Source organism: Lissotriton helveticus, chromosome 4_1, assembly GCF_964261635.1.
Source record: "Lissotriton helveticus chromosome 4_1, aLisHel1.1, whole genome shotgun sequence".
NCBI lineage: Eukaryota > Metazoa > Chordata > Amphibia > Caudata > Salamandridae > Lissotriton > Lissotriton helveticus.
In genome coordinates this window covers 2,061,657,598-2,062,811,030 of record NC_136063.1, presented here as the reverse complement: position 1 = coordinate 2,062,811,030, position 1,153,433 = coordinate 2,061,657,598, and the positions used below count along the sequence as shown (strand labels likewise).

The 1,153,433-nt window shown below is 43.4% G+C and overlaps 1 pseudogene; it reads left to right on the top strand.

Annotated features, from left to right (window-relative positions):
• The first annotated feature begins 376,945 nt into the window (after positions 1-376,945).
• Positions 376,946-377,040, top strand: LOC144829879 (U6 spliceosomal RNA; annotated as a pseudogene).
• The last annotated feature ends 776,393 nt before the right edge of the window (positions 377,041-1,153,433 follow it).

Here is a 1,153,433-nt window from a genome sequence, read left to right as displayed (position 1 = left end):
TCTGATCTGGTCAACTAGGAGGATACTAGTACAGTATTGCTGGATTCGCAGACCGTCTACTTGGAAAGTTATGTAAATCAATAACTAAACCAACAACAAAAAGGTTCTACTACGACTGCCAGCACTGAGCAGCACGCGACGTGACAGACACAGCCCGTCATCATGATTGCAGAGCACTACAAAATGTCCTACTACTAATAACAAGTCATAATATACTCAACCTATCAATCCATCACTATCTCTTCTTCTTAGTGGCAGCAGGAGTACAAAGGAAGGACTAGACTTGAGTCTCTAGTCTCTCTAGCATTACGCAGTTCTGCAAAGTACTACACTCATACATATTCAGGCCAAAAGAGTAAAAAGTTGCAAACAAGTAAGCATAGTAGCAACGCCACTGAGGAGGCGAGCACCTGCAATCACAGAAGCTATTTAAACACTATTTTACCTGCAATTTAATCTAATAGGCAGCATTCTTGCTCTTCAGGAAAAACATATATTAGCAATATAACACAGAGCAGAAGAATACAAAGTAGTTATTAAATAGCTACATGCCAAGGCCAAGGATCTCCATGCCTAGCAGGTGGAGCAGGTCCTGCTCCCGGTCGAGGACGTCGGCCCACCGGTGCGTCGCTTGGTCATAGGTGCGCCGGACCCCCGACTCCCTCCGCATGGCCCAGCACACCTTATCCCACCGCTGGCTACGCTCCGGGAGGCCATACCCTTGACCGGGCCTGCCCCCTGCTGCCACGGTCTTAGGGAGGTGGCGCAGAACAAAAAATATAAGAGCGGCCACCTCCACCGCGGTAAAAAATCTCCCTGGCCACTACATCCTCCCCCCTCAATCGCCCGCATGGGAGCCGGGTACTGGGTGCGGGACCCTTCCCCTTGCTTTTCCCGGCTCCTTTTGCCATGGTCCTGGGCGACAGAAGAAAAGAATAGGGGGAAAAAATAAATAAAATAAAAGAGAGAGCTAAACAAAAAAAGTAGTTATTAAAGTAACAAAAAGTTGAAAAAAAACACAAAATATAGATCTAGACAAATAGAGAGATGGATATGAACCAAAAAAGAGCAAAAAAAAGTTCAAAGAAACAAAGGATTGCAAAAATTGAAAGAGGACAGAAAAACCATGCTCAGAAAAATAGCAATGAATGAAAAACAAGATGGCCGCGCCCATTGAGGACCGCGTGGGTAAGTTTGCGCGATATTTCCCCCGCGAGCACGCAAAAACACACGCAAACTCATAATAGCGCGCCGCACACAACGCGAGCTTGCCAATAGCGCCCGGGAACGGAAATACGCAATGCGCACAAGATGGCCGCGCCCATGTACGACCGGATGGGTAACTTCGCGGTCGGTGCGCTGCAAGCGGCCCGCGAATACACAAAAAACCCAGCGAACACGCAAAAAAATCTGCAAATTCGCACAAATTCGCAGATTATGCAGATCGCAAATTCGATTTCGCGTGAATTCACAGACCGTGAATTCGCAAATTTCGCCCATACTTAAAAATTACGCAGCTTTGCTATTTGGCACATTGATATTCAATAACACCAGCCATAAGATTCAGAGCAAAAGTTTGAGCCCATCACCTATTCTTTTACAATTTAACCACTTTCCCCACTGAAAGGGCCATCTCCTAACCACATCCTTAGGGTGGTTCTAAATGCACATATTTTAAAGAGCAATCAAAATAACAATCATGAGTTTTGGTTAGACTAGTTAAGCTACTTTCTTAGCTATATTTGTCAATAGCTTTGGCCAGGTATGTCGAAAGTTAATTAATTCAGTCTGTGTTAGCACTTCCACATAGCAGACCTGTATTTTTTAAAAATAGTTCCTTTCTTTTTAATTTAGTTATTAGCAACAGCAGTGAGAGCATTGCAGAATGAAATTCTATACAGGAAAGAGTGTCTTGGTGATGCTAATGCTTCAAATTTTGGGCTTCTTCTTCAACACCCCCTGCAATGGGAGTTTGTAGGTGCCTGAGAAATAATCAATTACAATTTCAAACTCACAGTGTAACCCATTTAGCCACAAAGTAAACCTCTGAGTTGGAAGATGGGATTAAGTATGGATTCATTAGAAATTCAAAGCCAAGCTGACATAAATCAGGTTCAGAAACATAGTATAAAACTGTAGAATCACTGAGGGATATCCTACACGTTTGGCAACATTTATCCTCAATAACAGAATGCAAATGAGCAATTCAGTAGCTTTAATACAGCGAATGAGAAACAAAGTCTGGTGAGTAGATTGAAAGTTTTGATCCTCCTGCCTATACATGAAGTTGTCTAAGAAAATCTATTAACCCCTTCGACGCTCATGACGAGCTGGGCTCGTCATGCAGTAGCCTCCCAGCACGCTCATGACGAGCCCAGCTCGTCATGAATAATGGGTTTTTGTAAATCCCAGCGCAGCAGCAGAATATGATGAGCTTCCAAGTGGTTAAGCCCTAGTCTAAACTAGGAATCAGAAAACCACTATTTAAGTCAGGGAAGCAGAGAAAGGTGTCCTCATAGCAGAACCTTTGTAGAAGTTTCACAAAGGGATAGAATATTGCATAGCATGACTCCACACAACAAATATGTCACAAAGAGGTCTGTACCTCTCAGAGTCTGAAGGGAACATATATAAAGCTAAATTATATCCTCAATTATACCTGCAACAGATTCTTTGAGAATCCCATGTCGCATGTCTCATTATTTTACATCTTCAAACAACAAAACTTGGCAACTACACTCAAGATTTTTTCCTGTGGTCCATATATTAGAATGTCCTCGGATTCCTACCTTCTCTTCATGCCGCATAAACAGTAATCCTCCCTTCGTTCATTAAAGCTTCTTGTCCTTGCCAAAAGACACTCCCTTTGAGCCTCACTATCTCTTTCACACAATGTGCCTTTCTTTAACCATGAGCTCATGCAGATGCACCTGCAGAGGAGGGAAAAACATTGGATCCAAGGCAAACATTTACGTTAGAATTGAAACATTAAGAAATCAAAATGCTTAAGGCCTTTAGCCAACTTAGTACAGCAAACGTTTCAGAACATGTTAATTTAAATGCCTGATGATAGATATATATACAGCTACAATATAGATACAGAGCACTATTCAAATAGATGCCTTTTCAGTTATAAAATAAAAGCAGATTGTTATGTAAAAGAATACGCATATATAATAATTACAAATGCAGATGTAGATGAGAACTGTAATTCATTGTTACTGTGAGGGAAAACGCTACTATGCACACACATATAAATGTCGAGATTACAACGTAAATGCACTGTTTGTATCTGTTCAGGTGCACTACCTTTCTTTAATAATGTTAAATTACACAAATACATGAGGCCATAGGTAAATATATACGTGGCCTAGTAAAATATAAAAAGGTGGAGCCAAAATTACGCTGCTCTTCAGGGACCAGTTGTTGGTCAGGATAGGGGGCCTGTAGACGACTGGAGGATAGCTTCCTTGCTGATCTTTTACTTTTACTTACAAAACCCTGCCAGGACTGTGCCAGACCTCAAGAGGACGTTTTGAATTTCCCCAGACCATGGCTCCCCCCCACCCGCACTATTCTGACATTCCCCTGATTACACTTGACCCCTACCCGACAGGGAAGTTCGAGCATTTTGTCCGATGCCCGGTGGAGCTGCTCTGTTCAGCTAATTGAGGAGATCCGCATTGGGTTATCCCCTGACCGTCACCTGCACAGCCGGACACTGGACACTGTTTGTCCTCTTCTCCCTGTCTCGCCCTTCCCCCCTGCATATTTCTGCAGTTCTGCCTTTTCCTTGTCTCCTTTCTTTCCATTTTTCTGACCGATGCCCGTTGGAGCTTCCTAGATAGCTATAGAAGAGACTGGCCTTGGATTTTCTCCGTGGCCATCATCTACCCACTCAGTCTCTGGTGTGACTTTCCCTTTATCTCTTGTCCGTCTTCCCCCTTGTCCTCTCCCTTCTCACTCCACCTCTCCCCATTCCCTCTCTATTTGTCTCTCCGGACATTGGACACAGTTCTTCTTCGTCTCCCTGCTATGGCTCCTTCCTCCCCACCTTTCCTATAAATTCTCTCAACCGCGTTGTTTGTTTACTGTACCTTACTACGCTATTGTAACTGATGTAATTTGTAACGCAATGTTCCTCTGCTATAACGCTCTGATACCTACGGGTCTAGCCAGTGCTTTATAATACTTTTGATGTACCTTCTAATGCAAGGTTCTCCTGGTTATGCGCTCTGATACCTCCGGGTCTAGATAGCGCTATATAACCTTGGCAAATTCAGATAAACTAAACTACTGTTTTTTCCAGAATGCTGAGACCTGAGCAACATGGCTGATGACTGGTGGAGCTGCTTGACAGCTAATAAGGAGTCTGGCCCTAGTTTTCCCCCTTGACCGTCACCTACCCAGCCGGACATTGGGCATTGTTCCTCCTCGTCTCCCCGCTTTTACTCCTTCCTACGAATTATTGAAACATTCTTTGTGTACTGTACCTTTCAATGTTCTTGTATCTGATGTATCTTGTAACGCAATGATCCTAAATGTAAAGCGCTCTGATACCCTCTTGGCTCAAGTTCGCACTATATAAAACTTATAAATAAATAAATAAATTAGGAAAGAGCAAAGATCAAGCTGTACGTGATATCACTCAGATGAATATGGCTAGTGTTGGCTATGGATGCACAATACTAGAGTTTTTGAGTTCTTTTTATAAAGATTACCGATTGTTAAAATTCGAAAAATATGAAACTCCTTTAAACTCTCACATTTAATTATTTTAAACCCTCCAATTTAAAACTAGCACTTTTGTGCAGCTTTTGTCTAGCGTTGTTGTTTTTGTGTGCCAAGTAGCTCCCTGAAGAGAGGGCCACAGCACTTAGAAAGTGTATATTTGTGTTTTTTATATATGTTTCTTTCCAAAGAAAATGAAATATTTTAGAATATGACATTTTGAAGTTTTATATCGAAAGGTTTTCATGATATTATTTCCTGGCCATTTTTATGTGCATTTTGGTATTCGGTTACTTCGGAACCACTGAAGTCAAACTAAAATATTCAGACAATTTGCTGAATTACATCTATTTTGTTGGTGATATCTGCTTTATAAAACCAACATTCTACTATAAAGGAACGAACATTTTTATATAGGTTAAACTTGAGCAAATGAGTTTTGAATGTCTAAAATGCTGTGAATACTTACTGCTTTGTTTCATTACACCCAGTTCCTCTTCCTCTTCCCAATATTTTGAGGTGCACCTGAAGCCACAAAGCAGGCAAGCTGTGGCTCGAAAATACTAACGAAGAAATTATACCTGTTATTAATTAATTTTCAGCAAAACATACCAGACCTTTCCAATACCACATTTTCAAATGATGAGACCCTGTTATCTAATATAGTGAGAATAGAGGAATACTCATCAATGACATCAGTTACCACTATGTCATGTCACAAGACGGTCCCTCTTGATTCAAATGAATATTTACAACATTTAACAGTAATTTCTTTAATATCTTTAATGTCTCTGGGTTCAGGGCCCAGATTATGCAGCGATAAGGCTTTCTTCTTTTTACAAGTTAATATATCACTGTCTATTGTCTACAAATACGTCTCAAACCCATCGCTCGATCACAGCCAGTCCAGTGGAGGCAGACCAGGAATAGACAAAAAAGGAGCCAGAGAAGAAATTCTTTCTATTTTGTTCGAAATGGTCAAGTGCCATAGCCTACAAATATAAATTGGTCCCAATCCAAGATGGCGGCCAAAAACTCACAATATACATAAATCCCCTCTCAAACAAAAATGACAAATGAATTTCCACAAGTTCTTGAAACTTACCCACCCCAAGAGGTCACCTGCAGGTACACAGCACAAAACGGCGGCACCAGATAAACAGTCCTCTTTCTATGCCGTCTCTCCCTTTGCCAGCAAATTTGCCTACCTTTTACACACGAAACATACCATGGTGAACAGCCCACAATGAGTCTGCGCAGAAGTTGTAGCGAAACCAGCCACAATGCTGATCCCCAAAGACTTTCCCCCAGCTATGTCAATTACGTTTAGCTGGCACAGACCAGAATGAACTACCAGTGGGAATCTGTTGAATTGAATTTGAATTTTTAAAAAATTTATAAAGCGCGCGTTCACTGTGCAGTTTCTTGGCGCTAGAGGGTTCTTGAGCTAAGGCGGACACAGGGGGCTATGGGCTGAAAGCTTGTTGGAACAGAAAAGTCTTGAGAGCTTTGCGAAACTCAAGATAGGAGGGGGAGAGTCTAACCTGGGGTGGGAGAGAGTTCCAGAAGGTGGGTGCAAGAACCGAAAATTTCTGACCTCCCGATCTTTTTTTCTTAAATCGGGGGATAACTAATAAAGATTTAGAAGAAGAGCGTAACGCTCTAGAGGGGCAGTAATTAGCGATGGTGGAGTTGTTAAAAGCCGGGGCAGTGCCCGCCCGAGCTTGAAAGGTGAGACAGCCAAGTTTGAAAAGAGCGCGTTGTTTGATGGGAAGCCAGTGAAGGGCAATAAGAAGGGGTGAAGAGTGATGAAATTTGGGCAGGCCATGTGCCAGGCGAGCAGCCTGGTTCTGCAACAGCTGGAGACGCTGGAGTGCGTAGGCGGGAGCACCATTGTAAATTATGTTCCCGGAATCGATCTTGGATAAGACCATGGCCATCACTATAAGTTTCAGTGCGGAGGGGGAAAAGAACCGGGATACTTTCCTGATAGTGCGCAGGGTGAAAAAACAAGAAGAAGCAACAGAGCTGATGTGAGAATGGAGTATCAAATCCTGGTTGAGAGTAATGCCAAGGGTTTTGACTGAGAAAGAAGGAGTGGGAGGTGAGCCAAGGGAAGGGGGCCAAAATGAAGGAGACCAGGGATTGCCACTGCCTCCAGTCAAAATCAAGTCTGTCTTATCCGGGTTGAGTTTGAGATGGTTTGCATTCATCCAATCCCAGATAAACAGCATGACGGACTGGAGGCTAGCTGCGCCGGATAGGGTGGAAGAGAAATTAAAAATGAGTTGGAGGTCATCAGCATAGTTATAGACTGTGACCTCCAGTTGTTGCAGTGCAGAAATAAGGGGGAAGATGTAAAGATTGAATAAGAGGGGGAAGAGGGAAGATCCCTGGGGAACGCCACAGTTCACCCTGCGGGGCAGGGCAGAGAATTCCGCAAGGTGGACTGCCTGAGTGCGATCGGCCAGGAAGGAACCTATCCAGGTCAGTACCTGTTCCCCCATGCCCGCCGCCTTGACACGGGACAAAAGAATGGAATGGTCTACCGTGTCAAATGCGGCGGACAAATCTAGGAGGACCAGGGCTTGAGGGGTGTTAGTGTCAAGTCCCTCCCTGAGTTAGTCCATGACCGAGATAACCACCTTCTCAGTGGAGTGGCGGGGACGAAAGCCCGCCTGACAGGGTGCGAGATAATTACTGTCCTCTATAAAAGAGCTGAGCACCTGAGTGACGTGGGACTCAGCTACCTTTCACAGATAAGGGAGAAGGGATATGGGGCGATAGTTTGCCGGGGAGGACGGGTCGGCGCCCGGTTTTTTTAGTATTGGAAGAATAGTGGCAGTTTTGAAAGAAGCAGGGACAAAGCCAAGCGTGAGGGAGTTGTTCAGGAGAGTGAGGGCGGGGGCTGGGCATTCAGTGAAGATCTGACAGAGGATTCGTGCCGGGCAGATGTCGGCTGGGGAGCCCGACTTGACGCGCCTCAGTAGAGGGAGTAGAGATTCTTTAGTCAGTGATGGAATGGTAGTGAGGGACCGATTATTGTCCGGTGGCTGCGGATGGGTGAAAGTGGGCGAGGGAGGAGGGATGTTAGCTTTGATGCAGACTATTTTTTCGATGAAGAACTCGTTAAGCGAGTTGCATAGGGACTGGGAGGGGGGGATCTTGGGTGAGGTTCTGTCGGATGATGCCAGCTCGTGGACGGTGGAAAAAATCTCCCGAGACTGGTTTTCTGCGGCTAAGATGCGCCCAGAAAAGTATTCTGTTTTGGCTGTCAGGATGGCTTGTTTATATTCACTGAGTTGGGTGGTGAAGAGTAGTCTTCGGGTCGGGCAGTAGGTTCTTCTCCAAGCTCGTTCGGCCTGCCGTAGCTCTAGAGTTTCTAGGCTTTAAGGCCAGGATTGAACCACTTGTTAGCATTGTGGGTACGGTTGATGGTGACCCATTTTAAGGGAGCCACAGGGTCACAGGCTTTGATGAGCCAGTGGTCCAGGATAGTGGCCTGGGAGTGTGGGGCTAGGCCCGATAGATCTGGGCAGGTGGCAGTTAGTGAGTTGCACGCACAGGGATGGTATGTCGACTTGAGTCCAATTCCTTGCCCAGGTGTTTTTAGGGGGGGAAGATGTTATTTTATGGCTCAGATCCAATGAAAAGGCGAGCAGAGAGTGATCTGACCATGGGCAGGGCGATATGATAGGAGTGGAGGTCGGGATATTTAATGTCCAAATCTGATCGAGAATGTGGCCCTTGATGTGGGTAGGGCCATGGACATGCTGAGTGAAATTGAGGCTGAGGAGTAGATGGGTAAAATCTTTAGAAGTGATGTCTTCAGCGGGGTCAGTAGGCCAGAAATTAAGGTCTCCCAAAACGAGGACAGTGGCATTATTGACTACTAAGGTGGCCAGTAGGTCCTGGAAGGCAGAAAGAAAGCCAGGAATTGGCTGGGGTGGTCTATACATCAACACACAGGTGATAGGGATCTTGAACGAGGTTGAACGTACTACGAGGCAATCAGCTGCTGGCAGCCTGGGTGAAGCGAGTATTTGAAAGTGGAATTCCTTGCGGGCAATCAGGGCTACACCGCCGCCTGCTCTATCCTCAGGTCTATCTGCGCGAAGCATGGAGTAGTGAGGCGGGAGGGCTGCCAGTACACTCGGTAGGGAATCAGATCTGTACCAGGTTTCAGTTAGGAACAGGAGGTCAGGGGAGTTGGAATCTAAAAAGTCAAATATTTCAATCCGATGCTTGACAGCTGATCTCGTGTTCAAGAGGAGAGCAGTGGTGGAGGGGGGGGGGAGGAGACGTGGTGCACATGGGAGAGACAATGCCAAGGTTCTGGACGTACGTCAGGGTTGCAGGGTTTAGCGGCCCATGTTTATTAAGGGTATGCAGTTGTGCAGAGGAGTAAGTTAGAAAACGCGCGTAGTGGGGTGCCCCTGGTACCGATCGGTCCCGGACGGGCGCAGACGGGCTTGCCTTAGGCGCGCCCGCTACGCTCATCCGCTGCGCCTACGAGGATTACACATATTTATAGGGAGGGGGGGCGTGGCCTCGCGGCCATGGGCGTGGGCTGTGGGCCAGTGTGGAATGGCGGCGGGTGTAATCTCAAGCCTCGGCAGCGCTAAGGTCCGCTGCACGAGGGGCTGCAACAGCTGGTAATGAGGAAGAATGCCCAGAAGAGGGGGAACAGGTAAATTAAAACCAACAATACAATTTTCAAACTTTAAAAGTCACAAGCAATTGCTCCCGGCTTTCCGCCTCAGGAACAGGAGTAGCCTCTGTCACACGCTAGCAATCAGCGTGTTTAAGTAAGCTGCGGGGGGAAAGGGGCGTGGCCTCGGGGCCGTGGCCTGTGGGCCAGTGTGGAATGGCGGCGGGTGTAATCTCAAGCCTCGGCAGCGCTAAGGTCCGCTGCAAAAGGGGCTGCCACAGCTGGTAATGAGGAAGAATGCCCAGAAGAGGGGGAACAGGTAAATTAAAACCAACAATACAATTTTCAAACTTTAAAAGTCACAAGCAATTGCTCCCGGCTTTCCGCCTCAGGAACAGGAGTAGCCTCTGTCACACGCTAGCAATCAGCGTGTTTAAGTAAGCTGCAGGGGGAAAGGGGGCGTGGCCTCGCGGCCGTGGCCTGTGGGCCAGTGTGGAATGGCGGCGGGTGTAATCTCAAGCCTCGGCAGCGCTAAGGTCCGCTGCACGAGGGGCTGCCACAGCTGGTAATGAGGAAGAATGCCCAGAAGAGGGGGAACAGGTAAATTAAAACCAACAATACAATTTTCAAACTTTAAAAGTCACAAGCAATTGCTCCCGGCTTTCCGCCTCAGGAACAAGAGTAGCCTGTTGATTGGCGGAGTCCTGAGTCCAGACCCACCCATCTCCAATAGACTGAAGGATCTGCACTGTGACTTGGAAGGTATCAAGACTTTATAAGCCTCCTCAATACCGGCAACGACCACTAGCACCTCACCTCCTACAACTGTCCCAAATGAAATCCACCCCAACATTAAAACCCCAAAGTTCGCCCCCAAACTATGCCTTTGCAAAAAAAAGCTGTTCTGCTACTTTTTGAAATATTTGAAGTCACCTAAACAATGTTTTATGGAGGCCCAGATACAGAACATTGACGTCTTCCATGCGCGATCCACTAATGACCTGGAGGGCATTTTTTTTTAGTTGAAGAGGAAAGAGCCCATACCATTTTATAGGGCATCTTAAAAAATAAAGAAATATGCTGCCACAGTTCTTACCTGATTGTCTAAAGTTACGTTTTTAATTAAACAGATGTTCATGTCTTAGAGATTAAACAAGCTAGGCAGGCAGATTATCCTTGAGGTTTCTACTGCCTACACTCTGGAACACCCTACCACTCCTAAGCCTGAGTGAAGAGATTTTTTAGAAACATCTGAAGACTGCTTTTTTAACTCTATTGGCTCCACTTTTTGGTTTCTGTAATTGCTGACCTCCTCATAGTGCTAGGAACCCCTGTTGGAGCAGCCATAAGCTCTACTAGTCCTTAAAGATGAACAGAAATATAAGACAGTGGAAGTGTATTGTTCCTGTGTCTGGGAGGAGGGGACCTATACACTGAAGTAAGGGATCAAGTCAGAGAACCTTTACATATTCAATGAGGCCTTTGGGTTAGCAAGGATCTACTTAGTCTTCCATTTTGTGGATGGTAAGAGGTTAGACTACAGGCTCTCTTGTGAAAGGTGAGGAATCCTTATGGTCAGACCTGCCCCTTTTTTTTTTCTTTCCATGTTTTGCGTTCCTTCAGTTGGGCTGTTGATTGCCAGATGCAGAAACCATACACCCCTTTGCTCCTCTTTTGTGGATGCTCCAGGATGGAGATGGCACTGCTGATAAACACATCACTCTACACAAAAGCTGTTCTAGAGTATGAGTCTGTGAATTCACATCTTCTGTCTCTTAGTTGTGTATAAAAGTGTTATCCCAACTATATCTGTTCCAGTATAACCAGGACTTGTGTTTGCCTGAAATTCAGTCTCCCAGGGGTGATAGGACATCACCTGAAGTCTCAATATCTTGTTGGGGAAGCTGTGTACCTGTCCCGTAGCACTTAAAATCCTAACTGCCCACTGAGAAAGGGACCGAGTCTACATATCCTGCAGGAGGAGAGGTTGGCCTGGAAAGAGCAAGATCCAGAATACTGTTGCGAGTGGAGGGGACCTAGCTGTCAAAAGGCTCTCCTAAGCTCTAAAACAGATCCAGCAGGAACCTCAACTCTACAGCAATGTAGTTGCATGTTGCTAAATGGCCTTTGCAGGGCTTCATCTGCTGTATTCCTGATTGGCTGTGTGGCGCTCTCCATGATTGAATCTTACATGAATGCATCTCCGAAATTCGCAAATGGCTCTTGTGGAGATAAGTTTGTCAAATCTGTGACTGGCCTGTGTGCAGCTTTGATTACCTAAATAGTGAAGTATTTGTCAGGGGATGATGGGGTGCAGCCTCTACCAATATAATGCCCAGAACCACTATATTGTTTTGATAATTTAAATGTGTAGAATTGAGTGTAACTGAGTGATTAATATACTTTCTTTCTTGAATGGATAAGCACTGGGATGGATATTCTCTTGGCTTTTTTGATTGACTGTTGAGTTCTGAGCTGAAGCATCCACATATTACATTCCTAAATAGCCCTGACTACTTACCATCACTACCCTGAGAGTCAAGTGTGCAAACAGCTTTAATTGACACAGTTTACAGTGCCATAATAGGTTGAAACGTATGACATCAGAGGCACACAATCTTAAACTCTACAGTTGAGGCAAAGTATTCCTTGCTTGAGCCGTGGCCCCCAGAAAGGGGCCTGACAACATCCTAGAAGGGCTAAAGTTGCCTCAGAAAACAAATGTTAATGAACCACTGATTTCAAGTACTCTTTTTTTCCAGGAATGTTTGACTTTTTTCTTACCTCTCTGAGGTAATTTGTTTCACAGATGGAGACTCGTTTCATGTCGATGTGCAGATTAGACACAAAAGATCTGATCCTTCGGGGAATGATGGATAATGAAGAGCTGCAGAACTGCAGGCAAGCAGAAAGTCAAGCAAGGGTGTTCACTAGGCTGCAGCTTGAGTAACTCATGCCCAGAATAGCCACCTCATCTTTCTATCTCACATTTCCACGTAAAATTTGTTTTCAAAGCATGGAATATCCCTGTAAACCTTTTCCTGGTTGATACTCAGATTGAGGAACAATGAAAAATCATAGTGAAAATGTCATTTTGTCGCTGATGTTTCTATGATGATCTCAGGGGCTATTATGAAATTCTAGGAAGCACTCTTGAGCCAACAAAATCTATACTAGATTTCAGAGGCCCTACAAGGAAACAAATTAAGAGTCCAAAATTCTGGGTTGCTGTTTCTTTCTTTAATTACAGGTTTTAAACTCCATGACAAAAACTGCTACCTACAATCAGAAAGTAGTTCTGGGTCTGGCAGATAGATGGTAGACTCTCTAAAAAGGAGAAACTGGTTTCACACTCTACTGACATCTTCATAAGCTGTACTTCAAGATGAAAATTTTCTTTCAATGCAAACAATATCCTTTCAAAGGCAGCCAATGATAACATTCTGAGAATAAAATTGGATAATAATCCTCTGATGCCAGTAACTCGACCATTAAGTCACAGTCATTCAGAAACAGCTTTATTCCAGATAAAAACTCATAAAAGCAAAGCAAGTTAAACATAGTTCGAAAAAGCTTACATGAATCCAAGTTAAAATATGACACAAGTAAAAAGTTGAAGATAAAATAAGTGATAAACAAGCAGCAAATGGAAGAAGTATAAAATCCAATTTCGTACGATAGAATAAGTAAAATCAATTAATCTAAAGATAAAAAAGTAATGAGATCAATTAATAAATAACCTAGACAGGGTCAAAAGGCATGAGTTATATACATTATTCGGAAACAATCAATGGGCTACAGATCAATTTCTGCCTTAAAACCCATGCCCATCCCAATTATTTAGCTACTGATATTGAGATAAATGGCATAGTGCTAGTACATATTAGTCTTTCAGCTACGGAACTCCTACTAGTGCCCAGTAGCTTGCACATTGGTGCAAGCCAAACCCCCCTCGGAGTTGCATATACTGGGAAAACAAAAAGAAGATGTACAAGAGTTTCTGTATGGTTCCCACAGGCCGGGCAGCTGTTGATACTTGCCTCAGACCATCTAGAGGTCAATGCCTTCAACGGCAGAGAACCCGCTCTGAGCTGAAAATAGAGCTTCCTATCCGCCGGCTTGATAATGATAGGATTCAAATTTAGGGGCAAGTTTTGCCCCTAAGAAAACCCCTGCCATAGTAGATGAATCAGTAACGTTCCATGCCTGAAACACAACTTGTTCCCAATATTTCTCCTTCAAGATTTTCTTGGACGGGAATGAGATTTCCGCAGGGCAATCTCAGAGCATTTGCATGCCCAGAGCTACCAGACTACTTCTTAACTGGACAAGCCAACGAATCTTATGGAAGGAGTCTGATGTTATAACGTCTAGAAACCCCGCAGCATATGTGGAAAGCTCAGGTGTCGACCAGAGCCTACGCCAATAGAAAATTGGTCGTAGCCTGGCAATATCAACAATAGCTTTCCTGCCCAGATCATATCTTAATGGCAATTGGGGTGTGCTCTGCGGAAGACTAGTAATATTACGGAAAAACTTATTTTCAGATAGCACTGGTGGTGCCAGCTTCTCAAAGCCCCATAGTTCAGCGCCATAAAGCACGGAGGACACCACTTTGGATTCGTAGACTTGCAAAACAGGCTGAATTGGTTTGGTCAGCGATGTTTTGTGCTCCAAGTTAAGGGCTCCCGCACTCTGGCGATGCTTGACAGCAGCTGTGTCTATGTGATGTTCCCATTTCAAATCCTTACCCAGGTGAACACCATGGTAGGTAAAAGCCCATTAAGTCATACTAGATGTACGCCACAATGGATCTTCCAACAAACCCTGTTGAGAGATGCTAAATGTAACATATATATGTCATAGGTGAAGAATAATTGTGCATCATTCAATATTGAAACTGCACCATCTGCTGTTATATAGGATGCATTAAAGCCAATGCTTATAGGAGTCAAATGCAGCTCTTTAATCTTGAATAATAAGTCAGCAAGGAAAATATCTCCAGCTTAATAGACACGTTTTTCTGCTTGAAAAATATAATTCTAAGCGAATTACCACAAGGTTGACAAACCACTGAGATCTATTTAGCAACATTTAAGCTCTGCTCATTCGCACAAAGTTAGCTAATAGTGGAAGCTGCACTATTATATTTCCAGAACCCGATGAAGTATACAAAGTCAGTGAATTAGTTGGGAATATTCATACATATAAGATAAAACATTCATGAAAAATATTTCAAGCCATAAGAGGAGAGGATGGTAAAATAATTACCAGTACAAACGTTTTGTTTTTTTAGCAAAATCACTATATAATTGAAGACCAGTGTATAGCTGTGGACATTAACACCTATATTTACCTACTACAGACCAGACAATGCCGGGCTTGCTAATCTCATTATTGCTAAGGAACTGATGTTGGCATTTATACTTTGTCCAGTGGGGATAGAGGAAGACTTAATTCCAAAGCTGTATTGAGTTTAAAAAGACCCTATCTCGGAATTTGGTAACTATAAATTTAGCAACAAAGAAGTATAATTTTAATTAGGAAAATATTCCAGTTTCATTGGAGCCTATTCATGGCTATATTTTAAAGAAAGACAACCACCTACAGAGATTGGTTTATACCAACCTATTTTGCTGATCAATGTAGATTCCAAAATGTAATCTAAAATTTTAGCCACATGGCTCTCAAAGGTAATAGAGTGGTTTTATGCTAGACGCAGATACAGCTGCATATATTATTAGAGCTACCGCTAAATCTGGCTTGGGAAAGAAAATTTTCTCTGCAGAACAAAGTTACTTAATGTGTCATGGCAATATCTAATGACGTTTATGAAATTGGATACAATTATTACACTTCTCTAGCAATTATATAAATCTGCCATAACTAGAGTCATAACCATCGGTGCATCATCCACGTTTTAAAGAACTTCATAGGTGGACTGCACCAGAAATCTTCTATATTCCTGCTTTTGTTTGAGTGATATTTCAAGCCTTATTTTCTGGGACATAATTAAGGTCAAGACCATAGAGCATGTTTAGCTGCTCAATTCTTATGCACAATTGGAACAGGTTACAGATTTCATGAACTGGTAGCTGTAACTTGGCAAACGGGTTATTCTGTCAAAGTTGGTATGTCTCTTCCAGTCCATAATGCTGATTGTCCCTAACACTTTTTCCATCAACTTGAATCAATCATTGGAAATTTTATAGCGGGATATATGTATATATTTTTAATGCATAATGTGATAAGTCTGAACATACATTGAAATTCATCATCATAAAAACAATTATGCATTTTTTGTCTTTCACCCACCCAACTAACTACCCACCCACCCCCGGAGTTGGTAAGAACCTCAAACTTTGTTACTAAACTTCTTACACATTCCTATATGTTGACTCCATTACGTGTTCCCAGTACAGATTTAACCAAGGACCAGACATTCCTATAATTCATGCATTTCCAATATCTTCCTTTGCTTCTGAGCCGCTAAAATGCGATATGCAATGACAGCACCATGTTAGCTTCCTCCTTATTAAATACACGCTTTCCTCTATCCATCTAGTCAGTGGAGCCCACATTTTTAAGCCTTTCATTGATGCGCGTATTCTTCTCCTTGCATAGATAGCCTTTTATAAATCATAGTTTGCCAGCAGGCGGGAAAGCCACCGCTCAAATCTGGGGGGATTGGAATCCAGCCACGCCAATGCTATACATAGACGGAGGATCACCATACCTATAAACACCAGTTCCTCTCCGCTTTTCCCCTGTGTAGCTTGAGCAGCCCCAAGCACTATCAGGGACAAAGAAAGGGAACACCCCACTCCTAAAGCTTCCTTAAGAAATTTAGCAATCTCTTGTTTTAACTTACCAAACATGTTGCAAGAAGCGAAGATATGAACCTTATTGCCCTGAAATAATGCACACTGGGGCCAGAATGTCCCTTTTCCACTCCCTTATTTGGAGTATAATATAGTGAAAAGCAAGTTTTGTAATATTGTACCTATAGCCGGGCCGAAATTAAAATACTGTGTGGCAATTTAAATGAGTGAGAGAATAAAGTTTCTGATACCCCAATTTTCTCTTCCCATTTTAACGACCTTTCATTCAAGTGAGTTGAAAAGATTGTACATAGCCATACAAATAAGTCCCTGTTCTCTACCGGTTTATCCATTATATGATTTCTGGAGAATCCTATTAGTCTGCCACCTTTTTATATAGAAAACCCTTACTTGGAGGTATTTATAGAAATCTCTTCAGTCTATCTCAAACCACTCTGAGATTTTCGAAGGCGACAAGAGCGCTTGGAGAGAAAAATAATCTGAGTTGTGTTAGTCCCACCTCAATACATCTTTTAATCGTGTGCTCTTTAAACATTTCCCCTTTTGTACCCCCCCCCTTTTGTACCACTTTAAACATTTCTGGCAGGTTTGGGTTATTTATAAGTGGTGTATAAAAATTGAGCCGACCCACTCCTAGTAGTTTTCGAACTGACTTCCGGACTTTAAACCCATCTTTGTAGTGTTTTAAAATGAGCTTTTTGTATTGTTTATCATTTAGGTAATGCCTCACCCTTTCCCAAGCTTCTTCCCCAATTATAAGTTTGAGAGGGGTTGGGACCTCTTCAATATCTCTTCCCTTCGGTTTATCTTGTATTAGTACTAGATTATGTAGATGTGTAGTGGCCCAGTAGTAAAGGCTTACGTTTGGTAGGGCCCATCCCCTTCTTTCCCTGGGCAATGTAAGGAATTTGTAAGCTCTTCTTGGTTTGGCAAATGACCAGATGAATCGGGAAAAAAGATCTTCTATTTTCTTCAGGCAATCAACCGAGAATTCCAGTGGGGTTGCTAGCAGAAAATACAAAAACTTAGGAAAGTTTATAGTGGGATTTAAAAAGAGATTGTCAAACCTTTTTTTAAAAAAAATTGGCAATTCTACAAGGTGGCTGCTCACGCCGTGATTTTCAATTTTGTTTTAGGACTGCTATGGGAAAAAATATCCACCCTTATTGCCTCAATATCAGAAGTGGTCTGAGTATCAAACAGTTTTGTCTTGGATCTCAGGCAAGAGAATGTGTAGTCAAGTTCCAGTTACTTAAACAATTGAAATTTAAGATATTTCAGCCTTGATTCTAAGTACTGCAGGAATGGTGTAAGTTGTTATACATTTCCAAATTCCACATATAAAAAACGCATAAAAATGACATAAATGTAGGTCCTATACTAAGAATAAGTTGAGCTGTGTACTGCAAAGAGATATTCACTTAAATGTATCTATTAGAACTTTCAAACTCAATGACATTATTGGACAATTATATGTGTGGTTCTGCTGTATCTCTATAGGGTTTGTACAGCTCATTATTGTCAAACACTGGAGTGATACAGAACAAAACAGTATTGAACACAGCAGGGCTAGAATGTGTAATATATATGAATGGAAGTAGCTATCGATAAAGATAAGTGTATACATCAGAGGAGCAGGACTGGCAATTTGGGGTTCTTTCTGGAACTAAGTGACTATGCTGGAGGATAATGTTTTTGGCATAATTGGATAAAATGGACCATATGTTTGGGTGTTACTGTATGTTAAATTTTAAAGATAAACTAAATTTCGTTATCTTCTCATGTGCATTTATTAACATTATGAGTGGACGATGCTTAAGAAAACAGGTTGTGAAACAGATCTGGAAAATCAGGAGTAAAAAACATCCATTTCAGATTAACAATGGAGGCCATTTACCTCTGGAGTACTGGTATCCCGGTGTCCTCGAACTTCAGATCATTAAATTGGGACCATGTACCTCTTTTATCACTTGACTTTCAGGATTGCAGGGCATGCAGTCCAGGTCCATCTCAAGAAGATGCTGTGGACTAGCAACTCTACATTCAGCACAGTACAACAATAGCATTGGAAAAATCCAATGTCAAGCCCTTTTTTAACTGTTAGAAGAAAAAGCCTTTTAGTTCAAATAGATACAAATGTACTCTATACTCTCCTAAAAAACCTCATAAGAATTACCTGGGTGCAAATCATGTACTCTAGTGATTTATTAGAGAGGGTAACTAACCCCACAAACCTTGTCTGCTTCTTTTATTTGTGAGTTTACATGTGACACCGTACGCACCTTCAGGCTTTATATAGTTAAACTACAATACCCTCTTAACCATCTTAAATACTGGGCCCCTCTCCCCACCCGCCTGCTCATTTCTTCAGAGCACGTCTACTCTCTATTCATATAGGTGCATTAGTCTGTAACTGAAAGGATGAGAATTGCCATGATCAGCACAGTGAGGCTCACACAGTGGGAATACTCTCTCTCATCCTCTCCAGCATAACCCAAGATAGGACACTCCTCACTTCCGCCCGAGCTACAAAGTGGATGCATCAGAGTATAGGATCATGCAACAGTGCCCTAAGGATCCTTGAGGACATATGTTGGTAATGCACAATTACACATAGGGATTCTTTACTCCACACCCTTCAAAAGGATTTATCTTATCTGTCTGTGCTCTGTGTATTGGATTTAGTATGTCACACAACTCACCCGAGGACACCTCGTTGTTGTCTACAGCTACAAGCAAGCATGCAAGGAGAGAATCACTTAAAATAAGGAAGCTTTTATAAATTTCCTAAATTTACATGAATTAGTACGGAATTGAATTTGAAGAGGTACGTTTTTCCAATAAATAAGAGCCAGGTAGGAAATGGCTCTGCTTCCACATCTGGACAGATGAATACAGGGTTCACTCAACAAGGCTTTAGCCTGAGATTTTAAGCTTCTAGTAGGTAAGTAGCATTTGAGTTTCTATTTAAGATATCTGGGGCCTTTGCTCCATGAAGCATTATAGATCAGGCAGCAGATTTTAAAGATGCGTCTCTGCTTTACTGGCAGCCAAGGTAAGGCTTTCAGCGAAGGGGCCAAAGGCGTTCCTGTTGGAAGATTGAGAGCATGCCTGGCTGCAGTATTTTGCACCACTTTCACTCTAGCAGTAAGAGACTAGTTAGCTGCGGCCAGAAGGGCATTACCATGATCCAGTCTACTTAATACAAGGGCCTGGACTAACTTTCTGGTAGATATTGGAAGATAGGCAAAGGCTCTACGTAGTAAGCGCATGAGGTAAAAGCACAATTTAGTGCTTTAAGTATGGCCTAGCAATCCACACTTAAAGCACTGTTTAAGGGGCATTTTTGTATCTTCACTTCAGCGGAACATGCCAATTACCTTCTCCAATCCATTATTTAGAAGGGGAGAGATAAAGGGAATGCTTAAGAACTCTTAAGATCACACTCCAAAAGCAATGACAGTGCAATGTGGCATTTATAGAAATTAATGTTTTCCTTCTCAAAATAACGTCTGTTTTTCGTGTGTTCTTTGTTCTTTTTCTTTTTCCTCTCCATTTACTTTTTTTCTACTTTCCTTTCTCCTTTTTAGGGGATGGTGGTGTTTTTTATTTTTAGTATAAAGTTTATGTTGATGTGTAATTATGCTATTGTAAGAGGTGGCAGCAGTTCCCTGTGCAGAGCAGATATGGGTGGAAATCCAGGGCGCCCAGTCAGGGGCATGGGGGAAACGGTGGGTTGGAGCAGACTCCTGCTTAGTGAGTGGTCGGGCGAGACTCTCAGGGACTCTGGTTCTCGAGGAAGGGGGAGGAGGTATACTGGGGATAAGGGTGGTTGGGAGCAGAAGGAGGGGCTGAGGCCTTTAAAGAGTAGCAGAGTTCTTAATAGGCAGCCAATTCCACAGAATGTGTTTTCGAAGAGTAAGATATGGCATCTAGAACATTGAGAATTATATTATGCAATGCCAATGGTTTAAGTAGTAGGACTACATTCCGGGCAAAATTAGCATGGTTTAGATAATTACAAGTGTAATACTATTTCAGGAAATGCACCATAAAGCCAATAATTGTTTTTTTTGCTACATCAGGCTATATTCAACATTCTATTTTTGCTTCATCACAGGCGGCAATTAGAGACATAGCAATTCTTATTGTTAAATAGGATTCTTCTTAGATATTTGGGGTAAAAAGTGATCGAGGCGCCAGATGTATGTGGGTGAAAACTTTAATTCAAAATCAATTGATACATTTTGAGAGCTAATATGGGGGCCGATTAGGATGGCAGACGGATTGCCCCCGCCGGGCTGGCGGTAGCCACCGCCGGCCCGGCGGGGGCAATACGCCCATCATCCTCACTGAAATGACCCCCGCCACATTAGGATGGCTGGGGGGTCCGCGGCGGACGGGAAGACCATCCGCCGCTTTTCCGCCGGTCGCCTTTGCCACCAGCAGAAAAAGTGCCTACATATGGTGGCGGTGTCTGCGAGATACCGCCAACCATATTATGATGCCTGCGGTCCTATGCCTTGCCGTGGAAAGGCATACGGTCTTTGCTTTGGGGGCCCGTTGCGGGCCCCCAGGGTGAAGGGGGTGCACATGGGGGGTGTTTCAAAGTACAACATGGAAGGCACCGCGCGGTGCCTGTCATGTTGTGCTTTGAAACACACAACACGCATTTTTAACATTGCAGCGGGCGGTGCTTTTAGCACCACCCGCCGCAATGTTAATAATGCGGGATGCACCCGCCACTGTGGCGGGTGCATCCTAATTCGACGCACTGGACCTCCGCCCCGAAGAACTGCAATAACCCACTTACAGGATCTCGGCAGCAGGGGAACCGCTCAAATCTTCCATACCCTTCATACGTAGTAAAAGGAAACACAGGAGCATTCCTCTGCAGGAGGTACCCAGATTTATTACAATAGCCCGGGCTATGGAACAGAGTCCAAAGCCAGTCAAATACAAGACAGAGGAGGCTGCTACTTAAATCCGTAGCTAACAAGCCTTATATACGTTTCATATTCCAGCCTTTTTGCTGCAAGACCATTGTCCAATCAGGGCAGTGTTTGTTGTTGATTAGCCGGATCCGGGTGGTGTTTGCAGTTAGTGATCTGGTCAAGGCAAGGTACACAGTCAAATGTTAGTTCTGCTTTGATCGGGGCTTGATGTTCTCAGGTTTCTTTGCCCAGGTGCCTTGATCAAAAGCCTCGGCTTTACAAGCCATTCTCCGATTGTCTGGATGAAAGTTCAGCAGTCAGACCATTGTCCAGATAACCTGATCATGATGTCAAGGATGTGTTTATCAGGCTGGGAGCAGGAGAGGAAGAATGATTCATTTACTCGGGGTGAGGGTCATGTGGCTTTTTGATGAATCTGCAGAGAACAGGGGGTTGGGCGATTGACGGTTCCTCGTCAGAAATGCAGGCCGGCAAAAAATGTTTTTTTGTCGTGTCAATAGATTTTCCTCGTACATCAGGAAAAACAACCAGGTGGGTCGTGTGAAAGTGTTTGTCACAAGATGGCAATGAAAAAACCAATGGAGTCCTTGTTAAAAATGATTGTCGATCGAAAAATATTTTTCCTCAGCCCTTATGGCGGACGGTCCCTTCCCACGACAGGATGGCGGACGGACAAAGTCCGTCCGCCATCCTAATCGGCCCATTGGTTCGATAAAGGATTGACCCTGAGCTTTAGAAGCCATATACAGTATTCCCAAAGAAACGCCAAGCTCTTTTGTATTAGGGGCAATTTCAGTTTATTGCCAATTATCGCCTTAGATTCATCTCGTACAGACAAACATCAGCATAAGCGGAAATCCATTAATATTCTTCATTTCACACAAGATCTAGCATAATGTCACTGACAATCAAAAGGTCCAGGCACAGTGCTCTAAACACTTTGATAAAGTGACGGACGCCATCATTTTAATTCTGAACTTTCCACTGGTACAAGTTTTAGCAATTTTTAATATGCAGATTACAGTTTTAACTTGAAAATCGTTGATTGGCTAAAAAGAGATTATACAATATCTCAAATTCATAATAGGTTGCTAGGGACACAACAAGAAAATCATGGATATTTATCCCAGAGCCGCTATCCAGCCTTAATAAAAGGGCCAGTCATATGACGACCATAAGGAACTCGTCCTCATACTGGTTCACTGTTAGATACTCTGAGGGACATTCTCAAGAACGTGCGATAATCATTGCCAAAATTGGTGAATAGAATGTTTCATATCGCCATCTATCGTGGGAAAAGAACCCCGTTTTAACGTCCTATTCACAACATGGTGGTAACATGCAATAGTTTCCCGATAACGCATCAAATGTCCGTAATAAAGTCACAGGGATGGCGATAAAAATCTAAACCCGAACGTGAAAAAAATTGCGATGGGCCCAACAGTGATTAAAAAATCTGTGATAATCTTCGCCAGGCCTGCAATTCACACATGTCGGGCAGGAAAAATCACTATAAAAGTAGAAAAAAACCCACAAACAAAACCAAAACAACTTGGAAGCACAATGGAGCTAGCCGGAGTAAGTACAGAGGACAACCAGAACCCCACAAGCCCCACGGAGGACCATCCTGGGACCTTGAGGTCAGGGAAGGGCAAGAAGAAGAAGAAGAGGAAGACATGGTTCAGTCCACAGGAAAACAAGACCCTGATAACGGAGGTGATAGAAAACCATCAAATACTGTTCGTCACCTCCACTTTGTCATTGGCAACAAAAAATGGAATATGGCAGTCCATCATGAACAAGGTGAATGTAGTCGGAGTGCTGAGGAGGACAATGGACAAGAGGCGCTGTAATGATATGAAGCGCAAAACCAAGCAGAAACTCAGCAACAACCAGAAGGCAGCAATGCAGACTGGAGGTGGGAGTCCAGCGCCACAGGAGGAGCTGGATGAGATGGAGGAAACGGTGTCCACAGTCATCAGTGTGGAGACGGTGGCAGGAGTTGGGTGACCGTACACTGCTCAACATGACTTGTCACAACAGCAATAGGGTGAGTAACGACCAGGGATTTGGGGTGCCGGGGAAATATGGGCAAGTGGCACACATGTACAATTAAGTATAGCACAGTGCACACTCACAATGACTCTGGATCATGTCCCTGATCCCCCAGGCGCACTGCAGCACACCTAAACACAGCAAGTAGGCTCCCGTCGACTATGTGCCCAGAGGGGGCCCTTGCCATACACCACAAATCTCACAACCAACCCATGCACATGTGCTAAACCCAGCAAAGCGGCGTGTCTGTGAGCAACACTGACAATTCAAGTGACACTGCATGACGAATAGCATTGCTGCAGTCAATATATCATGAAATGTTGCACGCCATGCTCGTGCACAAACAACCCCTGACGTCAACAACACATCTGCAGACAAACCATGCCCCAGCCTCCCAACTCCCACCAAGAGCCCAATGTACCCAAGTCTGCAACATCTCAGCACTGTATAAGCTCAGAAGTCAAAGGCACACCGCATGAAAGGGATAAGGGGCAGCAAAATCAGAGCTGTAGGGGCGACTCTCCCAAAATGCCGCACACACACATAACATTCAGAGCACATCAACATTGACAGCAATGTGATACAAATTGCAACATGTTCACAACAGAACAGAGGACACAAATGGTGCCACTTGTGTGTAGAAACTGACCAATCACATTTGGCATAGGAGGGAAATGTGAGTTGATAATGCACAAGTACAAACACACATCCATGATGTTGTCAAAATGTCCACTGTCCCGCATGAAATAGGCAGCTCCTCCTAGTCACAATGTACACTGTCATGCAGTCTGTATGTAAACATGTACAATGCATCAACATACATGTGAACACAATGTTAAACTGCATCTCCCCTTCACATTGCAGAGAAAGAATCAACAGAGCAGACCCAACAACTCTTCACTGATGAGGTAGAGGACCTCCCCACCTTCGACACCGACGCCCTCCAACAGCTCATGGACAGCCTCGGCACCCTACCTCCAGGAGCAGGGCAGCCCAGCTGCATCGAGGAGACCTCACCCCTGCACAGACCACGCAGTAGGAAGCACCCACCAACACGGCTGCCTCCCAATACCCCCATGAACAGCACATGGCCTTCCAACACCGTGTGTTGGGGTGCCAGGAGAAGATGGCTGAATAGGTGCGGGTGGGGTTCGACCTCATGGCATCCAAACTAGATGCCACACGTGGGTGTCTAAGTCGCATCAGGGACCACTCAAAGTCCCTAACGGACACCCACAGTCCGCTCCATGCTCTCCAATGATCCATGGCTGACATCGCTGGAGTCCTGACTCTGAGAGAAGAACAACTATCTAGTAAGATTGGCTCCAGCGATGTCAGCTGGGAGTTGGGACACATGCGGAGGATCATGGAGAACATGGAGCGGATGCAGGCAAAAAGAACAGCTGCACACCAGCGAGAGGTAGCTGGGATCTTCCATGCACTGCAGACCCTCATCATGGCATTGCTGCCACAAGGCCTGGCGTGGATGAATGCAACTGCTACCACTCCATCCACATCTCCGCCCCTGAAGTGTCAGTGCCACACAGTGCGGCAGGTATTCCACCTCCGGCCCCTGATGTGTCACTGCCACACAGTGATGCAGACAAAACAACACCACCCGCATGTGAGGCACATGATACATCTGAGGACGAAGATGCGGAAGATTCTGCCTCAGTGGTAAGAAGGACGCAGTAGCTTTCATCTGTGCCATATGGCCTGTTTCTGCTTGGTTCTGCCCACTGCATCATTACCTTCCACTGTCTTACTCTTCCGATGAACTTGTCATTCCCTAAAGGACACTAGCTGGCACTCCACGGGGAAACAATGTAAAGTGGGGATTGCATGGCCTTGTACTGCTCCAGCTACAACACTCCACTGAAAGTGCATTAAACATTCAAATTCACAAAGATGTGCCATGTCTATGGTCATTCAAATGTGGAAGCATGGATGAATGTAGGGTCAGTGACTACCCCTTACGTCCATGTTGCTCATGTGGTGGGATTTAAGTCACAGGGTGCAACATTACTGATTGCGGTCCTGGTGGCACCGACACTACAACAGAGACCCATGCATTAGCTACCTCCTTGTCCAGCCCAGAACAGAACCACGCCCAAAGCCCCGGGATCATTGTTCACACCCCTACACTGGACTGGCATACGCTAGGCCAGCCCACTCTGCTTACACTTACAGGGGAGGAACGACAACGCTACATATCCAAGGTCTTCCCTGTAGTGATCTGCTCATCACAGGTCTAGTTGTCAGCATGCCACAGCCACTCCCTGAGGGCTGGTTTACACCCACACCACACCCATCGAGCACAGGCATCACAGGACATGTGACCCTGCCAATAAAATGGGCCGGGTGCATGTGCTATGGCCATTTCCACTATCTATCTGAGTGTGTCCGTGTGGTCAATATTTATGCATGAGGGCCTAGGGCCCTACCACATCACATTCCCCACTGCCGGAGGTGACATGATGGCGTCCGCACCACGAGGCTCAATCATAAAGGGCCCATGACTTGAGGTGCACCGAGTTGGTGGCAGCCGAGGGACTTTGGCCGGCACAGGCCTACTGCCATGAGACAGTGATTTGCGGTGCACAAAGACGGTGGCAGCCGAGGCACTTTGGAAGGCACGGGCCTACCGCCACGAGACAGTGACTTGCGGTGCACTGAGTTAGTTGCACCAGAGCAGAGCGGGTGTGCAGCCTGTGATGATGCATAGGCCTCGATACGCCGTCCTGCCAATCAAGGTTCGATTTGAATTGTGAGCCCAGCTGCACCGCAGTGTGCGCCGAAGGCAGCAGGCTGTACAGACATGACTACACGGTGCTGTGCAGCAGGGTGCGCTGGGGCCTGTGGCTTGGAATCCAGCGACGGCTGAGGAGGTTACACTGGCACATGGTGGGCTGTCTTGGAGACACAGTGGTGGCGGCAGATGAGTATTGAGGCCTGGGTACGCAGGGTCGGGCAGTCATCGCTGGGCGGCGGTCCGGTTTGGAGACCAGGGCCGGGGTGCTTGAGGAAGATGTAGGAATCATGCACACTGCCTGGGAAGTTTGCAACGACATTGGTGAACAGGCCCAGGTGGTCCAGTTTTGCCTTCACATTGATGAAATGCGTGTGGTTTCTGTTGCGGTGATTGTGTGCAGTGTCGGCAGGGGGCACAAGTAATGCATGTGGGCAGCCAATTGCCCCCAACATGTGCGGGAAGCTTGCTATGGTGCAGTTCCCTTGCTTGGTCACCAGCTGTTCCTTTGCAGTGTGGGGGAAGTGAAGGTGCAGGGGTATTAAGCTGATACATACTGTGATGCTTACAGGTATGTTAAATCCTGCCTAATGAGACCATAACAGAAGTTTGTGTGGTCGTAACCTTCCTTTTCTTTCCTACGAAGATTACGACCACATAAACTTCTGTTACGGTCTTTTTGTGCAGGATTGATCATACCTGTAAGCATTCCGGTTTGTCCAAGTGTAATGCACTGTACCAGATTATGTTTGTGACCATATGGACGCTTGACCATTGTCACCATTTATCCAACAGGTTTCTGAATATGGACATTCGGAATATGTATTGGGTATTTCCCAGATGATATGCAGGTAATTGGATACACAAGTTGCCCTGATGATGTTCCCCTTTGGAAATGGAATGCGTTGGCTGAAGTTTCCGTGTTGTTAATTTGTTATTAAAGTACTGTTTTTCCACTGCTGTTGATTACTGGACTTCATGACCTGGAGCACACCTATTTCAGAAACCACAATCTTGGATCTGGAGAACAAAGGCGCCAGGCAACGGCTGGGGTTGGTGTTGGTTGCGCAGGAACACTACAAATTGTGACTAGCGTGTGGTGCGGCTACAGGAGCTTGCCATTGCTTTTGTGGACATGCATCCAAGACATGTGTGAGGAAGTTTGATAGGTCTGGCTGTGAGACTCCTCGACTCTGGAAGTTGTTGGTTGGAAGGTACCAGAGGCCAACAGGTGCAGCACAGCCAGCAGCTTTGTTTGCAGAGGGATGTTGGTTGTACGCTGTGTTGGTACAGTCAGCCTGTGGGCATTGTGGGTGAAGATGCAGAGGATGGCTGTCCTTTTGTGCCTGTAGTGGGCAATGACATCCTCTGGCATTGAGTCTCTGAGGCTGGTGCTTTTTTTATGAAGGTCAGCTGTCTTGTTCTGTGCTGTCTTGGTGGTAGTCCAGGGGGGTTCCAGGGGGTGTTGGTGGTGGGTGTTGTGGCCCTCTTGATTCTCCAAGCTGCATGATCATTGGCTCCATGGCATCTGTTGGTCTTCAGATGTGTCTCTGGGCTGGGCTCCCTTTCATACTGCAGGTTGTCTTCCTTTTTAACAACAGTAAAAGGAAGATGTTGAATCCCTGCTGCTAGTGTGCCTTAGCGTCGGTTTTTGGGTTTTTGGACAGGAACGCCTACTCTGCATATCATTAGCGTTAGTTGTCACTCTCAACCGTGGCAATGTTTTTTGCGGAAGCTATCGCTGGAAAACTGGCGATATTCGCAGTTTGCACCAGCTTGAGAATGGGGCGGTTATTCGTTCACCACTTTTGCTGCGGTAAAGTGCTGAAAACTCGGTAATGAGTCCTTGAGAAAATGCCCCTCTGACTGCACAGTAAATGCTATTTTCTGCACAGCCTTGTCAATGCTTCCTCTGGGCACTTTTCAGGCTAGCAAGAGCATTTTAACAAGCTAAAGGCAGTCCCCAAAGCCCATCCTAATATGGCTGGCGGTGTCTGATAGACATCGCCATCATATTAGACCTTTTCCGCCACGGTCGCAAGGCGACCGCTGCGGAAAAGCGGCGGATGGTCTTCCCGTCTGCCGCGGACCCCCCAGCCATCCTAATGTGGCGGGGGGTCATTTGAGTGAGGATGGCGGACGGATTGCCCCCGCCGGGCCAGCGCAATCCGTCCGCCATCCTAATCGGCCCCTATATTTGCAAATATTATTAACAATTATATAAACAATAATAACACATACAATTAATATATCAGCTACCATATTTTTGAACAGCAATTTTTCACAACTATAATATTGAAAACGATTTAACAACAAAGATATGCTTAACAATGATATTGCTTACTTAAAAAAAACAATATCCTTGACAACAATATTTTTGCATCATGATATTTTTGTATCATGATATTTTCATTCTGGTATTCTAACCCCAATATTTACACCTCAATGTTTTCTCCAAATTTCCTACCCGGTGTTAGCACCATCGGGACCTGCCTCCCTTTTCATATTCTAGTAAGGCTGGCTCCAAACCTGGTGAGAGGGTGAGAGCAGTCCAGAGATGTTTAAGGAGATGGACAAAGAATTGCCCTCTACCCATAGGTTGGAACTGGGCATAAAAGTGTCACTACCAGACCTGTGGAAGACAGAAGAAGAACTGCACCTGCAGTTGAGACCTGTGAGAAGAACCCTAAGGGCTCTATCTGCTCCTTTGTGCACCCAATACTAAAATACGGACTCCAAGGCTCAGTTTGCTGGCCTCCTATGAGTCCTGTTAAGTTACAGGGACACAAAGTCTGCAAGAAGTATTTTCTTACATCGGACTTTGCTGGTGGCTTCCCCTGGAGTGAGCCCTGACCCCTAAGTGCTGTTCCTGAGTTCCTGGAAGGTTTGGTTGGGGTCAGAGTATATTCTGCCTGCCTAACCCTACAAGTGAGTTTTTAAAACCTGTTGGTAACTTTCCTCCAAGACATCTGACATTGAGATCTACCTGACAGCTGATCTGCCTAGGACTTCCTGAAACTCCCATTACATTCTTCACTGGGACTGATGTTAAAGCTTCACCCAAAGTCAAACTCTTTGAAAGCTCCTTCCTGCAGACTTGCTCTGCTGAGATAATCCAAGCACAGAAAAGTGTTACAAACTGACTGCTGATGACAAAACCAATGCCAAATGACTCTTGATAGATGTTGTTGCCATTTTGCACATGGATAGGGAACTTCTGCTCAGAGCTTTTTCTGACTTAATTGACAACCTCATTCAGACCCCATCATCCTGCAAGCAATCGTCGTGGAGCCTTACTTCAGTTTCAGCCTGATGCCAACAATAAATACATCGATCACCTGTTGACATCCATAACTGTTAAAAAGAAGATAACTCTGTGTCTGGGATGAACCTAGTCCCTGTATTAACCAGCGATTGACAATGTTTGGTCTTAACTTTTGACTTTGCAGTGTTCTAGCATGACCAGTTGCCCTTGGGTGGTGCTTTGTGATTTATTCTGCTATTTTCATCCAAATCTATCATATCTCCTGTTCCTTTTATAGAATCTTTTGTGGTTTTTTTCATTTCGTTTATTAAATGATTCTTTATATTTTTTAATTGGAGTGGATTTTTATTGTGCTGTGGTTTTGACTTTTTTACTGTTTTGCCATTTCTAAATGTTTTACACATTTTCTTTAATTAAGCCTGTATTCTCTATGCCATAGCTATTGGGAATTGAACTCAGGTTCAAATTGCTGAAAACTTTACTGGCCCTCCAAGACATAGTAGCATTATTACGTGGGGTGGAATAACATCTGCCCTAAATAATAATCCGCTTTCTCACACTAGTGCTGTTTGAGTTAGTTTCTCTAAGGGCTTTAGAGCGAGTTTCAGCGGTCCTGCAGTGGGTGTAACGCCCCCGCTCTGGTCCGCTCCAAGACCGCTGAAACTCCCCGCTGTCCTCCTGCCAGATGACAAGTACATTTGAGGTCTGATGGGTGGGCAGCATGGCGGGCCCGTGGCGGTGCTGTTTAATGGCTCATTGTGCACCATGTCGTGCATACCTTCCCATGCAGGAACACAGAGTGCAAAACTGAAGGGGGGGCACAACATGTTCCTCCCTGTATGCACCCCTATGTACCAAGGCACAAGGGAGCCCAGTAGTTGCCTCCCCACCACCCTTTTCATGGTGGTGTGACTGCCATGAAAAGGGTGATGGTTAACCCTGGGCATAGGATTACGCTACGCTCGCTTAGTTTGCATAGTTTGCGCAACTACGTGCTACACAATGCACGTAGCAGAGTGCAAAAACGCGTAGCGTAGCAGGCATTTTTTGCTTTCTAGTGGCCCTCAACGTCAAGTTGGTGACTGCGAGCGAGCAAAATAACATCCCGGCGAGAATTTTTCCTCGTTCGCAATCAACAACGTCAAGTTGCCGATCGCGAGCGTGGAAAATAAACCTCCCGGCGAGATTCTCAACGCGGGGAGTTCAGGTTTCTCATTGCGAGTGGTTGCGGATGCTCGCGGCCGCTCGCGATGAGAAACTACAGTCCCCGTTGAGAAAGCTGCCGCTCGAGTACAAATCTACTCAAGTGCCAGAAAACGACTGCTTGCACTGTTCAAGATGCGGTTGAGGGATAGAATCGATTTTTCGTAATTATCGTAATCTTTGTTAGCATGATATATCTATTTGTATGTGTAACCTCCTGTATTCGTTATAGCTCTTTGTAATTAGCTAAATAGCGTTCATCCGTTGTCTTTCTTTACTTCTTAAACACAAATCGAAAACCAGACAAACGCCATTTTGTTCATACACACTTTAGATTCAGCAACGGTCACGTGCCCCTCCCCTCTCCAGTAGTTAGAATTCCCCTGCAAATTGAGTTATAAGAAGCAGCTGAATACACACTATTCTTTCTTGTCCGGAGACCCAAGGTCACATCTGGCTTCAGAGGTGATAAGTGCATTCCTGAAGGCGCTGTGCCTGTGCTCCCAGGCACCGAGACAAAAGGGAGTCACTCCTCCTGACCCTCCGCAATAATAGTAGAAGCAGACTTCCAAATTAAGCTTTGTGTGCCATATATGGTCTTTCCTTCAAGCTTCTGTGCCAACCAGTATCTTTCCATGTACGGTGATCTCGCACAGTATGATAAAGGTATATTTGCTATGCATTGACTGTGAACCGGCAGTCTTCTCTGCGACACCGACTGGGTGACGGCGGAGAGGCTCCTCTATAGAGTACTTGTGTTAATAAACGATTGACTTTTCTTCACTGCCAACTGACTGATTATTTTGGTAAGACAATATTGGGGCTATTGGTAGGTATAGCTCCATAGGTTATATTTTATGGTACGTCATGGTTTGCAATGATTGCACAGTGCGGACAAGCATCTGGAACTGTGCAATCAGTGCAAACAGCATTTTGCACAGTGCACTACACTTCGCGTAGCTACGCGTAGCTTGCGAAGTGCAATTTGCGTAGCTACGCACAGCGCTACTACGCAAACTACGCCCAGCTTTAGTGATGGTGAGGAAACTCAAAATATGCTTGGCGGCACCTCCAGCATATTTTGGCCTCAAACTGCAGCCAGACTGCCACAGGATCCTTGATCCACGGCTATAGCAGCGGTTCAGTGGCAGTCCGACCGCCACACTCACAATACTGCGGGTGGTCCTGCAGTTTGGCAGTGGTCAGACCGCCACCACAAATATGCAGTCCCATGGACTGCTGTAGTCATAATAAGGCCATTAGCTACAACTGCTTTGGCATTCTGAAAGATATAGGACTGAAAATCCATACACTGATACTCCAGGTAAGATGTTTGGTGTTCAAGTGCCTGATTGGTCTGGAAAATCTCTACCAAGCTTGTCAACCTCTCTTTCTGCCTGGGAAATGACATGTATACCTTCATTTAAATTCAGCTCAAAAGAAAATTAGAGCCTCTGATTACAGGATAGCTAGATCTGAAAAAGGTTTACAGCACGTATTAATTAATTCATGTTACAATTTGACTATTTTAAAAGCCTACTCAAAATACACCTTTTTTAAATTATTGCAGCTGTTGGGACACAAGAGTAAAGATACTCACTGTGGGTAATAGTGTGCTAAACAAAGATAATGTGTCTGTCATTCTTTTAATCAACACATCAACATTGCACCTGACCAAACATCACCATTCTGCTGGTAATGATAATAACGTCAAGCTAAAATATTATATGATAATTGAATACAACAGGGGGGGCGTGGCTACGCAGGCGAACGAAATGGCCGCCTGACTGTAGAGCTCCGCCGGGCGAGAAATGAACGGGGCCGTTCGCAAGTGATCCGGCGCTGCGCTGGGGTCGGAGTATGCCTGCAACTGATCCCTGAAGCCGCCTGATGCAGCCTGCCTAGTCTGGAGGACGGGGGACGACGTGGAAGGTCGGAACGACTGAGAGGTGCTGAGGCCGGCTGTGCCTCGTGGGCCGTTACATTGCAGCTCCGGAGCGCCTGGTGAGTCTCCTGATTGCCCCCTTGCTGTCCCCCTCGGCCCTAGGGCCGCTGTAGTGCTCTCCCAAGTCCGCTGCTCGGCCCCGGTGGTGTCCGTGGGTGGAGGTGCGGCCCCTCGGTGCGCGACCGGCACTTGCGGCCTGGTCCGGCCTTGGGAGCCGGGGCCTCGATTTTCGGGGACTGCCCGGGAAGTGTGGCGGCGAGCGGAGCGCGCGGGCGGCGGGCTCCGGGGTGGGGGGGTGATTGGCGAGGGGTGTGGCCGGTGGGCTATTGGGCGCTCTGCGGACGGCCTGACATCGCTGCATTCGGTGGGGGCCTGCCACCTTTGCCCCCACCGCTACCGTGCACCCCAGACCTGCGCCTGTCCCCCTGCAGACCTAGGACTTACGAACTCTCCTGCCCTCCTGCTGATGCGGTGGCCTTGAGTATCGGACGCCTGTGCACCTCCTCGTGCATGACCTGCGGGACCTCGCCCATTTGTGCTGCTTTTGCCTCGAGGCCTTGCCTACCTGGTCCCCCCACCACTCCACCATTGGCTGCCTGTCTTGGCGGGCCCCTTGATCCGCCGGCTGTTGCCGGGTGATTGCCGCGGCCACCTGCTGACCCTACTTCTTGACCTCTGGCACATTAATCCAGCCAGATTCATACCCTGCCGTCCTGGGTGCAACTGCCTTGGCGAATCGTGGGCTCCTGCAGCGTGACTCAGCCCTGGGGCGGAGGAACAACGAGTACCCCTAATCCTCTGGTCCCGACCTGACCGCCTTGCTGCTGGGGTGCCCTGTCACTGGGCTTGACTCTCTGGGTGTCGCTGTAGTCGTAGAGTCCTGTGCCACTGGTGATTTGTCCGACATTGCTTCCAACATGGTGAAGAAAGATGTTACCCAGAAGAGACTTACCTTCAGTTCAGCGCCCGTCCGTGCTTCTGCAGTTTCGCCGGCAGCGGAGGTGGACACTGGGGGCCAGGTGGCGGCGAGAGACACTGCGGGTATGGTCGCTGAGATGATGGGTGAGATGCGGGCTGGATTCAAGGCCTTGGATTCTCGCTTTGATACCCTCGAAAAGAAAATGGCGGACATGGGCGCGACGATCCAACTGCATGATAGGCGCCTGGACCTGGCGGAATCCAGAGTCTCCGACATCGAGGATGGAGCTGCGTCGACGCTGAAAAGGTTGGAACGAGTGGAGAAGATCCTTAAAGACGTCGCGATTAAGAACGAGGATTTAGAAGCACGCAGTAGGCGCAATAATATCCGAATTATTGGCGTGGCGGAGACGACAGCTACCGGACGCTTTGACACTTTTGTGGAACACCTCCTGATTGAACTTTTTGGCCGAGACACGTTTACCGCTGGCTTCATGGTTGAACGCGCACACAGATCGCTGGGACCCCGACCTAACCCTGGCCTGCCGCCCCGGCCCATTATTGCCAGGCTCATGAACTTCAGGGACAGAGATGCGGCGCTGAAGGCGGCCAGGGAGGCGGGCGAGGTTCGGTGGCAGGGAGATGTGCTCTATTTCTACCCGGACTTCACCATCATGGTCCAAGATGCGCGCCGTAAGTACACTGGTGTCAAGGCTGCATTGCGCAAACTGGGGTTGCGCTATGGTATGCTGTATCCTGCCAGACTCAGGGTGGACGTGGATGGCAGGTTTCGCATTTTTGACTCCCCTGCGGAGGCACAGGAATTTTGTCGAGCCTACAAAAACAGAGGGTCTCCTCGAAAATCGGATGATGCTCAACGGTCTCCGCCACGCACTGACTCACAGGCTAGTGCTGACCTGTTTAATGAAACCGGACAGGGTTGACTTCTCTTCTCCCCATCTTTTTGTGCCAGGCTGTTTGCCTCAGTATTCTGCATCTGACAATACTGTTCTTTGTTTTTTTGCAGTGCTTTTTCATAATTGCTGACAATTGAACGTTGCCCCGATTGTGGTTCTCGCATGGCGGAGCGTCGCCTACCCCCATGGCGCGAGCCGTATTGTACTTTTCTCTAACGTTGTCTTTATTTTTACAGGTACATTAGTGGACAACTGTTGTTGCTTGTTAAACTAGGTTGTCTCCGGAGGGGTGGGATTAGCCTCCTTGGGCTTAAGGAGTGGCTGGGTGGTGGGTGGTTGGGATGGGTTTGTTTATGCTTTGGTTCTGTTGTTTGTGCACACGCACTGTTTTACTATTTGAGTGATGCCTATTTTGCGGGAGGGAGCTGGCGGATTCGCCCACACATGTTTTCTTACGATTCCACCGAGTTTGAATGGCTAAATTAGGGCAGCAGTCTGGTCCTTCCAGACTTACCTCCATGTCTTGGAATGTCCGAGGTTTAAATGACACGAGGAAAAGGCGACAAGTTCTAAACTATGCAGCGCGACATGGGGTGGATGTCTTATTTCTGCAGGAGACACACCTAGTGGGTGCTGACTCTTCCTCCTTTGCGAAAAGCTGGGGCGCGCACAGATATTTTTCTAGCTATAGCAGATATGCAAGGGGGGTTGCGATCTTGATACATCGACGCGTTCCATTCGTGCTCTCAGACAGTGTATTAGATGTAGATGGCAGGTATGTTGTGGTCACGGGGGTGCTTCAGGGCTTTAAGGTCACCTTTGTTGGAGTGTATGGCCCCAATTCGGACTCCCCTACCTTCTTCCAGGGACTCCAGGATGTTCTGCTGAGATTAGACACTGATATGATGATAATGGGGGGTGACTTTAACCTGCTCATGACCCCTGCCAGGGACAGCACCTCCTCTTCCCCGGATTGTAAGCCCCGCTCCCGTGCTGTGCTGGCGGATGTATGCGCTCACTACTCACTGATTGACATTGAGGCCCGTTTACACTCCACCGCACCCATCTTCACTCACCACTCGGGGTATCATAACACTAGTACCAGAATAGACTACTGGCTCCTTTCCCCAGGGGTGGCCGGTTGGGTAAGTGACCATTTGACACTCCCGCGCACTCTGTCTGATCACTCTCCCATAGTGCTGACCCTACTGATCCCCAGGTTGGGAGGGTATGAGAGACAATGGCGTTTTCCTGGCAAGGCGTTATCTGACCCGGTCTTCAAGGAAGACGTTCGTGTTGCCATAGAGGAGTATTTTGAGTTCAACGAGGGCACAGTGGACACTTGGGCTACATTGTGGGAGGGATTCAAGGCCACTATTAGGGGGGTCTGCATCAACAAACATGTAGGGGCTTTGCGCGACATCCGTGCCTCCCTGACCCGTATTGAGAAGGACATTGCTGCATTGGACACTAACACGCTCCCTGACACGGATGGTGGGGTGGAGGCGAAAAGGTTGACACTACTGCAAGAATTCAGAGACACTGCAGACAGGGAACTGACTTATCTCTGCACACAACACTCAGCTAGGCAATATGGTGAAGGTGACAGGCCTGGCAAGCTCTTGGCCCATTTGCTTCGTCCCCCCCGCCAGGCTTCCTTCATCTCTGACATGGTGGATGATCTCGGTGTTCGTCATCAGACCACCCCTGCCATGCCTTCCTATCCTACTACAAGGAACTGTACACCTCAGGTCTGTCGGCTGACTGTCGCGACCCTGGCCCCTATATTAACGAAATCTCTATGGTGTTCCTGGAAAAACATATGCAGGAATTTCTGGCGATGCCTATTGAACCGGACAGCGTTGTGGAAGCCATTGATGCATTAAAGGGCTCCTCGGCACCGGGTCTGGATGGCTTTTCGGCTGACTTTTATAAGGAGTACAAGGAGGAACTGGTACCTCGCCTGATCGAGGTGTATGCGGAGTCACTCGAGACGGGGATTCTGCCGCCCACATTGCGGGAGGCAGTTATCATTTTACTTCCCAAACCGGGTCGGGACCCCACTAGGTGCGGTTCCTACAGACCCCTTTCCCTACTCAATCTTGACTATAAGATTTTGGCGAAAGTCCTTGCCACTCGACTGTCTTTACTTATGGAATCTATCATCTCGCCAGCCCAGTCCGGATTCGTTCCCCATAGATCCACCTCCTTTAATCTGCGGACGCTGTTTTCTGTCCTTCACAAGATTGAGCCAGATACGCCGGCAGCTGCGGTGTTTCTAGACGCCGAAAAGGCATTTGACTCCTTAGAATGGTCGTTTTTTCTGTCTGTCATGCATCGCATGGGCATGCCGTCCTTGTTTGTCTCCACGGTCGAGCTGCTTTATACTGCCCCCAGAGCGAGGCTGCGCCTTAATGGCACGCTTTCTGATAGCTTCCCTCTTTCCCGGGGAACCAGACTGGGATGCCCCCTGTCCCCCCTGTTATATATCCTGGCCATGGACCCCTTGGTACGACACTTTCAGGAGCGCCACCTGCACCGCGGGCTCCAGTTCCGGACGGGCCCGTTACTCATCTCCCTTTACGCTGATGATACCATTCTATATGTCAGGTCTCCGGAGACCAACCTATCGCCTTTGCTGCTTGAGGTGGAACGCTTTGGGAGGTACTCCGGCCTTCGTATTAATTGGCATAAATCTGAGATCTTTCCGCTCACCCCCTCCACTGCCCGCTGGGACTGCCCGTTCCCGCTGGAATGGAATACTGAATCGGGGAGATATCTGGGTATCCACATTCATCTAGACACGGTATCCATGATTCGTCTTAATTACGGACAGGCGTTAGACTTTCTGGAGGATAATATTACACGTTGGATTCGCCTCCCTATCTCGATGGCCGGCCGTATCGCCATAATTAAAATGATTATACTTCCCCGTTTTCTGTATTTATTTAATAACATACCGATCCCGCTCACTCGAATCTTTTTCGCCCAACTCCGCTCATTGTTGTTGCGTTTAGTGTGGGGGGATAAGAATCCGCGAGTTTCTTGGCGCATCTTAACGCTGCCTTATGAACGGGGTGGCTTTGGAGTGCCAGACTTTTATATTTATTACCTAGTCGCGCAGTGCGCCTATGCGCATCCTTGGTTCCATCCGGACGCTCGGATCCCGTATTTGAGACCAGAAGCGGACTTGGTACTACCACTTACCCTCAACTCGATCTTGCCCAGAGGCTTACCACGTGACCCACTTGACATACAAACTGTGTCCACTACATCATGGGCCTGGATGCAGCTGCGTAGACTGCTCCAGCTGGACATACTGTACTCCCCGGCCCTTCCATTACCTAACCCTCACTGGCTCCCCATCACTGCGGAAGCGGTGGTCTGCAGAACGCTGTCCAAATACCAGCTCACCACAATAGGGGATCTGTACCCGGACGGACATGTTTTTTCTGTGACCGAAGACCCACGGTTCACGGACCGGACGTTTATGGATTCCTTTGTCCTGACCAGGATGAGGTCCATGCTTAGAGCGCAGTTTCCATCGTTCCCATTGCCGCCGGATGAAATGGCAGCACTGACTTTCCTACTCCAGTCGCAAACGGGAGCCCATATGGTCTCCAGGTTGTATGGACTTTGTGTGGCGGCCCTCCCGGCTTCGGATGCGAAGGTTCGTGCGGCGTGGGAACTTGATTTGGGTGGCCCCATCACGGATGCCCAATGGGATGCCTGTTGCCGCTCCACTAAAGAGGTCTCTGTCAACAGTAGACATAAGCTAATTCATTTCAAATTTTTGAGGCGACTCTACTTCACACCGACGCTGGCCCACAGAATCGATCCAAACAGACCACATCACTGCCCTAAATGCAAAGCTCCCCATGCCGATTTTGCACATCTCACATGGACCTGTCCGAAATTGCACACCTACTGTCTACAGGTACACCGCATCTTGGGAGACATTCTAGAGTGCGAATTGCAGCATAAGCCGGAGATTGCACTGCTTGGCTATGTCGCTGAGTTCCCCCGGACCACGCGTAAGCTTGCCGCCATAGGTTTCTTGCTGGCGAAAAGGGAAATTGCTTTACTTTGGGGGTCCAGGCGAATCCCTGATTCCACGACCTGGATGCGCAGCCTTGCCCAATGCAATACCAATAGTGTGGAATACTCCACCCAGATCCCTACAGCCTCACGCCCAATCGACATCTGGGGCCCATACCGACAGTATATTAGCAAGATTACACGGGATACTCACTCCCAGGCTGCTAGCTCTATTGTCCCGGAAGGGGTGGGCTAGGTGATTTTAGCCGAACTGCCAGTGCGCTGCCTATTGAGGTATACAGGGCTTAGCGTCCACACACTACTGGAATGGGTTATGCGTGAGCTGCTGATTTTGGAATGTGTGCTGGTTGGGGCCGGAACGTCTCCCTCTTCAGTTCCCTTACACACCTTGCCCCGGCTGGAGTGGTTGCTTCACCCTAGTCTTTACACTTGTCGTTTTACCTACCCTCGTCTGCCTATGCCTCTGGTTATGCCATCTTCCTAGTCAATGGGTGTATTGCTTGCCACTCTCTCTGTCACGAAGGCTCACTTGTTTTCGTTTTGTTTGTAGAAGGTTTTATCTCTTTGTGCCATCTTTCCGCGTGTGCAATTTTTCTTCAGATATGGAAAAGTGAAAATAAGATTTTAGAATGTGCTACACTGCCTGTAATGTCATTGGTCTAGTCATCCATTTACTTCCTTTGTATAATGACCATTAACGTTTTCATTGTCAACAATTTACTGTGTACTTGTATGCTTGCATGGACCAATCTGATGCTAATAAAGAGATTTAAAAAAAAAAAAATTGAATACAACAAGTGAAACACTACTATAACTGTTTATTCACTTTTCCCAGTTCCAAAATAATGATCAGATAACAAATTAAATTGCATAATTGACATAAAAGTAAACAAAATAGGAAATGAACAACATACAGGTACCAAAGCACTATCAATAAAATAAAATGCACTAATAAATAGGACCTAATCTTATAGCTAAGTAGATCCCACCCACAATAATCAGAATGTTGAAACGTATCTCCTGGCTGGGGTCTAATATGAATAACCTGGAACTAATAAGGATTGCCTATTTCCTGCATTTAATCACCTCTATTTGCCTAGAATGATCCACACATTTGTCTTTCTTGTTCACACCTGACACAAGCAGGCATATACAAATGTATTGGCTGGTTCAGTTACAGATATTCTGGTGGCATGATTTGTTCTATCAACCATATCAAAGCTGTAAACCATGGTCCAAAATGGTCACATGTGTGACCGCTCCTCTCTTACATATATTTGTCTTACATGTCTTTCGAAACTAGACATCGGTAGGTAGTACTAAATAATGGTTATAAGAGTTGCTGATTATCCATGAGAATATTTTTCAACTGAATCCATAACATCAGGTGCAGAGGATTCATTTTGTTTAAACCGTTACTGGGCTATCCATTAATGAAATTGTGTAGTGTCTTTTGGAGATTTCTTGACCATTCATTAACCGCATGCGTGCGGCCGCGATTTTCGCGCTGTGCGGCTTTTTTAAAAAAATGCGTTACATGACGAGCTGAGCTCGTCATGAGCATGCGAGCGGCGCAACTCATGACGAGCTCAGCTCGTCATGAGCATGGAAGGGGTTAAAAAGCAGCATTGATTTTGGACACTAATAATCTTACAATTCCAGTTTAGAAAATATGTTGTTGCCTGTGGCTCCTATGGATGTAATATACTAGCTGGCAGTGATTGAATATAATTTGGGTGGGGTCCTTGATCAATTGATGTACTCCATCTCTTGGTAAAATTAACAAATGTACACATAGATGCCACAATTCATGACGACATCAGCAGGTGCAAGTACAAATAACACATTCAGTTTGAGTGAAAATTCTCGTCTTTTATTCACAAAATAATTATGTTACTTATCTAGAACATAACAAAAGTACAGTGTAATATTACCTGGGAATAAATCAGTTCCTATGAGCAGGGACTGGACATTCAAGGGTATGGATCCCCTGGAAAGTTTGTCAACACAAATCGTTTCTGGATTTCTGGGAATTCAATAGATTTTTCCTTATTGCAATTTCACTCAGGATACTGGGCAGATATTTACCCATGGTAAGGACTGGACAAAATCAGATTTCAGGGAGGGAATTTTCAGGCTGCACATAACAAATTGGCTTGAGTAAGGGTGAAGGTGTTTTCACTGTGAAGGAAATCAAAGTTGGCAAATGCACTCTTGTTACGCATTTGCACATGTATATTTGTACACTATGTACAATTGTGCATATGTAATTATTTTTGTGTGATGCTTGGGATTATTTGAGGATTCCAAGCATTGGTAAATTTACTGCCACATGTAGATGGGAAACTACTTATCTAGATTTGTAATTTGAATGTGAATGGGCCTGAGTCCGGACATGATCAATCACACCGTTTCCTCCATAGCAGTTGTTTATCGTGTCTTCTTTGGCAAATCTTTGAAGGAAAGTCCAAATTGCAAAATTGAAATTTCCATTTAGTGACCGGCATGTCTGGTTACACGCACAGTCCTACAAGATGGCCAGTGAAGAACATCCTTTGTAAATTTACCTCCTGAGGATTTAATTTTAAATCCATTGGTTTTTTTTCACATTCAGCTTCACTGAGATGTTTGTAATCCTGTGAGTTTCTAGTATGGATTAATTAACAAGAGGGCAACCTTTGCTGCTAAATCAGAATTGGAAATAAGATGCATTATGTTGTTTTAAGATGGTGTTGCAGTTTCATTCCAGAGGACATTATTGATAGATTGATTAATATTTCTGCTTAGTTCCACAAAACTTCCAATGTAATTAGGATAGATGAGTTCATGATTGATATAAGCCAAGTAGAAAGTGAAATTATTTATTGTCTTCTATTACTGAACGCTCAGCTCTTGCTAGATATCCTGAAAAGCCAGATTTTTTGGGAAATTAAATTATTCAAACATTATCTAAGTACAATAAGGTCCAAACTTTCATTGGTTGGTTTGGCTGCAGAGGCATAGGGAAAAAAAGAACAGATTCCAGCTTGGAAGCAATCTAATTGTTACTAGATTTTTTAAGCCATTGAAATGTTTGCCTGTCTTAAGACGCTATGAAAAAGTTGATAATGAGGGACGTAAACCGACCATTCTCTCTTGTGCACTAAACATTTTAGTGGATAGTCCTTTCAAACCTATAGACTATTATAGATTCTGGAACCTTGGATTGGTGTTGTGGACCCTTGAAGAGCCCAAAAGGACCTTCTGGATATAGAGCCTGAAGTTTGGAATTATTTGGAGAATTTAAGTGATAAAGCTCTATACGTAGACCGACCCATCATCAAGAGTCAAGCTGGAGTCTTCAAACCACAACCTTGCCTGAAATACAGGCTCGTCCCGCTGAAAGCTCTGGAGTTCCAAGAACTCCAGGATTTTACCAAGGCCTTGCGGAATTATGGCGCCTTCATCGACTCACAAGCCAGCCTGAGGAGGAACCTTACTCAACGCCGAGAGAAAAAAACTCCAAATGTTAGAAGGGAAAAACTTGACTGGGCCCTGCCTCTCACTGTATCCACCCCACACTCCATCATGGCTGGCCTGAAACTTTAACCTGGTGAAGCACGACCAGATGTCCCAAGTTGGTACTTTTGGCTTTTAGGCACTAGAAAGTATTTTTTTTATTTTTTATTTATACCTCTGGTTCCTTATTTTGGATTATTTTCCATTTTAGCTTTATTTTAATCATAAAATTATTTCCTATTTATAGAAATTGATGTTGGATTTTTATTGTGTGTTATGTCATACATATTTAAATATTGGTGTTTTAAATGCTCTATACACATGTCTCCTAAATTAAGACCGTCTGCTTGCATCCGCGCTACCAAGGGTTGAGCAAGGATTAATTTATTTAGATCTTGATGGGTTCTTATTTGTGATTGTGGTATTATTACTAGTTGTGGGTACCTACCTGCACCAACTAATAAACCACCTTACAGCAAATATATAATGTTATATCGTGGTGTTTACACCGCGATACCTTTACAACGCAAGTCGTTATAATGACTTGCGCTGGAGGGCGCTTGACTTAGGAATAGTATGTTTTACTATTCCAACTCCACTCTACATACAGTAGGGAATGTGTTGGAATGGTAAATCACACTATTCTTTAGGTCAAAGCTCCATCCAGCGCAAGTCATTGTAATGACTTGCGTTGTAATACCTGCATTGTAAAGGTATTGCAGTGTAAACTCTGTGATGTAACCGATGTTTCCCCCCTTACAGCAGTTCTTTTGACCTTAACACCTTTATTTTGACACTTCAGCTTAACTCGGGTTTTGTATACCTCATGTTCTGAGTAAGGAAATTGATTTGTTAAAGATTAGAGAGATATTACCAAAATGGTGCAAGCTTAAAGTTTAACCCTTCCAAGGCTGTTTTGCAATTGTTGAAGATTGCTAACGCAAAGGTTATTGTCTGCTTGATGATGAAAGTAACCCACTAACAATGTTATCTGTATTTGGGTACATCTGTATAGTAAAGAAAGCATAATGGAAGTACTGGTTGGCCTCCCTAGGGGAAGGGCTTACAGCTGGTTTGACCGGGCATGCTGGATGGCACATAATACATATAAAGCAGAGCTAAGTAAAATAAAAAAAAAACTCCACTCTCATGGAAATACAAGCATGGACACTAACATACATAAAAGCTGTTGTAAATAGAAAAGCCACAGTGAGGGTAAGGCATGGCCATCACTTCCGCTCACTAGTGTGGCTAAAGGTAGTCATGAATTTTAAAGGGCTGCTTTAGGAATACTTCAGCACCAAGCTTAGAAACTGTTATCCCACTCTGGGTAGAGCACTTCAGAAGTATATCTTTACCTGTAGCACCCATCCTTTCAGATAATAACACATATGGAGTAACTTGAAAAACCACCTGGACCTGTTCTTTTTGAAGTGACAGAGGTTAAACCTACCATGATGAAGAGCTTGACATAAAAGACCGCCGGCTTTGACAGAGTCCCAGTTGATCTTTTTAAAGTCAACCTCCACCTCTGTGTCCTGTTAGTTACCAACGTTCTCAGGGCTGCCGGAAAGAACCAACCACCTAGGTCCTGGTCTAAACCGATAATAGTTCCCATTTACCAGAAGAGAAAAAGACTGAACCTTTGTTCTACAGACATATTTCCCTATTGGATTCTTTAGAAAAAGTGGCTGTAAGGGTTCTCCTTGAGGAACTGGAATCATGGGTCCATGAAATTAGCATACTGTCAGATGTCCATTGTGGGTTCCTCCAGGATTTAGAAACCATTGTATACCTCCTTAATCTGTACAAGCTGATTTCACAATACTTGATTTCCTTGGTCAGGTGTTTTGAATTTGCCTTCTATCGATTTCTCAAGTATATTTGATCATGCTATTTGAAAGAAACGCTGAAGTAAAATGGTGATGCTGGGTGCTGATTGTGCCATTTTTATTTCATAATACAATTACATATAGACACTACAGTCTCCATATGTTGTGATGCCAAGGGTGAATGCACAGACCACTTAAAGATCAGCATGGCATTCTGACAGGGTTGTTTCCTGGCCTGTTTTCTCTTTACTTTGTACAGTAATGAGCCTTAAGTTTACCTAAGGTATAGGGGCTAGGAAATGCCCGAGAACAGTCATACCAATTTTCTACACTACTCTATGCAGACAATACTGGGCTATTGGCCCGCATTGCAAAGGAGCTTCAATTATTATCTGATTCTTTTGCCCATTTTATGGAAGATTTAGACCACAGATAAATCTTTCCAAATCAATTATAATGATTTGTGGCCCGTGAAAACCAGGATCCAACATGTGCATGGTACCCCCATACAGCAGGTTTCAGTATTTAGGGGTCTAATTTTATTCAGGCTTGATATGGAAATAAAATCACCTCTGAAAAACAAGAGTTCCCCAATTTGAACAGGCAATTGCATTGGTCATCAGGTTTTCCTGTAATTTGGGCAAAAAACCCTGAATGAGATGAATATTGTTTATAAAAGTAAATGTAGCTCCCTTGCAATCAATGGGGCGAAATTTTGAACATAAAAGTGGAATGATTAAAGCATATTGAAAATGAATTTTCATGAAGACTCTCTTTACCAAAAAGTACCTCAAATGTTATTTGTTATACTTAATTGGAGATTGTCATGGCTGCAGCCGTGTGTCCCTGTTCAGGACATGCGGCACAACCGACAACCCTGAAGTGAAGAGAGAGGCAGAGGCAGGGCTGCGGTCTAGTCTTTAAGCGCTCCTCTGCATAGGTCCTCATACCAGAAGCTGTGCTAGTCACAGTCAGGTTCCTCAAGTGCGGCAGCATCAAGTCTGCACTCAAGAACCTATTTGAACCTGTAGTTCTTACCCTGATGCTACACGTACCATGTTTTCTCAATGGCCTCGCTACTGCCAATTTTTCCTGGATTTGGTTACACTGCTGGCTTCCCTGTGACCTCTAGAGGGCTTCCCTCAATTCTTCACGGCTTCCCCTGCTCTGTTGTGATTTATTTAGTGTGCTTGCAGTTTGGTAAGTTTTCCGCCTTCCATTCATGTGGGGAGACAAAATGGTACAAAAAGCATTTACCAACAGTTGACTGATCAAATTTGGTAAGGCAGGTGCATGCAAGTAATTCTGGATATATACTCACTGTCCTGAATTTGGATTGTCAATATGTAATAGATATTGCTATGCGCATTCTGGAAAATGCAAATATACTGCTGAACATCGTGATTAAAAGTGCAAGATAATTGTTTCTTTACAACATCTTTTTTAAGGTGCTCCTGGGGACATAATCAATCACTGATTTTCTGTGAATTTTGTTGGAGAGACTTTGAAGGAATTCTGTCATTCCGGTCTTATGTGGCTCTCTTTAAATGAAATACTAGTATTTGTAAAGCACACAGCTACCTCCAAAGTGGTGTCCCGGCACTGGGGGCCCTTGGGAAGATTAAGGGAGATATTGCCTAGAGTCACATGGTGCTGGCCAACCTGCCGCCTGCACCGGGGATCAAACCATGAACCCCGTAGTCAGGCACCCTGGCTGCTGCGACCCTCCTCTTCCACCCTACCCTACAAATTGAAATGCTTAGGTACTACTGTGCAATGCAGGGTGTCCTAGGGATAAGAACATTTGTTTTTTGTATTATTTCAGCATCCTGTATTATTTTTCTTTCCTCAGGATTAGACTGAATTTATTGGGTTTCTGTCACTAGATATAAGTGGGAAGGTGGGAGGTTTTGGGTAAGCATGCACACTTACTTGTTCCTAAGCTATTTCCTAGGTGTTCAGACTTTAGAGGTGAAGGTTCTATAATGTTCTATAAGGTCCATTATATTTTGATCATAAATGCATGACAATCTTAGAAAGCTGAGGGAACCTCTAGTGTCGTGAATTGATGTAGTTACCTTGAAGGGACCATGGAACACCATCTTTTGTGTTTTCTTCTCTCCCCTTTTCCCCTGGGTGTTGTTATCTCCTGGAGCCCAATCCATGTCTCCGGTGATTGCATGGCTCCAGGTGATGTAAGGAATAAGCTTCTGGTTTTCATGTCTCACTCCCACAAGATAACTCATACAGCTATTGAACTGGTTGTGCTGAGATGTTACAAATATTGGCTAGCTGGAGGACAATATCAAGCTCCAGCCACAACCCTTTGTCTTTCAATGTGGTCTAAAGAGGACACTGAACTGCATGATCATAGCAGACTTTCTAGAGCCACAGAATGCTTATGGTATCCCCTGATTTAAATATGTAAAAAAGGGTTTGACCTGATTTTTGTGAAAACCTGTGCTCCAGAAAACATGCTGAAATCCTTATTCCTCGATAACTTTAGTAAGGCCAGACTGAATAAGGAGTTGTAACAAAATACACAATGTACACTTTACAAAGGAATATCAATCTCCAGTGCAATTGAGTCATGCCTTGTCACTGTAGCAAATGCCTGTTCCAAATTTATTCTCACAAGTGGTAGTTTAACGTTGTATATGTTATGTTGACTTTTGGCAAGAAGGATCTTTAAAACAAGCTGCTGCCTCCTTGTGACAATTGTTGGGTTCAAAGAACTGTGCATTTTTTTATTCTATTGCTTTTATAAACAACCAGGGAAGTGGGTTTTACTTCCAGTGCTGCATGAATGTAATTTTAGATTATTATATAGATTTGCTGTAATTTTATTTTGAGAACTCACCACTAACTCTATACATATTTCTATATCTGGGTACATCGACGGGGTCCGGTCACGAGGGAGATCCTAGGTGTCTAAGCGGGCTGTGAGCAACGAGGGCGATGTGCCAAACTCGCTCCAACCCCCCTCCCGAGACCCATGGTGCAAGTAGCGCCAAATTTTAAAGTGCAGAAACACTCCCGAATTTGGAGTTTTTTTGGGATTGAGCAATTGCTCTCCTTTTTTTTGCACTTTTTCACCCACCTTTTTTTCACTTTCACGTCCCTTGGTTAGGGTGGACGATTAGAGAGTCCATACCGCCGGGGTATAGTCCTGATGAATGCCTTGGTAAATTTAAGCCTCCAAAATGGCAGAAACATGTTGACTGACTAACTAATTTACTGTATTTCTCTGAATTTTACCATTCCTAAACCTTGGCAACCAAATTCAGACACATAATACCTGTTAAATCGTGTCTTAGGGATCATTTAATAAAATATTTTTTTGATACTCGTTTAGACACTTTTAATTTAACTCACGCTCACAACACATCCTTCTTCACACAACCAGCTCCGCAGTCTTTCTGGCGTTGTAGCACACCAAAGAGGCACTCGGCCTCTTTGGTGGGGCCCGATGATGAAGCATGACACTGACTAGGTCGGTGTGTGAGGGCTTTTCCTATTTCACCCTAAGTGAGTGTGTGATCCTTATTTATCTCGCTCCAATCTAGTGGCATTTTTTAGACTGATTTGGCCTCTCTCTTTTTGTTTATCTACATTGAACCGGGGATTGAGAGAAGCCTTCTTGACTCTCCCTACCTCTCCCATTGTTGTTTTTATATCTGGGTACATCCAATATTGTACTAGCATTAGAGAGGCGATATTCGGCACTTGGTTAGTCTTCCTCTTCTTTCTCTTCGTGTTATGTTTTAGTACCTGTTCATGCTCCAGGACGCCCCTTCGCTGGGGCAGCTGTGCACGTTATAAAAAAATAAAAAATAATAACATAACATAACATAATATGCACACAAAATGATGACATAAAACTATGCATGCAAATGTTGGTCTATTTGCTAGCTTTTTCTAGGTTGCTTTTTAAAAAAGGATCATATCACTAGATGCTTCATGTAATATGTGTTATGATATATGCAGATTAAATGAATTTAATGTATACGTTGCCACATTTTTTTTTCAAATAAAGATTAACTGAACTGAATTGACTAGGAATTACAGACCAAGATTTGGGTATAGAGGTGTTACGATCAATTAATAATACAGTGTTCTCCTGGTTTAAAGATGAGATTACATTTTATGTTTCTTGGTACAAATTGGCGTTGCTATAAGCAGGAGAATATATATTTAACTTATTAAGAATTTTAGCATCTATATTTGGGTTGTATGACGTTACAACGCATTCCCTTGCAACGCATGCCTTTTCCACGCATGCGTTACAATGCCATTACCACGCATATATTTTACCACAAAAATGCCTTTACCACGCATACCTTTACAACGAATTTCGTTGTATAACTGTGGATGATAATGGCATTTTCATGGTAAACCGACTGCAGGGCCGATTTTTTAGTTAAAATCTATAAATATACTTTTAAATAAATCCTAACCTAATAAATTAGTATAATAAAATTAATATACTCACAGTTTCTATGGACGGAATTCTCGTTCTTCTAACACTGTTTTAAGTGGTCCTTTTTCTATATTTTTGACAATGCATTACGTAGACGCACGTACGTAATTACGTCGTTAGGGAGGCTCCTCGCATGAAGGACAAGAGGCACAGAAGAGCGTTTTTTAGGTAAGAGTTTTCTTTTTTTTTTAAACCCACTCGTTTTTTGGGGGAGGGGGAGACCCCCCCAAATCCCCCAAGCCCCCTTTTTTAATTCGACCTTTAACTCACATTCCTTTACTAGGTATCTTGTAGTAAATGAATGCTTGGTACCGGTACCAATCGGTAACGGCCGAATCGGCCGTTACCGGCCGGTAAATGGCCACCTACATCGGGCCCTATATCTTTTGGATGTGTACCCTCTCGAAAGAAGAAGGCATTAGATTTTGCTGCATTAATGGCAAGGCCCGATATCTGCTCAAACCTTTTAAATATGTCAGTGATGGGATCCAAAGCACCTAGAAGGTCTCACAAGTATATTATTATGTCATCTGCATAAGTAGAAATCAGATGTGTTGCGTCACTTATCTGGCCCCGATCTGTTGGGCCTTTAGACGTAACCAAAGTGCTAGGGGCTCGAGCGCTAGTATCAATAACAGTAGCAACAGTGGGCATCCCTGCCATGTGGCCTGAATACCGGGCATTCGGTACAGATATGCCCCCTATGCGGGCTCTAGCCGTAGGGGCTGCATACAATAAATGTAACCATTTGAGGTACTCTGAGGGAGGCCAAATTTCCCCATTGCCTTGAACATATGGGGCCAAGTTAGCATGGCAAACGCTTGCTGTAGGTCTAGGGCGATGTAGCCTGCATTATGATAATGCTCCGGGGTGGTCACCATAATGTGGTGCAACCTCCTGATATTTAGGGAGGTGCTATGGGCCGGGAGAAACCCACATTGATCTATGTGAATAAGTTTATGGAGGTATTTGCTAATATTTTACTTACTATCTTATATTCTGTCGCTAGTAAGGCCAGTGGGTGGTATCCAGCCATATCTGATTTGTTTCTTCCAGGTTTTGGGAGAAAAACTACCAGCGCCTGTACCATGGACAGCGGTAGGCCACCATGCTCAAGCAAATTAATATATAGTATGTCCAGGCATCGGAGATAGTTTCAAAAAAATTCAGTCAGGAGTCCATCCAGTACTGGTGCTTTGTTTCGTGGGAGCCCTTTCATAGCTACTTTTATTTCAGTCTTGATAATGGGACCTGTCAAAGCTTTCTGGGCCCCGCAGTGAGTTGTAGATAAGGTAAGTCATCCAGGAATGCATCAATGTGGGTGTCATCTACAGTGTCTGGTTTCTATACAGTGCTGCATAGTAAAGGCTAAAGGCTTTGTTGATGTCTTTTTGACTAGTGACAGTATCATCACTTGTAATAGTGATTTCACTCACTATAATAGTCTGGGGGTCATCTTTCAGTAATTTGGCTAGTCACGTCCCTGATTTATCTGCACGTGTGTGTTTTAGTTGTGTATATGTTCTGTGATCTACAACCCAAAGTGACTCAAGGAGTTCTGCGTGCTGGATACTCCTGCAGTGGGATCTGCCTCACAGCGTTACTCGCAGCCTCTTGTTCAAGTATGCTCATCCTATTCTCTGTCTCTATTAGTTTTTTGTGTAGTTCCTGTCTGGCAGCCACTGTCGCCCTAATCGCATTTCCGCAAGTAACTGCCCTGAACTCATCCCATTCGACAGAGATGGAGGATGCAGTTAGTGTTCTCTGTTATTGTATTAGCCAGGGTACAGCGGAACACGGGGTCTACTAATAAATGGGGTTGCAATTTCCAGGTCAGTACTGGATTAGGGATCCTGTCCCATGAGAAGGTGATTTCCATGGGATTGTGGTCTGAGAAGGTCTTTGCCAGGTATGTGGTGCATGTTATGTGTGCTGCTATCATTCGCAAACAGAAGATCCTGTCAATGCTCGTGTGTATTAAATGAACTGGGGAGTAAAATGAATATTCTTTGTGCTTCTGGTGTCTCAGCCTCCACACATCGCTTAATTCCCATCCAGCAGACCACCCACATAGAGCTCTAGCCTGCTTGGCCGATCCCGCTTCACGGAGGGGAGGGTGCGATCGGTCTAGGATCGCATCCATGACTGCATTATAGTCCCCTCCTGTAATACCATGTGTACATTTCCCATTCCGTTAGGACCTGATTGAGTCCTGCAAAGAATTTATCTTGATCAGCATTTGGGGCGTAAATATTACCCAATATAATGTGCATGCCATCAAGTGTCCTGTGTGATATATGTATCTTCCCTGTGTGTCAATACATTGTTCTAATTCTATAAATGGCACCCCATGCCTTAACCATATCATCATTTGGCAAATGCAAAATAATTGGTGGTAAAAATGTGTCCCTTCCCTTTTTTCTGCATTTTCGCCGGTTCTGGCTCTGTGAGATAAGATTCCTGCATGAATACTATTTGGCCTTTACACCTGAGTAACTGTACATGTACCCTATGGCGCTTCTGTATGGATACTTAACCCCAAACATTCCATGTAATTAAGTTGTAGGTGTTAGGCATGTATGTCGCAGTGCGTACGTGTAGGGTAACATTGCAGGTACAAGAGGAAGGCTACCGTCACATTCAAACAGGCAGTGTGTGCCGTAACTTCTACCCCCACCCTAAACTTCCAATACTAGGCCCAGTTTGGGAACTATACCGGGCCACAACTTGTATAACTGTACTCTAGCTACATGGTACACTTGCTAATAGGGGGTCGTCGCTAACACCGTGTTATAACTACTCGTGATTGAGTTCAGGTTGAGGAGCCCAGGGCTAATATACGTTCTTAAGTATCGCAATTTTTAAAAGTCACATAGAAAAAGGATACATATTTTAGCAGCGAAGTTGGTATCATAGACGACAAGCTGCATGCTTGTCCAAGTGAACAGGATTGTCCTGCAGGCTTTTTAGTCCAGTAGGCCATCCGCCGTCTGTGGTGTCACAGTAGGGAATAAATTCCGGCTACTTTAGGAGTACGATCTATTCGTGTTGTCCTCTGAGGAGACCGAGGCCATAAGAAGATCACAGTCTCTAAATCTGGATGCTACCTCAAGTGCTAGTTCCTTGCACTGTTGTACTTGTTGTTGAGGCGGGCCTTGCGTTTGCGACTTGCGGACTGATTTCACCATGCAGCGGGGTCGCCTGTTGTTTGCACGTCCTGGGCTGTTGGGTAGGCTGTGGGTGGCGACTCCTGCTAGAGCGGGTGGGTCCATTACCTCTATCCATTCCTCGACGTCTTCGGGGCTCTCAAAGAAAAAGTCTTATTGTCGTGTATGAGTTTCAGCCTCGCCTGGAATAATAATGCGTATTTCAATTGCATGCCTTTCAGTTTCTTTTTGACAGCCAGGAAGGAGGACTGCTGCCGCTGTACCATAAGGGTATAATCCGGGTATAGCGATATTTGCCAATTTTAAAATCTTATTTGAGAGCGCTCTTGTGCCTTCTGGAATAGGGTTTCCCGGTCCCTGTAATTCAGGATCCTAGCTATTAAGGGGTGAGGTGGAGCACGTGCTTTGGGCCTCCCAGTGGGTATCCTTTGAGCCCTTTCTACACAAAAACAGTTCGAGAGTCCCTCAGGCGCCACATGGTCTTTGAACCATTGCTCCATGTAGCAAGTGGCGTCAGGTCCCTCGCTGCTCTCCAGCAGGCCTATGACCCGTACATTATTATGCTTGGCCCTTCCTTCTGCGTCTTCTATTCAGTCTCGGAGGTCTGTGACTTGCTTCTGTAATTGCTGGATTTTCGAAACATGCTCCTTGTGTTGCGGCATTACTTTGTCCAGAGTTAGGCTTTGCGTCTTCACCTTGTCTGTCAGTTTGGCATGATCTGCTTTGAGGAGGGTAAGCCCAGTTGTGAGAGCAATAAATTATTGTACAATGGCTTTTTGTGATTCCTTGACCTCATGGAGTATCAAGTCCAGTTTGTCCACGGGGCGCCCTCATTAGCTGGCAGTACACAATTGAGTGACATCGGGACTGTCGTGTGGTCTGGGTCTTCCGAAGGTTGTACAGTATTTCTAGCCACCTCCTGAATCTTCCCCTTGGGGCGCCCCATGTCGTTGCTAGGTGTGACTGTCCCACTGCCTTCTCATATGGTGTGGCAGAAGAGCTGTCACAGGCAGGCTACCACTGAGCTGCAAGTGGGTAGGATTGACGAGAAGTGGGAGCTACGTGCCCTGGTTCAGCGGCTCACACACGGCCCTCTTTCTTGTGGTTACTTGTCAGCATCAACAAATTTGTGCATTTAACTGCACTTGAGCACCACCAATTCGCCGTGAATGTGCGCGGTGTCTCCAATTATTAAGTACAGGAATTTTATACCGGGGCGGTCTCTCGGTATATTTGCATTACTGTGCTCGCTCTGTCAGGTTTTTAACAATGTTGGAGCCGGAGTCTGGGTTTCACAGCTCTCAGTGCTATCCATGTGGGGTAATCCGTAATTTATCAGGCCGCCGCCGGCCTCCCAGGGTCCTTGGCCACCTCTGCATCGCTATACACCGCTGTTGGGTAGGCCTCACATCAGGAATGTTCTCTATGCCGGTGTTAGCCTCGATGGAGTCTGCTCTCCTGGTGTTTGTGAATGCACCGTCTCACTGCTGCTGCAGTCAGACTCCGATGGGCTTCAGGGAATGGGGAATCAGGAGGATTTTTGAGCCCGGGCTCGAGCCCGGGATTGTAGCTCAGCTAAACAGCATTCGCCATGTTCGCCGGTTAGCCGGCGGAACGATCATTGCTTTCTTACTGCTGCGGTCACGTGAAAAGAGGAATGGCGGTCGAATACAACTACACAACAAGGGCTCCAAGTGTGCATGTTCTTACTGCTGCCCTCAAACATATTTGACACACCCCAATGATACACCCACAAGGTACTTAAAACCAATGAAATCCCAGGTCAACATGAAGAACACACCTGACAGGCATACCTAATTTTGACGCACCCACATATCTGAGTATAAAACCAACCTCTTCCCTGACCAGCATCATTTGCACAACTCCAGCAGTGGATGGCCATAAACCACAGCTGAAAGGAGAGGCAAATCATCACACATCACACCACCACACCCACCTACACCACCAACACAAACCTCACACATCCCCACCACCACCTTCCTACCTGCACTTGTCAGTTAATACTGTGCCAACAGGAATCATGAGGTGATTCAGAGGACTGGTGGTGGTGCTCCTAATCCACCACTAACATTCACTGAAAGGGAGGAGAAGGTGTTTGCCATACTGCATCGAGAGAGTCTCACAGGAATAGATGGGGGAGTGGAGGCTGGTAAGTACCAACAAATGTATCCCATCACACTGCCATGTACTGTCTTGCACAACTTATACTTTCTAGACCTAAATGCACTTATGTACAACACCCTCTTCCCAACACGTGTATCACATAGCTACCATTCATATCCACTGGTTCACCTGAAAGGTAGCTAGCAATATTTCCATTGGGGTATGTGTACATGTAGCCAGCACTTCAACTCCCACCAGGTACCCTTGTCTCACAGCTGAGAAGGATAGAACACTCCCCCACCCCGGGAGCCATGTGCAACCCATTACCTTCCTCTGCTCCACTTCACAGGGAGGTGGCCTTCTCGACAAGAAGTGGGTGTGTAGACAGGCAGCCAAAGGCCATTGGAACCCTACCCAACCGCCACAGGAACTCAAAGAGTGGCGGGAGCCCACGGGAGAAACCCCACGTATCCACCAGACCCATACGAAGGATGGACAAACAGGCATAGGGATCCGGACACAACCCCCCGTGAGGAGAAAGGAGGGCACCCACGGCCAGACCGCAATCAAGCACCCAAAATGAGTGGGCACCCAACTTGTGTGTGTGCCCACCAGGATTGGGCGCCCAACATGAGTGAGCGCCCAACATGAGTGGGCACCCAACATGAGTGGGTGCCCCTGAGAAAGCAACACAACCTGGACCAAGTAGGGAAGCACCAGGGCCGGCACTGAAACACCCCAGAGGCCGTACAGCAGTCCTGAGGGGGGAGGAGGGGACCCTGGATACTGGCCCGGCATAAGAAGAGGAACCCAAAACCTCCTCGCCTAGGGCTGGCCCACCGCACAGCCTAGTTCTGCCTGGTGGCCCAACAGAACAATGGCACGGAACCCCACCGAGGAGCGGGCTGAGCCGCCCATGAGACCGGACCTGGGGCACCACCGGGGCACATGTACCCAGCCTCAAGACACACAACACGCTGGTACATACAGCAGAAGGGGCATCTACATACCATCAGCCACTCCTGTCCCACAGCTGAGCAGGATGGAGCACCCACCACCCCCAGAACCCTGTGGCACCCATTCCATTGCTCTCCTTCACCTTACAGGTAGGTAGCCTTCTCATGCTCACTTGTATCACTCCTAAGCAGGGTGGAACACTCCCCCCATCCAGAACCATGTGGCAGCCATCTCCCTACACTGTGCCACCTAACAGGTAGGTAGTCAGCGCATGCACCATGTCATCCTTCTCAAAATGCATGGAGACATATGACCAACACATCCCTCACTTGTTAGTCAACTCTGTACAGATCAAAACGTCACATTCAGTGCGCACACTGCTAAGCACATTTAGGTGGCACATAAAGTACATTTTGAATCACAAAGCCCCATGCTAAATAAATTCAGGGCCCAATCATGTAAAGCGCACAATGCAATGTGTAAGTTCCATTTCTTCAGAGCATAAAAGCTCATATGATCACAACACATGCATGGTCAATCTGTCAAACAAACAAAACCACATGTTTCAAAATACATTTTAACTAAGGAAATCATGAATATTTGGCCTTGCTGAAACAGATTCTCAGAAAAGTCACCAATATCCAAGCATAAAACAAAGTGGATGTGCACAGTTAGTAGATGAAGACATGTCCTTGTAAACACACTATCTGTACATGTCAAATGGTGGTTTTATACATGTCACAATAATAACTAGTGATGTACGTACCTCTACATTATGTCATGGTGTTGATAATATTCTACCAATAACAAGTAATTGCAATTTAAAATGTTTGGCCTATCAACTGAAACATCAAAAACGGTGTCACCTAGGTTGTGGAGTGTTCTTAACTGACAATCAAACCTCTGTGCAATAGGAGATCCATAAGCAACAGCTGGCAAAAACACCACCAACTAGCAGAGCCAGTCTCCCCCCCCGCCCCGGAACGTGAACTCTCTGATGCTTATACTCCAATTATCTCGGATGAGGAGAGCAGCAACCTGGCCCCTCAGGACTGCCAGGGCACACTCTGCCTCAGGGCCTCATTGTCTCCACCAACACCACCACAACAACAATCAACACACCAGCAACAACAATAATGCTGACCCCTGCAACAACGACCTGTGCGGCAGCCACCTCCACCGTCACCACCACTGCATGCAACACTGTCCCTGGCTCAGTGGTTACCATTAGGCCTGGGTGTCAAATTCCGTTGCGCTCGCGGAATTTGGGTAATTTGGGTAATTTCTCGTTCCGGGAATAGCGCGAAATTGCCCACAATTCGGCGTTTCGCGACTTCGCAGACTTTTTTGCTTGTTCGTTTGTTTACGTTCTCAAAATGCGTGTTCACAAGATATTTCCCCCCGAGCATGCAAACAGCGATTGCGAACAGGAAAAAAGTATCACGAACAAGCAATTCTGCGTGTTCGTGGACATTTTTTACCGTTTTGCAGAGATATGCGTAACGCAATTACGTAAATTACGCCCACCCCTAGTTACCAAAACCAGCACACAAGCTGAAGATGCTGGGGAAAGTGTGCATGTGCATAGACAGCCAACTGTAGGACAATTACACGAGGACACTGAGACAGAAGCCCTGGCCACCCTTCTCAAGAGTCTTTGATGCATACCAACAGAACTAGGGACAGATGGGCGAGGTTGTAGAGGAACTGCGTGAGCTACGCGTGCTGCATAGGTCCATGGACACTGGAATGAGACAACTTGTGGATCTCATTGGCCTGCTTGTGAATTTTCTGAGGGACATACATGCTGCTAAAAAGACTGCACCTCCTCCCTTCAGTGACCCTCCTGCTGATGCTCTCACCACCTCAGCTGCGGCCACAGAGAGGGGTGAGATGCAAGACAATGACTCCTCAGATATCTCTGAACCCAGCAGAGGCCTCTCCTGCCAAACGCAAGAGGGGACATCAGAGAAACACCATTAGAGGATCACGTGGCAAAGCACCAACCAGAGCCAAGTCGCTGAGCCAGCCATGATGGCACCTATGTTGCACAGAACATTGAATTTGTTTTGTTTTTTAATTTTTTTTTTATTTGAGCAAAATAACAAATAGCACAGTTTGAGAATCCACAATGACATAATATGAATGCTTTAGGGCAGGTAGATTATTCTCAGCACACTGTTACAAAATAGAATCATTACTCAAGCCCCCCTTCCTCGCTGCGTAATGAACCAAATAGTCTGTCTTCACTGCATTGTAGTTCCACAGTGGGGGACAGACACATTTCACCTCTGTACGAATTCCAGGCTGCCCATTTACGATCCCATTTTGTTTGCAACCTCTAAGTTTAAACACGTCCTTTTCAGCGATCATAGCTCCATACATATTGGCCACCCCGTCTCTGATATTTGGCGTTTCACCCACACCCCATTTTTGTGCTATGTTTCGTTTTACCAAGGCCCAACCTAGCGAAAGTCATGCTTTCTCAATTTGGGTGAGGTCTGTGGCATCCCAAATGTTTGGTAGACATAAATTCTGGGTGATCGTCAGCATTTTTCCCCCCCAGCGTTCCCCATTTGGTCTGTGATTTTATTCAAGTATACCTGAACAACTGGACACTCCCAGATGGTGTGGAAGAAGGTTCCCTCCTGACCGCAGTGTCTAAGGTAGCAAGGGTCCGGTTTCTTACCCATCTTAACCAGGACTCCTGCAGCCAAGTAAACTTGATGCAGGACTTTTAGTTGGACTATCCGCAATCTCATAGGGATATCAACCTCCCTTGGGGAAGCCAGGGCGGCACGCCAGTCCTCCTCCTCAAACTCGCTCAAGTCAACCTCCAAGCACTGCCGCAAGCACGCGAGGAGATCAGGGCAGTTAATAATTAACTTTTTATATGTTAGGGATATGGCCTTCTTGACCGTGTGATCAAGTATCAGTCTGTCCTCCAGCAGGGACGCCTCAGGAAGCAGACCAGCCCCTGGTATCGCTGATTTGCGTGCATGGCTGATCTGCAGATATCGGAATGTTTCAGTTGATGCCAGGTCATACTCTTTCTGCAAGTCCATGAATGTAACCAAACCCCTAGAATTCGACATGTCACCCACTGTTGAGATCCCTATCATGTTCCATTTGTCGAACCCAGGGCTCATCCTCAGTCACCCCAACTGATCAGGTTCCCAGAGGGGAGTTGTCAATGTGATTTTGTTGTGACAGCCACATTTTTGATCAGTTACATGCCAGGATTCAATTGTTCGTGCCGTCGGACCAGTCAGTCCCAGTTTCTTGGGGCTCTCGTAAAATGCCCTTTGATACCCACCTTGTCTCATGAGCCACCAGTCCATGCAGTAATTCGGGTCTGCCTGGTCTCCATGTGCCCAGCAGTTGATCGCCACGAGTTGGGACGCCAAGTAAAAGGACCTGAGATCTGGCAATGCAATTCCCCTGTTGTATCAACCAGCCGTTAGTTTCTGCAGGGCTATGCACCGTGCCCTGCCATCAAACAACAAAGTGCGCACTGCGCTGTCAATACTAGAAAAGTAGGCATTGGGTATTCTGTTAGGAGTATGTTATAGTGCATAGAGTAAACAAGGTAAGGCCAACATCTTGAAAAGGGCCGCCCTTCCCAGGAGTGTCAAAGGGAGGGAACGCCAGTGTAACGTCCATTCTGAAGCACCTTAAGGGTCCTAACAGATTTGCCTCATGAAAGCGATCAGGGTTCAGCGTACCATAGATGCCTAAATAACGGAAACCCTCATAGGCCACTGGAATGTCATAGTCTCTACGTATTCAAGGTTGTGGGTCTTCAGTAAGTGTATTTGTGACTTAAACCAGTTGATTGTATACCATGAGTGGTCGCCAAAGATACAGAAAATATGGAGGACAAGATGGAGCGTGGTTGTTGGAGAGGCATAACAGTATATCGGCCGCGTATAACGAAATTCTGTCTTCATGATCCTCTGTATAAGGGGATCTCCCCGCATCCATGCCGCAAAGGGTTCCAGCACCTGGGCAAATATTAAGGGTGACAGGCAGCATCCCTGTTTTGTCCCCCTTCCCAGTTGACACTGTCTAGATGTGCGTTTTTGACTACCACTTGAGTAATAGGTCTAGAATACAATAATTTGATCCTTCTTATGAAACTGGGTTCGAAGCCCATTCTCTCTAGAACCGTGAACATATAGTCCCACTCAATTGTGTCGAAGGCTATTTTGGCATCCAGGGACAGTAGAACGGCATCTTCATTGATTGTGTGTTGTCTACCCAGTACCCCATGTAGGAGTTTCAGATTCAGGGCAGTGTTGCTGCCCGGCATGAAGGCAGATTGGTCTGGGTGTATCAATTCGGTAATCAGTGGGATGAGTCTATTGGCCAGTAGCTTAGCTAGTATCCAAGCTTCAGCCATGAGATCAATCAATCAAGATATTTGTATAGCGCGCTACTCACCCGGAGGGTCTCAAGGCGCTTGGGCGAGGGGGGTCCGCTACTGCTCGAACAGCCGGGTATTGAGTTGCTTCCTGAAGGAGAGGTGGTCTTGGGTCAGACGGAGGTGGATGGGGAGGGAGTTCCAAGTCTTGGCTGCCAGGTAGGAGAAGGATCTTCCTCCCTTGGTGGCTCTTCGGATGTGTGGAACGGCGGTGAGGGCGTGGTGGTCGATCGTAGCTGGCGGGTGGGAGTGTAGAAGGTCAGGTGGTTGTTGAGGTACCTGGGGCCCAGGTCGTGGAGGGCCTTGTGTGCGTGGGGGAGCAGTCGGAACATGATTCTCTTGCTGACGGGGAGCCAGTGCAGGTCTCTCAGGTGTCTGGAGATGTGGCTGTGTCGGGGGATGTCCAGGATGAGTCGTGCGGAGGCGTTCTGGATGCGTTGGAGTCTTTTCTGTAGTTTGGCTGTGGTTCCGGCGTAGAGGGTGTTTCCGTAGTTCAGTCGGCAGGTGACGAGTGCCTGGGTGACCGTCTTCCTGGTTTTGGTGGGGATCCATCTGAAGATCTTTCGGAGCATGCGTAGGATGTTGAAACATGACGATGAAACGGCGTTGACTTGTCTGGTCATCGAGAGGGAGGAGTCCAGGATGAAGCCCAGGTTGCGTGCGTGGTCCGTTGGTTTGGGCCCGCTGCCCAGGGCAGGGGGCCACCAGGAGTCGTCCCAGGCAGAGGGTGATGATCCAAGGATGAGGACTTCCATCTTGTCTGAATTCAGTTTCAGGCGGCTGTTCATCATCCACTCGGCTACGTCTTTCATCCCTTCGTGTAGGTTGGTTCTGGCGGTGGCGGGGTCGTATGTGAGGGGGAGGATCAGCTGGGTGTTGTCGGCGTAGGAGATGATGTTGAGGTTGTGTTGGCGTGCGATGGCCGCGAGGGGGCTCATGTAGATGTTGAAGAGGGTGGGGCTGAGTGATGATCCTTGTGGTACGCCGCAGATGGCGTACCACAAGGATGGCCTCGGATCTGAACGGGGGGGAGGCGGACTCTCTGGGTTCTTCCGGCGAGGAACGAGATGATCCAGTCCAGTGCCTTCTTTTGGATTCCGATGTTGCTGAGGCGCTGCACTAGGGTGCGGTGGCAGACAGTATCGAATGCTGCGGAGAGGTCCAGGAGGATGAGGGCCGCTGTTTCCCCGTTGTCGAGCAGGGCTCGGATGTCGTCAGTGGCTGCGATGAGGGCAGTCTTGGTGCTGTGGTTGGCTCGGAAACCGGACTGCGAGTGGTCGAGGGATCCGTTCGTCTCGAGGAAGGCGGCAAGCTGTCTGTTGACGGTCTTCTCGATGACTTTGGCAGGAAAAGGGAGGAGCGAGATGGGGCGGTAGTTCTTGAGGTCGGTGGGGTCCACTGATGGTTTCTTCAGGAGGGCGCAGAGTTCGGCATGCTTCCAGCTCTCCGGGAAGGTGGCGGTGTTGAAGGAGCAGTTGATGATGTCCCGGAGTTGGGGTGCGATGACGGAGTCGGCCTTGTTGAAGACGTGGTGGGGGCATGGGTCGGTTGGTGATCAGGAGTGGATGGTGTTCATCGTGCGGATGGTGTCTTCGGTGCTGACCGGGGTCCAGGCGCGGAGGGTGGTAGTGGGGGGCGTCGGTTCGGTGGTTGGGTGCGTGGTCTGTGCGCCGAAGCTGTTGTGTATGTCGGCGATCTTGCTGTGGAAGAACGAGGTGAGTGAGTCGCAGAGGTCTTGCGAGGGAGTGATGTAGTTGTTTCCGGCGCTGGGGTTGGAGAGCTCTTTGATGATGGTGAAGAGTTCCTTGCTGTTGTGGGCGTTGTTGTCTAGTCGTTCCTTGAATGCTGTCTTCTTGGTGGTGTGGATCAGCTGGTGGTGTTTGCTGGTGGCGTGCTTGAGGGCGGTCATGTTGTCTGTAGTCGGGTCTTTGCGCCAAGCTTTCTCGAGGGTACGGCAGTTCTTCTTGGAGTTCTTGAGATCGTCGTTGAACCAAGAGGCTTTTTTGCTGCTGGGCCTGCTGGGATGGTTTTTCAGTGATGCGAGGTTGTCAGCGCAGTTGGCGATCCACTGTGTGAGGTTGTTGGCTGCTTGGTTGGGGTCCGTTGAGCTGGCGGGAGGGTTCTGGCTCAGGGGTGTGGTGAGCTGGTCGGTGGTGATCTTGTTCCAGCTCCTGCGGGAAACCTGTTGCGGGTGGTGGTGGGTCGTGGTCCTTCTGAAGCTGAAGTAGACGCAGCTGTGGTCTGTCCAGTGGAGTCCGGTGGAGTGGCTGAAGGAGATGTACTTGCTGGAGGAGAAGATTGGGTCAAGCGTGTGTCCGGCGTAGTGGGTGGGGGTGTTCAGCAGTTGCTCGAGTCCGAGGTCGGCGAGGTTGTCCAGCAGGGTGGTGGTGTTGCTGTCATTGTTGTTCTCCAGGTGGAAGTTGAGGTCCCCTAGGAGGATGTAGTCAGCGGAGGAGATGGAGTGCGGGCTGATGAAGTCTGCAATGTCTTCGCTGAATTGTGTGCGAGGTCCTGGGGGTCTGTAGATGAGGGTGCCTCTGAGTGTGGTCTTGTGGTCGGTGTGTATCTGGAAGTGCAGGTGTTCGGCGGCTGTGAGGGTGTCGTCGGAGTTGGTCGTGATGCGGATGGTGTTCTTGTGGACGATGGCGATGCCTCCTCCAGTCTGGTTGACGCGGTCCCTCCGGGTGATCTTGTATGGCGATGTTGGGCGCTGAGGAGGCGTTCATCCATGTTTCCCTGAGGAAGGCGACGTCTGGAGATGTAGTGTCGAGCAGGTTCCAGAGTTCCAAGGCGTGTCTGTGGACGGAGCGGGTGTTGAGCAGGATGCACTTCAGGTGGTTGCTGCTGGTGCTTGGCGGGTGCGGTGTAAGTCTGGATGCAGGTGAATTTGCAGGCTTGGCAGGTGAAGGGTCCATGGGTGCGTCTCGGGGTGGCTTGGTAGCAACCGAGGTTCCGGCCGGTGTTGAATGCGTTGAGGGTGGCGGCGTCGTAAGTCCGGCGGGTGGGCTGGCATCTGTGGGGGCCAGGGGTTCTGGCGCTGGGCGCGGTCCAGGCGCGGACGGGTGTAGACGGGCTTGCCTTTGGCGCGCCTTCGGCGCACAATCGGCGCACCCACTGCACGTGAACGCTGCGCATATGCGTGCACTCCTCCATAAATGGCCAAGTGGGAGGGAGGAGCAGCTGGGAGGCGGGAGCGGGGCGGCGAATGGGAAGGGACACAGAGAAAGAAGGGGGCAGGGCCGCAGGGGAGCAGCAGCGGGGAGAGGGCGGGAACGCGGCAGGGGCTGGGCACAACAAGTGGGGCAAAACACACAATAACGCTGGAAAACAGAGGCAATCGACAAAAAAACAGAGGCAAAATACAAAATACAAATGCAACAGAGGCAAAATACAAAATACAAATGGTCAAGACCAGGAGCACAGCTGCGGGCAGCGGCGGCACTCGGCAGGATCGGGGGCAGCCTGGGCTCACTCACGGGGAGTGTGCGCGGTGCGTGGGGTGACCGGCCCAGAGGGTCAAGGTTCACTGCTCACCACCGGGTGCACTCCGCCAGAAATGGCCAAGTGGGAGGGAGGAGCAGCTGTAAGGCGGAAGTGGGGTGGCGAATGGGAAGGGACACAGAGAAAGAAGGGGGCGAGAATGAGAAGAGACATGGGCCTGTGTCCCCTACAGTCATTGGCTGGTTTACCCGGTTGATGTATTACTACAATCGTAGCTCACCGGATCTCTGCAGGTAGTACCCCCTTCTCATAACTTTCTTTATACATCTGAAGAAGGTAAGGGGCCAGTCTGGAAGCCATTATCTAGAAAAGCTCAATTGGGAGCCCATTGGGTCCCACAGCTTTACCTGACCCTATGTTGCTAATAGCATGTTAGATTTCATCCTCTGTGAGATCATCTTCAAGACAGTCTCTTTGTTCTGTCGATAGGCGGCTAACTTTATTAGTGGAAAGGAGTTCCCTCGCGGCGTGCGGTGGGACCGTCACCGATGAGGTCTATACCAATTCAAAGTACGAAGCGAACATTTCTGCAATGTCGCAAGGATCAGTAATTGTCTCTCCTGCGCATCCCTATAATTGATGCACCCATCTCAATGCTGGTTCTTTCCTTTCCAGCCAGGCCAAGAGCTTACCAGTTTTCTCCCCATGCTCATAGATCCAATGGTAGATTGCCTTTTGCTTTGCCCTCGCCGCTTCTGTAAGAAGTTGTTTATAGTCTAGGGTTTTAGCCGCCAGTAATTGCTGTGTGTTATGATCGGGCGACTGGGCCAAGCCCTTTTCCCCATTTAGATTTTCTATCTTGAGTTGGTCAATACGCTTTGTTAATTCTTTCTTATGACCTACCGTCAGGGCCCCCACTCTACCCTTGATGACTGTCTGAATGTGCCCCATAGGATTTGTGCTGAGGCTACAGGGCAGTCATTCTCCTTAAAGTATAACTTGTTGTCTTTAATGAGTTTTGCCTTGATATGGGGTATTTTAAGCGCCCATGGTTAAATAGTTAGGGTCGTACGACCTGCTGTCATCTTTGTAAGGCTAGGGGAATGGTCCGAAATCCCCAGGGCCAAGTAATGGGCCTCACTGAATTTCAGCATGTTCCCTATGGTGTGAGCATGTAGTCTATTCTTGATAAGCTGTTGTGTGCCCCCGAGTAAGAACATTAACTTTGTTGATCATCCAATCCCACATTGCCATGTTGACGGCAGGAGTTTGTTGGACTGTGTAATTCCCTTATTGTGGTGACTACTCTATTTGTCTCTGTTACCATCACTGGCAACTCTTACACTCACTGTGTACAAATTACTTTACATTCACTTTAAATTTAACACAATCTAAAGGAAAATAAACACTATTTACACACCTATGCTTTTATGTCAGTCCCATGTTTATCACAGTATCTACAATGTTGCCTCTGAATCCAATGAACCACAAGCTCAGATTGTGGCGAGACATTGATGGGTCAGAGGAACCTAGAAAGACACAAGAGGATGACATTGACTCGTTATAGGATGGCATCACAGCAACAACACACCATTAGTCAACACCGTACAAGATGCATCCCACATAAGACTGACCAAAATATCAACATAGACATGCGGTAAGTGGAAACAAATACACCAGGCCACACACATTATCCCATAGCAGTGAGCCAACAACAACCAGCATCCAGATACATAATCCATGCTTCACCACTAACAGCAAAGCAAACATACATTGTCATAGTTGCTCAGTGGTGACTTATACTCAAGGGAAGTAGTTGGGGATGAGCTGTTGACGCAGGTCAAAACCTTCCTCTTCTCCACTATCATCGTCACTGGGCATGTGTAGATTTGCAGCAGGGGGCATTTGCTGCTCCATAATTGTTCAGAATCAAGGGGGATCTCTTTGCGCAAGGCCAGGTTTGCGAGCATGCAGCATGCGTCTATGATCCAGACACACCTTTTGGAAAGAGTAGAGTAGTGCAACACCACTCTTGTTCAGACACCGAAATCTAGTCTTCAGAAGTCCAAAAGCACTCTCAACTACATGACGTGTCCTCCCATGGGCATTCATGAAGCGTACTTCCCCCGGTGTCCTTGGAATCCTCAGTGGGCTCAACATCTAAGGCCGGTTGGGTTACGCAGAGTCACCTAGTTGTGAGAAACACAGACCAAGTTTGTAATAGAAATAGTTGAGGAGACCAGCATGTCACACATGCAACACAATACTTGACACAGCTCACTCACCAACAAGTCATGCACTCTTTGGGTGCATATTTCCCATCAATTGTGGAATGGTGCTGTTATGCAGTTTGTAGGAGTCATGTACAGAACCCGGAAAGTTTGCACATACATGGGAGATAATCATATCCACTTGGCATACTACTTGCAAATTAATTGAATGGTAATGCTTCCTGTTACTGTAGATGTGCTCATGTGCCTGTGGTGGAACTAGGCTAATGTGTGTCCAGTAAATGGCTCCAAGAACATTAGGTATGTGACCAAGGTCATAGAATTCTGCCTCCCCACCTGCCAATTCATGTCTCCTTGGAAAGTGAATGCACCTTTCCCTGTAGGTCAACATTGTGGACAGGACATCACGCAACACCATGAGGAACATTTGTTGAGACATTCCTCCTGCGATGGCCACCGTGTACTGAAACAAAGCAGTGGCAAAGTAATGCAGGAAGGCCATCACCTTTTCTGTTGGTGTGAAAGCTGTCGGATATGTTCAGTGAGGGCACAAATGAGGCTCTAACTGAGCACATAGCTCTTGAAGGGTATGGCAATTTAGACACAATTTTTTCATGACGTTGGTATCCTCCTTTGTCCTGGAAATCCTGATACACAAATGGTCATCTTCTACATATTCTGGCAGGGGACACATGTAGAAATGAGTCAGAAAGGAGATGTGGGTAACATCTTACATAATGACTAACACAACCACAACATTGGCAGGACTGTAAAAACAGCCTAATGCACAAGTGACAAACATAGACACCTTGATCTCCTTACACAATGAGCACAATGAGTGGAAGTTGGACAACTATCAACATAAATACACCACTATATATATACTAATATATGCACATTATGTGGTCAGTCCATCATGACTGCGGGATGGGTTGGCATTTCACACGTTGTCATGTTCACAAAAATGATAAGCAATTCAACATGAATTCTGTATGCATGCCCAAATGCATGCCATTTTACATGTGAGTAAGGACATACCAATGCATTTAATCATGTGTGCTGACATGTGTAGGCATACTTAAGTTAAATGTCACGCTCACAATTCACATTACAACTAGCTGAAATTATTTTTGTTAAATGTATAGCGATCAGTGATGCAATTTGCAAAGCGATAATGCTTGAACAATTTGTTTACAGGTGCGGTAGGTGTGCTCCGCCACAGCGGTCACATGCATTGGCCCCAAATGAATGATGAAGGAGTGGAGGAGTGTGGCTCAATGGTTAGAGCGGCAGACCCTGATGCAGAGGTCTGGCCCGGGACCAGGGTTCAATTCCCGCCTTGGCAGGACTTGGGCTTAATTTCCTCAGACCTGACAATTCTCGCTCCGGTGCCTATTCTAATCATGGGTCCCACGCTGCAACTCTGGGCAATAGCTTGCTTAATCTCCACAACGGCCCCAACAGTGCTGGGATGCCTGGCTTCACCTTGGGGGTACCCAGGAGTGGACATCTCACAGGGAAAAGCCAGGAATGGTTCCCAGCGGTATGAGTGCAGCGCCGGGACGCCCCGTTGCTGAGGCAGCCGTGCGCTTTACAAGCACAACACATTTACATTTACAAGGATTGCGGTAGAGACCACTTGGCCCCCGCGGTGTGACACCACCTATTCAAATGTCATTGCAGCCAATGGGGACCGCCTTCACAGTAGTGAATTTCAGTTTTGAAACTTGCAGTAGGCGTCACACCGCCTATAATGATAATAATAATAATAATACAGACACTTGTAAAGCGCGACTGCTACCTCAAACAGAGGTGTCCCGGCGCTAAAGTGGACAGTTGTGCAATGAGGGACAGCTGAGTGTCAAGCCCTCAGGCCCTCAGTCTGCCCTGAAGAGCCAGGTTCTAACCATTTTCCTGAAGAGGGTCTCTGTCTCTATGGTACAGAAGATACCTGTCAAGGAGTTCCACTGATTTGCTGCACCAAGCGTAAAATATCTGCCCCCCATTCGAGCCTTCTTGAAACAGGGAATGCAAAGTACATTTTGTGAATAGGACCTCAAGGATCTAGACTGCTTATATCCAAGTAGTCTGTGTTTTATGTAGCTGGGACATTTCCCATGCATGGCTCGGAATGCCAGTGTCAAGGCCTTTAATTTGAATCTTTTAGCCACTGGGAGCCAATGAAGAGCTTTTAGATACGGAGAGACATGCTTGCGAACAGGCACTTGCCTGATCAGTCTCGCAGCTGCATTTTGCACCATCTGAAGGCGCTTAATCAGGTACTTAGAGTGACCCAGGTAAAGGCCGTTAGCACAGTCCAGCATAGATGTCACTAAGGCATGTACTATGCTTTTCCGGCACTCCTCTGGCAGCAGATGCGGACATTTCTTCAAATTTCTCAGTTTACAGAAGCAGATAGCTGTCACCTGACATATCTGAGCCGAAAATGAGAGGTCAGTCTCCCTCTTCACGCCCAGGTTTTTTATACAGTCTGCCGAGGAGGGGAGGGGAGGGGACCCATTTCTATAGGCCATCAAAGATCATGAGCTGGGGGTGGCTCTTTCCCGAAGAACAGCACCTCTGTCTTTCCTGTCTTGAGCTTAAGTTTGTCAGTCAGTCAGTCAATTAATCTTTATTTTGATCAAAAGATCATAAAAGATACATAGTAACCATTCTAAACATTTCTTAAAAACACTGTACAAGGAGCACTAATAATAAATACAAATATAAACATGTAAAAAACTGTACAACATTAAAAAGAGTTAAGTACTGTACATAAATCATTTCCTTCTACAGATTAAGGGGCATATTACCAACCTACAGCGATATTTATTGCTAAGTAAGGTTAGCGGTAATATTTTTATTGCCACCCTTCACCTGTTTTTATCGCTGAGATAACTTGCTATTAGCAAGGTTTATCTCAAAAGCGATAAAAATCTGGCGAAATGCGTGAATATCGCCATCAATACAGCGATATTCATGCATTAGCGCTACAATGCTCTTAGCCATGTTATCCACCTCCCATTGGATAACATGGCTAAGAACTGGTCAGGGCAGGCGTTAGCTTTTGGAGATATTCGCTCTTAGCGCGAATATTTCCAGAACTACGCCTGTGTTGATCATAGGCGATAGCGATGTTAGCGACTGTTTTCAGTCGCTAACATTTTGGCACGCCCACTTTGCATGTCATTAGCGATAAATATCGCAGACATGAAAAGCGGGCCCCAAAATGCTCGCTATTGCCTACAAGCTGTCGCTAACTGGTGTTCGCCACAGCTTGGTAATTGGGCGAGAAAATTATCGCCGCTTTAGCTGGAAAAAGTCCCGCTAAAGCAGCGATAAGGGCCCTTGGTAATATGCCCCTCAGTTTGTTGTTGTTCATCCACAATGCAATGTCTTTGAAGCACCACTTGAAACTCTCAAAGGCGACCTAGGTCTGCTCTTTAAAAGTGAGGACCAACTGGGTGTCATCCACATAGGAGATCGCTTTTACCCTCCAGTTGGCTATCAGGGTGAAAAATGCTGCCAGGTACAGATTAACCATAAGAGGACTCAGTGCTGACCCCTGGGGGACTCCACACCAGAGCTGTTTTGGCTGAGACAGAAATGGTTGGAGTGCAACCTTCTGTGTGCGATTATCCAAGTAGGATTTCAACCAGGCCAGAACCGTGCTTCCAATGCCCATTTCATGCAGTCTTGCAGTGTGGTCAACGGTGTCAAATGCCGCCGACAGATCCAGGAGCACCAACATCACTGATGCCCCTGAATCTGCCGCCTGTCTAACTAACTCAGCCACCTCCAGGAGGGCTGTCTCTGTACTAAATCCCGACCTGAAGCCACATTGAGTATTGTGTAAAATGCCCTCCCTCTCGATAAAGCTGGACAGTTTCCGCTGCATCCATTTTTTCAACATTTTTGCAGGTGCTGGCAGCAAAGAGATGGGCCTGTAATTGGTCAGATCCACTGGATCCCCATTCGTTTTTTTCGTCAGTGGGAGGAGAGTACCATGTATCCATATATCTGGAAAGGTGCCTGACGTCAGGGAAGAGTTCCAGATGCACGTCAGTGTGTGCGACAGGGAGTGAGCTAATACATTCCAAAGTTTGGGGGGGCAAGGATCATCAGGTGCCCCCGACTTACATCTCAAAATTTCTGCCAGGGCCTCCTGTTGGGCCTATGAGGATGTCATTACAGCCAATGGGTACCGCCATCAGGATAGTGCATTTTATTTTTGAAGCTCGCGGTAGGTGTGCTCCACCACTGCGGGCACAGGCCTTGGCCCCAATTGAATGATGTAGGATTGCAGTAGAGACCACCTGGAATCCGGGGTGTCACACCACCTATGTGGATGTCATTGCAGCCAATGAGGACCGCCATTGTGGTAGTGCATTTCAGTTTTGAAACTCACAGTAGGCATGGTCTGCCACTGCGGGCACAGGCCTTGGCCCCAATTGAATGATGTAGGGATTCGGTAGAGACCACCTGGCCCCCTCTGTGTGACACTGCCAATACGAATGTCATTGCAGCCAAAGGGGACCCCCATTAGGGTATTACATTTTGCTTTTAAAGCTTGTGATAGGCGTGTTCTGCCATTGCTGGCACAGGCATTGGCCCCAATTGAATGATGCAGGATTGCAGTAGAGACAACCTGGCCCCCACGGTGTGACACCGCCTATGCGAATGTCATTGCAGCCAATGGGGACTGCCATTGCGGTAGTACATTCCAATTTTGAAACTCGCAGTAGTCATGCTCCACCACTGTATGCACAGGCGTTGGCCCCAATTGAATGATGAAAGATTGCGGTACAGCCCACCTGGCCACCGCGGTGTCACACCGCCTATGGAAGTCATTGCAACCAATGGGGACCGCCATTGCGGTAATGCCCTTCACTTTATTTCCCACATGAGAATCAAAATGTTGTAGACATGGGAAGATACACAACCGCCTGCTACACTTTCGGGGAAAAGGAAGGCTGTTGGGGCCACCTTACTCCTCACTTGTGGATGGACACTTGGGGGATATCGGTACCCAAAACAATTGAGACCCAGCCCTCCTCATTCACCATCAGCCACTGAGCCCCCAAACATCATGTCTCTGCCTTCCTGTGCCACCACCCCATCTGGTCCAACCAGCTATCAAGCTCCCACAGCCACAGATCCCTCAACCTCAGACAGTTCTGTTCCTCCAAGGTCCACTCCTCCGACTAGCCGAGACAATCAGCACCCTCCCAGTTCAACTCCTACACAACTTTGAAGCCTTCCCAACCCCATTCCTCCCTGGGCAGTGCCTAGACTGCCCATTTGAGGCCCCTATCCTGTGGTGATTCCCATGGCAGTGGACTGTGTTACATGTTTTTTGCACAAGTTTTCATGCACACATGTGCGGACTTGAAATTTGGACTGGTCGATGGCCTTAATGTTTCGCACTTTTGATGCTGATGCAGATTTTATTTAATACAAATGTCATTTATGTTCTGAGCTTTGTCGCTGCCCTTGCTAATGATGCAGTGCAATGTATGTATATATGTTCATCTGTTACATGCCATGAATGCCACATTCACATTGGCATCTACTTGATTTTCTACTGCACAGGTTGCCATAGATTACAGCAACTTTGTGCTTCCTGACTCAGAGGCTTGAGGGTGCAATGATGCTTGTCTGTGATGGTCTACTCTTGTCCTAATCATTCCATTGTTGAGTCTCTAGTTTTGTACACATGTCATATTTGGATGCTGCTCCACAACAGTAGAGAATTCTATTCACATGATAATTTGATGGGTGCGCTGGGGCCGTCATATCTGTGGAATCTATCTTGATGTGTACACAGCAGTATAGAAGTGTAATCATCTTGTGTTGGTCCGGCTTCATAGTCACATGGGTATATTTGAATATGTGCACTTGAGTACTCATACAGAGTGATTGTCCTGTCATTAGCTGAAGTATTGATGTGTATGTGCCCTTGAGCATAACCCTTACACACATGTATGATCCAGTTGATGTGTGCCTATATTTGAACATGTTCAGACACCTGCTGTAGATTGTGGGCACATGTAGGAGTTGGTTCTTGAGCAATGTGCAGTGTGTCAGTGTGACTTTGCAGTCATAGTGTACACCTACTTGTTCTCCACATCATTTGTGAGATTGCAGAGTGTGTCATGTCACTGCAATGTATGTGTTGCGAGTCTTGTGATCAGCCATGGCACTACTTGCTTACCTTTGTGCTCACTGTGCTGACTGTCTCATGCAAACAAACATTATAAGTGACTTTTCACTTACAGTGAATTTACACTTTGTTTAGTCCACTATGTGGAGTTCAGAGCAATACCCACCCAAGAAGAGCTTTTGATGCCTCCATATTACGAGTTACTCCTCTGTGTTTTTGCTCTGTACACTCCTCACCTGTACAATACTAATGTATACACCACTTCAGCCTAATATGTTCCACTCCATGCCTTGTCTGTGTTTGACCCTCTCCACCACTTGTTAGTGTGACACTGTGGGAGAATGATCTGTGTCCAGAACCATTGTGCCCCTCAGCAACATTACACAATGTATTCTGTTTCCCGAGATACTGCTACCCTTCCTGAGTGTGAAGTGATCTGTGTGATGTGATGATTGTGATGTTAAAGTTCATGATGTTGAAATCAGATATGTGTGATACTGGTTTTAGCGGTGTTCACACACTGCTTACTGTGCATGCACTGCTGTCAGTGGATGTTGCATTGTCCTTGCCAGGTGTGAGTCCCACTGATGTCCAGCTGAGATTGCTAGGTGATGTGTTCAGATGTATTGTATTGTAATTGCATTTATATAGTGCTTACTACCCCTGACTGACAAGGCATTGAAGCGCTTTTTCAGTGAGTAGTACGCTACTCCGGGACCCATAGAGGATTAGTGTTGAATTAGTATAGTGAAACATGCAAGTAAATTTTAAGTGGTGGATAGGTTAGTCAGTTATTTTAGTCAGTTATTTGGATTCATATTCGGAAAGATAGCAGAATCTTGAAGCACCCTACTCCAGAAACCCATAAAGGATTAGTGTTGAGTTAGTATGGTGAAATATGAAAGTAATTTGAAAGGTGGATATTAGTCAGTTATTTGGAGTGAGAAGGGTAGCGGAGGGATAAAAGGGAAGAAAGGTTTGCATTCATCAGGGGTAGATGGGTGTTGAAGTGCTTTACTGGCGAGTAGGATGCTATTCTGGAACCCATAAAGGATTATAGTTGAAAAATTATTATAGTGAAGTATGAAGTAATTTGAGTGGTGGATGAAGTAATTTGAGTGGTGGATATGTTATTCACTTATTTGGATAGAGAAGGGTAGGTTGCAGGATAGAAGAGGGAAAGAGGTTTGTATTTAAATAGGGCTTGCTACCCCTTGATGGGGTTTTGAGGCGCTTCATTGGCGAGTAGCACGCTACTCTGGAACCCATAAAGGATTAGTGGTGAATTAGTATAGTGGAATATGCAAATTGAAAAGTGAACTTGTTATTTTGATTGAAAAGGATAATTTTGGGCACAGAAGAGAGTTTTTTTTCCATTTTTTTTTAGGTCATAGCAGTAGGAGGAGGCTTTTGGATATGTAAAGGGGGTTTTGAGGGGAAAAGTCAGAGGGAAGAGTTTATAAAGGTTTGTTTTGGGGGATCGGTATAGTAAAAAGAGGTGTCAAATGATGCAAGGAGGGGTAGAGTAGGAGAGAGTCTAGAAAGGGTTATTTTGGGGATCATAGGTATGGGGTTTGGGATAAATGAGAGAGTTGATGTAGAGAAAATATTGATATATGTATAGGGTCAGGATAGGGTAGTGCATTGGAAATAGTAGTAGAAAGAAGTTTGAGATGAGTCAGAAGGTTGGGCCAGAGGATATATTGAGAGAAGTATAGGCTGAGAAATAGGATAGTGCATTTGAAATGCTAAATTAGAAGTAAGTGATAAATATATAGATCCATAAGTACATTGAACGTGAATATATGCATAGAGGAGGTAAGTATATACAGATTAAAGATATTGATAAAGGTACAGGATGAGAAATAGGGTAGTGCATTGGATATGCTTTTTCAGGAAAAAGGTAACAGACACACAGATCCAAGTACATGGAAGGTACATAGATGCACAATGGAAGTAAGTACATGTAGACCAAAGTTGATATTTATTCATTTACAACAACATAATTATTCTACATGTTTATAAAAAGCAATACACAAAGATAGGTACATATCTATAGTGAAAATAAATGCTTATATACTGAGAAATATGCTGAAAATTTCTGTTTGCTTATGGTGCTTATGTGGGGAAGAGCCTATTCTTGAGTAGTTTTCTGAAGAGTAGGTGGTTGTCGTTGGCTCTTATGTTTTGTTGAATGTGTTTGGTGATTTTATTCCTGATGAAGAGTGGTCCCATTCCATGTATTGCTTTGTAGGTAATACAAAGTAGCTTGAATGTGGATCTTCTGGCAACCGGTAACAAATGCAGGGCGTTCAAGGCAGGCGAGATCTGGTCTCACGGTTTGATATGCAAGAGTAGTCTGGCAGCCGAGTTCTGAATCCGTTGTAGTCTTTTCATGGTCGTGAAAGGTGATCCGTGGTAGAGGCTATTGGCATAATCGAGTTTGGACAGAACAAGGGAGATGGTAGCTTGGACCTTGTGTGGAAATCCCAAATGAGGGAAAATTTGTTGCAGCGTTTTAATAGTGACAAAGCTTGATCTTGCTAGTTTGTCCACTTGGGAATTCATCGACAGCTTGGAGTCCATGGTCATTCCGAGGTTTCTTACTTCCTTTGATACTTCAGGCGATGATCCCAGTTCATCAGGCCAGGCGGCAAGCGGGTCGTAATGTTTCCAATCACCACAAGTGAGTGTTTCTGTTTTTGAAGCATTCAATTTTAGATGGCTCCAAGTCATTCACTGATCCACGGCTCTGACACAACTGAAAATTGGGGATTTTTTAATGTCTTTGGGGCAGTCCAGGTGAAGGAGTATTTGCGTGCCATCTGCATGAGGTGAAATTGATTGATCAGTACTGGTAATGACTTCATGTAGGTGTTGAAAAGCATGGGCGAGATGATAGTACCTTGAGGGACCCCAGCTTATGTGGAGTATGGTTTGGATGAGAAAGGTGGGGTATGGATGACATTAGTTCTGTTTTGAAGGAAGGGTGTGATCCAATTTAGAGCAGTTCCCTCTATGCCGGCTTGATAGAGTCTTTGTTTCAGAGTATCATGGTGAACCGTGTCAAAGGCAGCCGAGAGGTCCAAGAGGAGTAGCGCAGAAACCCCGCTGCGGTCAACTGTATTCTTCAGGTCATCCCAGATGGCAAGGAGGACAGATTCAGTGCCTCTTCCCAGGAGGAATTCTGTTTGGAAGTCTGAGAGTATGTCATCCTTTTTAATAAATTGTGACATCTGGGCGAACACTGCTCTTTCTATCAGTTTTCCCAGGATGGGTCCATTTGTAATGGGTCTGTAGTTGTCAGGGTTTAGCTGGTTCAAGTTTGTTTTCTTCAGTAAAGGGCGTATGTGTGATTTTTTTAATTGTTCTGGAAATATTCCGGTAGTTAAGGAATCGTTGATTATTCTTCTTACTGGAGTGGCAGCAGAGGTTGTTAAAAGAAATGTCTTGAAAGTTTGTGGTGGACAGGGGTCAGAAGAGCTGCCTGCAGACCTGCTTGCTTTGACCAGATCCATAAATCGTGTGAGATGTGTTGGAAGAAACGGAGAGGCTGGGTTAGAGTATTCTTGGATTGTTGTTTTGTACAGGGGTTGGTGCCGGTGCTTTGTTTCTGTTTTAAGTATGAGTCCATTGTGTCTGTTTTGTCTGTGTAATGATTTGTCAGTTTGTCTGTGAAATCTTGAGTAACAGGATGAGTTCCTTCTATGCAATTTGGTTTGCGAAATTCATTGAGTATTTTATATAATTCTTTATTTGCACATTTGGCATTTTGTATTCTGTCTGAGTAGTACCTTTTCTTAGCTTTTTTGATAGCTGACTTGTATAATCTGTTAATTTTTTGTAGGAGAAGTTTGTCTTGTTTGGCGTTTGTTTTGAGCCAGGTACGTTGCAGCTTTCTAATTTGTTGTTTTATACCTTTATTTCTAAGTTTCTCCAAAGCGCTTTATTTCTTTTGTGCTATTGTGTGGTTTTGAGTGGTATCAGGATGGAGCCACTCATATAAATTTTGAACCGTAGTTATTGTTTCCAGATTTGTACTTGATGTTAGTTGTGTTTCTAGGTGTTCCAAATTGAGTTTGTTCAACGGCCGATAGGTGGATGGATGTAGGCTACTTTTAGGTGAGTCCCTTAGTGTTGTTTTATGTTGGAATGCAATCAAGTGGTGGTCTGACCATGTGACTGGAGTTATAGTTTGAAAGGTAACTAGTTCAGTATTAGCAAAAATGTTTGTGGGTTTTTGGAAAATCTGATGCAGGTTCAGTGCTTTTAGGACAGTTATTATTGTTTTTGGATGGGTCATACTGGGTTTGTCAAACCAAATGTTGAGGTCACCCAGAATGCATAAGTTGGAGTGTATTGTTATCAGGTTTGAAACTGTGTCTAGAAGTGCGGTTGGGAATGTCGCCTTGCTAGGTGGAGGTCTGTAAAGGAGCAGGAAGTTACAGGATGAAGATATTGTAGTATTGCATCTTGTTAGAAGAGCCTCACAACTCTTTATGGAGATTTCATCAACTTTAGTGATATGTAATGTTTGCCTGAACACAACAGCTAGATCACCTCCTTTTTTGCCTATATGATTTTGGGTGATCGTTTGATAGGCTACCAGAATGCCTTCATGCAGGACTGGAGCCATATTATCTCCCAACCATGATTCAGTTATGAATAGTATGTCTGGTTTTGCATCAGTGAGAAGGTCGTAGATGTGATGTTTGTTTTGAGAGGGGGATTGAACATTTATTAGTAGACAGTTTAGAGAATGGCCTTTGGTGATAGTGAGACTTTGTTTTGTAGTAGAGGGAACATTATTGTGTGTGTTTGTAGCAGGGGTGTTTTAGTGCTGGCATTAGCTATATTAGGATAGCAATCGTGTAGCGGTCCTGTATCATGTTCCTCAGCCAGCATGCTAAGAAGGCACTTTGATGGGTCTGCGTGTGTATGTGGTGGAGAAGGTGTTTGAGAGTAGGTTGGTGTGCTGTGTTGTTTTCATGGCATAACATTGTTGTGCAGTAGACATGGGGAAGCAAAGTTGTGAGGTGTGGCACTTCGCTTATGTTGTTTGCAAGTGTTTATGGCGTAAGGTGTATGAGTCAGAGGTAGTGGTGCCACATGTGGGTCATGTAGTTAGGTTCTAAATTGTCCAATGGATGAGAGGTGGTTAGAAGAGAGTTGCTGTGTTGCTGTATCTGTGTTAAGTGTGGTGGAAGAGAGAGAGCTTGGCATTGGAGTTTGTGATTTGAAAGGTGGTTGTATGTTTGTATTTTTGGATGGTAAGTACTTTGACATGTTGCACTTTGAGGATCTTGTTGTGCTGGCGTGTGTGATATGTTTGTTTTGATTTTGAGGAGTAGTGAAAAGGGGTGATGGTGTATTTGTTTCAAGCAATGGATTTGGTTGTATAGTATTGTTTGTGAGAGGAAGTTGTGAGGTAGAGGGGGTGGTGATGTGTTCATGAGTAGAGTATATGTTGTGTGTAGGAGGGAATGAAGTAGAGGTAAGAGTGTTTGTTTTAGACTGGTTTGTTGCAAAAGTTAAAAAATGTGGTGGTGTGCAGTGTGTCTAGTGCATTAGTGTTATTATGGTAGTAGGGAGAGGAGGGTGTTTGTTGGACAAATGATGGAAGGATGACTCTATGTTTGTTAGTGATTAAAGGTGGTCTGTTAGGTGTCAGGTGTCTGGATGGGATGTACTTACGTATGGTGTTGAATGAGGTTGTGTTAGTGATGAGGATAGGATAGAGTTGTGTACTGTTTGTAGGTGATGGCTGGTATGTGTGGTAGTTGGGATAGAAGGTAGTATAGATGGGGTTTGGTTGGGTATGTGGTGCACGCTGGTATATTGTTGTCTGTGGTGTTCATTTGATGTGAATGTGTTACTATATTTGTGGTTGGTGTGGGGTAGCTATTGCTGAATGTGAACATGGGCAGCATTTCTGGCCCTAGTCCCGACCAGGCTCGAACAGGTAAATGCCCTTGGCCTCTCCACACTGGGCTGAGACTCCCTAAGCCTCTGCCTTTTGTAGCCCTAGTAATCAGGTGACCCCTTCAGTCAATGTGAGCCCTAACCCTATTCAATCACAACACGTGCCCTAAACCAATAGGGGAGGAGGACCTTGCAGCCAATCTCAGCCCTAGTCCAAGCACCCAATAACTTTCAAAAACCCTGATCTCTACGTCTAATAGAGGCACTAGCCCTCCCAGTAGTCCCAACACAAGTCCAAGCAACCAATGGCACAGGAAGCCCTAATCGCTACTTCCAATTAAAGGCCTAACCCTAGCTCTAGTCCCACCCTAGTCCCAACAACCAATAACACAGGAAGCCCTAGTGCCTACTTCCAATAGAAATCCTAACCCTAGCCCTAGTCCCAACCCTACATTGATTGAATCACAGACCCAGCAACCAATCAGAACACTCAAATACCCAACCAATGAGGACACTAAGCCTAATCCAATAGAAATATCAGATACAACCACCAATCAGTGTACACATGTACCAACCAGTAGCAGACTCTATAAGGTCCCAGCGACCTCAGGCAAGGTTTGCTGGCTAGGGTGTTGGGAGCTCCTTCACTTGTTCTGAATCTCCTAGGAGACATCCAGGCTCAAACCACACTTTGGACTTCTGCAGGTAAGGGCCAAACTTGTCCCCTGACAATAGCGTTTGTATAAAACTTTACTCCTTCCCTAGGCCAAAAAACGAAGTGCACAGCCCCTATTAAACACAGTTTAAACAGCACACAGAAGGTCACTGCTGCCTCAAAGCACCCTCTGATGTAGAATATCCCTGTTGCTGGAGGGGGGGAGGGGCTGCATTCACTGACTTGTTAACACTAAATGGTGGCTGGGGGTCACTGCTTAACATACAGGTCTTAGCACAGAGACAAGAGGAGATTTAGAGGGAAAACTGATAGCCATCGGGAATGAGAGGGAAAAACTACAGAGATTTAGGACTGCAAATCCCACAATTCAACACGTTAAATTTAAGCAATCATGGGCAAGAAAAAACACAAGTTTGAACCCAAATCTTGTGTTTTGGGTTTTTTACTTTAATGTAGTATGTAATTTTGTTTGAAACGTGTTTTAGGTACAGTTTAGGGACAGTATCTGTCATATAACAATTCTTTTGTGGCTTTTTGAGGCTTATTTTTTCTAAGAGCGTACTTTTGATGTATTTTTGGGGGTGTTAACTTTTATTAATAATTAAGTTGAGCACACAGTTAATTAGTTAAACAAAAATCTGATTTGTGCCTGGAGTAGACATGTCAAAAATATATTTTTTAAATGTGTTTTTTCTATTTTGACAGTGGTCTTCAAGGGAAGTCTTTTAAGTATCTCGGTTTCAGGGTGAGGTGTATGCTATGGGTGCAAGATGGTTTTAGAGTTCCAGGTAGAGGTATGATTAATTTATATGCTGTACATTTGTCGTGTTTGTTGAGAAAACGTACATTTCAATGTCTGAGCTAGAGTTTGTTTATTTCTCTGTAGCTAGGTACAAATTCTAGGATTTTAATAAACTGGTGTATGGTGGTGGCTGTCTAGAGAAGCTTGAATGAGTTGGATGAACCTTCTATGGAATTATTCGTACTTTCTCTTATTTAGAGTAGTAAATGCTCCACCACTATATATTGCACCTGCCCTGGCATCTGTGCAGTATATATGGCAAACCTAAGTGTCTTCAAAATAGATAAGGATTAGGATTAGTTTCTTCTCATTATCTTCGCTACATTATGTGAGACATCTGAAATTGGAAGCTACTGTTGGTTATATACTTTACCATATATATATGGACGACTCGTCACTAAACTCTCCAAAAAAGGGTTCTTTTTTTACCTAGTTTGTGCATGGAAGGTTGTGCGATGGTCTGTTAAGAGGTGGCTCAGGAAAAGGGGGAATCCCAAAAATGCTAAATCCCCGGTTATTTTCGAGAAGCGTTTTTAAAAAACTGCTAAACAAAATCACACCAAATTTGGCAGGAAGCTTGATCTTGAATCATAGCTTATGCCTTTTGTGATTTGGTGTATCTGTTCAATAGTTATTGAGAAATGAAGGATTAAAAATATATGTATAATTGTACTGCGGGATTTGAGGGACTCAGAGAGAGAGTCCCTCAAACCCAATTTTTAAAAACAAAGTGCTCTGATTGGCTCAGAGAGATTTTTTTCCTTGGGCCAGTTTTGGAGTCAGACTCCAGTGGAAGCGAGTGCTCTGAATGGTGGAAGGGTATGGATATCCTACCACCTTAGGACCTATGATGGGGGCAGAGGGATTGAGGCAAAAAACAAGTAAATGGCAGCTTCCTTTTTCAGAAACATATATGATGAGTAGGGCCCCCCTCTTGAACCCATTTTGGGCCCCAGAGACCCAAATCTCCTGGGGCCAAGTATGTCAATTAAGGGGAAGGGGCACATAGCTCCCCTCCCTGAGCCTCCTTAGGCCCTGGATATCCCATCCCCTGGAGCCAAAATGAATTAAAAAGGGAAGGGAGCTATGTGGCCCCATCCCGAGCCTAAAAAGGCTCCAAGGACCCCATCCTCTAGGCCTCCACACTAATTAAATAGGAGGGGGTGGCGTGGCTCCATGCCTAAGCCTTATTAGACCCAGAGACCCCATCCTTGTTTGCTCCCATCTGGCACAAGCGTTTTTAAATCTCCTGACAGATGGGAGCAAACATGCAAGTCTACTCCTACATGGTGGGAGATTTAAACATTGTTCCATTGGTTGGAAGCAGACTTAAGTTCTTTTTACATGCCCTCACTCCTGCGGGCAGGGAAACAGAACACATATTGCCCCCATCTGGAAATCTCAAGCAGAAATAGCTGCTTCCTCCAGGTGGGTGCAATGCTAGCTCTCATATCATGTGGGGGCTGTCTGGGGCTGCAGGGGCCTTGGGGCTCCCCCACACAGGCCACATTTTGTAGTTAGTGAGTGCCCCAGGTGGGCACTTGGGCAACCACCTATAATTTAGAAATGCCTTAGAAATGGCATCCTTGAGCCAAGTTAGGCCTTACTCCACTTTATAATTATATGCAGCCCCAGAAAATGGGGATCCCAGGGCCTAATAAGGCTTGGGTAGTGGTGGCTGTGTTGCCTCTTCCCTTTTTTATTGTATTTGGTCTTGAGGGATGGGGTCCCTGGGGCCTATTTAGCTGCATGGAGGGGTCTGAATGACTTAACACATGCTCCCATGGGGAAATGTGACAATGCAACCACACCATGTGTGGTCGCATCGTAATTAGGTATTTAGGACTGCTGACTGGAGGTAGGTCGGTCGCGTTTCCGCGACGTTGTCGGGCTGAAGCAAGTCCGCCCTACATCGTAATAAACCCCTTTGTATAATGATATTTTTGTAGTCAATTTCGGTAGTATGCCTAGATTTCTTGTTTAAATGATTTTTACAATCACATAAGATCTAGAAACAAGCAATTTACTTCAGCAAAACTAGTTATTTCACAATAATATTATAATATTAGGGGGTTGTTTCCCGTACAATGCATAGTAAAAAAAAAAACATACTGGAAAGATGCACTCTTCAAATGAAATGGCATGGGATTTGAAAACAAAACCTTGCTGCCTTTGCTGGGACCCAGAAGCGGGAGGCTCACTCTCACTCTCGCCAACGCTGCCTAAAGACCTCTGACACCGCCCGGTCCTTCCTCGCCGCCACAGCCCCTCCACCTGTGCACGGCCGCTGTGTGTGGAGGACCGAGGGGAGCTGGGAACTACATCGCCCAAGCTCCCTTGCGGCCCTGCTAAGGAGGATCACGCGCCAGGAGGTGCCATAAATTGAACGTCACCACCGGTGGAGCGGGGGATTTGAAAACAAAACCTTGCTGCCTTTGCTGGGACCCAGAAGCGGGAGGCTCACTCTCACTCTCCCCAACGCTGCCTAAAGACCTCTGACACCGCCCGGTCCTTCCCCGCCGCCGCAGCCCCTTCACCTGTGCACGGCCGCTGTGTGTGGAGGACCGAGGGGAGCTGGGAACTACATCGTCCAAGCTCCCTTGCGGCCCTGCTAAGGAGGATCACGCGCCAGGAGGCGCCATAAGTTGAACGTCACCCCCGGTGGAGCGGGGGATTTGAAAACAAAACCTTGCTGCCTTTGCTGGGACCCAGAAGCGGGAGGCTCACTCTCACTCTCGCCAACGCTGCCTAAAGACCTCTGACACTGCCCGGTCCTTCCTCGCCGCCGCAGCCCCTTCACCTGTGCACGGCCGCTGTGTGTGGAGGACCGAGGGGAGCTGGGAACTACATCGCCCAAGCTCCCTTGCGGCCCTGCTAAGGAGGATCACGCGCCAGGAGGCGCCATAAATTGAACGTCACCCCCGTGTCGCGGGTAAGCCCGGGCAAAGGGCGGGCCCTCTACGGCCCTCAGAGGCCAGAAGAGGCTGGGCTGGGCCACCTCCCCAACTCCTCTCCTGCACCGTACAAGGTATTTATTTATATAACTTCACGAACATCTCGTACCCCGAGTCCCCCTGACTGACATTGAGTGGCACATCTCCAGTGTTATCGAGGAAAAGATAATCCTCAAGTGCTAACAACACAAAGCACAGACCCGAGCAGCATGAGGAAGGTAACTAAAACCACCAGGATGCCCACCTTAAGATCTAACACCAAACAGAAGGCGGACACCCCCCAACCAGTACCCACACTCACAGCGATAGACTTAATGTTAAAACAGACTATAGGGGCAGTATCTAATGCAATAGCGAACACAGAAAGGAGGATGTCTTTACCACCGATGATAATTACCCAAGTTCCACAGGATGTAGTAGACGATCTTTTAGTAGTCACTACAGATGCAACAGACGATCTAGACACAAGTCTTGGTGTTACCTCCTCCTTCGCCGAGCTCCCGTGTGCTCAGGCCCCCATTGAGACCACTGGGGATACAGAAAATACTCAGCCCAATCTAAGCACCGCACGGGGTATAGAGAAGGCGAACTGAAGTAACACAGAGACAAAAAGAGCCAGTGAAGCTCGTGCACACAAGAAAAAAAGAGGCAAAATAATACACTAAACCATACCTTAGTGGCTCCAATAACCAATTCCACACCAGGAATACCTTGCTGGGTGGCAAACATGGTAGCCGACCTTAAGGCAGACCTTGAAGACACGATCAGTGCCCACATCAAACCGCTTATGTCAAAAATCGACAGATTAACATCCCTAGTAAATAACAACGGGGTGGGCTCCACTAGGCAAGTGGGAAACGATGGCACACTAACTAAAGGGGGGCCAAAAGGGGGAACTGTTAACAATACACCAAAAGATAAGGTAGTACCAGCTAATGATTCCACAGCAAATAGACCAAAGAAAGTTACGCGAAGTAATACCCCGATTGTGAGGAAAGCCCCTGTATCTCTGAATCCCAGTGCACCCAGTACCACCCCACAGGTCCAATCAAAGCAAGGAAATGGAACCCTTTTAGCCTTAAATGATAAAATGGGCCAAAAACCTAAAGAAAGTACAAGCACTAACACCCCCCTACAAAAAATCTACCTGAAAAAGCAAGATCGGCTCGCTTCCAGACAATTAATCTCCCGCCGGAAGCTTTGCCCTTTGTGGTTGTACTGACAGGAGTGCCACCCCTGAAAGAGGGAAAAAAGGAAACACACCTTGGACTAAAAAATAAATGTGTGCAATGGCTAAAGTTAAATAGACCCCTACCTCCAAATATCTTTGGGGAAATACTCACGGTCAGAAGAGGGGAATGGATAGGGAGAGGTATAAAAACAATAGCAGGGGACATCATAACAATCAATTTCAGAGACACGGCTGCAGTGAATTATATATGCAATGCCCCCCCAGTGGAACTAACACACAAATCCACCCTCTACATCTATCATATTTCTTCCCGATCATACCCCAAAGACAAATGCAGACAAATAGGAGATCGATGAGTAGGGCGCACCAGTTAGTACCCCAGCATAGATTTCACCAATGGCAAACGCCCTGGCAAGGCACTCCAGACTATGATCCTTTTCTATCCCAGTACGCGCATTGGAACAGGTTCTGCACACTGGATGACGTGGACTGACTCGCACCTGAGGAAACCAGCATCCCACTATCCGACACGAGATCAGATGAGGAAGGGCTCACAGGGACAGGAACTCACATACCAATTGCCCCAGAAGATAGCGGGGGCAGGTGGGCTAGTACAAGGAATTCTAAAAAACAAAAAGGGGGAACTAAAACCTCAGATCAAATAGTTCAAATGACAACAATAGATCAAATTAGGTGGAATACGGAAACTACTCATGCACCCCACATTAAGACAATAACAGCAGGGGAAGACAAGGAAACGTATCCATTAAGGGTACTGAAAGGGCCCACTATGGGGGACAGTCAGGATAGTCTCCGAATTATATCTTGGAACATCGCAGGACTGGCAACCAAATATGACTCCCAGGAATGGCGGAAGTATATAAACAATTTCCAAATTATATGCCTGCAAGAGACCTGGGTGGTCGACCCCAACCAGTATAGCATTGAGGGGTACAAATGCTTTTCTGTCCCGACTGTAAAATCATCATCTGGGAGAGCGATCGGAGGACTAATAGTATATGTAGACCTCCTTATTCAAGGGACTTGGTTTAATTATAACTGGGATTCACGAAATATACAAGCGATAGGGTACCGCTCCAAAAGGCTCAATCTTCTTTTATTAAACTGGTATAATGCGGTAGGTATGATGGGAAAAGGGAATGTCACAAAAGAACTGGACTCTCGTTTAGACAGGCAGATTCTATCAAACAAGACACCAAATTGCCCCAGTATAATACTTATGGGGGATTTTAACTGTCACCTCTGCGAGAATTTAAGACCACTGAATAAGGATTGGTCGCGATGCACTGTATTAAAAGGCCCACATTTTGCACACACCACAGAGGGATGGGACTTAGAGAAGCTAGCAAAAAGGCATAACCTGGCCCACACCATGGACCTGATAGAGCTAGGCAGCAAAGGAGACCCCAATCCTACATTTAAGGGCAGAGGCTGCCACTCGTATATTGATTTCATTATGGTTTCACCTATAATAAAAAGAAGTACCAGCAGTATGACTATTGACTTAAGCATATTTAGCGATCACAACCAACTGGTCTTGGTTTTAAAAGGCATTAACTTCAAGAAACCAGCACACAGAACAGACATTATAGAAAAGGTGGTGGACCAGGGGAGGAGGATCAAGTGGGCTAGGACAGATGGAGACAAATTTTATAGAAGACTAATAGCAGAAGGGCAAAACGCTATAGATATATGTCTTGATCCCAGTATGGGGGGAGCAACGGTGGTCAGTGCATTTGAAGAAATTGCACGTTACGTAGATGATCTACTAAAGTCCTCCAAAGGTAGTAAAACAGCCCTCACACCGTGTTGGTTTGATCAAGACTGCATCAAGGCGCACAAAAACCTTAAACTTAGCCTCAAATCGTGCCCTAGGGATAACCTTAAAATAGCACACCATAGATCAGAATACAAAAAGGCCCTGAAATCTCGTAAAAAAAGCTTACAAATACAAGCGTGGGAGGACCTAAGGGAGGTAGCAGAAAGGGGACACATGTCGGGGCTCTGGAAAGTCATTAACACACCACTTTCCAGGATCCAGGCGTGCCGAAAATAATAAATACCATCTTACCAGAGCAATGGTATACCCATTTCCAGAGCCTTTATAATCATACAGGACAACTAATACAGGACGAAGGATTAAGACCAAATCCAACTACCCGATTAGACTTTTCCCTGGCAGAAGTAGAACTGGCAATAGCAGGACTAAGTAAAAACAAAGCACCCGGCCCTGACGGTATACCCCCTGACCTCTACCTGAGCAATACAGAGCTATGGGCCCCGCTACTCACGAGGGTTCTGAACAAGGCAGTGGTGGCAGGGCTACCTCGTTCATGGTCAACGGCAACTGTTGTCCCAATTTACAAAAAAGGGAATCGCGATGACCCACAATGTTACCGTCCTATATCCCTCATAGATGTGACGGCCAAGGTGCTGGGCCGTGTCATTCTATATCGTTTACAGGAATGGGCAGAGGAGAACCAGGTCCTCACAGACATACAATACGGGTTCAGGGAGGGCAGATCTACCACCGACCAATGCCTGAATCTTTACCTCCTGACAGCCAAATACACCATCGCCGCCAAGGGGGCTATATACATGGGGTTCATGGACCTCTCCGCGGCCTTTGACCGTGTAAACAGAGAAAAATTATGGGCCCTATTGTCAAACTTAGGTGTGGAACAAAAGCTAGTGGACCTCCTAAAAGCCTTACACTGGAACACTTCTGCATCAGTTCGATATAATCAAGAGGGAAGTAGGACTGAGCATTTTTTATGTACGAGCGGAGTGAGGCAGGGTTGTATTTTAGCGCCTTTTTTATTTTCTATATATATCAACCTCCTGGATAAAGAACTCCTTAAACTATGTGTGGATTCACCCCAAATAGGGCATCGAGCGGTGCCCGTATTACTTTACGCGGACGATGCGGTGTTGTTAGCCAGAACACCGCTGGGGCTCCAGAAGCTGATTAATGGATTTGTTAACTTTATGGCTAAACTTGACCTATCTGCCAACCTAAAAAATCCTATGTCATGACAGCGGGAGGCAGGGAAAAAAGGAACTTCACCTACAAAATCGGGCCACACAAGATAGGCCAGGTCAAGTCTTTCTCGTATTTAGGCGTATTGTTTGATGAACACTTAAATTTTAAACTCTTGATGGATAAACACGCGGCGAAACTGGTGGCGTCATCAGGGGCCATAATGGGCTACGGGAGAAGACTTGGCAGATGGTCCCCGGAACAAATCCTAAACCTGTACAGATCAGTTTGCTGTGCCAAAGTAGTTTATGGAGCAGAAGTATGGGGTTTTTCAAATAAACACCTTCAGCAGATCCAGGTGGAAGAAAACACATTCTTCAAAAGAATCTTGAAATTGCCCCAGAGTACTTCAGCCTATATCACCCATGAGGAATTAGGGGAGCCCTACATCAAAGATCGAATTAGAATTAGAATTAGACCACTTCTCGCATGGATTAAAATTTGGATTAATCCCGAAGTGGACCTCACCAGACAAATCCTTAAAGACTGTCTGAAACGTGATAGAGGGGACCACATTCCATGGTTGAAATATGTAAAGGACTCCTTTGAGGCAATTGGTTGTAAAAATGTCTACATTGCACCTGAATCGCTAAACAGTCAGAATAAAACAATGGTAAAAAATCTTTTCACAGAATGGACACTCACGAAAAGGGCTGATGTGGAAAGGTGCAAACCTACTGTTTTATCCTACTGTTTACTGACAAAGAAACAAGGAATGGAACCATACCTCACTGTGATGCACAATGCCCAGGACAGATTTTATATGACTCGGTTCAGACTCAACATGTTACACCACCTACTCTCTGTCCCCTCTGGATTCACTCTAACACTGGAGGCGAAGGGTACCTGCGGCTGCGACGGTAGGTCTCCGCAGGATACCCTTCACTTTGTTTTGCTATGTCCCTTTTATTCTGTGCCCAGACGCAAATTTTTAGTAGGGATCCTGAAAGAAACTAAATTTAGACAAGCAAAAGCAGCCCTAAAGTTTCTGCAGGAAGCCTCTGATGCTCACACATTGTTTTGTACAGTAAGTTTTATTAGGGTGGCAATGAGGTTAAGGAACACAAGAGAAATAACCGATTGCATAACCCCATAAACTGAGACTTCCATGGAAAATTCCCCTTCCTTCTTTGCACATATAATGAATTTTAGCTTGTTTTTAACTTATTTTAAATCTTTTTATATAAAAAAATTTAATTGTCTATGTACTTTTCTGGTGTCTTTTTAAGTGCTGAATAAAGATTGAAATTGAAATTGAAATGGCATCAATTTCATTCGCTTGGATTTTATCAACGTTGTTAAAGAAAGTGGAATGCTACATTTTTACTTTTCCCTGTATTTTCTAATAGGAAGACTCTTCAGTCGGGGTAGAGAGGTCTCTATTGTAAAGTTCAGGCAAATGTTGTCTTTACTTTTTCATAAGGGGATCTCCACCACGGTGGCAAAGATGTCAGCAGGATAAAGTATCTTTGTGAATACCCCGGTAAAGAGTAAATCTACACCAGAAGATTTAATCACATATAAATGTACCTTTGTGAAATGCATCCCTACCGTTCTGTTTTTCTTTGTTCTACTTTCCAGCACACATGGCACCGAAAATGTAAAAAAAAAAAGAATAGGAAAAACATTTTTGTGAATCACGCTCTACAAACATTATGCGTTCTCGGAACCAGTTAAAAAGAAGAAAGGCATCGCAACATGGGAATCATCTAATTTTAAAATGTACTTTCTCTAAAACAAGCAGCCCTTCTTTCTACTCTCATCTCCTCTTCCTCTAGTGCTTTACGAAAATGAAAGACCTTTTCATGGCTTTCTTTTTTTGAAATATGTACGCCTCCTAAATGGATAAAAGGAAGAGAACATTAACTCTGCAAACCTTGAGAGTTTCTACCGCAGCCCACTCATCACCACCTACATCACAAATCATTTTGTCAAAAGGGATTTACGCTTTATTTAATATATTCACATCAAATACAATGCTCGGCCTCAATGATTCATCGAAACGCATGAGGAAAGTAGCATGATTGAGCGGTGGAGAAACCTCTTATAGCATCTCCATTATAGAGAGAAAGGCCATTTTAGTTTCCTTTGGTGTAAACAGTCATGCCAAATTTAGTGGCAGCAAAGACGATGGAGTGCCTAACTTGCCGAATTATTTCACCTGGTAAAATATAATCTTGTTGAACTTTTTTAATAAGGTTATTGTGAAACAAAACGTATATAATATATATTGTAAAGGGGGTTTGCTTTTAATTACATAAATATAGCCAATTTCCAGTGTACTTGGTTTCGCATCACAGCAAATTAACTGTAAATGCAAGGAGGAAAATAAAACAGATCAATTTCAACGCCACAACCGAAACACAATAAATCCCGAAAAACTCATGTTTATTTTTGTTGCTATTTTCTGCACATTTGAGCTGCACACATAAAAGACACACTGGATACAACAGGAGGAAGGGGTAACGCGTTGGGAAAGGGCTCATACATTAATTGATTAAGTGTTATGACTTATGCAGTGTTACTCATACTTTTCATCAACTTTATTTAACATTGACTGAATTGTCAGTGATAGATTTCTCCAACCATCCAAGTAAGAATTCGGATAATAGAATGGATTTAAGTTGAATTAAAAAAATAAAGCCAGTATCCCTTGATGGAGGTGATGAGTAAACTGGTGAAGGGAGAAGTAGGCCTGGTTGGGCTGGAGAGACTAGAGAGTGTACAGGAGAGCTGAAGAATTCTAAGGAGTCTGGAATGTAATTACAAAACTGAAGAAAAACTAGGAACATGAAGAACATTGGCAAGGATGAAGAATGACTGGCTCCAGGAGAGAGGAAGTGAAGATAATGGGTAAAACCAGCAGCAGAGATTCCGATACTGATGAAACACATTTGTGAAGTGAGCAGTGAGTAAAAGATCACTCTTTTTATTGTGGTGCTGAAGTTTAGGCGTGGTAAAGGCAAATGGCTAACAAGGGAATAATGCAAACGAAAGCATATTTGAAAAACTTACAGAATTAGTTGTTTGGTCAATTAGTGACATATATAATCAAACTGATTAATTCTGTTGATATAAACATTTAGGAATAAATCAGATCTGAAGAAACAAGCATATACAACATTTGTGTTATAAAAAAATTATTTGTTCTCAACACATGAAGACAAGGGGTACAAAACAAACAATATCCAAACATACATCAGCAATGTATCTTCACAGTCCGATAAAGCAAAGAGCTTCACTATCATGTAAGTAGAGTCCACTCATTGGGCACGATTCCGATGTGTCTGTGGAAAGGTATACTTCAAGTACGCTGCATACATTTAGGTGTCTGTGCAGTCTGTCAAGTTTTAAGGTCTGTGTGGTTTTGTGACTGAGGTATGTCTCTACTTGTTCATGTATTCTCCCACGTGGTATGCATCTGACGATGCTAGATATCTGAAACAGGTATACAATTATTTGTATGTTTATTTTATGTATGATGCCACTAGCAAGAGGCACAGACACATGCATGCATGCTTTCAGGAACACGGTGAGACTTAAAACAGAATAATGGGAAGCATTTTGTTTACAACAATATTCTCTAGAAGGCAAACTCATCTATGTCAGTGCCCTACAGGAATATAAAAATGCCATCTCTAAAGCAAAGGCAACCTAATTTTCCTCACAAATTCTCAACTTCACCAACCAAGCCAAATAAATATTCACTATAGTAGACAAATTGTCAAACACTGAGAGAGTCCTAAACAAACACAAGCCATCACAGGTCCTCTGTGACTCCTTAAATACCGAATTTATCGAGAAAATCACTGCCATTAAAGCCAGCATTCCCCCCAAGATCTTGCAGGAAATTACCCCACCCACTCCTAGGAACTCCCACTCAATGGAATCCTCCCCCCCATTGACACAGAGACCCTGAATAAATTACTAGCTAAGGTCAGATCTAGCTCCCCCCTGGACCACTGCCCCCCCATGTACTAAAAACGGCCCTTGTGGCTCTCCCTAATCCAGCCCTTGCCCTTGCCCTCCTTAACCATTCTCTATCACAGGGCTGTGTCCCCAACGCATTCTTGGAGGCCATAGTAGTCCCCCTCCTAAAGAAACCGCAGCTGACCCCCAGACACCAGCAAACTACAGCCCCATATCATTACTCCCCCACATGGCCAAGATATTAGAAGCCCACGTGGCCAAATGCCTGTCCAATTTTAGTGGAACAGACAGGTTTCCTCAATCCTAGCCAAGCTGAGTTTCAGACAGCACATTCCACGGAAACAGTTATCGTAGCAGTACTGGACTCCCTACGCGAAAAAGCGGACACAACCATTACTTATGCTACCTGTTGAACATGATAATAAATTGGAATATCGTAAGCTATTTGGACAAGCTTGTTATGAAGTCTCAAGAGTACTGAAGAAAATGGAACGTTTAATCATTGATGAGGTAAGCATGGTCTTAAACTTAATGCTTACCTTTGTAAATGTAAGAATGCTACAGATTTTTTTTAAAACATTACAATTTTCTGTTTGGAGGAAAATATTTAATTGTATTCGGAGATCTACTACACCTAACTCCTGTAAAAGGACAACCTGTTTTTAAAACACTTGTCCATGATGACACAACAAAATCTTTGGGAAGCATTGGAAATGTGAACATTTGGTTACATTTTGAATATAAAGAACTTGTTGCAAATATGCGACAAGCAAGTGATGAAGATTATGGAAATCTTCTTCAAGACATAAGAATTGTGGGCATATTCTCAAGGACTTATCGCTGAGTTACGGCACTTTATCGAAGCCAAGCTCACGATAAATTAATCGTCCCATGTACAAGCTGGTGCTAACATCTGTTATCACCAGTTTCCCTGCGATAGAAGCCACAGAAAACATCACCACAGATGACACCGGCAACTATCGCTAATTAAATGCAGAGTAGATGTTCCCGTGCAAAAAGCTGCAACAACAACACTTCGCAACATTCTCAACGACCAGCCAGATCAGGGATAAGATCACAAAACAGGCAATAAGGTGGACTTTAGCAGGAATTTAACATCTGCTCTTACCTGGTGTTAAGTCAGACGAGAACCTGAACCAGAAAAGGGAGCCCAGGCCAGAGCCACACCTGAAGAACAACAGATGCCATAGAGCTACTGATCATGCATCCCAGAGCTACAAGAGGGTAACAACACCCACTTCCACCACCTCCAGGCCCGCCAACCCCCTGGATTCCTCCTGCCCCATCCCCAACCCCGGACTACCAAAGAGGCAGCGCAGACCAAGACAGTGGACCTTCAGGAAATGCACCAGCCCCACAGGCTTACCACCAGAGGATGCAATTGCCCACTACAGGCTTAAAAGGACAACCATCCTCCACATCCTGAACATCATTGCCCACGGGCTGACGGTACCAACACAGCGGACAACCAACATCCCACCTCAGACAAAGCTGCTGGCCGTGCTGCACTTGTTAGCCTCTGGTACTTTCCAACCAACAACCGCCAGAGTCGGAGGAGTATCGCAGCCAGCCCAATCAAAGTTCATCACAACTGTCTTGGATGCCATCATCAGCCTGGTACCCAAGCACCTTCACTTCCCCCACACTGCGCAGGAACAGCTGGAGACCAAGGAAGACTTCTACACCATAGCTGGCTTCCCTCACGTGTTGGGGCAATTGACTGCGCACTTGTCCTACTTGTACCCCCTACCAACACTGCACATAATTATCGCAACAGAAAGCAAACGCATTCCATCAATGTGTAGGCAATTAGTGGAACACTGGGGACTCTTCACCAATGTCATTGCCAACTACCCAGGCAGTGTGCATGATTCCTACATCTTCCAACAGTCACTCATCAACCAGTACCAAATGAACTCACCACAAACCTCAAATCCACAAACATGCAACTCACAACTGTGGGAATGCACATGTTACAAAATAACATACAACATGCCAAACAACATGCCCACCTATCAGACACAACAACACAAGTAACTGTAGTAACTTGGCCAGACATGTGGAAAAACCATCCACGTCATGGCACCTCTGCCAAACGATTGCTGAATGTGGGGAGAGGTGGGAACCAGGCATGTGCGAAAGAGGCAAGTGACCCATGAATGAGAATGTACACAGGGCTGAGTGTGGCGGTGATGTGCTGGACAGATGGCAGTTTGCAGACCACGGACATGTCCATGTCGACATATACTGCTGGTGTTTGGAGTGCAGTGGACAGTGGACGCAACCATGTTACCTCAGCCAGTGGGGAAGATCACGGAAATGTAGCTTGTTACATCCCCCCTGTAAGCGTGAGCGGAGTGGGATGGCCCGGCGTATGCCAGTCTAGTGTAGGGATGTGAATAAAAAGCACGTAGCTCTGGGTGTGGTTCCTTCCCGAATGGCTAACGTGTCTGCCAGGGTGGCGTCTCTCACCCCGCCATGAGGCCGATGCCGTGAGAGGTGTTGCCTGTGATCCTGTGCGCCTGCTGTACCCCAGGCCGTTGCTCCACAGACCCATCTGGCCCGCCCCTGCACACCCAGGCCTCACTGCTCACTGGCCAACACCGGCACGTGTCAAAGAGGGCCCACCACGTGCCAGTGCAAGCGCCAAGCCACGACCTTGGCAGCCTCCTCCGACCATCACAGCCCTCGTGACACAGGCTTGCAGTAATCCTTTCTAGTTGACGTACTCCACAGCTGCCTCCGGCCTTCACTGCAGTCTAGTAGGTCACATATTTGAAACTGAGTCTTGATTTCTCAATGGAAGTGTACATATCATTGTACGCAAGGAGAGGAGTAAGAGGAAGATGTGGTTAAGTCCGGAGGAAAAAAGGATCATCATTACGGAGGTGATAGAACACTACCAACAACTGCTCTGGTGCCACCAACTCTGTGTTTCGCAAGCCAACAACACGTGCAAGTGGTCCCTTGCTGAGCGCTGTCTCCAGCCTACACTGAGGCCAAGTAGGTCACACATTTGGAACTGAGTCTTGATTTATTTATGGCAGAGTCGAAATCATTGTACAGGCCTCATCACAGACTGTATCCCCTTTCAGCCCTGGCGCCACTGACTCTGTGCCCTGAAATTCAGGTGCACTCTCTGATTGAATTTGGGTGGCGTCTAAGTCTATGGCCCGGGGGTTGTCTTCAACATCATGTAGCTGATACTGACTTGGTGGTAAAAATGAGGCTGTAGCATTCCACTCCTCCATTTGCCTGTTTCAGCTTGCTTTGCCCTCTGCATCATGCCCTGGAAGGACACCTTCCACTGCCTGAGCCAGCCGCAGTGCATCCGGGGCCACTAACTCTGTGCAGCTCAAGTCATGGACCCTGTTGGATTGAATATTGGATGTCCTCTGGGTCGATGGCCTGGGGGTCATCAACGCCATGTGTCTAGGGCCCTGCACGATCCTCTGTCTCCAGCCTCAACTGCGGTCCACCAAGGCTCACACATCAAATCGAGTGCTGACCTAATCGGATGTTACATCACCGCTGGATGCACACCACCACTGCCAGGACCACCTCCAACCAACAACTGCCAGAGTCGAAAGAGTATTACTGCCAGACTATCAGAGATGCTCACTCCTGTCGTGGATGCCATCATCAGCTTGATACCCTGCACAGCTCCTCAGGTGCCACTAACTCAGCGCACCACAACTAATGGATAATTTCTGATAGAGTTTTGTGCAGTGGACAGCTCACTCAGCAATGTCACCTTGGGCAGTGTGGAAGACCTGGGACGATGATGAGAAAGATGATGCAGATGTAACACATCCTACTGCAGCAGGAATATCCCAAAGGGACACAATCCTAGATAATTTATTCACATGAGCACGCTCAGCTCTGGTGCCCCAAACTTAGTGCACTGCATCTAACAGACCCTTCTAATTGCATGTTGGGTGACCTCTGTACTTTCTCCGGCTACCACCATGTTGCTTCACAGTTGTTTCTGTTTTGCTGACACACACATCCAGCACAAGCGCCACTGTACATGTGACCCTGGCAATAAAGGTTCCAGGCGCACATGTCCATAGCCAGTTCCACAAACTATCTGAGTGTGTCTGTGTGGTCATAATGTATGCATGAGGGCCCCGGGCCCGACAACATTGTCACTGCAGGCAGCGGGTAAGACCTTGGAAATGTAGCTTTGTCGTCCCTCACTCAATACGTAAGAGAAGTGGACTGGGTCAGTGTACGCAAGTCCAGTGTGGGGGTCGGAATGATTATCCCGGGGCTTTGGGCATGGTTCAGTACTGAAAATTTGCAAATGTATATGTCTGTGTCACAGTATGGGTCTCCATTGGGGAGTGTAAGTGGCCTAGTGATCTAGTTCAGCTTCTACGAGGTCGAATCCCACCCGCACCTGTTCAGCCACCTCCTTCTGGCAGTCTGAACCCTTGCCTTGGAATGCGATGTGTGCTTCGGTGAGGTGCTGGGAGCCAACCATGGTGATGGGTGCTTCCAGCTGTGTGCTCTGTGCAGGGAGGGGTCTCCTCGATGCGGCTGGGCTGCCCTGCTCCTGGAGGTGGGTTGCCTAAGATGACCATGAGCTGATGTAGGGTGTCGGTGTCGAAGGTGTGGAGGTCTTCTTCAGCATCACTGATCAGTTGTCTGATCTGCTCTGCTGGAGGTGTTGTTTTTCCCTCTGCAATGTGAAGGGAATATGCATTTTGACATTGTGTTGACATGTATGTTGACGCAGTGTTCAAGTTTACATACAGACTGCATGACAATGTACATTGTGGGTGGTGCTGACAATTTGGTGTGGGACAGTGGACATTTGGACTATATCACGGATGTGAGGTTGTACACGTACATTTTCATCTCCTAGCTTCCTGCTATGTCAGATGTGATTGGCCAGTTTCTACTCACAAGCGGACCCAGTTGTGTCCTCTGTTCTGTGTAAGTGTTGCACTCTTGGAACCACATTGTCGTCAATGTGGATGTGCTGTTATTGCTATGTGAGTGTGCTACATTGTGGGAGAGTCGCCCCTCCAGTTGTGATTTTGGTGCCCCTTATCACTGTGAGGCGGTATGCCTTTGACTTTTGTGCTTTAGGGTGTTGAGATGTTGGCGACTTGGTTCATTTGTGCTCTTGGATGGTTTTTGTACTCTTGTGCATTGTTTGTCTGCAGATGTATTGTTGACGTCAGGGGTTGTTTGTGCACATGGATGTGTCAGAGTGTGACCTGCTCCTTTCCGGATGTGGTCCACACTCAGCCACCTCATTGTTGTGGCGTGCACAATGTCATGTTGATTGTACTGCAGCCATGCTGATTGTCATGTAGTGTCACTTGCATTGTCAGTGTGGCTCACAAATATGCATGCTGGGTTTCACACTTGTGCATGTGTTGGTTGTGAGAATGGTAATGTGTGGGGTAGGACCCCTTTGGGCACATGGTAGACGGGGGCCTACTTGATGTTTGTAAGTGTGCTGCAGTGTGCCACTGGGATCAGGGACGTGATCCAGGCTCATTGTGGGTGTGCAGTGTGCTACATATCATTGTGCATGTGTGCCATTGTGTTCATCTCCCCGTTCCCCGAGTCCCTGGTCGTTACTCACCCTGTTGATGTTGTGTCACTCCCAACTCCTTTCACCGTCTCCACACTGATGACTGTGGCCACCATTTCCTCCAGCTACTCCTGTGGCGCAGGACTCCCACCTGCAGTCGCATTTGCTGCCTTCCTGTTGGCAGCGGGTTTCTGCTTGGTTTGGATTTTCACATCGTGCCAGCGCCTCTTGACCTACTCCATTGACCTCCTCGACACTCCGACTGCATTCATGTTGTTCACAATGGACTGCCATGTTTCCATTTACGTTTGTGTTGCCAATGACACAGTGGAGGTGACAAACAGTTTTTGGTAGTGTTCTATCACCTACGTGAATATGATCTGGTTTTCCTGCAGACTGAACCCCGTCTTCCTCTTCCACTTCTCCTTGGCCTTCCCTGACCCCAAAGTTCCTTGCTGGTGGTCTGTGGGGCTTGTGGGGTTTGCTTTGTACCGCTTTTGGCCGCCATAAGTGTGGCAGGGTATGCTCAGACGTGAGTCCCTTGCTCACTTTGCCACTGGATTCAAGCAAGCCGGGCTGAAGACGGCTGTAATGTCAGAAACCGGTCCTCGGAAGCTTGTTTCCGGTCCAGGGAAGGCATGGCTTGGCAGTTCGGGCTGGACTGTTCCCATGAGGCACAGGGTCAGACTTATTTGCATATAGCCATGTCTGAACTGGGGTGGCAGAGTGGGCTAAAGAACGGTGATGGATTCAACCCAGATCTTTTGACTGTGTGTGAGTGTTTGATTGGTTCGGATGCTCCGTCCATCACCACCTCCTTTTGTACCGCTTTTGGCCGCCATAAGTGTGGCAGGGTATGCTCAGACGTGAGTCCGTTGCTCACTTTGCCATTGGATTCAAGCAAGCCGGGCTGAAGACGGCTGTAATGCCAAAAACCGGTCCTCGGAAGCTTGTTTCCAGTCAAGGGAAGGCATGGCTTGGCAGTTCGGGCTGGACTGTTCCCATGAGGCACAGGGTCAGACTGATTTGCATACAGCCATGTCTGAACTGGGGTGGCAGAGTGGGCTAAAGAACGGTGATGGATTCAACCCAGATCTTTTGACTGGGTGTGAGTGTTTGATTGGTTCGGATGCTCCATCCATCACCACCCCCTTTTGTAACGCTTTTGGCCGCCATAAGTGTGGCAGGGTATGCTCAGACGTGAGTCCCTTGCTCACTTTGCCACTGGATTCAAGCAAGCCGGGCTGAAGACGGCTGTAATACCAGAAACCGGTCCTCGGAAGCTTGTTTCTGGTCCAGGGAAGGCATGGCTTGGCAGTTCGGGCTGGACTGTTCCCATGAGGCACAGGGTCAGACTGATTTGCATATAGCCATGTCTGAACTGGGGTGGCAGAGTGGGCTAAAGAACGGTGATGGATTCAACCCAGATCTTTTGACTGGGTATGAGTGTTTGATTGGTTCGGATGCTCCGTCCATCACCACCCCCTTTTGTACCGCTTTTGGCCGCCATAAGTGTGGCAGGGTATGCTCAGACGTGAGTCCCTTGCTCACTTTGCCACTGGATTCAAGCAAGCCGGGCTGAAGACGGCTGTAATGCCAGAAACCGGTTCTCGGAAGCTTGTTTCCGGTCCAGGGAAGGCATGGCTTGGCAGTTCGGGCTGGACTGTTCCCATGATGCACAGGGTCAGACTGATTTGCATATAGCCATGTCTGAACTGGGGTGGCAGAGTGGGCTAAAGAACGGTGATGGATTCAACCCAGATCTTTTGACTGGGTGTGAGTGTTTGATTGGTTCGGATGCTCCGTCCATCACCACCCCCTTTTGTACTGCTTTTGGCCACCATAAATGTGGCAGGGTATGCTCAGAGGTGAGTCCCTTGCTCACTTTGCCACTGGATTCAAGCAAGCCGGCCTGAAGACGGCTGTAATGCCAGAAACCGGTCCTCGGAAGCTTGTTTCCGGTCCAGAGAAGGCATGGCTTGGCAGTTCGGGCTTGACTGTTCCCATGAGGCACAGGGTCAGACTGATTTGCATATAGCCATGTCTGAACTGGGGTGGCAGAGTGGGCTAAAGAACGGTGATGGATTCAACCCAGATCTTTTGACTGGGTGTGAGTGTTTGATTGGTTTGGATGCTCCGTCCATCACCACCCCCTTTTTTTACCGCTTTTGTCCGCCATAAGTGTGGCAGGGTATGCTCAGACGTGAGTCCCTTGCTCACTTTGCCACTGGATTCAAGCAAGCCGGGCTGAAGACGGCTGTAATGCCAGAAACCGGTCCTCGGAAGCTTGTTTCTGGTCCAGGGAAGGCATGGCTTGGCAGTTTGGGCTGGACTGTTCCCATGAGGCACAGGGTCAGACTGATTTGCATATAGCCATGTCTGAACTGGGGTGGCAGAGTGGGCTAAAGAATGGTGATGGATTCAACCCAGATCTTTTGACTGGGTGTGAGTGCTTGATTGGTTCGGATGCTCCATCCATCACCACCCCCTTTTGTACCGCTTTTGGCCGCCATAAGTGTGGCAGGGTATGCTCATACGTGAGTCCCTTGCTCACTTTGCCACTGGATTCAAGCAAGCCGGGCTGAAGACAGCTGTAATGCCAGAAACCGGTCCTCGGAAGCTTATTTCCGGTCCAGGGAAGGCATGGCTTGGCAGTTCGGGCTGGACTGTTCCCATGAGGCACAGGGTCAGACTGATTTGCATATAGCCATGTCTGAACTGGGGTGGCAGAGTGGGCTAAAGAACGGTGATGGATTCAACCCAGATCTTTTGACTGGGTGTGAGTGTTTGATTGGTTCGGATGCTCCGTCCATCACCACCCCCTTTTGTACCGCTTTTGGCCGCCATAAGTGTGGCAGGGTATGCTCAGACGTGAGTCCCTTGCTCACTTTGCCACTGGATTCAAGCAAGCCGGGCTGAAGACGGCTGTAATGCCAGAAACCGGTCCTCGGAAGCTTGTTTCCGGTCCAGGGAAGGCATGGCTTGGCAGTTTGGTCTGGACTGTTCCCATGAGGCACAGGGTCAGACTGATTTGCATATAGCCATGTCTGAACTGGGGTGGCAGAGTGGGCTAAAGAACGGTGATGGATTCAACCCAGATCTTTTGACTGGGTGTGAGTGTTTGATTGGTTCGGATGCTCCGTCCATCACCACCCCCTTTTGTACCGGGGTTTGCTTTGACCTCTGGTCTCGGTCCGGGTGAATCCATGGTGCTATGCAGTTTATTTTTTTCCCCTTTTTTTTGTTCTGCTTTTATGGTGCGTTTTCCCACATGACGCGTCTGAATTGCAGGCCTGTCGCTGGTTATTGCTGTTTTTTGCGTTTGTGTTTTTTTAGGCATCGCGTTAATTTTAACGCGGTCATTTGACGCGTTATCGTGAGACTATCGCATGGTACCGCCATGTTGAGAATACAACTTTAACACAGCAATATTTTCCCGCGATAGACTGCGATGTGAAGAGTTGCGTTAAGCTAATTTTGCAATAATTATCACACGTTCTTGAGAATATTTCCCTTGGTGTCTTGACGGAACATGGTAAACAAACTTTAGAAAGTCAGCTACTAAGAAACTTACTTACAACTCAAAACACAGCAGCTGAAGCAATGTACAATATGCTTGGAGAAAACAAGTTTATAGTTTGCTTAATGTCTACACTGCAAGAGTAATCTACATTTAATGAACGACTTCTAAAACTGGAAAAACACAAAATCGTGGAAATTAAAGCTATTGATAAAATCGAACACCAGGAGGTAACTATTCTTCTTACAGAGAAACTACAGGCTAAATTATGTTCTTAGAAAAAGTCTGTATCTAAAACTGCCGGCTTAGAAAAGACTTTACAAGTATTATAAACAGTCGGGTAATTTTGTGGTGCAATTTGAATGTAGAAAAAGGTTCAGTAAATGGAGCAATGGGAAAAGTTGTTGATTTTGTAAATTTTCAGAATGAGATGGAATAGTATTTTTAATGATAAAAATCGGATCAGATTAAGGAGGTAAGACAGATCGGGCTTTGTGTTGTACGTTTTCTGCTTGTAAAAAATGTGTATGTTCGCAGACAACAGTATCTTCTGTCTTTAGCATATGCAGTAACTATTCATAAATCTCAAGGTTAAAGTATAGACAGAGCTTTTGTAAATATTGGAAGTACAGAGTTTAAAGAGTGAATGGCATACATTGCATTGTCTCGAGTAAGAACATTGTCTGGTTAGTATTTGATTGATTTTGATTTTGATAAGAAAAAGGTTAGTGCTGATGCAAATTGTGTAAGCGAGTACAATCGTTTAAAAAGACGTTATGTTCCTGATTTAGGTGAATATTCCATATATGAAAAACCTATAGTGTGTCCAAAATAGAAATATGTCAAAGATGCAACCGAGGTTCAAAAAGGAAAGCAACTGAAGAAAAAGTAAAAGTATAAAAAAAAATAGAAAGTATTGATGATACTGTAGAATACCAGTTAGAAAACAGTTCAGGTATCAAATGTTATGCTAATGTGATTCTGAATGTCGTGTTACATTTACCACATCTTCATCATGACATCATGGAAAATTGTGAAAAAGGATTCTTTTCTTTACTACATTATGGATTTCAACAGTTGATAAATGACAGAAGTAAAATGCATACTGCTTCTGACCTTCAGCAGCTTTTTGATATATTTACTGGGATATATGCTTGGAGTATTAAAACATGAAGGAATACACATTGAAAACTTATTTGGACTAAGTTACAAGTGGAACCATAAATTTGAAGAGTTAATTTACTACTCCCATTGAAATACAAACTGAAACATTCCTATGCTTGACAATACAGACTATGCATCAGTACCTTTTAAAAAATTGATAAACGCTGCAAATCAGGATATGAGATACTCACATTGTAGATCAGATATGTTGTCTACATTACTTATAGAAAAATGTGGAAAATATCTAAATATAATCTTACAACAATGTAGAGCAAATAGAAGAAAATTGGAAACAAAAACTACAAATTTGATAGTAAGTCAAATATTTATTTCAGGAAGAACTTATACAACAGCAGCTATTATTTTTTATAAAGTACTTACTGCAACATCTGGACATTATACAGTTTACACTGAAAGTGTAACAAAGGATGGATGCTTTCCAATGATGCCCACTTGGAATTCAAACCTAGATTGCCTCATGATTTACCAAATTCATATTTGTTATTTCTGTAGTCAAAGTTTTGAGTACATGATATTGTCTATTGGGAAGAAGTAAACAGAAAGTAGACAGCACTATTAGTATTTATGATTAGTTTTTGGATTATTATTTGTGCTAATTGATATTACATTTGGAAAATTGTGTTTAAAAGCAAATAGTTTATATATTTGTTGTCTATATTTTACCAGATGTAAATGAGAATCTACATTTTGGCTAATGTATTTGAGATAAATAAAAGAGTTAATGTAGATGAAGGAAGTAATTAACAAAGTGTAGATAGGAAAAGGCATAGCTACACATATTGATAATGATGTTCTATGCTGATTTGGTTTTCTTTTCTACAATCAATTTGATTGTTTTTTCCCTGCTGTTCAATGATGATACTACTTTGAAATTACTGTATGTGGTGAAGTTATATGGAATCTGAGAACAGCAAAAAAGGGATACTGAAAATGTTACAAAATTCTAAATTTATGTTGTTTTCGTAAAAATATGATATCATCATTTCTGTTATATATTATCATTAAATAACAGTTTTTCTTTTTCTTCTTTGTAGTAGCTACTGTTGACATTTGAAAACAGTTTAATTGCTGTTTAGGATAATGCTACTCTAACATAGTTCAACTGAGTAATGTATCTAAATTACTTGAAAGGTAAGAATACATAATATAATATGCATGATAACCTGAGAAATGTGTTTAAAATGTAATTATATGTTATTTGCTTTTAATATAAATAAAGTTCATCCGTTACACTATTTAAAATATATCATCATATTTCTGAGGAGTAGTATCATACATACCTTTTACAAAAGTACACAGACCAATAAAAGTGCTTTCATTGCAAGTATTTACTCCTCATTATACAGGACAGGTGTTTATTGAATTCCCTAACCCAAAACTTCTCAGATGCATACATAGAAAAGATATGCAATAATAAAAATACCCAGTGTCTACCCATCCACTCATTGAATCAAACAGATTCAATGAATGCACTCAGGCAATCAGACTGAGACTACTTATACACTTGTTCATTACTATCAACAGACAGTGCTGTGGCACTCCGCTATTTATCTACCCACTAGCCATGCACTTATCCATTTACTCACACACTGGCCATGCATTCATCCAATCACCCATGCACTAACTCAGGCACTACCCATGCACTCATGCGATCACTTAGTCACTACTCTTGTAGTCTACCATTCACTCAGGCACTACCCATGCCCTCATCCCCTCTCTCAGGCACTACCCATGCACTCATGCAGTGACCCAGGCAGTACTCTTGCATCCCTCCTTTCACACAGGAGCTACCCATGCACTGATCTAAGCACCCAAGGATTATGTTCTACTCATGAAGTCACTCAGGCACTACCCATGCACACATCCAGTAACCCAGGCATCACTCTTGCACTCATCCTTTCACTCAGGCACTACCCATGCTCCGATCTAAGCACCCAGTCATTACTGTTCCACTCATCCTTTCACTTGGGCAGTACCCATACACTGATCTAAGCACCCAGGTAATACCCTTGCATTCATGAAGTCACTCAGGCACTAACAATGCACTCATCCAACAACTCAGGCAGTACTCCTGCACTCATGCAATCACCCAGGCACCACCTATGCACTCATGCAATCATGAATGGTTGTACTCAACCATTCACGCAGGCACTACCCATGCACTCATCCAATGACCCAGGCATTACCCTTGCGCTCATCCTTTTATGCAGGCACTACCCATGCACTGCAAAAATCTTTGCCTCAACATTTAAAGTAACAGTCAGCTGGTTTGCAAACTTCATGCATTCTATCACCCCCCAGCGACAACCTCCCATTCATTGAACAATTAATGGAAATCATCACAGACAATGTGGATTCAGTGCAGTCCCACATCTACCTGGGGGACTTTAACTTTCATTGGTCAAACCCTAATGACCAAGCCGTAGCATGCTTCAATTCCTTCTTGAAGGATCACAATTTGGTTCAACATTGTGATGAGCCTACCCACAGTAAAGGAGAAACTCTTGATCTCATCATCTCCAAAGGACATACCATCACTTTGGACTCCTTCACACCCTGCGATTGGTCAGACCATCACATCATTTCCTTCCATTTCAACTCAGAGCTATCTCAGAGTAAGTATCAAACAACTAAACCAAAGATCTGGAGAAGAGAACTCAGAAACATCAATACAGTTGACCTAGCAACCCACTGTAAGCGTGCCCTCTCTCCTCAAATGGACTTGCACTCACAGAATTCTATAACTCTTCTATTTCTAGCATCTTGGACAATATGGCTCCACTCCAACAAAAAAATGCACCCTCAAAAATATCTAAACCCTGGTTCAATAGCAACCTAAACTCGGAACGTCGCAATCAAATGGCCATCGAGCGTTCCTGGAGATCCACTCCCACAGCGGACCATCTCAAAAACCTTAGATCAGCTAGAAGCTCTTATAACAAACAAATCAAGACAGCCAAGGCAGAATATTTCAGATCCCAACTTAACCAAGCGGACAATCAACTCAGGAACTGTTTGAACTGGTTAAACAACAATCTGTCATAGCCCTTAACCGATCAGCCTACGATGTCAGTCCTCCCTCATGTGATGACCTGGCGGACTTTTTTACTGAGAAAACTAGACTTATTAACATTTATCTAGAAACCAGGAGGGCCCTATTAATATCCAATGGCCCGGCACCCCCCCTGGCCTTACCAGACAAGACTGCTCCATTTAGCTGGGGTATCAAGGACAATGCTTCCTGGAACACCTTTACAATCCTAAATGAAAAGGATATCAATAAGGTTCTTCGGAGCATCAACCCATCAAATCACTTCAGTGACCCTTTACCACCCACCATCTTCAAAGCAATTAAGGATTCAATCTCCCCCATCTGGACACAGATCGTCAATGCTTCTCTGTCACAGGGCACGATCCCAGAATGCTTAAAAGAGGCCCAGGTAACACCTATATTAAAAAACCTACAGCAGACAGTACCGATCTTAACAACTTCCGCCCCATCTCCAGCATCCCCACACTAGCCAAACTCCTGGAAAAATGCATCCAGTCCCAACTATGTGCGCACATCGAAAATTTCCATCTCCTGGAACAACACCAATCTGGCTTTCGTAGTGGGCACATCACTGAATCGGCTCTCACTCACGTGATGGATGACACCATAATAATGCTTGATAGAAATGAATCTTGCCTCCTTATCCTACTCGACCTTTCCTCTGCTTTTGACACTGTCAATCATGACAACCTCCTAGATATTCTGGAGCAAAGGATGGGCCTCTCTGGTCAGGTGCTGCAATGTTTTTCGTCCTTCCTCCAGCACAGGTCTCAAAGAGTTAAGGTGAACCACACTCTCTCCCAGCCATCCCCAGTCACCATGGGGGTCCTCCAAGTCTCCTCCTTATCTCCCATTCTCTTCAATTTGTTTCTGGAACCATTAGCCAATGAACTAAAATCCATGCACATTCTCATCCATATGTATGCAGATGACACCCAACTCTACCTGAAAATCTCCTCCCCGGACAACATCACTTCACTCAACTCCACCCTACTGACTACTCAAAATTGGATAACTGAGAACCACCTCCTGCTAAACACCTCCAAAACAGAGTTCCTCATCATTTCTCCCCCGAAACACACTCCTAATATTGACCTCTGCATGAACCAACTCACCGCCTTCAACTGCTCTCCCCGCATTATTGACTCAGCTAAATCTCTAGGATTCACCCTGGACAAACATCTGAATATGAAGACCCATATCAGCAATGTACTCAAGGGAGCGAACCACCTTCTGAGAACACTCAAACCTTTCCTACCTCAAGCCGATTTCAAGCAAGTGGTCCAAGCACTTGTTTTACCGTGGTTTGACTATGGCAGTGCCACGCAATGTGGCCTCCCCAAATACACTTTGGCCCCTCTAAAGGCATAATTGAACACTGCTGCCAGATTGATTACGGGCACCAAGCAAAATGCCCACATCTCCCCGGTCCTAAAATCTCTAACCTGGCTGGCCAACGAAGCTAGAATTCAACTAAAGATTGCTTGCTTATCGCACAAAGCTCTCCACTTCAAAACCCCCAACTACCTGGCGCAAAAGTTAGAACTATCCAAAGGGGGTAGACCGTCGAGGGGTGCTAATTCCCTCCTCCTGAAACCCCAGATCTTCTGCAAAAAGAGAACATGTCAACAAGTTTTCTCGGGCTCTGCACCAAAAATGTGGAACTCTCTTCCACCGGAAATCCATAGAATCTCCTCCAAGGTTGCTTTCAAACTAGAAGCAAAAAGATTCCTCATGAACAAGTTCTTACCTTAACAAGAAGAGCGAATGTCAGCTCTAAGCGCATCGGATATACTACAAGAATGGTTGTCAATATTGTATTTTACTATTGTATTTGCTCCCCTTTGTCATCTTGTCTCAGTGACTATCCCATTATACGCCTACCCCAGGTTTATAATTGGTATTTTTGTGTGCACGATTTGACTCAATGCCTATGTATATTCCCTATGTGACTCATGTACTGATCTGTTACCTCATTCCCCTCAAATTGTAAAGTGCTCTGATATCCTTCGGGATTAAGTTTGCACTATATAAAACTTTATAAATTAATCCAATCGCCCTGGAACTACACTTGCATTCATACAATCTCCAAGGAACTACTCATGCAATCACTCAGGCTCTATTCTTGTACTCAACCATTCACTCAGACATTAACCATGCACTCATCCATTCTCTCTGGCACAACTCATGTACTATTGGAATAACCCAGGTATTACCCTTCAACTTATCCTGTCAGTCAAGCATTACCCATGCACTCACCCATTCACCCAGACATTACCTCTTCACTCATGCAATCACTCAGGCACTATTCTTGTACTCAACCCTTCACTTAGGCACTACCCATGCACTCATCCATTCTCTCAGGCACAACTCATGCACTAATTGAATAACCCATGTATTATCCTTGCACTTATCCTTTCAGTCAAGCACTACCCATGCACTATTCTTCTACCCAACTATTCTCTTCAGGCACTGCCCATGCACTCACGCAATAACCTAGGCACTACCCTTGCACTGATCCTTTCATCCATGCACTGCCCATACACTCATCTAAGCACCCAGGTATTACACTTGCATTCATAAAGTTACTCAGGTACTACCCATGCAGCCATTTAATCACCCAGGCAGTACCCCTACAATCATGGAATCACCCAGGCAGTACCCATGCACTCATGCAATCACTCAGGCACTACCCTTGCACTCAAACATTAACACAGGCACTCCCTATGCACTCATAAAATGACTCAGGCATTATCCTTGCACTTTTTAGTCAAACACTACCCATGCACTCATCCAATCACCCAAGCAGCACCTCTGCACTCATGCAATCACTCAGGCACTATTCTTCTACTCAACCATTCAGTCAAGCACTACCCATGCAGTCATCCATTCTCCCTAGCACTACCTATGAACTTACCTAGACATTACCCTTGCAGTGATATTTTTACTCACACACTATCTATGCACCCAGGCATTACCTTTGCACTCAAGAAGTCACTTTAGGTACTATACATGCAGTCATCCCTTGGCCCAGGCAGTACTCCTGCACTCATGAAATCACCCTGGTACTACCCATGCACTCATGCAATCACTCAGGCACTCCCCATGCACTCATCCAATCACCCAGCCAGTACCTCTGCACTCATGCAAACACCCAAGCACTACCAATGCACTCATCCATTCACTCAGGCATTACGCATTCGCTCATCCATTCACTCCGCCACTAATCATGCACATATCGAATCACCCAAGCACTACTCTGTCACTCATTTGTTCACTCATGTATTATGCATGGGCTCATCCATTCACTGACCACTACTTATGCACAATTCTTATATTCATTACACACATTTATGGAAGCAATCACTTTCACTACATACATTTTTTCGAGTTTTAACCAGTATACGTGGTTCAGTGAGAACATTTTTCTTTAAAACAATTTTGATTTTTTTTTGTATTTTCACAATAATTTGAATTTTTTGGGGTGTTTTTGAATTTTTGGAACAAAGTTAACCAGTCCAACTATGGTGTTTCATAAGAACAGAGAAACACAAGGCAGAACCCCCTCCCCAAAAAATAACACTTATGTGCTTACAAAAGATTAACAATAGCTTCAATGGACAGTTCCCCAACGTAAAGAATGGTTAAACATTTGTGACAGTGAATTCCTGCATCCACAAGTTCAGGAACAATCCGGTGTTGTGGAATGGTGAGTACAACACCTGCTAAGGTGAATGGTTGACTACCATCACCAGCTGCAGCTTGGTCCCTCTGCTGTCTTTCCATTATCTCTCATGTAAGATGAGTTGGATGTATTGTTTCTAGGTTTTTCGTCATCGAAGAAGTGGCACACAAATATTTTTTGTTTAGATCCTCCAGAGAGGACTTTGTGGCAGATGCTGCAGGTCACCTTTCGAACGTTAACATTCTTCTCTCCCTCCGGCACAGTGAAAAATGCCCACACGATGCGTTCTTTGTGCCTTTTCATTGGCTCTTCCACATCTTCCATCTCCTCCTGCTATTTCTCTTCAGGACAAGCTGATGCCGGGTTTGAATGGTAAAAATGTTGGAACACCAAATAAAATAAAGAATTTCCAGACCCTACAAAAAAATAGTCTAACAAGGAGACACACCCAAAAAGAAAGGACCAGAACAGGTGTTTGTTCCACCGTGTAAGATAATGAAAAACTTTGTAACCAATAAAAAGCTTTCTTTCCATGTCACATGGATTCGCGTACAGGATGCAAACCCATCGCGCATACGTCGCAAACAAGTAAAATGTAGTGAATTTAATGTAAAAGTATAAATTGCTATTAGCATATTGTGTTTGAAACTATTTTAATGGAAAGTCTTTAAGCAAAACAGATATTTACACTTTCAATATTGATATTTCATACTTTTTAAAATCACGCTGGAGTCGCGACCCCGATGCGATCCTGGAAATACGTGCCAGCAGGGTTTGCAAATTGCACTTTGACTGGTGCACGATGGTGCCACGTACATAAAAATGTGTTTTAAACATCTTAAAAATATTTCACAACTACACCAATACTCATTTTTGGGATTCAATAATAAACCTCTTTGTTTAAAAAATATATTATTTGACTGCAATTACGTATTTTAGATTTACATTTGTGTAACAGATTCGCGCACTGAACACGAAGATCCGCAACTGGTGCACGATACCGTTGCATCCTCAAAAATCTGTTAAGACATTTGAAAACAAATGTATAACTTCTATATTACTATTTATTGCACTCAGCAATAATATTAACTCAATCTAAATATGTATTTCAGACTAATATTCATATACCAGATCTGTGCAACCATCGTGTAGGTTTGCGATCAGTGCACAACCGAGTGCAGAGTGAGTGCAGAGTGTGAGTACAGAGTGTGAGTGCAGAGTGAGTGCAGAGTGAGTGCAGAGAGTGTGACTGTGAGTGTAGAGTGAGTGCAGAGTGTGAGTGTAGTGTGAGTGCAGAGTGAGAGTGCAGAGTGAGAGTGCAGAGTGAGAGTGCAGAGTGTGAGTACAGAGTGTGAGTGCCGAGTGAGTGTGAGTGCAGATTGAGTGCAGAGTGAGTGCACAGTGAGTGCAGAGTGAGTGCAGAGAGTGTGACTGTGAGTGTAGAGTAAGTGCAGAGTGTGAGTGTAGTGTGAGTGCAGAGTGAGAGTGCAGAGTGAGAGTGCAGAGTGAGAGTGCAGAGTGAGTGAGTACAGAGTGAGTGCAGAGTGAGTGCAGAGTGAGAGTGAGTGCAGAGTGAGTGTGGGTGCAGAGTGAGTGTGAGTGCAGAGTGAGTGCAGAGTGAGAGTGAGTGTGAGAGCGGAGTGAGTGTGAGAGCATAGTGAGTATGAGAGCAGAGTGAGTTCGAGAGCAGATTGAGTGTGAGAGCAGAGTGAGTGTGAGTGCAGAGTGAGTGAAGAATGAGTGCAGAGTGAGTGCAGAGTGAGCGCAGAGTGAGTGCAGAGTGAGAGTGCAGAGTGAGTGTGAGTGCAGAGTGAGTGTGAGTGCAGAGTGAGTGCAGAGTGAGAGTGAGTGCAGAGTGAGTGTGAGTGCAGAGTGTGAGTTCAAAGTGCAGAGTGAGTGCAGAGTGAGAGTGAGTGCAGAGTGAGAGTGAGTGCAGAGTGCAGAGTGAGTGCAGAGTGCAGAGTGAGGGCAGAGTGAGTTCAGAGTGAGAGTGAGTTCAGAGTGAGAGTGAGTTCAGAGTGAGAGTGTCATTCAGAGTGAGTGTGAGTGCTGAGTGAGTGCTGAGTGAGTGCCGAGTGAGTGTGAGTGCAGAGTGAGTGTGAGTGCAGAGTGTGTGAGTGCAGAGTGAGTGTGAGTGCAGAGTGAGTGTGAGTGCAGAGTGAGTGGTGAGTGCAGAGTGAGTGCAGAGTGAGTGTGAGTGCAGAGTAAGTGTGAGTGCATAGTAAATTTGATTGCAGAGTACGTGTGAGTGCAGAGTGAGTGTGAGTGCAGAGTGAGTGTGAGTGCAGAGTGAGTGTGAGTGCAAGTGCAAAGTGACTGCAGAGTGAGTGCAGAGTGTGAGTACAGAGAGTGAGTGCATAGTGAGTTCAGAGTGAGAGTGAGTTCAGAGTGAGAGTGAGTGCAGAGTGAGTGTGACTGCAGTGTGAGTGCAGAGTGAGTGCAGAGTGAGTGTGACTTCAGTGTGAGTGCAGAGTGAGTGCAGAGTGTGAGTGCAGAGTGAGAGTGAGTGCAGAGTGAGTGCAGAGTGTGAGTGCAGAGTGTGAGTGTGAGTGCAGAGTGTGAGTGCAGAGTGTGAGTGCGAGTGACTGCAGAGTGAGTGTGACTGCAGAGTGACTGCAGATTGAGTGTGACTGCAGAGTGTGATAACTGCAGAGTGAGTGTGACTGCAGAGTGAGAGTGACTGCAGAGTGAGTGTTCCAGAGAGAGCAGGGTATGCTTGTGCGCTTACACGGTGCACTGACATACAGGAGCTAAAATAAAGAACAGCTGAACACGTGTCTTGGGAGCTTCATTGAGGCAGCCGGCCCTCTGTGAGGGCAGCAGCAAGGAGGGGACGCCCCAACCAATCAAGCGCAACTACTCACAAACTTCTGTACGATTACAACACAGGCCAAAGGGCAGAGCTAGGTCTTTTCGAATTACGTAGGGTGAGTAGTGCGATAGTGTCTGGGTGAGCAGTGCATGAGTGTCTGGGTGAGCAGTGCGTGAGTGTGCAGGGTTAACAGTGTGTGAGCGTGCAGAGTGAACATTGTGTGAGCGTGCAGGGTGAGCAGTGTGTGAGCGTGCAGGGTGAGCAGTGTGTGAGTGTGTAGGGTGAGCAGTGTGTGAGTGTGTAGGGTGAGCAGTGTGTGAGTGTGTAGGGTGAGCAGTGTGTGAGTGTGTAGGGTGAGCAGTGTGTGAGTGTGCAGGGTGAGCAGTGTGAGAGTGTGTAGGGTGAGCAGTGTGAGAGCGTGTAGGGTGAGCAGTGTGTGTGTGTGTGTGCAGGGTAAACAGGGTGTGAGTGTGCAGGGTGAACAGTGTGTGAGTGTGCAGGGTGAACAGTGTGTGAGTGTGCAGGGTGAACAGTGTGTGAGTGTGCAGGGTGAACAGTGTCTGAGTGTGCAGGATGAACAGTGTGTGAGTGTGCAGGGTAAACAGTGTGTGAGTGTGCAGGGTGAACAGTGTGTGAGTGTGCAGGGTGAACAGTGTGTGAGTGTGCAGGGTGAGCAGTGTGTGTGTATGCATGGTGAACATTGTGTGAGTGTGTAGGGTGAGCAGCGTGTGAGTGTGTAGGGGCAGTGTGTGAGTGTGCAGGGTATGAACACTCGAACTAAGTCCACCACTCAGACACATAAGACCACACACATAAGACCACACACATAAAACCACACACATAAGACCACACCCACCACACACACACCACTCTCACCACCACACTCTCACCACCACACTCTCACCACCACACTCTCACCACCACACTCTCACCACCACACACTCACCACCACACACTCACCACACACACACACAACCACACACACACAACCACACACACAACCACACACACACACACCACCAGACGTCAGTGCACGCTTTCACCAGGCACAAACACCACCAGATGTCAGTGTACGCTTTCACCGGGCACAAACACCACCAGCCGTCAGTGCAGGCTTTCACCAGGCACACAACACCAGACGTCAGTGCAAGCTTTCACCAAACACACACACACCACCAGCCGTCAGTGCAAGCTTTCACCAGGCACACACACCACCAGCCGCCAGTGCACGCTTCCATCAGGCACACACACCTCCAGCCAGCAGTGCACGCTTTCACCAGGGACACACAACACTAGCCGTCAGTGCATGCTTTCACCAGGCGCACACACCACCAGCCGTCAGTGCAAGCTTTCACCAGGCACACACACCACCAGCCGCCAGTGCACGCTTCCACCAGGCACACACACCTACAGCCGGCAGTGCATGCTTCCACCAAGCACACACACCACCAGCCATCAGTGCACAATTTCTACAGGCACACACACCACCAGACATCAGTGCACACATCAATTGTTAACGCATCCACAATTAACTATTGTAGCAATCGCAGTATGGTGCACTTTACTTTTAATTTTTTTTATCTAAAGCGCAGCATGCCACATTGCTACAATTCCAATCCAACCCACATAATTCCACTACACACCACATGCATACACTCCATAACACATGGCTAAAAGACATTGCCATTTACAATGCCATTAGCTCTAACTCAAATAAATCCGAGACCTATTGCATTTCCAATGCTTGTTTTGCATAGTACGGGTTCCAAGATAAGTATCTTAACTAAGGGAACACCCAAATGAATCTGCATCCCTTCGACTCAAGCGTGTGTTCGATGAACCTCCTGGCACCGTACAGGTTAAAGAAGATAAACAACCTGGTTTCAACCGGGCACTTCTGCTCGATAAGCATGTATGCATAAGTGAAATGACACACCCTGGGGTATTTTTATTCTCATTACCATCTACCAAACAGGAGTATTGTCTACACGAAAATGCATTTTAGCCTCTATATGTCATGCATTGCTCTTTAGTAGCATGACTACGACCTAATGTTGAAAAGCGCCTATGCTAATGCTCTCACCTGGATTAAAAAATCTCCGTCTCCAGCCGTATCTTCGTGTATGTGCTTGGGTGGCTTACTTTCACTATTTTATATGCCGTTGCCGCGCCAAACATTTACCGGGTATATGGCATGGAAATAGGACTACTCGATTGTCTGATTATGGCCGCAAAAAGTAGCTCCCATCTTTCAGAGGTGCGGACTACTCTACTCACATACGCCGCCTTGTAGATGGCCAGTTGCCAATAAGTTACGCTGTATTTAAAACCATTCATTTATTTACACTTGAACTCAAATGTGCGTCATTAGATTTGTCAAACGAATTACACCTTTCTAAGCTTTGTTCTAGATGTTAATTTATTACACGTTACATACCATTTTTTACTTTTCCAACCCACCTTTGTTTCAGTATGTGTGTGTTATGAAATTCCTAAATTATGTCATATCTCCATGTCCAACTTATCAGGTCTATTACACTAATAATACTGTTTCAAGATCGTGTCTTTGTTATAATAAAGACTATTTTATGCCTATACATCACTTAATACATGGTGCCTATGCTTTCAATTGTATCGTGATCCTTTAACAGCCTCACACCATCCCCAATGGTATATAATAAAAATGCATATATAAAACAGGCATGCCTAACAACTTCCCAAATCAATTCCCTCAATATTACTTTTACAGTCTTTCCCATTACTCTCTAGTATTAAGTCCCTGTAGTCCCTATATTAAACATGGATATATACCACTGTTCTCTCACCTTGCGTTTCTCTTGTAGGTTGCCGCCTCTTTTATTCATGTCTATTTTTTCTAAAATAAACCAGATAAAATCCACCTCTTTGTGTCCACACTCATTAAAATGTGCGACCATTGGGGCATTGAGTTTCTTAGTTTTAATGGCTGCCTTGTGTTCAGCTAGGTGTACCCTAAGTTCACGGCTTGTTTCGTCTCTATATGCCAAACCGCAGGGGCAGCGCAGAAAATAAATAACATTTTTAATGCGACAATTGTTGAGTATATGGACTGTTGTTGTTTTACAATCATGTGTTAACTCCGTAACCACCAAACACTGTGTGCACATCTGGCAATTACTACACCGCACGTTGCCCCTAACAGTGGTGTTGTCCAATGTTCTTTGTCTAGGTTTCTGGTCCTCTCTATAAGTCTGGAGTAACTGACTCCACAGATTCATATTTTTCTCAAAAACAAACAATGGCTTTTCCAATTTCACCTCTTCTTGGTCATTCAAGATGTTCCAGTGTTTGTTCACCACATTTTTGATCCTATTACTGGAGCTATTAAATTGGCTAACAAACACCACTCTACAGTTGGTCTACTCTCTCTTGGATTTATTTAACATAGCCTCACGGTCAAAAAACCTAGCTCTTTTGAAGGAATGCGATATGAGTTTCCTCGGATATCCTCTATCTTTCAGTTTTGTTTTAAGTACCACTGAATGTGCATGAAAATCCTTCAGATCAGTACAATTCCTCCTTAACTGGAGGAATTGGCTAAATGGGATATTACACCCATCACAACGGAGGAATATTAATTATCGAGAGCACAGGGAATTACCCACTAGCTCTCGAGACCTCGGAGAACAACATGGTCACAGCCTCACATAGTACGGAACCTCCCTTTTATCACAACTCATGCATGTAATATGTTTGAAGTATTTCACACTACTCCTTTACTGACAAGCATGTATAAGTTAAGAGATGATAACCATTACACAAGGTCAATACATTACAACTCAGTGCCCCTCCTTTACCCCTCTAGGACCTTTAATGTCCAGCAAGCAAAGGAATGCCTGGAAAGGCCAATAAAGATCATTCTTCCTGACACCTACAAGAGAACTGGTAGGTGAACTAAGCTTAATTTTCAGACTTCAATTTAATTTAATCAAGTAAGCAGCTATATAATTGAGATGGTCTCTCAATCTTATTCTAACAGGTAGAAAAGCTACAGCAAACTACCTCTACAACAGAAGACGGAACGTAAGATTTTGAAAATACATGATCCTTCAGACATGTCCTTGCTGACAAATGCCACATTGAAGGACAAATTCACATGTCTGTTTGTACAAACCTCGCCAACAATATCGTTGCTGGAGAAGACAAACAGTAGCTGACATGCCGGCATGCGCCGAAGCCATCCCGGCGTGGGCTGCTGTAATCAAAGCCTGACTGCGATCCGCGTTGGGTAACCTGTCACCAACGTCAATAATTCTCACATAAGGAACTTTATCAGGGCTTAAATGATAAGACTATTAGAAGGGAAACTCCTACGGTAATTACCTCCCTTCTCTGTTGCGGCAATAGCTGCCAAGATGTCATCATCAATCTTACTTTTGGAACGTGTAACCTCTGCTACTGCATATGTTGCAACTGCTGTCTTCGCAGCCTCATTCACAAAACAGTTGCCAACAGCGTGAACTCCAACGCGCTGATGACCCAGAATATGAATTACAAAGACGAGTGGGAGTAGTTCTTTGAGCTCAGCCACTTGAACCAAGATCATTTTATGATTTATTGTGCTACACTTGGAGTCACGATAATCATTTTGAGTCTAAAAGGGCAGATTGTCATTGTAAGACTGAACACATTAGTAAGAATCGCTCACAATAAGAGTAGTCACACTGGCATCGGCGTACTCCAATGCAAGCATTAGAGCACGAAGTTCTGCCAACTGGGCTGCACAGTCCCCTAATGTCTGTGTATGCACGACATTGGACTTGAATTCACCATCCACCATAGTACCAACCACAATTGTGCAGGCCGTAGAATATGCATGCTTTGTATCCGTAGCCGCTTGCGTGCTTCTGTCAGTGTAAATGATACAACGGAAATTCTCAATTGGGCGCATAGTCAGAGGAGCAGGATGAACAAATTCATATTGCAAGTACTCTTGAGTCTGCAGCAAGGAATCAAAAATGAACGTCACATCCGGTGATGTCAAGGAGTGGCCCATTGTAACCACAGAGGGTGCAAAGCTTTGGAATTCGGTACACTGGCTTTCATCACTGCCTCCAAGGCAGGATACGGAGTAACAACCAAAATGAGTTTTCCCTGCAACAGTGCGCGTTCTTTAAGAATTGCCATTTGCACTGCTGTCAAAACATTTTCCACAGTGGAAAATCCCAACTCAGCCGAAGTGTACAAGTGTGACTTGTAAGCCATAGGGACTGTGTTACTCTCATTAAAGGTGAGGTACGTGAAACCCACTGCCCCTGGTACGATTCTTATCACCAGGTTGGTGTGGTTATCATGAGTCAACAAGAATTTAGATTCAAGAAGGTCAGCCTGCAAAGATTGCAAGATAGCTGAATGTTCTGGCAGCCAGCACGATTTGGAAAAAGTAGGTTGTATCAACTCATAAAGCGGTTTGATACGCTGGGCATATTCGGGAATGTAGGTATGACCGAAATTCAAAAAGCCCAATAAAGATTGAGCTTTTTCAGTGTTGTGGGAGCTTGCAAAAGTGCGCATTTCTCCAAGAAGTGAGGAGCTAAACCTCGCCCTTTATTGTTGAGCTCGTAACCCAGGATCAACACTGTGTACTCTGCAATGTGTGACTTCGCAAAGTTAAATTTATAGCACATGTCTGCAAAACGGCAAATTATGCGGTCAACACGGCACAGATGCGGCCATAACTCGTCGTATGTGAGATAGATGTCATCCACATACGAACATGCATCTGCGTCGAGTCTCTCCAGGAGAGAGACAATGCGGGCGGCATTGTAGCCCATAGCCAAACGGAGGAATTGGCGGTGTTTGCCACCACTGGTAAAAGCCGTCCACTGACTACTAAGAGGGGACAGATTGTGGGCAAAAAAAACATTGGAAATGTAAAGTGTGGTTTTGAACCTTTTACGCACGAGACTATCCACAAGAGCAGAACTGTGAGTATTCTGCACCGCGCACGTACAACAATGTGAGTTGAGGTGGCAGTAATCCAACACCAAATGGTACGCGCCATCTGGATTGGTCACAGTAAAAAGTGGGTTATTCATCTCAGACACAGACGTTTCAATTACACCTTGATATTCCAATTGTTCAATGATTTCTGCAATGGAAGCTTCGCTTTACTTCACATGGGGTATTGGGGTTGAGGCTATGGCATCGACCGCAAGGGAATCCCATGTCGAGGGAAAAATTTGTCCCATCCACAGTGAGTACAGTACAACGCTGGTGCAAGCGCCTTAGCCCAATCTTCTGCAAACTGCAGAGCCTGATCCTTCGGCACTGTGTGCACAAAAGCAGGGAGGATTACCTCCTTCCCTTGCGGAGCAGCTAAGACAAAGGGTGGGGGCCAGTCGACCTTCGACAACAAAATATCATAGGAAGTTGTTAGATTTTCCCCCCCAAAAACTTTTACGGTATGTTCTATGTCACCCTCAATTACGAGGACAATTTCATAAAGCCTGTCAGAGGGAGCCACTCTAGTGTCAGCTGTCTCAACTACAACAAAGGTGTCAGTCGCTGTCACCTTCAGTAGTGGACGCAATGCCTCTCGAATGATGGTAATCTCTGCCGCGCTGTCCAGCAGCTTCAGCGCCCATGTCAGATTCTGAAGCTGCGTTCTCACTATCTGTGGCATATCTCGCTGTTACAGCAGTAACTTTCTTCTTCTGAAACTGGGGCCTTTGACGCGGTGTCTCCTCCTGCTTACCTTTTCTGTCAGCCTTGCGAGGCTGCTCACGGCTCTGTTGGGCACCTTGACCTCTGCCGCCGCCTCCTCCACCGGTGGCTGTTACCGATGTTTCCTACAAAGAGCGAGGAGAACGTTGTTCAGGAACCTGAAACCTATCAGGTGACTTAATAGTACTGCTGTCGTGCAACTCATATGTACGCTCAGCAGGGGCAGATGTAGGTGAAGCAGAACGGGACCCCTGTTTTTGTTGCTGTTTCCCCTATTTTTTGTTCTTACTCCAATTTTGTTTCTGAACTTTTGGGCGGTCATCTTTATCAGATGACGCTTGTTGAGTTTGCTGCTGTTTTTCTTTCTTAGAGAAAGGCTTAACACCCAAACTATTAAGGCCAACAGTCTTATATGCCTCCGTAATCATTTTCGGTAATTGACGGGGTTTGTCTGCATCGTGGACATCACGTAAAGCATTAGAGACCTGGAAACTTATCGCATCCCCCTTGACATTAGCAAGGACGAGATCGCGTACCATGTCAAATGCTCCCATGAGTCGCATCCCCAACTCCACAGCCGCCTCTAGTCCGTGTTCATCCTGAACACGCTTGATCACAGAGGGCAGGACAGTCATTGACGGGGTGCCAAAGCACCTAGTATAGACTGCCTCAAAAATCACTCCCCAAGTTGTACACTCATTTAAATCTTTCTGCAAACTAATTAAGAGGATCCTGTGTTTCTCCACAGGACTAGTATTCAGGAATACTGCTTCCAGTTGGTCGAATTTCTTGGTAAGCCAAAAAGGCATCTCATCCTTATCCTGGGGACGCTTGCCCATGACCGCATTAACCATGACAGGACTAAGCTTCAGCCTGCCCCCGCCAACTGGATGCGCCACACCACTCGGGGCCCCACCGGGAGGTTGCAGGTAATGTAATGAACCAGACCCCTAATAACTGACACCGCAGAGGCATACAGGAGTCTTAGTTGCGGAGCTGTTAACACACCCGCCTGAGGAGGCGGGGTGTAAGCAGCCAAAACAGGCCAAGTAGCGTCTGGGATCGGCAACGGCCCTTGTCTGACCGCCGTTATAACATGTGGGAGGGCGCCATTAAACTAAACGGCATGCTGCCAAGCAGAAATCGGTATTTCCACTGTTCGATATGGAGCGTACGCTGCAGGTGCATCAGCAGGGGTGTAAGAGGGAAATACACCAGTACCAGCATCTACCGCAGGAAAATTAACCCATGAGTAGAACAACTCAAATGGGTACACTGCATCAGCTGAGACTACAAAAGCCACTGCCTGTCCTTCTAAAGGAACGAGATATTCCTGCAAATGATTCCGCACAGCCACACGACTGTGTGCTGGGATATCAACCGCAGTCATATCGATACAGTAATAGAGAAGTACAATGCAATATAAAAAGGCACAACTGGGTAGTAATTCAAATAGAAAACCGTTTTAAAATATCAAGCTTGAAGAGACCTATGTAACTATAGGTAGGCTTTATCCGTCACTACTGTCAACAGGAAACAATAGTGACGGGGTCGTAGGCCGATATAAGCACTACTCAAGTGTCTCACAATAAGACCACACTCGTTGGCGGCGCCATGTTGCAAGGATTTCTGCTCATACACAGAACTGTGCACAGAGACCTAGGACATTAGTGAATTGTGGTGTACCAGAAACTCACCTCAGTACTTCGAAAACCCTAACCAGCTAGCATCAGGGTCATATTAGCTCTTCATGCTATAGCAAAGTAACCAATGATTAGACAACCTAGAACATGTGACTTAGGACTATTTCAGGAATGGTGGGAAGTGAGAACACTCTTTTGTTATACTCTCATACCAGTTCACAACAGGACTAAAATAAGAGACACAGTAAGGTTAAAATATTTATTTTAACAACGTGATCTCATGCGCAGTATTTTAGTCAACATAAGTAGATATATGATTAGGAATAATATGGTCAGCATGGTTACAATTCCATAAAATACAAAAGGAGGAATCATATTACAATGATAGTGCAAACAGGTTATATAGCGCCTGGTTTTAACATCCCTCCCTATATAGGAACTATGTATTATAATATAAAGAAGGTCTCTTGGGCATGTTTTGGGGGACCCCATTACCTTTCCGCTCAGTAAGAGTAAATTACATCTGAATCAGCAAGGCTCTCTGCATCCCTGGAATCTTGCAAGTGTGTGAAATCATGGCAAGTATTCTATGATAAAGGCGCCAGAATCTTACTTGGCTTGCAGCTGCCCAAATGTTGTGTCTAGGATGTGTTACACGGACATGCCGATAAACAGGCTCACATGTTATGATAACCTTGACGGCTCAGCACTCACTGTGCAGACTAGGGGCACGATGTATGTCTAGAGATGTCGAAAAACAAACCTTTTCTCATGTGTAGACCTTCGTGAAGGCTGACGTACAAAAACAGCTATGTAGTGTCGTGTGCAAAAGCAGCAAGAGGTAAAATGGCGTTTAAACTTTTAATAAGCCATGCTAACATAACATGCACTCAAAAAGTAGGCCCTAAACCATACTACAATATCCTACCTCAACTAAATCCAGTCCTGGTGAAAACCTCTGTATAAAGAAAGTGTGTTGGTCCCACGTTCACAAGGTCAAAATGCATCGGCTTACTTAGTGGATCAGAGCTACCAAAGATAATAAAAGACGCTGCTTCATTCAGCCAGTAGAGTCAGAAGTAGTCTGACTCACACCAAAAAGCTGAGAAGTAGTCTCTAACCCCTAAAAAGGACCCTATAAATAGATAGTGCAGAGAACCAAGCGTGACACAGTTCCAGAACCCTATATAAAAGTAGGACACATTGAGATTTAGGAAACCATACACTGCTGGTATTTTTTAATATATGAGTGTTAAATGTATTCCAGTGTATTAAGCAAACAAAACACTATATGATATATAGACATACCTGAATGTATTCATGTCTATTGATGTGCAATAAGTAAAAATATGTCCAGTGATTAATGTAATGTACATATGTGTTTTTTTTTATAAATGTTATGTCTATTGTAAAACTTTGAGGACATTTTGTTATGTATAAGGTGAAGGGATACTTAAACGAAAACAAGATTTTAAAGAAAAAAGAAAAAATAAGAATGCAAGCACAGTGTCAATAAAATAGACTTTTGTGGCAGAATATGTATTGTGATTTATGGTGTCAGAGGTATAGTGCTCATTGATATACTAACGGTAAATGGTGCATCTTCAACTTTATCTATACTTAATAAGGAGTAAATAGATTCTTTTGTGGCCATTGATTTTTTTAGGAAGTGTCAAATTGTAGGGTTTAAATAGGGTTGTTTAATTAAGTTGTTGCCAAGGCACAACACCTGACCTCAGTGTTCGTAGTGCCCAATTTAATTGTATGGATGAGCCTGCCTATGTTTTACCAAATGTAAGAAATTCAGGTCCCCTTTCATGAGATCTAAGGCTGAGGACAAAATGTGATTTAATGAGTACAACACTCTGTTAGAAAGCGTGTGCATTCCATTGTCAATAAATGTTTTAAAATGCAGCTTTTCTTGGTCTATTTGTCAAATTCTTTCTGCACTTACTTTCTCAAAAAAATTGTTTAATTTACTATAGATGGCATGTATTCCTGTGGCAATGAATCTTTTATTTCTTTTAGGAGGGGGTCCCGCAAAAATTCAGAGAAAGATGTCCATGTCCTCATTAATTGAGGAAAAGTGTTGCAACCATTTTTGGCACAGCTTACCTACACTTTATGTGGTAAATTCTAAAGGTGTTTGTGTATTGTAATATGGATTTAGGTCAAGGAAATTTGGAAAGGAAACACTACATGTATGTTTTACAATTGAAAGTCCATAAGTCTAAACATTCAACAAATAATTAAGTTCAATTGCAGGTTCCATTCTGTATCATATCATTTATGTCTGATTCAGACATTTTCATTTGACATTGCCAATTATTGACCATAGTCAAATTGACTTTTGGAATAGAAGGCTTCTTAAGAAACTTCATTGTTCTGAATACCAGACAGGTAGTCTGGTTGATAGTTTTGTTTGGAATGATCATTTGTTTTGATAATATACAGATTCAAAATAAGGTTTCTTTATCTTGGATCTGCCAGAATTTGGTTCCTCAAATCCTTTTCTTGTCAACATTTGCTTTTCAATGCTCATATCTTTGAAAAGCCAGGTTTGGACTAAACTGAATAGAGTAAATCAGCTTGTTGGTAGTGGCTGAATTCTTCGGAAGCTGCTTTGGCAATGAAATAGAAGGCTGAAGGGTATGACCTGTTAGCACACAGGTTGCTAAATCACAGAAAGTCTCCAGGAGCAGACACTGAGTCTCCATACACCTTAGAGGCAAACATAGGGCCGGTATCTGAATGAAATGAATGAACTGTCCCTATTGACAGTAGGCAGTGCACATCTTTTATGACTGCTAAAACGCTTGCATTTTCTGTGACCAAAACCATAGAAATCGAGAACAATAGCTACCAAGGTGTGCTTATATTGGTAGGCTGAATTTAAGGGACCTGTGTGGTTTAAATAAATTACGCAGAAAGGGATGTTTGAAATCCTATGAGGAGTTGGTGAGGGTGTTTTGACAGTGCTGACAGATGTCACACAGCCTGACATAATCCATAGGCTCTTTATATAAAGTAGGTTATCAGTAGTGTTGCTGTAGCATTGCTATGGTTGCATTAAATCCTGCATATGTAATGGCCAAACCCTGACCATGGGCTTCTTTGATTAATTCTAATCTAGACAGACTATTAGGCATCATCTGTCTCCCACTTCTGGTATCATGATACAGGAATGTTATCTGAATTAATACTTTAGGAGTATTTAGGAGATACTCCTTAGAAAGGGTTCCCAGCTTGCTTGGTTGCATTTATGGCTGTGTATGATATCTGTGTCGATCTTTGCTTGAGATCTGTTTACAACTGCTACTCTAAGAGTCTGAATCGGGATCGTTGCCACTGAGTTGGCTGTACAGTCCCCTTTAGCATGAATGCTGTCATGGAAGCCTGTCTTGTAAGAAAGCTACTGTTCCCAAAGCTGTTTGCTCTGTATAGGCTTTTCCTTTGAATCCTTGAATCCAACCAAACGCAAATGTTCTAAATCAGCATTTTAACCTCACACACAGAAGGCAGAGTTGGACACACTAATTGTGAGAGCTGATCAGTTGGCCTTTTTTATCATGCAAATAGCATGGCATGTAATTCTTTATGTTGTGCAGTACTGTCACCCAAGAGTTTAGTATGGATGCATTGTGAGATGAATTTGCCATCCTTCACTAGAAATTGAACTGCAACGCAGGCTGCAGAGTCTTTACATTTTCTTTTTACTGCAGGTTGGGCAGAACCATCTCTATAGAAGATGTTCTGGTAAGACTCAATATTGTAATATATCTGGAGTTGATACTGCATCCTGTTCTTATTGGAGAAAAGCTTGTGTACGAAGAAAGGGATCATACTGAATCTTATAAAGAGGCCCACTGTTTCCATCTCAGGTGTAGGGCATGAGCATTAGGAATGTTTGCCTTTGTGGCCACTTCTAGTGCTGGTACAGGAGAAACAATAAACATATGTTTGCCCTGTGCCAAAGGAGCTCCTTCGAGATAGCTGTTTGCACTGCCATCAGTAAGTAAGTATTTTATTTGCACAATTAATTAAAATCGTTGCAATACATGCAAAACACAATTAAAACTCAGTCCATATTATGTTTTTTTTTTTTAAAGGTGTTGATGAGAGCAAGGTAGTTTATATCTAGTAGGGCAAGAGTTCTTAGTGAGAGTCTTCTGTTAGCAGGAGATTAATCTCAGTCATGAATTTTATAAAACTAGCGGCCATCTGAGCTGAGTCGCCCCTGATATACTCTTTTAGAGCTTCTTGGCATGTCCAGACGTTCAGGGCCTGCCAAATTGGATGCAACAAAAAGGTTCGTAAAGGGAGTAGGGTTCTGCAGATGCACAGGACCTGGATTAAGTTCTCTTCCCTGCTCTTACAGAAACGGCACTGTGTGGACACATCTTCCTTGAATCTCCGGCCATACTTACACGCCCTCAGCGGGATTAGGCCAAAACTTAATCTCATTAAATGTTGTTTCACCTGTGGTTTCATGGATGACGACAAGTAGTATGGTGGAGTTTTAGGGCCATCAGGATTTTTTCGATGGAAGCATTTTGTGCTTCAGCCATGGAATACAAGTGAGACTTGTAATCAATAGGATGATTTGTCATTTATTGTACGTCAAGCAGGTGTAACCATAGTGACTGGGTATGACTCTGATAACTGTATTGGTTTTATTGTTCCTAGTTTGTAAATATTCAGTCTCAAGCATGTCTGCTTGTAGAGCACACAAGATATCAGTGTTTGTGCTCAGACACTCTTTGGTGAAAATGTGGGAGAAATCACGTCATACAAGGGCTTTACTCATTCAGCATAGTGAACCAAGCAGGTTCACCCAAAGTAAAAAAATCCCAGAAGGGATTACACATTTTTCAGAGTGTTGGGTGGCTGCAAGGTGGTGTATTTCTGTAGAAAGTCTGTCGCAAAACCTTTGCCCTGGCCGGATAATTTGTATCCCATGAAGGTCACCGTCAAGTATGCATCTCTACCTACAGAGGTATAAACTTCTGCAATTATTTTTGGTAGTTGCCCTTCACAGTCTTGAAGTGGAAATAATTCCAGTCTCTGATGTATAGCCAGAACGCAAGCCTCTCCCTTAATATGACACTGTAGAGAAGTTTCACATTAACTTCATACCTATATCCAGAGCTGGTGCAGCTCTGTACTCATTTTGTACTATTCTGAGTACATCAGGGAGTACTGCCAATCAAGGCATACCATGTGTACTGGTATAAATGCATACAAAGCTGCTCCCCCACGTATTGCACTCCTCATTGGGAGGCAAAGTTCCAAGAGGGAAACACATAGTTAATAGTTTGTGTTTGTTTTGGGGCGTAGTCTACGGATACACTGCTTTCAATTCATTGGTCTTGAAAGCAATTCAAAAAGCCATTTGATCACTCTTCGTGGGTGCTTTACCCATGATAACATTAATAGTCTGTGAACTATTAGTTTGTACCTGTGAGGGAGCAGCAGTTCCTGTTACAGCAGTAGGCCTGGCGCTCACAGTATGATACAAGCCCATTATATCCTACAATACTAGTAAAAAGGAGGATCCTATCACATTTGTGACAGGGTAACCCGTCCGCCAATCTCTAAATCAGGCCCAAAGTTAGAAGGTAAACTCTTTGAGCAGGATGAACACGTTGGCATATCTGACCTTCTCTCTATTACGGTCGGCCTGAAATCATGCCTACGCCCTGGTCACATGCGAACAGTAGTTTTTATTCACACTTCACTTTAGATTGGTGCTTTCTCTCTTGCATCCTAAAACTTTCAAATCTCTGGTTCCTCTTATTGTATTTTTCCCATTTTGGTGTTATTCTTTTGATTAAATCCTTCTCTGTGATTATAAATTAGAGTGCGATTGTTATTATGTTGTCCTTTTGATTTCTTAAGTGTTTTGGTTCTTATAAATGGTTAACACCCTTTCAGTAAATTAATTCTGTCTGCTCTATTCCATTGCAGCCAGGGGTTGGGCTGATGTCTAAATTATTGAAATCTTTTCTCTGAAACTGTTAAATGACTTTATTTCTTGTGGTAGACTACCATCCATCCCATGTGATAATCTTCTTTCATACATGTGGCTTCTTTTTAGTTGCTGTCTGAGCTCCTTATGAGGAAAATTGCTGTCATCATGTGGTGGTGTCAAGACAAATTAATCTGAGATATAGGCATCTCGGGCCCAGGCAGTGTCCCTTTTTTCGTGAACCTACTTATTGTGCTAATGGTTTTGGGCAATTTTTTCTTTTTGTTTGATCAGATTTTCTTGTAGCTTGTTTAGCATTCTGTCATTTTTTTGATGCACAGCAATCTCTAGTCTAATTACTTGAACTTTTTCTCTTAAATTCTATAATAATAGGACTAACTCTGTACAGTCTCACACAGTTTCATGTGACACGTGAAGACATTATTTTGCCAGCCCATTTTTTCTGTTTCATTGGATGATTTGGGGCTTTGTGGTATTTCCCTCATGGTCTTTTTTATTGCTTTGTGTATTTGTGTGTTAGTTCACCCCATTAGGCTTTAATTTTGCCTATCATCTAATATCATTTCTCCATTGACTGGACAGTTTCTGATATCAAGTGTTTTACTCTTGTATGACTGGTGGAAGAAATTGAGTTATTTGTTGAAAGGGTGAGGGCCCACTCAACAAATAAAAGCAATCCTTTTGAGGGTGAACCACAAAAATCACCATACAAACCCTCCCTTAACCCTCTGACAGCTAGGCATAAGAACAGTCAGGCTTAAACTTAGAGACAATGTGTAAAGTATTTATGCTTAAGGAAAGCCCTCACTCACCACCTGGTGATGACATGTTTCATCATCGGGGCCCACCAAAGAGACCGAGTGCCTCTTTGGTGTGCTACAACGCCAGATTTACTGCGGAGCAGGATAGTGAGATTCAGACGTGTTGTGCAAAGTAAATTTAACAAATGAGTGGTGAGGGTTTAAAAAAAAAAAAGTCAGCAGTGTACCAGAAACAATGTTATTCTTTGATCACTAATGACAGGTTATTAAAAATTATGTGTTTGGAAAAGAGTCCACAGTTAATTAAGTGGTAGTTTCCTTACAAATCAGTCGACATGTTTCAGCCATGAAACGTTGTAATGTTACCAGGCATTCTTCAGGACTTATTGGTGTATTAAACCCTGGCGGTATGGACGCGCTAAGGCCCACCCTTACCTAGGGACGTGAAAGTGAAAATAACAAAAAAGGTAAAAAAGTGCAAAAAAATTAGGAAGAGAAGTTTGCTTCCTAATTACTCCTGGTTTAGGAGGCTTCCAGCTTTATGGTTTCTGCACTTTTTGGGGTCCAGTTGAGGGTGATGCAGGTACACTGAGGGTGCCGAGCGTCGAGGGCGGTGTGCCAATTACGTTCCCACCCCCCTCCTGTGACCCATGGTGTACATCCCTGACACCACAAAAGTGCAGAAACCATAAAGCTGGAAGCCTCCTAAACCAGGAGTAATTAGGAAGCAAACTTCTCTTCCTAATTTTTTTGCACTTTTTCACCTTTTTTGTTATTTTCACTTTCACGTCCCTAGGTAAGGGTGGGCCTTAGCGCATCCATACCGCCAGGGTTTAATACACCAATAAGTCCTGAAGAACGCATGGTAACATTACACCGTTTCATGGCTGATTATAACCGGGGAATAAGAGTGTTGCTTAACTCTCCCTACCTCTCTTCTTGTTGAAGCATAAAGTATTTATGCAGCACTTAAACAGTATCAAGGTGAAAACAAAACACAATAAAAACCCTAAACCAATTCAGAAGAATAGAGTACATTTTAATAAATGAAATGAAACCAATATGACAAAAAATCCAATAAATAGAATGGAGTTATGAATCTTTAAATTTTTAGGTAAAAATAGGTCCAAGAAGCACAAGGCGCCAATCACAGTTATCTGGACGTGCTGGAACGCGGCAAAATCAAACATTCAGACATACCGCGATAGAGCGCAGGTAGGTTACAGGGACCAGATTCATTGTGGTGTGAAGCTGATCTTCCAGTTCAGCCCAGCTCCATGCGAGGAGGCTCAGTCGGAGCTGCATGTTGGCTGAGGCTGCGAGGAGGTCATTGTTGGTTTTAAGAGCTGGTCGCCAGTCATAGTTTGACAGCAAGTAAATTGCGGCTTTTCAAAGAGTTAGTCACTAGTTGGCGCCTCCCGGTGGTGGGAAATGCTGGTCGGTGGTTGCTGACAGATGAGCACCAAGAAGTCCACTCACATTCATGAGGAGACTGGGGCTGATTCTTTTTTAACAGGAAGAGTCCAGAACCTCTGGAGTTTCACCTGGAGTCCAGTTCTTACAATTTGTAGGTTGAAAGAATACACTCTGACACCAGCCAAGGTGTCCTCACTCAACAGGAGACAACAGCAGGACTCAGGCCGGTCCAATTGCAGCTAGTCAGCTGGGTAGGTGCAGATCAGGCATTTAAAAGCTCTTTATTGTGAAACTTTTATTCTGCATCTTCCTCTGCAATACTATCTGGTAACATTTTCTAGCTTTTGCAAAAGGTGACATCGGGAAAATGGCAGGAATGCCTTTTGGCCTTATGAAGGAAAACCACAATTAATTCACAAAATAGTAATATAAAATCCTACTTGACCATTACGTTGGATTTTACATTACTATTAAAATTAGTCCTTGAATCTTTTCTACTCCCAAACTGAATTTAGCACTCACTAAAGGTAACAGTGTACACCTATGTTAACCTATGGGAGAGCCACCCGTTGCCAGAGTGAAAAAGACGTTGCAGGCTTTTCACAGCCAAGACAAGTAAACAATTAAATATACATGTCCTACTTTTTAAATACCTTGCACCTTGCCCTTTGGGAATGTAGGAGCTACTATAGTAGTGAACTATAACTACTACAAAAGGGAGGTATAGTCCGGGCAACATTTTTATTTTGCAAGGTCTCAATGACAGTTTCACCTGCACACCAATGCTGCATTGGCATGCTTTATAAGGGTATTTAAGTGGGTGGCACTATGAGTGCTGCATTCCAATAGTAGCATTCAATTTATGGTACCATTGACCAGGGACTTGGGGCCATATGTATCAAGCCCTTTTCCCCATTTGCAAACGGGCAGATTCTCAGAATTGGAAAAAGCCTTTTGGGACGTATCATCCTAAAAGGCCATTGCAACATGGAGAATTGCAAAATCTGCAAATCTCTATTTTGCAAATGCAATTAAGGAATTGCAAATTGCAATTCCTTAAATTGAATTCTGGAAGTACCAGAAATTGCCATATGTCACACATACATCATGTGCACACATGCATATTTCAGGGGTGCAACAATGTGTCCTTTTGACACTCTTGCAACCTTGAAATTGCATTCTCATTTTGCAAGTCTCTAATTGGTAATCGCAAATTGAGAATGCCTCCCCACTCATTCCTATGGGCCTCCTAGCCCATTGGAAAGAATAGGAAGGTATTCCTTAATTGCAAATCTCAATTTGCAATTCACAAATAAGGAATATGTAGGATTAGCAAAATTTTTAGCAAATCCTACATAGATTGCCTTTTGCGATACTCTAATTGCAATTCGCTAAAAATCGCAATTTGAGAATCGCAAAACTCTTTTTTGATACACATGGCCCTTGAAGATTATTAAATGTCTAATTGGGTTTATGCAAATTTTACCATGTTTAGGAGAGAGAGTAGAAACATTTTACCAGAAGGTTAGCATGAGTAAAGTGTGCAGTGTCCTAGGGCCAACAAAATAACGTTCAGCAAAAGAAGGCACACATCTGGGAGAATGCCACACCAAAGACGGTCATTTCCAAAAGTACTAAAGATGCCACATTCATGACTGCCAGCAGCTTGTTGGTGAGGGTGATTCTTGGGTACTCCGGCAATCAATGGAGTAAAAGTTCCCAAGGGTCGGCTTCCCGACTTCTGCTGCATTTTCTGTGGAACCTACTACAAACAATCCAACAGTGCCCCTCTTTGCCAAACTCCAACATTATGAAATCCTTCTCCCCTCATGCTTAGCCTGTGTGCCCACCCCAGAGATATGCAAAAGAAATGAGCAGCCTTTCATCGGTGGTCACTCCAAACTAGTTCTGGGGCGGCTCCCTACCCACTTGGATTGGTGCATGCCTGACTGGGGGATGAATGGAGGGGCCAATCCAGGTGTCATATGACATCTGCCTTTTCGCAGATGAGACACCTTTGAATATAATAAAGTTCTGAGGCACTGTCCAAATGGTCATCCTGTCAGAGACACAGACACCTCCCCACACAATTCCGACTTCACCATTGAGTTATGCTTTTTTTAAATATTACAAAAAGTGTTTGGTAGCTACTCAGGCTATACCATCAACTGGTCAAAGTCTGTGATCTTCCCTGTATCGGGTTCTCCCCCTCTTGTTCCGTCCAGGTGCTCTGCATCGGTGGTCCTGAAAGGATTCAAGTATTTAGGGGTGTACATAACTCGTAATAGACAGGAGTTTTTCAATAGGAACCTCAAGGCCTCAACTGACTCATCTGCAGGCGGACGTGGCCCATTGGCGCACTCTCCCGCTCTCTCTCATGGGAAGGGCGGCCATGTTTAAGATGCTCACACTGCTGAGGCTACTGTATGTTCTTCAGAACACCCCTATACGATACCCGAGAGTGTATTTAAATGGATTTCTCAGGTGGTGCGAACCTTGTTATGGGATGGACGGTCCCCTAGGATAGCGCTACATAAGTTGCACGGTGGAGTATAGGATGGAGGGCTGGCAGTTCCGAATGTCAAGTTATACTACTGGGCGTCACAACTACAGGTAGTTAATGATTGGGTGTATGCTGACAGGAATGAACCAGCCTCCAGGGAGGACAGAATAGTTATGCCACAGGGCACTTGTGAGGCTCTCCTGTATGCCCAAAGACCCCAGAAGGGGTGGCCAGAACATACAAGGGTAGTCGTCTACTGCTGGCAGGAGGCAAATCGGCTCCTTGGCTGGGCTGGCAAGCCCACCGGGAAAACTCCTCTTTGGCAGGGAGACCTGTTGTGGGAAGTAGGGACGCTATCAGGGTTTAAGGGCTGGCAGCAAATAGGCATTGACTATCTGGGAGACGTCTGGAAGTGAGACACCACCCGCCCTTTCGAGTACCTCCAGACGGAATACAATTTGCTTCCCTCAGAGAGATATCAGTATGAGCGCCTCCAGCATGCGATCCACTCCCATATACCTAGTGGCACAGTAGTCCCGGAGTATTCCCCGATGGAAGATCGTTTGTTGTTAGACCCAATCGAGGAGAAACCCACATTCAACATTTACAGAAAATTGATAAACAATATACCAGATCCATTGGTCAGTCTCGGAGCGGCCTGGGTCCAAGACCTTGGAAGCCTTGATGAGTAGGATTGGCAGGATGCGCTCCAGGGGCCCAGGGAAATCGCTATTGATCTAGGTTTCGGCTGGTACAGTTCAAAGTCCTCCATCGCACATACTATCCTCGCACCCACCTTTATACATGGGGGAGGTGTCTGTCGGCGCTCTGTGTCCGGGGCTGTAAACAAGAGGGCTCCTTCTTTCATATCATTTGGGAGTGCCCGGTGATCAGTACATTCTGGGTGAAAGTTACGTCCACTATGTCCAGGGTTGTGAGAGTACCAGTTCTGCTGGACCCAAAGTGGCTACGCCTGCTGATCAAAGGGATACAGAAAAGGGGGTGGTGATGAACAGAGTGTCTGAATTAAGCAGACCACTCTTACCCAGTCCAAAGATCAGGGCTTGATCCATCACCGTTATTTATCTCACTGCCCCATCCCAGCTCAGAACCTGGCTATATGCAAATTAGTCTGTCCCTGGCCCAGTGCATCATGGGAACAGGGCAGACCAAACTACCAAGCCAATTCTTCACCAGAAAGGAGACAAGCTACCGGGGACCGGTTTCTGGCATTTCAGCCTCTTCGGCCCGGCTTGCTTGAATCCTGATGGAGCAGTGAGAAAGGGACTCATGTCTGAGTATACCCTGCCACACCTATAGTGGCCAAAAACGATACAGAAAAGGGGGTGGTGATGAACAGAGTGTCTGAATTAAGCAGACCACTCTTACCCAGTCCAAAGATCAGGGCTTGATCCATCACCGTTATTTATCTCACTGCCCCATCCCAGCTCAGAACCTGGCTATATGCAAATTAGTCTGTCCCTGGCCCAGTGCATCATGGGAACAGGGCAGACCAAACTACCAAGCCAATTCTTCACCAGAAAGGAGACAAGCTACCGGGGACCGGTTTCTGGCATTTCAGCCTCTTCGGCCCGGCTTGCTTGAATCCTGATGGAGCAGTGAGAAAGGGACTCATGTCTGAGTATACCCTGCCACACCTATAGTGGCCAAAAACGATACAGAAAAGGGGGTGGTGATGAACAGAGTGTCTGAATTAAGCAGACCACTCTTACCCAGTCCAAAGATCAGGGCTTGATCCATCACCGTTATTTATCTCACTGCCCCATCCCAGCTCAGAACCTGGCTATATGCAAATTAGTCTGTCCCTGGCCCAGTGCATCATGGGAACAGGGCAGACCAAACTACCAAGCCAATTCTTCACCAGAAAGGAGACAAGCTACCGGGGACCGGTTTCTGGCATTTCAGCCTCTTCGGCCCGGCTTGCTTGAATCCTGATGGAGCAGTGAGAAAGGGACTCATGTCTGAGTATACCCTGCCACACCTATAGTGGCCAAAAACGATACAGAAAAGGGGGTGGTGATGAACAGAGTGTCTGAATTAAGCAGACCACTCTTACCCAGTCCAAAGATCAGGGCTTGATCCATCACCGTTATTTATCTCACTGCCCCATCCCAGCTCAGAACCTGGCTATATGCAAATTAGTCTGTCCCTGGCCCAGTGCATCATGGGAACAGGGCAGACCAAACTACCAAGCCAATTCTTCACCAGAAAGGAGACAAGCTACCGGGGACCGGTTTCTGGCATTTCAGCCTCTTCGGCCCGGCTTGCTTGAATCCTGATGGAGCAGTGAGAAAGGGACTCATGTCTGAGTATACCCTGCCACACCTATAGTGGCCAAAAACGATACAGAAAAGGGGGTGGTGATGAACAGAGTGTCTGAATTAAGCAGACCACTCTTACCCAGTCCAAAGATCAGGGCTTGATCCATCACCGTTATTTATCTCACTGCCCCATCCCAGCTCAGAACCTGGCTATATGCAAATTAGTCTGTCCCTGGCCCAGTGCATCATGGGAACAGGACAGACCAAACTACCAAGCCAATTCTTCACCAGAAAGGAGACAAGCTACCGGGGACCGGTTTCTGGCATTTCAGCCTCTTCGGCCCGGCTTGCTTGAATCCTGATGGAGCAGTGAGAAAGGGACTCATGTCTGAGTATACCCTGCCACACCTATAGTGGCCAAAAACGATACAGAAAAGGGCGTGGTGATGAACAGAGTGTCTGAATTAAGCAGACCACTCTTACCCAGTCCAAAGATCAGGGCTTGATCCATCACCGTTATTTATCTCACTGCCCCATCCCAGCTCAGAACCTGGCTATATGCAAATTAGTCTGTCCCTGGCCCAGTGCATCATGGGAACAGGGCAGACCAAACTACCAAGCCAATTCTTCACCAGAAAGGAGACAAGCTACCGGGGACCGGTTTCTGGCATTTCAGCCTCTTCGGCCCGGCTTGCTTGAATCCTGATGGAGCAGTGAGAAAGGGACTCATGTCTGAGTATACCCTGCCACACCTATAGTGGCCAAAAACGATACAGAAAAGGGGGTGGTGATGAACAGAGTGTCTGAATTATGCAGACCACTCTTACCCAGTCCAAAGATCAGGGCTTGATCCATCACCGTTATTTATCTCACTGCCCCATCCCAGCTCAGAACCTGGCTATATGCAAATTAGTCTGTCCCTGGCCCAGTGCATCATGGGAACAGGGCAGACCAAACTACCAAGCCAATTCTTCACCAGAAAGGAGACAAGCTACCGGGGACCGGTTTCTGGCATTTCAGCCTCTTCGGCCCGGCTTGCTTGAATCCTGATGGAGCAGTGAGAAAGGGACTCATGTCTGAGTATGGGGACAGCGACTTGTCGAGGTATGTTGAGATATGGCTGTCCCTGGCGGCGGGGGTAACGAAATAGAATATATTGCTAGGACATGGGGGGTGCGACTGCCCCCTTTATGGGATGATTGGCAGCGGGACCTAGACTGGTATCAAAGAGCGGAAGAAACGGTATATAAAAGCAGGGGGTGCACGAAAAAATGGAAGAAAATATGGGTGCCATGGCGCAAATACAGAGAGGCAGGGGCCCTTGTGGAGGAATAGTCAAATCGTATTGATGGAAGACATTTGTGATTCCCTGACGTGTAACTCCCGACTGATGTCTGTATTGTTCCCTAATGTGTATACATCATTGTATCGTATGGTCTTATGAGCATAGTTAAAATAAAAAAGATTTAAAAAAAAAAACTATATATATATATATATATATATATATATATTACAAAAAGTTATTGAGTTATATTTGTAGAAGTTTCTTACCCAAAGATAGTATTATTACATCGAATAGTGCATACCAGTATTTCTCTATGAAACAGCCAGCCAAGCTACAGTGGAAATATATTTTAGATACTAGTCATTGTAAGGACATGTGAATAGAAATGCTGTCCTTATAACTGTCACTGCCTATCATAGCTCAGAGGTGAAATCAGTAGCTGGCCCCTCAGGCCTGAGCTTCATTGCTCATAGACATAAACGGCCTTCCCAGTTTCCATCCACCTATTATCTAAAGATTCCTGGCAAGTATATTTTGTAGCACTTCTGTAACTTGTTAAGACCTTTGAAAAACAATGTCCTAAGTGACTCAAAATCTATTTGTGTAGGACTTACCCCTAGAAAATCCTGCATCTGAAAGTGAGTCCTGACAGCCTTTTCAATCAGTGTTATTCCCCACTCCATCTAGGTGAGTTTGTTGGGCCATGATGGAGTCTGATATTTATGTTAAAGGGTATGAAGCACACTCTGTTACAGGAGCTGTGGCCCCTAAATCTTTCCCTTAGTCACCAGTTAAAATGGGTCAACATAGTCAACAATTAGAGAGTTTTACTTTAAACCTTGTCATCGAAATCACGGCACTGGCGACAACCTTTTAAAATACATAATGTCTATCTTCAGCCCTGACAAATAATAAAAAATGTTTCAGCTCAAAGTTGAAGTTCCATCATGAAGTCCAATCCGTTTGTTGATTTCTATAGGATGAGACAGATTTATAGGATCATGTTGTTTATACCACATGGATAGAAGGTTAACCAATTCTAGCTATTGATCCCTCTCATGTCTGAGTTTTCCTGAGAAACCCTAAGATTATCCTCACTCAAATTTTTGATTTCTATATGATCACATTAAATTCACCCTGCCTGTTGATGTATGTATAGAATTGCTGTTGGAAATTCCATTATAAAATTTGTGATGATAATATATATCTTTTTTTTTATGTGTTTGTATTTTTCATCTATCCGATTATCAGAAATAAGACTCGGATTTTATGGAACGCTATACTAAGCAAAAAAAGTATTCTTTACCACAAAGAAAAGGTTAACGTGGAGTCTTCCAGCAGTAATTTAAATAGCTTAATTAGTGGATACAATACTGACAAGTTAGGAAAATAAGGGTGCAACTACTTTACATGTTAAAATGCAACAGACCTGCACTACTGCACTGTAGCATGGTAGTGGTCCTAGGAAAATGAAGACAGTCAAAGAGAGCAGAAGAGAAACTTTTTTTACCAGCTAATCTTAAACTTCCTCTGCATTGTCCTAAATGGCAAGGAATTTATTCCCAGACACACTGAAAACATTGTCCTCACGTGCTCCTTTCTACATCGCGTGTGACTCTGTGTTCATGTTTGCATGTGTATATTGCTTTCCTCACTTACCTCTTTGCAAAACGAAACCTGTATCATTATGTGCAGTGTGTAAGATAACACAACATGCAGGCAAGTCATCCAGAAACAATATAATACCCATCAGAGCTAGAGCGCTGATTTAATTGCCAGCAGGGTAGGGTTTTGTTACAGCGTCTACAGGGGTTCATATTGGAAAAATAACAATATCTGGACAGTCATATTATTATATTTAATACTTGTGTTAATGTTTGACATAACAAGAGAGAATGATTCTCCATATGTTTAAATGTTTCATCATATACATCAGGGATGTGTGGTAAGTCGTTTTTTATTGTCTACAGTATATGGAAGAAGCAAAGATCTAATGTCAGATAATTGCCTCACTCTAGAAAATGGTACACAGGTATGCCAGATATCTTTATATGATGGTGCTGCAGTCTTTGATTAACTATAAAAAGGAACCAGTTAGCAATCAAATGCTGTAAAGCTGATATTGTAACAATCAGGACAAAAAAAACAATATTCTAATTTAGAGGCAAATACATTTGTACAGCATATTTGTACTTTTGAGAATTTATGAAACAGAAAAAGGCTTGACTCCCATGATCTCTTATCTCTTGATTATGTTGTGAACATAACTGAGTCCTTCTAAACCCAATTCTACAGGGCATCTGCGACTGAAGAGCAGTTTACTATCCCTTGTGAAAAGCAATACCACTGTCTTTGGAAATGCTTGACCTAAGTCCTACTGTGAGATCACTGAATTGTTATGTACCTATTCTTTAAGCCAAGACTTTCAAGAGACAGTTTGGTTCAACTATCAATACTTCCTGTTGTAGGGTGGTGTGGGATAGAACATTTACTTCTGATGACATATATATCTCTCACAGTAAATTATTGTTATGAAGTGTTATTCTTTTTGTATGAAAAGTATGCTTGTATTTACAGCAATAGAAATATGACTAGCACCTTATTGGCACGGATCACAATCTCATAAGTAGGTAACTCCGTTAATTATGCATCTCCCTCCTGAAACTAGGCTCATCTCCTCTACCATACTTTTTAAGAAAGAAGTAAAAGCTATCCTCATGGCTAAATGTACTTGAATTACTACTGGGGATTAACTTCAAAGACTCGATACCGAGCTGTACCACTTGTGCGAACCCCTTGCATTTTTGTATGACGTGTGATATTGACTTACCTGTTTGTTTATGCTACCACTTATTTGTACTTTTATCATTATTGATGTATCTGTTTGTCTATGCTCCCTCATATACCACCCCCACCCCAATGGTTATTCACTCACATGCTCGTACCCCTCCTCTGTAAAGCGCTCTGATATCTGCAAAGATCTTGTTCGCGCTATATAAAACTTTCAAAATAAATAAATAAAATAAATCTCTGTTGAGATGTTTTCACTAAGGGAAACATAGAGTTGCAATGGAGTGCTACAACCATTCATAGTGTTTGTTGCAGGCATCATTAATTTGGCTATCTTACTCAAGAATGCAGAATACTCATTGTTCTTACATGTATATCTGCAAAGAAGGCTTGACAACGATGTTTCCGCTAGCAGCCTGTTATTAAGTCTCCTTTCCAATGTGGGAATGGGTAGTATTACAGTGTAGCACACAAATTGGTATGAATAAATAAAATAGGGTAAACAGATGTCAGGGAAAAGTTCGGCACACAGGGCACTTGGTCCTCCCACAGGGATACATAGTCATTCACAGCAGTTCTAAAATATATTAGCACACTTAAGGCAGACAGGGAGACATGGATTGTAATGGTCTGTTACAGAAAACATGGTGACCCAAAGGCACACGGGAGCTCTCAGAGGGAATTTAGTCAGTGGTTAGTGGCTCAAGGCCTCCCACTGGTGCATTGCTGAACTTAAGAGGCACAAAGACCTCTAATGTTATGGTAATTAAGAAGGGTCATAGGTGCATTGATGAACATGAGATCCACACAGGTATCTCTCATTGAGTTACATTCAGTAACAGAGTCTCACAAATGCAATCCATACTAATATTATAAAGAGAGAGCCCAAACCTTTGAGGCGGGTAATCTCAGTAACCACAGCACCAATCACAACATTGAATACAACGTTGGAAAGTGCAGTTGCAGCAGAAGGACATAGGCTATGCAGACGGCCACCATATATATATATTTATTTTTTTGCAGAGTTTTATATAGCGCGAACTTGACCCAAACTGAATCATGTATCAGAGCGCTTTACATAGCACCAGTTCCGTTACATGAGGACACACATTCATTTTTGTTAGGCATGGGGAGATTAAGTGATTTTCCCAGAATCACAGGATGTTTGGCGTCGTTACCAAGACTCGAACCCAGATCCCCAGGTCCTAGGCGAGCGCTTTAGCCGTTAGGTCAACTCCTCTATACATTTAAAAGGTAAAAGTACCGTGCCAGCAAAGTAGTCCCTTGAGGGCATGTCTGCGTTGTGCTGTGGGCGTGGGCTGGGGGCGTGACTACTGCTGGGGGCGTGTGGTACGGCCATCACATCGTGGGCTGTGGGCGTGTGCTGGGGGTGTGACAAATGCTGGGGGCGTGACACACGATGGGGGCGTGTGTCCGCCCTTCATGCCATGTGAGTCGTACATACAAGCGGCAATTACGTTGCTGCGCAGCGTCAAGGGGCACGCTGGGGGCATGAGAAACACTGGGGGCGTGTTTTCAGCCTTCATGCCATGTGAACGCAATTGTGCCGCATCAAGGGGCACGCTGGGGGCGTGAGAAACGCTGAGGGCGTGTGCTATGTTCCGCCCTTCATGTCATGTGGGTCATACATTAATCAGAAGATCGCCTGCTGTGGTCGTGTGCTTGGGCCTGACAAACGCGTTCACCTGGAGGCCTGGTAAGTAATGTTACTGCAGCCTCTCCTGCGTGCTGTTACTGCACTCTCTCATTCAACGAAATTACACGCGCCTGCTACCATCAACCAGGGCTCGAGCCGGGCTCAGGCGACGGAATGTTACTGCAGCCTCTCCTGCGTGCTGTTACTGCACTCTCTCATTCAACGAAATTACACGCGCCTGCTACCATCAACCAGGGCTCGAGCCGGGCTCAGGCGACGGATCAGTACACTAATTACACACGCCTGATAACATCAACCAGGGCTGCAGCTGGGCCTCAAGCGGGGGAACACGCGCCTGCTAACATCAAACAGGCCTGCATCTGGGCCTCAAGCGGGGGAACACGCAAATGAGCGTGTCTGCGGGGACAATTACTGCAGCCTCTCCTACTCACTGTCACTCAACTCTCTCATTAAACGGATTTACCCGCGGCTGATAGCTCTCTCATTCAACGACATTACACGCGCCTGCTAAGATCAACCAGGGCTGTAGCCGGGCTCAGGCGGCGGATCACTACACCAATTACACGCGCCTGCTAACATCAACCAGGGCTCCAGCTGGGCCTTCTCCATCCCTATTCTAATGAAACAAAAAATGTTGCCTACCGCGAGATTTTAAAATAAATTGCCCTTGCCAAATACACACATTACACACATTCTATTTCATACCCGGAAAACGTCGGGACGGGCTTGTAGTGCTAAACATAAGGGCATATAGGCATTGTTCAGATAGTTTCGGTCCAGCTGGGCAACAGTTTCTAATCTCCATTTTTAGCATAAATTTGCTACAGCTCCTCATGACGGCACTCGCTAATAATGCAACAAAGACTCTGTCCTAAAGCAAGACACATCAGGGCCTATTTACAAACTGCATTTTGTTTTTGTAGAATGTTTTGTAGTACTACAATAGTACTACAAATATTCTAAAAATCCTATTTTGAGCTCCGCTTGGAGAATTTCAGCCACTGTATCTGCCTCTCCTATCTTTTTCTGTGGGGATACCTCTCCTCCGACTGCAGTCTCGACACACATAAGTGTACATTTTAGTTTTACATGTGGGAGGGACTGGGGGTGGTGAACATTCACTACTTGAGTGAAGAGGGTGATTGAGATTGTAAGGAGGGAGTATGGGACGGTTAAGGAAGAGTAAAACAATTGCTAGTCGCAAACTGCTCTTCTAAAGTTATTGCAGCCAAAAAAGGACCCAAAACGGTAGTAAATTACTCCAGCTTGTGGCTAGTCAACATCCTCCCATAAAAATAAATGGAGGGAAGGATGTAAAATTAAAAAGAAAATAAGATCACCCTACGATAAAGTATAGTGAAAAGATTCCCATACTTTACCGTAAGGAGTGCTCCGCTGTCTGGATAAAGATCTCCTCATGGTAAATTATATGGAAAAGTTATCTGTCTATTTTTTATTAAAAATTACATTAATTTAAATATATTACATTAGATAAAAATTATTTTTCTGAAGTTTTAGTTAAAAAATACATTCCCAGCTAGAGTAATTTAGTTTTTTATTATGCCGAAACAATTATTAAAAATGATGTATAGAATTAGTCCACCCCCATGCAGACCACTCAGTGCAACGGCCTGGCCCCTGCAGTCCACCACCACATATGCCCATGCCTTGCTGATGCTCTGCCAGAACACAGGCACAGTAAGAAGTGGAACTAAATAATCACTGAATTTTCCCCTTACCACACAAGCAGCAAAATGACCCCTTCAAGCAACTCCACAGCCACTTTCTTTTTGGACGTGTATCAGCGTTACAAGCACCAGGAGAAGGTAGTAGGAATTAGCAAGAGTCCGCCTCACTTATTACCAAACTAGTCCAAAATTATCATGGAGGATCCCAACATAGAGCATGAAACTTCTTATTCTACAACAGAAAAAGAATGCTTAGCCATTAAGTTGGCAATTGAGAAACTCCGTTATTACCTTGAGAGTAAACCTTTTGTCCGATACACAGACCATGCACCCTAACTTGGTTAAGTAGAAATAAAGGTAAGTTCTTAGGTGGTTCCTCTCACTACAACCCTTTTTATTTGATGTGCTCCATAAATCAGGTAAAGACCTAACAGGTCCAGACTTTCTATCACGTTTCCCCTTTTACCCGATCAGGAAAATCCAGGGATGGGGATAATATGCCACTGACCTGACATACTCCACGTGACAGAGGCGGCGTTGCTTTGTTGTGCCTCGCCCACTGCCTGCCGGAGAGCCCCTCAAGACGCCCTTTTACCTCAAAACAGGGTTTAGGGCTGTATAATCTATAGAGGCGTTGCCTAGGGTGACTATATCTGCAAGCCTGTCCCTCCACTCTTGAATTTGTGTTTATTTGGTCGAGTTTGTTGCTCTGCCTGTTGGGCTTGCTTGGGGCTGTCACTCCCCCTGACAGGGTCGCTTGGTTTACGCCTAGACCTTTCATTATTACTTTAGTGGGCTTATCTATATATATATATATATATTTATATATATTCCCTCAGTGGTGTGCACTGTCTTTTTTTCTTCCACCATGGCTGCATATGACGACGCTGAGGAATATTATTATGGTGAGGAGCCCGAGGAGTCCTTTGAGTACGACTTGGTCGATGCCCTTGACCAAGGGGTCCAGCAGTCAGTTAATACTGCGCTAGTCCGCGCTATCGGACCTCTGAAGCGCCATTTGACAGATTACGCTCAGCAGCAAGGCTGGATTCCGTCATCTTCTACCAGGCACTCCTCTAAGTCGCCTAAGAATCCTCATAAGTCTGACTTTATGAAATTAGCTAAGTCTTTGTCTGCCCCTACTAAAAGATCCCGTTCCCCTCCCCCGGACACGGAGGACACCTCCTCCTCTTCGTCTTCAGGTCCCTCGGGTCCTCCCCCTGCTAAAAAATCCTGCAAAGAACATTTTGTTGACGCCACTTCCCATCCTCCGGTCCTGACCTTTGAGCCTACGGATATCATCCATCCCAACTCCAAATCTTGGTCCCCTGCACCAGAGGTTGCTGATTACATACAGGCTCACATCCGTGAATCCTTTGATCAGGAGGTGCGCTCTCGGTTACGCTCCGAGTGCCCTCGCCCGGAGTTGGAAGATAAGTTGGCTGACACCCCCGAGGTAGATCCGACTATTTTGACATACCTCAAAAAATTCACTAAAGATCCAAAGAAGGGGATTGATCGCTCTTGGCGCCTGTGTCAGGATAAGTTGCTTGATCTTCTTGGCCCCCTGACGAAGAGCTTATTGGTTGGGCCCAGCGGGCTATCTGTTTCCTGGGAAACGCGAACTGTGCCCTTTCCACCGAACGTAGACGTTCCATCCTGTTGAAAATGGATCCCCGGTTGTCTGAACTGGCAACGTCGGAGTCGGGCCCCCAGGCTCAGGGTCTCCTGTTTGGTCAACCATTTTTGAAGGAATTAACGAAGTTCGTTGCGACCTTTAGTGGCCTTGACAAGGCGCAGTCTTCCTTGCGCAGGGCGTTCCGCCCGGTTTTTGCCAGGGCCGGACGTTCTGGGGGACGTTCGTTCGGCCGAGGTTCTGGTCAGCAGCGTGGCCAACAGTCCCACCAGGGAGGGGGCGGACAGCGTCAACAACAACAGTCTTCCTATTCAGGTTCCAAGACGTCCTTCTACCCCTCCCGTAAAGGTCGTGGTCAAGGCAACAAAGGAGGCTACGGTGGCAACCAGGGAGGTCGCCAAGATTTCTCCTCCACAGGTGAGCTTGATTCCTTACGACAGTGTTGTTTTGGGGGGCAGGGTGCAATTTTTTCTAGAGAGTTGGTGCACAATCTCAAACGATGCATGGATCTTGCAGACTGTTCAAGGGTACCACATCGAATTTTACCACCCACCCCTTCAAGGTCCCGTCCCTTTTCCCCTTGTTTTTTCCCAACGAGATCGAGAGGTGATCTCCAAGGAAATCGATTCTCTTCTTCTCAAAGGGGCCATTGTGAGAACGACCCTGCATTCCCAGGGGTTCGTCAGCAATGTTTTTCTGGTGGAGAAGAAAGGGGGAGGTTCTCGCCTTGTGCTCAATCTCAAGGAGTTCAACAACGGGGTGGTCTATCGTCACTTCAAGATGGAGGGCATCCATCTTCTCAGGGATCTTCTTCGCAAGGGCGACTGGATGGTTCGCCTGGATTTGAAGGACGCTTACTTGTCCGTTCCCATCTTTCCGCCTCATCGCCGCTTTCTTCAGTTCCAATGGTCGGGGGAGTGGATCGAGTACACGGTTCTCCCGTTCGGCCTATCGTCCGCTCCATGGTGCTTCACGAAGCTCCTGAGACCAGTTATGGAATCGCTGCGAGCGCGCGGGGTGCGGCTGATCGTGTATCTGGACGACATTCTTTTGATGGCTCAGTGCCCGCTGCAACTGAGTTCCCATTTATCGTGGACAATCGATCTGCTTCAGTCTCTCGGATTTCTAGTGAATCCTCAGAAATCTCATTTACAACCCACTCAGTCGATAGAGTTTCTGGGTTTCCTTGTGGACTCGATATCTTGCCAGCTTCTCTTGCCTGCCCAGAAGGTCAGGTCTATCAAGAGGGAATTGAAGTTACTGTTGTCCGCACCGAACGTATCTTTGCGGTCGATCGCTCGGATTGTCGGACTATTCGCCTCTTCCATTCAGGCGATCTTTCCAGGTCCCTTGCATTATCGGGCCCTGCAACGGCTCAAGATCCGGCACTTGCAGAAAGGTCTTCGTTATTCCGACCTCGTTCCTCTGTCACCAGACGCGAAGTCGGAGATGTTGTGGTGGCTCCAGCACATGGAAGCCTGGAACGGGAAAGCCCTGTTCGGTTCAACTCCGGATTTGGTGTTGGAATCGGATGCGAGTCTGTGGGGCTGGGGAGCCCGTTGCGGCGACATGACGACGGGCGGCCGTTGGTCTCAGGACGAACTAGCCCTTCACATCAACTGCCTGGAACTTCTGGCGGGATCTTTTGCGATCCGCAGCCTTGCTCAGGCCACCAGCTGTTGCATTTTGCTCCGCATGGACAACATATCGGCGGTGAGGTATGTGAACAAACTGGGGGAACACGGTCGAGACTGTTGGCAGAGATTGCGAAGGATTTCTGGCATTTCTGCCTTCAGAGGAAGATCACTCTTATTGCAGAGTATCTCCCGGGTCGCCAGAATCAGGTGGCCGACTGGAACTCTCGCCACCTGCTGGACTACAGCGACTGGCGGCTTCACCCCCGTGTCTTTCGGACTCTGTCTCGCCTTTGGGGTCGACCTTGGATCGATCTCTTCGCCTCTCGCCTCAATGCTCAACTGCCCAGGTTTTACAGCTGGCGTCCGGATCCGGAGGCTCTTGCCACGGATGCCTTTCTCCAGACTTGGCCTCCTCAGCTTTGCTATGCTTTTCCCCCGTTCGCAATGATCCCGCGAGACTTGGCCAGGACGAAGCAGTTTCATTCGGAGATCATTCTGATAGCTCCTCTTTGGAGGGCTCAAGCGTGGTTTCCGGACCTTCTGGAAATGAGTTGCTCGACTCCGATTCTGCTTCCAACGAAGTGGAACCTGCTGTTGGATCCTCTGCTCCAGCCGCATCCTCTAATTCTGTCGGGCCAGCTCCGTCTGGTGGCGTGGCGTCTTTCGGGGAACGCTGGAAAGTCCCTGGCTTATCTGGAGACGCTGAGAAATTTATCAATGAAGCTTGGGCCCCCAACACGCGCAAGCGTTATGCGTCAGCTTGGCGACGATGGTGTGATTGGTGTTCTGAACGAGACCTGGATCCCGCTTCAGCTGATGTCTCTTTAGTTGTTAATTTTCTTGCTTCCATCGCTTCTTCTGGCTCTGCTTACAGGACTGTCAACTCTTTTCGCTCCGCTCTCTCTGCGGGCCATGATTTTGTCGACGGTAAACCTATTGGAGAACATCATCTAATCTCTAAATTGCTTCGTGGTGTTCGGATGGCTAAGCCGCCATGTCCGAAGTATGTAGCTCTTTGAGATGTCTCCGTTGTCTTACGTTTTCTGGAAGCTTGGCCTCCCAACGCTTCTCTGTCTCGTAAACAATTGTCGGCAAAATTGACAATGCTTTTATGCTTGGTATCTTGTAAGCGTATCTCGGATGTCCGCGCGTTGGATCTTGCGGGCCGTTCTTTTTCCCCGGACGGCGTTACTTTTACGGTTTCCAGACGTACAAAGACTAATCTGTCTACTGTTACTTATCCAGCTTTTCCTCAGAACCCACAGTTATGTGTGGTCCGGTGCGTAAAGGATTATGAGGTGAGTACTGCTCCTTTTCGTCAAGATTTGTCTGGGCAGTTGTTGATTGCTTTGCAAAAGCCTTTTAAGCCTGTGGCGCCAGCTACTCTTGCTCGTTGGGTGCGCTGGCTTATGTCTGAGGCAGGTATTGATGTCTCCATTTTTGGAGCTCATTCCGCAAGGGGTGCCATGGCCTCTAAGGCTTTCCATGTTGGTGTAAGTTTGCGGGACATTGTGAAGACGGCTGATTGGTCTTCTGATACTATGTTTAAGACGTATTATTTCAAACCCATTGTGGATATTGCCTCTGTTGTGGTGGACCAGCTTTGAACAAGCATAATCTAAGCCTCCTGTCCTGCCATAACATTCGTGACAAGAATTTTCAATTCTATTAAGGACACGGAGGCGAGGATTATCCCACCCGTTTGTATTCTACTGCATTGTTTATATTGCATCTTTGCTTTGCTATGATCTGCATTGTTTTCTTGCATTGATTTTTTCCCCACCCTATGTGATGCTACCTTTCCAAGGTTTTGGAGTTGTGTATTACGGCTCTGTTTTTTCTTTCAGGTTCTGACCAGAAGTGATCCTTCGTCATGGTCTCTCCTGCAGTGTTTTCCGCCACTTTGGATGTTGGATCTGCTGTATTTCCTGATGCGGCCTCTTCGCCTTTGGTTGGTTGCCTGTCTCCTGTTGGCCCACTTTGCAGTTGCCTTCGGTCTTCTTCCTTCAGGATGGTTGGCGGTATTTTCTTCAATTACTTTTGACTGTTTATGATTCGTGGACAAAGAAAGAGGAAGTGTTGTCCTCTATGGTGGTTTATATAGCATGTAGTCTCTATGGTTGCCTAAGGGCTCATGGGAGTTGTAGTTGCTTTTTTCTTTACTATGTTCCTATTGGCTGCTGTTGGTAGTAAAGAAATCGAGAAAGCATAATCCTCGCCTCCGTGTCCTTAATAGAATTGAAAATTCTTGTCACGAATGTTTGCAAATTTTTAATTCTTTCTTGTCTGTCCTGGAAGTCAGGCTGAGGAGAGGAGTCATGTCTCTCCACGTGACCCGGAAGAGGAGGGTGACGAAAAGCGGCAGGCGGCTTGAAGAACGCATACAAGAACCTGAGAGACAGCGTCTCGGTGGTGGTGAGCAGGGAAAAGATGAAGGAACCGAAGGAGCAGTGAAAAAGAGAGTAAGCGGCAGGCCAGTTCCTGAAGAACTCGACATCCCGAGTGAGGAGCGGAAAGTACTGGCAGAAGCGGAGTCTCCTGTCCGCCGGCTGTCTCCCGGGCCCCCGCCGTGTCCCGGTAGAGACATGGCTTCACCAGGTGTGTGCCCGGTTCTGAGTTAGGAACAAAAAGAACTTATAATAGTTGAAGGGAAGAGAAAACAGGAGTAAAACTTAAGAGGCGGGAGAGAGGAGAAGAATTAAAAAGAGAAAAGGAGAAGAAGAGAAAGCTGAAGATTGTAGAAAGAAAGAGTCGCTAGAACCCTGAAATCTAATTAGTTATTCGTCTCACCACTGCTTTATTTAATATTTCTTTTGGGCTATTTAATTCTCACTAGATCCCCTATTCTTCTTACTTGCTAACAAACACTCTTCACAAAAAAGTATAAGTGAAAACAAAACATCCGACTAACCCAACTCATATGAAGTGAAAATAAGTGCAGACACCTAACTGCTTTTTGACTTCTGTCGATGGTGCTGGACAAAAGGAACTCCAAAGGACCTGGAAAGTAGGAAGACACTATTAATTACAAGACAGTGGGCCTGATTCACAAAAGTAATCTGAATAAAAATCCTAAATCTATGACTTTCGATATTCACAAAGCAAATTTAGAAATAGTAAAGTTAGGATTTTGCCTCAGTTAAACTTAAGTTTTGGTCTTAAGTTTAACTTAAATCATGAGCTGTTATTGCTCTTAATGTCGTACAAAAGTTTGACCCACAGGCACTCATCTGATGCCTTTTTGAGTCACCAGATTAGTCTTTTATGTGTTGCTTTTAAATGTTTCAGTTCATTTGGATTCTGGTGACCTGGCCCCGTCTTTGGAGTCTCCACACCACGTGGTTTATGGCTTTCTTGAGTTTTTTGACATAACACAAGGTTTTCAACTGAATTCACTTCTCAATTAGGATACAGTGCAGCTCCAGTAACAGCTGTCTAAGATGTTTAGTGACCCCTAGCAAGGCGGATTCAGTGCTGTGTCCCATTCTAAACCCTGACTAAAAGAGATGAAAATACGCTTGAGACTCTACGAAATTATAGAGTTATCTGTTGACATGATTCTCCATTACTTTAGCCATGATGGGTAGAATTGAGACATGTCTTTAATTAGACCATTTCTTAGGGTCCAGATTCTCTTTCTTCAAAACTGACCTAACCAAGGCATGTTTCCATGCCTGTGGAATCTGCCCTTGCGTAAGGGAGTTTTACTAGAATTTGAAAAATATTAGGTTTTAGGGGGCTCAACTTGGCCAGGGAGAGAGGATCTCCTGGTAAGCCCGACCTAACTGAGGGCAGTAGTGGCAAGGACATAGGCAGGTACAGAGTGTCCCAGCAATTCAGTATCCGCCCAACGTGTGCCAAAATCAGTCCGGTCTTGTCCTTGATCCCAGAGGACTACCAGTAGAACTTAGGGACACAGCCTTCTTCCCTCCAATCTTAAGAGAAGCCTGAATATCTGTCACCGTTCTGACAAAAAATAAGCCAAATCGTCAAAGAGAGCCTGGGATAGGACTGGTGAAGATGTGATTTTCTTGGGGTTCCAAGAGTTTGTCAACTCCTCTAAAAATAATTTTTGGACAGTTTTGAGCGGTGTTGATGTAGTCTGTGTAAAACGTAACATGGACCACGTTGCAAAGCCTGTGATAATTGCTGAGGGCCATTTCATATCTGTTCTTACTCTCCTCATTATTGGTCCATCTTCAGGATCTCTCTCAGGTTTGCACCTTGACTTTTCTGCCAGAAATGCCTCTGTAATCTAAGGCGCACGTGGGTGAGATTTGACTGATTGAACAACTTTGGCTGGCAAAACTATATCCAGCGCTGCCCTCAGCTAGTCATCCATCCTAGTTGGGTCTAACTCAACCACTTGATTGAATTCCTTCAGTGTATTCCTCAATTGGTTGTTAAGGCCTGATATATCTAGTTGGAACCAATATCTGTACTTAGTGTCGGCCCCCCTCCCTACACTGGCCGGAACCTGACCTGTGTGGATCGAAAACAGTACTGTGTAATTGTCTGACCATGCTAATGGCAGAGGAGAGGCTGTTTCTAAGGGCTTAATATTGGAAAAGATTGGGTCCAATTGATGTGTTTCTTGGGTGAAGAATTAGCTAAATCTAGACTTAGCACTCTGAGTTCCTCAGTGAAGGTGCCCCAAGGACCACCCCAAGGACCACCCACATTACCCTCAAAATGGATGTTCATGTCACCCAGTAATAGGAATTTTGAGGATTTGAGAATATGTGGCGCCAATAATTGCAGAAGTGATGAGCACCATATTCCGGCATAACCTGGGGGACGATATATCGAAACCCCTGACAGTGTAAAGCTATCTGTTTCCCAATTATGTCCCTCCTCACTACCAAATACTTTGATGACAGGGCAGCAATGATGCCTGGGATGGATGCCTCATGTAGCCATGTCTATGTCAAAAATACTGTTAAAGTGCATGGTCAACCACAAAGTTAAAATAATCTTGCTGATGGCATGGTAGGGAGCGAACGTTGACAAAGAAAAAGTGAAGCTTAGTTTCTGTCTTTTTACCTGAGGATGTAGATGTCCTGCTGCCTGTAGATGGAGTGCACACCACCAGCTCCTTGGCCCCTTGCAGACAAACAGCCCCCACATTAAGGGAGAAGTTACAGTATATACAAAACTGTGTGTCCTTCAATGAACTAAAGGATGAACAAGATGTATTAAAACATTCTGATTGTACACCTTTTAGCTGAACCGCTGAATAGTCCTTTGAATCTGACCCTCCACGGACAGTGTCCCTGGCCCCAGTGGGAGGTGGATGGGTGCAAACGTGCTTGCCTTAGGGGTGCCTTCAGCATGCCATGGGATCACCTGCTACATGCCTCCACTGTGCGTCTGCATCTGGGCCATGTTTAAGTAGAGGTTTGGCCCAGGAACACTAAACAACTAACCCGCTAATGGGGTAAGTATGCATCTTTCCCAATGACCTACCTCATGATATGCGCATCACAGATGGCCGACAGTCCAACTGGAACACTAGGTCTTCTGCAGTTTGGCTTTTTATTTAAACAGAATTAGGAAGCAATCCCACTTCCCCCAGCAACAACATTCTCCCACTTAAAAAACGGTTCAGAGAGCAATAGAGAAATTGTATGGTAGCGGTGCTTTAACTGACATCATGTTTATGGTTATATAACTCCCAATAATAAACTGCCCAATTCCTTTTGAGATAAAGAGCATGGATGTGTAGTGAGTTTTTTACTAGGTGTTTTTTGTGTTTAATTTCGTTTCTCTTGTAATGATGGCTTGGTACACATATTAAGAATCACCTTTGTTGTCATGTAATGTATTCTTGGTACCGAAATCTAGATTCAAAGTAATTTGTACAATGGATTGAGTCCTTAAGTTCAGTAAAAGGGTGTTTCTCAGTGCTAGGACTGATCGAAATGTGTCCATTGATTTCCTTGGTTGTGTGAGTTTTATTAATTTGCTGCACCACGGGGCAGATCAAAGCATCCATTAGACAATAAGCCTATGGTGGAGGGGGTATTATGAATGTCCTTCTGAAGGAAGGTGTCGAGTTAGACTCTCCATAGGCATCACATTGACTGCCTGGTATGTAAGGAAGTGGAAGATTCCACTTTCGACAATAGAGAGGGATAAGATTTGTCTCTGCTGCCCACAAGTTGACATGAGTCGCTATACCAACAGATGTCGTCAGGCCTCAGCTACATTTCTCCTAACAAGCAGTACCAGATTTCCTCTCTATACCTTGTTGACTTAGGTGCAACCATTCCCTTGCACTTTTTGACCACTTTTTGGTAGGCAGATCCGATACTGCACTTACTTTCCTGTTGATCTGATATGTGCCCTTCGCAACACCACATTGCCCACACTGACCCCAAGTCGTCTCACAGTTGGCATAGTTCTTGCAGAACACTCTCATGTATGCACACATGTACTGCTGAGTTGCCATGGTATTTATATGAGATTTTTATGTGTTGCAAGAATAAGAGGGTATCTTGAGTTTTCATTTCAAATGCACCCAAAGCCTAGTTAATTGGTTCTATCGATTTCCCAGAAGAAGGACTCACCTAACTTCAGCGTCTGCTGTGTTTTAGTCACAAAGCCATCCTTGCATCACACTATCATTTTGACAGATTCTAGAACCCGAAAAAAAGAACAAACTAAAACACAGAAGGCTAAAGAAGCCTGCAGGTTAGTGCCTGCCATGAATGCATGCATGACATAATCAGTTATGACCCTGGGATACTAATTAACCTTTGATTGGAAAGAAATGAAGACCACGCCAAATTGTCCTAGCAGCTCTTATGAAAATTTTGGAGAAATTGCTTCTTCACAACTATTAACATTTCTAGGCGATTCAAACGCATTAGGCACATGGCTGCTGGGGGTTCCGACCAGGACGTGGAACTGAAACTGTCTTCTTGCTGAAGAAATACATCAGGTACAAGATCTAGGGGATACTGGCTTCTGATCCCACTGAAATGATCAGCTGCTTTAAATAGGTTAGTCATACCATCTAGTAGTATACTTCATCATTGGTTAGTCCGTCCTTTTTGAGTTTGAGGCTCCTGTAACTAATGCTGTTTTTTGGTGCTAGAATGCTGCTATGGTTGTTACTTTCATAATTCGTGAAGATCCATATCTTTATTTATATTATTAAAGCTTTTACGATATTATCAATTCACTACACTTCTTCCTTCATCTATATGGTCAGTATTAACATGTGCATGAACATCTGGTTGGAAAGATCAAGAACTTGTGTTGTAAAATTGTCAATTAAACCTCATTTTCTCACAAACTTCATATGGGAGAACCTCACTATGTCCCTCACCCTATAAATCTGGAGAAGACCAACCTTAGGAGGCACCTTTTGCTTTTTTGTATTAATACAAAAGTATTGGTCAGAAAATGTCTCTAGATATCTACATTAACATTCTAGAGCAAAATTAGTTGTAGACTCCCTTCATCCATTTCCCCCCCATTAACTTAGGGACGTGTGCTGCCTGTTGGAGCTGGTACACAAAGATGTTAAGGCTGGTGTCTGGGATGTGCGTGCAGGACAATTTTGACCCACAGTTAGAGACTTTTGGCAGTTTTCATGTGGGAGATGGTTTTAGGCATATGTGGGCTAAAGAGGAAGAAGCTATTCTGACCGATGAGCCCGTATCACATTATTATTCTTAACTCCACATCTACGTACCTTGAAAGTACATATATGTGGCGTTATATGTAGAAAAACTTTGCTGACCCATAGATATGTACCCTCACAAACTGGTTTTCCTCGAAATTATTGTCATAATATTTTGTCCACACAATATTTTTTTCTCAATATTAATTTGTATACACACCCTTGGTCCCATGAAGGGCTTTTCTGGAGACATGTGTATGCTTTCTAAATCTCCTGGGTTATGATTGGAGAACATTAGTTGCTGGTACACAGCATACCACATCATCATCTCAGCTCTGCTTAAGCATCGTATGATGGCAGAGACTGAAGTCCAATCAGAGCGTCTCTGAGCCAGCATTACTCGACCCAATATAAGAAAACAAAGTCCAGGGGAAAAGTGGTTTAATGCTGGATCAACCTTGGATTGGCTATGAATCACAGAAACGCAGGAAACATGTTTCAAGGATTCCCCTTGTCCAGATCCACCATTCATTGTTTGAAACAACAGGACCAAGCCAAGAGGAATGTTTGGGGTCTAGCACTAATTACACCACCAAAACACAATTCTTTAGATTGCTATTTCAGATTGGTCCTGGGCGTGCAACGATGGAGAATGTAGTACCCCACTACCTACCAGAGTTAGGTCTGTGCTATGTAATTACTATCAAGATACATTTAAAATGTAAATACTGTCAAATGCGCTCTATTTCAGGGTTAACAACAGAATTAATGTGAAACAATGACAGCTTCCTCATTACAAATAGCAATTCAACATAGCATAGCAAGAAGCGAATTCTCCCATGTTCTATTTTTTGGATCTATAGTGGTGGAAAAACCACACATCTGGGGGCATATTATCAAGGGGGTTTATCTCCGTTTTTTTGGCTTTAAAAGCCAAGAAAGCGGAGATCAAATTATCTCCCTATTACCTAGCTGTCGCTAACACCAGTTAGCGACAGCTAGTAGGAGATAGCGACCATCTTGGGCCCCACTTTGCATGTCAGTGATATTTATCACTAATGACATGCAAAGTGGGCGTGCCAAGATGTTAGCGACTGGAAACAGTCGCTAACATCGCTATCTCCTATTACCAACTTATGGAGATATTCGCGCTAAGCGCGAATATCTCCAAAAGCTAACACCTGCCCTGAGCAGTTCTTAGCCATGTTATCCAATGGGAGGTGGATAATATGGCTAAGAGCATTAGCTCGGTAATGCATGAATATCGCTGACTTTTCAGCGATATTCATGCATTGCGGACGATTTTTATCGCATTTGCGATAAACCTTGGTAATACCAAGGTTTATTTGCGATAAAAATCGCCGCAGCTCAGCGGTAAAGTTTTGTCTCTAACCAAGCAATAGCGATAATTATCGCTATTGCTTGGTAATATGCCCCCTGATTTTTTCATATGAGAGGAAGCATGGTGGACACCTACCAGCTATAGGGAATGATTCTTAAATGAGATGGGTAGTTAATGATGTGAAGAAAAACGATAGTCAAGTAAATGAGGATTGAGATGTTGAGAGATTGTTGGATTTAGTAATTCACATACAGTTAACTTTAACAATTTTTGTCCATGGATGCCAACAGAGGGATATAGTTCCTGGAGATGGCAATGCCTATAGGGTTTCTGCTCCACAAATTACAGTCCTACAACAAACAATAACCACAACACAAAAGAGGGGCTCCATGGAATTGTGTTAATATGTGCTTTGCTATAGTGCTGCAAACCGCTCTTCATTGATTTTCAACTGTTTGTTCTATTCAAGTGCTGCTACAAAAATTCAATGACATAGAATGCCGGAAAAATGAGAAGTGAAATGACTAATGACAAAAATACTGAGTGGTAAGCCTCTATCCTTGGCAAGTTATGATCCTTGATGTGTGGACCTTTGTTAAGTGTAATAGTGTGTGCAAGGTTTATTGATCAAAAATCAGTTTTCATTAGCAATATACAGAGGCATTTTATTTTTCTTGCAGCTATTATTTGTGACTAAAATAGAACCATTTCAACCTGTTTGATACATTTACAAAATTTAGCTTCCGGAATATGAAGAAAGTGGTTCCTATGACAACACATTTAAAAGCCTTCTACTTTCTGTGCGCAAAGGACTAATACTCATGAGTAAGAAACCAGTGATACAGCAGGAGATGTTTGGAAGATGATCGATCAATGCTATGAGAAATCCGACCCAGGTCACAGACAGAGCTAGCAGAAGTGATTTGCACAATTTTATAAATGTGTGTCTTTTACCTGCCATGTCCCGGGACTCTGCACAGAGGTGCCTCAAACTGGGGATCAAATGCCTTTTTTGCACTTGACTATGAGGATAGAGAGGCTGCTAGAAACACAGAACAAAAACAATACCAGTAAATCAATTTCTAACCAATGTTTTTCCCCTAAAGGTGAAAAGTACTTCACTGCACATGTGACTAGAGACTAGGTGATAGACAGAAAATGCTTATTTTCATAATTTTTGCTGTCCAAAATTCGACAACATTCATTAAAATTTAGCATTATGATATTTTCTACAACTTTTTGCATGTGGGTGGCTATTCACAGCCCTCTTCACGAGACATCCCAGACAGCAGAGCAGCGCCACTCTGAGTTGAACAATCCAAGGAGATCTGGGACTGTTGTGTCAGAAAGAACTCATTTTTTTGTGGTCCTGCAAATCTATGTCCTCCTTTACAACTGCTTAACAGTAGTAAGGTACTTGTGAAGCCCCTCTAAAACATTTTCCATACTTTGGCATTCTATATTTGGTCTATTTATCTGCCAGATAAGTGCCTTGCAAGTGGTGCCTTAGATTCACGTATGGTATGGAAAGTTAGATATCATATGTGGGCTTCCATGTGTATTTACACTATCCACATGCATGTCCTCCTAGACAGTTAGGTTCCAGCCATAGCAGGAGAGAAAAACAGTTTGAACCCTGTTAGTTAGGGGGATGCCAAGAAGCTGAAGACAGGCCTGCCTGGAGGCAGCTAGGTTCCACCATTTTGAAACAGGGACTTCTCAGTAATTTTACAGTAGGTCAAAGAGGGAGTGCGTCATAAGGTGGTGGGTAACTGTGAGACATTTTTTAGGATTGGGCAGTATAATTCCTCCAATCACCGGAGAGCGCACAGGATAAACCAGGCACCTCCACTATCACCTCTTCAGAACATTCCTAGACCCTGGAAGACTCCATCTGACAAAGGAGAATCTTCAATTTTTACTTTTGCTTCCTGGTTCCTGCTAGAACAAGAGAACTTAAACAAGGAGTCAAGAGGTCCGGAACGCTGCTGGCACTTAGGTATTTAAACTGTTTTTCAAGGGGCAAGTGACTGGCCTCCTGTTTTATGGTTTAAGTTTTTTATTGGGTTTTCAAACATACAAGAAAAGAACAGGTCATACTTATAGTAGCATTTTCGGGACCCCATCTAATCAGGGCATGATGCAGCGTGACATAACGTCCCCCAAAACCCAACAAACCTCTGCCCACCCACCACCTGGACCTGGTGACCAAAAGAATAAAAAAGAAAAGTAATAGTAAGAGCAGGATTGCTCCTTTAGGTTGCAGCACTAGTGATGGTCTCTAGTCAAAGGCCGTGTGTCCTCAGGCAGGCAGGCGCTGTCAGGTAGTGATCCCGGCGCCTACCTAGTATGGGACTACATCTCCCAGCATGCTTAACATGTAGGGAGGAGCTTAATTAATATAGGTCTGGCCAGGCGCACCTCCTGTGCGCGTAATCCTGTTTTGCTGGAATGCATGGTTGGAGTGTTCCTTCCACCGTTGCTCGCCACCTTGGATTTTGTGTCAGACTTTTCTCCCTTTGAATACTTCTGGGATGTAGCTGCTGTTCAGCAGTCTTGAAACGGCGCGGGGCTGCCGTTTTCAGCGTGTTCGTTTTGCAGGCTGAAAAGGGAACAACGCTAGGACTCTCGTTTCAGAGCCGCGTTGTGTTTCTTTCCTTCTTTTCCTTTCCGGTGTTCCTCACGTTGCTGGAAGCGGTGGGAGCCCATTCGAAATCCCTGGAGTACTCGTCAGGGAAGGGGAAAGAACTGTGGATTCCTAATCTACATTTCCAGCGTGCTGAGGAGTGGAGTTTAATCGTCTGCACAGGTATCAGCGTTCTAGGCGCTATCTTCCTTTCGCTGTGACATTGACTCTGAGTCTGAAACTTTGGATTGTATCCTACCTGTATTCCATGGAGGGAATATTTTCTTGAATACTCGCGTCATTTTCGGGCGCTGGGAGTTTTGGTTTTCTGCTTTCTTATGGACCTTGAGTTTATTATTTTTGAGAGCTGGCTGGGAGAATTCCGGAAACACTGCTGTCTCATTCCTGTTGTTTTTTTTTTCACACATTCATATCACTGCAGAGCCCTTTCATTAATTTGGATTGCTTTTAAGGGTAGCAGTGTGTTGTGGTTCATGGTATGTGAGAAGGGATTGACTGACCAGTAAGCTCAGGTGATTAATGTGGAATGTGTTTTTGTGTTGTAGATATTCGTTTCTGATCTTGGAGAGAAGTATCTTCAGGAAGGATTATTGGTTCGGGTCGGTTAACAGACAGCCTCAGGTATTAGCATAGACCTAGCGAGACCATTGTAGACTAGACTGTATTACCTGGTATTGACCCTGTGTTCTTCTTTGCAGGTATCCCTCATCCCAGCGGTTCCGGCCCCTTCTTTTTTCCCTCACCTGATAGCCTCCTTACTCTGTACTAATCCAGAGTGGGGGGGACGTCGGGAGGTGGACCCCTTTTGAGCATCATATCCAACCCCAGGAGCAACCTAGGATCTGACAGGCGCAGCAGGCAAAGGTATTTAGGGCAGGTGAGTTCCCAGAATTCTGATGTTAATAATGTCAGGAATGGTGCCCATAGATTAGGAAATGCCAATCCCTGGTTAGACAGAGTGAGATTGATTAGTTCCATCCACAGTGTATACCACATACCGTGTAGCCAACCCAGGTGCATCGGAATGTGCTCAGTACCCCAGTGGGAGAAAACGTTTTGCAAGGCCGCGCACAAGGCCACACTGATTTGTTTACCCCATCAGGAATGGAGGGGGAAGATGATAGGTTTCGGAATACCTAAGATCAAGCAAGCAGGAAATCTAGTGAGCTCTTTGTCCGAGTGAGTGTCAATGTCCGTAAGCACCTGTGACCAGTAAGACCTAAGTTTCAGACATTCTCATAAGATGTGAAGTAGCGTACCAGGGGATACATGCTAGCGCCAGCACTCCGGGGATTTGGACTGATTATATTTGGGAATCTGGTGTGGTGTGTAATACCAGTAGGTGACAATCTTTGTGGCTGTCTCAATGTTGCCCACATTGTGTTGTGTGCCGTTCCCTGTAGTAGATGTCACCCCATTCTTTAGTCGTGAGTTCCCTACACATTTCTGATTCCCATCATAACTGGCTCTTGGATTTGGGGCTCACCATAGGAGAGTTGATCAGGTGGTATTTATCTGAAACCAGGCGCTTGTCAGAAGTCCTCAACAGGAGCTAGCGTTCAAAGGGGAAAAGTTGTCGCTCTGCACAAGGGCACATGGAGGGTTGCAATGCCCAGTATCGGATCTCAGTATATGCCAGCACTCCGTTTCGTGAAGGGTGTATTCTGCACGGAGGGATTCAAAGGAGAGTGGGCCCTCCAAATCAAATAAGTTGCCCACTGACCTGCAGCCTGCATTAGCCCAGGCTTGAAATGAGTTTTCCTGGTAACCTGGGTGAAAATCTGGGTTATAGGCTATGGGATTGAGTGGTGAAGGGAAGGTTGTGAGGCCCCTTTGTGCTGCTAAGCTGTCACAAATTGTCAGTGATGCCTTGGTTAGGGGTGAGAGGTATAGCAATTCGGGCTGTGCTTGCTTAGGGAGGAAGGAGATGCTCCATATTACCTGGTCCATAGTACCTGGTCCACCAGTGCCTGATCCATGAACAACCTGTTCTTTGTTGGATAAAGCACTCATACTAGCTGAGCTGGAGGCTTTTGTCTTGGCATCAGACTTTGAGATAAATATCCACAAATCGCAAGCCCTCAATCTCACTCTGACTTTAAACGCCTAGCATAAGTCTCTGCCCATGCACTGGGCTCTGGTATTCATCTAGGCCTCCAGATAACATCAACCATCGTAGACACTGTAGCTCTTAACTGTCCAAATTGAATCCACCAGATCAACTCAATTTGCGTCAGTGGCGGTCCTACACCCTATCCTAGTTAGGACGTATGTCGGCACTTAAAATGACGACACTCCTCAAGATCTTCTTTCTCTTCCAGGTGCTACCGGCCTCACCCCCGCCCGTGACACTACTTTCCCTACAACAAGAAATAATCTTCTCCACTACTACCAGGCCATCCAACTGAGGGTCTCTGTGGAGTGCCTATGAGTTAAGAGGCTAAGACATTGTCTGCATATAGGCCAATGGTATGCGGTACCCCGCCTAATTGGACTCTTCTCTGTGGGTTGGAGTGTACTTTTTGGGCCTTGGGCTCTACATACAGAGCAAACAGCAGGGGCACCCCTGCCAGGTCCCCCTGGTAAAAGGGAAAGGGGCAGAGGAGCATCCATTGACACTAACAACAACTGTTGGTTGGGAATAGCTACTGAGAATCGAATCCATCTTTAGAAGTGGTCCAAGTGGCTGACAGATAAGGTCAATGTACCCTTTGTCGGCATCCACAGCCAAAAGCATTCTTTCTTGGGCAAATCTGTAAACGTGATCAATTATGTGCAGGATCCGTCTTGTATTGTCACTGCACTGTCGTTGGGGTACTAATCCAGCCTGGTCTGGATCTATGAGCCTTGAAGGAGGGGATTGAGCTGAGTATCTAGAATTCCTTTAAAGAGATTAAGGTCTGTGTTTAAAAGGGAGATAGGATGATGAGAGGAGCAATGGGTCCTATCCTTCCCGGGTTTGGAAATTACTACTATGTCTGCTCAGAGCATTGACAGAGGGAGATGCACTGTGTCCCGATCACATTGAAGAGCCTCGTAAGAATTGGGGCAAGGCTTTGGCAGAATGTCTTATAAAAGGAGGCTGGAAAACCATCCGGTCCCGGGACTTGGAAATCTTTAGGCGGGAAATGCTGGAAATGACTTCTTCTATCCAAATCGAATGTTCCAGATCTACCACCTATGCAGGCGTCAGAGAGGTGTTAGTTGCACCCCTGAGATATCTAGGGATTGCATCAGGTGGGCGGTCTTGTGCTGTGTAAAGGGTCTGGTAATGTGACAGGAAGGAGTCTACGATGCGTGCATCATCTGCCCATGCATGTCCCTCCTTGTCGCGGACCTTTTGAACTCCTGTCTCCTGGTGTTGGCCCTGAAGCTGACTCACAAAGAGGTGACCAGACCAGTCGCCCCCCATGTAGAACCTATGCCGAAGCCTAAGTGCAGCGTATTCAGCCCTGTCGATATCCAGTCCCACTAGCTAAGCTCAAGCTGCATCGAGCTGTCTCCAGATCCTAGGGGCCTCTGTTCTCTTATGTATATGCTCTAGTTCTCCCACTTGGTGGGACAGGCACTCCCTTTTATCATGTCTGATTATAATGTCTGCTGCCACTATAACTATAAATACACCCCTGACAACAGTTTTTAGGGCATCCCACAGCATGGAAACCAAAATCTCAGAGGTATCGTTAATATCCAGATAGTCCTGGATTGTCTTGGTGATCTGAGTTATGACCCACGGACGGTGGACCATGGTGTCTCTAAGTGTCCAAGTTGTAGTGGATGGGCTGGACCGTGGCACCATGAGAGTCACTGGCACAGCTGCGTGATGAGAAATTGAGCGATGCTTGATCTCTGACGCTTGAACCACAGAGACCAAGTCTGGGGGACCTAAAATATAATCAAGTCTGGCATACATTTTGTGGGCATGGGAATAGAAGGCAAAATCAATGAAGTTGCTCTATGATTTCTTTGCGGCCTTGCTTGTGATCATCCAGGGTGGAAATTCTGTCACCTAGGCCCTCCACGTCCCTGTGCACCTCTCGAAGCTCCCCAACCAGCTCTTTTTTAAATGATTGGAGTTCATCACAGAGAGCTGCAAAAAGGGATTTCAGATACGATCGGGTGAATGGAGCTTCTGATTAGGTGGTGTCGGACAGGTCCTCTTCGTTCTCGGGTGGGGCAGAGTCCCCAGCAGGAGCCCCCGACGGTCGGAGGAGCATGTCTTTCACTGTCCTGTCCAACTTGGTCTTCCCCGAAGCCATGGTGGCGGTGGTGACTCCGGCACTCATCGCTGGAGGAAGGGTCACAACTGCGATCTGCTAGCAGCAGGGGCAGCTGGAGATGCACCTCTCAGGCCTAGGGAGTCCAAGGGTGCCCTGAAGGAATTTTAGGTCCTCACCCTCTTGCCGCGGGGAGAGAGCAGCTGGGAGGGTAACTGTAGTGGTCAACGACTGAGCAAACAGGCCTTCCCTTCCCTTCTCAGGGACAGGCTCGAGGGAGCAGGCCTATATTAGGCAGCAGGCCACGTGAGCACAAGGAGCAGAGTCCAGGTTCCCCCCCCCCAGTGTAGGCCTGAGACGGCATGGAAGGCAGCACACTGAGGACTTCAGGGCAGCCCAGCCTCCTAGGCGTGCCCATTGATATCCGTTGCACTCACGGTCTCAAGAAAGGGCCCCCGCCGTCCGCCGCCGTGTCCGCTGGCGTCAGGTAGGTGTATCCCGGGGGGGGGTGTCACTCCACCGGTTCTACTGCAGCTACCCCCCTCCTCACTTCATCGACAGGCTCGATCCTCTGCATCTGCCCTCAGTGGCTCCAGCTCCAAAACCCTTTGCTCCAGGCCATGGTGCTTTGTTGGTCCAGTGGGCCCCCAAGTTTTCCTCTCAGGACATCAGTGGGAAATAGCCAGGACTCCGCTCTTTGGCCCTCCGGGGTTCGCCCTGTCCGCTCCGGTGTCTCGCAGTGAGGCTGTCTGGTCCCCAAACTCAAAGCCGGCCTCCAGCTCTTCAGCCCAGGCACTGCTATTGGGTGCCGTCCACGTGTCCCCTACGCAGCAGCCCTCCAAGGTCCTAAGCTCATTCCAAGCCAGCGGGATGAGAGGAACAGGCCGGACTCCACCCCAGGAGGATCTCCTCAGGGCAGATCTGCTCCAGTTTCTTGTGGCAAGTTTGCGCAGTCCCCAAATTCACAGCCAGGCCTCCAGCTCTCCAGCTCTGGTACTGCTATCGGGCGCCATCCACGTGGCCTGCTTGCCTCCAGGGCCCGTCCGCAGCCCCAAGAGCATGGAGCAGCTGCCAGGGTCGAACCACTTGGTACCAAAGGACGCCCCGGTTAACTGTGCGGGCTCAACTTCTGCTCATTCTATGCTTCTGTCATCGGGGCCTTCTGTTGGGAGAAGATAGAGACAAAAATGTGTCTCACACCATCCGCCACCTGGCCTCCTGTGTTAGGTACACAAAAAGCAGAAGGGCTCCTTCCTCCAGGAGTGCCAAGCTGACTGCAGAGGACTAGAAGTTGCAGGCCTGGCTGGAAGGGGGACCCAAAAGCCTGTCCTGAGAAACTAGGGGCTGAAGGACTGACCAGAAGAAGTTCTCCCAGCAGTTGAAGGCAAAGTCTGAAGATAAAAAATGTAGCCAAGACAACCCGCTTAGTTTATCCGACCTCCACTCCATCAAAGTCGGACAGAAATCGTGCCTAGGCCTTGATCCACCACAAACTATTTTCATTGTATAGTACTTGACTTTTTCTAGATGTGTTTTGCACTAAAACCTAAAAATCCATATCTCCAGTTGCACCAAACCTATTCTGATGATCAATGCATCTTTTTGCTTGTTATTTGTTCTACATTGGCTGGGAATTTCATTGTGTTCTTTACTATACAATTGTACTGCTTAAACGTAGCATAAACTGTTCTATGCCATAGTACCTGGGATTAAGCAGAGATTGTCTCAGAAATCTCTTTACCTAATTAGAGTAGGTTTCTTGAGCTTGTGCCTATTCAAATTAATAATTCTATTTCAGATAACCTGGCACTGAGGTATGGACACTCTACAAGTGCATTTTATGCCTTCTTTTTCAAAAAAGGACGAAGGCCCTCACCTATCGAGGTGGTATGCATCACCACTGGGTCCCTCCTCACAATAGTTTTCCATAGTATACAGATTAGGCTTCAACTGGAGCTCTTTATAAAGAGGTATACATTTGCTTCCCTTCTGGTGAGGTAATGGAACCAACTTATCAAAGATGCATATGGGACGATAAGATACTAAGAAATATTTTTAATTTCTAACTTTTGCATCATTAAAAGCAATGCACTAGGACGTTTTTTCAACGGAGGTTCAGTAGTAAGTCAGCAAGTTTCTGCCTCCTTGCTGCTGTGAACCTCATTGATCTGGTGTATTCTTCAGGGATAAGGTCCCTCTACTAACAATCTCATGCACTTCAATCACAAATAAGTCACTAAGAGCCATAGGTGGGTAATTTGTGTTTTGCAATTCTCAAATTGCTATTTTTAGGGAATGTAGGTAGGATTAGCAAAAATGTTTGCGAATCCCACTTATTCCTTATTTGCGAATCACAAATTGAGATTCGCAAATAAGTAATACCTTCTCATTCATTCCTATGGGCTAGAAGGCCCATAGGAATGAATGGGAAGACATTCTCAATTTGCGATTCTCAATTAGAGAATCGCAAATCGAGAATGCATTTCAGGGTTGTAAGGGTGTCAATAGGACACCCTTTTGCACCCCTTAAATTAACATGTGTGCTCATGTCGCCCACATACATGCCCTAAGGGCATGTATGTGACCCACATGGCACTTTGAAAAATGCCAAAAAGTGCATTTTTCAAAGAAATCGCAAAATACCACCAACCTGAAGTTGGTGGTATTTCGCGATTTGTTAAGCCAAAATTTGCACAACTTGGGTGCTTCCTACATTGCATTTAAGGAATCGCAATTTGCGATTCCTTAAATGCAATAGCAAAACAAGGAATCACAAGTTTTGAGATTCCTTATTTTGCAGGTGGGTTTTTGTGTGCTTCATAGCACACTGCCCTAATTGCGATCGCAAATGCTGAAATTCAGCAAATTTCAGCATTTACAAGCGCAATTAGGCTTCCTACATATGGTCCTAAGTATACTGGGTATGGGGGATAGTGAGGAGAGAAAAGTAAATTCAATGGTTGCACCTTGCTTGTTTGGTTCCTCAACTCTTCTTTATTGAAGAGTGGAGGCGAGTGCAGAGAGCTGTGCCTAGTGCAGCTGAGAGTCAGGCAGCAACTGTCACTAGGAGCACCTCGAGAATGCCAAGCATAACATTCCAGATGACCTCACAGAATGCTCACAGTCCTCTGGTATAAACACATCACCACAATGTCTCTCATGTCTAAAGAACTTTCTGTTCCTCCTGGACCATATAGATTGGGATAAAACCTTCAATCTGCTATCCCTGGGGGTCCGAAGGACTGTGCATGGCCAAGCAGGTTTGCGGACAGGTTGAACCAGACAGACTTCACGTCTACCCTTTCATTTTCACAAAAAGTTCCTAGTGTGTAGTCGGCTTTATCCTCCTCTAGGGCAGAAAGATTTGGGAAACACCTCCAAAAGAAATGTGTTGCTAAAAGTAGTCAGAAGTATTACTACATGCTGGGGGGCTATTAATACTGAATTATCATCCCTGGGAGTCCAGTGGACTGAAGTAATTCCCAGGGCTAACTCTCATGCAGCAATCATTAAGCAGGGCTCCACTCGGGACACATCCCACTTTCCAGTGACTGTCAAATACATGAACCGGGAGCAGAGCCATACCCTCGAGGACTGACAAACGAATAGTGCCCAGAGGCTTAAAGATCCACTGCTTTCAGTTTCAGTTCCAATGACGTTAAAGCAAATGGTGAGCTGAGCTTCATTGAAATTTAAAAACAAGGTATCTCAGGCTTGAAGGGATGCTCTTTTCTTGGAGTTGGAGATGGGGTAATGAAAAGGGAATTCTTTGGTCATAGAACCAAGGAATTCCTTGCCTTTGGTACATTAATGTTATGTTTACATTCTCCACACTACAAATGCACTGCAATGAACATGAAGATCACTTTAATGGATAAGGGAATGTGTTCCCCTTTGCAGGATTCTCATTTCATCCTTGAAGAGATGATGTAGCAATGTCTACAATATCACATACATTAATCAAAAGGCCTGTCATGCAAGACATTTGATTTTCAAATACTGAACCTAGAATATATGAATAATGAAAAGTTTTTATTCATTGCATTTGAGGTTTTTCTTAATTTACTTTACAGTCGTAATTAAGGCCAACTTAATATGGGATGGACTGACATGCTACTTCATTCAGCAATGGTATATTCTAAACTGCAAATAGTACAAATATGGTGAGAACCATTTCTGAGTAACAGCATGTGATCATATCCCTGCCTTCTAATTACACCTATGAAAGGAATGGTAACCTACTTTTAGGATAAGAATACAAAAATATTAATCTGCACTGGTACTGGCTAAGCAATGTGGGCCAAGTTTGTAAAGTCTTAAGCCTTCATTGAGAATTTGGTGGACAGGAAGCACCACTTTAAATCGCTTTACCAAACCCGTTGGCACAATGCCCACCATGCAGAAGGAATGTTTTTTAAAATGTATTTATTTTTGAGAATTTTCCAAATTAACAAGCAGAGTAATCCCAGACATAACCAATAAGAATGCACACTTCAGCGTGATATTTAACATTACAGAGACCTGCATATGCACAACAGTGATCAAGGAATTTTGTAGATTGCCACATACATACACTGAAACAAATGACAGGTATCAAGATTGTACTTCACAAATCATCTCCATGTGTAGATGTGAAGATAAATTGAGGAAAGATAGTTAGGCGATACCCCAGTGCTGCAAAGAAAGATGTAGCAAACATGGATCATTCATGTGTTTAACGCCTAAATAGGGGAGGATAACTAAGACTCATGAGTAGTCTGCACAGGGTGGTTAAGTAGATACGATGTAAATGGGCCCCAAATATCCAATTTGTGCAGGGGCTTTCCAGTGCTTAGCACTGGCACTTAATTATCAGGGCCGGGTCTACGCATCTGCTGTGCACCTCACACATTGATGTTTTTTAAAATGTACCGTACTGTACTCGTTGCAGGCTGTGCAGCCACAGCGTGTTCACTGTGAGTCACGGTGGTTAACAGTGACTGGTTGTGGCTGTGTGAGACTTCTTAATCACTTAGCCTGCCCTTAGGCCGAGCCCAAATCTAAGAGAAGATTCATAAATTTGATCATGGCAACCGCTGGCCGCAGCCCTTAGTTCACTTCACAGTGCAGTGCTGTTGACTGTTACAGAGAGTGTTGCCACTTTAGTTTCCAGCCGCGGGACACACACACTGATTTATTTGAGTGGCCTCAGCCTCCGAAGGCTGGATTTTGGTTCCGATGGGGGGTAGGGGCTGTGCAGGTTACTGCCCGGTTACTCACCGGTAATATCCATTACTCCGAGTCCTGGTCTCCCCGTCCCATTCCTTACATGTGAGCAGCTAGTCTGCTCTACAGAAACCCCTAACCTAGCTGAGCTGTTTGCACTTTCCCCTAGGATGACGTCACCATCACATGACTATAAAGGGGGAAGTGCATCATTGAAACATCCTGAGAATACCAAAGAAACCAGAACGGAAAACAGACAATCACCCAAAGAAAACCCAAACCAGGGAGGGAGGGAAGGGCTCAGGAATGGGACGGGGAGACCAGGACACGGAGTAATGGATATTACCGGTGAGTAACCGGGCATTACCTCCTCGTCCTGTCTCCCCGTCCCATTCCTTACATGTGAGCCCATACCCAAGCACACGGTGATTGCCAGAAAAAAACAGACCAAACAGGTTTGAGAAAACAAACAGGTCCATTTAATGCACAGAAAACAGGACATTTCATAAATCATGCACCGCAGAAAGGACAAGAGCCCCAAAAGAAGCAGAGGCCGCCATCCCCAACTGAAGCCGGTAATGGGTAACAAAAGTATGGGGAGAAGCCCATGTGGCAGCATTGCAAATGTCCCTCAAGGAGGCCCCCTTGAACATAGCCCAGGAGGACGACACGCTCCGAGTCGACCGACCCTGAACAGAGGAAGGCAGAGGACAGTGGGCAGAGTCGTAAGAGGAAACCACAGCACCCCGGACCCACCGAGACAAAGTGGACAAGGAAGGACGAAGCCCCAGCCCCGAGAGGCCATAGGTGACAAAGAGGGAATCAACCTTCCTGAAGGCAGCCGTACGCTCCAAGTAGATGCGGAGAGCCCTCAGCACATCCAACGAATGGAGGAGCACCTCCTCAGGAGAGGCAGGAGCCGGAAAAAACACAGGGAGAACAATACCCTCCTGACAGTGAAAGGAAGACACCACCTTAGGGAGAAAGAACTGACTCGGACGGAGAATCACCTTATCCGCGCAAAAGCGCAAGAAGGGCGGGGAAGCCATCAGCGCCCCAATCTCACCAACCCACCGCCCAGAAGTAATGACCACCAGGAAAATAACCTTAGCAGAAAGGAAATTCAGGGCCACGGAGTCCAAAGGCTCGAAAGGAGGACCCGTCAAAGCCCGCAAAACCAGGGGAAGATCCCAAGGAGGCACAGGAGAACGGGAGACAGGATGCTGAAGCAAGAAACTCCTCAGAAGGCGAGCCACCAACGGGGGGACAGATGCAACAGAGGAACCCCGAAAAGCAAGAACGGCAGGCCACTGAGCACGCAGGGAAGAAACCGCAAGACCCAGGAGGAAACCGTCCCGCAGGAAGTCCAACACCCTCACGGCCTCACAGGAGGCAGAAGAGAGACCCTTCCCAAGGCACCAAGTAGAGAAACTCTTCCAGTGACGGGCATACGACTTCAAAGTGGAAGGACGCCGAGAAAGCTGAAGACATTGGGCAACCTCCACCGAGCAACCCAGATCCAGCAAACTCAACCTCTCAAGTGCCAAACCCCCAGCCGGAGGCGACGCAGGGAGGCAAGGCCGAGAAGAGGAACCCTCAGAGGGGAGGGACACAGGGGAAACCTCCAATGAGGGCAAACAGAAAAGGTCAGCAGAAGGGGGTACCAAGACCGCCGAGACCACTCCGGAACAACCAGGAGAACCTCCGCCCGATCCCAACGAACCTTCCGGAGGACCCTCGGAATTAAGGCAAACGGAGGGAAGGCAAATAGCAGATCCTCCGACCAAGGAATCGAGAAAGCATCGGTGGCCCACGCCAGCGGAGAGGGAATGATGCTGCAAAACCAAGGAAGAAGGGCGGAATCCTCCGAGGCAAAAAGATCCAGCCAAGGAAGGCCGAACCGGAGGACAATCAGATTGAACAGATCCGGGGACAGACATAGGGACACCGAGGAGGGGAACACCCGGCTCAAAGAGTCCGCAGGCCCATTTTCCTTCCCCGGAAGATAGACCGCCGTCAGAGACAAGAGATTCGATTCGGCCCACAGGCCGATCTTCCGGGAAAGGAGAAACAGAGCACGACACATGCCCCCCTGGTGATTCACATAAGCACGAACCAACTGATTGTCGGTCATCACAGAGACCGCCCGACCCCGAAGGAGAGGAGCGAACCAAAGAAGAGCCAACCAAACCGCCCTCAACTCCTTCCAGTTCGACGACTGGAGGGACTCGAAGCTGGACCACCGACCCTGAGCCTTGGAGGCACCCAGAACGGCACCCCACCCCAGAGCACTGGCATCCGTGGACAACACGACCACAGACCGAGGAGGAAGGAGATCGAACCCCCGGGAAAGAGAGAGAGGGGACAACCACCATTGGAGGTCCTCCCGAATCCCCGGAGAGACAGGTATCAGAGCCTTGTAGTCCAAGGAGGCAGGATCCCAGTGAGACAGGACATGATGCAACAGGGGGTACAGATGCAGCCTGGCCCAAGGAAGGAGATGCAGAGTGGACGCCATCTCCCCCTGACTCCGCAACCAGAGACGGGCAGACACCCGGGACTGGGACAGAAGCCAGGAAAGGTGACGAAACAATGTCAATTATCGGTCCTGCGAGAGAAAAACCATTCCCAAGTCCATGCGGAAGAGAGCCCCCAAGAACTTCAGGGACTGGGAGGGCAACAGGGAGGACTTCCTGTGGTTGATAAGGAACCCAAAGGACCCCAGCAGAAGACACACCCGGTCCACATCCAAAGACAATCAACCAGTCATCCAGGTATGGAAACACCAGCAGCCCCATGGAATGAAGAATACCCACCAGAGGGGCCAAGAGCTTGGTGAACACCCTGGGCGCCGATGAAAGGCCGAACGGGAGCACCCGGAACTGATAATGCAGGCTCCCCACAGCAAACCGGAGGAAACCCTTGTAGTGTAGCTCCTATTTTCCCAATAGGCTCTGCGCATTGGAATAGTACCTACAGCAGTAAAGGCCTAGGCCAGACGTTAACTAGGTCTACTACTGTCGATACTAGACTTAATTTTTGGGTTTGCCAGCTAAGCTCAGAGTTCGCTAGAAACTTTCTCGAATGTTCAAGGAAGGGTTAACTTCCCTGATTAGACAAGAAGGGATTTAGTTTCTGACAACCATAGAACATGACAACTTTGCTCTCCCCTAATCAAGAGTCAATCTCAAGAGTCGTGTGAGCACAAGGCAATTATTTTACTCAGTCAGTACGTGCATTCTTAGTCTCATCAGAATGTAGCGAAAAGGAAGAGACGGGCGTGTTCAATAAAAAGGTGTTATTTATTGATCAGTCTCTTTTCTCGTACAAGAGAAATGGATCGATATTATTGCAATACTTATAGTTAAGTAAAGTGCATACATTAAAAGCAATAGTATAAAATAATACTGTAAAAACATTGATATGGTTTCTGAGCCATGTGATGTTTAAAATGATTAAAATATATTTACATACACATATACATTTGACTAAACGTACTCAACTGGTGTTTCTAAATACGCCTACCCCGTGTACCTGACCTAAGTCTAATGCGTGGGCGGGAATAGAAAGTTACAGTTTAAGTTAAGTTTGTTTTTGCCAAGTGAATAACTAAAGAATTCTCTGTGAGGGGTTATTCAGTTCTGTACCTGGAATTTAGGATGAATGAGGAATGGTATCTCTTTCTCTGCTCTCGATATTCCAGGCTGCCTGCGAGGGCTGCCCAGAAGCGCCGGTGCTGGGTCTCTCGGCTTGAGATAGCAGCGCGTCTCTCAGCGCGTCAGGAAGGCGGGGCTGCTGCCAGCGGGGTCTGCTTCTGCTCTCGGCTTCGGCAAGTATGGCTGCTCCGTCTTGTCACCATGCGTGTGTTTGCATAGGGCAAGGTCGGCAATATTTATACCTTAAAGGTGCCGAGATTGACGTAAGGATGGACATAGGTACGTCAATAAAGATGTCATACGACTTGCTCGTTAGCACATTCTTTTGCAAAAGTTCTCTGTGAAATCAAAACAATGGCCGCACGGATTTTCCAGGTTGTCATAGGTTTGATTTGTTATGAGAACGTCGTATGCCTTATCAGGGGCTGGAGGAATGTCGCTTGTCTAATTAGATCTCAAGCGTTATGACCTAATCAGATAACACGTTCCTGTGCCGTAGTGTGACTGCGTCAGATAACGGTATCTGCATCATGGGGGATTTCTTGCCTCATGGGCTGACTGTTAGTTAACTTGATAGTTAGTTTAACCAGAATAGGGTCAGGAATAGGGGGACTGATTCAGAACCTATAGAAATACACGACACCCTGGTCGTCCGGATGGACAGGAACGTGAAGATAAGCGTCCATCAGGTCCAGGGACGCCTGGAATCCACCCGGAAGGACCAGAGGCAGGATGGACTGGAGAGTCACCATCTTGAAAGGACGATGGAGTACGAAGCGATTGACCCGCTTCAGATCCAGAACAGGCCGAAGATCCGAAGTGTCCTTCTTGGAAACCAGAAAGAGAATCGAGTAGCACCCCAAGCCCCTCTCCAGCGGAGGCAACTCCACAATAGACCGCTTCTCCAACAGGAGCCGCATGCCGGCCAACAAAGCATCTCTTCGCAGAGGAAGACGGGGCAGAGGGGTCCGAACAAAACCCGGAGGAGGAGGAGAGGAAAACTCGAGCCGGTAACCTTCTGAAACAGTCCGAATCGCCCAGGCATCCGGAATCAACAACCACTGGGCGCGGAAGGACTGAAGGCGACCACCAACCGGCAAAGGCAGATGGTCATTGGGAAGAGGAGGAAGCGGAGGCGGCAACACCGGCAGCGGCCCGGGGCTTGGCACTTCCAGGGGCCCCCCGGCCACGGCCCATGCCACAAAAGGGCTGACAAGCGCCACGAGCAGGAGGCCCAAAGGCGCGACGGTAACCAAACCCACGACCCCGAGAAGGGGGGCGGACAGGAGCCACCAGCTTGCGATTCTCCGCAGATTGTTTGACCATATCCTCCAACCGAGGACCGAAAACCTTGGAACCTTCAAAGGGCAACTTAAGGAGGACAGACTTCTGGGAAGACTCCGCCTTCCAGGAACGCATCCAAATATGACGACGGGCAGCGATGGAAGCACCAGAAGCAGCCGCCGCCGCCCCCAAATAGTCAAAGGAAATATCAGACAGGTACCGCACCTATTACTCCATCAAAGACAAAAGAGGCGTGGCATCCTCGCCGTCTTGCAGCAGAACGGACAGGGACTGGAAATCCTTAAGGAGCGACTGAACCATATAGTTCGAATAGGCAGTCGCACGGATAGAAAAATTTGAAGCAGCATAAGAACGCTTCACAGCTTCTTCAACACGTTTATCCACAGCGTCCGCAGGAAGGGCGTCCTCAGAAACGACCAAACCCTGAGAAGAAAGGCCAGCCATCAGATTATCAACCTTCACAGCCCGAGGGAACTCAGCAGCAAAACCCTCAAGAGGGTAACGCCGAGACAGGAAACGAGGAAAAGCAGACTTGTCCACCTCCTTCCATTCGTGAGACAACACCTTGCGGATCGCCCCGTGCAAAGGCAAAGAGTCCGGATCAGGCTGGACATACTGCGTGAAGAAATCATCCTCCAAAACATCAGCGGCAGGAGGAGAGAACCCCAAATTGGACCGAACATGGGTGAACAGTTCAGTGAGCTCAGCACCCTGAACAAAACGACCACGCACATCCACATCCTCATCAGGACCCAAGTCATCCTCAGGGTCAGCCTGTGGATCCACAGAAACACAAGGCCTCTTGGGAGGAGGCCCAGCTGCATCTCTAGCCAGGAAAGCAGCAGCCACAGCCTCATTGATAAGGAGGCGCAGGGCATCCAAAGGAGCCGCAGAAGAGGAAGCCTCAGAAGCCATTGCAGAAGCACAAGTCCAAAAAAAATCAAAACAGGCACAAGCAAGGACAAAAAAACACAAGAAAGACCCCACGTATAAAGGACCGAGGACCCGAACACGTGTGGTTGGAGGAAAAAATGGGCAGACATAAAAGGCCCAACCAGCTGCCAAAAACGCCCCCTAAATGCTCCCAGAACATGAGAGAACACAAGACCGACTCCAGAAAAGCCCCCGCCCGCTAAAGCAGGGCGAAGAGGGACCAGAGAAACCCAGGGCGGCCGCTGAAGCAGGCCGACCAACGTCCGGTGAGTACAATGAGGAGGAACGGCCGCTAACACGAGCAGCGCGTAAAACCCCAACCATGCAGACAGAGACGGCCGCTAACGCGAGCCGCGTGTAAGAAGACAGGTCATAAGCGCGGGGGAAATGACAGCGCGATAAACAAAAGGCGGCCGCTAAAGCAGGCCGCCGCACAAGCGAAACAGTGAACAGCAGGGAACTTACCCGGAACCCCGAACAGCACAGCCAGGCAACACGGTCGTAGATCGAAGAAAAAAAAAGAACAGGATGTTTCTATGATGCACGTCCCCCTTTATAGTCACGTGATGGTGACGTCATCCTAGGGGGAAGTGCAAACAGCTCAGCTAGGTTAGGGGTTTCTGTAGAGCAGACTAGCTGCTCACATGTAAGGAATGGGACGGGGAGACAGGACGAGGAGGTAATGTGCGCGCTGCAGCGTGCACAGATTTTTTTCACATGGCCACGCCACGCCCCAGCATCACCACCGCAGCTCACCACGACAAGTCATCATCCTTGTTCAAATCAGCCACTGCCAGACCTTACTGACGATGACATTGAGGGCATGCAGCCTATGCAGGCATCGATCGGATCAGCCAGTACTAGTAGTACAGTTGGAACAGAGCCAAACTTCATCGCCTCTGCGCCAGAGTAGGCATTTGACAACATGCACAGCAGCGCCGGCGAAGAAAAAAGTGTACAGTAAGTTAGAAATTTCACGAGCTGACTGTATCAACAAACCGAACATGCTCTTTGTACAAAACCAAAATATGTTTAGTTTCTACCTCCGAGCTTCTTACGCCCGTATTTCTTTCTAAGACTGACACTGACTCAGCTCACCAAACAACAGGGCAGGTAGTGGGTATGTACGTATGAGGTAAGGATGGGCGTCCAACATTGGGTGCTGAAGCTATATCCTTGTTCATACCCTCATAGCAGACCATGTGCAGTGCTCCACAGTCCATTCCATACACCGCCCTGTCCCCTATATACAGTGCTGAATTTGTGCCGGGGCTTTCCAGTGCTTAGCACTGGCACTTAATTATTAGGGCGGGTCTACGAATCTGCTGTGCACCTCACACATTGATGTTTTTTAAAATGTACCGTACTGTACTTGGTGCAGGCTGTGCAGCCACAGTGTGTTCACTGTGAGTCACGGTGGTTAACAGTGACTGGTTGCGGCTTTGTCAGACTTCTTAATCTTAATTCTCAAATCCAAGAGAAGATTCATAAATTTGATCATGGCAACCGCTGGCCGCAGCCCTTAGTTCACTTCACAGTGCAGTGCTGTTGACTGTTACAGAGAGTGTTGCTACTTTAGTTTACGGCCGCGGGACACACACACTGATTTATTTGGGCGGGCTCAGCCTCAGAAGGCTGGATTTTGGTTCCGATGGGTTGGGGTAGGGGCTGTGCGGGTCACTGTGCGTTCTGCAGCGTGCACAAAACTTTTTCACATGGCCACACCACGCCCCAGCATAACCACCGCAGCTCACCACAACAAACGAGTCTTCATCCTTGTTCAAGTCAGCCGCTGTGAACCGACCGAGGACAACATTGAGGGCAAGCAGTCTGTGCAGCCATTGATCGGATCACCCAGTGCTAGTAGTACAGATAGAACAGAGCCAAACTTCATCGCCTTTGTGTTAACGCGGGATTACTGGTTACTAGTTACCTTACCAGATCCCAAACCAAGTCGACTGGATCGTTGGTACCTGTCATTGAGTAAAAGGCAATCTAACATTAAGTCAATCAATTAAGAACTTACACCACTCTAAATGACCACTGACCAGGATTAAGTTTCAAAAATTTAATATAAAACCAAAGATAACTGAAGATACAAACTTCTTAAGATGAGATTCAAAAGGTAAACTGGTATCACTATGAACATAAATTCTTTGAATAATCTGAGTCTACAAAACAGAATAATGAGTACAAGTTCGAAGATCATTAGGTTTGCAAGGATTGATATGAGTTGCAACCTAAGAGTCATTACAGAAAAGAAATTCAAGTTAGTCTGTCCCTACACTAGACTAAGTGACATCCCTACTTAACAAGATCTTTACCCCCAAAAAGGTGTCAGCCGTGGTGACTTCCTAAGAAGATCACGCACTTCTCTTTGTTTCTTCTCTGATAATGGGTCTCTCCTGATCAGCCTATCTGCCTACCCATCCGCTTCCTTAGGCTCCCAAAATCATCTGCTCTGCTCTCCTCCCGGGTCGCTTTCCCTAATACCAAATCACATTTCCGATAGGAACGCCCCTTGGGACGCCCCTCACGTGGTACATCTTTGCGCGGTAAACTCCATGATGGTACTCTTCAAGACCCTCGTTAAAGTTGACCTTGGTTCCCAGACTTCTTCTCCAGTGCGCCGATACCCCCTGAAATTCCTGAAGACTCCTACAGGCCTGCGCCAAGCGCCACTGAACAAAGCTCCATTCATTTCGACTGATTAGGACCCCTCGCACCTGCATACAGGCCATCCTACAGTGGGCCTCAAATTCCAGGCTCCCCCATATCTATAGGTCATAAAGCATATGGAAAGCACAGTACTTGGCACCTCTCGACTTCTCCTCTAACGAGCACATTTCAGTTCAAAGGAACATCACTATCAGTTAGAGCCTACTTGATTTACATGAAGCGGGTCCCTGCGCTCTGAAAACATTTAACTTGATTTAAACAGCATTCTTAACTAACATACGTTTCTTAAAGCACACATCTATAAAGCATATATTTCAAACTAAATTCGATAATACATTTTGGAAGAACCACGTTAACCCCACCTCACATTATTTTAGCAGCACGTTTAGATTTTCTGTGAATTGCCATGAGGCCTACACAATATAACTGGTTTTGTAAAGTTCCACTTAACTCTTACATGATTCCTTTAACATGAGAACGTGAGGTTTTCATATTCATTCCAACATTTCTACATTAGTCTCACACTGTTATGATTATTGTTACCCTACTTGAACATTCTATACGTTTCACTACTAAATATAAGACACTCTGGTGCAAGGTATATGTTAACTAACTACGTGCTTGTAAATATGATGCACTTATACATTTTTTTCTCAGACTAGTGCTCTCTCAGTCCCCCCTTTGATGACCTTCAGGTGTCATCACCATCAAAACACCATCACAAAAAATGTAGGACTCTTCAAAGTGAGGTCGTGGCAGTACCACTTCTTTTCATTGTCTCCAATGCCTTCAGACTCTTATATTGCGTATCTTGCATCGCTGTCAACCTTTTCTCCTGTTCTCTCATAGATCTCTGCAATCTGTTTGCTCTATACCACTGATACAAACGCACCAATCCCCACAAAGTGATTACACAAATCACAATTATGATGATGGGTTTCAGTATGTACCAAACGATACCCTTTCCTAGGTTGGCAAACCAACCTCCAACTTTACCCATTCCATGACCTACTTTTTCCCACACGTTTATCTTTGTCAGATCCTCAATTTCGTGGTGTATGGCAGTGATGTTTCGTATGTACTTCTCTAGAGGTTTTGAATTGTCTGGAATGTTAGTGCAACATTCCTGGACCTTCAAAGCCTTACAGACTCCGCCCTCTTTGGCTAACAGAACGTCTAAAGCAAGTCGGTTCTGAAGAACCATTGCCCTTATCGATTGCATCTCACCCTCCACCAGCATTAATGATCTAGCAGTACTGGCAGATAACCTATCTACGACTGTAGCCAATCTCCTAATTTTGATGTCATTCAGTATCACTCCTAGGATAGGGAATGCAGCACCGAATACATCCCCAATTACTTCTGCTGCGCCTAGCCCTCTTTTCCCTCTAGTTGGTATTCCTTTCTTTGTCGTTTCTAAATTCTCAACATGATATATTTTAGGGAAGACAATTGCCAGATAGCATGATCCGTACCAATTATCTGGTAGCTTCACATAGGCATTTCTTCCACATACAAAATATACATTTGGAATTGCTTGCATCTCTTTCAGAAAATCCTTGGAGTAGTACTCCAATTGAAAAGCATGTTCACAACTGACTTGACCTACATACAGATTCTCATAATAGGAGTAACTCCTGTGAATGCACAGTTTCCCCCATTTCTCCTTGTCTAAAGCAATTGGGCCAAAGCTACCCTTTCTTTGATGTATCCTTTCCTCCTTGGTCCAATCTGTTTCCCATTGTCCTGAGGCCTTTAGAATCTTCTGCCTCCTGTATCTAGTATCTACCTGCCCTATAAACTTTTTCTCGATTTCTGATACTTGGCAAGTCAGATTATTTCTTCGGGCATGTGAAGTATCTAACGTTTTCCATGGAATGAACCATTTGTGTAATCTGTCTTCGCTCTTGTAATAGTCCCACTTGTTCAAATGCTTGTAATTTGGGACCTCTGGCAATGTCGAATCAAAGTTCGAGAAATAATACTCGAACCCCTCTCGTCCATAGAATATGCTCAACAATAAACTACATGTAATTCCATATGTCAATGGAAGATGATGGTATCTGATACCCTCCTCTACCGAAGCTGGTAATTGCATACAAACGTAGCAATTCTTCGCCTCCATGACATCAATGTATTCGTAAAGCAATTTGGCATAAGCATTTGACCTGAAGTTTCCCTGTGACTCGTCAGTGTGTAATCTTTTTATTTCCGCTTCTAACAACGCTTTGTCTTTTTCATTGATGTTTCCCCTACTATTAACAGTGATTGTCCTCTGTGTTGACACTCCCTTGATTTCCTTAACTGCAGTTGCATCTCTCTCGTGTCCCACTATATATGAAACAGTAACCACTAAAACTATAAGTGAAATCACCACCCCTAAAAGTGTGCCAACTATACATTTTGCCCTGCGGTTCGGGTTGCCAGCCTCCATGATCTCAACAGTGTAGTTATGGATGTTCTTCCAGCATCAACTTCTTCTTCTCTCCGAACAAAGACTTTCTTTCAAACAATGTCTCTCTTTTGAACACTTAGAAGCTGACAATTTGCTCCGCAAAACAGTTTAAAGTCCTGTAGGAAATAGACACCCTAGCCCTTCTCCATCCTCTAAAAGGGAGACCCTATCATTTTCTTCTTCCACTCGGCGCTAGGTTATCTTGCAGCCATATTTTTCAAAGTCTTTTTCAAAAAGTCTTTTATCAAGCAGAATCTATGTATGTTGCAAGGAGTGACACTACGTCTTCATAAATGTCCATTCGAATAAACATTCCCTCAAGTATTGGGCATTCCTTGCAGCAACATGGGAATTCAACTGTCTCTAGGATTATTCTCCTTATTTCACTCTGGACCAGGGGACGAACAAAATGAAGAGTTAATGTCTTTTCAATCTCCACTCCTGGTACTATCAGTTCTACATCCACAGTTACAAAGGGGTCCGTTCTGACCAGGATCACCTTCTTCACTTTCCCAGTCCTACGCCCCTTTGAAGACATTTACAACAAGGTATTAATCCAAAACAATGAGTGTTCCAAGAACTTCCACTACTCGCTCAAGCATTTCCAGTCGAAAAGAGTTCCCTCCAACACTGGATATCGTGAACAGCAAACCGGAAAATCAACTGTCTCTAAAATCAATTTTCTTATTCCGCTCAGGAGAGGAGGATAGACGATGTTGAGAGTCAGCAACCTTTCGGTCTCCGCTCCTGGCAGCAGGAATCTTATTTGCACTGTGATGATCGGATCAGTTCTGATCAGGCTCACTTCCCTGACCCTCCCGGTTCGGTGTCCCACGGACATCTGCAACGAGGTAGGTCCAGTCGGGAGTAGAGTACCTTCTGCTAGGCACTCGCACCCTCCTTGATCTTCTAAGACCTTCCTCGGCTTGATCCTGGGTATCTTCTTCTGGATCCGAGTCTTCGGATATAGGAGCAAGCGTTTCTTCCTGAGCCGACCTTAAACTTAGCCTCCTTCTTCTTTCCGGTCAAGTGGCAGCCCCAAGCCTTGTTCTCCTATTTCTCGTCCTCACACTCGGTTCTTGGTCGCTCTGGTAGTGATCTGTGTCTGAGTCGTATTCACTGCAGCTCTCTCCTTCGGTTGCGTCTTCAGTCTCACTGCCGTCCTGTCTTCTCTCCTCTTCTGGATCCGATGCGTTCCCAACTTCTTCCGACACCCCCTCAGCTGATCCGATCCCCTCCTGTGACTCTTCTTCCACGACTGAACTTTCGTCTGGGATAGGAGCTGTTTCTTCTAGAGGTGCTGGAACTCTTCGAGTATGGGATGCATGGATCCAATTTGGCAGCCCTCCGCACTTCACCGCGGTGTTCGTGATCAGGATTACCTGAAAGGGCCCACGCCAGCGTACATCTAGGCAGTTCTTCCGGACGTGCTTCTTGACCAACACCCAATCTCCTGGGTTCAGATCATGACACAGATTCCTTGATGCTGGAACTTCAGCCGCCTGCACCTGAAGGGACACAGAATGGATGGCGTCAGACAGTCCCTTACAATAATCCAAGATCAGATCATCTGTAATATTCAATAGGGCAGCAGTTGGAACTGTGGGAAGTCTCATGGCCCTCCCCATCAGAATCTCGTGTGGAGAGAGACCTGTCCTCCTGTCAGGTGTGCTGCGCATGCTCATGAGCACTAAAGGAAGAGCATCTGGCCAACTCAAAGATGTGGATGCCACTACTTTAGCCAATCTATTCTTCAGAGTGCCGTTCACTTGTTCCACAATTCCTGAGGCTTCTGGTCGATAACTACAATGCAGTTTTTGATCGATCTTTAATGTGGAGCACAACATCTTCACTATTTCGCTGTTAAAGTGTTTTCCTCTGTCCGATTCCAGAGAGGCAGGCACCCCGAAGCGCGGTATCAGCTCCCTGAGCAACAATTTAGCTACTGTGAGTGTATCGCACCTACGTGTAGGGTACGCTTCAACCCATCTGGAAAATATACACACAACCACCAGCACATACCTAAGGCGGTTAACTCTTGGCATTTCAATAAAGTCCAATTGCATTCTATTGAAAGGCCCCCCTGACCTCCCAATGTGACTCAGTGTGACTGGTGTCCTTTTGCCTATGTTCAGTTGTTGGCAGGTAACACATCGCTTGCATACTGATTCTGCTGCTATTCTAAATTTAGGGCAATACCAAGACTGCCTACATACTCTCATCATAGCGTCTCTTCCTAGGTGTACAGGACCATGTATTTGCCTTGCCATGGGATTCGCTAGTTCCTCAGGTAACACAGCCCTCCCATCGGCAGAAATCCAAAAATCCATTTCACTTCGCACGCAACCTGCTATTTCCCATGCCTTTTTCTTCGCTTCAGGTGCGTTCTCCTGCATCACTCTTAAATCCTCCCAAGTGTCTACAGTCTCTAACATCATGCTTAATTCTGTCTTTTCCTCAGCACCATCAATTTCCACTTTTGAAAAAGAATAATCTTGTTCCGCACAATAGCGTGCGACCTCATCAGCGTAGCTGTTGCCTTGTGATACAAAATCTGTATTCTTAGTATGAGCTACACATTTCACAATTGCTATGGCAACTGGACCTTGTAGTGCTTCTAACAACAATCGCACAAATTCTCCATTTCGAATGGGCGAACCAGAGGAGGTCATGTAACCTCTCTGAGACCACAACTGCCCGAAATCGTGAACCACACCGAAACCATATTGGCTGTCAGTGTATATGGTGACTCTCTTTCCGTTTCTTGCTATGCAGGCACGAGTTAGGGCAATGATTTCTGCTACCTGTGCGGAATGTACTCCTTCCAGGCAAGCGGCTTCCACAACTCCAGTAATGGTACAAACAGCATAAGCTGCTCTCAACCGACCAGTATCGTCTCTTAAACATGAGCCATCGACAAAGTAAATCTCATCAGGGTCAGACAATGGCTCATCCACAATATCTGGTCTGGGTTTCGTGCATAGTTCAGTCACATCAAGGCAATCGTGGTCTTCACATCCTTCGCCTTCTATTACAGTAGGTAATGGCATCAAAGTAGCAGGATTCAAGACAGAGCATCTCCCGAGGGTCACGTTCTCCGCGGCAAGAATAACTTGCTCGTAGCGCGTGAGCCTGCTATTAGTCAGATGCTGCGTCTTCGTCCTGGTCATTAACAATTCTACAGAATGCGGTACATACACCACTAACGAATGTCCCATCACAATACTCTCGCTCCTCTCAATGCTGACACCTGTTGCAGCAACGGATTTGAGACATCCGGGCAACGCTGCGGCTACCGGATCTAATGTAGCCGAAAAGTATGCAACTGGTCTACGGGCATTTCCGTGGGTCTGTGCCAAGACTGACAAAGCACATCCCTCCCTCTCACAGCAATAAAGTGAAAATGATTTCTCGTAATCTGGCATCCCCAGAGCTGGAGCACGACACAAGTCGTCTCTCAGCTGCAAGAACGCCACTAGGCATTCGTCATCCCATGGTACCGGATCACTCACCTCCTTGTGCATCAGTTTCTGTAAGGGTTTTGCTTTCAGTGAAAAGTTAGCTATCCACTGTCGACAATAACCAACCATTCCTAGAAACATCCGAACTTCTCTCTGTGTCGTAGGCGCATTCATCTTCATTATTGCCTCAATCCTCTCTGGGGACACCTTGCGTTTTCCCTTTTCTAACCGGTGCCCCAAATACTGTACTTCTGTCAGACAGTACTGCAACTTGCTCGGAGATACCTTATGTCCATTTTCAGCTAAATGGTTCAATAAGGCAATGGAATCTACTTTACAAGCTTCCTCCGTCTCTGACGCAACAAGTAGGTCATCTATGTACTGGACCAGAACCGAATTCTGCGGCAGTACTAGATTTTCAAGATTCTTCTTCAACAACTGGTTAAAGATAGATGGGCTGTCTGTGAATCCTTGTGGGATTCGACACCATGTTAAAACGCGATCTTCCATTTTAAAAGCGAAAAGATACCTGCTCTCTTCATCCAATGGGATTGAAAAGAAAGCCTGGCAAAGATCTATCACTGTGAACCATTCTGCTTGACATGGTATTTGAAACAGTATCACTGATGGATTCGGTACCATGGGACAACATGAAACGACTATATTGTTAATTTTTCGTAAATCCTGAACTATCCTGAACTTCCCGCTAGGTTTCTGCAAACCCATAATCGGGGAGTTACAGGGACTACCCACGATTTCTTTCAGTATTCCCTGTTGTATCATTGACTCGATCACAGGTTTTATTCCTGCAATCGTTTCTTGGGACAATTTGTATTGAGGCGTTCTTGGAAACTCAGTATTTGGTTTTACCATTATTTTTACTGGTTCTACCCCTTTAATCAATCCTATTTCTTCTCCTGTGAAGTCCCATACCTCTGACGCTACCGCATCCCTTAAGTCTTGGGGAAGATCCTCTACTGTCAGAGTAGGATATAGCTCTACACAGGATTTTGAATTGGCTACCTTGAAAGTAGCGTCATCGTCTGTAGTCTGTACCTCCACTCCTTGCGGGGTGCAGTATATTGTGCAGTTCAATTTGCACAACAAATCCCTTCCTAACAGACATACAGGACTCGAATCACAAACCACAAACTGATGTTCGTTCATATGGTTTCCTATCTTCACAGACACTGGTTCTGTCAATGGACTAGTCAGCCTTTTGTTTGCGACTCCTACCACCTGAATTGTTTCCCCTGACATCGGCAAGTCTGGAACCACCGCTGACCTCAGAGTTGATCGAGTAGCTCCAGTATCCACTAAGAACGTTGTAGGACACCCTGCCACTTCTGCCTCAACAAACGGCCCTCTGTGATCCACCTCTAGGACTGCCCCGAGGGTACAGTCCTCTTCACTACTCACACGTTGCCCGGTCAATGGATCAATATAATAACACTTTTCTTCCTCAATAAAGAGAGGCATTTGTTTAAAGACCTTTCCCCCTGTCGCTATTTTCGGTGGCTGTGGGAACTGTGCCCGTGGAGCCGAAGTCCCCCCTTTGGCCACCTTGCTTCCTGGAACTGTCACCTTTGGAGCTGGAACTTCTTGAACCTGCTCTTCTACTTCTAGCTCTCCATTTTCAGGGTTAAAGGGACACTCGCGTCGCCAATGTCCCACCTGGTGACACAAATGGCACTTTGTCGTTTTCTTTAAAGTGGCAAAGTCTACCCTAGGTCTCTGCCCTTCTTCATTATCTTTGTTCTGACCGTTTGGTTTTCGTCCCATCCCCTGCTTCTGCTGTCCACCCTTCCCTGCTGACTGCATCTGCACTACCATCAATTTCTCCTTTAGATTCTTCGCTTTAGAATCTATTTCGTCACTGCAGTATCTCGCATATTGCAAGATCTCATCTAGTGGTTTGTTCTGCCAGCAGATTAAATATTGCTGTATCATCAAACAAATATCAGGTCTCAACCCCAAGACAAACTTTGACACAAACTGCCCTATATCTTTGGGATCCATTACATCAAGTCCACTGTATTGTTTGAATGTTTTCAATAATCTCTCATAAAACTCGTGAACTGTCTCCTTGGGTTCCTGCCTTGTTCGGTCTATTTTTACCCAATCTATATCTTGTGGAGGCACTTTATCTTTCAGCCAAGCTATTACCCTTTCATACTTTTGCATGACAATCTCGGACGGTCCATTAGTCCGAGCATCCCTCACTGGTTCAGTATTCGGCCATTCAACACTAGTCTTGCATGGTGTCCATAAATCAGATGGAACCACGATGTCAAACAACGTGTTCAAATCAATCCACAATACCTTCGAGATCTTTACAAACCTTTCTACCTGCTTATACCACTCTACTGGATTGTCCCTTAACTTCGGAAATGAGTTGGTAAACGCAGCTAAGTCTCCTCTACTCCAGGGCACATGTACATAATTTCCGTTCGATATTTCTCGCAAAGGGAATGCCTCCATCTGCATTATCCTTCCCTCTGGGGTCATCATACTTGTACTCCGTCTAACAGTGCCCTTTTTCGACCACCTCTCTTCCAATTTGTCCAGTTCTCTCCACACTCTTATTCCTGATACCAACTCTCTTATGTGTGTTTTTAATCCAGTAGTTCTCTTCTCATCTAGGTCTTGGTCTGCGTATTGCAATCTGTGGTTACTCTGCAATGCCCTTGTCCTAGATAAATCTACGGCATATCTGTCTGCCAAATTGGTCAGTTTCTCATGAAACGCTCTAGCTTTCCTAGTAATATCCTTTGCCATGAACAACAGCTCATCCTGTTCATACAATTCTATCCTTTCTAAAGGCAATGTACCATCAATTATCTCATCGACATCTGATTTTAAACTGGTGACATCAAGTCTCTTTGCCTTAATTTCAGCTTTCAACACACTAAATTTAGTTACTCCATCCGCATCTCTCCCATCCCAGCTCCGAGATCTACGTTTAGGCACTGGTGAGTTATAGGGAGTCCTCCCCTGTTCCCATCTCTCTAGGTCCCATGCCTTTCCATCTTCTCGGGGTGGATGGTGAAACACTCCTTCACGCCTCATAGCCCCACCATCCCCATCCTGTCTAGTTTCACGGGATACATGGTAAGATATTCCGTTACTCCCTCTCTCCTCACTACTTCCCTGTGATTCCTGATTATTCGAGGCATGGCGGGACCTATCACTGTCCTCTTTTCTCCAATGTTGGACGTCTTCTCCTAGTACATGATGAAGGCACCTAAACCTATTCTGAAAAGCATGTACCATTTGGCCTCCACCTTTCTCCCAGAGACGGGACATCTCCTCACACTCTACACTCCTACCATTTTGCTCCTGTTGTTCCCTCTCATCCGTAGGACGTGTAACTCCTCTATTCTCCTGACTTTGGCCTTCCCGCCCCTGACTGCTTTCGCTGGCCCCACAATGAGATACAGTCCCGTTATCTCTGCTTTCCCATTCTGGTTCTGTTCTTGACCTGTTACTCGGGGTTACTGCGGACCCGTCCCATTCCCTCAAATCAGCTCTTAATTCTGTATAGGACTTTGGCCACGGTCCCCTTAGGTCCATCGGTCCTCTCTGACCTCCCTGTCCTGTGTTGGGACCTACAGTTGTATCTAATGCGGTGTTCCACGTTACCGAACCTGGCAATTGCTTCCATGCATTTGTCACGTTATTCCTCCTTTCCATCTCGATCCTTTCTCTATCCAATTGCCTCTGTTCTTCCTCTCTATCTCTCTCAGGGTTATAGATCGATACTATAGGTCCTATGGTAACAGGCACTTGAAGAGTGTCTGGCAATCCAAAAGACTCAACGCTTTCGGTGGCTGGCGTTTTCTGCACCACAAACCTTCCCACTACACTCTGTACTGTACTAGGTTGAGGTGTCTCCCCACCTTTGATAGGTGTCCATTCCGATATAGGGAGTGGTGTATACCCCTCTATGGCATTCCCATCTTCCCTTGCGAGCCCTCTATCTTCAATTTCCTCAACTCTCGGAGGTGGTCTGTCCATCAATAATCTATTTATCACATTGTCCTCCGACTCGCTCTCCTCATCCTCTTCCATGAGGTTCCTCCCACCTACCACCTCCCTCATTGGATACAACTTCTCTACCTCAATAGCTTGTACCCTCCATCTCTTTGCCTCCTCGTCCCATTTGGAATCTCGCACTGCTCTTACCGATCGCGTCAATCTTTGTTGACGCCTGTCCAAATTTCTATCGTGTGCCGCCCTAATCCATGCATTAAGGGCCTCAAACTGGGTTGGTCTAGGTGAGGGTTTCAATGAGGACATGGTTGCTTTTAGCCGATGTAACACCTCTAGCTTAAATGTTCCGTACTTTGGGAACTGCATTTCCTCATTTCCTTCCGTAAGCTTATTCCAAGCCCCAATCCATAATATCGTATGCAGCCCCACATTCGTTGCCATATAATGAGCTGGTGTACCCTCCGGCGGTGCCTCTTCCCCGTAATAATGTTCACTTCTTTTTCTTTTAAAAATCCCTTTCAAACACTTAAAACACTTCATGATTTCTCTTTTCTCCGCGTTTGTTTACTTCCTAATGACAATCTACCAATCGCCGTGCTGTTTCCGCTAACTGGCCTATCCGATCGCGACTTTTCACTGACGTCGCACCAGCCGCCCAATCGCGTCGCGGCTCTTGCCGACGTCACACCAACAGTCCTATCACGTCGCGGCTCTTCACTCCCCACCCTATCTCAGCGCGGCTCTTTTCTGACGTCACTCGTCCCCCTTTTGCAGCAGTTCCCCTCCTTTTTCAGCTCGTCTCCTCGGTCACGCATGCATCTCATTCATACTCTGAAAAATGATTACTTCCGTCCAAGCGATCACCTTTCTTGACTGTACGCCCACAGTCTTTTCTGTAGTTGTCACCTTAACTTGACGAAATGTCTTTCCGCTTCCAGACAATCGCCTTCTCTGATAGGTTACTCACACACAGTAACTTTCGACCAGCGTCCGTTACTCATACTCTCACTCTTACACTCCCCCTATCTCGGTCCCACGGCGGTCAATGGTACCTCGTGACCTCCGTACTATGGTCGACAACTACTCTGGATGTTCGATACACCCAAAACCACTTAAGCTCTGGCCTGAACTTAAGATTTGCCAGTTCACCCGTTTACCAGGTAACCGGTTCACCAGGTTGCGCGCGCTCACAACCTTCTCTCATTCACACTACAGGCATTCAACTCCGCAAGACATTACAATACAAATACAACACCGCAATCTGTTCACGCATGACCCTTGTTATACTCACTCTCCTCCGATACTGCTGCTTTTCTCGCCCCGTCTGCACCTTCGGCGCACGATTCTTCCGCTGCTCGTCTCTCGATGTCTAGGGGCCTTGGGGTAAACGAACCTAATCTAGATTACCTTCCTCAAGAAGATAACCATCCTACTCTGCTACCAACTGTTAACGCGGGATTACTGGTTACTGGTTACTAGTTACCTTACCAGATCCCAAACCAAGTCGACTGGATCGTTGGTACCTGTCATTGAGTAAAAGGCAATCTAACATTAAGTCAATCAATTAAGAACTTACACCACTCTAAATGACCACTGACCAGGATTAAGTTTCAAAAATTTAATATAAAACCAAAGATAACTGAAGATACAAACTTCTTAAGATGAGATTCAAAAGGTAAACTGGTATCACTATGAACATAAATTCTTTGAATAATCTGAGTCTACAAAACAGAATAATGAGTACAAGTTCGAAGATCATTAGGTTTGCAAGGATTGATATGAGTTGCAACCTAAGAGTCATTACAGAAAAGAAATTCAAGTTAGTCTGTCCCTACACTAGACTAAGTGACATCCCTACTTAACAAGATCTTTACCCCCAAAAAGGTGTCAGCCGTGGTGACTTCCTAAGAAGATCACGCACTTCTCTTTGTTTCTTCTCTGATAATGGGTCTCTCCTGATCAGCCTATCTGCCTACCCATCTGCTTCCTTAGGCTCCCAAAATCATCTGCTCTGCTCTCCTCCCGGGTCGCTTTCCCTAATACCAAATCACATTTCCGATAGGAACGCCCCTTGGGCCGCCCCTCACGTGGTACATCTTTGCGCGGTAAACTCCATGATGGTACTCTTCAAGACCCTCGTTAAAGTTGACCTTGGTTCCCAGACTTCTTCTCCAGTGCGCCGATACCCCCTGAAATTCCTGAAGACTCCTACAGGCCTGCGCCAAGCGCCACTGAACAAAGCTCCATTCATTTCGACTGATTAGGACCCCTCGCACCTGCATACAGGCCATCCTACAGTGGGCCTCAAATTCCAGGCTCCCCCATATCTATAGGTCATAAAGCATATGGAAAGCACAGTACTTGGCACCTCTCGACTTCTCCTCTAACGAGCACATTTCAGTTCAAAGGAACATCACTATCAGTTAGAGCCTACTTGATTTACATGAAGCGGGTCCCTGCGCTCTGAAAACATTTAACTTGATTTAAACAGCATTCTTAACTAACATACGTTTCTTAAAGCACACATCTATAAAGCATATATTTCAAACTAAATTCGATAATACATTTTGGAAGAACCACGTTAACCCCACCTCACATTATTTTAGCAGCACGTTTAGATTTTCTGTGAATTGCCATGAGGCCTACACAATATAACTGGTTTTGTAAAGTTCCACTTAACTCTTACATGATTCCTTTAACATGAGAACGTGAGGTTTTCATATTCATTCCAACATTTCTACATTAGTCTCACACTGTTATGATTATTGTTACCCTACTTGAACACTCTATACGTTTCACTACTAAATATAAGACACTCTGGTGCAAGGTATATGTTAACTAACTACGTGCTTGTAAATATGATGCACTTATACATTTTTTTCTCAGACTAGTGCTCTCTCATTTGTGCCAGAGTAGGCGTTTGACAACATGCACAACAGCGCCGGCGAAGAAAAAAGTGTACAGTAAGTTAGAAATTTCACAAGCTGTTATCAACAAACCGAACATGCTCTTTGTATAAAACCAAAATATGTTTAGTTTCTACCTCTGAGCTTCTTATGCCTGTGTTTCTTTCTGAGACTGACACTGACTCAGCTCACCAAACAACAGGGCGGGTAGTGGGTCCGTTCGTATGAGGTAAGGATAGGCGTCCTACATTGGGTGCTAAAGCTGTATCCTTGTTCATGCCCTCATAGCAGACCCGTGTGCAGTGCTCCACAGTCCACTGCATACACTGCCCTGTCCCCTATATAGTACTCCTACGAAATACAGCCCTGCCTTATGTATACAGATGCGCTCCACTCCATACACCGCCCTGTCCCCTTTATAGCACTCATGCGCAATACAGCCCTGTCTTGTGTATGTATACAGGTGCTCCACTCCATACACCCCCTGTCCCCTATAAAGTACCCCAGCCCTGCCTTGTCCATACAGGTGCCCCACTGCATACACCACCCTTTCCCCCTATAGTGCTTCCACAATTCCGCATTCAATAGAGCCACGTCTCGTCTTTACAGGAGCCCCACTCCACACACTGCACTCTCCCATACATTGAGCCCCTATACCACCCTCTCCACGAAAGTGCCAGTGGCCACCACAGCATCTCGCCCCACTGCAGCAGTATGGCACTCACCCCTCTGGAGTGCCAGTGCCCTATAACGCCACGCACACCTCACTGCACTAGCTCTTCCATCCATGCACCAACCATAGCTCTTCCTCCTCAGGGAACTCCCCGCCCTCCCTTGGCACATCTAGCTGGTCTGCCCACCAGGGCAGGAATAGCGAGACCTGTGTCTGACCCCAACTGACCTCTGGCCTGATCGTCACCGAATACGTGCTGACAGACTCGGAGGGGTATAGAGGGAGGGAGGGAGGGAGGGAGGGAGAGGCAGAAGGCCCAGGGAGCACTGAAGGCCGAGTCTCACCGGGCTCAGAGTAGCCCTCCCTCTGTGGAAGGAGGTGCTGCCCCCCAGACCTCTCCACCCAGCTGGAGAGAGAGAGAGGCAGCATTTGAAAGAGGCCTGCGTAAGGCTCGTGTGCCCAAATCTACATGGGCATGCCATCAATATTTATATATAGGTGGTACGGTACCCTTACCCCCTCAAGCACTGGAGAGGCCTGTACACGCAGGTTAGACAAAACCGTTCAGGCCTGTTTGATACTAGTATGTGAATCCTCGTCTTTCTGACCTTTTTGCTAGTGTTTTTAATTGAGTCCGTGCAGGAGTGTGTGCGTAGGTCCAGTGAAGTTACAAACTTTGAAGGTCCCCATTTTCTGTAAAAAATATGACTTCCTCTGCTCGTGTTTGCTAATGTAACAGTTCTGTAATACAGCAAGTCTAAGAAATGTAAGTGCAAGAAAATGTATTTTATTCTTTCAGGTAAAGTCTGGCATTTATTTTTCAGGATGTTTTGAATACAGGTCATCTACAAATGTTTTTAAGTGTCGAACCTACTTTAAAGGGTGAATGTTATTTCTCAAATTTGTATTGTAATTTTGTTTATTTGAGTTAATGTAGTAAAGAATGTATTAATTCAAGCAAAAACATGATGCATTTGGACTTTGCAAATCCATGCATTACAGTGAAGAAAACCGTTCTTAAGTGCTGTGATGCTCTTATTAAATGTTCCATTTGCCAGTTCATTGGTTGAAAGCAGCATGAAGTCGTCTCCTCCACATTCGGTTTGAGCTACTGGAGGCGGCATCGCCCTCAAGTCTGGTTAGGCTCATCAAGGTTAACCTGTGCACTCACATGCAGACTGGCTCTGAATTTGTTGCCCCAAGAATCTTCTTTTCAACTCCAATACGGCCTGTTGTGGCTTCCATCACTAATATTGAGGTTAAAATGACTTGTGCGAATACTTCATTTGGAATTTTTAACTGTACTGTAGTTTCTCATGATGTACACTTAATTATAATTTTTAGAGCCCAATGCACTCAGTGGATTTTACACCACCTGGGTGCTGCTTCAGGACTCAGGAGTACTTCTACGGTATCTCTTTAAGTGAGTTTCTTGTGGCTGTATGATCCCATTCGGAGCACTGTATTATCAGAACGTTGTGCTTGTCTAAACTGCCCGCAGTTAGGCAATAATGTTTTAAGCCAGACTGCATGTGTGATTTGAGGCAGATGAAATATTGAGCGCCAGGCTGCCGGTACAAGCCTGGATGTATCTAGAATACCTTTGGAATGCTGGGCTGGTTTAAGGTTAGAACTTAACAATGGTTAGACAACCAGGAAACTCCACTTAGGTGTTTGCTGCCCCTCCACAACATAAAATCACCCAACATCACTGATTCTTCTAGCACCACAAGTTCTTCCCTTAGATGCTTACCTATGAGGAAGGCTCCCTTTTTGAAATTCAGATCAGGTATTACATCTGACTCTTAGCAGTGCCAATTGAAGTTGTGGGTGGAGCAAATAGAGTAAGTAGGTGGAGCCAATGGGTGGAGTCAGAGAAAAGTAGGTGTGGCCTCCGAGAGACATTTCAGCACTAGTGGCAGCTGGTGGAATTTCAATATGGTGAGGCGTATGACAAAAAAACAATTTAGCCATGCAAGTGAATAAAGCGAGCGAGCTTGAAGTTTATCAGGAAGGTACCGGAGGCAGTTCGCCTCCCAAGAACACTTATTTGTGAAATTTCAGCACTATTTCTGTAATAATGGACCAAACATGCTGTTCTTATATACATTTGTAAAGGGAAATTGCCCTGCCACTGTCACCCTGTGATCTTAGTCCTGCATTGCCTAAGCAGGTCTGCGCCACAGTTCTGCCCTGAACTTCCCTGTAACCCTGTGCAACCTTTACCAAGCAACCCTGTACTTGTTTCAAGACATGTGATATGCTTCTTAATATGGGACCTATTGATAGGTATACTGGCAGCTTGTTTCCTAGTTGACCTCCAAATTATCCAGGGTCCCTGTCTAGTATTACTTTGCATTCTGGGAGTTCTGCTTTCCCATTATCTACAGTTACAAAAGGTTGAATGTGAAGAATAAAAAGAATGACCAAGCTATCCACGCAGACACGAAATGTCTGAAGCACTGTCCGTTTCACCTCACAGAAACTGAGATCCCGAGTTGGTGACATAGCTTGGATGGGTGTGATTATAAAGCTGAGCCCCCCACTGGGCTCTACAATACGCTTAACAAGTGGCAATCCCTCCACCCCCACACACATATGACATCTGCAAACCTTCACTGCAAATGTTCACAATCACTTAATTAGAAAAGGGGTCCTCCTCGTCACACAGACTGGTAACCTAAGTGCATTTGGCTCTGCCAAAACACACAAAAACCTCATCAGACTTTGACATCAGAACAAGAGCAAAGAAAACGTATTGTGAATGATCATGGAGGAATAGAAAGTCACAGACAAAGCGAGAAAACTGGTATGAAACAGAACGTGAACTAGTGAATTTGAGGGGCTGGGAGTGTCTGGATATGGGTTGTGCTCAGTCTTGATATTCGGCACCCCGACCTTCTGCAGCATCGGAGGCACCTCATGAGCAAATGCTTGGGCCCAGAACCTACTTTACAAATTAAGTACTGAGACAACTCAAGGTTTCAATAACATATAACATGTCACAAATTTCAGCCGACCTGATGATTGGGTCTCCCAAGCCAGATTGTAATGTCTTTGAGACAAGTGTGTTAGTTTTTTAAATGAACCGGGGTGTGTTTCTGGGGAGAGTTTTTTTGGGGGGGGGGCAGCAGCTCCTGAAAGGCAGCATGGGGTCTGCTGAGGGGAGCAATAACAAGAAGAATTGGGTTTCACAAGGAGAAGGGCAGGACTTGTGAGGCACTCTGATGCATGGGCACCGCTGTGAGGTGGGACTCAGGAGTACGAAGCAGGGCCTGCTGAGTGGAAGCAGATAGGACAGGACCATCATGCCGCTCTATCCATCCATCAAGAAAGAGGGCTAAAAGTAGTATGCAGCAGCTAGCCCCATGTCCTAGTAGACAGGGACGAATCTGGAGAGCTGTAATAAAAGGAGCAAAATTCGGAGTCTCTGACCTAAGTTAGCGATAAAGATTCGAGTAGAATCCAATGAATGTCTGTAAGATTTCAACACTATCCCGATGTGTCCCCGAGCTGTCTACTATTTCCGTAATGTGATTGGAGAACCAAGACAGGCGAATCTCCATCGCTAGTGCCTGCCAGGCCTCTCCCCCTCCCCCTCCCCAAACCTACGAGAGGTAACATTTTTGTAGCAAAAGAGAACCTCCCGTTCAGCTGTGGTGGTGTATTCCGTGAGTTTGTCACGAAGTGTAGCCTTCTAAGTCCCAGTGGTGTCTTCCCATATGTCCTTTTCTAGTTGTTTTAGTTCTCCCTTAAGATGAAGCAAACTACGACGGATGTCTCTGAGGACTTCGAAGCTCTTTGAGATGCAAAAGCCACACATTGTGACTTTGAAAGCTCATAGGGGTTACTGTACATTTGTTCCTTTCAAAGAAATCGGAGATTTCCTTTTCAAGCTCCGCCTTGAAGGCAGTGTCTAAGAGGGCTTCTGGCATTAGCTGCCAGGTGCATGGGAGGCAATCGAGTTGGGGGGGCGATGGTCATGCATACTGGAGCATGATCCAATAGGGTCCATCATAAAAATATTCTTTTACTTTTAAAAAACCTATATTACTTTTAAATGCAATTTCCGGAAGTCGCGTTGGGTGTGTGATGCCTGTGCGCATGGTGCGCGGACCTCGAAAAAATAAATTTTATTGGTTCATAACACTTCCTATCTAACTATTCAAGAACCCCACTCATTTCAATTCTTCTTAGACTTTCTTGGGAGGAACATCTCTCTGCTGAGAAGAACCTTTTTTGGGAAATTGGACACATATTAAGCACAGCAGCCAGCACCTGATACTGACCATTCTTCAGATGAGGAATATGTTCATGAACCTTCACCTCCTGAGAGGTACCCCTCAGTGGTGTGGAAGTTTTTTTCTATACCAGAGGAAGAGAAGAAAGTGAATGCTGTCAAGGTCACGTGCAAGATCTGCAAAAGGGTCCTCTCCAGAGGTAACCGCATGAAATAATACTCTTGCGGGACCGCAAGTATGTTAAAACACCTAAAAACACAGCATCCTGTGAACTTGGCGAAGGAGGAATTTTAGAGGCTTTGTCCACTTTTTTGGAAATGCAGTCCTTGGGAAATAAAGTTGTAGTAGCTGGTGACCTAAATAGGACCTTCGAACCATTGGATAGCTCCGATGTTCCCTTGGGGCAAGAGGAAGACATGCAGTGGGGCGTCCCTATTCTAAATCTTGCCCCGGTTAAGCGATGGACGAAAGATATACTACAACTGAATGCCATTTGCTTGGAACAAGGACTAAGAGCCCTAAATGGGAGAACGAAGAGCGATAGGGAAGGCGCCTGTACATTCGACAATGGTCGTCGCCAAAGCCGGATAGATTATGTCCTCTGTAGCCTAAACTTGTGGCAGTTGGTATGCGACATGGAAATCAAGGGCAGATTGGAGAGTGACCATAATCCTCTCTGTGTGACCCACAGTTGGTGGTTGGACAAATCAGGGAATTCTTCATCGACTGATGGCCCACTGCCTATTATGGCCAACGACATGCGCAGACTCAAATGGCCGAGCGTATTGGCTAATGCAGAATCTGTGGCATTTTTAAGTTCTAAGGTAGATATTGCAATCACCGTTATGGAGGATGCAAACCCAGTAATCCCTGGGTCTAGGAAAATAACTGACATACATGACAAGCTCTTCTCCCTCCTAAAACCGCACTTCCTGAGGCCTTGCAAGACAAACAGGAAACAACCACCCAAACCAGCCAGGTGGTTCAACCACCAGTGCAGGGTAGCCAGGTGAAGTTTGGGCAGAGCAATTAGGAGCAGGGACAGTGTAGCAATTAGTGGTGCCAGGAAGCACTACGAGGTTAGCATATCCCTAGCTAAAAAAACATGGGACGAAAGCATTGGGTTGAACTAAAGGTGGCTTCGGGGGCTAAGGACTCCAGGTTATTCTGGAATATTGTCAAGTGGGGTAGTGGTGGAACTCCAGACAAACCTGATAATAATGTCGCCGAGGGTGCCTGGGTGGAATATTTCAAACCCCAATATGCTGAGACTGCAGAGTTTAAGGATGTGGAAGTAATTTTGGCTGTATTCCCCACTGAGAATCTATTTACCCTTAAAGAAACTGAAGTCACAATATATGCTGCCCCCGGGGGAAGGGCCCCGGGTTTAGATGGTGTACCATCTGATGTTTTTACAAACGATAAGGTGAGGTGGGCCATATATGTATTTCTTCTGGGTAATGCTATAGCAAAGGGAACGGCTGTCCCTGAACTATGGAAGGGAGCAACCATCATACCCATATATAAAAAAGGGGATCGGTCTCTCCCAGGTAACTACAGGCCGATAAGCTTTATCGCCACTGTCCAAAAAGTGGTAGGGAGGATGGTGGTAAACAAACTAAAGCTCTGGGCAGTTCTGAGCGAAATAGGTCTTCCGGCTGAGCTACTTACCCTGATAATGAGGTTGCATGAGTGTAATTTCACCAAAGTCCAATGGGGCATGAATGGCGAATCATCTGCCGACTTCCAGATTGAGCGTGGAGTGCATCAGGGGTGCGCAATGGCTCCCCTGCTCTTTTCCCTATTTATTAATGGGATAGAGGCTCGGATGCTGGACGCCAGTGTAGACGCGCCTTCGTTGGCGGGCCTCAGGGTTCCGATCCTGATGTTCGCCGACGATACGCTAATTCTATCCAAAACCCCGGATGGCCTGCAGCGAGCTTTGAATATCTTCGATCTCTTTTGTGGGGAGCATGGCCTAGAAGTCAACATGGATAAGACCAAGCTGATGGCCTTTACATCAAAACGCAGACCCCGGCAGAAAATATTTCTGAATAACTGTCAGCTTGAGGTGGTTAGTGTATTTACCTATCTTGGGATACAGGTAGCAAACGACTCAAGATGGTCCCAACACATAGCTAGGGCGGTTCTGAGGCACCAACAGATCTCGGGGGCACTTCGGGCGTAACATAAAAAGTCTAAGACTAGGCCAATAAAACCCGTCTTGGCTGTATATGACGCCAAGGCTCTTGGTTCTGCCCTCTATGGGGCAGAGTTGTGGGGATTTGGGAAGCTCCTCCCTTTGCAGTTATCCGAGAATAGGTTTCTTAGGGGAATCACAGGACTCCCGCAGAGTACACCACTAATCCCACTTGGTCTCGATTTAGGGAGAAGACCAGTTAGCGACCAAGCGAGGTTACGCCCGATTCTCTATTGGAGACGCCTCTGGACTACCCCGGAGATCCGGCACTATGCAGATGGGTTCTCGGCCATATTTAAAGCTGATACTTTCCATAAGATAGTTTGGCTAAAAAATCTCAGGACTGCCTTAGGCGATCTTGGCCTCTCAAATCTATGGGACAATCCATCTGTGGAACCCTTCCCAAGTAAAAATACGATTAAAAGCCTATATTGGGACTGGGTAGCTGGAAGACTCTGGAATAAAACGAGATCTGACACCATGACGGGGCGCTTTCTCGAAGTTAAACAATATCCTGCATTGGAACCATATTGGGACAGTATTACCAGCCCAGGGGATAGGAAGCTTTTCTTCCAGCTAAGATCAGGTGCCCTTCCTCTGAGATCTTTGACCGGAAGGTGGAGGAGCTCCACCACCTCCTGCTGCCCAGTTTGTGGTGCAGCAGACGAAAGCATAGGCCATTTTTTATTTATGTGCATAGCTTATACCACCCCGAGAAAAGTCTGGTTAGCCCCTGTCTGCAGAAATTTAGGGACACTTAGGGGTGTTAAGGCACTACGAATACTTTGTACCTCCACCGACATGCCTGTTGTCCTAGCAACAGCAAAGTACTTGGGGTGGGCATGGTCCATTAGACGGAGGGCAATTCTTACTAATGCAAATTGATCGGGGTACTTTTAGTGGGTTCTGTGAAATTGTACATCAAAGTTTTATATTGATTATGTCTGCACAATTGTTTTAAAATTGTGTATAAATTCGAATTTAATCTTTTAAATGATGTATTTTAAATGTATGTTTGTGCTTTTATGAGTATAATCCTCGAATAAAGCTTTGATGATGATGATGAAGGAGGAATGTAGAAGATTGGCTCAAACCTCTCCAGCTGCATTTCCTAGCACCTCTGCTGCTGCTACGTCCTCTAAACATCTGGACATACGTCCCAATTTGCCAAAGCAAAAATGCAATGCGTTAAGTGTAATAGATTGCTCTGCTATGGAGAGCAGTCTGTGGATTTTTTTTGTCGAGCAATAGACAACCATCGGTGCTAGGTTGTTTTTTTCCCCCTGAAGTTCATTGTTTTGTTCCACCAGTTGCCTTTTTTCCTTTAAAAAAAACCAAAGAAATCAAAAAATTGTTCAAAAAACCACCCAAAAACATAAAACTAAAAAAAAATGTTTTCAGAACTAACTACTCTGGTTAAAAAAAGAGCTATACTTGGATGATAGTGTGTGAAAGTTTAGACAAATGTATGTGTAGTTAATAATTGATTGAAGTTGTATAGCGTTTTAGGACCCAGTGTAATTTTCCCGATTCATGCGTTATAAAGGTATAATTCACATTACCCTTATATAGGCATAGAAATCATACCCATATTTAGACATAACCCATCCAGTCCAAATACGACATGGCTACTTCCACTAGTTCCAAAAAGCCGCAACGATTTCTTGGAAAACTCGGCTTCAGCAGTCAGGGACATCCCCTTTCTTGAATATTGATTTCTCCTAGAAATCATGGCATTTTCAAAGAACTACCATTCCCTTGGGGTTCTTTGGTGACGTTATTATGTCTGACTTTACGTCAAACCAGGCACCTTCAAGGTATAAATATGCCCACACTTGCCCTAGCAAACAAACGGTGGTTTGGAGCAGTTCGACTATCTACTTGCCCGACGCATCACGCTGCAGCAAGTGCCGAAGGAAGCCGACGTTCCAGCTGATGCACTTACAGAGAGGCTGCCCTTCTCTCGCTGAGAATCCAGCTCCAGTGTTTCCAAGCTCCCCTTGCCGGGTGTTGGGAAATCGAGCCTCGAGACAGAGATATCAGACCTCCTTCATTCTAAACCAAGGTACGGAGCTGATTAGACCCTAAGAGAAATCTTGGATAGATTCTTGGCAAAGAAACTAAACCCACACTTACTTCTTCCCTCGTACTAGACTTAGGTTAGGTACATCGGGGTAGGCGTATTTTAGAAGCACCAGTTGAGTACTTTTAGTCTTTGTTATTTATACATGAATTTTATGGCTTAGAAACCATACCATTCTTTTACAGTATTATTTTTTAATACTCTTCTTGCTGTACGCATTATACTTTACAGCCAGTATTACAATTGTAGCTGTTCATTTCTTTTGCCTGAGAAAGAAGACTGTTCAATAAATACTTTTATTGAAAATGCCCCTCTCTCTATTTCTCTGCACCTCTGATAAAACGAAACATGCATGATTGACTGAGTGAAATATCTATCTATTGTTTCCACAACTCTGAAGATCAGTTTTATCTCGGGGAAACAAAGTTGTCATGTTTATGCAGTTGTCAGAAACAAATCCCTTCTTGTTTATTCAAGAAAGTTTTTAGTGACCTCTGAGCTAGCTGGCACTAACAATTAAGTTTAATATATTCGATAGAGACCTAGTCGACCTAAGTCCTACGTTACATCCATAGGATATAATATTCCAATGCCCAAAGCCTATTGGGAATATAAGAACTACACTACATGGCGCCCAACATTTGGTTAGGCACTAATTTAACGCTAGATACTAGAGTAACTCAGTTGTGCTTTTCACAGAGACCCCTTTTTTCCCCGTAAAATACTCCAATAGACGTCTGGAGTGGGTAAAAGGATAAAATATCCTCCATACATGAGTAGGACGAAAAATCCTATGTAATAATTTTTGGTTTGTTCAACGTTGAAGGATACAATATTCCAAAATATTGTGCACCTTATATTTGTTTCCTTGAAACTTGCTCTGCAAACTTTCAGTCAACAAAATGAGTGACAACGAGAACGGGAGAGCTGCAAGAACTGCAGCCCAACCGGGTTTAGACGTTACAGGTTTCCAACAAAATGCCCCGGATGCTGTAATCATCCCGGAAAATGTAAGGAAAACCATCACTATAAAGCTTATAACAAATGGCCGATCATCAAGAGGTGCTGGGGTCATCTTTGTCATAGAGGCACTAGAATATTGGCAGACAGAGGTATTCTATTCATGGATTGTCTTCCCTGAAGCAAATCCAGTAACACATGTGTTCCACTTCTACAAAGTAGAGGAACCTCCAACGGAATACGTTCCTTTTGAGGACATTGAAATTCCATTAACATACCAAGAGCATGCACTCTGGTTTAAAGGCGCCCTACAACATCAAAATCACATTACCAGGCTCGGTCCACTAGGTAGACCAGGAGCAATATGGCCGGTACTAGCCAGCTATACACCGCATCCTGCCATTGAAGAAATGTCAGGTCCAGAACTATTAGTTCAACAAAAATAATTAATAAAAATACATTGACAATTGGTTCAATATGTCAAGCGGACTCTAACAGTCCAACCTCCTATAAGGATTCCACAGCAAACCCCTTACCAAGGGAAAACAAATAAAATTACACCGCAGACTATACAATCAGTCATTGGTAAATTGCCCGCAAAAAGGGAACAAATTCCATTCTGGTTAGCTAAAAAAATTACTCAAATAGAGGCAGTATTTCCAGATAGTACACCTCTTGAGAAACACAGGATTTTAACAATCTTTTTACCAATGGGGATCGCACCACACCTGGAGGACTGCGACACTTGGGGTACAGTCTTTGCTGCAATCTACACAAAAACTCATGGTATTCCGTCTATGGCGGTAATACCAGACATCCTGAAACAAATTCTAAATGAAATCTGGGTATGAAATTACTTAAAGATTTCAAACAGGTTTCAGCTATAATATTAGCTAACATTAAAGGTGAAGCAGCATCTGTGGCGATCTGACAAAAATTAAAAGAACTTGATGTAACTGAGCAACCATATGAACTGGCCAGAATAATTGAAAAATTCTATGAAGAGCTAGGTAGAGATATTTTGGGTGGGAAACCAGTTAAACCCCAACTAACAGAAAATCCTGAAAAGGTTTTTATTAAAAACGCTCTCACTACTCCTAAAGAGAAGTGGGAAAATACTAGATAGACACTTCCTAAAGAGAAGCGTTCTCAATCCGGAGGTAGGTCTCCTCAAAAGGAGCCCTCTAAAAAGAGGTATACCCTCAGAAATAGGGGTAATTTGAGAAAACCTGATAGATATCAAGATACTGATACACGTTCCTCTCATACCTTTCAGACTTCCTCACAGAAATCGGAAAGAAGAGGATGGTCAGAACACAAGGAAGAACGCGTGAAGTCCAAAGACAATCAACACATTCCAAAAAATAAGAAAACGCAATTCACCAAGAAGAAGGTAGCAGGTCTAAAAATCAGACATGCCGAGGATCTTGAGGACACAACTCAAGAACGGGGAGTGGGCTCAGACTATGCTGGACAGCGCAGTAGAAGTTACCATAGCTCGCAAGATCCTGAAGGATCATCTGGAGACAGTGGACTTGAATGAATACATTCAAATTGAAACTGCAGATACCAGGGTTAATGTACACCATAGGTTATATGAAGTAACCCTCATGACGGAGGGGGACATAACTAGGAAAATAAGAGCACTCTTTTGGGAGAAGCTCTCTAATGGTTATGACATTCTCCTAGCTGAAAAAGACTGTCCAAAATGTGTCAGGGAGTGCCCGCATGGCGAAGTTATTATTATGCCAGCCTTCTCCAATCATATTCCGATTCATGAAAAATACACCTATGCCAGAAAATGGGCAGTAGCCCAGGCTCCAGCATTATATAAAAATCATGTAGGATGGAATGAGGATTCTCCTCACCACAAAATCCAGTTAAAAAATCAACCAACTGCTCAGAGGCAGTATCCAGTTAAGCAAGAAGCTAAAGAACAGGTCAGGGAGATCCTAGATCAACTTGAATACCAAGGGGTGATTGAAAAATGCACCTCATAAATGAACAATCCTTTGTTTCCTGTCTCCAAGCCAGACAATACCTATCATCTATTTTGAACTACAGAAATTTAAACTCGTGTTGCAAAACCTTTGCAGTACAAAATGCACACAGTGCAGCACTGATGAATAACATCATGCGCAAAAAATATAAAACTACATTAGATATTTCAAACGGTTTCTTCTGTCAAAACATTGTACCTGAAAGCCGGTACTTGACTGCTTTCTCAATTATGGGGACACAGCGTCACTTCTGCCATCTCCCCCAGGGATTCAAGAATAGTCCAGGATTATTTTCAGCCAGAGTAACAGAGTTAATACAAACGAATGATGATGAGGCATTATCTTATGTCGATGACATCTATCTAACAGACGATGACTTGGATAGGCACTTGAACAGAGTGAACACCATAATACTTGGCTTCTCATCTGAAGGGTATAAATTCAACTTTAAAAAATCAAGAATTGCCCACCTCTGCGTCCTATTCTTAGGATAAAAACTTTCAAGTGAAGGCAAAAGACTGGCAGTAAACTGAAAAATATGCGCTGCTCCAAACTCAAAAACGCTGAAAAACTTACAATCAATTCTAGGTTTCCTGAATTTCTGAAGAACATACATTCTAAATTACGCAGCAAGAGTTAAACCACTGTACAAATTAATCAAACCAATTGGACTCAAAAACACACAGAAATGTTGCGTTCAGTGCAAACAGACATGTTAGCAACATTACATTTACAGACACGCATAAACCTATGCCACCTTGTAATCCAAATCATCCCAGGAAGATGCGGATTCACATACTTAACCTTTAATGAAGGTGAAAAAGTACCAATTGCTTACAAATCACACTTGTACACACAAGCTGAAATGAAATTCACTTAAACAGAAAAAGTTCTGACAGCAGTTCAAACTGCAATAGCAAAAGAGAGAGCTCTCGCACAGGGTAAACGCATAGAGGTTGTTACTCCTGTACCTGCCTTGGAGGCAGTGACAAAAGTAAGCATTCCTAATGCAAAAGCTTTACATCCGAGATGGATACAATGGGTTAATTCTGTTGCTGCAACAGATGTTAAATACGTTTTTGACCCCTACTTGAAAACACAAACATTTTTACAATACGAACAAGAATGTCCTCTTCCCACTGAGATTCTGCCTCTGGAACAGTACGATTGTATAATTTATACAGACGGATCAGCACAGCCCGCAACTGGGGATAAACAAGCTTATAGTGCTGCCTGTGCGATTGTTAAAGGTCGCTGGCGCAATGGTAAAATCAGACCTATGGTCACAAAAACTCAATCTCTCGGAGACTGTACAGGTCAGCGAGCTGAACTACAGGCTTTAAAGATGGCACTTGAAAATACTGATCGCGAATTCCCCACACTCATAGTGTGCGATTCATATTACTGCTTCCAATCTTACAATGAATACTTGCAGAACTGGGTTCAAAACGGTTTCAAAGATGCAAAAGTTGTCACAATCAAGCATTAGTTGCTTGTAGAATTTGCACTATTTAGGATTTAGGATTTGCACATTGTAACTTATCTATGTTTAGTGATATGTTTGCACTGGTGTTAGAGGATATAAACTTTGGACATACAAGACAGTAGACTACGGTAAATAAAAGGCTTTGTTATGGATTTTAATAAGCGAATGCTTACCTTAGGTGAAAACTATGCATTTATGCTACAATTATGATTAGGAATTAAAAACGTTTTCTTGCCCACAAGAATTTATGGACAGCATATACTAATATGCATCTAGAATTTTAAAACTGAATATTTATATATTTATATTTATTTATATATTTATTTATTTATTCTATGTTCTTGAACAATGAAGTGTTTTTACAGAAATTAACTTTATTGACACCCCAACAGTTTTATGCTTTATTTAGGGACACATGATCTATTTATAAATTATGTTTGTGTATTATATGTAAAAGCAGCTATTGTAAACATAAGAACCTTATTTATCCTATTTATTTGCCAATACAGTTTGAGGTAATGAAGAAATACTTTATAGGGTATTTCTATCATGTCTACAAGCCGATTTTGAAGTCATTGTTGCACTTGTCACTTTAAAAGGGGTGTCAGAATAGTTGAGCGTTGTCATGTGATCAAGGTCTTCGGGCTGAAACGCGTTATGGCAGACTTCTGAATAAAGAAGAAATTTGAGCACTTATTCTGTGGTCCGTGCCTACTTTTCCCCGATAGAAGGGGCTTTGGAGGAGGCAGGTTCTTGGGATATATATATGTATATGTGCATATATATATGCACAAGAAAACAGAAAAACAAAGGTGACAAAAAAAAAGGGGTCAGGGTAGGGTAGAAACACCCTGATCCCATAGGCCAGCTCAGGCGGTCACACAAAGACCCCCAGGGCCAAAAAGGTAGGTGGGGGAATTAATTAATTTTAAGTTAAGGTCTTAGGTTCCCTCGAGTCCTGAGGGTTCCTGGGGGCCAATTAGCCCACCAGGTACCTCCAGTATGTGCCAGAGACCTGCGTTGCAAAGAGGCCATGCCCCTTTTTACACATCGCTGCAACGCAGCTCTTTGGTGCTTACTTTAGGTACCTGGTAGGCTAGTTGCCCCCCAGGGACCCTCAGGATTGAAGGGGACTTAATCCCCCAATTTTCAATGTGCCAGGGGGTGCATTTGCTCACTTGGTATGTTAGGCCTTGCCTCTCCCTGCACCACTGTGCAAATGCGCCCCTGGCACGTTGTAAGTTGGGGAATTAAGTCTTTACAGATATAATTACACATTTGCTTTTAAGACCCGGGTGACGTCAGCACTACAAAACGGACACCCAAATCACTTGATTTCTCACATAGTTCACAATGGGACCACGCCCATAGCTCCGGAATCATGGTTCAGAGCCTCGCGCATTACTGGCAAACGTCAGGCCAGCCCACTCCGCTTACGCTACCAGGAACAAACAAAAACGCAACATTGCCCAGATTTCATTGTAGTGATTTCTTAGTTCCAGGTGTAGTTGTAAAAATGGTACACACACACTCCCTCATGGCTGGTATACACCCACACCACACCCATCCAGCACATGCATCACTACACACGTGACCCTACCAATACAAAAGACCGGTCAGACGTGCTCTACACCATTTTAGAGTTGCTCCCATCCCAAGAGCTGTGATGGCCCGTCCTACTGGTTTAAACGCCTCATGTAGGCCTGAACCACTGAACAGGGGGGCCCACTACCACGTGCGTGGAGTCTTTGGTCACTGAGTTAGTGGTATCGGAAGTACTGAGTGGGTGAAGGACCTGTGATGATGATGATGGGAGCACAAGTATGTCGTTAGCCAAAGAGATATCAAGACTCAGCACTATATGTGGGACTTGTTAGTGGCAGATCGGGACTACATGATGTAGAAGCTGCCCTGTCCACAAAAAGATGAGCAGTGAGGCCTGGGTGCGCATCGGAGGGAGTCAATGGGGTGCTTCAGACTGGATACAAAAAAGCGACGCAACGATTTAGACGAACGCAGTCCTATATAGTGTCTCAAATTACATGTATATATTTTTTTTCCAATAGCAGGAACGTTTTTATAATCGGTCAAACATCCGGAATATAAACTATAGAAATAGTCATTTTAAATGTGAGAGGGAACGTGTGTGAAAGGCTGATGTTATTCAACTCCACATTTAGATAGTAACAATTACCAATCTTAACATCTTTCTTTTAATATCTTTTAGATGTAGAGCTTCAGGGTGCATTATGTCCCGGCACATGGTGAAAAACACACTGTTGACAGAAAGGTGAGCTGCGAATATTCTTTGCAGTCAATCTCTCACTTCCTCTCTCCTTAGATTAAAAAAAAATACGCACAATGTTAACTTCCTTTTTCTCTTACAGATTGTGTTTCACAAATTGACTTCCCCCCAGCACCTCTAAAACTCAATGTTTAAGGATCCTACGATGATGCGTGGCCATCATAACAACTTCTGAGAAAGCTGCTTCGACACGTAGTGCACCCTCTTTGAATCGGACCAATGGCAAAAGGTGAGCAAAAAAACTTGTTTCCGAAACAACGACAAGTCATCAGTAAAATGAGAAAGTGGGTAGTGTGCAGCAGCTTCACTGTGTAGGAATGTACAATTACCTTCGGCCAGTTAAAATAGATAAGTTACAACAGTTTGAAGGGTAGGTGTATGAGCCCCTTGCACCACTTTTGTGTCACTTTTAACATGGGAAAAGTGGTGCAAGGACCATCTAAATCTACCTCTGACTTCCCAAGAAAAACACTCACCTCCAGACTCTGCGAGTCAATGGGATGCAACAGTCTAGATACCCAATATTGAGAACTCACCGCTATGCAGTGGGAATGCATGGGATATAGTACTTTGGAAAAAAAACACCACACAGACCTCTCCTTACAGTGGAACTTTTAATATAGTATACTGAGTGTACAAAAAAGAAACCAAAAATGTAAGTGTACTAACTCTATATACTATCTTTCAGATCACTAATCTGGAGGGTGCACTATGAAGCAGCATGTCCTTTGACACACAACGGAGGCAAAAGGTGAGCTACGAGTATTTTCTCCAGTAGTATCTGCTCCATCTATAACTTTTTCTCTCCCACTTTTTAATGTTGTTTTCTCTGTCTCACTCTTTCTCACTCTCTCTCACATCGTTTCTCTTTCTCTTTTAAAGTCATGGACTCTGCTGTCCACTTTGCCGTGTACAACCTTAGCTGAGTACAAGTTGTGAATTCTTTTGGCCACAGTGTTTACAGAAGATAAGCAGAGCGGCCTAGATATACAATAGCTCCAAATAAATACATTAGAAATAAAAGAGATTATTTACAAGCCCCTTGCGCCATTTTTGAATCACTTTCAACATGAGAAAAGTAACACAAAAGTGGCGCAAGACTCTTCTAAATAAGCCCTAAAGAATATTGTCCTGCATAGTGACTTGATCTCTCACCTAATTCTGTCTCATCTCTGAATCATTTTAAAGACCTGTTGATCTGTAATGTAAATCTGACGCAGTGGGCACTTCCATACAGACACCACTTGACTATGGGCCTATAAGACAAGTGAAATGTATCAGGCAAACTGCACACGTAAAAATAAGTAAATATCGTCTAGTGTTACCTTGACTTGTAATGTTTGACCTCATTTAGTCACATCAATCTAATTTTACACACTAATTTTCTTTTTTGTTTTGCAGATTACCTCTATTGGAGTCCATATCACATTTTATTATATTATTTTGTTAAATGTATGTTTCTAGTTATTTATTATATTGTTATGTTTAAGTTACGTTTCCAGTTATTTATTTTTGTTTTAATAAAAGTTAATAAAAAAAATATATACAACTTTTCTTTTTGGGGGGTAGCGGTCCCCAATACAAACCATATTTATAATTTGAAGTATAATTCTGAGGCTAACTCTTTACCAGATCTTTACCAGAGTCTGTAGCTACGACTAATGGTTCTTATGGAAAAGTTTTAAAACTCCAGTACAGTAACTTTTTCCATTAGCAACATAGTGTGGTGGACTTCTAACATCTGACATGATTTTGTTACTAAACATTTTACATAACAATAATGTTACCTTAATCTTAGCTTTATTCAAAGAATTTCAGTTTTGTTTTGCATAAAGAAAGATTTTATTAGCATACATAAAAGCAACTCCCTGCTGCACACAGCTTTCAGACATGCACAGTGTGGGGTGGGCTGCAGGACCTAGCCATGTACCTCATAGGAACTAGTGTTTTTTTTTTTATTTAAGGGGTGTCCCGGTACCCACTCGGAGCACCCCAGATCATTATTATGGCTCCCTTCTCCTGCAGGAGTTGGAATTGTATTTTAATGTAATTAATTTCATATTTCACCACACTACTACACCACTAATACTTTATGGGTTCCGAAGTAGTGTGCTACTATTTGAAAAAGCACTTCAACACCGCATCAAGGATAGCAACCACTATAATATATGCAAAATGCTTTACCCCCGTCTACCCCTCAACTATCCTTCTCAATTCAAATAACTGACTAACAAATCCACAACTCAAATTACTTTTATATTTGACAACACTAATTCACCACTAAACCTTTAAAGGTTCTGTAGTAGCCTGCTACTTGCCGCAAAGCGTTTCAACAACCCATCAGGGGTAGCAGACGCTATGTAAATGCAAACCTTTTTCCCTCTTCTATCCATACACTATCCTTCTTGAACCTAATAACTAACATATCCACCACACAAATTACTTTCATATTTCACTATACTAATTCACCACTAATCCATTATGGGTTCTGGAGTAGCGTGCTACTTACAGAAAAAGCGTTTTGGCGCTTCGTCAGGGGTAGTAAGTGCTATATAAATGCTTTTATATTACAATTAAATGATTGGATTTTAAACCTAGGTACCCGCTTCCCTAGGTGAGTATCATCGTCTGAGGAAAAGTACTAGTGGGAGTGGTCTAGTGATGTGTAAAATTACCTCCTTTATCTAAAAACAGCTGTTTAATATAATATAGGTGTAGTATATAGGGGTAAGGTTAAAAGGTGAGGTGGTGATGCTGTTCAGACGTGTAACATGTTTCGGCCTTTACTGCCCATGGGGGTTCAGGCCTTCGTCAGGACTGAATACCAAGATCAACAGATCACTTATCACTTTGCCGACTCATAAGTCTTTACTTATGTGTCTTCATTCTGGTAACTTTATCGGAATTTGCATTGACTTTCATTGAGCCTGTGTTTTATTGAAGAAAAAATGTTCAAGATTGATGACCAATTGGTGCATCATTTTACATTTCTGTCTATTTTGTCAAGTCAGGCTACCCAATGTGAAGTGAATACATTCTATTCTAGCCTCGGGCTGCATAGTACCTCAAGTGTTTGTATGTAACCTATATATTAGGATCATACAGTGTTCTGCGCGGTAGTTGCAATCAAATAGTTAGGGGGAACCATCTTTATAAACAATCTTGTTAGAAAGGGTGGGGAATATTCTTGAAAACAATCCTACTTGGACTGGTGAATTGGAGTGGGAGGAGAGGGAAAAAACAAGCGAAAGAGACATGAATTCCTTAAATTTGTATACAAATTCAACATTGTGGGGATACAAATATCCACTTGTCATAAAGGAGTGTTATAGGCAAACAGAAGTGTATACATGTGGCGATATGGGCAAAGCATGTTATTTAAGAAAGTAATTCTGTTTTTATCACCTTATTGTTTTCTTCAATCCACCTCATAGGCAACGGATGAGGCGAAGGCGTTGTGACAGTCTAAAAGATGAGCAAAACAATAGGTACTTATGGTAAAGAATAGTTTATGAGTTATAGGGTGCGAGGCTATGCTGTTCACAGGGATGAGTGAGTGCTGCATTCTGTATGGAAAAAGAGTTACTACTGTGGTTTTTAAGACACCTGTAAAGTAAGTCATTGGGCTCCTTACAGGTTTTGACTTTTTTTAATGTGGGGTGCCCTAGTACCTACCTGGGGCTCCCTGTAGCTATTCCCACTTTAGGGACTGAAGGGCGAGTCACCGGATCCCTGCAGCCATGCAGGCTCCCCTGCTTGCACCCATCAAGGGAGTAGCGGGAGGCTTCGTTGCTCTCACCCTAAGGGAGCAGTTTTACTTTGCTCCTCCAAGGTGGCAGCGATTAAAAGCATTTACCTGCCTCAGAACCTCAGGGAGGGGGACGCATGCCCCCTCGCCTTTTTAATGCGTTTGGCCTCTGGGAATGGAATTGCTGGGACCTGAGGAGGGGAGCTGTGCCGACCCCCTCCTCTTTTAAACAAAAAAGTCCCTAGGTAAAATGTATACAAGGGAAATATAGTTAGGCAGAGCGGGAAGAGTACACAAACATATTTACACATTAAGTCGTTTGGCCTTGGGGTGGATTACTGAATTGAGGTCAATTTGAACATTTAGAGTCCATGGAGAGAAAGACATCCAAGACAATAGAGGCAAACACAAAGAAAGAAAAACAGCCAACTGAGCAACGGAGTCTGAACTGAGCAAGAGTGCCTATTTGAATCAAGTTTAGTTTGCTCATGGGTTCCAGTATTTGTTGAGGAGATGGTGTTTCAGGTCTCTTTTGAAGCCCGTCTAGGAGGGGTTGCATCATGGATCCCTCAGGAAGGAGTTCCAAATACTGAAAGCAAGCCTGGAACAAGAAGAAGAAGTGTGGTGGAGCTTCTCAGAGTCCTGGTTCTTCCTGGTTTTGTGAGTTTGTTGTCTAAATAGTCAGGGGAATGTAAGTGAAGTGCTTTGTGGGTGACACAGGCAGTCTTGTAGAAGCATCTCCCTTTGATGTGTTCATATCATTTAATGTCTGTTATGAGCTGGGCTGCCATGTCTAGTACTGATCTGAGGGGGACAATGTGGGTTTTTGGGGTCCCTGTGAGGATAGCAGTCCAGTAGTCAAGTTTAGTGGGGACCAGAGATTGAACAACTCATTTGAAATCATCTGGTGAAATGAATGGTTCATTTTTTTTAGGTGCTTTAATGTGTCAAGTGCTCCTTTGGCTGAGTTTTTTATGAGATCCTTCATTGACACATTTTTGCCCAGGGTGAACCCTAGGGATTTAACTGAGATAGAGTGTGGCGAAAGATTTAGGGCCTTCAGGTTGCTGATCAAGTCGTGGATTGAAAGTTGGTGACATTTGGGGGAGAACAGCATAACTTCTAGTATGATGAGGTTTAATTTGAGATGGTTGGAGTTAGACCAAGATTGTATCTTACTCAGTGTGTCATTGAGATGTAGGATGTCACTAGGTGATTTGATTTTGTAGTAGAGTTTTGAGTATTCTCCATAGAGATGGTATTTGATCCCTGATTGTTTCAGCATGGTAGTAGGGGGTTCCATGAAGAGGGTGAAAAGTGAGGGGGGAATGAGCCCTGGGGAAACCAAGCATGACCAGCGTGGGTTTTGAGAGGCAAGACTTAATTTTGAATTGTTGTGATCGGTGTTGTAGGTAAGATGTAAACCATTTTAATACTGAGCCATTGATACAGGAGTGAATCATCAGTGCCTCCAGTAAGGATTGGTGATTGACTGTATCAAAAGCCACTGATAGGTCAAGTAGGATAAGTAGACAAGCATCTCCATCCTCTAAGGATCTATGGATGTCATCTGCAATATTGAGCATGGCGGTGTCTGTTCTGCAGCCTTTCCTGAAACCAGATTGGTAGGAGTCAAGTAGGTTGGATTCACCTATGTGCCTGTTGAATTGTTTTAAGATGCATTTTTCCATAGTTTTGGCTAGGAACAGGAGGTTAGAGATAGGTCTAAGGTTGTTGAGATCATTAGGGTCTGCACTGGGATTTTTGAGAATAGGTGTGGTTTAACCTAATTAGAGGGAATGTGGTATACAACCATAGGCGAGAGAAGTATTGATTATTTTTGATGTGCTTTAGGTTATGTACTAGTTTTGCAGGTATTGGATCTTTGCTGTTTGAAGTAGGCTTTCATTATTCAATATTATTGAAGACTTCTAGTTCAGTCATGGGTTTGAAGTCCGACCAATTGGCATTGTTTTTCAATTGGGTGCTAAAAAAGAATGTTGTATGTTCCATTTAGGGATAATTTAATTTTGATAAGTTCGAGTAGCCGACTGCCGTGGAGGGAGGTGGGTCAGTGAGGGTAGTTATCAAGGGAGGTAGGGCTGTGACTTGAAAGAAGTATTTCTCAATTTTAGCAATTTTGTTTGTTGTTTATAGGCTATTATTTGTCATTTGACAATGTTAAAGAGCTCTGTGTGCCTATTCTATGCATGATCGAGTTGGATGCGGAAGAACGAGTCCTTTTCTCTGTAAATGTGTTTCTGGTATGCTAATCTAGCTGTTCTGAGTAAAGTTAGATGCAATGGCGAGGGTTTTTGTCTCCATGTCATTTCTGCTAGTCTGAGCTGTCTTCTCTTGTTGTTGAGATAAGAGTAAAACCATGATTTTGATTGGATTGATATTATTTGTTTTAATTTGAGTGGCGCACGTTGGTTGAGAACTTCCCTTATTGCTGTTTTAAAGTGAACAATGAGATCATTTCCATTTTAAGTGTGAGGGTGACATTGAAGTTGTTCACAAATCTTAGATTCAAGATCCGTAGAAGGGACTAGTTTTAGGTTTTTTGTCCACTGCTTAAGTCTGAGTGAGGTTTGGCGATGGTATTGATGTTGAACAGTATGAGATGGTGGTCAAATCAGTCAATGGGTATGATGGCACCGAGAGGGACCAGTTAATTTCTAGTGATAATCGTATCTAGAGTAGCGCCTTTTATATGGGTTTGTTCTTTGCAGAGTTGTTTTAGGTCATTGATCACAAGAAGGTGGAGTCTTCTGCGTTGTTCCAATGAATGTTAAAATCACCCCAAAATACAACCTTCAAGTCGGTAAGGGAGTACTGAGTAAGTAGGTCAGATAACTCTTCAGGGAAGAGTGGGCGATCACCAGGTGGGTGGTAGATGGTGTGAAGTTTGATAGGTATGGAGCCTTTACCTTTAAGTTCAATGCCGAGGTATTCAAAAGTCGAGTATTCTGCATTCTTTAAAATAGAAGGTTGACTTTTACCTTTGTGCATTACGGCTAGACCTCCACCTGCTCTTTCAAGCCAGTCATGTCTAATGATGGTGTAAGCAGGAGGAGTAAGTAGGTCAAGTATGGCAGTTGAGTGGTCATTGAGCCAAGATTCTGTGAGGAAAAGCAATATCAATTCTCTCACTGAGAATGGTTTCAGCAATATCTGTAGCCTGTTGTGCTGCCGATCTACAGTTGACAGGCATTCAAGATAGAGGGCAAGGATTATCCTTAGCAGATTTTAGAGTATGAATTGTGCTGTATTGAGCAGGAGGTCTCGGCAAGTTAGAAATTACCGGGGTTCTTTTTTTGCCCACTTTTACTGGGATTGTAGCAGGAGGGTTATAGACCATGGGCTTGGTCTTGGGGAGGTAAGGTTTGCTTCCAGTGCGGATAGAGGGCAGTGTTAGCGGATGGGCCTGTGGGCCAACTGGCATAGGGGAATGGTGGAACAGGGGAAGAATTGTAAGGTAGTCGGAGAACCTGTATGAAGGTGCAATTTCCGACTTTTGTAAGTGTGATAGCGTACAAGGATGGCCTAGTTAGAGGGATGCTGTCTAAAATGCGCTAAGTCGGTAGCAAAAGAGTTGAGTTTACACTCCATTCATTTCAGAATCTGAGAGAGAAGGTTAGAGGTGCATCCCACATTGAGGGTGGGGAAAAATACAGTGAGATCTACATATGAGGGAGTGGAAATAATAGCACTATGAGTGTGGTCTGTATCGTTAGGACCAGGACTGAAGACAGTCTGGGTGGGATGCCTAGGGTCTGCCTTGGGAAGGGGGGGTGTCAGTTTACTATTTCGTCAATGATGGTCAAAGAATGGGGCCCTCTTCACTAGGTTTGCAGTAGGCATCATCAGGATTTGTGACAAAGAGCTTGCCTGTAAGGGTGGGATCAGGTGGGGTCTTTCTGGTAGACAATTGTCTGCAGTGAGTGTTGGAGGGGGTGTCAAGTTTGTTGGTTGTATCCTGGGAGACCAAGAGTTGGAAAGAGTGAGAGTGGGAGAAAACGTGGCCAATCCTGAGTAAAGGGGAGCAGAGAGCGCTAAGCTATGGGGGTGATCAGTGTCAAAGGGCCTGGGATTGTCCATAGTCTGTGTTAGTAGAGTAGGGTTATCATTAGATGGAAGAGCATCTGCTGTTAGATCAGTGGATGAAGGACGAGGGGAGGGGTCCATGCCCATAGGCTAGGCGTGGGTATCATCTGTGTTTGCTTTGTTGTGGGTGTGACAAGGTTGATGAAAATGTACAGGGGTGACACGGAGCTAGATGGTGAATCCTTAGGAGGAAGAAGGAGGGGCTGTTCTGGGTAGATAATTTATTATACAGGAGAGACAGGCGTTTGTTGTGATTAGCCCTGTTGTGTGAGTGAAGTGAACAATGAACGGAAGATGTTGAGGTGAGGGTCAGTGCTTGTATGAGTATATTCCTTGTCCTGCAAATTGATATATCAATTTCTTCTCTAAAAAAAGGGGAAGGGGATGTTGTCGGTTTTATTTCATAGGTTATTATTTATATTTTGGTTGTTTTAGTGACTTGAATGAGGAGAAGGAAGTTATTTTTCCATTTAGTGTTTGGAATAGAAGATAAAGTCAGTTTTCTTAGTGCCATTTGTCATGCTGTGGGAGGTATTCATTATTATTGTTTACGGTTGCTGTTTCAGTAGTTTGTATTTGAGGTTCTTCTTCGCGGTCTTTGAGATATTTTTCGGATACGTGATGCTCCACGAGTTTTGGCCATATCTCGTGAGGGCAGTGTTGAGGTGCTTATGGGGGTACATTGCTGAAGACATATTAGTATCTAGATAGAATTGAATTGTAAGAATTTGCCTTGGATGGGGGTAGAATGGGATGTTAGAATAGAGGAGTGAAGAGAAGCACCTCACTCCCAAGGAGTTCACGGGCAGGGTCAGCCCCAGACAAACACTGGGGTTCTTGGTGGCATTGCAAATGTCCTCACTGGGTGTCAAAATGCACCAGGAAGATGGCGGGCAAAAAGGGTCTTCTTTAGAGGTGAAACACATATAGATATATTTAGAACCTGATTGAAGAGCTTGATTATTGTATAGACTCAACTAAAAAGGGGGAAAAATAAATTAAGCCTCAAAATAAATTGACATTTGGTTTCATATAAACATGAGAGGAGAGATAAATGAATCAAGTGCTGCAACAACAGAATATTAAAGTAACTGATGATATTATGGATTTGGAAACTTATTTGCATGCAAATGAGGGATACATAGAGGATAGAATCAGCAAGTAACTGGAAAAGTATAGTGATGGTGCGCTTTCATTGCATGAACACTCTAGTTTATTAGTGAAAAGCCACTTTCTCATAATTTATTTAATACAGACTAATCCCTAAGACGTCCAATAATGCTGTTCAATAAATGTATTAATACATTAAATAGCTATAGACAATCAAAATGTTGCGTTTTGATTGGTTTCTAACTGGACAATATCTACCCAGGAGATTCATAGAGACTACCTGATATATTCCTCATTACAGGATCAGAGCATAAATGTGTATACTGTAGAAATCCATGGGAGGCGAGGTTGTTTGCTGAAGTAGCTTTATTCAGTTCAGAGGTACAGGAACAAACAGCTGGTCATGTCGTGGTCTAAGCCAGAGTGACTAAACAGTAGAATGCACTCTGCGAGCACAACAGGATTCTATGAATCCATGGTGATAGAACATAGGGGATAGACATAGGTAAGGAGGCTGTGTAAAACAAGGGGAAACACTCAGAATACTACATCACCTCCTTTTCTTAAAAGAACAAAGTTACAATAAAATAAACAAGGTTACAATAAAATGAAATGAAACAAAAAAACAAATTAAAACAGAAAATTACTCTCTAAACCTCAATGGTTTATTAACCACACGGGAACTCTTCCTGACACCGAAATCAGTGACAGGAGCTTTTGAGGGAAATGAACTAGTGGAATTGTTAGGAACATCAGAGGTTGAGGAGGCTTCAGAGACAACAGACGAGTTACCAACCACTTTGGCAATTCTGTTGAGATTCCACCAGTAACCACCCTCAACTTGTACAGCATTTCCTACAATCTTAACAACTTTCACAGGAGGTCCAAACTTGCTTTCCCCTTTGCTGACATGGACAGATTTTCTAATCCTCACACGGTCTCCAACCTCCAAAACACTCTCCTTTGCACCCCTTCTAGTATCAAAATTTTCCTTTTGCTTGGACTGGGCATGTAAAACATTACTCTTTACAATGGACATGAGATTTGAAACATCAGAACAAGACTTCATCCACTTGGACATCCACCCTGGACAGAACGAAGAGTTAGGTTTACGACCCCTCATCAACTCAAACGGAGAGATCTTAGTAGAGGAGTGAGGTGTGGTCCTATAAAACCAAATCATGCTCTTCAAAGCTTTGCTGACCTCAACATTGTTGCTTCTGGCCCACTTCACACAGTCGCCAATAACTCGGTTCATCCTCTCGACAAGGCCATTCCCTTGAGGATGATAGAGTGAACTCTTGATGTGTTTAACACCCGAATTGGATAAAAAATCATCAAATTCACAACTCACAAATTGTTTCCCATTGTCGGAAACTAGCACTTCAGGAAGACCTTCCCTCGTCCAAACCTCACACAAGAATTCAATCACACTTTTAGAATCAGCATCTTTAGTTAACTTATATTCTGGCCACTTGGAAGCGTAATCAACTAAGACTAAAATGAACCTGGAGGTCCCACTCAACACAGCATAAGGTCCCATAATTTCGACGCCTAGTTTAGCCCAGGGACGATCAGGGCACTCAACCGGCATAAGAGGAGGAACTCAAGTCTTAAGACTCTTGTCAGAAGACCTGCAAATACAACAGTCCGCTACAAACAGATCAATATCAGAGTCCATCGCGGGCCACCAGAACACTTCACGAATCCTGCGTTTAGTAAGTGAACAACCCAGATGACCCTCATGAGCCTTCTTAATGATGTCATTTCTAAACGCAAAAGGAGGAATGATCTTATCATTGCGAAGCAAAATGCTATCTTCAATGGAGATCTCATGTCCAACCTTAGAATAGGGCTGAAGGGAGAAAGACAAGACCTTCTCACGCGGCCAACCCAACTTAACAAAATGGCAAACATCCTGCAGGACACTATCTTGCTCAAAGGCCTTTCTCCACTCTGCTTCAGAACAAACTTGTAATTCAGGAATGTCCACACATGCAACAAAACAATCATCACAGTCTTCTTCAATGAGACTAGAAAAGGAAATGTCAACATCATCGTCGCACACAGGAGGAGCAAACCGTGACAAAAAATCTGCTCTCACATTTTTCCCTCCAGCAATATACTCAACATCAAAATGAAACTGCAAAAGTCTAGTCACCATCCTCAAAATCCTAGGTGTGCAACATTTAGTAATACCACCACCCAAGATGCTAACCAAGGGTTTGTGATCAGTTTGGAGCAAGAAACGTCTCCCCCAAATGAATGGTCTAAACTTCTCAATGGCCCATGTGCATGCTAAAAGCTCCTTTTCTATCACTGAATATTGAACCTCAGTAGACCTTAAAACTCTGGATGCAAAACTAATAGTTCTTTCAACACCACCCTCACGTTGTGTCAAAACAGCGCCGAGACCAACACGACTTGCATCAACAGTCAAACAGCACGGTAGAGTAGGATCAAACGGCTTAAGAACAGAATTAGACGTCAGAGACTGTTTCACTACTTCAAAAGCTTTAACACATTCCTCACACCAAACAAACTTCACACCCTTTTTCAACAGGTTACTAATTGGACGTACGATGGTAGCATAATGAGGAATAAAGCTGGAGTAGTATTCACAAATACCTAGAAGAGATTTAACTCCAGTCTTATCTGTCGGGATAGGAGCATTAGAAATGGCATCCAAAAGCCCAGGTCTAGGCTTAATACCATCCTGCGTCAAAATGTGGCCTAGATACTCAACCTCAGTACACAAAAACTTACACTTCTCCAATTTCAGGACTATACCATAATCTTGAAACAAATTCAGAACATTGTCAAGAACAGAGTCATGAGAAGGAACATCCTTCCCAAAAATCAAAACATCGTCTTGGAAGACCGTGACCCCCTTTACTTTTTCCAAAATATTACTCCTGACTCTCTGAAAAACCGACGCAGCCGAAGCTAGCCCAAAAGGCATACGTCGATACTGAAAAGTGCCTAAGGGAGAGATAAAAGCAGTCATGTGACGGGAATCAGGATGTAACTCAACCTGATGGTAGGCGCTGGCTAAATCTAATTTAGTGAAAATGTTGCCCCTTTGGTAGCTGCAAAAAGGTCATTAATGAGAGGAAGGGGATGAGAATCGACCCAAATAGCTTTGTTTACCGAGCGAAGGTCAACACAGACCCTAAGTTTCCCATCCCTCTTGCGAGCTACAACTAAAGGCGAAAGCCAAAGGGAAGACTCAGCAGGTTCTATCACACCATTCTCACACAACATCTCAAGTTCCCTCTTCAAGTCATCTCTGACACTGAAGGGGACACTGCGAAGTTTATGCTTAACCGGTGTCGACCCCTCTTTAACAATAATCTTGTGCTTAAACTCTCTTATTTTACCCAATTTGGAACTAAAGACAGAGGGAAATTTGAATTTAAGTATTTGTAAGTAATCGGAACAAGTAGCAATAAATACTTGTTCTTTCGCACCAGGTCTAAGCGTCATACCAAAAAGACCTTGATGGAACCAACCCAAAATGTTGAGACCTTTGATTGAAACATAAATTTTACCGCTAATTTTCCTCCCCTGGAAACATAAAATGTCCTCAAAATACCCAAGGAGATTGATTTTCCTTCCTTCATAGGACACAGGAGTACGGTCTGGAGGTAGTAGAGGTTGTTCATCGTTCCATGTATTGTCAAAAAGTTCCTTGTCTATCATAGTGATCTTTGCACCTGAGTCAACTAAAAGTTTCAAAATTTTACTCCCAATAGCAATATCAATGATAGGATCAACACAAGAGTCAGGATCTCCTTCAATAATAGACTCTTCCGGACCATCAGTGACAACACCAATAGTTGTTTCTGATTCAGAGGAGGAATCAGAATCGACAACACCAACCACCGGTTTATTGGAATTATTCTCGTTTTTCAACTTCAAACACACTTTTGCAAAGTGTCCAATCTTCTTGCAGTAGTTGCAGACTACACTAGAAGCAGGACAAGGGGATCCTTTTTTGTGTTGTGGATTACCACACCTTATACACATTTGAGAATGGGTTAAAACTTCTGACTTATTTAAAACGTTCCCTTTAGTAGAGTTAAACATAGATTTCTTTCTGTTAAATTTAGAAGAAGAGTTTAGACTTAAAGCGTTTATAGGTTCAATTACCTTATCCTCCAATTCTTTAAGAGAAACCATGGATGTTTCTACGCTTTTAGCTAATTTTATAGTGTCATCTAGAGAAGGATTACTCATGGCTAACAATTTTTGTCTAATGTTTTTGTCCTTACAATGACAAACAAATTGATCCCTAATAAGTTGTTCATTGAAATTCTCAAATTCACATTCAGATGCTAATCTCCGCAAAACAGAAATGTAAGAATCAATGTCTTCAGAATCAGCTTGTTTTCTCTTGAAGAAGGTATGTCTGCGAACCATTAAATTAGGTTGTTTATCAAAACGAATCTTAAGTCTTTGTAATGTATCATTGTAATCATCAGACACAACACCTTCAATAATAGGTAAGTCAGGGAGATGCTTGAAAACAGACCTGCCCTCAAAGCCCAAAGAATGTAAAAGAAGGCATTTCTTCCTTTCGGGATGAAACCTAGAGGCACCAATCGCTCCCAAGTAATTTTCAAAAGCATCATGCCAAATTTCCCACCTAATTGGAGGTTCACCAGAGGTTTCCAAGAAAGGTGGAGGTGGATTGACAGACTGCAATGTGGACATATTACCCAGCTGTAAGCAAATTGGAAAACTTAAGAAAGAAAATAGCAAAGAGAAAAAAATAAGCAAACACATCTCAAACTTAGTGTAATAAAATGATTGTGCACATTAGCTGCGAAGAGATTGACACAGTGTGCTGTGATGCAGAGACAAAGCGTGAGCTGTGCACATCAGCGGAGGATGAAGTGTGTGCGTGGAAAACAAGTAGAAATCACACAACGCAAGTTGTGCGCATCAACGATGAGCACGCGAAATTCGTCAGGCTGTGCGCATCAGGCAACGGGAACGTCACAAGGAGGTCCTCAAGCTGTGCGCATCAGCGATGAACACGTAGAATACGTCGCTGGGCAACAAGGACGTCACAAAGTCACAAAGTACAGCATCCAATGCCCAATCAGTATACCATCCAATCACCAATCAGAATCCTCAGACTTCCAACAGCAAACACGATCCTCAGTTGTCCAATCAGGAAGGAGATGACGCACACAGAGCAGCGTGCAGAGAAGACGCGCATGGAGTAACGTGAAGAAGGACTGCGCACTCCTCAAGAAACAGGAACGTTGGGAGAGAGGGATTCGGACATAGAAGGTGAGTCTCGAGCAGGCACAAAGAGAAACGTTGTTTGAAAAATGCAGGCAACCGTTGATGCAGAATGGAAGAGCCCCAAATATTACAAATGAAACACACGAGGAAAAACAAACTCCGAAAAGCCGAAGGGCTCCACTTTCACGCAGAAAGGCAAAAGGTCAAACACACAGAGACGGACACGAAATTCTCACAGTTTGAGTGAAGCCTCGGTGTTGACGGAGCCAGCGGAGAAAACACTCGTTGTTCCTTCTTGTTGAGGATGGCAGGGGAAGGCGCTAGTGGTCGAATATAGTCATATAACACCCAAGTACTCGCCACAGTTGAGGGTTTAGGTGAAGGCTCTTGACAGGAACAGAGCTCTGTTGCGTCTCTCTCTTGAAGGAAGACAACCTTGCAGGTCCCGGGGTTTTATGAGTGCCAAGCACGCATCGTCGCCAGTAAAATTATGTAGAAATCCAAGGGAGGCGAGGTTGTTTGCTGAAGTAGCTTTATTCAGTTCAGAGGTACAGGAACAAACAGCTGGTCATGTCGTGGTCTAAGCCAGAGTGACTAAACAGTAGAATGCACTCTGCGAGCACAACAGGATTCTATGAATCCATGGTGATAGAACATAGGGGATAGACATAGGTAAGGAGGCTATGTAAAACAAGGGGAAACACTCAGAATACTACATATACCTTTAAAGTTCTAGTGAAGAGCTAGGTTGTTAACACAGCCCACAGAATATGCGGCATTCTGAAGGCTGGATATAAATGTTCCTGAACTAAATGAGTTCACAAATAATTCCCTTCCATGTATATTATATTTCTAAAGTGCACCCAGCTTGTGAATCTTGTCTAGTGCTTGTAAGGTTTCACTGCACCTATTTGCCTCATTGTTCTGTCTGAACTACAATATGTATGTTAAAAATATGTTTTAATTAGTTATCTTTGAATGTGGTTGTTTCTAAGCTACAGAGTATCAAAGATATATTTTAAAATGTAATTATCATTTCCTTATATTTATAAGTGTATATTCATGTACTGATATGCAGTAGCTAACAAAAAAAAGCAAGAGGCATGAAAATTGTTTTATGTCTGTACCGGGCATCTCATTATCCATAGAAACACACATCCATATGTTTTGAATTTGAGATTTGTAGACAAAGAGCTTTCTCTACCCCTAAACAATCTTCTCATATGCATGTAAATGAAAAAATAAAAACATTTCTGTTTACCAAATGTAAATAATTTAAAAATGGGGAGGAATCAAGTGACAGAGGGTGGATTGTCTGAGGAAACATTTGTAGAGAGAGGATGTTAGATGTAGGTAATGATGTCTCTCAATAACTATGTTTAGTCTTGAATATATACTATGCTACAAATAAAAACATAATACCCTCAATTTGAAACAACTAGTTTCATATCTGCCTTAACCCCTTATTGCTCATTTACTTTATCCTCCTCCACAGGTAAGGATTTACTTTTAGCAGTTCCAGATGTGGCTCATTTGTATCATGAATATACAAGGTAACGATTCATTAGAACTCTGTAATGAAGCTGCAATTGAGTACCAGGGAATTTGCTGCTATTATAAGTACACATTTTACTCAGCGTGGCAGTCATTTTTATTTATACAAACAAGGAAAATGTTGGAGAATTTAAAGATAATGTGCCCTCACATTAGCTTCTGGAAGGCTAACAATAGTTTCCATCAGAAAATCATTAGCTAAATTGCTTTCTCTTAAAGATTTTCACAGCAAAGGATGGGTATTTTTCACAGGGTAACATCATCTTTGAAATCACCATTATCCCTAAAACTGGTATGACATCACCAATAAGAAATTTATATTGCAATTGATATCTTTTATCAAACATAGTCAATGCTGCTTTTTCTGAACCTCAAAACCTGACACTTACTTCATTGATTACCAACAGCACCAACATGGAGAAGCCTTATCACTAAAAATAATGACACAGGTATGGTTATTGTAACCTTCTGCCTAAATATTTCCATGGAAAACACAATCTAACAAATACATTTGGGAATATAACCCCACATTTAAGGAAAACATTTTCCTTTTAGAGCTTTGTAGACAGTATCCACATGGCATTCCAGACGAATACTGATAATGTTACTGTGTTGATTACTCCCCTTCGCATAATATTTATCTTGTAATATTATTTGAGGGGGGGAGTAATGTAAACAGTAACTTTATTTGTAATCTTCTTGAATGCCATGTGGACACTGTCTGCAAAGCTCTAATGTGAAATTTGTAATTAAAAGGTTTGCCAAAAAAAATAAATATGCAAGGACGAGTATCAGAAGTCATTAGCATTTCATTATTATTATTATAAATTGCTATTTTGAATGTGCCTCAACCTATGATGAATACTATATTGCATACTGAGATTACTGACTATGCGAAATATGAACAAGTCAGTCAATCAATCCACTTTATTCGATTAATTAAAATCATAAAAGTACAATACACAATATACAAAAAAGACACATTCCTATAAAAACATGTGAGCAATATATATATGAAACAACAGCATGTGTGTATTTCAGCAGAGCCAGATATCTCGAGGTTAAACAATTCCATAAAATATTAACAATAAGGTTTATACATTGTTTAACATAGGGTGTCTTTTTTTCCTGAGACGTACAGCAGCAACAAGGAAGCAAGCAATATCAAAAATATCCCAGGAATTACTCAGCATTTTCAAATAAAGTAACACAGGTCTAACCTGTAAAAAGCCCTTTCCATTCAATATAGGGACTAAAAACTTCCTACGAATATAATTATAAAAATCACAGAACATCATAAAACGTAAAGTGTCCTGTGAAGAATAATTTTCAAATTGACACAGGCCTGCATCCTCAGGTTTACACCACCCAGGTAGATCACCCAACGAGAAGTGAATCAAATTAAAATGGAAACTGGTCAGGAGCCAGCGATGGAGAGGCTTGGTCACAATTTTCAGGTAGGGTTCAATTAACAAGGTTGTTTTTGTCAAGAAGTGTGCCCTAACTAGAGGTTTCTGTAGCTCCTGTTCGTCCCGTTCCATCATCAATGTATTCATAAAATTCATTTTGACCCACTTCACGTCTTCCTTACTGATCTTTTCTGGGGCTTCAAATAACTCTGGCCACCCTATTTTAGATAACATAAGCTGAACATAAGACAGCCACTCGATGTTACTACCTTTATCCAGTTTAACACAATTCTGCAGGATCTGATCATTCAAGGTCAATTCTGGATTAAGCCAGGTTTTAAGCCAACAGAGTAACGGGCTGTGCTCAAGATATCAGAAACTAAACCCAACCCCAATTCCTGATGAATAGCGAAGGTTGGGGTTGATTGAGGTACAGACAGGAGGCTACATATAAATCTATTTTCAGCTATCTGCACACCTGCCTGCTGTTTAGACGAGCCATAGGATGCAATAGCCAGACACTTCAATCTATATATCTTGAGAATGGCCTCTACAGGCCCAGCTCCCAAACGCTGAGCAAACCCCAATAAAACTGTTGTAGATCGAATAGCTGCATTAAAAAAAAAAATTGTTGGGTGGCCCAAGAACATCTTTCATCGAATAGTACCCCTAGGAATGTAAAAAAAAGACACCATGGACACTTCCACCCCATTAGAGTAAAAAGATTTAGCGTTTCTAATTCTGTGACCCATTGTTATAATATGTGACTGCCCGATGTTCACTACCAGGTCCAAAGACTGCATTTAGGCCCCAAAGGCATCCAAAAGCCGCTGGAGGCCTACCGCAGTATGAGCTAAAAGGACAGCGTCATCCGCGTATAGTAGGGCCGGGATTGGACAATCTCCTACACGCGAAATATCCGGGCTCGCCTGAACTAGAGACTTGTCCAGGGCATTAATATAAAGTGTAAAAATCAGAGGTGCCAATATACACCCCTGACGAACGCCCCTTCCTGATTTAAAAGACCTTGTGCATTTGCCGTTCCGGGAAATCCTAACTGATGCAAAAAGGTCCCGATGAAGAACAGCCAGAAAATAAACTAAACACGGGTGAATACCCATTTCCAACAAGATACTCCACAGCTTCGACTTGTTAACCAGGTCGAACGCTGAGGATAAATCCATAAAAGCCATCTGCAGGGAACCTTCTTTAGCCATAGTGTATTTGCTTATTAATAGGTATAAGTTAAGACACTGGTCCATAGTACTTCTGCCTTGTCTAAAACCGTACTGTAAATTAGATCAAATCTTATTATCAGTGGCCCAAACTGTAACTTTAGCTAAGATCACTTTACCCAGTATTTTAACTGCCAAATCAATCAGGGATATTGGTCTATAGCACCGCGGGTCCCCTCTCTGGCCCTTTTTAAAAACTGAAATAATAATCGACTGAGACCAGGATGCGGGAAACCGTTGTGTTCCAGAGGCATTAAAAACAGTAACTAATATTTTCACCCAGAATTTAGGATCACATTTATAGAGATCTCCAGGGACACAGTCAGGGCCAGGTGCTTTATTATTAGAGGTCTCCTTTATTGCTATCTCAATATCCTGCTAGTTAAAGAGAAGTGGTGCTATGTCCTGCTGAGGTAATGACCTGGAGGTGGAGTCCAGTACCTCATTGGAGCCATAGATTGCCTCAAAATGGGACAGCCACTGAGCCTCTGTGATATTACTTTCCTGTGTATCATTCTCCAGACTGGAGAAAAAAGGGGTGTTAACAATAGCCCAAAATCTTGAACTATCCTTTAAAACCTCAACAGATTAAAGAGCATTCCAAGCCTCTGCCTTAATCTCTGATTTCCGCATACAAACTGCTATCTTATACTGCTTCCGTAATCTCGATATCAATACCCTATCTCGAGGTAAGCTTTTCAAAGCTAAAACTAGGGAACGGTGGGCTCGTGAGCAATTTTCTTCAAACCTCCTTTCTCCATGAGTAATTCTGGATTTGGTATTAATGGTCAGATCCGCTGCTATCTGTCCACAAATGCCATCAAAGGCTCTGAGAACCACACCCTTAGGGTTTGAAGAATCAACGCATATTGCGATATTCTCTTTAGATTTCGGAACAAAAGTCCGTAAAAAAGGAATCGGGTGTCACTTTGGACCACTCAAGCCTCCTCCCCTGGTCACGAGTTACCATACAGTTAGCTCCCAAATTCTTTCCTCCTATTCCCAAAAGACCACAATCTTTATCCAGTTCTAATATAACAGGGTTGTGGTCACTAAAAGGAGACAGCCTAGCATTATAAAATACTACCTTATCTAGCACCAAGGGAGACAGGAACATGTAATCAATAATAGTATCTATAGCCTTAGATTTAAACGTAGAGCACCGATCAACTTGATTTAAAAATCCAGGTTTGAAAAGATCAGCTTCAGCCAAAAGGGCCTCTAATACCTCCCCCTGAGGTGAATGCTCAAAATGAGGAATCACTGAATGACTATGCCCTAGATGATCATCAATAAAACAATGCAAATCACACAAATGTATATTAAAATCACCCATGAGTAATATATAATAGGAAGTGGATTGCTTCGACCTATATTCTTCTAAAAAAAATTCAAACAACACAAGTGTTGAATCATAAAATTCCATTCCCTAGAATTATAGAAATTTACAAGTAATAATTTGGGGTAATTGGAAGTGCTTACTTCTACTATCAGACAATTAAAAGAGTCTGCTTCTATCCTTTTTGAGGACACCATTAACTTAAGGGAAAGAAGAAGCACTAGACCGCCTTTTGCTCTACCTGCCGGAGCAGGGCGAGCAGGTAGGAAATAAGACCTAAACCCATCCAACCAAAAGTTATCCCCCCATCCCAGGTTTCCTGGAGAGCAATTATATTGTATGATTTCATGAAGTTCAACTAGATCTAAGACCCGCAAACCTCAATATTCCAACTGATAATTCTACAAATGAGGGGGATTTCTGCACCTGTATCACCTATGACATGGCCGTTAGAGCATGGTTCAAGTATACAATCCTCCATCCCCGCCAGTCAATCCTTCACATCCATCTGGGTAAATGGGAGAAATCTATTTGAGAGGGGTAAGCCTCCCTCATCAGGTCTAGGCGACTGGGCTACCAATTTTAAACAGGTTACTCCTTCCCCGCTTACTTTACTGGAGCAAAATATAAGGCTTTTACTGCGAGAAGGGCACATCAAAGACTGATGAAAACTAGTGGAATTAGCCACACTTACACTACCAAGAGCTCGTAATGTACTTACTGGGTGATAAAAATAACCTAATGGCAAGGCCCTAATGCCCCCGTGTAGCTCAGTGGCATGCCAAAACAGCCTGTCAACTATATCCTGTTTATTAAAATTGACTACAATACAGTCGCCAAGTACATGTGTGGGGCCATTTCCCACCCAGGCCACCCGTCTAGCTATTATAATGTGAGCAGAGATCTCAGATTGACCAGTGCAGCAATGGTCACACCAGTTTTTTGTCTTACTCAGCAGGGCCGCTGTTGATTCATTGTCAGGGGCACTAAGCGGAGGAACCCCTACGAGGACCGCAACCAAAGGAGTAGCTTCTGGGAGAAGAATATTTCTATAACCATTAGGGCTTATATTTCTCTCTTGAGGGGCACAATTCTCATTAATTGCCAAAGTCGAGCCATTAGATGGCAAATTGGCTAGACTTGTGTCGACTTGGAATGGTTTCCCTCCCCCTGGGCCCAGAGCTTGATTGACTTCAGGTCTACCAACAGAATTAGACTTTAACCCCACCCTGGAAGTTATAATGGTAGATTACCTAGATGTTTCCCTCGGGAATTGGACCTGATCTCTAATGGTGGAATAAGTAGCAAGCCAAAGTTTGGCATAACTTGCGGGGTATACTTTGTATCCCTCAGGAAGGAGTCCAACTGCTCACATTTTTTCTTCAGATCCACAACACAAGAGTTCAATGTATCAATTACATCTTTAGCGATACCAATCAATATGGATTCAAACTGCGCACTAAAAATGTCCTCTACCAAATTCCGCAATGTCATTTGAATGTTCTCATCCACCAAAGGCGCCAACTTGGGTGTACTATTTTAGAGTCTTTATGCTGCTTTCTGGCTTTTCTGCTAGTACATTTTTCCCCGAAGTCCCCACAATTGGACCCCTTGGTATCCTTTCCTCATCCGAGGGGGAAGCTTCAGGTATTACATCCACACCCCCTAACACTGCAGTATCGTGAGTCTGAACTTCACTCCTCGCTCTTGGGCCTCTAATCAACACCACCGGTTCCAATGGTACGGGAATGTGTGACAGAGTATAAGTTGCCACAGTTCCTTCTCCAGGGTTCTGACTTGTATCCAGTCCCAATTCCTTTTCAGCATTGGCTATTTCCTTATTCAAAGCCCCCACAGCCAAGGTCAGATATGAAATTATAGATGGTGACTTTCTAGGGATTTGGGCTTTTAAACCCCCCCTGTTCTTGACTGCCCAAATATTTGCACTTACCCATGGATGAGCGTTGGAGGGGAGGCCCAGCCCAGCCTCTTTCAGGCTCTGACGGGCGTGGATGGGCCCGCCCATGGCAGCGCCCGGGCACGTCCACGGGAGGGCTGATAAGTGCCCCCAGGCGCCGAGATGACATCCCCAGCAAGCGGCAAGCAGTGCATGCTGGGGATGGTAGTTCAGCCATTGCCCTCACGGCGGGAGCTAGGGTGCTAAGGAGTTGTTCTTAAGCCGTTCCCCTCACAGCAGTGTCCAGGCTGGAAATGAATCAAAAGAAGCCGTTCCCCTCACGGCACTGGTATCAGCTGTCAGCGCATCCTTACATACAAACATTTGATTCCAGCTATGATTTATTTCACCCTTTAGCTAACACTGTTTAGGCTGTTAAGCACATGTTGACTGAAAGGTTTGACAACTCATAATGTATGGCCAAGGTATCAAATAATGAAAATAAATGAAGGATGTGAAAATGTAGGTAAAATCTGAACTGCCTTTAAATAAAGTGTGGAACTTAATTCCACAGTTACTGATAGCTAAATTGTTGCCTCAACCTATTTATTACTAAGGTTACAAAGTACATCATGCACATCACCAGAGGCATGCATGTTACACCAAATGGAAAACCTTAGAACTGTTTTCACCAACTCTTTTAGAAGCAAATTAGGCCATGGATATCTGATAATCTACATCACCTTTCCCTCTACTATTCTAAATACCCAGAGCTCTCATCTACTACTCTCTGAGAACATTTAGATTAGCGCTAGGAAACCCACTGGCTATCATTGCACTTTGCAGACAAGATCATTTAATTTCCCTCCGTATTTATAATTGAAAGCTAAAACTTGTACAAAGTCTTATTCATAGAAAGCATCCTTAATGGATATTACGCCCATAATAACATTTTAGAGTCCTTGGTGAACATTCAAATTCTATTGCTTAAGCACTAATCTCTGCCTCTTTTAAGTTCTAAAAGAACATAACACAGCCTTTTTTCACCAAGGTAGCTGACACTTTAACACCTTCCACGCTCATGACGAGCTGAATTTCTGTATTTTGCCTCTGTGCCACTCATTTTTCCAGTATTTCTGTGCCCTTTTTGCCTTCTGTGCCACTCGTTTTTCCCTCGTTTTTGTGCCTCTTTTGCCTTCTGTTCCACTCGTTTTTTGTGCCCTCCTGCCCTCTGTGCCACTCGTTTTTCCCTCGTATTTTGAGCCCTTCTGCCTTCTGTTCCACTCGTTTTTTGTGCCCTTCTGCCCTCTGTACCACTAGTTTTTACCTTGTTTTTGTGCCCCTTTTACCTTCTGCTCCACGCCTTTTTTGTGCCCTCTACACTCAGTTCCACTTGTTTTTATCTGCCCTTCTGCCCTCTGTTCCACTTGTTTTCTTCTCATTTTTTGTGCCCTTCTGCCTACTGTTCCACTCGCTTTTTGTGGACTTCTGCACTCTGTTCCACAAATTTTTCCATCGTTTTGTGCCCCTTTTGCCTTCTGTTCCATTTGTTTTTGTGCCCTTCTGCCCTCTGTTCTACTCGGTTTTTTGTGCCCTTCTTCCCTCTTTGCCACTTGTTTTTCCCTTGTTTTTGCGTCCCTTTTGCCTTCTGTTTCACTCCTTTTTTGTGCCCTCTGCCCTCTGTTCCATTCATTTTTTGTGCCCTTCTGTCCTCTGTGCCACTCGTTTTTCCCTCGCTTTTGTGTGCCGTTATGCCTTCTGTTCCACTCGTTTTTTGTGCCCTTCTGCCCTCTGTTCCACTCGTTTTTTTGTGCCCTTCTGCCCTCGCTTTTCCCTCGTTTCTGTGCCCCTTTTGCGTTCTGTTACCTTCGTTGTCCCTCACCGCTCTATGGTACCCCCCTGCGTTTCAAAGTACAACATGGCAGGCATCGCGCGGTGCCTGTCATGCTGTGCTTTCAAACGCTCAACATGCATTTTTAGCATTGCGCCAGGCGGTGCTTTCAGCACCGCCCGCCGCAATCTTAAAAATGCGGGATGCACCCGCCACTGTGGTGGGTGCTTCCTAATTTGGCGCACGGGACCTCCGCCATTATGGCGGACGGTCCCTTGCCACGACATCCTAATTGGCCCCTATGTTTGGACTATGCACTGTGTATATCTAAGAGTGTAATATTTGGCAGAATAATATGTTTACCATGCATTGTCTTTCATTTGACAGAAGTTTCTACTAAGAGGACATAGGTATTTATGGTGCCTTCTTACAGCTTGGGCTATATAGGGACCCGTAGGAATAATTCATCCATCACTACTTTGATCAATATTTAGGATCCTCACCTATTTTATCACATATTCTATTTCATGGTTTTCCTTTGCGACTCACTTTTCTTAATCTTTCACATGGACCTGTAGACGTGCAGTTGGATGATGCTGAGTTTCACTTTCGATTTTCTCTTTCCTCCATCTTTGTTTTGTTTTTTATTTGGTATCCATTTGGAATTTTCATAGGACACCCTTTTGGAATTTGTTAGATATTTACCATCTTTTGCATGTAAATGTATTGACCCTAGGCTTTACCTTCCTCACAGTGAGAATATTTAAGTTTGTGTTATATCTGTGCAGCCTTGAAAAATGTGTGGGACAATTTCCCCTGTAAGCTACAAAACACATGTCGGCTGTCTAGAGACCAATAGAATGAAGAAAAAGAAAAAAGAATCCCAACACTTGTTGTCTAATTTGTGCTGATACTTTGCCCTTTAAGAAATTTTAAAACACCGTCGACGTGTGCTGGGGATTGTTATTTGTATTCAATGGGAAAATATGTTAATTTTGTTAATTTTCAAAATCGAGATGGAATAGAATTTTTTGATTATAAAATATGACCAGATTGATGAGGTAACACAGATTGGACATTGTGTTGTACATTTTTTGCTTGAAAAAGAATTGTATGCTGATAGACAACAGTTCCCTCTGTCTCTAGCAACTATTCATAAATCTCAAGGTTTAAGTATAGACAGAGCTTTTGTAAATATTGGAAGTACAGTATTCAAAGAGGGAAGGTCTTCCATTGGATTGTCTCGAGTAAGAAGATTGTCTGGTTTGTATTTGAAAAGATTAGTGCTGATGCAAATTGTGTAAGAAAATAAAATCATTTAAGAGGAATAATGCTCCTCATTTAGGTAAATATCCAATATATGACAGACGTATACTGTGTCCAAAACAGAAATACAGCAAACATTTAACTGATGATGAAAATAAGAAAACAATTGAAGACAAAGTTGAAGGTGTAAATAAAAAAAAGTGGAAACCGATGAAGAGATTTTAGGATACCAGTTGGAAAACAGTTCAGGTATCAACTGTTATGCTAATGTGATTCTGAATTTTGTGTTTCATTAACCACAACTTTATTGTGAAATCATGGAAACTTGCGAAAAATACTCTTTTCTGCACTGCCTCATTTATTTCAAAAGTTGGTAAGTGACAGAAGTAAAATTCATACTGCTTCTGGCGTTCAAAATCTTTTAGATATATGTACTGGTTCATTGACATTTCCTCAAAACATACAACAAGATGCACAAGAATTTCTGATGTTCATGCTTGGAGTATTAGAACACAAAGGAAGACACATTCATAACATATTTGAACTAAGTTTCAAATGTGACCATAACTTAGAGTTCTACCACTCAAATACAATCGGAACGATTCCTATACTTAACAATACCAGACTGCAAATCAGTACCTTTTAACAACTTTATTAAAACAACAAATCAGGATATGACATGCTCACATTGTAGATCGGAGATGTTGTCTACATTTCATATGGAAAGATTTGGAAAATATGCCATTTTAATGTTACTGCGTTGCAGAGCAAATGAAAGAAAATTGGAAACAAAAATAACTGATTTTAAAGGACGTTAAATATCTATTTCGGGAAAAACTTATAAAACAGTGGCTATTATTTTCCATGATGGAAATACTACAACATCTGGGCACTATACTGATAATTTAAAGTGTAACACAGGATGGACAATGCCCACCTGGAATTCAATGCTGAATTGCCTTTTAAATTTGCAGATTTTTACATGTTATTTCTTATTGGCCAAAGTTGTGAGTACATCATTCGGACTATTGGGGAAGATGTCAACAGAAATTAAAACGCACTGCAATCTATTAGTGTTTATATTTAGTGTTTTCGAATATTATTTGGCCTAATTGATATCACATTTTGAAAAATGTGCTTAAAAGTAAATAGTTTCTGTATTTGTTATAAATATTGAACGAGAAGTAAATGAGATTGTACATTTTTTTTAATGTATTTGTGATAATTGATAGAGTTAATGTAGATGAAATAAGTGATAAAGTGTAGATAGGAAAAATGCAAATGTACACATATTGATATTGATGTACTATGCTGATTTGGGATTTTTTTGTACAATCAATTTGATTGTTTTTTCCCGCAGTTCAATGATGATGCTAGGTTCAAATTACTCTGTATGGTGATGTTATGGGCAACATGAGCTAAGCAAAATAGGGAAACTGAGAATGTTATGTCATTGTAAATTAATGATGTGTTCTCAAAAATATAATATATTTTCTCTATAATATTATCATTAAATAACATTTTTTCTTTTTCTTCTTTATAGTAGGTACTATTCAAGATTGAAAACAATTTAAATGTTGGGTAGGATAATACTACTCAAAAATAGTTTTACTGAATGATGTATCTAAATTACTTGAAAGTTAAGAGTACATATTATAATGCATGATAAACTGCAGAAATGTTTATCATTTAATTATATGCTGTTTGTTTCTAATATAAATAATGTACATGTTTTAGACTATTTAAAAAGCATTTTCCTATTCCAAAGGAGCAGTATCACTCTTATGTATGTGTTACCCACGCACTCATACAATCAAACAGGCACTATCCATGCACTAATCCATTCATCCAATCAGTGCTGATGCACTCATCCATTCACGCAGGCACTATCTATGCACTTTCCCAATCAGCTAGGTACTAGTCTTGCACTCATCCAATCACCCAGACGCTACTATTACACTTAACCATAATAACTCAGGCACTACCAATGCACTCTCCACATCACTTAGATACTAGCCTTGCACTCGACCATTCACTCAGGTGCTATGTATACATTCATCCATTCTCTCAGCCACTAGCCTTGCACTCATGCACTCACCCAGCCACTACCCATAAACTCATCAATTCACTCAGGCACTATGCATGCACTAATTAATTCACTCAGCCATTATCTATGCACCCATCCATTCACCCAGGTACTACCCATGCGCACATCCAATCACCCAGGTACAACCCTTGCATACACACAGGCACTAAGCATTCGTTTTGGTTCAGCCACTACTCATACACTCCTCCAATGATCAAGGTACTACCCTTAAACTCATCTTTTTACTTAGCCATTACTGATGCACTCATGCAATGACCCAGGCACTATGGATACACTCATCCATTCACTGACGCACTACCCATGCACTCATTCAATCACTAAAATACTACTCATGCACCCACCCAATCACTCATGCACTAGCCATGAACTCATGCATTTTCACAAGTACTACCCATGCAGTCATCGAATGACCCAGGCAGTACCGTTGCAAGCATCCATTCACTCAGGCACTACCATATAGTCATGCAGTCACCTAGGCATTACCCTTGCACATATCCAATCACACACTCACTATCCTTGAACTCATCCATTCACTCATGCACTACCCATACACTTATCCAATCACTCAGGTACTAGTCTTGCACTCAAATATTCACTTAAGGACTACTCAGGCAGTATCCATGTATTCATCCAATCATCCAAGCACTACTCATACACTTGTGCAATCACCAAATCACTACAAATTAACTCATCCTATTAACCAGACACGACACATTCACACATACAATTTTCAGGTACTAGTCATGCACTCACCATATCACTTAGGCTCCTCTTTTATACTCAACCATTCACTGAGGTATTACCCATGCACTCAAGCATTCTCTCATGGAATATCCATGCACTCATCCAGTGACCCAGGCACTAAACTTGCACTAATCCATTCAGTAAGGCACTACCCATGCACTCATCTAATATTGCAAGCACTATCCTTCCACTCACCCATCCTTTCAGGCACTACACATACAGTCTTGGATTCTCTCAGGCAGTACCCTTGGACTCAACCAATGAACCAGACACTATGCATGCACTCATTATCTCACCCATGCACTGCCCATGCACTCATACAATCCTCAAAACACTACCCATGTACTCTTCCAATCACTCAGGGACAACCGTTGTACTGAACCATTCACTGAGGCACTACCCATGTACTCATGCATTTACTGATGCACTACCCATGCAGTCATTCAAACATTCAAACACTATCCTTGCATTAATCCATCCTTTCAGGCACTACACATACACTCTTTGATTCTCTCAGACACAACCCATGCACTCATCAAATCACTGAAGCACTACCCATGCGGTCTTCTAATCACTCAGAACCTACCCTTACACTCAACCATGCACTCACTCAGGCGCTATGCATATAGTCATCCATACTCTCAGCTACTAGCCATGCACTCATCCAGTCACCCAGGCACTACCCTTGCACTCATCTATTCACTCAAGCACTACCCATTAACTCATCGAATTACTCAGACACTACGTATGCTCTCATCCAATCACACAGACTCTACCCATTGACTCATATATTCACACAGAATCTACTTTTTCTTTTTTTTATACCAGAATAGGTGGTTCCGTAAGAAAAAATTTTTCTGTTTGTTTACATTTTTTTATATTTTTTTCTCACTATTTTGTGGTTTTTGGGGCTTTTTTAGAATTTTAAAATGTAAACAAAAATACAATCACATAACAGCGTGCCACGTTAGGGGAAAAAAGGAATTAACAACAACGGTTTGGTTTGGACAACCTATTCACCCACACTCAAAACAGTAATACTTTTTGGGCAGAAAAGTCCAGCCCACGCAAAATCAGAAAGGTGGAATGGTCTACAGTCTATCGCCAGGTCTTGATGTAGAAGACTGCACATCTTGGTCACCTTCACTTGCATTAAGTCTTGCAAGTTCTGCTCTTGCGAAACAGTTTTGATGCATCATCTACAGCTTCTTGTACATAGAAGACGTCCTGCATGAATATTTTCTCTCATATCCCCAAGACATCACCTTTTTGCATTAGTTTCAGGTCACCTTCTACGTGTTTACTTTCTTTCTGGCCCTCTGGAATGGTAACAATTCCCATACCACACTCTCCTTTTTCTTGCATTGTGGCCTCTCTTCCTCCTCCAAAAGGATCTGCTCCTCCTCCGCATGCAAGTCTTGTGATGTTGCCATTTACATTTTCAAAATCGCAATCCAAAATCAGCAAAACACATGCAAAATAGGTTCTTCTGGATTGAGTTTGACTTTTGCCAACCACACCCATTATTAAAAAAAGAGGGTGGGATCTAGCAAACTTAAAGATGACAGGATAGTTAACAAATCAAATATCTTTTTTTTGTGTCACATGCGGTACGCGACTCCTACGTGGTGCCACCGCGTACCGGATGCGATTTTGTAACTTCTTTTAAATTTACATTCCAACAGTATTTGGTGGTATCTCATAATATTTCATTTACAAATAACTGTACCTCTTCATTTAAAATGTATTAAATAAGTATTTATGTACTTGTGATATTATTGTTTTAAAAAACTTAGATCTGCGTCCTGTACGTGACTCTGGAAGTTGCAATCTATGCTGACGTACCACGATTTATGAATTTATTATAAAAAACATTATTAATAACTTTCTTTTATTAATATACAAGTTTATTCACTATCTTAACAAAAGTGTATTCTTGAACTTAGGATAATTATTGTCTAGATATATGTATTATTATTACAAAGAAAAAACAAAGAGTCACGTCCGGGTCGTGATTCTGCATTTAAATTTTCGAAAGAAACAAGGAGATTTATTATAATTCAAACCAAAATATTAAAGTAATTATCAATTGTAAATTTAGCATTATGTGAACTATAACTGTTAAAAATCACTCTGGAGCCGCAATTCGTATGCGGATCCAGAAGTGATGCCCAGTAGTGTGCGCGATGGTATTCTGAACCCGCATAATACTTATATTTAATGTTTAATTTATGTTTAGCATAACTACATATTCATTATATTACTCTGCAAATAAACCACTACCCCTAAGAAGAACCTCGTCTGGTACGCAACTTCATTTTTATATAAATTAAAGGGTTTGAAACATACATATATATATATATTTATATCCCAGAAGCCGCTTGAGGGAATCAGATGCAGCGCGTTGTCTCCAGCATGCAAAGAAAAGCAGACACGAACCCAGGTTGAGTGCAGAAAGTAGCGTTTATTTCTCGTTAGTCAGCCATAACGCGTTTCACCACCGGAGTGGCTTGATCACATGACAACGTTTAAACATTGAATGGACCATTAAGACAGCTAGCACCCTATGCACGTGACTGTGATGGTGATAGACATACAGAAAAGGTGAAATACAGCTATTTTCCTTCCTTCGAAAAAAGACTTGCTTTACAAAAACTGAAGCTATTAAAAGCAAAGCATTCACCATCTGATAGAGATTTAGGAGTAACTCAGTAAAAAATGCATGTAACGACCTAGGTTATTAACCATCGTAATTTACAAAAAACGGGAGAACTCATAACTTAAATGCATAAATAACAATATAAATATCTGGATCATTGCGCAACATTAAGTTTAGAAGAAAGTAATAAGTGCAAATAGAAATATATAAGTACATGTTTTTAAAATGGTTATTTTCATACAAAAATAGATTCAGTATAAAAAATTCATTTCATATATTTACACAAGTATTTTTACCCGAGGGTTAAAGCCTATTGGTCATAACATAATTTTTAGCATAAATGCTTAGTTGTGGTATATCTGAGTATACTTTATTATAAAAAAACCCTCACAGGTATGTAATTACCCGAGGTCAAAAACAGATGGTGGTTGAAGGAAAATATTGGTTAAAGTGTCATTAGGTGCAGAGAGTGAATAAAGTGCATGAGTTTAAAAAACCTCAGTATAAAGGTTGTGAATTAGGAGAAGAAAATGGCAGCCACATGGTACAAAGTCCAATAAATGTGTGGTTTAGAAAATATTTTCATGCCGCTTGACAGGATGATTTAACTGAAAAGTTAAGTCTATGCACAATAGGTTACAAGGAAAACGGGGAGGAAAAGGACACAAGGGACAGGTTCTCAATGCATCAAAAGATCAGGGGAGAGGAAACGAAATTGTCACTTCCAGGGGGGTTCAGTGAAATATTTATAATCATAAACAGGTGTGTAAATCCTCGGTGTTATTTAGTCCTCCAGGGCTTTTGCTATTGAAGTTCAGGATGTACCTTGTCTCCAACTTGCGCATTTTTTGTTCACGATCACCTCCCTGTTTAGTTTTGGGAATCGTGTCGATGACATAGTACTTGAGATCCGTTAAGTTGTTCTTGTGGACCTCCCAAAAATGTCTCGCCACTGGGTAGGTAGGATCAGAGTTAGTGATTGCCCTAATGTGCTGCAATATCCTTACACTAGCTGGTAATTTGGTACTTCCCACGTACCGTAAGGGACATGTACATTCCAAGATGTAAATGGCGTACTCGGTTTTTCAGTGGAGGGATTTAGAAATTTTAATGTCTTTGCTACTGAAAGCTGTACGGTAACTGGTTTTGTTGATGCCATAGGTACATGCTTTGCATAAATGACATTTTATGAACCCCCGTGAGGTTTTCAACCAATCTTTGGAAGGAGTAACTTCAGGGCAATTAGATACCAGGCTATTGTGAAGGGAAGTAGCCCTCTTGTAGGTGATACTGGGCTTTGCTGGCATGGTTTGGCCTATTACAGGATCAGAGCGAATAAGGGCCCAATTTTGATTAATGATTTTATTTATCGCACCTTTTTGGGCACTATAGGGCACAATGAGTCTATATATATATATATATATATATATGTATACATATATACATATATGTACGCTCCATTACCACTGTCCAACGGAGCACTCGTGAGTGGGTGCAGGGAGTCGTAGTGGACAACCGCTAATTTTAAAGCTCCAAATCTCCCGATCCCGGGAAGAAATTACCGCACTCCTGGGGAACCTTTGCAAAAACTTTATTCAGACCGCAAAGGACACAAAAGTATCGGCGTAAGCCTTCTTCAGTGTTAATGACACACCAGAGGAAGCATGTTTATAAAGCAGTATTTCCTATACATGGAAACAAAGAAACAAAGAAGGGACACACATTCATATATTAAAAGCAGGTGCCATTTTGTAGTGGTATGCAGACCAAAACTTCTAGTCTGCTAATGCTACATGAACATTTTCCTGAGGGAATTTTTCAATACATTAAAACTGGTATGGCTTATAATTAATTACAATTGCCAACAATCAGCATTTTTCCTCAGTGCTTTACATTTCATATAGTATGTTTTTATACCTTAACTTATTCATAATGCTGTGGATCGGCTAATGTACCTTCGTCATGTTTCCTCTAAGCGTGAATCTTGTTGCTCAGATAAAAAATATTAAAGTACGCTCAGTATATACATCTCAAATTACCCTAGGTGGTTTCATTTCATCACATTATTATCACAGCTATAATTGTTATGACTCCTTGAAAAGACTAAACACAAAATCAATCAAAATTACAGCCATATTCAAGATTAATATAATCATTAAGATTTCTCTCAAATTATTCCCCTACTTCAGTTCATTGCTACATTTTCTGGTATTATATATTCATGCTAGATCAAATCCCAAATGAATCAAGGCCCCAAATGCACAGCTAGCTCTTCCCCGCTGTTCATTCCTCTCTGAGATTTTGTAAGGAGAGCTATGATGTACCTTGACTCAAGACATCTAAGTTTACGTAACCTGTCTCCCCCTCTTGGATTGGCAGGAACATAATCTGAGCCATAATACTGGAGTTTGTTTCTATCAATTTGGAGAACTCCTGCAAAGTGACGAGCCACTGGGTAAGATGGATCTATTTTATCTATGGCTCTCAAATGTTCCAATATTCTAATTTTAAGTTGGTGAATAGTACTGCCTATATAGCGCAGCCCGCATGGGCACACTAGGCAGTACACTGCATAGGGAGTACTACAGGTTAGGAATTTCTTGATTTCCCTAGTCTTATCTATCCCCGGTATTGTGTATGTGAAAACCCGCTTGCTATTGGCACAGGCCTTGCACCTGCCACAAGGAAAGACACCTTTAATGTCTCTTAAGGTTTTGACCTGCTCCTCTCCCTCTCTCCCTCCTCTCTCTCTCCCTCTTCTCCCTCTCCGTCTCCCTGTCACTCCTCTTCCACTCACTCCTCTCCCTCTCCCTCCTCTCCCTTCCTCTCCCTCCTCTCCCTCTCTCCCTCCTCTTCCTCTCCCTCCTCTCCATCTCCCTCCCTCTCCCTCCTCTCCGTCTCACTCTCACTCCTCTTCCTCTCCCTCTCTCCCTCTCTCCCTCCTCTCCCTCTCCCTGCAGTCTCTCTCTCTCCCCCTCTCTTTCTCTCTCTCTCTCTCTGGCTCTCTCCCTCAGTATCTCTCTCGCCCTCTCTCCATCCTTCAGTCTCTCTCCCCCTCTCTATCCCCCCTCTCTATCCCTCCTCTCTCTCTATCTCTCTTTATCTCTCTCTCTCAATCCTTCAGTCTCTCTCCCTCTCGCTGTGTGTTTCTCTCCATCGGTATGTCTCTCGTCCCCTCTCTCCATCCTTCAGTATCTCTCTCTCTCTGTCTCTTCCCGCTCTCTTGCTCTCTCCCTCTCTATCACTCCCTCTATCTCTGCCCCCCACATATCTCTGTGGCACCCTTTCAACTTCTCATGTGAGCCGCCCCTGGTAAAGCATTGCCTCTGCTGTTTGTGCATTACAGGGAGCCGTTGGTTGTGATATTATTATTAAATGCAACTACTGAGAAATAAATTCAACAAAATAGACAAATACAATGGACAGAGTCTCCACCTCTCTGCTAATGCCCGAGTTTTCTAATTTATAAGATGCAGCGCCTTGAACCAGTGCGCCAAGCAGAGACTCCTTTCGAAACTGCTCGGAATCTGCCACTGCCAGGTGTCCGACAAGGTCAAAGAGCAGGAATCATGTTCGCAGCAGCCGGTGCCCCTGGCTAAGGCTGGTGCTTGGCAGGCGAGATTGGTGCCTGCTGGGCCCAGGGTGGAGGGAGGCGCTACAGAGCATATTAACAGCAGCAGACACCCCCCAGCGCAGAGGCGCAACGAGAGCCACATTTCGGGGGGGGGGGCTGAAACATTTAGCAGTAGGTAGGGTGGCGCTGCAGGGGCTCTTAGAAGGGGTGAAACATCAACAAAGCCTCTTTAACAAGCACACAGTCTTTTAATGACCTGTGAAGTGCTCGGATGCGGCTGTGTGTGTGCCCGGGAGCTGTCTGAGCCCGGGCTGTCACACACGAGGAGGGGGTGGTCATTGTCACACGACACACCCACAGAGTGGAGGCAACACAGTAAGGTGTCGCGGCACACACTTTGGAAAGCTCTGCCATAAGGAATACTTTGGATGAGTTTGGGGGGGTGATTGCTGCTAGCAAACATTACTGAATTCCCAGCCGTGGACTTTCAGAAAAGTGCATTGTGAATATTCTGGTCCTCTACAAACACCCTCAGGTCCAGATAGTCCACTGCCACTGGACTCACTGTCCCCGAGAAGTGCAAGTTCAAATCATTTTTATTTAGGACCTCAATGTAATCATACGCTGATTCTACGGTGCCTTGCCATATGATGAATAAATCATCTATTTACCGGTGCCACTGCACTACTCTGCCTTTATTCATGCCCTCAACGATTCTGGACACCTGCTCCTCCCACCAGCCAACGAACAAGTTCACATAGCAGGGGGCAAAGCAGGTGCCCATTGTCATAACAGATATTTGTTTGAAAAACTGGTCCTCGAACAAGAAAATGTTATTTTTAAGGCAGAATTCCACACATTCAAGTAGCATCTGGTTGTGCATGGCATAGCGTAACTGACGTTTCTCCAAATGTCATGTCATGTCATGTCAGGTGCTCTTATATAGCGCTCGACTCACCGGGAGGCACCTCGGCGCTTCACTTAGAGTACTCCAATAAAGGGACCAACCCAGGGAAAGAAGGACCTAGTATAGGAAGGCTTTTAACATTTTCCTAAAGGTTAAATAGGACGGAATGGCTCGTAAATAAGCAGGGAGGCTGTTCCAATACTTGGGGGCCAAAAAGGAAAAGGCCATGCCCCCAGTTCTTTGCAGCCTGATGCGGGGCACTTGGAGAAGTTGCAGGGAACAGGATGTCAAAGAACGGTTCGGGGTATACTTTTTAAATTTCCTTTGCAGGTACAAATGACCAAGTCCCTGGAGAGCACGATAAGTCAGGCAACAGATTTTTAAAAAAGCCCTCTGATTAATAGGAATCCTCAACAAGGGACGGGACGGTGAACCTGATGGCATGTTCAGGACCATCCTGGCTGCCGTATTTTGAACAACCTGGAGCTTTTTTAGGGAGGTCACTCCAACTTCTGCCAGTAGAGCGTTTCCATAGTCCAAACGGCTTAGGACTAAGGCTTGTGTCAAGGTTTGGCGACATTCAGTTGGAACAAAAGGTAGAATTTTCCTTAACATCCTGAGCCTATAGTAACAGGATCCTAAGACTGAGGCCACATGGTCTAGCATGGATAAGGTGTGATTTAGTTTAATACCCAAATTGTTCACACACTGTTTAGGTGTTGGAGACTGGCCAAGTTGGAATGGCCACCAATCCTGCGACCAAACAGCTGCGGCTTTCCCTAGGAGCATAACTTCAGTTTTGCCCGGATTTAACTGGAGACGATTGTCGGTCATCCATTTAGAGATTGTAATAATCCCTGATACAAAACAAAGTCTATCTGCTTCCGGGTTTGGCCCGATGTTAAATAGCAGCTGAGTGTCATCAGCATACGAGATGACCTCAAACCCCAGAGCTTCCACTGCCTTCGCCAAAGGGGCCATATAGATATTAAACAGGGTGAGGCTAAGGCAGGAGCCCTGGGGAACGCCTTTGTCTAGTGATGTTTTTCCTGCTTGATGGGGATCGGTCACTGCAAGGAGGGCCGTCTCTGTACTATATCCTTGCCGAAAGCCCGACTGTGAGGGGTCCAGAATACTATTGGTCTCTAAGAAATAATTTAGCTGCTTGTTGATTTGGGCTTCAATTATCTTACCTAGCAAAGGATGCAAAGATATCAGGCGGTAATTGGCCAGATCCATAGGATCTGCTGTAGGTTTTTTAAATATCGGACGGACATACGCTTCTTTCCATGATAGGGGAATGGCTCCTCCTGAGATAGAGCAATTAAAAATGTTTTGTACCCCCGGGGCTAAGGCGTGGGCCAGTAATGCCAGGTTCTTAGGAGGGCAAGGGTCTGCAGGAGAGCCTGATTTTGCTGATACTAAGGCCCTTTCCGTATCCGCTAGGGAGATGGGATCAAAATTTTCCAACAAGCACACAGTACTTGCTCTAGTGGGGGGGGGGGGGGTCGATCAGACCAGGTGAGCTTGCCTGATTCATTTGAGGAAAATTGGTATACATTTTCTCAATCTTCTCCTGGAAGAAATCAGCCAGTGAATTACATAGGTCTTTGGATTCAATTACCGCTTGCTTGCATACCTCTGGCTCAACAAAGCCTTTTACAATATCAAATAGTGCTTTGGCACAATTTTTTGAGCCCTTAATTTGATTGGCAATAAACAGGCAACGTGCCGCCTTGAGGTTTTGGTGGTAAGTTGTCAAGGCTGTTTTATAGATTTGTCTGGATTGGGGAGTTTTTAGTCGTCTCCATTGTCTCTCCAATTTTCTGCAGGACGACTTTTCCTGGCTGAGTTCAGATGTAAACCATTTGGCTGACGGCCTCTTTCGGTTTGCACAGGCTTTAGGTTTACTAGGGATAATAGAGTATAGTGCCTTCCTTACCCCTTCATTAAATCCTGCCAACATTGACTCTACCCCCTGTTCCTCTGACTGGAAAATGGGTTGGAAGACCTCCTCAAAGGCTTGTAGGGTGAGTTTGTTCCATGGTCTCAGAGCCGTATTACGGCTAACTCTAGCCCGGCTGTTAGTATCCTGTGAGGCCCGTGAGGAGGAAAACTTGATCAGGGAGTGGTCGGTCCATGTGAGGGGCAATGGTGGCTCATACTCTAAAGAGGTGATGTTAGTGAAAATTAAATCTAAAGTGTGCCCCCTTATGTGGGTAGGGCCTTGGATTCTTTGTACTAGCCCAATCTGTGCCATGTCCGAAAGGAGTTTTTTCACCTCCGCCGTGGCAGTCAGTTCACCATGAAATTTAAAGTCTCCTAAGACTAGGAATTTGTTGGTTGCCAGAGCATTCATAGCTATCAGGTCGATTAACCTATCGGAAAAATCTGTTTTGGGGCCAGGCGGCCGATAAACTAGGGGCCAGATGTAGGTAATCTGAATTTACCGATTCTTAAATACCGAATTTTACCGATTCGGTATTCAAAAATCGGTAAATGAGATGTAGGGGAAAATTCGGTATTTTTTACCGAATTGGTAATATTCGGTATCGGACTTTCAGAAATTACCGAATCGGTAATTTCTGAATCGGTATTTACCGAATCGGTATTTCCCATTCATCCCTATGGGCCAAAAGGCCCATAGGAATGCATTGGAAATACCGAATCGGTAAATACCGAATCCGTAAATACCGAATCGGACAGCAAGCAAAAGTGAAACTAAACACAACAGCCAATCAGGTGCAACCACACTCCCCCTTCCTACCAGGAAGTGGCCACACAGGCAGCTGCAACTAATTAGAAGGTTCTGGAGAGGCAGTTGGAGCAGAGAGACTGGGAGCAGCAGCAGACAGAGTTTGTGCTCTTTGAAAATTAAAACATGGCAAGCAGCAAGGACACAGAGCAGCATGAAAGAAAAATAAACTCAAATTCAGCAGCATGGAGCTCCAGGTCCTTGTGGAGGAGGTGGTAAAGGTGCACCACAGACTGTTTGGAAGGCATTCCCTTACTGTGCCTGAATCAGCAAAAAGGTAGCTATGGCTTGAAATCCTAGAGAAAGTCAATGCAGTGGGAGTGACCACCAGAGTCACTGACAATTTAAAAAAGAGGTTTTATGACCTAAGGAGCCTCACAAAAAAGAAAATAGCTGACCACCACAAACAGGCCTCACAAACAGGTGGAGGAAAGAACACAGCACCCCCCTCACCGACCTGGAGGAGATGGTAGCCACAACCTTGGAGCCTGAAAGCGTCCATGGACTGGGAGAAGTGGACAGCTCGGCGAAAGCTGCATCTAGAAAAGGTAAGATGCATGCACAGCAATCCCCCTCACACCCTCATCCATCCCTCACCCCTTGCAGCTAAGTTACCCCAGTCCCAGTGTGTCTGTGCAAAACAGTAGCAATGCATCTTGGTACATGTAGTCAGTTAATCAAAGAGCATGTCACACAGCACTGTAACCACCAAGTTAGGCAAATGAATGCAGACATAATGAAGGGCAGGCAGCATGTAAGAAGTGCAATTTCATATGTTTAATTGTAGTGGCTGTGAGACATTTGCACCTAGCTGATATGTGCTCATATGTCCACAGGTCACACATCCAGAAGGCAGTCTCAGGAGGCAGAAGGCACGGCACCCGAGAGGGATGACAGTCATGAGCCAGGTCCCAGCGCATCACAGGACACAGGTGTTCCGAGTGGGCAGCCACCTTCCCAAGAACGTGACATCAGTGAAGAAATGCAGGCCTCCCCAAGACCTTCACAGTCCCCACTATTGGTTTCGTCACCCGAAATGCCAGCATCCTTAGAAATTGAAACACCTGCAGCACACCCTAGCAGGAGGCATGTCGTTTCCCCACTGATGGTAATGGAGACAGCTGCTGGTGAAATGGTGGGTGAAGACTCACACAACTTGCCTGAAGCTGGCATCTCTGCCACAATGCAGCCCAGCACAGAGCCGGTACCAAGTACCGGTAGACGCCGCACAGTACAAGGAAGGAGTGTAGGTGCACGTGGGGAGGGGTCCAGTGTCTTCCAAGGGCTTGAGGGATCCAGGGTCAGGATTCAGAGGATGCAGGGCAAGGGCAAAGACAAATGCGCAACCTCAATATAAACATGCAGGAAATTGGTAAGGGCATCAGGGAACTGGTGGAAGTTAACAAGAGCATGGCAACAGGCATACATGACATGACCCAATCCATGCAGCAACTGTGCACAAAACTGGACTCTGGAATTACATCAAGGCGCAGGGAGAAACAGCGTGCAGAGAGAACAGAGAAATCTTTACACCGCCTGGCTACAGCCACATCCCTGCTATGCAGGCGTAGCATGAATAGTCAGGAAGTCCTAACTCAAAACAGCAATCAGCTGACAAGGGGCATAGCCAGAATGACCGGTGCTCTGGAGGCTCTACTCAATGCTCAAAGTGCACAAACTGCTGCCATTGACGTGCCGGACACTGAAGGTAGCACCAGTAGGAGCAGCACGGCAAGCCCCCATGTCGTAGAGACAAGGAGGAGCAGCAGGCGACAGGGTGAGGCTACAGGCCAAACGCCCGGTGAACAGGGTGAGCCACAAACACTTGCCAGTGCAAAGCGTGGCCGCAAATGAACACTTAATACTATGGCCTACTGCCAATGGACATTCAGTTTATAGATATTAATGTTTTTGTTGCACATTTGGGCCATTTATACCTGCCTAGTGACAATATACAACTACGGTGGCTGGATTCCACACCTGTCTGTGTGTGTTTGCTCACTGTGAGCATTGCTGTGAAATGCTTACTGTTGCACTTTTGTTCTTTAACATACCTAGAAATATACTAAAAAAACACATTCTCGTGCTTTCAAGATAGGTCTCAGTCTCATCACTTACTCAGAAATAGTTCTGTGTTATTTCCTCACGTCTGTATCTGCCATCACTTGGTGTTGACACTCCAGCAGGTTGTGTTTCAGGCACAGCAATGTCGTCGTCATGATCCTCATAGTCTGACAACTCCACCTCAGTACCCCTCTTCACAGCTAGATTGTGCAACATAGCACAGGCAGCAATGATCTTACAGCAGGTGATGGGGGTATACTGCCTTGCACCTCCGCTCTTGTGCAAGCATCTGAACCTGCTTTTCCAGATACCAAATGTTCGCTCCACTACATTGCGTGTGCTCTTGTGTGCCCGGTTATATCTCCTTTGGCTGGGTGTTGAGGGGTTGAGGTAGGGGGTGAGTATGAAGAAGCGGAGGGCATATGCACTGTCTCCTAAAAGGTAATGGCAATACATCACTCACATGCATACAGGTACTTCTTAATGCAATAGGTGTTATGTGGGTCGCACACTGGGTCTTACCTAGGAGGTATCCTTCACCAAATTCCCCTGCAGTCAGCCGTGCATAGATGCCACTGTTTTGAAATATATAGGAGTCGTGGGTACTCCCAGGGAATTTTGCCACAATGTCAGTAATGGCGAACTTTGCATTGCAGATCACCTGCACATTGATGGTGTGGGTGGACTTCCTATTCCTGTAGATGTATTCTGTGGCAGCAGGGGGACAAATGGGAATGTGCGTGCCATCAATGCAGCCAATTATATTGGGAAATCGAGCCATCTGGTAAAAGTCAGATTTTGTTTGCACCAGTTCAGCATGGGTAGCTGGAAAAGATATGTAATGCTCCATCCTGTGTAACATGGCGTCAAGGAATTTGTGGAAAAACCTTGACAGGCTGCTGTGTGTCACCCCACCTACCATAGCAACCACTCTCTGGTAGCTCCCAGACGCAAGCAGGTGGAGGCTGCACAGCACCTGCAAATGGGGTGGAATTGCATGTGCCCTTGGGGTAGTGTGCTGCAACAGTGGTTGGAGGTCCCTGATGAGCTCCAAGATGGTGTCTGGGGCCAACCTGTACCTCTGCAGTATCTCTGCCTCTGTGAGCATGAACAAGGTGACCCTCTGACTGTAGACCTGCTCCTCTCTCTGCCATTCCCTCTCTCCTTCCTCCTGTAGCCGTAGACATCTTGCAATGACATAAAATGCCGCCATTGTGCAAACAGAATTGCATTTTGGGTCCATTTTTATAGGTTTCACCTGGTTACCACCTGATTCCAATCCATGGTAAATACTGACTCTTAAATACCGAATTTCAAGCAAATTCGGTATTTCAGAGCTTCCCTACATCTCAATATCCATTTTTACCACTTCATATTTACCGAATCGGTATTTTACCGATTCAGTAAGTTTACCGATTCGGTAACGTTGCGAATCGGTAAATTTACCGATTCGTTAATATTTCAGATTCGGTATTTTACCGATTCGGTAACTTTACTGATTCGGTAAATTTACCGATTCGGACTATTTTCGCTCTCCTACATCCCGAAAGCTCAATACCGGTCGGTAACGGCCAAAAATACAGATTTTCGGCCGTTACCGACCGGTAAAGGGCTTCCTACATCTGGCCTTTGGACTCCTGACCAGCTCTCGGAAGCAGAGAAGGTTACTTTAAAAACACCAATTTCCAGCTCCTCCTCTGATATAGAGTTCAGCCACGAGATGTTTATGTGGTGTTTACAGGCAATGGCTAATCCACCTCCCACCTTTCCTGCTCTGTCCAAGTGAATGAACTTATAGTCAGCTGGGATGGCAATGTTTATCGCTGGATGATTAGCGGGTTTTAGCCAGGTTTCTGTCATAAAAATGATTTCAGGCGATTCCGAATTAATCATATCCCAAATTTCAAACTGATGTTTTACTACAGACCTTACATTACACAACAAGTAAGTAGGGTGTTCTACACTCGCCTGGGAGTTCCAAAGGCAATCTGGTCTGGGAGGTTTGAATGAAGGATCACTCTGAAACAAGCATGTTCTACAGGCCACTGGGCCCTCTAGATATGCGGGAAACTTGGAGCGGCAGTTAAGAGCCGCGTCCTGTGTGCTGGCCCTAATCCTCCCAATATGTCTGAGCGATGCGGCAGAATAAACCAGTCTATTAGCCTGCACTGAGCCTAACTCAGATGGAATAGAGGTTCCGGCCCCGTGTCCCGGCCTGTCGCGGACGGGCGCAGACGGGCTTACCTTAGGCGCACCTTCGGTGCGCCCAAGGTGCGCCCGCTGCTCACGTCCGCTGCGCGGAGGCTTCTGCGTATGCTTTTGTACAGACGCTGATCGCGTCAGCTGACTGTGCACCGCCGCCCCGCCTCCAGGTGGGCGTGGGGTGTGTCAGCAGCCGTAATGACGTGCGGTTTACCGCGCCTACTCGGCGGTGCCGCTTAGAAGTTTAGAAGGCTAATCCTGAATTGGTGAGTGTCAGTAACAACTATTCCATATCTAGAGACCAACAAACAGCTCAATTCCCCAATGATTAGCGTGCAGTGCAGGAAATGCGATTTAAAAGTACAGAAAGCAAACACGAAATACAAAGTGCAATGTTAAAATTTCTGAACAAGCTTTAAAATCCCAAACTCCCGGCTATCCGCCTACGGAGTGTCTAAGTGGCCGAGCTAACCAATTCTACTGCTTTTGTACAGACGCCGATCGCGTCAGCTGACTGTGCACCGCCGCACCGCCTCCAGGTGGGCGTGGGGTGTGTCAGCAGATCGTAATGACGTGCGGTTTACCGCGCCTACTTGGCGGTGCCGCTTAGAAGTTTAGAAGGCTAATCCTGAATTGGTGAGTGTCAGTAACAACTATTCCATATCTAGAGACCAACAAACAGCTCAATTCCCCAATGATTAGCGTGCAGTGCAGGAAATGCGATTTAAAAGTACAGAAAGCAAACACGAAATACAAAGTGCAATTTTAAAATTTCTGAACAAGCTTTAAAATCCAAAACTCCCGGCTATCCGCCTACGGAGTGTCTAAGTAACCTTGAACAGCTTTTAAACCTGTTGATGATCTATACAGGTGTACAAGCTTGTTATGTCTAATACCATTAATAGGCAGCTGGGATCCCATGATACTTTAGCTGTCTTGCTTAAAAAATCTTTAGTGTCTTTAATGTATGTGACTCTAACTGTGCCACAAAGGGAAACAAGAAATGGTCTATAAACATAGATAAGTGTTCCGTTAAGCTATTAACTGAAGAAACAAATGGTCTCCCCGGTGGATTTACATTATCTTTATGCAGTTTGGGATATGATAGAAGGTGGGGACTACCGGGTTATTACTGCCAAGAAATAGATGTTCCTCTGTCCCTAGCATAGATCTTCCATACCACTTGCTTATCAGTTCATCGTAAGCTTGGATACTAGTTTGGTAAATTCCTCTTGACACCCTTTCATAGGTCTTTTTTTCGGAGAGTTGGCGTAATGCTTCCTTCCGATATTGGTCCCTAGTTTGGAGAACGACGTTTCCACCTTTATCTGAAGGCTTGATTATTATTGTTACATCCTTCATGAGGTTCTGTAATGCTGTTGTCTCTGCCATAGTGATGTTTCCTCTTATTCCTCGTTGCCCTGTCTTGTTTGATCTAAACTTAAGTAAATCATTCGCCATAGCTTCCGTAAAGACATCAATAGCGTCTAATAGCATTTGAGGATTGAAGACTGATACAGGTTTGAACGGGCTTTCTTCCCTATCCTGTTTAACACCTATATTGATTGTTCTCTCTGGTATAGTCCCCATGGTAGATGAATTGTCTTCATTCTCTAATCGCAGAGCTTCCAAAAGTTCAATAGTTGACAGATCTGTGGCGGTTAGTCTACTAAACATTTTCTTAGAGTCTTTTGTGTGTGCCCTCAATTTAAAGTACTTATGTACTTTCAGTTTTCGTGTAAAACTAAAGAGGTCAATCCTTGTTTGGGTATATTATAAATGGCTTGTCGGGCAAAATGTTAATCCAAGGCTTAAAACTTTGGTTTCAGTTTATGTGAGTACTCGATTTGTCAAATTGACCACTGTTCAATTTGTGGTCTCTGTTAACGCCTGTTGGACCTCTTCTTGTTGCGGTTGACCCATGCTGGTGGTGGCTTCCCTCTTCCTGCCCCACTCCCTCGGTAGGTTCTTCTCTTCCTTTTTCTGGGGGCTTGTTCTCCCCCCCGTAGCCATGATTGGCGTATTATCTGGAACTCATTGTGAAAAGGGACCTTCTTTCCTTGCATTGTTCTCCCTACTTGTTCATCACTTGACTCGTTCTCAGTTAAATCAGACTCTGAGGTTTCAACCCTTTGGGCTGTTTGTTGTATTCTCTGGTTAAACTCCTTCCGAGGTGCAGCAAATTTCCGGGCGAATGTTAAAACTCTCCCCTGCAAATAATCGTTTTCAACACGGATAAACTTCTCCTGCTTCCTAGTTTTAATTTTTTGTTCATATTTCAGTAGTCTTGTATTCATTTGCTTTTTAAGCTCTCTACTCGACTCTTGTTGTCTTTTTTGGCCAGTTCCTTAATTTCTGCCAATGCCTTCTCACGGTCGCTACAGGCGTACTTCACAAATATTTCTAGGGTACCCCGACAGTACTGTGCAGTGTGTTCAGCCCAGTCTGTTAGGAGCTGGGGATCTGGATTTTCATACGATGGAACGGTATACACCCTCAGCCCCCTAGGGACCCTGTTCTCTTCAATGTAGCTCTGGAGGCTGGTGGCCTCCCACCACTTTCTGACCTCATGCTCATGTAGTCTTTTCATCTTGGTCAAAAGTTCATTCATTTTGTTATGTGGCTGCGCTTGTGATGGAGTGGGTGCTCTAGGCTGCGCCTCCCCTCCTCCCCCCTGGGATTTAAACATATCCTTCGATGCTTCTCGGCATGTGGTTTCACAGAACATGTCTCCTCGCAAAAGTCACAATGCAGCCGGTGCGTGATTAACGCAATTTGCGTGTCCCCCTGCTACGCTCTGCCGCTTGCTTTCTGCCGCTTCCAAAATCGAAAAGTCTCAGGCTTACCCGCGTTTGTGCCGAACTCGCTCTCTCATCTGGGCGGGTTCTGTGTGCTCCCATGCACAGTTCTTCTTATGCGGCTTGCCTGGTACTCGGCAGTTCGCAGCGATGCTCCGCGAAATATGTACGCTCAGTTACCACTATCCAACAGAGCACTTGTGAGCGGGTGCAGGCAGCGGTAGTGGACAACCGCTAATTTTAAAGCTCCAAATCTCCCAATCCCGGGAACAAATTACCGCACTCCAGGGGAACCTTTGCAAAAACTTTATTCAGACCGCAAAGGACACAAACGTTTCGGCGTATGCCTTCCTCAGTGTTAATGACACACTAGAGGAAGCATGTTTATAAAGCAGTATTTCCTATACATGGAAACAAAGAAAGAAAGAAGGGACACACATTCATATTTTAAAAGCAGGTGCCATTTTGTAGTGGTGTGCAGACCAAAACTTCTAGTCTGCTAATGCTACATGAACGTTTTCCTGAGGGAATTTTTCAATACATTAAAACCGGTATGGCTTATAATTAATTAGAATTGCCAACAATCAGCATTTTTCCTCAGTGCCTTACATTTCATATAGTATGTTTTCATATCTTAAATTATTCCCCTGGAATGCGGTAATTTCTTCTCCGGATTGGGAGATTTGGAGCTTTAAAATATATATGCAGCTGTGTGACCCAAGGAGTATGGACGCTGGCGCTCTCGGATGTGGCGGTGCGTTTCAACCGGCAGGGTCACGCCGGTACGTATTCACAACAGGATTTTTACCTCGCGGTAAAAAAGAAATGAAGCGCACACACTTGTTCACAGAAGTCGTGGCAGTTTTATTTGCAAGGTTCCACCATGATCACGTGATCAAGCCTTATGTCCACCGCAGACCGACGCCGCAATACCACCGAGACACCGCTCCTCCCTGGAGCACATCTCTGATCCTCCGCCTAGCCGCGTTGCGTATTCCTCATTTAGTTCCAGATACACGCAACCCTGATGCCCAGCCATAACTGCTCCGACTGACCAGGCTTCCACTCGCACACCTTAACCTCAATGTGCATGGTACAATCACATCGGCTTATTTGCGGCAGCTAACCCTGACTCAGCCCTTCCAGACCACTTGGAACAGCGTGGTAGACACACCTCTCTTCGCGCTGATGATTTAATTCAGGCAGGCAATGGTTGTCCTGATGATGATCCACTATCTCTGACTGGATCGAAACGCCGTCGACATGATATGTGGGCTTAACACTAGTTCACTATTATGTGCCCAAAATGTTTTGTTCCCCACATATGTGAAGCAAGTGCATTGTAGAGTTTCCCCTTCTTGCTCTAGTTTTCCTTACATGCCTATATGTTTGTATTGTCCTAATGTACGTATAGCATTGTGGATGCAGGACTGTGTCCCACTGTTTTATTGTTCCCTTCCAAATCAAACTATTTAATTATTGAATAAATTTGCAAGTCCGGCTGGACTTTTTTGGTTATTATAGCGCATATTGTGGCCTATAATTATTATAATTGTTATTTTCCGTGCTAAGGACCACTGTTTTTCTTGCATATGACCTCACATATGACATCATTCATGACATGGTCAGTGACATCACTCATGCCATCTCAAATAATGTCACTATGTTCTATGTATTTAAATAATGAGTTGTAGGATTTTAACCTAGATATTGTTCGTATGTAACATTTTGCACACTTCCACTTCTGTTTATATAGCATGCTAGTGTGCGTGGTATGGTAAACTGAGCGCTTGAAGACGTTGAAATTGCCCCTTCTACTTGTCATCTGTTTTAAAAATTGTTATTTGCACAGAATTGTATTGCACTCGCTAAAATCGTCATTTTTAAAGATTCTACAGTGTCCTGAGGCGGAAAGCCGGGACCTGTACTCAAACATTGTTTGCAATCTTAAAAACTGTACCTAGGTTTTAAAGGCTCTTACACTTTGTTTCTACCCGATTGTAGCCGAGTAGGGGCTGATCGGGGCCGCCATTTTGGGTGAGGAGAAGGTGGAAGAGCTAGCATACTAGCGCTAAGCCCCTCCCGCCCTCCCGCCCACAACAAGATAAAAACCTCAGAAATAACCATTCCCCCACTGACTGCTAGTGTGCGTGGTATGGTAAACTGAGCGCTTGAAGACGTTGAAATTGCCCCTTCTACTTGTCATCTGTTTTAAAAATTGTTATTTGCACAGAATTGTATTGCACTCGCTAAAATCGTCATTTTTAAAAATTCTACAGTGTCCTGAGGCGGAAAGCCGGGACCTGTACTCAAACATTGTTTGCAATCTTAAAAACTGTACCTAGGTTTTAAAGGCTCTTGCACTTTGTTTCTACCCGATTGTAGCTGAGTAGGGGCTGTTCGGGCCGCCATTTTGGGTGAGGAGAAGGTGGAAGAACTAGCATACTAGCGCTAAGCCCCTCCCGCCCTCACGCCCACAACAAGATAAAAACCTCAGAAATAACCATTCCCCCACTGACTGCTAGTGTGCGTGGTATGGTAAACTGAGCGCTTGAAGACGTTGAAATTGCCCCTTCTACTTGTCATCTGTTTTAAAAATTGTTATTTGCACAGAATTGTGTTGTACTCGCTAAAATCGTCATTTTTAAAAATTCTACAGTGTCCTGAGGCGGAAAGCCGGGACCCGTACTCAAACATTGTTTGCAATCTTAAAAACTGTACCTAGGTTTTAAAGGCTCTTGCACTTTGTTTCTACCCGATTGTAGCCAAGTAGGGGCTGATCGGGCCGCCATTTTGGGTGAGGAGAAGGTGGAAGAGCTAGCATACTAGCGCTAAGCCCCTCCCGCCCTCCCGCCCACAACAAGATAAAATGGCACCCTCATACAGGAGGCGCAGCGGACGGGCGCAGCGGGGACGCCGGCGGGGCGCCAAAGGTGCGCCAAAGGCAAGCCCGTCTGCGCCCGTCCGCGACAGGTTGGGACCAGGGGCCACACCCCATGTCCAATTACCCACAGAAGATACTAGCCGCACTACCTCGTACAACAGTTGTGAGCTTAGGAGTCTTAACAACTTATGGGTAAGAAAGACCACACATTGTGATCGATTGGGACCACATGATACTATGGGCCCTTTCTGTTGTCGGAACTGCCGATGGGGAAGTGACATGGGGACAGAAGTCTGCTTAACAGACACCCCAATTCTGGCCCTTAAATGCATTTACCTCAATGTCAGATCCCTACCCAAGCATGCGACGGACCTGTGGGACCTATTGACCGAATCCAAACCAGATTTGGTTTTTATAACTGAGACCTGGCTTGATACCCATAGCACCCCAGACATCGCGACAGCCCTTCCAGCGGAATACAAAATACTTAACTTGAATAGAGTGAAGAAAAAGGGCGGAGGGGTAGCCCTGTTATTTAGGGAATCCCTCACCTGTAGACAAGAAGTGATCACTCAGTCCAACAGCCATGAAGCAATGGCATTTTCAGTATCTATAAATACCAATATCTTATTTGGGGGAGTGATAGTCTACAACCCCCCTGCCAGCACATTAGACTTCAGTGCCCAACTCTTCACCCAAATCTTGCCGGTCTGTCTTAAGAACAAGAGTATTTTAGTGATAGGGGATTTTAATGTACATTTCGATAGCAGCAACAACCCTTTAACCAAACAGCTAGTGGAGGACATGGAAATTCTTCAGCTGACACAAAGAATCAATCAGTCAACGCATAGGGCAGGACATATTTTAGATCTTATCTTCTCCAATATGGGAGCCATTGACATTAATGCGATTAAACCAATGATATGGACTGACCATTCTATAATTGTGTTCACCATTAAAGTACCTACCAAACATTCTAAATCCCTGCCCCCAGCAGCAGCATCAGCTAGGAGCTGGAAAATGTTTTCTGTAGAAAAATTCCAGCAATATTTTACACATGTATCCATAGGAAACACCAATATCAATGCTGAAATAGAAGAGCTTCAGAATAATATCAGGAGTGCGCTGGAATACTGCTCAGCTCCACTCTCTAAACACAAACGGAGAGGCACAGTTTCAGAGAAGTGGTATGGACCTGATTTAAAATCTTTAAAAAGGAAATGTACATCTTGTGAACACAAATGGAGGCTCAATAAAACCCCAGAAACGAGAGCCATATACAAAAGGGAACTTGCGCTTTACAATAAAGCTATTAGGAAAGCAAAAAAAGATTCTGTTTCACGGAGGATAACAGAAAGCAAAAATTCATCAAAAGAACTATTTAAAATAGTCAAAGAGCTATGCAGCCCGGCTAATCTCTCACTGGATCTTACTCCCTCGCAAGAAGGCTGTAACAAAATTAATGAATACTTCTGCAAAAAGATCGATACGATCTATGCCTCCTTTTCCACTACCGAATCGAAGCAACTACAACCCCGTGTAACATCCCCAGTTCTGGCTAGCTGTACTAAATTCGGCCCTTTCTCAGAGGAGGAGGTGGGCAATGCTATGCTGGAAGTAAAATCAGGCTCCCCGCTGGACCCGTGCCCGTATCATATCTTCTCACAGCTAACACCAATAATTTGCCCAGCTGTAACCAAAGTCTTTAATTATTCATTGAATTCTGCTGAATTCCCGAAGTCTTGGAAAAGCGCCATAGTTACTCCCCCTACTAAAAAAGCAGGGTCTGATATTCACAACCCGGCAAATTATCGGCCTATTTCCCAACTTCCTTATTTGTCTAATGTGATGGAGAAATTGGTCAATAGGCAGCTCTCCAATTTCTTAGTGACCAACGACTTATTAGATAGTTCTCAAACATGGTTCCGGGCCAATAACTGCACCGAGACAACACTCTTGGCAGTGTCGGACAATATCAGAACTAAGGTAGATCAGGGAAAGACAGTCGCCCTGATTTTATTAGACCTCTTGGCGGCATTTGATACCGTCCCACACCACCGACTCCTGGAAATCCTTGCAGCCAAGGGTATCCGGGTAAAGGCATTAGGGTGGCTGCAGTCTTTCATGCAAGACAGAACACAGTCAGTTCGGATGGGTGATTTTGTTTCCCCTCCCCGGAACATCAAGTATGGGGTCCCGCAAGGGGCCTCATTGAGTCCGACTCTATTTAACGTGTTTGTCCCATCTCTAGCCAAAATAGGGAGAAAGTGGGGTGTCGGGATCTGCTCCTATGCAGACGACACCCAACTAATGATTTTATTAGATGAAGAAGATGACCCTAAGGATAGGCTACTGAACTGTCTGACTGAACTAGCCAATTGGATGCACAATCATTGTCTCAAACTAAACGCAGACAAATCTGAGATATTGCTGTTTGGTAGACATACTCATCTGTGGGACAGCAGTTGGTGGCCCACCACTCTGGGCACTGCTCCTAGCCCAGCATCAACGGCCCAGAACTTAGGTGTGATTCTAGACAATACCTTGAGCATGAAAACCCATGTATCTACAATCTGTGGCAAAGGATTTGCACTACTCAAGATGCTCCGGCGAGTTTTCCCATGGATCCCCATTGAGTGTAGGAAAATACTGGTCCAGTCCTTATTAATGAGTAGGCTGGATTATGGAAATTCCCTGTTCGTGGGAATGGCGGACTATCTGTTCGCGAAAATACAAGTCGTACAGAACGCTGCAGCGTGAGCTTCACTGGCTACCAATGAGACAGAGAGCCATCTTCAAGCTAATGTGCATAACACATAGAGCTTTGCACAATACGGGCCCTCACATCCTAAAAAATAAAATCAGATTCTATGCTCCTATGAGGAACCTGCGTTCCCGTACAGCTGCCAGAGCAAGTAACACTCGTGTGAAAACAGCTAGGATGGGTGGACGGGCGTTCTCCCACCTGGCGCCAAATAACTGGAATAAGCTGCCACAGGAACTCAGACTCACAGACTATTATTTGTCCTTTAGGAAACAATTAAAAACATTCCTTTTCCCCATATATGACTAAATATAATCTCGACTCTGTTATCTGTCAACCACTTACTACTGTCAGTATAGCGCCGTGATATCCCATTCAGGATGATTGTTTGCGCTTTATAAATACCATTGACATTGACATTGACATTGACATTGACATTGACATTTGCACACAGAATTATTGTACATATCCAAGATTTGCACATAGCAACTATGCTTAATGATTTCTGCTTAATTTTGCACAATTGGTTGAATAGGTCAAGAAGAAATATTACACCGAAAGTCACAAAGTATTTTGAAAGTGTGATGTTTTAAAATGTTTGCTTCGTATTTATAATTTAAATGTTTTTAAAATGAAGATGAAATTGTGATGTTTTTAGACAACAGTTGTAGCGGGCTCTATGAAAAAATTAAGTCTATCATCTATGTTGATTTTAAGTTGGACATGTCACTTTAAGAAAGGGTGAAAAAATGATGTATAAAAAGAACCAGATGGCGACTGATTTTTTTTAGTGAGAAAGGCCACGTTGATGGCCAAAACATGTTACCTGTTAGCTTGAAGTTGCCACAATAAATGAAGTAGTTAACCAGAGTGTGCTGGAGCCTGTTTCAGATGGATGGGATGGGCATTTGGATTATGTGTGTTCAAGTAGTCGATGCTGAAGTCCGGCACGCCCTTTCGATAAGGTGCACCATGGTCACTGGCATTAAAAGGTGGCTTTTTACGGAGGTACATGCCACTGAGCCCCATCCCAGCATTAACCACAAAATACTGCCCAGCTGCCATCATCCTGGTGTCCAAGGACACATAGAATTACAGTAAGCTGTGCTGTAATATTAGAGGCAGTGTGGAGAGAGGATAGCAATATTCTACTGCAGATAAGGACACTCCTGACTGAGAAGTTGTTCAGTGAGGAGGAGGTACCTGAAGACACTAGGAACCAAGACACACAAAGAAGGAGTGACCAGCCTGCAGAGGCTAAAGACCTTATGTGGCAGTTGCAAAAATTACAGAAAAAAGTGACATCAAAGTGGTGGTAGAGCAAGTCTTTCTAGCAATATTTGACGTTGGGCATGTACCAAGGGGCTTACATATACTGATAATGCCAACCTCTGAGATTCGTAATCCGGACATGCACCATGAGGTCGCTGATAATAATGCAGAATCTTCCAGGAGGATAATGGTAATGCCCATCAAGTATGCTGTGATAGATCATGAGGCACTTGCAACAATCTGATCAAATGGCAGTTGGCAAAATGGAAGCTGACATGAAAGTACAGCTGATGAAATATGAACAGTTGATTAAGGACAGAAAAGCCATACATTCACAAGTGACAAGCTTGATTATCATTAGCGGCAAGTCACTTTCTCTAAAGGATTTGATAATGTGAAAAGACAGAAGATTTCAGAGAGTGCACAGAGTGGGGCACCAGTGAAAAATAAGGACAAAAGCTCTGAAAAGCTCTGAAGTAGAGACCGATACGGAGGAAGGTAAACAGAGCCAGCATGTGCCCTCCCTGGAGAATGAGTTACATTTTTTGAGATGGGACTGCACTTTCAACCTCAGGCCACTACTAGGGCGCTAGGTGGCACACGGGCAGAATGGCCGCTGTGTAGTGAGGCTCCCGCAGACCGGCTTTGAAATCCGACATTAATCCGGCTCTTTATCCATATCAAAACCGGTGACGGTGCGGGGGACGAGTCCTCTGCGTCCAGTGCTGCGGCAGTGCTGATACTGAGGCTGTCTGCAGTGCGGGAGAAGAGCAACGAGCATGAGATGGGTCGACTAAAGACTACCCCTGCTGGCCCTGGAGCTGCTGGACGGCGAGGCTAATTACGTGAGGCCCCGGCCTCGCATGTGGTGGCTGGGCCGTAGCGGAGAGCTGCCACAAGGAGCTACCTGGTTGCTGGCCCTGGGACGGACCTGCCGACAGCTGCCCTCCAGGTGCAGGGGCCCCTTGCAGGCAGAGAAGAGGAGTGCGCCTCAAAGTTTTCGCAGGCTGGCCCCAGGGCCTCGGCGGTGGTGTGCCCTCCGTCTTGGGGCTTTGCTGGGCAGCTATTTTGAGGACAACTGAGATGGGCCTTGTCCCGCTAGGGCCTACATCACTGCTGCGGGAGAGAGTACCCCCTGCTGCCCGGGATACTGGTGCGTGTGGTGGAGGTGCCCCATCTGATGGTGGCTGAGCCTATTTGCCACATATCTGCTGGATAGGTCAGCCCGCGGTTGTGGTGCATTGTGGAGGGTACCGCCATTTTCTACTCGGTGCCAGCAGATTAGAGATATCGTACCACAGCTGCTGCCCCGATTTTGAACAGCGGTGAGAGGATGGAGGGTGCTGCATGAGTAGACTTGGTGGAGGGCAGTAGGGAGGACTGTGACTTTGTGGACGGGGCTGTTGTGAGTGCCTCTAGGAGGACTGCTAGAGAGCGAGGGGAAGAGAGGCTCAGCACTGGATGCAGAATAAAGTGGCAGGGGAGAGGTTGCTCTACTCATATCTAGAAGTGGAGGTCGGATGGTCTCTGTAAAGCCCTGTGGTCGACACTTGTGGATGTGGCTGAGCTGGCTGGAGGTGATCCTTCCCTACTATTGGTCGCGATTTTCATATCCTGCTCTTGGCTCAGGGGAGGCGCCCTTCTTCGCCTGGTGGTCAGCGGTGGAGAGGAGTGGGCATTAGACTGGATGAGTTGGCGCCACTTGGGAACTTGATGAACAAGGTGCCACGAGGGGCTACACCGGGGTCGCACTGTTGAGGTGTGGGCCTGATCGGTGTGGATACCTTCATTTCGCTATCATTGGGCGCTGGTGGCTGAGTGGCGTGATGGCTCCAGACATCCTTCTGTCAATTGTGGTGTGATAACGATCGGTGCTTTGCCTGCTGCAGCAGACCACTGGTGGAGTGGTGAGACAACACTACCTTCTATACTGACACAGGACTTGTGGGGTCAGCTGGGTGTGAAGCTGACGGGCATCCGGACGATGTGGCGTCCGGATGCCCGTCAACCGTGACTCGATTTTGATGCCAAAAAGACAAATAAACAGCAACAGGCGGAGGACGAAGGGGGAACGGAGGCCCACCGGCAGGATCCCCCTCAGCCACAGGGAGATGATCTCAAATCGCTACTTGCTGAGGTTCGACAGGGTTTCCCAGCCAGTGCTGATAAAATGGACACGGTCTCCACTCAAACGGATGCCATTGTGCGCACCATTGAAGGGCACGAGACGCATATTAAAGAAGCGGAACAACGTGTTTCTGATGTGGAGGATACCACTGCCCAGCTGAAGAAGGCGACGGCGCAAATTGATAAATTACTTAAGATCATCGCGGCAAAGAATGAGGACATAGAGGCAAGAGGCTGGAGAAACAACATACGTGTGTTAGGTATTCCGGAGAGTACAAACACGGGAAGGATGGAGGAGTACATTGAAAACTTGCTAAGAGCTGTGGTGGGTACTGAACTGTTATCTCTTCAATTTGTAGTGGAAAGAGCACATAGGTCGCTAGGACCTCGGCCCCCTCCTGGTGGCATCCCCCGGCCTATCATTGCTCGTCTCTTAAACTATAGGGACAGAGAGGTTGCTCTGCGAGTGGCTCGGGAGAAAAAGCAGTTGTCCTATGACGGTATTACCTTCACTATGTATCTGGACTTCACGCTGCATGTGCAGGAGGAGCGCCGCAAATTTCTGGGAGTTAAACAAAAGCTCCGGCAAGCTCAAATAGACTATGCCTTATTATACCCTGCCCACCTTCGAGTCACGCATCAGGGATCGCAAAATGTTTTCAATACCCCACAGCGGGTAGAGGACTACCTGAAACAGCTGAAGAAGTAGAAGCGATCGCGACATGACCTGGAGAATTCCCCTAGATCACAGTCATCGGATGAAGCGTGAGGATTTCGATACATGAATGTCCTGCATTGTGAAGACGCACCTCATGCTTTATGGACATGGACAGTGGAATAAATGATAATGGGATTGTGGGATAGGACTCCATGCTACCCCACTACCTATCCAGAGACATGCAGATGCTTCAGAGGGCAAGAGACTTTAATGAACTGCCAGTCACCCTCGTGTTAGCCCTAGAGTGCTAGTGCGAAACATGCAGCACTTGGGCTGGCAAGGGGTATTCGTGGGCCACCTAGGCGCTTTTTCCCCCCAGGGAGAGCCCCATGATCGTTGTTCCTACAGTTGGGTCTGTTCTTAGTCCTCTCTTCAGGTTCCGAGAGGGTGGCCCTGGCCCAGTTGGCCGCTTTGGTTTGATTCAGGATTGCTGGGAGGGGGGAGGGTTGTCTGCTACTGGCATAATTGGGATGCTTCAGTGGGAGGGGTTACAGGGGATGTTCATTGTCACAGTGATACAGGTATGAGGATGCGTACCACCACTACTGTCTCGCGGTATGTATGGGAAATGGAATGCACATATCTATTACATGTGAGCCAGGGGATGGATTATTGGCTTAATGGCACGGGAGAGGGTGCTTTCTTGGAATGTCCGGTGCCTCGGGGATCCTAGAAAACAGAGAAAGGTTTTAGCTTATTTAGCTAGGCAGCAGATTCAGATAGCGCTTCTGCAGGAATCCCATATCGCACCAAGAACCACAATTTCATTTGCTAGCCGCTGGGCGAGTTGCCTAGTGTTCTCCTCCTATTCTTCTTATGCTCGAGGCACAGCCATACTTTGTAGTAGGGCTATACATTTCGAGCGTATGGGGGTTTTGGAAGACTCGCAAGGGAGATATGTCATACTCTGGGGGCGCTTGGGCAGGGATACATTCACAGTGGTTAATTGTTATGGCCCTAACGCATGACTGTCCAGAATTTTTCACTAATATATGGGGCAAGATTCTGGCGATCGGGTCGACTCATATTATCTGGGGGGAGGGGGGGGTGATTTTAATGTGGCTTTAGATCCGCACTTAGATAGGGCCAATGCAGGCTCACAGCATTATACTAGGGCGCAGGAGGTCCTGCGGGGAATAATAAAGGAGAGTGGGCTGATTGATAGTTTAAGATACAGTCATCCATTGCAGCATGAGGATACACATTTCACGTCATATAGGGGTACATGGGCACGCATAGACTAATGTTTACTCACCAGAGGTCTTGGGCCGACTGTCAGTAGTGTTGTGCATCTGGCCTGAACTTTTTCTGATCATTGCCCCGTCAAGGTTACATTTTCACTGCCGGGATATGATAGGCCTCGGCCCTGCTGGCGGCTTCAACTCACAGCTCTGTTGGATGTAGTTTTTCGAGAAGAGTTAGTTGAGGAGATCAAAGATTTTTTTACTGGCATAAGGACTCTGTGAACAATGTTGAAATTATATGGGAGGCATTTAATGTAACAATTCGAGGACATTGCATATCTAAGAGTTTTGGGGTCTTACGAGATATACAAGATACAATACGCAAGCTGGAGCAAGCTTTGAAAGAGTCTAAGAGGCGGATGGGGAGGCGCGAGGTGGGACAAGTGCAGAAAGACTTTTGTGAGATGCTCACTGAATAGGAGGAAGCTGCAAATAGAGAGGTGAAATTCCGGGGGTGGTATTTGACAGCACGTGTATATGGGGAAGGTGAAAGACCTGGGAAGGTGTTAGCTGCACTGACAAGGAGCCCTCGCTTCAACACACATGTGCTGGAAATTCAGGAGGTTGGCAAGGCAATACATAGGGATACACCACACATACTAGAGGCATTTACAGAGCATTACACTGCACTCTACACCTCAAAACGACATGATTCCATTGATTTGGAGAGCTATATGGAGGACATGGCAATAGGATGGCTGGGGGACATGCAGCGTAAGTTCCTTAGTATTCCGTTTGAGATAGATGAGATTAGGGAGTCTATAATGCAGCTTCAGAATAGGAAGGCGCCTGGATCGGATGGCCTTCCGAACTAATTCTACAAGGCCTACATTGATATTATGGCGCCTGTCTTAAAAGAGGTTTACGAGGAAACATTAGAAGTGGGAGTAATCCCCGCCTCGATGAGAGAGGCAATAGTTACTTCATTGCTTAAGCCTGGAAAACCTCCGGAATCTTGTGACTCCTATAGACCACTGTCTTTGCTAAATTGTGATTCGAAAATAATGGCAAAAGTCTTATGCCAATAGGCTATCCCTCTTATTAGCTAAATTGGTGTTGCCTGATCAGTCGGGTTTTGTGCCCAGGAGAGCTATGTCTCATAACCTTAGGACTCTGTTTTCATTACTCCAGAACATAGTGCCGGAATTCCCGCTTGCCGCAGTCTTTTTAGATGCCACTAAGGCGTTTGACTCGGTGGAGTGGGATCATTTATTAGGGGTGCTGCGTAGGATGGGTTTCCCTGAGGTGTACTTGTCCTGGATTGCTCTATTGTATCTTCGCCCTACAGCTAAGATATTGATCAATGGTCACTTGTCTCAGCCCATAGCCATCTCAAGGGGAACTCACCAGGGATGCTAGCTGTCCCCACTCCTCTTAACAGAGGAACCCTCGGCCTGTAGACTAAGGCAATTACATCAAGATAAAGCATTTCGATGCTGCCTCTGACAAATCCTATTCTCGCTTTACGCGGACGATATTACGCTTTATATCAGAGACCCCCAACAGAACATTAATCCTATATTACGGAAATGTATCCGGTTTGGTCGATTGTCTGGCATAGGCATTAACTGCAGTAAGGCAATTCCCACTTGACTTTCCGCTAGAATGGTGTGACTCGGAGCTGCGGTATCTTGGTGTTCAAGTGACCAGGGATAGATGACACTATACGGGCGAATTATGGTTCAGCCATAACACGCCTTAATTCTAATGTTACTCGATGCATATCGTTGCCCCTCTCAATTGTCGGGCAAGCCTCATTTATTAAAATGGTTGTACTGCCCCAGTTTCTTTATTTATTTCTCAATATCCCTTATGACCCGGGTCGATTCTTTTTTAAAACGCTGCACTCTGAATTGCTCAGATTGTTATGGGATGGAACAGGCAGGGCTTAGTTGGTCAGTATTAACGAGGCCTTATGAATGGGGGTTTTGATATGCCCGATTTTGAGGTCTATTTGTTAAGTGCACGGGCTCATTATGTTTACTATTGGATACATCCTCCTCTCTACATGCCTCAGGTAGCTGTCGAAGACTGGCTTGCCGACCCAATCCCACTGAATGTATAATGCAGGGGCCTGTTCGGGAGCGGGCTACGCCACCTACTACTGTCACCGGTACGGTGGATGCATGGCACTGGATAGCAGCGCTGCTTAAGATGACTCTTCTTTACTCACCGCTGCTTCTGTTGACATATCATCCTGATCTGTCGCTGTTGCAGGAAAGAGGCTCCCAGGACCTGTGCAAGCGTGCAAATATTGCCACATGGGGAGATCTCTTCCAAGATGGAACGTTTCGGTCCATCGACCAATTAATGTCAGGACTACAACCCACGCCTTTAGACACTTTTTTATATATTCCACTCAGGCAAGGGATGCGGTCCATTCTCCTGGGTTTCCCCCACAAACCAGCATGCCTTATAACGCTACATCATATGTTGGGGTCAGCGAATGGGAAACATCTTGTCTCAGGGCTCTACAGCAGTATCAGGGTGCATAGGACCGGAATAAGCAGCCAGTGCTGAGAGCACAGGAATGACGACTTAGGGCGGGAATTAACTGACGAACAATGGCAATATTGTTGTGGACAGACAGCGCGAATCTCGTCCAGTTGTAGGTTTAGAATTATACATTATAAGTACCTCCATAGACTATATTATACGTTGGTGAGGAAATTGCGGTTCAACTTGGTCGACACTGATAGGTGCCTGTGATGCAGACAGTTGGGAGCAGGATTCCTACACTTAGCGTGGGAGTGTCCGTCCGTACTTGCATATTGGTAGGAAGTATTAACGGCGCTGGGCACCATGACTGGGAGTGTAGGAGTGTACTAGAAAGAGACCTATTGATCACATTGTTGGGGTACACAGCACAGATACCTATGCTACACAGGAGGTTCGTAGCTATTTCACTATTGTTAGTTAAATGGAGGGTGGCATGCAGGTGGGGACGAGGTCGTGCCTTGAAATTTAAGGAGTGGATGACGGATTTGCTATATTGTCAAGAGCAACACACTACATATGCTGAATTGTTACCAGTGGCATCCCGGCCCAAAGATATAAGAGGGATATTTTGTGCGAGAGGATGAGACAGATACTGATAACGAAGAGGGAATGGCTGTATGAACTCCTGCGGTCATAAGTGTGTGGATTATGGACACTGGACTATGGCTCTATATGGACACTGTATCACGCAGTACTGAATGCTAAAATATTGGACAGCATGATTTGGCAATATCTAATTGTGTGCTTCTCATCATATGAGATTCATCCGAAATACTGTGTAAAGTCTGAGGGTGGGGGGTATACGAATGCTGACTGGGAGATATATCACTGTGACACTGTTATACATGACCTATTTTTATTTGACACTGTACGGAAAATGTAAAAAATAAATTTGATTAAAAAAAACATTTTTTAAAACAAAACCCTCAGGCCACTACAGAGTCAGGGCAAAATTCACTGAGAAGGAGGCAAAGGAAAAGGAACAACAGTAGATGTGGAACCAAAAAGTCAAAAGTAAATCAACAAACAGAACAAGAAATACATCTTAACAATGGGGCTAATGTCATCAATCTGTCAGACATTGTCTTAAGTGGAGAGGGATTGATTATTTTAGCCCTTGGTTTATCATATTGTGCACCAACCCAATTGGACTATGCCCAGACAAGGATTGATTGCTATAACTTTATACAGAAGCTCAACTTTGTACATTTGACAAAAATAGGCAGAGTGTTCCACCATGGGTGTTGCATCCCCCAAAGGATATAGGTAACCTGCAGAGATCTGATATGGAACTGCTGAGGAACATGGATACCAAGTCTAGAGAGTACACAGTAGTTATCACAGAGGACAGGCTGATTCAGGAACAAGGCCTGGATGTATATGAAAGTTCAGTAACACCTTTTAAACCTTAAATCTACCTTTTCTCCAATAGCTCCACAAGACTCTATTGACATGTTTTTTGAGATGGTTGTGCAAGATTTGAAAATGTTGTATTGCTCAGGGAGACAAGGGCCTTAAAGAAGCATTAGACAGCCTCCAAATGCACAAGGACAACTTACTACTTGAAAAGATCCACTAAAGAAAAGATGTAGTGGTACGACAGGCAGACAAAGGGGGAAACAATGTCCAATAGCCATTTCAGATGTATATGGAAGTAGCAATGAGTCAGTCAGGAGATACGCAAATCTATTGTAAAATTGCCAAGACAAAGTATCATGTTGAATTGTCTCAGTGGGGCGCGGTGGAATATTTATTCCTCAAAATAGATTTTCCAATCATGCCCATCCTCAATTTGATACCAAAAGTTCATAAAATTCCTGTGACACCACCAGGCAGGCCAATTATATCGGCCATAGGTGGCCTATTTGAGATTACATCTAGGTAAATAGATTTTTTTTTTATTCAGGAGCATTGGCAAAACTTGTCCTCATATTTACAAGACACCAGTGATTTTTTTAGGAGAGTTTATGACATCAATTTGGAAGAGGGCTTTGTCCTAATGACAATGAACAATGACATTTTCAGTTAGCTAAGAGGAACAGCCATGGGCACCTGCTCCACCCCCAATTATGCAAATTTGCATATGGGCTGGTGGGAGGAGCAGGTGGAGGCTCAAGTGTGCACACAGGGGTGTGTAGATGACATAATATTTTGGTGGAGCTATATAGACGCCTTGTTCATCATATGGTGAGGTACTAAATCTGCACCACGTATGTTTGTGGATAGACTGAACATCAATAACCTGAACTTGCATTTTACATCCAGTATAAGCCAACAGGAAGTACACTTTTCGGATTTGACCATCTACATAGAGCAGTACAAGTTATACACCAAAACCTTCAGGAAGCCTACTGCAGGCAATACTGTTTTGCATGCTCGGAGTTTCCATCTGAACAAAGTGACATTTTGTATTGTGTACACAGAGAATTTACCTATGCACTGAAACTGTAGCAATGACCAACAATTGAATCGAGCCCAAGATGAGCTAGCCTGTGGATTCCTGGACCATGGAAATAGCCACGAGGTGGTCCCAAGGGGCTAGAATCAGAGCGAATTGTAAGACAAAGGAACAATTGCTTTTCTCTGGAAAAAGAAGGCCAGTGGAAGGAAATCAGGCGATTCATTTAGCTATGAGTTTTAGTATTAAACATAGAGAAGTTAGGCAGATTTTGAAGAACCTCTAGCATCTTCTTTAAAGTGACCCTGTGATAGGGTTCAGCATACAAATATGACCCTAATTGAATTTTGCAGATCCAAATCTATGAGAGAACAGTTAGAAGTTAATAGCCCTGAAGTATAAAGCATGAGAGTTGTCTTAGTGGCGGTGTGGGCTTCAAGTAATGTCAAAGATGCAAGACCTTAAAGTGTGGTGTAAACACTTCCCAGTTATTCTCACTTTTTTCTGATAAGCAGATATAGATGAATGTATGAAGGTATGATTTATATATAGCGCAATGTTCAATCCAAGGAGTATCTTGGCACTTTAGCGGAGAGAGGGCACCTGAAAGATTTGCAGAGGAGAATAGAACTTAATAGCAAAGCTTAGATAAAAGATAGCATGGTATTATATGGGATAGTGAAACTCAATGTTTTTAAAATCTTCCTAAAAATAGGTTCCGTTTGTCTAAGTTGAGTTGTTAGGGTGTTCCACGATTTGGTCTCTAGGACCGCCATTGTCTTGCCACCTCTAGATTTCTGTTTGAAATTGGGAACTGTTAGAAGATTCTCTGAGGATGACCGTAGAGTACATTGTGTGGGGTATGGAATAATTCTGGATCTTAGGTATTCTGGTCCGGTTGTTCTTATAGCTTTGTAAATGATGGCTTGGCCTTTGAAAAGGATCCTCTTATGAACAGGCAGCCAGTGAAGAGTTTTAAGTGCTGTTGCTGAGGAGGAGTCTCTGGGCAGTTTGAGTACCAACCTCGCTGCAGCATTCTGGACCACCGGCAATCTTTTCAGGACCGCCTTTTTAGCGCCTGCATATAAACTATTGCAGTAGTTCAAGCGTGATAATATTAGGGCTGCTGCAACTGTCTTCCTGGCAGGCAAAGGAAGTAAATCGAAACATTTTCTGAGAATTTTTATTGTTTTGAAACAAGTGCCTGCCACAGTGAGATCTTCTAATGATATCAGGAAGGCTCAAAAGTCACGGTTTTAAAAAGTCTTTCTTGCACGAAATGCCATGTCACTACATCTTAATGGCCATGTTATCTGGATGCATAAACCAACACAGAATGTTCTGTGTTGGTTTATGCATATCATTAGAAGATGAGAACCTGAGGAAGGAACCAGATTGGTTCCGAAAGGCATTGGGCGCCAACATTGAACATTACTTGCATTAGATTCATACATTGTTAAGATGAAATTTGTTCTATGTATATATGTATATATGACAATGAATATCCATTATGATTGATTTGACAATATCATGTACAATGATGTGAAATTGTTACTTGATTGATAATAATATGGTTGAAAATGCAGTTGGATTAACTGAAGAATTGTGTAGTTTTTTGGTCTTTAAATAAAGGTGTTTACACACCGGGTCAAGTGTGTGTGACTGAATCAAGCCACGCTGCTTGTGTTAACCTTCTTAGAATCACAAGGGTTGACAGCCCTTGTCAGTTGCAGCACCCCATAATATCTCATAACTATAGAGGTTTAGACGTACTAGTAATAGGAGTGCACCCCAATTAAAATATTACTAAGATGCACATTGGCAGCCCTGTTCTCAAAAGCCAATTACCTACATTAAAGCACATCAGGGCGATCAGGAATAGGGACTAAACTTACCCTGTAGAATGCCATTTTGAAGAGGTTCATGGGGGCAAGCAAGAGGATTTGAGTTATTTTGTCCTGGACATGGTCCTCTTGTAAAAGTTGGGTTGGGAAAAGAGAACATTGTCTAAGACAATTTCCATCTAGGTACATCCTCATGCTGAATAAAATAACTCCAGTGGGTATGAAAATGGAAGAAGACTTGTTGATACACCGGTAAGCTGAATAGGTAATAGTGATTTTTTTTATCTTCTCAGCAATGTTCCAAGAATAATGTCATAATGATGTGTTGTTTTTTGCAATGATCCCAATGTATTAAGTGTATAATGTATGCATTGACTAGTAGCTAAGATTTTAGTTTAAATTTTCACTGGGCCCACTTTAGTAATTTAGTATTTTGTTCAGTTTTATTTTCAATTGCATTAATTAGGGTTTACAGTATATTAGGCCTTCCTTCTACATTCTATTGTGGGAGTTTGTTTACCAGCTTGCTCCCTTTGTGTGGGAGGTGGTGCAGTCAACCCATTTGGTGCTAATGTGGAGCAGTAATGATGGTGCTATGTTTTAAGTTGCAGTAGCTGTGTGTCAACCATGTGGTCTTAAGGTGTTGGGCCACTGGGGCACAATTCCAGAACTGAGAGTTGGCTTTTGAGAGCAGGCTCCACTCTCAAAGAGCACATTGTTTTTATTCAATGTTTAACTTAATTTTAAAGATGCTTCTATGTATTTAAACAGTGAGTTGTAGGATTTTAATCTAGATATTGTTTACCTAACATTTTGCACACTTCCTCTCAGTGGCTGTAAATTGTGAGTGGGGAGAGGTGTGATGCAGCGGCCTGAGTGGCTGACTCCAGAGCTCGGGGTCATGGTTCGAAACCCGGTGCCAGTGTTGTTGGCACCTCAGCATCATCTGACTCTGGGCAGTAGCTCACTTAATCTCCCAAGTGCGCCCAGGCCCCTTGAAACCTTTAAAGTGGTGATATGTTCATGCTTTACACATAGGAGTTATTATTAGTATTATGTATTATAATGATGGAGTGCATGAGTGTCTGGATGGGGGACTGAGCAGCTACATAAATATCTGTATGGGTGAGTGACAGGGTGTATAAGTGACTTTATGGGTGCATGAATTGGTATGTAAATTAGTGTGTGGGTGAGTGAGTGGATGTGTGAGTAGATATATGGGTGAGTGATGGGGTATATGAGGGACTGTATGGGTGAGTGAGTGAATATGAGAGTGGCTGAATGGCTGAGTGTATGCTTGTGTCAGTGACTGTATAGGTGAGTGAGTATGTGCTACTATATGTTTGAGTAAGTAAGTGGGTGTGTGTGTAACTGTATGAGTACGTGGTATGGGTATGTGAACAACAGGCTTGTAAATATCTGTGTGGGAGTGGGTGTATGAAAGGTGCTATGGGGGTCTGAGTGGGTGCATTAGTGATTTTGTTATCTGATGTCCTCAGTGATGTAATTTGAGATGTCATCAGTGATGTAATATTTGAGTTCATAAGCAGTGGGAAGTATTTGTTGTGGCTTGGCCGGAGCGGTTCAGCTCCCGCAAAGCCACATCAAACAGCTATGTCCGGGGGTGGGCACTTTAGAACATAGTAGGAGCCAGCACTGGGAGGTGGCAGTCCCCAGGACCATCTATGGCTACGAGGGGGCCAAGAAACCCCGTCCTTCTTGTTGAAGTTGGCCCTGGGGGGCTGGTGGTCCCCGAGGCCGGTCACTCTGGCCCAATTACAAATTTAATAGCCTCAGGGAGGTGATGGTACCCGAGGATTGGGGGGTCCATGAGGACCCCTACTTATTTATTGTATGAGGCCCCGGGGAGGTGATGGTCCCCATTGCATTTATAAGTAACAGGAGGAAGGTCTGTGTACCCCCTCTATAATTTGTACATGCCCCCAACCTAGTCCACTGAGGGTATAATTACTTAAGAAGCAAAGGAGCCCACACTTCCTTTTTGTTTTAATTTTCATCAGGAGCGGCCAGATTCAATGTGACTCCTATCCCAACTTTTTTTTAATGCTTTTCTGGCCATGCGAGGTCCCAGTGGGACTCCCTCATAAGTCCTCGGGGGTCAGGCTATTCCTACCCTGCCCCATTTTCTTTATTTTAATAATAAGAATGTCTTCCTTTATTCTGATGGAAACACATTCATAAAAGAAATATTACACAATCATACAGTATAAAAATCAATGCATACAGATAAAACAGCGCAGCATTATTAGAATAAAACAGGATACTAAAACCTGAAGGATCTAAGGCTATGTTCCTCATCGTACCAGCAATAAACTCATGAATACAAAATGGCGAGAAATCAATCAATTCTTGATAGACTAGATCTATGAGCTGCCCGCAAAAAAAACTATCACTACATGGAGGGTGTAGGAGTTTGCTAACAGCTGCAATTGCAAAAGTGCCACTTTAGCCTGCCTAAACTTCAAGCTCTTTAGTAAAGGCCAGATACATTGTTTGCGTGGCACTGAAAACAGTTTGCACAATGAAACAAAATAAAACATGTCCTATGGAGATCTGAGATTGCAAAGAAAACCCAAAGGAAATGATGGACGGAGCGTTGACAATACAAGCACTCACCCCCAGTCAACTGATCTGGGTTTAATCCATCACCATTCTTTAGCCCACTCTGCCGCCCCAGTTCAGACATGACCATATGCAAATCAGTCTGACCCTGTGCCTCATGGGAATAGTCCAGCCCGAACTGCCAAGCCATGCCTTCCCTGGACCGGGAAAATGCTACCGAGGACCGGTTTCTGGCATTTCAGCCTTCTTCAGCCCGGCTTGCTTGAATCCAGTGGCAAAGTGAGCAAGGGACTCACGTCTGAGCATACCCTGCCAACTTATGGCGAACAAAGAAAAACCAAAGGAAATGATGGACGGAGCGTTGACAATACAAGCATTCACCCCCAGTCAACTGATCTGGGTTTAATCCATCACCATTCTTTAGCCCACTCTGCCACCCCAGTTCAGACATGGCCATATTCAAATCAGTCTGACCCTGTGACTCATGGGAACAGTCCAGCCCGAACTGCCAAGCCATGCCTTCCCTGGACTGGAAACAAGCTACCGAGGACCGGTTTCTGGCATTTCAGCCTTCTTCATTCCGGCTTGCTTGAATCCAGTGGCAAAGTGAGCAAGGGACTCACGTCTGAGCATACCCAGCCAACTTATGGCGAACAAAGAAAAACCAAAGGAAATGATGGACGGAGCGTTGACAATACAAGCACTCACCCCCAGTCAACTGATCTGGGTTTAATCCATCACCATTCTTTTGCCCACTCTGCCACCCCAGTTCAGACATGGCCATATGCAAATCAGTCTGACCCTGTGCCTCATGGGAACAGTCCAGCCCGAACTGCCAAGCCATGCCTTCCCTGGACCGGAAACAAGCTACCGAGGACCGGTTTCTGGCATTTCAGCCTTCTTCAGCCCGGCTTGCTTGAATCCAGTGGCAAAGTGAGCAAGGGACTCACGTCTGAGCATACCCTGCCAACTTATGGCGAACAAAGAAAAACCAAAGGAAATGATGGACGGAGCGTTGACAATACAAGCACTCACCCCCAGTCAACTGATCTGGATTTAATCCATCACCATTCTTTAGCCCACTCTGCCACCCCAGTTCAGACATGGCCATATGCAAATCAGTCTGACCCTGAGCCTCATGGGAACAGTCTAGCCTGAACTGCCAAGCCATGCCTTCCCTGGACCGGAAACAACCTACCGAGGACCGGTTTCTGGCATTTGAGCCTTCTTCAGCCCGGCTTGCTTGAATCCGGGGGCAAAGTGAGCAAGGGACTCACGTCTGAGCATACCCTGCCAACATATGGCGAACAAAGAAAAACCAAAGGAAATGATGGACGGAGCGTTGACAATACAAGCACTCACCCCCAGTCAACTGATCTGGGTTTAATCCATCACCATTCTTTAGCCCACTCTGCCACCCCAGTTCAGACATGGCCATATGCAAATCAGTCTGACCCTGTGCCTCATGGGAACAGTCCAGCCCGAACTGCCAAGCCATGCCTTCCCTGGACCGGAAACAAGCTACCGAGGACCGGTTTCTGGCATTTCAGCCTTCTTCAGCCCGGCTTGCTTGAATCCAGTGGCAAAGTGAGCAAGGGACTCACGTCTGAGCATACCCTGCCAACTTATGGTGTACAAAGAAAAACCAAAGGAAATGATGGACGGAGCGTTGACAATACAAGCACTCACCCCCAGTCAACTGATCTGGGTTTAATCCATCACCATTCTTTAGCCCACTCTGCCACCCCAGTTCAGACATGGCCATATGCAAATCAGTCTGACCCTGTGCCTCATGGGAACAGTCCAGCCCGAACTGCCAAGCCATGCCTTCCCTGGACCGGAAACAAGCTACCGAGGACCGGTTGCTGGCATTTCAGCCTTCTGAGATTGCAGCCACAAGGGCCTTTTTGGGTTAAGGAAAGAAATTCAGCGGAAATGCTAAAAGATGGTGCAGTTGATTAAATCTAAAATGTGTTATTAAAAATCTGTCATGGGTGCTAGAAAGTGCGAGAAGATATAGCTCCATACCCGACCGAGACTTTAACATTACATAGGCCCTCACTGTGGGATTACTAAGCTCCATATTTTCACGCTGGGCAGTGGCAAATGTAAGATATACGTCTTTTGTGATGATTACATCCCTGGGGCTCAAAGTGTTGTGTGCAAAAAAAAGTCTGGACTTCTTTATATAATGTATCCAAGGAATTTTGTTGCCATGTTCCAAGGCCAAACCATCTAAAATCAGGGAGTTTAAACTGTTATCTTCACGTGCCCATATCTTTATCCAGCAAAGTAGGGGTTTAATGGCTACTTATTTTGCCAAGTAACAAACCCCTAACTCTTTGAGCACGGACCTAGCTGGCATGCCTTTGGGGACTCACAAGACCCGGCATAAACGTTTTCACCACCACTTGTAGCCTATGGGAAGGGACATATCCCTGGGTCTCACTGACATATAAGACTTTCGCAGTGGCCTTGGATGTGTACAGTTTTAGAATAACCTGATTTGCCCATGAGCACAGTCTGCTAGCAAAGCTAGTAACAGCCCCCATGCCTTTCTTCAACTTGCTAAGCTTCCCATCTAAGAGGGCTCTCTACTGTAATCGGTCATAGAATAACACACCGCGGTAGGAAAAAAACGGAACCTTAGCGAAAATATGGAGACCAGCTTTAAAACTTTTCAGCCGGGGCACCCAACAACCGGTAACAAGCACATATGACTTAGCAAATTTAATAGACAGGTCCAGCCTGTCCCTAAAAGAAACAAAGCCATCAATTAAAATATGCAGGCCCCAGGTCGTGTGGGCCATGCGCACCGCATCATGGACGTTAAGTAACACTGGCAAGGCTCTCTACCCCCTCTAGGGAAATCCCACTGGAGTGCCAAAAAGACCACCTCGAGGCCATTGATATGAACTGAAAATAAAAATGGAGCTAAAATACAGCCTTGGGAAACCCCCCTAGTACAGTTAAACTTATTTGGAAGTGCTACCTCATGTGTGTATCTCACTGCCGCTGACGTCTGAGCATGAAGTGGTGTAAACAAATAGACACTACGAGGGTCCACTCCCAAAGAAATTAAAATGTCCCACAGCTTAGTCTGGTAAACTCGATCAAACATGGATGTAAGGACCATGAAGCCTAAATTTATTTTATTTATTTTATTTGTTAAGTTTATAAGGCGCACAGCTACCCAAAAAGGGTTTCCCGGCGCCAAGACGGAGCAAAAACAGCAGAAGCAGCAGCCTGAGCGTAGATTTTATTGGTCAAATAGCCAGGTCTTAACGTTTTTTTGGAAACGTACATAGTTAGTTTCATTCCGCATAGAGATGGGAAGAGTATTCCAAATGGAAGGACCTAAGTATAAAAAAGATTTTCCACCTACTCTAGAAAGTTTAAACCTCGGCACACAGAACTTGGCAGAAGTTTGGGATCTTAAAAGACGAGTAGGTACATAAGGATGCACTAGTGCTTGGACGTATTTGGGAGCGGTACCAGCTTTTATTTTGAACATAAGCTCAGGGCTTTGAATTTGATGCGATTCTCCACCCTTAGCCAGTGTAGGTCTCGTAGATGGCCAGAGATGCTAGCTGTTTTGGGAACCTTGCAAAGCAGTCTGGCCGCTGAGTTCTGTATCAACTGCAATCTGCGTACCACGGCCTTGTTTGACTGTTTCCGTAGTCAAGTCGAGATGTTATAAGCGCATTGACTACGGTCTTTTGGTTCGAAACAGGTAGCATCCACAGAATTTTATTCAGCCATTTTAGAATAGTAAAACACAGGGCTGCTACTTTGCCAGTTTGTTGGTTCATAGATAGGGTACTATCCACAATCACCCCAAGGTTGGGAAAATGACTAGTCAGGACTGGAAGAGTTCCCATTTCGAAAGGCCAATGGGAAGGATTCCAGAGTTCTTTTTTTTGTCCTAGGACAAGAACCTCAGTCTTATCTCTGTTTAGTTTTAGTTGGTTAGCAGTCATCCAATCAAAAATATCAATAAGACTAAGTTTGAGGTTGGAGGGAACAAATGAACTGGAGTCGGAGAGAGAAAAGATGATTTGAGAATCGTCTGCATAGGTCATGAGGGTGAGACCTGCTTTGTTTGCTATGTCTGCTAAGGGTTTAACATAAAGATTAAAAAACAAGGGACTAAGAATCGAGCCTTGGGGTACTCCATGTGGTGCAGCAACATTTTTAGAACAGGCAGATTTTGACATAATTTGGAAAGTGCGATTTTCCAAAAAGGAGCCAATCCATTTAAGGGCTGCACCACATACACCAATATTTTTCAGGGTGTTTATCAGCTTTTTGTGCGAAATGGTAACAAAGGCCGCACTCAGGTCCAATAAGATGAGAGCAACTGTTTGGCCATCGTCCAGGAGCCTACGGATCTTTTCGGTAACTCCTAGAAGTGCTGTTTCGGTGGAGTAGCCCGCTCTAAAACCAGATTGAGAGGAGTGAAGACAGTTGTTGGTTTCTGCAAAGTCTGTAAGCAAGGAATGGACATGTCTTTCTAAGATTTTAGAAAACGCTGGTAGAAGAGAGATGAGTCTGTAGTTGGATGGTACTTCGGGGTCGGCCGTTGTTTTTTTTAGTAAAGGGTTCACCATTGCATGCTTCCAAAGAGCGGGTACCATGGATTGTAAAAAGGAAATGTTAAGAGTGTCAAGGATTACTTCCCAATGTGAAGAATCCAATTGTTTTAGGATATTAATTGGTACTGGATCCATGGGTGATCCTGATTTAATACTATTGAGAATAGTCTCAAGTTCCTCCATTTTAATGGGAGGCCAGCAACCTAAGGTGACAGTAGGAGCAGGGACATTTTCCGTTGCTTCTTGGTTTGTGGTTACCAGATTTGAGATATTCATTTCCTCGATTAGTTTGTCAATTTTCCCTACGAAAAATTGAGCGAGATTATCGCACTGTTGTTCGTTAAGAGATTGGGGAGGTGCAACTGTTTGGGAACCTGCTAGTTCCTTAACCATATTAAACAGTGTTTTGGATTTATTGGTTGCTGCTTGTATAGATTCGGAGACATACAAGGCTTTAGATTTCATGCAAGAAGTATGATAAATGTTTCTTGCTTTAGTATATATAGCCTTCTTCTCAGGTGCATAGTTTTTTCGCCATTGTCTCTCCAGTGCTTTACATTTTGACTTTTCAATTTTTAGTACATCGTTAAACCACGGGGTAGGAGGACGATGGTTTTTGAGTTTTATGTGTGGTGTAGGCAGCATGAGTCAGTGGCATCAGAAAGCCAGATTTGAGGATACTTAGATGCACTTTCCATATTTAAACCCTTTGGGGGAGGATTAAAACAGAGTGCTTTATTAAAGTGTGAAAGATCAAGCTTTTTCCAGTTTTTCCTGGATATGGTTTGTGGCAAAGAAAGAGACGCTGATGGGGCAGGTAATTCAATAGTGGATTTTGCTAGAAAATGATCGGACCAGCATAAACATACCAGTTCTGTTATACTAGAAAAAATGGGGTCCAATAAGTGTCCTGCTTTATGAGTAGGACCGGAATTACGAAGCTTGATATTTATAGCAGACAGATCATCAATCAAATTAGTCCAAGTAATATTTGAAAGGTCTTCTAAGTGAAGATTGAAATCCCCGATAAGAGAAATCTTTATTGAACCTAGGTGGAATGGGGTGACATAATTTGTTAGGGTGTTAGCCCATTGGGTAGAAATTCCTGGGGGGTCTGTAAATAAACATACCGGATAAGGTGAAATTAGGTGTCAATGTTAATTTGAAGATAGCTGCTTCACAGTCAGGGATGTTTACAGGGTCAAAACTACATTTTAGGTTATTTTTTAAAATGATAGCTATACCACCTCCTGGTTTCATAGCTCTATCTCTCCTTAAGATGGCGTAGTTGGCAGGAAGCGCAGTGGCGATATCAGGGCCTGCGCTATAGTGTAGCCACGTTTCTGTCAGGAAAAGAGCATCAGGCTGCTTGTCCCAAAGAAGGTTAAAAATATCCATTTTGTGTTTTGGCAGAGAACGACAATTTAGACTAAGAAACCGAAAATTATCGGCAGTACGGACATTGTAGGGGGCATTTACTGTCTTATTTGTACCAGTAGGAGCGTATGGTTGGACATTTAAGAGTGATAATTTGCAATTTGGACACCTTGCGCTATTTGCCAAGTGGGCTTGAAGTGTAGTACATCCTTCCTGTTTAGGGGGGGCACAAGGTCAGAAGATGTTCTGATGTAAATACCTGAGGATTTGGGACTGTTGGAGCAGGGATCATGGCCCCAGGCCCCGTCTGGGCCCGGACGGGCACAGACGGGCTAGTCTTTGGCTCGTATTCGGCGCGACGGTGGCGTGAACCCTGCGCGCGTCCAGTTGCGTGCACAAGTAGGGCAAAGTTCCAGCCTGCCATGTAACTCCTCCTCTATGTAGCCACCCACCTATGACCCACCTATCACACACCTATGACTCATCAAGTGTACACCCTCATGCACGCCCACATGCTCTTATCTCTTTCTTTCTTGCTCTGCCTCGAGCGTTCCTCCCTATGTACAAGGAGAAATGTATATATATGATTTTCAGAGATTAATTGTTAGAAGACCCTTCCTGAACCTCAGTGGTGATGGAACAGATTCTCCCTTAACTCGAGTTATTGGAATAAAGCCCTTTTAACTTGGACACCACGGACTCTCTGCCTCTCATTTGATACATGCTAATTGTTAATGCCTAGAAATTATGCCAGGGTAATATTTTATTTACCACAACTAATGCTGACAGGAGGAGAAAAGGTTATAATTAAAGGCCTTAACATCTATACCTGACCAGCGTAGGCACCTACTCTGGTCTGTTGGAATTAGGGGTGCCCGGGACTTCTGAGGACCCATTATGTGGCTGCCCACCCACCTCAGTATAAGCGTCAGGGGATTATGGTCACTAAATGGATTGTGTTCTATGTTGAAGGGACTTGGGCCCACGCCCAAGGAGTCAGACACAAAGATCACATTTATAATGGTAGTAGAACCCCTACCTTTGTAGGAATGGATCAGACGTGACATAGGCCCAGTGTGGCAGTTGTTTAGGTGTGTACATGAATATGAGTAAGTTAAAGATTATTTAACTCATCCCCGTCCGTGGTATGCTCCATGTGCAAATCCTCTGTGAATGGCCAGGGCTGTACAATCGAGGGATTCTTTACAAAGGTCCGAACACAAGTGACAATTAAAATCCCTCGCTAAAATAACATTCAGGTGCCCAAGACCCTCATACTTTAGGGAATCCAGGGCCATGTTAAGGACATTGAAGTTGGAGGGCTTGCCCTTGGCCTTGTTCAATCAATCAGGGATTTTTAAGCGCACAACTCAATCTTGAGGGTCTCAAGGCGCTGGGGGGGAGGGGACAGCAGTTCCATTTAGTCAAAGAGCCAGGTCTTGAGAGCCTTCCTGACAGTGTTCAGAGAGGGGGCGTCTCGATGGGGAGCTCATTCCAGGTCTTGACTGCAATGAAGAATAAGGCTCCTCCCCCTGTTATGGCTCTTTGGATGCACAGGTTTTCGGCGAGCCGAGTTTTGTGGAGCGGAGGTTTCTTTTGTATGTGGAAGGTGATTCTATTGTTAAGGTATTTGGGTCCTGTGTTGTGGAGGCATTTGTATGCGTGGGTGAGTATCTTCCAAGTGACTCTCTTCCCAAAGGGGAGCAAGTGGAGGTTCCGTAGGTGCTGGCTGATGTGCTTGTGTCTGGGGATGCTGAGGATGAGTCTGGCTGCAGTGTTCTGTATTGTCTGGAACTTAAGAAGTAGAGACTTGTTTAATGCCGGTGCAGAGGACGTTTCTGTAGTCCAAGCTGCTGGCTATGAGTGTGTGGGTGACTGTCTTCCTTGACTTGCGTGGGATCCATTTGAAGTTCTTTTGGAGGATGAGGAGGATGTTGAAACAGCTGGACGCGACAGTGTTGAACTGCTTGTTCATGGATAGGGAGTAGTTAAGTACGATGTTGAGGTTTCTGGCGTGGTCCGTGGAAGTCAGAGGGCTGCAGAGTGCAGTGGGCCACCAGGTGTTGTTCCATGCTGATGGGGTGGTTCTAAGTACAAGGACTTCTGTCTTCTTCAAGTTGAGCTTCAGGCAGCTGTTGCTCATCCAGGATGCAACGTCCTGCATTCCTTCCTGGAAGTTGAGTCTGGTGGTGGTGGGGTCCATGGTGTGGGAGAGGATGAGCTGGGTGTCGTCAGCGTAGGATCCTAGGCTGAGGCAGTGCTGTATGGCGATGGTGGTGAGTGGGGCCATGTAGATGTTGAAGAGAGTTGGGCTGAGTGATGATCCCTGGGGTACTCCGCAGTTTATTTCCGTGGGTTCAGAGAGGAAGGGTGATAGTCTGATTCTTTGGCTTCTGCCGGTGAGGAATAAGCGGATCCAGTTGAGGGTGGCTCCTTGTATGCCGGCGTCATGTAGTCTGGTGGCGAGTGTGCGGTTGGAGACAGTGTTGAATGCTGCTGACAGGTTGAGTAGTAGCAGGGCTGCAGTGTGGCCTTGGTTGAGGAGGGTGCAGATGTCATCTGTGGTGCAAGTAAGGTGGTCTCAGTGCTGTGGTTGCTGCAGAATCTGGATTGGGAGGGGTCGAGGATGGAGCTGTCTTCGATGAACTTTGTTAGCTGAGTGTTGATGGTCTTCTAAGTGACTTGTGCCATGAAGGGGAGGAGAGAGATGGGTCTGTAGTTCTTGAGGTCAGTGTGATCTGCTGGGGGTTTCTTGAGCAGGGGTCTGACTTTGGTGCATTTCCAGTTGTCGGGGAAGGTGCTGGTCATGAGGGTAGTGTTTATAGTGTGTCGTAATTCTGGTGTGATGGTGACTCTGTCATAGATGTGCAGTGGGCAAGGGTCCATGGGGGGCCCTGAGTGGATGCCTTTCAAAGTCAAGTCAGGTTCTTCGGTCGTAACCGAAGTCCAGGATTTGATGGTGGGCTGGTTGGTGTTACCGGAGGGGTCGATGGTTTGCAGAGTCAGGTGTTTGGTTGTTGAAGTTGTCATGGAGGTTCTTGATTTTCAAGGGGAAGTATGTTCTGAGCTTGTCGCAGAGGTCCTGGGAGGGGGTGATGTCTGTGGTTTTGCTGCCAGGTTTGGTGAATTCCTGGATGAAGCTGTAGATCTCCTTGGAGTTACTGGCATTGGCGAGGATTTTGTTGCGGATTAAGGTTCTTTTGGTGATTTTGATGTGAAGGTGGTATACCATCATGGCGAATTTGTAGGTGGCATGGTTTTCGGGCATCTTGCTGTTTCGCCAGTTCTTCTCGAGGCGTCTGCAAGTGCGTCTGGCTTCTTGGAGGTCAGCAGTGAACCAGGCAGCTTTCCTATTGTGCTGCATGTCGGAGTTGCGTAGTGGGGTTACCTTGTCCCCTGGCTGCAATGTTGGCATTGGTTGTGGCGGTGGGGGGGGGGGTTGCTGTTGATGGTGGCGATTGAGCTGCTCCTCAATGACCATGCTCCAGTTTATTTGCGGAGGGCGTGGATCAGGCTATGGTGGCTTGGGTTTGTTGACAAAGAAGTGTACGCAGTGGTTGTCAGACCATGGGGGTTTTTGTGTGGTGTGGCTGAAGTGGGTTCTGTTTCCTCCTGCAAAGATGGGGTCGAGGGTTTGTCCTACCTTGTGGGTGGGTGAGGTGACGAGTTGTATCATTCCAATGTTGGCGAGGGTGTGGGAGTTGTGGTTGATTGGGTTGTCAATGTGGATGTTCAGTTCTCTGATGAGTATGTTGTCCATGGAGACGGTGGCGTGGGGTGCGATGAGGTCGGGGATGGTGGAGGCAAAAGGGGTGTGGGGTCAGGCGGTATGTAGGTGAGGGTTCAATGAAGAGTGGAGTTGGGGCTGGTCTGGACCAGGAAGTGCAGGTGTTCGGTGGTGGAGAAGGCTTTGCTCGAGGTGGAGAGGCAGAGGGAGTATTGGTGAGTGATGGCAATTCCTCATCCTGGGGAGTTGGGGAGGTTCTTCCTCTGGATCCTTTATCTCTCCGGGAAGGCGATGGCGATGTTGGGGACTGAGGAGGCGTTGGTCCAGGTTTCTCTAAAGAAGGCGACGTCTGGTGAGAGGGCGTCAAGGAGGTTCCAGATTTCAACTGCGTGTCTGTGCATGGAGCACATGTTGAGGAGGATGCACTTCAGGGCATCAGCGGTGTTGGCGGCAGGGGTAGTGGGGAAGGTCTGATGGCAGTGGCAGCAGGAGAACTGGCCGTGGGTTGTGTTTGGCGTGACCTGCTGGTAGGTGTTATTTCTTCTGGAGTTGAGTGCGAGGAGGGCGGAAGGGTCATAGTGCTGGATGGTAGGAGATCCAGGGGTTCTGGCGCTGGTCGTGGTAGGGTCACAGACAGGCGCAAACGGGCACAGGTGGGCTTGCCTTCGGTGTGCCATGGCGTGGCCTTGCAGCAGCCACCATTAAGTAGGGGAGGGAGGAGAAATTTGCAGCTGGGAGGTGGGAGCGGGGTATATGCAGGGGGAGGGGCCAAGGAGGAAGCATCAGCGGGAAGGGAAATGGGCAGAAGTGAAGAGCAAGGCAAAAACAGAAAAAGGAAACAGGCACAGTTTAATACAATATAATGCAGTTGCAGCACTGTAGAATACAGTAATTAAGGAGAGAGACATAAACTGAGCCGAAAAACAGGCACAATACAGGGCCTCAACCCATGACACAACAGAGTGTGGCACAGCAAGGGCAGCTTACCAGCAGAGCTGCAGGAGGAGATAGAAGGTCCCTGACCAGGAGGTCAGAGGTCTTCAGATTTTAAAAGTTGATTATAGCAAGTGGTGGCTCTCTTCCCATATGCAATTTAGTACCCTGGAGCACCTGGGAATCCCACTTTATGGTCCGCAACTCATTGCATAGTTCTAATGCCACAAATGTGATAAGACCCCCACTAGCTCTACCCATATTGGAGTCTTGTGCTGGGCAAAAAAAGGTCTTATACCCTTCCAGGAAGAAGTTGTTCTTTGTCTCCGAGGTTTCCTGCAAACATATAATGATTTGATGTATGAAAGCCATCTGTCAACGGAAAACCTGGCAGATAAATCAGCCACATTCCAGGAAGTGAACATGAGTTCCCCTCTGGGATTATGGCTACCACCTCATGAATGGACTACAGGAGGCACAATGATGATTAACTCTGATATAGCTCAAAACCCCCAAATATCTTGTACAACATAGAAAGTATTTTCTGATGGCCCTCTGACCTGCTTCTGTCCCTCACTGTCCCTTACTGCAACAGCATTTGAGTTTAGAGACTAATCTAAGGGCCAACCACTGGCAGGTGCATGCAAAACTACTCTTGACCGCACACACACTGCAGAGGACAAAGCGTTGTAAAATGAGCTCCCAAAGTTTGACAATTGTCCCCTCAGCAAAAAATAAGAGCTGAATAACAGTCTGAGGGGCCCTGAACAAGTGATCCCAGCCAGAGGAGAAGACAAACAGGGGCGGTGGGTGACGAAAGGTGCCCCAAGGATACCCACTCATTGTCTTCGAAGGCTCCGTAGTCCAGACCCCAGAGATAAGAGGGATGGCCAAGCCCGGCCTCTTCCAGTCTATGACGGGCTAAGACGGGACTTTCTTGGCCCAGTCTACACCCGGGCTGAGCCCGGGCATGCCCCTCAGTCATCCAGCGCTGTGGGACGCCTCTGCAGCTTTTATGGTGCTCCAGCACCGACTGGCCATGTCACAGCCCAGGGGTGAAAAACCAACTGGCCTGATGGAGGTTCCCGCGTTGCGGGATGCCTTTGCAGCCTGTGTGCCGATCTGGTGCTGACTGGCCACGTCACAGCCCAGGGGGCAAAAAAACACCTATTCCGGTGGAGGCTCCTGCATTGTGGGACACTTCTGCAACTTTTATGGTGCTCCGGCACTGACTGGGCATGTCACAGCCCAGGGGGCGAAAAAATAACTGGTCCAGTGGAGGATCCCACACTGCGGGACACCTCTGCAGCTTTTATCGTGCTCCGACGCTGACTGGCCACATCACAGCCCAGGACGGCAAAAAAAAACAACTTGTCCAGTGGAGGCTTTTAAAAAATGTTTTTTCTAGGACCCTGCTAAAGCCGAGTCCCATGATGGCTGCCAACACTTCTTAGTTTGATGTGCTGGCAGCCAGTATGAGCTCAGCATGAGATCGTGAGGGTTTGCTGAGCTTTTGTGTCTCTATATAAGCAAATTTAGATGTTTCTTATTATTCCAAAAACTACTTCACAGATTTACCCCAATTTACAAAAAAGTTAACTTTCTGACCCAACAACTACCTTTCTGCCAAATTGTTTGCAATTCCGTTCAGCAGTTCAGGCTGTAGTTGAGTCTAAATTCTCTATGGGAATTGTCACATGATTTTTGGGACCCTCTCTTTTTCTCGTCCCTCACTTGACGGATCAACACAAAACTTTCAACACAGCAGCTGGAGTAAGCGTTACTAGTTTTGAAAAATTTGTGAGGATTTGTCAAGCGACACAAACGTTATTGGCAAATGAAAAAACACTCTTCCTATGGAAGCTTAATCCTAACCATACCTACTTACTGGTGACCACTAGTGGGTAATAAATATATATAAAGATATTTATATATGTATATAGCTATATATAGTATTAAAAATGTGTGAGATTTATTTGATTAACATGATGGTATACATTAAAGCATTCAAGATGTTCTACTTCACACCATAAATATGAACAAACAATATATTTTTTAATTATATCAGTGTGAAACGATAATTGTTTCCAATATTTTTGTACTTAACATTATAAGGATAGGAAATTAATATTTGTATAAATGATATTGTATGAATATTTCTGTTACATGATAAGATTGAGTCTGATATTATGTCTGTGATCCCTTCTAGAGATAGATAGCTAGTGAAGTAGTTGCAGGACTGGATTCATACACTCTCTTGTGTGAAGGCAGTGAAGGAGTCTTGCAGCAACAGCATTTTTGATTAGTTCTGCTTTGTGTTTGATGAATTCCAGTGTGCCAAGGTACAGGCTGTAGTTGTAGTCAAGCTAGATTACGAGTCTGAAGGACGGCTTGTAGTTTTTGTTGGTATCCAAGGTATGGCAAAATGCAATAAAGTGGGGTGATTTTGTGGAAGGAACTCTTTGAGAGCTTGTTAACATATGGTATCAATCCATGGTTATCCCTCTGTTTCTGCCTGTCCTCGATGCCAAAGTGTTCTCGAGTGCCTTTGGCGATATGGGAAAGGCTGCAATTTTTGCCACTGTTCACAGGTCATTATCTCTGTCTTTCCAGAATTATAGTGTGAAGGCAGTCATCAAGTTTTGAGTTGTAGTTGGGATGTGCAGGACCACTCATAAAAGAACATCTCTGAGAATTTTAAAGATAAATGCACACCCAGAAAATAATCCAAAACTGCAGGGTAGCCAGGTATAAGACAATGCGCTCACCAAAATATTCATGTACACAGGAAGAACATTTTCTTAAATCAAAGGTGCTCTAGAGCAGGGGTTGGCTACCAAAGAACCCCAAATATAACCCTCAAAAGTGGTGGGGTTAAATTATTATAAAGCAATTTATCAGAACACTCAAAGTTCAACAAGAGTCAAACTTCCAATCAGGGAGTCATGACATATTTGTAATCTTTAATCTGATACCACAGATCACGGAAATTGGTTTCTGTAGATCAAATCAATAAATCGGTGATACACTATATACAACCAGACAACATGTATTATGTCATATGGCTACATCAGGGCTGATGTGAGGTAAAGTATTCTAGATCCTTATAGGGCATAATAAACCAATTCAAAGTGTCGATTGCAAATCAGGTAATGTGTCATCCACATGCAAAGTGTCCCACCGGTGCAACATACAAGGAAGGAGTACTCTCCATGACTGGCACTTTGCATTTGGATGAAACATGCCTCTTAGGACTGTTTCTGTGCAGGAAGGTTCCCCTGCACAAAAACAATCCTGCTGACAACAAAGACACCTTTGCATGATGCTGCAAGGGTGCCTGCATTGGCGCTAGGCTGCCAAAATGGCTCCTGTGCAGGGAGAAAGGACAGGATTACATCAGTATTTTATAAGTACAAATTGAAATCTCTCCTTTCAACATGCTGGGAGCACTGGTCTCACAAAGGTATAAATCTAGCTAAAGACCTCTTTACAGGACCTCACCTATTACCATTCTCAACCCTCCAGAGCCGACACAATTTAACACCCATGGATTTCTATGACTTCCTCAAATTGAAATCTCTCCTTTCAACACGCTCTATTAAAGCTTATGGTCCATCATTAGTCTCTCAATTGACATTGATATTGAAGTCTGGTCACGCCGTCTCCAGAATACACAAACTCCTGTCACCTAACCCAAGGAAAGCGCATAAACATAATGAAGTTAAGTGGGAATCCAAACCTAACTCCACTAATATCTCATTCGATTGGGAAAAAATATATAGCACAGCCTTCTCGAATAAAATATCTCCTATTTTATCACAGACTAAGTACATGTTACTCAATAGGTCATACTGGACGCCAGAAAAACTTTTTAAACTCCACCTACGCGACAGTCTGACATGTTGGATCTGTAACTCTGCTGTTGGTGACTTCACATACATTTTCTTTACCTGCCCTACCTTACAGCCGTATTGGGAAAAATCTACAAATGTATAGGCCACAACACTCATCCTCTCAGGGAGTTTTCTTATATTTTACTGGGTGCCCTGGATCCAACTCTGGTCAATGATAACAATCAACATCTGATGGACCTCTTGCTTACCCTAGCCTGTAAGTTTATATTGTGAAAATGAAAAAATGCTAATAAAGTGTCCTTTAGAATCTGGCAAGAATGGCTGTCCTTCCTAAGAGGTGCGGACAACCCGGCACTTCATTTCTCCCCATGGCGCAAGTCTCATCGGAAACTTTGGAAATCCCTAGAGGCTCATCACTATTATTTGATCCCCCGTGAATTTAACCTATTGTGGAAATATATGGCTCTGCATTGTATCCCCACTGCTATGAAGGTGTATTCTGTGATTTTATGTCATCATAATGCTTACTCAATTGGTCACGCCTGGTATTTTAATATGCTCTATATTATTTTCTTATCCTGCGACCCACAGGTGAACAACTGCAGCAATTAATAGGCACTTGAGCACATTAGTATGTATCTTTTGGTTAGCTTGTATCTTTAGGTTAGTATGTATGTATATATTGATTATCATGTATTATTTGTTATTATTGTTATTTCATTTTTTTCTTACTCTTTATTTCATGTGTGTAATTTCCTTCGTTTTTGTGTTTTTTCAATAAAAATGATTTGAACACAACAAAAGTATTTTATGAATACAGCGCGTTCCTGCCCTTTCACTTTGGCAGATGGCTGCGCAGCAAACTAACAAAACTCGCGATAAGGCACGTTAGCAGCAGGAAATTTACACCTGCTCCGACCTGGTGTAAAGTCAGACGGCAGTCTGCACCACACAAGGGAGCACAGCCCAGGCGTCATCGGAAGGGAAACAGATGCCAGGAAGCCACTCATCATGCAGCCCGAACACCCAATAGGGCCACAACACCCCCTGCACCTCACCCCCTTGGCCACCACAGAGAAAGCGCAGACAAAGACAGCGGCCCCCCAGGAAACGCACCTGCTTCACAGGCCCAACATCTGACAATGTCACTGTCCACCACGGGCTGAAAGGGACAACCATCCTACGCATCCTGGTGATCATCGTCTAACAGGCTTACGGCACCAACACAGCAGACAACCAACAACCCACCCCACAGCAAGCTGCTGGCAGTGCTGCACCTGTTGGCCCCTGGCCACTGGATTCAAGCTAGCCTGGCTGATGACGGCTGATTAGCCAGAAACCGGTCCCAGGATGCTTGTTTCCGGTCCAGGCAAGACATGGCTTGGCAGTTTGGGCTGGACTGTTCCCATGAGGCACAGGGTCAGACTGATGTGCATATGGCCATGTCTGAACTGGGGTGGCGGAGTGAGCTAAAGAATGATGATGGATTAAACCCAGATCTGTTGACTGGGGGGTGAGTGCTTGCAATGTTCAACACTCCGTCCATCATACGCTTTGGTTTTGCTTTGATTGCCCTAAGTTGGAAGGATATGCCCAGACGTGGGTCCCTTGCTCACTTTGCCACTGTATTCAAGCTAGCCTGGCTGATGATGGCCAATTAACCAGAACCCAGTCCCAAGATGCTTGTTTCCAGTCCAGGGAAGACATGGCTTGGCAGTTTGGACTGGACTGTTCCAATGAGGCACAGGGTCAGACTGATTTGCCTATGGCCATGTCTGAACTGGGGTTGGCGAGTGAGCTAAAGAATGATGATGGATTAAACCCAGATCAGTTGAATGGGGGTGAGTGCTTGCAATGTTCAACACTCCGTCCATCATTCCCTTTGGTTTTGCTTTGTACACCCAAACAACACCCTCCAGAATCGGTGGAGTCTCACAGCCAGACACTCATGTCGTGGACATCACCATCACCCTGGCACCCCAGGCCCCATACGTCCAACACAATGTGCAGGAACCCGCTGGAGACCAAGCAAGGACCATATGCCATAGCCGGATGCACGCACATGTTGGGGGCAATCCACTGCACACATGTCGCACCTGTGTCCCCAGGTGACACAGCACACAATCAGCGCAACAGGAAACACATGTCACACATCAATGTGCAGGCAACATCAGAACAATGTGGGACCTTCACCAATGTTGCCTCCAAATACAAAGCCAGTGTGCATGATCCCTTCACCCTCCGACTGTCCATCAGCAACCAGCATTCCCAGGATGCCACCAAGGGAAATGCACAGCCCCTTGGCAAGTTCCCAATGAACACCCCACTCACCTTAACTCCACAACCATGCAATCCACAACTCTGGCAATACACATGTCACAAATTCACAAGCAACATGCACAACAACATGCCCACCCACAAGACGCGATAGAACAGCTTACAATAGCAACCTGGGCAAGCCATGAACATGACCAATCAATGGCATGGCACCTCAGCCACACAATGGCCGAATGTGAGGAGAGGTGGCAAACAGGCATGTGTGAAGGATGCAGTGTAGTGTAGTTCCTATATTCCCAATAGGCTCTGCACATTGAAATAATATATCCTATAGATGTGACATAGGACTTAGGTCGACTGGGTCTCTATCGAATATATTAAACTTAATTGTGAGTGCCAGCTAGCTCAGAGGTCACTGGAAACTTTCTTGAATAAACAAGAAGGGATTAGTTTCTGAGAACCGAATAAACATGACAACTTTGTTTCCCCAAGATAAAACGTATCTTCAGAGTTGTGAAACAACAGATAGATATTTTAATCAGTCATTCGTGCATGCTTCGTTTCATCACCGGTGCAAAGAAATAGAGAGATGGGCGCTTTCAATAAAATGATTTATTGTGCAGTCTTCTTTCTCATGCAGAAGAAATGAACTGCTATAATCGTACAGCAAGAAGAGTATTATAAAATAATACTGTAAAAGCATGGTATGGTTTCTAAGCCATAAAATACATACATAAATATATAAAGACTAAAAGTACTCAACTGCTGCTTCTAAAATACGCCTACCCCGATGTACCTAACCTAAGTCTAGTACGAGGGAAGAAGTAAGTGTGGTGTAGCATAAGTTTAGTATTCTTTTGCCAAGAATCTATCCAAGATTTCTCCTAGGGTCTAATCAGCTCCATACCTTGGTTTAGAATGAAGGAGGTCTGGTAACTCTCTGTCTCCGGGTTTGATTTCCCCGCAAGGGGAGCTTGGAAACACTGGAGCTGGATTTCTCTGCAAGAGAAAAGACAGTGTCTCTCTCAGTGCGTCTGCTGGAGGGTCGGCTTCCTTCGGCACTTGCTGTAGTGAGATGCGTCGGGCAAGTAGATAGTCGAACTGCTCCAAACCACCGTGTGTTTGCTATGGCAAGAGTGGGCATATTTATACCTTGAAGGTGCCGAGTTTGACGTACAGTTGGACATAATAACGTCATCAAAGAGTCGTAATTCTTTGAAAAATCCATGAGTTCATGGACAAATCAATATTCAAGCAAGGGGAAGTCCCTAACTATATAAGGGCATGAATCTGGAAAATTACACTAGGGTCCTAAAATGCTAAACAACAGCAGTGGAACCATGAATGGGAAAGTACACAATGTCATTAGTGGCAGCGAAGTGCTGTCCAGAACGCAGTATGCAGAACACACCCATATCCACAACACCATACACCTCTAGTGTATGGAGGGCAGTGGACAGTGGATGCAACCATGCAACCCAACTAGTGGGGGTCCTCGAGGAAATGTTGCCTGTCATGCCCCCCCCCGTAAGCATGAGCAGAGTGGGATGGTACGGCGTACGCCAGGCCAGCGTAGGGATGTGAATAAAAAGCATGTAGCCCTGGGCGTGGTCCCCTTCTGGAAAGCCCAACATCTCTGCCAGGGTGGCACCTCCCACCCCACCACGAGGCCGATGCTGTCCATGTTAGCGGAGTTGCCTGATATCCTGTCCGCCTACCATACCCCGGCCCGCTGGACCACGAACCTGCCAGGCCTGACCCTACACAGCCAGGCCATGCTGATCAGCCTCCCACAACAGCGTGTGTCAAGGAGGGCCCACCACGTGCCTGTGTAAGCTCCAAGCCTGATGCCCGTGACCATGCCAGCCTCTCAGACCATCTCTAGTCCCCCGACACTGCCCACAATACTACTTCCTTGTTGACATATTCTACCAGCGTCCTCCACGGCCCAGTGGGTCCCATATGTGAATTTGTGTCCTAGCTCCTTGTAGCATCGAAAAAAGAGACATTGAATGAGGGTCAAAAAGGGGAATATTTAAAGACCTCTGTGTCCCAGTCCCCTACTACAGCTAGACAACAAGAAGAAGGACACTAGGGTCTACAAATGGTGTCACAGAGTGTGAACTAGAGAGGGACAGGTCATGCAGCTCTACCTTTTGAGTGAAACGCAAGGCTTGAAAAAATTCTCATCAGGCCACCCTTACTGGTGGAGTGTCGTCACATGAGATTAGTAAAGGATCCAACCCTCACGCTGACCATCAACTGATGGTACGGAGGTGGATACCAATGGTATACTCCAGCCTATGGTTTCTCAAAGGTGGTGCTGATGTGGTGCAGTGCAGTAAAGAAGTGAAGATAAAAATTGATCAATGGAACAAAAATATGTTTAATGGGGGTTGTTCCAGTGTCAATGATTAAAACAAGCACGCAGGTAGTTATGAATCTATGGCTACCCCGTTGCGTGGTGCAGGAAGGTCAACATGTTTCTGCCATCAGGATTTTCTATCCAGCTTTCATCAGGACCTGAATAGATCGAATGCTACTGCAAAAAACCAACTGTGGTGCGTGATAAATAATAATATGTGATATATGTGATATCGAGAAAAAGTCTTACTGCCAGGACCTTGGAGCCCCAATGTGTCCTTGCGGAGTAGACCACAAATTCTCACCTAAAAGAAAGGAAAAAATTAACAAACTACTCGTCGTTGAACTTTAGACCTATCAACATCCCCTAGAACTCATTCCAGACATGTCAGGAGTATATTACTCTGGTTACTCAATAAAGGAACTAATCCTTTGTATTCTCAATTATATACATCTCTTAGAACTCCTGCTAAATGTACGCAGAGCCATAAGAACAAGAAAAAGAAATTTCCTTTATCATGTACTCACCCAGCTTTCTGTGGGTGAAGACCTCACCTCTACCGGCATCCGCTCGGGTATGTGAGGCCCCGCTCTAGGTGTGCACAAACAGAAAGGAAAAGATATAGCCATCCTGCATAATAATTCAATGGTTCTACTACCTCGTCTGTTAAATCTATGCGTGCACCCTACTATAACTTAGTTTTCTCTAAAAAATTTGACCACTCAATTCGGCTCAACCCATATGTAAATGTAGGTGTACTTATATAGCGCAAACCTGTCACCCAAAGGGCATCCTGGCGCTTGCTTAGGGAACCCGTCCTGGTATTCCCCTGTGAGAAACCCCGGCAGGGTGTCCACAAGGTGAAAGCCAGGCATCCCGCCGCGAGGGGCTGTAGTGGAGATTAAGCAAGCTATTGCCCAGAGTTGCAGAGTTTGACCCCGTGATTCGAGTAGGCACCGGAGCGAGAATTGTCGAGTCCGTGGAATTTTGAGCCCGAGACCCGCCGAGGCGGGGAATCGAACGCTGGTCCACGGTCGATCTCAGCTTCCGGGTCTGCCGCCTCTAACCACTGAGCCACGCTTCTCCACATATGTGGAGACCCTGCATGGTAAAAGGGAACAAGTCTTCCAAAATGGAGACTTTATATTGTCATTAGTTTCATGTAGTGCTCTATATATCCTCTTAAAAATACAGGCTACACATTTGTATGGACTAGTTTTAAAGCCAAAACTAAGGATTTATATTGAGGGAAAAAAGAGTCACAACCAAAGTAACCACGTAGCACCCAGTCAGACGCGGGACTCACCTATCCGTCGGTACGTCTCTCCGGCATCCGAGAGGAAGTGGAGGTGACGGTAGGCGGGCCCCGCGTCATTTATATATGCTCACTGATTGGTTAATTATTGTATAATTGGTAAGATAATCGCGCCACGTCTGAGAAATGCGGGACAGCTGAACCGAAGGAAATGCGCATGTGTCAGACCTCGCCGCTGCACCTTCGAGACAGGATAGGAGTGCGCATGCCCATGTCTCGTTACGCCGCCACGTTAGTGTCTCAGTCAGCGGTACGCGAGTGCACATGCCCAGACCTCGCAACTCTATCGCGTCATTTTACCAGTACTCAGACATGCGCTTTGCCAAGTAAAACGCCAGGCAACAGAAAAAATTGAAGGAACACATCTAGTGTGTCGAGGTACCTAGGACCCATATCGATTTCAGGGGTCCTGATTGTGGGTAGAGTGCCAATAATAAAACGAGTCTATGTGCACCTGTTTGGTCCTTCATGTGCATCTACTCTGATTAGAAATATTGTAAATTGGAGAAAGGATTAGGCTTTGTCCCGACTTATAAGGGAGACCATTTTGAAATCAGGTGCGAACTTGAGAAATTTTTCCGGAAAGTTCGTCTGCACTTTTTCTTTAAAGGTCAAGACTTAGACAATGTTGGAGAGGACAAAATGGAGACTAATACTGGGCTGCGCCCTAGGTCCACTTTCTCCGCAGTGTACTGGTGTCAGAAATTATCCTCACCCTGGGGCGTGAATGCACCAAACTGTCTCGGATGCTTGACGCTCTTTTGTATGAAAAAAGTGGTAAAGGGATCTTAGTTTGAGCAATGTTCAATATTCCCCAGTGGTGTCTTATAGTCTTCTGAATCTGATTGGAGAGAGTACTGAACGTGCTCACAAAAGTGAGCCTCTCCAGGGGGGGTTTCTTTGGACGTCTCTCTAAGACTCTCTGTTATAGTTGGAGGCTCGTTTCCAGGCTCGCTTCACTAGGTGTTTGGGGTAATGTCGCGCCTGTAGCTGTTTAGAAAGAACTCCTGCATGGAGATTAGGTACCTCGACACACTAGATGTGTTCCTTCAATTTTTTCTGTTGCCTGCCGTTTTACTTGGCAAAGCGCATGTCTGAGTACTGGTAAAATGACGCGATTGAGTTGCGAGGTCTGGGCATGTGCACTCGCGTACCGCTGGCTGAGACACTAACGTGGAGGCATAACGAGACATGGGCATGCGCACTCCTATCCTGTCTCGAAGGTGCAGCGGCGAGGTCTGACACATGCGCATTTCCTTCGGTTCAGCTGTCCCGCATTTCTCAGACGTGGCGCGATTATCTTACCAATTATACAATAATTAACCAATCAGTGAGCATATATAAACGACGCGGGGCCCGCCTACCATCACCTCCACTTCCTCTCGGATGCCGGAGAGAGGTACCGATGGATAGGTGAGTCCCGCGTCTGACTGGGTGCTACGTGGTTACTTTGGTTGTGACTCTTTTTTTCCCTTAATATAAATCCTTAGTTTTGGCTTTAAAACTAGTCCATACAAATTTGTAGCCTGTATTTTTAAGAGGATATATAGAGCACTACATGAAACTAATGACAATATAAAGTATCCATTTTGGAGGACTTGTTCCCTTTTACCATGCAGGGTCTCCACATATGGGTTGAGCCGAATTGAGTGGTCACATTTTTTAGAGAAAACTAAGTTATAGTAGGGTGCACGCATAGATTTAACAGACGAGGTAGTAGAACCATTGAATTATTATGCAGGATGGCTATATCTTTTCCTTTCTGTTTGTGCACACCTAGAGCGGGGCCTCACATACCCGAGCGGATGCCGTTAGAGGTGAGGTCTTCACCCACAGAAAGCTGGGTGAGTACATGATATACGAAATTTCTTTTTCTTGTTCTTATGGCACTGCGTAAATTTAGCAGGAGTTCTAAGAGATGTATATCATTGAGAATACAAAGGATTAGTTCCTTTATTGAGTAACCAGAGTAATATACTCCTGACATGTCTGGAATGAGTTCTAAGGGATGTTGATAGGTCTAAAGTTCAGCGACGAGTAGTTTGTTAATTTTTTCCTTTCTTTTAGGTGAGAATTTGTGGTCTACTCCGCAAGGACACATTGGGGCTCCAAGGTCCTGGCAGTAAGACTTTTTCTCGATATCACATATATCACATATTATTATTTATCACGCACCACAGTTGGGTTTTTGCAGTAGCATTCGATCTATTCAGGTCCTGATGAAAGCCGGATAGAAAATCCTGATGGCAGAAACATGTTGACCTTCCTGCACCACGCAACGGGGTAGCCATAGATTCATAACTACCTGCATGCTTGTTTTAATCATTGACACTGGAACAACCCCCATTAAACATATTTTTGTTCCATTGATCAATTTTTATCTTCACTTCTTTACTGCACTGCACCACATCAGCACCACCTTTGAGAAACCATAGGCTGGAGTATACCATTGGTATCCACCTCCGTATCATCAGTTGATGGTCAGGGTGAGGGTTGGATCCTTTACTAATCTCATGTGACGACACTCCACCAGTAAGGGTGGCCTGATGAGAATTTTTTCAAGCCTTGCGTTTCACTCAAAAGGTAGAGCTGCATGACCTGTCCCTCTCTAGTTCACACTCTGTGACACCATTTGTAGACCCTAGTGTCCTTCTTCTTGTTGTCTCCTTGTAGCATCGTCCTCGCAATGAAGAGGCCGACACTATGGTAATCTTGATCAATGCTTTTTTCCATTCACCTTATCTTATCCTAGTCCCTACTCTAACTGCCCTTTCCTCTTCACCTTCTTTTCCCCGCCCGTTCCGGTCCCTCCCACAACTCCACCCCCCACACACTAGATTGCTGCATCATAACATCCTTGAATGGCAGTGACCCAGCACCAGACTCCCTTCGATCCGTGAGGCAAAGTTCCATATGGGCATCTTTCGACACATGGTGCCACTAACCCTGTTCAATGTCAGCCGGCGACACGTGCTGTCACAAACCATGTTCAAAGTCAGCCGGTGACACGTGCTGCCACAAACCCTGTTCAATGCCAGCCAGTGACCCGTGCTGCCACAAACCCTGTTCAACGCCAGCCGACAACACGAAACCTATTTCAACGCCAGCCGGCGACACATGCTGCCACAAACCCTGTTCAACGCCAGCCAGCGACTTGTGCTGCCACAAACTCTGTTGAACGCCAGCTGGCAACCCGTGGATGAGGGACCAAGACTACCCTGCGGACCTGTGGGTCTCACATCAAGCACCTAGTTGCGATTCACAAATGGCAGAGTACACGCCAGTGGACGCTTGGAGAGGAGTAAGAGGAAGATGCGACTCAGTCCGTACGAAAGCCCGGTCACAGTCATGGAGGTGACCGAACACATGGTGCCACTAGACCTGAACTATGCTGGCGGGTGGGCCCACCAACCTATGCCGGTGATACTCGGTGACTGGCCCGTGCTGACCGCTGCCTCCAGCCTACACTGCTCTCGGCCTAGGCTGCGTTTGAGTAGGTCACAGATTTGGATCTGGAGATCGAGTATGCAAATGCAGATTACATATCATTGCACACAAGGGGAGGTGTAAGTGGATGACGCCTTGCATCTTGGTGGAGAGAAAAGGATCATCGTTACGGAGGTGTTCGTATACTACCAAAAACTGCCCTGGTGTCACTAGCGCTGTGCATCGCGAGTCAACGCCACATGGACGTGGGCCACTGTGGACCGCTATCTCCGGCCTACACTGTGGTCCAGTAGGTCATAGAGTCATTATTCTGCAATGGCAGGCTACATATCAGTGTACCAGCATCATCGTAGACTGCATCCCCACTCAGCCCCAGTGCCACTAAGTCTGTTCCCTGACATTCATGGACACTCTCTGGTCGAACTTTGGTGGCGTCTGAGTCTATGGACTAGGGGGAAGCTTACATCCTCATGTAGCTGATACCGAATTGGAGGTGGCAACGAGGCTGTCGCATTCCGCTCCTCCATTTGCTGCTTCGGGATAAAATCAAACCTTTCAGCGGCTTGCCCTGGAGGACACCTTCCACTGTCCTCCGAAACCCTCCACCACATACACCTCGGACATTGATGGTGGCCCGCTCAGGTCACATGGCCCATCTAACTGCACCGCAAGGCACCATAACGTGGCTGGGTGCCTGTGCCGGCCGCAGTGCATCTGGGGCCACTAACTCTGTACTGGTCCGGGCTGGGACCCCTTCACTGGAGACATTGGCTGGCCCCTGAGGAGTAGGCCTTGGGGTCATCAATGCCATCCCTCTGTGGCCTTGTCCTGTATGCAGCCTCCAGGCCCAAATGTGTCCCACCAGGGCTCACACACCAAAGCGAGTCCAGACCGGTCCGGGTGATGCATCACTGCAGGAGGCACACACCACCACTGCAAGGACCACCTGCAACCGCCATCTGCCAGAGTTGAAACGGTGGTCTGACTGACTTACGGAGTTGCTCCTGCCTGTCCTGGATGCCATCATCGGCCAGATACCCTGCTCAGCACTCCAGGTGCCAGTGACTCAGTGCACCACAGGCCATGTTCCATTGTGGATTGTGTTTTGTGCTGTGGAGCGGTTGCACAGGTATGTCACCTCAAACAGTTTGGGGGACCTGAGCCATTGATGGGAAAGATGATGCAGGTCTAACACACACCACTGCATCTGCATCAGGAATATCTCAAAGGGACACAATCCGTGACTATTTCTTCACATGAGCGCGCTCATCTCTAGTGTCCAAACCCCAGTGCACTGCAACTCACGGACACTTCTATTTGCATGTTGGCTGTCCTCTGGACTTTCTCCAGCTCCCTGCATGTTGCGCAGCAGTTCACTCTGTATTGCATGTGTTTTCTGTTTTAGTTCCACTGGTGTCCAATGTTCAAGTGGTTAAGAGCACCAGACATTCTGTGCGGAATGGCTCACACTCACCCCACAAACATCCAGCGCAAGCGCCACAGTCCATGTGACCCTGCCTATAAAGGGTCCCAGCGCATGTGCCAATAGCCAGTTCTACGTGATATCTCTGTGTGTCCCTGTGGTCTTGTAGTATGCATGTGGGCCCTGGGCCCTACGACATTACATTGTGCTATGTACATCAGATGCAGACATGTCACCGCAGGCAGCGGGTTAGAGCTTAGACATGTAGCTTAGTCGTCACCCACTCAATTTGTTAGGGGAGTGGCCAGGGCCATCGTACGTAGGGCCAACATGGATGTGTGACTGCTAATTGAAAGTGTGGTTCTGCGCTATGAATGTGCATCTGCTTGTGTCTCTCTGGCAGTGTGGGTTTCCTTAGTGGGGTGTGGGTGGGTCCTGAAGGGTGATGTATCCTTATTTGAATTCCATGGGTTCGGCCCCCATCCACACCTGTTGGGCCACCTCCTTTTGGCATGCTGACACATGGCATTGGGGTGCAATGTGTGGGTGGGTGAAGTGTTGTGAGCCAGCTGTGCTTGCAGGTGCTTCCTACTGTGTGGTCTGTTGCAGGCTCGGTGTTCGCCCTGAGTAGCTTGGCTGGTGGGGGGTTGCATGGGTTATCCAGGGGCTGTTGTAGGGCGTCGTTGTCGACCGTGTGGTGGTCCTCTCCGGCATCACTGATGTGTTGTATTCTATGCTCTGATGAAGGTGTTGTGTGCCCCTCTGAGATGTGAAGGGGAGGTGCACTTTGACTTTGTGTTTACATATATGTTGGCGCATTGTGCTGGTTTGCATGCAGACTGTATGGCAATGTACATTGTGACTGTTTGGGGGGTGCAGGATGTTCCTGCAGGACAGTGTACATTTGGTCTACTAAACAGATGTGAGGTTGTATGGGTACATTTCGTTTTAACAGTTTCCGGTTCTGTCAGATGTAGTGGGTATGTTTCTGTGCATGTGCAGAGCCAGTTGTGCCCTCTGTTTGGCAGTGTTGGCTATGCTTGTTGGTCCACATAGTCGTCAATGTGGGTTTGCTGTTCTTGCTATGTGTGTGTGCTGCAGTGTGAAAGGGGATCTGGGACTTGATCCAGGGTTTTTGTGTGAGTGCAGTGTGCTACGCCTCGTAGTGAATGTATGCTATTATGCCCATCTCCCCCCGTCCCCCCAGTCCCTGTTCATTGCACTCCCTGTTGATGTTGTGTCAGGTCCTCTTGAGCTGTGTCCATACTCCCTACTCCTTACTCCGTCTCCACATTCATGACTGTGGCCTGTGTTTCCTCCAGCTCCTCTGGTGGCACTGGACTGCCACCTCCTGTCGCCGTTGCTGCCTTCCTGTTGGCAGCGGGTTGGTGCCTGGTTTGGTTAGTCAAGTCATGCAGGCGCCTATTGGCCTCCTAGAATGGCCTTCTCAGCACTCCAACTGCAAACCAGGTTGCTGGTGGGTCAGTTGCTGGTAGTGCTTTGTCACCTCCGTGGCGCTGGTCTTGTTTTCCTGCAGTCTGCACCCCGTCTTCCTCTCCCTCTTCTCCTTGGCCTTCCCCAACCCCATTGTTCCTTGCTGGTGGTCTGTGGGGGTTGTGGGGATCGAGTTGGCCTATGCGCTAGGTCATGGTGCATCCCTGTTGCTACGTGCTTTGGCTTGTTTCTGGTTTATTTTCTCGGTGGTTTTTATGGTGCATTGTCCCATCAGACGCATGGGATTTGCAGTCCTGTGGCAGGTTTTCGCTACTTTTTGTATCGCAGTTGGCCTCATTGCATTTTTTTGCATTCACGTATTGCCTTTTTGCGGTGTGGTGTTGATTTTCACGCAGACATTTTCTGCGTTGTCTGGTTTCTATTGCATGCTACTGCCATGTTGTGAATTCCACGTTGACACAGGGTTATTTTCCCGCGATGGGCTGCGATGTTGAAAGTTGCGTTACGCTACTCTTGCGGTAGTTATCACACATTCTTGTGAATATACCCCCGAGTGTATACTGAGTCTCTGATATCATGTACTCGTTGGATTACACTTAAAATCGTTTAGACCATTGTGGCCTGGGGTGTTTTCTTCTATTACGGACTCAAAGTAGCAACAATTACATAATAAGCATAAGACAATACGTAGAGTGTTGGGATATTCTAACTTGCGGAAAGCTCAATCTCTCACACTCAGCTCTGGTAGTAAGTCAAACAGTACATCCAGTGGATCTGCATTGGTACTCTTTACCTGTCAATATATCAAGGTGCCTGTAGTTAAATTATACAAACTCTAATAATGTGATGTATTTGTTTTCTCCGGATATAAAAGTCTTGGACATTAACGTAGAATAAACATTTAAACTTCCTAAAAAAAGCTGTTGAAGTGATGTTAAGGTTATGATTCAAATAATTAACACCAACAATTGTGCTTTGGAATATCGAGCACAAAATTATTGTGGCATAGAAATACCAACTCAGAAAATATCAAATATTTCAATATTTACTTTAGACTCACTTAAAAATCAAATCTCATGATTTAAAATAATAAAGAAATAAATAATATGGCCACACCCATCTACAAATTTACACAATGGAAAAATATAAACAAATCAAGAACATTCTTATTGACAAAATATTCTATTCAATACATACATATGTTTATAGACATAACGAAAAGTGAAAACAAGATAGAAAAATGTCATACACATTAATGAGCATTTTGTGTACAAGGAACACGTTAAAAAAATGCATCCATCACATTCAAATGGGGAACTGTTAGCAAAAAAAATCCGATACCTGCCAGGTTGTCCAAACAAATAAATCTACTGCACAAAGTAAGTCAAATTATTTAAAAATAATTACCAAGACTAATCTTACAAAAGCTCCTTTCAAGCGAAATATTGGCCAAAATATAACTAAACACACATTTTTCGTTTATTTATAACTTCAGGCTACAAACAATAAGAAAACAACAACCAACAAGAAAAAAAACAAAAGGACAATAATATATAGCAACCAACCTAAAAAAGAAACCTACAACAAAATGTGAGTAACATAAACTCCTGAAACCTATATTGTGGTTTAAGTTTAAGGTAGATGTTTGAATTCTCAAAAGAAAGGAGCCTTATGGAGAACATGGATCCACCCCCTTTAGCCCAATGGCCCATAAGTGTTCTATAATCACACATGTAAAAAGTCTGTATGATATTTCCAGCATCATGATCCAGGTCCTGGAGCTATAACCTGTCATTTGAAAAGTGTCAGGAACTTTAAGACAGGATTTAGCAAGAGACCGTGGGTGGTCAAGTACCATCTAATAATCCCCCATTCCATATCTGAACATTACGGTCCCATATATCAGAATTGTATTTCATTTATTATTTTTACATTGTAAACTTCACCTTGGATGGATCTGAATAAATCACACGAATAAAAAAGCCTTTTTTATCGAATTATAAGTTATAAAAATACATGACATCATAAAAAAATAGTCAAAATACCTATATAAACTATACTGCAAAAACCTAAAACTGCAAATTATCTATAAGCCCTGGTTATTCAGAACGAAGGGCATTATTTAGAGATTTGTGGACAGAGAACTCCATCACAAATATGACAGAGTACTCTGCTGTACCCTGCCCACCAAATGTCGGTCCACCTACATTATTTAGAAATAGGCGGACCATAATTATTCCTCCAATGGAATATTTTCTCTGATGGCCTTAGGAAGTAAGGGCCTGTCAGAGGAAGGACATTACACTATCCACCATATTAGGGTGAGTGGTATGATGCCAGGTGTGCAGAATGCAGCATACATGGGAAGTGGAAGAAACAAGGAGAAATATAGTTATTTCTCCTCATTACACCTCACCTCGGGAGTCATAAGGTGTTGGCACTTCCCTACGTTTGCATGCTCATGTAAATATGGGGAAGAGTCAAAATCCATGGGCGTTGTGTGGGAAAATCAACCACAAAGCCCATGGAATGCCGTCCTAGTGCAGAGTAAGGCATAGCAGCGATTTGGGCTCCTTGCCGTGCTCCATATCTATGAGGCCATTGCAAGTCACACATAGTGGGTTTGAGTGGACTCATAGACATGTTTCGTGATTTGTGCTGCCAGAGTGTCACAAAAAAGTGACGCTCCTCCGGTGATGCAAGGGGCTCGTAAATAATCCCCTAAGTGCTGTCATTGATTTGTTTGTTCTTTTCGACTTTATTGGCCCTAGAGAGGAAACACAGTGCAGAACTAATTGTGCTGGGCAATCTTTCTGTCCTCATTAGTGTATGTGGGTCATTAAATCACACCAAGCAACCGCGCAGTTTCTAAGCATTACTCATTGACCAATTGGCGTGCAAAGATCAGGCCACCACAAGGTTTTATTATTTACTGTGCTGAAAAATTGGGCTTCAGCTATTTGTCTTTTTGTATTTAGGAGAGATATATATGCAGCAGCGCAAAACAGGGCGTGTGATATGTGCAAAAGTTAAAATATCAACGAAGTAAAAATAAATGTAGCCCACCAAAATATATACTAATAGATGCACATCGACAACACTATTGCCACAGTGTAATGGTCAAATTCTATTTAAGTTCTACCATACAGTATAACGAACCTGAAAAGTTGCAATCTGCTGACAAATTCCAAAGGTCAGTACATTGTCATAGGAAGTTAAATAGAGAAACGAGTCCAGAATAATCCGTCTGCATATATTCTGTTAAACATCTGTGTTTATAATTTCTACGCAGGAAAAAACACACAGCATAAGACAATAAGTAGAGTGTAGGGATATTATAACTCGCAGAAGGCTCCATCTCTCACACTTAACCCTAGTAGTAAGTCAAACTGTACTTTCAGTTGATCTGCATAGGTACTATTTTCCTGTCAATATATCAAGGTGCCTGTAGCTAAATTATACAAACTCTAATAAGATGTATTTGTTTTCTCCAAATATAAAAGTCTTGCACATGAAGGTATAAAAAACGTTTAAACTCCCTAAAAAACTGTTGAAGTGATGTTAGGTTATGATTCTAATCCTCAACACCAACAATTGTACTATGGAATATCGAGCACAAAAATATTGTGGCATAGAAATACCAACTCAGAAAATATCGAATATCTCAATATTTCCTTAAAAAAAATATAGCAAGTAAAACATTACCAAAAGAAAAATAAAGAAATATGAATATCGGCACACCAATCTCCAAACTTACCCAATGGAAAAATATCAGCAAATAAAATATGAAGAACATTCTTATTGACATAATTGTATTCAATACATGTAAATGTTTATAAACATGAACGAAAAGTGAAAACAAGAATAAAAAATGTCATACACATTAATGTTTTATCAAAATGGTAACCCAGTAAACCTTTGCAGGTATGGGCAATGAAAATCTCAAAGTAAATGGTATCTACAAGGGATTTCGTTTGTATTAAAAATATTCTTTCGCTTTTAGAAGTTTAAAGTAAGTCAATAGAGAGCAAACTTCACAGTGTCCACTAGGACAACAACAATGAAAATGAATTTCAAGAGAGAGAAAAAGCACACGGTGAATCCTATTTAGTATCAAAAATTTATTTTATCTATTTTTCATCATCTTAATTTAGAAAAAGGGGGTACATAAAGGAAAAGGGAGGGAATATCAGCAAAAAAGAGTCGTGAACATATATACAAAATCAATCTGAAAATGTATGTCATCACCTACATCAGCTCCTATGTAATTAAAAAGCAACAATTAACTAAAAATAGAGAAAAATTGCTCAAGAACTATTTCTGGGGAGTTGATGGAACTGTCAACGTTTCGGTCTTTATGGCGTTAATCCCTTAGACCATCCTCAGGACAATGATTTATTTTGCAAGATAACACCCTGCACACACAGGAGGAATTTGTTTTTTTAACACACTTTACAGTACAGTACATTGGAGATAATACTGTACATTGTATACCTCACTATCATTAGTCTACACTTGACACTACATATTTTCAGTACAGGTTATAGTGTATGTGCCTTCTTATATTAGTACCTGGGGAAAAGAGACCATGCATCAGTGCATTTACGATAACATACCATCTAAATTTCCCTACCCTCCACCCCTCTTGGCTGGCTCTACCCCAGTTAAGACACTCAGCTACGCAGTCTACCCTAGCTTCCGCGTTGTGCCTATAGAGGCATGTGAAGAATATGGGATTTAGAGAACCATACTATGTATGTGTTGTGTTCTGGGGCCGGTAGTAATGGGGGAGTTGGAATCAGGTGATAATTCCCATACTATTTATCATTTATTCTAGGAACAGGCACAGGTTCTAGGGCTTTGAATGCTTCTATTAACAGGTCCCATTCCAGTGATATCAGAGTCTTACACAGGCCTCGGGCCTCCTCTCATCTGATGGCAGTGCTCTCCGCACTACCCCAGCACACCACCCCTCTATGCCAAATATAGACTGCTGGGGCCATCGCCAACTTCCACCGCATTGTAATAGCGCGTTTGGCAATATGTACCGCCAGGTCAATGAGGCGGGTTTGCACTTTCTATGATTTGGGGCGTTGGAGCAAGCCAAGCTCGCAACTATCACCTGTCTGCTCTGTAGGAGTACTAGTTGTGGTTCTTAAGCTCTGGACTACCCCCCACACCCCAGAATACTGTTAATATTGGGCATGTGTACAAAGAAGGTACGAAGTTCCTCTGAAGTCAAAGACAAGGAGAGGAGATACTGTAAGGTGTGAGTGGTCACCCGTGACCAAACACCTGACAAAGTGAAAGGGGGGAATTCTCCTTTTTGGAACTAGGGCTCTCACACACCTAGCAAGCTAGGTGTCATGCTTCATCATATCAGCCTGCCCCTCGTCAGGTCAGCGCTGCAATACCCGACGGGCTCCAAATCTGGGGTTCTTTAGCTGGGATCTTTTGTTCCTGCCGGTGGGTGCAGTGAGGGTGAGGGGCCTAGTGTGTGTAGATGTAGAAAAAAGTGAATTAAAACAGGTCAGTTAGTCCTAACATTCATTTATTCAGAAGGTAAACTGCCTGATTAAAAAGTAGAGAGTGGCAGTGCACTAGATGCAATGTGTCTAGTTGTATATGCCCTACTCTCAGTTGATCGACATATTTTGTGCCTCTAGTGTCAGGGGGATCTGGGCACTTCTTCAGGATCAAAGTGAACACTATCTAAACTACGCGGTCAAGTGAAATCCACGTACCACGTTGTCAGGTCAATGACCTGAAATACAAACAAAGATGAAAAAAGGTTAACCAAAGTGCCTCCAGTGCACTCACACCGTATCTCATCAACCTTAATTAAAAAAGATAGGGCATGTATGTAGGATACATAGGTAGTCATGCATTGTTATCACCACCAAGGGCATGTATGAAGGATACAATGTTAGTCATGCATTATTGTCTCCACCCCGTGCTAAAAAGATACTGGGTGGGTATTCTCATATTCAGGGTAGTGTGGGTATGGGAAGGCTCGTGAGAGGGCGTGGTAACCCCATCAGCAGTAGAGACAGATCAAAAACTCACATATACTGTTGTATAGTAATTACTTGCAACAGTTGCCGGCGATTAAAAATGGACACCGATGTGGGTCCTGCAAGTAAAACGCAACTAGGAAAAACAGAAGGACTAGCCACAGGTTAAGTTTTCTGCACGGGAAATAAACGTACCAGCCTGAGTGTAAAGAGCATGGAGATACAGTAAGGAAATCATGTCCAACACTGGGCGGTCAACCGTAGTCCCGAGTTAACAGTAAATACCAGGGCAGCACACATATGCAAGTGACTGAGTTGGGCATAGATGGAGTGTCAATGCCCACCAGCGTGTCATAGCAACAGTGGGTGAGCCGGTATACAAACAGAAAAAGCGGCGGCTGAAAACCGCACGGGGCAGCTGAATTCTAAACCTGCAACTCAATGTGCCATACAGAGAAGGCTTACCTCTGTGGTGGTCGAGTCAGGTTCCCATGTCGATAACCAGGGAACAAGCGTGTCATGCCTGTGACCTACCCTGCTGCCGGAACAGGATGGTGCCTGGTTGCTGAACTGTCATGTAGATAAGGCAGTAGCTTGCTCGACAGTGGGAGGAGTCGCATGAGGATGTGTAGTCTCGTGGGACTGCAATGACTGAGGGATTGTCAAAGGGAGGAAGTTGTGGAAATATTGGGCATGCCCATAGCATGTGTAAAATGCCGGCCTTTTCTAACCTACACTTGGGGCACTGGTGTTCTGTGTCCGGGAACTTACGCTGTAAGCAGTGTGGAGTAAGGTACGCCCTATGTGATATCATATACTGTATGAATTTGAACTTGGCATTGCAAGCCACCTTTTTGGGGTACTCCAACAGTGAAGCCCATTCCTTGTCAGTTAATTCTTTCCCAAGGTCCTCAGACCACATGTTATGTAGGTCAATGAGACAGATCCCAGCTTGTGTCCTATTGGCACGATATAGCCATTTCGTGAGGTGACATCCCTTTCCCATGAGATGAAGTGCCTGTGCTAATTTGTGTGTTTGGGGTTACTCTCTGGTTGGGGCCCAGTGCCTTTTAACATAGGCGAGGATTGCTGTATGTGTCATTTAGAAGTTGCTCGAAATCCCCATTTTCCCTAGTGAAGTTCTCATGGTCCATGAGATTACCGTTGTTGAAGAGTGCCCCCACTGTGGTAACCCCTCCTCAGCCCAACAGCGGGTTGTTTTGGTTGTAATTAGATCTGTGGGTGTAGGGATACCCAGTTATGGCACGTTTTTAGCATATGAGATATTCCAGCATGTGTATTGCACAACCCTGTGCCAATACAGAAGTGCTGTATGTAACAGTGTTGGTGCAGTTTGTGGGATTTCCGAGTGAGGCAATACCAGTACAAGTGTGTAGGACACCCCGGTTTATGTCACAAACTGTGTATCCCATCTCCTTAAATTCCGTCTTGCCAACCGGTATGACAGCCATTGTAATTGGCTTGCATAGCAATACTCGTGGAAATCAGGTGCCCCTAGTCCGCCCCTATCAACTCTCTAATTGCCATTTGGCTAGGCCCACCCTTCGACAGCCCTTCCATCAAATTAGATTGGAGAGTAATGTATCTAGTGTTTTAAATATCGGAGTAGGAATTACCACCGGTAGGTTTGTGAAAAAATACGGCAACCGTGGGAGGATTACCATTTTTGAGATAACCGCCTGGCCCATCACGGACAATGGCAATGAAGTCCAGAAAATCGTTTGGGATCCGAGTGCATGTTGCCTTCTATTAGAGGGAGAGCTGTTCAAATTGTAAAGTCCAGCAGATGATCGGTGCTAGCCAGGTTAATCCATCAAAGTGTATGAGTAGTAATTTGCAACAGCCTCCAAGAGGAAGTCATTGTAATAGTCAGAAAAAAGAGACGCCATCCGTTCAAGCAAACTGAAAGAACACACATGTTCCTCAATAAGTGGTGCCTTTAGCACCATCAGCGGACAACTTGCGCGATACTCGAAGTAACTTCGTTGTAGGAAATCCTTTGCCGCTGCACAGATATCCCACTGTGCCAAAACTTCAAGCGCAGCTGTGCAGGCCATAATCCGAACACCCGAACACTCTTGCTCAAGGGAGACTAACAGTCACATGCATCAAAGGATTTTGCGATCGCAAACGGTGCGAATAGCAAAAATCGGCTGTTTGCAATCGCAAAATCTGCGTTTGGAATGCATGAAGGGTGAAGGCCCTAGCAATTTGAGAATTCGCAAATATTTGCGAATTCTCAAATTGAGATTGCATTTAAGGAATCGCATTTTGCGATTCCTTAAATGCAATGCATGAAACTTAAAAAAATTGCGATTTTGCAATTAGGGGGAGCAAATTACCATGAGGTTGAACCTCATGGTAATTTTGAAAGTTTCATGTTGTGCGCACACATGCCCTTAGTTCATGTGTGTGCACAACATATGTGCACAGTTTGATTTCAGGGGTGCAACAGGGTGTCCTATGGACACCCCTGCACCCTTGAAATCGCATTCTCAATTTGCGATTCGCTAATTGCAAATCGCAAATTGAGAATGTCTTCCCATTCATCCCTATGGGCTTCTAGGCCCATAGGAATGAATGGGGAGGTATTTCTTAATTGCGACTCGCAATTTGCAAGTCACAATTAAGGAGTATTAAGAAATTGCAATTTTATTAGCGATTTCTTGATGCATTGCATTTTCCGATTCCTTAATTGCGATTCCTTATTTTTCGCAATTAAGGAATAGCAAAAAGCAATATTGATGCAGGTGCCTGTAAGGGACTCATCAGCAAATCAAAATCCGGGGGCAGGAGACACCGTATTGGAGAGGCAAAGGTCCAATGCCCATTCAAATGAACATTCCAAGCAGGTGAAGATAGGTTGCACGCAAGTGTAACATGTAAAACGAAAGGACAATCCGTAAGCCACACTGAGTATGGCTAGGGTCAGAGTACGATAGCATTCAAGTATACAGCTAAGAAGAATCTGCAGTCGGTCTTGGCTTTGTAGGGCCACAGGAAAAGCAGCCATTGCGTAGTAGGCAATTTAATGGCAGTACTCAAGCAGCTAAGCCAAGTAGTAGTCGCAACCCTCTGAAGACGCTGGAAAAAATAGGTTAAGTAAATGCCGGTATCACACCAAATATAGTTTGGAAAGAAGTTACAAGGCTAGAGCCCACCACTTTACAAAAATGGGCCAAACCGGTAATATGAGAGGCATTGAAAATGGTATAAATCAACGCACTGAAATGCAGTGGGAGGTCAGTAAGGGTTTGCACTTCTGTTCGGGTATTGGCCACATGAAGGGCAAATGTGTCGCGTGCAGATGTGAGAGAAACTTCTTTTTGGGATAACAATGCTCTAATTCTGCTCAACTTATCGAAGCCTGCCTCAAGGTCGAAATAGAAGGCCAGACAGAGTTATTGAGTCTCCCGTGTGGAGGCAGAAACAGCACAGTTTTACAGCAAACCACACGTTGCGTGACTGTCACAATGTAAGGGATGCCAGCAAGCATACCACACCATTCCTCATTATTCAAAAGCAGATAACTACCATTTGCAAGCAGAGTGAAAGTAGGTATAATAACTGATACTGGAATACCTTTCAGAATATATGCAAGATTCGGGGATGTAAGTTTACAGGCTACATGCAACTGGATATTTTTGCACACCAGAGAATGACCTATGGTCGAGTCGCATGATTCCCCAGTTAGGTAGACTTCTTTGTCATCCCGCAAACAACTGTAAGCGAATGGTAATGACCACACCTCATCAAGGAAAGCACTGCCTAAGAGTTCATAGCGGCCTAAGGGGTAATGCTTCATGCAGGAGCTACATTTAAATAAAGGAAATGGTAAGGTTATTACCCCATGGATGAGCCAGACAGCAACTCCAGTTTCGTCCACAGAAAAAGGCAAAGGTTCTAATTTTTTAATATGTAAAAGCATGTATGCAGCGTCTTTTTATGGACATAAATCACTGTTTGTTAAGTTAAAAGGTAAAAACAAAGATGACGCATTCAAATATTCCCAAAGAACTTTCCCCATCTTAAGAGTTTGTAATGTCCATGCAAACTGCATTACTGAATGCAATTGATTCTGTCCATGATACAAAACAGACACATCATCTTGTACAATATCAACAACAGATGAAACAATACTCTCCAATGTGTAAATGTGGGAAGAAAGTGTGTTAATACTATTATCAACAACAACAAGGACTTTTTCTAAATTAGCCTCAATTTGAGAGAGCTTCCAGCTTTCATTATAGGTTGCGTAAATAAATCATTTTGATCTAGCACCAGCAGGCCCCTTTATAAAATCTGTCAAATCAATGTCACCTGATAATAATGACAAATGTTGTTTTACTGACGACAATGTTGAGTGTTTTAACCAGTTTTGACATCATTTGCCGACAGAGTAGGTGGTGACCGAATGGGAGTTAGAAAAACGTGGATCAGGCCTATCCTGTGTATAGGTAGGGGCCTTGTCATGGAAGCGGAGTTGGCAAGCATCTGAGCTGGTCTGCCAAACCAACCTAGGGGATCTAAAGCAGAAATATTAAAAGTTACATTTTGAAACAAGGATTGCAAGTCGTCAATAGAATAATCAGTAAGGTCGGTCCAGTTCAGATACCTAGCCAGAGCAGCAATGGCAGGGTCATTCATTTGCTTTGAAGTAGCCAATCCAAAACACGAAGACTGATAGACCAAATCATTCGAAAATAAAATTTGAATCGGGATGAGGCACCAGCGATGTAAAGCTTCAGTGCTCTGCACCTGTCAGGATCTAGAACCCCACACAGATTTCAGATCTACTGTGGCCTTCCACAGATCATTGCCACCCACTGACAATTCATTAGTAAAGGATTGGGAATACACTAATTTGGTGTGGGTGAGCATCACTTTAGGAGTGGACGAAACGTTTAATTTAAAATAAAATTATTCCGGTTTGGATTTATCAAAATCTGTAAAATATGTACATTTTTTCAAAAACGTTTTTGAGCTAACTTCCAATGGAGTTGGGCAATTTTCCCACTGTGTGTAATTAAAAACATTTCTAAATGTATTAGCTTTATGCAGGTAATGATGGCCATAATGCTGGTAGCAAAACAAATCAGCATAATTTGCAGTATTCAAATACAAATCTTCAGCATCAAATGCAGCATAAAACTTCAAAGCTAAAAACAAAGATTGTATGGCATGTACATCTCAATCATCAGACCTTATATTGTGTTTCACTACATCACCCATGGAAATGCGAAGTACATTTGGTACGTTAATTATCTCTGTAAGGCCATGAATTTGGAACTCCACTGCATCCCAAACTATGCCCTCCGCAACTGGCCAGGCAGCTCCCTTTTCATGATGTGAGAAGGAGAATGCGGGGCCAAAGTTCCATCAACCAGTTTCACAGCGGAGCCTTCAGGTATGTAGTGACCATTTATGAGAAGGAAAAAGAATGCCATAAATCCAATTGACATAAATAGAAAAATGGCAAAGAGGATCATCCAGATGTATGTCCAAGGCAGAACCAAATAAGTCTTTTTAAACCAGGCCTCAAAAACAGAGAATTTGGTAGGGGTCAATGATAATGTAGCGTTCGAGTAAAAAGAGAAACGTGACTGGTCAAGGGTATCCGGTTGCAAATCAGGCAATGACTCGGTAGGGGGATAAGCATACTCTGTTTCTTCAGTGAGAGTGGAAGTAGGGAGGTTTAGTAAAGGGTAAATGACAGAGTCCATCTCTATTTCAGTGTCAGGCTGCGTGGCTTCAGAAGCGCCCAACACCGGATTCCTGGAAATCGCTGGATAAGCAGACGCTGGTGTAATAGTATTCAGGATTGGCCAGATGTTGTAACTTGACATGGTCCACGGAGACGTTTCGGTTGTCTTTTCGACCAGGAAGTGGTGGTAAAAGGACTGTACAAGTTCACTTCACGCCAAGCACTGGGACAGGTGCAGGATAAGAGGGGCCAAACTTTTTTTTTGTTCTCCACCTTCTCTCGGACCAGGTCTCTGACTTTGGGTAGCCAGCTGACTACCGGAATCTGCAGTGCTGCATCAGTGACTGAAGATAAGTGTTCCTTTGAAAGACTGTCTATGGTCTCTTGTAGTTTCTGTAATATAGCAGAATGATTATCTATGTCAAAGGATGCGGCAGCTGCCGCCATGTCTAGACCATCAAGGTCTGGTACAAACATTTTCATGCCAAAGAGCATTTCGTACAGGGTCCACCCACCCAGAGATCTTCGAGGGAGAAAATTTAGTGCACGTTGTACGCTATACAAATAGGCTAACCAGTTCCTGCCAGTACCTAAGACCCTAGCTGTCAAGGATTGCTTTAAGTCATGGTTCAATTGCTCCACAACTGAATTACTCTCAGGCCTGTATAGAGACAAAAATTTGACCTGCACTCCCAAAGACCTCATGGCCTCCTTGCAAGCCTTAGAGGCAAACGCTGGACCCTGCTCTGAATGGAAAGTGCCACATGCAAAAATTCACACTAAGGCACGCAAATCCCAGATGAAAGTTTGAGCGTCAGCACTGCATTGAAACCACACCCAAAGAAAATGTGTGCATGAATCAACTGCAACTAAGATAAATTTATAGGCAGTATCTGAAGAAAATGGAGCACAGTGATCCAAATAAACACATCCAAAGGTCTATTAGATATACACAGCGGTGTTTGTGGTGGACATGTTACCGTAGATGGCTTAATCTGATGGCAAATGTCACATGAAAGTACATAATTATGGGTTTGTTTATATAAACCTGGATTCAAGCAAGCAGGGCTGAAGACGGCTGTAATGCCAGAAACCGGTCCTCGGAAGCTTGTTTCCGGTCCAGGGAAGGCATGGCTTGGCAGTTCGGGCTGGACTGTTCCCATGAGGCACAGGGTCAGACTGATTTGCATATAGCCATGTCTGAACTGGGGTGGCAGAGTGGGCTAAAGAACGGTGATGGATTAAACCCAGTTATTTTGACTGGGTGTGAGTGTTTGATTGGTTCAGATGCTCCATCCATCACCACCCCATTTTGTACCGCTTTTGGCCGCCATAAGTGTGGCAGGGTATGCTCAGACGTGAGTCCCTTGCTCACTTTGCCACTGGATTCAAGCAAGCCGGGTTGAAGACGGCTGTAATGCCAGAAACCGGTCCACAGAAGCTTGTTTCTGGTCCTGGGAATGCATGGCTTGGCAGTTCGGGCTGGACTGTTCCCATGAGGCACAGGGTCAGACTGATTTGCATATAGCCATGTCTGAACTGGGGTGGCAGAGTGGGCTAAAGAACGGTGATGGATTAAACCCAGATCTTTTGACTGGGTGTGAGTGTTTGATTGGTTCAGATGCTCCGTCCATCACCACCCCCTTTTGTACCGCTTTTGGCCGCCATAAGTGTGGCAGGGTATGCTCAGACGTGAGTCCCTTGCTCACTTTGCCACTGGATTCAAGCAAGCCGGGCTGAAGACGGCTGTAATGCCAGAAACCGGTCCTCGGAAGCTTGTTTCCGGTCCAGGGAAGGCATGGCTTGGCAGTTCGGGCTGGACTGTTCCAATGAGGCACAGGGTCAGACTGATTTGCATATAGCCATGTCTGAACTGGGGTGGCAGAGTGGGCTAAAGAACGGTGATGGATTAAACCCAGATCTTTTGACTGGGTGTGAGTGTTTGATTGGTTCAGATGCTCCGTCCATCACCACCCCTTTTGTACCGCTTTTGGCCGCCATAAGTGTGGCATGGTATGCTCAGACGTGAGTCCCTTGCTCACTTTGCCACTGGATTCAAGCAAGCCGGGCTGAAGACGGCTGTAATGCCAGAAACCGGTCCTCGGAAGCTTGTTTCCAGTCCAGGGAAGGCATGGCTTGGTAGTTCGGGTTGGACTGTTCCCATGAGGCACAGGGTCAGACTGATTTCCATATAGCCATGTCTGAACTGGGGTGGCAGAGTGGGCTAAAGAACGGTGATGGATTAAACCCTGATCTTTTGACTGGGTGTGAGTGTTTGATTGGTTCAGATGCTCCGTCTATCACCACCCCCTTTTGTACCGCTTTTGCCCGCCATAAGTGTGGCAGGGTATGCTCAGACGTGAGTCCATTGCTCACTTTGCCACTGGATTCAAGCAAGCCGGGCTGAAGTCGGCTGTAATGCCAGAAACCGGTCCTCGGAAGCTTGTTTCCAGTCCAGGGAAGGCATGGCTTGGCAGTTCGGGCTGGACTGTTCCCATGAGGCACAGGGTCAGACTGATTTGCATATAGCCATGTCTGAACTGGGGTGGCAGAGTGGGCTAAAGAACGGTGATGGATTAAACCCAGATCATTTGACGGGGTGTGAGTGTTTGATTGGTTCAGATGCTCTGTCCATCACCACAACCCTTTTGTACCGCTTTTGGCCGCCATAAGTGTGGCAGTGTATGCTCAGACGTGAGTCCCTTGCTCACTTTGCCACTGGATTCAAGCAAGCCGGGCTGAAGACGGCTGTAATGCCAGAAACCGGTCCTCGGAAGCTTGTTTCCGGTCCAGGGAAAGCATGGCTTGGCAGTTCGGGCTGGACTGTTCCCATGAGGCACAGGATCAGACTGATTTGCATATAGCCATGTCTGAACTGGGGTGGCAGAGTGGGCTAAAGAACGGTGATGGATTAAACCCAGACCTTTTGACTGGGTGTGAGTGTTTGATTGGTTCAGATGCTCCGTCCATCACCACCCCCTTTTGTACCGCTTTTAGCCGCCATAAGTGTGGCAGGTTATGCTCAGACGTGAGTCCCTTGCTCACTTTGCCACTAGATTCAAGCAAGCCGGGCTGAAGACGGCTGTAATGCCAGAAACCGGTCCTTGGAAGCTTGTTTCCGGTCCAGGGAAGGCATGGCTTGGCAGATCGGGCTGGACTGTTCCCATGAGGCACAGGGTCAGACTGATTTGCATACAGCCATGTCTGAACTGGGGTGGCAGAGTGGGCTAAAGAACGGTGATGGATTAAACCCAGATCTTTTGACTGGGTGTGAGTGTTTGATTGGTTCAGATGCTCCGTCCATCACCACTCCCTTTTGTACCGCTTTTGGCCACCATAAGTGTGGCAGGGTATGCTCAGACGTGAGTCCCTTGCTCACTTTGCCACTGGATTCAAGCAAGCCAGGCTGAAGACGGCTGTACTGCCAGGAACCGGTCCTCGGAAGCTTGTTTCCGGTCCAGGGAAGGCATGGCTTGGTAGTTCGGGCTGTACTGTTCCCATGAGGCACAGGGTCAGACTGATTTGCATATAGCCATGTCTGAACTGGGGTGTCAGAGTGGGCTAAAGAACGGTGATGGATTAAACCCAATTCTTTTGACTGGGTGTGAGTGTTTGATTGGTTCAGATGCTCTGTCCATCACCATCCCCTTTTGTACCGCTATATAAACCATGCCACCAGTAACGCTGCTGTAGGATAGAAACAGTCGCAGACACTTTAGCATGGGCCGAAGTCAAGCCTTTGTGTGCGGCTGGTATCAGTGAAAGTCTGCGGTCCTCGTTGGGAATCCACCTGTCACCAACATCATTAATTCTCACATAAGGAACTTTATCGGGACTTAAGTGATAAGAGTATCTTGATGGGAAACCCTGCGGGTAATTGTCACCCTTCTCTGTAGCAGCAATTGCTGCAAGATGTCATTATCAATCTTATTAATTGATCTTGTAACCACTGTAACTGAATACGTGGCTACTGCTGATTTAGCTGCTCTATCAGCCAAACGTTTGCCAACCGCATGTACTCCTACGTGCTTGTGGCGAAGAGTATGAATTACATGTGTGAGAGGTAGACATTCTTTAAGATCCGCCACTCAAACCCAAAGCATCTTATGCTTAATTTCGCTGCCTTTAGAATCACGATAGCCATTTTGAGACCAAAAGAGTAAGTTGTCATTGAAAGACCGAACATAGTAGAATCACTTACAATAAGAGTAGTCACATTCGGATCTGCAACTCACGTTCGAGCACCAGGTCACGCAGCTCAGCTAATTGGGCGGTACAGTCTCCTAGTGCCTGAGTGTGTACAACACTGGACTTGAACAATCTGTTCACTATGGCACCTGCCACAATTGCGCATGCTGCTGAATATGAATGCTTTCACACTGTCGCCGGTTGCGCTGAACCGTTAAGATACAATGTTACTCATCCAACGGACGCATAGACAGAGGAGCAGGATGAACAAATTTATACTGTAAAAACTTCTGTGTTTGCAGGCAAGAGTCGAAGATGAAGTAGGGGTGGGTGGAATTTGCATAGACCCGCTACGCAAATCTCTGCGAAACTGTAAAAAATCTCCGCGAGCATGAAAAAGTTCAGCGAACACGTGGAATTACTTGTTCCGCTCCTTCGCAATGCTTTTTTCTGTTCGCGAACACTGTTTGCGTGCTCGGGGAGAAATATTTCGCGAACATGCATTTTGAAAGTGCAAACAAGCAAAAAATTCTGCGAAGTCACGGATCGTGGAATTTTGGGCAATTGCACGTTCTTCACGGAACGTAAAATTACCCGAATTCCTCAAATTCCGCAAGCGGAATGAAATTTACCGCCCAGGCCTAAGATAAAGGTGATATCCGAAGATGTCAACAAAGTAGCCCATTGCATCCAACGTGGATGCAAAGCTTTTGAGTTCGGTACACTTGCCTTCGTCACTGCTTCTAGAGCAGGATATGGTGTCACAACCAAAATGCGCTTCCCTGTGCCAGTGTATGTTCCTTCAGGATTGCCATCTAGACAGCTGTCAAAATCTTCTCAACAGTGGAAAACCGCAGTTCAGCCGAAGTGTACAAATGTGACTTGTAAGCAATAGGCACTGTGTCGCCTTCATTAAATGTCAAGTATGTGAAACACACTGCGCCTGGCACGATACGTATCACCAGGTTAGTGTGGTTATCACGTGTCAACAAGTATTTAGATTCAAGAAGATCAGACTGCAAAGATTGCAGGATAGCTGAATGTTCCGGAAGCCAGCAGGCTTTTGAAAAAGTCGGTTGTATCAAAGCATAAAATGGTTTAATACCCTGGGCATACTCGGGAATATATGTTTGTCCAAAGTTTAAAAATCCCAGACAAGACTTGTTTTTTCAGGGTTGTAGGAGGTCGCAAATGAGCGCATTTCTCCAAAAAGTGAGGCGCCAAGCCTCTACCTTCATTATTGAGCTCGTAGTCCAAGAACAACACTGTGTACTCTGCAATGTGCGATTTCACAAAGTTAAACATATAGCCATAGTCCCCAAACAAAAATATGATGCTGTCCACTCGACAAAGATGCGTCCATAATTCTGCGTGCATGAGATAAATATCATTAACATACGAGTAGGCATCAGGGTCTATGCCATCTAACAAAGAGACCACGCGGGCGGCGAATACACCTGGGCTGTTCTTATAGCCCATGGCCAAAGACCGGAATTGTTTCTCTTTTCCGCCGGCGGTAAAAACAGTCCAATGACTGCTTTCAGGTGACAGGTTGTGACTGAAAAAGCTGTTGGAAATATCAAGGGTAGTTTTATATTTTTTAAGAACAATACTGTCCACTAGAGATGAACTATGGGTATTCTGAACCGCACAGGTGTGACAATGAGAAATCAAATGTCGGTAATCCAAAACTAAGCAGTACAACCCATTGGGTTTGGTTTAGGTAAACAGAGGGTTATTCATCTGTGACACACAAGTCTCAATAACTCCTAAATACTCTAATTGATCTAGAATCTCAGAAACTGGAGCTTTTGCCACCCACCGGATGGGATACTGGGGTTATGGCTGTGGCACAGACTGTAATGGTATCTCATGAGGGGGAGAATCTTTATCCCAGCCCAGCTGAGTACAGTACAGTGCTGGTGCAAGCACCAAAGCCCACTCTTCTGCAAAAGCCTTTGCATGCTCCTTGGAGACGTTATGTGAAAAACTCAGGAGTATTAATTCCTCCCCCTCGGAGCAGCAAGGACAAAAGGCGGGGGTCAATCTGCATCTGCCAACAAAATGTCACAAGAAGAAGTCAGATTTTCCAAAAAATCCCTATAATTACCCGCTGTATGTCACCTTCAATCATAAGGACTATGTCATATAATCTGTGAAGGGGAGCCTCTCGTGTGTCAGCTGTTTCAACTGTGATGAACGTTTCAGTTGCTATCGCCTACAGAAATGGACACAGTGCTTGCCGCACTATGGTAACCTCTGCTGCGCTGTATAGCAGCGATAGTGCCCAGGTTGGGTCCCTGAGCCGTGTCCTCACCCTCTGTGGCATATCTCAATGTTAAAGCAGCAACTTTCTTTTTCTGAAACTGTGGGCGCTGACGAGGAAAATCGTCCTGTTTCCCTTTTATATCAATCTGACGAGGTTGCTCACGTCCTTGCAGGGCACCTCGACCTCTTCCGCACTCCTGGCATTCCCTGCCACCAGCCTGTGAACCTGATTTGTTCTGTAAAGAACGAGAAGAACGCTGATCAGGAACCTGAAATCTGTCAGGAGACCTAATTCTCTAGCAGTCGCGCAAATCAGAAGTGCGCTCAGAAGACTTTGGTTCTGGTGACACTGCAAGCGACCCTTGTTTCTGTTGTTGCTTCTCCTGCTTTTTATTTTCCAATTTTCCTTAGGAAATGTTGGACGGTCGTCTTTTGCAGACTGCACCGTCTGTGTTTCCTGCTGTGCTTATCTTCTAGCAAAAGGTTTAACACCCAAACTATTGCGGCTAATTGTCTTATAGGCATCGGCAATGATTTTTGGTAATATGCGGGGTTTCTCTTCTTCCGGGACAAGTCGCAAGGCATTAGACACTTGAAACACCTGCATAGCTTCTCTAATTTCTCACCTTGTGATGGGGCCTGATAGAGCATCTTTAGCGGCGTGGTCTAGTTGGGGAAAAGGTTAGTCTTCGAAAAAGGCATCTATGATGTCATCTGTTTGTTGTGTTGGGCTTGATATAGGGTTTCGTAATAATTGCAGAAAGCTTTATTTATATCTTGCTGGGTAGTTACAGTGTCTCCTTCTGGTGTGTCTATCTCATGTATGACTATGGGGGGCGCATTACGGAAGATACCCGCCAGCAGTGCACCAGATTTTACGCCTCTGTATGTTTTAACTGAGTATATGACTTATAGGCTATTACTCTGAGGCTTTCCAGCAGCTCGGCATGCTTAATAGGCGGCTACTGCAACACTGCTGTCTAAGTGGGATCCCATGTTGCTCCCAGCTCTAATGCATTCATGTTGTTTTCAACAGCTTTTAGGTTGTTGTGTATCTCCTGTCGTGCCCCTGCCATGGTACTGATAGCTATGCAACAACAAAAAAGTTCCAGAGGGTCAAAAACAGAGTGTGAGTCTATGGTAAGCAAGGAACAATCAGAGAATAGATAACCCCAAACCGACTACTGAGGCGGTTCACAGTGACACCCTAGTGGATAATCAAGAATACAGTGGATGCTCGAAAATACCCATCAGTCACCGCTCGAGACCGCCCTTCATCATTTGGGATTTTTTTGAAACCATCCTTATTAGTAGGTAGTGTCACAAAATGTAAGGAGACTAGATGGTAAATAGTACTCCCCCGCTGAATAGTATAGGTATGGTTTATCACTTACTAAGACTGGTAAGTGGTTAAGGCGTGGTGTGGCTGAGGGTGTGCAGTGCAAACCAAAATAAATGTGAAAAAAATAGAAGAAAAAGTGTCTAAAATTGGATACGCGAGCATAGAACAGACTTTATTGAAGTAATGCTCGCTTTACCAGATTAAAAGTTATTATGTGAAGACAGTTTGAAAAATGCGCTGTCAAGAGGTGGAACCAGGCCAACATGTTTCAGCAATTAACGGACATAGTTGTCCTTGCTTTTATCAGGACCTCATAATAATCAGGTGCTACTGCAACCAAAACAAATAAGTGAGTGTAAAAAGACAAATATTACAGTTCACCTGCAGTCTCCAGGTAAAAAGAGTTTTGTCCTACCTCACAGCTAGTGTCGTTCACTGTGAAATCAAAAAGACAAGGGTCAGTTCTCTGACTGATTATAATGCTCACTCCAACTCACATAAGTGGAACTAGGTACACAAAATATAGACCTTAGATCAAGTCAATCAAATGACTGCTCATACTCTTAAAAGTAGTTAGATTAAGTACTCAATATCAGGATATTAGTTCGTATGCCTAATAGAATAAAGACACATCTTACCATAGTCTGTGGGACGTGAAGACCTCACCCCACCTGGCAGCGGCTCAGGATTGGAGTGAAGCACCGCTCTAAGAAACATGCAAACCAAAGGAAAACATGTTTACCACACTGTGCAAACAACCTTCTATCAACAGAAACCCTCCGTCACCCCACTAGAAAAGAAGGGCAAGTCAAGGGTGTAATTTCACAGCCCAACGTTTTTATAGTGGTAGTAGACCTCTTAAAATAATCTAATCATTCAGCGCCCTTTGGAACCAATGATACGTACTTTACTGAATTCTGAGAACCACGTCTCTATGCTTAAATAATACAAAGTCTACTCAAGCGGGGACGCGTTTCCGCGTAGGCATTTATGTGCATAACCAGCGAAGGTGTTCAAAATTGTGCATACTCGACTCAAACAATGCCCAAGTATTCATAAACGCTAGTGCGCGACTCACCTAACCGTCGGTACTTCCTGGCCGGCGTCTGAACCGACTGGGGATGTACCGAGCGGCTGGGAACTCCGTTGTTAAAAGGGGAACGGTGATTTGCTCATCGTTCACATGACCGGCATATACTCGTTTCTGATTCGTTACCGCGAGTGAAGAGATCGCGCTCGCTATTGGTTGTTAAGCTTCACCATGGTAACTGAAGTCAGAATAGTGTACTCCGACCGGATTTCAGTTGTATTATCGTGTGTAGTGACTTTTATTCGCACAAATGGAAGATATAACATATAGATCAACTAGAATATTATTAAGAATAATTATTGTATTTTCATCTTTAGAAAAACTTAATTGGCTCAACGTTCACTGCCATATACGTAAAAAGAGAGAAGAGATCACGCTGGATGTTTGATAGATAGACATCACCGCAGTGACCAGGATCAAATAGGTGCAATCCGACCGATTAATGGTTACATTATATCGTTGTCTCATAATGGTGGATATATCGTGTGAAGCAACCTTCCCAAAATCAGTGATGGTTAAATTCCCTTATTCAATAGGAAAAATTAACAATGAAGCCTGACAGGTATAGAAAATAGAAAATAATGGTATTAAAACTATTTGCACGTCACAGAGGCTTATTATTGTTCAGACATTCATAGACACATGGGCAGTGACACTGGTAAGGACATACTGCTATTCAGAAGAATTTCAAATCATGGAATTACAGCTCAATATTATAGACTGGACCAAGGAATATCGTCATTGAGTCCCTGTTTGTGAGTATTAAGCTTCAGGACACATTTTTGTTCCTTGACCAACAAAAATGTTGCTACATCTACGGTGTAAGATGGAATGAAAGGTTGTTCTAACACAGTCCATTCAAATTCGGCAGGCAGATGATTTGCTTCCAAAAAGTGGTTAGTCAGTTTGGTAGCTTGTCTCCTGCACCGGATAGTGCTTTTATGTTCCGATATTCTAATTCGTATCTTACGGGTGGTCATACCCACTTACTTGAGTCCACATGGGCAAACGATCAGATACACTAGTCGGTCGCTGTTACAGTTTGTAAATTTCACTTGTTTCCAAGGTCTAGGTGTTCCTATGTCCAGCTCCAACGATTTTTTTGTTCGTGGACATGCCTGACATGAACCGCAGGGATGGTGTCCGGTAACCGGAGGAAGATCCCAGAGTGATCCAACAGCCCTAGGTTGGACTTCAAGAGGTCTAGTGTGGACTAATCTGTCTCTCAGATTAGAACCTCTCTTAAAAGAGAACAAAGGCTGCTGTAAAGTTAGTCGTCCAGAAGAAAGAATGGGCCAATGTTTTTTGGTCAATTTTTGAATTCTGTTTGACATAGTTCCAAATGTCTGTACAAATGTAAGTCGGAAGTGGTGCTTTAGGAGTCTTAGGCTCTAGAAGGGCTAGGCGGTTATTGTTCATAGCCCGTTTCATAGATTGTTTTACAAGCTTAGGTGGATAATTACGCTTGATCAACTGATCACATAAGGTGTTTGCATGTTCTTTGTAGGCTGAAGGTGTAGAGCAGTTTCTTTGAACCCTCAAAAATTGTCCAAAGGGAAGATTTTCCTTCAGGGATCTGGGGTGGTGGCTATCGTACAGTAGAAGTGAGTTTCTCGAAGTTGGTTTTCTGTACAGTTCTGATTGTAAACCCTCAGGAGTAGCCAATATTAAGAGATCCAAAAATGCAAGTTGGTAACCACCTATCTCGATGGTGAATTTGAGAAAGGAGTTCCTGGCATTGAGCCAGTCGAGGAACTCGAGACATCTCTCCCTGGTACCACGCCATATTACTAAGACGTCATCGATATACCTTTTCCAGGTTTTCAGGTTATCGATGTAAGGATTGAGATTGTTGAAAATATGTTGCTGCTCGAAGGAATGCACATACAGGTTCGCCAGACTGGGAGCGTAAAACGCTTCCCATACTGGTGCCTGATACTTGCAGGTAAATATTGTCCTCAAATTGAAAAAAATTCCGTTTCATGGCCAAGGTGGCACAGGCCATAATGAAATGTACCGGTGTTATGCTGTTAAGTTCATGGGAGTCCAACAGGGAATGGATCACCTCTAAGGTCTCATCTTGAGGGATGGAGGTGTAGAGCGCCTCAACATCGAAAGAGACAAGTAGGTCTGTGGTAATATCGAATTCGATGTCGGGTAATAGACGTAATAGATCCGTAGTATCCTTAAGGTAGGTGGGCATGCTTTGTACCATCGGTTATAAGAAATAATCCACAAAAGTGGAAACCGGTTCCAGAGCTGATCCTATGCCTGAAATTATTGGGCGACCAGGAGGAGGTCGTTGCTCTTTATGAACCTTGGGCAGGATATAGAAGTAAGGCATTTTAGGATGTTCGGTATATAGATATCCTGCTTCTGCTTGGGTAATCCAGCCCTCGGATGACGCCTCTTCAATCATAATCTTGATGGTTGATTTGAGTTCATCAGTAGGATCTTGATCGAGCAAGCTGTAGGCATTCCTGTTATTAAGTTGGCGCATGCATTCTAAACGATATACATCAGTGTCTAGAAGAACAATCGAACCGCCCTTATCAGCTGGTTTGATCGTAAGTTCCTTGTTGGTTGTAAGGGATTGCAAAGCCAAGTGTTCTGATTTTGGTAAATTGTGAAAGGTCTCATTGTTTTCAACAAAGAGCTTTTCAACCTCTTTCTCCAAAGCCTGTTCATAGGCAAGAACCTGTGGTGGCATCAGATGAGTAGAAGGTGTAAAAGTAGATTTACATTTCAAACCGGTGTTTGTTTCCTTCTCATCTTGTCGGTCAATTTCTTTTTCGTGGAAAAAGAAGTAAAACCGTATCTTTCTGAGAAAGTTGGCAAGTTCCAAACGGGTTTGAAAATGGTCATTTCGATGAGTGGGCACAAAGCCAAGTCCTCTATTTAGAGCTTTTTCTTCCACTGGTGTTAAGGAATGTCTGCTTAGATTCATTACTATTCCGGCATCACGTTGGTCTGTGTTGCTTCTTTGCTCTTGGCAGAGTTGCTCCTCAGATTCCTCGTCCCTGAAGAGGTCGACGGGGGGCTGTAATGGACCTGGAGTTGAGTTTGCCCTCTTCTTCTTCCTCGGGACCTGCCCCGGCCAAACCCTAAAAAAGGCTGGATAGAGAAGTTCCCTTGAAATCCTGGTTGGAAATTTGTTGGAAAATTGGGCACACATGGGCCCATAGGTTGTTGAAAGGGAGGCGGTTGTTGGGGAGGAAAAAAGGGGGGTATTCCTCCAAACTGCCATGGATTTGGTGACCACCATTGTTGTTGCTGGTTGCCTCTCCAATTATTCCTGGCATTTCTCTTGCCACGTCCTCGGCCTCGCATATTAGAGCCATTATTACCAGTGTCACTCCCAGAGGTGTTGTCATCAGAACTTGATGTACCATATGTGGAGCCTGTATTACGACTCTTTGGATTATACTCTTGAGGAACATATGTATCACTAGAATAAGGATAGATTTTGTCAAATTTAAACTTATCAAGATCTTTCCTGAACTTTTCTATTTTCACTGATAACGTATATTCCTTATACTCTCTGTTGTTTTTATTACTGTCGTCAAGATTTTTTTGAAAGGCTTTAGAAGAGAGAGTAGTTTTAATCTTAGACTCCAAAATTTGTATCTCAATAAGTATGGTGTCTGCTATACGTTTGGCGGTCTGGATGATTAAAATTAACCAGTCCCTGGTGCATTGCAAGCGATCATAGCCCAGCTCTTAAGAAACTCTTTGTCGGTGAGGAATAGTCTAGGGCATTAGTTACTATCAGGCCAGTGGGGGCACAATCATTGCGCAAATACTGGGCCATTATCGCACCATGTAGTGCCGTTCTGGTCTGTGATTTTTTGAGGCCCAGCAGTCTACCCCATTCATCCTCATTTATAGAGATAATAGTGGGTATGGTATCAACCAGATCAGGATGCTCTGCGAGTGCCGCTAGTAAGTCGTCATCAGTAAAGGATAGGCCTGAATTCTCACCCATCGTATAAGAGGGGGAGGAAGGAAAAATATCACAAAAGGTATTGCACAGTAGGGGAGAGCACAAGCTTAGTAACTAGTAGTCACAAGCAACATGCGATATGCAATTATCGCACCAAAGAAGGGTCCGCAGTCCAACGACTGCTCAAGAACAACATAAACATAATGGTGTGCTAGGACCCAGGGGAATGTTTAAAGACCAAACTCTAGGAACCAACCCCAGGAATATATAACAACAAAAAAGTTCCAGAGGGTCAAAAACAGAGTGTGAGTCTATGGTAAGCAAGGAACAATCAGAGAATAGATAACCCCAAACCGACTACTGAGGCGGTTCACAGTGACACCCTAGTGGATAATCAAGAATACAGTGGATGCTCGAAAATACCCATCAGTCACCGCTCGAGACCGCCCTTCATCATTTGGGATTTTTTGAAACCATCCTTATTAGTAGGTAGTGTCACAAAACGTAAGGAGACTAGATGGTAAATAGTACTCCCCCGCTGAATAGTATAGGTATGGTTTATCACTTACTAAGACTGGTAAGTGGTTAAGGCGTGGTGTGGCTGAGGGTGTGCAGTGCAAACCAAAATAAATGTGAAAAAATTAGAAGAAAAAGTGTCTAAAATTGGATAAGGGAGCATAGAACAGACTTTATTGAAGTAATGCTCGCTTTACCAGATTAAAAGTTATTATGTGAAGACAGTTTTAAACGCATCCCATTCTATGTATCTCATGGAGGCACAGTTGGCATTTTCAGTGAAATTATTTTTGATACCGACCGCCTTTGTATTCTTAAAAACAGGGTCCTCCAGCATCTGAGGCCATACTTTCCATGTAGAGAACGGGGTGGGGGTCACACCCCAGGCAAGTGTTAGTTCCAGTGGGTTGTGGTCAGAGGGGTGTAGTACAAAATATCCTATCTATCCTAGTGTGTAGCTGGTGGGTCGGGGAGAAGAAGGAGTATTCTCTGCTGATTAGTTTTTGAGGCACCAGACATCTCCTATTGCCCAACCCTCTAACCACTCAACCAGTGCTTCAGCCTGTTTGATGGTTCCCGCTCCTAGAATTGGGGGATGTGAATGGTCCATGACAGTGTTCATGACTTGTTGTAATCACCGCCTAGGAATCCATGGGTACACTGCCCAATCTGCCAGTATTTACACTCATCAGGAATGTATCTTGGTCAAAATTAGGGACGTAAATACTCCGTAGTATCACTTGCGTGTCATCCAATGTTCCTCGCACTAAGGTATATCGACCCTGCAGGTCTATGCGTTGTTCTAAGGCTACTAATGGGACCCCGCCTCCGACCAGATTGTTGCCCCCCTGGCAAAGGCCAAGTATGATGTGGAAAAGATTTGACCTTTCCATTTCTTACGCATCTTTGTTCAGAGTCTGTGAGGTGGGATTCTTGGAGGGAGACTATGTGAGCCCTGCATCTGTTCAGTTGTGCTTGTATTCTATGACGTTTGTGTAGGAACCCAGTCCCCGAACATTCCAGGTTATTATTGTCTATGCGTCTGGAATGTGATCAAGTGTCTGTGTGTATTGCAGTCAGCAGGACAGGGTGTCAAGGCAGATATGAGAAGTCGAAGTGCGTGGGGTGAGTCAGTAACCCATACCTCCCTTGGATTCACTTGAAATACTAGGTTCAGCTTTCTAACTACACTGGACCAAACTAATAGGACAACAGTGTGAACTGTAAACAGGTTAAGAGGTCCATTCGTAATCTGGTGGGTGCTTCCTATGTTGTAGATAATAAAGTTTGAGTGTTTGAGCCCACATTACCTGGACTAATACATTAGTCTATGTAGCTGTACTGAAGCTGGGAGAATGTGATGTGCGCCCCAACCTGCTGATATCTTACCACTTACCTTTGCAGAGCGTCTAACCAGGGGAGTCAGGTTCCCTACCCGTCTATACATTAACCCAGCAAGTCCTCTGCAGTCTAAGGAGTTACGTTGGGAAACATAGCAATACTTTTTCTGAGTCAGAGTGAGCAGTGTTCTCAGAGGATTCAGACGCCGACTGGAGGTGTGTGTCTCCGAAGGTGCTTACCACTGCTATCACCTCTGCACGTCCCCATAGGACTTGCTCCAGAGTAGGGTTACCACCCTGGGATTTCTGGACAGTTTTATTACAACATGATCTCCGAGACCCCGGCGTCTTCTGCTGTGAGGTATACTTTGTGTGGTGGACCCAGATTTTGTCGGGGGGAACATAATCTCCAGCCATTCATCAGCTTCCTCCGGAGTGTCAAAGAAGTTCGTTTTTGATCATATATGACTTTCAGCCAAGCAGGGAGTACTGAAGATCCAGATTTCCAAGTCTCTTTTTGGTCGCTTGGTACGAGGACCTTTTATGCTGTACGAGCATCGTGTATTCGGGGTACAGTGAAATCCTTTGGTTCTCATACTGTATTGGTGGCCCCTCTCTGGCCTTCTGAAGTAACATGTCTCGATGCCTAAAGTTTATTATCCGTGCAAATCTGCTTGTCCTATTATGTTCTTTAACTACTTTGCTAATATGAAACATTCAAAGTATCAGAGATGTTGGTTTGTCTGTGACAATGTGTATTGTTGCGTAGAAGAGCAGATGTATCCAAATCTGTACCATGCCACATGTTACAATGCTACAGCAAACAAATGATGGACAGAATGCTTACAATGCAAACATTCTCCCCCAGTCAAAAGAACTGGGTTAAATGCATTGTTCTTTTGCCCACTACGCCACCCCAGTTTGGACCCAGCCATGTGCAAATCAGTCTTGAGTCTGTGCTCCATGGGAACTGTCCGGACCAAATTTCCAGGCCAGGCCCTCCCTGGATTCGAAACAAGCATTCTGGGACCGGTTTTAGGGTATGTTACCCTTCTTCAGCCAGGCTAGCTTGAATCCAGGGGTACAGTGAGCAAGGGACCCACGTCTGGGCATACCCATCCCAATTAGGGTGAAAAGTATTACAGCAAACACATGATGGACAGAATTTTGACAATGCAAACATTCTCCCCCAGTCAAAAGATCTGGGTTAAATCCATTGTTCTTTTGCCCTGAAACCAGTGGTAGGATGCTTGTTTCGGGGCCAGGGAGGACCTGGCTTGGCAGTTCGGGCTGGACTCTTCCCATGCAGCACAGGGTCGAGACTGATTTGCATATGGCCAGGTCTAAACTGGGGTGGCATGATGAGCAAAAGAATGTTGGATTTAACCCAGAACTCTTGACTGGGGGTGAATGTTTTCATTTGTTCTGCATTCCGTCCATCAATTGTGTGTCTTTTGCTTCAGCACACCCGCTGCACGTCTCACCAGCCACTGAATTTAAAGGTTTTCCTGGCAACAACTGGACCACTAACCAAGCCCGTAAGTGCCAGAAAAGAATGCTCCACTTCCCTCTGCGCAATCGTCATTACGCCACGGTGCACTGAGTAAGGAGCACAAACTGACATTGTTAAGGAAAAAATTGTTAAAAACGATGGCGCACATTAAAAAGATTAAAAAGGTCACTGTGCAAGTGCACAAGAAATCTTCGGCTTGGAGCTATCCAATGACTGTCAGGAAGCGTACCTGTTCTAGCCACTGGGCTTCGACCAGCCATTGAATTTATTACATTTGTCCGGTATGGGAACGTTATTTGGCTTTATCAGTTGAATCTTTAGATAAAGGTTCAGAAACAATGTAGACACTTAAACTTTTCTTGTAGTGTGATGTTTAGGAGAATTGAATTCTCTTCTTTGTCACCATCCATATCATAAGGTTTTTGATAGTATATGTCTAGACCATAGTTTTTTTCCTATGATTAATTCAGCCTTTCTTAGGGAACACGAGTTGTCCTCCAATCATTTTATCTTAATCTTAGTACAGAATGAGATTCAAAATTACATTTATTAGCTGGCATGCATGATAAGATTTAACAGTACTGAGCTATGCAATGTAAGCTATATTACAGTTTATTATCTAGTTTTGCATTGGTAAAACAGGCAGCCTTGCACTGTTGGGTGAAGGCATTCAAAGCTCCAGCATTTGCAGCGGTTACCTAGGCTTTGCCATGTACATTGGCTTCACATTATAGATTTGATATTGCACAAGAAAATAAATATTGCGTAACTCCTATTTTATGTGGTTGGTCTATCATTAGAATGTGATGAATACATACCGCTTAGGAATTCGTTATTTTAGTAACGGATAAGACAAGGAAGAGGGTTGGTAAGGTAATCTTCAGATTACTTACTGGTTCTACATCAATCCTCTTCTCCCTTCCTTGTCCAATACTTATGTTACATTTCTCACACTTGAATTATACTTGATTGATGATGCACCATGCTTGATTTGGGGGACAATGGGCCTCATTTATGAGAAGTGACGCATTGCTGAAACACGACTGGCTATCTTAACAAAATAAGGGGCATAGACCATCGACAATATCAGCGATAAACACAACGAGCTGGTTCCTAAAAATTAAGATATTTTGTTCATCCTGAAATCGTTTGAAGACAGCCAGCTACATACAACTCAAAACTGCTTCGAGGTTATCCAAGGCACCACAATTATAGGACCATTTAGAAACTATTTTTGATCAGTTACAAGCATCATTGAAAAACTGCTACAAATAACGAGCATTCTACACATTTTAAAGGGGTCTTCCTGTATATCTTTGTTTTGACCTGAAGATGGTCTCGGCAATCAATTTCTAGAGATCAAAACGTCGACCTACGCTTTTTCTTTCAATTTTTTGTACCTATCACAACAAAGAAGAAAAACGCACACAATTGCTACAATGAAGTTGTTTCATTTCTGTATTATGTACTTCTTGTAACATTGTTGATATACTTTCTGAGTACCCTATCTGATTAAGAATATGTATTTTATACATATTCTTAATCAGATATATTTCTATATACACCCGTTTTTTGCCTTTTTCTGATTTGATCACATATTGTGACTGTTTAAAATGTGAATGAATAATAACAACTTTTTTGCCTAAAAATAGACCACCATTGATATGGGTCTTTATTTATATTTAGAAACTAGTATAAAAAAAAACATCAGTGAAATCCCTTGAAGGTACCTTTACCCTATCACTCTCTTGCCTGAACCCTCAAGGGTATATTGGGTTGCCCACTTATTACATATTCCTTTCACATGAGGCTTGCCCCATGTGAAAGGGCCGGCGTCAGTCTTACACCTGCTGTGAGGCAGGAGTAAGATAATGACGCATTTGCGTCCTAGAAGTAGCACAGTAAATCTTATAGATTTCACTGCGTCACTTCTATGACCCTTTCTTGCGTCACAACACCCCCCTGCATACATTAAACCTGGCGCAGGTATAATGTGGTGCAGGGGTTTACAAAGTGACGCATCTTCCTAGATGCGTCACTTTGTAAATATGGTGCAACAAGGCGCGTTTTTTACACCGCTGGTGCATCACAGAAAGTGACGCACCGGCGGCGTAAAAGTGGCGCACAGCCTAATAATTAATGCCCGATATCCTTAAGAAGTGCAGAAGCAGCCTTTATGTTCCGAAAGAAGGGTGGAGCAAGGGTAGAGTAGCACAGGAGAGGTAGAAAAGAGCTGAGGTAACTAGTGCTGTGCTGAAGGGCCGAGCCTCATGTGCTCTCCTTAATAAGTACTGACATACAAAAAGGAAGAATCGGGTAATGAACATTACTGGTAAGTAATCTAGACATTACTTAGATACAGTGGCGTAGCTAGGGGTGATGGCGGGGGGGGCGGTTCGCCCCAGGCGGCACAATTTTGAGGGTGGCCGCGCGGCACTGGTGCATTCCTGCCAGGTATCACGCAATAGGTGCGGCGCCTGGGCACCGGCTCTGCTGCTCGGAGGACGTACTGCAGCAGCTGCTTGCTGGGTTAGAGTTCATAAATAGTTATAGAGCCATGATATGCGCTCAGCTCTGAGGCGGCTGAGAGCGCTATAGTGTAACAATTCTGCGCGGCTGTAATGTGTCGTGCCTGGCTCCAGGCTGCTATAGCGTCCGCTGCGTGGCTTACACACACTAACTGTTGGCAATTACCCGGGGGAGGGGAGATCAGAGCCTGCCCTCTCAGCAGTGCATGCTGCCAATCACTGTGCCACATGGATTATAATCCGGATGTGACCGCCCGTCCCATCCGGAGGAAGAGGAAGTGAGGCAGAATGGCGGAGGACTCAATCTGAGTCTGAGTCAGTCCTCGCCAGGTGCACAGTGCTGACTGTCTTGGTTCTGCGGTGCCGCAGCGCCGCAATAACCCCAGGCTTGCCGCCTTCACAATTCATAACTACTTGCCAGTTGTCAGCCCAGACCGGCAGGGAGCCGAGAGTGACCCAGTGAATTAATTTCTCTCACCGGCGATGACACAGGACACTCACTGAGTGACTCATGCTTTATTTGGCAATCTTAATGTATTTAAATTACACTCTGCTTGTAGGCCATTGTGATCAGGGCTGCCGCTGCTTCCCTTCTTTAGTCAATGTCCGAGCCGGCAGAGGGAATAAGTGCAGTGGGCGGGTTAATGAAGAGCCATGACTGACCGGCGTCACTGTGGATTTACAGCGACGGCCGGACTGCCAGGAGGACAGCAGCAGCCTGGACCGAAGTTTAAGGCAGATTGCCGTAGGGATAGCTCACTCGTGGCGTCATGAGCACCCAGCAGCCCCCTTGCAGTGCGAGTCATCGACGTGCCAATCGCGCTTCCGGCTGCAAACCATCACTGTAAGTAGACAGTTGTTTCAGCCACTTGCCACCGTCTTTGTCAGTGTTAACTACCACCATTGTCAAACACTTTGCAGATTGGCCCCACAGACAGAATGACGCCGGGTGGCATCTTTGTTTTTCAGCGCCGCCATCAGCAGTCTTTGCGCCATCTGATCCGACCCTTACAGTGTTGTGGGGGATGGGTCATGGTCGAGGGTGTTGCTATGCCTTCCTAAGGCCCCACAGATTACTTACCTCAGATTGTTGTAAAAAAAATGCTTTGCAGCTCTTGCCCTCCGATCAAATGGTTTCAGGAACGGGGGCACAGTGCTTGTCCATTCTCCCGATCCCGGGCCTTTTTTGGTCAGGAGACCGCACACGCGTTTGAGTGTGACCTTGACCTGCCCAATCTGTCAACAGCCCCAGTCCAGGATTGTGACGTGTACTGTGGTGTATTTAATCCAGTTACTACACCACTTACTAAAAAAAAAAGATTTTCGTTTTGTACCTTACATTTTCTTAAACCACTGCTCCTTATAAAGTATCACTGAAGGTGTTGCACAGGAGATGTGAAAATCACTTATACCTGTCTTGAAAACATAGAAATGTTACTCATGTATACTGAAAACTTGGCAGCTATGTTTGGGCCGCGCCGGTGATGGTCGGGTGACACTAGTCAGTGGTGAAGGAGATAGTGTCACTCATAGTCATTGTCATAGTCATAGTCATTGAAATGTCACTCATAAAAACACTGAAATTATGAAAATGTCACACATAGCAGTCTGAAACCTTGGCAGCTATGCTGGTGGCCCGTTGCGGCTGTCATAATTTATTTGGGGACACAGTGTCCCCAAATAAATTATAAGGGCCGCCGCGTCCGCAACGGGCCACCAGTGCCGCGCGCGCGGCCCTGGCAGTTTGAAAGTGCACGCTGCACGCACATGACCTGTCACCTGCTTTTGTTCCCAGCTCGACTATTCGTCCGTCCCAGCCTTCAGGGCCGTCAATCATTGTTGTAGTGCACAAGCGCTACCGATGACGGCCTTGGGTGACATTAAATGCTTTATTTTGCCCGGGCCGGCCAGTTCTGAGTGGGGACGTGTGGGTGGGAAAGCAAAGGAGAGAGAGAGCGAGAGAGAGAAAGAGAGGGGAGAGAAAGAGAGGGAGAGAGAGAGAGAGGGAGAGAGATGGAGAGAGAGCAAGAGAGAAAGAGTGAATGTGGTACTGCAAGGCTGAGAGTAAGTTAAATATTGACTGGACATTAAAAGATGAAGTGAGTGGGGAAAAAGAGAGTGTTAAACAAGGATTTAAGTGGGTCGGGTCTTAGCACCAGCCGAAATTAGAAAGAGCAACTGGAACGGGTTCTTTTTCAGGCTCTATATGCAGTGGCGTAGCTACGGGGGCGGCACTATTTTGCGGGCAGCGGCCGCGCGGCACTGGTGGCCTGTTGCAGCGGCCTTTATAAGTTATTTGGGGACACTCACTGTCTGACACTTTACAGTAGTGTCAGTCGGTGTCCCCAGTCCCCAAATAAATTATAAAGGCCGCCGCAATGGGCCACCAGTCAATCAGAGTACAGCCCAGGCCTGACGTCACCAGATCGAGACATGAGTGACACCTGCTGGGCGGTGCCTGCCCTCAGTGGGCCTGCCACCCCACCCACTCCCCATTATACCACTGACAAACAGGATTTGCATATCGCTACTTATCACCTGTGGGGGTATCTAGGCGCTGGGGAGTGGGGGCGGTGCTGCTGATGAGGGACGTTAATCACATAACCATGTTTTTAGGCCCTTCCTGAAATCCTGCAAGATGGTAGTCTGTGTGTTCTCCTTTGTACTGCCGGTCACTGGTGTATTCACATCTGTGTAGCCCTGGGCTGTGCATGTATGTGCATGCACCTTGAATGATCGAGGTAACTATTAGCGACGGTACTACCTCCCCTCCCGCTCCCCCAGGGGCGGCACTCTGAGGGATAGCCCCGGGCGCCACAAGCTCTAGCTACGCCACATATCCTTTCCCTGATTACCTCACTGATGATATCACATATGCTTAACTAACAACTTCAAGAATGCTAAGTCAATTACATTAAGTAATCGCAATTGCCTTGTTTACAGATTTCATGCAGTGCAAATTTGTAAAGAAAGGTCCTATCCTTTTCACTTCATGCACTGGGTTCTTGACGCAGCCTATGCTAAAGGTATACATCCCTGCCTATAAAATCATTTGCTTGTGAAATCGAGTGTATACTTCAGGAAACAGAATCCAATTCGTCTAACATGATCAAATTAAAAATGTGAATAGAGACATTTGTATTTTCTTAAGCAACGTCCACAAAAATTCTTATTGAACAACAGAAACAAAGGATACCGTTTTTGCTTTCTTTGTTCTCGTTATTCAAAACTCTGACTACACTGTGGAAATATATCTACCTTCAATACTACGCGAGAATAAGACCTGCAAAACTCTTTACAAATATTCTATTGGTCTGTATTCACAGAAGTCCCAGAAGTAAAGGGACATTCATCAGCTGTAGTTGCAATGATAACAGAAACAATTTCTTGTCGAAAGCTCGTATCTAAGCTTAGCCCTCTCAAGAGAGAGAGAGAAAATACTTTATTTGGACTAACCAAAAGGGCACAGTATTAACTGTGTTTCTTTAAAAGGTACTGGTGTATATCACAACTTGGTGCAATTACATTGCAAACAGGTACATGGCCTCTATATTGCCAACCAGAACTTTTTCTCTACAGCATTACAGATTTTATAAAAAAAACTTTCAAAGCGTTTCACAGAGCAAGTCAAGCCATCAATGACTCTTTCAGTATTTACAGACAAATCTTTAAACAGCTTCGTTGGAAAAGGTTTTTACTTGGTCATATTAATTTTTTCAAACTGTGTATTAATGATTGTTTTATGGAATTCACTTTCCGAAATAAACGTTATTTACATTAAATAGCATCTCGGATAAATATATCATGATCTACAGAACGTTTACCTCTTCTTCGAGCAAATGTTAACTGGCGAGGAGGAGGAAAGGGGTGCTTTCATGTGTCCCTGTGAGGCCAGAGCTGGAGACAAAAGGACGCTGAAATGAAGACAAGCCAATAGCGTCCAAAAATGTTTAGCGACCTCAAAATATCTTTTAGAAATAGTTCACAATATGTATTCACAATCTCATGGCAACCAGGCAGGAAGAACAAAATAAGCCAGGCAGGAAGAACAAAATAAAAGCAGCCAAACTCGTTCAACAAATAGTATTAGGGTTTGGATGGCGCCAAATTCCACTGAATTGGTATTTTGCACCACTCTGCAGGGTATACCCATCCAGTACAAAAGTCTATACCTAGATCATTTCTATGAAATCGGGGGCCTCAGTTATGAAAAGTGTTGCATCGCAGCATGAAACATTTTTCAGTGCGCCCTCCTTGTGACACCTTGGATGCACCGTATTTACAGTACGGTGCTCCATGTTGCAAGAAGTCAACAGATACGTCAGTATTCCTGACGTATTTGTTGACGTAGTAATGACGCATTGCTGGAGTGTGCCACAAAACAGACGCAACTCCATCAATTTGTTCTTTCAAGTGAAAGAGATTGCATCAGGATTTGACGCAGTGGCCTCCTAGAAGTGGCATAGTGAAATCTGATAGATTTCACTGCGCCACTTCTATGACCCTTTTTTGCAGGGGAAAGCCCACCCTTCATACAATTTTACCTGACAGAGGTATAATGTAGCACTGAGGCTTTAAAAGTGAGTCATCTGCTTAGATACTTCACTTTGTAATTATGTAACATTTTTATATAACATAATTATGTAACATATTTTAAGCTGTTGGTGCATCACAAAACGTGACGCACCTGTGGTGCAAGAGGCTCATAAATAATCCCTTGGCCGTGTGCTGTACAGTGCAGCACATATGCAAGGTGTGGAAATTTGGGGAAATAATACCATTTCTCTAACTTTTCAGCTGCTTCAAGTAGGCATTATTATGTGACACAAAGCCTAGTCTGACTATCTCGGTAGATCGTGCTTTGTGTCAAAAAACTCTGGGTGCTTGCCCTGAGATTATCCACCTAACACCACTTGAAATAAAGTGATGCAAACTGTGCAAGCAACATTTGTGGTTAGAAAACGTCACCTTTACAGCTCAAAATACCTTGTGCAATGGAAAGTAAATATAATTTGAAGCATTTGCACAAAGTGGAGCAAAGTATTGCTAGATCTGCCATCACATGTTGTATAGCTATGCATCTATTTTAGAACAAAACAATTCTATATGGGTTTGAAGAAAGTTAGTGTTCCTTATTGAGAACAATACCTATCTGCTTGTAGTACTCCGTGGTACCTGGCCTGGCCGGGAACCAGGGGCATCCATATCTACATGTGTACAGAGAAACTGAGTTGGTATGCAAAGCACACAATGCATATGCAATAATTCACATGTCCTCCCTGGTGCGTTGTAAATTGGTGGATTAAGTCCCCTTGAGTCCTGAGGGTCCCTGGGGGCAAACTAGGCACACCAGGTACCTCCAGTTAGTGCAAAAGAGCTGTATTGCAGAGAGGTGTAAAAAGGGGCGTGTCCTCTGAACACCTCTCTGCAACACAGCTCCCAGGCGCTTACTGGAGGTACCTGATGGGCTAGTTGGCCCCCAGGGACCCTCAGGAATCAAGGGGACTTAATCCCCTAACTTAAAATGCGCCACAGGAAGCATTTGCACACTTGGCGCATTAGGCCACGCCCCCCTCACTGCACCACTGTGCAAACTCACCCCCTGGTGCATTGTAAATTGGGGGATTAAGTCATGACCATGTCATGAATGATGTAAACTGTGACGTCATCTGCAGTGCATTGCTGGTGCACGAGTTATAGTTTGCTGAACTAACTATAACGGAGGAATTTCTAAGGTTTTGTACAAGCAGAATGTCCAACTAACTATAACGTCCCTGAAAACCTATGTTTTTTTTCAGTAAATTTCTAAGGTTTTTTAAATGCTAATTTCTAATTATAACGTGCCTGAAACCTGTTTTTTTAGTGAATTTTAAAATATATGTCAAATTTGAAAGTTCATGATTTATATTTTACCTTTAAAAACAAAGACAACACATAATACACCTCACAAATTTGTAACTCACCTTTAAAATTAATTTGTAGATTATGAAGTATCAGAAACTCTGAAAAGATTTTCTTATGTACACAATCAATATAATGCATTGCTCGCAGCAAAGCAAAGCAATAATGGCAAACTTTCCCTCTCTTTCTCCACGCATATACATTTAAATAACAAATCACATTGCTTCCCAGATTATTTCAAATTCTAAAACACATTTTTATTGGTTACACATATCAACCCTTGCCAACTGACTTCTAAATGAACCCAAACTCCTTGAGGGAATTTTTTAGAGTACCGCCTCCATCGTGCACCGTATGCGATGGCACCGAGAATCCATACAGGAGTTCAAAAATATATTTCAAATAATTTTACCACTTTATTTTAATAACACACCACTCCTAAATCTCACTGTAATAACATATTACTTCAATATTAATAACAAATTCATATTTTAATGCCACAGTTAACTTTCAACCCTATCCCTATTCTGCTTAATGTCTGTTTCCATAGTAACAGTTAATGGAACACTCAACTCAACTCACACGTCAACAGTTCAGCATATTTTCAAGTTCAACACACAATGTTGCAAATACAAACAGCAGGTGTGGTTGACTTTACAAAATTTGACCTTATTCTATCTACTGTACCTTTCAAACATTTTTACTAACCAATAAGAAACATGCTATTTAAAGACAGAAACATGCACTCTATTTTTCACTGTACAGTGTTCTTAAACAACCAATCATTCCTCTGCTTTTTCAAAAACTGCATCTTATCCCCCATTTATCCTCTCATTCTACCAACTGCCTTCTTCAGCTACAGACATATTTTCAGTGCATCCAGACTTCCCTTCAAGATGCTTAAAATGTGGATTATGGGACACAGCTATGTTTTCTGGTGCAAAAGGTATACTGAACACGGAGATATTGACAAAGATCTAGCTTTACCAAATGTGAACATTAAATGGATTGGTCAAAGAGGATTGAAGTGGCACTAATTGATGCATTTGGTTAAAACCTTTTAACATCTCCAACCACCTGATCTCACGATTGTCCACTGTGCTGGCAATGAACTAGGCCCATTAACTGGGGTAGGGCTGGAAATGCTAATGAAGGACATCTTTGCAGAATTGATGTTGCTTTTCCCCCAAACATATGCCAAAGACAGAAATGGAAGTGGTCCGAACAATTCTGTCCACAGATTGAGAATGCTAGAAAAAATGTCAATAAAGCTGTTTCTGCTTATCTCAGAGACCATAGTATGGGCTCCAGATACAACAACAATCTGCGTTTTGATATGAATGGCATCTACAGGAGTGATGGTGTACATTTCACAGATAAAGGAAACAGAGTCCTTCTCCACAACCTAAAGCTTTGCATCGGCACTTGCATGTAGCATCAAAAATCTCCCATTAAACACAAGGGCTGTTTTTAGAGCCAACCAATAACCTAACTTATACCCTTTTCGATGCGGCGCAAATTCCACTGTGGGTGGCGTAATTTGACACGTGCGCAGTTTGGACGCCCCCGGCCGTCCGATGTGCACGAGCACTGTGACGTCAGACGGGCAGGGGCCGTCCGACACATCGAAGAGGTTAAGAAACTTTTTTAATCAAGACCCTAATTACTTTTGCTTGGAGTCGCGCACCCATCGTGTTCACACTAGAGGCCATGCTGAGAGCTGAGTATCCTTCGTGTTCACACTACAGGGCTGCGCTGACAGCAGCGCACCCTTTGTGTTCACACTAGGTGGCCCCGCAGACAGCCATGCTCGGGTCGCACCCCGGGACACTGCAGGAGCAGTGGCAGTCCCCAGTGCCATCAAGGGCTCCAGGAGGGGAGCTGCACTGCCCCCTCCTGGCCCCACTATATACTTAATTTAACCCCAAGGACTCATTTTTATTTCTGCAATGAAACGGTGGTGGACCTCTGGACTGCTGGGGCCCCCACGGGCCCCTGCAAATTAATTTGTGAGTGCCCCCGGGACCTGGCCCACCTGGGGAGTTTTTAAAAACCAAGCATGGGACACCGCGCTTTGTTTATTTTTGTGTTAATTTTGATGGGAATCATGACCCCAGCGCGCATTCCACCAAAATTACAAAAAAACGCATATTTAATTAAAATCCTCGAAGGCCCCCCAATAATTACAAAACAAGCCCCAGGTAGGTGGCGGTCCCCAGGGCTGCAGAAGGGCCGTGTTCCCTCTCGCACCTAATTTACATAGCCCCGGGGAGGTGGCGGTCCCCAGGCCAACGGTGACCCCGCAGGCCCTCGCTATATATTTATAGGAATGCCCCCGGAACCTGCCCATCTGGGGGCTTATTTATATGAAGTGGGGAAGTCCCCGTTTTATTTTTTTTCTATTTCCACCCGAGTTCGCGCACCTAATATGCATTCGACAATTTAAAACAAATTGGGCCTGAGGGTCCTTGTGGGACCCCTGAGCAAGCCTAGGGGTCGGGGTGTTTCTAACCTGTCCTCTTTTCTTCACTTTTAACTTTCTTTTACTAATTTCTTGTGACTCAGTTCAACCGAGTCACAACATGGCTGCCAACACTTCCTGGTTTCGAGTGTTGTCAGTCAATTAGAATGAAGCTCGTGGTCAGGAGGGGTCGCAAACCCACCGCAGCCATAGATATCGATATTTTTATTTTCTGATTTTCACAACAACTTCTGAACAGATTTACACCGTTTAAGAAAAAGGTCGCTTTCTGATCCAAGAACTAACTTTTTGCTAATTTTGGTGTAATTCCATTCAGCAGTTCAAGCTGTAGCCTTGGCTAAACTTTCCTACGGGAAATTGATTTTCAGGCTTTTTTAATGAATTTCTCAACAACAACTAATTGAATTTACACCATTTAAACAAGCATTTGCAATGCAATAGGTCTCGCATTAGGAAAGTTTGAGGTATTGGTATTGTAAATTAATTATTTTTTATTTATGTGTTGGTTTTGAAAATAGAGAATTTACCAGCTTTGTCATTTACAATGCCAATAGTTATAACTTTCACAAATGTGACACCTATAGCATTTGTAATGCAATATGTGTTGTATTTACGTGACTTAGATGTATTGATATTACAAATAACAATGGCTTTTAATTTTTTTAAAAATAATTAATACTTAAATACAAGTTATTGTAATTTATAATGGCAATAGCTGGAACTTTTGTAAATAACTTTTATGAAGATTATGTTCAGTGTATTTTATTGTGACGAAAATCCAAGAACAGAAGTGAAATATTAACATCTTTTTTGTGACATTTGTAATAAAGCTTGAAACATTGAGAGAACATATTTGAACCAGTTGTTGCTGAATGATTGCACAGACTGATGATGTGGTGGCGCTGAGTGATGTTGTGGTGGCGACGAGTGATGCTGTGACGTTCAATGATGCTGTGGTAGCGCATAGTGATGTGTTGGTGCCCCTGAGTGATGCTGTGGTGGTGCTGAGTGATGATGTGGTGGTGCGATAAATAGATAGAGTGAGTGCGATAGATAGATAGATAGAGGGCGATAGGTAGAGTGAGGGCGATTTAAAGATAGAGTGAAGGCGATAGATAGGTAGATAGAGTAAGGACGATAAATAGATAAACAGGTAGATAGAGTGAGGGCGATAGGTAGATAGATAGAGTGATGGTGATAGATAGATAGAGTGAGGGCGTTGTGTGTGTGGTTGTTGTGTGTGGGGGGTTGTGTGTGTGTGGTTGTGTGTGTGGGGTTGTGTGTGTGGGGTTGTGTGTGTGGGGTTGTGTGTGTGGAGTTGTGTGTGTGTGTGGGGTTGTGTGTGTGTGTGGGGTTGTGTGTGTGGTTGTGTGTGTGTGGGGGCATTGTGTGTGTGGGGGGGTTGTGTGTATGGGGGTTGTGTGTGTGGGGGGTTGTGTGTGTGGGGTTGTGTGTGTGGGGTTGTGTGTGTGTGTTTGTGTGTGTGTGTGTGTGTGTGTGTGTGTGTGTGACCTGGGATACCGACTGGCCAAAAGATAAATTGTGCGGAAATGGGGAAATACTGACAGACCAAGAGTGCACGGCTGGGCGAAGGAAATGTAGAGGTGTCGAGCCCTAGAAAAACTGGTGTACAAAGGCTGGGGATGCCCCAGGAATTTGTGAAGATATGGGATGTCTGGGGCGTGGTGGAATGCCAGTAAATGCAGATGAGGGGGGTGCAGACCAAGAAGGGATGGGGGGGACGAACACGCAGACTACCGGAGATGTGTGCTGGGGGAAGATAGTGCACAGTTAGTGCCAGACAGGCAGGGGGTGTTAATTAAGTCCCTTGTGAGGAAGAGCCTGTTGAGGTCACTCAGTGTGGCATCCCATTGGAGGGAAGAAAACACAGGAACATTATTGATTGCAACTAACCCCCTCCCCTATTCTGCATGTCCCCTCCCCAATCTCTCCCTGCCCCCTGTGGCTTCTGCTTCACAAAGGAAGAAAGACAAAAGCAAGAGTGTTTGAGGGGGCAAGGGGCGCCCTTTAAAGATGGGTGCAGTAAAGGGTGAGCGCTCGGAATAAGTGAAGGAGAAGGGAATCAGATGAGAAAGGGAGGACACAGGAGGGGCACAAGAAACAGAACTAGAAAATGGGATTTAAAGTGTGAAACGGTATAAAATAAAGGAAGGGAAAGAGAAACACAGTAGTAAGCAAACAGATAAACTGACATAGAACGAAATAGAATGAGAGAATGGATGAAGACAGGTGACGAGAAATATAAATAGTTGGAGACAAACACAGAGGAGGAAACAATGTCAAGAGAAGTAGAGACGGAGGAAGGAACAGAAGGGGATCGACTGAAAACGAGAACGCTACGAGCAAAACAGTTTAAGTAAATATCTTAAAAGAAATGTAAATCACAGTGTGACTATACACAGAACGACGGGCAGGGGGTGTGGGGGAGGATGGAGACGGCGCACACGACTGAGGGTGCAGGACATGGCTGATGGAAACATCTATTATATCAAGTAAAACCTCCAACAAAATTTTGTTGAAAATGTGCAAAAGGATGTATTGATTAAGTGCCATGCAGAGGGTTGATAATCATAGAAGACATTATAAATTAAGTGTAGTCCATAATACCTATGTACAATGTTGAACATTCACTTGTATATTTCCTTTCATAGTAGGCCAATTTGGCGTTCAGTGAAATTTCTGTTTGCAGGGAACTTCAACAAAGCCTTGCTGTGTTGTTGTGAATGCATGTGTCCTGTGATGTAATGAATTTACCAGAGTTTGCACCCCCCTCGACTCCCCCCCCTGCACACGCTAAGCGTGCTTGCCTACTGGAATGGGAAAAAAATCAGGGAATCAGAGAGAAATAGTATAAAGTATCTCTATATCGATTTAGGACGGTATAGTGATAACTGTAGTGCTTCACTGGATAGAAGACAATTACTAAAATGCCTTCACAACCTAGAAGGTAGTAACTAGGGCAGGAAGGCACGGGAGGCAGAGGATCATGGGAAAAAAAGACACAGCATAGATGCACATTAGACAGGTGGAAGAAAGAGAAGCACACGAGACGGATGGAAGAGAAACACGGGGGACAGAGACAGATCGATGAAGGAAAGAGAAGCATATGGGGCAGAGGAGCACGGGAGCCAGATAATCATGGGAGAAAGGGAAGCACGGCAGAGATGCACCGGAGGCAGATGGTAGAAAGAGAAGCATGGGAGGCAGATAAAAAAAGGAAAGAGAAGCACGGGCGGCAGTAAGGCAGAGATTCATAAGCGAGAAAACAACACGGAAGAGATCAGGAGACGGGTGGAAGAGAAACACGGGAGACAAAGACAGATCGATGAAGGAAAGAGAAGCCTAGGGAGCAGAGGAGTATGGGAGGCAGAGATTCATGGGAGAGAAAGAAACAAGACAGAGATTCACTGGAGATGGATGGAAGGAAGGAACACAGGAAACAGAGAGGCACGGGAGGCAGAGATTCATGGGAGAGAAAAGACACAGCACAGATGCACAGGAGACAGGTGGAAGCAAGAGATGCACAGGAGACGGATGGATTAGAAACATGGGAGGCAGAGACAGATCGATGAAGGAAAGAGAAGCATAGGGGGCAGAGGAGAACGGGAGCCAGATAGTCACGGGAGAAAGGGAAGCACAGCAGAGATGCACCGGCGGCAGATGGTAGAAAGAGAAGCATGGGAGGCAGATCAAAAAAGGAAAGAGAAGCACAGGTGGCAGTAAGGCAGAGATTCATGAGCGAGAAAACAACATGGAAGAGATGCACAGGAGACGGGTGGAAGAGAAACACGGGAAACAAAGACAGATCGATGAAGGAAAGAGAAGCCTAGGGAGCAGAGGAGTACGGGTGGCAGAGATTCATGGGAGAGAAAGAAACAAGGCAGAGATGCACAGGAGACTGTGCGTGCGCTAAACTGAAAAAAAAGAATTAGGTGGAAGACGGAAGCGAGAGTAACACAGCTGGGAGAGTTGGGAGAGGGAGGGGGCAACAGACATGGGTGTGCGAGTAGCTGGTGGGGAGGGCAGAGACAGATCGATGAAGGAAAGAGAAGCATGGGGGTAGAGGAGCACGGGAGCCAGATATTCCCGGGAGAAAGGGAAGCACAGCAGAGATGCACCGGCGGCAGATGGTAGAAAGAGAAGCATGGGAGGCAGATCAAACAAGGAAAGAGAAGCGCGGGTGGCAGTAAGGCAGAGATTCATGAGCGAGAAAACAACACGGAAGAGATGCACAGGAGACGGGTGGAAGAGAAACACGGGAAACAAAGACAGATCGATGAAGGAAAGAGAAGCCTAGGGAGCAGAGGAGCACGGGTGGCAGAAATTCATGGGAGAGAAAGAAACAAGGCAGAGATGCATGGGAGACTGTGCGTGCGCTAAACTGAAAACTAGACTTAAACAAGCTCTTGGCATTGCTGTGGGGAGGGGGGAGGAGAAATGCGAGACACGGCCTGGCGGCCGTGAAGTGTGAAGCAGGAGGCAGGGGAGCGGATGCCTTTGAAGTGAAGCTCTCGGAGGCGGGCGGGAGCAAATGGCAAGCGCGTGCAGGAGCACATGCACTCGATGAAATCCGCGATGGTTTAGCCCTTGGTTTGGCCCCAATACTCTCGTCTATTTATTCCTTGCGGAATATAATAGACGAGACCTACAAAAGGTCACTTTATGGAACCAAGCCCTACCTTTTTGTCAAATTTGGTATAAATCCGTTCAGCAGTTCGGGCTGGAGCCTTGGCTGAAGTTTCCCATGGAAATTAACATGGAGAAAACATTTTTTGGGACCCCCTTTTTTCCAGCCCCAGCTTCGCAAATCACCCCCAAATTTTCAGGATAGGAGCTGACCTGGATGGACCTGTTTTTTGAAGAATTTTGCAAAGATTCGTCAAACGACGCGAAAGTTATTAGCAAATCAAAAAATGCTTTTCCTGTGGAAACTAGGATCTAACTATAACTACCTATCGGCGACCGCCAGTAGGATATGTATATAAATATATATATATATATTGTGTGTAGTATGCAGTGTGCACTTACAGCACCCACATAAATAAGAAAATTATATGGGTCCTGGTAGCACCATTATACTTTAATTGAGCTGCACTTTGAAAGTACTGCAGTGACAGATGGTCGGATAAAAACCTTTGCCATATAGGAAAACCTGCAATAGCTTAGTCACCCATGAGAAGGGTAGGTGCTTAATATAAGAGTGGGTAGCAGTAAACTTTATTTAAAGAATAGCATGAACAATGACATAAACTGACATGACTATCATGTCAAAAATTTTGTTTACCAAAATATTTCAATTTCCTGTTTGGAGTTGGCCTCCTTTTAAAATATAAAACAACTAACAACAACAACTATACCATTTACGAAACACATTTAATTTAAATTATTCACAGCAAATTAAATTGAAATGAACAAAAATCGATATAGATATATACTGGTGGTTTCATGGGCTTTCACAAATGTCCACAAGCAACTAGGAGCACTTGGCGGGTTTATAATAATTCCATTTAGTCATAGGTCAGCAGACGCATTTCGACAATGGCTTGTCTTTCTCAATGCCCATTACGTGAAATATCCTTAAAACTGTGGGGCATATTACCACCAACTAGCGATAATTATCGCTATGTTGGTTTAGCGGCGATATTTTTCTTGCCGAGCTGTGGCGATTTGTATCGCTATTATCAAGGTATATCTCCTAAGCGATAAAAATCGGCCCAAATACATGAATGTCGCTGAAAAGTCCGCGATATTCATGCATTACCGAGCTAATGCTCTTAGCCATGTTATCCACCTACCATTGGATAACATGGTTAAGAACTGCTCAGGGGCAGGTGTTAGCTTTTGGAGATATTCGCGCTTAGCGCGAATATCTCCAAAAGTTGGTAATAGGAGATAGCGATGTTAGCGACTGTTTCCAGTCGCTAACATCTTGGCACGCCCACTTTGCATGTCATTAGTGTTAAATATCACTGACATGCAAAGCGGGGCCCAAGATGGTCGCTATCTCCTACTAGCTGTCGCTAACTGGTGTTAGCGACAGCTAGGTAATAGGGAGATAATGTTATCTCCGCTTTCTTGGCATTTAAAGCCAAAAAAGCGGAGATAAACCCCCTTGATAATATGCCCCAGTGTTCTTTAATTGAGGCTTCCTATGCTTTTATTGGCTGATCACTGTCAATAATTTTCAGCCGCCACAAGCATGCACCAATCACATCAATACCAACATGGTGCCGGTCGATTTCATGAATCTTGAGTAGATGTAAGGCTGCATTAGTTACAAGGTCCATAGTGCATTTCTTGAGGTGCACACTAATATTTGGAACGTTCAATCACCTAGCGTGATTCCACCTTTGAAATAAATGTTATATATGCCCTTGTTCTGCCTTACAATATAACATCAGGAGAATCACTGCCAAAAAAAGTGCACATTTAGTAATTGTGTGCTCCATTTTATTAATGTTGACTAAGTGTCACCTGGTGTGGCTCTCCTTCTCGGCGGTGCTGGTTCCAGCAAGCCCGTCTGCGCCCATCCGCGCCTGGCCCGCGCCCAGCGCCCGAACCCCTGGTACCCGCAGACACCAGCCCACCCGCCGGACGTACGACGCCACCACACTCAACGCACTCAACACCGGCCGGATCCCCGGATGCTACCGAGCCACCCCGAGACGCACCCACGGACCCTGCATCTGCCATGCCTGCAACTTCTCCTGCATCCGGACCTGCACTGCACCCGCACCCGCCAAGCCGAGCATCAGCAGCAACCACCTGAAGCGCATCCTGCTCAACACCCGCTCCGTCCACAAACACGCCGTGGAGCTCTGGAACCTGCTCGACACCACAGCTCCAGACGTCGCCTTCCTCACGGAGACCTGGATGAACGTCTCCTCAGCGCCAGACATCGCCATCGCCATCCCGGGCGGATACAAGATCACCCGAAGAGATCGCGTCAATCAGACTGGAGGAGGCATCACCATCGTCCACAAGAACACCATCCACATCACGACCGACTCCGATGACACCCTCACAGCCGCCGAACACCTGCACTTCCAGATCCACACCGACCCCAAGACCACCCTCAGAGGCACCCTCATCTACAGACCCCCGGGACCGCGCACACAATTCAGCGAAGACATCGCCGACTTCATCAGCCCGCTCGCCCTCCCCTCCGCGGACTACATCCTCCTCGAGGACCTCAACTTCCACCTGGAGAACAACAATGACCGCAACACCACCACCCTGCTGGACAATCTCGCCAACCTCGGACTCAAGCAACTGGTGACCACCCCCACCCACTATGCCGGCCACACGCTTGACCCCGTCTTCTCCTCCAGCAAGGACATCTCCTTCAGTCACGCCACCGGACTCCACTGGACGGACCACAGCTGCGTCCACTTCAGCTTCAGAAGGACCACGCTCCACCACCACCAGCAACAGGTCCCCCGCAGAAGCTGGAACAAGATCACAGCCGACCAGCTCACCGCATCGCTGTATCAGAACCCTCCCACCGGCTCAGCGAACCCAAACCAAGCCGCCAACAACCTCACGAGGTGGATCAGCAACTGCGCAGACGACCTCGCCCCACTGAAGACCCCTCCCAGCAGACCCGGCAGCAAGAAAGCATCCTGGTTCACCGACGAACTCAAGAACTCCAAGAAGAACTGCTGAACCCTCGAGAAAGCCTGGCGCAGAGACCCGACACCAGACAGCATGACCACCCTCAAGCTCGCCACTCGAAAACACCACCAACTGATCCGCGCCACCAAGAAAACCGCATTGAAGGAACGACTGGACAACAACGCCCACAACAGCAAGGAACTCTTCAACATCGCCAAAGAGCTCTCCAACCCCAGTGCCGGAAACAACGACATCACCCCATCGCAAGACCTCTGCAACTCGCTCGCCTCGTTCTTCCACAGCAAGATCGCAGACATACACAACAGCTTCAGCACACAACCGACGCACCCTATGACTGCACCAACTCCCCCCACCACCACCCTCCGCACCTGGACCCCGATCAACACTGAAGACACCATCCGCACGATGAACTCCATCCACTCCGGATCACCTACCGACCCCTGCCCCACCACATCTTCAACAAGGCCGACTCCGTCATCGCACCCCACATACGGGACATCATCAACGCCTCCTTCGACACCGCAAGCTTCCCGGAGAGCTGGAAGCACGCCGAACTCAGCGCCCTACTGAAGAAACCATCAGCAGACCCCACCGACCTCAAAAACTACCGCCCCATCTCGCTCCTCCCGTTTCCGGCCAAAGTCATCGAGAAGACCGTCAACAGACAGCTGACGCCTTCCTCGAGACGAATGGATCCCTCGACCACTCGCAGTCCAGCTTCCGGGCCAACCACAGTATCGAGACCGCCCTCATCGCAGCCACTGACGACATCCGAATCCTGCTCGACAACGGGGAAACAGCAGCACTCATCCTCCTGGACCTCTCCGCAGCGTTCGACACGGTCTGCCACCGCACCCTAGTGCAGCGCCTCAACAACATAGGAATCCAGGAGAAGGCACTGGAATGGATCATCTCCTTCCTCACCGGAAGGACACAGAGAGTCCGCCTCCCCCCGTTCAGATCAGTAGCCACCGAAGTCATCTGCGGCGTACCACAAGGATCATCACTCAGCCCCACGCTGTTCAACATCTACATGAGCCCCCTCACGGCCATTGCACGCCAACACAACCTCAACATCATCTCCTACGGCGACGACACCCAGCTGATCCTCTACCTCACCAACGACCCCGCCACTGCCAGAACCAACCTACACGAAGGGATGAAAGACGTTGCCAAGTGGATGATGAACAGCCGCCTGAAACTGAACCCAGATAAGACGGAAGTCCTCATCCTGGGATCGTCACCCTCCGCCTGGGATGACTCCTGGTGGCCCCCTGCCCTGGGCAGCGCACCCAAACCTACAGACCACGCACGCAACCTGGGCTTCATCCTGGACTCCTCCCTCTCGATGAAAAAACAAGTCAACACCGTCTCCTCGTCATGCTTCAACATCCTACGCATGCTACGTAAGATCTTCCGTTGGATCCCCACCGAGACCAGGAAGACGGTCACCCAGGCCCTCGTCACCAGCCGACTGGACTACGGCAACTCCCTCTACGCCGAAACCACTGCAAAACTCCAGAAAAAACTCCAGCGCATTCAGAACACCTCAGCACGACTCATCCTGGACATCCCCCGACACAGCCACATCTCCGCACACCTGAGAAACCTGCACTGGCTCCCCGTCAGCAAGAGAATCACGTTCCGACTCCTCGCCCACGCACACAAAGCTCTCCACAACCAAGGCCCAAGATACCTCAACGACCGCCTGAACTTCTACACCAGCTACGATCGACCACCCACACCCTCGCATCCGTCCCCCGCATCTGAAGAGCCACAACGGGAGGAAGATCCTTCTCCTACCTGGCCGCCAAGACGTGGAACTCCCTCCCAACCCACCTCCGCCTGACCCAAGACCACCTCGCCTTCAGGAAGCAACTCAAGACCTGGCTGTTCGAGCAGTAGCGGACCCCCCTCCCCAAGCGCCTTGAGACACTCCGGGTGAGTAGCGCGCTATACAAATGTTTTGATTGATTGATTGATTGATTGATACAATTCATGATTCACAAAGCCACATTTCAACCTCTGGACACTGTCAAACAGGCGCTTCCATGCGTGCATGTGGCTGCACAGAGTTAATTTTTTTTTCACAAATGTTAACAAGGAACTAGAATTCCATATACATATATATCTATATATATATATTCACTAAAAAAAACATAGGTTTCACAATCGTTATAGTTAGGAATTAGCATTTAAAAAACCTTTGAAATTCACTGAAAAAACCAAAGGTTCACACCAGTTATAGTTAGCTGTACATTTTACTCATACAAAACCATTGAAATTCCCACGTTATAGTTAGTTGGACTCACTATAACTCGCGCGCCAGCAATCCACTGCTGATGATGTCACATATTACATCATTCATGACATGGTCAGTGACATCACCGATGACATCACTGATGACATCTCAAATGACATCACTGATGACATCACTGATGACATCTCAAATGACATCACTGATGACATCATCCAGTATCTGTGTGTTTCTGTAAAGTTTAAATAAGTTTTACATATTGAAGAATGAGTGGATGTATAAGTGTCTGGATGAAGGATTTAGTAGTAGGTGTGTCACTGACTGTATGAGTGAGTGATTAAATGTGTCCTACTGAATGCATGGGTTAGCGACTAAACTGTATGATGTGTGCATCATTATGTCTGTTGTTGTGTAAGCTGCTGCATGTGTTGATCAGTAGCTATATGAGTGGCTATATGAGTTATTGATTGGTTGCCCAAGTATTTGTATGTGAGGCTGCGTGTGTGTGTGTGGCTGGCTAGGAGGTGTGTGACTCTGTGCATACATGTGTGAGTAGTTGATTCACTTGGTGTATGGGTTCAAGAGTGCATGCGAAAACAACTGTATGGGCGGTTGAATGTGTGCATGGGTGTGTGGGTGAGTGAATGGATATGTCAGTGCTACATGTCCAAGTAAGTACATATGTAAAATACAGTGCATATGAGGGTTGGCATATATAAATGACTATATATGAGAGCCTGTGATTGCATAAGTGACTGTATCTATCAATGTGTACTTGTATCAGTGATTGTAAAAGAGAGTAAGTATATGTTAGTCTATGTTTGAATAAGTAAGGTTTTGTGTGTACAACTGTATAGATGAGAAAATGGGAGTGCGATTGATTCCTTGCATGTCTGACTAGGTGTGTGAGTAACTCCATGGATGAGTGGCAGTGTGTGAGTGTCTGTATAGGTGTATGAGTGCATATGATAGTGTTGTATTGATGAGTGTCTGTATGTATGAGGGATTGTATGCGTGAATGAGTGGATGTGTGTGTAGACCTAGGAATCAGTGAGTGCGTATGTAGTTACTGATATTGGTGTGTCAATAATTTCAGGAATGGTAGTTTGTATTTATCACTTGGTGTATCAAAGGTTAGATTAGAGTGTGAGCAGGTGCATCGTATTATCACATGGATGATGTCATCAGCGATGTCATCAGTGATGTCATTTGAGATGTCAGCAGTGATGTCATCAGTGATGTCATCAGTGATGTCACTGACCATGTCATGAATGATGTAATATGTGACATCATCAGCAGTGGATTGCGGGCGCGCAAGTTATAGTGAGTCCAACTAACTATAACGTGGGAATTTCAATGGTTTTGTATGAGTAAAATGTACAGCTAACTATAACTGGTGTGAAACCTATGGTTTTTTCAGTGAATTTCAAAGGTTTTTTAAATGCTAATTCCTAACTATAACGATTGTGAAAGCTATGTTTTTTTAGTGAATTTCAAAGGTTTTTTAAAAGCTAATTCCTTGCTATATCGAGTTTGTAACCTACGATTTTTAAAGAGAATTAATAATTTTTTTTAGTAGCTGTTTTTTATAACTATTAATTATTATATTTTTTATATATATATATTTTTTTTTCTAAAATTAATTTTTCAATGTATTTTTCCTGTGTTTTTTTTTAATCATTTTACCTCGGAGCGCTCAGGGTGCGCCCACCGGTAAGCGCACCCGTTAGCGTAGCGAGAGCGCTATTCCCGCGTGCGGAAAAAAAAAAGTATGTATTTAAAGTAAATAATAATGCAAGACATTCAGTGGCATACTTATAAAAGTAGTATTTTTGATTTTAAATAACTATATTTTCACTTTAAACGCATTTTGTAAAATCTAACAAAACGTCATTCAGGCACGCCGTGTAAGCGCTCCCAGAAGCTCCTACGTACATGCCGCGTAAGCGCCCCCGGAAGCGCTCCGGTTCGCGTAGCGAAAGCGCGTCAAGTCATGTGACCTTAAAATAACACTTTTCATTGGTTGTTAACAGTTTTTTTTACAACTAATGAAAACTCCACCTATTTCCTTCACTACCTCTTTCACTTTGGAGAGAGCAAGACCTATTCTCTTCTGCTCTTCAATTCTTCAGAAAGAATGGCTGCAAGACCACCAAGCAGCAGTGAGGACTCTGATGAGTTTCTTCAAGAGGACCCTCCTCAGCCAAAAGTGAAGGAGCACTTCATTTGGAAATTTTTTACCATTCCACAGGGACATAAAAAGGTAAATGCTCCAAAGGTAGGGTGGAAAATTTGCCAAACTTTTCACAGGGTGACCCCACAAGGAAACTCCACGATGATTCCGCATGTTCAAAGGAGGCACCCCCAGAACTATGCCCGGGAGAGTGTCAGGGACCTGGCACGTAATCCCCCTAGAGATGGCACCTCAACTTCCACCGGAGGACCAACAACATCCGGGAGAGGAAGGCCAGTTGAGTTAATTCCTAATATTCAGCCTGTTTTTACGGACATTACCATCAGGTGTAAGCAGTGTGACGAACTGCTTTGTTACGGAGAGCAGAATATTCTGCTAATTTTACGCAAAAGAGAAGAACACCGCTGCCCTCCCCAGCCCTAATTTTTCCCCTTTTTGTTGCTCCTGTTGAGTAGTTTGGCATTCCCTATTTTTGTTTTTGTTCTGAAAAAAAAACCCAAAAAATGAAAAACGTTCGGAAAAAGTAAAAAAAAAGAAAAAACCTAAAAAAGAAGAAAAAAACAGTTCTTTTTAGAACTACCTCCAATTCTCCAAAACGAGCGTTATTCTTTACAAATTCAAAAGGAGTGAGTGAAGTGGAGTGCAGTGAGAGAGGAAAGGAAAATGAGTGAGGGAGCAAAGAAAGGGACAAGAGGGGAAGGGAAGTGAAGTAGGGGGATTGAAAGAAGGTGAGTGTGGGAGGTGAGTGAGAGGAAGGGGACTGAACAAGGGGGAATGAGGATAAGTGAAGAAAACGGAGTAAGGGAACGGGGTGAGGAAGGGTAAGAGAAGAGCAGTGAGGTTGAGGAAAGAGTGGTGATAGAGAGTGGATAAAGGCAAGTGAGCGTGAGACAAGGGGAGTGAGGGAGTGAGGAGACAGAGAAAGTGAAGGAAAGAGTGAGAGAAGAGGACTGAGTGAGGGAGCAAAGAAAGATAAGAGAGGGAGTGTGGCTGAGCTATAGGGAGTAAGCGTAACAGAGAGGAGTGAGAGACTAAGAGGACGGAGAGAATGGGGGTAACAGAGAGAGAGTGAGGGAAGGGGAGTGAGTAAGTTAGAGGACAGAGGGATTGAGAGAAGGAGTTACTGAAGTGGAGTAAGGATACTAACAGAAGGGAAAAGAGTGAAGGAGTGAAGGAAGGGAAGAGACAGGAAGGGAAGTAAAACAGGAGAGCTGAAAGAAAGTGAGTGTGGGAGTGTGGCTGAGTTATAGGGAGTGAGTGTGACAAAAGAAGAGTGAGAGACTAAGAGGACGGAGAGAATGAGGCTAACAGAGAGAGAATGAGGGAAGGGGAGTGTAGAAGTAAGAGGACAGAGAGAGTGAGAGAAGGAGTTAGTGAAGTGGAGTAAGGAGAGTAAGGGAAGGGAAAAGAGTGAAGGAGCGAAGGAAGGGAAGAGAGAGGAAGGAAAGTAAAGGAGAAGGTCTGAAAGAAGGTGAGTGTGGGACTCTGGCTGAGTTATAGGGAGTGACCGTGACAGAAGAGGAGTGAGAGACTAAGAGGACGGAGAGAATGAGGCTAACAGAGAGAGAATGAGGGAAGGAAAGTGTAGAAGTAAGAGGACAGAGGGAGTAAGAGAAGGAGTTAGTGAAGTGTAGTAAGGAGAGTAAGGGAAGGGAAAAGAGTGAAGGAAGGGAAGAGAGAGGAAGGGAAGTAAAACATGAGATCTGAAAGAAAGTGAGAGTGGGAGTGCGGCTGAGTTATAGGGAGTGAGTGTGACAGAAGAGGAGTGAGAGACTAAGAGGACGGAGAGAATGAGGAAACAGAGAGAGAATGAGGGAAGGGGAGTGTAGAAGTAAGAGGACAGAGGGAGTAGAAGAAGGAGTTAGTGAAGTGGAGTAAGGAGAGTAATGGAAGGGAAAAGAGTGAAGGAGCGAAGGAAGGGAAGAGACAGGAAGGAAAGTAAAGGAGAAGGTCTCAAAGAAGGTGAGTGAGGGAGTGTGGATGAGTATTAGGGAGTGAGCGTGACAGAAGAGGAGTGAGAGACTAAGGGGATGGAGAAAATGCGGCTAACAGAGAGAGAATGAGGGAAGGGGAGTGTAGAAGTAAGAGGACAGAGGGAGTAAGAGAAGGAGTTAGTGAAGTGGAGTAAGGAGAGTAAGGGAAGGAAAAAGAGTGAAGGAGCGAAGGAAGGGAAGAGAGAGGAAGGGAAGTAAAACAGGAGATCTGAAAGAAAGTGAGTGTGGGAGTGCGGCTGAGTTATAGGGAGTGAGCGTGACAGAAGAGGAGTGAGAGACTAAGAGGACGGAGAGAATGAGGAAACAGAGAGAGAATGAGGGAAGGGGAGTGTAGAAGTAAGAGGACAGAGGGAGTAAGAGAAAGAGTTAGTGAAGTGGAGTAAGGAGAGTAACGGAAGGGAAAAGAGTGAAGGAGCGAAGGAAGGGAAGAGACAGGAAGGAAAGTGAAGGAGAAGGTCTGAAATAAGGTGAGTGAGGGAGTGTGGCTGAGTTATAGGGAGTGAGCGTGACAGAAGAGGAGTGAGAGACTAAGGGGACGGAGAGAATGAGGCTAACAGAGAGAATGAGGGAAGGGGAGTGTAGAAGTAAGAGGACAGAGGGAGTAAGAGAAGGAGTTAGTGAAGTGGAGTAAGGAGAGTAAGGGAAGGAAAAAGAGTGAAGGAGCGAAGGAAGGGAAGAGAGAGGAAGGGAAGTAAAACAGGAGATCTGAAAGAAAGTGAGTGTGGGAGTGCGGCTGAGTTATAGGGAGTGAGCGTGACAGAAGAGGAGTGAGAGACTAAAAGGACATTGAGAATGAGGGTCACAGAGAGAGAATGAGGGAAGGGGAGTGCAGAAGTAAGAGGATAGAGGGAGTAAGAGAAGGAGTTAGTGAAGTGGAGTAAGGAGAGTAAGGGAAGGAAAAAGAGTGAAGGAGCGAAGGAAGGGAAGAGAGAGGAAGGAAAGTAAAGGAGAAGGTCTGAAAGAAGGTGAGTGTGGGAGGGGAGTGAGGAAAAGGGGAGTAAACGTGGGGATTGAGAATAAGTGAGGGAAGCGCAGTAAGGGAACGGGGGTGTGGGTGGGTGAGAGAAGAGTAGTGAGGTTAAGTAAAAGAGTGTTGAGAAAGTAAATTTTGTAATTTTGTACGTCAAACTTACCTTATAAGTAATGTAAACTTAATTACCTATTTTCAGTAAATATAATATCTGTGGAAGAGAAAAAAAAGTAAGTTATAATAGTTACAAGATATATTTCACAATACAAGAGACAAAGCAGGAGATTACAAGTCATAAAAGGGTAGTAAGAGATAAAGTAGGAGTGAAGAACTGAGAAAGGAAAACAAAGGAATGGTGAAGGTCAGAAAGAGTGAAAAAGAAATAGAGGGAGAGCAAATTACTAAAAGAATAATGACATGGATACACTTGACCAGGATGTTACATGTAATCTACCATGCCTGTCTCTGCATGCAATATGTGTGTGTCTGCTCATACTATTTCACTGTGTCTACTGGCAAAAAAACAGACCACATATATATATAAGCAGGACATAACATTCCTTTTTCATTTCAAAGGCACACCCTGGATCTTGATTGCACAGCTTAGAGCCTATTTGTGAAGTAAGAGGCATAACAGACATGCTGCCTAAGATTCCCTACTAGTACATATGCTAAAGCCTAACTGACTTTAAGAATACACATCAACTAAGCAAATTATTCACCCTTGATCCATTTAAAATCATGCTTGACTCACAGTGTGATCTTAGGCACATGACCAGGATGTTACATGTAATCTACCAAGCCTGTCTCTGCTTGCAATATGTGTGTGTCTGCTCATACCATTTCACTGTGTCTACTGGCAAAAAAACAGATCACATATATATAAGCAAGACATAACATTCCTTTTTCATTTCAAAGGCACACCCTGGATCTTGATTGCACGGCTTAGAGCCTATTTGTGAAGTAAGAGGCCTAAGAGACATGCTGCCTAAGATTCCCTACTTGTACATATGCTAAAGCCTAACTGACTTTAAGAATACACATCAACTAAGCAAATTATTCACCCAGATCCATTTAAAATCATGCTTGACTCACAGTGTGATCTTAGGCACATGACCAGGATGTTACATGTAATCTACCATGCCTGTCTCTGCATGCAATATGTGTGTGTCTGCTCATACTATTTCACTGTGTCTACTGGCAAAACAACAGACCACATATATAGAAGCAAGACATAACATTCCTTTTTCATTTCAAAGGCACACCCTGGATCTTGATTGCACAGCTTAGAGCCTATTTGTGAAGTAAGAGGCCTAACAGACATGCTGCATAAGATTCCCTACTAGTACATATGCTAAAGCCTAACTGACTTTAAGAATACACATCAACTAAGCAAATTATTCACCCAGATCCATTTACAATCATGCTTGACTCACAGTGTGATCTTAGGCACATGACCAGGATGTTACATGTAATCTACCATGCCTGTCTCTGCATGCAATATGTGTGTGTCTGCTCATACTATTTCACTGTGTCTACTGGCAAAAAAACAGACCACAAATATATAAGCAAGACATAACATTCCTTTTTGTGGAGAAGTGTGGCTCACTGGTTAGAGGAGGCAGACCTGGAAGCAGAGGTCAGCCCGGGACCAGGGTTCAATTCCCGGCTCGGCGGGGTCTTGAGTCCTAAAATGTCCATGGACTCGACAATTCTCGCTCCGGTGCCTACACGATTCATGGGCTCACACTCTGCGACTCTGGGCAATAGCTTGCTTAATCTCCACAACGGCCCTTCGCGGCGGGATGCCTGGCTTTCACCTTGAGGATACCCTGCCGGGGTTATCTCACAGGGGAATACCAGGACGGGTTCCCTAAGCAAGCGCTTAGAAACCGCTTGGTGATTTGCGCTATATAAATTCCTGTACATTTACATTTACATTTACATTTTTCATTTCAAAGGCCCACCCTGGATCTTGATTCCACAGCTTAGAGCCTATTTGTGAAGTAAGAGGCCTAACAGACATGCTGCCTAAGATTCCCTACTTGTACATATGCTAACGCCTAACTGACTTTAAGAATACACATCAACTAAGCAAATTATTTACCCAGATCCATTTAAAATCATGCTTGACTCACAGTGTGATCTTAGGCACATTTCATTTCAACAAACAAGACCATTCCCTACTAGTACATATGCTAAAGCCTAACTGACTTAAAAAAACATATATTTCCATATTTTTAAACACATCAACTAAGCAAATTATTCATCCAGATCCATTTAAAATCATGCTTGACTCACAGTGTGATCTTAGGCACATGACACACAGACACAGATTACCCTTTAAGCTAAGAGAGGCAAACTCTCAGCACACACAAGTGACATTATTGAAAAATGTGAAAACATAGTTCCTTATTTCACACAGACACTCAATGTAATCCTTGACCAAAATTTAAAAGCCAGACTTTTTACCAGAAAACATTTTCATAGTAAATCGTTTTTAACACAGAGCACAGCCCATTTAAATGACCACTACAAAACAAAGCAGAAACCTAACTCATTTCCAAAATACATTTCCAATATGCACCATTCAATTTTTTAAACAGCATTACAAAAAAACATGACACACAATAAAAGAATAAAGAAGCAAAATATGCTTCTTAATCTTCCCCATAGTGCATACAGCAGTCTATCTTTATTAAAAGAATCATTGCTCACCTTTAAAAATGCTTTGGAAGATTTAGAACAGTGTCAGTCACACACACCAGATTTTCTTAAGCAGAATCTCTGAATAATGCTTTTGTCACTGCAGCCTCAGAATAATGGCACAGATTCCCTCTAATTTCAGACCCATATTCTTGTACATAACCAATCAAAATTCTTCCACACACAAATTCAAAACCAAACTGCACATTTTAATTGGTTTTACATTTCAACACTTTGAAACTCACATATTATTCACCCATCCCCCCAGTGCTCATTCACCCTGTTACCATGGTAACTCCCACCTAACCCAGCACACAGTTGAAACGTTCATCATACTATGTTGCAAAAGAATCTAGCAAGAGTGTTTGACCTCTCAATGTACTAGCTAATCATGTGCAATTTTTCTTTCAATGACTTTTTCTCCACCATTAAAATGACTTCTTTAAAAAAAAAAAGAATGCACTCTAATTTTCAGTGGAGAATGTTAAGAAAGCACCAATCATTTCTTGTTTTTCAAGTGCACTGAATCTCAACCCCTTTTTTTCATAACTCCTACTTTCAAACTGACATTTCATTTCCACAACTCATCTGAATACAAGCACATCTACCTTCAAGATGCCAAAAGTCTGGTTTGTGGGTCATAGCTGTGTCTACTGGAGTGAAAAATTTGCAAGTAACAGAGGTATTTACAACCTTGATTTACCAAATGTGGACATTGTGTGGATTGGACAGAGAGGATTGAGAAGTCACCAATTGATACCATTGATAAAATCATTTATGCATCTACCACAGCCTGGCCTTATAATTGTGCACTGTGGTGGCAATGACCTGGGCACTTTGACTGGGGGAGGTCTGGAAATGCTTTTAAAGGACATCTTTGGGCAATGGATGTCCCTTTTTCCCAAAACTGCCTTGGTATTTTCTAATATATGCCAAAGGCAAAAATGGAACTGGTCCAACCAATTTTGTCCACAGATTGAGAAAGCAAGGAAACATGTAAATAAATCTGTTTCTGCTTTCCTCAGAGACTATGGTATGGGTTCCATTTACCACAACAACTTGCGTTACAACATGCAAGGCATCTATAGGAGAGATGGTGTACATTTTACAGATGAGGGGAAAAGAGTCTTCCTCTTGAATTTGAGACTCTGCATTGGTACCTACTTGTGGGTGCAAAAAACACCCACATAACACAACAGCTCTTTTCAGAGCTACCCTACCTCTAAGCACTCTAAATTATTTTTTTACTATTTTTTTTAGACTGTTTTTCTCCGTGGTGCGCTCAGGGTGCGCCTACCGGAGAGCGCACATGGGCAGGCACCAAGCGCTTACCCCGCGAAAATAAAAAAAAAAAAACAATTTTTTGCCCTTCACGGTCCTTCTAGGCCCCCCTCAGAAAACCCAGGGGGTGTCTACCCTGCCCCCTTTTAATAATTTCCCCCTTTTTATTTTCACCTCTTGTGTCTCGATTCTACCGAGACACAAGATGGCGGACTCTCCGGACTGTTTAGAATGTTGACAAACACCCGAGAGCCAATCAGCTTTCTGCTCGCGCACTCCCGTATTGCGCCGGGTGCGCTCCCCGGTGCGCGTACCGGTGAGCGCTCGTAGCGCGCCTATAGATATATATGTGTTTTTGATGTTAATTTTCAAAAATACCACTGGAGCAATTTTCACCAAATATAGCAAAGGCACATCTGTGTACCAGTCCCTACAAATTTGCAAAGTTTGGTGTAATTCCGTTCAGCGGTTCTGGCTGTAGCCTTGTCAATTCGTCCTATGGAAATTAACATGGGGAAAACACGTTTTGGGACCCCCCTTTTTTCTCAGCCCCCACTTCACGAACCCCCCCGAAACTTTCAGGGAAGGAGTATAGCGGAGCTGGCCTAAATTTTGGAAAATTACACGCAAATTCCTCAACCGGCGCCAAAGTTATTCCCAATAGAATGTTGCGGATTTCCTATGGTATATGGTAGCTAGGTCCTAACTATAACTACCTACTGGCGATCGCCAGTAGGTAATATCTATATATATATATATATATATATATATAGATATAAATATATCTATCTATCTATCTCTCTATATATATATATATATATATTCACTGAAAAAAACCATAGGTTATAGACCATATATAGTTAGGAATTAGCATTTAAAAAACCTTATTTTACTCACACAAAACCATTGAAATTCCATATATAGTTAGTTGCACTAACTATATATCGCGCACCCGCAATCCACTGCTGATGATGTCACATATTACATCATTCATGACATGGTCAGTGACATCACTGATTACATCACTGATGACATCTCAAATGACATCACTGATGACATCACTGATGACATCTCAAATGACATCACTGATGACATCTCACTTGACATCAATGATCACATCACTGATGATATCATTCATGTCATAATACAATGCATCTCCTCACACTGTAATATAACCTCCGTTACACCCAGTGTTAAATAGAGAGTATCATTTTTGAAACCATTGACACACCAATACTAGTTACTACATACGCACTCACTGATTCCTATGTCTACACACACATTCACTCATACAATCATTCATACATACAATCACTCATCTTTACAACACTATCATATGCACTCATACACCTATACAGACACTCACACTCTGCCACTCATCCATGGAGTTACTCACACACCTAGTCAGTCCTGAAAAGAATCAATCACACTTCCATTTTCTCATCTATACAGTTAAACACAGAACACCTTACATTTTTGAAACATATACTAACACATAGTTACTCTCTTATAGAATCACTGATACAAGTACACATTGATCTGCACAGAGTCACACACCTCCCAGCCAGCCATACACACACTCAGTCTCCCATACAAATACTTGTGCAACCAATCAATAACCCATATAGCTACTTATATAGCTACTGATCAACACATGCAGCAGCTTGCACAACAACAGACATACTGATGCACACTTTCAGACAGTTTAGTCACTAACCCGTGCATTCAGTAAGACGCATTTAATCACTCACTCATACAGTCAATCACGCACCTACTAAAACCTTCATTCAGACACTTATACATCCACTCATTCTTCAATATGTAAGACATATTTTAACTTTACAGAAACATAGTCACTGGATGTTGTCATCAGTGATGTCATCAGTGATGTCATTTGAGATGTCATCAGTGATGTAATCAGTGATGTCACTGACCATGTCATGAATGATGTAATATGTGACATCATCAGCAGTGGATTGCGGGTGCGCGATATATAGTTAGTGCAACTAACTATATATGGAATTTCAATGGTTTTGTGTGAGTAAAATAAGGTTTTTTAAATGCTAATTCCTAACTATATATGGTCTATAACCTATGGTTTTTTCAGTGAATTTTCAAGGTTTTGTAAATGCTAATTCCTAACTATATATGGTCTATAACCTATGGTTTTTTCTGTGAATTTCATTGGTTTTTTAACAGCTAATATCTGTAGCTGTAAAATGTATTCTTCTTTAAATCCAAAAATATATTTTATATGTTTATGAATAATTTTTTTTTAAAATATTTTTTTTTCTTCGTTCCCGCTTCGCGAATCGGGAAGCTTCCCGTTAGCTGACCTTGATGCCGCGAAATAGACCGCGAGCCGGTAAACGTTTCTTTACCGCAAGTGCCGCGTTAGAAAACAACATCGTGACGCCTCCCGTCCGCATGACGTTTCACGTTGTCGCGTGATACGTCATATGACGTGCTACGTTAGCGAACTGGTACGCGAAGCGAGTCGCAAAGCGCAGGTTTCTAGAAGCAAACCGGGAGGCCCTGCAAAGCGCTTAACGTAAACACAGCAAGTCATGTGACTTGGTAATAACACTTTTCATTGGTTCATTTCACTTTTGGTTTCCTAATGATGTAAGACTAGGTCATATAATCTAAAATGAACACTTTTGATTGGTTGAGAACTCTTGTTTTTCCCAAATGATGAAAATCCCTCCTTCTTTCCTCACTCTGACTTTCATCATTGTGAGAGAAAGACCCTTTGTGATCACTGAGCAATGGCTTCTTTAGTAGCTTCAGCTGGTGCTTCCCCACCACCTCCACCACATCCAAGGAAGAGTGGACCACCTGCTCAAGTTGTAATTCAACAAGAAGAAGAAGAAGAGGAACAGGAGGACGAGCACGAAGAGAGGCAGTTTTTGCCTGAGCAGCCCAGGACGTCTCACCGGAAAGAAAACTTCATTTGGCAATTTTTTAAAATTCCCAAAGGTCAGAAAAAAGTAAATGCAAGATACGTAACTTGCCTTATATGTCAAGATAGACTGTCCAGAGGGACCGACAAAAAATACAGTTTCGGAAACTACACAATGCATCGCCATATGACTAGGTGGCATCCTAACAACTACAGTGCTGCACAGTTTCGGAACGACCTAGATAATCTCCCTATTATGGCCAGAAGATCTGTTGTACCGGAAGTAACGGGACCAGAGGGCAGGGAGATGGTGCCAAATATACAAATGAGATTTGGTGATGTAAAACACATCTGCGCATTTTGCGATGGATTCATTTCCTACGGAGAAAAAAGCATCACTCTGATCAACAGAGCTATTGACTATCATATGCAAGTTTGTCCGAAACGCCCAAAATAATAAATACTTCTTTTTTTTGTTTTGTTGCTCGTGTTGAGCCCTTTACAATGAATCGTTTTCATTGCCCCCTCCAAGAAAAACCCAAAAAAATATAAAACTGTTCCGAAAAATTCAAAAACAGTAAAAAAATGTTCAGAAAAATAAAAAAAAAAGTTCTTTTCAGAACTACCTCCCCGTTATTAAAAAATTGGTACAATATTTGGAACTGTGCCAACCTCTATTTCTCTTAGTTCGCTTCCCAGTTCGCTCGCGGGTACGCGAACCGGAAGCGACCCAAAAACAGTAAGTATAAGGGAAGGAAACAGACACTTATGTTAAACGAAAGACAGCTATAAGGGAGTAAACTAGAGATACCATTACCCGTAATCCACTGCTGATGATGTCACATATTACATCATTCATGACATGCTCAGTGACATCATCAGCAGAGGATTGCGGGTTTTTTGGCAACATGCCTTATCCACGGTTTAATAACGCTGCCTTTTGCTTTATATAAGTTTTCAAATTGTATGAAATATATACCAATAGGTCGTTATGAACCTTTAGGTAGTGCTTTTCTTCATGAGGTCTGGTCGCTTCCATACACATACAGATGTTTCAAAGATGATCAAGAAGTTTATCTGAATGGAGAGGAATGCACTGAGACGCCAGATCATTCACTAATGTGTAGGCACATACATTTACACGGTTCATGCAACAAACACCGACCAAATATGGCTTGCGTGTTGCAAGGCACGCCAGTTCCTGCTATCATCCCCACGTTCAAGTTGTTGGAAAATGGTAGTTATTTGATGCTCAATAATGAAGATTGTTCTGAGTTAATTAAAAGTATTCCTTTTATCGTAACAGTAAGTGAACGGGTTATTTGCTGCAGAAATGTTCTATTTCCTCCCACACATGAACATAGGGAGTTTTCAATCTGGCCACAAATACCAACCTTGAGACACGTTTCAACGGCATGGCAAGAATAAGAGCTCTTTTGTCTCAGAGAGAGGTGGCCTTGAGTTCGGCCCGTGAAACTTTCGTACTTCACATAGCGAACACCCATACAGAGGTGCAAAACCTTTTTCAATTAACATTTGCCTTTCAATTTCAGCAACATGTTTCCGACTATCTTTAACGCATCCTCCACAAAGTCCCTGGTGCACTTTTTTAAAGTTGTTACCAGTGGTCTCGTGACTTCATTTGAGAAAATCTTTGGAGTCATCCCTGCTTCCTTTCATTGTATTTTCTGCACTCTGGTTCGTGGATTGGCATTTTTACTTGCATTACCAGCGGACGCTCTTGTGCTTTTTTACATTTTTAAATATGGATGTCCCTCCTATGCAACCTCCGACCCTGCAGCTGCTGACACTGTTCCGCAATCGCATGCTAGAATATTATGGCACAATGCCGTTGGCGATATTAAGCACGGCATATGGATTATCTTTTCGGTTCTCCTACTTCACCTGTGTCCAGCCTGTATTTCACTGCCTGACCTGTGATTTCGATTGGGCCATTGATTTGTGTCTCTGCGGACCGGTTTCTCCTGACGTCGACTTTAATCAGCTGATGACTCCTATCATTACTCACGAGTTGGTTTGTCCTGGCGAAAGGATTATGGCTGTGGCATTGATGCATGGACTACTTGGTCCCTGGAATTTACTGGCGGCAGCACAGTCTTTCTTGGAACAGAGCTTTCTTGAAAACCCACCGAGCTGTCCTCTGATGGTGACAGAGGATCCGGTGCTGGGAGAGCACGTATGTTCTTTTCCGCTTTTAAATTGGATGGCTGAACTGTTTTCGGATGAAGACGGTGACTTCCTATTGGAGGCTGTTGCAGCTTATTTTGCATACACAGTTATGTCATAGACCTTTTTCATGTTTGATATGCTGAGTACTAGCATTTCATTGACAATTCATTGACTTATTTGTCAAGTTTTTATTATTTACCTTGCCTATTGGCTTAAGACTCGATAAAGTACTTGGCTGTTTTATTTTTCTTTAGCATTAAATTTTCCTAGTTTTTAATGCTTTACCTTGCGGACCGTCCACATATAAACTTGCAATCTGCTCTCATGAGATGGCACTTCTATTATCTTATTCAGTTCGTTTCCGGATCATGAGGAGGTGTCATCTAGGTCCTGGATATCTTTACACCGTGTTAAGTTAGCATGGGCTCATTACCGGTTTAAACGCCATTTTTCCTTTTTTGCAACTTCTGCACACGACACTTAGTTGTTGCTTTAGCTTTCCACCTAGTAGTTCATCGTGGTTTACATGAGAATAATATGTTATTGCTCTACTATCTGCTTTGCTTGTTAAACTATATCTGTACAGCGAGTGCTAAAGTTTCAAGAACAACACGATACAGAATTGTTATGAGGTCTGATCTCCACGACTTCATACTCATAACATAAGTGCAACTTCTGCCAGTTCTGGGCATGAGGCGGGTTTTATATTGCTTTGCCGAACACACATACACAACAGTTGATGCGGTTCACATGAAGAGAGAGCTGGTGTATGCTGATGTGATTCCTTCAAATCTAAGACACTAAAGTATGGGCACGCCCTAAACCAACACAAAGAGACCTTCTTAGCAAATAATATAATATGTGTATTAGGGAGGGTGAGATATAAGCAGCCGCGGGCCGTGGAGGGAGTTACGGTGAAGCAGGGAGGCGGGGAGGGGGAGAAGCAGGGTGGAGCCCTCTCTACCTTGCCCCTCCCCCTCCCCGCCTCCCTGCCCCACCGTAACTCCCTCCACGGCCCGCGGCTGCTTATAAGTGTTGCTAACTCTTATTCATTTACAGCATGTTAACATACTGTCACCATACGCTTTTTATGTACTAGTAACTATGCTAGTAATTTTGCTACTGATAATATGTACACTTGTATTCTCCACCCTGCTTCTCCCCCTCCCCGCCTCCCTGCCTCAACGTAACTCCCTCCACGGCCCGCGGCTGCTTATAAGTGTTGCTAACTCTTATTCATTTACAGCATGTTAACATACTATCACCATTCACTTTTTATGTACTAGTAACTATGCTGGTAATTTTGCTACTGATAATATGTGTACTTTTATTATCTAAGGTACTACGCCTGAGAAGACGGCATTAGTAAATAAACATTTCAAATACACATCTGTTCTTCTTAACTCCATGTTCTGGTTTCTAAGAAATCTATAACGACCGACTGTTCATGAGTTCCACGTATCCTGAGGTACTATAAGTTCATATTCTGGATTGTCTAAACATTGAGAGTTTGTTATATCCAATGTGACACTGTACCTAGCTTGCTAAGGAGTTTTTGATTACTAACGTGAGTTTTGGGACACCCTAATTCGCCGAGGTTCCAATCCTCTGTCCACAGTTCTGTGTGAGAACAGAAACCCTGCGACAGGGGCACCCCCGACCCTTGCTGGAGCTTCATCACACTTGCGATACAACTCCAGCAATGCGCCACCTTTACGGCACAGATACATCACGCATCTGTGCTGTTTTTGCCCCATGATGCGCCGCATTGTAAATGCAGCACACCATAGGTGACGGAACAGCGGCACAGAATGACTAACACATCCCTGGTGATGCGCCAGTCATCATAAATGTATCCCTATGCTTCTTATCTTGTTAGAGATGAACCGCCATATGTATCATCAAAGTTTTTTGCATTTCCTAAATAGCGAACTTTAAGGAATAAATAGCGATTCTTTACCATTCCTAGTTTGCGATGAGCTATTTGCTAATTAGCCGAATGTAGCCCAATGAAGCCCAATGTAGCCCAAAGATGGCCGCCAGACACACAAAAAAACAAATGTAGCCCAAATATCAGCCAGATGTAGCCCAACTATAGCCCAGTGACAGAATGACCAATCAGCTTCGCAAACCTCCGTTACGCGAAGCGGAGCGCTGTTACAGATATATATCTTTTTTTGAACGTTAATTTCTCAAAATCCACTGGAGCACATATATTGAGACCTAGCAAAGGCACATCGGGCTACCAGTCCCTAATATTTTGCCAAGTTTCGTGCAAATCCATTCAGCCGTTCAATTATTATTATTATTATTTTTTTTTGCCCCGCGGGGCCCTTTTAAAACCTCCACATCAAACCTAGGGGGTCAGCGAGGATCTACTATGCCCCCTTATAGTTATTTCCCCCTTTGTTTTGACCTCCTCTTGTCTCTCGATCCTACCGAGAGACAAGATGGCGGCCGCTACGGACTGTTTGGAATGTTGACAGACGCCGGAGAACCAATCAGCTTCGCTTCACAAAGCTCCGTTGCGCGAAAAGTCCGCGAACCAGTGCGCTGCCCAGTCCGCGCTTACAGATATATATCTTTTTTTAAACGTTAATTTCTCAAAATCCACTGGAGCACATATATTGAGACCTACAAAAGGCACATCGGGCTACCAGTCCCTACAATTTTGCCAAGTTTCGTGCAAATCCATTCAGCCGTTCGGGCTAAAATTGAGGCCAACCGCCCTATGGAAAACTCAATGTTAAAAACACGTTTTGGGACCCCCCTTTTTTCTCGGCCCCCACTGGACGAACCCCCCCCAAATTTTCAAGGGCTGCTCAGAAACAAAATGTGCCATTTTCCTGAAAATTTCAGCCAATTCCGTCCACAAACGCCAAAGTTATTAGACATAGAATTTTCAAAAAACCCATAGAGAAAAAATCCTAACTATATATACCTACTGGCGACCGCCAGTAGGTAATATATATATATATATATATATATATATATATATATAAATATATATATATTACCTACTGGCGGTCGCCAGTAGGTATATATAGTTAGGATTTTTTCTCTATGGGATTTTTGAAAATTCTATGTCAAATAACTTTGGCGTTTGTGGACGGAATTGGCTGAAATTTTCATATATATATATATATATAAATATAAATATATTACCTACTGGCGGTCGCCAGTAGGTATATATAGTTAGGATTTTTTCTCTATGGGATTTTTGAAAATTCTATGTCAAATAACTTTGGCGTTTGTGGACGGAATTGGCTGAAATTTTCAGGAAAATGGCACATTTTGTTTCTGAGCAGCCCCTGAAAATTGGGGGGGGGGTTCGTCCAGGGGGGGTCGAGAAAAAAGGGGGTCCCAAAACGTGTTTTTAACATTGAGTTTTCCATAGGGCGGTTGGCCTCACTTTTAGCCCGAACGGCTGAATGGATTTGCACGAAACTTGGCAAAATTGTAGGGACTGGTAGCCCGATGTGCCTTTTGTAGGTCTCAATATATGTGCTACAGTGGATTTTGAGAAATTAACGTTTAAAAAAAGATATATATCTGTAACAGCGGACCGGGCAGCGCTCCAGTACGCGTACTTTTCGCGCAACGGAGCTTTGTGAAGCGAAGCTGATTGGTTCTCCGGCGTCTGTAAACATTCCAAACAGTCCGTAGCGGCCGCCATCTTGTCTCTCGGTAGGATCGAGAGACAAGAGGAGGCCAAAGCGAAGGGGCAAATGACCATAAGGGGGCATAGTAGATCCTCGCTGACCCCCTAGGTTTGAAGTGGAGGTTTTAAAAGGGCCCCGCGGGGCAAAAAAAAAAAATAATAATAATAATCGAACGGCTGAATGGATTTGCACGAAACTTGGTAAAATATTAGGGACTGGTAGCCCGATGTGCCTTTGCTAGGTCTCAATATATGTGCTCCAGTGGATTTTGAGAAATTAACGTTCAAAAAAAGATATATATCTGTAACAGCGCTCCGCTTCGCGTAACGGAGGTTTGCGAAGCTGATTGGTCATTCTGTCACTGGGCTATAGTTGGGCTACATCTGGCTGATATTTGGGCTACATTTGTTTTTTTTGTCTCTGGCGGCCATCTTTGGGCTACATTGGGCTACATTGGGCTTCATTGGGCTTCATTGGGCTACATTGGGGTACATTTGGGCTCCAACATATATTTAGGCCAATGTAGCCCAATATATATTTTTCAAAGTTAATTTTCGTAAAAACCACTGGAGCATATATCTTGAGACATAGCAAAGGCACATCGGGCTACCAGTCCCTACAATTTTGCCAAGTTTCGTGGAAATCCATTCAGCCGTTCGAGCTAAAAGTGAGTCCAACCGCCCTATGGAAATGAAGGAAATGAATGGGTAATTTGTAATTAGCAAATAGCTCATCGCAAACTAGGAATGGTAAAGAATCGCTATTTATTCCTTAAAGTTCGGTATTTAGGAAATGCAAAAAACTTTGATGATACATATGGCGGTTCATCTCTAACAAGATAAGAAGCATAGGGATAGATTTATGATGACTGGCGCATCACCAGGGATGTGTTAGTCATTCTGTGCCGCTGTTCCGTCACCTATGGTGTGCTGCATTTACAATGCGGCGCATCATGGGGCAAAAACAGCACAGATGCGTGATGTATCTGTGCCGTAAAGGTGGCGCATTGCTGGAGTTGTATCGCAAGTGTGATGAAGCTCCAGCAAGGGTCGGGGTGCCCCTGTCGCAGGGTTTCTGTTCTCACACAGAACTGTGGACAGAGGATTGGAACCTCGGCGAATTAGGGTGTCCCAAAACTCACCTTAGTAATCAAAAACCCCTTAGCAAGCTAGGTACAGTGTCACATTGGATATAACAAACTCTCAATGTTTAGACAATCCAGAATATGAACTTATAGTACCTCAGGATACGTGGAACTCATGAACAGTCGGTCGTTATATATTTCTTAGAAACCAGAACATGGAGTTAAGAAGAACACATGTGTATTTGAAATGTTTATTTACTAATGCCGTCTTCTCAGGCGTAGTATCTTAGATAATACAAGTACACATATTATCAGTAGCAAAATGACCAGCATAGTTACTAGTACATAAAAAGCGAATGGTGACAGTATGTTAACATGCTGTAAATGAATAAGAGTTAGCAACACTTATAAGCAGCCACGGGCCGTGGAGGGAGTTACGGTGGGGCAGGGAGGCGGGGAGGGGGAGGGGCAGGGTGGAGAGGGCTCCACCCTGCCCCTCCCCCTCCCCACCTCCCTGCCCCACCGTAACTCCCTCCACGGCCCGCGGCTGCTTATATCTCACCCTCCCTAATACACATATTATATTATTTGCTAAGAAGGTCTGTTTGTGTTGGTTTAGGGCGTGCCCATACTTTAGTGTCTTAGATTTGAAGGAATCACATCAGCATACACCAGCTCTCTCTTCATGTGAACCGCATCAAGTGTTGTGTATGTGTGTTCGGCAAAGCAATATAAATCCCGCCTCATGCCCAGAATTGGCAGAAGCTGCACTTATGTTATGAGTATGAAGTCGTGGAGATCAGACCTCATAACAATTCTGTATCGTGTTGTTCTTGAAACTTCAGCACTCGCTGTACAGATATAGTTTAACAAGCAAAGCAGATAGTAGAGCAATAACATATTATTCTCATGTAAACCACGATGAACTACTAGGTTGAAAGCTAAAGCAACAACTAAGTGTTGTGTGCAGAAGTTGCAAAAAAGGAAAAATGGCGTTTAAACCGGTAATGAGCCCATGCTAACTTAACACGGTGTAAAGATATCCAGGACCTAGATGACACCTCCCCATGATCCGGAAACGAACTGAATAAGATAATAGAAGTGCCATCTCATGAGAGCAGATGCAACTTTATATGTGGACGGTCCGCAAGGTAAAACATTAAAAACTAGGAAAATTTAATGCTAAAGAAAAATAAAACAGCCAAGTACTTTATCGAGTCTTAAGCCAATAGGCAAGCTAAATAATAAAAACTTGACAAATAAGTCAATGAATTGTCAATGAAATGCTAGTACTCAGCATATCAAACATGAAAAAGGTCTATGACATAACTGTGTATGCAAAATAAGCTGCAACAGCCTCCAATAGGAAGTCACCGTCTTCATCCGAAAAGAGTTCAGCCATCCAATTTAAAAGCGGAAAAGAACATACGTGCTCTCCCAGCACCGGATCCTCTATCACCATCAGAGGACAGCTCGGTGGGTTTTCAAGAAAGCTCTGTTCCAAGAAAGACTGTGTTGCCGCCAGTAAATTCCAGGGACCAATTAGTCCATGCATCAATGCCACAGCCATAATCCTTTCGCCAGGACAAACCAACTTGTGAGTAATGATAGGAGTCATCAGCTGATTAAAGTCGACGTCAGGAGAAACCGGTCCGCAGAGACACAAATCAATGGCCCAATCGAAATCACAGGTCAGGCAGTGAAATACAGGCTGGACACAGGTGAAGTAGGAGAATCGAAAAGATAATCCATATGCCGTGCTTAATATCGCCAACGGCATTGTGCCATAATATTCTAGCATGCGATTGCGGAACAGTGTCAGCAGCTGCAGGGCGGGAGCTTGCACAGGAGGGACATCCATATTTAAAAATGTAAAAAAGCACAAGAGCGTCCGCTGGTAATGCAAGTAAAAATGGGAATCCACGAAGCAGAATGGAAAAAATAGAATGAAAGAAAGCAGGGATGACTCCAAAGATTTTCTCAAATGAAGTCATGAGACCACTGGTAACAACTTTAAAAAAGTGCGCCAGGGCCTTTGTGGAGGACGCGTTAAAGATAGTCCGAACCATGTCGCTGAAATGCAAAGGCGAATCAGTATTTAAAAGGGTCTGCACCTCTGTACGGGTGTTCGCTATGTGAAGCACGAAAGTTTCACGGGCCGAACTCAAGGCCACCTCTCTCTGAGACAAAAGAGCTCTTATTCTTGCCATGCCGTTGAAATGTGCTCCCAAGGTTGGTATTTGTGGCCAGATTGAAAACTCCCTATGTTCATGTGTGGGAGGAAATAGAACATTTCTGCAGCAAATAACCTGTTCACTTACTGTTACGATAAAAGGAATACTTTTAATTAACCCAGAACAATCTTCATTATTGAGCATCAAATAACTACCATTTTCCAACAACTTGAACGTGGGGATGATAGCAGGAACTGGCGTGCCTTGCAACACGCAAGCCATATTTGGTCGGTGTTTGTTGCATGAACCGTGTAACTGTATGTGCCTACACATTAGTGAATGATCTGGCGTCTCAGTGCATTCCTCTCCATTCAGATAAACTTCTTGATCATCTTTGAAACATCTGTATGTGTATGGAAGCGACCAGACCTCATGACGAAAAGCACTACCTAAAGGTTCATAACGACCTATTGGTATATATTTCATACAATTTGAAAACTTATATAAAGCAAAAGGCAGCGTTATTAAACCGTGGATAAGGCACGTTGCCAAAAAACCCGCAATCCTCTGCTGATGATGTCACTGAGCATGTCATGAATGATGTAATATGTGACATCATCAGCAGTGGATTACGGGTAATAGTATCTCTAGTTTACTCCCCTATAGCTGTCTTTCTTTTAACATAAGTGTCTGTTTCCTTCCCTTATACTTACTGTTCTTTTTTAAAAAAAAGAATTTTGGGTTCACTTCCGGTTCGCGTACCGGCGAGCGAACTGGGAAGCGAACTACGAGAAATAGAGGTTGGCAGAGTTCCAAATATTGTACCAATTTTTTAATAACGGGGAGGTAGTTCTGAAAAGAACTTTTTTTTTTATTGTTTTTGTTGTTTTATATTTTTTTTATTATTTTTCTGAACATTTTTTTACTTTTTTTGAATTTTTCTGAACAGTTTTATATTTTTTTGGGTTTTTCTTGCAGGGGGCAATGAAAACGATTCATTGTAAAGGGCTCAACAGGAGCAACAAAACAAAAAAAAAAGTGTTTATTATTTGGGGCGTTTCGTACAAACTTGCATATGATAGTCAATAGCTCTGTTGATCAGAGTGATGCTTCTTTCTCCGTAGCAAATGAATCCATTGCAATGTACGCAGACGTGTTTTACTTCATGAAATCTCGTTTGAATATTTGGCACCATCTCCCTGCCCTCTGGTCCCGTTACTTCCGGTACAACAGATCTTCTGGCCATAATAGGGAGATTATCTAGGTCGTTACGAAACTGTGCAGCACTGTAGTTGTTAGGATGCCACCTAGTCATATGGCGATGCATTGTGTAGTTTCCGAAACTGTATTTTTTGTCGGTCCCTCTGGACAGTCTATCTTGACATATAAGGCAAGTTACGTATCTTGCATTTACTTTTTTCTGACCTTTGGGAATTTTAAAAAATTGCCAAATGAATTTTTCTTTCCGGTGAGACGTCCTGGGCTCCTCAGGCAAAAAGTGCCTCTCTTCGTGCTCGTCGTCCTGTTCCTCTTCTTCCTCTTCTTGCTGAATTATAACTTGAGCAGGTGGTCCAATCTTCCTTGGATGTGGTGGAGGTGGTGGGGAAGCACCAGCTGAAGCTACTAAAGAAGCCATTGCTCACTGGTAACAAAGGGTCTTTCTCTCACAATGATGAAAGTCAGAGTGAGGAAAGAAGGAGGGATTTTCATCATTTGGGAAAAACAATAGTTCTCAACCAATGAAAAGTGTTCATTTTAGATTATATGACCTAGTCTTACATCATTAGGAAACCAAAAGTGAAATGAACCAATGAAAAGTGTTATTACCAAGTCACATGACCTGCTGTGTTTACGTTAAGCGCTTTGCAGGGCCTCCCGGTTTGCTTCCAGAAACCTGTGCTTTGCGACTCGGTAAGCGTACCAGTTCGCTAACGTAGCACGTCATATGACGTATCACGCGACAACGCGAAACGTCATGCGGACGGGAGGCGTCACGATGTTGTTTTCTAACGCGGCAGTTGCGGTAAAGAAACGTTTATCGGCTCGCGGTCTATTTCGCGGCATCAAGGTCAGCTAACGGGAAGCTTCCCGATTCGCGAAGCGGGAACGAAGAAAAAAAAAATTTTTAAAAAAAAATTATTAATAAACATATAAAATATATTTTGGGATTTAAAGAAGAATACATTTTACAGCTACAGATATTAGCTGTTAAAAAACCAATGAAATTCACTGAAAAAACCATAGGTTATAGACCATATATAGTTAGGAATTAGCATTTACAAAACCTTGAAAATTCACTGAAAAAACCATAGGTTATAGACCATATATAGTTAGGAATTAGCATTTAGAAAACCTTATTTTACTCACACAAAACCATTGAAATTCCATATATAGTTAGTTGCACTAACTATATATCGCGCACCCGCAATCCACTGCTGATGATGTCACATATTACATCATTCATGACATGGTCAGTGACATCACTGATGACATCACTGATGACATCTCAAATGACATCACTGATGACATCACTGATGACATCTCATTTGACATCAATGACCACATCACTGATGATATCATTAATGTGACAATACAATGCATCTCCTCACACTTTAATATAACCTCTGTTACACCCAGTGTTAAATACAGAGTATAATTTTTGAAACCATTGACACACCAATACTAGTTACTACATATGTACTCACTGATTCCTACGTCTACTCACATTCACTCATTCACCCATACAATCATTCATACATACAATCACTCATCTTTACAACACTATCATATGCACTCATACACCTATACAGACACTCACACTCTGCCACTCATCCATGGAGTTACTCACACACCTAGTCAGTCCTGTAAAGAATCAATCACACTTCCATTTTCTTGTCTATATAGTTAAACATAGAGCACCTTATATTTTCAAACATATACTAACACATACTTACCTTGTTATACAATCATTGATATAAGTACACATTGATCTGCACAGAGTCACACACCTCCCAGCCAGCCACACACACACTCAGTCTCCCATACAAATACTTGGACAATCAATCAATAACCCATATAGTTACTCATATAGCTATTGATCAACACATGCAACAGTTTACAGAACAACAGACATAATGATGCACAAATTAAGACAGTTTAGTCACTAACCCATGCACTCAGTGAGACACATTTAATCACTCACTCATACAGTCAGTCATGCACCTACTAAATCCTTCATCCAGACACTTATAAATCCACTCATTCTTCAATATGTAAGACATATTTTAACTTTACAGAAACATACAGTCACTGGATGTAGTCATCAGTGATGTCATTTGAGATGTCATCAGTGATGTCATCAGTGATGTCATTTGAGATGTCATCAGTGATGTCATCAGTGATGTCACTGACCATGTCATGAATGATGTAATATGTGACATCATCAGCAGTGGATTGCGGGTGCGCGATATATAGTTAGTGCAACTAACTATATATGGAATTTCAATGGTTTTGTGTGAGTAAAATAAGGTTTTCTAAATGCTAATTCCTAACTATATATGGTCTATAACCTATGGTTTTTTCAGTGAATATATATATATATATAGATATAGAAAGATATTACCTACTGGCGGTCGCCAGTAGGTAGTTATAGTTAGGACCTAGCTACCATAGGAAATCCGCAACATTCTGTTTCAATAACTTTGGCGCCGATTGACGATTCTTCGGCAAATTTTTTAAACTTATGGCCAGCTCTGGTCCGCTCCTATCCTGATTCGTCAAGCGGGGCAGAGAAAAAGGGGGGTCCCAAAATCAGTTTTCCTCATGCAATTTCCCATAGGAAACTTTGTCTACAGTCCGAACTGCTGAACGGAATTACACCAAATTTGGCAAAAAGGTAGCCCTTGGTTCAGAAAGGTGCCTTTTTTTAAAATAGCGTAAATCTCTTCAGTAGTTGCTGAGAAATTCAACAGTAAAAACACATATATATCTAGGGCTGCAGATCCTCCAGAGCACGAGCTTTATGCTAATTGGCTGTCAACACTTCAAACCAGGAAGTGTTGGCAGCCATCTTGTGCCTCGGTTGAACCAAGAAAATAGTGAAACAAAGCGCACAAAACTCACAAAGGGGGCAGGGTACCAGAATGCCAGCTTTAGATCTATTTTTATTTGCGGTTTCTTATTTTTCTTTTGTGTAATTCCCACAACGATAATATCCTTTGACTATGAGCATTGGTCACTTAGTCCTAATCACGATCGGACAAGCAACCGACCGGCACCATGTTGGAATGGAAACGGACCATGCGACTTAGGACCATCTCAGGAATGGTGGGAAGTGACAATGCTCTTTTGTTATACTCTCACACCATTCCTGAGATGGTCCTAAGTCACATGTTCTAGGTTGTCTAATCATTGGTTACTTTGCTATAGGACGAAAAACTAATGTGACACTGATGCTAGAAGGTTGGGGTTTTCTAGGTACTGAGGTGAGTTACCACCACAATTCACTAATGTCCTAGGTCTCTGTGCACAGTTCTGTGTATGAGCAGAAATCCTTGCAACATGGCGCCCCACTTTGGGCGTTCTGCTCAGTAAGGGTAAATTACATCTGGATCGGCAAGTCTCTCTGCATCCCTGGAATCTTCCAAGTCTGTGAAATCATGGCAAGTGTGCTATGATAAAGGCAGCAACTCCTCCACCCTGATTGACAACCTTGCCACCCTCGGACTGAAGCAGATCATAACGACACTGACCCAAATCGCCGGCCACACGCTCAATGCCATCTTCTCCTCCAGCCCCCACGTTGCCTTCAGCCATGCTTCCGAACTCACCTGAACAGACCACCACTGCATCCATTTCACCTTCCGAAAACCTGTCACACATCACCGCACCCCACAGATCCCCCGACGTCACTGGGGCAAAGTCACCAAGGAACTACTACAAACACACCTCGCACTCAACCCACCGACCCCGAGGAGGGGTCCCGAAGCCCACAGACTCTGGATGGAAGACTGCACTAACACCTTAGCCCCATTGAGACAGCACACCAACAGAGACACCAGCCAGAGAGCCAGCTGGTTCACCCCGGAACTCCTAGCCTCCAAGCGCACCTGTCGGAGACTGGAAAACATCTGGCACAACGAGAAGATGCCGACAGCCGCGCAGCCCACAAAGATGCTATCCGCAGCCATCACCACCTCACCAGGACTACCAAGAAGGCCTCCCTCAAAGACCGTGTCGACAACAATGCACACAACAGCAAGGAGCTCTTCAACATCGTGAAGGAACTCTCAAACCCCAGCTCCTGCACCAACGACATCCCGCCTTCACAAGTCCTGTGCGACGCCCTCGCTGCCTTCTTCCACCGCAAGATCACCAACATACACGACAGCTTTAACCCTCGGATAATCCCTGCTGATCCCACCACACCGGACCCACCGAACCCAGCCGACCAAGAGCTCCTCACTACATGGACCAACGTGAACACTGAGGACACTATCAAGACCATGAGCACCATACACTCAGGCGCCCCATCCAACCCTCTTCCCCACCACATGGTCAACAAAGCCGACAGCTCCATCGCACCCCACCTGTGTAACATCATCAACCTCTCCTTCAAGACCGCGACCTTCCCTGAGAGCTGGAAGCACGCCGAGATCAACACCATACTGAAAAAACCCAAGGTGGACCCGAGCGACCGCTACCTGGAAAACAACAGCATCCTGGACCCTTCCCAGTCAGGCTTCTGCAAGAACCACAGCACCGAGACCGCCCTCATCACTGCCACAGACGACATCAGAACCCTACTCGACAAGGGTGAGACAGCAGCTCTCATCCTCCTGGACCCCGTCGCCTTCGACACCGTCTGCCACCACACACTGCGCACACGCCTCTACAACGCCGGGGATCAGAGACAAGGCCCTGGACTGGACCACCTCCTTCCTCTCCGATAGAACCCAAAGAGTCCGCCTCCCCCCGTTCTCTTCCGGGATCACAAAGGCCGTCTGCGGCGTCCCGCAAGGATCATCCCTCAGCCCGACGCTATTCAACATCTACATGGCACCTCTCGCATGCATCGCCAGACAACACAACCTCAACGTAATCTCCTATGCCGACGACACCCAGGTGATCCTCTCCCTCACCAAGGACCCCCTCACCGTCAAATTCAACCTCCACCGCGGTATGAAGGCCGTTGCAGACTGGATGGAAGAAAGCCGGCTCAAACTGAACACGGACAAGACGGAGATCCTCATCTTCGGGCCCAACCCCTCAGCCTGGGACAACTCCTGGTGGCCCGCATCACTGGGCTCCACCCCGGCACCAACGGACCACGCACACAACCTAGGATTCATCCTCGACTCAAAACTCAGCATGACCAACCAAGTCAATGCAGTCTCCCCCACCTGCTTCTACACTCGCCGCATGCTCCGCAAGATCTACAGATGGATCCCGACAGACACACGGAAAACCGTCACCCACACCCTCGTCAGCAGCAGACTCGACTACGGAAAACGCCCTCTACGCCGAAACACCGTCCAAGCACATCAACAGACTTCAAAGAATCCAGAACACCTCTGCACGCCTCATCCTCAGTCCTGTGCGACACCCTCGCTGCCTTCTTCCACCGCAATATCACCAACATACACAACAGCTTCAACCCTCGGATAATCCCTGCTGACCCCACCACACCGGACCCACCGAACCCAGCCGACCACGACCTCCTCACTACATGGACCAACGTGAACATCGAGGACACTATCAAGACCATGAGCACCATACACTCAGGCGCCCCATCCAACCCTCTTCCCCACCACATCGTCAACAAAGCCGACAGCTCCATCGCACCCCACCTGTGTAACATCATCAACCTCTCCTTCGAGACCGCGACCTTCCCTGAGAGCTGGAAGCACGCCGAAATCAACGCCCTACTGAAAAAACCCAAGGTGGACCCGAGCGACCGCTACCTGAAAAACAACAGCATCCTGGACCCCTCTCAGTCAGGCTTCTGCAAGAACCACAGCACCGAGACCGCCCTCATCACTGCCACAGACGACATCAGAACCCTACTCAACAAGGGTGAGACAGCAGCTCTCATCCTCCTGGACCCCGTCGCCTTCAACACCGTCTGCCACCACACACTGCGCACACACCTCTACAACGCCGGGATCAGAGACAAGGCCCTGGACTGGACCACCTCCTTCCTCTCCGATAGAACCCAAAGAGTCTGCCTCCCCCCGTTCCACTCCAGGATCACAAAGACTGTCTGCGGCGTCCCTGAAGGATCATCCCTCAGCCCGACGCTATTCAACATCTACATGGCACCTCTCGCATGCATCGCCAGACAACACGACCTCAACGTAATCTCCTATGCCGACGACACCCAGGTGATCCTCTCCCTCACCAAGGACCCCCTCACCGTCAAATCCAACATCCACCGCGGTATGAAGGCAGTTGCAGACTGGATGGAAGAAAGCCGGCTCAAACTGAACACGGACAAGACGGAGATCCTCATCCTCGGGCCCAACCCCTCAGCCTGGGACAACTCCTGGTGGCCCGCATCACTGGGCTCCACCCCGGCACCAACGGACCACTGACACAACCTAGGATTCATCCTCGACTCAAAACTCAGCATGACCAACCAAGACAACGCAGTCTCCTCCACCTGCTTCTACACTCTCGGCATGCTCCGCAAGATCTACAGATGGATCCCGACAGACACGCGGAAAACCGTCACCCACACCCTCGTCAGCAGCAGACTCGACTACGGAAAACGCCCTCTACGCCGAAACCCCGTCAAAGCGCATCAACAGACTTCAAAGAATCCAGAACCACTCTGCAGGCCTCATCCTCGACGTCCTGTGCCGAGATCACATCACCCCCCACCTGAGAATCCTGCACTGGCTCCCTGTCGACAGAAGAATCTCCTTCAAACTCCTGACCCACGCACATAAGGCACTCCACAACACCGGCCCAGCCTACCTCAACAGCCGACTCTCATTCTACGTAACCAACAGGAAACTCTGCTCCGCCGACCCGTCTCTGGCCGCAGTCCCACGCATCCACAGAACCACTTCCGGGGTAGGTCCTTCTCCTACCGTGCCGCCAAGACTTGGAACACCCTACTTCTCTTCCTACGACAAACTGAAGACCCGCAGACCTTCAGGAGACTACTCAAGACCTGGCTCTTTGACCACCAGCACCTGCTCACTCCCCCCACCCCCCAGCGCCTTGAGACCCTCGCGGGTAAGTAGTGCGCTCTACAAATCCACTGATTGATTGATTGATTGATAAGGGCGCCAGAATCTTGCTCGGCTCGCAGCTGCCAAAATGTTGTGTCTAAAATGTGTTACACGGACATGCCGATAAACAGTCTCACATGTTATGACAACCTTGGCGGCTCAGCACTCACTGTACGATGTATGTCTAGAGATATTGAAAAACAAACCTTTTCTCATGTATAGACCTTCATGAAAGCTAACTTGCAAAAACAGCTAAGCAGTGTTGTGTGCAAAAAGCAGCAAAAGGTAAAATGGCGTCTAAACTTCTAATAAGCCATGCTAACATAACATGCACGCAAAAAGAGGCCCTAAACCATACTACAATGTTTTATTTATTCTGAAGCGCACACGAGGAGAAATAAACATATTTCTCTTTGTTATACGTCACCTGGGGAGGCGTTGCAGTTTTGGCACATTCCCAGGTCTACCACGTATTGCAAATCTATGGAATGCATTAAAATCCATGGGTTTTGCATGGGAACATTGCCCATGGAATGCCTCCCTGGGGCAGAGGAACACACCACAGCGAATTGTGCTGCATTGCGTTACTCTGGATCTATCAAATATATGTCTAAAAACATATTCTCTTCAGAGCGTCTTGCTTGATTTTCAGAATTTATCATGTAATAGTGCGTCCATTGTTACGCAAAAAGCTTCAGAAATGTTCTACTGACCTTTTAGTAAGACACAAAACCCAATCTAGTTGGGCTTTACATCATGTTTGCCACATGGGGCACCATAGCCTTTAGGATGCAGTGAGTTTCCCTTTGGAGCTCTAGCCCACCGGAAACTCATTCTATTCCTCAGCTGATAAACCTCAGGAAAGGTATAAAAACCTGGCTTTTCCAAGATTAACTGCTTCCCTATTTCTTCCCTTGGGCGTCAATAGGAGCACCTAACGATCCCTTTGGAGTGATAGCTGTGCAGCACAAAACAATAAATCAATAATTCACATACTATCTAATATACCACAATTACGCAAAATGTAACATTCATTAAAATTTAACGGTATCATAATGCACTGTTTGTATTCACTACAAATCGTTGGAACATAGGTTTTCTGGTGTTGACTAAATACATATTTTTCCTCTGACTTGAAGCTATTCATGAGAATTGATTGAGACCTTACTTTCATTTGATGCTCATTATCAACTCTAGCCTTTAGACAACCATATTTGTATTGTCCTTGACTGTTTCACATATTCTCTTGTAGTCGCTGCTTGAAGGTGAATCCGAATACCGTTGATAGTTATTCGAGTGGAAAGCGTCTGTAAAGCAAGCAGAGAGACGATGGGTTTTAACGTGCTTCTTACTATTTTCCTTAAAAAAATCATCCTGTTTGTCAGATCCTATATATACAGCATGCAATTCTTGCGCGATGAATGCAGTTATGGTAATTTAATTTTCACTGCTTTGCCAACGGTTTATTTTGCATTAAATCCCTCAAGCAAAACAGTTTGAAAGCTCAATAGAAAGCTGTCAGAATAATTATGTAATCTGTGCATTATTGCAGTCTCTTTACTCGGTGAAGACACCCTTACTGCCCTCTTGGCAGTTCTGATGAACATCTCCATTTGTTCTCTGTCAGTATGAAGTCATATTTTTATAATCAAACACCTGCATTTGTTGATCATTATGTTCATTAAATGCTACAAGGATGCTAATGTCTTCAAATATTGTTCTAAATTGAGCAATTACATTTTAAGTTACGTTAAGAAGCAGCAACTACGAAGGGAAGTCACTTGTTGAAAAAATGAATGCTCCTTGCTTATTTTTATTATTTTATTTTTAGGTTTTTGTAGAGTGCACGGCTACTCAGAAAGAGTGTCCCGGCGCTAAGGTTCAGCAAACACAGTCAGAGGTAGCGGGAAAATGTAAAAAACCAGATTGAACAGCCAGGTTTTAGGCACCATTTGGTCTTTGGTGGCCTGCAGATAGAGGGAAAGAGCTGGAGGCGACAAGAACCGAAAAGGAAGAGCCGCCCATTTCTTCCTCCTGGTTTTTGGCACAACAGCAAACAAGGCTTCTGAGAAATGCAGAGTTCTCATTGGAGGCTAGTGTGTGAGTCTATTGGCCGAGTAATCGGGACCAGTCTTGTAGAATGCTCTATTGGCTATCACAATCCATTTGAACTAAACTCTTTCGTTGATAAGTAGTCAATGCAAATATTTAAGGTGCATACAAATTTGGCAGAATTTCTGAAGATTTAAGAGAAGTCAGGCTGCCACATTCTACACAAACTGGAAGCTGGCAAACAGGGAGGCCTGAGTAAAACTCATTGGCGTAGTCCAGCCCTGAGGTTATCAAAGCGTGAATAACCGTTTCCTGGCAGTGTGAGGTGAGGAAGAATAGGAACTTTTTTAAGGATCGTAAAAGGCCAAAAGAAGTTCCCACCACACTGTGCACCTGGGAACTGAGGGATAGCTTATTATCGAATTTGACCCCCCCACGTTGTGTACGACTGAGACAGGAGTAGGGGGAGAAGGAGCAGAACTGGACCAGAATTTCCCTCCCGATATTGGAGGACGAGTGCCAAAAACCAGTACTTCGGTTTTGCTGGTGTTGCATTGCAGATTACTCAGGCCCATCCATTGAAATACAGCAGACAGACATGTTATGAATCTGCTCTGAGCACTGAGAGTGTTACTGTCCCATTTGAGAAGGATTTGTGTATCATCAGCGTAGGACACCACCTGCAACCCAAACAATTCCACTGGAGTTGCCAGAGGAGTCATGTAAACATCAAATAGCGTTGGGCTCAGGGCAGAGGCCTGAGAGACACCAAATATTAACCGTGTAGAATCAGATGCAAAAGGTGGCATCCAAACTGACTGAAGTCTGTCAGACAGAAAAGACTTGAACCAAGCAACGATGTCCCCCATCCCAAAGATACTCAGTCGCTGAAGAAGAATAGGGTGAGAAACGGTGTTGAATGCTGCCAACAGATCCAAGAGCAGGAGGGCCACTTGCTTCCCCTGGTCTACTGCTACCTTGATGTTTTTAGGTACCTCCACCACTGTTGCCTATGTGCTGCACCCTGGGAAGAAGCCTGATTGAGATGCATGCAGCAGCTGATCAGTGTATTTTGACAGTTGGGCATTGATCAATTTTTCAGAAATTTTAGAAAATGCTGGCAATAACAAGATGGGACTGTAATTGGCCAGGATAGACTTGTCTGCAGTTTTTTTTTTCAAAAATGGAATGAGATTTGTTCTTTTTCCAGCAGCTGGGTTCTGTAGATTGAAGTAAGGAGTGGTTTAGAAGGAATTTAATAGTCGGCTTGATAGCCGCTAGAGTGGCAGCCAAGATATGAGTAAGGGAAGAATCATCTTGGAGAACCCGATTTGCAGGATTTTAAGGCTTCGGCCGAGTCCTCTGGAAAGATAGTTGCAAATTCCCTCAGGGAGCATGGTTGCATGGTAGTGACTATTGAATGCAGGTTTTCCAGTCCCATAGTATCCAATTATATTAGTAGGACCTGAAACTACCATGGTTGCAACAATACCCTTGATCTTGTTGTTAAAGTAGGCAGAAAGTTGTGCGCTTAGTTTGGGAGAGGCCTCAAGGGCTGAGATTTGCGAACTTCTTAACTATCTTGAAGACTTTCCTAGGTTTGTGGCTGGATCTCGCGATTTCACTAGCAAAGTCATTTGTTTGGGTCTTCTTTATGTTTTGTTAAATTTATTCCTAAAGTGCACGATTACCCAGAGATGTCTTGGCACTGGCTTGGTAGGAAACCTGAGACCCAAAGCTCAAAGTGAGTGGCCAATTAACAGAACCAAAATGGAAAATGCCCTCCGCCTAAGTACATAGTGAACAGAATAAACTTGTTTTTAATGCTTTCCTAAAGGCAAGCAGATTGTTTATAGTTTGTATAATCTGTAGGTGGAATGGCAAGGTATTAAAAGTTTTTGATGCACCGATCACACCCCCCCCCTCCCATGAGCTAAGTCAAACTTTTGAGACTGTTGCATTCTTGGCTGTAGATGACCGCAATTTTCGTGCTGGTCTGTACCATTTAAATGTGTTTTTAGGGTAATCAGGCCCCATGCCATGGAGAAATGTATAGTCCGTGTGCACCGGGCTTTAAATTCAATTGTCTGCCTTATCAGCAAACAATTCAACTGTTTTAGTGTCATGGAGGCAGATTTGTATTCGAAATACCTATTAAGAGCTGTGCTGCTGCATTCCCCAGAATCTGTAGTTTGTTTAGATGTTGTTGTTACATATTAATATATAGACCAATTTAATAGTCTAGTTTAGAAATAATCTTGGAGGTAAGTATGTTTACTGCAGATTGGAAGGGAGGAAGGGTAAGATCTTTTTGGTTGACCAAGTTCACATAACTACTGTAAGTAAGTTTATCATCAATGTTCACATTGAGGTTATGGTCTTTCCTGACTGGGGTCTGAAGGGTTCCTACCTCTTGTGGCCACCACGAATGGGACAAAATAGATGCTCCATTTTCAAATAAGATGACCTCTGTCTTACTTGAATTTTACTTCAAACAGTTACTGGCCATCCGGTCATTCACTGCCCGTATTCTGTCATGGAATCTCGAGTCTGTGTCAAGCTAATTTTTAGTCAAAGAGACAACAACTTGGGTGTCATCAGAGTACAATGTAAGTGGGAATCCAAACTGTCTAATCAACTTGACCAGATTAGACACATACATGTTGAACAGTATTGGACTGATCGAAGAGCCTTGCAGCAATCCACAAGAAAGAGCTCTGCATTTGGGACAAGTGTATGGTGTCCCAGGGAGCATAGTGTGCAGATGTGCAGAGGGCCTATATTAGTGTGGTCTGTGTAATTGAATTGTATTATTTTGAATCTTTGTATACAGGGTTAAATAGTCACCTTTGGTTACTTCACATCAGCAATGTTAGTAGGATATTGTCTATTTCTAGCCCTGTGAATCTGTTCTCCCATGTCACCTTTGCTGCTTTATGAAAAAAATCATGTGTCAGGAACTGGCCAGCAGAATGTTGTTTTCCTCAATTCGATCCATGAATGTCATTAGGGCTCTGGTGGTTAACATGCCAGGTGCGATATGGTCCACCGTGACTGTAATCTGTTTGCATCTGACCTGGCACCAAATTGGTAGCTCTGTGCCTATGCTTTGCGAGTTTCTGTGTGTACCTATTCCAACTGTCTGTATCTGTGTTCTGGAGCACAGCATGACAACGTTTAGGTGTGAGAGCAAAATATGTAGTCAGATGCCAAGGTGGCTTATTATGCACATATTCCTCTTCTAGAGTTCCTTTTAAACTCGTCCCGACCAGGGCCAGACTGGTTAATCTGGCCACCGAGCAATCCCCCGGTAGGCTGGATGGGGTGGGGGCCGGTTTCGTGACAAGGGGGGCCGGTTCTGTTGTTGGGTCCGATTTGGACGGACCGTGAGTCACGGTCGGTCCAAATTGGCCCCAATATCAGAACACAGTGCTTACAGGCAGCAGTGCACAATCAGATCTGAGAGGCCTGGTGTGAGCTGTGGTGCCGTGCATTGGGAAGTGCGCGTGACTGAGGCGAGGTCGAGGCAATCTACCAGAGCAGGACAGGTCAGCCAGGAAAGAGAAAGAGATTGGCACCCTGTGCACCCCGTAATCTAATATCCCCTGTCTGCCACCCATAGCGCAGGTGAGTGCTATTTGTTGTTTGCAGCCTGATTCTGTGTACTTGTATTTTTTTTCTGAGGATGTGTAAATAAAAAGGAATCTTATCAGCATGTCTATGCGGGAGCAGTCCTGATCTGTTTGTGCGTAAGGGTTAGACGTTTACAGATCTTACACAACGGGTTCAACTTCCCATAACTGCAAGGGTCTGATGAACAGAGAGCCCAGTCCATAAATGTGTTAATAAATCTTGCATGGGTACAAATGTAAGAACTTCAGGGAATTGCAAACTTTTCTAAGAGCACCCCAGCAAAGCTTTAACAGTAGCATGTTTTCCAGGAGTATCCCTAGAAAGGGGTTTTATCTTTCTATACAGGTGCATCCAAAATTAATTACACATACTCCACTTTACATATACACAATTGAACGTGCGAAAATGCTCTTGAAAGACTGCAATTACACTATTCCTATTTTTCCACAGTTTAAATATTTTCCTCTTGGCGAAACCCCTTCTCTGACAATCTCACAACCTCACCAGGCACACCCTTTAATGTGGCTTACCGTCACCCTTTACAGGAGTGAATTTATGAATATCTTCAAAGGTGAAATGGGGTATTTGGAGAGTTTAAGAAACCCTTGGCTTACCCATATCATACTTGTGAAATAACACTCATGGGTATTAAAAAATAAAATTGCACTCATAAGGCCTGATTCACAGATGCATTGCTCTTACTCAATCCTCCCCTGTGATTTCCCATTTGGCATTGTCTTCACCACATCTGGGATGTCTTTGTTCATTATTTCTCCGTTTAACCCATCCCCGAGTGCTTCAGCGAATTGTATGATGGGCAGATTAGTCGTGAAAACCTTTTTGGCTGTTTAGTCGACAGCTGCGTCAAAGGTATATTATATATTCAAAAAATTAAAATAAAATTCTGTCAGCACAGCACTACTGTGCTAAAAAGACATTTTTAGCAGGAGTGCATCCAGCAACTGAACTATTCGGCATGCGGGCCCGCAATTTTTTTTTCATTTCATGATACAAGTTACAAGTACAACTTGAACTCAGTGTAAAACTGCATTCATGCCTATGTCTATGGGTACATATGACTGGGTGGGTAACCTGATGTTCTTTAAGATCATCATCTACTCTTTACTGTGCTTTGAAAGTTGATACAATTTGAATATGTAATGAAAAATGTTCTGTAAATTTCACCATTTTAGTCTGTTGTTTTCCGAAATTTTCTTGTGGGGAGAACCCCCCAAAACCCCACAAGTAGCGGTCCGGCTTGCGAGCTGCGCTCGCGAGCTGCGCTCACTCGCTATGCGCCGGATGGGGGCTGGTCTGTCAAAATTTGCTGGGGCTGTTTTCAGTGGCGGCTGGTGAAATTTGAAAGTGGTGAAGCGTAAAAAGTTGATAATAAGTGTTACGTCGCGAGCGTAACCATGACACACTATTAAACTATTCCCTGTGACACTATTAACTAATTGCACGATATTCTAATAACCAGTTCTGCAGGACTTTGCATATTCTCTGAGACACTATTAGCAAGATTTCTCAGACAAGGTCACCCATTTTCTTGAGACAGTTATACTTGTAACCACTTCAATTAGAATCTATTAACCAGTTAATTGAGTCACCGTTATTCAATTTCTTGAGGCACTACTAACCAGTTTCTTGAGAATCACTATTAAGCAGTAGTATCTATTAACCAGTTCCCTGAGTCACCATTAACCAGATTCACGAGTTACAATTAACCAGCAGAATGAGACATTAACCAGTTCAGTGAGACACTTTCAACTGGTTCCCTGAGAATGTATTAATCATCACCATGACAATTAAACGGAAGTTCATCTCCTCCAAAGTTCTTTCCATAGGTTTTGCAGTCACATGTGTTTTGCCAGCTGAGCAGTACGACCAGCCTGGGCAGGGATGTCATTTTTAAAACTTGCATACCCATAGTGCACCTACGATGCAAATGATGTAAAGCAGGTTTTTTCCTACATCCACATTTTCTTTTTCTTTAAAGAATCTTAGTTTATTTTATTTAGGAAAGTACCACAAGCATAATACCCACAGTTTTTACTTTGATGCAGACACTCTTAGTAAGGAATTGTTTGAAAATTAGACTTTATTGGAACCATACAGAAATTAGCATGGCCCCTGCGCAAGGATGAATGTTTTTCGATACTTATCATCAATTAATTATCACTGTATGACTGAGCCTCATTACGGCCGTCCAATATAATTACGTCCTTCTTTTGACATGAAAAGATGAGCTGTAACTTTCCTTTTAAAATAGTTGTTTATGGTATTGTGACACTTGCACAAACGAGATATAACACAGAATATAAATAGAGTAATTATTTCATGACTGATACTGCAAGCTTTTTTTAATTGAACAAATAGTTTTGGTCGACAGTGTTATGAAGGTGAAATGTATTTTCATACTCCCATCTGTATGTTTTTAGGTACTAATATTGACTGGCGCAGGATGTTTTCAAAGGCGGGAGGTTGGAGATGATCTGCTGATTGTGCTGCCCTGGGGTGAATGTTTGCCAGGTTCAGTGTTTGTGTGCGCCTGGTGTCCACAGAGGCCCATGTGTGAATAGTATTATTATTATTATTATTAATAGAGATTTATAAAAGCGCAACTAAACCCGTAGGCGTCAAGGCGATTCCTCCCCTCGGTTTTAAATCGTCACTTTGCAGCCTGGGATTTTTAAGCCCCTTCTCATAATGCAAGTAACGAGACAGCTACCGGCTGCCACGCTGCAGAAAGGCGCGCAATGAGCTTTGAAGAGACGGAGACAGGCATGGGGTAAACACCACGAGACACAGGCATAGGATGTGCACTGCCGAAAGGGAAAAACACAGGCTGTGCATGGGGTGCAACAGACGTTAGAGAGAGAAAAAGGCACAACGTGCTGCTCGAGTCTTGGCGCCGACTCTATCACTTAACCTGGTACCTGAAAATAGCAGAACTCTCTCATGTAGCCAGGGGGCTCATGCAATAACAGTTAAAGTGAACATAGGTGCCAACCTGTATTCTTTTGGGCCTGTGTTGTGACAAACAAGATCAGTGGTGTCCACAGAGAAAGGGCTCAGGCACAGTTTCCGCCTCACGAGTAACGTTTCAAAAAGGGAAAGCACATGAAGACACACGAGGAATGAGGACAGAATCTGGCAGCACCCCTCCTAGAGCCCGTCCCCTCTCGTGATGAGTTTAAAATGTTCCCACCCATTACCTTGTTCTCCTTCTCAGCCTGCCCTGCCCCCCTGCCGTTGAAATGAATGGAGTTCTGTGAACGCCCGAAATCCAACCTTATTCCTGACATTGAAAATCTGCACGCCCTCTGCCCTAATGTCACAGCTGTAGCTGGAGCCTGCAGGTCGAAGAATACCTCGCCCAGCAGGCACAAGCACAGCAGGAGCAGGACATCTGCAAAGTTCATCACAGCTGCCCATAAAAAACAAGAGAGCAGCAAGTAGTAGTTTATTTTCAGCTGCATAACAATTTTCTAAACACTCCTCTCAGAGTGGATGGGGCAGGGCGACTCCCATTTTGCCCATTAACACCAGCTGCCCCTGGCTGCTTTCAATTCCGAGTCTGGCCCTGGTCACCACCCACTACAACTGTACTGCCAAGTAAAGGTAAAGGTAAAGGTAAAGGTAAAGGTAAAGGTTGGGTTCTCCTAGACCTCCCTCATTAATCAACATTGTGTTTCTAGCACTTCTCTGCACCTGCCCAATTCTAAGATCAGTATGACATTGTGGTCATAAAAGAAAGATCTTGTGATCCTCACTGGTATATTTGCAAAGTACTATAACAATTGAGGCTGGAAACCATTTAGGAAAGTGACACATGCCCTAAAACAGAAAATAGTAGCCTTTTCAAAAGTCAACCAATGTTCTAAGCTGAGGCCAGGGCCCTTGTGATTTTGCTTGCTATCTCATCTGGTGACGGTCTGTGCACTTGGATCACCGGGTATCTGAAAGTATACTGCTCAAGAATTAGCTGACGGGTATCAGTCACATTTTTGTTCAGTGCCCTGTTCAGTGAACGGAAAAAACACAATTCGGGTTTGTTGACAACCTCTCCGAATGCCTTTCTATTTTGCTCCAGCTTTCCTAACATGAGTAGTAGCGATGTCCTTACATACCACGTATATACTATTATGTCATCAGCATACAGGATATAATGTATATTTGCTTGTGTATACCCATTCCAAATTGTCTTACATTTCACCTCATGTGGCTGGCCAGGGCTTCCATAGTCTAAGCAAACAACCGAGGGGACAGATGGGACACCTGTCTTTTCCCCACCTTACTGCCAAGAGCACAGGCATTAAATTCCCTATCATGACACAGGCTAGTGGTTTACGTATAACAATCGGCTGTAGTTCAAAATGTCTTCACTAATTCTCTTCTACTGCAGGACTTGGAATAGGTACTCCTAGACTCTTGTATCAAATGTGGTTTCCAGGTCAATGGAGGCTACTGCCACATGGGTGAGGCTGCTCTATGTGTCACCAAGCACATGGAACAACCTGTGGATATGAGACAAGGTGTTCATTCCATGGTTGAACTTACTCTGGTCAAGGTATATCAAGCATGGGACTACTTTGTGTATCCTATTCAGCAACATTTCCCCTGCATTGTATCTAGACTAAGCTTCAATGATGCTCTATATGATGTGCAGTCAATTGGGTTCACAATTGTGTTCATCAGCGCTACTAAAATTGATTCATGAGTTGTAGAGGGACTATGCCACTCTCAAGGGTGGTGTGGGACATGTGTAGCAGGTGGTTTGATAGCTTTTCTCATGACACTTTGTAATATTGAGAGGTAGATAATGTAATCTAGGGTTTTTATCAATCAGCAGCTGCAATAAGGCTAAGGTAATTTCTTCTTTGGGTAACGAGAATCTAGCAGCCGGATTCACAAATCATCTGCACACTGGTGGCGTAGGCCCAGCAGTCATAGGGGAGTCACAATACTCTGGAAAGATTTTCCACAATGAGAATTCTCATTGCTGTGTTTTCACCCCAAGTGCGGAGACACCCCCTCGACTGCGGGGCCTCCACCAAAAGTGCGAAGGCTGTTTGTGAATCAGGCCATAAATTTGCATTCTACTCAGGGATTAGCCTCTGCAGATGTGAATGTGATGTTGTATCTTTACTCTCTTTACTTCATGTCTTCTTGATGCAGATGCTTTGTATGTAGACCTTAATTGCTTCCAATTTGTCTGGTGCTTACAGGTATTTTAATTGCTTTATGAGTCACTGTTTGGGACTTTTATTTTAAATTTCACCTTCCAGTATTTCTCAGCAGAATGGGAGCCATCTAACAGAGAAGGGAGCAGCATTGCTATAGTTATATTTTAATTTTCCCACTCGGTTTTCCTTCAACTGATTAATGTGGGTGCATCATCCAGAAGGCCACACCCCTCTGATAGTAGACTTCACATTACAGCAGCTAGGAGGCCGCAGGGCTCTGCCAAAGGACTCCTTTTTTCCCTCGAAGAGAGCACAAGTAACTCCTTTTTCGTTATCCTTATATATATAATATATCTTGTACCAGAAATGGTTTCAGCAACTCTTTCTGTGGTTTCACAGCACCACTTATCCTAAAATCTACCGAATGCACCTAATTTGGAGATTCTAATTACCATTTGGTGAACAGGGAATATTAAGATACCATCCATTTAATTGACTTCCTGTCAGCTTTAGGCCTCAAACAGATCAATAACCATGCCACTCACAAGACTGGTCATACCCTCAATGCCATTTTCACAAAATATGAGACTATTTTAGCAAAAAATCTTTTGCATCTGTGTTATTTTCCAATTCCTTTTCAGAGTACTATTCGTTTTTTTTTAAAACGTAGTTTATTGGTTTTTTCACAAGACATACATTAAGCATTATATTACTTCTCCTATCCCAGTCTCCAGGTGTCATATCGTGAAATACATCAACTCTTACAATCAATATACCATTTTAATCTAAGTTTCAAAACAGTCCCTCTATGAACTCCCCACAGTCCCCCATCTCCCCTCCCTGCCTCCCCAAACCCCGTCGCTGGCGCGTGTGGTTGTGATGTAGTCTCGTAGTGTATGCATACAGGAGTGATTGTGTGTCATTGTGCTTGATGCACATGTCATGTTTCAGGGTCGTTTCCCAAGTGTCCGCCTACTCTGCGCTGTCATCCGGTGCCCCGTGGTCCCGCAACGCCTGCACTCCTCCCAGGCCGTTGCTGTTTCTAGCCCTCTCTCATTGTTTTGCCTACGCGCCTGCTGGTACCGTAGTGTGCTCTCACTGCTGGCCCATTTCAGGAGCTCCCTCGACCACCTGTTGCTGTTGGGATCCATTGTTGCCTTCCAGTTCCTCGTAATCTCTCTCTTCGCCAATATGAGCCCCATGTCCACAAACTTACTTGTGATCCTATTCTTAGCCGTGTGGGGGAGCCAGTGTAACACACTAATGGCCATATCAAACGCTAGTTGTCGGTCTGTAACCGCATTCAGGTTATCACCCACCTCCTTCCAGTACGGGCCCAACACTGGGCAAATCCACAGCATATGCGCCAGGTCCACCCCCGCTCTCGTGCATCTAGGGCACGCTGTGTCCCCTGCCTTAAAGTATTTCTCCATTTTCTGTGGTGTGAGATATGCTCTGTGTAGGATATAGAAGTGTATGAGCTGAAACCGGGCATTTCGTGTACTTTTCCAGGCCCGTCTCAATATCTGTGCCCATGCCCCCTCAGGAATGTCCGCTTTGAAAGTTCCCGCTGCCATCATGACGTATTGGCAGGCCATCGATGTTTCCGGTTCCGTCATGCCATTCCGCCAGTACGCTTGGTATCGCTCTGGTCAATGCCGCGTGCAGCAGAAAGCCTCCCCTCAGTAAATCATACCTTTCCTGAAGGGCCTGATAGGGCAGCAAAGTCCCGTCTTCATAGAGGTCTCCTAGCATTTGGATTCCCGCCTCTTCCCAGCACTGCAGTTGCGACCAGTCACCTCCGTGCGGTAATGCCGTCACCATCCCTAGAGGGATCTCAGGTGCATATGGATGCGCCACCTTCGCCCTCCGCTGAGAGCGGTTCCAGCAGAGCCTGAGTGTTTTCTCTTCTAAGGTCAGTGCCCTAAGATCAAGTTTCTGCTGTAATGCTATGAACGAGAGGACGTGGCGAGGGATGCCTCCCATTCTCTCCAGTCCGGGCCCCCTAAATTCTTTCGCTACTTCCTACGTAAGCACCTGCAGCTCGGCCTCCAAATAGTATAGTTCGAAGTCTGGGACCGCTAGCCCTCCCTCAGCCTTCGGCCTCATAAGCGTTGTAAGTGCCACTCTACGACGTCCCAAGCCCTAGAGGAAAGCCACCACCATTGACTTCAGTAGTTTAAACGTGACTTCGGGTATCCACACTGGCAGTGTCCTAAAGTAATAAAGAAACCTAGGGAGCGCTATAATTTTGAGCAATGCCGTACGGCCCGTCATTGATAGTGGGAGGGTATCCCAAAAGGCCATGCTGCCCTTCAGTGCTCGTATTCCTCGGCCGATATTTCCTTCCAACAGGTTCTCTGCCCGGTGGTAAATGTGCTCTCCTAGGTACTTCAGGCAGTTGGGTTCCCATCGCACCGCCTGCAATTGGTTAGGCTGCCGTTCCCCCTGTCGGACTGGAAATAAGCATGTTTTGGACCAATTCACTTTCAGTCCCAGGACCTCCCCAAAAACCGAAAGCACTCCCTCGGCCCCTGTCAGTGCTCCATCAGCATCTTCCAGAAAGAGCAACAGGTTGTCCGCGTACAGTGATATGTAATGTTGACCATCTCTACTTTTTAACCCCCTATAGTGGGCTCCCGTTCTTATCGCTCCCGCCAGAGGTTCAACTGCCAGGGCAAAAAGACGCAGTGACAGCGAGCAACCCTGTCTCGTACCCTGTTCCACAGGGTACTGTGAGGAGATCAGCGTACCTACCCTCACTCGGGCCACCGCCGACGTATGTAAGACTTTAGTCCATTGTAGGTAACCGTCCCCTAGCCCAAAGCGTGCCAATGCTGTGTATAAATAGTCCCATTCCAGACTATCGAAGGCTTTTTTAATGTCTACCGAAGGTATTACTGGCTGTAGCGCCCCCAAGTCGTCCTTCCTAGCAGACGTATCAGTCGCCGGATGTTTGTAGTTGTGTTTCGCGTTGGTATGAAGCCAGCTTGGTCTTCATGGACCAGTGCGGTCATATGGTGCAACAATCGGGACGCCAGGATGCTACTCAGAATTTTGTAGTCTGCTGTCAGCATCGACAGTGGTCTGTAGGAGGCCGCGTTCCTGCCCTCTCCTCCCGGCTTTAGCAGGTTCAGAGTACTATTCATGCAGCACAACCTGCTATTGAACAATCACGATCACCTCCACAACGCGGAATAGAATTAATGAAGTTCACTTTGAGGCTGCCTTAAGTGCATTCTGCCTTTTCAATTTCGAGGACATCAATAAGTAACCCATAATTTTGAAAATGGAGTAATCACAGCACTCAATCAGGTTGCCCCTGTTAAAATTCTTTTACCATGAATAAACCCTATGCCCGGGTACAAAAGCAGCCTCAAAGAATTTAAAGCCTCTGTAGAATGAAGGAAATGGCCTGGAGGAAATAAAACAGAGAATCAGAAAAATCATGCTTCAAATAAACACTGCCAGAATATAAAAATCTAATAAAAAACTCTAGAGCCTCCTATTACACAACCAATACACACAATTCCACTATTGAAAACTTTTTATATTGTTGTCCAGCTTAGCAATGTCTGAGTAGAAAGAACTACTATCACACCCTCTAAAGCCCTATGCAACAATCTGGTTGCATTCTCTAGAAAGATAATTGAAACTATCCACAGACATTTTCCTCCTAATGTAATAAATATTGAGCAAATCCTTACCTCATCTTCAATACCACACCTCACCCCTCTCTTGAGGAAATTGTACATGCTTTCTCTAACCCACACTACTGAGTTTATGCAGACTTTAGAATCTGGGTCACCACTAGATCTATGCACGGTAACAGACAGTGAAAAAAGGCCATATGTTTACCCAATCCAAATCAGGAGAGTGGACAAATGGCCAAACTTCACATGGCCCTTACTCTCTTGGGCTGCCAGAGGATTATGTCAGCAGTGGAGATGGAGTAATGGCTGCCATCAAAACAATGAAGATCTGCAAGACTCTAAATCAGGTTGGACCGTCACTTTGGTCAAGAGGGTACTCATTGTAAATCAAGCCCGTAGTCTCAGAAATAGAAGTTTAAAATTTAGAGTAGGGCAAGGCTACAGGCTGTGGCTGAAGAGTGCTCCACATAATCTGGAAGCCAATGGACGAGGTCTTGGTGAAGCTGTTGACTTTTGGTTTTGTCCAACCCGATACTTTTGGCACCTCTGCCAGGTGAAGATTTCTAACTTTGGACTTAGTCACTTTATATGGAGCTGGATTCCTGTAGTGGGGCAAGGCTGCAGGCTGTTGCCAAAGAGAGATACACATGGCTGGTCACCTTCTCTGTGAGTTCCGCAGAATTAAATTTGCTGCTTTGGAAAAATCTCTGAGCAGATTTACCTTAATATTTGGCCCAACTGAAAAATCACCTTGTTTGATTGGCTTGGCATGTTTGTATCGGTTCTCTGGAGCTCTTTGGAGCCAACAAGTTTCCAAATCCAAGGTTGAAAAATGTGCAGGGTCCACAACCTTTGGAGGTCAAGACTCACTTCAGCAGAAGACAGCAGCAGGATCCAGTGCATAGAACATTGGAACTGGTCATCTGATCAGTGGTAGGAAAGGCCTCTTGTTGTGAACACACAGATTGACTTGGAGCCCAGCTTTTTCAGTATTCTTCTTTGTCCTGGGCACCAGAGGGAGAGCAGGCCAAAATGTCTCTGCTCTTCTCAGGTCACAGACAGCAGGTCCAGTCCTCTTCTGATCTTCCACAAGTACAGAAAGGATTTTGTGGAGAGTACTGTCACATTTATGCCTGGTATTAGCCTGTGGGTGGGTGTGACTTCTGGTTCCTCCTTCCTGGAGTTACTCTACACAGGTTTTCATGCACTTCCTTTGTGCCTTACTAAGAACAATCCCACAATGCCCTTTTCTGCTTGAACCCAAGATGGTAAAACCGTTCTCCCCTTGTTCAGAGCCTGTATGCCAACCTAGAGGTGTGGCCAGGGAAATGAGCAAGCCCTCTTTTGTGGTAACTATGTTATGTTATGTTATGTTATGTTATGTTATGATATGTTAGGGAATTTTGAAGTATTGGTGCTATATGAGCAAATAGAAAGCTAGAATAAAATGCTTTAGTTATTCAATAGTGAAAACAAGGAAGGCTTGGGTCCTGTACTCCCCCAACTGGGACATTTCAATATTGGAATCACAGAAAGGTGTCAAGGGAGGTTTATTTTAAATATTCGCGATAAACCTGAGACCACTAATTCTGAGGTTTTTGAGCATTTATTCTGCTTAGTTTTGATAATTCAAAAAGACATTCATAAATCAAATGGACATGTCTTTTAAAAGGAAACGCCACATTAGTAAATCACACAATTGCAACACATTTGTATGCGTGATTTAGAACCATTTCTTTTGTGAGACAATATATACAACACATACATAATACCAAACATTATTTGCGACAAAAATATATACAGCAAACCAATGATCACAAGACAAATATCGATAAATAATGATTTAAACACAGTCCAGAATCTAGAAATGGTAAGTGAAATTATTGTCAGCACGGACTCTGCCTGCATTCTGTGAGCGCATTAGAGTTAAACAGTGAAAAGCTGGTTCGCGCTACAAAGTTACCGTGAGATTCGTGAAATGTAGTTAGAGCTCGTGGGCGCGTCGCCATGAATTTCTTCTGCAATAATCCTGAATGTTTCCTGTGTGAATGGAAAACGACATGAAAGGAGGCTCCTCGATTATATGAAGCCTCAACTGTTCCAACAGCAGATTGTGACTTGCCTTTCATTTCAGCCATATTAAAGCAGTTAGAAAATCATCTCGCTCCTCTCATTCAAACCACCAGCACTTGGTAACTGCCACTGATGCTTCCTTAAACTACCTGGAAGTGGAACTGTGAGGCCAATGGCCCCGGGGATTGTGGGCCATGCATTCCACATTCAAAACGGGTGACATTTTGGAGTTTAGTAATTTCAGATAGCTCATTCAGGCCCTGTAAGGCTGTGTTAGATTTCATAATGAGAAATGCCTCTCTTCTGTTGAGAAGAAGAGTTATTAAGAATTAAAAAAAAATTACATGTGGAAAGATATAAATTCACAGCGTGTTTTAGTACATGATATAATGAAGTTCCTAAAATAGATTTCTTTTTTAAAAACTTCTAGTACATTAGAAAATATCTTACTTTAAAATAACTGGAAGAGATATGCAACACAATCTTTTGTGAGTGTTTTGTCATGTATTTTTTCAAGCAGCAAATAACCCTCTCATGTGGGATATTGCATAATGTTTAAGAAACTAGTTCTTATTATTTTACCTAAAATGTCACACAGAACCTAGTAAGGAGTGATGCTTGGTTGATGCCTAATATTTCTGAAAATAAATAAAATATGTATGGGAAGAGACTTCACAACGGACATGGTTTGACATAATTTTAAGGACTTTTTCATGGGAAACTCAGGTTTGTGATAGGAGTGCAGATGTTAGCTTCAACTGAGCTCTGTACTTGATAATGAGTCTCCATTGAAAATGCAAGTAGCTTGTTATTAGCTTATGGAGCTTGTAGGATGATGGATTTCCTTAATGCTAGTAAGCAGTTATTCAATAGGCAGATATTGACAAATACCAACTGTATTTTCCTTAAGTATACTGCTAGTCTTTTTTTTATTTTAATTTACTTTGACATTTATTAAACAGACCTACGTGGCTCCATTGTACAATATTGTGGGAAACCATTTTGACTCACCAAAATATCATCAAATCTATATTGATCACAAAATATTGCCCTCCCATTCCAAAAATAACACATACATAACTTCTAATATTTAAATATATGCCCTTTATCAACTAAGTAATATTGGGAAAAATATGAGAAAAATTATTACATCATAAACTCCTTGTGTGTGTGTGTGTGTGTGTGTGTGTGTGAGGGTGTACGTGTGTGTGTTGCCAGCAGATATCGTTAGGACCTAGTTTTCAAAGGAAAAGCGTTTATTCTTTTGTTCCTTGGCTGCCACCACTACAACTAGGAAGTGGTGGCAGCCATCTTTGGACACAGGCTCGGCTGAGTCCCACGAAAAAACATAAATAAAAAGATAAGGGGTCAGAGTAAGAATACACTGAACCCCTGGATTCGATGGTAGAGTCCCAGAGGGTCCCCGTTGTGCTTTAAAAAAAAGAGTCAAGTGAAGTCGCAGAGGATCCTAGGATCTGTGGGAATTTTTTTTTTTTTTAAACAAGCGTGGTTTCACATGCTTGTTTTTACTATCATCCCCGTGTGGGCTAGGTCATGGGGGAAATCAATTATTATATAATGTGGAGGGTGGTGCATATGGCCCCCGTCTCAGGGTCGGCTTTCAGCACCAGGGACCCCATCTCTGGGGCCTGACTATGAAAAACAAAGGGAGAGGGAGCCCCCCTCCTAGGTTTGTTTCGGCCAGGGGACCCCATCCCTTGGGGCCCGTCTGATCTAGAAAATGGGGAGGCTTGCCATAGGGCCATCCTCCCAGGCTAATTTCAGGCCGGGAATCAATTCCCCTGGGCCTGGGCCAGGAAGGTGGGCTCTACAGCCACCCGAGCTGATTTCAGCCCTAAAGACTCCACCCCCTTGGGCTTGTCCATGCTTTCAAAAGTGAGGGAGGCCATGCAGCCCCCTCCTGGAACCATTCATCGCCCTAAGGAGCCCATCTCCCATGACTGGCTCCTGCAATGTGCCAGGGTGCCCACCCCAGGACAGTGTTTTTTTTGTTTAAACATTACATTGTCACATAATTATAATGACACTTTAACCTATATAACTGTCTATCTATCTATCTATATTACCTACTGACGGTCACCAGTAGGCAGTGATAGTTAAGGCCATGTTTCCATAGAAAAAGCATTTTTTTGACTTGTCTATAACTTTGGTGCCATTTGATGAATCTTCGATAAAATTGCCCAAAAGAGTGTGCAAGTGATTTTAGTTGTGCATGGAAAGTTTTGAGGGGGATCCATCAAATGGGGCCGATAAGAAAGGGGGGTAAAATAAGTGTGTTTCCCATGTTAATTCCCATAGAGTTTTAAACACAACTAGAGCTCAAACTGCTGGATGAATTAACACCAGATTTGGGAGATTTTGCTCGGGAGATCACACTTTAGTTAATTGGTGCAAACCTGTTCAGTTGTTTTGGAGATATTAAAGGAAATTCAAATTTGGTTATCAAGAGGCACGGATCCCCTGAGGCTCCAACAGTCCCTATGCTTATATCAGATTGGCTGCCAATACTTCAAGCAGGAAGTGTTGGCAGCTATCTTGAGACCTAGCTTTAGGCAAGTCCCATAGAACAACTTTAAAAAAAATATAAGGGGGAAGGAATACCCTGACCCCTTAGCTCTGATCCTAGGGTCCCAGAATAACCCCACCAAGGCAAAAAAGTACTTTAAAAAAATACATTTGTCACAAAATCGTGAGAGATTTGTAAATCTGTGGCAAAAAAACCAAGCACAGTCTCCTGCAGTTCTTTGCATTATAGCCCCCATGCTATGTCATGTTCCGGGGGCATGCAGGCATTAAGGAAAAAAAGAAGGGGGACACACAGGACCCCCCTCCCGAGGCACTTGAGCCCCAGGACCACCACCTCCTCCCCAGGGCATTATTTACAAAATGGAGGGGGGCTGTGTAGACCATTTCCATGTGCTCCTTTATGCCTGTGGATCACCACCTCCCCCTAGCTTTTATTAAAATATTGGAAATGAGGCACATAGACACCCCCTTTCGTGGGCTCTTTAGAGCCCCAGGGATTACCACTTCCCCAGGGCTTTGCTACATTGAACCCCCTGGGCCCAGCTATTGAAATTTAGGTGGGAGGCGAGGCTGCACAGCCCCCTCAAAAAACATATATGGCCCTAAGAACTACACCCCAGGCTGACCCATGAAAACAGTAGGAGGGGGCCACGTGGTCCCCTTCCTTAATGGCACTGGGCACTGCCATCTCCCAGGGACAGCTCCTGCTATGTCCTGGGGTGCCCACACCTGGGACACAGCTGCTTGCTTTTGCTTGGCAGGAGCTGACATATTTTCCAGAAGGGAATTGGTACATTTCATTTGTTTAAACACTGCATAATTTAGACAAATATATTGCTGCACTATAAGAGTTAGTGCTACAGTCAAAATTACAGAGTGGTGTTTGTACGATCCATGCAAGGACTTTGAAATAACATTTATGATCCATTTGAAACAAGACACTGAGGGGCTTATTTATGAGCCCTTGCGTCACTTTTGTGCCGCTGGTGTGTCACTTTTTGTGAAGCACCAGCGATGTAAAAAATGCGCCATGTTGCGTCATATTTACAAAGTGATACATCTAGGTAGATGCGTCACTTTGTAAACCCCTGCACCACATTATACCTGTGCCAGGTATAATGTATGTAGGGTGGGCGTTCCGACGCAAGTAAGCCTCATAGAAGTGACGCAGTGAAATCTATGAGATTTCGCTGCACCACTTCTAGGATGCAAATGTGTCAATATCCTACGCCTGCTTCACAGCAGGCATGAGACTGATGTAGGCACATTTGAAATGGGACTTGGCCAGGTGAAATGACCCATTGCTGGACTTGTGTCACTTTTGTGACACACTCCAGCAATGCGTCATTTTCGCACCTACAGCTACGTCAGTAATACTGACATATCTGTAACTCCTTACAACATGATGCTTCATACTGTAAATATGACGCATTACTGGTGTCACAAGGAGAGTGCAATGAAAAGTGATGCATCGCTGTTTTCATACTGCAATGCGTCACTTTTCATAAATGAGGCCCTGAGTATCATAATGACTGTCCATATATTCTCTCAATCAGTGCTGGTATACACATTTACTCATGAGTGTCGCCTCCAGATATCATCCTCAATTCTGCTGCTACATGACTTTCAGAAGCATCCTGCCTGAGTTCAACAAGAGTGTTATCCCCACCCCCAAGTTGAGGACAGGTAAAATCTGGCCATGGTAGCAGGGTGACAGCAATCTACCTGGAGAGAGGGGGATCTGCTGAGGTGGAAGGGCCAGGGCAAGGCAAGACCAAAATATACTGCCAGCCTCAGTCAGTGGCGGTAAAATCAAACTCCTACACTGTTCGCGTTTGGACAAGGGGTCACTCTGGCTGAAGTGGATGCAGCAATAAACCTGAAACTGAGTAAATTAAGATTACTGTTATGAAAACAGAACACAGACCTGGGTAACACAGCGTGCAGGTTGCTAAATGCGCTTCAGCCTCCTCTCAAAGCCTGCCTTGAGTTGGTCCCAGGGGTGCTATAATTGTGTGACTATTGCATTTCAGTGTGGTGATGCGGACACCAGCTCTCAAATGCGTTAGTCTAACCCCTGATATGTGGAACTTGGCAGGGCTGTGGATAGGCCCCCTGGGGGGCACGGGCCTAAATGAGCCCGGGAGGGGGCCACACTCTCATTGCGAGAACTGAACTCAAGCAAGCTATAGCAAATGCAGAGGTTCATTGCTGTGACTCTAAAAGGTAAATCACATGTGAATACCTTTTACAAACATCATCAGTAACTAGCTCTGTTAAGAGAAGGACCTATGGAATAAGACAGTGTCTTACATGTCCATCAACATGCATCATTTATGTGATTCAGTGCCAATGCCAAAACTGTAAAAACAATATGTAGGCCGAACAGTGAATGGCATCAGCAAACAATTCAAGAACAACACATCAGCAATCATTAATAAGAAACTTTCCTGTGCCAATCATTTAACCTTGTGGATCATTTACTATCAAGTTTGGAGATTTTCCTTGTGGAACATGTTTTAAATGAATATTTTCTAGGCTCCAGAGACATTTTCTGGGTGTACTGTTTAAAATCCCTGCATCCAAATGGACTGTACATCACTGACAATACCACCTGATTACTACATATCTCAAGAGATCTCAAGACTACATTGATTCCACATTTCAAATGGAATATTCACTCATTATGCTTTTCAAAAACTCAGCAGTGTCATCTGTGCAGCCACTGAGCAGACTACCTTGTACAACCTGAAGATATATATATATATATATATATATATATATATATATATATATTACCTACTGGCGATAGCCAGTAGGTATATATAGTTGGGATTGATTTCCATAGGGAAATCACAACATTCTATTGGGAATAACTTTGGCGCCAGTTGAGGAATCTGCCTGAAATTTTCAGCAACTTTGCCTCGCGGTGCTCCGGTCCTTCCCTGTAAGTTTGGGGGGATCCGTCAAGCGGGGGCTGAGATAAACGGGGGGTCCCAAAACGTGTTTTCCCCATCTTAATTTCCATAGGGCGGTCTGTCGCACTTTTAGCTCGAACGGCTGAATGGATTTTCACCAAACTTGGCAAAATTGTAAGGACTGGTAGCCCGATGTGCCTTTGCTATGTCTCAAGATATGTGCTCCAGTGGATTTTGAGTAAATTAGGTTCAAAAAAATTTATATATCTATAGCAGCTTACGTGTAAGCTTACGTGTAAGCTTACTGTAAGCTTACCTTTTGAGCTCGAGATGCATTCTCATTGGCTGCCAATGTCTGTCAACACTCCAAAACAGAAACTGTTGGCAGCCATCTTGTGCCTCGGTAGACTGAGGCACAGGAAAGCAGAAAAACAAACGTGTAGAACTCAAAAAAGGGGCAGGGTAGAAGCACCCCGACCCCCTAGACCTGCTCAGGGGGTCCTAAAAGGACCCCCAAGGCAACTTTTTTTTTTTTTTTAAATCGCGGGGTTAGCGTACCCCAACATTTACAAAAAAAAATAAAAACAATTTTTTTTGCCTTTGGAGTCTTTGTGGGACCCCCTGAGCAGGCCTAGGGGGTCGGGTGATTCTACTCTGGCCCCTTTGCGAGTTTCACACCTTTGTTTCACTGCTTTCTTGTGCCTTGGTTCTAACAAGGCACAAGATGGCTGCCAACAATTCCTGGTTTTGAGTGTTGACAGATAGTGGCAGCCAATCAGCATGCCTTCCCGAGAAAGCTGCATGGTCATTGGCTGTCAACACTTCTAAGCAGGAGGTGTTGGCATCTATCTTGTGCTAGTGTTGACAGACAGTGACAGCCAATCAGCATGCCTTTCCGAGAAAGCTGCATGCTCATTGGCTGTCAACACTTCTAACCAGGAAGTGTTGGCATCCATCTTGGGTCTTAATAGACTGAGGCACAAAAAAGCAGAAAAACAAATGTGTAGAACACAAAAAGGGGGCAGGGTAGAAACACCCTGACCCCTTAGGGTGCTCAGGTGGTCCCACTAGGATATTAATATATTTAAACGTTATCCGCTAATAGAATTAGCATTTAAAAAACCTTTGAAATTCACTGAAAAAACCATAGGTTTCAGGCCATATATAGTTAGGAATTAGCATTTAAAAAACCTTTGAAATTCACTGAAAAAACCATAGGTTTCAGGCCTTATATAGTTAGGACTTAGTATTTACAAAAACCTTGCAAATTCACTGAAAAAACCATAGGTTTCAGGCCTTATATAGTTAGGAATTAATTTCTATACAAAGGCAAGGGTTGAGGCAAAGAAATAATGCACCTGCTTTCACCTGTGGCTTGAGGGTAATGGGGATGGTGCTTGTGAATCCAAGGAACACAACCCTGTCTGTTCCTTCAAGGGCAAAACCCGAAAAATGCGATGAATAATAAGGAATCAGCACCCATCCAAGAAATGTTTTTTCAATAATTTCAATGGTCCACAATGTATATGAAAGTATAAGGTCTTATGACAAATAAGTCCGGGCTTCAATGAGATTTTCTTTCCAAAGTTCTTTATTATAGTGATTCAAGATAAGACAAAATCCAAGAACACATATGGATTCCCTTCTTCGTCTCAAACATTGAGACTTCTTCAGGGCTAAGGATGAAACATACAACAATTATACACTAATAGACATTTGCACATACATATACGTTAAAAACAATGAATAAACATTAAAATACCCAAGCATGTTATGTTTATTGGATTTAATCCAAGTTGGTCCTCATTTCTAATTAGAAGGATTTCTTGACTGATTATTACATTTTGGATGAGTTGACAGAACAGAAGGAAGCACTGTCCATCAAGCGATAAGATTCGATTACTTGGGTACTCCTAGGTACCCTATATTAGACTAAAAGACTCTCGGTACTTCGTAAAATCCATATATAACTAGTTAATAGGTCAAATAGGAGGGAAAAAGTGAATTTCAGAGAACATAGATCAAATTCATACCTCAGATAGTAAGTGATAGTCAACAGTACACCTTGGAAATGTTTCTTGAGAGCAGCGAATTGGGCTAGTTTCTAGAAAGACACATAACAATTCATTGTATTGGCATGCAGTTTGTTCAGGAAGCAACCTAATCACGGTAAAGAATTATTCCCTTTCCTTCTAGCTTAAAAGCTAAAATACTGCACAGTGATAATCTTTCATCTCAGTAACTACTTGTACATAGAATATTAGTCTGGGTTATACACTGTATATTAGGCATGCTTGTAAAACATGTGACTTTGCTCATATTTGTTCTTAGATTTGTGAGCATAACCTGGCTTTCTATATATAAATCTCATTCAATTAGGCTCTTAATTCTAGAAAAGCAAATGTGTTACCTTTATGTCTTGACGAAATGAGTTCACAGAAATGTGACTCATGCAGGTTCAGGGGTTCCTGTCTATAGCCTGTTTGGGCCTGTACTGCTGCAGATAAACATAATGTTTACATTATCCGCAAGAAACTTAGGCACGGACTCTGAATAATAAACTTTTGGAGTCATGAAGAGACTGGATTCGTCTCTCACTCATAAATTGAAAAAAATACCTGTTTCTGTCGTGCTCAATCTTGTTATGCTGGAAGTAAATCAAAGAGGAAATAAAAAATAAAAAAATGAAGAATATCCAAGTTTTAGTTCCTATTCATCTGCATTAAGTCGATCATTCTCAATAGTCATTTGTTCTTTGTTTCTTCAGCTTATGTAGCCTAGCTCATATGTTCTAACTTCTAAAAATTCTTCATTCTGATGTTTTAGTCTTATTGACTCCTAATATCATCACATATTAATACGAATTTTTGACAAAACCTGCATATATCAGCTATTAGTGGAATTGAGTATAATTAAAAAGGCTTCATAACAAAAACATAAATAATATTCACTAGTATTGCATATAATACCTTCATTCATAATGACTACTATAAAAGCTTACATAGCTTAATACTTACATTTGACCCAAACTGAAGATGTCCATGTGGTCCTATGAGTGAGTATGAATTAGAGGTTGGAAAAGAGATACTTGGACCCCAAGTTTAAAGTACTTAAACAGAATTCTTTTAAAAATACTAAAGAAGTCTGTCATAGATAGGGTAAAAGAAAAAGGGGGTGAAGCAACATTATTTGTGGACCAATCCAAAAAACAACCTAACTCTAGACTTACCAGGAATGGTGGCCAGCACAAGGTAACACATCACAGGTAGGGCAGCATCTCAATAGTGATGTGTCAGCCCTCCTGCCTTTTATACCCTATGTTATCCTAAATCAAATGCACCTGAATACAATTAGCTATCTCGATAGCGCCAAAATTTGCCGTCTTACGGGTAAAAAATGCGGCGGCCATCTTGTAACGTGTAAAGTGCCATGTTAATCTATGCGTCCCAATGTATCCATGTTTCTACGGAACAGTGAAAAGGTCCAGGAATTAGTTCTAATCTAGACATTGTGTACCACTACTTAAAACATTAATTCAAAGTGATAACATTAAATATAGAATCGATCACGTCCTTTAACATTCTAGACTTGAAATGTCTCTTGATAAATGCCTACCTAATTTTACATGCGAAGGATATAAAGAAGATTTTATAAACGAAGTATCACCACAACGAAAGAACGAAATATATATGTGTGATGAGTGATGTCACTGACCATGTCATGTGTGATGTAATATGTGATGTCATCAGCAGTGCATTGCACGCGCAAGTTATAGTGAGTCCAACTAACTATAACGTGGGAATTTCCATGGTTTTATGCGAGTAAAACTTCCAGCTAACTATAACTGGTGTAAAACCTATGGGTTTTTCAGTGAATTTAATAGGTTTTTTTAAATGCTAATTCCTAACTATAACTGGTGTGAAACCTATGGTTTTTTCAGTGAATTTCAATGGTTTTTTAATAGCAAATCTTTATAGGTATAAAAAATAATACATTTTAAAACGAATTTTATATTGTATAATTATATCAATTATTTATTTATTTATTTTTTATTTTTTATTTGGGGCGCGCCCTGGGGCGCGTACCGGGGAGCGTCCCGTTAGCGCTATTTTCGCGAACGAAAACAACATCGTGACGTATCGCGTAGACGCGTGATGCGTCATATGACGCACAGTGTAAGCGCACCCGGAAGCACGTGTGCGCATACAATCGCGGCGCGTACCTGGGAGCGTCCCAGGAGCGCTATTCTCGCGAACGAAAACAACATTGTGACGTATCGCGTAGACGCGTGATGCGTCATATGACGCACAGCGTAAGCGCACCCGGAAGCACGCGTGCGCATACGATCGCGGAAGGTCTCGCGCGCTTACGCCGCGCTCCGGGGAGCGCCCTGGAGCGCGACTACGGGCGCGCCCCGGGGCGCGTAGCGTAAGCGCGTCGGGTCATGTGACCAGAAAATAACACTTTCTATTGGTGCAGAACAGTTTTGTTACCAAATGAGTAAAGCCTCGGTCTTGTGATCTGAAAAGAACACTTTTGATTGGTTCAGGACAATTGTTTTTCCCAAATGAGTAAAGCCTAGGTCTTGTGACCTGAAAATAACACTTCTGATTGGTTCAGGACAGTTTTTTTTCCCAAATGATGAAAAACCCCACCTTTCTTCCTTATTCTGACTTTGTCCTTTGACTGAGGAAGACCTGTTTCATCTATAGAGACAATTCTTTTGTACTTTGAAATGGCTACTGTAGCAGCAACAGCTGGAGCATCTGCACCACCACCACCACCATCACCAAGAGGACCACCACAACAATACATTGGTGCTGAAGAAGAGGAGGATGAGGAAGAGGAGGAGGAGGAGGGGAGAGGATGGCTGCCTGAACAAAATACCCCATACAAGCCAAAAGAACACATTGTATGGGAGTTTTTTTCACTTCCACAGGGTAAGAAAAAAGTTAATGCGGCCAAGGTAACTTGTCGAATCTGTGGCGCAGAACTCTCAAGGGGCAATCCAGACAAAAAATATTCATTTGGTAATAATACCATGATTCGACATATGACCCGGAAGCATCCTAACAACTATTCTCGTGCAGAGATCAGGGAACTGGCCAGTCACCTCCCCCAGTGTTCAAGGACCAGCTCCAAAAGAAAGCAACCCACTCAATCGGGACCAGAAACAACAGAGATGATGCCTTGTATTCAGCCACGATTTGCTGATTTTAGAATCACCTGTATTGAATGTGGCAAGCTCATCGCCTATGGTGAAAAGAGCATGAAGCTCGTCGTCCTTGCTGGCGACAATCACAAATGCCCCAAAAAACAGTAATTTTTTCTGTTTTTTGTTTTTTGCTCCTGTTGAGCCATTTACAATTCCCTGTTTTTTGTTTCGCCCCATAAAAAATACAAAAAAAATATAAAAGTGTTCAGAAAAGCCAAAAAAAGTACAAAATGTTCAAAAAAACATTGAAAAAAATATAAAACAACAAAAAGAAGAAAAAAAACAGTTCTTTTTAGAACTATCTTTCATTTATCAAAATAAACCTATATTTTTAATGAATCTCTGTCAATTTTTGTTTTCTTAGGGTACGCGTACCAGGGCGCGCCCCCCAAAAAAATAGAAAAAAAAAATGTAATGAAGTAGTTAGCATGAGGGAAGAACACAAAGAGAGTAATGTTAAGAGAAAGAGAGCTACAGGAAGAACACAGAGGGATTGTTTATTACATAGTAAAAAACAGAGAAGGTGTAATAGGGTGAAAGTGAGAAAAGTAAAATGACTAAAGGAGCGAAAGAAGGGAAGAGAGAGGAAGAAGACTAAAGTAGAGATAGTGGGAGAATGTGAGTGGGTGTTGAAAGAAAAAGAAAGGACAGTAAAAAATTGAGAATGAAGGGTAGTGGCGTATCCGGGATAAATGAAGAACGGTGAGTGAGGGTAAAAAAAGACCAGTTAGTGTAAGTAAAGAGGGGTGAAAGAGGGTGAAAAATTGAATTAGGATAAGACATGGGGAGTGACAAAGAGAAAGGACAAAGAGAGTAAAGAAAACAGTACCTGAATGGATTTGAGAGAAACAGCAAAGAAAGATAAGTAATACAGGGTGTGTAACTTATAGGGAGTCAGTGGCTGTAGGTCGGGGTGTGGGTGTGTAAGGTGTGTCTGTGGGTGTGGCTCTGTGGGGTGTTTGGGTGTGGGTGGAGTTGAGGGTGTGTGAAGTATGTCTGAGGAGTGTATGGGTGTAGGGTGTATATGTATGCGATGTATGTGTGTGTATGGAATGTGTGTGTGTATGTGAAGAGTGTGTGTGGGGGGATTTTTTGTGTGTATGAGGTGTGTGCATGGTGTGTGTGTGGGGGGTATGTTAGAGGTGTTAATGTGTTGAGAGGGGATGAGGTGTGTGTGTAGGAGTAAGATAAATAATTAAGAAAAACAAAATGAGTGAAGAAGCAAAGGAAGGGAACAGAGGGTAAGTGAAGTAAAGAATAAGGATTGAAAGAAGTTGAATATGAGAGGGGAAATAGGGAAATTGGAGTAAACATGGAAAATAAGAATAAGTGAGAGAAGCAGAATAAAGACACAAGAGTGAGGTTGGTTGAGAAAATATTAGTAAGCTTAAAGCAAAGGTTGATGACAAACTACATTTATTTAGTCATACTTACCATATAATAAATGAAACTTTAATTATTTCTTTTTACTGCACTTTGTATCTGTGAAAGAGAGAAGAAAAAATAAGTTATAATTAGTAAAATGTGTATTTTAAATTAAAATATACAAATGAAGAGGTTAAAAATCATAACAGTGTATCTAGAAATAAAGTAAGAGTGAAGGACACAGAAAGGGAAATAAAGTAAGGTAGAAGGATAAAAAAAGAAAAAAAGAAATAGAATGAGAGCAAATTACTAAAGGTAACGCATATAGATTCACTGACAGAGAGGAAGAGAAGTAGAAGTAGTGAACAAAAAATAGAGAGAAAAAGTCAAAAGTAAGGAGCAAACAAAGATAAGCGAGGGAGAGTGGGTGATTTATAGTGATAGAGTGCGATAATACTGCTGAGTGAGTAAACAGGAATTAATAAAAGAGCAAAGGAGGAAAATACGGAAAAGGGAAGTAAAGCAGAGAGACTGAAAGCTGAAAACGTATGCAAGGGAGAGAGGGGATACAGACAGTTGAAATGAGAATGAGGGCTTGTCAAAGAAGTGGAGTAAAGGAACGGGGGTTACAGAGAGTGAGAGAAAGACATTATAAGTGAGTAAAAAGAGCTGAAAGAGGATGAAAAAAGGAAAGTGAGTGTCAGAGAATGGGAATACAATTTAATTTACACAATCCAAAGTATAGAATAACTTGTACAACATGTTACAAAGTTTATTTTTGCTGTTCTCAGAATATATTGAATTTCACTTAAAACAGTGAGTTCAAATTACTCATCATATGACAGCGGGAAAAAAAAACACAATCTAAAAGATTGTGTTTTAAAAAAAAACTTAGATACTGACAAATGACAAATGTACACTAATCTTTGATTGACTTACTTTTCCTTGAGGCCAAATAGTATATCATAGAGGTCCTTTTCTCGTTGAAAAGTACTTTGCTGTTCAGTAAAAACTCCATTTCATCGACTTTCTAGAAGAAAAGCTCCAACAACATCTGAAATATTTTCATTATTTTCATATACCCCTTTTTTCAGTCATGACTCTTTACTCATTCCTGTACTTTCCTTTTGGCCAAATAGTGTCAGATGTATGAGTATATTTTCAAATTAATTCAAAGAAACTCTGAAATTACCTTTTTTCCGACGTTCTGAAAGAAAGGCTCTACAATATTTTCACAATATTTAAGTATTTGTAAAACCATCTCTGACTCACTCATGTTCATCATTTTGTATAATACTAATATCACTTACTATGAGATCCACTTACAATACCTATATGACAAGTCAATTTTTTATATTACCTGGGTCACTTTTACTCAGAAAATATTTTTAAACAGCAAAATAACCTTTATTAACTGCTCCCGTCTTCATAGGCCAATTACCTTTACCTAAATTTTGGTTCTAAAAACACTAGGTATGAATTTTTTAAGCCAAAAGGCAAACGTTGTTTGAAAGTCAAATGAGTGTTGTTACATTGGGACCAACCTTTACAACTTTTTAAATAGCATGTGTAATGCCCTGATGTTGTAGAAGGACCTTCATGAAAAATAAGAGCTGCAGTTGCAAAGGCTCTTCCTGATATCGATAACTGTGAAGCCACAAAATTTTTAATAGAAGTTGTGAATTTAGTTCCATCAGGTCTACATCGTTGGAACATTAAAATGACATACTGACCATAATTTTGTAGAAATAATGTGGACAGCATTGTAGACTTACATTGGGGACACACCCTATTGTGATCCGCTGCTTTAACTAGATTATTAAAAGGCACTGATTTGCAGCCTGGTAAAGTCAAATATATGAATCTTTCAGTGTCTATTCTAGTAGTACTTGATAAAGTACAGTTGTCGCAGTCATGCTGCCATTGATAAGAAAGGCTAAAAAGATTTTTTATATCTACACCTTCATCTTCCAATACATCAAGCATATACATAAAAAATTCCTGACAATCCTGCTGAATATTCTGTGAAAATTGATTTTGACCAGTACATATGTCTAGAAGACTTCGAATTTCTGAAACACTTTCTATTTTTGCTCTATCACTGGTACATTTCTCAAACACGGAATTCAACAAACAAAAAAATCTTTGATCCCGATTTTCAACAATCTGTTCTTGTATATTTTGAAGAAAAAAAACAACATTAACCACTACATTAGCATAGCAGTTGACACCAGACCTGTTTTCAAACTGAAATCCAACTACATCTTCAACAGAATCCTTTTTCCTTCTGCTTACAATTACAGTTTCGTCTACTTTTTATCTTTTTGCTACTACCTCACTGCAATTACTCTCATTTCTTCTTTTTCGGCCTACCACACGTTTTTCAATCAGAGGATATTGAGGCAAATGTGGAGCATACTCTCTTCTTAACCTATTGTATTCTTTAACACAATGTAGATCTGCACAAATCTTTGTTTCATCACACTCAATCAAGTACAATCCTGATAAAGTTCTGACTTGTGATAATGCCACATATGCCATACCCTCTTTAAACACAGAACTTCCAATGTTCACCAAAGCGCTATCTACACTTAAACCTTGAGACTTATGAATTGTCACCGCATATGCCAAGCAAATGGGAAACTGTTTTCGGCGAACATATAAGTCTTTCACGAGCAAAAATCTAGCTGAACAACGACAAATTTGTTCTATTTCATCAATGCCATCAAATTTAATTTTTAAAATTTCAATTCCATCTCTATTTTTGTAATTCACAAAACCAACAACATGACCCATTGCTCCATTTACCAGACCTCTTTCAACATTTAAATTCCTTCTCAAAATGATACGACAATTTAAACACACATTCAGAGTCTTTTCAAAACCATCAGTTTTAGATATAGTCTTCTCTAATGAATCCAATTTTGATTTCAAAGTTTCAGACAAAATAATTGTTCTCCCATATGCTCTATTTTATCTGTAGCTTCCAGTTTCACTATCTCTTCATTTTCTAACTTTAACATTTTGTTGTTGAACATGGAACATTCTTTCAGAGTTGGCATCAAACATATGCCAGATTTCTTCTCGTTAATTTTCTTAAAAATATTCTCTGGAAGAATGTTTTCATTTGGGTACAAATTTGAAATTAATCGTCCATGTAAAGCTTTTTTCCCTTGCTGACTTACTTTTCCGATTCTTACGTCTTGTAAAATATTTTTATAATCTTCATCCTTTGCCTGCCGCATATTTTGAAGCAGTTCTGCATATTTGAAGTTTAACCATATATTAACGTTTCCAATGCTTCCTAGGCACTTCCTGGTATCTTCATGCGTGAGCATTTTGAACACAGGTTGTCCTTTCACCGGAGTCAACTGCAGTAGATCTCCAAAAACAATAATGTGTTTTCCTCCAAATAAGACATCATAGTCTGTTCTAAGAATTTCTTGCATTCTCAAATGCACTAAAGCAAGCATTATATTTGACACCATGCTTACTTCATCAATGATAAGAAGTTTCATTTTCTTCAGGACTCTCGAAACTTCGGAACACGCATCTCCAGATAGCTTGTGATATTGCAATTTGTTATCATGCTGCACTGGCAGCATCAGTAAACGATGTAAAGTAATCCCTTTAATGTTATGCGCAGCCAGCCCAGTTGGAGCGGTAACAACACAAGACAGCGGCGATTCAGTCCTTTTCTGGAGATAAGTTGCAATTGCTTTAATCAGAAAACTTTTTCCAGTTCCCGCCTCTCCACTCACGTACAGTTGGACAGGCTTAAATGATGTACATGAGCACTCTTTTTTCTCATGACTGAATCCATGTTCAATCTGTTCTGTGACTTCGTCATATATCTGTTTCTGCTCAAGGTGTAGTTGTTTCACCAAATCTTCTAAGTTAACTACATCATCTTGAGCTTGTTCCATAGCTCTTTCCACCTCATCCATGGCAGTGGCAGCTTCATTTTGTATAATTGGTCCTCCAAGTGGATCCTGACTCAATGAAGCAGAACTCTGACTGTCTTGAGAACTGTCTCTAGCAATCTCTGCAGCAATTGTGGCTTCTTGCTCTATTTCTTCATTCAACATTTGCAGATAATTTGGAAAAACAGGGCATTCTATGGTATCCTTGATTGCATTAAAAGAATCTTCGTAACACAGAAAATCTCCAAGTAGTTCCTCTTCTTTACGCCATGGCTTAAAGAGTTGCAAAAGAGCTAAATAGTAACATTCCATTTTCTCTGGATTTTCGCAACTAAATTTTTGATGATTAATCAAATGGCCTTTTTTCTGTCTCACTAGACATCCTTCACACCCAATGATAGCATATATTCCATTGTTAATATCTTCTCTGATGGTTCTCTTATTAATATAGTTTTGCAGAACTTCATACAAACAACTGTTCTCAAGATGACTACTTCTATTTGGATAGTATGTATCCAACATGTTTGTCTTCAAAATATCTGTACTTTCTGGTTCTTTCTCCGCCAAATACTCTATTTCTTGTACAGATTTCAAAACTCGGTTTCGTGTTGCAGCAAGACCTAGACTCACCCAAATGATGGTTCTAGATTTGGCATAGAGACTTGCTGACGACAATCGATCAGAACATTCATATGCTCCAATTTCTCGATGCGACAACATCTTCAGACTGTAACTGTATAATTTCTTGCTTAGACTATTTTCATGTGAAATGTCCTCCCACATTTCCTTCAGTTCTGTATTTTCTTTTTTTGTGATGTAAGACGTCACATATCGAGCCACAGCAATAGAGTTGTCAGCAATGAACTGAATATCCATGTTAACATTCCACATGGACAAAATCACTGGGTTGTAGTCGTTGACGTACTTGGACTCTTCGTTTCTTTTTAAATTGTATGTATTTTTTGGTGATTTCCTCGTCACAGTATGTCGCAGAGAAGACATCAAATTATTTACTCTTCCTTTAGAAATCACTGGTCGTGGAAAGCCGAAACGACATTTTGTATAGAACTTGTCCTTGTTTCTGATTTTTCGACGACAGTACTTTCCACAACGATGGGATTGAAAGCGTAAAACTTGATGCCTTAAACTGTTTTCCTCTGTAGTTTTCGGAACAGCACATGTTGAATACTCTTCAATGAAACGCATCACTGTTTCATCCGAATCTGTTCCAAATTTGGGTGCATCTTTAATCCACAACAACATATGTATGTGAGGAGCACCTCTTGCTTGATACTCCTTTCTCCAAAAGAAATCCAAAATCTCTCCAAGGGGAGGATTTTTTTTGTTGGTAATAAAAGACATCATAGCTTCAAATCTATGATTGAAATATCTGCATACATTCACTGGATCCAAATAACACAGTTCTCCAGGTGTTTTGAATTCTATATTTTGTATATTTGCATTTGACTCTCGTAGAAATTGAAGTAAGTCGTCCCATGCATACTCGGCACAGCTAAGAGTGAGGAACCATGTAGGAGTTCCTAAGTTTCTTAGCATACATTTAAATTCCCCATGACGACGGTACCAATACTCATTTGTACCACACTGACATGCCATGAGATTGATTAGATGAGATTCCAAAATATTATCTTGCAGATTCACTTTCTCCATAAAGTCCCTCGCCGAAACATTTTGCAGATGTGCTCCACTTTTCAGTATATGGTTTCCTGCATAAGAAAGCCCAGACAAGTCACTTTCATACAGTAGATGAAACAAATAGGGAATGCATTGACGAAACCTTGGATCTTCAGCATATAATCTTACAGTTCGATATTCAGATGCAGGAATTTGAAGTGGACGATCGTCATATCGTCCACCTCGACCTGTTGGAAATAGCTGTGGAAAACAACGAGCTTCCAAACTTTCTTCCCATACACTAATGGGACTTCCTTTTGCTGCTTTCATTTTAAACAATTCAATTGCATTCCCCATTACTTCTTTGGAATGAAAGGATGAACAGTATAATGTTCATATATTTCTTCACTTCTAGACACATCAACTTTTTCAATTTGGCTGCCTGAACAATCACTGTCTTCATCTGCAGCTGTTTCCTCTGCTGCAACACATACATCTTTGTAATACTCATTGTTTTTGACTAAATACAACGTTGCCTTTTTGACTTTCCTAACATCCACTAAATCTTGCCAGATTTTCTTACTCTTTGTCGGAACCCCATAAACTAGAATAACTAAAGGTTCCTCTTCTACTTTTTCTATACCAATTGTATCAATATTTTTTTTAAATCAAGAGGCAAATAAACAACCCTTCCCTTTAATCCTCTCTGCAAATCTGTAGGAGGCAATTTCCCTATCCTCGGCTCCATGCGAACAATTGCCTGAAAAGGGTGAACACATTGAATCAAAATAGACTCATATGTATTTAAATCCATCAATTCACGGGGAATGTCTACCAACTCCAGATTATTATGAACAGCTCTAGCAGGCATTCTGTTTTGATTTAATTTATCATAACAATATTTACAAATACGCTGATCAGAACTCAAATCAAAACAATTCTCCACCCACAAATAAGTTGCAAAATCCTTCCACTCATAATTATTCATCTTTTCACTTTTTACGTATAAATCAACTAATCTAGTTTGATGCTTATAATGAGTTCGTCGACAACACACACAAGTACAATTCGGCCTTTCACTTGATTTCACCTTAAACCTGGTAATTTCCTGCTCAAACTTTTCTGTACTTGAAATCTGTACATTGTCTTCCACATTACCTTGGATTGCTGTGTCAATTTCTACACTATCCTCTTTTTCACCAAAATAACAAATCTCAATTTCTTCACAAATCTTCTTCACATCTAATTCAGTTCCATGCAAAAGAGCACTGTTTAATTGTTTAAGCTTAAGTGCTGGACTTTTTGCATAATACAACATTCTCACTAATTTCCTCATTTTTGTATGATGCACTGCTAACATCCTAAAATGATGAAAAACACTCTGACAGACTTTTCTAGAAAGACAAGCCAGTGAATGCCCTTGCAAACCTGTGTTTTCTCTCACTCTGCAAGGATCTAAGTCTTGCAACAACTTCACTTTCTGCTTTAGAATGTCTTTACTATATGTACGTAAGAAATTACAAAACAAATCAATTGATTCCTGTCGCACACTACAAATACGACTACACTTCCAAGTGTACACTGGACCCTTAGTACGTCTCCCTAAAACTTCATCAGTTAACTCCTCTTCTGGTTCTCTAGGCACAAGTTTCTCTTTTTCAATCGGACAACCGTCTTTCACTTCATACGCTCGACCACTGGTGTCAACTGCATGCACTAAATCATTCTCCTGGAAGTAACTCTCCTCATTAAAAAATGGCTCACAACTTGAACTGTGCATCCATTCTCCTGAAAAAACTTTACAAAAATTAGTCCGATTAATTACTCTTTTCCATCTACTGTTTGATTTGAAAACATCAATTGTCTTGTTAAGTGTCCTAATTCTATTGATTATTAAAATAAATAATTTTTTCTTAACTTCAAAAGCCTGATCAACAATCTTCTCTACACTTTTCTTTTTCTTATAAAAAGCAGCTCTCTGTTTACCTTTCCTAATGTTTTTTAACAAATTTAAAACCACCCTATTGCGAAACATTCGTTTACGAATGTCTCTAAACTGATTCTGCCTTCTATTCCCATACATATTATTCTCTCCTGCTCCAGTTGTAGGATTCTTTGAGGTTCTCTCCTTCCTTTTCAAATTTACTCTCTCATTCTCTTTTTCTACATGCTGTCCAACAATTTTTCTTGCAGTACATATGTTCCGTATGAAACACTTAGTTGTCTTACGAGGAGCTTGGTTCCTGTTTTTAGAAGTATTTGTTGTGGAAGAGTTCTGTAATTTTGTTGCTGTTTTTGTTTTTTGGCGGTTATGTTGTTTTCTTCTCCTTTCCCTTGAGGGCATGTTTGCTTACTCTTGAAATCTTGATTTCAATCTGTGTTAAAGAAAACAAATAGCACATTATAGACCACTATTACCAAACAACAAAGCAATGACAAAAAGCAAACGATCTATTCAGGGTTACCGATCAGGTGAGGATTCTCCAAGGGTGCACAAAAGGTGAGGCCTGTATTGAAGAGTATAGTGGAATACAGCTCTGTCCACAGGTACAAAGAAGATGAGACCTGTCTCTAAGAGTCCAGTAGGGGATAGACTTCATGAAGTCTAGTCCACTGCACTCTTATACACAGGCTTCACCACCTATGCTTCCCAGGAAAGGCCTCTCTCCCACTACAGTCTTGATCATAAACCTCACCTCCTCTGTCCCTCTGGACATGTCTCACCTCATCTGCACAATCTACTTCCTAATCTCAGGTAACACAGGTGACATAATTGTGAAAAGGTCAAATTTTTTTATGTAATCATGCACACACTATTTATTATTTTTCAAAAATGTAGAATTCATTGATTAGTCCCAAAATCGATTTTTCAATAACATTTTAGAAACACAGTGCAGGTCCTACTATTTAAACTTTCTCAAAAATGTAAAACTCATTAATTTGCAGCAAAAATATTTTAGTAGTGTAATGAAAAGCTTATACATATGACCTTTTCATTGTTTTTCAAATGTTATTCTAAAAAAAAATTATGAGGCCTAAGCAGGAATACTCATGTGATGAAACCTGTCCAGGGGAGCACAAAATGTGAGGCTTGTGTCCAAGAGTGCAGTGGACAGGACTAAACTGGAGTAGTGTGTAATAAAAAGATGAGCCTCATTTATAAACCCCTGCGTCAGTTTTGCGCTACTGATGCGTCATTTTTTGTGACGCATTGGCGGCATAAAACATGTGCCTTGTTGCGCCATATTTAAAAAGTGACGCATGTAGGTAGATGCGTCATTTTTTAAACCTCTGCGCCACATTATACCTCTGTCAAGTGTAATGTACACAGAGGGGTCATTTCTCCGCAAAAAGCCTCGTAATAATGACGCAGTGAAATCTATGAGATTTCACTGCGTCACTTTTAGGACACTGTTTCGTCAAAATCTTGCACCTGCCTCACAGCAGGGATAAGACTGAGGCAAACGCTTTCACATGGGGCTTTCCCCATGTGATAGGATTCTGACACCTAAGCAGGAGTGCAGATGAGATGAAGACTGTCCAGGGGAGCACAAAAGGTGAGGCTTGTGCCCAAGAGTGCAGTGGAAAGGACTAAACTGGAGGAGTGTGCAAGAAAAAGATGAGCCTCATTTATAAAGCCCTGCGTCAGTTTTGCGCTACTAATGCGTTACTTTTTGTGACGCATTGGCGGCATAAAACATGTGCCTTGTTGCGCCATATTTAAAAAGTGACGCATGTAGGTAGATGCGTCATTTTTTAAACCTCTGCGCCACATTATACCTCTGTCAAGTGTAATGTACACAGAGGGGTCATTTCTCCGCAAAAAGCCTCGTAATAATGACGCAGTGAAATCTATGAAATTTGAAATTAATCGTCCATGTAAAGCTTTTTTCCCTTGCTGACTTACTTTTCCGATTCTTACGTCTTGTAAAATATTTTTATAATCTTCATCCTTTGCCTGCCGCATATTTTGAAGCAGTTCTGCATATTTGAAGTTTAACCATATATTAACGTTTCCAATGCTTCCTAGGCACTTCCTGGTATCTTCATGCGTGAGCATTTTGAACACAGGTTGTCCTTTCACCGGAGTCAACTGCAGTAGATCTCCAAAAACAATAATGTGTTTTCCTCCAAATAAGACATCATAGTCTGTTCTAAGAATTTCTTGCATTCTCAAATGCACTAAAGCAAGCATTATATTTGACACCATGCTTACTTCATCAATGATAAGAAGTTTCATTTTCTTCAGGACTCTCGAAACTTCGGAACACGCATCTCCAGATAGCTTGTGATATTGCAATTTGTTATCATGCTGCACTGGCAGCATCAGTAAACGATGTAAAGTAATCCCTTTAATGTTATGCGCAGCCAGCCCAGTTGGAGCGGTAACAACACAAGACAGCGGCGATTCAGTCCTTTTCTGGAGATAAGTTGCAATTGCTTTAATCAGAAAACTTTTTCCAGTTCCCGCCTCTCCACTCACGTACAGTTGGACAGGCTTAAATGATGTACATGAGCACTCTTTTTTCTCATGACTGAATCCATGTTCAATCTGTTCTGTGACTTCGTCATATATCTGTTTCTGCTCAAGGTGTAGTTGTTTCACCAAATCTTCTAAGTTAACTACATCATCTTGAGCTTGTTCCATAGCTCTTTCCACCTCATCCATGGCAGTGGCAGCTTCATTTTGTATAATTGGTCCTCCAAGTGGATCCTGACTCAATGAAGCAGAACTCTGACTGTCTTGAGAACTGTCTCTAGCAATCTCTGCAGCAATTGTGGCTTCTTGCTCTATTTCTTCATTCAACATTTGCAGATAATTTGGAAAAACAGGGCATTCTATGGTATCCTTGATTGCATTAAAAGAATCTTCGTAACACAGAAAATCTCCAAGTAGTTCCTCTTCTTTACGCCATGGCTTAAAGAGTTGCAAAAGAGCTAAATAGTAACATTCCATTTTCTCTGGATTTTCGCAACTAAATTTTTGATGATTAATCAAATGGCCTTTTTTCTGTCTCACTAGACATCCTTCACACCCAATGATAGCATATATTCCATTGTTAATATCTTCTCTGATGGTTCTCTTATTAATATAGTTTTGCAGAACTTCATACAAACAACTGTTCTCAAGATGACTACTTCTATTTGGATAGTATGTATCCAACATGTTTGTCTTCAAAATATCTGTACTTTCTGGTTCTTTCTCCGCCAAATACTCTATTTCTTGTACAGATTTCAAAACTCGGTTTCGTGTTGCAGCAAGACCTAGACTCACCCAAATGATGGTTCTAGATTTGGCATAGAGACTTGCTGACGACAATCGATCAGAACATTCATATGCTCCAATTTCTCGATGCGACAACATCTTCAGACTGTAACTGTATAATTTCTTGCTTAGACTATTTTCATGTGAAATGTCCTCCCACATTTCCTTCAGTTCTGTATTTTCTTTTTTTGTGATGTAAGACGTCACATATCGAGCCACAGCAATAGAGTTGTCAGCAATGAACTGAATATCCATGTTAACATTCCACATGGACAAAATCACTGGGTTGTAGTCGTTGACGTACTTGGACTCTTCGTTTCTTTTTAAATTGTATGTATTTTTTGGTGATTTCCTCGTCACAGTATGTCGCAGAGAAGACATCAAATTATTTACTCTTCCTTTAGAAATCACTGGTCGTGGAAAGCCGAAACGACATTTTGTATAGAACTTGTCCTTGTTTCTGATTTTTCGACGACAGTACTTTCCACAACGATGGGATTGAAAGCGTAAAACTTGATGCCTTAAACTGTTTTCCTCTGTAGTTTTCGGAACAGCACATGTTGAATACTCTTCAATGAAACGCATCACTGTTTCATCCGAATCTGTTCCAAATTTGGGTGCATCTTTAATCCACAACAACATATGTATGTGAGGAGCACCTCTTGCTTGATACTCCTTTCTCCAAAAGAAATCCAAAATCTCTCCAAGGGGAGGATTTTTTTTGTTGGTAATAAAAGACATCATAGCTTCAAATCTATGATTGAAATATCTGCATACATTCACTGGATCCAAATAACACAGTTCTCCAGGTGTTTTGAATTCTATATTTTGTATATTTGCATTTGACTCTCGTAGAAATTGAAGTAAGTCGTCCCATGCATACTCGGCACAGCTAAGAGTGAGGAACCATGTAGGAGTTCCTAAGTTTCTTAGCATACATTTAAATTCCCCATGACGACGGTACCAATACTCATTTGTACCACACTGACATGCCATGAGATTGATTAGATGAGATTCCAAAATATTATCTTGCAGATTCACTTTCTCCATAAAGTCCCTCGCCGAAACATTTTGCAGATGTGCTCCACTTTTCAGTATATGGTTTCCTGCATAAGAAAGCCCAGACAAGTCACTTTCATACAGTAGATGAAACAAATAGGGAATGCATTGACGAAACCTTGGATCTTCAGCATATAATCTTACAGTTCGATATTCAGATGCAGGAATTTGAAGTGGACGATCGTCATATCGTCCACCTCGACCTGTTGGAAATAGCTGTGGAAAACAACGAGCTTCCAAACTTTCTTCCCATACACTAATGGGACTTCCTTTTGCTGCTTTCATTTTAAACAATTCAATTGCATTCCCCATTACTTCTTTGGAATGAAAGGATGAACAGTATAATGTTCATATATTTCTTCACTTCTAGACACATCAACTTTTTCAATTTGGCTGCCTGAACAATCACTGTCTTCATCTGCAGCTGTTTCCTCTGCTGCAACACATACATCTTTGTAATACTCATTGTTTTTGACTAAATACAACGTTGCCTTTTTGACTTTCCTAACATCCACTAAATCTTGCCAGATTTTCTTACTCTTTGTCGGAACCCCATAAACTAGAATAACTAAAGGTTCCTCTTCTACTTTTTCTATACCAATTGTATCAATATTTTTTTTAAATCAAGAGGCAAATAAACAACCCTTCCCTTTAATCCTCTCTGCAAATCTGTAGGAGGCAATTTCCCTATCCTCGGCTCCATGCGAACAATTGCCTGAAAAGGGTGAACACATTGAATCAAAATAGACTCATATGTATTTAAATCCATCAATTCACGGGGAATGTCTACCAACTCCAGATTATTATGAACAGCTCTAGCAGGCATTCTGTTTTGATTTAATTTATCATAACAATATTTACAAATACGCTGATCAGAACTCAAATCAAAACAATTCTCCACCCACAAATAAGTTGCAAAATCCTTCCACTCATAATTATTCATCTTTTCACTTTTTACGTATAAATCAACTAATCTAGTTTGATGCTTATAATGAGTTCGTCGACAACACACACAAGTACAATTCGGCCTTTCACTTGATTTCACCTTAAACCTGGTAATTTCCTGCTCAAACTTTTCTGTACTTGAAATCTGTACATTGTCTTCCACATTACCTTGGATTGCTGTGTCAATTTCTACACTATCCTCTTTTTCACCAAAATAACAAATCTCAATTTCTTCACAAATCTTCTTCACATCTAATTCAGTTCCATGCAAAAGAGCACTGTTTAATTGTTTAAGCTTAAGTGCTGGACTTTTTGCATAATACAACATTCTCACTAATTTCCTCATTTTTGTATGATGCACTGCTAACATCCTAAAATGATGAAAAACACTCTGACAGACTTTTCTAGAAAGACAAGCCAGTGAATGCCCTTGCAAACCTGTGTTTTCTCTCACTCTGCAAGGATCTAAGTCTTGCAACAACTTCACTTTCTGCTTTAGAATGTCTTTACTATATGTACGTAAGAAATTACAAAACAAATCAATTGATTCCTGTCGCACACTACAAATACGACTACACTTCCAAGTGTACACTGGACCCTTAGTACGTCTCCCTAAAACTTCATCAGTTAACTCCTCTTCTGGTTCTCTAGGCACAAGTTTCTCTTTTTCAATCGGACAACCGTCTTTCACTTCATACGCTCGACCACTGGTGTCAACTGCATGCACTAAATCATTCTCCTGGAAGTAACTCTCCTCATTAAAAAATGGCTCACAACTTGAACTGTGCATCCATTCTCCTGAAAAAACTTTACAAAAATTAGTCCGATTAATTACTCTTTTCCATCTACTGTTTGATTTGAAAACATCAATTGTCTTGTTAAGTGTCCTAATTCTATTGATTATTAAAATAAATAATTTTTTCTTAACTTCAAAAGCCTGATCAACAATCTTCTCTACACTTTTCTTTTTCTTATAAAAAGCAGCTCTCTGTTTACCTTTCCTAATGTTTTTTAACAAATTTAAAACCACCCTATTGCGAAACATTCGTTTACGAATGTCTCTAAACTGATTCTGCCTTCTATTCCCATACATATTATTCTCTCCTGCTCCAGTTGTAGGATTCTTTGAGGTTCTCTCCTTCCTTTTCAAATTTACTCTCTCATTCTCTTTTTCTACATGCTGTCCAACAATTTTTCTTGCAGTACATATGTTCCGTATGAAACACTTAGTTGTCTTACGAGGAGCTTGGTTCCTGTTTTTAGAAGTATTTGTTGTGGAAGAGTTCTGTAATTTTGTTGCTGTTTTTGTTTTTTGGCGGTTATGTTGTTTTCTTCTCCTTTCCCTTGAGGGCATGTTTGCTTACTCTTGAAATCTTGATTTCAATCTGTGTTAAAGAAAACAAATAGCACATTATAGACCACTATTACCAAACAACAAAGCAATGACAAAAAGCAAACGATCTATTCAGGGTTACCGATCAGGTGAGGATTCTCCAAGGGTGCACAAAAGGTGAGGCCTGTATTGAAGAGTATAGTGGAATACAGCTCTGTCCACAGGTACAAAGAAGATGAGACCTGTCTCTAAGAGTCCAGTAGGGGATAGACTTCATGAAGTCTAGTCCACTGCACTCTTATACACAGGCTTCACCACCTATGCTTCCCAGGAAAGGCCTCTCTCCCACTACAGTCTTGATCATAAACCTCACCTCCTCTGTCCCTCTGGACATGTCTCACCTCATCTGCACAATCTACTTCCTAATCTCAGGTAACACAGGTGACATAATTGTGAAAAGGTCAAATTTTTTTATGTAATCATGCACACACTATTTATTATTTTTCAAAAATGTAGAATTCATTGATTAGTCCCAAAATCGATTTTTCAATAACATTTTAGAAACACAGTGCAGGTCCTACTATTTAAACTTTCTCAAAAATGTAAAACTCATTAATTTGCAGCAAAAATATTTTAGTAGTGTAATGAAAAGCTTATACATATGACCTTTTCATTGTTTTTCAAATGTTATTCTAAAAAAAAATTATGAGGCCTAAGCAGGAATACTCATGTGATGAAACCTGTCCAGGGGAGCACAAAATGTGAGGCTTGTGTCCAAGAGTGCAGTGGACAGGACTAAACTGGAGTAGTGTGTAATAAAAAGATGAGCCTCATTTATAAACCCCTGCGTCAGTTTTGCGCTACTGATGCGTCATTTTTTGTGACGCATTGGCGGCATAAAACATGTGCCTTGTTGCGCCATATTTAAAAAGTGACGCATGTAGGTAGATGCGTCATTTTTTAAACCTCTGCGCCACATTATACCTCTGTCAAGTGTAATGTACACAGAGGGGTCATTTCTCCGCAAAAAGCCTCGTAATAATGACGCAGTGAAATCTATGAGATTTCACTGCGTCACTTTTAGGACACTGTTTCGTCAAAATCTTGCACCTGCCTCACAGCAGGGATAAGACTGAGGCAAACGCTTTCACATGGGGCTTTCCCCATGTGATAGGATTCTGACACCTAAGCAGGAGTGCAGATGAGATGAAGACTGTCCAGGGGAGCACAAAAGGTGAGGCTTGTGCCCAAGAGTGCAGTGGAAAGGACTAAACTGGAGGAGTGTGCAAGAAAAAGATGAGCCTCATTTATAAAGCCCTGCGTCAGTTTTGCGCTACTAATGCGTTACTTTTTGTGACGCATTGGCGGCATAAAACATGTGCCTTGTTGCGCCATATTTAAAAAGTGACGCATGTAGGTAGATGCGTCATTTTTTAAACCTCTGCGCCACATTATACCTATGTCAAGTGTAATGTACACAGAGGGGTCATTTCTCCGCAAAAAGCCTCTTAATAATGACGCAGTGAAATCTATGAGATTTCACTGCGTCACTTTTAGGACACTGTTACGTCAAAATCTTGCACCTGCCTCACAGCAGGGATAAGACTGAGGCAAACGCTTTCACATGGGGCTTTCCCCATGTGATAGGATTCTGACACCTAAGCAGGAGTGCAGATGAGATGAAGACTGTCCAGGGGAGCACAAAACGTGAGGCTTGTGTCCAAGAGTGCAGTGGACAGGACTAAACTGGAGGAGTGTGCAAGAAAAAGATGAGCCTCATTTATAAAGCCCTGCATCAGTTTTGCGCTACTAATGCGTTACTTTTTGTGACGCATTGGCGGCATAAAACATGTGCCTTGTTGCGCCATATTTAAAAAGTGACGCATGCAGGTAGATGCATCATTTTTTAAACCTCTGCGCCACATTATACCTCTGTCAAGTGTAATGTACACAGAGGGGTCATTTCTCCGCAAAAAACCTCGTAATAATGACGCAGTGAAATCTATGAGATTTCACTGCGTCACTTTTAGGACACTGTTACGTCAAAATCTAGCACCTGCCTCACAGCAGGGATAAGACTGAGGCAAACGCTTTCACATGGGGCTTTCCCCATGTGATAGGATTCTGACACCTAAGCAGGAGTGCAGATGAGATGAAGACTGTCCAGGGGAGCACAAAAGGTGAGGCTTGTGCCCAAGAGTGCAGTGAAAAGGACTAAACTGGAGGAGTGTGCAAGAAAAAGATGAGCCTCATTTATAAAGCCCTGCGTCAGTTTTGCGCTACTAATGCGTTACTTTTTGTGATGCATTGGCGGCATAAAACATGTGCCTTGTTGCGCCATATTTAAAAAGTGACGCATGTAGGTAGATGCGTCATTTTTTAAACCTCTGCGCCACATTATACCTATGTCAAGTGTAATGTACACAGAGGGGTAATTTCTCCGCAAAAAGCCTCTTAATAATGACGCAGTGAAATCTATGAGATTTCACTGCGTCACTTTTAGGACACTGTTACGTCAAAATCTTGCACCTGCCTCACAGCAGGGATAAGACTGAGGCAAACGCTTTCACATGGGGCTTGCCCCATGTGATAGGATTCTGACACCTAAGCAGGAGTGCAGATGAGATGAAGACTGTCCAGGGGAGCACAAAACGTGAGGCTTGTGTCCAAGAGTGCAGTGGACAGGACTAAACTGGAGGAGTGTGCAAGAAAAAGATGAGCCTCATTTATAAAGCCCTGCATCAGTTTTGCGCTACTAATGCATTACTTTTTGTGACGCATTGGCGGCATAAAACATGTGCCTTGTTGTGCCATATTTAAAAAGTGACGCATATAGGTAGATGCATCATTTTTTAAACCTCTGCGCCACATTATACCTCTCTCAAGTGTAATGTACACAGAGGGGTCATTTCTCCGCAAAAAACCTCGTAATAATGACGCAGTGAAATCTATGAGATTTCACTGCGTCACTTTTAGGACACTGTTACGTCAAAATCTTGCACCTGCCTCACAGCAGGGATAAGACTGAGGCAAACGCTTTCACATGGAGCTTTCCCCATGTGATAGGATTCTGACACCTAAGCAGGAGTGCAGATGAGATGAAGACTGTCCAGGGGAGCACAAAAGGTGAGGCTTGTGTCCAAGAGTGCAGTGGACAGGACTAAACTGGAGTAGTGTGCAAAAAAAAAAGAACCTCATTTATGAGGCCCTGCGTCAGTTTTGCACTGCTGATGCGTCACTTTTTGGGACGCATCGGCGGCATAAAACATGTACCTTTTTGCGCCATATTTAAAAAGTGACGCATGTAGGTAGATGCGTCATTTTTTAAACCTCTGCGCCACATTATACGTCTGTCAGGTGTAATGTACACAGAGGGGTCATTTCTCCGCAAAAAAGCCTCGTAATAGTGACGCAGTGAAATCTATGAGATTTCGCTGCGTCACTTTTAGGACACTGTTACATCAAAATCTTGCACCTGCCTAACAGCAGGCATGAGACTGAGGCAAACGCTTTCACATAGGGCTTCCCCATGTGATAGGATTCTGACACCTAAGCAGGAGTACAGATGAGATGAAGCCTGTCCAGGGGAGCACAAAAGGTGAGGCTTGTGTCCAAGAGTGCAATGGACAGGACTAAACTGGAGTAGTGTGCAAAAAAAGATGAACCTCATTTATGAGGCCCTGCGTCAGTTTTGCACTGCTAATGCGTCACTTTTTGTGATGCATCGGCGGCATAAAACATGTACCTTTTTGCGCCATATTTAAAAAGTGACGCATGTAGGTAGATGCGTCACCTGTTAAATCTCTGTGCCACATTATACTTCTGTCAGGTGTAATGTATGTATTGTATATATGTAATGTACACAGAGGGGGCATTCCCCCGCAAAAAGCCTCATAATAGTGACACAGTAAAATCTATGAGATTTCACTGCATCACTTTTAGGACACTGTTACGTCAAAATTTTGCGCCTGCCTTACAGCAAGCGTAAGACTGAGGCAAACGCTTTCACATGCAGCTTTCCCCATGTGAAAGGATGCATTGCTGGAGTACAAGCATACCATTTTAGGAACACAACACAGGTCCTATGTGCTTCTTAATCTGAACTCTCTATCTAAATGAATCATAACTCACCTTTACAAATGCTTTAGGAGATTCAGAACAGTGTCAGATACACACACCAATATTTCTTTAGCAGAGCAAAAGGTATATTCTCCAGGCACTGCAACCATTAATGGCACAGAAAACCTCTAATTCTACCCACATATTGCTCATGGGAACCAATCAAAACTCTTCCCTCTGTATTTTCAAACCAACACCCTTCCCCCCCTCAGCCCTTTCTACCTGTTACCATAGCAACTCCCTCCTCACTGAGCTCTCAGGTTTAAAAGTTTATTCTACAATGTTGCAAATCACCTCAGCAAGGATGTTTGACCTGCGAATACACCAGCTTATCCTGTGCAATCTTTCTTTAAATGACTTTTTTTAACCATTCAAATTACTTCTTACACAGAACACAACCATGCACCCTAACTTAAAGTTTTCAACTATCTCAATCTACCAATCATTGCTTGTGATTCAAGAGCACTGAAACTCCACAGGTTTTTTTGCAAACTCCTACTGTTCCAACTGCCATTTTATTCCTATACTTCATCTGACTGCACCAGAACCTCCTCTACCATGTATTCTGTCTGGATTATTGGACATAGCTATATCCACTGGGCTCAAAGGTATGCAGCTACCAGAAATTTTCACAACCTTGATTTACCAAATGTGAACATTAAATGGATTGGCCAGAGAGGATTGAGATGTCACCAATTGATACCATTGGTGAAAACCTTTTTGCATTTGCCACACCCTAATCTCATAATTCTGCACTGTGGTGGAAATGACTTAGGTACTTTGACTGGGGTAGGTCTGGAAATGCTTTTAAAGGACACCTTTGAACAACTGATGACACTTTTCGCTCAAACTGCCTTGGTATTTTCCAATATATGCCAAAGACAGAAATGGAACTGGTCCAACCAATTTTGTCCACAATTTGAGAAAGCACGGAAACATGTGAATAAATCTGTTTCTGCTTACATGAGAGATTATGGAATGGGTTCAATATACAACAACAACTTGCGTTACAACATGCAAGATATCTACAGAGGAGCTGGTGTGCACTTCTCATATGAGGGGAATAGAATATTCCTCCTGAATTTAAGACTGTGCATTGGTACCTACTTGTAGGTACCTAAATCAGCCACAGAACCCAAAAGCTCTTTTCAGGGCTACCCTACCTCTGATCACTCCAAATGATTATCTTTTTCTAACTTTTTTCACTATTTTTCACCAAAGTACGCACCCCGGTACGCTTCCCGGTGCGCGTACTGGGCGCTCCCCCCGCGAAAAATAAAAAAATTGTTTTTCGCCTATATGGGCCTCCTAAGACCCCCTCAGAAAACCTAGTGGGTCAGGGAGTGCCTACCGTGCCCCCTTATACCCATTCCCAACGTTGTTTGTCCACCATTTTCTGACTCAAATCTACCGAAACACAAAATGGAGGACTCCCGTAGCGATGCCGGTACGCGTACCGGGGCGCGCACCGGGAAGCGCTCCAAAAAAATAATAAAAGTTAATTTACATAAAAACCACTGGAGACACTTTCACCAAATATAGAATAGGCCATACTACATACCAGTCCCTACCATTTTCCCAAATTTGGTGGAATTCCATTGAGCCATTTGAGCTGTAGCACTGTCTAAATATCCTGAGGTAAATTACATGACAAAAACACATCTGAAGTGTTAGAATTTACAGCCAATTAAAATGTTACTTTCATTTTCTACTTTTTTTCCTGTCATTTGATTGGTTATGTACATGAATGTAAATGAAAAATGAGAGGGAAACACGGCCATTTTGACTACAACTACCTGAGGTACATCTTGAAAGGATTTTCGCATTTTTTCTTCTTCACCTCTCCGTAAAGTAAGTTGATAATTTGTAAGGGGCACTTTAAGTTAATTTGTAAAAACGTTTTCTGATAATTATTTACTGTCCTTCTGCTATAGTTATAGATAGAGATAGGCTCCTCTATTATATTTATTGATTGACTTAGGCTTCTCTGCTATAATTATGAATTTACTTACGCTTCTTCACAGGCACTTTTTTATATTTCTACTTCCTGCCTGTTACCATACACTACCCAAAGTTAACTTCACTGTTAAAAAATCAGAACTACTTGTCTGAACTTAAACCCAACAGTGCCCTAACTCTACTGATATAGTTATTTTTTATACAATTTACAGCAAAAAAATGGAAGGGGAGCAAGAAAATATCAATGTTTCCTTCGAGATTACATCTGAGGAGATTCTAAATGAAGATTTTTTGGATGAAGATTTTATGGATCAGTCTTTGGATCAACAATTTATTGAATGTTTACAAGATATAGAAACATGCATGTTTGAGGAGATTCCAGATGATGTAATGCTGGAAGTTTTATTGAACTATGAAAATTCTAACCAATAAATTTGTATTTAATAATTAAAAATAGTTCGAGACATTATTCATTTTTATATCTAATTCATGAAGTACTATCAAAATAATTATGTTTATATTATAGTATAAAGTAAAACTTACAGTATACTGTGCAATTTTAAAACATCATAAGGGAGCAGAGAAGACTACCCATGATCCCCTAGGTCTTCTCAGGGAGTACTTAAAGGATCTGTTTCTGCTTTCCTGACAGACTATGGTATGGATTCCATATACCACAATAACTTCTATAACAACATGCTAGATATCTACATAAAAAAGGTGTACATTGAATTTAAGACTCTGCATTGGTACCTACATGTTGGTACTTAAATCAGCCACACAACACAACATTCAGAGCTACCCTACCTCTAAGCACTTTAAATTATTATTTTACTGTTTCACTAGGTTTTCCCCATGGTACGCTCTCCGGTACGCTCCCCGGTGCGCGTACCGGGCGCTCCCCCTGCGAAAATCGGAAAAAAATTACATTTTTATTTGTCCCGCGGGACCCTTTTATGGCCCCCACATCAAACCTAGGTGGTCAGGGGGGGTGTACCCTGCCCCCTTTTGGTCATTTCCCCCTTTGTTTTTTGCCACCTCTTGTGTCTCGATCCTACCGAGACACAAGATGGTGGCCACTGCGGACTGTTTCGAATGTTTACAGACACCCGAGAGCCAATCAGCTTTCCGTGCGCAAGTCGCGTGGCGTGCCGCCGGAGCGCTCCCCGGTGCGCATACCGGGGCGCGGCTATAGATATATAAAAATGTTTTAACCTAAATAACTCAAAATCCTCTGGAGCAAATATCTTGAGACATAGCAAAGGCACATCGGGCTACCAGTCCCTACAATTTTGCCAAGTTTGGTGAAAATCCATTCAGCCGTTCGAGCTAAAAGTGCGACCGACCGCCCTAGGGAAATTAACATGGGGAAAACATGTTTTGGGACCCCCCTTTTATCTCGGCCCCCGCTTGACGAATCCCCCCCAAACTTTCGGAGAAGGACCGGAGCGCCGCCAGACAAAGTTGCTGAAAAATTCAGGCAGATTCCTCAACCGGCGCCAAAGTTATTCCCAATAGAATGTTGCGATTTCCCTATGGAAATCAATCCTAACTATAACTACCTACTGGCGACCGCCAGTAGGTAATATAAATATATAATTATACACACACACACACACATGCACACACATACACACATATGTATATGTATATATATATATATATTCACTGAAAAAACCATAGGTTATAGACCATATATAGTTAGGAATTAGCATTTAGAAAACCTTATTTTACTCACACAAAACCATTGAAATTCCATATATAGTTAGTTGCACTAACTATATATCGCGCACCCGCAATCCACTGCTGATGATGTCACATATTACATCATTCATGACATGGTCAGTGACATCACTGATGACATCACTGATGACATCTCAAATGACATCACTGATGACATCATCTAGTGTCTGTGTGTTTTTGTAAAGTTTAAATACGTTTTACATATTGAAGAATGACTGGATGTATGGAAGACTGAGTGTGTGTGTGGCTGGCTGGGAGGTGTGTGACTCTGTGCATATCAATGTGTACTTGTATCAGTGATTGTATAAGAGAGTAAGTATGTGTTAGTATATGTGTGAAAAGTATGGTGTTCTGTGTTTAACTATAGATGAGGAAATCGAAGTGTGATTGATTCTTCACAGGACTGACTAGGTGTATGAGTGCATATGATAGTGTTCTAATAATAACTGACTGTATGTATGAGTAATTGTATGGGTGAATGAGTGAATGTGTGTGTAGACGTACGAATCAGTGAGTGCGTATGTAGTAACTGGTATTGGTGTGTCATGATGTCATCAGTGATGTCATTTGAGATGTCATCAGTGATGTCATTTCAGATGTCATTAGTGATGTCATCAGTGATGTCACTGAAGTATGGTGTTCTGTGTTTAACTGTATAGATGAAGAAATGGAAGTGTGATTGATTCTTTACAGGACTGACTTGGTGTGTGAGTAACTCCATGGATGAGTGGCAGTGTGTGACTGTCTGCATAGGTGTATGAGTGCATATGATAGTGTTGTAATAATAAGTGACTGTATGTATGAGTCATTGTATGGGTGAATGAGTGAATGTGTGTGTAGACGTAGGAATCAGTGAGTGCGTATGTAGTAACTGGTATTGGTGTGTCATGATGTCATCAGTGATGTCATTTGAGATGTCATCAGTGATCTCATCAGTGATGTCATTTGAGATGTCATCAGTGATGTCATCAGTGATGTCACTGACCATGTCATGAATGATGTAATATGTGACATCATCAGCAGTGGATTGCGGGTGCGCGATATATAGTTAGTGCAACTAACTATATATGGAATTTCAATGGTTTTGTGTGAGTAAAATAAGGTTTTCTAAATGCTAATTCCTAACTATATATGGTCTATAACCTATGGTTTTTTCAGTGAATTTTCAAGGTTTTGTAAATGCTAATTCCTAACTATATATGGTCTATAACCTATGGTTTTTTCAGTGAATTTCATTGGTTTTTTAACAGCTAATATCTGTAGCTGTAAAATGTATTCTTCTTTAAATCCAAAAATATATTTTATGTGTTTATGAATAATTTTTTTTAAAATATTTTTTTTTCTTCGTTCCCGCTTCGCGAATCGGGAAGCTTCCCGTTAGCTGACCTTGATGCCGCGAAATAGACCGCGAGCCGGTAAACGTTTCTTTACCGCAAGTGCCGCGTTAGAAAACAACATCGTGACGCCTCCCGTCCGCATGACGTTTCACGTTGTCGCGTGATACGTCATATGACGTGCTACGTTAGCGAACTGGTACGCGAAGCGAGTCGCAAAGCGCAGGTTTCTGGAAGCAAACCGGGAGGCCCTGCAAAGCGCTTAACGTAAACACAGCAAGTCATGTGACTTGGTAATAACACTTTTCATTGGTTCATTTCACTTTTGGTTTCCTAATGATGTAAGACTAGGTCATATAATCTAAAATGAACACTTTTCATTGGTTGAGAACTCTTGTTTTTCCCAAATGATGAAAATCCCTCCTTCTTTCCTCACTCTGACTTTCATCATTGTGAGAGAAAGACCCTTTGTGATCACTGAGCAATGGCTTCTTTAGTAGCTTCAGCTGGTGCTTCCCCACCACCTCCACCACATCCAAGGAAGAGTGGACCACCTGCTCAAGTTATAATTCAGCAAGAAGAGGAAGAAGAGGAAGACGAGGAAGAGCAGGAAGAGAGGCAGTTTTTGCCTGAGGAACCCAGGACGTCTCACCGGAAAGAAAACTTCATTTGGCAATTTTTTAAAATTCCCAAAGGTCAGAAAAAAGTAAATGCAAGATACGTAACTTGCCTTATATGTCAAGATAGACTGTCCAGAGGAACCGAGAAAAAATACAGTTTCGGAAACTACACAATGCATCGCCATATGACTAGGTGGCATCCTAACAACTACAGTGCTGCACAGTTTCGGAACGACCTAGATAATCTCCCTATTATGGCCAGAAGATCTGTTGTACCGGAAGTAACGGGACCAGAGGGCAGGGAGATGGTGCCAAATATACAAATGAGATTTGGTGAAGTAAAACACATCTGCGTATTTTGCGATGGATTCATTTGCTACGGAGAAAGAAGCATCACTCTGATCAACAGAGCTATTGACTATCATATGCAAGTTTGTACGAAACGCCCAAAATAATAAATACTTTTTTTTTGTTTTGTTGCTCCTGTTGAGCCCTTTACAATGAATCGTTTTCATTGCCCCCTCCAAGAAAAACCCCAAAAAATATAAAACTGTTCAGAAAAATTCAAAAAAAGTAAAAAAATGTTCTGAAAAATAATAAAAAAAATATAAAACAACAAAAACAATAAAAAAAAAGTTCTTTTCAGAACTACCTCCCCGTTATTAAAAAATTGGTACAATATTTGGAACTGTGCCAACCTCTATTTCTCTTAGTTCGCTTCCCAGTTCGCTCGCCGGTACGCGAACCGGAAGCGAACCAAAAACAGTAAGTATAAGGGAAGGAAACAGACACTTATGTTAAAAGAAAGACAGCTATAGGGGAGTAAACTAGAGATACTATTACCCGTAATCCACTGCTGATGATGTCACATATTACATCATTCATGACATGCTCAGTGACATCATCAGCAGAGGATTGCGGGTTTTTTGGCAACGTGCCTTATCCACGGTTTAATAACGCTGCCTTTTGCTTTATATAAGTTTTCAAATTGTATGAAATATATACCAATAGGTCGTTATGAACCTTTAGGTAGTGCTTTTCTTCATGAGGTCTGGTCGCTTCCATACACATACAGATGTTTCAAAGATGATCAAGAAGTTTATCTGAATGGAGAGGAATGCACTGAGACGCCAGATCATTCACTAATGTGTAGGCACATACAGTTACACGGTTCATGCAACAAACACCGACCAAATATGGCTTGCGTGTTGCAAGGCACGCCAGTTCCTGCTATCATCCCCACGTTCAAGTTGTTGGAAAATGGTAGTTATTTGATGCTCAATAATGAAGATTGTTCTGAGTTAATTAAAACTATTCCTTTTATCGTAACAGTAAGTGAACGGGTTATTTGCTGCAGAAATGTTCTATTTTCTCCCACACATGAACATAGGGAGTTTTCAATCTGGCCACAAATACCAACCTTGGGAGAGATTTCAACGGCATGGCAAGAATAAGAGCTCTTTTGTCTCAGAGAGAGGTGGCCTTGAGTTCGGCCCGTGAAACTTTCGTGCTTCACATAGCGAACACCCGTACAGAGGTGCAGACCCTTTTCAATTCAGATTTGCCTTTCAATTTCAGCAAGATGGTTCCGACTATCTTTAACGCATCCTCCACAAAGGCCCTGGCGCACTTTTTTAAAGTTGTTACCAGTGGTCTCGTGACTTCATTTGAGAAAATCTTTGGAGTCATCCCTGCTTCCTTTCATTCTATTTTCTCCACTCTGCTTCGTGGATTGGCATTTTTACTTGCATTACCAGCGGACGCTCTTGTGCTTTTTTACATTTTTAAATATGGATGTCCCTCCTATGCAACCTCCCACCCTGCAGCTGCTGACACTGTTCCGCAATCGCATGCTAGAATATTATGGCACAATGCCGTTGGCGATATTAAGCACGGCATATGGATTATCTTTTCGATTCTCCTACTTCACCTGTGTCCAGCCTGTATTTCACTGCCTGACCTGTGATTTCGATTGGGCCATTGATTTGTGTCTCTGCGGACCGGTTTCTCCTGACGTCGACTTTAATCAGCTGATGACTCCTATCATTACTCACGAGTTGGTTTGTCCTGGCGAAAGGATTATGGCTGTGGCATTGATGCATGGACTACTTGGTCCCTGGAATTTACTGGCGGCAGCACAGTCTTTCTTGGAACAGAGCTTTCTTGAAAACCCACCGAGCTGTCCTCTGATGGTGATAGAGGATCCGGTGCTGGGAGAGCACGTATGTTCTTTTCCGCTTTTAAATTGGATGGCTGAACTGTTTTCGGATGAAGACGGTGACTTCCTATTGGAGGCTGTTGCAGCTTATTTTGCATACACAGTTATGTCATAGACCTTTTTCATGTTTGATATGCTGAGTACTAGCATTTTATTGACAATTCATTGACTTATTTGTCAAGTTTTTATTATTTACCTTGCCTATTGGCTTAAGACTCGATAAAGTACTTGGCTGTTTTATTTTTCTTTAGCATTAAATTTTCCTAGTTTTTAATGCTTTACCTTGCGGACCGTCCACATATAAACTTGCAATCTGCTCTCATGAGATGGCACTTCTATTATCTTATTCAGTTCCTTTCCGGATCATGGGGAGGTGTCATCTAGGTCCTGGATATCTTTACACCGTGTTAAGTTAGCATGGGCTCATTACTGGTTTAAACGCCATTTTTCCTTTTTTGCAACTTCTGCACACGACACTTAGTTGTTGCTTTAGCTTTCCACCTAGTAGTTCATCGTGGTTTACATGAGAATAATATGTTATTGCTCTACTATCTGCTTTGCTTGTTAAACTATATCTGTACAGCGAGTGCTAAAGTTTCAAGAACAACACGATACAGAATTGTTATGAGGTCTGATCTCCACGACTTCATACTCATAACATAAGTGCAACTTCTGCCAATTCTGGGCATGAGGCGGGTTTTATATTGCTTTGCCGAACACACATACACAACAGTTGATGCGGTTCACATGAAGAGAGAGCTGGTGTATGCTGATGTGATTCCTTCAAATCTAAGACACTAAAGTATGGGCACGCCCTAAACCAACACAAAGAGACCTTCTTAGCAAATAATATAATATGTGTATTAGGGAGGGTGAGATATAAGCAGCCACGGGCCGTGGAGGGAGTTACGGTGAGGCAGGGAGGCGGGGAGGGGGTGAAGCAGGGTGGAGCCCTCTCTACCCTGCCCCTCCCCCTCCCCGCCTCCCTGCCCCACCGTAACTCCCTCCACGGCCCGCGGCTGCTTATAAGTGTTGCTAACTCTTATTCATTTACAGCATGTTAACATACTGTCACCATTCGCTTTTTATGTACTAGTAACTATGCTGGTAATTTTGCTACTGATAATATGTGTACTTGTATTCTCCACCCTGCTTCTCCCCCTCCCCGCCTCCCTGACTCACCGTAACTCCCTCCACGGCCCGCGGCTGCTTATAAGTGTTGCTAACTCTTATTCATTTACAGCATGTTAACATACTATCACCATTCGCTTTTTATGTACTAGTAACTATGCTGGTAATTTTGCTACTGATAATATGTGTACTTGTATTATCTAAGATACTACGCCTGAGAAGACGGCATTAGTAAATAAACATTTCAAATACACATGTGTTCTTCTTAACTCCATGTTCTGGTTTCTAAGAAATATATAACGACCGACTGTTCATGAGTTCCACGTATCCTGAGGTACTATAAGTTCATATTCTGGATTGTCTAAACATTGAGAGTTTGTTATATCCAATGTGACACTGTACCTAGCTTGCTAAGGAGTTTTTGATTACTAACGTGAGTTTTGGGACACCCTAATTCGCCGAGGTTCCAATCCTCTGTCCACAGTTCTGTGTGAGAACAGAAACCCTGCGACAGGGGCACCCCTGACCCTTGCTGGAGCTTCATCACACTTGCGATACAACTCCAGCAATGCGCCACCTTTACGGCACAGATACATCACGCATCTGTGCTGTTTTTGCCCCATGATGCGCCGCATTGTAAATGCAGCACACCATAGGTGACGGAACAGCGGCACAGAATGACTAACACATCCCTGGTGATGCGCCAGTCATCATAAATGTATCCCTATGCTTCTTATCTTGTTAGAGATGAACCGCCATATGTATCATCAAAGTTTTTTGCATTTCCTAAATAGCGAACTTTAAGGAATAAATAGCGATTCTTTACCATTCCTAGTTTGCGATTAGCTATTTGCTAATTACAAATTACCCATTCATTTCCTTCATTTCCATAGGGCGGTTGGACTCACTTTTAGCTCGAACGGCTGAATGGATTTCCACGAAACTTGGCAAAATTGTAGGGACTGGTAGCCCGATGTGCCTTTGCTATGTCTCAAGATATATGCTCCAGTGGTTTTTACGAAAATTAACTTTGAAAAATATATATTGGGCTACATTGGCCTATATATATGTTGGAGCCCAAATGTAGCCCAATGTAGCCCAATGAAGCCCAATGTAGCCCAATGTAGCCCAAAGATGGCCGCCAGACACACAAAAAAACAAATGTAGCCCAAATATCAGCCAGATGTAGCCCAACTATAGCCCAGTGACAGAATGACCAATCAGCTTCGCAAACCTCCGTTACGCGAAGCGGAGCGCTGTTACAGATATATATCTTTTTTTGAACGTTAATTTCTCAAAATCCACTGGAGCACATATATTGAGACCTAGCAAAGGCACATCGGGCTACCAGTCCCTAATATTTTGCCATGTTTCGTGCAAATCCATTCAGCCGTTTGATTATTATTATTTTTTATTTTTTTTGCCCCGCGGGGCCCTTTTAAAACCTCCACATCAAACCTAGGGGGTCAGCGAGGATCTACTATGCCCCCTTATGGTCATTTGCCCCTTCGCTTTGGCCTCCTCTTGTCTCTCGATCCTACCGAGAGACAAGATGGCGGCCGCTACGGACTGTTTGGACTGTTTACAGACGCCGGAGAACCAATCAGCTTCGCTTCACAAAGCTCCGTTGCGCGAAAAGTACGCGTCCTGGAGCGCTGCCCGGTCCGCTGTTACAGATATATATCTTTTTTTAAACGTTAATTTCTCAAAATCCACTGGAGCACATATATTGAGACCTACAAAAGGCACATCGGGCTACCAGTCCCTACAATTTTGCCAAGTTTCGTGCAAATCCATTCAGCCGTTCGGGCTAAAAGTGAGGCCAACCGCCCTATGGAAAACTCAATGTTAAAAACACGTTTTGGGACCCCCTTTTTTCTCGGCCCCCCCTTGACGAACCCCCCCCAAATTTTCAAGGGCTGCTCAGAAACAAAATGTGCCATTTTCCTGAAAATCTCAGCCAATTCCATCCACAAACGCCAAAGTTATTAGACATAGAATTTTCAAAAATCCCATAGGCGGTCGCCAGTAGGTATATATAGTTAGGATTTTTTCTCTATGGGATTTTTGAAAATTCTATGTCTAATAACTTTGGCGTTTGTGGACGGAATTGGCTGAAATTTTCAGGAAAATGGCACATTTTGTTTCTGAGCAGCCCTTGAAAATTTGGGGGGGGTTCGTCAAGGGGGGGCCGAGAAAAAAGGGGGGTCCCAAAACGTGTTTTTAACATTGAGTTTTCCATAGGGCGGTTGGCCTCACTTTTAGCCCGAACGGCTGAATGGATTTGCACGAAACTTGGCAAAATTGTAGGGACTGGTAGCCCGATGTGCCTTTGCTAGGTCTCAATATATGTGCTGCAGTGGATTTTGAGAAATTAACGTTCAAATAAAGGTATATATCTGTAACAGCGGACCGGGCAGCGCTCCAGTTCGCGTACTTTTCGCGTTACGGAGCTTTGTGAAGCGAAGCTGATTGGTTCTCCGGCGTCTGTAAACAGTCCAAACAGTCCGTAGCGGCCGCCATCTTGTCTCTCGGTAGGATCGAGAGACAAGAGGAGGCCAAAGCGAAGGGGCAAATGACCATAAGGGGGCATAGTAGATCCTCGCTGACCCCCTAGGTTTGATGTGGAGGTTTTAAAAGGGCCCAGCGGGGCAAAAAAAATAAAAAATAATAATAATCAAACGGCTGAATGGATTTGCACGAAACATGGCAAAATATTAGGGACTGGTAGCCCGATGTGCCTTTGCTAGGTCTCAATATATGTGCTCCAGTGGATTTTGAGAAATTAACGTTCAAAAAAAGATATATATCTGTAACAGCGCTCCGCTTCGCGTACTTTTCGCGTTACGGAGCTTTGCGAAGCTGATTGGTTCTCCGGCGTCTGTAAACATTCCAAACAGTCCGTAGCGGCCGCCATCTTGTCTCTCGGTAGGATCGAGAGACAAGAGGAGGCCAAAGCGAAGGGGCAAATGACCATAAGGGGGCATAGTAGATCCTCCCTGACCTCTTAGGTTTGATGTACCATTTTGCCAAGTTTGGTGTAATTCCGTTCAGGCTGTAGACGTATCTAAAATGTCCTATGGAAAATTGCATGGGGAAAACACATTTGAAAGTGTTGAAATTTAGAACCAATTAAAATGTTACTTTGGTTTTGTATTTGTGTGTGATGAAAGTTAATTGGTTATGTATATATCTAAAATGAGAGGAAACCACAGCCATTTTGTGATACTACTGTCTGAGGTATATTTGTGAGGAATTTTTGGTGCTCAATTTCTGGTGTTTGATTTACACAGTACTAACACTTCTCCTACTTTTAAAAAGGTGAGTTGTTAATTTGTAAGGGGAACTATGTTGTACACTTTAAGATAATTTGAAAAATGTTTTCTGTTATTTATTTACAGTCCTTCTGTTATACTAAATACTTGATAAAGTTAGTTTTATATTATGTATTACTAAAAACGATAAATGAAAGTGATTATTTTTTTCTGCAATTTACAGCAAGCAATTTCAAAATAAAATGGCTCACAATGAAGAGACCGTGGCAATTTCTTTTGAATTATCCACTACATTTATTGAAATTGACAGCACCAATAATGAAATATTCTCACAAGGAGGAGATGACTTGATTGATTTTTTTGATCAATCTCTTGATGGCGAATTTATCGAATTTATCGAATGTTTGGAGACCATAGAGTTACAAGAATCATCATTGCAGACTTTTCATGAGGAGATTCCTGATGATATGATTGAAGAGGAAATTCCTGATGAGGACATGTTACTAGTTCTTTCAAATTATTAAAATTCAGAAGATGTTGCCTGGGTGCCGCACTGATTTGGGTATCCGGCGTGGGGCGTCCCGGGGGGTGGGTTGTCAGTAGCGGTCTGTTGTGCGAATAGTTCCAAGGCAGCAGAACGCGCTGAAATCTGGATGGCACGAAGGTGATGTCTAGTAAGTTGCCGCCCAGCAAATAACGGCGTGGGGCGCCGCGGGGGGGGGGGAGGGAGGCAGTCCAAAGTTCCGTTAAAAGGGCAAAGGAAAGGATCGGTGGTTTGAACCATCAGTCAAAAAGGGGAGGGGGTGCAACAATTTTTCCTACCGGGTCACACTGTGGTTTCACCGGAACTGAGGTCTGCAGGTTTCTAGTCATTCAAACTGAGGCTGGCGCCAGCATGGGAGCGCCGACGTCCCGCGGCTACAGTTTCGTCACTCCACGGGCGATCATGGCAGTCATTCCCCATCGGGGGTGTCTGCGGGGGTCGGGGACTCCCGCGGCTCCTCTAGAATCTTCAAGGTCGTGGAGGACTACGGTGGTGGAGTCAACCAGTGACCGGGCCATTTCTTCATGCTGGGCCCGCTCTTGCCAGGTCGACCGCCATTTTGAGAGTTCGGTAGCTACTGGTGATCGCGGGGTCAAATGAGCGGACGGGCTCCACCCTGCCGGGCGAGACGTTGCAGCATCGCCACAGTGGAAGAACCCTTTTCCGGGCGCCTGGAGCACTGAGGGTGCAGCTGGGAAGCCTCCACCTGGGGAGGCGGGAGAGGCCTGTTCGCACCGTCTCTCCCACCCAGTGCACCCCACGGCGTCTCGCTTGACATTTGTTATGGCCGGACCAGGCGATGAGGACGAGGGGGGGGTCGGAGGCATGTGCAAGACATCCCCCCCCAGTGTTGTCGCAGCCATTATAAAAGAAAGAAGAAATGTCCCGTTCGTCTTTGGGCCGGACGCCCTTTGCTCTGGCCCCATGAACGGGTTCCTTGGCTCATCCGGTGGGGCAGGCCTTGGCGTGTGGTGCCTCTCCTGGGCCTTTCGTGCAGTGGCCTCTCCACTCCCAGGCCCTCCATGGGAGACTGGGAGAGAGAGGGTCTAACCTGCAATTCTCCAGGGTTACCGCCACCGCGGCTGGATCCCGTCGGCCTCGGCCTCTGGTTGATGGTGGCCGGACTGGGAGAGAGAGGGGAGGGTCGAGGACACGGACATTCCCCCCCCTGCAACTCTCCAGGGTGGTCGTAGCAATCCCCTGGCCGGGTCCCGCTGGCCTCGGCCTCTCCTCCGGCTACACCCTACGTGATGATCTCCTGGCCGACGGTTGGCAGCAGGACCCGCCTTATATGTGTTGCTTCCGGCTGGGCGTAGCCGGAAACCTGTTTCTCAAACAAAGGATATTGAGGCAAATGTGGCGCATACTCTCTTCTTAACCTATTGTATTCCTTAACACAATCTAGATCCGCACAAATGTTTGTGACATCACACTCAATCAAGTACAATCCCGATAAAGTTTCCAGAATGGGGCGGATGTCTGCTGACTTGTATCTTTCCCAGTTTGCCATTATATGGGCGTGGCAGGCGGTGGGACAGACACGTTTTGGGGCAGTGAGGGGCGATGAAGCCTCGTTGCCTTGTGGCCGTTGCAATGTCACACTTGGTTTCTCTTACTGTTTTCAGGTTTCTTATTATGGGCTTACTTCTAACGTTTCTTGTTTCTAGGACAATAATAGGTTTTATCATTACGTATTGTTATCGTTTCTTTGTTTGTTATTTAATAAAAAGTTCATCAGTGGCCTACTGATTTTAGTTTTCCTATTCCTTTCTTTCCAGGTTGTTTCATGCTAAAGTTTCTGTTAACAGGATACAGTGATCACTTCGTTATTATTGCATATGTCCTTTTCACTAGGGGTGCTCTCTGGTCGGGCCAGATGACCTATCTCTAGTAAATGGTCCGGGTGAAACAGGTGCATCAATCAGTGGGGAGTAGATAGGCATGACAGATTACAACGGGGGACAAAGGTCCGCATTACCTACCCTTTCACTACTTGCAAAGATTTTCCTACATTTATTTGCAAACAGGGAATACCTCCAAAAAGAACCAATTCCCAAACAGTCAATGTTCGGGCAAACAATCAATCAATGAGGAACGAAATAGGCACGACGTGTTAAAGGTTTGCGTTACCTACCTTTCACTATCTGCAAAGGGAGAGAGAATATTCCTATTCTTCCTCGTTTGCAGGCAGAGAAGATCCTTAATAGAACCAACTTCGAACAATTCAATGCTCGATTCAAACAATCAACAAGGGGTACTGTGAACACAATGAACGCCGCTTATGTACATACACATTGCTATTTTCAACAGGTTGTTCCTAATGTTTCTATTTTAGCCAGGTCAAAAAGAGATCCCATTAGTGGCCTACTGATTTTGCTCGATTCCTTTTGTTTTTTTACACGATTTTTCGCTATCTGCAAAGACTAGTACTCCTAATAGAAATGAGGGGGGGGGGCAGCATTCAAAGCAGATCAGTGTGCATAAACACGAAAATGTATTTACTTACCACGTACTTGACATTCGACAGCTTATGATATTTGCTATTAAAAAACCATTGAAATTCACTGAAAAAACCATAGGTCATTTGAGATGTCATCAGTGATGTCATCAGTGATGTCACTGACCATGTCATGAATGATGTAATATGTGACATGATCAGCAGTGGATTGCGGGTGCGCGATATATAGTTAGTACAACTAACTATATATGGAATTTCAATGGTTTTGTGTGAGTAAAATAAGGTTTTTTAAATGCTAATTCCTAACTATATATGGTCTATAACCTATGGTTTTTTTCAGTGAATTTTCAAGGTTTTGTAAATGCTAATTCCTAACTATATATGGTCTATAACCTATGGTTTTTTCAGTGAATATATATATATATATATATATATATACATATACACACACACACATATGTATATGACGAGGGGTGTCTTTCACACCAACCATCCACACGACGTGGTGGCAGTGCCCAAGCTAGCGGCAATCGGGAATTGTGACAGCCGAGGGGTCCAAGCCATTGGATGTGGATCCGCCTATCCCTCTCTCCCTAACAACTGCCGCGCCCAATGAGCATCCAGCTCTAACATTTAAGGCACTCATCCGCACACGCTGTGTGTAGTACACGCGAGCTGGAAGAAGGCAGAGCGCCGAAACGCGTCCTCGAAACTTGTGTACTTTTAATAAATGGATTGAACTCACCCCACGAGTGCGGAGCTTGTATTTTAAAGTGGACCCGCCTCCACTATCTTGCACCCGTCAGAAGAGTGCGGCGCACGCCAGGGCGGACTTTGGAGCGATGATATATGTATATATATATATATATATATCTATAACTATCTATCTAGCTATTTTACCTACTGGCGGTCGCCAGTAGGTATATATAGTTAGGACCTAGCTACCATAGGAAATCCGCAACATTCTATTGGGAATAACTTTGGCGCCGGTTGAGGAATTTGTGTGTAATTTTCCAAAATTTAGTCCAGCTCCGCTCCGCTCCTTCCCTGGAAGTCTCGGGGGCCGAGAAAAAAGGGGGGTCCCAAAATGTGTTTTCCCCATGTTAATTTCCATAGGACGAATAGACAAGGCTACAGCCCGAACCGCTGAATGGAATTACACCAAACTTTGCAAAATAGTAGGGACTAGTACGCAGAAGTGCCTTTTCTATATTTGGTGAAAATTGCTCCAGGGGTTTTAATGAAAATTAACTTCAAAAACGCATATATATCTATATAAGCTTACTGTAAGCTTACTGTAAGATTACTGTACTCTGTACCTTCCCGAGTACGAACTTCATTCTGATTGGCTGCCATTGTCTGTCAACACTCCAAAACAGATATTGTTGGCAGCCATCTTGTACCTCGGTAGACTGAGGCACAGAAAAGCAGAAAAACAAACGTGTAGATCTCAAAAAGGGGGCAGGGTAGAAGCACCCTGACCCCGTAGGCCTGCTCAGGGGGTCCCACAAGGACACCCCAGGCCCCAAAAAAATTTGAAAAATCGCGAACTACACGTGAGATCTGATTGGCTGTCAGCACTTCATCCAAGAAGTGTTGGCAGCCATCTTGGGACCAATATACATGATGGTTCAAAAGCGGTACAAAATACAAGATAGAACCTCATTAAAAAGCATTGTAGTTAATAGAGGGTTTTAGGACTTTAGTTACATTCTAAATCATTTGTTGATGGTACCATACTCATTTTAGGAATTGTGGTGTGTTCTAAGGTGATTTTACCATGTGAAAAAGCCTTCTGCTGGGATATCATGAATCATGATCGAAAGAAAACTATTATCTCATGCTTTTCCCACAGTGGTTTGGAAGGGGATCTATAAGCTAAACTGAAAGCATATTTTCTGTAAATTCACATTATCTTTCTCAGTCATGTGAGAATGAAGTCTGACATTCTCAGTAAAACATGTACATCCAACAAGGACAGAGACTGTCAGTTGATTCCTTTGTGTTCTACTGCAGCCTCCTAGAGTGTTCTAAAGAACAACTAGAGCGCTAACAGTCCTACTTATTACAAAGGTATGGCACACCTGAAGCCATTTGATTGGAATAAAGTGGTAACTCTTAAAACATTTAATTTAAAAAGGAACAAAATGAGGGGGTATATTTTGCCATAGAAAGTATGATTAGTGCCGCAGAAAGAAAAATTAGTGCACATTTTGAGTGACTTCTCAAATCCTCTTCTATTTCATTAAAACATTCTGACATGCAATCTCCCAAGATGGCCACCAGAGACAAAAGAGCCCAAATGTAGCCCAAATATCACCCAGATGTATCCCAAATATAGCCCAATGACAGAATGTCCCAGAGTGTTCTAAAGAACATCTAGAGCGCTAACAGTCTTACTTATGACAAAAGTATGGCACACCAGAAGCCATCTTGATTGGAATGAAGTGGTAAGTCTGAAAACATTAAATTTAAAAAGGAACAAAATGAGGGGGTTCATTTTGCCATAGAAAGTATGATTAGTGCTTCAGAAAGAAAAATTAGGGCACATTTTGAGTGACTTCTCAAATCCTCTTCTATTTCATTAACAAATTCTGACATGCAGTCTCCCAAGATGGCCACCAGAGACAAAAGAGCCCAAATGTAGCCCAAATATCACCCAGATGTAGCCCAAGTATAGCCCAATGACAGAATGTCCCAGAGTGTTCTAAATAACAACTAGAGCGCTAACAGTCTTACTTATGACAAAAGTATGGCACACCAGAAGCCATCTTGATTGGAATAAAGTGGTAACTCTTAAAACATTTAATATAAAAAAGAACAAAATGAGGGGGTATATTTTGCCATAGAAAGTATGATTAGCGCTGCAGAAAGAAAAATTAGGGCACATTTTGAGTGACTGCTCAAATCCTCTTCTATTTCAATAAAAAATTCTGACATGCAGTCTCCCAAGATGGCCACCAGAGACAAAAGAGCCTAAATGTAGCCCAAATATCACCCAGATGTAGCCCAAGTATAGCCCAATGACAGAATGTCCCAGAGTGTTCTAAAGAACAACTAGAGCGCTAACAGTCCTACTTATTACAAAGGTATGGCACACCTGAAGCCATCTTGATTGGAATAAAGTGGTAACTCTTAAAACATTTAATTTAAAAAAAGAACAAAATGAGGGGGTTCATTTTGCCATAGAAAGCATGATTAGTGCTTCAGAAAGAAAAATTAGGGAACATTTTGAGTGACTTCTCAAATCCTCTTCTATTTCATAAAAAAAATTCTGACATGCAGACTGAAACATGCACTTTGAATACCAGCAGCAGACTTCCCTGCTGAGCAGTAGCTTTACTACAGTGATCTAATGAGCAACTAGAGTGCTAACATTCAGAATTTATGGCAAATGTGTGACACATCTGAATGCCTTCTTGATGGAACCAAAGTAAACAAGCATTGAAAATGCAATAGATCTCGCCCTCGTTTAAGTTAAAGCCATTCTGTTTGCAATGAGGTGGCTTTTTAGCTTTGCTTTTATTAGAGTTTTTAAAACCTTCATGTAAATAACATGCATATATATGCATATATGTATATGTATGCATGCATGTATATTTGTATTTATATAGATATGCAGATTATATATGTTTATATATGTATGTATATATTACCTACTGGCGGTCGCCAGTAGGTATATATAGTTAGGATTTTTTCCCTATGGGATTTTTGAAAATTCTATGTCTAATAACTTTGGCGTTTGTGGACGGAATTGGCTGAAATTTTCAGGAAAATGGAACATTTTGTTTCTGAGCAGCCCCTGGAAATTTGGGGGGGGTTTGTCAAGGGGTGGCCGAGAAAAAAGGGGGGTCCCAAAACGTGTTTTTCCCATGTTAATTTCCATAGGGCGGTTGGCCTCACTTTTAGGCCGAACGGCTGAATGGATTTGCACGAAACTTGGCAAAATTATAGGGACTGTTAGCCCGATGTGCCTTTGCTAGGTCTCAATATATGTGCTCCAGTGGATTTTGAGAAATTAACGTTCAAAAAAAATATATATCTGTAAGCGCGCTCCAGGCAGCGCTCCGGTTCGCGTACCTGACGCGTAACGGAACTTCGCGTAGCGAAGCTGATTGGCTCTCCGGTGTCTGTCAACATTCTAAACAGTCCGGAGCGGCCGCCATCTTGTCTCTCGGTAGGATCGAGAGACAAGAGGAGGCCAAAACAAAGGGGAAAATGACCATAAGGGGGCATAGTAGATCCTCCTTGACCCCCTAGGTTTGATGTGGAGGCTTTAAAAGGGCCCCGCAGTGCAAAAAAAAATAAATATATTTTTTGTTTTTTTGCGTGGGGAGCGCCCGGTCCGCGAACCGGGAAGCGTTCTGGGGAGCGTACTATAAGGAAAAAAGAATGATAGACTTTTAAAATACTGTATGTTAATTGATTGTTGGTTTTGTTGATTATTTTTTAATTTCTTTATTTTTTAAGCAATTATTTATTATTGTGATTGTGTTTCAAAATTTAATAACATTTCTAACATTTCACTGTCTTAAATGTCGTCATTTTCATTGAACATAGCTTGTAATCTCTGAGTGTGTAAAATGTCCTCATTTTGAAGGAGGTCATCTACTGCTTGCACACATTGCAGTAGTTCTTGGTCCCAAGTTTCATCCATAAATTCTATATAATTTGGATCAATTAATTCTTGGCTGCTCTCTTGCAGGACAATTTAAAATGAAACTTTCTGTTCGCCTTCCATGTTGCCTGAAATTTGGATAAAAAAAATATATATTAGTAGAGATAGGGCACTGTTGGGATTAATTTTAGATAGGCAGTTTTTATCAGTGAATTTATCTTTGGGCAGTGTATAGTATCATAGTGGAAGTAGGAATATAAAAAAGTGTATGTGATTTAACGTAAGTAAATTCATAATTATACAAGAGAAACCTAACTCCATCCATAACTATAACAGAGAAGTCTATCTAAATCTATAACTACTACAGAGGGATAGTATATAACTATCAGAAAAAGTTTACCATATTAACTGATAGTGCACAATATACTTCAGTTTTTAAACTAACAACTTACCTTTACAAAGGAGTTGAAGTGATTAGTGAAAATCCAATTGAAATGTACACCAGTAAGTAGTAGTCAAAATGGCTGTGTTTCCTTCTCTTCCTTTATATATATTCAGGTATATAACCAATCAAATGTCAGGTAAAAAAAGTAGAAAATGAAAGTAACATTTTCATTGGTTGTCAATTCCAACACTTCAGATGTGTTTTGTGAAGTAATTTACCTCACGGTATTTAGAGAGGTCTACAGGCTAAATGGCTAAATGGAATTTCAATCAAATTTGTGAAAATGATAGGGATTGGTATGTAGTATGAGCTAATCTATATTTGGTGAAAGTGTCTCCAGTCGTTTTTCTGTAAATTACTTTCCCACCTTTTTGATGGAGCGCTTCCCGGGGAGCGCCCCGGTACGCGAACTGGCGAGCGCCCCGGTACGGGAACCTGAAGCGTTACGGGAGTCCACCATTTTGTGTTTCGGTCGAATTAAGATACAAGATGGAGGGCAACTAATGTTCAGAATGGGTAGAAGGGTGCACGGTAGACTTATCTTGACCCCCTAGGTTTTCTGAGGGTGGCTGAGGAGGCCCATATGTGCGGAAAAAAAAATACATTTTAAAAATTTCGTGAGGTTAGCTTCCGGTCCGCGTACCGGGTAGCGCCCCGGGGAGCGTACTTTGTTGAAAATTTGTGAAAAAAGTTAGAGTAAAATAATAATTGTAAGTGATCAGATGTAGGGTAGCTCTGAGAAGAGCTTTTGGGTTTATGGTACATTTAGGTACTTATAAGTAGGTACCAATGCACAGTCTTAAATTCAGAATGAAAATTCTGTTGCCCTCATCTGAGAAGTGAACTCCATCTCCTCTGTAGATATCTTGCATGTAGTAACGCAAGTTATTGTTGTACACGGAGCCCATTCCATGTAAGCTGAAACAGATTTGTTTACATGCTTCCTCGACTTCTCAATTTGTGGACAAAATTGGTTCGACCACCTCCATTTCTGTCTTTGGCATATATTTGAATATACCAAGGCAGTCTGAGGAAAAAGTGCCATCAATTGCTCAAAGGTGTCCTTTAAAAGCATTTCCAGACCTACCCCAGTCAAAGTGCCCAAGTCATTACCTCCACAGTGCACAATTAACAGGTCAGGTTTTGGCAAATGCATAAAGGTTTTCACCAATGGTATCAATTGGTGACATTTTAATCCTCTGTGGCCAAACCACTTAATTTCCACATCTTGTAAATTGAGGTTAGGTAAATTTCTGTTATCAGCATACCTCTGAGCCCAGTAGATGTAACTATGTCCAACAATCCAGACAGAAAACATGGTGAGAGAAGGTTCTGCTGCAGTCAGATGAAGTGTGGCAATGAAATGGCAGTTGAAAAAATAAGAGTTTAAAATGAAAAAAACTGTGGAGTTTCTGAGTTAATGAAGCAGTAACAGTGATTGGTGGATTTTGATTGCTGAAAACAGAAAGTTAGGGTGCGTGGATGAGTTCTTTGAAAGATGTATTTTGAATGGTCAAGAAAAAATCATTAAATGAAAGATTGCACTGGATATGCAGGTGCACTGAGAGTTCAGAGTTCAATTGAAACATTGTTGTGTGAACTTGCAAACACCAGAGGTCTTCCAAGAGGTGGTTGCTATGCAAAAAAGGCAGAGAGGGCAGAGGGGGGAAGGGTTTTGATTTGAAAAAAGTGAGGGAAGAGTTTTGATTGGGTGACATGATAGATATGTGTGAAGAATTACAGCATTTCTGTGATTTTGATAGCTGCAGACTCTGGAGTGCATACCTTTTGCTCTGCTAAAGACAAAGTGGTGTGTTTCTGAGACTGTTTTGAAACTCATAAAGTATTTGCTAAGGTGAGAAAAGATTTATTTAATTTAGATAGAGAATAGTGTGCTTTAAGGAGAAAATTATGAAGAAAGTTGTGTTTTTAAAATGTTGCTTTGCCTCAAGTGTTTTACAAATAGATTTTGTTTCTTTGAGAAATTGTAATTGGAGAAAATGTGAAGTATTAGTACTGACAGGGTGTTTTTGTGCATAGGAGCTGTGCAGTGTTTTCAAATTATGACTTGAAAATCGTTTTTGAGGAAAAGGAATGCTTTTAACATTTATGACAAGGACATAATGGTGTATGCTTCTTTATAAGGCATTGGAGTGTCTCTGATGTTATTTTTCCCATTTTAATGTAAGACCTTTCCCCGTGGTGCAAATTCCTTGTAAATATGCTCCCACCTGTGCTTGGCAAATTTAGATTTTGAATGTTTGAGTTACATAGCCATGTTAAAAGTGACCCTAAAATGCTGCAAAGGCAATCAAAAAACGCTTCCATGTGTCTTAAGGACATTTTCAGTCATTTCACCTATGTGCAGTGTTTTCAAATTATGACTTGAAAATCGTTTTTGAGGTAAAGGAATGCTTTTAACATTTATGACAAGGACATAATGGTGTCTGCTTCTTTATAAGGCATTGGAGTGTCTCTGATGTTATTTTTCCCATTTTAATGTAAGACCTTTCCCCGTGGTGCAAATTCCTTGTAAATATGCTCCCACCTGTGCTTGGCAAATTTAGATTTTGAATGTTTGAGTTACATAGCCATGTTAAAAGTGACCCTAAAATGCTGCAAAGGCAATCAAAAAACGCTTCCATATGTCTTAAGGACATTTTAAGTCATTTCCCCATGTGCAGTGTTTTCAAATTATGACTTGAAAATCGTTTTTGAGGTAAAGGAATGCTTTTAACATTTATGACAAGGACATAATGGTGTCTGCTTCTTTATAAGGCATTTGAGTGTCTCTGATGTTATTTTTCCCATTTTAATGTAAGACCTTTCCCCGTGGTGCAAATTCCTTGTAAATATGCTCCCACCTGTGCTTGGCAAATTTACATTTTGATAGTTTGAGTTACATACCCATGTTAAAAGTGACCCAAAAATGCTGCAAAGGCAATCAAAAAACGCTTTCATGTGTCTTAAGGACATTTTAAGTCATTTCCCCATGTGCAGTGTTTTCAAATTAAGACTTGAAAATCGTTTTTGAGGAAAAGGAATGCTTTTAACATTTATGACAAGGACATAATGGTGTATGCTTCTTTATAAGGCATTTGAGTGTCTCTGATGTTGTTTTTCCATTTTAATGTAAGACCTTTCCCCGTGGTGCAAATTCCTTGTAAATATGCTCCCACCTGTGCTTGGCAAATTTACATTTTGATAGTTTGAGTTACATAGCCATGTTAAAAGTGACCCAAAAATGCTGCAAAGGCAATCAAAAAACGCTTTCATGTGTCTTAAGGACATTTTAAGTCATTTCCCCATGTGCAGTGTTTTCAAATTAAGACTTGAAAATCGTTTTTGAGGAAAAGGAATGCTTTTAACATTTATGACAAGGACATAATGGTGTATGCTTCTTTATAAGGCATTTGAGTGTCTCTGATGTCATTTTTCCATTTTAATGTAAGACCTTTCCCCGTGGTGCAAATTCCTTGTAAATATGCTCCCACCTGTGCTTGGCAAATTTAGATTTTGATTGTTTAAGTTACATAGCCATGTTAAAAGTGACCCAAAAATGCTGCAAAGGCTTTAAAAAAACGCTTTCATGTGTCTTAAGGACATTTTAATTCATTTCCCCATGAAGGTAGGTAGGCCTCACCTTAAACAAACCTCTGGATAGGCCACACCTTATCGTCATCCTGAATTAATCATTTAAAATGCTAGGGACAGATTTATGATAGGTGTATGCCTCTTTTGCGCCACTGTGCGTCACTTTTGTGACGCAGTGGCGGTGCAAAAGATTTGCTATGTGGCGACAAAATTACAAATTGATGCATCTAGGCAGATGTGTCATGCTGTAAAAAAAACGTGCCACATGAAACCGATGCAGCAGTGATGCAAAAGATGCACCATGTTGCAAGACAGGCCTCACTTCATCTCCAACAAGATAAGAAGCTTAGGGATAGATTTATGATGACTGGTGCATCCCCAGGGATGTGCCAGTCATCCTGCGCCGCTGTTCCGCCACCCATGGTGCGCTGCATTTACAATGCGGCGCACCATGGGGCAAAAACAGCACAGATGCGTGACGCATCCGTGCCGTAAAGGTGGCGCATTGCTGGAGCTGCATCGCAAGTGCCATGCAGCTCCAGCAAGGCTCAGGGGTGCCCCATCTCCATTTAATCTGCAACCCTGAGTAGGCCTCACCTTAAACAAACCTCTGGATAGGCCACACCTTATCGTCATCCTGAATCAATCATTTAACATGTTAGGGACAGATTTATGATAGCCGTGTGCCTCTTTTGTGCCGCTGTGCGTCAATTTTGTGACGCAGCGGCGGGCAAAAGATTTGCTATGTGGCGACATATTTAAAAATTGATGCATCTAGGCTGATGTGTCATGCTGTAAAGTCCTGTGCCACATGAAACCTGCGTCAGTTTTCATATAGGTGTTTTGTTGCAAGGTATGCATTAATTTGCAAGAAAGCCCTGTAAAACTAACACAGTGAAATTTAGAAGATTTCACTGACTCAGCTTTATAGCATTGCTGAATCAAATCATTACGCCTGTTTGAAACAAGCATAAGGAGTGATGCACCATGCAATGTGTGGCTTGCTCCTGTGCATTGCAGTAGACATGTTGCGCTTACGACGTGATTCCTGCAATGTGCTGCTTTTGCGGCACAGATGCGTGACGCATCTGTGCTGTTTTCACTCAATGGTGCTCCACATTGTAAATGCGGCACACCATGGGTGGCAGAGTAGCGGTGCACATTAACTGGTGCATCCCTGGGAATGCGTCAGTTAACATAAATCTGCCACTTTACATTTAAGTATGAGCAGGGGACACAGAGTTGGTGAGGCTTATCCAAGGTTAAGAAGAGATGAGTCCTGTTCACTGAAAACTTGGACATAGGCCTTACCTCCTCAGCATCGCTGGTCATGGCTAAATAATAGCTGCAAAATGTTACTCTTGTTAAACAATTTTACTATTATAGTCTCTGAGATTTGTGCCTTACTCTGCAACATCTCATTGTTGTTCTCTTTCTTTAAAGATAACGACAACATCAACATGAGCGACAATCAGCAATCAGTTGATCTCGACCTCATAATTGAACTCGTAATTGAAACATCAGTGGAAGTAGATCCCTTGGATGATTTAAATCCTGAGGATGAAGAAGAACATGATGAGGATGCAGATTTGTCAGAATTGTATGACATAGGGTGGGAAGCTGACGTGCTTGAGCCTATGGAAGTATAAACATTTATTTTTAAAAATGTATAATAAATGAAAAGTAAAAATGTAAACCGTTTCATTTAAAAATAAAGACACCTTCAAAAACAGGTTATGTGTAGTGTCTTCAATAAAATATTAAAATATGCTCATAAAATTAGATCAGATTCACATATAAAACAGCACAGGTAAAATGAATATGAATTCCATTTCTTTTCTGCTATTTCTGTATTCTAAATTTGCCAAGCACTAAAAATGTCAAGTAGTGTGTTAAGTTTTTGATGACTGTTATTGATTTACTGTTTGGTAATAGTGGTTAATAACATTTTTATTATATTTTACCACAGATTCAACTGCAGTTCATTTCAAGATTTCAGCATGCCAACTAAAGAAAGACTTAGAAAGGCTGCAAAACGTCAAAGACAGCAGGTACATGATATAATGCAGCAGTCCTCTAACAAAAAAACTTGTCAAGTCACCAAGAAAGCACCGGGTAAGAGCACAAAAACATTTATAAGAAATATTTGTAGTAAAAAAAATATTACTACAGAAAATGTTTCAGTCCAGAAAAAGAGAAGCATTTTAAACGGAAAGGAAAGGCCAATCAAAAATGTTACTGCTAGAGCAAGAGATAACTCTGTGCATGATAGTAGAAGGAAACAACAGTTTAGGGACATTCGTAAACGAATGTTCCGCAACAGGATAATTGGCAATTTGTTAAAAAATATTAAGAAAGGTCAACAGAAAGTGGTTTTTTATAAGAGAAAAAAAAAAGTTGAGAAAGTTATGGATCAGGCATTTGAAATTAAACGTAAGTTATTTATTTTGATAATCAATAGAATTAGGAAGCTAAACAAGGCAATTTATGATTTCAAAAGAAATAGTAGATGGAAGAGAATAGTTAATCGTAGTAATTTTTGTGAAGTTTTTTCCGGAGAATGGATGCATAGTTCAAGTTGTGAGGCATTTTTTAATGAGGAGAGTTATTTCCAGGATAATGATTTGGTGCATGCAGTTGACACCAGTGGTCGAGCTTATGAAGTGAAAGATGGTTGTCCAGTTGAAAAAGAAAAACTTGTGACAACAGAGACAGAAGAGGTGTTAGGTAATGAGGTTTTAGGAAGACGTCCTAATGGTCCTGTGTACACCTGGAAGTGTAGTAGTATTTGCAGTGTGCGACAGGATTCCATCAATTTGCTTTGTGATTTTGTACGGACATTTAATAAGAAAAGTTTGAAGCAGAAAATGAAGTTGTTGCAAGAATAGATCCTTGCAGAGTGAGAGAAGTGACAGGTTTGCATGGTCATTCACTGGCTTGTCTTTCCAGGAGAGTATGCCAGAGTGTTTTTCATCATTTCAGGATGCTAGCAGTGCATCATAATAAAGTGAGGAAATTAGTTAGAATGTTGTATTATGCTAAGAGTCCAGCAATTATGCTTAAACAATTATGCGCTGCTCTTTTGCATGGTTCTGAAATAGATGTGAAGAATATTTGTGCAGAAATTGAGTTTTGTTACTTTGGAAGTAAAGAGGAGAATGTTGAAAATGACCAAGAAGAAGAGGGTAATGTGGAAGATAGTGTACAGGTTTCCAGTACAGATAATTTTCAGAGGGAAATTGCGACGTTTCAGGTGAAATCAAGTGAGAGGCCTAATTTCACTTGTGTGTGTTGTCGACGCACTTATTATAAGAATCAGACTAAGTTAGTGGATTTATATGCAAAAAGTGAAAGGGAAAATAATAGTGAATGGAAGGATTTCACAACATATTTGATGGTAGAAAATTGTTTTGATTTGGGATCGGATCAACGTGTGTGTACTTATTGTTGTAGCAAATTAAATCAAAACCAGATGCCTGCTAGAGCAGTTCATAATAATCTGGAATTGGTTGAGATTCCTTCTGAATTGAAGGATATAAATACTTATGAATCTATTTTGATTCAAAGTATCCATCCCTTTCAGGCTATTGTAAGAATGGAGCCAAAGAGAGGGAAATTGCCTCCATCAGATTTACAGAGAGGATTAAAGGGAAGAGTTGTTTATTTGCCTCTAGATTTGAAGAAAAACATTAACACAATTGGAGTAGAAAAAGTGGAAGAGGACCCTCTGGTTATCTTAGTTAATGGGGTTCCGACAAAGAATAAGAAAATATGGCAAGATTTAGTGAATGTTAGGAAAGTCAAAAAGGCAACATTGTACTTGAAAAAAAATAATAAGTACTATAAGAATATATATGTTGCAGAAGAGGAAGTAAGTGAGGAAGAGGATAGCGATTTGTGTGCTGGTCAAATTGAGAAAGTAGAACCCTCTACTAGTGAAGAAATATATGAACATTATAGTGTTCATCCTTTGCATTCCAAGGAAGTCATGGGGAATGCTATTGAGTTGTTTCAAATGAAACAAGCCAAAGGGAGTCCCATTAGTGTTTGGGAGGAAAGTTTGGAAGCTCGGTGTTTCCCACAGCTTTTTCCAACAGGTCAGGGAGGAAGATATGATGAGCGACCTCATCAAATTCCTGCTTCTGAATACCGGACTTTGCGATTGTATGCAGGAGATGCTAGGTTTCGACAATGTATTCCCTATTTGTTTCATCTCCTGTTTGAAAGCGATCTGTCTGGACTGTCATATGCAGTGAACCACATCTTGAAAAGTGGTATACACATGCAAAACATCTCAGCAAGTGACTTTATGGATAAAGTCAATGTCCAAGACAGTATTTTGGATTCTCACCTGATTAATCTCATGGCGTGTCAGCGTGGTACTAATGAGTACTGGTACCGTCGTCATGGTGATTTAAAATGTATGCTGAGGAACTTAGGAACTCCCACATGGTTCCTCACTCTGAGCTGTGCCGAGTATGGCTGGGAAGACTTACTTGAATTTCTACGAGAGGCAAATGGAAACATCGAAAACATCGAATTCAAGACACCCGGAGAACTGTGCTCTTTGGATCCAGTCAATGTATGCCGGTACTTCAATCATAGATTTGAAGCTATGATGTCTTTCATCATGAATAAGAAGAATCCACCTCTTGGAGAGGTGTTGGATTTCTTCTGGAGAAAGGAGTACCAAGCAAGAGGTGCTCCTCACATACATATGCTGTTGTGGATCAAGGATGCACCTAAATTTGGAACAGATCCAGAAGACTCAGTGATGAGTTTCATACAACAGTATTCTACGTGTGCTGTTCCAAACGCAAAGGAGAAGAAAAGCCTAAGAGAAAAAGTTCTACGTTTCCAAAGCCATCGTTGTGGAAAGTACTGTCGTCGTAAATTCCGAAACAAGGACAAGTTCTACACCAAATGTCGTTTCGGCTTTCCACGACCGGTGATTTCTAAAGGAAGAGTAAACAGTTTGATGTCTTCGCTGCGACATAATGTGATGAAGAAATCACCTAAAAACACATACAATTTGAAGAGGAACGAAGAGTCCAAGTACATCAACGACTACAACCCGGTGATTTTGTCCATGTGGAATGCTAACATGGATATACAGTTTGTGGCTGATAACTGTATGGCTGTGGCTCGGTATGTGACATCTTACATCACCAAAAAAGAGAAGACAGAATTGAAGGATATGTGGGAGGACATTTCCCATGAAAAGAGCCTCAGTAAGAAGTTGTACAGTTTCAGTCTGAAGATGTTGTCGCATCGAGAAATCGGAGCTTACGAATGTTCTGACCGGTTGTCTTCAGCAAGTCTCTATGCCAAATCTAGGAGTATCGTTTGGGCGAGTCTTGGTCTTGCTGCAACGCGTAATCGAGTTCTGAAACCTGTGCGGGAAATTGAGTATTTGGCGGAAAAGGAGCCAAACAGTACCGACATTTTGAAGAGCAACATGTTGGATACATATTATCCAAATCGAAGCAGTCACCTCGAGAATGTTTTTCTGTATGAGGTTCTTCAAAATTATATATTCAAGAGGAACATCAAAGAAGATACTGAGAAAGGAGTGTATGCTGTAATTGGAAGTGAGGGATGTCTGGTCAAGCAAAGAAAATGCCACTTGGTAAACCATCGAAAATTGAGTGGCGAATCTCCTGAAAAAAAGGAGTTTTTACTATTTAGCACTTTTGCAACTTTTCAAGCCTTGGCGTGCAGAAGAGGAACTGCTTGGAGATTTCCTCTGTTACGAAGACTCTTTCACTGCCGCCAAGGAGACCATAGAATGTCCTTCTTTTCCCAAATATGTAGAAATGTTGAATGTGGAAATCGAGCAGGAAGCAACGATTGCAGCCGAGATTGCCAGAGACAGTTCTCAGGACAGTCAGAGTTCTGCTTCATTGAGTCAGGATCCACTAGGAGGACCTGTTATCGAAAATGAAGCAGCCACTGCTATGAATGAAGTGGAAAGAGCCATGGCACATGCTCAGGAGGATGCGGTTAACTTAGAAGAGTTGGAAAGACAACTCAACGTTGAGCAGAGGAAAATATATGACGAAGTTACCATGCAAATTGATCATGGATTAAGTCATGAGAAGAAAGAGTGCTCATGTACGTTGTTGAAGCCTGTCCGACTCTACGTGAGTGGAGAAGCGGGAACTGGAAAAAGTTTCCTTATTAAAGCAATTTCATGTTATTTGCTGGAAAGGACTGAGTCATCGCTGTCTTGTGTTGTCACCGCTCCAACTGGACTGGCAGCACATAACATTAAAGGGATTACTTTACATCGTTTACTGATGCTGCCAGTGGAGCATGACAACAAATTACAATATCACAAGCTATCTGGAGATGCTTGTTGTGAAGTTTCAAGAATCTTGAGGAAAATGAAACTTCTTATCATTGACGAAGTAAGCATGGTTTCCAATGTCATGCTTGCCTTTGTGCATTTGAGAATGCAAGAAGTTCTCAAAACAGAGTATGATGTGTTATTTGGTGGCAAACACATCATTGTTTTTGGAGATCTTCTGCAGCTGACACCAGTGAAAGGGCAACCTGTGTTCAAAATGCTCACGCATGAAGATACCAGGAAGTGCCTAGGGAGCATTGGCAACGTCAATATATGGTTAAACTTCAATTATGCTGAACTGCATGAAAATATGCGTCAGGCGAAGGATGAAGTTTACAAGAATATTCTACAAGATGTTAGAATAGGAAAAGTGACCGAGCATGGGAAAGAAGCTTTACATGCACGATTACTGTCAAATTTATATCCAGAACAAGATGTTGTGCCTGAGAATATTTTTCAGAAAATTACTGAGAAGAAATCTGGAATATGTTTGATGCCAACTCTTGCAGAATGTGCCATCTTCAACAACAAAATGTTGAATTTAGAAAAGCAAGAGATTGTGAAACTGGAAGCTATTGACAGAGTAGAGCATATGGGATCAACAATTATTTTGTCTGAGAATTTGAAATCAAAATTGGATTCATTAGAGAAGACTATATCTAAAACTGCAGGTTTTGAAAAGAGTCTGAATGTGTGCTTGAAATGCCGTATAATTTTAAGAAGGAATTTACATGTTGAAAGAGGTCTGGTAAATGGATCAATGGGTAATGTTGTTGATTTTGTGAAATACAGAAATAGAGATGGAATTGAATTAAATTTGATGGCATTGAGGAAGTACAGCTAATTGGTCGTTGTTCTGCTAGATTTTTGCTTGTAAAAGACTTATATGTTCGCCGTAAGCAGTTTCCTGTTTGCTTGGCATATGCGGTGACAATCCATAAATCGCAAGGTTTAAGTGTAGACAGTGCATTGGTGAATATTGGCAGTTCTGTGTTCAAGGAGGGTATGGCATATGTGGCATTGTCAAGAGTTAGAACTTTATCGGGATTGTACTTGATTGAGTGTGATGTCACAAATATTTGTGCGGATCTAGATTGTGTTAAGGAATACAATAGGTTGAGAAGAGAGTATGCGCCACATTTGCCTCAATATCCTTTGTTTGAGAAACGTGTGGTAGGCCGGAAACGAAGAAATGTGACCAATACTGGGGAGGTTGTAGCAAAAAGACGAAAAGTCGATGAACGTGAAATTATAAGCAGAAACAAAAAGGATTCTGTTGAAGATGTTGTTGGTTTTCAATTTGAAAACACTTCTGGTGTCAACTGCTATGCTAATGTAGTGGTTAATGTTTTGTTTTCTCTAGAAAATGTAAAAGAAGAGATTGTGGTCAATTCTGATCAAAGATTATGCAGTTTGTTAAATTCTGTGTTAGAGAAATGTAGCACTGATAGAACAAAAATAGAAAGTGTGTCTGAAATTCGAAATCTGTTAGACAGATGTTCAGGCCAAACACAATTCTCTCAAAATATTCAGCAAGATTGTCAGGAGTTTTTAATGTATATGCTTGATGTATTGCATGCTGAAGGTGTAGATATAGATCACCTGTTTGGGCTTTCTTATCAATGGCAGCATGACTGCGAGAACTGTAGGGTATCAAGTACTACTAGTGTAGACTCAGAAAGATTTATATATTTAACTTTGCCAGACAGTAAATCAGTCTCCTTTAACACCTTGGGAGCTTGTAAACATACCTCCCCAGTGCTGCGCTGTCCATTATCCAGTGCTGAACTGGACGTCCAGCGGTCGCACGCAGCACTGGGGAGGTAGTGCCCGTGACGACCGTTGGCCGACGGCAGCACCTAAAGGGTTAATAAGCTAGTAAAAGCAGCTGATCACAACATGGAATGTAGCCAATGTAAATCTGAAATGATGTCAACATTATTTATACGAACATATGGCCAGTATGTCATTTTAATGTTCCAACGATGTAGGCCTGATGGAACAAAATTGACAACTTTAATTAAAAATTTTGTGGCTTCACAGTTGTCAATATCAGGAAGGACTTTTGTAACTGTAGCAATTATATATCATGACGGTCCTTCAATAACATCAGGACAATACACAGCTTATTTAAAGTCTAGAAATGGCTGGTCATTCTGCAACGATTCTGTTTTAATTTTCAAAAAAAAATTGCCGTATGACCTTAAAAATTCTTACCTGGTGTTTTTAAAACCAAAATTTTAGGGAAAGAATCTCGGGATGTGCTCTGAGGAATTTCAAGAAGTTCTAATGGCTCCTACACGATTTGGCCTTGAGGATAAGTGTAGTACAGAGACATAACTTCTTACCATAACACTGGACGTCATGGAAAAATAAGTGCACTTTGAATGAGTTCAGAAAAACTATTTCTTTTTATAAGCTAATTCAAGCAGCCAATCAAAACATGGAGTAGAGGGAATGTAAGTCTGCAATGCTGTCTACTGTTTTATATTGCTTTGTGATTAAAAGTGATGTAGAGAATTAAATAATTGTAGTAGTCATAGAGGTAGTGTAAGTCTGCTTCATAGTAAGCAGTATCAGTGTCATAGGAAATGTAGAAAATGAGTGAGCAAGAAGGGTAAGATATTAGTAGTCCAGGATTGTGAAAATGATCTTCAACATTTTAATTCTGAAAGTTGCGGAAATACAACATGACGGGATTGGCTTACAAGAATTCCAAGAGTTATAAATGGCTCTGACATGATTTGGCCTTGTGGAAACGTGTGGTAGAGAGCGAGAAGTCATTTATTGTATGTAACATATTTTTCAAAACGATGGAGGTTTTCTTTCAGAAAGTGGTGGGCTGAAAGTAATAACAGCACAACAGAGTGTAAGCTGTTCATAGGACATCCTTCAAAGTCATGGAAAGTAAGTTAACTTTAAGGAGTTCTGAATTCTGATTTGTTATGTTGTATGGGTTTTTTAAACACAATCATTTTGATTGTGTTTTTTTTTCCCCGCTGTTATATGATGAATACCTTCAAGTCACTGTTTTTAGTGAAATTTGATACATTCTGAGAACAGCAAAAATAAACCATTTAACATGTATAATTAATTCTGTACTGTTTGCATTTATGATGTACATGTAGAACTGTGTAGGAGGCATGGAGAAGGTGAGGCTTCTGTAAGTGTCAAAGTTGTTGCATACAGTGCTCATATTCTACGTAGTCTTTCATATGATAGACTACATTTCCACAATGAGATACCTAAGCAAAGGAAACACAGGTGATATGATTGTGGAATGAGCAAAAAAAATTGCACGTTTTTCAATTATATTACCTGTGTTTTCTAACATTACACATCACATTGTGTAGATGAGGTTTAGGCCTGTTCCTGGAGACAGAGGAGGTCTGACATTTGTTCAAGAGTGCAGTGGACATGACTCACTTCGTTGGTAGGCCTGCACATGTATTATCTCCTCTGTATTCTTCAACAAACCTAAATTTCATCTGCAACTCTGAGTAGGACTTACCTGAAACAAATCTGTGGATAGGTTACACCTTATCGGCATCTTGAAACAATCATTTAAAATGTTAGGGTCAGATTTATGATGGCCGTGCGCCTCTTTTGCTCCGCTGTGGGTCACTTTTGTGTAAAAGATGCACCATGTTGCAAGATAGGTTTCAGTTCATCTCCAGCAAGATACCATCAGTTTCAAATGTATATAATTAGCACTGTGTAGGGGGCATGCAGAAGCTGAAGCTTTTGTAAGTGTCAAAGTTGTTGCATGCAGTGCTGCACTTCTGGGTACTGTTTCATATGCTGGACTACATCTGCACTATGAGATACCTAAGCAAAGGCAACACAGGTGATGTGATTGTGAAATGAGGAAAAGAAACTCCACATTTTTCAATTACATCACCTGTGTTTCCTAAGTTTACGAATGACATTGTGTAGATGAAGTTTAGGTCTGTCCACGGACACAGAAGAGGTCTGGCCTTTGTTCAAGAGTGAAGTGGACATGACTTACTTCATTGGTAGGCCTTCACATGTATTATCTCCTCTGTATTCTTCAACAAGCATAAATTTGATATGCAATCCTGAGTAGGCCTCACCTTAAACAAACCTCTGGAGAGGCCACACCTTATCGTCATCCTGAATCAATCATTTCAAATGTTAGGGACAGATTTATGATAGGTGTATGCCTCTTTTGCGCCACTGTGCGTCACTTTTGTGATGCAGCGGCGGTGCAAAAGATTTGCTATGAGGCGACAAAATTACAAATTGATGCATCTAGGCAGATGTGTCATGCTGTAAAAAACCCGTGCCACATGAAACCGATGCAGCAGTGATGCAAAAGATGCACCATGTTGCAAGACAGGCCTGACTTCATCTCCAACAAGGTAAGAAGCTAAGGGGGTCATTAGGATGGCGGGCGGGCTTTGCCCGCCCGCCACCCTATCGGGAAACGGGACCGCCCGCCTCGAGGGCGGGGGTCCCGAAATGTGCATTAGGATGCGCCCGCCACACAGGCGGGCACATCCTGTATTTTTGCCATTGCGGCGGGCGGAGCAGTAATCTCCGCCCGCCGCCTTGTGAAACGTGCACGTTGTGCATTTCAAAGTGCAACATGACAGGCACCGCGCGGTGCCTGCCATGTTGCACTTTGAAATGCGGGGGGGTACCATAGGTACCCCCCATGTGCACCCCCCACCCCCACAGAGTCCCTGGGGGCCTGCAACGGGCCCCTGCAGGGGACTCCGCATGCCTTTCCGTGGCGGCATTGCCGCCACGGAAAGGCGTGCCAGAATGCGCATTCTAATATGGCTGGCGGTGTCTAACAGACACCGCCACCATATTAAACATATTCCGCCCCGGCCGCAAGGCCATCGGGGCGGAAAACAGGCGGGCGGTGATTATCACCGCTGCGGTCCCCCCCGCCATCCTAATATGGCGGGGGGGAATTTGGCAATGGATGTCGGGCGGATTGCCTCCGCCAGGCCGGCGGTGGCTACCGCCAGCCTGGCGGAGGCAATCCGCCCGACATCATAATGGAGCCCTAAGTCTTCTGTAAATGTCAAAATTGTTGTATATACTGCTCAACTTCTATGTACTCTTTGATATGCTAGACTCCATCTGCACTATGAGATACCTAACCAAAGGCAACACAGGTGATGTGATTGTGAAATGAGGAAAAGAAACTCCACATTTTTCAATTACATCACCAGTGTTTCCTAAGTTTACGAATGACATTGTGCAGATGAACTTTAGGTCTGTCCACGGACACAGAAGAGGTCTGGCCTTTGTTCAAGAGTGAAGTGGACATGACTTACTTCATTGGTAGGCCTTCACATGTATTATGTCCTCTGTTCTCTTCAACAACTCGAAATTTCATTTGGAACCCTGAGTAGGCCTCACCTCAAACAAACCTCTGGATAGGACACATCTTATTGGCATCCTGAAACAATCATTTAAAATGTTAGTGTCTTGCGACACTTTTGTGAGACAACAGCAGTGCAAAAGATGCACCATGTTTTAAGATAGGCCTCACTTCATCTGCATCAAGATACTGTTAGTTTAAAATGTATATCTTTAGGACTGTGTAGGGGGCCTGGAGAAGCAGAAGCTTCTGTAAGTGTCAAAGTTGTTGAAAAACTGTTTGTCCTTCAATCTTTTCCTTTGTCTTTTCTAATTTTTAAATACATGTTTTAATATTTTTCAAATGTTTGTTCTCTCTTTCACAGATTGAAAGTATAAAAATAAAAAGTGAGTAAGTTAACGACAATTATTAGGTAAATGTTTTGTACTCTTTTCGTTACATTTCTATCACATTCACCTACTATTAGTTCCACAGCTTCATTTCTTTAACCCTCAGTTTCCTGCCTTTGCTACTTTCCTCATTCCTTTCTCTATTACCTACTTACTCAACTCCTTCCACTCTTTTTCTCAGTCCCTCTCTTCTCATAGTTCCTCACTCTTGTTCACTCACTCCGTCTCTATTACTCTTAGTGTATTTGACTGATCACTCTTTCACTACTTGTTCATAATGCTTTCTCTGTGTAGTTGAAGCACACTAAGGGGCATATTATGAACACAGCCAATAAAATTATTGCTGTTTTTATTGGCAGAAAACTGCTGCAAAAGTGGTTTTAGCGGCAGTTTTTTGCCGCAAAAGCGGCTTTAGCGACACATTTCTGCCGATAAAAGCTGCAAAACTTTTATTGGCTATGTTGATGATATGGCTCTATGTTATTTACATTTCTTTGCTGTTTCAATTAATCTTTTTCTGTTATTTTTTCTTTTCTGTTTTCTGTTTTTTCTCTCTGTTATTCCACATGTTTTAATCTTATTTTGAACATTCACTCACATTCTCCAAGAAACTCTTCTTTGTTATTGTTCTACTCTCTTTTTTTTCTTTCACTTCCTTTTTTATTTTGTTTTTCACAATTATACCCTCTTCCATCTTTTCTTCGGTAAATAGATCTATTAAACAGTATCTCTGGTTTACTCCCTATAGCTGTCTTTCTTTTAACATTACTCTCTGTTTACTTCCCTTATACTAACTCTTCTTTTTTTTTGTAAAAAATGTTTTTGGTTCGCTCCCGGTTCGCGAACCGGGAAGCGAACCAAAAGAAATAGAGCTTGCCTTAGTGCTAAACATTCTAGCAATTTTTTTTGAAAGGGGAGGTAGTTCTGAAAAGAACTTTTTTTTTATGTTTTTGTTGTTTTATATTTTTTTTTATTTTTCTGAACATTTTTTGTTTTTTTTGTATTTTTTGAACAGTTTTATGTTTTTTTTGGTTTTTGATGGAGGGGAAACAACAAAAAACAGGCATTGGAAAGGGCTCAACAGGAGCAAAAAAAATAATTACTGTCTGCGGCGTTTAGGGCAATTGTGATTTTCATAAGCTCGGTTGATTAAGGTAATACTCATATTGCCACAAGACAGTAATGCACCACAATACAAGCAGGTAAACTTCATATGGACAAAGTTGTCCTGAATGTTTGGCACGGTTTCCCGTGCCTCTGCTGCTGTCAAAGATATCTGTGATGATGATGACCTGGCCACAGGAGTTGTTGGGTTGTCCTGCTGGTCACGCATCTCTGCCCGGCTGTAGTTTAATGGATGCCACCTGCTCATATGACGATGCATGGTGTAGTTACCGAAGCTGTATTTTTTTAAGGTGCCTCTAGATAACTTCTCCTTACATATGAGGCAGGTGACATATCTGGCATTTACTTTCTTCTGCCCTTCAGGGATCGAAAAAAACTGCCAAATAAAACTGGTTTTCCGATGAGAAACCCGGGGCTGCTCTTCTAAAAACTGTGGTCCTTCTTTCTCCTCTTCCTCTTGCTCATCCTCTTCCTCCTCTGTGTTGCTGATGAACTGGGGAGGTGGTCCTCTCTTCCCATGAGGAGGTGGTGGTGGTGGTGGGGGTCCACCAGCTGAAGCTACCAATGAAGCCATTGTTGAACTATCAAAAAAGGTCTTCCTCTCACAAAGATGAAAGTCAGAGTGAGGAAAGAAGGAGGGGTTTTCATCATTTGGGAAAAACAATAGTTCTAAACCAATGAAAAGTGTTATTTTTAGGTCACCTGACCTAGCCTTACATCATAATGAAACCAAAAGTGAAATGAACCAATGAAAAGTTTTATTAACAAGTCACATGACCTGTTACGCTTATGTTACGTGCTGCGGAACGCGCCCCGGATCGCTTCCGGGTCGCTGCGCTTTGCGCTTCAGTTCGCGTACCGGAGCACTTCCGGGTGCGCTAACGCGGCGCGTCATAAGACGCATTACGCGACAACGTGATACGTCGCGCTTCCGCGACGCGTCACGATGTTGATTTCTAACGCGGCAGTTGCACAAATGGAACGTTTACCGGTTCGCGGACCGGGTCGCGGCATCAAATTGAGCTAACGGGAAGATTCCCGGTTCGCGAACCGGGAGCGAAGAAAAAAAAATATTTAAAAAAAAATTATTAATAAACATATAACATATATTTTTGGATTTAAAGAAGAATACATTTTACAGCTACAGATATTAGCTTTTAAAAAACCAATGAAATTCACTGAAAAAACCATAGGTTATAGACCATATATAGTTAGGAATTAGCATTTACAAAACCTTGAAAATTCACTGAAAAAACCATAGGTTATAGACCATATATAGTTAGGAATTAGCATTTAAAAAACCTTATTTTACTCACACAAAACCATTGAAATTCCATATATAGTTAGTTGTACTAACTATATATCGCGCACCCGCAATCCACTGCTGATCATGTCACATATTACATCATTCATGACATGGTCAGTGACATCACTGATGACATCACTGATGACATCTCAAATGACATCACTGATGACATCACTGATGACATCGCAAATGTCATCACTGATGACATCACTGATGACAACATCCAGCGACTGTATTTTTCTGTAAAGTTAAAATATGTCTTACATATTGAAGAATGAGTGGATGTATAAGTGTCTTGATGAAGGATTTAGTAGGGGCATGACTGACTGTATGAGTGACTGATTAAATGTGTCTCACTGAGTGCATGGGTTAGTGACTAAACTGTCTTAATTTGTGCATCATTATGTCTGTTGTTCTGTAAACTGCTGCATGTGTTGATCAGTAGCTATATGATTAACTATATGGGTTATTGATTGGTTGCCCAAGCATTTGTATGGGAGACTGAGTGTGTGTGTGGGTGGCTGGGAGGTGTATGACTCTCTGCATAGATGTGTGAGCAGTTGATTCACTAGATGTATGGGTTCAAAAGTGCATGTGGAAACAGCTGTATGGGCGGTTGACTGTGTGCATGAGTGTATTGGTGAGTGAATGGATATCTCAGTGCTACATGTCAAAGTAAGTACATATGTAAAATACAGTACATGTGAGAGTTGACATATATAAATAACTGTGCATAAGAGCCAGTGAATGTGTGAGTGGCTGTATGGATCATTGTGAACTTGTATCCAGGATTGTATAAGTGAGTAAATATGTTTTAGTATATGTTTGAATAAGTAAGGTGTGTATAACTGTATAGTTGAGGAAATGGAGGTGTGATTGATTCTTTGCATGACTGACTAGGTGTGTGAGTAACTCCATGGATGAGTGACAGTCTGTGAGTGTATGTTTATACTGAGTGTATCTAAGATTATATAAGAGTCTGAAGAGGTTCATCATAATATCACATGAATGATGTCATCAGTGATGTGATCAGTAATGTCAAATGAGATGTCATCAGTGATGTCATCAGTGATGTCATTTGAGATGTCATCAGTGATGTCATCAGTGATGTCAAATGAGATGTCATCAGTGATGTCATTTGAGATGTCATTTGAGATGTCATCAGTGATGTCATCAGTGATGTCATTAGTGATGTCATTTGAGATGACATCAGTGATGTCATCAGTGATGTCATCAGTGATGTCATTTGAGATGACATCAGTGATGTCATCAGTGATGTCATTTGAGATGTCATCAGTGATGTCATCAGTGATGTCATTTGAGATGTCATCAGTGATGTCATCAGTGATGTCACTGACCATGTCATGAATGATGTAATATGTGACATCATCAGCAGTGGATTGCGGGTGCGCGAAATATAGTTAGTCCAACTAACTATATAGGAGCAATTTCAATGGTTTTGTATGAGTAAAATGTCCAGGTAACTATAACACCACTAAAACTTATAGTTTTTTGAGTGAATTTCAATGGTTTTTTAAATGCTAATACCTAACTATATATGACCTGAAACCTATTTATTTTTCAGTGAACATATATATATATATATATATATATATTCACTGAAAAAACCATAGGTTTCACACCAGTTATAATTAGGAATTAGCATTTAAAAAACCTATCAAATTCACTGAAAAAAACCATAGGTTTTACACCAGTTATAGTTAGCTGGAAGTTTTACTCGCATAAAACCATTGAAATTCCCACGTTATAGTTAGTTGGACTCACTATAACTTGCGCGTGCAATGCACTGCTGATGACGTCACATATTACATCACTCATGACATGGTCAGTGACATCACTCATGACATCATTGATGACACCATCCTGTGAATGTGTGTCTTTTTAAAAAATAAATATGTGTTATATATGTATATGTAAAAGTTGATGGAAGAATAAATGTTTAAATAGGAGTTTACATGGATGTTTTTTGAAAAAATAAATTGATTGGTTAACTGGTTTATTAAGTGTATCTTAGTGAATACATATATTAGAGAGTAATGTTTAAATATTTAAATATATGTATTAGTGTTTCACTTTGTGTATAAGTGGCTGCATGGGTTGGTGAGTAGCTACATGTGTATGTATATGGGTTATTAGATTTTTTTTAGTATCAGTATGAGTGTCTGTATGGTTTGGTGGTAGATGCATGAATCACCGACTCTCTGTTTGTATCTGTTTCGAAGACAGCATATGTGGAGGACTATATGGGTGAATGAGTGTGTATATGTGTGTGTTAGTGAGTGAATGACTGTCTCACTAGTGTCTTTATCAGTAACTACATATGTTTTAATCCAGTATATGTGAATATTGATGTATATAAGTGAGTATATGTGAGAGTGAGGGATTGTAAGAGTTCCTGTTTAAATTAGTATTTGTTTCTATAAGTGATTGTTTAAGAGAGTAAGTATGTGTAAGTTTCCTTAGAAGTAAAGTGGTAGTGTGTGTATAGCTGTATATGCAAATAAATGGATGTTCAATAGTTTATTTGCATGTGTGAGTATGTGTGAGAGTATCTTTTGGATGACTGTTGGTGTGTAACAGGATGTATAGGTGTATCACTACATATGATGAGTGAGTATATGTATGAGTGACTATATAGAACTGTTGGTGAATGAGTGGATGTGTATATAGATGGTGGAATTACTGAATTGGTTGTAACTGATATGGGTATCTCAATTTTTTTTTAAATTTTAGTTTCTATTTTTGAATATGTGTTTCAAGGGTTACATTACAGTGAAAGGAGGTCTGTCACTCTGTCACAAAGATGGTGTCATCAGTGATGTCATGAGTGATGTCACTGACCATGTCATGTGTGATGTAATATGTGACGTCATCAGCAGTGCATTGCACGCGCAAGTTATAGTGAGTCCAACTAACTATAACGTGGGAATTTCCATGGTTTTATGCGAGTAAAACTTCCAGCTAACTATAACTGGTGTAAAACCTATGGGTTTTTCAGTGAATTTAATAGGTTTTTTAAATGCTAATTCCTAACTATAACTGGTGTGAAACCTATGTTTTTTTCAGTGAATTTCAATGTTTTTTTAATAGCAAATCTTTATAGGTATAAAAAATAATACATTTTAAAACGAATTTTATATTGTATAATTATATCAATTATTTATTTATTTATTTTTTATTTGGGGCGCGCCCTGGGGCGCGTACCGGGGAGCGTCCCGTTAGCGCTATTTTCGCGAACGAAAACAACATCGTGACGTATCGCGTAGACGCGTGATGCGTCATATGACGCACAGTGTAAGCGCACCCGGAAGCACGTGTGCGCATACAATCGCGGCGCGCCCTGGGGCGCGTACCGGGGAGCGTCCCAGGAGCGCTATTCTCACGAACGAAAACCACATTGTGACGTATCGCGTAGACGCGTGATGCGTCATATGACGCACAGCGTAAGCGCACCCGGAAGCACGCGTGCGCATACGATCGCGGAAGGTCTCGACGCGCTTACGCCGCGCTCCGGGGCGCGCCCTGGAGCGCGAATACGGGTGCGCCCCGGGGCGCGTAGCGTAAGCGCGTCGGGTCATGTGACCAGAAAATAACACTTTCTATTGGTGCAGAACAGTTTTGTTACCAAATGAGTAAAGCCTCGGTCTTGTGATCTGAAAAGAACACTTTTGATTGGTTCAGGACAGTTGTTTTTCCCAAATGAGTAAAGCCTAGGTCTTGTGACCTGAAAATAACACTTCTGATTGGTTCAGGACAGTTTTTTTCCCAAATGATGAAAAACCCCACCTTTCTTCCTTATTCTGACTTTGTCCTTTGACTGAGGAAGACCTGTTTCATCTATAGAGACAATTCTTTTGTACTTTGAAATGGCTACTGTAGCAGCAACAGCTGGAGCATCTGCACCACCACCACCACCACCACCATCACCAAGAGGACCACCACAACAATACATTGGTGCTGAAGAAGAGGAGGATGAGGAAGAGGAGGAGGAGGAGGGGAGAGGATGGCTGCCTGAACAAAATACCCCATACAAGCCAAAAGAACACATTGTATGGGAGTTTTTTTCACTTCCACAGGGTAAGAAAAAAGTTAATGCGGCCAAGGTAACTTGTCGAATCTGTGGCGCAGAACTCTCAAGGGGCAATCCAGACAAAAAATATTCATTTGGTAATAATACCATGATTCGACATATGACCCGGAAGCATCCTAACAACTATTCTCGTGCAGAGATCAGGGAACTGGCCAGTCACCTCCCCCAGTGTTCAAGGACCAGCTCCAAAAGAAAGCAACCCACTCAATCGGGACCAGAAACAACAGAGATGATGCCTTGTATTCAGCCACGATTTGCTGATTTTAGAATCACCTGTATTGAATGTGGCAAGCTCATCGCCTATGGTGAAAAGAGCATGAAGCTCGTCGTCCTTGCTGGCGACAATCACAAATGCCCCAAAAAACAGTAATTTTTTCTGTTTTTTGTTTTTTGCTCCTGTTGAGCCATTTACAATTCCCTGTTTTTTGTTTCGCCCCATAAAAAATACAAAAAAATATAAAAGTGTTCAGAAAAGCCAAAAAAAGTACAAAATGTTCAAAAAAACATTAAAAAAATATAAAACAACAAAAAGAAGAAAAAAAACAGTTCTTTTTAGAACTACCTTTCATTTATCAAAATAAACCTATATTTTTAATGAATCTCTGTCAATTTTTGTTTTCTTAGGGTACGCGTACCGGGGCGCGCCCCCCAAAAAAATAGAAAAAAAAAATGTAATGAAGGAGTTAGCATGAGGGAAGAACACAAAGAGAGTAATGTTAAGAGAAAGAGAGCTACAGGAAGAACACAGAGGGATTGTTTATTACATAGTAAAAAACAGAGAAGGTATAATAGGGTGAAAGTGAGAAAAGTAAAATGACTAAAGGAGCGAAAGAAGGGAAGAGAGAGGAAGAAGACTAAAGTAGAGATAGTGGGAGAATGTGAGTGGGTGTTCAAAGAAAAAGAAAGGACAGTAAAAAATTGAGAATGAAGGGTAGTGGCGTATCCGGGATAAATGAAGAACGGTGAGTGAGGGTAAAAAAAGACCAGTTAGTGTAAGTAAAGAGGGGTGAAAGAGGGTGAAAAATTGAATTAGGATAAGACATGGGGAGTGACAAAGAGAAAGGACAAAGAGAGTAAAGAAAACAGTACCTGAATGGATTTGAGAGAAACAGCAAAGAAAGATAAGTAATACAGGGTGTGTAACTTATAGGGAGTCAGTGGCTGTAGGTCGGGGTGTGGGTGTGTAAGGTGTGTCTGTGGGTGTGGCTCTGTGGGGTGTTTTGGTGTGGGTGGAGTTGAGGGTGTGTGAAGTATGTCTGAGGAGTGAATGGGTGTAGGGTGTATATGTATGCGATGTATGTGTGTGTATGGAATGTGTGTGTGTATGTGAAGAGTGTGTGTGGGGGGATTTTTTGTGTGTATGAGGTGTGCGTGGTGTGTGTGTGGGGGGTATGTTAGAGGTGTTAATGTGTTGAGAGGGGGATGAGGTGTGTGTGTAGGAGTAAGATAAATAATTAAGAAAAACAAAATGAGTGAAGAAGCAAAGGAAGGGAACAGAGGGTAAGTGAAGTAAAGAATAAGGATTGAAAGAAGTTGAATATGAGAGGGGAAATAGGGAAATTGGAGTAAACATGGAAAATAAGAATAAGTGAGAGAAGCAGAATAAAGACACAAGAGTGAGGTTGGTTGAGAAAATATTAGTAAGCTTAAAGCAAAGGTTGATGACAAACTACATTTATTTAGTCATACTTACCATATAATAAATGAAACTTTAATTATTTCTTTTTACTGCACTTTGTATCTGTGAAAGAGAGAAGAAAAAATAAGTTATAATTAGTAAAATGTGTATTTTAAATTAAAATATACAAATGAAGAGGTTAAAAATCATAACAGTTTATCTAGAAATAAAGTAAGAGTGAAGGACACAGAAAGGGAAATAAAGTAAGGTAGAAGGATAAAAAGAAATAGAATGAGAGCAAATTACTAAAGGTAACGCATATAGATTCACTGACAGAGAGGAAGAGAAGTAGAAGTAGTGAACAAAAAATAGAGAGAAAAAGTCAAAAGTAAGGAGCAAACAAAGATAAGCGAGGGAGAGTGGGTGATTTATAGTGATAGAGTGCGATAATACTGCTGAGTGAGTAAACAGGAATTAATAAAAGAGCAAAGGAGGAAAATACGGAAAAGGGAAGTAAAGCAGAGAGACTGAAAGCTGAAAACGTATGCAAGGGAGAGAGGGGATACAGACTGTTGAAATGAGAATGAGGGCTTGTCAAAGAAGTGGAGTAAAGGAACGGGGGTTACAGAGAGTGAGAGAAAGACATTATAAGTGAGTAAAAAGAGCTGAAAGAGGATGAAAAAAGGAAAGTGAGAGTCAGAGAATGGGAATACAATTTAATTTACACAATCCAAAGTATAGAATAACTTGTACAACATGTTACAAAGTTTATTTTTGCTGTTCTCAGAATATATTGAATTTCACTTAAAACAGTGAGTTCAAATTACTCATCATATGACAGCTGGAAAAAAAAACACAATCTAAAAGATTGTGTTTTAAAAAAACCTTAGATACTGACAAATGACAAATGTACACTAATCTTTGATTGACTTACTTTTCCTTGAGGCCAAATAGTATATCATAGAGGTCCTTTTCTCGTTGAAAAGTACTTTGCTGTTCAGTAAAAACTCCATTTCATCGACTTTCTAGAAGAAAAGCTCCAACAACATCTGAAATATTTTCATTATTTTCATATACCCCTTTTTTTCAGTCATGACTCTTTACTCATTCCTGTACTTTCCTTTTGGCCAAATAGTGTCAGATGTATGAGTATATTTTCAAATTAATTCAAAGAAACTCTGAAATTACCTTTTTTCCGACGTTCTGAAAGAAAGGCTCTACAATATTTTCACAATATTTAAGTATTTGTAAAACCATCTCTGACTCACTCATGTTCATCATTCTGTATAATACTAATATCACTTACTATGAGATCCACTTACAGTACCTATATGACAAGTCAATTTTTTATATTACCTGGGTCACTTTTACTCAGAATATATTTTTAAACAGCAAAATAACCTTTATTAACTGCTCCCGTCTTCATAGGCCAATTACCTTTACCTAAATTTTGGTTCTAAAAACACTAGGTATGAATTTTTTAAGCCAAAAGGCAAACGTTGTTTGAAAGTCAAATGAGTGTTGTTACATTGGGACCAACCTTTACAACTTTTTAAATAGCATGTGTAATGCCCTGATGTTGTAGAAGGACCTTCATGAAAAATAAGAGCTGCAGTTGCAAAGGCTCTTCCTGATATCGATAACTGTGAAGCCACAACATTTTTAATAGAAGTTGTGAATTTAGTTCCATCAGGTCTACATCGTTGGAACATTAAAATGACATACTGACCATAATTTTGTAGAAATAATGTGGACAGCATTGTAGACTTACATTGGGGACACACCCTATTGTGATCCGCTGCTTTAACTAGATTATTAAAAGGCACTGATTTGCAGCCTGGTAAAGTCAAATATATGAATCTTTCAGTGTCTATTCTAGTAGTACTTGATAAAGTACAGTTGTCGCAGTCATGCTGCCATTGATAAGAAAGGCTAAAAAGATTTTTTATATCTACACCTTCATCTTCCAATACATCAAACATATACATTAAAAATTCCTGACAATCCTGCTGAATATTCTGTGAAAATTGATTTTGACCAGTACATATGTCTAGAAGATTTCGAATTTCTGAAACACTTTCTATTTTTGCTCTATCACTGGTACATTTCTCAAACACGGAATTCAACAAACAAAAAAATCTTTGATCCCGATTTTCAACAATCTGTTCTTGTATATTTTGAAAAAAAAACCAACAATAACCACTACATTAGCATAGCAGTTGACACCAGACCTGTTTTCAAACTGAAATCCAACTACATCTTCAACAGAATCCTTTTTCCTTCTGCTTACAATTACAGTTTCGTCTACTTTTTGTCTTTTTGCTACTACCTCACTGCAATTACTCTAATTTCTTCTTTTTCGGCCTACCACACGTTTTTCAATCAGAGGATATTGAGGCAAATGTGGAGCATACTCTCTTCTTAACCTATTGTATTCTTTAACACAATGTAGATCTGCACAAATCTTTGTTTCATCACACTCAATCAAGTACAATCCTGATAAAGTTCTGACTCGTGATAATGCCACATATGCCATACCCTCTTTAAACACAGAACTTCCAATGTTCACCAAAGCGCTATCTACACTTAAACCTTGAGACTTATGAATTGTCACCGCATATGCCAAGCAAATGGGAAACTGTTTCGGCGAACATATAAGTCTTTCACGAGCAAAAATCTAGCTGAACAACGACAAATTTGTTCTATTTCATCAATGCCATCAAATTTAATTTTTAAAATTTCAATTCCATCTCTATTTTTGTAATTCACAAAACCAACAACATGACCCATTGCTCCATTTACCAGACCTCTTTCAACATTTAAATTCCTTCTCAAAATGATACGACAATTTAAACACACATTCAGAGTCTTTTCAAAACCATCAGTTTTAGATATAGTCTTCTCTAATGAATCCAATTTTGATTTCAAATTTTCAGACAAAATAATTGTTCTCCCATATGCTCTATTTTATCTGTAGCTTCCAGTTTCACTATCTCTTCATTTTCTAACTTTAACATTTTGTTGTTGAACATGGAACATTCTTTCAGAGTTGGCATCAAACATATGCCAGATTTCTTCTCGTTAATTTTCTTAAAAATATTCTCTGGAAGAATGTTTTCATTTGGGTACAAATTTGAAATTAATCGTCCATGTAAAGCTTCTTTCCCTTGCTGACTTACTTTTCCGATTCTTACGTCTTGTAAAATATTTTTATAATCTTCATCCTTTGCCTGCCGCATATTTTGAAGCAGTTCCGCATATTTGAAGTTTAACCATATATTAACGTTTCCAATGCTTCCTAGGCACTTCCTGGTATCTTCATGCGTGAGCATTTTGAACACAGGTTGTCCTTTCACCGGAGTCAACTGCGGTAGATCTCCAAAAACAATAATGTGTTTTCCTCCAAATAAGACATCATAGTCTGTTCTAAGAATTTCTTGCATTCTCAAATGCACTAAAGCAAGCATTATATTTGACACCATGCTTACTTCATCAATGATAAGAAGTTTCATTTTCTTCAGGACTCTCGAAACTTCGGAACACGCATCTCCAGATAGCTTGTGATATTGCAATTTGTTATCATGCTGCACTGGCAGCATCAGTAAACGATGTAAAGTAATCCCTTTAATGTTATGCGCAGCCAGCCCAGTTGGAGCGGTAACAACACAAGACAGCGGCGATTCAGTCCTTTTCTGGAGATAAGTTGCAATTGCTTTAATCAGAAAACTTTTTCCAGTTCCCGCCTCTCCACTCACGTACAGTTGGACAGGCTTAAATGATGTACATGAGCACTCTTTTTTCTCATGACTGAATCCATGTTCAATCTGTTCTGTGACTTCGTCATATATCTGTTTCTGCTCAAGGTGTAGTTGTTTCACCAAATCTTCTAAGTTAACTACATCATCTTGAGCTTGTTCCATAGCTCTTTCCACCTCATCCATGGCAGTGGCAGCTTCATTTTGTATAATTGGTCCTCCAAGTGGATCCTGACTCAATGAAGCAGAACTCTGACTGTCTTGAGAACTGTCTCTAGCAATCTCTGCAGCAATTGTGGCTTCTTGCTCTATTTCTTCGTTCAACATTTGCAGATAATTTGGAAAAACAGGGCATTCTATGGTATCCTTGATTGCATTAAAAGAATCTTCGTAACACAGAAAATCTCCAAGTAGTTCCTCTTCTTTACGCCATGGCTTAAAGAGTTGCAAAAGAGCTAAATAGTAACATTCCATTTTCTATGGATTTTCGCAACTAAATTTTTGATGATTAATCAAATGGCCTTTTTTCTGTCTCACTAGACATCCTTCACACCCAATGATAGCATATATTCCATTGTTAATATCTTCTCTGATGGTTCTCTTATTAATATAGTTTTGCAGAACTTCATACAAACAACTGTTCTCAAGATGACTACTTCTATTTGGATAGTATGTATCCAACATGTTTGTCTTCAAAACATCTGTACTTTCTGGTTCTTTCTCGGCCAAATACTCTATTTCTTGTACAGATTTCAAAACTCGGTTTCGTGTTGCAGCAAGACCTAGACTCAATTGTTTTGTGACGGAAACGCTACCAAGGAGTGCACCCTTCCGAGATAATCATCCCCCTACCGAACTACACGCTGTGCATCCTCTGCAATCATTATAGTCAACTCCTCTATCCGCCAAACCTGAGGATAGCACGCTGTAAACATGCAGTTTGAAGAAATCAGCAAATCTACTGATGCGAAAGCCCACACCCTCGCATTTGACGATGAAGAATGCCGTTGTATCTATTCCCTGATTGAAGAAGACACTAACCCCAGCACAACCTCACGAACCAAAGAACAATGCCTGAAACAACTCATATACCTTTCAAAAAGACACATCAACCAGAAGCTCCACGCGAGCACATTATTGCGATACCACAGAGCCCACAGAATCCCACGAGGACTCAGAATCTCCCTTAAACCTTCTTTATGCAAAAACTCTAAGACATTCAAAGATAAATGGGAAGGTATACTTAACAAATGCAGTTTGGACTTGATCTTGCTCATTGTTGAAGAATTGTCTAGCATTTTGAAAGACCTTGAAAAAGAAATCAGCGAGGTCGATGCTGAATTGAAGGATCTCTTAACCTCTGAAGAACTAGACACCATGTTACAAGACATCAAGAGTACACTCGACAAGCACACTAAAGAAATCAATGAGCGAAAAATAAGAAAGTATCGCCGCGATACTCTTGATTACAAGTTAGACGAGGTCTACACTTGGGCCGACATATATGCTCAAAAACGTCGCAACCGACCACCCAACACCCAGACGGACACATCATCCTCAAGCAGCGATTCCACCTATCGACCAGCGCGACGCACCGCCCCAAGCACTAACAATGAAACTATGGCAAGAACCCCGAGCACACAAGCCAGCACATCAACCACTGACGCACAATCCACATCCCAGGTTCATTTTTTAGCGTCAGGCCCAGAAGCCACCGAAGACTCAGGAGGAGCAAGAAGAAAAGACACGGAGACAAGTCCACCACTAACCAGGAGCACAGTTTCCAAGAAGGATGCCAAATTAAAAAAAGTCACTTAGTTATTAACATTTCTGATACCCAGTTGACGCAACATCAGATCAACCTATTGGAGAGAGGTACATCTTTCTTCCCAGTCACACATACTAATCTACTAGAACTGGAGGTATCCACATTCAAATTGACTCGCAAACTCCGCTTACGTCATTTTTTTGATAACATTCTCACCAACGACCAAACTCAAAAACCTGACCAACTCAGAGGACTACGACCGGCTAGCACTTACCAAGCACCGAACAGCCATAAAGCATAGATCTTTTTGAGAACTTAGTTCGCCAAGAACTATCTAAAATTAATTTCAAAACGAGACCTAAACACTCCAACTTCACACAAAAAGACAAAGACACTCTAAAAAACTTGGCCATCAACACGCACATCAAGTGCGTCAAAGCCGATAAGGGTGGAGCAATTGTCATTTTGAACAGCAGTCTTTACAACGAACGCTTACTTGAACATATCCAGGATGACAATATTTACCTGGAACTAGACCACAATCCCACCAACGAGTTCCAATCCACTCTTACAGACCTAGTCAACAACGCCCAACTACCCAAAAAGTCCTGTAATACACATGGCACCGAAAATACATAAAAATCTACACAACCCCCCTTTCCGACCAATCGTGTCCACCAAAGGATCCATTCATGAACACGTTGGTAAATATATCGACAAATATCTACAACCTTCAGTTACCAAGATACGGAGTTACATTAGAGACACCACCGAATTTCTATCGAAATTACAACAAGTGGATATTAGTACCCTCGAATCCATCACATTATGCACAGCTGATGTTAGTGCATTGTACACTTCGATACCCCACCAGGGTGGTATAGAAGCGATCGAACAAACCTTACTACAAAGTGACATTGAACCATCCATGCAATCCTTTCTAATGGAACTGATGGTATATACCCTATACCACAGTTACTTCCAGCACGGCAAGAAATGGTACTTGCAACGCTCAGGAATGGCGATGGGAAACTGTGCGGCTCCCACGTACGCTAACATTTATATGCACAACTACGAACAGCAACACATCTATGACAACCCTGACTTTCATGACAAAATTAAAATGTACGTAAGATACATCGACGATCTGTTCTTTGTATGGACAGATACCAAGGAATCTCTCAATTCAGCTCTGAACACTCTTAACACCAAGGAAGAACGAATTAAACTCACATGGTTGATCAGTGAGAACGAAATCTCATTTTTGGATGTCAATATAAAAATTATCAACAAGAAAATCATCACAGACTTATATCGAAAAAGCACTGACCGCAACAATACCCTACACTATTCAAGCTTCCATCAAGAATCTTTAAAAAAACACCTTCCTTTTTCTCAGATGCTACGTGTCAAACGTATAGTTTCAGAAGAATCTACATGCACAACTAGATTGACAGAAATGCAAAACCGATTCACCGAAAGGGGTTACCCTCTTCCAATTCTTAATGAGGCCTTAACACGTGTAGCAACCATCAGCAGACAGGACAGTTTGCAAAAAAAAACAGCAAACGACACGACTAAACGCATGGTCCTTGTATCTAAATACTCCACCATTAGTCACATGTTCAAAAAAATCATTCTCAAATTTTGGCCCATTCTCCAAATGGAACCTGATTTCAGGGAATGCTTTCAAGATTTACCCCTGTTCGCATATTCACGCAGCAAGAATCTGAAAGAAATTCTTTCAAAAGCACCCGAAGATCACGTTGACTACAAAGGAACTATCCCATGCAAAAATTGCAGTAACTGCAACTGCATCATTAAAGGCAACATTATACAGCACCCAATGAAAGGCAACCCCATTAAACTTCATGTCAACGCCACCTGCGACTCAATGAACTTGATTTATGCAATAAAATGTCCATGTGGACAATTATACGTTGGCAAAACAGAAAGAAAAGTGAAAACACGCATAACTGAACATAAGTCAAACATCCGCACAAAAAATGAGAAGTCCAATCTAGCTGTACATTTCAACGAATTTCGCCATACCATCGCCCAACTACAGTTTATTGTGCTAGAGACACTCTCAAAAAAAGAGGGCATTGACATTCGCAAATTCCTCTTACAAAGAGAATTAGAATGGATTTATAGATTACAAAGTTTGAAACCTAATGGTCTTAATGACCGGGCTGAATACAGTTGCTACCTGTAAATATATCTGTCATATACTGTTGTTATTTCATGCATTGTTTATAATTTTGATGTTCCCCACTCCAAGATGGCCGCCACCATTCGCGCTCCAACCCCTTGTTTATGTCGATTACACTTTCCACTTTATCCTATCCTTTCACCAGTCGCCTAGTCCTAACACACTGAGCACGCCGACAGCGAGACGCATGCTTCCCTCCGCATGAAGTAAGTAACCAACCCGCCGTTTGCACCCACGACTAATCTCTGACTTTGTCACCAGTTACTCTTTTTGGAAGTACATTTTGCTCCGCTTTTAATCTATTATACGTAGTATCTGAACCACTTTATAAGACGTGCATGACAATCCAACCTTCCACAGTCACTTAAGCACCGCGTTACGAAGTACATGATAGTTTTACTTTCCTCGCTCACTTTTTTAACGCGACTTATGAACTCCCACTGTTATCGTTTTTTACCCTTTAGTCACTTTAATTCCACAAACCCATACACCGGTGATTTTTTTATTGGTATTGTTCTAAGCCACTTGACCCGTTTTTACTCCTCTAACTCGCGCTAATCTCTTCTTCTTTCAGCGCTCCTTGAGAAAGGGCGTTTTTAGCCCGAAATGCATCGGAGCTATATGCGTGAAACGACATGTTTATCAACATTCTAAAATCATTGATATGAATACAAATATCACCGAAAGGAATAATTTGAACGAATAAATACTTTTCAAACAAACAGTGGAATCATTTATATTTTGAGCCACCCAGGAGTGCCTCCCTGGGATGTACTCGCATGTTCCATGCGTACACAAAAAAAAAGAACCTCATTTATGAGGCCCTGCGTCAGTTTTGCACTGCTGATGCGTCACTTTTTGGGACGCATCGGCGGCATAAAACATGTACCTTTTTGCGCCATATTTAAAAAGTGACGCATGTAGGTAGATGCGTCATTTTTTAAACCTCTGCGCCACATTATACGTCTGTCAGGTGTAATGTACACATAGGGGTCATTTCTCCGCAAAAAAGCCTGGTAATAGTGACGCAGTGAAATCTATGAGATTTCACTGCGTCACTTTTAGGACACTGTTACATCAAAATCTTGCACCTGCCTAACAGCAGGCATGAGACTGAGGCAAACGCTTTCACATAGGGCTTCCCCATGTGATAGGATTCTGACACCTAAGCAGGAGTACAGATGAGATGAAGCCTGTCCAGGGGAGCACAAAAGGTGAGGCTTGTGTCCAAGAGTGCAATGGACAGGACTAAACTGGAGTAGTGTGCAAAAAAAGATGAACCTCATTTATGAGGCCCTGCGTCAGTTTTGCACTGCTAATGCGTCACTTTTTGTGATGCATCGGCGGCATAAAACATGTACCTTTTTGCGCCATATTTAAAAAGTGACGCATGTAGGTAGATGCGTCACTTTTTAAATCTCTGCGCCACATTATACTTCTGTCAGGTGTAATGTATGTATTGTATATATGTAATGTACACAGAGGGGGCATTCCCCCGCAAAAAGCCTCATAATAGTGACACAGTAAAATCTATGAGATTTCACTGCATCACTTTTAGGACACTGTTACGTCAAAATTTTGCGCCTGCCTTACAGCAAGCGTAAGACTGAGGCAAACGCTTTCACATGCAGCTTTCCCCATGTGAAAGGATGCATTGCTGGAGTACAAGCATACCATTTTAGGAACACAACACAGGTCCTATGTGCTTCTTAATCTGAACTCTCTATCTAAATGAATCATAACTCACCTTTACAAATGCTTTAGGAGATTCAGAACAGTGTCAGATACACACACCAATATTTCTTTAGCAGAGCAAAAGGTATATTCTCCAGGCACTGCAACCATTAATGGCACAGAAAACCTCTAATTCTACCCACATATTGCTCATGGGAACCAATCAAAACTCTTCCCTCTGTATTTTCAAACCAACACCCTTCCCCCCCTCAGCCCTTTCTACCTGTTACCATAGCAACTCCCTCCTCACTGAGCTCTCAGGTTTAAAAGTTTATTCTACAATGTTGCAAATCACCTCAGCAAGGATGTTTGACCTGCGAATACACCAGCTTATCTGGTGCAATCTTTCTTTAAATGACTTTTTTTAACCATTCAAATTACTTCTTACACAGAACACAACCATGCACCCTAACTTAAAGTGTTCAACTATCTCAATCTACCAATCATTGCTTGTGATTCAAGAGCACTGAAACTCCACAGGTTTTTTTTGCAAACTCCTACTGTTCCAACTGCCATTTTATTCCTATACTTCATCTGACTGCACCAGAACCTCCTCTACCATGTATTCTGTCTGGATTATTGGACATAGCTATATCCACTGGGCTCAAAGGTATGCAGCTACCAGAAATTTTCACAGCCTTGATTTACCAAATGTGAACATTAAATGGATTGGCCAGAGAGGATTGAGATGTCACCAATTGATACCATTGGTGAAAACCTTTTTGCATTTGCCACACCCTAACCTCATAATTCTGCACTGTGGTGGAAATGACTTAGGCACTTTGACTGGGGTAGGTCTGGAAATGCTTTTAAAGGACACCTTTGAACAACTGATGACACTTTTTGCTCAAACTGCCTTGGTAATTTCCAATATATGCCAAAGACAGAAATGGAACTGGTCCAACCAATTTTGTCCACAATTTGAGAAAGCACGGAAACATGTGAATAAATCTGTTTCTGCTTACATGAGAGATTATGGAATGGGTTCAATATACAACAACAACTTGCGTTACAACATGCAAGATATCTACAGAGGAGCTGGTGTGCACTTCTCAGATGAGGGGAATAGAATATTCCTCCTGAATTTAAGACTGTGCATTGGTACCTACTTGTAGGTACCTAAATCAGCCACAGAACCCAAAAGCTCTTTTCAGGGCTACCCTACCTCTGATCACTCCAAATGATTATCTTTTTCTAACTTTTTTCACTATTTTTTACCAAAGTACGCACCCCGGTACGCTTCCCGGTGCGCGTACTGGGCGCTCCCCCCGCGAAAAATAAAAAAACTGTTTTTCGCCTATATGGGCCTCCTAAGACCCCCTCAGAAAACCTAGAGGGTCAGGGAGTGCCTACCGTGCCCCCTTATACCCATTCCCAACGTTGTTTGTCCACCATTTTCTGACTCAAATCTACCGAAACACAAAATGGAGGACTCCCGTAGCGCTGCCGGTACGCGTACCGGGGCGCGCACAGGGAAGCGCTCCAAAAAAATAATAAAAGTTAATTTACATAAAAACCACTGGAGACACTTTCACCAAATATAGAATAGGCCATACTACATACCAGTCCCTACCATTTTCCCACATTTGGTGGAATTCCATTGAGCCATTTGAGCTGTAGCACTGTCTAAATATCCTGAGGTAAATTACATGACAAAAACACATCTGAAGTGTTAGAATTTACAGCCAATTAAAATGTTACTTTCATTTTCTACTTTTTTTCCTGTCATTTGATTGGTTATGTACATGAATGTAAATGAAAAATGAGAGGGAAACACGGCCATTTTGACTACAACTACCTGAGGTACATCTTGAAAGGATTTTTGCATTTTTTCTTCTTCACCTCTCCGTAAAGTAAGTTGATAATTTGTAAGGGGCACTTTAAGTTAATTTGTAAAAACGTTTTCTGATAATTATTTACTGTCCCTCTGCTATAGTTATAGATAGAGATAGGCTCCTCTATTATATTTATTGATTGACTTAGGCTTCTCTGCTATAATTATGAATTTACTTACGCTTCTTCACAGGCACTTTTTTATATTTCTACTTCCTGCCTGTTACCATACACTACCCAAAGTTAACTTCACTGTTAAAAAATCAGAACTACTTGTCTGAACTTAAACCCAACAGTGCCCTAACTCTACTGATATAGTTATTTTTTATACAATTTACAGCAAAAAAATGGAAGGGGAGCAAGAAAATATCAATGTTTCCTTCGAGATTACATCTGAGGAGATTCTAAATGAAGATTTTTTGGATGAAGATTTTATGGATCAGTCTTTGGATCAACAATTTATTGAATGTTTACAAGATATAGAAACATGCATGTTTGAGGAGATTCCAGATGATGTAATGCTGGAAGTTTTATTGAACTATGAAAATTCTAACCAATAAATTTGTATTTAATAATTAAAAATAGTTCGAGACATTATTCATTTTTATATCTAATTCATGAAGTACTATCAAAATAATTATGTTTATATTATAGTATAAAGTAAAACTTACAGTATACTGTGCAATTTTAAAACATCATAAAGGAGCAGAGAAGACTACCCATGATCCCCTAGGTCTTCTCAGGGAGTACTTAAAGGATCTGTTTCTGCTTTCCTGACAGACTATGGTATGGATTCCATATACCACAATAACTTCTATAACAACATGCTAGATATCTACATAAAAAAGGTGTACATTGAATTTAAGACTCTGCATTGGTACCTACATGTTGGTACTTAAATCACCCACACAACACAACATTCAGAGCTACCCTACCTCTAAGCACTTTAAATTATTATTTTACTGTTTCACTAGGTTTTCCCCATGGTACGCTCTCCGGTACGCTCCCCGGTGCGCGTACCGGGCGCTCCCCCCGCGAAAATCGAAAAAAAATTACATTTTTATTTGTCCCGCGGGACCCTTTTATGGCCCCCACATCAAACCTAGGGGGTCAGGGGGGGTGTACCCTGCCCCCTTTTGGTCATTTCCCCCTTTGTTTTTTCCCACCTCTTGTGTCTCGATCCTACCGAGACACAAGATGGCGGCCGCTGCGGACTGTTTCGAATGTTTACAGACACCCGAGAGCCAATCAGCTTTCCGTGCGCAAGTCGCGTGGCGCGCCGCCGGAGCGCTCCCCGGTGCGCGTACCGGGGCGCGGCTATAGATATATAAAAATGTTTTAACCTAAATAACTCAAAATCCTCTGGAGCACATATCTTGAGACATAGCAAAGGCACATCGGGCTACCAGTCCCTACAATTTTGCCAAGTTTGGTGAAAATCCATTCAGCCGTTCCAGCTAAAAGTGCGACCGACCGCCCTATGGAAATTAACATGGGGAAAACATGTTTTGGGACCCCCCTTTTATCTCGGCCCCCGCTTGACGAATCCCCCCCAAACTTTCAGAGAAGGACCGGAGCGCCGCCAGACAAAGTTGCTGAAAAATTCAGGCAGATTCCTCAACCGGCGCCAAAGTTATTCCCAATAGAATGTTGCGATTTCCCTATGGAAATCAATCCTAACTATAACTACCTACTGGCGACCGCCAGTAGGTAATATAAATATATATATATACACACACACACACACACACACATGTACACACATACACACATATGTATATGTATATATATATATATTCACTGAAAAAACCATAGGTTATAGACCATATATAGTTAGGAATTAGCATTTAAAAAACCTTATTTTACTCACACAAAACCATTGAAATTCCATATATAGTTAGTTGCACTAACTATATATCGCGCACCCGCAATCCACTGCTGATCATGTCACATATTACATCATTCATGACATGGTCAGTGACATCACTGATGACATCACTGATGACATCTCAAATGACATCACTGATGACATCACTGATGACAACATCCAGTGACTGTATGTTTCTGTAAAGTTAAAATATGTCTTACATATTGAAGAATGAGTGGATGTATAAGTGTCTGGATGAAGGATTTAGTAGGTGCGTGACTGACTGTATGAGTGAGTGATTAAATGTGTCTCCCTGAATGCATGGGTTAGTGACTAAACTGTCTTAATTTGTGCATCATTATGTCTGTTGTGATGTAAACTGCTGCATGTGTTGATCATTAGCTATACGAGAGGCTATATGTGTTATTAATTGGTTGCCCAAGTATTTCTATGGGAGATTGAGTTTGTGTGGGGGTGGCTGGAAGGTGTGTGACTCTGTGCATAGATGTGTGAGCAGTTTATTCACTAGGTGTATGAGTTCAAGAGTGCATGTGGAAACAGCTACATGGGCAGTTGACTGTGTGCATGAGTGTATTGATGAGTGAATGGATATCTCAATGCTACATGTCATAGTAAGTACATATGTAAAACACAGTACATGTGAGAGTTGGCATATATAAATAACTGTGCATGAGAGCCACTGAATGAGTGAGTGGTTGTATCGATCATTGTGAACTTGTATCAGGGATTGTATAAGAGAGTAAATATGTGTTAGTATATGTTTCAATAAGTAAGGTGTGTATAACTGTATAGTTGAAGAAATGGAGGTGAGATTGTTTCTTTGCATGACTGACTGGGTGTGTGAGTAACTCCATGGATGAGTGGCAGTGTGTGAGTGTCTGTATACACTGAGTGTATCTAAGGTTATATTAGAGTCTGAAGAGGTTTATCGTATTAGCACAAGAATGATGTCAAATGAGACGTCATCAGTGATGTCATCAGTGATGTCATTTGAGATGTCATCAGTGATGTCATCAGTGATGTCACTGACTATGTCATGAATGATGTAATATGTGACATGATCAGCAGTGGATTGCGGGTGCGCGATATATAGTTAGTGCAACTAACTATATATGGAATTTCAATGGTTTTGTGTGAGTAAAATAAGGTTTTTTAAATGCTAATTCCTAACTATATATGGTCTATAACCTATGGTTTTTTCAGTGAATTTTCAAGGTTTTGTAAATGCTAATTCCTAACTATATATGGTCTATAACCTATGGTTTTTTTCAGTGAATTTCAATGGTTTTTTAATAGCAAATATCATAAGCTGTCGAATGTCAAGTACGTGGTAAGTAAAAACATTTTCGTGTTTATGCACACTGATCTGCTTTGAATGCTGCCCCCCACCCCTCATTTCTATTAGGAGTACTCTCTCTTTGCAGATAGTGAAGGGTAGTTAACGCAGGCCTTTGCCCCCGTTGTAATCCGTCGTGCCTGCTTCTCTCTCCATTTGATTGATTGTTCTCTTTGGTTCATTCTCTATTTACAAACAAGCACAGAGTCGCAATACTCTGTTTAGTCTTTGCAGATGGCGAAAAATCGTGTAAAAAAACAAAAGGAATCGAGCAAAATCAGTAGGCCACTAATGGGATCTCTTTTTGACCTCCCTAAAATAGAAACATTAGGAACAACCTGTTGATAATACCCATGTGTATGTACATAAGCGGCGTTCATTTGTGTTCACAGTACCCCTTGTTGATTGTTTGAATCGACCATTGAATTGTTCGAAGTTGGTTCTCTTAAGAATCTTCTCTGCCTGCAAACGAGGAAGAATAGGAATATTCTCTCTCCCTTTGCAGATAGTGAAGGGTAGGTAACGCAAACCTTTAACACGTCGTGCCTATTTCGTTCCTCATTGATTGATTGTTTCCCCAAACATTGACTGTTTGGGAATTGATTCTTTTTGAAAGTATTCCCTGTTTGCAAATATACGTAGGAAAATCTTTGCAAATAGTGAAAGGGTACGTAATGCGGACCTTTCTCCCCCGTTGTAATCTGTCATGCCTATCTACTCCCCACTGATTGATGCACCTGTTTCACCCGGACCATTTACTAGAGATACGTCATCTGGCCCGACCAGAGAGCACCCCTAGTGAAAAGGACATATGCAATAATAACGAAGTGATCACTGTATCCTGTTAACAGAAACTTTAGCATGAAACAACCTGGAAAGAAAAGAATAGGAAAACGAAAATCAGTAGGCCACTGATGAACATGAACTTTTATTAAACAACGAACAAAGAAACGATAACATAACGTAATGATAAAACCTATTAATGTCCTAGAAACAAGAAAACGTTAGAAATATGCCAGTGGTGAGAGACCAGAAAAACAGTAAGAGAAACCAAATCACCCCTCGCTGTCCCACCGCCTGCCACGCCCAAAAAATCGATAGACTAGGGAAAATGCAAGTCAGTAGAACATCCGCCCCCACTCTGGAAACTTCCAAGGTGGGGCAGGGTTGCGGCTACGCCCAGCCGGGAGCAGCCCATATAAGGCGGGTCCTGCTGCCACGCCTCGGCCAGGAGATCCTAACGTAGGGTGTAGCCGGAGGAGAGGCCGAGGCCAGCGGGACCCGGCCAGGGGATTGCCTTTACAACGCTGAAGAGTTGCAGGGGGGGGAATGTCTCCTCGACCCTCCCCTCTCTCTCCCAGTCCGGCCGCGGTGGCCCTTGAGAGTTTCAGGTAGTCCCGCCACATGCTCTTCCGGTCCGGCCACCAACGGTCGGGGGGCCGAGGCCGATGGGATCCGGCTGCAGCCGATAAACCAAGGAACCCGTTCATGGGGCCAGAGCCAGGGGCGTCCGGCCGACATCCACCGGAAGCCCGGCCCAAAGACGGACGGGACATTTTTTCTTTTCTCCTTCGTAATAGCAGCGGCAACACGCCAGGCACCACTTCTTTCTTCAAAAATGGCTTTGACAACACTGGGGGGGATGTCTTGCACATGCCTCCGACCCCCCCCCCCGTCCTCATCGCCACCGGCCATAACAAATGTCAAGCGGGGCGCCGTGGGGTGCACTGGGAGGGAGAGACGGTGCGAACAGGCCTCTCCCGCCTCCTCAGGTGAAGGCTTCCCAGCTGCACCCTAAGCGCTCCAGGCGCCCCGAAAAGGGTTCGTCCACTGTGGCGATGCTGCAATGTCTCGCCCGGCAGGGTGGAGCCCGTCCGCTCATGTGACCCCGCGATCGCCGGTAGCTGCCGAACTCTCAAAATGGCGATCAACCTGGCAAGAGCGGGCCCAGCATGAAGAAATGGCCCGGTCACTGGTTGACTCCACCACCGTAGTCCTCCATGACCTTGAAGATTCTAGAGGAGCCGCGGGAGTCTCCGACCCCCGATGGGGAATGACTGCCATGATCGCCCGTGGAGTGACGAAACTGTATCCGCGGGACGTCGGCGCTCCCATGCTGGCGCCAGCCTCACTTTGAATTACTAGAATCCTGCAGACCTCAGTTCCGGTGAAAGCACAGTGTGACCCGGTAGGAAAAATTGTTGCACCGTGTTAGACTTGGGCCTTAGGGCAGGTTCACCCCTAATCTTTTTGCCTTTATTTGTGACCCTGTGTAGTGATTTTTGGGTCTTGGCGCACTTTTTCCCTGTGTCCCAGAGTGAAAGTGCGTGCGTGTAGTATGGCTGGCCTGCCCTCCCATAGGAATGCATGGGGAATGTGTGTGCCCTGGTAGTTCCTGATGTGTGGGGAGTGCAGGCTCGAGTTTAGTATGTATGAACTCGTGAGAATGAATGCTGCGCAATGGTATGTGCGGCTTGTATGTGTCTAGAAGGGAAGTGCTACTTCTGGACATTGATGTATGTGTGCAGTGAGGATAGTGGAGCGTGATTGGCTGGAGCTGGCTGGCATGCCAGGCTCCAGAAAGTCTGGATGGGTCTGCCCGGTGGTGAGTGTGAGATCAGCATGAGTGATGTGTGGGAGGAGTAGATCTGTGTCCTGGATGGGCTGGGTTTTTCCCCACACAATGCTGGCTCCGCCCCCCTGTGGTTTGTCTAATGACCCAAGCCTCCCCAGTGAATGAAAGGGGTGGTTGGGCCATCAAGGGTACTCCCAAGCCAGCTGCAACTGGTTTCCCCCCACCCTGCACCTCCTAACAAAGGATTTCTCTGTATAAATATGGGGCTGTGTCCCCACAGAAATTGTTCTACTTGTGGATCCTTGCCAGAGGGGGCTGTTGCTGCTGCTGGGGCCAGGAGGACCGCCACTTGGCTTGTCTCCCTGCCTGGAGACCCAGTGTGCTGGCTCTGGCCCTGCCTTGCCCCCCTGTCTGCCTCCAGACCTTGCTGGAAGCTTTGCTGTGCTGGGGGAGCGCTCTCCCCTGTCCCCAGCGCTGGGAGCGCTTCGTTTTGCTTTTAGCGCTGATGAGCGCTTTATTTTCCCCCTAAGCGCTGGGTGCGCTTTATTTTGATTCTAGCGCTTTGGAGCGCTTTGCCAGGCCGAGCGAGTGCCTACCTCGCTTTCTATTTTTATTTGAGGCCGGTGCCCACCCGGCATTGCCCCGTTTCATTGAATTTTAGCGGCTGCCCACGCCGCATTTGCCCGGGGAATCACCGCCGCAGCCCGGAGGAAGCAGCACCCGCCTTCAGGCCCAGGCCGCGCTGGGATTGGCCCAGCCGGCCGAGCCCCTTCCGCGTCATCGCGGGGGAGGCGGAGATCGCCGGAAAGCAGGAAGCGGCCATCGCCTGTCCCCGAGGCTCCCCGAGTGGAGAGAGGAGCCCCGGGAGAAAGAGAAGAGCAGCGCGAGAGGAGCCGGCAGTGTCTGCCCCCGCAGCACCAGCGAAGTACCGGTGAGTGCGGGGACAGGGTCCTTTGTTCTTCGAGCGGCCCCGATTGGCAGCGGGCCGCTCCAACGCTGCTGCATTTCTTGGTGGAGCCCTGAGAGGCTCCTGGGGGCAAGTGGTGTGCTGAGCCCAGCGAGGCTCCAACGACCGGCCTGATTGTCTTTGAGCCCTGAGAGGCTCCTTGGCCACATTTGTTCATTGAGAGCCCAGCGAGGCTCATTGGCACAGTGGTTCTTCGAGCCCAGCGAGGCTCATCGCCCTCATTGATTGCGAGCCAGAGAGGCTCTGGGGGCATTTTTATGATTTTAAGAGCGCTGAAGCTCTAAGGCGCCCTACTTGCTTAGCGAGCCCTGAGAGGCTCTAGGGGGACACAGGCAGTTAGTTGGTTGTAGCCCCGAGGCTCCCACGCTGTGTCTCCCCACCTGTGTTCTTGAGCCCACGCGGCTCCAACGTTTGCCCAGTGCATATTTACAACTGTCCAGCACTTAGTGGACAGTTGCTACGTTTAGGCTTTTGTGTCTGTGCTGCCTGCGCAGACCTCCCTGGCACTGAGACTCAGGGCATTCCGCCCCTTTCGAGGCCAGTTGGCCTGAGGGACATTTTGAGTGTTGTGCTACATGCACCCTGCGCATTGTGATTTCTTTGCTATATGATTCTTGCGCAAAAGTTCTAACCTGCACCTCTGAATGTGTTTTAATGTTACATGTGCAATTCTTGTTTATTATTACCTTTGCTAAAAGTGACCTGCTTAGGTAATTCTTTATGTGTTTATCCCCTTTGCTAAAAGTGACCTGCTTAGAGGATTGGTTGTGTCATTACCTTTGCTAAAAGTGACCTGCTTAGGTAATGCCTTGTTCTTTTATTTCCCTTTGCTAAAAGTGACCTGCTGAGAGGAATGTTGATGTTTAATTGCCTTTGCTAAATGTTACTTGCCTAGGTGATTATTTTAGGTTTCCTTCCCCCTGCGTGATTTCCCTACAGAGACTAGGGTGGCGTAGGAGGTGATAGGTTTTCCTTCCATAGGTCCTGATGATAAGGTCCTAGCTCCCTGCGTGATTTCCCTACAGAGACTAGGGTGGCGTAGTAGGTGATAGGTTTTCCTTCCATAGGTCCTAGCTCCCTGCGTGATTTCCCTACAGAGACTAGGGTGGCGTAGGAGGTATTTTCCCTTTACCAGTTGTTACTGGTTATATGCTACATTTTCTATTTCTGTGTTACAGTCATTGTATGTTTATGTGCTAAAGTGTTATACCTACAAGTATTATTTCTAACAAGTGCATACCCCTGACAGTGGTCCAGGTGGCCCTGTCCTGTACATAATCCCTTGTAAATCTTGCCCGTGCCTATTGGCACATTGTAAAGTGTGTGTGTTATCTAATGTGTTCTTATTATTATAATACAAAGGCTATTTTTGATATAACCTTGTGTGGAGTTTCCTTTGTGGTGGGCCTTTGGTTGTTGTCGCTGGGGTGCGCGCGCAAACGCTTTACACATCGCCTCTGAGATTAGCCTTGCTGCTCGCGCCACGTTACCTAGAGGGTGAGCGGGGGTTATCTTGGTGTGTGACTCCCTAGCCCTGACCTTAGAAATGGTGATCCCTGACTGACCTCGACGCGAGTCGTGTTAGACTTGGGCCTTAGGGCAGGTTCACCCCTAATCTTTTTGCCTTTATTTGTGACCCTGTGTAGTGATTTTTGGGTCTTGGCGCACTTTTTCCCTGTGTCCCAGAGTGAAAGTGCGTGCGTGTAGTATGGCTGGCCTGCCCTCCCATAGGAATGCATGGGGAATGTGTGTGCCCTGGTAGTTCCTGATGTGTGGGGAGTGCAGGCTCGAGTTTAGTATGTATGAACTCGTGAGAATGAATGCTGCGCAATGGTATGTGCGGCTTGTATGTGTCTAGAAGGGAAGTGCTACTTCTGGACATTGATGTATGTGTGCAGTGAGGATAGTGGAGCGTGATTGACTGGAGCTGGCTGGCATGCCAGGCTCCAGGAAGTCTGGATGGGTCTGCCCGGTGGTGAGTGTGAGATCAGCATGAGTGATGTGTGGGAGGAGTAGATCTGTGTCCTGGATGGGCTGGGTTTTTCCCCACACAATGCTGGCTCCGCCCCCCTGTGGTTTGTCTAATGACCCAAGCCTCCCCAGTGAATGAAAGGGGTGGTTGGGCCATCAAGGGTACTCCCAAGCCAGCTGCAACTGGTTTCCCCCCACCCTGCACCTCCTAACAAAGGATTTCTCTGTATAAATATGGGGCTGTGTCCCCACAGAAATTGTTCTACTTGTGGATCCTTGCCAGAGGGGGCTGTTGCTGCTGCTGGGGCCAGGAGGACCGCCACTTGGCTTGTCTCCCTGCCTGGAGACCCAGTGTGCTGGCTCTGGCCCTGCCTTGCCCCCCTGTCTGCCTCCAGACCTTGCTGGAAGCTTTGCTGTGCTGGGGGAGCGCTCTCCCCTGTCCCCAGCGCTGGGAGCGCTTCGTTTTGCTTTTAGCGCTGATGAGCGCTTTATTTTCCCCCTAAGCGCTGGGTGCGCTTTATTTTGATTCTAGCGCTTTGGAGCGCTTTGCCAGGCCGAGCGAGTGCCTACCTCGCTTTCTATTTTTATTTGAGGCCGGTGCCCACCCGGCATTGCCCCGTTTCATTGAATTTTAGCGGCTGCCCACGCCGCATTTGCCCGGGGAATCACCGCCGCAGCCCGGAGGAAGCAGCACCCGCCTTCAGGCCCAGGCCGCGCTGGGATTGGCCCAGCCGGCCGAGCCCCTTCCGCGTCATCGCGGGGGAGGCGGAGATCGCCGGAAAGCAGGAAGCGGCCATCGCCTGTCCCCGAGGCTCCCCGAGTGGAGAGAGGAGCCCCGGGAGAAAGAGAAGAGCAGCGCGAGAGGAGCCGGCAGTGTCTGCCCCCGCAGCACCAGCGAAGTACCGGTGAGTGCGGGGACAGGGTCCTTTGTTCTTCGAGCGGCCCCGATTGGCAGCGGGCCGCTCCAACGCTGCTGCATTTCTTGGTGGAGCCCTGAGAGGCTCCTGGGGGCAAGTGGTGTGCTGAGCCCAGCGAGGCTCCAACGACCGGCCTGATTGTCTTTGAGCCCTGAGAGGCTCCTTGGCCACATTTGTTCATTGAGAGCCCAGCGAGGCTCATTGGCACAGTGGTTCTTCGAGCCCAGCGAGGCTCATCGCCCTCATTGATTGCGAGCCAGAGAGGCTCTGGGGGCATTTTTATGATTTTAAGAGCGCTGAAGCTCTAAGGCGCCCTACTTGCTTAGCGAGCCCTGAGAGGCTCTAGGGGGACACAGGCAGTTAGTTGGTTGTAGCCCCGAGGCTCCCACGCTGTGTCTCCCCACCTGTGTTCTTGAGCCCACGCGGCTCCAACGTTTGCCCAGTGCATATTTACAACTGTCCAGCACTTAGTGGACAGTTGCTACGTTTAGGCTTTTGTGTCTGTGCTGCCTGCGCAGACCTCCCTGACACTGAGACTCAGGGCATTCCGCCCCTTTCGAGGCCAGTTGGCCTGAGGGACATTTTGAGTGTTGTGCTACATGCACCCTGCGCATTGTGATTTCTTTGCTATATGATTCTTGCGCAAAAGTTCTAACCTGCACCTCTGAATGTGTTTTAATGTTACATGTGCAATTCTTGTTTATTATTACCTTTGCTAAAAGTGACCTGCTTAGGTAATTCTTTATGTGTTTATCCCCTTTGCTAAAAGTGACCTGCTTAGAGGATTGGTTGTGTCATTACCTTTGCTAAAAGTGACCTGCTTAGGTAATGCCTTGTTCTTTTATTTCCCTTTGCTAAAAGTGACCTGCTGAGAGGAATGTTGATGTTTAATTGCCTTTGCTAAATGTTACTTGCCTAGGTGATTATTTTAGGTTTCCTTCCCCCTGCGTGATTTCCCTACAGAGACTAGGGTGGCGTAGGAGGTGATAGGTTTTCCTTCCATAGGTCCTGATGATAAGGTCCTAGCTCCCTGCGTGATTTCCCTACAGAGACTAGGGTGGCGTAGTAGGTGATAGGTTTTCCTTCCATAGGTCCTAGCTCCCTGCGTGATTTCCCTACAGAGACTAGGGTGGCGTAGGAGGTATTTTCCCTTTACCAGTTGTTACTGGTTATATGCTACATTTTCTATTTCTGTGTTACAGTCATTGTATGTTTATGTGCTAAAGTGTTATACCTACAAGTATTATTTCTAACAAGTGCATACCCCTGACAGTGGTCCAGGTGGCCCTGTCCTGTACATAATCCCTTGTAAATCTTGCCCGTGCCTATTGGCACATTGTAAAGTGTGTGTGTTATCTAATGTGTTCTTATTATTATAATACAAAGGCTATTTTTGATATAACCTTGTGTGGAGTTTCCTTTGTGGTGGGCCTTTGGTTGTTGTCGCTGGGGTGCGCGCGCAAACGCTTTACACATCGCCTCTGAGATTAGCCTTGCTGCTCGCGCCACGTTACCTAGAGGGTGAGCGGGGGTTATCTTGGTGTGTGACTCCCTAGCCCTGACCTTAGAAATGGTGATCCCTGACTGACCTCGACGCGAGTCTTGGCCGGCCAGGGTCCCGTTTCTAACACACCCCCTCCCCTTTTGAAGTGATAGTTCAAACCACCGATCCTTTCCTTTGCCCTTTTAACGGAACTTTGGACTGCCTCCCCCTCTTTTACATTTTCTAGAGAAAACAAAACATTAACCACTACATTACCATAGCAGTTGACACCAGAACTGTTTTCAAATTGAAAACCAACAACATCTTCAACAGAATCCTTTTTGTTTCTGCTGTGACCCTGCTACAGCACAGGCATTGTCCCCAGCAGTAATTCTGCAATGCCGGTAAGAATAGCTGTGGTGCCTACTGGACTCACTCACCCCCGCGGCGCCCCACGCCGTTATTTGCTGGGCGGCAACTTACTAGACATCACTTTCTTGCCATCTAGATTTCAGCGCGTTCTGCTGCCTTGGAACTATTCGCACAACAGACTGCTACTGACGACCCACCCCCAGGCAACATCTTCTGAATTTTCATAATTTGAAAGAACTAGTAACATGTCCTCATCAGGAATTCAAAAGAAATTGCCACGGTCTCTTCGTTGTTTAAATGTTTTTACTGTTTTTGTTTTGTTGTATATATTTATATGTTATTAAAGTTTTATATTCCTACTACTTTGTTGGAGTGCTATATATTTTTAATGTGACACATAATTGTAAAAACTTTGATGTACAAAGAGTCATTCCTAGAATCTTCCGCTTCAGGCTCGGTCCCCTCCCCAATCACAATACAGGATGGTTTTCAGATAGTAGGAACACGTGTGGTGTGACGGATCTCATCGGGTGTGGGCCTTGATCTACTATAACTCCTTTGAAGAGGGGTGATTCTTTACAGCTGGAGCCATAAACTACATCTGCAGGGCTAGCTGATAGCCTGGACAATCGGACACAGAGGAAGAGGAGTGTCAGAGGGTGCGGTAGTGAATAGGGCGAAAGGGAGGTGTCGGGCGGGCACAGAGTGTGATTCTCAGGGAAGAGCAGCGCAGATGGGGGGAGGTGTATTGCCCATGCATAAGACAGAGAGCGGGGGTGACCAGTGCCTGGGGAAGATGCTTGCGAGGGTGGGGAGCCATGCTACGAATCAACAGCGTGCAGAGAGTGGGTCTGGTCAAGGCATCTAAAATGGCTGCCGTGCACGACAAAAGTGTGGCATTTCAAAAAAGGCAAGATGGCGCAAACAATGTTTTTCAACACTTCCTCATTTCCTTCGAATCGAACGTTAACAGACGTTGGTGCATATTACCAAAGTTAAGCGATATTTATCGCTAACGATGCTTACCAACGAATTTTTTACCGCTAAGCATCGTCAGAAATTATCGAAGATAAACCTTGCTATTATCAAGGTTTATCGCAAATGCGATAAAAAACTGCCGCAATGCATGAATATCGCTACAAAGTCAGCGATATTCATGCATTACCGAGCTAATGCTCTTAGCCATGTTATCCACCTCCCATTGGATAACATGGCTAAGAACTGCTCAGGGCAGGTGTTACTTTTTGGAGATATTCGCGCTTAGCGCGAATATCTCCAAAAGTTGGTAATAGGAGATATATATCTTGCATGTTGTAATGCAAATTATTGTGGTATATGGAACTCATACCATAATCTCTCAGGAAAGCAGAAACTGATCCTTTTGGGACCGCCTGAGAAGGCCTAGGGGGTGAGGGGTACTCTACTTTGCCCCCTTTTCACGTTCCGAACTATTTTATTTTACTCTCTTCTGTAATTGCACAAAATAGCAGCGATAAGATGCATCAGAGACACACAGTGAGAGAAAGGAGGCCGGAGATGAAGAAGAGATGTCAAATACACATTGGAGATAATATAGTGGGAGAAGGGAAGTAAATATGAGTAAACTTACCATGTAACATAAAAATGTTGCACTCTATACTATAAGTCTCATTTTATACTACAATCACTTCGCTACAACCTCATAAATTAAAAATAAAAATGAATAATGTCTCAAACAATTTTTGATTTCTAAATATAAATTTATTCTTCAGAATTTTCTAAATTTGAAAGAACTAGTAACATGTCCTCATCAGCAATTTCCTCTTCAATCATCTCATCTGGAATCTCCTCATTAAAAGTCTGCAATGATGATTCTTGTAACTCTATGGTCTCCAAACATTCGATAAATTCGCCATCAACAGATTGATCAAAAAAATCATTCAAGTCATCTCCTCCTTGTGACAATATTTCATTATTGGTGCTGTCAATTTCAATCAATGTAGTGGAATCATTCAAGTCATCTCCTCCTTGTGACAATATTTCATTATTGGTGCTGTCAATTTCAATCAATGTAGTGGAATCATTCAAGTCATCTCCTCGTGACAATATTTCATTATTGGTGCTCTCAATTTCAATCAATGTAGTGGAATCATTCAAGTCATCTCCTCCTTGTGACAATATTTCATTATTGGTGCTGTCAATTTCAATCAATCTAATGAAATCATACAAGTCATCTCCTCCTTGTGACAATATTTCATTATTGGTGCTCTCAATTTCAATCAATGTAGTGGACAATACAAAAGAAATTGCCACGGTCTCTTCATTGTGAGCCATTTTATTTTGAAATTGCTTGCTGTAAATTGCAGAAAAAAATAATCACTTTCATTTATCGTTTTTAGTAATACATAATATAAAACTAACTTTATCAAGTATTTAGTATAACAGAAGGACTGCAAATAAATAACAGAAAACATTTTTCAAATTATCTTCAAGTGTACAACATAGTTCCCCTTACAAATTAACAACTCACCTTTTTAAAAGTAGGAGAAGTGTTAGTACTGTGTAAATCAAACACCAGAAATTCACCACCAAAAATTCCTCACAAATGTACCTCAGACAGTAGTATCACAAAATGGCTGTGGTTTCCTCTCATTTGAGATATATACATAACCAATTAACTTTCATCACACACAAATACAAAACCAAAGTAACATTTTAATTGGTTCTAAATTTCAACACTTTCAAATGTGTTTTCCCCATGCAATTTTCCATAGGACATTTACATACGTCTACAGCCTGAATGGCTGAACGGAATTACACCAAACTTGGCAAAATGGTACATCAAACCTAAGAGGTCAGGAAGGATCTACTATGCCCCCTTATGGTCATTTGCCCCTTCGCTTTGGCCTCCTCTTGTCTCTCGATCCTACCGAGAGACAAGATGGCGGCCGCTACGGACTGTTTGTAATGTTGACAGACGCCGGAGAACCAATCAGCTTCGCAAAGCTCCGTAACGCGAAAAGTACGCGAAGCGGAGCGCTGTTACAGATATATATCTTTTTTTGAATGTTAATTTCTCAAAATCCACTGGAGCACATATATTGAGACCTAGCAAAGGCACATCGGGCTACCAGTCCCTAATATTTTGCCAAGTTTCGTGCAAATCCATTCAGCCGTTCGATTATTGACATTTAGATACGTCTACAGCCTGAATGGCTGAACGGAATTACACCAAACTTGGCAAAATGGTACATCAAACCTAAGAGGTCAGGGAGGATCTACTATGCCCCCTTATGGTCATTTGCCCCTTCGCTTTGGCCTCCTCTTGTCTCTCGATCCTACCGAGAGACAAGATGGCGGCCGCTACGGACTGTTTGGAATGTTTACAGACGCCGGAGAACCAATCAGCTTCGCTTCACAAAGCTCCGTTGCGCGAAAAGTACGCGAACTGGAGCGCTGCCCGGTCCGCTGTTACAGATATATATCTTTTTTTAAACGTTAATTTCTCAAAATCCACTGGAGCACATATATTGAGACCTACAAAAGGCACATCGGGCTACCAGTCCCTACAATTTTGCCAAGTTTCGTGCAAATCCATTCAGCCGTTCGGGCTAAAAGTGAGGCCAACCGCCCTATGGAAAACTCAATGTTAAAAACACATTTTGGGACCCCCTTTTTTCTCGACCCCCCCTGGACGAACCCCCCCCCCAATTTTCAGGGGCTGCTCAGAAACAAAATGTGCCATTTTCCTGAAAATTTCAGCCAATTCCGTCCACAAACGCCAAAGTTATTAGACATAGAATTTTCAAAAATCCCATAGAGAAAAAATCCTAACTATATATACCTACTGGCGACCGCCAGTAGGTAATATATATATATATATATATATATATATATATATATATATATATATATATATATATATATATATATATATATATACATACATATACACACACACACATATGTATATGACGAGGGGTGTCTTTCACACCAACCATCCACACGACGTGGTGGCAGTGCCCAAGCTAGCGGCAATCGGGAATTGTGACAGCCGAGGGGTCCAAGCCATTGGATGTGGATCCGCCTATCCCTCTCTCCCTAACAACTGCCGCGCCCAATGAGCATCCAGCTCTAACATTTAAGGCACTCATCCGCACACGCTGTGTGTAGTACACGCGAGCTGGAAGAAGGCAGAGCGCCGAAACGCGTCCTCGAAACTTGTGTACTTTTAATAAATGGATTGAACTCACCCCACGAGTGCGGAGTGTTTTTGGACACCGGAGCTTGTATTTTAAAGTGGACCCACCTCCACTATCTTGCACCCGTCAGAAGAGTGCGACGCACGCCAGGGCGGACTTTGGAGCGATGATATATGTATATATATATATATATATATATCTATAACTATCTATCTAGCTATTTTACCTACTGGCGGTCGCCAGTAGGTATATATAGTTAGGACCTAGCTACCATAGGAAATCCGCACCATTCTATTGGGAATAACTTTGGCGCTGGTTGAGGAATTTGTGTGTAATTTTCCAAAATTTAGTCCAGCTCCGCTCCGCTCCTTCCCTGGAAGTCTCGGGGGGATTCGTCATGCGGGGGCCGAGAAAAAAGGGGGGTCCCAAAATGTGTTTTCCCCATGTTAATTTCCATAGGACGAATAGACAAGGCTACAGCCCGAACCGCTGAATGGAATTACACCAAACTTTGCAAAATAGTAGGGACTAGTACGCAGAAGTGCCTTTTCTATATTTGGTGAAAATTGCTCCAGGGGTTTTAATGAAAATTAACTTCAAAAATGCATATATATCTATATAAGCTTACTGTAAGCTTACTGTAAGCTTACTGTACTCTGTACCTTCCCGAGTACGAACTTCATTCTGATTGGCTGCCATTGTCTGTCAACACTCCAAAACAGATATTGTTGGCAGCCATCTTGTACCTCGGTAGACTGAGGCACAGAAAAGCAGAAAAACAAACGTGTAGATCTCAAAAAGGGGGCAGGGTAGAAGCACCCTGACCCCGTAGGCCTGCTCAGGGGGTCCCACAAGGACACCCCAGGCCCCAAAAAAATTTGAAAAATCGCGAACTACACGTGAGATCTGATTGGCTGTCAGCACTTCATCCAAGAAGTGTTGGCAGCCATCTTGGGACCAATATACATGATGGTTCAAAAGCGGTACAAAATACATGATAGAACCTCATTAAAAAGCATTGTAGTTAATAGAGGGTTTTAGGACTTTAGTTACATTCTAAATCATTTGTTGATGGTACCATACTCATTTTAGGAATTGTGGTGTGTTCTAAGGTGATTTTACCATGTGAAAAAGCCTTCTGCTGGGATATCATGAATCATGATCGAAAGAAAACTATTATCTCATGCTTTTCCCACAGTGGTTTGGAAGGGGATCTATAAGCTAAACTGAAAGCATATTTTCTGTAAATTCACATTATCTTTCTCAGTCATGTGAGAATGAAGTCTGACATTCTCAGTAAAACATGTACATCCAACAAGGACAGAGACTGTCAGTTGATTCCTTTGTGTTCTACTGCAGCCTCCTAGAGTGTTCTAAAGAACAACTAGAGCGCTAACAGTCCTACTTATTACAAAGGTATGGCACACCTGAAGCCATCTTGATTGGAATAAAGTGGTAACTCTTAAAACATTTAATTTAAAAAGGAACAAAATGAGGGGGTATATTTTGCCATAGAAAGTATGATTAGTGCCGCAGAAAGAAAAATTAGTGCACATTTTGAGTGACTTCTCAAATCCTCTTCTATTTCATTAAAACATTCTGACATGCAATCTCCCAAGATGGCCACCAGAGACAAAAGAGCCAAAATGTAGCCCAAATATCACCCAGATGTAGCCCAAATATAGCCCAATGACAGAATGTCCCAGAGTGTTCTAAAGAACATCTAGAGCGCTAACAGTCTTACTTATGACAAAAGTATGGCACACCAGAAGCCATCTTGATTGGAATGAAGTGGTAAGTCTGAAAACATTAAATTTAAAAAGGAACAAAATGAGGGGGTTCATTTTGCCATAGAAAGTATGATTAGTGCTTCAGAAAGAAAAATTAGGGCACATTTTGAGTGACTTCTCAAATCCTCTTCTATTTCATTAAAAAATTCTGACATGCAGTCTCCCAAGATGGCCACCAGAGACAAAAGAGCCCAAATGTAGCCCAAATATCACCCAGATGTAGCCCAAGTATAGCCCAATGACAGAATGTCCCAGAGTGTTCTAAATAACAACTAGAGCGCTAACAGTCTTACTTATGACAAAAGTATGGCACACCAGAAGCCATCTTGATTGGAATAAAGTGGTAACTCTTAAAACATTTAATATAAAAAAGAACAAAATGAGGGGGTATATTTTGCCATAGAAAGTATGATTAGCGCTGCAGAAAGAAAAATTAGGGCACATTTTGAGTGACTGCTCAAATCCTCTTCTGTTTCAATAAAAAATTCTGACATGCAGTCTCCCAAGATGGCCACCAGAGACAAAAGAGCCTAAATGTAGCCCAAATATCACCCAGATGTAGCCCAAGTATAGCCCAATGACAGAATGTCCCAGAGTGTTCTAAAGAACAACTAGAGCGCTAACAGTCCTACTTATTACAAAGGTATGGCACACCTGAAGCCATCTTGATTGGAATAAAGTGGTAACTCTTAAAACATTTAATTTAAAAAAAGAACAAAATGAGGGGGTTCATTTTGCCATAGAAAGCATGATTAGTGCTTCAGAAAGAAAAATTAGGGAACATTTTGAGTGACTTCTCAAATCCTCTTCTATTTCATTAAACAAATTCTGACATGCAGACTGAAACATGCACTTTGAATACCAGCAGCAGACTTCCCTGCTGAGCAGTAGCTTTACTACAGTGATCTAATGAGCAACTAGAGTGCTAACATTCAGAAGTTATGGCAAATGTGTGACACATCTGAATGCCTTCTTGATGGAACCAAAGTAAACAAGCATTGAAAATGCAATAGATCTCGCCCTCGTTTAAGTTAAAGCCATTCTGTTTGCAATGAGGTGGCTTTTTAGCTTTGCTTTTATTAGTGTTTTTAAAACCTTCATGTAAATAACATGCATATATATGCATATATGTATATGTATGCATGCATGTATATTTGTATTTATATAGATATGCAGATTATATATGTTATATATGTATGTATATATATATATATATATATATACACATACATATATATATATACATGCATATGCATATATATGCATATATATATGTGTATATGTGTGCGTGTAGAGAGAGGTAGAGATGTAGAGGTGTAGAGGTAGAGAGGTAGAGGTAGAGAGGTAGAGGTAGAGAGGTAGAGACTAGTAGAGAGAGAAGTAGAGAGAGGTAGAGAGGTAGAGAGTAGAGAGTGAGTGATAGAGAGTAGAAAGTGAGCAGTAGAGAGTAGTAGAGAGCAGTAGAGAGAGTAGCAGAGAGTGAGTAGTAGAGAGTAGTAGAGTGAATAGTAGAGTGAGTAGTAGAGAGTAGTAGAGAGTAAGTAGTAGAGTGAGTAGTAGAGAGCAATAGAGAGTAGTAGAGAGTAGTAAAAAGTGAGTAGTAGAGAGTAGTAGAGAGTGAGTAGTAGAGAGTGAGTAGTAGAGAGTAGTAGAGAGTGAGTAGCCGAGAGAGAGAATAGTAGAGAGTAGTAGAGAGTGAGTAGTAGAGTGAGTAGTAGAGAGTAGTAGAGAGAGAGTAGTAGAGAGTGAGTAGTAGAGAGTGAGTAGTAGAGTGAGTAGTAGAGAGTGAGTAGTAGAGAGTAGTAGAGAGAGAGTAGTAGAGAGTGAGTAGTAGAGAGTAGTAGAGAGTGAGAAGTAGAGAGTGAGTAGTAGAGAGTAGTAGAGAGTGAGTAGTAAAGAGTGAGTAGTAGAGAGAGAGTAGTAGAGAGTGAGTAGTAGAGAGTAGAGAGTAGTAGAGAGTGAGTAGTAGAGAGTAGTAGATAGTGAGTAGTAGGGAGTGAGTAGTAGAGAGAGAGTAGTAGAGAGTAGTAGAGTAGTAGAGAATGAGTAGTAGAGAGTGAGTATTAGAGAGTAGTGGAGTAGTAGAGAGTAAGTAGTAGAGAATAGTGGAGAATATTCCAAAGTTTGGCACAGCACCACTGGCACAATAAGTCGAATCAAATCATATCACTTAGAGTCCTTATTGAAGCGCTGAATCTTGGTGTATGTTAAAATGCTTTAATTTTCCTTAAGTTTATGTACCACAGCCAGCCGACGTGTTTCGTTCTGTACAACAGAACTTCTTCAGGGCGTTCTTATTTCCTTCAAGTTATGTCGGTATCCTGTTGTCATGAAACTAGATATTTCTTCCAAATGTTAGACGAGACGTAGGTACATTCTTATTCAAAGTGACTAGGTATCAATTTTACCCACACAATTCGGGCAGACTTGAGTAATTTATAGCATCCTCAAAGTCAGTCTTTCAAAAATTTCAAAGTATAGGACATTATAATCCAAATCCAAATGTTTCTCAAGAAAAGTCATTTTCAATCGTTCGGAATATCGGCGTTTGGGCAGATATGACCCAGGGACCCCCAGTATGCAAGGGGAATTAGTCCCCCCTCTGCAAACGTGCCAGTGACCTGCGTTGCAGAGAGGTGTAAAAAGGGGCATAGCCTCATTACACCTCTGTGCAATGCAGCCCCCTGGCGCATACTGGAGGTTCCAGGTGGGCTTGTTGGCCCCCAGGGGCCCCCAGTATGCAAGGGGAATTAGTTCCCCCTCTTCAAACATGCATGGGGGCTGCGTTGCAGAGAGGTGTAAAAGGGGCGTGGCTTCATTACACCTCTCCGCAATTCAGTCCCCTTGCGCATACTGGAGATTCCTTGTGGGCTTTCAGGTCTTATATAGTTAGGAATTAGCATTAAAAAACCTTTGAAATTCACAAAAAAAACATAGGTTTCAGGCCTTATATAGTTAGGAATTAGCATTTAAAAAACCTTGCAAATTCACTGAAAAAACCATAGGTTTCAGGCCTTATATAGTTAGGAATTAGCATTTAAAAAACCTTTGAAATTCACTGAAAAAAACATAGGTTTCAGGCCTTATATAGTTAGGAATTAGCATTTAAAAAACCTTTAAAATTCACTCAAAAAACTATAAGTTTTAGGGGTGTTATAGTTAGCTGGACATTTCACTCATACAAAACCATTGAAATTTCTCCTATATAGCTAGTTGTACTAACTATATTTCGCGCACCCGCAATCCACTGTTGATGATGTCATATATTACATCATTCATGACATGATCAGTGACATCACTGATGACATCTCAAATGACATCAATGATGACATCACTGATGACATCATCCTCGTGACAATCACTTACACCTTTTAAAGCACTAGTAAAATCTTACATCACTCTTTGTAAAATACAGAGTATCATATTTGAATCCATTGACATAGCAATACAAGTATCTAAAAACCCACTCATTGATTCCTAGAGGTATACACACATCTAATCACTTACCTGTAGATTCACTCATACATACTGTCAATGAACAATAGAACACTATCAAAAATACTTATACACCTATATCGACATTACACACCAGCATACAACCTATTCACATATGAAGTTATCCTACTCACTTATGCAAACAATGGATCATACTTACATACTTACTTAGCTACACACTTATACAAACACCACTTCATCTATTCATTTAGATAGTAAGTCATATTTAGTATATTATAAAATCATTATTACAAGTATACAGTTATCCATACAGTCACTCACACAATCATTGAGTCTTATGTATACTTATTTATATAAAACAACTGACACATTCACTGCCTTTTATTTTTCTAGTTTGTTGGACATGTACCATTGAGAAATATATTTGCTCATCACCACACCCATAAAGATATTCACTCAACCAAACAACTGTTGGAACGTGTAGTTTTAACTTCATATATCTACTGAATCAACTATTCACTCATCTTTGGGCAGTCACACACCCTCCACCGAACCAAACACACATTCACTCTCCCATACAAATACTCAATTAACTAACTAATCAATAACTAATATAGACTTTCACATAGCTAGTAACCAACTGGAGAACCAGTTTACACAACAACTGACAAAGTGATACAGATATTCACACAGTTTAGTCACTATCCACTATATTTAGTGAGACACTATACATTGTTAAAGTCCTCCATCCAAATATTTATTTTTATATATCCACTCATACTTCAATGCAAATTGCTATATATATAATGCATATTTAAATAACAAAGCAAACCTTTAACGATTGGCGTGCATCTATGTTACAGATGTCCAAATTGGACATGGTTAGAGCGGGTAACCAACATAAGAGGAGATTCTGGCTACTTTTGAACTGTTAATCATGAATCAAAATATCATGGTTTTTTTTTTCCCCATGTCCTATGATTGTGCTGCTTGGAAGGATTGTGTTATTTGATCCCCTTTTTGTTATACACACCCTACATGGGCGACTTGGGTTACGAAATGGGTTGTATATAGCAGTATGCTAGCCCTGTTGCTACCATGTGATGATGATTAAGTAGTAGATGCTTTACACTGCGGGATTCTCCGGTAGGAACCATTAAAATCCCTCTCAGTAAATCTGGGTCAGTGTTCCTGTCATCTCCTCTAATTGTTCGTTACTATATGGTCACCAAGGGCGAATATGAGGACACAAAAAAAAAACCAAAGCAAACCACATTCACTGGATGATGTCATCAGTGATGTCATCATTGATGTCATGTGAGATGTCATGAGTGATTTCATTGACCATGTCATGAGTGATGTAATATGTGACATCATCAGCAGTGGATTGCGGGTGCGCGAAATATAGTTAGTACAACTAACTATATAGGAGCAATTTCAATGGTTTTGTATGAGTGAAATGTCCAGCTTACTATAACACCCTTAAAACGTATAGTTTTTGGAATGAATTTTAAAGGTTTTTTAAATGCTAATTCCTAACTATATAAGGCCTGAAACCTATGGTTTTTTCAGTGAATTTCAAAGGTTTTTTTTTTTTGTATTTATTTTTATTGATTATAGAAACAAGCAAGGCATAAATAAAGTACAGAGTGCTGTTACGAGCATGAGGCCAGACAGTGAATAAGATAAAAATCAACATTACATGTAGGGGTGGGATCCATAGGGGCAAACAATAAATCAAAAGTACAATCAGTGAATGCAGGGCTAGGGAGACATCGGAGTATCAATGGTATCTATCATTGGGGGAGTGCATATATCTCCTCGGTAAGCGTTCTACAGTCCCCACACACTCTGCCATTTCCGTGGACGGCCCCGGGCCACATATACAGTTTTTTCACGAAACATGCACCAGTCCATGTTTTCCTTCCAAAGTTCGACCTGTGGTGGTCTGTGCGAGCCCCACAATTGTGCAATGTCACGTTTTGCTATCATGGCACCCAGGGTCGCCCATTGAGTTTGAGCCACATTATAGTCCGTGGGCTCCCAGACATTCAAAAGACAGCACCTGGCTTCCGGTAGGAGAGAGACACCCGTGACTTCTTTCATCACCTCATACACTCCGTTCCAATAAGCGACAATCTCAGGACAAGAAACGTCCCCGCCGAGCCACAGCCCCGCTTACAGAGCCCCTCATCAGAAAAAAACATACGGACTAGACGGGGACCAGTGACATATATCCTATGCAGAATCTTAAGTTGGACCAGCCAAAGTCTCGCAGGGGTCCCAATCTCCTTAGGCGAGGAGACAGCAGACTGCCAGTCCTCATCATCTAACTCGAGACCGTCTTGGACCCATCGGTCACGTAGTGGTAGCAGGAGATCTGATCTGTCATTAATCAATTTTTTGTACACCAGGGAGATTGTACTGTCTGGAACGTGACCGTCTAGCAATCTATCCTCCAGCGGAGCCGATTCGGGAACCGACTCACCGCTAGTGAAAACCGACATCAAAGCATGACGGATCTGGATATATCTAAAATATTCCGAGTCACCCAGCTCAAATTCCGTTTTCAAAACATCAAAAGACTTCACCTGTCCCTTAACCCACAAATCTCCTATCTTGCTAATTCCAATGAGATCCCACTTTTTGAACCCCTTGGATTTCCACAATTTACCGAGCCTTTCAGAGTCAAAGAGTGGAGTCGCAAGAGTCAGTCGGCCCCTCCAGCCCATTGAGGCGGTAGCATCATGCCACACGCGGACGGCCGTTCTAGTTGGTCCAGACAATGACCCGATCATAGAGCTCTATAGTAGTTACCCCCGGAAGCAACAGTTTATCCATCGCAAATGCCGGGTTCAGTGCAGGGCCATACATACCATGATTGATGGCACCAAGTTGGGACGCCCAATAATATCTTCTGATGTCCGGAAGAGCGATGCCCCCGTCGTACCACGGAAGTGTTAATTTTGCCAGAGCAATACGTGGTCGGCCATCCCATATCAATTTCCTCTGAATGCCCTCAATCTTACGAAAATAACTGGCGGGGACCACATCTAGCGTGTTTTGGAGCGCATATAAGAACCGAGGTAGGGACATCATCTTAAAAAGGGCAGCGCGCCCTAGCGGGGAGAGTGGGAGCCTATGCCAACCCAAGACATCACACTGTAGCCTAGCCAGGGGCGGAAGAAGATTGCGTTTGTATCTAGCCACGGGGTCTACGGTAATCCAAATACCCAAATATTGAAATCCTGCCTGTGTCACCTGAATGGGACAATTCCGTGGAGGAAGGGGCGGGTCACCTGAGAGCAGGTATAGGTAGGACTTCGCCCAATTGATCATCAAACCCGAGTTCCTCCCGAAGGAGGCTAGGACATCACAGAAAACCATCAAGGATTTCCTGGGCGAGGTCAGATATAACAGAATATCGTCCGCATAAAGCGAGATACGATCTTCGTGGTCAGGGGACCACCGAATTCCTCTTATAGATGGCTCCCAATGAACCCAGGCGGCAAGGGGCTCTAGGGCCAAGGCGAACAGAAGGGGTGAAAGCGGGCATCCCTGGCGGGTGCCACGCCCAAGATCAAATGGAACCGAAACTCGACCATTCACCACCACCTGCGTCAGGGGGGCCTCATAAAGACGTCGCACCCATCCAATAAACCCGGTACCAAAACCAAACTTGGCCAGTGCTGCCCACAGATACGGCCACTCGATAGTATCGAAAGCCATCGTGGCATCCAAGGACGCCAAAATGGCCGGTTCACGCAATGACGTCGCCCTCGCGAGAACTCCATGAAGCCTTCTGAGGTTCAGGGCGGTATTCCGGTGCGGAATAAAACTGGATTGATCCGGATGAACGAGGTCACTAATGACCGTAATCAATCGGTTCGCAAGAACCTTAGCCAGAATTTTTGGCTCGGCATTCAGGAGCGATATAGGCCGATAAGACCCACACTTATCTCTTGGCTTCCCTTCCTTATGAATAACAACAATCGTCGCCAGCCGCTGGTCCCGAGGGAGAGTGCCACATTTACGAGATTCCAAAAACATATCTCTCAAATAGGGGGCTATCCTATCAGGTCGCAACTTATACAGTTCTATCGGCAATCCGTTCGGTCCCATGGCCTTACCAGAACGCAAGGAACGAATTGCGATGGCAACCTCGTCCGCCGTTATCACAGGGTCCATAAGATCCCTATCTTCTTCAGTAAGCTTGGGGAGGGCTATGTCTCGCAGCAATAAGTGGGAGTCCTCTTCTGGTCTGTCCGAAACAGGAGAATACACAGCTTTAAAGTGGTCCGCAAAGCACTCAACAATCTTAATCGGATCAGACACCCGTGTACGGCAAGCCATCTCAATCTCAGGCACTACACGATTAACCCTCTCCTTTTTGTCCAGCCAAGCAATCAATTTCCCTGCCTTATCTCCCACATCATAGAGGCGACCCTGTTGCTCCCGGAACATAGTCTTGGCCGATTCAGTGACCAACGCCTTGTAATCTAATTGTTTCAATCGCAATAGATGCATGTTTGCGCGGGTAGGGTCTTGCTCCAGAACCAACTCCAGGTCTGCTATTTCCGTTTCAATCTCAACTACGGCCTCATCTCTTTGTTTTTTGACACCTGAGATCAGCGACAAAGCCTGTACCCTCAAAACCGTCTTAAAGGCCTCCCAAAGCGATATCGCAGATGAGAGATGACACGGAGCCCTCATTTTCCAGGAAGTATAAGTCAAGTGATTTTATCAATTCAGACCGTGTTTTAGGGTTACGAAGGTACCAGGGATTAATTGGTGCGACCCTCCCTTCCGATCCCAACAAGAGTTCAATTCGGAGCCAAACAGGAGAGTGGTCAGAGATTCCTCTAGCCATGTGCCTAATGTCCGCCACCGATGCCGCCTTTGCGGCAGGCACCAGGACATAGTCAATTCTCAAAAGACTACCATGCTCACCAGAGTGAAATGTATACTGTCGCTGAGAGGGGTGCAGCAATCGCCAGCAGTCAGCCAGGCCCAAAGTACCATCAAAGTCGCGTAGCCAGCTCTGTGAGCCCTTGAGGTCTCTCGGTGGGTGTCTATCAAAAGTACCTGAGACTACCGCATTAAAGTCACCACCCAGTATCAATGGCCCTACAGGGAGATCTAAGAGAGTCCGCCCTAGGTCCGCAAAGGTAGTGGATTGCAACCAGGGGGAACGTAGACTGATATCAGGGACAACGTCTTACCCTCCCAACGGCCAGTAAGAACAACATAGCGGCCTCTATCGTCAAGTATCGTTGTGTCGATCTCCAAAGGAAATGAATTCTTAATGAGTATACCAACTCCTCGGGAGCCCGAGAAGAACCCCGCGTGAGCACCCAAACGGTAACCCCTCCTATTCATTGCATGACACGTGTTTCCGACCAAATGGGTCTCCTGAAGCAGGACAACATCAGGGGAATGACGTTTAATCAACTGCAGCACTATACCCCGCTTGATCCTATCCCCCAGCCCGTTCACATTCCAACTCAATAGTTTCAGCCCCCTAGCCCCCATCCCAAACAATGCGGAAATTCCAGCCACATGCAACAGTCAGTACTTGAACCAGATATGTAGACGATGCAGTGCCTTGCAAAAACAAAACTCCAAAAACAAACAACCCCTCCTCCCCCCCAACCACATCCCGTTACAACACCCCCCATCCTGCACCCCTGCGTAAGACCAAAAAGCCACCCCAACTTGCAGTGTGCATGTCACCCCCACATCCCAACTAATGTACAAAAAGCCTAAGTAGAGGAGGAAAACGACCCTCCGATTCCCCCCACCCCTCCTCAAGTGTCTCGGAGAATCTTACTGCACAGTCAACGAACCATAGTTCAAAGTCTGCAGGAACCCAGGGAGCCAAACAAATGTAAAACAGTTATTCTTGATCCGGCGTTCCGCCCTCAGCCCCACCGTTCTGCCCGTCCCGCGGGTGGTGAGCCGGGATTGTCTCAAGACAGTCGGCCACCACTTCTGGTCGGTCGAAAAAATAAGTTCGCTCAGCGTGTTCAATGCGCAATTTAGCCGGAAAAAGAATGGCATATTTGAGTCCCATCTCACGAAGCCTCCTCTTCACCCCCAGAAATCCGAGTCTCTGTTTCTGGACTGCCTGAGTAAAGTCAGGGTAGAAGCTGATGGTGGTGTTCTCAAACTTCATGGGTCCACTCAAACGCGAAGCCTGCAGGATAGCATCTCTGTCACGAAAATTGAAAATCCGGGCGATAATAGGCCGCGGAGGGGTCTTATGCCTCCCACCAGGGACTCTGTGGGCACGTTCCACAGCGAAAAAGTTACTGAGCCCTTTGGGGGCGAGGTGGCCAGTGATCAAGTTCTCAACAAAAAGATCTGTCGCAGAATCTTTGGCCCGTTCCAGGACACCTATGATGCGAACGTTGTTCCGCCTAGATCTGCCTTCGAAATCCTTCAGGCGACGCACAAGGAAATCGTTAGAGGCCCTCAAATTGTGGACCTCCGTTTGAATCTCAACGACATCACCCGTCAGGGCAGAGGTTTTAATATCAAGTGATTTGACCTTCTCATTGGTTTTCGTTAGGTCCATGCGTATCAAATTCACATCTATGGCAACAGTGTCGAGTTTATGAGCCAGTGCTTCCATCTGTTTGCCAAGAGACGATCGGATCCCATCAATGGCGACCATTACGTCCTGCAAAGTGGGGTCTGCCATCGGGGCCGACAATTCCTTTGTTCCCTTGGGCGCCTTACTCGTTCCACCGGGTGATACCTTCACCTGAGCATAGCGATCCATGATGTTGGTTTGGGTGTAGCCACCTCGTCGAGTGGTCTTAGACCTCTGCTTGTCCCCCTCTGGCTTGCCAGCCATGTCGAGGAGCCGTGAAGACGGTTACAGCAAAGGCCAGATGGCGACAACACACAAGAGCCAAGTAGCAGGCCACACCCAACATACAGGCGAGGTCGAGGAATATAGTTCACCAAGTCGCCGATGAGGAATCCGAAATTAATCCTAGAGCGCGGCTCCAGGGTCGCCTTGAAGTCGTGTAACTCATAAATGTTCAAACTGGAGTGATGGTCAAACCGCCACGGCAGGAGATTGGAAACTGCTCATGCGAGATCATCTCATCTAGCGAAAACGAAAGTGAAAGTAGGCCCACCCGGTCTTCTCCTTCACGGCTGGCCGATGTTGTCCAACTTCATCCCGGGCACCACACATACCCCACCGCCGGGCATCGCGGAGGCAGAAGGCCGCAACTCTCAATCGGCACAACTTCGGCACCCCGGGTCCGATTTGAGTTCTGATTGCAGTTTTCGCGTCTACCGTGGTTCGTCTTCACGGAGACGTATAGAAGAGTCAGGATTATCCGCCGGATATATGCCGGAGGTTGCGAGGGTCTCGGGAGCCCTAAGCTCACGCGGCCATCTTGGTTGCGCGCGAAGCTCCTCCCCCCTTCAAAGGTTTTTTAAATGCTAATTCCTAACTATATAAGGCCTGAAACCTATGTTTTTTTCAGTGAATATATATATATTTATAAATATATATATATATATATATATATATATATATATATATATATATATATATATATATATATATTTATATATCACAAAACAACAATAGCACATGAAAAACACTATGAAAAAAGACATAACCTAACTTATTTTCAACATAATCACTGAACAATTGCAAGAGAACAACTCTCTGATGAACTGCATGAATAAAAGCCAAAGGAAAGACTTAAAGAAAATATCACAGCACCAGTTTAAGTTTAAAAACTAAATGAAATACAACGTAATGTGCCATCATTTTAAAACCCAACTTTATAAATACTTTACTAAACTCTTTTATTGTGTATATTCATTCTTAGAAACTAAAGAAATACTTCAGCGGAAAATAAAGGCTTCCTACCAGAAAATACAACCTCACACTGATAAGCCTGGACAATCTAGGCACCTTCTAAGTAAGCAAAATAATGTTTTATCACCAACAGAAAAGGAAATCCCATCTGATCCAAATCTCAATGACATCGGAGAGAAACAGAAAATCAAGCGCAACTTAAAGCAACAGCACATAATTCAGTAGAGATGTAAAATGTTTTAAAGCATGTTTAAATTACTTTAGCAAACAAAATAAACATGTTAACACAATAATTAGTTTTACAGTGATGCCACTTTTAGTCAGACTGCCAGAAAGAGCCTCACTGAAAGGCAAGCAAATGCTTTTGTACATGGGACACACATACAACCAGGAAAGCACAAGCACCTGAATTGGAAATGAACTAAATACTATGCAAGTACTAGTTATGGCCTGTCTCTGGATCTTGTAGTCGTCGGGGATGGCCGTGGCGATGTCGGGCCGGAGGTGGCGTTCGTCCAGGTTTCCGTGAAGAAGGCGAAGTCAGACGATAGGGTGTCGATCATCAGGTCCCAGATCTCTACGGCGAGGCGGTGCAGGGAGCGCAGGTTGAGGAGGATGCAAGTCAGGGTATTGTTGGTGAGTGCGCCAGGCGGGCCTTCATGGTAATGGTGTTGTTGTTGATGGTGAAGGATCTGCAGCAGGGTCTGCAAGAGAACTGCTGTGGGTAGTGTTCAGTGAGGATCTTGCGCAGTCGGTGTGTCTTCTGGGATTGAGTGCGTGGAGGGTGGAAGAGTCTTAGCGGTGGGGCCTGGATTCCTGGCACTGTTCACGGTCGGATTGCAGATGGGCACAGACGGGCTTGCCTTAGGCTGTGCGCGGCCACCATTAAGTAGGGGAGAGGGGCGGGGCTGTAGGTGGGGTGGAGGGAGCGGGGCTGAGTTGGTGGGAGGGGCCGCAGGGGCAGCAGCGGTGGGAAAAGGCTGCCTGTGATCGAAGCGGGGGAAGTCAGGAGTAGTAAATAATAACCGAACTATGCCTAAAATAAAACTACAGATTAGCTGAAAAACGAGTCTCCTAGCAAATCAGGAGAAGACCAGGAGGCGCTGAGGATAAATCGTGGAGGCGGCAGACTGCCGACACGTACCCAGGAGGCGGGATGGCTCTGGTGCTGAGGCAGAGAGGTGCTGCAAGTGGAGCTGCTGGGGAGAATGTTTGCCTGGACTGTAGGTCTAAGTGTCACGAGCGCTCCCCTGCAGCGGCCGCCATTAAGTAGGGGATGGGGGCAGGACTGGAGGTGGGGTGGCGGGAGTGGGGCTGTGTTGGCGGGAGGGGCCGCAGGGTCAGCAGCAGTGGGAAAAGGCTGCCTGTGATTAAAGCAGGGGAAGTCAGGAGCAGTAGATAAATAACTGAACTATGCCCAAAATAAAACTAAAGAATAGCTGAAAAACGAGTCTCCTAGCAAGTCAGGAGGAGACCAGGAGGCACAGAGGAAAAATCGGGAGACGGTGGACTGCCAGCGCGAACCCAGGAGGCGGGAGGGCTCTGGCGCCGAGGCAGAGAGGTGCTGCAAGCAGAGTTGCTGGGAGAGTGTTTGCCTGGACCAAAGGTCAAATAGTGGTGTCGCTATGGAAAGGCTGGCGGGGATGTGCTTTGGGGGGCCATTACGAGCCCCCAGATGGGGTGGGGGGTGCCTTTAGGGGGTACCTATGGTACCCCCCTTCATTGCCATGCAGAAGATGGCAGGCATCGTGAAGTGCCTGCCACCTTGTGGATGGCAGTGTACAACATTCCTCTTTGGCATTGCGGCGGGTGCGTCTTACAGCACCCACCGCAATGTTAAAGATTCTGAATGCGACCACCACGGTGGGGGTCACATCCTAATTGCCAGTGCGGGACCGCCGCACCGCTGGCTGCCGGTCCCAGCACTGCTAGGGTGGCGGACAATCCTAATTGCCCCTAAGTTCAGTTATCCTTGTTCAATAATTAAGGCAAAAACTTGAAATAGTGGGTACATTTGTGTAATTTCAAGCTAACATAGGGGTCGATTAGGATGGCGGACGGAAACGGGTACCGTCCGCCATGGTGGGGAAAAATCACTCCCGCCCGCACCGCGGAGAATCCGCGGTTGCGATTAGGATATCCATGTCAAGAAACTCCGACCGCGGCGGACGGATCACATCAAACACCGTCCGCGGCGGACAGAACACATCTAACATCGTCCGCGGCGGACGGAACCAAAAGAACACCCACTGCCGCGGACGGACATGACCGCGGGAACAGGCCCAACCGCCGCCATACCTGCGGAGGGTCCGTCCGCGCGATTAGGATAATGCCGCCTTTCCAACGGAACTCACCGCCGTCCTCCACCGCTGCGGAAACAATACCTCCGAAAACGGACCATGACGGCGGAAGGACCACACAAACACCATCCCTGCCGTCAAACCGATTACAAAATGGCAGACGGAAGTAAATAGAAAATACAATAAACAGAACACCCAACCACCAGAAACACCCACCCCCAGCAACTACACGCCCCAATGACACCCCCCAAGCTCCGAAAAATGCACCTAAATCACCAGACCCACAGAACACCTGATTGCCAACAACCATTGGGACACCACCACCACACAGAGTATAAAAAGATTCCCTCCCACTACCACAGTCCTTTGCATCACAGCATAGCTGCAAGCAAGAGCCACATTACCACGAACAGCCGACACACACAAACACACATACAACCTGCTCACAAATACACACACCACACAACACAACACAACACCATCCCTACACACCACACACCTGCACATCCCACCCGACCACACCAACACCTTGCACATCACACACCATGGTACCCAAGAAAAATCCAAAATTCACTAACACTGAGTTGAAGGTCATGGTGGATGAAATCATCCATGTCGAACCACAGCTCTTCGGCAACCTAGTCCAGCAGACAACCTTGGCAACCAAAAACCACATGTGGGACAGGATAGTAACCAGAGTGAATGCGTCAGGGACCGTGCCACGCACCGAAACACGACATGCAGAGGCGGTGGCACGACCTCAAGGCAAGGGGGAAAGGCATCAGGGCGAAGAACCACCTGCGGGCAAACCACACTGGCGGCGGCACTCCCCCGGAGCCCTTACCATTTGCTGAATGGGAGGAGAAGGTGCTGGGCATACTGCACCCTGAGAGCCTGGAAGGAACCGAGGAGGGAGAAGAGGCTGGTAAGTACAAACAAATGACCACAATCACACTGACATGGTCTGCCATGCACAACTGACAAGACAAATCTCCCTGGCCCCAATCCATGCATGTGGACCACACAATCACCCAAATGTGAAGTCCTCAGCTCAAATGCACCCACCATGACCAACCACAAATGTTGCCTCCTACGTTCCCATGCTTGCATGTTGTCAGAGCAACCAACACCACAACTCTCAACAGGCCCCCATGTCCACAGGGAGGGTGGCGGTGGGTGGGGGGTGAGAGAGACCAGCACTACAACTCCCAACAGGCCCCCAAGTCCACAGGGAGGGTGGCGGTGGGTGGGGGGTGAGAGAGACCAGCACTACAACTCCCAACAGGCCCCCATGTCCACAGGGAGGGTGGCGGTGGGGGGGAGTGCGAGAGGTGTGTGGGGGGAGACCAGCACTACAACTCCCAACAGGCCCCCATGTCCACAGGGAGGGTGGCGGTGGGGGGGGTGAGAGAGACCAGCACTACAACTCCCAACAGGCCCCCATGTCCACAGGGAGGGTGGCGGTGGGGGGGGTGAGAGAGACCAGCACTACAACTCCCAACAGGCCCCGATGTCCACAGGGAGGGTGGCGGTGGGGGGGGTGCGAGAGGTGTGTGGGGTGTGTGGGAGACCAGCACTACAACTCCCAACAGGCCCCCATGTCCACAGGGAGGGTAGGGTGGCGGGGGGGGTGTGAGAGAGATAATTGATTAGTAATGTTGTTACCAAAACCATGTCATGTCCACAGCATTGATCATGATAATCTTGTCCCTCAGGTGATCGCAACTTGACTGGCGCAAGCACCATTCGCCAGCACCAGTCGCCCCCCTCACAGCACGGACTCTCCAGGGACGAGCCCATTGCCAGCTCAGATGCAGAGGACGAAGCGGGACCAAGCATACTTCCAGGGCTATCAGGCTCACAGGACATCACTGCCTCCACCACCACGGCCTGTGTCACCACACCATCAACTGCCATAGTGAGCTGTGCAGCCACCACCACCACTCCTGCCTGTGCCACCCTGCCTGACCCATCAGCCGATGATGGGCCATCTACATCCCAGGCAAGCAGGGAGAGTAGACGTGAAAGGACACAGGTGAGGGCACAGCACACAAGCAGGAGTGCAGTTGTCCGGCGAGGTGGGAAAGGACACCCACCCCATCCTGCCGCAGAAACCCTGGAAGCCATTGCAAGAGTCAAGGCCTCCTATCAGTGGGCGCAGGAACAGTCTGAACGGGCCCACCAAGACTCACAGGAGAACAGCAATCTGTTGCGGTCCATAGATACGCGCATAGGGCAAATTGTGGACATCATAGGCCAAGCAACTGCTCTGTGGAGGGACTGGCTATTCCGCGCCACACCACCACCCCCTCACCCTAGTGCCCAGCGGGACCGCTCCCCAACACCACCGCCACCCACACCTGAGCCCACGGACAGGGAGGTGGCCCCTGACCAACCTGCCCCCACAGCTGTCTCCGCTCCGGCTCCAAGACGGAGGGGCCGTCTGAGGCTGGATGCAGGTGAGAACAGTGGTGTTGCCCCATCTACCCGCTCTAAGAGGGGGCGCCAATGACTTCACCCTTGATGAGCCTGCCATTCACACTGAAAACTATCCTGTTCCACAATGCCAACCATTGCCACATGTCTGTTGGACTAGCTGGACATCACACACTGTGGTGTCCCCATGGTGTTTTCATCTGCCATGACCTTCAACTCTCACTCCCCCACCAACACTTCTTTGTAAATATGCACCAACATCAATCCTCAACCTGTAAATAAACATCACGTAGACACTCAATGATGTGTTGCCTCCATGTTTTAATCACATGAATGTCTTAGAATGTAACGTTACCAGGTGCAGGGATCAATGTTGTTGAGAATCATGCCTCTGTGGGAGTGACCTAGGGATAATGAGAGAACAACAAACACAGGTCAGGAAAGAGATTCACACCCATCACAACACACTGTACTGCAACATCCCACAAACCACACTCATCACCAATTAAGTGGATCACAGGACACACATCAGGGAGCATACCATGTACCCCATCTAACACACACATTTGCAAACAGAACATACCAGAACAGGCAGCATAGACACACCACATCTACACTCCAGCACCAAACATACATCACGCATTGTCTGACTGTACAAACGGTAGTTACTCACATTCAAGGGAAATAGCGATCAATGATCAATGATGGTTCACACCTTCTTCCTCACCACTATCCTCATCAGTCGACATGGGTGGGATGGGAGGCCGAGCAACCTGTTGGTCTTCAGGGTCGATGATCAGTTCTATGTTATTGCGCAAGGCCAGGTTGTGGAGCATGCAGCAGGCAATCACGATTTTGCATACTTTGCCTGGTGAGTATGGCAGGGCCCCTCCGGTTTTATTCAGGCAGCAAAACCTAGACTTCAGCAGCCCAAATGTACGTTCTATCACTCGACGTGTCCTCCCATGGGCATCATTATAACGCAATTCACCAGGGGTAGTAGGATTCCTGATGGGGCTCAGCAGCCACGGCCTGTTTGGGTACGCCGAGTCGTCTAGGTGGTGTGATGGCAGACACAAATGTCATTACCATGAATTGTGGAAACACCATGCCACACATACAACACAATTGTCCTCACAACACACTGACAACACAATTGTCCTTTCAGCACACTCACCTACAAGCCACGCACGTTCTGGATGCAGATTAGCCATCAGTTGGGGGACAATGCTGCTCCGCATGATGTGGGAGTCATGGGCCGAACCGGGAAATCTGGCACACACATGCGAGATGATGTTGTCAGCCAGGCACACCACTTGCACGTTGATCGAATGGTAGTGCTTCCGATTTCTATATACAGCTTCACGTGCCTGGGGTGGTATGAGACCAATATGTGTCCCAGCAATTGAACCCACCTCGTGTGGTAACTGGGCCAGGGCATAGAAGTCCCCTTTGACTAATGCCAACTATGCCTGACATGGAAAATGGATGTAATCATCCTTGTAAAGCATCATGGCATTCAGGACATCCTGCAGAACCATGCTGAACATGGATTGTGACATCCCTCTCGCATGACCAACAGTGTACTGGAAAGTGCCAGTCGCAAAGAAATGTAGTGCCGCCATCACCTTTGCTGTGGGTGTGAAAGCTCCAGGATATGTCCTGCGTGGCTGCAGATGAGGTGACAATTGTGTGACAAGCTCCTGCAATCTCAGTCGGTCAAGCCGGTATTTGCCGATCACCTCCTCGTCAACCATGTCCTCCAGCACAGTGTATGGTCGATGCACATTTGGAGCCCTCCTGTGTGGGAGTAGATGGCAGCAGATGTCAAATGACAAACAACACATAGCTGTGCAACACTATCACATCTTGAGCACCACAATGCTAATAATACATGTTGCAGACAGTGATGATATGTGTGACCGGAACAATATATCAGGAAATAGAGCTGACTACACACAATGTACAGCCACAAAGAACATCCTGTGGGCTAACATGTACAATGTAACGTGCACACATGTTAAAACATTTTGCAACAACACATGACTGAGGGCCCATATGTGGACAAGCATCCACACAGACACACATGTACGTGCACAAACAACATGAAATTGGAAGACACCCTACTTGTGTTCATGCACCCATGAACACACAGACAATGCCCCCTCAGCTGACATGCATGGGCACACATAAACAGACACGCATACACAGAATGCATGTACACACACATCATTGTTACTTGCACACACAAACAACACATTCACAATAGATAATGAATGTGTGTACACACCCTTGCGGTACTGTGTAGATGTGTAGAAATGAACACGTGAGTCCACAAGACCAAAACATCAACACGTCAAAATGCACATCTGACACTACTTTGGCCCACAACACTAGCCTTTGTTAACCACTGGCAAGGTCTACAGTCTGAGCACACATGCAAAAATTGGACATGAATGTCGCACGTGGACATGGTCCATAGACTACACATCAAAAATCTTACAGCAGTCCTGACACACTCGTACAACTGAGAAGATTACATGTGTGCGGAGACATGCAGTGTGTGTACATACGCCATCTGGGGACGCCTTCCACCAACACAGGAGATGACCGATTACACAGCAATTAAGCATGACATATGCTGTACGGTCAATGACCATCCCGGTTGCACCCCGCTAAATGCATGTGCGCACTACCGCGGCGGTGCATCATTTGAAATCAATCACTCACTGGCGCTGCTATGGCGGTGCACGCCTTCCGCGGTGGCGGTCCAGGCAAACACATACATTTGGTGATGCAATCTGAAATGGCATTTGAAACAACCCCTTACAGTGTTATTGCCTCACCCACCGCCAGTCCAGGCCGGTCACCCACCGCCAGTCCAGGCCGGTCACCCATCGCCAGTCCACGCCGGTCACCCACCGCCAGTCCAGGCCGGTCACCCACCGCCAGTCCAGGCCAGTCACCCACCGCCAGTCCAGGCCGGTCACCCACCGCCAGTCCAGGCCGGTCACCCACCGCCAGTCCAGGCCGGTCACTCACTGCCAGTCCAGGCCGGTCACACACCCCCAGGACTGGGCTTGCCTGCACCGCCACCGCGGAAGGCGTGCACCGCCACCGCGGAAGCCGTGCACCGCCATAGCGGCGCCAGTGAGTGAATATTTTCAAATGATGCACCGTCGCGGTAGCGCGCACATGCAGTTGCCGGTGTGTGAACGTGACTGTCCGTGCACATGTAGCCAATGGGATCATTTTACGCGTTGCGCGTAAGCGCATTCAAAAATTGCAATGTGAGTCATTGGCTCTTTTTGAATGAAGCATCCAGGGAAAACCAATTGCTGCAGACGTGTGCCACTGGTATGAGCTCAGTGCCCTATATATGTGTGAAGATTTCCTGCACACATTCACTGCTTCCAGCCACTGCTGCCTGCGACCGTCACCTCGACCTGCTGCTCCAGATCTATCCAACAACTGCTGCCTGCGACCGTCACCTTGACCTGCTGCTCCTGAGCTATCCAACAACTGCTCCCTGCGACCCTCACCTCGACCTGCTGCTCCTGAGCTATCCAACAACTGCTGCCTGCGACCGTCACCTCGACCTGCTGCTCCTGAGCTATCCAACAACTGCTGCCTGCGACCGTCACCTCGACCTGCTGCTCCTGAGCTATCCAACAACTGCTGCTGTACTGCCAGAGTCGTGAACCTTGCCACGCAAGGTCTCGTCCCTTCACCGCAACGGAGCTGGATGTCCTTGTGGACGGTGTGCTCAGCCACTATGAACGGCTTTATGGTGCCCCTGGACAGGTAGTAAGTGAAGTCGGTAACATGTTGGTGGGCATGAGGTGCTCACTGACTCCTTGCTTCTGCAAGCTTGGCGGTGTGCTGTGGGACCTTCACATGTGTTGTACTGCGCATGGCTGCATGAAGATACGTGTTTCTGCAATGTATATGATTGTCAAACAGTCCACTGACGTTCCCCTCTTGTCTCCCATCCTGGTAGGTGAAGCTGCACCTTCGCAAGGCCGTGTGGAAGACCATAGCACGTGATGTACGGGCAGTGGGGGTGTGCAATAGACGACACACGCACTGCCACAAGTGCTGGGATGACATATCCAGGCTCAGCAAGAACGTTGCGGAGATGACACTGGGGATCATTCCGAAAACAGGCCGCCTTGAACGACGCACCATGACACCTCTAATGCACCGCATAATTGCTGTGACGCATCCTGACCTGTCCGCCCGGCTGAGAGGGGATCAACAGCAAACTAGCGGTACGCAGACTGTATGTGTCTGTAACTTGTGAGTGAATGCATGTATCTGTGCTCAGACACAGTAGTGACATCCTTGGTGTGTATCTTTAGCATACATTGCATGTTGGTGTCATTAGCGGAGTGAGCGGGAGCACCCATGTCCGCCAGGTGGACATGCCAGTTGATTTGTATTTGAGGGTTCCAGGCCCTGCCGTTGAGGTCTGGTGTCCCATGGCATGACATGTGTGGTGGTCTGCATGCACTTGCCCTGTTTGTATGATGTACAGGTTTCACAGACATCCACGGATCTATGATGTGTGGATGTGTGGTAGGGGTGGTTCGTGTACAGGATGGGTGCTACATGTCAATCGACTGTAAGGAACGGTGTGACTTTGAAACCTTCAGTACGTGAGTGTGTCACTTAGGTTAACATCACTTCCCTCTCTCTTCCAGCTTTGGCCGAGGGCACTGAGACACAGACGACGGAGATGAGTGGTGGCAATGCATCCGGATCCTGACACTGAAGAGGGCAGCCACGGAGAGGGGGACAGAACCGTCCCTGAGGACTCACATGTGGAGACACCATCGCCCTCATTCTCAGAAAGTGTTGGTGAGTCCGCAGTGTTGTCACAGACAGGGAGTGGGCAATCGACACCTCCAGTCGGGACACAGCACACAGGGCCCACACTGCCACCCACTGCAACATGTACTGCTCGTGCTCGCCAGAGGAGGGGGGGCAGAGTTGCCTTCTGTGCAGGAACCGCTGCCCCTGCCCCTGTGACACAAAGTGCACTTTGTGCAGAGGTTGTTGATCTGCTGCGACAGCTGTGTGTAGGGCAGACCAACATGATCAATGCATTCCAAGACCACGATAGGATGTTGGGGCAGGTGGTGGCATTCATGGAGGGGATGCATGGCGATGTTGCTGATCTCCACAGAACAGTTCAGTCATTGGCAAACACTGTGTCCTCAGCCATTGTACAGTCGCATAGACAGGGTGCTACTTCTGTACCACCATCCACACGACTTGATGTTACAGGGGAGAGTGAGTCATCAAACCAGGGTTCTTAATCAGGTTATTACACTAGGAGAAGCCACAGGCAGCAAGGCAGGGCACGGAGGGCACAGACACCATCCCCTAGGACTGTGATATCTTTCTCCGAAGATGACGTGAGCAACACTGGAGTTGACACACAGAATCATCAAGGGGTGTTGGTGGAAATGGATTCACATGTTACACAGGCATCCCCCACAAAAGGGACTCCCAAGCCAAGGCCACCTTCCAAGAGCAGGGACACTCCCAAGGACAAGGACACTACCAAGGAAAGGGCACATCCCAAGAGCAGGGACACTCCCAAGGACAAGGAAACTACCAAGGAAAGGGCACCTCCCAAGACCAGGGACACTCCCAAGGACAAGGACACTACCAAGGAAAGGGCACCTCCCAAGAGCAGGGACACTCCCAAGGACAAGGACACTTTGCTGTTCTGTGCAATGGACTGTTGATGCACTTACCCCCTCTCATGTGCTGCCTCTGATGTACCTGCTCTGTTGGCCACAATGCCCTGTTGCTGTTCTGAGACTGCATTCTGCCCTCTCACGTGCTGCCTCTGATGTACCTGCTCTGTTGGCCACAATGCCCTGTTGCTGTTCTGATACTGCATTCTGCCCTCTCATTTACTGCCTCTGATGTACCTGCTGTGTTGGCCACAATGCCCTGTTGCTGTTCTGATACTGCATTCTGCCCTCTCACGTGCTGCCTCTGATGTACCTGCTCTGTTGGCCACAATGCCCTGTTGCTGTTCTGATACTGCATTCTGCCCTCTCATATGCTGCCTCTGATGTAGATGTTCTGTGCAATGGCATGTTGATGCACTTACCCCTTCTTATGTGATGCCAATGATGTAGCTGTTCTGTGCAATGGACTGCTGATGCACTTAGCCCCTCTCATGTGATGCCAATGATGTAGCTGTTCTGTGCAATGGACTGCTGATGAACTTACCCCCTCTCATTCACTGCCTCGGATGTATCTGCTGTGTTGGCCACAATGCACTGTTGCTGTTCTGATACTGCATTCTGCCCTCTCATATGCTGCCTCTGATGTAGCTGTTCTGTGCAATGGACTGTTGATGCACTTAGCCCCTCTCATGTGATGCCAATGATGTAGCTGTTCTGTGCAATGGACTGTTGATGCACTTACCCCCTCTCATGTGATGCTAATGATGTAGCTGTTCTGAGCAATGGACTGCTGATGCACTTAGCCCCTCTCATGTGATGCCAATGATGTAGCTGTTCTGTGCAATGGGCTGCTGATGCACTTACCCCCTCTCACGTGCTGCCAGTGATGTACATGCTCGTGGATATTCTGATATTATGCACTTATTAAGTTGAATAAAGCTAATAAATCATGTTTTGTGGTTTGTCGTTGTCTTTCCTGGTTGTGTACTTCAATTGTGTATATTTTGGTGCGATCGTCAATGTATTTCCTGTGACATGACACTCCCCCTTCCAACGTCACAGCCCTGGCAGGTACTCCCCTTCCGTCAGCAATTGGTGAGTTGGCGTACCTGCGTCGTCGTCGATGATGGTCCATGACTTGCTGGTGGTGGATCACGAAGAGTATCGGAAATGCGTGCAGCGCTGGGTCCATGACGGGGATCTGCTTGTGGTGTGTATCTCCGCTGTGGTGATTCCGCCGTGTTCAGGCAGGTTGTTTTTCCGCAGTGAATTTATGTGTGTTTTCCGCCATCGTGATTTGGAAGACGGTCGGACACGTCATTCCGTACGGCGGTGTGTCTGGATTGGGTGCGTCCGCCGCGGGGTCGGGTGTACTACCGCGGCGGTGCGTGCTCTACCGCCGCGTACGGAAATTTGACAGTGTTTCCCATCCTAATATGGCGGACGGAGTGTCCGCGGCAGGCGGACGGAAAAAAGGCTTTTTCCGCCTACTCCAGGGCGGTGGTCGTCCTTCCGTCCGCCATCCTAATGAGCCCCATAATTCACTGGGGAGATAAAAAAACTCCATGCTCCAAGCACATCTCCGAGGTCTCAGAGATCTTAGAACAGAGATTTTGAATAACACTGCAAACTTCATAATTTTGGGGGGAAGTTGTCCAGAGGTTTAGAATATTATGAGTGCATTTTGCGTCATTTAAAGGCATTGTCACCAGGGCAACTCTGACTCTTTCTAAGATCACAATCTTTGCGTCTTCTAAAAGTTGTTGATGTATGTACTGTATATAGTCTATGCACTTTGTTTTGTAATGTGTACTAATATGCAAAAGTTAAAAAATATGTACCATATTTGAAGTATATGTACCAAAAATAAAGAAGAAAAGAAAAAATGAAACCATTGAATTAATTATGGAGTAAAAAATATATGCAAATTGATATCTGTAGTAGATATTGATTATGCATAAGGAAATTAACTGATGATTTGTTTGGTGGCCCATGCACTAGAACAAGTAAAAAGAATTGAGTTCACTAGAGAAACTATTCAGCAGGGATAAGTTTCTCCCTCCTGTTGAAAGATCGTTGAGAATTTATGGTCCTAGAGGTACTTTTTTATATTTAAATTGCACTGATTCCAGCCTCTAGGTTCCTAAACTGAGTCAATCCCCGAGTTTTCTTGAAAAAGCAATGCATAAACAACACATACCTTGAAATGTGGAACAGCGTGCACATGGTTAATGTGTGTGTATGCTGGTAATATGTGTTCAATGTGACACACTCTAGTACACTTCAAACAGAGTGTATGTGCTGTATGTAAGTATGTTGGTGGTAGCATTAGACAAATGGATTATAGTATTGGTCAATGAATGTCCTGTGAGTGTGCACTGAGAGGCATATTTATGAGCATTTGTCACACAGTGCAGAGCAGCAAGTTACCTTGGGGGGACATACACTGGAGTATAGGAGAGATAGCCTGTGTCTGTGCTTCCCTGAGTGTGTTGCATCCATGATACTTCACAAGAAAGGGGCCTCAACACATTGCAGGTAGAGATTGATTGGACTAATTAGGGAATCTAAAACAGTGGGGGACATAGACCCCAGGATCAAACTATGCCTGCACATGTGACTGTGGCGGACATCCATGTGTGTACCCTGGTAGTGCATATGAAAATTAATATGTGAGCATTCTGCTCTAGGTTTGGGGTGTAATCTGTTAAGGAGGGTCAAGTTGGAGGAGTAGGGGTGAATAATTATAGAGAGATGCGAGATCAGGGGCTTAAATTGTCTCTTCATACACTACCTGCCTCTCATGTTGGCCTCTGTGGGTAGGGTCAGCTCAAGCATCGCTGGGCTGATGTTGTAGCACATGAGGCCTTACTGGTGGACTTGCTGGGTTTGGAGATTGGAGGCCCAGTCAGTACGTACTGTCTGCACGTAGTGATACTGCTATATCAGTTACACAAAACTTAAAATTAGGGGGGGAAATTTGTTAATGTGGTGAGTTAAATTTGAACCACGCAACTTGCTTCTCAAGTACAAGACAAAACTTAAAGTGCAATTTATTAACTTTAAGTGACTTGCTATCCATTTGCTTAAACAGCTTGATGTTTCTATATTTTCGATATTAATACAACTTTTTAATGTCTGCTTACAGGCGGGTTCAGTTTCACTGGAATAGAAACATGCTATGGTACTCCCTCTTCTAAAGTTAGCCAATGCTGACCCTGCTATGTCGTCTAACTTTTGTCCAATCTCCCTACTTCCATTTTTTTTTTAAATTCTGGAAAAGCATTTTAATGGTCAGTTGACCTCCTTGGTTAAGTCTCAGAATTTTCTTCATACCTCGCAATCAGGGTTTAGAGCTGGTTCCTACACTGAATCAACTCTCCTAGGTATCACTGAAATGTTAAGGCATCAGTTAGATGAGGGTGAAACAGCAGCACTCATCTTGCTGGACCTCAGCGCCATATTTGACACAGTGTCTCATTCTGTCTTGTTGAGAGCCTTGCAGTGCTTGGGCCTGGTGGGTACAGTCTTGCAGTGGCTCGGTTCTTTTTTAACGGACCGAGATTTTCAGGTCATCTCTGCGTTGGCTAGCTCCAACTCTTATCCACAGGGCTCTGTGCTGATCCCACAGCTGTTTAATGTGTATGTCCGTACTTTGGCAGATATTGCTGAAGAGGTTGGTCTGTCCATTTTTTCCTATGCTGATGACACCCAGGTCATTTTTTCCCTTTCCTCTTCTACGGGGGCTTAACCTTCTGTTCTTCAGTCATGTCTGAGTAAAGTCACAACCTGCTCAAATTAAACGGGGACAAGACTGAAGTGATGTTCTTAGGAAAAAACATGACCTTCGGGGAATTAACACCAGCCCTTCAAAATGGGTGCCTTACCCATGCCGGTACATCATGTTTGCAATTTGGGCTTCATCGTGGACGAACATCTATTGATCAAACAACAAGTCACCAAGTTGTCCTCTACTGTTTTACTGTGTTAAAATCGTTGAAGAAAATGTTATGGATGATTCTCCTCCCTGCTCAGAGAACAATAGTCCACACCCTAGTTACCTCTAAGCTGGACTACAGCAATGTTCTTTATCCGGGCTCTAATAAAGCAATGATCCAGAGACTTCAAGTGCTGCAGAATGCCAAAATCTTCCTCGGTCTCAGGCTTCCTTTGCGACCTACATTGGCTGACTGTGGAGAACCGAGTCAAATTCAAAGCCCTGTGCTATCTGTTTAAAATTAAAACTGGAGAGGGCCTTAAATGTTTGCAAGATCTAGTTCAGTGCTATCAACCCTCGCGCCTTCTACGCTCTGCCCAGCAGACTAGGTTTATTGTCCCAAAAATCAAACTCTGTCACATGCGTTGTCGGTCCTTTTCTCATTTAGGACCAACCTCGTGGAATTCTCTACCTGTCTCACTACGCGAGGAAGCCGTTTATGGTGTATTCCACAAAAGTTTGAAGACTTGTTTTTTCAATCTCTAATTCCTTTCTTTTGTTCATTACCTTCTTTTTCCTACCGGGACAGTGCCAGGAAAACCCTTGGGGTAGCTGTGCACCCTACACATTGAATTTAATAATAATAATAATATTAAGCAAAACAAGGGCACTTTGTACGCCTTATAGTTGCTTCATAAATTCAGTGTAATCCACTGCGGGGCTAAAGGCTGCCTTTCTTTATTTTACCCCAGGGGGCTGTTCTATGGGTTGTGCTTTGTTTTTCTCATCGAACTGACATTGGTTTTGGAGCATTCCCAGATTTAACATACATGATAGATTAGTAAATGGCCAAAAATGTTACACCTCCTCAGGTAATGAATAAGGAGGAGATATATGTTACATTTCCTTTTATGTTAAACTTTCTATGTGTGCTGCAGCACATGTAGACAGCTGAAATAGCTCAGGCAATTGTTTTTTTGCAGTAAGGTGCCCCTTCCAGTACAAAACAATACAAACCTGCTTACAAGGCGTGCACCCTTGCACCACATTGTAGGAAGATTGCATGCATTGCTGCTAATAAGTACTTTGTGCACCTAATCTATGAATGGTTTGATATGGTCTCTATAATGTTACATAGGGTATATACTTGTCCTTTGCCATTGCAGGGCAAATTTAGGGCCGATTAGGATTGCGGTGAATCCGCATCCTTCGGGTCGGCGGAAGCCACCGCCGGCCCGGAGGATGCGGATTCACCGCAGCAGACACAGAAAAGACCCCTCGCCAGATTAGGATGGCTGGGGGGTCATTTTTTCATCCGCCGCTTTTCCGCCGCAGTCGCCTTCCGACCGTGGCGGAAAAGCTCTGATATGGTGGAGGTGTTTCTCAGACACCGCCAGCCATATTAGGATGTCGGCGGAGACATGCTTTTCCACGGCGGGTTTTCCGCTGTAGAAAAGCATGTGGAGTTTGAGTATGGGGGCCCGTTGCGGGCCCCCAGGGGTGTTGGCGGGTGGGGGGTGCACATGGGTGGGTACCTATGGTACCCCCCTGCCTTTGCATGCACGAAGCGGCAGGCACCACGCGGTGCCTGCCGCTTCGTGCATGCAAAGGAAAACATGCACATTTAACCTTGTGGCGGGTGCTGCTTGAAGCAGCATCCACCGCAATGTTAAATATAGGGGATGTGACCGCCAGGGTGGCGGTCACATCCTAATTCCGTGGGAGAGAACGCCGCAGCCCCTGCGGACGGTCCCTCCACCTCAGGTGTGGCGGACGGACGCTGGTCCGTCCGCCATCCTAATCGGGCCCTTAGTCTGTGTAGGAGCAATGGTTTTACCCTTGTGATATGGTGCAAAGGGGCCTGAGAAGACGCTGCCCAGCAGTACTTAAAATATCACATGCATGAGGCATGCTTCAGGCATGTGATGTTAGATACATCTGACCTTCAACATCCAGCCAGCTTAGCCCTGCAGGGTGACTAGATGGATCCCATATTCATACAATGTATAAATATGTGTGGCAAAAGTGTTGAGATTGTTTGAAATACACTGCAATGCCATAATATTTGTGGTCGAGTTTGGACTATGTGTAGCTGTACACTATATACAATGCAATGTCCAAATCTTTGCTTTGTAGGTGGATATGTTCCATTTACTCAGGGAGCGGTAGACAACTTTCGGGAGTAGCCAAATGCAACCAGTAAGTGAAATGAGTACATGGTTGTAGCTCTGACATCTGTGTTTGATCCATGGTAGTTGTAAAATTGACCAAATGACAGTCAGAGTGCCAATAGAACAGATTGTGTCCATGGTATCATTTAGAATTGAAAAGGAGGCTTGTTATTGTGAATGTAGGGGCAATATAAGCAGTCTGACACTATTAAATTATTTTTTTTATCTGTGGTGATTTCGGCATTTTATAGTTTTGATGCATTTGGCACATGAACCATCATCTGGCATTTAATCTGCAGATGTTCAACATAAACAAATTTGGCCATACCACAAATGGCACAAAAATAACTAAAAGCATTCCACTTATGTTGCAGCAAAGTGGAATGACCTTAGGAAAGCTTGTCTGAGCACATTTCTGTTGCCTATGTCCATATCTGAATATTTGAGTATGAAACTGGTAATAATGAGATGTAAACAATATCCAACCAGAATTACCAAGTGTGAACATGAAGGTATCACAAAATCAGATTATTATAATGTGTGCATCATTATGCAACATATTTTGGTTTATCTTGCAGCATACTATACACAAACATACAGCATAAGTTTAACCTCTCCTGCTACCTAATTCCAGTGTGACTGAATATAGACGTTGGTAAAGATTCCTGCAGATCAACACTAAAACATTTGGGAACTCATACCTGTCCCTGTACTTGTGTGTAAATTCAAAAGCCAGATTGTTATAACAGGGAGAACGGTGTCAGCGGGGTAGTCACCACATTCCAACCATTTTACCAATGGTAGATGCTGGGAATATGGCAATGATATCCCAAAGTTGATCCACATTATGATGTTGACCCATGAAAGGGTACAACTGACATCTCAACTTGTGTTTCTGTAAGGGTGTTAGTACATTTTGTAAAGTATGCATAAATCATCATTTTGCTAAATAAACCTGAGATATGGGTGTTGTGATCCTGCCTCCAGGGTGCCTGAGCCTCCCCTAGAGAACTCCATGTCAAACCTATGTGAAATGGAGTGACAGAAGAACATTTACACTGATGCCCTGTAGACTTCAGGGATGTAGTTCTGCTAATTTATTTATCCATGGTGTTGTACAAAGCATTACCAGACTGCCCGACTGTTGTACATTATATTTGTAGCTGTCCACATGGCAGGTGGCTGGTCAGATGGCTTAGCTGGTGTAAATTGGATGTCAGTCTCCATATCTCAGTGTAATGTGTATTTTGGAAGCACAGTGCGCAGATATCATTGTTGTTAAACTTAGGGTGCACCAGTAGGCCTCAATACATGGATACAGAGTCATCGCCATGAATGTGGCCAGCTGGACAAATGCAATAGTCTGCACACGGATTGACATTGAAATGCAAGGCTCATGCTCTGTATAGCCCTTATGTGCCATTTCTGTGAGGCAAGCGATCAAGTCATGTTGCAGCTCTACGTAAAAGTTCACTTGAAGGAATGGACAGTGTTAGTTAGTAGTATACAGCATATTACAGAGCTCACTTACTGGTGGGATAAGTAAGACTGGCTAGCACCAACCCTTGCACCCTTGCATCATGGTGCAAGGGGCCCTGCATTATACCCAATAATTTTCTTGTACAGGTGAGTACTCCGTGATGCATACACGCACCCCAGAGTTACATTTATGTATTTTATTTGTGTGCTGAGGAATGCAAACCAGGGTGAATGAATGCATAGAAAAGTAAACATATAAAGGTTATCATGGTTTTGGTACAACTGTATACCAGATGCTTAATGTCACATTTCAATGTATATGCCTGTGGCTAAATTGGTGAAGTGTTAAGCATTAACGTCTTGCAGGAGGGAGCCACCCACCCTCCTTCTATGGAGTGGCTACCTGATACAGAATAAGTCAAGTCAGCAAAGTGTGCTGCCTTGTCTAATGCAGAAGCACACAAGCTGTACATACTTATCTTATCAGCGTTCACATTTGTTTGTGCCAATTTTACCCCCCCCTTGCTTGATGCTAGACTAATACCAAAAGTGTTCATATCTGGATCATGTCTACAATGTCCTATTGACACATTGTCATCATTGAGAATCACTGTTATTGATGATATGTTTTGTATTATATTGTGACTAACTTTATATATTGTACACCTACACTGACCTCATTTGAGTCAGTTTTACATGTTGTATTTCAATATGTCTTTGTACTGATGGTGTATTGTCAATATCTCTATGTTATGTTATGTTATGTTATGTTATGTTAAGTTGAGCTTATAGAGCGCTCTGTCACCGTGGGTTTCCTGGCGCTGATCTGGTGCTGGGGGTGGACAGGGGGGGTTAGCCAGATTGTGGGAAAAGCCATGTTTTCAGAGATCTACGGAATTGGAAGAGCGAATTGGAGGATTTAAGTGAGGGTGGGAGAGAATTCCAGAATTTAGGGGCCAGATATGCGAATCTCCGACCTCCGATTCTGCAGAGTTTGAAAGAGGGGACAACCAGGAGGCGGAGGTGAGAGAATCTGAGGTTGCGTGAGGGACAATAGGGACTGATAAGGGATTTCAGGAATGCGGGGCAGGGACCAGTTAGAGATTTGAAGGCAAGGCAGCCGATCTTAAAGGCTATCCTCGAAATGACAGGAAGCCAATGCAAGTTGGTAAGAAGAGGCTTAGCGGATTGCCATTTCGGGATCCCGAAGGCCAATCTCGCCGCTTGGTTCTGGACGATCTGCAGCCTAGAGAGAAGGGCCTTGGGCAGACCGTGATAAAGAGAATTCGAGAAATCCAAGCGGGAGAGGACAAGAGCCATGATAACTTGAATCAGAACTTCGGGAGTCAGGAGATAGGCCACCTTCCTAATCCTGCGCAGCTGGTAAATACAGGAGGAGACCACCGCCCCTATCTGGGGCTTAAGGGATAGCTCGGAGTCAATAATGACCCCGAGACTCTTCACCGAGGCCACAGGGGTGGGAGGAGGGCCTAGCTCTACTGGCCAGAAGTGCGGGCCCCAGTGGATAGAGCTCTTACCAGGGAGGAGGATCTCTGTCTTCCCGGGATTCAGTTTGAGTTGATTCTGGCTCATCCACTGGAGAGTGTGGGACATAACCGCCTGAAAATTAGTGATAGCAGAAGGAGAATTGAGAGGAAAGATGAGTTGCAGGTCGTCAGCGTAGTTAAAGACGGTGACGTCCCACTGCCTCAGAGAAAAGAGAAGAGGTCGAAGATAGAGGTTAAAGAGAAGGGGGGACAAAGAGGAGCCCTGGGGAACCCCGCAATGTGATCGTTCCTTAGGTGCCCTGAAGGTGCCCAGACTAACTGTCTGAGACCTCCCGGTCAGGAAGGATTCCGGTCTATCTCAATATTTGGTGTAGGTCTGGACTTGCCCTTATGATAGTATGACAATATCAGCCGCCAACTTTTGGAAACATCATGTACATTTGTAACTTGATGTAATCTGTGTTTATTTTTACAGCCTAGATAACATGACGGTGGACATGGCAAGGACTTTTGAGGGTGAACAGGACAGGTATAGACACATTAGAAAAATTGCCAAGGCATATAGGAAGATCGCTGCCATTTACCAAAAGGCAAAGGCCGGTGGATTTTGAAAGGGTGCACAGGCAGAATATTGAGTTTAAACTGTCGACACAAATATCAAGTTTTAAATATCAAGATATAGAAATATGGACAGGAAGAATATCGTGGTCAAGAATATCGACTTGCAGGTAAGAAATATCATTTTTGGAAATATCGAAGTTGTTAATATCATTTTCAAAAATATAGTTGTTTAAAATATCAATGTTTTAATTAGTGTTATGCATTTTAGTATGTATTTTAAAATTATGTGATCCATATTTTTGTATAAGAATTTGTTTTGTTTTTTAATGTATGTTATATTTTCAGTAGTTATTAATGATATCTTAATTAAATTAAATGTTGCGTTTTTAACTTCTGTAGCAGGTTACATGTTTATAGGGGAATAGGGTGGAAAGTAATTTAATTATAATAAATTAATGATTATTTTATGTATTAGTATTTATTTAGTTTAGATTTTATAGTGTAAATTATGGGAATTAATTTATTATTGATTTTTAATTAATTGGCTTTTAATTGTTAGTAGTTAAGTGGGTTATGGGTGTATAGAGGAATAGGGTGGGAAGTAATTTAAATGATAATACATGTATTCATATTTTTCATGTATTAATATTTATTTAATTTATATTTTATAGTGTTAATTGTGGGAGTTACTTAATTGGTTGTTAATTATCATTAATTAATTTGTAATTAATTATTTTAATGTGTAATTTTTTAGGAGTGGGTGGTGGGGTTTATAGGAGAATAAGGTGGGAAGTAATTTATTTATATGTAATTAATAATTGTTTCTTGATTAATGCAAAGTAATTAATTAAAATTAAAATATGGCACTTGTGTAATTAATTTTGATGTACGTTGTGGGGTTTATAGTGGTAAAAGGTGGGAAGTAAATTATTTTAAATTAATAAGTTGTAAAATTATGTTTATTTATTAATATAAAATTAGATGTGGAACTTTTGTAAGGAATGTTAGGTGTGGGTTGTGGTGTTTATTGGGGTAGAGGGTGGAAAGTAATGTATGTTTAATTATTTATTAATTAATTGATTTTTAATATTAATATTTCACTTGATAAATATTTATGCTAAGTATTTCTTGTTATTTTGTTATTTTGTTTGTGTGTTTTGTTTTTATAGGGGTAACGTTTGGGGAGTAAATACATTTTTATTAAAATAAATTAATAATATGTGTTTAATTGATCATTAATTATGTTAATTATGGAGGTCAAACATTTTTTACAATTAAATGTGGGTTGTGAATTGTTTGGTGTTATGGGGTAGGAATTTATGTACTAAACAATGTTTTTGTTTATAATATTAAGTTATTTTTGAATTTTTTTAAAATAATCTTTCTAGGTATTTGTTAGATCTTTTTAACATTCTAATCTGTTTCTATCTTTTGTAATATATATATATATATGTTTTTTAAAATGTTTTGTGTTGTTGTTGTTAATTTGTTTGCTTTTTATTTTGGACCGACTCTAGTGTAAATATTAGTTTTACTCCTCCGCTATCCAACACTTTCCTACTGTTGCACACACTGATGTGGGAACAGTATTTTTTACCCCTTCCCTAGCCAACACTTTCCCTACTGTTGCAATCAGTGGAATGGGAATAGTAATTATTACCCCTCCGCTATCCAACACTTTCTCCACTGTTGCACCCACTGGAGTGGGAATAGTATTTTTTACCTCTCCGCTATCCAACATTTTTTTTACTATTGTACTTACTGAGGTGGGAATATTAAGTTTTACTCCACCGCTATCTAACACTTTCCCTACTGTTGCACTCCCTGGAGTGGGAATAGTACGTTTTACCCCCTGCTATCCAACACTTTCCCTTATGTTGCACCCACTGGAGTGGGAATAGTAATGTTTACCCTTCCGCTCTCCAACACTTCCCCTACTGTTGCACTCAATGGAGTGCAAAATTTAAATTGAAAGACTATTAAATATTTTAACGTTTTAACTTATGATATAATGTTTTATTTATTAGTGATTATGAGTGTATGTAAATATATATACATGTATTTGTAAATGTTTATATATTGATAAAATTATCAAATACATTAAAACTAATAATGTATTAATTGTTTTAAAGGAAATAGATAAATATATATATATTACATTTTATATATGTATGTTTGAATATTTTTTTAAAAGTTAATTTTGTCATTTAATATATTTAACATTAATTTATTTAACATTAATTTATATTTACATAAAAAAATCGATATTTTGTACATCTATAATTTTTACATCGATATTTTTTTTTCTTCTTTTTTTATCCTCATTTCCTGCCCATCTCACCTTGAGTGTACATTCTGAGCATCTGTACCCACAATGAGAGGCATAGGCGGCTACAGGCACTAAGACATGCTGGTATGCACACTCAGAGGTCAGCTGAGATTAATCTATTTTACAAGCTTCCAGAGCTAGATGGCCTTGTCTGAGAAGCTCCCCGGTTGTACTGGGGATGATCCCGACCATAGCCTTAGAGTGTTCAGGCAGCATAATCATCGGACCCCAGAGGGGATAAAAAAAATCCTCTCCGGATCTCATCGTGATTTCAGGATATTCCAAAAACCTCTCTTCTTTTGGCTGCCAGTTCTTGTTAGATCCAATTTAGAGGTTGCCAGGACCGAAGATTGCCATTCTAAAAAGGAAGGAGGGATAGAATCTATCCATTTTATGCAGATTTGCCTCCTAGCCAGGAGCACAACATAAAAAAGTAAGGATCTTGCGCGGCCTCTGACATTCTCCTGAAGGCCATAAAAGACCAGGGGAAAGGCAATAATAATCGGGATTCCAATAAGGTCCGACATAAACTTGTTAAAGCTGTCCCAAAAAGAGGCCAGAGATGGACATTCTTTAAACATATGCAGATCCGAAGCAAAGGCCAGACCACATTTCTTGCAACATACGGGTAGCTCTTTGTTAATTTTAGAAAGCTTTAGCGGGGTGAAGTAGACCCTGTGGATGGTATATAAGTGATTCCTTTTTAGCCGTGCAGGCTTTACAATATTGTGTAAAAGATTACACAAAGCTTGCCACAGGGTATTGCACTCTTGGCCTGGCAAAACACTCCCCCATATCTCTTGAGCGAGTTTAATCTCTCCATTAACTGCCTCCAACACTGCCTGGTACCAGAAGGAGACTTCTTTCTTCCCTCGTCGTCTGGTCACAAAATTAAACTCTAAGGCGTGCCTTCCCCTAATAGGCCACCCTTGGTAGTTTGTAGCTGAGCCTGAACCCAGCTAGCCAGCTGGAGGAATTTGAACCTAGAAAGACCTGACCCTTCCCTATCACTAAGTTGTTCCCAAGATAGCAGTGTTCCATCTGAGATCAGATCCCCCCAGACTGCCAGGCCTGATTCCCTTAGCGGGCTCCCAAAATGTCCCTCAGGCATTCTGGACTCCCGGGTGAGTCCCATACGGGGGTCATACTGGAGTAGTAACCCAAAGATGCCGACCTCCTCAGGTCTAACCATGTTCTTGCCAGGTCCTGTAGCACCTTCAGCCTAACTTTCTTGAAAAACTTAACATCCCCAAACTTAAACAAAAAGCCCACCTCCGGTAAATGTGCACCTGGAGCATTGCTAAAAACATCCCTCCTATCCTGATGTTAACCGGCATTTGTAAGAGCATACCAGCGTGTGATAGTTGGAAGGCCCAGGCATAAAGTTGGATATCAGGCAGAGCCAGGCCTCCCTTCTCCCTTTGTCGTCTCAGCTTTTTCCAGGCTAGTCTCGCAAATTTGTACCCCCAAACAAATGAATTAATCTCCCTCTGAATTTTGTCAATTTGTGCTTCATCGAAGTACAGTGGGATGCAGTTGAAAAGAAAAGAGATTTTAGAAGTATTGACATTTTAGCCAAGTTTGCCCTGCCAATGATCGAGAGAGGCAACAAAGTCCACGTCTTCATCAGCTTCACATACTCTCTTGCGACCGCCATCAGATTAGTTTCTGCAATCTTGGCTGTGTCTTGAACTATCTTGACCCCCAAATATCTCATAGTGGGGCTTATTTGATACTGATGCTGTGTAGCCACCTGGTTCCAAACCATTACCTCTGTTTTAGCCGTGTTGATTTCGTACCCAGAGACTAAACAGAAATTTTTGGGCTTGACTGATAACAGCTGGGAAGGCCCTATCAAAGTCGGCCGTGAAGATTAAAACGTCATTGGCATACAGGCCTCTCCCAATCTCCATATCTAAAAGGCTGAATGTTAGTATCCTTCCTTAACCGTTGAGCAAAAAGTTCAATGTACAGATCAAAAAGGAAAGGGGAGAGTGGCTAGCCCTGTCTAGTGCCCATAGATATATCAAAGGGTGCCGTAAGACCACAGTTTAACAACAAACTAGCTGAAGGGCTCCTGTAAATAGATTGTACGATGCGACAAATCTTCTCACCAAGATTGAATTTTTTCAAGGCCTCCGACAGGTATAACCAGTTTACCCAGTCGAAGACCTTGGTAGCATCTAGAGTAATCGCTGCCAATGGTAGGGCGTTTGTGGATGCCAGTTCGATTGCCCCGATAAGGTCGAAAGTTAGGTGTGATAACTGGCGGTCCTTCACAAAGCCCTTCTGATCAAGATGCAGGACATCCCCGACCACTGTACCCAGTCGTGCTGCCATAATAGATGTAAAGATTTTATAATCGGCAGTTAATAAAGTTATGGGTCTATAAGACCCACAATTAGATGCCGCTTTCCCTGGTTTCAGTATTAAAACTATAGTGGCCTCATTCCAAGAATCTGGCGTGATCAGGCCTTCTTGCAAGATCTGATTGAAGAGTTTGGTCATTGTAGGAATAACCTGATCCTCTATTACCTTGTTTATCTTAGAAGGTAAGCCGCCTGGCCCTGTGGCCTTACCCCTCTTAGTGTTTACAATTGCCTCCCTTACTTCCAGACAGGAGAACTCCCTATCCAGATATCTTTGTTGCTCAGGACTAAAAGAGGGAAGCAACATGCTCTCAAGCCACCTCTGGGCACTCTGGCTATCAACTTTGCCATCCTCAAGGTAGATATTCTGGAAGAAAGAACAAAAAGCATCACATATTTCCTCATCCGTTGTGGAAGTGCCTCTTTCATCTCTGATCTCTCGGATGTAGCTCCTTGCTCGGTCAGATTTACTCTTCTAAGCAAGGAGCTTGCCTGCTCCCTCCCCATATTTGAAGTGTGAGATTTTACTAGCTTCCTACCTTCAGAGAAGCCTGGGGTTTAGAATGCTTTCAAGCTGGGATTTCAAATCCCTAATCTTATCCCACTTCTCCTGTAGGATTTTCAGGAGGCATTGGAGCAGACAGATCTACCTCTGCGTCCTTTAACTTATGCTCAATATCTGAGATCTCCTCCTTATAAATTCTGTTCTTATAACAGGACCTGTTAATAATTTGCCGCCGTAGGAAGGCTTTCAGAGAATCCCAGACTGAAGTGATTAAGGCTGTGCCCACATTCACCTCTAAAAACCAAGACAAGATAAAGTTCTTCTTCCTTCTCCCTGAGTATAGCACGATTGAACACCAGGTCCTGATTGGACCAGGTGCTTGGCTTTTCAGAGTCAAAAGGACACCAGAATGATCCGAGAGGTTGGGTGCCAAATAGTCTACGCTCTTAACCAAGCTCCTTAGTGAGTAGCTTAACAACAAAAAGTCGATACGTGACTGATGTCTCTATTCAAAGTTCCAATGCGACACCCCCTGCTGCTGCCCAGATCTGTCTCTCCAGATGTCCGCTAAAGTGTACTGTTTCATAGCCCCCAACAGATACTCTAGAGATTTAAACAGGGCCACTGCTCTGTTAGATTGGGATTTGTCCAATACAGGATCCAGAATAATATTAAAGTCTCCTGCAAGGACCATTGGTTCTGGAAAGTCCAGTAAATGTGAAAATATGGTCTTTAACTGGAGGGGTCATCTTGGTTAGGGCAGTAGTATCCGGTTAAAATTAGAAGGGAATCCATAATTAAGGTTTTAACAATCACTCACCTACCATTTGGATCTTTCAAATGGGAGAAAACATGGGCCCTGGCTGACTTCTTAAAAATAATTGATACCCCTCGGATATTTGCTGTTTAGTTTGTGCTAACATGAGAGCTCACTCAAGAATGGGGCTTTAACAGGGCGGTCATCTCCTCTTCCAATAGATGAGTTTCCTGAGGACAATGACCTGCGTCGTGGAGTCTCGTAAATATTGTAAGATCTTATCTCTCCTTGGTCTCGTGCGCAGGCCATTGACGTTCCAGGAATGAATCTGCAGAGAAGTTATGGTGGCTCCCCATTCTCTACCCTAACCAACTGCAAAATGTTGGTTATTAATGCCCTCAGCACCTTACCTACACCATTTATTTTAATTCCAAGACTGGACATATCTAAAATACCGGAAATGAGGATTTTATTACGGATGTTAACCCTCCCTCCTCCCCCCTCCCCCTCTACCCCCCACCCATGGAGAACCCTACCCCCAGTAATCCGGACAAAAATAGTCCAGATAATGCAACCTAAGATTTCCACCCAGTACCCCATCATAACAAAATAAAAAATACGAAAAATGCCTACCCTGAGAGCAAAACATAAAACCTCCACCTAGGCAACCATCCTACCCACACTATCCATAATGTGCCTCTTAATCCCCTTACCCTTAAATACAAATATAGTTGTAAACCTATCATTCTCTAAAAAGGGGGATGGTGAAAAGTAGAACAAAAAGTATGTGAGAGGGAGGTAGGGAAGAGGACGACCTGATCAAAACTAACTTGATATTTTTAATTTGATATTTTTGTGCTTACAATTTTAAATATAGGATGTTGATATTTTTTAGATCAATATTTTTGCATCAATATTGGTGTATGGAGAATTTTGGGAATTGATATTCTATCAGTGAACCCTCTGAAAGAGTGGGAGAATGTCAAAACCAAACACACCAACAGCACAGTAACAATCAGAGGGTGCCAGACAGTAGCCATATGTCAGCACACATGCCATTGAAGTACCCTCGAGTGTATCACTTGTGCCACACACACAGCCAGAGATGCCCAGGCATGCAGGATCATCTGCATTTAATGATCAATTGGTCAGGTAGATGCGGAGGTTAACATGCAGATGGCTGGAATCCAAAAGGAGCAGACTAGCATACGCAAAAATGTGTTACCATGCCAGGAGGCTCTCAAAGGATTGCCGGCCAAAGTTGAATCTCCATCTTACCATTCTCTTTCCCCATTTTATTATTTGTATTATTTGTTATAGTTAGTAAGCATGGTGTTAGGTAAGGTTTAGTATAGATGTAGCTATAGTGTAGTGTAATTTTAGTCAATCAATATTTTGCAGGTAGTAGTTTTTAAGTCTGTTTTTTTAATGTTATGCTTTTTAAGGGGGTGGGAGGTTGATGTGGTGTGTGCATAAAAAAATTAAAAAAACAAATCTAAAACAAAAAATACATAAAACATATATGTTTAGGATTGCATGTATAGTTAGTATGTGTTTAGGATGTAATTGCTGTTTGTATTATACTGTATGTGTATTAAGGGGTTGATGTTTAACTTGTCATGTATCTTTATTTCTTAAGATAACATTACATTAGTTAGTATAGGATAGCATTAAGGTTAGTTAGTGTAGGATAGGTAGGCTTAGGTAGTGTTCATAGTTAATAGTTGTCCAACATTGGTATCTAGTTTGTTGTGATTAACTTTTGAAGAGTTGGTATTATTGTGTAAAGGGATTTGGGTACATGATATACCAATTGACCTAATGTATTAGTAGGTGTATGTTATTTTCACAGAGGCCTATGGGCAACTGTATATTGTCCTCAGATTTGATTTCTGTAGGTAACCATTTCTATACTTGAAACAAAATAAATCCGACTCTGAAATTGATCTGACACACAGCACAACACAAGTATTCTCCTACTGATGCACCCTTGGAGAAAGTGAGTAGGTATGTAAGTGTTTAATTAGACTTTTTGACACAGAATGCCGCTCCCTGCCTGCATTGTGACATAAACTGTTGCATAGCTTTCAAGCTTGGTTGCTAATTGTGTAAGATAACTTGGCTTGCTGTAGCATGTACAGAGTCCCTTTAGTGCACAGCCACCTATGTTGCAGACCTTGACACTGATCCCTATTCAGAGGCACTGTCAGAAACGCATGGGACTACACTTCCCATAGTCTGCAGCGGCACTCATACGGTTACGACAATCTGCACATCCAAAGTGGGCACAGCTACGAGGGGGTTCCTGGTCCAATTCCTGAGATTTACTCAGCCAAAACAGCAACTCTTGGATTATGACTATGGCTCAGCTGTACAACATTTACCATTTTTGCCGCTTAGATCTGCACCACATCTGACGGTATATACAGCTATGGCAGGATATCTCCCTTACAACGCCACCTTAATCTGATCCCGGTTTCTAGGGGCTGACACCATATTATTTGAATGACATAAAAGAGAAATTATTTTTGGTCCGTATTTAGCATAGCAGCATTACCCCATCCCTCGCAGCACATGTCAACTACAATCCCCATACTGCAAAGGGGCAGCCAAGTGAAGTGAATTAATCAATCCCTTCCTCCACCTTAAATAGAGACCGTACCCATCGTTGTAGTTGTACCTGCTGCTGGTTGAAGACAGATGATAGGTGCTCCTGCATGGTGTACCTCTTGATGACATGAAATTACTTGGGAAATTACTCTAGAACTAAGGGTTACTCTTACTAGGCATTACTACCCTTCTTTTACCATGAATGGTTACTTTAACCTTTTGTTAACTTCCCATAGAAGACATCTACTTTGGGCATTATGAAGTGTATTATTTGTAGGGGTTGTACCCCGCTACTGTCTTGCAGTTAGTGATTTAACGGTTTTCTGATTTTCGAAACCCAGTGTACTAAGGTAGAAATATATGTGACCGAGGAAATTGCAGGCTGAGATATACAGGCAAAAGGGTATTGCTGAGAAGTGCTGATAACTGTTGCATATTAAATTCGTATGTGACTACAGAGGACATCGTCCCTCCCCAGACTGGATGGCCCCATAGTGTGGGTAAGATTTGGGACCAATTAAGCAGCTGTGCATGTTTTTTGTCACTTGTATACATGTGTTCATGTGTGCTCTGTGTTGTGCAGTATCTTTTCATGTGTGACTGACCTCTGCATGAAAGATGTGCCTCTATTTGACAATACCTGGCTGATGAAATTATATGTATTATTATATGTTTACTAGCACTAAGGCCATGTACATTTCACTCAGGTCCTTTTACTAATAACTATTAGTTAGTCTAGGTCTTTAGGGATCCTTATCCCTGACGAATGCCCCTGACCAATATAGGCAACTTAGAACAGGGCAGGAACATGTTGGCGATAAGACGATGGTCTGAGCCATTGCGGTTCTATTACATTGCGTAGTTTCTTTTAGATTTAACGGAGGTCACCACTAATAAAGGTGAACACCTGCTTACCTCTAGGTACTTTTACCTTTATCTGGATTCCCTGGTTTTGTCCAGGAAATGATCATATTTAAGAACTCCCTCCATTGGGTTTAGTAAGAGGTAGAGTCCACCTTGGTGGTATTGTCCTACCAGGGTGGGCAGAGGTTGCCTCTGATGAAGCATGTCAAATTATGTGAATGAGGTTTACACTTCCAATGAGATTGGTCTTTTTTGTCCCCTTGGGTTTACCCTATACATGCCAGAATCATAGATATTTAGGTATTAGTGATTTGTACCTAATAGAAATAGTGCTGTAGAAGCCACCATACCCTTATGTGTTTTGGTCTTTACTTTCGGAGGACGTGTGGTGGCGTAACTCTCCCTCTCCACTTGTGTTTTCGAGTTAACATGTAAGACATTCCTGCCCTTTCCCTTACACACCACGTATTGTAGCAAAGTGTCTTGCTGTGCTGCCCTGCATGACAGTTTGAAACATATGGTCCCTTGTTTTCATTTACCCTGTAATTACTCCTGGTCCTCGAATACAGCACTGTCCTTTCCTTCCACTCCTGCCACCAACTCAGTTGGGATAAGTGATGCCACAGGCTCCTCCAATGGGTCCAACTCTTCCTGGACACCAGGTCTTCCTCTGAACCTCATGGTGTTTATTCCCAGGATAGGCCCATGTAGCAAAGCAACTGACTTCTTACATTGTCCTCACAAATAATATTTCCAAGCTGTGACCTTTTGCATACATTTGCACACACAACACTGTTAGATTAGTTTCCCTGAAACTAAACTTGTTTTACATCTAGCTTCGCACAACATTATCACATTGCCCTGAACATCATGTACTAGGTCTCATTCCTTACTATGTATAAATGTCATCACTATCTTCTTTCACGGGGTGACAGAGCTATCACTATATCCACAACATCAATAATCTATGTGTACATCACAAGGCTGCTTTCTATTACAAAAGATGAGCATGACAATAGATCATTAGAGGAGGTGCTTCCACTTACACCAAGGGTCCTTGCATGCTGAAAATCACCATGCGGTAATCTAACATCTCGTGAGGGGTGTCCAGTTCATGACAAGACTGGGTCCTTCACTCTATCCCATCAGGCATTGCGGTGGGATCATCCCTTGGGGGGAATTCTTGGATCTACACTCACTCTAGGTACACTTAGAGTAGGGTCCGCATAGCAGGAGTATGCTAGGTTAATGCCTTGTTCATATGTCTGCATAATTACAATTGTTTAGCACCATGGTAGAACTGCATCTACTATTTACTCTTTTGGTGCTTGTAATCATGTCTATCTGTTTCTGTCATTGCAGCACACTATTTTAGGCAAGAATAACATTAGTTCAATAAAATATTATTGGAAATGTCCCACTGTGTATTCTCTGTATATTTCTCTGAGAATAATTAAGCACCAGTGACTGAGCGAAAGGTACTGTAATGTTCCCATGATGCCGAGGAATCAGGGTTGTCATGTTCAGTGGTTGCCAGAAACCATTCGCTCCCTGGTAGGTTAGGGGGGCTTATGATGGCACTGGGAGATAGCTGGTCTATAGGCCAACATATCCTGCGAAGTGTCTGGAATCAGTCTTGATAATAAGCCCTTAGTGTATGGTGTCCAAACAATGTGCAGGTCCTACGGATTGGTAGAACTGCACTACATGGTGCTGTGAACGTTTTCTAGGCTCTTATTCAATGGTCAGCTGAATAGTTCAGTCGTCTTTTCTCAGAGACCAATACTCACATTTTGACCGGAGACGTCCTTAGTGGGAAGGGACACAAATCTGCCTCAGCTGAGTAGGTATACCCTATGTATTGGTTGTAGGTTAAATCAAGCTTGGAGGATTAAATGGTTCCCACGCTGTGCAAACCATATCTCTATAACAAATTGGCTAAGAACTATTGCTCTAGCAATGACTGAACAGGATAAAAACATTGGAGCACAGATAGATGGACTAAATATTTCAGAAAACTGCAGACAGGCAGTTACCCTGAAATTCCCACAACATGGCCTCTGAGCAATGGGTGGCAATAATACCTTGGTGGTTGAGGCACACAAAGCATTCAAGACAGAGGTATTCGATTTTTGGGTTAAGTTCCCACCTGCAGACGCACACACACATGTTTATTTCATGAATACATTGAAGATGAACAACCTGATGAATATTTTCCATATGTATACTTAAAAGTCCCATTAACATATCAAAAGCATATTAATTGGTTTAAAAGCACTCTACCCCATACAAAGGAACACATGAGGCTTGGTCCGGTCAGCATTGAAGTAGCAACTTGGCCAGTCTTAGCATCATACAAATCGCATCTAGACGTTGCTGCCTTAACAGCAGCAGGAATGCGCAAACTTTACAGAAATTTTGTAAACATTTACAGTAATCTAACACAATGTGTAATGAGAACATTGACAGTCTAACCTACGGGGGCTGCTCAGGCTACACAACCACACATGGTTACCACATGTATTAACCGGGGGAGACATCCTTTACATCACATGCGATACATTGCATGCCATTACAACGTGGTTGTTACAACGACCACATTGTTACATCGCAAACCATCACAACACAAGTCATTACCAGGGCCGGCGCTAGGCATGGGCAGCATGGGCAGCTGCCCAGGGCCCCCGCGCTTGCTGGCAGCCTTGGGGCCTCGCGCCTTTAATGACTCCTGAGTTCCGAGGCCCAGGGGGCCCCCCAAGAGATTACATTTCTCCTTTTTTTATCACTCTCCCTTGCAGTCCTGTCTCTGTGGGCCTAATGGCTGCATCTGCATGTCAATGACAGTGATTAGAAAGTTAATTAAAGTGCCCTTGCCTGGGAAGTACGCCCTGCCCCTGTATGAATGAAAGGCAAAATATCCTGCTGGGCGCAGAGCAAATGAATGGAGGTGCATCACGATGGAAACTCCTCACCTAGGACAAGTGGAAAGGGAGCAGGGAGTGAATAACAGGGGGGAGCAGATAGGTGTGAGTATGGGAACGAGACAAGAGGTGCATGCAGAGGAGCAGTATCAGCATGTAAAAGTGGATGGAGCAGAGTTTAACGTCTTCTGGGTTTCTCGAGTCTTAGACCTGGTATTAAATTAATATGGACATTGAAAAGGGGCCTTAACTTTTCCTGCAAAAACATTAATCTAGTGTCTGCAAAACAAATGAAAGTTCAGAAAAGCAGATGATGAGACGGGCCACTCTCCATTTTTACAGTCACCCTCAGAGTGAAAACACAAATCTTAACTCTGCAGCAGCACAACTCTCTGCTGCCTTTAATGCAACTTCAACAACACTCGTTATAGTTCTTTCACAGTCTCATCATGTCAGAACTGGAGCATTTTCGATAATATATACAAGGAAGCCATAGATGTTGCTTATTTATCACATGCAACTGATAATCACTAACAAAGCCAATAGTACTGGCATGTTATAGGTGTAATTTTACTTGTTGTAATATTTATCTGGAAGCAATGACAGAAGCAGCAAAATACCAGTTGGGCGGTGCACTATGCTAAGTACAGATTTATATAGCTTACATGTTTTTAAGCCACTCCCTTAACTACATTAGCCATGCCCCTGTGAAAGACCCCCCTAGTTCTTTCATCCCACTTAAAGCCCTGCTGTCAGGTCAGTATGTTGGCCGTTTTTTTGGCTAGTTGTTGACCTGCTTTATGGTCAGGTGAGCCAGTTTTTACTGTTGATTTTCATGATATTAAAGCTTTTCTTGCCTGCAGAAAACTAAAATCAGTGCAGTCTTCCATACCTTACAAAAAACTTATACAGCATGTCTTTACAAGTTTAAAGCTGCCCTAGTTTGCAAACATGAGACACTTTTCTAGCTAACTAACTCACTAATGGGGGCCCCTTTTATTTTGCTACTGGGGCCTATTTTCTTTCCCAGTCTGATGCTGCATTTTAGGCAGGGCCACTGGAATAATGCGATTGTGCAGCAATTTCTGCACAATTATGCATTTGACGCATTTGCCACATAATCCATCATCTGCTGCATAATCTACAGATTTTAACAACAAAATTGCTTTCTATCTCAAACAGTTCAAAAGTTACTAAAAACGCAGCAATACGTCTTGCGCATGTGGGAAGGCCCTTTGAAATGCTGGAATAGTCAACTTCCTATTTCTCACGGCTAAATTTGGGTGTTAAATTGGTACTAATGGGGTGCAACCGGTTCCCAAACAGTGTTACCAAGTTTAAAAATGGCAAAAAAATGAAGTAATACTATTTCAAAATGTGCTGGATTATGCCGCATAATTTGCATTTTCATGCCGCATAATTTACTCACCCTGCCACATAATTCCAGTGGTCCTGATGTTAGGGTAAAACAATGCAGTGATTTTGTTCCGGTTTATATTTCACATGCTTTAATTAATCTTGCTTTCCTCAAGAGTGCTAGCTATTTTCAGCATGTGTGTTTTTCTGTATTTCATTTCACAGCATATTACTCTTGGATGATGCACCCTTTGTACTGTCGCCTCCAGGTGTTTATAACAGGCTACAGTTGAGCACTTTGGAGTTGAGGATGAAGGCAGTACAACTTTCACATTATGCCTGTCTGTGGGTCAAAAAGGTGTTCAGATCACATGATCATTCAAAATATGGCCTCTCTGCAGAACACAAAGAGCAATTGCCCTGCATTCCAGTTGTGATTCTATGCAAATGTGTGTGAAAGAGCTACTTATTGGTCAACGCAACAAGGTGAAAGGAAAATCATTTATTGTTGTTGCTCATTTAGCTTAAACAGCTAACAACCATTGACAAAACCCAGTCGAGGGTGTGCAGTTTGGTTTAATTTTAATTATTAAAAAAAAACAAAAAAACTTTCTTTAGCCAGCCCGATCCGATTCCGCGTGGTCTCTGCTTAGGGGCCTCACATGTTCCTATTCTGCCCGGGGCCCCACATATCCTAGGACCGGCCCTGGTCATTACAATGACTTTCTGTAGGGGGCAGAAGGTTTTGAATTAAAAATCCAACACCTTCCTTACTGTTGCACAGACTGGAGTTGGAATAGTAAATTATATTATTCTACAATCCAGCGACCCCCTACAGCAAGTCATTGTAATGACTTAGGTTGTAATGGTATGCGATGTAACAACGCAGTCATTTTAACAACCGCATTGTAATGGAATGCGATGGATCACATGTGATGTAACATTGCATAGTCATTAACTGGGAAACGCTAAATGCCATGATGGTAAAGGTTCCCACCAGCCGTGAGCAAATCCCGTTCTGGATAGCACAAAAAAAAGCACAGCCTGAAGTAGTTTTTCCCCATACGGGCCCACAGGAAAAACACAGAACACTGCCAATTTGCCTGCTGCTAGGGATGGTTCCCCAGTTATAAGATTGAGCCATTTGGTGTACAGTCTTTGCTGCCATATACCCCAGAACACATAGTAACCCTTCAATAGCAGTTATACCAGATGTAGTAAAAAACAGATCAAATAGGTTTGGGGCAGAGCCTCCCTTAGATCTTGGACTGAAATTGATATGCAATTTTGCCCAAGTATCTACCATTATGTTAAGTAACATAAAAGGGGAGGCAACAGCGGTGGCTTTACTCCACTGAGGGAATGCACTCCTGCACAGCAGAAGCGCAAATTACCTAAGATTAACGAAGATACATATGCTTCTCTAGGCAGAGATAATCTGGGAGCCAAACCTGGGAAACCAATAGTTAAGAATAGCCTTAAAAGAGATAACTATAAGCAAGCAGCTGATTCTTCAAAAAATAAAATAGGATAATAAACACAAAAATAAACAAAAAAAAACACAGTCAAGGAGTGGGAACACACTGAACGAAAGCAACTGTGACAATATTATAAAGCCTGACTGGTATCAGAATACTGATCCAGGTTCATCTCGTTCCTTTCGGGAAACATCTGAAAAGCATTCGGAGAGAGACGGATGGCCAGAGTACAGATCGGAAGAGCAAGTCAAGCCGAAAAAGTCAAGACAAAGCTCTTCGGATTACATCATTAAACAGGAAGACAAACAAAAGACTTTGAAACCTCAATGTAGAAAGAAGAAGGTAGCTGGTATTACAATTAGAATTGAGCAGGCTACTGAGGACTTTGCTTCTGAATGGGGAATGAGCAGTGATGATGCTGGACAGCATGGCCAAAGTCACCGTAGCTCACCAGAACCTGATGGAACTTCTGAGGGTAGTAGGGATGAGTGAGCAGTGTGACCCACATTGTTTATATGAAATAACGCTCCAAATGGAGGGGGCATACCCAGGAATTCAAGGGTCTCTTTTGAGAGAATCTAATCTATGGCTACAACATTCTTATGGGCGAAAAGGATTGCCCACCTGATTTTGTTATGAATTGCCCAATGGGAAAATAAGTTATTTTACCTGCTTTTTATGACCTCGTACCAGAATCGCTTAAAAATTCATACGCCCAGGAGTGGGCATTAGCGTAAGCTCCTGCACTTTACCACAATCATATTGTGAGTCACCTCATCATGAAATCCCATTAAAATCAATTCCACTACCACAGAGGCAATACCTGATTAAACATGAGGCAAAGAAACAAGTCAGGGAGATCCTAGATCAACTTGAGTATCAGGGTGTGATTGAAGACTGCACTTCACCTATGAATAATCCATTGTTTTACTGTAATGAAACCCAATAATTCATGTTGTTTAGTCTTAGATCAAAGGCATTTAAATACATCCATACATCATTTGCAGTACAGAATGCACAAAGAGTTCCACTAATGAATAACATTCTGAGGAAAAAATACAAAACAACACTATTTAACAGCATTTTTAACGCTAGGCTCTCACCGCCAATTTTGTCGATTACCCCATGGGTATAGGAACAGCCACATTTATTTACAGATACATTACACAGTAAACCATAAGAGACTGACTTGCCAATATTTTCATTAACAAAAGTCTCTAGGATTAACTTCCCAACCCTCCTTCTAAAAATACCTACCCCTCTTAACCACCACACACCCTAACCATTCCAGCCAGCTGCCAATATTGGCATGGGGTGTCGCTGTAACAAATATAGTAGCAACCATTTCTGATGGAACCTACAGTCACGTTCGGCTCTGGTCTGCTCTAAATAAGAACATAGTGATAGCAGTTTAAGAGTGATCAGTTTCCAAAGGAAACAAAAAACTGGTGAGGTGGAATGATAGTAGTGGAGCATTCAGGTGGTACGGGTACCGTTTTTGTCACTGTAGGTAAAGATGGGGTCCAGAGTGTGTCTTCCGCTGTGTGTGGTCCTTTCACAAGCTGGGTGAGTCTGATATTCTGTAGGCTGTCTGTGGTGTTGGAATCTGGAATTTATTAATGCTTTAAAGGCAAGTTTAGGATTCTTAAGTTTAATAATACCATTCACATACCATTACAGCACATATACAAATGAATGATAATTCATTTAAGTTAGATGCAGGTTATACCATAAAGTAGACTTCCCTCATGGTATGAAAAGGTAAAAGTCACCTGTAGGCTGCAGCACTTATTATGCAATCTGCTAGTGTGACTAGCTTCAGTCCTACCAGTGTAGCCTCACTGCTACAGTTTAAGCCTGCAGTCTGACATTTCAAAATGACTCTTTTGACAGGGACAACCTCCTTTTTAAAATGATGTGAACTCTATATAGGCCTTCTAGCACACAGGTAGGGGATTGATATTTAGAAGTGGGACATGTAGGAATGTAATGTTACCATGCGCCTTCAGTGACAAGGCCCCCAATCGAAATGTCTCTGTGGAGGACTCTGACTGTACTATATGAAAAAATAGAGGACAGATTAAAATATTAATTATGGAACACTTGGTATGGAACAAGCTAGAATTATTTTTTAAACACTATGTTCAATATCTATTATAGTCCAATTCAACTGTGAAATGTCATTAAAAATATATATATTTAGGAATAGAACTTACCCTTTACCTGTCTGAAGCACCTGAAGTCTATTTTGCAGCATTTGCCCAGCCAGTGCTTAACTGAAATAGGTATGGACCCTACTCCCAGAGCAGGAACAATGGCCTGGGTGCAAGGAGATATTTTTCCTCCCCTTCCAGGAAGATTTGTAGAGTGGACCCCGGAACATGATTAACTGTCTGCCCTATCACAAATAAATGTAATGTGAGACCGGGTAAGGCAACAAGTTTTTTTCCCTTAAAGGATGGTCCCAATTCCAGTGGGAGGAGAGCTACACCGAGAACCAATCTTGGAAGCCCATAAAGGAGGGGATTGTTGATTTTTCTGGCCACATCTCTGGGTAGGCACACAGGATCTTCACAAGGGAGAACGGGTTGCCCCATCTTGAAATTTTATAGTAAGGTACACTGTGAGATTGTTTGCAGTGGGAAAACAGCAAATTCTAAAAAAGTGACCAGGGTTGACAGCAGGAACTTTTACTCCATTGGTTAGAGGGCTGCCAGGAGTCATCCCCACCAACTAACTAATGCAAATATCACACTCCAGCGCACCCTTCTCAGAACACTCTCTGGACCTGTTGAAGAACAGAGGAAGGACTGTACCTACTGTTTAAGAACTGTGAGGAGAAATGAAGAATTGCACTTGCTTCCAATTGTACCTACAACAAAGAGGTGGACTCCAGGTTCAGTTGAATGACCGCCTGTGCACTATAGGGAACAACAAGCTGCAAGCGACCTCTCACCTGAAGTGTCCAGCTAAGCAGCAGACTAGGTGGACTTGACCTGGACACTGCTGGTGGTCTCCGCTGGACTGACTCTTGACCCCCAAGTGTTGTTGCTGGGGTACTGGGATCCTTGCCTCTGTCTAATTGGACCTCTCTTAACAAACCTGTAAAAGTTTAGACTTCCAGCTGCCAGAGGACTGGGACCAACCACCAAGCTGATCTGGCCACAATGCATCTTTGCTGAACTGAAGAAACACTGCTATCCCACTTGGAGCCACTTTGAAACAGGTAATCCATTTCTTTGGGCCCTCAGTGAGATGGTATCTGGCCTTGTGGAACTCATCATCTTATAAGGTCTGTAGTCTTGCCCAGCTGGAGGATTCTGAAACCCGAAAAAGAGACTTGGGGCCTGATTTGGATGTTGGTGGAATCTGTCCCGCCATCACTTTTTTGGCAGTCTTTCCGTCCGCCTACTTGTTGGTCTGCCCACCCAATTTAGATGTTAGTGGGTCCATAGGCAAAAGTCCACCATGGTCCCGTCGTCACCACCAAAAAATCTCCACTGAGTCACTGGAAGGATAAGCTAAAGCGGCTGTCAGAGGGAGAACCACCGGTTTCCCCCGGGCCAATCCTGATGTACCTTTCAGCCGACTCAAAATGTGGCAGGGAAACCTCCACACCTGAGTTGGCGGAATGGAACGCATGTAAGCTACAATCTCACCTTTACTCACCTTTCCACTTCTTGTCCTGGCATTGACACAATCTTCCCGGTCCTGCTCCGGCTGCTGCTGGCTGATCCTGATGCAAATCAACACCGGGTACCGTAACTGAAGGTAACCTCCCATATTATCTATGACCCTTTCACTTGGATGCCCTTACTGATTACGAGTAAAGAGACGTGCGCTGCGTGTGAAGCTATTGCCTGACACTGCCGTGTTGTATTTTAATTTGTTCGTGCACTTAGCTGCTTTTTAAAATCACCGTCGCTTCCCCGGTCCACCGCTGACTTGTCAGTTTGTTGTGGAGGGAAGTTGTTTAGCCAAACACACCGGAAGTGACTAGACTTCCGCTGTGCATCACACACCAGTCAGGGGCCCGGGCGGTGCTACATAAGGAGCAACAGCCCGCTCTCCCAGCTGATTACGAGTAAGGAGACGCGCGCTGCGTGTGAAGCTATTGCCTGACACTGCCGTGTTGTATTTTAATTTGTTTGTGCACTTAGCTGCTTTTTAAAATCACCGTCGCTTCCCCGGTCCACCGCTGACTTGTCAGTTTGTTGCGGAGGGAAGTTGTTTAGCTGAACACACCGGAAGTGACTAGACTTCCGCTGTGCATCACACACCAGTCAGGGGCCCGTGCGGTGCTACATAACGAGCAACAGCCCGCTCTCCCAGCTGATTACGAGTAAGGAGACGCGCACTGCGTGTAAAGCTATTGCATGACACTGCCGTGTTGTATTTTAATTTGTTCGTGAACTTAGCTGCTTTTTAAAATCACCGTTGCTTCCCCGGTCCACCGCTGACTTGTCAGTTTGTTGTGGAGGGAAGTTGTTTAGCCGAACACACCGGAAGTGACTAGACTTCCGCTGTGCATCACACACCAGTCAGACGGGCCCTTGGCATATAAGAGGATGTCTATCCAAGCGCGCAGCGGAAGCGCGCAGCGGGTGCACCGATTGCGCGCCGAAGACGTGCCAAAGACAAGCCCGTCTGCGCCCGCCCGCGCCAGTACGTCGCCTCTTGCCAGGGACCCTGTCTGTGCCGAGCCGGCTGGATATACCTATTACAGGGATATACTATTAAGCCTCAACACTGTATCAACATCTTGTATCAAGACACTTCCCCAGTACAAAAGGGGCACTCTGAAATGCACTTGTGGATATACGCTCCCTAAGCCCACTGCACTCCCCTCTTTCGCTATCACCAGCCCACAACAACGACTGTTGATAGCGCAGCTTAACATTAGATCATTGGCTAAACATCATATGGAAGTGCATGGCTTAGTTGAGGAACATTCAATAGATATCCTGTTTCTCACAGAGACTTGGCTCCAAGATGATATGAATACTATCATCAATTTGGCCACTCCATCGGGGTACTCTACCTATTCCCTGAATAGACAGTCCAGGGGTGGAGGTATCGCGGTCAGAGTTAAATCACAATACCCATGCTGATTCACTAAGATGGACATTGAGGGAAGCGAATGTGCCCGCTATAGCATTAAGATAAATCCCCATTTAACACTGTCAGGTCTCCTGATTTATAGACCTCCTGGAAAGGATAGCAGCTTTACTAAAGCCCTTGTAGAAACAGTATGTTCTTTGGCAACAGCAACTGCTAACTTCAATATCTTTGGGGACCTAAACCTCCATTTCGATCTCATTACAGATAACAAGATTAGCAGCCTATTAGCCGACCTCGCAGCATTTCAACTTCGTCGGCTAGTTATGAGCCCCACGCATAGGGGAGGTCATCTTCTGGACCCCATCTTTTCTAATTTAGATGAAGTCACGGTAGAGGGGCCTATTCCAGTTCCCTGGTCTGACCACATGTTGGTGACTATGTCATTTCCCATACACGACCCGTCTAACATGAGCAATGCCCAACCGGTACTCAATCGTCCTTGGCGAAAGCTATTTCTCGAAGACTTCTATGCCCTGCTCAAAGCTGACCCCCCTAAAGTAGGAGGCAGCACCGAGCAGGGCTACGAGAACTTCTGTACCTGGCTTTCCCAATCCCGGCTGACTGGATCAGAGCCCGCTCTCAGGAGTCCAGCCCGTGGTACAATGAGGGGCTTACCACTCTTAGGAAAGAATGTAAACTTGCTGAACGTAGATGGAGGAAAGCGTACGACCCGGTATTAAAATCCCAATACCTGGCCGCACAAAAGAACTATCACAGAAATATCCGTAGGACGCGAGCCTCCTACTACGCCAATGAGATCAGAGCTAGTCAGAAACACTCAAAAACTATTTTTAAAATTCTGAAAGACCTTAGCGCCAAAAAAGCGGTTGTAGCGACAACTGCTTCATACTTGCACTGTGAAAAACTGGCCTCCTTCTTTATAGATAAGGTACAAACTATCTATAGTTCCTTTCCAGCCACTCCTGGTCTAATCCCCTCCAGTATCGGGCCCACAAACAAACTTACGACTATACCGGACCTAAGTCAGGATGATTTTCTCAGACTCTGTGGGAAAAATCAAGTCGGGTTCTACTGCAGACCCTCTAAAGCCTGCCCACTTTAAAAAAGCTTCCACGCTCATACTCAACCCCCTTTGAGAAGTCAATAATTCATCCTTTAAATCTGCCACCATACCCACTAGATGGAAGCAGGCATGGGTATCCCCCATTATTAAAAAACCCATGCTAGATCCCACAAGACCGGAAAATTTTAGGCCTATTTCACGTGAATAATATCCTAACGACACGGTCTCGCACGAGGTATTGCTGTATCGACTGGAGGCAGCAGGGATCTGTGGACAAGCACTAGACTGGTTCAGGGCATTTCTGACCGGAAGGTCCTTCCGAGTCTCCACCCCCGTTTCTATCAAAGGAACGTTTAATTGAGAAGGGAGAACCTCAGGGATCTGCACTCAGTCTGACGCTATTTAATCTCTACGTCTAGCCACTGACTGAGGTTGCCAAATGGTGGGAGCTATCTATAGTCTCATACGCGGACAACACTCAGTTAGTGGTGTTGCTGAGTGATGACTCAGCGCTGAGTGCGTCCAATTTTAAACGTGGCCTAACAGCAGTTACCAACTGGATGACATCTAACTACCTACAGCGCAACGCCAACAAGACAAAGGTCTTACTCGTAGGAAAAGATGTCTCTGTCTGGGGAGATAAATGGTGGCCTGAAATTCTCGGCAACCCTCCCAAACCTAAGAGTGAGGTAAAAAACCTTGAAGTCTGGCTAGACTCCTCTCTTAATTTTATCCATCACAGTAAAAAGGTTGCCGCCATGTGTTTCGGGATTCTTCGGAACCTTAAGCCGATTTTAAAATTCTTTGACCCACCCACCCGTCAGCTCATAGTGCAGTCTTCTATCCTATCTCGACTGGATTATGCGAGCTCTCTACTTTTAGGGGCTAATCAGGCTGAGGTGGGAAGACTACAACGAGTGCAAAACGTGGCTGCCAGAGCCTTGATTGGGCTCGCCCACTTCCACTCGGTCTCTAGTACCCTGACTAAACTTCACTGGCTACCCATGGAGAAGAGGATTCAATTTAAGACCCTTTGTCTGTCATTTAAAATCCTGAAATCTGCATCTCCACTCATGCTGTGTCCCCTCCTGACCCCTTACATCCTTCGGCGAACTCTGTGCTCAGAAGGTCAGCACCTGCTGGTGGTTCCTCGAATAAAGCGTGCGCGGATGGTAGGGCGCTCCTTCCGCTATCTTACGGCGAAACTATGGAACGCTTTACCACTCCAGGTTCGTGGCCTGAATGACCTTCTGACGTTTAGAAAGGCCATCAAAACCTATCTTTTCTGCTAAACTGCTCTGTTATGTTATAGCCGCAAGTCCATCCCTGCGGTAGCCGATTCTCCTGCCTGTAAAGCGCCGGGACGCCCCTTAGCTGGGGCAGCTGCGCGCTATATAAGAATTTATAACATAACATAGCATTCAAATTCAAACAAAATTCACTTGAATTCAACAGAAAAAAGAAAAGCAGGCAATCATAAACTATGAATAGTTATAACCTTTGTAAACTCATCTGTAAAATCATTTTTCGACCTATGATACAAAGCTTTACAGAGATATATTACAACAAGATGACAGTTTGATAAAAAGTTGCAAAAGATCATCAACAAAGCCAATTTTTTTCTACATTGTTCGACTTCACACAAGTAAGTTGCAACTGAATAACATATATGTAAAGAAGGCAACATTTGCAGATACAATAGAGTGGATCGACAGTGCTTAAAATCCAAATTGCATAAAATTGGTACAAACAAATGTTTCCACAAGTCCTTAAAAAATGTACGGAAAATTAAAATATGTAAAGTGATTTGTGCAGAAGTGTTATGACACGGGCAAAAGCTTAAGATTCTTGACCAATCATTCAGGGAGGGAAATGTAACTAGACGATGGGAGAATTTGAGCCTGAAACTGGTCAAAACAAAATTGTGTTGGGTGTTATTCACATACATTAAGTATTGTTGCAAAATAAAAGTAGTCAGGATCAAATGATTCCTAGCAGCACTCAGTTTGGTCAAATCAAGCTACAACCTGCCTTCTTCAAACAGCGCAAGACACTTCTTTACAGATCTTTCCTTTGCACAGACTGTAATGTATCAGGACATAAAAACATGCAGGGTATCCTAGGTCACAACAGATCTGTTTAACACATTTCAGCCAAGGAATTCTCAGAAATGCGTACAGTTTGAGGGAGTCCTGGATCACCTTACCTAATAATCCACATTTGTAAAGCGCACAATCAACCGTAAGGGTCTCTAGGCGCTGGGGGCCGTCGGGAAGATTAAGCGAGCTATTGCCCAGAGTGACATGGTGCTGGGCTAACCTGCCGCCGGAGCCGGGGATCCAACCCTGATCCCCAGATTCCAGCGTCAGTCGCCCTGGACGTGGCGCCACACCTCTCCCCCGATTAAAGACTATGGGCCCCATTAGGATGGCGGGTGGATTGGCCCCTCCAGGCCGGCGGTAGACACGCCGGCCCGGTGGGGGCGATCTGCCCGCTATCCTCCCATTAAAGACCCCCTGCCATATTACCATGGCGGGGGTCCACGGCGGACGGAACGACCGTCCGCCGCTTTCCTGCCCGGTCGAGAAGTAGACCGGGCAGAAAAGAGTTTGTTATGGTGGTGGTGTCTGCCAGCCATATTGCAATGTGGCCTTTTACACGGCATTGCCGCCATGGAAAGGCATGCAGAGTCTGCTTGGGGGGCAGGTTGCAGGCCCCCATGGACTCTGGAGGGGGTGGGGTTGCACATGGGGGTTATCATAGGTACCCCCCTGCCTTTCATTGAACAACGTGGCAGGCACCGTGCAGTGCCTGTCACGTTGTGTATTGAAAAGCACAACATGCATTTTTATCATAGCGGCGAAAGCACCGCCCGCCGCAATGTTATAAATGCGGGATGCGCCCGACAGTGTGGTGGGCGCATCCTAATGGGATGTGCAGAACCGCCGCTAGCATTGCGAGCGGTCCCATTTCCCACTGGTATGGCGGGCGGCCACAATCCGCCCCCCATACTAATGTGCCCCATAGTCTTTGCTGGTCCAGATTTTATACCATAATAAAATGGGGCGGGCACGTGCTATGTCAGCTAGAAAAGACATCCCAAATTCCGAGTGGCACACTTGGAATGAGGTGCTCTTGGGGGAAGGCAATAATTTTCTGAAAAATAATTTTCCACCATCTGGAGAGCATTAGTATCACGGGAGCCCCAGAGCTCAGCCCCATAAATTGATGTAGATACCCATTTTGCCTTATATATAGTGAGCATTTAATTTGCCGGGTTATTGCCAAGTGTGTGAAAAATTGGTCATGGCTGCAGTTTAGATGACAAAATGTAGTTTCCTGACATTAATTGCAGCCTTCCTTGACTCACTGTGTGAAAACATAACCACCAGGTACCAGGAAGTAGGGGCCAGATGTAGATAAATCTCATTTACCGATTCATAAATACCGAATTTTACCGATTCGGTATTTATGAATTTTTTAGCGAATCGGTAAGATTCGGTATTTACCGATTCGGTAAATACCGAATCGGTATTTGCTATTGAATCCTATGGGCCTTGAAGTCCATAGGATTCAATAGCAAATACCGAATGGGTATTTATCGACTCGGTAAAAATACCGAATTGCAAAGGGGGACACGGTGTCACTTTGACACCCTGTTGCACCCCTGTAACTGGCTTGTGCGCCATGTGGCACACAGATATGCCCTGTGTGCCACATGGCACAGGTGTATGTTTTTGTAAAGCGCGATAGCTACCCGCAGGCGTCCCAGCGCTATAACTGAATACGATGGGGATGAGGCGGGTCAGGGATTATTTCCTGAAGAGAAAGGTTTTTAATTTTTTACGGAATGGTAGGATGTTTGGTTCTGAGCGGATGGAAAGTGGAAGGGAGTTCCAGAGCCTTGCTGCGTTAGTAGAGAACATTCTCCCTCCGCTTCTTTCTCTTTTATATCTGGGGATGATGACCTGGAAGACGAGGGAGGATCTCAGCTGCCTGTTGGGGTTGTAGGGAGTAATCAGGCTGTGATTGAGGACTGCTCCTTTCCTCCAGTACGCACGGTGGGCGATGCACATGCTTTTAAAAATGACCCTATCTTTTACCGGTAGCCAGTGAAGTGCCCTTAATTCAGTTCTCACTGATTGCCGGCGGGGAATGCGCAGGAGGGTGCGGGCCGCGCAGTTTTGAATCACCTGCAGTTTTTTCAGGGTGGATTCAGAGGAGCCTAGGTATAGGGCATTGCTAAAGTCCAGCCGGGAGAGGATGAGACCCTGGACCATGATCTGTCTGGCCTTGAGAGGGAGGAGTGGTAAGATCTTCCTAATGAGTCTGATAATACCCATGCAGGATGCTGCTAGTTTTGTTGCCTGGTGGCCAAAGGTGAGAGCAGAGTCCAGCCAGATGCCCAGGCTCTTGATGGAATCCCTGGGCGGGGGGCTGGGCCTAGTGAAGGGGGCCACAGAGAATTAATGGATTTTTGGGGAGAGTTGCCCAGCACCATTAGCTCAGTTTTCTCTCCGTTGAGCTTTAGGTAGGACTGACTCATCCAGGTGTAGACTGCTTCCATACAGTTTCTGAGTTCACTGTGGTGGGAGGAGGGATGAGTAAGAGTGACCACCAGTTGCGTGTCGTCGGCATAGGACACGACTTGAATGCCGAAAGGGCGGATTATATCTGCGAGGGGGAGCATGTAAATATTAAACAGTGTGGGGCTCAGGGACGAGCCCTGAGGCACACCACAACTGATGGGTTTGCTGGGTGAGGTGGTGTTGCCCTCGCAGACTCGGAAAGACCGGTCCGAAAGAAAGGAATGGAGCCAGGCTGCTGCAGTGGATGTTATTCCGAGCTCTGACATTCTGTGACGTAGGATGTCATGATTCACAGTGTCGAAGGCGGCACTGAGGTCCAACAAAATAATCTCCGCAGTGCCACCCTCGTCTACAATCTTTCTGGCACCTTCTGTTACTGCTAATAGTGCAGTTTCGGTTCCGTGCATGGGGCGGAACCCAGTCTGTGAGGTGTCCAGGGAATTATTTTCTTCCAGGAATTTGGTGAGGCATTGATTAACGTATTTTTCCGTGACTTTGGTGATCCATGGCAGCAGGGAGATCGGGCGGTAGTTTCCCGGGTTCGCCTGATCCAGGTTGGGTTTTTTCAGGAGGGCCTTGACTGTAGCTTGTTTCCATTTAGGGGGGACGATCCCAGTTGAGAGAGAGTTATTGATCAAATTCAAAATGGTAGGGAGGATGGTCGGCGCGACAGTTTTTAAGAAACGGGCTGGGGCTGGGTCACTGGGGGATCCTGATTTTACTTGAAGTATTATGGGTTCAAGACTGGCTTGGTCCAGAGAAGGAAAGGTTTCAAGCAAGGAGAGGGGGGGGGTCTGGTATGCTGCTGATCCGGGAGGGGGAGTGGGGATGAAAATAGTCAGCCTGTTCATCGCAGCGGGTTTGAGCGGTCAGAGGGTCTGGTGGTTTATCAGGGAGTTTGAGTAGGTTTTTAGCAATCTGGTAGATCTCCTTGGGCTTGGATGCTGCATCATTGATCCTATTTTCGAAGTAGATGGCTTGAGCTGTTTTTATACTGGTTTTATAGGTTTTTATGGACGCACAATATTCAGTTTTACTGCTGTGAGAGTAATCGAGGCGCCACTTCCTTTCCAATCTTTTACATGCTCTCTTGAGGGTGCGTAGGTCCTGGGAGAACCAAGGGGCACTTTTGGGTCTCTGTTTGGAAGGAAGGTCCTTAAAAGGGATGATAAGGTCAAGGGAAGTTGTGATCCAGTTATTGAAGTTGTCGTTGCTGAGAATGGGGTCTGAGTTATTCCGTGGAATGGAGGATTCCAGTGTGGAGGTCCACTGATTGGTATTGAGTTGGGACCACTTGCGGCCTCTGCTAGGTGCGGAGGGGGGTGAGGCGCGGGATCCTACTGGTGCCCAAGTGAATGGGATCAAAAAGTGGTCAGACCAGGGAAGGGTGATGGGTGGGCTAACTGTGAGATGCACACAGTTGCTAAATATAGGGTCCAGAAGGTGCCCTTTTTCGTGGGTGGGATGTTGGACCAGCTGGGAAAGATCAAGTGCCAATAGGTTATTGTTGAGTTCGATGGCTGCTTGGTTTAAAGGGTCGTCCAGGTGTACGTTAAGGTCACCTAATAGGGTATAGTTAGGTGAGGAGCATACACCATTGGCTATCTCTGGGGCAAGCTGATTTATAAAGTTGATCGGGGTGCCAGGTGGTCGATCAATAAGGGTTCCCGAGAACGTACAGGTGGGGGAGAAGTCCAGCGAAAAGGTGAGATGTTCGCAGCTTGCAAGGTTCAAGGGGAAGGAGCGGCAGGTATAGCAGTTTTTGTATATAATGGCTATGCCGCCTCCTTTTCCTACAGGTCGGTCGACTCGGTGTATAAGGTAATTAATAGGGAGGGCTTGAATGACATCGGGATCGGAGTCAGTGTTGAGCCATGTTTCCGTGAGGAATATGGCATCAGGGTCTTTGTCCGAGATCAGCAGAGATAGTTCAGTGGCATGTTTGGGTTGAGATCTGCAGTTAAGCAGAAAAATGTGAACCGAGTGGGGTTGTGAAGTAGGGTGACTGAGGAACAAACAATGCGGACAGTCGAAGAGTTGTGAGTTGGGGTCCCAGGACATGCGACAGTGATCATTGGTATGCCCACGCAGTTGATGTAGCGTGTGGGAGGTATAATATCTTGGTGGAATTTAACCAGCGGTTGTGGCCCCTGGTCCCGGTCGGGCGCAGACGGGCTTGCCTTTGGCGCGCCTTCGGCGCCCCGCCGGCGCCGCCGCTGCGCCCGTCCGCTGCGCCTCCTGGGTGGGGGAGTCATTAAGTAGGGGGTGTGCCTCGGGGTGGGCGGGGCCTAGCAATGCAATCGGGTGCCTCTCCTAAAATGGCGGACCCGGATGATCGTTAGTGGCAGGGGAGCCAAGGGCTTTGTTTGTTCTCGAGGGGGGCCCAGTACCCGCTCTAAATCAGCGGCGGCCCGACTTGTGAAGGTGAGTTCCAAAAGTTAGTGCTTGTGATTTGCTTCCGAACAGTTAAAAAACGGGCTTTCCCGAGTGCACAAATTAAGCAAGAGTGCAGATTAAAAATCAAGCGGCAAGCAGAAATTACACAGATGCACAATATAAGAAAGAAATGCAATTTTTAAGTTCTAGCGCTAAGCAGAGTAGTTATCACGCTGTCCCAGCTATGCGCCTCAGGACAACAACATGCACCACCACACACACTCGTAGTCAGTGGGAATGGTGCAATCGGTGGCTACTTTTGAGGGGGTGTGCCTCGGGGTGGGCGGGGCCTAGCAATGCGATCGGGTGCCTCCCCTAAAATGGCGGACCCGGATGATCGTTAGTGGCAGGGGAGCCAAGGGCTTTGTTTGTTCTCGAGGGGGGCCCAGGACCCGCTCTAAATCAGCGGCGGCCCGACTCGTGAAGGTGAGTTCCAAAAGTTAGTGCTTGTGATTTGCTTCCGAACAGTTAAAAAACGGGCTTTCCCGAGTGCACAAATTAAGCAAGAGTGCAGATTAAAAATCAAGCGGCAAGCAGAAATTTCACAGATGCACAATATAAGAAAGAAATGCAATTTTTAAGTTCTAGCGCTAAGCAGAGTAGTTATCACGCTGTCCCGGCTATTCGCCTCAGGACTACAACATGCACCACCACACACACTCGTAGTCAGTGGGAATGGTGCAATCGGTGGCTACTTTTGAGGGGGTGTGCCTCGGGGTGGGCGGGGCCTAGCAATGCGATCGGGTGCCTCCCCTAAAATGGCGGACCCGGTTGATCGTTAGTGGCAGGGGAGCCAAGGGCTTTGTTTGTTCTCGAGGGGGGCCCAGGACCCGCTCTAAATCAGCGGCGGCCCGTCTCGTGAAGGTGAGTTCCAAAAGTTAGTGCTTGTGATTTGCTTCCGAACAGTTAAAAAACGGGCTTTCCCGAGTGCACAAATTAAGCAAGAGTGCAGATTAAAAATCAAGCGGCAAGCAGAAATTACACAGATGCACAATATAAGAAAGAAATGCAATTTTTAAGTTCTAGCGCTAAGCAGAGTAGTTATCACGCTGTCCTGGCTATTTGCCTCAGGACCACAACATGCACCACCACACACACTCGTAGTCAGTGTGCATACCTACTTCAGAAAATACAGATTCGGTAATTTTACCGATTGGTAAATTTACCGAATCGGTAAAATTTACAGAATCGGTAAATGTACCAATTTCGGTAAATTTACCGATTCTGTAATTTTACCGATTCGGTAAATTTAATAAATCTGTATGTTTTTTGAGCCCCTACATCTCCATAGCCCAATACCGGTCGGAAACGGCCGAAAATTCAAAGTAACACACCTGCATAACTACATTGTATGAATACATTTTGGGCCATATGACTTCATAAAAAGGACACTTGCACAAAAAAGCTCATCATGTCAAAAATAAAAAAAATGACCCATAGAGGGGTGTAGAGACAGTAAGAATATTGTCAAAATAAAAACATGCATTACACATCATTGTGCGAAGTGCAAAGTAACATCATGAAGAAATCTGAAGCACTCTACATTATCATCCATATAACAATTCATCTTGTGTAGTGCAAGTCCTGTATTGTAAACAATTGCAATTTGCACATCATATTACAAGGTGCAATGCATGTGTGTATATACTTATCAGTAATCTAGGTGAAACAAACACACCTGTAGTAAAATATACCTAAATATTGTCTCAACATCTATTTGTTGGTGCAAGTGTCCACCACTATGTTGAACATAACTTAGAAGACATACAAAAAGTCTGTAGTAGTAGTGCCATCATGCTAAAGAAATAAAAGTACTACGCATTTACCACTGAAACATTGTTTGGAATCAAACAATTGCAAAGCAAACATTATGCCAGGACAAACTTGGTGAAAATAATGTTTTGATTTATTCCCAATTAGATAAGTCTCTCTACAAGTATAAACCAAGGCAAATTCCATTCCAAATGCTGTCTTGTGCACAGGTGTGCATCACCTTGCCTCCATTTGCACTGCAGGGGAACATCCTCAGGAAGGGGCATCTAGTGGGCAGAGCAGAAACCGCAAACATCATACATGGGAGGGGGGGTTAGGATTTGGGATGGGTGTCCTTGGGTTTTGAAGGGGTCGGTGGTGTTGGGACTGGTGCTCTTGGGTTTGGGTGGTGGCAGTGGTTTCGGGAGAGGTGCTCGGGTTTGAGAGGGGGACTGTGGTTTAGGGAGTGGTGCTCTTGGGTTTGGGAGGGGCAGTGGCTTTGGGAGTGTTGCACTTGAGTTTGGGAGGGGGCGGGGGTTTGCGAATAGTGCACTTGGGAGGCTTAGTGGTCTTGGGAGTGGTGCTGTTTTTTGTTAGACATGGGTTGGTACATTGAAGGAGGGGTTGCCATTTTGCCAGGTTGAAATGGGATGAGGAAGGCATGGGTTGTGGTTTGGGAGGGGTAAGGGAAAGGCCACAATTGGAATCTTCACTGGGAAATCTGGTAGTCTGTTTGGGAGTGTCATGTAGTTCCTATAAATCTATATAGGATCTGCACGTTTAGACAACATAAACTGTGGGATTGGTGTCCAGACTGATTCCAGACACCCCCACTGGGTATGTTCACCTGTATACTACCTGTCTCACAGTGCCACTGTGCACCCCAAGGAGAGAATAGTTTCTGGCAACTACCGAACATGACAACCCTGTCACATCAGGGATCGTCGAAATAGTACAGTACTATTTGCTAAGGTACTCGTTCTCACTTTGTCTTAGAGAGATACCCAGAATAAACAGTGTGGACGTTGTTGTATTACAAAAATAATCTATGGAGCTATACCTACCAATAGGCCCCAAATTTCTTCTCACCAAATAATCAGTTAGTTGGCAGTGAAGAAAAGTCAATTGTTTATTAAACCAATAGTACTCTATAGAGGAGCCTCTCCAACGTCACCCAGCCAGTGCGCAGAGATGACTGCCAATTCACACTCAATACATGGCATATATACTTTCATTGTGTTACATGAGATCACTGCACATGGAAAAATACTGGCTGGCACAGTAGCTTAAAGGAAAGACCAAATATGGCACACAAAGCTCGTTTAGAAGTCTGCTTCTGCTATAATTGGGGAGGGTCAGGAGGGGTGACTCCCTTTCGTCTCGGTGCCTGGGGGCACAGGCACGGCGCCTCCAGGAATATGCTTATCACCTCTGAATCCAGATGCGACCTTGGGTCTTAGAACAAGGAAGAATAGTATGAATTCAGCTGCCTTGTGTAACTCAACTAACTGGGGCCTACTCGACTGCTGGAGGACAGCACGTGACAGCTGCCCGAGTCTAATACATGTACAACAAAATGGTGTCTGTTTGGTTCTCAGTTCGAATACAGATAAATACAATGCAAGAACGGGAAAGGAATTCCTGTATCGATGTAACTAATTATTCTAAACTATGATAAACGTAATAGATTATATATATGGATAGATACATCGTGCTAACAAAAGATTGCGATAAGTGCAGAAAATCGATTCTATCCCTCAGAACCACCCTTTTAGCATGATGTAGCTAATCAAGAGAATCAGTCCTCGCAAATACCCTCGTCAATCTGCATAATCTCTCGTATCTCTTGGAGTGATTTTTGCAGCACAATAAGAACAACATGCAGGTCCACAGTGCATTCAGAAGCAGCAACGGGAGCAAGACCGAGGTGCTCGTGGTGGGGGGTGCACCATCTGCGTGGTCGTCGGCGTGGTGGCCACCTTGTCTGGGGGAAGTTCCTGCTCCCTGCCGGGAGGCAAGGAACCTTGGCGTGTGGCTGGACAAGGACCTTACTTTCGGCCCACAGGTCGGTCGGGTGGCAGGGATATGCTTCAGTGTTCTGAGAGCCCTTAGGAAAGTATTAGATCTGCTTCCCATTTCTGCTCGTCAGACACTGGTGCATGCCTTGGTCACCTCCCGACTTGATTATGGGAACCTGCTCTATTTGGGGGCCACAGGCAGGGTCATCGGCCGCCTGCAGGTTCTTCAAAATGCGGCAGCGCGGTTGGTCCTCAGACTCTCTAGGAGGTCATCCGCCAAATCAGCCTTACGGGCCCTCCACTGGCTCCCCATTGAGAGGAGAGTGGAGTTTAAGGCCCTTGCCACTTGTCATCGTATCTTGAGCGGCAAAGCACCTTTTCCGCTCCAAGGTCTATTATCCCATTATGAGCCTGCACGCAGCCTTCGGTCCTCGCAGACCGGGCTGTTAAAAGTTCCAAGAATATTCAAAGCTCGTATGGGAGGTAGATCCTTTAGATACCTTGCTCCCAAATGCTGGAATAATCTTCCGCTGGAACTTCGGCTTGAACCCTCCGAAGTCCAGTTTAGGAAAAAACTTAAAACGCACCTTTTCAGCAAATAGCTTGGTTGGGAGGAGGGGGGACAGTCACTCCACTTGTCATAGCGCGGGGACACGCCAGTGGCGTAACCAGGCGCTTAATAAATGCCCATTAATAATAATAATAATAAGGTAAAGATAACTCCCGCTATGCCAGCTAATATCATCAGGATCTTCCAACCCCAGGTAGACAACAAACCCCAAAACCATCCGTAAAGGGACCAAGTACCATTGTCTGCATGTATTTCAGAAGCTAGACGGTGCAGCTTTTGAATAGCCAAATGGACAGATGGGGCAGAGTCAGGGATATATACGCAGCAGAAGCTGTGATCACGCTGCAAGCTCCTCCTCGATCTGCTAAGATAAAGTCTAGCACCATACGGTTCTGAAGAGAAACGAGTCTCGTAACCTGAAGCTCCACAGTCAAATTTGTTAATATACCAGCTGTGGTATTTATAACTCTCTCAACTACTCTAGACAGGCGCCTTACTTCCTTACTAGTAATAATGGGCCCCCAAATAGGAAATACTCCCTTTACAATGTCAATAAAGTGCTGCTCTGGAGTATCAGTCTGATCCATTTCAGATGTATCAAGTTCCCTTTTATCTCGTATTTCAGGCAAACTTTGTCCATCTAACCGATGATCCTTATGATAATTGGAGGGTGCTATATAAACAGGTGGATACAGAAAAGATCCTTATGATAATTGGAGGGTGCTATATAAACGGGTGGATACAGAAAAGATAAATAACAACGACCTGTTCAACCCCGGGGAAGCCATGTATAGGCATTCTTGCCACACACAAAATAAACATTCGGAGGGGTCAACAAAGGAGGGCTACTAAAGGTACGTAGTTGATAAGTATAATTACAACGGCTGTCTCCCACTGAAATATGTCCAGACCCTTGTACACCGAATGCAGAGGTACTATTCAATATGGGCACCGGGATAACTTTGTCATCAGTAACGTTTCGTTCTTGAAATTGCTGGAAGTACTGAGTGAAATTAAATTATGCAAAGTCTAGGATTTCACTTTTCAACCATGTGACATTTTCATATTCTATATATAAATTCATACAAGCATTCGGATCAAGTGATCCTTCTCCGTTGTTTCCCTGTGGATCGAACCCTTGATGTACTTCTATATAGGCCATGATCATCTTGTAGTCCTTTTCGGAATACCGACATGAATCTACCGTGTAATGCATGTACATCATTAACAACAACTTAAACCAGGCCTCAAATAAGATAAAGGCAGTGAAATAAAAAGATCATGTCTATGCATTACCGACGGCAGCAGGCCACAAACCCAACTATTTGTCGTATTGGCAGCGCTATGTGTTTAATGCAACATTTCCACAAATACATTTTATAACATAGGTCTGGCAATGCCTTTCCTTATGAGGGGCCAAAGTAAGGAAGACATGCTCAGTCGGTGGGGTTGGAGTGCCTAGTACAGTATGCATGGGATGATGACATTCTAAATATAAAAATTCACCCATTATTATGATAAAAATAACTTCAATAGTAATCACAAAAGCAATGTTCACACGTGTTGTCCAAGCAGAAAACATAGGTACATTAGTAGGCATATATTGAGGAGCGAGGGGGCATTCCTCTTCAGGAATAAAATGACCAAAGAGATACATTCTAACTAAGAGTCCAAACTACACTAAGGGACGCAGTCCAACCTGCCAGAGGGTACTTCTTTCCTGTGTTCATCTAGAGCCTCACAGGCAGGCTCCTATCGTTCATCAAAAAGGAAACAGATCCTTGCGTTGACTTTTCATACAGTTGCAACCTGGGCCCCCTTTCAGTTATCTTAGTTTTTCTTTCTGAACAGAGCAATACAATGTTGCAGCTCTCAACGTGTTCAGTCCAGTGTCTCGCTCAGCACCCCCAAAGTAGTCTAGCAATGCCCTATTACTCAAGTCTCTCCCTATCTCCTACCATGTTCATTGGGGGTACCGTGTAATTTTCTTGGTCGCAGGTTGTATCGAACATGACCAGGTAACTCCTGGTCGGCAAACAAAACAGATGAAGTGGCATTCGTGATACCTGACTTATCATGAACTCCTCGTGCAACAATAGGGGCAACCAATTCTGGGGGCAATTCCACTGTTGATGATGAGACCCCTTCCGTGCCCGATGCTCCTTCCTCTTGCCTTTTCTCAATTCCCTGGACATCGGAAAAAGGAACAACACAAGAAGCCCTCTCACTCTCCTGGGTCAAAACTCCTTCTGGGTTTTGTTGATCAAAAGGAAGCGGGAAAGGTATTTTCTTGAGATGGGAAGCATGAATCCAATGTTTCCGACCATTCACCTTCACCGCTGTCCGAGTAGCCTGTGGTATTTGGACTAGTTCGGTCCACCTAGGCTCCAGGCTAGATTTCCGTTGATAATTCCTCACCAACACCCACTGGCTGGGTTCCAAACAATGTCCGGGACCCTCCGGCAGGGGCTGCAGCGTATCTGACACCTGTTGATGGATAGAACGAAGGTCTTTAGTCAACACATACAGGTAATCTGTCAACATTGGATAATCAATCTCTCAAAAATGTCTTGGTCGTGGAACGCCCCAAACATTGGCTGGCCGCCCAAAAATAACCTCATATGGTGACTATCCCGATCGGGAATAGGGGGTAATACGTAAAGTCAGGAAGTCGCAAATAGGTTCGATGCCTTTTCAGGCTTCGACGACTGCGATTGACAAACGGGACTCCTTATCAATATGCGATTTGCCAATGAGAATCAAGATGCAAATACTAAGCCTTGCCCCCTAGCGCAAGTCCTGATACCAGAACAATCTATTCAACCGGCAACTGATGACCAACCCCTACTGAACTGTGAGTCTGAGTTGGGGACAGCTCCTAGCACTTTTATTATTAATGACCTTTCTGGTGCCTTGGATTGTGAACCAACCAAACAAGACCCGTCGGCTGCCCAGGTTAAAATCCTCTCTTGGAATGTGGCGGGTCTTAAGAATAAATTGCCCATCCCAGAGTGGGGCTCTTTTATGGCTTCACATGATATCTGTATGTTGCAGGAAACCTGGGCACTAAAAGGAAGTGGGGTCCAGGGTTTTGCAACATACGATGTCTTGGCAAGTATGGGCGAGGGGTAGGCCCTCGGGTGGGCTGTCTATATGGGTTGGTACGCACCTAGGAGTTAAGGCATCTCAAATTCCAACTAATTCAATGGATGTTCAGTGTGTGTTGTTGAGTACGTTAAATGGGCCGGACATTGCCTTGATCAATGTATACTCAAGGCCAGTTAGGCGGGGCCTTCAGTCAGAGGCTATTGAGACCTTGCTAACCTTCATCCAATCGATTGATTCCTCCACCGTCTTAATCCTGGGTGGAGATTTTAATTGTCACTTTGAGCCACTTATGGACCCGAATTTGAGTAATCCGGATGAGGTTGATTTGCTGTGGGCTATTCCTGAGCCATTGACAGTACGGGTCAAGGCATGGACCCCTTTAGTTCTGCAATTGCAGTCATTTACTCTAGCGACATCATTACGAGCTTGTAATGGGAGGGTGGAGCCTGATAGACCAGGGAAAGACACGTTTAATCAATTAAAAATAAGTACCTCAGTAATCGATTATATTTTCATCGAGGCCAGGCATTGGGACAGGCTGCATGAGTTCAGGGTCATTGAAAGATCTGACAGTGACCATAACGCTTTGGTCCTGTCACTTAAACCGGGGAGTTTTGGGTTGAAATGCCAAACCCCGGCTGAACAATTTGCCACCGTGCCTTTAATAATAACAAACTGTAGGCGTAGGGTTAAATGGCCAGACCTCTAGATTTCCATTAGTAAATTTGCCGATTTATATGAGTCTGTCATTCCATTCATTGAGGATATGGGGAAATCTGGCCACCTAGGTAGGGCATCCGAAATACATATCCAATTGGTCGCCGCACTCAAAGATTTTTTCTATCCTGTGAAAAAGTTAAACCAGCCTCGAATTGCAACATTTAGATGGTTTAACGTTTCCTGTCGGAAGGCCAAAAAGGCTCTTCTTACAGCTATAAAAAATAATAACAGGCAGGAAATTAGGGCTCATCTCGCCATGTATAAAACGGCAATTAGCAATGCCAAGAAGGAATGGAAGGCCTCTATGTTGGAGGAAATGGGATTCGCGCTTAGTACCAATGACTTTAAATCATTTTGGTCCATTGTTGCAACTGGACTAAGTGGGCATACTCCCACACCTGCACCCAATATTGCCTCTTCAATTTGGGAAAGCCACTTTTGTGCTCTCTATGGCATATCTGAGCCTGATGAAAAGCCTGTTAGTAATCTTGAATTTCAGCAGTCCCAAAGTACCATCGGGGCTGAAGAGCGGGGAGGGTTAACTACAGTTCTCATATGTCCCGCTCCAGCTGAACTCTTTACCTTGGCTGAGGTAGAGACAGCTATAGGTAAATTGATTCCTAATAAGGCTCCAGGTTTGGATAAATTGCCAGGGGATTTGTTTAGGATGCAACCGAAAATCTGGGCCCCCTACTTGGCTGCTTTATTTAACGGCATTCTACAGGGAGATGACCTGCCACCTAACTGGTTAGGAGCTGAAATTGTGCCTATTCTAAAAAAGGGTTGCCCATTAACACCTTCTAATTATAGACCGATCAGCTTAATTGATACATCCCAAAAGCTGATGGGGAGGGTTATCCTTGATAGGATTTTAGGGTGGATTGAGGATAATGGGATGCTTTCTATACTCCAGGCAGACTTTAGGTCCGGTACCTCCACTCTAGATCAAATATTTCACCTGCAGGTCTTGTACTGGAAGACAGCTATGGTGGAGGGTGGCAGCCTCTACCTCGTGTTCGTGGACCTGCGGGCGACTTTTGATCTAGTTCCGCGTGAAAAACTGTGGAGAGTACTAGCAGACCTGGGCCTCCCGCCCTATTTGCTAGCCATTCTTTCTAGGCTCCACACAAATAACTTTGCCCAGGTGAGGTGTGGTAGGCATGGCGAACTCACAGATCAATTTCCTGTCCAAAAAGGAGTTCGCCAAGGGTGCATACTGGCGCCAATGCTATTCAGCCTCTATATAAATGGCCTTGTGGAACATTTGAATGGTGTGGAAAATAGCGATGCCCCTAAATTGGTTACAGGTAGAGTGCCCGCTCTGATGTTCACAGACGACACCTTGTTGTTGTCTAGAACATCATTGGGCATTCAGAGAATACTTGACGGTTTTGTGGAGTTCTGCGATCTTCGGGGGTTGGAAATCAATTTAGGGAAAACAAAGTTTATGATTTTTAACCCCCCCAAAGCGTGTACGTCCAAACCCTGTTTTAAATGGTATTCCCCTTGAAAGGGTTAAAACATTTGTTTATTTGGGTGTCACCCTAACAGAGAATTTTGGTTGGAATATGCAGATCGCTAAATCTACACTTAAGTTATCCCAGCTAGCGGGGGGAATAAGCAAAGTCTTTAGGGCGTCTACCTTTAGGCCTGTGTCCCCAGCCCTAGAGATATACTGCCGCCAGGCTAGGTTGGCAGCAACCTATGGGGCTGAACTCTGGGGGCACAAGCAGACAACGAATCTTAAAAAGGTGGAGCAGTCTTTTGTTAGAAATTTAGTTGGGCTGCCATCCAGTACGCCTTTGATCCCTCTCAGATTTGATCTTGGCATGCTGCCAATAGAGGAGATCATTAGTGCTAGACCAAATATGTACTGGAAGAGGTTGTGGTCAGTCCCTGAATTGGTTGCGTACAGAGCGGAATTTTCTGAGATCTGGTCTCTTCTTAAAACTAAAAAGATCCCTTGGCTTCAGCACATTAGTGCCGTTAGTACCCGTTTAGGTTTTCCTGAACTGTGGGAAACCCCTGAGATCTTCTGCCTCGGGATATCTAAGAATGAACTCCTTTCTCAGATACGTATGGTAAATTACCAAACATTAATGAGCTCTGCATCACTGGGTAGGCTGACATCCGAGTTCCTCTTAGTTAAACCAGAACCTAAAATTGAGGAATTTATGGATCTAATTGAGCCCCAGTTGCTCGGAAGCTATATCTACAGTTAAGGCACGGCACTCTTCCTGTTAGGTCCTTTACATCTAAATGGTCAAACCCTAACAACGAAGTTTGCCCAGCATGTAGCTACAAAACTGAGAATGTAACCCACGTATTGTTTTTCTGCCATGCCTATTCTGCAATTAAAAAACGCTGGTTGATACCCATCTGCAAAAACTTGGGACTTTTGCATTTTACACAGGCCTGTAGGAGATTGACCCATGATACCCATCCTCCCATTGTATTTGCGGTCTCTCGTTACTTATTTAATATGTGGCGTAGGAGATATACCTTTTTAACTTGATTCTGTATGCACTGTTTTTTTAATGTCTTGCATTGTGATAACTTCTAGTTTAATTCTTTTTTAAACATTTTACGATTATTTATTGCTTTATTGTATTGTCTGTACGGATGTATTTTACATGGATTTTTTATGGTCGTTTGACCGAAATAAAAGTTATCAAAGCAAGCAAGCAAGCAAGTAAAGACATTAAAGCTAAAGGCAAAGCGTCGGGCCATTTCAATCCAGTGTTTTCCTAAATTTTTGCCATTTTCAGTTTCAGAATCCCATTATATTTTTTAACCAACCCTGCGGACTGGGGATGTCGAGCATGCATGACATTTCTGTTTTATGTGCAGCCCATTACAAAAATGCCTGATAAGATCTGCATTAAAGTGCTTCCTCTATCTGACCAAATCACTCTAGGTAATCCGTATCTAGGGAAAAGCTCTTTGATCAAGGCTTTGGCTGTCGCTAAAGCAGTGTTTTCCTTGGTGGGGTAGGCTTCTACCCATTTACTGAAAGCACAAACCACCACCAAAACGCATTTCAAATTAGTCACTCTTTCTAACTGAATATAATCCATCTGGAGTACTTCAAAAGGTAAAGACAGGGGTGCAAAGTTTCCACTAAGAACAGGTTCTAGTCCCCCTGGATTATGTCATAAACAAACCATGCAATGCTGAACTAGATGAGCTGCAGTTTTGGAAATATTAGGATTATTCCAGACTGGATCTAACAAGGCACACATGCCCTTTACTCCAACATGCGCTGTTCCATTAGCCATAGTCACTACAACATTGACAAATGCTTTGGGGAGCATCCACCTTTGTTTCTCACTTGAGTCAATCCAGAAGCCATTATCATCCAACCCCCCCACCTCATTTTTCCAACGGAACAGTTCAGCAGGGGTACCTTCTTTCTGTATTTCTCGGACACTTTCCATGGTGTTATCAAACATATCAGTCTCCTCGACCCATCTGGCCGAACTCACATACATTGGAGATATTTTAGATCTGGCAGTTTCCTTCGCTATTTGATCAGCAAAAGCATTCCCCTCTCCCACAGTATCCACTATTACCTTGTGTGCACTACACTTCACTATTGCTACCTTTTGGGGCAGTGTTAAAGCAGTTAACAATCTTAAAATCAAAGGGCCATGTTGTATTCGCTGGCCATGTGAGGTGAGGAACCCCCTTTCTGCCCACAATTTTCCAAAACTATGAGCCACGCCGAAGGCGTACTGGCTATCAGTGTAAATGTTTAACCTCAATCCTTCACTTAACTCACAGGCTCGCAACAATGCTATTAACTCAGCTGCTTGCGCTGAATGATAGGGAACTCGAGAAGTATCAACTACAGTGCGGAGAGTGGTAATTACGTATGCAGCTGTCGCTGTGCCATCTGGTAACTTGAAACAAGAGCCATCCACATACAGCTCCCCTTTGGGGTCAGATAGGGGCATGTCTTTGAGGTCCACCTCTCCCTTCGTCTCTTCCTCAGTCCAAAATATACAATCATGTATATCATTGTTTGGCTCATCCGAAGGGAGGGGTAGTAACATGGCTGGGTTCAGAGTGGCACACCTTTTGATAGTGATATGGGGAGCAAATAAAGTCAATTCATACCCAGTAAGACGTGCACTCGTAAGATGCTGAGTCTTGGTTTTGTTTAAGAGCGTATCCACAGCGTGCGATACCATCACTGTGAGGTCAGAATTCAAAACGAGTCCTTCAAAATGTCGGTTGGCCACCGCCACCATAGCGGTGGCCCTCAAACAGCTAGGAAGTGCTCTGGCAACATAACCCAATACTGTCAAAAAATAAGCACAAGGCCTTTGCTCACCACCAAACCCTTGTGTTAACACAGAAAGTGAACAACAGTCCACCTCGTGTACATAGAGCACAAAAGGCTTTCGGTAGTCAGGAGTTCCTAGGAGAAGGTGCAGAACAAAGAGCAGTTTTTAAAGAATCAAAAGCCTTCTGACATTCATCAGTCCAAGGTAAAGGTTTATGCACATCCTTAGTGGTTAGGTACAAGAGAGGATTAGTAAGAAGAGAAAAATTAGGAATCCACTGGCGACAGTAAGAGGTTATGCCAAGAAATGCACAAACATCACTTTGTGTATGAGGAACAGGCATGTTAAAAATAGTAGACACGCGTTCAGGAGTTAGTTTCCTCCCCTCTTTCGACAGTAGATGACCAAGATAGGTCACCTCCTGTCGACAATATTGAAACTTAGAAAGAGACACTTTGTTACCGTTGGCTGCTAAATGGGACAATCATTTAACCGTGGCTTCCTTACAACCTTCCTCAGTGTCTGAGGCCACTAATAAATCGTCCACGTACTGAAGGAGGACGTTTCCTGGGGGCAAAGTCAATTCGTCTAAAATTACTTTCAGGGCTTGACTATAAATACTAGGACTCTCCGTATAGCCTTGTGGAGCGCGACAAAATCTAAAGCTGCGTCCAGATAATGAGAAGCCGAAAAAATGACGGCTATCAGGGTGTATCGGAATGCTTAAGAAAGCATTCTTCAGGTCTAGAGAAAAACTTAGCTGTTGGAGGAATCATGGTGAAACTACTGGATATTGGGGTACTACTACTTTGTTGATTTCGCGCAGGTCAATTACAAAACGGTAAGTATCAACATAATCAGGGCCACTCCCTGTAGGGTCAAACTATTCATTGCCCCCATGTCTACTAGAAAATCCTCAACAGTTCCCATTAATTGTCCTGTAACATAAGGCCCTCTCTGATCGATGGGTACTGACACTTGGCCCCTACTCTGTCCGTGGCTGTCCTATGCATAGCTATACCTATCTGTCCTGTCAGTTCCATAATCGTCTTTATAGTACTGCCTCCCTCTTGGATTATCAAAACAATTTCCCCCTGCCTCACCTCGTATCACTTCTTCTCTTCTCATGTCACTCCGATCAACTCCTCCTCGTCCCCTTCCTCTGTCTCTTACTGCTCCGTTTTGTGTGAGGAGCAAAGAACACTGAGCCCGCCAATGCCCTTCCTGTTTACAGTAAGCACATTGGTTTGCTCCCAAAGTAACAGCTGGTCCTCCTCCTCGTCCTGCTCCCGCCCCTCTCGGGACAAACCCTCTTCCCACTCCGTCTCTGCCCCGTCCTCTAGCTACTTGCTGTAATAGTACTCGGGTCTTAAGAACCTGCGTCTTCTTGTCAGACTTATCTTTGCTCTCATTTTCCCTTTGCTCATAATTTTGGGCCATACTCAAAATAACAGAAGGAGTGGAGGTGGTCCAAGTACTTTCTACTTGTAGGACACCCCCGCGCCGCACGGCCACCAGCTGCTGCGTGTGCCCCCGCCTGCCGATTCTGCCTGCCTCGCAGTGCCTTCCCGCCCTCGGGTCCGCCCTCAGGCCACGCCCCCCGACTGCTGTTTCCTCCGCGTTATGTTCCTTTGCCTGCCTGTTGTATTGTTTTTTTTCACTGTGCCCTGATTCTTTTTGCATTTTGTCCCCGTGCTGCCCCTGGTTTCCCCCCCATTGTGCTGCCGTCCCCTGCACCCGCTCCCCGCTGCCGATTTCCCGCCGCCGGGGAGTGTAGCCACGCCCCCTTCCTCCCCGCTCCCGCCTCCCAGCTGCCCCTCCCTCCCTGCACTTCGCCATAAATGGCGACCGTGCGCACGCGCAGCGGTAACGCGCAGCGGGCGCGCCGATTGTGCGCCGAAGGCGCGCCAAAGGTAAGCCCGTCTGCGCCCGTCCGCAACTGGACTGCGCCCAGCGCCAGGACCCCTGGCTCCCGCAGACCCCAGCCCACCCGCCGGACGTACGATGCCGCCACCCTCAATGCACTCAACACCGGCCGAATCCCGGGATGCTACCGAGCCACCCCGAGACGAACCCACGGACCCTTCAGCTGCCACGCCTGCAAGTTCTCCTGCAACCGGACCTGCCCCGCTCCAGCACCCGCCAAGCCGAACACCTGCAGCAACCACCTCAAGTGCATCCTACTCAACACCCGCTCCGTCCACAGACACACCATCGAACTCTGGAACCTCCTCGACACCACGGCTCCTGACGTCGCCTTCCTCACGGAAACCTGGATGACCGACTCCTCAGCGCCCGACATCGCCATCGCCATCCCAGAGGGCTACAAGATCACCCGAAGAGACCGCGGCAACCAGACTGGAGGAGGCATCGCCATCATCTACAGGGACACCATCCGCATCACGACCAACACCGACGACACCCTGAAAACCGCCGAACACCTGCACTTCCAGATCCACACGGACCCAAAAACCACCCTCAGAGGCACCCTCATCTACCGACCCCCGGGACCACGCACACAATTCAGCGAAGACATCGCCGACTTCATCTGCCCGCATGCCCTCCCCCCCGCTGACTACATCCTCCTGGGGGACATCAACTTCCACCTGGAGAACAACAACGACAGCAACACCACCACCCTGCTTGACAACCTCGCCAACCTCGGACTTAAGCAGCTGGTGACCACCCCCACCCACCTCGCCGGACACACACTTGACGCTGTCTTCTCATCCAGCAAGGACATCACCTTCAGCCATGCCACCGGACTCCACTGGACGGACCACAGCTGCGTCCACTTCAGCTTCAGAAGGACCACGATCCACCACCACCAGCAACAGGTTGCTCGAAGAAACTGGAACAAGATCACGGCAGACCAGCTCGCCGCTTCCCTGAGCCAGCACCCTCCCACCAGCTCAGCGAACCCCAGCCAGGCCGCCGACAACCTCACGAAGTGGATCAGCAACTGCGCAGACGACCTCGCCCCACTGAGGACCCCGCCTAGCAGACCCGGCAGCAAGAAGGCCCCATGGTTCACCGACAAATTCAAGAGCTCAAAGAAGAACTGCCGAGCCCTCGAGAAAGCCTGGAGAAGGGAGCCAACACCGGACAACATGACCACCCTCAAGCTCGCCACCCGGAAGCACCATCAACTGATCCACGCCACCAAGAAAACAGCATTCAAGGACCGGCTGGACAACAACGCACACAACTGCAAGGAACTCTTCAACATCGTGAAAGAGCTCTCCAACCCCAACGCCGGAAACAACGACATCACCCCTTCGCAAGACCTCTGCAACTCCCTCGCCTCCTACTTCCACAACAAGATCGCTGACATACACAACAGCTTCAGCCCACAAACAACGCTCCCCACGACCGCACCAACGCCCCCCACCACCATCCTCAGCGCCTGGACCCAGATCAACACAGAAGACACCATCTGCACGATGAACTCTATCCACTCCGGATCTCCGACCGACCCCTGCCCCCACCACGTCTTCAACAAGGCCGACGCTGTCATCGCACCCCACCTGCGGGACATCATCAACACCTCCTTCGACACAGCCACCTTCCCTGAGAGCTGGAAGCACGCCGAACTCAGCGCTCTACTAAAGAAACCAACAGCGGACCCCACCGAACTCAAGAATTACAGCCCCATCTCGCTCCTCCCGTTCCCAGCCAAAGTCATCGAGAAGACCGTCAACAAGCAGCTGGCCGCCTTCCTCGAGACGAATGGATCCCTCGACCCCTCACAGTCTGGCTTCCGAGCCAACCACAGCACCGAGACCGCCCTCATTGCTGCCACCGATGACATCCGAGCCCTGCTGGACAATGGTGAAACAGCGGCCCTCATCCTCCTAGACCTCTCCGCGGCGTTCGACACTGTTTGCCACCGCACCCTAGTGCAGCGCCTCAGCAACATCGGAATCCAGGAGAAGGCACTGGAGTGGATCATCTCCTTCCTCGCTGGAAGGACACAGAGAGTCCGCCACCACCGTTCAGATCTGCAGCCACGGAAGTCATCTGCGGCGTTCCTCAGGGCTCCTCGCTCAGCCCCACCCTCTTCAACGTCTACATGAGCCCCCTGGCGGCCATCGCATGCCAGCACAACCTCAACATCATCTCCTACGCCGACGACACCCAGCTGATCCTCTCCCTGACCAACGACCCCGCCGCCGCCAGAACCAACCTCCACGAAGGGATGAAAGACGTAGCCGAGTGGATGACGACCAGCCGCCTGAAACTGAACTCAGACAAGACGGAAGTCCTCATCCTGGGCTCCTCGCCCACCGCCTGGGACGACTCCTGGTGGCCCCCCGCCCTGGGCACCGCACCCAAACCGACAGACCACGCACGCAACCTGGGCTTCATCCTGGACTCCTCCCTCTCCATGACCAGACAAGTCAACGCCGTTTCCGCGTCCTGTTTCAACATCCTGCGCATGCTACGGAAGATCTTCCGGTGGATCCCCACCGAGACCAGGAAGACGGTCACCCAGGCCCTCATCACCAGCCGACTAGACTACGGCAACACCCTCTACGCCGGAACCACCGCCAAGCTCCAGAAGAGACCACAGCGGATCCAGAACGCCTCAGCCAGACTCATCCTCGACATCCCCTGACGCAGCCACATCTCCGGACACCTGAGAGACCTGCACTGGCTCCCCGTCAACAAGAGAATCACCTTCCGTCTCCTCACCCACGCACACAAAGCCCTACACGACCAAGGCCCGAGCTACCTCAACAACCGCCTCAACTTCTACGCTCCCAAACGCCACCTCCGATCGACCAACCACGCCCTCGCCGCCGTCCCCTGCATCCGAAGAGCGACAACAGGAGGAAGGTCCTTCTCCTACCTGGCCGCCAAGACCTGGAACACCCTCCCTACCGACCTCCGCCTGACCCAAGATCACCTCTCCTTCAGGATGAAGCTCAAGACCTGGCTGTTCGAGCAGTAGCGGCACCCCCCCCCCCCTCCGGGTGAGTAGTGCGCTCTATAAATGCCTTGATTGATTGATTGATTGCTGCCTGAAGTCAGGAAGATATTTCAGGCAACAGATTAGTCACAAAACGATTAACAAATAATCTTATCCCACCTTCCACCGACAAATCTTGCCCACTAAAATCAATGAACACCCCCTCAAATCGAGTAAAGAAATCAGACACACTCTTATCCTTCTTCTGTTTGCAAGTGGTTAATTTATCCCAATCCACCTTCTGGGGTGGGATTAAAGAATGCATATATGTGATAATCCCGGCAAGGCTAGAATTTCTGGGTAATCTCCGTGTTTCCAATCTTTAATTTGGTCCCAAGTTCCTCCTAAATCATTAACGTGGGGATGATCATGCACCTGTCGCCATACATCGACGGGGACCAGTAAACCAAAAAATAATTCTATATTGGCTAAGGTCATCACGGCCGATGAAGCAGCCTCAGTAAGTTCTTTATAATAAGTAGTGGGATTCTTTCGAGGGTCAGGTAGCTGTGATTTCAAGGAAAGAACCTCACTCTTTTTCCATGTAAACCCATTGCTCTTGGAACCGGGCTTCAACGCGGGCTTGAATGATTTGATTCCCACCGTCCCTAACCTCGGGGATTTTCGGATGGTAAATGGGATGAACTTCCCGCATGGGATGCTCAGAGTTCCAGTTCGGGCATTTGGTGAACAACCGTTCTCGGTACTTCATTATAGTAATGAGATTCCCATATACATTGTCTAAACCTAATTCGAATTTATGTGCCCGGTCCACAATGTCATATAAGACCTGTGGGGCTCTCCCATCTGCGAAACACTGTTCCCATAGGGAGATTACACGATTTGCCACGGTTTCTAAAGCATATTGCTGCATAACTGGTTCGTAATCCTTCATGGTCCCCCATATATCTGGAACAGTATAGATGGTGTTCCGTACCCTTTGGGATCCTCGATCTAATACCATCTGCTTCTCCTGGTAACCCACTGTAGCGTGGGTATACAACCGTCGGGCACCAAGAGATCCAGAGGCATGGGAGGGGGTTGGATCGATCATAGCAGGTGTCAAAGTGGTCGACAAAGATGGCCAAGCTGAGACCGGCGAGACTATTGTTACCGAAGACATAGTGGGGGGTGTCAGTGTGCCAGTCAAAAATGTAGCCGTGACTGGTACTGGGGAAACAGGAGTAAAAGTTGGCCCCGTAGGGGCGGGAGCCGTAGTAATAGCCGGGGCCGTAGCTTGTGGGGCGGACGAGGCGGGGGCCATTACAAGAGGTACAGCCTTCTGAGTTATGGTCTGACCATATTTTATTTCGAGCAACTTTTCTTCCTTCATATGACTGCGTTTCCCCTTTTTCTGCCATAGCTTTAAAGAACCCCCCACTTGAGAAACCTGCACTGGCTCCCCGTCAACAAGAGGATATCCTTCAAGCTCCTCATCCACGCACAGAATGTAATCCACAAGACAGGCCCAGCTTACCTCAACAGACGGCTCTCCTTCTACATCCCCAACCACCAGCTACGCTACGCCGACCTCTCACTCACCACCGTCCCGTGCATCCAAAGAACAACCACTGGCAGGAGATCCTTCTCCCACCTCACCGCCAAGACATGGAACACCCTCCCACTGAGCCTACGACAGACCCAAGACCTGCTGTCCTTACCTGGCTGTTCGATCAGTAGGGGCCCCCCCTCCACAGCGCCTTGAGACCCTCGCCCGTATGTAGTATGCTTTACTGAGAATCATCATGCATAATAAATTAGGCTCATTTTTCAGGGAAAACCATATGACATTTTATGCAGTACCTAAATAGGTAAAAGGCCAATACCTGTCAGTGTCCCTCAGCCTCCCAAGAGAAAAGGTGCCTCTATTAACTTGATTTCAATGAAAACCACCATGAAAGCAGGAAAAGGTGTTTAATGGCATAGAAAGACAATCAGGAGGTTTTCCAAGAAGGCCACTAGAAAGCGACCATGGACGCAGCACTCTAGTGTTGCAGAGTTGAAGAGCAAATTTGGAATGTCTAGGGAATTCTCCCTCAGAAACATGCACTTCACGTCATGTTTCTGAGGAGAAGGACGTCCCAGCATACAGCGGCGCATTTAGTCAGTCAGGGTAGTTCGTCGCGCTCAATATTCGATGTTTAGTTCCATCGCATTTCCGGAATCCTGAGTTGAGGAGAGTAGTGTCTATCATTGGAGTATTGGCAGTAAGCTTTTGTCATTTTTGGTTATTCTTTGAATTTCATTGGTTGCACATTTTGAAGGAGTGGGTATTTAAATCAAATGACGGTCTCCACATTGCGCATGTATGTGTAAGGAGTTTAGCAAGAACCTGAATTGTTGGTAGCGTCGGATGTTAGGTAGAGTTAGCATAGGTAGCGTTAGTTACGAAACAAAATATAAAGAAACCCTTGCAATAGAGATATTATCACTTAGTAGAAACCGGAGCAAGTTGAATATTTGATTGATGGTTGCAAGTCAACACTTATCAGGCTATTTCTCTGAGTATACGTTTTAAACATTGGCAAGAAGGGTTCAAGATGAGTTTAGCAGCGAATATAAAATGACTAAAAATAAAATGTATACTTACCAAAATTCTACAAAGGTGTACGCTGGAAGATCCGCCTCAGTAAAAAGAAGGTGAAGAATCTAGGATAAGAATTAATACACAATATTAGTGAATACCTCTGGTAAGCAGTGTAATTGAGAGATTAACCATACACTTACCTGCAAGCAGAATAAATACTGAAAGAGGAGAAGCATTGGTCACACAAATCTAGGGTAGGTACTATATAAGAAATCTTGTGATAAATAAAAACAAAGTTTAACATTACAATATAAGTGGAGTAAAATTCTAAGATTGTTAATATCTATTGCAGTTCCTCAGTCATAACTACATGACCTTGCTAGGAATAGAAGTAGCAAGTGGAGTGAAGAACTTGGAGGAAGAACCTGAAGAATAGAGTGACTGTCTCTTATCTGTCCCATCCCCTTTCCACCCTGTGAGTTTCTCAGTCATTCACTTACTCTCACATTGTTTGACTGGGAAGCTGGAGAGGGGCATTGGGAACCTACTTTGTTCTGCTCCTGTGCATGAAGTGGCTTGCATTCTGACAGTGTGAAGTGCCCATGTTTTATTTGCACCTGAGCAGAATGGCTGAAACTTTTGGCCTTCAGAAATTTTGGGAAGGGATACAAAAGGAGTTAATAGCAGTCAGGAGAGATAGGGAGATGAGACAGGATATAATAACTTCTAAGAGAGAGACATAAGATTTAACAATTAAAATGAATAACCTAGGGGGTCATTGGGATGATGGGCGGACTTAGTCCGCCCGCCATCCTATCGGAATTCGGGACCACCCGCCATAAGGGCAGGGGTCCCGTGGGGGGTATTAGGATGCGCCCGCCACAGTGGCGGGTGCATCCTGCATTTATAACATTGTGGTGGGCGGTGCTCTCAGCAACGCCCACCACAATGCTAAAAATGCATGTATGCATTTGCATAACGAAGCGGCAGGCACCGCGTGGTGCCTGCCACATTGTGTATGCAAATGCTGGGGGTACCACAGGTACCCCCCATGTGCACCCCCCACCTTGCCTTCTCTTTGGGGGCCCGCAGGGGGCCCCCAAAGAGAAGACCGCATGCCTTTCCGTGGCAGGGAAAGGCATCTGTTTCTGCCCCTTGTAATATGGTTGGCGGTGTCTGATAGACACCGTCATCATATTAAACCTTTTCCGCCCCGGTCGGAAGGCGACAGATGCGGAAAAGCGGCGGCGGCTTTCCGTCCGCCGCAGTCCCTCCCGCCATACTAATATGGCGGGGGGTCATTTAGGTGAGGATGGCGGGCGGATTGCCCCCGCCAGCCTAATGGGCCCCTTAGTATCTGGATCTAGTTTAGAAAAATTCTTCACCTCGTGAGGAATCTTTTAGAGATTCTACTAATCTTACGCACAAGGCAATTATTCAAGTTATTCATTCCTTGTCTCCTGTAATCCCACTAGCCACTCCTGAAAGGTTTAACGGAGACCCCCAAAAGGCACAAGTGTTTTTGATGCAATGTACTTCATATTTTTTGTGCTGTCCTGCGGATTTCCTGACGTGCAGTCGCGAGTGGCCTACATACTATTTTACCTCAGCGGAGATGCAGCGTCATGGTCGATGCCATTAGAGACCAGAAATTATGCAATTTTGTATGATATATATATAGATGACTTCAAGAAAGAATTTCTCTGGATTTTTGATCAGCAAAAGGCCTTGCAAGCTACGAATAATGAAGGTAATTGAGATTTAATGGCATACTTGGCCCAGTTCAATAAACTAATTGTTTGAAACCGAAAGGCCTGAGAATAAACGAGGAGCAGTATTTTATTGCAGATTAAAAGATGAATTAATGGATGCTCTGGCCCAAGTACCCAATAGACGCACGGAAATTTCAGCCTTAATAGTTTTAGTACTAGAAATCGATTTTTTTCGTTCAAGTATACCTAGATTCGATCGAGCAAAAGCTGAAATTACCAAAGGAAATGATGCCCAACATGGCACCCAGCCAATGCAAATTGGAACAATACGAGGACCCTTATCTAAGGAAGAGAAGGAAAGACGGAGAGTAAATAAGCAATGCCTCTATTGTGGTGCCAGTGGCCATTCTGTTTGAAATTGTCCTCCGAAGAAACCAAAACAGACATCGCCGGAAATTCCCAGAACAATCAGTAAAGGGAGTTGGACTGGTGGGTGTCGAATTGGAAACAATTCCATAGAACGATTTTTGGCAAATACTTTGCAATCTCTAGTGATGTTCATGCCCGTAAGTTTCAGAGAGGCCCAATTCGAACGAATCACTTGATGGTGGATTCGGGGGCTACAGGCAACTTTTGTGATCTGAAGATTGGGTTGAAGGCACTTAAGACGGCAAAGAGTGAAGCAGTACAAGCAGTAGACTGGACATATCTATCATCCGGACCCATCATTAGCCATACAGAACCATCGGAATTGGAGTTCTTGAAGTGTCATCGTGAAACATTACAATTTAATTTAATTGATGCCCCTCAATTCCAACTGATTTTGGGTTTGCCTTGGCTCATGGAGCATAAACTCACTATAGATTGGAGTGCTCGATCAATCATTCTAATTTCAGAATTTTGTAAGGACAATTGTTATAAGAACGATAAGACTACCCATGCTGTGGCACCAGCAACACATCTATGTGAAAGTAGAGCTAAGGCCTGCGTGATTCACACCACAGAATTACCCTCGGAATACGCAGATTATCAAGATATTTTCAGTGAGTCGGGAGCTAAAAAAATCACTCCATGTAGAGCATTTGATTGTAAGAGAGAATTGGAACCTGGTTCCAATCTTCCTTGCAGCAGAATATACGCTTTAACGGAAAAGGAAGACCAACATTTGAAAGAGTATATTCAGAAAAATCTAGACAATGGTTTCATCAGACCCTCTAAATCTCCGGTGTCTTTGCCGTTTTTTTTCATTCCTTAGAAGGATGGCAAATTGAAAACTTGCATAGATTATAGGGCAATAAATCGCATAACCATCAAAAATCCTTATCCTTTGCACTTAATCTCGGTAGTTCTAGATCAAGTAAAAAAGCTCGGATCTACACGAAATTAGACCTGAGAGGGGCTTATCATCTTGTTCAAATTAAAGAAGGAGATGAATGGAAAACGGCTTTCAGAACTAAACATGGGCTTTTTGAATACCAAGTGATGCCCTTTGGGCTCTGCAACGCTCCAGCAGTGTTTCAACATTTCATCAACAATGTTCTGAAGGAATATATTGATCAGTGTGCAATAGTATATATTGACAACATATTGATATATTCTAATTCCAAGGAAGAGCATGAAGAACATGTGAGAGGAGTTTTGCAGAGGCTAATGGAGAATAGTTTGTTTGCCAAATTGTAGAAATGTGCCTTCAATGTATCAACAGAGGAATTCATAGGATTTATACTATCACCAGATGGGATTACCATGGATGAAAACAAAATCAAGGCAGTAACAGATTGGGAATCCCCAAAAACAGTAAAAGAAGTTCAAAGTTTTATAGGCTTTGCGAACTTTTATAGGAGATTACTCCAAGAAATTAATTCCTTTGATGTGGTTGCTGAAAAAAGGGGTTCATTTTAATTGGTCCAAGGAAGCTGAAGAAGAATTTATGCAATTAAAGAAGGATTTCAACACAGCTCTGATTTTACTGCACCCAGACCCTTCTGAGTCATTCTTTGTAGAAACCGATGCCTCAAATCTAGCATTAGGAGATGTCTTGTCACAAAGGCACAAGACAACGGGCCAGTTGCATCCAGTGGCATTTCGGTCACAGAAATTAACTCCGGCAGAGGTCAATTATACGATAAATGAGAAGGAGTTTTTGGTAATAAAGGACGCATTCAAAGAGTAGAAGTATTACTTGATGGGAGCCAGACATACAGTCACGGTCTACACCGATCATTGGAATCTGAAATTCCTAAAGTCTGCAGGAACTTTGACTCCAAGACAACTCTTCTGGTCCCTGTACTTTGCTGACTACGACTTCGTCATCACCTATAGGCCTGGAGCAGGAAATGGGAAGGCTGACACATTATCCAGATTGGGTACTGAGAACATACAAGAAGGGATTGAAAATCAAAATATCTTCGCTGAAGGAAATTTCATCAGTGTAGTACTTTTGAATTTATGGAAGAATCGGTGCTAAAATCAATGGGTTCAGAAGAATTGAAGAAGTGGGCAGATCAAGATTCAAAGAGGTAAATTTGAGGAAACTTGCCATATCATGCCGGATCTCTCTATTGGCCGACCCAAGAATTGCAACAGTGTCATGATAACATACTTGCAGGACGTAAAGGAATACAGAAGACTGAATATCTAGTGAAACATCGATTTTGGTGGCCTTACATTACCAAGGATATTCATCAGTAATAATCCTGGGTGGAGTTGGAGGTTGGGCAATATGTGGAGGTCCACTGAGTTGGTGACAATCCCCGCCACCGCCTCCACCCCCATATTAAATATTAATTAAAAGTACATAAAAGATTAAAGAAAAAATGACTTACCTTCACTGTGGCATCCCCGGGCTGTCGTCCTACTCTTCTTTGCCGTTTCAGGGTGATCTGTCCATGCGAGCGTGCCCACACAAGCGCATTTTTTGCAAGAAATGCTCGGGCGAGCGCGCATGCAAAGATCACCCTGAGACGGCAAAGAAGAGGAGGACGGCAGCCAGGGGGCGCCACAGTAAAGGTAAGTCTTTTATCTTCAATCTTCCAAGTACTTTTAATGAATTCCCAATAGGGGGTGGAGGCGGGGGCTGGTCAATTCCACTCTGCTGCGGAGTGTGCAGAGATTTGCCTACTCCGCGTTCTCCGCAGAACGCGGAGCAGGCAAATCTCTGCTCACCCCGTGGGCAGAGCAAAGTTCTCTGCCCACAGTTAGTCAGTATGTGGCCACTTGTGGAATTTACGATCAGGGAAAACCGGAGGGGCAGGGTCCTAAAGGTTTACTTCAACCCTTACCCAACCCACCTCACCCATGGCATACTGTGATATTAGATCCAATTGTTGAGTTACCATCTAGCAAGGGTTTTGATTCCATATTAGTTTATGTAGATGCATTCACAAAGATGGCCCATTTTGTTCCTTTGAAGTGAATCCCAACAGCAAGAAAATTAGCACACATCTTTAACCAGACCATAGTGCCAGCACATGGAATTCCAAAGGTGTTGGTGTCTGACCGTGGCTCTCAATAGTTATCCCATTTTTGGAGGGCCTCTACTAAGAAATTGAATATTAAAAACTAGATTTACTACTAGTGATCATCCAGAATCTGATAGTCAAACTGAAAGAACCAACCAGGAACTAGAACAATTTCTCAAATTGTGTTAATTAGATAAAAAGGGTAACTGACCTGAATAACTTTGGGCTGCAGAGTTTGCACAGAACAATGCAAAACTTGTTTTCACAGGTTATTCCCCTTTTTGATCTAAATTCAGGCAGACATCCAAATCTTTCCATAAACTTTCAAGAAGTAGCTGTTCCTGCAGTGAAGGATTTGCTAGAACACATAACTGTATTACATAGTTCTGCAGCTGAAAATTTAACAAAGGCAAAATAAAGTTACAAGTATTACACAGACAAGAAGAGAAGAAAAGAACCATATTTCCAGGCTGGGGAAAAAGTTTGGCTAAGTACAAAGAATGTTAGACTCAAGGGGAACAGAAAGCTGCAGCCAAGATTTTTGGGTCCATATATAATCGAAAGAAAGTTGAGTTAAATGATTTACCAATTAAAATTACCAAAAGGTTTAAGGATATACCCAGTATTTCATGTTTCCTTATTAAAAAGAGCATCTACAGAATTAAGAATAGTTAAACCCCTAAACCAATTCAAGCAGATACAGGAACTGAGTTTGAGGTAAAACAAATATTAGACTCAAAAGAATCTAAAGGTCTAGTTTACTATGTATTAGATTGGAAAGGTTATGGTCCTGAAGGGAGATCTTGGGAGCTATTCTCTGATGTACATGTTCCCCAACTGATTAGAGACATTAGAGACTTTCCCAGATAATTTCCACACAAATCGAAGCTGGTGAAATCTACCTTGTGGGTGGGGGGCGGGGGGAATACTGTCAGGGTCACCCATCCTCCAAAGAGAAAAAGTGCATCTATTATTTGATTTCAATGAAAACCACTATGAAAGCCGGAAAAGGTGTTTACTGGCATAGAAATAGAATCAAAAGGTTTTCCAAGATGGCCGCTAGAAAGCGACTATGGATGCAGTAGTCTAGTGTTGCAGAGCTGAAGGGCAGTTTGGAATGTCCAGGGAGATCTCCCTCAGAAACACGCACTTTACCTGATGTTTCTGGGGAGGACGTCTCAACATACAGGGGCATGTTTAGTCAGTCAGGGTACCTAGACGCCCTCTATATTAGACGTTTAGTTCCGTCGCATTTCTGGAATCCTGCGTTGAGGAGAGTAGTGTGTATCACTGGAGTCTTGCAGTAAGCTTTTATTATTTTTGGTTATTTTTTTTATTTCATTGTTTGCGCGTTTTGAAGGAGTGGCTATTTGAATCAAATGACTGTCTCCACATTGCGCATGTGTCTTTAAGGAGATTAGCGAGAATCTGAATTGTTGGTAGTGTCTGATTTTAGGTAGAGTCAGCACAGGAAGTGTTAGTTACGAAAAAATCTAAATAAACCTTTGACATAGAGATATTTTCACTTAGTATAAACCTGAGCAAGTTAGTTGAATATTTGATTGTTGGTTGCAAGCCAACACACATCAGGCTATTTCTCTGAATACAAATTTTAAACATTGGCAAGAAGGGTTCAAGACAAGTATACCAGCGAATACCAAATGACTAAAAATTACCTTATACTTACCAAAATTATACGAAGATGTACGCTGTGAGCTGCGCTTCAGTAAAAAAGAAGGTGAAGAATCTAGAATAATAATTAATACACAATATTAGTGAATACCTCTGGTAAGCAGTGTTATTGAGGGATTACCATATTCATATCGCCACATGGTTACCTGCAAGCAGAATAAATACTGAAAGAAAAGAAGAGATGCATTGGTCACACAAGTCTAGGGTAGGTACTGTATAAGAAGCCTTGTGATCAGTAAAAATGAAAGTTTAACATTACAATATAAGTAGGGTGAAATTCTAAGGTTGTTAATATCTATTGCATTTCCTCGTTCCTAACTACACAACCTTGCTAGGAATAGAAGCTGCGAGTGGAGTGAAGAACTTGGAGGAAGAACCTGAAGAATAGAGTGACTTTCTCTTCTCTGTCCCATCCCCTTTCCCCACTGTGGGTTCCTCATCCATTCATTTACTCATACATTGTTTGACTGGGAACCTGGAGAGGGGCATTGGGAATCTGCGTTGTTCTGCTCCCGTGCATTAAGTGGATTGCATTCTGACAATGCCAAAACCAGCTATGTAGTACAATGGCATGGAAAATGTAGGTGAAAGGTTATGTGACGACTCAGGCCTATATTGGGGTAGGTTGCAAAACATAACAGTAGGAAGTGAGGTTTGGGGGTAGAGGGATCAGCAGTCTTTGATGTGTCTGTTGAGGGTGAAGGTGTGAGTGGGCCTGATGTATGTTGCACATGTGCAGGTGTGTCTTGTGTCATAGGTGTATATTGTGTGCTTGATCTTGCACATGAGTTTTTGGTTGTGTATTCTACAGTGCCTGTGTGTGTGTATGATGTGAAGGTGCTGGGTGTTGATGTGGTGCATGTGGATGCAGTGGTACATGTGTGTGTAGTAGGTGCAATGTCTGTGGGTGTTCTGGTGTTGGGGATGGTGCATGTGTGTGTGGGCATGTGTGGGGTGTCTGTGTATACTGGGGATGGTCCATGTGGGTGGGGTGGCTGGTTGCAAAGTCTGTGGGGGTTCTGGTGGTGGGGGTGGTGCATGTGTGTGTGGGGATGGGTGTGGTGTCTGTATGTGTGATGAGGTGGTGAATATGGGTAGGTTAGTGGGTGCAATGCCTGTGGGTGTGCTGGTATTGGAGGTGATGCATATGTATGTGGGGATAGGTGGGATGTCTGTGTGTGCTGTGGGTGGTAAATGTGGGCGAGGTCGTGGGAGCAATGTCTGTAAGTTTGGATGTGTCCCATGTTGTTTGGGGTGTTTGCGTTTCTGTGTATGTGAGGTAATTTTGTCTGTTTGAGTTTGTGCGTGAAAAGGTGTCAGTGTGCTTTAGACAGGTTTGAAAATAGGGATTTGGAAGGGAATGGGGAAGGCATGGGTCATGTTGCAGAAGGTGGAGATGCCTGGAAGGCTGCAGTGAATGAGGAGGCCAGAACTTGAAATGACCACTGTAAGACAGACATTCTACTTTGGATGCCTGCCAGGTAAGCTACCAGTTGTTGCATATGGCAGCTAAGCACATATAAGGCATTCAGCAGGTCTGCAGTGATTCTCTGGAGATGGGCAACTGCCTCCTCATTCAGCACAGCCTGGGAAACAGGGTGAGGTGTGCTGGGCAAAGGAGACCACTGGCCTTTTAGTGGGTCTGGTTATGCCAACTGTGGAGGGAGCAGGAGGAAAGGTGGAGAATGATTCAGGGTGGCAGACTAGGATGCAGGTGTCACATGAGCAGAATGATTCTCCACCACTATGGAGTGCTCACTAGAGGAGGCTTCCAGAGATGATGTTGAGTCACTGGTGGCCTCAATTGCACTTCCCTGAGCCTCTGAGCCACTGGCTCCCTCGGTGTTGGTACCAGAACCACTGTGGCCAGCTGCTTCCCTGCCAATATTGGAACAATCTACTTCGCCTTGCAAGAATCTGTGTAAACAGAACTGATCATGAGCTTTGATGACAAAACATACTTCAAATATTCAGATTTCACCTGCTTAAAGGCTCTCAAAATGTGCTTGAACATCATCATAACCTCATGCATGAAGGCAACTTAAAAGAAATAATAACATGGTCACAAGCATGTCATTCCGCACTATTGTTCCCATATCTTGTATGATGTTGTCTCTTAACCATAAACATTATTCTCCAGGAACAGTTTTACATCTCAGAATGATTGCCCTTTGTTGTTGTGAATATTGGACAGATATCAGCTAAAGTAGATAGACACCAATGGTCAGATGTAGGTAAATCTCATTTACCGATTCATAAATACCGAATTTTACCGATTCGGTATTTATGAATCAGTAAATAAGATGTAGGTAAAAATACGGTATTTTTTACCGAATCGGTAAGATTAGGTATTTACCGATTCGGTGAATACCGAATCGGTATTTGCTATTGAATCCTATGGGCCTTGAAGCCCATAGGATTCAATAGCAAATACCGAATCGGTATTTACCAAATCGGTAATAATACCGAATTACAAAGGGGGACAGGGTGTCACTTTGACACCCTGTTGCACACCTGTAACTGGCTTGTGCGCCATGTGGCACACAGACATGCCCTTAGGGCATGTCTGTGTGCCACATGGCACAGGTGTACATGCACAGATGTGCATGTACACAGGGATTCAGTATTTACCATGCAATTGTATTACATGGTAAATGCCGAATCCTGAAAGGCCTGAAGCACTGTTCAAAGTGCTAACTACATCTGAAAATACAGAATCGGTAATTTTACAGATTCTGTAATTTTACAGATTCGGTAAATTTACCGATTCTGTATGTTTTTTGAGCCCCTACATCTCCATAGCCCGGAAACGGCTGAAAATCGGTATTTTCGGCCGTTTCCGACCGGTATTGGGCTACCTACATCTGGCCCCAAAATACCTTTGCACTGTGTCTGCACTAGGCCCTAAAATCTGCATACTCTTTATAATAAATAAGTGACATGTGAATCATTGTTTTTCAACATATACTGCAATACTGTATCAACATTAGCATAAACTGAAAGCACCTAACTTTTGTTTGGACATATGACAATGCTTCATGTCGAATCACAAATGTTTATATCAAGTGTAAAAATTGTAGACTTGCATTATGTACTGAAGTAGCTCAGCAATTTATCACATATTATTTACATACATATGCTGTTGCTTAGGGAAATACATAGGCCCTTGAAACATTTCTAAGAATTCAGTACAGCGCTAACGCTTCTTCACATTAGACTCCTAAATATGTCAACTTATTTGAACATTGTTGTAACTTTGTTAAATAGTTGCACTACATTTGGTGGATTTCACTGTAGTCAAAACGTTGTAGACCATCACACTAACCTTTACATACAAACATCTATATATGTTATATACTTAAATGTTGGGAGTGTAAATCACAATAGGGAACATATTACAGCTTGATATGTTACAACATTTGTCTACTGAGTCATGATTTTGGGCTGATTCAGAGTTTTCCTGATGTGAACCTCATGCATATATGTGCTGGAACATTCCATCTTCCAAAATCCATTCAAGTGTCCTTTTTACTCCATCATAGGTTTCTCATCTGTACATGACAAATTACATTGAGGAATGGTTTGGGGTATTTGTTACTCTGTCAACAATGTGCACATGTTCCTGTCTGTGTTGAATACAAACGTTGTATGACTAGATCAGTCATTAGGGCAAAAGCAGCCTGCCTTGAGATGTGAGCGAGACATGAGATAGTTGGCGAACCATCCTCCTCATTTGTTTGGGTCGGCCCCCTTCCTTACGTTGTGTCTTCTTTCTACACACTGGCGCAAAGTGGTTCGTGATGCCACAGTTGGTACAGGTCTTCCCTTGTGCCGGGCATGACTGTGCGGGGTGCTCTTTATTCCCACAGTATCCAGAGTTATTCTTTGGGGCTTGTTGCTGGCGATCTTGTGGTCTGTAGGACTTGTCTCTTGTCTTGACTGTGTCTGCCCTTTCGGTTTTGACAATGGCGCTCTTTTCCGCTCCATGCACTAGTGTCATGTCCATCTCTTCCCCACTTGCTGCGATATGTCGTGGGACCGCGCCAGGGCAAGGATGTCATTCATTGATATGTTTGGCTGCCTGAGTATGAGGCCTCGCAGGACTTTGCTGCGTATCCCAAGAATCAGCCGGGCTCTGATTTCTTCCGCCGTACAGTCCCCCACGAGGTGAGTATCGGCCAGCTCCCTTAGTCGCGTGTGGAATGTGTCTACTGACTCACCCTCTGTTTGCTTGGCTTGTCGTAGCTTGAAGTGTTCAAAGTCCGGGTTCATTTGAGGGTCAAAGTGAGCATTTAGGGCGGTAACTGCCGTGGCATAATCTTCGGGAGGGCCCGTGTTTGGTATGTGCCTAATTAGGAGATAGATCCCTTCCCCTGCAGTAGTGGAGCAGCAGCGAGCATTTCACCGCCCCATCTTTCTTCCTTGTGGCGATGAAATAGTTCTCTAGGCAGCCCAGCCAAGTTTTCCACCTTGGCGCTGCTGTGGTGGGATCCGCTGACTCACTAAATGGAGGTAGGACAGCCGAAGAGGGGTGGTGCGGAGGGGCCAGTGCTGGGCCTGGGCTGCGATGTCCTGTACCCCCATGGTGGTGAGCGTGTGCACAGAGAGGCGGTGAGAGTGCTGCACACTAATGGTGGGCTCTGTTGCACCAAGTTGTGGTGTGAGGCTGATGGGTATAGCCTGGGCCCCCGTCCGTCTGGTTGTGTGGCACATGGTCGAGCTGACCGGGGACAAAGCACTCGCGGGGCTTTTCTACGTTGTGCAGGACTCACCCAGCCTGCACGGTGCCGGACGTCTTGACCGATGGCTGCCGGAGTAGGAAGAAGATGCTGTCTACCCCTGCCCTTTATCAGCTACTGGAACTGAAGTTGCAGCGTGGCAGGGGTTACTGCAGTGTAGCCTGGCAGGGCTTCACCCTGTAGGAAATGCCCCTGTGATTCGGGTGTGCTGAGGTGCTTCTCAGCTGTGTGGGAGCAGGCATAAGTTGCCTCCACTTCTCGTCGCCAATGTTACATTCATAGCAGGGGCCCACTCTCCCATCGAAGGCCGCGCGCAGGGGGCCAGATGTGCACCGCAATAAAACACACTCGCACTCTGTGTGGGTCTAGGTGCAGACTGCCATCGCAGTTCCACCCATCTTTATTTATGGATGAGCTCATGCCGAGAAATGCGCATTTGCGGGTGCCCGCGCATGCGCAGTTTTCAAGAAGAATGCACGATGGAGGAAGGGAGAAGCCTGGGGACGCCGCCAACATTTCAATAGCGCAGGAAGGAGGCAGGTGGGAGGCCAACTCCGCTCCACTGCGAGTGTGCGAAGATTTGCCTGCTCAGCCTACTTCACGGAACGCAGAACAGGCAAAATTCCGCGCATTCCATGAGCGGAACGGAGTTGTCCGCCCACCCCTGGTTTTCTTGTGCATGGGTCACCCTTATTGGTGATGTGAAAAATTCCTGGCTGCAACAAAAAATGAGTCATGTAATGTGAAACTCTGACAATACTGCACCCCCTTGTTGCTGCTGTTGGGCCCTCAATGTCCCATCAAGCTCAGGATAGACCGCCACTAGAATATGGGCCATTAAGGGGTAGTGTGCAGTGCACCCGTTTCCCACGGTGGGAGGACTGACCGATCTGAACATCAGCTGACTTCCAGGTCCAGCTTCGTAGGTCCTCTCAACTTTTACGGCAATGGATGCTGCAGCGCGTGTGGACCCACAGGCACCGCGCATTCCTGGCTATGGCCTTCCACATATCACACTTCTAATGGTCGTTCACCTGTATGGATACAAGAAATCAAAACAAAAAATGGTTTTGTGACTTCTTGTTTGTAATATTTTAACAGATCTTTTGCACATCTATCTCTAGCATGCAACATGTGTCTTTCCACATGCTGAGCAAAACATATATTTCAAGATACAAGAGACTGTGCGCTACCCTCATCCCATGTCATGGCCTAAAATCACTAATCCAGGCCTCAGACATCAGCTAAGCCAGGGGGCTCATACATAATCTGGGAGGTGACCTACTTCTGATCAGTGCTAAAGATTGTAAACTACTGAGGGTTAAACATCAATACCTATGCCACAGTGAATTTAGCCCACTGTGTGAAAGGGGCCTTCAGTTTGATAATGAAATCCTTTGAAATTGTCGTGAAATAAACCAAAGTGTTAACTCAAAATGTTAGGCAACACTCTATTTCAATATTTATCGATAAAAAGGCATTCTGGGGCATAACTGTCAGCATACCCCAAATGTGGACCTAGAAAGAATATATGTATGTAACAGATATACCTCGCTGCTTCAGCTGTTTGTCCCTGACAGTCTTGCCCAGCCTAGCCCATTATTCTGACTCAACAGTGCTCATTGTCAGGCCTTTTAATACTCAGCCTGCTGATCATGATGTCACATACACACAGCCTCCCATTAACTCTGAAATTAAGACATTAACTTATGGCCAACTCATAAATGAGATCAGGCTTGTGTGCTACCCTGAAGGTATCTGGTAGATAACGATAACTCCCATGCAAATGTTTGGGGTGCCCTGATGTAGGCTGAGTGGTTAGTGGGACGGTTCACATGGCTACCCTCATTGGTGGCATCTGATATGAACAGAAAACATTTTTATGTACAGTTCTAAAGATTGCACACTCTATTTCATATTTTCCATGATGTGATTATTCTATGTATCATATGTAAATCACACACATACACACACACACACCCACACATACATACATATATGTATATATATGCATACATATAGTTCTGCATGCACACCAATTAGTCTCTAGGCCTTTTAACACACAACTCATACTAATGTAGTTGTATTTTCACATTAGCAAGGGCTTACACATCACAAACATCATTGATCCATGTTTGTTAAAGCCTATATTACACTTCTATCCCTACACTTCACTCAGGATCCCATAGGGACATTGTGGCCTGTGTGATTGGTAAAAACAAGTTAGACAAATTTACATATACATTTATAACTTGTACCCGTTCTTCTGGTGAGCCATAGAGCTGTCTATACAATGTGAGGACCTCATGTGCCAGCATGTCCAGTTCCTCTGGCGAGAAGGCAGGGGCTTTCCCGTCTGTCAGCCTACCATTGTTATTCTCAGAGGTTAGTAACTGCAGCAAAAGTAGAGGAGTTCTTGTTGCCTACAGTGTTAGGGGGCAAGTGAGCTTTTTTCTACCCGCCGCCTACATGTATGTGACGCACGCTTCAGTGTAGATGGGCACAGCCATCGGCCTTCGTGTGTTGCTTTCACCAACCTTAGCCTATGGCTAGTTCGATTGTGGAGTTTACGCATACTCCACAATCAACTATCGCCTTGCCCGTATGCCATTAAATGTCCAATCAGCGAGGTCAGGCATCCACCATTTTAGATTACCAAAATAGTGTGTTTGTGACTGCTAAGTGCGTCACCAGCACTCAAAATATCACCTAGTTTACAGATTCAGACTTTGATGTGCAACATTTTATATGAAATACACATTGATATGTAGTGCCTTACTGTGCAGAAATGCAATTTTACCATGGTGTTCTGTAGACCTCAGTTGAAAGGTATTTTAACAGAAGTTGGAAAACAAATGATAGATGTGTAAAATATACATTTCACATGTCTAATGGACACATTTCCATTTGAAATGATTTCCATTTTAGGCACAAAACAGTTTTTGTTAAGAATGATGGTTAGAAAAAAAATTGTATGATTAACATATGTAGTGATATGAAACATATTTGTGGTAGTATAAGACTGTACTGTAAAATTGTCAAATATGTTGCTGTGGAATGAATTAACAATGTTGTAATATTTTTCCAATGTAGACTCATGAACCTTGGCGAGAGTGCAAAGACGACAGCCTCAGGTGATCCACCCATTTCCAGACCATGTCCCAATGGAGGAAAGGCATATCATTAAAAAAGTTCAGGTAGAAAATTCAAATTAAACTGGATTGATCAGATCTTCTGCCTCACAACAGAAATCCCATACCTAGTACACCTATTGACTCCTATTGTCCAAATCATGTCTGTACTTCATTTTTTGTCCACAGGATCCTTCCACAACACTGGTGGTATGTCACAACTAACTTGCAGTGGTGTGCTACAAGAAGTTCTATCTTCAATGACGAGACACATTAACAGTTTAATTCAATTTCGAAGCCAGCAGGATTTAACAAAAGTGAAAGGTGACATCTATGGTTTTAGTCACCTACCACATGTGGTTGGAGGAGTTGATAGCACACATGTTGCCTTAGTGCCACCGCATGCCAGAGGACAGGTGTACTGGAATCGAAAGAGCTTCCATTCAATTAATGTGCATGTTGTCTTCTTACCGAATTAGTACATCACAAGCTTCTGTGTCTGTTTCCCCAGCTCTTCCCATAATTCCTTTGTACCATGGATCAGCCCCATACCCCTGCAAATGTCTCAACTTGGACCTGAGAGGGCCTGGATTGCTAGTTAGTACAATCATTCATAGTATCGTTTGGGTATTGCCAGTTGCATGATCTGGAGTTGAAGTACATCATTTTGGGTATTTTTTGTCTTCGATCTAGAAAACTCAGCTTATCCCATCTGACCATGGTTGTTGGCACCACTGGGGAATCCAACAACACGAGTGGAAGCCTGCTTCAATGATGCCCATTGAAGAACACAGCACCCAGTGGAGGGTACTTACAGGCTCCTAAAGGCCAGATATCAATGTCTCAACAAAACTGGTGGAGCCCTCCTCTACTCACCTGCTAACTTGTGTCAAATCACCGTAGCCCTGTGACAGAACATCTCTTACATCTCAGAGGATGGAGACCATGAAGAGGCACCGGGTGAGGATACTAATATGCCAAATTAATATAATAATGGTGAAGAGGAAGGAGTTGACTTACGTCTAGATGTTATTGACAACTTCTCATGAGTGTAAGTATATTTCAATTTCTAAAATCTTTGTTCGGTTATTCATACAAACAACCATAAAAGCACAATTCAATAAAAACACAGTTAAAATTAGATCAATCTAAAAACTACATCCAGAATTATCAGTCACAATTGATCATGTACAGTGCAATGTTAAAAACAACAATTCTAGACAATTACAGACAATTAACCCTCCATGCTATTTCTAAATCTGAGGGCTAGTTTTAAAAAGCCAGTTACAAATAAAGTGCAATCGTAAGTTAGCAACTGTAAATAACAAAGTGCAGGTCTGACCTGGGTAAAGTTCAATTTTTTAAGAAGAGGCTTCAGATAAAACCTCCGAGGTATATCATAAAAAGGACAAACAAATAAAAAGTGCACCAAGTCCTGCGGAGACACATTGTCGCAGCCGCAGGACGGCAGCACTTGACCTCGGTAGTTACCCTTTGGAACAGCAAGCAATAGGTGGAAGAGGTCCAGACGGAACCTGGTTAACAAGAAACGATCAAAGCCAGACATCGGCCAGGACAAATAAGGTTCCATATTTGGTGTAGATTTCAGAACAACATATTTCCGGACACTACTTTTATTCAGTTCCACCTCCTCATGATGCAGATACCGTGAGAGGGAAAAGGTTTTCCTCACATACTCAACATCAGCTCTGCTGATAGAGTCTGGGTTTACAAAAAGCTCCGGGCACCCCAGTTCTGAGAAGCAATCTTTCAGATATTTTAACCACGGGATTTTAAGCATATTATCCCAGGATAGTGCTTCTTTCAGAAGTTGCTGATTAAGTGGCAGATCTTTATTTAACCAGTATTTTAACCAGCAAGTTAATGGCCGTAGTGCTATGGTATCACTTAAAAAGGGAATGCCTAGTTCTTCATGCACTATAAATCTGGCCATTCCCCTTGGGACCCCCAGCAGCTGTTTCAGAAAATTATTTTCTGCCACCACAAGATCGTTGACTGCCATGTGCCCCCATAACTCGCTTCCATAGCAACCTATCGCCACACTCTTAGCCTGATAAATTTTTAACAATGCAGCAATTGGGCGTTTGCCCATTTTCCTAGCAAAGTTAAAAATGGCTGCATTTGCCCGGGTTATCTCCCCCCTTTTCCTCTGGACTGCAGGGCCCAATTTCAACTGGTTGTCCAACAGGACACCCAGGTATGAAAAGGTTTTTGTGGTAGGAATCTTCTCCCCATTAACATTAAATAATGACGTCTTCTTATAACCTTTCCCTACATTCATTACAAAAGATTTTGTGTTGTTAATGGCGAGATCTCGGGATTTCATAAAACTATTAAAGGTGTCAAGTAGCGATTGAAGCTCTTTTGCGGTCCTTGCCAACAAAATGGCGTCATCCGCATAAAGTAAAACAGGTAACCCTTTACGCCCAACATAGGGGTAATCTGCACCAGTGTTTAAAAGGTTCTCCTCCAGATTATTGATATATAAATTAAAAAGAAACGGGGCCAAAATACAGCCCTGTCTAACTCCCCGGTACACTCCGAAATCCCTTGTTACCTTTAACTCCTGGGAGTAGCGTACATTTGCCCTCGTGTCCTGATGTAGGTCCGCCAGCAAATTAACAAGATTTTGCTCCACGCCCATGTTGCCCATGGCCTCCCAAAGCTTAGCCAGATTGACGCAATCAAAGGCCTATGAGAGGTCCATAAAGGCCATGTGAATTGTACCCTGATGTGCTAAAGTGTATTTACCCAGGACCATATACAAGTTGAGACACTGTGAGATGGTGGAGTGACCTGGCCTGAAGCTGTATTGAATCGGGGAGATTATGTTATGCTCTTTCGCCCAGGCTGTTAATCTATTCAGAATTACTCCCCCCGCTACTTTAACCACGGAGTCAATTAAAGATATTGGTCTATAACAGGAGGTGCTGTTACGGTCCCCTTTCTTAAACACTGGGACTATCGTGGAGACCCCCCATGACCTAGGGCATCCATGTACAACGGCTGCGTTGAGCACAGTGGTAAGAACAGGCGCCCACAAACATAAACGAGATTTAAAAAGGTCCGGGGGCAGACCATCAGGCCCTGGGGCTTTATTACTTGATAAGCCCTTAATTCCCTTTTCAACCTCACAAATGGAAAAGCACAGAGGGTTATCTTCTAAAACACCTTTTTTGAATTCTGGTTGTGGCATTTTACTATTAAAAATAGAGCTAAAATGAGAGACCCACTCTTCTTCTGATATATTAGTGCCCATAGAGGAATCGCCTGGTGATTCAAATAGCGGTTTGTTTATAATTTCCCAAAACTTCGCACTATTTCCAAGAATTTTGGGGTCTAACAAGTTTTCCCAAATAGAGGTCTTCACTTCTGTTTTACGTTTAACTAAAGCCTTTTTATAATAAATGCGTGATGCCCTAATTCGTGACGGGTCTCTAGGCCTGGCTTTTAGGGCCGCCTTTAAATCACGACTTGCCTTGGAGCAAGAGTGATCAAACCACTTTGGGCCACTACGAGCCTGCCCCACAAATGGTACAGTTAACATTGCCCCAACTTTTGATACAATACCATCAAAAGCTGACAGGATCTACTGGGCTGCAGGTACTGAAGACACACAAAGTGTCAATTCAGTGCCAGACGTGTTATTAATGGTTTCGTACAACTGGTCCGAGTTTACATTGCCCACTTTAAACGTCGTTTACCATCTATGCACTTTAGAACCCCACCATCTAACCTCTTCCTACGAGGTTCTAGCATCTTACCACCCAGTTGAATACAAACTGGATTGTGATTGCTGAATTGGTTCTCCTGGATTTTAAAACCTAATATAGAAGTACCAAGGACACCAGAAAGAAGTATGTGGTCAATATAGGATCTCCCCGTCTGGCTTTTATATGTGGGTACATCATGAAGAGTGTGGTCATCCATCAAAGACATGGCCGAGGTTAGGTCAAATTCATTCAAGAGATCATTCAGCAGGTTACCTCGGCGAGTGTGATCAAAATGGAAACATCTCAGTCTGTGGCAACCCAGTAATCCCGTTACAGTATTCATTGGGTTCCCACAGGGATGTACATTGAGGTCCCCTACAATAAGAGTTTGATGTGAAAGGCTCTCCAGGTTATTCCTGAGAAAATTGCCTAGGTCCACAAGCCTACACTCCCCTTTTAGGTTTACAGCATTATATAAATTGATCAGGGTTAATAATTCTTTCCCTCTCTTGACCATCAGCACTTGAATGTCAGTGTTACAAAAGAGATATCTTTTGACTGTGCAAGTTAGTGCTAAATCGATGTACACAGCCAATCCCCCTTTGGCTCTACCGCTTCGTGACGGAACGGCTGGTACGAAGAAACTTTTATACCCTTCTATGAATACATTGTTCCCGACCAGCCATGTCTCTTGGAGGCATATCACCAGAAAGGATCTTATAAAAGTTAACCAAATCGGGTCACTAATTTTGCCCGCTAGTCCAGCGATATTCCAAGAGATTACATTAAAACTGGAGGCCGTCAATTCTGCTGGGGCTGAAATTCGTGCCCCAATATCATTACCTGGGGGAACAACAAGACTGGCTTCAATACTGTCCCCTGCGACTATATTCGAAGTAATGTCATTACTCTGCACAATTATTAGCGGTTGAGTAGGTTCGCAGGTTTCTACGGGATAAACTTTATCTAGACCTTTATGATTCAGTGGTTCGTTATCTACCACCAATTGCCCTAGGTGATTCTCGGCCTCATCTATTACCCTAGCAATGTCAACTGTCATTATTTTTTAACTATCCCTTGGGGCAGATAAAGGATCCAGAGCTACCTGCGCCTGATCCCTGTTTACTACCCTACTTCGTGATTCAGGGGAATTATATCTTGCTGGTATCAGGGTCTTTTCGTAAAGTCAGTCCACTCCCTCAAGGCCTTCCTGGACGTGGAAGGCATCAAATCGGTTGAAAATAGGAACCCTATATTGGTTATCATATTGATCATAGTACCTGCTTTCTTGGGTATAATTTGAGTGCATATTACCATGGGCTATGTATTGGTTATCATGATGATCGTAATACCTACTTCCTTTTGTATAGTTTGGAAACATATTTCTTTGGGCCATGAGGGGCGGTGGATAGAAGTAACTAAGTTCAACTGTTTGGATCCTACTTTCTAAACACCTTCCCTCCAACCACTGATATAATTTACCATACGCCTGTCTTTGAAATTTATAATGATGCAATCGGCTTCTAGGTCCTTTTTCCTCTGACCCACCCAATTTAATCTTCTGACATGAAGTATTTGGCCATTTAGTGATGGGGGAATGGGCCTATATCTGGTTAGCCAATGGCTATCCTTATTTTTTAATTTGCCGTAATTTTCTGTCTTCCCCTCTCCTAGAGTTGGTACACCTATCATGACCACAATAAAAGGGTGGGATTCAGGTGGCAAATCAATGCATACATTCTTATTAACTGGCCTTGGTCTTTTAGGTTGCTCCAGCTGGCTATTGCTATTATTATTGTTCAGGCCCTCTGCTGCACACTCGCTCTCGTCCCTCCCATTTGTATTTTCCGATCCTACATCCCTAGGCTGTGCACTAGAAGGAGGCGTCTCATCCCTACCCCCACCTGTATTCTTTTGAGACTCCTTAGATGGTTCCTTATGCCCTTTATCTAATGGTGTCGGTAGCTGTAACTGTTTGGCCGACTTACATGTGACTGATACAGGTTCTTCGGTATTTTTTTTTAATGGGTTCGCTGGCTTATCGTTGGGTTTATGTTGAGTCTGTGTTTCGTGGGATTTCGCAAGTTTTATCAGGATTTCGTTATTTTTCTGTTGCACTTCTTCTATTTTCTCTAATTTCATCCCTATCGCGTTCACCCTTTCACACATGGGGAGCATAAAAGACCTCATTAGGTGTTCCATTCTTAACATGAGGGGCTCCACACAAGTGGTGCTATCACTCGCCTGATTAGTTAGTTCAATAGTATCATGTCCTGTGTTTCCCTGAGTGGCTATTGTCTGTGTTTGGTCTGCCCTATAAGTGATCCTCTGTGTGTGGCTCGAATTTCTCCTCTGCCCGGATCTGAATTTGTGCCTTACATGTTTCGATTTTGCCCTGGGTTTGTTAACAACCCTCAAAATTCTTCTAGATAACAATTTACCTGTGTGCCCTTTCCCTCTCAAGAACCTCTTTGAGGGGGTCACTTTATCAGATAGTACACTAACTTCGTTAGTGGTGCAGATATCCATCCCTTCTGCTCCATCTAACACATTGATGAGATTTTGGGGGTTCTACATTGATCTGAATGCTAGGAGTCAGTGACAACCGACTTTCCCGGTTGTCAAAATCAGGTGGTGGGGTTTGGTCTAGTGGAATTATTCGATTATTATCTTTGTCTGGGAAACCTGCAAATGATTGCATAAGGATAGAATCCTGTGAGTACGCTGTAGTAGTAGAAGTGTTTGCGTGCATATTAGTGCCCTGGGTTGACAGATTAGGTAGGCACATACTTGGGGGTAAAGAAAGGCGCCTCTCCGTGCTCTCTATCGCATTAACCACAACTCCTATGGTCTTTTGGAGCATTCTGTCTATAGCGGTAAGACTTGGTAGTGGTGTGGTGACTTGTGCCTTTTTCCTTGAGGTAGATCTAGTCGACATTGGTGTACTTTTAGTCTTGTTCATATTATTATAACTTAGTACAGCTATGAATATACTATACTGTACCCCTTTAATTGGAGCTATCGTGCAGTCAAAATAAATACATTTGCATCAAAAAGAAAGTCCAATTACCAAGTACTGAGTCAAGACTATAAATTATGGGTTTGTAAAAGTTACCTTGATCAGGGGTCCAGGGAGCGCGAAGAAAAGGGGAATGGCCCAGCCCAGCCTCCACGTGCCTCTGAGGGCCACAGAGGGGCCCGCTCTTTGCCCGGGCTTAGCCCGGCGTGTCCCACGCATGTCCCACGACGCGGGGGCTGCAAGGTCTTTATGGCGCCTCCGGTCGCAGTGATGACAGGGTCAGAGAGCGCCGCTAGGGATCCTGGGTAGGCGAGTCCTCCACTCGGCAGCCGCAGATGACAAGCAAGCGGTGGCGGGAGGACTCGCAGCAGGAAGGTCCGGTGAGGAGCCGCTATCAGCAGTGTGATGGGTGAGGAGTGTCCCAAAAATGCCACAAAGGTTGCTAGCACCACGAGTGTAAGTATATCTTTTCATGTCATGTCTTTCACTGTTACACCAACTATTGATGTCATGATGAGAAGCGTATGTGGTGGTACTTTTTTAGGAAGGCCAAGTTCTGGGACACTCAGCCAAAGGTGTTCTTAGATTAAAGTGTGGACACATTGACAACTGTGTTCAGTTACATTGACTATTCCATATAGTATCATGAAACTGTGCAAATAAGTTTATTTTGTAATGTGGCCATCATGTTCTGTGTGATGTTAATGTTTTTTATTGGATCTGTGTTAGGTTCATTTACCATGTTATCTTTATATGGACATTTCAAAGTTGTGACATTTCTAGCTATATGGTGCTGTTTCCAAGTAAAAGGGAACATGGCTTCATCGTGGGATAGAGATAGACTTTGGATGTACAAATCTTGTACCAAGGTGACTTGCATTGTGATTGGATGGGAGATTTGAAGAGTACATTGGAATCGTTCTATGTCGTGTATTGCCACTAAAGCTATATATGTGCCAAATATGCTCAAAATACATGTCGTTTTGGAGCCAAATAATGCTAATCTCCGTTCATGTTGGCTCATCCTCATTGTGTGCAAAGTGAATGTGTTTGTTGATGTGTCTCATCATTGTACGACATACTTCTTGTGGCACACCACTGGAACTTGGTTGTGACATTCCATCAGACACTGGAACCATGTTTTGTAAGAATCCTGCGTCTAGAAAATGTAGTGCTGCCATGGTTTTGTCTCTTGGTGTTATTGATGTGGACTTGAACTTATTAAATAAGGTCAGTTCTGGCTCTCCCTTGGACTGTTGTCCCCTTCATATTCTTCGAGAAGCTTTTACTATATGTACAGACCCTCCCCGATCATTTCTGAACATCTCGCTTGAGCATGGCATTGTCCCGGATTATTTTAAAAGGGCAGAAATTATCCCAATCCTGAGGAAACCGGACGCCGGCCCGTCGGCTCTCAGTCATTATCGCCCTATTTCTTTGCTGCCCTATCTGGGAAAAGTTTCAGACGCCCATGTAGCTAACTTCCTCAGCTCTTTTGTGGACCACTTCCAGGTCTTGGATACCCACCAGGCCGGATTTAGACCTGCACATTCGACCGAGTCAGTCATTCTTACTGTCATGGATGTGCTCTGGGGGGGGGGGGGGCGGATATAGGCACCACCCAGGCCCTGATTGTCCTGGATCTTTTGGCAGCTTTTGACACGGTCGATCATGGTGTCAGCAATGCCAGAATTCAGGGGCTGGCCCTAAAGTGGCTTTCCTCCTTTCTGAGTAATCGGTCCCAAGCGGTTCGCCTCACCAATTTTTCCTCTAATGAAAGAGATATTACCTATGGGGTTCCTCAGGGATCTTCTCTTTCCCCACTCCTTTTTATGCTTTACTTTCTTCCTTTAATTCATTCATTGAGGGAAAGGAATGTTGGAATTTTTAACTATGCAGACGATCTTCAACTGGTGTTTAATGTTAACTCATCTGTTTCATCTGAGTCTAACGTTCAAGATATACAATGGTTTTTATAAGTGACTGAATGAACAACAACCAGTTGAAGTTGAACCCGGAGAAAACTGAGCTGATTTTTACAGGTGGGTTAGCAAACCCATGGCATTCCACCTTCTGGCCCCCTAAACTTGGTAATCCCCCTGTGCCAGCTGCCTCTTCTTAGAGTTTGGGGATCATTATCAGTAATGATTTGGCCATGAAGGCCCAGATCAGCTCGGTAGTCTCTGCCGGTTTCTTTCAGCTGCATAGAATAAAGAAGATCAGCAGATTCTTTAGCAGGTAAGCTTTCATTTTGGTCACTTTAGCCCTAGTGATCTCTCACCTGGATTATGCAAATTCATTGTATGTTGACATCCTGGCATTCCAACTGAGGCCCCTTCAACATGTTCAGAACAAGGCGGCCAGGCTGGTCTATCATCAGCCTAAATGGCATCATGCCGTTCCAATAATGAAAAGCCTCAACTGGCTTCCAGTGCGTAAGTGTGGTGCCTTTAAGATGGAGTGCACCATTTTTAAAGCAGTAGATTGCAATAGTCTGGCTTTTATCTAGTCCAGCTTACACCATTACATTCCCTCTCGAAACCTTAGCTCCTCCCACTTCAATTTGCTAGAAATACCTTCAGCCAAACGGAAGAAGTATGGCGGACTAAGGTTTTCCGTCCTTGCTGTGCAATTTTGGAACTCTCTCCCGGTGGAGATACGGTCTCTTACTTTCCTTGCCCAGTTCAGGAAACAGCTAAAGACTTGGTTGTTCATTCAAGCATATACTGATTAAGCGATCTTCCTGCCACTGCCGGGATCATCACTTGAGTGCCAAGAAACCGTTGGTGTACGCACTCCTAATAAATGCTGTTAACATAACATAACATAACACTTCCTCATGTGAGCCAGAAGATCTACTCCAGCTGATGACATGAATGATTGAAAGTTTGCCTATTCTATCTTATTATTGTGGGCATATCTCCTTCTTCCATGTTGTCATGGTCAGGAACTGGAAATGTGAACACTAGCACTGAGTATTAGTCTAGTGCATGGATTGTTATGTCGACAGGCAAGTAGTCAAATGAGATAAACATAGGAGATCATGATTGAATGGTATGACATGTTTTGGAACATGAACTAAACAATTCTTATTTGGAAATCATCTATGTTGACACAATCATTTGATGTTCTGTCATTGTTAAATTATGAATTAATTAAATAAATGCATTTATATATATATATATATATATATTACCTACTGGTGGTCGCCAGTAGGTAGTTATAGTTAGGACCTAGTTTCCATAGGAAATCCTCAACATTCTATTTGGATTAACTTTGGCCCTGGTGGATGAATCTTTGCGAATTTCTCAAAGAAGATGGCTCGGTCCGTTGCGCTCCTTCCCTGAAAGTTTGGGGGGGAATGGTGAAGTGGGGGCTGAGATAAAAGGGGGTCCCAAAACGTGTTTTCTCCATGTTATTTTCCATAGGACGTTTAGACACGGCTACAGGTCGAACGGCTGAATGGATTTATAAGAAATTTGGCAAAACTGTAGAGTCCGGCTCGCAGATTACGCTTTTTTTGGAATGGTGTAAATCTGTTCAGTAGTTGCTGAGAAAATTAAAGTTAAAGTCAATTATATATCTATAAGCGCGCACGGGTGCGCGCACTCAAGCGGCTGCGCGCGAGCGGAATTATTTTTGCTGCGTGACGTCTGTTAACGTTCGATTCGAAGGAAATCAGGAAGTGTTGACCGCCATTTTGTCACTGCGAGTAAATATATTCTCATTTCAAAGCGTTGGAACATGGAAAGGGGAGAAGGTAGAGATTGTTTTGCTGCGTAGGTTCTCTCAGGGTGTGCAGTAAGGCCCTTAAACGCGAAAATATATATATATATATTTTTTTTTTAAAGTTGCGGGGTGCGCGCACTCGGGCACGCACACCTATTTACAAGAGTGTGAAAATAGAGATAAATCAGAAGTTTGAGTGCTTTGATATAAGGTGGCTCTGAAAAGAGCCCTTGTGTTAATTGAGTTTTTTCTGCATTTATAAGTAAGTACCGATGCAGAGTCTGATGTTGCAGAGGAAGATTTTGTTTCCCTCATCTGTGAAATGAACACCATCTGTCCTATAGATGTCTTGCATGTGGTAACGCCAGTTGCTGTGGTAAATAGAACCCATGCTATAATCTCTGAGGAAAGCAGAAACAGATTTATTAACATGTCTCCTTGCTTTCTCAATTTGTGCACAATGTTGATTGGACCAATTCCATTTCTGTCTTTGGCATATATTGGAATATACCAAGGCAGTTCGAGGAAAAAGTGTCATCAATTGTCTAAAGGTGTCTTTTAGATGCATTTCCAGACCTACCCCAGTCAATGTGCCTAGATCGTTCCCAGCACAGTGCACAATTATAAGGTTTGGTTCTGGGAGATGCATAAAAGTTTTCACCAATGGTATTAATTGGTGACATCTTAATCCTCTTTGCCCAATCCACGTTATCTGCACATTTGGTAAATCAAGGTTGGAAATTCGTCTGCTTGCTGCATATTTTCCACTCGAGTGAATATAGCTGTGTCCTAAAAGCCAAACCTTCCTTTTCAAGGCAGATGCACTCGTACTCCGATGGGTTCTGGAAGTGGAATGGCAGTTAGAAGCTGCAAGTCAGGATAAAAAAATGGATGAAGCTTGGTGTGGTTGAAAAACGAAAAATGATTGGTTGATTGTAATACGTGAAGATTGAAGACTACGTTGCATGTTAATGTTATGTAAAAGAAAAGTAGTATTGGGTGTGAAAAAAATGACATGTAACAGAGCTGTGGATAGGCAGGTGTTTCTGGAGGGAAAACAGTGTTGTTAGTTTGCTGTAGAACGTTGAGATATGAACTTTTGACCTGTGCCTTCAGCCAGGTGCAGAATGAGGTGTTACCATGGAAACAGCCAGAGATGGCAGTGGGTGATGGGTGACTTTTATGTGACATTGAAAATATTGTGAGGGACAACCAACTGAAATGTAAATTTGAATACAAAATTTTGCGGGAGGAAATATGATTGGCTGAAGAGACATATATGAGTCTGTATTGACTGGATATCTGTGCCATTGAATTTTGGTTGCAGTGATAGCAGCATAATTGAGACTTCCGTCAAACGAATATCTATTTTGTGACTGTCACTGTTGTACATCGTACAAAGCATTGGTAAAGGTAAGTCTGTAACTGTTTGTTTTGTCATGTACCGTAAAATATGGTTTACTCACAAACAATGATTGATTTTCCTCATAGTTTGAAACTAAAGTCATTTTTGGCTGTCATAATGTGTTGTATTTCTAAAACTATTTTTAATTTAAATGTGAAATATGAAGTTTAAAATATGTTTAATATAAAGAGTAATTATTTGTGTGATTTTGAAGCCTTTATATATAATGAGAGAAGTTGTTTATGAAGTGAAAAAATTATATTAGCAGAGAGACAGATAATGCAGATAGAGAGAGAAATGGTAAATTACATGTGATACTGTCGTGAAAAAATGTTAATGGTTAATGAATTCGTAAACTTTCTGTCACACGACAAAATTAGAGTGCGGGTTCTGGACGCGGCCTGCATTGGTGGGTGTAGGGTGAGAGGGGCAGGTGGTTGAGTGAAATAAAATGAAAAGTTGGTATATTACATGTGATACCGTGTTGAAAAAGTGGTAATGTTTAATGAATTCTTAAAGTTTGTGTCAGACGACAAAATTATAGTGCGGTTTATGGCCGCGGCCTGCGATGGTGGGAGTAGGGTGAGAAGGGCAGGTGGTCGAGTAAAATAAAATGAAAAGTTGGTACATTGCATGTGATATTGTCTTGAAAAAGTGGTAATGCTTAATGAATTCTTAAACTTTCTGACAGACGACAAAATTACATTGTAGTTTGTGGCCGCGGCTTGCACTGCTGGGGTGAGAGGGGGAGGTGGTCGAGTAAAATAAAATGAAAAGTTCTGACCATGAGGTTGTACACAGATTTGTGCAGTAAATGTGTTCGTAAATTGAGGTACCAAACGGAGTATAAAAATATCTCTCTCACTCCTGCTGTTTGACTGCATCTTCATCTCCCTTCTGTTTTCCGTCTCCGTTGCCCTGTGTTATCTTATTGTGTGTGTGTCTGTCTGTGTCTGCCTTCAGTCCGGGTTGAGGAACTTTGTTGTGTAGGCACACACAGATAGTCTCATCAAAGTAGTTGGAACGTTTTGAAAAAACTATTTATATAATTGAAATGCTTTTTTGAAGCGCTAGTGAATGTTTTCTTTCACAATTACCGCTCGGTTGTTTCCATACAGCAGAGGGTATGTTGTATTTCACTACTTAGTGCCTCTGCCTCTGCACTCTGTTCTCTGGTGGCTGGCGGAGAAGTGTTTGTTATTGTGGAGATTAAAGCGTGATAAGGAGTGAAATACGACATAGCGTCTGGTCTGTAGCAGCGTGGGAGCAGTGATTAACACTGAGAGAAGCGGAACTGCGGTAGTGCTTGCTAAGAGTAATAAATTATTTTTTTACAGAGGTACAACTGTCTGATGGTGCCCAACCTACTAAGAAAGGGTTCACGGGCTGTTATAGGCCTGTGGGTTCTAGTATGAGTAAATCAGGTCGACAAAAGAAAATATTAAGTTAGTACAGCTGAAGTTACGTGGAACACATGAATACTGTTTCAATATACAATCATTTTAGTTGAGATTATGGATTAAAAGAGAGAACGTGTATATTTGAAATGTTTATTCAGAAATGCACTGTTTTCAAGGCAAGTTTCTTATCTAATACGAGTACAGACATTGCAAAAAACAAAGTAATCGGTATAGCAACTAGTACATAAAATACAAACGGTATAGTTGATGAAAAATGAATATGGTTTAGCAAAATTAATTATACACTCTTATGAGGAAGTATATTGGGGCAGATTTATGAAGGCCTTGCGCCGCCGGTGCGTCACTTTTAACATGGGAAAAAGTGACACACCGGCGGCGCAAGGCCTTCATAAGTAAGGCTCATTATATGTTAATAAATGGAAGAAGGTCTCTGGCCTTTCAGTTTAGGAACGATATATGAAAATGCTAGTGGTTAGACAATATGTCTTTATCAATGAGCTCTCTGCATGCGAAGCACTATCACGTTTCTGTTATGCTATTGTGTAAGGGAAAAAAAACGCGCCAAAACCGACAAAATGGCGAGAGGTGGATGTATGTAATGTGTTGGATTGTTCGCAAATCAGTGTTGAGAAGAACTACTGTATTGAGATATCTTTTGAAGGTTGCAGTATTGCATTTGAAGTACAGTATGAAAAACAATGGAAATATTATTGAAAGAACATATTTTTCTCTTATGTATTAAAAAATATTTTAGTTTATGGAAAATTAAAGGAGCAGAGGTGTGTGAGGCGGAAAAAAGCAGTTTAAATGCGAAATGGCGTTTGCAGTTATAAAAAACTCATTCTATATTTACACATTAATTAGGGCACATGTAGCATATATTACCGAGTTTTGCTTCGAGTACGTTTGAAAGAACATAAGATAAGATATGCAATAGAATTGTTGAGATTAGACTTTAATAAAAAATAAAGTTCAAAATCGAGTAGCTGAAGAAAAAAAAATTAGTCCACAGAAAAGATCAAAATTTAACCAGCAGGAAATCATAATGTCCACTGTTAGTAAAGCCAATAGGTCTGTTCATGTTAAGAAAATATCCAAGAAAACGTGAAAAAGATAGGGAGGCAAAACGAAATGTGGACGTCAATGGCTTGCATAACAGTCATGCAAGTATTGTATAGGCAAAGTAGGCAGCAAGTGCCTCTAACAGGAAGTCACTGTTATGATCCGAAAACATGTCAGCCATCCAATTGAAAAGAGGAAAGCAGCATTCATGATCTGTTATTATCGGAGCCTCTAGTACCATCAGAGGACAGCTCGGTGGGTTTTCAATGTAGCTGTCTGTCAGGAAATCTTGCGCTGCTGCGAATATAATCCAATGACCTAGAACTCCTTGTATCGCTGCAAAGGCCATAATCCCTCCGTTGCAACATAGCTGTTCATGATCAATTAACGGATTCATGAGATGATTGTAATTCACTTCAGGAGGTACCAAGTTGCAGAGACATAAGTCCAGGGCCCACATGAAATCACAGCTCAGGCAATGAAATACAGGCTGTACACAGGTGAAATAGGAATATCGAAATGATAATCGATATGAAGTATTCAAAGTCGAGAGTGCTAAGATGCCGTAGTAGTCAAGCATCTTCTGGCAAAATAGTTCTAAGTGTTCCGGCTTGTTTGCGAAGACAGGAGGGACATCCATTTTGAAATAAACGAGATGGGAACACAAACGTCGCAGCACTGGCAGTTCAACAGGAAGTCCACAGAAATAGGTCGCAGAGCATGGAGTGAAGAGTAGCAGAATGACTTGATATAATTTTTGGCAGTCCGGTCACTAAACCATTGCTTAGTAGTTATAAAAAAAATAGCCTGTCTTGAAGTGGAGGATGCGTTTAAAATTAAGGGAGTCACCTCAGTAAATTGTAAAGGAAGGCCACTATTTTATAAGGAATGGTGTTGTATGTGAATATTAGCTAAGTGAAAGATATGTTCGCGAACAGATGCTACGCTAACTTCTTTTTGTGACAATAAGGCTGTTGTTCATGTCTTGTGATTCAAGGCCGGAATTCGCTGCCAGATGGAAACATCAAGGTTCAAATGCGTGGGGTAGATAAACTACATTCTTAAAGGGAAGCAAATGCAGAGTGATTTTTACCGCGTAAGCTTTGTCGTTTAAAAAGTCATAGTGATTTTCATTATATGTAAAAAATAATATCACTGATGAAGAATGAAAAAAATCGTTATAATAATAGGCACTGGTGTATTTTTGGAAAGATATGCAACATTACAGGGATTCCACTTAAATAAGTCATGTAATTGAAAGTGCCTGCATGTGGACGACTAAATACATGTTTAGGCGTTTAATATGCAGCTTTGAAAAAAAACGTGTGTATGGTTTAAAAATCAAATGTAAAGGTTTAAAGCAGGAGTTTCCAAAGCGGTCGTGGAGGGCCAGATGTATGGTAGATTAAAAAAATTACTACATGTTTTTCAATTGAGTTATCTAAAAAACATGTTTCATTATCTACTGTGTAGTTTTTCAGCATGTTGCTTATTGTTTGAGTTTTACTATTGCTGTGTCTTATACATTTTCAAGGGGTGGATCTAGGGTCATGGTGGCCGTGGGCAGGGAGCTTAGGTAGGGGGCCCTGTAACAGGGGGTCTGGGCGGGGCGGAGTGCGGAGCCCAGTGAAGAGGGGGGGAGGGGTGAGGGTGTTTGGAAGTGGAACAGAGCCAGAGGACGCGTAATTCTTGGCATGGGCCATCACAGAAACATGTATCTATTGTCAGATAATTATTATATTAAGGATATATATTGGCATGGTGGCCCCTGGGGTTTGGTGATCCAGTGCAGGTGTACAGCTTGCATATGCCTAAGGCCAGCTCTGCATTTTCTGTGTATGCAGTTGTTGTCCGTTACATGGGTTTTTACAAAACGTGTGTGTGGTGAAAATGGAATGTAAAGGTTTAAAGCAGGAGTTTCCAAAGCGGTCCTAGAGGGCTAGATGCATGGCAGATTAAAAAAATTACTACATGTTTTTCAATGGGGTTATCTTAAACATATGTTTCTTTATCTACTGTGCAGTTTTTCTGCATGTTGCCTATTCTTTGATTTTTACTGTTGCTGTGTCTTATACATTTTCCAGGGGCGGGTATAGGGTCATGGCAGCCCTGGGCAGGGAGCGTAGGTAGGGGGCTCTGTAACAGGGGGTTTGGGCGGGGGCGGAGCGTGCAGCCCACTGAATAGGGGGGGGTGGATCAAGGTGTTTGGAAGTGGAACAGAGCCAGAGCATGCCAAATTCCTGCTATGGGCCGCTACGCAAATATGTATGCATCTTTAGAGGATTATTATATTAAGGATATATATTAATATGGTGGCTCCTGGGGTTTGGTGGTCCTGTGCAGGTGTACTGCTTGCATATGCCCAAGGTTGGCCCTGTATTTTCTGTCTATGCACTTGTTCTCCGTCACATGGGCTTTTAGTTATGAAGGCCTTGTGTCGCTGGTGCATCAGTTTTAACATGGGAAAAAGTGACATATCTGTGGCGCAATGGTTTCATAAATGAGACATTTTGTATCTTATTGTAATGATAGAGAATCTTGGGGAATTTATCTGTTATGCTTGTTCTTTGCTATAATGGCTCTATGTTGTGTAAGAAATAAGTCTGTAGTAAGTTAATTAAATGTTATTATTTTCTTTTTTACAGTGTTTGGTGGTGAAAAGCAACAACCTGCCTTCTGAATTACACAATTTGAGGAATTATATTCTTTTTTTCAGAGTTGGTATTTTTGCATAGGCAATTTTTTTGGGTGCACATGAAAATAATTAAGAAGATTTTTTTAAATGTTTGTAAAATTTCATTTTGAAATATGATTTTATTTTGAATTATTCACATGGGTTGTATCTGCTTATACTAGATATGTATTTTGAGATATTCTCCACTGACAGTTGAAATTATCTTTTAATGGGCTTGGTGCATGTGTTGTTTTTGATGGAGTTCAGATTTATGGATCATTGGGGTATAATTCTTTCATGTTTCCATTACTTAAATCTTGTGAAGTGCTCATGATTTTTGAAATCTTGTTGCATTATGTTTGGCAGTCTTTCTCTTTTATTTACAGAGAGGTATTATGATATGGTTCTAGGTGTGATGGGTATCTTTCCTGCATATCTGTGATTATACTATGTATAGGTATTGTTTTACATATTCATGCAGAGGTTTATTATGAGGTTGTTCTTCATGCTTAGTATGACATTTTGTATATGCTATGACATTTACATGGTGAGTATGCTGTTGAAACATAAAAGGAACTGTCTCTGTGGAAAGTAGTAATCTGTTAAGTGAATGCTATGGTTTGTATAGTGTGAGCCTTCTCTTCAGAGTGCATATAGTTTACATAGCTCTTTGTACTGGTGAACTGAAAAAATGGGTCTCTAAAAATTAATTCTACAGTTAATCAATATTTGTGATATCTAGAAAATCTAAAAAGAAATGTTACCGTAAAATGTCTTTTAAGAACAGTAATTATTTAATGGAAAAAAAAGATCAGTGTTAATGTTTAGGGTTATATTGCCAATTTCTTTTCAAAACAAGCGGAACGTGGTATCTTAATATATATACAGTTAATAAGTTAGAAATTATAAAAATATATGTAGTTTAAAAATTAGTAAAGGTACTTTTAAGTTATACATTTATGAAAAAAGATATAATTTAGTCTGTATATTTTTTTAAAAGGATACAGAAGAATACACTGAGTCTAGTTATGGAGAATTCCTCAGAAGAGAAACAAATTCATTTTGAAATCATTAACGAAGTGATGAAGGAAATCTTAGATGCAGTCTTTGAAGAGGAAATAGATGAAAATAATGATTTTATCGACATGTCTTTAGACTCAGCTTACTTAGAGATGGTAGAAGGAGATGAGGACTTTGGACTTGAAGAAGTTACTGATGATATAATGCTGGAAGTTCTACTAGATTATGAACTTTTCAATGAATAAATTTTTTTTTGATAGTAAAGCATTCTTGAAGACAGTTTTCTTGTCCTATTCATCGATGATGTGCTTTATGAGAGTGATAAGACATGTTCTCATGAAGTGTAAAAGAGATTGTAGTAAAAAAGGTTAAAACATCTACGATGACCCATAGTTCTTGGAAAAAGTGTACTGTTTGTATGCTTTAAAAATTAGAATTAAAAACTGTCTATAATGTTAAAACAGATATGGAGTGTGATAAAATTAAGAACCAACATTTACTACAGGATTTCCTACTCTGTTCAGAGACTTTCTGTTATTTTCTTTATTCTACTTAGAAAATGAATCCGTGGTTTAAATTTGTACGTTATATGCTAGTAGTCAACTATAATATTTGTTATGTTTGTGTTTTACAGATTGAGAATTTCATCAAAATCTTAAATTAAGATGCCGACCAGAACTGAAAAAAGAAAGCTCTATAAACTGACTTACAATTTGAAGAAGAAAGGAATTGAAGAAGTATCAAAAGAACATAGGACGGATAAAAAGAAGAGTGCTTCTGGTAAGCAAACCAAAAAGTTTTTGAGAGCAATATGTGGAAGGAAAAATGTTTGTATTGAAGTCGACAAGGAAAAAAGTATACCAGTATCGAGAAGGAGACATGGAACCAAAGATAAAAAATTTTCTGGAATCAGCAGACAGGAAAATCTGTATAGTAAAACTCGGATGAATCAATTTAGCCAAATCAGGAAGCGTATGTTTTACAAAAGAGTAGTTTCAAATTTATTACAAAAGGAGAAAGTTTCTAAAAGAAGATCTGCTTTTCTTAAGAAGAAACAATATATAGAGGGTATTGTTGAGCGCGCGTTTGAGACAAAAAGAAAATAATTTATTTTAGTACTTAATAGAATAAATACGCTAAATAAGGCAATACGAGTTTTAAAAGCTAAAAGTAAATGGAAGAGACACATAAATAGGAGTAATTTTTGTAAAGTGTTTTCTGGGAAGTGGATGCATACTTCTACTTCTGAACCATTTTTTAATGAAGAGAGTTACTTTCAAAGTAACGATTTGTTGCATACAGTTGACACCAGTGGTCGAGGATATGAGGTGAAGGAGGGATGTGTAATTGAGAAAGAGAAAATTGTGGTTAGAAATGCAGAAGCGGTGATGGCTGGAGGAGCTTCAGGGGGACGTCCTAATGTTCCTGTTTACAGTTGGAATTGTAGTAGCATTTGTAGTGTACGACAGGATTCAATTGATTTCTTTCGCAATTTCTTACGTAAGTACACTAAAGAAAGTCTTAGAAAAAAAATTGTTATGTTGCAAGAATTAGATCATTGCAGAGTGCGAGAAAAAATAGGTCTGCAAGGTCATTCTCTGGCTTGTCTTTCTAAAAAAATATGCCAGAGTGTGTTTCATCACTTCAGGATGTTAGCAGTGCATCATACTAAAATGAGAAAATTAGTGAGAAAGTTGTATTATGCAAAAAGTCCAGCACTTAAACTTAAACAGTTAAATAGTGCTCTTTTGCATGGATGTGAATTAGATGTTAAGAAGATTTGTGCAGAAATTGAGGTAAGTTATTTTGGTCCAGAGGAAGATAATGCAGAAACTGATATAATCATAGAAGGAAATGTGTTAGAAAATGTTGGACATGTTAATATTGAAAATTTTGAACAGGAAATAATAAAGTTTAAGGTAATTGCAGGTGAGAAACCAAATTTTTCTTGTGTCTGTTGTCGACGCATTCATTACAAAAGTCAAACTAGGTTAGTTGATTTATATTTAAAAAGTGAAGATGAAAATAATGGTCAATGGAAAGATTTTGCAACTTATTTGTTGGTGGAAAATTATTTTGATTTGGGTTTTGAGCAACGTATTTGTAAATATTGTTATAATAAATTAAATGAAAATAAAATGCCTGCTAGAGCTGTTCATAATAATCTAGAGTTGATAAATATTCCATCAGAATTGATGGATTTAAATACTTATGAGACTATTCTGATCCAATGTGTACATCCTTTTCAGGCTATTGTTCGTATGGAGCCTAAGACTGGTAAATTAAATCCTTCAGATTTACAAAGAGGATTAAAGGGTAGAGTTGTATATTTGCCACTTGATTTAAAAAAAAATAGGGAAACAATTGGTGTTGAAAATGTAGAAGAGGAACCTCTAGTTATTCTAGTTAATGGTGTACCTACAAAGAGTAAGAAAATCTGGCAAGATTTAGTGGATGTTAGAAAAGTCAAAAAGGCAACGTTTTATTTAGTTCAAAACAATAAGTACTATAAAGATGTATACGTAGAAGAAGAAGATGTAAGTGAAGAAGAGGAGAGTGATTTGTCTATTGGACAAATTGAAAAAGTTGACCTATCGAGAAGTGAAGAAATTTATGAACATTACAGTGTTCATCCACTGCATTCCAAAGAAGCAATAGGGAATGCTATTGAATTATTTCAGATGAAAAAGGCGAAAGGAAATCCTATTAGTGTGTGGGAAGAAAGTTTGGAAGGTCGTTGTTTCCCACAGTTATTCCCTACAGGTGAAGGTACACAATATGATGATCGACCTATGCAGATTCCTGCATCTGAATACCGGACTACAAGATTATATGCAGAAGATCCGAGGTTTCGCCAATGCATTCCATATTTGTTTCATCTTCTGTTTGAGAGTGACTTATCTGGTCTCTCTTATGCAGCAAACCATATCTTAAAAAGTGGAGTTCATCTGCATAATATTTCAGCAAAGGAATTTATGGATAAAGTGCAACAGAAAGATAGTGTTTTGGATTCACATCTAATTAATTTAATGGCTTGTCAGCGTGGTACTAATGAGTATTGGTACCGTCGTCATGGAGATTTGAAGTGCATGCTTAGAAACCTAGGAGCACCAACATGGTTTTTAACTCTAAGCTGTGCAGAGTATGCTTGGGAAGATTTACTTGAATTTCTTCAGGAGGCGAATGCAAACATAGAAAATATAAACTACAAGACACCCGGAGAACTGTGTTCGTTAGATCCGGTTAATGTTTGCAGATATTTTAATCATAGATTTGAAGCTATGATGTCTTTTCTTACAAACAAGAAAAATCCGCCTCTTGGTGAAGTACTGGATTTCTTTTGGAGAAAAGAATACCAAGCAAGAGGTGCTCCTCATATTCATATGCTGTTATGGATCAAGGATGCTCCTAAATTTGGAAGAGACTCGGATGAGACTGTACTGTCTTTTATTGAACAGTATGCCACTTGTGACATACCTAATAGTACAACTGATAAGGACTTAAGAGGAAAAGTGTTACGCTTTCAAAGTCATCTTTGTGGAAAATATTATCGGCGAAAATTCAAATCAAAGAGTAAATTCTACACGAAATGTCGTTTTGGATTTGCACGACCGGTACTTTCAAAAGGAAGAGTCAACAATTTGATGTCATCTTTGCGACATAACATCAGAAGAAGGTCACCTAAAAATACGTACAATTTAAGAAGAGGTGAAGAATCCAAATATATAAATGACTATAACCCAGTCATTTTGTCCACGTGGAATGCTAATATGGACATACAATATGTTGCAGACAACTCTATTGCTGTGGCTCGATATGTAACGTCTTACATCACAAAATCTGAAAAGACGGAACTGAAGGAGATGTGGGAAGACATTTCTCATGAAAAGAGCCTAAGCAAGAAATTGTATACGTACAGTTTGAAGATGTTGTCTCATCGAGAAATTGGAGCATATGAATGTTGTGACCGATTATCATCAGCAAGTCTTTATGCTAAATCAAGGACTATTCTCTGGGTGAGTTTGGGTCTTGCAGAAACACGAAACCGTGTTCTAAAACCTGTGCAAGAAATTGAATATTTAGCCCAGAAAGAACCAAACAGTACAGACATTCTGAAAACAAATATGTTGGATACATACTATCCAAATAGAAGTACTCTTCTAGAAAACATTTGTCTGTATGAAATACTTCAAAACTACACTTTTAAAAAGAATGTTACAGAGAACATTGATAAAGGTGTATACGCTGTAATTGGACAAGAAGGATGTCTGGTGAAACAAAGAAAAGGACACTTGATTAATCATCGGAAACTGAGTTGCGAAAGACCTGACAAAAGAGAAGTTTACTATTTTGCTCTTTTGCAACTCTTTAAACCATGGCGTAGAGAAGAGGAACTACTTGGGGAGTTTGATAGTTATGAAGATTCATTCAACGCTTCTAAAAGTAGTATTGAATGTCCTGTTTTTAGTAATTATCTCCAAATGTTGAATGATGAAATAGAGCAAGAAGCGACAATTGCAGCGGAGATTGCTAGAGATAGTTCACAAGATAGTCAAAGTTCGGCTTCATTAAGTCAAGATCCACTGGGACAACCAATTATCCAAAATGAAGCAGCCACCGCCATGGATGAGGTGGAAAGAGCAATGCAGCAAGGTCAAGAGGAAGCAATCAACTTAGAAGAATTAAAGAAGCAATTTAATGTTCAGCAAAGACAGATATATGATGAAGTGACAGAGCACATTGAGCATGGCTTTCGTCATGAGAGAAAAGATAGCTCATGTATGTCATTTCAACCTATTCGATTATATGTAAGTGGAGAAGCTGGAACTGGTAAAAGTTTCCTAATTAAAGGAATTACTACATATTTACAGCAAAGAACTCAGTCAACACTGTCGTGTGTTGTTACTGCTCCAACTGGATTGGCAGCACATAATATTAAAGGTATTACTTTACATCGTTTACTGATGCTGCCAGTTGAACATGAAAATAAATTACAATATCACAAGCTATCTGGAGAAGCTTGTTTTGAAGTTTCTAGAGTGCTTAAAAAAATGAAACTTCTTATTATTGATGAAGTAAGCATGGTATCTAATTTAATGCTTGCTTTTGTGCATTTAAGAATGCAACAGATACTTAAGACAGAGTATGATGTGTTATTTGGAGGTAAACATGTCATAGTTTTTGGAGATCTACTCCAACTAACTCCAGTGAAAGGACAACCTGTATTTGAAACTGTTACGCATGAGGAGACTAGAAAGTGCCTGGGCAGTATTGGAAATGTTAATATATGGTCACATTTCAAATATACTGAACTGATTTAAAATATGCGACAGGCAAAGGATACTAAATATGGAAATATTCTTCAAGATATAAGGATTGGAAAACTAACTGAAGATGCGAAACACACTCTACGAACACGATTACTTTCCAAGCTGTTTCCTAATGAAGATAATGTACCTGAGAAAATATATAGTAAAGAGGTAGCAGATAAATCAGTGATATGCTTGATGCCAACTGTGAAAGAATGTTCAGTTTTTAATGAGAAAATGTTGAATTTAGAAAATCAAGAAATTAGGAAACTGGAAGCTAAAGATAGAATAGAGCATGAAGGTAGTACTATTGTTTTGTCTGAAAAGTTGAAGTTAAAATTTGATTCTCTTCAAAAAAGTATATCTAAAACTGCTGGTTTAGAGAAAAATCTGTATGTATGTTTAAATTGTCGGATAATTTTAAGGAGAAATTTACGTGTAGAAAGAGGATTGGTAAATGGAGCAATGGGTAATGTTGTTGGTTTTGTCAATTATACAAATAGAGATGAGATTGAATTTTTAAGAATTAAATTTGATGGAATTGAGGAAGTTCAGAAAATTAGTCGCTGTTCAAATCGTTTTTTGCTTGTGAAAGACTTATATGTCCGTCTGAAGCAATTTCCAATTTGTTTGGCATATGCAGTGACTATTCACAAATCTCAAGGTTTAAGTGTAGATTGTGCTTTGGTAAATATTGGAAGCACTGTATTCAAAGAGGGTATGGCATATGTTGCTTTATCGCGAGTTAGAACTTTATGTGGACTTTATTTAATTGATTATGATGAGACAAAGATTAGTGCAGATTTAAATTGTGTGAAGGAGTATAATAGGTTAAGAAGAGAATATGCTCCAAGTTTACCTCAATATCCTTTAATTGAAAGGCGTATGGTTGGTCAGAAAAGGAAAAATGAGGAGAAATGTGCTGAAGTAGTTGAGAAACGACGAAAAAAAGATGTAGCTGTTGTTGGTAGGCATAAGAAAACGGTTAGTATTGAAGAGATTGTTGGATTTAAGTTTGAAAACAGGTCTGGTGTCAACTGTTATGCAAATGTAGTAGTTAATGTTGTTTTTTTTCTAAAAAATGTTAAGGAACAGATTGTAGAAAATCAAGAGCAAACATTTTGCTATTCCTTAAATTCTATATTTGAAAAATGTAGTAGTGGTGAAAGTGAAGTAGGAAGTGTTTCAGAACTAAGGAATGTTTTAGACATATGTGCAGGAGTAAATCAATTTTCACAGAATATTCAGCAAGATTGTCAGGAATTTATTATGTATATGTTTACAGTTTTGGAAGATGAAGGTGTAGATATTGATAATCTTTTTGGCCTTTCTTATAAATGGGAACATAAGTGTGATAATTGCTCATTTTCAAGTAGTACTGATAAACACAGTGAAAGATTTATATATTTAACATTACCAGACTGTAAAGAAGTGTCTTTTAATAAACTAGTAAAAGATGCGCATCAGAACATGGTCTGTTCTCAATGTAAGTCTGAAATGTTATCAACTTTATTTATCCATAGATATGGACAATATGTAATATTAATGTTTCAACGATGCAGAGCTGATGGGAGTAAATTGTCAACTTTAATTAAAAATGTTGTGGCTACTCAAGTATCTATTTCTAGAAGAACATTTGTAACTGTAGCCATCATTTTTCATGAAGGGCCTTCCACATCATCAGGACATTATACAGCTTATTTGAAGTGTGGAAGTGGCTTGATGCTTTGCAATGATACCCAATTGACTTTTAAGAAACGTTTGCCTTTTGCCTTAACTAACTCCTATCTGCTATTTTTGGAACCCAAATTTCAGTAGAATCACTTGCTGTAGGAAGATTAATACTGTAAAGATATGAAACTTTCTTGTTTACAAATATCATGTGACTGAGGGTCTACAAATCTATAAATGAAATTTGTGTTTGGTATAGTGATAACATCAGGTAGAAATTTAGTTAATGTTTGATGGTATAAAACATGTTACACATTGTTACTGTAAAGGTTCACAAAAGAATAGATAAGATTAAGATTAAGAAATTTCAGAAAAAAACTACTTAACTCATAGTATTTGGCCATGTGGAAAAATATGAGAGAAGAAAATGAGTACTTTAGATAATTATTTTAGAACATATGTGGACGCAAGTTTTTGGGAGAGGTATTTAAAAGATAATGAGTTAACTTATACAATTTGGCCACGCGGAAAGGTATGAGAGAAGAAAATGTATAGTTAAGATAGATTTTTATAGGAGATACTTGCACGGTGTTTTTTTGAGATATATTTAAAAATAGGTTGTATAGTTTAATTAGTTTGTAACTGTGGAAGATGTAGTGTGCTTACTCAAGAAATTGCGAATTTGAGAAAAACATTTAAGATATGTTTTTTTCAGGTATTTATAATATGTATGGAGATTTTGGATGGGTTTTTTAAACACAATCATTTTGATTGTGTTTTTTTTTCCCCGCTGTTATATGATGATTAATATTGAAATCACTGTTTATAGTGAAAATCAATGTATTCTGAGGACAGCAAAAACAAACCATTTAATTTGTTGTTTGAGTTATTTTGTTACATTGAATTTAGAAATATGTATTAAAACATATTTTTTTACTGTCTTCCACAGATATTATATTTATAAGGTAAGTACAACTACTAACATCCGAGAGTTTTCTCTGCCTCTCTCTTATTGACTCCTACTTTTTTTTATTTTATGAAATGTACATTATAATCCTATTTTTACTTTTCTTCCACAGGTACTACATTTTGAAAAGAAATTTACTTTACTTTTTTACTATTTTTTAGGTAAGTATAAAAAATAAAGAAACTTTTACATCACTGTGTCATTTCTTTTTCTATCCTGTTTAAAGCAATGTCATGTTTAATATAAGCACTTCCACATAGGATTGGGTGCATTGTTATAAGGCATGCTTTAAAAGTGATTTAATGAAATGAGCGACATTTTACTGAGTGAGTTCAGCAACACTGATATATGAAAACATTGGTGGGAAATGATATTAAATGTTAAATGTTGTTCTTTCCAGGAGTTTAAGTCCTTTGCTGCAGTGGCAATTCTGCCTCAGCATTAGGGGGCCGGGGGGCTGAGTGGTACTTCTATGCTCATGATAGAGGTACTCCTTCATGAGCCACAGTTGAGATCTGTTCATGATACAGTGGTTCTGTCATGGCTCTGCTTAGTCAATAGAACGTGTCATGGAGGTACAATATTAGTGCTGTGCAAGCACAGTGGCAAGCCCATGACAAAACTGGTCTATTCTGAGGACAGCTGAGGCAATGCTCGTGATGGAGCGGCTCCGCATGAGCATGGAAGGACTTAACAGGTGTTAAAAAAAGATGAGGGGTCTCTTCAAAGAGAGTGTTGGTTGTAATTTAAAGGGCACTTTAAAACACATTGTAGCAGCTTTATGTTGACGTTGCGTCTCTTTGCGCCACAATTTCGTCAGTTTATTTAATACAATGACAGTGGAAATAATGTACCATATTTACAACGTTATGGATCTAGGAGATATGTCACATTCTAAAGCCCTGCACCATAAGGAAGTGTTCCTCTGAAGGAATGCGTCTTGAAAGTGGCTGACTGTAATGCATGATATTTCACTCAGTGACTTTCAGACCTATGCTGTTTCAAAACTGTGCATGTGCTTGAAGCAGGCGTAGGTATTGACGCAGCATTGTGAATATAGTGCATTGATGAGCCTTGCTGGAGCTGCATCACACTTGCGATGCAACTCTAGCAATGTATTACTTTTTCAGCACAGATGTGTTACGCATGTATGGTGTTTTTGTAGCATGGTGCGCCACATTTCAAATGTGGCACACCACGGGTAACGGAGCACTAGTATACTGTGGTGCACATTAACTGGTGCATATCTGGGTATGAAGTAGTTAACATAAATCTGCGCCATAGGTTACAAATCCGCGTTTAGTAGAGTGTTCGGCCTTTGTAGTGTTATGTTTTTTCTGTTATTCTATGTAGGTATGTAATATTGCAAGATTTTTGTCACGAAAAAGAAGCCATGAGTATTGGGTTTGTGAAAGATTGCAAGATTTTTAAAATTAAAAAGCAAGAACCAAGGCATTGTTTAATTTAGCATTGTAAATACTTATCTTTAATAATGATGAGAGAGTAAAAAAAGGTTAACCTGATGTTTTAAAGTTATTCACAGGCTTCTTTAGAGGAAGTGTTCTATATGATTGTAGCGTGGGTGTTTGACTTTTTTATAGGTAATAGAATGCATTCTGTATGCGTAGCAGGAGGAGTACTACATACTTGAATATTCTTCAGTGCTTATTTTCATTTTGTAAGTGGTATTGAGACCGACACAGAACTTCAATGGATCGGAGGGGCTGTTCCTGTGCATCTGGAGGACTGCCAAGCCGTTGCAGCAGTGGGAGTGAGGCCTCTCACGACAGAGAACTTCAATGGATCAGAGGGGCTGTTCCTGTGCATCTGGAGGACTGCCAAGCCGTTGCAGCAGTGGGAGTGAGGCCTCTCACAGGGGCGTAGCGCAGCTCCTTTTGATGCTCACAATTGCAGATAACAGGGTAGAGATGTCTGTGGAATTTATAGATGGTTAGTCACACTAGAGTGTGGGCGGCGCCCCTAGCACTTCATTACGGCACACAGGGGAGCCGTGTTGCACAGTTTGAGAATCAGAGACTTAGGAGATAAACCTTCATAATAGGAAGGCTTCTAAGTGATAAAAATCGCCGGTGCTCGGCGTTAAAAATATCACTGCTATCGGTGGAATTTTCCACGGTGTTAGTGCTTCAACAGAAATGGGAACACATATCTGATAGAAAATCCTGTAACAATCTCAGTATTTCACATTATCGCGTGAAAAGAAAGTCTTTCGAAAGATGTTGAACGTTGTTCTCTTTTGAGAGTAGAAAAGATAGTGAGAGAAGTGGGTGGAGTGCTCCGTGTAAATTGCAGAATAGAAACTACTAAGAACCAATTGGAAGTGTTGTTTTCAAGTCACATGACTTCACATGCACGTCTCAGGACGTGTACGCGGTGATAGTATCTGGTCACGTACGCCATTTGGAAGTAGCGGTCTAATTCAGCAAAGTTTCAAAACGTGAAAAGGAGTACATCCAAGTTTAAAAAGACATTCGGCTCCATTTAATGAAAATTTTGATAATAAAAAAGAAGCCTAGGTTTAGTGTCTTTGACGTAGTATAAGTTCTTTGATGGGTCTATGAAGAAATTTAATAAGTTGCAATTCCAAAGTTTTCACGAAATATATAGGCGGGTGCACGCACACGGTCGCGCACGAACGAAAGCCTAAAAAGCGGAGATAAACCCCCTTTATAATATGCTCCTGGAGCTCTTTTTGGTAGAATGAGTTAGTTCTGAAAAGAACTTATTTTTTATTTTATTTTTTTTTAAACAAGTGTTATGTTGTTTTTGATTTTTTAAACTTGCAACAACATTTTCATGTGTGACACAAGATCAAAATGAAATGAAGAAATGTATCTTTTCTCGGGGCATTTATGACTCTCAATTTTTTGTTTAGTAAGAATGAGGCTCTGCTCTCCATACAGAAGAATTTCTCCACACTCGTTGCATTTCATGTGCACCGTTGCAAGATATGGTCTCAAGTCCATCACAGCACTCGATGGAGATACAGGTCGTCCACCAGAAGATGTGCTGGCCACCTCTGATGGTAATAGCGTGACCAGGGCTCTTGTCGATGCCTTTGCAAATTCCATAGGGTGCACTTGTTTGACATGCCGCACCATGGTATGTATGGAAAAGGAACATTTTTTCTTGGATTTCCTCTTGAGAGAACTGAATTGCATATCGTGCAGGTAACTTTTGGCGCATTCACTTTCTTTTGTTCTTCAGGATAAGTGAAAAATTGCCAAATAAAAGATTCCTTTTTTCTTTTTAAAGGTAGTCGCTCATTTCCTTCAGATTCGGAAGATGAATGCGGGGCGGCAGCCATTTCAGCAAAGTCTTCCGTAGCGTGTTGAACGTCGTTCTCTTTTGAGAGTAGAAAAGATAGTGAGAGAAGTGGGTGGAGTGCTCCGTGTAAATTGCAGAATCGAAACTACTAAGAACCAATTGGAAGTGTTGTTTTCAAGTCACATGACTTCACATGCGCGTCTCAGGACGTGTACGCGGTGATAGTATCTGGTCACGTACGCCATTTGGAAGTAGCGGTCTAATTCAGCGAAGTTTCAAAACGTGAAAAGGAGTAAATCCAAACATATCCGGATTTAATATATCTTCTGAGCTCGATTCTAGCATACAATTGTTAAAGTATAAAACCTTTTATATATTTTTTTAAAATACCAAGGTGTGTACATTCGGTCACACACGAAAGTTTAAAAAGACATTCGGCTCCATTTAATGAAAATTTTCATAATATTAAAAAAGAAGCCTAGGTTTAGTCTCTTTGACGTAGTATAAGTTCTTTGATGGGTCTATGAAGAAATTCAATAAGTTCAGATTGCAAAGTTTTCACGAAATATATAGGCGGGTGCGCGCACACGGTCATGCACGAACGAAAGCCAAAAAAGCGGAGATAAACCCCCTTTATAATATGCTCCTGGAGCTCTTTTTGGTAGAATGAGTTAGTTCTGAAAATACGTTTTTTTAAAAAAAAAAATTTTTAAAACAAGTGTTATGTTGTTTTTGATTTTTCAAACTTGCAACTACATTTTCATGTGTGACACAGGATCAAAATGAAATGAAGAAATTTATCTTTTCTCGGGGCATTTATGACTCTCAATTTTTAGTTTAGTAAGAATGAGGCTCTGCTCTCCGTACAGAAGAATTTCTCCACACTCGTTGCATTTCATGTGCACCGTTGCAAGATATGGTCTCAAGTCCATCACAGCACTCGATGGAGATACAGGTCGTCCACCAGAAGATGTGCTGGACACCTCTGATGGTAATAGCGTGGCCAGGGCTCTTGTCGATGCCTTTGCAAATTGCACAGGGTGCACTTGTTTGACATGCCGCACCACGGTATGTATGGAAAAGGAATATTTTTTTTTTGGATTTCCTCTTGAGAGAACCGAATTGCATATCGTGCAGGTAACTTTTGGCGCATTCACTTTCTTTTGTTCTTCAGGATAAGTGAAAAATTGCCAAATAAATGATTCCTTTTTTCTTTTTAAAGGTAGTCGCTCATTTCCTTCAGATTCGGAAGATGAATGCGGGGCGGCAGCCATTTCAGAAAAGTCTTCCGAAGGGTGTTCAACGTCGTTCTCTTTTGAGAGTAGAAAAGATAGTGAGAGAAGTGGGTGGAGTGCTCCGTGTAAATTGCAGAATAGAAACTACTAAGAACCAATTGGAAGTGTTGTTTTCAAGTCACATGACTTCACATGCGCGTCTCAGGACGTGTACGTGGTGATAGTATCTGGTCACGTACGCCATTTGGAAGTAGCGGTCTAATTCAGTGAAGTTTCAAAACGTGAAAAGGAGTAAATCCAAACATATCCGGATTTAATATATCTTCTGAGCTCGATTCAAGCATACAATTGTTAAAGTATAAAACCTTTTATATATTTTTTTAAAATACCAAGGTGTGTACATTCGGTCACACACGAAAGTTTAAAAAGACATTCGGCTCCATTTAATGAAAATTTTCATAATATTAAAAAAGAAGCCTAGGTTTAGTCTCTTTGACGTAGTATAAGTTCTTTGATGGGTCTATGAAGAAATTCAATAAGTTCAGATTGCAAAGTTTTCACGAAATATATAGGCGGGTGCGCGCAGTCGGTGGCGCACGAAAGCCTGGAAATGCGGTATCCATTTTATTGAGAACTGTTGCCGAGAGTGCGCACACCGGGTCGTGCACGAAAGTTTAGAAAGGCTATTTTTATTTACAGGCAAATTTTAATGCGTTGAAAAAAAGGCAAGGTACAGACTTTCTAATTCTGTATCGCTTTACAAGGAGTCTCTATGCAACTTGAACAGTGAAGAAAACGGCTTGTTTCCGAAAAAAATATTTCCAGAACTTTATTGACAAAAGTATAGGTTGTATACACGAGATATTTCTGAATTAGCATTTTAAAAACCAATGAAATTCACTGAAAAAACCATAGGTTTTACACACGTTATAGTTAGGAAGTAGCATTTACAAAACCTGTGAAATTCACTGAAAAAACCATAGGTTTGACACCAGTTATAGTTAGCTGTAAATTTTACTGATATAAAACCAATGAAATTCCACGTTATAGTGAGTTGGACTCACTATAACTTGCGCGTGTAATGCACTGCTGATGACGTCACATATTACATCACTCATGACATCACTGATGACACCATCCAGTGAATGTGTGTCTTTCTGAAAAATAAATATGTGTTATATATGTATATATTATTGAATATCTTAGTGAATACATATATTAGTGAGTAATGCTTAAATGTTTAAATATATGTATTAGTGTTTCACTTTGTGTATAAGTGGCTGCATGGGTTGATGAGTAGGTACATGTGTATGTATATAGGTTATTAGATGTTTTTCTTAGTATCAGTATGAGTGTTTGCATGCTTTGGTGGGAGTATTACTTAGTACATAGATGCAAGAATGACTGAGGTTAGGTGTTCTATGGAGTGTTACCATGGTAACAGGCAGAGAGAGCAGTGAGGGAAGGTTGAATATTATGTGAGATTGAAAGTGTTTCAATTAAAATGTTAGTTTGGTTTTGAATTTGTGTGGGAAGATATTTGATTGGTTATCTACAAGAATATGAGTGTAAAATGATGCCATTGTGTGGTTGCAGTGACTGGTGCACTATTCAGAGATTCTGCTTAAGAAAATCTGCTGCGTGATTGACACTGTTCTAAAACTACAAAAGCATTTTTTAAAAGGTGAGTTGTTAATTTGTAAGGGGATCTATGTTGTGCAGTTTAAGTTAAATTGAAAAATGTATTTTAATGTGGAAGCAGGAGTTTATTTGTACAGAGTCTGAATTTGAATTTGTCTGCTTTGGGAAAAACATTGTGAAAGGAGCATTTGGTATGTTGATGTGTTTGAGGGGATATTTTTTTGCAGTACATTGCTGTTGTTAAAAATGATATAATAATTTGCTTAGTTGATGTGTTTTAAAATATGGCAAAAGATGTAGTCATGGAGTGAGTCGTGCCTTAGTACAGTTAGTGCTATACAGTCCAAAGCAGCATGTTGTCAGGCCTCTGAATTCCCAAATAGTCTCCATGCTGTGTAATAAAGATCCTGGGTGTGCTGTAGAAATTGCATACCAACTCTCTCTGTAGCATGTAGAAATCATTTCAGTGAATTCTCATTTCTACATTCTCAGTCCCACCTTGAGCCCCTGCACTGCCTGTACACCACTGCACTGTCCTAAAATTTGAAACAGCACTCCTAGCAAGACTCTCTTTCACTGTAGTAATCGTTTTACTGAATTGCAAGACATACTGTCATGTGTCTAAGATCACAGTGTGAGTCAGAATTCATTTCAGAAAAATGTGGCAGAATAATTTGCTTAGTTGATGTGTTTTAAAATATGGCAACATATGAAGTCATGGAGTGAGTCAGTCCTCAGGACAGTTACTGCAATAAAGTCCAAAGCAGCATGTGTGTCAGGCATTTGAATTCCCAAATAGTCTCCATGCTGTGTAATAAAGATCCTGGGTGTGCTGTAGAAATTGCATAGCAACTCTCTCTGTAGCATGTAGAAATCATTTCAGTGAATTCTCATTTCTACATTCTCAGTACCACCTTGAGCCCCTGCACTGCCTGAACACCACTGCACTGTCCTAAAATCTGAAACAGCACTCCTAGCAAGACTCTCTTTCACTGTAGTGATCATTTTACTGAATTGCAAGGCATACTGTCATGTGTCTAAGATCACAGTGTGAGTCAGAATTCATTTCAGAAAAATGTGGCAGAATAATTTGCTTAGTTGATGTGTTTTAGAATATGGCAAAAGATGTAGTCATGGAGTGAGTCAGTCCTTAGGACAGTTAGTGCTATAAAGTCCAAAGCAGCATGTGTACCAGGCCTCTGAATTCCCAAATAGTCTCCATGCTGTGTAATAAAGATCCTGGGTGTGCTGTAGAAATTGCATAGCAACTCTCTCTGTAGCATGTAGAAATCATTTCAGTGAATTCTCATTTCTATATTCTCAGTCCCACCTTGAGCCCCTGCACTGCCTGAACACCACTGCACTGTCCTAAAATCTGAAACAGCACTCCTAGCAAGACTCTCTTTCACTGTAGTAATCATTTTACTGATGTGCAAGGCATACTGTCATGTGTCTAAGATCACAGTGTGAGGTCAGAATTCATTTCAGAAAAATGTGGCAGAATAATTTGCTTAGTTGATGTGTTTTAAAATATGGCAAAAGATGTAGTCATGGAGTGAGTCAGTCCTTAGGACAGTTAGTGCTATAAAGTCCAAAGCAGCATGTGTACCAGGCCTCTGAATTCCCAAATAGTATCCATGCTGTGTAATAAAGATCCTGGGTCTGCTGTAGAAATTGCATAGCAACTCTCTCTGTAGTATGTATAAATCATTTCAGTGAATTCTCATTTCTAAATTCTCAGTCCCACCTTGAGCCCCAGCACTGCCTGAAAGCCACTGCACTGTCCTAAAATCTGAAACAGCAATCCTAGCAATACTCTCTTTCACTGTAGGAATCATTTTACGAAATTGAAAGGCATACTGTCATGTGTCTAAGATCACAGTGTGAGTCAGAATTCATTTCAGAGAAATGTGGCAGAATAATTTGCTTAGTTGATGTGTTTTTAAATTATGGCAATACATATAGTAATGGAGTGAGTCAGGCCTTAGGACAGTTAGTGCTATAACGTCCAAAGCAGCATGTGTGCCAGGCCTCTCAATTCCCAAATAGTCTCCATGCTGTGTAATAAAGATCCTGGGTGTGCTGTAGAAATTGCATACCAACTCTCTCTGTAGCATGTAGAAATCATTTTAGTGAATTCTCATTCCTACATTCTCAGTCCCACCTTGAGCCCTTGCCCTACCTGAACACCACCGCACTGTCCTAAAATCTGAAACAGCACTCCTAGCAAGACTCTCTTTCACTGTAGTAATCATTTTACTGAATTGCAAGGCATACTGTCATGTGTCTAATATCACAGTGTGAGTCAGACTTCATTTCAGAAAAATGTGGCAGAATAATTTGCTTAGTTGATGTGTTTTAAGATATGGCAAAACATGTAGTCATGGAGTGAGTCAGTCTTTAGGAAATTAAGGGCCAGATGTAGGTGAAATAGATTTACCGATTTTAAATTACCGAATTTTACTGATTCGGTAATTAAAAATCGGTAAATCTATGGGGTCGACATGTAGGTATTCCAGATGTGCTGGAATACCGAATCGGATGATTTCGGTATTTACCGATTCGGTAAATACCGAATCGGTAATGCCCATTCATTCCTATAAGCTATGAAGCCCATAGGAATGAATGGGCATTACCGATTCGGTATTTACCGAATCGGTAAATACCGATTTCCACAAGGGTGCAGGAGGTGTCACTTTGACACCCTCTGGCACCCCCAAAACAGGCTTGGGTGCCATGTGGCAGGCATACATGCCCTAAGGGCAGGTCTGCCAGTCACATGGCATAGGTGTGCATGCACACATGTGCGTGCACACCGGAATCGGTATTTTACCATCAAATTTATTTAATGGTAAAATACCGATTTGGTAAGGCTCCTGGGACTCTGAAGAGTCCCACCTACATATGGGTGGCTCAGATTCGGTAAATTTACCAATTTTTTATTTTACCGAATCGGTAAAATTACCGAATCGGTAATTTTACCGATTCGGTAAAATAAAGCCCCCTACATGCCAATCACCTATTTACCGATCGGTAACGGCCGAAAATACCGATTTTCGTCCGTTACCGACCGACCTACATCGGGCCCATAGTGCTATAAAGTCCAAAGCAGCATATGTGTCAGGTCTCTGAATTCCCAAATAGTCTCCATTCTGTGTAATAAAGATCCTGGGTGTGCTGTAGAAATTGCATACTAACTCTCTCTGTAGTATGTAGAAATCATTTCAGTGAATTCTCATTTCTACATTCTCAGTCTCACCTTGAGCCCCTGCACTGCCTGGACACCACTGCACTGTCCTAAAATCGGAAACAGCACTCCTAGCAAGACTCTCTTTCACTGTAGTAATCTTTTTACGGAATTGCAAGGCATACTGTCATGTGTCTAAGATCGCAGTGTGAATCAGAATTCATTTCAGAAAAATTTGGCCCAATAATTTGCTTAGTTGATGTGTTTTTAAATTATGGCAATACATATAGTCATGGAGTGAGTCAGGCCTTAGGACAGTTAGTGCTATAAAGTCCAAAGCAGCATGTGTGCGAGGCCTCTGAATTCCCAAATAGTCTCCATGCTGTGTAATAAAGATCCTGGGTGTACTGTAGAAATTGCATACCAACTCTCGCTGTAGCATGTAGAAATCATTTCAATGAATTCTCATTCCTACATTCTCAGTCCCACCTTGAGCCCCTGCACTGCCCGAACACCACTGCACTGTCCTAAAATCTGAAACAGCACTGCTAGCAAGACTCTCTTTCACTGTAGTAATCATTTTACTGAATTGCAAGGCATACTGTCATGTGTCTAAGATCACAGTGTGAGTCAGAATTCATTTCAGAGAAATGTGGCAAAATAATTTGCTTAGTTGATGTGTTTTTAAATTATGGCAATACATATAGTCATGGAGTGAGTCAGGCCTTAGGACAGTTAGTGTTATAACGTCCAAAGCAGCATGTGTTCCAGGCCTCTGAATTCTCAAATAGTCTCCATGCTCTGTAATAAAGATCCTGGGTGTGCTGTAGAAATTGCATAGCAACTCTCTCTGTAGCATGTAGAAATCATTTCAGTGAATTCTCATTCCTACATTCTCAGTCCCACCTTGAGCCCTTGCACTGCCTGAACACCACCGCACTGTCCTAAAATCTGAAACAGCACTCCTATCAAGACTCTCTTTCACTGTAGTAATCATTTTACTGAATTGCAAGGCATACTGTCATGTGTCTAAGATCATAGTGTGAGTCAGACTTCATTTCAGAAAAATGTGGCAGAATAATTTGCTTAGTTGATGTGTTTTAAAATATGGCAAAACATGTAGTCATGGAGTGAGTCAGTCTTTAGGACATATAGTGCTATAAAGTCCAAAGCAGCATGTGTGTCACGTCTCTGAATTCCCAAATAGTCTCCATTCTGTGTAATAAAGATCCTGGGTGTGCTGTAGAAATTGCATACTGACTCTCTCTGTAGCATGTAGAAATCATTTCAGTGAATTCTGATTTCTACATTCTCAGTCCCACCTGGAGCCCGTGCACTGCCTGGACACCACTGCACGGGAAACAACCTTTACAACGCAGCTTTTACAACGCACTACCATTAGAACAAAACTTTTACAGCGCAACATCCATTACATAGCAAGACATTACAATGCAACCATTACAACGCATAACACTACAATGCATACCATTACACGCATGTCATTATGACGCAGTCATTACAACCCATACCATTACAACGCATACCATTACCATCCAACACTTACTCTACTGTTGCACCCCCTGGAGTTAGAATAGTAATATTTACCCCTACACTATCCAACACTTACCCTACTGTTGCACCCTCTGGAGTTAGAATAGTAATTGAATGCGTTGTAATGGTAATGGCATGTGTTGTAACGGAATGCGTTGTAATGGGTGTTGCGTTATAAAAAATGCGTTGTAAAGGTGTGTGTTGTAAAAGTATGCATTGTAACATCATACAACCCCACTGCACTGTCCTGAAATCTGAAACAGCAGTACCAGCAAGACTCTCTTTCACTGTAGTAATCTTTTTACGGAATTGCAAGGCATACTGTCATGTGGCTAAGATCACAGTGTGAGTTAGACTTCATTTCAGAAAAATGTGGCAGAATGATTTGTTTACTTGATGTGTTTAAAAATATGGGAATACATGTACTCATGAAATTGATAAAGCTAGTTTTGTATTATCTATTAGCAAAAATAATAATATGTAGTGTTTATATTTTTCTACTAAGTACAGCAACATAATACAATTCATCATGGATCAAAATCAGAACAACATTGAAGTCACTTTTGAAATTTCTAACACTCTGATAGAGGGCTTAAATGTACCAGTAATGAAGAACAACCTATTGGTGCAGGAGATATAAACTGTGATTTTTTGGATGAAAGTTTAGATAGTGAATTCATTGAAGTATTGGATGATATTGAGTTTAATGTGACAACTTCTGAAGTTGATGAAGATGTTAATGAAATTGCTGATGACATCATGCTAGATGTTCTATTACAATATGAAATGTTACAACAATAAATGTATGTTTAAAAATTAAAAATGATTTGAGAGAGTCTTCTTGTACAATTGTAATCTTTGAGCTAGTAGCCAAGTTATTGTGGTATAAAATGAGTCTTACAGCATAGTTTTTATTTCCAGGTGTATATTGTTTGAATTTTAGCAAAGTTTCTGTGATTGTTGATTTCCTATTGTACAGAGGTATTCAAGAGACTGTCTGTTTGTATGCACTGTGGTGAAAAATGAGACTATTTGTGATCTTAGACACATGACAGTATGCCTTGCAATTTCGTAAAATGATTAGTACAGTGAAAGAGAGTCTTGCTGGGAGTGTTGTTTCAGGGTTTAAGAGAGTGCAGTGGTGTTAAGGCAGTGTAGAGGGTCAAGGTGGGACTGAGAATGTAGAAATGAGAATTCACTGAAATGATTTCTACATGCTACAGAGAGAGTTGCTATGCAATAGTTTATAGTAATAGACGAAAAAGACGAAAAAATCAGTTTGTTGAGATTCGGAAGCAAATGTTTCATAAGAGTTGTTGTAAATGTATTTAAAAATATAGAATTGTAAAAGAAAAACAGCTTTTTATAAGAAAAAAAACATATACAGACAATTGTTGAGAAAGCTTTTGAATTAAAAAAAAATGTTTCTTTTAGTAATCAGTAGGATTCGAACACTAGATAAGCCAATCAATATTATGAAGGTCAAAAGTAAGTGGAAAAGACTAATTAATAGAAATCATTTTTGTAATGTTTTTTCTGGAGAATGGAAACATAGTTCAAGTTGTGAGCCGTTTTTTAATGAAGAGAGTTACTTTCAGAGTAATGATTTGTTGCTTGCAGTTGACACCAGTGGTCAAGCTTATGAGGTTAAGAATGGTTGTCCGATTGAAAAAGAGAAAATTGTCCCTAGAAATGCAGAAGAGGTGTTAGCTGATGAAATCTTAGGGAGACGTCCTAAGGCTCCAGTGTACACTTGAAATTGTAGTAGTATTTGTAGTGTACGACAGTATTCAATTGATTTTTTTCACAATTTTTTACGTAAGTATACTAAGAAAAGTGTTAAACAGAAGATTAAGATGTTGCAAGAATTAGACCCCTGCAGAGTGAGAGAAAAAACGGGTTTGCAAGGTCATTCTTTGGCTTGTCTTTCTAAAAAAGTATGTCAGAGTGTTTTTCACCATTTTAGGATGTTAGCAGTGCATCATACTGAAGTGAGGAAATTAGTGAGAAGGTTGTATTATGCAAAAAGTCCAGCACTAATGTTAAAAAAATTGCACAGTGCTCTTTTGCATGGATCTGTGTTAGATGTGATCAACATTTGTGAAGAAATTGAGTTTAGTTACTTTGGTCCTGAAGAAGATAGTGCAGAAACAGATACATTAATAGAAGGAAATGTGGAAGAAAATGTACAGAATTTTAGTACAGAACATTTTGAGCAAGAAATTACAAGGTTTAAGGTCATTTCAGATGAAAAGCCAAACTTTTCTTGTATTTGTTGTAGACGAATTCATTATAAAAATCAGACCAGGTTAGTAGATCTATATTTAAAGAGTGAAAAGGAGAATAATAATGATTGGAAGGAATTTGCAACTTAATTGTTGGTAGAGAATTGTTTTGATTTGGGTTCTGATCAACGTATTAGTAAATATTGTTATAATGAATTAAATTAGAATAAGATGCCTGCTAGAGCTCTTCATAATAATCTTGAGTTGGTAAATATTCCTTCTGAACTGATGGATTTAAATACTTATGAATCTATTCTCATTCAATGTGTGCATCCAATTCAGGCTATTGTTCACATGGACCATTCGAACCAGAACCCCCAGACGCAGCGTGATTGATCCGCTCTAGGAGGGGAGACTGTATTTCTGCTTGAGGAACCTGCCAGAGCGCCCCACCCTAAAAATAAGCTTTACCTGACAGCAAAAGGCGTGGCTAGCGCTCATTGTTTTCCAGCAAAACCTCGCAAACGTAACGTTCTTCTTTCCTTATTGGAGAAGACACTCCACTCGATTTTAGAGATGGAACTTGATTGATCTCCTTCAGGAACCATTTTAACTAGCACATCGTCGCAATTTACAAAAGTGCCATCATTCAACATTTTGAACAGATAAATACAGGAATTTCATCTATTTTGCCCCTTTTTTTTTAAATAAAAAAAACGTATCAGAGAACAGACCAATCAGTTACTACATTGCACAGAAGCGTACCGGGGAATTGTACAGACCCTGAAACAAGACAGACATCGTACCTTAGTCTTCATAAAGGTGGAACATATTTGCTTCAGAACCACCGAAACGCGTCGACGCCAAACTCCTGTACAATTCAAGTCCCTTCCTCCCCTGTTGATATACAAATTTGTGGCTATAAAACTAGGGAGTGATGAAATCGCAGTATCGAATGTACCACTTGTATTTTACAATTTTTATGTTTTACAACAAAATATCTTTTTGTCTGTCTGTTGTATTGTGCAGGTCACAATATATTGTATTATTAGTTTAAATTTTAATTGTTTTTTAAGAAATTGTATGATGTATAAATGTAAACTGTTTTGATTTCTGTCACTTTAATAAATTGATGTGTACTTTATGTTTAGAATTGTATTAGTTCATGATTTTATCTTTGGTTGTTTTAAAGCTAAGTCTTAGCTTATCCTGTATATGTCACAAGGGAACTAGTTCAATTTCTGGGTCCAATACCCCATTTCCCTTGACTAACCCAAGGGGTTCCTCTCTCTCCTTACGACACATGGAGCATAAGGCAGGGAAATTGCCTCCATCAGATTTACAGTGAGGATTAAAGGGAAGAGTTGTATATTTGCCTCTAAATGTAAAGATAAATATTGAAACAATTGGTGTAGAAAATGTGGAAGAGGAACCTCTACTTATTCTAGTTAATGGCGTTCCTACGAAGAGTAAGAAAATCTGACAAGAATTAGTGGATGTTAGGAAAGTGAAAAAGGCAACGTTGTATTTGGTAAACAATAATCAATACTATAAAAATGTGTATGTAGGAGAAGAGGAAACAACTGTAGAAGAGGAGAGTGATTTGCCAACTGCACAAATTGAAAAAGTGGATATGTCCAGAACTGAAGAAATTTATGAACATTATAGTGTGCATCCACTTCACTCTAAAGAAGTGATGGGAAATACTATTGAGTTATTTCAAATGAAAGAGGAAAAAGGAAGTCCCATTAGCGTATGGGAAGAAAGTTTGGAAGCTCGTTGCTTCCCTCAGTTATTTCCAACAGGCAAAGGTGGACGATATGATGAATGACCTGTGCAGATCCCTGCATCTGAATACCGGACTTCAAAATTATGTGCAGGAGATCCAAGGTTTCGCCAATATATTCCATATTTGTTTCATCTTCTGTTTGAGAGTGACTTGTCTGGACTTTCTTATGCAGTGAACCATATACTAAAAAGTGGAGTACATTTGCAAAATGTTTCGACAAAGGACTTTATGAATAAAGTCCACTATGAAGATACTATTTTGGAATCTCAGCTAATTCATCTCATGGCATGTCAGCGTGGTACTAATGAATATTGGTACCGTTGTCATGGGGAACTGAAATGTATGCTAAGAAACTTAGGAACTCCTACATGGTTCCTTACTCTAAGCTGTGCAGAGTAAACTTGGGAAGATTTACTTCAATTTCTTCGAGAGGCTAATGCTAACATAGAAAATATAGAATACAAGACACCTGTGCTCTTTGGATCCAGTTAATGTATGCAGGTATTTCAATCATAGATTTGAATCTATGATGTCTTTTATCACAAACATAAAAATTCCTCCTCTTGGAGAGGTTCTGGATTTCATTTGGAGAAAGGAGTATCAAGCAAGAGGTGCTCCTCACATACATATGCTGTTATGGATCAAAGATGCCCCTAAATATGGAACAGATTCAGATGACACAGTGATGAGTTTTATTGAACAATATTCTACATGTGCTGTACCCAAAAGTACAGTAGAAAGAATTTAAGACATCAAGTCTTACGGTTTCAAACCCATCGTTGTGGAAAATACTGTTGTCAAAAGTACAAATCTAAGGATAAGTTCTACACAAAATGTCGATTTGAATTTCCACGTCCAGTATTATCAAAAGGAAGAGTGAACAATTTTATGTCATCTTTGCGACATACTGTCACAAGAAAATCACCGAAAAATACCTACAACTTAAGAAGAAATGAAGAGTTAAAATACATAAATGACTATAACCCAGTCATTTTGTCCATGTGGAATGCTAACATGGATATTCAATATGTTGCAGACAACTCCATTGCTGTGGCACGATATGTAACGTCTTACATTACTAAATCTGAAAAGACGGAACTAAAGGAAATGTGGGAAGAAATTTCTCATGAAAAGAGCCTAAGTAAGAAATTGTACAGCTACACTTTGAAGATGTTGTCTCATCGAGAAATCGGAGCATATGAATGTTCAGATCGTTTATCATCTGCAAGTCTATACTCCAAATCTAGAACAATCATTTAGGTGAGTTTAGGTCTTGCAAGAACACAAAACCGAGTTTTGAAATCTGTACAAGAAATTGAGTATTTAGCAGAGAGAGAACCAGACAGTACAGATATTTTGAAGACAAATATGTTGGATACATACTATCCAAATAAAAGTAATCATCTTGAGAACGTTTGTCTCTATGAAGTACTGCAAAGCTATACATTTAAGAGGAATATTACAGAAGATATCAATAAAGGAGTATATTCTGTGATTGGATCTGAAGAATGTTTAGTAAAAGAAAGAAAAGGACATTTGATTAATCACTGAAAATTGAGTTGCGAATCTCCTGACTAAAGGGAATTTTACTACTTAGCTCTTTTGCAACTCTTTAAGCTATGGCGAACAGAACTGGAACTACTTGGAGATTTTGACAATTATGAAGATTCATTCAACGCAACTAAAAATACTATAGAATGTCCTGCTTTTACTAATTATCTGAAAATGTTGAACGACGATATACAGCAAGAAGCTACAATTGCAGCAGAGCTTGCTAGAGACAGTTCTCAAGACAGTCAAAGTTCTCCTTCGTTGAGTCAGGATCCACTAGGAGAACCAATTATTCAAAATGAATGTGGTGGAAACAGCAATGCAACAAGCTCAAGAGGATGTAATAAACTTAGAAGAATTGGAAAAACAACTAAATGTTGAGCAAAAACAAATATACGATCAAGTGACAGAACAGATTGAGCATGGTTTATATCATGAGAAAAAAGAGTGCTCATGTACGTCATTTAAACCTGTCCGACTGTACGTGAGTGGAGAAGCAGGAACTGGAAAAAGTTTTCTAATGAAAGGAATTGCAACTTATCTACAGAAAATAACTGAGTCGTCACTCTCTTGTGTTGTTACTGCTCCAACTGGGTTGGCAGCACATAGCATTAAAGGGATTACTTTACATCGTTTATAGGGGTTGCAAGCAGTCCATGTTCTAAGGCCTACTTTGCTGTATGAGTACTTAGGTACTGACTGAATGATTACAGTTCTGCAAGCTCAGTGCCTAACTGAATTTATAAATGCTTGAGTTTCAGCGCAGTGAATGAATAAGCACATACTGCTGAATGGGTCACTACAATAGTGCAACAACAGTGATAGAATATTTGGTGAACGTATAACGATACAGAGTGGAGAATTGAAGATGTAAAAGACAATTGTGCACGAGGATAGAAGACTGCATGCATACAGCATACGGTTTTGAAGCAGTCCTTGTCTTAAGGCCTACTTCATTACATGAGTACTTGGGTACTGAGTGAATGATTACAGTACTGTAAGGAGAGTGTCTGAGTGAATCTATAAGTGCTTGAGTTTTAGCGTACTGAATGATCAGTACATACCGCTGAATGGGTGACTACAACAGTGCAAGGGCAATGACAGAGTGTTTGCTGAAAGTGTAAGGATACAGACTTGGGAATTGAAGATGTGAAAGACAAGTGTGGAGGTGGATAGAAGACTGCATGTATAGTCTATAGGGGTTTGAAGCAGTCCATGCTCTAAGGCCTACTTCACTGTATGAGTATTTGGGTACTCACTGAATAATTACAGTTCTGCAAGCACAGAGCCTGACTGAATTTTTAAGTGTTCGTGTTTTAGCGCAGTGACTGCATTAGCACATACTGCTGAATATGTCACTACAATAGTGCAACAGCAGTGACAGAGTGTTTGGTGGAAGTGTAAGGATACAGAGTGGAGAATTGAAGATGTGAAAGACAAGTGTGCAGGTGGATAGAAGACTGCATGCATAGTCTATAGGGGTTTGAAGCAGTTCATGTTCTAAGGCCTACTTCACTATATGAGTACTTGGGTACTCACTGAATGATTACAGTTCTGCAAGCACACTGAATGATTAGAGTACTGTAAGGAGAGTGTCTAAGTGAATATATAAGTGCTTGACTTTTAGTGCAGTAAATGGATTAGTACATACCGCTGAATGGGTCACTACAACAGTGCAAGGGCAATGACAGAGTGTTTGCTGAAAGTGTAAGGATACAGACTGGAGAATTGAAGATGTGAAAGATAAGTGTGGAGGTTGACAGAGGACTGCATGCTGTTATTGTTATTGTTAATATGGGTTTGCATAGCGCCAACTCACCGGCAGGTCTCAGGGCGCTTTGACCACAAAACATAACGGCCTAATCAACGTCAGGGAAGAACAGAGGCTAAACTAGGCTCCACGCTGTCCTAAACAGAATAGTCTTTAGAGTCTTCCTAAAATGGAGCCTGTTTCCATCCTTACGAAGAGCTTCAGGCAGTTTGTTCCAGATCCTCGGCAGCAGAACCGAAAAAGCTCTTCCACCTTTTGTGGCCAATTTAAACCGAGGACACACAAGCAGTTGAGCCTCGGAAGACCTTAGCCTTCTTTCAGGTCAGTAGATCTCCAGCCTTCCTTTAACATAAGCAGGGGCTTGCCCATAGATAGATTTATGGGCTATGCAGAGACTTTTAAAAATAGACCTTTGCGTCACTGGCAGCCAGTGAAGGCTCTGCAGCAGCGGGGAAGCATGTGATTTCCTTGAAAGTTTGAAAATAAGTCTTGCTGCATCATTTTGGACCACCTGCAGTCTGTTAGTTAATACCTTTGGTAGGCCCAGGTAGAGAACATTTCCGTAGTCCAGCCTCGAAAGTATAGTGGCCGAGACTACGGTACGAAGCATGGACTGGGAAAGGAGTGGGACTAATTTACGCAATTGTCTTATAAGACCGTTGCAGACTCCTACAACGGTAGAGACTTGGCTCACCATTGAAAGAGCACTATCTACCTTAATGCCAAGGCTTTTGACCAAGTCGGCTGGTTTGGGGATAGTACCCAATTCCTGGGGCCAATACAAGTCACTCCAAGGGGAGCAAGTGGATGAGACTATCAGCACCTCAGTTTTTTCAGGATTAATCTTCAGGAGGTTTCTCGACATCCATTTAACTGTGTATCGGAGTACCTCCTGTGCCTGTAGCTGGGCCCGTTCAGTGTCGTCCATACTCAGCAACAGCTGAGTATCGTCCGCGTAATTAAATACGCGGCAACCCATCTCAGTCAGAGTTTTTATTAGGGGTTGTAGATACAGATTGAACAGGAGGGGAGACAAGGCAGAGCCCTGAGGGACCCCACAAGTAAGTTCTCCCACTCCTGATACCATGTCTCCCAACTGAATTCTCTGGGTTCTCCCCGATAGAAAGGATTCCAGCCAATGATATGCTGAATCCCGAAACCCAAAGCCAACCAACCTATCCAAGAGTAAAGAATGGCTGACAGTATCAAACGCCGCTGACAGATCTAAAAGTATCAGCGCGCTTGGTTTTTTACTGTCAGCCATCATTCTAAGGTCGTCCATCACCGAGAGCATGACCAACTCGGTGCTGTGGTGTGCTCGAAACCCTGCCTGCATCTCATGGAGAAGATGGTTAGACTCCAGAAACGATGTCAGGGATATCAGCACGTGTTGCTCAAGAACCTTGGACAGGTATGGTAGCTGGGAAATTGGTCTGTAATTTTTCAACACTTTAGGGTCTGCCCCTACTTTCTTTATTAGCGGTTTCACCCTAGCTTCCTTAAAGCTGGCTGGTAGCCGGCCTGTGTCTAGTGATTTGTTCAACATCGATAGGATGTGGTCCTCTAGACTAAGGCGAGCTAGGCGAAACACACTTGGGGGGCATGGGTCCGCTGGAGAGCCTGACTTTATTTTTCTCATCAGGGTTTCAAGGCCTAATGAATCTATCCGGGGGAACTTGGACATGTAGGTTCCCACCAGAGTTTGAGATACCTGTGGATCCATAGAGCCGATGGCATTATTTGTTATCTCGTTTAAAATAATGTCAACCTTGTTGACAAAATATGTCAGGAAGGCATCACAGCTAATTGTGGTGGCCGTGTCTTGGGCTCTCTTAGTTAATTCCGCAAGTATTCTAAAGGTTTCCTTCTGGACATTGTCCGCCTCATTAATCCGCTTTTCATAAAATGTGGCTTTAGCCTCCTGTATATATTTTTTATAGGTGCGAAACAGCTTCCTATATTCTTCATAGGATTCCTCATCTTTTTTCCTCCTCCAGATTCTTTCTACATTACGTAGTTCTTTCCTATGCTCCCTCAGAGTGGTGGTGAACCAGGGGGCGCCTTTCCCACCGCTATTAATCTTTTGAGGCTTCTCAGGTGCAATCCGATCTATTGCTCCAATCAGGCAATCCATTAGAGCATTGCACTCCTGGTCTACATCAGCATCAGGATCTAAAGGTCGGACAAAATCAGAGAGTTTAGTGGTCAGCGTTTGCAAGTCAACATCTTTCCACTTACGGATCATTTTAACTTTAGGTGATGGTTGCGGAGGTTTCGTGCCAATAGGAACATCACAATAAATCAGGTGGTGGTCTGACCATATACAGGGAAGGACTTTCACTAAAATAATTTTAGGATCTAGGGTCCAAATCAGATCAAGGGTGTGACCCTTTATGTGCGTGGGGGAGTCTACCAGCTGTTTAAAGCCCAGAGAGGACATGGTTGTCTCTAGTGACTCAGCTGCAGAATCTTTCCTTTCCCTGTCCCAATGGAGATTGAAGTCTCCTGTAACTACTATATTTTTGTACCGTGAGCATATATCAGACATACTAGACATGAATAAATCATTAAAGGCCGAGGTGGAGTTAGGTGGACGATACACAGTGAAGATAGTTAGACACAAGTTGTCAAATATAATTTTCACCGCGAGCATGTCAGCCAAGTCTAGTGTTTCTGCCAAAATTTTAGTTACAGCAAAATGTTTTTTAAATAAAATTGCCACTCCTCCCCATGCATAGTGTATATGGCTTTGAAGCACTCCATTTTCTAAGGCCTACTTTGCTGCATGAGTACTTGGGTACTGACTGAATGATTACAGTTCTGCAAGCACAGTGCCCGACTGAATTTATAAGTGTTTGAGTTTTAGCGCAGTGACTACATTAGCACATACTGCTGAATACATCACTACAATAGTGCAACAGCAGTGACAGAGTGTTTTCTGAAAGTGTAAGGATACAGAGTGGAGAATTGAAGATGTGAAAGACAAGTGTGCAGGTGGATGGAAGACTCCATGTATAGTGCAAAGGGGTTTGAATCAGTCGATGTCCTAAGACATACTTCGCTATATGTGTACTTGGGTACTGACTGAATGATTACAGTTCTGCAAGCACAGTGCCTGACTGAATTTATAAGTGCTTCAGTTTTAGCGCAGTGACTGCATTACCACATACCACTGAATAGTTCACTACAATAGTGAAACAGCAGTGACAGAGTGTTTGGTGGAAGTGTAAAGATACAGAGTGGAGAATTGAAGATGTGAAAGACAAGTGTGCAGTTGGATAGAAGACTGCATGCATAGTCTACAGGGGTTTGAAGCAGTCCATGCTCTAAGGCCTACTTCACTGTATGAGTACTTGGGTACTAACTGAAAGATTAGAGTACTGTAAGGAGAGTGTCTAAGTGAATATATAAGTGCTTGACATTTAGTGGAGTAAATAGATTAGTACATACCGCTGAATGGGTCACTACAACAGTGCAAGGGCAATGACAGAGTGTTTGCTGGAAGTGTAAGGATACACACTGGGGAATTGAACATGTGATAGACAAGTGTGCAGGTGGATAGAAGACTGCATGTATAGTGCATGGGGGGTTGAAGCAGTTCATGTACTAAGGCTTAATTTGCTGCATGAGTACTTGGGTACTGACTGCATGATTACAATTCTGCAAATCAGTGCCTCACTGAACTTATAAGTGCTTGAGTTTTAGCACAGTGAATGGATTAGCACCTACTACTGAATGGGTCCTTACAATAGTGAGACAGCAGTGACAGAGTGTTTGGTGGAAGTGTAAGGATACAGAGTTGAGAATTGAAGATGTGAAAGACAAGTGTGCACGTGAATAAAAGACTGCATGCATACAGCATACAGGTTTGAAACAGTCCTTGTCCTAAGGCCTACTTCACGACATTAGTACTGGGATACTGAGTGAATGATTACAGTACTGTAAGGAGAGTGTCTGAGTGAATCTTTAAGTGTTTGAGTTTTAGAGCACTGAATGATCAGTACATACCGCTGAATGGGTCACTACAACAGTGCAAGGGCAATGACAGAGTGTTTCCTGAAAGTGTAAGGATACAGACTGGGGAATTGAAGATGTGAAAGACAAGTGTGGAGGTTGATAGAGGACTGCATGCATAGTGTATAGGGCTTTGAAGCACTCCATGTTCTAAGGCCTACTTTGCTGCATGAGTACTTGGTTACTAACTGAATGATTACAGTTCTGCCAGCACAGTGCCCGACTGAATTTATAAGTGTCTGAGATTTAGCGCAGTGACTGTATTAGCACATACTGCTGAATACATCACTACAATAGTGCAACAGCAGTGACAGAGTGTTTGGTGGAAGTGGAAGGATACAGAGTGGATAATTGAAGATGTGAAAGACAAGTGTACTTCGGATCTGTCCTTCCAGTCCTTCAAATGAAATCTTTCTATTAAACCTCAACTGGAAGCTATATGGAATGTATTATATATGTTGGAACAACATTGTTTATTTGAGAATTTCATTAGATGAGACTATAATATGGCGAAACAACTTTGATTGGATCTTGATAAAATTTCTCTGGCCCTGAGTAAGTCTTTGGGTATCTTCCCAAGACGAAACACGTGTTGGGTGTTTTTTGTTTGGCTACTTTGGATGATCCCAACTACGCTGGATCACCGATTGAAATCTGTGTCTTGGAAATAAAGACTCCTTTTGAAAGATACGATCTGGAGAACCTTCTTTGGACTGATATTTCTTATCAAATATTGTATCTGTATTGCTCGGGAACCAAGTTTGTTTCTCACTACATGAGTACTTGGGTACTGAGTGAATGATTACAGTACTGTCAGGAGAGTGAGTGAATCTACAAGTGTTTGCGTTTTAACGCACTGAATGACCAGTACATAGTGCTGAATGAGTCACTACAACAGTGCAAAGCCAATGACAGAGTGTTTGCTGGAAGTGTAAGGATACAGAATGGGGAATTGAAGATGTGAAAGACAAGTGTGGAGGTGGATAGAAGACTGCATGCATATTGTGTAGGGGTTTGAAGCAGTCCATGTTCTAAGGCCTCCTTTGCTGTATGACTACTTGGGTACTGACTGAATGATTACAGTTCTGCAAGCACACTGTCTGACCGAACTTATAAGTGCTTGAGTTCTAGCTTAGTGAATGCATTAGCACATACTGCAGAATGGGTCACTACAACAGTGCAGGGGCAATGACAGAGTGTTTGCTGAAAGTGTAAGGATACCGACTGGGGAATTGAAGATGTGAAAGACAAGTGTGGAGGTTGATAGAGGACTGCATGCATAGTGTATAGGGCTTTGAAGCACTCCATGTTCTAAGGCCTACTCTCCTGCATGAGTACTTGGGTACTGACTGAATGATTACAATTCTGAAAGCACAGTGCCTGACTGAATTTATAAGTGTTTGAGTTTTAGCGCAGTGACTGCATTAGCACATACTGCTGAATACATCACTACAATAGTGCAACAGCAGTGACAGAGTGTTTGCTGAAAGTGTAAAGATACAGAGTGGAGAATTGAAGATGTGAAAGACAAGTGTGCAGGTGGATAGAAGACTGCATGCATTGTCTATAAGGGTTTGAAGCAGTTCATGTTCTAAGGCCTACTTCACTGTATGAGTACTTGGGTACTCACTGAATGATTACAGTTCTGCAAGCACACAGAATGATTAGAGTACTGTAAGGAGAGTGTCTAAGTGAATATATAAGTGCTTGACTTTTAGTGCAGTAAATGGCTTAGTACATACCGCTGAATGGGTCACTACAACAGTGCAAGGGCAATGACAGAGTGTTTGCTGAAAGTGTAAGGATACAGACTGGAGAATTAAAGATGTGAAAGATAAGTGTGGAGGTTGATAGAGGACTGCATGCATAGTGTATAGGGCTTTGAAGCACTTTTATAAGTGCTTGAGTTTTAGCGCAGTGAATGCATTAGCACATACTGCTGAATGGGTCACTACAATAGTGCAACAGCAGTGACATAGTTTTTGGTGGAAGTGTAAGGAAACAGAGTGGAGAATTGAAGATGTAAAAGACAGGTGTACAGGTGGATAGATGACTGCATGTATAGTGCATAGGGTTTTGAAGCAGTCCATGTCCCAAGGCCTACTTCGCGGCAAGAATACTTGGGTACTGACTGAATGATTACAGCTCTGCAAGGAGAGTGCCTAACTGAATTCATAAGTGCATCAGTTTTAGCACAGTGAATAGATTAGTACATACTGCTGAATGGGTCACTACAACAGTGCAAGAGCAGTGAAAGAGTGTTTCGTGGAAGTGTAAGGATTCAGACGGGAGAATTAAAGATGTGAAAAACAACCAAATCATTCTCTCTCAATTTTCTCAAATGGAAACTGAGTCACATTTTGGTTCTAGACAAATAACAGCATTTCTTTTAAATGGAGTGTATAGGTACTGACTGGGGAAATGTAGACCTCAAACACAAGTGTGAATTTGCTTACACTAATACTTGCCTACTGCATAGGAGTTTCAAGCAATGCATGCCCTAAAGACTGGCTCAACGCAACAGTACATGTACTTATATGTCTGCAAACACATCAACCAACCAAATCATTCTCTCTCAAATTTCTCAAATGGAAACTGAATCACAGTTTAATTCTAGACAAATAACAGTATTTCTTATAAATGGAGTGTATAGATACTGACTGGGGAAATGTAGGCCTGAAACACAAGTGTGAATTTGATTACACCACTAATTGCATATTGCAAAAATCCTTCTCTCAGAATGATTCCTAAATGAACTAGACAAAAAATATTAAACCTTGCATTTTACAAAAACACATTTACTAGTCTAGAAACGGTAAGGTGACTAAACACATTCTATACATATGACTGCTGCAATTTACTATACAACCCTGACTCATTTTGCAAATACATAAGCAATTTGCTGCATTATTGGTGCCAACATTACATCAAAAAAGTGACACAATAGAACAACAAAGAGGTGCAAGGAGCTTTTAGATCTGCCCTAGAGTGTATGCAAAGTGTATGTTTACTGACTGGCAAATCGTAGATTTGAAACACAAGTCTGATTCTAGACAAGAAACACTATTAATTACTCCTGAAGGTCTAATATGACTGCACACATTCCATGACTATAAATACTGCATTTCTGTGTACAACCATGAGTCATTTTGCAAATACAAAAGCAATAACTGGTTTCTAATTCTATCAATAGTTGAAAAAAGGATAGATTTTTAAGCAGTTATGTGTCTGCAAACACAAAACGTACAAAAATACTTCTCTCAGAATGATTCCTAAATGCACACAGAGTCACAGTGTGATTCTAGACAAAAAATATTTGACCTTGCACTTTACCAAAACACATTTACTAGTCTAGAAGCGGTAAAGTGACTGCACACAGTCTATGTATATAACTACTACATTGCAGTGCACAACCCTGACTCATTTTGCAATACATAAGCAATTTGCTGCATTATTTGCACCAACATTGTCTCAAAAAAGTGACGCAATGGCAGCTCAAAGAGGCGCATGGGGCTTGTAAATCTGCCCCAGAAAGTTTGCAGTGGTGTATGTACACTGAGTGGAAAATTGTAGATTTGAAACACTACTCAAATTCTAAACAAGCAACAGTATTAACTACTCTAGAACTGGAAAAGTGAGTGCACACATTCTACATTTTTTAGTATTGCACTTTACTGTACAAAGCTGACTCATCAAACACATTAACTTACTATCTTACTTACTGCTTTTATCACAATGATTATCCAAATGCACACAAACTCAGAATGTGATTCTACACAACTAAACCACTCCTTGTACTTTAGCAGGAAAAACACATTACTCTTATTAAAAACAAAATGCACCACATACATCCCCTTACAAGTTAACAACTCACCTTTCAAATTGATTTGTAGATTAAAAATAATGTCAGTCACACAGCAGATATTCTTATACAGAATCTCTGTAATTAACTGTTCTTAGCAAAACCAGAAAATGGCAAACTTTCCCTCTCAATCTACACATATATACATATAAATACCAAATCAAATTGCTTCCCACATTAATTCAAAAGCAAACACACATTTCTATTGGTTAAACATTTGGGGCTAGATGTAGGTAAATGTTATTTACCGATTCATAAATACCGAATTTTACCGATTAGGTATTTATGAATCGGTAAATATGAAGGGGGGAGATGTAGGTATTTCCAGATGTGGAAATACCGAATCGTTAATATTCGGTAAATACCGAATCGGTATTTCCTATTGATTCCTATGGGCTGTGAAGCCCATAGGAATCAAAGGGAAATACCGATTCGGTAATTACCGAATCGGTAAATACCGATTCCAGCAAGGGTGCAGTGGGTGTCACTTTGACACCCTCTGGCACCCCAAAAATAGGCATGTGCGCCATGTGGCACACAGACATGCCCTAGGGGCATGTCTGTCTGTCACATGACTAGGTGTGCATGCACACATGTGCATGCACACCTGAATTTGGTATTTTAACACCCAATTGGATTGGGTGGTAAAATACCGAATTTGTAGGGTCTTTGGGACTCAGAAAAGTCCCACCTACATCTGGGATTTACCGAATCGGTAAAAATACCGATTCGATATTTTACAGAATCGGTAAATTTACCGAATCGGTAAATTTACCGATTCTGTCAAATTATGCCCCTACATGCCATTTCTTAAATACCGGTCGGTAACGGCCGAAATCGGCCGTTACCGACCGGTATTTAGGCTCCTACATCTGGCCCTTGAACCCTTTCCAACTCACATAACTTTGAACCCTACCCCCAATTTGCTTTCTGCTGTTACCATAGTAACAGATCATGCAAAACTCAACTCACCATGGAGGTCAAAAGTTCAGCACACTGTAAAACACTCCTCCTCAACAACTTTAGACTCTGCATAGCTACTTACTTATAGGTACCAATAAACACAAAGCCTCTTTTTGCAACCAACCAACATCTAAACACATAAACTTGAAGCATATCTGAAAAATATATATTTTTTAATTGTTTTACTTGCTTGGACACGCATACGGGACGCCTTAGAAATCTCGAAGCATACGTACGATACGCGTACCGAAAGCGTGCTCACCACAGGTCGCGCTGAGCACCGTGCTCTGTACGCTCTGTACGCATATCCTAATTTCACCTCAAAAAAATCAACCCTTAATTTAAATATTTAGTGCCCCAGGGAGGTGGAGGACCCTGGGGCTAGAGAGGGCTTTTCACCCCCCCTACAGGAGCTGGCATTGCTTTTCTTCATGGGGAGGAGCTAACATGCTGCTCCCCATAAAGAAAAGCAATAGTCTTTAGTTTTTGAAAGAGGGAGCAAGTTTCCTGCTCTCTCTTTCAAAAACCAAAGCAGTTTGCTATGTTAGGGTGGGTGCCTCAAGGCTCCCACCCTACCATAGCAAACAACAGTGTCCCGGGGGTGGGCACCCCGAGACACTGCAGGAGCCGGCCCTGGGGGTGGCGGTCCCCAGGGCCACCACAAGGCTCCAGGAGGGGTCCGTGTGGCCCCCCTCCCAACCTGTAAAAGCCCCGGGGGGGTGGTGGTCCCCGGGGCTCGGGTCCATCACAGACCTCGTAATTAAAAAATGTAGTGCCCCGGGGTGGTGGCGGTCCCCGGGTCTTGAGCCCCCCAACACAGGTTTTTTTTAATATAATAAACTATATTGCCCCCGGGACTTGGCCCCCCTGGGGGCTAATGAGCACTAAAGCGACCTTCTGGTCTTCTTTTTTAATTCGTGCGATATGCCTATCCTACACGCATCTCACAATTTTTTTATAAAAAAACATTTGGGGGGAGCCTTGGGGGTCCTTGTGGGACCCCCTGAGCAGGCCTAGGGGGTAAAGAAGTCCTATGGCAAATAGAAAACGTTCCGTCTCAATCTACAGACTCAATCTACACACATATACATGTAAATAACAAATCACATTTCTTCCCACATTAATTCAAAAGCAAACACACATTTCTATTGCTTGAACATTTGAACCCTTTGCAACTGACATAACTTTCAACCCTACCCCCATTCTGCCTTCTGCCTGTTACCCTAGAAACACCTCATGAAACACTTAACTGAGCACACAGGTCAAATGTTCATCACACAATGTTGCTAATCAAAACAACAAGTGTGCTTGGCTTTTCAACATATCAGCTAATCTTATGTAATGTTCCTTTATATCAGTTTTACTTAACCAATAAGAATCATGCTTTTAAAGAACAGAAACACACACCCTAGTTTTCAGTGTAGAATGTTGTCAAACAACCAGTCATTTCTTTTCTTTTTTCAAAACTGCATCTTATCCGCCATTTTAGAAACATCTTAGTTTTTAAACTGCCATTTCATTTACAGAGACCATCTGAGTGTATCCAGACCTTTGTTCAAGATGCTTAGAGTGTGGATTGTGGGACACGGCTATATTTTCTGGAGCCAAAGTAACTCAGAACAGAAAGGAATTCAAAAAGATCTAGGTTTACCAAATGTAGACATTGGATATGTGTACCGGATGCCATAGAAATCGGGCAGCATATGGGGTATGATACGCGTACCCAACGCGTGCACACCACAGGTCGCGCAGAGCGCCGCGCTCGGTACCCGTATCCTAATTTTACCGTAAAAAAAAAATCTACCCTTAATTTAAATATTTAGTGCCCCGGGGAGGTGGCTGACCCCGGGGCTTGGGGAGACCTTTCACCCCTTCTGCGGTAGCCGGCATTGCTTTTCTACATGGGCAGCAGCTAAAATGCTGCTTCCCATATAGAAAAGCAATAGTCTTTGGTTTTTGAAAGAGAGAGCAGGTTTCCTCTCTCTTTCAAAAAGCAAACCAGTTTGCTATGGTAGGGCGGGAGCCGCGAGGAACCCACCCTACCATAGCAAACTACAGTGTCCCGGGGTGGGCACCCCTTTTTGCTAAATTTGGTGTAATTCCGTTCAGCAGCTTGGGCTGTAGCCGCTGCTAAATGTCCCTATAGAAAATTGCCTAGGGAAAATGTTTTGGGACCCCCTTTTTGCATGGCCCCCGCTTGACGAATCACCCCGAGACTTTCAGGATAGGAGTGGAGCGGAGCGGGCCATCTTCTTGGAGACTTTCTTGAAGATTCGACAACCGGCGCCAAAGTTATTCCAAATAGAATGTTGCAGATTTCCTATGGAAACTAGGTCCTAACTATACCTACCTACTGGCGACCGCCAGTAGGTAATATATATATATTGGGGGGTGCACATAACAAAAGCAAAGCAAAAAGTGAAATCGGCGGTCATGGTGAATGAAACTCTAGTTGTAGATCCAAAATTGTCTAAAGTCCAATGTCCAAAATACTACTGGCATCAGAAAGGCAAATGTGTCCAGAAATAGTCCACAGATTGAATGGCAGGCACACACTGAAGGAAATTAGCATTAAGATTTCTTGTTCACGGTGGCAAAGGCGTTACCATCCTCACATACTGAAGAATTGCGTAGCAGTTCCCTGGTGCAGGGGGCTTATTAGCTGGAGGAGCTGGGGGGTGCTACAGGTGGTTCTTCCGGTGGCAGGGCTTCCCTTCCTGTAGCCGATATCGATAGCTCTGATGTAATAGGACCACAGGAATGTTGTAAATTACGCTGGGAACCCCTGCACATGTGGGTTTAAATGTCTTGCAGCACACCAATCAAGGAGTCGTTATATGAATTATGGGCCTCCATCTGTTGGTTTTACTCTCTATGCAGCTGTTTCATCTCCCGGATCTCAGTGAGTACCTGGCCCATCATGTCTTGGGACTGATGGCAGACTACAGAGACTTGGTCGATGGTGATCAGGGAGTCAGTGATCCCACTTGCCCATACACACCCTCTCATGATGCCTAACCCCACTACCAAGCACCATTGGCCTAGTGAGCCACATCAGACTGCGTCCTAGGTGAGCTGGGGGTGGTGTGGTGTCAACATCACCCGGGACTGGCGGGCACACAATCAGTGTCACAGTAGGCGGGACCCAGGAAGCGGAATCGTCATGTGGCTAAGGTATCACAGCTGTGGTGGGAGATGTCGGTGTGGGTGCAGGGAGTATCACTAGAGCCGTTGGGCCAAATTGATCAGATATAGCTGGCTCCTCGAGTTCCTCCATTTCAGCAGGAAATTCAAATCTTTTGAGACAATGTAGATACTTAGAAGACAAAATAGGTTGAGATTGTTGTGATGATAGCTTCCAGTGGTATTGAATCTATGGTCAAACCTTTTTCAATTTCAAACAGTAGCACTTCCAATCAGCAGGTATTCAGATATCCTGAAATGTTCATGAAGTGATTAGAGAGTATACCTAACATCTTCCAACTATTCAGCCCAGTACAGTGGAGTTGTGAAATATGCAGTTGACTGCAAAACACACATTACTACTACTTGGATTAATGTTTGGCATTATTTATCATGTGAACAATGCAGTGCCAATAATTTCAAGTACCACTTATATTCAACATAGTTGTTAGATCTGGCACCATTGGAGTAGGTCTCCCTTCCATTTTTGCTGTTGCCTCATGTGTTTTTGCTGGTGTTAGATGCTTTGGGCACTGTTCCACTGCTGTCCAGTGCCACAGTGCAAGTGCTCCCTATTGTAAATTAATGTATGAATTTGTGATTCCATGATTGACTGGTTTGGTTTATCTGTCTTACCCTAGTAGAGCGCACCAGGAGTGCTCAGGGCTTGTAAACCAAATGCTGCTGGTGGGCTTGCAGCACTGGTTGTGCCACTCACAGGAGCAGCCTGTAAAAGTGTGTCTTAGGCCTGCCATTGCACAGCCTGCATGCAGTCTGGTACTGCCATGCTGACTGGGCAAGTGCTGATTAGTATTTTTCTCAGGTTAGTAGTAGTAAAGTTAGGACTCCTAAGAAAAATCCTAATTTTAAGACTTTTGGTATTCACAGAAGGCATTTAGGAGTCCTAAAGTTAGGAGTCCCAACTTTACTACTACTAAACTGAGAACAATCCTAATTTTAAGACTTTCGGTATTCACAGAAGGCATTTAGGAGTCCTAACTTTACTACTACTAAACTGAGACAAATTCTAATTTTAAGACTTTTGGTATTCACAGAAGGCATTTAGGAGTCTTAAAGTTAGGAGTCCTAACTTTACTACTACTAAACTGAGAAAAATCCTAATTTCAAGACTTTCGGTATTCACAGAAGGCATTTAGGAGTCCTAAAGTTCGGAGTCCTAACTTTACTACTACTAAACTGAGAAAAATCCCAATTTTCAGACTTTCAGTATTCACAGAAGGCATTTAGGAGTCCTAAAGTTAGGACTCCTAACTTCTGTGAATACCAAAATGAGTAAGTGCCTTCTGTGAATACCAAAATGGTAGTAAGTTTAGGATTTTGTCTTAAGTTAGTTCTGTGAATCAGGCCCATTGACTCAAAGTGTCGCATTTTTAAGAACTGAACAGAACCAAGCTAAAACTACCATTTTAACCGCTTCCATGCTCATGACGGAGCCGCTCTGTCATGAGCCTCGGTTGAGCTGTGCTCATGACGGAGCGGTTCCGTCAAGGCCCGCTCTCCGCGCCTGCGCTGGACGTTCCATTGAGCGGGCGGGGCCATGACGGAACCGCTCCGTCATGAGCACAGCTCAACCGCGGCTCGTGACGGAGCGGCTCTGTCACGAGCATGCGAGCGCTGCTCGGCCCCCCTCCCCCCTAGCGCTGCGGCGGAATTGCCGCCGCAGCGAAGGGGTTAAGTACGGTATTGTGGATTTCTGTTGTTTATGGTCTTGTGCTAAATCTATATAAAGAATACTTATTTTTGATATAAAACATGTGTGGTGTCCATCTGTAGTGTTGTCACTTGATTACTGTATGTGGTCACAAATGCTTTACACACTGCCTCTCACATAAGCCTGTCTGCTCATGCCAAGCTACAAAGGGGGTTAGCAGGGGTTATTTTAGGAGTATACTCCCTTACCCTGACTAGAGGCAAGGGTCCCTATTTGTCACAAGTACCTACCTGTGCCAACTAGAGACCTCCAAATCTAACAATAGTAATTTGCATACATGGCAAATTTTATGTCAACACAGTTTGATTAGTGGAACTCATTACTTCAATACACTTGATTGAGTTGTACGGGACAACATTCAGAGAACAACACTAACCATTCCAATTTGAGAGCATTGAAAATGGATTGATCACTCTATTATACTTTATCTTGTGTTGAAATTTGTTAGGAAAGGGAGAATGAGCATCATGACATTGCAATATTCCTTAGAGGAACAGAAACAGGGCATCATAGTAGTTATAGTCATTTCAAAGACAACTTCCAAAATGGTTAGCAGAACACACCTGTGGAAAATATGCAGTTGTAAAGGGCTAGACACTCACATTATGAACACACATATGGGTAATCGGTTAGTAGTTATAACACTTACAGGCACCATACCATCATGTGACATGTAATGGAGATTGACACCTGTAGATGCAACACAATACATCCACAGACGCAATAATAATTCTCGGATACTTTGAGCTGTGTATGTTATAGAAAACTGTGCAGGACACATTGGCAAAGGCTGATTTGAGAACAAACAGGACATTGAGGTTTATTGTGACTTTGCAGAGTGTCACTTACCAGACTCCACTCCACGATACATTCCTATCGAGCCACCAGGATATAGTGTAGTGTAGTTCCTACATTCCCAATAGGCTCTGCGCATTGGAATAATATATCCTATAGATGTGATGTCGGACTTAGGTCGACTAGGTCTCTATTGAATATATTAGACTTAATTGTGAGTGCCAGCTAGCTCAGAGGTCACTAGAAACGTTCTCAAATACACAAGAAGGGATTAGTTTCTGACAACCGCATAAACATGACAACCTTTTTCCCCCAAGATAAAACTGATCTTGAGAGTCGTGGAAACAATAGATAGATATTATACTCAGTCATTCGTGCATGCTTCGTTTCACCAGAGGTGCAGAAAAATAGAGAGACAGGCGTTTTCAATAAAAAGTATTTATTGAACAGTCTTCTTTCTCATGCAGAAGAAATGAATTGCTACAATCGTATGACTGGCTGTAAAGTATAATGTGTACAGCAAGAATAGTATTATAAAATAATACTGTAAAAGCATGGTATGGTTTCTAAGCCATAAAATACATACATAAAGAAATAATGACTAAAATACTCAACTGGTGCTTCTAAAATACACCTACCCCGATGTACCTAACCTAAGTCTAGTATGAGGGAAGAAGTAAGTGTGGTGTAGCATAAGTTTAGTATTCTTTTGCCAAGAATCTATCCAAGATTTCTCTTAGGGTCTAATCAGCGCCGTACCTTGGTTTAGAATGAAGGAGGTCTGGTATCTCTTTTGTCTCAGGACTCGATTTCCCAACACCCCGCAAGGGGAGCTTGAAAACACTGGAGCTGGATTTCTCGTCAAGAGAAATGACAGCATCTCTCTCAGTGCGTCTTCTGGAGGGTCAGCTTCCTTCGGCACTTGCTGTAGCGAAATGCGTCGGGCAAGTAGATAGTCGAACTGCTCCAAACTGCTGTGTGTTTGCTTGGGCAAGTGTGGGCATATTTATACCTTGAAGGTGCCGAGTTTGATGTAAAGGTGGACATAATAACATCATCAAAGAGTCTCAGTTCTTTGAAAACTCCATGAGTCCTTGGACAAATCAATATTCAAGCAAGAGGAAGTCCCTAACTGCGGAAGCCGAGTTTTCCAAGAAATCGTTGTGGATTTTCAGAACTAGTGGAAGTAGCCATGCCGTATTTGGACTGCATGGGCTATGTCTAAATATGGTTATGATTTCTATGCCTATATAAAGACAAGGTTCTTTATACCTGTATAAGGGCATGAATCTGGAAAATTACACTAGGGACGTAAAATGCTATACAACAATAGGATCTGCTAGACCTTCTCCTCCCAGGGAAGGAATGTTATTTGGGGCCTGGGGTAACCACCACCAGTCCCATTGGCCTCCATGTGACAATTGGAAGCCAGGGAATGAACCTGCCCCGCAGGTTGGACTGCCACCACCGCTTTACCATGGATCTAGCAGTCCTCAGATCACCAGATTCATAATCAGGCCCTAAGTATCTGCACCCTGTCTCTGGGCCACATGACTGGGTGTAGCTGACAGACCGAGCTTTGTTTATTTCTCCTCGACAGCCACACATAATGGGGAGCTTAGATGTGCCTGGATGGGCTATTACTGGCAGGATGGGAACGCAGAGCTGGGCACAGCCCTATTTACACTTAAAAAGGCTGTGGCTAAAAACAGCCATATTATAAAACAATGTTACCTCAATACACTGGTTTGAGCAACTAAATTCAGAACTGGAATATTTCATTACAATGATGTTTGAATCCTCAATCCCTGGCTATAATTATGCCTAGCTAACTTCAGTCAGTGGATCTCTGCAGTGGGTAGACAGCTAAATTAATATTCCTGTCAGCCTTGAGGGATCTGCTGTACTACGTTCACAAGAACTAACCATTCTTGCCAGTAAATGTCTACTGCACTACTACAAAGAAGATCAAAATCTGTGGGAGTGGGCGCTCTCCCGTAAATAACATAAGTGAGAGCTTTTATCCAACAGGATATTGGATTTCTCAGGTGACAGCCGATTCTCCCAGTTACAGTTCTCAAATAGCTGTGTATAAAACTGGAAAAAATGTTTAACATTGGACAAATAGACCAGTGTAACAAAAGACTTAAACCACACAGGGCCATACCTATGTGTATGCATAAATCTATCAGGGACGTAGACTCATCAGCCAAATAAAGAGAGAATCTTTAAAGCGGCCTCATGAACGCACAGTGTATCTTATTTCAGATAATATGCTAGTACAAAAATAGTGCTTGTAATCTATTATAACCAAGGGCCTCATTTATGAGAAATGACGCATCGCTGCGTGAAAGCAGCGATGCGTCACTTCTCAGTGCGCCCTCCTTGCGACATACCTGATGCGTCATATTTAATGTATGATGCATCATGTCGCAAGGAGTTACAGATACGTCAGTATTTCTGACGTATCTGTAAGCGCAAAAGTGACGCATTGCTGGAGTGTGTCACAAAAGTGACGCAACTCCAGCAATGCTTCCTTTCACATGGGGCAAGCCCCATGTGAAAGGGCCTGCGTCAGTCTTATGCCTGCTGTGAGGCAGGCGCAAGATTTTGACGCAACGGCGTCCTAGAAGTGACGCAGTGAAATCTCATTTATTTATTTATTTATTAGTATTTTGTAAAGCGCCTGGTTACACTAGCAAGTGTGTCCCCGCGCTGTAAATGCTAACAGTAGTTGTTCGTTGCTGACGCTTCTTTCGATTTTAGTTGTTAGGGAAGAGTATTGTTTTCAGGTCTTTCCTGAATTTTGTCTCTGATGGTTCTTTGCGCAGTTCCACTGGCAGCTGGTTCCATTTCTTGGCCGTCTTGACTCTGAAGGATTTTCCACCCATTTTGGCTGTTTGGACCCTCGGGACATGTACCTGCCCTGTACCACATGATCTCAGTTGGCGGATGGGTTCGTACCATTTCAGAAGGCCATGTAGGTACCTTGGACCTTTGTCATGCAGAATGCGATGTCCTGTACATAGGGCTTTAAAAGTCACCCGTTCCCTGATCGGGAGCCAGTGGAGGGTTTTCAGAGCTAGTTTTGATGAAGCTCTTCTGGGTAGTTGTAGGATCAGACGGGCCGCTGCGTTTTGTATTCGTTGAAGTCTGGAAAGACTTTTTTCGTTGGTTCCTAGATACAGAACGTTCCCATAGTCTAGTCTAGATGTTATCAGGCTATGGACTATGGTCTGGCGTACTGGTACGGGCATAAGGTTGAGCGTTTTCCTAAGGACCCGTAATATCCCGAAACAGGTTCCTGCCACTTGTTTGGTCTGGTGGTCGAGCGTAAGGTTTTTGTCTAGCCAGACCCCTAGGTTCTTTACTAGATGGCTGGGTGTGGGCAGTTCACCCAGTTCTTCCGGCCACCATGCTGAAGTCCATACTGATGGGGATTTGCCTATGATCAGTACCTCCGTTTTATTACCATTCAGGCGGAGGCAATTGTCTGCCATCCATAGTGCCACCTTCTGCATACAAGACGCAAAATTGGTGGCTCTTTGCTTCTCTGGTTGCGTTAGGGTTACTGTCAATTGCGTATCGTCAGCATACAATACTATCTCAACCCCAAACGTATCTGTAATACCTCCTACGGGGGCCACATACAGATTAAAAAGAGTGGGGCTGAGACTGGAGCCCTGTGGCACTCCCTGATTGAGTTTTATTTCCTTGGACTTAAACTGGCACTGGGCGACCTGGAAGGTTCGATCTGTTAGGAAGGATTGCATCCATTCCCAGGCTTTTCCTCTCACTCCTCCCTTTCTCAGACACTGTAGCAATGTGTGGTGAGCTACAGTGTCGAAAGCGGCACTAAGATCGAGGAGAATTAGTGCCGCCGTCTGGCCCTTATCAGCATATCTTCGTAGGGCTTCTGTTGAAGACAGCAGGGCCGACTCGGTTGAGTGAAGGGCTCGAAATCCCGACTGAGAGGGACGGAGAAGTCCATTAGTTTCAGCAAATGCTGAGAGTTGTTTATTCACAGCTTTCTCAGCGATTTTTGCAAAGTAGGGAAGAAGGGAAATGGGTCTGAGGTTGTCCAATTTTTCTATACTGATATTGGGTTTTTTTCTCAGAGGAAGGACTGTCGCTTTTTTCCATGAGATGGGGACTTGTCCTGTACTAAAAGAGAGAGCCAGGAGGTGACTGATATAGGGTTCCAGGGTGGTGATGCTACCATGGAGTCTTTTGGGGGTTGCCGGATCGCTCGGCGATCCTGATTTAATACTGTTTGCTATACAGCATATGGTTTCCTTAGGCGGTACTATGAATACTGAGAGACATTTATCCTCCTGTATCTTTATGTGGTTGTCTTCCTGTTCCCTGCCTACTCTGGCCTCATAGATTTCACTGCGTCACTTCTACGAGGCTTTTTGCGGGGGAAAGCCCTCCCCTGCATACATTATACCTGACGCAGGTATAATGTAGTGCAGGGGTTTACAAAGTGACGCATCTACCTAGATGCGTCACTTTGTAAATATAGTGCAACAAGGCACATTTTTTACGCTGCTGGTGCGTCACAAAAAGTGACGCACCGGCGGCATAAAAGTGACGCACGGCCTCATAAATGAGGCCCCATGAGTTCACAATAACAGCATGGAGGTACACACACTAAAATAAAGAGAAAAATGAGAGGGAAACTAATGATCATGATTGTCTCCAAGTATCATTGAGGACCTGCACAGCCTACTGGAAATCTGCGAAGCGGTGTGCTGCTCTCTTATCAAATTCGACCTTAGTATTCAGATAGGAGAAAAGCAGAACAAATCATATTCTCTTTCTATAATTTTTACTTCCTTAAATGTACTAATAGTGACTTTACTGTCATAAATATGGTTGTAGAAAGTCTCAAAAGGACATATTTATCAAACTTTCACCCAGCGCAGCAAGGCACCTTGCTGTGCTGCGTGAAAAGGAAAGGGCAATATTCAGTGCATTGCTGTCCTTTCCTTGTGCTGCAGCCCTTTTTAGCTGTCACGCACCACCGCAGGCACCCATGCGCCATTGTGCAAGGGTGCCTGGGTGGTAGAGCAGAAAGGGGCACTTTCCGGGAAAAACGCAGAATTCAACACACTTAAAAAGAGGAAGCAACAAGAAGAAATAAAGATATTTTTCCTCTTTGCACCTCCCCTGGGAAGACAGTGCATTTTGACACATTCACAGGTTTACCAGTGTTGGTAAACCTGGGAATGTGCCAAAATCATGGGTGGATGCATGAGAACACCCACACCCCACCCATGGAACGCTCCCGCCTCGCAGTGTCATGAAAGGAAGCGAGTTGTGCTGCGTGGCTTTACTCCAGTTTTACGCAGCCTTGCAGGGCCATGCCTTGCAATGCTGGAAAAATGTTACTTTAGTGTTGTGTGGCCCTTGCATCCTCCTTGCGTGGCACAAAATATGCCAATGTAACTTTTAATCTTGACGGAGATCTCCACTTGGGAATGGTGAATTCCATCCATGAGAAAATTGCCTTTTAGGTGTACCTAAATGTAGTCAGATATTCATAAAGGCACAGAGATGTAAAAGATAGCTTTTCTAGGGGAACTTTGTTCTGGGAAAGGAGACCGAAGTAAACATGGGCTTGTTTATGTTGTTTTAGCTCTACTTCTAATAACCACAACTTGTATTTTGTGACTACACCTTTCACTCTTTCATGTCTGCAGTCGACCTTTCCATCAATTTCAGGAGTCTATTTTTCCTCTCCTCTGGAAACGTTGCCTCCTGATACGTTCCAAGGTCATACTTAGCCCCCTAGCTCCTTCGAATGACTAAACATATCCTAGAGAGAAATAAGAAAAATTAAAAAATATATATCAAAGCAGAGATTGATCAAATGTACTGTATATTTCAATCCCATTGCATTTGTTTATCCTAGTTTTCTGGACTGTGAATGACCTGGTAAAATAATGTGAAGAAACCCAAGGCATGGGAGTTGCATGACACGCACAAAATACATAACCTGGATAGTCATACTGGTGCATTTAGAGTACAGCTTAAAAATGGTAGAACGCAACTTTTCTTGTTTCAGTAAAGTGGCATTTGATAAAACACATTTTTGTGTCTGTCATTTTATGGATTTTAATGCTCAAAACAGTAAAATGTCATGAAGCACAATATTATAACATGAAAATGAAATAAAGAAAAACAAAATATATGTGGCTACCCAGGACTGTGGTGTTTCTTTAGAGAATGAGGTTGACTGTCGCCTCTACACGTGTTAATGAAATTATCTGACCTTTGATAACGCATCTGGGTAAATACATTTTATATGGATTTACTTCGTATAAATTAAATATAATATTTATAGATGAAAAGGTCAGATTTCGGTAAAGTTCATGCTTAAAATTTTTTTTTACTCTGGTAAATGAAAGACCTTAATTAGTTTCACAGCCTGAATGCATAACAGAATACTCCCAGTTGGGAGCCAAAATCATTTCCCACTTAGAAGTACAGCCTTTCATAGCTTTTTCTTTTTTCCATTCACAGTTATATTTGACTTAATATAAACGCTAGAGTAATACACACCATTTACTAACTTAAACAGGTTAAATAGTAAACACCTGGCATCTTTCTTAAGAGCCACGTTGGTGTACAAATGATCAAATTAACAGTAGAGCAATATGGCTCAGTGAGTTACACGCTCCTTGGAGGGTTGTAGGAAAACCGTCACACTGTCTCTACCATGAATACAATTACAGGATATTTTTAAGATTATTATTAGGACTGACTTTACCACACATACCTTATCCACACACCTTGTTTAAATAAATACTGCATAGCACAATCATAATATGAACCCTGTTTACAGTGCCATTATGCATTTACATAGATATTCTTGCTTAAAAACACCTCAGGTCTATTATAATAGCGAGCGGATTGCCACCGCCTATATGGCGGTGGCGATCCGCCCACCTTTATCTCCCGCTCGCCTCCCATTTCCCCCGCCAAATTACGATGACGGGGGGAACCCCGGCGGACGGAAAGGCCATCTGCCGGTTTTCCTCCCATCAACGAGTCGACCGGGCGAAAAAGGGGCTGAATAGGGTGGCGGTGTCTGCAAGACACCGCCATCCATATTACAATTCAGGCGGAGATGTGCCTTTCCATGGCGGTGTTCCCGCCATGGAAAGGCATGCGGTGCCTGAATGTGGGGGCCCGTTGCGTGCCTGCAGGGTTTTGGGTGGGTGGGCGTGCACATGGGGGGTACCTATGGAACCCCCCTGGATTTGCATGCACAACCTAGCAGGCACCGCGCGGTCCGGCGACGTTGTGCATGCATATGCACAAGGTGTATCCACAGCATTGTGGCGGGCGGTGCTGTGAGCACTGCTCGCCACAATGTTGTGGATGGGGGATGCCACCGCCATGGTGGCGGTGGCATCCTAATTGCCGGTGCGGCACCGCAGCACCACTGGCGGCCGGTCCCAGCACCGCTAGGGTGGCGGGCAGATGAAAGTCCGCCTGCCATCCTAATAGACCCCCTGGTTTCAATTAACATTGAACAATTGAAACATAGAAGATGTTAAATTTAGATAATGTCATGTTTGAAACTTCAAAAATAACATTCTTCTAAAATGAATGGTCCAGCCATGATTTGAAAGAACAACATTCAATGGATCTCATGCATATATTGTAGTTGTAATTTACAAGTTCTATAAAATCAGTCATTCACCATTTTGTGTACACTACTCTCTGAAGTGACGATAGATGTTTCTCAGAGGAAGCACTTCTGACAGAGAGCTCAGCTAAAAGACACTGCCAGAAATCCACCACAAGACTCATACTCAACCTTCCCAACCACACCAACATCTCAGCTCACCTCAAGGAGCATCAATGGCTCCACATTCACAAACACATTCAAACTCCTCATACTCACATGCAAAGCCCTACATAACACTTTACCCCAATACCTCAACAGTCGCATACACTTACACAATCCATCTAGACACCTTCACTCAACCTCTCTCTCTCTCTCTCTCGCACACACCCTTGCTTTCACAAAAGCAGAGGAGGAGGTTGCTTGTTCTTTTACATTACACCCAATACATGTAAAGATCTCCAACAACACTTCAGACACCCACTGCTGGGGTTTCACAAGAAGCTGAAGAACTGGCTCTTCGAATAATGCTACGGTGACCACACACCTTCACACATGCCTAATCACCTGGATACCCTCGTGGGTGATTAGTATGCTTGACAAATCAATGTAGCATAACATAAAATAAATGCTACTATAAATATGATGAATCAGAATTTTAAAGTGGGCATATTTTTTAGTACTATTTATTTTAAAAACAGAAATTCAAATAATACACAGATTATTCTGAGGAAAAAGTAAGGGGCAAAACAAATGAAGTCTTCACAGTAGCAAATTGGAAAATTATCAATTTAATGGATATTGGCGTAAGTATTATTCAAAAGAAGTGTTCTTTATTTATTTTGTGTTCATTGCATCCAGTCATAAGTTTGCTCAGTATTTTTAGTTATTCGGTATAATCTACAAATTATTTATCTGAGAAAAAATTACTATTTGTAAAAAAAGTATCACAAGACACCGAAAGTGAGGCAGGTTTACTATACTAACTCCAGTCAGGGCTTACTCCAAGGAAAATGCTGGACACTGCAAGAAGTGCAGATTAACTCTTTTAACTCATTTCAGGTATTGCCTCAGGGAAACTGCTGCACGGTGAAAGAGGGAAAATGTGCTATGCTAACCCTAGTCAGAGCTTTCCCCTCGGAAGGTGCAGGACACTGTAAGGGGGCAGAATACGTCAAAAGTAAACAGATGTTGGTTTTTGCAATTAACATTTTCTAAAACGATTTTCACCACAAGAAAAAGAAATGGATGGTAAGCAGTTCAATGGTCCTCTTTCATACTCCACCCACAATTAGTCTACTGCTTCCAGAACGGATGTATGATGTTACAACGCATACTTTTACAACGCCTACCTTTACATCGCAGTTTTTACAACGCATTCCATTACAACGCATAATGCTTTTGGGCGCTGGATAGTGAATAGTTTAATTTACTATTCCAACTCCAGTCCCCGTGGATAGTAGGGAAGGTTATTGGATAGTAAATTAACCTAATCCCTATCCTAGAGCGCCCCCAAGCGCTATGCGTTGTAATAGTTTGCGTTGTAAAATAGCGTTGTAATGGTAGTTCGTTGTAAAAGTTTCGTTGTAAAGGCTGTATACCTTCCAGAACACCTTTGAGAATTTCTGGAACCCAAACTCTTTACCTGTATCTTCCAACTTCGAAGCATCAAATGCAAAGGTAGAATGAACTCCTCACATAGGCTAAACAGCAGGAACAAATAAAATCATATTTTGGATGTGTAAAATGGCTGAACACTGGAATGGGCAGATCTACTACTTTAACACCAGTCAGTGCTTGCCTCACAGAAGGTGCGGGACACTGGAAGGGGGACACATGTACTATTCTAGCTCCAGCTGGGCTTGCCTCAGGGAAGGTGGCGGACTGGATGGGGTTCACATTTTCTATTCTAACTCTAGTCAGGGAAGGTGCAGGACACTGGAAGAGGACATATTTTCTATTACAACTCCTTTCAGGCCTTACTTCAATGAAAGGTACTGGACACCACTGAAAAGGGGAGCAGATATACTATTTTAACTTCAGACAGGGCTTTCCTAAGGAAAGTGCAAGACACTAGAAGGAGGATACATAAAATGCAAACATTGGTATTTAAAGATCACATTTTGTAAAAATGTTTTCACCACAAGCATAAGAACTAGACAGTAGCCATTTCCACATGTCTCTTTCTTACTATATCTAAAATAAGTTTGCTGTATTCCTGGTTCCCATAATCACTACCTGTATCTTCAAACTTCGAAACATCAAAAGCAAAGGTATCTTTAATTTCTCTAATAGGCAAAGCAGCTTTCAAATATAGATTAGAATCATATTTTGTATGTGTTTATGTGCTGAGCACTGGAAGGGGGGCAAATTTACTAAACTACCTCCATTCCGGGCTTTCCTCAGGGAAGGTGAGGGACACTGGAAGGGCGGCAGATTTACCCTTCTAACTCCAGTCAGGGCTTGCCTCAGGGAAAGTGCTGGACACTGAAAAAGGACAGATATACTTTTCTAACTTAAGTCAGACCTTACCTCAGCGAAGGTGCTGGACACTGGAATGGGTTACCAAAGGGAATGATGGACGGAGCGTTTAAGCAAATCAAACACTCACCCCCAGTCAACTGATCTGGGTTTAATCCATCACCATTCTTTCGCTCACTCCACCAGCCCAGTACATACATGGCCATATGCAAATCAGTCTGACCCTGTGCCTCATGGGAACAGTCCAGCCCGAACTGCCAAGCCATGTCTTCCCTGGACCGGAAACAAGCATCCTGGGACCGGTTTCGGAATCATAATCCTCATCAGCCAGGCTACCTTGAATCCAGTGGTAGAGTGAGCAAGGGACCCACGTCTGGATATACCCTGCCAACTTAGGGTGAACAAAGCGATACCAAAGGGAATGATGGACGAGCGTTTGAGCAAATCAAACACTCACCCCCAGTCAACTGATCTGGGTTTAAGCCATCACCATTCTTTAGCTCACTCCACCACCCCAATTTAGATATGGCCATATGCAAATCAGTCTGACCCTGTGCCTCATGTGAACAGTCCAGCCTGAACTGCCAAGCCATGTCTTCCCTGGACCGGAAACAAGCATTCTGGGACCGGTTTCGGATTCATAATCCTCATCAGCCAGGTTATCTTAAATCCAGTGGTAGAGTGAGCAAGGGACCCACGTCTGGGCATACCCTGCCAACACTGGAATGGGGCAGATTTACTTTACTAGTCTAACTCCAGGCAGGGCTTTCCTCAGGGAAGGTGTTGGACACTTCAATGGGGGCACATTAACTATTCTAACTACAGTCAGGGTTTGTCTCAGTGAAGGTGCTTGACACTGAACGGAGGGCAGATTTGCAATTTGAACTCCATTCAGAGTTTCTTTTGACAATCTCATTGGTTTTTGTATTTTCTTTCTTCTTTATTTTTTGTGGAACCTTTTGAAATGCACATTCCAATACAGGCATCCTATGTGCTCTCTAAAAGAGGAGATAAACTCTTCAGAATTTTGAACCAAGAAGTCAATAAAGGTGTGTGCAATATTTCTCGACCCATTGCAAAGTCCGATCAGTTATTCTTGGGGAAGTTGTTCTGAGAACCACAGAGCATAACCACTCTTTGTCTGCACATGCGAAAAGAGTGCATGGGGAGGCTACCGGAAACAGTCAAACGTCTCTTCAGGACAACTGGGTAAAGATCATCATCACCCTAATGCAGGGCCGGACTGGCTACCGGGCAGTTGTGTGTGCTGCCGAGCAGGGGGATGATTTCTCTGTGGTGTGGGCTTATTTCCTTGATGGGGACCTGCGTGCGCTTTGAAATAAAAAAAGCGAAACGAATTTCGTTTTGCACACACAGGTCCCCATCAACGAAATCATTCCCCTGCAAGGCAGCACACACAACTGCCATGTAGCCAGTCCGGCACTGCCCTAATGGAAAGATTTGGCCACCAAATTCACACATTCAAAAGGAAACCATGTAAGGCATTCCAGGCGCCCTCGGGCTCAATACTGAGCAAAAAAAGGATTCTAAATCAAGAAATAAGAAAGTTATCAAGAAAAGACACGATAAAGGGTGACCAAACCTCATTCATGGGATTCAAATCATTTTTCGTTCCAACAATACGAAAATAATGAAGCGGCCCGAAACTGTGAAGAACATCGGATTACGCCATTTCGAGTCCATATGGTCATCAAAAAACTAAGGTCGAAAGGTGCGCCAGGCCCAAACGGTTTGCCAAATGGCCTCTTTAAATCTGACCAATCCTTCTGGGCGGTATACCTTACTCCCTTGTTCAACAATGTCTTCCAAACAGGAAATATTCCTACATCATGGAGAGGGAGCATTTTGCACCCAATATTTAAAGCAGGTGCAAGAACAGACCCAGCCAATTATAGGCTGAACGCCCTAATCGACGTCGAGGCAAAAATGTATGCATCTAATCTCCTGAGAGATCTGGAAGAGTGGGTTAGTTCCAAACATATCCTCCCTATTACCCAGACGGGGTTTAGGCCCGGAACCAAAACCACGTGTAGTCTTCTAGCACTAAATCTCCTTGTCGAAAGAGCAAAGGAAAGGTCTACAAAATTGTACACCTGTTTCGTAGACCTGAAGGCGGCATTCGACACTGTCCCCAGGGAGATTCTATGGCAAAAGTTGGATAATTGGGGCACTCCTCCGAACCTGTTACGAGCAATAATAGAATTATAGACATCCACCTGGGTCAAGATCAAATTAGGCAATGGAGATAGAACAACAAAAATAATCCCCACCCTAATCGGCCTGAAGCAGGGATGCGTATTAGCCCCAACTCCTTTCAACATCTTTACCGCCGACCTTGACAAGTGCATCGCGGAGACACAAAGTGACCCGCCAAAGCTAGCTCAATACAAAATAAGGAGCTTACAGTATGCCGACGACATTGTTCTCTGCAGCCATACCCCATTGGGTCTTCAACGCTCCATCACAAGACTGCATGATTACATCTCAGCGAATGGCTTGCAAATTAACTACAATAAAACAAAGATCGTGTGCGTCTCATCTCGGCAAGGGTGACAACCCTTCAAATGGCACATCGCAGGCAATACCATAGAGCCAAGTAACTCGTACAAGTATCTGGGGGTAGTGGTCGACTCAAGTTGGTCACTTAAAACTCACCAACTGCATAGAACAGCGCAGTCAAATAAACTACGGTTTGCTCTAAAGTTACTGAAAACAAAACTGAAATGCCCATCCAACCTGTACCTCTTGAAAGTGATTGAGGCAAAGTTTCTACCTTCCCTTACGTACGGTTCGGAGCTATTCAGAGGCAAAAATGCAAACATCTTGAACTTACAACAGTCAAATCTGTTCAAATATATCTTTCAAATACCAAGGTTTGTATCACAAGCGCAAATACGCCTGGAATTCGGGCTTTCAAACCAGCATCAAGTTAGGCAAGCTGGGATACTAAAAATGTGCTGGAAATTAAGGGCAGCAAGTGAGGACACGCTGATGGGCCATTGCTGGCGCGAAATTAGTAACCAAACAAATGTAAAAAATGTATGGAAAATATCCTTGGAAGACGCACTGACACAACTCAACATGCGAGAGGCATGGAATACAAACCTCCCGTTCACGGCCTTAAAAAAAATAGCCAACAGTATAGCAAAGCAAAAATCCAGAATTGTCGACAAAGCTGCCCTCGCAAAGAAAAAACATGGCTGGACGGTGCTAGCCACGTATGAGAGAAGTGCCCCACAACCATACCTAGTCAATTATATAACACCGTCCACACAACAAATGCTCCTACGCATACGCCTGGGCACCTACATCACAAAGGATCAGACCCCAGCATGGAAGCAAACATGGCCAACATCGTTGTGCAGACTATGTGGCCGTTCTGAAGAAACACTGATTCACATCCTGTGCATTTGTCCATCATTGGCTAGTCGGAGACGTTACTACCTATTACAAATATTCCGTTTCTATCAAATCAGAACATGCAGGCCTGCCGTTATGTTAGCACTGAACAGTTTCCAGTTGCAAACGGCCTGTAGGGCCTCCAAATTCTTACAGAAGGCGAGCCTCCTAATCCAGAAAACTGAGTAAATGGTGCGGACTTAGTCCAAAGGACTGACATGTTAGGAGAGGCTCAGGCCGAAGACGACGTAACACTGTTTTTTTTAAAAAAGAGCGTGTTTTTTAAAGAGCGCAAATGCATTTTAACCAAGGCTAGTTCGTATACTATTTTGTACTCAATTTTGTAAAGGTTTTAATTAACCATATGCAATAAAATATTACTTATTACACTCTTTGTCTGCAATGGAGTGTAACGTTAGGGAAAATGTTCAGCACTTGAAAGCCCTTGGTTACATCCCCAATGAACCATGTGGCTCAGTTCTGATGAAGGTAACTCAGAATATACCCATGAATGTTGCCACCAATATGCCTTCTATTCTAAATGTAAAGAGCATGATTCAAAGACAAAAACAGGCAAGTAATCCTCAACTCAGAACGCCACACATTAACATCCTCTCTGAACTAAATCAATCCCTTAACAATGAATAGTTTTTACTCTTTGAATATAACAAACAATGCCATTGAGGGTTGGCATAACTCCTTTAGTAGTGTAGTAGGTAAAAGTCACCCCAACATCTTATAATTTTTGGGAACTTTTTGAAGATTACGCAAAGTTTCCAATAAATGAGACAGGTGCAATCTTTAACAGGTAGCCTACAGACTTAAATTTGCAAAAGAAGTAGGGAAATATCTGAAAGTTTATTGGCTAAGATGAAAGAATTGTCTTTGGTTGGTGCTTCAGAATACCTAGAAAACATTGCCTACATTTTGAAATAGTGACAAACTTACATACTGCTTCAGTTTACTTTCCTGTTCTGGATTAGTTTACACTATGATATTTGAATTCCGACCCTATTCCTTGGGTGAGTTGGCCCCCTCTCTGGCCAACTCCTTTCTTTCCATCTGGAATGCATCCCTCCACCATGGCTTCTTCCCTACCACGTGGAAGGAAGCACTGGTGGTCCCCATCCTGAAAAAGCCCGATGCCGACCCCACTATATTCGCTAACTACCGTCCCATCTCCCTCCTCCCCAAACCCGCCAAAATCCTAGAAAAGGCCGTGCAACTACAACTCACGGAGTATTTGGAGAACAACTCTCTGCTGCATGATTCACAATCCGGATTTCGTGCGGGTTTCAGCACTGAGACGGTTCTTCTGGAAGTGGCTGAGACCATTCGTGAATGTGTGGATAGGGGCGAGGAGGCCATGCTTGTCCTCCTCGACCTATCCGCCGCTTTTGATACGGTCTCCCACTCCACACTCCTAGACCGTCTCAAGCAGGTCGGCATCGGTGGCACTGCCCTCACCTGGATCGAATCCTTCCTCACTGGAAGAAGTCAGAGGGTGATGCTTGGGCCTTTCAAATCAGAGGATAAACCCCTGCTGTGTGGTGTGCCGCAGGGTTCTGCCCTCAGCCCTCTGTTTTTCAACGTCTATCTCGCACCCCTGGCTGCCGTGGTGGAGGCATGTGGAGTCAGAGTGGTCTCTTATGCTGACGATACTCAGCTGATATTTTCCTTCAGAGACCACTCGGACTCCACATTTGCCAACTTCCGCCAATGTCTTGACAGCATTCGTGTCTGGATGACTAATAACCATTTAAGACTCAATGCGGACAAGACAGAGGTGCTGTTTTTTAACCAGAAAAATCCTATCCCCCCCTCACGGTGGTGGCCCACCTCACTTGACCCCGCCCCCTCCCCTGTCCACTCAGCTCGCAACCCAGGCTTTCAGTTCGACGACTCTCTCTCATGTAAATCCCAAGTCAACAAGGTCACATCTGCCTGCTTCATGAAACTACGCATGATCAAAAAGATACTTCCATACCTCCCCTTGGACGCCCGCCGAACAGTCACCCAGGCCCTTATCACGTCCCACCTGGACTACGCCAACAGCTTATACGCTGGCGCTCCTCAGTACCTGATCGATCGACTCCAAATCGTTCAGAACGCGGCGGCCAGACTGATCGGAAATATCCCATACCGCCAGTCAGTCACCGCCTACCGCAAAGAACTCCACTGGCTCCCCATTGCCAGCCGCATTCAGTTCAAGATCCTTACTCTCGCTTTCCGAGCTATCAACGACCTTGGACCCAACTACCTGAAAAAGCGAGTGTCCATATCTCATTCCACTAGATCCCTGAGATCTAACAACCTACGCCTCCTGGTTTCTCCTCGCTTTCGACGCGCCAGAATGGGCGGCAGAGGGTTCAGCGTTATCTCTGCTAAACTGTGGAACTGTCTCCCTATCGATCTTAGGTTCTGTCCCTCTGAAGCCATCTGCCGTGCTAGATTAAAAACCTGTTCTCCGCACTCTGATCCCCCTCCTGCTGCTTCCTTTCGTCCCCTCTTCCCTTGAGGCTCTGGTTCTAGCGCCGGGACACCCCTTCGGGGGTAGCTGCGCGCTCTATAAACTACAAAATAAAAAAATAAATAAAATCTTTTCCGCTTTTTGTTTTATTTTGTGAGCATTTCATGCACATCCTGACTCGGTTCATTTTAGCTATTTTAAGGAGCAAATGATTTTTTCAGGCTAGACTTACTCTTATATATGTACAGATGCTTGCTAATGTCTGGGACATGTTTAATATAGCTAGTTTTCTGACTGCCGCTGTCCGAATAAAGAAAAAGAGAGGGATTGCTACGAATTAGAACAATCTTAATTATTTAAGTTGAATTTTAATTAATTACAATATGAAACGCTCGGAAATCTTGTGGACATTTATACCGGCAGCAGGAAGAAGGCAGCTTGGGGGACTACGAACGGGGAGAGCCACGCTCCCCAGCCAGCGGAGAGATGCCCTACCACCACGCCCCCAGCCTGAGGGGGATAATTACCTCTCGTGTTTCCCGGTCCGCGGGAAAGGCTCGCAAATCTTGTGGACATTTATACCAGCAGCAGGCAGCAGGCAGCAGGCAGCTCGGGGGACTATGAATGGGGAGAGCCATGCTCCCCAGCCAGCGGCGAGACGCCGTACCACCACGCACCCAGCCTGAAGGGATAATTAACTCTTGCGTTTCCCGCTCCACAGGAAATGCTCGCAAATCTTGTGGACATTTTTACCGGCAGCAGGCAGCAGGCAGCTCGGGGGACTACGAACAGGAAGAGCCACACTCCCCAGCCAGCGGAGAGATGCCCTGTCACCACTCCCCCAGCATGAGGGGGATAATTACCTGTGAAATATAAACAATAATTGGTCCCTGAGCAGCGAAATACAGCAGTAAGAGAGAGTTATTCTCAAGATTTCAGTCCAAATAAGTCCTCCAGATAATGCCTTTACACAAAAAGTTCTTTATTTTCTTTATGTAGATCAATCAAACACAAGTTCTGAGGGATGATCCTCTCGGCTTGGTATCATCCATTGTAGTCAAACAGCCAACACGTGTTTCGTCCTGGGCCAAAGACACCCAATGACTTCCTCAGGGCTACAATCACAAAGAAAAAAATAAAATACAATTGTTGTACTCGATCTTGCCAACTTAGCATCTACTAAAGAGGTAGAAGAGCTAGATTGATAGTATAGGCAAGTGGAGGAAAACATCTATTTATCTCTAATAGACACCCTAATGTGTATATTCAGAGAAAGAGAGCAAAAGTGAAAATCCCAAGATGATCAAAGGTGCAGATGGACCTAAAAAGATACCCAATAGTGTGTGAACAGGAAGAAAAGAATAGAAAAGAAAAAAGTTAATTATAAAATAAGGATACTCATCCATGCTACAAGAAAAACCCAAAAGGGCAATTCTTGTTTTGAAGTGAACCATAGCCAAGTTTGCTAAAAGCAGTGAGTCCATCATGTAGATAAATGTAAAAACTCACCAGAAATATTTTAAGGATCTCATCATCAAATAATGCATAGGTCTAGGTAAGATTCCCATATATCAGTGTTCTAGGGAAAAGGAAAAGAAAAACACGCGAAGCACAATGCAAGTTAAAATACAGAAAACCTTTATAAGGCAACAAGAGAGGTGACATGAGGGACATAGACCTTGAATAGTGATGACGCTGAGGGAGTACAGGTGTTAAATTTGTCTAGTAAACCACTTTGTGAGCATACGATAACAGCACATCAAAAGGGTATGACATTTTGCCCCACATGGATATATGAAATTTCAGATGTTAAGATTGATATATTCAAATTTGTACGCCATCTAAAATTAAAGAAGTTTTTGGAAAACAATCCGAAACCTCTTGCATCTAAATTACATGAAGTGACTTATGGGGATATGTCTATTCAAGATGTATACAATGTGACTACTCTATTATCTTGGAATGAAAATGTTGATGCACCAGTGACTGTCTCTCAAGTGGCTTCTGATTTAGAACAATGTACTAACCAAAGTGTCAACAGTGGCCTGAAGAATAAGTCACGCTGGACTCCACAACTTACAGGTGGTAATAATATTGATCTTTTTCACCAGAAAGTGAACATGGAGCTCGATAGTTGGGACAAACAAATGATCAAAAATGGGTACACACCCAATATCACGCAATTTGACATTCAAAGAGCGGCAGGCACTTAAGAATCTATCCTTGGACCCTAACATTATAGTGAGGGAAGCGGACAAGGGAGGAAACATGGTCGTAATGGACAGAGACAAATATGATCTGGAAATCATGTCACAACTGGGCAACCAGAGTTGTTATAGAAAGCTTGCCAGCAACCCCATGATAGCCTTTGTAAAAACTATTAATAAGGATTTGCAACGGTGGTTGGATCAGGGCCTTTTATCTAAGGAAGAATTTTTGTATCTTAAGACAGATAAACCATGTCCTCCTTGCTTGTATACGCTTCCAAAAGTACACAAAGATCTAAAAGATCCCCCCGGAAGACCCATAATATCTGGAATCGGGGGGCCCACCGAAAGGATTTCAGAGTTTGTGGATGGCTTTTTACAGAGCTATGTGATTAACCTCCCCTCATATATTCAGGACAGTAAACATGTCCTGAATTTATTGAATGATCTTAATTGGGACCAAGGTATGATTTTTGTAACAATGGATGTATGCTCTCTGTATACTAATATTTTGCATGAGCATGGTATACAGGCACTCAAACATTTTTTGTTTCGCGTCCGATAGAACTACTGGAGCATTCTGAAATGCTTATTGAAATGGCTTGGCTTATCCTTAAAAATAACGCATTTTTGTTTAATAGTGAATGGTACCTACAAATCTGTGGTACTGCGATGGGTTCCAGATTTGCGCCATCCTTTGCCTGTCTCTTTATGGGATGGCTGGAGGTGGGGCATATCTGGGGGCCCATCGGGTGCAAAGTGGCAGGAACACATCCTGTACTACGGTCGTTATATAGATGATTGCCTGATCATCTGGACCGATACAGAAGAAGATCTGAAAGAATTTTTTGATTATATGAACAGGAATACACTTAATATGACATTCACCATGACATCGGACCCAAACAACATTGTATTTCTAGATCTTGAAATCGTCCACCATAATGGAAAAATTCAGAGCAAAATGTATGGGAAGACCACTTCCTGTAACTCTATACTGCATGCGAGTAGTGCCCATCCCAGTAGTCAAATCAATGCTTTCCCATATGGGGAGATGTTGAGGGCCCACAGAAATTGCGGCAGAGATGAGGATTTTGTACATAATTTGTGAGATATTGAAAAAAGATTTAAGAATCGAGGATACTCTATTAAAACCATTAGCAAAGCCAAAAATAGAGCTTTGAGAATTGAATGCAGTGAGACACTGAAGATCACTAATAAGAAAACGAAGAATGATGAAAATAAAGTACGTCTGGTGACCAACTATCACCCATGGTCACATAAAGTATTTATGATCCTGAAGAGGAATTGGCATTTGCTGACGGCAGATAAGGTACTGACTAAGTATATTTCTAAGTCCCCAGGAATTATATACAGGAGGGGCAAGACTATTCAAAGTATCATTAGCCCCAGTTACCCGATACAATCAAAGGACAAAACATTGTGGCTAAGACAACTGAACATTGGATCACATGCTTGCGGCAGCTGCAGTATGTGTAGGTTCGCAAAGAAAGGGGTTAAAGATTTTGAATACAATGATGCATGTAAATACAAAATACAGGAACATATAGACTGTCTGACTAAGTATGTGGTTTACATACTTGAGTGCAAGTGTAAGAAAATCTATGTGGGGAGTATGATTTGCCCCTTGAAAGATAGAATGTCTGAACACCTTCGTGCTGTCAAAAACTTGGATTGCAGATATCCTATTGGATGTCATGCTAAGACATGCCCGGATCAGAAGAAATCACTTGGGTTCCAGTTCTATGGCATTGAGGTTGTACACACTGATGCCCGGGGTGGTGACAGGTTATTAAAACTAAGACAGTGTGAGACACGTTGGATCTTGAGGTTACGTGCAGTTGAGTGTGGCATTAATGAAGACCACAAATTTCATTACCTACTTGATGCATAAATACCAATGATATCTGTATAGCTATTGCTGTTAAACCTTGTTAGACATTCTGAAGTTTAATTTACTATATGATACTGTTTATGGCTTATAATGATGTTGACTGGTTAACAACATTATTATGTATACCTAATATACTCCTAATGATGCAGACTATAACGAGTGCTGTAGAAAACGCATGTGGCATAATGACTTGCTGAATAAGGAATGTGTTTTCATGCTAATATGACCAAGCCATTACTAATGTCAATCAACTTGTGTATGTGGCTCTCTAGAATTGTTTCAACTGTTTATGTGGTATTTGTTAATTATGATCAAGCCGTTTCTAATGTTAATCATCTTACGTATATAGTTCCTAAGAATTGCCACAATTTGCTTCCCATCTACCTCTAATTTACCTTCCTTAACTCTCTCATTTGGTGGATAATATTATTTTTATATTTTTTATATTTTTTTATATTTTCTATTCTGGTTTTGGTCACTATCCCATTGAATATAATGTGATCTTTAGACTTTTAGATGTGGACCGAATGGAAATTATGTAGTTTCCATGATAGGCGTGTGCAATATGCATTTTGAACCACGAATGATCGGCTATATTGGCAGGTCCTTTGTAAAAATTTGAAATTTTTTAATTTACAAGTAAATTCCGGGTTATCTAAGAATTTTGGTGTTGAGTGAGAGCCTGGAATATTCGTATTTATTAATATTTTATTATGACCTCATTTGTCGTGGAACTCTGTCGGCTATTTTGAGGCATTGCAGTATTTCTTCTCTTGCCATGAACAGGTGGGCCTTTGGCCGAATTCTCATCAAATATATTAGTTTCCTCTATATTAACTATCCACCTTTGTATTAGTGTTTAAAATCATGCGCCTGTGAAAATTGTAGGTTCACTTGAATTTTCGTTTTCCTTTTTGTTTATGTATACGTGGAATTTGCTCACTTAATTCCGGTGTCAGACACTCCAAGATGTCAGCCGAGTATAATCGCTGCTTGATTCACGGAAGTTTGCTTTCTGTGGCTATGACAAGCCTAGTGAGGGTGGAGCGTCCACCTGTCTTAAGCCAGCGTTATTACGAAGACAGCTCAGCAATTGACGGCGTTTGAACATCATGGCGGCAGTACTCTCCGGTACATGGTAAGGATTTGTTCCTTGGGAAGTGTTTGTGTCTAACTTCTGTCCGTAGTTAAACTTGATGGTGTAACCTGGTTCTGGTACATCATGTTATGTAGTGATTATTGCAGTTTCCGAATTTTTATATAAATACCTAAATCCCGATAAGTAGTTTGACCTTGTGGTATTGTGGCTCGGGCGCCTTTTTCTTATGTGATGGCTCTGAATTCCAGAAGCGCTCGTGTGGAGACTCTTATGCAAACGACCGTAAGGGGTTTCTGTTTTCATTTACTGGTCTGGGCTCGGGGCGCCTTTTTCTTTTTCTTACGTTAGGGCTCTATACTGCAGAAGCGCCTGTGTGGAGACTTTTTTTGACCATGCAAACGACCATAAGGGGTTTCCGTTTGCATTGACTAGCTTCTAACCATGCTGAGGTCTCTCTCACTTGACCCCTATATAATTCTTAAATGTAAATTCTATCCTTTCCTTTTATTAGGCGAACTGCTTGAGGCCGTAACTTACTATTTAAGCTAATTTATATGCCATTTTACAGAGACGATAATTATGTTTGTTATTATTAGACATTGGGCCTCCTTACTCATTTGATCTTATTATCTTTCACTTTTTCATCTAGACTTGGGAGTAACGACACTACCCTACTTGCTGGACCTGATTCACCAGCGTCTTAAAGGTAATATTTTCGGGCAGAATTGTTGCGCTTTACTAATCGCTTGCAACTATTTTGGCAGGCTATCCATAATAGTGATAGGCTTCCTGATAGAAGCATTATTGAACTTAAACCTGTTGGGCATACATGAATTTCATGGTGTCCTTGTTTTTGTATATTATCCAGTGTTTAAAACACCTTAATTTATTCTTATTTTAGATTTAAATGAATTTCCTTTGAGAAACTTTGTGGACTTGCATATTGAGTCCTTTTTAAGGTAATGTAAATGTAAATGTATTGCGACTTATATAGCGCACGTATCACCCGAAGGTATCAAGGCGCTTGCTTAGGGAACCCGTCCTGGTATTCCCCTGTGAGATACCCCGGCAGGGTATCCACAAGGTGAAAGCCAGGCATCCCGCCGCGAGGGGCCGTAGTGGAGATTAAGCAAGCTATTGCCCAGAGTCGCAGAGTGTGACCCCGTGAGTTGAGTAGGCACCGGAGCGAGAATTGTCAAGTCCGTGGAATTTTTGAGCCGGAGACCCGCCAAGGCAGGGAATCGAACCCTGGTCCACGGCCGATCTCAGCATCCGGGTCTGCCGCCTCTAACCACTGAGCCACGCTTCTCCACTAATGAACTTTCATAAATTTTATAAACTTTTCAATTGCTTAGAAAGCCTAGCGCTTATTCTAGAATCTTTAAATGGATTTTCTATGTTTTTCTATCGCTTACACTTCCTGTTCGTTTATGTGTTATTTTGCTACAGAAATACTGTACAACTCTAATTAGACGCCTGGTTGGATCATAAAAAGAGACAACGGAAGTCAACCTGATACTAGGTATATTTTTTTCTCTATGCTTTATTGACCATTTGCCTGGGTTTGTGATGACCAAAATTGAGCAAACCAATATAAGGAGCTTGGCAACTGATGTGTCATAACAAAGCACCATTAGTGGTTAACAAACTTCTTCTTAATAATAAGAAGGTCTATGTCCCTCATGTCGCCTCTCTTGTTGCCGTATAAAGGTTTTCTGTATTTTGACTTGCATTGTGCTTAGCGTGTTTTTCTTTTCCTTTTTCCTAGAACACTGATATATGGGAATCTTACCTAGACCTATGCATTATTTGATGATGAGATCCTTATAATATTTCTGGTGAGTTTTTACATGTATCTACATGATGGACTCACTGCTTAGCAAACTTGGTTATGGTTCACTTCAAAACAAGAATTCCCCTTTTGGGTTTTTCTTGTAGCATGGATGAATATCCTTATTTTATAATTAACTTTTTTCTTTTCTCTTCTTTTCTTCCTGTTCACACACTGAACAATTGGGTATCTTTTTAGGTCCATATGCACCTCTGATCATCTTGGGATTTTCACTTTTGCTCTCTTTCTCTGAATATACACATTAGGGTGTCTATTAGAGATAAATAGATGTTTTCCTCCACTTGCCTATACTATCAATCTAGCTCTTCTACCTCTTTAGTAGATGCTAAGTTGGCAAGATCGAGTACAACAATTGTATTTTATTTTTCTTTGTGATTGTAGCCCTGAGGAAGTCATTGGGTGTCTTTGGCCCAGGACGAAACACGTGTTGGCTGTTTGGCTACACTGGATGATACCAAGCCGAGAGGATCATCCCTCAGAACTTGTGTTTGATTGATCTACATAAAGAAAATAAAGAACTTTTTGTGTAAAGGCATTATCTGGAGGACTTATTTGGACTGAAATCTTGAGAATAACTCTCTCTTACTGCTGTATTTCGCTGCTCGGGGACCAATTATTGCTTATATTTCACTGTTTTCAGTTTTGTACAGGAGATTGTTTTGGGCACGTTGGTGGCCGTTGCTTTTTTGTTCCCTTGAGCAATTATCATTAGCAATATATTTCTTTCTACTCATTCATTGGTTTTGCGCAAGACACTACCCAGCCACGCCCTTCCTTGTTTATGGGGATAATTACCTCTCGCGTTTCCCACTCCGCGGAAAACTCTGGCAAATCTTGTGGACATTTATACCAGCAGCAGGCAGCAGGCAGCTCGGGGGACTACGAACGGGGAAAGCCACGCTCCCCAGCCAGCGGAGAGACGCCCTACCACCAATTGGATTTAACTAGCCACCCACTTCCATCCCGTGGACGCGCTCGGGCGGGCGCCGTGCGAAGCCCGGGCCAAAGGCGGGCCCGTCTGAGCCCATCCGAGCACGAATGAGGACGGGACGGGACCCTCCTTTTTGATTTTCCCCGTAGATCTGCACAGCAAGGACAGTGTGTTGCTTTGTAGCATAAAGTTCTGTTTTGTATTGCACTGTTACCATCTAAATCTGCCTGAGCAAAAGAGCTTTAAGATATTGTATACCAAACAAACACGGTCATGGCCTCTAATGGTGCGGGGAAGGGGAGAAAGTCAACCACTGGAAGTGTTGTAGGGACAATTGACCTGTTCCTAACTAGGGCAACGTCCATGCTACAACGGGAAATCGAACTAACAGAGAGAAGGCTATCCATGGACCCAATCTTTGATAAAAGGTCTTCACTGGGCCAATTAGCAAATGCCCAATCCCCGACACCTGAATCTTCACTTATGAAGCCATTGCCTGTAATACAAACTGTGGCCGATATTCCACCTGTTAGATCGGTTGGAGAGAGCAATAAATTGACCGAAGTAGCAGTCATGTTGCACAGCCCTACAGCTAATGTGGCACTAAGCGGTACAAAAGGGGGTGGTGATGGACGGAGCATCTGAATCAATCAAACACTCACACCCAGTCAAAAGATCTGGGTTTAATCCATCACCGTTCTTTAGCTCACTCTGCCACCTCAGTTCAGACATGGCTATATGCAAATCAGTCTGACCCTGTGCCTCATGGGAACAGTCCAGCCCGAACTGCCAAGCCATGTCTTCCCTGGACCGGAAACAAGCTTCCGAGGACCGGTTTCTGGCATTCCAGCCGTCTTCAGCCCGGCTTGCTTGAATCCAGTGGCAAAGTGAGCAAGGGACTCACGTCTGAGCATACCATGCCACACTTATGGCGGGCAAAATAATAGTATCTGACACTAGCACTATATTAGTATCTGACTCTGGCACTAATAGTATCTGACCCAGCAACAATAGTATCTGACCCAGCAACACCCCCTCAAAGCCCAGGAACCACTAGATCAGGACAGTCAATCCGGTCCGCCTTGGACACTAACTCAGGGGCCATAAGTAAAGTGCCTGATCAAGCAGCTAAAAGAAAGCATGGGGGAACTGCATTAGCGAACAAGAATTCGAAAAAGCAAAACGGGTCAATACGGAAAATGAATCTCCCGTTGTTGTACTTGATGGGCCGCAGTCTGGAGTGGGCAAGCTGCCGCCCATAGAAGTTAACGAAGACATGTCACCGTCAGAGAGAGGAGTGGATTTCTGGGCTAAAATGGAAGGGGTATATTTATAGAGCCCTGCCTCCCGATCTATGAAAGACTGAACTATACTGAGAAAAGACTGTCCTGTCTTGAATCACTGTGTCTACCAAAACAGGGAGGGAAGGGTAGAGGGGGTGCGGAACCCGCCAGTAATGGCACAGGACCAACTGGCACCAACCAGGCAGGCACATAGAGTATAATTCCAGTGGGTACAAATGCAGGAAGGGCTACATCTGTCCAAACTGGCACAACAGGTTCTTACCCAATTATTCAGCCAGTTTTAGTCACACCTAGCGCCACGGTTAATACTAATAATGGGGGGCTAGGGGGGACACAGGGGCTAGTAGCTCTGGATAAGGCCCAATACAGACATCAAACATGGGTCAAAGGACGAGATTGCTGGGTCCTAGCAGGCCCCGGTTGTCTCGCCTAGCCTTGCCCCCGGAGTCAATACCCTATGTGGTGGTTCTTGCGGGGGTTCCTTCCCTGAGCCCGGGAAAGGTCGAGTATTATAGACCTTAAAAATAAATGCATCCACTGGTTGAACTACAACAGACCCCTTCCAAACGGGGGGACCAGCGAAGTCCTATTCACTAGACGAGTTGATTGGGTGGGACCCAGAGGGAAAAGCTTAGAAGGTGATCAACTTTAGGAATAGCTGGACAGTCAAGAATTTTTGTAGCTCGGAGTCAGGTAGCCCAGATACGCTAATAAAATTCCTGCCACTAACCTATTTCTACCCGGGTGCCCACAGTAACGCTCACCTAGCTCATAAGTGGGAGGGGATAAACTGGGAGGGCGACAACACCCAGGGAGGCAACCCCATTCTTGGAAATGTCAACTGGAATGGGCCTTTAAATAGTCCCATGTCGCTTGACATGTTCCATCACTACAACAGGTACAGCAACCTGGAATCTGTAGATTGACTGTCGAAAACCAAGAAGTCCCCATCTTCTGTAAGAGAAAGCAAGAACTTGCTGGAAGTTAAGGCTGATTTCAGTGAGATGAAGCACCTCATTATTCTGGAAGGAACCATGGGCGAGGAAGCTATACTAGGGGATCAAAAAGTTCAAAACAGGGGGGAACCAAGCAGCTGGATAGGAGGTAATACGGATAATGGAGGTGCTGGTGTAGGAGCGTCAGGGAGCGGGGGGGACAGCTGTTCCAGTGTGAGGAAGGGAGACAACACAGACAGGTGACTGTGCGCATAGACTAACTAACTGTGGCCAAAATACAATCTTGATACACAGAGAGGTAAATGGGAGTATCGATATACTCTCATGGAACGTTGAAGGATTGAAAAATAAATTAACAACCAATGACTGGGGCTTGTTCATGGATAAACACGACATCTGCCTTATGCAGGAGACGTGGGCCCTGGACAACTACCAGCGGTGTGGGTTTGACACATTTAATATCCCTGCAATAAAAGGAGGTAAAGGAAGACCGTCAGGAGGGTTAAGTACCTGGGTAGCTACTCACCTGGGAGCCACAGCTAAACAGTTGACAGTTAACTCTCCAGACATCCAATGTGTGTTGTTAACCCTCCCAGGGAATAAGCATTTAGCCATAATTAACATCTACTCTAGGCCAACCCAAAGCGGGCAAGAGTCCATGGCTATCGAACAACTGAGGGAATTTGCACAGACTCTTGACCCCGAGGTTGGTATAATCATTGGGGGGGATTTCAACTGCCAGTTTGAACCCCTCAGCAATATTGGCCTGGACGACCCTGATGAGGAGAACCAGTATTGGAACATCCCGGAAATCTCAATCCTGCCAGTTAAAGCTTAGACCCCGCTGGTTCTACAAATTACCTCCCTTACACTGTCTCTATCCGTAAGGCCCTGTAATGGTCGACTAAAATCGGACAGACCTGGCAACGCGACGTTCAATAGAGTAGGGCAATCATCGATCAATGACTACATATTGGTCGAATCTAGATCATGGGACAAGGTCCAGGATTTTAAGATCCACCAATGGACGGACAGCGACCACAATGCCCTGGTTATGCCCTGGTTATGTCTTCAAAGCCAGGGAGTTGGGGAATGACTAACAATCTGATTGAGCCAAATCTTGTCCGACAGCCCCTCCTCCTCCACAATAACAAACGGAGAATAAAATGGCCCCACATAATGGTCTCTCCGAACAGGCAGTCGCAAATATATCTTCAGGTTCTGCCCCATCTTAGTGACATGGCTGAGGTAGGGTCATTGGGTCCTGTAGGTGGGAGGGATAACAGGCCTGTTGAAATTCATAATTAGCTAGCCTCAATAATGTTAGAGGTTTTCTTCCCACTCCAGACCTATAGGGAACATTTTGCCAAGACCCACCCATGGTACAATGCTGATTGCCGCAAATTGAAAAGAGATTTGATTAAAGCAATCATGGCCAAAGACAAATCCTGGATTAAGTCACTACGGGTGCAGTATAAGCAAGCTATAGAGAGGGAAAGAAAGTCCTGGGAGGCAGAAAAGTGAGATGAGCTGAGGTCGGCCCTACAGTGCAGAGATCTCAAATAATTCTGGGCAATTGTCAGTAATGAGCGCACGGGTGGGAAGAACGCAGTAAGCCCCAACGTAGCCCAGCAGTATGGGAAGAACACTTTGGAAGCCTTTATGCTCGACCGTGCAATGGCGATTCTGGGTTGGTGTCTCTGAGCCTTCTCCATGAGCATCGACTGGGGGGGGGGGCCAGGAGATATCGATACTGGAAGTGGAATCTGCCATCGCAAAGTTATCACCTAACAAAGCCCTGGGGCTTGACAAAATCCCCGGGGACTTGTTTCGGTCGGAACCGAAAATATGGGCTCCTTATCTCCGCGTCCTGTTCAACACAATCCTAATGGGGATAGACTCACCAGAGACGTGGCGGGCGGCAGACATAGTTCCTATCTTTAAAAAAGGTTGCCCTCTGCATCCCTCTAACTATAGGTCAATTAGCCTGATAGACAATGCACAGAAGGTATTTGGGCGGATAATTCTGGAAAGAATCCAGATATGGGAAGAGGACAACGAGATTTTGAGTATTACAAGCGGGCTTTAGAATAGGCATATCTACCATTGATCAGATCTTCCGACTACAGGTCCTTTCCTGGGAATCAGTGAGTGTGGAGGGTGGCAGCCTCTACCTCATTTCTGTGGACCTGCGGGCCGCGTTTGACCTGGTCCCTAGAGACAAACTGTGGAGAGTTCTCCATGATCTCGGTATGCCACCCTACCTCCTGGGAGTGTTGATCTGGCTTCGCTCAGGAAACTTTGCAAAGGTTAGATGTGGAAAAGCGGGAGAATTGTCAGCACGATTTCCAGTGCAAAGGGGAGTGCGCCAGGGATGTGTGCTGGCTCCCACCCTCTTCTGCCTTTACATTAATGGGCTTATTAAACACCTTTCAGGCATCAAGGACACGGACGCCCCGAGACTAGCCACAGGTAGAGTGCCTGCATTAATGTTTGCGGACGACACTCTATTGTTGTCCCGAACAGCCACAGGTATTCAACGCATCCTTGATGGGTTTGCAGATTTGTGTGCATTAAGTGGTTTGGAGATCAACCTGGCCAAAACAAAATTCATGATTCTCAACCCGCCGAGGCAGACGCGGCCAAACCCGGCCCTGAAGGGTACACCCCTCGAGAGAGTAAAGACCTTTGAATATCTAGGTATTATCCTTGAGGAACATCTGGGGTGGGATGTACAGTTTGTAAAGTCCGCCCTGAAATTGACGCAGTCTGTGGGTGGTATATCTAAAATGTACAGAATATATGCCTTTAAGCTTGCTGCCCCCATTGTAGAAATATACAAGGTACAAGCAAGAGCAGCCTCATTATATGGGGCAGAACTTTGGGGACAGTATAGGCCAAAAAGTTTGGCAAGGGTCGAACACTCATTCATGAGAAATTTGTTTGCCTTACCTGTCAGTACCCCCCTGGTCCCACTAAGGTTTGACCTAGGGTTACTTCCTATGGAAGAGGAGGCGGCCCTGAGGCCACTTACTTACTGGAGAAGACTTTGGTCTGTCCCAGAGCTTGCCTCATATCGTGCAGAGTTCCAGGAGGTGTGGGTTGCAACTAAATCAAAGGAAATCCCATGGTTATCCCATATTAAGGACCTTTGTGCAAGGATCGGTGTCCCTGAGTTATGGGAATCTCCGGAGTCAGCCTGCCCGGCTTTTGCCAGGGCTGACTAGGCAAAAAGGTACAGGTCCCACAATCTGATGACCCTTCATGCCAGCACGACAGCTGGCAGACTGACAACTCAATTCCTCGATATAAAAGCAGAGTACAAGAAGGAGGAATTCCTTGTCATGATTCACCCTGCCCAAGTGAGAAAGCTGTATATCCAACTAAGAATGGGCAGTTTGCCATTAAGGTCATTAACCAGTAAATGGGATGCGAATAAAACCACTGAGTGCCCGGCGTGTGGACACTCGCTGGAAAATGAAAGTCATGTATTCTATTCTAAACCTATTTGCAGGAATCTGGGATTTCGCAATTGTGAAAATGCACTTAGAGTACTAAAGCATAATACCCACCCCCCTGTTGTATTTGCCGTCTCCCGTTTTTTACATGGTATGTGGATTAAACGCAGGACCTTTATAATGACTTGAATTTAGACTATAGGAATCCACAGACGTTATGAATCACTTTGATAACTATTTGGATGGTTTAATTCTATTTTTAGTCATGATTGTTCTTGTTGTAAATAGGTGTATATATATATGAGATGTGTTTTTTAGCCTTAAATGATGTATCACTTAAAATTGGATTTTAATGTTTTATTGTCTGTTTTAACATGCACTTTTATGGCCCACCGTGGTCAAAATAAAGTTATCAATGATGCCAATATGAATTGTTTCTATGTAGATTGATGATCTAGATGCTTTTTTTGTACCTTGTTGGTGTCTGTGTAAATGTAGTATCTAATGAGTTTTATGTAGTATGCTTTTATGGTTTTAATTAACTGAATAAAGTGAATTTGACTGACTGACTGACGCATGGAGAGGTTTTCCTATTTCAACTCTTGGTGATGTTCCAATACTCTCCTATCACCTATCAAGAGTCACCTATTAAAAAAAAGAAGCTATTTAAGACCCATCTTCAAATTTTTTTGTTCCTTTTTTCTGTTTCTTCTACCTCTTTAGAATCCAAAATGTAATCTTTCAAAAATCAAAAGGCTTCATTCCTTAGTAGCATCCATCTATTTCTAAAAAAACATCTTTCGTCTTCCATCTGACAATCTTCTATGTTTGTCTTCTTTAGCGAAACCGTTTCAAAAACCGAAAGTCAAAAAAGATTTATAATTTTATTTGAAACCCTGGACTATTTGGGGTAGTTCGTGTTTAGGTCCCTGCAACTTTTTGTCCACATAGGATATCCATATCAAATGTGCGTCCATTTCTTCAAACGCCCTGAGGATTCTAAAGATACCCAGGGTTTGTGGATTCCCCTGGCAGGGACCAACAAATTAGCCAAAATAATTTTTTGCCCCTGCAAATGGTATCAACAAAGGGTTTATCATGCTGAAATTGCTAGATTTCAGGGACAGCTAGACTTTTGTCAGAAAACTAACATGTTCTACACAGTTTTGGCATTTTACTGGGACATAACCTATTTTTACTATTTTTTGTGCTTTCAACCTCCTTCCAGTTATTGGGTCCTGGAAATCTATACCTTTCCGAAAAGTAGACAAAATTCAAAATTTTGCAAAGGGCTATTTGTGTAGATCCTTCAAGCTTTTTCTAAATAAACTAACACTTGAAATGGGTTTTTATTGTGTACCGGGTACATAGCAATTAATTTGGTAAAATATAAAGAGTTAAAAACAGGTATCAAAGACACCTATGTATTTCCAAAATAGGAACAAAATATGGAGCTTAGAAGCAGTAGTTATTTGCACATCTTCGAAATTGTGGGTATGCATATGAATTAGAGGACGTTTTTCAAAGTGAGTTATTTTTTACACACTGTTTTATATTTGGAAGTAATGCATAGGAAGTCAATGGAAATAACATGTGTTCTACAATTCTGTGCTCCCCCAAGTCTCCCAATAAAAATGGTACCTCACTTGTTTGGGTAAGCCTGGTGCCCGCAACAGGAAACGGCCCTCAACGCAACATGGGCACATCACATTTTTACAATTAAAAATGATCCTTTTTTCGATATGTGCTTAGCTGTGGATTATGGACCCTAGCTCAGGCAGCAACTGGTGAAACCTAGCAAACCAGTAATTTTTTTTAAACTAGACATCCTGGGGAAGGTAGGATGGGGTGACTTGTCTGGCTTTCACCAGGTTCTGTTACCCAGAATCCTTGCAAAGCTCAAACTTTGCCAAAGAAACACATTTCTGTGATGCAAATTTCTGAAATCTGTGGAAAGCCACAAACTTTCACCTATCCAGTATTTCGCCTAGTCTCCTGATAATAGGAGTACCTCACATGTGTGGGTAGGCCTAGTGCCTGTGACAGGAACGGCCCTAAACGCAACGTGGGCAAATCACATTTTTCCCGTGACAACAGACTCATTTTTCGCAATATGCCTAGCTGTGGATTTTGGACCCTAGCTCAGCCAGCACCTAGGGGATACCTAGCAAACATTGACACTTTTTAAATGAAACATCCTGGGGGTATTTAGGATGATGTGACTTGTGTGGCTCTCACCAGGTTCTGTTACCAAGAATCCCTTGCAAACCTCAAACTTTGCAAAAGCAAACAAATGTTTATCACATTTTAGTGAAGGAAAGTTCTGGAATCTGCAGGGAGCCACAAACTTACACCCACCTAGCATTCTCCCAAGTCTCCCAATAAAAATGATACCTTACTTTTATGAGTAGAATTAGTGTCTGTGACAGGAAATAGCCCAAAACGCAACATGGGCACATCACATTTTTCCAGTGAAAACAGACAATGTTTTTGCAATTGGCCTAGCTGTGGATTTCGGACCCTAGTTCAGAAAGCACCTGGGGAAACCTAGCAAACCTGTAAATTTTTGTAAGTGTAAGTTAGACATCAAGGGGAATCCAGGATGAGGGGACTGTGTGGCTCTTATTAGGCTCTGTTACCCAGAATCCCTGGCAAACCTCAAACTATGGACAAAAACACATTTTCCTCACATCTATGTGATGGAAAGTTCTGGAATCTACGAGGAAGCAACAAACTTCCACCTACCCAGCATTCCCTAACATCTCCAGATACAAATGATAACTCACTTGTGTGGGAAGGCCCAGTGCCGGTGACAGGAAAAGGCACTAAACTCAATGTGGGTACCTCACATTTTTCTTGTGAAAACAGACCAATATTTCACAATGTGCCTAGCTGTGAATTTTGGACCCTAGCTCAGCCGGCACCTGGAGAAACCTAGCAAACCTCTACATTTTGGAAAACTAGACATCCTGGAGAAGCCTGTGTGTGGTGACTTGTGTGTCTCTCACCAGGTTCTGTTAACCAGAAACCCTTGCAAACCCCAAACTTTGCAAAAAACATATTTTACTCACATTTCTGTGTAGGAAAGTTCTTCGAATCTGTAGGGAGCCACAAACTTCCACCCATCAAGCATTCCCCCAAGTTCCCTGATAAAAATGGTACCTAACGTTTGTGGGTAGACCTGTTGCCCGTGACAGGAAACGGGCCAAAACTTAATGTGGGCACATAACATTTTTCCAGGGAAAACAGACCCTTTTTCCACTATGTGACTAGCTGTGGCTTTTGGACCCTAGCTCAGCCAGCATCTGGGGAAACAAGCAGGGTGACTTATGTGGTTACAGGGACATTATACTAAGGCTCAGATACCACTCGTACAAAACCAGTGAAATTCAGCAGTTATAGATACCTGAGTTAACTATAACTTACGCCCCAGCAGTGCACTGCTTATGACATCACATATTACATTTCTCATGACATGGTCAGTGACATCACAAATTACATCACTGATTACATCACTTACGATATCATCCAGTAATTGTGAGTGTTTTAAAACGTTTATGAGTGTTAAATATACATATTAAGGCACTCCAAAAGTTACATTAGTATAGTTTGTGCACCACTAATACTATTTCTAATATATTATGTGAGTGGCTGTGTGACTGTGTATATCTGTGTGTGAGTGGCTGTGTGAGTGGTTGTATGGGTGTGTGAGTGGCTGTATGGGTGAATACGTGGGTCTGTGAGTAGCTATATGAATGAATAAGTGGGTGTGTGAGTAGCTGTACTGGTGAGTGAGTGTCTGTATTGATGATGGAGTAGGTGTGTGAGTGGCTGTATGGGTGAGAGATGGCTATGTGAGTGGTAGTATGAGTGGGTGAGTGGCTGTGAGAGTGGTTTTAGTTGGTGACTGAGTGGCTATGTGAGTGGCTGTATGGGTGAGTGACTGTATTTGTAAGTGACTGTATATGTGAGTGAGTGGCTGCTTGATTGGACAATTGGTTAACTGAGTGGGTTTGTGAGTGGCTGTATTGGAGTGTAAGTGTCTGTGTGCATGGCTGAATGGGTGAGTGAGTAGACGCATGAGTGCTTGTATGGCTGTGTGAATGGCTATGTAAGTGATTGTATGAGTATGTAAATGGCTCTGTTGAGAGGCTGTATGGTTGATATTGTGTAGTTTCCAGTATCAAGCAGGAACTGTGCTTTTGCAGATAACCTAAACTTAGGATGGTGACAGACAGATTCCATGTGCCCCCACGGGATATGTTGGCCTTTGGACCAGCTAGCTCACAGTGCAACTGTTAGTCCCTCTAAACCTAGACAGGGAGCACCAAGTTCTAACAACATTTGAACATGGCAACCCTATTCCCTCAGGAACCGTGGAAACAGACCTAGAAATTTTCACTAAATCACTTGTGCTCTCTTTCACACAGAAGAATAGACAAAGGGGTGTTTTCCGATATTTATCGAACCATTATAACTTTGTTTAGAAAATGTGTACTGCAATGAATAAAAAATAAAAGCAGACAACAGTTATAATGAGGGTCAAAACTGTGAATAAATGACGAGTTGAACCATCTTGTTGAGACACCTTATATATGCATATAAAAACAGTATTATAATGGCCTAACGTGCTCCATCTGATGCAAACCCTAACCTACTTGTCTACGGTGCGTGTGGATGGTCTGCCAAAAAACCCACTTCTGGGTGATCTAACCCATTTAAATGAAGTTTTAGACTGTAGTACCCATCTTAGTCATGAACTGGACTCCTTTCACAGGGATGTCAGTCAGCTGCAAGGTGAAAGCTTCAGCATGCAGGGACCCCAATGAAGTCAGCAGAGTCCTAAGTCCTTGGATGGCTGCCACCACTTCCTAGTTGATGTGGTGGTAGCCAATCAGATCTCAGCAAGAGGTCTGTCAGATCTACGGATGCTCCTCGATCCTAAAAATATACAGTTCTTTTTAGCATTAAATGATTTACTCCAAAACACAAAAAGCACTCTTTCAAGAAATAGCTTTCTCTTCTGATGTAAATATGTTCAGTGTTCAGTGGTTTAGCCTGTTGCTATATATATCCATATCTATATTACCTACTGGCGGTCGCCAGTAGGTAGTTATAGTTATGTGCTATTTTCCATAGGAAATCCGCAACATTGTATTCCCAATAACTTTGGTGCAGGTTGACGAATCTTAGTGAAATTTTCAAAACTTTTGGCCAGCTCCGGTCCGCTCCTACCCTGAAAGTCTCGGGGTGATTCGTCAAGCGGGTCCCAAAACAAGAGGGGGTCCTTTTTTGGTTAAATGGTGTAAATCCATGGTAAATCCGTTTCCTAGTTGCAGAGAAAATCAATAGTAAAATCACATATATATCTATGGCCACGGTGAATCTGCGCACACTGAGCGCACCCTTCTGATCACGAGCTGCATGCTAATTGGCTGTCAACTGGCTTTTAACACTCCAAACCTGGTAGAAGCGAGGCTCAGTGGAACAAGTGTGGAAAACGTATAAAGGGGATAGGGTAGAAATACTCTCACCCTCTAGAACTGCTTAGGGGGTCGCACAAGGACCCCCAGCGGCCCAAAAATTTATATATTTTTTTTTAAACGGCAATATGCGCGCATGGTGCGCGGATCCTGCCTTAGAAAAAATGTAAACCAAGCGCGGGCTCCCGTGCTTCTTTAATAATTAGCAACACCCATGGAACACCCCTTCGACGCAAAGTGCTGCCTTTGAATCAGTCGTATTTTCAAGGAGGGGAAAAGCCACGCAGGGTAGCTTTTCCTCTCCTTGTAAATATCGAGGAGTTCCCAGCGCCATCACTACGTTACAAAACGTGATGTACTGGTGGCGCAGGGGGCTTGTAAATCTGCCCCATAAGTGCTTAGGTATTGGCAGAGTGATACAATAAGAACATAGTGCTGGATGACTGATTGACAAACTGCATGAGACTGACAGGAGGTATCCTAGGCTGCATGAGTACTACTTCAGTATTTAGTGGAGTGTACCAATAGTATGTATCTGCTTAGAGGTTTGTAGGGATTGTGCACAGAATATTGTACATGTACTTGTGTTGGTGCCTAGGTCATTCTATAAGAGCATCACTAGTAACTAGAATGATGACAGTGTTGCAAATAGAGTGCTCAGTTAATTAATACGTGCTTAGGTATTGTCTCAATGCCTGAGTCATTCTGCAAGTGCATACACAGTGACTGGGTTCCTAGTGTAGTGTAGTTCCTAAAGCTGAATTGAAGTTGTAAACCCTGTTGTCCGCAGTGTAGATCTTAAGGTGGAATACATTATCAGTAATCATGATTGAAGTGGAAGATAGAACATATATGCAGCATATATGCAGTGGTTTGCACTGAGTTAGTGGTATCTGAAAGGACAACGTTCTGTGCAGTCTGCGCGGTCCGGGCAGGCCGTACTGATACTAATGTTTTTTGTCTTGTAAATTCTGCCTTAGTAAGGTAACGTGATAATGATTTTTGCTGCACTGAGTTACTAGTACCTCTGGCGCTTAGCGTGTACGTATCCTGCGATGATGCGTGGTCGGGGGGTACAGTAATTGGACTAATGTGTTTTGTCGATTGAATTTTGAGTAAATTCCATTTAAAAGGGACAGTATCTCTCACTGTGACAAAAAACTGTTCACTCTTTTTTTAGATGATTTATAGTGCACTGAGTTAGTACTATCTTTGGCGCCGAGCTTGTACGTATCTTGCGATAATGCGTAGTGCAGGGAGGCCGAACTGGGAGCAATGTTTTTTGCCTAGTGAATTCTGCCTTAATAAGGCTACGGAGAGATGACTTGTGGTGCAGTGAGTTAGTGGTACCGAAAGAACTCAGCGTGTGCGTACCCTGCGATGATTTGAGGTTCGGGGAGGTTGCAGTGGTATAATATCTCTTGTCTACTGGAATGCGTCATGTACAATCATCTTTCTACCTGAATGTTGAGCCCTCACAATGTAGATCGAAGGCAGTAGTTATCACTGACATTAAGAAATTCTTTATGTCATATCTTTTAACAAAATCTGAGGACATAAAGTACAATTAACTCTACCTTAAAAAAAACAAGGCTAAATTACATGCTGTTCGTAGTATAGATTGAAAGCTGAATTCAAAATGTGAACCCTGCTGTCCGTACTATAGATCAAAGGCATAAATATCAACAAATGATTTTTGTCACATATTTTAACAAAATCAGGACACATACAGAACAATTGTCTTTGCATTAAATAAATCAAGGTTGAATTCCCTACTGTCTGTAGTATACATGCACAGTTGACTTCAAGTTGTGAACCCTGCTGTCCGCAGGGTAAATTAAAGGCAGTAGTTCACACAGACATCGAGGAATGTTTTTTGTCACATACTTTCAAAATACAAAATCTGAGGACACAGTACAATTGTTTCTGCCTTAAAGAAATCAAGTCTGAATTCAATGTTGTCTGTAGTGCTAATCGTAAACTCTGTTGATCGCAGTGTACATTTGAAAAGAGTACTCAGCACAATCATTGAAGAATGTTTTTGTGGCATCCTTTAACAAAATTGTCTCTGCCTTACATATATCACGGATAACTTGAATGCTGTCTGTAGTGTAGATGAAAAGCTGAATTTAAGTTGTGAACCCTGCTGTTCGCAATGTAGATATTAGGTGGCACTGCATTATCTTTAATGTACTCCATACATTGACTGTTGCACACAAGACCTATGAACTGGTATCAAGTGGGGAACTCTGTTGATTGTAGTGTACACTTGAAGGTAGTACTCAGTACAGTCATTGAGGAATATGTTTGTCGCATCATTTAACAAAATTGTCTCTGCCTTATATAAATCAAGGCTAACTTGAATGCTGTCTGTAGTGTAGAAGGAAAGCTGATTTTAAGTTGTGAACCCTGTTGTACGCAGTGGATTGAAGGCAGTAGTTGACACAGACATTGAGGAATGTTTTTGTCACTTATTTAAACAAAGTCTGAACACATATAGTAAAATTGTCTCTGCATTAAATAAATCAAGGCTGCATTTCTTACTGTTGATAGTTTAACAAAATATGAGGTGGAGACTGAATTCAATGTTGTCTCTAGTGCTTCTGCAGCACTGGTATCAAGTTGTAAACTCTACTGACCGCACTGTAGATCGAAGACAGAAGTCTTTTAGTCTCCTCATTTCCTCTCTTGCAAAGTTTCCCGGATGTTTTGTCTGAAGATGTCTCCTCATACTTGCTGTTCCACAAGAGTATTTTTTAGTAGGGTCGCCCTTGCACAGGACCGCCTTGCAGATTTTAAAAGTGACTTTGGTGGCATTAACCTTCTTCTGCATCAGAGGAAAAGTAAAGAAGCTCCAGACAATTGATGTATAGTTCTCTGGAGGGGGAGGTTCAGACACACATTCTTCATGTCCAGAGTGTTCTGAATTAGAAGATGCTTCATTAGTAGCTATTTCTCCAACTTTGTAGAGAAGCAGGTGTGCAAAATTGAAAAAAGAGCAGATCTTGCTAGTAGATGTCTTCTCCTCAGAAAGGTCTAACAAGAGTGATTGAAATGGGTGGGGTACTTCAATACTTACAATAGGAAGTGTAATGAACCAATCAAATCTCTTTTTTTCTGGTCACATGGTGTCTGCGCATGGTACGAACACGCAGGTGGCACCTAACTCACACCGAGCGCGACTTCGCGAAATTGCAGTTAATTGCATTTAAAAGAAATGTATCTTTATTGAAAGTTAAAGAATATTATGTTTATAATTAGCTCAGATAATGTATTGTCTTAATATTTATATTAAATACATATATATAGGTTTTTGAACATTAAAAAATTCCGCGGGAGTCCCGCAACTACTGCGTCCCTTGCATATGATGTCACGCGCAACTGTGCAACCGTCACGTCACGTAATACCTACATCTCGTGTATGCGCCATAAGTCGTGTACCAGTCGCATAGCGTCCGCATTCAGAAAGTCGTACTCATCGCACACCGTACGCGGACCCTACACTTAAATCCTAAAATGGCGGCTATGTACCCCACAGTGAACGAGAAGAGTGCGCTTTGGGTGCGTGACTGTCAAACAAAAAAAGAAAAATGTTAGTATATTTAAAAGAATATAAAATAATAAAAAAATATATATATTTATTTAAAAAAAACTAAAAGAAATATGTAGAGTGATTTAAAAAATATATCTACAAATAAGTAGATACAAAAAAATGTACTTGAAGAATATAAAAATAGAACAAGAAATATATTTTAAAATTATTATTTAAAACACCATAGAAATTCATTGAAAAAACCATAGGTTTCAGACATGTTATAGTTAGGAATTAGCATTTAAAAAAACCTTTGAAATTCACTGAAAAAACCATAGATTGGAGGCTTGTTATAGTTAGGGATTATCCTTTTAAAAAACCCATAATATTCAGTGAAAAAACTATAGGTTTCAGGGGTGTTATAGTTAGCTGGACGTTTCACTCATACAGAACCATTGAAATTTCTTCATTATAGTTAGTTGTACTAACTGTAATTCTCGCGCCCGCAATCCACTGGGGATGATGTCACATATTACATCATTCATGACATGGTCAGTGACATCACTGATTACATCACTTCTGACATCTCAAATAACATCACTGAGGACATCACTGATGACATCATCCAGTGAATGCAGGTTGGTTCATTATTTAAATATGTATTATATATATACAATCTGTATTGAAGAATGAGAAGATATATAAATATCTGGATACAGGATTTAGTAGCAGTGTAATTGATTGTTTACCTGAGTATATATATATATATATATATATATATATATATATATATATATATATATATATATATATATATATATATATATATATATATATTCACTGAAAAAACCATAGGTTATACACCATATATAGTTAGGAATTAGCATTTAAAAAACCTTATTTTACTCACACAAAACCAATGAAATTCCATATATAGTTAGTGGTACTAACTATATATCACGCACCCGCAATCCACTGCTGATCATGTCACATATGACATAATTCATGACATGGTCAGTGACATCACTGATGACATCACTGATGACATCTCAAATGACATCACTGATGACATCACTGATGACATCTCAAATGACATCACTGATGACATCACTGATGACAACATCCAGTGACTGTATTTTTCTGTAAAGTTAAAATATGTCTTACATATTTAAGAATGAGTGGATGTATAAGTGTCTGGATGAAGGATTTAGTAGGTGCATGACTGACTGTATGAGTGAGTGGTTAAATGTGTCTCACTGAGTGCATGGGTTAGTGACTAAACTGTCTTAATTTGTGCATCATTATGTCTGTTGTTCTGTAAACTGCTGCATGTGTTGATCATTAGCTATATGAGTAACTATATGGGTTATTGATTGGTTGCCCAAGCATTTGTATGGGAGACTGAGAGTGTGTGTGGGTGGCTGGGAGGTGTATGACTCTGTGCATAGATGTATGGGTTCAAAAGTGCATGTGGAAACAGCTGTATGGGCGGTTGACTGTGTGCATGACTGTATTGGTGAGTGAATACATATCTCAGTGCTACATGTCAAAGTAAGTACATATGTAAAATACAGTACATGTGAGAGTTGACATATATAAATAACTGTGCATAAGAGCCAGTGAATGTGTGAGTGGCTGTATGGATCATTGTGCTCTTGTATCCAGGATTGTATAAGTGAGTAAATATGTTTTAGTATATGTTTGAATAAGTAAGGTGTGTATAACTGTATAGTTGTGAAAATGGAGCTGTGATTGATTCTTTGCATGACTGACTAGGTGTGTAAGTAACTCCATGGATGAGTGACAGTCTGTGAGTGTCTGTTTACACTGAGTGTATCTAAGGTTATATTAGAGTCTGAAGAGGTTCATCGTATTATCACATGAATGATGTCATCAGTGATGTGATCATTAATGTCAAATGAGATTTTATCAGTGATGTCATCAGTGATGTCATTTGAGATGTCATCAGTGATGTCATCAGTGATGTCATTTGAGATGTCATCAGTGATGTCATCAGTGATGTCACCGACCATGTCATGAATGATGTCATATGTGACATGATCAGCAGTGGATTGCGGGTGCGTGATATATAGTTAGTACCACTAACTATATATGGAATTTCATTGGTTTTGTGTGAGTAAAATAAGGTTTTTTAAATGCTAATTCCTAACTATATATGGTGTATAACCTATGGTTTTTTCAGTGAATTTTCAAGGTTTTGTAAATGCTAATTCCTAACTATATATGGTCTATAACCTATGGTTTTTTCAGTGAATTTCATTGGTTTTTTAAAAGCTAATATCTATAGCTGTAAAATGTATTCTTCTTTAAATACAAAAATATATTTTATATGTTTATTAATAATTTTTTTAAAATATTTTTTTGTTTCGCTCCCGGTCCGCGAACCGGGAAGCTTTCCGTTAGCTCAAATAGATGCCGCGACCCGGTCCGCGAACCGATAAGAAATCAACATAGTGACGGTATCGCGTTGCCGCGTAATGCGTCTTATGACGTACTGCGTTAGCGCACCCGGAAGTGTCCCGGGGCGCGAAGCTCAGCGACCCGGAAGCTAACCGGGGCGCGTTCCGCAGCGCGTAACATGAGCGTGAGAGGTCATGTGACTTGGTAATAAAACTTTTCATTGGTTCATTTCACTTTTGGTTTCATAATAATGGAAGGCTAGGTCAGGTGACCTAAAAATAACACTTTTCATTGGTTGAGAACTTTTGCTTTTCCCAAATGATGAAAACCCCTCCTTCTTTCCTCACTCCGACTTTCATCTTGGTGAGAGAAAGACCCTTTTACTTTATAGAGAAATGGCTTCCATTGTTGCTTCAGCTAGTGTTCCCCCACCACCACCCCCACCTCCTCAAGGGAAGAAAGGACCACCTGCTCAACCAATGTTTGAAGAAGAGGAAGATCAAGAAGAGGAGGAAGAGGAGGAAGAGCCTGAGTTTTTGCCAGAGGAGCCCAGGAGGTACAATAGAAAAGAAAACTACATCTGGCAATTTTTTTAATTTCCAGCAGGGCAAAAAAAAGTCAATGCCAGATATGTGTTTTGCCGTATTTGCAACGATCGACTGTCAAGGGGCACTGACAAGAAATACAGCTTCGGCAATTATACGATGCACAGGCATATGAGTAGGTGGCACCCAAATAATTATAGTGCTGCCCAGCTTCGTGATGAACAGCAAAATCCCCTGGCAATGGTGAGAACATCTGCTGTCAAAGAAGTATCGGGACCAGAGGCGAGGGAGGTGATCCCGAACATTCAAATGGACATGGGGGAAGTAAAGCAAGTGTGCGTGTGGTGCAGCCAAACACTTTGCTACCGAGAAAGTAGCATTACTCTTATAATGAGAGCTATCAAAAATCATGTTTGCCCGAAACGCCCCAAAAAATAAATTCTTCTTTTTTTCGTTGCTCCTGTTGAGCCCTTCTCAATGAATCATTTTTGTTTCCCCCCTCCCCCCCAAAAAAACAAAAAAATTACAAAATGTTCAGAAAAAACAAAAAAAATATAAAAAATGTTCAGAAAAATAATAAAAAAAATGTAAAACAACAAAAACCAAAAAAAAAGTTCTTTTCAGAACGACCTCCCCATTATAAAAAAAATTGGTAGAATTTTTGAAACTCTGCCAATCTCTATTTCTTTTAGTTCGCTTCCAGTTCGCACTCCGGTACGCGAACCAGGAGCGAACCCAAAAATTTTTTTTAAAAAAAGAACAGTAAGTATAAGGGAAGGAAACAGACATGTTAAAAGAAAGGCAGCTACAGGGAGTAAAGAAAACATACTGTTACCCGCAATCCACTTCTGATCATGTCACATATTATATCATTCTTGACATGGTCAGTGACATCCTCAGCAGTGGATTGCGAGTAACAGTATCTTTTGTTTACTTCCTATAGCTGTCTTTCTTGTAACATAAATGTCTGTTTCCTATCCTTATACTTACTGTTCTTGTTTTAAATTTTTTTTGAGATCATTCAGAAACAGTAACATTAATAGAGACAGAATGAGTGAATAATAATGAAGAAGTATGAGAAGAGAGGGACTGAGAAAAATACTGGAAGGAGTAGAATAATTAAGTAATAGAGAAAGGAATGAGAGAAGTAGCAAACGCAGGAAAGTAAGGATTAAAGAAATGAAGCAGTAGAACTAATAGATGTTAAATGTGATAGATTAAATGATTGATTCAGGATGACGATAAGGTGTGTCCTCTCCAAAATTTTGTTTAAGATGAGGCCTACTTAGGGTTGCATATCAAATTTATGCTTGTTGAAGAATACAGAGGAGATAATACATGTGAAGGCCTACCATTGAAGTAAAACATGTCCACTTCACTCTTGAACAACGGCCAGACCTCTTCTGTGTCCATAGACAGACCTAAAGTTCATCTGCACAATGTCATCCGTAAACTTAGAAAACACAAGTAATGTAATTGAAAAACGTGGAGTTTCTTTTGCTCATTTCAAAATCACATCACCTGTGTTGCCTTTGCTTAGGTATCTCATAGTGCAGATGTAGTTCAGCATATGAAACAGTACGCAGAAGTGCAGCAGTGTATGCATTAATACATGTGAAGGCCTACCAATGAAGTAAGTCATGTCCACTTATTACATCATTCATGACATAGTCAATGACATCATCAGCAGTGGATTGCGGGTTAAAAGAGTAGAAAACATTTACCTTATAATTCTTGTTAACTTTTTCAAATATTTTTTCATACTTTCAATCTGTAAAAGAGAGAAGAAACATTTCAAAAATATTAAAACATGTATTTAAAAATTTGAAAAGACAAGGGAAAAGGTTCAAGAAGAAACAGTTTTTCAAAAACTTTGAGATTTACAGAAGCCTCTGCTGCTATACGTCCCCTACACAATCCTAAAGATATATATTTTAAACAAACAGTATCTTGATGCTGATGAAGTGAGGCCTATTTTGGAACATGGTGCATCTTTTGCACTGCTGATGTCTCACAATAGTGATGCAATAGCAGCGCAAAAAAGATGTAAAGCCATCATAAAATTGTGTCTAACATTTTAAATGATTCTTTCAGGATACAAATAAGATGTGTCCTTTCAAGAGGTTTCTTTAAGGTGAGGCCTATTCAGTTTTCAAAAAAAAACAGTACCCAGAAGTGCAGCACTGTAAGCATTAACTTTGACACTTACAGAAGCCTCAGTTTCTCCATATCTACCTCACATTTCTAAATGTATATCATAAGTACAAAAAGTAGAACATTAATTATACATGTTAAATGGTTTATTTTTGCTGTTCTCAGAATGTATCAAATTTCACTAAAAACAGTGACTTGAAGGTATTCATCATGTAACAGCGGGGAAAAAAAAACACAATCAAAATGATTGTGTTTAAAAAACCCATACAACATAAGAAATCAGAATTCAGAACTCCTTAAAGTTAACTTACTTTCCATGACGTCAAAGGATGTCCTATGAACAGCTTACACTCTTTTGTGCTGTTATTACTTTCAGCCCGCCACTTTCTGAAAGAAAATCTCCATCGTTTTTAAAAACACGTTACATGCAATAAATGACTTCTTGCTCTCTACCACAATTTTCCACAAGGCCAAATCTGGTCAGAGCCATTTATAACTCTTGGATTTCTTGTAAGCCAATCCCGTCATTTGGCATTTCCGCAACTTTCAGAATTAAAATGTTGAAGATCATTTTCACAATCCTGGAATAGTAATATCTTCCCCTTCTTGCTCAGTCATGTTCTACATTTCCTATGACACTGATACCGCTTACTATGAAGCAGACTTACACTACCTCTATGACTACTACAATTATTTAATTCTCTACATCACTTTTAATCACAAAGCAATGTAAAACAGTAGACAGCATTGCAGACTTACATTCCCTCTACTCCATGTTTTGATTGGCTGCTTCAATTAGCTTATAAAAAGAAACAGTTTTTCTGAACTCATTGAAAGTGCACGTATTTCTCCATGACGTCCAGTCCAATGGTTAGAAGTTATGTCTCTGAACTACACTTATCCTCAAGGCCAAATTGTGTAGGAGCCATTAGAACTTCTTGAAATTCCACAGAGCACATCCCGAGATTATTTCCCTAAAATTTTGGTTTTAAAAACACCAGGTAAGAGTTTTTAAGGTCATACGGCAATTTTTTTTTGAAAATTAAAACAGAATCATTGCAGAATGACCAGCCATTTCTAGACTTTAAATAAGCTGTGTAATGTCCTGATGTTATTGAAGGGCCGTCATGATATATAATTGCTGCAGTTACAAAAGTCCTTCCTGATATTGACAACTGCGAAGCTACAAAATTTTTAATTAAAGTTGTCAATTTTGTTCCATCAGGCCTACATCGTTGGAACATTAAAATGACATACTGGCCATATGTTCGTATAAATAATGTGGACATCATTTCAGATTTACATTGGCTACACTCCATGTTGTGATCAGCTGCTTTTACTAGCTTATTAAAGGAGACTGATTTACTGTCTAGCAAAGTTAAATATATAAATCTTTCTGAGTCTACACTAGTAGTACTTGATACCATACAGTTCTCGCAGTCATGCTGCCATTGATAAGAAAGCCCAAACAGCTGATCTACATCTACACCTTCAGCATGTAATACATCAAGCATGTACATTAAAAACTCCTGACAATCTTGCTGAATATTTTGAGAGAATTGTGTTTGGCCTGAACATCTGTCTAACAGATTTCGAATTTCAGACACACTTTCTATGTTTCTTCTATCAGTGCTACATTTCTCTAACACAGAATTTAACAAACTGCAAAATCTTTGATCAGAATTGACCACAATCTCTTCTTTTACATTTTTTAGAGAAAACAAAACATTAACCACTACATTAGCATAGCAGTTGACACCAGAACTGTTTTCAAACTGAAAACCAACAACATCTTCAACAGAATCCTTTTTGTTTCTGCTTGTAATTTTAGGTTCATTGACTTTTTGTCTTTTTGCTACAACCTCCCCAGTATTGTTCTCATTTCTTCGTTTCCGGCCTACCACACGTTTCTCAAACAAAGGATACTGAGGCAAATGTGGCGCATACTCTCTTCTTAACCTATTGTATTCCTTAACACAATCTAGATCCGCACAAATGTTTGTGACATCACACTCAATCAAGTACAATCCCGATAAAGTTCTAACTCGTGACAATGCCACATATGCCATACCCTCCTTGAACACAGAACTGCCAATATTCACCAATGCACTGTCTACACTTAAACCTTGCGATTTATGGATTGTCACCGCATATGCCAAGCAAACAGGAAACTGCTTACGGCGAACATATAAGTCTTTTACAAGCAAAAATCTAGCAGAACAACGAGCAATTAGCTGTACTTCCTCAATGCCATCAAATTTAATTTTTAAAAATTCAATTCCATCTCTATTTCTGTATTTCACAAAATCAACAACATTACCCATTGATCCATTTACCAGACCTCTTTCAACATGTAAATTCCTTCTTAAAATTATACGGCAGTTCAAGCACACATTCAGAGTCTTTTCAAAACCTGCAGTTTTAGATATACTCTTCTCTAATGAATCCAATTTTGTTTTCAGATTCTCAGACAAAATAATTGTTGATCCCATATGCTCTACTCTATCAATAGCTTCCAGTTTCACAATCTCTTGCTTTTCTAAATGCAACATTTTGTTGTTAAATTTGGCACATTCTGCAAGAGTTGGCATCAAACATATTCCAGATTTCTTCTCAGTAATTTTCTGAAAAATATTCTCAGGCACAACATCTTGTTCTGGATATAAATTTGACAGTAATCGTGCATGTAAAGCTTCTTTCCCATGCTCGGTCACTTTTCCAATTCTAACATCTTGTAGAATAGTCTTGTAAACTTCATCCTTCGCCTGACGCATATTTTCATGCAGTTCAGCATAATTGAAGTTTAACCATATATTGACGTTGCCAATGCTGCCTAGGCACTTCCTGGTATCTTCATGCGTGAGCATTTTGAACACAGGTTGCCCTTTCACTGGTGTCAGCTGCAGAAGATCTCCGAAAACAATGATGTGTTTGCCACCAAATAACACATCATACTCTGTTTTGAGAACTTCTTGCATCCTCAAATGCACAAAGGCAAGCATGACATTGGAAACCATGCTTACTTCGTCAATGATAAGAAGTTTCATTTTCCTCAAGATTCTTGAAACTTCAAAACAAGCATCTCCAGATAGCTTGTGATATTGTAATTTGTTGTCATGCTCCACTGGCAGCATCAGTAAACGATGTAAAGTAATCCCTTTAATATTATGTGCTGCCAGTCCAGTTGGAGCAGTGACAACACAAGACAGCGATGACTCTGTCCTTTCCTGCAAATAGCATGAAATTGCTTTAATGAGGAAACTTTTTCCAGTTCCCGCTTCTCCACTCACGTACAGTCGGACAGGCTTCAACGACGTACATGAGCACTCTTTCTTATCATGACTTAATCCATGATCAATTTGCATGGTAACTTCGTCATATATTTTCCTCTGCTCAACGTTGAGTTGTCTTTCCAACTCTTCTAAGTTAACCGCATCCTCTTGAGCATGTGCCATGGCTCTTTCCACTTCATTCATAGCAGTGGCAGCTTCATTTTCAATAACAGGTCCTCCTAGTGGATCCTGACTCAATGAAGCAGAACTCTGACTGTCCTGAGAACTGTCTCTGGCAATCTCGGCTGCAATCGTTGCTTCCTGCTCAATTTCCGCATTCAACATTTCTACATATTTGGGAAAAGCAGGACATTCTATGGTCTCCTTGGCGGCATTGAAAGAGTCTTCGTAACAGAGGAAATCTCCAGGCAGTTCCTCTTCTGCACGCCAAGGCTTGAAAAGTTGCAAAAGTGCTAAATAGAAAAACTCCTTTTTTTCAGGAGATTCGCCACTCAATTTTCGATGGTTTACCAAGTGGCATTTTCTTTGCTTGACCAGACATCCCTCACTTCCTATTACAGCATACACTCCTTTCTCAGTATCTTCTTTGATGTTCCTCTTGAATATGTAATTTTGCAGAACCTCATACAGACAAACATTCTCGAGGTGACTGCTTCGATTTGGATAATATGTATCCAACATGTTTGTCTTCAAAATGTCGGTACTGTTTGGCTCCTTTTCCGCCAAATACTCAATTTCCCGCACAGGTTTGAGAACTCGATTACGCGTTGCTGCAAGACCAAGACTCGCCCAAACGATACTCCTGGACTTGGCATAGAGACTTGCTGAAGACAACCGGTCAGAACATTCGTACGCTCCGATTTCTCGATGCGACAACATCTTCAGACTGAAACTGTACAACTTCTTGCTGAGGCTCTTTTCATGGGAAATGTCCTCCCACATATCCTTCAATTCTGTCTTCTCTTTTTTGGTGATGTAAGACGTCACATACCGAGCCACAGCCATACAGTTATCAGCCACAAACTGTATATCCATGTTAGCATTCCACATGGACAAAATCACCGGGTTGTAGTCGTTGATGTACTTGGACTCTTCGTTCCTCTTCAAATTGTAAGTGTTTTTAGGTGATTTCTTCATGACATTGTGTCGCAGCGAAGACATCAAACTGTTTACTCTTCCTTTAGAAATCACCGGTCGTGGAAAGCCGAAACGACATTTAGTGTAGAACTTGTCCTTGTTTCGGAATTTACGACGGCAGTACTTTCCACATCGATGGCTTTGGAAACGCAGAACTTTTTCTCTTAGGCTTTTCTTCTCCTTTGCGTTTGGAACAGCACACGTAGAATACTGTTGGATGAAACTCATCACTGAGTCTTCTGGATCCGTTCCAAATTTAGGTGCATCCTTGATCCACAGCAACATATGTATATGAGGAGCACCTCTTGCTTGGTACTCCTTTCTCCAGAAGAAATCCAACACCTCTCCAAGAGGTGGATTCTTCTTATTCATGATGAAAAACATCATAGCTTCAAATCTATGATACATTGACTGGATCCAAAGAGCACAGTTCTCCGGGTGTCTTGAATTCGATGTTATCTACGTTAGCATTTGCCTCTCGTAGAAATTCAAGTAAGTCTTCCCAGCCATACTCGGCACAGCTCAGAGTGAGGAACCATGTGGGAGTACCTAAGTTCCTCAACATACATTTTAAATCACCATGACGACGGTACCAGTACTCATTAGTACCACGCTGACACGCCATGAGATTAATCAGGTGAGAATCCAAAATACTGTCTTGGACATTGACTTTATCCATAAAGTCACTTGCCGAGATGTTTTGCATGTGTATACCACTTTTCAAGATGTGGTTCACTGCATATGACAGTCCAGACAGATCGCTTTCAAACAGGAGATGAAACAAATAAGGAATGCATTGTCGAAACCTAGCATCTCCTGCATACAATCGCAAAGTCCGGTATTCAGAAGCAGGAATTTGATGAGGTCGCTCATCATATCTTCCTCCCTGACCTGTTGGAAAAAGCTGTGGGAAACACCGAGCTTCCAAACTTTCCTCCCAAACACTAATGGGACTCCCTTTGGCTTGTTTCATTTGAAACAACTCAATAGCATTCCCCATGACTTCCTTGGAATGCAAAGGATGAACACTATAATGTTCATATATTTCTTCACTAGTAGAGGGTTCTACTTTCTCAATTTGACCAGCACACAAATCGCTATCCTCTTCCTCACTTACTTCCTCTTCTGCAACATATACATTCTTATAGTATTTATTATTTTTTTTCAAATACAATGTTGCCTTTTTAACTTTCCTAACATCTACTAAATCTTGCCATATTTTCTTATTCTTTGTCGGAACCCCATTAACTAAGATAACCAGAGGTTCCTCTTCCACTTTTTCTACTCCAATTGTGTTAATGTTTTTCTTCAAATCTAGAGGCAAATAAACAACTCTTCCCTTTAATCCTCTCTGTAAATCTGATGGAGGCAATTTCCCTGTCTTTGGCTCCATTCTTACAATAGCCTGAAAGGGATGGATACTTTGAATCAAAATAGATTCATAAGTATTTAAATCCTTCAATTCAGAAGGAATCTCAACCAATTCCAGATTATTATGAACTGCTCTAGCAGGCATCTGGTTTTGATTTAATTTGCAACAACAATAACTACGCACACGTTGATCCAATCCCAAATCAAAACAATTTTCTACCATCAAGTATGTTGCGAAATCCTTCCATTCACTATTATTTTCCCTTTCACTTTTTGCATATAAATCCACTAACTTAGTCTGATTCTTATAATAAGTGCGTCGACAACACACACAAGTGAAATTAGGCCTCTCACTTGATTTCACCTCAAACGTCGCAATTTCCCTCTGGAAATTATCTGTACTGGAAACCTGTACACTATCTTCCACATGACCCTCTTCTTCTTGCTCAATTTCAACATTCTCCTCTTTACTTCCAAAGTAACAAAACTCAATTTCTTCACATATATTCTTCACATCTATTTCAGAACCATGCAAAAGAGCAGCGCATAATTGTTTAAGCATAATTGCTGGACTCTTAGCATAATACAACATTCTAACTAATTTCCTCACTTTATTATGATGCACTGCTAGCATCCTGAAATGATGAAAAACACTCTGGCATACTCTCCTGGAAAGACAAGCCAGTGAATGACCATGCAAACCTGTCACTTCTCTTACTCTGCAAGGATCTAATTCTTGCAACAACCTTATTTTCTGCTTCAAACTTTTCTTATTAAATGACCGTACAAAATCACAAAGCAAATTGATGGAATCCTGTCGCACACTGCAAATACTACTACACTTCCAGGTGTACACAGGACTCTTAGCACGTCTTCCTAAAACCTCATTACCTAACACCTCTTCTGCCTCTGTTGTCACAAGTTTTTCTTTTTCAACTGGACAACCATCTTTCACTTCATAAGCACGACCACTGGTGTCAACTGCATGCACCAAATCATTATCCTGGAAATAACTCTCCTCATTAAAAAATGCCTCACAGCTTGAACTATGCATCCATTCTCCAGAAAAAACTTCACAAAAATTACTACGATTAACTATTCTCTTCCATCTACTATTTCTTTTGAAATCATAAATTGCCTTGTTTAGCTTCCTAATTCTATTGATTATCAAAATAAATAACTTACGTTTAATTTCAAATGCCTGATCAATAACTTTCTCAACTTTTTTTTTTCTCTTATAAAAAACCAGTTTCTGTTGACCTTTCTTAATATTTTTTAACAAATTGCCAATTATCCTGTTGCGGAACATTCGTTTACGAATCTCCCTAAACTGTTGTTTCCTTCTACTATCATGCACAGAGTTATCTCTTGCTCTAGCAGTAACATTTTTCATTGGCCTTTCCTTTCCATTTGAATTCCTTCTCGTTTTATGGACTGAAACATTTTCTGTAGTAATATTTTTTTTACTACACATATTTCTTATGAAATATTTTGTGCTCTTACCCGGTGCTTTCTTCGTGACTTTACAAATCTTTTTGTTAGAGGACTGCTGCTTATTTTCTTTCACCTGCTGTCTTTGACGTTTTGCAGCCTTTCTCTGTCTTTCTATTGTTGGCATGGTGAAATCTTGAAATGATCTGCAGTTGAATCTGTGGTAAAATATAATAAAACATTTTATTAACCATTATTACCAAACAGTAAAACAATAACAGTGATCAAAAACTTAACACACTACTTGACATTTTAAATAGAAGATTTTTCAGTCCTTGCAAATTTACAATACAGAAATACAAGAAAAGAAATGACATTTATATTTATGTTACCTATGCTATTTTATATGTGAATCTGATCTAATTTTATGAGCATATTTTAATATTTTATTGAAGACACTACACATAACCTGCTTTTGAAGGTGTCTTTATTTTTAAATTAAACGGTTTACCTTTTTACTTTTTATTAATTATAAATTTTAAAAATAAATGTTTATATTTCCATAGGCTCAAGCAGGTCAGCTTCCCATCCTATGTCATATAATTCGGACAAATCTGCATCCTCATCACGCTCTTCTTCATCCTCAGGATTTAAATCATCCAAGGGATCAACATCCACTGATGTTTCAATTACAAGTTCAATGATGAGGTCAAAATCAACTGATTGCAGATTGTCGCTCATGTTGAGGTTGTCTTTATCTTTAAAGAAAGATAACAACAATTAGATGTTGCAGAGTAAGAGACAAATCTCAGAGATTATAATAGTAAAATTGTTTAACAAGAGTAACATTTTGCAGCTATTATTTAGCCATGTCCAGCGATGCTGAGCAGGTGAAGCCTATGTCTAATTTTTCACTGAACAGGACTCATCTCTTCTTAACCTTGGATAAGCCTCACCGACTCTGTGTCCCCTGCACATACTTAAATGTAAAGGGGCAGATTTATGTTAAATGGCACATCCCCAGGCATGCACCAGTTAACGTGCACCACTGCTCTGCCACCCATGGTGTGCCGCATTTACAATCAGATAGGAGAAACCTGCGTCAAAACCCTGCGCCTGCTTGAAGCAGGCATAGGTCTTGACGCAACATTGTGGAGATGGTGCACCCCTGAGCGTTGCTGGAGCTGCATCGTACTTGCGATACAACTCCAGCAATGCGCCACCTTAACGGCACTGGTGCGTCACGCATCTGTGCCATTTTTGCCCCATGCTGCGCCGCATTGTAAATGCAGCACACCATGGGTGGCGGAACAGCGGCGCAGGATGACTGGCACATCCCTGGTGATGCGCCAGTCATCATAAATCTATCCCTAAGCTTCTTATCTTGTTAGAGATGAACTGCCATATGTATCATCAAAATATTTTGCATTTCCTAAATAGCGAATTTTAAGGAATAAATAGCGATTCTTTACCATTCCTAATTTGCGATGAGCAAATTGCTAATTGCAAGTTACCCATTCATTTCCATGGGCTAGGAGGCTCATAGGAATGAAGGTTTAATTTGCGATTAGCAATTTGCTCATCACAAATTAGGAATTTTTCCAAGGGTGCAGGGGTGTCTCAAGAACACCCTGCTGCACCCCTGAAAAAGAAATTTGGGGGCATATGGCACATATACATGCCCTAAGGGCATGTGTTGGCGTCATATGGGACCTTTTGTTTTTTTTAAAAAAAGCTTTTTGAAAAGAATTCACAAATTACCACCAATTTACCACAATAGTTTCCAAATCCTTAATGTCATTTTTTACATATTTTTTGTTTGATACATTGCATTTAAGTAGTCACAAAATTTGCAAATCCTTCAGTGCAATTGCAAAATAAGGAATAGCAAATTTTGCTACTCCTTATTTTGCATCAAACTTGTTTGATACATACCATTTGTCTAATTAACATTCGCAAAGGCCGAAATTCGTAGAATTTTGATCTTTGCGAATGCTAATTAGCTTGATACATATGGCCCCAAGTGAGGCCTGTCTTGCGACATGGTGCATCTTTTGCATCACTGCTGCATCGGTTTCATGTGGTACGTTTTTTTTACACCATGACATATCTGCCTAAATGCATCAATTTGTAATGTTGTCGCCTCATAGCAAATCTTTTGCACCGCCGCTGCATCATAAAAGTGACGCACAGTGGCACAAAAGAGGCATATACCTATCATAAATCTGTCCCTAGCATTTTAAATGATTAATCCAGGATGACGATAAAGTGTGGCCTATCCAGAGGTTTGTTTAAGGTGAGGCCTACTCAGGATTGCAGATTAAAGTTACGCTTGATGAAGAATACAGAGGAGATAATACATGTAAAGGCCTACCAATGAAGTAAGTAATGTGCACTTTATTGCGCCAGTCATCATAAATGTATCCCTAAGCTTCTTATCTTGTTACAGATGAACCACCATATGTACCATCAAACTATTTTGCATTTCCTAAATAGCAAATTTTAAGGAATAAATAGCAATTCTTTACCATTCCTAATTTGCAATGAGCAAATTGCTAATTGCAAATTAGCACCGCCGCTGCATCATAAAAGTGACGCACAGTGGCACAAAAGAGGCATACACCTATCATAAATCTGTCCCTAGCATTTTAAATGATTAATCCAGGATGACAATAAGGTGTGGCCTATCCAAAGGTTTGTTTAAGTTGAGGCCTACTCAGGATTGCAGATTAAAGTTACGCTTGATGAAGAATACAGAGGAGATAATACATGTAAAGGCCTACCAATGAAGTAAGTAATGTCCACTTTATTGCGCCAGTCATCATAAATGTATCCCTAAGCTTCTTATCTTGTTACAGATGAACCACCATATGTACCATCAAACTATTTTGCATTTCCTAAATAGCAAATTTTAAGGAATAAATAGCAATTCTTTACCATTCCTAATTTGCAATGAGCAAATTGCTAATTGCAAATTACCCATTCATTTCCATGGGCTAGGAGGCTCATAGGAATGAAGGTTGCAATTTGCGATTAGCAATTAGCTCATCACAAAATAGGAATTTTTTCAAGCGTGCAGGGGTATCTCAAGAACACCCTGCTGCACCCCTGAAAAAGAAATTTGGGGGCATATGGCACACATACATGCCCTAAGGGCATGTATGGGCGTCATATGGGACCTTTTGTTTTTTAGAAAAAAATGCTTTTTGAAAAGAATTCGCAAATTACCACAAACTAGAAGTTGGTGGTAGTTTCCAAATCCTTAATATCATTTTTTACATATTTTTTGTTTGATACATTGCATTTAAGGAATCGCAAAATTTGCAAATCCTTCAGTGCAATCGCAAAATAAGGAATAGCAAATTTTGAATTAAGGACATTTTAAGTCATTTCCACATGTGCAGTGTTTTCAAATTATGATTTGAAAATCGTTTTTAGGGAAAAGTAATGGTTTGCAAATTTATGACAAGGACATAATGGTGTATGCTTCTCTATAAGGCATTTCAGTGTCTCTGATGTCATTTTTCCCATATTACATTATAAGACCTTCCCCCATGGAGCACATTCCTTGTAAATATGCTCCCACCTGTGCATGGCGAATTTAGATTTTGACTGTTTGAGTCACATAGCCATGTTAAAAGTGACCCAAAAAAATTGCAAACGTTTTAAAAAAACACATTCATGTGTCTTAAGGACATTTTAAGTAATTTCCCCATGGACAGTGTTTTCTAAGTGGCGCAAAAGAGGCATACACCTATCATAAATCTGTCCCTAGCATTTTAAATGATTAATTCAGGATGACGATAAGGTGTGGCCTATCCAGAGGTTTGTTTAAGGTGAGGCCTACTCAGGATTGCAGATTAAAGTTACGCTTGATGAAGAATACAGAGGACATAATACATGTAAAGCTCTACCAATGAAGTAAGTGATGTCCACTTCATTGCGCCAGTCATCATAAATGTATCCCTAAGCTTCTTATCTTGTTAGACATCAACCGCCATATGTATCATATAACTATTTTGCATTTCCAAAATAGCGAATTTTAAGGAATAAATAGCAATTCTTTACCATTCCTAATTTGCGATGAGCAAATTGCTAATTGCAAATTACCCATTCATTTCCATGGAGCAGGAGGCCCATAAGAATGAAGGTGCAATTTGCGATTAGCAATTAGCTCATCGCAAATTAGGAATTTTTCCAAAGGTGCAGGGGTGTCTCAAGAACACCCTGCTGCACCCCTGAAAACGAAATTTGTGGACATATGGCACACATAAATTTTAACAACATTCCTTTACCTCAAAAACGATTTTCAATTCATAATTTGAAAACACTGCCCACAGGGAAATTACTTAAAATGTCCTTAAGACACATGAAAGTGTTTTTTTATTGCCTTTCCAGCATGGTTGGGTCACTTTTAACATGGCTATGTAACACAAACATTTAAAATCTAAATTTCCCATGCACAGGTCGGAGCATATTTACAAGCAACTTGCGCCACAGAGAAAGGTCTTACATTAAAATGGGAAAAATAACATCAGGGACAGTCAATTGCCGTATAAAGAAGCATACACCATTATGTCCTTGTCATAAATTTAAAAACAATTCCTTTTCCCCAAAAACGATTTTCAAATCATAATTTCAAAACACTGCACATGGGAAAATTACTTAAAATGTCCTTAAGACACATAAAAGCGTTTTTTGATTGCCTTTGCAGCATGTTTGTATCACTTTTAACATGGCTATGTAACACAAACATTCAAAATCTAAATTTTCCATGCACATGTGGGAGCATATTTACAAGCAATTTGCGCCACATAATTCATAATTTTCTCCTAAAAGCACACTATTCTCTATCTAAATTAAAGAAATATTTTCTCACCTTAGCAAATACTTTGAGTTTGAAAACAGTCTCAGAAACACACCAATTTGTCTTCAGCAGAGCAAAAGGTATGCACTCCAGAGTCTGCAGCTATCAAAAGCACAGAAATGCTGTGATTCTTCACACATATCTCTCATGTCACCCAATCAAAACTCTTCCCTCACTTTTTTTCAAATGAAAACCCTTCCCCCCTCTGCCCTTTCTGCCTTTTCTGCATGGCAACCACCTCTTGGAAGACTTCTGGTGTTTGCAAGTTCACACAACTTTGTTGCAATTGAACTCTGAACTCTCAGTGCACCTGCATATCCAGTGCATTCTTTCATTTAATGATTTTTTATTGACCATTCAAAATACATCTTTCAAAGAACACATCCGTGCACCCTAACTTTCTGTTTTCAGCAATCAAAATCCACCAATCACTGTTACTGCTTCATGAACACAGAAACTCCACAGTTTTTTTCATTTTAAACTCTCATTTTTTCAACTGCCCTTTCATTGCCACACTTCATCTGACTGCAGGAGAACCTTCTCTCACCATGTTTTCTGTCTGGATTGTTGGACATAGTTATATTCACTGGGCTCAAAGGTACGTTGAAAACAGGAAATTACCTAACCTCAATTTACAAGATGTGGAAATTAAGTGGTTTGGCCACAGAGGATTAAAATGTCACCAATTGATACCATTGGTGAAAACCTTTATGCATTTGCCCAAACCTGACCTGTTAATTGTGCACTGTGGAGGTAATGACTTGGGCACTTTGACTGGTGTAGGTCTGGAAATGCTTTTAAAGGACACCTTTGAGCAATTAATGGCACTTTTTCCTCAGACTGCCTTGGTATATTCAAATATATGCCAAAGACAGAAATGGAGGTGGTCAAACCAATTTTGTCCACAAATTGAGAAGTCGAGGAAGCATGTAAACAAATCTGTTTCAGCTTACATGAGAGACCATGGAATGGGCTCCCTGTACAACAATAACTTGCGTTACTACATGCAAGATATCTACAGAGGAGATGGAGTTCACTTCTCAGATGAGGGCAACAGAGTTTTCACTCTGAATTTAAGAATGTGCATTGGTACCTACTTATAAGTACCTAAATGTACCATAAACCCAAAAGCTCTTCTCAGAGCTACCCTACATCTGATCACTCACAATTATTATTTTACTCTAACATTTTTCACTAATTTCCAACAAAGTACGCTCCCTGGGGCACTACCCGGTACGCGAACCGGGAGCTAACCTCGCGAATTTTTTTTTAAAAATGTTTTTTTTTCGCACATATAAGCCTCCTCAGCCACCCTCAGAAAACCTAGGGGGTCAAGATAACTCTACCGTGCCCCCTTCTACCCATTCTGAACATTATTTGCCCTCCATCTTGTATCTTAATTCGACCGAAACACAAAATGGTGGACTCCCGGAACGCTTAAGGTTCGCGAACCGGGGCGCTCAACGGTACGCGTACCGGGTCGCTCCCTGGGAAGCGCACCATCAAAAAAGGTGGGAAAGTAGTTCACAGAAAAGCCACTGGAGACAATTTCACCAAATATAGATTAGCTCATACTACATACCAATCCCTACCATTTTCACAAATTTGATTGGAATTCCATTTAGTCATTTAGCCTGTAGACCTCTCTAAATACCCTGAGGTAAATTACTTCACAAAACACATCTGAAGTGTTGGAATTGAAAACCAATGAAAATGTTACTTTCATTTTCTACTTTTTTTACCTGACATTTCATTGGTTATATACCTGAATATATATAAAGGAAGAGAAGAAAACACAGCCATTTTGACTACTACTTCTTGCTGTACATTTCAATAGTATTTTCACTAATTCCTTCAACTTCTTTCTAAAGGTAAGTTTTTATTTTTAAAACTGAAGTATATTGTGCACTATAAGTTAATATGGTAAACTTTTTCTGATAGATATATACTATCCCTCTGTAGTAGTTATAGATTTAGAGAGACTTCTCTGTTATAGTTATGGAGGGAGTTAGGCTTCTCTTGTATAATTATGAATTTACTTACGTTAAATCACATACACTTTTTTATATTCCTACTTCCACTCTGATACTATACACTGCCCAAAGATAAATTCACTGATAAAAAATGCCTATTTAAAATTATTCCCAACATTGCCCTATCTCTACTAATATATATTTTTTTAATCCAAATTTCAGGCAAAATGGAAGGCGAAAACCAAGTTTCTTTTGAAATGGACCTGCAAGAGAGCAGCCAAGAATTGATTGATACAATTGATCAAATTGACATTGAATTTTTCGATGAAACTTGGGACAATGAACTACTGCAATGTGTACAAGCAGTAGATAACCTCCTTGCAAATGAGGACATTTTACACCCTCAGAGACTACAATGTATATTCCATGATAATTATGAAATTTCTGACAATGAAATGTTAGAAAGTTTAATAAATTATGAAACACAATCACAATAAAAAAAATACTTAAAAAATAAAAAAAATAAAAAATAATCAACAAAAACAACAATCAATTAACATACAGCATTTGAAAAGTCTATCATTCATTTTTCATTGCAGTACGCTGCCCAGAACGCTTCCCGGTTCGCGGACCGGGCGCTCCCCACGCAAAAAAAACCCAAAATTTTTTTTTGTTTTTTTTGCCCCGCGGGGCCCTTTTAAAACCTCCACATTAAACCTAGGGGGTCAGGGAGGATCTAGTATGCCCCCTTATGGTCATTTTCGCTTTTGTTTTGGCCTCCTCTTGTCTCTCAATCCTACCGAGAGACAAGATGGCGGCCGCTCCGGACTGTTTAGAATGTTGACAGACACCGGAGAGCCAATCAGCTTAGCTACGCGAAGTTCCGGTACGCTTAAGGTCCGCGGACCGGAGCGCTGCCCGGAGCGTGCTTACAGATATATATCTTTTTTTAAACGTTAATTTCTCAAAATCCACTGGAGCACATATATTGAGACATAGAAAAGGCACATCGGGCTACCAGTCCCTACAATTTTGCCAAGTTTCGTGCAAATCCATTCAGCCGTTCGGGCTAAAAGTGAGGCCAACCGCCCTATGGAAAACTCAATGTTAAAAACACGTTTTGGGACCCCCCTTTTTTCTCGACCCCCCCTGGACGAACCCCCCCCAAATTTCCAGGGGCTGCTCAGAAACAAAATGTTCAATTTTCCAGAAAATTTCAGCCAATTCCGTCCACAAACGCCAAAGTTATTAGACATAGAATTTTCAAAAATCCCATAGGGAAAAAATCCTAACTATATATACCTACTGGCGACCGCCAGTAGGTAATATATATATAATATATATATATATTACCTACTGGCCTATTACCTACTGGCGGTCGCCAGTAGGTATATATAGTTAGGATTTTTTCTCTATGGGATTTTTGAAAATTATATGTCTAATAACTTTGGCGTTTGTGGACGGAATTGGCTGAAATTTTCAGGAAAATGGAACATTTTGTTTCTGAGCAGCCCCTGAAAATTTGGGGGGAGTTCGTCAAGAGGGGGCCGAGAAAAAAGGGGGGTCCTAAAACACGTTTTTCCAATGTTAATTTCCATAGGGCGGTTGGCCTCACTTTAAGCCCGAACGGCTGAATGGATTTGCACGAAACTTGGCAAAATTGTAGGGACTGTTAGCCCGATGTGCCTTTGCTAGGTCTCAATACATGTGCTCCAGTGGATTTTGAGAAATTAACGTTCAAAAAAAGATATATATCTGTAAGCGCGCTCCGGGCAGCGCTCCGGTTCGCGTACTTGACGCGTAACGGAACTTCGCGAAGCGAAGCTGATTGGCTCTCCGGTGTCTGTCAACATTCTAAACAGTCCGGAGCGGCCGCCATCTTGTCTCTCGGTAGGATCGAGAGACAAGAGGAGGCCAAAACAAAGGGGGAAATGACCATAAGGGGGCATAGTAGATCCTCCCTGACCCCCTAGGTTTGATGTGGAGGCTTTAAAAGGGCCCCGCGGGGCAAAAAAAAAAAAAAACATCGTTTTTTTCCGTGGGGTGCGCCCGGTACGCGTAACGGAAAGCGGACTGGGGAGCGTACTACAAGGAAACAAGCATGATTGACTTTTAACTTATTGTATGTTTATAGACTTTTTTTTTTTTCTGCTGAGTGACGTCTCGGCCTATCTCCACGGGATGCAGTCCCTACCATCTCGGCGTTTAAGCCCAGGGGGACCGGTAGTGTGGGAGAGATAACGTCTGTTAACGTTCGATTCGAAGGAAATCAGGAAGTGTTGATAAACATTGTCTGCGCCATCTTGCCTTTTTTCAAATGCCACACTTTTGTCGTGCACGGCAGCCATTTTAGATGCCTTGACCAGACCCACTCTCTGCACACTGTCGATCCTTAGCATGGCTCCCCACCCTCGCAAGCATCTCCCCCAGGCACTGGTCACCCCCGCTCTCTGTCTTATGCATGGGCAATAAACCTCCCCCCATCTGCGCTGCTCTTCCTTGAGAATCACACCCTGTGCCCGCCCGACACCTCCCTTTCGCCCTATTCACTACCGCACCCTCTGACACTCCTCTTCCTCTGTGTCCGATTGTCCAGGCCGGTCCCAGGCTATCACCTAGCCCTGCAGATGTAGTTTATGGCCCCAGCTGTAAAGAATCACCCCTCTTCAAAGGAGTTACAGTAGATCAAGGCCCCCACCCGATGAGATCCGTCACACCACACGCGTTCCTACTATCTGAAAACCATCCTGTATTGTGATTGGGGAGGGGACCGAGCCTGAAGCGGAAGATTCCAGGGATGCCTCTTTGTACATCAAAGTTTTTACAATTATGTGTCACATTAAAAATATATAGCACTCCAACAAAGTAGTAGGATTATAAAACTTTAATAACTTATAAATATATACAACGCAACAAAAACAGTAAATACATTTAAACATTTTTTTGAAAAAAGAAGCAACAATGGTCAGTAGCTGTGTTTTGTGCGAATAGTCCCAAGGCAGCACAACGTGCTGAGTTCTGGACGGCACCCAGGTGATGTTACCTGGGTGCCGCACTGGTTTTTGGTATCCTACAATGCAGCTCTGAAAAACGGCGTGGGGCGTCCCGGGGGGTGCGGGGGGAGGCATCGTCAGTAGCGGTCTGTTGTGCGAATAATCCCAAGGCAGCAGAACGCGCTGAGATGAGGATGGCACCCAGGTGATGTCCAGTAAGTTGCCGCACTGGTTTTGGTATCCTACAATGCTGCTCGGAATAACGGCGTGGGGCGCCCCGGGGGGGGGGGGGGGGTGAGGCGGCGTGAACGGGCCTCCCCAGGTGGAGGCTCGTCTGCTGTAGTGGGGCGCCCCTTTACCGTTTCAGTTGCCATTCTGCCCGCTTTTGGTACACTGTGCCAAAATCCGCCATTCAGCTGAGTTGCGCCCACTCTTGCGGTGCAGCGATAGGCGGCTGCCACAGGACTCTCAAAATGGCGGCAGGCTCTTTCCTTTTTGGGCCTGGTCCACTGAAATGGCCCTGGGACACCTTGGAACTCGGACGCTTGTCTGCTAGGTCTTGGACCCCATTCTCGAAAGCGTCCCCTCAGCCTTGAAGATTCTACAAAAGTCTTGGGGGCCCCCGACTCCTGCAGGCTTCCGGTGGGGAGCGGCTGCCATGATTGCTCGCGGAATGACCACGACGGAGCCACGAGATGGTGGTGCTTTCATGCTGACGCCAGCTTCAGTCTGAAACATCCAGAAACAAGGTGGGGCTTTCATCGTTTGGGAAAAAAAAATGTTTTAATCCAATGAAAAGTGTTATTTTTAGGTCATATGATCAAGCCTTCCATCATTAGGAAACCAAAAGTAAAATGAACCAATGAAAAGTTTTATAAACAAGTCACATGACCTGTTATGCGGCATAGGGCTATACAAAGCGTAGAAAATCCGTTGGCACGTGAGGCGGCGTCAGTAGCGGACCGATGTGCGAATAGGCCGAAGGCAGCACAACGCGCCAAGATCCGGATGGCACCGAGCGAGGTGGTGTCCAGCAAGTTGCCGCACTGGTGTGGCCATCCTACAATGCTGCGCCGAAAGTCGACGTGGGGCGCCCCGTTGGCCTGTGAGTTCGCGTCAGTCAGTGGGGGCTGTTTGAGGATCTGACTGCATTGGAAAGCAATGTGATGCTGTGCGTCGCCCCCAAGATGGAGGTTCCTCTGCTGCAGTGGGGCGCCCCTTGCTGTTTCACTCCCTATGCAGCTGAGTTGCGTGCGCACTTGCGGCGAATAGGCCGAAGGCAGCACAACGCGCCGAGATCTGGATGGCACCGAGGTGGTGTCCAGCAAGTTGCCGCACTGGTGTGGCCATGCTACAATGCTGCGCCGAAAGTCGGCGTGGGGTGCCCCGTTGGCCTGTGAGGTGGCGTCAGTAGCGGACCGATGTGTGAATAGGCCGGAACCAGCACAAGGCGCCAAGATCCGGATGGCACCGAGGTGGTGTCATAGTTGAGAGTTCTGAGCAGCGCTTGTAACACTGTCTGAAGCTTATTTGCACCTGCTGCAGCTTCACTATTGCCCTGGTGTGGCCTAAGATCGCCCATGACATAGGCGGCCGCCTCCCGGTGTCCGGCGGAACTTTTTTCCTTTTCCTTTGCGCATCTTGTCCCACAATCCGTTTGACCTGAAGACACGACCAGGTCCCTGAATGTGTGCAGGGGGACGCTATTGATTGAATCAAAATGGCGGCTTCACACAAAGATGACTCAAGCGTTGCTGCTGATGCTATACAGACAAAAACTGGTTTTCAGTTTGTACATTCTTCAGGATTTTTCCATCCAAGGCTGGTTGAGAGTTTGTAGAACAATGGCTTCAGATTTTCAACATACTACTCTTCAACATTCTTCCTAAATGTAACAATGTGAGACTCACTAGGAGAACGGTGTAGTGAGGGCCACAAATGGCTGTTTATCTTTCCTTTCAAAATGCTGCCAACAATATTTTCGGAATGGAAGACACCACAAGGCGCTGAGATTCGGTTGGCACCGAGGTGGTGTCCAGCAAGTTGCCGCACTGGTGTGGCCATCCTACAATGCTGCGCCGAAAGTCGGCGTGGGGTGCCCGAAGGGGGGGGGGGAGGCGGCGCAATAGAGCCTCTCCCGCTTCTCCATGTGGAGGCACTTCATCTGCAGTGGGGCACCGAGATCCGGATGGCACCGAGGTGGTGTCTAGCAAGTTGCCGCACTGGTGTGGCCATCCTACAATGCTGCGCCGAAAGACGGCGTGGGGTGCCCGAAGGGGGGGGGGAGGCGGCGCAAACGAGCCTTTCCCGCCTCTCCAGGTTGAGGCACTTCATCTGCAGTGGAGCGCCGTCTAGCTGAGTTTCGCCCGCTCTTGCTGCTACAGCAACAGGCGGCTGCAACAGGACTCTCAAAATGGCGGCCTGTTCTTTGGATTTGGGCCTGGTCCACTAAAATGGCCCTGGGACACCTTAGAACTCGGACGCTCTAATTTTTTTTCCTTTTCTCTACATGCAAAAAAGGTAAATGCCCGGTACGTTACCTGCCTCATCTGCCACGATGTACTCTCCAGAGGAACCGAAAAAAAATATAGTTATGGTAATTATACCATGCATCGTCATATGGAGAGGTGGCACCGATTAATTATAGTGCTGCACAAAAGAGAGATTTGGAGGACAACCCCCGACCTGCCAGTACATTTATTTATTTATTTATTTGTGAGTTTGTATAGCGCTTGAATCACTCCGGCAGGAGTATCTCTGCGCTTTGACCGGTAATCAATGACATGCAAATGGGGGAGTGATTTAGATTTCATTTTTAAACAGAATGGTCTTTAGCAATTTTCGGAATGTTAAATGCTCTTTAACTTGTCTCAGAGCCAGGGGGAGTCTGTTCCACAGCTTGGGTCCCACAGTGGACAGTGCTCTGCCTCCATGTCTGACTTTTTTAATGTGGGGAACCACCAGGAGAAGACTATTGCTTGATCTAAGTGATCTCGACGGGACATAGGGAACAAATTTCCGTTCGAGATAGACAGGTCCTAGTCCATTCAAACACTTGTGAATCAAGCAACATATCTTGAACTTTGCCCAAAGAAGTGGCACTGACAGCATCAGAGGCAAGGGAAACGGTCCCAAATATTCAGAAGAACTTTGGAAAGATTAAAATGACATGTTTAGATTGTGGCAAATTAATTTCATGTGGACAGATGAGTGTTACTCTAATAAATACAGCATATGAACATCATCATAGTCGATGGTTGGTGGAGACATTTTGACTATATCCTGGACCTGCCCGTCCTCGCCCAAAATGGCGCCGGAATAAATGGGACTCGTAACTCCTTGTTGTGTACTGGTTGCACAACCTTGATATCACGAGATACGTATGCAGTTTTGAAGCACATGGCGGGCGGGGACGAGAATTGATTGAATATTTCGACATCCCTATTGATATTAAGTTCTGATGTGTTATTGATTACTGTACTATTGAAAGTTCGAATTAACGTCACCCATGGTACTTGCCCGCAAATGTATATCTAGATAATTTTATTGTAACTAGCCCTGTCGTATTTTAATTATAAAATGTACGTCCACCAATTCCGCAACTGTTAGACACCTTAGTTCTTGCAACCTAATGGCCCGCCCGTTACGTTCCTCTACAGTGTAAATGTCTCCTCATCATATACGATTACAGTTTGCTCCGTGGCCGGCCCACGTGGTTATAGGCCCGTATTTGTATACTGACATTTTCACAATAAAGGTTTTTAAAAGAAAACATGGTAGTAGTATTTACATTGGTAAAGTTTTTAATAATAGTCACTGTTTTCGAATCAGTAAAAGGCAAGTGAACTAAAGCAGTCCAATTACATGAAGGGTAAAAGGTATAATACGCAGGAACGCAGTAAAGATAAATGGTCAAGGGCTGTTGTGTTTTCTACTCCTGCAACATAAAGTGATCGATAAGAATCTGATATTCAGGCGTATCGGCGACTAAGACAGCAGGCCGAGCCTCTTTTGCTCAACGGCTCCGTCATGGGACGAAGAAACGCCCTTTTTCTCGAAAAAGGAATATATTTTACTTGCAGGACAGTTGTAAATTTTCCGGGAAAGTACATTAGCCTGGAACATTATAACATATATGTTTAAGAAAAAATAATGTTCGAAAGTAATAAAAAGTGTAATTTTTAGGTCATATGACCAAGCCTTTCATCATTAGAATAAGAAAAGTAAAATGAACCAATGAAAAGTTTTATTAACAAGTCACATGACCTGTTATGCTTACGTTACGCGCTGCGCGCCGCGCCCCGGATCGCTTCCGGGAAGCTGCGCTTCGCGCACCGGAGCACTTCCGGATGCGCTAACGCGGCGCGTCATATGACGCATTACGAGACAACGCAGGTCCAGAATATAGTCAAAATGTCTCCACCAACCAGCGGTCGGAACACAACCCCTTTCAGCAGGCTAAATAGTTCTGTTAAATGACAACAGAAGGGACAGGCAACAAGAACCATCAGTCAAAGAGGGGAGGGCATTTTCTTCTCTACCGGGTCACGTTGGGGCGCTACCAGAACTGATCGAATTGGTAGTCTACAGTATTTCTGGATGTTTCAGACTGAAGCTGGCGTCAGCATGAGAGCACCACCATCTCGTAGCTCCGTCGTGGCCATTCCACGAGCAATCATGGCAGCCGCTCCCCACCAGAAGCCTGCGGGAGTCGGGGGCCCCCAAGACTTTTGTAGAATCTTCAAGGCTGAGGGGACGCTTTCGAGAATGGAGCCCAAGCCCTAGCAGACAAGCGTCCGAGTTCCAAGGTGTCGCAGGGCCATTTTAGTGGACCACGCCCAAATCTGAAGAGCCGGCCGCCATTTTGAGAGTCCTGTGGCAGCCGCCTATCGCTGCACCGCAAGAGCGGGAGCAACTCAACTACATGGTGAGCGAGACGCTGTAGTCGCAAGAGCGGGCGGTAAACAGCTGAATAGCGGAAGAGGCACAGTGTAGCAAAAGCGGGCGGAATGGCAACTGAAACGGTAAAGGGGCGCCCCACTACAGCGTGTCTTTAGGTCAAACGGATTGTGGGACAAGGTCAAGAATGGAAGAGTCACCAAAAGGTAAAAAGTTCCGCTTGACCCCGGGAGCCGGCCACCTATGTCGGGGGCGATCTCAGGCCACACCAGGGCAACACGACTTGGGGAGGGGGCCGGAGCCAAGTGCCCCCTCTGAGTCCGCGCCATCACACCATCCCTCGGGGGCCTCCGTCAAGCGGTTCAGGGAGGCACCGCATCACATTGTTTTCAAATGCAGTCACGTCCTCAAACAGCCCCCACTTACATTGAGAATAGTGAAGCTGTAGCAGGTGCAAATAAGCTTCAGACAGTCTAACAAGCACTCCTCAAAACTTTGAACTATCAGAGTGCATGAGTTTCATGCTCGATCGATTGAGCTAGCCGGATCGGGCAACAAAAAGTATAAAATAGTTATGTAAATAGTTATTTAATAAAATGTTTTACCCTGTTACTTTGCTGGTGTGTTGTATATATTTGTAATATTTGCATAGAGTTTATCGTTATTTTGGGCGGGGTGGGTGGCGGAGCCGAGCTGTCTTGCAGCCATCATGGTGTGGAGCTCAGTTCATCTCATGAGGGGTTGTTCCTAATGTTTCTATTTTAGCGAGGTAAAAAAGAGATCCCATTAGTGGCCTACTGATTTTGCTCGATTCCTTTTGTTTTTTTACACGATTTTTCACTATCTGCAAAGACTAAACAGAGTATTGCGACTCTGTGCTTGTTTGTAAATAGAGAATGAACCAAAGAGAACCAATTCTAAAACAGTAAATGCTTGGATAACAATCAATCAAATGGAGAGAGAAGCAGGCACGACGGATTACAACGGGGGCAAAGGCCTGCGTTAACTACCCTTCACTATCTGCAAAGAGAGAGTACTCCTAATAGAAATGAGGGGGGGGGCAGCATTCAAAGCAGATCAGTGTGCATAAACACGAAAATGTTTTTACTTACCACGTACTTGACATTCGACAGCTTATGATATTTGCTATTAAAAAACCATTGAAATTCACTGAAAAAACCATAGGTTAGAGACCATATATAGTTAGGAATTAGCATTTACAAAACCTTGAAAATTCACTGAAAAAACCATAGGTTATAGACCATATATAGTTAGGGATTAGCATTTACAAAACCTTATTTTACTCGCACAAAACCATTGAAATTCGCATATATAGTTAGTTGCGCTAACTATATATCGCGCACCCGCAATCCACTGCTAATGATGTCACATATTACATCATTCATGACATGGTCAGTGACATCACTGATGACATCACTGATGACATCTCAAATGACATCACTGATGACATCTCATTTGACATCATTCTTGTGCTAATACGATGAACCTCTTCAGACTCTAATATAACCTTAGATACACTCAGTGTATACAGACACTCACACACTGTCACTCATCCATGGATTTACTCACACACCTAGTCAGTCATGCAAAGAAACAATCTCACCTCCATTTCCTCAACTATACAGTTATACGCACCTTACTTATTCAAACATATACTAACACATATTTACTCTCTTATACAATCCCTGATACAAGTTCACAATGATCCATACAGCCACTCACACATTCAGTGGCTCTCATGCACAGTTATTTATATATGCCAACTCTCACATGTACTGTGTTTTACATATGTACTTACTATGACATGTAGCATTGAGATATCCATTCACTCATCAATACACTCATGCACACAGTCAACCTCCCATGTAGCTGTTTCCGCATGCACTCTTGAACTCATACACCTAGTGAATCAACTGCTCACACATCTATGCACAGAGTCACACACCTCCCAGCCACCCCCACACAAACTCAATCTCCCATACAAATACTTGGGCAACCAATCAATAACACATATAGCCTCTCGTATAGCTAATGATCAACACATGCAGCAGTTTACATCACAACAGACATACTGATGCACACATTCAGACAGTTTAGTCACTAACCCATGCATTTAGTACGACACATTTATTCACTCACTCATACAGTCAGTCACGCACCTACTAAATCCTTCATCCAGACACTTATACATCCACTCATTCTTCAATATATCAAACATATTTAAACTTTACAGAAACACACATTCACTGGATGATGTCATCAGTGATGTCATCAGTGATGTCATCAGTGATGTCATTTGAGATGTCATCAGTGATGTCATCAGTGATGTCACTGACCATGTCATGAATGATGTAATATGTGACATCATCAGCAGTGGATTGCGGGTGCGCGATATATAGTTAGCGCAACTAACTATATATGCGAATTTCAATGGTTTTGTGCGAGTAAAATAAGGTTTTGTAAATGCTAATCCCTAACTATATATGGTCTATAACCCATGGTTTTTTCAGTGAATATATATATATATATATATATATTCACTGAAAAAACCATGGGTTATAGACCATATATAGTTAGGATTTACAAAACCTTATTTTACTCACACAAAACCATTGAAATTCCATATATAGTTAGTTGCACTAACTATATATCGCGCACCCGCAATCCACTGCTGATGATGTCACATATTACATCATTCATGACATGGTCAGTGACATCACTGATGACATCACTGATGACATCTCAAATGACATCACTGATGACATCACTGATGACATCATCCAGTGACTGTGTGTTTCTGTAAAGTTTAAATATGTTTTACATATTGAAGAATGAGTAGATGTAGAAGTGTCTGGATGAAGGATTTAGTAGGTGCGTGACTGACTGTATGAGTGAGTGATTAAATGTGTCTCACTGAGTGCATGGGTTAGTGACTAAACTGTCTTAATGTGTGCATCATTATGTCTGTTGTTCTGTAAACTGCTGCATGTGTTGATCAGTAGCTATATGAGTAACTATATGGGTTATTGATTGATTGTCCAAGTATTTGTATGGGAGACTGAGTGTGTGTGTGGCTGGCTGGGAGATGTGTGACTCTGTGCAGATCAATGTGTTCTTGTATCAATGATTGTATAAGAGAGTAAGAATGTGTTAGTATATGTTTGAAAATGTAAGGTACTCTATGTTTACTGTATAGATTAGAAAATGGAAGTGTGATTGATTCTTTACAGGACTGACTAGGTGTGTGAGTAACTCCATGGATGAGTGGCAGAGTGTGAGTGTCTGTATAGGTGTATGAGTGCATATGATAGTGTTGTAAAGATGAGTGATTGTATGTATGAATGATTGTATGGGTGAATGAGTGAATGTGTGTGTAGACGTAGGAATCAGTGAGTGCGTATGTAGTAACTAGTATTGGTGTGTCAATGGTTTAAAAAATTATATTCTGTATTTAACACTGGGTGTAACAGAGGTTATATTAAAGTGTGAGGAGATGCATTGTATTGTCACATGAATGATATCATCAGTGATGTGACCATTGATGTCAAATGAGATGTCATCAGTGATGTCATCAGTGATGTCATTTGAGATGTCATCAGTGATGTCATCAGTGATGTCATTTGAGATGTTATCAGTGATGTCATTTGAGATGTCATCAGTGATGTCATTTGAGATGTCATCAGTGATGTCATCAGTGATGTCATTTGAGATGTCATCAGTGATGTCATCAGTGATGTCACTGACCATGTCATGAATGATGTAATATGTGACATCATCAGCAGTGGATTGCGGGTGCGCGATATATAGTTAGTGCAACTAACTATATATGGAATTTCAATGGTTTTGTGTGAGTAAAATAAGGTTTTGTAAATGCTAATTCCTAACTATATATGGTCTATAACCCATGGTTTTTTCAGTGAATTTTCAAGGTTTTGTAAATGCTAATTCCTAACTATATATGGTCTATAACCTATGGTTTTTTCAGTGAATTTCAATGTTTTTTTATTAGCAAATATCAAAAGCTTTAAAATGTCAAGTACGTGGTAGGTAAAAACATTTTCGTGTTTATGCACGCTGATGTGCTTTGAACGCTGCCCCCCCCCCTCTTTTCTTTTAGGAGTATTCTCTCTTTGCAGATAGTGAAGGGTAGGTAACGCAGGCCTTTGCCCCCGTTGTAATCCGTCGTGCCTGCTTCCCTCTCCATTTGATTGATTGTTATCCAAGCATTTACTGTTTTGGAATTGCTTCTCTTTGGTTCATTCTCTATTCACAAACAAGCACAGAGTCGCAATACTCTGTTTAGTCTTTGCAGATAGTGAAAAATCGGTAGAAAAAACAAAAGGAATCAAGCAAAATCAGTAGGCCACTAATGGGATCTCTTTTTGACCTCGCTAAAATAGAAACATTAGGAACAACCCCTCATGAGAAATATGAAACTAGTGAGAGGAACCGAGCTCGACGCTATGATGGCTGCAAGACAGCTCGGCTCCGCCGCCCACCCCGCCCAAAATAACGACAAACCCTATGCAAATATTATAAATATATACAACACACCAGCAAAGTAACAGGGTAAAACGTTTTATTAAATAACTATTTACATGGCAGCCTGCTGCAACATCGATCCAAATGCATGCCGCCGTTCCCGGGATTTCTCCCCGACTACTCTGCGGCCTACGAGATGGAGAGGCCGGGGCGTTGACTAGGCGGGGCCTCCGGCCGCAACCACAGCGCCAACGATCGCTACTGACGGAGGGGAGCCTTGCCGGTGAGACCACTGATCTGAAGAACCGCTGCCTGCGGTGCCTCCCTGAGCCGCTTGACGGAGGCCCCCGAGGGGCGGTGTGGTGGCGCGGACTCGGAGGGGGCGCTTGGCTTCTGCCCCATCCCCAAGTCTTGTTGCCCTGGTGTGGCCTGAGATCGCCCCCGACATAGGCGGCCGGCTCCCGGGGTCAGGCGGAACTTTTTGCCTTTTGGTGACTCTTCCATTCTGGACCTTGTCCCACAATCCGTTTGACCTGAAGACACGTCCTGCGGTGCCCTGGTCCGACCATCACATATACCTGCGCCAGGAGACGGCGTGGGGTACACTGGAAGGGAGAGGCGGCGCGAACGAGCCTCCCCCACCTCCCCAGGTGGAGGTTTCTCAGCTGCACCCCAGCGCTTCACTCGGCCAGCTGAATTGCGCCTGCTCTTGCGGCACAGTGCCTCGCTCGGCCAGCTGAGTTGCGCCTGCTCTTGCTATTACAGCGGCTCACCCGCCATCTGGCTGAATTGCACCCACTCTTGCGTTACAGCGACAGGCGGCTGCCATGGAGCTCAAGAAATGGCGGTCGGCTCCACAGACTTGGGCCTGGCCTGCAAGGATGGCTCTGGGCAACCCTGGAACTCGGACGCTTGACTGCTAGGGCATGGGCCCCATTCCCAAAAGCGTCCCCTCAGCCTTGAAGATTCTACAAGAGTCACCGGGGCCCCCGACTCCCGCAGACTTCCGGTGGGGAGCGACTGCCATGATTGCTCGCGGAATGGCCACGACGTAGCCACGGGGGTGCTCTCATGCTGACACCAGCTTCAGTCTGAAACATCCAGAAACACTGTAGACTACCAATTCGATCAGTTCCGGTGGAGCCCCAACGTGACCCGGTAGAGAAGAACTTGCCCTCCCCTCTTTGACTGATGGTTCTTGTTGCCTGTCCCTTCTGTTGTCATTTAACGGAACTTTTTGGACTGCTGAAAGGGGTTCTGTTCCGAACGCTGGTTGGTGGAGACATTTTGACTATATTCTGGACCTGCCCAGCCTCGCCCAAAATGGCGTCGGTATAAATGAGACTCGCAACTCCTTGATGTGTACTGGTTGCTCAGCCTTGATATCACGAGATATGTATGCAGTTTTGGAGCACATGGCGGGCGGGGACGGGTACTGATTGAACATTTGCACATCCCTATTGATATTAAGTTCTGATGTATTATTCAATACTGTACTATTGAAAGTTCAAATGAACGTTACTCATGGTACTTGCCCGCAAATGTATATCTAGATAATTTCATTGTAACTGGTCCTGTCGTACTTTCATTATAAAATTAACGTCCACCGATTCCGCAACTGTTAGACACCTTAATTCCTGCAACCTAATGGCCCGCCCGTTACGTTTTTCTACAGTGTAAAGGTCCCCTCATCATATACGATTCCAGTTTGCTCCGTGGCCGGCCCACGTGGTTGTAGGCCCGTATTTGTATACTGACATTTTTGCAAAAAAGAGTTTTCGAAGGAAGTATGAAATCAGCGTCATAGCAATCGTCTAGGTTGGTAGGATTTTAGAATAATTGCTGTTATTCCCAAACAATAGAAGACAGAAAATGTAGACCCTTTGCCTGAATTTTGGATTGATTGAAATTTGTATCCGTCACACCTGCCCTTTTTCCAGAATTGTTAGAAAATGGTCGACCGTAGCTTAAGGTATCTGCCGAATGTAAGGTGTGGTATTTTGTCGCATAAAATAAGACTAATTGAGAAACAAATACACGAAGAGGGAACTCAAATTTAGAGACAAACAAAATGAAACATTTTTTGGCATCATAAGAAGGGGAGGATATGTTACACAGAAAAATAATGCGAAAGGGATAGCCAAGATCTGTTGTATCACACGTTCCTGCAGCTAGTCTGATACATGGTAAGTAGAAGCTTTTTCGTGTTTGCGCCCGCTGACATCCTCTGAATGCTGTATCCCCCCCCTTTCTTTTCGCCTCTGTAGGTTACATCGGAGTTCCGACTGAAGAATGGAGTGGACATGGACCGCACCGTGCTCCATGTAGGGAAAGACATAGACAAGCGCTGTGAGATATTGCATGGAGTGCAGACCATCACTGTGAACGTGAAAAATTGTATGGTGTGACTGTGCGTACATGCCCTGATTGTATGGTATGAATGTGTATGTATTCCATATGCCCGGCCGATAAACGTTCTGTTTGCGCAACTGCCGCGTTAGAAAACAACATCGTAACGCGTCGCGTAACCGCGACGTATCGCGTTGTCGCGTAATGCGTCATATGACGTGCCGCGTTAGCGCACCCGGAAGTGCTCCGGTGCGCGAGGCGCGAAGCGCAGCTTCCCGGAAGCGATCCGGGGCGCGGCGCGGAGCGCGTAACGTAAGCATAACAGGTCATGTGACTTGTTAATAAAACTTTTCATTGGTTCATTTCACTTTTGGGTTCCTAATGATGTAAGGCTAGGTCATGTGACCTAAAAATAAAACTTTTCATTGGTTTAGAACAATTTTTTGTCCCAAATGATGAAAACCCCTCCTTGTTTCCTCACTCTGACTTTCATCTTTGTGAGAGGAAGACCTTTTTTCATCACTTAGCAATGGCAAGTGTTGTAGCTTCAGCTGGTGCATCCCCACCACCACCACCACCTCCTAGGAAGAGAGTACCACCTCCTCAGATGGTGGTTGAGCAAGAGGTGCCCCCCCCACCTTCTTGTTGCCTGATTCGGCCAGCTCAATCGATCGAGCATGAGACTCTGTTGTGATCTGAAGAACCGCTGCCTGCGGTGCCTCCCAGAACCGCTTGACGGAGGCCCCCGAGGGGCGGTGTGGTGGCGCGGACTGGGAGGGGGCGCTTGGCTCCTGCCCCCTCCCCAAGTCTCGCTCGGCCAGCTGAGTTGCGCCCACTCTTGCGGCCTACGACATGGAGAGGCCGGGGCGTTGACTAGGCGGGGCCTCCGGCCGCAACCACAGCGCCAACGATCGCTGCTGACGGAGGGGAGCCTTGCCGGTGAGAGCCACTGATCTGAAGAACCGCTGCCTGCGGTGCCTCCCTGAACCGCTAGACGGAGGCCCCCGAGGGGCGGTGTGGTGGCACGGACTGGGAGGGGGCGCTTGGCTCCTGCCCCCTCCCCAAGTCTCGCTCGGCCAGCTGAGTTGCGCCCACTCTTGCGGCCTACGACATGGAGAGGCCGGGGCGTTGACTAGGCGGGGCCTCCGGCCGCAACCACAGCGCCAACGATTGCTGCTGACAGAGGGGAGCCTTGCCGGTGTGAGCCACTGATCTGAAGAACCGCTGCCTGCGGTGCCTCCCTGAACCGCTTGACGGAGGCCCCTGAGGGGCGGTGTGGTGGCGCGGACTGGGAGGGGGCGCTTGGCTCCTGCCCCCTCTCCAAGTCTCGCTCGGCCAGCTGAGTTGCGCCCACTCTTGCGGCCTACGACATGGAGAGGCCGGGGCGTTGACTAGGCGGGGCCTCCGGCCGCAACCACAGCGCCAACGATCACTGCTGACGGAGGGGAGCCTTGCCGGTGAGAGCCACTGATCTGAAGAACCGCTGCCTGCGGTGCCTCCCTGAACCGCTTGACGGAGGCCCCCGAGGGGCGGTGTGGTGGCGCAGACTGGGAGGGGGCGCTTGGCTCATGCCCCCTCCCCAAGTCTCGCTCGGCCAGCTGAGTTGCGCCCACTCTTGCGGCCTACGACATGGAGAGGCCGGGGCATTGACTAGGCGGGGCCTCCGGCCGCAACCACAGCGCCAACGATCGCTGCTGACAGAGGGGAGCCTTGCCGGTGAGAGCCACTGATCTGAAGAACCGCTGCCTGCGGTGCCTCCCTGAACCGCTTGATGGAGGCCCCCGAGGGGCGGTGTGGTGGCGCGGACTGGGAGGGGGCGCTTGGCTCCTGCCCCCTCCCCAAGTCTCGCTCGGCCAGCTGAGTTGCGCCCACTCTTGCGGCCTACGACATGGAGAGGCCGGGGCGTTGACTAGGCGGGGCCTCCGGCCGCAACGACAGTGCCAACGATCGCTGCTGACGGAGGGGAGCCTTGCCGGTGAGAGCCACTGATCTGAAGAACCGCTGCCTGCGGTGCCTCCCTGAACCGCTTGACGGAGGCCCCCGAGGGGCGGTGTGGTGGCGCGGACTGGGAGGGGGCGCTTGGCTCCTGCCCCCTCCCCAAGTCTTGTTGCCCTGGTGTGGCCTGAGATCGCCCCCGACATAGGCGGCCGGCTCCCGGGGTCCGGCGGAACTTTTTGCCTTTTGGTGACTCTTCCATTCTGGACCTTGTCCCACAATCCGTTTGACCTGAAGACACGTCCTGCGGTGCCCTCGCAATGCGGCCTGGTCCCTGAATGTGTGCAGGGGGACGGTATTGATTGGATCAAGATGGCGGCTTCACACAAAGCTGACTCAAGTGTTGCTGCTGATGCTATGCAGACAAAAACTGGTTTTCAGTTTGTACATTCTTCAGGATTTTTCCATCCAAGGCTGGTTGAGAGTTTGTAGAACGATGGCTTCAGATTTTCAACATACTACTCTTCAACATTCTTCATAAATGTAACAATGTGAGACTCACTAGGAGAACGGCCGTTTATCTTTCCTTTCAAAATGCTGCCAACAATATTTTCTGAATGGAAGACACCATCTTGTAGCATAAAGGGCTGCGTCAAGGGTGGTATTGCCCAGAATGTCTTGTTTTCTAGTGCTCGTAATGACGAAGCCAGAACTGCCGAAAGGGATTCTGGTCCTGCCGCTACTTATTGGAGACATTGAACTATACTCTGGACCTGCCTGGCCTCGACCAAAATGGCGCCAGTATGGGAGCGACTTGCAACTCCTTATGACGTTCTAGTTACTTAGCCTTGACGTTATGGGGGATGTATGCGGTCTTTGTGCACATGGCGGGCGGGGAAGGGTACTAACTGGGAATACGGACAACCCTATTGATGTCGATTTTTCATTATTGATTAATGATTATTGTATTAATAAAGCTTCGAAGTAATGTTACCCATGATACTCGCCCATGGTGTGTGTATGGACGATTTTATTGTAACTGATCCTGTTATACTTTCAATTATAAAATCAACCTTCACTGATCCTGCAACCGTTTGTCACGTTTAGTTTTTTCAATTAAATGGCTCGCTTGTTACATACTCCTATACCCCTGGCTTTTGAAAGACACCATCTTGTAGAATAAAGGGCTGCGTCAAGGGTGGTATTGCCCAGAATGTCTTGTTTTCTAGTGCTCGTAATGACGAAGCCAGAACTGCCGAAAGGGATTCTGGTCCTGCCGCTACTTATTGGAGACATTGAACTATACTCTGGACCTGCCTGGCCTCGACCAAAATGGCGCCAGTATGGGAGCGAATTGCAACTCCTTATGACGTTCTAGTTACTTAGCCTTGACGTTATGGGGGATGTATGCGGTCTTTGTGCACATTGCGGGCGGGGAAGGGTACTGACTGGGAATACGGAAAACCCTATTGATGTCGATTTTTCATTATTGATTATTGTATTAATAAAGCTTCGAAGTAATGTTACCCATGATACTCACCCATGGTATGCGTATGGACGATTTTATTGTAACTGATCCTGTTATACTTTCAATTAAAAAATCAACCTTCACTGATCCTGCAACCGTTTGTCACGTTTAGTTTTTTCAATTAAATGGCTCGCTTGTTACATACTCCTATACCCCTGGCTTTTGAAAGACACCATCTTGTAGAATAAAGGGCTGCGTCAAGGGTGGTATTGCCCAGAATGTCTTGTTTTCTAGTGCTCGTAATGACGAAGCCAGAACTGCCGAAAGGGATTCCGGTCCTGTCGCTACTTATTGGAGACATTGAACTATACTCTGGACCTGCCTGGCCTCGACCAAAATGGCGCCAGTATGGGAGCGACTTGCAACTCCTTATGACGTTCTAGTTACTTAGCCTTGACGTTATGGGGGATGTATGCGGTCTTTGTGCACATGGCGGGCGGGGAAGGGTACTGACTAGGAATACGGACAACCCTATTGATGTCAATTTTTCATTATTGATTATTGTATTAATAAAGCTTCGAAGTCATGTTACCCATGATACTCGCCCATGGTGTGCGTATGGACGATTTTATTGGTACTGATCCTGTTATACTTTCAATTATAAAATCAACCTTCACTGATCCTGCAACCGTTTGTCATGTTTAGTTTTTTCAATTAAATGGCTCGCTTGTTACATACTTGTATACCCCTGGCTTTTGACCCTTTCCTACGCGTGGTCTGTACTACCACCCTCGGGCGATCTATGTAATGAACAGACTACCATTGCCAAAACACAAGGGAATGCATCTCAGAGAGATAAGTCAAGTACGTGGTAGATACATTTTTCATTATTGATTATTGTATTAATAAAGCTTCGAAGTAATGTTACCCATGATACTCGCCCATGGTGTGCGTATAGACGATTTTATTGTAACTGATCCTGTTATACTTTCAATTATAAAATCAACCTTCACTGATCCTGCAACCGTTTGTCACGTTTAGTTTTTTCAATTAAATGGCTCGCTTGTTACATACTCCTATACCCCTGGCTTTTGAAAGACACCATCTTGTAGAATAAAGGGCTGCGTCAAGGGTGGTATTGCCCAGAATGTCTTGTTTTCTAGTGCTCGTAATGACGAAGCCAGAACTGCCGAAAGGGATTCTGGTCCTGCCGCTACTTATTGGAGACATTGAACTATACTCTGGACCTGCCTGGCCTCGACCAAAATGGCGCCAGTATGGGAGCGACTTGCAACTTCTTATGACGTTCTAGTTACTTAGCCTTGACGTTATGGGGGATGTATGCGGTCTTTGTGCACATGGCGGGCGGGGAAGGGTACTGACTAGGAATACGGACAACCCTATTGATGTCGATTTTTCATTATTGATTATTGTATTAATAAAGCTTCGAAATAATGTTACCCATGATACTCGCCCATGGTGTGCGTATGGACGATTTTATTGTAACTGATCCTGTTATACTTTCAATTATAAAATCAACCTTCACTGATCCTGCAACCGTTTGTCACGTTTAGTTTTTTCAATTAAATGGCTCGCTTGTTACATACTCCTATACCCCTGGCTTTTGACCCTTTCCTACGCGCGGTCTGTACTACCGCCCTCGGGCGATCTATGTAATGAACAGACTACCATTGCCGAAACACAAGGGAATGCATCTCAGAGAGATAAGTCAAGTACGTGGTAGATAAAAAATTTTTCGTGTTTATGCACGCTGATGTGCTTTGAACGCTGCCCCCCCCTCATCATTTAGATTACCACCGCCCATTGCACAAAAGTGTACCGGGCGCTCCCCACGCAAAAAAACGACCCTTTTAAAGCCTCCACATCAAACCTAGGGGGTCAGGGAGGATCTACTATGCCCCCTTATGGTCATTTCCCCCTTTGTTTTGGCCTCCTCCTGTCTCTCGATCCTACCGAGAGACAAGATGGCGGCCGCTCCGGACTGTTTAGAATGTTGACAGACACCGGAGAGCCAATCAGCTTCGCTTCGCGAAGTTCCGTTACGCGTCAAGTACGCGAACCGGAGCGCTACCCGGAGCGCTGTTACAGATATATATATTTTTTTGAACGTTAATTCATCAAAATCCACTGGAGCACATATATTGAGACCTAGCAAAGGCACATCGGGCTACCAGTCCCTACAATTTTGCCAAGTTTCGTGCAAATCCATTCAGCCGTTCGAGCTAAAAGTGAGGCCAACCGCCCTATGGAAATTAACATGGGAAAAACGCGTTTTGGGACCCCCTTTTTTCTCGGCCCCCCCTTGACGAAACCCCCCCAAATTTTCAGGGGCTGCTCAGAAACAAAATGTTCCATTTTCCTGAAAATTTCAGCCAATTCCGTCCACAAACGCCAAAGTTATTAGACATAGAATTTTCAAAAATCCCATAGAGAAAAAATCCTAACTATATATACCTACTGGCGACCGCCAGTAGGTAATATATATATATATATATATATATATATATATATATATATATATATATATATATATATATATATATATATATATATATATATTACCTACTGGCGGTCGCCAGTAGGTAGTTATAGTTAGGATCTACTTTCCATAGGAAATCCGCAACATTCTATTGGGAATAACTTTGGCACCGGTGGACGAATCTTTGCACCCGGGGCGCTTACGTTGCGCAATCGTATGCGCTCGGATGCTTCCGGGTGCGCTTACGTAGTGCGTCATATGACGCATCACGCGGCTACGCGATACGTCACGATGTTGTTTTCGTTCATGGGAATAGCACTAACGGGACGCTCACCGGTACACGCCCCGGGGCGCGCCGAAGCACTGCACTTACCGGTGAGCGCATCGGTACGCGCTCCGGGAGCGCTCCGGGGCAAAAAAAATAATAAATAAAAATAAAAAATAAATACTATTACATAATTATACAATATAAAATTTGTTATAAAAAATATTACTTTTCATACCTATAGAGATTTGCTATTAAAAAACCATTGAAATTCACTGAAAAAGCCATAGGTTTCACACCAGTTATAGTTAGGAGTTAGCATTTAAAAAACCTATTAAATTCACTGAAAAAACCATAGGTTTCACACCAGTTATAGTTAGTTGGAAATTTTACTCGCATAAAACCATTGAAATTCCCACGTTATAGTTAGTTGGACTCACTATAACTTGTGCGTGCAATGCACTGCTGATGACGTCACATATTACATCACTCATTACATGGTCAGTGACATCACTCATGACATCACTGATGACACCATCCTTGTGACACAGTGACAGACCTCCTTTCACTGTAATGTAACCCTTGAAACACATATTCAAAAATAGAAACAAATTTTTTTTTTAAATGGAGATACACATATCAGTTACAACAACCAATTCAGTAATTCCACCATCTATATACACATCCACTTATTCACAAACAGTTCTACATAGTCACTCATACATATACTCACTCATCATATGTAGTGATACACCTATACATCCTGTTACACACCGACAGTCATCCAAAAGTTACTCACACACATACTCACACATGCAAATAAACTATTGAACATCCATTTATTTGCATATACAGCTATACACACACAACCACCTTACTTCTAAGGAAACTTACACATACTTACTCTCTTAAACAATCACTTATAGAAACACATAATTATTTAAACAGGAACTCTTACAATCTCATACTCTCACATATACTCACTTACATACATCAATATTCACATATACTAGATTAAAACATATGTAGTTACTGATAAAGACACTAGTGAGACAGCCATTCACTCATTAACACACACATATACACACTCATCCATCCATACAGTCCTGCACATATGCCGTCTTCAAAAAACATACAGAGAGTCAGTTATTCATGCATCTATGTGCTAAGTAATACCCCCACCAAACCATACAAACACTCATACTGATACTAAAAAAAACATCTAATAACCCATATACAGACACATGTAGCTACTCACCAACCCATGCAGCCACATTACTCACTAATATATGTATTGCCTAAGATACACTTAATAAGCCAGTTAACCAATCAATTTTTTTTAAAACATTTTTTTAACATCTAAACACTTATTTAAACTTTTATTCTTCCATCAACTTTTACATATACATATATAACACATATATATTTCTCGGAAAGACACACATTCACTGGATGGTGTCATGGTCAGTGACATCACTGATGACATCACTGATGACATCTCAAATGACATCACTGATGACATCACTGATGACATCTCAAATGACATCACTGATGACATCACTGATGACTACATCCAGTGACTGTATGTTTCTGTAAAGTTAAAATATGTCTTACATATTGAAGAATGAGTGGATTTATAAGTGTCTGGATGAAGGATTTAGTAGGTGCATGACTGACTGTATGAGTGAGTGATTAAATGTGTCTCACTGAGTGCATGGGTTAGTGACTAAACTGTCTTAATTTGTGCATCATTATGTCTGTTGTTCTGTAAACTGCTGCATGTGTTAATCATTAACTATATGATTAACTATATGGGTTATTGATTGGTTGCCCAAGTATTTGTATGGGAGACTGAGAGTGTGTATGGGTGGCTGGGAGATGTATGACTCTCTGCATAGATGTGTGAGCAGTTGATTCACTAGGTGTATGGGTTCAAAAGTGCATGTGGAAACATCTGTATGGGCAGTTGACTGTGTGCATGAGTGTATTGGTGAGTGAATGGATATCTCAGTGCTACATGTAAGTACATATGTACAACACAGTACATGTGGGAGTTGACATATATAAATAACTATGCATAAGAGCCAGTGAATGTGTGAGTGGCTGTATGATTCATTGTGATCTTGTATCAGGGATTGTATAAGAGAGTAAATATGTGTTAGTATATGTTTCAATAAGTAAGGTGTGTATAACTGTATAGTTGAGGAAATTGAGGTGTGATTGATTCTTTGCATGACTGACTAGGTGTGTGAGTAACTCCATGGATGAGTGACAGTCTGTGAGTGTCTGTTTACACTGAGTGTATCTAGAGTCTGAAGAGATTCATCGTATTATCACATGAATAATGTCATCAGTGATCTCATCAGTGATGTCTTTTGAGATGTGATCAGTGATGTCATCAGTGATGTCATCAGTGATGTCATTTGAGATGTCATCAGTGATGTCATCAGTGATGTCACTGACCATGTCATGAATGATGTAATATGTGACATGATCAGCAGTGGATTGCGGGTGCGCGATATATAGTTAGTACAACTAACTATATATGGAATTTCAATGGTTTTGTGTGAGTAAAATAAGGTTTTGTAAATGCTAATTCCTAACTATATATGGTCTATAACCTATGTTTTTTTCAGTGAATTTCAATGGTTTTTTAATAGCAAATATCAAAAGCTTTAAAATGTATTCTTCTTTAAATCGAAAAATATATTTTATATGTTTTTAATACAATTTTTTTTTTTATTATTATTTTTTTTTGTTTCGCTCCCGGTCCGCGAACCGGTTAGCTTCCCGTTAGCTCAATTTGGTGCCGCGACCCGGTCCGCAAACCGGTAAACGTTCCGTTTCCGCAACTGCCGCGTTAAAAAACAACATCGTGACGCGTCGCGTCTGCGTGACGTATCGCGTTGTCGCGTTAAACATCATATGTCGCGCCGCGTTAGCGTACCCGGAAGTGAACCGGTACGCGAACGAGGCGCGAAGCGCAGCTTCCCGGAAGCGATCCGGGACGCGGCGCAAAGCGCGTAACGTAAACACAACAGGTCATGTGACTTGTTAATAACACTTTTCATTGGTTCATTTCACTTTTGGTTTCCTAATGATGTAAGACTAGGTCATGTGACCTAAAAGTAACACTTTTCATTGGTTTAGAACTATTGTTTTTCCCAAATGATGAAAACCCCTCCTTCTTTCCTCACTCTGACTTTCATCTTTGTGAGAGGAAGACCTTTTGTGATCACCGAACAATGGCTTCATTAGTAGCTTCAGCTGGTGCTTCCCCACCACCTCCACCACCTCCAAGGAAGAGAGGACCACCTGCTGAAGTTATCATTCAGTAAGAAGAGGAAGAAGAGGAAGAAGAGGAAGAGCAGGAAGAGAGGCAGTTTTTGCGTGAGGAGCCCAGGAGGTCTCATTTGAAAGACAACTTTATTTGGCAATTTTTTAAATATCCCCGGGGCCAAAAAAAAGTCAATGCCCGGTACGTAACTTGCCTGATATGTAAGAAGGATTTGTCCAGAGGGACAGACAAGAAGTACAGTTATGGCAATTATACAATGCATCGCCATATGGATAGGTGGCATCCTATCAACTACAGTGCTGCGCAGTTACGTGACCAGCAAGATAATCCCCCTTCTGTGGCCAGAAGGTCAGTTGTACAGGAAGTGACAGGACCAGAGGTGAGGGAGATGGTCCCAAATATACAGATGAGGTTCGGGGAAGTGAAACAAGTGTGCGTGCGCTGTAATCAGTTCATTTGCTACAGAGAAAGTAGCATCAATCTAATCAACAGAGCTATCGACAATCATGTTTGTCCGAAACGCCCCAGAGAATAAATTCTTTTTTTTTTGTTGCTCCTGTTGAGCCCTTTACAATGAATCGTTTTTGTTTCCCCCTCCCAAAAAAAACCAAAAAAATATATAAAACCGTTCAAAAAATACTCAAAAAGTAAAAAAAGTTCAGAAAAATAATAAAAAAATATAAAACAACAAAAATAATAAAAAAAAAGTTATTTTCAGAACTACCTCCCCTTTATAAAAAAATTGATAGAATGTTTAGCACTCTGCCAACCTCTATTTTTTTGAGTTCGCTTCCCGGTTCGCTCGCCGGTACGCGAACCGGGAGCGAACCAAAATTATTATTTTTTTTTAAAAAGGAAGAGTAAGTATAAGGGAAGGAAACAGAGAGTAATGTTAAAAGAAAGACAGCTATAGGGACTAAACCAAAGATACTGTTTAATAGATCTATTTACCGAAGAAAAGATGGAAGAGGGTATAATTGTGAAAAACAAAATAGATAAGGAAGTGAAAGAAAAAAAGGAAAGTAGAAGAATAACAAACAAGAGTTTCTTAGAGAATGTAACTGAATAATCAAATTAAGATTAAAACATTGGAATAACAGAGAGAAAAAACACAATGCAGAAAAGAAGAAGTAACAGAAAAGGAATGATTGAAACAGCAAAGAAATGTAAATAACATAGGGGCATATTATCAACATAGGCGATAAAAGTTTTGCTGCTTTTATCGGCAGAAATCTGACGCTAAAGCCACTTTTGCGGCAGTTTTCTACCGATAATGACTGCTTTTATCGGCAGAAAACTGCTGCTAAAGCCGCTTTTGCGGAAGAAAACTGCCGCTAAAGCCACTTTTGCGGCAGTTTTCTGCCGATAAAAGCAGCGATAATTTTATTGTCTGTGTTGATAATATGCCCCTTAGTGTGCTTGAACTACAGAGAGAAAGCATAATGAACAAGTAGTGAAAGAGTGATCAGTCAGAGACAGTGAGAGTAATAGAGACGGAGTGAGTGAACAAGAGTGAGGAAGTATGAGAAGAGAGGGACTGAGAAAAATAGTGGAAGGAGTAGAGTAAGTAAGTAATAGAGAAAGGAATGAGGGAAGTAGCAAAGGCAGGAAAGTGAGGGTTAAAGAAATGAAGTAGTGAAACTAATAGAAGTTAAATGTGATAGAAATGTAACGAAAAGAGTACAAAACATTTACCTTATAATTGTCGTTAACTTAGTCACTTGTTATTTTTATACTTTCAATCTGTGAAAGAGAGAACAAACATTTGAAAAATATTAAAACATGTATTTAAAAATTAGAAAAGACAAGGGAAAAGATTGAGGGACAAACAGTTTTTCAACAACTTTGACACTTACAGAAGCCTCTGCTTCTCCATGCCCCTACACAGTCCTAAAAATATACATTTTAAACTAACAGTATCTTGATGCAGATGAAGTGAGGCCTATCTTGCAACATGGTGCATCTTTTGCACTGCTGCTGTCTCACAAAAGTGATGCAACGGCAGCGCAAAAGAGGTGCACAGCCATCATAAAACTGTCCCTAACATTTTAAATGATTGTTTCAGGATGCCAATATGGTGTGTCCTATCCAGAGGTTTGTTTGAGGTGAGGCGTACTCAGGGTTGCAGATGAAATTTAGAGTTGTTGAAGAGTACAGAGGAGATAATACATTTGCAGGCCTACCAATGAAGTGAGTCATGTCCACTGCACTCTTGAACAAAGGCCAGACCTCCTCTGTTTCTCTGGACAGGCCTAAACTTGATCTGCACAATGTGATGTGTAATGTTAGGAAACACAGGTGATGTAATTGAAAAACGTGCAATTTCTTTTGCTCATTTCACAATCACATCAATTGTGTTTCCTTTGCTTAGGTATCTCATTGTGCAGATGTAGTCCAGCATATGAAAGAGTACCCAGAAGTGCAGCACTGCATGCAACAACTTTGACACTTACTGAAGCCTCAGCTTCTGCATGCCCCCTACACAGTCCTAATTATATACATTTTAAACTGACGGTATATTGCTGGAGATGAACTGAGGCCTATCTTGCAACATGGTGCATCTTTTACACTGCTGCTGCGTCACAAAAGTGACGCAACGGCGGCGCAAAAGAGGCGCATGGCCATCCTAAATCTGCACTTAACATTTTAAATGATTGTTTCTAGATGCTGATAAGGTGTGGCCTATCCAGAGATTTTTTTCAGGTAAGTCCTACTCAGGGTTGCAGATGAAATTTAGGATTGTTGAAGAGTATAGAGGAGATAATACATGTGCAGGCCTACCAACGAAGTGAGTCATGTCCACTGCACTCTTGAACAAATGTCAGACCTCCTCTGTCTCCTGGAACAGGCCTAAACCTCATCTACACAATGTGATGCATAATGTTAGGAAACACAGGTAATGTAATTGAAAAACGTGCAATTTTTTTTGCTCATTCCACAATCACATCACCTGTGTTTCCTTTGCTTAGGTATCTCATTGTGCAGATGTACTCTATCATATGAAAGACTACGCAGAATGTGAGCACTGTATGCAACAACTTTGACACTTACAGAAGCCTCAGCTTCTCCATGGCTCCTACACAGTTCTAAATGTATATCATAAATACAAAAAGTACAGAATTAATTATACATGTTAAATGGTTTATTTTTGCTGTTCTCAGAATTTATCAAATTTCACTAAAAACAGTGACTTGAAGGTATTCATCATATAACAGCGGGGAAAAAAAAACACAATCAAAATGATTGTGTTTAAAAAACCCATATAACATAACCAATCAGAAATCAGAACTCCTCAAAAGTAACTTACTTTCCATGACGTCGAAGGATATCCTATGAACAGCTTACACTCTGTTGTGCTGTTATTATTTTCAGCCCGCCACTTTCTGAAAGAAAAGCTCCATCGTTTTGACAAATATGTTACATACAATAAATGACTTCTCGCTCTCTACCGCACTTTTCCACAAGGCCAAATTGTGTAAGAGCCATTTATAACTCTTGGAATTCTTCTAAGCAAATCCCGTCATTTTGTATTTCCGCAACTTTCAGAAAGAAAACGTTCAAGATCACTTTCACAATCCTGTACTAGTAATATCTCACCCTTCTTGCTCACTCATGTTCCACATTTCCTATGACACTGATACTGCTTACTATGAAGCAGACTTACACTACCTCTATGACTACTACAATTATTTAATTCTCTACATCACTTTTAATCACAAAGCAATTTAAAACAGTAGATAAAATTATATCAACCCCTAGAATCATTATAGGCCAGTTACCTACCCTAAATTCTCTTTTCTGAAAACAGAAAGTAAGAATATTTTTAAGTGAAAAGGCAACATTGTATCGTAGTCAAATAGGAATCATTTACGAAACAGCAGCTTTTTTTTACATTTTCAATAAGCTGTGTAATAAGCGGATCTTGTCAAAGGACCATCATGTCATATAATAGCTGCAGTTAAAAATGTTCTTCCTAAAATAAACGACTGTGTAGCCACGACATTTGTAATTAAAGTTGAAGACTTACTTTCATCAGGTTTATATAGTTGGAATTTTAAAATGACATTATAACCAAAAGTTTGGTCAAATAATCTAGACAGCATTGCAGACTTACATTACCTCTACTCCATGTTTTTATTGGCTGCTTGAATTAGCTTATAAAAAGAAACAGTTTTTCTGAACTCATTCAAAGTGCAGTTATTTTTCCATGACGTCAAGTGTTATGGTAAGAACACCGTTTGCTTTGGGAAATACTCTGTTGTCCTTTAACTAATCCGTGCCCACCACTTTCTGTAAGAAAACCTTCTTTTTTTCCAGGAACTATTTAAAACTCAAAAATAACTTTTGACTCTGTACTACACTTATCCTCAAGGCCAAATTGTGTAGGAGCCATTAGAACCTCTTGAAATTCATCAGAGCAAATCCTGAGATTCCTTCCCTAAAATTTTGGTTTTAAAAACACCAGGTAAGAATTTTTAAGGTCAAAAGGCAAATTTTTTTTGAAAGTTAAAACAGAATCATTGCAGAATGACCAGCCATTTCTAGACTTTAAATAAGCTGTGTAATGTCCTGATGTTATTGAAGGACCGTCATGATATATAATTGCTGCAGTTACAAAAGTCCTTCCTGATATTGACAACTGCGAAGCCACAACATTTTTAATTAAAGTTGTCAATTTTGTTCCATCAGGCCTACATCGTTGGAACATTAAAATAACATACTGGCCATATGTTCGTATAAATAATGTTGACAACATTTCAGACTTACATTGGCTACACTCCATGTTGTGATCAGCTGCTTTTACTAGCTTATTAAAGGACACTGATTTACTCTCTGGCAAAGTTAAATATATAAATTTTTCTGAGTCTACACTAGTAGTACTTGATACCCTACAGTTCTCGCAGTCATGCTGCCATTGATAAGAAAGCCCAAAACAGGTGATCTACATCTACACCTTCATCATGCAATACATCAAGCATATACATTAAAAACTCCTGACAATCTTGCTGAATATTTTGAGAGAATTGTGTTTGACCTGAACATCTGTCTAACAGATTTCGAATTTCAGACACACTTTCTATTTTTGTTGTATCAGTGCTACATTTCTCTAACACAGAATTCAGCAAGCAGCAAAATCTTTGATCCGAATTGACCACAATCTCTTCTTTTACATTTTCTAGAGAAAACAAAACATTAACCACTACATTAGCATAGCAGTTGACACCAGAACTGTTTTCAAATTGAAAACCAACAACATCTTCAACAGAATCCATTTTCTTTCTGCTTATAATTTCTGGTTCATCGACTTTTCGTCTTTTTGCTACAACCTCCCTACTATTGGTCACATTTCTTCGTTTCCGGCCTACCACACGTTTCTCAAACAAAGGATATTGAGGCAAATGTGGCGCATACTCTCTTCTTAACCTATTGTATTCCTTAACACAATCTAGATCCGCACAAATGTTTGTGACATCACACTCAATCAAGTACAATCCCGATAAAGTTCTGACTCGTGACAATGCCACATATGCCATACCCTCCTTGAACACAGAACTGCCAATATTCACCAATGCACTGTCTACACTTAAACCTTGTGATGTATGGATTGTCACCGCATATGCCAAGCAAACAGGAAACTGCTTACGGCGAACATATAAGTCTTTCACAAGCAAAAACCTAGCAGAGCAACGACCAATTAGCTGTACTTCCTCAATACCATCAAATTTTATTTTTAAAAATTCAATTCCATCCCTATTTCTGTATTTCACAAAATCAACAACATTACCCATTGATCCATTTACCAGACCTCTTTCAACATGTAAATTCCTTCTTAAAATTATACGGCAATTTAAGCACACATTCAGAGTCTTTTCAAAACCCGCAGTTTTAGATATAGTCTTCTCTAATGAATCCAATTTTGATTTCAAATTCTCAGACAAAATAATTGGTGATCCCATATGCTCTACTCTGTCAATAGCTTCCAGTTTCACAATCTCTTGGTTTTCTAAATACAACATTTTGTTGTTGAAGATGGCACATTCTGCAAGAGTTGGCATCAAACATATTCAAGATTTCTTCTCAGTAATTTTCTGAAAAATATTCTCAGGCACAACGTCTTGTTCTGGATACAAATTTGACAGTAATCGTGCATGTAAAGCTTCTTTCACATGCTCGGTCACTTTTCCGATTCTAACATCTTGTAGAATATTCTTGTAATCTTCATCCTTCACCTGACGCATATTTTCATGCAGTTCAGCATAATTGAAGTTTAACCATATATTGACGTTGCCAATGCTCCCTAGGCACTTCCTGGTATCTTCATGCGTGAGCATTTTGAACACAGGTTGTCCTTTCACTGGTGTCAGCTGCAGAAGATCACCGAAAACAATGATGTGTTTGCCACCAAATAACACATCATACTCTGTTTTGAGAACTTCTTGCATTCTCAAATGCACAAAGGCAAGCATGACATTGGAAACCATGCTTACTTCGTCAATGATAAGAAGTTTCATTTTCCTCAAGACTCTTGAAACTTCACAACAAGCATCTCCAGATAACTTGTGGTATTGTAATTTGTTATCATGCTCCACTGGCAGCATCAGTAGACAATGCAAAGTAATACCTTTAATGTTATGTGCTGCCAGTCCAGTTGGAGCGGTGACAACACAAGACAGCGATGACTCAGTCCTTTTCTGCAAATAACATGAAATTTCTTTAATGAGGAAACTTTTTCCAGTTCCCGCTTCTCCACTCACGTACAGTCGGACAGGCTTCAACGACGTACATGAGTACTCTTTCTTCTCATGACTTAATCCATGATCAATTTGGTTGGTAACTTCGTCATATATTTTCCTCTGCTCAACGTTGAGTTGTCTTTCCAAGTCTTCTAAGTTAACCGCATCCTCCTGAGCATGTGCCATGGCTCTTTCCACTTCAATCATGGCAGTGGCAGCTTCATTTTCGATAACTGGTCCTCCTAGTGGATCCTGACTCAATGAAACAGAACTCTGACTGTCCTGAGAACTGTCTCTAGCAATCTCGGCTGCAATCGTTGCTTCCTGCTCGATTTCCGCATTCAACATTTCTAGATATTTGAGAAAAACAGGACATTCTATGGTCTCCTTGGCGGCATTGAAAGAGTATTCGTAACAGAGGAAATCTCCAAGCAGTTCCTCTTCTGCACGCCAAGGCTTGAAAAGTTGCAAAAGTGCTAAATAGAAAAACTCTTTTTTTTCAGGAGATTCGCCACTCAATTTTCGATGGTTTACCAAGTGGCATTTTCTTTGCTTGACGAGACATCCCTCACTTCCAATTACAGCATACACTCCTTTATCAATATCTTCTTTGATGTTCCTCTTGAATATGTAATTTTGTAGAACATCATACAGACAAACATTCTCGAGGTGACTGCTTCTATTTGGATAATATGTATCCAACATGTTGGTCTTCAAAATATCGGTACTGTTTGGCTCCTTTTCCGCCAAATACTCAATTTCCCGTACAGGTTTCAGAACTCGATTACGCATTGCAGCAAGACCAAGACTCGCCCAAACGATACTCCTGGATTTGGCATAGAGACTTGCTGAAGACAACCGGTCAGAACATTCGTAAGCTCCGATTTCTCGATGTGACAACATCTTCAGACTGAAACTGTACAACTTCTTACTGAGGCTCTTTTCATGGGAAATGTCCTCCCACATATCCTTCAATTCTGTCTTTTCTTTTTTGGTGATGTAAGATGTCACATACCGAGCCACAGCCATACAGTTATCAGCCACGAACTGTATATCCATGTTAGCATTCCACATGGACAAAATCACTGGGTTGTAGCCGTTGATGTACTTGGACTCTTCGTTCCTTTTCAAATTGTATGTGTTTTTAGGTGATTTCTTCATCACATTATGTCGCAGCGAAGACATCAAACTGTTCACTCTTCCTTTAGAAATCACCGGTCGTGGAAAGGCGAAACGACATTTGGTGTAGAACTTGTCCTTGTTTCTGAATTTACGACGACAGTACTTTCCACAACGATGGCTTTGGAAGCGTAGAACTTGTTCTCTTAGGCCTTTGTCCTCCTTTGCGTTTGGAACAGCACATGTAGAATACTGTTCTATGAAACTCATCACTAAGTCTTCTGGATCTGTTCCAAATTTAGGTGCATCCTTGATCCACAGCAGCATATGTATATGAGGAGCGCCTCTTGCTTGGTACTCCTTTCTCCAGAAGAAATCCAACACCTCTCCAAGAGGTGGATTCTTCTTATTCATGATGAAAGACATCATAGCTTCAAATCTATGATTAAAGTACCTGCATACATTCACTGGATCCAAAGAGCACAGTTCTCCGGGTGTCTTGAATTCGATATTTTCAATGTTTCCATTTGCCTCTCGTAGAAATTCAAGTAAGTCTTCCCAGCCATACTCGGCACAGCTGAGAGTGAGGAACCATGTGGGAGTTCCTAAGTTCCTCAGCATACATTTTAAATCACCATGACGACGGTACCAGTACTCATTAGTACCACGCTGACACGCCATGAGATTAATCAGGTGAGAATCCAAAATACTGTCTTGCACATTGACTTTATCCATAAAGTCACTTGCCGAGATGTTTTGCATCTGTATACCACTTTTCAAGATGTGGTTCACTGCATATGACAGTCCAGACAGATCGCTTTCAAACAGGAGATGAAACAAATAGGGAATGCATTGTCGAAACCTAGGATCTTCTGCATACAATGGTAAAGTCCGGTATTCAGAAGCAGGAATTTGATGAGGTCGCTCATCATATCTTCCTCCTTGACCTGTTGGAAATAGCTGTGGGAAACACCGAGCTTCCAAACTTTCCTCCCAAACACTAATGGGACTCCCTTTGGCTTGTTTCATTTGAAACAACTCAATAGCATTCCCCATGACTTCCTTGGAATGCAAAGGATGAACACTATAATGTTCATATATTTCTTCATTTTTAGAGGGTTCTACTCTCTCAATTTGACCAGCACACAAATCGCTATCCTCTTCTTCACTTACTTCCTCTTCTGCAACATATACATTCTTATAGTACTTATTATTTTTTTTCAAATACAATGTTGCCTTTTTGACTTTCCTAACATCCACTAAATCTTGCCATATTTTCTTACTCTTTGTCGGAACCCCATTAACTAAGATAACCAGAGGTTCCTCTTCCACTTTTTCTACGCCAATTGTATTAATGTTTTTCTTCAAATCTAGAGGCAAATAAACAACTCTTCCCTTTAATCCTCTCTGTAAATCTGATGGAGGCAATTTCCCTGTCTTTGGCTCTATTCTTACAATAGCCTGAAAGGGATGGATACTTTGAATCAACATAGATTCATAAGTATTTAAATCCTTCAATTCAGAAGGAATCTCAACCAATTCCAGATTATTATGAACCGCTCTAGCAGGCATCTGGTTTTGATTTAATTTGTTACAACAATAAGTACACACACGTTGATCCGATCCCAAATCAAAACAATGTTCTACCATCAAGTATGTTGCGAAATCCTTCCATTCACTATTATTTTCCCTTTCACTTTTTGCATATAAATCCACTAACTTAGTCTGATTCTTATAATAAGTGCGTCGACAACACACACAAGTGAAATTAGGACTCTCACTTGATTTCACCTGAAACGTGGCAATTTCCTTCTGAAAATTATCTGTACTGGAAACCTGTACACTATCTTCCACATTACCCTCTTCTTCTGGGTCAATTTCAACATTCTCCTCTTTACTTCCAAAGTAACAAAACTCAATTTCTTCACAAATATTCTTCACATCTATTTCAGAACCATGCAAAAGAGCAGTGCATAATTGTTTAAGCATAATTGCTGGACTCTTAGCATAATACAACATTCTAACTAATTTCCTCACTTTATTATGATGCACTGCTAGCATCCTGAAATGATGAAAAACACTCTGGCATACTCTCCTGGAAAGACAAGCCAGTGAATGACCATGCAAACCTGTCACTTCTCTCACTCTGCAAGGATCTAATTCTTGCAACAACCTCATTTTCTGCTTCAAACTTTTCTTATTAAATGTCCGTACAAAATCACAAAGCAAATTGATGGAATCCTGTCGCACACTGCAAATACTACTACACTTCCAGGTGTACACAGGTCCCTTAGGACGTCTTCCTAAAACCTTATTACCTAACACCTCTTCTGCCTCTGTTGTCACAAGTTTTTCTTTTTCAACCGGCCAACCATCTTTCACCTCATAAGCTCGACCACTGGTGTCAACTGCATGCACCAAATCATTATCCTGGAAATAACTCTCCTCATTAAAAAATGCCTCACAACTTGAACTATGCATCCATTCTCCTGAAAAAACTTCACAAAAATTACTACGATTAACTATTCTCTTCCATCTACTATTTGTTTTGAAATCATAAATTGCCTTGTTTAGCTTCCTAATTCTATTGATTATCAAAATAAATAACTTTCGCTTAATTTCAAATGCCTGATCAATAACTTTCTCAACTTTTTTTTTTCTCTTATAAAAAACCACTTTCTGTTGACCTTTCTTAATATTTTTTAACAAATTGCCAATTATCCTGTTGCGGAACATTCGTCTACGAATGTCCCTAAACTGTTGTTTCCTTCTACTATCATGCACAGAGTTATCTCCTGCTCTAGCAGTAACATTTTTGATTGGCCTTTCCTTTCCGTTTAAATTGCTTCTCTTTTTCTGGACTAAAACATTTTCTGTAGTACTATTTTTTTTTCTACAAATCTTTCTTATGAATGATTTCGTTGTCTTACCCAGAGCTTTCTTGGTGACTTGACAAGTTTTTTTGGTAGAGGACTGCTGCAACAATTTATGAACCTGCTGTCTTTGACGTTTTGTAGCCTTTCGGATTCTATCCTTAGACGGCATTCTTTAATTTCGAAATGATCTGCAGTTGAATCTGTGGTAAAATATAATAAAAAATGTTATTAACCACTATTACCAAACAGTAAATCAATAACAGTCGTCAAAAATTTAACACACTACTTGTCATTTTTACATAGAATAATTTTTAGTGCTTTGGCAAATTTAGTATTCACAAATAGTAGCAAAGAAATGGAATGCTTCTACATTTTACCTGTGCTGTTTTATATGTGAATCTGATCTAATTTCATGAGCATATTAGACTATTTTATTAAAGACACTACACATAACCTGTTTTTGAAGTTGTGTTTAATTTTAAATGAAACGGTTTACATTTTTACTTTTTATTTCCAGTAAATTTTAAAAATAAAAGTTTATAGTTCCATAGGCTCTAGCAGGTCAGCTTCCCACCCTATGTCATACAATTCTGACAAATCGGCATCCTCATCATGTTCTTCATCATCCTCAGGATTTAAATCATCTAAGGGATCTACTTCCACTGATGTTTCAATGACAATTTCAACGATAAGATCGAGATCAACGGATTGCTCATTATCACTCATGGTTGATGTTGTCGTTATCTTTAAAGAAAGAGAACAACAATGAGATGTTGCAGAGTAAGAGACAAATCTCAGAGACTATAATAGTAAAATTGTTTAACAAGAGTAACATTTTGCAGCTATTATTTAGCCATGTCCAGCGATGCTGAGGAGGTAAGGCCTATGTCCATTTTTTCAGTGAACAGGACTCATCTCTTCTTAACCTTGGATAAGCCTCACCGACTCTGTGTCCCCTGCTCATACTTAAATGTAAAGGGGCAGATTTATGTTAACTGGCGCATCCCCAGGGATGCACCAGTTAATGTGCACCGCTGCTCTGCCACCCATGGTGTGCCGCATTTACAATGTGGAGCACCATTGAGTAAAAACAGCACAGATGCGTCACGCATCTGTGCCGCAAAAGCAGCACATTGCAGGAATCATGTCGTAAGCGCGACATGTCTACTGCAATGCACAGGAGCAAGCCACCCATTGCATGGTGCATCACTCCTTATACCTGTTTCAAACAGGCGTAAGGATTTGATTCAGCAATGCCATAAAGCTGACTCAATGAAATCTTCTAAATTTCACTGTGTTAGTTTTACAGGGCTTTCATGCAAATAAATGCCCACCCTGCAACAAAACGCCTATATGAAACCTGACGCAGGTTTCATGTGGCACAGGACTTTACAGCATTACACATCTGCCTAGATGCATCAAGTTGTAAATATGTCGCAACATAGCGCATCTTTTGCACCGCCGCTACGTCACAAAAGTGACTCACAGCGGCGCAAAAGAGGCACACAGCTATCATAAATCTGTCCCTAACATTTTAAATGATTGATTCAGGATGGAATAAGGTGTGGCCTATCCAGAGGTTTGTTTGAGGTGAGGCCTACTCAGGGTTGCAGATGAAATTTAGGCTTGTTGAAGAGTACAGAGGAGATAATACATGTGCAGGCCTACCAATGAAGTGAGTCATGTCCACTGCACTCTTAAACAAAAGTCAGACCTCTTCTGTGTCCGTGAACAGGCCTAAACCTCATCTGCACAATGTGATTCGTAAAGTTAGGAAACACAGGTGATGTAATTGAAAAATGTGGAATTTCTTTCCCTCATTTCACAGTCACATCACCTGTGTTTCCTTTGCTTAGTTATCTCATTGTGCTGATGGAGTCTAGCATATCAAAGAGTACACAGAAGTTGAGCACTGTATACAACAATTTTGACATTTACAGAACATTCAGCTTCTCCATGCCCCCTACACAGTCCTAAATGTTTACAGTTTAAACTGACGGTATCTTGTTGGAGATGAAGTGAGGCCTGCCTTGCAACATGGTGCATCTTTTGCATCACTGCTGCATCGGTTTCATGTGGCACAGGACTTTACAGCATGACACATCTGCCTAGATGCATCAAGTTGTAAATATGTCGCCACATAGCAAATCTTTTGCACCGCCGCTGCGTCACAAAAGTGACGCACAGTGGCGCAAAAGAGGCACACGGCTATCATAAATCTGTCCCTAACATTTTAAATGATTGATTCAGGATGACGATAAGGTGTGGCCTATTCAGAGGTTTGTTTGAGGTGAGGCCTACTCAGGGTTGCAGATGAAATTTAAGCTTGTTGAAGAGTACAGAGGATATAATATATGTGCAGGCCTACCATTGAAGCAAGTCATGTCCACTTCACTCTTGAACAAAGGCCAGACCTCTTCTGTGTCTGTGTACAGGCCTAAACCTCATCTGCACAATGTTATTCATAAAGTTAGGAAACACAGGTGATGTAATTGAAAAATGTGGAATTTCTTTTCCTCATTTCACAATCACATCACCTGTGTTTCCTTTGCTTAGGTATCTCATTGTGCAGATGGAGTCTAGCATATCAAAGACTACGCAGAAGGTGAGCACTGTATGGAACATGGCTATATAACTCAAAGAATCAAAATCTAAATTTGCCAAGCACACATGGGGGTGTATTTACAAGGACCTTCCACCACGGGGAAATGTCTTAAATTAAAATGAGAAAAATAACATCAAAGGGACTCAAATGCTTTTTAAATATACCCCAAGCAACCTATGAAACTCTAGCACTACATATCAAGAAACCTAATTGATTTCAAAAAACGTTTTTAAACACATCATTTAAATCAATCATATACCTACATTCAAGGGGAAATGACTTAAAATGCCCTAAGACACATGAAAGCGTTTTTTTACAGCATGACACATCTGCCTAGATGCATCAAGTTGTAAATATGTCGCCACATAGCAAATCTTTTGCACCGCCGCTGCGTCACAAAAGTGACGCACAGTGGCGCAAAAGAGGCACACGGCTATCATTAATCTGTCCCTAACATTTTAAATGATTGATTCAGGATGACGATAAGGTGTGGCCTATTCAGAGGTTTGTTTGAGGTGAGGCCTACTCAGGGTTGCAGATTAAATTTAAGCTTGTTGAAGAGTACAGAGGAGATAATACATGTGCAGGCCTACCATTGAAGCAAGTCATGTCCACTTCACTCTTGAACAAAGGCCAGACCTCTTCTGTGTCTGTGTACAGGCCTAAACCTCATCTGCACAATGTTATTCGTAAAGTTAGGAATCACAGGTGATGTAATTGAAAAATGTGGAATTTCTTTTCCTCATTTCACAATCACATCACCTGTGTTTCCTTTGCTTAGGTATCTCATTGTGCAGATGGAGTCTAGCATATCAAAGACTACGCAGAAGGTGAGCACTGTATGGAACATGGCTATATAACTCAAAGAATCAAAATCTAAATTTGCCAAGCACACATGGGGGTGTATTTACAAGGACCTTCCACCACGGGGAAATGTCTTAAATTAAAATGGGAAAAATAACATCAAAGGGACTCAAATGCTTTTTAAATATACCCCAAGCAACCTATGAAACTCTAGCACTACATATCAAGAAACCTAATTGATTTCAAAAAACATTTTCAAACACATCATTTAAATCAATCATATACCTACATTCAAGGGGAAATGACTTAAAATGCCCTAAGACACATGAAAGCGTTTTTTTACAGCATGACACATCTGCCTAGATGCATCAAGTTGTAAATATGTCGCCACATAGCAAATCTTTTGCACCGCCGCTGCATCACAAAAGTGACGCACAGTGGCGCAAAAGAGGCACACGGCTATCATAAATCTGTCCCTAACATTTTAAATGATTGATTCAGGATGACGATAAGGTGTGGCCTATTCAGAGGTTTGTTTGAGGTGAGGCCTACTCAGGATTGCAGATGAAATTTAAGCTTGTTGAAGAGTACAGAGGAGATAATACATGTGCAGGCATACCATTGAAGCAAGTCATGTCCACTTCACTCTTGAACAAAGGCCAGACCTCTTCTGTGTCTGTGTACAGGCCTAAACCTCATCTGCACAATGTTATTCGTAAAGTTAGGAAACACAGGTGATGTAATTGAAAAATGTGGAATTTCTTTTCCTCATTTCACAATCACATCACCTGTGTTTCCTTTGCTTAGGTATCTCATTGTGCAGATGGAGTCTAGCATATAAAAGACTATGCAGAAGGTGAGCACTGTATGGAACATGGCTATATAACTCAAAGAATCAAAATATAAATTTGCCAAGCACACATGGGGGTGTATTTACAAGGACCTTCCACCACGGGGAAATGTCTTAAATTAAAATGGGAAAAATAACATCAAAGGGACTCAAATGCTTTTTAAATATACCCCAAGCAACCTATGAAACTCTAGCACTACATATCAAGAAACCTAATTGATTTACAAAAAACGTTTTTAAACACATCATTTAAATCAATTATATACCTACATTCAAGGGGAAATGACTTAAAATGCCCTAAGACACATGAAAGCGTTTTTTTTAAAGCCCTTGCACCATTTTTGAGTCACTTTTAACATGGCTATGTAACTCAAAGAATCAAAATCTAAATTTGCAAAGCACAGATGGGGGCGTATTTACAAGGACCTTGCACCTCGGGGAAAGGTCTTAAATTTAAATGGGAAAAATAACATCAGAGACACTCAAAGGCCTTATAAATATGCCCCAAGCAACCTATGAAACTCTAGCACTACATATCCAGAAACCTAATTGATTTCAAAAAACGTTTTTAAACACATCATCTAAATCAATTATAAACCTACATTCATCGGGAAATGACTTAAAATGCCCTATGACACATGAAAGCGTTTTTTTAAAGCCCTTCCATCATTTTTGTGTTACTTTTAACATGGCTATGTAACTCAAAGAATCAAAATCTAAATTTGCCAAGCACACATGGGGACGTATTTACAAGGACCTTGCACCACAAGGAAATGTCTTAAAATAAAATGAGAATAATTTACATCAAAAGAACTCAAAAGCCTTGTAAATATGCCCCAAGCAACCTATGAAACTCTAGCAGTAGATATCAAGAAACCTAATTGATTTCAAAAAACGTTTTTAAACACATCTTGTAACGCAATTATATTCCTACATTCATAGGGAACTGAGTTAAAATGCCCTAAGACATATGAAAGTATTTTTGTAAGACCCTTGCACTATTTTTGCATCACTTTTAACATGGCTATGTAACTCAAAGAAACAAAATCTATTTGTAAAACACTTGACTAAAAGCAACATTTTAAATACACAACTTTCTTCATAATTTTCTCCCTAAAGCATACTATTCTCTATCTAAATTAAATGAATCTTTTCTCACCTTAGCAAATACTTTATGATTTTCAAAACAGTCTCAAACACACACCAATTTGTCTTTAGCAGAGCAAAAGGTATGCACTCCAGAGGCTGCAGCCATAAAAGCACAGAAATTCTGTAATTCATCACACATATCTCTCATGTCACCCAATCAAAACTCTTCCCTCACTTTTTTCAAATCAACACCCTTCCCCCCTCTGCCCTTTCTGCCTTTTTTGCATAGCAACCACCTCCTGAAAGACCTCTGATGTTTGCAAGTTCACACAACAATGTTTCAATTGAACTCTGAACTCTCAGTACACCTGCATATCCAGTGCAATGTTTCAATAAATGATTTTTTCTTGACCATTCAAATTACATCTTTCAAAGAACTCATCCATGCACCCTAACTTTCTGTTTTCAGCAATCAAAATCCACCAATCACTGCTACTGCTTCATTAACACAGAAACTCCACCGTTTTTTTCATTTTAAACTCTTATTTTTTCAACTGCCTTTTCATTGCCAGACTTCATCTGACTGCAGCAGAACCTTCTCTCACCATGTTTTCTGTCTGGATTGTTGGACATAGTTACATCTACTGGGCTAAAAGGTATGCTGATAACAAAATTTTACCTAACCTCAATTTACAAAATGTGGAAATTAAGTGGATTGGCCACAGAGGATTAAAATGTCACCAATTGATACCATTGGTGAAAACCTTTTTACATTTGCCAAAACCTGACCTGTTAATTGTGCACTGTGGAGGTAATGACTTGGGCACTTTGACTGGGGTAGGTCTGGAAATGCTTTTAAAGGACACCTTTGAGCAATTGATGGCACTTTTTCCTCAAACTGCCTTGGTATATTCAAATATATGCCAAAGACAGAAATGGAGGTGGTCAAACCAATTTTGTCCACAAATTGAAAAATCGAGGAAGCATGTAAATAAGTCTGTTTCAGCTTACATGAGAGACCATGGAATGGGCTGCATCTACAACAATAACTTGCGTTACTACATGCAAGATATCTACAGAGGAGATGGAGTTCACTTCTCAGATGAGGGGAACAGAGTTTTCATTCTGAATTTAAGACTGTGCATTGGTACCTACTTATAAGTACCTAAATCTACCATAAACCCAAAAGCTCTTCTCAGAGCTACCCTAACTATGATCACCATAAACAAATTTTAAATGTAAATTTTTTACTAATTTTTACAATTTACGCACCCTGGAGCGCTACCCGGTACGCCCACCGGACGCTAACCGCGCGAAAATTTAAAAAAAAATGTTTTTTTTCGCACATATGGACCTCCTCAGCCACCCTCAGAAAACCTAGGGGGTCAGGATACGTCTACCGTGCCCCCTTCTACCCATTCTGAACATTTTTTGCCCTCCATCTTGTATCTCAATTCTACCGTAATACAAAATGGAGGACTCCCGTAACGCTGCCGGTTCGCGTACCGGGGCGCTCACCGGGAAGCGCTCCATTAAAAAAGGTGGGAAAGTAATTTACAGAAAAACGACTGGAGACACTTTCACCAAATATAGATTAGCTCATACTACATACCAATCCCTACCATTTTCACAAATTTGATTGAAATTCCATTTAGCCATTTAGCCTGTAGACCTCTCTAAATACCCTGAGGTAAATTACTTCACAAAACACATCTGAAGTGTTGGAATTGACAACCAATTAAAATGTTACTTTCATTTTCTACTTTTTTTACCTGACATTTGATTGGTTATGTACCTGAATATACATAAAAAAAGAGAGAGAAACACAGCCATTTTGACTACTACCTCCTGAACTACATTGCAAGATCATTTTCACTCACAACTTAAACTTGTTTTTAAAAGGTAAGATGTTATTTTGTAAATTTGAAAGGAGAACTATGTAATGCACTTTAAATTAATTTGGGAAAACATTTTTAGATAGTTATATACTGTCCCTCTGTAAGAGTTAGACATTGAGAAAGGCTTGTTTATTATAATTATGGATTGATTTATGTTTCTGTGGTATAATTATGAATTTACTTAGGTTTCTTCACAGGCACTTTTTAATAGTACTACTTCACGCCTGAAACCATACAGTGCCCATAGATTACTTCTCTGTTATAAACTCACAAGTACCTGTCTGAACGTAAACCCAACAGAGCCCTATCTCTACTGATATATTTATTTTTTATGCAAATTACAGCAAGAAAATGGAAGGAGAGCAGAATATTTCCTTCAAAATTGTTCTGGAGAACAACACAGAAAAAGATATTGAGGACAATGATGACTCAGATTTCATGGATGAATCACGAGACCATGAACTTCTACAATGTGAAGAATCTGTGGATTTCTTACTTCAATATGAGGACGGTCAAATGTGGGAAGTTATGTTCAGTCAAAAAGAAGACATATCGGACAGTCAAATGTTAGACGTTCTATTAAATTTTGAAAAAGAATCAGAAAAATAAAATTATATTTAATAATCATAAATACTACTACTTAAATAAAAAAAAATAAAAAATAAACACAACAAAAAGAACAATCAATAAACATACAATATTTCAAAGTATCATAGTCTATCATTCTTTTTTCCTTATAGTACGCTCCCCAGACCGCTTCCCGGTGCGCGTACCGAGCGCTCCCCCAAAAAAAAAACCAAATTATTATTTTTTTTTTTGACCCGCTGGGCCCTTTTAAAGCCTCCACATCAAACCTAGAGGGTCAGGGAGGATCTTCTATGCCCCCTTATGGTCATTTACCCCTTTGTTTTGGCCTCCTCTTGTCTCTCGATCCTACCGAGAGACAAGATGGCGGACGCTCCGGACTGTTTAGAATGTTGACAGACACCGGAGAGCCAATCAGCTTCGCTTCGCGAAGTTCCGTTACGCGTCAGGTACGCGAACCGGGGCGCTGCCCGGAGCGCGCTTACAGATATATATATTTTTTTGAACGTTAATTTCTCAAAATCCACGGGAGCACATATATTGAGACCTAGCAAAGGCACATCGGGCTACCAGTCCCTACAATTTTGCCAAGTTTCGTGCAAATCCATTCAGCCGTTCGGGCTAAAAGTGAGGCCAACCGCCCTATGGAAATTAACATGGGAAAAACGCGTTTTGGGACCCCCTTTTTTCTCGGCCCCCCCTTGACGAACCCCCCCCAAATTTTCAGTGGCTGCTCAGAAACAAAATGTTCAATTTTCCTGAAAATTTCAGCCAATTCCGTCCACAAACGCCAAAGTTATTAGACATAGAATTTTCAAAAATCCCATAGAGAAAAAATCCTAACTATATATACCTACTGGCGACCGCCAGTAGGTAAGATATATATATATATATATATATATATATTCACTGAAAAAACCATAGGTTATAGACCATATATAGTTAGGGATTAGCATTTAAAAAACCTTATTTTACTCACACAAAACCATTGAAATTCCATATATAGTTAGTTGCACTAACTATATATCGCGCACCCGCAATCCACTGCTGATGATGTCACATATTACATCATTCATGACATGGTCAGTGACATCACTGATGACATCACTGATGACATCTCAAATGACATCACTGATGACATCATCCAGTGACTGTGTGTTTCTGTAAAGTTTAAATATGTTTTACATATTGAAGAATGAGTAGATGTAGAAGTGTCTGGATGAAGGATTTAGTAGGTGCGTGACTGACTGTATGAGTGAGTGATTAAATGTGTCTCACTGAGTGCATGGGTTAGTGACTAAACTGTCTTAATTTGTGCATCATTATGTCTGTTGTTCTGTAAACTGCAGCATGTGTTGGTCAGTAGCTATATGAGTAACTATATGGGTTATTGATTGATTGCCCAAGTATTTGTATGGGAGACTGAGTGTGTGTGGCTGGCTGGGAGGTGTGTGACTCTGTGCAGATCAATGTGTACTTGTATCAATGATTGTATAAGAGAGTAAGTATGTGTTAGTATATGTTTCAAAATGTAAGGTGCTCTATGTTTAACTGTATAGATTAGAAAATGGAAGTGTGATTGATTATTTACAGGACTGACTAGGTGTGTGAGTAACTCCATGGATGAGTGACAGAGTGTGAGAGTCTGTATAGGTGTATGAGTGCATATGATAGTGTTGTAAAGATGAGTGATTGTATGTATGAATGATTGTATGGGTAAATGAGTGAATGTGTGTGTAAACATAGGAATCACTGAGTGCGTATGTAGTAACTAGTATTGGTGTGTCAATGGTTTCAAAAATTATACTCTGTATTTAACACTGGGTGTAACAGAGATTATATTAAAGTGTGAGGAGATGCATTGTATTGTCACATGAATGATATCATCAGTGATGTGGTCATTGATGTCAAATGAGATGTCATCAGTGATGTCATCAGTGATGTCATTTGAGATGTCATCAGTGATGTCATTTGAGATGTTATCAGTGATGTCATTTGAGATGTCATCAGTGATGTCATTTGAGATGTCATCAGTGATGTCATCAGTGATGTCACTGACCATGTCATGAATGATGTAATATGTGACATCATCAGCAGTGGATTGCGGGTGCGCGATATATAGTCAGTGCAACTAACTATATATGGAATTTCAATGGTTTTGTGTGAGTAAAATAAGGTTTTTTAAATGCTAATCCCTAACTATATATGGTCTATAACCTATGGTTTTTTCAGTGAATTTTCAAGGTTTTTTAAATGCTAATTCCTAACTATATATGGTCTCTAACCTATGGTTTTTTCAGTGAATTTCAATGGTTTTTTAATAGCAAATATCATAAGCTGTCGAATGTCAAGTACGTGGTAAGTAAAAACATTTTCGTGTTTATGCACACTGATCTGCTTTGAATGCTGCCCCCCCCTCCCCCTCATTTCTATTAGGAGTACTCTCTCTTTGCAGATAGTGAAGGGTAGTTAACGCAGGCCTTTGCCCCCGTTGTAATCCGTCGTGCCTGCTTCTCTCTCCATTTGATTGATTGTTATCCAAGCATTTACTGTTTTAGAATTGGTTCTCTTTGGTTCATTCTCTATTTACAAACAAGCACAGAGTCACAATACTCTGTTTAGTCTTTGCAGATAGCGAAAAATCATGTAAAAAAACAAAAGGAATCGAGCAAAATCAGTAGGCCACTAATGGGATCTCTTTTTGACCTCGCTAAAATAGAAACATTAGGAACAACCCCTCATGACAAACACGAAACTATTGAGATGAACTGAACTCCACACCATGATGGCTGCAATACAGCTCGGCTCCGCCACCCACCCCGCCCAAAATAACGATAAACTCTATGCAAATATTACAAATATATACAACACACCAGCAAAGTAACAGGGTAAAACATTTTATTAAACAACTATTTACATAACTATTTTATACTTTTTGTTGCCCGATCCGGCTAGCTCAATCGATCGAGCATGAAACTCATGCACTCTGATGGTTCAAAGTTTTGAGGAGTGCTTGTAACACTGTCTGAAGCCTATTTGCACTTGCTTCAGCTTCACTATTCTCAAAGTAAAGTGGGGGCTGTTTGAGGACGTGACTGCATTTGTGAACAATGTAATGCGGTGCCACCCTGAACCGCTTGACGGAGGCCCCCGAGGGACGGTGTGATGGCGCGGACTCGGAGGGGGCGATTGGCTCCGGCTCCCTCCCCAAGTCGTGTTCTCCTGGTGTAGCCTGAGATCGCCCCCGACATAGGTGGCCGGCTCCCGGGATCAAGCGGAACTTTTTGCCTTTTGGTAACTCTTCCATTCTTGACCTTGTCCCACAATCCGTTTCACCTAAAGACACGCTGTAGTGGGGCGCCCCTTTACCATTTCAGTTGCCATTCCGCCCGCTTTTGCTACACTGTGCCTCTTCCGCTATTCAGCTGTTTACCGCCCGCTCTTTCGACTACAGCGTCTCGCTCACCATGTAGTTGAGTTGCTCCCGCTCTTGCGGTGCAGCGATAGCCGGCTGCCACAGTACTCTCAAAATGGCGGCCGGCTCTTCAGATTTGGGCGTGGTCCACTAAAATTGCCCTGCGACACCTTGGAACTCGGACGCTTGTCTGCTAGAGATTGGGCTCCATTCTCGAAAGCGTCCCCTCAGCCTTGAAGATTCTACAAAAGTCTTGGGGGCCCCCGACTCCCGCAGGCTTCTGGTGGAGAGCGGCTAGCATTATTGCTCGTCGAATGGCCACGACAGAGCTACGAAATGGTGGTGCTCTCATGCTAACGCCAGCTTCAGTCTGAAACATCCAGAAACACTGTAGACTACCAATTCGATCAGTTCCGGTAGCGCCCCAACGTGACCCGGTAGAGAAGAACTAGCCCTCCCCTCTTTCACTGATGGTTCTTCTTGCCTGTCCCTTCTGTTGTCATTTAACAGAACTATTTAGCCTGCTGAAAGGGGTTGTGTTCCGACCGCTGGTTGGTGGAGACATTTTGACTATATTCTAGACCTGCGCTGTCGCGTAATGCATCATATGACGCGCCGCGTTAGCGCATCCGGAAGTGATCCGGGGGCGCGACGCGCAGCGCGTAACGTAAGCATAACAGGTCATGTGACTTGTTAATAAAACTTTTCATTGGTTCATTTTACTTTTCTAATTCTAATGATGCTTTCGAACATTTTATTTTCTTATATATATGTTATAATGTTCCAGGCTAATGTACTTTCCCGGAAAATTTACAACTGTCCTGCAAGTAAAATATATTCCTTTTTCGAGAAAAAGGGCGTTTCTTCGTCCCATGACGGAGCCGTTGAGCAAAAGAGGGTCGGCCTGCTGTCTTAGTCGCCGATACACCTGAATAAGAGATTCTTTTCGAACACTTTATGTTGCAGGAGTAGAAAACACAACAGCCCTTGACCATTTATCTTTACTGCGTTCCTGCGTATTATACCTTTTACCCTTCATGTAATTGGTCTGCTTTATTTCACTTGCCTTTTACTGATTCTAAAACAGTGACTATTATTAAAAACTTTACCAATGTATATACTACTACCATGTTTTCTTTTAAAAACATTTATTGTGAAAATGTCATTATACAAATACGGGCCTATAACCACGTGGGCCGGCCACGGAGCAAACTGTAATCGTATATGATGAGTAGACATTTACACTGTAGAGGAACGTAACGGGCGGGCCATTAGGTTGCAAGAACTAAAGTGTCTAACAGTTGCGGAATCGGTGGACGTACATTTTATAATTAAAATACGACAGGGCCAGTTACAATAAAATTATCTAGGTATACATTTGCGGGCAAGTACCATAGGTGACGTTAATTCGAACTTTCAATAGTACATTAATCAATAACACATCAGAACTTAATATCAATAGGGATATCGAAATATTCAATCTATTCTCGTCCCCGCCCGCCATGTGCTTCAAAACTGCATACGTATCTCGTGATATCAAGGTTGTGCAACCAGTACACAACAAGGAGTTACGAGTCCCATTTATTCCGGCGCCATTTTGGGCGAGTACGGGCAGGTCCAGGATATAGTCAAAATGTCTCTGCCAACCATCGACTATGATGATGTTCATATGCTGTATTTATTAGAGTATCACTCATCTGTCCACATGAAATTAATTTGCCACAATCTAAACATGTCATTTTAATCTTTCCAAAGTTCTTCTAAATATTTGGGACCGTTTCCCTTGCCTCTGATGCTGTCAGTGCCACTTCGACCTATTCGCCGCAAGTGCGCACGCAACTCAGCTGCATAGCTTGCTAGACACCACCTCGGTGCTAACCGAATCTCAGCGCCTTGTGGTGTCTTCTATTCCGAAAATATTGTTGCGCTGCCTTTGGCCCCATTCGCACATCGGTCCGCTACTGACGCCATCTCACAGGCCAACGGGGCGCCCCACGCCGACTTTCAGCATTGTAGGATGGCCACACCAGTGCGGCAACTTACTAGACACCACCTCGGTGCCATCCGGATCTTGGCATCTCAGCGCCTTGTGGTGTCTTCTATTCAGAAAATATTGTTGCGCAGCCTTTGGCCCCATTCGCACATCGGTCCGCTACTGCCGCCATCTCACAGGCCAACGGGGCGCCCCACGCCGACTTTCAGCATTGTAGGATGGCCACACCAGTGCGACAACTTGCTAGACACCACCTCGGTGCCATCCGGATCTTGGCATCTCAGCGCCTTGTGGTGTCTTCTATTCAGAAAATATTGTTGCGCTGCCTTTGGCCCCATTCGCACATCGGTCCGCTACTGCCGCCATCTCACAGGCCAACGGGGCACCCCACGCCGACTTTCAGCATTGTAGGATGGCCACACCAGTGCGACAACTTGCTGGACACCACCTCGGTGCCATCCGGATCTTGGCGCGTTGTGCTGCCTTCGGCCTATTCGCACATCGGTCCGCTACTGACGCCGCCTCACGTGCCAACAGATTTTCTACGCTTTTTATACCCTATGCCGCATAACAGGTCATGTGACTTGTTTATAAAACTTTTCATTGGTTCATTTTACTTTTGGTTTCCTAATGATGGAAGGCTTGATCATATGACCTAAAAATAACACTTTTCATTGGATGAAAACTATTTTTTTTTCCCAAACGATGAAAGCCCCACCTTGTTTCTGGATGTTTCAGACTGAAGCTGGCGTCAGCATGAAAGCACCACCATCTCGTGGCTCCGTCGTGGTCATTCCGCGAGCAATCATGGCAGCCGCTCCCCACCGGAAGCCTGCAGGAGTCGGGGGCCCCCAAGACTTTTGTAGAATCCTCAAGGCGGAGGGGACGCTTTCGAGAATGGGGTCCAAGACCTAGCAGACAAGCGTCCGATTTCCAAGGTGTCCCAGGGCCATTTCAGTGGACCAGGCCCAAAAAGGAAAGAGCCTGCCGCCATTTTGAGAGTCCTGTGACAGCCGCCTATCGCTGCACCGCAAGAGTGGGCGCAACTCAGCTGAATTGCGGATTTTGACACAGTGGACCAAAAGCGGACGGAATGGCAACTGAAACGGTAAAGGGGCGCCCCACTACAGCAGACGAGGCTCCACCTGGGGAGGCCCGTTCACGCGGCCTCCCCCCCCCCCGGGGCGCCCCACGCCGTTATTCGGAGAGCGGCAACTCAGCTGAATTGCGGATTTTGACACAGTGGACCAAAAGCGGACGGAATGGCAACTGAAACGGTAAAGGGGCGCCCCACTACAGCAGACGAGGCTCCACCTGGGGAGGCCCGTTCACGCCGCCTCCCCCCCCCCCGGGGCGCCCCACGCCGTTATTCGGAGGGCGGCAACTTACTGGACATCACCTTGGTGCCATCGTTCTGCTGCCTTGGAACTATTCGCACAACAGACCGCTACTGATGACCCACCCCCCGCGACGCCCCACGCCGGATACCGAAATCAGTGCGGCACCCAGGCAACATCACCTGGGTGCCGTCCAGAAATCTGGACGTTGTGCTGCCTTGGGACTATTCGCACAACCGACCGCTACTTCCTTCTTTTTCCCTAAAAATGTTTAAATGTTTTTACTGTTTTTGTTTTGTTGTATATATTTATAAGTTATTAAAGTTTTATAATCCTACTACTTTGTTGGAGTGCTATATATTTTTAATGTGACACATAATTGTAAAAACTTTGATGTACAAAGAGTCATCCCTGGAATCTTCCGCTTCAGGCTCGGTCCCCTCCCCAATCACAATACAGGATGGTTTTCAGATAGTAGGAACGCGTGTGGTGTGACGGATCTCATCGGGTGTGGGCCTTGATCTACTATAACTCCTTTGAAGAGGGGTAATTCTTTACAGCTGGGGCCATAAACTACATCTGCAGGGCTAGCTGATAGCCTGGGACCGGCCTGGACAATCGGACATAGAGGAAGAGGAGTGTCAGAGGGTGCGGTAGTGAATAGGGCGAAAGGGAGGTGTCGGGCGGGCACAGGGTGTGATTCTCAGGGAAGAGCAGCGCAGATGGGGGGAGGTTTATTGCCCATGCATAAGACAGAGAGCGGGGGTGACCAGTGCCTGGGGGAGATGCTTGCGAGGGTGGGGAGCCATGCTAAGGATCGACAGCGTGCAGAGAGTGGGTCTGGTCAAGTCATCTAAAATGGCTGCCGTGCACGACAAAAGTGTGGCATTTGAAAAAAGGCAAGATGGCGCAGACAATGTTTTTCAACACTTCCTGATTTCCTTCGAATCGAACGTTAACAGACGTTGGGGCATATTACCAAAGTTAAGCGATATTTATCCCTAACGATGCTTAGCAACGAATTTTTTACCGCTAAGCATCGTCAGAAATTATCGCAGATAAACCTTGCTATTATCAAGGTTTATCGCAAATGCGATAAAAAACGGCCGCAATGCATTAATATCGCTGAAAAGTCAGCGATATTCATGCATTACCGAGCTAATGCTCTTAGCCATGTTATCCAACTCCCATTGGATAACATGGCTAAGAACTGCTCAGGGCAGGTGTTACTTTTTGGAGATATTCGCGCTTAGCGCGAATATCTCCAAAAGTTGGTAATAGGAGATAGCGATGTTAGCGACTGTTTCCAGTCGCTAACATCTTGGCATGCCCACTTTGCATGTCATTAGTGATAAATATCACTGACATGCAAAGTGGGGCCCAAGATGGTCGCTATCTCCTACTAGCGGTCGCTAACTGGTGTTAGCGACAGCTAGGTAATACGGAGATTATTTTATCTCCGCTTTCTTGGCTTTTAAAGCCAAAAAAGCGGAGATAAACCCCCTTGATAATATGCCCTGTTATCTCTCCCACACTACCGGTCCCCCTGGGCTTAAACGCCGAGATGGTAGGGACTGCATCCCGTGAAGATAGGCCGAGACGTCACTCAGCAGAAAAAAAAGTTAAAAAAAAGTCTATAAACATACAATAAGTTAAAAGTCAATCATTCTTCATTCCTTGTAGTACGCTCCCCAGTCCGCTTCCCGTTACGCTAACCGGGCGCACCCCACCAAAAAAACGCTTTTAAAGCCTCCACATCAAACCTATGGGGTCAGGGAGGATCTACTATGCACCCTTATGGTCATTTGCCCCTTCGCTTTGGCCTCCTCTTGTCTCTCGATCCTACCGAGAGACAAGATGGCGGCCGCTACGGACTGTTTGGAATGTTTACAGACGCCGGAGAACCAATCAGCTTCGCTTCACAAAGCTCCGTAACGCGAAAAGTACGCGAACTGGAGCGCTGCCCGTTCCGCTGTTACAGATATATATCTTTTTTTGAACGTTAATTTCTCAAAATCCACTGGAGCACATATATTGAGACCTAGCAAAGGCACATCGGGCTACCAGTCCCTACAATTTTGCCAAGTTTCGTGAAAATCCATTCAGCCGTTCGATTATTATTAATATTTTTTTTTTTTGCCCCGCGGGGCCCTTTTAAAACCTCCACATCAAACCTAGGGGGTCAGGGAGGATCTACTATGCCCCCTTATGGTCATTTTCCCCTTCGCTTTGGCCTCCTCTTGTCTCTCGATCCTACCGAGAGACAAGATGGCGGCCACTACGGACTGGTTGGAATGTTTATAGACGCCGGAGAACCAATCAGCTTCGCTTCACAAAGCTCCATAACGCGAAAAGTACGCGAACTGGAGCGCTGCCCGGTCCGCTGTTACAGATATATATCTTTTTTTGAACGTTAATTTCTCAAAATCCACTGGAGCACATATATTGAGACCTAGCAAAGGCACATCGGGCTACCAGTCCCTACAATTTTGCCAAGTTTCGTGCAAATCCATTCAGCCGTTCGGGCTAAAAGTGAGGCCAGCCGCCCTATGGAAAACTCAATGTTAAAAACACGTTTTGGGACCCCCCTTTTTTCTCGGCCCCCCCTTGACGAAACCCCCACAAATTTTCAGGGGCTGCTCAAAACAGAATGTTCCATTTTCCTGAAAATTTCAGCCAATTCCGTCCACAAACGCCAAAGTTATTAGACATAGAATTTTCAAAAATCCCATAGAGAAAAAATCCTAACTATATATACCTACTGGCGACCGCCATAGGTTAGAGACCATATATAGTTAGCTGGACATTTTATTGACATAAAACCAATGAAATTCCATATATAGTTAGTTGCACTAACTATATATCGCGCACCCGCAATCCACTGCTGATGATGTCACATATTACATCATTCATGACATGGTCAGTGACATCACTGATGACATCACTGATGACATCTCAAATGACATCACTGATGACATCACTGATGACATCTCAAATGACATCACTGATGACATCATCTAGTGTCTGTGTGTTTTAGTAAAGTTTAAATATGTTTTACATATTGAAGAATGAGTGGATGTATGGAAGACTGAGTGTGTGTGTGGCTGGCTGGGAGGTGTGTGACTCTGTGCATATCAATGTGTACTTGTATCAGTGATTGTATAAGAGAGTAAGTATGTGTTAGTATTTGTGTGAAAAGTATGGTGTTCTGTGTTTAACTGTATAGATGAGGAAATCGAAGTGTGATTGATTCTTCACAGGACTGACTAGGTGTATGAGTGCATATGATAGTGTTGTAATAATGAGTGACTGTATGTATGAGTGATTGTATGGGTGAATGAGTGAATGTGTGTGTAGACGTAGGAATCAGTGAGTGCGTATGTAGTAACTGGTATTGGTGTGTCATGATGTCATCAGTGATGTCATTTGAGATGTCATCAGTGATGTCATTTGAGATGTCATCAGTGATGTCACTGAAGTATGGTGTTCTGTGTTTAACTGTATAGATGAGGAAATGGAAGTGTGATTGATTCTTTACAGGACTGACTAGGTGTGTGAGTAACTCCATGGATGAGTGGCAGTGTGTGAGTGTCTGCATAGGTGTATGAGTGCATATGATAGTGTTGTAATAATGAGTGACTGTATGTATGAGTGATTGTATGGGTGAATGAGTGAATGTGTGTGTAGACGTAGGAATCAGTGAGTGCGTATGTAGTAACTGGTATTGGTGTGTCATGATGTCATCAGTGATGTCATTTGAGATGTCATCAGTGATGTCATCAGTGATGTCATTTGAGATGTCATCAGTGATGTCATCAGTGATGTCACTGACCATGTCATGAATGATGTAATATGTGACATCATCAGCAGTGGATTGCGGGTGCGCGATATATAGTTAGTGCAACTAACTATATATGGAATTTCATTGGTTTTATGTCAATAAAATGTCCAGCTAACTATATATGGTCTCTAACCTATGGTTTTTTCAGTGAATTTTCAAGGTTTTGTAAATGCAAATTCCTAACTATATATGGTCTATAACCTATGGTTTTTTCAGTGAATTTCATTGGTTTTTTAAAAGCTAATATCTATAGCTGTAAAATATATTCTTTATTACGTGACGTATCACGTAGCCACGTGAGACGCCTCATGACGCGTCGCATAACCGTGACGTATCGGCTCTGCAGCGCAAACAAAACCCGTAACGTAAGCGTGCCGGAGCACGCTTACAGATATATATATATTTTTTTACCTTAATTAGACAAAATCCACACGTGCACATATCTTGAGGCCTTGCAAAGGCACATCAAACAAACAGTCCCTACAATTTTGCCAAGTTTGCTGGAAATCTATTCCCTTAATTTTTTTTTTACTGTTTCTCTTGGTTTTCCCCTTGTTACGCTTACCGGGACGCTACCCGGTACGCGAACCGGACGCTCCAAAAACACAAGATGGCGGACTCCCGTTACGCTGCCGGTTAGCTGCCCGGTTCGCGTACCGGGAAGCGCCTCTACCGCGAAAAATCACGGGGGACTTTAATATCCCCCTCATCAATCCTAGGGGGTCAGGAGGGGTTTACCTTGCCCCCTTTCCTTCATTTCCCCCTTCTTTTTTCACCACATCTTGTCTCTCGAACCTACCGAGAGACAAGATGGCGGCCGCTCCGGACTGTTTACAATGTTGACAGCTATGCTGCCGGTTAGCTGCCCGGTGAGCTGCCTGGTGAGCTGCCCGGTTCGCGTACCGGGACGCGCCTCTACGGCGTAAAATCGCAAAAAAAAAAATATATATATTTTTTGCCCAGCGGGGCACTTTAATATCCCCCTCATCAATCCTAGGGGGTCAGGAGTGGTCTACCTTGCCCCCTTTCCTTCATTTCCCCCTTCGTTTTTCACCACATCTTGTCTCTCGATCGTACCGAGAGACAAGATGGCGGCCGCTCCGGACTGTTTAGAATGTTGACAGACACCGGAGAGCCAATCAGCTTCGCTTCGCGAAGTTCCGTAACGCGTCAGGTACGCGAACCGGGGCGCTAACCGGAGCGCTGTCACAGATATATATATTTTTTTAAACGTTAATTTCTCAAAATCCACTGGAGCACATATATTGAGACATAGCAAAGGCACGTCGGGCAAACCATATCTACAATGTTGCCAAGTTTCATGTAAATCTATTCAGCCGTTCGAGCTAAAAGTGAGTCCAACCGCCTTATGGAAAAATGAATGGGAAAAACGCGTTTTGGAACCCCCCTTTTTTCTCGGCCCCCCCTTGGCAAAACCCCCCCAAATTTTCAGGGGCTGCTCAGAAACAAAATGTGCCATTTTCCTGAAACTTTCAGCCAATTCCGTCCACAAACGCCAAAGTTATTAGACATAGAATTTTCAGAAATCCCATAGAGAAAAAATCCTAACCATATATACCCACTGGCTATCGCCAGTAGGTAATATACATATATAAACATATATAATCTGCATATCTATATAAATATAAATGCATGCATACATATACATATATGCATACATATGCATGTTATTTACATGAAAGTTTTAAAAACACTAATAAAAGCAAAGCTAAAAAGCCACCTCATTACAAACAGAATGGCTTTAACTTAAACGAGGGCGAGATCTATTGCATTTTCAATGCTTGTTTACTTTGGTTCTATCAAGAAGGCCTTCAGATGTGTCACACATTTTCCATAAATTCTGAATGTTAGCACTCTAGTTGCTCATTAGATCACTGTAGTAAAGCTAGTGCTCACCAGGGAAGTCTGCTGCTAATCATGGTTTGCAGCCATTTTCCCGCATTTTTTATCCCGCAGACTTTCAGCCCGCATACCATTATCCCGCAAGGTCATTGACCTCGCATACCATTATCCCTCATTTTTTCAAAACGCATGTGCATTTATCGCGCATGCCTTTACAAAGAATTACGTTTTAAAGGCATGTATGGTAAATGCATTTGCGTTGTGAAAACCACGATGACGAGAGAGGTAAGTGGGTTTGTGTTAATTTTTTCGTGGGTTAGTGATTGTGTAGTGTAGTGTAGTGTTGTGTAGTGTAGTGTTGTGTTAGTGTAGTGTAGAGTTGTGGTGGTTGTTTAGTGTAGGGTCATGCTGGGGGTAGTGTTTTAGGGTTTAGGGTTGTGTTGTAGTGTTTGCGTAGTGTAGGGTCATGCTGGGGGTAGTGTTTTAGGGTTTAGGGTAGTGTTGTAGTGTTTGCGTAGTGTAGGGTCATGCTGGGGGTAGTGTTTTAGGGTTTAGGGTTGTGTTGTAGTGTTTGCGTAGTGTAGGGTCATGCTGGGGGTAGTGTTTTAGGGTTTAGGGTAGTGTTGTAGTGTTTGCGTAGTGTAGGGTCATGCTGGGCGTAGTGTTTTAGGGTTTAGGATAGTGTTGTAGTGTTTGCGTAGTGTAGGGTCATGCTGGGGGTAGTGTTTTAGGGTTTTGGGTAGTGTTGTAGTGTTTGCGTAGTGTAGGGTCATGCTGGGGTGTAGTATTTTAGGGTTTAGGGTAGTGTTGTAGTGTTTGCGTAGTGTAGGGTCATGCTGGGGGTAGTGTTTTAGGGTTTTGGGTAGTGTTGTAGTGTTTGCGTAGTGTAGGGTCATGCTGGGGGTAGTGTTTTAGTGTAGGGTCATGCTGGGGTGTAGTGTTTTAGGGTTTTGGGTAGTGTTGTAGTGTTTGCGTAGTGTAGGGTCATGCTGGGGTGTAGTGTTTTAGGGTTTTGGGTAGTGTTGTAGTGTTTGCGTAGTGTAGGGTCATGCTGGGGGTAGTGTTTTAGGGTTTTGGGTAGTGTTGTAGTGTTTGCGTAGTGTAGGGTCATGCTGGGGGTAGTGTTTTAGGGTTTAGGGTAGTGTTGTAGTGTTTGTGTAGTGTAGGGTCATGCTGGGGGTAGTGTTTTAGGGTTTTGGGTAGTGTTGTAGTGTTTGCGTAGTGTAGGGTCATGCTGGGGGTAGTGTTTTAGGGTTTTGGGTAGTGTTGTAGTGTTTGCGTAGTGTAGGGTCATGCTGGGGTGTAGTGTTTTAGGGTTTTGGGTAGTGTTGTAATGTTTGCGTAGTGTAGGGTCATGCTGCTGGTAGTGTTTTAGGGTTTTGGGTAGTGTTGTTGTGTTTGCGTAGTGTAGGGTCATGCTGGGGGTAGTGTTTTAGGGTTTTGGGTAGTGTTGTAGTGTTTGCGTAGTGTAGGGTCATGCTGGGGGGTAGTGTTTTAGGGTTTTGGGTAGTGTTGTAGTGTTTGCGTAGTGTAGGGTCATGCTGGGGGTAGTGTTTTAGGGTTTTGGGTAGTGTTGTAGTGTTTGCGTAGTGTAGGGTCATGCTGGGGGTAGTGTTTTAGGGTTTAGGGTAGTGTTGTAGTGTTTGCGTAGTGTAGGGTCATGCTGGGGGTAGTGTTTTAGGGTTTAGGGTAGTGTTGTAGTGTTTGCGTAGTATAGGGTCATGCTGGGGGTAGTGTTTTAGGGTTTAGGGTAGTGTTGTAGTGTTTGCGTAGTGTAGGGTCATGCTGGGGGTAGTGTTTTAGGGTTTAGGGTAGTGTTGTAGTGTTTGCGTAGTGTAGGGTCATGCTGGGGGTAGTGTTTTAGGGTTTTGGGTAGTGTTGTAGTGTTTGCGTAGTGTAGGGTCATGCTGGGGGTAGTGTTTTAGGGTTTAGGGTAGTGTTGTAGTGTTTGCGTAGTGTAGGGTCATGCTGGGGTGTAGTGTTTTAGGGTTTTGGGTAGTGTTGTAGTGTTTGCGTAGTGTAGGGTCATGCTGGGGGTAGTGTTTTAGGGTTTAGGGTAGTGTTGTAGTGTTTGCGTAGTGTAGGGTCATGCTGGGGGTAGTGTTTTAGGGTTTAGGGTTGTTTTGTAGTGTTTGCGTAGTGTAGGGTCATGCTGGGAGTAGTGTTTTAGGGTTTAGGGTTGTGTTGTAGTGTTTGTGTAGTGTAGGGTCATGCTGGGGGTAGTGTTTTAGGGTTTAGGGTAGTGTTGTAGTGTTTGCGTAGTGTAGGGTCATGCTGGGGTGTAGTGTTTTAGGGTTTTGGGTAGTGTTGTAGTGTTTGCGTAGTGTAGGGTCATGCTGGGGGTAGTGTTTTAGGGTTTAGGGTAGTGTTGTAGTGTTTGTGTAGTGTAGGGTCATGCTGGGGGTAGTGTTTTAGGGTTTAGGGTAGTGTTGTACTGTTTGTGTAGTGTAGGGTCATGCTGGGGGTAGTGTTTTAGGGTTTAGGGTAGTTTAGTTGTTTAGTGTATGCTAAAGGCATATTCGTTCTAAAAGTTTTCGTTATTTTAATTTGCGGCCTAATAGTACATGCGGGATTTTTTTTGCGGACTGATGGTATGCGGGATTTCGTCATATATTCGCTAATCATACTTTCTATGGCAAATTGAACCCCCTCATTTTGTTCCTTTTTAAATTAAATGTTTTAAGAGTTACCACTTTATTCCAATCAAGATGGCTTCAGGTGTGCCATACCTTTGTAATAAGTAGGACTGTTAGCACTCTAGTTGTTCTTTAGAACACTCTGGGACATTCTGTCATTGGGCTATAGTTGGGCTACATCTGGCTGATATTTGGGCTACATTTGTTTTTTTTTGTCTCTGGTGGCCATCTTTGGGCTACATTGGGCTACATTGGGCTACATTGGGCTACATTGGGCTACATTTGGGCTCCAACATATATATAGCCCAATGTAGCCCAATATATATTTTTCAAAGTTAATTTTCGTAAAAACCACTGGAGCCTATATCTTGAGACATAGCAAAGGCACATCGGGCTACCAGTCCCTACAATTTTGCCAAGTTTGGTGTAAATCTATTCAGCCGTTCAGGCTAAAAGTGAGGCCAACCGCCCTATGGAAAATTGCATGGGAAAAACACGTTTTGGGACCCCCCTTTTTTCTCGGCCCCCCCTTTACTAAACCCCCCCAAATTTTCAGGGGCTGCTCAGAAACAAAATGTTCCATTTTCCTGAAAATTTCAGCCAATTCTGTCCTCAAACGCCAAAGTTATTCGACATAGAATTTTCAAAAATCCCATAGGAAAAAAATCCTAACTATATATACCTACTGGCTATCGCCAGTAGGTAATATATATATATGTGAATAGCTTTTTTTGATATACATATATATTTCTAGGGCAGTTTGACAAATCTTCACAAACTTTACCCAAAAAGTGCACACGTGATTCTTGTTGAGCATTGAAAGTTTAGCAGCGATTCATCAAGCGGAGTCAACAAAGTGTTTTTTTCCTATTTTCATAGAGAGCTTAGATACGGCTACAGTCCAAACCGCTGGACGGAATGACACCAATTTCGCTTTGTTATTTGGTGTAAATCCGTTCTGTAGTTTTTTGACAGATTAACTGAAATCCAAATGAATATATTAAGGGACAAGGATCCTCCTAGGATCCTCTTTGGATTCTTGTTCAACGTGTCAAGAACAATGCTGTGATTGGCTGGCCCCAACCTGAGAGGAAAGTTGAGGCTGCCATTTTGTTAATCGGGACAAGTTCCCAGCGGATAAAATAAAGTTAAAAAGTGATAGAAGTGGTCAGAGTAAAAGTACCATGACCCCATGTGACTGATGGGGCAGCCTATAAGGGACCCCTAATGGACACAAATGTCGCAAAACCCTTTTTTTCCCATGTGAGGATTCAGGTGAATTCGGATGGATCTGCGGATCCAGAATCCAATTAAAAAGAAACATGCACTCAATCACAGATCCATGTACCTACTGATACACTACCTCTAACCTTCACAGCGAAACCACTTACACACCTACACAGCCATTCACACACCTACTAAAAAAAGCTCTAGAAATTAACATAAAAGGCTAAACATTACAGGAACATATTAGTTTGAAAATACAATTTAAAAACCTTTGAAATTCACAGAGAAAACAATAGTTACAGGGATGTTATAGTTTGTAAATATTTTTTTTTAAAGTGAAAAATTCACTAAAAAAAGCAAAGGTTACAAGGAGTTATAGTAAGCCTCATACTATACTCAGCTGAACTAACTATAATTTTCGACTCCACAATAAACTGGTTATGACCCCACTTATTACATCACTCATGACATGATCAGTGACATCACTCATGACATCTCAAATGACATCATTGATGACATCACTCATGACAGTATGCAGTGATTGTGAATCTTTACAAATAGTTTACGAGTGTTAAAGATTTATATTAATGTACTCCAAAAGTTAAATTAGTATACTTTGTGTACTACTAATTAAGTTATACTATTTTTAACATATATTATGTGCGTAGCTGTGTGACTGTGTGTATTTGTGTGTGTGTGTGCGTGGTTGTATGAGTGTGAAAGTGATTGTATGAGTGAATAAGTGGGTATTTGAGTAGCTGTATGGGTGAGTGAATGGCAGTATAAGTGGCTGTATTGGTGGAATGGCTCTATGGCTGCATGAGTGGCTGTATGGATGGGTGAGTGGCTGTGTGAGTAGCTGTAACGGATGGAGAATGGTTGTGTGAGTAGCCATATGTAACTGTTAGTGGCTGTATTGGTGAGTGAGTGGCTGTATGAGTGAGTATGTGTCTATATGGGTGAGTGAGTGGCTGTGTGACTGTATCAGTGTATTAGTGGCTATATGAGTGAGTGAGTGGGTGTGTGAGTCGCTCTATCAGTGAGTGGGATTGTGAATAGTTCTATGAGCCTGTGAATGGGTATGTTAGTGGTTGAATGGGGATTTGAGTGGGTGCTTCCGTGGATGATGTTATCTGAAAAATCATTTGAGATTTCATCAGTGATGTCACTGAGAATGCCATGAGTGATAAAATATGCAAGGTCATAAGCAGTGCACTGTGGTGGCGTAAGTTATAGTTAGCTCAGGTAACTATAACTGCTGAATTTATATGTTTTTTTGTGAGTGAAATCTAAACTTAACTGTAACATCCCTGTAAACTTTGGTTTTCTCAGTGAATTTCTAACGATTTTAAATGACTATTTCCTAACTGTAATGTCCCTGTAACGTTTGCTTTTTTCAGTGAATATCTAAGGCTGTTTAAATTCCATTTCTAAAGTACTATGTCCCTCTAATGTTTAGTTGTTTTAGTCAATTTGTGGGGTTTACTTTTAATACTAAGTGTATTACAATTTCTTTAGATTTTTAATTTCGTGTTTTTATAGTGCAGACATAATTTATTTATAAATATACTTTTTTATAAGCTTAAAAACATAAACATCACATATGTAGTTTACGTAAAGTATATAAAGTTTTTTTATGTAACTAAACAAATATTCTTTTAAAAGATTTTATTTTCGGCATTCCCTTCTTTTAAATCGTTTGCGAGAGATAGGAGTGCCAGGGTTAGCATGGAGTTGGATAAAATCCTTCCTGGAAAACAGAACTCAAAAAATCGGGATCCCCCTTGCTTAGCAGGTCCTTAAAAGGTAGACACTGTGGGTCCCTTGGTGTTCGGCATTGAGCCCTACTCTGTATAATATTTATCTTACCCCTCTAATCCAGTTAGTAGACAAATTTGGAGTCAAAGTGATCTCCTATGCGGACAACACACAGTTGCTCTTTTCCCGGAATAAGGGAAAAGAGGTGGAAAACCTGTCTTACCGTAGTCTTCCACTGGCTAGCAAAATCACAACTGAAGTGCCATGAGGATAAAACATACATTCTCCTCTTTTGGGAATTTCCTCCGCAGTTCTGGCTTAGATTTTGGTCAGATGATGCTCCGCTGCAGGATCCCCAAGTAGTGCCAGTAAAGAATTGGGGATTTGGTTTGATGACAGTCTATCATTTGGGCCCCAAATCAAAAGGCAGGTAGGAACTTGCTTTGGGATCATGAGATCTCTGAAGAAATTTCTGCTGCTCCTACTGTTCCATGCTAAGAAAACAGTAATTCAAGCACTAATCACATCCTGTATCGACTATGGCAATGCTCTGTATGCAGGCCTTCCAGAATATCTTCTGGACAAACTTCATGTGATCCAGAATGCAGCTGCTTGACTCCTGCTCAATCTTCCAAGGATAGCATGCATTAGGCTGTATCTTCGGGATCACCATTGGCTGCTTATTAGGGAAAGAGCGAAATTCAAATCTTTGGTGCTGGTTCATGTTATCCTTTATGGCAATGGTCCTACCTACTTGAGTAAAATATTTAGCTTCTACAAGTCACTGAGACAACTTCAAACTTCTAATAAATTTCTGGTATGAACCTCCAGGATTCGTAGAAAGAGCTGGAGGCAGATCACTTATTCTGCTGGGGGCAGTAGCATGGAATCTGCTCCCCCTGGAACTACGCGCCTTAAGCGATCCAAGGTTGTTTAAAAAGAAGTTAAAAACCTGTTTTTTCCAATAAACTGAGTGTGCTCTCTTCTTCACCTTCCAGCTGGTATTACGCTGAGAGACTCCCTGGAGTAGCTGCATGCAATATATGTGTTAAATCATATCATATCATTTGCTTTGGTTGGGTATGTTAGTGTCTGCATTGCTGTATGTGTGGGTGTGTCAGATTCAGCATTGGTAAGTCTCTGGGTGTCTGAGTATGTGCATCAGTGTATGCATGGGTGTTTGGCTGGTTGTGTCAGTGTCTGCATTACTGTATACCTTCATATATCAAAGTCTGCTTTCATAAGTGCCTATGTGTGTCAGTGTAAGCATCAGTGTCTTCTTAGACACATATGTGTTTTGTTCGGTGTGTCAGAATCTGTATTGGTGTACACCTGGGTATATCAAAGTCTGCTTTAGTATATGCCTGGGTATGTCAGTTTATGTGCCTGTATATGCCTGGGTGTCTTATTGGATGTATTAGTGTTTGGGTGGGTGTGTTGGTATATGCAGGACTGTATGCCTAGGTGTGCTGGTGTCTAAATTGGTAAGCCCTTGGGTGTGTCACTGTGTGCATCAGTGTGCGCATAGGTATGTTATTGAATGCATTAGTGTTTAGCTGGGTATGTCAGTGTCTTCATTGCTAAATGTCTGGGTGTGTCAGTGTCTGCATTGGTAAGTCTCTGGGTGTCTCTGTGTGTGTATCAGGGTGTGCCTGGGTGTGTTATTAGTTGCATTAGAGTGTGGCTGTGTCAGTGTCTGCATTGCTGTATGCCTGGGTGTTTCACTGTCTGCACTGGTAAGTGCCTGGGTGTGGCAGTGTGCTTGTCTGTGTGTTATTGGATGTATTAGTGTTTGGCTGGATGTGTCAGTGCCTGTATCAGTGTGTAGTTGGAGTATCAATGATTGTATCGATGTTTGTCCAGGTGTGTCAGTGGCTGTATCAGTGTGAGCCTATGTGTGTGAGTACCTCTATCTGTGTACACCTGGGTATGTCATTTGCTGCACTGATGTGTGCGTAGGTGTGTTAATAAATGTAGCAATCTTTGCTTTGGTGTGCCTACTCAAAATCTAAACCCATGGAACAAGACTGCAAGAACTAATTAGTAAAGTGCATTACTTCAACAGATGGTGCTTTTGATCTGTAGAAAAAGAAAAATCAGAAGCATTTATTAGTTTTACAAATAATAGAAATACAAAAGTAACCTATCATTTCAACAATACATAAAGACATATTTCAAAGAAATAAATAGACATTTCTCATACCACAAAGGTATGCATTAATATAAATAATCATTTTATTTTACCTGTTTACTGTTCTCAGCTTCTTTAGTTATACACCATAAACAATGTACTTTTTTTTAGCAGTCATCATTGAACTGTGGGGAAAAAAACGTTATAAAGATAGTAGAAAAAACCCTGGAGACGATCTTATTGCAATTAAGAAATACTGTGCATTGCACTCAGTACAAATAAAGTAATATACATAACACAACTTTTTTTAACTATTTACCAATATGGTTTGTGCACAAATATTTAAAACACATGCAGGGTTATCTTTTCACCAGCAAGTACAAAAGAAAGTGATGTCTGCAAGCATTTTAGAATACCTTCAGGGGAAAAGATTATAGCTAAAGATCTGTAGTAATATTTGCGGCATACAGTAACCCAGATGCACTGCCAAGAAGCATTCACATGGGACAAGTTCCAATTGGAAGCACTTAAAAACTATGTATTAAAGGGTGCACAACTGAAAGATGCAGGAGAAACTAGGCACAGTAGAAAATTCCATCTCTACAGCACCCTTGGGTTGAACCATCATGAGCTGCAGTTATCACAATGCCAGCAGACTGTGAAGATTCGGTGAGATGGTTATTCACTGCAAGAAATGCTGTGTTTGTCACTATAAAAATTTGTTCTGTGGGTCAATTTTCCCTTCTACTGGCCTCAGGGTGTATACTTATACACCCCAAATGATGTACTGTTGAAATAATCAGTATTGAACAGTTAGGAAAAAACAACCATAAGGATTGTAGAAAAGAAACTATAACTGCACACTATTTGTATGTAAGTAGATGCTTTCATGTGTAATAGGCCTGTCATTGACGGTACAGGTTGTTGAGTAGGTGTGTAAAAGTGTATATGTGTGTCAGTACCTGTGTGAATGACAGCATAGGTGTGTGAATACATGTATGAGCACCCGTATGGGTGTGTTTTTGACCCTTAATTTAAATTAATAATAAATATTTGTATAACTTTACAAGTACATTGTATTACTATATTAGAATACAATTTAAAACAAACAATTAACAAACATACCATAACATTTTTACCTATTTGCAAATACAGAAACACACTGAAGCTTGAACTTTTGATTAACTACAATAGGACCCCACACATGTACTTACAGTGCTGCTGCCTGTTTACTTTACCTCTTCTAATTTGTAATAGAGAAGAAGTTGTAGTGTAGTTCCTATCTTCCCAATAGGCTCTGCGCATTGGAATAATACCTACAGCAGTAAAGGCCTAGGCCAGACGTTAACTAGGTCTACTACTGTCGATACTAGACTTAAAGTTTTGGGTTTGCCAGCGTAGCTCAGAGTTCGCTAGAAACTTTCTCGAATGTTCAAGGAGGAATTAACTTCCCTGATTAGACAAGAAGGGATTTAGTTTCTGACAACCATAGAACATGACAACTTTGCTCTCCCCTAATCAAGAGTCAATCTCGAGAGTCGTGTGAACAAAAGGCAATTTATTTTACTCAGTCAGTACGTGCATTCTTAGTCTCATCAGAATGTAGAGAAAAGGAAGATACGGGCGTGTTCAATAAAAGATGGTATTTATTGATCAGTCTCTTTTCTCATACAAGAGAAATGGATCGATATTATTGCAATACTTATAGCTAAGTAAAGTGCATACATTAAAAGCAATAGTATAAAATAATACTGTAAAAACATTGATATGGTTTCTAAGCCATATGATGTTTAAAATGAATAAAATATATTTACATACACATATACATTTGACTAAACGTACTCAACTGGTGTTTCTAGATACGCCTACCCCGTGTACCTGACCTAAGCCTAATACGTGGGCGGGAATAGAAAGTTACAGTTTAAGTTAAGTTTGCTTTTGCCAAGTGAATAACTAAAGAATTCTCTGTGAGGGGTTATTCAGTTCTGTACCTGGAATTTAGGATGAATGAGGAATGGTATCTCTCTCTCTGGTCTCGATATTCCAGGCTGCCTGCGAGGGCTACCCGGAAACGCCGGTGCTGGATTCTCGGCAGGAGAAAGCAGCGCGTCTCAGCGCGTCAGGAAGGCGGGGCTGCTGCCAGCGGGGTCTGCTCTGCTCTCGGCTTCGGCAAGTATGGCTGCTCCGTCTCGTCACCACGCGTGTGTTTGCATATGGCAAGATCGGTAATATTTATACCTTTAAGGTGCCGAGATTGACGTAAGGATGGACATAGATACGTCAATAAAGATGTCATACGACTTGCTCGTTAGCACATTATTTTACTAAAGTTCTCGGTGAAATCAAAACAATGGCCGCAGGGTTTTGCCCAGGTTGTCATAGGTTTGATTTGTTATGAGAACTCCGTATGCCTTATCAGGGGCTGGAGGAATATCGCTTGTCTAATTAGATCGCAAGCGTTATGACCTAATCAGATAACACATTCCTGTGCCGTAGTGTGACTGCGTCAGATAACGGTATCTGCATCATGGGGGTTTTCTGCCTCATGGGCTGACTGCTAGTTAACTTGTTGGTTTGTTTAACTAGAATAGGGTCAGGAATAGGGGGATCGATTCAGGACCTATAGGAATACATGACACCCACTCCACGCTAACTATGGACATATTTACTAATCTAGGCATAGTATAACATAGTACAACATACTATAGAGTAGTGTGTATACCTTACCACCCCAAAATACATAAATGCATTTTGAAATTTTCAAATATACTGAAAAATTGCAGACATATATATTGTATGCACTCAAGCTGTAGAAAAATGCCAAAGTAACTGCATTTGTATACATTATTGCTTATTTGGTATATGAGAATTACACATGAAATGGTTTCTGACAGAAAAAAGTTTCGAGACCATTCCATCACAGAATTAAAATATCTTTATGAACATGCCAGCGGGCAGCTAATGTCTATAAGCTATCTAAAATTTAGAAACCTTAGTTCTCTAAGAATAGTTCTTACTTTAAGCAGAAGATAGTGTCCCGAAAAATATGCAAAAATATTTGGGGCTGCTGAAAAAACTGCTGTCCGTGAACTGGAGCGAAAATGTTCATGTGACTTTATTTTTAAAGTTGAAGGCCGAATTCAGGGAACGCCGTGTGCGAGCTTGCTCAAAAGTCTCTATTTCTGTTCGGGTGAGAACATCATATCATTTAGGCTTTCGAAAAAACTGTCAACAGCTTCCTGGGAAAGTTCCACTAACTCGGAAATAGGTGTAATCATGCATTCGTGCGCATAATTGTCTCCATTGACATTCTGATTTGCATTACTGACAGAAGGTCGTACCTGTTCGATGCTGCTTTCATCTTGAACTTCACTACCCATCAATCGTAGTGGTGAAGCTTCCACGAATGCCGTCATCAGGATTGGTAGCCTTTGAGGGCAGCACAAAGCATGAACCTTAATCGGGCTCAACAATGTTTCTGCATCCATCGGCGCATCCGATTGTAGCGTCAGACAGGTGTCTAACACGCATTCTTCTCCGCATAGCAGACACCTCAATACAGGTAAAACACATCTTTGCCACATTGGTCGAAATGATAGAAACCAAGTCATGTTCAGGTCTCTAAGCCGGGAGAGTCCCAGGATTTTTGATATCCGGTCCCGGTATCCAATGGCTAGGATTGTTTCTTCCCTTGTCGCAAGAGTTTTGTCTGTGACATGGGTTGCCATAACGAAAAATAAGGACTAAGAATAGGATTCCTGCAATTAGTCCCAGGATCAGGGGAAGTCCGCCAAAAATCGAATGGACGAAATCTGGAAAAATACCCAGTATGGCTTTGAATGGTGTTAATGCCATCGAAAATACTGTCTTAAATACCCCTGAGATCCCATTGGTATCAGAAATATTTAAGATTTCACTTAGGATTTCCGCGAAATGTACGGGGGAATTAGTTGATAATAATGTATGTATCTCTGCAGTCGTCCTTGCGACTTGTAGATCATACGTTTCTTTTGATGACGAGAGCCTGGTAGGCGTCTGAAGAAGGACTGTTTTCATTCTGCTTAAAGTATCTATTCGAATAGAAGTAATTTTCAAATCGGGCCATGCCCTTGCCTCCCTGTCTGGAAAGGAGCTGGGGAACAATGTGCGTCCACAGCACTTGACCTTCGCAGTAGTAGTTACTAGATAAGGAGTCCCGGGCATAAGACTACAACATCTGCGGTCTACAATAAGAATGTAACTCCCATTATAGAGTCTTTGAAAGAATGGTTCTATTTCTGTTGCAGGTGCGCCTTGCTGGTGACATGAAAGGTTGTATGAATTCCCTTCACAGGCTCCATGCAAACTAATTCCGTTACACAGAAGCGTGCCGCTTAGTGACATCGCACAATTGTTGCCACTAAGAAACACTTTCTGTCCTTTATTACTGACACATGCATGTGAATAGGGCAGGTTCCATGTTGTTTTAAGGTACCCCTTTCCCAATTTCTCGTACATGCCAGCCTGTATATATTTTTGGCAGTATTGAAACCTGAAGGTTGAGATTGGAATATTTATGATTCCGTGTATTATCCATTCATTGACAGGTCGTTCTGACATTGTCATTGGTAATCTTTCTAGTTTTTCAATGCTCAAGATTGTATAATCAGCACCCTTTTGTGCCATACCGATTTGTCTATCAGTAAGGTTAAAGATTTGGAATAGTGACGTTGTGTTGATTAGACGCCAAGGCACATAGCCTGAACGCAGATTTTGTAACGTCCAGCCAAGCTGTACAATAGAACGCAATTGTGACTGACCATGTTGTAATAACAGTAAGTCTTGCGATAATATATCGATTGCTGAAGACACAATGCTGTCCAATAAAAAAATTCTGGAGGACAGAGTCATTAACCCATTGTCCACTACAGAAAGTGATTTTTCCAAATTAATACGGTCAATTTCCCGTATTCTCTCTGCTGTTTCAATTTGATTAACCTTCCAGGCCTCATTGTATGCTGCATATACAGAGGCTGCTATGAAACGCTTTTGACGCTGTTTGCGCGGTCCCAAAGTGAAATCACGCAAGTCAGCACCATCAGTAAGTAAAGTCAGGTGTTGCTTAATTTCAGGCAGTGTGGAAGTTTGTAGCCATTGAAGGCATAATTTGCCCACACTGTAGGTGGTAATTATCCCTGGGTGATGTCTTTGGGGATATCTAGGGTCTGGCCTGGTCATTTTGAAACCCTGTGTTTTGTTCAGGAATCTGTCTTGACAGTTATTAGTATCTGTGGGCCAGATCAACCACTGTTTCCAATCAGGATGTGTTCTGTTTTGGTTTAATATATGGTTTACGTCTATCTCTTTATCTGTATCAGAGTTATTGCTAAACATTATTGGCTTTGGAATAGACGGTTTATTTAAATCTTTGATTTTGGCTAAGCCAAGACAGGTGGTCTGTTGAACAGTGTCATTTAAAAATATCATTTGTTCTGGGATCATGCAGGCTCTAAACAAAGCTTCTATACCCTGTACTTGCCATTCTTTTGTACCCCAAACACTTTTCAATTCAACATTTTTGTCCCAATAATCAAATCCAAAAGTATTCATTTGTTCAAAAAATGAGTCTGAATATAACAATTTTGTGTTGGTTATCATGGTTTTGGTTCCTGTCTTGTTTGACAATTTAAAATAAAATGCTTCAGCATTACTTGTGTTAAAACCTGAAAAATATGAATATTTGTCGTAAACGGTTCTTGAGCTCCCTTTTGGAGGTGTTGCACAATGTTCCCATTGATTATAATTTAAAACATTTCTAGGTTGTGCAGATCTATGTAAAAAGTGATTACCATAGTGGTTATAGCAATACATACTGTCATAATTTGTAGAACCCTGCAAATAATCATGTTTGGTAAATTTAGCAGACATTACTAAGTCAGACATCATGTTGTTAATGCTTTCGAAGTCCCAATCATCAGCAAATGAGTTTGGTTTTGCAAAGTCACTCAATGAGATCTTAATTTGGTGTGGATATTTCAGGATCTCGACCGGACCATAAATTTCATAGTCAGTGTTGTCCCAGGCTACCCCACCAGGTATCGGATTGGCTGTGAAGTTGGCTGAAGAAAGTTCTCTTTTCTCGACGTGTGAAGATGTGTGTGGTTTGAGGATCAAGTTGATTTTCTGACTTGCTGTGTCCATTTAAGCATATTTTCCCTCAATGAAGCGTCCCAAAGTAAGTACCATGATGAGCCAAAGTATGAGGATAAATGCACCAAAATCCACCCAAAATTCAATCCATGGGGAAATCAGATATGTTTCTTTTAGTTGTTTCAAAAGTTCCTTAGCTTTGTCTTTAAAGGTTTTTGATGATGGCTGTTTCTTTGATTCACTGAAGCCTTCAGAGGAATCATCGAAGTTTATGAAGTAGCCGGATGCAGTTCTGTCAATTGTTCCAATTGGTTCAGGATTTTTGTTTCTTGCATTGTCACTTGGTACTTCATTATAGATTGGTGTGTCTCTGCTAAATGTTTTTATTTGGGTTTTCAGAGGTCTGAGTTCTATTGCATTGTTGCATAGTCCTTGTTGTTCTTCTGTAGGCGTGTCGAATGTGATGAGCCTCTTTGTTAGGACCTCTGTACTGGTAGCAAACCTTGGTGTTCTGCTACTTATTGGGAGTCCACTTGGCCTACTGTTTGTTATCGGCCACATGTTGTGGTTTTACCAGGTCGATGGATACAACTCGGTTCTCCTTTTTACCAGCAAGTGGCGGTAGTACAACTGATCTTGTCCCGTTGACAGACAAGACAGGAACTGCTTTTCTGTAAGAAGGCCCAAATTCCTTCTTTACCGCGATCTTTTCCCTGACTAGATCCCCGACTTTTGGAATCCAGACAGGTCTTGCTGGGACAGGTGGTGGTTCTTCAGTGGTTGTTGGCTGTTGTTTCAACTTAATGTTGCTCAGGTCTTTTCTTGTTTTGTTTAAGTCCTGCAAAATAGCCAAACGGTCTTTGATATCAAAGGTTTTTTCTTTCACCACTGAAGTCTGACTATCAATGTCAGAGATCATCATCCTAGTTCCAAATAATAATTCGTACGCACTGAATCCCTTCAGAGAATTTCTTGGCAAGTTATTGAGACTACGTTGGGCACTTATTAGATGTTTGACCCACCCAGCTCCCGAACCTAATACCTTTGCCGTTATAGATTGCTTTATGTCACGGTTTTTTCTTTCAACAATTCCGTTCCCCTCAGGGTGAAATGGACAAGAGTACCGCAATTGCACGCCCATGCTGACCATGGCCTCCTTATAAGCCCGAGAGCAAAAAGCAGGACCATTGTCCGAATGCAGCATGCCAATTGCGTATGTGCCGATAAAGACTCGCAAATCTTTTATAACAGTTCTGGCGTCAGCCGTTCGCTGGGGCCACATCCATATGAATCTCGTGCATGAATCCACTGCGACCAAGATATATTTATAGTTACCATCCCTTTGTAAGGGATCGCAGTGGTCTAGATAAACACAGGCTAATGGTTTATCCGAGATTAGAAGGGGCGTCTGCGCTGGACGTCTCACCGTTGATACTTTCATTTTTTGACATATTTCACATTCTAGAACATAGTTCCTTGTTTGACGTCTCATTTGTGGCCACCAGTATCTCTGCTTTAATAATGATACTGTGGCTGAGACGCCAGCATGAATAGAAGCAAGCCCTTCATGTGCCGCTATTATTAGTCCTAACCTATGTTCCATGTTTGGAATTGCCCTATCCCCCACTCCAGGGATTCAAGCAAAAGGAACATTGTTTGCATCAATTATGTATGAGTATTTTACTGGAAAGCCTTTAGGGAGTGGTTCTATCGAATCCTTTTCTGAAGCGCTGACAGCTTGTAATATTTCGCTGTCTATTTTTGTTTTAGACCGGGTGACGGCAGCTACGGAAGCCATTTGCACAGCTGCCTTTGCGGCCTCATCAGCCAATGAATTCCCTGCAACGTGAACGACATCACGTTGATGACTCAGTGTATGTATCACGTGAGTCTTTGGTAGTTCTTTTTGTAAAAGAACTACTTGTTCCCAGAGCATTTTATGCTTGATTGTGCCACCTTTCGCATCCTTGAAACCATTCTGAAGCCAGATCTGCAAGTATTCATTGTAAGATTGAACGCAATAACACGAATCGCACACTATGAGTGTGGGGAATTCTCGATCGGTATTTTCAAGCGCCATCTTGAACGCCAGTAGTTCAGCTCGCTGAGCTGTACAATCTCCTAAAGATTGTGTTTTAGTGATTGCTGGTTTAAATTTTCCTTCGTGCCAGCGACCTTTAACGATCGCGCACGCAGCACTGTAAGCTTGCTTACCCCCCACTGCGGGTTGTGCTGATCCGTCTGTATATATTATACAGCCGTAGTGGTCTAGAGGCAGAATTTCGGTTGGCGGAGGACATTCAAATTCATATTGTAGAAATTCTTGTGTTTTTAAGTAAGGATCAAATTCGTACACCACGTCTGTTGCAGCAAGAGAATTAGCCCATTGTATCCATCTCGGATGCAGTGTTTTAGCATTTGGAATGCTTGCCTTTGTTACCGCCTCTAGGGCTGGTATTGGTGTCACGATTATTATTCGTTTACCTTGTGCCAGGGCTCGTTCTTTTGCTATAGCTGTCTGTGTTGCTGTAAGAATTTTTTCCGTTGGGCTAAATTTCATTTCAGCCTTAGTGTACAAGTGTGATTTGAATGCAATCGGTACCTTTTCCCCCTCATTAGAGGTCAGGTATGTGAATCCGCATCTCCCTGGGATGACTCGAATCACAAGATTGCGTGTGTTATCACGTGTTTCTAATTTTGTTTTAATTAGCATGTCTGTTTGTAAGGATCTCAAAATTTCTGTGTGTATTTGAGTCCAACTGGATCTTTTAAAATCTGGTTTAATTAGATCATAAAGGGGTTTGACCCTTTCTGCATAATTTGCAATGTATGTTCTTCCGAAATTTAGGAAGCCTAGAATTGACTGTAAGTTTTTTAGTGTTCTAGGTGCTTGGAGTACGGCACATTTCTCTAGGAAATTGTCAGCCAGGCTTTTGCCTTCACTTGATAATTCATATCCTAAGAACAGGACTGTCAGATGGGCAATTCTGGACTTTTTAAAGTTGAATTTGTAACCCTCTGCAGCGAACCCAAGTATTATGGTGTTCACTCTTTTCAAGTGAGTATCCAAGTCATCATCTGTTAAGTAAATGTCATCGACATAAGATAATGCTTCATCATCATATACTTGTAGTAATTCTGTTACTCTCGCTGAGAATACCCCCGGGCTGTTCTTGTACCCCTGGGCTAACCGACAGAATTGCTTTTGAGTGCCATTTACTGAGAATGCAGTTAAATATCTGCTCTCTGGTGCTATGTTTTGACAAAAGAATCCATTGGAGATGTCCAAGGTTGTTTTGTATTTTTTGCGCACTATGTTATTCATTAGTGCAGCACTGTGTGAGTTTTGCACTGCAAAAGTTTTGCAACATGTGTTAAGGTGTCGGTAATCCAAAACTAGACGATATGAATTGTCTGGTTTGGAGACCGGAAACAAAGGATTGTTCATTTGTGAGGTGCAAGTTTCAATCGCCCCTGGTATTCTAGCTGATCTAGTATTTCATTTACCTGTTTTTTAGCTTCTTGCTTAATTGGGTACTGCCTTTGTGCAGTAGGTTGTGATTTTAACTGGATTTTGTGAGGAGGGGAGTCCTCATCCCATCCTACATGATTTTTATATAAAGCAGGTGCTAGAGCCACTGCCCACTTTCTAGCAAGTGTGTATTTTTTATGAATTGGAATTTGATTTGAGAAGGCAGGCATAATTACTTCTTCGCCATGAGGGCACTCCCTGACAAACTCTGATGGCCAGTCTTTTTCAGCTAGAAGGATATCATAGCCCTTGGAGAGATTATCCCAAAATAGTCCCCTTATTTTCCTAGTCTTATCTCCCTCTATACGTAATGTTATCTCGTATATCTTGTGAGGTTTGCTAACCCTGGTGTCTGCAGTTTCCACTTGAAGATATTCATTCGTGTCCACTGTCTCCAGATGATTCATAAGGACTTTGCGAGCTATGCTCACTTCTGCTGCACAGTCTAGCATTGTCTGAGCCCATTCTCCGTTTTTCAGTTGTGTCCTCAGTATTCTCAGCATTGTTAACTACCTTGATACTGGCTACCTTCTTTTTTGGAAATTGTAATTTCTTTTTTAGCTGAGCAGGTTCCTTGTCTTTGGACTTGGCGTGCTCTTCTCTTTGTTCTGACCGTCCTCTTCTTTCCGATTTCTGCGAGGAAGTCTGAAAAGATTGAGAGGGACGCGTATCAATGTCTTGATATCTATCAGGCTTTTTTATATTATCCCTATTTCTAAGGTTATATCTTTTCCCAGAGGGGTCACTCTGGGGTGACCTGTGTCTCTGGTTCGGAGATTTCTCCCTTCGCCTAGGAGACCTTCCTCTGGACTGGAATTTCTTTTCTTTAGGATTGGATTGTTTGTTTCCATCCCAGTTCTTTTTTGGTGAATTATTATTAAAAAATATTTTTTCAGGACTTTCAGTCAGTTGCGGTTTTACTGGTATTCCACCTAAACTGTCCCTACCTAGTTCCTCATAGGATTTTTCTATGATTCTGGCAATTTCAGCTTGGTGGTCTGCTATATCTGTCTCCTTTAACCTCTGGCGGATCGCCACGTTTGCTGCTTCACCTTTTATGTTGGCTAATAATATAGCCGAGACCTGCTTGAAGTCTTTCAGTAATTTCATACCAAGAGTTAAAGCGGGCTCTGGAACGTATTCGTCTTGAATTTGTTTTAGCACATCTGGTATTACCGAAATGGATGGAACACCGTGCGTTTTTGTGTAGATGGAAGCAAAGACTGTACCCCAAGTGTCACAGTCCTCAATGTGTGGTGCGATTCCCATTGGAAGACAGATAGTCAGAATCCTGTGTTTTTCTAATGGGGTGGTGTCAGGAAACACCGCCTCTATTTGGGTAATTTTCTGTGCCAACCAGAATGGTATTTGTTCCCGTTTAGCCGGTACTTTACCTAGGCAGGACTGGATGTTCTGTGGTGTAATTTTATTTGTGTTCCCCTGATGAGGGGTCAGCTGTGGAAGTTTAATCGCTGGCTGAATTGTTGATGTCCGCATCACATACTGAACTAATTGTCTATGAATTTTTATTAATTGTTTTAGCTGTGTTAACAGCTCTGCTGCAGACATCCCATTGATGTCTGGATGTGGTGTGTATCCGGCTAGGACCGGCCACGTTGCTCCTGGTCTACCTAAAGGACCGAGCCTGGTGATGTGATTATTATGTTTTAGGGCGCCATCAAATAAGAGCAAATGCTCTTGGAATTTGAGTGGTACTTCCACCTCCTCGAAAGGAGTGTACTCATTAGGAGGTTCCTCTATTTTGTAATAGTGGAAGTACTTTGTTACAGCATTTGCTGCTGGGAAATGTATCCATGAATAGTATACCTCTGTCTGCCGATATTCGTGTGGCTCAATTACGAATATGACTGTGCCACCTCTAGGTGTCAGTCCATTTTCTATAAGTTTTAAGGTTATAGATTTCCTTTTGATGACCGGGATGAGTATTATCTCCGGGTCAGCATTTTGTAGTGCAGTATCAGCTTCTGCTATGTCAGCTGCTAATCTAACTGCCTCTCTTTCTTCATCACTTTCTGACATTTTACTGTCAGGATGGTTATTTTGTTTGTTTGCAGATCAGGTTTCTTATGGAAACAAAAGATTAGATGCACAATATTTTGGAACTGTTTATCCTTCAACGTTGACTAAACCAAGTACCATACATAGGAGTTTCCTCCTGCGAGGTTTGGCGGATATTACCTTTCACCCACTCCAGACGTCTTTGGAGTATTGTGGGAAAAGGGGTCTGAGTGAGAAAGCACGACTGAGTTACTCTAAATGTCTTACGTTAGTTTTATCGCCATTTCCAAACTAGTTGGGCGCCATGTAGTGTAGTTCCTATCTTCCCAATAGGCTCTGCGCATTGGAATAATACCTACAGCAGTAAAGGCCTAGGCCAGACGTTAACTAGGTCTACTACTGTCGATACTAGACTTAAAGTTTTGGGTTTGCCAGCGTAGCTCAGAGTTCGCTAGAAACTTTCTCGAATGTTCAAGGAGGAATTAACTTCCCTGATTAGACAAGAAGGGATTTAGTTTCTGACAACCATAGAACATGACAACTTTGCTCTCCCCTAATCAAGAGTCAATCTCGAGAGTCGTGTGAACAAAAGGCAATTTATTTTACTCAGTCAGTACGTGCATTCTTAGTCTCATCAGAATGTAGAGAAAAGGAAGAGACGGGCGTGTTCAATAAAAGATGGTATTTATTGATCAGTCTCTTTTCTCATACAAGAGAAATGGATCGATATTATTGCAATACTTATAGCTAAGTAAAGTGCATACATTAAAAGCAATAGTATAAAATAATACTGTAAAAACATTGATATGGTTTCTAAGCCATATGATGTTTAAAATGAATAAAATATATTTACATACACATATACATTTGACTAAACGTACTCAACTGGTGTTTCTAGATACGCCTACCCCGTGTACCTGACCTAAGCCTAATACGTGGGCGGGAATAGAAAGTTACAGTTTAAGTTAAGTTTGCTTTTGCCAAGTGAATAACTAAAGAATTCTCTGTGAGGGGTTATTCAGTTCTGTACCTGGAATTTAGGATGAATGAGGAATGGTATCTCTCTCTCTGGTCTCGATATTCCAGGCTGCCTGCGAGGGCTACCCGGAAACGCCGGTGCTGGATTCTCGGCAGGAGAAAGCAGCGCGTCTCAGCGCGTCAGGAAGGCGGGGCTGCTGCCAGCGGGGTCTGCTCTGCTCTCGGCTTCGGCAAGTATGGCTGCTCCGTCTCGTCACCACGCGTGTGTTTGCATATGGCAAGATCGGTAATATTTATACCTTTAAGGTGCCGAGATTGACGTAAGGATGGACATAGATACGTCAATAAAGATGTCATACGACTTGCTCGTTAGCACATTCTTTTACTAAAGTTCTCGGTGAAATCAAAACAATGGCCGCAGGGTTTTGCCCAGGTTGTCATAGGTTTGATTTGTTATGAGAACTCCGTATGCCTTATCAGGGGCTGGAGGAATATCGCTTGTCTAATTAGATCGCAAGCGTTATGACCTAATCAGATAACACGTTCCTGTGCCGTAGTGTGACTGCGTCAGATAATGGTATCTGCATCATGGGGGTTTTCTGCCTCATGGGCTGACTGCTAGTTAACTTGTTGGTTTGTTTAACTAGAATAGGGTCAGGAATAGGGGGATCGATTCAGGACCTATAGGAATACATGACACCCACTCCACGCTAACTATGGACATATTTACTAATCTAGGCATAGTATAACATAGTACAACATACTATAGAGTAGTGTGTATACCTTACCACCCCAAAATACATAAATGCATTTTGAAATTTTCAAATATACTGAAAAATTGCAGACATATATATTGTATGCACTCAAGCTGTAGAAAAATGCCAAAGTAACTGCATTTGTATACATTATTGCTTATTTGGTATATGAGAATTACACATGAAATGGTTTCTGACAGAAAAAGGTTTCGAGACCATTCCATCACAGAATTAAAATATCTTTATGAACATGCCAGCGGGCAGCTAATGTCTATAAGCTATCTAAAATTTAGAAACCTTAGTTCTCTAAGAATAGTTCTTACTTTAAGCAGAAGATAGTGTCCCGAAAAATATGCAAAAATATTTGGGGCTGCTGAAAAAACTGCTGTCCGTGAACTGGAGCGAAAATGTTCATGTGACTTTATTTTTAAAGTTGAAGGCCGAATTCAGGGAACGCCGTGTGCGAGCTTGCTCAAAAGTCTCTATTTCTGTTCGGGTGAGAACATCATATAATTTAGGCTTTCGAAAAAACTGTCAACAGCTTCCTGGGAAAGTTCCACTAACTCGGAAATAGGTGTAATCATGCATTCGTGCGCATAATTGTCTCCATTGACATTCTGATTTGCATTACTGACAGAAGGTCGTACCTGTTCGATGCTGCTTTCATCTTGAACTTCACTACCCATCAATCGTAGTGGTGAAGCTTCCACGAATGCCGTCATCAGGATTGGTAGCCTTTGAGGGCAGCACAAAGCATGAACCTTAATCGGGCTCAACAATGTTTCTGCATCCATCGGCGCATCCGATTGTAGCGTCAGACAGGTGTCTAACACGCATTCTTCTCCGCATAGCAGACACCTCAATACAGGTAAAACACATCTTTGCCACATTGGTCGAAATGATAGAAACCAAGTCATGTTCAGGTCTCTAAGCCGGGAGAGTCCCAGGATTTTTGATATCCGGTCCCGGTATCCAATGGCTAGGATTGTTTCTTCCCTTGTCACAAGAGTTTTGTCTGTGACATGGGTTGCCATAACGAAAAATAAGGACTAAGAATAGGATTCCTGCAATTAGTCCCAGGATCAGGGGAAGTCCGCCAAAAATCGAATGGACGAAATCTGGAAAAATACCCAGTATGGCTTTGAATGGTGTTAATGCCATCGAAAATACTGTCTTAAATACCCCTGAGATCCCATTGGTATCAGAAATATTTAAGATTTCACTTAGGATTTCCGCGAAATGTACGGGGGAATTAGTTGATAATAATGTATGTATCTCTGCAGTCGTCCTTGCGACTTGTATATCATACGTTTCTTTTGATGACGAGAGCCTGGTAGGCGTCTGAAGAAGGACTGTTTTCATTCTGCTTAAAGTATCTATTCGAATAGAAGTAATTTTCAAATCGGGCCATGCCCTTGCCTCCCTGTCTGGAAAGGAGCTGGGGAACAATGTGCGTCCACAGCACTTGACCTTCGCAGTAGTAGTTACTAGATAAGGAGTCCCGGGCATAAGACTACAACATCTGCGGTCTACAATAAGAATGTAACTCCCATTATAGAGTCTTTGAAAGAATGGTTCTATTTCTGTTGCAGGTGCGCCTTGCTGGTGACATGAAAGGTTGTATGAATTCCCTTCACAGGCTCCATGCAAACTAATTCCGTTACACAGAAGCGTGCCGCTTAGTGACATCGCACAATTGTTGCCACTAAGAAACACTTTCTGTCCTTTATTACTGACACATGCATGTGAATAGGGCAGGTTCCATGTTGTTTTAAGGTACCCCTTTCCCAATTTCTCGTACATGCCAGCCTGTATATATTTTTGGCAGTATTAAAACCTGAAGGTTGAGATTGGAATATTTATGATTCCGTTTATTATCTATTCATTGACAGGTCGTTCTGACATTGTCATTGGTAATCTTTCTAGTTTTTCAATGCTCAAGATTGTATAATCAGCACCCTTTTGTGCCATACCGATTTGTCTATCAGTAAGGTTAAAGATTTGGAATAGTGACGTTGTGTTGATTAGACGCCAAGGCACATAGCCTGAACGCAGATTTTGTAACGTCCAGCCAAGCTGTACAATAGAACGCAATTGTGACTGACCATGTTGTAATAACAGTAAGTCTTGCGATAATATATCGATTGCTGAAGACACAATGCTGTCCAATGAAAAAATTCTGGAGGACAGAGTCATTAACCCATTGTCCACTACAGAAAGTGATTTTTCCAAATTAATACGGTCAATTTCCCGTATTCTCTCTGCTGTTTCAATTTGATTAACCTTCCAGGCCTCATTGTATGCTGCATATACAGAGGCTGCTATGAAACGCTTTTGACGCTGTTTGCGCGGTCCCAAAGTGAAATCACGCAAGTCAGCACCATCAGTAAGTAAAGTCAGGTGTTGCTTAATTTCAGGCAGTGTGGAAGTTTGTAGCCATTGAAGGCATAATTTGCCCACACTGTAGGTGGTAATTATCCCTGGGTGATGTCTTTGGGGATATCTAGGGTCTGGCCTGGTCATTTTGAAACCCTGTGTTTTGTTCAGGAATCTGTCTTGACAGTTATTAGTATCTGTGGGCCAGATCAACCACTGTTTCCAATCAGGATGTGTTCTGTTTTGGTTTAATATATGGTTTACGTCTATCTCTTTATCTGTATCAGAGTTATTGCTAAACATTATTGGCTTTGGAATAGACGGTTTATTTAAATCTTTGATTTTGGCTAAGCCAAGACAGGTGGTCTGTTGAACAGTGTCATTTAAAAATATCATTTGTTCTGGGATCATGCAGGCTCTAAACAAAGCTTCTATACCCTGTACTTGCCATTCTTTTGTACCCCAAAAACTTTTCAATTCAACATTTTTGTCCCAATAATCAAATCCAAAAGTATTCATTTGTTCAAAAAATGAGTCTGAATATAACAATTTTGTGTTGGTTATCATGGTTTGGTTCCTGTCTTGTTTGACAATTTAAAATAAAATGCTTCAGCATTACTTGTGTTAAAACCTGAAAAATATGAATATTTGTCGTAAACGGTTCTTGAGCTCCCTTTTGGAGGTGTTGCACAATGTTCCCATTGATTATAATTTAAAACATTTCTAGGTTGTGCAGATCTATGTAAAAAGTGATTACCATAGTGGTTATAGCAATACATACTGTCATAATTTGTAGAACCCTGCAAATAATCATGTTTGGTAAATTTAGCAGACATTACTAAGTCAGACATCATGTTGTTAATGCTTTCGAAGTCCCAATCATCAGCAAATGAGTTTGGTTTTGCAAAGTCACTCAATGAGATCTTAATTTGGTGTGGATATTTCAGGATCTCGACCGGACCATAAATTTCATAGTCAGTGTTGTCCCAGGCTACCCCACCAGGTATCGGATTGGCTGTGAAGTTGGCTGAAGAAAGTTCTCTTTTCTCGACGTGTGAAGATGTGTGTGGTTTGAGGATCAAGTTGATTTTCTGACTTGCTGTGTCCATTTTAGCATATTTTCCCTCAATGAAGCGTCCCAAAGTAAGTACCATGATGAGCCAAAGTATGAGGATAAATGCACCAAAACCCACCCAAAATTCAATCCATGGGGAAATCAGATATGTTTCTTTTAGTTGTTTCAAAAGTTCCTTAGCTTTGTCTTTAAAGGTTTTTGATGATGGCTGTTTCTTTGATTCACTGAAGCCTTCAGAGGAATCATCGAAGTTTATGAAGTAGCCTGATGCAGTTCTGTCAATTGTTCCAATTGGTTCAGGATTTTTGTTTCTTGCATTGTCACTTGGTACTTCATTATAGATTGGTGTGTCTCTGCTAAATGTTTTTATTTGGGTTTTCAGAGGTCTGAGTTCTATTGCATTGTTGCATAGTCCTTGTTGTTCTTCTGTAGGCGTGTCGAATGTGATGAGCCTCTTTGTTAGGACCTCTGTACTGGTAGCAAACCTTGGTGTTCTGCTACTTATTGGGAGTCCACTTGGCCTACTGTTTGTTATCGGCCACATGTTGTGGTTTTACCAGGTCGATGGATACAACTCGGTTCTCCTTTTTACCAGCAAGTGGCGGTAGTACAACTGATCTTGTCCCGTTGACAGACAAGACAGGAACTGCTTTTCTGTAAGAAGGCCCAAATTCCTTCTTTACCGCGATCTTTTCCCTGACTAGATCCCCGACTTTGGAATCCAGACAGGTCTTGCTGGGACAGGTGGTGGTTCTTCAGTGGTTGTTGGCTGTTGTTTCAACTTAATGTTGCTCAGGTCTTTTCTTGTTTTGTTTAAGTCCTGCAAAATAGCCAAACGGTCTTTGATATCAAAGGTTTTTTCTTTCACCACTGAAGTCTGACTATCATTGTCAGAGATCATCATCCTAGTTCCAAATAATAATTCGTACGCACTGAATCCCTTCAGAGAATTTCTTGGCAAGTTATTGAGACTACGTTGGACACTTATTAGATGTTTGACCCACCCAGCTCCCGAACCTAATACCTTTGCCGTTATAGATTGCTTTATGTCACGGTTTTTTCTTTCAACAATTCCGTTCCCCTCAGGGTGAAATGGACAAGAGTACCGCAATTGCACGCCCATGATGACCATGGCCTCCTTATAAGCCCGAGAGCAAAAAGCAGGACCATTGTCCGAATGCAGCATGCCAATTGCGTATGTGCCGATAAAGACTCGCAAATCTTTTATAACAGTTCTGGCGTCAGCCGTTCGCTGGGGCCACATCCATATGAATCTCGTGCATGAATCCACTGCGACCAAGATATATTTATAGTTACCATCCCTTTGTAAGGGACCGCAGTGGTCTAGATAAACACAGGCTAATGGTTTATCCGAGATTAGAAGGGGCGTCTGCGCTGGACGTCTCACCGTTGATACTTTCATTTTTTGACATATTTCACATTCTAGAACATAGTTCCTTGTTTGTCGTCTCATTTGTGGCCACCAGTATCTCTGCTTTAATAATGATACTGTGGCTGAGACGCCAGCATGAATAGAAGCAAGCCCTTCATGTGCCGCTATTATTAGTCCTAACCTATGTTCCATGTTTGGAATTGCCCTATCCCCCACTCCAGGGATTCAAGCAAAAGGAACATTGTTTGCATCAGTTATGTATGAGTATTTTACTGGAAAGCCTTTAGGGAGTGGTTCTATCGAATCCTTTTCTGAAGCGCTGACAGCTTGTAATATTTCGCTGTCTATTTTTGTTTTAGACCGGGTGACGGCAGCTACGGAAGCCGTTTGCACAGCTGCCTTCGCGGCCTCATCAGCCAATGAATTCCCTGCAACGTGAACGCCATCACGTTGATGACTCAGTGTATGTATCACGTGAGTCTTTGGTAGTTCTTTTTGTAAAAGAACTACTTGTTCCCAGAGCATTTTATGCTTGATTGTGCCACCTTTCGCATCCTTGAAACCATTCTGAAGCCAGATCTGCAAGTATTCATTGTAAGATTGAACGCAATAATACGAATCGCACACTATGAGTGTGGGGAATTCTCGATCGGTATTTTCAAGCGCCATCTTGAACGCCAGTAGTTCAGCTCGCTGAGCTGTACAATCTCCTAAAGATTGTGTTTTAGTGATTGCTGGTTTAAATTTTCCTTCGTGCCAGCGACCTTTAACGATCGCGCACGCAGCACTGTAAGCTTGCTTACCCCCCACTGCGGGTTGTGCTGATCCGTCTGTATATATTATACAGCCGTAGTGGTCTAGAGGCAGAATTTCGGTTGGCGGAGGACATTCAAATTCATATTGGAGAAATTCTTGTGTTTTTAAGTAAGGATCAAATTCGTACACCACGTCTGTTGCAGCAAGAGAATTAGCCCATTGTATCCATCTCGGATGCAGTGTTTTAGCATTTGGAATGCTTGCCTTTGTTACCGCCTCTAGGGCTGGTATTGGTGTCACGATTATTATTCGTTTACCTTGTGCCAGGGCTCGTTCTTTTGCTATAGCTGTCTGTGTTGCTGTAAGAATTTTTTCCGTTGGGCTAAATTTCATTTCAGCCTTAGTGTACAAGTGTGATTTGAATGCAATCGGTACCTTTTCCCCCTCATTAGAGGTCAGGTATGTGAATCCGCATCTCCCTGGGATGACTCGAATCACAAGATTGCGTGTGTTATCACGTGTTTCTAATTTTGTTTTAATTAGCATGTCTGTTTGTAAGGATCTCAAAATTTCTGTGTGTATTTGAGTCCAACTGGATCTTTTAAAATCTGGTTTAATTAGATCATAAAGGGGTTTGACCCTTTCTGCGTAATTTGCAATGTATGTTCTTCCGAAATTTAGGAAACCTAGAATTGACTGTAAGTTTTTTAGTGTTCTAGGTGCTTGGAGTACGGCACATTTCTCTAGGAAATTGTCAGCCAGGCTTTTGCCTTCACTTGATAATTCATATCCTAAGAACAGGACTGTCAGATGGGCAATTCTGGACTTTTTAAAGTTGAATTTGTAACCCTCTGCAGCGAACCCAAGTATTATGGTGTTCACTCTTTTCAAGTGAGTATCCAAGTCATCATCTGTTAAGTAAATGTCATCGACATAAGATAATGCTTCATCATCATATAGTTGTAGTAATTCTGTTACTCTCGCTGAGAATACCCCCGGGCTGTTCTTGTACCCCTGGGCTAACCGACAGAATTGCTTTTGAGTGCCATTTACTGAGAATGCAGTTAAATATCTGCTCTCTGGTGCTATGTTTTGACAAAAGAATCCATTGGAGATGTCCAAGGTTGTTTTGTATTTTTTGCGCACTATGTTATTCATTAGTGCAGCACTGTGTGAGTTTTGCACTGCAAAAGTTTTGCAACATGTGTTAAGGTGTCGGTAATCCAAAACTAGACGATATGAATTGTCTGGTTTGGAGACCGGAAACAAAGGATTGTTCATTTGTGAGGTGCAAGTTTCAATCACCCCCTGGTATTCTAGCTGATCTAGTATTTCATTTACCTGTTTTTTAGCTTCTTGCTTAATTGGGTACTGCCTTTGTGCAGTAGGTTGTGATTTTAACTGGATTTTGTGAGGAGGGGAGTCCTCATCCCATCCTACATGATTTTTATATAAAGCAGGTGCTAGAGCCACTGCCCACTTTCTAGCAAGTGTGTATTTTTTATGAATTGGAATTTGATTTGAGAAGGCAGGCATAATTACTTCTTCGCCATGAGGGCACTCCCTGACAAACTCTGGTGGCCAGTCTTTTTCAGCTAGAAGGATATCATAGCCCTTGGAGAGATTATCCCAACATAGTCCCCTTATTTTCCTAGTCTTATCTCCCTCTATACGTAATGTTATCTCGTATATCTTGTGAGGTTTGCTAACCCTGGTGTCTGCAGTTTCCACTTGAAGATATTCATTCGTGTCCACTGTCTCCAGATGATTCATAAGGACTTTGCGAGCTATGCTCACTTCTGCTGCACTGTCTAGCATTGTCTGAGCCCATTCTCCGTTTTTCAGTTGTGTCCTCAGTATTCTCAGCATTGTTAACTACCTTGATACTGGCTACCTTCTTTTTTGGAAATTGTAATTTCTTTTTTAGCTGAGCAGGTTCCTTGTCTTTGGACTTGGCGTGCTCTTCTCTTTGTTCTGACCGTTCTCTTCTTTCCGATTTCTGCGAGGAAGTCTGAAAAGATTGAGAGGGACGCGTATCAATGTCTTGATATCTATCAGGCTTTTTTATATTATCCCTATTTCTAAGGTTATATCTTTTCCCAGAGGGGTCACTCTGGGGTGACCTGTGTCTCTGGTTCGGAGATTTCTCCCTTCGCCTAGGAGACCTTCCTCTGGACTGGAATTTCTTTTCTTTAGGATTGGATTGTTTGTTTCCATCCCAGTTCTTTTTTGGTGAATTAATATTAAAAAATATTTTTTCAGGACTTTCAGTCAGTTGCGGTTTTACTGGTATTCCACCTAAACTGTCCCTACCTAGTTCCTCATAGGATTTTTCTATGATTCTGGCAATTTCAGCTTGGTGGTCTGCTATATCTGTCTCCGTTAACCTCTGGCGGATCGCCACGTTTGCTGCTTCACCTTTTATGTTGGCTAATAATATAGCCGAGACCTGCTTGAAGTCTTTCAGTAATTTCATACCAAGAGTTAAAGCGGGCTCTGGACCGTATTCGTCTTGAATTTGTTTTAGCACATCTGGTATTACCGAAATGGATGGAACACCGTGCGTTTTTGTGTAGATGGAAGCAAAGACTGTACCCCAAGTGTCACAGTCCTCAATGTGTGGTGCGATTCCCATTGGAAGACAGATAGTCAGAATCCTGTGTTTTTCTAATGGGGTGGTGTCAGGAAACACCGCCTCTATTTGGGTAATTTTCTGTGCCAACCAGAATGGTATTTGTTCCCGTTTAGCCGGTACTTTACCTAGGCAGGACTGGATGTTCTGTGGTGTAATTTTATTTGTGTTCCCCTGATGAGGGGTCAGCTGTGGAAGTTTAATCGCTGGCTGAATTGTTGATGTCCGCATCACATACTGAACTAATTGTCTATGAATTTTTATTAATTGTTTTAGCTGTGTTAACAGCTCTGCTGCAGACATCCCATTGATGTCTGGATGTGGTGTGTATCCGGCTAGGACCGGCCACGTTGCTCCTGGTCTACCTAAAGGACCGAGCCTGGTGATGTGATTATTATGTTTTAGGGCGCCATCAAATAAGAGCAAATGCTCTTGGAATTTGAGTGGTACTTCCACCTCCTCGAAAGGAGTGTACTCATTAGGAGGTTCCTCTATTTTGTAATAGTGGAAGTACTTTGTTACAGCATTTGCTGCTGGAAAATGTATCCATGAATAGTATACCTCTGTCTGCCGATATTCGTGTGGCTCAATTACGAATATGACTGTGCCACCTCTAGGTGTCAGTCCATTTTCTATAAGTTTTAAGGTTATAGATTTCCTTTTGATGACCGGGATGAGTATTATCTCCGGGTCAGCATTTTGTAGTGCAGTATCAGCTTCTGCTATGTCAGCTGCTAATCTAACTGCCTCTCTTTCTTCATCACTTTCTGACATTTTACTGTCAGGATGGTTATTTTGTTTGTTTGCAGATCAGGTTTCTTATGGAAACAAAAGATTAGATGCACAATATTTTGGAACTGTTTATCCTTCAACGTTGACTAAACCAAGTACCATACATAGGAGTTTCCTCCTGCGAGGTTTGGCGGATATTACCTTTCACCCACTCCAGACGTCTTTGGAGTATTGTGGGAAAAGGGGTCTGAGTGGGAAAGCACGACTGAGTTACTCTAAATGTCTTACGTTAGTTTTATCGCCCTTTCCAAACACGTTGGGCGCCATGTAGTGTAGTTCCTATCTTCCCAATAGGCTCTGTGCATTGGAATAATACCTACAGCAGTAAAGGCCTAGGCCAGACGTTAACTAGGTCTACTACTGTCGATACTAGACTTAAAGTTTTGGGTTTGCCAGCGTAGCTCAGAGTTCGCTAGAAACTTTCTCGAATGTTCAAGGAGGAATTAACTTCCCTGATTAGACAAGAAGGGATTTAGTTTCTGACAACCATAGAACATGACAACTTTGCTCTCCCCTAATCAAGAGTCAATCTCGAGAGTCGTGTGAACAAAAGGCAATTTATTTTACTCAGTCAGTACGTGCATTCTTAGTCTCATCAGAATGTAGAGAAAAGGAAGAGACGGGCGTGTTCAATAAAAGATGGTATTTATTGATGAGTCTCTTTTCTCATACAAGAGAAATGGATCGATATTATTGCAATACTTATAGCTAAGTAAAGTGCATACATTAAAAGCAATAGTATAAAATAATACTGTAAAAACATTGATATGGTTTCTAAGCCATATGATGTTTAAAATGAATAAAATATATTTACATACACATATACATTTGACTAAACGTACTCAACTGGTGTTTCTAGATACGCCTACCCCGTGTACCTGACCTAAGCCTAATACGTGGGCGGGAATAGAAAGTTACAGTTTAAGTTAAGTTTGCTTTTGCCAAGTGAATAACTAAAGAATTCTCTGTGAGGGGTTATTCAGTTCTGTACCTGGAATTTAGGATGAATGAGGAATGGTATCTCTCTCTCTGGTCTCGATATTCCAGGCTGCCTGCGAGGGCTACCCGGAAACGCCGGTGCTGGATTCTCGGCAGGAGAAAGCAGCGCGTCTCAGCGCGTCAGGAAGGCGGGGCTGCTGCCAGCGGGGTCTGCTCTGCTCTCGGCTTCGGCAAGTATGGCTGCTCCGTCTCGTCACCACGCGTGTGTTTGCATATGGCAAGATCGGTAATATTTATACCTTTAAGGTGCCGAGATTGACGTAAGGATGGACATAGATACGTCAATAAAGATGTCATACGACTTGCTCGTTAGCACATTCTTTTACTAAAGTTCTCGGTGAAATCAAAACAATGGCCGCAGGGTTTTGCCCAGGTTGTCATAGGTTTGATTTGTTATGAGAACTCCGTATGCCTTATCAGGGGCTGGAGGAATATCGCTTGTCTAATTAGATCGCAAGCGTTATGACCTAATCAGATAACACGTTCCTGTGCCGTAGTGTGACTGCGTCAGATAACGGTATCTGCATCATGGGGGTTTTCTGCCTCATGGGCTGACTGCTAGTTAACTTGTTGGTTTGTTTAACTAGAATAGGGTCAGGAATAGGGGGATCGATTCAGGACCTATAGGAATACATGACACCCACTCCACGCTAACTATGGACATATTTACTAATCTAGGCATAGTATAACATAGTACAACATACTATAGAGTAGTGTGTATACCTTACCACCCCAAAATACATAAATGCATTTTGAAATTTTCAAATATACTGAAAAATTGCAGACATATATATTGTATGCACTCAAGCTGTAGAAAAATGCCAAAGTAACTGCATTTGTATACATTATTGCTTATTTGGTATATGAGAATTACACATGAAATGGTTTCTGACAGAAAGTTTCGAGACCATTCCATCACAGAATTAAAATATCTTTATGAACATGCCAGCGGGCAGCTAATGTCTATAAGCTATCTAAAATTTAGAAACCTTAGTTCTCTAAGAATAGTTCTTACTTTAAGCAGAAGATAGTGTCCCGAAAAATATGCAAAAATATTTGGGGCTGCTGAAAAAACTGCTGTCCGTGAACTGGAGCGAAAATGTTCATGTGACTTTATTTTTAAAGTTGAAGGCCGAATTCAGGGAACGCCGTGTGCGAGCTTGCTCAAAAGTCTCTATTTCTGTTCGGGTGAGAACATCATATCATTTAGGCTTTCGAAAAAACTGTCAACAGCTTCCTGGGAAAGTTCCACTAACTCGGAAATAGGTGTAATCATGCATTCGTGCGCATAATTGTCTCCATTGACATTCTGATTTGCATTACTGACAGAAGGTCGTACCTGTTCGATGCTGCTTTCATCTTGAACTTCACTACCCATCAATCGTAGTGGTGAAGCTTCCACGAATGCCGTCATCAGGATTGGTAGCCTTTGAGGGCAGCACAAAGCATGAACCTTAATCGGGCTCAACAATGTTTCTGCATCCATCGGCGCATCCGATTGTAGCGTCAGACAGGTGTCTAACACGCATTCTTCTCCGCATAGCAGACACCTCAATACAGGTAAAACACATCTTTGCCACATTGGTCGAAATGATAGAAACCAAGTCATGTTCAGGTCTCTAAGCCGGGAGAGTCCCAGGATTTTTGATATCCGGTCCCGGTATCCAATGGCTAGGATTGTTTCTTCCCTTGTCACAAGAGTTTTGTCTGTGACATGGGTTGCCATAACGAAAAATAAGGACTAAGAATAGGATTCCTGCAATTAGTCCCAGGATCAGGGGAAGTCCGCCAAAAATCGAATGGACGAAATCTGGAAAAATACCCAGTATGGCTTTGAATGGTGTTAATGCCATCGAAAATACTGTCTTAAATACCCCTGAGATCCCATTGGTATCAGAAATATTTAAGATTTCACTTAGGATTTCCGCGAAATGTATGGGGGAATTAGTTGATAATAATGTATGTATCTCTGCAGTCGTCCTTGCGACTTGTATATCATACGTTTCTTTTGATGACGAGAGCCTGGTAGGCGTCTGAAGAAGGACTGTTTTCATTCTGCTTAAAGTATCTATTCGAATAGAAGTAATTTTCAAATCGGGCCATGCCCTTGCCTCCCTGTCTGGAAAGGAGCTGGGGAACAATGTGCGTCCACAGCACTTGACCTTCGCAGTAGTAGTTACTAGATAAGGAGTCCCGGGCATAAGACTACAACATCTGCGGTCTACAATAAGAATGTAACTCCCATTATAGAGTCTTTGAAAGAATGGTTCTATTTCTGTTGCAGGTGCGCCTTGCTGGTGACATGAAAGGTTGTATGAATTCCCTTCACAGGCTCCATGCAAACTAATTCCGTTACACAGAAGCGTGCCGCTTAGTGACATCGCACAATTGTTGCCACTAAGAAACACTTTCTGTCCTTTATTACTGACACATGCATGTGAATAGGGCAGGTTCCATGTTGTTTTAAGGTACCCCTTTCCCAATTTCTCGTACATGCCAGCCTGTATATATTTTTGGCAGTATTGAAACCTGAAGGTTGAGATTGGAATATTTATGATTCCGTTTATTATCTATTCATTGACAGGTCGTTCTGACATTGTCATTGGTAATCTTTCTAGTTTTTCAATGCTCAAGATTGTATAATCAGCACCCTTTTGTGCCATACCGATTTGTCTATCAGTAAGGTTAAAGATTTGGAATAGTGACGTTGTGTTGATTAGACGCCAAGGCACATAGCCTGAACGCAGATTTTGTAACGTCCAGCCAAGCTGTACAATAGAACGCAATTGTGACTGACCATGTTGTAATAACAGTAAGTCTTGCGATAATATATCGATTGCTGAAGACACAATGCTGTCCAATGAAAAAATTCCGGAGGACAGAGTCATTAACCCATTGTCCACTACAGAAAGTGATTTTTCCAAATGAATACGGTCAATTTCCCGTATTCTCTCTGCTGTTTCAATTTGATTAACCTTCCAGGCCTCATTGTATGCTGCATATACAGAGGCTGCTATGAAACGCTTTTGACGCTGTTTGCGCGGTCCCAAAGTGAAATCACGCAAGTCAGCACCATCAGTAAGTAAAGTCAGGTGTTGCTTAATTTCAGGCAGTGTGGAAGTTTGTAGCCATTGAAGGCATAATTTGCCCACACTGTAGGTGGTAATTATCCCTGGGTGATGTCTTTGGGGATATCTAGGGTCTGGCCTGGTCATTTTGAAACCCTGTGTTTTGTTCAGGAATCTGTCTTGACAGTTATTAGTATCTGTGGGCCAGATCAACCACTGTTTCCAATCAGGATGTGTTCTGTTTTGGTTTAATATATGGTTTACGTCTATCTCTTTATCTGTATCAGAGTTATTGCTAAACATTATTGGCTTTGGAATAGACGGTTTATTTAAATCTTTGATTTTGGCTAAGCCAAGACAGGTGGTCTGTTGAACAGTGTCATTTAAAAATATCATTTGTTCTGGGATCATGCAGGCTCTAAACAAAGCTTCTATACCCTGTACTTGCCATTCTTTTGTACCCCAAAAACTTTTCAATTCAACATTTTTGTCCCAATAATCAAATCCAAAAGTATTCATTTGTTCAAAAAATGAGTCTGAATATAACAATTTTGTGTTGGTTATCATGGTTTTGGTTCCTGTCTTGTTTGACAATTTAAAATAAAATGCTTCAGCATTACTTGTGTTAAAACCTGAAAAATATGAATATTTGTCGTAAACGGTTCTTGAGCTCCCTTTTGGAGGTGTTGCACAATGTTCCCATTGATTATAATTTAAAACATTTCTAGGTTGTGCAGATCTATGTAAAAAGTGATTACCATAGTGGTTATAGCAATACATACTGTCATAATTTGTAGAACCCTGCAAATAATCATGTTTGGTAAATTTAGCAGACATTACTAAGTCAGACATCATGTTGTTAATGCTTTCGAAGTCCCAATCATCAGCAAATGAGTTTGGTTTTGCAAAGTCACTCAATGAGATCTTAATTTGGTGTGGATATTTCAGGATCTCGACCGGACCATAAATTTCATAGTCAGTGTTGTCCCAGGCTACCCCACCAGGTATCGGATTGGCTGTGAAGTTGGCTGAAGAAAGTTCTCTTTTCTCGACGTGTGAAGATGTGTGTGGTTTGAGGATCAAGTTGATTTTCTGACTTGCTGTGTCCATTTTAGCATATTTTCCCTCAATGAAGCGTCCCAAAGTAAGTACCATGATGAGCCAAAGTATGAGGATAAATGCACCAAAACCCACCCAAAATTCAATCCATGGGGAAATCAGATATGTTTCTTTTAGTTGTTTCAAAAGTTCCTTAGCTTTGTCTTTAAAGGTTTTTGATGATGGCTGTTTCTTTGATTCACTGAAGCCTTCAGAGGAATCATCGAAGTTTATGAAGTAGCCGGATGCAGTTCTGTCAATTGTTCCAATTGGTTCAGGATTTTTGTTTCTTGCATTGTCACTTGGTACTTCATTATAGATTGGTGTGTCTCTGCTAAATGTTTTTATTTGGGTTTTCAGAGGTCTGAGTTCTATTGCATTGTTGCATAGTCCTTGTTGTTCTTCTGTAGGCGTGTCGAATGTGATGAGCCTCTTTGTTAGGACCTCTGTACTGGTAGCAAACCTTGGTGTTCTGCTACTTATTGGGAGTCCACTTGGCCTACTGTTTGTTATCGGCCACATGTTGTGGTTTTACCAGGTCGATGGATACAACTCGGTTCTCCTTTTTACCAGCAAGTGGCGGTAGTACAACTGATCTTGTCCCGTTGACAGACAAGACAGGAACTGCTTTTCTGTAAGAAGGCCCAAATTCCTTCTTTACCGCGATCTTTTCCCTGACTAGATCCCCGACTTTTGGAATCCAGACAGGTCTTGCTGGGACAGGTGGTGGTTCTTCAGTGGTTGTTGGCTGTTGTTTCAACTTAATGTTGCTCAGGTCTTTTCTTGTTTTGTTTAAGTCCTGCAAAATAGCCAAACGGTCTTTGATATCAAAGGTTTTTTTTTTCACCACTGAAGTCTGACTATCATTGTCAGAGATCATCATCCTAGTTCCAAATAATAATTCGTACGCACTGAATCCCTTCAGAGAATTTCTTGGCAAGTTATTGAGACTACGTTGGACACTTATTAGATGTTTGACCCACCCAGCTCCCGAACCTAATACCTTTGCCGTTATAGATTGCTTTATGTCACGGTTTTTTCTTTCAACAATTCCGTTCCCCTCAGGGTGAAATGGACAAGAGTACCGCAATTGCACGCCCATGATGACCATGGCCTCCTTATAAGCCCGAGAGCAAAAAGCAGGACCATTGTCCGAATGCAGCATGCCAATTGCGTATGTGCCGATAAAGACTCGCAAATCTTTTATAACAGTTCTGGCGTCAGCCGTTCGCTGGGGCCACATCCATATGAATCTCGTGCATGAATCCACTGCGACCAAGATATATTTATAGTTACCATCCCTTTGTAAGGGACCGCAGTGGTCTAGATAAACACAGGCTAATGGTTTATCCGAGATTAGAAGGGGCGTCTGCGCTGGACGTCTCACCGTTGATACTTTCATTTTTTGACATATTTCACATTCTAGAACATAGTTCCTTGTTTGTCGTCTCATTTGTGGCCACCAGTATCTCTGCTTTAATAATGATACTGTGGCTGAGACGCCAGCATGAATAGAAGCAAGCCCTTCATGTGCCGCTATTATTAGTCCTAACCTATGTTCCATGTTTGGAATTGCCCTATCCCCCACTCCAGGGATTCAAGCAAAAGGAACATTGTTTGCATCAGTTATGTATGAGTATTTTACTGGAAAGCCTTTAGGGAGTGGTTCTATCGAATCCTTTTCTGAAGCGCTGACAGCTTGTAATATTTCGCTGTCTATTTTTGTTTTAGACCGGGTGACGGCAGCTACGGAAGCCGTTTGCACAGCTGCCTTCGCGGCCTCATCAGCCAATGAATTCCCTGCAACGTGAACGCCATCACGTTGATGACTCAGTGTATGTATCACGTGAGTCTTTGGTAGTTCTTTTTGTAAAAGAACTACTTGTTCCCAGAGCATTTTATGCTTGATTGTGCCACCTTTCGCATCCTTGAAACCATTCTGAAGCCAGATCTGCAAGTATTCATTGTAAGATTGAACGCAATAATACGAATCGCACACTATGAGTGTGGGGAATTCTCGATCGGTATTTTCAAGCGCCATCTTGAACGCCAGTAGTTCAGCTCGCTGAGCTGTACAATCTCCTAAAGATTGTGTTTTAGTGATTGCTGGTTTAAATTTTCCTTCGTGCCAGCGACCTTTAACGATCGCGCACGCAGCACTGTAAGCTTGCTTACCCCCCACTGCGGGTTGTGCTGATCCGTCTGTATATATTATACAGCCGTAGTGGTCTAGAGGCAGAATTTCGGTTGGCGGAGGACATTCAAATTCATATTGGAGAAATTCTTGTGTTTTTAAGTAAGGATCAAATTCGTACACCACGTCTGTTGCAGCAAGAGAATTAGCCCATTGTATCCATCTCGGATGCAGTGTTTTAGCATTTGGAATGCTTGCCTTTGTTACCGCCTCTAGGGCTGGTATTGGTGTCACGATTATTATTCGTTTACCTTGTGCCAGGGCTCGTTCTTTTGCTATAGCTGTCTGTGTTGCTGTAAGAATTTTTTCCGTTGGGCTAAATTTCATTTCAGCCTTAGTGTACAAGTGTGATTTGAATGCAATCGGTACCTTTTCCCCCTCATTAGAGGTCAGGTATGTGAATCCGCATCTCCCTGGGATGACTCGAATCACAAGATTGCGTGTGTTATCACGTGTTTCTAATTTTGTTTTAATTAGCATGTCTGTTTGTAAGGATCTCAAAATTTCTGTGTGTATTTGAGTCCAACTGGATCTTTTAAAATCTGGTTTAATTAGATCATAAAGGGGTTTGACCCTTTCTGCGTAATTTGCAATGTATGTTCTTCCGAAATTTAGGAAACCTAGAATTGACTGTAAGTTTTTTAGTGTTCTAGGTGCTTGGAGTACGGCACATTTCTCTAGGAAATTGTCAGCCAGGCTTTTGCCTTCACTTGATAATTCATATCCTAAGAACAGGACTGTCAGATGGGCAATTCTGGACTTTTTAAAGTTGAATTTGTAACCCTCTGCAGCGAACCCAAGTATTATGGTGTTCACTCTTTTCAAGTGAGTATCCAAGTCATCATCTGTTAAGTAAATGTCATCGACATAAGATAATGCTTCATCATCATATAGTTGTAGTAATTCTGTTACTCTCGCTGAGAATACCCCCGGGCTGTTCTTGTACCCCTGGGCTAACCGACAGAATTGCTTTTGAGTGCCATTTACTGAGAATGCAGTTAAATATCTGCTCTCTGGTGCTATGTTTTGACAAAAGAATCCATTGGAGATGTCCAAGGTTGTTTTGTATTTTTTGCGCACTATGTTATTCATTAGTGCAGCACTGTGTGAGTTTTGCACTGCAAAAGTTTTGCAACATGTGTTAAGGTGTCGGTAATCCAAAACTAGACGATATGAATTGTCTGGTTTGGAGACCGGAAACAAAGGATTGTTCATTTGTGAGGTGCAAGTTTCAATCACCCCCTGGTATTCTAGCTGATCTAGTATTTCATTTACCTGTTTTTTAGCTTCTTGCTTAATTGGGTACTGCCTTTGTGCAGTAGGTTGTGATTTTAACTGGATTTTGTGAGGAGGGGAGTCCTCATCCCATCCTACATGATTTTTATATAAAGCAGGTGCTAGAGCCACTGCCCACTTTCTAGCAAGTGTGTATTTTTTATGAATTGGAATTTGATTTGAGAAGGCAGGCATAATTACTTCTTCGCCATGAGGGCACTCCCTGACAAACTCTGGTGGCCAGTCTTTTTCAGCTAGAAGGATATCATAGCCCTTGGAGAGATTATCCCAAAATAGTCCCCTTATTTTCCTAGTCTTATCTCCCTCTATACGTAATGTTATCTCGTATATCTTGTGAGGTTTGCTAACCCTGGTGTCTGCAGTTTCCACTTGAAGATATTCATTCGTGTCCACTGTCTCCAGATGATTCATAAGGACTTTGCGAGCTATGCTCACTTCTGCTGCACTATCTAGCATTGTCTGAGCCCATTCTCCGTTTTTCAGTTGTGTCCTCAGTATTCTCAGCATTGTTAACTACCTTGATACTGGCTACCTTCTTTTTTGGAAATTGTAATTTCTTTTTTAGCTGAGCAGGTTCCTTGTCTTTGGACTTGGCGTGCTCTTCTCTTTGTTCTGACCGTCCTCTTCTTTCCGATTTCTGCGAGGAAGTCTGAAAAGATTGAGAGGGACGCGTATCAATGTCTTGATATCTATCAGGCTTTTTTATATTATCCCTATTTCTAAGGTTATATCTTTTCCCAGAGGGGTCACTCTGGGGTGACCTGTGTCTCTGGTTCGGAGATTTCTCCCTTCGCCTAGGAGACCTTCCTCTGGACTGGAATTTCTTTTCTTTAGGATTGGATTGTTTGTTTCCATCCCAGTTCTTTTTTGGTGAATTAATATTAAAAAATATTTTTTCAGGACTTTCAGTCAGTTGCGGTTTTACTGGTATTCCACCTAAACTGTCCCTACCTAGTTCCTCATAGGATTTTTCTATGATTCTGGCAATTTCAGCTTGGTGGTCTGCTATATCTGTCTCCTTTAACCTCTGGCGGATCGCCACGTTTGCTGCTTCACCTTTTATGTTGGCTAATAATATAGCCGAGACCTGCTTGAAGTCTTTCAGTAATTTCATACCAAGAGTTAAAGCGGGCTCTGGACCGTATTCGTCTTGAATTTGTTTTAGCACATCTGGTATTACCGAAATGGATGGAACACCGTGCGTTTTTGTGTAGATGGAAGCAAAGACTGTACCCCAAGTGTCACAGTCCTCAATGTGTGGTGCGATTCCCATTGGAAGACAGATAGTCAGAATCCTGTGTTTTTCTAATGGGGTGGTGTCAGGAAACACCGCCTCTATTTGGGTAATTTTCTGTGCCAACCAGAATGGTATTTGTTCCCGTTTAGCCGGTACTTTACCTAGGCAGGACTGGATGTTCTGTGGTGTAATTTTATTTGTGTTCCCCTGATGAGGGGTCAGCTGTGGAAGTTTAATCGCTGGCTGAATTGTTGATGTCCGCATCACATACTGAACTAATTGTCTATGAATTTTTATTAATTGTTTTAGCTGTGTTAACAGCTCTGCTGCAGACATCCCATTGATGTCTGGATGTGGTGTGTATCCGGCTAGGACCGGCCACGTTGCTCCTGGTCTACCTAAAGGACCGAGCCTGGTGATGTGATTATTATGTTTTAGGGCGCCATCAAATAAGAGCAAATGCTCTTGGAATTTGAGTGGTACTTCCACCTCCTCGAAAGGAGTGTACTCATTAGGAGGTTCCTCTATTTTGTAATAGTGGAAGTACTTTGTTACAGCATTTGCTGCTGGAAAATGTATCCATGAATAGTATACCTCTGTCTGCCGATATTCGTGTGGCTCAATTACGAATATGACTGTGCCACCTCTAGGTGTTAGTCCATTTTCTATAAGTTTTAAGGTTATAGATTTCCTTTTGATGACCGGGATGAGTATTATCTCCGGGTCAGCATTTTGTAGTGCAGTATCAGCTTCTGCTATGTCAGCTGCTAATCTAACTGCCTCTCTTTCTTCATCACTTTCTGACATTTTACTGTCAGGATGGTTATTTTGTTTGTTTGCAGATCAGGTTTCTTATGGAAACAAAAGATTAGATGCACAATATTTTGGAACTGTTTATCCTTCAACGTTGACTAAACCAAGTACCATACATAGGAGTTTCCTCCTGCGAGGTTTGGCGGATATTACCTTTCACCCACTCCAGACGTCTTTGGAGTATTGTGGGAAAAGGGGTCTGAGTGAGAAAGCACGACTGAGTTACTCTAAATGTCTTACGTTAGTTTTATCGCCCTTTCCAAACACGTTGGGCGCCATGTAGTGTAGTTCCTATCTTCCCAATAGGCTCTGCGCATTGGAATAATACCTACAGCAGTAAAGGCCTAGGCCAGACGTTAACTAGGTCTACTACTGTCGATACTAGACTTAAAGTTTTGGGTTTGCCAGCGTAGCTCAGAGTTCGCTAGAAACTTTCTCGAATGTTCAAGGAGGAATTAACTTCCCTGATTAGACAAGAAGGGATTTAGTTTCTGACAACCATAGAACATGACAACTTTGCTCTCCCCTAATCAAGAGTCAATCTCGAGAGTCGTGTGAACAAAAGGCAATTTATTTTACTCAGTCAGTACGTGCATTCTTAGTCTCATCAGAATGTAGAGAAAAGGAAGAGACGGGCGTGTTCAATAAAAGATGGTATTTATTGATCAGTCTCTTTTCTCATACAAGAGAAATGGATCGATATTATTGCAATACTTATAGCTAAGTAAAGTGCATACATTAAAAGCAATAGTATAAAATAATACTGTAAAAACATTGATATGGTTTCTAAGCCATATGATGTTTAAAATGAATAAAATATATTTACATACACATATACATTTGACTAAACGTACTCAACTGGTGTTTCTAGATACGCCTACCCCGTGTACCTGACCTAAGCCTAATACGTGGGCGGGAATAGAAAGTTACAGTTTAAGTTAAGTTTGCTTTTGCCAAGTGAATAACTAAAGAATTCTCTGTGAGGGGTTATTCAGTTCTGTACCTGGAATTTAGGATGAATGAGGAATGGTATCTCTCTCTCTGGTCTCGATATTCCAGGCTGCCTGCGAGGGCTACCCGGAAACGCCGGTGCTGGATTCTCGGCAGGAGAAAGCAGCGCGTCTCAGCGCGTCAGGAAGGCGGGGCTGCTGCCAGCGGGGTCTGCTCTGCTCTCGGCTTCGGCAAGTATGGCTGCTCCGTCTCGTCACCACGCGTGTGTTTGCATATGGCAAGATCGGTAATATTTATACCTTTAAGGTGCCGAGATTGACGTAAGGATGGACATAGATACGTCAATAAAGATGTCATACGACTTGCTCGTTAGCACATTCTTTTACTAAAGTTCTCGGTGAAATCAAAACAATGGCCGCAGGGTTTTGCCCAGGTTGTCATAGGTTTGATTTGTTATGAGAACTCCGTATGCCTTATCAGGGGCTGGAGGAATATCGCTTGTCTAATTAGATCGCAAGCGTTATGACCTAATCAGATAACACGTTCCTGTGCCGTAGTGTGACTGCGTCAGATAACGGTATCTGCATCATGGGGGTTTTCTGCCTCATGGACTGACTGCTAGTTAACTTGTTGGTTTGTTTAACTAGAATAGGGTCAGGAATAGGGGGATCGATTCAGGACCTATAGGAATACATGACAAAGTAAGTCAGATTAAAACTAAAAAATGTTAGAAAACAAAACCAAATTTAACAAGGAGGCTGAAACTATTTGAAGAATTATGAATAAGAATGTTTAGAAGTAGAGAGGTAAAAATAAATAGGGTCACTAAGATGAGTAGAGCACCAATCAAAAAATATATATATTGAGAGTGTGGTTGATAAAGTGGTTGGCCTGAAGCACAAACTATTTATTTTGATACTAAACAGAATAAAACACTGGATAAAACAATGTTTTCTATGAAGAAAAAAAAGCGTATTAATAAAAGTAACTTTTGCAAGATTTTTTCAAAAGAGAATGGAAGCGAACATCTAGTATTACGTTTTTCTTTATTGAATGAATTAGTGTATGCAGTTGAAACAACTTACCGATGTTATGAAGTGAAAGACAGTAGTTAATGTAGAGTAGGAGATAGGTGAAGCGATACTAGTATGGCGTAGACATGCTCCTGTGTATAATTGGGAGTGCAGTAGTAGTTATAGTATTTAACAGGAATCAATACTGTAGGACCAACCATATACTTTAAGTGCTGCTGTCTATTTACTTTATCTCTTCAAATTTGAGACAACTGATTCCGGGTATTGTTGTCATGTTGAGCTTAACTGCATGTTGCAAAATTTAGCTTGGTTTCTAGCCCTGAGTTGTACAGAAATTCCATGAGATCACTAACATTACATTCTGAGAGAAGCAAACTCTAACATTGAATGTATCATCCACTGACCTTCAGAAAGGTATTAAAGGTAGAGTTGTGCATTTAACGTCAGATGTTGAATGCAAAATTGAAAGTGTGGTTGTAGAGAGAGACTTGGAATAACTGCTTGTTATTTTAGTGTATGGTGTACCCATGAAAAACCAAATAATCTGGCAGGAAATATTGGATGTTAATAAGGTGAAGAAAACTGCATTATATCTTAAAGACAATAAAGTGTACTATAAAGATAGTTGTAGATGCTGTCTAACATGGAAATTGCCTAGAAGAAGAAATGTTGCCTTTGAAAAAGTGGATAGAAGTGGATCTGAAAAAATATATGAGTATTACGGTATACATCCACTATATTCAAAAGAAGTTATGGGGGATGCCATTGAACTATATCAGAAGAACAAAACAAAAAGAACTCCAATTAGTGTCTGGATAAAGGTTTAGCGGCTCAATATTTTTATCAGCTATTTTTAACTTGAGTAGACAGACGGTATGATGACCACCCTGTGCTAATACTGGATCACTGAAATAACCTCGACTGACCGAATATCGACTAGACAAAATATCGGTGACAAATTATCGACCACAAAAATATCGACTCCCAATACTTAACCAAGAAAACACAAAAATATCGAAACCACAATATCGTAAATAAAAAATATCGACTACAACATTATTGACCAACAATATTATCGTATTTAAAAACCCCGATTTTCAAATCTTAACGTGAAACATAGCCAAAATATCGAATACAAAAATATAGAATGCAAAAATATCGTCATTTAAACATTATCGACTTTAGAAATAACATAAGTAATACACTTTGTAATGAAATATAACTATTACATTCTTCACAAATAAACATAAACTCTTTTATAAAATATATGCAACATACAATAAATATTGCTAAATGTAAAAAATAAACATTTACATCAAACAAACATGTTTAAACACATAAACAATCTTTGCTAATTATAAAACATTGCTTACCGCACTTTATAAAACATATTGCACTTTAAATAAATAAAATGGCCTTACCTATAGAAAAAAAATCCCTTGCACTTAAAAAAAATAGTCATTGGCGTCACCCATATAAGGAAACTAATTAGCATAAATTAAAAAAAATAATAATTCACAAATCAGAATAAGCTATCAATTTAAACAACCAATAAACTTTCAGAAACAATTAAACTAATGCTATAAAAACAAGAATTAAACCTGCTAAAATTGCTGCCAATACCTCCAAACAAAAGGAAGGAGAAACTGCAGGATTGCTAAAAGAAAACTGATTGACTTCAACTGAAAACCAGCTAAACCTATCTAAAGTAAGTACTACCACCTTGATATATATCCAAAACCTAACTCTAACTCCTCAAACATTTATTTAAAAAACAAATATCTTAAGCATGTCTTTTATTTCTACTCTATTTTCTACAGAAGTAAAGAAAATACAGAATACCTACACATCTGCACTTCAAAGAAAAAAGATAAAAAGTAAGTATATATTTAGAAACATGACCTAAAACCTTAATAGATAGGTAGCAAAGTACAAACTAGCTAGCAGAGCACAACCAAAGAAACATAACTGCTTTAAAAAGATTGTAACACATTTTCTCAATGTCCACAGGTACAAAAGAAATAAACAGTAAAGAACAGTTTGAAGAAAAGCAACACATGAAAAGAACAATTTAAAGAAAAGCAACACCTGAAATCAACATACAAATATACAGGTAAATAATAAATGTGCCAAATTGTGTTATAATAAAACATGCATATTTTAAATACTTTTCTAATATTTAAATTTTAATTTCTCCTAGCACCAAAAAGCAAGCATGACTGAAGGAGCTAAATGTATTTATCCTCAAAAAGGGAACATGCTTCTTTGTTATATGGGATATGTTTACACTCAAGAGAAAGAGAAAGATATGAAAGTTTTTTTGGAAGTGTACAAAATATTATTCTAGCAAATGATATGGTAGAGCTATCACGCAGGAGACCACTGTTACTTATACTAAGGAACATAATCATCCACCCAATGTAACTGAAATAGAGATTAGACAAATGCTAGATTCCCTCAAAGAAGCCAGTACTAGTACTGATAAACCATCAACTACTATTTTGAAAGAACATTTAAGAGTACTGCCCCAACATGCTTCTAGCCAACTACCATCTATTGAATCCCTTAAAAGAACTATAGCTAGACAAAAAAGAGCTACATCAACTACTCCTCCCACACCTACAACTTTTGAAGAAGTGCAAATTCCCCCTGAACTCTCTGTAACGCACAATAAAGACCCATTTATACTATATGACAACAACTCTAATGATAAAAGAGTGATACTGTTTGCTACAGCAAACAACATGACTAAACTAAAGCTATGCCAAACTTGGATGATGGACAGTACTTTTTCAGTTTGCCCTAAACCTTTTTACCAATTGTACACTATCCACGGTCATTTCCAAAATGCAAATATTCCCTTCCTAGATGCCCTCGTACCAAACAAACAACAAGCTACCTACCAGGAATTACTAACCAAAGTCAAACAACGTACTAATGACTATTTTCCACAAAAAATAATCATTGACTTTGAAAAAGCAATGATAAACAGCATCCTTAAAACATACCCACATACAGCAACACAAGGTTGCTACTATAATTTCAATCAGTGTATATGGCGACACTTACAAACATCAACATTAAAGGGTCCATTAGGATGGCGGGCGGATTGCCCCTGCCAGGCTGGCTGCAGCCACCGCCAGCCTGGCGGTAGCCACCGCCAGCCTGGCGGGGGCAATCCGCCCCGCCATCCTTCCCTGTATTCCCCCCCACCATATTAGTATGGCGGGGGACCACGGCGGAAGAAAACAGCGCCCGCCACTTTTCCGCCCCGGTCGCCTTGCGGCCGGGGCGGAAAATGTTTAATATGGCTGGCGGTGTCTATTAGACACCGCCAGCCATATTACGATGGCAAGAGGGCAATGCCTTTCCGTGGCGGCAATGCCACCACGGAAAGGCCCCCTGTGGGCCCCCAGAGTGAAGGTGAGTGGGGGGGTACACACGGGGGGTACCTGTGGTACCCCCCTTCATTTTCATTTCCAAAGCGGCAGGCACCGCGTGGTGCCTGACGCTTTGCAAATGAAAATGTTGTGATGTACTGTCAGCATTGTGGCGGGCAGTGCAGAGAGCACTGCCCGCCACAATGCTGAGAATACAGGATGTGCCCGCCACTGTGGCGGGCACATCCTAATGGCACCCCCGGGACCCCCGCCCTTAAGGTGGATGGTCCCATTTTCCGATAGGGTGGCGGGCGGGCAGAGCCTGCCCGCCATCCTAATGTGCCCCTAAGTGTCCAATACGCCACAGACAGCACTTTTGCTTATCAAATAAAAAAACTAATTTCCCTAGCCTATGTACCTGTGACAGATGTTGCTGAACACTATAACTTATTAAGAGACAGCCCCTACTATAAAAGAAACGAAGAAAGACTAAGCCCTATGCTTGACTACTTCGAGGATACATGGGTAGGCAGGCTACACCGATCTGGCCATAGAAGACATCCAAAATATCAAATAGCCTGGTGGAATGTCTACCTTAGCACACTAAACAAAGAAGCAAAACCAAACAACGCAGTTGAAGGATGGCATAATGCCTTCCAATCAACTACAGACAGAGTGAGACCTACCCTTCACAAATTATTACAATCCTTACTAAAAGAGCAGAGTTACCAAGAGCTCAGAATGGAGCAATCAGTAACCCTGATTGGACCGAAAATAAGCAAAGAAACCAAAAAAATGTATAACACACTCCAAAGCCAAGTTACCCTCTATCCAACTAGCAAAGGGCTGGAATATCTCTCAATGATAGCTAAAACTCTTCTATAAAATATAACATAAATATACATGCAACATTAGCCACTTTGAAATATAAAAATTCCTACCTTTGTTATATGTAACAAATAGTAATTAAATTATCAAATACATTGTAAAAACATATATTAAATGTATTATGATAATTTATTTACCAAATGTTACATATAACATAACAATATAACAAATAAATACAGTTTACCCACCCAAAAACATTTTTTTTAATACTTACATTTCCGTCGCTGCTTGAGAAGAAATCCAATGCCAAACAATCCATACGAAAGAGTTCAAAATGTCCATACAATCCAAGTAAGCCCAAAAAAATATGAAAAAATACAAGCAAATCCATGGCGACTCCTCTCCAATGTGTTCCACAGGATGTACCCTTCAAAACCCGAAAATAGTACTTTAAAAAAATAAACGCTCCTGGAAAACCCGAAAATAAAAGTATGTGTGTAAAAATAAGAGTATATAATACTCGTCACACTACTTTTAAAGAAAAAACAACCTCCTCCTAAACCTCAAACCGCGAAGATAACCTGAAAAATAGAAAAATACATACCCACCCACACAAATACACCCATACAGATATAAAAACACATAATTATACTCTAAACATATCCATTTAAAAACATTTAAACATATTAGCATACCTCACACACCTAGAACTGAAACGCGGTAAAAAACAAATATCGTACACTCTAGCTAACACCTACAACACAATCGAGGATCGATAATACCATCTAACTTGCCTAAACAACCACAAAAACACTTTAAATAACTTCATTAAGTAATTAAATATAATGAAAGCAAACTTACCCTTTTCAACGCGAAGCAGCATCCAACCGCGAGCTGTTGAAGCACGAAATGAGCCAAAGTAACATTACGCAGTTAAAAAATAGTCCCTGTAAATATGAAAAAGCTATTTAATTTCTATTTTTCAACACATTAAATTTAAAAACACAGCCTTACATTATATATTTTTACTGATGAATACTTTTTTTAAATATGTATAAAATGTCCCTTGTTTAAAAAAAATATTTCCACTATTATTTAACTAACTGTTAAAAAGAAACTAATATTTATATGTGCACTTTGTAATTAATTTATATGTAAAAATGTCTTCTATATGTAACTTTGTGTTAAACATAATGTTTATAAATATGTTAATGTTATTTTGACAATTACCTATGTATTTTAATACCTTTTGTTTTATTTACCTATGTAAAAAATAATATTATTAATATTTTCAATATTAATTTTATTAATTTCTAAATTAACCTATTGCAATTTTGTAAACAAAAAAAATGAGTCTTGTAAAATCTTTATAAATATGTATCTATCAATATTCTGTACATTAAAAACTAAAAAAATGTATGTACAACAAATAAAATAATTATTTGCAACATGTTTATTATTAAAATATTTCTATTTTGTATGTGATTTAAATAATTGTTATTAAATAAATTGTACACTATGGGGTCCATTAGGATAGCGGGCGGTGGCACCACTGCGGTGGTGGCGGGACGGTAAAACAGCTTTTTCCACCCGCGAGCTGCGGAACTCATGTCCGCTACATTAGGATAGGTAAACACAGGTCATTTCCCGTCCGCCGCGGAGCGCTGCGCCCCGCCATCAAGGTGCGCCCGCCACAGCGGCGGCGTGAGCCAATCGAGACACTCCGCCGCGCCCGATGACGTCTGCCCCGCTCGACAAATTAGGATGGCCCAAACAAGCAGACGCACCGCAGCGGAGACACCGCACAGCTGAAGCAGGCGGAAAGTCGACAGCGGAGCACGAACGCCGAAACCCGACATGAACCCCATGGACCCAGCCCTCCACATGCATCCGGTCATGTACCTGCTGCAACACTATCGCCAGATGTGCGGCGCGGACGCCGCCGCAGGTACGCCACTACACATATGCACCACACAACACACATGCCGACACAGGGCCCAAGCACAACACTGGCATCCTGCTGGGGGGCACAACACATCCACATGGGCACCCACACATCACCCACCTCACAACAAGGCACCCCACGGCATCCGGAACACACAACGTCCGCCAACCTGCAGCAACGTCACGGTCACGGACACATCACCGCTGCGGTCAACACATGCGCACTATGCAGAAGGCAGGGCGACACCAAGGCATGGGCAGGGCATAAACATCACAGGGACACCCAACCCCAAACAACACTGCACCCCACCAGAGCTAGTCACAGGCCAGTTGCCTATCCCGTGCACCCCCATGCACACCAACAAGCACTGTAACAACAAGCACACTACACACACACACACTGCAACACACAACACACAACCAGGGACACAGGCACTGCAGGATTGGCTGACAAGGAACACACAACACCAGTGCACTCCCCACAGCCAACACAATAGCATACAATCATCCACACAGGGCAAGACAAAACAAACAACAGGCATACAACTCCTGACTGACACATGTGTGTCTCACACCATACAGGGGCACACATACATACACTACAAACTAACACCCTTCACACTGCACACCTCTGCCACACCCAACACCACACATGCCATGTAAGCCATGCCACCAGGACTAAGGGCCAACACAAGATGACCATACACATACACGCCTGGGCACACAGAAAGGAAAACACACACATACCTCATGACATCACAGACAGCTACAAAACCACTGAACAGCTGCACACCCTGTGCTGCCAGTGTCCCCCAAGGTGACCTGTGAACAGTGTATGCAGCACTACCAAAACACCATCAAGAAAACTGCGTGGCCTGTAAAATAGCCATCACAGAGTATAACATTAGCAGGGCCAGAATGGACTGAAGACCCTGTCACACCTGTATAAAAATCAGATGGCCATAAAGAGCCATGCAATGGTGAACTTAAAATTGGAGCATGGTACTCAGTCAAGCAAATGCAAACAAGAAAAGGACTTTAATCAGCAAGGAGAGTGATAAAACACACATCAGAAGCGTCTGTATTTATTCATATATTGCACAGATGTAGCAATACAACATTAGTAGACAACAGCCAGCCAAAAAATCATGTACAAATGGTTGAGACTATGCACAGGTCAAGCACAAACAGGAAGTGCAGAGTCCATGGCGGGGGAGATTACAGCATATCACAGCAACAGGCCCAGAGTCCTTGGCAGGGCAGGGGTGAATACAGCACATCAGAGCAACAGGCCCAGAGTCCTTGGCAGGGGTGAGTACAGCACATCAGAGCAACAGGCCCAGAGTCCTTGGCAGGGCAGGGGTGAGTACAGCACATCAGAGCAACAGGCCCAGAGTCCTTGGCAGGGCAGGGGTGAGTACAGCACATCAGAGCAACATGCCCAGAGTCCTTGGCAGGGCAGGGGTGAGAACAGCACATCAGAGCAACAGGCCCAGAGTCCTTGGCAGGGGTGAGAACAGCACATCAGAGCAACATGCCCAGAGTCTTTGGCAGGGGTGAGAACAGCACATCAGAGCAACAGGCCCAGAGTCCTTGGCAGGGCAGGGGTGAGTACAGCACATCAGAGCAACAGGCCCAGAGTCCTTGGCAGGGCAGGGGTGAGTACAGCACATCAGAGCAACAGGCCCAGAGTCCTTGGCAGGGCAGGGGTGAGTACAGCACATCAGAGCAACAGGCCCAGAGTCTTTGGCAGGGCAGGGGAGAGTACAGCACATCAGAGCAACAGGCCCAGAGTCTTTGGCAGGGGTGAGTACAGCACATCAGAGCAACAGACCCAGAGTCCCTGGCAGGGCAGGGGTGAGTACAGGACATCAGAGCAACAGGCCCAGAGTCCTTGGCTGGGCAGGGGTGAGTACAGCACATCAGAGCAACAGGCCCAGAGTACTTGGCAGGGCAGGGGTGAGTACAGCACATCAGAGCAACAGGCCCAGAGTCCTTGGCAGGGCAGGGGTGAGTATAGCACATCAGAGCTACAGGCCCAGAGTCTTTGGCAGGGCAGGGGAGAGTACAGCACATCAGAGCAACAGGCCCAGAGTCTTTGGCAGGGGTGAGTACAGCACATCAGAGCAACAGGCCCAGAGTCTTTGGCAGGGGTGAGAACAGCACATCAGAGCAACAGGCCCAGAGTCCTTGGCAGGGCAGGGGTGAGTACAGCACATCAGAGCAACAGGCCCAGAGTCCTTGGCTGGGCAGAGGTGAGTACAGCACATCAGAGCAACAGGCCCAGAGTACTTGGCAGGGCAGGGGTGAGTACAGCACATCAGAGCAACAGGCCCAGAGTCCTTGGCAGGGCAGGGGTGAGTATAGCACATCAGAGCTACAGGCCCAGAGTCTTTGGCAGGGCAGGGGAGAGTACAGCACATCAGAGCAACAGGCCCAGAGTCTTTGGCAGGGGTGAGTACAGCACATCAGAGCAACAGGCCCAGGGTCCTTGGCAGGGGTGAGAACAGCACATCAGAGCAACAGGCCCAGAGTCCTTCGCAGGGCAGGGGAGAGCACAGCACATCAGAGCAACAGGCCCAGAGTCTTTGGCAGGGGTGAGAACAGCACACCAGAGCAACAGGCCCAGAGTCCTTGGCAGGGCAGGGGTGAGTACAGCACATCAGAGCAACAGGCCCAGAGTCCTTGGCAGGGCAGGGGTGAGTACAGCACATCAGAGCAACAGGCCCAGAGTCTTTGGCAGGGCAGGGGAGAGTACAGCACATCAGAGCAACAGGCCCAGAGTCTTTGGCAGGGGTGAGTACAGCACATCAGAGCAACAGGCCCAGAGTCCTTGGCAGGGCTGGGGTGAGTACAGCACATCAGAGCAACAGGCCCAGAGTCTTTGGCAGGGCAGGGGAGAGTACAGCACATCCGAGCAACAGGGCCAGCAACACATCCAGATCGCAAACAATGATCTTGACTAGCACACCTCTGTGTGGCACAGGCGTATGAGGGTGTTGACAACTCACTCCTGGCTGTCATATGGAGTGGGACCTGGCTGTGTGTCAGGGACAGCAGGTCCACTTGACTGGTGTGACAGAGGGCCATGTGATGTGGTAATAACAGAGTTCCTGCAAGGTGGAGGGCTGTGCGGACCAGGTGGCACCGTGACACGTGGAGGTGAAGTCATGCTCACCCTTGACACAGTGTGGGTGGGAGAGGTTGGAGGGGTGCCCTTCCACTTTTTCGGAATATGAAATTGCTTCCCTGTCTTGGGGTTGATGGGAAGTGGCGTTGACACCAACGGCACACACCCCAACTGTCCCACATCAGGGGCAGACACTGGCACTCCCTCTGGAGAAGTGCTTGATCCTGCAGAATGCTTGGGCTGGCTACGCCTCCGGACCACCTTACCCCCTCTGGAAGGTGTACCCCCTACAGTGAACACCTTCCCACTTCCACCAGGGGTGGTGTCTACAGTGCCCTCCTGTCCCTTCTTGCCAGGGATGCTCACAAAACTGCCCTCCTCTACCTGAGTCACTGGCCTGGACACAACACTGCCCTCCCTTTCCTTAATCACTGGTCTGCTCACAACAGGGCTCTCCTCTGCCACAATGACTGGTCTGCTCACAACAGGGCTCTCCTCTGCCACAATGACTGGTCTGCTCACAACAGGGCTCTCCTATGCCACAATGACTGGTCTGCTCACAACAGGGCTCTCCTCTGCCACAATAACTGGGCTGGTCACAACAGGGCTCTCCTCCACCTGCCTCGATGTACTTTTTTCTGGGGTTGATGTGGTGGGTTGTTGTGTCCCTGTGCTCTCCCCAGGTGTAGCCATGACATCCCACAAATCCTCTGTGGGCATAGCTGAGTCAATTTCTGGTGATGCCTCTACAGCACGTGAGCCTGATGTCTGCCACAATGATCTTCTGGCCTTGCTCTTCTGTGACTTCACCTTGTCTGTGCATATTTGGGGGGCCCTGCTCTTCTTTGGGGATGGAGTCTGTGGACGGGATTGTTTACTTTGGGTCTGACCTGTGCTCCTAGTGTTGTATCGTTTAGTTGAAGTAGGTCCCAAGTGGTCACTGTCATCTGATGTGGCCACGGAATGGGTGGACGTCACAGGCACCTGAGCTGCAATGGGAGCATGTGCCTGTTGGAGGGCTGACGTGACTATTGCTGACAATGACTGGAGTGTACGATGCAGCCCACCCACGTCAGAGTGTATGCCCTCCATGAATGCCAGAACCTGGCCTAATTTGTTATCGTGGGCACTGAAGGCATTGAGCAGGGCGGTCTGGCCCACACAAAGTTGGCGCAGGAGCTCTACGCACTCTGCACTGAGGGCAGCAGGGGGGACAGGTGTAGGGGCAGCGGTGCCATGTGTGAATGTTACACGTCCCCTCTTAGTGACACGGATACGGCCAGCCCCAGGGGAAATGGATGGGAGGCTGGGCAGTGGCCGCTGGTTGTCAGATGCTGCAGCAGACTCCCCATCCCCTGTGGCTGCTAACAGGGACGCATCCCCCCTGCCATCAGATGAAGTGGTACTCTGTGTCTCAGCCACAGATTCCTCATGCATACTCCTGTCACCCTCAGTAGCGCTGGTGTGGTCAGTGTCACTTGGCTCAGTCTCACTTTGCTCCGCTGCCGCTGTCGTGCTGGTCTTGCCACCACTTTCAGGATCATGTACCACCGTGGTGTCTTGCGAATCTGCATTAGTGAGAAAAACAGGGTTGTGTAAGTGTCATCATCTGGTCACACGATATCAGATCAATGCAGCACATGAGAGGCCTAGTGCTACATGGTAACCACCACACCCTCCAATCACTGTGCAGCTACACACTATATAGACCACAACAGTGCCTGTCATGCAGACAAACAGCCAGGAGTGGAGCAATGTGGATGCCACACAGCACTACACCCTGCCCCTGGATGGTGTTCCCCCAGCCCACATTGAGCTTCCCCATGGACATGATGTAGCCACAACACACATCACCACTTACAGCCCAAAAGGGAACCAGAGGGGTCCACACACACCTGTATTTACTACACATGCCACATTGCAAAATCGGCCATTCCAATCACCATGTGCCAATTAGGGTTCAAATTGTCGTCAGATATGTGGGCCTCTACCATCATGGTGCATGCAAAATAGACAGACATGGTGTCACACTCATTAAGTGGACACAGCTGTATGGCAGAATATCGACTCCACCCACCATTCCAAAGAAGAGTGACCATGTGGAGACCACAAATCTGTCAAGGACTGAAAACTGCAGGCAGGAGCAGCACAGTAAGGCCATGGTGGCCCAATGCCTCATACAGACACACATCACAGTTGCCACTCACATCACATATCACAGCATGGCAGCACACGCACATCACATGTGTCACCGCTGCCACAGGCACTGTACACATGCATCCACTCCCAGACAAACTCTCCCTCCCCGGATACTCACCATCTCTGTCTTGCTGCTGATGCCCCTTCAGACGTGCATCCAGGTCTGGATTGGTCACTGCCAGTATGCATCCCATCAGCGGAGTCATGGTGCGCCGTGCCACACGCCCTGTGTGTGGTACCATCCCCAAGGTCATCTCTGCCACTTGCTTAGCCATCCGGCTGATGTCGTCCCACCTCTTGTGACAGTGTGTGTGTCATCTGTTTGATACCCCCAGGGCTCGCACCTTTGCTGCTATGGCCCTCCAGACAGCCTTACATTGGTGTACCTTGAGCTGCAGGTATGAGAGTAAAGAAGGCAAAATGAACAATTACACAATGTCATATGTCAGCATCTATCAGTACAGCAGCCAGACACTGACTCGGGACACACAGTAACCTCCCTCCCTCCAGAACTGGGGGTACCCTCACAAGGCCACTCTGCATGGCATTAACATTAGTGAATGCATGCACACATTGAGGTTCCTAGTCTCCATGATAATCACACTAAAGCATGATGCTTCAACACTAATGCATCGACAGCACTGTGTAATTCTGAAATTGTACAGGGCACTGATGGGGCATATCCACTAATCAGTGTGAAGCAACTGTAGCATGTACGTTGGCTGATGTCCAACATTTGACTGTGCAGCCACTGAACCTACTCTGTGGGTCACACTGACTATGACTACAGGGGCACCCTGAAATGTCATCACAAGCGTACACTGTCCTGGCATCTACAAGGCTAACAACCGTTGGTTATGTCTGCCCCAAAAAGTAGCACAACCCACTCACACATACAAGTACAGGCCTAGGAAAGAGTCACAGTGCAACACACACACTCCCATGACCTGGAAACAGATTGTCTGTCAGTGTTTGTCAGCACCCCACCTCCCAAAGCACATACTGCAGCATCATGACTACACGTCTGACACCACCCTGACCTACTGCTCCCTTCATTGTGACTTACCACGACATTGGGGCCACCAAACAGGCGTGGGTACTGTGCCAGCACCTCGTTCACAAGGACATCCAGCTCCTCACTCGTGAATGGACTGGCACGGATCTTATCTGTTCTTGACATCCCTGTGGATATGGCAGACCTGTGGCTGAGGTGAGTTGTGAGGGGTCCCAGGCAGCAGGTACTTGAAGCAGCAGCAGGACAGGGTCCCAGGCAGCAGGCACTTGAAGCAGCAGCAGGACAGGGTCCCAGGCAGCAGGCTCTTGAAGCAGCAGCAGGACAGTGTCCCAGGCAGCAGGCACTTGAAGCAGCAGCAGGACAGGGTCCCAGGCAGCAGGCTCTTGAAGCAGCAGCAGGACAGGGTCCCAGGCTGCAGGCTCTTGAAGCAGCAGCAGGACAGGGTCCCAGGCAGCAGGACCTTGAAGCAGCAGCAGAACAGGGTCCCAGGCAGCAGGCTCTTGAAGCAGCAGCAGGACAGGGTCCCAGGCAGCAGGCTCTGTGAGCAGTGGAAATGTGAAGCTCACTCCCACAGATTTATAGCCCCCTGGGGTCGTCCAGAAGCTGAAAAGATGCAACAATTGGTTGTCCGGGTCTGCCTTATTCAAAAGCACCCGATGACCGCCTCCGCGGTAGCGGAGCACAGCTTCCGCGATTTTCAAATCTGCATCATGCCACCGCGATCATCGATGCCATTGGCTGTATGCAATGCTCCACGGCGGTGACGCACCGCGGGTGCCCGGGGTGCGCTACCGCGATGGTGCATCATTCAAAAGCACCCAATGACCGCCACCGCGGTGGCGGAGCACACGTTCCGCGATTTTCAAATCTGCATCATGCCACCGCGATCATCGATAACGCAACAAACCGCACAGGGTTTTGGCTTAATACCAGCAAGGCTAAGCCTACTATACCAAATCAACAACACAACTGCCAGTACTGGAGATCACTTTTAACTACTGGTGATGACCTTTATGAATAAAACATGCTGGTCCATTTTTAACTTACGTCACTAGTTTATTATATTGATTTATATCTTAGTTGAACCGTATTTATCCTTTTAAGCAAAACATAAATCTTTACATGTACACATGAGAAACATTACATAAAAAAGCAGTTATATACAATACAATTTACAAATTCTCCACACATCCAACTCTCACACTGGCCAATACATTCAACATGCATTCATACACTCATAAATGTTGGACCTAATGTCAGTCTTGAATTATCCATACAAAAAAATGATTGTTTTAAACATGATTTCTTTAAGTCAACAATACATTTTAGAAGCAGAGCCCTGCTAAAAAATAAATCTTGTTATATTGTAGGTGACAAAAGGACCAAAACCAGGTTGACGCGCTTCGAACCCCAATTTGCGGGGTTCTCCTCAGGACCAAAAAGTCTCTACAAAAACAAACAAACACTAGTTTTAATGTTCAGTCTAAAATAACACAAGAAATTAATACTAATGGCACCACCTGTCGGTGTCTCAACTCCCTACCTGCTTAATGTATAATTCAATCCCCAAGGATGTTTGGAGGGAGTGGCACTCTAGACAAAACGACATGACAAACATACTCAGTGTTTAGGGCTGGTAATAACTGTAGTCCTTTCAATACTGTGCATATATCGGCACTTACCTATTTACTTTTGAGAAAATGACTCTACAGGAGGAAAGGAAATGGAAACATTTGTAAGTATGGGGGCCAGACTTTTTTGTAGGAACTACTGCTGCAAACGCCGGGAAGCATTTGAATAGGCGATTGACTAATAGAAGAGACCTTACCGGTAGCGTGCATAAGGCGGTCACAGCTTTGCAGCTAAAAAATTTGCCAAATGAAAGGTCTCCGTTTCGCTCTGTAACATATGGAGCAAAGCTATAAATGCCGCGGTCGAACGCTGGGCGAATGTAAAAGATACCAAGAACCGGTATAACGAGTTGCAAGGAGCCGGCTGTGTTACCTTCGTTAATCTTTAATCGCGCTCCTCACAGTCACGGGAGAGTGTACTTCCGTGTTCGTTAGTGCTCATTATTCATTGGATGATGTTGCGGTCACATGAGCCAATCATTGGGTGCCCATGGAGGAGTGTTTTTTTTAGTTGAAAGAAAGGAGAAATGACGCTTTATTGCGGATTCCTACTAAAACAATTGAAGAGTCATTCACAGCGTTTTTGAACAGCGTGAATGCGAAATAAATCAATGTTCAAAGACAAGGCACATAATTTAAAAGGGCATATACGATCATATTGTGTTTTAAGCTTTGGTGTTATGGTTTTATTATCTCGCAGTGGCAGTTGGTAGGAATATTGAGCAGTGAGTTGGCAGTATTCACCTTTCTATTCAAAACTGTGCACCCGGTATGCAATACTTGTATAACGGCTATGTGCTCTTCATGTCAAATGAGGGCATCTACACACAGATCTAATTATATGCTTCCTTTGTAGATCTCTGAGATTTCATTCAGCCCTGTAATTGCTGTGTTATATTTCATTATTAATAGCGCTTCGCGCTGATTGAGTCTACTTTCAGTATCACCACCCCTGGGGTCCTTCTCAATCTTAGAAATAATGGTCCAGCGTAGGTCTTCTTCTCTGTGTTTATTGAGCACCCAATGGTGAACCAGAGGGGCATTTGGTGTCTCTTTCCTTATTCTGGATTTATGTTGTATAATCCGTTGGCGTGCCTCCTGGGTGGTCCTTCCTATATATAGTTTGGGACAAGGGCATGTAATCCCATAAACTACATTTTTGGTCAGGCAGTTTGTGAAAACCTCATGCTTCCAATGGATACCATTAAACAAAAAAACAGATCCTTCATCTGTCTGCGCACAGCATGAGCAATTACCGCATCTATGGTGGCCTGTTATTGGACACAGTCCCATCATACCTCTCAACGTTGTTTTTGGGGCGGAGGGTAATGCTGCCCTTATTATATGTTGCGCAACACTTTTCTCTTTTTTAAAGGCGAACAGTGGTGGTTCCTTCAATTCGCTGTGTAGGTCCTTGACCAGGTGCCAATTTTGTGTCATCAACTTTCGTATCTCATTGGCATTCGGGCCAAACGTTGTCACGCACACAATCCTCTTTTGTTCTGGTCGAACTTTCTTTTGAAGTAAAGATTCACGTGGGACCCACCAGACCCGTTTCAATGTGTGTTTTAATAGTTTCTTTGGGTATCCACGGACTAATAGACGTTGGACCAATTCATTTGCGTGAAAAAAATATTCCTCTTTATTCGAACAATTTCTTCTAATTCGAAGAAATTGGCCGAAGGGCAAGTTTTGTTTAAGGCTTCTGGGATGATGACTCATATAATGTAGTGCCTTATTCCGATCTGTTGTTTTGCGGAACAGTGTCGAGCCCAATGTGCCCTCCGATGCATATACTTTGACATCCAGAAAAGTGATATTTGAATTTGAGGAGTCAAAGCTAAATTTAATGTCTTCCATCCTCTGATTGATCCAAGTAATGAAATTCTCTAGCTGTTCTTTTGTGCCTGACCAGATTATGAATATATCATCTATGTATCTCATATACTTAGTGATATGTTCACCATAGGGATTGTTGTTATAAATGAATTTATTTTCATAAAGGCCCATAAACAAAATTGCTAACTCCGGTGCAAAGGGGCAGCCCATGGCCACCCCTTTGATCTGATAATAGTAGTCTGTGTCAAACTTGAAAAAGTTATTTTGTTGCGCAAATTTAGCCAGTTGGACAATGAACTCCGTGGGAACTCTTGTTGGATGTTCCCTTTCATCTAAGAAAAAAGAGAGGGTCTCCAAGGCCTGTTCTTGGGGTATCTGCGTGTATAATGAGACAATGTCCATAGTGACTAATAATTGCCTTGTTGGATCGAATTCAACCGCTGTTATTTGGTTCAAAAAATCCGTCGTGTCTTTAAGATGAGCTGGTATGTCGTCAACAAAAGGTTTTAGAAAAAAATCAATATACTTAGAAACAGGTTTAATCAGTGATGCGCAGCCCGAGACTATCGGGCGACCCGGAGGATTATTTTCGTCCTTGTGCATTTTAGGGAGGACATAAAACATTGGGGTCCTTGGGTGTTTGTTTTGGAGAAAAGAAAATTCTCTGGGCCCTAAACTTCCCGCGTCTAATCCGTCTTGAAGGATGGAAAAAAGTTATTTTTGTAAATCGTCCGTGGGATTTTTGTTAATCATCCTGTAGCAATTTGGGTCGTCAAGTTGGCGTTTGACTTCCTTTTTGTATTTGTTGATGTCCCATATCACTACTGCTCCCCCTTTGTCCGCCTGTTTTATCACTAATGAGGTGTCATTTTTCAGAGAAAAAATCGCGTCCTTTTCCTCCTTTGATATGTTATATTTAACATACTGTTTTTTATTTTCTAAGGAAGCTATCCCAGAAAGTAGGGTTTTCTCAAACCTAATGATTTCTTTCGGAATTTTAAAGGAAGGTGGACAAAAGGACGATTTATTGCGGAGTCCCGTTACTTCCATGTTTGTTTGTTCTGGTGCATCCTTGAAGAATATTTTCAGTCATGAGCCCCCTCGCAGCCATCGCACGCCAGCACAACCTGAACATCATCTCCTACGCCGACGACACCCAGCTGATCCTCTCCCTCACTAACGACCCCGCCACTGCCAGAGCCAACCTGCACGAAGGGATGACAGACGTAGCCAAATGGATGTCGAACAGCCCCCTGAAACTGAACTCGGACAAGACGGAAGTCCTCATCCTGGGATCCTCACCCTCCGCCTGGGACGACTCCTGGTGGCCCCCCGCCCTGGGCAGCGCACCCAAACCAACAGACCACGCACGCAACCTGGGCTTAATCCTGGACTCCTCCCTCTCCATGACCAGACAAGTCAACGCCGTCTCCTCGTCGTGCTTCAACATCCTGCGCATGCTACGTAAGATCTTCCGATGTATCCCCACCGAGACCAGGAAGACGGTCACCCAGGCCATCGTCACCAGCCGTCTGGACTACGGCAACTCCCTCTACGCCGGAACCACTGCCAAACTCCAGAAGAGACTCCAGCGGATCCAGAACACCTCAGCACGACTCATCCTGGACATCCCCCGCCGCAGCCACATCTCCGGACACCTGAGAGACCTGCACTGGCTCCCGGTCAACAAGAGAATCACCTTCTGGCTCCTCACCCACGCACACAAAGCCCTACACAACCAAGGACCAGGATACCTCAACAGCCGCCTCAACTTCTACGCTCCCAAACGCCAGCTTCGATCGACCAGACACGCCCTCGCCGCCGTCCCCCGCATCCGAAGAGCCACCACAGGAGGAAGGTCCTTCTCCTACCCGGCCGCCAAGACTTGGAACTCCCTTCCGACCCACCTCCGCCTGACCCAGGACCACCTCGCCTTCAGGAAGCAGCTCAAGACCTGGCTGTTCGAGCAGTTGCGGACCCCCTCCCCCCAGCGCCTTGAGACCCTCCGGGTGAGTAGTGCGCTATATAAATGCTCTGATTGATTGATTGAGTCTGAGTTTGCGGCAAAATTCTAAGATTTCCAATTTCATTTTAACTAAATCAGTCGGTTGAACCGGTACATACGATAGTCCTTTCTTTAGGATGGATACCTCTGGTGTTTATAATATTTGGTCAGATAAATTAAACAGGGGCAAATTGTCTAACTCCTGTAATATTGATGCCTGGTTCGCATCTCCCATGGTTGTTGATTTTGACGAGTGCGACCTCTTGTCCTCCGTTGGCCTCTGCCTAAAAAAGGCTGGGGAGTTTGTGGTTGGTTTTGTTGGTTGCCTCTGTAGTTCTGAGTATTTCGATTATCACTGGGATCTGACTCGCCTCCAGATGATGACGATGATGTGTCGGAAAACATCAGGTATTTGTTCCGAGACCGTCCTTGATTATCCTGAAAAAATCGACGTTGGGCTGGTCTTGAATAGAAGTCTGGTTGCAAATACGGATAGACTACTTCCAAAGAGAAGTTTTTCTGGTCCAGATCTAATTTACTTCCTTTTTGAGGCACCGTATAATCTTTAAACTCAGCGATCTCTTTTTCTATCTTCTCCAACAATCCTTCGGCTTCAGAGATTAGTTGGTTATTTTGGATTTCTGATTCAAGGATGGAAATCTCCGCTAATTCTTTCACTGATAATCTATGAGGTGTTTCAATAGTAAGGACAATCAGGTCCCTACTACATTTGGTCTCAATTCCACTAAAACCTTTTTTGTACTCTGGATCATCAGTGAAAACCATAGGAGTGTTCCTGATTTGTAGTCCAGAGGGTATTGTACCTGCCCTTAGATGCAGGAGAAGAAAATGACCATGCAAATCTGTCCTTATTTGTTTCTTTCTTAATCTGATCAATTTGTCAGATTCGTTTTGAGTCTTCGCAGTAAAACTAAGGGTGGCAGAAGAGAAAACAGGTGGTGCACTAATTAATCTCTGGATGTGATCCTCGCTGTACGAGAATGTATCCCTTTCAGACATAATATACACAAGACAATACAAAAACAATTCTCACAGGACTAACACAAAGTGGGTGTACATGCAAACAACGAAAGAGCACACTAGTTCCTTCTACCTCCACACCGGAGGCGGTACACTTCTACCGTGATAAACCTCGCGAGCTGGTGCCCGCACGAAAACGCAAAAAAACGCACAGGGTTTTGGCTTAATACCAGCAAGGCTAAGCCTACTATACCAAATCAACAACACAACTGCCAGTACTGGAGATCACTTTTAACTACTGGTGATGACCTTTATGAATAAAACATGCTGGTCCGTTTTTAACTTACGTCACTAGTTTATTATATTGATTTATATCTTAGTTGAACAGTATTTATTCTTTTAAGCAAAACATAAATCTTTACATGTACACATGAGAAACATTACATAAAAAAGCAGTTATATACAATACAATTTACAAATTCTCCACACATCCAACTCTCACACTGGCCAATACATTCAACATTCATTCATACACTCATAAATTTTGGACCTAATGTCAGTCTTTAATTATCCATACAAATAAATGATTGTTTTAAACATGATTTCTTTAAGTCAACAATACATTTTAGAAGCAGAGCCCTGCTAAAAAAATAAATCTTGTTATATTGTAGGTGACAAAAGGACCAAAACCAGGTTGACGCGTTTCGAACCCCCAATTTGCGGGGTTCTCCTCAGGACCAAAAAGTCTCTACAAAAACAAACAAACACTAGTTTTAATGTTCAGTCCAAAATGACACAAGAAATTAATACTAACGGCACCAGCTGTAGGTGTCTCAACTCCCTACCTGCTTAATGTATAATTCAATCCACAGGGGATGTTTGGAGGGAGTGGCACTCTAGACAAAACGACATGACAAACATACTCAGTGTTTAGGGCTGGTAATAACTGTAGTCCTTTCAATACTGTGCAGATATCGGCACTTACCTATTTACTTTGGAAAAAATGACTCTACAGGAGGAAAGGAAATGGAAACATTTGTAAGTATGAGGGCCAGACTTTTTTGTAGGAACTACTGCTGCAAACGCCGGGAAGCATTTGAATAGGCGATTGACTAATAGAAGTGTGGTGTTGTGCTCGTGGTGCATCATCTGGTTACCATAGCATCAGATGATGCACCACATCCATGCTCCAGAATGTTAATAACTTCTGTTGGTGCACGGTACCTGACTGGGAAGGACGGACCTGCCTGCTCTCCAATAAATATCTTTAACTTAACATTGGAACTGGACCCCTCGTTCTTTACATTATGGCGACAGAAGACGGGATTTACAGTTAACCAGCAAGCAGGAAGATTGAGAACCAACGCAAAGAAATTTTTTTTTCTTTTAAAAAAATACATCATCTTTTATTCCTTCCCTGAAATTAAACATTGAAGAATTTCAGAATCCTGAGCCCAGGAAACCGCGCACGAACATTTTTGTACCGTGAGTACCACTGTCACAACTCCTTGACTGACGTGTGACTGATTTCGGATGAGGAAGTCTTCCGATAATTTAATTTCTTCCGGACATGAACACATGTCCATTGGTGCGTGCATGTTACTAATTTTAACAGAAATTGATGTTGATGTGACCTGAAAGTACGAATACTTCGTCGTTTGATTGGAAGCTACGGCGCATTATCAATTTCTTAAGTTTAACGGTACCTGTGTATCCTTTGAAATTGTTGAGCGTTCTGGAGCGAGAGGCATATTCCACTGTAGAGTTCTGCGTCCCTCATCAACCAGTCTTGTGACGTCTCTACGAGTGTTGCGACGTCTCTAACCTAGACGCTGTGAACTCACGCCACTCTTGACATCATCACGTGATCAAGGTCACCTGCTTCCTGCTTCTGTGGAGCTACCGAAGATTTTAAAACCACTCGTTTTGTTTCTAAACATTCAAGGTACTGTTCTAATTCTTCTCATTGAACGCTGAATACATTTTTTTTGTGAAGTATTATTTCGGCGGTGACATGCACACCATGGCTGCATGCTCCTTGAAGACTTCGGTGACATGCACACCTTAAGAGTTTATTTCTTATTTTAAGTGTATGCATTCTGTATTTATATTCTATCATTAACAATAAATTTTTTTTAGGTTACCTTCTTTTCTTAATTTATTAAATGGCATCGCAAGGTGGGTTAAATACCCCTGTCCCATTTTTACCTCGACCAGGTGAACCTTCAATTAAATTGTCGGATTGGAAAGTATACTTTTTAAATTATATAGAAGCTCTAGAAGAAGAACAGGATGATGCTTTTTCTCAAAAGAGAAAAAAGAAAATGCTTTTACATAGTCTGGGGCCAGAAGGCAATAGAATTTTTAACCAAATGGAAAAAAAGGTTAGAGCTGATGACAATACTGTATTCCTAGACGCTCTGGAGGATTTGGACACACATTACCATCCTCCAGTTTGCGTAGGAATAAGCAGGTACGAGTTTTTCAAGAGGAAACAAGGGAGGTCAGAATCTGTTGAGGACTACGTTTCTTGTCTAAAGAAATTGGCTATTAATTGTGAGTTTAGTACCCTTCATGATAGTTTTGTTAGAGACCAATTAGTCATGCATTGCAACAATACATCTATCCAGGAAAAGCTCTGGACTTGTGGGGATTCTCCACTTAATGAAATTTTTGCAATAGTCAGAAAGGCGGAAATGTCCAAGAGGTGTGCCAAAGTTGCCCTCAAAGACAGTGATAAAGATGATAACGTAACTGTGAGTAAAGTAACTAATAACTACAAAAAAAGAATAGTTATAATTCCTCCTCATATAAAAAAAATGCTAATCCTGGTCCATCTTATAAGAAAGAAAGCATTCCCAATTGTTTCAGATGTGGGTTTAATGGACAATATGCCAATGATCCGAAATGCCCAGCTTTGAAATCAAAATGTAACTTCTGTAATAAAATTGGACACTTCTTTAAAGTTTGCAAATTTAAAACTGGTAAAGAGAAGAAAGTGGTAAAGTGCATTGATGACTCTAATGAGCCAATTACAGAAAATTATGATGCATCTAGAGATGATAGCATCTTTTGCATCCTTGACTTTTGGGAAGATGACAATGCTGTTTTGAACATAAAGTGTAAATCTAAGAAACCCACTTGTAACATCCTAATTAGGGGTGTTTTAATTAGCATTGTACCTGATTCTGGCTCCCCCTACACGATTGTTAAACGTGATATTTGGAAAAAATCATTTGCACATGTTTTAAAAAAAAGAGTTACTTCCACCTGACATCAGACCTGTTACTTTCACTGGTGAAAAAATTCCCATGGTGGGGTTCGTTGAGGAGACATTTGAATTTCAAGGGCGGAAGTGTTTGGGCAAATTATATGTTGCTGAGGTTGGTCCATCCATTCTTGGCTGGATTGATCAAGGTGCATTAGGCATCATTCTAAATGCAAGAAATAATGTTCAGGTTTTGATTCTTGATGAAGACAACAAAGAATTCTTAGACAAGGTAACCTTACAATTTCCAAAAGTTTTCTCAGGGGAAATTGGGAAATTGATCGGCTTTACTCATAAGATTATTTAGAAAGATGGTGCTAAACCAGTATGCCATAAAGCAAGGAATATTCCTCTAAGCATCAGGAGTGATGTCATGAAAGATTTGGATGTTTTAGAAAAGAAGGGAGTTATTGAGCCAATAGAAAGCTCTGAATGGTTGGCGCCATTGGTCGTCGCAAGGAATCCTGACGGCCGTCTACCCTTATGCATAGATTTAAGAGACTTGAATAAAAATACTGTAACCGATAAATTTCCTCTTCCCAGGATTGATGAACTTTTAGCACAAAGCTGCGGTGTCAAATGGTTCTCTTCTATAGACTTGGTATCAGCGTACCATCAAATTCCCCTGCACGAATCTAGTAGAAAGCTTACAGCATTCATAACTCCCTTTGGATGTTATCAGTACATTAGAATGCCGTTTGGACTGGCTTCGGCAGCTGCCGTTTTTCAACGCCTTATGCACAAGTTGTTCAGAGCATGGAATACGTGACCTACTTCCAGGATGACATACTTGTTATGGGCAGATCCAGGGTTGACCATGACAAGAGACTGTTTTCTGTTTTAAAAACACTTGAATGTAATGGTTTAACAGCAGAGTCAAAGAAATGCAAATTTGGTATGAACTCTTTGACCTATTTAGGACATGAAGTGGGTGAAAAAGGTATTTTCCCAAAAAAGAAGTTGGTTGAGGCGATTGAAAATGCCCCTATTCCCTGTTGTAAGGATGATCTTAGGTCATTTCTGGGGATGGTGGAGTTTTACTCAAAGTTTGTGAACAGTTTTGCTGACAAAACTTTTAATCTTAGGCAATTACTTAAATTGAGAACGGAGTTTGTCTGGAATGATATTTTACAAAATGACTTTGACAACATAAGGAAAGAAATAGTTAATGCATTCCCTCTCCAAGCATTTGATCACACCCTGCACAACATAGTCACGACCGACGCAAGTGGTAAGGGATTAGGTGCTGTCTTTTCACAATCTAACAGGCGTGGAGTTGAAGTCACAATTGCTTTTGATTCCAGGTCTATAACCACTCTTGAAGGGAAGTTCTCAGTCATTGAGAAAGAGATGCTAGCCGTTGTGTGGGGTATCGGAAAGTTTAGACAGTTTATCTGGGGCACTAGATTCACATTACGGACCGATCACAAGCCCCTATTAAAAATTCTTACCTCTGAAGGATTGTTGAAAGCCACTCCGAGACTTGCACGGATGAGTCTTAAGTTACTGGGATATGTGTATGATGTTGAATATATTCCTGGCAAAAAGAACATAGTTGCTGATTATTTAAGTCGTTCTCCCTTACCGAGTTGTGATGACTCTTATGATTCTTTTGAGTCTAATGAAGTTGCTGTTATCCATGAAGACTGTCACCAACGATTAGTGGCTATTTCTAAGAAAGACTGGGAGGCATCCTGTGATAAGGATGAGATCTTGAACTCTGTTCGTAATTTTGTTACCAATAGTTGGCCTGGAAAATCGAAATTGAGGGAGGAACTGAAACCATTTTGGGAAGTCAGAGATGAACTTTGTATAGATGATGCTGAACACTTGTGTAGAGGTGAAAGAGTTATTGTCCCTTGTTCCTTGAGGAATAAGATTCTATCCATTAATCATGAAGGTCATCTAGGCATCATGAAATTGAAATCGAGGGTAAAATTATCGTACTGGTGGCCCGGATTGGATAAGGAGGTTGAGAGGTTTATCCAAAGGTGTGATACTTGTGCAAATGCTGATAAGTCCTTGCGTGTATTTAAACCCACTCTAGGATTTAGACATATCCCTATGTATCCATGGGAAGATTTAAGCATGGATTGGTTGGGTCATGTTGAGAATTTCGAAGGCAGCATTAAACATATTCTAGTTGTGATTGATAATTACTCTAGATGGCCTGAAATTGAAATATCTGAAGAGTTTGACTCTAAAGTTGTTGTTGCTTTTCTCCGTAAGTTGTTTTTACAAGAAGGTATTCCGAGAAACATTTTAACTGATAATGGTCCACAATTTAGATCTGAAATTTTTTTGAAATTCTTAGGTAGGAATGGTATAACCCCTAAAAAGACACCTGTTTACCATCCTGCAGGTAACGGCATTGTTGAGAGGTTTAACAGGGTAATTATGGGGAGTATCCAGGCCTCTATTCGCGCTAATAAAGATTGGGAAAAGGAATTGCTGGAAACCATTTGGGCTTATAGAATCACCCCCACCAGTACCAATTATAGCCCTTTCAGGATCCTTAGAGGTAGGGAACCATTTACTAAGGATAATGTTACTTGGAATTCCAAGAAAATTTGTGGGAAGTGGTCTCCTGCTTTGGTCCGTTCAAGACTAAGGAAGATTCAAGGTTCACACATTAGTGATTTTGGTAGGAAAAATGCCACTAGAGAGGCTGAACTCAGCGTAGGGGATTGGGTCAGAATTAAACCTGACACTAAGGTTAAGAAAGGTCAAAGCAAATTTTCTGATCCTTTGCAAGTTGTGGAGTTGTTTTCGAAGTCTGCCAAGTTAAGTGACAACCGAGTTTGGCATCACAACAGGTTGGCGAAATGCAAAGGGAATTTCTCTTGTTCCAGTACTGACACTGATCTTGCTCCTTCCTTTCAATGGTTGTGAGATGATGTCATGCAGAGTAGTAACACTGGGAATGAAGTCGTTAGAGCTTCTACTAGTGGTATATCGACATCCTCTCCACAGCTGTATGATTCGTCTTCCTCTCAGTTGCCTCCTTCTGATTTGCGAGCACCAATGCTTTCCTCATCTGCTTATAACCAGCACACCTCACGCACTGGTAGGCAAATCAAAATCCCTGCTCGGTTCAGGAGCTACGTAATGTAACTGATTATGTCTGTGCTGTATTATTCCTTTTTGTTAATTTTGGAAGAAGGGGGGTGTGGGTTATAGTGGTAACCTTTTCCTTGTTACCTCATTTCTAGGTTGAACTTGCATGTCTTATTGCAATGTTATGTTGCATTGTTATTTTGCAATTTGTATTACTCCTCTGCTATGTTATTTCACATATTTATTATTATGAAGGCTAAAGTCCTTTTGTTTTCTGTTATTGTAAAGAAGGAAGATGTGGTGTTGTGCTCGTGGTGCATCATCTGGTTACCATAGCATCAGATGATGCACCACATCCACGCTCCAGAATGTTAATAACTTCTGTTGGTGCACGGTACCTGACTGGGAAGGACGGACCTGCTTGCTCTCCAATAAATATCTTTAACTTAACATTGGAACTGAACCCCTCGTTCTTTACAAGAAGAGACCTTACCGGTAGCGTGCATAAGGCGGTCACAGCTTTGCAGCTCAAAAATTTGCCAAATGAAAGGTCTCCGTTTTGCCCTGTAACAGATGGAGCAAAGCTATTAATGCCACGGTCGAACGCTGGGCGAATGTAAAAGATACCAAAAACCGGTATAACGAGTTGCAAGGAGCCGGCTGTGTTACCTTCGTTAATCTTTAATCGCGCTCCTCACAGTCACGGGAGAGTGTACTTCTGTGTTCGTTAGTGCTCATTATTCATTGGATGATGTTGCGGTCACATGAGCCAATCATCGGGTGCCCGTGGAGGAGAGTTTTTTTTAGTTGAAAGAAAGGAGAAATGACGCTTTATTGCGGATTCCTACTAAAACAATTGAAGAGTCATCCACAGCGTTTTTGAACAGCGTGAATGCGAAATAAATCAATGTTCAAAGACAAGGCACATAATTTAAAGGGCATATACGATCATATTGTGTTTTAAGCTTTGGTGTTATGGCTTTATTATCCTGCAGTGGCAGTTGGTAGGAATATTGAGCAGTGAGTTGGCAGTATTCACCTTTCTATTCAAAACTGTGCACCCGGTATGCAATACCTGTATAACGGCTATGTGCTCTTCATGTCAAATGAGGGCATCTACACACAGATCTAATTATATGCTTCCTTTGTAGAGCTCTGAGATTTCCTTCAGCCCTGTAATTGCTGTGTTATATTTAATTATTAATAGCGCTTCGCGCTGATTGAGTCTACTTTCAGTATCACCACCCCTGGGGTCCTTCTCAATCTTAGAAATAATGGTCCAGCGTAGGTCTTCTTCTCTGTGTTTATTGAGCACCCAATGGTGAACCAGAGGGGCATTTGGTGTCTCTTTCCTTATTCTGGATTTATGTTGTATAATCCGTTGGCGTGCCTCCTGGGTGGTCTTTCCTATATATAGTTTGGGACAAGGGCATGTAATCCCATAAACTACATTTTTGGTCAGGCAGTTTGTGAAAACCTCATGCTTCCAATGGATACCATTAAACGAAAAAAACGATCCTTCATCTGTCTGCGCACAGCATGAGCAATTAACGCATCTATGGCGGCCTGTTATTGGACACAGTCCCATCATACCTCTCAACGTTGTTTTTGGGGCGGAGGGTAATGCTGCCCTTATTATATGTTGCGCAACACTTTTCTCTTTTTTAAATGCGAACAGTGGTGGTTCCTTCAATTCGCTGTGTAGGTCCTTGACCAGGTGCCAATTTTGTGTCACCAACTTTCGTATCTCATTGGCATTCGGGCCAAACGTTGCCATTGGCTGTATGCAATGCTCCACGGCGGTGACGCACCGCCGGGGCCAGGCAGTAGGTACTGCGACTCATGCGGCAGAGCATACCCACTGGCATGTACACAAGTCCATGGGCCTATGGCTACCTTGGCTGGGTAGATGGTGGTGCTGGGCTCCCACCACCGGGGACCCGCGGTAGGTACCACGACTCATGCGGCGGAGCATACCCACCGGCATGTACACAAGTCCATGGGCCAATGGCTACCTTGGCTGGGTAGATGGTGGTGCTGGGCTCACACCGCCGGGGACCCGCGGTAGGTACCGCGACTCATGCGGCGGAGCATACCCACTTGCATGTACACAAGTCCATGGGCCAATGGCTACCTTGGCTGGGTAGATGGTGGTGCTGGGCTCACACCACCGGGGACCCGCGGTAGGTACCGCGACTCATGCGGCGGAGCATACCCACCGGCATGTACACAAGTCCATGGGCCAATGGCTACCTTGGCTGGGTAGATGGTGGTGCTGGGCTCACACCGCCGGGGTCCCGCGGTAGGTACTGCCATTTTCGTACACATTGCTGTGTATGTCAATCCTGGACAATGTATCAGCACCCTGCAGCTACATGGTGTAGGGCACATCATTGTACACACGATGCCACACAGCCATGTCATCCACAGGAGGACGCACGTTCAGTGTGAGCCACTTTTGCCTGTGTTTCAGCCATTTTAGTAAGGGTTTTGATGGCTGATGAGGATTGACAGACGTCAGGTGCTCTACATTGATGTTGTGACATTTAATGTGTTGTTAGTCAGTGCAGACCTTGACCGGGCTGGTGTCACTGCATTGTATCGTACCTGACTTGTGCATTCACAACTGATCATGCACACATCCGGAAGTGTCCCTGCTACTGTGATCATTGTGTTAATGAATGTGTGCTGAATGTAAATGATGCATTGAGGTATGGCAGGTACATCAGATGGGTATGACAGACATGTTAAGTCACATTACATTGGCGGATCTTGTTGCACCATGTCTGCAAATGTCAAATGTTCAACCATTATATCCGCATTCACATTCCCTGATGTGTTACTGTCACTTGGGTATTGTCACTGGAGAGGCCTGCCCTCTGTGTGCAGCTATTGGCCAGCCATGTAGCCAGATGTGCCATGCATCTCTCTGGCCCTTGTTGTTTTCCCATTACATCATTGATGATTTGAGCTATGGCCATCTCATGATGCTTGTCACTGACATATTCATTTTACTCCTCAACTAGGAGGAGGCCGAATCTCCTACTTGACTGTGCTTGAGGACATGGAGAATGAGGCAATCATCAGGAAATTCAGGCTGCACAGACCAACATTGAAGATCGTGTGTGATCTATTGGAGCCCCACCTGCAGCCTCGCCGTCACTATCCTACGGCATTCACACCCACCTACAAGGTGTTGGCAGCACTCCACTTCTTTGCGACTGGTTCCTTCCAAGAGACCGTGGCTAACGCTGGGGGGATGTCGCAGCCCATGTTCAGCATGGTGCTGAGGGATGTACTTGAGGCCATGATGATATATCGCAATCACTACATACATTTCCCAAGGGGACGTGAATTGGCTGCCGTTAAGGGGGACTTCTATCCACTTGGGCGCATCCCACATGTAGTCGGTGCCATAGATTGCACCCATGTAGCTCTGGTGGCACCCCAGGCGGCGGAGCACATTTATCGGAACCGCAAACACTACCACTCCATGAATGTGCAGGTGGTGTGCCTTGCGGACATGACAATATCACATGTGTGTGCAAAGTATCCCGGTTCCGCCCATGATTCGTACATTATGAGGAACAGCATGGTGCCACGGATGATGGAGAATCTGCATCCCGAACGTGCCTGGATTGTGGGTGAGTATCACTACTGCTATCACGTGCTGTGTGTCACTGGCTTTACTGTGGCCGTACAACATTGCAGTGGGTGTTTATCATTCACAGGTGACTCTGCATAGCCCATTAGGCCATGGCTGTTGAGCCCACTCCGGAATCCCCGGACACCAGCAGACATCCGCGACAATGAGGCCCATGGCAGGACACGACGGGTAATCGAACGGACTTTCGGCCTGCTGAAGTCAAGGTTCCGGTGCCTTGACAGGACTGGAGGCGCACTGGCATACTTGCCTGGGAAGGTGTGCAAGATCGTTGCGGCATGCTGTATGCTGCACAACCTGGCCATCCACAAGGGGGTCCCCCTGCTTCTGGACGATGGTGAGGAACCAAGGCCACAACCTGCTCAGGGACCAGAATCCAGTGATGAGGACAGTGGAGAGGAGGAAGGAGTTGACCTACGCCAGCAGCTAATCCAACGCTACTTCACTTGAAGGTGGGAGACGAGTCACAACGTGTACATAGTCTGGTGTGGTTGCATTTGTAGTAAATGTATATGTGCAGATGTTCCCGATAGGCACATGTTCTGTCACCTATGTATGGTATAGGTGGAATTGACGATACGTACAGAGATGTATGCTGCACCGTATTTGTGCGTATCTGCTAGACATTGTGTAGTATGCCTGTGATATTTTGGATATTTTTTGAGCAGTGATCTGTGTGTGTTGCCACAATGAGGCCAGTGACTGTAGTTCTGTTGTGTCTCCCTAGGTGCTACAGAGTGTTCCTGCCCTGCATACTGTACATCATGTTTACACATCATGGACATTATCAACAATGTCAATATTGCACTAAAGAATTCACTACACAAAATCTGGAGTGTCAGGTATTTTATTTTGGGAGTGAACATGTGAATTGTGCGGGAATATTTACAGGAAGGTGGGGAATGAGCAGTGAGTTGACAGTCATGGTCGCAGAGATGCAAGAGTAGACACCACATGGATGTGGTGACCCAGTCCAACAGAGAGAGGTGCCATTGCCAAGGCAATGTGGGGAAAGACAGTCCAAACAGTGAATGCAGTTGGGGAGAGGGTTGTCTTCACGGCTGGCTCCGTGACTGGCGTGTGGCAGGTGCTTTGCCTCCAGAGACTCCCAGGCTCTTCTTTGGACGCCCCCTAGATCTTTTTGGCGGTGGGAGGCCTGCTGAATGGCCAGCGGCGTCAGAGGACTCGCCCCTCTCTGTTGGCGCAGGGGAGGATGGTGGACTGTCATCCTGCTGCACAACAGGAGGGGACGGTGGTGGTGGTTGGGACACAGGCCTGTCCCTCTGCAACGCCACTTGCTGGCCCATGAGGTCCACCATCTGTCCCAGGCGGTTATCGATGGACCTCATCAGCAGGATGAGCTCCCTCAATAATTCATCCGACCGGCCACTTTGTCCCTGGACCTCTTGGTAGGCCTCCACGACTCTGGTGAAGTGGTCCAGGGATGGTGTCCACTCCTCCCGAGGTCTGGTGTTTACCCTGGCCCTCCCACCTGCTCTGCTGCCACGGACCTCTTCCCTCGCCACTGGTGCGCCACGCACTCTCTCCCTGCCCTCCACAGGTGTTGCTGTGGGCTGGTCATCCCTAGGGACAGGGAGGGTGCTGCAGGTGGTACTGGTGGTAGTGGTGGTATTGGTGGCAGTGGCGGGGGTGGCGGTGGTGGTTGCGGTGGAGGCAGAGGCCGGGACAGCAGGCGGCTGCTGCGTTGTTGTTGCAGCGGAGGTGGTGTTGGCGAGGATGGGGGCCCGGGACCTCTGGGTCTGTGGCACACCAGATGGGCCGGACTGGAGCTCATCATCCAAACTGTCCTGGGAGTCCGCATCTGTGAGTCCATGTGCCGGAGGTGGAGACTGGCTCTGCTGGTCGTTGGTGTGGTCCTCAGCAGTGAGTTCTTCATCACCTGTGGAGTAGATGGGGAGTGGTCAGTGTTTCCGTCATCTGCGTATCATCATCTGTCTGTACACTAGTTATATATGCTGTCATCAGTTGGACAATTAATGGGAACACCGTGTAACATTTCATAATGCTGAGTGACATCATGGAGTCATACAGTTGGATGCCAATGCATTGCGTCCAATAGTTATCTGTTTTCTACACACACACTTCATGAAGAATTACGGTTAGTACGTACCTGTAAGGTGAGTGTGCAGGGTGCAATGTCTGACACTTGCTCCTGGGAGGGGGTGGCCTCCATGCTGCTGGGCTGTGGTCCAGGGGGCATGCTGGGAGTAGGGGTACAGGCCTCCCTCCCATCACACACCCTCCAAGTGAAAATGGCTACCTACATGTAAGTTTATTTGTTAAACAGTGCAATGGCTGACACTTGCCCCTGGGTGGGGGAGGCCTCCATGCTGCTGGGCTGTGGGCCAGGGGGCATGCTGGGAGTAGTGGTACAGGCCTCCCTCCCACAAACACCCTCCAAGTGAAGATGGCTACCTACCTGTAAGTTTGTTTGTTAAACAGTGCAATGGCTGACACTTGCTCCTGGGTGGGGGAGGCCTCCATGCTGCTGGGCTGTGGGACAGGGGGCATGCTGGGAGTAGTGGCACATGCCTCCCTCCCATCACACACCCTCCAAGTGAAGATGGCTACCTACCTGTAAGTGTGTTTGTTAAACAGTGCAATGGCTGACACTTGCTCCTGGGTGGGGGAGGCCTCCATGCTGCTGGGCTGTGGGCCAGGGGGCATGCTGGGAGTAGTGGTACAGGCCTCCCTCCCATCACACACACCCCAAGTGAAGATGGCTACCTACCTGTAAGTTTGTTTGTTAAATAGTGCAAGGGCTGACACTTGCTCCTGGGTGGGGGAGGCCTCCATGCTGCTGGGCTGTGGGCCAGGGGGCATGCTGGGAGTCGTGGCACAGGCCTCCCTCCCATCACACACCCTCCAAGTGAAGATGGCTACCTACCTGTAAGTTTGTTTGTTAAACAGTGCAATGGCTGACACTTGCTCCTGGGTGGGGGAGGCCTCCCTGCTGCTGGGCTGTGGGCCAGGGGGCATGCTGGGAGTAGTGGCACAGGCCTCCCTCCCACAAACACCCTCCAAGTGAAGATGGCTACCTACCTGTAAGTTTGTTTGTTAAACAGTGCAATGGCTGACACTTGCTCCTGGGTGGGGGAGGCCTCCATGCTGCTGGGTTGTAGGCCAGGGGGCATGCTGGGAGTAGTGGCACAGGCCTCCCTCCCATCACACACCCTCCAAGTGAAGATGGCTACCTACCTGTATGTTTGTTTGTTAAACAGTGCAATGGCTGATACTTGCTCCTGGGTGGGGGAGGCCTCCATGCTGCTGGGCTGTGGGCCAGGGGGCATGCTGGGAGTAGTGGTACAGGCCTCCCTCCCATCACACACCCTCCAAGTGAAGATGGCTACCTACCTGTAAGTTTGTTTGTTAAATAGTGCAATGGCTGACACTTGCTCCTGGGTGGGGGAGGCCTCCATGCTGCTGGGCTGTGGGCCAGGGGGCATGCTGGGAGTCGTGGCACAGGCCTCCCTCCCACAAACACCATCCAAGTGAAGATGGCTACCTACCTTTAAGTTTGTTTGTTAAACAGTGCAATGGCTGACACTTGCTCCTGGGTGGGGGAGGCCTCCATGCTGCTGGGCTGTGGGCCAGGGGGCATGCTGGGAGTAGTGGTACAGGCCTCCCTCCCATCACACACCCTCCAAGTGAAGATGGCTACCTACCTTTAAGTTTGTTTGTTAAACAGTGCAATGGCTGACACTTGCTCCTGGGCGGGGAGGCCTCCATGCTGCTGGGCTGTGGGCCATGGGGCATGCTGGGAGTAGTGGTACAGGCCTCCCTCCCATCACACACCATCCAAGTGAAGATGGCTACCTACCTGTAAGTTTATTTGTTAAACAGTGCAATGGCTGACACTTGCTCCTGGGTGGGGGAGGCCTCCATGCTGCTGACCTGTGGGCCAGGGGGCATGCTGGGAGTAGTGGCACAGGTCTCCCTCCCACAAACACCCTCCAAGTGAAGATGGCTACCTACCTGTAAGTTTGTTTGTTAAACAGTGCAATGGCTGACACTTGCTCCTGGGTGGGGGAGGCCTCCATGCTGCTGGGCTGTGGGCCAGGGGGCATGCTGGGAGTAGTGGTACAGGCCTCCCTCCCATCACACACCCTCCAAGTGAAGATGGCTACCTACCTGTAAGTTTGTTTGTTAAACAGTGCAATGGCTGACACTTGCTCCTGGGTGGGGGAGGCCTCCATGCTGCTGGGCTGTGGGCCAGGGGGCATGCTGGGAGTAGTAGTACAGGCATGCCTCCCATCACACACCCTCCAAGTGAAGATAGCTACCTACCTGTAAGTTTGTTTGTTAAACAGTGCACTGGCTGACACTTGCTCCTGGGTGGGGGAGGCCTCCATGCTGCTGGGCTGTGGGCCAGGGGGCATGCTGGGAGTAGTGGTACAGGCCTCCCTCCCACAAACACCCTCCGAGTGAAGATGGCTACCTACCTGTAAGTTTGTTTGTTAAACAGTGCAATGGCTGACACTTGCTCCTGGGTGGGGGAGGCCTCCATGCTGCTGGGCTGTGGGCCAGGGGGCATGCTGGGAGTAGTGGTACAGGCCTCCCTCCCATCACACACCCTCCAAGTGAAGATGGCTACCTACCTGTAAGTTTGTTTGTTAAACAGTGCAATGGCTGACACTTGCTCCTGGGTGGGGGAGGCCTCCATGCTGCTGGGCTGTGGGCCAGGGGGCATGCTGGGAGTAGTGGTACAGGCATCCCTCCCATCACACACCCTCCAAGTGAAGATGGCTACCTATCTATAAGTTTGTTTGTTAAACAGTGCAATGGCTGACACTTGCTCCTGGGTGGGGGAGGCCTCCATGCTGCTGGGCTGTGGGCCAGGGGGCATGCTGGGAGTAGTGGTACAGCCTCCCTCCCATCACACACCCTCCAAGTGAAGATGGCTACCTACCTGTAAGTTTGTTTGTTAAACATTGTAATGGCTGACACTTGCTCCTGGGTGGGGAAGGCCTAAATGCTGCTGGGCTGTGGGCCAGGGGGCATGCTGGGAGTTGTTGTACTGACCTTCCTCCCCCATACAGGCCTCCTCAGCAGAATGGCTGGCTACATTTTGGCTAGGGATGGACAGTGTATTGGTGGTTGGGTATTGCAAGGAGATTAATCTCAATGTGATGTTCAACATTTGTGTGTACTTACCAGCCTCTGCTCCCCCGGCTACTCCTGTGAGACTCTCAGGTAGCAGGATGGCAAGCACCTTCTCCTCCCATGGTGTGAATGCCTTCTGTGGGATTAGAGGGCCACTGCCAGTCACGTTTGTCAGAGTCCAGTTCTTGCTCCTCTTCTCCTTGACAACCCTCTTGAGATCATTCCACCGCTTCTGGATCTCCTTCTTGGATCTTGGGGTGGCCCCAACTGCATTCACCCTTTGGACTATCCTTTCCCACATTTGTGTCCTGGTGCTAATGGTGTCTGTTGGACCAGGTTACCAAATAGTTGTGGCTCTACTCTCACAATCTCGTTGACCATGACTGTCAACTCACTCTCGGTGAATTTTGGCATTTTTTGTGAGGTCATGGTGTGTGGGGGTTGAGGTGTTTGTGGGTGCAGGGGTGTGTGGGTGCAGGGGTGTGGTGATGAGGTGTGTTGTGTGCTGGGGGTTTGTTTGTGATGGTGTGATGGTGGTGTTGATGGTGGTGGAGGGTGGGTCGGTGTGGTGTGCTCTTTTGCCTCTCCTGTCAGATGTGGTGTATGGCCTTCTGTTCTGGAAAGATGCAAAGGATTGTGGTGAGTGGAGGGGGTGGCTTTGTACTCAGCTGTGTGGGTGTGTCCAATTGGATTGTGAGTGTCAGGTGTGTTGTGGGTGTGGTTCTGTGGTTTAGTATATTTGTTTTGTTAATTTATGTATCTGTGTATGTATGTTGTATATTTTGGGGGCAGGGCTACTTTGTTTATGCAATGTTAGGCATCACTGCGGTGCTTTCACATCGACCGCCATGTATTTAATGTTTGTCCGCTGCGGTGGCTTTGCAGCTGCTTGACCGCCATTTCTCCCATTCAATCCTGGCTGCGACCGCGGCGGTCGTTGTCGGCGGTTCCGCCCGCGACGCCCTCGGGGATGTTCTAATTTTCTGTGCGGTGTCTCCGCTTTCCCTGTGGACGGTTTTGTCATTTCCGCTGCTTTTCTGACCGCCGCGGTCGGAATTTTGGCATCACCGCACACGTCGGGCGGTTTCATTTTCACCGCTACCGCCACCGTCGGTCTGTAGTGGCGGTGGATCCTGATTTGAACGCCGGTTTATCCGCGGTCATGGCGGGCGGTTGTTTTCCGCCTCCATAGCGGGCGGGGTGGTTTTCCGCCCGCTATCCTAATGGACTCCTATGTTATTATGTTTATTAGTCAAATTTGCTTTTAAAATAAATGTGAATAAACATAAACATTATTTAAATATATTTTTAAATATATTGATAAATGTATATATTGACATGCTATATTTTTTGTGATAATAAACACTATCTACTTATTAATTTATACTGCTAATAAAATTATTTACTCTACTTCCCATTTGTTTTTCAATCTCAATAAACTGTATTTAAATTGTTCCATTTAACCCTCTGTGTGTATAATTTTTTGTTATTAAAAAATTATTAAGTAAATATTATAGTTAATATTTTTAGATATGTTTTTAATTTCATAATTATTATTATTTATGTATCAATGTATCAATAAAGTAACATTAATTAGAATTTCTACTATAATTTTTATATTTAAACAAATAAAACTTGTAGTATTCTAGCAACCAAAAAATAATTTTCTACAAATCTTTTGCTATTCCCACTCCACCAAGTATAAACTGGGGGAAGGTGCTGGACACTAAACCCATATAAATTACTATTCCCACTCCACTAAGTATACAATCTGGGAAGTTGCTGGACACTAAACCCATATAAATTACTATTCCCACTCCACCAAGTATAAACTCAGGGAAGGTGCTGGACACTAAACCCATATAAATTACTATATCCCCACTACCAAGTATAAACTCAGGGAAGGTGCTGGACACTAAACCCATATAATTTAATATTCCCACTCCACCAAGTAGAAACTCAGGGAAGGTGCTGGACACTAAACCGATATAAATTACGATTCCCACACCACCAAGTATACATTCTGGAAAGGTGCTGGACACTAAACCCATATACATTACTATTCCCATTCCACCAAGTATAAACTCAGGGAAGGTGCTGGACACTAAACCCATATAAATTACTATTCCCACACCACCAAGTATAAACTCAGGGAAGGTGCTGGACACTAAACCCATTTAAATTACTATTCCCACTCCACCAAGTATAAACTCAGGGAAGGTGCTGGACACTAAACCCATATAAATTACTATTCCCACACCACCAAGTATAAATTCTGGAAAGGTGCTGGACACTAAACCCATATAAATTACTATTCCCATTCCACCAAGTATAAACTCAGGGAAGGTGCTGGACACTAAACCCATATAAATTACTATTCCCACACCACCAAGTATAAATTCTGGAAAGGTGCTGGACACTAAACCCATATAAATTACTATTCCCATTCCACCAAGTATAAACTCAGGGAAGGTGCTGGACACTAAACCCATATAAATTACTATTCCCACTCCCCCAAGTATAAACTCTGGGAAGGTACTGGACACTAAACCCATAAAATGTACTATTCCCACACCACCAAGTATAAACTCTGGGAAGATGCTGGATACTAAATCCATATAAATTACTATTCCCACTCCACCAAGTATAAACTCTAGGAAGGTGCTGGACACTAAACTCATATAAATTACTATTCCCACTCGACCAAGAATAAACTCAGGGAAGGTGCTGGACACTAAACCCATAACTTACTATTCCCACTCCACCAAGTATAAACTCAGAGAAGGTGCTGGATACTATAACAATATAAATTACTATTCCTACTCCACCAAGTATAAACTCAGGGAAGGTGCTGGACACTAAACCAATATAAATCACTATTCCCACTCCACCAAGTATAAACTCAGGGAAGGTGCAGGACACTAAACCCATATAATTTACTATTCCCACTCCACCAAGTATAAACTCACAGAAGGTGCTTGATACTATAACAATAAAAATTACTATTCCTACTCCACCAAGTATAAACTCAGGGAAGGTGCCGGACACTAAACTCATATAAATTACTATTCACACTCCACCAAGTATAAACTCAGGGAAGGTGCTGGTTACTAAATCCATATAAATTACTATTCCCACTCCACCAAGTATAAACTCTGGGAAGGTGCTGGACACTAAACCCATATAAATTACTATTCCCACTCCACCAAGTATAAACTAAGGGAAGGTGCTGGACACTAAACCCATATAAATTACTATTCCCACACCACTAAATATAAACTCTGGGAAGGTGCTGGACACTAAACTCATATAAATTACTATTCCCACTCCACCAAGTATAAACTCAGGGAAGGTGCCGGAAACTAAACCCATATAATTTACTATTCCCACTCCACCAAGTATAAACTCAGGGAAGGTGCTGGTTACTAAATCCATATGAATTACTATTTCCACTCCACCAAGTATAAACTCTGGGAAGGTGCTGGACACTAAACCCATATAAATTAATATTCCCACTCCACCAAGTGTAAACTCAGGGAAGGTGATGGACTCTAAACCCATATAAATTACTATTCCCACACCACCAAGTATAAACTCTGGGAAGGTGCTGGACACTAAACCCATATAAATTACTATACCCACACTACCAAGTATAAACTCAGAGAAGGTGCTGGACACTAACCCCATATAATTTAATATTCCCACTCCACCAAGTATAAACTCAGGGAAGGTGCTGGATACTATAACAATAGAAATTACTATTCCCACACCACCAAGTATAAACTCAGGGAAGGCGCTGGACACTAAACGCATTTAAATTACTATTCCCACTCCACCAAGTATAAACTCTGGGAAGGTGATTGACACTAAACCCATATAAATTACTATTCCCACTCCACCAAGTATAAACTCAGGGAAGGTTCTGGACACTAAACCCATATAAATTACTATTCCCACACCACCAAGTATAAATTCTGGAAAGGTGCTGGACACTAAACCCATATAAATTACTATTCCCACACCACCAAGTATAACCTCTGGTAAGGTGCTGGACACTAAACCCATATAAATCACAATTCCCACTCCACCAAGAATAAACTCAGGGAAGGTGCTGGACAAGAAACCCATAACTTACTATTCCCACTCCACCAAGTATAAACTCAGAGAAGGTGCTGGATACTATAACAATATAAATTACTATTCCTATTCCACCAAGTATAAACTCAGGGAAGGTGCTGGACACTAAACCCATATAAATTACTATTCCCACTCCACCAAGTATACATTCAGGGAAGGTGCTGGACACTAAACCCATATAAATTACTATTCCCACACCACCAAATATAAACTCTGGGAAGGTGCTGGACACTAAAATCATATAAATTACTATTCCCACTCCACCAAGTATAAACTCAGGGAAGGTGCTGGACACTAAACCCCTATAATTTACTATTCCCATTCCACCAAGTATAAACTCAGAGAAGGTGCTGGATACTATAACAATATAAATTACTATTCCTACTCCACCAAGTATAAACTCAGGGAAGATGCTGGACACTAAACCCATATAAATTACTATACCCACTCCACCAAGTATAAACTAAGGGAAGGTGCTGGATACTAAACCCATATAAATTACTATTCCCACATCACTAAATATAAACTATGGGAAGGTGCTGGACACTAAACTCATATAAATAACTATTCACACTCCACCAAGTATAAACCCAGGGAAGGTGCTGGTTACTAAATCCATATAAATTACTATTCCCACTCCACCAAGTATAAACTCTGGGAAGGTGCTGGACACTAAACCCATATAAATTAATATTCCCACTCCACCAAGTATAAACTCAGGGAAGGTGATGGACACTAAACCCATATAAATTACTATTCCCACTCCACCAAGTATAAATTCAGGGAAGGTGCTGGACACTAAACCCATATAAATTACTATTCCCACACCACCAAATATAAACTCTGGGAAGGTGCTGGACACTAAACTCATATAAATTACTATTCCCACTCCACCAAGTATAAACTCAGGGAAGGTGCTGGACACTAAACCCATATAATTTACTATTCCCACTCCACCAAGTATAAACTCAAAGAAGGTGCTTGATACTATAACAATAAAAATTACTATTCCTACTCCACCAAGTATAAACTCCGGGAAGGTGCCGGACACCAAACCCATATAAATTACTATTCCCACTCCACCAAGTATAAACTAAGGGAAGGTGCTGGACACTAAACCCATATAAATTACTATTCCCACACCACTAAATATAAACTCTGGGAAGGAGCTGGACACTAAACTCATATAAATTACTATTCCCACTCCACCAAGTATAAACTCAGGGAAGGTGCCGGAAACTAAACCCATATAATTTACTATTCCCACTCCACCAAGTATAAACTCAGGGAAGGTGCTGGTTACTAAATACATATGAATTACTATTTCCACTCCACCAAGTATAAACTCTGGGAAGGTGCTGGACACTAAACCCATATAAATTAATATTCCCACTCCACCAAGTGTAAACTCAGGGAAGGTGATGGACACTAAACCTATATAAATTACTATTCCCACACCACCAAGTATAAACTCTGGGAAGGTGCTGGACACTAAACCCATATACATTACTATACCCACACTACCAAGTATAAACTCAGAGAAGGTGCTGGACACTAACCCCATATAATTTAATATTTCCACTCCACCAAGTATAAACTCAGGGAAAGTGCTGGATACTATAACAATAGAAATTACTATTCCCACACCACCAAGTATAAACTCAGGGAAGGTGCTGGACACTAAACGCATTTAAATTACTATTCCCACTCCACCAAGTATAAACTCTGGGAAGGTGCTTGACACTAAACCCATATAAATTACTATTCCCACTCCACCAAGTATAAACTCAGGGAAGGTTCTGGACACTAAACCCATATAAATTACTATTCCCACACCACCAAGTATAAATTCTGGAAAGGTGCTGGACACTAAACCCATATAAATTACTATTCCCACACCACCAAGTATAAACTCTGGGAAGGTGCTGGACACTAAACCCATATAAATCACAATTCCCACTCCACCAAGAATAAACTCAGGGAAGGTGCTGGACAAGAAACCCATAACTTACTATTCCCACTCCACCAAGTATAAACTCAGAGAAGGTGCTGGATACTATAACAATATAAATTACTATTCCTATTCCACCAAGTATAAAGTCAGGGAAGGTGCTGGACACTAAACCCATATAAATTACTATTCCCACTCCACCAAGTATACATTCAGGGAAGGTGCTGGACACTAAACCCATATAAATTACTATTCCCACACCACCAAATATAAACTCTGGGAAGGTGCTGGACACTAAACTCATATAAATTACTATTCCCACTCCACCAAGTATAAACTCAGGGAAGGTGCTGGACACTAAACCCATATAATTTACTATTCCCATTCCACCAAGTATAAACTCAGAGAAGGTGCTGGATACTATAACAATATAAATTACTATTCCTACTCCACCAAGTATAAACTCAGGGAAGATGCTGGACACTGAACTCATATAAATTACTATACCCACTCCACCAAGTATAAACTAAGGGAAGGTGCTGGATACTAAACCCATATAAATTACTATTCCCACATCACTAAATATAAACTCTGGGAAGGTGCTGGACACTAAACTCATATAAATTACTATTCACACTCCACCAAGTATAAACTCAGGGAAGGTGCTGGTTACTATATCCATATAAATTACTATTCCCACTCCACCAAGTATAAACTCTGGGAAGGTGCTGGACACTAAACCCATATAAATTAATATTCCCACTCCACCAAGTATAAACTCAGGGAAGGTGATGGACACTAAACCCATATAAATTACTATTCCCACACCACCAAGTATAAACTCTGGAAAGGTGCTGGACACTAAACTCATATAAATTACTATTCCCACTCCACCAAGTATAAACTCAGGGAAGGTGCTGGACACTAAACCCATATAATTTACTATTCCCACTCCACCAAGTATAAACTCGGAGAAGGTGCTGGATACTATAACAATATAAATTACTATTCCATCTCCACAAAGTATAAACTATGGGAATGTGCTGGACACTAGACCCATATAAATTACCATTCCCACTCCACCAAGTATACACTCTGGGAAGGTGCTGAACACTAAACCCATATACATTACTATTCCCACACCACCAAGTATAAACTCAGGGAAGGTGGTGGACACTAAACCCATATAAATTACAATTCCAACTCCACCAAGAATAAACTCTGGTAAGGTGCTGGACGCTAAATCCATATAAATTACTATTCCCACTCCACCAAGTATAATCTAAGGGAAGGTGCTGGACACTAAACCTATATAAATTACTATTCCCACACCACCAAGTTTAAACTCTGGGAAGGTGCTGGACACTAAACCCATATAAATTACTATTCCCACACCACCAAGTATAAACTCAGGGAAGGTGCTGGACACTAAACCCATATAAATTACTATTCCCACACCACCAAGTATAAACTCAGGGAAGTTGCTGGACACTAAACCCATATAATTTACTATTCCCACTCCACCAAGTATCAACTAATAATACATTTTACCATTTATATACTTTTTAGAATTTCTTAATATTTGCCAATTATAAAAAAAATATATATATATTCTTTAAAATGTAATTAATTAATAAAAAACTTCCCCACATATTTCTCTATAATACAAAAAAAAGATTATTAGAAACAATACATACACAAATTAAAATGTATAAGTAATATTTTTAATTTTAGTTTTTTAACAATAGCAAATGTGTTACCATACCCTAATATTTTAAAGATAAATCTGTGACATTTGAATTTAAAGATAATTTGTAAATGTTTTAAATTTTTTTTTTTAAATTACAAATTTAAAAACAATAATTTTAACATTCAAATGTAACATTCTTTTTATTTATTAAATCTATATACTTTAGCAAATTTATTGCCATACCCAAAATTTTTTGTATAATTTTGATGAAATTTTAAATTGAAATTAATTTGGAAATGTATTTAGGAAATGTATTACGATACCCACATTTTTGTATATATTTCTTTTTAAATTTTAAATTTTAAATTATTTTGGAAATGTATTTTACCAAATGTATTACGATACCGAAAAATGTTTATATATTTTTTTTAATTTTTAAATTTGAAATTAATTTGGAAATTAAATTTTTCAAATTTATTACGATACCCAACATTTTGTATATATATATTTTTTTAATTTTAAATTTTAAATTAATTTTGAAATTTATTTTAGCAAATTTATTACGATACTTACAATTTTATATACATTTAAAAAAAAGTTACATTCGAAATTAATTTATACATTTTTTTAAAATTTTATAATATTATTTCAATTTTGCAATTTAATTTTTTTAGCAAGATTTAATTTTACTAAATTTAAAACACTTCCCACCCTATATCCCTAAAAACCCACAACCCGCTCCTAAAAATTATTATACATTTTTAGCTACATTACATTTTTACATAAAAATTTTGTACAATATTAGGTAAATGTAACTAATTTTTAGCTTTTGAATAAAAATTTTACTATATATTTTAAAACACTTCCCACCCTATTCCCCTAAAAACCCACAACCCGCTCCTAAACATTATTATACATTTTTTAATATATTTTTTAAATATAAAAAACTAAATTTATATATTTAATAACACTAAATTAACTACATTTATAAACATTTAAAAAAAATACTATTACAACATTATAAACAGTCTACATTTAAAATGTCGATATTATGACAGTCGATATTATGACAGTCGATATTCTGACATTCTATATTTTGACTTTCGATATTTTTTACCTATACAAAGAGACGATATTATTTACAGTCAATATTAATTACTCGATATTTTTAACTTCGATATTTTTAACAAAACTTAAAAATCGATATAAATGACATCGATATTACTTACCTTGATATTACTGCCATCTCGATATTCTGTAGTCGATATTCTGTGCAGTCGAAATAAAAAACTCGATATTATGACTGCACACCGCTAATACCTGCAGCAGAGTACAGGTCAACACAATTATATTCTGAAGACCCTAGATTTCATATTGCCCATGTATTCCAACTGTTGTTTGAAACAAGTTGCTTCTTAGTTCTCTGTGAAAAGATAAGCATACAACTGTTAGAAACACCTTCCTCACTGGACACAGTAGTGGTGCTCTCACCATTTTTGCTAGAGTCATACAGCTATTTGTCCTTCAAATGCAGCTCCTTGACACTCCAGCCAGGAATACCCTTTTCTCCTCCAAGGCTCTCCTAGCCTCTGCTTTTCTCTACTCTGAACCCAGCTGCAGCCACCTCAGGTTCCACTCAGCCTATCTGTCATTTAGGTCCTCAGAGGAATGGCTATGGGAGGAGAAAGTAATGTCTGCACTGTATCCAATAGAGAAGGCTCTCTCTGGGGGATACTCTCTCTCCTCTTGAGACTTTGCCTACTCATTTCTGCACTCTTCTCCCTCCTTTTGAAACCAACCAACATCATGGCTTTAATTATGCATATGGACGCTGCGAAGCAGTGTAAATTCCCCCTTTACCTTTGCTTTATAGACTATACTGCAGCCTTCGACCATATAGACCGTACAAAGCTCTGGCGTAAACTGGACAGTTGGGGGATACCAACTCCTCCTCTAGATCAACTTAGGCTTTTGCACACCACCATGTGGGTTAGAATTAAGATAGGTGCATGATCGCATCTCTCAAGCAGAATTCCCACCACTGAGGGTTTAAAACAAGGATGCGTCCTAGCCCCGCTGTTATTCAGCCTTTTCCTGGCGGACTTACCTGGGGAATCGGACAGCTGTTCATCACATGCACCGAAGTTAGGCGACACAATACTGACAAACTTTTTATATGCTGAAAATCTACTCTTGATCAGTCAGACGCCCATTGGTCTTCAGCACCTCCTGGACGTAACTAAAAATTCTCACAACGGAACACTTTAAAAATACATTTAAATAAAAATAAATCATGATAGAAAACCACATTAATAAGAAGATACATCCTAGCTGGTATTTGGATGGGAATCCTCTAAATCAAGTAACTTGTTACAAATAATTTGGCATCCTTTTAGATCAAAACAACTCCTACAAGCCACAGATGTAGTCCTTACAAAGGAAGGGAACTATGACCTATCTTGCACTAAAACCCCTGAAGAAGTTTCTTCTGAACCTAACACAAGACCCCTTTTTAAAAGTTTTGCAAGCCAAATTACAGCCTACGCTCACCTATGGGAGTGAGCCATTAAGAGGGAAAGATGCAACAACTCTGGACAGCATAATAGCGACCTCCTATCGAGCAATCTTTCAGCTCCAAAAATATGTTTCTCCGGTCCAAATAAGGTTGGAATTTGGGCTCCAAAAACAGGTGACAGAGAGAAGCGGAGCTTTCGTAAAATGCTGGCACAAGATTAGAGCTGCCGAAGAAGTGACCCTAATTAACAACCTTTGGGTAGAGCTGTCCCGCACTGGAAAATTGCCAGCATATAAGTATCTTTTGGAATCCATCAAGCCTCTAGGCATGAAAGACCTATGGAATAGCCAAACGGCTCACCCAGTATTAAAATAAATTGTTACAAAGACAACAAGATTAATATCAGCCATAGAGGACAAGGAAACACTGTCAAAGCGTGTCCATGGTTGGGTCGTACTCGATAATTACGATGTTCTAAAGCCCCAACTCTACTTCAAAGCAGGAACAAAGATCGTGATTAAGGAAAACATTTTAAAACTTTTCTTAAAAGTTGGCTCAATTAACCTGTTTTTACCACCTTAGGAAAGAAGAGGAGGAGATCCGCTTTGTTGTTTGTGCGCCTGTGGCACGGAGAATCTCATCCATATTTTCTGCATTTGTAAAAAACTAAAGGATATAAGGTGCACTCTGTTAAAAGCATCTTTTATCCAGCATGTAGTCAGGTCCTGCAGGCAGGTGGTAATGTTGTGCTTTAATACAACTTTAGTGCAGCTAAACTGCCGTCTTACAACATTTTTTGATCTTACTGCAGAGAGATTGAAAAACCTAACTTCACCGGTCACGAACTTGCCCCTCACAAAGGTAATGGGTCTCACTTGAGTAAGCTCTGCTATGCCAATTTAAGACTCTTTAAAATGGCAACAATACGCAACAAACAGGAGTAACCTGCTTTTGGCTATCTGTAGCCTGGGAATATCTCACGTGGCTAGTGCACAACCCACACAAGATAATGAAAGAATTTAGTGGACTGATAGCCCAAATAGATATTTTTTATTAAATTGATTCTTAATTAGATTAAGCATTAACTGTATTGAGGAATTTAACACTCATGAAATAGTTTGAATTGTAATTTGAATTGTTTTACGTATACTATAAAGCAGACTGTTTTAACGTGTTTAATTCTTGTGCAAGCACAATGTGCTTTGATTTTAATGCCTACGTAATGTATGCAATGGTTTCAATTAATCAAGCATAATTAAAAGAAAATGTACTTACTTACTTACTTACTCCTTCTGAAACCCATTTACTCTTTGGGACCCTGATTCTTAGGTCAAATACAATCAAGATTCTATTGTTTCAAAATTCAAATGATTCTTGTGGTGCAGGTTGTATCCTGCAGATGTTCTCCCAGGCCCTAAGGTATTCAAACTTGGACATACACATTATTAAATGAGTGTTTGATTGGTCTTATGGGTGTGTGAGTGAGTGTGAGTGAGAGTGAGAGTGAGTGTGGCAGTCACCGTTGGCTGTATGAGTGCTGGGCACATAACTGCTTTTGTGAGAGTGTAACTGGGCCTGTAAGTGCCTCTATAACTGGGTGAGTGTGTGCAAATTATATACTGTTAAATGACATACTATAAGCACATACCCACCTCTGATTTCCAACGCATTCATTCATACTTGAATAATAAAATAAATATGTCTTCTTTCCTGCTCACTGCATATTCTCATCTAAGCACCCTTCTATTTTCCCTTCTAGTATACTGTCTAGACACTAAACATTTTATTTCACGTTACATACCCTCACAATTTTTTCCTTAATATATTTTTATGTACTACAACCTTAATAACATACTTCTAAAAACTGTTTACTGTTCTTTCAGTTTTATTTCTAAGTCAGGTAATATCTGTTTTCATTCCAAATGTCCAGTCAATACCCCTGCAAACCACCTCCTCTCTCTGTAGAAAAGCAGCCAAACTGGCTACCCCTCACCATCCGCTCTTATTTTTGCTGCTCTAGTTAACAAATCATATGTTCATTTCATCTTTCTTTTTTCTATAACATTTCTAAATGGTTAGTATTTTTTTAATCCTTTCATGTTTCCTGTGAAGAAACCTAATTTGTTTGCAATTTTTCATGACTCCGCAGATCCATTGCGAATCTCAGCACGGCTCCCGTGTAACTTCGTGGTGAGATTTGTGTATTTACATGGGGGACTACGCTGATCACCACGACGGCTCTGTGGATGATGCAAGTGACCCCCCCAAAAATTTCTGTTTTATTTCCCATTAACATCTGTGCCGCGCCGGAATGTCCGCCGCGGTGCTGAAAAAAATGACAGGTACGTGGTTGGTTGGCTCCCGGTCATCCAACGCCCACTGTGATGTCGGTCGCCGCATGGAAGGGGTAAACATGCTTTCACCTCATTTGTAACATACACAAGGGATCAGGAAAGCTCTCACCTGACCCTTTCAATTAGGATACAAGCAGCTTTTCAGCACCAGGCACCATTTCTCAAGATATAAAATGGCAGCAGCCTATTTTCTGTGAAGGTGTTACTTCCAGCGGTTCAATCTGTAGTTAATTCAAAATCCCTATGGAAAATTGCTTGTACATATTGCATTTTGGGACCCCCCTTTTTTCTCAGCCCTTGCTTGACAGATCACCCTGAAACTTCCCATAAACAACTAGACAAAGGGGGGCACTTTTTTGGGAACATTTTGTGAAGATTCGTAAAGTTATAAGCAACTCAGTCTTTCATTGTTCTAAGTTTGGCAAACTGAGGAGCATTACACTGAGTAATTGTCACTTTTGGTATTTACAGTCTTTAGAATCGGCAGAAGTGATTACAAAAACCTATACATTATTAATATTTTAAATGCAGTGGTTAATGGAGCTGTTGAATATAGAGCAATGCTATTTAACATGGGCCCAGATGGTACAGGCTCTTTAGGATTTTCAGAATAATAACTTTATGTGTAAAACAATCCATCCTCATTCATTGTTTGTAAATGTATACAACGTGACTATGCCCCAAAACAAGGATTCAGCCTTCTGAACTGACCTCCTTTGGATGACATTATTATACAGCATCTGTGTTTCATAAAATCATCAATATATTGAATGAGAGAGAAAACCAAAATGTAAATGAACAGTAGACGACGAGGTGGGAACAAATCACCCATGTCACAAGGGCCATCGCCTCATGGCAGGATGGGACTGGGACACATACAGAAAAGTTCTTAAAGTTTTCTATATTAGTGGCCGTTTTCGGCACTGCAGAAAATCAATCCCTGAAAAACGTACTGTTTAGCCTCATTTTATTCTCAAACATACTTGTCTTGACCTTAATAGTTAAGTAGATTAAAACATAACATTTAAAACCTTATAAATGTAAGACATTTACGAGTTCACATCAATTATAAGAGCTATGTAGCAGCACAGACAACCACTAAACAAGCTGATAAGATGAATCAGCAAGGTAAAAGCTCACTGCTGGTATCACTTGTTGTCACCTAGTTACAAGCACAACCCTGACTTCCATAGGACATTTCGGCCTTTGCTATTATGCAAACTATTTAACAGATTTACAGTAAAGTTGGCATGCTATTATAATTTCACTTATATAAAAAGTAGAGATATTTTGATCATTAAACTTGTGAGCGCAAAAGTTGTGAATCATATTACATGTTTTTAAAAAATGTGAATGGTAAGGAAATAGTTGTTTTCTGCCATCTAGGACATTTGCAAATTCAGCCAAACTCATGTGTTGTGGAAAATAGAAAAAGAGCAGGTATGCTGGCTGGTTCTAGGAGAAAAAGGGTGGTCCATATTATCCAAGAAGCATGGAAAAAAATGCTGGAAAGTGCTGAAAAGTGCAGAAAACTAGCAAATTCTAATGAAATTGAGAACGCACAGCTGCCATTTGCTTTATGTAAACCATGTCCTTTTTACAAATCCCACAGCTTGCAACTTTTATAAAAACATTCCCTGAAGTAAATTCACATACAAGGAAACGCCATAAGCTAGGTGGAGTGACAGATGTTGGGGGTGGATAATGAAAGTTAATCATTTGATGAACTCAAGAAAAGACCTGATTACGAGTTTGGGATATGGGATACTCAATATGTACATGTAGGTAAAGTATATTGGCCATTGTGTTTACATGTAGGAATGCACTCTAACAACATACACACACCATTGACTATACACACATACCCATCATAAAAGCCTGCCTTGAAATCCAGCGACAACAGGGTGGCTGATTACGAGTTTGGCAGATGGGATCCCATATGATACATTACAAGTTCCATAGAATTTAATGAAATTTGAATATGGCGGACTGTATATCTATCACGTTTGTGATGGAGTAACCATCCGTTTGTGATGGAGTAATAATCCGAAACCAGGCCCTCAGTCATCTTTACAGAGAACCAGCTTGCAAATTCAGGAAAGATCTCAAATCTAAGTAATAGAAATGTGTGAATTGCAAACACAATTAAAAAAGGGTGCCACCCAAACACAAACATGCACCCACTCCAACAAGCTTACAAGTATAGAACCATATAAAGACACACCACACTCATTGATATGCATATATACATATCCACAAATATAGACATGCATGCATAGCAACACAAAAAGCACACACAGACACACACACACACAGATTCTGATTCACCTAATCATATTTTCACAAAAAGAGTTCATGTCCATGCACACAGAGTCATGCTCATTCACACAGACAAACACATTTGCCCACCTATATGAAGGTAAACACACCCACACACACATATATGCACAGATATGCGCAGACCAATCAATGCATGCATGCACAATAACCCCCACACACACATTCTTAGATTCATATACAGCACATGCATTCCCAGTAACACGCATTCACTCACAGACTCACATACTGCATCATAAAAAAAAGGGTCAAAACACAGGTTTGGACTCTGACAGTTAGCAGCTGTCCTTATGTTCTGCTTTCAGTAATGCAGTGGGTCTGACATTAAACTGAAAGTCATTGCGAGTTTTACTAACTCCACACTGAAGCAGTTATTATTCAACCATTTCTAGGACACTCATCATTCATTGTATTCTGTTATACAATCATACTGTTCTCACAAATCAATCAGATGATATTAATTTAATTTTTAGTGTCCAATTTCAAATTCTTTCATATTTATAGAACGTTTTAAAATGTTCAACTTTATATTATGCTTCTTCATTTATATACACTTTATTAATCAGCTAACATTATTTATTTTTCTAAGCTATTGTGGACCCTGTGAGTAAGCTTCATGGTCCCCCTGTGGTTCCCAGATTACAGGTTAAGAGCCACTACCTTAGACATCGAAATCTAAATACTCTTCACTTTAAGATAATATTCTACTTTGGAAAGATTGTACAATGCAGTGGGAAAAACAGGAAATACAAGAAGCAAAACAAAAAACATTGGCTAATATTGACAAGAGTGTTCAAGTTCAGTTTCAAAAACATATTTCTCATTTAATAAGAATACTACAGTATACTGGTAAGCAATCTGCTAATGTGTTGTTTGCACTTTGTTTGCACTCTCTAAAGTGAAAACCCCCCACTGTAGAACCGTTAAGAAAAACACTTTGCGATACACCCAGTGTTTGGCATGAAGAACGGCACTAGAATCAACAGGAAAATGTATCAAGGAACTAACAGACAAATCATACATGATGTTATAAAGTCTAAAAGGTTAACAACAAAAAATGTCACCAGCCATAACAAAAGCATGACATTTGCAAAACTGAGAGACGAGGTTTCAATAATGCAAGGTAACATAGTAGGCCAAGTACCAGGCCCCAGACTGAATGTGCCCAGTCTCCCCAAATCAGCTCATGACAGAACACCTTATAGCCTCTGTATATTTTCATGGAATGTTGCTAGAGTGAGGCTCAAACTTGCATCGCCACACTGGTCCCAATATATTGAGCAATTCCATATCTGTTGTCTGCAGGAAACTTGGTCGGTTACTCGACTGTATTCCTGGTTATGTCACCTATTGCCATCTAGCAGTCGCCAATAGAGGGGGACTGCTGATATGGGTAAGAATAAACCCTCATTGTATTACCAGAGAACTCAAGATCGAAAACTCCGATATCTTAGCCATTCATATCAGGGACAGGAATGGTACAGGCCTTGATCTCTTTAATGTTTATGCCTGTGGCACTAAGGCTAGTTGTAGTTTTCCCACCATCCTGGATCTGGAAAATTGCCTTGAGGAAAGAGACTCAACATCACTGGTAATAGTATTTCAATACCACCTACGAATCCCTGGATTCTCATGCTATAATTGATGGTGATAAGCTGGACGATATGTGGCTTGTTGCCTCTTTAGGCCATCATAGATGCCTGTCATAATAAGGATTCACTGCAATTTTGGCTTCTGCTAAAACGAATATTAGTCCTAAATGTAACAAAATAAATACATTTGCCAAAAGGTCAAAAAACATGGAAAGAAAGGAGCAATCTTGCAGTGTTAGTCGAAAAACAAAATGTTGACTGGTAGTTGTATTGTAATGTTAGATTATTGCTTTCCAAGAGCTGCAGGTTTTGTTTTGTATCATAGGAATTTACCGTCACAGTTTCATAAGTGAAATCTTCAGCCCAGATGTACAAACATTTTGCATTGGGTTTGCACCTCAAAAGTGATGCAAACCTGTACAAAATGTTTTTTTTAAATGTACTTTTGTTTTGCCCTGGAATGTTGACTTTTCGTAATTCAAAGTAGCGCAAACAATGCTTTGCATTACTCTAAGTCATGGGTAGTACATGGGCATTCCCATGCAACCTCCAACAGATAGGGATTTGCCCCCCAACAATAGCGTCACTTTGAAGCAGCATAAACAGGAGAAATACTTGTATTTTTCCGAACCTTTCCAACTTTACATGCATGCTGCATTGTAGAGTACACATCTGAGGTGGGAAAAGTTCTAAAGCTAACCTATGGAGGGGTTCCCTTCCAGTACATAACCTATGCTGGATATGACCCAAACGCCTTTGTACTATAGTGCAAAGGTGCATGTGCGGCGCTAGGCAGCCTCATTGTGCACCAGTATTAGAGAGAGAGCAGGATAGCTCCATATCCTACCAGTTATGGTGCTTCCTGCTCTTTCCCTCCCAGAAAATGCAGAGCAGCAACTTTGATTTCTGTGCTAAACTGTGTGACACCTTTGTAAATCTGGGCCTCAATATCTATGTTAAGCATGATGTCATAAATGCCTCTCTGTTACGGAGTTCTTCAGGGATCAGCCCTGTCCCCTCTATTCTTTAACTTTTATCTGAAACCTTTGTCTTAACTTTTACATCAATTTGTTTGATTACATATCTCTTTGCAGGCAATACCCAACGGATTACAAAAGTAATTGACGATCAAGTTTATCCTGTCACTTTCAAAGCTGTTATTAGATGGATCATTCAAAATGTTCTCAGATCAAGCTATATAAATATGAAATCATGTCATAAAGTTGTTTGGATTTGTCTGTATAACCCCCCTTGATGGTAGAATGTCCCACCCCTGTTTGTACTAGTAGAAACATAGAGATACTTCTGGACACCAAATTAAATATAGAAAAGCAAATCTCTGCTGTTACAAAAACCTGGAGATAACAACAACGACGTCTCATTCAAATCGTCCTTTTCCTATCCTTTCCATATATAATGAACATTTCACAAACTGCTGTTTGTACCATATTTAGTAGTATTACAGTAATGTGACTCATGTACCACAAAATGAAAATCTAGAAAGCTACACGTGGAGACCTCATCCTCTCCTAATTTTTCTTTGCATAGATTTCCGCCACATGTGTGGAGCTCTTTACACATGTAGCTATATGTTTTGATAGTAAACATGGGAGGCACATGGGAGGGCCCCGGAGTAGTGCCTGGAAAATAGGCAATATTTACTTTTAAATGTGAGGTGTATAGGCAGGGATGAGGAGGGGTTTAGGGAAGGATATTTGAATACAAACACCCAACCAAAAAGCCTGTGCCCATTGCTATCGACACAATGCATTTCTAAAGGTATTGTATCCAAAAGGGCACCAAAACATTAGTAAATTTACTCCAGTTTAGTATGAGTATATCAGCAGCACATATGGCCATTCACAGGTGCTTCATTTCACAGCCCTAGAAAATATAATATTAGAAGCAGGGATTTAATAGAGCACACATAGGAAATAATAATAAATACATTAATTAAAATGTGACTTTTAAATTAATATAAATATACACATTTTGTATGTAAAATGTTAAATTGCATTTCAAATTTGATGTTATAATTTTACCAAATAATTCAATTAACACTTCATTTAAAACATTATTTTATGTACATACACAAAAATATCAATTCATCAAATGTAATAAATATTAATTCAACATTAAAATACTACAGAGGGGGATTTTACATTTTGAATAACAAATAGTATTTACTATTTAATTTAATATAATTCATTACCTAATTATTTACAAAACATTTGATTGGGATGGGTTCATTTGCTGCAATATTTAAACTATTAGTTTAGGTTAATAATATATATTTTACAATAATTTACAAATATGTTTTATATTGAAATAATGTTAAACATATTTGTACAAAGGAAGAGCCCCTGTTACTTTTCCATATACTTTTCCAATGGAAGATCTCCACCCCAGTGGCATAAATCTCTGTCTACGGGGCTGATTACGATGGCGGTTGGGTCACAACCGAGGGTCTGTCAGTTGCGATCCGACCACTGCTGCTCCTGCGCTCCACGTTGGAGGCAGCATATGAACGGACCGACCGCTGCTGTTCGGAGAGGCTCAAGGAGCCCATGCACCCAGCTGTCGAAATTTAATCCCAACAATAAGGGCAGTGCCTTCTCTGGCACCGCCGTAAAGATTACGATATCACTTTGGGTCTGCATTTCTATAGCGGTCCAACCAACATAGAAAGGCAGGTGGGAATGGACTTCCGGGGCCTGTAGTGGGACCACCATCCCTCCGCAGCCTCCGCTAAGAGGACACATGTGGTACCCCACCAAACATTAATGCACCATGTGGTACTTGCCACACGGTACATGGATGTTTGCTGACATCCATTTTCCTAATGTGGGTTGCACAGCGGACCTTCTTTGGCCACTGCACAAGCAACATTAGGCAAATGGATCTTAACAACCGCCTCATGGATGGTCGCATCCAAATTTGTCAGATGGAACCTCCGACTGCTTGTCGGTTGGTTTCCATTCTGACACAGTGCTGGTCGGACGCTCGTCCGACTGGCATCGTAATTAATGCCTATGTGTGAAATGTTACTTGAAGCAACCTTCCATACATAAATTCAGTTTTAGAAGTCTCAACTCTCTTGAATGAGGGGATTGAAACATGTAAGTCTGCACTTAGCTGGTAATCTACACTTAGAAATTGTTGAATAGCAGAAGAGTATAGGCGTACACCTAAGTGCAAAAGTAATTTTACACAAGAGCAAATCCACTCATGTTAATATAAAATTTGTAAATAGAACCCACAGTCTAAAATGCTTTCCTATAATCCGGGATTTATTATGGCCATTCGCCTGTCTTAACTTTCTGAAGAAAAGCATCTGCCACTTTCAAAAAATGTAAAATGCTTTAACCAGGTGTGTATTTAACCTGATTCTGTTTTGGATCGTCTGCATAAAATCCTCAGGTTACCAGTGCAGAAGCATAGCATTTTTAAATCAGCCTGAAGTATGTGCAACATTTTCTATTAAACTGGCCAAAAATTGCTGCTTAAGAAATTCTTCATTATGCCCCAACCGATAATGTCAGATCACAGAATAAGGCCATTTTTTAAATCTCATCAGTTAATCACTCCAAATAAGGTTGCAGAGCCTTTCATGTTTAAAGTATTCAATTGTGGAATACTCTTCCTTTTGCAAAATCATACTCAAGAAGGCACTGAAAACTTGGCTTTTTCCATCCACACCATCTAAGTTATTTTGTAGGCAAATGTTATTCTTTGCATAGTGGCAATGGAGTCCAAAGTAGCATATGCCTACCCTTTGAAAATAGTCTCGATAAATAAACATTAAAATATACCCTGTATTACCTTGGGTAATAAAATAGTATGATCAAACAACATTGAGGAGAACAATAAAACATAAATGCATTGTATTTGTTAAAAAGCTATGACCATGCTAAAAATGTTTTGATTTCACACATATAAATGAGTAACGCTCACATTTTATGAATTCAAGTTTATCGTGCAAACTCAGTTCTAGATGTTCACAGAAAGAACACAAAACAGTCAAGACATAAGTACAACATAACAATATAAGGAATGGGGTTTGTAAAAAACAAGTAACATGCCATACTTAACAAGCAACATTAAGTAACACAATTAAACAGAATAAACAAAATGTTTAAAACACTATTAGATATTATGCCAAAAAATCATTATTTGAAAAAAGTCCAAAAAAACAAATACGAATGTTAATTTAAGAAAAATAAATTAGGGAGAGTTAAAACTAAGTTCTGGTACATGTAGTGCATTCACAGTTAATACACCACTGACAAAAAAATATATGATTCCGAGGCAAAACCTAAAAACACTGCCATTTTTCTGTGATGGTGCATTCTGTGAGCCATTTGTCAAGCGCCATACATTGCACATACAATCACATCTTAAATTATATAATTCACGATATCACTCTTGAGATTTCAAAAGATATCACAAATGACATCAGTAATGATATCACAATTGTGTTTTATAATTCAGTTTAATAGTGAGCAAATGCAGTTTCGAACTCTGACACTTTTATTTCCATTAAATAAAAAGTGTGCATTTGTAGCACATGAGCAATGTTGCTCTTCATAAACACATGAAGGACAATGCTTGGTACATTTCATAAATGTGATGTGTACGGTGTCAGCAAGATGATAATGAATGCACATCTACTCCTATAAAATATTTCACATGAAAACATACTTTCTGTGTGCAAAGTTATAGGCAAGTGCTAGCGCGACCCTAGAACACCCGATCTCCTGAGGCGGAAGCCGGGAGAGTTGCTACGCTGCTATTCTTTTAAAATTGTTTGTATATTGTGATTTTAACAACATACTTGCTCTCTCCCCTGGGCATTACCGCGTTGCAGATTTAAACGCTGCCGCGGGACATTTGACTGTGTTGCTGCCATCCTCGGGACACGGAGGCCACGCCCACTAACATTTAGGCCACGCCCCTTTTCCACTACTCACGCCCTACTTAACATGTGCCTTTTCCGGAAGCGCAGTGGGCGCGCTGTTTGCGCGCCGAAGGCGCGCTTAAGGCAAGCTTGTCTGCGCTCGTCCGCGCCAAGGTAGCGCCATGGGCCACCTACGCTGCTGGTTTTGATCCCATACATCAGGAGCATCTCCCTCCCGGGCCACCCTACTCTAGAGAGCAGCTCATTCAATTGGGTCAGCTACATGCAGATAAAGGAATACTTTCACTAGCACCTACGTCACGTCCTCGAGCTGATGTACTATGTGACGAATTTTTGAATTGCGGCCTACTAAACGTTAGGTCCCTGCCTAAACACTGCACGGAGATCCAACTTCTAGTGGAATCTCATGAACTAGATATTCTGTTCATGACAGAAACTTGGACTCGTCCAGACTGTCTGGTCGACCCTGGCTTTGCCTGTCCTGCCGGGTTTACATTTTTCCACTCCCCTAGGCCTACTGGCAAAGGCGGGGGTGTGGGTGTGATCTTCAGATCCTCCTGCAATATTAAGGTCCTTAACCTAGACCCAACTCTGGGCTCTGAGATGCTGGGGCTCTCTATCCAGACTCGCCCTGGGACATCTGTCACTGGGCTAGTTTGTTATCGCCCGCCAGGATCGTTTAACCTGTTACAGCAACAAGCGCTAATCACCACCCTGACCAATATCGCCTTATCTCACCAAAAGCTACTTATCCTCGGTGACTTTAATCTTTGGCGTAATAGCACACTTGATTCAGCTCTCGGGAACCTTCTTCAAGCTTGTGACAGTTTCGGCCTCTCTCAATTGGTTTCTAAAGCCACCCACAAAGCTGGACACCTTTTGGACCTGGTCTTTGCGGTACCAGATCTGGTGGTTATGGGGGACACCCTGCCAATGGACTGGACAGACCACTCCTTAGTTAAATTCTTTCTTTATAAGAAATTGGACCCACACAAGGCACCGGTCCCTACTAGAGAAATTAAATGTAGAGATTGGAAGGCTCTCTCACGATTACACCCTTCTGGTGAATTGTCCCATCTGGATTCGCTCTTTGATGTGAACAAATGTGCTGATGAAAACTACAATTCTTTTCACACCAGCATTTCATTGGTTGTCGACTCGCTTGCTCCTCTAAAAACTCGGTTCTTTAGAGGTAAAGACTCTGCCCCTTGGTTTAACGACGATCTTAAAACTTTAAAACTGGGTTGTAAACAAGCAGAGAGAAAATGGAGACGCGACTACAATGAAATCTCTAAAGAAATATGGAAAACTATGATTCTTGCCCATAAAAATCTCATTAAAAAATCTAAAGCTGACTACTACTTCTCTTTGATCTGTAACACCGCCAATAACTCTAGGAGTATTTTTAACATCCTAAATAGCGTCACCAACCCGGATTATTGCAAGAATGTGATTGTCCCGTCCCAAGATCTTTGCGACAATCTTGCCTTATTCTTTAAAGAGAAAATAGATTTGATTCTTATAGATTTGGACATCCCTCTTGACATTGACTCCCCTCCTGACCGTGGCCTTGGCTCTGGAAAAGTCATTGCTCAGGTTCCTGCCGCTCACATTTGAAACTTTCTCCAAGGTAGCTAGAGGGATTGTTTCCGGCTCTCCTCTGGACCTGGTGCCCCCCAAAATTTGGAAGGAATTTGCAGATGAGATTTTCCCCCCACTCTATCTTATCTGCAATCAATCCTTGGTGACTGGCACCGTCCCTGCTCACTGGAAACGGGCGTTAGTCTCCCCCTTGCTAAACAAACCCTCCTTGGATCCTGAGTGCTCAAAAAACTACCGGCCCATCTCATTGCTGCCGTTCCCCGTCAAGATAGTTGAGCGGGTGGTCAGTAATATTCTCTCCACCCACTTGGAACAACTTCTATTACTTGACGAGGATCAATTCGGCTTTCGGCCTGCCCATGGAACCGAAACAGCCCTCATCACCGCCATGGATGAACTTCAAAGGCGTGCAGACAGAAGTCAGGCATCATTTTTGATCCTGCTCGATATGTCTGCCGCCTTTGACACAGTAAATCATAAGATCTTACTGAGGCGGTTGTTTGAGGCAGGAGTGAGAGACTCGGCACTGCGTTGGTTTCAGTCTTTTCTGCAGGACAGGCAGCAGGCAGTTTCAGTGCCTCCTTTTCAATCATCCTTTTCCCCGGTATTGCACGGAGTGCTCAGGGCTCTGCCATCAGCCCAATTCTTTTTAATGTATACCTCAGGCCACTAATCTCGCTTATTAAAGGATTCGGCATCAGAATTGTTAATTATACCGATGACACGTAGATGATCCTCTCCTTGGAAGGAGAGGATTCTATCTCTGTGGAGGTCCTACACAACTGCCTACGGAACACGTCGAGTTGGTTAAAGGCCAATTCGCTTCAGTTTAATGCCGGGAAAACCGAAGTGTTCTTCAGCGGTGGAACGAGGATCCCTCGACCATTTCCCAACAATTTCTGGCCCCCGGAATCTGGTTCCAACGTACGGCCTGCGGACTCTGTCCACAACCTAGGGGTCATGCTGAACCATGGGCTCAGCATGGACACCCACGTACAGAAAACATCGTCCTGTTGCTTTGCCATCCTTCGCTCACTTAGGAAGGTTCTGCCCCTCTTACCCCTCCATGCTCGCGCCCAAGTGGTTAGATGTACCATCTTGAGCAGGTTGGACTACTGGAATGCCCTCCTGCTCGGGTCCCCTGAGTATTTACTGGATAGGCTCCAAAGGGTCCAATCTGCGGCTGCTAAATTGGCCTTGGGGCTGCCGAGAAGATCTCATGGACCATCTGCCCTAGCAAAACTACATTGGCTTCCTCTTAGACAGAGGATCCAATTTAAGGCCCTCTGTATAGTTTTTAGGGCTCTCCACGGGTACGGTCCAGCCCCTCTAAGATCCAAGTTTGTTTGGTATGCCCCTACCAGACAGCTTCGCTCATCTGACGCTAAACTGGTTGTTGTTCCCAGATTTAGGAAGGTCAGAGCTGGAGGTAGATCCTTCGAGGTGACTGCTGCTAGACTCTGGAACACTCTCCCCATCGAGATTAGGGCCATTAATGAACTCTTGCAGTTTAGGAAAAAGGTGAAAACCTGGCTTTTCCCTGGCTAGCCTTCTCCCCCGGTATTCTGCTTCTCGCTTCTCTCTGGGTTCTGTTAGCGCCAGGATGCCTGCAATGGTGACAGCCACGCTTTATAAATTCTTAAAATAAATAAATAATAAATAAGTGGTACAAGAGAGTTTTTCTTGAAACTTAGAGAATGTATTGCAGACTAGGGCCCTGATTGTGAGTTTGATGAATGGAATACTCCATCATAAATATTACAAATATCCTGTTCACCTTACTGCAAGTGCACTATATCCTATGGTATTTGCAGGAAGGTAGACTGGATATCTGTCATGGTTGTGACAGAATGGCCCGCCCTTCAAACTTAAGCCCTAACTTCTGTAAATTAAAAAAAAACATATTTAAGGAAAGTTACCATTGTAATCATGTTGTGTGCTCCTATTGTAAATGTATTACCCTTGCACATTCATACTGTTTGTTAAGTAGTTGATGTTTAAAAGAACATCACTTATAATATTAAAACTTATAACACAATGAGGCTTAGTCAAAACTGCATTTTGTAGTTCATAAAGTAGACTGCAATAGTACTACATACATACTACAAAAAGCTATTCACAAACTTATAGAAATATACCTCCACTTTTCTATGTTCCTTTCTGGAGATATCTGCAACAGTGGTGGAGATGTCCACACAAATAGGTATACATTTCAATGGTAAAATGTGGAAAGGACAAGGGAGAGTGGCTGAAAAATGGGGAATATTTACTACAAAGAATGTGGGGTATAGGAGGGGACATGCTAGTGCAAACACACACTCACGAAAGAGTGAGACCATTGCTATACTTCTTAAGTTACTACAGCCCTAAACGTGCCAAAACAGGAGTAAACGTACTTCAAACCATACTTAGTCCAACCTTGGATTTTTTTAAACTATTTGGCAAAAATAAATATTAGTTGATTGTATTTTGCTGTATTGACTGTAGCTGTTCTGTGTTATTATGGATCCTGATATCAACATGGATATATACATTAACTTTGATTCCTTATTTGCTATGTTATAAATATGAGATGTGTATCCCAAGAATGTGATCCTTGGGTCTGAAAGAATAAATAAGGAAAGCCTAGTCTTGAAAAAGTTCATTCTATCTGAAACCAATTACTGACATCATTTGATTACCATATTAAAAATTATGGTTACGTTCTTCAAGTGTGTGAAATTGCTCTGGTATGATAAATGAACCATTTCATCTTCTAAAATTGCCACCCCAGACTTTGGAAAAATGAAATATATCAATCATTTTTCAGAATATTTCAGTCAAATATTATCTGTCTCTTTTTCCCTTTGTAATATTTTCTTAAATCAATTAGAATTTTTTTGCGTTACTGGCATGTTTTTGCCAAATTCCGACTTCTCTTGCTTGTCTATTTTCCATTAACTCCTAAGCCCGATCTTCAAATGGTTTAATTGAAATCGAGTAAACCCTTCTTAAAGATAATGACTATAAGTTTATGACTACCAAAATCAAGTTTTATCTTTTATTGTGATTTTTTCTATTGCAGTGCAGCATTTCCAGCCGAGGGCTGAAATAAAATCAGATATGTTCACAATGCCAAATTGCTGCTTTCTCTTTATTTCATTCTCAGTGAGCAATCTTTGATCTTGCAAAACTAAATCTCGCAAGGGCTAATAACCCCCAAATGGTGATGGTGCCTGCTCAGGCACTGTCATCAGGATTATGATGTCCACAGACTTTCCCTGGCAGTATTTATGACTTTAAAAAGGCTGTTGGAAAGTGACTTTGGGTGCCCCGTCCCCCAGCAGCCTCCACTATGAAACCTGGGGGGCACCTGTGTGGAGATCTCTGACCCAACAGCAAAGTCATCACACGTATATTTTAGTAGTAAATGTTGGAGGAAGAGAGGAGTTGTTGGAAAATGGGGAATGCTTAATACTAAAGTGGAGGGGATTTAGGGAGGAGATGTTATGAGAGGAGTAGGGAGGGGTTTAGAGGCAGACATGTACTCATCCACAAAATATTAAGCCCATTATTTTCCACAAACTGCCTTTCTAAAGCTACTACAGCCTAAAAAGGGGACCAAGGCAGAGTTGAGCATCGCCAGCTACTGGAACTGCAACATAGAAATGAATGGTGGTAGGGCCTTCAAATAAAACCACATAGGAAATAATTTTAAATGAATTGAAATTATATAAAAGAGTTAAAAATATAAATAAACATAATTTAATATAGTAATTTAAAAATATATATATTTATTATTTAATTATAGAATATTCTAACTACCTTTTTTTTATTACAAACTTTATTTATCAAAATATGATTACATTTGAATTAGTTCTGTACACCACTGTTTATATTTATTAATGCATAATGATTCATGTATCTGGATTTGTTTTGCTTTAGGTGTAAATTAAGTTTTTTCACCTTTGCTATTCATTCCATCGCTAGAACTGTTGGCAATTGTAATCCAAAAAGTACAGAATAAGGTATACAAACTTCAGGTGGGGATCATAGAGCACTTTTTTATGTAGATGATATTTTAGTGACCCTGACTGATTTGCAACATTCTATTCCATCCCTCACAAAACTTATTTCAAAATTCTCCATTCCGGTTCATCAATTAGAGCAAGTGCCAAGCGCTTACAACAGCCCTTTACAATTGGACCTTCACCTGGACAATTCCCATTCAAAGGGACGTAACCCAATTTGGAATATATTTTAACAAAGCATCGCAAATATAGTCTAGGATGATGTAAACACTTTTATTGACAAAATCCAATGAGATGAAATCAAAGGGTTACTTCTGAACTACAAAATATGGGGTGAGGGCCAAATAATAAAAATAAACATCATTTCCTGACTAAATTATGTCTACACTGTGTTGCCACTTTGAATGAATGCAAGTCTGATGCACATACTACCCACAATATGCAAAGCTTTTCTGTGGTATGGCAAAAAAATAACACTTAAGCTATTTAAGCTAGTTGCATCCATGGAATGTGGCGGTCTCAGACTGCTCTATACAAAATTTGATACGGTGTTTTTCCAAATGGCATTGCTCCGGTACCATATACATAATACTCTTGATACACCAGACTAGGGGGTCGATTAGGATCGCGGACGGACTTGAGTCCATTCGCGACCCCTGAGGAGGAGGGAACGTCCGCATGGGCTGCGGCGTTCCCTCCGAGCAGATTAGGATGTGACCGCCACGGTGGCGGTCACATCCTCTATCTTTAACATTGCAGCAGGTGCAGATTCAATCTGTACCCGCCGCAATGTTAAAAATGCATGCATCGCATTTGCGTGCACAAAGCGGCAGGCACCTCGCGGTGCCTGCTGCTTTGTGCACGCAAATGCAGGGGGGTACCATAGGTACCCCCTATGTGCACCCCCCACTCCCCCTTCACCCAGGGGGCCCTCAACGGGCCCCCGAAGTGAAACTCCGTATGCTTTTCCACGGCGCAAAAGCCGCCGTGGAAAAGCATGTCATTCACTCCATCCTAATATGGCTGGCGGTGTCTGATAGACACCGCCAGCCATGTTAGAGCTTTTCCGCCGCGGTCAGAAGGCGACCGCGGTGGAAAAGCTGCGGACGGAATCCCAGACCCACCGCCATCCTAATATGGCGGTGGGTCTTTTGAGGCTCCATATCGGTTTTCCGCATCCTCCGGGCCGGCGGTGGCTTCCGCCGGCCCGGAGGATGCGGAAAAACCGCTATCATAATCGGCCCCCAGTTTAGGATTCAAAATGGTATATAAAGCAAACTCAGAGGCCTGGGATTCGTGTGTACCAAAAAGGGTCTGAAAAGACCAACCCTATCATACATCCAATGGTATATGCTTGTCACAAAGTGTACATGAAACTATTACGTAGTAGCAGGCTGCACAGGGGGGCACAACTGTTGGGCACAGGGCAGATCTCCCTGGGGAATGAAGAGCAGTTCTGGCCTCATTTTGAGTCCAAAGATATCTTCAAAACTGATCATGCAATTACAGCAAACAGACTTAACACGTTTGTCGAAATGCAACCTGATTTTGGTCTCTTAAGTCATCAATATTGGAATTATCAATGTCTTGGAGAGTGTATGACACAAATATTGGTCACTGGGCCTATAGCCCTCCTAGAAATCTCAATTTGGAAATATATAATTAAGCAGGGTATCTACAACGGGGCAATCTTTCGACATTGCTAGTGTGTTCGATGAAGAATGATATGTGATCCCACCCCCATGAACCAGGCATTTGCAGCCTTCACACTTCACACTTCACACTTCCTTCTTTTACTTTGTGTAAGCTTCTCCTGCCTCAACAGTTTTGTCCTGCCCATCCCCTCTATCCCCAGGGCCCAAGCACCTTGTTCTGCCACTTTTTAGTTTGATTATGTAAACATTTTTCTTTTCTAAATCAATCTTAGTATGTTTTCATTGTGTACATTGTGTCTAAGGAGGCCTGTTAATGGATGTACCTGTGGTACTCAGCATATGATCAAATCCTGTTGTTTTAAACAGCTATTACACATAGTTCAAAGGTATGCCCAGTTCTCAAGTGTGTGCAGAGAAGATATCAAAACTGATTTCCATGGTGGGATTGGTTGACAAACATCTAGACTATAGGCAGTGAACAGTGATTAGAACATTTACGGGCATGGTGGTTGATGTGTTGTTCAATTGGAGGGGTGCCTGCATACAGGCGGATGCAATAATGGAGCTACATTGGGATGAGGATCAGATTATGCACTGGAGGCAGGTAGGTTGTTGGATGTGCTAGGCGTTTTCCATTGGATGTTCAACACTAGTTTTAGTAATGTGGAAAAAGCTAAGAAAAGACCCGAAAACAATGATTAAAGAAAGGAAAAGGAAATGGACTGTGGAAATTAAAGAAGGGTAAAGGAGAGATTGATACCACAGTAAGAAACAAAGTGGGCAGAGAAAATAAAAGCCTTGTGAATGTGACTGCAGAAACCGAAGGGAATATAAATAGGAAGCACAATAAAGTGTGCAGGGTATACTGACACTAACTAAAGAATATAAAGGAAAAGTGAGGAAAAATCCACGAAAAAAGGAAAATACTGTTTGACTCAAGGCTAAGGTGCATAATATTATGGGTGATATTTTTAAATCAAATCTAGAGTAAATAAATAATAATACATGACTCACCAGCATCAGAGGGAATGTATCCATGTGTGGTGATGGCACAGGATTCCCTTTTCATCCTGGATCTTCTCATCTTTTGGGTTCCAGAAAAGAGGGAAAAAGTAAGACATAGATCTGCTGTCTGCACAAATATTAAAGGACATGTAATATTATCTTGGAATGCAAATGTACTACTTGAGTAACTAATTCCACATTTTCCCCTTTAACTTTCTAAAACCAGTTTCCTGTCATACAAAGTATGTGCAAGTTATAACTGCAAATAATATTGCTCATCTGTTACATTCATATATGTTTTCACACTAAACAATTCACAATTTACAGTCAAAGAGGTTACTATGCAGAGTCTGGAGAGTCATGGAGGTGCCCCACCAACAATGAGATCCTCTCTTTATCATCCCCACTGCATGAAAATCAACCTAAGCAAACCTGGGTTACACATTGCCTGCTGATATCCTATGTTACCTCCACTCAAATTAATTTGTGGAACAGACTTTTTTAACTCCACTCTCAGCGCTCCTGACAACCTCCCTGACATACCATATTAATCTCAGTCTGGATCAAGCTTGCCCCACTCTTCAGCTACAACATATACCATATAGGGAAACCATAATGTATATTATATCTTGATGTATATGCTACTTTATGTACACATAAAGTGATGCATTTGCATATATTTACACATAATAAACATATTACATTTGTTGTTTTCTTCAGAGTAAAACCATATATATGACTGAACTAAAGAGGCACACTCAGAATCTAGTGCTTTATTTACAATGTATAGTTCATCAGAAGAGTGTGTCAGGAACAAGGGTATTCTGTTACAAAGTGGCCTGCTTGCACTTGTGCACTTGCACCCACCCTCACACACACACACACACACACACACACACACACACACATACACATGTACATACCAATGAAAAACTAAAGTTAAACCTTTGTAACTAGGAAGTTCAGAAAATGTTATTAATTCTTTCTATACTAACCAATCTTATACTATTCTACAACAGAAATGCAGATGTTTTAGTTATACCTTAAATGTAAAATGTGCACACCACCTTTAAATTACTATACCTTTATATATTTTTTCTACACAAACAAAATTTAAACTAGACACATTTTTTTTAATTCAATACTTATATCTCATATTTAGATTTAATGAAAGCCTACAAATTACTATAGGTCATGCACCTCTGTACACAGTAATGTCACCTCACTCACCCCAGTACATTACCAGCAGTACGCAAAGGGATCATCTGCACCCATAATGTATAATCCTGCCAAATTTCAAGGAAATCTCTTCAGGTGTTTTTGTGCTATGTCTTTGCACCTCCTTGCACAATCACTGCAAAACTCACCAGTCTTTGCTGATTTAGAAAAGCTGTAGGTCTGGAAAGTTTTGTTAAGATTTGTCAAATGTGGCAAAGTTATTAGCAATCACAAATCTGAGGATCTCCTATAGCTGGGAATCCTAACTATAACTACACACATATATATATATATATATTACCTACTGGCGGTCGCCAGTAGGTATATATAGTTAGGATTTTTTCTCTATGGGTTTTTTGAAAATTCTATGTCTAATAACTTTGGCGTTTGTGGACGGAATTGGCTGAAATTTTCAGGAAAATGGCACATTTTGTTTCTGAGCAGCCCCTGAAAATTGGGGGGGGGTTCGTCCAGGGGGGGTCGAGAAAAAAGGGGGGTCCCAAAACGTGTTTTTAACATTGAGTTTTCCATAGGGCGGTTGGCCTCACTTTTAGCCCGAACGGCTGAATGGATTTGCACGAAACTTGGCAAAATTGTAGGGACTGGTAGCCCGATGTGCCTTTTGTAGGTCTCAATATATGTGCTACAGTGGATTTTGAGAAATTAACGTTTAAAAAAAGATATATATCTGTAACAGCGGACCGGGCAGCGCTCCAGGACGCGTACTTTTCGCGCAACGGAGCTTTGTGAAGCGAAGCTGATTGGTTCTCCGGCGTCTGTCAACATTCCAAACAGTCCGTAGCGGCCGCCATCTTGTCTCTCGGTAGGATCGAGAGACAAGAGGAGGCCAAAGCGAAGGGGCAAATGACCATAAGGGGGAATAGTAGATCCTCGCTGACCCCCTAGGTTTGATGTGGAGGTTTTAAAAGGGCCCGGCGGGGCAAAAAAAAAAAATAATAATAATAATCGAACGGCTGAATGGATTTGCACGAAACTTGGCAAAATTGTAGGGACTGGTAGCCCGATGTGCCTTTGCTAGGTCTCAATATATGTGCTTCAGTGCATTTTGAGAAATTAACGTTCAAAAAAAGATATATATCTGTAACAGCGCACCGCTTCGCGTACTTTTCGCGTTACGGAGCTTTGCGAAGCGAAGCTGATTGGCTCTCCGGTGTCTGTAAACATTCCAAACAGTACGTAGCGGCCGCCATCTTGTCTCTCGGTAGGATCGAGAGACAAGAGGAGGCCAAAGCGAAGGGGCAAATGACCATAAGGGGGCATAGTAGATCCTCGCTGACCCCCTAGGTTTGATGTGGAGGTTTTAAAAGGGCCCCGCGGGGCAAAAAAAAAAAATAATAATAATAATCGAACGGCTGAATGGATTTGCACGAAACTTGGTAAAATATTAGGGACTGGTAGCCCGATGTGCCTTTGCTAGGTCTCAATATATGTGCTTCAGTGCATTTTGAGAAATTAACGTTCAAAAACAAGATATATATCTGTAACAGCGCTCCGCTTTGCGGAGATAAAATTATATCTGTATTACCTAGCTGTTGCTAACACCAGTTAGCGACGGCTAGTAGGAGATAGCGACCATCTTGGGCCCCACTTTGCATGTGAGTGATATTTATCACTAATGACATGCAAAGTGGGCATGCCAAGATGTTAGCGACTGGAAACAGTCGCTAACATCGCTATCTCCTATTATCAACTTTTGGAAATATTCGAGATAAGCGCGAATATCTCCAAAAAGTAACAGCTGCCCTGAGCAGTTCTTAGCCATGTTATCCAATGGGAGGTGGATAACATGGCTAAGAGCATTAGCTCGGTAATGCATGAATATCGCTGAGTTTTCAGCGATATTAATGCATTGCGGTCGTTTTTTATCGTATTTGCGATAAACCTTGATAATAGCAAGGTTTATCTGCGATAATTTCTGACGGTAAAAAAATCTTTGCAATGCATCGTTAGGGATAAATATCGCTTAACTTTGGTAATATGCCCCAACGTCTGTTAACGTTCGATTCGAAGGAAATCAGGAAGTGTTGAAAAACATTGTCTGCGCCATCTTGTCTTTTTTCAAATGCCACACTTTTGTCGTGCACGGCAGCCATTTTAGATGCCTTGACCAGACCCACTCTGTGCACGCTGTCGATCCTTAGCATGGCTCCCCACCCTCGCAAGCATCTCACCCAGGCAGTGGTCACCCCCGCTCTCTGTCTTATGCATGGGTAATAAACCTCCCCCCATCTGCGCTGCTCTTCCCTGAGAATCACACCCTGTGCCCGCCCGACACCTCCCTTTCACCCTATTCACTACCGCACCCTCTGACACTCCTTTTCCTCTGTGTCCGATTGTCCAGGCCGGTCCTAGGCTATCAGCTAGCCCTGCAGATGTAGTTTATGGCCACAGCTGTAAAGAATCACCCCCCCTTCAAAGGAGTTATAGTAGATCAAGGCCCACACTCGATGAGATCCGTCACAGCAGAAGCGTTGCTATTATCTGAAAACCATCCTGTATTGTGATTGGGGAGGGGACCGAGCGTGAAGCGGAAGATTCCAGGGATGACTCTTTGTACATCAAAGTTTTTACAATTATGTGTCACATTAAAAATATATAGCACTCCGACAAAGTAGTAAGATTATAAAACTTTAATAATTTATAAATATATACAAGAAAACAAAAATAGTAATAACATATAAACATTTTTAGGGAAAAACAACGAAGTAGCGGTCGGCTGTGCGAATAGTCCCAACGCAGCACAACGTCCAGATTTCCGGCGTGGGGCGTCGCGGGGGGTGGGTCATCAGTAGCAAACTGTTGCGCGAATAGTTCCAAGGCAGCAGAACGCGCCGAAATCTAGATGACACGAAAGTGATGTCTAGTAAGTTGCCACCCAGCAAATAACGGCGTGGGGCGTCGCGGGGGGTGGGTCATCAGTAGCAAACTGTTGTGCGAATAGTTCCAAGGCAGCAGAACGATGGCACCAAGGTGATGTCCAGTAAGTTGCCGCACTGGTTTTGGTATCCTACAATGCTGCTCCGAATAACGGCGTGGGGCGCCCCGGGGGAGGCGGCGTGAACGGGCCTCTCCAGGTGGAGTGTCATCTGTTGTAGTGGGGCGCCCCTATACCGTTTCAGTTGCCATTCCGTCCGTTTTTGGTCCACTGTGTCAAAAGCCGCAATTCAGCTGAGTTGCGCCCACTCTTGCGGTGCAGCGATAGGCGGCTGTCACAGGACTCTCAAAATGGCAGCAGGCTCTTTCCTTTTTGGGCCTGGTCCACTGAAATGGCCCTGGGACACCTTGGAAATCGGACGCTTGTCTGCTAGGTCTTGGACCCCATTCTCGAAAGCGTCCCCTCCGCCTTGAGAATTCATCAAAAGTTTTGGGGGCCCCGACTCCTGCAGGCTTCTGGTGGGGAGCGGCTGCCATGATTGCTCGCGGAATGACCACGACGGAGCTACGAGATGGTGGTGCTCTCATGCTGACGCCAGTTTAGTCTGAAACATCCAGAAACAAGGTGGGGCTTTCTTCGTTTGGGAAAAAAAAAAAGTTTTCATCCAATGAAAAGTGTTGTTTTTAGGTCATATGATCAAGCCTTCCATCATTAGGAAACCAAAAGTAAAATGAACCAATGAAAAGTTTTATAAACAAGTCACATGACCTGTTATGCGGCATAGGGTATAAAATGCGGAGAAAATACGATGGCACGTGAGGCGGCGTCAGTAGCGGACCGATGTGCGAATAGGCCGAAGGCAATACAACGCGCCAAGATCCGGATGGCACCGAGGTGGTGTCCAGCAAGTTGCAGCACTGGTGTGGCCATCCTACAATGCTGAAAGTCGGCGTGGGGCGCCCCGTTGGCCTGTGAGTTTGCGTCAGTAGCGGACCGATGTGCGAATAGGCCGAAGGCAGCACAACGCGCCAAGATCCGGATGGCACCGAGGTGGTGTCTAGTAAGTTGCCGCACTGGTGTGGCCATCCAACAATGCTGAAAGTCGGCGTGGGGCGCCCCGTTGGCCTGTGAGATGGCGTCAGTAGCGGACCGATGTGCGAATAGGCCGAAGGCAGCACAACGCGCCAAGATCCGGATGGCACCGAGGTGGTGTCTAGTAAGTTGTCGCACTTCTGTGGCCATCCTACAATGTTGAAAGTCGGCGTGGGGCGCCCCGTTGGCCTGTGAGATGGCGTCAGTAGCGGACCGATGTGCGAATGGGGCCAAAGGCAGCGCAACAATATTTTCTGACTAACACCACAAGGCGCTGAGATGCCAAGATCCGGATGGCACCGAGGTGATGTCTAAGTTGCGGACTGATGTGCGAATGGGGCCAAAGGCAGCGTAACAATATTTTTTGTATGGAAGATACCACTAGGCGTTGAGATGCCAAGATTCGGATGGCACCGAGTTGATGTCTAGCAAGTTGCTGTACTGGTGTGGTCATCCTACAATGCTGAAACTCGGCGTGGGTCGCCCCATTAGCCTGTGAGATGGCGTCAGTAGCGGACCGATGTGCGAATAGGCCGAAGGCAGCACAACGCGCCAAGATCCGGATGTCACCGTGGTGGTTTCATAGTTGAGAGGCACTTCATCTGCAGTGGGGCGCCGAGATCCGGATGGCACCGAGGTGATGTCTAGCAAGTTGCTGTACTGGTGTGGTCATTCTACAATGCTGAAAGTCGGCGTGGGGCGCCCCATTAGCCTGTGAGATGGTGTCAGTAGCGGACTGATGTGCGAATGGGGCCAAAGGCAGCGCAACAATATTTTCTGAAGAGAAGACACCAAAAGGTGCTGACATTCCAAGATCCGGATGGCACCGAGGTGGTGTCTAGCAAGCTATGCAGTTGAGTTGTGTGCGCACTTGCGGCGAATAGGTCGAAGGCAGCATAACAATGTTTTTTGAATAGAAGACACCACAAGGCGTTGAGATTCGGTTACCACCGAGGTGATGTCTAGCAAGTTGCCGCACTGGTGTGGCCATCCTACAATACTGCTCCGAATAACGGCGTGGGGTGCCCGAAGGGGGGGGGAGCCGGCGTGAATGGGCCTTCCTAGGTGGAGGCTCGTCTGCTGTAGTGGGGCGCCCCTTTACCGTTTCAGTTGCCATTCAGCTGAGTTTCGGCTGCTCTTGATGCTACAGCGACAGGCGGCTGCAAGAGGACTCTCAAAATGGCGGCCTGTTCTTTGGATTTGGGCCTGGTCCACTAAAATGGCCCTGGGACACCTTAGAACTCGGACGCTCGATTTTTTTTTCCTTTCCTGTACATGCAAAAAAAGTTAAATGCCCGGTACGTTACACGCTTCATCTGCCACGATGAACTCTCCAGAGGAACCGAAAAAATATATAGTTGTGGTAACTATACCATGCATCGTCATATGGAGAGGTGGCACCAATTAATTATAGTGCTGCATAAAAGAGAGATTTGGAGGAGAACCCCTGACCTGCTAGTACATTCATCAAAGAAGTGGCACTGAGAGCTTCAGAGGCAAGGGAAACGGTCCCAAATATTTAGAAGAACTTTGGAAAGATTAAAATGACATGATTAGATTGTGGCAAATTAATTTCATGTGGGCAGATGAGTGTTACTCTAATAAATACAGCATATGAACATCATCATAGTCGATGGTTGGTAGAGACATTTTGACTATATCCTGGACCTGCCCGTCCTCGCCCAAAATGGCGCCGGAATAAATGGGACTCGTAACTCCTTGTTGTGTACTGGTTGCAGAACCTTGAAATCACGAGATACGTATGCAGTTTTGAAGCACATGGCGGACGGGGACGAGAATTGATTGACTATTTCGACATCCCTATTGATATTAAGTTCTGATGTGTTATTGATTACTGTACTGTTGAAAGTTCGAATTAACGTCACCCATGGTACTTGCCCGCAAATGTATATCTAGATAATTTTATTGTAACTGGCCCTGTCGTATTTTAATTATAAAATGTACGTCCACCGATTCCGTAACTGTTAGACACCTTAGTTCTTGCAACCTAATGGCCCGCCCGTTACGTTCCTCTACAGTGTAAATGTCTATTCATCATATACGATTACAGTTTGCTCTGTGGCAGGCCCACGTGGTTATAGGCTCGTATTTGTATAATGAAATTTTCACAATAAAGGTTTTTAAAAGAAAACATGGTAGTAGTATATACATTGGTAAAGTTTTTAATAATAGTGACTGTTTTAGAATCATTAAAAGGCAAGTGAAATAAAGCAGACCAATTACATGAAGGGTAAAAGGTATAATACGAAGGAACGCAGTAAAGATAAATGGTCAAGGGCTGTTGTGTTTTCTATTCCTGCAACATAAAGTGATCGATAAGAATCTCATATTCAGGCGTATCGGCGACTAAGACAGCAGGTCGACCCTCTTTTGCTCAACGGCTCCGTCATGGGACGAAGAAACGCTCTTTTTCTCGAAAAAAGAATATATTTTACTTGCAGGACAGTTGTAAAATTTCTGGGAAAGTACATTAGCCTGGAACATTATAACATATATTTAAGAAAAAATAATGTTCGGAAGTAATGAAAAGCGTAATTTTTAGGTCATATGACCAAGCCTTTCATCATTACAATAAGAAAAGTAAAATGAACCAATGAAAAGTTTTATTAACAAGTCACATGACTTGTTATGCTTACGTTACGCGCTGCGCGCCCCGGATGACTTCCGGATGCGCTAACGCGGCGCGTCATATGACGCATTACGCGACAACGCAGGTACAGAATATAGTCAAAATGTCTCCACCAACCAGCGGTCGGAACACAACTTCTTTCAGCAGGCTAAATAGTTCTGTTAAATGACAACAGAAGGGACAGGCAACAAGAACCATCAGTCAAAGAGGGGAGGGCTAGTTCTTCTCTACCGGGTTACATTGGGGCGCTACCGGAACTGATCGAATTGGTAGTCTACAGTGTTTCTGGATGTTTCAGACTGAAGCTGGGGTTAGCATGAGAGCAGCACCATTTCGTAGCTCCGTCGTGGTCATTCCGCAACCAATCATGGCAGCCGTTCTTTATCGTTATTTTGGGCGGGGTGGGTGGCGGAGCCGAGCTGTTTTGCAGCCATCATTGTGTGGAGTTCAGTTCATCTCACTAGTTTTGTATTTGTCATGAGGGGTTGTTCCTAATGTTTCTATTTTAGCGAGGTCAAAAAGAGATCCCATTAGTGGCCTACTGATTTTGCTCGATTCCTTTTCTTTTTTTTTACACGATTTTTCGTTATCTGCAAAGACTAAACAGAGTATTGCGACTCTGTGTTTGTTTGTAAATAGAGAATGAACCAAAGAGAACTAATTCTAAAACAGTAAATACTTGGATAACAATCAATCAAATGGAGAGAGAAGCAGGCACGACGGATTACAACGGGGGCAAAGGCCTGCGTTAACTACCTTTCACTATCTGCAAAGAGAGAGTACTCCTAATAGAAATGAGGGGGGGGGCACCATTCAAAGCAGATCAGTGTGCATAAACACGAAAATGTTTTCACTTACCACGTACTTGACATTCGACAGCTTATGATATTTGCTATTAAAAAACCATTGAAATTCACTGAAAAAACCATAGGTTATAGACCATATATAGTTAGGAATTAGCATTTACAAAACCTTGAAAATTCACTGAAAAAACCATAGGTTATAGACCATATATAGTTAGGAATTAGCATTTAAAAAACCTTATTTTACTCACACAAAACCATTGAAATTCCCTATATAGTTAGTTGCACTAACTATATATCGCGCACCCGCAATCCACTGCTGATCATGTCACATATTACATCATCATGACATGGTCAGTGACATCACTGATGACATCACTGATGACATCTCAAATGACATCACTGATGACATCTCAAATCACATCACTGATGACATCAGTGATGACATCTCAAATGACATCAATGATGACATCACTGATGACTACATCCAGTGACTGTATAATTCTGTAAAGTTAAGATATGTCTTACATATTGAAGAATGAGTGGTTTTTTCAGTGAATTTCATTGGTTTTTTAAAAGCTAATATCTATAGCTGTAAAATGTATTCTTCTTTAAATCCAAAAATATATTTTATATGTTTATTAATAAAAAAAAATTTAAATATTTTTTTGTTTCGCTCCCGGTTCGCGAACCGGTAAACGTTCCGTTAGCGCGACTGCCGCGTTAGAAATCAACATCGTGACGCGTCGCGGAAGCGCAACGTATCACGTTGTCGCGTAATGCGTCTTATGACGCGCCGCGTTAGCGCACCCGGAAGTGCTCCGGTACGCGAACTGAGACGCGAAGCGCAGCTCCCCGGAAGCGATCCGCGGCGCGTCGCGAAAGCGCAACGTATCGCGTTGCCGCGTAATGCATCTTATGACGCGCCGCGTTAGCGCACCCGGAAGTGCTCCGGAGCGCGAACCGAGGCGCGAAGCGCAGCGACCCGGAAGCGATCCGGGGCGCGTTCCGCAGCGCGTAACATAAGCGTGAGAGGTCATGTGACTTGTTAATAAAACTTTTCATTGGTTCATTTAACTTTTGGTTTCATAATCATGTAAGGCTAGGTCAGGTGACCTAAAAATAACACTTTTCATTGGTTTAGAACTATTGTTTTTCCCAAATGATGAAAACCCCTCCTTCTTTCCTCACTCTGACTTTCATCATTGTGAGAGGAAGACCTTTATTCATAGTAGAGCAATGGCTTCAGTAGTTGCTTCAGCTGGTGCACCCCCACCACCACCTCCACCTCCTCATGGGAAGAGAGGACCACCTCCCCAGGTCATCACCAACACAGAGGAGGAAGAGGAAGAACTAGAGGAAGAGGAGAGAGAAGGACCACAGTTCTTGGAAGAGATGCCCCGGGTTTCCCATAGGAAAGCCAGTTTCATTTGGCAGTTTTTTTCAATCCTCCAGGGCAGAAAAAAGTAAATGCGAGGTATGTCACCTGCCTCATTTGCAAAGAGAAATTATCAAGAGGGACTGATAAAAAGTATAGCTACGGGAACTATACCATGCATCGGCACATGAACAGGTGGCATCCATTGAATTACAGCCGGCCAGGTCAACATCGTTAATATCGTTGACAGCAGCAGAGGCATGGGAAACCGTGCTAAACATCCAGGAGAATTTTGGGCATATGAAATATACTTGTCTGCACTGCGGTGCATTGATATCATGTGGTAACATGAGCATTAATTCAATCAACCTAGCTTATAACAATCACAATTGTCCTAACCGCCCCAGACAGTAATTTTTTTTTTGCTCCTGTTGAGCCCTTTTCAATGCCTGTTTTTTGTTGTTTCCCCCCCAAAAAAACCCAAAAAAATATAAAATTGTTCAAAAAATACAAAAAAAACTAAAAATGTTTAAAAAATAAAAAAAATATAAAACAACAAAAACATTAAAAAAAAGTTCTTTTCAGAACTACCTCCCCTTTCAAAAAAAATTGCTAGAATGTTTAGCACTCTGGCAAGCTCTATTTCTTTTAGTTCGCTTCCCAGTTCGCTTCCCGGTTCGCGAACCGGGAGCTAACCAAAAAAATTAAAAAAAAAAAAAAAGAAGAGTAAGTATAAGGAAAGTAAACAGAGAGTGATGTTAAAAGAAAGACAGCTATAGGGAGTAAACCAGAGATACTGTTTAATAGATCTATTTACCGAAGAAAAGATGGAAGAGGGTACAATTGTGAAAAACAAAATAGATAAGGAAGTGACAGAAAAAAAAGAGAGTAGAACAATAACAAAGAAGACTTTCTTGGAGAATGTGAGTGAATGTTCAAAATCAGATTAAAACATGGGGAATAACAGAGAGAAAAAATAGAAAACAGAAAAGAAGAAGTAACAGAAAAAGATTAATTGAAACAGCAAAGAAATGTAAATAACATAGAGCCATATCATCAACATAGGCAATAAAAGTTTTGCAGCTTTTATCGGCAGAAATATGTGACCAAAGCCGCTTTTGCAGCAGAAAACTGCCGCTAAAACCACTTTTGCACCAGTTTTCTGCCAATAAAAACAGCAATAATTTTATTGGCTGTGTTCATATTATGCCCCTTAGTGTGCTTCAACTACACAGAGAAAGCATTATGAACAAGTAGTGAAAGAGTGATCAGTCAAAGACACTAAGAGTAATAGAGACGGAGTGAGTGAACAAGAGTGAGGAACTATGAGAAGAGAGGGACTGAGAAAAAGAGTGGAAGGAGTTGAGTAAGTAGGTAATAGAGAAAGGAATGAGGAAAGTAGCAAAGGCAGGAAACTGAGGGTTAAAGAAATGAAGCTGTGGAACTAATAGTAGGTGAATGTGATAGAAATGTAACGAAAAGAATACAAAACATTTACCTTATAATTGTCGTTAAATTACTCACTTTTTGTTTTTATACTTTCAATCTGTGAAAGAGAGAACAAACATTTGAAAAATATTAAAACATGTATTTAAAAATTACAAAAGACAAGGGAAAAGATTGAAGGACAAACAGTTTTTCAACAACTTTGACACTGACAGAAGCTTCTGCTTCTCCAGGACCCCTACACAGTCCTAAAGATATACATTTTAAACTAACAGTATCTTGATGCAGATGAAGTGAGGCCTATCTTAAAACATGGTGCATCTTTTGCACTGCTGTTGTCTCAGAAAAGTGTCGCAAGACACTAACATTTTAAATGATTGCTTCAGGATGCCAATAAGATGTGTCCTATCCAGAGGTTTGTTTGAGGTGAGACCTACTCAGGGTTCCAAATGAAATTTCGAGTTGTTTGAAGAGAACAGAGGACATAATACATGTGAAGGCCTACCAATGAAGTAAGTCATGTCCACTTCACTCTTGAACAAAGGCCAGACCTCTTCTGTGTCCATGGACAGACCTAAACTTCATCTGCACAATGTCATTCATAAACTTAGGAAACACAGGTGATGTAATTGAAAAATGTGGAGTTTATTTTCCTCATTTCACAATCACATCACCTGTGTTGCCTTTGCTTAGGTATCTCATAGTGCAGATGTAGTCCAGCATATTAAACAGTACCTAGAAGTGCAGCACTGCATGCAACAACTTTGACACTTATAAAAGCTTTTGCTTCTGCATGCCCCCTACACAATGCTAATTATATACATTTTAAACTGATGGTATCTTGCTGGAGATGAACTGAAACCTATCTTGCAACATGGTGCATCTTTTACACAAAAGTGACCCACAATGGAGCAAAGAGGCGCACGGCCACCATAAATCTGACCCTAACATTTTAAATGATTGTTTCAAGATGCCAATAAGGTGTAACCTATCCACAGATTTGTTTCAGGTAAGTCCTACTCAGGGTTGCAGATGGAATTTAGGTTTGTTGAAGAATACAGAGAAGATAATACATGTGGAGGCCTACCAACGAAGTGAGTAATGTCCACTGCACTCTTGAACAAATGTCAGACCTCCTCTGTCTCCAGGAACAGGCCTAAACCTCATCTACACAATGTGGTGTGTAATGTTAGGAAACACAGGTAATATAATTGAAAAACATGCACATTTTTTTGCTCATTCCACAATCATATGACCTGTGTTTCCTTTGCTTAGGTATCTCATTGTGGAAATGTAGTCTATCATATGAAAGACTACGTAGAATATGAGCACTGTATGCAAGAACTTTGACACTTACAGAAGCCTCTCCTTCTCCATGCCTCGTACACAGTTCTAAATGTACATCATAAATGGAAACAGTACAGAATTAATTATACATGTTAAATGGTTTATTTTTGCTGTTCTCAGAATGTATCAAATTTCACTAAAAACAGTGACTTGAAGGTATTCATCATATAACAGCGGGGAAAAAAAAAACAATCAAAATGATTGTGTTTAAAAAACCCATACAACATAACAAATCAGAATTCAGAACTCCTTAAAGTTAACTTACTTTCCATGACGGCGAAGGATGTCCTATGAAGAGCTTACACTCTGTTGTGCTGTTATTACTTTCAGCCCGCCACTTTCTGAAAGAAAACCTCCATCATTTTGAAAAACATGTTACATACAATAAATGACTTCTTGCTCTCTACCACAAGTTTCCACAAGGCCAAATCTTGTCAGAGCCATTTATAACTCTTGGATTTCTTGTAAGCCAATCCCGTCATTTGGCATTTCCGCAACTTTCAGAATTAAAATGTTGAAGATCATTTTCACAATCCTGGACTAGTAATATCTTCCCCTTCTTCCTCAGTCATGTTCTACATTTCCTATGACACTGATACTGCTTACTATGAAGCAGACTTACACTACCTCTATGACTACTACAATTATTTAATTCTCTACATCACTTTTAATCACAAAGCAATGTAAAACAGTAGACAGCATTGCAGACTTACATTCCCTCTACTCTATGTTTTGATTGGCTGCTTCAATTAGCTTATAAAAAGAAATAGTTTTTCTGAACTCATTCAAAGTGCACTTATTTCTCCATGACGTCCAGTCTTATGGTTAGAAGTTATGTCTCTGAACTACACTTATCCTCAAGGCCAAATCGTGTAGGAGCCATTAGAACTTCTTGAAATTCCTCAGAGCACATCCCGAGATTCTTTCCCTAAAATGTTGGTTTTAAAAACACCAGGTAAGAGTTTTTAAGGTCATACGGCAATTTTTTTTTGAAAATTAAAACAGAATCATTGCAGAATGACCAGCCATTTCTAGACTTTAAATAAGCTGTGTAATGTCCTGATGTTATTGAAGGACCGTCATGATATATAATTGCTGCAGTTACAAAAGTCCTTCCTGATATTGACAACTGCGAAGCCACAAAATTTTTAATTAAAGTTGTCAATTTTGTTCCATCAGGGCTACATCATTGGAACATTAAAATGACATACTGGCCATATGTTCGTATAAATAATGTGGACATCATTTCAGATTTACATTGGCTACACTCCATGTTGTGATCAGCTGCTTTTACTAGCTTATTAAAGGAGACTGATTTACTGTCTGGCAAAGTTAAATATATAAATCTTTCTGAGTCTACACTAGTAGTACTTGATACCCTACAGTTCTCGCAGTCATGCTGCCATTGATAAGAAAGCCCAAACAGCTGATCTACATCTACACCTTCAGCATGCAATACATCAAGCATATACATTAAAAACTCCTGACAATCTTGCTGAATATTTTGAGAGAATTGTGTTTGGCCTGAACATCTGTCTAACATATTTCGAATTTCAGACACACTTTCTATGTTTGTTCTATCAGTGCTACATTTTTCTAAGACAGAATTTAACAAACTGCAAAATCTTTGATCAGAATTGACCACAATCTCTTCTTTTACATTTTCTAGAGAAAACAAAACATTAACCACTACATTAGCATAGCAGTTGACACCAGAACTGTTTTCAAATTGAAAACCAACAACATCTTCAACAGAATCCTTTTTGTTTCTGCTTATAATTTCAGGTTCATCGACTTTTCGTCTTTTTGCGGCAACCTCCCTAGTATTTGTCACATTTCTTCGTTTCCGGCCTACCACACGTTTCTCAAACAAAGGATATTGAGGCAAATGTGGCGCATACTCTCTTCTTAACCTATTGTATTCCTTAACACAATCTAGATCCGCACAAATGCTTGTGACATCACACTCAATCAAGTACAATCCCGATAAAGTTCTAACTCGTGACAATGCCACATATGCCATACCCTCCTTGAACACAGAACTGCCAATATTCACCAATGCACTGTCTACACTTAAACCTTGCGATTTATGGATTGTCACCGCATATGCCAAGCAAACAGGAAACTGCTTACGGCGAACATATAAGTCTTTTACAAGCAAAAATCTAGCAGAACAACGACCAATTAGCTGTACTTCCTCAATGCCATCAAATTTAATTTTTAAAAATACAATTCCATCTCTATTTCTGTATTTTACAAAACCAACAACATTACCCATTGATCCATTTACCAGACCTCTTTCAACATGTAAATTCCTTCTTAAAATGATACGGCAGTTCAAGCACACATTCAGAGTCTTTTCAAAACCTGCAGTTTTAGATATACTCTTCTCTAATGAATCCAATTTTGTTTTCAGATTCTCAGACAAAATATTTGTTGATCCCATATGCTCTACTCTGTCAATAGCTTCCAGTTTCACAATCTCTTGCTTTTCTAAATGCAACATTTTGTTGTTGAATTTGGCACATTCTGCAAGAGTTGGCATCAAACATATTCCAGATTTCTTCTCAGTAATTTTCTGAAAAATATTCTCAGGCACAACATCTTGTTCTGCATATAAATTTGACAGTAATCGTGCATGTAAAGCTTCTTTCCCATGCTCGGTCACTTTTCCAATTCTAACATCTTGTAGAATAGTCTTGTAAACTTCATCCTTTGCCTGACGCATATTTTCATGCAGTTCAGCATAATTGAAGTTTAACCATATATTGACGTTGCCAATGCTGCCTAGGCACTTCCTGGTATCTTCATGCGTGAGCATTTTGAACACAGGTTGCCCTTTCACTGGTGTCAGCTGCAGAAGATCTCCGAAAACAATGATGTGTTTGCCACCAAATAACACATCATACTCTGTTTTGAGAACTTCTTGCATTCTCAAATGCACAAAGGCAAGCATGACATTGGAAACCATGCTTACTTCGTCAATGATAAGAAGTTTCATTTTCCTCAAGATTCTTGAAACTTCAAAACAAGCATCTCCAGATAGCTTGTGATATTGTAATTTGTTGTCATGCTCCACTGGCAGCATCAGTAAACGATGTAAAGTAATCCCTTTAATGTTATGTGCTGCCAGTCCAGTTGGAGCGGTGACAACACAAGACAGCGATGACTCTGTCCTTTCCTGCAAATAACATGAAATTGCTTTAATAAGGAAATTTTTCCAGTTCCCGCTTCTCCACTCACGTACAGTCGGACAGGCTTCAACGACGTACATGAGCACTCTTTCTTGTCATGACTTAATCCATGATCAATTTGCATGGTAACTTCGTCATATATTTTCCTCTGCTCAACGTTGAGTTGTCTTTCCAACTCTTCTAAGTTAACCGCATCCTCCTGAGCATGTGCCATGGCTCTTTCCACTTCATTCATAGCAGTGGCAGCTTCATTTTCGATAACAGGTCCTCCTAGTGGATCCTGACTCAATGAAGCAGAACTCTGACTGTCCGGAGAACTGTCTCTGGCAATCTCGGCTGCAATCATTGCTTCCTGCTCAATTTCCGCATTCAACATTTCTACATATTTGGGAAAAGCAGAACATTCTATGGTCTCCTTGGCGGCATTGAAAGAGTCTTCGTAACAGAGAAAATCTCCAAGCAGTTCCTCTTCTGCACGCCAAGGCTTGAAAAGTTGCAAAAGTGCTAAATAGAAAAACTCCTTTTTTTCAGGAGATTCGCCACTCAATTTTCGATGGTTTACCAAGTGGCATTTTCTTTGCTTGACCAGACATCCCTCACTTCCTATTACAGCATACACTCCTTTCTCAGTATCTTCTTTGATGTTCCTCTTGAATATGTAATTTTGAAGAACCTCATACAGACAAACATTCTCGAGGTGAATGCTTCGATTTGGATAATATGTATCCAACATGTTGGTCTTCAAAATGTCGGTACTGTTTGGCTCCTTTTCCGCCAAATACTCAATTTCCCGCACAGGTTTGAGAACTCGATTACGCGTTGCAGCAAGACCAAGACTCGCCCAAACAATACTCCTGGACTTGGCATAGAGACTTGCTGAAGACAACCGGTCAGAACATTCGTACGCTCCGATTTCTCGATGCGACAACATCTTCAGACTGAAACTGTACAACTTCTTGCTGAGGCTCTTTTCATGGGAAATGTCCTCCCACATATCCTTCAATTCTGTCTTCTCTTTTTTGGTGATGTAAGATGTCACATACCGAGCCACAGCCATACAGTTATCAGCCACAAACTGTATATCCATGTTAGCATTCCACATGGACAAAATCACCGGGTTGTAGTCGTTGATGTACTTGGACTCTTCGTTCCTCTTCAAATTGTATGTGTTTTTAGGTGATTTCTTCATCACATTATGTCGCAGCGAAGACATCAAACTGTTTACTCTTCCTTTAGAAATCACCGGTCGTGGAAAGCCGAAACGACATTTGGTGTAGAACTTGTCCTTGTTTCGGAATTTACGACGACAGTACTTTCCACATCGATGGCTTTGGAAACGCAGAACTTTTTCTCTTAGGCTTTTCTTCTCCTTTGCGTTTGGAACAGCACACGTAGAATACTGTTGTATAAAACTCATCACTGAGTCTTCTGGATCCGTTCCAAATTTAGGTGCATCCTTGATCCACAGCAACATATGTATATGAGGAGCACCTCTTGCTTGGTACTCCTTTCTCCAGAAGAAATCCAACACCTCTCCAAGAGGTGGATTCTTCTTATTCATGATGAAAGACATCATAGCTTCAAATCTATGATTGAAGTACCTACATACATTGACTGGATCCAAAGAGCACAGTTCTCCGGGTGTCTTGAATTCGATGTTTTCTACGTTAGCATTTGCCTCTCGTAGAAATTCAAGTAAGTCTTCCCAGCCATACTCGGCACAGCTCAGAGTGAGGAACCATGTGGGAGTTCCTAAGTTCCTCAGCATACATTTTAAATCACCATGACGACGGTACCAGTACTCATTAGTACCACGCTGACACGCCATGAGATTAATCAGGTGAGAATCCAAAATACTGTCTTGGACATTGACTTTATCCATAAAGTCACTTGCCGAGATGTTTTGCATGTGTATACCACTTTTCAAGATGTGGTTCACTGCATATGACAGTCCAGACAGATCGCTTTCAAACAGGAGATGAAACAAATAAGGAATGCATTGTCGAAACCTAGCATCTCCTGCATACAATCGCAAAGTCCGGTATTCAGAAGCAGGAATTTGATGAGGTCGCTCATCATATCTTCCTCCCTGACCTGTTGGAAAAAGCTGTGGGAAACACCGAGCTTCCAAACTTTCCTCCCAAACACTAATGGGACTCCCTTTGGCTTGTTTCATTTGAAACAACTCAATAGCATTCCCCATGGCTTCCTTGGAATGCAAAGGATGAACACTATAATGTTCATATATTTCTTCACTAGTAGAGGGTTCTACTTTCTCAATTTGACCAGCACACACATCGCTATCCTCTTCCTCACTTACTTCCTCTTCTTCAACATATACATTCTTATAGTATTTATTATTTTTTTTCAAATACAATGTTGCCTTTTTAACTTTCCTAACATCCACTAAATCTTGCCATATTTTCTTATTCTTTGTCGGAACCCCATTAACTAAGATAACCAGAGGTTCCTCTTCCACTTTTTCTACTCCAATTGTGTTAATGTTTTTCTTCAAATCTAGAGGCAAATAAACAACTCTTCCCTTTAATCCTCTCTGTAAATCTGATGGAGGCAATTTCCCTGTCTTTGGCTCCATTCTTACAATAGCCTGAAAGGGATGGATACTTTGAATCAAAATAGATTCATAAGTATTTAAATCCTTCAATTCAGAAGGAATCTCAACCAATTCCAGATTATTATGAACTGCTCTAGCAGGCATCTGGTTTTGATTTAATTTGCAACAACAATAAGTACACACACGTTGATCCAATCCCAAATCAAAACAATTTTCTGCCATCAAGTATGTTGTGAAATCCTTCCATTCACTATTATTTTCCCTTTCACTTTTTGCATATAAATCCACTAACTTAGTCTGATTCTTATAATAAGTGCATCGACAACACACACAAGTGAAATTTGGCCTCTCACTTGATTTGACCTGAAACATCGCAATTTCCCTCTGGAAATTATCTGTACTGGAAACCAGTACACTATCTTCCACATTACCCGCTTCTTCTTGGTCAATTTCAACATTCTCCTCTTTACTTCCAAAGTAACAAAACTCAATTTCTTCACATATATTCTTCACATCTATTTCAGAACCATGCAAAAGAGCAGCGCATAATTGTTTAAGCATAATTGCTGGACTCTTAGCATAATACAACATTCTAACTAATTTCCTCACTTTATTATGATGCACTGCTAGCATCTGAAATGATGAAAAACACTCTGGCATACTCTCCTGGAAAGACAAGCCAGTGAATGACCATGCAAATCTGTCACTTCTCTCACTCTGCAAGGATCTAATTCTTGCAACAACCTCATTTTCTGCTTCAAACTTTTCTTATTAAATGACCGTACAAAATCACAAAGCAAATTGATGGAATCCTGTCGCACACTGCAAATACTACTACACTTCCAGGTGTACACAGGACCCTTAGCACATCTTCCTAAAACCTCATTACCTAACACCTCTTCTGCCTCTGTTGTCACAAGTTTTTCTTTTTCAACTGGACAACCATCTTTCACTTCATAAGCACGACCACTGGTGTCAACTGCATGCACCAAATCATTATCCTGGAAATAACTCTCCTCATTAAAAAATGCCTCACAGCTTGAACTATGCATCCATTCTCCAGAAAAAACTTCACAAAAATGACTACGATTAACTATTTTCTTCCATCTACTATTTCTTTTGAAATCATAAATTGCCTTGTTTAGCTTCCTAATTCTATTGATTATCAAAATAAATAACTTACGTTTAATTTCAAATGCCTGATCAATAACTTTCTCAACTTTTTATTTTCTCTTATAAAAAACCACTTTCTGTTGACCTTTCTTAATATTTTTTAACAAATTGCCAATTATCCTGTTGCGGAACATTCGTTTACGAATGTCCCTAAACTGTTGTTTCCTTCTAATATCATGCACAGAGTTATCTCTTGCTCTAGCAGTAACATTTTTCATTGGCCTTTCCTTTCCGTTTGAATTGCTTCTCTTTTTCTGGACTGAAACATTTTCTGTAGTAATATTTTTTTTACTACAAATATTTCTTATGAATGTTTTTGTACTCTTACCCGGTGCTTTCTTGGTGACTTGACAAATCTTTTTATTAGAGGACTGCTGCCTTTTTTCATTCACCTGCTGTCTTTGACGTTTTGCAGCCTTTCTCAGTCTTTCTTTCGTTGGCATGGTGAAATCTTGAAATGATCTGCAGTTAAATCTGTGGTAAAATATATTAAAAAATGTTATTAACCACTATTACCCAACAGTAAATCAATAACAGTAATCAAAAACTTAAAACACTACTTGACATTTTTACATAGAAGATTTTTTAGTGCTTGGCAAATTTAGAATACAGAAATAGCAGAAAAGAAATGGAATTTATATTCATGTTACCTGTGCTATTTTATATGTGAATCTGATCTAATTTTATGAGCATATTTTAATATTTTATTGAAGACACTACACATAACCTGTTTTTGAAGGTGTCTTTATTTTTAAATTAAACGGTTTACATTTTTACTTTTTATTTATTATACATTTTTAAAATAAATGTTTATAGTTCCATAGGCTCAAGCACGTCAGCTTCCCATCCTATGTCATATAATTCGGACAAATCTGCATCCTCATCACGTTCTTCTTCATCCTCAGGATTTAAATCATCCAAGGGATCAACATCCACTGATGTTTCAATTACGAGTTCAATGATGAGGTCAAAATCAACTGATTGCTGATTGTCGCTCATGTTGATGTTGTCTTTATCTTTAAAGAAAGATAACAACAATGAGATGTTGCAGAGTAAGAGACAAATCTCAGAGATTATAATAGTAAAATTGTTTAACAAGAGTAACATTTTGCAGCTATTATATAGCCATGTCCAGCGATGCTGAGCAGGTGAAGCCTATGTCTAATTTTTCAGTGAACAGGACTCATCTCTTCTTAACCTTGGATAAGCCTCACGACTCTGTGTCCCCTGCACATACTTAAATGTAAAGGGGCAGATTTATGTTAAATGGCACATCCCCAGGCATGCACCAGTTAACGTGCACCGCTGCTCTGCCACCCATGGTGTGCCGCATTTACAATCAGATAGGAGAAAGCTACGTCAAAACCCTGCACCTGCTTGAAGCAGGCATAGGTCTTGATGCAACATTGTGGAGATGGGGCACCCCTGAGCCTTGCTGGAGCTGCATCACACTTGCGATACAACTCCAGCAATGCGCCACCTTTACGGCACAGATGCGTCACGCATCTGTGCCATTTTTGCCCCATGCTGCTCCGCATTGTAAATGCAGCACACCATGGGTGGCGGAACAGCAGCGCAGGATGACTGGCACATCCCTGGTGATGCGCCAGTCATCATAAATCTATCCTAAGCTTCTTATCTTGTTAGAGATGAACCGCCATATGTATCATCAAACTATTTTGCATTTCCTAAATAGCAAATTTTAAGGGATAAATAGCGATTCTTTACCATTCCTAATTTGCGATGAGCAAATTGCTAATTGCAAATTACCCATTCATTTCCATGGGCCAGGAGGCCCATAGGAATGAAGGTGCAATTTGCGATTAGCAATTAGCTCATCGCAAATTAGGAATTTTTCCAAAGGTGCAGGGGTGTCTCAAGAACACCCTGCTGCACCCCTGAAAAAGAAATTTGGGGGCATATGGCGCACATACATGCCCTAAGGGCATGTATGGGCGTCATATGTCACCTTTTGTTTTTTGGAAAAAAAGCTTTTTGAAAAGAATTCGCAAATTACCACCAACTAGAAGTTGGTGGTAATTTGCAAATCCTTAATGGCATTTTTTGCATATTTTTTGTTTGATACATTGCATTTAAGAAATCACAAAATTTGCAAATCCTTCAGTGCAATCGCAAAATAAAGAATAGCAAATTTTGCTATTCCTTATTTTGCATCAAACTTGTTTGATACATACCATTTGTCTAATTAGCATTCGCAAAGGCCGAAATTCACAGAACTTCGGCCTTTGCAAATGCTAATTAGCTTCATACATATGGCCCCAAGTGAGGCCTGTCTTGCAACAATGGTGCATCTTTTGCATCACTGCTGCATCAGTTTCATGTGGCACGGTGTTTTTTACACCATGACACATCTGCCTAAATGCATCAATTTGTAATTTTGTCGCCTCATAGCAAATCTTTTGCACCGCCGCTGCATCACAAAAGTGACGCACAGTGGCACAAAAGAGGCATACACCTATCATAAATCTGTCCCTAGCATTTTAAATGATTAATTCAGGATGACGATAAGGTGTGCCCTATCCAGAGGTTTGTTTAAGGTGAGGCCTACTCAGGATTGCAGATGAAAGTTACGCTTGATGAAGAATACAGAGGAGATAATACATGTAAAGCTCTACCAATGAAGTAAGTGATGTCCACTTCATTGCGCCAGTCATCATAAATGTATCCCTAAGCTTCTTATCTTGTTAGAGATAAACCGGCATATGTATCATCAAACTATTTTGCATTTCCAAAATAGCGAATTTTAAGGAATAAATAGCGATTCTTTACCATTCCTAATTTGCGATGAGCAAATTGCTAATTGCAAATTACCCATTCATTTCCATGGGCCAGGAGGCCCATAGGAATGAAGGTGCAATTTGCGATTAGCAATTAGCTCATCGCAAATTAGGAATATTTCCAAAGGTGCAGGGGTGTCTCAAGAACACCCTGCTGCACCCCTGAAAAAGAAATTTGGGGGCATATGGCGCACATAAATTTTAACAACATTCCTTTACCTCAAAAACGATTTTCAAGTCATAATTTGAAAACACTGCCCACGGGGAAATGACTTAAAATGTCCTTAAGACACATGAAAGTGTTTTTTTAAACCCTTTGCAAGTTTTTGGGTCACTTTTAACATGGCTATGTAACTCAAACAGTCAAAATCTAAATTTACCATGCACAGGTGGGACCATATTTACAAGGAATGTGCCCCACGGGGAAAGGTCTTTTAATGTAATATGGGAAAAATGACATCAGAGACACTCAAATGCCTTATAAAGAAGCATACACCATTATATCCTTGTCATAAATTTACAAACCATTCCTTTTCCCCAAAAACGATTTTCAAATCCTAATTTGAAAACACTGCACATGGGGAAATGACTTAAAATGTCCTTAAGACACATGAAAGCGTTTTTTGATTGCCTTTCCAGCATGGTTGGGTCACTTTTAACATGGCTATGTAACACAAACATTCAAAATCTAAATTTGCCATGCACAGGTGGGAGCATATTTACAAGGAATGTGCCCCACGGGGAAAGGTCTTTTAATGTATTATGGGAAAAATGACATCAGAGACACTGAAATGCCTTATAAAGAAGCATACACCATTATGCCCTTGTCATAAATTTACAAACCATTCCTTTTCCCCAAAAACGATTTTCAAATCATAATTTCAAAACACTGCACATGGAGAAATGACTTAAAATGTCCTTAAGACACATGAAAGCGTTTTTTGATTGCCTTTCCAGCATGGTTGTGTCACTTTTAACATGGCTATGTAACGCAAACATTCAAAATCTAAATTTGCCATGCACAGGTGGGAGCATATTTACAAGCAATTTGCTCCACAGAGAAAGTTCTTACATTAAAATGGGAAAAATAACATCAGAGACACTCAATTGCCTTATAAAGAAGGATACACCATTATGTCCTTGTCATAAATATTATAACCATTCATTTTCCTTAAAAACGATTTTCAAGTCATAATTTGAAAAGACTCCACAGCTCCTATGCACAATAACACCCTGTCAGTACTAATACTTCACATTTTCTCCAATTACATTTTCTCAAAGAAACAAAATCTATTTGTAAAACACTTGAGACAAAGCAACATTTGAAAAACACAACTTTCTTCATAATTTTCTCCTTAAAGCACACTATTCTCTATCTAAATTAAAGAAATCTTTTCTCACCTTAGCAAATACTTTGAGTTTCAAAACAGTCTCAGAAACACACCAATTTGTCTTCAGCAGAGCAAAAGGTATGCACTCCAGAGTCTGCAGCTATCAAAAGCACAGAAATGCTGTAATTCTTCACACATATCTCTCATGTCACCCAATCAAAACTCTTCCCTCACTTTTTTTCAAATCAAAACCCTTCCCCCCTCTGCCCTTTCTGCCTTTTTTGCATAGCAACCACCTCCTTGAAGGCCTCTGGTGTTTGCAAGTTCACACAACAATGTTGCAATTGAACTCTGAACTCTCAGTGCACCTCATATCCAGTGCATTCTTTCATTTAATGATTTTTTCTTGACCACTCAAAATACATCTTTCAAAGAACTCATCCATGCACCCTAACTTTCTGTTTTCAGCAATCAAAATCCACCAATCACTGTTACTGCTTCATTAACACAGAAACTCCACAGTTCTTTTCATTTTAAACTCCTATTTTTTCAACTGCCATTTCATTGCCACACTTCATCTGACTGCAGGAGAACCTTCTCTCACCATGTTTTCTGTCTGGATTGTTGGACATAGTTACATCTATTGGGCTCAGAGGTATGCTGAGAACAGGAATTTACCTAACCTCAATTTACAAGATGTGGAAATTAAGTGGTTTGGCCACAGAGGATTAAAATGTCACCAATTGATACCATTGGTGAAAACCTTTATGCATTTGCCAAAACCTGACCTGTTAATTGTGCACTGTGGAGGTAATGATTTGGGCACTTTGACTGGGGTAGGTCTGGAAATGCTTTTAAAGGACACCTTTGAGCAATTAATGGCACTTTTTCCTCAGACTGCCTTGGTATATTCAAATATATGCCAAAGACAGAAATGGAGGTGGTCAAACCAATTTTGTCCACAAATTGAGAAGTCGAGGAAGCATGTAAACAAATCTGTTTCAGCTTACATGAGAGGCCATGGAATGGGCTCCCTGTACAACAATAACTTGCGTTACTACATGCACGATATCTACAGAGGAGATGGAGTTCACTTCTCAGATGAGGGCAACAGAATTTTCATTCTGAATTTAAGACTGTGCATTGGTACCTACTTATAAGTACCTAAATGTACCATAAACCCAAAAGCTCTTCTCAGAGCTACCCTACATCTGATCACTCACAATTATTATTTTACTCTAACATTTTTCACTAATTTTCAACAAAGTACGCTCCCTGGGGCGCTACCTGGTACGCGAACCGGGAGCTAACCTCGCTAAATTATTATTATTTTTTTTTTTTCGCACATATGGGCCTCCTCAGCCACCCTCAGAAAACCTAGGGGGTCAAGATAAGTCTACCGTGCCCCCTTCTACCCATTCTGAACATTATTTGCCCTCCATCTTGTATCTTAATTCGACCGAAACACAAAATGGTGGACTCCCGTAACGCTTAAGGTTCGCGAACCGGGGCGCTCGCCAGTTCGCGTACCGGGTCGCTCCCTGGGAAGCGCACCATCAAAAAAGGTGGGAAAGTAGTTTACAGAAAAGCGACTGGAGACAATTTCACCAAATATAGATTAGCTCATACTACATACCAATGCCTACCATTTTCACAAATTTGATTGAAATTCCATTTAACCATTTAGCCTGTAGACCTCTCTAAATACCCTGAGGTAAATTACTTCACAAAACACATCTGAAGTGTTGGAATTGACAAACAATTAAAATGTTACTTTCATTTTCTACTTTTTTTACCTGACATTTGATTGGCTATGTACCTGAATATATATAAAGGAAGAGAGAGAAACACAGCCATTTTGACTACTACTTCCTGAACTACATTGCAAGATCATTTTCACTCACAACTTAAACTTGTTTTTAGAAGGTGAGATATTATTTTATAAATTTGAAAACATTTTCAGATAGTTATATACTATCCCTCTGTAAGAGTTAGACATTGAGAAAGGCTTCTTTATTATAATTATGGATTGATTTAGGTTTCTTTGGTATAATTATGAATTTACTTAGGCTTCTTCACAGGCACTTTTTAATAGTACTACTTCACGCCTGAAACCATACAGTGCCCATAGATTACTTCTCTGTTATAAACTCACAAGTACCTGTCTGAACTTAAACCCACCAGTGCCCTATCTCTACTGATATATTTATTTTTTATGCAAATTACAGCAATAAAATGGAAGGTGAGCAGAATGTTTCCTTCGAAATTGTTCTGGAGAACAACACAGAAAAAGATATTGAGGACAATGATGACTCAGATTTCATGGATGAATCACGGGACCATGAATTAGTTCAATGTGTAGAATCTGTGGATCATTTACTTAATTATGATGACGGTCAAATGTGGGAACTTATGTTCACTCAACAAGAGGACATATCGGACAGTCAAATGCTAGACGTTCTATTAAATTTTGAAAAACAATCCGAAAAATAAAATTGTATGTAATATTAAAAAATTGTTTGAGTCTTTAATCATTTTTATATGTAATTCATAAACTAGTTAAATGTTAGAAATGTTATTAAATTTTCAAACACAATCACAATAATAAATAATTGCTTAAAAAATAAAAAAATTAAAAAATAATCAACAAAACCAACAATCAATTAACATACAGTATTTGAAAAGTCTATCATTCTTTTTTCCTTATAGTACGCTGCCCAGAACGCTTCCCGGTTCGCGAACCGGGCGCTACCCACGCAAAAAAACAAAAAAATAATAATTTTTTTTTGCCCCGTGGGGCCCTTTTAAAGCCTCCACATTAAACCTAGGGGGTCAGGGAGGATCTACTATGCCCCCTTATGGTCATTTCCCCCTTTGTTTTGGCCTCCTCTTGTCTCTCAATCCTACCGAGAGACAAGATGGCGGCCGCTCCGGACTGTTTAGAATGTTGACAGACACCGGAGAGCCAATCAGCTTCGCTACGCGAAGTTCCGTTACGCGTAAAGTCCGCGAACCGGAGCGCTGCCCGGTCCGCTGTTACAGATATATATCTTTTTTTGAACGTTAATTTCTCAAAATCCACTGCAGCACATATATTGAGACCTAGCAAAGGCACATCGGGCTACCAGTCCCTACAATTTTGCCAAGTTTCGTGGAAATCCATTCAGCCGTTCGGGCTAAAAGTGAGGCCAACCGCCCTATGGAAAACTCAATGTTAAAAACACGTTTTGGGACCCCCCTTTTTTCTCGGCCCCCCCTTGATGACCCCCCCAAATTTCCAGGGGTTGCTCAGAAACAAAATGTTCCATTTGCCAGAAAATTTCAGCCAATTCCGTCCACAAACGCCAAAGTTATTAGACATAGAATTTTCAAAAATCCCATAGGGAAAAAATCCTAACTATATATACCTACTGGCGACCGCCAGTAGGTAATATATATATATATATATATATATATATATATTTTTTTTTGTGGGGGTAGGGGCTTGAATTAAACCAATTTTGATAGAAGGTATGGTGTGCTGGTTTTCTGTTCAGCCAGATTGGAGTGGACTGTTCTTTTGATATTACCTACTGGCGGTCGCCAGTAGGTATATATAGTTAGGATTTTTCCCTATGGGATTTTTGAAAATTCTATGTCTAATAACTTTGGCGTTTGTGGACGGAATTGGCTGAAATTTTCTGGAAAATGGAACATTTTGTTTCTGAGCAGCCCTTGGAAATTTGGGGGGGTTTCGTCAAGGGGGGGCCGAGAAAAAAGGGGGGTCCCAAAACGTGTTTTTAACATTGAGTTTTCCATAGGGCGGTTGGCCTCACTTTTAGCCCGAACGGCTGAATGGATTTGCATGAAACTTGGCAAAATTGTAGGGACTGGTAGCCCGATGTGCCTTTTCTAGGTCTCAATATATGTGCTCCAGTGGATTTTGAGAAATTAACGTTTAAAAAAAGATATATATCTGTAAGCGCCCTCCGGGCAGCGCTCCGGTCCGCGGACCTTAAGCGTACCGGAACTTCGCGTAGCTAAGCTGATTGGCTCTCCGGTGTCTGTCAACATTCTAAACAGTCCGGAGCGGCCGCCATCTTGTCTCTCGGTAGGATTGAGAGACAAGAGGAGGCCAAAACAAAGGCGAAAATGACCATAAGGGGGCATACTAGATCCTCCCTGACCCCCTAGGTTTAATGTGGAGGTTTTAAAAGGGCCCCGCGGGGCAAAAAAAACAAAAAAACATTTTTGTTTTTTTTGCGTGGGGAGCGCCCGGTCCGCGAACCGGGAAGCGTTCTGGGCAGCGTACTGCAATGAAAAATGAATGATAGACTTTTCAAATGCTGTATGTTAATTGATTGTTGTTTTTGTTGATTATTTTTTATTTTCTTTATTTTTTAAGCATTTTTTTTATTGTGATTGTGTTTCATAATTCATTAAACTTTCTAACATTTCATTGTCAGAAATTTCATAATTATCATGGAATATACATTGTAGTCTCTGAGGGTGTAAAATGTCCTCATTTGCAAGGAGGTTATCTACTGCTTGTACACATTGCAGTAGTTCATTGTCCCAAGTTTCATCGAAAAATTCAATGTCAATTTGATCAATTGTATCAATCAATTCTTGGCTGCTCTCTTGCAGGTCCATTTCAAAAGAAACTTGGTTTTCGCCTTCCATTTTGCCTGAAATTTGGATTAAAAAAATATATATTAGTAGAGATAGGGCAATGTTGGGAATAATTTTAGATAGGCATTTTTTATCAGTGAATTTATCTTTGGGCAGTGTATAGTATCAGAGTGGAAGTAGAAATATAAAAAAGTGTATGTGATTTAACGTAAGTAAATTCATAATTATACAAGAGAAGCCTAACTCCATCCATAACTATAACAGAGAAGTCTCTCTAAATCTATAACTACTACAGAGGGATAGTATATATCTATCAGAAAAAGTTTACCATATTAACTTATAGTGCACAATATACTTCAGTTTTAAAAATAAAAACTTACCTTCAGAAAGAAGTTGAAGGAGTTAGTGAAAATACTATTGAAATGTACAGCAAGAAGTAGTAGTCAAAATGGCGGTGTTTTCTTCTCTTCCTTTATATATATTCAGGTATATAACCAATGAAATGTCAGGTAAAAAAAGTAGAAAATGAAAGTAACATTTTCATTGGTTGTCAATTCCAACACTTCAGATGTGTTTTGTGAAGTAATTTACCTCACGGTATTTAGAGAGGTCTACAGGCTAAATGACTAAATGGAATTCCAATCAAATTTGTGAAAATGGTAGGGATTGGTATGTAGTATGAGCTAATCTATATTTGGTGAAATTGTCTCCAGTGGCTTTTCTGTGAACTACTTTCCCACCTTTTTTGATGGTGCGCTTCCCAGAGAGCGACCCGGTACGCGAACCGTTGAGCGCCCCGGTTCGCGAACCTTAAGCGTTCCGGGAGTCCACCATTTTGTGTTTCGGTCGAATTAAGATACAAGATGGAGGGCAAATAATGTTCAGAATGGGTAGAAGGTGGCACGGTAGAGTTATCTTGACCCCCTAGGTTTTCTGAGGGTGGCTGAGAAGGCTTATATGTGCGAAAAAAAAACATTTTTAAAAAGAAAATTCGCGAGGTTAGCTCCCGGTTCGCGTACCGGGTAGCGCCCCAGGGAGCGTACTTTGTTGGAAATTAGTGAAAAATGTTAGAGTAAAATAATAATTGTGAGTGATCAGATGTAGGGTAGCTCTGAGAAGAGCTTTTGGGTTTATGGTACATTTAGGTACTTATAAGTAGGTACCAATGCACATTCTTAAATTCAGAGTGAAAACTCTGTTGCCCTCATCTGAGAAGTGAACTCCATCTCCTCTGTAGATATCTTGCATGTAGTAACGCAAGTTATTGTTGTACAGGGAGCCCATTCCATGGTCTCTCATGTAAGCTGAAACAGATTTGTTTACATGCTTCCTCGACTTCTCAATTTGTGGACAAAATTGGTTTGACCACCTCCATTTCTGTCTTTGGCATATATTTGAATATACCAAGGCAGTCTGAGGAAAAAGTGCCATTAATTGCTCAAAGGTGTCCTTTAAAAGCATTTCCAGACCTACACCAGTCAAAGTGCCCAAGTCATTACCTCCACAGTGCACAATTAACAGGTCAGGTTTGGGCAAATGCATAAAGGTTTTCACCAATGGTATCAATTGGTGACATTTTAATCCTCTGTGGCCAAACCACTTAATTTCCACATCTTGTAAATTGAGGTTAGGTAATTTCCTGTTTTCAACGTACCTTTGAGCCCAGTGAATATAACTATGTCCAACAATCCAGACAGAAAACATGGTGAGAGAAGGTTCTCCTGCAGTCAGATGAAGTGTGGCAATGAAATGGCAGTTGAAAAAATGAGAGTTTAAAATGAAAAAAACTGTGGAGTTTCTGTGTTCATGGAGCAGTAACAGTGATTGGTGGATTTTGATTGCTGAAAACAGAAAGTTAGGGTGCACGGATGTGTTCTTTGAAAGATGTATTTTGAATGGTCAATAAAAAATCATTAAATGAAAGAATGCACTGGATATGCAGGTGCACTGAGAGTTCAGAGTTCAATTGCAACAAAGTTGTGTGAACTTGCAAACACCAGAAGTCTTCCAAGAGGTGGTTGCCATGCAGAAAAGGCAGAAAGGGTAGAGGGGGAAGGGTTTTCATTTGAAAAAAAGTGAGGGAAGAGTTTTGATTGGGTGACATGAGAGATATGTGTGAAGAATTACAGCATTTCTGTGCTTTTGATAGCTGCAGACTCTGGAGTGCATACCTTTTGCTCTGCTGAAGACAAATTGGTGTGTTTCTGAGACTGTTTTCAAACTCAAAGTATTTGCTAAGGTGAGAAAATATTTCTTTAATTTAGATAGAGAATAGTGTGCTTTTAGGAGAAAATTATGAATTATGTGGCGCAAATTGCTTGTAAATATGCTCCCACATGTGCATGGAAAATTTAGATTTTGAATGTTTGTGTTACATAGCCATGTTAAAAGTGATACAAACATGCTGCAAAGGCAATCAAAAAACGCTTTTATGTGTCTTAAGGACATTTTAAGTAATTTTCCCATGTGCAGTGTTTTGAAATTATGATTTGAAAATCGTTTTTGGGGAAAAGGAATTGTTTTTAAATTTATGACAAGGACATAATGGTGTATGCTTCTTTATACGGCAATTGACTGTCCCTGATGTTATTTTTCCCATTTTAATGTAAGACCTTTCTCTGTGGCGCAAGTTGCTTGTAAATATGCTCCGACCTGTGCATGGGAAATTTAGATTTTAAATGTTTGTGTTACATAGCCATGTTAAAAGTGACCCAACCATGCTGGAAAGGCAATAAAAAACACTTTCATGTGTCTTAAGGACATTTTAAGTAATTTCCCTGTGGGCAGTGTTTTCAAATTATGAATTGAAAATCGTTTTTGAGGTAAAGGAATGTTGTTAAAATTTATGTGCGCCATATGTCCACAAATTTCGTTTTCAGGGGTGCAGCAGGGTGTTCTTGAGACACCCCTGCACCTTTGGAAAAATTCCTAATTTGCGATGAGCTAATTGCTAATCGCAAATTGCACCTTCATTCCTATGGGCCTCCTGCTCCATGGAAATGAATGGGTAATTTGCAATTAGCAATTTGCTCATCGCAAATTAGGAATGGTAAAGAATCGCTATTTATTCCTTAAAATTCGCTATTTTGGAAATGCAAAATAGTTATATGATACATATGGCGGTTGATGTCTAACAAGATAAGAAGCTTAGGGATACATTTATGATGACTGGCGCAATGAAGTGGACATCACTTACTTCATTGGTAGAGCTTTACATGTATTATGTCCTCTGTATTCTTCATCAAGCGTAACTTTAATCTGCAATCCTGAGTAGGCCTCACCTTAAACAAACCTCTGGATAGGCCACACCTTATCGTCATCCTGAATTAATCATTTAAAATGCTAGGGACAGATTTATGATAGGTGTATGCCTCTTTTGCGCCACTTACAAAACACTGTCCACGGGGAAATGACTTAAAATGTCCTTAAGACACATGAATGTGTTTTTTTAAAGCGTTTGCAATTTTTTGGGGTGACTTTTAACATGGGTATGTGACTCAAACAGTCAAAATCTAAATTCACCATGCACAGGTGGGAGCATATTTACAAGGAATGTGCTCCATGGGGAAAGGTCTTATAATGTAATATGGGAAAAATGACATCAGAGACACTGAAATGCCTTATAGAGAAGCATACACCTTTATGTCCTTGTCATAAATTTGCAAACCATTACTTTTCCCCAAAAACGATTTTCAAATCATAATTTGAAAACACTGCACATGTGGAAATTACTTAAAATGTCCTTAATTCAAAATTTGCTATTCCTTATTTTGCGATTGCACTGAAGGATTTGCAAATTTTGCGATTCCTTAAATGCAATGTATCAAACAAAAAATATGTAAAAAATGATATTAAGGATTTGGAAACTACCACCAACTTCTAGTTTGTGGTAATTTGCGAATTCTTTTCAAAAAGCATTTTTTTCCAAAAAACAAAAGGTGCCATATGACGCCTATATATGTCCTTAGGGCATGTATGTGTGCCATATGCCCCCAAATTTCTTTTTCAGGGGTGTAGCAGGGTGTTCTTGAGATACCCCTGCACGCTTGAAAAAATTCCTATTTTGTGATGAGCTAATTGCTAATCGCAAATTGCAACCTTCATTCCTATGAGCCTCCTAGCCCATGGAAGTGAATGGGTAACTTGCAATTAGCAATTTGCTCATTGCAAATTAGGAATGGTAAAGAATTGCTATTTATTCCTTAAAATTTGCTATTTAGGAAATGCAAAATAGTTTGATGGTACATATGGTGGTTCATCTGTAACAAGATAAGAAGCTTAGGGATACATTTATGATGACTGGCGCAATAAAGTGGACATTACTTACTTCATTGGTAGGCCTTTACATGTATTATCTCCTCTGTATTCTTCATCAAGCGTAACTTTAATCTGCAATCCTGAGTAGGCCTCACCTTAAACAAACCTTTGGATAGGCCACACCTTATTGTCATCCTGGATTAATCATTTAAAATGCTAGGGACAGATTTATGATAGGTGTATGCCTCTTTTGTGCCACTGTGCGTCACTTTTATGATGCAGCGGCGGTGCTAATTTGCAATTAGCAATTTGCTCATTGCAAATTAGGAATGGTAAAGAATTGCTATTTATTCCTTAAAATTTTCTATTTAGGAAATGCAAAATAGTTTGATGGTACATATGGTGGTTCATCTGTAACAAGATAAGAAGCTTAGGGATACATTTATGATGACTGGCGCAATAAAGTGCACATTACTTACTTCATTGGTAGGCCTTTACATGTATTATCTCCTCTGTATTCTTCATCAAGCGTAACTTTAAACTGCAATCCTGAGTAGGCCTCACCTTAAACAAACCTCTGGATAGGCCACACCTTATCGTCATCCTGGATTAATCTTTTAAAATGCTAGGGACAGATTTATGATAGGTGTATGCCTCTTTTGTGCCACTGTGCATCACTTTTATGATGCAGCGGCGGTGCAAAAGATTTGCTATGAGGCGACAACATTACAAATTGATGCATTTAGGCAGATATGTCATGGTGTAAAAAAAACGTACAACATGAAACCGATGCAGCAGTGATGCAAAAGATGCACCATGTCGCAAGACAGGCCTCACTTGGGGCCATATGTATCAAGCTAATTAGCATTCACAAAGATCAAAATTCTACGAATTTCGGCCTTTGAGAATGTTAATTAGACAAATGGTATGTATCAAACAAGTTTGATGCAAAATAAGGAGTAGCAAAATTTGCTATTCCTTATTTTGCAATTGCACTGAAGGATTTGCAAATTTTGTGACTACTTAAATGCAATGTATCAAACAAAAAATATGTAAAAAATGACATTAAGGATTTGGAAACTATTGTGGTAAATTGGTGGTAATTTGTGAATTCTTTTCAAAAAGCTTTTTTTCAAAAAAACAAAAGGTGCCATATGACGCCAACACATGCCCTTAGGGCATGTATGTGTGCCACATGCCCCCAAATTTCTTTTTCAGGGGTGCAGCAGGGTGTTCTTGAGACACCCCTGCACCCTTGGAAAAATTCCTAATTTGTGATGAGCAAATTGCTAATCGCAAATTAAACCTTCATTCCTATGAGCCTCCTAGCCCATGGAAATGAATGGGTAACTTGCAATTAGCAATTTGCTCATTGCAAATTAGGAATGGTAAAGAATTGCTATTTATTCCTTAAAATTCGCTATTTAGGAAATGCAAAATAGTTTCATGCTACATATGGCGGTTCATCTGTAACAAGATAAGAAGCTTAGGGATAGATTTATGATGACTGGTGCATCACCAGGGATGTGTCAGTCATCCTGCGCCGCTGTTCCGCCACCCATGGTGTGCTGCATTTAGAATACGGGGCATCATGGGGCAAAAATGGCACAGATGCGTGACGTATCTGTGCTGTAAAGGTAGTGATTGCTGGAGTTGTATCGCAAGTGCGATGCAGCTCAAGCAAGGCTCAGGGGTGCCCCATCTCCACAATGTTGCGTCAAGACCTATGCCTGCTTAAAGCAGGCGCAGGGTTTTGACGAAGCTTTCTCCTATCTGATTGTAAATACGGCACACCATGGGTGGCAGAGTAGTGGTGCACGTTAACTGGTGCATGCCTGGGGATGTGCCATTTAACATAAATCTGCCCCTTTACATTTAAGTATGTGCAGGACACACAGAGTCGGTGAGGCTTATCCAAGGTTAAGAAGAGATGAGTCCTGTTCACTGAAAATTTAGACATAGTCTTCACCTGCTCAGCATTGCTGGACATGGCTAAATAATAGCTGCAAAATATTACTCTTGTTAAACAATTTTACTATTATAATCTCTGAGATTTGTCTCTTACTCTGCAACATCTCATTGTTGTTATCTTTCTTTAAAGATAAAGACAACCTCAACATGAGCGACAATCTGCAATCAGTTGATTTTGACCTCATCATTGAACTTGTAATTGAAACATCAGTGGATGTTGATCCCTTGGATGATTTAAATCCTGAGGATGAAGAAGAGCGTGATGAGGATGCAGATTTGTCCGAATTATATGACATAGGATGGGAAGCTGACCTGCTTGAGCCTATGGAAATATAAACATTTATTTTTAAAATTTATAATTAATAAAAAGTAAAAAGGTAAACCGTTTAATTTAAAAATAAAGACACCTTCAAAAGCAGGTTATGTGTAGTGTCTTCAATAAAATATTAAAATATGCTCATAAAATTAGATCAGATTCACATATAAAATAGCACAGGTAACATAAATATAAATGTCATTTCTTTTCTGCTATTTCTGTATTGTAAATTTGCAAGGACTAAAAAATCTTCTATTTAAAATGTCAAGTAGTGTGTTAAGTTTTTGATCACTGTTATTGTTTTACTGTTTGGTAATAATGGTTAATAACATTTTTTATTATATTTTACCACAGATTCAACTGCAGATCATTTCAAGATTTCACCATGCCAACAATAGAAAGACAGAGAAAGGCTGCAAAACGTCAAAGACAGCAGGTGAAAGAAAATAAGCAGCAGTCCTCTAACAAAAAGATTTGTCAAGTCACGAAGAAAGCACCGGGTAAGAGCACAAAATATTTCATAAGAAATATGTGTAGTAAAAAAAATATTACTACAGAAAATGTTTCAGTCCATAAAACGAGAAGGAATTCAAATGGAAAGGAAAGGCCAATCAAAAATGTTACTGCTAGAGCAAGAGATAACTCTGTGCATGATAGTAGAAGGAAACAACAGTTTAGGGAGATTCGTAAACGAATGTTCCGCAACAGGATAATTGGCAATTTGTTAAAAAATATTAAGAAAGGTCAACAGAAACTGTTTTTTTATAAGAGAAAAAAAAAAGTTGAGAAAGTTATTGATCAGGCATTTGAAATTAAACGTAAGTTATTTATTTTGATAATCAATAGAATTAGGAAGCTAAACAAGGCAATTTATGATTTCAAAAGAAATAGTAGCTGGAAGAGAATAGTTAATCGTAGTAATTTTTGTGAAGTTTTTTCTGGAGAATGGATGCATAGTTCAAGCTGTGAGGCATTTTTTAATGAGGAGAGTTATTTCCAGGATAATGATTTGGTGCATGCAGTTGACACCAGTGGTCGTGCTTATGAAGTGAAAGATGGTTGTCCAGTTGAAAAAGAAAAACTTGTGACAACAGAGGCAGAAGAGGTGTTAGGTAATGAGGTTTTAGGAAGACGTGCTAAGGGTCCTGTGTACACCTGGAAGTGTAGTAGTATTTGCAGTGTGCAACAGGATTCCATCAATTTGCTTTGTGATTTTGTACGGTCATTTAATAAGAAAAGTTTGAAGCAGAAAATAAGGTTGTTGCAAGAATTAGATCCTTGCAGAGTAAGAGAAGTGACAGGTTTGCATGGTCATTCACTGGCTTGTCTTTCCAGGAGAGTATGCCAGAGTGTTTTTCATCATTTCAGGATGCTAGCAGTGCATCATAATAAAGTGAGGAAATTAGTTAGAATGTTGTATTATGCTAAGAGTCCAGCAATTATGCTTAAACAATTATGCGCTGCTCTTTTGCATGGTTCTGAAATAGATGTGAAGAATATATGTGAAGAAATTGAGTTTTGTTACTTTGGAAGTAAAGAGGAGAATGTTGAAATTGAGCAAGAAGAAGAGGGTCATGTGGAAGATAGTGTACAGGTTTCCAGTACAGATAATTTCCAGAGGGAAATTGCGACGTTTGAGGTGAAATCAAGTGAGAGGCCTAATTTCACTTGTGTGTGTTGTCGACGCACTTATTATAAGAATCAGACTAAGTTAGTGGATTTATATGCAAAAAGTGAAAGGGAAGATAATAGTGAATGGAAGGATTTCGCAACATACTTGATGGTAGAAAATTGTTTTGATTTGGGATTGGATCAACGTGTGTGTAGTTATTGTTGTTGCAAATTAAATCAAAACCAGATGCCTGCTAGAGCAGTTCATAATAATCTGGAATTGGTTGAGATTCCTTCTGAATTGAAGGATTTAAATACTTATGAATCTATTTTGATTCAAAGTATCCATCCCTTTCAGGCTATTGTAAGAATGGAGCCAAAGACAGGGAAATTGCCTCCATCAGATTTACAGAGAGGATTAAAGGGAAGAGTTGTTTATTTGCCTCTAGATTTGAAGAAAAACATTAACACAATTGGAGTAGAAAAAGTGGAAGAGGAACCTCTGGTTATCTTAGTTAATGGGGTTCAGACAAAGAATAAGAAAATATGGCAAGATTTAGTAGATGTTAGGAAAGTTAAAAAGGCAACATTGTATTTGAAAAAAAATAATAAATACTATAAGAATGTATATGTTGCAGAAGAGGAAGTAAGTGAGGAAGAGGATAGCGATTTGTGTACTGGTCAAATTGAGAAAGTAGAACCCTCTACTAGTGAAGAAATATATGAACATTATAGTGTTCATCCTTTGCATTCCAAGGAAGTCATGGGGAATGCTATTGAGTTGTTTCAAATGAAACAAGCCAAAGGGAGTCCCATTAGTGTTTGGGAGGAAAGTTTGGAAGCTCGGTGTTTCCCACAGCTTTTTCCAACAGGTCAGGGAGGAAGATATGATGAGCGACCTCATCAAATTCCTGCTTCTGAATACCGGACTTTGCGATTGTATGCAGGAGATGCTAGGTTTCGACAATGCATTCCCTATTTGTTTCATCTCCTGTTTGAAAGCGATCTATCTGGACTGTCATATGCAGTGAACCACATCTTGAAAAGTGGTATACACATGCAAAACATCTCGGCAAGTGACTTTATGGATAAAGTCAATGTCCAAGACAGTATTTTGGATTCTCACCTGATTAATCTCATGGCGTGTCAGCGTGGTACTAATGAGTACTGGTACCGTCGTCATGGTGATTTAAAATGTATGCTGAGGAACTTAGGTACTCCCACATGGTTCCTCACTCTGAGCTGTGCCGAGTATGGCTGGGAAGACTTACTTGAATTTCTACGAGAGGCAAATGCTAACGTAGATAACATCGAATTCAAGACACCCGGAGAACTGTGCTCTTTGGATCCAGTCAATGTATGTAGGTACTTCAATCATAGATTTGAAGCTATGATGTCTTTCATCATGAATAAGAAGAATCCACCTCTTGGAGAGGTGTTGGATTTCTTCTGGAGAAAGGAGTACCAAGCAAGAGGTGCTCCTCATATACATATGTTGCTGTGGATCAAGGATGCACCTAAATTTGGAACGGATCCAGAAGACTCAGTGATGAGTTTCATCCAACAGTATTCTACGTGTGCTGTTCCAAACGCAAAGGAGAAGAAAAGCCTAAGAGAAAAAGTTCTGCGTTTCCAAAGCCATCGATGTGGAAAGTACTGCCGTCGTAAATTCCGAAACAAGGACAAGTTCTACACCAAATGTCGTTTCGGTTTTCCACGACCGGTGGTTTCTAAAGGAAGAGTAAACAGTTTGATGTCTTCGCTGCGACATAATGTGATGAAGAAATCACCTAAAAAAACATACAATTTGAAGAGGAACGAAGAGTCCAAGTACATCAACGACTACAACCCGGTGATTTTGTCCATGTGGAATGCTAACATGGATATACAGTTTGTGGCTGATAACTGTATGGCTGTGGCTCGGTATGTGACGTCTTACATCACCAAAAAAGAGAAGACAGAATTGAAGGATATGTGGGAGGACATTTCCCATGAAAAGAGCCTCAGCAAGAAGTTGTACAGTTTCAGTCTGAAGATGTTGTCGCATCGAGAAATCGGAGCGTACGAATGTTCTGACCGGTTGTCTTCAGCAAGTCTCTATGCCAAGTCCAGGAGTATCGTTTGGGCGAGTCTTGGTCTTGCTGCAACGCGTAATCGAGTTCTCAAACCTGTGCGGGAAATTGAGTATTTGGCGGAAAAGGAGCCAAACAGTACCGACATTTTGAAGACCAACATGTTGGATACATATTATCCAAATAGAAGCAGTCACCTCGACAATGTTTGTCTGTATGAGGTTCTTCAAAATTACATATTCAAGAGGAACATCAAAGAAGATACTGAGAAAGGAGTGTATGCTGTAATAGGAAGTGAGGGATGTCTGGTCAAGCAAAGAAAATGCCACTTGGTAAACCATCGAAAATTGAGTGGCGAATCTCCTGAAAAAAAGGAGTTTTTCTATTTAGCACTTTTGCAACTTTTCAAGCCTTGGCGTGCAGAAGAGGAACTGCTTGGAGATTTCCTCTGTTATGAAGACTCTTTCAATGCCGCCAAGGAGACCATAGAATGTCCTGCTTTTCCCAAATATGTAGAAATGTTGAATGCGGAAATTGAGCAGGAAGCAACGATTGCAGCCGAGATTGCCAGAGACAGTTCTCAGGACAGTCAGAGTTCTGCTTCATTGAGTCAGGATCCACTAGGAGGACCTGTTATTGAAAATGAAGCTGCCACTGCTATGAATGAAGTGGAAAGAGCCATGGCACATGCTCAAGAGGATGCGGTTAACTTAGAAGAGTTGGAAAGACAACTCAACGTTGAGCAGAGGAAAATATATGACGAAGTTACCATGCAAATTGATCATGGATTAAGTCATGATAAGAAAGAGTGCTCATGTACGTCGTTGAAGCCTGTCCGACTGTACGTGAGTGGAGAAGCGGGAACTGGAAAAAGTTTCCTCATTAAAGCAATTTCATGCTATTTGCAGGAAAGGACAGAGTCATCGCTGTCTTGTGTTGTCACTGCTCCAACTGGACTGGCAGCACATAACATTAAAGGGATTACTTTACATCGTTTACTGATGCTGCCAGTGGAGCATGACAACAAATTACAATATCACAAGCTATCTGGAGATGCTTGTTTTGAAGTTTCAAGAATCTTGAGGAAAATGAAACTTCTTATCATTGACGAAGTAAGCATGGTTTCCAATGTCATGCTTGCCTTTGTGCATTTGAGGATGCAAGAAGTTCTCAAAACAGAGTATGATGTGTTATTTGGTGGCAAACACATCATTGTTTTCGGAGATCTTCTGCAGCTGACACCAGTGAAAGGGCAACCTGTGTTCAAAATGCTCACGCATGAAGATACCAGGAAGTGCCTAGGCAGCATTGGCAACGTCAATATATGGTTAAACTTCAATTATGCTGAACTGCATGAAAATATGCGTCAGGCGAAGGATGAAGTTTACAAGACTATTCTACAAGATGTTAGAATTGGAAAAGTGACCGAGCATGGGAAAGAAGCTTTACATGCACGATTACTGTCAAATTTATATCCAGAACAAGATGTTGTGCCTGAGAATATTTTTCAGAAAATTACTGAGAAGAAATCTGGAATATGTTTGATGCCAACTCTTGCAGAATGTGCCAAATTTAACAACAAAATGTTGCATTTAGAAAAGCAAGAGATTGTGAAACTGGAAGCTATTGATAGAGTAGAGCATATGGGATCAACAATTATTTTGTCTGAGAATCTGAAAACAAAATTGGATTCATTAGAGAAGAGTATATCTAAAACTGCAGGTTTTGAAAAGACTCTGAATGTGTGCTTGAACTGCCGTATAATTTTAAGAAGGAATTTACATGTTGAAAGAGGTCTGGTAAATGGATCAATGGGTAATGTTGTTGATTTTGTGAAATACAGAAATAGAGATGGAATTGAATTTTTAAAAATTAAATTTGATGGCATTGAGGAAGTACAGCTAATTGGTCGTTGTTCTGCTAGATTTTTGCTTGTAAAAGACTTATATGTTCGCCGTAAGCAGTTTCCTGTTTGCTTGGCATATGCGGTGACAATTCATAAATCGCAAGGTTTAAGTGTAGACAGTGCATTGGTGAATATTGGCAGTTCTGTGTTCAAGGAGGGTATGGCATATGTGGCATTGTCACGAGTTAGAACTTTATCGGGATTGTACTTGATTGAGTGTGATGTCACAAACATTTGTGCGGATCTAGATTGTGTTAAGGAATACAATAGGTTAAGAAGAGAGTATGCGCCACATTTGCCTCAGTATCCTTTGTTTGAGAAACGTGTGGTAGGCCGGAAACGAAGAAATGTGACCAATACTGGGGAGGTTGTAGCAAAAAGACAAAAAGTCAATGAACCTAAAATTACAAGCAGAAACAAAAAGGATTCTGTTGAAGATGTTGTTGGTTTTCAGTTTGAAAACAGTTCTGGTGTCAACTGCTATGCTAATGTAGTGGTTAATGTTTTGTTTTCTCTAGAAAATGTAAAAGAAGAGATTGTGGTCAATTCTGATCAAAGATTTTGCAGTTTGTTAAATTCTGTGTTAGAGAAATGTAGCACTGATAGAAGAAACATAGAAAGTGTGTCTGAAATTCGAAATCTGTTAGACAGATGTTCAGGGCAAACACAATTCTCTCAAAATATTCAGCAAGATTGTCAGGAGTTTTTAATGTATATGCTTGATGTATTACATGCTGAAGGTGTAGATGTAGATCAGCTGTTTGGGCTTTCTTATCAATGGCAGCATGACTGCGAGAACTGTATGGTATCAAGTACTACTAGTGTAGACTCAGAAAGATTTATATATTTAACTTTGCCAGACAGTAAATCAGTCTCTTTTAATAAGCTAGTAAAAGCAGCTGATCACAACATGGAGTGTAGCCAATGTAAATCTGAAATGATGTCCACATTATTTATACGAACATATGGCCAGTATGTCATTTTAATGTTCCAACGATGTAGGCCTGATGGAACAAAATTGACAACTTTAATTAAAAATTTTGTAGCTTCGCAGTTGTCAATATCAGGAAGGACTTTTGTAACTGCAGCAATTATATATCATGACGGCCCTTCAATAACATCAGGACATTACACAGCTTATTTAAAGTCTAGAAATGGCTGGTCATTCTGCAATGATTCTGTTTTAATTTTCAAAAAAAAATTTGCCGTATGACCTTAAAAAGTCTTACCTGGTGTTTTTAAAACCAAAATTTTAGGGAAATAATCTCAGGATGTGCTCTGTGGAATTTCAAGAAGTTCTAATGGCTCCTACACAATTTGGCCTTGAGGATAAGTGTAGTTCAGAGACATAACTTCTAACCATAAGACTGGACGTCATGGAGAAATACGTGCACTTTGAATGAGTTCAGAAAAACTGTTTCTTTTTATAAGCTAATTGAAGCAAGCAATCAAAACATGGAGTAGAGGGAATGTAAGTCTGCAATGCTGTCTACTGTTTTACATTGCTTTGTGATTAAAAGTGATGTAGAGAATTAAATAATTGTAGTAGTCATAGAGGTAGTGTAAGTCTGCTTCATAGTAAGCAGTATCAGTGTCATAGGAAATGTAGAACATGACTGAGCAAGAAGGGGAAGATATTACTATTCCAGGATTGTGAAAATGATCTTCAACATTTTAATTCTGAAAGTTGCGGAAATGCCAAATGACGGGATTGGCTTACAAGAAATCCAAGAGTTATAAATGGCTCTGACCAGATTTGGCCTTGTGGAAACTTGTGTTAGAGAGCAAGAAGTCATTTATTGCATGTAACGTGTTTTTAAAAACGATGGAGATTTTCTTTCAGAAAGTGGCGGGCTGAAAGTAATAACAGCACAAAAGAGTGTAAGCTGTTCATAGGACATCCTTGGACGTCATGGAAAGTAAGTTAACTTTAAGGAGTTCTGAATTTTGATTTCTTATGTTGTATGGGTTTTTTAAACACAATCATTTTGATTGTGTTTTTTTTTCCCCGCTGTTACATGATGAATACCTTCAAGTCACTGTTTTTAGTGAAATTTGATACATTCTGAGAACAGCAAAAATAAACCATTTAACATGTATAATTAATGTTCTACTTTTGTACTTATGATATACATTTAGAAATGTGAGGTAGATATGGAGAAACTGAGGCTTCTGTAAGTGTCAAAGTTAATGCTTACAGTGCTGCACTTCTGGGTACTGTTTTTTTTTTAAAACTGAATAGGCCTCACCTTAAAGAAACCTCTTGAAAGGACACATCTTATTTGTATCCTGAAAGAATCATTTAAAATGTTAGACACAATTTTATGATGGCTTTACATCTTTTTTGCGCTGCTATTGCATCACTATTGTGAGACATCAGCAGTGCAAAAGATGCACCATGTTCCAAAATAGGCCTCACTTCATCAGCATCAAGATACTGTTTGTTTAAAATATATATCTTTAGGATTGTGTAGGGGACGTATAGCAGCAGAGGCTTCTGTAAATCTCAAAGTTTTTGAAAAACTGTTTCTTCTTGAACCTTTTCCCTTGTCTTTTCAAATTTTTAAATACATGTTTTAATATTTTTGAAATGTTTCTTCTCTCTTTTACAGATTGAAAGTATGAAAAAATATTTGAAAAAGTTAACAAGAATTATAAGGTAAATGTTTTCTACTCTTTTAACCCGCAATCCACTGCTGATGATGTCACTGACTATGTCATGAATGATGTAATAGGTGGACATGACTTACTTCATTGGTAGGCCTTCACATGTATTAATGCATACACTGCTGCACTTCTGCGTACTGTTTCATATGCTGAACTACATCTGCACTATGAGATACCTAAGCAAAGGCAACACAGGTGATGTGATTTTGAAATGAGCAAAAGAAACTCCACGTTTTTCAATTACATTACTTGTGTTTTCTAAGTTTACGGATGACATTGTGCAGATGAACTTTAGGTCTGTCTATGGACACAGAAGAGGTCTGGCCGTTGTTCAAGAGTGAAGTGGACATGTTTTACTTCAATGGTAGGCCTTCACATGTATTATCTCCTCTGTATTCTTCAACAAGCATAAATTTGATATGCAACCCTGAGTAGGCCTCATCTTAAACAAACTTTTGGAGAGGACACACCTTATCGTCATCCTGAATCAATCATTTAATCTATCACATTTAACATCTATTAGTTCTACTGTTTCATTTCTTTAATCCTTACTTTCCTGCGTTTGCTACTTCTCTCATTCCTTTCTCTATTACTTATCCAGTATTTTTCTCAGTCCCTCTCTTCTCATACTTCTTCATTATTATTCACTCATTCTGTCTCTATTAATGTTACTGTTTCTGAATGATCTCAAAAAAATTTTAAAACAAGAACAGTAAGTATAAGGATAGGAAACAGACATTTATGTTACAAGAAAGACAGCTATAGGAAGTAAACAAAAGATACTGTTACTCGCAATCCACTGCTGATGATGTCACTGACCATGTCAAGAATGATATAATATGTGACATGATCAGAAGTGGATTGCGGGTAACAGTATGTTTTCTTTACTGCCTGTAGCTGTCTTTCTTGTAACATAACTGTCTGTTTCCTTCCCTTATACTTACTGTTCTTTTTTTAAAAAACATTTTTTTGGTTCGCTCCTGGTTCGCGTACCGGAGTGCGAACTGGAAGCGAACTAAAAGAAATAGAGGTTGGCAGAGTTTCAAAAATTCTACCAATTTTTTTTATAATGGGGAGGTAGTTCTGAAAAGAACTTTTTTTTTGGTTTTTGTTGTTTTAAATTTTTTTTATTATTTTTCTGAACATTTTTTATATTTTTTTTGTTTTTTCTGAACATTTTGTAATTTTTTTGTTTTTTGGGGGGGAGGGGGGAAACAAAAATGATTCATTGAAAAGCGCTCAACAGGAGCAACGAAAAAAAGAAGAATTTATTTTTTGGGGCGTTTCGGGCAAACATGATTCTTAATAGATCTCATTATAAGAGTAATGCTACTTTCTCGGTAGCAAAGTGTTTGGCTGCACCACACGCACACTTGCTTTACTTCCCCCATGTCCATTTGAATGTTCGGGATCACCTCCCTCGCCTCTGGTCCCGATACTTCTTTGACAACAGATCTTCTCACCATTGCCAGGGGATTTTGCTGTTCATCACGAAGCTGGACAGCACTATAATTATTTGGGTGCCACCTACTCATATGCCTGTGCATCGTATAATTTCCAAAGCTGTATTTCTTGTCTGTGCCCCTTGAAAGTCGATCGTTGCAAATACGGCAAAACACATATCTGGCATTGACTTTTTTTTGCCCTGCTGGAAATTTAAAAAATTGCCAGATGTAGTTTTCTTTTCTATTGTACCTCCTGGGCTCCTCTGGCAAAAACTCAGGCTCTTCCTCCTCTTCCTCCTCTTCTTGATCTTCCTCTTCTTCAAAGATTGGTTGAGCAGGTGGTCCTTTCTTCCCTTGAGGAGGTGGGGGCGGTGGTGGGGGAACACTAGCTGAAGCAACAATGGAAGCCATTTCTCTAGAATGTAAAAGGGTCTTTCTCTCACCAAGATGAAAGTCAGAGTGAGGAAAGAAGGAGGGGTTTTCATCATTTGGGAAAAGCAAAAGTTCTCAACCAATGAAAAGTGTTATTTTTAGGTCACCTGACCTAGCCTTACATCATTATGAAACCAAAAGTGAAATGAACCAATGAAAAGTTTTATTACCAAGTCACATGACCTCTCACGCTCATGTTACGCGCTGCGGAACGCGCCCCGGTTAGCTTCCGGGTCGCTGAGCTTCGCGCCTCGGTCCGCGCCCCGGGACACTTCCGGGTGCGCTAACGCGGTACGTCACAAGACGCATTACGCGGCAACGCGATACGTCGCGCTTTCGCGACGCGCCCCGGTTAGCTTCCGGGTCGCTGAGCTTCGCGCCTCGGTCCGCGCCCCGGGGCACTTCCGGGTGCGCTAACGCAGTACGTCATAAGACGCATTACGCGGCAACGCGATACCGTCACTAAGTTGATTTTTTACCGGTTCGCGGACCGGGTCGCGGCATCAAATTGAGCTAACGGGAAGCTTCCCGGTTCGCGGACCGGGAGCGAAACAAAAAATATATAAAAAAATAATTATTAATAAACATATAAAATATATTTTTGGATTTAAATAAGAATACATTTTACAGCTATAGATATTTGCTATTAAAAAACCATTGAAATTCACTGAAAAAACCATAGGTTATAAACCATATATAGTTAGGAATTAGCATTTACAAAACCTTGAAAATTCACTGAAAAAAACATAGGTTATAGACCATATATAGTTAGGAATTAGCATTTAAAAAACCTTATTTTACTCACACAAAACCAATGAAATTCCATATATAGTTAGTTGTACTAACTATATATCACGCACCCGCAATCCACTGCTGATCATGTCACATATTACATCATTCATGACATGGTCAGTGACATCACTGATGACATCACTGATGACATCTCAAATGACATCACTGATGACATCACTGATGACATCTCAAATGACATCACTGATGACATCACTGATGACAACATCCAGTGACTGTATTTTTCTGTAAAGTTAAAATATGTCTTACATATTTAAGAATGAGTGGATGTATAAGTATCTGGATGAAGGATTTAGTAGGTGCATGACTGACTGTATGAGTGAGTGGTTAAATGTGTCTCACTGAGTGCATGGGTTAGTGACTAAACTGTCTTAATTTGTGCATCATTATGTCTGTTGTTCTGTAAACTGCTGCATGTGTTGATCAGTAGCTATATGAGTAACTATATGGGTTATTGATTGGTTGTCCAAGCATTTGTATGGGAGACTGAGTGTGTGTGTGGGTGGCTGGGAGGTGTATGACTCTGTGCATAGATGTATGGGTTCAAAAGTGCATGTGGAAACAGCTGTATGGGCGGTTGACTGTGTGCATGACTGTATTGGTGAGTGAATGGATATCTCAGTGCTACATGTCAAAGTAAGTACATATGTAAAATACAGTACATGTGAGAGTTGACAGATATAAATAACTGTGCATAAGAGCCAGTGAATGTGTGAGTGGCTGTATGGATCATTGTGCTCTTGTATCCAGGATTGTATAAGTGAGTAAATATGTTTTAGTATATGTTTGAATAAGTAAGATGTGTATAACTGTATAGTTGTGAAAATTGAGGTGTGATTGATTCTTTGCATGACTGACTAGGTGTGTAAGTAACTCCATGGATGAGTGACAGTCTGTGAGTGTCTGTTTACACTGAGTGTATCTAAGGTTATATTAGAGTCTGAAGAGGTTCATCGTATTATCACATGAATGATGTCATCAGTGATGTGATCAGTAATGTCAAATGAGATGTCATCAGTGATGTCATCAGTGATGTCATTTGAGATGTCATCAGTGATGTCATCAGTGATGTCATTTGAGATGTCATCAGTGATGTCATCAGTGATGTCATTTGAGATGTCATCAGTGATGTCATCAGTGATGTCATTTGAGATGTCATCAGTGATGTCATCAGTGATGTCACTGACCATGTCATGAATGATGTAATATGTGACATGATCAGCAGTGGATTGCGGGTGCGTGATATATAGTTAGTACAACTAACTATATATGGAATTTCATTGGTTTTGTGTGAGTAAAATAAGGTTTTTTAAATGCTAATTCCTAACTATATATGGTCTATAACCTATGGTTTTTTCAGTGAATATATATATATAAATATATATAAGGCACAGGAATCCAAATAGCGGGGCCAAGTCCGGCAATCCAGCTCGCCCAACGAGGAGCATAATCTCTCCGACACCGCTCTATCTTCTCCCGACCGCTGGCGTGGGCCTGGGAACATCCAGTCCCCTGGAAATGCAAAGAGTTCGCCACAGCAGACGCCACCAAGTCCCAGGCCAACTTAGCGATGCGGGGCCTCTGTAGCGCGTCACTGGCTCTGTGCTCAATATCTCACCACACTCCTCCAAAGAAAGATTTAGAGCCTATCAGTGTACGGCAGGACTTGTTTATAACTACGATGGCGCCCACACCTCCTGAAACACACTAGGCACTGAAGAAGGTTTAACTCATGCAGAAATGCATTCGCCAATTAGTGTATTGCTGAATAAAGATGCCTCCGTGATATCCCCTAATGTGGCCTCTGCTCTTTCACATTCATTTGTGATGTGCAATGTGATAGAGGACAGCCCTTCTCCCTCGTTAACTCAGAGTGGCCCAGCTTTTCAACACCTATTTTCCTTTGGTGTCACTGTCTGAGAGCAATACCAAAGACCAACTGCCATTTACACCTAGTCATGTGACCCAGGATCAGGCTGCAGAAACCAAATAGTTAGGACTAGAAAATTCCAACTTTCTAAAAGTGGCATTTTCAGACTTGTGATAAAATAATCAGACTTTACAATTTGAGGGTTTTTAATTACATTTCCAAAGACACCATACTTGACTTGTCTGACTGGTCCCATTTGGAGGTTACAGCTTATTACATGTCTTACAGTAACTCCAATTGTATTGTATGGGAGAGGTAGGCCTTTCAGTAGTGAAAACATTGTTTTTCCCTACCAGGACATGTAAGACTTAAGAGTACATGTCTTACTTTTGTAATGCATTGCACCATGCCCTCTGGCTGTCCATGACCCACCCTAGTGGAGACTGACATATATTAAAAAGGAAGTTTGGGCCTGGCAAAAGGTTTATTTTGACAGGTCAAAATGGCAGTTTAAAAGTGCATATAAAGGCTCCAATGACAAGCCTGAGACTTGCTTGAAAGAGCTACCCAAGTGTGTGGCACAGTTAGTGCTGCAAGTCCACTAGTAGCATTTAATTTACAGGACCTGGGAACAGGTAGTGCCACTTTACTAGGGACTTACACGTACATTAAATATGACAATTGTGTATAAGACAATTCTACCATGTATTAGGAACACATGCACTTTAGCCCTGGTTGACGGTGGTAAAGTAGCTAAGGCCAACAAAAATAAATTCAGCAAAAGCAGGAGGAGTGATGGCAAAATATTTGGGATGACCCAGCAGAAATGACTTAGAAATAACGTGCGCTTTCTTAGTATTTGTATTTTATGTTTTTGGTCAATAAAAACCGTTACACAAGCATTCATTCATTACATTTCATAAAATTTGATTATAAACTTTTGTTCGTGACAATTCTTTTAAACCGAACATATAAATCCAAATAAAAAATGTGTATAAACACCAATGACAACCCGCCGCCGCAAGCCCTGTGCAACTCCCTCGCCACGCTCTTCCACCGCAAGATAGCAGACATCCACGAGAGCTTCAACACCCAGACAGCCCCAACGGACAGCAACACAACAGACCCTCCGTACACCATCGACACACATCCCCTTGCTAGCCTCAGGACCCTGCTAGACAACGGGGAGACTGCAGCACTCATCCTCCTAGACCTCTCCGCCGCCTTCGACACCGTCTGCCACCGCACACTACGCACACGCCTCCACGCCGCAGGGATCCGAGACAAGGCTCTGGAATGGACCACCTCCTTTCTCTCCGGCAGAACCCAGAGTGTCCGCCTCCACCTGTTCCGTTCCAAAGCTTCCGAGATCATCTGCGGTGTACCTCAAGGATCCTCCTTCAGCCCGACACTGTTCAACATTTAAATGTCCCCGCTCGCACATGTCACCTGACAGCACGACCTCAACATAATCTCCTATGCCGACGACACTCAACTGATCCTCTCCCTCACCAAGGACCCCATCACCGCCAAAGCCAACCACCATGAAGGAATGAAGGCCGTTGCCAACTGGATGAAGATTAGCCGTCTGAAGCTGAACTCGGACAAGACGGAGGTCCTCATCCTCGGCTCCAACCCGTCAGCCTGGGATGACTCCTGGTGGCCAACGGCACTGGGGGCAGCCCCGACCCTCACCGACCACGCACGCAACCTGGGAATCATCCTCGACTCAACGCTCTCAATGACCAAGCAAGTCAATGCCGTATCATCCTCCTGCTTCAACACCCTCCGCATGCTCCGCATGATCTACAGATGGATCCTGACAGATACAAGAAATACAGTCACCCAGGCCCTAGACAGCAGCAGACTCGACTACGGAAACGCCCTCTACGCGGAAGCCCCGACCAAGCTCATCAATTGACTACAATGCATCCAAAACGCCTCGGCACGACTGATCCTCGATGTACTACGACATGGCCACATCACACCTCACCTGAGAATCCTACACTGGCTCCCTGTCAACAAGAGGATATCCTTCAAGCTCCTCATCCACGCACACAAGGCACTCCACAAGACCGGCCCAGCCTACCTCAACAGACGGCTCTCCTTCTACACCCCAAACCGCCAGCTACACTCCGCTGACCTCTCACTCGCCACTGTCCCGCGCATCCAAAGAACAACCACGGGCTGGACATCCTTCCCCCACCTCTCCGCCAAGACATGGAACACCCTCCCACTGAGCCTACGACAGACCGAAGGTCAGCAGGTCTTGGGATTTTGTTTAATATGCCTTCTGCGCATCCTTTCAATGTTTCTGTACCATAAGTCACTGTTGGCATTACTGAGCACTCATCACTGTTATGAGATGGTAAAATGAAGGACAGCTAAGTTTCGTTCTTAACATTCTGAAGTCGTAGTTTAAGGATTGCGCTTTCACCTGCATTGTTTCTATGTGCTGTTTACCTTTCATTTGATGCTCCATGATGAATCCTAAGTATTTATATGAGCTAACTTCCTCATCTTTGTTCCCTTCTAAGAACCAGGTGTACTTCTTGATCTTCGAGTCTACCAACCGAACCACTTTGATTTTCTTCGGATTTAGCTCTAGACCAAATTTTATCCATGTTTTTAAGGCGTCCATACTTCGCTGAAGTCCTATTGGTGTTTGACTCAATAAGACAATATTGTCAGCGTACTGTAGGTATTCAGTTTCTTCTTGAGCCAGTATGGGCGGATGAGCATTGATGTTCCGTATAGTTTGTGCAAGGTCTGCTAGATATATATTAAAAAGGCATGGATCTAATACACACCACTGTTAATAATCCATTATTTGTGTAAACTTTGTTTGTTACACTCTTGCCATCACCAATTTTAACCTGGGCCCAAGTTCCTGTATAAAGCTCTTTGATTGCATTTAATAGGGTACTCGATCAAAGGCAGACTTGGGATCTACAAAGCAGGCATATAACTGCATTTTTCTTGTTTTAGCCTTTTCTGGCAACAATATCAGAGCTGTTAGATTTGTTAAGGTCCCCATTCCTGCCCTAAACCCTGTTTGTAGTCAGGCAAGATGTTGTTTACTTCTAACCATGATTTCAGGCTGCATATAGCTTTGCCTCCACATTCGTTAATGCTATGAGTCTATCGCTTGGTTTTATTCGAGGTTTTCCTCTTTTATATATGGTCTGTACGAGGTTGCCTTTCCAGGAATCAGGGATGGAGTTTGTGATATATAGCTCAATAAATAATGGAGAAAAGTATTCTGCCCAATAAGACGGATTTTCTTTAAAAAGAGCATTGGGTATAACATTCGGTCCTGCTGCCTTCTCTTATTTTAGATTCTTTATAGTTTTTTCTAGTTGGTCGATTTCCACGGCCAGTGTGAAGTTTTCCAAGCTGTTTTTTATATTCTTTTTGTCCCTTTTATCATTTGGTGATGTTACCAAGCTTGTTGATGCTTAGCATATACTTGTTTTTTTGTCACTCACCGTGTGACCTTGCAGTCCTTTTGCCGTTATTTCTACTTATATTTCCCACATGTGTTTTCCCACGTAGCTGCACTTATACCTGAGTTTTAGTGTTGTGTGTGCCCTACAGACAGGCCATTTATCAATTGCCAGAATTGTTTACTATTCGGTTCTCTCTTGTCAAGAGCAATTTGTTCAGGAGATCCCTTTGATATCTTATTTTTGCTTCCCAGCAGTTTTTCTTATACTGAGTTTTTAGTTCCTGTAGTCTGTTTTTATCACTTCTTTTCCCTTGCTTAATATGTTTTATTAGGATTCTGCTTTCTCATAAAATTAGCATTTTTTCTCGCCAGTTTTTTGCTGTACCATATTTGCTTTTTTGTTCCTTCATTTTGCTTTCTATTCCCAATTATCTAACCAGTGGCGGCCAGAGGAGTTCGAGAATGGTAAGTCTGGGCTTGGCATTCGGGTGGGGGGGGAGGGGGGGAAGTGGACAGCACAGCATTTTTTGTGATGCTAGTTTCCATTGCGAATTTGGTATTTTTTTTAAATGGGATAAGTGATGCATGGATAGGTTTTATACATGATTGAACTCGGAACACCCTCAGCCGATTTGGGCGCTGAGATAGCCAAGTCTCGGGCAGGTTGAATCGACTTAGGCAGCCATCTTTGTTTGGGGCAGCGTTTACACGCTCTCTATTGGCCACTATAAAAGGATACTTTAGACCGCTGTGCATCTAATCCCCTCCTGAGGCGGAAGCCGGGAGGTAGTTGTTTTTATTTGTTTGATTCCCATTACTTTCTGATCCTTTTAAAAAAACTCGCTGAACTCTCAGCTTTTATATCACTGCACTCAGCTTGACCACGAAGCTTAGCAGCACTGCCCGAACAATTTGAATGTCCTTGTGTGTTTTACCCTGCTTGACTTTAGAAGTGGTGGTAATCATCCCCCTGCCCCCCGCTTGACTTACTAAGCGCTACCAACTCTCCCTTGCCACTCGGAACACCCTCAGCCGATTTTGGCGCTGAGATAGCCGAGTCTCGGGCAGGTTGAATCGACTTTGGTGGCCCTCTTTGTTTGGGGCAGCGTTTACACGCTCTCTATTGGCCACTATATAAACGGAAGGTAATGCCTCCGTGCAGCGGACGCGATCAGCGGACGCGCCGGACCTGCGCCGGAGTCATGCCAGAGTCCTGCCCGTCTGCGCCCGTCCGCGACCAGGAAGCGGCCGCAGTCACAAGTAATGCTAAACTTTCTATTCCCCCTTCCCTCATCTCCTACGACAGTGCAACGCTTAAGAATCTTAAGCCTGGGGGCGTGGCTAGCAGCCAAGCATGGCGGCAGCGTGATGTGAGAGCTCCCTGAGGCGACACGGCCTTTTATAAAATCCGACACACTGATCCGCTACATTGCTCACCTGAAGGAGCGGCTACCGGGTCCGGGGCCGGTGCGACGCCGTCCGACCCTGTCCAGGTGAAAATCGGGGGCCGGGAACAGCATCGGCGCACCCTGCTGCCACTGGGCCTATAACGAAAGTGCAGCACCGACCTCGAGTGGCTGCTGGATCCCGGCGGAAGTGAGGGCTAGTCGGCCTGCCCACGGGGGCACCTCCCGCCCCCCCCGACCGGATAGGCGCGACGGGAGCACCACACGGCACACAGTGAGTTTCTGGGGCACTACTGGAGCGTGGATAGGCGGACCGCCTACCGAAGCCTACAGATAAGGACTAGGGGCTGCAGCGAGGGCGCTATCGCGCAGGAGACCGGACTGCCGGCGGCGCCCCACGTGTGCATGAACTGACCCGGAGGGGGCGAATACAGGACAGGGGCAGCGCTTGGGTGCCAGGAACCACCGGACCCCCCCCCTTTTCAGCGGCGATAGGGGGGAAAAAAAAAAGAATAAAAAAAAAAAAAACACGCGGAGCGCTGGCGGCTGATGACACGTATTGGTGCCCCAGGGTCCCGCAGACACAATAGGAGGCACAGGAGTTTTATCGGAAGGGCCGGCAAGGGCCGAGAAGGTCACAGGAGCGACAGCGATCCCAGCCTGAAGGGAGACAAGCGAGAAGTACCCATGACGGTATAAACCCCTGTGAGTCCCTACCTGGGCAAGCCCGCCTTACAACGTGAGTGACCACACTGTGGAGCCGGCACTGGCAAGCGCGACGCACCCTCAGGATCTGCTGGGCCTGTGGGGGGCTGAAACACACTCAACGGTTCGGTGCGCACCGAGGTTCTCACCGCTGAAGCACGTTCCTAGCCCTGCTGCGACACTGCGCGATAACCGTATGCGAGGAGAGGCAGTGTGGGTCGCAGGCACCTCACACAGACACTCGAATTGCGAACTGGTGCAAGCCCTGAAGCAACGCGCAGTACCCGGGGCTGAGTCACACGAGCAGCTCTGTCGTAAGTAGCCCTCCAAAGTGCGCAGCGGCCACGTTCTGATGACCTCACCAGCTGCAGGGTAATACAGATTTCCGTAGTGCAATAAACGACTGAACTCACAGGGGGACTGAGACCACGATACGCTGCCCCCCCCTGGCCTCCGATGAGCACGGCAAGCAGCTAGCCATACAGTGCCCACCATCCTACCTGAAACTGGGAACGATAACCAAGCCCCTCGAGCCATGGCGGGCAAAGGAACCAGGAGTGGGTCAACACAGGCCAGGCTGGATAAATTCGCCTATAGCCAACATGGACAATCGCAGGTTACTGGGCGCACCTCAACGGGCGCTAACCAAGAAACAGAGGGGACCAAGAGGGTGACACTAGAGGACATTATGAAAACCCTCTCTGAAGTGCGCACAACAGTGGGCTCCATTTCCTCTGAGGTGACTCTACGGCGAGCAGACTTCCAAAAAATGACTGAAAGGGTGTCCCAGGTGGAGGGTGTTACGAAGTCTCTCGTGGAGGACACCTCGGAACTGCAAGTGGCTATGGAGCATATGGAGAAGGTCACCAGGCAGCTGCAGGACAAGCTGGACGACCAAGATGGGCGTTCGCGAAGAAATAATATACGCATCCTTGGTCTTCCGGAGACAGAAGGTAAAAGGGTGATGGACCTCTACGTCGAAGATCTCATCAAAGATAAATTGCAACCTAAAGGACTATCGCAATTCTTTTCAATAGAAAGGGCACATAGGGTGCCTGGCGGCACACCCAAACCAGGAGCGGCGCCGTGACCTGTGTTGGCTAGACTGTTCAATTTTAGAGACAGGGATGCAATTCTTCAAGCGGCAAGAGTCTCCCCACCCATTAAAATCCAGAACTCAACCTTGGCTTTCTTTCCGGATTATACGGCGGAAGTGGCCAGACGCCGGAAGTCATTCAACGAGGTGAAGAAGGCGCTGCGAGACAGGGACTTGCCATACTCAATGTTGTTCCCAGCCAAATTGCGGATTGCAGCCGAGGGTAAGACATGGTTTTTTGACAAGCCGGAAGTGGCTCGGGATTGGCTTGACGGCTGGAGGCAGGTGGGACAACCTCACCATCCACACAGGGATCGATCGAACCGTAACAGCGGCAACCACATAGGGAGACGGACCGACCACCTGGAACAAAGAGACGACACAACGGAAGTAGAATCCGACGTGGACCGGAATCCAATAGACTCTGGACACCCCGGCCCCAGTCTGAAGACAGAATAAGGGCGGGAAGGACTGTAGGCGTTGCATTGGACCCTGGGCCTGGTGAAGCGGAGTAGGGTGGGCAGAGCCGGTGCCTGTAGGGGCCTCACCAACCCCACGAGCAAGTAAGATAGTTGGGAATGGGTTAAATCACTCTGCGAAGTTGGGGATGCGGGCAGGGGTATGTCCGTGGAGCAGGGGAGCAGGGAGGGGGGAAGGGAGGGGAGTTTTACAGTTAATGTTAATGTTAATAGTCATCACACATGCCACAAGGTACACGAATACATCTGATACAAAGCTATACCTTTGCACTGTCCTGAACTGCCACACCCACGTTAAATCCGGTAACATCCCATCTAGAATACTAACCGGGCGATCCAATGGCCTAGCGATTACACACTGCACCCACTGAGGGCGCCCCTACGACGATAGACGTGCCCCCACTGCGCCTGCTCACTTGGAATGTCCGGGGGCTGGGGGATAAAATAAAGAGGGGATTAGTCCTGCAAGCCATTAAGCGCCAGAGCCCTGACCTAGTAATGCTCCAAGAAACGAACCTCTCTGGAACAACCTGTAAAGCGCTTGATAGACGCGGATATGTAATGGCAGTGCATGCAGAATTCACAACAGGCTCCAGGGGGGTGGGAATACTTATGAAAAAGTCATCACCCTTTATGGTAGAACACCGCAAGACGGATGACCACGGTCGATTCGCAGCGTTAATCGGACAATGGGAAGGGAGGCCCCTCAATGTGGTGTCCGTATACGTCCCCCCAGCGCTCCATTCTATTACATTGCCTGCCCTAGGTAAATTCCTCCTGGACCTCCCAGAAGGGGACACAATCATAGGAGGGGACCTCAATGCAATTATCGATCCCACGTTAGATACCTACCCCGTCAGGGACCGCCCCCGAGGAACGGCAACGCTCCCTGGCTTTCTAGACGCAATGGGCATTGCAGACGTGTGGCGGCAATTACACCCCGCAGCGACACAGTACACGTTTTACTCCGCTGCGCACAATAGCATGTCACCTATTGACTATTTTCTGTTCCTAGGGGTTGGACTGGGGACAGTAGACAAAATAGAGATCCTGCCCAGGGGCATATCTGACCATTCACCCATATCTCTCTCACTCACCACCAAGGAGAAAAAATGTGCCAGGCTCTACCCACTATACCCAAACTATTTAAAAATCCCTCAGATTAGGAAGAAACTTAAGTCAGCAACCTCACACTACTTCACAGAAAACACTGGTACGGTTTCCTGTCCCGCAGTCCTGTGGGAGGCGTACAAAACGGTCCGAAGGGGTGTAGCAATTGCAGCAGTCACAGGACACAAACGAGAATCCCGACGGGAACTCACAGAGCTCGAGCTGATACTTCACGACGCGGACACCACTCACATGGCGAACCCCACACAGGACACAGCGCACTTACTACAGCTGCGACAGCAGCAATACCAGGCCCACCTAAAAACGACAGTTCAAGGCTACATCGCACACACAGCACATAGAATTTATGATGTAGGCGATAAAGCCGGAAAAATGCTGGCGTGGTTAGATAAGAGAGGAGGGAGCAATAGAGGAATACAAAGGCTCCACACGCAGGACGGACAGCTGCAGACACATCCGGAAGAAATAGTGCGCACCCTGGCGCGACATTTTCAAGCAATATACACCCCAGAACACAACATTACCGCCTCGGTGGCGTCCATCTCACTCGAACACATTGATATCCCCAAGCTCACACAGGAAGCAATGCGAGAGCTGGAGGTTGACCCGACTGAAGATGAAATCCAGTTGGCGATACAGGCATTGCGGTCAGGTAGAGCGCTGGGCCCTAATGGATTACCCGTGGAATGGTATAAATTGATGGCATCCGTCCTCAGTAAACCACTCCTAGACATTTATATGGAGAGCCGGGATAAGGCGGAGTTACCACTAGACCAGCGTACTGCCTCAATTGTAAACCAGGTATTCCATTCTATACAATACAATTTCTCTTGCAGTAATGCTGTATACCACATTGTCTAGTATATGCAATCTCTATATTATGCATTGTATTGATATGTTATTATTGTATGATCTTGTGTTAATGTATTGTGTACTGTATTAACATGTAACTGTTACACGACTTTGTACAACTGCTACACGATTTTGTATAACTGTATCTGCGAACATTTACTGTTTATTTTTTTTTTTTAAATGATGTTTCTTCTAAAATGAACCAAGGGATTCACTGAGATGCGTCACATACCATGTTAACTGATTCGTTTTCAATATATCGTAATCCTTCATCACGCATGATGCGTGTAATTTAAATGACTGTTTGCCGTAATGGTGAGTCCCTTTTTGGTCTCCATAATGGTGAGTCCCTTGTCGATCCCTATGACGGACTAAAACCAAAAGTCCTTTCCTAATGTCGATTTTCGGATCCAATCTACTCCTATTGGCTAATAGGAGAACATGTGATTCTTGCTCCAACACGGAAGTAGCAGCCGAATTCGGACGCTGTTCACCGTTCGGATTACATGACGGTAGCAATTGCCCGCGGTATCCAGCACATCAACTATTCCTGCCAAGGTGAGAGTAGGGAATTCTTAATCCCTTGTGGGTGAACGTTCGTTAATTTTGATTTTGAGCGTTCTAACAACCCCCACCCATACGGACAGATGAAGTATTCTAACACACTTCTCTGTTGTTTATTCAATATTAGGTAACGTGGGTACCTGACATTGTTAAGGAAATCGAAGAGGAAACCTATTCTCTATGCCAAACCTCCGAATAAAATTATAGAGGCAACGTTGGTATCATATAATTCCACCACCACCGGAGTGCCCGCGGGGGCGCCGGTAGGACCCCCCAATCCATCCACAAACAGTGGTAAGTTCTTAATTGCACTTACCAATAGGTCCTTAAGTTCCTAATTAAACTTACCAATAGGTCTGTAAGTGGATACATTTAGATGGGGTTGATTAATTTGTTCATCCCTCACAGGCCTTTTCCAAAACATCAGGCTGAACATCCAACTGACTTTACACCAGATCACCATCAAGATATTAGGTGAGTCTAGATCCGTGGTCGATTATGAGCAGACTGGTCAATTGGAGTTAGTTGCCCTTGGGAGAGGGGCACTGACCCAGTTCCTTTTTCTTGCCCAATAGGTGACCCACCCCCTGGAAGCTCGGACGGAGTTCCAACCTGACCAGCTTCTTTGGTAATGTACCCAGTAGCCGACATTGAACCACAATTTTGTGAATACTAATTCTTATATAACATCTAACACCTACCTCGTCCTTGTACTTCAGGTGTTCGATCCAGACCACGTGTTGGATCACGGCCAAGTTCCCCTTCCATTCCAACCCTTGCCCTTTGTCCTGAAGAAGACCCGCAGCCGAGGCCCTAAATTCCCCAAGAGCACTAGGGTTGAAACGTCGACCCTTTTCAACTTGTGTGCCTGTACCTATTTTGTCCCAATTCCCCTCCCCCCTTTGAATTTTGTGGACAGGCCTATATAATAGCGGAAGATTTGCCGCTTTGGTTTTTTGTAAATATCAGAATTGTACATTACAATTGCTTTCCTTCCTTCTTCTAATCACCTGAGCACCCTTTCCCTTTCACTGACTATACTTTTATAGTCTTTGCGCCGTTTAAGATCAGAATTGTTTTATGAAATTGTAAATAAATATGTAACACTTTGGTAATACAAATACTTGGAGTGTGGTTACAATCTTTTTCGTTCTGTTTTTAGGCTACACTTATCATTTTTGGGTACTGCTTTTTTCTTTGCATTCAATGTGTACACAATTAGTGTCAAATCGAATATATCTCTCCCACTTTGCTTGAGTCAAAAAATGCAGATATAATCGCATTACCGAATCAGAAATGATATCGATATAAGGTTTATTTGATTGAAACTCAAGGACCATTGTTTTCTTTATATTAATCCATACCCAGGTCCTTTGATTCTGTGGGTGATACCCCATTGATTTAATGGTCTCTTGTGTAGGGATTCCTGCGAGGGTTGTAATTGTTAATTGTTATTTGTTTCATGTCTTAATGTTTAGTATATGTAAGAGAATCTTTGAAATTGTATAAATCTATATTAAATCCATAGACATGGTTGACAATGAAATTCTAACATACAGTGAAGACTATATTAAAAACCTGATTGGTGAACAGGGAGGAGGTAACTTCCTGGGAAGATCGGTCAGTACAATAGACCCCACACTAAGTGACAAAATTAACAAGTTAGAACGACTTGAAAAAAAGCTTGTAAGAATTAGACTCCACGGACACGCATTGGCCCAATACCTCCAAGCCAACGTTATCCCAGTGGGGCTTCAGGTTCGTAACGAACCTGCCATATTTGTGGATAACCCGGTATTCAAAGGCAAATTTAGCTTCATATCCAATAACTGCTCCAGGCACTGGATGGTGCTTGGGGTTGAAACAGCTTTGGAAGAAGTTACTCATCTAATCAAAGAAATAGCAGATTTGAGAAGGGAGATCACTGATGACGCCGCCCTAAAGAACGCTAAGGAAGCCCTAGAGAAACTAGAGAAAACCTTAAAAGAATTTGATATATTCACACAAACTTCTAAATTGGACAAATTAGCCAATGATATAAAATTCTTTGACAAAAAGAAGGTATACCCCTACCTAGCCGAAGGATACTATAATCAGGAATCAAGAGGTACATACACAACCAGAGGCAGGGGTGGGTACCGTAGATACAATACTTTCTCCAACTCCTCAGTCAGCAGTGGCTCGGAGACAGACCAACCATCCACTAGTACCGCGGGACAAGAGGGGGACCAGACTTTTTTAGAACAGGATCCATGGGTGGACCAACGTGGGCGGGGACGCCCCTCGGGACGACCCAGGGGACGTGGCCAAGCATCTTAGAAACAGAACAGGGGACAACAGACCTGGAACCAAGGGAGAGACAAACCAGGGAAACAGGTACACTTCAGACAGGAATCCCATGGCGACATACGGACACGCTCGCAACACTACAGATGGTAGACACAACCACAATACCCAAACAAAGCAGCCCCTTAGTCAACTTATCCAACTACAATTTGACATGTGAGGAACAACGTGTTTTGGAAAAAGGTTTATCCTTTGTTCCAACTAGCTTACCTAACAGTTTCAATTTGAAATTGGAACTTTTTCAATTTTTCCGTAAGGTTCGCTTAAAATATCATTTTAATAAGATACCTCACACCAATGTGAACAGTAATACTGGCCTGAGACCACCCTCCACCTTTACCCCTCCAACACACATGATGCCACCTAGGATTTTAGCCTATGAACAAATGGTGATGGGAGACATCACCAAACTGCTCACAGACAGAAAATATGTCAAATACAACATCTCTAAAACTGAACGACAGGCACTACATAATCTAAACACGAATCATGACATAGTGATAAAGCCTGCAGACAAGGGGGGGGCAATAGTCATTCAGGGTAGAGAGGCATATAAGGCAGAAATTCTTTCACAGCTATCCAAAGAGGGCAACTATAGGAAATTACCAAAAGACCCCACAAATGACATAGCTACACAAATCAGAGGACTAACTGATACAGCACACCAGGAAGGTATAATCACCAAATCAGAATGTGAATATTTAAATAATGCCCACCCCAGAGTCCCAACGATATACACTGTACCCAAGATACATAAGGGCCTAGCCTCGCCACCTGGGAGGCCGATTATTTCAGGCTGTGGTTCAATTTTGAAACCGCTATGCAAGTTTATAGACATCTTTTTAAAGCCCATTGCGGAATCTACAACTTGCTATTTACGAGACACCATGCAGGTAATCCAACTCATGGATAGCAGCATTTTCGATTCAACACAGGAATTGCTGGTAACCATGGACATTTCGTCCTTATACACCAGCATTCCTCAACAAGCTGCGATGAATGCAATTGAAAAGGCCCTAGACAATAGAACACGTCCACACAGGGTCCCGACCAATTTCATCCTATCACTCCTAGAAATAGCAATGATAAGAAACTATTTCATCTTTGATGGACATTTCTACGAGCAAACGAGTGGAGTGGCTATGGGGGCAAGCTTTGCTCCAAACCTTGCCATTATCTTTATGGACGCTTTTGAGCATAAATGGATCCTACATGATACCAATCCCTACAGAACAAAAATTGTAGAATGGCGTCGATACATCGATGACGTGCTCCTCATTTGGAGGGGCACGCTGGAGGAGTTAATGACCTTCCATACTTGGTTAAATGAAAGGGATGATAACATACAATTCTCAATTGAAAGTAGTAACAACTCCATAAACTTTCTTGACCTGACTATTAAAGAAGAAAATGGTGTTTTATATACCACACTCTTCAGAAAACCAACTGAAAAGAACACACTTCTCAGATATTCCAGCCATCACCCTCGCAACCTCAGGTATAACCTACCTTATGGTCAATTCCTGAGGTTGAGACGCAACTGTACCAAGAAAATTGATTACTTCAAGGAATCCGATGTTCTAATTAAAAGACTCACCGAACGAGGATACCCTAGAAGTTTGGTTAGGAAAGCTCGCAAAAGAGCATGGTTCAGCAATAGAGAGTCCTTACTAGAACCCAAACAAAAATCAGACTCCGCGGAAAACAGACTTATATGTGTCACGACTTTTAATACACGTAGCACTGAGATCAAACAATCCATTAATGCACACTGGCATCTTGTAGCGGAAGAGATAGGTATAACTGAACCCCCGATGCACGCCTTCCGTAAAGGTAGGAGCGTGAAAGATTTTGTAGTACACTCCATGTTTAACCAAAAGAAGATTGAAAGTCAAACATCATTATGGAACATTCCCCCTGTACTGGGCCATTTTAAATGTGGCAGTTGTAAGGCCTGTACAATGGTATCAGAACTGAAAACATGTACCTACAACAACTATACCCACACATTGCAACAACATACCAATTGCAATACGATGGGTGCTATCTATGCTATAATGTGCCCATGTGGCTTCATGTACATTGGCCAAACCACCCAGAAAACCAAAACCCGTACAATAGACCCCACACTAAGTGACAAAATTAACAAGTTAGAACGACTTGAAAAAAAGCTTGTAAGAACTAGACTCCACGGATACGCATTGGCCCAATACCTCCAAGCCAACGTTATCCCAGTGGGGCTTCAGGTTCGTAACGAACCTGCCATATTTGTGAATAACCCGGTATTCAAAGGCAAATTTTGCTTCATATCCAATAACTGCTCCAGGCACTGGATGGTGCTTGGGGTTGAAACAGCTTTGGAAGAAGTTACTCGTCTAATCAAAGAAATAGCAGATTTGAGAAGGGAGATCACTGATGACGCCGCCCTAAAGAACGCTAAGGAAGCCCTAGAGAAACTAGAGAAAACCTTAAAAGAATTTGATATATTCACACAAACTTCTAAATTGGACAAATTAGCCAATGATATAAAATTCTTTGACAAAAAGAAGGTATACCCCTACCTAGCCGAAGGGTACTATAATCAGGAATCAAGAGGTACATACACAACCAGAGGCAGGGGTGGGTACCGTAGATACAATACTTTCTCCAACTCCTCAGTCAGCAGTGGCTCGGAGACAGACCAACCATCCACTAGTACCGCGGGACAAGAGGGGGACCAGACTTTTTTAGAACAGGATCCATGGGTGGACCAACGTGGGCGGGGACGCCCCTCGGGACGACCCAGGGGACGTGGCCAAGCATCTTGGAAACAGAACAGGGGACAACAGACCTGGAACCAAGGGAGAGACAAACCAGGAAACAGGTACACTTCAGACAGGAATCCCATGGCGACATACGGACACGCTCGCAACACTACAGATGGTAGACACAACCACAATACCCAAACAAAGCAGCCCCTTAGTCAACTTATCCAACTACAATTTGACATGTGAGGAACAACGTGTTTTGGAAAAAGGTTTATCCTTTGTTCCAACTAGCTTACCTAACAGTTTCAATTTGAAATTGGAACTTTTTCAATTTTTCTGTAAGGTTCCCTTAAAATATCATTTTAATAAGATACCTCACACCAATGTGAACAGTAATACTGGCCTGAGACCACCCTCCACCTTTACCCCTCCAACACACATGATGCCACCTAGGATTTTAGCCTATGAACAAATGGTGATGGGAGACATCACCAAACTGCTCACAGACAGAAAATATGTCAAATACAACATCTCTAAAACTGAACGACAGGCACTACATAATCTAAACACGAATCATGACATAGTGATAAAGCCTGCAGACAAGGGGGGGGCAATAGTCATTCAGGGTAGAGAGGCATATAAGGCAGAAATTCTTTCACAGCTATCCAAAGAGGGCAACTATAGGAAATTACCTAAAGACCCCACAAATGACATAGCTACACAAATCAGAGGACTAACTGATACAGCACACCAGGAAGGTATAATCACCAAATCAGAATGTGAATATTTAAATAATGCCCACCCCAGAGTCCCAACGATATACACTGTACCCAAGATACATAAGGGCCTAGCCTCGCCACCTGGGAGGCCGATTATTTCAGGCTGTGGTTCGATTTTGAAACCGCTATGCAAGTTTATAGACATCTTTTTAAAGCCCATTGCGGAATCTACAACTTGCTATTTACGAGACACCATGCAGGTAATCCAACTCATGGATGGCAGCATTTTCGATTCAACACAGGAATTGCTGGTAACCATGGACATTTCGTCCTTATACACCAGCATTCCTCAACAAGCTGCGATGAATGCAATTGAAAAGGCCCTAGACAATAGAACACGTCCACACAGGGTCCCGACCATTTTCATCCTCTCACTCCTAGAAATAGCAATGAGAAGAAACTATTTCATCTTTGATGGACATTTCTACGAGCAAACGAGTGGAGTGGCTATGGGGGCAAGCTTTGCTCCAAACCTTGCCATTATCTTTATGGACGCTTTTGAGCATAAATGGATCCTACATGATACCAATCCCTACAGAACAAAAATTGTAGAATGGCGTCGATACATCGATGACGTGCTCCTCATTTGGAGGGGCACGCTGGAGGAGTTAATGACCTTCCATACTTGGTTAAATGAAAGGGATGATAACATACAATTCTCAATTGAAAGTAGTAACAACTCCATAAACTTTCTTGACCTGACTATTAAAGAAGAAAATGGTGTTTTATATACCACACTCTTCAGAAAACCAACTGAAAAGAACACACTTCTCAGATATTCCAGCCATCACCCTCGCAACCTCAGGTATAACCTACCTTATGGTCAATTCCTGAGGTTGAGACGCAACTGTACCAAGAAAATTGATTACTTCAAGGAATCCGATGTTCTAATTAAAAGACTCACCGAACGAGGATACCCTAGAAGTTTGGTTAGGAAAGCTCGCAAAAGAGCATGGTTCAGCAATAGAGAGTCCTTACTAGAACCCAAACAAAAATGAGACTCCGCGGAAAACAGACTTATATGTGTCACGACTTTTAATACACGTAGCACTGAGATCAAACAATCCATTAATGCACACTGGCATCTTGTAGCGGAAGAGATAGGTATAACTGAACCCCCGATGCACGCCTTCCGTAAAGGTAGGAGTGTGAAAGATTTTGTAGTACACTCCATGTTTAACCAAAAGAAGATTGAAAGTCAAACATCATTATGGAACATTCCCCCTGTACTGGGCCATTTTAAATGTGGCAGTTGTAAGGCCTGTACAATGGTATCAGAACTGAAAACATGTACCTACAACAACTATACCCACACATTGCAACAACATACCAATTGCAATACGATGGGTGCTATCTATGCTATAATGTGCCCATGTGGCTTCATGTACATTGGCCAAACCACCCAGAAAACCAAAACCCGTACAATAGACCCCACACTAAGTGACAAAATTAACAAGTTAGAACGACTTGAAAAAAAGCTTGTAAGAACTAGACTCCACGGACACGCATTGGCCCAATACCTCCAAGCCAACGTTATCCCAGTGGGGCTTCAGGTTCGTAACGAACCTGCCATATTTGTGGATAACCCGGTATTCAAAGGCAAATTTAGCTTCATATCCAATAACTGCTCCAGGCACTGGATGGTGCTTGGGGTTGAAACAGCTTTGGAAGAAGTTACTCGTCTAATCAAAGAAATATCAGATTTGAGAAGGGAGATCACTGATGACGCCGCCCTAAAGAACGCTAAGGAAGCCCTAGAGAAACTAGAGAAAACCTTAAAAGAATTTGATATATTCACACAAACTTCTAAATTGGACAAATTAGCCAATGATATAAAATTCTTTGACAAAAAGAAGGTATACCCCTACCTAGCCGAAGGATACTATAATCAGGAATCAAGAGGTACATACACAACCAGAGGCAGGGGTGGGTACCGTAGATACAATACTTTCTCCAACTCCTCAGTCAGCAGTGGCTCGGAGACAGACCAACCATCCACTAGTACCGCGGGACAAGAGGGGGACCAGACTTTTTTAGAACAGGATCCATGGGTGGACCAACGTGGGCGGGGACGCCCCTCGGGACGACCCAGGGGACGTGGCCAAGCATCTTGGAAACAGAACAGGGGACAACAGACCTGGAACCAAGGGAGAGACAAACCAGGGAAACAGGTACACTTCAGACAGGAATCCCATGGCGACATACGGACACGCTCGCAACACTACAGATGGTAGACACAACCACAATACCCAAACAAAGCAGCCCCTTAGTCAACTTATCCAACTACAATTTGACATGTGAGGAACAACGTGTTTTGGAAAAAGGTTTATACTTTGTTCCAACTAGCTTACCTAACAGTTTCAATTTGAAATTGGAACTTTTTCAATTTTTCCGTAAGGTTCGCTTAAAATATCATTTTAATAAGATACCTCACACCAATGTGAACAGTAATACTGGCCTGAGACCACCCTCCACCTTTACCCCTCCAACACACATGATGCCACCTAGGATTTTAGCCTATGAACAAATGGTGATGGGAGACATCACCAAACTGCTCACAGACAGAAAATATGTCAAATACAACATCTCTAAAACTGAACGACAGGCACTACATAATCTAAACACGAATCATGACATAGTGATAAAGCCTGCAGACAAGGGGGGGGCAATAGTCATTCAGGGTAGAGAGGCATATAAGGCAGAAATTCTTTCACAGCTATCCAAAGAGGGCAACTATAGGAAATTACCAAAAGACCCCACAAATGACATAGCTACACAAATCAGAGGACTAACTGATACAGCACACCAGGAAGGTATAATCACCAAATCAGAATGTGAATATTTAAATAATGCCCACCCCAGAGTCCCAACGATATACACTGTACCCAAGATACATAAGGGCCTAGCCTCGCCACCTGGGAGGCCGATTATTTCAGGCTGTGGTTCGATTTTGAAACCGCTATGCAAGTTTATAGACATCTTTTTAAAGCCCATTGCGGAATCTACAACTTGCTATTTACGAGACACCATGCAGGTAATCCAACTCATGGATGGCAGCATTTTCGATTCAACACAGGAATTGCTGGTAACCATGGACATTTCGTCCTTATACACCAGCATTCCTCAACAAGCTGCGATGAATGCAATTGAAAAGGCCCTAGACAATAGAACACGTCCACACAGGGTCCCGACCATTTTCATCCTCTCACTCCTAGAAATAGCAATGAGAAGAAACTATTTCATCTTTGATGGACATTTCTACGAGCAAACGAGTGGAGTGGCTATGGGGGCAAGCTTTGCTCCAAACCTTGCCATTATCTTTATGGACGCTTTTGAGCATAAATGGATCCTACATGATACCAATCCCTACAGAACAAAAATTGTAGAATGGCGTCGATACATCGATGACGTGCTCCTCATTTGGAGGGGCACGCTGGAGGAGTTAATGACCTTCCATACTTGGTTAAATGAAAGGAATGATAACATACAATTCTCAATTGAAAGTAGTAACAACTCCATAAACTTTCTTGACCTGACTATTAAAGAAGAAAATGGTGTTTTATATACCACACTCTTCAGAAAACCAACTGAAAAGAACACATTTCTCAGATATTCCAGCCATCACCCTCGCAACCTCAGGTATAACCTACCTTATGGTCAATTCCTGAGGTTGAGACGCAACTGTACCAAGAAAATTGATTACTTCAAGGAATCCGATGTTCTAATTAAAAGACTCACCGAACGAGGATACCCTAGAAGTTTGGTTAGGAAAGCTCGCAAAAGAGCATGGTTCAGCAATAGAGAGTCCTTACTAGAACCCAAACAAAAATGAGACTCCGCGGAAAACAGACTTATATGTGTCACGACTTTTAATACACGTAGCACTGAGATCAAACAATCCATTAATGCACACTGGCATCTTGTAGCGGAAGAGATAGGTATAACTGAACCCCCGATGCACGCCTTCCGTAAAGGTAGGAGTGTGAAAGATTTTGTAGTACACTCCATGTTTAACCAAAAGAAGATTTAAAGTCAAACATCATTATGGAACATTCCCCCTGTACTGGGCCATTTTAAATGTGGCAGTTGTAAGGCCTGTACAATGGTATCAGAACTGAAAACATGTACCTACAACAACTATACCCACACATTGCAACAACATACCAATTGCAATACGATGGGTGCTATCTATGCTATAATGTGCCCATGTGGCTTCATGTACATTGGCCAAACCACCCAGAAAACCAAAACCCGTACAATAGACCCCACACTAAGTGACAAAATTAACAAGTTAGAACGACTTGAAAAAAAGCTTGTAAGAACTAGACTCCACGGACACGCATTGGCCCAATACCTCCAAGCCAACGTTATCCCAGTGGGGCTTCAGGTTCGTAACGAACCTGCCATATTTGTGGATAACCCGGTATTCAAAGGCAAATTTAGCTTCATATCCAATAACTGCTCCAGGCACTGGATGGTGCTTGGGGTTGAAACAGCTTTGGAAGAAGTTACTCGTCTAATCAAAGAAATATCAGATTTGAGAAGGGAGATCACTGATGACGCCGCCCTAAAGAACGCTAAGGAAGCCCTAGAGAAACTAGAGAAAACCTTAAAAGAATTTGATATATTCACACAAACTTCTAAATTGGACAAATTAGCCAATGATATAAAATTCTTTGACAAAAAGAAGGTATACCCCTACCTAGCCGAAGGATACTATAATCAGGAATCAAGAGGTACATACACAACCAGAGGCAGGGGTGGGTACCGTAGATACAATACTTTCTCCAACTCCTCAGTCAGCAGTGGCTCGGAGACAGACCAACCATCCACTAGTACCGCGGGACAAGAGGGGGACCAGACTTTTTTAGAACAGGATCCATGGGTGGACCAACGTGGGCGGGGACGCCCCTCGGGACGACCCAGGGGACGTGGCCAAGCATCTTGGAAACAGAACAGGGGACAACAGACCTGGAACCAAGGGAGAAACAAACCAGGGAAACAGGTACACTTCAGACAGGAATCCCATGGCGACATACGGACACGCTCGCAACACTACAGATGGTAGACACAACCACAATACCCAAACAAAGCAGCCCCTTAGTCAACTTATCCAACTACAATTTGACATGTGAGGAACAACGTGTTTTGGAAAAAGGTTTATACTTTGTTCCAACTAGCTTACCTAACAGTTTCAATTTGAAATTGGAACTTTTTCAATTTTTCCGTAAGGTTCGCTTAAAATATCATTTTAATAAGATACCTCACACCAATGTGAACAGTAATACTGGCCTGAGACCACCCTCCACCTTTACCCCTCCAACACACATGATGCCACCTAGGATTTTAGCCTATGAACAAATGGTGATGGGAGACATCACCAAACTGCTCACAGACAGAAAATATGTCAAATACAACATCTCTAAAACTGAACGACAGGCACTACATAATCTAAACACAAATCATGACATAGTGATAAACGCCTGCAGACAAGGGGGGGGGCAATAGTCATTCAGGGTAGAGAGGCATATAAGGCAGAAATTCTTTCACAGCTATCCAAAGAGGGCAACTATAGGAAATTACCAAAAGACCCCACAAATGACATAGCTACACAAATCAGAGGACTAACTGATACAGCACACCAGGAAGGTATAATCACCAAATCAGAATGTGAATATTTAAATAGTGCCCACCCCAGAGTCCCAACGATATACACTGTACCCAAGATACATAAGGGCCTAGCCTCGCCACCTGGGAGGCCGATTATTTCAGGCTGTGGTTCGATTTTGGAACCGCTATGCAAGTTTATAGACATCTTTTTAAAGCCCATTGCGGAATCTACAACTTGCTATTTACGAGACACCATGCAGGTAATCCAACTCATGGATGGCAGCATTTTCGATTCAACACAGGAATTGCTGGTAACCATGGACATTTCGTCCTTATACACCAGCATTCCTCAACAAGCTGCGATGAATGCAATTGAAAAGGCCCTAGACAATAGAACACGTCCACACAGGTTCCCGACCAATTTCATCCTATCACTCCTAGAAATAGCAATGAGAAGAAACTATTTCATCTTTGATGGACATTTCTACGAGCAAACGAGTGGAGTGGCTATGGGGGCAAGCTTTGCTCCAAACCTTGCCATTATCTTTATGGACGCTTTTGAGCATAAATGGATCCTACATGATACCAATCCCTACAGAACAAAAATTGTAGAATGGCGTCGATACATCGATGACGTGCTCCTCATTTGGAGGGGCACGCTGGAGGAGTTAATGACCTTCCATACTTGGTTAAATGAAAGGGATGATAACATACAATTCTCAATTGAAAGTAGTAACAACTCCATAAACTTTCTTGACCTGACTATTAAAGAAGAAAATGGTGTTTTATATACCACACTCTTCAGAAAACCAACTGAAAAGAACACACTTCTCAGATATTACAGCCATCACTCTCGCAACCTCAGGTATAACCTACCTTATGGTCAATTCCTGAGGTTGAGACGCAACTGTACCAAGAAAATTGATTACTTCAAGGAATCCGATGTTCTAATTAAAAGACTCACCGAACGAGGATACCCTAGAAGTTTGGTTAGGAAAGCTCGCAAAAGAGCATGGTTCAGCAATAGAGAGTCCTTACTAGAACCCAAACAAAAATCAGACTCCCCGGAAAACAGACTTATATGTGTCACGACTTTTAATACACGTAGCACTGAGATCAAACAATCCATTAATGCACACTGGCATCTTGTAGCGGAAGAGATAGGTATAACTGAACCCCCGATGCACGCCTTCCGTAAAGGTAGGAGTGTGAAAGATTTTGTAGTACACTCCATGTTTAACCAAAAGAAGATTGAAAGTCAAACATCATTATGGAACATTCCCCCTGTACTGGGCCATTTTAAATGTGGCAGTTGTAAGGCCTGTACAATGGTATCAGAACTGAAAACATGTACCTACAACAACTATACCCACACATTGCAACAACATACCAATTGCAATACGATGGGTGCTATCTATGCTATAATGTGCCCATGTGGCTTCATGTACATTGGCCAAACCACCCAGAAAACCAAAACCCGTACAATAGACCCCACACTAAGTGACAAAATTAACAAGTTAGAACGACTTGAAAAAAAGCTTGTAAGAACTAGACTCCACGGACACGCATTGGCCCAATACCTCCAAGCCAACGTTATCCCAGTGGGGCTTCAGGTTCGTAACGAACCTGCCATATTTGTGGATAACCCGGTATTCAAAGGCAAATTTAGCTTCATATCCAATAACTGCTCCAGGCACTGGATGGTGCTTGGGGTTGAAACAGCTTTGGAAGAAGTTACTCGTCTAATCAAAGAAATATCAGATTTGAGAAGGGAGATCACTGATGACGCCGCCCTAAAGAACGCTAAGGAAGCCCTAGAGAAACTAGAGAAAACCTTAAAAGAATTTGATATATTCACACAAACTTCTAAATTGGACAAATTAGCCAATGATATAAAATTCTTTGACAAAAAGAAGGTATACCCCTACCTAGCCGAAGGATACTATAATCAGGAATCAAGAGGTACATACACAACCAGAGGCAGGGGTGGGTACCGTAGATACAATACTTTCTCCAACTCCTCAGTCAGCAGTGGCTCGGAGACAGACCAACCATCCACTAGTACCGCGGGACAAGAGGGGGACCAGACTTTTTTAGAACAGGATCCATGGGTGGACCAACGTGGGCGGGGACGCCCCTCGGGACGACCCAGGGGACGTGGCCAAGCATCTTGGAAACAGAACAGGGGACAACAGACCTGGAACCAAGGGAGAGACAAACCAGGGAAACAGGTACACTTCAGACAGGAATCCCATGGCGACATACGGACACGCTCGCAACACTACAGATGGTAGACACAACCACAATACCCAAACAAAGCAGCCCCTTAGTCAACTTATCCAACTACAATTTGACATGTGAGGAACAACGTGTTTTGGAAAAAGGTTTATACTTTGTTCCAACTAGCTTACCTAACAGTTTCAATTTGAAATTGGAACTTTTTCAATTTTTCCGTAAGGTTCGCTTAAAATATCATTTTAATAAGATACCTCACACCAATGTGAACAGTAATACTGGCCTGAGACCACCCTCCACCTTTACCCCTCCAACACACATGATGCCACCTAGGATTTTAGCCTATGAACAAATGGTGATGGGAGACATCACCAAACTGCTCACAGACAGAAAATTTGTCAAATACAACATCTCTAAAACTGAACGACACGTAGCACTGAGATCAAACAATCCATTAATGCACACTGGCATCTTGTAGCGGAAGAGATAGGTATAACTGAACCCCCGATGCACGCCTTCCGTAAAGGTAGGAGTGTGAAAGATTTTGTAGTACACTCCATGTTTAACCAAAAGAAGATTGAAAGTCAAACATCATTATGGAACATTCCCCCTGTACTGGGCCATTTTAAATGTGGCAGTTGTAAGGCCTGTACAATGGTATCAGAACTGAAAACATGTACCTACAACAACTATACCCACACATTGCAACAACATACCAATTGCAATACGATGGGTGCTATCTATGCTATAATGTGCCCATGTGGCTTCATGTACATTGGCCAAACCACCCCGAAAACCAAGACCCGTATTCTACAACATTGCAGCAAAATACGCTGCAAGGTACAAGGGGCCCCACTAGTGGATCACTTTCTGAAATTCAACCACCAACCTGAAAGTTTCACATGGTGGATAATAGAGAAGGTTACAAAAAAAACCCGAGGTGGCAATTATGCCAAACTTTTAAGCACCCGTGAATGTCGCTGGATGCACCTATTTGATACTGTCAATTGCGGCCTGAACGATCGTGAAGAGGTCCTGAGACAAATGGTATCAATTCGGAATGGCTGAAATTCCAACAAAAATTTATTTACTCTGCCCACAATACTCACAGATTACCCATTCTGTCCCATTCTGTCTCCCTTAAGGTATCTGCGAAGTGTAAACCAGGTATTCCATTCTATAGAATACAATTTCTCTTGCAGTAATGCTGTATACCACATTGTCTAGTATATGTAATCTCTATATTATGCATTGTATTGATATGTTATTATTGTATGATCTTTTGTTAATGTATTGTGTACTGTATTAACATGTAACTGTTACACGACTTTGTACAACTGCTACACGATTTTGTATAACTGTATCTGCGAATATTTACTGTTTATTATTTTTTTTTAAATGATGTTTCTTCTAAAATGAACCAAGGGATTCACTGAGATGCGTCACATACCATGTTAACTGATTCGTTTTCAATATATCGTAATCCTTCATCACGCATGATGCGTGTAATTTAATTGACTGTTTGCCGTAATGGTGAGTCCCTTTTTGGTCTCCATAATGGTGAGTCCCTTGTCGATCCCTATGACGGACTAAAACCAAAAGTCCTTTCCTAATGTTGATTTTCGGATCCAATCTACTCCTATTGGCTAATAGGAGAACATGTGATTCTAGCTCCAACACGGAAGTAGCAGCCGAATTCGGACGCTGTTCACCGTTCGGATTACATGACGGTAGCAATTGCCCGCGGTATCCAGCACATCAACTATTCCTGCCAAGGTGAGAGTAGGAAATTCTTAATCCCTTGTGGGTGAACGTTCGTTAATTTTGATTTTGAGCGTTCTAACAACCCCCACCCATACGGACAGATGAAGTATTCTAACACACTTCTCTGTTGTTTATTCAATATTAGGTAACGTGGGTACCTGACATTGTTAAGGAAATCGAAGAGGAAACCTATTCTCTATGCCAAACCTCCGAATAAAATGATAGAGGCAACGTTGGTATCATATAATTCCACCACCACCGGAGTGCCCGCGGGGGCGCCGGTAGGACCCCCCAATCCATCCAAAAACAGTGGTAAGTTCTTAATTGCACTTACCAATAGGTCCTTAAGTTCCTAATTACACTTACCAATAGGTCTGTAAGTCGATACATTTAGATGGGGTTGATTAATTTGTTCATCCCCCACATGCCTTTTCCAAAACATCAGGCTGAACATCCAACTGACTTTACACCAGATCACCATCAAGATATTAGGTGAGTCTAGATCCGTGGTCGATTATGAGCAGACTGGTCAAATGGAGTTAGTTGCCCTTGGGAGAGGGGCACTGACCCAGTTCCTTTTTCTTGCCCAATAGGTGACCCACCCCCTGGAAGCTCGGACGGAGTTCCAACCTGACCAGCTTCATTGGTAATGTACCCAGTAGCCGACATTGAACCACAATTTTGTGAATACTAATTCTTATATAACATCTAACACCTACCTCGTCCTTGTACTTCAGGTGTTCGATCCAGACCACGTGTTGGATCACGGCCAAGTTCCCCTTCCATTCCAACCCTTGCCCTTTGTCCTGAAGAAGACCCGCAGCCGAGGCCCTAAATTCCCCAAGAGCACTAGGGTCGAAACGTCGACGCTTTTCAACTTGTGTGCCTGTACCTATTTTGTCCCAATTCCCCTCCCCCCTTTGAATTTTGTGGACAGGCCTATATAATAGCGGAAGATTTGCCGCTTTGTTTTTTTGTAAATATCAGAATCGTACATTACAATTGCTTTCCTTCCTTCTTCTAATCACCTGAGCACCCTTTCCCTTTCACTGACTATACTTTTATAGTCTTTGCGCCGTTTAAGATCAGAATTGTTTTATGAAATTGTAAATAAATATGTAACACTTTGGTAATACAAATACTTGGAGTGTGGTTACAATCTTTTTCATTCTGTTTTTAGGCTACACTTATCATTTTTGGGTACTGCTTTTTTCTTTGCATTCAATGTGTACACAATTAGTGTCAAATCGAATATATCTCTCCCACTTTGCTTGAGTCAAAAAATGCAGATTTAATCGCATTACCGAATCAGAAATGATATCGATATAAGGTTTATTTGATTGAAACTCAAGGACCATTGTTTTCTTTATATTAATCCATACCCAGGTCCTTTGATTCTGTGGGTGATACCCCATTGATTTAATGGAGTTACCACTAGACCAGCGTACAGCCTCAATTGTGGCCATACCAAAGCCGGGTAAGCCCCCGAACGAATGCGCCTCATACCGTCCAATTTCCCTCCTGAACGTGGAGGCCAAGGTTCTGGCAAAGTTACTAGCTAGCTGTCTGACGCAACACCTGCAGACACTGATCCACCCTGACCAGTCGGGCTTTATGCCTCACAGGAGTACGGCACTGAATCTCAGGCGGGTCCATGGGGTCCTGGCACGTGCACACCTTCTCTACGAAAGGGCAGTGATTCTCTCCCTTGATGCCAAAATGGCTTTCGATCTAGTAGAATGGGAGTACCTTTTTGAGGTCCTAACACGTATGGGGTTTGTACCGAAGTATGTCGCATGGATACGACTACTCTACACAAAACCAGTGGCGCAAGTGGTAGTGAACGGCCGCATCTCACACACATTCCCGCTGGGACGGGGGACTAGGCAGGGGTGCCCACTGTCACCATTGCTTTTTGCGCTAGTGCTGGAGCCCCTGGCAATTCTGATTAGAACAACGCCATTGCTTAAGGGTATCGCGTGGGAGGATGGATGGGAAGACAGATTCTCCTTATACGCGGATGATATGCTCATTTACATGGTTGACCCCGACAACGGAATCCCAGCCCTGCTGAATCTCTGTAACACACACGGGAGGTCATCAGGTTAAACCCTGAACTGGTCCAAATCGGTGATATACATACTGAAGGGTCCGGAACCGAGGTTGCAGGCAGATTGCCCCCTGGCACTGACGTCGCACTCCTTCAAATATCTGGGCATCAACATTACAAATAATGCCACAGACTTCTTTGATGCAAACTTAAAACCGCCTTTAGAGCGCCTACGTGCAGACGTAAAACACTGGGCAACCCTGCCGCTGACCCTCCTCGGGAGAGCAGCTTTATATAAAATGATGGCGCTCCCCCGGTTCCTCTACGTGCTAGAAAACACCCCGTATCTTGTCGCGCCACGATACTTCAAACAAGTAGCGGCTCTAGTCTCGAACCTGCTGTGGAATAATGGCCCGGCACGTATAGCTTATGACAAGTTGGTGAAAAGTTGGTATGAGGGAGGCATTGCTCTACCTAACGTTCAACTGTACTACTGGGCAGCCCAGCTTAAAATCGTTAACCAGTGGATCCACGCCCCGAGAACTGACCCGGCGTACAAGGAGGACTGGTCACAGCTGGGGACAGAAGGCATGCTTACGGTACTATATGACAAGCCGCACGTCAGGAGACTGGTGGGACCGACGCAGCACACGGTGGCCCTGTGGCATGTCGCACTAGCACGGTTGGGCTGGAGGGGGAAGATCACCAAAATGACACCGCTGTGGAACACGAGGTCTCTTGGGAACCTCAGATCCTGTAAAGGATTTACACAATGGGACTACATAGGAATCTCCACGGTTGGGGACCTGTGGGACAAAGGAACGGTGATTTCCTTTCCACTGCTCCAGCAACAGTATGGCCTGAGCCCCACCGAAACATTTCGATATGTACAAATTCGGCACGCACTGCTGCAGGCTATCCCAGCGGGCACTGACATACCGGAATCCTCGCCGCTAGAGGATAGACTACTGACTGACTTTATGCAACAGAGCGCAACTTCCCTCACATATAAATAACTGGTCAATAACCTAGAAGATCCCACATTGAAACTGCAAGAGAAATGGGTTGAAGAATTGGGCGGAGTTGATGAGTCAGAGTGGAATGAGGCCCTGGCCTCCCCAAGAGAAGTTGGCATCTCAGCTAAATTTAGGTTAGTGCAACTGAAAATTTTACACCGCATTTATTACACTAGGACGCTACTTCACAAAATACATAGAGCACCCCACCCCTTTTGTCTTAGAGGTTGTGGGGAGTAGGGGACACTGTTTCATACATTGTGGGAATGCCCCAAGATACAGGAATTCTGGAGGCAGGTTATGCGCACTGTCTCGCAATCGCTTAAGATCTCAGTACTACCTGAACCTCGCAAATGCTTGTTAAACATCTGGGACCCCAATGATCTGGATAGATATGGGCTGCTATGGGCCACACTAGCCATTACTGTAGCGAAATGGGATATTGCACAGAAGTGGGGGGCACCGGAACTTCCAACAGCAAGCAGGTGGGCTAAAAATATGGACGTGCTGATGGTAACGGAAAGGGAGGTATATGTGCTCAGAGCATGCCCCAGCAAATGGAACAAGGTGTGGGCAGCATGGAATGTGTATAGGGGAGAGCTCAGTGAACCCCTGCCAGAAGGAGAAGACCTGGACTCAGAAGGGGAGGATGAATAGACCAATGGGTGTTGGATCGCTCGACTTCCGAGAACGAGCGAGATACCATCCTGTACCTGATTTACTGGCGGGGAGGATGAGGGACTGATGGTATAGCTGTCAACTTGATGGACAAAAGTGCAGAATATCAAATTGTGATGACTCATGTTAGTGTTAAGTGTTAATGTTATGAAAATTAGAATACTGTAACACAGGTAATAGAAGACATATACAATGTGCTGCAAACATTGACGTATGGATGCATAGTTAAAACCATGTAACTTACTGTTTAAGTAATCTTCACTATATGAACCGAATGTAATGTGGACATAACACATTTTATTTGAACAGATACTTGATTATTGGAATACGGTTCATATGTTATTTTGTATGTGATTCACATGCCTTCATGTCAATAAAAAAAACAATTGAAAAAAAAAACAATATAAAAATAAAAAAAGAATCTTAAGCCTACTCACTGCACCTGGGCAGCTATCACTTCTCAGGTTCTTACCCCACATCTTCCTGTTACAACCTGCAACCCAGGACTGCCTAAGAATGATTCAAGGCACGAATGTTTTATTACTCGGTCCTTGGCACTTAACCCTCCCATTACAAACCCATTAATCATAAAATCTGGTATGATTAACTGCCGCTCCTTAGCAAAACACTCTCTTGACATTGCCCAAACTCTGGAAGAGGAAAAGTGGGATCTCCTCTTCTTAACCGAGACTTGGCTAGGGGACAAAACCAATCCCGCTAATCATTTAGCCATTCCTCCCAGCTATAGTATATTGTGCGCTAACAGACAGGGCTCTCGCCCTGGAGGTGGAGTTGCCATAATACACAGATCCCATTGGACTATCTCTTCCTTCCCTTACAAACAACTGGAACGCATTGAAGCACTTCGCCTTTTGTATTAAAATAGCGGCCAATATTACCTTTTCTGGCCTTTTGGTTTACCGCCCCCCTAACTCCAAAACATCCCACTTACCACTCTTTCTAGATTATGGTCTGCAAGCAACATTGCGTTATGCAAATTTTACCCTCCTTGGGGATTTTAATCTCCATGTCGATAATCCCTTGGACCCTACTACACTCAACTTTCTCTCCACCTTATCAGATGGAGGACTAAACCAACTTGTTGGCAGTCCTACACATAAGGCCGGTCATACTCTTGACCTGATCTGTACCAACCTGGATGGACTATCCATAAGTGAACCCCTCTCGGTGATCTGGTCTGATCACTTTTTTATTCCATTCTCATTGTCTCTGCACCAACAAGACCGCCATACACGCCCGGCCAAATCACTAGGCAGAAACTGGAGTAAAATCTCCCCTGTTAGTCTAGCCGCCCACCTTTCTCCTATCCATCCTTTGGATACAGCTTCTAGTTTAGACACCAGACTGACCAATTTCAACGGTTGGATTTCTTCCACCATCGACATCCTCGCCCCTATTAGGCCCATCAAAACCCATTGCTCTGCTCCTTCTGCCCCCTGGTACTCCGACGAGCTTCGAAAAAGCAAATCGGCATGTAAACTCCTTGAGAGACGCTGGAGATTAACTTATTCCCCCGACCAGAAGCTCCTCTATAAATCTGCCCAAAAAGAATACAGGAAAAAAATAATTGAACATAAAAGAACTTTTCTGGAAGAAAAAATCAACCGCGCTCAGGGATCATCTAGGGAAATATTTAATACAGTCAGAACCTTCACCGACCCCCTGGCTCTAAAACGACCTCCTCTGGTATCTCAGACACTTTGCAACAGTCTTTCCGATTTTTTAGAAAATAAAATTGCCACTATAAACGACTCGTTCCCCAGCAATACTGATCCAGAATTTTGTGCAACTAATAATGTTTCCATTGGTTCAGATTGTATGTTTTCCAACTTTAAAGTGATTACCATGGATCAATCCTTTAAAGAACTTTTAAAATGTAAATCCGGCTCTCCTCTTGATCCCTGGCCTGCCAAGCAATACAAATCCTTGGCACCCATTCTCAACCCCATTTTGAATGGGATTTGGAATGACTCTCTGCATACTGGTGTTTTCCCAGACTCATGGAAACAGGCTCGCCTGGTCCCCATATTAAAGAAAGCCAATGCCGAACCCAGTGAACCCTCCAATTACAGGCCTATCTCCCTCCTGCCAGCGCCTGCCAAAGTACTCGAAAAACTGGTCCAGCAACAACTGGCAGGTTTCTTAGAAACACATGGTGCTTTTCACGACTCTCAGCACGGCTTTAGACCGGGGTATAGTACTGAGTCAGCACTAATCGAGATGGCTGATGCCGTACACTGGAGGATGGACGAGGGATCAAGAGCGGTGTTGGTGCTGCTTGACTTGTCGGCAGCATTCGACACCGTCTCCCACCCCCTCCTCCTGGACCGCCTACAATCTAAGGGTATCCAGGGTACGGCCTTAAAATGGTTGGCATCTTTCCTGTCCAACCGGACACAGGCAGTGTTCACCCCTCCCTATACCTCGGACAGTCGTCCTCTTCGGTGGGGTGTCCCCCAGGGCTCCTCACTGAGTCCCCTTCTATTTAACTTTTATTTTTTACCCCTTGCTGATATCATCGCCCAAACTGGAATAAAGGCCACTTCCTACGCAGATGATATTCAACTTTTATTCACGTTCAATAGCACCACCGATTCCACCTTTGACCCACTAAAAAACTGCCTGCGTACCATCGCCCGATGGATGGATAACAATTTTCTCCGGCTTAACGCCGGGAAAACGGAGGTACTATTTTTTCACCAGCCACCCCCTTTGGATCCCAACATCTGGTGGCCTCTTGATTTGAGTGCTCCCCCCAGCCCAAAGAATCGGTGAAAAATCTCGGGGTTAGATGGGACTCCAACCTATCTTTCCAACAACAAATAAATACGGTCTCTGCAGCATGCTTTGCCAAAATAAGGATGGTGCGGAAATGTATCAATTTCCTACATAACAACACCAGGAAGATCATTGTCCAGGCGCTGATCACCTCGCACCTGGACTACGCCAATGTCCTATACACTGGACTGTCTGCTGGTCTTTGCTACCGACTCCAGACAGTCCAGAATGTTGCAGTACGGCTGGTTAGTGGCATTCCCCTTCGTGAGCACATCACGCCCCACCGCCGTAGACTACATTGGCTGCCAATACAACAAAGGGCAGAATTCAAAGCATTAGTACTGGCACATCGTGCAATAAGGGGCAAGGGCTCTGCCTATCTCTCTGCCTGCCTCTCCCCTTACAGTACTTCCAGGCCCCTTTGCTCTTCTTCAAAAAACCTGCTTACCACGCCCAGATTTAAAAAAACCCGCTCAGGCGGAAAAACATTTCAAGTATGTGCCTCTGCCCTTTGGAATAAGCTCCCACTCTCCATCCGGATGATCCAGGAAGAACTCCCCTTTTGGAAAGCCTTAAAAACTTTCCTGTTCTGTTAAACTATCCATAAAAAACATTTAATTCAGCTTAAGATCGCACAGAAGCGCCGGGACACCCCGTTGGGGTAGCTGTTGCGCTATACAAGACACACTAAATAAATAAATAAATAAATGATTAGTGAACTTAGAGGCAAGGCAGTTGTCATGTTAACCCTGTACATGGCCCAGATTGATATAGAGAAACAGTTCCAATACCTTTGGTTCGAGTTCTCTTAGTACCTATTAGAAACTGCAGAACATTGCACAATAGGTAAAAACAAACCCTTAACATAAGGAAAAACAAATTGATATCCAATTGCTAGCTGATTTGTACAAAGTGAAATCAGAAACGTAGATTAATTAGGGCTTCCCCACTTAAAGTGTATTAACTTAGGCAACTATTTTACCTCACCAAAACTGTTTTCCTTCATTATCGTGTGTAAATGGAATGCAGAATGTCTTAAATACTTGTGCTGGGAGGCAATATAAGCAAGATAGTGGAGGTGATGCAGACATAAGCAGGGAGATTGAAGAGACAGATTTTCAGTCCATGCTAAACTGTGACCGGGATCACGACCCCTTTCAAGTAAATATAAGGAAGGAAATTATCCATTTGGTGTCATATAGTCAACCACAATACAGGACCCTGTCCTCCACCCCACACAGGCATATCTGGCCTTGATTAGGAAACCTCTTTGCAATGCCCTGTGTTGTCTGCCCTGCCACATGTGTTAAGTTACCTCGAGAGTTCTGGGGCTCCGCTTTCAGGTGCGCTTTCAGCGGCAGCTACCATTTGAAGGGCCCCCTGTTCTCTCCCACACACCGCCTGAGCTCACACCTGCTGTCCGGCTGGGCCGCACTGCCTTGCATCCACACAGCCTCTGTCTTACATGGCAGACATGCACTCTTCCACCCAAGCACTCCTACTCAGTAACGTGTCACCTGTCAGAAAGTGTGCGTGGCGCCTCATGTGGGGTACTAAGCGTTCTATAAATGCGGCTATAGTACAGTGCAGTTGTGTATACTGGTTCACAGAGGGTAAAACATGACAAACATGTCCGTAGAGATCCACTGTGCGAATGTAGTAAATGGCTCTCATGCGTCCACTAAGCACACTTATTTTTGGAGTTATATTGGACCAATGGGCATTTCCAGAGGAGTGTCAGATTACTGGTTGGATAAATTAAATAAGAGTATGGAAGACACTGTGATAACTTTAGGAATGTTCGTAAATAATGTGCAATTAATTTTCCATTCAGTTCATAAAACTTATATCCTAATGATCTTTGTGCAGGCAATAAAAACAAGTTACTGCGTAATCACAGAGCTGGCTGGCAGCTTGTGTAGCAGGGCCCGTGTAAGATGAATGGAGCGGGAGAGCAGTGAGGGGAGGGAGAAAAAAACTTCTTAATAAAATAAATAACACTAACCTATGGCGTGAAACATGCGAAATCTCTTCTGCTTGAGACAGCCCATGAGACGAGGCTCGGTCCACGAGTCTATTTCTCGCTACAGGTATGGGTGATGCACTGGAGCTCAAAAGCGTCACTCAAAGTGCAGCGCGGGAAGCAGCCACCTTGAGTCTGCGCAGATTCGATTTCTCTGCTTTTCAAACTTTTGGAGCCTCTACCTCACCCTTTCCCAACTTCACAGTGATGAGTTGGTAAAGGGCGGGGTGACCATATTCTACAGTCCCTGAATGACGTGCAGCCCTGGCACTACAGGGCATCACTGTAAGACGCCCAGGGCTAATTTTATCCCCACGGCATCAGGGGGTGGAGACTGGTCTGAAAGTTTATATCTGTGCCAAGCTGATGACCTCACAGGCCTCAGGGCTGTGAGATCCTTAGACCGGCAAACTTGGTAGACTTTGCTCACTCAGTGTCAGCATCACTGCAGACTGCAGTGTCATCGCACAGTGAGTGGCAGGCAGTGTGCAGCAAGCCCGGCCCGACCCTGAAAAAATAAAGTAATGATGCATGTTTAGGCTGACACTGTGTGCATTTTCTGAAGATAAATCAGTTTGCTTTTATATTGGCAGTGCCAGCTAAAGTAAAGGGGGCGGAGTCCCGATGCCCTCAACGAGAAACCGCCCCTGTATCTAACATGACTGCCTTTTTATAGTGAACGTTTCTAGTAGTATGCTTATTAATCGTTCCCATGCTATTTTTAAATCCCCTCCTTTTATTTGTTCCTTTTTCTCCCTTTTCTGTTTATTTTTTATTGTGTCTGGAGTCCCAGCATGCGTATATACCTCCTTTAGTATCTTCTCCATCCCTTTACCCCTCCATTTCAAACTTTTTAAAATATATGTTACAGGGGCTGAGAGTAGGTCTTTAGGTGTATGATACAGCTCTGTCTTATAATTTATTTCCAATGATCTGTGGAATATGGTCACACTCCATATGGGGGCAAATTCGAAAGTGACATACCTGCTGCATCTTGGCTCCACTTACTAGGGTGTGATCTATAGTTGAGCTCTTATTCTCACTTAGAAATGTAATGCGGCCGGTGTGTCTTCTTATGTATTTCCGTTCAGGAGCCTCAATCTCAGCTTTTCCAACTTGTTTTTATAAGTATTCTCTTTCTGGCGCTGGTTCTTTGTCTTTGTGTTTTTACTTAGGTTAATGTTGAAGTCACCTGACATTATGTATATTGCCTGTTGGTATTGTCTCTGAATTGTTTTGAATATTTCATATAGAAATTTTCATCTGTTTTATTTTAGATCCTTACTTAGGTATATATAGACATTAATTACTATAATGACTGGTTGATCCATGCTTTTGTACTCTCTTACTCTTCCTATTGCCTGGACACAATTTGTCCCACTTTCTAAATGTTTTATTTGCCATTTGAACCTTGTTGAACAGAAGAGTGCTAATCCTCCTTTTGTATATCCAAATTGTGATGTTTTCTCTGCTGATACATAATAGCTTGTGTATCCAGTAATTTGTATTGGCTTTAGGCACCATGTTTCCTGCATCAGAATTATGTTGTGCCTTTGGAGAAATTTTGTTGCCTCTTGATACTGTAGGAGATCCTCAAGCCCATGAACCTTCCAGGAGCAGATGCTCAGCCGGTCTTACTCCCATGTTGATCTGGTAATCTTTTTGTCAGGAGTTTTGCTCGCCTGATGTACTCCCCGGATCCTTCCTGGCGTGTTGCCCTGCTGATGTTAAAGTTCTTCTGAGATTCCTAGCAGCCGCGGCCGGCAGTGGGAGGAAATGCAGGGCGGTGACGTGGGGAGGGGGAGGGGCAGGGTGGGGGCTAGTAATGTATGGATTACGGAGTTTTACAGGTAAGAAAACATTTAAATAAATAAAACGAATTTCGTTGCGCACCCTGCATCGCATTTTGGGATGCAGTGTACTCAATGAAATTCGTTTTATTTATTTAAATGTTTACTTACCTGTAAAACTCCGTAATCCATACATTACTACCCCCCACCCTTCCCCTCCCCACGTCACCGCCCTGCATTTCCTCCCACTGCCAGCCGTGGCTGCTTCCTGGTTCACCTGTTCTCTGCTAGAACACTAGGTAATCCTTACATTTTCAAAACTGCCCCGGTTTAGGCCTGCTCCTGTAGCTCCCCTTAAGATAGAGATACTTCTTTCGTTTTCGGGCAGTAGTGGACTAGGGTAGCAGGGGGGTTCAATTAATTGTAATTCTATCCCCTATGCCCTGATAATACTGTCATTTGTCATGATTTGCACTATTATTTCCTTTGAATCCCAATTGGTCATTTTTACATCTCTAATGCTTCTGCGAGGATCAGGCACAAATTCCACTGATGTCAAATCCGAGGATTTGATACGACTGAGAGCTCCTATTTCTTTAATTAGTTTTAATATTGTGCCTCAATTCAGATTGTGGAATAGTCCTTGTGAAACATAGTTTGGTATTAATAGCAGCTTGTTTTCATTAAACTCCATTTTTGTTTTTTGCCTCTCTAAACTACTATTTCCATGTTGTTTCTTTGTTAAGTTCAGCGCAGTGTTACAATCTTGCTGTTCTTTGTTTCCTTCTCCCTGTCCGCTTTTTATCCAATCTGTGGTTTGTGTCTCTGTTTTCTCCGAATTCTGATTGCACAATTCCCTGGTTCAGTTCCGCTATTTGTCTTTCCTTACTCACTGTCACTGGCGTACCTAGGGGGTGAGGGCGGTGGGGGTGGTCCGCCCCAGGCGGCACTATTTTGGGGGCGGCTGCTCGGCACTGGTGGCCCGTTGCAGCAGCCTTTATTATTTATTTGGGGACACTCACAGACACTACTGTCAGTCACAGTAGTGTCAGTGTCCGCAAATAAATTATAAAGGCCGCTGCAACGGGCCACCAGTGCCGCACGTGCAGCCCACTTTGAAAGTGAAAGCGCGCACTTGACCTGCTTGCTTGTAACTGCTGCGCAAGTGCGCCTGCAGTGCTGCCAATTGCCTCAGGTCCGTCAATCGATTGTATGACGGAACAACGATTGCTAAAACAACCAATGCCTCTTTAATGCTGTCAGTATCACGAATGTGTCATTAGCACGCTTGCCTTCAGAATGGTTACTTTTACCAAGCACACTGCCTTTCACACGCATGCCTTTACAACAATCTTTTCGTTGGAAAGGCATGCTTGGTTGAGAGTTATGTTCGGTAACATTTCTTTGATGTGCGTTATTTTTAATGTGTTTTTAAATCTTTATGTTGTGTACCTCTAGTCCATATTCTGCCTCAGCATCTGCTCAATGACTGGACACGTGGTTCTGTCGAGCGACAGGAAGGGGTTAAATTTAAAGATCTGGCGATGAACAGTACCCCCTCCCCTTGGGCGTGAGGAGGCATCCTCTATTGAATGTTGGTGAAGTTGCCTGAAGAAAGGCCACGCCCATGGGAGGGAGGAATTTTCTGAAACCCAGAAGCAGGCACTGAGTTAGGCTGCCTGATCATGTTTGGAGCAAGCAAATGGTGAAAACGACATAACAGCAAATGTTACGCAGCCTTAGAAGACAAAGTAAGCTCATTTGTATTTTAATATTTCTAAACGTAATATTAATTTTAATAATTCTCACCGTAATTATACTGTAATGGAATATGCCTTTACCATTCATGTCTTTACAATGGATTTTTCGTTGTAAAGGCATGCATGGTGAATGCATATTTGTTATGAAATACTGCGGGGAAAAATGCTTGCATCTTAAAGATGCATTCGTGGTAAAGCTTTGTTGTAAAGGTATGCGAGATTCAGCCTTCGACACCCCCTGGGTTCTCTCCCTGATACCAACCCCACTCATTCTCTTTATCACTCCCTGGCCTCTCCCTCACACCCTCCTTATTCTCTTCATCGCCTCCTGGGTTCTCTCCCTCATACCAACCCTGCTCATTCTTTTTATCACTCCCCAGCCTCTCTCCGTCACACCCTCCTCATTCTCTTCATCACCCCCTCGCTTCTCTAACTCATACCTACCCTCCTCATTCTTTTCATCACTCCCTGGTCTCTCTCCCTCACCGGGCCCTCTTCTTCGCTCCCTGGCTTCTCTCATTCATACTGACCCTCCTCATTCTTTTCATCACCCCCTGGCCTCTATCCCTCACACTGGCCCTGCTCATTCTTTTCAACACACCCTGGCCTCTTTCCCTCACACCCTCCTCATGCTCTCCATCACTCCCTTGCCTCTCTCCCTCACACCGGCCCTCCTCATTCTCTTCATCACTCCGTGGCCTCTCTCCCACCTCATCCTCTTCATCACTCCCTGGCCTCTCTCCCTCACATCGGCCCTCTTCATTCTCTTCATCACTCCCTGGCCTCTCTCCCTCACACTAGCCTTCCTCATTCACGTTATCACTCCCTGGCCTCTCTCCCTCACACCCTCCTCATTCTGTTCATCACTCCCTAGCCTCTCTGCCTCACACCCTCCTCATCCTCTTCATCACTCCCTGGCCTCTCTCCTTCACACCAGGCCTCCTCATTCTCTTCATCACTCCCTGGCCTATCTCCCTCACACTGGCCCTCCTCATTCTCTTCCTCTCTCGCCTGTTGGTCGCCCCCCCTAAGTATGTGCATCCACAGTCCCTCTACCAATTTGCCTGCCTCTACTCCTTCATTACCTCTCGCTGCTCTCTGACACAAGCCTGTCCATGTTATTGCACATTCTCTATTCTTCCTGCATCGCGTTCTCTTCCATGAGGTCCCCTCCCTGTCAGGAGTGTGTCTATTATAGAGGGCAGAAACGGCCACAATCATCCTCCCATAAAGTGAAGCGACCCATGTCCAAGGGGTGGCTCCCTAACATTAAAATAACCCCTGGTGGCCTAGTGGAACCACAAAAGAAAAAGAACCAAACTGCCCCTCAAGGCGATACCAAAGGGGATGATGGACAGAGCAGAGCGCTTGAGCAAATCTAACACACCCCCGTCAACTAATCTTGGTTTAATGCATCATCATTGTTTAGCCCACTCCACCACCCCAGTTCAGATATGGCCAAATGCAAATCAGCCTAAGCCTGTGCACTTTCATTGGCCTAAGGTGGCAGGGTATGCCCAGACGTGAGACCCTTGCTCCCTTTGCCACTGGACTCAAGGTAGCCTGGCTGATGGCAGCTGATTAAGCAGAAAATAGTCCCAGGATGGTTGTTTCCAAGGCAGGGAAGATATAGCTTGGCATTTCGGCCTGGACTGTTCCCATGAGGCACAGGGTCAGACTAATTTGCATATGGCCATGTCTGAACTAGGGTGGTGGAGTGAGCAGAAGCATGAAGACTGATGAAAAATCCAATCAGCCCCCACCCCAGGGGACAGACAAAGCCAAAAGGGCGACCCTTTCCAAAACCTGAGGTAAGTGACCCTTGCCCAAGGGGCCACTCCCCACTACATTTATTCAAACACATTTTTTATTATTTTTTATTTTAAATCTGCCCCCCCCCTCCAGGTGGGAAAACAAAGCAAAAATAATGGCCCCCAAAAGGAGAGCAACCGAAGAGGTTGCTCCCCAAAATAAATAAAAAAATTGTGGGCTTGCTAAAAGCACATTTCGCCCGTTTTTTATAACAAATAAAACAATTCTACCTCCCCCCAGGGAGGCAGATATAGCCTATCAATTTGCCCCCAAAAGGGGAGCGACCCTTGCCAAAGGGGTTGGTCCCCAAAACAAAAAAAAACATTGTAGGCAATCAAACATGGCCCCCAAAGGGAGTGACCCCTGCCCAAGGGGCCACTCCGATGCACAAACGTAAACTTTGGCTTAAATAAATAAAAAAACGTATGCTACCCCCCCTAGGGGGAGACAAAGACCACGAATATGCCCCCAAAGGGGGAGCGACCCTTGCCCAAGGGCCCGCTCCCCCAACACACGAACAATGGCGGTGATTTAAAAAAAAGAAAAACCCTGGTGTCTAGTGGGCATTCCTGCTGCACGGTCGCACTATCGTGCAGCCGGAATGCTCAAAAGAGGCATCGAGGGAAATGAATACCCTTTCCTTTCCCCCATGCCTCTTTAGTTTAAATCCCCCCTCCCTATCGCCAAAACGTACCTGTTAGTTTACCGACGCGCAGGAAGCAAATAGCTTCCTGCGCGTCGGTGAACTAAAGGGAACCTCCAATGACTTCTGTGCGCCTCGCGTGCTGACGTCATTGATGACGTGGGAGGGGGGCGGGGGAGGCAGGGGAAGGTCTTCTCCTGCCTTCCCCGTTAGAAAGGGGCCGATCAAATGCCCACGTGGGTGGGTGCCATGAGGAGCTTAGCTCGTCATCAGCACACGGCGACTGTGTGCCATGACGAGCTCAGCTTGTCATCAGCAAACAAGGGGTTAAAAACCAATGGCCATATTATCAAGAACGGCAATAACATTATCACCGCTTTAGCGGCAGGAAACTGCCGCTAAAGCAGCAATAAGGGGCTTGATAATATGCCCTTGTGAAGTACCATAGAACGCCCAGGTTCACGCCAGAACATGGGCTTCTATGGGAATTCACAAGGGCATATTATCAAGCCTCTTATCACCACTTTAGCGGTAGTTTCCTGCCGCTAAAGTGGCGAAAATGTTATTGCCGTTCTTGATAATATGGCCCCAAGAGTTCCTTGGACACTTGGCTTCTGCTTTATTTACATTAACCTCCCTTTCTAAGTGTGTATTTAGGTTTAGCCATGTGAAAGATGTGCTGCTTTAAGCCACTAATCAGTTTGTGGTGTTCAGTTTCTTAGCACACAGATACATAAGGTAAAATTATCAACATTGTTTGGCTACTTTGTAGGTCTCCAGGCTAAACCTGACATGAGAAAGTATGCATATTTACGTTGTGAATTTGTAAGCATGGATATATGCATCTTACATCTTTTTGCAGAAACTGCACATAAGGATATGGACGAGAATCAACAATAACAAAAACTTCCCAAAGTTGGGTCATCTTTCCAGTTCCCAAGAGATTCCAAGAGGTGAAATGATCTCTAATAGGGTCGCCATACACAACCAGCAATGCTCCCATACTTGCAAGTCACTGACAATTACTAGAGATGGTGATGTTGAAAACGAACATGGCGAAGATGCAATGAAGGATGTGCTCCACGTTCAGTGAGTGACCTGAAAGGCCCACAATTGGTGCTCAATCATCGATGCATGAGTGCCCCTGGTCTGAACCTTCAGGCCCCAGCCACTAAATGGAAAGCATCCTCCTGGCCCTACGACATTGACAAACCTTTATTGGAAATGGGTCAATCAATCCAAAACGCAGAAACATAGTTAGAACACATCGAAAATGAGCTTGTGCCTCACACAAAAAGATGAGCAAGCAAACAGATTGGACGCCCTTGAAGAAAAACAAAGAGGCTTGTCATTGCCAACCTGGACTTGGAGGCCCATGTGTATGCATAATGCAAACTGATGCCCACTCTCCAGAATGTGGGTATACGTTGGCCTTTGGCTGAATGGAGGCCTCTGAAGCTTTGGGACCCCGTGAAGGCACCCCCCCCCAGTGTCACAGGGGCTGTAGAGACCTACATCAAACCCCTGCCTCTTGAAGCATTTGCTTCAAAACACCAACACTGGGGTCCTCCATCTGGAATGGACCCTTTCTAACACTGTTGCTGATCCTCTTTGCCAAAGTCTCCGGATAAAAAAAAGAGTATACAGAATGATATGAGGCTTACAAAGCTCCGATAACCAGTTGCTTGAATTGGACAACATAACCTATTGGATATTTAGGCATAAACCTGCCCCAAAGCACATCAAACATGTTTAAAATCTATATCTGACTTGAAGATGTTCCTGCTTTAATAACTGAGGGGATACGAAGCCCACGAAAAGGCACACACACTAGAATTCTGTTAGTTCCAACATTTATGAAAAGTTGAACAGTGCCATATGCAAATTAAACGAATTAACATTTAGATTTAAATCTTCATTGTCCACGGGGCGTGAACGTTTGGTTTATACAACTCAGTAAATTCTATTTTATGTTTCGGTACATGCTCTTGAGGCAAACTCAAGTAACCTTGTTGGAACGGATTTATTTTGAAAATTAGTCAATTCCAAAGTCTCTCTCTATCTCTCTCTCTCTCACACACACACACGCACAGACACACTCAGTATTTGTACTCAAATAGTAGTTATGATACCATTACACTCACTACAGTTCAAAGCACCTTATCGATGCACATATAGATAGATCTTAAAGTGAACATTTAATGTGCTATGTCTACAATCTAAACCTCTACTAGAAGTTGAATATTTAACTTATATTTATGTTTTAACTGTCTTTTTTATGTGAGCAATAACGTATACACAATAACGTGCTTTCATTTTCCCCTTGCTGTATGTTTGGTAGTCCCCCATAAATAGCCACATTTTCCTTATTTGGCAAATATCTAATTCACTGCATTGTCTCACTGACATAAATTCCCTGGAAAACCATAGTGTCACCGAAAAACTACCACACACTTTCTCATGTTTTTGAATTACATCTATTGCGAAAAGAAAATGAAAAGCGTGGTGGTTCTGGCGCTGTTATCACTCACCGAACTGCTTTTTAATATGATTAGTCTTAAAACTGCTGTGTCTTTCTGATGCAAAGCTTCCCCTCGTTTGTCAAACTGTCTTTGGGGCAGGCTGTGCACCGCTTTGTATTACTTTCCTTATTTTAACTATCAATCTTTATTGAAGTAGTTAATGGTTGGATAGGCATTGTTCTGTAGTGTGGGATTTCTTGTAGTGGACGTGATCCTGCAAAGGCTTCTTCCCACATACATCAGAATGTCTGCCTGCATCCTTTATATCCTATCAAAGGCGAACTGGCAGACTCCTGTAATCCATGTCAAAAGGCACACGGGGCAAATTTGCTAACATTTTCCGTCTTTATTGGTGTTGTTTCCTTTGTTAGGTGTACGATTTCCGCCTTATTTTATTGCTAAACCTTTCTTTATTGTACCATTAGTGAATATTAGCCTAGTGCTCACTACTGATATAATAAAATAAATGCTGACAGATCAAGCAGCACTGTGAGGCAGGCAGTGAAGCTAATTGCTGGTAAAGTTGCATAGAGACACCTGCACCAGCCTCCAAAGAGACTATCCAGGGTTGGATATCCCATCCCTATCCTCAAGGGTTTAACACACCTCAGTGCCGGGGGGCGCTAGAGGGCGCTGAGCAAGATGGCCGCACGTCGGTGAGGCTCTGCCGAGACCATTCAACAGTTGCTGATTTATCCTGCATATCCCGCCTAACTTGAACCCCAGCTGGAAGCCGAACAACTTCTGAAGTGCCTGGGACCCCGATGAGGTGTTTCTTGCTCACCGGAAAGTTAATGGAACCGCCGCCGGAGACGGGCTGCTCTGCGCCGTGATCGCGCCGGGAGAGATCCGGACTTTCATCCTGGGCCGCCCCAAAGCCGAGCGGACCGGGGACCTCCTTCACTGCCTCCGGAAGGAGCTGTGGAGAGCGACGCCCAGTGCCTGGTGTGGCGGCGCTTGACAGGACTGAGCTGGGCAGCACCTGGGAGTCGAACGGCCTGGCCCGGCCCTGCTGGTGGCGGTGAGTGGGGCGGGGAACTAAGCGAGCCCGGGGCTGCGGAGGCGGCGCTGGGCCGCTCTGAGCCGCGCGAGCTGCGGCCGGCGGGGGCGCGGGGGGAGGCCTAGCCCGTGGCGGTGTGGCGGCGCTGTGATCCGCAGTCGGAGGAGAGGCCACTGGAAGTGCTGTAAGGCCCTCCGCTGGGCAGAAGGGTGCATTAACATTTTGGCGCGAAATCACCAACGGGCGCCATAGCTGCTTCTGCTCTAGGCTGGCGATAACTGCGGGGCCACCAGGCTGTTATTTGGGACGGGGCCACTGATACACACCCTGAGGCTAACTGGGACACTATCCGCAGTGCTCTTCCTGCATAGCGGAGGTGCTTGAGCAGGTGCATTGCTCAGTTCGACACCATGGGCAGGACGGAAAGAAATCAACCGAAGATCACATTTGAAGCTAAGAAAATGGCGCCAACATCTTCGCTGGCGCCGCCTGACTCTGAGCAAGGGGGGGGCAGTTGGGGGCACCCCGAATCTAGAAGCTACACTGGTGGCCATGCAGAAAACGCTGCAGTCCATAGAAGGCACCATGGAGTCAGTTAACCATCGCCTTGACCACATGGCGACTCAATTCGACCGCCAGAATGAGCGGATGGGGGAAATGGAACAGAGAGTGTCTGCCACGGAAGATGGGCTCACTACGGTCACGACTAAAGTGTTTAATATGGAGAGGGTGTTGGCGGTCATACAGGCGAAGAATGAGCAGTTGGAAGGGAGGTCCAGAAGGAACAATATACGCGTTACGGGCCTGCCAGAATCTACAAATGTTGGCCGGATGGAGGACTTCATGGAGAGCATGCTGGTGGATGTTTTTGGGGCGGACCAGTTATCTCGCGTCTTCATCGTGGAGCGCGCCCACCGGTCCCTGGTGAAGCGTCCGGTGCCTGGGGCGCAGCCACGTCCTATAATAGCTCGTATCCTGAACTATAAAGATCGGGATGCCATATTGCGCCTAGCGAGGGAATAGGGCACTATTGAATACCAGGGTAACAAGCTGGAGTTTTACCCTGATTTCACCATGGCGGTGCAAACGGCGAGGAAGGAATTTGCCACAGTGAAACAGCTCCGGCGCGCCGAGGACATCCAGTACGCCATGTTGTATCCTGCACGACTTCGGATAGGACCCCCATCAGACAACAAAATCTTTACCTCTCCTAAGGCGGCCATGGACTATGCAAAAAGGCAGAAAAAACGAAAAAGGGACTCGATTGAGCGCCGAGATGGGGAGGAAGACAGGCAGGACGAGGTGGCTTGACCTGTCGCAAACAGTTGGCTGAGCGCGCTACACGTCCATGTTATCCTGCTTTGATACGCACTGTCTGACCATTTTGCTTGTAAATACGGCCCATACCTTGGGCGACCTAACAACTGGATTGTGCATAGATGTGCCCGTGCATGATGACACGTGATATATTTGATAGCCCATGCTGTTGACGTCTGCTGCGCAGAAGGTGCTCTAATCAGGGCCATATATACTGCAGGAATTATTGGGGACATTGCATGGATGCTGTGGCCAAAGTGGGATATATATGCATACTGAGTTCTCTGCTTGTGACATTGTCCTCCCTTAATGGTACTTATGTGGCAACACGATTGTGTAAGATAAGAGCCCTATGGCGGTGTATCGATATTTGATGGCTGGCTGTTGTTCATATGGCTAAACAGATGGGGTGAGTGGGTTGGGGTTGTTCAATGGTGAATATGGTCTGCACTCTCGTTAGTTCACTGTTGGGAGCTGTGTGCCTCTGCGCCCCCGAATATGGGAGTTCCCCGCACACATTTGAATGCAATGTTGGGGTTTGTACGGGGGAGGGAAAGGGACGGCTTTGGCAGGTTGGGGATGCTAAAGTGGGTGGTGGGATGGGGATGGATTTGTTGACGTTTGGGGCAGGGTTGATGTGTTTCCTGGTCAAAGGTGGGAGAATTGGGAGGTTTACAGGGCGTTCGGAGCAATGTAGGTATGTGTACTGTTCGACTTGTGAGGAGATTTGTGGCATCACTGGATTGCTGGGTGGTGGATGCTGGAAATTTGGGAGGAGGTTGGGAGATGTTTACTGGCTGCTGGGTAGCTTGAAGGTCTGGAAGTATGGATAAGGGGGGTAAGCTCTCTTGTGTTACTTGGAATGTGCGGGGATTGAATCGGCCGCAGAAGACTAGACAGATGCTAGCGTTCCTGAACAGGCATGGGATACAGGTAGTTTTCCTTCAGGAAACGCACCTACGAGGAAAAGCGGCCGAAATTGTGGGTAAGCAGTGGGCGGGGGTGCGGCTGGCGACGGCCTATTCCTCTTATGCACGGGGGGTGATGATCTTAATTAAGAAGAATGTACCGTTTGAAATGATCCATGAAGAAATCGACCAGGATGGTCGATATATCATTGTACATGGTAAATTGTGCGGGACTTTGGTCACTCTCCTTAATGTTTACGGGCCAAATGTGGATGATCCTGACTTTTATGTTATGCTTTGGAACAAAATATATAAGCTCCCCCCCTCAGCTGTCATTTGTGGAGGGGATTTGAATGTCACATTGGATGTCGAATTGGACAAAAAACAGGACAGGCCTTGTGTGTGGAAGAAGGCTGCGGATGCGGTCTGTGAGGGTATGCGTGGACTGGGGTTGTTGGATGCTTGGCGATTGAGACACCCGGGTAGACGGGAGGGAACATGCTACACGTTGGCGCATGACACATGGTCGAGATTGGACTATTGGCTGGTGACTCGGGATGTGAGTGGATGGATTCTGGAAGTGGAACATCTGCCTCGCACGATCTCTGATCATGCGCCGGTTCGTCTGGTGATGCAGTTGCCGACACATGCACCGGCTCCTTTCACGTGGTGCCTATCGCCTGGTGTGTTGTCTGATCAGGTACTGCGGGAACGACTGCGACAGATCATTGATGAGTTTTTTAGCGACAATGTGGGATCGGTTGACAGTATGTGTACAGTGTGGGAGGCCTTTAAGGTGACCATAAGAGGGGCGTGCATTGGCCTCAGATCGGGAGTGCTTACGTCACTGAGAGACTCCATGGCCAGGTTGGAAAGAGAATTATCGGTCCTTGAGAGGAAGCTGGAGGAATGTTCGGGGGAAACGCTATTAGCCGACATTAGATTGAAAGTCACTGAGTATAACGAGCTGGCGGATCAGGAGGTGAAATTCCTGTCCAAACACACTAGAGCGAGATATTACGGCGAAGGGGGTAGGCCAGGGAAGGGACTGGCGGACAGAGTGAGGGACCCCTGGGCAGGCTACTGCACTGTGCAGGAAATAGAAGATGGCGAGGACGTTGTGACTAGCACGGATGGTGTTCTGGCTTGCTTTACAAAATACTACACACAGATGTACGCGTACAGGGACACAGCAGATGAGGAAGACATAAATCGGTACTTCGAGGACGTCGCTTTGGTGTGGCTATCGAGGGGGCAACAAGAGTTCCTCATGCATAGTATCACAAAGGAGGAATTTAGAGGGGCAATAGCTGCACTGCCAAATGGCAAGGCAGCTGGCACAGATGGTTTGCCCTCTGAATTTTATAAGGAATATGCGGATCTGCTGATACCACACTTGGCGATGGTCCTGGAGGAGGCGGTGGACTGCGGTCAGTTACCAACCACAATGAGAGAGGCGCTACTGGTAGCGCTGCCTAAGCCGGGAAAGCCCCCAAATAAGTGTGACTCGTATAGCCCTCTCTCCCTCATAAATACAGATATAAAAATAATAGCTAAGGTTTTGGCCACAAGACTGCGGTTACTGCTCCCAGTCATGGTGCTACCGGATCAATCGGGGTTCGTTCCCCTCCGGTCCACTACCCACAATCTGCGGGCTCTGTTTGCGGTACTACATCTGCTTAAACCGGAGCTGGCTGCGGTAGCTGTCATGCTCGACGCTGCTAAGGCCTTTGATTCTGTGGCCTGGCGGTATATGATAACCATACTACACCGAATGGGAGTGCCCTTTTTCTTCATATCACTGATAACACTCCTATATACTAATCCCATAGCGAGGGTGAGGGTTAATGGTCATGTCTCTAGCCCATTTCCGGTTCAGAGGGGGACGAGGCAGGGCTGCCCTCTCTCGCCGTTGCTTTTTGCTATTGTGATGGAACCGCTGGCCTGTATCTTGAGGCAGAGATATGCGGAGGCGGCATTGAAGTTCCCTCTCAGGTCTTTGGCGGTGTCCATGTATGCTGATGACATGGTTCTTTATGTGCGAGACCCTGCTCTGCACCTAGAGGCTATACTCCGAGAGTTTATTAAGTTTGGTCGTTACTCCGGTCTGACCATCAACTGGGACAAATCTGTTGTGTTACCCCTCACGGACGCTACCCACCCGATTCCCTTAGAATTTCCGTTGGAATGGGCGACGGAGTCGGTTCGGTATTTGGGCGTCTGGGTGCATCGAGACAGTCAAGAAATAAGAAGGGCTAATTATGGAGTGGCTATCTCTAAATTGGAAGATCAAGTGGCGCGCGTTGGACTCGACTCCCTCTGACTCTGGCGGATCGAGTGTCTTTAATCAAAATGGTGGTATTGCCGAAATTCCTCTATCTCTTTGTCAACATACCTGTCCCGCTGAAATCCCATTTTTTTTCCAGGCTAAGATCCCTGCTGATTACACTGACTTGGGCTGGTAAGAAACCGCGTGTAACGTGGGAAGTGTTGACCAAACCGTACGAGTTGGGGGGCTTTGCCGTACCTGATTTGAAACTATATTATTTGTGTGCACAAGCACATTTTGCAATCTACTGGCTCTCTGCACCTCCCTATACCCCACATGTGGCGCTTGTAGCCAGTGCTGTTATGCCGAATCCGCTCCGGGCCATGATAGTCAACGATCATTCCATTTTCGTCAAGGGAGAGGTGGACACGGTAAACTCCACGGCAACCGCCTGGCGGGAGCTGGGCAGACGAGCAGCCAGGTTGCCCTTATATGCGCCAGCTATGCCACTTCTCTATCACTCAGGCATTTCGGTCTCAGGCGAAATTGGTGGTTTACAGATACTGCAGGGGGCTGGACTGCACACCATGGGGGACCTTTTCCCTGGGGCCTCGTTCCTCTCCTTACAGACTATGACGGATCGCTCTGCTAATGCAGTTATGTCTACTTTTACAAACGTCAGACTTCGGGCTGCCGTTCATGATCTTTATCCTACATATCCGGAAGAACCGCTGACACTCGGTGCCTTACAATTGCCTTACACTACTACAGACAGGGCTAAGTTGCTTTCTAAACTGTACCGTACTGCACAGGAGGATGAGGGGGGAGGCGCGGTGCTGGCCAGGACTCGATGGGATAGGAGTCTCCCAGAACCACTGAGTGATGATGAGTGGACCGAGTGCTGCACTATGACTGGGGGATATGTGGCCAATGGCAATTTCCGTCTGCTGCATTATAAGTTTGTGCATCAGTGGTATTACACGCCGGTCCAGCTGGTCCGATATGGCCTACAAGCGAATGCTCAGTGTGTCCGGTGCGGGGAGGATGACGCTGACTTTGTGCACCTGGCCTGGGGATGTTCACGTGTGTATGCCTTCTGGAGGGACGTTGCTGAGGCGCTAACTGCCATGACGTCGATTGAGATTGAGTTAGATGTGCGCCTGTGCCTCTTGTGAATAGCCTCTGGTATACCTGCGAATTCGAGGTGCTTTATTGTATTGGCACTACAATTGGCTAAACGGAGAGTACACATTTTATAGGTCCTGAAGAATCGCGGAAAATTCCTAGTGCGAGAAACATGTTGACCAAGTCAATATCCAACAACACCGAGTCCCACCACACTTAACTCCGTGGTACTTAGGAAGTTGTTCTCACGTTTTTAACTGTAGAGGGAGACCCCCAGAATAAAGTAGTACTTTTTGGTACCCCCTACTACATTTTAATCACCTTCTAGTTCTCTTACTCCATAGCCCACATACCCGCACTTCACCATAAGGCTGTTGGAAGAAAAGATCTCCGTCAAAGAGCCCCTCTTTGAGGTGAGCCCGTCGGGGATTGCACCGCCTCCCCGACGAGGAGCAACGCCGATGATGAAGCATGACACTCATCCGGGTGTGTGAGGCAAATAATTCCAACATAATGGATGCCCAAGGGTGCCACATACACACCCATGGTCACGCCTAATACACAGCTTTCTTTCTACTAGGAACGGTTCAGCTACCCTTTTCGTTCACTAAACGGAGAGTTGCCATGGAATGGGGGGGAAGGAGAGCGCCTGATGTTCAACTGTGGCTGACTGATATGGCTTACTGCAGAGACCAATTGAATTGTTACTATGAGGGATTGCCTGAGACGGCTAGCCCACGAGATATATGGGCCCCGTATACGTTATACATGCTTTCCCTAGCTGATGATGATAGCGCCGGGAGTGTGAGTGGAGGTTCATTGGAAGGAGAGGGTGGGCCTGCATGAGCGCTTGTCACGAAAGTGACTGCCATGTGACAAGTTCGGTCCGAGTGACTCATGAGTCTGGATTTGAGGTTCGCATGGGTCTGAGGCGTGTTTCCACAGCCACAATATCAAGCATGAAGGTGATGATTATTGTAAGATGGAGGGAGTAGTTAATAAGGATTGTATGCCCTGGCTACTCGCTTTCTTACCACTCAGAGGAACGAGTGTATCTTTGCCATTCTCCTTCAAAGACTCCGAATACTCAGTATGGCCAGGAACCAGGAATGACCAGGTGGGAGTTGGGGTTTACTGTTAATTGAGTTTGTTTCGAAAAACCGTAAAATGAGACCGAGACTCTGTAAGGGCGGCACAGCTGCAGTACTGTAAATAACACAGAATGCTGCATACTTTTGCTAATGAAGGTTATTTGAAAGTTCAGCTACACTGGCTGTTACACTGATTGCGGCCGGCCCTACCAGTGGGTTGTAGGCACACTGCTGTGTATGTGTATTGTGTGCAATAAAGGTCTTCAAAAATAAAAATAAAAAATAACACACCTCAGTGCCACCCCATTAGTGATGTGCTGCAATGTCTCACTTAGAGATAGCAGTGGGCGCTTTAGCCGTAAGCGCTTTAGTGCCTGGGGTATCTGTTAATCAGTCTGTCACCTCATCCTCTCCCATCTCATCGCATGGTGGGGAGGGATGGGGTAAGGAGACTCCCAGATTCCACCCAACCAAGTCTGCACAGTGAGCAGTCTATGCACTGCACAGTCGTCCATTTTAAATGTTCAGTGTCTGAGTCAGGAAGGCACTGTGTGCCTACCAGGGAACAAGCACCGGCAACTGAGGTGCTGAATCAGACTGGCACACTCAGCTGCAGCCAGGGAAGTGGAAACACAATCTGTTAAATGTTGTGTGCGTGCGCCAAAGTGGAATGTGTCTATGTCGGGGACGTGGCTTAGGTGCCGCGCAGGATGGACGGCTAGGCGGGGAGCTCCTCCGTGCCGAACTACCTCCTTGTGACTTTCCTGCGGTGAAGGGGACCGTATCTGAAACAACTCACCGGATTTCGGAACCGGAGCATGCCGTGAGCAGTTGGAGCTTCATGGTGGCTTTTTCTGACTTTGTTTGATGATTTTAATTCGGATGTAAGGATAGCCATGCCGGGACCCGCCATTTTGTGAATTGCCTCAGCATTAGCGGTTTTCCGACGGACTTTTGCCCTTCCGCTTTCTGATGGCGCTTTCCTCACCTTATCGCCTACATTCATCCAACGCACCTTGGAGGTGAGCTTTGGGGGCTATTTCATGGTTGTCAGTGCCCTACTTCACGTCAAGGCGTATCTCCAACTCGATGTTGTGCAGCCGCCATTTTAGGATTACTACGGCTGATTTGAGAGCCGCGGCTCCTGCTTCTCGCAAATTTGCTGCCCCCTGCACTTTTACTATGGTGTCTAATGCCTCCTGCTTCATGCCGGTAATTGCCTTTGCCATGCCCTAATGATACAACGTTCTCTACATGATATGTGCTCCTGAAGCATGTACAAGCCTTTCTCTGCGACATAGTTGTGGTACTGTCATTTAATGAAAGAGGTTAAAGCGGACATCTGGCTGCTATGTCCAAAATAGTAACCTTTCTTCACACTCAGTAACGTTTAATGTTGGTTGGAAAGAATTCATAGTGGCCCGTTTTTTCAGGATATCGCACTTCTTTTCCTTGAAGGATCCATACTTTTCAATTAAAGTAATTTATAATCTCGTCTGTGGGCTCTGGCATAGAATTATCAGCAAAGTAGAACTAACAAAGCCAAAGACCCGACCCCATTCATGATACTAACTTGTGATTTTGTCGTTTGGTGTCAAGATAAAGCAAGCATCAGACTGGTATTTTCAGAACAGTATTTATTCCAGACAAGCACAAAGGAATAAAGGGAGCCCGCGACCGTGATACTGGTATAGTAAATATCAGCCGCAATTGATTTGAAGTGTAGTGACTCATTAAAGGCTATGTACAGAACATTCTAGGTGGAACATTCAATGTACCAGAACCATTACCATTAAGTTACAGGTGGCTCGAGCTCTCAAGTCTTCATTGGACGGAATTCTGCATAGGTACCTTTGTCAACTGTGCTCTTATTTTTTTTTTTTTTTTTTTTAAAACCTTTATTTCATAAAATTAGAAACAATTACGGGCCCACAACCAACCGGCCGGCCTAGACAGAAAGCGGTGCACAATAGCAAGCAGTACGGCAACTCAGTAGCAATGTAAATACAAGCACAAGCGATCAAAGTTACACAGAAGCATGGATACCACCGAGAAGCAGGAGAAAGCAAGGTTTTGATTTTATAATGTTCATAAAACAAGGTCAATTAAGAGACGTTAGAAAGGATCAAAAGTCGCAATATACTTCAAGAACAGAGGCGGGCAATGTTAAGCAAGGAAGTCCACAAGCCTTAAGACAGGAGCAAAATGGCCGCACTGTGATATCTGAGCAGGATTAAAATTCACATAATAAGCAGTGCGCCGATCACCCCCCACCCAACCCCGACCCGAACCATTGACCCAGGAAAAAGAAAAGAAAAAGGAATTAAAGAATAAAAAGGAAAAGAAGGCCCATAGGAACAAAAAACGAAACAAAGACCCCCCCCCCCCTACCCCCCACCCTGCACACACGTAGCGGCTACGGCCTACCCCCCCCCCCGTAACGGCGTGCCTGTCGCCCAATAAAGAATACCCGAAATACAGAAAGAGAGAAAGGAAGAAGAAAATACACATATGAAACCGGAGGAGGGCCAGAATTACGTGTCCTAAAAGGAAACACCAGGATATGTGCGGCCGCCCAACCCATCGATCCCCCGTTAGAACAGATCCATCGTCCAGTTCCCTTGTCTACACATCACAGTCCCAGCAAGCCAACAACAGGAAACAATAATGAAAGGCAATGTCAACCTTGTCCCTGACGATCCAGAGCGGCAGCGAAAGGCAAAAATAAAACCACCCACCAGAGTAATGTGAACAACTGCAAGTACCACAGTGAAACAGGGCGCAGTCCGGTAAGGCCAGTCCAACACAAAGTCAGCGGTGCACAAAGAAGAGCGATGCGCAACTCCGGGTCCTCATTGGTGAACAGTGGAAGCAGAAGCGGCGTGCCCAGGGCACCACAAGAAGAATATCCAGCCGGACCAGAATAAAGTGCAAAACATGGCGCCCAAAGGCGACTCCCCCGCAGCTGCCCCGGACCAGGATTATCACACCACTCCATGATTGTAGCGGACAGTGCCGTTGCAGAAGCCAGTATTCGCACCTCCAGCGCCTCCATGCACATCCGGATAGACGGCTCACCGTGCACAGGCTCAGGATGTGGCGAAGCGCTCAGCATGCGATCCCCCTCTCGATTTGAGGATAGCGTAGATAAGACAGAATCCAAGCGGCCCCCCAGGTCCCGGGCGTGACCAACCCAATCGGAACGCAAGGCAGCCAGGGCGCTCAGAATCTCAGCGATCTGGAGGGGAACCTCCGGAGAGGAGGATAATGCAGCTCCATGGGGACAATGGTCGATGGCCAGGGGCAGTCCCAGAGCCAACACGCCGGCATCCCTCTCTCGCGAGTCGTCCTCCCACGGGCGCCCCGGCATGCACAGCCAGGTCACGGGGACATGGGCAGCAAGTTCCATTGCAATGTGGCACACGAAGATAGTGTGACGTCGGGTATAGCAAACACCCCAGCAGTCGGGTAATCCACCAGGCACAACACTGCGTACACGGCACAAAATGGCCCCCCTCCCTGTTTCGCAGAGGGAAGGCACAGGAGATACAAATGTAGCACAAACCGCTACAGTGCCGGGGTAACAAGAAGTGAGAGCTTTGCACTGCAGAAACTTCAAGCGGCCGCCGTTTCTTGCTGGTCGACTGCGCCCTGCTGCCTGTGGCCAGTATTGTGATGGCCGGAGGTCGTCTGTTCCGAGAACAAAGACCCGGTCGCCGCCATTAACAGCCGAAAATGAGCAGGGACTCTCAATCCGTTCCGTCGAAGGGATCACGTCGGGAAGCACACCGCAGGATTCAGCAGCACTCCCCGAGTCCGATACCGTCTCAGGAGGATCGGATAAGTGACAGGATGCGGGACGGCACGGAGGGGAGTAGAGCGGGGCAGCGGAGCCGAGGGTTCAGGCGGCCATCATGGTTCCAGGCTAGGCTCCTCCTCCAACTGTGCTCTTATTAACCTGATCTCTCCTATGGTGAATCTACGCAAGCCCAAATTTGTGTTCACCCCCTCTGCGAATACTCCTGTGAGTTCCTCTAACTTAGGCACCTCCTCACAGTCCGCCAAGATGGCGACCTCCTCCTCTCAACGCTCCTCTTCAGGCCACCCGCCATCAAATAAGTCATCACCTTCTGCGTCATCTAGCAAAAGACTGAAGCAGGACTCTCCTTCATCAGATTCCCCTCCTTCTTCGCCTTCTATTGATTTAATCCTAGAAGAGATCCGCGCATTGCGCCCATTCATTGAGGAAACGAGTAGGGATATGCAGCTTTTGAAGGACAAGTGGGAGGTCATGGATACCCGCATCTCCTCCATAGAACAACAAATTCCTGAGGTCCAATCCAACACGCAACGCATTGAGTCTTTGGAAAAGACTGTTCTATCTTTACAACAACACACAGAGGATTTGGAGAATCGAAATAGGAGGAACAACCTTCGTATTTATGGTTTGCCAGAAACTCTTGAGGGTAATGATCCAGTCACTTTCTTTACCTCCTTCCTTCCAAAACTATTGGACATGCCATCTTCTACATCCATCAGCATTCAAAGAGCACATAGACTTGGGTCACGTACGTCTACCTCTACGAAACCTCGTGGTGTTTATCATCCTTTTTTTGAAATTCACAGATTTGCTGTCCATTCTTTCTGCAGCTAGAGCCAAACGACAATTATCTTGGCAAGGTCAACGTGTCTACTTGTCCCAAGATGTTTCTAATGCCACCGCTTCTAGACGCAAGGAATTCCTGGCTCTTCGACCCTCTTTGCGCTCCCTAGGGGCCCGATATGGTTTGTTCCACCCATGTACCTTCAGAGTTACCCATCAAAACAAGACTTGGTCTTTTCAAGATCCTGGCGAGCTCCGTAATTTCCTTCTTCTACACAACATCGATGGAATGGATTCTTCGCCTTCAAACAGTGGCTGATAAATACTGTCGTTGAACATGTTCTCAATTACCCTATTCAGTATTTGATTCCTGCATTACTTATGTTTTTGTCTTATAGTAATAGAATGTATGTCATATATTCCTTTATATATTAACTGTTTGCTTTCTTCCCTTATACAGATGTGTCTCGGCTATCCCCCTCATCATGTATCATCCTTTGTAATTCTGTGAGGTTTTGGTACGGTTGTGCTTCTGATCCTAGTCTTCCCGTCTTGTTACGCATCACCACTTCCCCATCTCCCTTTGTGTATCTTCCCTTTCAGGTATGTCTCTTGCAGTCATCCTTATGGATTTGTACTGTCTTCTATGCATTCTCTCTTTTCTTCCTTCTCTTCCCTTTGCGGATCCTTTTCCTTTTCCTTTATTCTCTTTCCTTCCCTTTTCCCTTTTCCTTCTTTTTTCCCCCTTTCTTCTTCTTCTATTTTTCCCTATTCTTCCTTCTATTCTTTTAATGGTTGGCTTATTTTCTAATTCTTTAATGTTTGGCTTATTGATTGTACAGTATGTTTTTGCACTTTTCAATTTTGCACAGTTTAATATGTTTTGATCTTCAGAGTTGTTTCTTGGAATGTGAAAGGATTTAACCATCCTATTAAGCGGCAGAGAGTACTTTCACACCTCTCCTCTTACAATCCTGATATTGTTCTCATTCAGGAAACCCACCTTTTGGATATTGAATCTTTGAAACTAAAAAGACTATGGGTTGGCACTGTCTTGTTTTCTCCAGCTTCTCATAAAAAAAATGGTGTTGCTATTTTGATCCACAAACGTCTCAAATGTAAGGTAATTCTTGAGGAAAAGGACGATGAGGGTCGTTGGATTCTAGCCAAGTTGCTTATTAATGCTACCCCAATTACTCTGTTTAATGTCTATGGCCCTACATGCTTTGACTCCTCGTTTTGGCCCTCGATTACTGCAAAATGTATCCAACATAAAGATGATTCCTTCCTATTAGGCGGAGATTGTAATCAGATCATTGACCCCTTTTTAGACCGTAAGTCCTCTGTTCGTTTCACCCCTCACAAACCCCATAAACAGTTTCTTGATACTATTACACAGGTTCATCTTGTGGATTCGTGGAGGCTCACCCACCCGGACACTGTAGATTTTTCTTTCTTCTCTCCCCCACATGCTTCTTTCTCTCGTTTAGACTATATCTTTCTTTCTTCCTCTTTATCTCAATGTCTTTCATATTCTTCTATTGAGCCTATTGTCATCTCTGATCATGCTCCTATTATCACTGATTTTGAACTTCTTCCTCCTATTCCTAAATCTTCTCGCTGGCGCTTTAACTCTTCCCTTCTCACAGATCCTCTTTTCTCTTCCTCTTTTCGCTCTTTCACCTCTGAGTTCTTCCAACTTAACTCTGATCCTGATACTTCTCCCCATGTTCTTTGGGATTCTTTCAAGGCCACAGCCCGCGGATTTATTATCGATTTTGTTTAAAAAAAAAAAAAAGTTTCTTCAAAAACGTAAGGTTGCTCTTGCACATATTAAGTCATTAGAACATCAATTTTACACCTCCTCTCCTAATCATATGTCTCCTGAACTTCTTCAAGCTAAAATTGCATTTAACAAGCTTACTACGGATTCAGCCTCTTCTTTTCTTCTTCGGAGTAGTGCACGGTACTATGGAGGTCGTAACAAATCGGGCAAATTACTTGCTAATTATCTAAAATCGCGCAAGGAGCGAACCCTCATAGACTCTATCTATTCCCCTTCTAATGTCCTCTTACACACAGATAAAGAAATTTTATAGCAGTTTCAATCCTTTTATGAGTCTTTGTATTCTCCTGAAAACCCCCCTACCCCTGACCTCCTCCAAACATATTTTGAGAACTTGCCTAAACCAGATACTTCCCAACTTAATTTCTCGGACATTGATACAGATCTTACCCTTTCTGAGTTATCCACTGCTTTGTCTTCTCTAACCAAGGGCAAGACTCCAGGGCCTGATGGATTTCCAGTTGAATTTTATTTACACTTTTCCGATCTTCTATTGCCCAAACTCCTCTTTCTTTTTCAGTCTTTTTGTTCCGCTGGTCTGGCTCAAGGCTCATTTCAAGATGCTACCATATGCCTCATCCCCAAAGAGGGGCGGGATCCCAAATTCTGTAAGAATAATCGGCCAATATCTCTAGTTAATGTGGATTATAAAATTGTTGCAAAATTATTGGCTCTTCGTCTTGATTCACTCATGTTAAGGGCCGCCTTACCTCAGACAACTCCAGACTCCTTCTCAATGTTCTAAGTAAGGCCCCCTCTCTTTCTATTCCCCTTGCGGCTATCTCGGTGGATGCTGAAAAAGCCTTTGTTCGGGTTGATTGGTCCTTTTTGATGAATTCACTGAAATGGCATGGCTTTGGTCCTAAATTTATTTCTTATATTTCTTTAATATATTCTATGCCCAAAGCATCAGTCCTCGTCAACGGTCAACTTACCTCCCCTTTCACTCTTAAACGTGGTGTTCGGCAGGGCTGTCCTCTTTCCCCTCTTCTTTTTATCTTAGTGCTTGAACCCTTCATATCCTCTATTCGTAACAATTCTTCCATTTTTGGTTTTCCGTATAGTGATCATCACCTTAAACTATCTGCCTATGCGGATGACATACTTTTATTCATTTCAGACCCAGCTACCTCTGTTCCTTCCTTATTAGATGAATTTGAGAAATTTTCCCTGGTCTCCGGATATTAAATAAATTCGGATAAGACGGAGATTCTTCCTATAACTAAATTTTGCCTTCCACATTTCTTCGCTTCCACTGGATTTGCTTGGAATAGTAAGAAAATAAAATACCTTGGTGTTCTCTTCTCTAATTCTATCTCATCTTCTATCCAACTTAACATGAATTCAGTCATCTCTAGAATTGATTCTCTTCTCTCTTCTTGGAACCCCCTATACCTTTCCTGGTGGGGTCGTCTTGACTCTGTTAAGATGATGATTGCTCTGATCTTGATTTATTTACTCTCCATGCTCCCAATCCATATCCCAGCTCTCTACTTCCGTCGTATCGACTCTGTTTTGTCTAAGTTTCTCTGGAAGCAGAAGAAGGCACGTATATCTCTTTTAGCCCTTCGTAAGTCTAAATCAAATGGTGCGGTTAATTTTCCAGATTTCCGACTCTATCATAAGTCTTTCTCTCTTCGTCAAGCTTCCCGCTGGTTATCACAGGACATGTCCCCTTTTTCTCCCCTTTGGCTCTCTGTTGAACGTGACTTATTGCTCCCTTACTCCTTTCAGGATGTCATTCGCTTCACTGCTAAGGCTCCATGTCTTAATCCCCCATTATTCAAACATACTTCTTCTCTTTTACGGTCCTTGGTGTCCACAGTTTCTGTTTCTCGTGAGTCTTTTTTACTAATGCCCATTTGGTATAACTCACTCATTCTAATACGAAATAGACCTATTGCCTGGGCTTCGTGGAGGTCGAAGGGTATCATCTGGGTTCACCATCTTTTTGATGGTTCGTCTCCTTGTTCCTTTCCTCAATTTCAATCCCAATTTCACTGTCCTCCCTCGTTTGCAAAGAAATACTGCATTCTGATGGAAACCGTTCTGGATCGATACTATTCTCTCACATCAGATGTACTACCCACATCGTCTTCCTCTCTACTTACCATTCTCTCAACTATTCCTAAGGCTTCTCTTTTTTATCGATACTTCTCAGCTTCTGATCCTGCTCGTTCCAAATCAAAACTGGAACTCTCTTGGGAAAAAGACTTAGGTTGCTCATGGCCGACCTCTCTTTGGGACAAACTCTGGGCTAAATCCTTGAAGACTTCCCATACTGCATCTCTCACTCAATCCTTATTTTTCTTTTATCACAGACTCTACCTTTCTCCACTTTCTCTTTCTCGTTTTCTTTCTTCTTCTACTGCCAACTGCTGGACCTGCAACGCTCCCAATGCTGATGTCTTTCATCTCTTCTTTCTCTGTCCTGGAGTCCGAATTTTCTGGACACTGGTATGGTCTCACATTTCCCGTGTTTTTAAATCTCTCTATTTCTTTCTCTGCTTCTTTGGTGTTTTTGGGTAGCCTTTCAGAATCTTTTGACCTCTCCCCGCTTTCACATGGACTTTTTGATCTTATGCTAGCCCTTGCACTCCAACATATCGCTTCTAATTGGAAGTCTTTGACCAAACTCTCCATAATTTGCTGGTGGAACCTACTATGTCATTCTCATAGACTGGATTTTGCTTTTGCATCCTCCTGCAAACCTTCTCGCAATGTTGAACTATATTGGTTGCCTCTTACCCTATATTTAGATCAATCCGCCAACAAGAAATACACTCCGCTCTCCTCTGATAATTTCAAGCCTCCTTGAACATTTGTACTCCTGCTTGTAGTTACATGCTTTAGATTTCACTAATGTAGTTTTGTCTTTACTCATGTTTTTATAACGTTCTTATTCCACACATCTTCTAGATTTTTGTGCATTTACTGTACTTTTTTGCCACCAATCATTATGCTTATTTCTATTTTATTCTTGAATTGTATTAACATGGTTTCTACTCCCCTCCCTCCCCTTCTCCTCCCTCCCCCCCTTAAAAATTTAAAATGCTTTGACTTTTTTCATTGTGCCATCAGCTGATTATGTTTTATCTCTCCCATGAATTACCCTTTCTCATTTTGTTCTGTTGATGTCACCTTACTGTATTAACAACTTTATTTCAATAAAGCTTTCAAACACAAAAAGGAATGTGTCTATGTCTGTATGTGTGTGTGTTTGTGTGTGTGTGTATGTGTGAGACAGGAAGGTGAGTGACAGAAAGCTAAAATATGAGGTCAAATGGTAGGTGAAAGTAACTGAGTGAGAATAAATTAGTGTGAGACAGTGAGTGCGTGAATGTAAGTAAGTGTAAGTTAGTGTGAGGTTGTGTGCAATACTAACACGCTTGTCTCTGGCCCTGGCATATGGGAGTAATTATTGGCCTATGGTCTATTCATGGCCGGATGCTAGACCTGGGATGTTGGAGGAAGTGGTGTATTTGATTTTATATAGTTCTCATTGTCGGATTATTGTTCATACTTTGGGCGTTTTGAATGAATTACACATACATTTAAATCCTTAGGATGAGACGTGAACAAAAACAAGAAACAAATTAGAAAACATCATCACAGAAAGCTTTTTATGCTTGGAAAATATAAAACTCCTTTATAAAAAAATATAAAGCAATATACAAATATGACCAGAAGCTTTGACTACCATTAGGTTCTTATCCACTTTAAAAAATATAATGGGTCCGCATGCGTAGGGTTCAGAGATTCCCATCACCACTGGCATAAATTGTGAACAATAAATGTGCCACACTATAAAAAGGACACTCTGTTTTAATGGCATTGTACTCCTCAAGATGGGCTGCCCAGTGTGACATTTATGAGGGGTTCGGCCCTACTTACACTTTTGAGTGGTGTGCTGTTACACTACTGAACATAAAATTAAACAACATATTAAATGAGAACAGAAACTAACTAAAATATCATGAATGAAACCTAAGGAATTTTCTTTAATATTAGGCACCTACTGTAATGTTTAAAAATACAAGTTAATGATAACTTGGCATATTGACTAGTTCATCCAATTAAGGCCATCATGTTTCTGCCCTGGCTCATGACAAAGACAATGGTTAGGGGCATTCGTCAGGGCTTTAAGTTGCCTATAATATACTCAAATCGCTCCACCTAGGAATTATAGGGCGGCTGGACATATGGAGGGAGAGTAGTTGACAATGCTGGTTCACTCCTTGAGGACTATGATAGGGTGCACCGAATAACATAGTTCCACAGAGCTAGGGCGGATAAAGAATGACATACTGGGGAATAAAAAATATTAAACAAAACAGATTTCAAAAGTTGGGCCAACAAAATAACGCATTTAGGGCCATATGTATCAACACATTTCCCCATAGACACAGAATGGGCAAAACCCTTTGATACATATGGCTCTTAATAAACTATAAAACGCACATGTCATGTGATGTGCAATACACACCCACGTAGGGTTCGAAATTTTGGAGTATGTAAAAATGTACTCCTGTAGTCCTCTTTTACATACTTTTACATGTGTTTGTGGATTGACACTGAAATATCCAACTCCTTATTAGCAAAAGTGCAACAAGGCCACATTCCTTTTTTTATTTGTACTAAATATATGTGACTATAGCCCCCATTTCCATTTTAAATGTTAGCGACTAATTCAAAAAGACATGTAAGAGAACATTAAATATACCACAGGAGTACGTTTTTAGTACTTCAAAATGTCTCTATTAATAGGCCCCATGGGCCTTATTTATGAAGGACTTGCGCCGGCGGTGCGTCACTTTTAACATGGGAAAAAGTGACGCACCGGTGGCGCAAGGCTTTCATAAATGAGGCCCATGGGGCCTATTAATGTCTTTAATTCAAGACTATTTGCACTTACGCTCGTTTCTCCTGGCGGGCATAAATTACACTTATTCGAAAAGGAACAATTTGTGAATAAAACAACCAGATGTAGCTTATGCCCTTGGAACCGTGTTGCAGAAGTGAATCGTTGTTTGTAAACGGGAGCCCAAATGATCAGTGTAGAATCCCATAGTCACATTCTTCTTGGACTGATATGGACTGGTGTCTTAAAAAGAAAACTAACACTAGATGCATCGCTTTTTCAGGACATAGCGTCGATCTGACTCTTTTTAAATTTACATTTTAAGACCTTCAAAATCTGAAGTATTTACTGCATGAAAAGTGCCTAACTGAGAATGTATCATTATTCATAGAAGCGATTATTAATGAACTGAGTTTTGCTAACTAATTATATATTTTTTCGTTCATACGGTACATAGCATATTTAAATTTAGATATTTGGTTGTTGTACTTGATGGTATCGATCACGGTTAATGATTACATATCTGCTGCATCTGAAGGCAAAACCTGAACAAGCACACCTCTCTAAAGTCAAAATGGACCCTGCTGTTTCCAAAGATTGTTCGATAAGTAACATTTTAGATTGCCATCAAGTTCCAAGGCAATTTGGAGCATGAGATGCTAACCACAGGGGAAGGCTTAGCTTATGCATTATTTAGTAACAAGCTATTACCTTTATTGAAGTTAAGCGAAGGAGAATACTCTCTCCAGAGGCCACTATCTAGAATAGCCACAGAGTATGATTACAAGGACTGGAGATTAGCTTTCACTGCTGTCCCACATGGGTAGGAACAAGAGGCCATTCAGATAGCTGCAAATAATTGACTGCTTTAATAGTCAAGCATAGAAATGGAACTTGGCGTACAATAGGTCAAAGGTCCACCGCTTTACTTATTCACAGTGCTTGAAATTATGACCATTTACTGGTCAGCTGATCTATGAGTGACAGCAACATTGCTGCTCTCCGCAGTTCCACATTTTAAAAGCATGATTTAATTACCCATCATTAAACATGAGAAGTGTCAGTTCCATGCAATCATCAAAATTTGCATAACGTGAAATACTATAAACAGAGAAAATGGGAACACAGGGATGGAAAAATAGTTCATTTAGCACAGACAGAAAATAATGTACTGGCTCAAACATAATTGGAATAAAAATTGTATTATACATATATACATCACCTTACCCTAAATTTCAATGACAACTCGTCTGCATTCCCTTGCCTCAGCAGGGTTTTTAGAGACAAGATGGATGCCAAAGAGTGCTGGTCCCATATTGACTATCACCCATGAGTTCCCAGAGCACCAGAGGACTGCCACAGATTCGGACCCAGATCTTTGGGAACCGAAGGGATGGTGGCTCATGCCAAGATGCAACCACTTCCACTCACCAATGCCATCTGCGGGTCTCGACAAATCCAAGAGAGGGATAGATGAGTGCTGTGCCCTGGAGTATCATTAATAAGGGAGAGGCGTGGTGCAGTGGTCAGAGTGGCTGACTCCGGAGCACGGGCCTCAAGGTTCGATCATTGGCAGCAGCTCATCATCAAGTGACTTTGGGCAGTAGCTCATATAATCTTCCCGACACCCTTGAAACCCTCAAGGGGGTTGATATGTTTGAGCTTTACAAATAGGAATCATTTTTGCAAGTGTGGTGCTTATATGTCTCAGACTCTCCATGAGAATGTTTTTTCTAAGGTTTGATCCAACATAGCAGTGAATGAACATAATGTTACAATATCTTGTACATTGTTGTTTCATTGTTCCACATAACTAATATGTTTCCAAAAGTAGCCGAATATGAAGGAAGATCATCAGGGAAAGGGCAGTCTGGGACCTGCCCTTTACATCTTTATTTACATTCTCTGACCCCTAGAGGTCTTTGGAAGCACACACTGACTGCACTGCAACACAAAATTCTTTAAAATCTTCAGATACTCGATATCTCAGTGTAGCTGCATTAAAACATTTTGTTTCAAGTGGTTGAATAATCTAGAGACAAGTGGATCCACCACCCAAGGACATCTTCATTGTACATTATCCTGCATCTTAACTCAGAACTCTCACCTTGGTTCAGCACTCTCTTGACAGCTAGGTCCACACTCTAGAGAGCAAAAGAGAAACCCTTACTGCTTGTTGTATGGCATATTTAATGCATTGCTCTACTATATTGTGGGCCTGATTTATGGTATTTTGGCGTAGGGCAAGCAGCAAAGCACCTTGCTCCACTGCTGTACACCAAAGTGAAAGGGCAGCAATGCACCGTATTTAAGCAATACGTTGCAGTCTTGTCCTTTCTGCCTGTGCTGACACCGACGTAGGCACCCTTGCACGATTGTACAAAAATGCCTCTGATACAGGCAGTATTGTTTTTGTGCAGCAAGGTCCACCTTCCTGCACAAAAACAATCCTAAGAGGCCTTTTCCTCTTTCCATGTGTCCTGCAGAATGCAGCACACATGAAAATAGGACAAAATGAGGAGAAATGAAGGTATTCTCTTTATGCCTTACCTCGGGCGGTGTACGGATTTGGCACTTCCCCAGGTATACATGTTTTTGTAAATCTGGTGCAGCATCAAATTCCATGGGTGATGTGTGGGAAAACCCACCACAACGTCCAGGGCAATAAATAAAATCATAAATAAGCCCCTGTGATTGGTTATCGTAAGTCAGCTCTGTGGTGTATAAATGTTTTTAAAAGCCAGCAGTAATGTGGTGCGTTTTTGAGCCCGGCCTCCTGTATGTGTCATACATTTGGCATTTTTGGATCTGTCATTTGTGTTTTGGACATGCTGATATTGCCTTCTGACACGTAGTCAAGTGTTTATGTTGCAGCAATGAAGATACCAAAGCAAATTAAATAGTAATTTTCTCAATTACTTAGTGCACGCAAGCTGCATCTAGCTTCTGAAAGCAGCAATTTGTGTAATATGCCATGCCTATTTTGGGACCTTTTAGTGTCATGCATATTTGTCGGCAGGCCAATTTCCACGTGCACAATAAAAGTAAGGGTTAATATACATTTTTCACAACGTGAATTCGGAAGAACTCCTTCTTGCTAAACATGTGAAGGAAAATACATCAGAAAGTCTGTGGAGTGCAGAGTGGATACACTTGAACGTAGAGGCAACCAGGAAGTCAGACTGCAGGACACTGCTGAGCTCTCCTCCTCCAGAAATGAGGGTCATTTTAAAGATATCTGTGCGTCAATGCTCTGTTCAACACTTTAAGAGATGCCTTTCCAGAGCATCTTCACAACTCTTTGCTGCTGCATTGTAATATTTACAGGGACACTCAGTATAATGCACATGAGTCTTCATAAAAAGAGTGCTTGAGTAGATTCCTATGGTGGTCGGGTCTCTAGATTCATGACAACACGAGCCCACTAATCACACATTCACACGCAGGCACACACGCACAAATGACACATACACACCAGTGCACAAATAATGCCTGTAAAGGATTAAGCATCTTTGAGCCAGATCTACGACCAATTAAATTGCGCCTCGCAAATTGCGACTCTTTAGCGAGTCGGAAATTTGCGAGGCGCAATTTACTATGAACAGTGTTATTCTCACTGTTAGCGATTCCCAATGGGGTCACAAATTGCGAGGCTCATGAATATTAATGACCCTCTCGAAATTTGCGACCCCATTGGGAATGGCAGGTCCTCCCAGGTATGGTGGCCTACTGGATTCAGCAGACCACCATGTCTGGGACTGCTTTTAAATAAAGCAGTTTTCTTTAAATGCAGCCCATTTTCCTTAAAGGAAAAATGGTTGCTTTTGAAAAAAAAGAAATTGAAAGGTTTTCGTTTCATTTTTTGAGGACAGGCAGTGGTCTCTGGGACCACTGCCTGCCCTTAACAATATTTTCCCCTGGGTTTGCAAAGGAGGGGTCCCCTGAGGACCCCTTCCCTTTTGTCACCCCATTACCACCCTCTTGAAGAGGGTAGTAATTTGCCAGAGTTTTGTGATTGCAAATGTGGTCACAAAACCTTTGTACATAGGGTTGCGCTCGCTATTAGGAAGGGAAAGCACAGTAGGGTATGTACATACCCCATGCCATTTTTGCATGCGCAAACTGGTTTGCAAATCCGTTTGCGCATGCAAAAATGCTTTATCCTTAAAAGCAAGAAGTTCAGCATTGCGCAAAATTACCATGCCTTTATAGGATATTGGGTCCCGTCTACAGTTCCATAGGCCTCTGACTTTCAGTTTCAAGTTATAACTTCATATTTGACTACTAACAACACATACACAAACCTTGGGAGGCATTTGCATAATCTGTGCCTTATCTCTATTGGTGCATTCAACAGACTCCTTGATTGTCCTCTTAACAAGTCTATCAAATCCTGGCTGTCATAAGGGTGCACAGTCTAAATATCGAATCCTAAATATCGACCTACAGAAATATTGAGTTGGAAATATCGAAGGTAAAAAATATCGAGGTCAAGAATATCGCTGGACAGAATATCGACCCTAAGGTAAGTAATATTGATTTTTTTATATTGATGTAAGTAATATCGAACTTAGTAATATCGATATCAAATATATCAATGTTTCTAATCTCGATGTTACCAATATCAATATGTATATTATTGTTAAGTATTTTATTATGTATTTAATATGTATGTGTTATATGTTTTTTGTTAAGTATTCTACTTGTTTTAAATTATATGTATACTATTTTTATATGTTAATAATGTTTTTTTAAGTCAATTTTGTGTTTTAGTACCGTAGCGGGTTGTGGGTTTATAGGGGAATAGGGTGGGAAGTAATTTAATTATACTAAATTAATTATACATTTTTAGGAATTATAAACTATTTTAATAAATGTTTGCATTTAAGTTCTGTAGCGGGTTGTTGGTTTATGGGGAAATTGGGTGGGAAGTAATTTAATTGTAATTATGTCATGAATTATTTTCATTTATTGGTATTGATAATTATTTAATTTCTAATTAATAAATAATTGGTAATTCATTTTTTTATTTGGTAATTATTTTTTTAATTGATAATTCATTTTGAGTAATTGATTAATTGGTAATTATATTAAGTGTATTAATTTATTAATGATGTGTGTTGTGAGGTTATAGGTTAATAGGGTGGGAAGTAATTTATTAGTAATTAGTTAAAAAAGAAGATTTGCGTTGAGTAATTATTATTAAATCATTGGTAATCAATTATTAATTGGTAATAAATGTTTAATAATTATTTTATTTTTTTAATGAATTTGTAATTAATTATTAATTGGTAATTCAATTGTCTTTTTTTACATTTGTTTGTGTCAATACATTATTGTCAATTATTAATTGCTAAATGTTTTTTTAATAATTATTGTTTTTTGCTGTTTTTATTTTTTATTATTTATTTTACTTTTATTTGTTAAGATAATTTTATATTTTTAATAATTAGTATTTAATTATATTTATTGTAATTGTTGATTAATTATTAATTGTACATTTTTTTATTATTTCTTTGTATTGTTAATTAATGTGTTGTAAATTAATAATTAAATTGCTATTTTTTACAGAAAAAATATTATTTTAATTATTAGTAAGCTGTTTTGACCCCTATGCTATCCAACACTTTCCCTACTGATGCACCCTCTGGAGTTGAAATAGTAATTTTTACCCCTATGCTATCCAACACTTTTCCTACTGTTGCACCCTCTGGAGTTGGAATAGTAATTTTAACCCCTACGCTATCCAACACTTTCCCTACTGTTGCACCCACTGGAGTTGGAATAGTAATTGTTACCCCTACACTATCCAACACTTTCCCTACTGTTACACCGTCTGGAGTTGGAATAGTTATTTTAACCCCTACGCTATCCAACACTTTCTCTACTGATGCATCTTCTGGAGTTGGAATAGTAATGTTAACCCCTACTCTATCCAACACTTTCCCTACTGATGCACCTTCTGGAGTTGGAATAGAAATGTTTACCCCTATACTATCCAACACTTTCCCTACTGTTGCACCTTCTGGAGTTGGAATAGTAGTTGTTACCCCTTCGCTATCCAACACTTTCCCTACTGTTGCACCCTCTGGAGTTGGAATAGTAATGTTTACCTCTACGCTATCCAACACTTTTCCTACTGTTGCACCCTCTCGAGTTGGAATAGTAATTTTTACCCCTACGCTCTCCAACACTTTCCCTACTGTTGCACCCTCTGGAGTTGGAATAGTAATTTTAACCCCTACGCTATCCAACACTTTCCCAACTGTTGCACCGTCTGGAGTTGGAATAGTTATTTTAACCCCTACGCTATCCAACACTTTCTCTACTGATGCATCTTCTGGAGTTGGAATAGTAATGTTAACCCCTACTCTATCCAACACTTTCCCTACTGATGCACCTTCTGGAGTTGGAATAGAAATGTTTACCCCTATACTATCCAACACTTTCCCTACTGTTGCACCTTCTGGAGTTGGAATAGTAGTTGTTACCCCTTCGCTATCCAACACTTTCCCTACTGTTGCACCCTCTGGAGTTGAAATAGTAATTTTTACCCCTATGCTATCCAACACTTTTCCTACTGTTGCACCCTCTGGAGTTGGAATAGTAATTTTAACCCCTACGCTATCCAACACTTTCCCTACTGTTGCACCCACTGGAGTTGGAATAGTAATTGTTACCCCTACACTATCCAACACTTTCCCTACTGTTGCACCGTCTGGAGTTGGAATAGTTATTTTAACCCCTACGCTATCCAACACTTTCTCTACTGATGCATCTTCTGGAGTTGGAATAGTAATGTTAACCCCTACTCTATCCAACACTTTCCCTACTGATGCACCTTCTGGAGTTGGAATAGAAATGTTTACCCCTATACTATCCAACACTTTCCCTACTGTTGCACCTTCTGGAGTTGGAATAGTAGTTGTTACCCCTTCGCTATCCAACACTTTCCCTACTGTTGCACCCTCTGGAGTTGGAATAGTAATGTTTACCTCTACGCTATCCAACACTTTTCCTACTGTTGCACCCTCTCGAGTTGGAATAGTAATTTTTACCCCTACGCTCTCCAACACTTTCCCTACTGTTGCACCCTCTGGAGTAGGAATAGTAATTTTAACCCCTACGCTATCCAACACTTTCCCAACTGTTGCACCCTCTGGAGTTGGAATAGTAATTTTTACCTCTACGCTATCCAACACTTGCCCTACTGATGCATCCTCTGGAGTTGGAATAGTCATTGTTACCCCTACGCTATCCAACACTTTGCCTACAGTTGCACCCTCTGGAGTTGGAATAGTAACTTTAACCCCTACGCTATACAATATTTATTGTTTTAGTTAATTTAGTGTGTAATTTATTTACAATAATTTTTTAATCTTTGTTATATATAGTTTTGATATTTTTATTTATATTATTGTTGTACATGTATGTATGTATTTATAAATTATAAAATGTTTTTAACAATTGATAAGTTATTAGAGTAATTAATTGTAAATAGTATATATTATATTATATATATATGTTTATTTATTGTTTATATTATATGTATTATTTAAAATGTTAAAAAGTTTTAAAGTTTATGTTATTTATATGTATTATTTATTCAACTTTATATTATTTTTAAACATTAAAAAATACGATATTTTTTACAACAATATATTTTTTCTCGATATTTTTGCACTTACCTTAATGTAGATAGGACTTTGATATTTTTGATGTCGATATTCTGCCTCCGTTATTTTTGATGTCGATATTTTCAACGTTGATATTTTCAACGTTGATAGTCTGTCAGTGATTCGTCATAAGTCTCCTCTCAATCTTCAATTGGTTGGTCTTTGTGACATCCTTAAACTTTTAATGCACCAGCCATGCCACCATATTTCATGCTGCTGCTGGACGCATAAATTTGCTAACTCTGGATAACATAACCTTTTTAAAATAGAACTCTCACCGAACGCCATAGCATCTCTTCAGTTCCTTGCTTGCTTACTTTTTACTTCTCTGTCTAACCTATCTTGATACATTGTACTGGTGTTTGTATAATTTGATCTCAGGCTAAACACTGCTAACCTTTTTTCAACTTTAATGAAAAAATATATCCTCTGTATTGGAAAGTGGATTATTAGTAGTGGTAAATGTGCATATACCACTGGCAATAAGGCCAATAACTCAATCGAGAGCTCAAAATATGTCTCTGAAAAGTTTTCCCATGCTCAACCCTTGGTAGCTTGGCTGCAAGCAGGCAGTTTTAGCTTCAGAGACAGGTATGTAAAGAATTTAAAGACACCAATTTAAAATTAAGACACAACACACAAAATGTAATATAATAGGAAATACTTTTTTTCTTTACAATGACATAAAAACAAAAGAAATGCAATGTAGGATATTTGAGATATACATTTTTAAATAATAAACACGTTCTAGCACTTAGCCACTTTATAGAGTTTTTTCCCAAAGTTGCTCCAAACTTTGGGAACTTCTTCCTAAAAATGCTCTTGGTGGTCCAAAGGGTCCAAAACACAATCCAAGGGTCTGGAAGCTCCAAGATGGTCCTGGAAAGCTTGGGACCACAATTCCCACAATGCACCTGGCCAAAACCATTTAACGTCCACTGAATGCCCTCCAGCTAGGTAACTCTTGATAGAGTTGATGCAGATGAGCTCTGTTAACCTGCAGCTTGCAGGGAGCCCACTTTGTATTTCTATTGAAACAAGGTGCATACAAAAGGCTGTAGTTCCAGATAATGCAGCCGGTGCAGTCAGTCAGAATGCAGGGCCTGATAGTGCAAATCAAGTTTCCAGCATGGCAATCCTTCTTCTTCTGACAGTTTCAACAGCAGAGTTGAGAGGCTCTTTCCCTACTAGATACTTATTCAGTGTTCTCTAGGTCAATCAGGAGGGCACTCTTGTCCAATGAGGTGCAAGGCTACACCCCAGAGTATGACCACTTCCTCCAAAGTCTGGCACAATGGACTCACAGAAAGCTCTATTTCCCCAAAATTCAATATGGCTGAAGTCTCAGCAGAGAAGCAAGAGCTATCTAAACCAACCTCCAGGATGGCTCATTTCAATAACTCCTCTCCCTCCTACATCTGCACATTCCTTCCTAAGACTGCCACCTGTATGTGTTCAGAGTGGAAAGGGGGTAGATGGACCTGGCTGTCTCGGCCTGTCCTCTTCTACCTTTGAAAATGAAGCTTTACAACCCTTCCCCCCTATCTATTTTAGCATTCCTGTGGAGCTTACAAGAGATTGCCTTTCTTTCCTAGGTGCAACTTATCACTTCATCAAAGCAGCCTGGCCAATCCACTTACTCTGACCAATCAGGGCAGCCCACTGGAAGGCCGAATTTTGGCTTATAGACAAGAAAGTCTACTAACTTTTTTTCAGTACCTTTTAGGATAAATTCAATAACAGCATATTGTTGTATTTATCGATACCATTCTCCTAAGTCCTTGAATGATATTTTTTGGTCATCCCCAGAGGTAGTTATGAATTCATAAACTATTGGAATGTTAACATATGTGGCTGGGGGATCTACAATGGGGGAAATGAATTGTTCAATTTCTCTCACATCAGGGATCATAAAACTACTTTTATAAGGACCCTGCTTATAACTACATAGCTCCTACCACTGGTCACATAGGGGAGACTTTAGGGGTCTTGAATATACAATGATAATGTAGATCCTCATTCCACAGTGCTCCTGGCACAAATTTCGATTTTGGGAAGCACTTTAGTACAATGAGGTAAGCAAAATGTGTAATTTCTCTATCCCCAGGGCATATGAAAACTCTTTTATAAAGGTCGCATGCCTCCATGATGATGTCGTTTCTGGATATGATGTCAGTGGAGCCATAAAAGTCTCCTCCGGTGCGCGAACATCAATTTCTTCTTTTCTGTGCTGCAACGCAGATCCGGAGAAGCAGTTCCTCTGGCCTCTTGAGTTTGGCCTACTTCAATGCCTTTTTGTGTCTGGGAACAGTGTGCCTATGTCCTCAGGTTTTAAGGTCATGCGAGACCAGTACTCAACAGATGTAGGCTACAGATCCCATCTGCATGTGGTGCATAGGAGAGCAGCGCGACTCCAAGGAGTGCGAAGCCTGTAAGAAGCTGAAGCCTAAGACCGTACGGGATCGGTAAATAAAGTTGCTGACTCTCCCAATTGAAGTTCAGGTGACATCCGTCTCCTTCCCGCTCTGAGCTTCCTGCGTGGGGCTGTCCAAGGAGCTTCTCCTGTGGGCGCTACGAATCCAAATCGCGAAAATCCTTTCAGAAGAAATGAATGTCACGGAGGCCTTAGGCCTCACCTCGTTGTGACGAGGTTGCTGGTTAATCTCTTCCTTACTGGATGATGCAGCACAAGAGTGAACCCGAGCCTCCCTCCTTTTCCTGTCGCTGTGGCAAATATGACCCAGATGCAGGCATATTTTCATGCCCTGCAAACCGTCACCTGGTGCACCTTCGGGACCCAATGAGGGAGAAGGTACTCTGATTGGAAACATGCTGGAGGGTTCACCCTCGGCACCAATCAAGGGCCTTGACTCCCTGCCTGGAGTCATTAGGACGCCAGTACACAGCCCCATGTGGCTTCCAGCTGTGACGCTGGTGGCATCAGATCAGGTGGTTTTGAAGGGAGCACTTCTTGTTGCCGGCGCCTGAGATGACAGTGGCGTTGTCCCTCCCTCTGTGGCAGTGTTGCCCAGAGATCAGAGGCACACCCACTATCCCTGGGGGGGCACTACAGACTTCCCTTTTCTTTGTTTGCTTTGGGGTTCTGGGGATAGGGTCCTGGCCCCCTTAACAGTTTATAAGACCCACAGGATTGGAGTCCTGGGCCTATAGAGAGTCTGTGGATGGGGCCACACACACACATCTTCTGTGAAAAAGTAATACAATATTGTGCTGACCCCTTGGCACTGGCACACTCAGTTGTTATTTTTCAAAAATACAGTAGTCCAAGAGCTCAAATGTCACTAACCTTCAAATTTGACAATTTATGACCCGATTTTGCTGATTCACGTGATCTTGTGCCCATATTTGACCTGGTGGTGAGCTCATGCCACTAATTTAATTTAATTTAATTTAATTGCGGGTTTATATAGCGCTAGGAATCGACTTCCGGAGGAGTATCTCCACGCTTCGACCGCTCGGGAACCCGTCCTGGCTCACCCTGAGAGATGGTCCCTGATGGGTATCTCTAAGGTGCGACCAAGCATCCCTGGCGGTCTGGGGGGGCCGTTGTGAAGATGAGGCAAGCTGATGCCCAGAGTTGCCGAGTGTGGTTTCTGACTAGAGTAGGCACCGAGGCGAGAATTATCGAGTCCGCTGACCCTGGTCCACGACCCTGCCGCGTCGGGAATCGAACCCTGGTCCCGGGCCGTTCTCTGCTTACGGGTCTGCCGCCTCTAACCAGTGAGCCACACTTCTCAGTTTCTCTGTCTCTGGTGCTCCTTTCCACTTGCTAGGGCACAGAAGTCCCGATTTTCCTCCAAATGGTCCTTAGGGGGTCGGAGGGAGAGCCAGTGGTCTTGGGATCAACTATGGGCAGTACGGCTAACCACCGTGAGGGTGTAAATACCTCATGGGACTTAGTAGGCCTAAGTGGAGTAACACGAAACTCGAAAACAGATTTTCACCTATATTTGTAGCACAGTGTCATTGCAGACAAAACAGTAAACCATACTGACTTTACCTAGGAGTGCTCACTAATATTATAAGGCCCATCTCAAGTCAACATCGAACCATGCAAAATCCCCCCTGAGCCAGACTGCTTATGATCCATTACTGGGCAGTGCACAACAGTAGTCTCACTTGTGCAGACCACACACAAGTTCACATGTATCTAGCCAGGGCCCCTTACACTACAGTTGTCACAGCATCCTTATCTTAAAAGGTGTATATTTATCATGTGATTACCGTGGGTGAGACACCAGTGGTGAGACTCACAGTAAAAAGTAAAAAACGGGTGATTAAAGAAAGCAAACCAACATTTGCAATGCAATTAATCTCGCCTTTCGGACTTTATAAGTATTTAGCCATACATCACATTATCCTGGGTGCTGCAACATGTGAACTTTAACACTAATAGGAACACCAATGAAACGTTGCATTCTTTCAACACACTACAGATCAAGCAGGAACAACACTAGGTCTACACGTAAAAAGAACTACTGATGACACCAATGTGAGAATGCTGGAAAGAAAGGGCTAATTAATCTCAAACTCTGAAGCATTTGTTACTTAATGTATTTTTTAAAGAAAAATACGTTAGTATTAACTCCGTTGTAAAAGAGGCTGTTAAGACATGTATTTAAAGCCTGATCAGAAACACAGATTAACACACTCTCATAAATAGGCATTGTTACTTGATTACATCCAAAAAGAACATTTGATGGACAGAATGCAGAGCAATGTCATACATTTCACCCCAGTGCAGAGACAAGGGCCTAAATCCATCGTTTTTTTGCTCACCATACCATTCCAGTTTGGACCCAGCCATATGCAAATCAGTCTTGACCCTGCGCCCAATGGGAACAGTCCAGCCGGAACTGCCAGGCCAGATTCTCTTTGGACCGAAAACAAGCATCCTAGGACCGGTTTCGGGCTTTCAGCCCTCATCAGCCAGGATAGCTTGACTCCAATGGCACTGAGAGCACGGGACCCACGTCTGGGCATACTCGTCCCACTCGGGGTGACAAATGCAAAAAGAACAATTGATGGACCGAATGTAGAACAATGTCATACATTCACCCCAGTTCAGAAATCTGGGCCTAAATCCATCATTTTTTCTGCTCACCATAACATTCCAGTTTGGACCCAGCCACATGCAAATCAGTCTTGACACTGTGCCCTTCATACTGAATTATATAGTGTAACCAAATGCAGAACTAATTCGTACTTAACTATCAGTTAGGGTTTTTTTTGGTGGGGTGGTGGTTAAGATTTTAGAACTACAACAGAAAGGCGAGTCATCACCTTTAAAGCACTCTGGGCTTGTTAGTGGTGTAGCACCTATATGCATGAAGCCCACATGATACATTTTTATGTACATGGACTTCTGACCGAATTAATCCGCCACTTAAGGAAAACAAATTTGTGTGTGTCCTAACACTGTTATTATGGAACTTATAGTTTTGCTTTTGACATTATAAATAATGTTCCAAAAAAGCCAGTTAAGTGATCCCCTGCAATGAACTTTCATGCATTGCAATACACCAGCTCCCAGTGTTTTTTGTTTTCCTCACCAAACTGTCATATTCCATGACCAGCACCACGTTCATAAACAACAACCAGTTGCTGCTTCATGCCACCATGACTCTGTTCTGAGACCCCAAACCTTCCATAGGACCACCACTTCCGGGCTACAGACCTCACACCACTGCCCATAAGAAGTCGTCATCACGTAACTAACTTGAAAATCAACACCGCCGGGGGCTGGGACTAGAAGGAGGAGCTTGTAAGAAAAGTAAAAAAGCAAACCCGCCGGAGTACTGTTTGTGCTGGGGGGGGAGGTGGGGGTAGGGGAGAGCTGATAATGTGATGTACCCTGTATGTGACTTCTGCAACAATTAACAATATTGCTTTTGGAAAATCAACCAGTTAGAGGGAACTAATACAGAGAAGCAGCAGGGCAGGGGGATTGCTTACCAGAAATGGGGAGCACTAGTGCTGCACGTGAATGCACAGCTATGAGCAAAGTCTTCTTGGTGCCAGGACAAAAAGACAGACACATTGGAAGAAGGGGAGAGAAGTACACCACCTAAGTTTCTGCAGATTCTCTGAGACCAGCTTAGCTCAGTTCACGTGACTGCCATTTTGTCACAAACTCCGACCCCACTCCCCTGGACGCCAATGGAGGCGATCCTGCCTCAGTCCCTGGTGCCGGGAGGGGCATTTGTGTAGAACTGAAGGGAGCGAGTGCCATAGCATTTTGATGCATGTCCTACAGCAACTAATAACAAATAAGGGCATGCTCAACATAATTATTACTGAACAACATTTATGAGAAATTAGAAATATGTATGCTTCAATATTTTATATTAAAGCCAAGAATGCCAGCAGAATGTCCACAAAATATGCTAATACTATTTAGGAAGACGTAGAGGTTTCCTTTCTAATACAACGTAAATACTCAGCTACTGACCTGTATACAATTGCAGGTGAGTAGCGATCAAAGAGGGTAAACATTTTCACTAAGAGATTCCAAGTGGCTCTGGAGGTTGTGAGCACACAGCATATGTTTGCTGACTCAATGGACTAATGCATCCAGTAAGGGGTCTGGGCTTGACACCAAGGTCCACTTTATCCTTAACTGACGTCAATAATGAGCACCTTTGAGTTGGTTAACAAGAAACATGTCATGTGTCTACAGCATCAAAAGATCATTGCATTGAGTTGGGATCTCTGTTGTGTGTGAATACCATTAAGAGACCGCTGGGGGTGGCTATACACTTTATATACACATGTCAGGAATAGTATGGTGATTTGAAGTGCACTAGTCAAAAAATTATTTTGCTTTTGGAGTGGTATGTACACGCAGAAAAAAATACAACTTTTGGGGCTTTTGCTAATGTTTGGCACAATCTTAACACAACAGACTCGCATGCTATGAAGTCATTGAAAACCACACGGTGAAAAACAACCCTTTTGTAGATAAACACCTATTTGAACTTTTGTGGCATACCTGGATTCAATACCTGTTTTTTAGCATTTTTGTTAAAGAACGAATAGTACAATAATTGTAAAGGAAGTAAGATAATATGTGTTTCAAATCTTATGAATTGCCTCTTTTCAGTTGTTAATTGTTAGCTATTTTTATATAATTTTCCTATAGTTGTCTCGAATGTGTATTGCTTGCAATCACGTTATTCATTTGAAATACAGAGGTGTTTATTTACAGAGAGCAGATACTGTGTGATTAATTAAATCTAGTATGCATGGGTGGTAAGAGGGGGTATTTCTCCTCATTAAACACAGGGCAAAAATTTAGCCAGGAGCAGCTGAGCGCCTTATTCCCCAAACGGGTTGCAAACCTTTACTTCCCCCAAAGGCCCCGATACACAGTTGAGGTACTTTAAATGTGGGTTGGGGTGGGGGTCGGGTGGTAGGTAAGCAACTTCCTTCCTCCACAGTTGTACAACTAATGGGTGGAGCAGCGGCCTAGTCTGGTTTCCACTTGGCGTACCCCTCAGTGGCTACACTTATGATCTTTATTACTTTGCATGTATGTATTTTCTTGAATCAGTGTGTGTCTGGGTTTTGGATACCAGAGCTAAGTCTCATTCCCCGCCCATGTTTGGTTTCTGTCAGAAGCAATGTCCAGCCCAGTGTTGCATCCCGCAGGAAGCAGAGCTGTTGCCACACCCCTTTCCCCAGCTTCTAATGGCATCAAAAATGTAAAACAAGACAGTGAAAGGGATGCACCCAGGGTCCCCCCAGCTGGGCTGTTTGGATGTTGACAGATTCTGATCAAATATCACTTGTTGACCTCTGTCATTGAGGAAGGAGAAAGCTATTGAAGTACTGTACTGTCAATGGCAACATTTTAAATGTGTTTTATTAGGATGGCATGGTCAGTGGTGCTGAAGATAGCAGATACGTCCAACAGTATCAAGCCTGTGTAAATTGCCATCTGCAGCCAGCTGTAAACCTTGCTCCGCAGCCAGAAGTGTGTGTTCTGTGGTCCTTGACACAACTTCTGACTTGGGAGTCATCTAAGATGCTTTTGGTCTCCCAAAAAAATCAAATAACCTCAAGGTCAAAAGCTAAGGATAAAGGGTCATCCCCTACAGTGGTAGCAAATACAGTATAAGAGTCCGGGGAGTGGCACATGCCAATCACCAGCCTACAGGAACACAGCCCTGGGACCAGTGTCGTGTTTTGGCAGCTCCTGAGTTAGCGTTTAGCACAGCTACACGGTCTTTTCTGTTAACTTGACCAAAACGAACGGGGGCCATTTTGAATCCCTCTGACTTCCGTTTCTTATGAACACGCTGCCTCGTGGTCAGTGTGCCCTTTCGTCCTTTCTCGATATCCATGGTCCCTTATTCTGCTCAGCAACAGGCTATTTTTAGTACTGGTCAAGCGCACATGCGCATCATGCATTTACTGGTCACTCTTTAGGAATGTTGGTACTAACTGACCAGTGCTATTTAACTCCTCCCACATGCTGGCTGTGTTCCAAAAATGACCTTATATGTACCTAAAATGTGTAACTTGTGACCGCCTATCTTTTTATTGCTATTAAACTGTATAAAAGAGGTCGCGCACCAATGTTCGGTGTGCTACTTCTTACACTGCCGAAGGGTGCTGTAGGAATGTATCACCACCCCATGGGGTCTTAATAAACTTGTCTTTTACCTTTTCTAGTGTCCGTGCCAACTTCTATACTAAGGTGTTCGAGAGCTTAGCAGAGTATGTAGGCCTGATTTGAACCCAACACCACAATTGGCGACCACGAAGGGACTCATCGGCGACTCGGATGCCCGAAGGAGAGGTCGTGACGAAGGTTAGGAAACTCGCCATGGACGCGTACGCTGCCACTGAGTGACCCGAGTCTTGGCACCCACGGTGTGTTTTTCCTTCCTTCCGATCTGACCTTCCAGGTGGCGCCGGTCTCCGACTGAGATTCTGATCTTGGATTGTCGTGATGTGCCGTTTTGGCTGATTTGACCACAGAACTTGGCAGTTGGACTTTGGACGTTTGAAAATATTTGGTAAGCTTTTGATTGGTGAGGTAGTCTACTGACACTTACTGTGGCTTTTTGAATTTTGAATTTGAATTTGAATTTGTTTGAAGTTAGCTAACGTTTGAATCTTTGAATTTGAATTTGAATATGTGAAGTGCACCTCACATAGGCAGGCATGTAGGGATATTTCTCTGATATTATTTGATTTGAACGGTACACCGCGTTAGGTGTCATTTTTGTAGTATCGCGTTCTCGTGGTACTTTTTGAAACATGCCTGTTTTTAGCACACTCCGCAGGATGTGCTGTCCGGAAAATGGTACCAATTATCGATTAAGTAAAAAACAGCCGGCTCCCCCAGAGGGGACTCCAAATCGTGAAATGTATGTCAAATTCGGTATTCCACCAATAATGTATAGTACATTATGGCATAAGTATACTAAGACTGATCGCGAATTACAGTGGCCACTATATGGATCGTTTGACATTCGAAAGGTACAATATGTAGAGCAGTGTTTGTTTCAGCGAAGGTCTAGACAAGATATGTTTGATTGTGTGCGTATGTGGGAGAAAGAGGTGCGTGAGCGAGCGAAGCGTGAGGAAGCCTTGGCGGAGAAAGTGCAGCGGAAGGCTGCACATGACAAAGCTTTACAGCTACAGGAGAAGGAATTACAGGAAAAGAAAGAGAGGGAGAGACGAGAACGCAATTTACAGGTTAATGGTCAATTCCCTATCAGGCGTCCTCTTTATCCAGTCCTTACTAATGAAACAGATGATTTTTCATTACTAGATCGTTGTCCGCCTCCGTACGTCGCACCTACGGCTCCGAACGAGGAATCAGACGAGGATAGTGATCGAACACAGCGTACCAGGTTACATGCGGAACGAACTGCGGAATTACGTTCGTTTGCACGAAAGCTAAATATTAATACTGTTACTGTTTCTGACATTACTGCGAAAATGGAACAGTGGTCTGATCAGGAGCGACTGTATTTTTTAGATCATTTTGGAGATGAAGTTGTTGAGCGGTACAGAAAATATTCTCTCGAGTTAGAGCCAAAGGAGATATCCGAGGGTCGTGAGAATTTTCGTAAAGGTCTTTTTGTTCTTTCAGATGCGGACGACTTCTTCAAGCGTTTGATTCAACTGCGAAATGAGGCGACACGACTACGGGAGTTGGCAAAGTCGAAGAACTCGTCTGCGTCCGGAGCGACGGGGATATCCAAAGAATGCCCTATCTTTGAAACAGATAAGATTGCTGCGATTAATGTTAGACCTATGCGAGAAGCTGCGCCTTTATATGTCCCTCATAAAGGGGATGGCACAGATGATGATAAAAGATCCAAAGATGCGAAAGGGTATTTTGTATATAACTGTGTTTATACGCCTTGGAATAGAGCAGATGTTATGGCGCTTAAGAATGCTTTACCTGATCCCCGTAAAAATCCTGCGGCTTTTTATGAAAATGTTGAAAGCGCGATTTCTTCGTGTATTATGACGTTAGTTGATATTGACCTGTTTTTCGGGTTGATATTGCCTCCTGATATGTGGAGAGCGATTCGTAAGTTTGATGACCTCACGACTCTCGGGGCCACTTGGAAAGATCTTGTTCAGGCTGATTTAGATAGAGAACCAGCATGTAAGCCGTGTCAATTAATATTAGACCTTCCACAGGCCATACTAACAAAATTAAAGACTCTTGCTCCCGCTAAAAAGATTGATTGGACTATGTTAGCTTCTTGTACACAAAAAATGGATGAATCGGTTTCTGATTTTTTCTCTCGCTTCGAGGAAGCGTTCCATGATTACAGTGGCCAATCATTGACAGAAGATACAGGCAGGCATTTATTCGTTGATAAGTATGTGGCTAATCTCCTACCGGAGATTGCGAAACGATTAAAAGCGAGTGAAAGTTCATGGACCACAGCAACCCCTGCTTCTTTATTGACTATGGCTCAATATTATGAACGACAGGAATTGGAGGCAAAAGAAAGTAGTGAAAAGAAGGCGAAGGATTTGAAGACGAAGGTAATGTTAGCTCAGGTTCAGGCTACGAGAGGAAACAATAGAGGAGGGCGAGGATCGTACAGTAATGCTCCTCCCCCTCGTTCTGACATTTCTGTGAATCAATGTGCATACTGCAAACAGTTTGGGCATTGGATTGCAGACTGTCCGGTGTTTCGAGAGCAGCGTAATTTGAGGGGACGAGGAAGTGGGAGGTCTAGAAGTAATTATGGGGGGTCAAGAGGAGGCTATGGAACGACTGATCGAGGAAGTTATGGCACGAATGATCACGGAGGATATGGAGCAAGGGGTCGTGGTCAGACAGACTATAATACGTTTGATAATCGTAATCAATATCAGATAAAAGAGGGTGGTTCTGCTGAACCACGGGATGAGCACTATGCATAGGATTGCGTAGGATGGGGTGTGGAATCGGTTGAGGTACCGGTTGATCAAAGGGGTCCATATATAGAAGCACATGTTCTGGGTTCTACTGATCAATTTCTGGTCGATACAGGAGCTACTCGTAGCGCCTTGTCCAAGTACTTGGTTCCAAGGGCTCCCCTGTCTGGCGAGGTAATTACAGCTATAGGGTTCGATGGATTACCTACTTCTAGCCCACTGTCTCAACCAGTTGCATTTCATGTTGATAAATTTGCTGCCCCTTGTCCTTTTTTGTTGTCTCCAAATACACCAGATAATATTATGGGACTCGATATGTTAAAACACTTTCGCGCCACTATTCGCTGTGCCCCAGAAGGAGTGCGAGTTGTGTTGAATGAGAATTACCCAGAATTAGAACGAGTGTGTTTTCTCCATGAATCTGAAGTACTGGCCTCTTTACCGAAAACGCTGTGGGCCACTTCCGATACGGATGTGGGGCGGATGATAATTCCTCCAGTACGTATTACTGTAAAGGAGGGAATATCTCTACCACGTGTCCCACAATATAAGATTTCCCGAGAGGGTGAACTTGCTTTGATACACATTGTAAATGATTTGATTTCGGCAGAAGTAGTTGAGGAAGTCCCCTACAATGTTTGCAATAGCCCCATTTTACCGATCCTTAAAAGAGATACAGATGCTAAGGGTTACCGTTTCATTATTGATTTGAGGGAAATAAACAAGATAGTAGTACCTCAATACCCGGTGGTGTCCGACATCACCACGTTGCTTACGTTGGTTCCTTCGACGGCAACTACTTTTACAGTCATCGATTTGAAGAATGCCTTCTTTTCGATCCCTGTACATCCTGACAGTCGATATCTATTCGGCTTTACATTAAATAACAAATCGTACAGATTTTGTCGAGTTCCTCAAGGCTATACTGAAAGTCCTAGCATTTATAGTCAGGCATTAAAAAGACAGCTTGATTCCTTTGAATTACAAGATGGAGTGGCTCTTATTCAATATGTAGATGATATCTTACTTGCTGCACACACGCCAGAACAATGTGAGAAGAGTACCTTTTCCTTGCTTTCCTTCCTGGCCAAACATAATCATAAAGTTTCGAAGAAAAAGCTGCAATATTGTAGACCAAAGGTGACCTACCTCGGTCATCTTTTGTCTAAGGAGGGCCGTGCATTGACACCAGATCGAATTCAGGCAATCCTAGACACTCCAGTTCCTCGCACCCAGAAGGATGTTCGTGCCTTTATAGGTTTGACGTCTTTTTGTAGGCAATGGATATTAGGTTTTTCACACATCGTTAAACCATTGTTGGCATTGTTGTCTAAAGATACACCGATCCCCATTGAATGGACGGATGAATGTCAGAATGCTTTTGAACAATTAAGACAAGTTCTTTGTTCTGCACCAGTGTTAGGTACACCTGATTACACGAAGATTTTCACATTGTATGTACACGAGAGGGATGGGTGCGCATTGTCAGTGCTAGTGCAGACACACGGAGACAAACAGAGGCCTTGTGCATACTTCTCGGCGGTACTCGACCCTGTGGCTCGAGGATTGCCTGGATGTTTTCGAGCAGTTGCAGCAACAGCAGTTGCGATACGACAAAGTGAGGGAATAGTTTGTCACACAAATTGTTGGTGTTAGTTCCCCATGCGGTAGATGCGTTACTGAATCAAACGAAAACACAGCATCTAACCAGCGCCCGTTTGACAGGATATGAGCTAACATTGTTGGTGCCGCACATCACACTAAAACGATGTACGACACTGAATCCTGCTACTTTACTGCCGGATCCTGTTGCTGAGACTCAGAAGGAAGAACAACATGATTGTGTTTTTCTGACTGAGGAACAGACAAAGGGTCGTATCGATTTACAGGATACACCGTTTCCAGATGTAGATGGGGAACTGTGGGTTGATGGATCGTGCGTGAGGTTACCAGATGGTACGACTTCTGCAGCCTACGCGATCACGACACTTAAGACAGTTGTAGAGGCAGCACGAATACCCCAGAAATCGGCTCAAGCAGCTGAACTGATAGCCTTAATGAAAGCATGTGAGTTAAGTACTGGACTATGAACATTTACACAGATAGTCGTTATGCTTTTGGAGTAGTGCATGATTTTGGCTTACTCTGGAAGGAACGAGGATTTTTGACTTCACACGGAGTACACATCATGCATGGAGAATTGGTACGCGATCTCCTGAATGCACTGTTGTGCCCAAAGAAAGTTGCAATAGTCAAGTGCAGTGCACACAAAAAGGTGACGGACAAAATAGGGCAAGGCAATGCTTTCGCAGATCGCATTGCGAGAGAGACCGCTATGCTGCAAAATAATTTCCCCATGTATGTGGTGAAGTCACAAGCTGAGCGGTGGCATGATGCTAGAGAAGAAATATTAGATATACAGAAGTCTGCATCTGAGGCAGAACTTACGAAATGGGCCACTGAGGGAGTATTGGATGATGAGGGTTGCTGGCGTAGTAAAGATATGGAGAGATGGAAACTACCCATGGCCTATTTACAAACAATGGTGCAAATGACACACGGGCTGGCACACATTGGAGCTCTCGCAATTACTAAATTGCTTACACGAGTTTGGGAAAATGCTGATATTGCAAGCACGGCTAAGAGAGTAGTACAGACTTGTCTGATATGTTTACAGCACAATCCTGGACAAGGGACTCATGTAAATGTATGAAACTTATATAGCGCAGGACTTACCCTGGGGCATCTCCGCGCTTGCTTAGGGAACCCGTCCTGGTATTCCCCTGTGAGAAACCCCGGCAGGGTATCCACAAGGTGAAAGCCAGGCATCCCGCCGCGAGGGGCCGATGTGGAGATTAAGCAAGCTATTGCCCAGAGTCGCAGAGTGTGACCCCGTGAGTCGAGTAGGCACCGGAGCGAGAATTGTCGAGACCGTGGAATTTATGAGCCCGAGACCCGCCGAGGCGGGGAATCGAACCCTGGTCCACGGTCGATCTCAGATTCCGGGTCTGCCGCCTCTAACCACTGAGCCACACTTCTCCACTCATACTCCCAAAGGAGGGTTTGTTCCACCTACTGCACCATTCGAAGTACTGCAAATGGATTACATCCAGCTGGAGCGCTGTAATAATCTCAGGTATGTCCTAGTGGTGGTGTGTGCCTTCAGCAAATGGATTGAGCCTTACCCTACGAAAGACAATACAGCATTGACAACAGCTAAGGTGTTACTCAAAGAGTACTTCCCGCGCTATGGTGTTTGTAAACTTATGTGGAGTGATAATGGTCCTCATTTCATTGGGAAAGTAATTGAGTACATCCTGAAAGGATTGGGAATCAAACAACGATTCCACGCAGTCTTTCACCCACAATCAGCAGGTTTGGTCGAGAGATACAATGCAACTCTGAAACTGAAGCTAGCGAAGATAGTGGCATCCACATCTCTGAAATGGCCGGATGCTTTGCCTTTGGCATTGCTGTCCATTCGATCAGTCCCACATTCCCGATCTGGCCTCACACCCTATGAAGTGGTGTTTGGAAGGCCGATGAATATTTGGGGAATTCCAAAACCTCGTTTAATACATGATGTGCCTTGTATAATGATGAACGATTATTTGGCACGATTAACAAATGATTTTCTTTCTATTCATCAACAGGTTCGAGAGGCGCTCCCTGATAACTCCACTGGTGAGGCTCACGATCTCCACCCTGGGGACCACGTGATGGTCAAAGTATTTGAGCGATCCAGCAGTTTGGAACCGAGATGGCATGGGCCTGAACAAGTGCTGCTGGCTACGCGAACTGCTGTGAGAGTCACCAACAAGAAGCGGTGGATACATTCAACGCACTGCCGACGTGTCTCTCCGGATCTGGTGAGCCCTGTGGTGCTATCCGACTACAGAAAGATTTTGGATACAGAAAAGAGCCCAGCTGTCACGCCTGATGAATTGGAGGGAGCCTTCCCGGACCACGTTGTTTCTGATAAAGTGAAGTACAATCTACGTCACAGGAAATAAGATTCCCTTTTGTGTTTTTGAAACTGGTTGGTAACCGCTCTGAGGTTTGTGAAACGGAAGCTGGGAATATCAAGGGGGGGGGATCAGTTCTACCCAGTGTAGCGACACCCGTCTTGAATCCCGGAGAACAAATCAACGGCAGCCTCGGTCCAGAACCATCGTTTTTATTTTTCCGCTTAGTGTTGCTTTTGAAGAATATTGTTTTGTGAACTATGGCATCTCCTTCGACACGAAAAGGGAGAATTCTTGGTGCTGTTTTTTTTGTCTTGACCGTAGTGGTGATCGCAGTATTAGCTTGGACTATAGAACTATTGTTTCCTGTACGAGAACATTTGCTGCCCACCACTCCGAGTCCATCTGAACATTTTCATTTTACTTTGCCTTTTCACGAAGAAAGACATAGGCAGACTTATTTGAATAACAGCTTTATTCAGATTTTGCATCATACTCATAACATGACCAACATGTCCAATTGTTGGGTATGTGGAATGTTGCCCGGACATCAGAAGAAGGGAGGAACACCACTTATTCCTCTCCCGTTTTCTCATAATGGTTCTTGTCATGCTTGGTACACTCTTCTCTTCACCTTGAGATGGCCAACGAAAGGTGGACTACTTTTTCGGCTGAATAAAATATGCTATAACGATAAAGATGGCTATCCACACGCTGAAGGAACTAAATTTGAATGGGAAGAGTATCGTCCGGACAATGTTTCTACACCTCGTGTATATACGAATCAAAGATTTATAAATGTGACGAATTTGCATATGATAACAGTCATTGATACAAAACCAGATTTGTGTATTAGAAATAAAGGTACAATCCCTGTAGGTCGCAGTGAATGTAATATTACACTTACCTTCGATACACCGATTGGAATTGCATTTGTAGCTTCACGTAACACATATTTCATTTGTGGAAATAAGGGATACCATCGTCTACCATTGGGATGGTTAGGAACATGTTATATAGCTTTTGTATTACCACCTGTGTTTATTGCTCCTCCCATGTATCACAATGATTACGTTCTGTACCATGATTTCGTGCTGAACAGAGTTAAACGAACGTTAGATCTTGATGAAATTGATCAGACTGATACCACTTTACAACAATATGTAGATTTCAACTTGGGGTTATTTTCATTTGTAGGAGCTGCACTGAATAGCAGGAAGATAAGGCGGCTTACACGTGTGGTGGAAGCTGTCGCCAATGAAACTGCCTCTGCTTTAGGGAATATTACTGAGGAATTGCAAATTACCAGAATTGTAGCGCTCCAGAATAGAATGGTTTTAGATGTGATACTAGCTGATAGGGGTGGAGCATGCCGCGTCATCGGGAGTAGTTGTTGTGTGTACGTGCCAGATAACTCACCTTCTGTGTATGATTCAATTACGAAATTACATAAGATAGCTGCTGAGATCCATCCAGAAAATGGAGCATGGACTTTCTCTGGGTGGTTCTGGACTCTGCTTACTACTTGGGGTTGGAAATTATTAACGATTCTCTGTGTCTTTCTCGGAGTACTATTTACCCTTTGTCTATGTATTCAATGCGGCCCTACGTTATGTTCTGTATGTATCACAGCCTGTATTCCGTCCAAACGAGCTATTGTTAAGCAAGAGAAACTGACCAACGACGAAGTATTGAAACTAATGGCTATTAACATTGATGATGAACATTCTGATTATGTTCAGTATGAGGTAGCTTTTGCTAAACGCTAAAAGGGCCGTCTGTCGTGTTTTGGCAGCTCCTGAGTTAGCGTTTAGCACAGCTACACGGTCTTTTCTGTTAACTTGACCAAAACGAACGGGGGCCATTTTGAATCCCTCTGACTTCCGTTTCTTATGAACACGCTGCCTCGTGGTCAGTGTGCCCTTTCGTCCTTTCTCGATATCCATGGTCCCTTATTCTGCTCAGCAACAGGCTATTTTTAGTACTGGTCAAGCGCACATGCGCATCATGCATTTACTGGTCACTCTTTAGGAATGTTGGTACTAACTGACCAGTGCTATTTAACTCCTCCCACATGCTGGCTGTGTTCCAAAAATGACCTTATATGTACCTAAAATGTGTAACTTGTGACCGCCTATCTTTTTATTGCTATTAAACTGTATAAAAGAGGTCGCGCACCAATGTTCGGTGTGCTACTTCTTACACTGCCGAAGGGTGCTGTAGGAATGTATCACCACCCCATGGGGTCTTAATAAACTTGTCTTTTACCTTTTCTAGTGTCCGTGCCAACTTCTATACTAAGGTGTTCGAGAGCTTAGCAGAGTATGTAGGCCTGATTTGAACCCAACACCACACCAGAGTCTGAGAGCCCAAGCACAGTTTGCGGCCAGCCACTAACTAAATTAACTTGATATATCAGGCACGCTGTGATGGGGGCGTATCTCCATACCAGTCTCCTCTGCTTGTTTAATTTATCACAGGGCCCGATTACAACCCTTTTATATACAAGATAACGTGTAGGGCACTTAATGTGTTGCCAGGATTATCACGTTTGCACATTATCTCTTTGTAACCTGCTATGTCAAGGCAACAGGATTGGGCAACCGAGGAAGCAGCTACCACAATTACATTTTCCAACAGTGGATGAACGGTGGCAGCCCTCAAGCTTCTACAGTGTTGGCCTGCTTAGTGACCTAACACCCTTTTTCCAGCCAACGTATGCAATATGCTGCTTTATATGAAATATTATTAAAAGTTTTCATCAATTTCCATTAGCATCCCTTTGGTTCTGCAGCTTCTGCTCTTGGCCTTTCACATCCTTCGCACATAGGAAGGTCAGTGTTCAAAACTTTGTGTAAGATTACCCTCCTGCTCTTAAAGAGGAGAGGTGGAAGAGTTGAAATGAAAACACTTCTGAAAGTGAAGGAACCTTTGCTCTGCCTACTTTTTCAGGCCGTGGAATACTAATTACACAAACTCTACAACAACTACTGTGAGCTTTAGTATGAGTGGCAAGTGTATATTTATGCCGCTGCTGGCACTGACAAGTGAAACGCAGGCTGAGGCAAGCAGCCCTTGAACAAGCATCTTAATATCAAATACTTTCTGAGTGGGCCTGGGGTGAATATGCGATGTTACATCGCGTGCGCTACCTGGCATGTGATTACAACACGGTTGTTACAACGACCTCGTTGTTACAATGCAAACCATTACATCGCAAGTCATTTCTACGACTTGCTGTAGGGGGTGCGCTGGATTTAGGAATAGTATAATTTACTATTCCAACTCCAGCGTGTGCAACAGTAGGAAAGGCGTTGGAATAGTAAATTAAGTTATTCCTTAGTTTAGCATGCCCCCTACAGCAAGTCGTAGAAACAGCTTGCGATGTAATGGATTTCGTTGTAACAACGCGGTCCGCGTTGTAAACGCACGCGTTGTAGCGCATGCAAAGTAAATGCTGTTTCCCCCAGGGATGAGCGCCCACGAGGACCAGCTACGGGGCTTTTGAGGTGCATTGATTATTGTCACAAAGAATGATTCTATTGTATAATCTTAAGAAATGTCTCAAGACTTAGCCCGTGGTGCAACCATAACTGATTGATTGGCGTAAACGAAATCTGTGTTACAGACTACTTCACTGAGCCTCCTCAATGAAACAGACATGAAGCAGACTTTCAAAACAAGCATTTACAATGCAATGGTCTCGGCATCATTAAAGGTAGAGCTATTGGCATTGCTCATGACATTTCTTTTTTTTTCTTTAAATCATAAATAAATGGCATTGTTATTTACATTGCCAATAGCTTAATGGTTAAATAAATGGCATTGTCATTTACAATGGGCAACTGCAAGACTTTGTTTGTAATGTAAGCCATGCTTTCGCAGTACTGTTGAATTTCATTATCCTCGCCTTGTGCTATTTTTCAGCCGTATATAGCGTGAGTTTTGTGGAATTAAGCATAGTGTAACCTACCTTTGTGTTTTGGAACCTTGTGTAACAAGATATGTGTTCAGCTGTTCATTGTTTTAGCTCCTGTGTGTCAGTGCACCGTGTAAGCGCACAAGCATACCCTGCTCTATCTGGAACAGTCACTCTGCACTCTGCCCTCAACAGCACGCTGCCCTCAACAGCACTCTGCCCTCAACAGCACTCTGCCCATAACAGCACTCTGCCCTCAACAGCACTCTGCCCTCAACAGCACACAGCACTCAACAGCACACAGCACTCAACAGCACTCAACAGCACCAGCACTCAACAGGACTCAACAGCACACAGCACTCAACAGCACACAGCACTCTGCCCTCAACAGCACACAGCACTCTGCCCTCAACAGCACTCTGCCCTCAACAGCACACAGCACTCTGCCCTCAACAGCACTCTGCCCTCAACAGCACACAGCACTCAACAGCACACAGCACACAGCACTCAACAGTACACAGCACTCAACAGCACACAGCACACAGCACACAGCACTCAACAGCACAGAGCACTCAACAGCACTCAACAGCCCTCAACAGCACTCTGCCCTCAACAGCACTCTGCCCTCAACAGCAAACAGCACTCTGCCCTCAACAGCACTTGCCCTCACCAGCACTCTGCCCTCACCAGCACTCTGCCCTCACCAGCACTCTGCCCTCGACAGCACTCTGCCCTCAACAACACTCTGCCCTCAACAACACTCTGCCCTCAACAACACTCTGCCCTCAACAACACTCTGCCCTCAACAGCACACAGCACTCTGCCCTCAACAGCACTCTGCCCTCAACAGCACACAGCACACAGCACTCAACAGCACACAGCAATCAACAGCACGCAACACTCAACAGCACCCAGCACTCAAAAGCCCTCAACTGCACTCTGCCCTCAACAGCACTCTGCCCTCAACAGCGCTCTGCCCTCAACAGCGCTCTGCCCTCAACAGCACTCTGCCTTCAACAGCACTCTGCCCTCACCAGGACTCTGCCCTCACCAGGACTCTGCCCTCAGCAACACTCTGCCCTCAACAACACTCGGCACTCAACAGCACACAGCACTCAATGGCACACAGCACTCTGCACTCAACAGCACACAGCACTCTGCACTCAACAGCACACATCACTCTGCACTCAACAGCACACATCACTCTGCACTCAACAGCACACAGCACTCTGCACTCAACAGCCTCTGCACTCAACAGCACACAGCACTCTGCACTCAACAGCACTCTGCCCTCAACAGCACTCTGCCCTCAACAGCACTCTGCCCTCAACAGCACTCTGCCCTCAACAGCACTCTGCCCTCAACAGCACTCTGGTATTGTGTGCATGGTGAAAGCGTGCACTGATGTGTGGTATTGTGTGCATGGTGAAAGTGTGCACTGATGTGTGGTATTGTGTGCATGGTGAAAGCGTGCACTGATGTGTGGTATTGTTTGCATGGTGAAAGCGTGCACTGATGTGTGGTATTGTGTGTATGGTGAAAGAGTGCACTGATGTGTGGTATTGTGTGCATGGTAAAAGCGTGCACTGATGTGTGGTAATGTGTGCACACTGCTCACCCTGCATACTCACACTCTGCTCACCGTGCATACTCATACTGATCACCCTGCATACTCATACTGATCACCCTGCATACTCATACTGATCACCCTGCATACTCATACTGATCACCCTGCATACTCATACTGATCACCCTGCATACTCACACACTGCTCACCCTGCATACTCACACACTGCTCACCCTGCATACTCACACTGATCACCCTGCATACTCACACTCTGCTCACCCTGCATACTCACACTCTGGTCACCCTGCATATTCACACTCTGCTGGCCCTGAACACCCACATACAAATCACCCTGCATACACAAACACTGCTGGCCCTGAACACCCACATACAAATCACCCTGCATACTCACATACCTATCACCCTGCATACTCACACTCTGCTCACCCTGTATACTCAGTGTGCTCACCCTGCATACTCATAGTGATCACCCTGCATACTCATACTCTGCTCACCCTGCATACTCACACACTGCTCACCCTGCATACTCACACTCTGCTCACCCTGCATACTCAGTCTGCTCACCCTGCATACTCATAGTGATCCCCCTGCATACTCACACTCTGCTCACCCTGCATACTCACACTCTGCTCACCCTGCATACTCACACTCTGCTCACCCTGCATACTCACACTCTGCTCACCCTGCATACTCATACTGAACACCCTGCATACTCATACTGATCACCCTGCATACTCACACACTGCTCACCCTGCATACTCACACTATGCTCACCCTGCATACTCACACTCTGCTCACCCTGCATACTCATACTGATCACCCTGCATACTCACACTCTGCTCACCCTGCATACTCACACTCTGCTCACCCTGCATCCTCACACTCTGCTGGCCCTGCATACTAACACTGTGCTCACCTTGCATACTCATACTTATCAACCTGCATACTCACAGTCTGCTCACCCTGCATACTCATACTGATCACCCTGCATACTCACACTCTGCTCACCCTGCATACGCACAATCTGATCATCCTGCATTCTCATACTGCTCACCCTGCATACTCACACTCTGCTCACCCTGCATACTCACACGCTGCTCACCCTGCATACTCACACTCTGCTCACCCTGCATACTCATACTGAACAACCTGGATACTCATACTGATCACCCTGCATACTCGCACACTGCTCACCCTGCATACTCACACTATGCTCACCCTGCATACTCACACTCTGCTCACCCTGCATACTCATACTGATCACCCTGCATACTCACACTCTGCTCACCCTGCATACTCACACTCTGCTCACCCTGCATCCTCACACTCTGCTGGCCCTGCATACTAACACTGTGCTCACCTTGCATACTCATACTTATCACCCTGCATACTCATACTGATCAACCTGCATACTCACAGTCTGCTCACCCGGCATACTCATACTGATCACCCTGCATACTCACACTCTGCTCACCCTGCATACGCACAATCTGATCACCCTGCATTCTCATACTGCTCACCCTGCATACTCACACTCTGCTCACCCTGCATACTCACACGCTGCTCACCCTGCATACTCACACTCTGCTCACCCTGCATACTCACACTCTGCTCACCCTGCATACTCACACTCTGCTCACCCTGCATACTCACACTCTGCTCACCCTGCATACTCATACTGAACACCCTGCATACTCATACTGATCACCCTGCATACTCGCACACTGCTCACCCTGCATACTCACACTATGCTCACCCTGCATACTCACACTCTGCTCACCCTGCATACTCATACTGATCACCCTGCATACTCACACTCTGCTCACCCTGCATACTCACACTCTGCTCACCCTGCATACTCACACTCTGCTGGCCCTGAACGCCCACATACAAATCACCCTGCATACTCAAACACTGCTGGCCCTAAATACCCACATACAAATCACCATGCATACTCACATACCTATCACCCTGCACACTCACACTCTGCTCACCCTGCATACTCATACTGATCACACTGCATACTCATACTGTTCACCCTGCATACTCACACTCTGCTCACCCTGCATACTCACACTCTGCTCACCCTGCATACTTATACTGATCACCCTGCATACTCATACTGATCACCCTGCATACTCTTACTGATCACCCTGCATACTCACACTCTGCTCACCCTGCATACTCTCACTCTGCTCACCCAGCATACTCACACTCTGCTCACCCTGCATACTCATACTGATCGCCCTGCATACTCATACTGATCACCCTGCATACTCACAGTCTGCTCACCCTGCATACTCATACTGATCACAATTAGGGGGAAAAAGTGATACAGATCAAGTACACGCGAAATGCACATGTGCTAACAGGTTACCAGTGACTACGGCCACTTCCAAAGCATTATTGTCCTGCTGCAGGGCACTGCAACCATCAGAATCACAGAGGTGTTCACACCATAACTGTAAACGCTTTAAAAGGTAAATATTAAAGTGCAAAAGTTTGCGGTATGGCTTTGAGTGTTGTGCTGACATGATTAACACGGTCTCAGTACACGAGCCACATGAAGTGAAAGAGCTCTATCGAGCAGACAGCAAAGAATGGTGCACGCGCGCCCAGCATCTGGCTTCAATTACTGCGGCCCCTGACAGCTGGTAATTGATGAAATATAGCCTTCTGCTGCGTGTCTCCGCAAGGAATATGCAGGAAGTGGAGCAACTCTACAGTCTATGGCCTATTACGTGCTGGCTTGTAAAAACACAGCCATGCGAGGGCCAATTGCCATGCAGCTGCCATAAATTATGAGCAAAAATCACGCGCTTCTCTGCAATTCGTAGGTTAGATTGTCGAACTGCTCAGAAAAGGACTCTTAAGCCACACCCACTTCGTGGGATGTAGGCCAAGCCCTAAAAAGGACCATTAGCCGTTCCATGCAAGCCATGTTGGCGTGGAGGCTGCTGAGATTGTTTTATGCAAAGATGGTATTCAGTGACTACAGCAATCTCAAATACAAGCTAGAGCAGCACCACATATGCTCATAGAGTTGTGTTATGCACTGTGCACATGATCGACATTATTTAGGAAAAGCATGACTTTGAGTGTTCGGTTTATTTACCGCTATGGGCGATATTTATTGGGCTGTCTCCAAATGACACTTATTTGTGGCTAGTACACAAATTATTTGCTACGGTTCCCTTTGAACTAAGGGTGTCCAATATACGTCAAGGAGGGGCGGGTGTTTACCAGATTTTGAAGATATCTACATGAAATAAATTGCTGTACAATGAACCTACAGGGGACTCATTTACATATCTAGTGGTTTCCTTTGAAATCTAACGTAGATCTAGCCCTCCTGAACCTCCGTTGGACCGCCATGCTTTCAAGTGAGACTGTCATTGTTTGCTTGTGTAAAAATACAAAACCACAAAATATAACAAAACAAAGCCCCACAATTCTATCAAGACCTGCCCAGCTCCTGTTGTTGCTGACTACAAGCGGTGCAATAAATAATACATAAAGAAGGTGCAGCTTAAAAATAGTAATTTTACGACTTAAGTGCACATGCATACAATAAACAAGTGCTTTCAAAGCGCATCAGAGTGTTTGTGACATAAGTCGTCTCCATTGGAACCCTCAATCAAACAGCAATGTATACAGACCTGAGGAACGACCCATTTCTCTGTAAGCAGTGGTGAAGCTGGGACTTTTCAGAAGAACAACATACCATCTCATGTGAAAATGATTTGCCACCTTTCTCGAGTTTGAGTTTGCTTTAGGAAACAAAACGAAAATCGGGTGCAGCACAGTGTAAACATGTGCAGACACTCAAGACGTTCCTGCTATTGGTTTCATGCGCTTTAGAGAATATATTTTTTAATGTGTTGCACTAGTACAGTAGAAGACAGGTGTGACACTCTAGGTGCCGAACGGACTGTTCCATTAAAACATTTGATAGAATCTTTCAGGAACATTGAAAAACTCCAGAAGGAAATATGTACTACCGGAGCTCAAACCTTGACACGTGGGAAATGCATAGACTGGCTGGAAACCACAAGAAAAAGAGGTACTGCCTTGACTAAAGAAGGACATAAATAACAAATCTTACCCAATGTAAATACTGCGTGCCAATTAAGAGAGAAAAGGCTGCTGGTAAAAGCACCCTGTTGGAAATTAAAAACGAGCAGGAACACCTAGGACCTGCGCCGTCGGCACGACCAGAAGGAATCACGTAAGCGGAGAGGGAGTGGCGAGGAGTGACAACAGGGGAAGTACCAAACACAAAACAAGCATTTACAATGCAACGGTTTCGCCTTTGGAAAAGTTTGAGCTATTGGCATTGTAAATGACAACATTTTATTTATGTGTTGGTTTTGAAAACAGATAAATAAATGGCATTGTCATTTACATTGCCAATAGCTCTAACTTTTCCAAAGGCGAAACCGTTGCATTGTAAATGCTTGTTCTAAGAAGAAGTCAATTTTTCCAAATGTTTGTGTTTTCAATCTATTTGCTGTTCGTGGTGGAAACAAGTGCAACACCCATTGGTGAACCCGGATCTATACATTTCTGAAAAGCAGACAAAAATCTGAATTCAGCAAGGTGCTATTTGTGTTGATGCCTGAACTTTTTCCCAAACACACAGATCTTTTGAAAAAAAAGAAAAATGGGAAAAAAATAGCGACGGGGACAATGTTTTTACCTGTATTTTACATAAATTTACAAGACTGTAGTGCACTTCTTAGAACAAGATTAGGCACTTTCTATTGCATTTGCACTTTAGAGGAGATAAAAATGTTATCTGGTTAGAGTATATGAGTTGTCTCAGATAGTTTTGGCTATAAGTATATATTGCACTTTAGGAGAAAGGTTAGTTTTACCCTCCTTTGCTGGTGATTTTGTATGCAGTGGCTGCTCTAGTCTATACTGATACATACAATAATAATTGGTTTTACTTGTGTTTTTAGCACTGCATTATGTCAGATGTTAATTACAATGCAAAATGTTAGAAATGGAAAATATTGTTGCTGTAGCCCAAGCATATAAAAAACAACACTAAGTGGATCCTCGCATCTTTGCATTATACAGACTCATCATACACTGGCAGACATACGTTTTGGAGCACAAAGTCCTACCCATGGAACAGCCTCACTGCGCGAACAGCTTTACACATTGTTTGTGACCCTCTCTGAAGGGCAAAGTCTCAGTTTATTGTCATATGATGTGATTTTACATCATGAGTTTGCCCCGCCTTTTTGTTTACTGTGACCAAACCGTTACTGTAACTGAAAAGGCCTACATCTTTTTAGTCGCAGAATGCTGGCAAGAAGAGACATCAAGTCTCATTCTTTGCGAATGAGACACACATTTCGGGGTTGGATTTACCTCTCACAAAAAAAGACCTGGTGAGAAGGGCTAGAGCTTGAACTCTAAATGGGACTATTCAAATAGCTGGTGTCTGAAATAGCAACTTCTGCGAGAAATCCTAACGCTCTTCCAACCACTACACGAGGTCCCCATACAGACTGCTTCAGTTGACAGAAAAGGGATCACTTTGGACACATTAGAGAGCTGACTTACTACTTTGCGAAGTCACTCCTTTTTAAGTTATTGATGCTTTCTTGTATATTTTTATACTGTCACGGTGGGTGGCAGCGTTTTCTCTGGCGTCATTAAATATATCTCACTCCCATGTGATTCATCAAAACTTGTGAGATCTGCATTTACGAGGCAGGGCCACTAACCGGTAAGCACTGCAGGGCGCTGGAGTGCTCTCCATCGGCAGTGCACTCTTGCACGACTGATGCATCCTGGCTGCGTGTCCTCCTCACACTCGGCAGGTAGAGGTCCCTGTAGTGTCGAAAGCTGCTGAGCACAGCGGACTCCAGTCGACTCCTCCACTCGCTAGGGTGGTCCTCATTCTCTGCCATGGGCAGCCCAAGATCTGTTTGCTGCTAGCGAAGACCTTCAATAAGTCAACAGTGCCGAGTGTTAAACTTTTGCAAGTGCGCCGGTGTTCTGATAATGTATTTGGATATACCAGGAAGCGCAGGTTGTAGTGGGCAGAACCATCACTAGCACCGCCCTTGCGTTGACACGCCACTTTACAACACAAAAGAAACAGGAAATATTCTCATCTCCTGACTCAGCTTCCACGTTTGCGGGCTTTACATCTTTAAGTAGTTCAGTGCGGAAGTTGTCGGGACTCCGACCTGCGCGAACTAGGGGGTGGTGGCGGGTATTAATTAACAGTGACAACGGCCATCTTATAGTAGGAATATTTCCTTCGCGTCGGTTAGCATACTGTAACAAGCACTCACCTGGGGAACAACGGAGGCCCAGCACGGAGCGGGCATTTCGGCAACCCCGCCCACGGCCATGTGCGTTCGAAAAACATGAAGCACGGGGGGGGGGCGGGAGCGGGAGGGGGATGTGCGCTCGAAAAACATGAAGCACAGGGGGGGGCGGGAACGGACAGCGGTCTTGTCTCTGGGTCCGGTGTGGGCGTCAGGAGGGAGCGCAGGCTACGGAGAGTACCAGGGGCGCCCAGGGGACAAAGAGCGGTGCGAGCCTCGCTGGAAGCACGGCTCGCACCGCGGCTGTGCTCACACGCTGCGGGACTCATGGGGGTGGCTGCAGCTGGGCAAGGGCGATGCGAGCCTCGCTGGCAGGGCGGCTCGGGTCGCGGCTTACAGTACTTTAGAGCTTAGGATCGGCTGTCTCTACTGAATGGCCCTGAAAAATGTGTGCCTGCAGCAGCCCGGGTTAGGAGAGCCAGTGTGAGGAGAGGGAGGCGGGGTGGAGGGAGCAGGGCAGGCCGAGCAACTCCATTGTCTGCCGTGAGCCGGGTGACTAATCTTCCGTCGTGGGACCCAAAAAAAATGGCGGCCAGCAACTCCTGAATTTTTCAGATTGGGGGCGTGTTTACAGGGGCGGGAACGGCGCACAGACAACGGGAGGGGGCAGGAAAGGGTAATCAAAAGGCAGAGCACTCACCTGGGAACGCCCAGGGAAAAAATCTCGGGAACGCCCCCGAATCTGGTCCGGCCTTGATGGACAGATCTCTGTTCCAATGGCTAGCCTCCATTTATGGAGCTAGCCAATGGGACAGGGGGGCGTATTCCAGAGTCCTTACTGAAATCAAGAGATTTCTCTTGGAGGCGGAGCTTACGCTCCGTTCTCCAGGCGAAACCTAAAAACATTAGGACCTTGGAGCGAAGCCCAGCCCCAGCCCACCAAGTGAGATGACTGTGATTCTATGGCAGGAAGCTGGATACTCCTGCCCAGATGGGAGGAGGGGCCATCACGCGCTGTGAAGGAGCATTGCGGCCGACCAAAAGAAGCCATTAGTGAAATCGCCATGGGGTGTGAACAGATGCAGAAAGGAGGGAATAATACAGACAAACACCAATAATAAGCCAGTATTTTTTTAATGCCACAGATAACAACCAATGGCAGTTGGTGGGTGTGCCAAAAGCCAACCGAACATATTACAACAGCTCTTGTTAGGTTTGACCTAAAACATCTGGACATATTAAAAGAGTGCAACCCAATTGGAGCACAAAAAGATGATGGCTGGAATGATGAACATTGTCAAACATTCACCCCTCAGTACAGTGATATGGGCCTGAACTGATGGTTTTTTGCTCACAGAGCCATTCTAGTTTGGACCCAGTCATGTGGGAACAGTCTAGCCCAAACTGCCAGACCAGGTCCTGCCTGAACAGGGAACAAACATTCTGGGACTGGTTTCATGGTATCAACCCTCATCAGTCAGGTTAGCTTGAATCCAATGGCGTATTGAATCCAATTGCAACATGATTTTTTTTTTAATGAGAAAATAGAGGATAAAGAGTTCACTGGGGTCATCATGCTGTGCTTTAACAGTACCTTAGTCTACTAAGGAACAAGGGAACCCTCTAGGTAAGCAAGGACCTGGGGTATCAATTTAAGTAAACAACAAAGGTCCTTGACAAAGAAAAATTACAATTTCAATAATTATAGGCTACAATGTGCACTATAATGAACATGAAGTCCAGCCGGACTTCAGAATTTATTTGATAGTGAGATAGGTCAAATTTAAAAAAACAATAGGGCAGTGGGACACAGTCCTGTATCCACGCTATACATACAGTACACAGTACAATTAACTAGAAATTTTCAGGCATTGAAAAGGTACAGGAGCAAAAAAAGAAAATTTCCAATATATTTGCTTCACACATGTAGAGAAAACATGATAAGCAGAAGGTTGTCAGCTAGTGTTTAGACTACATAATTTGTCGATGGCGTTTCGATCCAGTAAAGGATTATGGATCATCATCAGGACATTCAAATGCTTGCCTGAATTGAAAGCCTATAGGGTCGTGTTGAGTCAGGGTCGATCGGGCTGCCAAGATAAGGAGCCAGGGAGGGGTGTACCAACGGTTCAAGGTAATTTCAGACGGGCTGGTTAGAGGTTGGCCGGCCTGGGCCTGCGTGGAACCTAAAATTGAGGGTCCCAGGGTACTGCACTGGGCTGTACAGTCGGGGTTGACAGTGCGCTGTTGTTAATGCACGGGCCGGTGACAAGTCGCAATCAAGGAGTGCACAACCGGTTCCAATTGAGGCACCAGAATTTTGCCGATTCCTAGATTCGGCTGCAGGGCGTGGAGGCCTAGGGTGAGGCTCCTGTCGGGGAGTTAATTAACAAGGAGTACCCGCATACCAGTGAGAAGTCGCAATCAAGATGTGCGGAACTGGTTCCAGTTGGGGCACCTAAAAGGTTGCCGATTCCTGGATACGGCTGCTGGATGCGGAAGCCTTAAGTAAGGCTCCTGGAGTTCTCAATGGAACTTCCGAAACCGTCTCTGGAGCACGATCGCGCCGTACCCTGGGACCCTCAATTTTAGGTTCCACGCAGGCCCAGGCCGGCCAACCTCTAACCAGCCCGTCTGAAATTACCTTGAACCGTTGGTACACCCCTCCCTGGCTCCTTATCTTGGCAGCCCGATCGACCCTGACTCAACACGACCCTATAGGCTTTCAATTCAGCCAAGCATTTGAATGTCCTGATGATGATCCATAATCCTATACTGGATCGAAACGCCGTCGTCAAATTATGTAGTCTAAACACTAGCTGACAACCCTGTGCTTATCATGTTTTCTCTACATGTGTGAAGCAAATATATTGGAAATTTTCTTTTTTTGCTCCTGTACCTTTTAAATGCCTGAAAATTTCTAGTAAATTGTACTGTGTACTGTATGTATAGCGTGGATACAGGACTGTGTCCCACTGCCCTATTGTTGTTTTTTTAAATTTGACCTATCTCACTATCAAATAAATTCTGAAGTCCGGCTGGACTTCATGTTCATTATAGTGCACATTGTAGCCTATAATTATTGAAATTGTAATTTTTCTTTGTCAAGGACCATTGTTGTTTACTTTTTTTAACAGTACCTTAGAGCAAGTTAAAACTGACCGCAATGGAGCACAGGTCAGATACAGAGACCAGATTGAACCCAGTCAGAACTATTACTTTCAAATGTGGGGGCTGAATTATATCCTGGCGGTATGTATAGTCACATGTAAGTGCGAGAGAGTATACATTCCACCAAGATAGAAGTCAACCCATCCGATTTTGACGTGGGCAGACCTTACTTTTGGCTATGGCAGAGCCTACTATTTCACCTCCATAACCAAACTTCTCAGACACCTAATCAGGATGGCTGTGCATTTATCCAGTTTGTTTACTGTCCATCACCACCAGGTAAACCATGGTAGTAAGGGACAGTAACATTGCAACATTGGTCCCCTCGCCATGGGAGATCACACTCATGGTGGGGGGGGCATATATATTTTTATTTTTAAAATGAAAATCCCATTTCACCCTGGTGCAGCCCTGCACAAAACAGTGAAATGCATTAGCAGAAACCGCTGTGAAGGTGGTTCCTGCCACTGCATTATAAATTACCGCCTTCTTGGTGGTCATTTATAAAGGTGGTGAGTGGTTCCTTCACCAGAGGTACATAGTAACTTATTCCTTCCCCCTGGTGGAATGACGAGTATCCACCCTTATATAAATTTGTCCCTTCCTGTCTGAAATGTAAGCAAGAAATCTTCAGCAGGACAAGGTAGAAGGTTGTGGCTGAAGAAGGGTCACACTGTCAAATAGACAGTGGATGAGGTCTTGATAAAGCCATTGACATTTGGCTGGAAAACAAGAAGCGTACATTGAAGACATTTGATGCATTTAAAATCTTAAACATTTTATTCAAGTGCTCTTGAGACTGAAGGTTCAGAACATTTTGATGAAATTGAATTCCTTATTAGAAATATGTATTAGGAAGCATTTTGTCTTGAGGGTTTGGAATTCTTAGTAAGTAAAATATTTTAACTGTGATATTACATCAAAGGGGTAGACAAATGTTTTAAATGTTATTTCGTTGTATGACACATGTTTAAGTTAGTAGTTTATATGTATTTAAAGCGTTTGGTGACATGCTCATGTTCTCTATGGATGCAAGGTGTTTCTGTACAGCTTCACATTTTCCTAATTAGAGGTACGTGTTATGAGGAAGTTTCTGGTTGCAGGGCAGGTTAGCAAAAGCTTGGACTCCCCTCCTGTTTGTATGCCATTCATTTAGTGATGTGAGTCTCAATGACATATAGAGCTGGCGAAAGCAAGTGCCTTTGTGTATGGTGTTTTGGAATTATGTACTGATTGTACTGTACATGTGTGAACAAGTTGGGAAAAGGAATATTCTGTTGCAGAAGTTTATACTGTGTTATTATTTTGGAAAGTGCAGTACACTAGTGTTGTGAAGGTGGGGCACAACAGGAGTGCATAGAAGAGAGTATACATTTTAAGTGTTTGGTAATGTGTAGTTTACTCATTATAATACTGCAAAGGTGGGGAAGAGGAGTACCCTGTTGCAAAGAGTTTATACTGTGGGACTGTTTGGGAAAGTCCTATACCCTTGTGTTGTGAACGTGGGAACATGGAATGTTGTGTCACAGAGTGAGCTTTACGGTATTGTGAAGTTAGGTAATAGTAGCACCTTATCACAATCGGTAGCTTGTAGAAGAGCTGTACACTTGAGTGTTGAGGTTGGTAGTCATAGCTACCGTATATGTGTCCTATGGGACCACTCGTTGCTGTGTACGAATGAAGCATTTTGGCAGGTATGTCACACTGGGGGCAGAGTGTGGAAGTGTGAGGAGTTTGTGCAGTTTTGTTTTGTCTGGGAGCAGTCATAATTTTCTTTTACAAATGTGGGTATATATCACGTGCATGGTGCTGAAGATAAAATAAACTGGTAATTGCCTTGTTTGTGCATCTGTGTCTGAATGCATTTAGCCGGAGTTAGTTTCCACTGCTTATTGATGGCAGGGTATTACTTGCCAATCGAGCAGCTAAGTATAAGGTGTAGTATACTGTTGCTTTCTTAATTCGGCACCTTAGGACATTGGTCTGTGGTACTTGTATCACATTGATGTTCTATGCACTAGGGCCCTCGTGATTCTAGGTGGACTGATGTAGTCTAAAGCGTGTGAGTGTATGTTGAAGAATAAATTAATGCCTGACCTCTACTCCTGTGTGGCGTAATTCAATTGCATGGTCCTAGGCTGTGGAAGACACTACAAGTAGTGACGATAGTGCATAAGTGCCTGAGGAAAACAAAACTTTTCTCCCTGAGAGTTTGCAATGGTAGCAAACTGTGTGTGAATCCCAAGTGTGTCCAGAATCGATGCAAAGTAGTCTGTGACCTGCACGTGTGGAGTCAAAGCTCCGCTCCAGCCCATACATGGCCTCAGAAGCAATGAACAGCCCTTCAGAGAAGCATATTCAAAACACCCACCAAAACCACCAGTGAGGTGGTTGACAGACACACTGCTCTGCACTTCACTCGGCTCTGAAAACAGAGCCATTATTCAGACAAATCAAGAAACAACAATAACGTCATCAAGGTACTAGACATAGAAAATGTACTCACCCTGAAGGATGACTGCAGCATACTGAAATGCATGCTTCTCCTGTGACTTCTGTTTGCAGAAGGTGTTGGTGCGCGCCTGCACTGTGTTCACCTGAACAGCACATGCCAACACAATGGCAGAAGAAGGGAACACAAAAAACAGTGCAGCTGTATTTTTAAAGCTGCCACCGCCTTTCAACACTTTTAAGAGGCAGAACATTGATGCTTGATGGGCTGAGTTGATCGAAACATTCAATGACTTCATAGATGCGCTAGAGAAGAAGATGAAAAGAAAATCATCAAATATTTCAAAAACCTTACAATTGATGGAGTGTAAGAAGTACTGCAAAAAACTCACAGACTGATGTAAAATCGTTCCAAAAGGTAAAACAAGCATTGGAGTCCAAGTTCAATCCAATGACGAATTTCAACTAAGAAAGGTATATCTGCAATCAAACAAGACAACCGGTTGAATGAATTTGTTGAAAGACATGATGCACTCATTAACCATTGTAAGTTCTGTGACCTTACCATCGAAGAAGCAACGCGCCTCAGAGTCGTTGATGGTTGTCTTTCAGATTTGTTTAGAAGGCGCATGCTGAAAGAAACACACAGACCAGTGTCACTCCCTCAGGAGCAAGCCATTGCAAAGCCAAGGGTTGTTCACAGTGAAAATTGCTACACAAAAAGGAATATAGGTGTTTAGATTGCAGCATTTACAACCTTAATATAGGACTGGACATGTTTATCCCTATTAGCGAGGACACCCTGTCTCCTATCTTACAGTCTATTAAGAGTGGCTCCCCGCTTGACCCAGCCCCTGTTAAGATCTTAAAACTTGTGGCACCTACCATTCTTGCCCCGATGGTGAACGTGATTAACGCTTCTCTATCGGAGGGAATGGTGCCCCCTAGCTGGAAGAAGGCTGTGGTCAAGGCCCTACTAAAAAAAACTAATCTTGACCCCATAAACTTGACCAACTTTAGGCCGATCTCTCTTCTGCCAAGCATTAGTAAGATGGCAGAAAAATGTATCAACAGCCAGTTGTCCAACTACCTTGAGTCCAGTGAACTACTTAAACCCTCACAGACAGGCTTTTATCCGGGCCAGGGCACAGAGACCGCGATGGTGGCGGTAGTCGAAGAGACCAGGAAGATCATCGATGCAGGAGGATCAGTGGCAGTGATCCTCCTGGATCTAAGTGCGGCCTTCGACACCGTCAACCATCGTACGCTGGTCCAACGGCTCAGGGATCTGGGTATTTCAGGGCCTGCCCTGTCCTGGCTAAAATCTTTCCTACACAACCGCTCCTTCCAGGTGGCAGAGGGTAATCACATCTCTAAAGAGACCCCAATACACTGCGGAGTGCCGCAGGGCTCTTCTTTGAGCCCTACGCTCTTCAACGTGTATATGTCTCCCCTCGAAAAAATTGTCACCCCGTATGGTATCAAACTTCTGACATACGCGGATGATACTCAACTTGTAGTATCACTTAGCCATCAGGAAATTCCACCATCGATCTGCATTCCTGCCTAGGAGATATAGTCAGTTGGATGGACAAGTCCCACCTCAAACTGAACAGTGACAAGACGGAGATAATGGTGATGGGCAACCAGTCTCATTTTCGCCCAGAGACCTTGTGGCCCCCATGCATGGGTCCGCCCCCAACTCCTAAATCCGATATCAAAAGCCTTGGGATTTGGTTGGACCAGGAGCTCACCCTGAACACCCAAGCAAGGAAAACGGCTGGAGCCTGTTATGGTCTCCTCCGCACTTCCCGTAAGATCCGTCCTTTGATCCCCTTTCGGTCTAGGAAGCTCCTAATACCAGGGCCTGATATTGTCTAGATTGGACTACCGACATGCCCTCTACCTTGGTGCACCGAAGAAAGTGACAGCCAAACTCCAAGGAGTGCAAAACACGGCTGCCCGGATTCTGACAGACACCAACAATCGTTACTTGGCCAAACCGGCCATCAGAGCACTGCACTGGCTGCCAGTACTGGAAAGAGTGCATTTCAAGGCCCTTTGCCTAACACATAAAATACTATATGGTAAAGCTCCACCTAACCTCAAAGACCTCATTGTCCCCTATACCACCACCAGAATCCTCCGATCCACGAACCTCCATCTGAACCTGACGCCCAGGATCAAGAGGGCGTGTTCTGGAGTCCGGCGTTTTTTTTACAACGCGTCCAAATTGTGGAACTCACTCCCTTTGGACTTGCGTGCCCAACCCAATCTTCTTCCTTTTCGCAAACTTCTGAAGACCTGGTTGTAACCGTAACTCTCCCCCTTCTGTTTTCGCTTGTTTCTATCATCAGCGCTGGGACGCTTACGGGCAGCCATGCGCTTTAGAAATCCTTAAACATTAAACATTAAACAACGCATGTGATTACAACGCAGTCATTACAACGACCGCATTTTTACTTTGCAGTACCATTACAACTCAAGTCGTTACAATGACTTGCTGTAGAGTGGCGCTGGACTTAGGAATAGTATAATTTACTATTCAACTTCAGTGTGTGCAACAGTAGGGAAGGTGTTGGAATAGTAAATTAGACTATTCCTTAGTTTAGAGCATCCCTGACAGCAAGTCGTTGTAACGACTTGCGTTGTAATGGTACTCTGATGTACCAATGCGGTAGTTGTAAGAACCGCATTGTAATCACATGCATTGTAACGCATGGGATGTGATGGCTGTTTCCCCACAAAAAGACAATGGTGCAAGCCACCATTCATATTCTACACAGGACTTCGTCAAGTGCATGTTTGCTCATTTTGCTCAGCCTTAGAGAAAGAGTTGGAAGCACTCTTAAAACATGACATCATTGAACACTACACAGGCCCCATGGCATGGGTTTCGCGCATAGTAGTAGTACCAAAAAAGGGCGGTAGTGGAGTGGTGCACATTTGTGTTGATATGAACTAGACAAACAAAGCCATTGAGAGTGAGAAGCGCCCGGGTCCACGCATAGAAGACATGATCATACAACTGAATGGAGCCAAAAAGCTCTCCGTATTGACCTGAATAAAGGATACAATCAACTTGAGTTGGAGGAGAACTGCAGGTACATTACTACGTTTTCGATTCATGTTGGTTTGTTCAGATATAAGAGACTAAGTATTGAAGAATCTTTGGCTGCTGAGATATTTCAGGATGTTATTCGCCAAGTAATCCACCCTTTTACACATCCTTTCAATTGCAGTGATGACTGGTTTTTGGGAGAACACAGAAAGAACACAACAAATCCCCTACCCAAGAGTGCCATTTACCTACTGATGCAGGTCTCACTCTGAATGCTGCAAAGTGTGAGCTTCACTAAACCAAACTCAAGTTTTTTGGGCATATATTCTCTGATGGGGGAATGACCAAAGACCCAGACAAGGTGCAAACCCTGTCGTCCACTTACCCCCCCCCCCAAGGATGTTACCATGCCATGATCCTTTCTAGGCATGACCAACTATTGCTCAATATACATTTGCAACTTTGCCACAGTGACTGCCTCGTTAAGATACTTGACAAAGCAAAATGTCTTGTTTCAGTGGCCTTCTGAATGAGACCAATGTTTCAAAGAAATTAAATTTGCGGTTGAGAATGCAACTGAAATTGCCTACTTTGACCACAAATTACATACTGAAATACCAGTTGTTGCAACCCAGTGGGGTTAGGGGCAATACTTGATCAACACAATGGCCAAATGCTCAGAGACACATTGAAGCATATGACAGTCAAAGGAGATTCTAGCTACTGTGTGGGCCTGCAAACTTTTTCATGTATTCCTCTATGGAAAATGATTCACCGTCATCGCGGATCATTTTTGGAAACCTGAAGGGTAAGATATCTCCTCTCATTGGGAGATGGGGGCTAACACTGCAAGAGTACGACTATGAGATCATGGGAAAACCTAGGAAAGATCAAAACCCTGCAGATTACATTTCATGAGTGCCGTTACATCGTCACAGTCTGACATACAGGGCAGCTGCAACATATCTCAACATTACCGTGCGATCCAGCACACCAGAGGCTCTGTCTGTGGAACAAATCGTTGCTGCCATCAAAGCAGATAAACACATGACTATAATCAGAGAACTTGTTGCCATGCTATCATGGAGGGGAAGTACCTGGCCCCTTGCCGATGATGTTGAATCCCAAAAGTTCAAAAATGTACAAGATGAGTTAGCAGTCACAGAAGAAGGCATAATACTGAGAGGCGTGCAAATCGTCATACCTGGCAGTCTAAGACAGCAGATCATCAATCTGGCCCATGAAGGACACTGTGGTATCGTAGCCACCAAAAGAGCCTTAAGAGATCAAGTGTGGTTTCCTTGGCTACATGAGCGATTCAAGAAAGAGCTGAAGACGTGCCACATTTGCAATTGTTTGTATCCACACCCAGTGACAATACCTGCCCTTCCTGTCCATGCCTGGGAGAGGGTTGCAGTTGACGTTTTCGGCCTTTAGGAACTGGACACCACCTCACGGTAGTTATTAACAAATATTCGCGTTTTCCTTTAGCGGGATACCTATCTTCGGCAGCCAGTGATAAAGTCATAGAACTAGATGACATTTTGGTCCTCAAATCTGTCAATGGTCTGTCCTTTAACAGCAAAGAGTTTAAAGAATTTCTTATACAACTTAACATCAAACACCAAAAGAGTGCACCCTTCTAGCCACAATCCAATGGTGTTGTTGAACAATTCATGGGCACCCTCAAGAGGGTCATTTAACAAGCGTCCATAGGGGGAATTGTTGTGAACCAAACCATGTGGTAAGCTCTCTGGTCCTATCAATCAACTCCTCAGTCCACAACTGTTGAGAGTCTAGTCACCTTGCTATTTGGAAGAGCCATCAGAACAAAACGACCTCAATGGACACTGGGTTGATCAATGAATACTGACCAAGTTTGGGACAACAATGTGACTCCGGAAAGGAAAAGGAAAACATATGTAGATCAGCATTGCCATTCCGAGACAGTCTTTGACAAAGAACACTGGGCACTGGTTAAACGAGAAGGAATCGGGAAATTCACACTCCTTTCGTTGCTGATCCTTTACGGGTAGTGGCATGCAAGGGAAGTATGGTGGCAGCACATTGTCCTGGACAATCCATCACTCAGAACACATCACATTTTAAACACCTATTACAATACTTTCGGGTCGCGCGAGGACCTCACCAACTAATTGAGGAAATGTTATTTTAGTGATATCTGCCACTTTTTATTTAGCAAAGGGGGGGATTTAGCATATTGATGTTATATGCATTAGGACCCTTGTTGTTCTGGGCGGACCCTGAGCAGGAAATACGTAATATGCGGGGAGGTGCTAGGGTGTGGTTAATGTGAAGTATGAATGAATGCACAGTGTGTGAGTGTATGCTGAAGAACAAAGTAATACGTGACCGCATCTCCTGTGTGGCATAATTCATCTGCATGCTCCTGGGCTGGGGAAGACTCTACAGTACTAGTGTGGCCACAGTTGTTGGTGAAAGTACTGGACTGCCTTGGTGTCGGAATGCTGTATTGTTAGAAGTTTAGACTGTGCATACTGGGGAGTCTCAACATTACACATGAGTGATGATCCTTCTGTCCAGAAGTCATGGTAATGTGTGCAGGGGACTGGGCTGGAAGGCATTTCCAGCACATCATCAGAAAAGCTGACTACTTCCAATAAAAATAATAGATACATTTTTTTGCCACGTAAAATAAATGCAGGCTGTGACTTATGAAGTCAGTCAAGATAAATCTAAAATAAAATACACTAGGTGTTAATGATTACGTTTTTCCCCTTATATATTTCTATATTTTTAAATACAATAAGATTTCAGAAGAAGTAGATGAGTTGGTGAATGAAGTAAGTTAGATCGATGGATTAAACACCAATATCATCTGGATTTTCCTCACAACGTGTAATAGTCTTTCAATATAGCAGGCACAGGTCGCCAGAAATATCAATTGCATCATGTCAGCTGTCAAGAAGATAAATGGCTGACTTGTCTTTGCCAAAGCTTTCAGACCTGTTTCCTTTGACAAATGTCCTGAGGTTGACCTTTAGATCCAGGTCACAGACTGTCAAACAAAAAAAGCATTGACGTTGTAGCTCCAAACCTATTTGTGATTATATTCAAGCTTACTGTGAGCCAGAGTTAAATTCCAATGGTATTCATTTTTGCATGCCCGAGCATACCACACTGTTAAAAAAAGGCTTTTGTGCAATAAATATAGGCTGCGCAAAATTCAGAGGAATAGAACAATAGATATATTTTTATCTACAAAAAGCAGTCGAGAGACAAAAGTGATGTTGGTGGAAAATTATAGATGGTTGAACTGTGAGGAAAAAGCATGTTCACTTCATTTCTTCTACTAAGGAGGACCATTTGTATACTACAGTTATAGATCCTGTATGGCTGCCAAGGACAAGAGCTGCGTATTGTGCACAGGAAGTCTTGCGCCTTTGTGAAGCCACTTAATTAATCTATGCAAAGTGACTGGGCCAGTTAGTCAATATTTAACTAATCGGAATGCAAGCAGGGTTTCTGATTGTAAACGCCCCGCTAATCACATATGGTTATATAAATTATTTGTGTTGCCTTTATGAATGTCACCAAGTTCTCTCTCTCCCATTAAAGCCACATTGAACATCTGTGTAAAAGTCAGTCTCTGATGGATGCAGCTACATTTGAAAAACTGACTTGTCTCACACTCCGTTTTTCATTTCAAAATGCTGCATTGTTGACACAATTTAGCAACATTCTGCAAATTTTGCACTTTTAACCAGCCCCTGTTTTATAGCTGGAACACAGGAGGAACCAGTATGGAAATATACTTTCAATTAGACATTTCAATGCCCCATTTATCTCAAAGATCACTTGAGGAAGTGTGTGACATGTATGACAATTGAAAAATGTATTAAGCTCTTTCTGAGATAGAACGTGATAAATAAAAGTAGTTAACTATGACAGCTTCCGAGTGCCTTTTTTGTTGGAAAGCAGAAAGAGAAGGTCTAAAGGATGCTTATCAAATTAAATATTGTTCTAAACATTAGCTGAAAAATAGTACATTCTTGATGGGAGAACAACATGAAAAAAGCAGTGACCGGATGATTAAATTCTAGGTTACTATCAATCAAATATACTTAATGATTGCGTAGCATAATATTTACGTGCCGGGCAAATTTGCCTTTTATTCCTGCTATCACATGCAGTAAAGCTACATGCAGGCATTCACAGATTGCCTTCATATTGAGGGTCTGCACTGGACCTGGTCATTGGTAATAATATTAATACCTTTGTATATGAAGAGGGATATGTCTCTGTACTTTGAGCTGTTTCGTTACAAATTTGGGAGAAATTGCAAATCCTGTTTGAGAAAACTTAGTGCACACAACTGTCTCAATAAAATGTCTTCATTCATTTTTAGTTTTTCTGGGGCAGGGGAAGGTAGAAACATTTCTACAACTGTTTTGTCTGTGTGTGTGTGTGTGTAGAATGTGTGTGCAACTAAAATACTACAAGGAGATTCATGGGGAAGAACAGGATCAAGCACTTAGAAGTCTCATAAATGGTGATTTTACTGCAAATCTTAAAAGCAAGACAGAAATGTTATGCTAGAAAGTATAACTACCACAAAATTCAGTAATTGTTGGGGGTATTCCTACTGTCAAGTACTTTCAGACGGGGTCATTTGTCAAGTGATTTTACCTGTGGCCACACCGTTCGCCTGGCTCTTGTTTCACCCAGAGACAATCTGTATTTCTACAACACAATACGTGATTATGCTTCATTACTTCAATCTCACTTTAATGTGTGAGTTGTGTCCTGAAGTAGCTGAGGATTAATGATTTCCACAATCGAAACATTTTGAACACGAGTTTCTGTCTGTAATATACAGTACGATACATGACTTAGTATTAAACGGGTTTTTCATAAACATTGGTTTGTATAACCAAATGTGTTTAATTCTTGTAATCAGAACACATTCAAAGCACATTCCTGGACACACATGTGGGTTAAGTTTATTATATGTGACTAAGATCATTTTTATTTTATCTACAGAGTTGTTGTTTTTTTTTGCATGGGCCTAATGCATTCTACATAATAAGAGAACAATGTGACCTCGCGTTTCATGTCACAATCGCGCTTAACAAAATGTGAAGTTCAATTTATGGTTGACTTTGAATTTGAGTTTATGAGGCAACTTATAGTAAATCTTATCTATTGAACTTACATTTTTGTATGTTCTTAGCTGCGTTTGTACACTTTGAATGCCCCTTTACACTAAAATAATCAAGAAGTGTTATTTTACACTATTTTTGTTGCAATTACAGTCAGAATTAGATGAAGACGTTTACACTAAAATAATTGTTGTAAATGAAAATACTCTAAAATTATGCTACATGTTAGCATAACATATTAGGTTTATGGAAGAAATACATTTGTAATCAATGTTAACTTCGAGGCAAAATCAATTTGTGTCGTTTCTTATTAAAAATGCAACTTATATGATGCAAAATTAATTTGCTTAATTTGTAACTATGATAATTGATGGATCGGTCTATTTCTAATTAAAAACTAGTTTAAACATTCAATATCAATTGTGAGTAAAATATGGGTCAAATATTTTAGAAACATCTTTGAAACCGGATTTCTATATTTGTATCTATACACACATTTTTAAAGTAATTTGGATCTAAATGAATTGTTTTTGCATATTCTACATGGAAACATGAAAATGGAGGTCATTTATTCAAGTATTTCTTTATTCGATATAAACAACAAAAAAACAACAATAAAAACACATAAAATAATACAAACAGAGCAAATCAGGGCAAATGTTAGACGTCCACAATTAAAAAATCCGATTTAAACACGACAGTTATTATTAGAGTTGCATAGAACCCATAAAACGAGTAATAAAATATCAATATTAAAAGTATCTGAGCCATCCAAAAGGACCGCACGTGTACTGTAAAATTAAGACTAGGCCTATTCGATAACCATTTCATGGGGAGGCAAGTTCAACAAAAGAAACAAAAGAAAGTATACATGGAGCAAGGGGGGGACACTGAGGCAGGGGTCCAGTGGGTACTCCCATTTCTTTTCCCCTGATGGACTAGCTCCAATGCAGGTATTTAGCCACAACACAAAAAAGTGACTCCCTTGTTTTAGTGCGTAACAGACAACGCATCAGTAGGTACTGTCTACACCCCAGCTGCCTGCGGATCGGCATAATACAGCATTTCCTGGGCTGGTTGTATACGAGACAGAAAAAAATATGGGGGCATATCATCAAGAGAATTATCGCCGCTTTGGCGGCCGTTTTCGGTCAAAAAGCGGCGATAATTCTATTGCATTATTAACAAGAACACACTAGTACGTGTATCCTTGATTTACCTCCCATTTCTGTCACCACTCGCTATTCATCGATAATGAGATGCAAAGTAGGCGTGGCTGACAGAAACAGCATGGGAAAATATCGCGATATTAGCAAGGAGGGGCAGCGATGATAATAATCGCGCTACCCCTGGCCTAAAGCAGGAATTTAACATCTGCTAAATGTGTTAGGCATACCTAACATGGGAGGTGGATCATAGGGTTAAGGCCACAGGGCCTTATAACCAAGATCATCACCATTTTGGAAGGGACATCGCTGTTTTTAGGCAATGTTTGGCCATTTGCCCACTATTGCTGGAATATTTATCGCCATAGCGCTGTGCGTATGTAATACAGCGCTAGCTTGGTGAGATATTCCAGCGATAACTGACGATAAAGAAAAGTGCGCTAAGCACGCCCGGCGATTATTATCGCCAACCATATATTATATGCCCCAAAGTGTGGTAAGGATTCCTCTGCCTGCAGGCATTCCAGGTACAAAGTATTATTGTCTGCATTAGATTCCATTTTGAAGTGAAGGATAAGTGAGGGAGGGTGCTGTGTCGGATATGAGAAACCATTTTCTAGCTCCCGGGGTAAGCATGTAGTCAAGAAAGGCTCAAATTCAGTGTGGGCTTTGAACTCATTGAAGGCGCTAGAAAGGGAGCTGTGTTCCTCTGCTCATGTCTTGATCCCACTTCCAACCCCAGAATGTTTCTTTGAGTGCTTACCTCGAGAGTGGTGGGGAATCATCATACCAGAATTCACTAAAACTAAAATCTGACAAAGTGTCCTTCATGCAGCATAACCATTTGATTCCAAATGATTTGTTCAGAGTGACTATTTCTTTAAAAGCTTGATAGTAGTCATGTGGGGCTGGGGAGTATGTAAATCTATTCCAATAGAGCAGGGGCCATCGTTTAGCCTTGTGGGTCACTGATGCAAGCCCCTTATCTCGTAAGAGTGTTAATAAAGGTGTACTTTAGGGAAGGCTAATTAAAGCTCTCAAAAAGATGTTTTCTGCTACACTAATTTCTGCCAAGTTTGTGTAGCCCTAGATCTCTGCCCCATACAGTGCGCTGGCCTCTGCCTTCGCCCTATAAACTTTTAAAGAAGGTAAAACGTGTCTGGTTTGAGATGATTTATAAAGTTTTAGGATTGCAGCAGCTTGGTGCGACATGTTCAGGGCACTTTTATTTACCTGTAAGGACCAGGACCTTTTCTTGGTTAAGGTAATTCCCAGGCAGTTAAACTCAGTGACCCTGTCTAGGAGGAGACCTTCAAGCCTGTTAGAGCCTCTAAAGGGCATGTGTGGGCTAATTCTCATGAATTTTATTTTTGAGTGATTGATGACAAGCCCTCGTTCATCACAGAATGTCACAAACCTATCAAGGATTGTTTATAGACCTGCAGGGGTTTTGGAAATCGAGAACGTATCATTGGTGAACAGGAGCAGCAAGATATTTTTACCCGCCAACCAGCAATCTTGTGCAATCTTCCAAATAGGCAATCACATCATTTAAATATAAAGAGAACAGGTTTAGGGCAATAACCCACCCTTATGAACTCCTATCTGTTCCGTTAGTTCTTCCCTGTTACACCACTAATTTGTGCATAAGTGTCTTGGTGCATGCCTTGAGGATGTCCAAGAGATCGGGTTGACCTTACTATCCTTCAGTACCTCCCACAATTTGCAGCAGGTAACCAGTTCGAATGCCGTTTTAAGATACACAAAGACAAGGTATAAATGGGATTTTCAATTCTGACTGTCTTCCAATATATTATCTGGTATGTGGTACTTATCTGATTTCTAACCCCGCTTGCAGATATGACAAAACTCCATGCTCCTCTATCCAGTGGATGAGCTGAAACAGGATCTGTCTACTAAAAACCCTTTGCATTAAATCAATAAGGCTAATTGGGCTATAGTTCAGGTGGGGGCCCTTGGGCCCTTCATATAGACAGGGACAATTTCAGCTGTTTTCCAGCTATGCAGAATTTGTATCCCCACCTAAATGAAAGCAGTTAGCGTATTCATATATTGGCCCCAGTTCTCGATGTCAAATAAAAAAAGAACCCCCATGACCCTATCAGGCCCGCTGCCTTTTCTGGAACTATGGACTTGATTGCCCTCTTGGTTGCATTGATCCCAATAGTTAGTGCTATGGAGGGAGAGTGTAACAGAGAATTTAGGGAGGTTTTCTCAACCACACTCTTCACTGAGGGGCATAAAGATCTGAGAATTGTTTATGCTAGGACTCGGGGTGAATGGAGTTCACACAGCAAGTTGTAGAACTCTGCCCATAATTGCTACCAGATGCCAAAAGTGCCTGGCCCCTTTGTTGACTGCATCCTCATATATGTCTCCCTGATGAAGATAAGCAAAATGGTCAGGCGATTTAGTCGATGTTTCTTAAGTAATTTTGCCCGGCGTTAAACGCCTCTAATACCTTATGAAGATTATCAAATAAAGAGGCAGGCGCTGGAGACAGGAAGACAGGAAACACGTTTTATTCCGACGGAGCAGAACACATCAGATCGGACAACAAGGTATCGTCTCGAGGTGCTCTCTGACAGCCTCTCTGAGGCCTGGCCTTTTATACACTGGTTTATGACATGTGACCGCTCTTTATTACAATAAAGACATTGTGCAGTAGTGAAAAATGACATCCTCGGTACCCCCCCCCCCAGTTCCGGCTCATTCCAACACGTGGCTACAGTAGAGGTCCTCACCCCCCCCCCATACAACAGGAGGGGGCTATCACGCAGCTGAGTGTTTCGCCGATTCCTTTGGAATGTGTGCGCCTGATCGAATCTCAAGGGGTGGGGAGGTCATGATCAATAGTAGCTCCTTTGAAAAGGGTCGAGTGCATACAGTAGTGGGCAATAAGCTGTATCCTCAGGCCAAGGGATGACCAGCGGTTCGTACAGACAATCGGGCTCAGAGGAAGGGGTCATCAAAGGAGAGGTATTCATGGAAGGAAAGGAGGTGTTGGTCAGGCGCGGGGTGTGATTCCTAGAGACAGAGTCATGTGGAAGAGGAGGGTTCATGACTTGCGTATGTGGGTGCGGGGTCAGCCAGAGTGCATGGGGGAGGCTTGCAGGGTCAGGGAAGTGCGCTGATGATCGATCGTGAACAGGGAGACCATGGTACCTAAAATGGCTATCGTGTATGTTCATACGTGGGTCTGAGGAATGGACAAGATGGCGCAGATGATGTTTAGTTCACGAACTAAAATTCCACATCCCTAGGGCTGGGTTTACTTTCATCCTAGTGCTGGGTTTACATTCATCCAAGGGCTGGGTTTACATTCATCCCGAGCTTTGAGTTTGTCCAAATTATAATTCTTCTTCCTGGATCTGATGCCAGTGACGAACCCTTCAGAGAGGGTCTCTCGCAGCTTGGATTTCACCCTAATGCAGTTTTTGTTAAACCAGGAGTGACCTGTTGTGAGTATCTTACGTGTGTGAGTGTGGTGCCATGTGAAGCACTCTCCCAAGGTATGATATATATATGCAATCCCTTGGTTTCCCCGCTCTTATGGGAATTCTGGTCGAAAAGCTTGCTAATCCATGGTTCGCAGGTTAGCTTAACAGGGCCTGTGAAGTCAAGGACGGAAGGGGGGATCTCAGGTGGGGACCTATCGTGGGGCACATCTGTGAGTGTAATGACAGGACGGTGGATAGGCCACTGCTCTTGGGAGTGCCTCAGGCTATTGTGCTTGCACTTATTGTGCTCTGTAACCAGTGCTGAGTAAGGGGGGGTGTTTAATGCTTAAGAGGTTTGTGACTAGATGGGCATGTTAGGGATTTCAATGAATTTAATTTGACTGATAGTGATGTGACTTCCATCCTTAAAGGTGTTATTATCTCATCCTGAATGTGGCCAAGGTGAAAATCCCTGCTAATTCAATGCTGGAGCTGCACAGAGTTGCCTCGTTATAGATTGGAGTAGGGCTGTTGGTCACCCCCACAGGATCTACCTCTTCGCCAAGAGATAGAGGAAGTGTAGCAAGAATAGCAAATCTGCTTGTGCATGTGGGGAGGGAGGTCAATGTTCCTATGTTGTGGCGAGGTTGCACAGTAGGAACTGCAGGTAAAGAGGGGACTATGGGCGCAACACCTGATGTTGCTGCAGCCTCATGATTATGGCCTGGGGCCAGGAGCTTCGGCTTCTTCCACCTAGAGAATATAGATGCAACTTTAACAAGTTCTATGTCTTTATCCTGACTGTCAGCGTGGTTCCCCCTTCCAGTAATTTCTCAACCTCCTCAATTAAGGTATCTATATTGTGAAGTGTAGGTGAGAATTGGGGCCTAGCAGGAGCTGTGGTTAAAGTGAGTATAGAGCTTTTGTTCCTATTAGCCCACTAGAGTGGAGTGTCTATAACTTTACTTTTGCCCATGCTTGTGCTTCCTGGCCAAAGATTAAAAGTTTGGGTGACTCAACAGAGCAAAGTCCTCTTTGGAAAGAAACCAGTGTGTAGGCCTGGGGCCAGAGGGCTCAATCGTAGATTTGTGGGCTCTGAGAGAGTCCTACACGTGTTACAGACTCTGCGCTGGGATAGGGAGGCGATCTTTTTGTTTCCCTGATAATCTAATACTGCATACATGGGAACTCTTTCCATGCAGTCAGACTGAGATATTTTACTAGCACCTTAGCGCTTTGCTTCCAAACAGGCCATGTTCATAAACAGGTTTAACTCCTCAATATCAGGTGTTATATTACTAGCATTCCTTGAGTGTCATTAAATATGCGAGATGTACGTGCCCTGGGTATTGTCAGTGGTGTTTTGTGGCAGGAGGGTCGCTATCACACGTTTGTTGGGTTCCAGTGTAAAGTTATTTGGCTAAGACACGGTAAAGTTCAGTGCTTACTGAGTCTTTTATTTTTACACTACAGAGCGGGGCCTCTTCCTCCCGAGCGGTTGCCGGGTGAGGTGAGGTCGTCACCCACACAAAGCTGGGTGAGTATCACGCTGAGGAAATGCCTTGGTGTGATCAAGCATTTATGCTTTAGTTCCATGTAAAAATCATATATTTTTCATGTATGTGTGCCTGCACGGTTTCTATGTGTACGCTCCGTGTTGTGTGTATCTAACTTGGCATTGTCTGATACAGTGTCTTTTGTCTGTTAACAGGAAGAAGATTTATTTCTCTCCCTACAGTGGACACTTAAGTATTTTTACATTTGATATAAAAGTAACTTTGTCAGTACAGGTTTATTATTCATCATCTATACACTATGTATGTAGTTGCAGTAGCTGATTTTTTGTTATCGGTCCTGAGGAAAGCTGGGCGAGATGCCCGTAAGCAGAAACATGTCGACCACATCACACTGCGCTAGAGGGTAGCCATATTACCCAGCGTGTCTTTTAATCTTTGACACCCGCACTTCTGTTGCAATGCCTCCAGGAGTCCGGACTGTTGAATTTTATCTTCATTATTATTTGAGCACTGCACTCTTTTCTTTTTTTCATCACTTTAGGATGCATGCCCGTGATGATATCTTTTACATCCATCCCTGCACCGGCACTATATGGTCGGTTGTGGGACGGCATGACAAAAGTTTTCCCACATGACGCAAACTCCACCACATGGGTGGTCTGATGGGAATTGTGTCAGCCTCCCTCGACTCCCAACCAATGGTTTTGGCAAGCCTTGTCTCACGCATGCATCACCAGTACCACACGGCTACTGTTGTAGGCACACACTTTTTCTAGACTTGTTCTGCTCTTTTTGTGTTTTGTATCTTGTAATTGGGGAGTGAGCAGTCAGGTCATAAAACTTTCCCCTTGACCCCCCCACACCTTTCTTGTTTATAGTATAAAGTGCAACTTTTCAGTTGCGGGTCTATCTCATCAGGATGTAAACGCTGTATAGTTTACTCCTTATAGCTCACCCAACTTAATTGAGTGCGTGACCCACTGCCTGCCTGCCTCCACTGCATACCCCAGGACTATAACATCCCATCCATCGATGTTTAAACACAAAGCAACCCTTCGTGTGGTTAGTCATTTGACTCAATATACATTGAATATTGAGTAGACAGTAGTCTCTTGATCACTGGCGTTAGAACTCTTTCCAGACACTATTGGTCTCTTTCTCAAGGTATCTGAAGTGAGACTCTCTTCTGTGGGTCGCTTCACATATGTCCATCACATGATTGCATGCGAATAGAAGTTCACCTTGTTTAAATCTGTCCGACTGTAAATTGTCTTTACAGCGGTATAATGTATGCTCACATCTCACATCCCTAACAAATAAGATATCTGACACACTTGTTGAACCCTCTGTGGTGTAGTTACCGTTTTTTCCAAGGAGCAGTGTCTCCTTCGTGGACACATGACTGTGTCCCCCAGTTTGACTTGTGCCTAAGAGAACAAATCTCTGTTTTGTTAGATTGACCCAGATGGAAGTGGAACCATCATTGTGGATCCATGTCTTCCGACGGGTGATCAGTGACGAGGTTCGACGAGGGTAGATGAGTGCGCATGCGCGAGAATGCGGACGAATGCGCATGCGCGAGAGAGTGGTGCATGGCGTCCCTCTGCGCATGCGCTCCCGATTAGAGGAGGTTTTCGGTGTCATCGCGCTATTCTGCGTGGCCTCCGGATAGCGGAGGGTCGGCGCGCTATACAACGAGGCTATTTTAGGAGGGAGGGCGTTGTCCTTAACTCGCCTCCACTTCCGCTCGCTGAAAGTACCGAGGTACCGACGGAGAGGTGAGACGCCTGGCTGCCCTGAACCTTCCTCCTTTACCTAACGAGGATTTTTAGTCTTCTGTTAGGTGCATTGTGATTTGTGGGCTCTGAGAGAGTCCTACACGTGTTACAGACTCTGCGCTGGGATAGGGAGGCGATCTTTTTGTTTCCCTGATAATCTAATACTGCATACATGGGAACTCTTTCCATGCAGTCAGACTGAGATATTTTACTAGCACCTTAGCGCTTTGCTTCCAAACAGGCCATGTTCATAAACAGGTTTAACTCCTCAATATCAGGTGTTATATTACTAGCATTCCTTGAGTGTCATTAAATATGCGAGATGTACGTGCCCTGGGTATTGTCAGTGGTGTTTTGTGGCAGGAGGGTCGCTATCACACGTTTGTTGGGTTCCAGTGTAAAGTTATTTGGCTAAGACACGGTAAAGTTCAGTGCTTACTGAGTCTTTTATTTTTACACTACAGAGCGGGGCCTCTTCCTCCCGAGCGGTTGCCGGGTGAGGTGAGGTCGTCACCCACACAAAGCTGGGTGAGTATCACGCTGAGGAAATGCCTTGGTGTGATCAAGCATTTATGCTTTAGTTCCATGTAAAAATCATATATTTTTCATGTATGTGTGCCTGCACGGTTTCTATGTGTACGCTCCGTGTTGTGTGTATCTAACTTGGCATTGTCTGATACAGTGTCTTTTGTCTGTTAACAGGAAGAAGATTTATTTCTCTCCCTACAGTGGACACTTAAGTATTTTTACATTTGATATAAAAGTAACTTTGTCAGTACAGGTTTATTATTCATCATCTATACACTATGTATGTAGTTGCAGTAGCTGATTTTTTGTTATCGGTCCTGAGGAAAGCTGGGCGAGATGCCCGTAAGCAGAAACATGTCGACCACATCACACTGCGCTAGAGGGTAGCCATATTACCCAGCGTGTCTTTTAATCTTTGACACCCGCACTTCTGTTGCAATGCCTCCAGGAGTCCGGACTGTTGAATTTTATCTTCATTATTATTTGAGCACTGCACTCTTTTCTTTTTTTCATCACTTTAGGATGCATGCCCGTGATGATATCTTTTACATCCATCCCTGCACCGGCACTATATGGTCGGTTGTGGGACGGCATGACAAAACTTTTCCCACATGACGCAAACTCCACCACATGGGTGGTCTGATGGGAATTGTGTCAGCCTCCCTCGACTCCCAACCAATGGTTTTGGCAAGCCTTGTCTCACGCATGCATCACCAGTACCACACGGCTACTGTTGTAGGCACACACTCTTTCTAGACTTGTTCTGCTCTTTTTGTGTTTTGTATCTTGTAATTGGGGAGTGAGCAGTCAGGTCATAAAACTTTCCCCTTGACCCCCCCACACCTTTCTTGTTTATAGTATAAAGTGCAACTTTTCAGTTGCGGGTCTATCTCATCAGGATGTAAACGCTGTATAGTTTACTCCTTATAGCTCACCCAACTTAATTGAGTGCGTGACCCACTGCCTGCCTGCCTCCACTGCATACCCCAGGACTATAACATCCCATCCATCGATGTTTAAACACAAAGCAACCCTTCGTGTGGTTAGTCATTTGACTCAATATACATTGAATATTGAGTAGACAGTAGTCTCTTGATCACTGGCGTTAGAACTCTTTCCAGACACTATTGGTCTCTTTCTCAAGGTATCTGAAGTGAGACTCTCTTCTGTGGGTCGCTTCACATATGTCCATCACATGATTGCATGCGAATAGAAGTTCACCTTGTTTAAATCTGTCCGACTGTAAATTGTCTTTACAGCGGTATAATGTATGCTCACATCTCACATCCCTAACAAATAAGATATCTGACACACTTGTTGAACCCTCTGTGGTGTAGTTACCGTTTTTTCCAAGGAGCAGTGTCTCCTTCGTGGACACATGACTGTGTCCCCCAGTTTGACTTGTGCCTAAGAGAACAAATCTCTGTTTTGTTAGCTTGACCCAGATGGAAGTGGAACCATCATTGTGGATCCATGTCTTCCGACGGGTGATCAGTGACGAGGTTCGACGAGGGTAGATGAGTGCGCATGCGCGAGAATGCGGACGAATGCGCATGCGCGAGAGAGTGGTGCATGGCGTCCCTCTGCGCATGCGCTCCCGATTAGAGGAGGTTTTCGGTGTCATCGCGCTATTCTGCGTGGCCTCCGGATAGCGGAGGGTCGGCGCGCTATACAACGAGGCTATTTTAGGAGGGAGGGCGTTGTCCTTAACTCGCCTCCACTTCCGCTCGCTGAAAGTACCGAGGTACCGACGGAGAGGTGAGACGCCTGGCTGCCCTGAACCTTCCTCCTTTACCAAACGAGGATTTTTAGTCTTCTGTTAGGTGCATTGTGATTTGTGGGCTCTGAGAGAGTCCTACACGTGTTACAGACTCTGCGCTGGGATAGGGAGGCGATCTTTTTGTTTCCCTGATAATCTAATACTGCATACATGGGAACTCTTTCCATGCAGTCAGACTGAGATATTTTACTAGCACCTTAGCGCTTTGCTTCCAAACAGGCCATGTTCATAAACAGGTTTAACTCCTCAATATCAGGTGTTATATTACTAGCATTCCTTGAGTGTCATTAAATATGCGAGATGTACGTGCCCTGGGTATTGTCAGTGGTGTTTTGTGGCAGGAGGGTCGCTATCACACGTTTGTTGGGTTCCAGTGTAAAGTTATTTGGCTAAGACACGGTAAAGTTCAGTGCTTACTGAGTCTTTTATTTTTACACTACAGAGCGGGGCCTCTTCCTCCCGAGCGGTTGCCGGGTGAGGTGAGGTCGTCACCCACACAAAGCTGGGTGAGTATCACGCTGAGGAAATGCCTTGGTGTGATCAAGCATTTATGCTTTAGTTCCATGTAAAAATCATATATTTTTCATGTATGTGTGCCTGCACGGTTTCTATGTGTACGCTCCGTGTTGTGTGTATCTAACTTGGCATTGTCTGATACAGTGTCTTTTGTCTGTTAACAGGAAGAAGATTTATTTCTCTCCCTACAGTGGACACTTAAGTATTTTTACATTTGATATAAAAGTAACTTTGTCAGTACAGGTTTATTATTCATCATCTATACACTATGTATGTAGTTGCAGTAGCGGATTTTTTGTTATCGGTCCTGAGGAAAGCTGGGCGAGATGCCCGTAAGCAGAAACATGTCGACCACATCACACTGCGCTAGAGGGTAGCCATATTACCCAGCGTGTCTTTTAATCTTTGACACCCGCACTTCTGTTGCAATGCCTCCAGGAGTCCGGACTGTTGAATTTTATCTTCATTATTATTTGAGCACTGCACTCTTTTCTTTTTTTCATCACTTTAGGATGCATGCCCGTGATGATATCTTTTACATCCATCCCTGCACCGGCACTATATGGTCGGTTGTGGGACGGCATGACAAAACTTTTCCCACATGACGCAAACTCCACCACATGGGTGGTCTGATGGGAATTGTGTCAGCCTCCTTCGACTCCCAACCAATGGTTTTGGCAAGCCTTGTCTCACGCATGCATCACCAGTACCACACGGCTACTGTTGTAGGCACACACTCTTTCTAGACTTGTTCTGCTCTTTTTGTGTTTTGTATCAATCGTAGACAGTCATGCCTGTTCGATGTATTACCCAGTCTCTAGAGGCACACCTAGTCATATGGTTATCGCAAGACGCATAAGGGTAAAACAACAAACAAAAGACAAGCAGTAAAAATAGAGATGGGCCATGGTGGGCAAGTGGAGATAAGCACATCAGGAGTCCAGGAGGCACCTGGCGAATGGATCTCAGAGGGCGCCGTCCACACAGGACTTGACTAGTCGCTGTTGATCCCAAGCAAAGGATATTCTAGCATCGGGCCTTAAGATATTTCTGCCATGGACCACTAAGGGGAAAGTCTTGAAATGCTGAAGTGGGTGAGCCAATTAGTGGAAGTTGCCCTCATCAGCACCTTTGTTGAGCTTCAAAACAAGGAAGGGGAAAATGGCAACCGAGCCATGAAGCACGTGAAAATGGAGCACGTGAAATGAAGGGATGGAATCTTACTGCTTACAGACCTGAAGTCCCCAAACACAGTGGCAAGGGGGCCAAGGAGGGTGGCCCTGTCCTCCCTCTTACTATCGCTAATGAGCGCAGGACGGGCCCCCCTTGGTACAGTCTCCATAATGTATTTTATAGCACTAAACCCCGCTGCAGGTAATGACATGATGGGCCACTTTCTTGGGCCCACAGGAACTTCAGACACGCAGTCCCTACCAGAGATGCCTCAAAATTTTCTTTGAAGCTCCCATGCTGCAGGGCTCTGCAAAACGCTTTATAGCACTAAAGCCCATCAGGTGCAGGTGATGGCGTGGGTACCTAGCCATAATATCGAGAAAAAAAATATAGAATGGACATATAAAGCGAAGTAAAAATATAGAATGGACAAAATATCGAATGGACACAATATAGTAGTTAAAAACATCGAATTGAAGGTAAGTAATATCGATTGTCAAAATATAGAAGTCACAATATCAAAGTATATAATATAGGCATTAAAATATATAGAATTTTTAATAATATCGAATTTTTTAAAGTGTTTTGTATGTTAGTATATGTGTGAAAAGTGTATATTATTTTTGTAATGTATGTTTAATTTATTTTAAGTAATGAATTTTATGTTATTTAATTGTTTCATAATTTAATTCTGTAGCGGGTTGTGGGTTTATAGGGGAAAAAGGTGGGAAGTAATTTAATTATATTAAATTAAATATTAATTCTAAGAAATTATTGATTATTTTTTATTTAATTTTGCTTTTTAGTTCTGTAGCAAGTAGTGGGTTTATAGGGGAATAGGGTGGGAAGTAATTCAATTGTAATTAATTAAATATTTTTATGTATTTATTGGTATTCATTTTGAATGTATTTATTTATTTATTGTTTAATTGGTAATTAATTGTTATTAATTGATTAATTAATAATTATGTTAATTGTATTAATTTATTTTTCGTAGCGGGTTGTAGCTCTATAGGGGAATAGGGTGGGAAGTAATTTAATTGTAATTAAGTAATTTTTTATTTTTTATTTATTGGTATTGATCTGTAATTTATTGTTAAATAATTTTTAATTGGTAATTCATTTTTATTAATTGGTAATTCATTTTTATTAATTGATTAATTGATCATTATGATAATTGTATTAATGTATATTCCGTAGCGGATTGTGGGTTAGTAGGGGAATAGGGTGGGAAGTAATTTAATTGTAGTAAATTACATATTAAAAATATTTATTGTGTATTGATAATTAATTTACTGTTAATTAATTTTTAATTGGTATTAATGTATATTAATTAGTTTTTGTTAGTGAAAATTAATTCGTTGTTAATTAATTATGAATAGGTAATTAATTTTTAATAACTACTATTTATATGTATTTCTAATTGACTAATTATGACATAATATTAAATTGGTAATTAATTTTAATTATTTTTATTGGTATTGATATTTAATTTATTTTTATTATTATATTAAATCATTACTTTCCCTACTGTTAAGCTCACTGCAGTTGGAATAGTAATTTTTACCCCTATGCTATCCAACGCTTTCCCTACTGTTGCACTCTCTGGAGTGGGAATAGTCCTTTTTACTTCCCCCTATCCAACGCTTTCCCTACTGTTGTACTCACTGGAGTGGGAATAGTACATTTTACCCCTACGCTATCCAACGCTTTCCCTACTGTTGCACTCTCTGGAGTGGGGATAGTAATTTTTACCCTCCCGCTATCCAACGATTTCCCTACTGTTGCACTCACTGGAGTGGAAATAGTAAATTCTACCCCTACGCTATCCAACGCTTTCCCTACTGTTGCACTCTCTGGAGTGGGAATAGTATTTTTTACCCCTACACTATCCAACGCTTTCCCTACTGTTGCACTCTCTGGAGTGGGAATAGTAATGTGTACCCCTACACTATCCAACGCTTTCCCGCTGTTGCACTCTCTGGAGTGGGAATAGTAATTTTTACCCCTACGCTATTCAACACTTTCCCTACTGTTGCACTCTCTAGAGTAGGAATAGTAATTTTTACCCCTACGGTATCCAACACTTTCCCTACTGTTGCACTCTCTGGAGTGGGAATAGTAATTTTTACCTCTACGCTATCAAAGGATTTCTCTACTGTTGCACTCTCTGGAGTGGGAATAGTAATTTTTACCCCTACGCTATCCAACCCTTTCCCTACTGTTGAACTCTCTGGAGTGGGAATAGTAATTTTTACCCTCCCGCTATCCAATGCTTTCCCTACTGTTGCACTCACTGGAGTGGGAATAGTAATTTTTACCCCTTGGCTATCCAATGCTTTCCCTACTGTTGCATATATATATATGTGTGTATTAAAACATAAAATTGTATGTTTATTTTTTTTTAAATTACATTCATTATTTATTCATTTTAATGTTATTTAAGTATTTTTAAGTATGTTTTAGTTAATTAGATTTCTTATTTCATTAATTTTAAATTACTTTTAAGACATTTAATAAAATTCGATATTTTGACTAACTATATTTTTTACAACTATATTTTTGATTCGATATTTTTGTACTTACCTGTTTGCAGATAGGAATTCGATATTTTTGCATTCTATATTTTGGCAACTATATATTGGTAGTTCGATATTTTGACATTCTATATTCTGTCAGTGATCCGTATATCCTCACAACGTACATTTTACACCATAACTATGCCAATATATAATGCACTACAATAAATACAATTAAAAGGAAGACCTTTTCAGCACATTCCCTAATGCTCATCTCTGTTGAGAGGAAAAACCCCCAATACATTTGTTTGTATTACCATCAAATGAATAAACCCCAGACCTACTGTGATATATATATATATAACTTCTTTATTCGGTTTTTTTCACAAGTGAAAACCATAAAAGAAACAAGATAAAAAATACAATGTACATTTTATACACATAACTAAAAATTCATACGAATGTTTAAAAAATTACAGTTTTCAGTCCACTTCGTTTCCTCAAGGCATGATTATGCATTACACTGTAAACAATGGTTGCTATAGATTTTTCCTATGCCTTTTGATGCATTTGAGGAAATTAAGTACGAAATAGCAGACGGTCTCAGATTCGAGCATTTGAAGTCTGAGTAATGCCGGCCTGCATTGTCTTAGATGCCAACTCCTCAATATCGGCAGAATCCAGATTTTCCTGTGTGCTTGGTGGAATTTGCAAAACAAAATAACATGTAAGTCAGATTGAATAGATTTCTCGTCACAGGGGCAAGGAGGGAAACTTGTGGCCCATCCATTGTTCGTAGGAAATGCGACCAGTCTAAAAAAAGAGTCTAATCTGAATCTGGTCAGCAGCATCCTGTCGTATATCGTTAGCGGGAGCGTTAAGTACAACTGGATGCTGTGTGATGTTTGGACCATATTCGCGTGGATGGTCGCTCGTTTCAGTGGATCCAAAGCCAATCTCAACGTCTCCAGGTGTCGGAGAGCTTGTTGTTTTAATGTTTTCTTTGAGAGATTGACAATGGATTCTGGATGGGCATAATATTTCTCTAAGCCAAGGTCTTTGAAGAAGTTCCTGATGTATGAAAGCCATCTTATCCTAGAAGATTTCTCAAGGGCCATAGTATCTGTAATAATGGACTGGGATAAAGTGTTATTCACAGATGTCCAGATACGCCGCCACAACATCAGCGGTTGGATCTTGATCACATCCTCCAGGTAGGGAATTCCTAATTCTAGATGAGTGGCATAGATCGAAGTGCCTCTGGGGGTGGCTAAGAGAAATCTCAAAAAAGTGTTTTCCGCTACTTGGATGGAGCTGGTGTCCGTATGTCCCCAAACACCTGCACCATAGAGGGCAATCGCCTGGCATTTGGCGCTATATATCTTCAAAAGCTCCACTGGAGCCCTTCTCCCCAGTCTCCGAGAGAAGCTCATCAGGGCCGCTATTGATCTTTTAAATAGGAGGCATCTTGACTCTACTGCCGGCTTCCATGTCAGACGACCGTCTATCATGATACCCAGGTAGGGATACTGGGGAGTAACCTCCAGCTTTTGTTTATCGAGGAAGATCTCTTTTACTCCTTTTTTCTTTGTACCTGATATCATGACAAACGTTTTCTTAACGTTGACTTGTAAGTCTAGGCCCCCCATGAAGGTCGTGTATCTCTTCAGTGAATGCTGGAGCTCGCGGGGAGTGCGTGCGAGGATGACAGCGTCATCCGCATAGAGCAGGGCGGGGATCAGGCGTTGATTTATTCGAGGAAGGTCCTGGGCCCCTCTCAACATCTCCTCTTCCAAACCATTTGTGTAGAGAGAGAAGAGGAAGGGGGCCAGGACACAACCCTGCCTGACTCCACGCTCCACTCCGAACGAGGCCGTCAACTCGCCGTTCCTCCCAAAACGAACTCTGGACGAGGCTCCTGAATAGAGTTCCATTACAAAGTCCACTAGGGAAGGTTCCACACCCATTCGGGTTAGGACCATCCACAGCTTTGAGTGCGAAACGCAGTCAAAAGCTGCGGAAAGGTCTACATAGACCATATAGATCATATTCTCCTTAGCCTGCGTGTATTTACCCACTATCAGACTAAGGTTTAGGGCCTGCTCGACGGTTCCGAGCCCCTCGCGGAAGCCGAATTGAAGGTCAGAAATGATGCCTCTCTCCCCAGCCCATTGCTGAAGACGCTCCAGAACTACTCTTCCCACAACCTTGCCGAGCGAGTCCAGCAATGAAATGGGGCGATAGCACTTCACATCTTTACGGTCCCCCTTTTTAAATATTGGGACCATAATGGAACTGGTCCAGGAATTCAGTACCCCCTCATTTGCCGCTGCTGTACATACTCTCGTAAGGATGGGAGCCCAGAGGTCAAGAGAATATTTAAAAAAGTCTACTGGTACCCCATCGGGTCCAGGTGCTTTCCCCGTTTTACTTGCCTCCAGCGCTAGAAGCAAGTCTGGAATGTCGAAGAGGATCGGGATTGGATAGTGTGGCTTTGGAGGGATCTTCTCAGAGCTATCAATAGGAGAGCTATTTTCAAAAATCTTTGAGAAATGAGCCACCCAAGTTTCTTCATCGATAGCTACTTCAATCTTAGGGGTATTTTTGTCTGTGAAGAAAGGTGCTCTAACTGTGCGCCAGAAAGCCTCACTATTTTTTTGTACAGCACTCTTGTGCAGGTCTTCCCACAGTTTCTGCTTCAGATCTTTAATTCTTTGCTTTCGTTCCCTGTTATAGTTACGCCTATGAGATCGGATTTGTGCCTTATCTCTGGGTTTATTGTGTAGGGCAAGTTTTAGGTTAGTGAGAGCCGATGTGCAATTATGGTTAAACCACCCTTTGTTAATAGAATGCTTGGACGTGATGTTTGACGAGAGTAGTCCCTTAATAATACCCAAAATTTGGTTAAAATTTTCCAGGACTTCCTTGTGATCCACCGAGAGGTCCAGGCATTTAATGATATTGGGATAAGCCCGCTTGACCAACTTTTTAGTGATTTCACTCGGGTTAATTTTTTCCCATTTTATTGTAAATCCATTCAATTTGCCTACTTGTTGATTATTCTGGGCGAGGATGGTTACTGTTTCTATGTTTTGATGTTTATAACTAGATAGGTGAAGATACAGGCTCAGTGCGGAGTGGTCGCTCAGAGAGTTGTCAATGACCTGAAAGTTGTTAGCCATTTTTACCAGTCCAGGTGACAGAAAGATATAATCCACCGTGGTTTGGTGGCCTCTGCCCACGTATGTCGGAGCTAGGCAACCTGGATCGGAGGTTTGGCAGTTGGCAAATTGCAGCTCTAGTTCACATAGAACGCTATTTAGGGCGTTCCCCGCCTTACTGTGAGCGAAATGTACTGACGGGAGGTCGAATTCGTCCACGATACCACAAGAATATGGATTCGCCCGTGAACACGGGTGAAGGTTGAAATCCCCTCCCCATAGTACATGATTTACCCCGTGAGTACCTTCCCTCAAGGAGAGTTGAGCTATTCTCTCATAGATGTCATTGAGAAGAATCACGAATTGGTCTTCCTCTAAATTATTATAGAAATTGATAAGAAGAATAGTCTCCTTTTTCGCTAAGGTGAGTGAGAGAATTTGACAGTTAGGATCATTATGGATAGTGGTCACTTTTAATTGGTGCAGGGTATTTGCAATATACGTTGTTAGGCCCCCTTTTGGCCTGCCTATTGTACCTCGGATCGCAGGGACGAAAAATGTTTTAAAGCCTTGAAGGTGAAGCTCAGTAGTGGACCATGTCTCCTGCAAGCAAATTATATTATATTTATCCAAGAAATTTTGGGCCGACCCATCCTCTATCTTGTTACGTAAGCCTGCTATGTTCCAAGAAAGAATGGATATAGACAAGGTATCAACTTTTAAGTTTATTTGGTCTATACATAGCGGGGAGGAATTAGGTGCGGAAATTTGTTTTGGGGGACTAGCGGCTTCAATGTCAGTTGGTGGTCAATCAACCATCTCAAGCCCACTAAATCTGTTGGTCGTCGGGATGTTAAACCATGGTTCCCAGTGGGGCAATTCTCTATATGTCATCCTTTGTACAGGGGGCCTCCAATCACCCCATCCGCCGCTCTGTTGGCGAGGTCCCACTAGTTGCCATGAATAATCTTGATCATATTGTCTAGGGGGCCCTTGATGTCCTGTGTTTTGGAAATCGATATATCGGGGAACAGGAGCAGACCATATTGAATCATGATCCTGGAAGAAGCCCTTTGGTTGTCTTAAGGGATAGAAAAAGGACAGACGTTTAAGGCTAATACCTCCGTTTACACCCGCATCTTCCCCAGAGCAAATATACTCTGCGATGCGGATATCCTCGAAGGTAACCAGGATACAATCCCCGGGGATCGATTTTTTTTGTTTTGCCCACCCATGGAACCCTCCGAACTGACAGGATCCTTCCATTCCAATGTGAAGGAAGGGGACGATTGTTTTGTAGCCAGTGTTGTACCTTGTTTTTAAGGGACCAGGCTGGTTCCGCGTTGCGGTCTATGGTTGATGGAACTCCGATCATGACCACAACGTAGGGCGAAGCTTCGGGTGGTAAATCCACTGGGGGTCTACCCTCCCCAGCTCCTCTAGGGATGTTTCTATGGGGTATGGGGGGTGGAGGATCGGGAACGGGTGCTAGGGAGGCCTGTGGTTTTATTGTTGTCTTAGGAATGGCCTTGTTTATCTCCACTGTGATTGGTGCCGGTGAGATTAATGACTGAGAGTTATCTTGTGTCAGGGAGTGAGCGGCATTCGTCACTATATTCGAAATGCACTTAGGGATCGAGCGAGATAGTGTTGCAGGTTGGGGTGCCTTATTCTGTGCAAAAGCGGGTTTCTGGGGAGGGTTTGGTGGCTGTGTAGGAGGGTGATTTATCTGGGTTCTTCCCCGAGTATTTTGTACCCCTGCTGGTTGTGTTTGTTGGTGAAATTTCACAAGTTTACCTATCTGAGTCTCCAGCTGGGTTAGTCTGTTTACTATTGGTTGAAGAGATGTTTTAAATAGGTCTGCAATCTTTTTTAAAAGTTGGGTTTCTTCTGCATTTCCTAGGCCCATATTAATAACAGGAGGAGTTGGGGAATCTAGGTCGATAAGAGTAGGGGTGTCGTGCTCGTTATGATGTATTAAAGCAGTGACAACTAGATGGTCTACTCTAGGTGGTAAATTCTGCGGGGGGATTGGTGTATGGTGTACTATGTTCATGCTAAAATTAACTGGATCGTTACTGTGATATCCGTACTCAATGTGCTGCTACTATATATCAGTCACTCGGATGATTTTTCCAAGGAAATATTCATACTTCCACACTATCATCAATTTCCGTAGTATCACCTTGCAGGTAAAATAATTCTCCCTATATTTTTTCACAAATAGAAAAAAGATGAGCTAGCTTGTATATGAACTATTCATAGCCTGCCATGTCTACTAGATCTTTTACTACTCATCAGTACTAAGGGGTATTTGCGATTTCCTTTGTCACAAGATATGCAGAGCAGCGGCCAATAAAGTGGTAGTGTGCCACCTCCGTCTATGGTTTGTGACACCACATATGGCCAAGAAAGTGTGCAGAAAATTCCATGGAAGCATCAAGTTAAATGCCTGGACCACATCCCTGTCGCTTTTCTGCGTGTATTGTTTCCCAGTAAGTCACAACGAAACGGAAAGACCACAGGATGTGCAAAGTATTCCCTCTTTCCTCCCCACAGCTCCAACATCTACTATTTTTTGCAAAAAAAGGCTACATTTAAACCTCATCTTTCTTAACGTTTCCCCATCCTGTCCCAGAAAAACATGATAGTACTCCTCACAATAATGAGTACTTACTTTCAATTTTTCAGTCCAAACTATCATTAGCAGTGATGCAGTTGGTTTTGGAAATAACAAGTCACATATCACCATACATACCATAAATGATCTTCTAACAGTTACCACATTTTCTGCTCAAACAGCCTATGATAGACTCAGGCAGGACATATGACAGTGATCCTAGAGTCAATTTCAAGCACTCTGTTATTTGAACGTGTTGCCATTGTAGTTTGGATGGAATATTAAACTCTACTCTGATGTCTTCAAACAACTTTAGCCTACCATCTATACTACTAAACAGTTTGAATCCCGAGCACACAGTTTATACAATCATACACAAAATTTTCTGATCAACATATGTGGAATTTATTTACCTTTGTCCTTTATTTTCGTTCTTTAAAGCCCAGCCAACATACGTTTCGTCATATAGGTTGTTGCCCATGACTTCTTCAGGGCTGTCTTCCTCCTAAAAGTCACGTTGTACACCTTAAAGCCAGTTATACTCCTGTCCTGGCAATGCTGCATGTATATCTCCTTCATACATTCTCTACATCCTAAATTCGTACGTTCCAATATCCTTACTCATTTTCATGTCTGCCAATCCTATTTCCAATACAATTATTTACTCCATGTGGATCTATGGTATGCTCCCAAAATCTGTTGCATGGACGCTCGGTACACGTCCTCCCAGCGTTTGTATCTCATGCCCAGTACTCGCCATATTGCTACTAACTTGCGCACCCCTCAGTGTTAACTGTAGAGTTACACCACACTCAGTGTTGACTGCAGTGTTACACCAAACTTTGGTGTAACACTACAGTCAACACCGAGGAAAATTCAAATTGTGGACTACATGTACCATGATGGAAAGAAGCAGACTTTTCTGGGATGTGATAAAGTGTCTGGCCACACAATGTTTTCCATCCCCAAACTAATTTTCATTATCTCCTCTACCATTTATCTCATGCTCCTAATCTTCTTCTTTGTAAAAATTGTGTTCTGGCCCATTGATTACACTTCATCGGCCCCAAGCCATAGATTCCGGCCCTAGCCAGAGAGTACGGTTTGAGCCAGAGAGTACAGCTTGACCCGGAGATTGCGGCCCGACTGCGGACGTAAAGATGCAACTCACAAATGACCTCTGTGAATACCAAAAGTCATAAAGTTAGACTTTTGTCTCAGATTACCTTTGTGAATCAGGCCCATAGAGACTATTATGTGAATATGTAGGTGGAAGAGGGATGGGCGGATATATGGTCGGGGAGTTTGTGTTCATTTATGAATCTTGTTGCTTTGTACAAATATGTTTATAGGTAAAATCAAAGGATGGTCCTCCAGGCTGATGTCATAGATGTTAAGGGCTTTACCCCCTCTCTGCTGGTCTTCGAAGGAGGCTGTTCCCAACAGTTACTTCAGGGTAAATTGGAATAAGTGCAGTGGGCATTAGGGTCTTAAGTACTGAGGTTTGTTCACCCAGGCCCCAATATAAACAGTGTGTTGTCTCATACCATGGCCTTTAGGACTCAGTGATCTTGCCCAATAATGGGTTTGGTGGGAGTGTCCCTTTCCTAGTGTCCACTTTGTAGGGATGGTTTCAGGAGTGTAATCAAACCAAGACTCTGCCTTTGGTGGTGAGGGGGACCAAGCACCTGCCCTAATACATAACCCTTAGAAACACCAGGAATTGAACAATCAACCTTTACCATAAGAGTCTGCGCACACAACAAAAGCGGGTGTTTTGCACTAACGAGACACCGCGTGCACGCCTGTAACCCCAAAATCAGTAAACCATCTGTGCATATGTCAATACGTTCATGTTCCTCACCCTTGTACAAAGACATTGTTTGGTGACGTGAAGTTCTGAGGAATCCCTCAGGACTGTGCCTTTTGGATCACCTAAACTGAGGGTGTGGTGTCCCAACCGCTTCCGGACACCCCCACAGGATATGTCAGCTATTAGACCAGCTAGCTCTACAGTGCACTACCACCCCCTGTATTTTACAGTGGTGTAGGTAGTCTCTGGCAAGCACTGGACATGACAACCCTCAGGGATCCTGGAAAACAGTACAGTACGTTCGCTCAGAAACTCGTGCTCGATTTCTCTCTGAAAATACACAGGTTGGTGATTAGGGTGTTTCAATAAGTATTTATTGGTCCAGTAACAACCTTGTGTAAAAGATATGTGCTGTGACAATCAGGAGACAGAAGCATACACAAGAGATTGCTAGTACCAATGTAGTAAACAGTAGATATATTTCTACCATAGTGCTAATAAGATGAACATAAGCAGCTCAATAAAAACAGTAGCACTTGCATATTCCTAAAATGCCCGCCCTAAGTAATTTGCCTAAATGTACCTAGCTTAGATCTGTTTGTCTGTCATGTATATGCGTGTATGTAGCTATGTGTATCTGTAGCCAAAAAACACCTATGGAAAAACCAGCCCTTATACAGAATAATTCAGCCTAGCCTGAGGTCAAGTTTATGTACGTCAGGTACAGGGATTATGATAGAGTACCTAGAGCCTGGTGTCGAAGAGACAGGTGCAAGCTACTAGGTAGAAGGTCAACTGTTTAAAATCGTTATTGTTGTGTGGATGGGACAAATGTATGTAATAGGGATATACATGACAGGACTAAAGGACATTCCATTGGAAGACAAGAACTTTGGGATTTCTTGTTCATTTGATTGATTGTTTTTACGAATTGAATTGAATAGGCGTGATTGCTGCCCCTTTCTTGGTATTTTGTAAAGATTTAGTGAGGATGTTGTTGGACAGTTCAGTCTCAGGGTTGAGGCATCAATTACATTGATGTGTTGCACTGTACACCTGTGCTGTAGATATTTTACCATTTCTGATAAGTGTTTTGGGATTACCCTTGTGACATGCAGCACCAGATTGTGTAAAACATTAATGACAGTAACACCCTTGTAAAAAATATCTAATGTATTCTGGGAACCAGTAAGAGAACCTCAAATAGCACCCATGCAGGCACCCTACCTTCATCGTGGAAGGCCATAGCTAAGGTGACCAGTTTATGTGTGTCAGAGTAATCATCGTTTGGTGAGGGTCTTGGTATAATCAAGGACAGCATGATGAGGATGTAATTTAAATATGGTATCACTTTCATCTTGATGATCAGAGATATCCCCAAAAGGATAAACTCAGTAAAGATAATCTGTCCAAATCCATACTACTTTTGAACCATTTTACAGTGAGCTTTTCTAACCAGGATCCCCAATACTTTAGGTTTTCAGGGACCCAGTGAAAGGGATGATTGCCAATACAATGCTTTTCTGTGTATGATGTGAGTAGAAGCCCTTTGATCGTTGTCTTATTATTTCTTTAATCTGAGAATAAAAAAAAGTACTCAATAATGAACAGTAGGGCCAGTATCAATGAAGGGGGGTTTGAAAGAGTAAAATAAATGTCCTCAGCATATAGAAAACGTTTCTGAGGCCAGGCTAACATAGCATAATGATTTACTCTATTGTCCTGCCTAATTTCTGCCACCATAGGTTCAATTGTCAGTGAAAATAGCAACAGTGAGATTGGGTACCCTTGTCCAGTACCATGTAAAATTGGACAGAAACCCTGTACAATTGATTTAAGTCATTGGTGATTGATATAGCCATTGGTCTCTTCTGATAAATAGTGTCTTATCTCAAATGTGGACATGACACAAAATAGATGATCAAATTCAATTCTGATAAATGCTGGACTTATCCCAAATGTGGACATGACCCAAATTCTTGCAATCAAGTACAACCCCACAAGCAAAACAGGCACTGACTGTTCATGTATATTCTGAATACTCATGAGCAGATCCTTGAGGTTCTTTGAAATTCCAAACGGGTGAAAGTAACACCATAAAAAATCCTGGTAAAATATAGCCAGAATTGTCATCATGTCCACTTTTTCTAGACTGTCAGGGCTTCCCATTATGCACATATTGTTACACCGTCTTTTATCTTCCAATACCAGGATCCTTTGATGTAGGTGCTGTATTCATTGTTCTCAATCAGGGCTATTACTCAAACCCTTCCGTTGTTGTTTTTACTACTTCAATTAATGATCTCTTGCGACTGAAAGTGTTTGAAACTGACACCTTGGCACATATAGTTTTGACCTACATTTCCATTGCAGCCATGCCATCTTTCACCTCACCCTTGGGTGACTTATTCAGGGCCAGTTCGCCCAATAACATGCTCAGCATGACATCTGCTATTTCCATTTCATTATGTGTCTGCACAACCAATTTCCTACTTGGCCAAACACTGCCTCGGAAAACTATTTTGCTTTTGGGCTTTCCCTTGTGTTCTTGGAGGCATGTGTGCATATTCCTCCCCTAATTAGGATCAATAACAAACTTATTTCTAAGCGAGTAGCGCTTCAAAGCAATAAGCGTACAAAATGGCTATTATGACTTTTTCTGTTCCTGCAGAAAACCAGTATCACCTAATTTGTTACTACCAGTTTCATACATTATTTTGTCTTAGTAGGCCTCAAGGCTATTCAAATCTGTGAGGCCTAGAAAAACAATTAATTAGCCCCAAAACTGGGTGGCAGTGCAATGCAAACAGTGTTTGATGTTGCAGTAGACAATACATTCAAGTTTTAATGTTTGTGCAACTCAATCCCGTGGCTCCTCCAATTCCTCACTTGCTGTGTCAATTAGTTCCACCCCACTAATGATTGAAAACTTTGTCCCTTTTCAGTGCAATCACCAGGTAACAACTGTTGTGCTAAGGAAAATGCAAGATCGTTGTAGGTAAACAGTAGTGGCATAACAAAAGCCCCTGCAACTCACGCAGCCCCCACCGTTTGGGGGGTCCCAAGCTCCAGGGGGCCCCCTTGGAGGTGGACAATGGGGGTGGGCAGTGAACAAACCATGATCCCGGCACAGAGAGAGGTTAGTAGACTAAGTAGCCTGACTTTATGATGTATTTTGTTTCTTTTTAACTCATGCGTTATGAAGGAATATAAAATCGATATTATATAATGTTGACCTAATGTATCCAATATATCAACATGCCACCTTAGGAAAACCCCTTGTAAATACGCTTGAACCATGCATACATTAAGAATCAGGCCTAGACCGAACAAACGCCATTTTAGTTTCATTTCCTTCTACTTCTTTCGTTAGTTAGGAAAACACGTGACCTGCTACTGTGAAGAGAGTCTGAGAGGCCGGCCTGGGCTATGAACGGACCATTGATTCTAACTTAGGAAACTCAAGGTCGCATCTGTCTTTCTTGTAGGATGAGCACATTCTTGCAGGCACCATGCCTGTACTCCCGTGCCCGAGAACGAAAGGGAGGCAACTTTACTGACCTACCCCCGAAATAGTTTGAGCTGAGTTTCGAATCAATCAATTGTGCCTTATATGGGTTTTCCTGTTAGCACTGTTTTGAATGAAATCCAGCAGTCTCCTCTGCGCACCTTTGAGGGTGAAGGCGAGAGTGAGGCTCCCATATATAGGGCGCTTTGAAAAATAAACGATTGAACCTTCTCCATTGCCGACTGACTTATTTTTGGTAAATAAGAAGTATGGGCTATTGGTAAGTATAGCTCTATGGTATAATATTTTTAGTACTTCAGTTGGCGACTCTGCCAGGACTCCGCGATAGGGTTGTCCCCTCCTGTAAACAGGAGAAGAGGGACGGGGAGGGGTTCTGGTCATTGTGGGTGGACTGAAAAAGGATCCTAATTGAGAAACCAGTTAGTGGTAGAAAAGGAAATTCCACTCTCGAGCCCAGTGACCTTCCCAGCTGCTAAATAACCCCTTGCCGGAGTACTTCGGGCTTAACCCGGGAACAGCTGACCGTGTTGGTCTATAAAGGAGTCGGCAGTGGAGAACACGCAATCAGACCTGAATGCACCTGGTGAGTGAATTGTATTGTTAGTCCTTTGATGACTTTGGAATAAGCACTTTGGAGAAGTGGCTTAAAGAAACAGTTAACTGTATATGGAATTGGGTGGTTAGTGAACCACAGGGAATCTGGGGGTCTGACGTGGCAGTGGAGTGACTGCACGAGCAGATGCCCCACAGACTTGTTCGGTCATTAGTTGGGACAACGTCAGACGCCTTAGTGTTGCACATGTGGGTGCTCACTCGTCCGGATCCTCTTCAGAAAAGCCCTAGGAGCAACTGGGTAAGCTTGGGTTCTGGAGCTACGCGCCCAGCTGCCGGCCCAACCAGCACAGGACTATGGGATGGTCTGTAAGAGGGTTCGCGGTTCGCCTTTCTGATGATCCAAGGGCAGTCTTTGGAATGTCTCTTTTGTGAATCTTTGAGGTCTGGAATCCGGCGTGATCGATTCCTCGAACAGGAGTCTTCTGGCTAAACCCTTGTTGCATTTGACTACCAAAGATGTGCATGAACCCTTGCCCTGGACGGATGAATGTCAGGAAGCTTTTGATTCTTTGAAATCTGCTCTTTGCTCTGCACCCGTCTTGGGTACTCCGGACTACCGAAAACATTCTGTACTCTAGGTACATGAGGTGGACAGTTGTTCACTTTCAGTGCTAACACAGGGTTTTGGCGGAAAGCAACGACCTTGCGCATATTTTTCGGAAGTATTTGATAATGTTGCCCTTCCTAGCTGTTTAAGGGCTACTGCTGCTGTGGCGGTGGCCATTCGACAGTCGGAGGGGATTGTTTTGAATACTGACCTCACAGTGATGGTACCGCATGCTGTGGAAATATTATTGAATCGAACAAAAACCCAGCACCTTACGAGTGCTCGATTGACTGGTTACGAATTAACTCTATTTGCACCCCACATTACTATTAAACGATGTGCCACTCTGAATCCAGCCACGTTACTACCCTGCCCTTCGAGTGATCAGAAGGACGATGTCAATGATTGTATATTTTGGACTGAAGAAGAAACGAAGGGACGAGTTGACCTCACTGACACCCCTTTATCTGAACCCCAAGGGGAGTTGTATGTGGATGGCTCATGTTTTAAGTTACCAGATGGCACGACAACAGCTGCTTATGCTATAACTACCCTTAGAACAGTAGTGGAGACCGCTCAGGTTTCCCATCACTCAGCACAAGCAGCTGAACTAATAGCATTATTAAGAGCGTGTGAACTGAGCGAAGGTTTAAGAGTAAATATTTTTATAGACAGCCAGTACGCCTTTGGCGTGGTCCATAGTTTTGGGCGGCTGTGGAGGGAACGAGGATTTCTTACCTCCCATGCTCAGAGAATACAACATGGCCCTTTTATCGAAAAAGATTGTTGAATGCATTAATCCTACCAGAGAAGGTGGCCATGATTAAGTGTAGTGCCCACAAGAAAATCATTGATACTACAGGGGAGGGAAATGCCTTTGCCGATCAGGTAGCAAAAGATACAGCGCAAACTAAAATGTCTGCTATGTTCCCCAGTGTATCAGCCAGAAGGGTGGCGGAGACAACAGTGTTTGACAATACTATTGAAAGAGTTAAAGAACTACAGAAAGAAGCTACTCCTGATGAAATAATAAAATGGGAACAGGAAATAGGGAAGTTGGATAAAAACAATTGTTGGATTGATTTGACTGAAAAACAGCGATGGCTTTTGCCCAATGCACTGGTGTATGCAGTAGTTGTGATGGCCCATGGCCCCGCGCACCTTGGTGCAAAAGGTATTTGTGCAATGTTAGACCCAGTGTGGAATAACCCGAATATTTCCAAAATTGCTGCCCATGTTGTTAAGTACTGCATGGTTTGCTTACAGCATATTCCGGAAGGGAGGGAGACAGTCCTTGGTGGGAATTTTCCGCCTCCTTCTTTACGGTTTGAAGTAATACAAATGGATTATATTCAACTCGAAAGGGTGATTAACCTCAAATATGTGCTGGTGGTGGTATGTGCTTTTAGTAAATGGGTTGAAGCATATCCTACTAAAGATAACACCGCTATGGCTACTGCAAAAGCACTGATCAAAGAGTTCCTGCCCCGATTTGGTTTGCCTCGAGTCATTTGGACAGACAACGGGGTACACTTTAATGCAGACCTTCTCAAACATATTTGTAATGGATTACAGATAAAACAGAAATGTCATGCAGCACAAAATCCGCAGTCTGCAGGACTGGTTGAGAAATATAATGGTATACTGAAATTATACTGAAATTAAAGATGGCAAAAATTCAAGAAAGCACGGGCTTGAGCTGGCCTGATTCTTTACCCCTAGCGTTAATGTCATTAAGAGTAACCCCCCATTCAAGAGCCAGGCTGTCACCTTATGAGGTAGTTTCTGGTCGACCCGCTAATGTGCGGGGTGTCCCAAGACCTAGGCCCTTCTGTGATATTGATTACCCTATGATGACAGATTATCTGTACGCTTTGACTAAATATTTGCGTTCCAAACAGGTGTCAGCTGTATTGCAGCCCCTGCCGGAGGGTCCCGGACATCGTCTGGAGCCAGGACAGTGGGTCTTCGTCCGAAATTATCAGCGGAAACTGAGTTTGGAACCAAGGTGGAGCCGTCCCTACCAGATTTTTTTGGCAACACGGACAGCAGTAAAAGTGGACGGGAAGAAGCACTGGATTCATGTCTCCCACGTGAAGAAATTGCCCCTTCCGCTCCCTTTTGATCAGCAGAACCAAGACGGAGTTCTAACGGAAGATGGAGAGCGGAGGTTGAGTTTTGTGCCTTTCTCAGATGCCCTTGAAATCGGGCAAAAGGAAGGATTGTTGATACCACAATCTTTTGATAAGGCTGATTCCTCAGAGGCTTCTGAAAACCTTGTTGCACCGAATGTCCCTGCTGCTGTGCTGTTTCATGACCAGGAACAACCTGGCCATCATCGATACAATTTACGGCCCCGAAAACAACGAGGTACCTCAGTTTCGGATTTTAGGAGATAGGGAAAGACTTGAGCTGTAGGGTTGGAGATAGTTCTTTACTGGGGTACTGAACAAGAAACTGGACTGAACCCGTTGAGAGCTTGGAACTGTCACATTGCTCTGTTCAGATAGAAAGACTGTGTTACATTAAGGGCCTAAATTGCAACGGTGGAATTAAAGTGAAGTTGTTCCCTTTTGATGAGCAATAGGAGCCTGCCTTTGAGGCTCTAGACGGACACAGGGAGAAGAAACCCTCTGGCAGTTGGCTTTCACCCTTTTCTGAGTTTAGTTTGGACTTTTAGTTAGAATGTACCCCTTTGCCCGATTTGCCCTTGAAGACAAGCGACCCCTTGCTCCCCGATCTTTCTCTGAAAATATTCCCATGTTTTCTGGTTGGGCTACCAGAGTGAAGGTAGCCTTTGTAATAATTATTGCAGTGATCATGATAATATTAATGAGTGTGTTTGTGTATTTAGAAGTTAAATATCCTATGCACAAGGTATTAAGTACTACGCCTGAGCATTTATTTTATACTTTGCCTCCCCATAAGAAAAGACATTGAGAAACGTATGCTAAAAATGTGTTCATTGAAATGTTGCATGAAGCTCATAGCACCACAAATAAGACAAACTGTTGGGTATGTGGCCTTTTGCCATCTGTAATGCATCATCATGATTTATTCATTTCTCTGCCATTTTCACACTTAGCGAGCTGTGAGGCCTGGTTTCAGTTGCTATCCTTATGTATCTACATTACGTAGCCGACCCCAAAAGATATACCGAAAAAAATTACGAAGCTGTTTTAAGGTATATAGAACAACATCAGGGATTTGATGCATTGGGAAACCAAGGAGAGGGATCTTTAGACTCAGATGCCTGTGTGAATATGTGTACCACTTATGAGAATGCTACATGGTTGAAGGAAGAAATGTCGAATTTTGAGCACTTTAACTCCACGCAATATTTCCAGTATTTCCAAGACCATAATGTTACTGATTACAAGGCAATGCCAGTCCCTATTTTAAATAGTACTGCTTCCTTTTGTATTCAAGGTAAAGGACATGTTAAGGTAGGAGACAGTAGATGTAACTACACCTACACTTTGCATACCAACAGCACCCCGCCCTTGATAACTCCGCCTAATGTGTATTTCGTATGCGGTGAAAACACTTACACTTGGCTTCCCCGAGGACGGCCAGGGCAGTGTTATCTGTCTTTCCTTTATCCTCCAGTATATATAGCCCCTTCTAATTATCACAAGAATCACCAGCTGACTAAATGAAATTCAGATCTCTCCCGAGCCAGTAGAAGTATCGATACTGATAGTACTGATCAGACTGACACCGCATCGCAACAGTTTGTAGACATAGCAAACGGTCTCTGTCCTATATGGGGTCCTATTTTTACCAGCTGAGATGTTAGATGTCTCTCCAGAGTGGTGGAAAATGTAGTTCAAACCACTGCTGGAATTTTGACTAACCTGACAGTAGAACTTCTGGCTATGAGGCTCGTTTCGCTTCAAAATCGGATGGTGCTTGACGTCATCATAGCTGATCGAGTAGGAGCATGTCGTGTGATCTGCAAGTCCTGCTGTGTGTATATACCTGATTCTGCTCCAACTATTCATTTGGCCATTCAGAAATTACACCGCTTGGCCGCGGAAGTTCATGCTGATACTGGTACTTGGTCCTTAACAGGGTGGTTCTGGAACCTCTTGTCCGCCTGGGGTTGGAAGATCTTCATGATCCTTGCTGGAGTACTTGGGGTGGCATTTTCTTATTGCCTGTGTCTGCATTGTGGACCAGCATGTTGCTCTTATTGTGCTGCTAAGCTTACTTCCTCGTTGACAGTTTCGCGCCAGGCGAAAATTGAGAAGCAGTTATGCAAAAGGAGGTTACAGACCTAATGCAAATAGATGAAGGTGTGTTCTTAGATTAGATAATCTGTTATATTATATATTGGCTACATCACACCAAAAGGGCGGTCTGAAGGAATATAAAATCGATATTATATAATGTTGACCTAAAGTATCCAATATATCAACATGCCACCTTACGAAAAACCCTTGTAAATACGCTTGAATCATGCATACATTAAGAATCGTGCCTAGACCAAACAAACGCCATTTTGGTTTCATTTCCTTGTACTTCTTTCATTAGTTAGGAAAACACGTGACCTGCTACTGTGAAGAGAGTCTGAGAGGCCGGTCTTGGCTATGAACGGACCATTGATTCTAACTTAGGAAACTCAAGGGCGCATCTGTCTTTCTTGTAGGATGAGCACATTCTTGCAGGCGCCATGCCTGTACTCCCGTGCCCGAGAACGAAAGGGAGGCACCTTTACTGACCTACCCCCGAAATAGTTTGAGCTGAGTTTCGAATCAATCAATTGTGCCTTATATGGGTTTTCCTGTTGGCTTCACGAGAAGTGGTACTTTTCCATGTACGGGGTTTTCATGAGGTATGCTGAAAGTATATATGCACTGTTTTGAATGTAATCTAGCAGTCTCCTCTGCACACCTTTGAGGGTGAAGGTGAGAGTGAGGCTCCCCTATATAGGGCACTTTGCAAAATAAACGATTGAACCTTCTCCATTGCCGACTGACTTATTCTTGGTAAACAAGGTATATGGGCTATTGGTAAGTATAGCTCTATGGTATAATTTTTTTTAGTACTTCAGTTATCTTAACTTTTATATTAGATGTTTTTACTTATTAATGACTAATGGTCTGTCTACCGTGCTGTGTACTTTTATGATCCTTTGTGATCGAAATAAAGCAATGAATCAAGTAGCCTGAGAAGGAAAGAAACTTGCAAGATGTCTTGAGGAAGAAAGCTATTGCCGCTGGCTCTGTTGTGACTTGTGAACCCCTAATTCCAATGCTAGCATAGCTAATCCAACTTCTTATCCTTCCAAGATTGATAATTGGAATACCTTTAAACTAGGTTAATGTAACCAATGCTATTTTACTGCTTACAAAAACTGGTATTAAGGCAGGCCTAGGTGGCATGACTGAAAAACTCCCGTTCGCTTTGATCTTTCTGACGCTTGAGTAGAAATTCTGCACGATTGGGGGAAAAAACTCTGATGCACTACGCGGAGTGGAGTTTTCTGCACTTAGTGAGCTCCGCGAATCGAACAGCATTTACCACCCAGGTAAGTGCCATAATGAAATACGCTATTATTATTATTAGATCAAAGGCCCCTGGGATACTTACTTCCTAGGCCTCACTCACCATCTTGAGTTTGAATCTCACTCTCTTACATAGACAAAACTGTTCCGATGGGTCTCATTTAGCTTCAAGGGTTACAAGTTCTTTTTTGCACCTCAGATCTCTCGACATTCTCATGTCCATGAGAGACTGCCATAACGTTTGTGTTTTTTGTTATTCTAGAAGGTCTAGTCTATTTATCATGATAACAAATCAGGACTACAAGTACCAGAAAGCCGGAAAAAAAATGGACTGGATTAGCAATTTTGTGGGAGTTCTGAAAATGCACTCTTATTGTAATGCATTAATTTGAATTTCTTCATAAGCCTCGCTCTTGACCTGTGCCTAACTCTCCCCAAAAGCCTCTCTCTTCAATGGACATGAGTATCAGATGTTCATCTGCACTACTCCACTCATACTTGCTACACGCTCCCCGACTATCATTTGGCTTTATGGTCTTTCAACATCACTATCCCCATTGACCTGGATCTTATTCTCGCTAATGACATCACTGTTAACTGAATTAAGGCTTACTGTTCTGTGTGGACATTTCCCAGTGTGTCTCACATTGCATTACTGTCCTTTAACCTCATACTACCCTAAACCACATTCTCTCCTAGACATTGGTCTCTCACAGTGCATTTCTGTCCATTAACCTCAAATTCCCTTGGACCACTTTCTCTCCTAGACAAGGACCACTTCTCCTCTGCAGCTGGACTTCACTCTGTGTCTGAGGAGATTGGACATAGTATATGGATCAAAGTATTGTGAGACAAAAAAATTATGAAGCTAAAATGTTGTTGTCAAGAATATTGTTTTTTTTAAGAATGTCAACAATATTCATTCTCTATGTAGGACACATTTGCCACTGTGAAGTGTTTTACCTATATGGACTTTGCTTCCCTTTGGGAGGTTAGCATTGTTTAGAGTTACTCTTCTTTGACATAATTCGGCCAAGGGCCTCAGCTTCACTCTTCCCATTTGGCTCACTCTAACCTGGACATGGACTTCAAGCTTTTCCTTGACTACATTCCCATCTGTGGTCCAGTCTCATCATAGTCCTTTGACTTATTTTTTTACTTCTTACACCTAATCTTATTCCTTCTGCCTGGGTCTTACTCCTCCTAGCTAGCCCTTACTTCTCTCCATGGCTCTCACACACTGCATTGTTTATATAGCTTCGACCCTCACTCTACGCGTCTATCTCTCCCCCAGACAACACTTTCCTCTGGGCCTCATTCCACATAGCTTCACTTTCTCCACATTTGAGAATCAGTCATGTTGCTCTAAAGTGTTCCAGTACTTTCATGTTGTGATTGCTGTAAGTCTGCGCTTGCTCCCTGGCTGCTGCCCCAGCCCGAACACCAAGGGGGCAGATTTATGAATGCCTTGCGCCGCCGGTGCGTCACTTTTTCCCATGTTAAAAATGACGCACCGGCGACGCAAGGCCTTCATAAATCTGCCCCCAAGTGTGCTACATATATTACTGCAATAACCATCGACTTTCATTCAAGGTTCGACAATCCGAAGGGTGTGAATTACTGCGGTGAGGAAAAGTAGGATGCTCGAAGCTTTGTATAAGAGAGGAATGGGAATGGGAACAGGGGCTTGGTGGAAGTCTATTCGTAAGGGTGCAGGGTGAAGGGAAGTTTGAATCAGTGGGCTCCACTACTGTAACGTTTAGCCCTGCAACACTGTCAAACAGGCATTGCCATAGCCAATAGGTCTTGCCTTATGTTTTGACGTTATGTTTTAGCCATGTTGTACATTAGTGTGGTAGCTGTTCAGTATGGTTTACAGTTAGTGTGGCAAAAGGGCATGAAGTTGAGAGCCTTAAATTTGAGTACTGCGGGACCCTGAAGCCTGGTGAGGGTGTTAGGTTGAAGAGATTTGAGCACGGGGTGGGGTAGCGACAATATGCAGCAGAAGCAGAGAGTTACACTCATAAGAGAGACTGCCCGAGAGGTTGACTGCACATACATACAAACCTGCTATAATTAATGCAGCTGGTTTTAAACACTGGCAAAGCCAATAGGTGTCAGCAATGCCCGAGATATTAACTTTGTTGTGAATGCCTTCAAGCCATGTTGTTTAGCAGCACATCTGCTGTTCTGCATGGCTCAAAGGTATTTAAAAACTGTGCTATGATGAGGCCATCGTAGTGCTTTTTTCATGAAAGGTAGTTTCAGCTCAAAAGCAATGACTTAGACGATATTGAGGAGATAATAGGTAGTTGGAAAGAAATGTACTGTAATAAAGCCGTTATCCCATAATATCCTGGATTTAATGCCAACCAAGTATTGAGTATATTTTTTTTAAGGAACGAAAATACCTCGTTGTGAGCCGACGATATACTCTACGGTGACTTAAAAAAAAATCACAGAACAATATTGCTTAGTTGGCACAATGACATTGTTCTTGAGTCTTACAAAACAATTGATAAAGTCCTGCATTAGCAAGACTGATGGCTATTTTACACTGAAAATATTACTGCTATCCACATGTAAGATTTACAGCACAACTTTCTTCTGACACTGTTGCACTGGATTTAGAATTAAACATTCATGGAATCACACCCACCCTCATGCAAGGCTGGGGCACAATGTGCCTGTCAAGCAGCGGATTGAGGTAAATGTCACACAGCAGCTACTTCACCCGAATACCCATACACCTGATTCAGTGCCCTTTGCTCTTGGAAGTAATAATAAAATCAAGCTGTAATGTATGGGGTGGAACAACTGGTCGAACTCTAGAAAACGTAAAGTACTATTTCATGCTGTTGCACTTTACCTCATATGCAACGTGTTAAAGTTTCCAATAGCATTGCATTTTTTCAAGCACATTTCTGGTGCTACCAGCCAATATTATGGGAGAATAATGTATGAATCAACGTGTGACTGGTATTACCAGGGCAAGTTTGGTGTGGCCAGACGTTGCTGCGACATCATGTTTCTAAATAATGGAGTAGAAGTTACTGTGTTAAAGTATCCAGGTTGTAGTCTTGGCATACAGTATAAATAATCCGTCCAACGTAACCCTATAACAATGTGTAAATCACTAAGATAAAGCCTTTGCCTTGAAACAAATCGAGGTCCCATGAATTGTAATAGAAGTACATTCCACCTAGGTAATAAATGCAGGGCCACTCATTACTCCAACAAAAGTTTGATAAGCATATATACCACAATTTTCCTCAAAGTCTAACCCACAAACCAGCCTGTTATTTGGACTGTATCACCCCCCAAAACATTTCCCCTATATTTGCCCCTATTGAAGCAGATCATTCATTAAAGCTCAGCCATGAACCTGTCCTTCACAAGTTGACAGAGCCAGTGGACGCAGCAGCGGTGTGTGAGGCTTTCCCTGAGCAGGGCCAGGGAGTGCAGTTACAACAAGTCATCAAAACCTCTACTCACGACCAGAGGGGTGAGCAGGAGTAGCATGCAAACACGCTGGCACTCACTGAAGAATCATCCCAGCTTAGCACAGATCCAGTAGGATCACTTTGCTGTAAATTAAATGGGCTACATGGAAATCGAGGGGAGTGCTGAAGCCAGAATTTAAAGGAGCAGGCACTGGCCAATCAGAGGAGCAGGCAGGGACGATACCACGCAGAGTTAAAGGGATGGTGAGCAGAGGGTGTGTCCCTATTGCGAGGGGGAGAAGCCAATAAAGATATATATATTTGTTTTAACCTGTTTGGTGCTGAGGACGGCAGGGGGCTGTCCTACTTGACGGTGGGTATATGCGGAGGACGGCCGGGGGCCGTCCAAACCCTGCCCACTGATTAAAACACCTGCACTGCGGTGGAATTCGTGCCGCAGTCAATGGGTTAAAGGTAGCGCTCAGAGCAATCACTAGGATAAAGTTAAACCCCTTTTTTAAATATTTTCTGCCTCCTTGTTGTGTTGTGTCGCCACCTTGTCGGTGCGCCGGGACGCTCCTTTGCTGGAGCAGCTGTGCGCAGTACAAATATCACTAACATAACATAACATAACATAACATCAGTTTGTAATAACTCTGCCAATCTTTTGGACGGAGGAGTGTTCACCACGGTGAGGATCAGAAAGACAAGCACTTACTAAGAAAATGGGAAAAACAGGGTCGGGGAAGGAGGGGATCAGCACTTGGAGGAGAGGATCGCTGTAGAAGATTACCTCATTTATGGAATATAATTAAATAGAAGTTCCTCTGCAGCCACGCAGGGGAGGAGGATGTAGCAGATGTGAGAAGACAACAAGAATTACAGCCCTGTTACATAAACAGAAGTCGGAGGTCAGAGCAACTGAAAACATCAAGCATTGATCTCAAATGCTCTTAGAGAAAGGGAAAAGTAGTCCTTAAACAGATGCTACAATGGGACAAGAGGAAGGCTACAAGTTCTAGGCCGCTGCTCCGTGTGGAGTGAACAACCAATGAAAAGGCGGGACGAAATATAGGAATGATTACCCACTTGGAAGCAAAGATTTCTAAAGGAAACTGAAAGTACAAAATGAAAAGCAATGGTGGCTTTAAGCCCACAAAGTATATGGAACATGTCTCAAAGACACAGCGCAACGCTGCCTAGGCTCGAACAAAAATGATTTGAGAAATGACATGATAATTTAATGTGAGCCTCTTTTTTTTTAACTGTACAAGCCTATTTTTATTTACAATCTGAACCTGTCCAGAAACAAGACCAGTGTGAAGAAGGAAGGCCAATCATCAAGCTATTTTCATATTTCCAGCCTGGACTTGTGCAAGACAGAGCACCCGCCGACTGTATTAAGATGCACTGTCTCCAATATGACACGTGAGCACCACATATTAATGTCACCCACAGGAGAAGCATTGACATGTAAAGCCACTAAATGACCCACATATGTCAATATTGGAATTTACATTTGCACCACTATCGGGTCGATTTCGATGTCATCAGGAAGGGCTCTGAGCGGCAATCAATTTGGTTAAATCCAAATCGTAAGCCTTGCTTCTGACCGAATCGGTCACCTTTACGGACGACCAAGTATGATGAAAGGTAGCCGTCCGGGCTGTCCAGATTGGTTCAGAACGGGATTCAGGCTGCCCGAGTCGTTCGGAGTCCAAACTTACAGCCCAATGGAGAGAGTTTCCGAATGAGCGAGTACAATGACCAATTCGGACAGCTGTTCTTAATCGGTGTGGCAGAGATGAAATTGCTGTGGGAATCAGACTTCAGGGCCCTGTAGCAGGCCCCTCCTTCACCTGGGGCCCTCTGAATCGCCTCCCCTTCCCATGCATGCACAGTGTGGTAGGCACCATGGGATAGGGTGCACGCCACTTGATGTATGACTTTCTCCAACCATCCCTTTTGTCAATGGGAGACTGTGCTTACATTCAGAACACAGGCTCCCATTGAAGTCAATGGGAGTCTGACTGACTCATATCCGGATGCATCCAAATTGCTCGGTCGGACTCCCCTGATTCTAGATGTTCGGAAAGCATTCTGGAACTGAGTTGGTAGGCATGCTTTCCTAACAACATCATAATGTGCCCCTTAGTTGCAGCTGAGGATGTTAAGGTGTACTAGGTGGCTATGGATGTGTTCAATGAAGAGAGGGGAGATAACTGGCCATTGCTTTCATCACGCCTTCCACTGCTGTCGCTCTGCACTATGATAGGATGCTCTGAAACAGGATGTATTCTATGTGAAAATAAGCAACTTTGGCACACTGCCAGCACAAGGGGTGGGGAACTGGATAGCAAATGGGAAGGTGATGATCACCAACAAAGTCAGTACGTTGTGGATTTTATAACCTTTGATTTTCACAGCCAAATTGTGAACCTATAGTTGGTGATATTTTAATTTTAATGTTTTTGTAAGTGTAAAACACTGGGGATAAATAGCTTGCAAAGTCCAACACTTATATAGTGCCCCCAGTGCAGATACTTCTGTGACTTCAACAGTATTTAAAGGCAGAGTACGAAGCAAAAAGTGAAAGGGCCACATGCACATTTACTACCACGCTCATTAATGTGGTACAAAGGTTGAGTATTAGAGGACATGTTTGCGAAACTCCAGGTATTCTGGTCATTTACATAAATATCAGGCATAAGGCTACGATTCATTAATATCTTCATAATTTTGTGAATCTGGTGCATGATTAACGATTCACAATGGAAAGCCTTTGACCCACAGTCAAAGAGTGACACCTTTCCAATGCACTGAGCATCCGTCATCCCTCGATAAATGAATAACCCGAAAAGCTCATTGGAATGGCTGATATTCTGAGAACATGCCATCGCATCAGTGCCATATTTCACCTGCACTTTGCACGGTGGATGCATTTTCCATACGACGTCTAGTTTGTACTCGCAGGCTGTCAGACAAAACTGAATACCAATTTAACATTCTCCGAGGCAGGTGATGTGCAGCACTTCTCTCTGATGAGTACTGAAAGGATGAAATGTATCAGTGAATGTTGCTCCTGCCTCAGAAGCAAGTATTTCCAGAGCTCAAATGGCATGTGTGCAGCGAGCAGATAATGGCGCTGCTTCAGGTTAAAACCGCCAAGAACATTTTAATTCGTCTGCTGCACTGAAACGCCTCTAGTGTTTTGTCTGCTCATGTACATTTCCTTCGACATTACAACATCGCCATGTTAACAAGATGTCATGTAAAGGCACTCAAGATGAACATGAAATAATTCTCCACTTTGTATAGAAGCAATAATGTATGTCCACTATAGCAGCCTCTTGGAACTTGTACCCGCTCCGACCGAGCAAAGCTGCATCCTGCAGAGTTCAATGACTGACGGGGAAGATACATGAATGAATGAATATTTATCACTAGCCAGGTCTTAGCCATGCATGTCTGCCGCCTGACTCCAGACAATCACAAATTAATTGGACATGTTCTCATCTAGAGGAAGGCGGTTGCCAGTACGAGTTGTAAAAGCATAGAAGGCAGGAGGGGCAATGAATATGGAGCGAAAGAGACATTGCCAGCCGAGATTCTTAAGAATACAAGAAAAAAAGAGTTATAGAACATAACACTGCAAAGGGATAGAAGTTATTTTGATCTGCCTATGCACAAATGAGGTTAAAAGCAGAAAGTTACTGTTGCTAAGGAAAATAGTGTCAGCAAATGCACTTGCAGTAGCGCAATGCTAGCACGTTGCAGCTTTATTTTTACTTCGTGGAGAATTCTGCTAATGCAAATACAGTTTATGTTTGACCGAATTCCGACAAGCTTATATTAATGATGCCGTTGGATAAAACTGAGTATTTATTTTATTTACATTGTGTCAGAAATACATCTACCTTCACGGCTCCTACAAATAAAACAATACTAAAAACAAAATAAATAAATGAACAAGAAAAAGGTGATGGATTTAATGTTTGAAATAATACCAGCCACTGTGATCATTCTGAACTACATTTCACTCAATTATTACCAGTCAATTTTTAAATCCACCTTGCTGTTCTGCACTGCGTGACAGGGCAAGGGAAGGAATGCACCGTATTTAAGGCAATGTGGCGCAATCCTGTCCTTTCACATGTGGTAGCACCCTTTTTGGAAGCCTAGCACCAATGAAGGCACCCTTGCACCGAGGTGCAAAGGTGCCTGTGCTGAACGCAGGAGTGCTTTTAAAACAACCCTGGGAGGCATGCAGCACACATTCAAAGAGGAATAAACGAGGAGAAATACAGATATTTAGAGAACTTTTTGGCAAATTCCCATGTTTACCAGGGAATAATAATAATAATCCTGACCTTATATATGCGCCTGGTTACACTAGCCAGTGTGTCCCCGCGCTGTGCCGCTAAGAAAGCCATCCTGGCCTGTTCCTGTGAGGTGCCCATTCCTGGGCATCAAAAACCATGGAAGTTGCATGGGAACACCCATGCAACGCACATGGAACACATTCCTAGGGCAGAGTAAAGCTATGCATGGACTTTACACTGCATTGCGTTGTGGAAAAGTAAATTTTGCCATGTTCTGTGTCCCTACGCCTCATCCATCATATGTTATGTGTGCATGATCAATATGCATATGTTATTCCCCATTTCTGATTAAAGACGCAATTACAGTTGTGTCCACCTCTAGTATGTTAGTTTCCAGTCCTCGTGAATACTACGAATATCAGGCCTATGTAAGAAATGTTGCCACGTTTCTCAGTGTGCACGTTATTCAATTATAAAGTCCCCGTTTCCAGGCCTCAAAAGGGCCCGGATCACAGATTCAGCTCCTGTCTCCTGAAAGCCTCGCTGAGGAGCGATACAGCCCCCACCTGTATCCTCGACCCTTCACTTACTTCCTGTCTTGCAGTGCCCGGTGCACCCCGGCTCTGCCTCTGAGTCTGCCAAAAGTATGTTATAGTTCCAGTTATCAGTTCAGTCCTCCTCTTCTGCATTCCTAAGCTACTGAACTGCATCAATAGTTTCCGTCATTGTCTAGCCTTCTCGTCTCCATGTTAGAGAAATACTGTATTTAATGGTCATTTAGTATTCTTCATCACGCACTACATGTAGAATAATGCATGGTCCAGTCTTAGAATCAAGTTAGCTTTTCCCCTCATGACTTCTAGTTTATATCAACATGTTCCCTAAACATTAGATACCAGATAGGGTTTAGGTACATGTCGCTCCGACCCTCCAGACTTTAGTCTCTGCTCCTAGCACAGAGTTCGTAGCCCCCAGCTTCTCCTAGTAACACGTCATTGCCAGTTTTCGCGCACCATTAGGTTAGAGGTCCCGGCTCCTTAGGTAGCCCCCTCCAAAGTTTCCGCCCATTCATGACATATTCTGTTACGTTTTGCATCACATGTCTATGTATACTCCCAGTTACACCTCTTATTTTTCTTATCTCTCGCGACTGCTACGCGTCACGCCTTCTACTCCACCTACTGTTACGCCTACTGCAATGTAATGCTATGTGTTTGCGCTATGTATATAAGTCAATGTTTTGTTATTAAATGTTAGCGCGCTCATCCCAGACCTAGCCCCAGCAGCTGCTGGGCCTCTTTTCTCCTGCTGGGCCCTGTCATCCTATTCCCATGCAGGTTGTCCTGATCCTGTCCTTATGCTGTAATAAACCTGCAGAAACTCCTACTACCTCGAATCTTGACTCTTATTTATTGAGCTATCTGTTATGCTATAAGTCTAGTCAAAAATAGGGTATTATTTATTTATTTACCACATAATGGCGCCCGAATAGGGACTTGCCCTTTCCCCACGCGTCGGTGAAGCCACGCCGACCCCCTGACCCTCTGCAGTCGTGACGGAACCATACTGGCCAAGTGCAGATATTTCTGCTTCAAGTATCCCTCAGGCCCACGGAGGAGACGGAGGAGGCGGTCCAGCATCCGAACGAGACGGTGGAGGAACGCGGCGAGTCCCGACCAGAGCCCAAGCCGAGAGTCCAAGGTCCGAGGTATCCGGAGGCCCACCCGTAACTGAAGTCCGAAGTCCGAAGTTCGTCGTCGTAGTCCAGTCCCGTCCGAGGCCTTCCGTTCCGTTCTGCCCGGTGAGTACCATTGCTGGGGTAGTGTCTAGACAGGGTCAGTCTAAATTGACTCCTGGTCCGTGGGTTGGTGGTACCCAAGCCCACAAACGAAGTGTTCACCTAGGTGGATACGGGTCTTGATGCGTTCCTTTATGGGACCGGTATGTTCCGTACTGTTACAGCAGTGCATCCAGTAACTCTAGTCTGTTCCGTTCTCGAGAATTCTGTTCTGTTTCTGTTTTCAGTATTTTCAGGTAGTATTCTGTTCGAACTGTTATGATATGATATTGTTTAATGTATTTCCAATGTCGTGGTATGCCTGAATTGTTTTCCCAATTGTTATTGTTTTTCGTGTATTGTATTGTGTTCCGATTCAAGTTTAGAATGCCGCTCTTTTCCAAGTTACGTCAGTTAAAAACTAGAAAGGGTCTGCTGGAAGCAGCAGTTCCTGTTCCGCCTAGGGACAGTCCAGGTCACTTTATGTATCAGAAACATGGCATAAGCGCCATATTGTATCTAGATTTATGGGTAGAGTATACCAAACAGTTAGAAGAAAAGTATAGATGGCCCGTATCGGGTACATGGGATGCCGAATGTATCATGCGAGTAGAAGAAGCATTATGGAAAAAGAAAGCCAGACAGTCACAGAAAGATGCCATCGAGTTATGGCGTAAGGAAGCGCATAGAAGAACGGAAAAGGAAGTCAGAAAGTCAGAGTTAAGTAGAGAATCCCAAGAACGAGCCCAAGAAAGAGAATTAATCGAGATAGGTGAACAAGTCAAAGCCGAACAGTCAGACAGACAGAGGCATGCCCTTATTAAGGGTATGTATCCTCTCCTTGCCGAAGGCTTGCCAAAAGCGACCCCAGAGGCACCCAGTAATTTCCCGCCACCATTAGTTCCGACCAAGCTACGTCACCAACCGACCGCAGCTGATATTTTTATTTCGTCCTATTTGGACGACACAGTTCCAGAATATGCCAATCCTGTTCGCGCTCCGCCTGTCCCTGTAAATCAGGCACTTCCCGTTCCTCCAGACACCGGAGTACCTGTTACGGTACCCCCGGGTCAGCCTGCCATACAAGTTCAGCCCACGTTACAATTACCGACCCTGCAAGCACGAAGAATGTCAGTCGACGATTCTAGTATAGGGGCCGCAGGAGGAGGTCCTCCTCAAACCCCGCCGCCACACAAGCGTTTATCAGCACTCGAATTACATGCTCAAGCATCACAGCGTACTCCTAAAAGTAATAAGTCTGTTACAGAAATCAGGCAAGCCCTTGCCGAATGTGTCTATGACACAGTCCCAGGCGAGTATAATATGGTTTTATATTCCGTACGCGTAAGAAGGGTGACCGAGTATCTAGTCACCTTACCAAATATGAAAGAAGATCTAGACAGAATATATCGTTTCATCCGTACAGGGGATGATCCAGAAAGCATTGGCGAAATTATGTCTCAAAGGAAAGCCGAGATTCAGCTCATGATATTAAAGTTCCTGATCAATTGTTTAATAAGAGAACAAGATTACCCGTCTAAAGATCCCGCCGAAATGAGAATTCTAACAAGGTGGAGTGATAATATAGCCGAGGGTAAGCACAAGACCATTAGTGCCATGGAAAGTATGTACAAGAAAATTCGTAAAGAAATAATAAGGTTACACGAACAGCGTAAAGCAGCACAAGTAAGCGAGAAAGAAAGTATCTCTGATCCTGAAGAGGAAGACGAGAATCCCGCCAGAATAGCGTATGTAGGAAAATCCAGATTTCCAGATCGCCATTTACGTCCAGAACCTAAGTCTATTTTTCATCATCCAGCACCAGAACAAGGTTCTTTAGAACAAGTATTTCAAGCTACCGATCACATCCTGAAATCACGAGTCGGTTACAGTGAACTAAGTACCATGCATGAACAAGAACTAGCCCGATCAACAGTCCGATGGATTACTGATTCTACCACTTTTCCAGACGAAATAGTGGCACAAATGTTTCTGAAACTGCCCCCAGCCGAGCAACGACTGGTGGGTATGTATATGATCCAGCACCTCATTACTCAGTATGAGGGTCAACATTCTGATCCAGGCCCGTTACATGATATCCTGAACGAGTTACTCCAGTACAGATGGAGAGGTCTAGGTACCGATTTAATTAGTGTCATTCTAGAACAGCGCCACAAGTATAGAACGTTCCTGAACCCGCATTTTGTTCATGTCTCACCCCCAGAAAGTAAACCATTCTACATAGACAGACAGAATCCGCTACGAGAAGTCCACCCAGTCCAAGGGGCGGGTGGCGTAATGCAACGAGTGTTTGTATACACTCCAATATCAAAGATGGAACTTCTTGAAATGAAGAAATTAATCCCCTGTCATGACAAAGATCCAGCGGGGTTCCATAGAGAATTAAAAGACATGCTCCGTATGGGAGAATACACTTACCCAGATATCATTAAAATGTTAAAGGTCCTGCTACCCGCAGGGGTGTATGAAAAGTTAAAGGAAAAAGAATGGGAGGTGGGAGAGAAAAAGATCGATTGGGCAGCTCTAGAAGCTGAAGACAAGGCACGAGTACCAGGTACCGGTCTTGGAGATAAATGTAAAGAATTACCAGAGTTATTGATTCAAGTTTTACCCAGATTATTGACAACTAGGAAAGAAGACTGGGATGCAATCTCAGCCTGTAAACAGAAACAAGAAGAGGATATTAGTGATTTTTATTCTAGATTTGAGAAATGTTTCAGTATTAACAGTGGTCTCAAGACAAGTAGTGAGTCATACCCTCATCTTTTCGTTACCAAATTAGTCGAGAATTCAAGTCCACAAATTAAAAACCGAGTTTTGAAAGTCGAAAGCACCTGGCAAGCAAATACTCCGTCCCAGATGCTCCAGATGCTTCAGTATCACCAGAATAGAATTAGAGAAGAGCAAGAACACGAAAGAAAACGTATGAAAGACACGAAAATGAAAGTGCTAGTTGCACAATCTATTCCTCAAGACAGTCAGAAGAGAGGTCCGAATCAAGCCAGTCAACCTGCAGCTCCCGTTAAAGGGAACTGCAATTATTGTAAACAGCCAGGTCATTTTATAAACGAGTGTGCAGTTCTGAAACACAACATAGCTACTGGTAAGACTAAAGAAAGACCACGTCCGCCGAGACAAGAACAAGTTTCACAGACTCCTCAGTCACAGAATGCACAACAGACAGTTTCCGCACCGCAGCCTATCGCTGCAACACAGCATGTTACACAGCAGATGTACCAGTATGCACAGTCCGAGTATCCAGAGTATCAGTCATATTCATGAAACAGCCTAGAGAGGGAGGTAGGCTTGCCTCTCATCGAGATACCTGTAGACCAAGAAGGTCCCTATGTTCATAGTCAAGTATTAGGGAAAGACAGAAAGTTTTTGATCGATACAGGGGCAAGTAGGACCACAATTAGTCACGCCGAAGTTCCAGGGGCTCCGCTCTCAGGCTCAAGAAATGTTTCCCTTGGATTTTCAGGAAAACCCATAGTTAATGAAATATCTAAGCCAGTTACTCTAGAAGTAGGTCCATTGTCCCGTACTACTGATCTGTTACTTACTAAGTCATGTCCAGAAAATCTATTAGGTATTAAGACACTGAAAGAATTAGGTGCAGTTATTTGCTGTTCCCCAGAGGGAATACGTCTGTTCCTACGTGACTTTAAGGGTCACTATGTATTACGAGATTTTGATTCAAGATTGTCTAATGTTCCGCAGCATTTATGGGCGCAAGGTCCAACTGATGTAGGTTACATGCAAATCACACCCTATCGTGTGACTCTCAAACCAGGTGTAGTGTTACCACGAATCAGGCAGTACAGATTGCCACCTGAGGCTGTAGCAGCCTTATCCAAAATTATTGACGAGCTCATGGCTCAAGGAGTAGTTGTAGAAACTGACTCCAATGTATGCAATTCTCCGATCATTCCAGTCATGAAACGTACTGATCCGAATGCACCCCCAGTATATCGATTAGTGATTGATTTACGAGAGCTTAATAAATGTATTATTCCTCAGTACCCAGTTGTCCCAGACATTTCTTCCCTGTTAACAGCCATTGATTCCGAAGCCATGTTTTTCACTGTCATAGACCTCAAGAATGCATTTTTTAGTGTTCCAATTCATCCAGACAGCCAGTTTCTTTTCGGATTTTGTTTAAACGGAAGGAGCTATATGTTTACACGCGCTCCTCAAGGTTTCACAGAAAGCCCTAGTATTTACAGTCAAGCACTCAAGAGACAACTAGACAACATTCACATGCCAACTGACACTGCCCTGCTCCAGTATGTCGATGATCTACTGATCACAGCCCGTTCTGAACGTGCTTGTGAGCGAGCATCACTTACAGTTCTGTATTTTCTAGCCGAGATGGGGCACAAGGTGTCACCTTCGAAGCTTCAATTCTGTGTCCAGCAAGTGGTATACTTAGGACACTTGCTGTCCAAGAGGGGTAGGCAGTTGACACCCGACCGTATCCAGTTAATAGCGAGTCTTCCCCAGCCCAGAACCCAGAAGGAGGTACGTGCCTTTATCGGCCTTACTTCTTATTGTAGACAATGGATTCCCCAGTATGCATTCCTAGCCAAGCCACTGATACAGTTAACGACACAGGAGGCAGCCGTATCGACTGTCCTCCCTTGGACATCTGACCATACACTTAGTTTTAACGAGTTAAAGAAAGCCCTATGTCAAGCTCCAGTTCTAGCTACACCGAACTACAGTAAGCCTTTTACACTTTTCGTTACTGAACGCGAAGGTACAGCATTATCTGTCCTCACACAAGATCAAGCAGGTCAATACAAGCCCTGTGCTTATTTTTCGAGCACATTAGATCCAGTCGCCCAGGCGTTGCCTGCGTGCCTCAAGTCAGTTGCAGCCACAGCACTAGCTATCAGACAAAGTGATTCTATAGTTTTAGGACATTCCTTGACAGTACAAGTTCCACATTCAGTAGAAGTTCTTTTAAACCGAACACAAACTCAGCACTTGACAATTGCACGTTTAACAGGTTATGAATTGACACTGTTCCAGCCACACATAGGAATTAGACGCTGCAACGTCCTGAATCCTGCTACACTGTTACCATCAGTTAGTTCAAATCCAGACACACATGATTGTGTGGAAGTAGTTAACATTACGACAAAGCCAAGACAAGACCTGACAGACATTCCGTTACCAGATCCTGACCTGACACTTTATGTGGATGGTTCATGTATGAGAACTAGTACAGGAGAACTAGTCGCCGCGTATGCAGTGACTACTGACACTGAAGTTATTGAAACACACCGTATTGATACCCTGTCCGCTCAAGCAGCAGAGCTAGTCGCTCTGACACAAGCCTGTATACATGCCAAGAACCTGAAGGTTAATGTTTACACAGATTCACGTTACGCATTCGGAGTTGTACACGACTTCGGAGTGCTCTGGCAGGAGAGAGGTTTTATGACTTCTCATGGAACCAAGATTCAGCATGGTCTCCTTATTCAAGCCCTGTTAGATGCCATACATTTACCGACATCTATTGCTATCATGAAGTGCAAAGCACATACGAAAGTTACTGACATTATTTCCCAAGGTAATGATTTAGCAGACCGCACAGCCAAGCTTACAGCACAGACTCCAGACATTCCAGTTAATCAGACACAGACACATACTCCAGATCCGATTACATGCATGACAGTTAAGGACCCTACTCAAGATGTCATAGATATCCAGTCACATGCTACTCCTGATGAAATCAAGAAATGGTCTGTACAAGGAGGGGTCCAGACAGATCAAGGATGGTTAACGAAGGGTAGAGCCACATGGTTTCTCCCCGATTCTATGGTTCAAGTCATTATCAATACCGCACATAGTCCAGCACATTTAGGAGAAAAAGCTATGTTAGACAGTATCCAGAACATTTGGTTCAACAAGCATTTACGAGCTGCAGCCAAGCAGAAAGTCCGTACCTGTATGATATGTTGCCAGTTTAATCCAGGTAAAAGTGTCCCGGTGGAACAAGGTGGTTTCCAGCCCCCTGACCACCCTTTTGAGGTCCTCCAGATGGATTATATTCAAATGGAGCGATGTCGAGGTTTCAAGTATGTTCTTGTAGTTGTATGCGCCTTGTCCAGATGGACAGAAGCATATCCAGTCCCAGATTACACAGCCGCGACCACTGCCAAGCAGTTGGTTCGTGAATTCTTCCCTAGATATGGACTCCCTAGAGTCGTATATTCTGATAACGGCCAGCCATTCTCATCTGAACTCATGAAACACGTTTCCCTGTTGTTAGGGTACCAGTGGAAGTTCCATTGTGTACGCCATCCAGAAGCAGCTGGACTAGTCGAAAGGCATAATCAGACTCTGAAAATCCGTATAGCAAAAGTCTGTAAAGACAAGGGTGTAGACTGGTTAGTAGCTTTGCCAGTCGCTCTGTTTTACATGCGCATGGTCGCACATTCCAGATCAGGTCTGTCCCCGTATGAGGTCGTTTTCGGCCGCCCCCCTAATATGTGGGGTACTCCTAGACCCCGAAGTATTACCGATGTTTCATGTAATATGCTGACAGATTACCTAGCTTCCTTGATGTCTGCCCTCAACTCATGTCGTTCACAGGTTGCCGCCGCATTTCCAGACAATACCGAGGTGGCACCGCACGAGGTCGTTCCAGGCTCCCTTGTGATGATCAGAAATTTCGACAGATCAAGTCCGCTGGAACCACGTTGGAAGGAGCCACGTCAGGTCCTCTTGACCACCCGAACTGCCGTCAAGTTGGAAGGCAGGAAGGGGTGGGTCCACCTTTCTCATGTAAAACTTTTCAAAGGATCGAAACCAGTCTTCAAAAACATTTCCAAGAACATTTCCCAGGATTCGAAGGATTGCCAGAACATTGTTTTAAAGGACTGTCCCGCACAAGACATTATTACAACCCCTCCCTTGTTAGAGAAAACTCCGCAACAAGAGTATAAGTTAAAGCTCAGGTCTAATAAGTCAGCCAGTTTGATTGTATAAGTCCTCCCCTAGGTGAAACGGTTAGACTGTTTCTGACATGTATAAAATAGACCCCCATAGTGAGAGAGTCAGTCAAAGCTCAATCAAATGTATCGTTTTTCTGAGTTTCATATTATTTCTCAGCATAATGATTTCCTGCACCAGCTATGCTTTCTATCTGTGTTTTTCAGTTCCTCATGTAAATATGTCTGCTCATGCTACAGTAGAGCACACGTTTAGTGATCTGCCTCCTCACAAATATGCATACCGCCTCGCCATGCGTAATAACACATTTATCCGTATGTTACATTATTCACACCAGACCAGCAATGCCACTAATTGTTGGGTGTGTGGTCGACTCCCCCCTTTTCAGACACCGAAGGGAGTTCTGCCACTCTTTCCTTATCCATTCTCACACAATGGTTCGTGTGGAGCATGGTCCACGTTAACGTCATCCTCAACAGATATGTCTTTTCTTAACAGTACATGTTTCCCAGACAAGCAAGGTCTCCCCCACAGAACAGGTTTAGATTTAGAAAATGAAGTATATACTTTAGGAAATTATTCGTCGAATTTCATGGTTCTGAATGTTCAGTCTGATACTACTCCAGACTCACCCGCTATTTCAGTACTACCAGTCAAAGGCGAATTATGTGTCCGTAGTTATGGTTCTGTATATATAGGTCATAGTGAATGTATACTGTTATCCAGTATAGTGACAGTGGGAAATCTATTTTCAAAGCTTCACGTCATTCTTATTTTATTTGTGGTCAAACTGCATATGTCCGTCTGCCCCTCGATTGGGAGGGAACCTGTTACATTGCTTTCCTACTGCCACCTGTTTTTCTAGCCCCACCTGACTATCATAGGAATTCTTTCTTAGTACACACTAGACACAAGAGAAATCTCCCGATTGTCGATTATACTGAAACTGCCGCAGAGCAATTCATTGATATTGATAAAGGTGTTTTCCCTTATTTAGGTACAGTTGTAAATAGTAAGCTTATTCGTAGGTTAACAAGAACCCTTGAAGCAGTAGTAGATGAGACTGCCTCCGCTCTAGGTAACTTAACTGAAGAGCAATCCTTTATGAGAATTGTCGTTTTACAGAATCGTCTCGTCCTTGACGTCATACTGGCCGATAGGGGCGGGGCCTGTAGAATTCTCGGATCCAGTTGTTGTATTTTCATTCCTAATAACGCGCCGTCTGTTTATTCAGCTATAACCAGACTCCATAAAATTGCCCATCTGTTACACCAAGATCTAGGCACCTGGACATGGTCCGGTTGGTTCTGGAATATAATTTCCGCATGGGGTTGGAAAGTCCTGTCCTTTTTAGGTATTGCAGTAGCGATCATATTTAGCTGCTGCCTCTGTATACAATGTGGCCCTGCGATTTGCAGCATGTGTGCTACCTCTTGTATTCCCAGTCCCAAGCCCCGTTCTAAATCCCGTTCCAAGACAATTCGAGACGAGCAAATGGTACTGTATGAAATGATAGACGGTATCATGAATATTGATGTTTCCTGATGGAAACGTAGTGACAAGGAGGGAATGTGGAAAAGTAAATTTTGCCATGTTCTGTGTCCCTACGCCTCATCCATCATATGTTATGTGTGCATGATCAATATGCATATGTTATTCCCCATTTCTGATTAAAGACGCAATTACAGTTGTGTCCACCTCTAGTATGTTAGTTTCCAGTCCTCGTGAATACTACGAATATCAGGCCTATGTAAGAAATGTTGCCACGTTTCTCAGTGTGCACGTTATTCAATTATAAAGTCCCCGTTTCCAGGCCTCAAAAGGGCCCGGATCACAGATTCAGCTCCTGTCTCCTGAAAGCCTCGCTGAGGAGCGATACAGCCCCCACCTGTATCCTCGACCCTTCACTTACTTCCTGCCTTGCAGTGCCCGGTGCACCCCGGCTCTGCCTCTGAGTCTGCCAAAAGTATGTTATAGTTCCAGTTATCAGTTCAGTCCTCCTCTTCTGCATTCCTAAGCTACTGAACTGCATCAATAGTTTCCGTCATTGTCTAGCCTTCTCGTCTCCATGTTAGAGAAATACTGTATTTAATGGTCATTTAGTATTCTTCATCACGCACTACATGTAGAATAATGCATGGTCCAGTCTTAGAATCAAGTTAGCTTTTCCCCTCATGACTTCTAGTTTATATCAACATGTTCCCTAAACATTAGATACCAGATAGGGTTTAGGTACATGTCGCTCCGACCCTCCAGACTTTAGTCTCTGCTCCTAGCACAGAGTTCGTAGCCCCCAGCTTCTCCTAGTAACACGTCATTGCCAGTTTTCGCGCACCATTAGGTTAGAGGTCCCGGCTCCTTAGGTAGCCCCCTCCAAAGTTTCCGCCCATTCATGACATATTCTGTTACGTTTTGCATCACATGTCTATGTATACTCCCAGTTACACCTCTTATTTTTCTTATCTCTCGCGACTGCTACGCGTCACGCCTTCTACTCCACCTACTGTTACGCCTACTGCAATGTAATGCTATGTGTTTGCGCTATGTATATAAGTCAATGTTTTGTTATTAAATGTTAGCGCGCTCATCCCAGACCTAGCCCCAGCAGCTGCTGGGCCTCTTTTCTCCTGCTGGGCCCTGTCATCCTATTCCCATGCAGGTTGTCCTGATCCTGTCCTTATGCTGTAATAAACCTGCAGAAACTCCTACTACCTCGAATCTTGACTCTTATTTATTGAGCTATCTGTTATGCTATAAGTCTAGTCAAAAATAGGGTATTATTTATTTATTTACCACAGCGTTACTCCAGATTTATGAAGCCTCTCAGGGCCATGCAAAGTGGCTTTGGTTGCTTCATAAATATCACTTAAGCTTTGCGTTGTGCATGTGAAATGAAATGATATGAAAGACCATTTGTTAAGCGCGATAGCTACCCTCAGGCGTCCTAGCGCTACAGACAACACGTGCAGGTGAACAGTTGGAGATTATCCAGGGTTTATTGAAGAGCAGGGTTTTTAAATGTATGTGGAAGGAGAGTAAGTTGGACTCTGATCGCAGATGTAGGGGAAGGGAGTTTCAAAGTTTGGCCGAGTTATAGGAGAACGAGCAGCCCCCACATCTGGCTCTCCTAATCCTGGGCACTGTGGCGAGGAGAGAGGTAGCTGACCTAAGCTCTTTGTTTGGGTGGTAGGGGGTGACCAATGAATGTTTGATGACAGCGCCTGTTTTCCAAAAGGCTCAGTGGGCGATGCACAGGGCCTTAAATTCAATTCTTTCTCGGACTGGGAGCCACGGGAGGCTCTTTAGTCCGGGTTTAACTGGAAGTCGGAGGGGGGTCTGGAGCAGTGTTCGGGCTGCACAGTTTTGGATGATCTGCAGCTTGCGCAAGGTAGTTTGGGGGCCCCTAAGTAAAGGGCATTCCCGAAATCCAGACGAGATAGGATGAGACCCTGTAACATGATCTTTCTCGCTTGGACAGGCAGTAAGGGGAGAATTTTCCGTAGTAGCCTGAGTAGACCGAAGCAAGTGGCTGAGAGTTTGGCTGCTTGACAAGTAAAGTTGAGAGACTTATCCAGCCAGATGCCCAGGCTCTTAATTGTGTCCTTCGGTGTGGGGGAAGGGCCGAGGCAGGTAGGCCACAAGGCGTCGATGGTGAGCTCGGGGCAGTTACATAAGAGCATCAGCTCAGTCTTGTCACCGTTCAATTTGAGACATGACGATGTCATTCATTTGGTCCCTTCTTCTAACAGTCCCTCAAGCTATTATGTGCGGTGTGAAGCTGATTGAGAGCCACCACTAGCTGAGTATCGTCGGCATAGGTGATAATTTTTATCCCAAAGGGGCGGACAATCTCAGCTAGGGGGCTCATATAGATATTAAATAGCGTAGCGCTCAAAGAAGAGCCCTGCGGCACACCGCAGCCAAGAGGCTTGCTAGGGGAGGTGATTTTGCCCATAAAAAGCTGGAAGGAGCAGTCTGAAAGGAAAGATTCGAACCAGGCAATTGCTTTTCCTGAGACTCCTAAGCTGGTAAGTCGATGTAGAAGAATGTTGTGGCTTACAGTGTCGAAGGCGGCACTTAGGTCAAGGAGGATGATTGCTGCAGAGCCTCCTTGATCCAGAATCTTCCTGGCCTCCTCCGTCACTGCGACAAGGGTGGTTTCAGTCCCATGCATGGGATGGAATCCCATCTGGGAAGGGTCGAGCAGGTGGTTGGTCTCTAGGAACTCTGTCAATACTATGTTGGCATGTTTCTCAAGGATCTTGCTCAACCAAGGTAACAACGAAATTGGTCGATAGTTACTGGAGTTATCCTGGTCTAGGTTGGGTTTTCTGAAGAGGGCTTTAACCATGGCTTGCTTCCAAGGAAGCGGGACAATGCCGGCAGGTAGGGAGATGTTAAGCAGGTCAAGTATGGTGGGTAGGATGTTGCTGGTGACTGGCAGTAAGGTGCGCGGGGATGCCAGTTACTGGGGGTGCCGAATTTTACCTGATGCATGATAGATTCTAGCATGGTGGGAGTAAGGGGGGAGGAATTCGAGTGTGGCTAGGGGCTGATGCCCTGGTTCAGGTGAATTAGTGAGTGGAGTGTGGATGTGATTGGATGGAAAAGAGGTGTAGATAGTTTGTATTTTTGGGAAAAAGAACTCTGCCAGGTTGTTGCAGCGGGTTTGCGCATTGATGGAGTTGGAGGTTTTTCTGGGAGCTTAAGGAGCGTTTTCACAATGCGGTATATTTCCTTTGGTCTGGAGGCAGCTGCATTGATTTTTCCTTCAAAAAAGGTTGATTGTGCAGTTTAATCTCGTTTTTGTAGTTTTTTATCGCTTCTCTGTATGCAGTTTTACTGGAAGGAGAGTAATCCAGTCGCCATTTCCTCTCCAATTTTTTACAGTGACGTTTCCTTTCCCGTAATCCATAGGAATACCAGGGAGCAGTCCCGGTGCTGCGCTTGGGTTCGGTACGTTCCTTAGGAAGTACGGAGTCTAATGAATTTGCGATCCATCTGTTATAGTCCTCGTTTTCTAGAGTGGAATCAGGGTTATAAGGTGGTCTAGAGGTTTCAAGAGCCGCCAACCAGTCAGCTAGGGGGAGTTTTGACCAATTTTGTTACGTCCGAATAACTGCAATGGCAGAAGAGTGGAGGTCTGGGGTAGCCCAGCAAGGGGGATTAGGATGTGGTCCATCCATGAGAGGGGGGAAGGAGTTCCTACTATGAGACCTGCGCAGTTGCTAAAAACAAGGTCAAGTAAATGACCTTCAGTGTGAGTCGGCTAGAGCACAAATTGTTTAAATTGTAGTGCAGAGAGACTAGAGGTCATTTCTAGAGGTCCGAGGTGTCGTCAAAATGGATGTTAAAATCCCCCAATAATGTAAAATTAGATGGACTACATGCTAGGTTGGCTATAATGGGAGGAAGGGTATTGGGGAATTGTCCAAAGGTTCTGGGTGGGCGATATATAGGTATCCCGGAAAAGGTGCTAGTGGGGGAGAAGTCTATGGTGAAAGAGAGACTTTCACAATCTGGTATCGGGTTAGGGGAGCTGAGGCACCTATAACAGTCTTTATAGACGACTGCTAGGCCACCTCCTCCCTGGGGGAGGGACTGGATGAGATCAGATTCTGACTCTGGGTTGAGCCTGGTCTCTGTCAGAAACAGTTTAGTATATACAATGGTTCTGTCGGGTATGCAACCTGATTGCTTCAAAGTGTGAATATATCTTTCCAAGTTTTGATTAGTCATAAGGTTACTTTAGACAATACTCCACTAAAATATGGTCAAAATGCAAATCCAAATCAAAGAGAACAGGGTAACAATATATTTTTAATCTATGAATTGTTTTCATTCATAAACACCCTGTTTTTTATACATGAAGATTAATCAAGGAATCAAAAAATATACTTTATACAAAACAGCGCTTTAAATAGAGTGAGTGCATTGTGACAAATAGTGCACTAGTGACATGAAAATGGTGATTTTTATACAAGTGAGTGAAGGAGGGGGAGGGGAAGGGAACAATCTTTGGGCCAGTTTCAGTATTCAATTATAATTAATCCAGTATGACACTTCAGTTGGCCTTGGTTAACTGAATATTCTGTGCTGGTCCCATGGCTTTAATATCGTCGACGTTTCGACCCTTTGGACGCCTTAATTGTGGGTCTGGAGCGGGTCTTCGTCAGGACATAGGGCAGGATGGGGTAGTGATATGGCGCCTACAGGCCCCTTCGTGGATTGGACCCCAGAATTATACTGTGGAAGATCACCAATTCTTATGGGCATTCAGGCGTTTAGGAGATTCTAATCCTGTTGTTGAAGATAGCGGTTCCCTGTACAAACTTAACCGCTGGTCGTGAGACTAGAAATCATGGAGTTCATTAATTCCTTAGATGCTCCTTGAGTAGAATACCAACCGCATTATTTAAGCAATCTGGTATAAGAGTCACAGTCTCTGATCTATGGTACACACGAGATCCGCTTGTATCTGCTCGCTGTCGAAATGTTCAGTCGGCAACCCATTCAAAGAAACAGAGCATCTGGGTTGAGCTCTTCTTAAAGCATGGAGATTTCCATAGTGTGTTTAGGGAGTGACCTACAATTTAAGAGGTACATGCTTCGTTTACTTTTTTTGGTTGGTGAGGCAGAAAGGAGCTCAAATCCACAGTGTGAACATGTAATACCTTTTGTGGTGCAAACACAACACAAACCTCCTCATAAATAGGTCCACTAGTTTGCAGTGCAGCAGAAACTACGGCTGAATGTCCCTGATGGTTGAAACCAAAATTAAATAAACCACAGTTGGGGGAGTAATTAATGGACCTGTACTGCTCCTACCAACAAGATGTCAGGTGCTATCCCAATAAATTACTTTACAAGGAATTTGTAGAACAGCGGGGAGAAATCTGTACACTCATGACTATTCCAAAAGGTTACATTAAAAAAGTATGTGAATACCTTTGGCTACACAGAAATTGAAAATGCAAGATGTTATCTGAAGCAAATTTAAGTATTACCCATTCTGGTACTGCTTTATTATTCAGTTTCAAATTTGCACACAGCACTGCTCCAGTTACCAGCCAACACTTTTTGCAGAAAACTCTGCTTTATCAAGGGCAAGAGATATACATTTGCATTTAGACTATTAGAAGTTAGGCAGTTGAGTAGAATTGTCATCCAATAGTACATTTTATCCTCTACAGCAAGAACATTTCAATTTAAGCTCAGTCAAAGTTATGATGTTCACACTTGCATGTTAAGGTAACATCTCAATTTAAGCAAGGTAATTTATCAAATAAAAACTTGTGATAGGTCATTCTCGTACAAGGTACCTATTAAAAACTGGATTTTGTTTCATCTGAAGTAGTTCTACACTACTCACATACTACAAAATATTTTTCATTAACCTGCAGGTAGAGAGTGTCCTATCTTTTCAATGCGTAGATCATCGCCAAAGAGATCTCAGTACATGAAAGTATATGTTTTTGTAGTAAAATTTAGGACAGACTGGGGGAGTGGTTAGAAAATAGGAAGTTTTTACTAAACGTTCAGGTCAATCAATCAATCATGGCATTTATATAGCGCGCTACTCACCCGGAGGGGTCTCAAGGCGCTGGGGTGGGGGGGTCTGCTACTGTTCGAAGAGCCAGGTCTTGAGTTGCTTCCTGAACGAAAGGTGGTCCTGGGTCAGGCGGAGGTGGGTAGGGAGGGAGTTCCATGTCTTGGCCGCCAGGTAGGAGAAGGATCTTCCTCCGGTGGTGGTTCTTCGGATGCGTGGAACGGTGGCGAGGGCGAGGCTGGCGGATCGGAGCTGACGAGTGGGGGTGTAGAATGACAGGCGGTTGTTGAGGTATCTCGGGCCCAGGTCGTGGAGAGCCTTGTGTGCGTGGGTGAGGAGTCTGAACGTGATCCTTTTGCCGACGGGGAGCCAGTGCAGGCTTCTCAGGTGTCCGGAGATTTGGCTGTGTCGTGGGATGTCCATGATGAGTCGTGCGGAGGCGTTCTGGATGCGTTGGAGTCTTTTCTGTAGTTTGGCTGTGGTTCCGGCGTAGAGGGCGTTCCCGTCGGCTGGTGACGAGTGCCTGGGTGACCGTCTTCCTGGTGTCGGTGGGGATCCACCGGAAGATCTTTCGGAGCATGCGCAGGGTGTTGAAGCACGATGACGAGACGGCGTTGACTTGTCTGGTCATCGAGAGGGAGGAGTCCAGGATGAAGCCCAGGTTACGTGCGTGATCCGTTGGCTTGGGCGCGTTGCCTAGGGCAGGGGGCCACCAGGAGTCATCCCAGGCAGAGGGTGATGATCCCAGGATGAGGACTTCCGTCTTGTCTGAGTTCAGTTTCAGGCGGCTGTTCTTCATCCACTCGGCTACGTCTTTCATCCCTTCGTGTAGGCTGGTTCTGGCGGTGGCGGGGTCGTTGGTGAGGGAGAGGATCAGCTGGTTGTCGTCGGCGTAGGAGATGATGTTGAGGTTGTGTTGGCGTGCGATGGCTGCGAGGGGGCTCATGTAGACATTGAAGAGGGTGGGGCTGAGTGATGATCCTTGTGGTACGCCGCAGATGACTTCGGTGGCCTCGGATCTGAACGGTGGGAGGCGGACTCTCTGGGTTCTTCCGGCGAGGAACGAGATTATCCATTCCAGGGCCTTCTCTTGGATTCCGAGGTTGTTGAGGCGTTGTACTAGGGTGCGGTGGCACACCCTGTCGAACGCCGCGGAGAGGTCCAGGAGGATGAGGGCAGCTGTTTCCCCGTTGTCGAGCAGGGATCTGATGTCGTCTGTGGCTGCGATGAGGGCGGTCTCGGTGCTGTGGTTGGCGCAGAAGCCAGACTGTGAGTAGTCGAGGGATCCGTTCGTCTCGAGGAAGGCGGTCAGCTGGCTGTTGACGGTCTTCTCGATGACCTTGGCAGGGAATGGGAGGAGTGAGATGGGACGGTAGTTCTTGAGGTCGGTGGGGTCCGCTGTTGGTTTCTTCAGGAGGGCGTTGAGTTCGGCGTGCTTCCAGCTTTCCGGGAAGGTGGCGGTGCGGAAGGAGGTGTTGATGATGTCCCGTAGATGGGGTGCGATGATGACGTCGGCTTTGTTGAATACGTGGTGTGGGCAGGGGTCGGTTGGTGATCAGGAGTGGATGGTATTCATCACGCGGGTGGTGTCCTTGTGCTGACTGGGTCCAGGCGCGGAGGGTGGTGGTGGGGGTCGTAGGTTCGGTGGATGGGTGCGTGGTCTGTGCGCCGAAGCTGTTGTGAATGTCGGCGATCTTGCTGTGGAAGTACGAGGCGAGAGAGTCGCAGAGGTCTTGAGAGGGGGTGACGTCGTTGTTTCCCGCGCTGGGGTTGGAGAGCTCTTTGACGATGCTGAAGAGTTCCTTGCTGTTGTGGGCGTTGTTGTCTAGTCGATCCTTGAATGCTGTCTTCTTGGTGGTGCGGATGAGCTGGTGGTGTTTGCGGGTGGCGTGCTTGAGGGCAGTCATGTTGTCTGAGGTCTGGTCGTTGCTCCAGGCTTTCTCGAGGGTACGACAGTTCTTCTTGTTGTTCTTGAGTTTGTCCGTGAACCAGGAGGCTTTCTTGTTGTTGTGTCTGCTGGGGGGGGGGGTTTCAGTGGTGCGAGGTTGTCTGCTCAGTTGGTGATCCACTGTGTGAGTTTATCGGCTGCTTCGTTGGGGTCCGTTGTGCTGGTGGGAGGGTTCTGGCTGAGGGAGGTGGTGAGTTGGGTGGCGGTGATCTTGTTCCAGCTCCTGCGAGGAATCTGCAGCTGGTGGTGGTGGGTCGTGGTTCTTCTGAAGCTGAAGTGGACGCAGCTGTGTTCAGTCCAGTGAAGTCCGGTGGAGTGGCTGAAGGAGATGTGCTTGCTGGAGGAGAAGACGGGGTCAAGCGTGTGGCCGGCGTAGTGGGTGGGGGTGTTCACCAGTTGCATGAGTCTGAGTTTGGCGAGGTTCTCCAGTAGGGCGGCTGTGTTGCTGTCATTGTTGTTCTCCAGGTGAAAGTTGATGTCCCCTAGGAGGATGTAGTCCGAGGAGGTGAGGGCGTGCGGACTGATGAAATCTGCAATGTCGTCGCTGAATTGTGTGCGTGGTCCCGGGGGTCTGTAGATGAGGGTGCCTCTGAGGGTGGTCTTGGGGTCGGTGTGTATCTGGAAGAGGAGGTGTTCGGTGGCGTTGAAGGTGTCGTCGGCGGTGGTCGTGATGCGGATGGTGTCTCTGTGTACGATGGCGATGCCTCCTCCGGTCTGGTTGACGCGGTCTCTCCTGGTTATCTTGCACCCGTCCGGGATTGCGATGGCGATGTCGGGGGCTGAGGAGGCGTTCATCCGGGTTTCCGTGAGGAAGGCGACGTCTGGTGAGGTTGTGTCGAGTAGGTTCCAGAGTTCCACGGCGTGTCTGTGGACGGAGCGGGTGTTGAGCAGGATGCACTTGAGGTGTTTGCTGCTGGTACTTGCCTTGGCAGGTGCGGTGCTGGTCCGGAGGCAGGTGAACTTGCAGGCTTTGCAGGTGAAGGATCCGTGGGTGCGTTTCGGGGTGGCTAGGTAGCAGGCGGGGTTCCGGCCGGCATTGAGTGCGTAGAGGGTGGCGGCATCGTAGGTCCGTCGGGTGGTCTTGCATCGGCGGGGGCCAGGGGTCCTGGCGCCGGACGCGGTTCAGGCGCAGACGGGCGCAGACGGGCGCAGACGGGCGCAGACGGGCGCAGACGGGCTTGCCTTTGGCGCGCCTTCGGCGCACAATCGGAGCGACCGCTGCGCGTAACCGCTGCGCGTGTGCGTGGGCGTCATAAGAGAGGAGCCGGGAGGGAGGGTCAGCTGGGTGGCGGGAGCGGGGCGGCCAATGGGCTGGCGGGGGGCGGGGCCGCAGGGAGGCAGCGGCGGGAAGAGTCTGGTGCGGGCGGGCGAGCGGCTCAGCGGCGGCTGGGTCGCCCGAGGCGTCAACAGGCAGCAAGGAGGTCCCTGGAAGCAGGTGAGCAGGCGGCAGAGGACTGTGGGGGCGACCTCAGGTGGGGCCCCCCTCAGGTGGGGTTTAGGGAGGAGAACAATGGGGATTACAGAGGGGTTAGGAGTAGGTTTAGAGAGGGACATTCTCATACAAACACAAACTTACAAAAAAATAATCCCATTTGTGTTCACAAAGTACACTTCTAAAGTTACTACAACCCAAAGGTCACACGCTAGTCATAAGTGTACTCTTGCTCAGTCTTGGAGTAAGTTTAGCATCACACATGGCCTCTTACAGGTACTGCCAAACAGTAATGGAGGAATGTACTTAAAACCTCACTGAAAATATTGTTATATTAATTTACTCATTTTGACTTTAATATAAAATATCCTGATATAATTTGTGTCCGTGTTAAAAGGTTCACTTATATTAAAAATTGAATAATTTATAATTTTAAAAATAATTAATGATCTTATTTAAAACTATATAAATTAAACTTACAATCATATTACACATGAATAATATTTTAAATTACATAAATAATATTTTATATTAAATACATACAATTTAATTACATTTAGTAAATAATAAATATTAATATGTAAGTGTGAGTGGATTTTTTAAATATTTTATTTAAAAATAATGTATTTAAAATAAATGAATATATTGTAATTATTTAAATAAAGGGTTACTTTGTTGAATTCTTGAGTTGTAACTTTTTTTATTTCTTCTAGCTTATTAATAGTTATTTTAAACCAACTTATAATTACAGTAACTTCCATACATTTAAAAAAATTAATTAGTCAACTTTATTTATTTTCACTTTACTTTGCCATGGAGATATCTCCGCTCCAAAAGTGGAGCTCTCTGAATCATGAATGTAACTAGTAGCTTTATGCTCATGAATACACTCTTACATATGTTTAACCATGTGGCAGCAGGAGGTGGAGTCATGTAAATCTAATCATGAGTTTATTTACATGTCACTAAATTTACACCTCTGAGTTTACCTTTTTGAATTTAGCCCAGAGTTTCCAAGTGACTCCCATTATAGATGGAGGAGATATATGTGGGGAAAAAATTCTACCAAGAAGTACCTGCTAAAAATATTAATACAAAAAATAGGTGTGTGACTCCCTAGAGATGGCAGTTTGGCCACCACCAAATTTAGAGATTGCTTCTGGTGAAAAGAGAATATTGGTCATGTTATCCATCCAAGAACCACAATGCTCAGCATGGCTGTCCAAGGCAGGAAACTCACAGCAAATATTTTGTGGGAAGCCTGCCTTTTCAACAATGTGCTTTGAAAGAAATGCACATGGGAGAAAATCAGCTATAAAATATCCTTCTGATTTTCTTCTGTGTGTTTTAATTTTAAGGTAAATGTGTGATGGCTTATCTTGAGAAATATATTTTACACAGTAAATAACAGTTGCTTGTTCTTTACTTTCTTATGTAAATACATTTTTTCCACATTAGTCTGTGAAAAAGAGGCATGCGAAACTAAGAAATGACTGTTCATCTATATCAGTTATAGATTTATTAACATCAAAAACTGTTTTGAGAATATTTGTGCTTTAAATATGGGTCGCCCTTTTAGGATATTTGGCAAACACAGTTGAATGTTCTGTTCGCCCTTCTCACTGTTCTCCCCCCTATTTTACGAAGCTGGGTAATGTACTTCCGCAATGCAGACAAACAAGCAGCATTGGTGGACCGGACACTGGTAGAAAAGTTGGGAAAGTGTGATATTGGTAGTAGTAAGTATTCACCTGCCACTAGTAATAATGCCACCAAAATATTGTATTGGGTCCAGTAAATTAGCCACTTGCTCAGCCATTGGTAGCTGACAATGAGCAGTCAGGCCTAACTTAGGAGACAGGAGTGTAAAGCATTTAAAACCACAAATACATCAAATAAGCAAGACACAACACACAAATTTATAAAATATTTTTATGAACAAATAGACACCAAAACGACATAAATCCAATGTAGAGAACCAGAGATAGACATTTTTTTTTCAAAACCGTTTTTATTAAGAGTTCAAGCAGAATTCGGCACAGCCCTCCACAGTCAGGAGGAGACTGTCAATGATTCACGTGTAGAAGCATGGCAGTGAACCCAGAGTTTCAAAATGACTTACCCCAACAATCCCCCCCCATCCCACCCAGCCCCAAGCAAAAAAAACTACCCCCCACCCCAGCCCCAACTACCCACCCCTTATCCCACCCTAACCCGGTGCACGTGATCAGCTTATCAACATGAGATGTATAGCAATGGCAGTGTGGGCCAACAGTCTAGGGTACAGGATCCACATCAAGAGACTGAACATCGGCAATGTCTATCGGGGGGTCAAGCATCAGGCCCCTGTAGTCCGCCCACCGCTTCCAGATTTTGTAGTGTTTGCGTGGACACCCCCGGGCTTCGAAGACCGGCAGCTCCAGGCCCATAAGAAAGTCCAATCCTGCCTTCCATACTCCAAGCGGGGGGGCCCGGTCGCTCTTCCAGGCCTGTGCCAAGTCCCGCTTGGCCACCACCAGACCCAACAGCAGTAGGTGTCGTTTGTAGATGTTACCCCCAACGCCCTCCAGGACATGGAGAATGCCCAGCCTAGGGGTACGGGGCAGGTCCCACCCCAACACCTCCGACAGGCAGTCCCAAACCCCCGCCCAGAATCTAGTCAGTCTCTCACAGGACCACACAGTATGGAAAAGCGTCCCCCTTTCAGTACCGCACCTCAGACACTCCGGGGCGGCTATCAGGCCCGCTCGCCACAGACGGTCCCTAGTATAATACGCCCTGTGGAGGTATTTGAATTGGATAAAACGAAGACGAATGGCTATGGCAGTACCACGGGGAGATTCAAGGGCCTCACGCCAGTCATCCTCATCCAGGGGGCCGACATCATTCTCCCAGGAGGCCTTCAACGTCGACAGGGAAGGGGAACAGTGCGTGACCAGGGAGCGATATATCTGAGAGACCTTCTTGACACCCAGGTCCCCCATAAAGAGTTTCGCTTCAATGGGACTAAATTCAGGGAGTTGCTCCAGGCCCACTAGGCTAGGGGCAAGGGCGTGGCGGAACTGGAGGTACCGGAAGAATTGGGACTTGGGCATGTTAAATTCAGAACTAAGGTCCTGAAAGGACTTAAGCGTAGTGCCAGTAAGAACATGACCGAGAGACGAGATACCGATCGCATCCCAGCCGTCAAACCCCGATAGGGAAGCCAACGCCGGAAGCAAGCCATTACTACACAACGGGGTCTCGGCCGTTAGCCTACCCCACCAACCCACACGATGCAAGGCTTGTCGCCAGATCGCGAAGACCACCTGAGTGACTCTCGGCAACAATCTCCTCCGTCTGGCCGAATACAATAAGGTGTGTAGGGAGGCACCATCCATCAGAGAGTGCTCCAGGGCATAGGCCGGATCACTACGGTCCCCGTACCACCACTCGTTAAGCACCAGGAGGTGGGAGGCTTGATAATAAGAAAGCAGATCCGCGGACGCCAAACCGCCGCAGTAAGTAGAGAGAAAGCACGTGCGCAGCGCGACTCTAGAAGCCCCCCCAGCCCACAGAAACCGACCCAGCACCGAGTTAACACTGCGGAACCACTGTGAGTCGATCCGGAACGGATGGTTCTGCAGTTGGTAGAGAAGCCGAGGTAAGGCCACCATCTTAAAGATGGCCGACCGACCATAAATGTTAAGGGGCATACGCGTCCACGTCTTGACGTCCATCTGGACCCGATCCCACACCGGCTGGACATTCCGATCCCACGCTACTGAGGCCGAAGTCGAGAGGAAAACACCCAAATACTTCACGCCATCAGCAGCCACCCGAAGGGACGCAGCCCACGGACAGCAGGCCCCCAACAGCCACAGGGTCGACTTACGCGGATTAAGAAAGAGCCCCGACGCCCGACCAAACTCCTGCATCAACTCAAGGACACGGGGGCCCGTACGCTGCAAATCTGTCATGAAGAAGAGTACGTCATCCGCATACAAAGCTATTCGGTCCGAGTGGTCCGTCCCCCACACAAAGCCTCGATAAATGGCATCGCGGCGCACCCGGGCGGCCAACGGCTCCATAGCCAGTGCAAATAGGTACGGGGAGAGGGGGCACCCCTGACGCGTACCCCTGGTCACAGGAAAACGAGCTGAGACCGCTCCAGAGACCCGTACCGACGCCGTGACATCCGTATAAAGCAACCTAACATAGGAGACAAAGACCGGGCCCAAGTTCAGCAGCGGCAAGAGAGCAAAAAGATAGGTCCAGCTGACCGAATCAAATGCACTATCAATATCCACCAGCAGAAGCGCCGCCTGATCCCCGGAAGACCCGACCGCGTCAATTGCGGCCTGCGCCCGCCGAATGTTGTGTCTCGTCGCTCTGTGCGGCATGAAGCCCGCCTGATCTGGATGGACAAGGGCCGAGATGTGAGGAAGCAGGCGGTTCGCGAGCGCCTTGGCCAGGAGCTTAGCCTCGAAGTTAATGAGGGATATAGGACGATAGGACTCATGGCGATCGGGGGGTCTGCCAGGCTTCTGGAACACCACAATTTCGGCGTGACGCCAATCCGGGGGGAGGCTGCCACGTTCCCTCGCCAGTTCCAGCGCCCGCCTGTAGTGGGGACCGAGCTGTAGATGAAACTTCCTATAGAATTCACTGGGGAACCCACTCGGCCCAGGCGCCTTGCCCGCATTGAGCTGACCCAGTGCGTCGCCCAATTCCTCTGCCGTAAGGGGGAGATCTAAGGCATCGCGCACCTCATCCGAGATAGCATGCGGGGGGACCGCCGCAAGGTATCCCCCAATGCCGTCCGGGGACATGTCCTCCCGAGAGGCATATTGACACCCATAATAGTGCGCAAAGCTCGCCGCCAGTACCGCAGGATCCGTTATCGCTACCCCGGCGTCGTCGACCAACCCCGGCAAAGTGACTGGCTGCAAGGACTGCTGACAGAGCCTGCGGAGCATGGTGCAAGACTTATCGCCCCACTGGTACACCCTACTACGCGTAGCCAACCACGCCTGGCGAGCCTCGTCTAATAAGGCAGAGGAGTATGACTGCTGCGCCCTTAGGAGCAACGGCAGTGTAATATCATCGGCTGCTTCCCTGTGTCTCGCCTCCAGCACCTCCACCTGCGCCGCAGCGGCAACAATGCCACTCTGCCGAGTCCGGCGGGCAGAAGCGCACCAGGCAATATCAACACCCCGCAGGACGGGCTTCATAGCCTCCCAGACGGTCACTGCGTCTACCCCTACCGTAAGATTGTCCTGCCAATAATGGGCAATCGCGCCGCGCAAATGCTGGGAGTAGTCTGGACGCTGCAGGTGCCACGTAGACATCCGCCATCGAAATGGTTGGCGCGCCTTACAAAGATCAATTTGGACCGCCACGGGGGAGTGGTCAGACAGCCCGCGAGGCCGGATCACCGCCCCCTTCACTCTGTCTAGGAAAGCCCCCGGCACAAACACACAATCAAGGCGCGAAAGGGAGCCATGCACAGCCGAAACATAAGTGTATTCCCGCCGCTCTGCATGCAGGTGTCGCCAAACATCTACCCATCCTAGGCCATCAATCATAGCACTCAACCGTGTAGGGGAGGCCACAGGTGCAGCCCCCGGTCCCCTCTGCCTGTCCAATGCCATGTCTACCACATCATTCCAATCGCCACCAATCACAGCCAGGGAACGGGGGAGCTCAGTCCACAGGGCAAACAATCGCTCCGCAAGGGCCCATTGCAGCGGGGGAGGGGCATACACACTACCAAACACCACAGGCTCTACACCGATCTTCCCTTGTATAAACACAAATCGGCCCTGAGGGTCAAGCCACTGACGCTCATGAGTGTAGGCCAGCCGTCTGTGGACAAGAATGGCCACCCCCCTCGAGCCCCATGTAAATCCGGCATGGAACACCTGGTGGAAGCCAAACCGCTGCAGACTCAGTGCCTTAGTGCCCAACATGTGTGTTTCCTGAAGGAGGAGTACATCCGCAAGGTCCCTTTTTGCCCAGCGAAGCACAGCCCCCCGCTTAATCTTGTCCAGGAGCCCCCGAACATTCCAGCTCAGAATGCGCATGGAGGCGCCAGGAGACGCTGGACGTGGAACATCAGCCATTGTCATGAATAGGGAACCCCGCGCTCCCCAGCACCCGACCCAGACCTCCCACACCCCAATTGCAAAGATCACAAAGAACACGTGCACCCCACAGAACTCAACCCCAGACCCCACACCCCAACTCCTCCCTCCCCCACCCCTATACCTCAACAAACAATGAAGCATCTGTCGCGGCATACGGTACTCCAGGCCCAAAACATAGTGCCGAAAGTCAAGCATGCCAATGGATCCCAACTAGCCCCCCCAACCAACTAGACACACTCCCGAAAACCACCCCCCAGTCCCAATAGGAGGAGGCAGCCCATATAACGTGCCCCGAACCCCATCAAACACACAGCGAGGCTAAAGGCAGTGCGGCACATAGAACAGAAGGCCGCAATGGTCCCACATCTCCGCCAAAGAACAGAGTAATACTGCACCAGCCAATGTCGGTCCCACCGAGCAAAGTTCAGCCGCCACGGTGTAAGATCACAGATGAAAAGCAGTCAGTAGGTGGCCAGCCAACGATGATCAGACGTCCTTGTCAGATGTGTCCGTAGCATGTTGCGTGTCCCCCAGAAGGGGGTCCCGGGACAGGGATCGTCGTTGCGAGCGGGACTTGCGATGTCGTTTTCCTTTGACCGGCTGATCCCCCCGATCCTGAGATGAGCTGCGTGAGGAGCCGGAGTTCAACCCCGGCTGGGCGTGTGGTCGTAGTCTGACCGCCTCGTCGGTCCACCTGAAGACGGCCTCCGGAGTATCGAAGAAATGGGTCTTAGAGTTGAAGATCACCCGGAGGCGGGCCGGGTAAAGCAGCGAGTATTGAATTTTCAGGCCGCGCAGCTTGGCCTTGGCCTCCAGGAAGGAATGTCTCTGCTGTTGGACCAGTCTGGTATAGTCCGGGAATATCATGATCTTATGATTATCATAGAGCAGAGTGTCTTTAAGCCGTGCCTCGCGGAGAATGACGTCCCTATCATGGAAATTGAGGATCCGGGCGATGACCGGGCGAGGCCGCTCCCCAGTCGGCGGCCTCTGCGTCAAGGCGCGGTGTGCACGCTCCACCACGAAGCAGCGCGACAGGGCGTCCGGGGGCAGCCAGCTCTCCAGCCACTGGGATAGGAAAGTGTCCATATGCCCCTTCTCGCAATCCTCCGGAAAGCCAATAAAGCGCAGGTTGTTCCGACGCGCCCGTCCTTCAGCGTCCTCCACACAAAGCGCTAGGCCACGCTGAGTCTGTTCCAGGTCAGCAACCCTCTTCTTGAGAGCGCCCACGTCTCCCTCCACCGTCGTGACCCTGGTCTCCGTTTCGGTGATGCGGGCGACCGCATTGCGAAGGTCCTGACGCAACAGCATCACATCGGCACCCACCGCGCCAATCTTAGCGTCCAACATGTCGCGGGACTGCGTAATGGCCGTCAGCAGCGCTGCATTGTCCGGTCCCGCATTCCGGCCTCCTCCGGCACCCCCTCCAGGGCCAGTGAATTTGTCGATAGGTCCCGTTTTAGCGGCGGCTGTGCCACCACCACCTCTGGTCATGGCGGCAGCAGAGACGGCCGAGCAACACGCACCTGCAAGAGGGTCACCCCTCGTGAATGTCCACCGCTCAGGCCCCCGATCAGGGCTTTCGGGGCTCCTATGCTCCTGCACCTCCGGTCCAAGGATCAGCGTCGGTGACTCCGGGCAGAGGCCGCCAAACTCGAGGCTCCGGCTCTGCCCTCCTCGCGCCCAAGGCCCGCACCGCCACCACACTGTCCCTGGTGGTCACAGGGGGGACCCGGCTGCTTCAGGCTTCACGAGGCCCTCCCGCAGGGCCGCCTCACTGCAGCCCCCAGCTATGCTGGCAGGTCCGCAAGCTGCAGGGGGCTCCTCCGCTCCTCTTCTCCGCTCCCGGCCGGCACTCCAGCCCCCAGGCCACCGCTCAAACGGACACTGCAACGAGGGTCGCCGCCGGCCGGTGGAGCCAGGCGGGGCGTCTCCAAACTCGAGGCCCCTGCTTCAGCCAAGCGAGGCAGGCCGCCGTATGTCCTCCGCGGCTCCCCGGGGCACCAGCCACCACCACTGCAGGGGCACTCAGGGATCACCCCAGTGCCTCGAGAACACCAGGCAGCCCAGGGATCAGGCAGACAGGGAGGCTCCACGGGCCGCGCTCGGGCCCACCGGCTCGGGGACGCCAAACTCGAGGCCCCGGCGCCGGTGCCCGGGTCTAGGCCGCTCTCCGCTCTGGCTGGTTCCGATCCTCTGGGTGTCCCGGGAGCGCCGCTCCTGGGATCAGATGCCTCCCAGCACTATCCGCCACCGTCACCTCACTTGTGGCACAGAATTCAGGGTCCGAGGGCCAGGATAAAGGTAAGGATAATCACCGGGCTAGCGGGAGCTCTAGAGAGCCACGTCCGCCATTAGCGCCCGCTAAGCCACGCCCCAGAGATAGACATTTTTAAAGATTAACCACGTTATAGTGCTTAAAACATATAGCGCCACTCTGGGACAGCTGGTTATGCTTGACCAGACAACATCAAAGTTTGAGGCCGACCGCGATGGAGTCCTCGTCGGATACACTAAGCGGGAAGCCTCAGTCAAAATGTTACCTTCACACAGCTTTTTCTTCCGACGTTGCTTACCCTCAACAGCAGGATGGATTCAGAGAGAGTTCGCTGGCTTGACTTTCTGCAAGGCGCCAGTCAAATCCTGGAAGTCTGGATCTTCAGAGCTTTCTGTGGGACAATCCTGAAAATGTGGCTGAGTTGCGGTTGAAAGTAGTCGGCTGACTCTCACCTTCAGGTTGGTTACCTCATGGAGCTTTTTCACAAACATTCTGCAGATTACAGGAGGTGCTTCCTGAACATCTCCTTGTAGGTTCAAAGTGTCCAAATCACCAATCCAAAGGACTGGATTCTCCTAGATGGTCTCTGGGATGTGTGGACCACAATTCCCACAACACACCTTGGCAAATCCTTAAAAGTCCACTGGACGCACTCCAGGACGAGGACTATTGGTAGACATGATGCAGGTGGACTGTATTAACATGTAGCTTGCAGGGAATCCACTTCTTGGTCCTTCATGAAGCAAGGCATAGTTCCCAAGGCTGTATTACCAGATTGTGCAGCAGGTGCAGTCATTAAAAGTGCAGGCCTTTGGGTCCAATACCAGATTCCAGCTGGGCAGCCCTTCTTTTCCTTGTAGTTTCAGGCAGCATATCTGAGAGACTATGAAGCAATCACATATTTATTCAGTGTTCTGGGGTGACAAGCAGGGGGGCACTTCTGTCCAATGAGATGCAGGGTACCACCCAAAAGCATGACAACTTCCACCAAAGTGTGACATCTTCTTGTCCCACAAAGCACTGCACTTCCAAAATCCAATATGGATGATTTATTTCCAGAGGAGTCAGAGATGCTAAGCCAAACAATAGTGGAACTCATTTCCATTAGCTCTCTTTCCCCCTCTGCCAGTTCTTGTCATAAGCCTGCCTACTGGCTGATGCATAAAATGTGGAGGTAGGTACGCTTGACATTCCTTTCTGATCTGTTGTTTCTTTGAGTTCAGTTTGATTTACACAGTCCCCTCTGTATATCCTATCCTTCCCAGTTTCAAAGCTCTCTCCATCAGATAACCTCTGCTCCAGCCAGACCAATTATCACCTAATCAAAACCCCCTGGCTAAGCCTGTTAAAGCTGACCAATCAGCAGAGACCACTAGAAGACTGGATTGTGACTCACAGAAGAGAACGTTCTATAACTTCTCTTCTATACTTGTGATGGCAAATTCATCAGTGGAAAGTTGTTGAATTTATCAATACCAATCTTTTAAGTCCTTATATGATATTTCTCCTTCCCTAGCAATAGTTATACCTACATAAAATATTGCAATGTTAGCCTATGTAGCTAGGTATCTACAATAGGGATACATTTAATGGGCAAATTATTCTCTCCCCAGGGCATATAAAACATATTATATAAGGTACCTGCTTATAGTTACATGCCACCCTCCCCAGGGACACCTAGGGGAGACCTTGGGGGTGCCCAATATGTCAATATAAGGTAGATTATCACTTTAAAGTGCCCATACCACCAAAGTTGAGTTTTCAAACAATTTACTATTATTGACAGTCTGAAAAGCCAGACTGCCTTTAAAATCACAGCAGGCACTAAGCAGTGCAAACATGCAGGTGAAGGAAATCTGCTGGGCCTCTAACCGTCCATGCTGTATTATGTACTAGGGACTTACAGGTGGTTTGAATCCCTTAGGCCTATTATATGCTAGGGACTTACAGCATCTATCAATATCAATTGTGAGAATTTACTATTAAATACAGACTGCAAGGCAGGACTGTCCTCAAAAGGACAGCAGACACACAGCAGTGCGCACATGCAAGTGCAGGACATCTGCTGGGCCTCTAAATGTCAAGGCTCTATTGCATATTAGGGACGTATAGGTAGAATGTACACCTTGGCCCTATAATCTACTAGGAACGTTCAGAGGCTGGAATTGCCAATTGTAAGTGTAGCCTATTACATATAACTTTTTATAACCTAGCCCTGGCACTGGTCCTAGTTAGCAGAGTTCAGGGTACAGTCAAAGTCAACTACCACCAGTATAAAGAAAATGGGCGAACGGGGCAAAAGGATGACTTTCTAGCAGAAATGTTGTCACGGGGACCAATCAACTCATAGATGATCCTTTGATATTATTGACACTGGCATTCTTTCTGTCTAGGTCAGCCACGCAATGCATATCAGTTTACATGCTCCTTCTTCTTAGTGACTCTGACTTGTAGAGTGTCCAGTTCTCTGCAGACAGCGGCTGTGTATCAGGAATTAGACATAGACCTAAGTGGGGCATTTTCTTCCTGCAGGCTGTTACAGACTCCTGTAAATTGAAAGAGACTGAATCATCTGAGACAGGATACTCACATTTGTGTCAGCTTTCAGAACTGAAATCCAGTGAGAAAATCTAGGTTCCTCTCCGTTGTTAGGTGCTTATAGATATCATTGACATACATGGTCATTAGCATGGTCACACATGCTAATGGATACACTTAATTTAAATCCCTGTGTTATAGTAATGAGAATGGACTATCTCATGTACAAGATGATTGTATGTATTTATGAATGTATAGGTATTGTAATAGTGTAAAAAGGGGTTGGGAGATGATTGACAAGATTATCTACATCAAGTGGGATTACACAAATACATTTCACACACATCTAGACACAGGGAGATCAAGGGGCATATGAATCAATATCACGTTTTGCGAATCTCAAATTGCCAGATTTTGCGATTCGCAGTTCCAGATTCGCAAAACGGGATGTATATAAAAAATCGGTAATATATTGCGATTTCTTAAACTTTGCAAAACAATCTCAGAATATTATTTGCGATTCCTTAATTGCGAAATTTGCAAGATAAGAAATCGCAAAATCGGGAATCTGCAATACAGGTACAGCTTGATGACATAACAATCAGGAAGTGGGAGTGATTAGCTGCACCTGTTTGCCTGAGCTACAGTTAGAGGCAGTTTGGAGTATGTTTGGAGGCTGCACAGCACATCAAGAACCCCAATGGAGTCTCAGAGGCCACAGGAGGGCAAGGAGGGTGAGATAAGGAAAAGGAAACACAAATTCTCAGAGAAAGAGCAGCCGGGGCTGATAGAGGAGATGGTCTGCAGCCATGGGCTCCTTTTTGGGAAGAAAGCACTGAAAGTTCCAGAAGCAAGATCAAGGAAGATTTGGCTGCAAATACAGGGGAATGTTAATGCTGTGGGTGTGACCCATCGTACCATCGAAGAACTTTGCAAGAGGTGGTACGATATGCGCCAAAGATCTAAGGAAAGGGTGGTATCCAGACTAAAGGAGTCACGGAAGACCGGGGGAAGAACATCCACAGCAGTGCAGCCAACACCCCATGAAGAGATTGTGGAGTCCACTCTCCTGCCTGAGAGTGTAAGTGGTGTGGCTGAAATTGACAGCTCTGACCCTGCATCCAGCAGTCAAGGTAAGATACATGGCAAAATATTTTGCACATCTCCCCATAGCATGCACACTGGCTAAAATGTGTAAAATAGACACAACACATGTCAATCCGGTCCACTCCTTACAACACACACAGCAATGCATCATGGGAGTTGTAGTTGGATGTAGGATTCTGTGTCAATGACACATAGGAAATAATGTTTAAAATGTGTGTTATAGATAAGGGAACAATACAGTGTCTTAAGTCAGTCAGCTCAAAAGTTTTAAACTTTATTGAGTCAAAAAGTCAGACAAAAACACAAACTCATGTTTCCTCCTTTACCTCCACAGCACAATCCAGGGCACTTGAGGACAGTGCATAGGGAGAAGATATACCAATTAATTTTGAGCACTCCGATGATGGGGACTAAAGTGATGACTCACATCAGACAACCATTACGCGCAGGAAGCGCACATATGTGCCCCCACTGGCTCCATTAGAGTATGACTTAGATGCCACAGGGGTGGCAAGTGAGGACAGAGTGGCAAGGCAGGGAGTGTCTGAAATTGGTGGACATAAAAGACCACAAATCAGTGTGGCAGCAATTGAGGCACGGAGGTCAAGGCCCAGGAGCAGCACTGGCACCGAAGAGGAGCATACTGTTTTTGCAGGACTTGAGCACAACATGCTTAAAGTTCAGCGCCTGCAACAAAAATCATTACGATCCATTAACAGGCAGCTGAACACCCTTAACAAAAACCAGCAGTACATGGGGGAGGGCATCATGGCCATGGCAGGTGCCATACAAAACCTATGTGACACTCTGAAGCAGAATGAAATTGCCGGGGACAGGGCTGCCAAACGTGCCAACGCACGACTGCACAATTACACAAGGGCAGTGAACCACCTCTGCACCACCACCAGCAACTTCACCCATCGCAGCATTACAATGCAGCTGCAAATGACACACTGCTGCCAGGACATTGCAAGAGGGCTGGAACTGGTCACAAACGCAGAGGAACAAATGCAAACTGCAAACTCTGGTGGCAACACACTCATGGTCTCTGGGGAAAGCGAAGAGACCTCCAGTAGAAGTAGCAATACTCCTAGATTGCCTGATGCATGACAACGCAGTGGCAGACAAGGTGCAGCACCTAGGCACACAACGGAGGGCACTCAGGCTGAGCACCGACCTGCACCAATCCATCACATGAGGAGGTGAACTCTACATTTACACATTTGTGGCAAGGGGTGAAGCACCCCACCAAAACAGATTGTGCACATTATTGATGAGTACCTTCACTGTGTTCATAACATGTGCTGGGTACAGCAAAAATGATTGTTTGTGAAGTGTGAATAAACACATCACATTTGAAAAAAATCATTATGGGTTGTCCACTTCATTTCTTACCTAGAAGTAGTTTTGTGTGATCTCTGACGTCCAGCAGCTGCCCCGACTCCTGCTGCTGCCCTGCCAGGGGGAGGTGGGTAATCGTCATCCCATGTGTCTGTGTCGCTCTCATCAATTGTGGTGCCTTTCCTCATAGCCATGTTATGGAGCAATGCGCAGCTTGCCACGATTTTACAGCATGTCTCAGGGCTGTATTGCAGTGCCCCTCCACTTTTATGTAGGCACCTGAATGGGCTCTTCAGTATTCCAAAGGTACGCTCTGTGACGCTGTGCATAGATCTGTGTCCCCTGTTGTACCTCCTCTCCCTTGCATTTGCTGAAACAAGATACGGGGTCAGGATGAAGTCTTGCACTGCAAAGGCACTATCACCTGCAGGGATACAAATAATAGGTAAGTCAATGTTCCCCCCCCCAAAAGATGTAGTGTATGTATGTATGTGTGCAATTGATTTACCAAGCAGGTATTCCTCTCTAAACTCCCCAGCACGCAGACGTCTGTGTACCCCACTATGTCTAAATATGAAAGAGTTGTGTGTGCTGTCAGGGTATTTTGATACAATGTCATTGATAATGTACTTAGCATTGCACACAATCTGTACATTCAGGGAATGGTAGCATTTGCGGTTCCTGTACACATATTCAGTTGCTGCTGGGGGTGTGAGGTTTCACATGGGTCGCATCAATGCACCCAATGACATGGGGGAAACGTGCAATTTGGTAAAAGTCAGGATTATTTTGCTGTGTTGGGTGCTGGGGAAGTATATATGCTTTGATAGCATCTGTAGCATTGCATCCCGAAAGGCATGGAAAAAGCGAGATAGTGCACTCTGTGATACCCTACCAACATCTAATATGACTCCTTGAAAACTCCCTGAGGCCAGGAGGTGCAGTGAGCCCAAGACCTGCACATGGGTGGGAATTTTTTGTGTCCTGCGTGTTGGGTGTTCCAAAAAGGGTTTCAGCTCCTCAATCAGGTTCAAAATGGTCTGTAGGTGTAGCCTGTACTTCTCATGGATGTCCTCTTCAGTCTGCTGGAACAGGGTGATGCGCAGCCTGAAAATACGTTACTGTCTCAATCTCGTCTGTGCAAGGGCACGGATACGCAGCCTCCTGGCTATCACATATAGTGCTGCCATTGTGTAAGTTTCAGTTGCATTGGGGGCCGCTATTAAGACCTTGCACCTGGTTACCACCTGCATGCACTTAGTGGTAATTGCGATTTCTTAATTTGCGATTTTAACAAAATCACAATTTGTGATTTTTTGTTACATTTCATTGCGATTTCTTATTTTGCGAAATCCTGTTTGCAACTTTCGCTAACAGATTAAATCGCAAACTAGGAAATCTCAAGGATATTCGCAGATTTCATGTTTTCGCAACGTAAGAAATTGCTATTTCTGCGATTTCTTATTTTGCGATGCGACTGTGCCTCATACATCTGAAATAGCGAATTTTGAATCGCAAACGCTGTTTTTTTGTGATTTGCAGCGTTTGCAACAAAAAATGTGGTTGATACATATACCCCTAAGTGTTTTGCTCAGAATCACATGATATTGAGTCTATTTTTAAGGCTGGGATCGAAACCTGGGTTTTCAGCTCCTAAGTTTCTGTTCCACCTAGCCTTTTAAAAAATGTCAGAAATTCAGTATGATGCATATTGGCGGATGTGCTTTTTCTATTGTCACAGCACAGGCATGGAACTATCTTCCACTAGTCATCCACTCCAAATCTAATCTATTACATGTTTGTAGGGTATTGAAAACTCATCTCTTTCAGTTGCAAGTCGGATGTCTTTTTCTACTTGACAGCGCAGGGACACTCTTGTGGGTATTTGCGCTCTGTATAAAACAAAATCAAATCGAAGTGTCCTGATTCCAAAGACAGCAGTTCCATCTACCAGGCCAAATCTCCTTCCATAATTCTGTGAGATTACAAGGTAAAAAAACTCTACAGTGGGTGAGGACTGTATCTCAGGCCTGGATAGAAGGGAAACAACTGTTCACGTGGGTGGATGTTCTGGTCCAAAACTTCAAAGTAAACTCCATATATGGAGGTGAATCGCAATACATGGTCTCTTTAAGATAAACTGCATCTATGTTGGTATATGCTCCCCTTGTGCAATTAGAAAGTCAGATGGTCATGCTATCTTGTAACAAGGTTAATGTGGTCAAACACGAACATAAAGTAACTTATATTCATTTGTTTAGGGTTTATAGACTACTAATTTTTAGCAAAGTGATGTTAGAGCATCAGCCATGTTAAGGAGAAGTACCATATTAAACGTCTGTGACATTAAACTTAACTTCATTACAAGTAGACAGAAAAATATTAAGTAGTATGAACTTACAAATAGCCATTCAAGAATAATTTCATAATTAGTGGATGGTATCGATCAATGTTAAGAAAAAAATCTGACGGAGATGAACTCAGAAAAACATGACAATTCCATCTGATTGTTAAAGCCCATGGATTGCATACTAGACATTGTTTGATCCATGCAATTTCACTTTGTAAAACCATTTGATAGTTGCCTCATAATTCCTGTCTATGTCCTATTGCTATCTTAACAGATAGTGTGAGAAAGTGTTTAATTAATTGGGGGGATTGGTGTCTGTTAGATTTGGGGGTCTCTAGTTGGCACAGGTAGGTACTTGTGACAAATAGGGACCCTCTCCTCTGGTCAGGGTAAGGGGTACCACTCCTAAAATAACCCCTGCTCGCCCCTTGGTAGTTTGGCACGAACAGAAGGGCTTTACTTCAGAGGCGTTGTAAGTTAAGCAGTTGTGACCACCTACAGTAACCCAGTGACAACACTACAAATGGACACTACTCAGGTTTTTATATAAATAATATGTAGACTTTAAATAGAATTACCACAAAACCATAAACGACAAAAATACACACTATGATTACTTTAAGATGGTAGATTTAAGCTTAGTTCAGTACAGTTCTTCGATGCGACACTGCGTTAATGTACCTTCAGTTGTGTTGCGCTTCCACGACAAACAATGTCGCAGCGATGGGAAATGCGGCAAAGTTCAGATACAAAGAAATAAATACGTGAAGATCTTCTAGATGCGGCACGCTTCTCGGGGATGCAAGAAGTTCTTCGTTCGATGCGTGGACTGCAGCGGCGACACCCTTACGATTCGACGACAACAGCTCCAGCGGCAACGCTCTTCTCCCACAATGCGTGAAGCTTCCGCTCGATGCGACGACTACAGCAGCGACATCCAAGATGCGACGGCAGCAGCTCCGATGGCGGCGCGCTTCTTAGGGATGCGAGGTGCTCTTGGTCGATGCGGTGCAATGCGACAGTTCAAGTGGCGACACCCTCCTTTGGAGTTGCAACGGCAGGCACAGCGACGGCGACACGCTCCGACCTCGTTGCGAGACTCTTCTCCTGATGCGGTGCAGTGCGACAACTACAGCGGCGACACCCTCCTTCAGAGTTGCGATGGCAGCAGCAGCGATGGCGACACGCTTCCTCTGAGTTGCGGCACGCTTCTCTCCGATGCGGTGCAGTGCGACAGTTCCAGCGGCGACATCCTCCTTCGGAGTTGCGATGGTAGGCACATCGACGGCGACACGGTTCCTCTCGTTGAGTCGTGCTTCCAGCTACTTGCCACACGCAGTCCCTCAGAAGGCCCAAACAGCAGCTGGCACTTCCAAAGAACTCTGGGGAGCTGGGGGGTGAAATCTGTTGTCCCTGAGACTTCAGCAGGAGGCAAGCTCTTTTCCAAGCCCTTGGAGATCCTTCACAAGTTGAAAGCAAAGTACACAAAGTTCCTTTCTCCTTCCTTTGGCAGTAAGGCAACCACTGCAGGCCAATCCCCCAAGCAGCACTCCAGCTTGGGAATAGTCTCTCCTCAGTATCTTCAGGTACCTCTCCTCAGTAAAGGTTTCTTCTTGTAGTCCAAAGTGATCTAATTTCATGGGATCAGGGTCCCAATATTTATACCCCCAAATCCTTTGTTCTATGAGGGGAGAGGGGCCTTTGCCCAGTCCAAACCAGTTCTGAAGCACTCTGTTTACCAGACTCATTTCCTTTCACAGTGCAGGGCAGGCACATTAGATGCCCCACAGGAGGTGGAGCCAGCATTGTGGAAGGCAAGTACAGTCCTGGAGCACTTTGTTTATAGGACTCCTTCTCTTCTTTCAGTGTGCAGGGCAGAGACATCAGCCGCTCCCCAGCATTGTGGAAGGCAGGCACAGCCCTATTAAAGGTTCAGGTGCAATTCCTCCCTCCCATCTAGATGCAGATCTCTCTATTCACCACCGGGTGACTCAGCCTCTCTCCTGGAATTCCCTAGCCCTGTCACTCACAAAACCAGACATAGGAATACACAACCTAGCAGAGGCAGGTTTGAATGGTTAGACAAGCAAATACCTACTTTCTAAAAGTTGTGTGTGCAAACACAGAATATTAAAACCAACTTCACTAAAATATGTATTTTATTATTCTGAGTTCAGGCATACTAAACTAGGATTATAAAATGTAATAACTCTAACAGCCCATTCTGGCCTATGGAGAACAGGTAGCCTTGCAATAGTGAAAAACGAAAATGGCTGTAATTCACTATTAGGACCTGTGGCTCCTGCATTTTCTCCTTAAGGGGAGACAAGTGGTGAGAAGTAATTCGCATTGGACATGTATCCCCATGTGTCATTTCTTGATACTATTGAACCACTCAATTTTATGGAATGTGTCCCACTCTATGCGTTCTTGTAGCTCTTTAGCAAATGAGGCTAATTTTGCTCTAAGTCTTCTACAGAACAAAATTGGTGTTATAGTTGCATTGTCTGCAAATGCTTGACTCCACAAGGTTGGGTGGATGCATTGGGGTGCTTTCCAGGAGTCTATCTAGGCTAGAGCTTATTTTCCATCTTAGTTAAAGAGACTATGGTGTGAAAGCCTCACTATTCTTCCCCGTAATGAGCTGTCCCCACTGCTTTTGCATCGTATATTTGCAGAGCCAGGGCAATAGGTTTGGTGAATGATACAGAGTGCTTTTTCAGAATGGTGCCCTCTACTTGCTTATGCTTCAGTGCTGCTCTGTCTATAAGTGGCCTCCACTAGAGTTTGGATTTTAGCCTAATTCCCAAATAGGCTTCCACTCTCTCTATCACTGAGCATCCCAGAAATATCTTCCCCTTGTGGTGTCTGATGGCCATAAACTTTATTTTTTAGGTTTTAACTGCCAGTCCTCGCAGGGAACAGAATCCTTCAAATTGATTAAACACATGCTAAAGGCCACTGGGAGTCTACAAGACTAGATAAATATCTGCAAGAAATGAGATAGGTGTTCTGAGGCCTCCGATCCTGGGAGCTTTGTAAAAAAGTTGTCAAAAAATTGAAAATGTCTTACGAGACAGTATAACGAGAAGAGGGTGGGGTGAAAATACACCACCGTCTAACTCTCTTCTTAATTGGAATGGGGTCTGTAAGCTGGCCTTGGTCACCCCATCATACCACGGCATATTTGTCCTTGTGAAGCCCAACAGGGATGATCAAGATGTTTGTTGGCATGCCCATCTACTTCGGCACCAGCCACAGTTTGTTCCTGGGGACCAAGTCAAAGGTGAATTTCAAGTCAATGAATGCCACATATTAGTGGCCCCCGCCTATTTGGAACATCTTCCAACAAATCATGAGAAATCAAAGGACCTGATCCACGGTGTTAGTTCTCTTTCTGAAGCCAAACTGAATTGGTGAAAGTATGTTATTCTCTGTAATCTATTAAAAAATTGATCCCAAAACCAATCAGCCAAAAAACTTTGGTATTGTGTCTAACAGACTCATAGGCCTGTAGTTTGCCAGTACTTCTTGTAAATGGGCACAACCTCAGACTCCTTCCAAGAAGCTGGAACGGGTGCCCCCCTCACAATTGCACTAGAATATACTTTGCCCATGTTGATGTGTCACTGAGGAAGGTATCACCCAGAATGACATGGGTCCTAATATTTTGCCATGTGTAATAGCATCAAGAGAAAATTCAACATCACATACATGGAACAGAAGGACATCATGATGGATGCCCTCTATTACTAAATCAAGAACTTTAGCGTGGTCCTTTGGACTAATAGAAAACTGGTCTGAAAATGTTGTAACCAAGCAATCTGTCAGACATGGTTAGCCATTTGTTGGGTTGTTCCATGGCCTCCCTGATCCACAAGTTTCCAGTATTTGCAATAATCTTTCCCTGCACATGAACTGAGCATTTCCCTCCATCTGCTGTCATCCCAGTCCTTTTCTGCCTTTTGCAGAGTGTACTTATGGGTCTTACAACGCACTTTTATGAGCTCTAGTTTTTTTTTATAGAATTGCTACCCCCAAAAGCATTTTTACTTGTCTAAAGGCCTTGTTGAACTAGTCACAAGCTTGATTGCTCTTACTAAACTGTCGAGATGTCCATGGCGGGGGAGCAAAACAGATGGTCAAGATTAGTTTGAAAAAAACATGCATATATGCTGCGTGCCTCCATCATGTTGGCATTTGTGGTCAGAGTTTAAATAAGTTCTATTGTGGCTTTTGCAAAGTACGGAGTGATAAGAGACACTATTTCACAATGGTCCACAACCTGATGCCATTTGAGATTGTGCCTATTGTTGGTTTGCTGGAGATGGTCCACTGGAGTGCGAGACAAATGAACCAGTAAAGAGGATTTTAATTCACAATTCTGTAGAGATCAAAGATGACATATCTACCTGTTCCCAAGAAAATGTTATCACTTATTAAATGAAATTAGGTAACCCAATGTTATCCTAAGGGAGAAGTAGGCCTTAATAGTGAAAAGCGGAATTAAAAGTGTTTCACTACCATCAGCTGTTTAGGCTCTACTGTAGGAGTCACTTATGTAATAATGAAGATGATTTAGGCCTGGCAAATGGTTTATTTTGCCAGGTCGAAATAGCTGTTTGAAAATTAAAATTGCACACATGCTGTAATGACAGTCCTGAGACATTTTTTAAAAGGCTACTTGAGTGGGTGACACAATAAGTGATGCAGGCTCATTCGCAGCATGTAATTTACAAGTCCTAAGTACATGTAGTTCCATTTTGCTAGGGACTTGAATTAAATTAAATATGCTAATTGGTTATATGTCAATGTTACCATGTTTAGAGGAGAAAGCACAAGCAGTTTAGCAGTGGTTAGCAATGGTAAAATGCATAGATTCCTAGCAACCCAATAAATGGGTTCAGAAAATAGGAGGGTGGAGGCAAAACGTTTGGTGGTGACCCTGCGGAGAGTTCCAAGTCTAACAAGTGGGTCCAGGGAAGTACAGATATTAGCAGGACTCCCGTCTGTATTACCAAGTAGGCAAAACTATGACAAAAGCACACCTGGAGAAATACCTGCATGCTGACTGAATGCTCTAGAATACTCTCAGAACTCTGCATTGGATCTCTGAACTGACATCTTATTCTCTTCTAATACTTAATTTAGATTAGGGAATATTCTCTATGGAACACACTTGCTGTATTATTTCTATTTTGACTGTAGTATTTTCTAGTATTGTATTGTACCTTATACCTTATATCGAAATATCGATTATGGAATTATTTGAATTTGTAACGATGATGGCTAAAAGATTAATACCTATTGAATAAATTATGAAATTTTAAGAATGAACATACAACCCTTTAACTCATACAAACTCTCTTTATTGAACAAACTAAAGTCTTAAGTGTTATTACTATTTATAAATACTTCATGTAGATGATGGCACCTATTAACTTCTCCTTATCAACGAACAAAAGGTCCACATAACCAGTGGCGGGGGCTTTTTAATGATTACACTCAAAGTCTGAGATACAAAGATACTGTTTCCTCAATTACCTCTTTCCAAATGTGATCAAGTTTAACAATACTATAAAGAAGACAGGAGTCCTGCAGTGCTTGAAGGTATTAATTGAGTGAGCTGGAAAAAAGTAGTGGCTTTTGAGGAACTGTTGAATTTACAGTTGACAGAGCACCATCTTTTCTGACACTGTGGCCCAGATTTATCAAGATTTGACACCGTGCAATACAGCAAAAAAACGTACTGCACTGGTTCAAATGGAGAGGCCATGAATGCACCATATTTACTAATATATGATGCATTCCTGCTCTCTTGCGCACTGGTGCACTAGATGCTGTCTAGCGCCAACACAGGCACCCTTTTTCCATGGTGTAATGGTGCCTGTGTGGTAGGCAGAATTGGTTTTGTCCAGACAGTAGCAGGTAGCTCACAGACTGCCAGATGTTATTTGAGGCTTACAAAAATCTTCTAGCAGAGGGCTTCAGGTTCAAACAGACATCTTCTTGTCACACATTTACTAGCCCAGCATGAGTTAGAATCTGTAAAGGCTATGTCAGATTTGTCTGCCTTGCAAGAAGCATGGGAAGTCAGGCAGTCTAACTACAGCTTCTTTTGTACCTCCTCTGTGGTGAAATACCAAATAAATCACCAGCTCAGATAACCAATATATGACTTAAAAACTTGTCAGATAAAGTATCTTTAAACATCTCACAGGATATGGTTTTCCCTCTCAAATGTTGCATCACTGTACGGCAATGCAAAAAGGTGAATGCAATTCAGTTAACCCTCATTGTCGCTATGTTTACAGACATATAGTTGTTCATTGTTAATACACATCTCCTAGCAAGTATTTTGTGGATGTTGCATCCGTCAGAGAAAAATATTACTTTGATATATGTGTACATGTATGCTGATTTTATATTGCTGCTTTAAAATACTCTACAGAGTTGAGCAGTGTAATTTTGACTCCACCCTTTCACATCTCGCCTATGTCGCATATACGTGCATGTCAAACCATATATTTGTGAACTTTAATACCATCAATGTAAAGAGGTCCACTTGACCAAAAACTGAAGGTGCATTTGCTGTGTATTTCAGATATTTACATGAGTGAGCATACTAACGCTTTCCTATAGTGACACCAAATTGCCATTTTCATTTATATCTGCATTGCTGTAGTTTTAGTGATTTTATTGACTCTGTACATATACCCATGCATTCATTTGAATAGTATCCTGCATGTATTTTATAACTGTGGTGTATCTATAATTATGCATTTGAAATGTGTATTGAATTGTTTTGATATGTTACCTTGACTACAGACCTACAGCTTCTGAGGTCTAATGTTTAACCTTCAATGCGAAAGTTGTTGGGCTGCAGTGTTTTCTTCTTCTTTGTAGGTGTATTCACATGATCTCATAGTTTGCGAAAGGAACATTGTGCATGAGAGATAGTGAAGCTCGGAAGAAGAACTTTGCTAACAAACAAAAGGAGGACCCCAACACCTGTTAATATCAGGCGACGGGAGAAATTCAAGGATGTTCTGATGTTCAGACAAAGAGATGGGATTATGGAATAAAACAGGCAGTTTCTACTATGAAAAGAAGGAAAAGTACTGAGACATATGATGTGGGATTCTTAAATGTTCTGTGAAGTTTTAAATAGTGGTCACACCTTAGCTTTAGTCAGATTCCATTGAGACTTAGAGGGGTACAGACCTCTCTGCTATATTTCTTGTTTGTGGCTTTATGCTATACAATACTACCAATTCCCTGCTTCACTGGATCTAACTAGGGTTTCCCCAATTAGTGCTACATACTTTAGGCTCAGCTCAGGTAATTAAGATTTACTCTAGGCAAGAGAAGCAGAAATCAAATACCGATCATCAAATTGTATTTCTTATTTTCTGCATCGCTATTACTTAACTCCTCATACAATTTATGCTATTCAGATTAAACCTTGTCAGAAATTTTGGACTACCAGTAGTGCAGTTTTACAACATATTCTTGAGACCTATATACATCATTTTGGCTTTGAATTTGTAATAAAACTACATTTAATCAAATGTATTGACTTTTGGGTCTTCACTGTGTATCCAAATGGGTTACAGTGTAAATTGAAATGTTGGATATTGGTAACTTCTCTTTATTTCTCAAGCAGGCATTTTAAAAAGTTCCATTGAAGGGAAATTTGGATATTTGACTGCATCCTCTGGCATGTGGCAGCAAAAGAAGGATGGTTAGGCCCTGGCAAAGGGGAGTTAGAATACTTTGTCAGAGTAGTTTAGATTCAATCCAAGCCCTAGAGCCCATGGTTTGGTTTGGAGAAACAAAGGAGTTACAGCAGTTCTAGAGAGAGTTGTAAAAGTGGAGGTGTCAGTATTAATAGGGTTGCATACTCTAATGGCTTCTGCTTAGCTTGCGGTGTTCATGGAGATTGTGTGACATTTGGCGGAGAGGTTTGAATGTTGTGAGAATGTGGTGCATAACGTGGAGGAATTGAAGTTGTTGTCGGGTCCGATGTGAGATCTTTGAATGATATTACAAAGTGAAGAAGACACTACATTGCAATGGTCTACTAAAGTTTAAAGTTTAAAGTTTTGTGGTGTCTGTCGTTAGACGTTGTCAACAGTGCAACTGAGATAAAGACATTTATCTTTGTGTGTGAAAGTGATGTGTTGTTGTTGGGGAGGAGCCTTTACTAATGTGGGTGATGCCACGCAGGTCGAGGTTTCTTTCAAGAGTGTCTGAGTAGGTACGAAGGTTTTATTCCGAACCATTTTGTGCATGACTGAATACTGTTGATTTCTTTAGTGGGTCATTGAAAGTTATTTGTTGCAATTATTTTATGTTTGTTTGCGTGTGTATTGCTGAGGAGAGTGCGTTCTTGAAAATTATAAAAGAGGGTGAACTGCTGCAAGGGGTGACATTGAAGTCACGGTTTGCCGCACTGAGATTGGTCAGTTGGTGTAATGCTGCGGCGTTATTGGTTGTCTATGTCATAAAGTATCTCGATGGTATTGATCATTGCCTCTGAATTAGAATTGTAGGTAACCCAATATTTCCTACTCTGAAATAAAACACTACTTGTGATTATTGATGCTTCGCTGGAAAATGAATTGTTTTAAAGTTGTACAAGACTTGTTATGGGGAGATGTACCAATTAAGCATGGGCGTAAAATCTGTTCCGCTCGCGGAATTTGCGGTTTTTCGGCAAATTCGCAATCCGCAAACTCTCGCGAATTTGTCGAAAATTCGCACGCAGTGGATCTTTTTGCTTGGTGATACAATATTGCGGCGCGCGGCGTTCACTTACCGTCATTCAGCGTTTGCAGAGTTGTTTTTCTCCATATTTTGCGTGTGCTGCGCCATTTTGGATCTTGCTGCGGGATCCCGGGGAGTTTGGCGACCGCGATTACGTCATCGCGGCTTGCCACCTTGCACAGCACGCATCGCGAGAGTACGCAAACACGTAGATGCGGCGGGCAGCAACAATCTCGCACTCGCGAAATTGCAAAATTTGCAATTCTGCACAAGAAATCCACCAGCAAGCAGCATAAACCTTCTTAAAATAATGAGTTTTATCAGAATATCTCCTCAGGTTGACATTTGCCTGCTCCTTTTTTTGGAAGGAGTCCATTTTGGGGGGGGGGGGTGGGTTGAAGGAAGTGCCCCACAGTCTCCAACTTCCTGTTCCTGTCCAGCAGGCTCCTCCTAGTGCTTTGTTCATGTGCTGGTCACTTTCATTTGGATCTTGACCTGGAAGGATTACTTTTTGTGGATGCTGCTGGATATTTGGATTTGAGGCCTGTTTGACTTTCTTTGGATCACTTTTGGATTAGAAATCAAATTTCACAAGTAAGTTTGTTTGGGGCATTACAGTTGCTGCAACTACAATTTTGGAACTTTTTCAGAACATTAAATAAAATATATTGTGGGTAGCCACAGTATCCAGTAGGACCAGGGTTAGTTATGGGTGCATGATACAACTGTTTTGTTGAATTTAAACATGATTGAGGGCATGGATGGCATGGGGATTGTGCTGATTTTTGTGTGTTTTTCGATTTTTTGGCTGCTGTTGGGGCCTTTTGCCCAGGTGTCCCCAGTGGTGCATGGACTGAGTCTTTCGGTGGGGTTGCTTTGATGTAAACATCATGGAGGGCATGGATGGCATTGGATTGTGGTGATTTTTGTGTGTTTTTCGATTTTTGGGGGTGTTGATGGGGCCTGTCCATGTGGGTGGGGACCATTTTGAGTGCTGGTACAGGCAGGGCCTGGCCATGTGCTTGGGGTGCAAGGGGCCATTTTGAAGGCAGGCAGTGTTCTCAGGCCTGCACCCATTTTGCCTAGCTTTCATCCATTATGCCCAGGGGTAGTGAGTGGTGCATGGGCCTAGTCTTTCTGTGGGGTGTCTTGAATTTAAACATAATTGAGGGCATGGATGGCATGGGATTGTGCTGATTTCTGTGTGTTTTTCGATTTTTTTGGCCGCTGTTGGGGCCTTTTGCCCAGGTGTCCCCATTGGTGCATGGACTAAGTCTTTCTGTGGGGTCTCTTTAATGTAAACATCATGGAGGGCATGGATGGCATTGGATTGTGGTTATTTTTGTGTGTTTTTCAATTTTTGGGGGTGTTGATGGGGCCTGTCCATGTGGGTGGGGGCCATTTTGTGTGCTGGTACAGGCAGGGCCTGGCCATGTGCTTGGGGTGCAAGGGGCCACTTTGAAGGCAGGCAGTGTTCTCAGGCCTGCACCCATTTTGCCTAGCTTTCATCCATTATGCCCAGGGGTAGTGAGTGGTGCATGGGCCTAGTCTTTCTGTGGGGTGTCTTGAATTTAAACATGATTAAGGGCATGGATGGCATGGGATTGTGCTGATTTTTGTGTGTTTTTCGATTTTTTGGGCTGCTGTTGGGGCCTTTTGCCCAGGGGTACCCAGTGGTGCATGGACTGAGTCTTTCTGTGGGGTCTCTTTAATGTAAACATCATGGAGGGCATGGATGGCATTAGATTGTGGTGATTTTTGTGTGTTTTTCGATTTTTGGGGGTGTTGATGGGGCCTGTCCATGTGGGTGGGGGCCATTTTGAGTGCTGGTACAGGCAGGGCCTGGCCATGTGCTTGGGGTGCAAGGGGCCATTTTGAAGGCAGGCAGTGTTCTCAGGCCTGCACCCATTTTGCCTAGCTTTCATCCATTATGCCCAGGGGTAGTGAGTGGTGCATGGGCCTAGTCTTTCTGTGGGGTGTCTTGAATTTAAACATGATTGAGGGCATGGATGGCATGGGATTGTGCTCATTTGGGGTGTATAACTGATGTTCCTCTGTCTTCCATTGCTTTTAGGTGCACAATAGAACCACCAGTGCCAGGAAGAAGTCCTGCAGCGGTGTGTGCAGCATAACGTCACGCGTGGCCACAGACAAGATAACTCTGCAACTCGTGCAACTGCGGCCTGCTGTTCTGACATCTGAAGAAGATGGCCCCAAAAAAAGTTGCCCGTAGCTCCTCTAGCAAGAAAGTTGCCAGTAAGGAGCAGAAGAAGCAAGTGGCGCCACTTACGAAGGAGACTGGAGTGCCGCCCGCCACATTTTTTGGGAAAAAAAGTACGCCTGCAGCAGCAGCGGGGTCTGCTGGGGACCAAGCTGGGAGCAGCACCCCCGCTCCATTGGGCTCAGTGCCACCACCACCACGCCAACTTAGGTCCAAGCCCTTGAGTGCTGCAGAGGCAGCCAGTATAGTTGTTCAATCACCATCGACCAGTGATGTTGGCTCATCGCAAGAAAGTAGCAGCATCCCTCAATCAACACAGGTTGTTGTAACTCATCTGACGAGTGTTCAACAACCACAGCCGCAACAACAACCACATGTGCAAGTACAAGCCCAAGTACATGTGGAAGGAGAGGCAGCGCAAGGAGATGCGCAAGCAGAGGTGCATGGAGCGGCACAAGTGCCCACAATAGTTGTTCCTCCCGAAGTAGGGGCACATCAGGAAATCGACATTCAAGCCGAGGTATCATTTGAGGAAGCCACTCCTCTTGATCATTCATTGTCTTCCAGATCCCTAGCAAGTAAACGATCAAGGATGGTGTCTACATTTTCTTCAAGCCCCCTTCCTTCGGATGATATGGATCCAAATTGGGAACCACCACTGCCGTCTGAGAGTGAGGCACACCATGATCTGACAAAGGTAGCTAAGCGTAAAAGGAAGGTCCCTGAAACTCTCGTACTTATGGAGTGTGATGATGACGCTGAACAAGAAGTGGCGTATACTACTGCTGATGAAGACTCTCACGACGACGACGCAGTCATCATAAACGTCACTGCTGCCACAGCCGGCATGCAGCAAACAGACATTTTTACCCTAGGCCGAAAAGCTGCTGAGCGTGATGTTGTCGACGAGGCAATGGGAGTGGGACCACCACTATTGCAGTTAACTAGTACACCACCACCTACCGCTTCCATATTTTCTCGCCAGAAGGGACCTCCATCCACCTCGACCTCCATTTCCTCAATTAGTAGTGCTGCAAGTGCACAACGTAGTAACATTTGGCAACACACATCCTCCATTTCATCTGGCATTAGCAGCTTTCCTAGTATCGCCTCTTTCGCCCCCCCACAGACATTTGAATTCCGCAGTTTGGGACTTCTTTAGTGTTAGCACAACAAGGGAAAACATAGCCATTTGTACCATTTGTAAGCTTGGAGTTGGTCGTGGTAAGCTTGGTACCAACTATGGTACCAGAGGCCAGAGAGGTCATCTTGAGAGACAGCACACTGTCAAATGGCATGCGCACCTTAATGAGATCAAGGAAGTCTGAATTGCAAGTCAAAAAACTGTATCCGTTGATGTTTCATCTGATGATGACGAGGAGGAAGAAGCGTCAAACATTTCTTCACTTACAACAAGTACCCCTGTCATCAGCACACCCCCTGCAAGACATATGAGCCACACTAAGAGTGTGGGAGAGAGTGAGACACCAATGCGAAAAAGTTCATCATCACCGAGCGTAACTGGGTCGAAGAAGTCATCATCATCATCCTGTAAAATGGTCCAGCCCACCATTAGAAGCATGTTGTTTTCAGATGCGCCATTTGAACGCAACCACCCAATGACGCGTCTGTATAACACTAAGCTGGCTAAAATGCTAGTGCTGGACCTTCTCCCTTTTTCTTTTGTGGAAGGGGTTGGTTTTCTTGAATTAGTGGCAACGCTCTGCCCTAAATGGAAGGTTCCTAGCCGGTTCTATTTTGCCAGAGTTGCGGTTCCAGCACTACATGAAGATGTGCTGGAGGTGATTGGGGCAGCTTTGCAGAAGAGTGCTGTTCACACTATACATCTGACAACAGAAATGTGGACCAGTTCCGCAGCCACTGATTACATGTGCATCACTGCACACTGGGTCTCTTTTTCAGGGGTTAAAGCAAAGTTCTCAGGATTTTGGCATGGAATTTTCCCTGGGGGAAGTGGAGTCTGCCTTAGAGCATTTAGCAGTGGGGAAGGCGCCAGGTCTGGATAGGATACCCGGGGATCTATTTAGGCATCACCCGGACATCTGGGGCCCATACCTTCTCATTCTTTTTAATGCCATTCTCGGAGGTATGGCGATCCCTGGGTCGTGGCTGGGGGCAGAGATTGTACCTATCCACAAGAAGGGATCTACTCTGCTCCCCGCCAACTACAGGCCTATAAGCCTAATAGACGTGCCCCAAAAGCTTTTTGCGCGCCTCATTTTAAACCATCTCCTAGACTGGGTCGAGGACAATGACATCATGAGCCCCCTCCAGGCTGGCTTCAGGAAGAACACGTCGACCATGGACCAAATTTTTCGCCTCCTTCTCCTGTATTGGAAGACGGTAACGTTAGAGGGAGGTCGATTGTACATGGTCTTTGTGGACATGAGGTCAGCCTTTGACCTAGTCCCTAGGGGGAAGCTATGGGAGGTTCTGCAGAAGCTAGGAGTACCCCCCCACCTCCTTAGTATCATCATTAGGCTGCATGAGAACAACTTTGCGCAAGTGAGGTGTGGGAGGGATGGAAAGCTCTCGGGTAGATTCCCGGTCCGTCGAGGTGTCAGACAGGGCTGTGTTCTGGCTCCGACACTGTTCTGTCTGTACATTAACAGCGTCATTCAACATCTTGACGCGGTTAGAGACAATGACGCCCCGGTGTTGGCAGGAAGGAGGGTCCCGGCAATAATGTTTGCCGACGATACCCTCCTTCTTTCCAAATCCCCTATGGGGATCCAGAGGATTGTGGACGGTTTTGGCCATTTCTGTCGCCAACATGGGTTGGAGGTGAACACGGAAAAAACTAAGTTCATGATCTTCAACCCCCCCACCAAAACTAGACCCAATCCAAAACTGGGGGAAACTAGTCTCGAAAGGGTTTCGACCTTTATATATCTGGGGGTATCATTTCAAGAAAACTTGGCATGGGACTCCCAGGTAGCAAGATCTAGGTTGAAACTTTCCCAGTTATCGGGCGCACTCTTGAAGGTGTCCAATAAGTCCACCTTCAAGCCCGTAAGCCCGGCTTTGGAAACGTACAGGTCCCAAGCGAAGGCAGCAGCCACTTATGGTAGTGAGCTGTGGGGACACAAAGCAGGGAAGGTTATGGCAGGGGTGGAAAATTGTTTTCTGAGACGCTTACTTGCTCTCCCGCAAGGCACACCACTCCTCCCCCCCTAAGACTTGACCTGGGCCTTCCCTCTATTGCTGAGGATCTACGGTCGAAACCTGTGAAGTTCTGGCACCGGATATGGACCACCGAGGAAATGCATCATTATAGGCAGGACCTTATTCATGTCATGAGGCTGAATGCTAACTGCAAAATTCCTTGGCTGGCATTTATTAAGTCGGAACTGTTTAGCCTGAATCTGCCAGACTTATGGGATGATCCAGCTCAGGGCTGTCAAAGTATTTAGCGTAAAACCCTTGCCCAGCTGTACAAGAATAAAAATCTTGTTGACATGGTCAATGCTCATGATAGTGGCACTTTGACGGGACGTTTTATGGAATCCAAAAATTCTTATGTGTTTGAATCTTTTATGGATTTTATTTATCCTCTCTTGGCGAGGAAACTGTTCCTGCAATGGAGGTTTGGCACACTCCCAACTAAAGTATTTACCTATAAATGGTCGCCAGGGGGTGATAAACTCTGTCCATGCTGTAAAGCCAATGACGAAGATGATTTGCACATAATGTTCTGTTGTCATGCCTACCGGAGCCCGAGGAGGCGCTGGCTAGCTCCTCTGTGTCGGAACCTGGGCTTTAGGAAGTATCTACAGGCCTACAGGGTTATGAAAACCAACACCCAGGGCCACATTGTGTTTGCGGTTTCTAAATTCTTAATGGCAGCATGGACAATAAGGAAGAAAATGTCTGGCTAATTCATACTACTTTGTATTTCTTAACATCGCAGGTCCAGTAGGATTTTTATTGTAAATAGTGTGTTTTAAATGTATGTATTTTCACTGCATCTTTTATGGCCCATGTGGCAGAAATAAAGAATTTTTGGAATTGGAATTGGAATTGGTTAAAGCAAAGCTAAGGGCAGGTGTTGGCCCGGACAATGTTTTTAAAGCTGTTCGGAAACATGCAACACTAGCCATGTTTGGCATGGAGACAAGTCGTACAGGAGAAAACATTTTGCAGGAGTTTAACACAAAGGTCGTTCAATGGCTGTCCCCAATAAAACGCAAGATTGGTTATGTTTCCACGGATAATGGCGCCAATGTAGTTAAGGCCATGGATATGGGTAACTATTTCAGAGTGCCGTATTTGGCGCACTGTATAAACCTGGTTGTTAAAAAATTCTTGAGTGAAGAAAGTCCAGTGTGCGAGTTACTGACCACCTGCCGAAGAATGTGCACACATTTCAACCATTCTTTTAAGGCCCGGAAGCATCTGAGGCGCCTGCTACATGAACGTAAACTGCCAGTGAAAGCACTCATCCAGGAGGTGGCAACACGTTGGAACTCAACCTTCTACATGCTTGAGCGTCTGTTTGAGCAGTGTGCGGTAGTTGATCAGTATTTCTTTACACAGGGTGCAGCTATGAAGGACCTGAGGATACATGCGGAGCAATGGAAGCTAGTTCAAAGCCTGACAGACATGCTTCGTCCTTTTGAGGTCTTCACACGTGCAATCAGCAGGGAGGACTGTAATTTGGGAAAAGCTATCCCATTGTTGCGCATTCTAGAGCACCAACTGAAGGCGGTGTCTTCTACGTTTCAAAAAGATGAACAAAAGCAAGAAGCTTTTGATTTGTCGGAGAAATTATTAGAGCGCCTACTTTGCGATGAACGTCTTCAAAAGATCCACACAGAACAGCATTACATTTGTGCTACTATTCTGGATCCACGGTACAAAAAGGCACTGGCAGGCAGAGTATTCTTTCCTTTTGATGACGCAGAAGTTACAAAGTACAAACATTGGCTAGCTGTGTCAGCCACTCGGTTTGAAAGAGAACGGCAGGGAATTGAAGGAAAAGGCAGTACATCAGCATCAGCATCAGCAGGCCACCCGGAGTCAAAAGAATCCACTTCTGCATCTGTGGCAGAATTGAGTGATTTTCCCTCTCAGCCGTTAAAGACACCAGCAACCGGATCATCTGCACCAGACACAACAGTAACATTGTGTGGAGTAGAGGATTGGCTAACTCAGCTTGGGTTTGCTTCTCAAAAGGTCCCAGCAAAAAGTAAGCAAAGTGGAGGAACCGTGGAGAACCTTGAGTCGATGGTGCAGGACTATCTGAATGACTCAACAGAGGTCTCTCTTAATGATGACCCATTGGCGTATTGGCATGGGAAAAAAGAATTGTGGCCAGAGATCTCTAACCTGGCTATAAATTACTTGTCTTGCCCACTCGCAAGCGTGTGTTCTGAACGTGTTTTCAGTGCTGCTGGTGGCATTGCAACTTGCAAAAGGACCCGCCTCTCACCCAAAAATGTGGAGAGGTTAACAATGATCAAGATGAATCAGCACCTCATACCACCAGATTACAAAGTACGAGAATACACGCAGGAAGAAGACGAGGAAGACACCAACTTAGATGAGGGAATTTCTTCTCTGTTAGGTGACCTACTCCCGCATGAATTCGCAGAGTATGAGGACGAACTCTTCTTCCCTGACACCGAGCCCTAAAAATGAGCCAATGGATCAATAACTTTCTTTTTCGTCCTTATTCACTTTTATTCCTGTGTGTCTGTCTTTCTTTGTTTTTCAAAATCTAAATAAAAAAACTTTAATCACCTAATCACAAAAACAAGCCCATCAGCAGAACTGTCTTCACTTATTTGCTTATTGATTTGAAGGTGCCGCAGTCTGCATTCCTCAGGTTCACAAGTTCACAAGTACATGCTCCTCTATCCTCCTCCTCCAGACTCCTATTTCCCTCAAAGCAGATGGCTGGATTACGCCCAATGAAGAAAGACTCTGCACTTGTGGGGGTGTTCTACTTCTTTGCGGGTGAGTTGACGGGTCTGGGGCCATTGCTGGGAAGGTCTAATAAAAGTGTTTTAGAAAATATCCATGAGGAAAACGGTTTTGCATTTTCTGACATTTCGCTCACTACAGCGTTTTCGGGGGCCTGTTTGGGGGGCTTCCTGGTGTTTGTGGGTGGGTTTTGGGGTCTTTGAGCAACGCTGGGTATGGATACTTTTGATTGCAAGTGGTTTGAAGAAAATCCATGGTGGCAAAGGGGAGTTAGGGCCTAGCTGCAGAGCGCGCGTGGAGTGATGTTGGAAATTTGCCTGGAAAATTACTAAGTCCCCATTTTTGTACTTTTGCTTTTTGGCTGTTTGGGGGTCTTCTACTTGTTTCCGCCTGGGTTGACGGCTCTGGGCCATTGCTGGGAAGGTCTAATACCAGATAAAAGTGGTTTGGAGAAAATCGGAGCAGAAAAAGTTTTTGCCTTTTTGCTCACTATCATGTTTTCGGTGGCCTGTTTGGGGGGGTTCCTGGTGTTTGGGGGTGGGTTTTGGGGTCTGGTAGCAACGCTGGCACAGTCTAATGTTGATTGCATTTGTTTTCCAGGACATCCATGGTGGAAAAGTGGAGTTATGACCTTGCTGCACAGCGCGTTTGGACAGAATTGAAAGAAGGCCGAAAAATATTCTAAGTATGAGATTTTCCATTTTTGCTTTTTGCCTGTTTGGGAGTGTTGTGCTTTTTTGATGGTGGGTTGGCGGGTCTTGGGGCATTGCTGGGAAGCTCTAATACAGGATAAAAGTGTTTTGGAGAAAATCCATGAGGAAAAGCGTTTTGGCACATTAACTTAGGGCTCGTTAGGGTTAGCACTAGCAGCAGGATTGCATGTGTTTCGGGGTGTTCTAGACTTTTGCAACTGAGTTCTGGGGTCTTAGAGCACTCGTGGGAATGTGTAATTTTGGTTGCAAGTGGTTTGAAGAAAATCCATGGTGGGAAAGGGGGGATTTGGCCTAGTTAAAGATAGCGTTTGCCACTATTCTTAACTTAGGGCTCGTTAGGGTTAACAGTATTGTATTGCATGTGTTTGGGCGGGGGGCTGTTTGTGGGGGGGTTTGCGAGTCTTGGAGCGATGCTGGGTATGGATACTTTTGCTTGCTTGCAAGTGGTTTGAATACAATCCCCGGTGGGTAAGGGGGGATTTGGGCCTACTTTACTTTCAAAGTACGTTTTGTCACCATTTTCTACTAGGCCTCGTTTTTTGAGATCTGATTGGGGGTCTTCTACATTTTTGCGACTGGGTTCAGTAAGGGTCTGGGAGCACTGCTGGGAAGGTCTACTTTTGTTCTAAAACACCTAGCTTGAGGGGAAAGATCCGCTAAATTAATTCGTCCATACTTATTTATCCTTCAAAAGGAGACTCAGACAGAGTACGCACTTTCAAAAATATAGTACTGTCGATTAGGAAACTCAAAGTGTGACTTTTTGCACTACACAACGTAAATGTAAATGTAAATGTACAGGAATTTATATAGCGCAAATCACCAAGCGGTTTCTAAGCGCTTGCTTAGGGAACCCATCCTGGTATTCCCCTGTGAGATAACCCCGGCAGGATATCCACAAGGTGAAAGCCAGGCATCCCGCCGGGAGGGGCCGTTGTGGAGATTAAGCAAGCTATTGCCCAGAGTCGCAGAGTGTGAACCCGTGAATCGAGTAGGCACCGGAGCGAGAATTGTCGAGTCCATGGACATTTTAGGACTCAAGACCCCGCCGAGCCGGGAATTGAACCCTGGTCCCGGGCTGACCTCTGCTTCCAGGTCTGCCTCCTCTAACCAGTGAGCCACACTTCTCCACATACACATACATTGATGCGTACATACCTTATATTTATTTGTCAGTGGTGTTCTAATATCACTTCCTGTTTTTCTATCAATAATTACAGGCCGGGTTTCAGCCTGTGCAATGGGAAAAGGATGAAGTCAGGCTTCACATGAGCGAGCCGCAATTCAGCATCCGCCAGGCAGGCAGTAGACAGGGTGTCTTCTGGTCACCAACATTGATGGACGGAGCGTCAGATGGAATGGAGGAGTCCCGCTAATAAGAGGAATGGTTGGATGCATCTTACAACTTCCCAAATTCAACAGGACAACTACAACAACATACAGATACAGTATCCGTTCTTTTCTAATTATCTTTTAAGTAATGTTATTGCTGTGAACTTCTTTGAGTGTGACTCTGCATTTCTTTGATCTCTGCTTCTAAATTCATCCCTACAGCCATTGGATAGGTTTTACTTCTGCTATTTTTCAAACCTAATTTAATGTACGAAGTGTTTCTCTGAGTGCAGAGATAGGCAAGTAAAAACGCATAATTATTACTGCAGCTCTGTACTGTCGGATTCTTTCATTCACGGTTGTCGAAAGTACTACTTACTTTTCAGTAACCATGCATGCAGTAGTGCATGCACTTCCTTTATGTCACTTAAAAGATTTATGGTTAGCTTTGTACCCGAATATTTGTTTATCTTCAATTATTGTTTGTCCATGCTGTGCTTTTTTTTTCTTCTCTCAACAAAACTTTCCCAAAAAACCCCATTCCCATCCATTTTCCAAACCCTAACCCTCTTCCCCCGGGCTGTGTGGTTTTGATTGATGTGTGACTAAATGACAGCAATAATTCCACACACTTGCTGGGGAGGATAAGGTCATAGCAAAAGGCTGGTGAAGGAATCCGAGGATATATTCTTACTCAGCTTGACACTGAGTCACTATTGGCAAATGAAAGCAGATTTTCATGTGCGCCATCAACTTGATTGGTCATCAAGAACATCCTCCTCCTAGACGTGGCAAATGAAATTATTACGCTGCTGTGTCCTTCACCTTCCGTACTATTTCTTGTAATAGTAGCCAATGTCAAAGAAATTCAACGCAAGTAGTAGTTATACTTTCAATACTTTACCATTTGTTAGGCTACATTGTGGCACTGTTCTAGTGTACTGTCACCTGCTATATTCTCTATCGTACCGTTCTAATGCTACGGTAAGGACAAACAAGGTTTCATTTTCTTTTTTTTCAGATGCTGCAACTGCCACTGTGTAACACCACAAGTACCACCGCAATGATGACATTTCATCCGCCCAGGATTGCCAACCTTAATCATCATTTCGCATGCAGCCAGCCCTGTGCCTAACCCTATTTCCAAACACAAATTACAGGTAAGATAAGCGTTTGGGGGGAGGTAGTATAATGGGGTATTAGGAGAGACGAGAGAGTGACGGTCCTAGGACTATTGAATTCACTTACTCTGTGAGAGGCACTTAGTTTTGAAAACATTTGTGCCATTAGTACTTACACAACTTGAATCAAGATGCCACTTAAGTTTCAGGACTGTTAAACCCCCACCCACCAGACTCAAAAGCAGTAAAAAACACGTATGCTAAGATTAAGTTTAAAGTATATTTATATATCCAGTAACATAAAAAATCTCCCGCAAGACCCAACCCACCCCCCCTCCCGAACCCCAACGAATGTCCCTGAAAACTAAGTCCAAAAAAGTAGAAAACCCAACTCCCAATTCCCACCCCCAGAAGTCTTTAAAAAAGGGGCAAGGGACAGTCTCCTCCTACTGGCTGCTGTTGACTTTTCGGGCCAGGTCAGCATGCTCCTTGCGTAGGGTCTCGAGCAGGGTTTTGGTGTTGAGGAGCTCCTGCTCGAGGTAGGAAACCCTCAGGGAAAGGCGGTGCATCCTTTTTTTGCAACTGCTGTGGGGGGCAGCTGATTTCTTTGCTGCTCGGCGGTGGCGGGTGGCTGCGGTACCCCGGCTCCGTACCGCTGGAGACCTGCTGCACTGACTGGCTGACCCAGGGAGCGCGGAGGAGGATGCAGGTGTCGCCGTGGATGTTGTTGACGTACTCTTCGTGTCCTCCTCCTCCTGGGCCACCAGCCGCCAATATTCGGCGACAGTGGCCTCCAGCCTCCGTTGCCGGGCCCTTTTAGCCAGCTCTTTCCTTGTTGGTTTGGAAGGAGCATCCATATGAAGAAAGAAAGACAAAGTCTGTAACCAATGCTCTTTAAGATTAACACAAACTGATTCAGGAGAAAGTTGTGTCACAGTAGAAGTAGCAACTTGCAAGCGCAGTACATAACTATTGTGTCCAGTATCTATCTAACCTCCCACTTCTTCATCCTTGCTCTAACATTAGTGGGAGTTTAAGGAATCAATTCTACGAGCACTATGGACTCACTCCATTAGAGTCGACTATGACAGTACACCAGTCTTATTCTTCTTCTTCTCTCTTGTTTAGCAAAATTGGTACGTTAACTTCTGCAAGCCGGCATAATGCCAGCGCAGTCAACTTGCACCCGAGAAAAACAGACGCCCGCCATGATGAGTGAGACAGACTTGCATTACTGTACCAGTCCAGTACATGCAGGTGGTGATGCTCTTACTTTTCTGTTACGGGTGGCACTGAGAATACTCTGTTACAAGGGCTACTGCTTAATTAATTTAACTTTCACCCTACAGTGCCAATGAATAGATACTAGAAAAGGAAAATGAAGAAGATACATAATCTGATTATCTATCACTGCACATGGTATGTATTTGCTTACATATGGGATGACTTTAGGTGCTTTGCTTTTTATTGAGTGAACAGTGATACATCCACACAAGAATGACCGAGTTCTACTAAACTTATTAACAGAGGTAGTGAGTGGCCATCGTAATAAGCGGATATATGCTGTGCTTGCAATACAAACTACTGCTACTATTCATGGTAGTATTTGGACAAAATTACAACTTCTTTTCCTTGCCTTTCCTACACTGGGACGGACGTGCGGGTGCGGTGTTACATGCTCTTCAAAGTAACACTTAGTTCATCCAGTGACCGTCTACTCTCTCTAAATACACATATGCTATCTAAGAGTCAGATAGTACCATGATCCAGGCATCCATCCATTCAAACTATATGTCAATCATTCTTTTTCATGTCTCTCATCTGGACAAACCTTACGTTTTCTCACGGGGAGCACACTATGCAGTCTGCAATCTCAATAAGTAAGGAATATAAGAGCTTACCACTGCCCGCCACTACTGTGGCAACCCGCACAGCAGTTTGGTCCGGCACTTGCACCGCCTCCTCCCCAGAACTTTCCTCCTCCACCTCCGCGCTGGGCCCAGCACCAGATGTTCCACCTACAAAGTACATTTAAGAATGTTAGATGTCATAGACATACACCAATCACTAGTATTTTGTCTAGGAATGAGGAAATGTGAATACAGAAACCAATCTAATAATTTGTGACTGTCTACTCTAAAGTAAAAATGTCCCTTTTTCCAGGGAAGGGTGTTGTCGTGCTGCACTTTTTGGCACAACTGATGAATGCTTGCTTTTTAACACGCACCATTTTACTCATAACAGACAGAAGCTTCACTTCTAAGAACAAATCATCATCACTAGGACGGAGAGACCAACGATTCAGCACCAAAAAGAAAAATTAAAGTTCAAACCAGGTGAGGGCTCGGCTCGCCCACAATAAATGTGTGAAATAAATCACTATAAGCAGTTTTCCATTTTTAATCAACCGTTTATGTTTTATGACAAGCTTGATTTTAATAAATATTTTTACTTTTAATAAAGCTTTAAAACTTAAATAGACTCTGTGGTTTTTGGTCATGAGTGAATGAGCAAAAGGTTTTGCAATTTGCAAGCATGAGCCCGTGCCTCTGACACTTCTGGACTCTGACTCCATACTCTTGTCCTGCGTTGGATAATCATCATTGGGGATCAATCATCGATGAATTCGGGAGCTAAATGACTCTGCCACACTATCTAGTCAGTAAGGAGATTGGGGGTTCTTCAAAGTCTGATATCACTGAGGTATGTGGAAAGTCTACCTGCGCATATTATAATTGATAAACAATGCACTATTTAGTGCCCATAGTTCTGTTTGTGCAGATTTGTCCCTGCAACAGTAGTAGTATGGATTGTCCTCCTATCCAAACCAAAAGTAAAGTAGTATCTTATTCTTTCTTGGTGGTCATTCACCTTTTTATTGTTGGTAACTGTCAAAGCATAAACATTTAGAAGACTTGAAAATACATTATGGACAATCCCAGAGGACTACACTCAGTGCATAGAGCTATTGCTGACTAGAATGGGAGTTTCGTTTTACACCTTTTGCCAAATGTGCAATCTTAGTTAGCTACACAGACAGACTAATACGAATAATCTAGTAATACCACAGTGAGTCATAGTCGTGGCAGGATAAGAATTTAGATACAGTCTTCAAGAAGATTAAAGATGGTTTAGAAAAAATCGAATTAGGAACGCTAGGAAAAAATAGGTACTATATATTAAAATTAAAACTTACCGGGCCAGCAAAGGAGCCCTCGCCTGACCGATCCTGGCCTTGTTCAGCAGCAGCAGCCTCCTCCAATGTCCTCCTGCCCCTGGGGGAAACTGATGTAAACATGAAAGAAAGAAAGACCCGAAAACATGGATAATTGTTGTCAACCAAATCAAACATTTCAAAAGAACAATAACAAAATCTTTTGGCGAAATAGCAAATAGACAACTATTCCACGGGATATATTGACCTATCTCATGTGGTCTACTACAATATTAGTATTGCTTGATTTGCGGACCGTCGACTTGCAAAGTTATTTAACTCACTAAACAAACTACTAAAAAGGTTCGCCTAGGACGGGCAGGCAGCAGTCCGCAGCACGCGAAGTGACAGACAAACTCCATCGTGATTGCAGATCAGCGACAACACAAAAAAGTTTCCTACTACATTAACCAGTCATTAAAATACTCAAACTATCAATCCACCACCACTATTTCTTCTTATTGCCAGGTGTGCAAAGGAAGGACTGGACTTGAGTCTGTAGGGGCAGATTTACAAGCCCCTTGTGCCTCTTTTGCTCCAATGTTGCTTGACTTTTGTGACGCAGCGGCAAAACAAAAGAGGCGCCATGGTGCGGCGTATATTACCAACGTGACGCATATGGGAGATGCATCACGTTGTAAAGCCCTGCGCCATCAGGGGGCGTTCCGACGCAAGGGAGGGCGTTCCTGCGCAGGAACGCATCCTAAAAGTGGCTGAGGTAAATCTACAAGATTTCAATCAGTCACAATTACTGGCGCATCCCTGCTACTTTGCAGGGATGCGCCGGTAATTGAAAATCTGACCCTTAGTGTCTAGCATTACGCAGTTCTTTACACTACACTCATACATAATTTCTCAGGCCAATGAAATGAACACAAAATAGAAAACAAATAAGCATAGTAGCAACGCTACTGAGAAGGAGAGCAGTGCACCTGAAATGCACAGAAGATTTTGAAATATACTTTACCTACAATGTAATCTGCAGCATTATTGCTCTTGGTAAAAAACAAAAATTTGCAATATAATAACACACAGAGCGGGAGAAAACAGAGTAGTGATGAAATAGCTAGAAATAGCTACTACTACTCACCAAGCCGGGGGATCTCGATGACGAGCACGTCCAGCAAGTCGCGTTCCCGGTCCTAGAGATCCGTCCAGTGGTGGGTGGCCTGGTTATAGGTGCGCCGGACCCCAGAGTGTTGAAACATGGCCCGGCACACCTTCTCCCACCGCTTCCGGCGCTCCCGGAGCCCGTACCCGGTAGCGATCTTGCCGCCACCATGATGGTCCTGGGGAGGCGGCGCTGGACATAAAAGACGAGTGCGGCCACCTCCTCCGCACTAAAAATCTCCCGAGCTATAACTTGCTCCCCCCTCAAACGTCCTCACGGGAGCCGGGCACGGGGTGCAGGACCGTTCCCCTTCGCAAGCTGCTTCCCGGCTCCCTTTACCATGGTCTGGGCAGAAAGGAAGGTAAATAATAAAGAAGAAATAGAATAGGGAAGAAGAAAAGAAAAGAGTTAAAAAAAAGTAGTTTAAAATTACCCAAAAGTAGCAGAAAACACAAAAATATAGAGCTAGAAAAATAGAGGGATAGATAATAAGTAAAATAGATAAAAAAAACTTCAAACAAGCAAAGGATGGCAGAGGTTGACAGAGGATACAGAAAGCATGCCTAGAACCATAGCAATGAATGAAAAACAAGATGGCCGCGCCCGTTCACGACCACGTGGGTAAGTTCGCGCGAGATTTCCCCCGCGATCACACGCGAACTTGTACTAGCGAGCCGCACACTTTGCGAGATTACACATAGCGCCCGGAAACGGAAATACGTCACGCAAACAAGATGGCCGCGCCCATGTACGACCGCTAGGGTAACTTCGCAAACGTTGTGCTACAAGCGGCTTGCGAACACGCAAAAAATCACGCGAACAAACACGCCGCAAAAAAAACAAATCGTGTATTCGCACTAATTCGCGGTTTCCAAAATCGATCTCGCCCGAATTCGCGCCCCGCGAATCGCGCGAAATTGCAGAAAAACGATTTTTGCAAAACTGAAAGCACTCAGCAGGTGCAAAAGTTCAATCTTATCATTAGTTACCATTCCCTCTAGTGCTTCCTGAGGGGCCCCTCCAGAGTTCAGTTGCCTACTTGCCACTATTCTATGACCCTGCTCTGACCCTCACAGCAGGCTCAGAGAATAGCTACAAGTATGCCACAAAGGTCCTGCTAAAAAACATTTGACTGCAACAGAAAGCAATTACAGATAAGGAAGCAGGTGCCAGACTGGAAGTTCAAATTCAGTGACACATTAATCAATCAGCCCCTAATTCATTCATGTCAGTTGAGGCAGGGCAGGTGTGCTTTTCCCCCCATAATCTACAGTGATGAAACAGAGGGTGGCATGGGTGAGCCAGAGGGTGGCAGTGGTGAAACAGAGGGTGGCTGTGGTGAAAAAGAGGGTGCTGTGATGAACCAGACGTAGAAACAACATGGTCGCGACCGTTGCTACCCGACAAGTAAGTTCGCGTTTGCGAACTGGTAAAAAGCCCTCGCGAAACGCATGAAACACTTGCGAACCCAAAAAAAAAAAATCTGCAAATTCGCGAGAATTCGCGGATTTTGCGGATTGCGAATCGTAAATACGCAATTTCGCGGATTGCCAATTCGCAAAATTCGCCCATGCTTAGTGACAATACCTGTTAGGGAGTGAGAAGGAGCACCAGCGAAGATACTTCAGGTCATTATATGGCAATAAATGTAGGGCTTCACCTATGTATTTGGCTAAAACAGTGACACAAGATCACAAAGATAGAAGGTGCATTGACATTCTCATGCTATGGAACATTTAATGTGAGGATCATCAAATATTTGAGGGGAATATTATTTGAGATGGAACCACAGCCTAGACCTAAAAAGTTTGAAGCACTCATTGCTTGGTAATGTGTGCTCCATACCAGAGAGAATGGAAGAGCTAGAAAGGCAGTGAGTGCTTATGCTTATGCAAAGTGTGATGCAAGAACAGAGGAAGTGGAGAACTGACATGATAGAGGGAGCCAAATTATACCGCGTATTAATGAGTGAAAAATTTGAGAAAGGGAATGAGGGTGAAAGGAAAGAAAAAAGTGACGAGTCAAAGGAATCAGATGAGAAAAGTGAGAACATTGATAGTGACTCTAGCAATAGTCTTCTGAATGTGTTGTTGTCAGAACGCCCACCTCTGAATAATGAGACCCAATTAATGGGAGGTTGAAGCGTGAATGGAAATTCTGGAGTGGTGACCGCACCCGTAAATGTGAACCCTAATGCGATAGGTGTCACCCCTGTGATTATAAATCACAGCCCAATGAGAGGGAGTATGAGGATTTGTGCCTCTGGTACCTACACAGCTCTTAATTTTCCAGTCAAACTGAGTGTCCCGATTACCATTGGCCTTGTGATACCTAGATACAACTCTAGATCTGCAGGAAATGTAAAATACAATCTGACTGTCCCTGCCAAGCTGAAGGGCCCAGAGAAGGCTCTTACTTGTTCAAGCGTAGGAGTATTTGTTCCTGTAATTCCAGTGAATGCAAGTTCCCCTTGTGGTTCGAGTGCGGACCCCAAGATGAACCAGACAGGATTTGGACATTTGGACCTTTAGGTAATTCCCAGATCTGGGTATGCTTTCCTGGGAGCCACTCCTAAATGCACATAGTAGTACACCCAAAGAGAGGGCAGTATCTAAAGCCCTTGGAGTGCAGCCTAACTTTAGTGCTCAGGAATTAGACAAATGGTTGAAGGTTGTTAATGCCACTTCAAATGAAGTAGAAGCTCAGAATTGAGCCAAGGAATGATTCAGTCACCATTATGCTAAATTTAGTGGATATAGCTAAACAAAAACTAGAATTAGATGAAATGATAAATGGACCTCATTAGATACTTAACAAGAATATGAACTTTTTTATGAGTAAGGATGTTACCAGAGAGGTGAGGCACGTTTATGATAAACAGTCTGAAGCAGCTCAGAAATATGAGGTAGATTTGGATCGGAGTAAAGCCTTACAGAAAAGCCACTGACTCTGTTTCAGTGATAAGGACCTAGAGTGTATGAGGATGCCAGGAATTAAATTGCATGTTAAGGAATTGATTCAAAACATTTGGGTTTGGAGTGCACTATATAGGTGGGAAGATAAATGAACCCAAATGAAAAGTCTGAAAAAATATATGGGAGAACCGCCTCCTCCTGTAGGAGTGGTAGTGGGTACATGAAGTTTCCCCTTACGGGAAATACACTGCAGAGGTTATGTCCATGTGCCTTGCAGTAGAAGTGATCTTGCGCCATTTACAAATGATTTCCCAAGATTAAAGGAGAAGCCTGTAGAATGGTACAAACAAGGTGAGCGGTTTTTCAAAAATGCGATGGTTTTGTGGACTGATAATTTTGAATACCTTTTTCAATATTGTAGTTCCAAGTGATTTGTGGACAGAATGTAAAATAGCGACAGAATGGCCCAAGAGAGAGCCAATAAAAGATCAATTGATTAACGGTCCGTCATCCACAGTAATGAAAGAGTCGATTCATGCATGTTACAAGAGATTGCTACAGGCATTGAAGCAGTATAGTGGGACGGAGACGTTCGAGCCTAATTATATGGGACAATTTGTGTCCAGGTTTCTGAAGGGATTAAGGCCTGAAGTTGGCATGGTGATTCAGCAGCATTTAATCTGTTGGCAGAATCAGTCAGTTGATTAGATTTTGAGACATGCCAAGTAATGTAGTGATGAAATAAAAATAAAGCAGAAGAAATTGATGGTTGTGCAAATGAAGGCTGTTCAGAGAGGAAGTCAGACTCAGCCTTTCATATGGAATATTCCTACCGTTCAAGGAAGTTATCAGTAGAGAGCTCCTGTAATACAAGGAGCAGGTGGATTCTAGCCACAAGGTAGAAGTCGCGGTATCCCAATTGACCTGAGTACTGGGATTGATGTAGCTACTTTAAAAAAGTCCAACCCCTGTCACTATAGCAATAAGTCGGGGCATTGAAAGCGGTAATAACATCTTAATCTTGCTAATCAGGGTCAAAATCCAGCGTTTGCACAGATTCAGATGTGCATTCACAAAATGTGCAGAAAACAAGACCTCAAATCTCAATATGCCTCTAGCCCAAGTAATGCAAATTCTACAGCCCCCGATGTCACAACAAGCTGCCAATGGCCTTTGATTTACTTCAAAACAAGTTCCAATATGCTTTCCAGAACAACAATGCTTTACAGCAGTTTCCTATGTTTGGTACGGTTGACAATTATGGCTCTGATCAGTCCTCCTGATGATGCCTTGGGGGGAGGAAGATTGACTGCTTGTTGCAGTCTTGGAGGCACACCAGAGCGGTCCACTTAGAGATGGAGAAGTAAATGACCACTATGAGAAGTTGGCCTGACATATACTGTCCACTATTCTAGTGGGCACCTTGCACATGTCCAAACGTCCCTTATTTATTGTAGGTTTAAATAAAACCTGAATAGAAAGCTATCCTAGTGGTAGTTGTGGAGAGCAGCCTTCAGGCTAAGTCTTGAAAGAATGTAAAGCAGCTTGTTTTATCAGTCTATAATCTCATGAAGGACCAAATGAAAGGAGAACCGCACAAGGTATATATATAAAATGTATGTATTTATTCTAAACACATCCCTCCAGTCTCTTTATGAGGCTAGAGGCAAAAGTACATACAGTAAACTTATTTAGCACACAGTAAATTAGCACAATATATGTTGAGCCTAGGGGTGTACCAAACCATATATTAAGAAAGTGGTATAGGAACCACGACTGACAAAGATACAAGGCCTAGAGCCTTTAGAGCCGCTGGGGCCACCAGGAACCACCCAAGGTAGTGACACAAGGGACCCACGGGGGACGAGTGCAGTGTCTAAACACAGCCGTGAATCACCATTAACTTCTATGGTTAAAGTAGTGGTTGGAAAATGACAGATTAAGGACACTTGGAAGAGGACTTGGAGCCAACCCCTTTAGAACTAGACAGTTCTAGTGTCAATACCCACGGAAGCACCAGAGTACTCGAGTTACCTCACCCAGGGAAGCCGGGTGCATAGGTGTCTTTTGATGTCAGGTTTCGTCGTCGTTTTCAATGGCGATCTGCTGCAAAGTGCTGCTGGCGACCAAGTCGAAAGTGTCCGGGTGGATCCAAGAGTAGATCGGAGATCTAAAGAACCTGGTGGCAGAGGGAACAGATTCTGGGTCACTAGCCAGTGACCAGGTAGGCGATAAGCGGATGCCCACCGTTGTCGGGTGCTTTCAGATGAAGAAGGTGAAGGTTGACTCTTCAGCCAACAGGACCAGGAGGCGTTAACAACAACCAGGAGCTGCATTTGAGCTGTCCCACAAAGGAAGTCGAGTGCTGGTGGTGCTGGTATCCGGTTTGGACCTAACAAGCCTTGGCAGGCCAGGACTGGCGGGGGGAAGGGGAGGGGTAGGATTCCAAAGTGTTTTCACCGTGAGGTTATAATGCACTTAAGAGTATATGGTCTGGCTGCATCACAAAACAGCACCAGAGAATAGATTCCTAAGCTGCAGAGGGGTCCTGCCAATGCATGGGCACCTTCTCACACAAAACCAAGCACTCTGCCTGCAGGACTGATAAGGCCTGCCATAGGAGTGACTTATAGATTTATATGTGTCAGTGATTAAAGGTAGATATAGGTAACCTATATCAAAGTAAGGGGTGCATGCACCACCTTGCCAAGTGGTGCCATTTTGGAAGGCATCCCAGGGGTGTCATAATACATGTGTCAGCCCCTGGGAGGCCTCTGGGATGGTAAACAGTCAAAATATCGACTATAAAATATCGAATGGACATAATATTGAGTTTTAAATATAGAATGGATAAAATATCGACCGGACAGAATATAGACATCAAAAATATCGTTTTTAAGGTAAGTAATGTAATATCGAATGTTAAAAATATAGACAGTTAAAATATCGAAGTATATAATATAGGTTATTAAAATTATCGAATTTTTAATAATATAGAATTTTTTATAGTGTTTTTTATGTTATTATATGTGTGAAAAGTGTGCATTTATGTTATAATTTATTTTAATTAATGAATTTTGTAAAAAAAAAATTGCGTAATTTAATTCTGTAGCGGGTTGTGGGTTTATAGGGGAATAGGGTGGGAAGTAATTTAATTATAAATAATTAAATATGTAAATGTATTTATTGGTATTCATTTTTAATTAATTGTTAAATAATTTATATTTGGTAATTTATTAAAGTTTAATTGGCAATTCATTTTAATTAATTGATTAATTGGTAATTATGTTAATTTTACTAATTTGTTTTCTGTAGCGGGTTGAGGGTGTATAGGGGAATAGGGTGGGAAGCCATTTAATTATAATTAATTAAATATGTAAATGTATTTATTGGTATTCATTTTTAATTAATTGTTAATTAATTTATATTTGGTAATTAATAAAATGTTAATTGGCAATTAATTTTATTTAATTGATTAATTGCTAATAATGTTAATTTTACTAATTTATTTTCTGTAGCGGGTTGTGGGTTTATAGGGGAATTGGGTGGGAAGTAATTTATATATAATTATTTAAATATGTTAAAATATGTATTGCTATTGTTTTAGAATTAATTGTTAAATAATTTTTTATGGGTAATTAATTAAATTTGAATTACCAATTAATTTTATTTAATTGATTAATTGCTAATTATGTTCATTTGCCTAATTTATTTTCTGTAGTGGGTTGTGGGTTTATAGGGGAATAGGGTGGGAAGTAATTTATGTATAATTAATTAAATAAATCAATGTATTTCATTATATTTAATTTGAATTAATTGTTAATTAATTTTTAAATGTTAAATTATTAATTCTTAATTTGTAACTATTTTGTATTAATAGGTAAATATTTGTAATAATTAATTTTAATTTGTAATTTTAATTGATTAATTATTATATTATATTAAATTGGTAATTACTTTTAATAAATTTTTTATAGATATTAATTTATATTTATTGACATATTATATGAAGTATTTAATTTCCCTACTATTGCACTCTCTGGAGTGGGAATAGTAATTTTTACCACTATGCTATCCAACGCTTTCCCTACTGTTGTACTCATTGGAGTGGGAATAGTAATTTTTATCCCTACGCTATCCAACGCTTTCCCTACTGTTGCACTCACTGGAGTGGAAATAGTAATTTTAACCCCTACGCGATCCAACGCTTTCCCTACTGTTGCACTCACTGGAGTGGGAATAGTAAATTAACCCCTACGCTATCCAACGCTTTCGCTACTATTGCACTCACTGAAGTGGGAATAGTAATTTTAACCCCTACGCTATCCAACGCTTTCCCTACTGTTGCACTATTTGGAGTGGGAATAGTAATTTTTACCCCTACGCTATCCAACGCTTTCCCTACTGTTGCACTCTTTGGAGTTGGAATAGTAATTTTAACCCCTACGCTATCCAACGCTTTCCCTACTGTTGCACCCACTGGAGTGGGAATAGTAATTTGTATCCCTAGGCTATCGAACGATTTCCCTACTGTTGCACTCACTGGAGTGGGAATAGTAATTTTTACCCCTACGCTATCCAACGCTTTCCCTACTGTTGCACTCTTTGGAGTGGGAATAGTAATTTTAACCCCTACGCTATCCAACGCTTTCCCTACTGTTGCACTATTTGGAGTGGGAATAGTAATTTTTACCCCTACGATATCCAACGCTTTCCTTACTGTTGCACTCTTTGGAGTTGGAATAATAATTTTAACACCTACGCTATCCAACGCTTTCCCTACTGTTGCACCCATTGGAGTGGGAATAGTAATTTTTACCCCTACGCTGTCCAACGCTTTCCCTACTGTTGCACCCAATGGAGTCGGAATAGCAATTTCAACCCCTACGCTATCCAACGCTTTCCCTACTGTTGCACCCACTGGAGTGGGAATAGTAATATTTACCCCTACGCTATCCAACACTTTCCCTACTGTTGCACTCACTGGAGTGGGAATAGTAATTTTTACCCCTACGCTATCCAACGCTTTCCCTAATGTTGCACTGTTTGGAGTGGGAATAGTAACTTTAACCCCTACGCTATCCAACGCTTTCCCTACTGTTGCACTATTTGGAGTGGGAATAGTAATTTTTACCCCTACGCTATCCAACGCTTTCCCTACTGTTGCACTCACTGGAGTGGGAATAGTAATTTTAACCCCTACGCTATACAACGCTTTCCCTACTGTTGCACTCACTGGAGTGGGAATAGTATTTTTTACATTTCTGCTATCGTACGGTAATAATATTGGATATTATTTAAATATATTATGTTACTATATATATATTTTTTAACAAATATGATTGTAAAAAATGTTTTATAACTTTAATTAATTATTTAATTATTATAAGTTAATTTAAGTATTTTTAAGTATATTTTAAGTATATTTTAGTAATTAATTTTTACTATTAATTTTTACTATTAATTTAATTTAACACTGTTTTTAATAAAGTCGATATTTTTATAAACTATATTTTTGTAAACGATATTTTGTACTCGATATTTTTGTACTTACCTGTTTGTAGATACAAACTCGATATTCTGTCTGTCGATATTTTGTCATAGATATTTTTGCTAGTCGATATTCTGTCCGTCGATATTATGTCAGTGATCCCGCTGGGATACCTATGCCCTTAGTACCTAAGGTACCATATACTAGGGACTCGCAAGAGGAACCCAGTAACCAATCTGGAGTGTACCTAAAGTACATGCAATCAATTTAGAGAGGAAGCAGCTAGGCTGGGGTCCTGAATAGCAGGGCCCCAGCCAGATTAAAGTTGAAAAACAGTGAAACACCAGCAAAAAGTGGGGGTATCCATGGTAAGCAGATTCTACTCTCCCACAACCATCCCTTATCATTGCTAGTTGATACTGGCGCTACCGTCTCTACTGTTAGAACAGCGGAAAGTGCAGACCTACCTCTCTCTGGAAAAACAATCCAAGTTGTAGGAGTTGCGAATAAACAAATGACAAACCCTAAAACTGAGGATGTACTGGCATACCAAATGTTGGGGATTTCCAAACTCATGATGAAGCTGTTGCTTTTAAATTGACTAATCAAACCCTAACAGTTGAAATGTTCCCTATGATGACACGCTAAGAGATACCCCTGGACCTCAGAGACAACATGAGGTTGGAAGTTTGGGATTTTTCAGGGAAGGACGTTGGACCCATTAAAGGGGTGAAGCCTGTCTGTTTACAGATAAAGCCTAATGTTGAGTACCAAGAACCCCGCAATATACAATCTAACCCCTGATAGTATTTCTGGAATTACTCCAGTAATTGAGACATCGATCGCACAAGGCATTTTGATGGAGATTATGGGAGGTCCATGTAATTTACCCATTATGTGTTTACAAAAGCCTAGCAGTAAGTGAGGACCTCAGGCAAATAAACAATATTGTAGTTCCTTTCTGTCCCGTGGTACTGAATCCTGCTTAGATTAATTTTCAGATTACATGCGAAGTTCAGTGGCTTAATGGTATTTATCTTTGTCAGGCATTCTTCTGAATACCATTGCATGAGGACAGTCAGTTCCTCTGCGCATTTCAGTTCGGCAGTCGTGTTTTAGCATGGTGCTAAGTCCCATAAGGGTATCCGGAGAGTCCGTTTTCAATCAGAGTCTTTCGAGAAACCTGAAGTACTTGGTTATGTCCTGTAACTCTGTCCTGGTGCATTACATTGTTGACCTGTTAGTTGTGTCAAATACTCAGGTGCCCTGCAAGACTGACACTATTGCTTTGCTGAATGACTTGGCTGAGAAGGGATATAAGGTGTCCCCAAATAACATGTAATGCTGTTCGAGAAGTCCTGTATCTTGGACATCACATTGAGAAAGGAGTCAGGAAGGTGTAACAAGACAACATTTTGGTGATTCTGCAAATGAAACAACCAACAACACAGAAGGAAATCAGAATGTTCCTGGAATAGTAGGCTCCTGCCATCAATGGATACCCAGGGGCTTATTTATAAGCCCATTGTGCCGCCGGCGTGTCGCTTTTTTTGATGCACCAGCCGCACAATTGGCTTGCCCATATTTACAAGGCCATTTAAAGTCACCCTGCAAAACTTTTTGTGGGCTTGTACGTATGTGCCCCTTTCACGCATTACTGTGTGCGAAAAGGGTGTTCAATGGGTGTTGCTGTGGGTGTTACCATACAACATCCACGGAAATGGATGCATTCCCAGATTTTCAAAATTTTTTTAAACTGAGAAGGCGTCAGAATCCTATGCCTTCCCAGGGGAGGAAAGCTATTATTTCTCCTTGTTTTTTCTTTTTTCTATGCGTGCTGCATTCTGCAGCACACGTAGAAAGAGTAAATGCCAATAATGGTTGTTTTTGTCCCGGAAGGTGTCCTTTCCTGCACAAAAGCAATAATCCTCGCAGTGCAGGCACCCTTGCAAAATGAGGTGCCTGCCCTGTTGCATAGCGAACACGAGGAGATGATTAACGGAGCACTTAAACTTTTCAGACACTCACACTCACTCACAGATCTGGGTTGAATCCATCATTATTCTTTAGCTCACTTGCCACCCTAGTTACGACACAGCTATATGCAAATCAGTCTTGACCCTGTGCCTCATGGGAACAGTCCAGCCCGAACTGCCAAGCCATGTCTTCCCTGGACCGGAAACAAGCATCCTGGGAGCGGTCTCGGGCTAACAGCCCTCATCAGCCAGGATAGTTTGAATCCAGTGGCAAAGTGAGCAAGGGAACGATGTCTGGGCATGCCCTGCCAACCAAGGGCGAACAAAGCAAACACAAGGAGATGATGGACGTAGCGCTGACACTTTTCAGACACTCACCCCTGTTACAGATCTGGGTTTAATCCATCATCGTTCTTTAGCACACTTTGCCACCCCAGTACCCAGAGGTAGAAAGGAAGTGAGTGGACATCAGAAGGCATTGAAGGAAATTTAGTAGTAAGTAGGTGTTACAAGTGCAAGGTTGGAGGAGCCTTCATGATGGTAAGTGGTTGGTAATGTATGAGTCTGGTCTTGACCAGATTGTTTTGTTTTTTCTTTGATGAGGATTTCATGTAGGTGTTTAAGGTGCTGCCCACTCCCCTAGTGAATTGGACCAACACCCACCATGTATGGGATGATAGTTTTAAGCGGTCCTTCCATTCTGATAGAATTGATTTAAGACCGGTTGAAACAAGTATGTCCCATAATATACATTCATCTTCATCTAGACAGCGGATTATTTCTGGAGGGAGAAAACCCAGGGCCATATTATCAAGCAAGGGCGATACATTATCGACGCTTTTATAGGCAGGAAACTGCCGCTAAAGTGGCGATAATGGGCTTGATAATATGCCCTTGTGAATTCCCATAGAAGCCCAGGTTCTGGTGTTAACCTGGCCTTCTATGGGCAATCACAAGGGCATATTATCAAGCCCATTATCGCTGTTTTAGCGGCAGTTTCCTGCCGATAAAAGGGGCAATAATGTACCGCCCTTGCTTGATAATATGGCCCCCAGTACTTTAGAAGCGAGATTAAGAGTACAATATGTATGCAGAATCTGGGCGATAGATTCACCAATCTCTGACTAGAATTTATTAGGGAATGCGCATTCAAGAATCATGTGTTGAAGATTCCCTATCTCTTTTCAGCAGCTCTAGCACATGTGTGATGTAACAGTTAATAATGGAAGTGTTTTGGACAGACAAGATGACTGATGCTGCTGTATTTTATCAAGGCATTAAGGAAGAGATGAAAGATGCTGTCTTGACCCACCTCTACCACAGCCCTCATATATTTGCCTCTCTAAATCGATGCACAGCAACAGAAAAGGAAGAAGGAGAAAAGAAGATGTAATCATCATATTTGGTATTCTTCAAACACAGAACCAGCAGAAAAAAAATTCTTGATTGAAGAGGTAGTTTAGGTGGGAAGTGTAAGAAATATAACATAAAGACAATTATTATGTGCAAAAGTGTCCTAATTTGTCAGGAAATGGGTCTGCTTACCCCTAGACCACCGACCTAAAGTGAGTGCATTTAACCTTAATCGGCCTGTTTTTTCAAAGTTATGCTTCTTCCTAAAAGTAATTATTACAACTCTAGGAAGTCTCACCCTCAATGCATTAATGGATCCTGGTGCATCTGGTTGTTTTATGGATCATAGATTATGCCTTCTGTACCATAACCAAAGCAAAATCCAAAGACAAGAAATAACTAGATATTGTGTCATACATTTCCGAGTGGTACAAAAAGAAATCAAATCACTACTTATGAATACATTTTGTGGGCCTGTGGAAAGGTTTGTTTCAAAACAGTAAAATATGACAATGTGTTTAAACAATATTTTATAAAAAATACTTAAACAAAGGATTCATTAAGTAGATTCATTATTCACCAGCTAGGGTCCCCATCTTTGAATATCTAAGGCAAATGGACAGTATAGCCCATGCACAGACAACCATGAATTGAATGTCATCACCATTCGAAATCACTACCACATTGTTGCAAAATCATCCTGTGTGCCCTGTGCATCCCCATTTTTTGCAGACTGGTACTGGTGGTAACTGACTCTGACTGCTCCTGGGCTCTGTTTAATCAGGCCCAGTGCCAGTGCTATGTTGAAAGAAAAAGTGAAAACACACACATGCACTAGAGTACACTAAGTTTTAGGGTATACATATAATTGGCATGACCTACCCTGTAAGTCCCAAGTAGATAATAGAGCAAGGGGGATTAAAATTACCTTTAAGTCCCTAGTATATAATAGGATATGGACATTTAGAGGCCAGCAGCCTTTGTTGCACTTGCATGTGTGCACTGCTGAGTGCCTGAGGTCATTTTAAAATCAGTCCTGCTCTGCAGTTCTGCTTTTGAATGTAATTGTGCCAAAAGTCGACTTTGGTGGTAGGGGCACTTTAAAAGTGATAATCTACATTATCTTTACATATTAGGTACTCCCAGGGTCTCCACTATGAGTCCCAGGAGTGAGGAGTCATGTTACTATAAACAAGGCCCTTATAAAAGATGTTCTACATCCATGGGGATAGATAAATTGCACATTTCACTTCCTCCATTATAGTAAAGTCCCTCTCAAAATCGATGTTGGTACTATCAGCTCTGTGGGTTGAATATTCCCATTATTTTTACATATTCAGGACCCCAAGGTGTCCCAGGGGGGTGGGGTCATGTAACTATAAGCAGGACCTTTATAAAAGATGTTTTGTATGCCCAGGTATTAGAGAAATTGCACATGTCATTTTCCCCATTGCAGATACCTAGCCCCATAGGATAATATGACAATAGTTTATGGACGTATAAATCTTGCTGGGAGATTAATTAAAATATTGAAAAACTCAGAAGAGGTGGCTTCACGTTTTAAGAAATGTATGAATGCCTTTTTGCAATTGATGGGCAACTATTGCTTAAAACTAAATGCAGGAAAGATTGAAGTCCTTGTCTATGGGTGGGATACCTCTTTCTGGAATAAATCCTGGTGACCGGATGCACTTGGCCCATTTCCCACCCCAGTGTCCAAATCCAAGAATCTTGGAATAGATTTTGACACAGATCTGTCCTTTAGCAATCAAACCAACTACCTTACATCCTCTTGTTTGTATACACTTACAAGTTTGAGGAAAATCTTTCCTTTTTTACCATTAGAGTTACAAAAAACTGTCGTTACCTCACTGGTTTTATTTAAACTAGACTATTGCAATGCACTTTTGGTTGTAGCCCAGCAGTGAATCCTTAGCAGGCTCCAGAGGCTAAAAAATACTGCAGACAGGGTCCTGAAAAATATCAAAAAGTCTGAGTCTGTGAACAAAAAAGAGTAGCCTTTAAAGCACTTTGTATTGCTTACAAAGCAGTGCATTTCCAAAGTCCGAATCTTTGAGGAAAAATATTTCATGGTATACCCTTAATCGGTCTCTACATTCTGCATCCTCAAAGAAGTTGGCGGTTTCTTGTATTCACAACGCTTCTTGCGATGGTAGAAGTTTTTCTCATGTTACATCTTGCCTCTGGAATCAAATGGCAGATTATTTGAGGAGCTCCTCCAATTTTCTGGCTTTCAGAAAGTTTCTCACAATCTGGCTTTTCACTCTCCCGCTGTAGAATCCTCGTTGATCCTTTTCTAATATTGCAGGTAGCACCAAGACGCCTTAGGGCAAACGCTGCGCTTAACAAATGAAAAACAATTCAAAATATCATTCAAAGACTTAAATGAGTGGTATTGTGAATCCAGCAATATGCCATTGCTGAACTTCTCCTAAATTGTACAGAGTAGACTTTATAACACTTTCTTGTCTGAAAGGCAAATTGAACCTTCCTGCAGTCTTACCTGATTAGTCAGAGTTAACAGGATTAGACAGGCTTCTTTGATGAAGTGGTAAGTGGCTCGCCAGGGTTTAGGATATCTGCTGGAGAGGGCTCTTCTACACAGGTATGTCAGAGAAGGGGAGAGGTGTGGCAAAGCATCAGGCTTCAAAGGAGGAAGAGGACAGGTGGGGAATGCCAGACTTACCTACCCCCATTCCCTCTGACCCAGCCAGATAGCAGGCTTAAGGAAGGAATCAGCAGATGTAAGGGGGAGGAGTACTATGAAAATGAGCCACACTGGAGAATGGTTTAGCTAGTTCTTCTCCTCTGCTGAGATTTCAGCCATTATGAATTTTGGAGGAATGGTATTTTCTGGGACCAGAATATGCCACACTTTGGAGGACCTTACATGCTCAGGGGTGTTGCCTTGCACCTCATTGGACAGGAGTGCTCCCCTGCTTAACCCCAGAGAACACTAAATAAATATGTGAGAGGTGAAGAGCCTCTCAGATCTGCTGCTTGAAACTAAGAGAAGAAAAAGGATTGCCATGCTAGACACGTGATTTGCACCACCTGACCCTGCATTCTGACTGACTGTGCCTACTGTACTATCTGGAGTTACAGCCCTGTGAATGCACCTTGCTTTAAAGGATTAAAGAGCAGACTACTGGAGAGCTACAGGTTAACAGAGCTCACCTGCATCATCACCACCGAGAGCCCACTGCCTTGAGTGTGTCCAATGGACTGTTAAGGGTTTTGTCCAGGTGCATTGTGGGACTTGTTGTCCCAACCTTTCAAGGAGCTCCAGGAAGAAGTTTCAGAAGTTTGGAGCAACTTTAGAAAAAAGCTCTATAAGGTGACCAACTCAACACACGAGGACCAAGCCGGCCACCTTCAACTGCGACCCGGCCCAGATTCCAGGTTCGTCCTGCTGAAGAGCTCTGGAGGTCCAACTTCCACAGTAAGACGGGAGCTCCCTAAAAGTCAACCTAGCAAACCCGGACTGAATCCAGACTGGTGAAGAGCAACGAGGCCCCTCAGAAGAAAAGGCTCCAGAAACATTTCTAAGTGTGAAGGTAACATTTTGACTGGAGCCTCCCGCTTACTGTAACCGATAGGACTCCATCTCGGTCAGCCTGGAACTTTGACTTTTTTCTGGTCAAGCATGACCAGATGGTTTCTAAGTGCCTGAAAGTGTTTAAGTTTTAAAGTTGTATACCTCCGGTTCCGTGCATTGGATTTTTATCATTTGGTGTCATTTTAAAGATAAGTAGGATTTTTATAGTTGTTGTGTCTTACTTATTTTCTGAATGGATGTTTTTAAATGCTTTATATACCTGTCTCCTAAGTTAAGACTGACTACTCGCAGCCACTCTACCAAGAGTTGACCATGGGAATAATTTATTGAGACCTATACTGGACCCTAGACTGTGTTGGCGGCCTTATTGCCAGTGGTAGATACATATTTACCACTACTAGTAACACACTTTCCAACACCTATCCTCTATGCTATTGAATGAAGTAATATCTGCCAAGATATTCTTGAAACCTAACTTACTGGGCACTTATAATCTCATCCAAATCTTAGATTGAAGTGAAGGGAAAACCACACTTATTACGTGGTATGGGCAGTATGAGTTATTTGAAAAACAAATTTGCACCGGGCATAGGGCACAACAATAAACTGTGTAGCAGTTAAACCATAGATCTATAATGAAATTATACAACCAATACTAACGTGATACAAAAATATATCTTTTTTAGTTCACTTCTTTTTTTCTTTCTTATAAATTATTTCAAATATTATAAAAACATACATACTTGCAATCAATAGTTTTCTCCCAAAAAATACACATCCTAAATCCTTCTCTATATACATTGAAACCACAAGTTGTTGTAAGGTATGATATGCCTATGAGGTATAAATGCCTTCAGCTAATAAACAAAAGCAGTCTCAGTTGATCTAATACAGTATATCTGAATGATGTTCAATTGGACACAAAACTTATGCCAATTTCAAATAGACTGATCTCAGATGTTAATTCCCAGATACCACATATGCACTGATTTTGACAAGACACTGGTTACAGATCTTTACTATCACCAACGCGTTTCAGCAAAACCCTTCCTCAGGGTTTTCACACCAATGGTTTGCTAAAATGGAAAAAGATTTTAATTCAATTTATAAAAGTCTATGGTACAACTGCAAATTACAAAAATAACATTGAGATGTCTCATAAAAGACTATCACCTTCCCTTATTTACATGGTCTGCAAGGTTCAAAGGTTCCAGTTCCGCTATAATGCATTCACATTTATTAATACAAAATTTGTGAACATATAACATACAGACTCCTATAACAGACCCTTACCAGATCAATTCAGTTCACTTTTCTCACTTCAATGTGTGTATCTACTGGATCAAAGACTTCACTATATGCGCACTCAATCAATATCGATCTGTCACTGAAATGGTAAAATAATATTTATTAACCAATTTTCATGTATGTGGGGTCCTAATTATTATATCTATTAGTTACTTACCTAAACTATCTTATGTCCTGTAATTGCTTGTATTCCAACATGGGATTCAAAATAAAATCAAGTGAATTGGTTCATGGACTTTGGAGAGTATATAATGTGGCTGTAACGATGAATTAGTCTTTATCACCTCCAGAAACTTATATTGTACGGTCTCTAACTCTACTGTAAGGCGACTTTCAAGAGGACAAACAAAATACTCACCTATTACATTATCGCCATACACTTGATGAATCAAGTAGTAGCCTCCAAATACTTTATAGATATATGTCCCTGAAATTATAATAAATTGGTCTATATTAGATTTAATGATTCTCCTGAATATCTTTCCTGCATATCTAAACACCCATGGTGAAGAATATACTAAATTCGACAGCTAAAATCAATCTATGTCCTCCGAACGATGTACTGAATTTCCATATCTCAAAGCCTTTAAAGTACATAGGAATAGGAACTGATGTATCCTAGTGAAAAGAAAAACGAAAATGGAGCTGATTGATACAACCATATATCTATCCTATATTTTTAAAAAAATGTAGGTAAAGCATTGTGCATCTACTTTTCCTCAGATATAGTATTCTATATAGCTATCCTATTGATAAAAGATCTCATTTCTGAAAATAGGAGCAAAAGGCTTATGATTATAAATCCTCAAGTCTAGAGCTTAAAAATAACAACATATACATGTACATTCTGTATCGTACATTCGCATTGTGCAAACGTGCCGCCAAAAATCGCTAATATGAATTTTGTTTCTTTAACTCCTTAAGAAATAGTTGTGCGCTACTTATGACTTACAGCTAATAACTCGTGTGATATTATTTTGGTCAAATGTCAACCGGGCCAAGATTAATTGATTTATTAATCTCATGCCTTCCCAATATTATGCAAGCGCTTCATCAAAACATCGCTCATTTTGGTTTTGCGTCCATAATTCTTTAACGAATATTGGTGCATAACTTATCTTTTTGTAACCAGTATCGTACATTCATATCATACAAAAGCGTCGTCAGAAATCACTAATTTTATTTTACATCTTTAACTCCTTAAGAGATAGTGGCGCATTACTTATGACTTACCGCTAATGACTTGTGTGATATTGTTTTGATAAAATGTAAACCGGTCTAAGGTTAATCGATTTATTAATCTCCTGCCCAGGTAGGCGCTTCGTCAAAATATCACTGATTTTGGTTTGGCGTCCATAACTCCTTAATGAATATTGGCGCGTAACTTATCTTTTTGTAGCCAGTGACCTGTATGATATTATTTTAGTAAACAGTAAACAGGCTCGTTGTTGATCGCTCTCTTACCTACCTAGTTTGGCACCACTCTTTGAAGGCTCTCAAACCGCACGATGATATTTCAGAATGCAAACTTCGCCCGGCCAATTTCTCCATTGAAATAGCCTGACGTGGCGTGCATACGTTACGTAATGACGACACTTCTGTGCGTCCTAGTAAACTATAATATGTAAAAAAATCCGCCATATGAGGTTTACTGGTTTCCAATACAATCGTTGTTGTCTACGATAATAGTTCATTTTTGCGCCTTAGTCAGTTATGAAAAACAATAGTAGAAACGCCATGTTGAATGTACTTAACTTTAAATCGAAAAGTTATTAGATAAAATCCATATTATTTCGATTAGCTCATTTACAGAACAAAACTATTATGTGAACAATGCGTATCTGTATTACGCGTTGTTTTAAGTGCCAGTTATCAAAAGGACACTTAATATCTGGAAATGTTTATTTCCACTAGAAACTAAAACCAAATTTACACATGTCAAAGCATGTATGTACAACAAAGTGATAACACTAGTGTCTGCCCATAAGCTGCTTCATATTAAAGAGGGGCTACTTGTTAATATAAATAATATTAACAAAATGGAAACTAGCAGATTATTTTCCTAGTTCGAATATAATATATATATATATGTCGTGTCTATGCTCACACATATCATATGTATATAATGTTAACCTCAGACTATAATATATCGGGCGTAGGACATTCCTTTGAGGCCCTGAGATTCATCTACTTAGCAGCAATTATATTATGGCCATAGATCTAACAGTCACAGGTTATGTGTATTGCCTAGAAGTATAATTCCCAACTATATCTGAACAAAACTTCCCCCTTGGAAATGAGACATAAGTTCCACTATATTACCTTCATATTGTTGGTATTATATACTTTGGCTGAATAAGTTAGCAATCTAATTCTACTTAATGGCCTGATCCCAAGGTATTTCAAGGTTCAAGTCTTTGACTGCAGTACCGAAGATGAAGATCCAATATACTTCTCTCATTTTTCGAATAGATTCTGAAGATTTCCCTTCTTTTGGACAAATTCTCTCTAGTATGTACCAATGCATATTCTCAGGTGCATGGTTCTTTTCCAAATAGTGGCTGACTATAGGGGCAGTTGTTTTTTTCCTCCTGATGGCAGACCTATGCTCCGTTAGCCTCACATTCAGCGATCTTCCAGTCTCACCCACATATCCCAATTCACATGGGCAGATTATCAAATACATGACATTTGATGTCTTACAGTTATTCAAATCAGTGAATGTTATCACTTGTTCATTAAAATGTAGCGTGGGAGCTTCTATTGCTGTTGCGCAAGACTTACAATTCACACATTTAAAATTGCCTACCACAGGTTGTAGTCCAGTGATACTCGTTTGTTTTGACTATCCTCTTGTATTCATGCGGGAGTGCGGGAGTGTACCACAGGTCTTTTAAGTTTTTATTCCGCATGTACGCAAACATGGGTTTGGCAATCTTATCTTAATTAGGTGTATCTGCGTTTAAGATCTGCCAGCTAGAGTACACTGCTTGTCTTATCCTCTCATTTAGCATTGAATGCCGTGTGATGAAAACGAGAGCAGGCTCTTTTTCTGCTTTGGCACTCATTAATAAAAGCTGACGGTCAACAAACCGAGCCCTTTTATAGGGGTCTCTAACAATCTTTCTCGGATAGCCCCTGTCCAGAAAATTCCTCTTGATATCCTCAGCTTAGGAGTCATAATCACAGATGTTTGTGCAATTGCGCCTAAGGCGCAAAAATTCTCCGAAGGGGATACTATTCTTTTGGATTGCAGGATCATAACTATCATAATGCAGTAGCGTGTTCCTGGCCGTTGGCTTAACAAATAAGTCAACCATCAGGGCCCCCACACCACACTTGATTAGTACATCCAGATATTCCACTTGTTTAGTACTGATGGTATATATGATGTTTATATTATCATCACATAAATGTATACAGTCAACAAACTGGAGCAGATTCTCGTGGCTATCATTCCAGATAAAGAAAACATCATCAATGACTCGTGACCATTTGGTCACTGATTCATAGAAAGGAGCAATTTCGTTGAATATGTATTTCTTTTCTAACAGCTGATCTGGGCTGACCTGGGCTTGTGTGGGGAACGAGGAGCATCGCGGAGCACCGCACCCGTCCTTGCTGGATGAACAAGCCTTCCTGCTTCCTCACCAGTCGCCGCCTTTGCCGAGCAACATCACGGCGGACCGGGGACTACAACCCCCAGCGGCCCTAGCGAGAGGAAGTCGCAAACGCCCTGTCTCCGCCCCCGGAGGTGCTCTGAAAACAGCGAGAGCCCCGGGGGAGCGGGGGACACCTAACAGCTGATCTGGGCTGACCTGGGCTTGTGTGGGGAACGAGGAGCATCGCGGAGCACCGCACCCGTCCTTGCTGGACGAACAAGCCTTCCTGCTTCCTCACCAGTCGCCGCCTTTGCCGAGCAACATCGCGGCGGACCGGGGACTACAAGCCCCAGCGGCCCTAGCGAGAGGAAGTCGCAAATGCCCTGTCTCCGCCCCCGGAGGTGCTCTGAAAACAGCGAGAGCCCCGGGAGAGCGGGGGACACCTAACAGCTGATCTGGGCTGACCTGGGCTTGTGTGGGGAACGAGGAGCATCGCGGAGCACCGCACCCGTCCTTGCTGGACGAACAACCCTTCCTGCTTCCTCACCAGTCGCCGCCTTTGCCGAGCAACATCCCGGCGGACCGGGGACTACAACCCCCAGCGGCCCTAGCGAGAGGAAGTCGCAAACGCCCTGTCTCCGCCCCCGGAGGTGCCCAGAAAACAGCAAAAGCCCCCGCGTCGCGGGATGCGCGCGGGCGATGCCGGGCTGAGCCCGGGCAGAGGGCGGGCCGTCTGTGGCCGTCCGGGGCAGACTGAGGCAGGGCAGGGCCACATCTCTAATATCGCCACCTCTACGCCCACGGTAAGATAGACCTAGTATAAGACTTGTGTACAGGACTACATTGACTATAGGTGCACGTATACCTGGGTCATGGGGAAACGAAAGTCTATGGAGGCTGGCGGAGGAGAAGGCAAACCCCCTAAAAAAAAGGAAGGGAAGGAAATCTATAAAAGCGGCCAGCCATGTATCCGAGGATGTTCTGGAGCGTATCAATGTTCTCGTAGACGAGTGTAGGGAAATTATTGACTCCGATCAGCGTCAGTGTAGTGGGGAGGTCTTAAGTGAGAAGGGGGACACACAAGAATTACAAGAAGCCAACAACATCCTACCGATAATACCAGCAATGTTCCGGGCCAAAAGAAAACCCAAAACATTGGCCGATAATGACATTGAAAATAGGGACCGTGTGACCATACAAAATAATGACCTGGAACATGCAACTAAGGACCAACTGGAAGGCGTGACCAGTGATATTTTACCAGTGGCTGTTGTCCCTTCAATACCCTGTCACAATAGGTTCACAGTCCTGGCTGACATTCATAATATACCACATGTCCATCAACCAACGTCACCAGAAATAGATACCATTCCGGTTGAAGGCCAGATAGCCATTTTGAATGCTGCCTTAAATCACAGCGGTAGAAAGGGAGTAGCTGTGAGCGAAGAGGTATCTAACTTAACAAATCTTGTCATCCTTCTCCGAGATGAAATAGAGTCACTAAAATCACTAGTAAAGAACTTAAGCATATTAGTAAGGGGTGAGGGTGAGGGAGGAAGAAAAATCCAAGTTAACCCAATAAAAGTTTGCATGATAGCTTCCCCCTGAAACGTAAAAGCAACCAAGCCTCAGCTAAGGGTAAAGATAGTGACTAAATTGTACCACACCCAATTGATCCTAGTAAGAGTAGACCTGCCATACAGACAAGACCGCTAGAAGCACCTATATCTAGTGCTCCTAGAGTCAAAGTGAATGTCCAAAATACCCAACAGAAGTTAAGAAATCTGAAAGAAGGAACAACTATAATGCCTAGAGTCCGTGATAAGAATAAAACACCAGCTGCTAGCATCCAGGGGAAAAGAGGGACTAGCGATACCAACAAAGATTACCCCCCAAATAAAATCTACATGACCAGTGTCCCCAAACTAGCTAAAGATAATAGGGAGTCCTCCGACTCTCTCATAAACAAAGCCATTCATTGGTTGCGTTATGTTAGAGGTTGTCGGTCAGTGATAAGGGAAGACATCCTGCAGGCAAAACGGATTAGCGCCCCTAATCATAAATATGACTCCATAGAACTCACTATGAAGTATGCCGCCCTTGCTGAACACCTCTTCGTCCTAGAATTCAGGACTAGTGCCCCTGCACATTCTAGGATCCAGCTAAGAAAATCTTGCCCCCAGCTCCAAGAGCTCTCCTCTCGAGTTACGGGTGAAGTTCACGAGAGAAGTTGCTCAGGACTGGATTGCAATGATTGAAATCAAATATACCCACTTGATGGCATTGGGATCACTGAAGAGCTCGTGGACCAAATAGAAATAATAGGGACCCTAGAAACAGAGAATACCACAGATGTGAGTGCAGATTACCCCCCAAAATCTAACATAGAGCTGGGTGTAACCCTCGGGGATACTTTTGAGACTAGCCCAATGCAAAGACCTTCCAATGTAGGAGAGCTGGGTTTGTCTGCAATCCCGGTTGTACCTTGCGTTAATGGAATTTCAGAAGATATATGGGGAGAAAAGGGCACGCTAGTCTCCTGGAATATAGCGGGGTTAGGCTATAAGCATGACTCACAGGAATGGAGAAGCTTTGTAAATTTATATGATGTGTGTATCTTTCAGGAGACATGGCTCTGTGAGCCATCCTTTAACGAAGGCTTCCTGAACTATTACATCCCAGCAACAAAAGGTGTTAGGAGGCGTCCAATGGGTGGCCTTACTATTTGGGTACGCCAATGTCTAGCGCTTACTGTTAAAGTAATTGACACTAGAAGTAGAGACATTCAACTTATTAGAATCGATTCGGGTCCTAAGGGTTGCCTTGACATCTATAATGTGTATGCCAGGGGTAATAGGGGAGGAAGGTCAGAAGTTTGTGTAGCTTTGGTTTCCCTCCTAGAAACTCACTCGCTTGACAACAGAATTGTGGTAGCGGGTGATTTAAACAGAACCTTTGAACCCCTGGCTATTCAAGATGACTGGGCTGGAGATGAGGAGGATAGGCAATGGGGTGTCCCCAAATTACATCTGAAACCTGTCACCCGATGGTCTCAGGATATTATTTCCTTGAATGTAATATGCTATGAAAATAGCTTGAGGGCTCTAAAGGGAAGGACCAGAAGTGACAGGTCAGGGGCCTGCACTTTTGACAACGGGAGAAACAGTAGCCGAATAGACTACGTATTATGTAGTTTAAAGCTATGGGGACAAGTGATCAATATGGAGGTTAAAACTAGAATAGAAAGCGATCACAACCCGTTATGTGTTACACATAAATGGTGGGCTCCATATAGTACGGGTGAGGCACGTGAGGTAGTTAATGCCCCTTTGATTGTCCCATCCAATGATATGCGTAGGCTGAAATGGTTGCATGTTAAGGCAAATCAGCAAACTATAAACAGCATTAATTCCCGGGTTGATGAAGCGGTTACACTTCTTGAACAATCAAACCCTAAATATTCAGGGAGCGATAAAGCAACTAAAATCCATGAGAACCTCTTCATAGCTATTAAGGATTATTTCCAGAAACCAGGAAAGAAAGGTGACACAATAAATGCCAAACCAGCGAAATGGTATAATGCTGAGTGTAGGCAGACTAGAGTAGCCCTAGGAGCCGCGATTAGGGAGAGGGATATGGTGTCTATTCGTCTTGCTAGAACTGCGTATAGGAAAAGCATAGCCAATGCGAAGAAACTGTGGGATGAGCAGCATTGGCGAGAGCTAAAGGAGCCAAGCGACAAAAAAGACTCTAGGTTATTCTGGAATACCGTCAAATAGGGAAAGGGGGGTTCACCTGAGCCCCCAGAGAATAGTGTATCCCAGGAGGATTGGATCAACTACTTCAAGCCGCAGTATGCAGACACCCAGTCTAATAGCTTGATGACTGAATATAGACCTTCTTTTTATAAAGACAATTTATTCTCCAGTAGTGAAGTTATGATGGCCCTGAGTACAGTTTCTAATGGCAGAGCCCCGGGTCTAGATGGGGTGCCGGCAGATCCTTTTACCAATGACAAGGAGCGCTGGTGTAAATACATCATTCTCCTATTTATTTATTTATTTATTTACTGACATTTATAAAGCGCGAACGAATACCCGTAGGCGTCTCGGCGCTAGACTACAACAATATCCCTCTGAAGGACTGAGCTATTTAAGGCCCAGCGGTGCCAGGGGACAACACCTAGAACCTTCGTGGGATACCTGTTCTGGCGCACTAAAGACAGAGACACGGGACACTTCCTTGTGCGTCAAAGATCGGGGTTTATTACTGCAGGGAGGCAAAAGTCACAAGAAGTACAACAGAGTGTAGGTTCTGAGAGTCTGCTCCCTTTGCATATGTGAGTCGCTCTCTTTTATACAGGATTTTGTCATTGCACAACATGTAAGCAAAAGGTTACAACTCATTTCCCACAGTAAAATTCAAAGGATCGCTTTCATGTATTCAGAGCACCGGAACATAATTACATTAACATCACCAGTTCCAACTGTAAAAGCACATCTTCCCACCATGAGGTACATTCCACTTGAGTTGTAAATAAACAAGAGAAAGAGACAAGAACAGCTGCAAGGAAGTCAGACAACAGGGAAGAGGGAGTGTGAGGATAATATTGGATGCGTAATCGTAGCCTAAAAGGACTTGATCCCAGCACGTGCGAGGCTGAAACAATAGACCGGCACGGCAGGATCACCTCCGAGCGGAGACAACTGCTTTAGCAGTGTCCTCCCCCTACTCATAAAAGACGCACAAAAAGGCATATGCTTCTTCCGTGAAGCTTGGGAACAAAAGGGTCACGATGCGGACAGTTGCCTGTTCGCTGACTACGTGAGGGCAAGAAACAAAATGGGTGCCGTATCTAAAATGGAACCCGAGCGTCCATTTGAAGAAACCTGTAATTGTAAGGAACTCTTCTGAGTAGTATGACGAAAACGCGTACACTTACACAACTCGTCATTTACGGTTCATTGATACCACATTCGTCCATATTCGGCGGTGCCCCAAACGTCGTAACGATTTTTACGGAACCTCAGACGCTCCTTTTGCCCTCATGTAGGCAAGAACTAGTCGGAGTCGATCTCGATATTCATCAGATCATTCAGATGTTGTTGGAACATAACTCTATCCATCAATGCCTCCTTGGAAACAGGTGGCCTTCTTATACACGTTGTAGCACAAAGGCCACATAAGGCAGGACCACACTGTACACAAAGACAACACGTGAACAGAAATGTCACGACAACCCCTATAATCATCAGAATCTTCCAACCCCAAGTCGACATTAGACCCCAAAACCATCCTAGAAGCGTCCAATCTCCTTCGTCCTCGTGTATGGACTCCGAGATTTTATGCAACTTTGAGATGGCTTGATAGACAGTTGGAGCGTTATCAGGTATAAAAATGCAGCAGCTCGAATGGATGACCTTACACACACCACCTCTATCTGCTAGTACAACGTCTAGAACCATACGGTTCTGTAACGTCATAAGCCTATCCGCTTGAAGCTCTGCTGTCAGGTTACCAAGGGCACTTGCAGTTATGTTAGCAGTTGACTCTACTACACGAGTTAACTGTCTCAGATTTCTGCTATTGACCATGGGGCCCCAAAACGGTAAAAAACCCTTGAAGAAGTCTCCTGCTTCTTGACCGGAAGTATCCTCTTTACTAATGACACCTCTCACAACTCTGATTTTGTGATAGTCGGCAGCAACAGTGAAAGTCGGGGGCAAGAGATTTGCAATATAGCAGGTACCTGAGAAGTCATGTGGTAACCACGTATATGCTCGGTCATAACATACAAAATAGGTACCCTTGGCAGTCAGAAAGACAGGGGAAGAGAGCATCGGTAGAACGTAAGTATCCACACAAGCACTCTTCCCAAGCTGGGCTCTTGGATTTCGGCCACGACCTTGCAGACAAAAATGGCCTAGGTGAGGTACAATCCAGATTGGAGATGAGCTTTTAAGCTGCCTATCTCCCACTGATATACTATACTCAGCCTCACTAAGGTACTTATAGGTTTGCACCTCCTCTTCTGGGATAAGTGACGTATCGAAGATATCTCTATTTAGATCGGCAATAGCTATCATTAGAGACTTGTGATACGGGCCAGGACCAAAGTTTGCTGAGCGTGGCTCTCGATGGGGGTAGGAATCTAGTGCACTACGGAACATGGTTTGGAATGCCCGAACTGACCCTTGGGGGCTGTAAGGAAGGACCAAGTATGGGATACCCCTGTCCATTGTATGTGGCATTAGCCCACACACCCAACAGTTTGTAGTATTTACCACCAACTGATGCTGATGCAAAAGTTGCACAAAGGAATTGTTTCTAAATTCCGCACGTCTGACTTGTTCATGTTGAGGCAGTAGGTGAAAAGAATGTGGAGAAACAGTAGAGACGAAATTTAGATCATGAGAAGGAGAGGTGGGTAAGGCAGAAGGCAGCAATGATAGGAAACCAAAATATACTCCACCCACCAGCAGCATAGAAACAGTTAGGAACAACATGAAAACCTGTAATAAAAAACACTTTGTTCGAAATGTGCTGTACAATTTAGATCTTTGCATTGTCTTTTCCTCTATCTTCGTCAGCTTGGAGAACTCCATCCTCTAACAACCGTCCGCAACGTTCTTGACGCACTTCGTTCTGGGTAGCGATTATCAATTCCCAGGGGTTCCCGGAAATCGACAAAAGAAATTGACCTAATGTCAATAACTGCTAAACAGAAGGAAGTGCCCGTGCGGCCCTACGGCCAACCCAGATGGCAGGTTTTAATCAGTTAAATAATCAATTTCATATACGTCTCCTAGCTGTTCTGGAAAAGAAATACATACATAATAAAATGTCCACAATGGTCAAGGCAGACTGTGAGGGGATATTTTGAAATCAGAATGATAACAATTTATTCATCTTTATTGCGTGTACGAAGAAAGTATCGGTTTCTTCCGGGTCGAGTCTGATCTTCAAACAGTGGATTGGATGGCGAAAGAGTGTTCGATTGTCCAGGCAATTGTTCAGTACTTGTATTCCCCAATGTTGAAGGAAGGGAAATTGTTTGAGAGGAATCAACAGGGGTGTCAGATAAAACTGAAGTGTTCCCTATGGTCTGAGCTTCGCTAAATGGGACAAAGCGCTGGGGAACGTCAGTTTCAGACGAGGAAAAACCTTTACGTATCCATGTGTCTGCCGGCAGAGGAAGCGGAACCTTCTTGGTGTGGGTGGCATGCACCCAGTGTTTCCGTCCCTCCAGTCGAACCGCCGTCCTCGTTGCTAGTAGCACCTGGAAGGGTCCCAAAAATCTCGGCTCAAGATGGCGTTTTCGTCCGAAATTTCTAGTGAGGACCCAGTCCCCTGGTTGGAGCCGATGACCAGGACCCTCTGTTTGTGACGGCAGAGCCTCAAAGACCTGTTGATGAATCAAACTCAATTTAGCAGTCAGATCATATAGATAATCAATTAACATTGGATATTCAAGTCTGTTCAATTCTTTAGGCCTCGGAACCCCCCAAATGTTCGCAGGACGGCCGAACACAATCTCATATGGGCTAAGCCCTACTCGAGAGTGTACAGTAGCCCTGGTCGATAAGAGAGCTAGAGGCAAAGAGTCAGGCCATGATAAACCAGTTGTTGCCTGAATTTTAGCAAGTTTTAGTTTCAGGGTGCCATTGTATCCTTCCACCAAACCCGCTGACTGAGGATGATTAGCACTATGAAATTTCTGGGATATTCCTAAACCACGACACACACTCTTCGTCACGCTTCCCACAAACTCACTTCCGTTGTCCGACCATACAATCCGAGGCATGCCGTACCTGGGGAAATACTCTTTGAGCAGAATTTTAGCTGTGGATAGGGCAGTATTATCCTTAAGAGGGTAAGCCTCAATCCATCTGGAGAACGCACAAACCACAACCAGCACATACTTTAAATTATTGCATCTCTCCATGTGGATGAAGTCTAATTGGATAACTTCGAAAGGACATGTAGGAGGGGCAAAATGACCAGGTGGAGTGTGGGTGCCCTTACCAGGATTATGCATCAAACATACCATGCAATTCTTAACCACTCTCTCTGCACATTTAGTAATCCCATCATTCTTCCATACAGGAGACAACAACTTGCATATGCCCTTCGAGTTAATATGTGCTGTGCCATGGGCCATTGTAACAACAGCAAGCACATATGCATCCGGTAACATCCACCTCTGTTTTTCTGACAAATCAACCCAACATCCATCCTCATCTAATTTTCCCGTGCTTTCTTTCCACTTAGTCTTTTCCATTTCAGTGGCCTCATTCTGTATTTCCTTCACACTCTCCACTGTGTCCTCACACATACTAGTTTCCGCAGGCCATCTCACTGAACTTGTAACATACATTCGATTTGTCAGATCTTTCGCTGTCTCCTTAGCAGTCTCATCTGCAAACGCATTACCACGACCAACATCATCTGTCACTTTTCGATGCGCACTACATTTAATTATGGCCACCTGTTTAGGCAATGTGAGTGCATCTAAAAGGTCATTCACAAGCTGTCCATGCTGAATCTTTGTGCCATGCGACGTTAAGAATCCTCTTTCTTTCCACAATCGCCCAAAACTATGTGCCACACCAAAAGCATACTGGCTGTCTGTGAACACATTCACCCGCTTTCCTCTGGACAACACACACGCTCTCGTCAAGGCGACCAACTCAGCTGCCTGAGCCGAGTTCTGATTTAATCTCGTAGATTCCACAACCGTTCTTAACGTCACTACAGCATACGCAGTCGTCACATCACCATTCGGTAACTTAAAACAGGAACCATCAACATACAAAGTACCATCGGGATCTACCAACGGAGTATCTTTTAGGTCAATACGACCTTTCGTTTCCTCTTCGGTTCTCAGATAACAGTCATGTGGTGCTACATCACTCAACTCCGTATTGATCGGCAATAATGTTGCTGGGTTCAACACATTACACCGTTTTATCCGTATGTGACTAGCCAGTAACGTCAGCTCATACCCAGACAACCTTGCGCTCGTCAAATGTTGAGTTTTCGTTCGGTTCAAGAGAGTGTCAACTGCATGCGGAACCATCACCGTGAGCATATTATCCATGACCAGACCTGCGGACTGTCGAATGGACGCCGCAGCTGCCGCTTTTGCTCTTAAACAACTCGGCAAAGCTCTAGCTACTGGGTCTAAGGTCGAAGAAAAATATGCGCATGGGCGCTGTTTGTCACCAAATTGTTGCGCCAGAACACTCAACGCACAACCATCCCTCTCGTGAACGTACAGTGTAAACGGCTTCCTGTAATCAGGAGTACCTAACACAGGAGCCGAACACAACGCATCACGTAATTCAGAAAAACCTTTTTGACACTCTTCAGTCCATGGCAAAGGAGTCGGAACATCCTTGCACGTGAGAGCTAACAATGGTTTTGCCAATAGTGAAAAATTTGGGATCCATTGTCTGCAGTATGACGTGATACCTAGAAAGGCACGTACATCTCTCTGAGTTTTTGGCACAGTCATTCGGGTAATCGCTGCAATTCTCTCTGGGGTCAACCTTCTCCCTTCTTTTGACAATAAGTGACCTAAGTAGGTTACTTCTTGGCAACAATATTGCAGCTTGGAAGGTGACACCTTGTGATGTAAGTCACATAAATGCCGCAACAATGATACTGTAGCAGTTCTACAAATATCTTCGGTATCAGCGGCGACCAACAGGTCGTCAACGTACTGAATCAAGGCTGCGCCTGCCGGTAATATAAATTAATCAAGTTGTCTTTTAAGGGCTTGACTGTAGATCGACGGACTCTCACAATAGCCCTGTGGTGCGCGTTTCAGTCTAAAACTGCGACCACCTAATGAGAATCCGAATAGATCTCTGCTTTCCTCAGCAATCGGGATACTAAAGAAAGCATTCTTTAGGTCGATCACCGTGAACCAGGAGGCAGACACTGGAATCAGGGTCAACAAAGTCGTGATATCAGGGACCACGGGGTATTGTGGAATCACGATTTTATTTACTTCTCTCAAATCGATTATGAAACGGTACACAGGAGGTTTAGATGGATAAGTTCGTTTTAAAATGGGTAACACAGGACTATTACACACATTTCCCTGAGTTTCTTCAACGACATCCTTTTCGATCAGATCGTGTACAATCGTTAATAGCGCCCGTTCTCCCTCAATGGAGATAGGATACTGTGGTATACGTGGCAATCGCACATTTGGTTTCAGCTTGATCATATAAGGTGGGATGTCCAAGAGACCCACGTCATTGGGACCTGTGGCCCATAGAGACGCAGGAAGGGAGCTCAATTCCGGTGGGAATTTATCGATCGACAAGTACATAGGAGAGATTACTCTCCGACCTAATGTAAGCTCCACTCCTTCAGGAGAGCAATACAAAGTCGCGTATAACCGTTTCAGCAAATCCAGACCCAAAAGATTCTCACCACAACCAGTAGATAGAATCAATGGAGCCTCCAGTTTACGAGGGCCAATTGCAGGGGGCAAAGGGCTAGATACAGGATTGCTAACAGGGGCGCCAGAGAATCCAACGGAAACATTTGTTAAGCCGGACAAAGGTGCGCCAGGGAGTTTTGAATGCATGATGGAACTTTTTGTCGCACCAGTGTCTAGCAGAAAAGGCTCAACTACGCCAGATGTAGCAACTGCGACGTAAGGCCCACTCTGATCAACCGGAACTGATACTACTCCCTCTCTCTGTCGGTGGCTGTCCTAGTAACGATCGTTTGCAACAGTCTCATGTTCAACGTAATAGTCGTCCGCGTAATACTGCGATGATTTATCGGACCTTACATTTCGCTGGTCAAAACAATTATTCGCGTCCGAGGACGTATTAGGGCGCTCAGTCTGATTTTGAAAGGCACCGCGACCTCTACGTCGAGATGCTTGTTGAGGACCACCACGACCCCCTCGTGCCGACACACCGCCTGCCCCCAACATAGAAGTAACAGGGTTAAGGAATAAATCTACTTTTATTCCGTATCAAAACATCCCAAAGCAGGTCGTGGCGTTTGAGCAAATCATGCTATCATCAATTAACAAGCTAGAAAAAAGCAAAAAGTATGTCAAACCAAACATTACCAAAGGCCAAAGGCTAGCACTTAAAAATCTCACAAATGACACATCGGTTGTGATCAAGCCCGCGGATAAAGGCGGAGCAGTCGTGGTCTGGTCAAAGGAGAACTATTTGAAAGAAGGACTAACACAGGTGAATAATACAGAATGGTACAGACAACTCCCTGAAGACCCGGTTCGGGACATTCAGGGACAAATCTGTGAAATAATAAAGAGTGGTGTGGACGATGGATTTGTGGGCCAAAGAGAAGGGGAGTTCTTGGTAAAGAAATTTCCGAGAACCCCTATCCTTTATTTTTTGCCCAAAATCCATAAAAACCCGAAAGAACCCCCAGGACGACCAATCGTCTCCGGGTGCGAATCTTGCTTGGAATCACTCTCTAAGTATATCGACTTCTTCTTGAAGCCTTTTATCAGTGGTGTCAAATCATACCTGAAGGATACCACTGATTTTCTGTTGAAAACTGAGGGAACACAATTCGATCCACTAACAGAACTAATGGTGACAATGGACGTCACGTCCTTGTACACCCAAATACCCCAGGATGAGGCTCTGGAAGTATTGGAATTGTATCTTGATAAGAGGGACAGGCCCCACCAGGTCCCAACCTCGTTTATCTTGAAACTAGCTGAAATCACTCTCAAAAAGAATTATTTCAGGTTTAATGATCAATTTTTCATGCAGGTCAAAGGTACGGCCATGGGCTGTCCCTATGCGCCGGAGATGGCTATACTCTATATGGCTGAGTATGAAAAGAGATTTATCTACTCTGATAACCCTTACAACAAACATATCAAACAATGGTGGAGATACATTGACGACGTGTGGCTCCTGTGGCAGGGGAGCCACACCGAGTTGATGTCCTTCCACCGGTGGATTAATGAAAGACACCGTGATATTAAGTTCTCACTGGAGTCCAGCAACCAAAAAATGACATTTCTAGATTTAGAGATGACATGTGTGGATGGCCACTTGAGATCTAGTCTTTTTCGGAAAAAGACAGACACCAACACCATTCTTCACCACCGAAGTGCTCATCCAAGAAGCCTGAGGGACAATCTGCCCTACGGGCAACTTCTTCGGATTCGAAGAAATTGCTCGGAAGTGGTTGAATATGAGAAACATGCAACCAGGTTTTGTGAAGAAATGAAGAACAGAGGGTACCCCAAAAAACTGCTTAGCAACTCAAAGAAAAGGGCGCACCATACACCTAGGGAGTGCTTACTCGAGCGAACAGTAAAACCAGAGATGGACAAACTGGTATGTGTGTCAACCTTCGGGCCAGACACACATAAAGTAAGACAAATGGTACTGAAGAATTGGCATCTACTAGAGGGACTTGAATGTCCGTTTCCGCGACCTATATTCGCCTATAAGAAGAACAAGAGTATTGGCCAAAGTGTCATTAGGGCCGATGTACTGACCCCCAAGCCCAAGAGTGATCTAATTTCGATATGGGGCCTCAAGCCAATAGTAGGCCACCATAGATGTGGAAACTGTATATCATGTGAGTCCACAATCGAAGGGTCTGAATTTGAACATAGGGGTGTCAAGTGTCAAAAGAATGGATTCTCTAATTGCAGGACACGCAATGTGATATATGCAATCACCTGCGCTTGCCAGAAACTCTATATAGGGAAAACGACACAGCAGGTCAACAGTCGCATTACCCAACACAGGTCTCGAATTAAAAAGAAGGTGACAAGTGCTCCTATGGTCCAACACTTTCTTGATCTAGACCATAGTGAAATGGATTTCAAGTGGACCGTACTTTGCACAGTAGCGCCAACTGGTAACAAAGGCCCAATTGATGTAGAGGAGACCCTGCTAAGAAAAGAGGCTTATCTGATTTTAAAATTTAATAGCGCACAGAATGGATTGAACACTCTGTCTGAGGTGTCCAGACTGTAAAATCAAAGTTGTATGGGACTCCATGGGGCCTCACAGCCTGATCATGACTGAAAGGGGCGGGAGGAAGCTAAGCGATATGAGCATCTGTTTTTTCAGAAACCTAAGTGGCACGCGAGTAATTAGAACTACAATTCCCAGAATACCTACGGTCATGTGACCGCATTTAGTCTCTAGGCAACCCCACCGCCGCCCTCGACATTGAGTCATTTGGGAAGTGTATCGCTGTGCGAGAGGTGAGCGGAGGGACAAACTGAGACGGGCTGTTTATCTGAGTGAATTAAATACAAACCAATCCCTCCTCTATTTA